At 37.7% G+C, this 1,029,990-nt stretch overlaps 6 protein-coding genes across 14 annotated transcripts; 4 read left to right on the top strand and 2 right to left on the bottom strand.

The window, feature by feature from the left end:
* Positions 1-7,578: 7,578 nt before the first annotated feature.
* On the top strand, positions 7,579-67,515 carry OPN3 (opsin 3). Its single transcript, XM_036826458.1, is given in 6 exon segments — positions 7,579-7,686; positions 7,806-7,977; positions 7,980-8,096; positions 50,877-51,196; positions 66,020-66,274; positions 67,237-67,515. Coding segments are annotated over 6 exon segments (1,233 nt in total). The 3' UTR covers positions 67,498-67,515.
* CHML (CHM like Rab escort protein) lies at positions 7,959-18,849 on the top strand. The gene is made up of 2 exons (XM_036856614.1): positions 7,959-8,096; positions 12,039-18,849. Exon 2 carries the CDS (start codon positions 12,375-12,377, stop codon positions 14,328-14,330), a length of 1,956 nt encoding a protein of 651 aa, XP_036712509.1. The 5' UTR covers positions 7,959-8,096; positions 12,039-12,374; the 3' UTR covers positions 14,331-18,849.
* Positions 67,516-68,119: 604 nt separating the features above from the next.
* Positions 68,120-123,379, bottom strand: KMO (kynurenine 3-monooxygenase). Its single transcript, XM_036856628.1, is given in 16 exon segments — positions 68,120-69,527; positions 69,530-69,667; positions 71,159-71,218; positions 71,309-71,410; positions 72,621-72,703; positions 74,858-74,915; positions 82,761-82,908; positions 84,461-84,582; positions 85,516-85,587; positions 88,439-88,604; positions 90,020-90,107; positions 93,639-93,687; positions 99,822-99,911; positions 101,119-101,216; positions 102,452-102,521; positions 123,101-123,379. Coding segments are annotated over 16 exon segments (1,482 nt in total). The 5' UTR covers positions 123,176-123,379; the 3' UTR covers positions 68,120-69,464.
* A 23,534-nt stretch (positions 123,380-146,913) lies between these two features.
* FH (fumarate hydratase) lies at positions 146,914-189,002 on the top strand. The gene is made up of 10 exons (XM_036858959.1): positions 146,914-147,089; positions 158,923-159,057; positions 166,866-166,976; positions 168,496-168,672; positions 171,022-171,204; positions 173,389-173,554; positions 175,008-175,211; positions 176,789-176,916; positions 185,095-185,248; positions 187,771-189,002. Exons 1-10 carry the CDS (start codon positions 146,958-146,960, stop codon positions 187,911-187,913), a joined length of 1,533 nt encoding a protein of 510 aa, XP_036714854.1. The 5' UTR covers positions 146,914-146,957; the 3' UTR covers positions 187,914-189,002.
* A 177,750-nt stretch (positions 189,003-366,752) lies between these two features.
* On the top strand, positions 366,753-945,121 carry RGS7 (regulator of G protein signaling 7). 4 transcript variants are annotated; one of them, XM_036869713.1, is made up of 18 exons: positions 366,754-367,071; positions 368,026-368,152; positions 667,192-667,288; positions 760,306-760,356; positions 802,531-802,637; positions 807,074-807,125; positions 851,151-851,215; positions 852,074-852,150; positions 852,257-852,338; positions 907,355-907,429; positions 912,281-912,379; positions 913,589-913,650; positions 914,659-914,769; positions 916,013-916,138; positions 921,576-921,762; positions 924,601-924,690; positions 927,118-927,198; positions 944,426-945,108. In XM_036869713.1, exons 2-17 carry the CDS (start codon positions 368,075-368,077, stop codon positions 927,190-927,192), a joined length of 1,434 nt encoding a protein of 477 aa, XP_036725608.1. In that variant the 5' UTR covers positions 366,754-367,071; positions 368,026-368,074; the 3' UTR covers positions 927,193-927,198; positions 944,426-945,108. The 4 variants fall into 4 exon arrangements, with proteins under 4 accessions (XP_036725635.1, XP_036725608.1, XP_036725626.1 ...); XM_036869740.1 differs by lacking the exon at positions 760,306-760,356 and having other exon boundaries at positions 366,753-367,071; XM_036869731.1 differs by lacking the exons at positions 927,118-927,198; positions 944,426-945,108 and adding an exon at positions 924,903-925,541.
* Positions 945,122-998,818: 53,697 nt separating this feature from the next.
* Positions 998,819-1,029,370, bottom strand: LOC118901910 (apolipoprotein R-like). Of its 6 annotated transcripts, XR_005021495.1 has the most exons (6): positions 1,029,232-1,029,370; positions 1,025,778-1,025,948; positions 1,024,491-1,024,666; positions 1,008,372-1,008,523; positions 1,005,853-1,005,955; positions 998,819-998,903 (listed from the first exon to the last, which is right to left on the bottom strand). XR_005021495.1 is itself a non-coding variant. In XM_036865745.1 (4 exons), exons 1-4 carry the CDS (start codon positions 1,029,314-1,029,316, stop codon positions 998,901-998,903), a joined length of 435 nt encoding a protein of 144 aa, XP_036721640.1. In that variant the 5' UTR covers positions 1,029,317-1,029,370; the 3' UTR covers positions 998,854-998,900. The 6 variants fall into 6 exon arrangements, 3 of the variants coding, with proteins under 3 accessions (XP_036721640.1, XP_036721631.1, XP_036721612.1); XR_005021493.1 differs by lacking the exon at positions 1,005,853-1,005,955 and having other exon boundaries at positions 998,820-998,903; XR_005021494.1 differs by lacking the exon at positions 998,819-998,903 and having other exon boundaries at positions 1,005,128-1,005,955.
* Positions 1,029,371-1,029,990: the final 620 nt, after the last annotated feature.

Below are 1,029,990 nucleotides of genomic sequence, written 5' to 3'. Positions count from 1 at the left end.
GTAGGAGTGGCCAGTAAGGTAGAAGAGCCAAGAGAAAGGAGTATTTCAGAAACCAAGAGAAGAAAGTGTTTTGAAAAGGAAGGAGACATTGGAAGGACTATCAGTTTACTCAATAAAGAAATTGCATGGGAAGAAAAAAGAAGGAAGGAGAACCTGCAGGTTAAAAGGAACTTTAAAGACACACCAACTAGTCATAGTATGTGGACTGTATTTAGATCCTGACTCAACAATCAAACTGAAAAATAATTCCAACATGTCTGAGATAATTGGAAATTGGAACACTGACTAGATATTTGATGAGACTGAGAAGTTACTGTTCATTATTTTAGATGTAATAATTATATTTTATATTATATTATTGTTATGTGATATATTTTAGAGTGTGAAATAAAATTCATATTTTATGGCAAGACAAGAAAAATTTAAATATAAAATATTTTCTCTGCCCTCTGGCCTCCTCTCTGTCCTCTACTGTGCATTGTGTATCTGCATTATGCATTGACCAAACCATCCCCATCAGTAGAAATACCTGAAAAAGCAACATTCACCTAGCACCAAAAAAACAGCTCTTAAAAGATAACACTTCTTTTTGATTTTGTAAGGGGCCACAGTGACACTTAGATCTGAACTGTGTAAACTGTCAATAATATATCATTTAATGTACAGCACTCTGTCTCAAAAAACTTCACAAAAACTGTGCCTTGACTTCTAACAGGCAAAACAGTTCTTGGAGCTTTCTCAGATGCTGTCCCTGGGTTATAATTCTCAAATTTGGCTCAAATTGAAATTTTCCACTTCTTTCATAGATTGACTATTGATTAATTTTCGTCGACAAGAGCTGCATACTGAAGTATTTACAGATAAGCGTTAAAATACAAAGGAGTGGCAAACTGTGCCAAATACTGATGATAGGCTATATAAGGTGAGGACTGATGATTAACCATTGGAATGTGCATTATGGTGACCTTGAGAAACACTATCTCAGTGGAATGGTGGATCAAAGAGAGAGTGGGAGGAGGGACTGTGGAAACAGCAAGTATAAATGCATATTATGGCAATGGCTTTTGGGAACATCTTAGAAGTATAAGCTGGAGCAATTCACAACTATTGTGGTCATTTATAGAGCTACAGGATGCAGTTGTACCTGTATTTTCTCAATTGCAAAAATGATATAACCATCAGTTTAAAGAACTTAAAAGATATCACTCATGTTCCCACCCCTCTTACAAAACTATTGATTTTAGAATATTGCCTTCTAGGCTCAGGCCACATACTTTGATAATTGTATGCAGTTTCAATAGAATCATGCACATTATATAAATATTAATGTATTCTTTCATAAATCTGTCCCCATGTTTCTAATATCCTTCATAAGTATATATTTTTCTTTTCCATCTGTTTTTCTCAACCAAATATTTAATTATTTTATTAATTGCTTTTTTACATATAAATGATTGTAAAGGTGATTGATATAAAAATTCAGAAGCAAGCACACATCTAGCTGTGTAAGGAAAGAAATAATATAGCCACCCTTGGAGAAAGGCTCTACTTAAAAAAATAGTTGGAACGATCTCCCTGAGCTATTTGGCTTCAGCTTCTATGAGTCTTATGAGATCTTGTGGGTGGAAGTCAGTGGCCAAGGCCATGACATAAGGCCCATAGTTAGGTCCTCAGCTGGTCTGTGACATGGCCCAGGCACCAGCTATCTGTTAGAAATCCTGTCAGGAGCAATAGGTGGCTCTGCTTTTTCTGCTTCTGAGTTCACCCTAGTCAACTCTAGTTATCAACATAAGTAAGTGAAGGACCCCTCTGGCATGAAATGAGGGTTCTTGACTGGTGCGTGTGGCAGGGCAGGCAGGAGCTTCAACATTGCATGATGCTGGCCAGCCAGGTACTGCTAAGAATCTGGGCCATGTTCACCCAGGTATTTACAGGATAAAAAAATACTACAAGAGCAGAAGATACCTTGATAACTCTCCTCCGCATGTCTGTCTCTTGAGTTACAATGCTACAGCCAAAACCGATGTCATATATATCAGGGCATAGCTGTCATACTGTCATTTTCCTTTGCCATCACTTTGGAAATTCCCTTATCTTTTCTCTTGTATCCTATATCTTACTTTTCCATGGTTTATTCCCTCATTTTGGTGGCTTGCATCCAGAAATAGTTGCCTGGAAGATAAATTTTTGATACCTTACCTATCTGAAAATATTCTTAATCTTCTTTTGCATTGAATGATATTTGGGTAAGTATAGAATTCCAGGCTGGAAATTGCTTTATTTCAGTGTTTTGAAGATAATATTCCACTGTCTTTTAGCTTCTGGTGTTACTATTAGAAGAAGTCTATTTTGATCAGATTTTGTTGCTGATTATAAGCTATTCTGGTCTCTGATCCTTTGTACATAATTTATTTTAATCCCGACCCCCACCCCGCCCCACCTCAGGAAACCTATAAATGCTCTCTTTGTCCCCATTGTACCAAAATTTCACTATAATGGATACTGCTGTGGAGAATATATGTATATATAGATAAAGATATATATAGATATATAGATAGAGATATAGCTAGAGGTAGATATACATTAATCATAACTTCACTAACCAGTTCCTTTAAGAAATTGAATGATTATTCTTCTATAATTCCTTTGTCACCCAAACTCTGCTTTATAGAGCAAGATTATAAATGAGATTCCATTTTTTAAAAAATACTAATTAATTATTTATTTGGCTGCATCGGTTCTTAGTTGCAGTAGGCAGGATCTTTAGTTGCAGCATACAAACTCTTAGTTGTGGCATGTGGGATCTAGTTCCCTGACCAGGGATCGAACCCATACCCCCTGCATTAGGATCGCAGAGTCTTAGCCACTGGACCACCAGGGAAGTCCCAAGATTCCATTTTAAAACAAATGTATGTATTTGGGGGGAGGGGAATGTGGACAGGTACCCAATTTTCATTAAACTGATTCCTACATCTCACACATCTCAGAAGCTGTATGCACAAAGAGAATTGACATTCAGAACTTGAAGGTATGCTGGATTTTCTTTTTTGAAAAAGTTCAGTATCATTCACTAACTTATGTTTCCTAAGGCAAGAAATTGTTCAAATATATTTGGCCAGATTTTCTTCAAGGCTTCTTCTGCCTCTCACTAGGAATCAAAGTTCAGACATGTCAGGGAAGGATGAGTTCCAGCCCTTGGAAGGAGATTACTCAGTTGAGTAAGGGTCAAAGCATCCTCTTAGCTGACATGTGCATGACACAGAAGGCTAAGGGTTATCAGTGATTCCAAGCAAGAGTGGCAGATAAAACCTGTCTCCATTCACACCCTCATACTTTGTAAAAGATTTTTTTGGAATATGAGGGTTGTGATGATTTAATGCTCCAGAGTGGGAGGGTATTAAAATGCCCTTCTTTCTGTCTTGCCAGAGGCTCCGCTTGAGGAATCCCCCCATTCTAAAAAAAGTGCTATACAGCCCATGTAGGAGGATGGGCTGAGAAGTGGAGGCACTGAGAAACTGATTCTTCACACATTAGTCTATTCTCACCTTCAAAATACTTAAGAGGAGGCAGGTTCATTAAGAGGTTGAGGAGACCCTTAGTGAGCACTTCCTTAGAGAAAGATTTTAGAGTAGTCAAGTGACCATAACTTTTATCCGCTTCTTTCTACCCAACTGGCACTGAGGGGGACAGTCTGTGGCCAGTTCTCCAACAGCAGGCCACATCCAGAATTTGGTAGGGCAAGGATGCATGCGTATTTCCAGAGGGCCAGATGCAAGACTCTGAGTAGAGGAGCCAAGCTGTGTCATCTTGGGACTGCCTGTAGGGTCTAAGAGACCCTAACCAGGATCTGAGAGGGAGACCCAAGGAGCCAGCTGACAGAGGCATTGCCCCTGTCGAGGGAATTGTGGGAGAAATATCTCCAGTGACCTCAGGTCCTCTAGAGATCCCACAAATCACCCCAGGAGAGAAAAACACAGCATTGAAAATCTGCTATAATCAGAGGGCACCAACATCAGATGACAACTTTATCAATCAAGGAAGATTTTTCCTCAAAATCTCAGAGGGGCCAGGAGCAGCACCTAAAGGTAGTGGTCAAGGAAATAGGAAAAGCTAAGTTTGTTGTTTCCTCAACCCCCATCCCCAGAAGTTCTCCAGGTTACAGCAGCCTCTGTTTTGGAGGGTTGACAGATGAGTTTTCCAAGAGTTTTAACATTTCATTATTACAATGTTCTGGACTTTATATTACTTGAAAGTGAGCAGAAAGGCTTTGAGAACTGATAAAATGTCAACGAAGGGCAGTGAAGAATAAGTGGAAAGAAGATATTTGAAATGTGTACTGCCAAAGACAGTAAAGTTACTTTTTGCTTGCACTATACTGAGTCCAGCTCACTCAGTAAACTGCTTACATTTGCAGACACTGTACTTCTCTTACTTTGAGAGAGTGAGATGCAGGCATAATTGGCATAAGCTTTTTATTGTGCTAAAATACACACCACATAAAATTTACCATTTCAACCATTTTAACTGTACAATTCAGTGGCATTAAGTAATTCACAATTTTGTGCAACCATCACCACTATCCATTTCCAGAAGTTTTGTATCATCCCAAACTGAAGCTCTGTACCCATTAACGACTAACTCCCCATTCCTCCCTCCCCTCAACCCCTGGTGACTACTATTCTACTCTCTGTCACTATGAATTTGCCTATTCTAGGTACCCCGTATAAGAGGAATCTGTAATATTTGTCATTTTGTGTCTGGCTTATTTCACTTAGCATAATGTTTTCAAGGTTCATCTATGATGTAGCAAGTATTAGAATTTCATCTATTTCTATGACTGAATAATATTCCATTGTATGTACATAACACATTTTGTTTATCCATTTATCTGTTGATGGACATTTGGTCTATTTCCACCTTTTGGTTATTGTGAATACTACTGCTATGAACACTGGTGTACAAATACATGTTCCCGTCCCTGCTTTCAATTCTTTTGGCTATACGTCTAGGAGCAGAATTGCTGGATCATATGATAAATCTGTGTTTAACTTTTTGAGGAATGCCAAGCTGTTTCCACAGTGGCTGCACCAATTTACATTCTCACCAGCGGCACAGCAGGGTTCTAACTTCTCCACATCCTTGTCAACACTTTTTAGTTTCTTTGTGGTTGTTGTTGTTGTTGTTGTTTTTATTTTTTGATAATAGCCATCCTAGTGGGTGTGTGGTTTTGATTTGCATTTCCCTAATAACTAAAGATCATCTTTTCAAGTGCTTATCAGCCATTTGTATGTGTATCTTTGTAGAAATATCTATTCAAGTCCTTTGACGATTTTTGAATTGGGGATGTTTGGCTTTTTGTTGTTGTGTTGTATGAGTTATGTGTTCTGGATATTAATCCCTTATCAGATATATTATTTGCAAATATTTTCTCCTGTTTTGTGTGTTGTCTTTTTACTCTCTTGATAGTGTACAAAAGTTTTTCATTTTGATGAAATAAAGTACAATTTGTTTTTTCTTTTGTTGCCTATGCCTTTGGTGTCATATCCAAGAAATCATTGCTGAACCTAATGTCATGAAGATGTTTTGTTTCTTCTAAGAATTCTATAGTTATAGCGTTTAAGTTTAGCTCTTTGAGTCAATTTATGTATATGGTATAAGGTAAGGTTCTAACTTCATTTTTTGCATGTGGATATCCAGTTTTCCCAGCACCATTTATTGAAATGTCCTTTCCCCACTGAGTAGTCTTGGCATCCTTGCTGAAATCTCTATTCTATTACGTAGTCTGTCCTTATGCCAGTACTGTACTTGCCTTTTAAGTTGTAGTATTTTTGGCATTATCCTACGATCACATAATTCTGAAAATGAATAGAAACATATATTATTACTGACAAAGTGAATAATATTTGTAGTATCATTACCTGTTTCTGTCAAGTATAGTAAATAACCTTAACAGTTCATTGTATTATAAAAATGAATCTATCAAAATTCTTAAACATTTGCCAAAAGCCTATTATTCCCTTTATTTTCCTTCACTGATATTATTCCTCTTGCATAGGCATTGCCCTGGACTTTACTCAAGCCCAAGTCCTTTTACTAAAATAGCCAAGAACCTGCATTATCTGGCCAATCACTGCTCACTTACTTCTCTGCCCTTATTTCATAATTCTCATTCCACTCCAGCCACATTGGTTTCTTTGTTTTTCCTCCAATATGCCAAGCACAGTCCCACCCCATTACATCTACCCTGTGCCTGCAGTACTCAGTGAGGCTATCTGTAACCACACTGTACAAAATAACAGCCTCTTCCCTCCCTCCGAAATACCCTTTCTCTGCTTTACTTTTCTTTATGTCACATTTCACAACACTACATATGTACTTATTTGATAATCATCTGTTCTCCCAACATCACCAGAATGTAAGCTTTGTGAGAGCAGGGACTCGGCACCAATGAATGAATGAATGAATGAATGAATGCTTTAGGAAAAAATATGAGTCCTCCTTCATTCATTCAACTAGTATTTATTGAGACCTTACTGTAGACTAGTCAGTAAATGCCGTAGACATTAAACATACAGAACTTGTTAAATGGTTGCATAAATCTAAAATACAAAATTAAATGAGTTTTTTAAAGAAGTGGGTAGGTCAGTCTCACAAATAAATCCAGATTGGAAGCCTTAGTGACAAATCAAGATTTTAAGGACGGAGCACACTACCCCTCAGCTATTGCTCAGTGCACCCTGACGATTAGATTTTACCCCCCAAGGAACTTGTAATGGAGGTTCACTGAGGCTAGTCGTTCTCTACCGATCTTTTGAATGGAGATGGGAGGAGGCACACACCTTCGTGGAGGGCAATTGCTTTGCCCTTGCACAGACACTGTGCTAGCCAGCAGTGCCCAGGAAAGCCTGCAGGTCTGTCTAGGGGCTGCATCCCCTCGGGCCCTGTTGGGGCCTGTGCATAGGCAGCAGCGCAGCCCCACAAAGACTGATCAGTTCACGGACCTGTGCTTGACTTGCCCTCTGTTTTCACTGTGTAAAAGGCCAGAGGAAATGTGCTGCTTCAAGTATAGCACCACCTTTGCACCTGCTAGATATGGTCTGGAGCTTGAGGGCGCAGCCTGGGGGTCGCCACAGTGAGGGCCTTAGCGAGAGTGTATCCACTGCTACCGCAGGGAAGACAGGAAGGACAATATGGGCAGGCCTGGGGTGTGGCCTGGGTTTGCATTAAGCGTATGATTCCTTTTGGCAGCGGGTCGTACATAACAGCTTCCTGGGGAGGGAGAAGCCAAGAACGGGGGTCCCTCGTGTAACCCCCTCATGAGCACGTGGTGGGCCAGGAGCCCATAAATGTTCCTGAATGAGTGGGTGGGTGGTGAACGCCAAGAGGCCTTCCAGCTGGGTGAGGGGAAGCTGCGGAATGAGGAGTCACGGTGGTTGATCTGCCTCCCAGCTCTCACTGACTGGGCGGGTGGGGCCGGGGTACGGGAAGGGGGCGGGGGAAGGGGAACCTGGAGAGCAGGGACTCCGCTAAGACTGCGAGAAGGGGGGGGGCTACAAGGCGCGTCGCGGCGGGACTACAATGGCGGGAAGGGGCGGGGTTACGAGGCGCGCCGGGGGCGGGGCGGGGCGGGGGAGTGGTCCCCGAGCTGCATCTAGCTGCCTGCGCATTGGCCGGAGGGGACGACGGGTACGTCGGAGCGCCCTGCGCCCCACCCAGAACCTAGCGCGCCGGCGCCCGGTTTGCACGCTGCAGGGCACTGCGGCGGCGGCGGAGCCGGCTCGGAGGTTGGCGAGGGGCTGTGACCTGGGCAGCCGAGGCTTACGCAGCCTGTCAGCCAGGGCGCCTACGAGCTCCTGGTGCTTCTGCTTGGCTCCGTGGGACCGCTGGGCGTCGGCAGCAACCTGCTGGTGCTCGTCCTCTACCTCAAGTTCACGCGGCTCCGCAGCCCCGCCCGCCTCCTCCTGCTTAACGTCAGCCTCGCAACCTGCTACCCTCCGTCCACCGGGCCGCGCTAGCTTTCGCGTTCCGCCTGAGGGGCGGCGTGGTGGGGGGCGCCACGAACTGCGTGTGGGACGGCTTCAGCAACAACCTGTCGGGTGAGTGGCCGGGGTAGACCTCCCGCTTCTGCGGCCTCCTGCCCCCGGCCCCGCCCCCTCCCGCTCCTGGACCCCAACCTCGCGGCGGTGCTCCCCTGACTTCACCTCCCCCTACCTCTATTCTTCTGATCTCACCTCCTCCCTTGTGACCTCACCTCCCCTGATCTCACCCGCTTCCCCCCACCTCTGCTCCTTCCCCGCCAACCTCTCCTCCAGCACTCGCTGATCTCTCTCTCTCCCTGTGCTCGCCAGGCCCCACGCCAGCCCAAACCCCAGCCTGTCTGCAGCCCCATCTCCCCTGTGCCCACCTCCTCCATACCCCTTTCTGGCCGCCGTGCAGCTCATCTCACTTCTCTGCTTTCATCTCCTAATTTAATTCAACAGGGCACGAGACAATGGCTTTTACACTTTGAGGAAAGAAATGAGGGGCTGTGGAGTTAAGAGATTCAAGGAAAAAAGTGTTTGATTTGTGAAAGTTGGAGAGGGTGATGAGGAAAGATCTAATTCCTATATTACTTCCCTAAAGTGAGAGGTAGAAACCTAACATAGTAGTAATGTGTAAATGCTTTTAAAAATTTGCCCATTAGCAGTTGTAAACCTTTGACTGCTTCCTAGGAAGTGAGATCGTTTTATTCAGGTCCTCAGAATGCAAATTAGCATGTGTCCTATTAGCTATTTTTACTATAATTTCCTCCTTATAGTTTCCAGCACACCAAAATCTAAGGTGAGTTTGCAGAAGGCTCAGAGAATCCCAACTCAAATGAACAAATAACTAGTTGTGCAGCCAGTAGATTTCATTAAAGTAGAACTTGATTGTTAATACAATACTCTTAACCCATATGGAAGATTTAAGTCTCACTGAGACTTGACATTTTGAAGGATGAACCACCCAGTGTGTCATTGAAGATGTCATTTTTCTAAGATTGGGAAAGTATCCTTTTGTGTGTGCTCCAGAATTTCATTTGTACAAAGATTTGAAATAGAAATGTGTATTTCTCAGGTCTTAAATTTCCTTTAAAAAAAAAAAAGAATCCTGAAATCCATTGATAATTTATTACTGCCTTTATCTTGGCAGGTTTATGAGAATAAAATCTTTGTAGTGTTATCAAAAGTAATTTCTTATTCACCAACCTTCTATGTGGTGATAAATCCAAATATTTGTTATGATTCCTTATTTTATATTTTGAGGGAAACAAGAAAATTCAATAGAAATCATAATTTTATTTATTTGATTGTCTCAATGATCTAATATTCTAATACTACCTACCCCTTCCCCAATAAGCCCTTATCTGAGAACTTCATTTATACAAAGATTTGAAACTTGGGAGGGGGCTGTAGGTGTGTGAAGGTGGTGATATAGATCACACTATAGATTACACTCTTTGTATTAATTTAAAATACCTAACAGGCAATGTTTCAGGCAGGGCTAAGCTTTAAAGAGGGCAATTCAAGCCAAGCCCTAAAGTGTCATCAGTAGCAGAAATTGGGTCACAGACATTAAAGTTCTTATCTTCAAGAAGTGTTTTTTCTGTGCTGGGAAATTCAGCTTCTATCCTGACTCCGTGCCTGGGAATTTGAAAACAGCGGTATATTGAGTTTTTTATTAGTACCAGCATTCCCCTTCTTCCTCATCCCTTCTATCCTGCGGCCCCACCTTGCTGTGTCTCCTTGTCTCTTCCATCCTTTTGCCTCCCTCATCATCCCTGCTTAGGTCCCACCCCAATCAGAAGGGATTTTCTAAGACTGCTAGAAATGTTCACCACACAGTATTTTGCCTGACTACTGCTCTTTCTCTGGGCATTTCTTTAGTGCTTTCAACAATGACTTTAACCTGTTTTTAAGTTAGAGGTGGAAACTCTGGGGCAAGAGGTTCTGAGTCTTGTTTAAGCCCTGGGAGACAAGTCAATAGTGGGTTATGGTGGAGCTGAAAAAGTTCTTAGCAAAGATTAAGAATTTCTTTGCCTGGAGTAAATTCCAAAGATTGTGCTTCTAGGTAAGAGTTAAAGATGAAAAGAGGGAGGGTGCTTCCCTCATTGTTATCCCTGAGCAAGAACTAACCAACCATGGAGTACTGAAGGGGGAGAACATTTTAAAATACCAAAAGTGGCTGCTTGCTCCGGAGGCTTCTGGAGAGGCTGCCCTATCAAGTGGAAAGACCACTGGCCTGATGGTGTGAGAGTGGGTCCCACTCTTGATCCTGTGGCTACCCATCATGTGGACTTTCCCAGTCACTTAATTTCTCCAGCCATCAGTTTTCTCATCTGTATTACGGGGTAGTTGAGCTAAATGTGTTAAGGTTGTCCTGTCCTGCTTTGTATTACGAGGACTCCTTTGATACCTGTAGGTTAGAAGGTGCCTGGTTTTAGCACTTATAGCTTATATCCTCTCTCTTACTCCCAACCCTCAGCTGTATCCCCTGCTAAGCTGAGAATAAGTACATACTATGGTTACACTTCTTCACATACCCTCATGGGTTCTGTCTTCCTCTGCACACCCTGCTGGAAGAAAGCAGAATAAGTAACTCAAACATACTCACATGCTTATGTGAGTAGGCCTGGCAGCCACTTCATTCTGTGCTCAGTTCCTTGTTTCTGAGGGAATGTTGAAAGCAAGTGGAATCCCTGATATTCTTGAGGCAGAGGCTTTGACTAGACAGGACTATTAAGATTGCCATCTCAAACTGAGCAGTCAGTTCAGTGAATTAGTCAATTTAATCTAAGTTCCAATTGAACGGCTTGTTATACAGATGTCTAGGATAATTAGTCGTCTTAGCCTAGGCGGACCCAATATGCACTGATCTAGGTTTCAGTAAGTATAGTGGTAGGAAAAGTCAGAGCTCAAGAAACTCACTCTTACTGTGCAATGATGAATGACAGGCCACCTAGCATGTGGTGTGTGTAATGCTTTAGCCTAAAGACTTCCAGGTGAGTATGCCTTTCAACTCTTTGGCTGTTGCATCTCTGGCCACACCTACCACCACACAGGTGTTCTGCACATGGAGTATAATCAGGATGATGCTGGACAGGAGAGACTTTCTTCACTACCACCTCCTACCCCTTCAAAAACAAGAACAACAAGCAACATGTTAATCTTGGCAGAGGGTGTTTGGACAGCCCTTTACCTTGGAAGACAGAGATTCAGGGTCTCAGAACTAGAGTCTCGCAAAATGCAAGTCACCCTATGTTGACTTGGGTTTTAGAAATAGGTGTTATTTTATGTTAAGATATTTTAACATATGGACCCAGGACTTATCCTTTTTAACTTATACATAAAAAAAACACACCTGTGCGTATGTACATTCATATAAGAATTTCTTATAAATACATTTTCCCTTCAGTAGACTGATTCTTTCATATACCTTAATATTTTAAAATGCTAGTTGTATTATTGAATTAATCCTTTTTTAATAATCTGAGTAGCTAATTCAGTTGAAATAGTCTCATGTTGCTCCCATAAGATTCTAAGGGTAGGTGGGACATGGAAAAATCTTCTATTCATCTGTCCTAGAAGCATCCACAGACTGTATTGCCACAGAAATATGCATAATCATGACAGTGTGCACATTGTATATAGTCTGTTTCCATAAACACAGTGGAGCCACATGTTACTTGCAATTTAATCTCACAGTTGTATATCATTTATTCAGATATTTAAAGGCAAAAATTATAGAATTGTATTATGTTAATTCTTCTTTATTTTTGTGGGATGTTATTATATCCATTCTTCATTGTTGAATTGCCTGATTGGGAGGAGTCTATATCTTTTGTTCATTTTCAGGAAATTAGAAAACTTGTGAGAAAGCATTTAATGACTTGCTTTAGTAGAGGCTCATGTCCTAAAAACAGGTTGCGCTCCATTGGATTGTAATTGCTGTTGCATGAAATTAACTTTTCTCTTAATATTGTTTACAGTTGTATTCTTTCTTGAATTTTCTTCTTTCAGAGAAGAGTTCCAGTCACAAATGCATATGTGATGCATTTTGACATTCACTGCTAAGATGAAATGCAGAAGTGAACACCACACACTCGTTCTAGTATTCTCAGATATGATTAGATGTACTTTATCATGTTTTTATGCTACTGACCTATAAGAAAAAAATACTAAAAAAGGGTAGCAGTTAAATACCTAAGACCTGCAACTTCAGTACGTCTGGGATGATCTGGAATATCACAAGGAGAGATTTTATTACAGAATATACACACCTTGTCTGAGCCCTCAGCCTAGGTTCATACACATTTCCTTCATTAGAAGTTGTCACCAGACACTTTACCTCCCAGGATGGACAACAGTCTCCCAACAGAGTTTGATGTGGTTGTAATAGGGACGGGTTTGCCTGAATCCATCCTTGCAGCTGCATGTTCCAGAAGTGGTCAGAGGGTTCTGCATCTTGATTCAAGAAGTTACTATGGAGGAAACTGGGCTAGTTTCAGCTTTTCGGGATTGCTCTCCTGGTTGAAGGAATATCAGCAAAACAGTGACATTGGGGAAGAAAGTACTGCAGCATGGCAAGACATGATCCATGAAACAGAAGAAGGCATCACTCTTCGCAAGAAGGATGAAACCATTCAACACACAGAAGTTTTTTGTTATGCCAGTCAGGATATAGATGACAATATTAAAGAGATTGATGATCTGCAGAAGAATCCTTCCTGGGTAGCATCTAGTACCATCATTAAACCTCTGGATTCTGCATGCTTGTCTGAAGAAACGCACTCATTATATGTTTCTAGCTATGAAGTGCCTGCAAAAGGCACTCCAGAAAACAATGGAGAAGTAACTGATACAGCAGAAACCTTGGTGAAAGAAGAATATTGTGGATATAAAACTTATAAACACAGAGTTTCAGATGGTGCTAAAGACGAAATCAAACCTATATTGGAAGACAACAGTGATCCGCCAAAGAGAAACAGGATTACTTACTCTCAAATAGTTGAAGAAGGCAGGAGGTTTAATATTGATTTGGTATCAAAGCTGCTTTATTCCCAAGGACTGTTAATTGATCTTTTAATCAAATCAAATGTTAGTCGTTATGCAGAATTTAAAAATGTCACTAGGATTCTTGCATTTCGAGAAGGAAAAGTAGAGCAGGTGCCTTGCTCCAGAGCAGATGTCTTTAATAGCAAAGAGCTCACTATGGTTGAAAAGAGGATGCTAATGAAATTTCTTACATTTTGTTTAGACTACGAACAATATCCTGATGAATACCAAGCTTTCACGCAATGCTCATTTTCAGAGTATTTGAAAACCAAAAAATTAACCCCCAGCCTCCAACATTTTGTACTACACTCAATTGCAATGATGTCAGAGTCATCTTGCACAACAATAGAAGGCCTTAAAGCAACAAAAAACTTTCTTCAGTGTCTTGGAAGATTTGGCAACACTCCCTTTTTATTTCCCTTGTATGGCCAAGGAGAAATTCCCCAGTGTTTCTGCAGGATGTGTGCAGTTTTTGGTGGAATATATTGTCTTCGCCATAAAGTACAATGCCTTGTAGTTGACAAAGAATCAGGAAGATGTAAAGCAATTATAGATCACCTTGGTCAAAGAATAAATGCTAAGTATTTCATTGTGGAGGATAGTTACCTTTCTGAGGAAACATGCTCAAATGTGCAGTACGAGCAGATCTCCAGGGCAGTGCTCATTACAGATCAGTCTATACTAAAGACAGATTCAGATCAGCAGATTTCCATTTTGATAGTACCTCCAGTGGAACCAGGAGCATGTGCTGTTCGAGTCACTGAATTGTGTTCTTCAACCATGACGTGCATGAAAGACACCTGTCTGGTACATCTGACCTGTTCATCTTCCAAAACAGCAAGAGAAGACTTAGAATCAGTGGTGAAGAAATTATTCACCCCATATGCTGAAACAGAAATAGACAAGGAAGAACTTGCAAAGCCAAGACTCTTGTGGGCTCTTTATTTTAACATGAGAGATTCCTCAGGAGTCAGCAGAAGCTCATATAATGGCTTACCTTCCAATGTTTATGTCTGCACTGGGCCTGACTGTGGACTAGGAAATGAACACGCAGTCAAGCAAGCTGAAACACTCTTCAAGGAGATCTTTCCAAGTGAAGAATTCTGCCCCCCACCTCCAAATCCAGAAGACGTTTTCTTTGATGGTGATGATAAGCAACCAGAGCCTCTTGGAGCCAATACTATAATAATAGCCCAACTAGAATCCTCTGAGGGAAGCAAAAACCTAGAAAGCTCAGAGAAGCACCTTCAAAATTAGAAAAAAGCAAACTGGAAATGCTATTTTGGGCCTTCATCCAGTATCAGAATATTCTCATTTAAAGGACAGTTTCCTAAATGAGTAATTAGAAGTGGTTATTTGATAAATGCCATGCAGATGTTGTCTATAATTCTCTTTGTGACTTTCAGTTATTGGATGTATTTGTTAACCTATCAATAACTGATTTATTGGTTATTGGACTTCTTTTTGTTTCAGAATGGGCTCCATGAGCCAGAATCTTAAACAGGGTTAGCTTTATTTTAGTACTGGGTATATATGTGAGGGTTCCATATTAGCCATGGTGCTTAAAGGAAGATGGTATTGTGTCTGCTGATCTTCAGATTTTATTATTGTCTACAGAACAATAACATCTAAGGAATGTTTTAATTACTTTTGTAGCTATTACAGTTGCTACCACCTCTGAATAGTGAAACACACACAGAGGAAATTATGTGGGTCTTTTGTTTATAATAAACATAATGTATCAAGTATGATCCTTTATTTGTGAAGGTGATGTTTACAATACATCTTGCAGTTTAATTCTCCTACTTGACCCTTGTAACCAATGAGTCAGTGACGCCACCACAGTCTTATACATTGCAAAAGGAGTCAGAGAGTTCATTTAGTAGTTGAAGAGCTCATTCTTGGGAGGTTCAGTCCAAAGAAAATCTAGGGGGAAAGATTAGTTCTGGTTTAATACTTCAGAAAATTTCTGAAGAGCACTCCTCTGGCACCTAAAAGAAAAGAACTTCTAAGTAACTCAGGCTAAAGAAAAAATAAATTGCTCCAGGAAAAGACATTTCAGAATGCTTGTTCTGAAATTGCTAAGGAGAAACTGAGTGAAGCATTTTTAATCTGGGATTACAAATGGTTTTTAAAATCCATCTGTAAATAGATTTCCTAAGGGTTCTCAGTGAAAGTGAAGCATACAATCTTGTTGGCTCCACCACTTTAATTAGTAACACTACAATTGATAGGAGTGAATCAAAGGAGGGTTACCATGTCCCTTTGGTCGTGTCCCACCCCGCAAATAATGAGGTAAATGCCTTCATAATCAACTCCTGCCTCTTAGCTGTTATCTAGAGGATAGAAAACATTTTTTTCCAGAACTACCAGAAGTCATAAAGCTGGTTATACTCTAGCAGCAGAAGCTTGTGGAGCTGTCAGAAGAAATAAACTTCCTTCCCTTTAGGTCACTGTTTCCATTCCTCAGACAGAGAATGATAATCCTATAGGAAGGATTTAGGAAGGGATAGGAAAGGATATAGGAAGCCCTTTTAATTACAGTTTTTGTCCTGGAACAGAGCATTTGCTATGTGCTAGGCACTTATTGTGCTCTCTAATTACAGTTTCTCAACAACCCTGTGAGGCAGATGTTATTGAATACATTTTCAAAGAGGAAATAAAGACTTAATAATTCTCTCTGAGTCTGGTTTGTGGAAGAGCCAACATTGGAATCCAGGCTTTCATGATTTCAAAATCTTTCAACTGATGTTAACTGTTAGAAGAGTGTAGGTACTGTAAGAGAAGGAAAAGATGCTCATGAAAACCAGTCTAGCGTTGCTAGTGAATCAAAGTAGACAGACATCGCTTGGCTTATTATTGAGTCAGAGAAATATGAAAATAAAGATTGATTAAAAATAAATATGGCTTAGAGCTGTGGATCTCATTGAAGCAGAATTTGTCTAAGTTTTAACAAAATCATACTTTTTAATGTATCTTTTGATTATTGTGTTATAAAAAGTAATGTTACTAGGCCAAAATATGCTTTGAATAGTCTTTTGTTGATCTTCTATATGTGAGAAAAACGAAACAAGAAAGATTTAAGTAATTTTCAGCTTACTGAAGTAGAGAAGTCATGAATTGGTATTAATTTATATGTTTTGAATCTAGCAGATCTATTATTGGGTGGATTCTAAGGCTTAAACTTATCAAAACAACTGAAATGTCTGAAATAGACCTAAAAATTAGTTATTAAAATGTAAAAGAATTTAAGATGTTAAGTGAAGTGGAGGTGAAGGTAATCCAGACCTATTGAAAAAATTTTAATTTCCATATCATGAATATTTTTATTCATAAGAATTTGAGAAGGGTAACGAGAAGTTGCAAAAAATTATAGAACCAAAGATAATGGAAACAGGAAAATGTTAGATTAGATAACATAAGGGTTTTAAAAACTAAGAAAATGAATATATTGGTTTCCTACTTGAATGCAGATAAATTGGAAATGAAAAAAGTTATTACCAATAAAAAGCATTTTAAAAATTAGAGGATGTTATAACCTAGTATAATTTTCTGACAAGTTGGAATTTTACCCTTATGGGCTTATTGGTGAACTTTTTCAAATGCTCAAAGTATAAATAATATCTGTGTATCAAAAGATGATATAATATTTGTATTTTGAGGTTAATATTGCCTCAATGCTAGGAGTCAAACATTTTGAAAAGGGTCTCATTCTGAGCAAATGCAAAATATTAGCAAATGATACACAACATAAAAATGATTATTTACTGTGACTCAGGATTATAAGGTTGGTGTTCAACAGAATAACCATTAAATCAATATCAACAGAACAAAATAGTAAAAATGCAAAGTATTAACTACAGGTAACTTTAAAAATATTAATAAAATTCATCATTTTTTATTTAATTATCTCTGGTAATGATTTTTTTGGTTTCTCATTGTGATAAGTAATTACTTAAAACCAAGAACTAACATCATTCCTATTAGGAAAACATATAGGAACCATTTCTCAAGCAGAAGTTAAATAATCTTGGCACTATTATTTATATATGGTTGAAAAAGCTCGTCATTGTAATAAATCATTAATAAGCATTCATAAGTGAGAAAGATAAGGAAAGCACAAATATTTTCTATTGACATGGCTTTTAAACTAGTGAAACCTGTAGTATCATAAACATGCTGACAATAAAAGACTAATTCAGGAAGTTGCAGGATATATAACTTTTAAATTAATCTTATTTCTAGATTCAAACAGTGACAAACTACAACTTAAAGTGTTTGGGTATTAACATATACAAGCCATTTAAAGAAAGTTATACAACTATATTGAGATAAGGAAGATGCTTATGTAGAAGCAGGTTACAGGAACTGCATCCTAGTATAATGAAAAGGAAGTAAATAGGAAATCTGAAAACCAAAATTAGAGTCCTCACTTTACTACTTACAAGTTGTGTAATCTTGGGAAAATCATGCCTACTTTCCATTTCACCATCTATAAAATAGAAATAATGCTTTGCAGAATTATTATGAGGATTAAATTAATGTAAAAGAAATTATGTCCAAAGGACTGGCAATAGGGTGAAGTTAGTATGTAGATTTACTACACTTCCACTTGACGTTCCAACTGGATGCTTTATATAATTTGACAGAATTGTGATAAATAATTTAGGAAAATAAGCAAGGATATGTCTTTTTAACTTAGGGGGAAAAAGGGAGTTTCACCCTTCAGATCGTTAAAACATGCTGTTAAGCATCTTTTCTAAATACACTATGGTAGTGAGTAGAAAGTTTAAGACTAATAAACTAATTGGAAAGAAATATATAATAATTGCTGGTGGAAAAATTAGCTGGATGTCAGTATAAAAAAAGAAATTAGATCCACTTCACACATAACAGTTTCAGTTTGTTCCAGATTAAGATCTTCAGTATAAAGGTAAAAATAAAAAGACTACAATTCTCATCCCAATAATTTTGCAAAGGACACTTTATGGCAAAGAAAAATAGTGACAAGGTAGAGGAGATCAACTAAGAAAAATGAAAAAAGTATACTAAATAGGAAGAAGACAAAAGAAGAAATGGGGTAAAAGCCACTTGCATTACACAAGGATAAAGTACTCAATATTTTTTAAAAGGTAAGTGCAAATCCATAGGACTTTGTGCTCTTTACTAGGCAAGTTTATGAAAGAATTGAGTTCAAACGAGAAGATAGAAATAAAATGGTATTCAGATTTACTAATGTTAAAAATGCAAACGAGCAACTTTGACTTAGTTCATGCAATTATATTAGCAAAAAATTTTTAATTGCATGTATCCTCATACCAGTAGGATTATTATATTAATGTAGTTTTTTTGAAGAACTATTTAGAAGAATATAATAAGAACTCTATAACCAATCTGTATTTTGATAGCTCTATCTCACTCTGAGTAGCATATGCCCAGGAAAATATTTTAAAAGAAAAAAAAAGTCTATTTGTATAAAGATATTTCTAGTGATTGCATTCATTTGAGTTTTAAAAAAAGCCCAGTAATTGGGAACTGGATAAGTAAATTTTCATGTTTTGCTATTGATATCATAGACTGTTATATAGCCATTAAATAGTATTGATATATGTAAAACCATATGGGAAAATGTTTAAATGAGACTTAAAAGTGTTAAAACATAAATTATTGTATTTACTGATTGTGTTTGTGTAAAAATTTAGGTCTATATATTGGAAAGAATCAGAAGAGAACATTGTAATTAGTTTAACATTAAGAGGTTCTTTTTTCTATAAAATACTGATGTGTGAAATAAATAAAAGATTAATTGGTAAAATGGTTTACTGAATTGGTGAGAAAATTATTGATTTCTAAACTTCTAAATTTCTCCTTTAAATTAAAAAATTATTTAAATGTTAGTGTCAAAAGATAATCTCCAAAAACATGGACAGAAAGTTTTCCAACTCTTGGTGGGAAGGAATTCTTGGTCAAGATGGATTTTGTATCTTTTCTCAGTTGCCCAACATTAAGAAATAAGGTATATTGTGACGATAGGTAGGTAGGTAGGTAGGTAGATAGATAATTTTTTAAATGGGAATCTCAGAGCCAGAGGTAGAAATAATAGAAATGATATTAATGCATTCCAGGACATCAGCATGAAGACATTATATACTAAAGTATGGCCCCTAATCCAAGAACATACTGCATTTTGGAGTCTTGGAGGCCAGGGAAATGAAGGTTGGGTTTGGATTGGTAGAAGTGGCCAAGCCTGGGTCTGAGGAGTGCTTTCAGGGAGATAGGTGTTAAGGACAGGTCTCAGGGGACTGAGGATGCTGGCAGACCCTTTCTTGTCAGTCTGAGACATCCAAATCAAGGTGATTTAATTCAACAAACATCAGTTGAACATCAACTGTGGGTTATGAATTTGCATTATTCTAGGGATTAGAAATAGAAATGTAAATGACAGATCCTCTAGAGGATGTATGTTTTATTTTATCTTTATGAGAACTTAAGGTGTTTTCTATCCATCATACTCCACATCATAACCACCTCCTTTCCCCCCACTGCCCCCCACCAAAACAAAGAAAAAAATAAAAAGAGAAATCTGATTTGTGGTGCATGACATTCCTTTAAAGGAGTACCAAGACCTTTTATTATGCAGTTGCAAACAAGTAGCTTAATAAAAGTTAAAAGGTAGATCAGTTAATACTTTCTGAAATCTATTTCAGCTAACATTCAGTTAATTAAGTTTCTGACATTAATTGCAAGCTTTCTGTCTTGCCTGTGGGAAGGAGTGAAGAGAAGGTACAAGAGATTGGGTCCCAGAAGCCCAAAGCGTTGAGAGCTCAAGGAATAAAAGTATATAAAGAAATCAAAATGAGAGAAGCAGATCATAAAGTTTCAAAACAAAAAATTCTAATTAGGATTAGATTAGGTTTACCTACCTTTGTCTTGGCAGGACAGATAGAAGTCATGCTTTTATTGCATTGAGGTAGTTGCTTCCTCTTTGAAGATTTATACATTTTTATTTCAGTATTTTTACTCTCATAAAGAGGCATTGTTTCCAGTATAGTTCTTACCCTTTTAACCAACAACCAAATGTATTCACATTTCTAAAGCAGGGGACACAATACCTCCAGCTTTATGTAAACCATGAACAAAGATGCTGAGTGATTCAACTGAAAGAGTTTGACTCTAACATGAATATTTTGACAGCAGTTCTGCTACAGCATTTGTAGGATTTTTTCTCCTGACAACTACATTTTTTTTTATATGAACCTCAGGACAACTACATAAGGTAAGAAAGGGCAGGTATTTATATCCATTTTACAGATAAGACTTGGAGAAATTAAGTGATTTGCCTGGACTCCTAGTAAGTATTCAGATCCACTAATTAGAATTGAAATGTAACTTCTGCCTTACCTTCATCTCAAGATGATTATTTATTGCATGTAAGAGTGCACAGCACATAAATCACTATTTTAAAAGTGGTTGCTTCTAGAATTTGAGAGTACTTTTTTTTTCAACAAATAAATCATCCTATAAATTAAAATTTGTATAGTTCACGTGGGCTGACTAGAATTGGAAGAAGGAGAAGGGAGTTTAAGCTCACACCTGAAATCAAAGCAAACTTTCTCCTGGTTTTTATGTCAAGAGCTTCATTTCTATAACACAGTATTTTTATTAGTTCCTGTTGATGTCCTATAATTTTGACATTTGCTTGTTGCTAAATATATATTTAACCCTTAATACACTGAACAACATGAATAAAGGTATAGACATCATCAGAGGAAAAGGAATGACTTTGGATTCGGAGGTGCAGGGTTGACAGTGTAGTAGGAAGATAAATACCTGTTTGTAGTTCAATCAGAAGGAAATACATATTTAGGCATTTTATAAGTTTTAAAGAAAAAGGAATCCTAGGGGATACCAGTGCAGTAGGATTAAGGCCAATTCTTTTGATTATAGGTCATATAATTAAAGCCCTTGAGCACCCAGTTTCTGTTTGAGACTTTTATTTGTTCATTTATTTATTCATCTCATTTAAAAATAACAAACATTATGAATCAGTATGGGTAAGTTAATTTTACTTCATGATAAGTTAATTTCATGATATGTGTAATTTATAGTTAAAGTTTTTGTACCAATTTCAGTATTCTTATTGCCCATTATAAAGAAGAAATTTGGGGGAATGGACTGCTGAGGAAGAGCAGGGAATCTTGTTTTTAGGCAATTAACAGTTGTTAAGTTCCTAAAATGTTTTAAGTGAAGTATTAAAGAGAAATGAGCTGTATGTCCTTCTGTTCCTTTAACAATTCCATTTTATGACTGCATATAACATTATTTGTAATGCCCTCTGTTGTTGAAACATAAATACCAACCAGGTGTTTACTAAAAGGAAAAAGCCAAAGACAAGAACTGCACTGGAAATAGTTTGTCATGAGATTGTAATGTCCTTTAAAACAAAGTCTGTGTGTGCTGTACCTCTGTATTCCCTACAGTGTCTTGCACTTCATAGGCATCCAAAAAAAGATTTGCTAAATGGAAGACGAACTAGCAGTTTCCAGCACCCTTTTTCTTCCTTCTAGGTTCCAACTGAGGAACAGTACAGAGGAACAATCTGGGGAAATGTATCAGAATTATAGTGCTGGGTCTTTGTATTATTAGTACAGGTAATTAGTTTTAGGATAAACCTATGTGAGTGAATGAAACTACTTAAAAATAGGGAACGTTTAAATCTATGAAATGTTTCATCTAATCATTTTACCAATTTTCTCCCATCAAGACAGTGGTTCTCAAACCAGGGTGATTTTGCCCTTCAGGGGACATCTGACAATGTCTGGAGACATTTTTGGTTGTCAAAATGGGAATGGGCTGCTGCTGACATCTAGTGGGTAGAGGGCAGGAGTTCTGCTAAACATCCTATGATGCACAAGACAGCCTCCCCACAAGAAAGAATTATCCAGCCCAAAATGTCCATAGTGCCAAGTTGGAGAAACTGCATTAGAGTAAAAGTTTTGAATATTTATAATGAATCTGCTTTCTTTTATGCTCCCCACTTTTACCTTTCTTCCTCAACATCTTCTGACTCCCTCAGTGCTTCTTCAACAGGGTCACTGTTGGTAGAAACTGCTGTCTGCTGCTTCCTTACATAACACCTCCCCACTCCTTTATCTCCTTTCCCTCACAAATTAACAATGGCTTCCTTTTGAAGGTTTATGATAAACTTCAAAACAAAATTCAGAGATTTAGTGAATATTTCTCATCCTGCCCCAATTGTCAGGTACAGACTAGAGATTTTGTGGGGTTTTAAAAAAATCATTCATCTCATTCAGAAATAGAATAACTCTGCAAAGCAGTTATAGAAATGAAACTATGATATTTTTATATTATTTTGTTTTAGTGTTTTTTTGTCATATTCTCTTATTATCTTTTTAGGTATCTTTCTATACACTGCAAACAACTACCTCAAAATCAATGTAAAAATATGTTGACATACTTTTTTTGAGAGGGGTATTATTTACTTGACAAGCTATGGGCAAACTAATCAAATTACATGTATATGACAATATCCTATGAGTTTCAGAGAAGCCAATACAAGACTAAATAAACCATCCATAATTGAATTATATTCACATTTACACTCACTAATTGTTCACCAAGCAATGAAATAGTGCAGTAGCTTGACATTTTATAGACGGAGGTTAACTAGAAAATACCTATAAAATGGAATGAGTAAGGGAATGAGTCAGTATTCTTAATGCAGATAAGAATCTTAAGTAGATTACTCCGCAAAGTGAAACATAGGATTCGATACAATGCAACATTTATTGAGCACTGTGCCTCAGTTTCTGTGCTAGAGTCTGGGAATACGGAGAATAATTGTACATAACACTGAGCACTTACTGTATGCCAAACACTGCTCTGAGTGCTTGCTGTATTTACCTTATTTAATCCTCATAACAGCCCAATTGGGTAGGTGCACTTATTATGCCCATTTTGCAGATGGGGAAACTGCAAAGAAAAACTTGACCAAGATAACACAGCTGCTATGTGGTAGAACCAGGCTTCAAACCCAGGCAGTCTGACTCTATAACCCACATGCTATGATCGAAGTGTGGTGTAGTTTCTTCAGAGAGATGTCATATTAATTCCAGGAACAAGTAATTACTTATGTGCCAGGAACTGTCCTGATTTCTTTATATATATATAAAATCTCAATTTTTAAAATAACCCTGTGAGGTAGGTATGTTTCCATGTGTAGATGAGAAATAAGACTCAGTAACTTTCCCAAAGTTATAAAATTGGTAAGTAGTAGAACTCCCAACCCATTGGGGCTGACATTGGTGCACAATTAACCACTATATTAACCAGGCTGTGATCATTTCTGTGATATAGGTATAAATAAACTTTAATGGATGCACAGAGAAGTTATTTTAAGTCTAGCTAGGGAAATCTGGGAAGGCTTCATGAAAGAAAAGGCCTGGGCCCTGAAGGTTGAAATGAACTTCTACAGACTGCTATGAACAACAACATTCCATATATGGACAACAGCAGAAACAAAGGTATGGGGTCATCCAGGACAGCTGTCTGATGGCTAGAGCATGGAGTGCACTGAACTAGAGTGGAGAGGTGGGACATGTGGGATAGGGTCCAGAGTATCAGTGTAATAAAGACCATGAGACTTCTATTCAGTGGATAGTGAGGAGCTCTTGAAGGTTTTTCTAGATCAGGCTTATGTTTAAAAAGGTTAGTCTGGTGTAGTGAGGAGGGAGACCGGAAGGAAGGTGCAGAGACTGGATGCAAATGAGTGGTAATGAGAAAAAATATGATAAGGCTTGGGTGGGCTGGGAGATGGAAATGAAACAGGCAGAGAAAAATTTGGAGATAGAAACCTAGAAAATGACTGTATGTTATGGGTAAGGTAGAGAAAGGATTGAAAATGATTAAAACTTCACCTTAGGTACTTGAATGAGTGTAATAGGTTTTAACCAAGATTGGGAACAGGTTTTGAAGAAAAGCAAATGGGTTTGGTTCTGGTCATACAAGGTGATCAGGAGATGGCTCTGGAAGGTCTCAGAGGGTTGTACACTAAAGAGCTTTGACTTTGTCCTAGTGTAGCCCCACTTAATGTATTCAACAAGGAAATGGGTTGTATTTGGATGTATAACCCTGGTGTCTGTGTGGAGGACAAATCCAAGAGAGGCAAGAATGTAGAAAGGAGACCAGATAGAAGGCTATTAAAATGGCTTGTCAAGAGATGATGAGGGTCTGAATTGGGACAATAGTACTTAGGGCAAAGGAAAGATTTGAGAACTACTGAGGAGATTAAATCAGCCTGAGTTAGTGATTGATTGAATGTGAGTGCCACAAGAAAGGAAGAGAAATCAGGAAACAACAGAGAAAGAGCTAGTAGATAGAGACCTGTTATGAATGCAAATATGGTACCCTGCCCGTTTTGATGCAATAACTGACCCCCTGGATTGTCCTGGATTAGGAAAATTCCCTTCTAGGATTCCTAGATATACACTCTTTTTTTCCTCCTGGAGTTGTTAAGCCTCAAGGATATGAATCAGAGGTTGCCAGTACCTTGATTACCAGAGAGTCTGTCTGAGACTTAGGCCAAATAGAGAGCAACCAAACCAGTGATGGGAGGAGAGAGACACAGCCCTGATGACATATTTCAGGTCCCTAACTTATGTGGCTCACATTATATTTCTACTGGAAATACAAAAGTGGCATAGAAATAGGAGATGACGTAGGAGAGGGGTTATAGAAGCCAAGGGGAATTTCAAAAAGAGCCTGTTCTAAACTGTTGATATTGGAAATGTTTTCGCAATTGATTGATTTATCAGTTGATGAAATTATAGAGCAATGGTTTTAAACTGAAGAGTTCTTATGATTCAAATGGGAATGCCTTTAAAATACAGATTACCAGGTACCACTCCTGCATTCTGGGTCAGTGAGTATACAGAGGGCAATTGCAGTTGATTGTTGCATGGGTGGTGGGTTGTCATGCATTATGTCATAAGTAAGAGGTAATAAAGCAAGTATTTGATGGTATGGTAGTGGGTATTTAGTTTATCTTCTGGTGGGTATTTTAGAGAGTTGTACTGAAAGCACTAAAATTTTATACACCTTCTCACCTAACAATTTTATTGCCAAGAATTTATCCTAAAGAGGTAATCATGGATGTTTGTAAATATATAGCTAATGGATTGTAATATCCATGGCTAACACTGATTAAATGTGTACAATATGCCAGGTACTGTTACAACTGCTTTATGCATATTAATTTACTCAAGCTTCATCCCGACTCTGCAAGGTAGTTAGATAATATACTATTACCCCATTTTACAGTTAAATAAATTAATGTACCAGTAGATTAACTTTTTCAAGGTCACATAAAAGTGGAGGATATGGAACCTGAACTTAGTGCCCTATGTTATACTGTCTCTCTTCATAGCACTGTTAGAAGAGTGAAAAATTGCAAATAATCCAAAGATCCAGTGTGACATCTGAGGGAGCACATGTTCCAGAAATCAACATACCGCTGAGCAAATCGTTCAGGACCCAGACCCTGGAAACATGCTTTACCTCCTCCTGACCCCCCAAAAGATGATCAGAACAAACGCTGTCATACCTCACATCCCTGCTGAGGTCAGTCTTTGCCAAAAGGGAAAGCTCTTCATCGGCCATGACTGCACTCTCTTGATATGGTGCAGTCCTGAGCTGCACCATATTATTTATTTCTTGATAAATTATTATTATTTCTTGATATGGTGCAGTCCTGAGCTCCCACCATGTGTGCTCAGAGCCTCCTCTCACAAGCAGTAAACTCTCCTATATCTTCAACACCTTCTCAACATTTTCTCTACCTCCTTTCTTTCCCTTAACCCTGGCTGTCCCCAAGGACTCTGATTTCCCACCTCCAGGCAGAAGCTGTTTTTTTTTTCAGATGGTGAGCTGAAGTTTCAACAACAGACCATGAGAGAAACTGAAATAGAGTTTAGCACTCACAGTCCTGGAGGAAGGACATGGCACACCTCAAGGGGTCACACAGGGAGGTAAAGGCAGAGTGCAGAAAAAAAGAGGCAGGACCTGGGATGCATTACGGTCCATGGGTTGAGTGCTTTGGGGTTGGTGGACTAAAGATGGATTGGTCAATTCAAGCCAAAAATAACAGGGTTTTGTTAAGTTACACAGGGGCTTATCTAAGGGGTACATAGCAGGAAGGCCCTGGGAAGCAGGTGATAGTCAGGGCTGTTGGGGAGTCATATCAGGAACTTATGTTTGCTTGTGACTCTGCAGGCTGCTATCAGGGGCATGTGCTTGAATGAGGGGTTAGTGTTAGTTTAAAGTCCTCCAGGCCTCTTGGCCAAATAAAATAGATGTTCAGGCAGCAATACCATGGAGTAGCTTAGCTAAACTCTCAATACACTGCATATACCCCAGAACCACGTAGTTAAGTAAATGCCCCATTGAGTATCACTTCTGCTTCCAAAGCATTACTCCCTACTTCTCCTATAAAACTCCGCTCCATCAACACTCACCCCACAGTGAGGTCACAAACTTGAACTCATGCTATCACAAGATGTGCAGGGCATGTAAAGCTTATATGGCTCTTGCCTCTCTCATTTGCAGTCTTCTTTCTCCCTCCTGGATAATTCCCATCAGTTTACAGTCTAGCCACTACCTCCAATTGTCCCTTGACTCATGGTTGTCCCTTTCTATTCTTTGTGTAAAGAGCCTATCTTCTGAAGGTCTGCTACTTGCTACCTCCATATCTCCAATGAAATTTTTTGTTTTGTAAATTATTTAAAAGCTTTTAAATATAAGAAAGTGCAAAGGATAATATAATACATGTCTATGTACCACCCAAAGTGAGCAGAGGTTAATATTTCTATATTTATTTTAATCTATCTTTAAAGAATTGAAATATTACAGATAAAATTCACATCTATGTGTTTCCTCTCTCTAGTTGATTCTACCTCTTCCCTTCCAGAGGTCACTGCAGACATGAATTTAATGTGAATCCAAACAATGCTTCGACCCTTTTGCTCATGATATATTTACCCATTTCCCCCTTTTGATGGATGTTGGGTTAGTTCCTATAATATGATAAACAATGCCTCAAAGTATATCCTCGTATATATCTCTTCCTATCCAATGTACAAGAGTTTCTCTAGGGCTGTGCTGTCCAATATGGTAACCACCAGCCACATGCCTCTTGGGCACTAGATATGTAGCTAGTCTACATTGAGATGTAAAATGCACACTGTATTTTAAAGACTTAGTATCAAAAAAATTATATAAAATATTTCACTCATAATTTTATGTTTATTACAAGTTGAAATAATATTTTAAAGATGTTAGGTTAAATAAAATATATTATTAAAATTAATCTATCTGTTTCTTTTTACCTTTTAAAATGTGTCTACTAGAAAAATTTAAATAACGTATATGGTTCACATTACATTTCTACTGAACAGTACTATTCTGGAGTATATAAGTAAACCTAGAATTCTTGGGCCTGGTAAATGCTGGATAAGTTTTCAAATTGATTTTTTCAGTATCCTCAGTCTCACTCCTTTATATAAAGCCCTTCCATTTCCCCCAGTCTTGGTGATCTTTCCTCTCTCTGAGCCCCTACAGCACTTAGGTTTGTATGTCTCATTTGATAGTTCAAATACAAATTTTGTATTTTGGTTTGTCTTTGTATGTTGCCTTTTCCCTTTTATATCAGGGGTCCCTGTATCTCGGGACTTTGCTTCCCCTGCATTAAGCTCAGGACCCTACATGTTAGAGCCACTTAAATACTTCAGGAAGGTTTAGAGAGTCCTGTTGTGGTCTACTTTTAAGTTGTGATTTGTCCTGGATCAGTTTTATCTTATTTATCTAGAATATGCCTTAAGTTTCTTGTGCATCCAGGCTTCACTTTGCTCTCCATAATATGAGAAAATTCCTTAGGAAGTAACATTAGTCTTCAGGCTGATGAAACTGCTGATATCTCCCCAACAAGCTTCTCACTTACTAGTGGGTTCTGGAGTTTGGATAACTAGGCCAGGGAGAACCTCACATGTACAAGGCCAATAAAGCTCCCTATTCAAATGACATCACCTTCAGACATTTTCTGACATGCTGCACCTGGTTCAATAAAATATGGCATTACGATAGCTAATTGGAATATAAGAAGCAGCAGAATTACAAAAGACAAGGGAATAGGTAGAGAAGAATAAAACTAGAAATGAGTAAAATATTATGAATATTAGATCTGTCGATATAAACTTGACAAGGTTCCCCTTCCTCAGAGCTGGAGCTTTGTGCATGACATAGCCTTTGGTTTCCCTGTGGAATACTGTTTTGTGAAATGTTGATTCAAAGGAATAGTTATGTTCAGTTTCTCTTAGATGGGGGCAATTTACAAATTGCCCTGAGCAGCAGATAGGAATAAAGGCAAGCAAATTTTAGAGCCCAGAAAAACACTACTGGGAAGCTAAGGGATGTGGGAGTGTTGATGTAGAAAGATAGCTAAAGAATAAGAGACTGCAAACATAAAAAGCACAGGAACAGCAATTGAAGGGTATGTGCTATTTCCCTGCCTGGGGTGATCCTCAGTTATATCTGAAAAAGCATACATTATACTGGTCTCTCTGCTGTGGGCATGAGGCATATCTCACTATTCTCTATTTCTTAAAGATGTAGAAGAATTCTTAGGATGAAATATACCTGATAATAATAATAATAGTAAATCAAATCAATCAAAAGACAGATAAGCAAAAAAATATAACATAAGAAAAGAAGAATGCTGGAGAGGGTGTGGAGAAAAGAGATCCCTCTTGCACTGTTGGTGGGAATGTAAATTGATACAGCACTACAGAGAATAGTATGGAGGTTCCTTAAAAAACTAAGAATAGAACTACCATGCGACCCAGCAATCCCACTACTGGGCATATACCCTGAGAAAACCATAATTCAAAAAGAGTCATGTACCACAATGTTCACTGCAGCTCTATTTACAATAGCCAGGGCATGGAAGCAACCTAAGTGTCCATCGGCAGATGAATGGATAAAGAAGATGTGGTACATATTAGCAATGGAATATTACTCAGCCATAAAAAGAAATGAAATTGAGTTATTTGCAGTGAGGTGGATGGACCTAGAGACTGTCATACAGAGTGAAGTAAGTCAGAAAGAGAAAAATAAATACCGTATGCTAACACATATATATGGAATCTAAAAAAAAAAAATAATGGTCATGAAGAACCTAGGGACAGGACAGGAATAAAGATACAGACGTAGAGAATGGACTTGAGGACACAGGGAGGGGAAGGGTAAGCTGGGACAAAGTGAGAGAGTGGCATGTACATATACACACTACCAAATGTAAAACCAGTAGCTAGTGGGAAGCAGCCCCATAGCACAGGGAGATCAGCTCGGTGCTTTGTGACCACCTAGAGGGGTTGAATAGGGAGGATGGGAGGGAGACGCAAGAGGGAAGAGATATGGGGATATATGCATATGTATAGCTGATTCACTTTGTTATAAAGCAGAAACTAACATACCATTGTAAAGCAATTATACTCCAATAAAGATGTTAAAAAAAAAAAAGAAAAGAAGAAAACTTTAAACTGCTGAAACCATATGATACATGTGAAAATCTTCTCATTGAAGAGAATCATTCCATAGAACACTAAAGTCTGTGGATATATTTCCAATCCTGTGCTATTGGCCGGACAAAGAGACAGATGGTGATGCTCTTTCTCTGCTGCAAAGGATGGAGGTCATGATGGGAAGACTTCAGGGGCTGAAGAAGAAATGGGTAGCCTGCAGGGTCAGTGTCAAAGGGATGAGAGGGCCATCCCCCCATGCTGACTGACGTGGGTGCAGATGACGCAATCGAAAGAGCTCTGCACTGCATCTCTTGGTGTGGGACTGAAACTGGAGAAGTCAGGGACTTCCACAGTGGCTTCTGGTGTTTCTCCATTGGTCACTGAGCCTGTGGAGGAAAATCTGGAAAATGAGCTAATAGCCATATAGGGAGTATATTAAAGCAGATTTGATTTTAATCTAGATCAACCATTCCTGAAGTCGGAATCATCAGGGCAGTCTCTTAAACATGCAGATTCTCAGGTTCTGTCCCAGGCCTACTAAAGCAGAATCTTCAAGGGCAGAGCCTCAGAATTGGCATTTTAAATAATCTCCCCAGGAAATTCATTTGTAGCTATTTCAAAAGCTGGCATTTGGAATCACTATTCCTACCAAGGGAGAGAGACTTGCTGCTCAGATCTAGAGGGTTTTAAATTGAACATCAAGGGGGAGTTATATCCATGTGACCCCAATTTGACAATGTGGGGGAGAAGCTTGAAGCAGTAGAATCAGAATGGACCTGGGAATTAGCCCTGCTCTAACACCCACTAGCTTTGCTTTGTGGCCTTAGGCAAAATACTTCATATTTGTAAAGCTTGCCTTTCCCACCTCCAATTTTTCTTTAGCTCTTCTTCGTTTGACATTCTCAGCTCAGGATAACTAAGACTTTCATGATATTTTCTTGTCTATCCAAATTGTCCCACACTAGTCAAGTTCAAAATGGGCTTTACTGTACATGCTACCACCTCACAAATGTGTATTTTAAACTTCAAGCATTTTGTTCCAGCATTGTACTGCCCAGGATATAACAATTATGTTTTTCCTCAACACATTCTGACAAGCTTCCTATCTTCTTTTCCCATTCTCCTTTTATGGTCCTGTGGTATCTCATATCACATTATTTAGTCGACTAGTTACTTGCACACACACACACATACATAATTATAACAGTGTGCTATATTCATTCTTGAGAGAAAAGGGACACTGGCTGTATTTTAATACTCCCCACTTGACTTAAAATGGAACCAGAGTGTTACCACCTGCTCTAAAACCTAAACTCTGAGCTCCTTTGAGAGCTTTGTAAATTATAAATACTAAATTAAGATTTAATTTTGTACCTCTGAGATGTCCTCATATTGTTAATTTGCTCTTCCAAGGTATCTCAGATTTTCTTCACTTGGTGCCAGGTTAGTAGACATGCGGTCACATGGCTATCCCATAATGTATTCATGAATTGAATTTTTTTCATAGAGTTAAAAAGACCTCAAGCTTCTCTTCATCACAACCAACTCGCTTTATCAGATCTTTCCAGGGAGAATCCAAATAGAGCTCTGGACTAGCAGTCAGAAGACCTGGGTTCTCCTCCAAGCAAAACTTTACTAATCTTGTGACCTTAGGCTAAGGTCACACTATCTGTCACTAATCTCAGCCCCTTTTCCCCACACTCTTATTCAATGGGGATAATGAGCCTTTTCTGCTTCACATGTCTATGAAGATCTGATGAGAAAAATATATGCAATGTACTTTGAAAAATATAAAATACCATATGAAATAAGGTGTTACAATTTACTATTGTGTTTGGAGAATAAGAGATGACAAATCTAATGAGAATACCATTTGACTTCCCATCATCCATAAAAATGAATATTTTACAGGGTCTTTTTAATAGTCAAAAATTAAATTGTGCTAAGTGTCAAATAGTGTTTCAAGCTGAAAAGGGAGTCCCTTAGGGAAAAGTGCAGGAAGTTGGCTTCTTTTATTTCTCCTAACTTATATGTTGCTACTTTCCATTAGGAACATTTTTCCTTTTCATTGAAATTGGACTGTGACTATTTCTAAGCATAGGTGACAACCTTAGTGTTTGGCTAATTTACAGGGGTGACCATGTTTGCTCCAGGGTTTTTATTCTTTATTTGAGAAGAAACATGGTATACATAGCTTTTATCATCAATAAATATATGATAATACCTTGGTAACTATTCCAGGTGCCAAGGAAGATGTCAGGATGCAAAAGACATGGTCCCTACCTATCAACACCTAAGGGTGTTGATAACTTGATTGCAGACGTGGGTATATATTGAATTGTACCAAAATATAGTAGGTAATAAACAGCAGCCATGAAGGTATAGTCTGTTTGTGTTGTGTATGAGCAGAGTGTAGCATGCACTAAAGAAGTTAGAAATGGTGAAAGAGAAGGTTGACCAGATAGTGGAAGCAATATGCAGAGTTCCTTGAAAGCAGAATGTTAAGCAAAGGGAGCTTTGCAGATCATTTTGCTACAGAGAACCTTAAGATGATTATCTTAGCACAAGTTTCCCAAAATAATGCCTAAGGCAAAGCATAAGGACTAATGATTTATTGGGGGTATATTCCCAGGGACTCAAGAATGAGAGAACAGAGGAAGAGGCATGGAAAAAAGGCAGTCAAATATGAAACGATACAATGCCAAGCTGGCCACAGCTTCACAAAAAGAGCTGATTGCTTCATCTTGCAGGACATCTTTGGAGAGGCTGTATGAAACCCATGGAGTTAGAAAAGAGTGCAAGCAATTTAATTTCAGTCCTTCCTGTCTCCTGACTCATATTCATCCAAGTCTGCTCCATTATGTGTTAATGTCCCCTTGCTTCTGGGTTGGGTTGGCTGTGTCCAGGCAGCAGCTGGGGAAGCCAGAGTCTCTGTGGGTCCAGTCCAGTGAGGGCAAAAGTACAGGTTGGTACTGCAAGTAGGTCTATGGTGGTTACAGCAGTAGGAGCTGTAGCTTGGTGACTGTAGTCATGGAACCACCATTGCTTTAAAACAAGGCAAATGTTCAAGGCCCGTGGTTAGGAGAGGGGCTTGTGAGCTGGGTCAAGGAGATGTAGGATGGCACATGAACTGAGTCCAGTCTCAAACTGGTATCTGGTGCACGAGAGGATGATAGAGGTCAGGCAAAGAAAAAAAATCAATGAGGAAATAGGTCAGAACGATCACCTGTGGGATGTGAGCCTGCACTAGAATAATGGGAGTGGTGTGAAGCACAGACATGAATATAGAAATATTTCAGAAGAAAAGCCTTCTGTTGGTGTTAAATGAAAATATGAGATAGGGGAAATACAAGAGTGAAAATTAAGCAAGTAAACATGTTCCTAAAGTCGGTCAGAGTCAAGGTCCTGCGAACAGAACATTCTCTGTTACAGTTTTCTTGAGTACATTGTGGTGAATTATCATAAGATCTAGAATGCTGTGTTCAAGGAGTAATTTTGATTGAGTGGTTAAAACTAAGTGTATGCCTCCCATTTTACCTGTGGTACCATACCCATTCTACAAGTGTAGTTGAATTAGTATTAAATGCACAACTGAGATATCAGAATATATCAGTGTTTCCATCTGACTGTTTTCCAGACTTTTGTCCCACTGTTGCTTGTGTTTGTCACTCTTCTGAATCTTAAGTAATATGACAGAGAAGTTACTATATATTCAAACTGTCCTTTTTCACTGGACTTGTAGACTGTTCACAATGGGCATTTGTTGAGTCTCTTAGTGTAGTAATTATCCCATTTCCCCCATTGTGAGCTATCTTATTCAATGTCCTCCCCTGACAAGCAGGAACATAAGCATGGAGTAAGTTCTAATGATGCCCTATCCAAAGATAGGGCACTCCTTTCCTTTGGTTACGGTGCATGGAGTTAAGCAATTACCGGGGGTGGGGGGGAGTGGGGAGGGGGGGAACAAACCTTCAATTCAAATAACAGGCAAAGGAAACAGTCTAAAATTGGGTTATCTGTCCAAATGGGGCTGTAGGAAGACAAGGAGCCAAGTTTGAAGCCAGAGAGGTCAGAGGCCGAGAAGTGATGATATTGAATGAATCAAAGACTGCAGGGCGGAGATGAGCCTGGAATGATTTCCAGTCTACTGTGCAGATGCCCAGGGTAGCCCAGGAGGAGGGGACACACACACAGACAGTCCACTGTGTTTTACCACCTGCATCAACAACTATTTCCCCCTGCCTCCCTTATTAAAAAAATCACTAGATTTAATGGGGAAAAAATGTACTCCCTTTTTCAATATATTCGAAATACCACTAGTCAGGAAAGGGGGACTTGCCCTCCTCTACCCGTCTTGAGTTGTTGTGGCTGGACTAACAATAAGGTTGACACAAAATGAATTAACAGAAGAAAAAGAAACAAATTTAATCATTTACATAGAGGTCTCATAGAAATGAGACCGAGGAGTGGCCTGAGCAGGCAGCTTTTATGCTTTTTAGACAAAGAATAAATTTGAGAGAAATTGAGAGGACAAAGTTTTGGGGTGCCCAGTAAAGTGAAAAACCTAAACACAGTTTGGGCTGGGGGTAGTAAATGAAAGAAGTAACAAGGTTTGTTTACACAGTCTTCTTGGCCTGAATTCCCTATCTCTGGTGACAAGGTATCCTTCTCCCTCTAGATGCAGGGAGCACACCTTTCACATGAGAGATTTATTTCCTGCTTTCAGGAAGACAGAGGAGATGGTTAGAGTGTTCCTCTTGTGTTGGCCATTTCTTAAGTAACTTTAGTTCAAAATAATCAATATGCCATTGAGGCACACTTTGGGGTGGCCCTCCCTGAACCCCAGCACAGTGAAGGGTTGCATGAGTGAGGACAACTGAGACAATAATACAGACATTTAAACAGTGAGAAGCTAGTCCACAGACCACGATCTGAGACTGCCGTGTTGAATCACTCTCTGCTGAGGAGGCATTGGCCCTTTTGGTGAGGGTGCTCCCAGTTCTTAACGCACAGCAAGCATTTGGTGGCTGCATGGCAGTCAAAAGTAAATCTCGGGGCTTCCCTGGTGGCGCAGTGGTTGATAGTCTGCCTGCCAATGCAGGGGACGCGGGTTCGAGCCCTGGTCTGGGAAGATCCCACATGCCGCGGAGCAACTAAGCCCGTGTGCCACAACTACTGACCCTGCACGTCTGGAGCCTGTGCTCCGCAACAAGAGAGGCCGCGATAATGAGAGGCCCGCGCACCGCGATGAGGAGTGGTCCCCACTTGCCGCAACTAGAGAAAGCCCTCGCACAGAAACGAAGACCCAACACAGCCATAAATTAATTAATTAATTAATTAATAAAAATTTTAAAAATTACCAATGACTTAAAAAAAAAAAAAAAAAGTAAATCTCGGTTAAGCTGCTTACCTGAAATCATAATTTTTTAACCCATGGAAAGAGTTTTATGTTTTAGGCTGTGCTGGGTTTCTTATGGAACTGAGTCTTTGAATACTAAACATGAAGAATAATAAATTTGTTTTTGGAACAAATAGTTGGAAAATGGCATTTCATAAAGGGAGGGAAGCAGTTATAAAAGAAAGAATCATTAACTAACGTTTATTTCTGTCTTAATATAGACATCTGGTAAATGCCTAAAATATGTATACTAAAAACCAACCATCATTTTGGTGTTTCAAAGGACTGCTTTTATTGATCAAATGGAATTGCTCATTCCAATGGCTGGGAAACATTATACAATGGTCATCTCTATTTTCCTTTAAAATTCTTCAACTAAAAAAAAAGTTGAGTTTAAAAATTTACCTCTTCTGATATCAAAAGTAGACACAGTTACAGAACATATGTAGTAGGTAACAGATGGATTAAATATGCCTTCTGCAAAGCCTACTTCACTAGTATAAAATTGTTTTATAATTTTTAAAGGGAAATTAGAAGATGAGTATAGCATAGCATGGACTTTGGAAGCAGAATGATTTGAATCTCAGCTCTGTTATTTATTAACTTGTGACCATGGTAAGTTATTTTTGCCTCAGTTTCATCATCTGCAAAATGGGGATGATAATTTCTTCATGTCTCACAGAGTTGTGAGGATTAAATAAAATAACTAAGGTAAATTGCTTAGAACAGTGCCTGACACATAGTAAGCATTCTGTGTTAGTGGCTGAAATTATCATTGCTAATTAAATAAAAAGGGATGGGAAATCTTATTCAACAAATAAACAACATAAACAAGATTTCAAAGAAGAATTGGTTACTCTCCTAAGAGAACAAACTTTTTCAAGCATATTAAACGCATGTTTTAAATGTTTTCCTCTAGTGTTGTTCAAATATGAGTAGAAACCACCATTTATGTAATAAAGAAGTTGTTTTTTTTTTTTAAAGAATTTCACTTATTTATTTATTTATTTATTTTTGGCTGTGTTGGGTCTTCGTTTCTGTACGAGGGCTTTCTCTAGTTGCGGCAAGTGGGGGCCACTCTTCATCGCGGTGCGCGGGCCTCTCACTATCGCGCCCTCACTTGTTGCGGAGCACAGGCTCCAGACGCACAGGCTCAGTAGTTGTGGCACACGGGCTTAGTTGCTCCGCGGCATGTGGGATCTTCCCAGACCAGGGCTCGAACCCGTGTGCCCTGCATTGGCAGGCAGCTTCTCAACCACTGCGCCACCAGGGAAGCCCAAAGAAGTATTTTTATTAAGCAACTTCAAATAGCTTTATGTGGACTGAAATAAACTACATCTTTTGAAACTTTTACAAATCAGAAAATGTTTTTGAATGAACAAAACTGGAATTTTTATTGCTTGGAAAAAATGTATACCCACTTAGTTTGAAAGATTTTTACCATATGATCTGTAAGATTTTATCTGCCACAAGGCAGATTTTTACAGTTTGCCCCATTTTATAGGTAGAGAATTTGAAACAGACCACTGAGTGATTTGTTCAAAAATCACCACAGAATCCATGATGAAGTGCTTTATCCCCTAATCATCTTCTCTCCCAAATCTATCTCTCTCCAATTTCCTCTCCAAATCAACTATCCATCATTTGATTCTTCCTTCATTCCCACATCCAACAAAGATTCACATCCATAAAGTGTATGGACACTTCTCATCTCTTCTTCCTCAGTGTCACTGCATTAGTTCCGTCCACCATCACTATGATTGTATTGATCCAGTAGGTTTCTCAATAACCAGACTTGTCTCTCGCCATAAGCCTTTTTCCATAATGCAGTCAGAAAGAACTTTCCATAAGGAAAATCAGCAAAAGCAAAACCAAAAGAAAATAAAACAAAATTCTCTAGGCTTGTACAGTGGTAGAAGAGAACAACAACATTTTAATGGTTCGTCAGAGCCCTCAGGATACATTTCAAACTCCTCGCCTGATGTTTAAGGGTCTTCCTGGGACAGTCCCTGGTCTTTCACTTCTCTCTTATTAGAACTCTTTTTTCTACCATATTGAATTATTTGTAGGAACCCAAATAGTGTAAGTTCTGTCAGGCCTCCATGTGTTTACATAAACTGTTTCCTCTTCCTGGAATACAATTGACAGTCCTTTCCCCCACCCCCTCCTTATTTGCCTGGTTAAAAGGTATTCATATTCAAGATTCAGATCGTGCCTGCTTCCCAGGGAAAAGTCTCCTGAATTGTATGTATATTCTTCCTCCTACTGTCACACTTGGAGTTTCTTCTTATACCTCCTTCAAGGAGCATGAGCTCCTTGAACGCATGAACTGTGTCATATTAACTTTATCTAACACATAGGAATTAACAGATCTGGGGCATGATTAAACAATACCTGTTCTAAGCACTTATTCTGTTTAGTGTAAACTTGCTTACCCAGAGTCTAGGCCGTTGAAGCTGTTCAATGTGGACATCTAGTGGCCAAAGAGGGAAAATGACTTGGTTCTCAGCCTTTGTACATATTATTAATAAACTCGTATTTAAGCTCCAGAGTTCTACACACTCCTGTGCCTTCTGCCAACTTTCTACCACTTAAAGAAATTTTGCTCCCAGATACTCAACTATTCAATAATAATAATACTTTATATGCTACCATTTTACTAACTACATTTATATTCTCATTTAACACACACACGCACACACACAAACACACACGATGAGACAGTGTTTTGGTAAAATTATTCTTATTTTACCGGTGAGCAAATTGAGGTTCAGAAATGTTAATTAATTTTCCCAGAGTCATGGTAGTTATGTATAGAAATTGGAATTGAATCCAGGACTTTGGCCTCAAAAACATTCCTCTATCATAGAATTTATCAAATTTTTTCATAATTATTTATTCCTCTGTTTATAATTTGTCTTTGTTTTTCCATTGCCTAGCACAGTGCCTGGCATATTGTGTGTGCATGATGTATGTTTGTTGATAAATGTTGTAAATAGTGCATAATCAAGTTATATCACAAAGAACTTTACTGGACTCAAACTGATGCATGGAGCTAACATTTGAATACCTCTTTTCATGTCCATGCTTTTGTATACACTATATCCCTGGTCTTGAAATATCCTCATGCTTGTCAGCTTGATAAACTCCCTCCCATGCATCAATTCAAATATTGTTTTCTCTTAAAATCTTCCCCAGTATTTCCCAAGGCAAAGAGATAAGTACTTCCTTTATTGCATTCTCCAGCTCCCCAGACACAGCTCAGTTTTAGCACTGATCACATTCTTATAATTAGTTGTTTACATGTCTGTCTTCTCCTTCAGACTCTGAGATTTTTGTCAGAATTGCAGGCAGAGGGAACAGAAATATCAAAGCAGCCAGTTTTGGTTTTGGTTTGGTTTGGTTTTGGGGTTTTAAAAATTTTTTTAATGAAATACAGTTGATTTATAATGTTGTGTTAGTATCAGGTATACAGCAAAGTGATTCGGTTATACATATATTATTTTTTCAGATTTTTTTCCCTTATAGGTTATTACAAAGTATTGAGCATAGTTCCCTGTGCTATTCAGTAGGTCCTTGTTGGTTATTTATTTTATATAGTAGTATATATATATTAATCCCAAACTCCTAATTTATCCCTCCCCCCCTTTCCCCTTTGGTAACCATAAGTTTGTTTTCTATGTCTGTGGATCTATTTCTGTTTTGTATATAATTTCATTTATATCATTTTTTTTAGATTCCACATATAAGTGATATCATATGATATTTGTCCTCTGTCTGGCTTACTTCTCTTAGTATGATAATTTCTAGGTCCATCCATGTTGCTGCAAATGGCATTATTTCATTATTTTTTATGGCTGAGTATATATGTACTACATCTTCTTTATACATTCATCTGTCGATGGACATTTAGGTTGCTTCCTTGTCTTGGAGACTGTAAATAGTGCTGCTATGAACATTGGAGTGCATGTATCTTTTCAAATTATGTTTTTCTCCAGATATATGCCCAGTAGTGGGATTGCTGGATCATATGTTAGTTCTATTTTTAGTTTTTTAAGGAACCTCCATACTGGTCTCCATAGTGGCTGCACCAACTTACATACCCACTAACAGTGTAGGAGGGGTTTTTTCCTCCACATGCTCTCCAACATTTCTTATTTGTAGAATTTTTGATGACGGCCATTCTGCCTGGTGTGAGGTGATACCTCATAGTAGTAAGCAGTCTTGATAATATGACAATGAGATTAGATTTTATAGTCTGTTGTCTTCAAATTGGAGTATGCATACTGCTAGAGGAATATAAACTCTTTCCAATGGCTCTGCAAGGATAGGTTTATGAGAATCGGTTTCTAAATTCTCAGCTTCCATTTGTATTCCTCCTAGAAATCATACTTACTATCCAGGCACCCCCCCTTTTCAATCAGCTTTCTCCCACTTTACACAGAAAGGCAAGCTCCTAACCTTTCTCAGATAAACTTTAACTGTGGAGTATTACCAGCGGGGGGGTGTGGAAGGAAAATTCAGGATGGCAAACAAAGGGACAATTTAAAATATTGATGAAGATCTTGATGAAGTGAATGACACTCAGGTTGTTTCCAATTATTTGTTTTAATAAAATTGAACGGTAGTTGGTAAATCACTAAAAATAATTTTTGAAAATAAACACTGATTTTTGGCACATAAATTCAGAAGAGTTTAAGTAATTCAATATAGAAACATATTCTTAAAATCAATAAAAATTGACTATAACAAAACTTCCATTACCATCTGGATTTATATATGATCAAGAAATCTCTCTTTAACTTCATAAACAAGAAAAATAGGAGGAGAATTTACCTTACGTTATTTTAGCATGGGTAATAATAACCCATGGATAGATATATTCTTTGCAGTGAGGGAAAGCTGTATTTATCATTTTGAGATATGTATTTGTAATTTTTTCTTTTTAATATTTAACAAAATATTTTGATCAATTGTATGCTAATATAAATTTTAGTGAAAACGTAATCTATAAGACAGATTTTCTTAACACTTAGGGGCTTACTATCCAGAAAATTTTAAAATCAATTTCCAAATATATTTTTGTTGAAGAAAAGAATAAGGGAAATATTTAAAATCTTTCACCATACGAATGTATTACACTGGGATAAAAATTTTAGGGGAGAAGAATATCAGAACTGCTGAACAATCATCAACTGGAAGACACTGGAACTCACCAAAAAAGATGTCCCACATGCAAAGTTTCAAAGGAGAAGCTTCAGTGAGATGGTAGGAGGGGTACAATCACAATAAAATCAAATCCCATAACCACTAAGTGGGTGACTCACAAACTGGAGAACAGTTATACCACAGAAGTCCACCCACTGGAGTGAAGGTACTGAGCCCCACGTCAGAGGTCCCAAACTGAGCATCTGCCACAGGAGGAGGAATTCCCAGAAAATCAGACTTTGAAGCCTAATGGGATTTGATTGCAGGACTTTGACAGGACTGGGGGAAGCAGAGACTCCACTCTTGGAGGGCACACACAAAGTAGTGTGTGCATCAGGACCCAGGGGGAAGGAGCAGTGACCCCCTAGGAGACTGAAACAGACCTACCTGCTAGTGTTGGAGGGTATCCTGTAGAGGTGGGGGGTGGCTGTGGCTCACTGCAGGGACAAGGACACTGGCAGCAGAAGTTCTGGGAAATACTCCTTGCCATGAACCCTCCCGGAGTCATGATTAGTCCCACCAAAGAGCCTGTAGGCTCCAGTGCTGAGTTGTCTCAGGCCAAACAACCAACAGGAAGGGAACTCAGCCTCACCCATCAGCAGGCAAGTGGATTAAAGTTTTACTGAGCTCTGCCCACCAGAGCAACACCCAGCTCCCCCACCACCAGTCCCTCCCATCAGGAAGCTTGCACAAGCCTCTTAGATAGCCTCATCCACCAGAGGGCAGACAGCAGAAGCAAGAAGAACTGCAGTCCTGCAGCCTGTGGAACGAAAACCACATTCACAGAAAGACAGACAAAATGAAAAGGCAGAGGACTATGTACCAGTTGAAGCAATAAGATAAAACCCCAGAAAAACAGCTAAATGAAATGGAGACAGGCAACCTTCCAGAAAAGAATTCAGAATAATGATAGTGAAGATGATCCAGGAACTTGGAAAAAGAATGGAGGCAAATATCGAGAAGATGTAAGAAATGTTTAACAAAGACTTAGAAGAATTAAAGAACAAACAAACAGAGATGAACAATACAATAACTGAAATGAAAAATACACTAGAAGGAATCAATAAGAGAACAGCTGAGGCAGAAGAATGGATAAGTGACCTGGAAAACAGAATGGAGGGAAATAAATGCCGCAGAACAGAATAAAGAAAAAGAATGAAAAGAAATGAAGACAGCCTAAGAGACCTCTGGTGTAACATTAAATGCACCAACATTCACATTATAGGGGTCGCAGAAGGAGAAGAGACAGAGAAAGGACCAGAGAAAATATTTGAAGAGATTATAATCGAAAACATCCCAAACATGGGAAAGGAAATATCCACCAAAGTCCAGGAAGTGCAGAGAGTCCCCAGCAGGATAAACCCAAGGAGAAACATGCCGAGACACATAGCAATCAAATTGACAAACATTAAAGACAAAGAAAAATTATTAAAAGCAACAAGGGAAAAATGACAAATAACATACAAGGGAACTCCCATAAGGTTAACAGCTGATTTCTCAGTAGAAACTCTACAAGCCAGAAGGGAGAGGAATGACATATTTAAAGAGATGAAAGGGAAGAACCTACAACCAAGATGACTCTACCCAGCAAGGATCTCATTCAGTTTCAATGGAGAAATTAAAAACTTTACAGACAAGCAAAAGCCAAGAGAATTCAGCACCACCAAACCAGCTCTACAACAAATGCTAAAGGAACTTCTCTAAGTGGAAAACACAAGAGAAGGAAAAGACCTACAATAACAAACCCAGAACAATTAAGAAAATGGTAATAGGAACATACATATCGATAAATACCTTAAATGTGAATGGATTAGATGCTCCAACCAAAAGACACGGGCTAGCTGAGCAGATACAAAAATATGACCCATATATATGCTGCCTACAAGAGACCCATTTCAGACCTAGGGACACATACAGACTGAAAGTGAGGGGATGGGAAAAGATATTCCATGCAAATGCAAACCAAAAGAAAGCTGGAGTAGCAATACTCATATCAGATAAAATAGACTTTAAAATAAAGAATGTTACAAGAGACAAGGAAGGACCCTACATAATGATAAAGGAATCAATCCAAGAAGATATAGCAAATATAAATATGTATGCACCCAATGTAGGAGCACCTCAATACATAAGACAAATGCTAACAGCTATAAGAGGAAATCAACAGTAACACAATAATAGTGGAGGACTTTAACACCTCACTTACACCAATGGACGGATCATCCAAACAGAAAATTAATAAGGAAACACAAGCTTTAAATGACACAATAGACCAGATAGATTTAATTGATATTTATAGGACATTCTATCCGAAAACAGCAGATTACACTTTCTTCTCAGGTGCACATGGAACATTCTCCAGGATAGATCACATCTTGGGTCACAAATCAAGCCTCAGGAAATTTAAGAAAATTAAAATCATATCAAGCATCTTTTCCGACCACAACACTATGAGACTAGATATCAATTACAGGAAAAAAAAGTAAAAAACACAAACACATGGAGGCTAAGCAATATGTCACTAAATAACCAAAAGATCACTGAAGAAATCAAAGAGGAAATCAAAGAATACCTAGAAACAAATGACAATGAAAACACGATGATCCAAAACTTATGGAATGCAGCAAAAGCAGTTCTAAGAGGGAAGTTTATAGCAATACAATCTTACCTCAAGAAATAAGAAAAATCTCAAATAAACAATCTAACCTTACACCTAAAGGAACTAGAGAAAGAAGAACAAACAAAACCCAAAGTTAGTAGAAGGAAAGAAACCATAAAGATCAGAGCAGAAATAATGAAATAGAAACAAAGAAATAGCAAAGATCAATAAAAGCAAAGGCTCGTTCTTTGAGAAGGTGAACAAAATTGGTAAACCTTTAGACAGACTCATCAAGAAAAAGAGGGAGAGAACTCAAATCAATAAAACTAGAAATGAAAAAGGAGAAGTTACAATGGACACCACAGAAATACAAAGCATCATAAGAGACTACTACAAGCAACTTTATGCCAGTAAAATGGACAACCTGGAAGAAATGGACAAACTCTTAGAAAGGTATAACCTTCCAAGACTGAACCAGGAAGAAATAGACAATATGAACAGACCAATCACAAGTAATGAAATTGAAACTGGGATTAAAAATCTCCCAACAAACAAAAGTCCAGAACCAGATGGCTTCACAGGTGAATTCTATCAAACATTTAGAGAAGAGCTAACACCCATCCTTCTCAAACTCTTCCAAAAAATTGCAGAAGAAAGAATGCTCCCAAACTCATTCTGTGAGACCACTATCACCCTGATACCAAAACCTAACAAAGATATTACAAAAAAGAAAATTACAGACCAATATCACTGATGAATATAGATGCAAAAATCCTCAACAAAATAATAGCAAACAGAATCCAACAACACGTTAAAATGCTCATACACCATGATCAGTGGGATTTAGCCAGGTATGCAAGGATTCTTCAATATACACAAATCAATCAATGTGATACACCATATTAACAAATTGAAGAATAAACACCATATGATCATCTCAATAGATGCAGAAAAGGCTTTTGATAAAATTCAACACCCATTTATGATAAAAATTCTCCAGAAAGTGGGCATAGAGGCAACCCACCTCAAAATAATAAAGGCCATATATGACAAACCCACAGCCAACATCATTCTCAGTGGTGAAAAACTGAAAGCATTTTCTCTAAAATGAGGAACAAGACAAGGATGTCCACTCTTGCCACTATTATTCGCCATAGTTTTGGAAGTTTTAGCCACAGCAATCAGAGAAGAAAAGGAAATAAAAGAATACAAATTGGAAAAGAAAAAGTATAACTTTCACTGTTTGCAGATGACATGATACTATACATAGATATCCAAAAGATGCCACTAGAAAACTGATAGAGCTAATCAATGAATTTGGTAAAGTTGCAGGATACAAAATTAATGCACACAAATCTCTTTCATTCCTATACACTAATAATGAAAGATCAGAAAAACAAATTAAGGGAACAATCCCATTCACCATTGAAACAAAAAGAATAAATTACCTAGGAATAAACCTACCTAAGGAGGCAAAAGACCTGTACTCAGAAAACTATAAGACACTGGATAAAGAAATCAAAGATGACACAAACAGATGGAGAGATATACCATGTTCTTGGATTGGAGGAATAAGTATTGTGAAAATGACTATACTACACAAAGCAATCTGCAGATTCAATGCAATCCCTATCAAATTACTAATGGCAATTTTTACAGAACTAGAACAAAAATATCTTAAAATTTGTATGGAGATACAAAAGACCCCGAATAGCCACAGCAATCTTGAGGGAAAAAAACGGAGCTGGAGGAATCAGACTCCCTGACTTCAGACTATACTACAAAGCTACAGTAATCAAGACAATATGGTACTGGCACAAAAACAGAAATATAGATCAATGGAACAGGATAGAAAGCTCAGAGATAAACCCATGCACCTATGGTCAACTAATCTATGACAAAGGAGGCAAGGATATACAATGGAGAAAAGACAGACTCTTCAATAATTGGTGCTGGGAAAACTGGACAGCTACATGTAAAAGAATGAAATTAGAACACTCCCTAACACCATACACAAAAATAAACTCAGAATGGATTAAAGACCTAAATGTAAGACCAGACACTATTAAACTCTTAGAGGAAAACATAAGAAGAACACTCTTTGACATAAATCCCAGCAAGATCATTTTTGACCCACCTCCTAGAGTAATGGAAATAAAAACAAAAATAAAAATTTGGGCCTAATGAAACTTAAAAGCTTTTGCACAGCAAAGGAAACTATAAACAAGATGAAAAGACAACACTCAGAATGGGAAAAAATATTTGCAAATAGATAAATGGACAAAGGATTAATCTCCAAAATATATAAACAGCTCATGAAGCTCAATATCAAAAAAACAAACAACCCAATCAAAAAATGGAGTAAAGACCTAAATAGACATTTTTCCAAAGAGTACATACAGATGGCCATGAGGCACATGAAAAGATGCTCAATATCACTAATTATTAGAGAAAACTACAATGGGGTATCACCTCACACTGGTTAGAATGGGCATCATCAGAAAATCTACAAACAACAAATGCAGGAGAGGGTGTGGAGAAAACGGAACCCTCTTGCACTGTTGGTGGGAATGTTAATTGATACAGCCACTATGGAGAACAGTATGGAGGTCCCTTAAAAAACTAAAAATAGAATTACCGTATGACCCAACAATCCCACTACTGGGCATATACCCAGTGAAAACCATAATTCAAAAAGACACACGCACCCCAATGTTCATTGCAGCACCATTTACAATAGCCAGGTCATGGAAGCAACCTAAATGCCCATCGACAGATGAATGGATAAAGAAGATTTGGTACATATTTACAATGGAATATTACTCAGCCATAAAAATAATTGAAAATGGGTCATTTGTAGAGACGTGGATGGACCTAGAGACTGTCATACAGAGTGAAGTAAGTCAGAAAGAGAAAAACTAATATGGTATATTAACGCATATATGTGGAATCTAGAAAAATAGTACAGATGAACCTGTTTGCAAGGCAGAAATAGAGACACAGATGTAGAGAACAAATATAAGGACACCAAGGGGGGAAAGTGGGGTGGGGGGTGGTGGTGGTGGGATGAATTGGGAGATCGGGATTGACATGTATACACTAACATATATAAAATAGATAACTAGTAAGAACGTGCTGTATAAAAAAAAATAAAATTAAAATAAATAAATAAACTGCTATAAAAAATGTTTAGGGGAAAAGCAGAAGGGAAATATGAGTTTAAATGATTGATCATCTACATGTGTGTGTTTTTGTGTATAGACATGTAAGTATATATATGCAAATATAGATATAAGTATGTTTATGGAATTACTAACATTTATGAATCATTGGATATACTTAAAGAGTAAAGTAATATATTTTTCAATGTTTATGTTACTGAGTCCAAGCTCATACTACTTACCACACAACAGACCAATAAATTGAGAGATGAGTTGTTGGGACAAGAAATAGTGACTTAATTTGAAAGCCAGCAGACTGAGAAGATGGTGGACTTGTGTCCCAAAGAACCATCTTGCCTGAGTTAGAATTCAGGCTTCTTTTATACTAAAAGGGGAGGGAGTAAAGTCAAACCTTTCCTGGTTCCAGTCAGCTTCTGGAGGGGATGTGTTAATTTCTTCATTCCTGCAGTCATTCACAGGTAGGCCTGGTCAGGATGTTTCCTGTGAGCTAAACAAAGTTATTTTAGTTTAATGCTCATTACCTGGGAGTCAGTGTTCCCAGAGATGGGTCATTATGTATTGTTTAAGCTTACAGGCAACATCCCTTTAGTGATTATCTTGTAATAGAATACAAAACGTTCTTCTCTATTAAAATTATATTTACATTACATGACTCTTTAAACTTAAGGTGAAAAAAAAATTAAATATATCTCTTTAAAAATGTGAGAGTATACATAGTTTCTCAAAATTCTATTAGGACAAACACTAGAAAAAAAATTGAAGACCCCTGCTGTGGACCACAGACAGCCACAGAAGGCGTGGTCAGATTTGTACAAGCCTGGTAACGACTAACATTTCTACCTCTCCACATGTCTGGAGTCTGAGAGGTTCTTACGCGAATTCAAAGAGAATTGCTTTACCTTTGTAGAAGTTCTCCTTCCAGTCAGAAATGCCCTCCCTGATACTTTTTGTTTCTTAACAAATAGTCCATCTTTTCAGACCCAACTTAACTTTTATCTCTTCATGAAGCCATCCCCAACAAACAATCCAGTGGGATTTAATTTTTCTGGTTTGTTGTTGCACAATAAACTTAACATATGATTACGTATCATCTTACATTGCCCATCTTATGTTGTCCTTAAATATTGCATATGAGTTAGTCTTGGCTTTATAAGCATATTGTAGTCCCCTTGAAGGTAGGGACCACATGTCTCTGATTTCTCCTACAAGACCTACTCAGCAGAGTAAGAGGCACTTAATACATACATGATCAATTCATAGCTGTATAGGGGGAGCAGGGACATCACACTAGCCCTATAGAAGTTGTGGGGTGATAGAAGTTGCCCTGTAGTACAATAGGTGTGTAACAACAAAATCGAGTTTTGAAGTCAGTCCCAGGTTCTCAAAACTGTCTCCACCATCTCTTACCCTTTGGAGCCACGGACCTCTTTTTCCAAAAAAAAAAAAAAAGGAATACCATACATAGAGTGATTACCATGGGGTTTGACTCATAACTGATGCCCAGTTTGCAAGAGTCACCTTCCCCTTTCCTGCCCATAGTGTCACCTGGAATAGAGAATTAGGCTTAACATCAGTTAAAAAGTACATGTAACATAGTTGTAAGACTATCCATGCATTTTCATCATCCAGGGGTGTGATCTGGGAATCAATTAGAATATAGAAAGTAATTTGGACTCAGGATTGAAATTCGCTAGTAAAAAAAAAAAGAAGCTGACATATATTTTGCAACAAAGGGATGTAGTATAGGTCAGTTCAAATGGATCACCCTCCAAGACTAAGTCAGTGTGACTAGGCCTGCTACTTATATATACCCGTGCTGTTGGGAGGGCCTGAGGAATGCAGGGTTTGCTCTCTCTTGGTCTATACTCACTGGTCGTGGTACTGAATAATAGCAACTGAATTCAGGACTTGAAGCCCATTGTGCTTGCTAAGACACAGTTATGGTCAAAAACTATATTATATTTTTTAAATTTCTTATTGCTTTGAACTAAATAATAAGAAGGGAAAATTCAGTAAACTGTGTTCTGGTATCACAATATTGGCTCCCTATTTCCTGGGTTTTTCCTGACACCCTGTCCAACTTTCCCTTTATGCCCTCTCCTGCCTCACCTCACATTATTCTCTATCTCTGCACTATCTTGTCCTTTCATAGCACTTCACTAATTTACTTGTTTTGCTTTTTGGTTTGTTATTATCTCTTCTCTTGTACCCACTGGACTGAAATAACTTCCACAAAACACTTGTTTCACTCACCACTTCACGTCAATTTTCTAGCGCCGTGATTGACACACACAGTTAATGAATAAATGAATGAATATACGAAAGTTAAAATTATACCAGTTTATTGTTTTAACCATAAAAGCACATTTATTGATCTGTAAGGTATACTGAGATTTGCTAACCTACAACATAATTATTTGCAACAAGTTTCCTTGCCTGTAAAGGATTAAATCATACTCAAGGTAAATTAACTGAAATTGAAGGTCAAACTACGTTTTAATATTTAAAGGCAAGGATATAATTAAATGTCATTATATTTAATAAGAAAGTTTGTAAATTAAATAAAACCAACAGTATTTTATTAGAGTCAATTTATTATGTCATTCTCTTTAGATTTTTAGTTTTTCTTCTATGAATATACTCAGTTAAAGTAAAGATAATATCAGTCTTTCAGTAATAAATGTAGTAAGGTGAAAATAGCTTGCTAGCTCTGAAGACAACACATCTAACTTGATATTTTGCTTGTCTCCAGAATTTCTTATTACATTTAAATTTAAATCCATTATTTGCTATTATATCACTGTCTTCTGCAGTATTTCCTTCTACCATATGCCAAAACTTAATCTTCCAGTCACTTACGTATTTACTAAATATTCACTCATTTATTCAATGAGCATTTATTTAGCACATGTATCAGACACTGGGAATAATATTGTCCCTGTAACAAAAAATTTGTCATGATATAAATGAATATTAACTCCTTTCTGCCAACTGATTTCCAAGTCTAGGAACTCTTCATTTCACACTTTTATAATTGCAGAATTACAAAACTTTGTAACGTGAAGGGATTTTCAACTTTATAAAAACAAAAATAAAACTGAGGTCTAAAGAGATGTTATGAATTGCCCAAAGTTAGAAAGCTACTTAGTTGGGGGCTGGGACTCACTCCCAGACCCCTTGAAAACCTATCCCCCACACTCCTACCCATTATCACGACAAGAGTTTTACTTTCATTCTCCAACAGAGTCACTTTTCCTAGAACCACTCTTGATCCACTCATTTGACAAATTTTTATGCCAGTGTATTCTAGGGATCTCACAATTTCATTTTCTCCCCATATCTACTCATACAATTTGTAGTAGTTTTTACCTCCATTAACTACTCATTACTCATCAGACAGGTTAGAAATCTCCAAGCAATTCCTGACTCCTTTCTCCTCCTCCCTCTTCACATTCAAGAAGCTGAATGATTCTCTTGATATTAATTGCTAAATGTCTCTGGAATACAGACTTCACTGTTCATATTTATAAAGGTACCCTAATTCAGGCTCCATCATATCTTGCCTGGACTATTGCAATAGCCTGCAAGATGGTCTCCATGCACTGGACTGTGTTTCCAGTGACTGTCCTTTCAGAGCAAAAGGAAGGAGGAGGAAAAGGAGAACTTAACCATTGTCACTTCTATGCTTAAAAATCCATTACACATGACAGTGTAATGGATTTATAATTTACTATTTTGAACAGGAAAAAGTTAAAAAGGAAAAGAAAAATAGGAACAAACAAAAAAACTTTAGCAAGAAATTAAAAGCCTTTCTTACTATGGCCTCATCTGCTCTTTCTGCCCTTACCTTTCCTTTATATCCTCTGAGCCCCAGTATCTTTGAATCCTCGTCATTTTTAGACCATTTTGTGTCCTTTAATGCCTCCATATTTCAGTGCATAATTCTTCATTCTTCTGGAATGTGCTTCTCTTGCCTTGTTCACAATGCCTTTTTCTAGGAACCCCACAATATATTGTATCAGAATTGTAACCTTTATATCCTGTATGGTTTTACAGTTGTTTATCCCATCTGCCTCCCCTCCAGACATCTGGAGTTCTGAGTCTCCATCATCATTGAACCTCCAGTGTCGACACAGTGCCCAGCACACAGCAGGTGCTCAATAGGAGCTTATTGAGTGAATAAATCGCTCTCTCGGGAGAGGCAGAGAAATAAATGAATAATCTTGTTAAAACCTATTTGTTGCAAAATAAAAGTATAGATGAAGACACAGGAACACAGAAGACTTCCATCTCTGTCAGCAGTTTTGCATGTGAAAGTTCATAGGCTGACACTGCTAGTAGGTAGGTTAGGACAGCTCCTGTGTAATTTTACCATCACTTTGGTCAGTTCACATTTGTGGAACCCACTTTGACTTTATCTCTATAGCTGAGTCAGATACCTGAGAGAAGTCAAAATCAAAAGAGACTTTTTTTTAAAGTGACTCTTCCTGAACTGCTCCAGAGTTTCTCTTTGGCAGAAAATTTAACACAGCAGCTGTACCCTTGGGCTAGAGCTGATTTTAGAGCTTTTATTTTTGTCCAGCTGTAACTCACATGCCATTTTCCATCCCACATTTTCTTTTATGAGTAAATATGTTTCCAATTGAGTTTCCTGGGGACTGTGAGGCATTCTCTCTATTAAGATATTTTGGCTTTTAGAGCACCTTGTTGGTTCCAGATACTCTGTAAGGTATTGCCAGCGGAGAATGTATTGCTCTGTTCTGCCTGTCTTCTCCCACAATGCCACAGTGCCCTGCTATGCTGTCCCACTTTCTCTTCTTGCAGGTATTGTTTCCATTATCACCCTAACTACGCTGGCCTGTGAACGTTATATTGGCATGATCCATAACAGAGTGATCAGTTTTTCCTTGGCCTGGAGGGCCATTACCTACACCTGGCTATACTCACTGGTGCGGTCAGGAGCACCTCTCTTGGGCCGGAACAGGTACGTCCTGGCCGTGCATGTACTAGGCTGCACTGCGAATTGGAAATCCAAGGATGCCAGCGACGACTCCTTTGTGTTTTTCTTATTTCTTGGCTGCATGGTGGTACCTGTGGGTGTCATTGCTCATTGCTATGGCCATATTTTGTATTCCATTCGAAAGGTGAGTTGAAGACTATGAATGCCCCTCCTCCAAACTGTGCAGGGTAGAAAATTTTCTGTGAAAGAAAATCATACTCTTCCCCACAGCTGGTACAGCTCTAGGGGACGTCCCACTTGATAAAATTTTGCACTGTGAGTCACTCTCTGAAAAGATCAATGAGGAATGGCATTTACTCTCCCTTCGTCACTCTTTAAACTAGAAAAAGGAAGGAAAGGGGTTCTAGGCAGACAAAATCAATAACAACCAAAAAAACCCCTATATCTTCAAGCATTCTTAGAATTTAAGAACTCTAATAAAGGGAATTCCACACTTCCCATAATTTTATTCATCCAATAGTCACATAAACCTACTAGAGAATGGTACAGATATTTTGTCTGGAAATCACTTCTGAGTCATAAAGGACAAGAACTGACCACAGCAGGTTTCCTGTTAGGTGCTAGCAAGAAGGCGTCTGAAGTAACAGACTGGGGCACACTTCATATTCCAGTTTCTAACTTCAACCATGTACGTTTTCCTTACTCACTGCTTCTTCCTACTCTTTTCTCTCATCAAAATTCTCCAGTCTCTTGCTCACTCTGCCAAGCCCCTCTAGTTTTCACCTCTTTTAAATCACTTAGCCACATGCATTATTTTAAATCATGCCCCATTATCCTCAACTTTCACGTTCTGACTTTTTTTATGCACATTCATTTTGAAAAAAATCAAATCCCTGGTTCAATCCAACTCTTTGTTTTCTGCATGCCTGTAGCCAAACTACAATAAGTTGGAGAAAAACCACATTGGATTCCCAGCACCCATATTCAGCGAGCAGTGAGATGTCCTCTTAGCAGTGTCTAGCAATCTTTGGATCCCTAGATGGCCCACTCTCTATGCAATTGCTATTACAAATCCTCAATTCTCATTTTACTCTCTTGCCCTACTATCCTCCCCCCCTTATTCTTATCAAACAGTCATGCTTCTTGTTTGTTTGGCAAAATAAAGCAATTACCAAGAAATTCCTTAACTCTCTGCCTCCCTTTATACAAACTTCTAGGTTCCCACTCATTCTTTTTTTTTTTAATATCTTTATTGGAGTATAATTGCTTTACAATGTTGTGTTAGTTTCTGCTATACAACAAACAAGGTGAATCAGCTATACATATACATATATCCCCATATCCCCTCCCTCTTGTGCCTCCCTCCCACCCTCCCTATCCCACCACTCTAGGTGGTCACAAAGCACCGAGCTGATCTCCCTGTGCTATGCAGCAGCTTCCCACTAGCCATCCATTGTACATTTGGTAATGTATATATGTCAATGCTACTCTCTCACTTCGTCCCAGCTTCCCCTTACCCGCCGTGTCCTCAAGTCCATTCTCTACATCTGCATCTTTATTCCTGCTCTGCCACTAGGTTCATCAGTACTGTTTTTTTAGATTCCATGTATGTGCATTAGCGTACAGTGTTTGTTTTTCTCTTTCTGACTTACTTCACTCTGTATGACAGACTCTAGGTCCGTCCACCTCATTACAAATAACTCAATTTTGTTCCATTTTATGGCTGAGTAATATTCCATTGTATATATGTGCCACATCTTCTTTATCCAATCATCTGTCAATGGACATTTAGGTTGCTTCCATGTCCTGGCTATTGTAAATAGTGTTGCAATGAACATTGTGGTACATGACTCTTTTTGAATTATGGTTTTCTCAGGGTATATGCCCAGTAGTGGGATTGCTGAGTCATATGGTAGTTCTATTTTTAGTTTTTTAAGGAACCGCCATACTGTCCTCCATAGTGGCTGCACCAATTTACATTCCCACCAACAGTACAGGAGAGTTCCCTTTTCTCCACACCTTCTCCAGCATTTATTGTTTGTAGATTTTTTGATGATGGCTATTCTGACCGGTGTGAGGTGACACCTCGTTGTGGTTTTCATTTGCATTTCTCTAATGATTAGTGATGTTGAGCATCTTTTCATGTGTTTGTTGGCAATCTGTATATCTTCTTTGGAGAAATGTCTATTTAGGTTTTCCACCCATTTTTGGATTGGGTTGTTTGTTTTTTTGATATTGAGCTGAATGAGGTGCTTGTGGATTTTGGAGATTAATCCCTTGTCGGTTGCTTCATTTGCAAAGATTTTGTCCCATTCTGAGGGTTGTCTTTTCATCATTTATAGTTTCCTTTGCTGTGCAAAAGCTTTTAAGTTTCATTAGGTCCCATTTGTTTATTTTTGATTTTATTTCCATTACTCTAGGAGGTGGATCAAAAAAGATCTTGCTATGATTGATGTCATAGAGTATTGTGCCTATGTTTTCCTCTAAGAGTTTCATAGTGTCTGGTCTTACATTTAGGTCTTTAATCCACTTTGAGTTTATTTTTGTATGGTATTAAGAAGTGTTCTAATTTCATTCTTTTACATGTAGCTGTCCAGTTTTCCCAGCACCACTTATTGAAGAGTCTGTCTTTTCTCCATTGTATATTCTTGCCTCCTTTGTCAAAGATAAGGTGACCATACATGCATGGATTTTTCTCTGGGCTTTCTATCCTGTTCCGTTGATCTATATTTCTGTTTTTGTGCCAGTACCATATTGTCTTGATTACTGTAGCTTTGTCGTATAGTCTGAAGTCAGGGACTCTGATTCCTCCAGCTCCATTTTTTTTCCCCTCAAGATTGCTTTGGTTATTTGGAGTCTTTTGTGTCTCCATGAAAACTTTAAGATTTTTTGTTCTAGTTCTGTGAAAAATGTCATTGGTAATTTAATAGGGATTGCATTGAATCTGTAGATTGCTTTAGGTAGTTTAGTTATTTTCACAATATTGATTCTTCCAATCCAAGAACATGGTATATCTCTCCATCTGTTTGTGTCATCTTTGGTTTCTTTCATCAGTGTCTTATAGTTTTCTGAGTACAGGTCTTTTGCCTCCTTAGGTAGGTTTATTCCTAGGTATTTTATTCTTTTTGTTTCAGCGGTAAATGGGAGTGTTCCCTTAGTTTGTCTTTCTGGTCTTTCATTATTACTGTATAGGAATGCAAGAGATTTCTGTGCATTAATTTTGTATCCTGCAACTTTACCAAATTCATTGATTAGCTCTAGCAGTTTTCTGGTGGCATCTCTTGGATTATCTATGTATAGTATCATGTCATCTGCAAACAGTGACAGTTTTACTTCTTTTCCAATTTGTATTCCTTTTATTTCTTTTTCTTCTCTGATTGCTGTGCCTAAAATTTCCAAAACTGTGTTGAATAACAGTGGTGAGAGTGGGCACCCTTGTCTTGTTCCTGATCTTAGAGGAAATGCTTTCATCTTTTCACCACTGAGAATGATGTTGGCTGTGGGTTTGTCATATATGGCTTTTATTATGTCGAGGTAGGTTCCCTCTATGCTCACTTTCTGGAGAGTTTTTATCATAAATGGGTGTTGAATTTTGTCAAAAGCTTTTTCTGCATCTATTGAGATGATCATAAGTTTTTTATCCTTCAGTTTGTTAATATAGTGTATTACATTGATTGATTTGCATATATTGAAGAATACTTGCATCCTGGGATAAACCCCATTTAATCATGGTGTATTATCCCTTTAATGTGCTGTTGGATTCTGTTTGCTAGTATTTTATTGAGGATTAGTGCAACTATGTTCATCAGTGTTATTAGCCTGTAATTTTCTGTTTTTTGTGACATCTCTGTCTGGTTTTGGTATCAGGGTGATGGTGGCCTCATAGAATGAGTTTGGGAGTGTTCCTCTTTCTGCTATATTTTGGAAGAGTTTGAGAAGGATAAGTGTTAGCTGTTCTCTAAACGTTTGATAGAATTCACCTGTGAAGCCATCTGGTCCTGGGCTTTTGTTTGATGGAAGATTTTTAATCACAGTTTCAATTTCAGTGCTTGTGATTGGTCTATACATATTTTCTATTTCTTCCTGGTTCAGTCTTGGGAGGTGTACATTTCTAAGAATTTATCCATTTCTTCCAGGTTGTCCATTTTATTGGCATATAGTTGCTTGTAGTAGTCTCTCATGATCTTTTGTATTTCTGTGGTGTCAGTTGTTACTTCTCCTTTTTCACTTCTAATTCTTTTGATTTGAGTCTTCTCCCTTCTTTTCCTGTTGAGTCTGGCTAATGGTTTATCAATTTTTTTATCTTCTCAAAGAACCAGCTTTACTATTGTTTCCTTCATTTCTTTTTCATTTATTTCTGATCTGATCTTTATGATTTCTTTCCTTTTGCTAACTTTGGGGGTTTTTTTGTTTTGTTTTGTTTTGTTTTGTTCTTCTTTCTCTAATTCTTTTAGGTGTAAGGTAAGGTTTTTTATTTGAGATTTTTCTTGTTTCTTGAGGTAGCATTGTCGTGCTATAAACTTCCCTCTTAGAACTGCTTTTGCTGCATCCCATAGGTTTTGGGTCATCGTGTTTTCATTGTCATTTGTTTCTAGGTATCTTTTGATTTCCTCTTTGATTTCTTCAGTCATCTCTTGGTTGTTCAGTAGCATATTGTTTAGCCTCCATGTGTTTGTATATTTTACAGTTTTTTTTCCTGTAATTGATATCTAGTCTCATAGCATTGTGGTTGGAAAAGATGCTTCATATGATTTCAATTTTCTTAAATTTACTGAGGCTTGATTTGTGACCCAAGATATGATCTCTCCTGGAGAATGTTCCATGTGCACTTGAGAAGAGAGTGTCTTCTGTAATTTTTGGATGGAATGTCCTATAGATATCAATTAAGTCCATCTGGTCCACTGTGTCATTTAAAGCTTGTGTTTCCTTATTTATTTTCTGTTTGGATGATATGTCCATTGGTGTAAGTGGGATGTTAAAGCTGCCTACTATAATTGTGTTACTGTTGATTTCCCCTTTTATGGCTGTAACATTTGCCTTATGTATTGAGGTGCTCCTTTGTTGGATGCATAGATATTTACAATTGTTATATCTTCTTCATGGATTGATCCCTTGATCATTATATAGTATCTTTCCTTGTCTCTTGTAATAATCTTTATTTTAAAGTCTATTTTGTCTGATACAAGTATTGATACTTCAGCTTTCTTTTGATTTGCATTTGCATGGAATATCTTTTCCCATCCCTCACTTTCAGACTGTATGTGTCCCTAGGTCTGAAGTGGGTTTCTTGTAGACAGCGTATATACAAGTCTTGTTTTTGTATCCATTCAGCCAGTCTGTGTCTTTTGGTTGGGGCATTTAATCCATTTATATTTAAGGTAATTATTGATATGTATGTTCCTATTATCATTTTCTTAATTGTTTGGGGTTTGTTTTTGTAAGTCTTTTCCTTCTCTTGTGTTTCTTGCCTAGAGAAGTTCCTTTATCATTTGTTGTAAAGCTGGTTTGGTGGTGCTGAATTCTCTGAACTTTTGCTTGTCCTTAAAGCTTTTGATTTCTCTGTAGAATCTGAGATTTTTTTTTTTGAATTTTATTTTATTTATTTATTATACATCAGGTTCTTTATTGTTATCTATTTTATACATATTAGTGTATATATGTCAATCCCAATCTCCCAGTTCATCCTACCACCACACCCACCCCCACCACTTTCCCCCCTTGGTGTCCATACATTTGTTCTCTACATCTGTGTCTATTTCTGCCCTGCACACTGGTTCATCTGTAACATTTTCCTAGGTTACACATATATGCATTAATATACAATATTTGTTTTTCTCTTTCTGACTTACATCACTCTGTATTATAGTCTCTAGATCCATCCACGTCTCTACAAATGACCCAATTTCATTCCTTTTTATGGCTGAGTAATCTGAATGAGATTTTTGCTGGGTAAAGTAATCTTGGTTGTAGGTTTTTCCCTTTCATCACTTTAAATATATCTTACCACTCCCTTCTGGCCTGTTGAATTTCTTCTGAAAGATCAGCTATTAACTCTATGGAGATACATTTGTATGTTATTTGTTGCTTTTCCCTTGTTACTTTTAATATTTTTTCTTTGTGTTTAATTTTTGTTAGTTTGATTAATGTGTGTCTCAGCATGTTTCTCCTTGGATTTATCCTGTATGGGACTCTCTGTGCTTCCTGGACTTGATTGACTATTTCCTTTAATTAATAAATTAATTAATTTATTTATTTATGGCTGTATTGGGTCTTCGTTTCTGTGCGAGGGCTTTCTCTAGTTGCGGCAAGCAGGGGTCACTCTTCATCGTGGTGTGTGGGCCTCTCACTATCGCGGCCTCTCTTGTTTTGGAGCACAGGCTCCAGACGCACAGGCTCAGTAATAGTGGCTCACGGGCCCAGCTGCTCTGCAGCATGTGGGATCTTCCCAGACTAGGGCTCGAACCTGTGTCCCCTGCATTGGCAGGCAGATTCTCAAACACTGCGCCACCAGGGAAGCCCTCTAGTTCCTTTTTAAACGTTTCTTGTATTTTCTCTATTCTATTACTGAGATTTTGGATCATCTTTACTATCATCACTCTGAATTCTTTTTCAGGTAGTTTGCCTATTTCCTCTTCATTTATTTGGTCTTGTGGGTTTTTATCGTGCTCCTTTACCTGTAAGATATTTCTCTGTCTTCTCATTTTGTTTAATTTACAGTATTTGCTGTCTCCTTTCCCTAAGCTGCAGGGTCGTAAGTAGTTCCTCTTACTTCAGTTCTCTGCCCTCGGTAGTGGGGTTGGTCCATTGTCTTGTGTAGGCTTCCTGATGGGAAGGATTGGTGCCTACGTTCTGATGGGTGGAGTTGAGTCTTTTCCCCTGATGAACAGGGCCATGTCAGGTGGTGTGTTTTGGTATGTCTATGAGCTTAGTATGACTTTAGGTAGTCTGTGTGATGATAGGTGGGTTTGTGTTCCTGTCTTGTTTGTTGTTTGGTGTGAGACGTCCAGTGCTGGGAGTTGCTGGCAGTTGGTTGGAGCTGGGTCTTGGATTCAGATAGAGGCCTCCGTGAGAGCTCTCAGTAATTAATCCTCCCTGGGACTGGGAATTCTCTAGTGGTTCAGCATCCTGGACTCGGTGCTCCCACCCTAGAGCCTCAGGCCCGACTTCTGGTCAAGGAACCAAGACCCCGCACATCACTCGTCCTGACAATAAAGGTAATTTAAAAAACAAAAGCCTAACAAAACCCCAAATGGTGAAAAGTAAAATAAAACAAACAGAAACAAGGAAACATGCACACACACACAAAAGAAACAAAATCAGAACCAAATAAATCAAAAAGCAAGAGAACAAGCAGACAAACAAAAGAACCCAAGCACAAAATGAAGCAATTAAGAGGAAAGCTGACAAAATCACAAAACCAAAAAACAAAAACAAAGCAGAGTGCCAACTGAAGAATGAAGCAAAGAAACAAAACAAACCAACAAAAATGATTTAAAAAAAAAAAGAAAAGAAAAAGAGAAAGGGGAAAGAAGACAGAACAACAGAAAGGCAACGTAGAAACAGAAATATAAAAAATAAAATAAAATAAAATGCAAAATTAAGGAAAAAAAAGAGACAAACAAAACCCCCGAGAAATGGTAAAAACAAAATCAAACAAAGAAAAACAGAGACAAGGAAACGCACACACGTAAAAGAAACAAACACAGAGCCAAATAAAACAATAAGCAAGAGAACAAGCAGACGAATAGAAGAGCTCAAAAACGAAATCAAACAATTAGGATTAAAGCTAACAGAAACACATAACCTAAAAACAAAACCAAAGCAGTGTGCCAACTGAAGAATGAAGCAAGGAAACAGAACAAACCAATAAAAATGATTTTAAAAAATAATAATAAAATGAAATAAAAAGGGAAAAATCACAGGACAACAGAAAAGCAAAGTAGAAATGGAAATATTTAAAATATATAATACATATATATATTGAAGAAAAAGAAGAAGAAAAAATAAGGGAAAAGAACACAGAATCACAAAAAGCAAAGTAAAAATAGAAATGTATAAAAAAAATTTTAAAAATATGTTATAAAACACAGAGATCCCAAGAGACTAAATTAAAAAAAGAAAAAAAACTAAAACACCACCACCAAATAAACGAACAAAGAAAAACCAAAAAAAAAAAAACCTAGGAACAACAACAGAACGAATCGAAACATAATAAAATTAATAGTAATAATTATGTTTCCCTAGGGTCTCCTCTGTAAGTGTCCTTGCACATGCCGTGAGCCACAACCCACCTCCACCTCCCAAAGAGGCTCTCCTGTGCCTGTGGACTGGACTCGGGACCTGCTGTGGGCCCTGTGGGGACCACTCAGACTCTGATCTGGCCCAATTCTTGTGCGTGCTTACCCCAAAAGTCCACAGCTGCGAGAGCTAGACCGTTTTCATTTGTGGGAACACTCATTGTCTACTCAGATATTCCATAGATGCAGGGTCTACCTAGCTGATCATGGGGATTTAATCTGCAGCTTGTACAGCTGATGGAAAGATTTTTGATCTTCTTCCTTAGTCACCCCGTCCAGCTTTGGTTTTATCCCCACCTCTGTGTGTGGTCCACCCACAGGAGTCTGGTCCTGAGGCTGCCTTGGAGCTCTTGGGTCTGCCCCTGTGAGGACCAGGCGCAGAGGTGGTATGACTGCTTGGATCACAGGAGCCCCAGAGGTGCCAAATGCCCCCACTCATTCTTATATCCCTCTCTTCAGTTGCAAGGGAATGGGAGAGGTCTCTCAGGACCAAACTGATCCTAGATTCTTGTTTTCTTCCCCACCCCATTCTCTGCCTCAGGGACCTCTCTCAAGTAATAATTTTCTCTTTGACTCATATATTCAATCTCTCCTTCAGTACTGGCTCTTTATCTGTAGCATATAACCATGCTAATTTAATTCAAAAGCAAAATATACTCTCAACTCCCTCTAGTTATCACCTTATTTCTCTCCACATCACTGCTAACTCAAAGAACCATTGTTGGCTTTTGGTGCTACATCATCACTCAATAAGCATTCATTTGACCAATATTTATTGAGCATCTAAAATGTACCAATTATTGGGGCTTCCCTGGTGGCGCAGTGGTTGAGAGTCTGCCTGCCAATGCAGGGGACACAGGTTCGGGCCCTGGTCTGGGAGGATCCCACATGCCACAGAGTAACTGCGCCCATGAGCCACAATTACTGAGCCTGCGCGTCTGGAGCGTGTGTTCCGCAACAAGAGAGGCCGCGATAGTGAGAGGCCCACACACCGCGATGAAGAATGGCCCCCGCTTGTCACGGCTAGAGAAGGCTCTCGCACAGAAACGAAGCCCCAACACAGCCATAAATAAATAAATAAATAAATAAATAAATAAATAAAAATGTACCAACTATTTACTGTTATGGGCTGAATATTTGTTGTCCCCCCAACATTCAATGTGATGGTGTAGGAGATGGGGCCTTTGGTAGGTAATTAGGGATATATGAGAATGGGATCACGAGGGTGGGACCCTCATGATGAGATTAGTGCCCTTATAAGAAGAGAAAGAGAGAGCAGAGCTCTCACTCTCTTTCTCTACTGATAGGAGAACATAGAGAGAATTTGGCTATCTACAAGCCAAGAAAAGAGGCCTCACAATGAAACCTACCTTACTGGCACCTTAATCTTAGACGTCTCAGTCTCCAAGTCTGTGAGAAATAAGTTTCTATTGTTTAAGCCACTCAGTATTTTGTTATGGAAGCCCAAGCAGAGGCAATTACTAATCTCTGAGGATACACAGTGGATAAGATATAGCCACTGCCTCAGAGAGTCTGTAGTTTAGTAAACTCACATATTTATTCCTCAACCCATTGCAAATTGGTGATTCCTTCTTCTACCACACTCTCACAGAAACAGCCTCATTAAGGTCATTGATGATCTCCCAAATGTTAGAGCCAATGGACACATTTCAGTTTCTTTTTTTTTTTCTGGCATCTGTGACATTGAGACTTGTGGCATTGTTGACAGCTTCTACTTAATTGTGAGTTTCTGCTCTCAGTGTTTCTAGGACCCCATTCTTTTTTATCTTTGTTGCTGACTCTCTGGGCCCCATCATCTCATGTCTCCTTCAAAGGCTTCTTTTCCTTGGGCCTCCCCAGCATTCTATGATTAGCTCTCATCTCATACTGTTACTGACCAGGGTTCTTGGCCTTCCTTAATCAATAGAAATTGATAAGAGGCCAGACAAGAAATTCAGGCAAGGCTTTATTGGGGTCCCTCCTGCAGCAGGGAGGAGCAAAAACAAGTAATAAGTTCCCTTGCTCGCTCCCTGAGGAGGGACCAGCTGGTTCTTTATATGGGCTGAGGTAGGAGTGGGCCCAGGGATGGGCCAAAGGGGTGGCTTAGGTGGTTTGCCCACCCCTTTGGTGGTGTGTGCAGGGGGCATGCTTTTGCTCTTGACACCCTGCTTTTGCTCCCGGCTCTTCAGAAGTGGCAGTTGGGTTTTTGGTCTTTTTGTATCTCATTGTCCATAATTTGCCCCAACTGCACATGCACACAGTTAATTTTAGTCCCTTATAGTTTCTTTGTATTTTGTTGCTTGAGGAGACATGTGTCCAGGTGCAAGCACTGCAGCAAAGGGTCCCGGGTCCCGGGTCCCAGCCTGTCTCAATACTACACAATAGACATGGGCAATCTCATATACTGGCAGTATTTTCCTTCTAACAATAGCATGGTGACTTTGAAATCTCTACTTCTGATCCAGGTTGTTCTTCTGACCTCTATCAGATCCTCATAGTCAATTACCTATTGAATACCTCCATGTGGATAGTCCACAGACTTGTCAAATTCAACATGTGTGAAGATGAATTGATCATCTTTCCCCCCAAGTCTCTACTCCTCCATTCCCTTTCTTAGTGAATGGTCATCACTCCTATCTACCTAAGCCAGAAACTAAGGGGTAATCTTTGACTATTCTTCATCCATGTCTCCCTCACACCCAAACAATTATCAATTTTTATCTATCGAACCTCAAATATTTTTCCATATATCTATTTTGTCCTCTCAATTTTTTTGCCTGCCAGACTCAATGCAAAAGGATCTTAGTTTTCCTTTCTTTATTCTTGTCTTCCTCTAATCTGTTCTCTTTATACTGCCATCAGATTAATTGTTCTCAAGTGAAAATTCTCTTATGTCACTACCCAGCCTAAAATTCTTTAAGGGTTCCATTGCCTTCACGATTAAAATTAAGGCCCCTGAGCTGACTATCAGGTCCTGTGTGGCCATATCTCATCTGCCTGTCCAGTCTCATTTTTTTTACATTCCCTCCCTCTTGCCACCTCAAGCTTCAGTCAACTACAGTATTTCATGTCCCCAGAAATTGACATGTTCTTTTACCTCTTTCCCTTAACCCTGGAACGTTCTGTCTCTCCTCCTTGTCTAAACTCCTCCTCACCTCAGAAGGCTGAGATCAGGATCTGTTTGCTCTTATCTGCCTCTGAATTTGTTACCCCTCCTGCGTATTCACATAGCCCTCTCCGGTCACCTCCCTCATGGCATGTTATCACCTATGGAAGCAGTATATTTATGTGCCTGTCACCCTCACCAAATAGTGAATTCCTCAAGAGAAGAGACCCAGTCTTATTTATTTTTTCACCTATAGCTGGAACAGTACCTACATGAAATAGGGACCAGTGACTATTTTTGGAAAAAATTGACAGAGGGCATAGGAAGGGGAAGTGGTGAAAGTACAAAGAGATTTGACTACTGACTGTGCTATAAACTCAACACAAAGCTTGGTGCAAGGAATTGCTTCTGTTTCCTTATCCAGAGAGGTTATTTGTAATAGCAATAGAGACATAGCTACTCACTTGAGATTAAGGACTCACAGTAAAGTCTTTGAAAAACCTACAGGTGTCTGAATCACCAAGCACTAGGCATTGCCATTTATATAGGCAAAGAACACCATTAGAGGTAATTCTGGGGAATTTGTCTTAAGTTGTTCCTCCTTTAGGACAAATTTGTGCATGTATCAATACTTTTGCTTCAACCATAACAATTTTGAAAAAAATCCTCAAATGATTGGATAAAGGGGGCAAAACATAAAGTAGAGCTCTTTATTTGGAAAATGTTGAATGAGCAGAGTAAAAGAATAGACAATGATGAAACAAAGAAGCCAAAAAGAGATAAATGAAAAATAATCATGGAAACGTCACATATACAAACCCAAATAATCTAAAACATTAGTCAGATCTTTTCCTTATACCAGAGGAACTGGGGAAGCATAAACCAATATTTTCTTCAATTAATTTCTCCAGTATGCATGTAATTCCAGAATGATGATAAATGAGTTCTCTGCTTTGATAAGTGGTGAGAAAAGATGGGGACTGACATTGTCCAGAAAGTGGTACAGATAAAATTGTTGGGCCCTAGATAGTGGGGACTTGGGACACAGACCATTGGCATGTGGTGTTTTACTAGTTAATTGAAACTCCAAGGCGTCAAAAATCATGATTCCCAATATCCTATATTATCATAAAAGTACATATGCATATGAATAAGTATGGTTGTTTCAAGTATAATTCAAATATAAATAAATAATCTCAAAAACAATCCCACAAAGTCATATGTGTGGAACTGGGACTCAACTTCTGTTTAATAAGTTACATATTTTTACCTCCTTTAATCTTTACTCTTAGAGAAGGTCATTGACTTCCTCAACATCACACAAGGAGCAAAAGTGGTGAATCTGGGATATGAACCCAGATCTTTTAATTCCAAATCTAAAGTTTTTACTAGAACTCCACAACCTTCTTAAAATCTCTAGGGAAAAATCCTCCCCCCACCAAAATCCTGTTCTGAAAATAGAATAATATCCTATCACTTTAAATAAAATAGTTTCTTTTAAAATAGAATAGCACACACAGATAATAATAGTACCAGAAATTTAACACTCACTACCATACACACATTTCCTCTACTCTAGAAAAAAAATCAACCATTTTAATTATCTGTTTTCTGCTATTCTGTCAATATGAATATATAATAAGAATACAGTTTCTTAAATAAAGTTTAGATGACATCAGTGATTTAGATATATCAATTCAAATATATTTTTAAATACTATTAGCACATGTTTTAGCAGATTTCTTTGGAAAATTTTTCCTTAACTTTTATGATAATGCTAGAAATAAAAGGAACACTTACAGTTTGTTGAAATGTAATAAATTTCCCCATTTAAAATTATATATTAAGTATCAGTGGTATGTCAGATACCTTTTCTTATATCAATAAAGCATTTGTATTTTTGTAGCAAAATTAGCTTCTTAAGATGTCAAAAATAACCATTTTATTTACGAGTATACTTTTGATGTACAGGAATATTCTCTCCCTCTTCTTAATCACACGTTTATCACAATAATAGGAGGAACTTCTGTTACCAAGTCCAAGATTGTTCTGCCAGCCACATGACAGGCCAATAAATTGGGAGACAAGGCTTTGGGGCAAGGAATTAATGGCTTTATTTGGAAAGCCAGGAGACTAAGAAGATGGCAGACTAACGTCCTAGAGAACCATGTTGTTGCTGGGGTCTGGATACTAGTTTATTTTATAGAACAAAGAGAGGGGAGGTGAGGAGGTAAAGTAAAAAGGCCATAAGTTGTTGCAAATATTTCCTGGTTTCAGCCAGACTCTGGGAAGGGATGTGTTAATTTCTTCTTTCCTGCAGCCATTTGACAGGTGGGCCGCATCAGGATGTTTTCTGTGAGCTGAACAAAGGTATTTTGGTTTAACATTCAGGCATGGGGGTAGGGTTCTGGAGATGGGCAATTATGTATACTTTCAGCTATTGGCAGCATCCCTTTAGTGATTAACTGGTAGCAAAAGCAGTAGAATACAAAGGTTAAAGTAAAAGAAACAGATCTAATATGGAGTCAGATTTGTTATTCCCCATTATACTTCTAAAGAGCTTTTTATCTGAGAAAGTCAAAGAACTTTCAGGCTATAGGCCATTATGCCTAAATACTTTTAGTGGGGACAAACTAGGAGTAAAACTAGGAGTAAAAAGTTCTCTAAAATGCTGATTTTAGAGAAAGTGGGCTATCTGGGTTTTACTGAGCTCTATCCTCTGCAGCTGAGCCACTGATGAAACCAACCCAAGCAAATTCCTCAACAAAACCCCACTTTACAGTCATTAGCTGTGAAGTGGAAGTCACAGTAGTTTCCAGGAGGAATTTATTTAGGAATTAAGTTTTCATCAAGACCAGCTGTAGGCTTTAACATGTAGAACTACTGACATCACATTTGCTGCCTGGTTTGAGAATTTGAGGATTATGCTCTAGATAAAAGAAATTCCAGGATTATGGAGAATTTTTTCCCAATTTATCATGACTCTTTTTTAATATTTATTTGTTTATTTATTTGGCTGTGTTGGGTCTTAGTTGCAGCACACGGGATCTTCATTGCAGCATGCAGAATCTTTCATTGTGGCATGCAGTCTCTCTCTAGTTGTGGTGCTTGGGCTCTAGAGCACACAGACTCAGTAGTTGCAGTGTGAGGGCTTAGTTGCCCTGTGGCATGTGGGATCTTAGTTCCCCAATCAGGGATCTAACCCACGTCCCCTGCATTGGAAGGTGGATTCTTAACCACTGGACCACCAGGGAAGTCCCTATCATGGCTCTTTCAGGCTGTCTTTTAGCGACTTGAAGATCTAGGCAAAAGAGTTCATTTTCTTCTTCTTTAAGCAAATTAGAAAACATTAAAAACCGTTGAAGGATCTAAGAGGCTATTTAGTTCAATATATTATGTTAAGGTGAGGAGACTGAGGCCCAGAGAGTTTAAGGGCTGGGCCCAGCTGCAGGTCCTGGATCAGATGCCAGCCTCCCAAGGTCCTATTCAGTTCTCTTTCCATTAAGGTGGGACCAAGAATGGTGTCTGAATATCTATTATGAAAACAATGAACAAAAATGATTTTTTCATTTTCACCCCTTTATTTTCCTTCTCCTTTCTGCAGCTCCGTTTTGTTGAAGATCTTCAGACAATTCAAATGTTCAAGATTTTAAGATATGAAAAGAAACTGGCCAAAATGTGCTTTTTTATGGTATTCGCCTTTCTGATCTTTTGGATGCCTTATGTTGTGATTTGTTTCTTGGTGTTTAATGGTTATGGACACCTGTTCACTCCTACAATAATATCTACTGTTTGATATCTCTTTGCTAAATCAGGCACTGTGTATAATCCAGTTATTTATATCTTCATGGTCAGAAAGGTAAGCTTTGTAATTAACTGCTCGTTTTCACCATGTTGGTGGGATTGTTGGAAAATATAATACTTTTATAGAGATTATTCATAGCAGCTTCAATGATAAAAATCTAAATCAAGCATTTTACAGGAAAGTAGAGGGTTCAAGAAGAAATGTAGAATATTCCCAGAGAAAATAATAACAATTCTAAGACCTACCAATGGAGGTTTGCACTTGTTAGGTAAAATTCTATTAAAATCAGTATTTAGTACATCAGAAAATATTTTATGTTTAGTAATAATAACTACAATCAAAGCTAATAATTTATTTAAAATTCTTACGGCACTATGCAGATTGTATCAATTATCTTTACAAAACTCCATGAAAAAGGCACTAATAGTATCTTATTTATGGATTATGAGATAGGTTCAGAGAAGTTAAAGAACTTGTTTGCTTCAGGACGTGTTGGTGCCTGGATTTGAACCTGGTTTGCTGTTGTATATTTTCACCAACTGATTTGTAATCTTGATCCAAAAAAAAAAAAATCTTAACCTAATTAAAGGAACATTAGTGAGGACACCAAGCTGTAAACTCTACCAGGAAGGGTCTTGTCTGTCTCTGCTGCCCACAATACCCCCAGATTGTAGCACAAATTGCCTCACCTCGTAGGAGCTCATTGAATATTTATGGAATGAATTAATGTTCAAAATCACTTAAGGAAACACATCTAGCTGCCTGCATGGAAGATTCATGCAACTTGAATCTATGGATATTATAAGGTATTGAAAGAGACCTATGTGGTAAAGTTAGTAAGAATTATAATAAATAAAAGACATTAAACTCCAGGCTTAAGTAGATCTGAGCATTACCACCTAACTCCATGTCAGGTAACAAATAGAAAAGAACAACCCAAATTAAATTTACCTAAGTTTCTTGAATGTCAATCCAAACTTTTACTTAATATTCAACTTTATTTTCTCCCTGCCCAGTTTCGAAGAGCCCTTTTGCAGCTCCTATGTTTCCGACTGCTGAGATGCCAGTGACCGGCTAAAGACCTACCAGCAGTTGGGAGTGAAATGCAAATCCAACCCATTGTGATGTCACAGAAAGATAGGGACAGACCAAAGAAAAAAGTGATTTTTAACTCTTCTTCCATCATTTTTATCATCACTAATGATGAATCACTATCAGTTGACGGTGACAGAACCAGTGGGTCATAGGTCGATGTAATCCAAGTTAGTCCTTTATAGGAAAGAATAATGGGAATGAAAGATGGGGCTTTAAATCAGATACCACTTTTAGACTACCGTTATAAGGACTGTTTTGGAATCCCCATTCTATGTAATATCAGCAGAACTTTTGTGGTCCAACAGGAAATCTGAATTGCTCTCTGACCTCAGGGGGTAACTGAGCAAGACAAATTCTTTTAATTCAGAGGGTGCTTTGTATAATGAAAAACCACTTGTGGCACAAGGTGGGCATCAGGCACCATCAACTTCTAACATATTGGAAGTTTTCACTTCAAATATATATTTTTAAAAGACGACTGTATTTTCCAAGGCACATAACATATTTCTCAAAAATACTTAGCTCTTAAAATAACTTTATCTCATACACTTGTGTGAAATAGCTAGAAAATCTTGAATTTTCTGTAGTGTTGGGTCCTATTCAGTGTCATGTCAAATGTTTTCTCAATCAAATTTATCAAAGAGACAATTCTAGGATGAAAAAGAAAATCAATTCCTTAACTTTATGTGAAACAAAAGACTATTGCTCTATGTATAATATGATAAAGAGGAGCTTCAGACCAATGTGCTGCTGAGCAAGCTCTAGAAGATACCATTAAAAAGAAACACAGGAAAGAAAATAGAATTTCAAGGTGATCAAGGTTTATTGGTAATCATACATTAGCAGAGGATGTACATGGTGAAGCTGATGTTAATGGCAGTTAAGTGTCTCCATGAATTTCATTTCAAATATGAACATGGCAGGATTAGCCTCTCCTCCTAGTAATTTCCCACAATTTTGCCAAGAATTCTATTGATAGATTTAGGAAAGGAGTTCCAGCAAAAACCAAACAAACCTACATTTGAAGAGGAATGAAAATAAGTGTAAAACTGTATTCACAAAATGTGAATATTAAATAAAAATATTTAATCTTTATTGCTCTTCAATCAATACACTGGATAAATAGTGGTCAGGGTTAGTGAAGAGACCATTTTTCCATGAGTCATTATTTAGTCTAAACATGGATTATTAGGACTCAAGAATTTCCTTGACAATATAGGAAAGAAAGTGAATCATTTTATTTCCTAATTTTTATTTCTTACATGACAGTTCTACTAGTGTTGCATCTTCATAATTAATCATGTTTGAAAGAGTTCTAAATGATTCAGTTGGCCTATTGAAGAAGGAAGAAGCAAGAAAAAAGTTTCACTAAATGAACATTTAAACATCAAGTTTGTTGCTAGTTTTGCAGCATATAGTTCAAGAATGTTAGTAAATTGCTTCTGAAATGGAATAAAATACGGCTTCATATTTCTATGAAAACTGTCTCCCCTTGTTTCCTTTCCACTCTTTTATGTATATAGATATTTAGTTTATAAATAAAACTCTTCCTATCCTTCACTTAGTGTGGCTTTAATAGCCTTTAAAAAAAATCCTCAGAAGGTAATACTGCCTTTTGAAGACTGGGAAATAAAATCAATTCATTTTGAACTCTCTCGAAAGCCCCCCAATCCCTCATTTACATTTCTAGTTTTAGCAAAAAAATCTGAGCCCTGTGCTTAGGTAAGTTCCATCCAGGTAATGAAAAATGCAGTTAATATATTAGGCAAATTGTGACTTTTAGTCCCGGGTGTTAAGTCAATCCTATCATGACTTCTATTATGTCCTTTAAAGAAAAGGGTGATCAGTGACTTCCTTGAGGTCTCTAGGGCCTTTCTTTTTGAGAAGTGAAAGAGATCTTAGTCACTGCACTTTTATATTTAGAATGACCTGACCTAAGCATAGTGCTGTGGGGAAGCTGCGTTTTACTTAAAGTGGTGGGTTATTTTTTCAATAATTTCAGTGAGCTCACAGAGAAATTCTACATTGAATTTAACTATAAGCTGATAAATATCTTCCATTAGTGAATTAAATATGATGATGGAAACATGATTTTAATCCTGTTTTGGTTACAGAGAAATCTAATATTTGCTACTTCAGGATCTTTTTATCACTTGTTAATGACATTGGGAATTTGTTCTAGTGACTCCAGAGAGTTTACAGGGAGACATGCCCTGTATTCTGGAAGTAAGTGACCCAGTCCCATGGTCTTCTCAAGTAGTCCAGGGGTCTCAGTGACTTGGAGCGCATAAGTAGGTAAGTACCACTTACAGCTATCAGTGTTCCAAAGAAAAAGAGTCCTTTCTTTATCACCTGTAAAAAAGAGAAAGAACTTTCACTTTATTTGTGCAGAGATTAAAATCTTGCAAGTAGACTTCATTTTTAAATGACGTTTTATACAATTTCCTCTTTGTTCTTTAACCTGAAACAGTGACGTAATTGCATGACCACTAGGTGAAGTCCTGCCATATCTGGTAAGGTCAAGAATTTGGAGCTTCCTGCCTCCCTCTCTCCCTCCTCTCTCTCTTCCCAGAAACTCCTGAATCTATGTGTTCTGTATAAAGAATTCTTAACAGCCTTTGTCCAGCCATACAAAAAATTCACAGTTGAAAAAAACAGAACTGATAACTCTGTCTTGAAAGAAGCCACAAATGATTCAGTCATTGCTCAGACCCTGCACAAAGTGATGGGTTCAGTGGCCTCTGTGACTTGGAAGACACACATTCAAAGACTTAAACATGCACCTTCACCACCTACAGTCTATCAACCTCATGAGCTGAGGATCTGTCTAGTCTGGGTTATGTGCACTCTCGTATCATCCTGGTCTCTTTCACTGCACTTATTGTCCTGCATTCTAACTGCCTGTCACTGTCTCTTTCCCCTTTGGACTTTTAGTTCCTTGAGGGCAGGGACCTTATTTTATTCACCTCTGTATGAATAAATCTTGATTCGTTCCAATCTAGCCTCTAAATCTTTCTAAAATCCACACCTGAGACTATGAGCTGCCTTTGTCTTCCTGTTTCCCTCAAAATAATATTCAAGATGTTTCAGGTCCTACTTACTATTCCAGCTCCACCTCTAGCCATTTTCACACATATGTGCTTCTTCCAGGTCCACTGAAATACTTGCCATTCCCATTCTGAATGTGTGAGAGGTTTCTTCAACCTCCACGCCCCCCTCCCTATACCCATGCCCATTCTCCACCAGGGCAGTGCCTCTCCACTGCAGGTGTCCATTTCCCCCACTAGTCTCTGAGCTATGCAAAGGGTAGGGGCTGCTTTATGTTCATCACCATGCCCAGCTCAATGTTTACATACTATTTGTTTAGTGAGTGAAGTTGTAAAGTTTCCACAGTGGAAGATCAGGAATCTGAATCTCCATTTAGTGGCATCTGTGAGTCAACTGCCCAAAATTAATGTGGAATAGCATTACACTGGAATTAGACTGTGTTTTATAAGTGATTTGATTCTGTCCAATTTTGTAAATTAAACCCATAAGAGTATTGCATGAAGCAAAAGTCAATTGCTAAATAAAAGTAAAAGGTCACATTGCTAAAATAAAGTAGAAAGTTTAGAAATACTAGCATCAATTTCTTTTTTGAATTTCTTCTCCTCAAGGATTGCCTCTTCTTTGTAATTTTGTTCATTAGGCATTCTGCCACCTGTGTATCCAGGACATTTTTTAATTTGGAAGGCAAACATCTAGTGTCTGTCACATTATTTCCGTATTTGCCTGAGGTAAACATAACCATATCACTGTGAACTTCAACACATCAGATTAAAAATAAGTGTAATCTGTTCCAACCTTTTTTTGCCAATGCCAACGCAGCACTGCCTCATGGTATCTTATTCTGGAAAAGGTGACCTGTAAGAAAGTTTAAAAAGTATTCTTGTGTATTCTTTAATGGCTAAACAGAAGATTAAAATGAGGAAAAGTCTTAAATCCAGACCTTACCATGGTGTAAAGAGGGATAAAGGTAGATGGCATAATAGCATGAAGAAATCTCTCTATGTTCTTTTGGAAGAGGAACCACCTTGAGTTGACGTGTGCTCGCATCTGCAATAATGTAAGGAGTCTCAAAGAATACCTTGAACAAAGTACCTTTAATTGTTTACTGCAACTTTATCACTCTTCATTCCCATTCACCACAAAGCCAGACTCAAGGTAGTCAAATAAATTCTTATTTCCAATCCTTCTCAGTCATTTCCAATCCTTTTCAGTCAATGTCAGAGAACAATAACTTGAAAAGGTAGAGCAATTATGCAAAACCTGTTAGAGAACTCTATTTTGCTCGGGGGCCAACTCTATTTCAGTAAGAGTTTGTTTGTATGAATCTGTGAGTAGTCTGTGAGCCCAAAGATTTGACTAATTTCTGTTACTTCCTGGTCAGTTTGGAACATTATTTATGGCAAGAAGAGATCTGTTTAAAACTAGGCCTGTCTTGATATACTCCATATTCAGGATAAATATTATGTTGTAGTTTGGTTTGCAAAGACAAGGCAAAATACATCAGTGAGACTTCCAGTATCTTATAGAACTTCCTTCACCACATATGAAACAATTCTGCTCAAGTTGAAGTCTACTTTATTTCTTTGTCTTCAGGAGAGATGGAAAACAACTATACTCTTTTTAAAATTTTTATCTTGTAAATTTTTTCATTTGATTATTTAAAAACTATAACCACAACCATTTACTGTGAGGTTTTCAGGTGACTGGCTTAAAATGGAATTGTGTTTTTCTTCTGAGTAGTAATCTACTGACTATGAATTTCTTTGGTATTACATATTTCTTTCAGTGCAAAAAACCCAGAAGGATATTCAGTGCTAATTTAAGTTTGCAGCTTATAATGTTAAGAATGGAAAGGTTATTTAATGTCTCTTAAACTTTCCAAATATGTTAACTCATATCAAAAATATTTTTTCATTAAAATAGCATATTACTACCTCTACTAAATGTCTAAGTCTTGAGCCTATGAATTATCAGATATTGAAACCAGACATTTTGTCATTTTTGTTACCTCCTAAATGTCCCTGAAATGTAGATGGAGATGATGTGTGTGGGTCATTATCACTGTCTTTATAGTCAAAGTTCAACTATGTGTAAGGAATGCTCTGTGTGTGTGTGTGTGTGTGTGTGTGTGTGTGTGTTTTCTCTTGGCACCTATTCTTATGCATGAGACGGAACTCAAAGAAACATTAAAGCAAAGGATGTTTATTAGAATATCAGTGCATGATCTCATTGAATAGAACCAAACATTCTCACTTGCCTCTATGTAGTTGTACATGGATAGGTCTGAAATTGCATGGTCATCTGGAATTCTTAATCTTGAGAATTCAGGAAGGCACATACCTAGAAACCAAGTTAAATAATAATGTCTTTTCCAAAACAGTCTGTAAACAATGTGCTTGACTCTACACAGTTCAAATGAAATGGTGTATTCTCTATCAATGTTCTCTCTAACCTTTTAAAACTCTGGACAGCAAGACTGTATGACCAACAATCTATGAATACTGAGCAATAACACATGGGCATTTCCCATTGCCTATGATTTAATAAAACTTATGACAAAGTTGTTATAATATATACTAGATTAGTGAATAATTATTTTTATTTCACAAATGGAAAGCAGTTCATATAAATGACTGTAAATGACCCCAAATCCTTAGAATTTGCTACTCTCCTTTTTGTTCTTCTTTGCTACCCCACATACATTTGTTTCATTTGTACCTAAGCCACCTTATTAGCTTAAACATACCCTGTTATTCTGTTATCTCCCAGAGGCAGGACTCATGTTATATTCATGTTTGAAAACTTAACCTGGTATATGGTAAACACTGAATAAATATTTGATAAATTAATAACTTACTAATATAACTTCACAGGGCCAAATAAAGTCAGAGAACATGGGTGCAAGTCCCAGCTTCTCCACTTCTAGCTACTTGACTTTGGGCAAGTTACTCTCCTCAGTTGTAAAATTGGGACAAGAACAGTACCTATGCCCCATGTTTTTCATGAGATAATACGTTAAAAAACAGCAAGATACCCAACACATATTACATGTTCAGTGATGTTAGTTATTATCGTGATAATTATTGTTCTATCTTCATTCTCCTGTAACTAAAACCAGTATTGACAGTATGTTCTGTTATATGAGCCCCCCATCTGTCTCCATCATTGTCATTACATGCCAACCAATCACACAAGGGCTAAGAAGGGAGGAAACAAAATACTTCTGGATCCTGAGCATCTGAGTGAGATAACTGGGAAAGAAAGGAAGAAAACCAGAAGAAATTTACCCTGGAATCTATAATCTCTTCAGATTCAGACAGTATAGTGTTCACTGACTCCCTATAACACTATAAAAAAAATTTTTACGGTGAATTTACTTTGTTCCAGGCTTTTTAAAAAAATTTTTTTTTCTTGATGTATAGTTGATGTACAATATTATATGAGTTACGGGTATACAACATAGTGATTCACAATTTTTAAAGGTTATACTCCATTTATAGTTATTATAAAATATTGGCTATATTCCCTGTGTTGTACAATATATCCTTGTAGCTTACTTATTTTATACCTTGTAGTTTGTAACTCTTAATCCCCTTCCCCTATCTTGCCCCTCCCCCTACCGTTTTACCCACTGGCAACCACTAGTTTGTATCTGTGAATTAGGCTTTTTTTTTAAAAAGCTTTCCACAAATCATTTGATTTAACCTTCACAACTCTCTGAAGTGATATTACCCCACTTTATTGATGGGAAAAAAATCTGAGACTTTAAAAAGATAAAGTGACTTGTTCAAGGTCAAAGGGCTAATAAGTCAGCAAGTCAAGACTGGAATCTGGGTGTAGATTCAAAGCTGGTTCTCTAAGTCTGTCCCTTACCTGAAACAGGTTTAAATTCAGAGGTGACCTTTGAGAACGTGTAATGCTGAGAAGCAGTAAAAGTTATCCAGTTCTCAGGCTACTATTTGCAATTTCTTTTACGGTTGAAAATTATGTACATTTAATTTTACTTACTTTCAGAATTATACATAAAGTTTAAAACTTCAATACTTGTAAAATTAATATATTTCTGGAATTAATTTTAATCAAAAGGCAAATGGAAGTATCAGATGCAACCTTTGATAAGGCAAAAAGCAAGAAAATGCTGGAGCTTCTAAAAGTGTTTCTGAGGGCATGCTGTAGGGATTATAGGCATGGGGGTTAACTGGGCTGAGAGGGAGGGAAAGGAGTATATCTCTGCCAAACTTTGGTGCTCGGAACCTTTATCTTTGTATTGATCGATGCATAGACCTCCATGTAAAAACTTAAAAGAAACTATCTTTTCCTCTCTGGGTGTTCCTTGTCTGATATGGGCAACAACAGTGGCATAGACTGTTAATAGAAAAATTTATAATCCTGAACAGGAAATATGCATCATGGTTTGTAATCATCCAGGATCAGAAATAGGTGTACAATTAATCAGCAAGGCTAGTCCGTGTCCAATTGAGAAATTTTACTTACTAAGGTCATTATTGAATTTATCCATTAATTCATCAAATACCAAGCAGTCTTCAAATCCCTAAAACAAGAAAAAATAAACTGTAAATATAAATACTTCTTAGCAATTTTGAATAGACTTTTCATTGGTGAGTATAATTCGCAGGATGTTTACTCTCAACCAGCACATAGCAGCCAAATAGTCACACTTAGCATTGAATTCTGATTAAAAAGACAATTGACTGCATGTTTGATGGTTTTGTCTTTGCCCGATGTATTCATATATATATATATAAAATTTAGAATATGATCAAAATTTTAAATTACTTGTAATTTTGACAATTCCATTGCTTCTTCAAGAAGCAAAAATAATTATATTGTTCTACCATGAACATTAGAATAATATTTAAACTATTCTGGGCTTTAAGATTCACATTTAGAGCAATTTAATGACAGGATAGAACTTTCATATTAACTTACTTTCTATAAGCCAAGATTAAAGCAAATTTCCAATCAACAAATCCACAAAATTAGTAAGGTACTATGCTAAATGCAGTAGGGAGAAGAAAATAAAAAGCTATGTTTCCTGCATCCTAGGAATTCAAACTATGGTTTTAAGACAATATAAAAATATGTAAAGGTTAAGAAATAAAATATTTCTATATCAATTTTACATATCATACCTGAAGCAAATAAATTTGTCAATTATATAAGCTGTTAATGCTATAGGAATTTAGAAATGAGAGATACCATATAGGGATAACACTCTTAAATTCTTTATTTAATTAATTCATTTATTCCTGGAGAATTCCTATGAGATAGGTACTATTAAAATCCGAATTTTACAGATAAGGAAGTAGAGATAAATTAGTTGCATGAGAACATATTCTAATAAATCATGAAGCCAGGTTTTGAACCAGGGAGCTCTAATTATCCACTATGCTAACGTTGATGTTCCCTTACTTTTTAAAAAATTTAAGTACAGTTGACTTACAATATTATATTTATTTCAGGTATATAACATAATGATTTGATATTTTTATAGATTATACTCCATATAAAGGTATTATAAAATATAGGCTATATACCCTGTGCTGTATATTACATCCTTGCATCTTATTTATTTTATGCCTCATAATTTGTACCTCTTAATCCCCTTCATCTATCTTGCCCCTCCCCCTCCCCTTCTACCCACTGGTAACCACTAGTTTGTTCTCTGTATCTGTAAGTCTGTTTCTGCTTTGTTATATTCGTTCATTTGCTTTATTTTTTAGATTCCACATATAAGTGAAAACGTACATTATTTGTCTTTCTTTGTCTGACTTATTTCACTAACCATAATACCATCCAGGTCCATCCATGTTGTTGCAAATGGCAAAATTTCGTTCTTTTTTATGGTTGAGTAATATTCTGTTGTATATACATAGCACTTCTTTATCCATCCATTGTTAATGGACACCTAAGTTGCTTGCATATCTTGGCTATTGTAAATAATGCTGATATGAACATGGGGTGCATATATCTTTTTGAATTAGCATTTTCATTTTCTTTGGATATATACCATGAGTGGAATTTCTGAACCATATGGTAGTTCTATTTTTAATTTTTTGAGGAACCTCCATACTGTTTTCCTTAGTGGCTGCACCAATTTACATTCCCACCAACATTACTAGAATTCCCTTTTCTCCACATCCTTGACAACACTTGTTCTTTGTTGTCTTTTTGACGATAGCTATTCTGACAACTATGAGATGATATCTCACGGTGGTTTTGATTTGTACTTCCTTGATGATTAGTGATGTTAAGCATCTTTTCATATGCCTGTTGGCCATCTGTTTGTCTTCTATGGAAAAATGCCTATTCAGGTCTTCTGCCCATTTTTTTAATTGGGTTGTTTTTTTTCTTGACATTAAGCTCCATGAGTTTTTATATATTTTTGATATTAACCCCTTATCAGACATTACATTTGCAAAGATCTCCCATTCAGTAGGTTGCCTTTTCCTTTTGTTGATAGTTTCCTACACTGTGCAAAACTTTAAAGCTTGATTAGGTCTCACTTGTTTATCTTGCTTTTGTTTCTTTTGCTTGAGGAGACAGATCCAAAAAAATATTACTAAGACCTGTGTGAAAGCTTTCGTTTTCTTCTAATAGTTTTATGGTTTCATATCCTACACTTAAATCTTTAATCCATTTTGAGTTTATTTTTGTATATAATATGAGAAAATATTCTAATTTCATTCTTTTACATGTAGCTGTCCAGTTTTCACAACACCACTTATTGAAGAGACTGTCTTTTCCCCATTGTATATTTTTGCCTCCTTTGCTGTAGATTAACTGACCATATGTGCATGGGTTTATTTCTGGGCTCTCTGTCCCATTGACCTATGTGTCTGTTTCTGTGTCATTACCATACTGTTTTGATGACTATAGCTTTGTAGCATAGTCTGAATTTAGGGACCATGATACCTCCAGCTTTGTTCTCTTTTCTTAAGATTGCTTTTTCTACTGAGGGTCTTTTGTAGTTCCTTACAAATTTTAGGATTTTTTTTCTAATTCTGTGAAAACTGTCATGAATATTTTGATAAGAATTGCATTAAGTTTGTAGACTGCTTTGGGTAGTATGGACATTTTAACAATATTAATTCTTCCAATCTATGAATACAGGATATCTTTCCATTTATTTTTATCATCTTTAATTATCTTTATCAATGTCTTATAGTTTTCAGAGTATAAGTCTTTCACCTCCTTGGTTAAATTTATTTCTATGTGTTTTATTATTTTTGGTGCAATTCTAATGGTATTGTTTTCTTGCTTTCGCTTTCTAATAGTTCATTATTAGTGCATAGAGAAGCAACAGATTTCTGTATATTAATCTTGTATCCTGCCACTTTACTGAATTCATTTTATTAGTTCTAATATTTTTTTGGTGAAGATTTTAGGGTTTTCTATATATAATATGTCATCAGCAAATAGTGACAGTTTTACTTCTTCCTTTCCAATTTGGATGCCTTTTATCTCTTTTACTTGTCTGATTGTTATGGATAGGACTTCCAGTATTATATTAAATAGAAATGGTGAGAGTGGACATCCTTATCTTGTTCCTGATCTTAGGGAAAAAGCTTTCAGCTTTTCACTGCTGAGTATGATGTTATCTGTGGGTTTGTCATAAATGACCTTTATTATGTTGAGATATGTCCCCTCTGTACAAATTTTGTTCAGAGTTTTTATCAGAATGGATGTTGAATTTTGTCAAATGCCTTTTCTACATCTATTGAGATGGTCATGTGATTTTTTATCTTTTGTTTTGGTAATGTGATTTATCACACTGGTTGATTTGCAGATATTGAACCATACTTGTACAGCAGGGATTAATCCCAGTTTATCATAGTTTATGATTCTTTTAATTTATTGTTGAATTTATTTGCTAATATTTTGTTGAGAATTTTTACATCTATATTCATCAGAAAAATTGGTCTGTAATATTCTTTTTTTTTTTTTTTTTTGTAGTGTCTTTGTATATTTTGGTATCAGGGTAATGCTGGACTCAGAATGAATTTGGGAGTGTTCCCTCCTCTTCAATTTTTTGGAAAATGTTTGGTAGAATTCATCTGGGAAGTTATTAGTCCTGGTTTTGTTTGTTGAGTGTTTTTGATTTTTGACTTAGTTTCAATACTAATAATCAGTCTGTGCAGATTATCTATTTCCTCCTGATTCAGTCTTGGAAGAGTGTATGTTTCTAGAAATCTATCTGTTTCTCTCAGGTTGTCCAATTTGTTGGCATATTCATAGTATTCTCCTATGATTGTTTGTATTTCTGTGATAATGGTTATATATTCTCCTCTTTCATTTATTATTTTGTTTATTTGGATCCTCTCTCTTTTTTTCTTAGTGAGCCTAGGTAAAGGTTTATCTGTTTTTTGTTTATCTTTTTAAAACACCAGCCCTTGGTTTCATTGATCTTTTCTATTTTTTTTTTTTTTGAGAGGGGTTCTCTATTTCATTTATTTCCCACTCTGCTCTTTATTATTTCCTTCCTTCTGCTGACTTTGGGCTTTGTTTTTTCTTCTTTTTCTAATTTCTTCAGATGGTAAGATAGGTTGTTTACTTGAGACTTTTCTATTTTCTTGAGATAGGCCTGAAATGCTATAAACTTCCCTCTTAAAACTGCTTTTGCCATTCTGTAGATATCTATTAAGTCCACCTGGTCTAATGTGTCATTTAAGGCCACTGTTTCCTTATAGATTTTCTGTCTGGATGATCTATCCATTAAGGCAAGTGGAGTGTTAAAGTCCTCTAGTATTATTGTATTACTGTCAATTTCTCCCTTTATGTCTGTCAATATTCACTTTATATATTTAAGTACTCCTATATTCGGTGCATATAAGTTTACAGTTTTTATATCCTCTTCCTGTATTGACCCCTTTATCATTATATAATGCCTTTCTTTTTCTTTTATTATAGACTTTGTTTTAAAATTTACTTTGTCTGATATGAGTATTGCTACCCAGCTTTCCTTTTGTTTCTATTTGCATGGAATATCTTTTTCCATCCCCTCACTTTCAATCTGTGTGTGTGTCTTTAGCTCTGAAGTGAGTCTCTTGTAGGCGGCAGAGAGATGGATCTTATTTTTTAATCCAATCAGCCACCTTATGTCTTTTGACTGGAGCATTTAATCCAATGACATTTAATGTGGTTATTAATAGGTATGTACTTATTGCCATTTTATTATTTGTTTTCTGGTAGTTCTTCTTTGTTCTTTTCTTCTTCTTTTAGTCTCTTCCTTTGTGGTTTGATGATTTTCTTTAGTGTTATGTTTGTGTTCCTTTCTCTCTAAGTTTTGTGTATCTATTGTAGGTTTTTGATTTGTGGTTACCATGGAGTTCATATATGTTGACCTAAACTATACCTACTTGTTTTAAACTGATAGACATTTAAGTTCAAAAACATTCTAAAAGATCTACTTTTTTTTACTCCTCCCCCATGTTTTGTGTTTTTTATATCATATTTTACATTTTCAGGCCTATCCTTTAACTGTTTATTGTAATTATACTTGATTTTACAGTTTTTGTCTTTTAACCTTTGTTCTAGCTTATTTAAGTGGTTGAGCCACTGCTTTTACCATATATCTGCTTTTACCATATATTTGCCTTTACCAGTGGGATTTTTCCCTTCTTATTTTCCTTATTTCTTGTTACAGCCTTTTCTTTTTAACTTAAAGAAGACACTTTAACATTTCTTGTAAGGTCGATTTAGTAATGATGAACTCTTTTAGTTTTTGCTTGTCTGAGAAACTATCTCTCCTTCAATTCTGAACAATAACCTTGCTGGGTAAAGTATTCTTAGTTGTAGGTTTTTTCCTTTCAGCACTTTAAACATATCATGCCATTCCCTTCTGGCCTGCAAAGTTGCTGCTGAAAAATCAGCTGATATGATTGCCTTATGGGCATTCCCTTGTTTGTGACTCTTTGTTTTGTTCTTGCTGCCTTTAAAATTCTTTCTTTAATTTTGCCATTTTCATTGTCTTGCTGTGGGTCTTTTGGGGTTCATCTTGTTTTGGAACTCTCTTTGTTTCCTGTACCTGGATATCTGTTTCCTTCTTCAGGTTAGGGAACTTTTCAGCCACAATTTCATCAAATACATTTTCTACCTCTTTCTTTGTCTTCTTCTTCTGAGACCACTATAATGTGAATGTATGTTTGATACTGTCTCAGAGATCTCATTTTTAAGAATTTGTTTTTCTTTTTGCTATTCTGATTTTGTGATTTCCACTATTCCTTCTTTCAGATCACATATGCATTCTTCTATATCATCTAATCTGCTGTTGAATCCCCCTAGTGTATTTTTCATTTTAGTTATTATATTCTTTAGCTCTGAATGGTTTTTTCTTATATTTTCTAAATCTCTGTTGAAGTTTTCAATGAGTGCTTTCATTCTACTCTTAAGTTTGGTGAGCATCTTTATGACCATTGCTTCGAACACTTTATTAGGTTAATTACTTATCTCTGTTTCATTAGGGTATTTTTCAAGGGTTTTACTTTGTTCTTTTGTTTGAAACATATTCCTCCATTTTCTCATTTTGTTTAACTTTCTATGTTTGTCTCTATGAAATTATGTGAAAGTTACCTGTCCTGGTCTTGAAGGCATGTCCTATGATGTCCTATTCAGTCTGCATGTGCCCACTGGCTTTGGTGGGAGAGCTGCATCTGAAGTGAGCATGGGCCACACTTTCCCCTAGGGTATGCTGGCAGCCACCACTTTGGTGGGAAATAGGGCTGGATTCAGAGGGGCTAGAGCCAGATCCAGGTGCAGCCAGGGCTTCTCCTAGGCTCAGTGGCAGTCACTGCCCTATGGGGTAAGGTTTGAGGCTCAAGGGACTGGAGTAGAAGCCCCGAGGGTGGTGGGTTTCTGCTGAGTGTTATGGCAATCTCTGCCTTGGTTGGGGGCATGGCCAGGTTCCTGAGGGCTTGGAGCTGCACTTCTAAACTGGTTCTGCTTTTTCCCCAGGTGTACACATCTTGGTTAGAGGGAGGGTGGGGGCTGGAGGGGCTGGAGCCACACTGCTGAGCTGGTTCCATTCCTTCCCTGGTATGTGCATGCTCATTGGCAACAGCAGCCTCCACCTTAGTGGGGAACAGCACCAGAGTAGAAGGTGCTGGAGCAGGAGCCCAGTGCAGGCTGGGGGGCACACTGGGGCAGCCCTGGTAGGCCAGCCAGAGCACCCAGCAGTTGTCAGTCTGCTGCCTCCATGCTGGGATTGGGAGCAAGCAAGTCTGTGCACATGCTCTTCAGGAGCAGAGTATCAGTTTCTTACTGCCCCCTAGTAAGCCACACTGGTTTTCAAAACACCTAAGGAGTCTCATTTTCCTGGCCTTGAACCCCAGACCTGGGGTGTCTAATATGTGGCTCAAACTCCTCGCTCCCCAGGGAGGATCCCCAAATCTGTGATATCCCCCTCCTCTTCTGGGTCACACACTAGGGGTGTGTGTCTTGACTAGATCAATTCTCCTCCCCTCCTACCAGACTCCATGTGGTTCTTTCTTTACAGCCTTGGTTGTAGAAGAGCTATTCTGCTAGTCTTCAGGTTGTTCACAGTGAGTTTCTCTATGTGTAGCTGTAGCTGTAGTTTTGATGTGTTCGTGGGAGGAGGTGAACTCAGGGTCCTCCTACTCTGCCAACTTGATCCCACCTCTCTTGTTATTCTTTTGTAAAACAAAATGTTTATGACTACTTTGCTCAAAATATAATTGATTAGATTCATAAGCCCTTTATTCTTGGACTATATCCCATTCACCAAAACAATATAAGACTATGGTTATAAAACTATTAGTAATCAAACACACATGCACATAAAATAATTGTTTGTCTAGACAATTATTTTTAGAATTCCTTAAAATTAATGTTCAATATTTGAACACTATTCCTTTTCTGAAATATTTTTTAGCCAGAATGGTAAAATTTCCATGAAAGCAGTAGTATTCAACATCTAGTCTGTTTTATCATTTTATTTAACTCTATCAATTGTGTTTTCTTTTCCTTTGGAATGAAAAAACAGAGGGAAAAAAAAGATAATTTGGGGTATTTTTCTTTTTTGTTACTAACATTATAATCTCTAGAAAAAATATACTTTAAAAATTAAGTCTTGAATTGCTGATAGTCAAGTTTCTAAATTTCAAGTCATCAATACATTTTCTAACTGAACAGAAAACTATCTTATGCTTTTTTATACACTAAATTACTGGATCAAGTAATCCAAGAATTGACTATATTTAGAGATCAATCTAGTTAAATAGCTGGTGTGGTTGTTGAGTTGACTGTTTTCTCAGAGATTATGTGGGGATAGTTTTAAGCATGTTTTTTATTTAAGACTTTTTAGTTGAGACTGACCCAGAGAAATTTAAGGGACTTACCTATGGAACAAAGAACTTACCGCATTCATTCCCTGCCCAAAAAAGGGCACTATGGCATGAGCTGCATCTCCCATCAACACACAGTGTGATTTAAAGTGAAAAGAAGAGCACTTAACGGATATCATGGGCTGGGCGGGCAACAGAAAGAAATCTTGTGCCAGGGTTTGCCTTTAGAGGAAAACAATAAAAATGTTAAGCTGGGTATTAAATATTGTGTAATTCTTTCAGATTTACTGGCTTTGTTAACATAATATTTCATTGAAAAGTACGTGAGAATGCCAGGAAGAAAACAGGAGAGGGAGAACTGAAGTTTCTTCTAGTTCCCAAATTCCACTGTTCTATTTATATTCTTAATTTGCAACAGTGTTAATCACATCCAAAAAGAACAAGTTTAGCTGCATTTGAATAACTTGAAATATGTCTGTGTTATATGTCATGAAAATTTTATTATCAAGCACACAGATCACACAATTTTCAACTACATTGGAATGTTTTAGGTTTCCTTGGAAAAAGTTGAGATGCAGTTGTGCATTTGATTAACACACAACAAACCAAAATTAAGTTAATGTGAATCCATGTGTATTTGGAAATGAACAACTGTAATTAAGCTAGTATCTGTCAAGCATCTACAGAGGTTTTGTGGAAGCTATAGGTAGAGAAGTAGTACATACACTAGAGGATCTTAAATCTAGTGGGAGAGGCAAGAAAGAGCCACAGAACAAGTTCTGAAGTAGCTATGGGCTAAAGTTTGGTGTGCAGAGATATCCCTTCAAAGTCAGAGAAGGAGAAACCAACACAGGCAATTGAGTTGTTCTGCAGGGAAGGATGAGAACTGACAATTTTTAATAGATCTGCTATGGGTGGGCAGTGGGCTATCCCTTTTACATAATTAGCTCATTCAATTTTCAAAATTGCCCTAAAAGTTAGGTATCCTGATGTCTATTTTAATGATGAAAAATCTGAGACTCAGGGAAGTCAGGGACAAGAGCAGTATTAAAATCTTGCTCTGTCTGCAGTATTGTGCTGCCTCCATGAAGACATCACTGGAGATAGAAAGTGAGCTGGATTCCAGGACGGAGTGACAGTGGGAGAGAGGCACTGAGTGAGACCAAATGACAAGATCCGTATGGAGGCGAAGTTGATATGGGCCAGAGGAGCTGAGACTGATAAGCCAGACAGCTAATACAATTAGCTATCAATTTGGGGGAACTTTATATGTGCCTGGCCCTGTGCTGAATGATTTATAGGCATGATCCACTTTACTCCTCACAACAACCCTTTGGCGCAGGTACTACTATTATCACCATTTTACTGTGAGGGGCGTGAGACATAGGAAAGCTTATACAGCTAGCAGCTGGTGGACTTGAGACTTGAGGTTGCCAGCTATTTCTGCCTTGACATAGATTTGTGTTCCCACCAGCAGAAGGAAGCACAGGCAAGCCCTAAGGGGCCTGAGCGCCTGTTCAGGGTACATAGAAGGTCCAGGGACATTGGTGGCTTGTCTTTCCCAGGGAAACTGGCCTGGCCTGGATTTTTTCAGAATTCCTGTTCACAGCACAAGATCCTCTTGGACTTTTGCTGTAATCTAGGCTTCTGTCTGGGTCACTGCATGATTGGTCATGTTTAACAAAAATGGAAATAAGTGCATTAACCTTTATTTGAACTTTGAATAACTCAAACCAGTGGGGCAAAAGGCACAATTGCACATCTTGAGACTTACTTTCCAATTAGAGGGATAGAATCCGGAAAGTACTTCTGGAAGAAATTCAGCACATCACTACTAGTTAGCAGTTTTTCAAACTCTTCAAAGGGCATGAACAAAGTACACGTGAAAGATTTGTTCTGTGAGAAGAAGAGAAACAGTGTGAGAGAGATCAGGGGGCCAGGCAATGCTGGCACTAAGGCAGATCCCTGAATCACAGAGCGCGTGCTGTGGCTCAGGGGCCTCTGGGAAGAATGTCCAAGCAGACAGGAAAGGCACCCTCTCTTTCTTCCCTCACTCCCAGGGAAAAGCTCCTTCAAGTCCCAAGGTGCTCCCCAGCTTCTTGGTTATCAGGAGAATTTTATACTGTAAACTCCAGATATTTTCACCAAGCAAACATTACACTTCTTAGATTATTAATAGGTTGGTTGGATTTGATTTCTCCTCTTTTTTTTTTTCTTTATTGTTGTTCCATTTAAGATGTTAAGATATTAAGGCATTGGACCCTAGGACTGTTAATAAGTGAAAGAAAAAAAAAAAAGAAAGTAAAAGACCAACCAGAGAAATATCAATAGGTATATCTGTCTATATTATCTATATAGATAATATAGATAATAATAACTATATATATGTATATATTATGTATTAATATAGCCAAAAAGTCTCTTTCTTTCTAATGAAAGAACAGCCATACTCTTTTGAGATAATGTATATTCCAATGTTGTCCTACAGATATTAAAGGATGAAAAATACTTCCTAATATATAACCTAAATCTCTTTGGCTTTATTTGGGGACCATTTCTTCCTGTGCTGTCTTGGGGGAGGTGGCAGTGAAGTACCACCACACATAAACTCCCATTAGTCATTCATATATGTTAAATATACTTTCCAACGTAAATAATTTTGATTCCTTCAGGTTTTTCCTCAGTATCCCCAAAGTTTCAGATATAATCACTAAATAGACTAAACAATGATGAAGTTGATTACATTCATGCATACAGAGTATAAAAGTAAGTAACGAAAAACATTAATTATATATGCAAAATGACAGTTGATAAGAAATTTTACACTACCATGTTAGGAAGTGCAATCATCATAAAGGTATCTCTAGGCCAAATATGTAGATAATTAGGTTCCATGGCATACTGCAGGGAAAAAATGTATACATAATTAGTGTATTAATGTAGCACATCTGCATTAACAAATTAAACAAGATGATTCTGTTTATGTTATAATTGTTTCCACAGCAATTTAAATCAGTGTCATATGCATGGTGATGTGCACATCCATTGCTACGTAAAGCAGAAGTTTTCTTAGAAAAGACTTTGTGTTCTGTCTTTATAAACTCAGGCTTAGGTGAGTTTTTGATACCATGTATAATACAAGATTTGAGAACATGCTATAAGATATTCATTTTCTCTCTCTCCTCTATTTCCATGGACACACGCACACATATACACATACACAAATATGTATACATATATATATAAAATATATATTATATACACCCATAAGCTGTGTATGTGTGGATGTGTGTATATATGTGTAATATTTTTCTACTTTTTTTTTTTACCTTATTTGGGTACTTATTTGTATAAACAGAAAGGTCCTAAGTTTAAACTTCATGGACAAAACAAAATTTTACAAACAAGCCTCTTATCGCTTGTTTACTACAACATAAATAATAGAGAGAAATGCTCCCTCTTTAGCAAAGCCACTACAGGGCAATAGCCGCCTGAGTAGGTATGTATGGCTTGGGTACATGAATTGACCCAAAGACCCAAGTCACCCAAACCACTGAGGTTCCCAGGGGAATTACATACATAAGAATATGCAATCAGTTTCCCAACTATTTTAAGTTTGTATTATTTTCTATAAATGTTTAGAGAGCATCTACCATATATATGTCTTATGTAGTAAAAAGATGACAGAAAGTACATCTTAGTCTCCTAGCTAACATTTTCACACTTTTTTATAGTTATTTGTGTCTTAGGAGATGAAACTGTTTCTTCCCGGCTTTTTTATCCCCAGAGCCCCAAAGAAAGCCCAATACACAGACAAAGAGATGAATAAGTGAATAACACTTTGACACCAAAGATCTCACAAAGCAGTTGAATAGGCAAGATATATACATATGAAAAGCTCCCAAAAACTTCTCTTTAACAACAACTCAAGGGGTAGAGAGACAAAATGATTTGGTGCCGAGTTAGAAGTTTAGGAAATAAAAGCTGGTCAGGTAAGAGGACTGTGGGGCTGGGATTGCTGAAACAAGGGATTGGTAGATTAGATAGGAGTGAAGGACAGTGGTTGCTGGGAAGGGTGGGCACGCTGAGCAGCGTGGAGGAGGCACAGATGAGCACGGCTGCGCCTTACTGGTAATAGGACACCAGCCTGGATGAGGTGAGCCTCCTTGCTTCCCTCTTGCTATCTTTTGACCTCTCCTACATGGTGTTGATAAAGCAAATATGATACCAAACACATTTTGATATTCATACATATTTCATGACCCTAGAAAACAACTCTTTAAATTTTCAGCTTCTTTATTCCAAGTCACGCTCTCAATAGATATCCTTATGCAGCAGCAGTCCCAAGGTCAGGTTCGTCATAATTCCCATGGGTCTTCTTACTACAAGTCCCTTCACACATAAAATCTAAGCAAGACAGTTTGCTTGCTGTGCAAAAACAGCTTTAAGATGAGCTCCCACATAATTCCCAAAAGCACTCCCCTAATATTCACCCAACTCTGTCACTCACCCAATCTCTCGCTCCTACTCCACCTGTCAGAGATGGAGTGAAAATATCTGCTACATTAGAAAAAGAAAAAAGGAAGGAAGGAAAAAAAAGAAAAGGAAAAAGAAAAGAAAGGAAGAAAGAAAGAAATGGAGAGAAAGTTTCATAGAATTGTTTTTGGGCCATGTCAAAAATATTCCCATGTCTGGTCACATTACTATGTCAAAACAGCATTTCTTAAAAGAATAAAAACTTTCTATAAACCACCAATCATTACTATTAAATAGGAACACCTTGTAAATAAATGGCTATCTTAAATCTACATTAGTAGGCATGATCCCACTCAAATTGGGGACAATTTTTCAACAGAATCCTTTAATCCAGAATTATCAGATCCTGAGCCATTAGAATACGACCCACCTGAAGACCATAAAATATCATTGAAGAATTAGTAAATCCATTTTTAACCAGGAGGAAGAAATAGAAAGACAATGAAATGTTAAAATATGGATTTGACTGGCTGATAGTTTAGTATATAAGTGGTCTATAATACCACTATCCCAAACTGACAAACTATTTTATAGATGTCTGAATTTCAAATAGTATAAATTAAATGTGTACCTTAAAAATGTATGTTTTATACACAAATCAAGTATTTAACTAATGCTGTTTACTTTTCATTACTGATAAGCCAAGATCCTCATTGCTTCTGTTGGTGTTTTAATTTTCCTTATTAAATTCCTACATTTATTTGCTTATGACAATACACAATATACATACTACATATGTCCCTCCGGCCACGTATGGTTTAACATGGGAAGCAGGGAATGAGAAACATGCAATGCAAATCTCTTTGCAACAGCTTGCTGTTCACCTTATTTAATAACTTTTTCATTTAATCATGAGTATAAGAACTCTGGATTGTCAGTATACATAGTTGATTCCCAACCCAATTTTTTTCTCCCAAGAGATAATAGAAAAATGATATTATTGTGTAAGACAAATCCCCTGTGTGTTTCCAATAAGGTAGTTGTAATTCCTCTCCTTTCTTCCCCATTCAAGAAAACATATCAAAAGGTAAGGGAGTGAGAGTGATATTATTAAAGGGATACCTGTACATCCAATTTATTATTAACTACAAAATTCTTGTGGCATGGATCAAGATATGCTATGAGAACAACTGCACTAGAACACGCTTCTATACTAATACGGGGCAGGGGGAGGAGGAGAGTTGTAGAAAGAAGAAAAGAAAGGGAAAGGACTTACATCCCCATTCTTAGGTGGAATAGTCAATTCCATGAACCCATGAGGAATGTATTGTTGACTGTAATCAAAGCGGGGTTTCTTCATGAGGTGAGTTCTGACAGTGGAATAGGCTCCATCACATCCTACAATGAGGTCACAGGTGACATCTTTGGGAACATTCTCATGTCTGAAAAATAAAATAAATCATCAAAAAAAAGTCTAGTGGTGAAAATGATGAAGTACCTCTATTGGGTATAAAAAGTAGTGACTTAATGGGGCCACTACTCACTTTTACCTGTCTGATTTAGAGCTTTGAGTGGATAGCTATAAAATGAAGATAACAATTGTCCCAATCATGGGTTTGCTTATGAGAATGAGGAAAACACACAACCATACTGATTAATAAAGACATGCTAGGCCACAGAAGCATGACTAAGAGTTGAGTTCCCTGCATGAGAGAAGAGAAACTTGAAAAGAAAGCAAAGTGTTTCAAATGGAGAGAATGTATGAACAACCACAGGGATGTGACCAGAATCTTCTAGGAGCAACACATTTGTCTTGAACAGAGGGGATCAGAAGATGAATTTAAGAAAAGAATACAATTGGGAAGGAAGGAGAAGAGAATTTTGAATGTTAAGACAAAAGGTTTAAATACATTATTCTGGCAAATGGGAGAAAACAATTTTTTTCCATTGGAGAGATGGTGTATAAAGAGTGGTAATTTAAGATAACTTACTGAAGAGTGGAAACATTGCAGTGGAGTCAGAATGCAAACGGGAAAGAAATGGGGACAAGGTGACTGTAGTAGCCTGCATGTGTGGGGATGAGAGCCCAAGGATTGCGGTGCTCAGGAAGAAGAAAGACATAGGCTCTGAGGCAAACAGAAAGTATGAATGATTGGTGAATGTTTATAGGTCTAGTGGGAGAAAATAAGGAAAGGGCTACATCAAGGATGATTTTAATTATTTGGGTAATAGTACTAGGGAAGTCAGGAATGGGAGATGCTTGGTGACAAATAGATGATCAAGGTTTTAGATGTGTTTGAGATTATGGCAAGTAGTTGTGAAGGTGTTTAATGGGAAATTAATATTGATTAAGATTGAAATAAGGATTGAGAATGAAGATAAAGGCCTGGCCTGGAGATGTTAATCATAGAAATGTGAATTTACCAGTAGTTGTTGAATGAACTGTGAATCCATTACATATCCCACGAGTGGGATGTGAGGCTTAGAACTCTAGAGGAAATGCACTCGGCCAAGGGGAGGCAGACAAATAGTATTCAGAAAGAGGGGAGGAGAAACAGGGCAGCGGAGGGTCATCTGTTTCAACGGAGGAGCGTATTTGAAGCAGAGTATGGTTACTAGTGTCAAATACTATAAGAAGATGAGTGAACAGGAGAATCAGGAAGAATCACTGGTGCTTGTATTCAGAAGGCATCCAAGACCTATTTTCAATATAAAATTACTTGATTCTAGAAACTATTTGAATTACCCTGTTAGCAATCATTTAATTCTTTCAAAAGAGCCAGAGAACAAAGTTTACAGGTACAATTCTCCACGTCACCCCTTCACCTCTGAAGTCAAAAGGCTAACTGGTGATTACCCAAGCACTGTGATCATTCCTTCCTCAGGATTACATTTCAACAGCCTGTGGCCAAAGTGCACCTTTGCATTGGGATATTTCTCAACAGCTGAGGAAACAAAGAAAGACAACTAATAGAAATGAAATTCCAATTCTTATTTCACTTAATCAAATTGAAATATTAATCATTTTATGAGAACAGTGTGATAGAGATACTTATTCTTACCAATGTAAAAATGAGTTAGTTAAAAGGTAATTTGACAATTATTTGGCAAATGTTCCAGGATAATTTGATAGCAAAAGAGATGAATAAAAATCAACTATCCTCATCTCAAAAAAAAAAAAAATCTAATTCCATTATGCAAATTCTTACATCACTGTAATTGTCAGCACCCTAGGAAAGAAGCTGTCATCACATATTTTAAAAGTTTTCCCCAATTTAAGGTTTAATTTGTGATTGGAAATATTCAGTCAAACTTCCTTTTTCATACTATGTCTGACTATGTTTCTTTTTAGCAAGTCCTCTAGACTTCTGACTCAATTTGTCATAAATATAGATTATTGATACTAATTCTTTTTGTAATCAAACACTGGAACAGTTAGGGGAAAATGAGTAAGAAGATTTGAAACTTAATAAGTAGAATCAAATTATTTTAGTGCTTTCTTTGCCTGCTAACAATCTATAGTGTATTTCATTTTCTGAATTATTAATTATGTTCTTATCATAGTAGTAAACTTATTTTTGTTCCTATTAATTCTCATGGGCAGGAGATCTATAATTAGTGGTTATTTATTGTTCTTAAAGCTGCAAATCAGAATGCAGGTGTTAGAGCTGGAATAGACCTCAGAGATGATTTATTTCAAAACTCTTCATCTTATAAATGGAATAATCAAGATCCTGGAGGGAAAGACAAGATGTCTGAGACCATACAAAGTAAAAATATTAGGAAAAATAATCCAGAGGCCTGACTTCCAATTCAATATTCCTAACTGTACTTATCTCTCCTTTTCATCTCAGGTTTTGTCTTTTTTTTGTTCTGCTTTGCTTGAGTTTGATTTGGGGTCTGAAGACTTTAAGATTCTTGGACATGGGATTGGAAGCTTTAGAATATTGAAATCTGAGATAAGCCAAAGATTTATCTATGTTTAAGAAACCTTTTGACAAATAACTTGGAGAAGTCAGAGTTTACCTGAACCACTATGGGTGTCTTTTATCAATACAAACACAAAATGTGTTTGAGGAATCAACCTTTTTGTAAATTAAATTTTATTTTATTTTCAAATTAGATGTATAGTAATACATCCCAAAGAATTTTCCATGGAGCACTAGTCCTGTGATATGCTCCCCAAAATAATTGTTCTGTGGTCAGTCATTAGAGAAATGCTCATACTCTGACCCTCCTGGCTGTGCTGTCCTGGTCCCCAGATATATGTGGCTCTAGAGTGCTTGAAATGTGGCTGGTCTGAATGGATATGTGATGCACCCACTGGGTTTTGACAACTTAGTACCAAAAAAAAAAAAGAATAAAATATCTCATGAGTAGCTTTCTTACATTGATTGCACATTGAAATGATAATATTTTGGATATATTAGTTTAAATATACTATTAAAATTAATTTCACCTGTTTCTTTTTAGGTTTTCTAATGTGGTTAATATAAAATTTTAAATTATACATGTGGCTGGCATTTGTGGTCACATCTTAGACAGCATTGTTCTAGAAAATCCACACTGCAGACTAGTAGAATAAAGGCCCTGAGAAGTACTGTAAGAAAAGACTTTTAAAACTAAGTTGATGCAGGGTTTATCAAATTTACTTGACCACACATACTTTTTCTGTTTGTTTTACTTAACAATTATTAACAGCCCACCAAATAGTAAACTATGAAACAATCCTACATGAAAAGCTGATGCAGGGAAATGATTTAGTTACAATACTTTCAGAGGTGAGGCTCTTCTATTAGAAGGAATGAGCATTTATATGTAGAATGGGTGGCTCACACATCTGATGCCATGTAAAGAAATAAGAGCTGTGTAAAAGAACTTTATGTGCCAAACAAACTTTAGGAGTCAAGAGATTCAGCATTCTTTTTATCAACATATTTATGTCATTTATGAAATTGCATGCTGTGCAGTGCATCCCTAATGAAAAACAGGGGAGCATGCAAGATTGGATCTCCCACATGTTTTAGCTCCTTATTATTAGCAGGTGTTTCATATATTATATATAATACTGGAGGCAGTGACTGTAATAGTTAAAAGCATGGACTTTGGAATAGACAGACTCAAGTTCAAATCCAGATTCTACTACTTATTAACAGTGTAATCTGCTGCTCTGTGGAGCTCTCCAAGCCTCCTTTACCATCTATAAAACTGAGATAAAAATAATTCCCACTTCACAGAGTTGTTTGGAGGGTTATACAAATTGAGGCAATATAAAGCCGTTAACATAGTGCCTGGTGCATCAGTGAATATTTTCTATTATTTTTATCAATAAATTCATAGGATACCCTTAAGAGATTATCTTAGGTCCACTATGCTACTTTTTCAAAATGCTGTTTTGTAGTTTCTTTTCTTAAGATCAACATGAATATATCAAGCAATCTAGCTCACCCCCACCTATCTACTCATCCAAAAGTCAGTCTTACAGCTGCAGGTAAAGAAATGGAAATAAGAAGAATACTAAGCCCTATTTCTTAAGTACCTGGTGAATCAACTAGAGTGACCTTCCACATCACTCCTCCTCCCAGTTGAATTCAATTCAACAGACATGTTGCAAACTCACTCTGGGTAGGGGACTGAGGAGAAACACAGATAAATCATTGGAACCTCTGCTCTCCAAAAATCCAAGGCTGCTGGAATGCATTGAGGGATTGATTGATTTAAAAGAAAGTAGAAATACTAATGGCATGCTTTGCATGGAATGAATCTGTTTAGTACAAATGCTGAAGAAGAGAAAAAACTATGATAAAGGGCTACATGGAATGTGATTGGATTGATTATCCAAGCTACAAATTTAATTTGCAATCCAGGGGCTTTTCAATTAATAGGTAGGTCTTTTTAGTTACATGAGAATCTTCAGGCTTATATACACCTTCCTCTTTCTCAGCCTCCTAAACCCTGAATCTGTTTTGTCTCCTACAAATATCTTGAATCTACACCTCTCCCCAACCACTTGGCTATAGCTTTAGTCCAGGGCCTTGTTTTTGCACACAGGGATTATCATAATACTCTAAAAACTGCAGCCCTCTATCAGCCTTCACACTATTGCTTTTCATCTTTCTGGTAAGAAAATCGAATTGTCTCTTTGAAAATTGTTACATCTGTATATCTGTTGTTCCACTAGACCATGAGTTCTTCACCGATGAGTGAGCACTCATTCAATCCAGTGCCTAGAAAACAATAGGAATTCAATACATGCTGAACAAATGATTTTTATTTAGACCACTGATAAAATGAAAAAGAGATGCTGGAAGATGCATCACCACTACTTTTAAAGAAACACTTTGTATTGTACATAGTCTTGCTCTTAATAACCCAAAAAAAGGAATAGTAAACAAATCTCAGTAAATCATGTGACAGTCATTAGTCTCACGTGCTTTACAGAAAATGACAACTGGTGAATAAAGCACTGGACTTACCAGTCAGTAGATCCTTGTTTAGATTTTCTCTGCTTATAGAAAGAATATACTGCAAGAAAAATATAGTAGATACTGTTTGTTTCTGAAGAATGGACAAATATGCTTCTATTTTATTCACTCAGCAATAGGAAATATTAATCATTTAGCAGAAGGTTGCAAGCTCAGTTTTATAAGCATTTAACTAAGTAACCTTTTTTCTATAAACACTTTAATCAAATACATGTTATACAATGTTCACGTTTAAACTTAGGTTCGATACTATAAAAAACAAACCTTTTTCTGGTAGCAAAAACATTATTTTCACTAAGATAGTTTTAACAATCAAACATAAATCTCATATATTCATCTTAGGTCTCCAAATCGAGCTGTGTAAAAAACTTCAGAAATGACAGCATTACTAGAATAAATGTACTATTTCCCAAAGAAACTACTTTGAAAGCCTTCATTTCGGTGTGAAAGGCTGTGTGTGTGTGTGGTGTGGTTTTGGTGGGGTGAGGGTTGCTAGGAGTAGGTGGACCCCAGCTGGGACATGTGTTGGTTGTTTCTGACTTCATAGGGCCAACCGTTCCATGAGGTACGGTCAGAACAGTGCATAGGGCCCATGATATTTTCAGGGATTCACGAAAATATTTTAATTTTAGTTTATTTTAAAATCAGAAGAAAAAATAAATATAATGAATATATATAAGAATGAATCCAGTCTGGATTATATTAAAGATTAATATAATCTTTATAACAATGCACTCATACAATCTAATTTTCTTTTTTTATTTTTTATTTTTTAAGATTATCTAATTTTCAATATTTATTGTTTTATAGAGAAAGGGTCTCACAAAGGCAAAAGTGCCTATCTAGGGCTCATGAAAGTCATAATGCAGTCTTGCAATTCAGGGCAAGTCTATTGCTTTAAAATTTTAAAGCATATAATTTTCCAAATTATGGGACATTACAACATTTAACACAAATATGGTAATTTATTAATCTTCACCTCATTCAAATATAGGCATTTAAAATTAACAGCTAAATCTATACTTGGTGTAAAAATAACTTGGTCATGCTACGGAAGCAGTGACTGAGGAGGAGCTTCCTGTGTCTTTGCTATAAATTAAAATTAACAGGGATGTCTTCATTCTCTGCCTCATGGTTGTTTTCTACTCTTCTACATTATTAATCATTGCATTTCCATAGAAACCACACTTGTTATTCAAAGTATATTAGGAAACATTCAAATTATGAAGGCTTATTAATGTGAGGAAAATATTCTTTCCCTTTCAGTTGATTCCTATCAGGCTTAGTTGAGATGATCTGGGAACTAATAATCTGGGAACCAACAGACATGTTGGTCCTGCAGGAAGGCCAGGGAGAGTCCCGGTCTAATCTACTCCATATCTTTGGGCAGTATCTTATTATAACCAAAAGTTAAAGTCACTCACATCAAGCTTCACTTCTCCAATACATATTCTAAAAGGCTTATCTTGTGAAGAATAAGTAAGAATAAGAACAAACAAGTCACAAGCTATAAAGGGGCCCTTGTAACCAAACCTAAAAGAAGTAGGATAATCTCCTTTGGAGATTTGTAAGACAATAGTTGCAGTGCTGACTTTTTCAAATATGCTAGGAAAAAATGTTTACATTCTAGTCCTGAAAGCCTTCAAATGAGAATGTTTTCTAGTAAGGGGGCACCATTTCTGTATTTTGGGTATAGGAGTTTAGCAAGAAGAATTGGGGGAACTCTGATCTGCTCCGTATATTGGAGAGTATTTTGATATTTGGCACCTGGGGAGGGAAATGGGAGGAACCAGTAAGACAGTCACCACAAGGGAGAAAGGGCAGAGAAATAACAGCTTGGGGAGGGAGGCTCAGAGAAGGGGGTATGGAAAGGATTTCAGAGGTCAAATTGTACACACTAGAGATTTATAAATTGTTTGCTGCGCCCTGGGCAAGGTGGGCCTTCCATGACCCCCAAGTCTTCAGCATATTCATGTGTATTTTGAGTGAGTGCTTTTTGTGTGGAAAATGGTGAAAAGGGTGAGTTTCATGTGTGGCCACCATGGTCACAGCCAATACTAGAGGCGAGGGAGTGGACACCAAGAAGTCCATAGGACAGTAGGTAGGCTCCCTGAGCATTCGAAGAAATCCTGGGGTCATGGGGATGGCTTTGCACTTCCACAGTCTGTGGAATCAACCAATTCAAAGCAATTTTATATAGTTCTTAAAAGATAAGGAGGCCCCATGTTTGACTCCAGTTTAAAGACAGTGATGCAAAGCTATAAATTTAGCATTAACTCAGTTGTTAAGAATTGAGAAATGGCAAGATGGATGGGGAAGGATCATTTCCTCCTTCTGTATTGAAGGCCCCAAAATGAGAACTCCCACCAACACTTTCACCTTCCTGGGGAGTCACTGGTGACGAAATTGCTCCGCTCTCTCTCTCTCTCTCTCTCTGTGAGGGTAAGGAAGTCAATTTTAGCCTCAGGTCCAAGTCACTCTTTTCATTTAGCTTCCCTGTTATTTTTGAACCATATCTTACTCCTTGATCTATTCATACTTTATTGGTTCAATCTCTGGGGAAGGTATGGATATGCTGAATTGGACCTCCTCAGCACAATGTTAATCCAAGAGAAAGGTGGGATGACTATTACGAGTCGTTCTCATTTTAGGAAAAAGAAATAGTGCAACTAAGCAGTACTACCAGCACTCCTCTGAGGGCCTCCTACACCATGCTCGCTGGCTGTTGTCTGTAAGGCAACCTGTCTTGTTTCTCCCTTGCTGCTGACCTCATGTGATCATGCAGCCTGTTTCTTTCTCCAAGGTGGTTGGAGTCAATGCATCTAAAGCTGCTGATCGCTGTGAGATTCTGTTATTCGAAAGTGCATTTGCAAGTTTTCTCATCATTGGACACACGTGACACTTAAAAATTTACATTTTTTAGAAATTTGATCTCACCCAACGTACCTCCATAGATAGACTGTCATTTGATTGGGACAGTGTTATTTCGCTGCCAATTTAAGATTTAAACAAAATGTCTGTTTCAAGCTTCACTTTCTCTTCTCTGAAAATGAAAGCTTTCCTCCCTCTCTGAACCATATAGCTGAGTGCTCCTGCCATCGCTCGCGTGAGTTCTTTTCACAAGAACTTGATTGCTATCTGTCCTCCCCAGGTTGCAAGCTCCTCTCCTGTTCCCCAGCAACCAGCACAGGGCATGGTTAGCATAGCACAGGAGGACAATTATTGCTTACAGAAAAGATCCATTTAGTTAGTATAGTTTATACTTGACTTGCATGTGTAAATCTTACTTGTCTATCAAGAAGAGGCAATTCTTTTCTTATAGCACCAAGCTCAATTTGGGGCCAATTAAACAGGACATATTAATTATCTGAAGACATTTATCTGACTATGGGTGGTCAGTGGACTTTCTTGCCCTTCCTTCCCCTGCCAGGCTCATGTATTAAGACTCTGTACCTAAGTTTTCATAATGCCAAAATAAGCAGGTTATTATTTCTAAAAAGTCATTTAATAGACAATTTTAGTCCTTCCCCACTACCCCCTCATTCCCACTTAGTCGTTGGAATGTTTTACTTTTCAATTACTTTTTAAACGCACACAAAATTTACCATCTTAACCATTTTTAAATATACAGTTCGATGGCATTAAATACATTTACATGGTTGTGCTACTATCAGAACCATCCATCCACAGAACTCTTCATCTTGTAAACCTGAAACTCTGTCCCCATTAAATAATAGTTCCCCATTCCTCCCTTCCTCCAGGCCCTGTCAACCACCATTCTACTCTCTCTTTCTATGAATATAACTACTCTAGATACCTTACATAAGCAGAATTATATAGTACTTAACATTTTGTGACTGGCTTATTTAACTTAGTATAAAGTACTCAAGGTTTATCTATGTTGTAGAATATCAGAACTTCCTTCTTTTTGAAGGCTGAATAGTATTCCTTTTTATGTTGTATAGAAAACCTACACCTCTGCTGTGTGTCTCTCCTTTACTCTCATACTATTACCACACTCACCACACTTCTGACACCATACATGTGGGAGTTTTCCTCAAACCAAGCAATTCTCTGCAACTCCAGCTGGGCATCTTACAGTTTATTCTGACACTATTAACTTGGAGATGGCATCAGATTCCACAGGTTAAAAGCTCAGCCCCACAAGACCATTCCCCTCCTTCACACGCCAATTGCAAATGCAGTTTGTCACCTGTGCTTCTGACTAATCAGCTATAAATCAGAAGTTCCCATGATCCCCTCTTCAAGTTCAATCAATTTGCTAGAGTGGCTCACAGAATTCAGGGAAACAGTTTACTTACATTTACCAGTTTATTATAAAAGAATATGATAAAGGATACAGATGAACATCTAGGTGGAAGAGATGCATAAGATAAAGTATGTATTTGCCATCTCTGGGTGTGCCACTCTCCCAGTACCTCCATGTGTTCATGAACCTGGAAGCTCTCTGGACCCCATACTTTTGGGATTTTTATGGAGGCTTTATCATGTAAGCATGATGGATAATTAACTCCATTTCCAGCCCTTCTCCCCTCTCTGGAGAATGGGGGTTGGGTCTGCAAGTTCCAAGCTTCTAATCATGAGTTGGTCTTTCTGGTGACCAGCCCCCCTCCAGGAGTCCATCCAGAGTTACCTGGAAAGACACTGCTGTCACCCAGGAAATTCCAAGGGATTTAGAAACTCTGTGTAAGGAACCAAAGACCAAATATTAGAACAAAAGATGCTCCTAGTGTTTTTATCACTTAGGAGACTACAAGGGTTTTAGGAGCCCTGTGTCAGGAACCAGGGCAGAGACCTGTATGTATTTTTTCTATTATCTCACATAAGTATATACCACATTTTGTTTATCTATCCATCCATCAATAGACATTTTGGTTGCTTTTACTTGTTGACTACTGAGAATAATGCTGCTATGACCATGGGTGTTCAAATATCTCTGCCAGACCCTGCTTTCAGTTCTTTTGAATATATACCTAGAAGTGGAATTGCTGAATCATATGGTAGTTCTATTTTTAATTTTTTGAGGAACCACCGCCCTGTTTTCCACAGTAGATGCACCAATTTACATTCTCACCCACAGGGTACAAGTTTCCTATTTCTCCACATCCTCACCAACACTTATTTTTTGATAGTAGCCATCCTAATGAGTATGAGGTGCTTCAGCTTCTTTAATCAGCACAAGATCCACAAAGACCTTACTCCCATGAGCATATGTGCTTTATTTCTTGCTACCCAAAGTGTGGTCTGTGGACCTGCAGCCTGGATACCACCTGGGTGAATTTGGTTTGCAGAACCTCAGCTTCCCCCCCCCAGCCCTACAGAATCAGACTCTGTACTTTAACAAGATCCCAGGTGAGTCTGAGAAGTGCTGATCTACCTGCAATGGAAGCTCTGCAGAGGATCAGAGACTCAGAAGAATATGAACCTCACTTGGGCTCTGCAAAATGAGGCATTGCTGGATAAAGCAAGCTGGGGTTTTTCTATGGTTGATAGATTTATGGTACATTCATTCTCTCTCTCAAAGAAGTAAATGTAGAAAGAAAGTGTAATCAGATAAAAATAAATACCTTGCCCAACTCTGTACATTACTATTTCAAAGATAAGAAGAAAAACACAAAGCAGGATAATGGATTTTCTTTCTTAAACACTACATCATCATCTGGCCTCTGTTTGAGAAATTATACAATGCTGAAAGCATTTCCAGTTCATTCTATAAATTCTATTATAACTAGAATAATAATAATTTGGGGCAAGAGAGTCAGTTAGGGGGAGGCAATAGCATCATAAAACTTAAGTTTGCATAGCGTTGTTCTTGCATAGTATGCTTAACAATAAATACATGGTAATCTCTATCTAGTTGAAAGGAGATGGGAGGGAAAGGGCATCCCAGGCCAGTATGAGCGAAGCATAGAGGCATAAAACAGCCTAATAGCAATAACAATAATAACCATTATTGAATGGTTATTAGGGACTGGGCCCTTTCTAAGCATCTCATATGAATTAACTAGTATATATTCTTGCATTCTAAACAGGCAAGCAATGTCAAAGATAGGGTTAGAGAAGAAAGGCAGGGCCAACAAGCAAGTAGCAGGTTCCAGACATTAGACTCAGTTATTACCATTTTACAAAAAAAGTATCTCCAGGTAAACCTACCTGTGACTTTGTTCCATAGGGAATTGCAGACTTTTTTCCTGAAAGAGAGTGAATCATTCTTGCTCTCATGGGGATACCTTGGGATACAATCTGAAATAAAATCAGAAATATCAATTTCAATTTCCATAATGCAGCATCATGCAAATAAGATATTGATTTTAAAATGTGATTATTCAAGTATTTTCCAAAAATCAAAAAATAATGTAAAGGTCCATGCAAACACAGTATGGTAGAAAATCAATAAAAACTATGTTCCTGCAAATTTTAGTTTTTAGGTTTTTTTTAACCTTTAGATTTTAGAATAGACATCAAGTTTATTTGGTCTAAATCAAATATTACAAGAGAAGAAATGGTTCATTGTCAGGGAAATTAAGTTAGTTTTCTCATGATCACAAAAGAGAGTAATGCATGAGGGGTAAATCCCAGGATTCCTGAAATCCAGTGCAAAGTGTTTTCCTACACATGCCTAAGAAAAATGTGGAAATGCAAATGGCAGTTATATTGACTTATATATCATTTCAAAGACACACTGTTGCAAAAGTACTATCAATAAAAATATATTATTTCTCTTCACATTTCCAAGATACATGATATGAGAAGTTTAGCAACATTGAATCCATATAAGGAAAATCTGCAACAGGCACACAATCCAAACACTGAGAGCTCATTGGTTTCAGAATTCAGATGTTTTCAAATTTTAGATAGGCAATGTAGTGCATATGTGGTTATTATATGACACACAGAGGAGTCTAGGGCACCGCCCCATAACACAATATTTCTTTAGTAAAACACATTCACATGAAATGAGATTTTTTTAAAAAAGGCTATAAAAAGTCTCACATCAGGTCAAGTTTGCTGCTGAGTGGGTGATGAAAAAGCTTTCTAGTCCCAGAACTTCTGGAGTACAGAGTTGTGGATAAGAGATTATGGACCTAAGAAGTCAAAAGAACGGAGGTCCCCTGCCTCCTCTCACCCTGGATGCCATCTCAGATCACACTTCTGTAGGCAGAGGTTCACGATACTGTTGAGAGCCCAGTGTCAGAAGTGATGATCAAGTTCCCACCAGATACAGTATCTGCCTGCCCCACAACCTGCTCTGGTCCCCCCGGGTGCTTCAAGTGGGAAATGTTCACCCTGTTGTGAAATTTAGAAGTTTGAAAACCTTTGTAAGATGAGCTCTCATGCAGAGGTTTCTTTGGCATTAAGTGGTGCTTTGAACTAGGAGAAATCAAGACCGTGCAGTTGTTGAAAAACAGCAGGTGTTATTTTCTATAAGGAAAATGCATTAACAAGGTACCTGATCTTCCAGACCAATGGATTTCAAGGCTTGTCGTCCTCTATAAGAAAGGGCCAAATTAATGCTTCTTCCACGTGCAAATTTAGTCACTCGGATATCTAAGATATTGGAAGTAAACCCCATGTTACACACACTTTCTTATATCCTAATACAGGATGAGCATAGAGCACCTGAAAAACTGGTGCCATCTGGCCAATTAAAATACCTTGTTAACTCTTTTAAAGAAAACACAGATAGTAATATATTTGCATTAAATTAAATTTAGATAGTTGAGGTTTTTAATGAAATCTAACAGTTCATCTTTTAAAATTTTTTTCTTTTTAAAATCTAAGGAGTTGCCAACAAACAAATGAAAGGATGCTCAACATCACTAATCATTAGAGAAATGCAAATCAAAACTACAATGAGGTATCACCTCACACTGGTTAGAATGGCCATCATCAAAAAATCTACAAACAGTAAATGCTGGAGAGGGTGTGGAGAAAAGGGAACCCTCTTGCACTGTTGGTAGGAACGTAAATTGATACAGCCACTACGGAAAACAGTATGGAGGTTCTTTAAAAAACTAAAAATAGAACTACCATATGACCCAGCAATCCCACTATTGGGCATATACCCTGAGAAAACCATAATTCAAAAAGACACATGCACCCCAATGTTCACTGCAGCTCTATTTACAATAGCCAGCACATGGAAGCAACCTAAGTGTCCATCGACAGATGAATGGATAAAGAAGATGTGGTACATATATGCAATGGAATATTACTCAGCCATAAAAAGAAATGAAATTGAGTTATTTGCAGTGAGGTGGATGGACCTAGAAACTGGCATACAGAGTGAAGTAAGTCAGAAAGAAAAACAAATACCGTATGCTAACACATATATATGGAATCTAAAAAAAAAATGGTTCTGAAGAACCTAGGGACAGGACAGGAATAAAGATGCAGACGTAGAGAATGGACTTGAGGACACAGGAGGGGGGAAGGGTAAGCTGGGATGAAGTGAGAGAGTGGCATGGACATATATACACTACCAAATGTAAAATAAATAGCTAGTGGTAAGCAGCCAAGTAGCACAGGGAGATCAGCTCAGTGCTTTGTGACCACCTAGAGGGGTGGGATAGGGAGGGTGGGAGGGAGACGCAAGAGGGAGGGTATATGGGGATATATGTATATTTAAAGCTGATTCACTTTGTTATAAAGCAGAAACTAACACACCATTGTAAAGCAATTATACTCCAATAACAATGTTAAAAAAAAAAAGAAAAAAAAATCTAAGGAGGAAGAAGTCAAAGAATCAGAACGACATCTCACATTATTCAGTATTGTCTTACCTTCTCTAGCTTCATATACATTAACTTGGAAATTCCTCTTGGCAAGGAAGCACGCATTTAATGATCCAACCTAGGAATCAAAGCAATTTTTTTCATATTTTTATCTGATTCCACAAATACAGGGAATTTTTGCTGGCTAAATGCAACATCATGTGTGGTCATAGCCTCAGTCATCACATTGATTTACTCAGTCACTACTGGAAAATACCATTTGCAAAAATAATGGGATTAACTCAAGATTAAGCAGTATAATTTTCAAGGAAGTTTTGGGTTTTCTTTTTTTTTACTTTTGTATGATGAGATATAACTTTCATACAGAACAATCATAAACCATGTGTACAGTTTACAGAATAATTAGAAAGCAAACACCCATATAGCCACTTTGATCAAAAGGTAGAACATTGCCAATCTCCTATAGCTCCCCCAAACTCCTCCCCAGTTACAATCCCCAAACTTTCACCTAGAGGTAAACATTCTGACTTTTGTGATAACCAATCTCTGCTTCTTTATAGTTTTACCACTTAGGTATACCTCCCTAGGCAATATAATTTAATTTTGTCTGCTTTTGAATCAGATAATTAGAATCACACTTGTGTATTTTTTTTTGCAGATGCTTCTTTAACTCTATAATACGCTGATGAGATCCATCCATATGATCTCGCATAAAATCTATTTTCATTACTGTATGATTCTTCATTATGTGAAATCTCACAGACTATTTAACCATTTTACTGTTGAAGGATATTTGAGTTGTTTCTGGCCTGAGAATATTATTTTTTCCAGTTTTATTGAGATCTAATTGATATATAAATTGTATAAATTTAAGGTATACAGCATAATAGTTTGATATATGTGTATACTGTGAAATGATGGCTTGGTTTAATTAACGATGCTGCAAAGAACATTTCTGTACATGTATCCTGGTACACATGTGCATGATTTTTCTCTAGGGTTTTATGCACAGAAGTGGAATCCCTGGTCAAAGGTTTATGTATCTTCACCTTTATTATGCCAAACTGTTTCAAAATTTTATACTAATGTGTTTTCCTACCAGCGGCTTCTGAGAGTTCATCTTTGCTAGCACTTGGTGTTCTCAAACTTTTAAACATAGTAGTGGTTGGGTAAGGTGAGGAGGAGTATAGGTTTAATTTACATAAATAAATAGTTATTAATAAAGAGATTGAACACTTTTTCATTTATTGATTACCTATTTGGATCTCCTCTTTTGTAAAGTGTCTGTCTTGCCCATTTTCGGTTGAGCTGTCTGTTTTCTCTTCTATCGATCATTTGAGCTATTCAGAGATCTGAGTACAGGGTCTGTCATTTTTAAATGTTGCAAATATCTTCTTCCATTCTGTGGCTTGCTTTTTAAACTATATAGTATCTTTAATGATGAGAATCTGTTTTAATGTAGTCACATTTATGAATCTTTTACATTATCATTAATGCATTTGGTATCCTGCTTAAGAAATCTTTCCCTACTTTGAGATTATAACAACTTTTTTGTTTATTGTCTTCTCAAAGCTTTATAGTGTTGCCCTCCTAAATAGCTTTATATAGGTTGCAGTGATTAATGCCTCACCACTAGCAACTTAAATTTGAGAACACCATCTATATTTAATTATCACACTCGAATTTTCAGCAGCATTCAATACTGTTAACCTTTCTTCTTGAAACACTAAATTTCCTTCATTTTCTGTTTTTTCCATACATCTCTGGCCATTGCCTCTTTCTGTCTTTCACCCTTGCTAAGAAAGACAATCAAATGTTGGGGTTTCTTAAGCCTCCATCCTGGTCTATCTTCCACATCCATGGTGATGCAAAAACTTTCATCTCCCACTCAGATCTCTTTTTTGAGCTCATGCATATAGATGTTTAATTGATGTACCTTTTTAAATGTCTCAAAGCACCTCGGAATCAACAGATATAAATTGAAACTTGTGATCCTTGCCCCAAATTGTGTCAGTTCTCTTCACATGGGATGGATGGGATGTCTCAATGAATGACATTTCATCCATCCAGTTGCTCAAGCTAGAAATCTAAGAGTCATCTGTGGCACCTCTCTCTCTCTCATTCTCCACATCCAATCCATTCCAAGTTCTGCCAGTTCTACCCTGTAATGTTTCTCCATCTCTTTTCGTTTTCACCATTCTGCTGCTAGTTATCATAATCATTGTGCTTGATTAATGTCAAGTTTCCTTTTTATTCTACCAGCATTCATCTGACTTCTTGACCATTGATTCTCCACAAGCAGCCATTTGGTGTAATAGTGAAACAGGTCATTTGAACGAAATCTTCTGCTAAGAGGAAAAGGAAGCCCAGGCAGGTGAACTTGGCATTTGGAGCCACACCTAGGGTTATCTACTGATTACAGGGGAGGCAAAGAATTTCAACAGAATTTTTGATAGATTCATGAAGTTAGAAGGACAAAATGTGGAGTTTAAGACATGTATCCCAACCTCCTGTTCAGAAGGGTTTAATAAATGCCCAGGCTTTGGGTTAGGACCCTAAACAGGTATATCTTAGAAGTAGGGTAAACTGGAAATAAATCAATGATCAAAAGGACCAAAGTAGGCTTAGGAATCATCTCTAGCCCTGATTGGATTATGTTCATCTGGGATTGGTGGTAACCACAGCCACCTGACAGAAGCAAACATAATCTTCTCAGCGAAAAATGACATCATCGTAGGCCTAAGATTTTCTCCATAATATTTTTTCATTATGGAGATCACATCGCTGTTCTGCCCCAGCTTTGCTAGCCTTCCTTCAGCTGCTTGTACTCATCGTGCTCTCCCTCACCAAAAGATTTCTGTGGCTAACAATCTTCTTCTCTTTCCTCTTTTTCTAGTAAATGCCCATTCATCCTCAGGTCTCCACTCAGCTTTACTTCCTTAAGGAAGCCTTCCTCAGCCACTCTAACTACCTCAAACCCCTTCTTATGAGTTCTCATAGTGCTACAGACTTTTCCTTTGAGAAATGTTAAGGGTTGAATTGTGACCCCCAAATTCATATGATGAAGTCCTAACCCCAGTAACTCAGTGTGACCTTATTTGGAGACAAGATATTTACAGAAGTAATTAAGTTAAAATGAGGTCACTAGGGTGCCCCCAAATCCAATATGATGGGAGTCCTTATAAAAAGGGGGATTTGGATACTGAAACACTCATAGAGGGAAGATGATGTGAAGAGACACAGGGAGAAGACGTTCATCTACAAGCCAAGGAGAGAGACCTGGAACAGATCTTTCTTTCACATCCCACAGAAGAAGCCAACCCTCTTGACACCTTGATTTTAGACTTCTAGCCTCCAGAACTGTGAAACAATAAATATTTATTTTTTAAACCACTTGTTTGTGGTACTCTGTTACGGCAGCCCTAGGAAACTAATACAAAGTGCTTATCACAATTGAAAGTTTACATCCTTAGGGTGATTCTGTAATCAATATCTGTCTGCCCCATTAAGCTGCAAACTGTTTTTGTTCACCATTTTATCCTTGGCCAAAACCACTGTGTTTGCAACATAATAAGTACCTGATCAATATTTGTTGAATGTATAAATGAATGGTAGAGATTACATTTTTAAATAAAATTTGTAACCAAACCAAGCCAAATTATATTGAGCATCTGTTATGCATGATTTAATCTGCTAGATTTTAGGGATCTAAAGATTGTCAAGCTAAGTACTCAGGCCCACTGACACCTAATTTAGTTCAGGTGTCAATCTAGTTCAATCTAGTTTAATCTAGTTCAAGAAGAGACAAACATATAAACTAATCAATGTTTCGTAAATTTTATATAAAAATTTTGCAGATCCCCCACAGTATCTGAATTTCATATATGGGTTGGTTAAAAATATATATAATAAATTTAATCATAAAACATTTATATATACTTTTTAAATAATTATATGTTTTAGTCATATAATTTTATTCCATTTACCCAATGTTTTGTGCATATAGATTGAGATACCTTTCCCTGCAAAATAATTCTTGGCCCAGAGGTGGAAATCAATGTTAAAAGAAAGAAAAAAAAAAAAGGACTAAATGAAGTCTTAGAGAAAATACAAGAAAGGGATTAATTTTGCCTTAAGGGATCTAGCAGATTGTATTTTTCAAAGATGGTCATAACAATACCTTTTCTGTTATTTGATCTCAACACTCCTTCAGCAGGAAATGGAGTTTATTTCTTCACTTTCTTGAATCCAGGAGGGCCTGTGATAGCCTTGATCAATAAAATGCAGTAGAAGCGACACCTGAGCCATTTCCAGGCATAGTCCTTAGCTGGCCTGGAAGCTTCTGCTTCCTGCCTTCTGGAAGCCAGCGATCATATAAGAAGAGTACCTATCTGGAGGCTGCTATGTGTGAGAAACCCAAGCCACATGGACAGAACACATGCAGTTGCTCTAATTAAGAGCCTCACCTGAGCGTTTCACTCATCAACAACCAACACAAACTGCCAGCCATGGGAGTGCGCCATCTTGGACATCCAGCTTAGTCAAGCCTTCAGATGACTGCAGCCCCGGGCACATGGCAGAACACCCACAGAACTGTGAGGCATAATAATAGATTGTTGTTTTAGGCCACTAAGTTTTGGGGTAGTTTGTTACACAGCAATAGACAGCCAGAACAAAGGGATTGGCAAAAGCTTCCTGGAGAAGATTATTTTTTAGTTGAGTTGAAGGATGAGACTATTTTGACATGTAGAGAAGAAGCAAATTGATAAAGAGTATGAATCCTTTAGAATTTTAAAAACAACTTTCAGGAGACATAGAAAAATGATTATTTGAAAAATATTTATTGATTCCTAAGTATTACAAGAATCTTTGTTAGGCATTAAAAGTGATCCAAAGATAATACATAATGGCTACCCCAAGGGAGTTCACAGTCTTGGCTGGATCTTCATTTTTTCAAATATTATTCATATATTTATTTAGCACATATATATTGATTTTTTTCTATGTGCCAGCTCTGTGCTAGATGCTAAGGATACAACCAAGAGCAAGATATATCTAGGTCTTTCAAGGGGATCACAGTCGATTATAACACAGAGTGATAAATAGTATGGTGGGGGAAGTGCAGCTATGAGAGTATGGAGAAAGGACCCTTAACCCAAATGTAGGGTTACAGAGTAAGATAGGGTATGACTTCTCAGAAAAAAATGAAATCTAAACTGAGACTGAAAGAATGAATGGGAGTCAGCCAAATAAGTGTGGGTGGGTCAGGAGGAAGAGGGTTCTAAGTAGAAGGAACACATGACAAAGGTTAAAAATAACTACTAGAAAGAATAAAACAGAAATCCAATTAAAGAAACAATAATAATAATGTACAAACCCAACAAGAAGTTGTTATGTATCATTCATTCATTGCTCTAACTCATTTAATCTTCTCTGCAGCCATATGAAGTAGATATTTTATTATCTTGTTTTACAGATATGGAAATTGAGGCACAGAGAAGTTAAGTGGCTCACCTAAGGTAACACAGCTAGTGAGTGCTGGAGTTGGTATCAAGATTCAGATGGATCCAATCTGTCTCCAGAACACAGGCCCTTAATCAATAAAGTAGAAGTATGGGTGAATAGCATACAGTTGAAGATTGAGACCATGAATTAAGAGTGGCCCCAAGATTTGAGGTTTTGTTATATTTTTTCATTGTAGCACTGAACAGCGTGGATTCTATGGAGAGGAAGAAAACCACTGGAATCAAGCAGAGTGGGATCCAGCCATTTGGATGGAATAGAAAGCAAGGAGTTGAAGTATTATTTGGATTAATGAACAGTAACAATTAAGTTGGATGGGATGGAAGGAAAACAGAGAGGACTGATGAATGGGGGGAGTCGGAGTTCCCTGTGAAGAACAGATGTAGGAGAAGCAACTGAATGAGAGAGCTAGGAAGTTAGGAGGCTTTGAACAGAGAGTCCTAAATCCAACACTATTATTGTAGATGAGGCACTTCTGTGGAATGACAAGGTCGAGGTCCAGGATGTGGTCATGGGACTTTGAGACTGAAGTATGGTGGAGGTGGAAGGGATTGAAAGCACAGAATTCTAGGAACTAACAGGCTAGGGAATTGGTTGGGTCAGCAATGTAAATTTTGATAGTCACTCAGTGTGATGTCAGGGCTGGGGTATAGAGAAAAGATTATGAAGTCTTCAATATTGGGTAGAAGTGGCCTAGAGGTTGATTGATGACAACAGTGAGGGGACAGAGGTGATATAAATAGTATAAGTAACCTCAAAGGATTTGCACATAAAACTGGAGACAGAAAGGGCTGGAAGTTTCGGTGTAGAGTAAGGGTATCATGGCAACTCCCAATCTTGAGATACTTGAGCTGTGGGAGAAGGCTGCAAGAGAACTGCTGTCCTCAGGTTTAAGCTAAGGCCAGGAGGCTGAGGGGAAGTGCAATAAGTAAAGTGAAAACACTGGAAATTTTGCATACCAAAAAACAGATCCAGTGGGCTCTGTGGAAGATTTTGGAAGGGAAGGGAGAAAAGAGAAGTTCAGCAGGGAGACATGAATCACAGAGCTGGATGAGGGTACACCTGCGAGGGCATACTTAACTAGAGGAGCTCTGAGATGTGAGGCTGGTGCGTTCTCAGCAGCCCCCAGTCGATGTGGGGATTAAGGAGAGGGCCTTGCACCTTGGCAGTGTTTAGGGGACCTAAACCATTAGTACAATTGTAGGCACAGGAGGACCTGAGTCCTCTTCTACTATTTACTCCACATGAGTTTTTTTCCCTCTGCTCCAAGGCAACTTAGCATCTAAGCACTTAGATATTCTTTTTCTTAATAATCTGATGGTTCAGGGCTTGTGTCTCCTCTCACCATGGATACTGCAGCCACCTAACTTTCTTCATATTATTCAATTTCTGTAGACTGTGATGGTTATTTTGTAGTCAGTCCCTATTTAAACCATTAAATGTGTGGAAAGTTTAAAAATTTAATTTTGCAAAGCAATTCACATATTTAATATCCTGAAAGGCCAACCAAGAAATCCATGTTGAATTATTTTGTTAAATAAATATACCAGAGGTAAGAGGTGGTAAGTAGGCAGAACACAGAGGATTTTTAGGACATTGAAAATACTTTGTATGATACCCTAATTTTATACATTTATCCAAACCCACAGAATGTACAACACCAAGAGTGAACCACAAGGTAAACTATGAAATTTGAGTGATAATGATGTATCAATTTAGGTTCATCAACTGCAACAAATATACCATTCTGGTGGGGGAGGTTGATAATGGGGCCAGAGGTATATGGGAAATCTCTGTATTCCCCTTAATTTTGCTGTGAACCTTAAACTGTTCTAAAAAATATAGTCATAATAAGTCAGTAAGGACTTCCCTGGTGGTCCAGTGGTGAAGAATCTGCCTGCCAATTCAGGGGACACAGGTTCGATCCCTGGTCCAGGAAGATCCCACATGCCGCAGGGCAACTAAGCCCGCACACCACAACTACTGAAGCCTGCGCTCTCTAGAGCCTGTGCTCCACAACAAGAGAAGCCATCGCAATGAGAAGCCCGAGAACCGCAACAAAGAGTAGCCCTCACTCGCCGCAACTAGAGATAGCCCGTGCGCAGCAACGAAGACCCAGTGCAGCCAAAAAAAAAAAAGTAAGTAAGTAAATAAATAAATAAGCAAACCATTTTTTCCTGTGTAGCCACTACTTAAATTGAGAACACATTACTTGTTAACATTTGGTGTGTCTGAAGAGATCATTACAAATTGCTTCCCTCTTAATCCCTCAGTCTGAAGTGACTTCACCTTGTATTGTTGTCATCATTTTCTCATCAGTGATCAAGCTATCTCAGCTGACAGTATGACTTGGTGCTTGGCATAAAAAACTGTGTATCTTAATATCTTTTTCATGCCTTTCTTCACACCTTTCCAGCAAGGCCCTGGACTCTTGTGTTTCACTAATCACAGCTCCTTTGATCTTCTTAATTCCCTTTTTTCCTCCCCTGATTTCTTCCAGCTTATGAAAAGTTGCCTGCCTATCTTTCACATGTGTGTTAAAGAATATCTAGTAAGGACAATAGTAAGTTGTATCAAGGAAAAGAAAAACTGTAAGCTAACTAAAGTTCATACAATAAAATAAATTTCTTCCAAAGTCTAAATTGCTCTATAGCATTAGGGAAAAAAGTAGAAAGGATTAAAGGCTAGATAGAATAAGTCTCACTGAAGGAAAAGAGAAAGGTTTGTGAAACTCCTCTTTCTTTCACAGTATTATAATCATAACTGCTTCTTTTATGTTTGTGGAAAGCAGGACAGGGGAAGGATATTGATCAGGAGACCAACTGGGTCAGGAAAGTTGGAATGAGGCTAGAAGAAGTAATTTAGAAATGAGTTTCTCTTACTGAGAAAACAGGCCAGGGAGAAAGACAGTAGGATATACAAGCCACGATCAAAACAACGAAAGATCAGTGAACCTAATATAGGGAAATGGTGTAACCGAGCAGGACCCTTTAGGGCCTTCCCAGGGCATGCCCTTCTGCCATGTCCTCTGCTTTAGCTGCTCTCCTAGAAGTACCTAGATAATAGTATCTGATGCACATTTCCTGAGTTGTTTTACAGATGTGAACCCCTCCCCCCCAACAAATGGAAGATGTTAACTACCTGATGACCATGAGCACACAGCCCCCACACCTCCTGAAGCCTAAGGACTGATAATGTTAACCCCTGTGGCACTGCTCTGTTACCTCACTATCAACGAACCAGAGAACTGTGCATGAGCTGATCACATACCCTGCGATACCCACCCCTCACCTGGCCTTTCAAAATGCTTTGCTGAAACCCTTCAGGGAGTTCAGGGTTTTTGGGGCACGAGCCACCATCTCCTGGCATGGCCCTGCAATAAATCTTCCTCTGCTCCAAACTCCAACATGTCGGTTTGTTTGGCCTCACTGTGTGTCAGGCAGACGAACTTGCCTTTGGTGACAATGACAGAAAAGTGGAGAAACTGAGATTCAGAAGCAAGAAATCCATTCATCTGTTTCCTGGGAATTCAACTTGAATTATAGAGTAAATGAGCTGTAACAGATGATGTACAAACAAGAGTCTCAGTGACTGGGCTCAGAAGAGGCTCAGTTCCAAGCCAATGGTGGGCCAATGGTCTACTTTCATGAGTTTGTTATGTTACTTTTCTTTTACCAAAATTTGATTCCAGGATCTTGGGAGATGAAGCTGACTCAGGTGGAGATTCTCCTTCAATCCTTTCTAAGGTTGGAAGTGTTGATCCCTAACTCTCTAACACTTCTTGTGTTTACCAGTTGAGCATGTATAAATGGTTCCTCATGAGGCAGAAGGAAAAGAAGGAACCTCAGGTGATATGGACACAATAAGGTTAAATATAATCTTGGTTCATGAAAATATCAAGGGCTAGAGAGGATGAGGGCCAATAGGATCTCTTATGCATTGCTTGAAATGATCTCAAGTTGAGTATTCACATAACTGACAAGTCAGCAATTCCTCTAAAAGGCATATACCCAAGAGAAACTCCAGGAGACACATGCCAGAATATCCAGAGCCACAGTTTTCATAACTAAAAATAAACAAAATACTGGAAGCAGCCTAAATAGCCATCACAGAAGTATGGACAAATAAATTATGGTATATTTACACAATAAAATACTACAATATGAATATATTAGTAACACTACAAGTAAAAAGAACATGTCCCAGATGACTTCATACTGCATGATACTCATATAATAAAGACAACTACAACTAAACCACAGATACATGTATATAACAATTTTTAGAAGTATATATTTTTAGAAGCATATTATTTATGTGTGTATATATATGATCAGCATATATCATATATACATAAAGCTTTTATATATATTTCTAAAATCAAGAGAATGATAAACACAAGATTCAGGCCAATGTAATGGGTGGAAGAGAAGCACAGAGGCTGCTATAAGTCATTCAATGTATCAATTCCAGGTTGAGTGGTGAGTTCAAAAGTACTGCTGCTTATTATTATTAATAAACACACAAAAGAATAAACAAAAATGTCTTCTTCAAGACCAGTCATAATAAGGTGTCCAATTCTGTATAACTAAGGTTTGAATAAAATTAAAAGAAAAAATATTGGTAGATGTTACATAAATTCAACTAGAAGGATTAGTAACATGGCTAATAAAGTACTTTTCAGACTCTAACTTTATTTCTCCTTCTTACTTTGTGTAAAATGCACTTAATCAGGAATGAAGTGCCTTCTTTAGTTGTTACACAGGCAAAAAGGCTAGCAAGACATAAAGATATAAATGCAAAGGAAAATGTGTGTACATCATTCTGAGCACACCACAAACTCTCGGTTAAGGCACAGCTAGTTCCTGTGCATCAGTAGGGGAGGAGGGTGGTGAGAGGAGAGAAGAAACTAGGCAGGGTTAGACTCCTGGGCGCAATCAGCAGTTTTCATGCCAGTTCTTAGAGTTAAGCCTGGACAGAGCTAAGACAGTTCTATTAACAACATGGACAATTATGAAAAATCTCTATATTTCTTTTGAAGCACCAATAGTCCACAATAGTAAACAGATTTGATCATAAAATAATTTGTAAATTAAATGTTTTGTTAACAACTGGTCTAGCCTGGTTGCTTAAACAGAGCTCTGATGAGATTCCTGGGTTACGTAATTATGGATTTACCCAATTTATTGTTCTTCCATTTCTCTACTTCTTCTCGTCTTACTTCCTTCTTTAAAGGTCATATGCTTTGACCCCACCCTGACCCATTATATTGATGCCTAACATACCAATTTAAAAGATAATTTGAAAGTTTCTTTTATATAAATGTGAGTGAGATAAGCTTCTCAGGCATTCAGCAGGTGTGGCTTTTTGTAATAGGATTCATTAACTTTCTGCTGATTCCCATGTGACCTCTTCAGCAATGATTGTTCAAGTGTCCAATGATCATGAGAAAACTGTACCTTTTAATTTATAAATGCTGACTTTGACAGGAAGAGGCAACATGATTATAAAAATGTCATACCTTTTATGCCTTTTAATATAATGTGTTTGAAATTAATCTGATAATGTAATGTTAAACATGTGTCAACTATTTTTGACCTAATGAAGCATATAAAACTCTCCCTAAGAATCACAGAGTTTGTTTGTTTATGAGTCTGTCACCAAACAGACTTTAGTAAAGCCTGTTACTACCTCCTACTCATGAAACTATAGCTTGGTCTCTGAGGAATTTGATCTTTGAACACAGCAATGTAATGAGAAGACTGTTAACTGTACTTATTCTGAAATAAGCAAATAAAAGTGTCTTCAGGGACTTCCCTGGTGGTCCAGTGGGTAAGACGCTGAGCTCCCAAAGCAGGGAGCCTGTGTTCCATCCCTGGTCGGGGAACTAGGTCCCACATGCATGCCACAACTAAGAGTTTGCATGCCACAACTAAGAAGCCCACATGCTGCAACTAAGAGTCTGCATGCCGCAACTAAGAAGTCCACATGCTGCAACTAAAAAAGATCCCACGTGCCGCAACTAAAGATCCCACATGCCGCAACAAAACATCCCACGTGCCACAACGAAGATCCCTCATGCCACAGCTAAGACCCGGTGCAGCCTAAATAAATAAATAATGAATAAATATTTTTTTAAAAAAGGTCTTCATACTTTGTAACTATTCCATCTGCTAGAATTGTGTATGTTATGCCAAATGTTGTTTTATTATTTAAACCTTACTCTGAACTCTCTGACCTGTATCATCTGAGTTTGGTCTCTAAGGCAGAGCAATAGTCTTGATTTTCCCTCCTTTGATGATGATAAGATGAATGCCCCACACACTTTCAAGTAGGGGCTCTTAGGAAAGCTTGTTCATGACTTTTTCTCTGGCCTAGATCCTTCTCCAGAATATTATCTCTGACTACTGAACCTCTCTTCCTGGGTGTCTTACAGGAACCTTCATCTCAACATACCTCATATTCAGCTTATTCCCACTCCTCAACCTTCAAACCTTTCTCCTCCTCTGTAGTTCTTAGTGAATGGCAACTCTGCCCACTATTTCACCCAACCAGGATACCTCGGAGAATATTTAATGCCCCTCCCTACCTACCGATATACATTTAATTAGGTGACAAGTCCTATTTATTGCACCTCTTGACTCTCTCTCAAAATAGATCTCCTACCCATACCTTCCACCTTCCTTATATGGGGCCCTCATTACCCTTCACCAGGACTACTACAAGTTTTCTAGTAACTCTCCATCCCCCCAGTCTCTACCTATTTAAGCCATACTTCCACCAGAGCTAGTTATCTTGTATCAAATGATACATTTTCTTTCTTAAAATCCTTTAATGGCTCCTCATAAGTCCTTAGGAAAAAGTCCCAAATTTTCAACATGGCATAAAAGACTTTTACATGGGAACCCAGCCTCTCTCTCCAGCTCATTTTTTGCTATTCCCTTGTACTATCTGTAAGAGGTATACCAAAGTCACTGTATATTTCCTGAATATGCCATGCACTTTTATACTTACGTGCCTTTGAATCTAATGTTCCCTTTGCCTGGACTATTTTTTTCTGCTTTAGCCTTCATTCAAGACTCATGTCCTCTGTGCAATTTCTCTCAGTATCTCTCCTACTCCAAAAGACTTGTCTTTTCTTCTTTAATTCCATGAATGTATATATGTGTGTGTATATGTGTATATATATGTGTGTGTTGTAACATCTCTCATAATTAACTAAATTATTTATTTACATTCCTGTCTGACTTTCCCACCAGGCTGTGACTGCCCAGGGAATAATGATATGTGATGTATGGCTTGTACTTTATCAATCTTTCTATTTCTGGTACAGACCTGATACTTAGTAAAAACCTTAACATTTTTTAATAAAAAATTAGAAAATACAGATAAACATGAAGAAAAAAGTAATCTCCCGCAATCTTACCATCAGGGAGAACTGGTGTTAAGATTTTCTATGTATGTAAAGCAAACGATATTTCTTTTAAAAATGGTAGCAGGATATATATTTTATTTCATAATTTCCTTTAAAAACTGAATAGTATACTGTGAATATATTTCCAAGTCATAAAATATTTTAAATCATAATACTTGATAATTATATTACATTTCATTGTATGCAATGCCCTTATATTTGTACATTTGAGTTATTTTAATTTTTTAGGATTATAAATGATTGCATGGTGCCCACTGAGTTCTTTTGATAAAATCACAGTAATGAAATGGTCCATCAAAGCACAAGTCTTAGTGGCAGGGACCAAACTCTCAGAAACTTCTGAGATCTACACCCTCTTTCTGTCTGCCCCATTGGTTCTTAGGCCTTAGTACCAGGGAGGAATGGAATAAATATAACAGGGTAACAAGAAAAGAGGGAGGGCTTCCCTGGTGGCGCAGTGGTTGAGAATCTGTCTGCCAATGCAAGGGACACGGGTTCGCGCCCTGGTCTGGGAGGATCCCATATGCCGCGGAGCAACTAGGCCCGTGAGCCACAATTACCGAGCCTGCGCGTCTGGAGCCTGTGCTCCGCAACAAGAGAGGCCGCGATAATGAGAGGCCCGTGCACCGCGATGAAGAGTGGCCCCCACTTGCCGCAACTGGAGAAAGCCCTCGCACAGAAACGAAGACCCAACACAGCCATAAATAATAAATAAATAAATTAAAAAAAAAAAGTAGAGGAATTTTAAAAAAAAAAGAAAAGAGGGAGAAGACAATTTGAGATAAGTGGAGGAGAGGATTTTGATTGCCTGGAGTGTGGGAGGAGTTTGCTGTATCTTCTTTGGTTTTGTTTTTAGAATAGCTGCAAAGTACGTGAAAGAGATTGAGAGTGAGTGAGATTTTTAGAAGGTTTTGTTACAGGTTTTGAACATACTCCAGATTTGGTGTTTTTGAGAGACCACATTAAAGATTCTAATGCTTTTAATTCCCCTCAGATTGAAGGACGATCGTTCCTCTAAATGCAGCGCCTTGCTGAGGCTGACTTCGAGAGAGAGAGCGCTGATGCTGCTTTCCGCAATTCCCCCCTATTTTTAAGACAATCAGCATGTATTTTTTCAAATTGTCCTCCAGAAAAAAGTACCAATTTAGATTATCATCAACAGTGGAGGAGTGCTCTTTTCTCTTTGAGTGGACAGATAGATGAATAGGTGGATGGACAGATGTTTATGGACAGATGGACAAACAGAGTATTTTGGAACCAATGAAAAGGAAAGCAAAACACGTTCCTTGTAGGCAGTTAATAATACTTTGATCTGTCTAGAGTTACTGGTTCCATTCCAGGTACTGCTCATCAGGTAGCAAATGAAATAAACTCTGAGCAAGGAATTCTGTTTTATGTAGGTGAGAACAGGATTTATGAGGCACCTTAGAAGTCCATCAAGGTAGCAAAAAAAAAAAAATCTCAAAATGTTAGTTTGGTGTGTTAGAGAAATATAGATACTTGACCAAGATAGCTGAAAGAAAACTTGTTCGGTGGGAGGAAATGAAGCACAAGCAAAATTACAAAAGAGATTGAGGAAAGCTGGTAGAGTGAGATGAAAACTTATCCCTAGCCATTGAGCAAATGCAGGATGACATCTGTGGTCACAAAAAAAATCCACTCTACTTCTGTTTGTAGAAGTTGCTAGATATCAGGGAAGTAATAAAGGTTTTTCATACACAGGTTTTAGTGCCTGAAGAGCAGAAAACAAGAGTGGAGTGAATAGAGTTTTATTTTAATATTAATAAAAATAATAATAATAAAGGTAATTAAGTTATTTACATGGTTTGTCTCATCAATATTTGCATAAAGTAAAAAGTATACACTTGAACCAACTATATATAGACCTATATATGGAACTATATATAGACCTTGACCAAAGATTATGAAACATTTGATGGTTTATATGTGTCCAGAATATTTATTTTGGAGAAAGTAAAAATTCTGGGTGACATTTGATTTCTGTTTTTACGAATACTACATTGAGAACAAAGCTAGAGATCTGTGAGTGAGGAAGTATGAAAAAGAAGCAGCATAATTGTAGAATTAAAAGACCTAGGGACCGGCACATATATACAATGGAATATTTCTCAGCCGTGAAAGAAACGAAATTGAGTTATTTGTAGTGAGGTGGATGGACCTAGAGACTGTCATACAGAGTGAAGTAAGTCAGAAAGAGAAAAACAAATACCGTATGCCAACACATGTATATGGAATCTAAAAAAAAAAAAAAAAAAAGATGGTCCTGAAGAACCTAGGGGCAAGACGGGAATAAAGACGCAGACGTAGAGAATGGACTTGAGGACACGGGGAGCGGGAAGTGTAAGCTGGGAAGAAGTGAGAGAGAGGCATGGACTTATATATACTACCAAATGTAAAATAGATAGCTAGTGGGAAGCAGCTGCATAGCACAGGGAGATCAGCTCAGTGCTTTGTGACCACCTAGAGGGGTGGGATAGTGAGGGTGGGAGGGAGGGAGATGCAAGAGGGAAGAGATATGGGAACATATTGTATATGTATAACTGATTCACTTTGTTATAAAGCAGAAACTAACACACCATTGTAAAGCAATTATACTCCAATGAAGATGTTAATAAATAAATAAATAATAAAAATAAAACAAGTAGAAAAAAAAAAAAAAGACCTACGGATCTAGTTTTAGCCCATGATGAAGAAAACGAGACGCAGAGAGAGTAAGATTTCTTGGGCTTCCAGCTGGTTGCAGCCTCTCCTCCTCCTCCTCACTGTCTTCTGCTCTTTCTGTCCAACTGAGCTGAGTGAAGAGTGAGCTCTAAGGGGAAAGATTCTAGGGAGAAAGGGCAGAAAACACCATCTAGGGCCAATTTGGCATCAGGACTATTTTGAGCCTATAAATCTGTGACAGAATTATCATCTATAGAAGTGAGACACAACCTCTCATAGAATCAAGGTCAAGCAGTTTCAAAGGCAATGACTTGAACACTAGGGGAGAGGGCACAATTAACAACAGTAAGTCATAAAATGCACAAGTCTCCTTACTCTGATGTTTTGAATGACTTTACCCTCTAAATAGCTCTTAATGGATAATTTTGCTGGGTCAAACATAGGGAGAATGGAGTGGGGTTGCTTGTCAGCAGGGGAGACAAAAGAAATGCTTCAATATTGCCCTAAAATACATCTTCAAAGTGTGTGCCAGAACAATGCACACATACTTCAACAGAAGGCTGCAGCGAAGGCTGGAATGCTTAATAGTCCTTTCAGCTAAAACTCTTAAACTTCAGCCAAAAAGTGAGGGCTCAGTAGCTGTAGTTGTCACTGAAATCTCTGGTCATTTCCATCATATCTGTAAACATTGAAAATAGTCACCTCAGAAGCAGCATTTCTGAATACCAAGGACCTGAATACCTACATATCTTAAGGACACATGTGCTGGATAGATGACCTTTCTTTTGACTTCTCTGGCTTGTCACTTTGTGAAGAAAACACGTCTCACTCTAAAAGTGTTCCAAAGTAAGGCGGCTTGTGTGGCAGTTTTTTCCCCTAGGTCAACTTGTTAGAATTGGAAAACTGTAAAACTCCTTCCAGCCTGAAAAGTAGAGATTGTTTTTCAAATTAGTCCTTCAAAGGACTGCATTCCTTATGATTCCATTCTGATGAAAAATATTGTCTTTCTTTTAATTGCCCATAACTTCTAAGAGCATGATCCCCCATTTTGTTCTGAAAGCAAACTCATGCACACAAAATATTTTAGTGTGTTTGACAGTATAAGGCACTGGGATAACCTTCATAAAAGGAAAGGGAGCAGGACCCAAAGATAAGAAAATCTTTAGACTCATGAAGTTAAAAACCTTCTATGGGGAATACACTATGCATATCTATAACTTTCACAGAATGCAGTCTGTGAGAAAGGCAAGCAAAGCTCTGTGCACATTTGCAGGAGGAGAGGTTCCCCCAGCTTCCAGGAGGTAATCACTATTGCAGGGGAAGGGGTTGGGAGCAGTGTTTCACACGAGAAGGAAGGTAACTAAGTCAATACAGTCATTTTGCTAAATATCCAGATTAACGTTCTTGAAAAACTGTTTTAACATCTTTTTCCACTCCTCAATAGCTAAACTTTCACCAATATATGATCATGGTTTACAGTTTCTTTCACCTTTAGTTTCTGAGTAAGATTCTTTCATTGATCTATTGGCTCCTTCTGACCTTTTGGACTTGACATGTCTTCAAAGAACAGAAATCAGCTGGTTAATCACAGAATCAGATAATCACTATGCTAGAGCAAAGACAAATTCTAAGGGTAATCTTTCACTAGGCAAGGCACCATTGGGAAAAAAATAAGTTCACTATATTCTTTGGACTTCTGAGTAAAGGTTCTCAGCTCCATTGCATTTTTTCCCCTGGGGCCCAGAGAGAGTCTTTAATGTAGTAGACAGTATGAAGGGCTAGGATCAGTCCATGGCGAGGAAGAGTATGGGAAAGGTGGGAAAAAAAACGCAAGGAAGTAGATGGGCAAGAAAATAATTTTGTCCTTTATGTATTGAATTTAACCTTCTTGAATTGCTCTGTTTAATCAATGTTTTTTCTCTTAATTTCCTCAATATTCAGACTTCCATCCAATATGAAATTTCTTTTACCTTCATATCATTAAGAAGAGTTTTTCATCCCTCTCATTCATTCAAATGACAAATACTCATTCATCTGACAAATACTAACTAAATAATGACATTAAGCAATGTTAAGCATGGTTCCAGCCATAAGAGTCTATATCCTAGTTGGAGTAGATATTTAATGAATAGTTTACCTATTTACCAAAAACAAATAAAGTGTATAATTTCAGATACTGATAAATAATACAAAAAAACAAAAAACAGGGAAAAGATGAGGCCAGGCAGATAGACAGGCTCAGTTCCTGTAGAGCCTTTGGTAAGGAGTTTGGATTTTATTTTATTTGTAATGGGAAACCACTGGAAGGTTTTAAGCAAACAGTGATAATTATCACACTAATGATTTAAAAGTGGCTGCTGCTTATCCACTGCCTGTGGATAAGAGTAGAAGCTGGGAGACCACTTAGGAGGAAATCAGGACTATGGATGAAGGATGATGATGGCCTGGACTAGGATGTTAGCAACGGCCAGAATTGAAATATATCTTGGATATAGAGCCACCAAGGCTCACTGGTAGAGTGAAAGAGGAATGGGGTTTGCATAAAATGAAAAAAAGAATCAAACCTGATTCCTAGGCATGGACCTGAGCAATAAGGTAAATAGAATTCCTTTGCAGAGGAATTTTAGTTGCTTCTTAATACACGTGTATTAATTCACGTCTTCTATTTTCTAGCACATGTATGTATGCATGCACAGATAATGACATGTTTACATGATGAAGAGTTCAAGTGTTATTCAGGGAGGAATCTGTGGATGATACCAACATTTTTATGCCTTCCAAAATCATATATCCAATCACATATTTGTTATCTCCCCTTGGACTTCTAAGAGACATTTTAAGATATATCACTGCTGCCACCCCAGTCCAAGTCTTGGTCAAACACAACAGCCTCTTAACTGGTGTATCTGGTCTTCTTACAGTTTTTCCAACTCTTCTCTACATAACAGCCTAAGGAATCTTAAAATCGCAGCTTGCTTTCCTACCTAAAATCTTCCAATGGCTTTCCATTGTGTCTAGGATAAAATCTGTCTGCCTTGCCCTCTAAGATCCTAAGATTTCTGGCTATTTCATTCTCCCCAGCCTCAGCAGCTACTCTTCTCCACACTCATTCTTTCTGCCTTCTGTCTGCTCCAAGAAAGTGCCCAGCCCATCATCTATCGCCTCAGTGTTTCTCTTCGGACAGTCGTTCATCTACCCAAAATGCTTTTTCTGTAGCCCTTCGCATGGTTGCTTCCTTCTCATTATTCAGGCCATATGCCTCCTCCTCAGAAAGGCTGTCCCTGAGCACACTCTAAACGGACACCCGTTAAGACACTACAACATTACCCTGCTTGCATTTCCTTCATAGTGCTTAGGTCTCACCGAATTTATTTATTCGTTTTCCTCTCCATTGTCTTTCTCCTCACTGAATGCTCACCACTGTATCCCTAGTACCTAAAGCAATGATGGCACATAGCTGGCACCCAATAAGATTTTGTTGAATACATGAATTCTCATTTTATGCAAAATTTAGATAGGAAAAAACTGGACTGAAGCCTGGTGTGAAGTATGGAGAAATGATGACACATGTCACGTGCATTGGCCAACACAGCATGTGGTAGCCTTCCTTAGCATTTTGAAATTTAGAACCAGAAATGTTAGAACTGTCATCGTACTTTGGGGAAAACACAAGAAAGAAGGCAAAACAAAAGTCAGAATTAGTACAAACTGTATAACTCTATGTGCGATATAAAATATACTGATCTATATACAACCCAGAACAGTGTCTGGCACATATTAGGCCCTTAATAAATTTTTGTTGAGTAAATGAATGAATGAACTAAAGGCCTGCAAATGATTAGACCAAAAGCAAAACCAAAATGATTAAACTTTAACTAATGGGGATATTTTTACTCCAAAATAAGAGTTCTGCTAAGGGAAGGGAAATACAGTTTAGCTGAGGCAGCCCCACGTTAAGCAGAACTAGCTTTCATATAATAACGACAGAAGCAGAGGAGAGCCCCCTCCTACATCTTGCTAAATGTGGGCCATCTCGGCCCCTTCATCTCACCGGCTCTGTGAGACAGGAGGCCTAACTTCACCACCCTAGGACCAGCTCCACTGCACCAGCCAAATAAGGTGACTAAACAGGTTTTACTCCCAAGTACTCAGATAACTAGTGAACATTCAACATGATAGTTTTGCATTAACTTCGTGTTTCTTGACCCTTTTATTCTTATTAGACAGAATAAACTGAGTTATTAACCAAAGCGGGGCAAATGTTTTGATTAAAATGACTATTTACACTAATAATCTGTTTTTTAAAAGTAGCCAATTTGGGGATTAATCAAATTCGATTTGCTTTATTTTCTATTTTTAAAAATGCTGTACTGAAAAAGCAAGGGAAAACAGACACTTTTGTATTTAATGGAAATAAAATCGCTTTTCTAGAAAAGAGCAAACTAAACTAATACCACATTTTAAAAAGGTGTATTTAAATATCAGAAAAGTTTCAAAAGAAAGTGAACAATCCTTACAAGTGATTAGTAATAATCATTAAAATATGTGAAATAGGTAAGGAAGAATAGAGGTACAAACTTCCACTTACAAGATAAATGAACTGTACATCGTGAGGAATATAGTCAATATACTATCTCTGTATGACAACAAACACGTGGTCAAAAAGTACAAACTTACAGTTATAATGTAAATAAGCACTAAGGGTGTAATGTACAACATGTAATTAATACTACTATATGTTATATATGAAAGTTAAGAAAGTAAATCCTAAGAGTTCTCATCACAAGGAGAAGATATTTTTCTTTTTCTTTTATTTTGTATCTGTATGAGATGAGGGATAATGTTCACTAAACTTATTGCAGCAATCATCTCATGTATATAAGTCAAATCATTATGCTGTACACTTTAAACTTATACAGTGCTGTATGTCAATTATACCTCAATAAAACTGGAAGAAAAAAATTAAAGAAGTTAATCTCTGATAAACAAATAAAAAAGAGTAATGATAATTAATATAATACCGCTAACAGGAATAATATATCCAAATAGATTCTTACCAAGCCACCACCAATGACAGCTATATTTTTCCTTTGAATATCAGAAGAATCCATCACTGCCAAAGTGGTTTCCATAATTTTTGCTGGTCTTGTCACGGAGAAAACTGTCTCCTACACACTGATTTCCTCCGGTCTTTACTCTGCCCAAAGCCCTGCATTTGTGAGCCAGCAGCATTATTTGAGCAAGGCTAATTTTCCTTGAACTTAGAAGGTAGCATTTAACCCGTTAGTTGCCCAGAGGACAATCAGCTCAACTTTAGGAAAAAAGGGAATTCATTGCAATAATCAAATTTTGAAAAATCCAGCCAAGCGAAGCCCCTCACTATCTTATGCGTAAAACAGAATTTTTAAAGCACGGTTTTACAGCTTTTCTTCCTCCTTTTCTAAACCGTGTATTCTTACTTTCATTTTCATCCATGACTAACCATGAATGAAACTTCCCTGGTCTCATGTCCCAGAGCATCTTACACTTTTTTTAGGAAGATGGCATGGTTTCATAATTGATCTGTGGATTATTATTGTTATTAAGACTGGTCAGGAATTTCAGCTAAATGGTCCTCATGGATTGTCTTTTTTTGCATCAAATGCTAGAAACGTTAGAATCTAATTTGTGCATTAACACTAGCGGAGATGGTTAATATTATGCTTTTTGTAAATTCATTCATGGCTTCATATTATCTTTCCACTTCTTTGTCTTCTTTCACCCCATTTTAAAAGCATATTTGAAATTTTTTGTGCATATTTTTGAATTGAGGGTTTTTTTAAAAATGGAACATGATGTGTAAAATAAAGTCAGAACGTAAATGAAGATGCTTTCTCCCTGGCGAGGGCAGACAGACTTCAGACCGGTTTTTCCCTGGTGAGGAACTAGAGTTAGACATCATTCAATAGTGACCCCTTGTGGATAAGTATGGTTAGAGTTGCTAGAAAAAGTTGTTGTTAGGAATTTTTATTTATTTATTTAGAATACGTAATATTACATTCACATGGTATGAAATACAAGAGGCACAAAAGGGTATACAGTGAATAGTCATTTTTCTTCTAACCCTGTCCCTTGGCCACCTATTTCTCCTGCCCAGAGACAGCCACTGTTTTGGTGTCTGGGTTTCCCTACTCTTCTGTAAACAGCTCTCTCTCTCTCTCTCTCTCTCTCTCTCTCTCTCTCTCCCCTTCCCTCCCTCCTCCTCCCTTCCTTTTCATAAATAGTAGCCAATTTTACATGCTTTTCCACGCTCTATTTTTTCATTTACAACATAAACTCAAGAATTCCAATATACAGAGAACAGTTTCATTTGTTTTTTAAAATTGTGGACTGTAACACAAAAAACTAAAGTACATAAAACACAAGTGTACAGTACAATAACTTATTGTAAAGCAAGCACCCATGTATTCACCACTCAGGCTACAAAAAAACGTTGCCAGAACCCCAAAAGTCTATATGTGTTCCCTGCCGATCACCATCCCCTTCACAGAGGTAACCTCCATTCATACAAGCATCCTTAAAATGCTTCAGTTTTGCCCTTTTGCCTCTTTTTAAACTTTACTGTAAATGAATTTATGTCGGGGTTTTTTCTCTGAAATTTCCTTTTTTTCTCAATATTATGCTTCTTAAGATCCATCTGCGTTATTCCATGGAGTTCTAGTTCACTTGTTTTCATTTATCCATTCTACTGCTGATGGATATTTGGGTGTTTCCAATTTTTTAATATTTTGAATAATGCTGCTGCTTGACCAACCTTGTATATACAATGTAGTACACATACATATGAGTATGCATAGGAATTACATACTGGTTATGCATATTTTTAACTTTCCAAAATAAACCACAGTTACGTTCCAAAGTATTATACTAACTTTTACTTGACACAGTGTATAGAAGTTTCTCTTCTGCTACATCCTCATCAGCATGTACTTCGCTAGTACATCTACTTTTTGCTGGTCTGGTGGGTGTGTACTCTATCTCACTGTCATTTTAATTTGCATTCTCTGATTATTAAGGAAGTTGGGCACCTTTTCTCCTGTTCATTCACATTTGCTTTTCTTCCTCTGTATAGTGTTCATTTTTCTTTTCGGTGGTCTTTTTTTTTTAACTGACACTTGATATGAGTTTTATTCTTTTTATATATTGCAAATAACTTCTTCTACTCTGTGGCTTGCCTTTTTGCTTTCTTAATGATGTGTTTGGATGAAAAGATATTCTGAGTTTTAAAATATCAAATGTTATCAACCTTTTCCCTTATGGGTTTGTTTTGATGGTTATTTATTTGGGGGGAGTAGGTACTCATGTTATCTAATTCCCATATGAGAATTTTAAACTGAGTGTTCAAAATTCTTTTTGAAAATTAAAAAAAAAACTGCAGGAGGGAGATCAAGATGGCAGAATAGAAGGACATGGAACTCACCTCCTCCCACAAATACATCAGAAATACATCTACATGTGGAACAATTCTCACAGAATACCTACTGAATGTTGACAGAAGATCTCATACAACCAAAGCTTCAAGACAGATTACCATGTAACCAAGTAGGATGAAAGGGGGGAAAAAAGGAATTGGTAGGGGACCCGCATCCCTGGGAGGGAGCTGTGAAAGAGGAAAATTTCCCAGGAACACCCTTCAACAGCTGAGATAAATGTCAGGATACATAGGGAGCTTCAGAGGCTCAGAGGAGAGTGCAGCAGCGGGATTGTGACAGGCAGAACAGAGAGAGACCAGCACAGACAGTCCTGGCCACCTCCCAGTACTCCCCAGACAGAAATGCATGTCTGCTGGTGTGTGGGAGCTGGCTGCTGAAATTTGGGCTTCAGCAGACAGACAGGGGATTGGGGTTGGCTCCATGGAGACAGCCTGAGGGGGCTGGAGTGTGGTCTGAGCAACAACCACAGGTGTGCACAGGACTGGCCCTGGTCCACCATAGAAGCCCCAGTGTTAACACAAGCATGAAGGGAGGGACACTGCCCTGCCATAGCAGCCTCATTCTCAGCATGATCACAGTGGGCATGGCTCCACCTCTACAAATTCTAGGAGTGTGCAAGCAACAGTGGGTGGTCCACATGCAGAGGCAGAGCTGAAATCTGAGCCAGTCCCCAGGGGCTGCATGACTTAGAAAGAAGGGCTGAAATCTGAGCCATGTGCCAGCAGCTGTGTGATCCACAGATTTATGCCACCAGTGGCAGCTTTGTGAACTCAGTGCCTGCTGGACATCCAAGTGGATTACTGGTGCTCCCGTAACCGGGGTGGGTCCAGTAATAGCAGCTGCAGTCTTTGCAGGTGGGCACATGCAGAGGCAGAGCTGGGGACTGGACTGATTCCATAGCTCTCATGGCAGGTATAAGTGCACAACAGTGGTGGTCCCGACGCCTAACTTCAGCAAATCTGCACTGATGAATCTGCACTGGTGGCTTTGTGAGCACAGTGCCTGAAGAACACCCAGGCCAATCACCTGCATCCCCATGGTTGAGGTGGGGCTGAGGGCAGTGTCAAAAACCATGTACTTTGTGAGCCCGCACAATGGGTGACAGACACCACAGAGTGCACTTCCTAGTGGACAGCTCCTAGGGAGGAATACTCAGTGGCTCCTCTCCAGGCAAAAGTGCTCCAGTCCCACCTACCTCACACTGCAACTGAGAAACAGATATGGGATCTTCTGCTCCAACAACTGGGGAGCAGACCCTACCCCCAACAGGGCTGTGACAACAACAGACAAAGAGGAGGCCCCACTCAACATCCAGTGCAGGCTCTGTTCACCACAACACCAATCACACAACTTAACAAAGGGATAAAGGGCAGCACATACTGAGGAAAGACATGGTAGGCATTCATACTAAAAATAGCTCTCACACCAAAAATATTAGACTCATGCATGCTACACAGGGATGCTCCCACGTAAAAACAGCCTTTCAAGAAAACAGTAGATAACTGTTTCTCCTAAATTCATAGAGAAATATAAGTAAAATGAAGAAGCAGAGGAACCACTCTCAGTTAAACAATCAAGAGAATTCCCCTGAAAGAACAAACAATGAAACAGAACTCTCCAGTCTATTAGATCCTGAGTTCAGAAAAGCGTTAATAGAAATACTGAAGGAATTAAGAAAGGCTATCAATAGAAATGCAGATCACTGTAAAAAAGAACTAGAAACTATAAAGAGAAGACAATTAAAATTAGAAAATTCATTTGCCAAAATGAAAGCTGCACTAAAGGCAATAAATACAAAACTAAATAATGCAGAAGAACGAATAAATGATCTGCAAGATAAAAAAATAGAAAACATGCAATCAGAACAGAAGACACAAAGACATATGAAAAAAAAATGAAAGCACTATACGAGACCCATGGGATAATATAAAGTGTCCCAATCTACACATAATAGGGATCCCAGAAGGAGAAGAAAGAGAAGAAGGGATTAAAACTGCATTTGAATAACTTATGGCTGAAAACTTCCCAAACTTAAAGAAGGAAACAGATATCCAGATACAGGAAGCACACAGGGTCCCAAACAAGATGAACCCAAACAGACCTACACCAAGATGCATTGTAATTAAAATGGCAAAAGTCAAAGATAAAGAGAGGATTGTAAAGGCAGCAAGAGAAAAACAAAGAGTTAGTTAAAAGAGAAGCCCCATAAGGCTATCAGCTGATTTCTCTACAGAAAGTTTGCAGGCCAGAAGGGAATAGCAAGATATATTCAAAGTACTGAAAGGGAAACACTTACAACATAGGATACTCTACCCAGCAAGATTATCATTTAGAATAGAAGAGATAAAAATTTCTCAGATAAGCAAAAACTAACAGAATACAGCAATACTAAACCTATCCTAAAAGAAATATTGAAAGTTCTTCTCTAAATAGAAAAGAAGCAAGAATCTACAGGAAAGAGAAAATCACAGTTGGAATGTAAATCACTCAAATAAGCCAGTACACAGATTAAAAAAAAAAAAAAAGCAAAAAAATTCTTGTGAAAGAGCAGATAACTAGAATGAACAGCAAAAGGATAAACATGAAGATGTGAAAGAGGACATCAAAATCATCAAATGTGGGGGGTGGGGGCTAAGGAAATGTAAATTTATTTTTTAGAATGTGTTTGAGCCTATATGACTACTAGTCTAAAGCAAGTAGATATAGTAATGTGTTAACATACTTGAAAAACAAGATAACTACAAATCAAAAACACAATAGATTTACAGAAACCAAAAAGCAGAGAACACAATCATAATGCAAAAGAAATCCATCAAACCACAAAAGGAAAAACAAAAAGAAAAATAAAGGAACAAAGAAAAAACACAAAATCAACTGGAAAATAAGGTTTAAAAAGGGAAGAAGGGCTTCCCTGGTGGCGCAGTGGTTGGGAGTCTGCCTGCCAATGCAGGGGACACGGGTTCGAGCCCTGGTCTGGGAAGATCCCACATGCCGCGGAGCAACTGGGCCCATGAGCCACAACTGCTGAGCCTGCGCGTCTGGAGTCTGTGCTCTGCAACAAGAGAGGCCGTGACGGTGAGAGGGCCGCGCACCGCGATGAAGAGTGGCCCCCGCTTGCTGCAACTAGAGGAAGCCCTCGCACAGAAACGAAGACCCAACACAGCCAAAATAAAATAATAAATAAATAATAATTTTAAAAAAAAAGGGAAGAAATACATATCTAATCAAATTTACCTTAAATGTCAATGGATTAAATGCTCCAGTCAAAAAACAGAATGGCAGATTGGATAATAAAACAAGAGCCTACAACTTGCTGTCTTTATGGCAAACGACACACAGATTGAAAGTGAGGAGATGGAAAAAGATATTTCATGAAATGGAAATGATAAGAAAGTCAGGGTAGCAACAGTCATGTCAGACAAAATAGACTTTAAAACAAAGGACATAAAGAAAGATAAAGAAGGACACTAGACAATGATAAAGGGATCAATAAGAGGCTATTACACTCATTAACATATATGCAGCCAACATAGGAACACCTAAATATATAAAACAAATACTAAGAGACATAAAGGGAGAAATTGAATGGAATATTATCATATTAGGAGACTTTTACACCCCACTAACATCAATGGACAGATCTTCAAGACAAAATCAGTAAGGCAACAGAGATCCTAAATGACACAATAGAACAGTTAGACTTGATATTTTCAGGACATTACATGCAAAAAAGCCCAGAGACTCCCTTTTGTGAGAGCACCAGAATCACAACTAACTGCTGAACAATCATCAGCAGGAAGACACTGGAACTTACCAAAAAAGACACCCACATCCAAAGACAAAGGAGAAGCTGAAATGAGACGGTAGGAGGGGTACAATCACAATAAAATCAAATCCCATAACCACTGGGTGGGTGACTCACAAACTGGAGAACAATTATACCACAGAAGTCCACCCACTGGAGTGAAGGTTCTGAGCCCCAGGTCAGGCTTCCCAACCTGGGGGTCTGGCAACAAGAGGAGGAATTCCCAGGAAATTGGACTTTGAAGGCCAACGGGATTTGATTTCAGGACTTTGACAGGACTGGGGAAAGCAGAGACTCCACTCTTGGAAGGCACACATAAAGCAGTGGGAAAGAGAATATGTAAAGGTGGGGGGGGGGGTGGCTGTGGCTCACTGAAAGGACAAGGACACTGGCAGCAGAAGTTCTGGGAAGTATTCCTTGGCATGAACCCTCCTGGAGTCCACCATTAGACACACCAAAGAGCCTGTAGCCTCCAGTGCTGGGTCGCCTCAGGCCAAACAACAAACAGGGAGGGAACCCAGCTCCTCCCGTCAGCAGGCAAGTGGATTAAAGATTTACTGAGCTCTGCACACCAGAGCAACACCCAGCTCTACCCACCACCAGTCCCTCTCATCAGGAACCTTGCACAAGCCTCTTAGATAGCCTCATCCACCAGAGGGCAAACAGCAGAAGCAAGAAGAACTACAATTCTGCAGCCTGTGGAACGAAAACCACATTCACAGAAAGATACACAAAATGAAAAGGCAAAGGACTATGTACCAGATGAAGCAATAAGATAAAACTCCAGAAAAACAGCTAAATAAAGTGTAAATAGGCAACCTTCTAGAAAAAGAATTCAGAATAATGATACTGAAGATGATCCAGGAAGTTGGATAAAGAATGGAGGCAAATATCAAGAAGATGCAAGAAATGTTTAACAAAGACATAGAAGAATTAAACAACAAATAAACAGAGATGAACAATACAATAACTGAAATGAACAATACACTAGAAGGAATCAATAGCAGAACAACTGAGGCAGAAGAATGGATAAGTGACCTGGAAAAGAGAATGGAGGGAAATCAATGCCATGGAACAGAATAAAGAAAAAAGAATGAAAAGAAATGAAGACAGCCTAAGAGACCTCTGGTATAACATTAAATGCACCAACGTTCACATTATAGGGGTCCCAGAAGGAGAAGAGAGACAAAAAGGACCCAAGAGAATATTTGAAGAGATTATAGTCGAAAACGTCCCTAACATGGGAAAGGAAATATCCACCAAAGTCCAGGAAGTGCAGAGAGTCCCAGGCAGGATAAATACAAGGAGAAACATGCCGAGACACATAGCAATCAAATTGACAAACATTAAAGACAAAGAAAAATTATTAAAAGCAACAAGGGAAAAATGACAAATAACATACAAGGGAACTCCCATAAGGTTAACGGCTGATTTCTCAGCAGAAACTCTACAAGCCAGAAGGGAGTGGCATGATATATTTAAAGTGATGAAAGGGAAGAACCTATAACCAAGATTACTGCACCCAACAAGGATTTCATTCAGATTCGACAGAGAAATCAAAAGCTTTACAGAAAAGCAAAAGCTAAGAGAATTCAGCACCACCAAACCAGCTCTACAACAAATGCTAAAGGAACTTCTTTAAGTGGGAAACACAAGAGAAGAAAAGGACCTACAAAAACAAACTCAAAACAATTAAGAAAATGGTAATAGGAACATACATATCGGTAATTACCTTAAACGTGAATGGATTAAATGCTCCAACCAAAAGACACAGGCTGGCTGAACGGATACAAAAACAAGACCTGTATATATGCTGCCTACAATAGACCCACTTCAGGGGACACATACAGACTGAAAGTGAGGGGATGGAAAAAGATATTCCATGCAAATGGAAATCAAAAGAAAGCTGGAGTAGCAATACTCATATCACATAAAATAGACTTTAAAATAAAGAATGTTACGAGACAAAGGAAGGACCCTACATAATGATCTAAGGATCAATCCAAGAAGAAGATATAACAATTGTAAATTGCACCCAAAATAGGAGCACCTCAATACATAAGGCAAATGCCAACAGCCAAAAGAGGAAATAGACAGTAACAAACAAATAAGTGAACAAAATTATCGACAGATAATTGTGGGGGACTTTAACACCTCACCTCAGAATAAAAACAATATGATCATCCCAATAGATGCAGAAAAAGCTTTTGACAAAATTCAACACACATTTAGGATGAAAACTCTCCAGAAAGTGGGCATACAGGGAAGCTACCTTTACATAATAAAGGCCATATATGACAAACCACAGCAAACATCATTCTCAATGGTGAAAAACTGAAAGAATTTCTTCTAAGACTGGGAACAAGACAAGGATGTCCACTCTCACCACTATTATTCAACATAGTTTTGGAAGTCCTAGCCATGGCAATCAGAGAAGAAAAAGAAATAAAAGGAATACAAATTGGAAAAGAAGAAGTAAAACTCTCACTGTTTGCAAATGACATGATACTATACATAAAAAACCCTAAAGATGCCACCAGAAAACTACTAGAGCTAATCATGAATTTGGTAAAGTTGCAGGATACAAAATTAATGCACAGAAATCTCTTGCATTCCTATACACTAACAATGAAAGATTGGAAAGGGAAATTAAGGAAACAATCCCATTCACCACTGCAACGAAAAGAATAAAATACCTAGGAATAAACCTACCAAATGTGGTACAAGACCTGTACTCAGAAAACTATAAGACACTGATGAAAGAAATCAAAGATGACACAAACAGATGGAGAGATATACCATGTTCTTGGATTGGAAGAATCAGTATTGTGAAAATGACTATACTACACAAAGCGATCTACAGATTCAATGCAATCCCTGTCAAATTACCAATGGCATTTTTTACAGAACTAGAACAAAAAATCTTAAAATTTGTATGGAAATACAAAAGACCCTGAATAGCCAAAGCAATCTTGAGGGAAAAAAACGGAGCTGGAGGAATCAGAGTCCCTGACTTCAGACTATACTACAAAGCTACAATAATCAAGACAATATCGTACTGGCACAAAAACAGAAATATAGATCAATGGAACAGGATAGAAAGCCCAGAGATAAACTGACACACCTATGGTCAACTAATCTATGACAAAGGAGGCAAGGAGATACAATGGAGAAAAGACAGACTCTTCAATAAGTGGTGATGGGTAAACTGGACAGCTACATGTAAAAGAATGAAATTAGAACACTCCCTAACACCATACACAAAAATAAACTCCAAATGGATTAAAGACCTAAATATAAGACTGGACACTATAAAACTCTTAGAGGAAAACACAGGAAGAACACTCTTTGACATTAATCACAGCAAGATCTTTTTTGACCCACCTCCTAGAGTAATGGAAATAAAAACAATAATAAACAAATGGGACCTAAGTAACTGAAAACCTTTTGCACAGCACAGGAAATGATAAACAATATGAAAAGACAACCCTCAGAATGGGAGAAAATATTTGCAAATGAATCAATGGACAAAAGATAATCTCCAGAATTTACAAGCAGTTCATGCAGCTCAATATCAAAAAAACAAAAAACCCAATCCAAAAATGGGCAGAAGCCCTAAATAGACATTTCTCCAAAGAAGATATACAGATGGCCAAGAGACACATGAAAAGATGCTCAACATCACTAATCATTAGAGAAATGCAAATCAAAACAACAATGAGGTATCATCTCACACCAGTTAGCATGAGCATCATCAGAAAATCTACAAACAACAAATGCTGGAGAGGGTGTGGAGAAAAGGGAACCCTCTTGCACTGTTAGTGGGAATGTAAATTGATACAGCCACTATGGAGAACAGTATGAAGGTTCCTTAAGAAACTAAAAATAGAATTACCATATGACCCAGCAATCCCACTACTGGGCATATACCTAGAGAAAAACATAATTCAAAAAGCCACATGCACCCCAATATTCATTGAAGCACTATTTACAATAGCCAGGTCATGGAAGCAACCTAAATTCCCATTGACAGATGAATGGGTAAAGAAGATGTGGTACATATACACAATGGAATATTAGTCAGCCATAAAAAGGAACGAAATTGGGTCATTTGTAGAGACATGGATGGATTTAGAGACTGTGATACAAAGTAAAGTTAGTCAGAAAGAGGAAAACAAATATCGTATATTAACACGTATATGTGGAATCTAGAAAAAGGGCACAGACGAACCAGTTTGCAAGGCAGAAATAAAGACACAGATGTAGAGAACAAACATATGGACACCAAGGGGGGGAAGCAGGGGGTGGAGGTTGTGGTGGTGGGATGAATTGGGAGATTGGGATTGACATATATACACTAATATGTATAAAATAGATAACTAGTAAGAACCTGTTGTATAAAAATAAAGAAACAAATAAATAAATAAATGAAATTTAGAAAAATTTTTTTAAAAATCAGAAAAAATAGAGCCCAGAATACACATTCTTTTCAAGTGCACATGGAACATTCTCTCGAATAGACCACATACTAGGAACAAAACAAGCCTCAACAAATTTAAGAGGATAGAAATTATTTCAAGCATCCTTTCTGACCACAGTGGCATGAAACTAGAAATCAATCACAGAAAGAGAAAAGAGGGGGGAAAAGCAAATTACACAGGGACTAAAAAACACGGTACTAAAAAAACCAATGGGTCAACAATGAAATAAAAGGGGAAATTTAAAAATACTTCAAGACAAATGACAATGAAAATACAACCATACAAAATCTATGGGATGCAGCAAAAGCAGTCCTTAGAGGGAGGTTCACAGTGATAGAGGCTTTCCTCAAAAAACAAGAAAAATCTCTAATAAACAATCTAAACTACCACCTGAAAGAATTTAGAAAAAGAACAAATAAAACCTAGAGTCAGCAAATAGAAGGACCTAATAAAGTTCAGAGAGGAAATAAATAAAATAGAGATTTTAAAAAATGGAAAAAAATCAATAAAACCAAGACCTGGTCTTGAAAGGGTAAAGAAATTGACAAACCATCTAGCCAGGCTCACCAAGAAGAAAAGAGGACCCAGATAAACAAAATAAGAAATGAAAGAGGAGAAATAACAATGGGTACTGAAGAAATACAAAAAAACCCACAAGAGAACACTATGAACAATTATATGCCAACAAATTGACAACCATTACTTCATGGACAATTTTATAGAAACATACAGCCCACCAAAACTGAATCAAGAAGGAAGAGATAATTTGAACAGACCAATCACTAGAAGGGAAAGAGAATATGTAAAAAAACAAAAAACAAAAAAAAACCTCCCTGCAAACAAAAGTCTAGGACCAGATGGCTTCACTGGGGAATTCTACCAAGCATACAAAGAAGAAATTATACTGACCCTTCTCATACTCTACCAAAAGATTGAAGAGGAGGGAACACTCCCAAAGTCATTCTATGAAGCCACCATCACCCTGATACCAAAACCTGGTAAAGACAATACCAAATAATATAATTATAGGCCAATATCTTTGATGAATACAGATGTAAAAATCGTCAATAAAATATTATCAAACCAAATCCAACAACACATAAAAGGGGTTATACACCATGATCAAGTTGGATTCATCCCAGGGTCACAAGGATGGTTCAACATATGCAAATCAATCAACATAATATACCACATCAACAAAAGAAAAGACAAAAACCACATGATCATCTCAATAAATGCAGAAAAAGCACTTGATAAAATTCAACATCCATCGTGATAAAAATTCTTACTAAAGTGTGTATAAGAGGGAACATATCTCAATATAATAAAAGTTTTTTATGACAAACCCACAGCCAACATAATACTCAATGGTTAAAAGTTGAAAGCGTTCCCCCTAAAATCTGGAACAAGACAAGGTTGCCCACTCTCACCACTTCTATTCAACATGGTATTGGAAGTCCCAGCCACAGCAATTGGACAAGAAAAGAAAGAAAATGTATCCAAATTGGAAGGGAAGTGGTAAAATTGTCATTATATGCAGATGACATGATTCTATATATAGAAAACCCTAAAGACTCTGCACAAAAACTAATAAAACTGATAAAAGGATTTAGCAAGGTAGCAGGATACAAGATTAATATACAGAAGTCAGTTGCATTTCTTTACACTAACAATGAAATATCAGAAAGAGAATGTAAAAAAAAAAAATCCTTTTTAAAATCACATCAAAAAAATAAAATACATAGGAATAAACCTGACCAAGGAGGTGAAAGACTTACATGCTGAGAAGTATAAAACATTGATAAAGGAAATTGAAAATGATTCAAAGAAATGGAAAGATATCGCATGCCTTTGGATTGGAAGAATTAACATTGTTAAAATGACCATACTACCCAAAGCAATATACAGACTTAATGCAATCCCTAACAAATTACCCATAACATTTTTCACAGAACTAGAAAAAGTAATCCTAAAATTTTTATGGAAACATAAAAGACCCAGAATTTTCAAAGCAAGGAAAGGACAAACCTGAGGAAAAAGAACAAACCTGGAGGTGTAACCCTCCCAGACTTCAGACAACACTACAAGTTATAGTAACCAAAACAATGTGGTATTGGCACAAAAACACACATATGGATCAATGGAACATAATAGAGAGCCCAGAAATAAACTGACTGACCTACAGTCAATTGATCTATGACAAAGGAAGCAAGAGTATACAACGGAGAAAAGACAATCTCTTCAGCAAGTGGTGATGGGAAACCTGGACAGCCACAAGTAAATCAACGAAGTTAGGACACTACTTCATACCAGCACAAAAATAAACTCAAAATGGCTTAAAGACTTAAATATAAGACATGACACCATAAAACTCCTTGAAGAGAATATAGGCAAAACATTCTCTGACATAAATCATAGCAATGTTTTCTTAGGTCAGTCTCCCAAGGCAATAGAAATAAAATGAAAATAAACAAATGTGATCAAATCAAACTTTAAAGCTTTTGCACAGCAAAGGAAACAAAACGATAAGACAACCTATGGAATATGAGAAAATATTTGCAAACAATGTGACAAACAAGGGCTTAATTTCCAAAATATACAAACAACTCATACAACTCATACCAAAAAAAACAAACAAACCAATTTTTAAAAATGAGCATAAGACCCAAATAGACATTTCTCCAAACATACAGGTGGCCAACCAGCACATGAAAAGATGTTGAACATCACTAATTATTAGAGAAATGCAAAGCAAAACTAAATGAGATATCACCTCACTCCACAGAATGGCCATCATTAAAAATCTACAAATAATAAATGCTGGAGAGGGTACGGAGAAAAGGGAACTCTCCTACACTGTTGGTGGGAATGTAAATTGCTGCAGCCACTATGGAAGACAGTATGGAGGTTCCTCAAAAAACTAGAGTTGCCATATGATCCAGCAATCCCACTCCTGGGTATATATCCAGAGAAAACCATGGTTCAAAAAGATACATGCACCCTAATGTTTATAGCAGCACTATTTACAATATCCAAGACATGGAAGCAACCTAAATGTCCATCAACAGATGAATGGATATATATATATATATATATATATATATATATATATATATATATATATATATTACTCAGCCATAAAAAAGAATGAACAGTGCCATTTGCAGCAACATGAATGAACCTTGAGATTATCATACTAAGTGAAGTAAGTCAGAAAGAGAAAGACAAATACCATATGATATCACTTATATGTGGGATCTAAAATATTATACAAATGAACTTATTTACAAAACAGAAACAGACTCACAGACATAGAAAACAAACTTATGGTTACCAAAGGGGAAAGGAGGTGGGGGAGGGATAAATCAGGAGTTTGGGATTAACAGATACAAACTAGTATACAACAAGGTCCTACTGTATAGCACAGGGAACTATATTCAATATCCTGTAATAAACAGTAAAGGAAAAGAATATGAAAAATAATATATATGTATAACTGAATCACTTTGCTATACAGCAGAAATTAACACTGCGTTGTAAATGAATTATATTTCAATAAAAAAAGAAATGATGACTTAAAAAAAGAAAAAGGACTGCAGTAGTTTGAAGCTTCAGATATCAGTATATTGCCTTAGAGAGTTATTTCTGCTTCTGCTGAGTGCCTGTGGGTGATTTTGCACTCATTCGGTGTGTAGAATTAGCGAGGTCTGTCTGTTTCTGAAATAGTTGTTCCTTTGGTGTCTATATGTCCCTTACGAGACTAAACTAGTTATCTTCAACTATTTGCTCTCTTTCAGCCTAGGAGTTTTTTTCCACAACACATGATGTGCCCATTTTGAACATTATTCATCTGAAAGACAAATTCTTATGGAAGTACTCATTGGCAGATCAGTCACAAATAAGATAGCCTGAAGTTTACATATAATTCTCTGCTTGATAACTGTAAACTTACTCTTTCTCTTCTGCTCAAAAAGCACATCTGATAGTATATTATTACCTGAGTAACACTCTGACTGCTTTCATTATTTTTAAAGATCATTTAAAAAATTTCAAAACCTAACTCTTACGTATGACATATTGTTGACCCACTTCACAAATGATCTAGTTAAAACAATGCTTTATGACATTGAGATTAACTATGAGGATGCTGATAACTGTTATTCTATGATGTTTCTAGATCACTAATGAGGTGGATCAAGTAACTTTCCAGGTCTGAGCCAAAGAAACATGCATCAAGCAAGTAGCTAAGAGATTAATAACGAATCATGTGGTTCTATACAGCCTATAAACAACATGCTAGTGGACTGATAGGTAATGATCATTATTACTTCAGTAGCAAGTCCCAGCTCTTGTCTCAGTTCACTCTCAGTAGAACAAGTAAAATTACCTTGTATTATTGCCTCCCAGGAATTTCCCCAGTCCCTGTAACAGGGAGAGTCAGTATTACTTGACTGTTTCTCCAGTTAGGTGACAATCTTCAAGTCTCATCTTGCCTTTTCCTTTTTTTCTCTTTTTGACAATACAAAACTAAATGAAATTTGAATTATAAAGTAGCTACATTTCATAACACCTGAATAATGTGGATTTGATGTTCTTTGGGTTGGAGGAGAATGAAAGAGATAACTTTTTGTTTGAGGTTGGTCAGGAGAAAACAGATCTGAGTAGAGTAACATAGTCAATAACTTTATAAATTGAAGGATGGCATGAGGGCCTTGGGTGTCTGATAAGAGAAAGGGCATCAAAAGATTGAACAAAGTTTAACTATTACAAAGCTACAATTTCGACCACAGCTACTTGTCTTTCTATTCTTCCTAAATGTCAGGTAGAAACAGTTGCCTCAGAGGGGCTTCAGGAAACTTAAAGATGACCACACTCGTTTTCTATGGAAGGTTTTCTTGAGGGAAAGAAGGAATTAATAAATTTGTTTTCCCCCTCCTCTGAGTCTGAAGAATGTGAGGCTGTGGGACAAGTTAGGGATTTATGGGGTAACTGTTGTGTCAGGAGCAGCAGCATTTCATCCTCATTGGGATTTGATTATTTGTTAATCCCTAAATCAGGTCCTTTTCCAATAGAATGACTCCAAGAGGAGCATACTTTACAGTATGCTTTACTTTACAGAGGACACTGAATGTTTCCACTTTTCCCTACATATATTTATAAGTTTAAAAAATCTGCATTGTTGGGAACAATAAAAGTTTATAAAATATTAAAATTTAGCAGAGATTAATTAATACAATATTTGCTCTGTTGTTTTCATCATTGTTATACTGCTGAAGTTGAGATGAACTCAGCTTGCTCAATAATTACTTATTCATTTCACCAGGTCTTTGGCACTTACAGCTCTATGTCTTCTTCTGTCTTTGCAGGGCTGGCTCTGCGTGTTTACGTCTGAAAAGAAAAAAGGTGTAGTGAATGAATAGAAAAGGAAATAAATATTAAAAGAAATTAATAATGGACTTTATAATGTGCCATAAAGTTAGGAGTGTGGTTAACTTAACCCTCTCTACTTGAGGTCCACTAAAAAAAATTTTTTTAACAGAAGAAAAAGGAAAGGTCATCTACGACTGAGCCCTGAGGCACTTCCTCATCTTCAAGTGAGGAGCTAGCAAAGAATAGCATGAAGGACTAGCTAATTAGATAAGGGAAGAGGGGGACATTCAATATTGCAAAGATAAGGAAAGAGATATTTCCAAATGGAAGGAGTGTCAATTGCATCACTGCTGCTGAAAATATCGGACACTGTCCATTGGGTTTGCAACTTGATGGTCATTGGTGAACTTGACAAAAGCAGTATCAGTGGAGTGATGTGAACTGAAGGCAGTCTCTAGTAAACTGAAGAGAGAATGAGAGGCGAAGTGTAGATGGTGAGCAAATATGCCCTAGAAATGGAGAGGTAGTTGAAGTGGGATGCAAGTTGAGGCAGTTTTGTTTGGTTTTGCTTTTAAACATGGGAGATAATACAGCAAGTTTACAGTATTAGTTTATGGCAATGGTCCAATAAAGAGAAATAAACTGATGATGTAGGAAGAAGAGTGGAAAATTAAAGGTGCAATGTCCTTGATGGGGTGTGGAATCCAGCACATTAGTAGATTTTTTTTTTCTTTATTTTTCTTAGGGAATGGAGAGAGAGTTGCTTAGTTTCTTATTTATTTATTTATTTTTGGTTGTTAATTTTAGTGTTTTTCAAAGTTACTGTACATCCACATAGTTTTAGAAATCAGAAGATTCTACAAGATAGCCAACATAAACAGTCATCATCCTCTTTATCTCTCTGCCATTTGTCCCTGCACAGACATCCCTTCCAACTCCAGGGTATATATATCCATATCTCTAAATAGCATGCAATATTATGACTTTTTGGTTGTTTTAGTTTGTGGTTTTAGGTATTAAATCATGACTTCCTATCATTGAAGATGAAGATTAATGTTTTTCACCACCTTTTCTTTTCTCCTAGCACCTATACTCTTTCCATTTCTCTATTTCTCTATCTATCAGTATTGTTACATCAGAAGTTTGGTTAGATTGACATTTAACATTTAATTTATTATAACTATGGCCTGTCAAATTTAATAATGATTATGTTTACTTTCCTGAAAAATACAACTATTTTTATCTCTCAATTTATAAATGGTATTTTTTTCCTTTGCTGAATTTTCAAGGACATCATAAATTCAATCTCCAACTCTCCCCCAGTTATCTAAATCTCTTATGAGTACATTCAAGGGTTTTAGATATTTTATATTCTTGAAGAAATAGCTCCTGGATGCTCTAATTTGCTTCAATCTGGGATGGTTGCTCTCTGTGTTAAGTGCAAGCTGTCATATCCTCATCTAGGGAATTTTAAATATCTATCAGATGTGTTGGAGACTCTACTTCTTGAAGCCCATGCCTTCCCCTTTCTTGGTTTACTCCCTACTTTTGGTGAAGCCCTTTCTCCAAGGATTTTCTGAAAAAGAGTAAATGGTAAGTAAGTTTTTTGAGACCTTGTCTATGTGAAAATATTTTTATTCCATCCTCACATTTGATTTAGCTAGGTATAGAATATTAAGTTGGAAATGATTTTCCTTCAACAATTTGAAGACATCAGTCAGCTATTCTCTAATTTCCAATGTTGCTGTTGAGAAGTCATGAAGATTCCTAATCCTTTGATCATGACTTATTTTTCTCTCCAGAAGCTCTTCTCTCTGCTCCCAGTGCTGTTACATTTATTGGTGACATGAGGGATTCTTGCCTGTGTTCCCCGTTGTTCTGGCACTAGTGGACTTTGTTAAACTAATTAAACAAGGCGACCATTAGACCTAAGTGGCTCTAATGCTTCTGTGGCCTATATAAGCAAACCAAAACCTAAGCCTGTAAGTGCTTCAAGGTTAAGAACGTGAAACCTAAGAATAACCAATCACAAACAGCCAACTGGCTTTAAGCTATAGCTAATCAGATAATTTCCTTTGCTTCTGCACTTTCTCTATGTAAGTCTTTGTCCTGGCTTCTACCGGCAGATTGCTCCTAACCACTTCTGGTTTGATGCTGCCCTGTTACAATCGAGTTTTCCTCAAATAAACTCTTAAAATTTTTAACCTGCCTCCATTTCTCTTTTAACAGCTTTACTCTGAAAAGTCATTTCTGCTAGTTCTAAAATATTTTCTTGAATTTGTTTAATAGTTTCTTCCTCTTTGTTTTCCAACATTATTCAGATGTTGGACATACTGAACTGTTCCTCTAATTAACTTGTCTCTCACATTTTCCTTCTCTTTGAATATTTGCTCTACTTTCTGTGGACTTTTACAGCCATATATTCTAACCTTTCTATTAAATTTTTTCTAAGAAATACCCTAATAATCTCCCAGGCTGGGAGGTGTCTTAAATTAGAATCTTCAGAGTTTTTATTTATTATACATTATTATGTATAGTCCTATATTATTATTATAGAATGAGAATATTTTAACTGATAAGCATAGAAACTTACTATAAATTTTGTCAACAAGGTGTTTAGATTTAGAACAAAGGAAAGAGAAAAACACTGCATTGTTCATTTGGCCTTCATGGCAGGACATCAAGTTCCATAACTTGAACAGAAAGCAAAGTCAAAGAGAAACACAAACAAACCATGCAAATATCAACAAGAATGAAGCAGGTCAATATTGTCATCAGACAAAGTTCAAGGTAAAAAAAGAAAAAAAGAATTATAAAACCATGCACACAAATCTCTAAGCAAAATAAAAACATATTTTGCATAGATAAAAGCTTGCATCCTAAAATGAAGATGTATAGTGTCAACTATTAATTTAAAGGCACTTACATTACATTTTCATTATTAAGTAACAAAAATAAATTAAGTCAGTTTCCCAAATTTCAATCATTTGTATAGCACCTTCACAATATACTTAAAGTTTTGTTTCAACTTATGTACATTTTAGTTATATAAAAATGTAACATTATATTGCTGCTGGAGAGGGGAAATCAGGTTCATTGATAAATAGAAGGGAAACATACAAATAAATTCTAAATTGTAGCTGAATTCTTCACCTGTGGATGAACTTTAGCCAAAGGCTTTCCCTCTCTTTTTACAAGAGATATTAGCAAGTGTTGGAGAAGTGTAAAATAAACATTTGCACATACACCTAAAAGACTCTTTCTTACTAAATAGAGATCGAAAATGGGATAATGGCCAGTGTTACTTAATGTTGCATTCCTGGGTCATGTACAGGTAGCAATATTGGTTTATATCACACCCTTGCAGAAACCCTGAACTAGACTTAAGTCAGGAAGTTGTGGCAAAAATAAGGAAATACAAAATAAACCAAAAGAAAATAGGAAGAAATTAATAATCAGAAAAGCACTTTCAAAATAACAGGGAATAAAAGGAGTTGATATATATTGAGCCATTATTTGATCTCTAGAAAATACAAATTGTCATGGGAAATGTGAAATGAAGTGGGCCCCTTCCCTGACAAACTCCTTGTAATGGCTACCTTTTCTCTACTTTGAGAAGTAGGCTCACCAGAAGTCACAGGAAATTAATAAGGTGAGAAAGATGGGTCCAAGAGGGCTAGAGCAACTAGTTGCAACTTTTTAAAAATTAATTTTATAAGTTCTATAAAGCCAGTGTGTAATATCCCCAGAAATTAAGAGGAACAGCAAACAAGGTAGAGCTGGCTCATTGGGCTTACTGACACAGTGTGCCAACCCAGTAAAAGGCAACCAAATACCCCTGGGATAAATTGTAAACAGGGTTCCAGTGAGCAGGGAGCTACACATATGACTCCTTATATAAAGAATAAATGTAAATTGGTCTTGCTCTTCCTGAAGTAGGCAGAGACTTTGAATGGAAATGAAAATGAAGAATAAATGTAAAGTACTCCTCTCTTAGTAACATAGTACAACTATAACCACATTAGCAACCTTAAGTCTAGCCTGAATTTAAACCTAAGCAAGTCCCTTGAGAGTGGCAGTCAAAGTCAGCTGAAATTCTGAAAATGGGGCATAATGCTATGAATGTTGAACAAAAGATTTAATTTATAATCTAAGTATTATACCATTTAAGATTTCTGTTGCAGAAAGCTAAGAAAGAATATTGAAGAAAAGAACAAGAGCTTAAAAATGTGGGAAGAGAGGGTTTCTAAAGGCTTCTGGGAAAGTTCTTTCTCATTTTTTGGGGATTTTTTTCTGGAGAGACCCTCTTTCACTGAAAGTTATTACATGCAGATTCAAGGTTTGGAATTGCTGTAGCCATCTTGTCAAAATCTGAAGATGAAGCCTACACAAAGAAAAGGGCAGAATGAAGATAACATAAGAGAAATAAAACTACAACAATGAGATCATAGTCTGGAAACTGTTCTATCTGTGGATTTGTAACCAAGCAGGACACTATGTGACCTTCCTGGGACAGAACCGCTACCAATGTCCTCCACCTGCCTCTTGTTTTAGAAAAGCTTTAGTGTCCCAGGCTCCCCTGAGTTGCAAAAGTCTGGCTCAAGAATTAATGATTGAAAGAATGTGAACATGTAGTAACAAAAAATAGCAGTTGAGCCAGGAGAACTGGTAACAATTTGAACAATAAATCAGGCATATAGCAGAATATTTAGTTCTTCTCTGAAGGATATAGATAGCAGTATCTGATGCACATTCCTGAGTTGTTTTACAGATACTAAAACCACCACCAGATGGAAGAAGCTAATGGCATGATGACCATGAGCATGTAGCTCCCACAAATGCTGGAGCCTGAGGATTGATAATGTTAATCCCTGTGACACCACCCTGTTACCTCACCATCAATCAATCAGAGAATTGTGCATGAGCTGATCATGCACAATTCTCTGTGACTCCTCTCCCTCATCTCCCCTTTAAAACCCCTTCCCTGAAACCCATCAGGGACTTCAGGGGTTTTGAGCATTAGCTGCCCATACTCCTTGCTTGTTTGGTGCCTGCAATAAATGCTGCACTTCCCTTCACCACAACCCGTTGTCAGTAGATTGGCTTTACTGTGCACAGGCAAGCAGACCCAAGTCCAGTTGGGTAACAGTTTTAGTTATGTGAGTCCATCTGGGCTGGATATCCAAGATGGCTCACTCACATGGCTGAGAATTGATGCTGGGTGCCAGCTGTGAGCTCAGCTAAGCTGTTGACTAGAATGCCTGCCCGTGGCCTCTCCAGCACAACTGTCTTAGGGCAGTCAAACTTTTTACATGGTGGCTGACTTAGCACAAGGTAAATGTCTCAAAAGGCTCACGGGGAAGTAGCACAGCCTCTTCTGACCTATCTTCAGCAGCACTCAGATTCTATTGGTTATCAGTGAGTCATAAGACCAGCCTAAATTAAAGGGGAAGATACTATTTAGACTCACCTGTGAAAAAGTCACACTGTAGAAAAGCAGATGGGATGCGAGATATTGCTGTTGGAAAATAAATTTTGCCACACCCATTTATTTATTTATTTTAATTATTTTTAATCATTCTGCAGTGTCAGGCTCCATTTCCTGAGAAATATTAATAATGATACAAAAAACAAATCCCACTATGTGCCTGCAAAATAGTTAAGATTGTGGGCTAGTTGTATGATACTGGGCATCAATCTTCTCTTCTATAAATAGGAATAATAATAGGACCTACCTCATAGGGTTGTTCTCAGTGTTAAAAGAATTAATACATATAAGTGCTAGAAAATTTTCTAGATCATAACACGTATAATAGGTGATTGTTAAAAGGGATTAAAATAGCCCATTTATAAAACATCTGTCAGTTAACATTTTAAGTTAAAATGTATGGTGGAAACAGAAGATACACACAAAATAAAATGAAACAGAATTATTTAAAATAAAATGAGAAACATATATCAAGCAAATAATAACCACTATAAAACTGGCATAGAAAATAATATTTAAAAGAATTTAAAATAACAAGTAACAGAAATAAAGAGTGATGTTATCCAATGAAGAGAGACTAACTATAAAGAAATCATTGGAGCATTGTGTATAATAGCAAAAAATTACCCTTCATTAAAAACTGTATGAATAAAAAGTTTTACATTCAAAGAAATACTGTTAGTTAAAAGATTATTAAGAAAATGTCATAAATAAAATGTGCTAAATTCATGTGATGGAATACTATTAAGTAAAAAAATCATGGCTAGATGTTAAAAACAGAATTCAGTTATAGAACAGTAAAACTGTAAATTTTTAAAAACCGTTGTTTGCATACCAATATGCAAACCAAAAAATACACTGGTATTATATCAAAATAATGACAGTTTCTGGGACGATGGGGAAGAAAATGCCACTCCATTATTAGTAATTTATTTTATTTTACAAAGGGTATGAAGCAAATATATCAAAATGTTAGCATTTCCTAGGAAATGAGAGTAATTAGTAGTAAGTGCTTGTTTCTGTAGTTTTCTGTCAAACCGATGACAACGCTAACAATACTACCTTCACACTAAACCTTGGTGTGCTGTCTTCTTTTTTACTGTTGTCTGTTTTTTAATGGTGGAATGCATAAACATATGGGATGGATGGTTCATTGTTTTCTAAAACCATTCCACTATCTTTTACTCTGAATTTCTTTTATTCTGACCTTCTAACTTCTAAATAAATCTTGGTTTGTTTGACAGAGGGAGGAGATACTGAGATACAAAGAGGTGAGGGGGGTGGTTCTGGAATGTTTAGATGGTAGTTCAACTATTATGCTCTTTCATTTAAATTTTCAAATTTTAAATATATACGAGTCAAGTTCATAAGCCACAAAATAACAGTGTTACCAAGAGGTTTGACAGAGACTAACTCTAAGAAGCTTGGCTCTGCAGGTCCTGGACTTTTGACTTCTGGACATCATCCAATGGTTCTCTTTCTTGATTAACTGTCATCTGGTTCCAAGCAGTTCAAAGAAGAAAACGAGAGAAAAAATTGTGGTTCCTATGCAATTTTATATCCGTTCCTGCTTTCCTATCATCATCTATAAAAACAACATGGCTTTAACCTGAAAACATATGTTATCAATGCAAAAGACTTGGAGAACCTGAATGCAAAAAATTAAAATTCCGAAACCACCTATGATTATGGACATCTTCCCCATTACATTTAAAAATAGAGTTCTTAGAGTACCTACTAAGAAGAGAAAGGAAACTGTACAGACCTCAAAACAAGTTAAACGAACTGGGTAATTAGTGTTGGCTTTTTATGGATAATTATGATTTCATTCTCTATACTTTGTTTTCTAACATTTCTGTACGGAAGAGGTAATCTGGAACAGATGAAAAAAGAGCAAATAGAACATGTAATGTTTACATGGTAGATAAATAAGTAAATTCTCCTCTCTAGGCTACGCCACCAACCAAATACTGACTCATTAGCTAATACCTCTCTGTTAGGCACAGTAACGCAGTAAAACCAAGCCAAACCAAATAAACACTGGTTCAAGGACTCCACGAACTCCCTTTCCCATCATTCCTTTCCCACCAGTTTCCCAGGAACCCCAGGGCTCTACAGGGAGGAAGTTAAGCCCGCCCCTCACGCTTCACTGGCCATTGGGCCACTGGTCCCGCCCCAGAAGCTCGGCTTTGAGGCCGTTGATTGGATAGGAATGAGGACGGTGGAGGGGACGGGTTCTGACAGCCGGTGCGGAGGCGCGGCCATAGCCCCCGGAAGTTCAACCCGGGCCGCCGCGCTATGGATCGCTCGCTGCGGCTCCTCGCGCGTTCGCGTTTCTTCTCGCGCGCTCCAGCTTCCCACCTCAGCCCTGGCCCCGGCCCGGCTGGCGCGGCAGTCTTCCTGCTTCGGCCTCGGAACGTCGTTCGAATGGTGAGCTCGTGCCGCCCAACCGCCCTGGCCGCCCCGCGGTGACCTTCAGGCTTCCCGCCTGCCGGCCCTAAGGTCCCGATACTGGGCTGCGTGTTGGAACTTCGCTGCCGGCCCGGGGCGCCTCCTCCGCCGGGGGAGCGCCCGGGAGGGGCGGCAGCTGTTGGCCAGGGCCCTGCCGGGCCTCCCCGACCCCGCCCCAGCCGCGCTCACTGCTTCGCCCTTGCCCGCGGCGGCTGCCCTCGGAACGGTGCTGGGGTGGACGGTGTGAAGAGGGGGCGGCGCCGGGATGGGATGGTGTCCGGAGGGGGCTGCTCCGCCCCTGCCTTCGGTGGGCCCAGCTGGATCCAGCCCCTCCGAGCTAGCTTCTGGGGTCACAGCTGTGCAGGGAACTGCTCTTAGGCCTCCAGGCGGGGTTGAAAGTTGTTGTGAACCTAAGAGATTTTACTTTTCATGAAATTGGCCATTTAGTTTGTTAGGCTGGTTTTCCCCGCTTAACTTTTGTATGAGCCCTGAAATGTGAAACAGGGGCAGAGTGTCCTGAAGTACGTTGGAGGAAATTGCTTGGACCATAACATAACTACAGCTGAATCAGCACTTTTTATTGAGAAAGACCTGCAAGGAGCTTAAAGGTCCAATTTCAGGTTATGACACCCTGACTTACATGAGCCCTTTTGCTCTTTAGAGTGTCACCTTCGGTAATTTGGGCTTCAACAAGCATAAAATACGTATGCTCACATGTGTATTATCAGGAAAAGTTTGAGAAATAAATGCTAGTTTAGGAAGACTTACAATTCTGCACTGTTCACTGCTGTGTAATATGAGCTTTCGTTCAGAGAGATGTGATTTCAGACCCTGGTCTGCTACTCAGAGTTGGGATTTGGAGCAGGTTAATATTTGCCCTCAGTGTCTGCCGGTAAAATGAAAATAATTACAAATACTCAGCAAGATTGCCCCTGTGAAAGTACTTTGAGTTTGGGATATGGTGAGTGCTTATTAAATGAATGCTTCTATCTAAGGTATTTCAAAGGCCCAAGACATTTTTCTGGGCTATAAACTGTAAGGTAATTTGATGACATCACTTTACTTGAAACTGCGAAATCAGGGGTGCTTTATATTTCTGCAACTCCCTGCTTGAATAATTTTAGTCCACTTTAGAGCCTTTTAAAAATTTGTTTTTCACTTATTTAGTGTTTTGTAAAAGGGAATAGAAGGCTGGAGAACTGACTCTATCCCGCTGTCAATGTCAATAAAATAGCATTGCCTTGCTTTTAATGTTGTAATGTTAGCTAACATCAGATGAGGATAGATTTTTTTTTTATAAACCTAAATACATCTTTTGCCCTCTAATCTTCTCAACTCCAAAATCTGAGTTGATTTTATTAAAAGTTTTTCTTGTTGCTAGTGTTAAGAAATAAACTATATTCAATATCCTGTGACAAACCATAATGTAGAAGAATATGAAAAAGAATATATATGTATAACAGTCTCTTTGCTGTATGGAAGAAATTAACACAATATTGTAAATCAACTATACTTTAATAAAATTTTTTTTAAAAAACAAATTCACATAACCCTATATGCCCTAAGTTACCTTTTATCTCAATTAAGAACACAAAGAAGTTCATCCAACAGGAAGATTACATTGACTGCTCCCTGTGTGTAAAACGGTCACTGTGGGCACAGAGTTTACAGACTACTGAGGCATATTAAATAAGCAAAGAAGTCATGCACAGTTAATAACACTGTGATACCGAGGAGAAAAAGTACAGTGAGAGTGAGAATATGTAATGGAGACCTGCTATGATACTGCCTTGGTAGCATGGTGGACAAGGAAGTCCTACATTTTTTTAAAGTTTATTTTATGATCTTCAGGATGGCTGTAAAATCTGGAAACATAGATAATATTCTGTGTTACAATGCAATATCAATAAACCATTTATTACATATTTGTCAATATTTCAAGACTTGGTGGTCACCCTGTATTTTAAGAACAGAAAGACTTTTTAAAAAGTCTTTTTAAAGAAACTGAAAGCCCAAACACAATGAAGTCAAATTTTGGATTTTTATCTCTTGAGATAGTCTTTTTGCCTAGGAAATGATTTGGATTTTCTTGAACTTTTAAACCACCTTAGGATAAGAATCTGAAAGGCATTTTATATTTTCTTTAGGAGATACCATGGTTTAGTTAATGGTTATCTTACACATGCATGGGGATATACTATAGGCCTGAGGCCTATATTTTTTTGGCTGGCCTTTCTGATTTAGACTGGCATGCAAATTTGGAGACAACCTCATCAATTCCTGAGGTTACTGGAGTTAGTGGTTGGTAATAGCACTTGGTATTTCTAGGGCCAAATAGCAATCATACTGCGGTGAACACTGGACACATTATTCATTCATGCTTCTCCAGGAGGGGAAGTGATTGTGAATAAACATTCATCTCCCAGGGCATCTGGAAATTGCACATTTGTGCCTGTCCCATGCCTAGCTGGTTAAAACTCTTTATACTTCTCCCAGAAATTCTGCTCTCCGAATTACGGGATATAAAGACATGGTTTTCAAAGAAATTAGTTTTTTGTAACAATGGATTATATTATATGAATTTAAAACTTATATTTAATAGATACCATCATGACCTCATTTTTCATCAGAAGCACTGGTAATTTTCTCATTAATTTAGGTGAGCAGCCCTCCTCTTATTCCCCAAGCCACTGGGAAGAGGTGACATACATTATAATGTGGGAAGGTTTTGAAAATCATACACATGTTTTTCAGACTTCAGGTGGACTCAGTGGGTGGAGAAATCAATGTAGTGGGCAGTTAACAGCATTGTTATTTTTGGTTTTTGGTTTTTTGACAGAATAGCATAGAATAGAAAATAGGCGTACAGGACAGATTTTTTTCACGGAATTTTTGTTTCAGGCTTGTGTGCATATACATGTGTGTTTATGTACAATATAAAGGTTTTTTCTTCTGTAGGTCATTGGGAAGAACATTTGAAGAGACTTGGCAGTTACCTGTTTCATTGTTCCTCTATCTGTGTATATGTGCTTGTCTAACAGACACCAACCCTGCGTAGGCATTGCCTCCTCTGACAGAGCCTGGAGCCTTTCAGAGTATTTTACATCATTGCTTCAGTTTCTGATCTACAGATTTGTGCAACTTATATATTTCCTGGGTTAAATAAAGGGAGAATTTTCTGGTTTTTTGGAATACTTTATTAGCTAGCTAAGCTGCTACAATGTTTGTTGTTGGAAATTTGGGATGTTTATTTTTATTACTGTAAGGACAGGAAGTATATTTTTTGAAGTGTTTACTGAGATAGTGATTTCAGCCACAGTTGACATCTGCCGTTTTTTAATGGTCAGTGTCAAGATCTAGAATTTGATGTAGGCTGTTGTTTCTTGAGTTAGAATTTTAATTTTTCTAAAGTTTAAGCTGAAGAACATAGGTAAAATTTATTCATTTAAATCTTTCCAAAATACTTTGGATATGAGTTTTATCATAGCAACCTGTTATTTAGGTGACAACATTATTCCTGTTTTATGATGAAAATTTAATAATTTTGAACATAAAAAATGATGTTGTAAATTTAAGGACTTGAACTTGATTTCACAAATGACTGATGGAAACCAATCTCCTTTCTTTGGAGCCAGTAACTATTTGCTGTCTTATAACAAGGTGATGGAGAGGAAGAAGAACCTAGCTCGTGTGTCCAGTGCCACCGTTGTCATTGCTAATGTTATTGCACCAAAGTATATTTTAACATACAAGGATATTTACTTAGGCTATTTAAAACAAAGATCATTATGCAAAATTTTTTTTTGTGCATTTGAGATATAAAACCCCAGCTGCAAGTTGGCATACAGTGGTGTCAGTGTAAGCACACTCTATTAGAGAAAAATCTAACTCTACATCTTCAGATCCTACAGGGTAGTGGTTGTTGTGGGCCAATCTGGAGTTACTTCCTCCTTTTCTTGGTTTATGGAAGTGATAAAAAGGGGAATCCAAACAGCTTTTAGAATCCAAAAGTCCAGGGTTTGAGTGTTTCAGGCCCTCCCTCTTGCTATCTGGGTGATCTGCTGAGATTATTTAATCTTGTGTAGCCTCAGTGTCTCCTTCTTTAACATGGGGATGATGATAGTAAAATCTCCTAGGGTGGTTGTGAAATTCAGATAAGGTAATACCTAAAAAGTGTTTGCTACATAGCACAGTAAATGATTATTTTTATTGGCTTCTCCTTATTGGCTTAGACCAGTCCTCTGCAGACTTTTTTTTTCCCATTTTTATTGAAATATAATTGACATACAGCACTGTATAAGCTTAGGGTGTACAGCATAATGATTTGACTCACGTACATCATGAAATGATTGACACAATAAGTTTAGTAAACATGCATGATATCATATAGAGAATTAAAGAAATAGAAAAAATTTTTTCTTTGTGATGAGAACTCTTAGGATTTACTCTTTTAACAACTTTCATATATAACATACAGCAGTGATAATTATATTTATAATGTTGTACATTACATCCCTAGTACTTATTTATCTTGTAACTGGGAGTTTGTAACTCTTGACTGCCTTCATCCAATTCCGCCTACCCCCACCCTCTGCTTCTGGTAACCACAAATCTGATCTCTTTTTCTATGAGTTTGTTTGCTTATTTGTTTGTTTTTGAAGTATAATTGACCTACAACACTATGTTGATTCCTGTTAAACAACATAGTGATTTTTTAGTTATTTATTTTATTGAAGTATAGTTGATGTACAATATTATATAAATTACAGGTGTACAGTATAGTGACTCACAATTTTTTAAGGTTATGCTCTATTTGTAGTTATTATAAAATATTGGCTATGTTCCCTGTTTTGTAAAATATATCCTTGTACCTTATTTTACACATAATCGTTTGGACCTCTTAATTCCCTACCCCTGTATTGCCCCTTCCCTCTCCCCACTGGTAACTACTAGTTTGTTCTCTATATCTGTGAGTCTCCTTCTTTTCTTTTTTTTATATTTACTAGTTTGTTGTATTTTTTAGATTCCACATATAAGTGGTATTTGTCTTTCTCTGTCTGATTTATTTCACTTAGCATAATACCCTCCAAGTCCATCCATGGTGTTGTAAATGGCAACATTTCATTCTTTTTTATGGCTGAGTAGTTTTCCATCGTGTATATATACCATATCTTTATCCATTCATCTGTTGATGGACACTAAGGCTGCTTCTGTATCTTGGCAATTGTAAATAATACTGCTGTGAACATTGGTGTGCATGTATCTTTTTGAATTAGTGTTTTTGTTTTTTTCAGGTTTGTACCCAGGAGTGGTATTGCTGGGTAATATGGTAGTTCTAATTTTAGTTTTTTGAGAAACCTCTTTTCCACAGTGGCTGCACCAATTTACATTCCCACCAACAGTACATGAGGGTTCCCTTTTCTCCTCATCTTCACCAAAACTTGTTATTTGTTGTCTTTTTGATAATAGCCATTCTCACCGGTGTGAGATGATAACTCTTGGTGGTTTGGATTTGCATTTCTCTGTTGATCAGTGATGTTGAGATCTTTTCATGTGCCTGTTGGCCATCTGTATGTCTCCCTGGAAAAATGTCTATCTGGGTCCTCTATCCATTTTTTTAATTGGGTTGTTTGTTCTTTTGATGTTGAGTTGTGTGAGTTCTTTCTATATTTTGGATATTAACCCCTTATCAGATATATTGTTTGCAAATATATTCTTCCATTCAGTAGATGGCCTTTTTGTTTTGTTGATAGTTTCCTTCACTGTGCAAAAGCTTTTAGTTTGATGTAGTCCCGCTTGTTTATTTTTGCTTTTGTGTCTTTTGTTTCCCTTGCCCAAGGAGTCATATACTAAAAAATTTTACCAAGATCTATGTCAAAGAACTTATTGCCTATGTTTTCTTCTGGAAGTTTTACGTAAGTTTCAGGTATTACATTTAAGTCTTTAATCCATTTTTTAATTTATTTTTGTGCATGGTGTGAGAGAGTAGTCCAGTTGGATTTTTTGCATGTAGCTGTCCAGTTTTTCCAACACCATTTATTGAAGAGGCTGTCTTTTCCCCATTGCATATTTTGCCTCCTTTGTCATGGATTAATTGCCCATATAAGTGTGGGTTCATTTCTGATCTCTATTCTGTTTCATTGATCTATATGTCTGTTTTTGTGCCACTACCATACTGTTTTGATTACTATAGCTTTGTAGTATAGTCTGAAATCAGGGCGCATGATACCCCCAGCTTTGGTCTTCTTTGTCAAGACTGTTTCAGCTGTTCAGGGTCTATTGTGTTTCCATACGAATTTTAAAATTATTTTTCTAGTTCTGTGGAAAATGCCATTGGTATTTAGATGGGGATTGCATTGAATCTGTAGATTGCCTTGGGTAGTATGGGCATTTTAAAATTATTAATTCTTCCAATCCACGTCTGTGTCATCTTCAGTTTCTTTCATCAGCATCTTATAGTTTTTTGAGTACACATCTTTTACCTCCTTAGATTTATTCCTAGGTATTTTATTCTTTATGAGATTGTAAATGGGATTGTTTCCTTTATTTCTCTTTCTAGTAGATCATTGTTAGTGTATAGAAATGCAACAGATTTCTGTATATTAATTTTGTATCCTGCAACTTTACCAAATTCATTGATGAGCTCTAATAATATTTTGGTGGTGTCTTTAGATTTTTTATGTATAGTATCATGTTCTCTGCAAACAGTGACAGTTTTACTTCTTCCTTTCCCACTTGGATTCCTTTTCTTTTTCTTGTCTGATTGCTGTGGCTAGGACTTCCAATACTATCTGATTAAATGTGGTGACAGTGGGCATCCTTGTCTTGTTCCTGATCTTAGAGGAAATGCTTTCAGCTTTTCACTGTTGAGTATAATGTTAGCTGTGGGTTTGTGATATATGGCCTTTATTATGTTGAGGTACGTTCACTCTATACCCACTTTGTTGAGAATTTTTATCTTAAATGGGTATTGAATTTTGTCAGAAGCTTTTTCTGTATCTGTCGAAATGACTCTATGATTTTTATTTTTCAGTTTGTTAATGTGGTTGATTAACCACATCAATGTGTCCAACAAATCACATTGATTGATTTGTGGATATTGAACCATCCTTGTATCCCTGGAATAAATCCTACTTGATCATGGTGTATGGTCCTTTTAATGTGTTGTTGAACTTGGTTTGCTACTATTTTGTCAAGGATTTTTGCATCTGTGTTCATGAGAGAGATTGGCCTGTAATTTTCTTTTTTTGTGCTGTCTTTGTCTGGTTTTGGTGTCAGGGCGATGCTGGCCTTGTAGAACGAGTTCAAAAGCGTTCCTTCCTCTGCAGTTTTTTGTAATGGTTTGAGGAGGATAGTTGCTACTCTTCTCTAAATGTTTGGTAGAATTTTTCCTGTGAAGCCAATTGGTCTTGGATTTTCGTTTGTTATTGTTGTTGTTAATTACTGATTTAATTTCATTACCGGTAATTGATCTGTTCATATTTTCTGTTTTTTTCCTGGTTCAGTCTTGGGAGATTGTACATTTTAAGGAATTTGTCCATTTCTTAATGGCCATTTTATTGATATATAATTGTTGGTAGTAATCTCTCATGTTTCTTTGTATTTCTGTGGTGTCAGTTGTAACTTCCTTTTCATTTCTGATTTTATTGATTTGAGCCCTCTCTTTTTTCTTTGAGTCTGGCTAAAGGTTTATCAATTTTGTTTATCTTTTCAAAGCACCAGTTCTTAGTTTCATTTATCTTTCATAATTTTTTGTCTCTATTTTATTTACTTCTGCTCTGATCTTTATGATTTCTTTCCATCTGTTGACTTTTAGGTTTTGTTCTTTTTCAGGTTCCTTTAGGTGTAAGGTTAGGTTGATTTTTGATTTTTCTTGTTTCCTGAGGTAGGTGTGTATTGCTATAAACTTCCCTCTTAGAACTGCTTTTCCTATGTCCCATAAATTTTGCATCGTTGTGTTTTCATTTTCATTTGTCTCTAGGTATTCTTTTATTTCATTAATGATCCATTGGTTATTCAGCAGCGTATTGTTTATCCTTCATGTGTTTGTGTTTTTTGCAACTTTTTTTCTTGTCATTGATTTCTAGACTCATGGCATTGTGGTCAGAAAAGATGCTTGATATGATATCCATTTTCTTATATTTACTAAGACTTGTTTTGTGGCCTAGCTTGTGATCTGTCCTGGAGAATGTTCCATGTGCACTTGAAAAGAATGTGTATTCTGCTGCTTTTGGATGGAATGTTCTATATAGAGCTATTAAGTCCATTTGGTCTAATGTGTCATTTAAGGCCAGTGTTTCCCTGTTAATTTTTTGTCTGGATGATCTGTCCATTGATGTAAGTAGAGTGTTAAAATCCCCTGCTATTATTGTGTTCCTGTCATTTTCTCCCTTTGTGTTTGTTAATATTTGCTTTATATATGTAGGTGATCCTGTGTTGGGTACATACATATTTACAATTGTTATATCTGCTTAGATTTATCCCATGATCATTATGTAATAGCCTTCTTTGTTTGTTGTTGCAGTCTTCGTTATAAAATCTATTTTGTCTAATGTAAGTATTACTACCATGGCTTTCTTTTCATTTCCATTTTCATAGAATACCTTTTTTCATCCTGTCACTTTTAGTCTGTGTGTGTCTCAGGATCTGAAGTGAGTCTCTTGTAGGCAGTATATATATGAGTGTTGTTTTCATAACCATGCAGCCACTCTATATCTTTTGATTGGAGCATTTAGGCCATTTACATTTAAAGTAATTCTTGATAGATATGTACTTATTGCCATTTTGTCCTTTGTTTTGGGGTTGTTTTTGTAGTTCTTTTTTGTTCCTTTTTTCTTACTTTGCTCTCTTTTGTTTTTTGATGACTGTCTTTAATATTACATTTGGATTCCTTTCTCTTTTTTGTGTATCGATTATTGATTTTGGTTTGTGGTTACCATGTGGTTTATATATTGCAGTGTGTGTGTGTGTGTGTGTGTGTGTGTGATTATTTTCAGCTCCTGATCTTTTAAGTGCAAAAGCACTTTAAGAACCCTGCATTTTTATCTCCCCCCACCCCCACTTTTTCTGTTTCTGACATTATATTTTACATCTTTTTGTCTTGTGTGCCCCTTAACTTCTTACTGTGGATATAGACAATTTTACTGGTTTTGTGTTTCAGCCTTCCTACTAGCTTTGTACATGACTGATTTACTACCTTTACTATATTTAGCCTTACCAATGAGATTTTTTTTCCATAATTCTCATACATCTAGTTGTGGCCTTTTTCGCTTAGAGAAACCCATTTAAAGGTGGTTTGGTAGTGCTGAACTCTTAGCTTTTTCTTGTCTGTAAAACTGTTGATCAGTCCATTTAAATTGTAATGAAAGCCTTGCCTGTTGGAGTCTTCTGGTTTAGGTTTCTCCCTTTCATCACTTTAAATATATCATGCACTCCTTTCAGGCCTGCAGAGTTTCTGCTGAAAAGTCAGCTGAAATCCTTATGTTAAGTACAATTACCTTGTACTTAACTTGTTGCTTTTCCCTTGCTGCTTTTAATATTCTCTCTTTATCTTTAATTTTTGCCATTAATTAAAGTGTGTCTTGGTGTGGTCCTCTTTGGGTTGATCGTGTTTGGAACTGTCTGTGCTTCCCAGACCTGGATGTCTGTTCCCTTTCCCAGGTTAAGGACATTTTCAGCTATTATGTCTTCAAATATGTTCTCTGCCCCTTTCTCTCTGTCTTCTCCTTCTATGGCTCCTATAATGTGAATGCCAGTATGCTTGATGTTGTCTCTGAGGTCTCTCAAACTGTCCATGTTTCTTTTCATCCTTTTTTCTTTTTTCTGTTCAATTTCAGTAATTTCCACTATTCTTTCAGCCCACTGAACTGTTCCTCTCTATCATCTAATCTACTGTTGATTCCTTCTAGTGTACTTTTTATTTCAGTTGTTGTATTCTTTAGCTCTCTTTGGTTGTTGGCTCGGGAGGTCTTAAGGCAGCTGGCCTGCTGGTGGGTGGAGCTGTGTCCCTGTGCTAATAAGCTGTATTCCAAAATAGTGCTTTGAAGAACTAATGTCCTTGTGGTAGAACAAGCTCCCATTAGTGGCTGCCCCCAGTGTCTAAGTTCCCAGTGTGAACTCCAGTTGCCTCCTCCCTCTCCGGGAGGCTCTCCAAGATCAGCAGGTAATCTGACCCAGGTTCCTTTCAAATTACTGCTTCTTCCCTGGGTCCCAGAGTGTGTGAAATTTTGTGTGCCCCTTTAAGAGTGGAGTTTCTATTTCCCACAGCCCTCTGGCCAAAAATGAGCCCTGCTAGCCTCCAAAGCGAAACTTCCAAGGGGCTCTTCTTCACCGTGCTGGCGAGCCTGACATGGGGCCTGGACCCCTCGCTTCTTGGGGAGAACCTCAGCAATTGTAATAATCCTTCAGTTTGTGGGTCACCCCTCCTCGGGTGGGGGGGTGGTAATAGGTTTTGACTTTGTTGTGTCTTCTTCCCTCCTACCTATTTTGCCATGGTTCCTTTATATCCTTAGTTGTAAAAGGTCTTTTCTGCTAATTTTCCAGCCTTACTCATCAATCATTGCTCTGTAAATGATTATAGTTTTGGTGTGCCCATGTGAGGAGATGAGCTCAGAGTCTTCCTACTCTGTTATCTTGGCCACTCCCCTCCTCTGCAGACTTTTAGGCATAGAAAAAAAATGTACCTCATTGGTTATATACCTATATTTCTAACTAGGTACAAGGATATTTTTCCTTTCATGTAATCTAAAAGGCTTTATAATATATAAAGAGTTTTTTAAATCTTTCTAGTCCCAGGGAATAACTACAAAATTAATTTTTTCTTATTCAGAGGACTATTTACTAAAATAAGATTACTTGGCTGGGTGTTTTTAAATCTTTTGAATCATATGACCATGTTTATTTTATAATTATTGCAAGATGAACATTAATTAAAGTTCTGAGTATCTCTCTGATACTCTTAATCTCTTTAAAGTATTATATGTAAACTCCAGATGTGTATTTTTTTTTTAATTAGTGTAAGTTGATGTACTTAGTAGAGTCCTCGGTTCTGCATAAAAGGGATTTGGGGTCATGGATTCTTATCCTGGGGAGTGGATTGGTTTCAAGATATAAACTCCTTAAAATCATATGTAAGATTTTACCTATATGTATTTATGTTCATTCTTCTAGAGAGAAGATCCGTAGTTTTCCTCATATTCTCAAAAGGTTCCAACACCCTAAAAAGGTTAAGAACTGATCTAGCCCATGTCCCCTTGTCTGTACATTTACTGTAACTTTAGATGAGAAAAGCTGACTTGCTGAAGGTGATACAGCTACCGGATGGTGGGCTGTCTCATTGCAAAGCCTGGACTGTTTTGTATGGCACTAAGCTATCTCTCATGCATAATATTTGTAGACCACAGTTGAGCTTTGTTTAAATATATAATACTTTCAAATTTTAAAGTATCATTCTTAGGTCATTTTCCAAAGTTCCTAGTAAAATAAGCATTAACCTAAGTACATCAAAGCTTGACCAATAATAGGCATACTCCTGAATTGGAAAAGATTATTATTTTTATTTATCATTTGCATAGTGTATGAATTCTACAATCTGTCTTTAACACGTGTATTAATAAATTTGTGTGACAAAAATTTCTCAAGAAAAAAGCTGGAAGTGGGGGGAGTAGAATGAGAATCAAAATGGAATTTTTTTGTCTTTTTGGTACTTATTAAGGTTTCTTTACCTGTACATGATGTATTGTCTATATGATGTTATTGTTCTTGATACTTGGTTTCTTTTCAAGCTATAACAGTGTCTTGTCTTTATCTTTAGGCAAGCCAAAATTCTTTTCGGATAGAATATGATACCTTTGGTGAACTCAAGGTCCCAAATGATAAGTATTATGGCGCCCAGACTGTGAGATCGACAATGAACTTTAAGATTGGAGGGGTGACAGAACGCATGCCAGTAAGTGGCTTTTGTGGAAATGTTGGCTTATTTTGGATGAACTAGGCATTATTCAGTGAGTCACCTTACCTTATAAATAAGTATTTTACAGAGTTAAAATGTAAAGTTATTAGAGAACTGGCTTTGTGAATAATAAGATGTTTCTCAGTAAGGTGTCAAAGAACTTTTTGAAGTTTAGTGTACTAATATCTTGAGCTATGACTGAGTATTTTGGATTTTTGATAGAACTAAGTGATTTGTCTTTCATTCTTGTTTGGATTTTTCGTATTTTTACTAGAATTTTGCAGTTTGTAAGCATTTTTAATTTTGATACTTAATTTTTTAACTGATTTTTTAAAATGATTTAAAAGAAAACCGATTTTTCTTTAATATTATACTTGATCTATCTTGGCTTCAGTTTGTAGAAAAGTATACGCAAATTCATAAAAATATTTGACTATTTGTCATGATGTCTGGCATATAATAGGTAATATATAAGTATTTGTTCATTGCTAGATGAATGATTTAATGATTAGAAAAGTTTCTACCATATTTCATTAAATCCTTAGATTAGAACTGATCCTCAATTAGAACTGATATGTACTACTAAGAAAGAAAAAGTCTGCCAATTAAAGTTGTGACATGTCATTGATTGTAAGATGCATCTTGATTTCAGGGATGTTAAAGTGTGAAAAGAATTGATGGAATATATTACATATCCTACTGGAGCCCAATTAGGGTATGAAAAATAGTGTAGGAATGCAGGATAGGCTAGTAAGCCTAGGAGTAGCCAGGCTTCATCTGGTGAGATACTGTTTAACATTTATCTTCTAAATATACTTTTTGTCTTACAATAATTTTAACTTCCGTATTTTAGCTCATTACTAAGGCTTCAAGACTGAATCTTGACAGGTTCATACAATTTCCCAAGAGGCAGCTGAATCTCCTTAGAAGAATCTCTCTGTTATTGCCACCCACAGCCAGTTTAATGATGAGGTAAACATAGGGTCAGACTACATGGTTGGGAGACAGAGGGTAGCAGATCCTAAAGTATTCTCATATAGTTCAACTCCTGGGATTAAAGAGATCAGTCTTAACCAGTATTGACTGGAGTAAGCATGGCTCATGTTTTGATTTTCCTGCTTCAACCAGCAAGGTGTGTGGTTCTGGGAGTGTGTGATTGCTGCCACTGCTGCTGTCCCAGAGATAGAGAAGTTGTTTGGATTTGGACAGGTGTCTGTGAAACATGGATATGTGGGTTATTGATTTTTTTCACATTTGGCTTCATCTGGATTAATTTCCTGAACTATGTTAAATATAAAGCAGACTGTGCCTTGAACTAAGTAGTATGATTGAACCCAACCCTTGGTACCTCAGGTCCATAGGAAAATAAAACCAAAAAAGATTATGAACTGCTATGTGAGTAAATGAAGAATAATGAGACCCTTCTTTCATCTCCAATGATACATTTACTATTTTGTTTTAATAGTGTCCAGTGAAACTCTCTGCTGTGACCTTTGTTCATTTTCATGAGTCCACAATCACTGTGGGGTCAGTCACTCCATTCTAGTAGCCTGAGTTGATTGGCATTTGGTTGTGACTTTGACAGTGGTTTAACCCACTGCAGTGTTCCTGTAGAAAATTAAATTCCCATTTGTTTTCATGTGTAAAGTTTTAAAGCTTCTAATCTTTTGTGCCATATATCTCCATTTCATTTGGGTAAAACACTTGTAATGTTTTAATTTTAATTTCGTAAAATTCAAAGTAAAAACGTTTTGTTTTTATTTCCTTTTGTTTGCCCTTCAGTTTATCCTCTGTGTGACCCAGGTTCAGTGTGTCTTACTCGTTACTTTTTGTTGTTTTTCCACTTTTATTTTCCTCTAAGGACTATAGCTTCTCTTTTACAAATTTATCCCTCTTTTCCTCACCCTTCCTTTCTTCCTTCTTTCTCATTCAAACCTGGTATGGTATCTAAATCACAGTCTGTATTATTAACTTTGACAAGAACACATAATTTATTTATCTTGCAGAAACCAGGTATTTCATTGAAACCTCATCAAAATTTACTCAATTTATCCTTTTAAATTTTATGAGGTGCTTTGGAGTAGAAAGTGAAAAGATCTGCAAACTCAAAGGGTTTGATATATGGTTATATATATCAGAAGCTATCACCTTTAAGTCTGTAGAACTCTGGGTTTTTAAAAAAAATTATTCTGAGAGAAATTTCCAGTGACTTATTGAGTGTCAAGGCTTCACTGACTAACTAAAATAACATGTTTTTTGGCTTTGGGATGAAATGATACCCATTCAGTAACTGGGTATTTCATACTAATTAGCAGTTAAATATATTATTTCTTTTTATTATTTATTTGTTTATTTAGTTGAGGTATAATTTACATATAACATTAGTTTCAGGTGTACAACGTAATGATTCGATATTTGTATACATTGCAGAATGATCACCACAGTAAGTCTAGTTACTAGTAACATGTCTAGTAACATCCATCACTATACGTAGTTACAAGAAAATTTTTTTTCTTGTGATGAGGACTTCTAAAATCTCTTTGCAACTCTCTAATATGCAATACAGTATTATTAACTATAGTTACCATGCAATACATTACATCCCCATGATTTATTTATTTTATAACTGGAAGTTTGTACCTATTGACCTCCTTTATACATTTTGTCCACCCCCTTCCCCTGGCAACCACCAGTTTGTTCTGTCTATGAGCTTGGTTTTCTGATTGTTGTTTGTTTTGTTTTTTAAATTCTACATATAAGTGGGATCATGTGGTATTTGTGTTTACCTCTCTGGCTTATCTCACTTGGCGTAATGCCCTCAAGGTCCATCCATGTTGTCACAAATGACAAGATTTCATTCTTTTTTATGGCCAAGTAATATTCCATTGTATTTTTTTACCACATCTTCTTTATCCATGCATTCATTGATGGATACAGGTTATTTCCATATCATGGCTATTCTAAATAATGCTGCTATGAACATGGGGATGCATATATCTTTTCGAATTAGTGTTTTCATTTTCAAGTAAATACCCAGTAGTAGAATTGCTGGATCAGACAGTAGACGTATTTCAGTTTTTTGAGGAACCTCCATACTGTTTTCCAAAGTGGCTGCACCAATTTACATTCCTCCCAACAGCGCACAAGATTTCCCTTTTCTCCACATCCTCTCAAACACTTATTTGTTGTCTTTTTGATAATAGCCATTCTAACAGGTTTAAAGTGGTATCTCATTGTGGTTTTGATTTGCATTTTTCTGGTGATTAGTGATGTTGAGCGTTATTTTATGTATCTGTCGGCCATCTGTATATCTTCTTTGGAAAAATGTCTATTCTCATCATCTGCCCATTTTTTAATCAGTTTGTTTTTTGCTACTGGGTAGTATGAGTTCTTTATATATTTTGAATGTTAACCCCTTATCAGATATATGATGTGCAAATATTTTCGTTCAGTAGGTTCCATTTTCTTTTCTTTTTTTTTTTTTTTTAAAGGCAGCAGACTCTTTATTTGATGTGGTTTTAAAATACATCAAAATCAAGGCCCTGGCTGTTCTGCATACCAAAAGGAGACCAAAAAGTTGTCAGCACAGCTTCAAACAAATCTGGGCGGCCAGTTTGGGCCATAAGGGAAGCAGTTACAGGGACAGAAGGCAGCACCCCTCCCTCAGGCAGGTGCCTGGCTGTCCCTGGGGTGACCTCCTCTGTGCTGTGCAAGGTGAGAGGGCTAGAGCACCAACTCAGCAGGCCTCGCCCTCCCCCATAGACACCAGGGCAGCTCCACTGGCCTTCTGGTCAGCCTTCCACAGGGCCGCCATGATGGGGGTGGAGGAGGGGAAATAACCATCTTTACAGACATAACATTCTCTTACAGAAAGTGCCTGAGCTCAGCCCATGGTCCAAAAACCTCATGGAAAACAGATTTTAAAAAGTACTGCTGACACCTCTCAGAATCTGGTGTACACAAAGCTCTCAGCTGGACAAGACCCTGAATGCAAATTACTGTCAGCAGAGCCTCACCTGCTGCGGTCCCCTGCAGGAAAAGCTAGCAATCTAAGAAACCAATACACAGCTCTTGGTCCTAAAACTGGGGCATAAGACCTGCCCCAGTGAGGAAGGAACTGGCCTTCACTCATGGATAGGCCACCTCTTCACCTGGCCCAGGACCCTGGCTGGTGTGGGCAGCACCCAGGACCCTGGGCTGAATTTGGAAAGCAGAGCAGCTGTAGTGGTTGATAAGATTTGGTCAGTGGAGAGGAAGAAGAAGGGGATCCCCATCCATAGCCTGGCCTGGATGCCTAGAGACAGACGGCTGGAGGTGAGAGCAGAGGTTCTACCCTGCACAGCTGGGGCCACCGTGCTCACTGCAGCTCCACAGCAGCTAGACTTGGTTTCTGAGCATTGCTGTCCTGTGCGGCTGTGATTTCCCACACCACACTGGACTCCAGCAGTCCCCTCCCTGCCCACATTAGGACTTTAAGAGGTAACTGAAGTGGGGCAGGCAATCATGTGGGCTACTGCAAGCCTTCCTGCTGGGGGCAGGCAGAAACTTATGCCTCTTCCCCGTGCTTCGTTAGCCCAGCAAACCCCATATAGGATTGGCAGCTCTTGTGTTCCTCAGCAGAGTAGAGTAGTATCCCCTCAGCCAGGGGTGGCAAATAGGTCTCAACACTTATACTGGCTGCTGGGGGAATCTTGAGAAATGAGAATATATACCAGGGATTTAGCAGGAAATACTCTGAAGCAGATTAGTGGTACCTACCATGGGGGAAGAGGGGAAATGATGTGCCATTCATTTGCCATCTCTGGTCTAAGTCCTAACATAATTCAGGAGTACTCTTCATGAACTTAATGATCTGAAGGATTTAAGTTAAGGGCTGAAAGAGTAGGCTATTTGTAGAAGATAATGAATCGACTTCAAGGAAATACAGGAAGAAGCAAAAACTCAAGCATCCGATTCATCTTGGTCTGTGGCTCCCTCAGCTACACTGAAGCTGAGCCCCAGATGGAGATGGAGTTACAGTACCCCAAACCCAGTGTAGCCCTGCTTCCTGACCCAAGACTCGTTCTGCTGTTCCAGAACATTGTTCCGTACAAAGATTGGCTAATACTCTGGCAAGTTTGCAGTTAGCAGGACTTTCAGAGTATAGGGTATCATGTATAAGGGGTGGGAGTGAGGGTAGAGAAGGAACAGACATAACTATCTGCAGCCATTTTTGTGGATTTCTGGGGCTTAGTCAATGGCTGAGTCTCATCCTTATCCATAAGCTGTCAGACAAGAGCTGGGGGCTCCCACATAAGAAGTAAGATGTCAAGGAGGACATAGCTCTTATTACTTGGGCAACAGGATCAGAGCAAATCTCAAAAGATTGCACACTGCGGGTATGGGTGTAGGAAGCAGAAACAGACTCATAAAGCCAAGGGGGCAGTTGGGCCCAGGGCCCAGCAAGTGCTGCATGGAGATAGTGGTGATGGCATCAGCAGTGGCCTCCCAGGATTGAAACCACAGGTAAGCTTGTGGCAAAGCCATCAGAAGCCCTTTCCTTTTTCTTACTCTAAACAATCTGATTTCATCAAGCAGGAAACCTCAGCACCAATATGGCAAAGGTACCAGGTGGGGTGCTGATGGGGGTGGGGCGCTAGAGGCCAGGAACCCAGGCACCACCCCTAAAACACCCCTTCTTCCTCAGAAGATCCTCAATACAAACACTGTCACGTGCAAAACAAAAACAAAGGAAACAAAACAAAACCCAAAAACCTTTAGAAAGAATCCTTTGGGTGATCTCTTGTCAATTATTTGTGCAGGCTAGAGAGACACCTGTGAACGATAAGGCTGCTGCGAAACGTCATTGGCATGGTCCTGGCACTACCGGAGGGCAGAGGAAGTGGTGCCTGAGGGGCTCCCTACCAGCACATCGTCCCACGCAGAACATTCTCCAGGTCCCTTGTCCTAGACAGGGAAGCAGTTTCACCGCTGGCTTTGAGCGCCCAATCAGCACTCTGCCTGGCAACCCCTTTTCTATGTCAAGAGAAGCAAAGGAGCTTCCAGGGGAGCTAGGAGAGCCAGAGCTGCCCAGGTCCTGCTAACAGGAGAAACACAGTCAAGGCCTGGGTGTGTCACCTGTCGTGAGCCCTGAAGGGTAGGGAGGGAGGGACTGAGCCTCAAATCGGGCAGCGAAACGCTCGAGTCGCTTGTCCTGCCAGCATACTGTGACAGCAGCCGCAGATGACAGCTCCGCTTTAAGACTCTTCAGCTCACAGAAGAGCCACTGACTTCATGTGTGCACACCCCCACCTCCAAGGCAAGCCCATTTTACACTTACAGATGTAAGTGTGTGAGGCCTTGCCCATATGCCATATGTATGTAAAATTGACCCACAAAATCCCAAACTGCAGAGTCAGATGCCAGCCAGGTCAGAGCGCCCTGGGCCTCAGCGGTGAGGGCCTCGCACAGGCCAGGCCTGGCTGGGCTGCTCGCTCCCTTCCCAGCAGGCCCCTGGCGCAGGCTGTCTCAGCGGTGGTGGAGGTAGGCTCCTGAAGCCCCCTTTGGCCTGATGCTTCCGTGCTCGGTGCTCCAGGGCAGCAAGGAGCTTCTGTGGCCCTTGGGGAGCTGGGTGCTTGGACCCTGGGCCCCTCAGCACCCTGTTCCTTGGAGGCATTGGCAGCCTCTGGCCTTCACGCGGGGCCGCTGTCAGTGAGGGGGCCCTGGCTTCCAGCACTCAGGTCCTGCACCCTCCAGCTGCCGCATTCTCATTTTTTTGACGTTTGCTTTGCTGGGAAGAGGCTTTCTAGTTTTGATGTAGTCCCATTTGTTTATTTTTGCTTTTGTTGCTTTTTCTTTTGGACTCCTCCAGAAGATCATTGCCAAGACTGATGTCAAGGAGCTTACTGCCTATGTTTTCTTCTAGGAGTTTTATGGTTTCAGATCTTAACATTCAAGTCTTTAATCCATTTTGAGTTCATTTTTATGTATGGTATAAGATAGTGGTCCAGTTTCATTCTTTTGCATGTGGCCAGTTTTCCCAGCACCATTTTGCTACCTTTATTTTTTTTATTATTATTTATTTATTTTTGGCTGTGTTGGGTCTTCGTTTCTGTGCAAGGGCTTTCTCTAGTTGCGGCAAGCGGGGGCCACTCTTCATCGCGGTGCGCGGGCCTCTCACTATCGCGGCCTCTCTTGTTGCGGAGCACAGGCTCCAGACGCGCAGGCTCAGTAGCTGTGGCTCATGGGCCCAGTTGCTCCGCGGCATGTGGGATCTTCCCAGACCAGGGCTCGAACCCGTGTTCCCTGCATTGGCAGGCGGATTCTCAACCACTGCACCAGCAGGGAAGCCCGCTACCTTTATTTTATTTGCTATTTTTAGTTTTTTCTAAAGAGAAGGAAAAATTATAATGTAGCACGGATCCAGTGAGGGGAAATAATGGTGTAGGCTGGTGAAATGATTATCATTTGATTTTAAATATATGAAATAAAAACATATACATTATAATGTCTTATAATAAATAGGACGAATGGTATGTTATATATGTGTGAATGTGTGTATATGTGTGTGTGAGGCATACGTACATATCTATGAAAAGTCATTGTATTTGCTTTTGTTTGGTTCCCTAAACAAATAGATAAATGATGATTCTTGGTTTTTATATATCTATTTTTAATCTTTCTCTATATCCTAAACATTTTAGGGTCATAATGTTACTTAAGTTATTGTTTTATGTACAGGTTTTGTACCTGCATAAGATAGTAATCTTAAACTTTCACGCTTAACTAAAATTGCAAATTTGAGATACTTTTCTGATTAACTCTAGATCCCAGTTATTAAAGCATTTGGCATCTTGAAGCGAGCAGCTGCTGAAGTAAACCAGGATTATGGTCTTGATCCAAAGATTGCTAATGCAATAATGAAGGCAGCAGATGAGGTAAGAGGTGATAAGTGTGTTTACTTAATGGCATCAGACCCATATTAACTGCTGGATAATGATAAGTGCTGGCACGAGGAAAGGGGCACTGTGAATTCTTGAGTTAATGAGTTTCAACATAGGGTGGCAGCATTATTATTTGGTGAGGATATTAATATGGTGCTTAAAATATTGTGGCAAATTTTCTGGATGATTTTATACCTTTTATTTTTAATTTCCTTTATTTTCCTTTATATAGTTTAAAGAAAACTTTTTGAAGAGATACTCTTTGAACTTACATATTTGATTTCTTGTTTTATGTATAGATGATTCCTTTTAAAGCTAGTTGGTTATTTGATAATATGTGTGGAGAATGTAATTTCACTATTTCACTAATAACATAATTAATTGCTTACACAATTAAAGATAAGCAGTCAGAGATAACAGTTTAAAAGCTCTGAATATAATGTTGTTCATTGCAGTACTATTTATTATAACAGCTGCTTATGTAAGTTATATTGTGAAGCCATGGAAACTTAGTTTTTTAAAGAATGTCATAGAACAAAGCCTACCATATAAGAGGTGGGGAGGAAAGATTGTAAAATGCATGTATTTTATGATCCTAATTTTGTTTTGAAAAAATGAACAGAAAAACATGTTTTTTTCCATCTACATATATACTCCCATTGCTTGAAGTAGAGACTAGAAGGAGATGCCAAAATGCTAATCATCTTTATTTCTGAGGGTAGAACTATGATGACTATTATACTTTTCTTAGTTCTCAGAATTTTTTGCACTGATCACCTGTTATTTTTATACAACTAAGAAAAAAGTTTTACTTTAAAGTGAACCAGTTGTTTAAGGTCATAGATTTCTAAAGTGTATGCTGATTTTTTTTAAGCTAAAATCATTCCAGAAGGTGAAGTTAAGCACCCACTCTCTTAGAAAGCTTATAATTCAAAAACTAACAAATTAACTAAAAGTACAAAAATATGACAAAAATAGGGACAAATCTAGACCATATTTATGTCTATGCTTGGAGGTTGCTACTCATAGGACATGTGTGGGATGCAGTAGCTATTAGTGAACTCACACTGTTAAGTCACTTGTTCATTATCATGCTGACTCTGGCTGTAACATCTGTTGGATATTCCTGCTGAGTACCAACAGTAAATTTATCTAGAGACTTAACACATTTGCCAGCCTTAATGGGTGGGTGGGTCTGTCTGTATATTATTAGAGGGCAGTTGAGAAATAGGAGAAAGATATCTTTGATTCAGTTTTCATTTGGAGTCAGTGAAATTGTTATACCATTCACAATAGATAATCTTTCACCTTTTAAAGCAGCAGTGGTTAGACTGCAGGAGCTTCAGTTTGCTGGACAACCGCGAACTATGTGGCACCATCAATAGCATATGAAAAAAGTGACTACCTTTAAAATAGTACTATAAGTAGTACCAACTTAATCATATTTGATTTAAATAGCTAAATGAATGTTTCTTATTTTTTAAAATTCATTTTTTAACATTTTGCTCTGCAGGTAGCTGAAGGTAAATTAAATGATCATTTTCCTCTCGTGGTATGGCAGACTGGATCAGGAACCCAGACAAATATGAATGTAAATGAAGTCATTAGCAATAGAGCAATTGAAATGCTAGGAGGTGAACTTGGCAGCAAGAAACCCGTGCATCCCAACGATCATGTTAATAAAAGCCAGGTCGGTATACGGTCTCTTCTTTTCTTTGTTATAAATTGAAAAGAATCCTGAGATTTTCCGTGTAAAACAGGCATTAACTTTTGACAGGGAGTGTTCATTCTGCTTATATTCTTTAATGGAAAGGACTTCTTGTATGTTCTCCTTATTTCTTTTAGGAATCTTGAGTCTATGTCTTAAATTTTCATGAAAAGCACCTTTAGGGAAAAAAAAAATCACTTTTAGGACACCTGAATTTAGTATATATGTATATTTTCGCTGTTTGATTTATATTTTAAAAACTCTTTCTTTTGAAATATAAAATTATTTATAAGAATTGCAAAGATATTTCAGAGTTCCTGTATACCCTTCACCCAGCTACCCTTAATATTAAATATTTTACATAACCCTGGTACATTTATCACACTAAGAAATTAACATTGGTACAATACTCTTAATTAAACAGGCTTTATTAGGATTTCCCTAGTTTTCTATTGATCTCCTTTTTCTCTTAACCAGGATCCAGTCCACGCTCGACATTGTATTTAGTCATCATATTCCCTTAGTCTCCTCTAATCTGTGAGAGCTTGTCTTTTGTCTTTGTGATTTTTGAAAGCAGTGGCCAGGTATTTCATAGAATGTCTCTCAATATGGGTTTGTCTATTGTTTTCTCATGATTAGACTGAGACTGTGGATTTTTGGAAAGACTGTTATAGAAATGAAGGGCTCTTCTGGCATCGTATTGGGGTACATGATAGCAACATGACTTGGTACTGGTGATGTTAACTTGAATCACTTGGTTAAGATGGTGTCTGCCTGGTTTCTCCATCTTCTATTCTCTATTTGGTAGAAGTAAGCCACTGTGTCCAGCCTATACTCCAGCTACTACACTTAAGCTCCACTTCCTAAAGGGAGGAGTATCAAGAAATCTTTGGACATGTGTTAAGATCACCACAGAATTAATAGAGAACTTTGAGGCTATGCAAATAGCCTCTTTCTCCTTAAACTTTTGCCTATTAATTTTAACATTCATCAGTGGGTCTTGCCAATAACAATTACTACATTAGTGTTTCAGTAGTGATTTTCTGTTTCCCTCATTCTTTCTACATTTATTAATTGAAATTTTTCTGTAAGGAATACTGTCTTCTCTCTCCCCTGACATTTATTTATTTAATCATTTAAGTATATCAGTATGAATTCATTAATATTTTTTTCTTAAGGTTATAATCCAGTATTTTTGGGATTTATATTGCTACTCATATTGTTGCCACAAAGCCACAGCTTGTTGGCTCCTGTGTCCTTTGGACATGCCACCATCCTTTTTTTTTTAAGGTACTTATTAATTTTTTGCACTACAAGATGCTCCAGGCTTCTCATCTTGTATTTTTCCTGCCCCAGCCCTCATAAGCACTCATTTTTCCAAAGAGCTCTTGGAGGATCTTATCACTTATTGGAAAGTGATATTTAGAAACCAAGATCTGGGTTCTGAGTATAATTTAATATATTTTTAAGTAGTGAGGAAGTTTTTTCACATAAATCCATTGTATGAAGGATTTTGCAAACCGAAGGCTTGCCTTTAAATATGCGTTTATCTTTTACATATACTGAAGTCTGAAATCTACTTCAGAATGATCTAGTGTGTATGGTCAGATGGAGGAGTGAGGTGAAACAAGATTGGCTATATGCTAATTGTTTGAATTCAGGTGGTAGATACATGAGTATTCATTATACCATTCACTCTACTTTTGTAAGTAGTTGGATAATGTCCATAATACAAAGTTTAACAATTGAGTAATGAATATATTTTTTAAAATAGCATCGTAATTTAAAAGTATGGGTTTACAGTTGAGGAAAGAGCATGGAATTTAGACTACCTGGTCAGGTCCCAGTTCTGCCAACCGTAAATATTTTGGCAAGTCACATAATTTCTTTGACAGTTTAGCTTTTCTATTTTTAAAGTGGTGACCTACCTCACAGAATTTTCCTCAAGTTTAGTAAAGGAAGAAGTGTTTGTGAAAGACTGTATGTGCTATTTAACTGTAAGATATTTTATTATTGCTATCCTTACATACATTCGCTAGTTGTACTTCTCTATGTCTTGCTGTCATTTCTTAGCAAGCAGATATAGTAATATATAATACATTCATTGTAGGTGGTATATGTAATACAGTCCTAAATACCTTCCACAAAGGAAATCAGGTTGTTGCTTCTTATTTGATCCTAAGTGACTTGCCACAGGTAAATGTAATTGAGTACTAAATATGCCAAGTTTCGAGTAGTCATTTAGTGAGATTTTTAATTGAGGCATTCAAGTCTGGTTTATTTTTGCCTCTGATTTAACATTTTACATTTCTTTTGAAAATTTTCCAACAGAGCTCAAATGATACTTTTCCCACAGCAATGCATATTGCTGCTGCAATAGAGGTTCATGAAGTACTGCTACCAGGACTACAGAAGCTACATGATGCCCTTGATGCAAAATCCAAAGAATTTGCCCAGATCATCAAAATTGGGCGTACTCATACACAGGATGCTGTTCCACTTACTCTTGGGCAGGTATATTGCGTGCGATTAGATTTGGTTCAATTGCGGGCTTGGTACAAATGGCCAGCATATTACCCTCTAAATCACACTGGTTTAAAAGGCCAAATTTATAGCAATTCAGTTCAGTGACAGATGATTCTGCATTAACCAGTCAGTAGTCAGTTTTTATTGGTATCCACTCAGAAGAGCAGAGCGTACTGGCTATGAGCCAGACTCCACATCAGTCTACTTGAGTTCAAATCTTAGCTTCGCTATGTGCAAACTATTGGACCTTAGGAAAGTTATTTAACCTTTCTGTGCTTCAGTTTTCTGAGCTGTAGAATGAGGAAAATATCTCTTTCATAGGATAGTTAGGAGGTTCAAATAAGCTGATTCATGTAGAGTGTTTAGAACCGTCCCTGACACATTATAAGCACATGTTGGTGTTAGCTGTCATCGTCATCTTCATCAGTATCATTATCATAATTTCTTCTGTTGTCTCTCTTACTCAAAATTAGTAAGTTCTTTAAAAATTAATTTTAAAATGATTAAATGGGGCATATTTTACTCTTTAAAATTGTTTTGGCCACATGTAAAAGAGGTATTACTCTCTTTTCCAAAATACCAGGAAGTATTTTTATGTTTCTTTATTGCTACTTTAAAGAATGCCTAATAGTATACATTGCAAAGGAAATACAAGGAACAGTTTTTGTCTCAGTAAGTTCACTCCAGTTTGGGAGGTAGGACATATGCAAATTCTATATCAAGTATCAAAGGATAGGTATCCAATAACTGTATTTTTGTAGAAATTCAGGTGAGGGAGAGAGTTTGGCTGCTGGTTATTTGGAAAGATTTCATTTGTAGTTTTGTTCAGATGGCAGCAAACACTGAAAAAAAACTTGATCATTTACCTTAACTTTATCACGGAAGGAATGAGAAAAACTGAAAGTGATTAATTGACATACAGATGATATGACTAAATTGAGCTTGCTAAATTAAGTTGTTTCTTAGGCTGTATCTTATTTCTCTTTACATCATTGGCTCTTAGTACCATGCATAATTTCTAAGGAGATACAGTATATGTTCTTGAAACTTCTGAGTATCCCTCTGGATACTCCCTTTTTTTGTGTGTTACATGTAGGAAAACCATTGTATGCTGAAGTCCAGTTGGGCCATTTACTCAGCCTCCTATGTAAAATCATCATTCTTCGTATTATGACAGAAAGTTTTATTTTTCTGTTTGATTTTATCTTATCAGAAGCATTTATACTTGCTTTTATTGTAATTGTCTTTTGAGGTTTTTGAGTGCAGTTTTTTTCCTCAATAAAAGTATATTCCTGAAGTGAATCCAGCTGGTATATATGTAAGTGATGTTAGATCAGATGGATCAAGTCTCCCTGAAAGGAGTGGTATCTTCTAAAACGTTTTCTTTAGAGCAGTGTGAAATCCTAGTACTAATCAAAAGTATTCATGATTTTTCAGTGTTTTTAGGCAGGAAAAAAAGATTTAGTGTAACCATATATCCCGGCTTGCTCAGTTGAATTCCAGTTTATGCCTTCTGTCCCTGCATAATTCTTGATAGGGCCCTTGCTATGTTCTAAACATGATCAATTCTGTGGTTACTTTACTTAAAGGATGTTATACTTTGTGAACCAGTGTGGCATTAATAGCAGAATTAAAATGCATCTTGAAGCTATAGTCTTAACTCTACCTGTTACCTTCTTGTGCTGTTCAGTGAGTCACGTAGCTTGAGTCCCTGTAAAACATCCTCAAATTCCATATCAGGTTTTTTAACTGAAATTGTATGGAGGATATTTCTATGTTTGCATTTTTCTTGAGGGGATTCAGTTTTTTTCTTTCTCAGAGTTGTTTGAGATACACCAAAAAATAAATAATTTACAAATAAACCGATAATTTAATCTAGTAAAGTTTTTTTTTTAATTTCCTGTGTTGTTTTTCTTTGCTTTCTATTAAAAGACTAGTTTATAAATAGGCCACATGTTATCAGTGGCATTGTCTACCTGATAGGTTTATAAATTCTCTTTCTCTCCTATTCTTTGTTTATCATATGAATTAAATAATACAATTACCACTTGAGTAGCTTCTAATTTTGTACCTGAAATGTGTTTTTTAAAAACTTGAATTTAATGTAGTTAGAGTAGCTTGTATGCCATTAGAAAATTATATGTTCTCACCTTAATTTCTTTTGCTTTTCAGGAATTTAGTGGTTATGTTCAACAAGTGAAATATGCAACAACAAGAATAAAAGGTGCCATGCCAAGAATCTACGAGCTCGCAGCTGGGGGCACTGCTGTCGGTACTGGTTTAAATACTAGAATTGGCTTTGCAGAAAAGGTTGCCGCAAAAGTGGCTGCACTCACAGGTAGGTGATAACACGGTTTATTTCTCATTTCCATTATACTAGTCTGTATTTTTCTGGATGTTTCTGCTTTGAATTCTGAACAAATTTAAAGTTAGAAATAATATTTTCCCATCAAACATGTACTTTGTGTCTATTTCAGAAGTTGTAATGTTAACCTTTTGCTTTTTAAAAGTTTTCCATCTGTAAGTTCATACAGCATGTAATTATTAAACTCTGTCAGTGCTAACTTTGCTTACTATCTGGTAGTATTCAATTATTTTCCATTTAAAGCTGTTTTGAATACTCATTTTCAAAGCAGGAGGAATCAACTGATGGTTGAGAAATTCATTTGAATGACAAATACGTTAGAGATTGACAGGCTTAATTTCTTTTTTTCCTATGGCATGCTGTGACATTTCTTTGAATTAATGACCTTTTTGAATTCTCTTTCCTTTAGTAGAGTACTGTGCTCTTGATAATGATAACTGTTATTAGAGCTATTATCTCCAGAAAACTCTTATTAAGACACAGATATTACCAGAGAGTTAGGGTACAGATAATTATACAATGCTCATTATTGCTTACTAGCAGAGATTTTTTTTAAATCAACTTTTAATCAAGAAGAACTGTATTATGGGGTTTAGAATATGTAGATTTTTAAAAATTTGAACATGGGAGAGATTGAGAATGTCTGAACTCATTTTGGCTCCCTAATCTCTCAGAGGACCTTGTGGGTCCTGGCTAGAGAAGAGAATAGAACACCTAAAATGGTGGAAAAATTGTACTAGGAAAGGAGTGTGGAATAAAGCAGAGTGAATTTTACCTACTTTTCCTCTTTACTCAAGCATAGTCAGGCATCATACACAGGTGTTTGCAGTAGGATAATGTTTTTTCTTTCAATATTTTATATTTCTTTCAACATTTATTGTACTTGTTCTTTTTATCTTTTAAGTATGCTAGTATCATCAGATTTTCTACCCCTTTAGGACTTCTTGAAGAAATGTAGACAAAGCTTGAGTCTTAAGCATTTTTTTCTGAAGTAAAATTTTTATTCTGTTCTTTTTTTGCTTTTCATATACTGGCACTTTCTTTTTTTTTTTTTTATTTATTTATTTATTTATGGCCGTGTTGGGTCTTCGTTTCTGTGCAAGAGTTTTCTCTAGTTGTGGCAAGCGGGGGCCACTCTTCATCGCGGTGCGCGGTCCTCTCACTATCGCGGCCTCTCCTGTTGCGGAGCACAGGCTCCAGATGCGCAGGCTCAGCAACTGTGGCTCATGGGCCCAGTTGCTCCGCGGCATGTGGGGTCCTCCCAGACCAGGGCTCGAACCCGTGTCCCCTGCATTGGCAGGCAGATTCTCAACCACTGTGCCACCAGGGAAGCCCCCTATACTGGCACTTTCTGTTTAACTTGCTGATATTAGAAAAATGTTTAATTTTACCTGTTAACTAATGTAGGTTATTATTTTTTCTTCAGGCTTGCCTTTTGTCACAGCTCCAAATAAATTTGAAGCTCTGGCTGCTCATGATGCTTTGGTTGAACTCAGTGGAGCCATGAACACTACCGCTTGCAGTCTGATGAAGATTGCAAATGATATTCGTTTTCTGGGTTCTGGTCCTCGCTCAGGTCTGGGAGAACTGATTTTGCCTGAAAATGAACCAGGAAGCAGTATCATGCCAGGTAATCACATAGCTGGTAAATGTTAGAACTGGAACTTGACTAGAACCCAGGCATTCTCATCTGCAGAGCATATCTGCTTTTGTTTAACATGATCTCAAAGTGGATGGGGACATGTGTGGTGCACTTGTTTCAGAATGTCTTTGTGGGCTACTTTTGATCAGGACTTCTGGGGACATCACCCAACAATATAGGAGAAAAGAATTTTAGTTAGCAGCATGTATTTTGATTTCCACCTTAGAAAATATGTAATAGTTCTATCTTTTACAATCCAAAGCAAATAGAATTCTAGAACAGGCTGTTAAAGTGGTCGGCATGGGGTGAATAAAGATGAATTATATCAAATGACTCTTATTTCATTTTTTGCTTTAGGTTTTGGCCAGTTAGGTAAGGGAGGCTCCACAGATATGGTTGGGACCTTGCTTTATTATATGTCTTACTTTATTTAATGAAGTTGGATTTCCTTCTTTTCTTGATGTCTGGATTCCAGTAAGTCATTTGGTGGACTCACTTGATATTCATGGAATCCAGTGGAGAAGTGTGGGCAATACTGTTAGATGAATGTAGCTGGGTGAACAGTGACATTTAAGGAGTGCCTAATGAGTTGACTTCAGACTGGAGGGATATCATGGCAGCAAGCTGAAAGGCTCTGCCCTTTCACCACTTTACTGGTGACTGAGGGTGAAGGTAGAGAATATGTGTTGATCGTATTAGCAGATAAAGTTGAAATAGCAGTACATCAGATGACAGAGTCTAGATTCATAAAGGACTCTGTAGTTGGACTAAAACTGACAAGAGTGAAAAAGAAAGACCTGACTATAGATTCTTTTAGATCTAGGCATGTGTAGAATGAGAAAAGATCTGATTTTAAAGTATGTCATGTTGAAAAATGACATGAGTTCAGTTGATTGCAAATTCAAGGTGATTGCCTAAAAAAGAGAAATGCAGAGTCACAGATAAGGAACTAATCTTCCCACTGTGTTGCTTTGTACTTGTCAGAGGAATCAGGGATGTTTGGTTCAAACTTGAGCTTGTCAGAGGAGTGTTACAGGGTGGTAGGTTCTGGAAACTCAAATAGGAAAATTCCAGCTTAACATCAGTTTCCTCTGGGAAGCCTCCCGATGTTGGTGAGGTGCTTCTTTTATAGGTATTCCCACAGCAGTCTGCACTTCTCTGTATTGACCCCTTATCTATCATAATTGCCAGTTCTCTCTCCCTCGCCTCCGAGCTCTGTGAGGGCAGGGGCTGCATCCTCTTTCCTCACTGTTGTATATTCAGCGCCTGGCTCCATAACTATTTCTAGAGCGCATGTAAGCCACGAAGGCGAAAAGAGCTGTACTCACTGTGCAGTTGTAGGTACTCTGCCTAGTAGCCATTGCATGGTTCAGAGTTGCTGGCTACGTGGTTTGTTTCGTTAAACAGCACTGATGGTTGGGACATTGCTTTATTATATGTCTTTATTTAATGACGTTAGTTTTCCTTCTTCTCTTGATTATTTGATATAAAACCTAATCTTAAGCTCATACTCGAAGCCACAAGTGTGTTTGATGTGATACCTCTCTTCGGTGGTTTTCTTGAAGGCAAGGTGAACCCCACCCAGTGTGAGGCAGTGACCATGGTTGCAGCCCAGGTCATGGGCAATCATGTCGCCGTTACCATTGGAGGCAGCAATGGACATTTTGAGTTGAATGTTTTCAAGCCGTTGATGGTAAGCTTTAAATTTGATTTTTAATGTCTTTAACCGAAAGCTAGTTGTCTTGGTTTCTGTCTTTCATTAAGGTTTCTTACAGTTCTTTAGGTACTTGGATAATATACGTAGCAGTTGGAAGTTAAACATATGTTAATGTTAGAGGATTAATACTGTATATTTAATTAGGTGACTTTTAGCTTAAGTAATTGGTGGTTTGCTTTTTATAATAGGAAGAAAAATTCTGAAAGTAAGGTATAGGTTTCTTTCTTTTCCCTCGCCACTGGGGATGCCAATTGCTAGAAATAAGTTCTAGTCTCCTCAATTAAAAAAAAAGAAAGAAAGAAACTCTCCTTCCAGCCTGTCTCCTTCTCGTGCTGCTGCTTTCTTCCTCTCTCTGAATTCAGCCTTTTTAAAGAAATACCCACTCTCACTCTCATTTGCACTGCAGTCTGGCTTCCACCCCTGCACTTATGTTTGAATTGTTCTTGTAGCACTTGTGACGTCTTGAGTCCAACAGACATGCCATGGCTCTTAACTAACATCTGACCTTGACTTGCTGCTCCTTGGAACACTCTTTGTCCTTGGTTTCTTCAGCACTTTCTCTCCAGTTCTCTTCCCTTTCTCAAGGCTTTCTTCCATTGGTTTTACTCTTCCACACACCTTGAAAACATTTTGTCCACTCGATCTATTCTTTTTCCTTCATCTTTATGAAGACAGAACAAAACGGCATCATCTTTTATCCAGTTTCCCCAACTTCAGATAATGGAGCTATTATCATTTACAATCCTTTATTTGTGTGAAGTGTTATATCTAAGTATATATTAGAGGCTTATTTCCAGTTTGTGTCTGGTGTAAAGTCTGATTTTAATTTGATAAGAATATGCAAATAACAAATATTTAGTGTATTCATTCAGTGTATTCATCAAATATTTATTGAGTACTAGTCTGTGTCAGGCACTGTACTCGTTGCTAGTGATAGAACAATGAACAAGACAGATTTTTTTTTTGCCCTTATGGAATGTACATTCTGGTGGAAAATAGAAAGAAGACAGACCAAAGCACAACTCAGACCGATAAGCTTTTTTTTTTTTTTTAATTAATTAATTAATTTTTGGCTGCATTGGGTCTTCACTGCTGTGCGTGGGCTTTCTCTAGTTGTGGCAAGCGGGGGCTGCTCTTCATGGTGGAGTACAGGCTCTAGGTGCGTGGGCTTCAGTAATTGTGGCACGTGGGCTTAGTAGTTGTGGCTTGCAGGCTCAGTAGTTGTGGTGCACGGGCTTAGTTGCTCCACGGCATGTGGGATCTTCCCGGACCAGGGCTTGAACCCGTGTCCCCTGCGTTGGCAGGCGGATTCTTAACCACTACGCCACCAGGGAAGCCCCAGACCGATAAGCTTTTGCTTTCAGATCAAATTCCAAACAGTTAACACCAGCTGCCTGGCAAATATATGTGCATAACAATAAGTGTCTTGCCAATTTATTTTTAAACAAAGGTCTGTTTTGTTTTTAATAGAAAATAAGTCAAGATAATCAACATTTGCCATATAATAAAGTCATTAGTATCAAATTAAACCTTGAAGTTCTGTGTCTTCTACTAGAGTCCATTGTTGGGAGTCTGGTTTTCAGACCCTGGGATTTTAGACCAGAGAGATTAGGATGTGGATATATATCTTAATATATATTGGAAATGTTACCAAAAAGAAAAAAACTGCTAAAACAAACTAATTGACTTTATACTGCTTTAAAATACTGTGTGAAAGGTTATTTTCAAGGGATTATGGAATATTTATTTTGTTAAGCATAAAAAACGTGGTGATCATTAAGAACTGAGAAGCCCTGATTTCACTGATTGCCTCAAACTCACACTGAACTTTCTTTTTGTTTTTTTTGGAATTTTATTTTATTTATTTTTTTCTACAGCAGGTTCTTATTAGTCATCCATTTTATACACATCAGTGTATACATGTCAATCCCAATCTCCCAATTCATCACAACACCACCACCACCCCCTGCTGCTTTCCCCCCTTGGTGTCCATACGTTTGTTCTCTACATCTGTGTCTCTATTTCTGCCCTGCAAACTGGTTCATCTGTACCATTTTTCTAGATTCCACATATATGTGTTAATATACGATATTTGTTTTTCTCTTTCTGACTTACTTCACTCTGTAAGACAGTCTCTAGATACATCCACGTCTCTACAAATGACCCAATTTCGTTCCTTTTTATGGCTGAGTAATATTCCATTGTATATATATACCACCTCTTCTTTATCCATTCGTCTGTTGATGGGCATTTAGGTTGCTTCCATGACCTGGCTATTGTAAATAGCGCAGCAGTGAACATTGGGGGTGCGTGTGTCTTTTTGAATTATGGTTTTGTCAGGGTATATGCCCAGTAGTGGGATTGCTGGGTCATATGGTAATTCTATTTTTAGTTTTTTAAGGAACCTCCATACTGTTCTCCATAGTGGCTGTATCAATTTACATTCCCACCAACAGTGCAAGAGGGTTCCCTTTCCTCCACACCCTCTCCAGCATTTGTTGTTTGTAGATTTTCTGATGATGCCCATTCTAACTGGTGTGAGGTGATACCTCATTGTAGTTTTGACTTGCATTTCTTTAATATTAGTGATGTTGAGCAGCTTTTCATGTGCTTCTTGGCCATCTGTATGTACTCTTTGGAGAAATGTCTATTTAGGTCTTCTGCCCATTTTTTGATTGGGTTGTCTTTTTAATATTGAGCTGCATGAGCTGTTTGTATATTTTGGAGATTAATCCTTTGTCTGTTGATTCGTTTGCAAATAATTTTTCCCATTCTGAGGGTTGTTTCTGCGTCTTGTTTGTAGTTTCCTTTGCTTTGCAAAAGCTTTTAAGTTTCATTAGGTCCCATTTGTTTATTTTTGTTTTTATTTCCATTACTCTAGGAGGTGGATCAAAAAAGATCTGGCTGTGATTTATGTCAAAGAGTGTTCTTCCTATGTTTTCCTCTAAGAGTTTTATAGTGTCCGGTCTTACATTTAGGTCTCTAATCCGTTTTGAGTTTACTTTTGTGTATGGTGTTAGGGAGTGTTCTAATTTCATTCTTTTACATGTAGCTGTCCAGTTTTCCCAGTACCACTTATTGAAGAGACTGTCTTTTCTCCATTGTATATCCTTGCCTCTTTTGTCATAGATTAGTTGACCATAGGTGCATGGGTTTATCTCTGGGCTTTCTATCCTGTTCCATTGATCTGTATTTCTGTTTTTGTGCCAGTACCATATTGTCTTGATTATTGTAGCTTTGTAGTATAGTCTGAAGTCAAGGAGTCTGATTCCTCCAGCTCCTTCTTTTTCCCTCAAGACTGCTTTGGCTATTCGGGGTCTTTTGTGTCTCCATACAAATTTTAAGATTTTTTGTTCTAGTTCTGTAAAAAATGCCATTGGTAATTTGATAGGGATGGTAGTGAATCTGTAGATTGCTTTGGGTAGTATACTCATTTTCACAATATTGATTCTGCCAATCCAAGAACATAGTACATCTCTCCATCTGTTGGTATCATCTTTAATTTCTTTCAACAGTGTCTTACAGTTTTCTGCATACAGGTCTTTTGTCTCCCTAGGTAGGTTTATTCCTAGGTATTTTATTCTTTTTGTTGCAGTGGTAAATGGGAGTGTTTCCTTAATTTCTCTTTCAGATTTTTCATCATTAGTGTATAGGAATGCAAGAGATTTCTGTGCATTAATTTTGTATCCTGCAACTTTACCAAATTCATTGATTAGCTCTAGTAGTTTTCTGGTGGCATCCTTAGGATTCTCTATGTATAATATCATGTCATCTGCAGACAGTGACAGTTTTGCTTCTTCTTTTCCAATTTGGATTACTTTTATTTCTTTTTCTTCTCTGATTGCCGTGGCTAGGACTTCCAAAACTATGTTGAATAATAGTGGCAAGAGTGGACATCCTTGTCTTGCTCCTGATCTTAGAGGAAATGCTTTCAGTTTTTCACCATTGAGAATGATGTTTGCTGTGGGTTTGTCATATATGGCCTTTATTATGTTGAGGTAGGTTCCCTCTGTGCCCACTTTCTGGAGAGTTTTTATCATAAATGGGTGTCGAATTTTGTCAAAAGCTTTTTCTGCATCTATTGAGATGATCATATGGTTTTTATTCTTCAATTTGTTAATATGGTATATCACATTGATTGATTTGCATATATTGAAGAATCCTTGTATCCCTGGGATAAATCCCACTTGATCATGGGGTATGATCCTTTTAACGTGTTGTTGGATTCTGTTTGCTTGTATTTTGTTGAGGATTTTTGCATCTATATTCATCAGTGATATTGGTCTGTAATTTTCTTATTTTGTAGTATCTTTGTCTGGTTCTGGTATCAAGGTGATGGTGGCCTCATAGAATGAGTTTGGCAGTTTTCCTTCCTCTGCAATTTTTTGGAAGAGTTTGAGAACGACGGGTGTTAGTTCTTCTCTAAATGTTTGATAGAATTCACTTGTGAAGCCATGTGGTCTTGGACTTTTGTTTGTTGGAAGATTTTTAATCACAGTTTCAATTTCATTACTTGTGATTGGTCTGTTCATATTTTCTGTTTCTTCCTGGTTCAGTCTTGGAAGGTTATACCTTTCTAAGTGTTTGTCCATTTCTTCCAGGTTGTCCATTTTACTGGCGTATAGTTGTTTGTAGTAATCTCTTATAATCCTTTGTATTTCTGCAGTGTCAGTTGTGATTTCTCCTTTTTCATTTCTGATTTTATTGATTTGAGTCCTCTCCCTCTTGATGAGTCTGGCTAATGGTTTATCAATTTCGTTTATCTTCTCAAAGAACCAGCTTTTAGTTTTATTGATCTTTGCTATTGTTTACTTTGTTTCTGTTTCATTTATTTCTGATCTGATCTTTATGATTTCTTCCTTCTGCTAACTTTGGGTTTGATTGTTCTTCTTTCTCTAATTCCTTTAAGTGTAACATTAGATTGTTTGAGATTTTTCTTGTTTCTTGAGGTAGGCTTGTATAGCTATAAACTTCCCTCCTAGAACTGCTTTTGCTGCATCGCATACGTTTTGGATCATCGTGTTTTCATTGTCATTTGTCTCTAGGTATTTTTTGATTTCCTCTTTGATTTCTTCAGTGATCTCTTGGTTATTTAGTAAGGTATTGTTTAGCCTCCATGTGTTTGTGCTTTTTATGTTTTTTTCCCTGTAATTGATTTCTAATCTCATAGCATTGGGGCCAGAAAAGATGCTTGATACGATTTCAATTTTCTTAACTTTACTGAGGCTTGATTTGTGCCCCAAGATGTGATCTATCCTGGAGAATGTTCCGTGCGCACTTGAGAAGAAATTGTAATCTGCTGGTTTTGGATGGAATGTCCTATAAATATCAATTAAATCTACCTGGTTTATTGTGTCATTTAAAGCTTCTGTTTCCTTATTAATTTTTTTTGGATGATCTGTCCATTGGTGTAAGTGAGGTGTTAAAGTCCCCCACTATTATTGTGTTACTGTCGATTTCCTCTTTTAGAGCTGTTAGCAGTTGCCTTATGTATTGAGGTGCTCCTAGGTTGGGTGCATATATATTTATAATTGTTATATCTTCTTCTTGGATTGATCCCTTATGTAGTAGACCATTATGTAGTGTCCTTCCTTGTCTCTTATAACATTCTTTATTTTAAAGTCTATTTTATCTGATATGAGTACTGCTACTCCAGCTTTTTTTTGATTTCCATTTTCATGGAATATCTTTTTCCATCCCCTCACTTTCAGTCTGAATGTGTCCCTAGGTCTGAAGTGGGTCTCTTGTAGACAGCATATATATGGATCTCGTTCTTGTATCCATTCAGCAAGCCTGTGTCTTTTGGTTGGAGCATTTAATCCATTCACGTTTAAGGTAATTATCAATATGTATGTTCCTATGAGCATTTTCTTAATTGTTTTGGGTTTGTTTTGTAGGTCCTTTTCTTCTCTTGTGTTTCCCACTTAGAGAAGTTCCTTTATCATTTGTTGTAGAGCTGGTTTGGTGGTGCTGAATTCTCTTAGCTTTTGCTTGTCTGTAAAGTTTTTAATTTCTCCGTCGAATCTGAATGAGATCCTTGCCGGGTAGAGTAATCTTGGTTGTAGGTTCTTCCCTTTCATCACTTTAAATATGTCATGCCACTCCCTTCTGGCTTGTAGAGTTTTTGCTGAGAAATCGGCTGTTAACTTTATGGGAGTTCCCTTTTATGTTACTTGTCATTTTATCCTTGTTGCTCTCAATAATTTTTCTTGGTCTTTAATCTTTGCCAGTTTGATTACTATGTATCTCAGCATGTTTCTCCTTGGGTTTATCCTGTATGGGACTCTCTGCACTTCCTGGACTTGGGTGGCTATTTCCTTTCCCATGTTAGGGAAGTTTTTGACTATAATCTCTTCAAATATTTTCTTGGGTCCTTTCTCTCTCTCTTCTCCTTCTGGGGCCCCTATAATGCGAATGTTGTTGTGTTTAATGTTGTCCCAGACATCTCTTAGGCTGTCTTCATTTCTTTTCGTTCTTTTTTCTTTATTCTGTTCCGCAGCAGTGAATGCCACCATTCTGTCTCCCAGGTCACTTATCCGTTCTTCTGCCTCAGTTATTCTGCTATTGATTCCTTCTAGTATATTTTTCATTTCAGTTATTGTGTTGTTCATCTCTGTTTGTTTGTTCTTTAACTCTTCTAGATCCTTGTTAAACATTTCTTTCATCTTCTCGATCTTTGCCTCCATTCTTTTTCCAAGGCCCTGGATCATCTTCACTATCATTATTCTGCATTCTTTTTCTGGAAGGTTGCCTATCTCCACTTCATTTAGTTGTTTTTCTGGGGTTTTATCTTGTTCCTTCATCTGATACATAGCCGTCTGCCTTTTCATCTTGTCTATCTTTCTGTGAATGTGGTATTTGTTCCACAGGCTGCAGGATTGTAGTTCTTCTTGCTTCTGCTTTCTGCCCTCTGGTGGATGAGGCTAACTAAGAGGCTTGTGCAAGTTTCCTGATGGGAGGGACTGGTGGTGGGTAGAGCTGGCTGTTGCTTTGGTGGGCAGAGCTCAGTAAAAGTTTATTCCACTTGCCTACTGATGAGTAGGGCTGGGTTCCCTCCCTGTTGGTTGTTTGGCCTGAGGTGACCCAACACTTGAACCTACCTGGGCTCTTTGGTGGAGCTAATGGCAGACTCTGGGAGGGCTCACTCCAAGGAGTACTTCCCAGACTTTCTGCTGCCAGTGTCCTTGTCCTCACGGTGACACACAGCCACCCCCCGCCTCTGCAGGGAACCCTCCAACACTAGCAGGTAGGTCTGGTTCAGTCTCCTATGGGGTCACTGCTCCTTCCCCTGGGTCCCGATGCGCACACTACTTTGTGTGTGCCCTCCAAGAGTAGAGTCTCTGTTTCCCCCAGTCCTGTCGAAGTCCTGCAATCAAATCCCACTCGCCTTCAAAGTCTGATTCTCTAGGAATTCCTCCTCCTGTTGCCTGACCCTCAGATTGGGAAACCTGATGTGAGGCTCAGAACCTTCACTCCACTGGGTGGACTTCTGTGGTAAAAGTGTTCTCCAGTTTGTGAGTCACCCACCCAGCAGTTATGGGATTTGATTTTCTTGTGATTGTGCCCCTCCTACCATCTCACTGTGGCTTCTCCTTTGTCTTTGGATGTGGGGTATCTTTTTTGGTGAGTTCCAGTGTCTTCCTGTCGATGACTATTCAGCAGTTAGTTGTGATTCTGGTGTTCTTGCAAGAGGGAGTGAGAGCACGTCCTTCTACTCCACCATCTTGAACCAATCTCCTCACGCTGAACTTTCTAACCTCTGCATCTTTGTTTCTCTTCCTTCTGCATAGAAGATTCTTTTTCCATCTCTGGCTATTTAAGTGCTGTCCATCAAATAAAACTTTATCGACTCCTACAACTGGAATTTATTTCTCTCTCTATGCCCTTTAACATTTCATACCTGTATTTTATAATACCACAGACTATCTTGTGTTTTATTTATTTGTATTTATGCCTTTTTACCTCTTAAAAGGGCAGTTCGGTGCCCTGAGATGTTTATAATTTCTTTCATATTTTTCTTCTTGGGTATGATGCCTTACAGGTTGTAGGAGTGCTATATGTTAATTGTACTACATATTCATTTATGAATCGCAAATAATGTGTTATTGGACAAAGAAAAAAGTTAGGCTTAATAAGTCTGTCTCTCTCTCTTAGATTAAAAATGTGTTACACTCAGCCAGACTGTTGGGGGATGCATCAGTTTCCTTCACAGAAAACTGTGTGGTGGGAATCCAGGCCAACACAGAAAGGATCAACAAGCTAATGAATGAGTCTCTAATGTTGGTGACAGCTCTTAATCCTCATATAGGTATGCGTTTAAAGAATAATAGTGTCATTTTGAATACAGAGTTAAAAGCTGAAAAATTTTTAAGAGACTACTGGATCAATGTTTGTGAACAACAGATTTCTTTTGGACGATCTCTTAAGACATTTCAAATTGTGTTGAAAGATGCTATATATCTTTATAACCTTTATGGTGTCATATTTCTTTCAATATCTTGATTGATTATGCTTCATTTTATTTGAAATGTGCTAAGTTCAGAAGTAGAACTTTAAACTTATTTTAATCTTAATGGAATTCAGATACTGTGGGACACTAAATTCAGATACTAAGTGTCCTCTCAGTTTTTAATGTCACTAGGTGGCACTGGCTGATTAACAATGAATGAATTCATTTTTCTACCTTCTCTAGATGCTATACTATACTTTGTTTTTGTTGTTTTATTCAACTCAGAAATGGATTAAATTAAAAGAAAGAGGGTTATGTATGCATTGCTTATAGGGAAAGGGGGGAAATACAAATATTTTGTCTAAAACCATGGCTTTTGTGTTGCAAGCCTTTTCCAGATTTATAAATATTTCATTATGTAGATTCAAAAATATTAGCTTGGATTATAGATTGACTAGTGATCCCCATTAAATACACTGCTTTAAGTCATGGATTTTGAGGTGTTCATTGCATTGTTATAATGTGTTAAAAGCCTTTTCTCACCTTCTCCTTACTGCTGAGCTGAGGTTATTAATGTATTCTTTGATTTTCTGCATTAGAACAAGTTATGATGCAGTCATTTGGTGTGATATGATTACTGTTTTAAAACAGTCTTACTTCAATAATCCTGAACTTTCAAGGCTGATTTTATATTCTTGGCTTCATGTCAAGCTATAATTTCAGTCTTATAAAGTTAGAGCTCATATAACTGCTTCAGGTAACTCTGAGCCCAATATGCTATGTGCTCTTTGGAATAGTATTAAGATTGACAGTAATACTGGGCTCTTTTGAAATAATTGTACATCAGCATTCAATTGGAGAGATATACAGAGGAACCCAAAGGCTCATGTGAGAAATGTTTCATCACATATATACTACAGAATTTGTTACAGAAACATTGAGATACTCCTAAAGCAGAATGATTGATGTCTTTCTTAGAGTCAATTTAATGTGAGGTAAAGGCCGTACAAGGACAAGTGGGCAAACCACACCTTACTGGTTGACAGAGCATGAGCCTTACAACTCCACATCATGGGTTCTATTTGTGCTCATTATGTAACAGGCTGATTGGTAATCGTGTTTTGTGGGACTTGAAGAAGAGAACTGAAAGGGTTAGCATAATGCATAGACTTTAATGTCATTATTAACATAAAAGTACAGAATGTCTAATATTAACCCCAAAGGTTTGACATGAGAATTCTTTCTCTCAAAGTTAGTCTGACCAGTAAATGCCTTTTCAACATGCTTAGCATTCACAAATTAATTTTATTATTAACTATGTCCATAATATGTTTTATAGGTAGATTAATTGCATACTACACGTAACATCTTGTAGGTGGTTGATAATTGCACGTGACACATAACATGTTGCTTGGTCAATAATCATAGTGCCTCAGCAGGCTTCTTCTCTCTGGTCATAGTCCTCTAATCCTGGGTTGTTTGTTTGTTTGTTTCTTTTTCTCTTTCACTGGTTTCATTTTTGTTTTTTCCCTTCTTTCTGGTTTTTGCCTTCTTTTTTTTTTTTTTTTTTTGTTACATTAAATCGAGATAACTTGCAGAATTGCCTTGCCCCTATCTTTATTAATTTTAAAAGCAAGTAACTTTGAAGTAAACAGTAGACCTGTGATCTCTTGCACAAGTATATATATTAAAACTTCCCAACTTGTACCCTTGTACTGTCTGGAAAGAGGCGAGGGCATGGAGTGCTGAACCAGAGAGAGATGTTGGAAGCGGCCCTGAAGGCTCATCTCTCCTCAGAGCCCTGCCGGCTCTTCCCTCATTGTGAGAGGACTCTCCTCTCTTTTCCCTCTTAGAGCCCTTTACCATCGTTCCTGGTTGTGCAGTCCTGTATTTTCTGTAGTGCTGCAGCATTGAGCTTGTTAATGCTTTGTTAGAAAGATAATTTTTCAGGTTAAGCATGCTATTGAAACAGCACATTTATACTAGTCAGATGTATATTTTTATCTCTTGGTGCCATGTATGTGTGTGTGTGTGTGTGTGTGTGTGTGCATGTTTGTGTATGTGTATACATATATATCAAGAGAGAGAGATGCGTCTATGTGTATATATTTTCCCCCTTATGAAAATATCTGGGTTAGTGGGCAATTCTAATTTAGGGACAAATCTTGTAGAAAGGGAAGTATGTATTACTTCAGAAAAGTAAAGGTTTTATTCCATATAAGAAATGACAACTATCAAGATAATCCACTGCTAAATATTTTTAAGATTAAAAAATGTTTACTTAAGAGATCAGTAGCATTAAGTAAATAATGATTACCTTTTGCTTTAGAAAACGAAGTTTCACTATTAACTCCTACATCGCCTTTTAATTTTTTCTTTAGGGTATGACAAAGCAGCCAAGATTGCTAAGACTGCTCACAAAAATGGATCGACCTTAAAGGCAACTGCTATTGAACTTGGCTATCTCACAGCAGAGCAGTTTGACGAGTGGGTAAAACCTAAGGACATGCTGGGTCCAAAGTGATTTAAATAAATTCATAATAAAAATGATTGTCATATAAAATAAAAAGTGAAACAGACTCCTTATATTTCTTAAACAAAAATGGATAAATGTGAAAGGAAACTGCTATTGAACTTGACTGTCTCTAGCAGAGCAGTTTGGTCAGTGTATAAAACGCCAGGACATGCTAGGTCCAAAATGAATTTTAAAAGTGTAAAATAAAATAATTAAATTGTATAAAATCAAAAGGAAAACAGACTTATTTTTCTTTTGTGTTAATTGACTCGTATTATATAGTTGAATCTGTGATTTTTGTGTATGGGTGTTTACCATTTCAAATGTTTTATAAGAGCCATATCAGTTTTTAAAGAGTTGTAATTTTTTTGGGTGGTTTTTGTTTTTAAAAAATTCCCCTATAGTAAAAAAGTACTTGTTAGCTCATTCCCAAGTTAGGTCTTCAGACATCTTTTATTTTCCTGTGATTTGGGAGCATAAGCTGATCAAGCATTTGCCCTCCTAAGTGGGGTTGTGAGTGTTTGTATGTGTGTACGCATGCATGCACACGTGCATGCATATATATGGAATATATATATGTACACATATATAAGGAAATAGGATAGATTAACAAAATTAAGACATATATATCCTATGTGCTAATTACACAGACACACACACCTCCTGACCTTATTTAAATTATCCTAGGAAGACTGGAAAGACTGAGTCAAGAATTATAGGACATGGATTAAAAAGGATAAGGGGTGCAAGCAGGAAGCTTGGAAAGAAAGGGAGGGTGTCATGGGAGTGAGTCTTGCCCATCATCTCTCTGTGCACCAGTGCCAGGATTTTTCAGCAGGAGTTCATTTGAAACAACCTCAGGGAATTTTGAATTAGCAGATCTAGGGAGATCCAGGTTAAGATGATTTAAACCTGGAAGTGAAGGCTTTGTTTAAAATAGACCCAACCTCAATTATGTAGGGAGTTGGAACAGTTTGGTTTGTTCTTTTTTCCCCTCCCACATGTATAATTAATAACAGGATTATGAAGAGAGTGAGTCCCACCAGCTAAAGCATCTCATCTGTAAGTACTGCTCTATCAAGTGTGTTTAAAAAAAAAGGAATACTTACTCCTGATATTTATTCTTGGAAAATTAGACTCATTAACACCAACTCCGCTGTGGTATTTAGAAGATAGCATATATAGCATTTTAAAAAATAATTAAAATTCTAATATAATGTTATATGTCAATTGTACCTCAATTTTTAAAAGTTGTAGAAGTATTGTGATGAAAAATGAAATTATATTCTTACAACTAATCTCTTAAGCCTGAGTGGGTATTCTTTTTTTATTATAAAAGGGATTTCAAACCTTTTAAGGGAACTGTAGAGCCCATAGGATCTACTTTTAGCCCATGCAGTATTGTTTTTGGCAGTGTTTTTCACATGGTGATGATGTGATGCTTGTGCAGTTCGATTTCCTGTAGCCTATTTGGTTTAAAAAAAAAAGATTTTTATTGGAAAAAATCATAAAACAAAATCAGATTGTGCCTGGAACTCAACAACCAAACTGGCAACTGTTCTATAGTTGTGGAACTGAATGATGTTTTGCCTTACCAGGCATCCTCAATCTAAACGAGCTGTCATTGGAGGGCTCAACTAGAAACATAACCACTTATGTAATAAAGATAATAGCAGATCAGGTTTGTAGACTCAAACAGTCTTTGCACAGCTATCTGCTATATCGCAGCATATTATGAGCCATCATTGAATCCTTTGAGCTGACAATCATCTTTGTGTGATGTTAGTGAAGTGAAACACTGGGCTTTATGGTGAAGTCCTACATAAGGGTTTTAGGATTCCCTGTGAGAGGGTTGTACTGAAAAATCAACTTCAGTATTTGTACACTGAGGACGGTGTTGTCTCATGGGACATTTGGCAATGTCCAGAGACATTTTTGGTAGCACTGAGGAAGGAGTGCTACTGGCATCTTGGGGGTGAAAGAGATGCTGCTGAACATCCTGTAATGCACAGGACAACCCCCAACAACAAAGGGTTGTCCACCCCTGCATATCAATAGTGGTGAGGCTGAGAAACTTAAACCCCAAAGCCATTGTCTCTGGAAATGCTCACTGCTTAGTTAGGCTTCACTGCTTGCTTGTGTGTATTTATATCCTGGCATTGCAGAGACTTTATTAATTGAAACCATGAGGTATCTTAGATGTGAGCATGAACAGAAAAGTGTTAATGAAACATTAAGTGATCACAGTGCTCATGCCTTGGAATGACCTCCTCCCAGCAGGGTATCCAAGGATTTGTGCTGGATAAACATAATGGGGGAGAGGGGCGGTCAAGTATCTGCAAAAACGCCAGGTAAATATGTTTTAAAATGGAGACAAAAACAATCCATTGATCCTTATTAGCAAACATGTAGAATGCCAGGGGGCTTACTTGAGCAAACACATTTCAGAGGAGGAAAGTCATGGGACTTACGAACAGATCAGTCTGGAACTACACCAAACTTGCCACACAGACGCAGCAGGGAAGTTCGTAGAAGCCACGGGCTAAATTTACTCATTTAACTGTTTGATTTGGTTGACAGAAAAAGTATGTATTCACAAAAATTTATGAGAATATTTCATACTCAAGTATATTTTAAAGATCATATGCTTGAATATGGCTGTTATATCTCTTCAACTGTCCTATTGGTCTATAACTACAGCAGCAAGAAATCTTGGAGAGACAAATTTAATGTTTTTTTAAAAAGATATTTAAAAGACAATGTTAAAACTGGTAAGCTAAAATGAATTAGTTTTTTTTTTTTTTAAGCAAATTCATTAAATTGGCCATTTAGCAACTGGCTTTTGAGCAACTAACCTAGAGCTGCTTCCATCTGCAAGCTGGGTGAGATGAAAGAAGCTGCTGATCATTGTCTGCCATCTGCGATGTCAAGAAGCAGAGCATCAAGATCACAGAACAACTGTGTGAAGCCAGGCAGATGAGGACATTGTCTTGGTATCTTCAGATTACCCTGGAGATACCTGCTGACACTTCACCCTGCTCTTCAGGGCTTTCCACAAAAGACGTAACTATGGCTACCCAGCCACAGGCCAGGATGCTGAGTACCAAAGGAGCTCATTAAAATCTATTTGCTGTATTAGCATCAAACATATTCATTCATAAGCCTATGGAATCGGATTGAGAAGACCTCTGTCCTTAGGATTAAGGGGTGGGAGATAATGAAATATGTTTCTTGTATAAAACACCATACTCTAATAGACAATACTCCTGTCTAAGAACTTGTGGTCTGGGACTTCCCTGGCAGTCCAGTGGTTTAAGACTTCACCTTCCAATGCAATGGGTGCGAGTTTGATCCCTGGTCAGGGAGCAAAGATACCACATGGCTCGCGGCCAAAAAAACAAAACAGAAGCAATATTGTAACAAATTCAATAAAGACTTTAAAAATGGTCCACATTAAAAAAAATCTTTAAAAAACAAAACTTGAGGTCAAGTGTGCATAATTTTGCCTCAATCAGGTGAGAAAGGGGTTTCGAATGAAGAGTTTTTGATGAAAGCTACACATTGTCATCAGTAACTTGGGGCTAATTGTCATATCAAGACATTTAAACAAAGGTGAAATTTGAAGCTGTAAAAGAGAATGGCCAAGGAAAAGGCAGAAGGAAAATGAGAGGTAACCACTGAACGAGATAGATGTGGTCATGGAGGTTAAATTGGAGTGGTTCAGTCTAGATGCTACGGCAGGAGAAGGGGGAAGCTGGTGAATCCAGTGGAGTTCAATTTCACCTCAGCTGCCTACTAGTCACGTTCCTGGCCACCACTTTATGTCTATAAACCCATTTCCTTATCCCCAAAATGGAGTTATTGATAACATATTTCATACTTACAAAGTACCAAGTGCAATCCCTGCCTCAATTAGCTTTCTCGGTTTCCTTCCCTGAAGAGAATGGGCAAAATTAGTAAATGTTAAACAGATTTTAAAAGGTAAAATTGGATTAGCCATTTTTTCCTTCAAGAAGACTGTTCAGCCATATAATTTATCATCCAAACTGGAACATTTCGTGTTCCAGAACAAGAGGAGGTGCTAAAATAATTTAAATCGTATAATTTTTAAAAAATTTATTGACCAAAAAACTGTTTTTATCATATTGGTGGACCTATAAATAGTGCTACTCAAAAGTTAATTTTAAAAATAGATTTTCCTCCAAAATACTAAAAACACGTGTATGAGTATGTGTGTACATTAAAAGGCAAAATTTTTAAACGATTATCTGAACATTAAAAATTAGAGAAGCGGAGTGACATCAGCATCATGACTGGGTGAGACACTCTCTTTATCTCTCCCCTTCAATCTACAACCAGTGAAACATTAACTCAACAAAGGTTCCTCTGCCCAACACACTGGGACACTGGAGAATTCCACATATCTGTACATCTAAAGGTGGCTAAACTGGAACACATAGAGGAGGTGGAACTGGAGGAATAGCAGAGGTGGTGCCTGCAATTGGGGCCCTCTGATTGCAGCAGCTGAGCCTACAGCCCCAGAAAACCTGGTAGCAGCAGGGGAGGCTGCACACACAACTCTGGCCTCCCAGCCACAGCAGTGCCCACAGTCACAGATAACTTGGCAGCAGTGGAAGCAAAACCTGTGCTCCCATCCCTCCAGCCGAGGAGGCACCCGAGAATCTGGTACCCCGCTCCCTGACCACACCAGTGCGGCCCATGAACCTGACAACACTGGACATGGCAGAAGTGCCCACATCCCAGGCACCCCCCAACCTTCCACTCCTCCCTGTGGTGGTGGAGCCTGTGGCTCAGGAAATCCTAGATGCGACATAAGTGCCCACCATCCTGGTACCCCAGGCAGTGATGCCAGAGACAACAGCAGCAGCAAGGCACATGTGACCCTGGAGCACAAGCAACGACAATGAGGGCACTGAGCATCAACTCTGGCAAAGGCAGTGCGTGGAAAGTGCTGGTTCTCAGATATAACCAGAAGTAGCTCAAGCAAGAGAAACCAAAAACTTGTGCTATAGCACCACCTTCTGGAAAACAAAAGAAAGGCCTCTAATTTCTAACCTGTTGAATCCTTAGACTCAATTTTAAAAAAGCTTTATGTAAAGAAGGTGTTCACTACTTCAAATGTGCCAGAGGGGGGCGGGGAGGGGGGGGGGGCCAAGATGGCAGAGGAGTAGGAGGACGTGGAGTTCATCTCTCCCCACAGATGCATCAAGAATACATCTACAAATGGAACAAGTCTCATAGAGCACTGGCTGAACACTAGCAGAGGACCTCAGACACCTAAATGGATAAGAAAGATCCCCGCATAACTGGGTAGGATGAGAGGAAGAAGGGAAAAAGAGGAGAGGAAGTGGGACGGGAATGGCAGCCCTTTGAGGGGCAGCAGAAGGACAGGAGAGGTTCCTGCATCAGGGGAGCCCCCTCACCGGCTGGGCGATCAGATGGGACAGAAGGGGAGCTTTGGGGGCTCTTGCAAGAGAGTGCAGCACCAGGTCTGTGGCAGGACAGAATGAGACCTACACAGACAGTCCGTGCCCCAGCCTGAGACATGTGTCCCCCGTGCAGACGGGGGCTGGGTGCTGGAACGAGGGGTTTGGGGAGCAAGCCCAGGGAGAGGAATGCTCTTGGTTGCGAGGAGACAGCCTGAGGGGATAGGAGTGAGGAAATCCGCAACCAGATAGTGTGGAAGAAACCCGACTGCCATGGAAGTAAAGTGCCATTGTTAAGTGACACGCAAGGGGCAGAGCTGCCATCACAACCTTTCTCCCCACGCGAGGGCCCCTGCCTCCCTGGCCACTAGGAGGGGCCCCCACCAGGGCGGCTCTCTCGCGCCTGTGACCTGGCGCTAGGAAGGGCCCCTGCTGAGGACAACTCTCTATGCCAGTGGCCACTGGCTCCACCACACACCTGTCACCGCCAGGGCTCCAGCGACCCCAGCCGCCCCGGTGCCTCTGCACCCCCTCCTCACCGGGGTGGACTCCTGTGCTCCAGGGCAGCCTCAGGGACAAACCCCTGTGGGTGGCCCACACGTGGAGGTGGGACTGAAAACACAGCTGAGCCCCAGGGACCATGAAACTAAGGAAGAAAGTTTGAAATCTCTCCTCACAGCTGCACAAACTGCAAATTGGCACCTGTTCAACCGGCCTTGTAAACTCAGCACCTACAGAACATCTAAACAGACAACAAGTGCTCCTGCAGCCAAGACAGGCTTAGCTTTAGCAGCTATAGACTTTGTGAGCACATACACATGGGGGTTGGGCCAGGCTAGAGTTGAAGCTGCCCCATAGCATGCACAGGAGGTCCAGATCCATGATTACTGCAATCCTGGGACCTGACTTAGATGGATCTACACTGGTGGCCTGTTGAAAACAACATCTGAGAGACACCAGGGTCAATTGCTGGCATACCCACAGTTAAGGTGGGGCCTAGAGCAGTGCCAGCAACAGTGTAATCTGAGAGCTCACACAACGGGTGAAAGGTGACGCAACAGAGCACAGCCACAGGTGAACAGGTCCAGAGAAGGAATACTCAGTGGCTTCCCTCCCAGTGGGGGTGCTCCAATCCCACCTACCTCACACCGCAGATCAGATACACAGCTAAGAAACAGATCTGCGGGCATCTACTCCAACAAATAAGGAGCAGATCCTACCTCTGACAGGGCAGTAACAACCACAGAGCAAAGGGGAGGCCCTACTCAATATCCAGTGCAGGCTCTGGTCACCACAACATCAGTCACACCTCCTATAAAGGGGATAATGGCCAGCATACACTGAGGAAAGAGGTGGAATACATCTATGGTAAAAACAACCCTCACACCAAAAACTATTAAACCCAAACAGGCTACACAGGGAAGTTCCCAAATAAAATAGCCCTCCGAGACAGTCTGAGGGTCTGGCATTGGGCAGAAGAACCCCCAGAGCATTTAGCCTTGAAGGCCATCAGGGCCTGAGTGCATGAGCTCCACAGGGCAGGAGAAACAGAGACTCCACTCTTGGAGGGCACACACAAGGTCTCACGTGCACTGGGATCCGGCACAAAGCAATAGCACCATAGGAACCTGGGCTACACTTACCTAGGGGTCTTAAAGTGTCTCCTGGGAAGGTGAAGGTTGACTATTGCTCACTGTGAGGGCAAGGACACTGGTAGCAGAAGTCCCAGGGAATATTGATCAGAGTGAGATCTCCCGGAGGTCCACACTTCTCCACCAAGACCCGGCCCCACCCAACAAACTGCAGGCTCCAGAGCTGGAATGCCTCAGTCCAGACAACCACCGAGATAGGAACACAGGCCCACCCATCAGAAGACAGACTGCCTAAAGTGATACTTAGCTCACAGCCACCTCAAAACACACCCTTTGACATGGCCCTGCCCATCAGAGGGACAAGACCCAGCTCCACCCAAGAGACGGCAGGCACCAGTCCCTCCCACTGGAAGCCTGCACAAGCCCCTGGACCAACCTCACCTACCAGGGGACAGACACCAGAAGCTGATCCTGCAGCCTGTGGAAAGGAGACCACAAACACAGAAAGTTAGACAAAATGAGATGACAGAGAAATATGTTGTAAATGAAGAAACAAGATAAAACCCCACAAGAACAACTAAATGAAGAAGAGATAGACAATCTACCTGAAAAAGAATTCAGAGTAATGATAGTAAAGATGATCCAAAATCTCAGAAAAAGAGTGGAGGCACAGATGGAGAAGATACAAGAAATGTTTAACAAGGACCTAGAAGATTTAAAGAACAAACAAACAAAGATGAACAATACAATAACTGAAATGAAAAATACACTAGAAGGGATCAGTAGCAGAATAACTGAGGCAGAAAAGGAATAAGTGAGCTGGAAGACAGAGTGGTGCAAATCACTGCCACAGAACAGAATAAAGAAAAAAGAATGAAAAGAAATGAGGAGAGTCTCAGAGAATTTGGGACAATATTAAACGCACCAACATTTGCATTATAGGGGTCCCCAAAGGCGAAGAGAAAGAGAAAGGGCCTGAGAAAACATTTGAAGATATTATAGCCAAAACCTTTCCCAACGTGAGAAAAGAAACATTCACTCAAGTCCAGGAAGTGCAGACAATCCAATGCAGGATGAACCCAAGGAGGAACACACCGAGACACATATTAATCAAACTGACAAAAATTAAAGACAAAGAAAAAATAGTAAAAGCAACAAGGGAAAAGCAACAAATAACATACAAGGGAATCCCCATAAGGTTATCAGCTGATTTTTCAGCAGGACAGAAGGGAGTGGCACAATATATTTCAAGTGATGAAATGGAAAAACATATAACCAAGAATACTCTACCCAGCAAGTCTCTCATTCAGATTCGAAGGAGAAACTGAAAGCTTTACAGAGAAGCAAAAGCTAAAAGAATGCAGCACCACCAAACCAGATTTACAACAAATGCTAAAAGAACTTCTCTAGGTGGGAAAGAGACCAGCAACGTAAAACAACATTGTACATACATAGACTGCTAAATCAAAACCTCATGGGAAACGCAAACCCAAAAACTACAATAGATACACAAACAAAAAGAAAAAGCAACCCAAACACAACACTAAAGATGGTCATTAAACCACAAGAGAAGAGAACAAAAGAGGAAGGGAAGAAAAAAGACCTACAAAAACAAACACAAAACAATTAATAAAATGGCAATAAGAACACATATATTGATAATTACCTTAAATGTAAATGGTTTGCTCCAACCAAAAGACACGGACTGGCTGAATGGATACAAAAACAAGACTTTTATATATGCTATCTACAAGAGACCAACTTCAGACCTAGGGACACATACAGACTGAAAGTGAGGGGATGGAAAAATATATTCTATGCAAATGAAAATCAAAAGAAAGCTAGAGTAACAATACTCATATCAGACAAAATAGACTTTAAAATAAAGACTGTTACAAGAGACAAGGAAGGACACTACATAATGATCAAGGGATCAATCCAAGAAGAAGATATAACAATTGTAAATATATATGCACCCAATATAGGAGCAGCTCAATATATAAGGCAAATGCTAACAGCCATAAAAGGGGAAATTGACAGTAACACAATAATAGTGGGGGACTTTAATACACCACTTACACCAATGGACAGATCATCCAGACAGAAAGTTAATAAGGAAACCAATTCTTAAATGACACATTAGACCAGGTAGACTTAACTGATATCTATAGGACATTCCATTCAAAAGCAGCAGAATACACTTTCTTCTCAAGTGCACACGGAATATTCTCCAGGATAGATCACATCATGGCCCACAAATCAAGCCTCAGTAAACTTAAGAAAATTGAAATCATATCAAGCATCTTTTCCAGCCACAAAGCTATGAGATTAGAAAAAAATTGCAGCATTATTTACAATAGCTAAGCTATGTAAAAAACCTACATGTCCATCAACAAATGAATGGATAAAAAAGAAGTAATACATAAATATACAATGAAATATTACTCAGCATAAACAAGGATGAAATCTTGCCATTTACATCAACATGGATGGACCTTGAAGGTTAATACTCAGTGAATGTTTCACTAATGCTAAGTGAAATAAGTCAGACAGAGAAAGGCAAATACTGTGTGATTTCACTCATATGTTGAATATTAAAAAATATAATAAATAAAATAAATGAACAAATCAAACCAAACTAAAACAAACATGTAGATACAGAGAACACATTAGAGGTAGCCAGAGGGGAAGGGTCAGGGGAAGGGTGAAATGGTGATAGATGGAAACTAAATTTTTGGTGAACATGCTGTACAGTATACAGAAGTAGAAATATAATGTTGCATACATGAAACATATAATATTATAAACCAATGTGACTTCAATAACAAATTTTTAAAATAACAGAAGCAGAACTATTATTCTTGGTACATATTAAAGTAATTTGATCATTGTCTTATTACCTGTCTATTATTACCTGTCAATAAAGCATCACTTGTGTTTTCTAAAGAATGTACTTTTTTCCAATAGAGTCTTATTATTTTGAATTTTTCCACAAAATTGGCTATAATCTTTAAACTACATTTGTGGTGAATAATTATAAATCTTTTACATTTTCAATTGACTCTTTGTAGACTATAATATTTTTAATTGAGCAACTAGTCACTCTACAGCTGCTGATGTACCTGATAAGCTCAGAAAAAATTCTAAATGAAAGATACTTTAAGTACTATTTTTTGTTTGTTTGTTTTGTTTTTTTTTAACATCTTTATTGGAGTATAATTGTTTTACAATGGTGTGTTAGTTTCTGCTTTATAACAAAGTGAATCAGTTATACATATACATATATCCCCATATCTCTCCCCTCTTGCCTCTCCCACACTCACACCCTCCCTATCCCACCCATCTAGTTGGTCACAAAGCACTAAACTGATGTCCCTGTGCTATGCAGCTGCTTCCCACTAACTATTCTTTTACATTTGGTAGTGTATATAGGTCCATGCCACTGTCTCACTTTGTCCCAGCTTACCCTTCCCGCTCCCCGTATCCTCAAGTCCATTCTCTAGTAGGTCTGCATCTTTATTCCCGTCTTGCCCCTAGGTTCTTCATGACCATTTCATTTTTGTTTTTTAGATTCCATATATATGTGTTAGCATACGGTATTTGTTTTTCTCTTTCTGACTTACTTCACTCTGTATGACAGACTCTAGGTCCATCCACCTCACTACAAATAACTCAGTTTCGTTTCTTTTTATGGCTGAGTAATATTCCATTGTATATATGTGCCACATCTTCTTTATCCATTCATCTGTTGATGGACACTTAGGTGGTTTCCATGTCCTGGCTATTGTAAATAGAGCTGCAATGAACACTGTGCTACATGACTCTTTTCGAATTATGGTTTTCTCAGGGTATATGCCCAGTAGTGGGATTGCTGGGTCGTATGGTAGTTCTATTTTTAGTTTTTTAAGGAACATCCATACTGTTCTCCATAGTGGCTGTATCAATATACATTCCCAACAACAGTGCAAGAGGGTTCTCTTTTCTCCACACCCTCTCCAGCATTTATTGTTTGTAGATTTTTTGATGATGGCCTTTCTGAGCAGTGTGAGATGATACCTCAGTGTAGTTTTGATTTGCATTTCTCTAATGAATAATGATGTTGAGCATTCTTTCATGTGTTTGTTGGCAATCTGTATATCTTCTTTGGAGAAATGCCTATTTAGGTCTTCTGCCCATTTTTGGATTGGGTTGTTTGTTTTTTTGATATTGAGCTACATAAGCTGCTTGTAAATTTTAGACATTAATCCTTTGTCAGTTGCTTCATTTGCAAATATTTTCTCCCATTCTGAGGGTTGTCTTTTGGTCTTGTTTATGGTTTCCTTTGCTTTGCAAAAGCTTTTAAGTTTCATTAGGTCCCATTTGTATATTTCTGTTTTTATTTCCATTTCTCTAGTAGGTGGGTCAAAAAGGATCTTGCTGTGATTTATGTCATAGAGTGCTCTGCCTTTGTTTTCCTTTGATAGTTTGATAGTGTCTGGCCTTACATTTAGGTCTTTAAACCATTTTGAGTTTATTTTTGTGTATGGTATTAGGGAGTGTTCTAATTTCATTCTTTTACATGAAGCTGTCCAGTTTTCCCAGAACCACTTAATGAAGAGGCAGTCTTTTCTCCGCTGTATATTTTTGCCTCCTCTATCAAAGATAAGGTGACCATATGTGCATGAGTTTATCTCTGGGCTTTCTATCCTGTTCCATTGATCTATATTTCTGTTTTTGTGCCAGTACCATACTGTCTTGATTACTGTAGCTTAGTAGTATAGTCTGAAGTCACGGAGCCTGATTCCTCCAGCCCCATTTTTCGTTCTCAAGATTGCTTTGGCTATTCAGGGTCTTTTGTGTTTCCATACAAATTGTGAGATTTTTTTTTCTAGTTCTGTGAAAAATGCCAGTGGCAGTTTGATAGGGATTGCATTGAATCTGTAGATTGCTTTTGATAGTACAGTCATTTTCACAATGTTGATTCTTCCCATCCAAGAACATGGTATATCTCTCCATCTATTTGTATCATCTTTAATTTCTTTCATCAGTGTCTTATAATTTTCTGCATTCAGGTCTTTTGTCTCCTTAGGTAGGTTTATTCCTAGATATTTTATTCTTTTTGTTGCAATGGTAAATGGGAGTGTTTTCTTAATTTCACTTTCAGATTTTTCATCATTAGTGTATAGGAATGCAAGAGATTTCTGTGCACTAATTTTGTATCCTGCTACTTTACCAAATTCATTGATTAGCTCTAGTAGTTTTCTGGTAGTACCCTTAGGATTCTCAATGTATAGTATCATGTCATCTGCAAACAGTGACAGCTTTACTTCTTCTTTTCCAATTTGGATTCCTTTTATTTCTTTTTCTTCTCTGGTTGCTGTGGCTAAAACTTCCAAAACTATGTTGAATAGTAGTGGTGAGACTGGGCAACCTTGTCTTATTCCTGATCTTAGTGGAAATGGTTTCAGTTTTTCACCATTGAGGATGATGTTGGCTGTGGGTTTGTCATATATGGCCTTTATTATGTTGAGGTAAGTTCCCTCTATGCCTACTTTCTGGAGGGTTTTTATCATAAGTGGGTATTGAATTTTGTCAAAAGCTTTCTCTGCATCTATTGAGATGATCATATGGTTTTTCTCCTTCAATTTGTTATTATGGTGTATCACATTGATTGATTTGCGTATGTTGAAGAATCCTTGCATCCCTGGGATAAACCCCACTTGATCATGATGTACGATCCTTTTAATGTGCTGTTGGATTCTGTTTGCTAGTATTTTGTTGAGGATTTTTGCATCTATGTTCATCAGTGATATTGGTCTGTAGTTTTCTTTCTTTGTGACATCTTTGTCTGATTTTGGTATCAGGGTGATGGTGGCCTCATAGAATGAGTTTGGGAGTGTTCCTCCTTCTGTTATATTTTGGAAGAGTTTGAGAAGGATAGGTGTTAGCTCTTCTGTAAATGTTTGGTAGAATTTGTCTGCGAAACCATCTGGTCCTGGGCTTTTGTTTGCTGGAAGATTTTTAATCACAGTTTCAATTTCACTGCTTGTGATTAGTCTGTTCATATTTTCTATTTCTTCCTGGTTCAGTCTCAGAAGGTTGTGCATTTCTAAGAATGTGTCCATTTCTTCCAGGTTGTCCATTTTATTGGCATGTAGTTACTTGTAGTAATCTCTCATGATTCTTTGTATTTCTGCAGTGTCAGTTGTTACTTCTCCTTTTTCATTTCTAATTCTATTGATTTGAGTCTTCTCCCTTTTGTTCTTGACGAGTCTGGCTAATGGTTTATCAATTTTGTTTATCTTCTCAAAGAACCAGCTTTTAGTTTTATTCATCTTTGCTCTCATTTCCTTCATTTCTTTTTCATTTATTTCTAATCTGATCTTTATGATTTCTTTCCTTCTGCTACCTTTGCGGTTTTTTGTTCTTCTTTCTCTAGTTCCTTTATGTGTAAGGTTAGATTGTTTATTTGAGATGTTTCTTGTTTCTTAAGGTAGGATTGTATTGCTATAAACTTCCCTCTTACAACTGCTTTTGCTGCATCCCATAGGATTTGGGTCGTCGTGATTTCGTTGTCATTTGTTTCTAGGTATTTTTTGATTTCCTCTTTGATTTCTTCAGTGATCTCTTGGTTATTAAATAGTGTATGGTTTAGCATCTATGTGTTTGTATTTTTTACAGACTTTTTCTGTAATTGATATATAGTCTCATAGCGTTGTGGTTGGAAAAGATACTTGATATGATTTCAATTTTCGTAAATTTACCAAGGTTTGATTTGTGACCCAAGATATGATCTATCCTGGAGAATGTTCCATGAGCACTTGAGGAAAATGTGTATTTTGTTGTTTTTGGGTGGAATGTCCTATAAATATCAATTAAGTCCATCTTGTTTAATGTATCCTTTAAAGCTTGTGTTTCCTAATTTATTTTCGTTTTGAATGATCTGTCCATTGGTGAAAGTGGGGTTTTAAAGTTCCCTGCTATGATTGTGTTACTGTTGATTTCCCCTTTTATGGCTGTTAGTATTTGCCTTATGTTTTGAGGTGTTCCTATGTTGGGTGTATATATATTTACAATTGTTATGTCTTCTTCTTCAATTGATCCCTTGATCATTAGGTAGTTTCCTTCTTTGTCTCTTGTAATAGTCTTTGTTTTAAAGTCTATTTTGTCTGATACGAGAATTGCTACTCCAGCTTTTTTCTGATTTCCATTTGCATGGAATATCTTTTTCCATCCCCTCACTTTCAGTCTGTATGTGTCCCTAGGTCTGAAGTGGGTCTCTTGTAGACAGCATATATATGGGTCTTGTTTTTGTATCAATTCAGCCAGTCTGTGTCTTTTGGTTGGAGCATTTAATCCATTTACATTTAAGGTAATTATTGATATGTATGTTACTATTATCATTTTCTTAATTGTTTTGTGTTTCTTGTTACACATCTTTTCCTTCTCTTGTGTTTCCTGCCTAGGGAAGTTCCTTTAGCATGTGTTGTGAAGCTGGTTTGGTGGTGCTGAATTCTCTTAGCTTTTGCTTGTCTGTAAAGGTTTTAATTTCTCCATCAAATCTGAATGAGATCCTTGCTGGGTAGAGTAATCTTGGTTGTAGGTTTTTCCTCTTCATCACTTTAAATATGTCCTGCCACTCCCTTCGGGCTTGCACAGGTTTCTGCTGAAAGATCAGCTGTTAGCCTTATGGGGATTCCCTTGTATGTTATTTGTTGTTTTCCCCTTGCTGCTTTTATTATTTTTTCTTTGTATTTAATTTTTGATAGTTTGATGAATATGTGTCTTTGCGTGTTTCTCCTTGGATTTATCCTGTATGGGACTCTCTGTGCTTCCTGGACTTGATTAACTATTTCCTTTCCCATATTAGGGAAGTTTTCAACTCTAATCTCTTCAAATATTTTCTCAGTCCCTTAATTTTTCTCTTCTTCTTCTGGGACCCCTGTAATTCGAATGTTGGTGCATTTAATGTTGTCCCAGAGGTCTCTGAGACTGTCCTCATTTATGTTCATTCTTTTTTCTTTATTCTGCTCTGCAGTAGTTATTTCCACTGTTTTATCTTCCAGGTCACTTATCCTTTCTTCTGCCTCAGTTATTCTGCTATTGATCCATTCTAGAGAATTTTAAATATCATTTATTGTGTTGTTCATCACTGTTTGTTTGCTTTTAGTTCTTCTAGGTCCTTGTTAAATGTTTCTTGTATTTTCTCCATTCTATTTCCAAGATTTTGGATCATGTTTACTCTCATTATTCTGAATTCTTTTTCAGGTAGACTGCCTATTTCCTCTTCATTGTTTTGGTCTGGTGGGTTTTTACATTGCTCCTTCATCTGCTGTGTGTTTCTCTCTCTTCTCATTTTGCTTAACTTACTATGTTTGTGGTCTCCTTTTTGCAGGCTGCAGGTTTGTAGTTCCCATTGTTTTTGGTGTCTGCCCCCAGTGGCTAAGGTTGGTTCAGTGGGTTGTGTAGGCTTCCTGGTGGAGGGGACTAGTGCCTGTGTTCTGGTGGATGAGCCTGGATCTTGTCTTTCTGTTAGCAGGTCCATGTCTGGTGGTGTGTTTTGGGGTGTCTGTGGCCTTATTATGATTTTAGGCAGCCTCTGTGCTAATGGATGGGGTTTTGTTCCTGTGTTGCTAGTTGTTTGGCATAGGGTTTCCAGCACAGTAGCTTGCTGGTCGTTGAGTGAAGCTGGGTCTTGGCGTTGAGATGGAGATCTCTGGGAGATTTTTGCCATTTGATATTATGTGGAGCTGGGAGGTCTCTTGTGGACCAGTGTCCTGAACTTGGCTCTCCCACCTCAGAGGCACAGCCCTGATGCCTGGCTGGAGCACCAAGAGTCTGTTATCCACATGGCTCAGAATAAAAGGGAGAAAAGAAAGAAAGAAAGAAAGAAGAACATAAAATAAAATAAAATAAAATAAAGTTATTAAAATAAAGAATAATTATTTAAAAAAAATTTTAAGTAATAAAATAAAAAGAAAGAAAGAAAGAAAGAAGAGAGCAACCAAACCAAAAAACAAATCCACGAATGATAACAAGCGCTAAAAACTATACTAAAAAAACCAAAAATGGACAGACAGAACTCTAGGACAAATGGTAAAAGCAAAGCTATACAGACAAAATCACACACAGAAGCATACACATACACACTCACAAAAAGAGAAAAAGGGAAAAATATATATATAGCATTGCTCCCAAAGTCCACCTCCTCAATTTGAGATGATTTGTTGTCTGTTCAGGTATTCCACAGATGCAGGATACATCAAGCTGATTGTGGACATTTAATCCACTGCTCCTGAGGCTGCTGGGAGAAATTTCCCTTTCTCTTCTTTGCACAGCTCCTGGGGTTCAGCTTTGGATTTGGCCCCACCTCTGTGTGTAGGTTGCCTGAGGGGGTCTGTTCTTTGCTCAGACAGGACAAGGTTAAAGGAGCAGCTGATTCGGGGGCTTTGGCTCACTCAGGCCGGGGGGAGGGAGGGGTACGGAGTGCGGGGCAAGCCTGCGGCGGTAGAGCCCAGCATGACGTTGCACCAGCCTGAGACATGCTGTGCGTTCTCCCAGGGAAGTTGTCCCTGGATCACGGGACCCTGGCAGTGGTGGGCTGCACAGTCTCCCACGAGGGGAGGTGTGGACAGTGACCTGTGCTTGCACATAGGCTTTTTGGTGGCAGCAGCAGCATCCTTAGCGTCTCATGCCCATCTCTGGGGTCCGCGCTGTTAACTGCTTCTCACGCCTGTCTCTGGAGCTCCTTTAAGCAGTGTTCTTAATCCCCTCTCCTAGCGCACCAGGAGACAAAGAGGTAAGAAAAAGTCTCTTGCCTCTTCGGCAGCCCCAGACCTTTTCCTGGACTCCCTCCCGACTAGCTGTGGTTCACTAGCCCCCTTCAGGCTGTGTTCACGCAGCCAACCCCAGTCCTCTCCCTGCAATCCGACCTCCGAAGCCCGAGCCTCAGCTCCCAGCCCCCACCCGTCCTGGCGGGTGAGCACACAATCCTCTCGGGCTGGTGAGTGCTGGTTGGCACCGATCCTCTGTGTGGGAATCTCTCCGCTTTGCCCTCCGCGTCCCTGTTGCTGCGCTCTCCTCCGCGGCTCTGAAGCTCCCCCCCTCCGCCACCCGCAGTCTCCGCCCACGAAGGGGCTTCCTAGTGCGTGGAAACCTTTCCTCCTTCACAGCTCCCTCCCAGAGATGCAGGTCCCATCCCTATTATTTTGTCTCTGTTTTTTCTTTTTTCTTTTGCCCTACCCAGGTACGTGGGGAGTTTCTTGCCTTTTGGGAGGTCTGAGGTCTTCTGCCAGTGTTCAGTGGGTGTTCTGTAGGAGCTGTTCCACATGTAGATATATTTCTGATGTATTTGTGGGGAGGAAGGTGATCTCCACGTCTTACTCTTCCCCCATCTTGAAGCTCCTTTTGCACCACCCTAGTCTCGAAGCCTTTCAGTACTATTTTGTGTGTGTGTGTGTGTGTGTTGACATGTGTGAATATTTTAACCCAATATTGTCGTTTTGCCTTTACTCAGACTGACTTCATTTCACAAATATTTTTTAAAAGCAAAACTTGTCAGATAAGTTGTTTTTATTTATGATTTGTTTGCCATATTTAGATGCTGTAAAATTAAAGTATTTCTCATTCATTCTATTCCAATACAGAATATAAATTTGCATAATTAAAAGTAGGAATTTCATTGAAAGTTGAGATATTCCAAGTTAAATCATGCATGATTTGAACTTCATTATTTAATTTGTTTAGTTCTCTTGTTTTTGTTGGGATAAATTTCAATGTCTTTCTGTTTGCAAGTTTTGTTTTCAATCCTTGTATTTCAAATTCAACAAATAAAAAACCTGAAGTTGTTGGCTCCATCAAACACATCGATCCAAGGTTTCCAACTCTATTAGTTTCCTGTGGCCACTATAAAAAATCACTGCACATTTGGTGGCCTAAAACACAGATTTATTCTCACAGTTCTGGAAACCAAAATTCTGAAATCTATTTCACTGGGCCAAAATCAAAGTGCCAGCAGGACTATGTCCCCTCTAGAGACTCTAGGGGAGAAACTCCTTTGGCTCTTTCAGCTTCTGGTGGCTGCCAGCAATCCTTGGCCTTTGGCTTCATCATTCCACTCTCCAATCCCAAGGTCACATTGCCTCCTCCTCTGCTGTCTGTGTCAAATTTCCCTCTGTCTCTCTTATAAGAATAAAAATATGTATGACTGCATACAGGGTCCACCTGGATAATCCAGGACAAGCTGACCATCTCAAGATCCTCAACTTAATCACACCCACAAAGTCCTTTTTTGCCATATAAAGTAACATTCACAAGTTCTAGGGATTAGAACCTAGATATCATTGGCAGTCATTATTTAGCCTATTACACAAAATAATACTGAACAGAATGCCATCAAAATTTAGAAGATGCATTCACAAAATACTCATTTCTACTGTAAGACACACAGGGTGATTTATGAACTAATTCTTTAAAAGCTGGAGGAAATGTGTGTACCACCAACTAAAATTATTTTGTTTTTAATGTCAGCTTCATCACAAAATTTTTTGACTCAGTTACTCTGAAGTTGTATATAAAATATTTATAATTTTTGACAAGGACATCTTTTATTTCAATTGGGAAAATATCACAGCTTGTTTGAATTGTGTTTGGACCACAACGAGTTCCAAGTATACTATTGCTCCTCACACTTCTTAACAAAAACATTGTTTTTACCACAACACTGTGCTCAACCAAAATAAGTATCCATATTACTGCAAAATCAAATAACTTTCTTCAATGTTGAAATTTTTAGTAGTGTTTACAATAATATTCGTGGTACTATTTCACCTCCAACACCGCAGCAAAAAGAACTTCCAATCATTACTGGAAAGAACTAACTTTCTATTTGAAACAACTGATAACTGATATAAAGATGGTATCATTTACATTAATGAACCCAACATTGTGGCTTCACTATTTTTTTAATTTTTTTTTTTTTTTTTGTAGAGCAGTTTTAGGTTCACAGCAAAATTGAGAAGAAGGTACAGAGATTCTCCATGAACTGTCTACCTTCATACATGCACAGCCTCCCTCACTATCAACGTCCCCTACCAGATGCTGTGTTCGTTATTATTGATGAACCTACACTGACACATTACACAGTCAAAGCTCCTGGTTTACATCATAGTCTTGGTGTTATACATTCTATGGGTTTTGGCAAATGCATAGTGACAGATACTGTGCCTTCACATTTTGTATGTACTCAAGAAAACTTGCAAGCAGAAACAAATGAAATTCATTTAGTAGAATAGTCATTGGACCTAAATGAAAAAGGCATGCTTCACAGAGTGATATGTAAATGCATATTCTGCAGCTGCATTTTTTAAATTATCACCTTTGAGCATTGTCTCTTAAAGTAACTATTAAGTTTTAAAATAGATGCTGAAGTTTCTTCAGCAGATTTGCACCTTCTGGTTTTCACATGGTCAGTGTTATCCCCAGGGTGGATGTTAAATGTGGACAAAAATTTTGGGCAAGTTTCATGTTCATCCTTAATTTTCTTTGGTAAATGAAAGTCAGTACTTAAATTTTTGATTAAAATGCACTTTTTGAGTTTATTACTTCTGAAGAGGCTTACTAACATTCAGAAAGTATTACCAAATAATAAAACAAATAAATAGTTGTAGGTTTGTGCTGTACAATAAACATCAAAACCATTGTGACAAGAAACTCTCAACCCCTATTTCCTATACATGTTTCAAATAGACCATGTTAGTTTCCTACTGCTGCTGTAACAAATTACCACAAACTTAGTGGCTTAAAACCACACAAATTTATTCTTCTATAATTTTGAATCTCAGAAGTCCAAAATCAGTCTCACATTTCTGCAGGACTAGTTCCTTCTGGGGGGCCCTAAGGAAGCACCTGTTGCCTTGCCTTTTCCAGCTTCAGAGGCTGCCTTGCATTTCTTGGTTCACTGGCTCTTCCTTGCAATGCTCCAATGTCTTGCTTCTGTCCTCACATTTTCTGCTACTCATTCTGGTAGGAATGACTACATCAAACACATCTTCTCTCCACCACTGAGTATTTTAAATTATTATTACAACACTGTCATGAACTACTGCATACTCTAAATTTTGGCCACTCTTTTACTTTTTTTCTTAGATAAAGCAGTAGGGGAGAATTTGGAGGCAAAAGGGCATGAACTTTTAGATATATACAGTTGATTCTCATTATTTGTGGCAGTTATGTTCTACAAAAGTCTCAGCAAAGACTGATTTAGTGAATGCTAAAGCACTGCTCCCATGAGAAATAGAAAGTTAGGATCTCACAAGCCTCTCAGCAACATATTTTCGTCAACTAATCAATATATAACCTTGCTTTATGTGTGTTTCTGTTTTAAAATCTCTTATTTAATGTATGTAAGTTTGATTCATATATATATATGAATATATGTATATATACATATGAATATATATGTGAATCTATGGTTGATTCATTAACATTGAACTCATGCCAACAGCACTGTAACTCATGCCTGAACCAAGCTTATCTCATGCACATGCTTTCTCAGGAAGCCAACTCACAGCCTTCTTGTGCTTGGGAATACTGGACAGCACTGCATTTGGGGGCCATTTTAAACAGCAAAGTGACCAACAAAAAGCACAAAAATGAGAAAAACATAGCACTAACTAGACCAAGAAAAGGACACTTGTTTACAGAATGAGAGCTAAAACAAGAAGGCCAAGCTTGCCTTGTTTGAACTCAGCTAGGAGCATGTGTGTCAAGCAACCCAAATTTTTCACCACTGTGCACATGTTCACAAATGGACCACAAAAGCACTGTCAGTATTAATTTGGGGTTACAAATAAATTTTAGCAAGTAGGTGAACTAGCCAATATGGAATCTGTAAATAATTAAGATTGACTGTATTACAAAACACTTTTCTAGAAAAGTTGTACAAATTTTCACAACTAGTAATTGTATGGGGATACTTTTTCAGCAATGAGTGTTTTCATTTCAAAAAATTGCTCAACTAACAGTTTCTTTTTTTGAAGGTACCTCATCGTTTAGTTTAAATTTCTTCTGTTACTACTGTAGTCAGTTTTTTAACCCATTTATTAATTTGGTTTTTTGTTCCTGAACTTTGTTAATTTTTCTAATGGGTTTTAGTGTTTTTGTATCAATTTGAATGAGCTTTGTATGTATCTAGTTTATCAAGCTTTGATATAATGAATGTAAATATTTTTTCCAGTTTTTCTGTTTGCCTTATAGCTGAATTTGTAGTATATTTTGACATGCAGGGATTTTGCATTTTTTATGGAACACTCAAATCTGTCAACTTTTCCCTTTGGCTGTTTCAAGATATTTGGAAGCAAAAGAAAGAGACAGGGGTATAGTTTGAGGGACAAGGAGAATCCAGGGAAGTTTTATTCCAGTGTCTTTGCTCTTCTTCTTTCTCTCCTTCTCTCTTGCCCTCCCTCCCTCCATTTCTCCCTCCCTCTATCCCTCTCTCCCTCTATTCCTTCCTTCCCTCTTTCCTTTCCTTCTTTTTTTTTAAAATGCTAAAACTTAAACTTTTTATTGACATAGAAGTAGATTTGAAAAGACACCAAAGATACAAGAGAAAAAGTGTTGGATGGAGTAAAGTCCCAGAAGAAACAAGAATGAATGTCATGGATAGTTTAGATTTGGCAAAAAATAGGACAGAGTTTATATTTTAAACTGGGGATATGGAAGTGAGGAGCAATTAAGGAGACCCAAGGAAAGGGATCTTATTCTTTTCTGGAGTCTCTATTCTTCAGAGGGCCTGGCACATGGTTGGTGGGTGCTCAACAAATCCTTCAGGGGTTGAAGGTTTAATGTGTAGCCGGGTTATAATCAAGGACTCTCACCTAAACCACATTTATAAAAAGATTGCGGCTTTATTGAGGTATAACACATTTTTTTGTACTACAATGAGTCTTTTGTTTCTTTGAATACCATGCCTGCCAAGTAAATATTTGAAAGAGTATTTTATTGACTGAAGCAATACAATAGATGGGTGCATCTTTAGCTCATTGAGATGAAAAGTCTCAATCATTATCCTCTAAAATTTTCTTTAGAAACCAAGAATGAAAGGAAAAGACTGCTATTTAGTCTGTTCCTGCTCAATAGCAGATGGATAACTGCCTTTCCAGTCAAAAAACCTCACTTATAGGACTTTACTACTGTACTGCAGACTGAATTGCTGAGAAAACCATCACCCAGAATTCTGTGGATCAAGCCAGATTGATTTGTCACATCAACCAGGTCCTGTACAGTGTGCAAGGAGGATGGCAAAGGCTAGTTTAAATAAAACGTGTATGTCCTTGCAATTGTCAAACCAACCAGAAAAGATGATGAAAATAGTCACCTCCTCACAACAGTAGTAAAAGATGTGTTGCTTTTCATTTTAAAATTTAAGCTATTACTAATATATTTCACAGTTTTTACAAGGTGAGAAGTGCTTTGCACTTTGTCTTTTTTTAAAATCATTAATCATGAAAATTATCAGTATAACATGAATTTTGATTTTGGATTATGTATCTATATATGGTTCTATCTGATGTATGAATAAACACACAAAACAAAACTATGGATTTAGATTTATACTCTGTAGTTATTTTTTGGGAGGGGTGGAATTTAAACTGACTACTTTTTTTTTTAATTGAAGTATACTTGATTTACTATATTGTGTTAGTTTCAGGTATAAGAAAAGTGATTCATTTATATATATATATTTTTTCAGATTATTTTGCATTATAGGTTATTATAAGATATTGAATATAGTTCCTTTTGCTATACAGTAAATCCTTGTTGCTTCTCTATTTTTATGTGTAATAGTTTATATCTGTTAATCCCATACTCCTAATTTATCTGCTCCTCTCCCTTTCCCCTTTGGTAACCATAAGTTTGTTTTCTATGTCTGGGGGTCTGTTTCTGTTTTATATTATTTTTTAGATTCCACATATAAATGATATCATATAATATTTGTCTTTCTCTGTCTTACTTCACTAAGTATAATATTCTTTAGGTCCATCTCTATTGCTACAAATGGCAATATTTCATTCTTTATGGCTAATATTCCATTATATATACTTATATGCCATATTATATATATATGCCACGTCTTCTTAAGCCAGTCATCTGTTGATGGGCACTTGGGTTGTTTCCATGTCTTGGCTATTGTAAATAGTGCTGCTGTGAACGTTGGGGTGCATGTGTCTTTTCAAATTAGAATTTTCATCTTTTCTGGACATATACCCAGGAGTGGGATTGCTGGGTCATATGGTAGTTCTATTTTTAGTTTTTTTAAGCAACATACCTACTGTTTTCCACAGTGACTGCACCAATTTACTTTCCCACCAACACTGTAGGAGAGTTCCCTTTTCTCCACACCCTCTCTAGCATTTATTATTTGCAGACATTTTGCTGATAGCCTCTCTGACCCATGTGAGGTGATACTTCATTGTGGTTTTGATTTGCATTTCTCTAATTAGTGATGTTGAATATCTTTTCATGTGCCTATTGACAATCTGTTATGTCTTCTTTGGAGAAGTGTCTATTTAGGTCTGCCCATTTTTTGATTGGGTTATTTGTTTTTTCGATGCTGAACTGTATGTGTCATTTGTATATTTTGGATATTAATTCGTTGTCAGTCACATTTTTGCAAATATTTTATCCCATTCAGTAGATTGTGTTTTTGTTTTTGTTGATGGTTTCCTTTGCTGTGCAAAAGTTTTTAAGTCCCATTTGTTTATTTTTGCTTTTATTTCTTTTGCCTTGGGAGACTGATCTAAGAAAATATTGCTGTGATTTACATCAGAGAATGTTATGCCTATGTTCACTTCTAGGAGTTTTATGGTGTCATGTCTTATATTTAGGTCTTTAAACCATTTTGAGTTTACTTTTTAATATGATGTGAGGGAGTGTGCTAACTTTATTGATTTACATGCAGCTGTCCAGCTTTCCCAACACCACTTGTTAAAGAGACAGTCTTTTCTCCATTGTATATTCTTGCCTCCTTTGTCACAGATTGATTGCCCATATAAGTGTGGGTTTATTTCTGGGCCCTCTATTCTGTTCCATTGATCTATATGTCTGTTTTTGTGCCACTACCATGCTGTTTTGTTTACTATAGCTTTGTAGTATTGTCTGAAGTCTGGGAAGATTATGTCTCCAAGCTTTGTTCTTTTCCCTCAGGATTACTTTGGCAATTCTGGGTCTTTTCTGGTTCCATATAAATTTTAGAATTATTTGTTCTAGTTCTGTGAAAAATGGCATGGGTATTTTGATATGGATTGCATTAAATCTATAAATTGCTGTTGGTAGTATGGCCATTACAATCCAAAAGCATGGGTTATCTTTCCATTTCTTTGAACTATCTTCAATTTCCTTTATCAAAGTTTTATAGTTCTCAGCATATAGGATTTTCACTTCATTGGTTAAGTTTATTTCTAGGTATTTTATTTTTTGACTCAATTTTAAAAGGGAGTTTTTTTTTACATTCTCTTTCTGATATTTCATTGTTAGTGTAAAGAAATGGATTTCTGTATGTTAATCTTGTATTCTGCTACATTGCTGAATTCATTTATTGGTTTTAATAGTTTCTGTGTGGGGATTTTAGGGGTCTCTATTTAGAGTATCATTAAACTAACCACATTTTTTATACCAAAGTAATCTTAAATGAAATGGGATGAATTTCCATTCTACTGGGATGAGATGATAATAAACTAAATTCTGATTTTAATTATCTTTTGGTCACGTTTATACTTATAATTATTTAGATTCAATTTATTTAGCATATTTCTGCCTCATTTTCTATTACACTGCTTCTAGGAATAAATTATGGTATATCTTGCCAAAACGTAATTCTTGACTATAGTATTTATCTTGTATATCAAATTACAGCAGTATTTGAGCAAAAAGCAACTGTAACAGTGATTCTCACCCCAGTTGGTAGTGGGAGGTAGGGGGGTGTCACATTAGAATCTTTGGGGGAAGTTTAAAAAATAAATCAATGTCTTACTCCATCCTCATGAATTAAATCAGTTTCTGAGGGAGGGCCCCAGGCATTGCCATTTTTATAGAAAGCTTCCCAGGTGATTTTTATGTCTAGCCAGGATTGGTAACCACCAACCTATATAACACAATGGTAATTTTTTCCATATATAAATAAGCAATTCACTACATCCCAGATAAAATGTAGTCATTTTTAGTATGTCTAATGAAAGTACATTGTGCAGTTCTTGTTATGATGCTGTTTAAATCATCTGGGCAGGATTTCACATTATCAATTACTTATGTTATTTTAAATTCTCTAGTTATTTCTCCTATATTTCCTTGAAGTCTTAAAGGGCCTTGATTATATCGGAATTTTTCATTGCCATTTTATTTTAATAATCAAACATTTTTCAAAAGTAATTTATCTGTATTACTAACAGCCTTTTGGAGAGAATTGTAAAGTCACAGTTTCTTGGAATGTTGTGATACTTTCCCAAAATAAAAATTCCCCCTGCCCACCCACTCACACACACACACACACACACACACACACACACGTAGCACATATTGTCTACTGCTATTCTTATTTTAACATAAGCAATATGTGACTTTATATTTTCATAATTGTTAGATGTAATTTTAGTGAGATTCCTCACTGTCCATTTCAATACTCCCCAATCATAAATGAACATGTATTCCAAAAAATCATCCTAACTTTATGAATACAATAAGTATATCACATAACATTTTCTCATTCTATATAACTCTACTTGTCATAGGATAGCAATAGTCAAACCTGAGCTGAAGACCAAGGTATTTGCGTCTAGTTTGCTGTGCTTAAGTCATGGAACTTCTCTATTTCTCAATTATTTAAACTGAAAAAATTGGATCAAAATCTTTGCATCATCTAATTTTTCCAGCTGTTTGAATGGCATCCTAGTGTTTTCCTCATTGACTACCCACTATTTTTATTTTACCTTATTTTATTGAGCTATTCATTTAGAACTATTTTAGACTTACAGAAAAGTTGAAAAAATAATACAAAAAGTTCCTTTATAGCTCTCATCCTCCTTCCCCTAACATTATCGTCTTACGTAGTAGTACAATGATCAAGAACAGGAAATAAGCATTCATACAGTATTATTAACTAAACTATAACCTTTCTCTCAAATTTCAGCAATTTTTCCACTATTATCCCTTCTCTGTTCCAGGATTCTATCTGATGTCCCAAACTGCACTTAGTTGTTAATTCCCTTTAGTTGCTTCCAGTCTTTAACAGTTTCTCAGTCTTTCCTTTTTTATGACCTTGACGCTTTTAAAGTGTATTGACTATTTAAATTATAGAATATTCCTCAATTTGTATTCCTCTGATATTTTCTCATTTTGGGGATGAAATTATACAATTTTGCCAAGAGTAACAAAGAATAATATGGTGTTCTTCTCATTAACATCATATCAAGAGTTTCATGGTGTCTTTACTTATTTTTTTTAACATCTTTACTGGAGTATAATTACTTTACAATGGTGTGTTTGTTTCTGCTTTATAACAAAGGGAATCAGCTATATATATACATACGCCCCCATATCTCCTCCCTCTTGAGTCTCCCTCCCACCCTCCCTATCCCACCCATCTAGGTGGTCACAAAGCACCAAGCTGATCTCCCTGTGCTATGCAGCTGCTTCCCACTAGCTACCTATTTTACATTTCGTAGTATATATATGTCAATGCCACTCTCTCACTTCGTCCCAGCTTTCCTTTCCCCTCCCCATGTCCTCGAGTCCATTCTTTATGTCTGCGTCTTTATTCCTGTCCTGCTACTAGGTTCCTCAGAATGTTTTTTTTTTTAGATTCCATATATATGTGTTAGCATACGGTATTTGTTTTTCTCTTTCTGACTTACTTCACTCTATATGACAGACTCTATGTCTATCCACCTCACTACAAATAACTCAATTTCGTTTCTGTTTATGGCTGAGTAATATTCCATTGTATATATGTGTCAATTCTTCTTTATCTATTCATCTGTCGATGGACACTTAGATTGCTTCCAGGTCCTGGCTATTTATTGTAAATAGAGCTGCAATGAAGATTGTGGTACATGACTCTTTTTGAATTATGGTTTTCTCAGGATATATGCCCAGTAGTGGGATTGCTGGGTCGTATGGTAATTCTATTTTTAGTTTTTAAAGAACCTCCATACTGTTCTCCACAGTGGTTGTATCAGTTTACATTCCCACCAACAGTGCAACAGGGTACCCTTTTCTCCACACCCTCTCCAGCATTTATTGTTTGCAGATTTTTTGATGATGGTCATTCTGACTAGTGTGAGGTGATACCTCATTGTGGTTTTGATTTGCATTTCTCTAATGATTAGTAATGTTGAGCATCTTTTCATGTGTTTGCTGGCAATCTGTATATCATCTTTGGAGAAATGTCTATTTAGGTCTTCTTCCTATTTTTGGATTGGGTTGTTTGTTTTTATGATGTTGAGCTGCATGAGCTGCTTGTAAACTTTGGAGATTAATAATTTGTCAGTTGCTTCATTTGCAAATATTTTCATCACTCTGAGGGTTGTCTTTTCATCTTGTTTATGGTTTCCTTCACTGTGCAAAAGCTTTTAGGTTTCATTAGGTCCCATTTGTTTATTTTTGTTCTTATTTCCATATCTCTAGGAGGTGGGTCAAAAAGGATCCAGCTGTGATTTATGTCATAGAGTGTTCTGTCTATGTTTTCCTCTGAGAGTTTTATAGTGTCTAGCCTTACATTTAGGTCTTTAATCCATTTTGAGTTTATTTTTGTGTATGGTGTTAGGGAGTGTTCTAATTTCATTCTTTTACATGTAGCTGTCCAGTTTTCCAAGCACCACTTACTGAAGAGGCTGTCTTTTCTCCACTGTATATCCTTGTCTCTTTATCAAAAATAAGGTGACCGTATGTGTGTGGGTTTACCTCTGGGCTTTCTATCTTGTTCCGTTCATCTATATTTCTGTTTTTGTGCCAGTATCATACTGTCTTGATTACTGTAGCTTTGTAGTACAGTCTGAAGTCAGGGAGCCTGATTCCTGCAGCTCCATTTTTCTTTCTCAACATTGCTTTGGCTATTCGGGGTCCTTTGTGTTTCCATACAAATTGTGAGATTTTTTGTTCTAGCTCTGTGAAAAATGCCAGTGGTAGTTTGACAGGGGTTACATTGAATCTGTAGATTGCCTTGTGTAGTAGAGTCATTTTCACAATGTTGATTCTTCCAATCCAAGAACATGGTATATCTCTCCATCTGTTTGTATCGCCCTTAATTTCTTTCATCAGTGTCTTATAATTTTCTACATACAGGTATTTTGTCTCCTTATGTAAGTTTATTCCTAGATAGTTTATTCTTTTTGTTGCAATGGTAAATGGGAGTGTTTTCTTAATTTCATTTTCAGATTTTTCATCATTAGTGTATAGGAATGCAAGAGATTTCTGTGCATTAATTTTGTATCCTGCTACGTTACCAAAGTCATTGATTAGCTCTAGTTGTTTTCTGGTGGCATCTTTAGGATTCTCTATGTATAGTATCATGTCATCAGCAAACAGTAACAGATTTACTTTGTCTTTTCCGATTTGGATTCCTTTTATTTCTTTTTCTTCTCTGATTGCTGTGGTTAAAACTTTCAAAACTATGTTGGATAATAGTGGTGAGAGTGGGCAACCTTGTCTTGTTCCTGATCTTAGTGGAAATGGTTTCAGTTTTTCACCATTGAGGACAATGTTGGCTGTGGATTTGTCATATATGGCCTTTATTATGTTGAGGAAAGTTCCCTCTATGCCTACTTTCTGGAGGGTTTGTATCATAAATGGGTGTTGAATTTTGTCAAAAGCTTTCTCTGCATCTATTGAGATGATCATATGGTTTTTCTCCTTCAATTTGTTAATATGGTGTATCACATTGATTTATTTGCATATATTGAAGAATCCTTCCATTCCTGGAGTAAACCCCACTTGATCATGGTGTATGAATCCCTTAATGTACTTTTGAATTCTGTTTGCTAGTATTTTGTTGAGGATTTTTGCATCTATGTTCATCTGTGATATTGGCCTGTAGTTTTCTTTCTTGTGACATCTTTGTCTGGTTTTGGTATCAGGGTGATGGTGGCCTCGTAGAATGAGTTTCAGAGTGTTCCTCCCTCTGCTATATTTTGGAAGAGTTTGAGAAGGATGGGTGTTAGCTCTTCTCTAAATGTTTGATAGACTTCACCTGTGAAGCCATGTGGTCCTGTGCTTCTGTTTGTTGGAAGCTTTTTAATCACAGTCTCAATTTCAGTGCTTGTGATTGGTCTGTTTATATTTTCTATTTCTTCCTGGTTCAGTCCCAGAAGGTTGTGCTTTTCTAAGAATTTGTCCATTTCTTCCATGTTGTCCATTCTATTGGCATATAGTTGCTTGTAGTAATCTCTCATGATCCTTTGTATTTCTGCAGTGTCAGTTGTTACTTCTTTTTCATTTCTAATTCTATTGATTTGAGTCTTCTCCCTTTTTTTCTTGATTAGTCTGGCTAATGGTTTATCAATTTTGTTTATCTTCTCAAAGAACCAGTTTTTAGTTTTATTCATATTTGCTATTGTTTCCTTCATCTCTTTTTCATTTATTTCTGATCTGATCTTTATGATTTCTTTCTTTCTCCTAACTTTGGGGGGGTTTTGTTCTTCATTCTCTAATTTCTTTAGGTGTAAGATTAGGTTGTTTATTTGAGATGTTTCTTGTTTCTTGAGGTAGGATTGTATTGCTATAAACTTCCCTCTTAGAACTGCTTTTGCTCCATCCCATAGGTTTTGGGTCGTCATGTTTTCATTGTCATATGTTTCTAGGTATTTTTTGATTTCCACTCTGATTTCTTCAGTGATCTCTTGATTATTTAGTCGTGTATTGTTTAGCCTCCGTGTGTTTGTAATTTTTACAGATTGTTTCCTGTAAGTGATATCTAGTCTTATAGCATTGTGGTCAGAAAAGATACTTGATACAATTTCAATTTTCTTAAACTTACCAAGGCTTGATTGGTGACCCAAATATATCTATCCTGGAGAATGTTCCATGAGCACTTGAGAAGAAAGTGTATTTTGTTGTTTTTGAATGGAATTTCCTATAAATATCAATTAAGTCCATCTTGTTTAATGTATCATTTAAAGCTTGTGTTTCCTTTTTATTTTCATTTTTGATGATCTGTCCATTAGTAAAGTGTGGTGTTAAACTCCCTTACTATGATTGTGTTACTGTTGATTCCCCTTTTATGGCTGTTAGCATTTGCCTTATGCATTGAGGTGCTGCTATGTTGGGTGCATAAATATTTACAATTGTTATATCTTCTTCTTGAATTGATCCCTTGATCATATTTAGTGTCCTTCTTTGTCTCTTGTAATAGTCTTTATTTTAAAGACTATTTTGTCTGATATGAGAATTGCTGCTCCAGCCTTCTTTTGATTTCAGTTTGCACGGAGTATCTTTTTCCTTCCCCTCACTTTCATTCTGTATGTGTCCCTAGGTCTGAAGTGGGTCTCTTGTAGACAGCATATATACAGGTCTTGTTTTTGTATCCATTCAGCCAGTCTATGTATTTTGGTGAGAGCCTTTAATCCATTTACATTTAAGGTAGTTATTAATATGTATGTTCCTATTACCATTTTCTTAATTGTTTTGAGTTTTTATTGTAGGTCTTTTCCTTCTCTTGTGTTTCCTGCCTAGAGAAGTTCCTTTAGCATTTGTTGTAAATCTGGTTTGGTGGTGTTGAATTCTCTTAGCTTTTGCTCATTCTTAGCTTTTGATTGTCTGTAAAGGTTTTAATTTCTCCATTGAATCTGAATGAGGTCCTTGCTGGGTAGAGTAATCTTGTCTGTAGGTTTTTCCCTTTCATGGCTTTAAATATGTCGTGCCACTCCCTTCTGGCTTGCAGAGTTTCTGCTGAAAGATCAGCTGTTAACCTTATGGGGATTCCCTTGTATGTTATTTGTTGCTTTTCCCTTGCTGCTTTTAATATTTTTTGTGTGTGTTTAATTTTTGATAGTTATATTCATATGTGTCTTGGCGTGTTTCTCCTTGGATTTATCCTGTATGGGACTCTCTGCACTTCATGGACTTTATTGACTATTTCCTTTCCTATATTAAGGAAGTTTTCAACTATAATCTCTTCAAATATTTTCTCAGTCCCTTTCTTTTTCTCTTCTTCCTCTGGGACCCCTATAATTCGAATGTTGGCGTGTTTAATATTATCCCAGAAGTCTTGGTGACTGTCCTCAATTCTTTTCATTCTTTTTTCTTTATTCTGCACTGCTGTAGTTATTTCCACTATTTTATCGTCCAGGTCACTTATCCGTTCTTCTGCCTCAGTTATTCTGCTATTGATTCTTTTTAGAGAATTTTTAATTTCATTTATTTTGTTGTTCATCATTGTTTCTTTACTCTTTAGTTCTTCTAGGTCCTTTTTAAACGTTTCTTGTATTTTCTCCATTCTACTTCCTAGATTTTAGAACATCTTTATTATCATTACTCTGAATGCTTTTTCAGGTATACTGCCTATTTCCTCTTCATTTGTTTCTTCTGGTGGTTTTTTATCTTGTTCCTTTATCTGCTGTGTATTTCTCTGTCTTCTCATTTTGCTAACTTACTGTGTTTGTGGTCTCCTTTTTGCAGGCTGCAGGTTCGTAGTTCCCATTGTTTTTGGTGTCTGTCTCCTGTGGCTAAGGTTGGTTCAGTGGGTTGTGTGCGCTTCCTGGTGGAGGGGACTGGTGCCTATGTTCTGCTTGATAAGGCTCGATCTTGTCTTTCTGGTGGGCAGGACCACATCCGTTGGTGTGTTCTGGGGTGTCTGTCACCTTATTATGATTTTAGTCAGCCTCTCTGCTAATGGGTGGGATTGTGTTCCCATCTTGCTAGTTGTGTGGCATAGGGTGTCCAGCACTGTAGCTTGCTGGTCTTTGAGTGTAGCTGGGCCTTAGCATTGAGATGGAAATCTCTGGGACAGCTTTTGCCATTTGGTATTACGTGGAGCCAGGAGGTCTCTGGTGGATCAATGTCCTAAACTTGGCTCTCCCACCTCAGAGGCCTGACACCCGACCGGAGCACCAAGACCCTGTCAGCCACACAGCTCAGAAGAAAAAGGAGTAAAAAAGAAAGAACGAAAGAAAGAAAGAAAGAAAGGGAAAGAAAGAAAGAAGAAAGAAAGAAAGAAGAAAGAAAGAAAGAAAGAAAAGAAAATGAAGTTATTAAAATAACAAATATTAAAAAATTATTAAAAGTAAAAAATTAAAAAGTAATAAAAAAGAAAGAAAGAAGAGAGCAACCTAACAAAAAGCAAACCCACCAAAAATAACCAGTGCTAAAAACTATACTTAAAAAAACAAACAAACAAAAAAAAACCCAGGCAGCCTGAACCCTAGGACAAATGGTAAAAGCAAAGCTATACAGACAAAATCACACAAAGAAGCATACACATACACACTCACAAAAAGAGAAAAAAAAAAATATATATATATATATATAAAATAAAGAAAGAGAGCAACCAAATCAATAAACAAATCTACTAATGGTAATAAACTCTAAATACTAAACTAAGATAAACATAAAACCAAAAACAAATTAGATGCAAAAAGCAAACCCCAAGTCTACAGTTGCTCCTGAAGTCCAATGCCTCAATTTTGGGATGATTCATTGTCTATTCAGGTGTTCCAGAGATGCTTGGTACATGAAGTTGATTGTGGAGATTTAATCCACTGCTCCTGAGGCTGCTGGGAGAAATTTCCCTTTCTCTTCTTTGTTCGCACAGCTCCTGGGGTTCAGCTTTGGATTTGGCCCTGCCTCTGTGTGTAGGTCACCTGAGCATATCTGTTCTTCGCTCAGACAGGACAGGGTTAAAGTAAGAGCTGATTAGGAGGCTCTGGTTCACTCAGGCCCGGGGGAGGGAGCGGTATGGAATGCGGGGGGAGCTTGAGGCAGCAGAGGTCGCTGTGATGTTGCAACAGCCTGAGGCATGCTGTGTGTTCTCCCAGGGAAGTTGTCCCTGGAACACGGTATCCTGGCAGTGGTGGGTTGCACAGGCTCCTGGGAGGTGAGGTGTGGATAGTGGCCTGTGCTTGCACACAGGCTTCTTGGTGGCTGCAGCAGCAACCTTAGTGTTTCATGCCCGACTCTGGTGTCCGTGCTGATAGCCACAGCTCGCGCCCATCTCTGGAGCTTGGTTAGGCTGTGCTCTGAATCCCCTCTCCTCGGGCATCCTGAAACAATGGTCTCTTGCCTCTTAGGCAGTTCCAGACTTTTTCCCGGACTCCCTCCCGGCTAGCTGTGGCACACTTGTCCCCTTCAGGCTGTGTTCAAGCATCCAACCCCAGTCCTCTCCCTGGGATCTGACCTCCAAAGCAGGAGCCTCAGCTCCAGTCCCTGCCTGCCCCGGTGGGTGAGCAGACAAGCCTCTAGGGCTGGTGAGTGCTTGTCGGCACCGATCCTTTGTGCAGGAATCTCTGCTTTGCCCTCTGCACCCCTGTTGCTGCACTCTCCTCCGTGGCTCTGAAGCTTCCCCACCCCCACCCCCCACCTGCCGTCTTTGCCAGTGAAGGGACTTCTTAGTGTGTGGCATCTTTTCCTCCTTCACAGCTGCCTCCCAGCGTTTCGGTCCTGTCACTATTCTTTTGTCTCTGCTTTTTCCTTTTTCTTCTGCCCTACCCACATACATGGGGAGTTTCTTGCCTTTTGGGAAGTCTGAGGTCTTCTGCCAGCATTCAGTAGGTGTTCTGTAGGAGTTGTTCCACATGTAGATGTATTTCTGCTGTATTTGTTGGGAGGAAGGTGGTCTCCACGTCTTACTCCTCTGCCATCTTGGAGGTCTCTGTCATTACCTTATTACCAATGTTGTTTACCTTCATGTCTTGGTTAAGTTGGTGCCTTCCATGTTTCTCTAATGTAAAGTTACTACCTCTCCCTTTGTAGTTAATAAATATCTCAAGGAAGTATGTTGAAAGTATGCAAGGCCTATTTCTCTCATGAATTTTTGCATCCATGGGTAGATCTTTTCTGCATCAATTATTATTGTGGTATTTGCTTAATGGTGGTGATTCTCTTTTTTTTTTTCTTTCCGTAAAGAAGAGCTGTTCTTTTCATCATTTACTCCTTATTTTATTATTTATTTATATCAGTATGAAACTATGGAAAATTATTTTTATTCTCTATGTTAAAACCAATATGAACATTATTAATTTTGTGACTCAATTTGCTCTAAATTTGGCTATTCAGGTTAGGCTGCCCCTTATGTTTTTTTGACAAGCCCTCTTATTTCAAGTGCATTTTAACTTTCCTGGTACTAAAAGATTTTCATCATTTGTAACTACATGATCCCCAAACATTTCTATGATGATCTTACATGTGCAAAGTGTTCACTTTGAAGTAGAAAACTGATGAGTTAATGTGACTGGTAATTATCTTCTCCATTAATTAGTTCATTTTTATGTTATAACCAACACAATTGTAAAATTGAGAATTGCCTGCACCTCAGTGATACCAATGTCACATAAAGTGGGTAGATGAGTATTATCAAATACCACACATAAATGAAAAATAATAAACTGAAATCACATCTAACTTACAAAATTGTTTGTTGATGTGCATACCTCCAAATGAACCTAAGTATACTTCAGATTATTGTAGGGGTTTCAAGGGATTTGGGGGTTGGTCAAGGTAAGGCATGACCATAAGATGGAAGTAGTACACCCAAGCTTTATTGGGTGACACTTTGATAGATGTGAAGGAGGGCAAAATCTCTCATAGTATTTGACCTCCTAGAGTCTAAAGATTAGGGGGTCATCACTCAGAAGGGTAGGAAGGCAAGGGAATTCTTAGGGTAGAGGGGCATCAGAGATGGGATTTATGTGGACACAAGAATGAAGTCACCCAGCAGCATGGTGGGAGTCTTTCAGTCAGAGAGTGCCAAAAGGAAGCAGCAGCTTGGGGTCTTTATGGCCTGGATCTTATCCTATCTATAGTTAGCATATGTTGGGTGCAGTTTTTCATGAGGTACACAAAACAGACAGGCTCTAATGGTTAAAAATCTGCTTTTTTGGACCATGTGTAAAATAGCTGGATGTGTAAAAATTTGTTTGTCTCTGGTAGGCTTTTGAGCTGAGAGGTCTTTGACAGCAGTGAAGAAATAAATAAGCTAGGGTCCATTACAAAGAAGCCATCTTTGGCTCATTTATATAATAAACATAAAGTTGTACCACACTTTTCTCATGCCGCATCAACTCTCAGTGCCATCAATATAATGAATGATTATTGAGTGTGAGCTGGAGGGCTAAGCCATAGTCAATCAGCTGACAGAAGAGGAGGGTGAGTAATGGATAACAGTTTGTGCCTAGAGATAAAATATTCAATACCAGACAGAAAAAGACCAATTGGACTCAACCTCCAATGCCATACTAACACTTTGGGGAAAGACAGGAATAGAGTGAGTTCATACATATAAAAATTAATGAAGTAAAGGACAAAGAGGGTGCTAACTGGATGACTCTTGTCAGCATACTTTATGCAGCAAGAACGTTATTAGCATAGGACTGTTCCAATAGCAATAGTTTAAAACCTGCATTACAGCTCTGTCTCTCTGGTGGGAGAAAATGTTATGCATTCAATGAGAAGCTGAAGATGGCATGTGATTCCTGATTATCTACTTACCACATATCCAAGGGGCCCTTGGGAAGAATTTGAAGTGACTTCTGTAGTGGAGTGGACAATTCTGGACTTGGATGCCAAAGTCCTCTCCAGATCTTGACATTGCTACTTGCTTGTCCTGATACCCTAAGTAGAGGACTTAGCTTTGTAAAACCAACTTTCTTTGCAAAACAGGAGTAGAGGGGCTTCCCTGGTGGCACAGTGGTTGAGAATCTGCCTGCCAATGCAGGGGACACGGGTTCGAACCTTGGTCTGGGAAGATCCCACATGCCACGGAGCAACGAAGCCTGTGAGCCACAACTACTGAGCCTGCGCGTCTGGAGCCTGTGCTCCGCAACAAGAGAGGCCACGATAGTGAGAGGCCCGTGCACCGTGATGAAGAGTGGCCCCCACTTTCCGCAACTAGAGAAAGCCCTGGCACAGAAACGAAGACCCAACACAGCCATAAATAAATAAATAAATAAATAAATAAATAAATAAATAAATAAATAAATAAATAAATAAATAAATAAATAAATAAATAAATAAATAAAAACAAAAAAAATAAAACAGGAGTAGAACTTTCTAATTCACATGGTTGTTGTTTGTGCTGCCATAAGTCCCAGAATGTAACTACTACTAAGGATGACCTTCTAAACGTTGTCTGGCCTGGGGTGACAGAGTAGGTGGTCACCATATCAGACATTATTCAGATGGTCTGGAAACAGTCCCTCTCAATGCTGGCTTGAAGACGCACTACATTATAGGGCTCCATGAATATAGGAACCATGTGTATTTTGTCTACCTCTGAATATCCAACATCTTACACAGTACTTGACACATAGTAAGTACTTCATAAATATTTGTTGATCAAATAAAAACATTATTCAAACTCTTTCTCTGAGAAAACCTTGACTCTAGGCAACAATTCCTGATAAACCAAACATTATTAAATCATTAACATTGGCTTAATCAATCAAATTAACTTCAGCCATGTAGTAATATCCTTGGGGAATGGAACATAGTTTTGATAAATGAGGTCTAGACCATGGGATATTATTGAGTAAGGAAGGTAAAACTATGGTGTTGGGGCAGGTGGTTGCTGAGCAGTAGGGAGCTAGAGGAAGTTAAATGCGTTGAAAGAGGAACACTCAAAATTAAGAGAAGGTTTCCAAAAATAGACACTTAAAGCAAATGTGAAAAACTTCCTGGGAATAAGTTCTGTGCCTATACAAATTTTAATGAGTTTGTGTCTCTATCTTACTGGGGATAAGACATTATGGAATTAATCATATATTGAATATGGTTAGTATTTCCTAGAAGAAATCAGACAGGGATAGACACCCATTTTTGCAGGTCCCACAACCCAGTTATCTCTGAAGTACAGATCTCATAGGGCCAATATACACAGAGAGAACCACAGGAAAAGGAAGACAGAGGAGAGGGAGTAGGAAAAGAGAAGTGACAGGAGCATGGATTGAGTGAAGGAAGGAAGAAGCAGGGAAAAATAAGGGCTAGAAAGGAAAAAATGAGATGCTAACAGTCTGAGAGCTGCCTGCCACTAGTTACCTGAGCTGTGTTTCAGAGTTCCTGCTCTACTCAACCATTTCTTGGCATAGGCCAGAGTCCTCAGATAACTTTTTTCTTTTTTCTATCATTCTCACCCACAATCTCAACTACAATTACCTTTGAAAGGTATTCATCTGCTTCTCAAATGTTGTTCCTACAGAAAGAAGTCTTTAGACTCTGAGTACTATTGTGTATCTCAGCCACCAAAATGAACATTTATGGAGAGTAATTGGGCAAATTGAGGGTATAAACCCCAGAAGAAACAATGTATTTTGACCAGAAAAATTGGTTGGCAAATGTTAAGGTTTTTATGAGTAATCATGATGATTTTTAAAGTAATTATAATTTGTTCTATACTTTGTCACAGTTGTTTTGATTTGTGGCTTTTATCAGTGTATAAAGTTATTTTGTTGTCCTTATTTTTAGGAAGATATTCACAGCATTGAAATATTTCAAATGCCAATAATGTTAGATTTCTTGAATATTTTCCCTTTCTAGTGCCTGATGAGTCATTGGACTATCATTCTGTCCCAAGAACATTATGGTGACACCAGTCTTAGTCATAAATCTATTACCATTGTGGAGGCGGGGTGGTAGGATATGGGAAGAAATCTACACAATGAGAAGAATCTGTTTTAATCTTAAATTTGGAGTTATTACCCCATTTTAAAAGCAGATTTATTTTAAAGTAGATTTCCAAGCCTACAATTGCTCAGCTAGCTGCCCTATTATCATGCTATCAGCAGCTGCATGAAGTCTTGGGTTTCAGATGTATGCCGTTTGGATGCTATAGTTCATAATTCAATTTTCTTTTCACCAGCATGATGAATGGGGTTTGGGCGGATAATCCTACAGAAAGACTACATTCAATTACTAAATAGAATGTAAGCCATGATGTGTCCTGTTATATCACCTAAGCATAAAGGTGGAACACACCTACAGATTATCTGCTTCAGTTCCTTATTAAGTATGAAACTCATAGTAACAAGGCTCTGATAAACTTTCATACAGAGGAGATGAACACCAAATGTTGGTTGATTAGCAAAGCATGGCATACTGTTGAAAAATCTAAACAGAAGAGCTGTTTTCAAACATGATAAATAGATCAAATAGTTCTGTAAGAATTAAAACTGACAGCTTTCCTAGTTATGTTCTAACACATCAAAATACAACACACTATTGAGCCTTTCAGGTTTTGAGGGGGAAATGAATGCCTTTAGTTTCATTTTATAACCAAGAAATATGTGTAAAACTAAACCTTACCTCGTCCCTGACCTTCATCCACATCTACAGGTATGACAGCGGGAGGGAGAAGATATATGTACCGTACGGGTTCAGTTTTCTCCATAAAATAGAAAGTCGACCTTCCCAACTTCATATCTCCAGATTGGTTAGGTCAGATCACTGGGGGAACATTATCTTTGAAATAATCTTATTTTGGGTACTATTTTATTGTAACATTTTAGGAAGTGGATTAAGAAGTATGGTCTCTGTTCTTCAGGAATTGATTTACTTCAGTTTTTCTATTTCATCATAATTAACTAACACTTTAAATCGCTAAAGAGTTTTAGAAACAAAATAAGTTCTCATAGAAGCTCCATTAAAAATACTGTTAATCTTATTTTACATAAATTGCATACAAAGAGATTGAAAAAGATCCCCAAACACGGGATATCTAGAAAGAATGGACCGTTTGATCCAGTTAAACAATTCGTTCTGACAATCAGAACTAATGTTTAATTGTTTTTCAATAAATTGACCAAACCTGCGAATTGTTTTGGCCTTTTGTAAATACAATGATGATATATAAAATGAGACTTTCTAACTGCTTATCTGTATATACTTCTGTAATTCCTTCCTTTCTTGTGTGTAAATTGATTGTTGAATGAGTGAAAATTGTTTTACTTGGTTCTGACTATTAACCAATAGTCAATCTTTCACTATTCATCAAAGTTGGAAGGAGGAAAATTATTTATCTGACTTTAGCGATTTAACATTATAAGAAGTTTTTTGGTGCTTAAAAAAATCTTATCAAAACCAACATATTTTATGTGGATAGAACTGAAATTTATTGTCTTACTTAGAGGTTACTTTTATTTTAATTGCTAATGGAAATTTCTGATTCTGATGAAAATTACTTACACTTTTTTATTTGTAAATTATTTAAATCCTTTTACTTGTGAATTATGTAAAATGTTTTATTTTGAAAAATTAATAAAATTTACAAAGATCTCTTAAAATTTAACAATAAACAAACAACCCAATTAAAAAGTGGGCAAAGGATCTGAGCAGACACCTTAACAAAGAGGATATACAAATGGAAAATGAGTATATGAAAAGATGCTCAACATCATACATCATTGTCATTAGGTAATTGCAATTACAACAATGATGACATACCATTACCACCTATTAGAATGGTGAAAATCCCAAACACTGACAACACCAAATACAATTGAGGATGTGGAGCACCAGGAACTCTCATTCATTGCTGGTGGGAATGCAAAATGGTACAGCCACTTTGGAAGGCAATTTGACAGTTTCTTACAAATCTAAACATACACTTACCATGAAACCAGCAATTGCTCTGTTTGGTGTTTATACAAATGAGTTGAAAACTTATGTCCACACAAAAACATGCACTACTTTACTCATAGTTTCCAAAAATTAGAAACAAAATTTCTCTCAATGAGTGAATGAACAAACAAACTCTGGTATATCCATACAGTGGAATACTATTCGGTGATAAAAAGAAATGACCTATCAAGCCATGACAAGACATGGAAGAAACTTAAATCCACCTTTAGTGGAAGGTGCTAAATGAAAGTGAAAGAAGCCAGTCTAAAAAGACTACATACCATATGAATTCAACTATATGACATTCTGGAAAAGATAAAACTATGGAGACAGTAAAAAAATTAGTGGTTACAAGAGGTAACAAGCATTTTTAGAGCAGTGAAACTACTCTGTGTGAAACTGTAATGATATATACATGACATTATGCATTTGTCAAAACCTGCAGAACTATATAACACAACTAATAAACCTTAATGCAAAATATGGATTTCAGTTGATAATAATGCATCAATATTGGTTTATCAATTGTAACAAGTATACTTTCTGCTCAATTAATTAAAAATATGCAAAAGTGTACAGAATATAAATGGATTTTTTACAAAACAAATACTATAGAATCACCAACTGTAGAATAAGCTTACCATAGAGGACTTACAATAGACTAAGCAACTAACTAAACTAGTCGAAGTTATTGAGTGTGGCACTATGCTTGGTTTTCATCTGAGAAGTAAGAGTAGAATATACTACCTTGATGAGCTTCCAATTTGGAGGAAACACCAGGGATTTATATTACCATATTTTAATAATTCTAAGATGCTTTAAAAACAAGTTTTGGAGATGCATCTCTAAAACTGGATGCATCTTACAATTGATGGCATTTTATAATTGGTTAACTTTTCTTTTTCTTAGTGTTACATAAAATTTATGAGATCTTGGAATTCAATAAAATATGGTAGCTGCTCCTTTGTAGTCTCTTAACTTACTTTCTTACTTTCTCTCTAAATTTAAAGAGAGCTAATTCAAAGTTCTAGGAAAGCAGGTTCTAGTGTTGGCTCTGTCATGAGTTATGTATTGTCCATTAATTTTTCTGATCCCTGGTTTCATCATCTATAAAGTGGTAGAAGTTAAAAGATCCTTAAGGTTCCTGCTAGCTCAACATTTGAATCTAGGTCACTTTGTAGTAAGGCAGGAGATACATGGGCTCCAGGCTAGACATTTACAACTAGTCTCCTGTTTATATTTCTTGAGGCAGGAAATAGAAGGACTCCAGGTTAGACATTTACAGCCAGCCTCCTCTTTACACTTCCAGATAGAAATAACAACAGGAACAAAGTAAATAGCTGGCCTTTGTCTCCAATGGACATGCTAAGGTAACAGTAATGGCAGCGGCAGAAAGGGACTAAACCCTGCTTGGGCAAAAGATCAAGAGGTCTCATATTTCTCATCCTTGGGGTCAGGGAGACCTCGACTGCACATGCACAGAAAGACTCCTCGGAAGTCAAAAAGGAAGGGTCCTGAGTCAAAGAACAAAGCAAGACGATTGACCAGAGGAAAACAAAGATTCAGAAGACTGCCCACTTATAAATGATTTAAACTTCCCAAAGGCATGACTTTTGTCTGAGTTCACCATGCGTCTGTCGGCATGTACTCTGCTTTTCAAATAAACAACTTAGACTTTCTAACTTCTATCTCCTTGTCAAAAAAAATTTTTTTTCAAGGCAGACAAGAACTGGGGCCCAGACTTTAGCCACTGGCCCTCGTGGTCTAGTGGCTAGGACTTGGCACTCTCACTGCTGCAACCAGGGTTTAATCCCAGTCTTGCTTCCAGCAGCTGCTCACTGCTGTCATTCCGAAACCAGTAGAAGAGGACAGTCAAATTGCAAGGTAATACAAATGAAATTGAATTGTTCTTCTCTCCCTGTGAGGCACCTGGGTTGTTTCCAAATAGAAAATGCAGCTTAGTAATAGTTGTGAGCAAGAAATGTCTTAGCCAAGCTTAGTGAGGAAATAGCAGCAGAATCACAGGACTTGGAGTATGTGATCACACATTTTATATATTTGGCACTACCTTGGACTTTCATATGAATAAAAATGAAGAAGTTTTTAGTTTTTGAAAATAAAATGTTTCAGATTTGATTTGCCTCTGAATTATACTTAGAAATAAGGGGAAATTAGCTAAATCTATAAGACACCCTCCAACTCTCCATCTGTCTGCTCACCCCATGCATTCCCAACATCCTTCTGCACTCCTAGCCCACCACCAGTGCCACTGAGTATTGTTCCCATGACCACTTCTCCAGGCATCTCCCAAGGCTCTTCTTTCTGCATATAAGCCTATACTCTGCAATCTACCTTCACCACCTAAGGCCACTCTAGATTGTGGACTCTATCCTTCCAAATATTTCCCAGCAAGTCCATGAATAATACTCCAAATGTCTTAGCTAATATCAAAAGCTAGAGAGCCTCTTTCAGGTTGATTATGAAACCATGGATTTTATGTTTCTTATAGCTGTGATTTGTGAGCAAATTAACAAACCCAGAAAAGCTGCTAATATCTGCTACTTGCCTGCATGAACATGGTGTTAATAACATAATTATATGTTAATGATAATGTTTTATTATGGTAATGAACTATTGTTCTTTCAAATTAACCCCACAGGGGCATTAGTTTAGCCTTTAGTCTTGCTTAAATCTATTAATTAAATGGCCAGATATATCTATGTAAATCAACCACTTCACTCACCACTGAAACGTGACAGCTGTTTATGTGACACAGAACTGCTGATCACTTCCTTGAGAATCTGTCTCCTGACAGTTCTGGTAAGAAAGTAAGATGAATAATGTAATGAATAGACATCAGAAAGGAAAGTTTAGGGCAATTAACGTTAAATCATTTCCATTTTGCTGAATTGCCCACATAAAATGTGATAGAAAAATTAATACATGATTTTAAATACAGGAGACATGAAATCCTACTATTTGCTTTTTAATCAGAACTTGAGATTAGATATACAAATTTGTCTTCTTCTTTAGCTTATTGATATTTATTATTTTCATATATCTCATACTTATTGGTATCTTGGTTTTTGGAGGATAATAAATATTGAGAAAAGCCATTATTTCTCTTTTCACATCTCCCAACCTCCCTTCACAGTTTAAGTGGAGTAAAAATATGATCACTCACTTCTTCCTAATTTTCCTTCTTTCTTCTTCATCACCTAGTTTATATGAATACTTACTTCCTAGATTTGGATAATTATAGAGATTGTGATATTTGTGAGTTCACACAATCAAAATTGATTTCATAACAGCATTCAATAAATAAGCTGACCAGTAGAGGGAGTCAAGATGGCAGTGTGGGAAGATGTGGAGTTAGCATCTCCCCACAACTAGGGCACCTGCCAGCCACTGATGGGGAACTCTGATGCCCAAGAAGATGGAAGGAACCCCAAAGTGAACCGGTGGCTTGCGGGATCTTGGTTCATGAGCCCAGGGTCAGCCTGAAGCTCCTGCGGTGGGAGATCCGAGTCCAAACCACTGGACTAACAGAGAACCTCAGACCCCAGGGAATATTCATCAGAGTGAGGTCTCACGGAATTCCTCATCTCAGCACCAAGACCCAGCTCTACCCAATAGCCTACAAACCCCAGTGTTGGAAGCCTCAGGCCAAACAACCAGTGAGACAGGAAGACAATCCCAATCATAAAAAAAAAAAGAGAGAGATGGCAAAAAAAAGTCACAGATGAAGGAACAAGGTAAAAACCTACAAGACCAAATAAATGAAGAGGAAATAGGCAGTCTACCTGAAAAAGAATTCAGAGAAATGATAGTAAAGATGATCCAGAATCTCGGAAATAGAATGGAGGCATGGATTGAAAAAATACAAGAAATGTTTAACAAAGATCTAGAAGAACAAAAGAACAAACAAACAGAAATGAACAACACAATAACTGAAATAAAAAATACTCTAGAAGCTATCAATAACAGAATAACAGAGGCAGAAGAACGAATAAGTGAGCTGGAAGACAAAATGGTGGAAATAACTGCTGAGGAGCAGAATAAAGAAAAAAGAATGAAAAGAATTGAAGACAATCTCAGAGATCCCTGGGACAAGACTAAACACACCAACATTCAAATTATAGGGGTCCCAGAAGAAGAAGAGAAAAAGAAAGGGTCTGAGAAAACATTTGAAGAGATGGGAGGAAGGAGAAGAAGGAAGCTGAAAACTTCCCTAACATGGGAAAGGCAATAGTTACTCAAATCCAGGAAACTCAGAAAGTCCCATACAGGATAAACCCTAGGAAAAACACACCAAGACACATATTAAACAAACTAACAAAAATTAAATTCAAAGAAAAATATTAAAAGCAGCAACAGAAAAACAAAAAATAACATACAAAGGAATCCCCATAAGGTTATCAGCTGATTTTCAGTGGAAACTCTGCAGGCCAGAAGGGAGTGGCAGGATATACTTAAAGTGATGAAAGAGAAAAACCTATAACCAAGATTACTCTACCCAGCAAGGATCTCATTCAGATTCGATGGAGAAGTCAAAAGCTTTTCAGACAAGCAAAAGCTAAGAGAATTCAGCACCACCAAACCAGGTGTCCAACAAATGTTAAGAAACTTCTCTAGGTGGGAAACACAAGAGAAGAAAAAGACTCACAAAAACAAACCCAAAACAATTAAGAAAATGGTAATAGTAACATACATATTGATAATACCTTGAATGTAAATGGATTAAATGCCCCAACCAAAAGACACAAGCAGGCTGAATGGATGCAAAAAGAAGACCCATATATATGTTGTCTACAAGAGACCCATTTCAGACCTAGGGACACATACTGACTGAAAGTGAGGGGATGGAAAAAGATATTCCATGAAAATGGAAATCAAAAGAAAGCTGGAGTAGCAATACTCGTATCAGCTAAAATAGACTTTAAAATAAAGACCGTTATATGAAAAAAGGAGGGAGACTACATAATGATCAAAGGATCAATCCAAGAAGAAGATATAACAATTATAAATGCTTATGCACCCAACATAGGAACACCGCAATACATAAGTCAAATGGTAACAACCATGAAAGGAGAAATTGACAGTAACACAGTAATACTAGGGGACTTTAACACCCCACTTACACCAATAGACAGATCATCCAAACAGAAAATAAATAAGGAAACACAAGCTTTAAATGACACAATAGACCAGATAGATCTAATTGATATTTATAGAACATTCCACCCAAAAGTGGCAGAATACACTTCTTTCTCAAGTGCACATGGAACATTCTCCAGGATAGATCACATCTTGGGTCACAAATCAAGCCTTGGAAAATTTAAGAAAATTGAAATCATATCAAGCATCTTTTCTGAACACGATGCTATGAGATTGGAAATCAATTACAGGAAAAAAAAACTGTAAAATACACAAATACATGGAGGCTAAACAGTGCACTGCTAAATAACCAAGAGATCATTGAAGAAATCAAAGAAGAAATTTTAAAAATACATAGAAACAAATGACAATGAAAACACAATGGCCCAAAACATATGGGATGCAACAAAAACAGTTCTAAGAGGGAAGTTGATAGCAATACAACCTCACCTCAAGAAACAAGAAAAATTTCAAATAAACAATCTAACCCTACACTTAAAACAACTAGAGAAAGAAGGACAAAGAAAACCCAAAGTCAGTAGAAGGAAAGAAATCATAAAGATCAGAGAAGAAATAAATGAAATAGAAATGAAGAAAACAACAGCAAAGATCAATAAAGCTAAAAGCTGGTTCTTTGAGAAGATAGACAAAACTGATAAACCCTTAGCCAGACTCACCAAGAAAAAAAGGGAGAAGACTCAAATCAATAAAATTAGAAATTAAAAGAAGAAATCACAACAGACAGTACAGAAATACAAAGGATTATAAGAGACTCCTACAAACAACGATATGCCAATAAAATGGACAACCACGAAGAAATGGACAAATTCTTGGGAAGGTACAATTTTCCAAAACTGAACTAGGAAGAATTAGAAAATATAAACTGACTTATCACAAGTAATGAAATTGAAACTGTAATTTAAAATCTTCCAATAAACAAAAGTCCAGGACCAGATGGCTTCACAGGTGAATTCTATCAGACATTTAGAGAATAGCTAACACCCATCCTTCTCAAAGTTTTCCCAAAAATTGCAGAGAGAGAAACTCCCAAATTCATTCTACGAAGCCACCATCATCCTGATACCAAAACCAGAAAAAGATATCACAAGAAAAGAAAATTATAGACCAATATCACAGATGAACATAGATGCAAAAATCCTGAACAAAGTACTAGTAAACAGAATCCAACAGCACATTAAGAGGATCATACACCATGATCAAGTGGGATTTATCCCAAAGATGCAAGGATTCTTCAATATATGCAAATCAATCAATATGATACACCACATGAACAAGTTAAGGAATAAAAACCATATGATCATCTCAATAGATGCAGAAAAAGCTTTTGACAAAATTCAACACCCATTTATGATAAAAACTCTCCAGAAAGTGGGCATAGAGGGAACCTACCTCAACATAATAAAGGCCATATACGACAAACCCACAGCAAGCATCATACTCAATGGTGAAAAAATGAAAGCATTTACCCTAAGATAAGGAACAAGACAAGGATGTCCACTCTCACCACTCTTATTCAACATAGTTTTGGAAGCCCTAGCCACAACAATCAGAGAAGAAAAAGAAATAAAATAATACAAATTGGAAAAGAATTAAAACTGTCACTGTTTGCTGATGACATGATACTATACACAGAAAATCCTAAAGATGCCACCAGAAAACTACTAGAACTAATCAATGGATTTGGCAAGGTTGCAGGATACAAAATTAGTGCACAGAAATCTCTGGCATTCCTATACACCAACAATGAAAAATCAGAAAGAGAAATTAAGAAAACACTCCTATTTTCCACTGCAACAAAAAGAATAAAATACCTAGGAATAAACCTGCCTAAGGAGGCAAAAGACTTGTACTCAGAAAACTATAAAATACTGATGAAAGAAATCAAAGATGACATAAACAGATGAAATATACCATGTTCTTGGATTGGAAGAATCAATATTGTGAAAATGACTATACTACCCAAAGCAATCTGCAGATTCAGTGCAATCCCTATCAAACTACCAATGGCATTCTTCACAGAATTAGAAGAAAAAATTTTACAATTCATATGGAAACACAAAATACCCTAAATAGCCAATGCAATTTTGAGAAAGAAAAATGGAGTTGGAGAAATAAGGCTCCCAGACTTCAAACTATACCACAAAGCTCTGGTAATCAAGACAGTATGTTACTGGCACAAAAACAGAAATATAGATCGGTGGTACAGGATAGAATGCCCAGAGATAAACCCATGAACATTTGGGCACCTAATTTATGACAAAAGAGGCAAGAACATACAAATGGAGAAAAAACAGCCTCTTCAATAAGTGGTGCTGGCAAGACTGGACAGCCACATGTAAAAGAATGAAATTAGAACACTACCTAACACCATACACAAAAATAAACTCAAAATGAATTAAAGACTTAAGTGTAAGACCAGACACTATAAAACTCTTAGAGAAAAATTAGGAAAAACACTCTTTGACATAAACCACAGCAAGATCTTTTTTGACCCATCCCCTAAAGTAACGGAAATAAAAACAAAAATAAACAAATGGGACTTAATTAAACTTAAAAGCTTTTGCACAGCTAAGGAAACCATAAACAGGACAAAAAGACAACCCTCAGAATGGGAGAAAATATTTGCAAATGAAACAACAGACAAAGGATTAATCTCCAAAATAATACAAACAGCTCATGGAGCTTAATATCAAAAAACAAACAATCCAGTTAAAAAATGGGCAGAAGACCTAAATAGACGTTTCACCAAGAAGACATACAGATGGCCAAGAGGCATATGAAAAGATGCTCAACATCACTAATTATTAGAGAAATGCAAATCAATACTACAATGAGATATCACCTCATGCCAATCAGAATAGCCATTATCAAAAAATCTAGAAACAATAAATGCTGGAAAGGGTGTGGTGGAAAGGGAACCCTCCTGCACTTTTGGTGGGAATGTAAATTGATAAAACCACTATGGAAAACTGTATGGAGGTTCCTTAAAAAACTAAAAATAGAACTACCATATGACCCAGCAATCCCACTACTGGGCATATACCCTGAGAAAACCATCATTCAAAAAGAGACATGTACCACAATGTTGATTGCAACACTATTTACAATAGCCAGGACATGGAACCAACCTAAAGGTCCACTGACAGGTGAATGGATAAAGAAGATGTGACACATATATACAATGGAATATTGCTCAGCCATGAAAAGAAACGAAATTGAGTTATTTGTAGTGAGGTGGATGGACCTAGAGTCTGTCATACAGAGTGAAGTAAGTCAGAAAGAGAAAAACAAATACCATATGCTAACGCATATATATGGAATCTAAAAAAAAAAAATGGTACTGATGAACCTAGTTGCAGGGCAGGAATAAAGAGGTAGACATAGAAAATGGACTTGAGGACATGGGGTGGGAGGGCAAAGCTGGGTGAAGTGAGAATAGCATTGACATATATACACTACCGAATGTAAAATAGTTCGCTGGTGGGAAGAAGCAGCATAGCACGGGGAGATTGGCTCGGTGCTTTGTGATGACCTAGAGGGTCATGGGAGGGAAGCTCAAGAGGTAGGGGACATGAGGACATGTGTATGCATATGGCTGATTCACTTTGTTGTGCAACAGAAACTAACACAGTGTTGTGAAGCAATTATACTCCAATAAAGTTTTATTAAAAAAATATATGAATAAATAAATAAGTAAATAAATAAATAAATAAGCTGACCATCTAGTAAGCTGGCTACCAGAACTGTTTTTCAGACTTTTCCTAGCATGCTTGCTACTAAGTAAAATACAAAGAAAATGCTTTTGAGCAAGATGGTGGCATGAGAAAAAGGCATTTTTATTCTTGCTCCCAAATTCCTATTTAAATGAACAGTAAAATATACAAATATATTTTTAAATAACTAAAAACTAGACATGAATATTAACCATACATTAGAAGAAGTGAATACAAAACCCTAGAAGAGCTCTTCTGACAAGCTATAAATTTCAAGAACTGAAGCAAAAATAGGCCCTGGAGCTATAACTCCCACCTGCCTTTTCCCACCAATAGGATTTGTATTCCACTAGTAAACTCATAGGTCCCTGTGTTCATTCTTGTTTCAGTCTAGAAAGTAGAGAACTAGAGTTCAGCTAAGGTTTGCTCTTTACTCTTGTGAGACTGAGGAGAAAAGTGGCTGGAGACTTCTCTCTAGTGAACTGACAGTATTGGTGGCATAGATGAATATTCATTAAGTGAAAATCTATGATTTATGTTCCATCTCCATGCCCCAGACTGTTAGATCATGACAGTGGTTTATAACTGTAAACTTATCTTTAAAATGTGTGGACTGAGATCAAAGGTATTCAACCTATTTCTTGCTTGCCTCAAAAGTTCACCATGAGAGGACTTCCCTGGTAACACAGTGGTTAAGAATCCACCTGCCAATGCAGGGGACATGGGTTTGATCCCTGGTCTGGGAAGATCCCACATGCCACAGAGCAACTAAGCCCATGCACCACAACTACTGAGCCTGCAATCTAGAGCCTGCGAACCACAACTACTGAGACCGTGTACCACAATTACTGAAACCCGCGTGCCCTAGAGCCCATGTGCCACAACTGCTGAGCCTGCGTGCTGCAACTACTGAAGCCTGCATGCCTAGAGCCCATGCTCCGCAACAAGAGAAGCCACTGCAATGAGAAGCCAGCACACCACAACGGAGAGTAGCCCTCACTTACTGCAACTAGAGAAAGCCCACACACAGCAACAAAGACCCAACACAGCCAAAAAAAAAAAAGAAAGAAAGAAAGAAAACTCTGTTAAAAAAAAAAGTTCACTATGAGATGAGTTAACTGAAATATTGTAGGATGTATGAAAATATACTGCAGTACACATAGAATGGATCACTCAAAAATAATTACTTCTATTGCCTTCTTCAGAAATGGATTTTCTGCCTGATTGAGAAGGAAATTCTAACTTCTAGCAAAATCGTTAGTCCATTGTATACATATGATTTTATAATAAGTATTTGTGAAGTGAAGACTATTTTAGGACAGAAAGATTACATGGAGATGAAAAATATCTTTTTTGAAAACAAAAAGATGGTTAGGAGAGGACATAGGGAAAGTAAAAGTTACTAATTAATAATTATAAATGAAAGGATGGTTGGGAGAAATCAAAAGTTAGTCTTTTACTCCCTGATGTGAGAATTAGAGAAAACTATAGAACACTTGAGAGGAAGGTAATTTTCCAAACACAGTCCATACAGCAGAATAGGAAAAAGCAAGAAAAGAATGGATATAGAAAGAAGGAAAGAAAGGAAGAAAGAAAGAAAGAAAGAAAGAAAGAAAGAAAGAAAGAAAGAAAGAAAGAAAGAAAGAAAGAAAGAAAGAAAGAAAGAAAGAAAGAAAGAAAGAAAGAAAGGAAGAAAGAAAGAAAGAAAGAAAGAAAGAAAGAAAGAAAGAAAGAAAGAAAGAAAGAAAGAAAGAAAGAAATTTGACATGAGTTAAACATATCAATATGTCTGACAGTGTAAATGGATTAAATTCCCTTATTAAAGTGAAAAACTTTCAGATTGGTTTAAAACAAAAACAAAACAACACCAAATCCCATAATATATTGTTGGGGCCCAGAGTCAGCCACACCAAAATGTGACTCAATGGCATATTGAGTATTCTGAATTAAACTTACTTAAGAAATGGCCAATGCAAGGGGGACACTCTGAGTCTCCTTTCTGTTTCCCTGTAAAGCATGAAATAAATCTCCCACGTGAAAGATGCACTCCTTGCATCTGGAGGTAGAAGGGCATGCTTATCACTAAAGATATGAAGTTCAGGTTCAGAAGACTGTATAAACAAAACTTGTTGCTTCTTTAAGTTACTACCCCAAATCCAAACTCTGCTTAGATTCTTCACTAACTGAGCACCCAAAACCTAAGTTTCTTTGTCCTATCAATTCTTCACAAATTTATTGTTTCTTTGTCTAAAAAGTATAAAAGCTGCCTGCTTTGGCCACTTCTGAGGTCCTACTTCTATGGGACCTTCAGGTACATGTATTAAAATTTATTTCTGGAGTCAAGATGGCAGAATAGGAGGATGTGGAGTTCACTTCTCCTCACAAGTAGATCAAGAATACATCTATAAATGGAACAAATCTCACGGAGCCCCTGCAGAGCACTAGTGGAGGACCTTAAACACCTAAAAGTACATGATAAATCTCCATGCAACTGGGTAAGACTAAAGAAAGAAAAAAAGAAAAGAGGAAATGGGAAGGGACCAGCACCCCTGGCAGGGAGCTGAAAGAGAGGAGAGTTTCCCACACTCAGAGAAGGCCCCTCACAGCAGGGAACTCAGCTGGGACAGAGAGGGAACTTCAGGGTATCAAAGGGGAATGAAGCAACTGGTCAGTGGAAGGCAGGACAGAGTAAGATCTGCGTGCATGGTCCATGCTGCAGCCCTGCGCACCCCAGCCTGAGTTGTGTGTCTCCTGGTGTGGAGGGGGTGTGGGTGCTGGAAAGTGGGGTTTGGAGACTGGACCCAGGGAGTGGACAGCTGTTGGCTGTGAAGAGACAGCCTGAAGGGACGGGAGTAAGGAATTCCATGACCAGGAAAGTTTGTGGAAGAAGCCTGGGCCACCATAGAAGCAAGGCACCATTGTTGAGTAGTGTGCAAGGGGTGGGGCTGCCATTGCACCCCCTTTCTCCACCTGCTGGCCCCTGCCTCCATGGGCACTGGAAGGGGTGCCCATCTGAGCAGGCTCACCCACCCCTCAAGCCAAGGACTCCCCAACCTGCACAGGCTCTGGGGACCCACGGGCCACGCCTGCCAAAGCCTCCTTGGGAGTCAGCTCTGGGCACCCCAGCCTAAGACGGGTGTCCACCAATGCTGGCAGGGGCTGGATGTTAAAGTCTGGGGTTGGGAGAGCAGACCTGGGGAGAGGACTGCTGTTGGCTGTGCAGAGATGACCTGAGTGGATGGGAGTAAGGAGCTCCACTGCCAGGAATGTTCTTGGACTAAGCAAGTTCTGCCTTGGAAATGAGGCACCATTGTTGAGTGGCATGCAAAGGGCAGGGCCACCATAATGGACTCTCTCCACACATTCCAGCCCCTGCCTCCACAGGCAGTGGGAGGGACTCCCACCAGAGTGAGAATGCCCCAAACCATCACAGCTTCCTGCCAGCCCCTGCCTCCTCAGAGGGGGATCCCATCAGTGCAAGCAAGTGAGCCCCAGTCATGGCCACCTCATCCCTCTCCTGCCTGAGTGAGAAATCTTGCCATCTCTCCCTCTTGCCTGGGTTAGGAACAGATGCCTGAGGGTGGCCCACACACAGAGGTGGAGCCAAAACCAAAGTTGAGCCCCAGGGATTGTGGGACTAAGGAAGAGGAACTGAAATCTCTCTGCGCAACTGCACAAGCCACAGATCAAACCCCTATGATTGGCTTGGTAAACCCTGCATCTGTGGAATATCTGAATGGACAAAAAGTGCTCCCACAACTGAGACCAGTCTAGCTTTACCAGCTGTGGAATTTGGGGACAAGAACATGTGGGAACTGGGCCAGGTCAGAGTCTGAGCTGCCCCCACAGTGCCCACAGTGGGTACAAGAGACCTACCCAGAGGTCTTAGAGGGCCTCCTGGGGAAGTGGGGGTTGGCTGTGGCTCACTGTAGCTGCAAGCACACTGATAGTGGAGGCCCCAGGAAAATTTTGTTTTGTTTTGTGGTCATTTTATTTTTTTAATTTTTTAATTTTTCAAATTTTTAAAACTTTTAATTTATTTTTTGAAATTTTTAAATATATATTTTGTTTTTCTACTTTTATTTTACTTTTTTGTTTGTCCATTTATTTTTGTTTGTTTTTGTTCCTTTTTGATTTTTGTTTTTTTAATTTTTTTCTGATTTTATCTTTTTTTTGGTCATTATTGTGTGTTTGTTTTTTGTTTTCTTTGCTTTTTTTACTTTGCTTTCTGTTTTTGCTTTGTTTTTTATTTGTTTGTTCTTTTTCTTGTTTGTTGTGGTTTTTGGGTTCTTTTTTTTGGTTGGTTTCTTGTTTCTTCTCATTGTGTTTGTTTCTTTAGTTCGTTTTTTGTTTGTTTTTGTTTTTGTTTGGTTTTGTTTTTATTACTTGTCTTGGGTTTTGTTTGTTTTCTTTTCTTTTATGTTGTTGCTTGTTAGTTTTTCTTTTTGTTATTTGTCTTGGATTTTGTTTATTTTCTTTTCCTTTTTCATTTGTTTCTTTTTGGTTTTATTTGTTTGGGTTTTTTTTATTACTTGTCTTGGGTTTTGTTTGTTTCTTTTCATTTTCTTTTGTTTTGTTGTTTTTATTTTTGTTATTTTTCTTGGGTTTTGTTTCACTGTTTGTTTTCTTGTCTTTTTTTTTTTTTTTGGCTGCACCACGTGGCTTGCAGGGTCTTGGTCCCCCGGCCATGGGTCAGGCCTGTGCCCCCAGCGGGGGGAAGCACTGAATTCAGGATGCTGGACGGCCAGAGAATTCCTGGTCTGAGGGAATATTAATCAGTGTGATCTCATCTGGACGTTCCCATCTCAGCACCAAGACCCAGCTCCACCCAACTGCCTGCAAGTTTCAGTGTTGGATGCCTCAGGCCAAACAACCAGCAAGACAGGAACACATCCCCAACCATCAACAGACAGGCTGCCTAAAGTTGTACTAAGTTCACAGACACCCCAAAACACACCACCTGACACAGCCCTGCCCATCAGAGGGACAAGACTCAGCTCCACCCACCAGAGCACAGGCACCAGTCCCTCCCACCAGGAAGCCTACACAAGTGCTTAGACCAACATCACCCAACAGGGGAAGACACCAGAAGCAAGAGGAACTATGACCCTGCACCCTGTGGAAAGGAGACCATAAACACAGTAAGTTAGACAAAATGAAATGACAGAGATACATGTTGCAGATGAAAGAGGAAGATAAAAACCCACAAGACCAAATACATGAAGAGGAAATAGGCAATCTACCTGAAAAAGAATTCAGAGATGATCCAAGATCTCAGAAATAGAATGGAGGCACCGATTGAGAAGATACAAGAAATATTTAACAAGGGTCTAGAAGAACTAAAGAACAAATAAACAGAGATGAAAAACACGATAACTGAAATGAAAAATACACTAGAAGGAATCAATAGCAGAATAAATGAGGCAGAAGAACGAATAAGTGAGCTGGAAGATAGAATGGTGGAAATAACTACCATGGAGCCAAATAAAGAAAAGAGAATGGAAAGAAATGAGGACAGTTTCAGAGACTTCTGGGACAATGTTAAATGCACCAACATTCGAATTATAGGGGTCTCAGAAGAAGAAGAGAAAGAGAAAGGGACTGAGAAAATATTTGCAGAAACTATAGTTGAAAATTTTCATAACATGGGAAAGGAAATAGTCACCCAAGCCCAGGAAGCACAGAGAGTCCCATACTGGATAAACACAAGGAGAAATATGCTGAATCACATATTAATCAAACTAACAAAAATTAAAGACAAAGAAAAAATATTAAAAGCAGCAAGAGAAAAGCAATAAATAATGTACAGGGGAATCCCCATAAGGTTATCAGCTGGTTTTTCAACAGAAACTCTGCAGGCCAGAAGGGAGTGGCAGGATATATTTAAAGTGATGAAAGGGAAAAACCTACAACAAAGATTACTCTACCCAGCAAGGATCTTATTCAGATTAGATGGAGAAATTATAACCTTTACAGACAAGCAAAAGTTAGGAGAATTCAGCACCACCAAACCAGCTTTACAACAAATGCTAAAGGAATTTCCCTAGGTGGGAAACACAAGAGAAGAAAAAGACTTATAAAAACAAACCCAAAACAATTAAGAAAATGGCAATAGGAATATACATATTGATAATTACCTTAAATGTAAATGGATTAAATGCTCCAACCAAAAGACACAGACTGGATGAATGGATACAAAAACAAAACCCATATATACGCTGCCTACAAGAGACCCACTTCAGACCTAGGGACACAAACAAACTGAAAGTGAGAGGATGGAAAAAGATATTCCATGCAAATGGAAATCAAAAGAAAACTGGAGTAGCAATTCTCATATCAGACAAAATAAACTCTAAAATAAAGACTGTTACAAGAGACAAGGAAGGACACTACATAATGATCAAGGGATCAGTCCAAGAAGAAGACATAACAATTGTAAATATATATGCATCCAACATAGGAGCACCTCAAATATAAGGAAAATGCTAACAGCCATAAAATGGGAAATTGACAATAACACAAGAGTCGTGGGGGATTTTAACACCCCACTTTAACCAATGGAGAGATCATCCAGACAGAAAATTAATAAGGAAACACAAGCCTTAAATAGCACATTAGACCAATAGACTTAATTGATATTTATAGGAAATATGACCCAAAAGCAGCAGAATACATTTTCTTCTCAAGTGCAGACAGAACATTCTCCAGGACAGATCACATCTTGGGTCAAAAATCAAACCTTGGTAAATTTAAGAAACTTGATATCATAACAAGCATCTTTTCCAACCACAATGCTATGAGATTAGAAATCAATTACAGGAAAAAAAAAAAACCTGTAAAAACACAAACACATGGAGGCTAAACAATGCATTACTAAATTATCAAGGATCACTGAAGAAATCAAAGAGGAAATCAGAAAATTCCTAGAGATAAATGACAATGAAAACACAACAGTCCAAAACGTATGGGACACAGCAAAAGCAGTTCTGAGAGGCAAGTTCATAGCAATAAAATCCTAAAATCAAGAAACAAGAAAAATCTCAAATAAACAACCTATTCTTATACCTAAACAACTAGAGAAAGAAAAACAAACAAAACCCAAAGTTAGTGGAAGGAAAGAAACCATAAACATCAGAGCAGAAATAAATGAAATAGAGACAAAAAAAATAGCAAAGATCAATGAAACTAAATCCTGGTTCTTTGAGAAAAACAAAATTGTTAAACCTTTAGCCAGACTCATCAAGAAAAATAGGGAGAGGACTCAAATCAATAAAATTAGAAATGAAAAAGGAGAAATACAAAGGACCATAAGAGATTACTATAAGCAACTATAAGCCAATAAATTGGATGACCTAGAAGAAATGGACAACTTCTTAGAAAGATAAAACCTTCCAAGACTGAACCAGGAAGAAATAGAAAATATGAACTGACTAATCACAAGTACTGAAATTCAAACTGTGGTTAAAAATCTTTCAACAAACAAAAGTCCAGGACCAGATGGCTTCACAGGTGAATTCTATCAAAAATTTAGAGACGAGTTAACACCTATCCTCCTCAAACTCTTCCAAAAAATTTCAGAGGAAGGAACACTCCCAAGCTCATTCTACGAGGCCTGCATCACCCTGATACCAAAACCAGACAAAGATATCACAAAAAAAGAAAATTACACGCCAATATCACTGATGAACATAGACACAAAAATCCTCAACAAAATACTCACAAACCAAATCAACAACACATTAAAAGGATCATACACGTTGACCAAGTGGGATTTATCCCAGGGATGAAAGGATTCTTCAATATGTGCAAATCAATCAATGTGATATACCACATTAACAAACTGAAGAATAAAAACCATATGATCATCTCAATAGATGCAGAAAAAGCATTTGACAAAGTTCAACACCCATTTGTGATAAAAACTCTCCAGAAAGTAGACTTAGAGGGTACCTACCTCAACATAATAAAGGCCATATATGACAAACCTACAACTAACATCATACTCAATGGTGAAAACCTGAAAGGATTTCCTCTAAGATCAGGACAAAACAAGGATGTCCACTCTCTCCACTTTTATTCAACATAGCTTTGGAAGTCCTAGCCATATCAGTCAGAGAAGAAAAAGAAATAAAAGGAATACAAATTGGAAAAGAAGAAGTAAAACTGTCACTGTTTACAAATGACATGATACTATACATAGAAAATCCTAAACATGCTACTGGAAAACTAGTAGATCTCATCAGTGAATTTGGTAAAGTTGCAGGATCCAAAATTAATACACAGAAATCCCTTGCATGCCTATACACTAATAATGAAAGACCAGAAGGACAAACTAAGGGAACACTCCCATTTACCACTGCAACAAAAAGAATAAAATACCTAGGAATAAACCTACCTAAGGAGGCAAAAGACCTGTACTCAGAAAACTATAAGACACTGATGAAAGAAATCAAAGATGACACAAACAGATGGAGAGATATACCATGTTCTTGGATTGGAAGAATCAATATTGTGAAAATAACTATACTACCCAAAGCAATCTACAGATTCAATACAATCCCTATCAAATTACCAAGGGCATTTTTCACAGAACTAGAACAAAAAAATTTTACAATTCATATGGAAACACAAAAGACCCTGAATAATGAAAGCAATCTTGAGAAAGAAGAACGGAGCTGGAGGACTCAGACTCCCTGACTTCAGACTATACTACAAAGCTACAGCAATGAAAACAGGATGTTACTGGCAGAAAAACAAGAATATAGATCAATGGAACAAGATAGGAAGTTCAGAGAGAAACCCTTGCACCTATGGTCACCTAATCTATGACAAAGGAGGCAAGAATATACAATGGAGAGAAAACTGGACAGCTACATGTAAAAGAATGAAATCAGAACACTCCTTAACACCATATATAAAAATAAACTCAAAATGGATTAAAGGCCTAAATGTAAGGCTGGATACTATAAACCTCTTAGAGGAAAACACAGGCAGAACACATTGACATAAATCACAGCAAAATCTTTTTCAACCCACCACCTACAGTAATGAAAATAAAAACAAAAATAAACAAATGGGATCTAATAAAACTTAAAAGCCTTTGCACAGCAAAGGAAACCATAAACAAAACAAAAAGACAACCCTCGGAATGGGAGAAAATGTTTGCAAATGAAGCAACTGACAAAGGGTTAATCTCCAAAATATACAAACAGCTTATGCAGTTCAATATCAAAATAACAAACAACCTCATCAAAAAATGGGAAGACCTAAATAGACATTTCTCCAAAGAAGACATACAGATGACCAACAAACACATGAAAAGATGTTCAACATCACTAATTATTAGAGAAATGCAAATCAAAACTACAGTGAGGTATCACCTCACACCAGTCAGAATGGCCATCATCAAAAAATCTACAAACAATAAATGCTAGAGAGGGTGTGGAGAAAAGGGAACCCTCTTTCACTCATGGTGGGAATGTAAATTGGTACAGCCACTATGGAGAACAATATGGAGGTTCCTTAAAAAACTAAAAATAGAGTCACCATATGACCCAGCAATCCCACTCCTAGGCATATATCTGGAGAAAACCATAATTCAAAAGGATCTATGCACCCTGATGTTCACTGCAGCACTATTTACAATAGCCAGGACATGGAAGCATCCTAAATATCCATCAACAGAGGAATGGATAAAGAAGATGTGGTACATATATACAGTGGAATATTACTCAGCCATAAAGAGGAAGGAAATATTGTCATTTGCAGAGGCATGGATGGACCTAGAGATTGTCATACAGGGTGAAGTAAGTCAGAAAGAGAAAAACAAATGTTGTGTAATATCGTTTATGTGTGGAATCCAGAAAAATGGTAGAGGTGAACTTATTTGCAAAGTAGAAATAGAGTCACAGATGTAGAGAACAAACTTATTGTTACCAAGGGGGGAAGAGGGAGTGGGATGAATGGGGAGATTGGGACTGACATATATATACTACTATGTATAAAATAGATAACTAATGAGAACCTACTGTATAGCACAGGGAACTCTACTCCATGCTCTGTGGTGACTAAATGGGAAGGAAATCTAAAAAAGAGTGGATATATGTATATGTATGACTGACTCACTTTGCTGTACAGCAAGAAACTAATGCAACATTGTAAAGCAACTATACTCCAATAAAAATTAATTTTAAAAATAAAATAAAATAATTTATTTCTTTTTTTCCTGTTAATCTGTCTTGTGTCAATTTTATGGTTAGTCCAGCCACAAGAACTCAAGAGGGGTAGAGGGGGAAACTTCCCCCTCCCCAACAATATAGTTTACAAGGAATATACCTAAAATAAGGAAAATGAACTGTTAAAAATAAAGAAGTGCAAAGATTTATTAGATAAACACAAAATATTGGAAAGCAAGGGCATTGATATTAATAAGCATGTGTTCAAATCATTATATTCTTATTCACTCATTTTCCTTTTTACATACCTTGTATGTGCCAGCCAGGCAATTTCCTAGGCACTGGGGATATAACTGAGTAAAACAAAGCTCACGTCATACTTGAGCTTGCTTTGTAGGGGAGACAAACACTAAACAAATAATTACATAATATAAAGTCAAATAATGGTAAATGCTATACAGGAACTAAAGCAAGGTAAAAGAAGACAGTGAGGGAAGCAGCATTTTAGAAGGGAAGGCTTCCCTGAGGAAGTGACATTTGTTCCAGGACCTGAATGAAATGAAGAAGAGCCATGTAGTAGTTATTTGGGGATACTTCAGTGGTCTAGAACAGCATAATCCATGAAATGTTTGTTTCCGGTTGACAGTAAGATAAGGAGAATACCCCAGAATGTAAACCAACTACATCATGGAACACTGTTCTGTCCTGCTAACATTTTTCTTTCATATTGCAAGACATTCTTGATGAAGAAAGCAGTTTGTCAATTTGCACTCTGGCTCATTATCTCTGGCTTTTTATCTTCTTGCACTTTGAGAAACCCTGCTAGACAGAGGGAACAAAGGACAAAGGCCTGAGGCAAAAAGATAATTAGCATATTAGGCAAAGTAGACAGATTGAGTAGACACAGCTAAATAAGTATATTTAGCTTAAATACACTAAATAGTTAAATAATTATTTGACTTAAATGATTGTCTTAATTATTTAAATTAATAATATTCCTTTCATAGAAATCAACATCCAAGATCTGTAAAGATCTCTCTCTTGAACTCACGACTTGTATCAATATATAAAATTTTCAACTAGAACTATCCATTTTATGTGTAATAAGCATTAAAACACAGCATGCTCCAAACTCAAGTCCTGATTCCAGTCCCTCTTATCTTGCCTTCCCAAACCATAGTCATCACCACCTTGGTTCAATCCACCATCTTCTAATGCAGGTATATTTGCAATAGATTTCTAGATGCCCTCCATGCTTCTATCATTGCCCTCTCTCCAGCCTATACTCCACTTAGAATCCAGAGTAGTTCTTTTAAAATGTTAGTGAAATTATCTCACGGTCTTTGCTTGTTAGCCCTTTTTGTCATTTCTCTTAGGTATATTTGTATCTGTGAAATTTTATCTGACTACCATAGATACAATTTCAACTCATCCCCAAGCCAGGACATCCTCTCACTTACCTAGCTTTATCTCCAAAACACTTCATATCAGTTGATGTTTGTTTTTTCTTATCTGTCTTTCAACCACTCCCCCAACAGCTTTATGACCCGAGAGAAGTTTGTTGCCTTTATTTTATCTGTAGCGCCAGAATGAGCTCAATATATACATATAAATCTATAGACATTTATAGATCTCTCTCTCTCTATATATATATATATATACATACATATATACATATATTTGTTTACTAGATGGATACAAGAAAAGACACATTTAAAAGAAAAGACTAGTGGTAGAACAGAAAGTGTAGCTTTCTCCTGCCAAATAAAAAATAGATCTGGAAAAACTATTTATAAGGATCATTGCAATAGGGGTAGAGAGACAACTGCAATGGAGTTGGGGGACTATTACAACAGTGGGAGGATGTCTATTGCATTAGGGAGAAGGCATAACATCTACAAGTGTCTCAAAGTTCAGGCAGAAGAGGTCTTTTCTCTTATAGGGAGGAGTAATAAAGTTTAGAGAGAATCGGGTATGCGGGAATGGGATGAGTAGGTGATGTGAACAGACACTTTGAGCAGGAAAGGGCCTTCAAGGGGAAGATATTCTGCATTTTAGTGCCTGCTTAAGCTTACTTAAGCTTATGGGCGAGCCAAGGTTCAGCCACGTGGGGGAAGGAAAGAAGCCTGATAAAGTTTAAATGAGTTAAGTTAGTGAACAATTTTCCAGATTGGTCAGTGGGGACCAACCGTTCAGCTAATCATTCATGAGACAGAGAATCAGAACATGGAGGACTTTTGTCTGCCTTGTCATGGGTACGCAGGAGCCAACCATGAGTCTCGTCTGAGTCACATGGGACAGGGGACCCTCCGCAGCCAACCATCTCCTGAAACACAAAAGGTGGAGGATTTCTTGCATGTCACTGTTTTCCAGGAGCACTGAGCTCAGGTAAAGTTCCATATCGTTAACCCATAGGACTTTGGTGCACTAACTTCATGACTGTAGAATGGCAGCTGTGGTGCCATCACTCAGCCACCGCTCTTCTACCACGATGTGGTGCAGGACTTAGAGAGGTAATGGGTCTCCATCTGCCATCCAGCTCACTGACTCTTGAATCTCACTTTGCCACCTTTCCTTTGGGTAATCAAAAGAAATTAAAAGGTGATTCAATGGGGAAAGTCAGAATATATATCTTATTTTATTCATTGCTCTGCAAACCAATGTGATATGGTATTACTAGAGCTAAAACAGCAATGATTTCAGTTATAAACTGTTAACTATCCCCCCAAAAATGTTGGAATTAAGATGCTAATGTTTTCTTCCTTTTAAATAGCTTGCTCATGGAGTCAGCCCTGTTTCCTAAACCTACTTTGGCACTGACTCCCAGGATTCTGTAGATCTTATTAAATACACAAATTTATGTTTTCTAAAGCACTGCTCTATATGAACAAAGCACCTCAAGTTCTTACCCTAATTTTTAAAGGATAAGAACTTTGAGGAATACTAGGGCCTTATTGGTCTTAGCTAGAAAATGCTAACGTTTGAAGGATGGACATAGCAGAATGGCTTTAGAGAGGCCACACCCAGTCACCTAAGTAATGCCCAAATTCTCTGTTTATAGAGAAAAATCTCAGGGTACCAGTCCTATGAGCAACTTCTCCCAGGCTTCCCTGTGATAATTCCAAGATATGAAGAAAAGTCAGATGTCCCATAAAAGAACGATTAAATTGGTACGGTCTCAGACTCCAGCACTTGAAAAGAACTGTTTTTCAACAAGCAGTAAAAAATAGTACCTTACACTTGTCCGGAATTTATACTTTACAAAGTGCTTTTAAATATACCATGACATTAAATTTTACAACAATTTGGCAAGAAAGAAATTATCTCCATTTTGTTGATGAGTAATAAGATCTATTATCTATTTCACATTTATTTCTTGCCAGGCACCATGCTAAGCACTCATTTAATCCTCACAACAATCTTATGACATGAGTGCTATTATTATCCTCATAATACACAGATTGAAATTTAGGCTCAGAAAAATTAAGGAAATTGTCTAGGGTCAGACAACAAGTAAGTGGCAGAGTGGAGATTTTCCCTTTTTGAAACTTCATATTTGAAAACTCCCCTTTTGAACTCCCATGTTTTCCTGACTCACTGTACTCTAAACCAGTGGCCTTCATGCTATTTTGTCCACATAACTTAAAAATTATCTATGTACTAATGTACTATAATGTGCATTAAAAACACACCCAAAATAGACATTTGAAAAGAGACTGTGATAAAAATACATGCAAATAGAAGTTCTAATAGTTTCTCCTCACACCCTCATAGAATATCTTGTACATCTCACGAGCCAAATCTTGATTAGTCCACTCTTCTAGATAATTACTCTATATGGACTGTGTGGATGAGGTAACTAAGGCCCACTGTGTCTTGGTAAGTTGCCCATCACACAATCAGTAAAAGATTTATTAGAGTCTCAACTCCCATCTTCAAACTCCACATCCTCTCCCAGCCATCCACTGCCTCTTGATCTGCCTCTGACCATGGTATTCTGTGCTGTGTGCTCAGTTGGAAACCTACGGTTGCCACCTCCCCCACCCCCGTACACACAAAGACCTACCTGTCTCAGAGGTACATCCTCCTTAGATTCTATGAAGAATGAGAGACATTAATACTCTAACTATTGTAGTTGCTTGAATGAATCAGGCCCAAGCCCACTTCAAGCCCAACTTCTCTTGACAGAGAACATCTGCTTTCACTGATTAATTGCTAACCTCTCCCCACTGCTTAGATGCCATGGAGGGCTGCCTGTTTAGCATGGTTCAACATAGATTTATTTGGGGGGAGGGTGATGGGGAGTGGAGCTTGTATTTGACTGACTGTACTCTTATTTGGAGGCTGACCACTCCCCAGTTTAGTATTCATCACTTTACTTGAGCGCTTTTTGCTAACTTCCAATGGTTCTGTGAGTTCATTTTAATATGAACAATACACACTGTTGCTCTAGCCATGTACACATCCAAAACAATGTAATTGTGCTAACTTTGCAGGGGTCCTCAGCACACAAGATTTGTTTTGTCAGAGCCCTCAGTGCCAGATGGCCAGAGTGGATCTGTCCCTGGACGTGGGATGAGATGGAGTGAGAAGCCTGGAGTCATTTCTTTCCCAGAGGGCATATGAGCCTAAATAAGCTATGCCTTGTCAACAAGTATCCTGGACAAGAGTCTCCAGGGACCACTGCACAAACACAGGAGCAGGACTGTGAATTCTGAAGGTCAGGACTCTGGAAAGCCACTGAGGCGAGCAATTGCTTTATCAAGCTTCTCATTCCAAGGACTCCAACCCTTTACCTCTAAGAGTCACTCAAGGACTTCCCAGCTCTAGCCATTTGTTTTTTAAAAACAGTCCACTCTCACCAAATTATAGCACAAGGCAGATATAACAGAAATACCAGAGTGATAATAAAATGTCCCCCCAACCACCTATCTAAACTAGTACCCATTCTCTGTGCTTTATTTGTCCTTCAACTGTGCCCCCAATGTGATATCTTCTTATGCTTCTGTGCTCTGGGGTCCCCAGCTGGAATGCAATAGCCTTGACACAGTGCCCTGGTCTGGCTCATCTGCTGTTGTGTCCCCAGTTCACAGAACCCTTCTTGGACCATTAACTGTTAGTTGATTTAATGAATAAGCAGAAGAATGAACAAACAGGTGCATATATTGCTCTGTAAATATCTTGCACAGAGGTTAATTCTATTAGATTCTTACCAAGGAAGAGCTGTTATATTTAAGGAAACCAAAGATTGCCTTTCACAAACCAGAGCTCCTGTATTTGTGACCCTCCATTCACTTGAGGACATTAATTTGCATATCCACAAAGCCATGTGGATCCTTTGCTAGAGTTGTCTGATCGAATTCATAGAATGACCTTCACATGTTTCAGATGTCAAGGCTTCCTAAGGGGAGTGAATTATATCCAGATGATAGGGTGTTCTGCACCCTAGAGTCCCAGGTTTCCCTGACAGTCCCTCAGGAAAATGTCTTTCCATCATGTTTTTTTTTAAATTTTTATTAGGGTATAGTTGATTTACAATGTTCTGTTAGTTTCAGGTATACAGCAAAGTGAATCAGTTATTCATATACATGTATCCACTCTTTTTTAGATTCTCTTCCCATATAGGCCATTACAGAGTATTGAGTAGAGTTCCCTGTGCTATGAGGTAGGTCCTTATTAGTTATCTAATTTAAGCAAATTTTTTTTTTCAGTTTTTTTTTTAACATCTTTATTGGAGTATAGTTGCTTTACAGTGGTGTGTTAGTTTCTGCTTTATAACAAAGTGAATCAGTTATACACATACATATGTTCCCATGTCTCTTCGCTCTTGCATCTCCCTCCCTCCCACCCTCCCTATCCCACCTCTCTAGGTGGTCACAAGACACAGAGCTGATCTCCCTGTGCTATGCGGCTGCTTCCCACTAGCTATCTATTTTACGTTTGGTAGTGTATATATGTCCATGCCACTCTCTCACTTTGTCACATCTTATCCTTCCCCCTCCCCATATCCTCAAGTCCATTCTCTAGTAGGTCTGTGTCTTTATTCCCATCTTGCCACTAGGTTCTTCATGACCTTTTTTTTTTCTCCTTAGATTCCATATATACGTGTTAGCATACTGTATTTGTTTTTCTCTTTCTGACTTACTTCACTCTGTATGACAGACTCTAACTCCATCCACCTCACTACAAATAACTCCATTTCTAAGCAAACATTTTTAAGTCAAGAAACAAAGAGTTTCTTTGTTTAAGAAACAAAAGTGTTTTCTTTCTCTACCACTTTGTGAAGCTTTCTGGGTTGGGAGAAGATTCTGTTTTTACTTATATTTTCCCCCAACAACTTTCACTTTTATCTCCTATGGCTACTTCACTGATTTTCCTTTTCCTTACTCAGATTCTTTGAAGAATGACTATTATTTGTCAGGTCTCCTTTTGGAGCACAGTGGTCAACCTATGAACTGGCTGCCAATGAGTAAAGTGCCTACCCCTGGTCCAATCTGTAAGACCAGGGGTGGAGCTGAATCCTCTGTCCTATGTATGTGCTGAGGTGTGCTCCGTGGTAGAGGTTGTGCTTGGGGGTACCTTCTCTTAGTGGTTATGTGCCAGCAAATATTTTTGACATGTGCACCGCCTACTAGCTTATCACCTGAAACTTTCAACTTGGCAATTGGAATTTAAACCTCAGACAGTTACCCAGCTTCTCACAGAGAAAAAAGTCCATTTCAGCTCTAGAACACCAGAGTCTACTCATAACCTTGGGAAGTCATCTTGTAACATAAGGCACTGGAGGCAGAAAGAGACTGTGGGGAATGGGGGTGCTGAATACAAGCCTATTTGGAAAAGTTACTCAGCAAGCATATTGTTCTGGTGGTGAGAGTAACAATTTCCACAGGAAAGACGAACGTTGAGTATAATATTCACAAGGAAAGAAAAGAAGTGGATTAAGGTAGAGAAAATAGAAAGTGAGAGGAGACACCAAGTACAATATGGAGACAAAACATGAAGACCTGAGCTCAGATGAGAAACAGAGCAAGAGCAGAAGAGAGGGTCCTACACTTTCCACAGTGCAGTGGAAGGAAGGAGCTTTTGCCAAAGTCAGATCACCTGCAGTGATTTTAAGTACTATGGGTGCCGATAAGAATTTAAATAGGATCATGTTTCTTTAGCAGAAAATCCTGCTACTCTTTCCTTTGATGACACAAATCCGGGGTTGTTTGTCTGCATTGCACAGCTAAGACCCCCGGGCTCTGTGAAATCTCCCTTTCCCTCTGGAAACATCATGCAGTTTCATAAAATTACTTTTGTCTTCAGGATGGAGGTTTAGTGGTTCTCCACACAGCTGGGAAATTATCCCTTTTGGAGTATGGAAAGTCTTGATTACCCCTTCCAAATTAGATTTTTCCTCCTCTGTGGAACTTTTAATCAGTACAGGTTTGCCAGGAGTAAGGCAGTATATCCAGAAAATGAAACAACTTCAGGCTTTGCAGATTGCAGTTTCCCAGGGCATATCATTTCCCACTTCATCCTTGTGAAGAAAAATGGTGGAGAAAGAAAACACATATTGAGACTTACTATGTTCCTTGCTCTATGTGAGGTGCGTCATATGATATAAGACTTCATTGTGTACCAGTAACACTCTTATGATGTAGATAACATTTCAGAAAGATTACCTGACTCTCAAAGAGACTGAGTAATTTGCCCAAGGACTACTGTGCATGAAGTGCTGGGACATGGATTTGAGTCCAGCTCTGACTCCAAATGTTTGCTCTTTGTAGTATAGCTACTTAGTACTCATTAGCTCTGATTAGGCCTGGGCTAAAAACAAGGCTGAAATGATGTTAAATTCGGGAGATTAATGCAATTGAACCACCCCTTTGCCATGTACACAGACTGATACAAATCTTACAAAGCTCTACCCCTTACCTAGTACAAGACCCTCAGCTCTAATTTTGCTCCTCTATTGGAGACACTAGTTTTTGAAACTCCCCTGGATGTGTTTTCTCTCTCAATTTTCTTTCCTTCTTTATTTTCTCCCTCCCTCCTCTTTCTTTTTTCTTTCTTTCCTTCTTTCTTTTCTTTCTTTCCTCCATCTCCTCTTCCTTTCTTCCTTCCTTCCCTCCTTCCTTTTTTCTTCTTTTTCTTCTCTTTCTTCCTTCCTTCCCTCCTTCCTTCCTTCTCTCTTTATTCTTTTTCCCTTTCTTTCTTCCTTCCTTCCTCCCTCTTTCTCTCTTCTCTTTCTTTCTTTCTTTCTTCTCCCCTCTGTAGCCTTTTCTATCACTAAAGCAAATTAGTGAGATTTATTGCCCTAGTGAAATGCAACACATATAGACCAAGTCCATAAAGTAGGAAAGAGGAAGGTGGTGGCTGGGGTGTTCTTTCCAGACAGGAAAAAGTAGAAGCTCTTCCTGGGTTATAGGGCAGGAGAAAAGGGGATTCAGAGGACATGATTCAAGGGTTACGATCCCTCAGTAACCCAGAACCTCCAGTCCTCAGGAATTATACCCCAAACTGATGATGGTAGGAGCCAGCAAAAAGGAATGGGGCCATTTTTTTTTTTTTTAATTCCTTTTGGCAATTACTATGGCATAGTAATGTTGCTTTCTGTTGGGTATCTTTTTTTTTTTTAATTTATTTATTTATTTATTTTTGGCTGTGTTGGGTCTTCTTTTCTGTGCAAGGGCTTTCTCTAGTTGCACCGAGCGGGGGCCACTCTTCATCACGGTGCGCAGGCCTCTCACTGTCGCGGCCTCTCTTGTTGCGGAGCACAGGCTCCAGACGCGCAGGCTCAGTAGTTGTGGCTCACAGGCCTAGTTGCTCCGCAGCATGTGGGATCTTCCCAGACCAGGGCTCGAACCCATGTCCCCTGCATTGGCAGGCAGATTCTCAACCACTGCGCCACCAGGGAAGCCCAGAATGGGGCCATTTTGACAAAGCTGAGGGTTTTTCATAAAATCCTATGTGCCCTTATGCCTGTGGGGAAAGACGGGGAAAGCAAGATGTTTTGGAGGAAAGAAGCATCATGGATAGGAAATTGAAATAGTTGTTAGACAAGAAATAGTTTTTACCATAAAATAATAGTTATCCTGTCCTGGCAAGTTCCATGTTTTTCTCATTATCTGCCATCAGTTGGGACAGGGCCTCCAGATTTGGATGAGAAAAATTACAGAAAGTAGAAAGGTCTGCATTGGTAGTACCTCCCTTGTTTGTAATTGTATTAATTCTGGACAGTGCTATGCTTCCAAAACCCATTCTTTGGATTGTTAGTGGCTCCTCTCAAAATACAAAGGGACTGTCTGAGAGGCATTACATGTCCAGCCATGCTAAGCTTCCACACCTTGGTATAAATTAGGTTATTGTGGCTCATCTCGATGACCTGAAGAGACCTACGAGGACCCAGAGAAACTGATATGATGGGACCATGTTCCGCAGGTAAGTCTCTGATGAAAGGGCAGACCCAGGAAAGACCTTATTGTGCAGAAACTTAATTCAAAAGCTAAAAAATGAACACCTGGGCCTAAGGTGTTTGGGTAAGGCTGGACAGTGGACATGAAAAGACAGGCCAGGGGGTGGAGTCAGGGGCACTGGCAAGACAATCTTCTCCTTAGCTCAGGATGTGTAGTGAAAGAGTGTGGGCTTAGGGCTCAGACAGATCTGAGGTTGGGTCCTCCCTGGTCACTTACTCCCCAGTGCCTTTGGGCAAACTCATCTGTATAAGGGGCGAGTATAAATTTAGGGCATTTAAGGTGCTGTGAGACTTAAAGAAGAATGTTTGTCATATGCCCAACATTGTGTCTGTCATGTGGTTGGTAGCTGTCAATTTTAAAGTCTAAAAGCAAGGACCAAGCTGATTTGCTCTGGAGGTTTCCCTGAGAAGATGGCTACTAAGAAGTGACTGGAAATGAAAAATATGCTCTGGACAAGGTGGCTCAGAATCATGTGGAAGCATGTGTGGTAGTTTATGCATCTCTTCATGAGGGTCTGAGTACTCTGGATGAGAGCCCTGTTTAAGCACTTCCTGTTAGCTGGCTTGGTAGTCTAGAAAACCAAACAGAAACAATGCCTGTCCCCTAAAAACCCCCAAACCTCGTTTTCTTTTGGAGTAGTTAGCTTTGCACCTTTCTGTGAGGATGACTTGATTTGTGGCTTTCCTAACCAACTTACCTATGGCTTTGCCAGACTGTCCTACCTATTAAGTTAGAACAAAGAGCTTTACAGATGTCAGCCCAGGGAATCTGGTTTTGGGGCTCTGGAGGTGCTGGCAACACTAATGGGGAGAAAAGAGGGATGGGCACTCCTTTGGTGAGAATGTATGTTACTCCCTTATCAGGATCCTTTGTGCTACCACTTCTTATTTCCTGTTTAAAGTGAAAGAAATTGGGAAGCATATAAATCAGAATGGGAGTGTAGAGCTCTGAGTCTATGAGAAATGGTGATTTGAGGATTCCTCCTGTGTGTATATAACCCGAATATGCCTGGCTTTCCTTGCATTTATACTTGCCCTTGTCCTTTCCAGTACCTGACTTACACGAAGTTTTAACAGTTGTCCCATCTTGACATCCTGCCCACCTCTCAAGCCCACTCCCTAACTCTCAAAGTGGTCAAGGTATTGGAAATGCTTTATTGAAGTTTGAAGGAGGAACCTGAAGAAGGATATTGCACAAAATATTTCACTTCTGGCTTTACCTAAAGTTGCTCTCCATATGGCAGTGGCCACATCTCTCTCCTTTGATCACTCCCTTGTCTTACTATTAACTTCCCACTTAGTCACTATAGACCACAAACGCCACACAATTTTTCCTCTCCTCTACTTCAAATTCCCCAAATGATGTATCCGTCTACAAAATAAGACCTCTAGCCTGCCTTAGCTTATCCTATCAAGTGTATTTTCTATTTTGTATTTATAATATTTATCTAAACTTTTTTGGTAATTAATCATAATTAAATTTAAAAGGAGAAAATAGGCAGCTATGAAAAAAATCCAAACCAGTATAAAAGTCTGGAAAAGTCTATTGTCTACTTTAGAAAAATGCTTGGAAAAATCAAAGCTCTTCTGAGTGACAAATGCAGTTCTATAAAGGGACCATTTCTCAGTGAAGGATCAGAGCTGAAGATTTCTAGGGCTGGGTCTTGGGATGAAACTATCCAAGTGAGGAGAAGCCTAAACCTAAGGCTAAGGTGTGCATACATTTTTAACTTCCAAGACTGTCTTAGTCAGCTGGGGCTCCTCTAACAAAGTACCACAGACTGGGTCACTTATAAACAACAGAAATTTACTTCTTACAGCTCTGGAGGCTGGAAGTCTGAGATCAGGGTGCTAGCATGGTCTAATTCTGGAGAGAGCACTCTTCCAGGCTGCAGACTGCCAGCTTCTCTCTGTGACCTCACAGGGAGGACAGCAGAGAGGAGAAGCAAGCTCTTTGGAGATACTTGTAAGGGCACTAATCCCATTCATGAGAGTGGAGCCCCCGTGACTTCATCTAATCCTAATCACTTTCCAAAGGCTCCAGCTCCTAATACCATCACATTGGAGGTAGGGTTTCAACAGATGAGTTTTGGAGGGACACAAACATTTAGTCCATAACAAGGACTGGGATGCTAATGTGTCACATTTGTTATTTCTCCAGAGCATATTCTTCAACATGGGAGAGGTGGCAAACCTGGAGATGGCAGCCTTACCTGGAGATACCTAAAAGCTTATGCCCACCCAACCTAGGGAAAGCCTGCAGTCACTGACTGAGACAGTGATGTTGGGGAATAGAAGACTGGCACTGCTGCTTCAAGTCAGGACACCGCTGCTGCCATTCATGCTCTTGAGCTCCCTGAGGGACCAGATGAAGCTGTGTCTTTGCTTAGCTTCTTCCTCTGCCCACTCCAGTGTCTCTAACTTTTTTTTTAAACGTCCTTATTGGAGTATAATTGCTTTACAATGTTGTGTTATTTTCTGGTGTATAACAAAGTGAATCAGCTATATGTATACATATAACCCAATATCCCTGCCCACTTGCGTCTCCCTCCCACCTTCCCTATCCCACCCCTCTAGGTGGTCACAAAGCACTGAGCTGATCTCCCTGTGCTATACAGCTGCTTCCCACTAGTTATCTATTTTACATTTGGTGGTGTATATATGTCAGTGCTACTCTCTCACTTCGTTGCAGTTTACCCTTCCCCCTCCTGGTGTCCTCAAGTCCATGATTTACGTCTGTGTCTTTATTCCTGTCCTGCCCCTAGGTTTTTGAGAACCTTCTTTTTTTTTTACTTCCATATATATGTGTTAGCATACAGTATTTTTTTTTTCTTTCTGAATTACTTCACTCTGTATAACAGACTTTATGTCCATCCACATCACTACAAATAACTCAATTTCATTTCTTTTTATGGCTGAATAATACTCCATTGTTTATATGTGCCACATCTTCTTTATCAGTTCATCTGTTGATGGACACTTAGGTTGCTTCCATGTCCTGGCTATTGTAAATAGTGCTGCAATGAACATTGCGGTACATGACTCTATTTGAATTATGGTTTTCTCAGGGTATATGTCCAGTAGTGGGATTGCTGGGTCATATGGTAGTTCTGTTATTAGTTTTTAAGGAACCTCCATATTGTTCTCCACAGTGGTTGTATCAGTTTGCATTCCCACCAACAGGGCTGGAGGGTTCTGTTTTCTCCACACCCTCTCCAGCATTTGTTGTTTGTAGATTTTTTAATGATGGCCATTCTGACTGGTGTGAGGTGATACCTCATTGTGGTTTTGATTTGCATTTCTCTAATGATTAGTGATGCTGAGCATCCTTTCATGTGTTTGTTGGCAATCTGTATATCTTCTTTGGAGAAATGTCTTTTTAGGTCATCCACCCATTTTTGGATGGGTTGTTTGTTTTTTTGATATTGAGCTGCATGACCTGCTTATATATTTTGAAGATTAATCCTTTGTAAGTTGCTTCATTTGCAAATATTTTCTCCCATTCTGAGAGTTGTCTTATCGTCTTGTTTATGGTTTCCTTTGCTGTGCAAAAGGTCTTAAGTTTAAATAGGTCTCATTTGTTTCTTTCTTTTTTATTTCCATTTCTCTAGAAGGTGGGTCAAAAAGGATCTAGCTGTGATTTATGTCATAGAGTGTTCTGTCTATGTTTTCCTCTGAGAGTTTTATAGTGTCTGGCCTTACATTTAGGTCTTTAATCCATTTTGAGTTTATTTTTGTGTATGGTGTTAGGGAGTGTTCTAATTTCATTCTTTTACATGAAGCTGTCCAGTTTTCCAAGCACCACTTATTGAAGAGGCTGTCTTTTCTCCATTGTATATTCTTGCCTCCTTTATCAAAAATAAGGTGACCATATGTGCGTGGGTTTATCTCTGGGCTTTCTATCTTGTTCCATTGATCTATATTTCTGTTTTTGTGCCAGTACCATACTGTCTTGATTACTGTAGCTTTCTAGTATAGTCTGAAGTCTGGGAGCCTGAGTCCTCCAGCTCTGTTTTTCTTTCTCAAGATTGCTTTGGCTATTCAGGATCTTTTGTGTTTCCATACAAATTGTGAAATTTTTTGTTCTAGTTCTGTGAAAAATGCCATTGGTAGTTTGATAGGGATTGCATTGAATCTGCAGATTGCTTTGCATAGTATAGTCATTTTCACAATGTTGATTCTTCCAATCCAAGAACATAGTATATCTCTCCATCTGTTTGTATTGCCTTTAATTTTTTTCATCAGCATCTTATAATTTTCTGCATACATGTCTTTTGTGTCCTTAGGTAGGTTTATTCCTAGGTGTTTTATTCTTTTTGTTGCAATGGTAAATGGGAGTGTTTCCTTAATTTCTCTTTCAGATTTTTCATCATTAGTGTATAGGAATGCAAGAGATTTCAGTGCATTAATTTTGTATCCTGCTAGTTTACCAAATTCATTAATTAGCTCTAGTAGTTTTCTGGTAGCAACTTTAGCATTCTCTATGCATAATATCATGCCATCTGCAAACAGCAACAGTTTTTGTTCTTCTTTTCCAATTTGGATTCCTTTTATATCTTTTTCTTCTCTGATTGCTGTGGCTAAAACTTCCAAAACTATGTTGAATAATAGCGGTGAGATTGGGCAACCTTGTCGTGTTCCTGATCTTAGAGGAAATGGTTTCAATATTTCACCATTGAGAACGATGTTCACTGTGGGTTTGTCATATATGACCCTTATTAGGTTGAGGTAGGTTCCCTCTATGTCTACTTTCTGGAGAGTTTTTATCATAAATGAATATATGAATTTTGTTGAAAGTTTTTTCTGCATCTGTTGAGATTATCATATGGTTTTTCTCCTTCAATTTGCTAATATGGTGTATCACATTGAATAATTTGCATATATTGAAGAATCCTTGCATTCCTGGGATAAACCAGATTTGATCATTGTGTATGATCCTTTTAACGTGCTGTTGGATCCTGTTTGCTACTATCTTGTTGAGGATTTTTGAATCCATGTTCATCAGTGATACTGCTCTGTACTTTTTTTTTTTTTTCTGAAATCTTTCTCTGGTTTTGATATTAGGGTGATGGTGGCCTTGTAGAATGAGTTTGGGAGTGTTCCTCCCTCTGCTATATTTTGGAAGAGTTTGAGAATAATAAGTGTTAGCTCATCTCTAAATGTTTGATAGAATTCTCCTGCCCGTCTATTTGGTCCTGGGCTTTTGTTTGTTTGAAGATTTTTAATCACAGTGTCAATTTCAGTGCTTGTGATTGGTCTGTTTATATTTTCTATTTCTTCCTGGTTCAGTCTTGGAAGGTTGTGCTTTTCTAAGAATTTGTCCATTTCTTCGTGGTTGTCCATTTTACTGGCATATAGTTGTGTGTAGTTATCTCTCATCATCCTTTGTATTTCTACAGTGTCAGTTGTTACTTCTCCTGTTTCATTTCTAATTCTGTTGATTTGAGTCTTCTCCCTTTTTTTCTTGATGAGTCTGGCTAATGGTTTATCAATTTTGATTATCTTCTCAAAGAAACAGCTTTTAGTTTTATTGATCTTTGCTATTTTTTCCTTAATTTCTTTTTCATTTATTTCTGATCTGATCTTTATGATTTCTTTCCTTCTGTTAACTTTAGGGGTTTTTTTGTTCTTCTTTCTGTAATTGCTTTAGGTGTAAGGTTAGGTTGTTTATTTGAGATGTTTCTTGTTTCTTGAGGTAGGATTGTATTGCTATAAACTTCCTTCTTAGAACTGCTTTTGCTGCATCCCATTGGTTTTGGGTCATCGTGTTTTCATTGTCATTTGTTTCTAGGTATTTTTTGATTTCCTCTTTGATTTCTTCAGTGTTTTCTTGGTTATTTAGCAGCGTATTTTTTAACCTCCATATGTTTGTGTTTTTACAGTTTTTTCCAGTAATTGATATCTAGTCTCATAGCGTTGTGGTCTGATAAGATACTTGATATGATTTGAATTTTCTTAAATTTACCAAGGCTGGATTTGTGACCCAAGATATGATCTATCTGGGAGAATTCCCCATGAGCACTTGAGAAGAAAGTGTATTTTGTTGTTTTTGGATGGAATGTCCTATAAATATCAATTAAGTCCATCTTGTCTAATGTATCATTTAAAGCTTGTTTTTCCTTATTTATTTTCATTTTGGATAACCTGTCCATTAGTGAAAGTGAGGTGTTAAAATCCCCTACTATTATTGTGTTACTGTCGATTTCCCCTTTTATGGCTGTTAGCATTTGCCTTATGTATTGAGTTGTTCCTATGTTGGATGCATATATATTTACAATTGTAATATCTCTTCTTGGATTAATTCCTTGATCATTAGGTATTGTCCTTCTTTGTCTCTTGTAATAGTCTTTATTTTAAAGTCTATTTCTCTGATGTGAGTATTGCTACTCCAGCTCTCTTTTGATTTCCATTTGTGTGGAATATCTTCTTCCATTCCTTTACTTTCAGTCTGTATGTGTCCCTGGGTCTGAACTGGGTCTCTTGTAGACAACATGTATATGGGTCTTGTTTTTGTATCCATTCAGCCAGTCTGTGTCTTTTGTTTGGAGCATTTACATTTAAGGTAATTATCGATATGTATGTTCCTATTACCATTTTATTAATTGTTTTGGGTTTGTTTTTCTAGATCTTTTCCTTCCCTTGTGTTTCCTGCCTAGAGAGGTCCTTTAGCATTTGTTGTAAAGCTGATTTGGTGGTGAATTCTCTTAACGTTTGCTTGTCTGTAAAGGTTTTAATTTCTCCATCGAATCTGAATCAGATCTGTGCTGAATAGAGTAATCTTGGCTGTAGCTTTTTCTCTTTCATCACTTTAAATATGTCTTGCCACTCCCTTCTGGCTTGCAGAGTTTCTGCTGAAAGAGCAGCTGTTAACCTTATGGGGATTTCTTTGTATGTTATTTGTTGCTTTTCCCTTGTTGCTTTTAATATTTTTTCTTTGAATTTAATTTTTGGTAGTTTGATTAATATGTATCTTGGCATGTTTCTCCTTAGATTTATCCAGTATGGGACTCTCTCCACTTCCTGGATTTGATTGACTATTTCCTTTCCTATATTAAGGAAGTTTTCAACTATAATCTCTTCAAATATTTTCTCAGTCCCTTTCTTTTTCTCTTTTCTGAGACCTCTATAATTCAAATATTGGTGTGTTTAATGTTGTCCCAGAAGTCTCTGAGACTCTTCTCAATTCTTTTCATTCTTTTTCCTTTATTCTGCTCTGCAGTCGTTATTTCCACTATTTTATCTTCCACGTCACTTATCCGTTCTTCTGCCTCAGTTATTCTGCTATTGATCCATTCTAGAGAATTTTTAATTTCATTTATTGTATTGTTCATCATTGTTTGTTTGTTATTTAGTTCTTCTAGGTCCTCATTAAATGTTTCTTGTATTTTCTCCATTCTATTTCCAAGATTTTGGATCATCTTTACTCTCATTACTCTGAATTCTTTTTCAGGTAGACTGCCTATTTCCTCTTCATTTGTTTGGTCTAGTGGGTTTTTACATTGCTCCTTCATCTGCTGCATATTTCTCTGTCTTCTCATTTTGTTAAATTACTGTGTTTGGTGTCTCTTTTTCACAGGCTGCAGGTTCGTATTTCCCATTGTTTTGGGTGTCTGCCCCCAATGGGTAAGGTTGGTTCAGTGGGTTTTGTAGGCTTCCTAGTGGAGGGGGCTGGTACCTGTGTTCTGGTGGTTGAGGCTGGATCTTGTCTTTCTGGTGGAAGGACCACGTCTGGTGATGTTTTTGGGGTGTCTGTGACCTTATTATGATTTTAGGCAGCCTCTCTGCTAATGAATGGGGTTGTGTTCCTGTCTTGTTAGTTGTTTGGGATGGGGTGTCCAGCACTGGAGCTTGCTGGACGTTGAGTGGAGCTGGGCCTTAGTGTTAAGATGGAGATCTCTGAGAGAGCTCTCGCTGACTGATATTACATGGGGCTGGGAGGTCTCTGGTGGTCCAATGTCCTGAACGTGGCTCTCCCACTTTGGAGGTCAGGCCTGACACCAGCCCAAAGCACCAAGACCCTGTCAGTCCCATGGCTCTGAAGAAAAGAGAGAAAAAAGGAAAGAAAAAATTAATTAATTAATTAATTAAAATAAATCATTATTAAAATATAAAAGTAAAAAATAAATAAAATAAGAGAGCAACCAAACCAATAAACAAATCCACTAATGATAACAAGCACTAAAAACTGAACTAAGATAAACATAAAAATCAGAAACAAATCAGTCACAGACAGCAAACCCCAAGTATACCATTGCTCCCAAAGTCCACCCCCTCAATTTTCAGACGCTTCATTGTCTATTCAGGTATTCCACAGATTCAGGTGACATCAAGTTGATTGTGGGGATTTAATCCGCTGCTCCTGTGGCTGCACAGAGATATTTCCCTTTCTCTTCTTAGTTCACACAGCTCCTGGGTTCAGCTTTGGTTTTGGTCCCACCTCTGCGTGTGGGTCGCCCTCAGGCATCTGTTCCTGCTCAGACAGGAGGGGGTTAAAGGAGCGGCTGATTAGGGTGCTTTGGCTGACTCAGGCCGGGGGGAGGGAGGGGTACCATTGTCATAATTGGAATGTGGGGCAAGCCTGCAGTGGCAGAGGCCACTGTGACATTGCAACAGCCTTAGGAGTGCCGTGTGTTCTCCCAGAAAGTTGTCCCTGGATGACAGGACCCTGGCAGTGGCAGGATGAACAGGCTCCGGGGGTGGGTGGGGTGTGTGGATAGTGATCTGTGCTTGCACACAAGAATCTTGGTGGCAGCAGCAGCATTAGCATTTCATGCCCATCTCTGGGTCTGAGCTGAGAGCCGCAGCTCATGCCCATCTCTGGAGCTTGCTTAGGCAGTGTTCTGCCTTCCGTTAGCACATGGGGAAGGAATCCCCTCTCCTTGTGCACCCCGAAACAATGGTCCCTTGCCTCTTCTGCAGGTCCAGACTTTTTCCTGGACTCCTTCCTAGCTAGCTGTGGTGCACTAGCCCCCTCAGGTTGTCTTCACGCTGCAACCCCAGTCCTTTCCCTGTGGTCTGACCTCCAAAGCCCAAGCCTCAACTCTCAGGCCCCACCCACCCTGGCAGGTGAGCAGACAAGCCTCTCAGGCTGGTGAGTGCTGGTCAGCACCGATCCTCTGTGCGGGAATCTCTCCACTTTGCCCTCTGCACCCCTGTTGCTGCGCTCTCCTCTGTGGCTCTGAAGATTCCCCCCCACCTACCCCTCATCTCTGCCAGTGAAGGGGCTTCCTAGTAGCGTGGAAACTTTTCCTCCTTCACAGCTCCCTCCAAGAGGTGCAGGTCTTGTCCCTGTTCTTTTGTCTCTGTTTTTTCTTTTTTCTTTTGCCCTACCCAGGAACGTGGGGATTTTCTTGCCTTTTGGGCAGTCTGACGTCTTCTGCCAGCATTCAGTAGGTGTTCTGTAGGAGGTGTTCCACATGTAGATGTATTTTTGATGTATTTTTGGCGAGGAAGGTGATCTCCACGTCTTACTCCTCTGCCATCTTGAAGCTTCCCTCCCCCCACCTTCATTTTTTTTAACAGGCTCTTTCTTTCTTTCTTTCTTTCTTTTTTACAGGCTCCTTTTGAGAGCACTCCCACAAAAAAATCACTGTGCAAGACTCACCTTCTGAGAGTTCTGGGAGACCCAAATAAAACACTTGCCGTGGTGTAAGTAGGGTGATGGAGTGGTCTGCTGGGCAGTTCATGGCTGGTCAGTGATATCACAACATCCAAGCCTCTGTGTAGCTGTGGTTTCACCATCATCTTAATGGTTATATGTGATAGATTACAAAAATGACCACCACTTTCCCCCCTCACTTCAAGCAGTGGAATCTGTTTGCCTAATCCTTGAATCTGTTTGGCCATGTGGTTTGTTTTGGCTAACAGGATATTAACAAACATGATGCAAAGACTAGAAAAATATATGCACATTGGGCTTGCTAGTTTGCTGTTCTTGGATCCCTGGGCTACTATGTGAGTGAGCCCAGGCTAACCTGCTTGGTGATGAAATGCATATGTCTCAGTTACCCACATTTTCCCAGAAGCAAAACTGCCTAGCTAACCAAAATTGTACCTTAGATACATGAGTGAGCCCAGCTGAGATCAGCAGTAGAACCACACAACCCAAATTGCTGACCCACAGAATCATAAACTAAATAAATATTTATTATTTTAAACCACTAAATTTTGTTTATTTTATAGCAAATACTAACTGATACAGTGTCATAAACTATGATGGCTCATATTTATTTTTACATTTTTGCTGTTTTAGGCTCAAATCGCAGCCCTACAAATGCATATGGCATGATATATGCATATAAAAATATAAAGACACAAATATATATATATGTTGCAAAAATATCTTTTTAAATTAACGACTTTCTTGAAATTTAGACAGGTAAATGTTGTAGTTATCAGTAATTTACATTTTTGGTAGGCAATTTATACAATACAATGAAGGAAAAGATTCTTAACATTTATTGAGTGCCTTCCATGTGTTGGGAGCTTTCATATTTGCTATCTCATTAATCCTCACAATTACATGGTTAATGCACTGTATCTATTTTTACAAGAGAAAAAAAAACCCTAATGCTCAGAGAGGGAACGTAACTTGCCCATGGTGAGTTGGTTAGCAGATGGATTTGAAGATTAGTTTTCCTGACTTCAAAGATGCTATAATCAGGGAATTTCCTGAGGGTCCAGTGGTTAGAACTTCACACTTTCTCTGCTGAGGACCCAGGTTTGATCCCTGGCCAGGGAGCTAAGATCCCACAAGCTATGCAGTGCAGCCAAAAGAAAAAAAAAAAAAAGGAATAAAGAGTTAAAAAAAAAAAAAAAAAAAGATGCTATAATCAGGTACCTCCTGCAAGCCTGGGAATTTTCTTTAAGTGGTTATTTGGAAATTGGAAATGCAGGGCTTCTCATTGCAATATGTATCTTTCATAACAGTATAAGTATAACTGGATGAATCTGTGGACCCTAATTACCACCCTTTCAATGTTGGCCTCCATGGCTTATATATAGCTCAGATTTGCAAGAAACTTTCAAGCAATTGTTATTTTCATTTTTCAGTTTAGAACAGAATTTCCCAATTTTCAGAGTAGGGGATACACCTCTAAACTTTAAAATAAACCCTTCCAGTCATCTGTCATCTAAAACATCTCCTCAGGCATAATATATATTTTATATTCAATACAAATGTTTATTATGCACTTTTATGTGTCAGTCTTTGCCCTAGGCTCTGGAGAGGCAAGAAAGAGTAAAACATAATCCATTCTCTCAAGTAGCTCAAATTCTAGTGAAGGCAAAAAATACACACATAATTACAAAACAATCTAGTAAATGAAATGTAGGAGTGCTACATTGCACACTTAAGTGAGTCTAGGGGCTGGAGAGGTGGAGTGGTCAGGGTGAATTTCTTAAAGGAGATGATATCTAAGTCTCAGAGGAGTCCACATGGCTAGGGGTGGGAGGGGGTAGGCACATTATTAGTTAAGGAGATAGTAACTGCTGGAATGAATAAACCCCCAAATTTCAGTAGCCTAATACACTAAAGGTTAGTTTCTTATTCACGTTTTGGTCTAATGCAGATGTTCCTGTTGGGAGTGGGTGTGGACGTGGATGGGGCTCAGTCCCTAAAGTCATTCAAGGATCGGGGTTGACAGAGGCTCTGACATTTTCAACGCACAACCTCTGATGTCTCATTGGCATCCAGAAGAGAGAAAAGACAGGGTGTAGAAGGCACTTCTGCATCTTATCCACTTCAATATACTTCACTTCTATAAATACTGCATTGGTCTATATTCATGGACTAGTCACATGGCCCAGCCAAAAGGACCAGTACTTTGTTTTGTTAACTGCTGTGTTCCCTGCACTGGGAGCACTCCCTAACACATATTAAGGGCACAACAATACTTCTTGGATTTTTTTGTGATTGAATGAATCTTTATAGCATCCAGCACACAGTGCCATTTCATGTATATCTGTAGAAATAAAATGCAGTTTCCCATCCTCCTGTTTTCCCTACATTAAACATAGTCAAAATGTAGTGAAAAACCTAAGTCATCAGAATATGTGGACTTCTTAGTAATGAACCTAAGTGCTGTGACAAGTTGGCAAAATTCTAGGAAATATTTGTTTGTTGGGCATCAAAGAGGTACCATATCTCTCTAGTCAGACTCTCTCTTAGCTGGAAATTTTTTTCCTTCTGCCCTCCTTCTCTCCCTTTCTTCCATTTCCACAGGCATGAGCATATTCCACAGTTCCGCTGTCCCATATGCTTGGGGGAATACAGAGATTTATTAGACATACATTTGCTTTGCAAAAGAAGCCCAGACACATCACCAAGAACAAGAATACAAGGAAAACAGAGACAAGCACCACATTAGAGCCATTTATAGAACTGCTCCCTTCCCTGTTCTCTGAGGCCAGGGAAGGGCTGGTTCTAGAAACCTCCCATCATCTAGATGGTTCTAGGATATCAGCTTTACCTTTTCCCTATCTGGAGACTCTGGTACACCTAACATTCAGATGCCATTTCTCACTTGCTAGTTCTAGTGAGAGGAAAGTGGAGAAAAGATGACTGGGTGGAAACCTTCTACTGTCAAAGCCATAATTTTCATGTTAAACATCTGATGTCTCCCAAGAGAATGTTCTTGTCATACATATGTGCCTGAAAGTGATTCCTCCCATGAAGAATCTTCTGGTTGTCAGGCCCAAGGATTAGAATTTCACATGTCAGAAGGACAGGTTTTACCCTCTTTAAGAAGTAAGTTAACTAAAATGCGTATAAATAGCTATTCCCACAGATGCAGCTGAGTTTGGAGGACACCCTAACCAGCAGAAGTTAGTGATTTTTTATGCAATCAGGAGAATTAGCTTTAAAAAGCACTGCTTCCCAGTGAGACATTCATCAGCCAGTACACCAAGTCAAGCTCCAAGTTCTCAAGCACCTTATATTAAATGGATCATGAGGTTCTTCAGTAGCTTGAGGAATATGATGAATTTGTAGCCCTAGAGATTCATACTCTGTTACAAATGTTACATGGCCCACTGATAATTCCCAAGGGCAGCAGGGTTAATGCCAAGTTAATGTCATTAGAGGAAGAATCAAAGATTCTCACCACATTTCTTCTTCATGAAGAAAATTTCAGTAATGAGGAATAAGGACATAAAATATTGTGTCTTGTTGAGATATCAGCTAAATGGTTGTTTATGTTTTCGATTTCAAAGAAAAGTCAAGAAGAATATGGAACATTCTCAGTTCTGGTCATATCACCAACATCTACATTGTGTGCATTTTACCAGATTTTCTAATTTCCAACTGATGACCTCACTAACTCTAGCCCTTTCTTACTCTTCCAACTGGTTGTTTGACTTCTATTTTTATGATTTTGTCTTATTAACTACATGAGCCAAGTTATTGGTGTCAATCATGAAAAGTCATCTAAATGGAATTTATTTTCTTTAATATTTACAAGGAAGAAAACTAGTACCCTGTATAGATAGAAATGTATATAGTTCCCTGAAAACTGATACCTAATAACCTAAAATGGTCAGTCTGGAGATCATGGGCAAACTGCAATCGCTCTGTCAAGAAAGCCAACCTGCCTTCTGCAGACCTATTAGGCAAAAGTAATAAGATCTGTTAATGTCTTTAATCTTTGGCTTTATGTTATTCTTAGATCATTCTTCCTTGAACTTGTTTTTAGGTCATAATCAAATCCAGGATTCTGCTGAGGTGGCCCTGAAAGGTCCTTAATGAATAGTCTATAAAGTATAAATTTCATTAGGATTAGAAAGTAAAGCTATATTTTAGGAACAGTTATAAGTAATGGCAAACATCCAGAATCATTCATTTATTAAAATACACTTCATTTCAAAGTTATGTGATGATTCAGAGGCCTGAATCTGAATTACCATTCTGCCACTTATTAGCTATCTGACATTGGACATCTCTCTTAACCATTTTGTGCTTCATTCAGCTGCTGATGTTTAAAGTGAAGATAATAATGTTTTATAATCTGACTTCAAAGGTTTTTTTTTTACAGTAAAAAGATTTTGAAAATGCCACTTGAGCTACAAAAGTTATAAACTATTATTAAAATAATCCAACAAGTAGGCCTCACATACTATTGTCTATGGGTAAGTCCTTTCTGCTTTGCATTTTAAAAAATACCTAAAGCCAGATAAAATGAACCAGAAGATCTTTTTGTTCCTATAATTTTTAGCTCAGGAGGTGTATTGAGATGGAGGAAAACTACCTTAGAGCTTATTAGATTAGTCAACAACTGCATACTGTGTTAAATGGGTTTGGACTAAACTTGAATTAATACAACTACTAGACGTAGGGGTTTTTTAGATTCCACATGTAAGTATTTGCCTTTCTTTATCTGGCTTCTTTCACTTAGAATAATGCTCTCTAGATTTATCCATGTTGTTGTAGATGGCAGAACTTCCTTTGGTTTTTTATGGTTGAATAATATTCCATTGTTTATATAGACCACATTTTTAAAATCTATTCATCCATGGAAGGACATTTAGGTTGTTTCCATATCTTGGCTATTATGAAAAATGCTGTAATGAATATGGGTATGCAGATATCTCTTCGAGATACTGATTTCAATTTCTTTGGATATATACCCAGAAGTAGGATTGCTGGATCATAAGGTAGTTCAATTTTTAAATTTTTGAGGAACCTCTATACAGTTTTCCATAATGGTGATGTAGGCCAAAGGCACAAATTTCTAGTTATAAGAATAAGTAATGAGGATCTAATGTGCAACATGATAACTATAGTTAATAATATGGTGTTGTATAACAAAGTTGTTGAGAACAGATCTTGAACAATCTTAGCACAAGAAGAAAAAGACTTAAGTATGTGAGGTGATAGATGTGTTAATTATTTTGATCTTGGTAAACATTCTACAATGTATATGTGTATCATAAGTTGTACACTTTAAATATATACACTTATATTTGTCAATCATTCCTCAATAAAGTTATTTTGAAAATAATACTAGACAGAATAAGTGATTTGAAGAAAATATCCTGCCTCTTTATTAAAAGCTTGGACAGAATTTTCATAGACTCATAGTGTCAGGGAATACAGATCCTTGGCTCTACTATCTTTAAAGTTATGAGGGCAAATCACTGTCGTTCACTAAGTTGAAGGATCTTAAAATTAATTTCTAGATCCCTACATGAGACCAATACAACTGATTTTCTAAAAAATAAGAAGAGTAGACTTTGGTATATAACATTCTAAATGATGAATTTCACTAACTTTTAGTCACTGAGGTGACTAGTTTGGGGGTATCAGATATCTGACTTCAGTCAGAATATGAATTTGGTTGATCATAGATTAGGCTCTTGATAAAATAGAATAAACAGAAGATACAAGCCCTTTAAAAGAAAATGTTTAATCCCAAATACCAATTCTACAACTGCACATTTCCTCTGCTGTAAAGGTGAGAGGGAGGGACTATAGAAACAAATGTTAACATGGGAAGAATCTTTGATGTATTTTAAGTTTGGGTTAGTGCTGAGTCATATTTTGACACTTTGAGGAGAATGTGATAGTGAACACTTCCTATGGCTTCTCTCATTTTGGAGCCAAGAACTTCATCAGCAACTTCTAATGTATGAATGACAATTGATGATTAGTTTTCTATGTGGCAGACATATCTTGATTGATCCCGGAAGAAAATATCCTCTTAACATTTTGGGAATTTGTTGATGCATTGTATTTCGTTTTAACCCATGTCAAATCATTAAAAAAATAGATATTTTCATGGCAGCTCCTTTCTTTTAAATGCAACAAAAACTTTTATTAGAACATTGAAATTATTTCATTTAATCCTTGTAAAAACTCTGTGAGGTTGCACATTTATTAGCTCCCAACTCTCATTGAAATGTGTGAAAACTGAAGCACAGAAATTACAAGAGAACAGTCAAACCATTTATTGTTATATATTTGTAAGAGGAAGTTAACAAGTACCCAAGTACATGCAAGTAGTGAGCTGGCCCTGTCTGGTTACATGTACACGTGTAAACTTCAAAAATATATATGCAAATAACAATAGCATTCAAAAATCCATGAAGCAAAAATTTTAAGATTAAAAGGAGAAGTACACAATTTAACAATAATAGTTGGAGACTTGAATATTCCACTCTCAATAATTGATAGAGTGCAGAAAAACAGCAAGGAGTCATAAGACTTGAACAAAATTGTCAACCAACTTGTACTAATCAATATTTCTAGAATATTTCAAATGATAGCAGAATATACAGTCTTTTCAGAAGCACATGCAACATTATTCAGAATATATCATATGCCAGGTCATAAAACAAATTTCAATAGATTTTAAAGGATTAGAATCATATAAATTATGTAAATTAGAAATTAACAGTAAGATGAAATTTGGGAAATCCTCAAATATTTGGATATTAAAAAAACACACTTTTAAATAACCCATTGGTTGAAGAAAAATTCACAAGAGTAGTTATGAAATATTTAAACTGAATGTAAACATTTATGGCCATGAGTGGCCATAAAAAGGTACAACTACTTTGGAAAACAGTTTGGTCATTTCTTAAAAAGTTAAATGTAATCTTACCATATGACTGAGCAATTCATTCTAGGTGTTTAGAAGAGAAATAAAAGCATATGCCCATAAAAAGACTTATACATGAATTTTTATACAGCCACTATTCATAATAGCTTGAAGCTGGAAACAAATCAAATGTACATAATAGATGAACCTCAAAAACATTATGCTAAGTGAGAAAAGCCAGATGTAACATACTACATATTATATGATTCCATTTATATAAAATGTCTAGGAAAGGCAAATCTACAGAGACAGAAACCAAATCAGTGTTTGCTTAGGTCTGAGTTGGAAGGGAGATTGACTCCAAATGAACACAAGGGAAATTTTGGGAGGTGATAGAAATGTTCTCAAACTAGTTTTGTGTAAAGTGCACAACTTTATAAATTTACTAAAAATCATTGTAGTGTGCAGTATGATGGGTGAATTTTATGCTATGTAAATTATACCTCAATGAAGCTGTGAAAAATCATAAGCAGCAAGGAGTAATTGTTGGACAAGTAGAGATGAAAGAAGACTGACAATGTGTTTACAATTGATGAAGCTAGTTGATTCATAATGGGGGCTCATTATACTATTTCTCCTACTTTTATATATGCTTGTATATTTTTATAATAAAAAGTATGTTGAAAGTTAATATTAAATTAAAATTAACAAAACAAACACTTGGTTTCCCACTCCTCTGGTGTCTAAAGTATATCTATCTCTTTTAAACAGTATCAATCCGGGACTTCCCTGGTGGTCCAGTGGTAAAGAATCCACCTTCCAATGCAGGGGACACAGGTTTGATCCCTGGTCAGGGAACTAAGATCCCACATGCCACAGAGCAACTAAGCCCATGTGCCACAACTACTGAGCTAGCGCATCTCAAGGAGAGAGCCCATATGCTGCAACTACAGAGCCCACGCACCCTGGAGCCCTGGAGCCCATGCGCCACAACTAGAGAGAGAAAATCCGCATGGCACAACTAGAGAGAAGCCCATGCACCACAATGAAGAGCCTGCACCACAATGAAAGATCCCGTATGCTGCAACTAAGACCCAACGTAGCCAAAAAATGTAAAAGAAAATAAATATGTAAATATTAAGAACAGTATCAATCTCCAAGTGTCTCATCAGATAATTAAACCACAAATTAACTTAAGCCAATTCAATTTAACAAATTTTGATTGTACATCAGTTATATGCAGGATTTCTTGTTGATGCTTCCGGCATTACTTTTTTTTCTCCCCGCCAGTTCCTGATTGATTGAAGCAGATAGTCATGTCATTGTTTTTAAATTTGGTATTTTCTGTTCCTTTTCACTGAATTTTTATTATTGTCAATAGTATGAACTTAGAAACGTTCTGTTCTATATCTCTCCCTAGATCGTCTTCTATCCCATATTTTATCTATAGATAATAGAGGTTTCTTATAGATAATGGAGTTTTTACCCTCACAATTCAAAACATGTAATCGTTGAAGCAAAATACTTTGCAATGTGGTAAGATAATTAGGTTTTGGAAAAAGTTATTAGCCCCCTCAGATGACGTCCAGCAGAGACAGTAATTCAATGCCATGCTCCAAGTGACAACAAGGTCTCACTTTATAAAGCTGATTTACTTCATATAGAGATGAAATGGGTGAATTCCTCCCATCAAAGGGTAATGTACTCAATTGAAGTAGCCAGTCCATAATTCTAGCTTTACCTATTTGAAAAATCTCAGAAGGAAGAGAAGGAATGAAGAACAGTTTTAGAATGTTTTTCATTCCCTGCTTCCCCTTAGAACAGAATCACCTATAATGGGACATTTGAGATATTGCATTCACAGACCTTATTAAGATATTTATTTGGGGGCAATTGTTAGAGCCAAAGGAAGATTGATGTCCCTAGGTATGATCAGGCCCTGAACTGTCTTAACTTCTAGAAGTTGGGTACAATGTCAGGAAAGTCAACACAAATTAAACAGACTAACTCCATAGAGGTAACTTTGTTACCTCTTAGCAAACATAAGAGATAAGATTATGGAAGTTTTCAAAAGCTCATCAAAGACATAGGAGAATGTCTAAAACATTTATCAAAAAAATCTCAGGTTTTCTGAAATCTCCACACCTGTTATTGGGCCTGTAAAAAGCAGGAGCTCAGTAAAAAAGAACTGAACTGAATGTTATTTATCAGCATTGACAATGACTAATGTAAGATAAATTGTAGAACTATTAATGATGTTATGCCTCAAGTGGTAACAATATATATGTATTGTGGTATATATACTCAAGGACAAAGAAAATTAAAGATATATGTATACTCTATAACATTATATACATACTCATATAAAGTATACATGCACACATATATATACTCTTTTAATTTTAATTTTTTTAACGTGTATATATTGTGACTAAGAAAAAAAGACACCATCTCTGAGAGATACAAGAATTTCTGTCACTAGAAAAGGTGACTACAAAATAAAATAGGAAAAAATGTCCAGATTACACCACAATCTAAACGAAATGTTTTTACTGTTTCAGCCATCTGATTATTTACTCTGTCTGGAAACACTTTCCAACTTGAAAGGCATCAGGCAACAAATACAAGTATCTTGGTCCTTGAAAAAATAGCTTTCAGTGGAAACTGGAATTTTGTTTTGTAAATCAGTGTTTAGTCTTAATGTAGCTAGTATTAATTGTGTGACCTTCAGAAAATCAATTTACTTTTCTGGGTTTCAGTTTCTTCACTTATACAATGTAACATGAGATTAGGTCAGCATTTCCCCAACTGTCTCCCTCAGAACGAAAGTCCTAGAAAAGTGCTCAATCTGCTAGAACAACTGGACATCCTCATTTACTGACTTGCCATTGATTGTTCATTGAGTCCATGAGCGTTGGTTAAAATGTATTCTATTTTTTAAAAACATATTTTCACTTTAATTTTCCTTCTGACTTCAGAGTATGAAGTACTACTTCCTCTGACCTGAGGAAGGGGAATGGTATTCCCCAGTATTGCCTCTTTTTCCAATTTCCTGAAGGTGAAAGCCTTCTTTAGAAATGTCAGATGAGTATCAGTGAAGACAGATCCCCAGAATGTCAAAAAACGTTGCTGTCCATTCTGTGCAGGACTTTCTAAAGGACTTGTGGCATCACACATCTTTATGCATCCAGGTCTCTCAATCTAGCTGCAGGACATGGCCATTGGCAATGACTTCACTGAGTCCATATTCCCTATAGACACTTCCAACCTTCTTATTATATTTTTTATTTTATTGAAGTATAGTTGATTTACCATGTTGTGTTTAATTTCTGCTGTACAGCAAAGTGACTCAGTTACACATATATATACTCTTTTTCATATTCTTCTCCATTATGGTTTATCACAGGACATTGAATATAGTTCCCTGTGCTATACAGTAGGACCTTGTTGTTTATCCATCCTATTAACATACATAATAGTTTGCATCTGCTAATCCCAAATTTGCAGTCCTTCCCTCACCCACCCCCCACCCTTGGCAACCGCAAGTCTGTTCTCTATATCTGTAAGTCTGTTTTTGATTCTAGATATGTTTGTTTGTGTCATATTTTAAATTCCACATATATGTGATATCATATTGTATTTGTCTTTCTCTTTCTGACTTACTTCACTTAGTATCATAATCTCTAAGCCCATCCATGTTGCTGCAAACAGAATTATCTTATTCTTTTTAATGGTTGAGTAATATTCTGTTGTATATATGTACCACATCTTCTCTATCCATTCATCTGTCGATGGACATTTAGATTGCTTCCATGTCTTGGCTATTGTGAATAGTGCTGCTATGAACACAGGGCTGTATAGCAGTTTTGAATTATAGTTTTTGAAATATATTTGAATTATAGTTTTGAATTATACTTGAATTATAGTTTTGAATTTTTTGAATTATAGTTTTTCTGAATTATAGTTTTGTCTGGGTATGTGCCTAGGAGTGTGATTGCTGGATCATATGACAACTCTATTTTTAGTTTTTTGAGGAACCTCCATACTGTTTTCCATAGTGGCTGCACCAACTTACATTCCCATCAACAGTGTAGGAGGGTTCCCTTTTCTCCACACCATCTCCAGCATTTGTTATTTGTAGACTTTTTAATGATGATTGGTGTGAGGTGATACCTCATTGTAGTTTTGATTTGCATTTCTCTAATAATTAGAAAGGATGAGAAACTTTTCATGGGCCTATTGGCTATCTGTATGTCTTCTTTGGAGAAACGTCTATTCAACTTTCTTATTCTTGACCTCTTTACCTCTCTCATCCCTTGGCTTAGCACTTGGTCTGTGACTGTTTTGCTTTGATTATATGTTTGGTCAAGTTTCTTTGGCTCTACATGGCCAGCACTTTCAACCATAATTTTGTCCACGTTAGGTCTCCAGTTCCTTCCACCACAGTCACGGGTAAGATGTGATCTTGTCTATCTTCATTCTCAGTATCCCCATTGGCCAGGCCCTCCATTAAAGAAGGACTAGAAAAGATCTGAAAGCTGCCTTTTCACCATTCTCCCAATCTCCTGCACAATTGCTTACGATGGGAGGTTTGGGGACACACTGTGTACTTCTGCAAGTGCCTTAGATTTTTCTTTTTGCCCCCTACCATGTGGGGTCTCCTGTGAAGTTAGAGGGAGAAAAATGGAGAAACTCACATTTACCATGTGCCTCCTGCACCAGGAACTGTGCGAGTTGCTTACTTAATATCTACATCACTGTCATTTCACAAAGGGGATAACTAAAGTTCACAGAAATTTACTTAACTTTTCCATAGCTGGTAAAGGGCAGAATTATGATTTGATCCCTATGCCTTTTTCTTTCCTCTCCATATCAGTGCCTCACTTGAACATCTATTTATGGACATATAGCCCAATGTCTAGAGAATCAGATATAATGAAATTTGAGTTTCACATTATTTTCCAATACCACTTAATAAATGATAATGAATATTGAACATATTCCTCCTTTTATTCAAAAAACATTTATTGAATAAATTCTATATCAGCCACTGTTCTAAGCATTTGGGATACATCAATGAAATAAAATGACAAAAATCCTTGCTTCTTGTATAGTTCACATTCTAGTGAGTCAGGGATAGAAAATAAACAATAAGCACAATAATAAATAAATAAATTGTATAGTATATTCAAAAGTGTAAATAAACAGGAGAAAAGAAATAGAACAAGATAAGAGGAATCACATTGTATGTGGTTTAGAGGGAGGTTTACATTTTGAAATGGAGTGGTGATTGAGAAGATGACATTTGAGCTAAGACTTGAAGGAGTCAAGAGAGCAACTGGGTGGTAGAAGACTTTCCAAAGGCTCTGATGTGACTGAAGCACAGTGAGCAGAATTGAGAGTCAGGGAGAGGGGAAGGAAGGAGAGGAATACAGACACTTGCACACAAAGGATTTTGGAAGGGCTTTTCTTTTACCTTTTTTGAAATAGGGACCCATTGGGGGTGTTTGAGTAAAAAAGTGATTGATAAGTTTAAAAGAGTGCTGTGTTGAGAATAGACTGAGATAGCTTAAATGTCTAATTTATCATTGTGCATTTACCATATCTCATGTAGGTTAAGACTGGATCTTAACAAGATCAAAATCATGGCAAATGTTCATTTCATTAGACTAAGATGAGCAGCTGAGAAGAGGTGGCTGTAGTCAAGCCTAGAATGCTAACAGTAATGGAGTGTAGGAAACATGGGGGCAAGTAATAACCAGAAAAGTAAAGTGTGGTCTCTGATTTAAGAATTTCGATTTATAACCCCAGGCTTACTCCCAGGTTTGATCTCTTTGATGTTCATCTTTCTTTTCTCCGTTTTGTGAAAAGATTTCAGTTTCAGAAATTGAATTTTCCCTGAAAGATCCTATTTTCAGTTATACATAAAACTAAATTTCAATGTATGTGACAAAAAAACACAAGACTTTGGGCATAATTCTTTTTGTGGGTATGTGTGTGTGTGTTTTGAGCATATGCCAGTAGCTACATGAAATTCTATTAATACCTGTTAACTGATTCTTTTATATTCTCTGTTTTTCTTCCTTTTTTACCTACATAGTTCCCTTAAAGAATCCAAGACAAGGGACTTCCTTGGTGGCACAGGGGTTAAGAATCCACCTGCCAATGCAGGGGACACAGGTTTGAACTCTGGTGTGGGAAGATCCCACATGCCATGGAGAAACTAAGCCCGTGTGCCACAACTACTGAGCCTGCATGCCACAACTACTGAGCCTGCATGACACAACTACTGAAGCCCGCATGCCTAGAGCCTGTGCTCCACAACAAGAGAACCATCACAATGAGAAGCCTTTGCACCACAACGAAGAGTAGCCCCCGCTTGCCTCACCTACAGAAAAACCTGCACACAGCAACAAAGACCCAACGCAGCCAAAAATTAATTAAGTAATTAAAAAAAGAATCCAAGACAAGATGAATAGAAGAGCTTTCCAAATAAATGTGAGAATCTTCTCTCTCATCCCCTTTTGTTTTTATGAGTTCTCTCTTCCCCAACTTAGAATTTAGAATGTGAAACGGATGTTCCTACTCTCAAATAGCCATTTGTATTTCTTTGATACTCTTTTTCCTCTCGTCTGAAACATGAATCATATTTATATGTATTAAATATAAGTTAAAAAACATTTACCAAGCACCATTTAAATTCAAAGCACCAGTAACCCTCCAAGACTTCAGACAATACTACAAAGCTATAGTAATCAAAACAGCATGGTACTGGCACAAAAACAGACATATGGATCAATGGCAAAGAATAGAGAGTCTAGAAATAAACCCATGCAACTATGGTCAATTATTCTTCGACAAAGGAGGCAAGAATATACAATGGGAGAAAGACAGTCTCTTCAGCAAGTGGTGTTGGGAAAGTTGGACAGCTGCATATAAATCAATGAAGTTGGAACACACCCTCACACTATAGACAAAAATAAACTCAAAATGGCTTAAAGACTTAAATATAAGACATGACACCATAAAATTCCTAGATGAGAACATAGGCAAAACATTCTCTGACATAAATGGTACCAATGTTTTCTTAGGTCAGTCTCCAAAGGCAATAGAAATAAAATTTAAAAATAAACAAATGAGGGGCTTCCCTGGTGGTGCAGTGGTTGAGAATCTGCCTGCCAATGCAGGGGACACGGGTTCGAGCCCTGGTCTGGGAAGATCCCACATGCTGTGGAGCAAGTAGGCCCGTGAGCCACAATTACTGAGCCTGCGCGTCTGGAGCCTGTGCTCCGCAACAAGAGAGGCCGCGATAGTGAGAGGCCCGCTCACCGCGATGAAGAGTGGCCCCCGCTTGCCACAACTAGAGAAAGCCCTCACACAGAAACGAAGACCAAACACAGCCATAAATAAATAAATAAACAAATACTAAAAATAAACAAATGGGACCTAATCAAACTTACAGGCTTTTACACAGCAAAGGAAACCATAAGCAACATGAAAAGACAACTTACAGAATGAGAGAAAATATTTGCAAATGATGCAACCAACAAGGGCTTAATTTCCAAAATATACAAACAGCTCATACAACTCAACAACAAAAAACAAACAACCCAATCAAAAAATGGTCAGAAGGCCTAAATAGACATTTCTCCAAAGAAAACATACAGATGGAAAATAGGCACATGAAAAGATGCTCAATATCACTAATTATTAGAGAAATACAAATCAAAACTACAATGAGGTACCACTTCACACCAGTGAGAATGGCCATCATTAAAAAGTCTACAAGTAACAAATGCTGGAGAGAGTGTGGAGAAAGGGAACCCTCCTACACTGTTGATGGGAATGTAAATTGGTGCAGCCAGTATGGAAAACAGTATGGAGGTTCCTTAGAAAACTAAAAATCAAATTATGATATGATCCAGCAATTCACTCTTGGGCATATATCCAGACAAAATTATAATTCAAAAAGATACATGCACCCCTATGTTCATAGCAGCACTATTCACAATAGCCAAGACATGGAAGCAACCTAACTGTCCATTGACAGACAGATGGATAAAGATATGGTGCATATATACAATGGAAAACTACTCAGCCATAAAAAAGAACGAAATAATGCCATTTGCAGCAACATGGAGGCAACTAGGGATTATCATACTAAGTGAAGTAAGTCAGAAAGAGAAAAAGACAAGTACCATATGACATCACTTATATATGGAATCTAAAATATGACACAAATGAACGTATCTATGATGCAGAAACAGACTCACAGACACAGAGAACAGACTTGTGGTTGCCAAGGGGGAGGGAGGGTGGGAGAGAGATGGATTGGGAGTTTGGGGTTAATAGATGCAAACTATTACATATAGAATGGATGGACAACAAGGTCCTACTCTATAGCACAGGGAACTATATTCAATGTCCTGGGATAAGCCATAATGGAAAGGAATATAAAAAAGAAGAAAAATTCAAAGTACCAGACTGGAAATTGAAATATGAACATGGACAGGCAAACCCTCTGAGCTCCAGGAGCTCAAAAGCTAGTGGCTTTCATTCCAGTGGGAACTTTGTTATGGGACCATTATTAAAAGCATTGTCTAATATTTCTGCATGGCCATGCAGAATTAAATGATTGTGACTGAGTCCATGAACAACTCTCCTGCTGCACAATTATTAAGGAATGGGTCACACGAAATGTTAGAAATTCTTGCTAGGCACATTATAGCCCAGTCTACTTACACTCTTGGTGACTTTCTCTGCTCATTCTGGTCTTGTAAAATCACTATTCGGATTCAGAGTTGCAGGAGTACCTTATATATTTGAAAGATTTGTAAATAAATCCAGTATGCACAGATCTAGATTTAAACAATAGGTCAATTACTGATTATTCATTTTACCAAAAGATTCATAACTAATTCCTTTAAGAGGTAAGCTCCTCTTATGTATTTAAAACTATGATAAAATGCATTAAATATTCACAGTTGACATATTACTCTTTAGGGGTACAAGTATTATATATAGAGAGAGGTATAGTTGTACCTTGACAGCAGTAATAACTCCTATTAATTCTGTGAAGTGAAAAAATAACAGTATTGGAACTGGAGATTCCCTGAAGATAAAAATCTGTATCACAGAAACTGAAGGCAGTTACTTACACCAAAGGGAGAAAGGGAAGGAAGGAGGGAGGGAGGAATTCATTTGTCATTTCCTCAAGGACAGACCAAGTAGAAGAAAAAGGAGATGTACTTTTCCAGTTCCCTACTAACACAGGGAAAGATTTTAGATGATATTTTATTTTTTAAATGTCTTTTCTATTTTCTGTTTGTGTTCATGTTGTGTATGTATATTTTAAAAACCCATACTTTTGGTAAATATCATTATGTAATATATATTGTACTACTATATTCTATCTATCTATCACATTTACCAGATCTATCATCTATCTATCTATCTATCTATCTATCTATCTATCTATCTATCTATCTATCTATCTATCTATCTATCATCTACCTACCTATCACCTATTTATATAGTCATCTATCCTTCTACTCATCCAACATAAAAATCTCTGCTCAAGATAACTATATTTTACAAGAAAATCTTTCTATTCCTAATTCTAGCCCACTCTGGAATCTAGAGTGATAAAAAATAACTTGAAGAGGGAATGATTTTTGTTAGACTTTTCCTCTCTTCAATATATCACATTTCAGGGCATTCAACAAATCAAATGACAAAGTAGTCATTGCTACCTTAGAAGCTATGGAGAATAACCACACACATGCACACACATACCCCTGTCTTCTTAGAGTTTATCAACTACTGAAGAGACAGAAACCCAACATGTGATCCAATCACTGAAAATCAGCTTCTGCTACCAGCAACAGAGCACCCAGGGCAGGCAGGGGAGCTTGTGCCTAGAAGATTCTGCATCCTTTACATGCAATCTGAGGAGCACACCTCAAAATCATTTATTCAGTAGAGTCAAGATGTGAACATTCTTCACTCTTTTTCATGTTTTTACTTCATTTTGAGGAAAACAGCCCTGCCTAGTTCTCTTTTGAAAGAGCTGTGGGCAGGCCCAGCTTACAGGGGGCTTGTGCCCCTCACAGTCTGGCTCTTTAGCACACTTGGCTCCAGGCCACTGGTAACCAGTATAGCTCATGACCAAATGTCCTTCGCATTGCCAGGTTGTGGGAGGCCATGAAATGTTCACAGTATGTCAATGGAATTCATCCAATGTGTGCCATACAGTACCTTTTAAAAAAAATTGAAGTACAGTTGATTTACGATGTTCTGTTAATTTCTGCTGTACAGCAAAGTGATTCAGTTAAACATATATATACACTTTTAGAAAATATTCTTTTCCATTATGGTTTATCACAGGATATTGAATATAATTCCCTGTGCTGTACAGTAGGACCTTGTTTTTTATCCATCCTATGTATAATAGTTTGCATCTACTAGCCCCAAACTCCCAATCCATCTCTCTCCCACCCTCCCTCCCCCTTGGCAACCACAGTTCTGTTCTCTATGTCTGTGAGTCTGTTTCTGCATCATACATAGGTTCATTTGTGTCATATTTTAGATTTCACATATAAGTGATATGGTGTTTGTCTCTTTCTGACTTACTTCACTTAGTACTATAATCTCTAGTTGCATCTATGTTGTTACAAATGGCATTATTTTGTTCTTTTTTATGGCTGAGTAGTATTCCATTGTATATGTGCTTCCTGGCCTGGATTTCTGTTTCTTTCTTTAGGTTTGGGAAGTTTTCAGCCATAATTTCTTCAGATACATTTTTGATCCCCTTTTCTCTTTCTTCCCCTTCTGGGATCGCTATTATGCATAGATTGGCATGTTTTATATTATCCCATAGGTCTCTTATATTGCTTTTATTTTTTTCATTTGACTTTTTTTTGCTGTTCTGATTGGGTGATTTCCTTTATTCTATCTTCCAGATTGCTTATGCATTGTTCTGCATTATTCATTCTGCAATTCATTGCCTTTAGCTCAGCTTTCTCTCTGCAAGTGTGTTTTCTAATTCTTCTTGGCTCTTCTTTATAGTTTCTAGATCCTTTTTACAATAACTTTGCATTTCTGTCAATAGCCTTTCTTAATTCCTTCAGTATTTTTATTACCTCCTTTTTGAACTTGGGATCTAATAGACTGGAGAGGTCTGTTTCATTGTTTGTTCTTTAAGGGGAATTCTCTTGGTCTTTTAACTAGGAGTGGTTCTTCTGTTTCTTCATTTTATTTATATTTCTCTTACTCTGTGAGTTTAGGAGAAACAATTATCGACTGTGGTCTTAGAGGGCTATTTATAGGTGGGACTGTCCCTGTGTAGCTTGTGTGGGTTTAATATTTTTGGTGCAAAGGCTGTTTTTAGTATGGATGCCTGCTGCCTCTTTCCTCAGCATGGACTGGCCATTATCCCCTTGGTAGGGGCTATGTAGGTGCAGCTGCTGGTTCTTGGCAGCAATGTCACGTTTTGAGAGTCCCTGTAGCCCTCAAGTGCGGCTCACAACTGCTCCTGGAGCCCGGGAAGGAAGGGGCTGCCATACACTACCTTTTGATCAAAGGGAGCTGTAGGAGAGAAGCAGTAACAACAATTCAAACCAAGAAAACATATCCCATTTCCCAAGGGAGAAAGACTCACAGCTTGAGAGGACTCTTTCTTTCAGGTCCCCACAGAAAGCATTGCTGGATGGCCCCCAAAGGTGGTGGGGAAAGTGAGCAAACACACAGGGCCTACTCCTGGAGACTGCCTCAGACAAGCATCTGGTTCATGTGCCTGTGTACTGTACTCTGAAGCTGGGGTCTTATCTTGGTGATTTAGTGGCCTGAAGGAGTTTTGGCAGCGATTACATACACTTGGCTCGGGAATGAATTGTATGCTTGGCAGAGCGTGACTCATTATTTTCTGATAATGTGTACATCCTGATCAGTGTCCTCAGATTAAAAATACTGTCCATTGTGCGGTGATGTCCGTGTGTGACTACAGCTCAGCACGGGAGTGCAGGCACTGTTCTGAGCTTTCACAAAGTGCCTGCTGGGCTACAGCCTCATGCGGCTACAGGCACACTGACTTGCACTGTAGTTCTCCTCTTCTTCTGTGATGCATTTTTACCCTAAACACAGATTCAGTGATTAAAATGATCAAATGATAAGAAGCACCAGTTTTTTCATCACTCAAATCTGGATTCAAATCCTAGCTCCACTAGTTAGCAAATGGGTGAAACTGAGCAAGTCATCTAGGCTCTGAGGCTCAATTTACTCATCAGTGAAATGGGGATACTAGCATACCACTCACTGCCTTATTTTGAGGAATAAATTAGATGATGTATCTAAGCTGCTCTTCAAGGAAATTGGCATGACTAGAGTGTAAGAAACACTATTTATTACTATCGGCAAATCTGTCTCCAAAGCTGCTTCTGTGAACTGGGTGGTAGGCGACTGTATTCCTGCTGATTTATTCAGTAGCTGCAGCTGAATTAAGTCCACCTGAAATAGAATTTTCTATCTGGAAGGGGATGCTGCAAGTAAGATTCTAAAATCTGGAATTGGCTGAGTGAAAGAGGTGGGACTTTGGACAGTTAGGATTCAGATATTTCAGGCTACAAATCAGGTGACCCTTATTATGTGATGGAAAAACATTTGGTCAGATTGCCACCTGCTGTTCTTTGGAATACAGACCATGTGCCATGGCAGCTTTGCTATCAGCATAAGTAGTAGGAAAAATCCAGAACCCTGGCATGAGGTTATAGATTTTTTTCTCTGAAGGAGAGCTCTGCACTCAGCCTAGAATTTGCTAATCTGTAAGCAGAGATGGGAGAGGTACTGTTTACCTGTGGCCTGCATTCTAAATTCACTGTGAAGCCTATATTTTGCATACATGCAGAATTTTTAAAATAAATGTATTCTTACCAAACTCAGTACCTGAGAACTTTTCTTATACACAGTCTCCTAAGTTTTCTTTAGACAAATGCCAATTAACTAAGATCATATTACGCTTGATATCTCCCCACTAATGCCTATTATATTTTAAACTACCTCAAAACATGGCCATTAAGCTATGGAATAGAGGACTTGGAAGAGCCCAGAGATCAGCAGGTGAGGGAAAGGAATCTTCAAGCTAAATATCATGTCTAGATGAAATATTTGTCTGTGGTCATTCACACATGGAATTAATTGACCAAGAGCAAAAAGATTGGAAATCGAAATTTTTGATGCAACTATATTGCCAAAGGCCATAATTATTAAACCTCTAAGTCCATTCCTGTATCCCAAATTCAAACCAAAAGAAGTGGGCCCAAAATATCTGTGGCCCCCTAAGGGAAGTTATCCTCTACAAAGCCTGCTTCATATGTAGTCTTGGATGACAATGGTCAAGAGATGGTCTCCCAGGGAGTAGAATGTGAGGCTGTTGGACTGGGTAAACCCAGGAAGGTATCCTAGTGATAGAGCACAGAAGTTCTGAGCTTTCCTGCCTGGCAATGTTTGGTATTTACTCTGGTAATATCTCTGCTGTGTGCTTTCCATTGTTCTCTTTCCCAAATAGGAGTTAATATTGCCCTTAACCTGTTCCTCTTTTTTTTTTTTTTTTTTAATTTATTTTATTTTTTTATTTATTTATTTATTTTTGCTTTGTTGGGCCTTCGTTTCTGCGCAAGGGCTTTCTCTAGTTGCGGTGATCAGGGGCCACTCTTCATCGCAGTGCGCGGGCCTCTCACTGTGGTGGTCTCTCTCGTTGCGGAGCACAGGCTCCAGACGCGCAGGCTCAGCAGTTGTGGCTCACGGGCCCAGTTGCTCCGCAGCATGTGGGATCCTCCCAGACCAGGGCTCGAACCCCATTGGCAGGTGGATTGTCAACCACTGCGCCACCAGGGAAGCCCAACCTGTTCCTTTTTTTAACCATTAAATATTGAGTGTTCTGGGGAAAGATAGCTTGTCTTTCAGTTTACCAGTCATTAGACTATGTGAAGTCCCATATAGATCTGATGGAAGGGTTGCACCCAGAGACTTTGAAGAGCTGAATGAAGCAAATAAATTAAGCTTTGAGGCTGATGCGTTTGAGGAGCAATGCTAACATATTCTGCCTTGGAAGGAAGGGTGTGTGTGAATATTGGGTAGCCGAAGGAGTTGACTATGACAGATATAGCTAACTGTCTCAATAGCCATTCTCCCCTTACTTACTAAAGAAACTCTAATTTTATTTGAAGTGGCAAACAAACAATCCCACTTACCAATCACCCACTTGGCAATCACCTTCCACTTACCTATAACCTCCCCAGACTTCCTTGAATAGTCATCTGACCTACTTGGACTAATGAGATACAAGCAGAAATCTATTGGCTAGGCCTCCAGAGCTTTTATTTTCCTGATTAAAAAAGAATAAAGCTGTTTAGCATTTACTATTTGCCCCTCATCTTCCTCTCTTCTTTTATTTTTGGCTGGAATTAAGACTCAGAGCCTGAAGGTGGAGGAGTCACCTTGAGACCATTAAGACAGAAGCTGCATGCTGAGAATGGTGGAGCAGGTAGCTAGCAGGAAGCTAGCTCCTGGTGACTTCCTTGAGCAGTTGCACCAGCTATGGATTGACTGTCAATTTCTAGATTCCTTCTTATGTTAAAAAAATCCCTCACTTGTTTAAATCCCTGCAGTTGAGTTTTTGTGTAAATACATGTATACAGCCACATTTTAATAAACTGTGGCTTGGTTGCCAAGAGAAATAAGAGGTCATGGAAAAGAGAGGAAGGTCAAACATTCTTAGTTTTGGAAAGTCAATAGAAGCAATACCTGAAATGATGGAAATGGCAATGGGGTTGTGAAGGAGGCAAGTGTGAGGTTTATATAGTGAGGATGATGGTACCTAAGGAAGTTGAGGAGGCAGAAGAGTGTGACTGTGCCAGAGGCCAAAAGGAGAGGTGAGGCCAAGAGGGGGCAGCGGTACTCTCTTAGGTAAAAGACCTTGGGACAGATGAAGGCCTGTGTCAAACAGAGTTACCCTGCCTGGGCCCAGGTACATAGTAGCAAGCTTCACTAGTACATGTTGGAACTCAGAGGTGGAAGAATCAACAGAATGATCTCCCCATCTTCTGGACATTCTGTGAAGAGTCATGTTTGGGTTGTATCATGGGTCTTTTGCTCTTCTGTCTTTTTCTTCTGAATGAGGACAGTCATTCAGGGGACTAAAAAGGCTGGGTTTAGGTTTTGTGCTGGCTGTTCAGGGGAGTTGTCTGGGTATGCCGCTTTCTAGCATCTGATATGCCTGAGGGAAGCTGGGGCTAGATAGGCAAGGCGAGCTATCATTTAGGCCTTCAAATCACGCTCGGTTAATTCTGTTTGACTCTAGTAGCCTGGGAAGACATTTATTTGCCTTTAATATATTTTTTACCTACTAATTCCATGAGCTGTGATATTAGGCATAGAGACTCCTTGTCTAATGAATATATAACAGAATTCTAGTCAAGAAAAGTGATTACATCTTAGTTACCTGTATAATAAACATCTGAATAATTTCATTGGTCTCTCTGATTTTTCCTGATTTCTGTTCCTGCATTTTAAGAAAATACAAAGGAAAAGGCCCTCTAAGATACAGCAGTCTTCCAAGCTTCAAGCAGACCTCAACTTGGAAGGCCTGAAATTGAAAGCACTGGTAATGGATTCGCTCAAATCAAGCAGAATAAAGTCCTTCCTCCTGGCATGAATAAAAACAATCATAATCTTCAAGTAGCATGTACTACATAGATGTTGTGATTATGTCTCTCCTTTTGACATACTGATAAAGAAAACAAGAAATGGAATAAAACAATGAGGAAATCTGTCCATCCCTTCTTTTGCTTCCATTATTAGTTTTAACAGAGATTATAAGGTCATAGCGGTTTGCCCGCCAGACCTGGCTCATAGGCCAGCTATGTTTGGCCCAGTGTTTTAAGAGATTTTCTAAGTACTTGTTGTTAAGCCAATGGATCAGAGACTATTAAGAACACATCTGTAGTTAAGGACATTAGGTTTCTTTATATTGTTGCCACAAGGGTGATCTCACTCTGGGGAAACCTCTGGGGAGTTTCTGGTAAGGGGTTGTTGAAAGGGTCTTTTTTTAGAGGTTGGGCTTGTGTTCGATTTTGAGAAGGAATTGGGAAGCAGATACCAGTTCTGGATTTCAGACTACCAAGAAACTAGGAAAATTCAGACATTGAGTATCTTAATAATTTGTACCTACAAGGTGGGAGCATTATATGAATCTAGATATACGATTGTTAAAGAAGCAGTATCCACTCAGAAATAAGAGATGTTAGCCAGAAGAGGAGTTTTAGCCATTTTTGTGTCAGGGGGTGACCTCATCTATGTCTTTTTCTGAACATAGTCATGGAGTGGCCTTATTTGTTTTGCTCTGAGTATTATAATTTGGGGGTAACATTGTGGTCTGGTTGTCAATAGGGCCATTTTTTTACTTTCTCATTATCAACATATTAAAAATCAAGAGATTTTCACCTAATCTGAATTTGTCTCTTTGGGGAAAAAAATGGAAATATTGGACAATGCTGGGCTTTTATTTCCAGATGACACTAATTGGCTATTTTATCTCCAGTTTGCCACAGTCTCCACCCACTTATTGTTTGATAACAGGCATACTTTATTCTTTCATGTTATTTTCCTGACCTTTATAGACGTGTGCATTTTAAACCTCTGGTCTAGATAATTAGCTAATCTCTGTTTTGCAATGGCCTAGGTCTTTTCAGTTATTGAAAATGTTTAATTCTCAAATTTTCTTCACAGTTATTAAAATGAAAGTATTTACCATCATTTAACTAAATCTCTATGCATTAAATTTTGGTCTATATTATTTTAGGAAAATAAAATGAAATCCTTAAAGCATATATCACATTTCAACTGATTGATCAGTCCCTAAATGGCTCAGCTGATTTATGTTGAATTTTAAAGGTAGTAAGCTAGAACATATCTTTCAAGCTAAATCCCATAGGATACTTATAATTTGTCCATCAGTAGGACTCTTGAATACAAGTGACAGAATAATCTCACTCAGAGTGGCTTAAACACAAATAATTTATTGACTCACATAACTAAAAAGGCAAGGGGAATATTTGTCCATACTGCTTGATCTAGGCACATAAATAGAGCCATCTATTTACATCTTTTTAGAGTCTTTTCCATTTCTCATCTGGTCTTCTTTATGTTGTCTTCCTTCTCAAGCTCTGCATGAAAATGGCAAATATATATTAAACTATACAAATATAGTTTAATGTTTGACTCTCTTCTCTTTTTGAAAGCTGCACATTCATTTTTTTTTAAGTTCTCAATTCGATTATTCCATTTCATCCCTTCGGTGAATAAATTAACAAACAATTTAAAAAAATCAGCACTGTATGCTCTATGCCAGACACTGCTGAGTGATAGGAATGCAAAGGCAAACATAACACATTTCCTTCCTTCAAAGAGCTCATAGTTCATTAGGGGATTCACACAAATGGGCAAATGATCACAATCTAATGGGATGAATGCTATTATACCTTTATGTACACAGTGCTGAGACCATAGCTATCAGATCCAACTCTGCCTGAGTAGGGAGTGGGTGGTCAGGGAAGGTTGCATACAATAAATACCCCTTGATCACTTACAATGTTCAGATACTATGCTGAGGGATGGGGTTACAATGGAGATAAGAAAGCCCTCACAGGTCTTACCATCCTTAAAAGATGAGGAGGAATTTGTCAGATAGAAGATTGTTAGTGACATTCCTAACAATGTTAGTGACATTCTCTTTGACCTAGAAATTGTCCTTCTACTGCCCCTCCCCTGAGCAACTCAAATAAACTAAAAACAATACTCACCATAGCCCTGCTCCTAATTTCATTATTGGCAAAACTAATGATCCTAAATTCACACTTCACCTTGGCCAACATAATACCAATCATCCTATTAGTGCTCACAGCCTGAGAGGCCGCGCTCAGACTATCCTTACTAGTGATAGTATCAAACATATATGGCACCGACTACATACAAAATCTTAACCTCCTCCAATGCTAAAATTTATTGTTCCTATGATTATATTAATACCCCTGACTTGGCTATCAAAAAGTAATATAATTTGAATTAATGCTACAGCCCATAGCCTGCTAGTTAGCCTCACAAGCCTGCTCCTCCTTAATCAGTTTAATGATAACAGCCTTAATTTCTCATTAATGGAATAATAAATAATTAGTGCTAAGATATGAAGACATGACTTGTTTAGAGAACTCCAAGAAGTTCAATGTGCCTGGGAGAGGGGCAGAAAGTCAAAATGAAGAGAAAGAAAAACTAAATCACAAAAAACCCTGAATGAATGAATTGTATATTGTAAAAATGAGGAGCATTTGAAGTCTTTTCATTAGGGTAGTAATGTAATCAAATTCCTATCTTATGAAGATAATTCTAGCATTGGTGTGGAGATGGATTAGAGCAGTGGTCCCCAACCTTTTTGGCACCAGGGACTGGTTTCATGGAAAATAATTTTTCCGTGGACGGGGTGCGGTGGGGGGCAGGGATGGTTCAGGCGGCAATGTGAGTGATGGGGAGCAATAGGGAGGGGCAGATGAAGCTTCTCTCACTCGCCCGCCACCCACCTCCTGCTGTGTGGTCCGGTTCCTAACAGGCCGCAGACCGGTACGGGTCCGCAGCCCGGGGGTTGGGGACCCCTGGATTAGAGAAAGCTGAGATAGGAGGAAGGAGACCAATTAGAGATACATGTTAACTTTTGAGCTGAGGATTTGGACTAAAGGATGTGCAGTGGAGGGAAATTTTAAGAGACAGTCTAGAAGTAGAATTAATGAGATTTTGTGTCCAAAATATGGGAAAAGTCCACAAATGAAGGCTGAAGGTGACTCTTGGGCTTTTGCCTTAGGCATCTTGGTGATTAGTGGTGATATTAACAAAGGCAAGGGAAGGAGCAGAAGATTGGTGGATGGTGTGAGGAGGGGAAGATAACGAATTCCACTTTGAAGATATTAAGTTTGAAGTAGTGGCCTGATATTATAAATGCCAGAAAGCAATTGAATGAGTGGGTCTGCAACTCAGGAAACTGGGACTAAGATATATAGATTTATTTAGAACACATCAACCAGGGAATCGAAGACAAGAAGTTAGGATTACTCAGGGAGAATGTTTAGAAATTTTACAGGAAGACTAGGTTGGTGCCTGGGCAAATTTTGAATGTAGTTGAGTGAAGAGAACCCATGGAAGCAGAGTGACAGGTAAAAAGAGTGTGATTTTTTTAAAGAAAGGAAAGAAAGTATTTCTGAAAGGAAAGTGTAGACAATAATGTCAACTGTTGCAGAAGTGAAGTAAAATAAAAACGAGGAGTAGATTTTAGATTTGGCACCTTGATGTCTGTAATAGTTTTGGGTATAGGTGAGGAGGTAAGTATAAAAAGCCAGGAGGGTGGAGGAAAGAATGGAAGATGAAGAAATAGTGGATGTATGTTGCTTTTTCCAAAAGTTTGGCTATTAAGGAGTAAAGGATGATAGCTAGAGGAATTCTCAGAGCAGAGGTTAACTTTTGTTTGTTTGCTTAATTATTGTTTATTTTATTACAGGTGGGGAAGAACTGAGTATATTTACATATAGACAAGGTACAGCCATGGAGAATAAGTTCCTATGGGGTTGTGAGAGGATTCATGGAGCAAGAACAAACTGGAGGCAGGAGATGATGAAATTTAAAGAATAGCCAGAGGGATTAGCTCACTGGCTTTCAAACTTGTCTGTGCATTAGGTTCACCTGGAAAGCTCTAATGCAATGCCAATGCTGAGACCCTGTTCTGAATTTCTGAGACTGGGCCCAGGGAATGGATACTTTTTAATAGCTTTCCAGATAACTTCAACATATAGTCAGCATTTCCTAAAACAAATAAGACGTATCCAAACTTGTCAAAGTGTTAAAGGGTGAGGAATATTTCCAAGGCTAGAACATCATGAAGGGAGTTTGAGATGATCCTCTCTCAATTCTAGGCACTAATCAGGACTTTATTTTTTTTCTGGCATCTGACAAGTTACAGAAATAAGATATGGAGGCCATGAAAGAGGTCCAGAGAAGCACAAAAGAATAACAAAGTTGAAGTATTTGTCCTCCAGGGCCCACGGGTGTCAAGGAATTTCTCTGGTCATATGAATGGCTTTGAGATGATGAAAAACATGTTTGAAGAGGATATTTTCTTTAGAAAATGTAGACAAAATAGATATAGAAAGGGAGTAAATGAATTCTAGGGATCTTTTTGATCCTTGGGAAAATTTTATATTGAATAAGTCCCATAAAGTTCCTGTCATTTCTGAAAGGAAACAGTAAGACAGAGCTCTAACTCCAAAACATTCCCTCAACACACACACACACACACACACACACACACACACACACATGGAGAAAGGAAGCTAAACCTAAAACAAAAAACCAATATTTGGGATTTTTATTAGTTATGAATATGTTTGTCTATAGGCAGCAGAAAATATGACTTCGCAGACTTAGCAAATAGGAATTGCTTATGTAATATGACCATCGAAGTAGCTGTTAGTGTTGGTTCAATGACTTGATAATAAGAAATCTCATGATTCATTTGCCTTTCCTTTTGTTTTTTCATTGCACGCTCAACATCTTATGTTGTAAGATCAGCACTCCTCTTCTTGACACCAACACACATTCAAGGCTAGGAAAGGAAGGAAGGGCAGGAGGTTATGCAGGCTGTGACTTTTCTATTTTATCAGAAAAGCAAAATCTCCCTCAGGGACTTCTGCTCCCTGACAGAGAATGCTAGCTGCTTATCCAACATTTGTTCTCCCATAGTCCTCAATAACAGAACCCAATTTTATTTGGGGTGTCATTGTGCTCAGCAAAAAGATTATATGTCCCAGCTTTCCTTGCAGCTAGGGCTAGTCAGTAAGACAACAGGGAAGTTGGGGGTTTTAGGAATGTTCCTTAGGAGGTAGCCGGCACATGCCTTTCTTGTCCCCTCTTTTCTACCCTCTCCAGCCCCCCAGGGCCTGCCTGTAATGTGATGTCATGGCTGGAACCCCAACACAATTCCTCATTTAATCATAGGCGGTGGTGAACTGCCAGAGCGGTCCCTTTCACTTTCTGGTGGAACACAAAGAAGAAGGAATGGTTCCTGCTGGTGGCCACATCCCAAGTTGTCCAAAAGTTCACTATTCTGCCTTACATCTATAAAATTTGGAAAGAAACATATTTCCACCTTTGAGAATAGTTAATCTGGGTAGATATTTTCTGAGAACTTCATTCTCAGTTGTGTCAAAGACCAAGGGAAAAAACTCAGTGGTTTTTAGGGGAAGGAAGGTATACGGAAGAAGTAATTTTGGATTTAGCCTCCTCGACTGAAAAACATGCACAGTGTGAGAGTTGTGAGTTAAGTTTATTTGGGACCTAATGAGGACTATAGTCTGGGAGATAGCCTCTCAGATGGCTCTGAGGAAACTGCTCTGAAAAGGTAGCAGGGAGGTCAGTATATACGTGATTTTGGTGAAGGGGGATAAGTGTAATCAAGCACCCATTTTGGCAGAAGGTTGCTGCTAGTTATGAGGAGCAGACGTCACCATTAATGATTTTAGTGCTTTCCTAGATATGAGAAGATGCAAGAAACTGGGGTCATAAAATTGTCTTCTGAAAATACCTAACTATCTGAAGGCCTATTCAGCTGGTTTCCCCAGAGCACAGAGTGTCTCATTCCTGATCTCAGCCTTGAACTCCTTTCAGGGTGTGTTGAAGGTCAGCGACTGCAGTGGCTAGTGACTTCTTTCTTCCATAACCAAATGGCGAGCAACAATTTTTAGCTGGCAGCCTTTTTTATACATATCAATTTATTAGAGAAATTACCTACCAAGTGGTTAATTTTGACACAATGCGTATACTCTGATGGGGTTGTGGCAAGAAGGCCCTCATGAATGCCATGTTTTTCTCTCAGTGAGAATAGCATTTGAGGGCATTGCTACATTTATGCAAAGTTGAGCAGTTTGTCAGGGTGACTGCCAAGTGACAGATCTTATCTGAGGTGCTTTTAACTATTCAGCATACTCCATATGTCTTCATTTTAATTTAATCTTGGAAGTCCTTGGTTCTGGACAGAATGCTAATCTGAGGGTGGGCTCTGCCCAGTGGCCTCCATTGTCACTTTGGGGTGTCATTTTGTCATGTCACATGGCTATTGCCACTCCTCTTTCTATGGAACTATTTAAGCCTGTGAAACCCACCTCCTGTGGAACAGCTTTTTCTCTTCCCCACTTTTGCCTCCACTGAAGAGTCACTCGGCAGCTTCTGTGGATGTTTATGAAGCTTTGGAGCCCAGTGAGGACTGAATTTTTCTCATGTTGCCTCAATCTTTTAGACTCTAAGCACGATTCCTCCTGCTCCACCTTTCCTGCAGGTGTGGGATACAGCTCTGCCATTACACTTTTCTTTTTAGAACTTCTAAGTTGTGTTTAATTTGCTGACTTTATTCATTCCTTTCTTTCTCTAAAACTGCAGGACACCCCCCCCCGGGCACAGGCTGAGATACCTACATGTCCCTGAAGTTCATTCACCTACTCAAGTATTTTAAAACATTCAGCCTTTGGATAAGCTACCTCTATTCAAGGCTATCCATTCACAGTTTGCTCCTTCACCCTGAGAACAGAATGGAATTTGGGCAGTGACTCTAGCACTTTCCACCTAAGCTTTAAATTAATAATTTAAAGGTAAATTCTCCCTAGTGTCAACATTCCAATACCTGGAATGTGGTTCGTTGCCTTGAAATTTAAAAGCAAAAATTTCTGCTCAACAATGCCTAAAAGGCCTGTATATGGAGAAATTCTATTTGTCTTAAAGTTGAATCCTTGCCTCAGCTACAAGTACTTAGAGAAATTATGCCTTCTAGTCCAAGGTCAGGCTGTGGAGCTACTGCATGCTGATACTTTGCACTGTTTTCCAGAACTCTGGTACCTGCAGCTTTGTCTCCATAGAAACAGCAGTTTACTGTGGCGAAGTTGCCATAAACTCATGTGAACCACTAAGGTGAAAAATCCAACATGGCTGAGCCTCACACCCAAAGCTGCATGCCTTGGTGATGACAGCTAAAAACTAAATAAAGGCGCAGTTGTTAAGACACAGACACATGGCTCAGAATGGTCTCTCTATGTTGTCAGGGTGCAAGCTGTGTACTTACTGAAGCCCACACCTAAATTCCCATGCCTTGGCCTCAGCTAAAGACTCACCACGTCTTATTTTGGTCTGGTTCTCAGATTTCTGGCCCAATCCAATAGATGTTGTACACATCTATTTTTCCCCCCTGCCCAAGTATTTAATCACTTGAAAAAAAGAAAAAAACAATAAGTTATAGACTGGATGTCTGTGTCCCCCCGAAACCTAATGCCTGAAGGGATGGTCCTAGGATGTGGGATCTTTGGGAGGTGATTAGGTCATGACAGTGGAGCCCTCATGAATGGGATTAGTACCTTCATATGAAAGAGAGCCCAGAGAGCTCATAGGATTATCACAGTAGCACAACAATGAACTCTATTGTGTGGGTTTTTTGGTAAATTTACATTGCATTTCTCTTGGGTAAACACTTGGAAAATGAAATCTTGGCTAATAGGGTAGGCACATGTTCAGCTTTAGGATGTATGACCAGTTTTCTGAAGGGATTTATAATTTATTTTATTTACAGTTTATCCAAAGGGATTTACCAATTTATATTCCCGTCACCAATGTAGGAGAGCTCCAGTTGCTTTACATCCACATGAACATGTTTTTTTCAGTCTTTTTAATTTTGGCCATTCTGATGGTTGTGTAGTCATATCTCTTTGTGCTTTTAATTTCCATTTTCATGATGACTAACGATTATAAACATGTTTTCATATTCTTACCAGCCCTTAAATATCTTCTTTTGTGAAGTACATGCTCAGGCATCTCCCCCAATTTTCTGGGCTAGTTTGATGTTTCTGGGTTGTTTGATGTTTGCTTATTCATTTGTAGGAGTTCTCTATACTTTTTGTATTTGCATCCAGACCCAGGACATCTCTCTCAGTACCACAATTAGTCCATACATAAGCAACCTGGATGTACAGGGAGTTATACCACCTTTTAGGGTAAAAATTTGACCATCAGGGGACAAGAGTTGATGGGTTAATGTGTTCCCTTTTTATCTTACTTGGACAAACAACCTGAAAGCATGCTGTACAGTCTTAGTCAGTCCCATGGAATTGAGACACCAGTTGTCTGCATCAGAGGCCAAGTCAATAATTTACCCTTAAACTCCAATATCAAAAGCATTCTTCCAAGACTTTTTTAAGAGCTGCCTCCCCTCAGACAATTTATCCCTTTGTTGAATTTCTTTAAATATCACATAGTATTTTTTTAATGAACAGTTCAAATTTATTCACCCTTAACTTCCACACAACAATAGATATGTTTGAAAATGCATTTGCTATATTTACAGCACTGTGCTCAGCCCTTTATATGTATATCAGCAAATTCTCACACATACACAAAATAATTACTGTTATTAGCTCTATTTAACAGATAAGACGATTGTACGTAGCAGTTTAGTAACTTACTCAGGGTTGTGTAGCTAGTATGAACTGAAACAGGAAACCAAACTCAGATCTTTTTTCAAAAATCCTGTTTGAGGGATTTCCCTGGTGGTTCAGTGGTTGGGAGTCCACCTTCCAATGTAGGGGATGCAGTTTCGATCCCTGGTCGGGGAACTAGGATCCCACATGCCACGAGGCAGCCCAAGTGCCACAACTGGAGAGAGGCCTGTGGGCTGCAACAAAAAATTTCGCATGCTGTGTCTGGGACCCGATGCACCCAAATAAACAAATAAGTAAATATTTTTTAAAAATAAAGCTTTTGAAAAAAAAATCCTGTTTGATTAATTGCAGTGTTCTGCTGCCTTACTTTGATTGTAGTTCTAAATCCAAACATGATAAATTTGCTGCTGATATCACATGACATAATTTTCAGTGTGTTCCCTGAGGCTTCTTCTCATTATTTTCATATGTTAATGAGGAGGAGGAGAAGGAGGATAAAGATGAGGATGATGGCAATGAATCACTTAGTCTGATATCCCTTATAAAAGAAAAAGTAGGGAAATCTCTGGGGGAAAATGTCATTCACCTCAAGAGGAACAGATGGCTCAAGCTTACAAGGAGCTACGCAAACACAACTAGGAAACTGGAGCCTTTTCTAAGCATACAGTGGGCTAATAAAGAAAACAAACATTTACTAACCAGTGTTGAATGAGATAACAAGAAAAAGAACTGCAGCCATAACCATAGGGCTTTGGGCAAGCCAGGGAGAGCATAAAGGGAATCTTATCTGTATAGCAACATGGTTAGTTTCCCATTTGCCCATCCTGAGAATGTTTAATCTCTATTTTACTACTGTTGGCTCACTGAAGACAGAGATTGGAGTGAAAGGACCAAAGACTTTAGGGCTGCACATACTTGGGTTTAATACCCGGACTTGGCCACTTACCAGCTGTATGTCTTCGCGGAAGCTGCTTGATGTCTCTATGGCTCAATTTTCTCATCTGAAAAATGAAACTAATAAAAGCCTGGCCTTTCTGGGATTTTGCGGAGGTAGGTGTCTGGAATTGTTTCCTTGGCAAACATAATGAAATGATAATTTGCATGCAAGAGTTTTATTGGGCTGTTTTCAGGATCACCACCTGTGGGGGAGCAAGGGAAGGAAGTTTGGGCTGAGCAAGAAGCTGACGGCCTGGGCAGTTGCAACAGAAACCTCAGATGATCCTGTAGGAGCTCTAGAGCTGAGATGACCCTTAAGAGTTGTCCTGCCTGAGGCAAAGGGCCAGGTTTTTATACCCCACCTCTCCCTGTGGACCAGACATTGGATGTGGGTTGTGTCCAGTGGGGAGTTTCTGACCTTGGGCTAGGTGGCTCTCTTTAGCTTAAGCAGATTACCCAAGAGCTGGCACTCTCAAGGGATGGCAGAATGAGTGCTTCTGTTGTGAAGGGGGGCCTAAGTAGTGGCCCACAGTATCCACTAGAGTAGGTAAAGCCCCAGTGCCATGGCTCAGTAGATGCCTCTTCACCCTAACTCTCCTTCCCAGAGTCTCACTGTGCTTTTCCTTAAGACACTGTAATTGAACTTTGAGCTGCCACCATTGGCGTGTACCCTAGGGATCGTCCGTCTTCCTGGCCCCATTCCCAGCTTCCTTTCCTGAGGTGACAGCATGCTTTTCAGGCAAGACCCAGTCGCTCAATTCAGAGACTATCTTTGAGAAGTTCCTGAGAGCTACCACTTTTTAAAGCCTACATCCTGGAGCTGTTTATCTTGAGAGTCTTTGCACATTTCTGCTCATCTCTTCTTTACTTCAGATACTAGAGTTCATTTTCCAAACATGAACCTGGCACAAGTCAGACAGCACAAAAAAACTGCCAATAGCCAGACACTAGCCAGAAAGTCAGGTAAAAATCAACAAAACAAGCCCCACTGAATGTATTTGCATGGAGGTCAGGCCATTTCCCATAATAGAGTCAGAAGAATAAGTGACTTGGTTGGGAATAGCTAGCTAGCTGACAGATGGCACACTTCTCACATGGCCCCAGGGCTGAATGAGTCTAATTTTTATATTATGTGAACCCTTCCAAAGCATCAGTGCTGGTTTGATTAGTGACAGCTAATATTTATCAAGCCCTTCCCATGGGTCAGGTGGGTTATCTCATTTTCTCCTCACTGTAACTGAGTGGGGTTCCTGTGAGGAGGGGAGTACTAGTTTCTCCAGTTTGTACCTGAGGAAATTGAGGCTTAGAATGAATTTACTTTTCTAAGGTCAATGAGATTTGAATCTAGGTAGTCTGACTCTTAACATCTATGTGGGAATTATGGCCTAAAACAATAGGAGAGGTGCAGAGTCCAGTACCTGCTCCCTTAGATCCAGGAATGATCTCTTTGTGTCAAGGAGGAACACATGGTATATAGCAGGTTGAATAGTGTCCCCACCAAAATTCAAGTCTAGCCAAAACTTCAGAATGTAATCTTATTTGGAAACAGGGTTAAATTTAGCTAAGGATCTAAGATAAAATAGTCCTGGATTTAGGGTGGGCCCCAAATCCAATGACTGGTGTCATTAGAAGATGATCAGAGGACACAGAGAGACATGCAGAAGGAACGTCCATGTGAAAACAGAGGCAGAGATTGGACTGATGTGGTCATAAGCCAAGGAATGCTCGGGGCCACCAGAAGCCAGAAGAGGCAAGGAAGGATTCTTCCCTAAAGTCTCCAGAGAAAACATGGCTCTGCCGATACTTTGATTTTGGATGTCTATGCTCCAGAACTGTGCAAGAATAAATTACTGTGGTCTTCAACCAGCAAATTTATGTAATTTGTTATGCCAGCCCTAGGAAACTGATACGTGGTATAATAGAAACAGACCTAAACTGGAAACCGTTCTTGTTCTTCTGTAAAATGAGGAGTTTGGTTTAAATGACCTCTAAAATCCCCCTCATCTTTGTCAGTGTATGATCCTAAATCATGCCCTTCCCCAAAATAATGTTTGCACCAGCCATTTAATATCACAGTTACTCAGATCCTTCAATACACCTTTTAAAATGGCGTTTCTTCTACAAATCTCTTAAGTAAAATGTAATCTAAAATGACTTCAGTTTTGAAAATACTCTTCATTTGTTCTTGCCATCTCTTCACTTCCTAATACAGGCACTTATAGCACAGATGACAGCATCAAAAATTAATGCAAGCATTTGAATTTGCCTGAGTTTGTCATTTTTCAATGGGCTATGTCAGTAATGATTAGATTCTAGAGAGAAATTGACTCTCAGAAGTAGATAATCACACCAATAACCTACAAAAGGCTGAAGGCTATGAAATGCAGGACTTTTCACAGTACAGATAATGCCCACGTAAATGTTCTTCCTTACTTAAACTTTTGCAAGATAAGACTGTGACCAACACCTCCTCATTACGGAGGCAGCAAAACTAAAACAATGCAAAAGTAGATTTCTACCCCTAAAACACTTTGTTTCTCAGTGGCCCCACAACTAAATCTAGACATGGATCATACTCCTTGACTTTAGAGATCCTGTTTATATGCCATTGGCTAAATGCTAAAAGCAACAGGGAGCTGAAGAAAAGAAAAGTTAATTAACTTGTCCAAGGTCACCCAGTCAATAAGTAAAGGAACCAGATTCAAAGTTGAGACAGTCTGACTCCAGAGTGTGTGCTCTTAATCCCTACTGTACTTCCACAACATCCCCATACTATGATTTGGAGAATGGATTTGATGGAATCAAGAATGAAGAAAATGAGACCAGTTAAGAGACTGATGTAATTTTCCAGGCAAGAAGTGATACACACTTGAATTAAAATAGAAGTAATACGGTAGAGGGAGTAGATTACAACATTAAGGAGGTAGAAGTTAGATAGACTGATTTGCAGGAGAGAGAAGGTTGAGGTATATGACATCCTGGTTTGCCTCTTCGTAAGTGAATAAATGGTGGTGTTATTCACTTAGGTAGGGAGCGCAAGAGGAGAAGAGATAAGCTTGAGTACAGATAATGTGTTCAGTTTTGGACACACCAATTGTATCTCCATTCCCGTGGAGATGTTCAGTAGATGTCTAAATGGTATATATCTTACTCCCAATTTTTACATGTCTCCAGATTTTCTTGGCTTCTCCTGCTTCCCAAAAACTTGGCCACTTGCTCACGGGAGAACCTGAACTGCTTGCCACCTTGTCTCTCAACACTGCTGGCAGTTCCAGTCACTGTTAGGGAAGGCCAGGCTCTGGCAGTCTCCATTGTCCCCAGAACCGTGGGAGCCACTGCAGCTCTGGCCTCCAAACCTGGCCTGAATGCATCCGGAGGTGTTGGTTTCTCTACCACTCGGGACTCAGATGAAGTACTACCCTGGGAGATTGGCTTCCCCAACAGCTTCCCATAACCTGGAAGTATAGGAAGTAAATGGTCCAGGTGGCGAAATTTGACTAATAAAAGACAAAAAATGGAGAGAGCCAGCAGGTACCTTGTTCTTCCTGCTTTCCCATGACAACTGTTTCATGGCACAATGGTTCCAACATCTTATCTGGAGACATCCCCTAGAGAACAAGCAAAACAACAGTGCTTTTTTGGAGACTGTACCAACCTGGCCATGTTACAAATTGTATTTGTTTTCCCTTTTTTTCTTTTCCCCTCATTCTTGATTTCCTGGATTGTACCTCCTCCCTAAATAAAGTATTAGCTTGTGAGCCTTGTCTTTGCCTCTGTTTTCCAGGGAGCTTTGGTTATAACAATTGGTACAAGAAGTGGCTCTGGAAAGCAGACACTTAGCATGGGGTTTTGACAATGTTCTTCCCACCTCTATAAAGTCAGGAAGAAGTTACTGCTGGAGTAAGTGTGATGGCAAAACCCCTCTGGCATGTAGAACATAACAAATACTAAAGCTTTCACATGTATTTAATTGGGACAAGATGCAGGTGGAAGGGAAGGAGAAAAGAGATCAAGTATATGCTACACTAGGTTGGTATAAGGGCAAGAATAATTACAAGTTGTGCTGTGAAGTAAGTACTTTTTTTCCCCCTAACTTCCAGGGCTTTATTTATTTTATTTTTAATTTAATTTTATTTTTTTAACATCTTAATTGGAGTATAATTGCTTTACAATGGTGTGTTAGTTTCTGCTGTATAACAAAGTGAATCAGCTATACATATACATATATCCCCATATCTCCTCCCTCTTGCATCTCCCTCCCACCCTCCCTATTCCATCCCTCTAGGCGGTCACAAAGCATGGAGCTGATCTCCCTGTGCTATGCGGCTGCTTCCCACTAGCTACCTATTTTACATTTGGTAGTATATATAAGTCCATGTCACTCTCTCACTCGTCCCAGCTTACCCTTCCCCTCCCCGTGTCCTCAATTCCATTCTCTATGTCTGCAACTTTATTCCTGTCCTGTCCCTAGGGTTTTTTTTTGTAATTCCATATTTATGTGTTAGCATACAGTATTTGTTTTTCTCTTTCTGACTTTGAAGTAAGTACTTCTGAGAGCACTGAAGATCTTGCAAAAAATATAAACAGTAAGTCCAGAGTAATTAATTGCCATCTTAAGGAATACTGTGAATGTTAGGGTACCTTTGTGGCAATTTTAAAGGGCATTCCTGTCAACTGCAGCCTCAGGGCATGCTCTGCTGAAATATCAAGTCTAGGATCAAATTATAAGTGTGGCTGTGTTACAAACAAGGCTTAATGCATAGATTGATAGGTGTTCTATGTCAAAGTCAAGGCCCTCACAGGGAAACAGTAGACCTTGAGACCTGGGATGAAGACATTTGGGTTGGACTAATCTGAGCATCTTATACTTGTAAATTCCCCAAGATCCTTCTAGCAAGGAATACAGCCTTCTTTCCCTTGCCAGAGAAGAATAAATTTTACTTGTCTGGAAACTGTAGAAAACATCATCTGAATGAGGTTACTTGTAATATAATATTAGCTTCCAAGTTTCACCTCTCCACTCCTCTTTGGCTTCAGGCCAATAAACAGGGCCATATGTCAGCACAGCCTGAGCAGGGAAACATAGCCTCTGTTTCAGGAAAGATAGCCAAAACATGTCAAAATAATCAAGTGGCATGACTACTGTGTACCAGTAGGAAAAGGGAGAATATTTCTGAAAGGAGATATTTAGGGTATTATATCGTGGTATGGAGAAAGCTGGAGCAGGATGAATAGAAAAGAATTTATTGACATGGGGAGAATTCTCTCATGACTTGGAATTTAATATTCTTTCCTGGAAAGACATATTTGTGCCAAGTGTGCCAATTTCATGGGGCTGGCATGTTGGTGAAGTTTTCTAGCAAAGACATTTGCTTAAAGCTGGTTCTTATATTTTGTTGGGATGACTCCTTGAAGCTAGGCATGACAATGACCTTCAATAGATGAAATAGAGATGACAGAATCTCCTTGGCCCAAGATTGAGGAAGGAGTCAGAACGCTCAGGGGTATAGAGTATGAGGATGGGTTTGCATGTAAAACCCCAAATCCATCACTTGACAGTGTTGCCACAGGAGTAGTCAGAAGATGGTTGCTTCACCAAGGCAATCAAGAAGGACCAGAATCATGGTCCAGTGGTTAAGACTCCACACTCCCAATGCAGGGGGCCTGGGTTTGATCCCTGGTCAGGGAACTAGATCCTGCATACCACAACCAAGAGGGTGCATGCTGCAACTAAAAGATCCAGGATGCCGCAACTAAAAAAGATCCCACATGCCGCAATGAAGACCCCACGTGTTGCAACTAAGACCCAGCACAGCCAAATAACAACTAAGTAAATAAATAAATAATATTTTTTTAAAAAGAAGGAAGGACTAGAATCTTTAAAAGGCTTGGTAGCATTCTCTTCTCTTAGTGAGGGTTGACAAAACGGTAATTCTGCCATGGAACTGGACTTCCTTTTAACAATGGGTATGACGGGTTTCTGGAAAGTCAGAGTCCAGAAGTAATATTAAATCTCAGAAGGCAAGTAGACATATGTGTTATTTATATATTGCTAAGTGCATTTATTAATTCTAACAGTTTGTCAGCAGATTCTATATATAAAATAATCTTTTCTGTACAAAATGAGAATCGTATTACTTCCTTTCCAGTCCTCATTATCTTTTATTTCCTTTTGTTGCCCTATTGCTTAGGCTTGAAACTTTACCTTTCTTACAATGTTAACATCTTTATCTCATCCTTGAGCATGGGGGGAAATATTTCAATGTTTCACAATTAAATGTGATGTTTGCTGTTGATTTTTTGTAGATATCTATATCTAGGTTAAGAAAGTTCCCTTGTCTCCCAAGTTTGCTAAGAGTTTTTCTTATTATTATTATCATTATTATTAATCAATATTAAATTTTAAATCTTTTTTCTGAATTTATCAAAATGATTTTTCACCTTCTGTTAATGTGGTGAATTACCTTCATTGTTCTTAAGTGTTAAAATATCTTTACATTCTTGGGATAAAATCAGTATTTTTGTGATGTATTTCTGTTTTGTATCTCTGGGTTTTATTTGCTTTTTTAGTTTAAGATTTGACATCTTTCCATGAGAAACACTGACCTTTACTTTCCTTTCTAGTACTGTCTTTGTCACATTTTGGTATTGTGTTAATACTGGCCTCAAAGCAAATTGGGTGGAAGAATCAATATTGTTAAAATGACCATACTACCCAAGGCAATCTACAGATTCAATGCAACCTCTATCAAATTACCAACGGCATTTTTCACAGAACTGGAACAAAAAAATTTTTAATTTGTATAGAAACACAAAAGGCCCCAAATAGCCAAAACAGTCTTCAGAAAGAAGAACGGAGCTGGAGGAATCGTGTTCCTTGACTTCAGACTATACTACAAAGCTACAGCCATCAAAACAATACAGTTCTGGCACAAAAACAGACACGTACATTAATGGAACAGGATAGAAGGCCCAGAAATAAACCTATGTTCTTACGGTCAACAAAAAAAGCAAGAATATACAATGGAGAAAATACAGACTCTTCAAAAAGTGGTGAAGGAAAAAGTGGTGCTGGGAAAACTGGACAGCTTCAAAAAGTGGTGCTGGGAAAACTGGACAGCTACCTTTAAAAGAATCAAATTAGAACATTCTCTAACACCATATACAAAAATAAACTCAAAATAGATTAAAGACCTAAATGTAAGACAAGATACTAGAAAAATTCCAGAGGAAAATATAGGCAGAACACTCTTTGAAAAAAATCACAGCAACTTTTTTTTTTTAATCTATCTCCTAGAGTAATGGAAACAAAAGCAAAAAAAACAAAAAAGTGACCTAATTATACTTAAAAGTTTTGCACAGCAAAGGAAACCATCAACAAAATGAACAGACAACCTATGGAATGGGAGAAAATATCTGCAAATGATACAACCAAGAGATTAATTTCCAAAATATATGAACAGCTTATACAGCTCAATAAAAAAAAGAAAACAATTGAATCAAAAAATGGGCAGAAGACCTAAATAGACTTTTATCCAAAGAAGACATACACACGACCAATAGGCACATGAAAAGATGCTCAACATTGCTAACTTTCAGAGAAATGCAAATCAAACCTACAAAGAGGTATCACTTCACACTGCTCAGAATGGCCATCATTAAAAAGTCTGTAAATAATAAATGCTGGAGAGGGTGTAGAGAAAAAGGAACCTGCCTATGCCATTAATGGGATTGTAAATTGGTGCAGCCACTATGGAGAACAGTATGGAGGTTTCTTAATAAACTAAAAATAGAGTTGCCATATGATTCAGCAATCCCACTCTTGGGCATATATCTGGAAAAGACAAAAACTCTAATTCGAAAAGATACAGGCACCCCAATGTTCACAGCAGCACTATTTACAGTAGCCAAGACATGGAAGCAACCTAAATGTTCATCGACAGATGAATGGATAAAGAAGATGTGGTATATATATATATGCAATGAACTATTTCTCAGCCATAGAAAGAATGAAATAATGCCTTTTGCAGCAACATGGATGGACCTAGAGATTATCATACTAAGTGAAGTGAGTCAGACAGAGAAAGACATTATTTTGGACTCCACATATATTACTTATATGTAATATAAGTAATTTATTACTTATAATATAAGTAATATATTACTTATAAGTAATATATTACTTACATGTGGCGTCTAAAATAATGATGCAAATGAACTTATTTATAAAACAGAAAAGACTCACAGACATAGAAAACAAACTTACGGTTTCCAAAGGGGAAAAGGGGGAGGGATAAATTAGCGATTTGAGATTAACAGATACACACTACTATATATAAAATAGATAAACAACAAGGTTCACTGTATAGCATAGAGAACTATATACAGTATCCTGTAATAAACCGTTATGGAAAAATATGCATAAGAATATATATTCTTTTACATATATTCTCTCTCTATATATATGTATATGTGTAACTGAATCACTTTGCTGTACAGCTGAAACATTGTGTTGTATGCCTGAATCAACTATACTTCAATTTAAAAAATAATCAATAGCAAAAAAAAAAAAAAAAAAAAAACACCAAAAAAAACCAAACTCTTTCCCTTTCTAATCTCTGAAAAAGTTTGTGTGACATTGGTATTACTTCCCCTTTAAATATTTGGAACAATTCATCAATGAGACCATCTAGATCTGGATATTTCTTCATGACAAAAACTCTAGTAGTGGGTTCAGTTTTGATCATTGTTTTATGACTGTGGCTAGGTCCTTTTTCAGTGGATATTTCCAATTCATAGTGAAATGTTTTAGCATTAAGTTCTTGATAATATATTATTATTTTTTATTGTCTGTGGGGACTGTAGTGATTTCTCCTTTTTATTCCTGAAATTGGTAGTTTATGCATTCTCTCTTTTTTTTTTCTTGATCAGTCTTGTTCAAGGCTGTTTAATTGCATTATTCATTTTGTAGACCCTGATTTTGAATTTTTTCTATTGAACATTTTATTTCACTTAATTGATTTTGACATATATTTATTATTTATTTTTCTTTGATTTGATATTATCTTTCTATTTATTTTCATGAAATGTTGGATCATTTATTTTCTGCCTATTTTCTTCACTAATATATGTACTTACATCTATAAATTCTTCATTTCTAAACAGTTTCTGCTTTATGCCATATTTCAGCATGATATATTTTCATTGAAATTAAATTAAAAATACTTTCAAATATTTATTTCAATTTCTCTTTTGAATTATTTGTTATTTAAAAGCTTACTGATTAATATTCCTAACATTTGTAAATTTTCTGGTTGTATTTTTGTTGATGAATTTTAGCTTAATTGCACTACAATTTAAGAATGCACTCTCAGTTATTTTAATTCTTGGATATGTATTGAGGCTTGCTTTCTAATGCAACATATGAAGAGTTTTGGCAAATGCTCATGTGCATTCTGTAATTCTTGACCATAGTGTTATCTTTAGGCAAATTATGTAATGTTCACATTTTATATATTGTTACTATTATTCTATCTCTTGGTTCTAGCACCTTTTGTAAGATGTGTGTTAAAATCCCCCAAATTGATTAAGATTTATGTATTTATTTTATTCTTCCTTTCTCGTAATCTCTTTGTCTGGTTTTAGGATATTGCTAGTCTCATAGAATGAGTTATGAAGTGTTCCCTCTGTTTTTATTTTTGGAAGAGATTGTAGAAAATTGGTATAATTTCTTCCTTAAATGTTTGGTAGAATTCACTAATGGAACCATCTGTGCCTGTTACTTTCTATTTTGGAAGATTATTAATTGTAGATTCAATTTTGTAAATAAACATCAGCCAATTCAAATTATCTATTTCTTCTTGTGTGAGTTTGGTAGATTGTATCTTTCAAGGAATTGGTTCTTCTTTTAAGTTATTAAATTTGTGGATATAAAATTTCATATATTTGAAGACGTTCATAATATTTGTTTATTATTCTTTTCCCTTTCAATGTTATCAGTAGTGATGACCCCTTTTCATTTCAAATATTAATAATGTCTACTTTAAAATAAAACATCCAGTTATCTCACCCACAAAGTTAGTTTATTCAGGAACAGCCAGAGAAATTGCAATTTGTGAAGCACTAGCTATGGCAAGCCATGGGCAGATACAGAGAAAAAAGGAGGGGAGCTTGCTTTTATAGGGAAAAGAGGGAGATGGGAGGGGCTGTTGAAAGTGAAAGTTCATTAGAGGAATGTAAGAATTCAGGGTGGCAATGGCTTCTCATTGGCTGAGCTGTGGCATTTTCCATTGGCTGAACTTGTTGCTGGGCAAGATGAAAATCTTCCTTCCTCTTCCTAGAGAAGTAAAGTAGAGGCACCTTCATGTTAGAGGTGCAAGGTACATCTCTTCCTGTTTGAGGAAATTGACACCAAACAAAAGAGGTAGAACATGAGAACTCCTTCAACAGACTTTCCTAACCAACTTTAATTGAGGTTTCCTTTATTAATTTTCACAGTCATTTGTGTCTCCTTTGTTATCTTGATTATAGTGGCTAGAGATATAACAATTTTATTGATCTTTTCAAAGAATAAGCTTTTGGATTTGTTGATTTTCTCTATTAATATCTTGGTTTTGATTGCATTTATTTCTGCTCTGATTTTCACAATTTCTTTTCTTCTTTCTACTTTGAATTTATTTATTTATTTATATTGAAGTATAGTTGATTTACAATGTTGTGTTAGTTTCTGATTTACAGCATAGTGATTCAGTTTATATATATATATATATATATTCTTATGGATATTTTTTCCATTATGGTTTATTACAGAATATTGAATATAGTTCCCTGTGCTATACAGTAGAATCTTGTTATATGTATCTAATTTATACATATTAGTGTGTATCTGTTAATCTCAAATCACTAATTTATCCTTTCTCCCACACCCTTTCCCCTTTGGGAAACAACCAACCATACTGTTCTCCATAGCGGTTGCACCAATTTACAATCCCATTAATAGCATAGGCAGGTCCCCTTTTCTCTACACCCTCTCTAGCATTTATTATTTATAGACTTTTTAATGATGGCCATTCTGAGCAGTGTGAGGTGATACCTCATTGTAGGTTTGATTTGCATTTCTCTGAAAGTTAGCAATATTGAGCCTCTTTTCATGTGTCTATTGGCTGTGTGTATGTTTTCTTTGGATAAATGTCTATTTAGGTTTTCTGTCTATTTTTTTATTTGATTATTTTGTTGTTGTTGTTGTTTTTGTTGTTATTGAGTTGTATGAGCTGTTTGTGTATTTTGGATTTTAAGCCCTTGTCAATTGCATCATTTGCAAATACTTTTCTCTATTCCATAGGTTGTCTTTTCATTTTGTTGATGGTTTCCCTTGCTGTGCAAAGTCTTTTAAGTTTGATTTGGTCCTGTTTGTTTATTTTTGCTTTTATTTCTGTTGCCTTAGGACAACGACCGAAGAAATCATTGCTACGATGTGTGTCAGAGAATGTTTTGCCTATATTCTCTTCTAGGAGTTTTATGGTGTCCTGTCTTATATTTAAGTCTTTAAGCCATTTTGAGTTTATTTTTGGGTATGGTGTGAGGTAGTGTTCTAACTTCATTGATTTATATGCAGCTGCCCAGATTTCCCAGCACCACTTGTTAAAGACATGGTCTTTTCTCCATTGTATATTCTTGCCTCCTCTGTCATAGATTAATTGACTGTAGATGTGTGGGTTAATTTGGGGGCTCTCTAGTCTGTTGCATTGGCCTATATGTCTGTTTTTGTGCCACTACCATGCTGTTTTGCTTACTGTAACTTTGTAGTATTGTCTGAAGTCTGGGAGGGTTATTCTTCCAGCTTTGTTCTTTTTCTTCAGGATTTCTTTGGCAATTCTGGGTCTTTTATGGTTCCATATAAAATTTAAGATTATTTGTTCTAGTTCTGTGAAAAATGTCATGGGTAATTTGATTGGGGTCCATTAAACCTGTAGATTGCTTTGGATAATATGACCATTTTAACAATATTAATTCTTGCAATCCAAGAGCATGGGATATATTTAAATTACTTTGAATCACCTTCAGTTTTCTTTATCAATGTTTTATAGTTATCAGTATATAAGTCTTTCAGCTCCTTGGTCAGGTTTATTCCTAAGTATTTTTTACGTGATTTTTAAATCTTTATTTATTTATGTATTTATTTTTGGCCATGCCATGTGGCTTGTGGGATCTTAGTTCCCTGACCAGGGATTGAACCCAGGCCCTGGGAGGGAAATCACTGTGTCCTAAGCACTGGACCACCAGGGAATTTCCTTCTTTTTTTGGCTGCATTGGGTCTTCATTGCTGCATGTGGGCTTTCTCTAGCTGTGGTGAGCTGGGTCTACTCTTCATTGCAGTGCACAGGCTTCTCATTATGGTGGCTTCTCTTGTTGCAGCACATGGGCCCTAGAGTGTGTGGGCTTCAGTACTTTACAAGTGGCGTGCAGGCTCAGTAGTTGTGACTCATGGGCTCTAGAGCACAGGTTCAGTATTTGTGGCACTTGGGCTTAGTCGCTCCATGGCATGTGGCATCTTCCCGGGGCAGGGATCGAACCCATGTCCCCTGCATTGGCAGGTGGACTCTTAACCACTGCGCCACCAGGGAAGTCTCCCTTGATGTGATTTTAAAAGGCTTTTTTTTTTTACATTCTCTTTCTGATGTTTCATTGTTAGTATAAAGAAATGCAACTGATTTCTGTATGTTAATTTTGTACCTTGCTACCTTACTTAATAATTTTGTCAGTTCTAGTAGTTTTTATGTGGAGTCTTTAGGGTTTTCTATATATAGTATCATGTCATCTGCATATAATGACAGTTTTACCTCTTCCCTTCCAATTTGGATACACTTTCTTTCTTTTTCTTATCTGATTGCTGTGTCTAGGACTTCCAAAACAATGTTGAGTAGAAGTGGTGAGAGTGAGCATTCTTGTCTTGTTCCAGATTTTAGTGGGAAGGCTTTCAGCTTTTCCCTGTTGAGTATTTGTTGGCTGTGGGTTTGTCATAAATAGCTTTTATTATGTTGAGATATTTTCCCTCTAAACCCACCTTGGCAAGAGTTTTTAATCATTAATGGATGTTGAATTTTATTAAATGCTTTTCCTGCATTTATTAAGACATCGTGTGCTTTTTGTCTTTTCTTTTGTTTATGTGGTATATCATGTTGATTGATTTGTATATTTATCCTTGTGACCCTAGGATGAACCCAACTTGATCATGGTGTATGATCTTTTTCATGTGTTGTTGGATTCAGTTTGCTAATATTTTGTTGAGGACTTTTGCACCTATATTCATCAAAGTTATTGGCCTGTAATTTTCTTTTTTGGTAGTGTCTTGTCTGGTTTTAGTACCAGGGTGATGATGGCTCATAGAATGACTTTGGGAGTGTTTCCTCCTCTTCAGTCTTTGGGAAGAGTTTGAGAAGAATTGGTTTAAGTTCTTCTTTGTATGTTTGGTAGAATTCTCCAGTGAAACTGTATGGTCCTGGACTTTTGTTTGCAGGGAGTTTTTTAAATTACATATTCTATTTCACTTGTAGTGATCAGTCTGTTCAAGTTATCTGTTTCCTCTTGATTCAGTTTTGGTGGGCTGTATGTTTCTAGAAACTTGTCCATTTCTTCTAGGTTGTAAAATTTGTTGGCATATAATTGTTCATGGTATTCACTTTTTTTTGTATTTCTGTGGTATCAGTTGTTGTTTCTCCTCTTTCATTTCTTATTTTGTTTAGTTGGGTCATCTCTTTTCTTCTTGTTGAGCCTGGCCAGAGGTTATCTATTTCGTTTGCCCTTTCAAGGAACCAGCCCTTGGATTTATTGATTTTTTCTATTGATTTTTATCTCTATTTTATTTATGTCCTCTCTGATCTTTATTATTTCCTTCCTTCTGCTGAATTTAGGTTTTTGTTTCTTCTCTTTATAATTCATTTAGGTGGTAGGTTGGGTTGTTTATTTGAGATTTTTCTTGTTTTTTGAAGAAGGCCGGTATCACTATGATCTTCCCTCTAAGGACTTCTTTTGGTACATCCAATAGATTTCGTATGGTTGTGTTTTCATTGTCACTTGTCTCAAGATATTTTTAAATTTCCTCTTTGATTTTATCATTGAACCATTGGTTTTTTAGTAGCATGTTGTTTAGTCTCCATGTAACTGTTTTTTGTCTTTTTTTTTTTTCTCATTTCTCTTTCTGTGGTTGATTTCTAGTTTCTTGTCGTTGTGGTCAGAAACGGTGCTTGAAATAATTTCTATCCTCTTAAAGTTGTTGAGGCTTATTTTATGTCCTAGTATGTGGTCTATCCTAGATAATGTGTACTTGAAAAGAATGTGTATTCTGTTTTTTTTGGATATAACGCCCTGAAAATATCAAAACTCTAACTGCTCTATTTTATCATTTAGGATTTCTGTTGCCTTACTGATATTGTCCCAGAAAGATCTGTCCACTGTTATCAGTGAGGTGTTAAAGTCTCCTATTATTATTGTATTTCCATCAATTTCTCTTTTTCTGTCTGTTAGGATTTGTTTTATGTATTTAGGTGCTGCTATATTGGATTTAAATATGTTAACAGGTGAAATAACCTTTTCTTGTATTGATCCTTTTATCATTATATATTGTCCTTTTTATGGGTAGTTTTTTTTAAATTTATTTTATCAAAGTATAGTTGACTTATACTGCTGTGTTAATTTCTGCTGTACAGCAAAGTGATTCAGTTATACATATATATATTCTTTTTCATAGGCATTTCCCTTATGGTTTATCATGGGATATTGAATTAAAGTGTTGTTCTTTGTCTTTCTTTATGGCCTTTGTTTTAAAGTATACTTTTTCTGATATGAGTATTGCTACCCCCTCTTTCTTGTCATTTACTTTCACATGAAATATCTTTTTCCATCCTCTCCATTTTAATCTTTGTGTGTCCTTCATCCTAAATTGGATCTCTTGTAGGCAGTGTACTGTAGGTTCTTTACTATCCAATCTGCCACTCTGTGTCTTTTGATTGGCACATTTAGTCCATTGACAATTTAAGGTAATTATTGATATGTATTTATTGCCATTTTAAATCTTGTTTTCTATTTGATTTTGTATTTTTTCATTTTTCCTTTCTTTTTCCTTTTGTTTTCCTTTTGTGACTTGATGGTTTTCTTTGTATTATTCTTGTGTTCTCTTCTTTTTGGTGTTTGTAAATCTATTGTATGTTTTTCATTTGTGGTTACCCTGATTTTCAAGTATTTTATCCCATTACTATACCTACTTGCTTTAGACTGGTAGTCATATAAGTGCAAACACATTCTAAAAAAAAACCCTACATTTTCTTACTCCCCTCCCCCACCTTTTATGATTTTGATGTCCTCTTTAACATCTTCATGCTTATCCTTTTGCTGTTCATTCTAGGTTTCATTGCTTTCACAAGATTTTTTTTTTTGCTTTTGTTGTTGTTTTTGTTGTTTTTAATCTGTGTACTGGAGTAAGTGATTTACTTTCCAATTGTGATGTTCTCTTTCCTATAGTTTCTTGCTTCTTTTCTATTTGGAGACCTTTCAATATTTCTTTGAGGATATGTTTAGTATTGCTGTGTTCTTTGAGTTTTTGCTTTTCTGTGAAATTCTTTATCTCTCCTTCTATTCTAAATGATAATCTTGCTGCATAGAGAATTCTAGGTTGCAGTTTTTTCCCTTGCAGGACTTTGAATATATCTTGCTACTCCCCTCTGGCCTGCAACCTTTCTGTAGAGAAGTAAGCTGATAGCCATATGGGGGGGTTCCCTTGTAACTAACTTTTTGTTTTTCTCTTGCTACCTGTAGAATCCTCTCTTTACCTTTAACTTTTGTCATTTTATTTATAATATTTCTTGGTGTATGTCAGTTTGGGCTCATCTTCTTTGGGATCCTCTGTGTTTCCTGTACCTGGATGTCTGATTCCTTCTCTAAGTTTGGGAAATTTTCAGCCATAATTTATTCAAATGCATTTTCAATCCCCTTTTCTCTTTCTTCTCCTTCTGGGATTCCTATTATGTGTAGATATGGATGCTGTATATTATCCCATAGGTCTCGTATATTGCTTTCGTCTTTCTGTCTGCTATTCGGATTGGGTGATTTCCATTATTCTATCTTGCAGATCACTTATTCATTCTTCTGCAATATTCAGTTTGCTATTTATTGCCTTTAGCTCACCTTTTGTCTTGGCAAATGAGTTTTCTCTATCATTGTCACAATCCTGTCAGGTCAGGAGTCTTCCCCAGTTGTTGCAGTAGAAGCCCCCAGATCCATTTCTGAGCTGTGGTGTGAGGTGGGTGGGACTGGAGCGCTTCTTCTGGGAGAGGAGCCACTGAGTATTCCTCCATAGGGGCTGTCCATTGGGAAGTGTGCTCTGTGGTGTTGCTTGTCACCTATTGTGCAGCTTCACAAAGTACACTGTTGATGGCATGCCCTTGGCCCCAACTCAAGTGTGGAGATGCAGGCAATTGGCCTGGGTGTCCCAGGCTCTGTGCTCACAAAGCCATCAGCACAGATTTCTTGGTGCGGATCTGCTGAAGTCTGGCACTGGGACCACAGTAGCCATGCACCTGGGCCCACCAAGGGATATTTGGAATCAGCACAGACCCTGGCCTGCCTCCAGGTGTGCTCACCAGCAAAACCCACAGCCACTAACACTGGACCCGCCCCAGCAGTGGGAGCACCAGTAATCTACTCAGATGTCCAGCTGGTGCTGCTCATGGAGTAAACCCATGGATCGACAGCCCTGGAACACTGCTCAGATTTCAGCCCTGGTTATGAAGTCACGTGGCCCCTGGAGATCAGCTCAGATTTCAGCCCAGCCTCTTTGTGTGGGCAACCTGCTCATGCCTGCGTACTCCTAGAGTTCATAGAGGTGGAGCTGGACCTGCTGTGAGCATACCAAGAATGAAGCTGCCATGGCTGCACCCTGCCCCTCCCTTTGTTTACAATGGGCCTTCTATGGTGGACATGGGTTCCATCCTCTGCACACCCCCAGTTGCACCTCAGACCACACTCCAGCCCCTTCAGGCTGTCTCCTTGCAGCCAACCCCAGTCCTCTCGCCAGGTCTGTCTACTGAAGCCCGAGTTTCAGCTCTCAGCCCTTGTATGCGCCAACAGATGTGTGTCTTGTTCTGGGAAGTGCAGGGAGGTGGCCAGGACTGTCTGTGCTGGTTTCTTTCTGTTCTGCCTGACAGAATCCAGCTGCTGCATTCTCCTCTGAGCCTCTGAAGCTCCCTTTGTGTCCTGGCTGATCTCCCATCAGTAAAAAGCTTTCCCAGGCTGAGAGTCCCATTCCTCTTTCACAGCTCCATCCCATGGGCACCAATCCCATCCAGATTCCTCTTTTTTTGTTTTTTTTTTTCTTTTGTCCTACCTGGTTATCTAGTGATCTTTCTTGCAACTTTGGTTATATGAGATCTTCTGCCAGTGTTCTGTAGGTATTCTGTAAGAACTGTTCCACTTGTAGGTGTATTTTTGATGTATTTGTGGGAGGAGGTGAGCTCCATGTCCTTCTAGTCCACCATCTTGATCTCCTCTTCTTTACTTTGGATTTAATTTTCTCCTTTGTTTTCTTGTTTCTTAGAATGGAAGTTTAGATAATTGATTTTAGATCTTCCTTTCTAATGTATGCATTTAATATTATAAATTAATATTTATAGCATGGTTTTTACTGCATTCTACAAATTTTGATAAGTTGTATTTTCATTTTCATTTAGTCCCAAATATTTTTAGCTTCTCTTGAGACTTATTCTTTGACCACGTGTTATTTAGAAGTGTGTTGTTTAATCTTCAAATATTTTTGTATTTTCTAGCTCTCTTTCTGTCATTGATTTCCAGTTTGATTCTATTGTAGTCTGAAAGCATACTTTGTATGATTTCTACTTTTAAAAATTTGCTGAGGTGCGTTTTCTGCCCCAGGATGCAGTCTATCTTGGTGAATGTTCCATGTGGGCATGAGGAGTATGTGTATTTTATTATTGTTGGATGAAATATTCTATAAATGTCAGTCAGATCCAGTTGATTGATGGTGCTGTTTGATGCAACTATATCCTTATTGATTCTTTTTGCCTGCTGGACCTGTTAAGTACTGATAGAGGGGTGCTGAGGTCTCCAGCTATAATAGTGGAATTTTCTATTTCTCCTTGCAATTCTGCCAATTTTTCTTTCATGTATCTTGATGCTGTCTTGCTAGGTTTATGCATATTAAGAATCGTTATAATTTCTTGGAGACATGACCTCTTTAATATTACATAATATCCTCTTAATCACTGATACTTTTCCTTGCTCTTGATTCTACTGGTCTGCAATTAATACAGCCATTCTCTTTTCTTTTTGTTTGTGTTAATGTAGTATATCTTTCACCATCCCTTTCTTTTCTCTTATTTTTATTGGAGTAAAATTGCTTTACAAAGTTGTGTTAGTTTCTGCTGTACAATGAAGTGAATCAGTTATATGTATACTTATATCCCCCTCCTTCTGGAGCTCCCTCCCACCCCCCACCCCCATCCAACCCATCTAGGTCATCACAGAGCACCGAGCTGAGCTCCCTGTGTTCTACAGCAGGTTCCCACTAGCTATCTATTTTACACATGGTAGTGTATTTATGTCAAACCTAATCTCCCAGTTCGTCCCACCCTCCCCATCTCCCCCACCCTGGGGTCCACATGTCCATTCTCTACGTCTACATGTCTATTCCTGCCCTACAAATAGGTTAATCTGTACCATTTTTCTAGAGTCCACATATATGCGATAATATACGATATTTGTTTTTCTCATTCTGGCTTACTTCACTCTGTCTGACAGACTCTGTATCCATCCACATCTCTACAAATGACCTAATTTTGTTCCTTTGTAAGGCAGAGTAATATTCCATTGTATATATGTACCACATCTTCTTTATCCATGCCTCTGTTGATGGACATTTAGGGTGTTTCCATATCCTGGCTATTGTAAATAGTGCTGAAATGAACATTGGAGTGCATGTGTCTTTTTGAATGATGGTTTTCTCAGGGTATATGCCCAGTAGTGGGATTGCTGGGTCATATGGTAGTTCTATTTTTAGTTTTTTAAGGGACCTCCATACTGTTCTCCATAGTGGCTGTATCAATTTACATTCCCACCAACAGTGCAAGAGGGTTCCCTTTTCTCTACACCTTCTCCAGCATTTATTGTTTGTAGATTTTTTGATGGTGGCCATTCTGACCACTGTGAGGTGATACCTCATTGTCCTTTTGATTTGCATTTCTGTAATAATTAGTGTTGTTGAGCATCTTTCATGTGCCTCTTGGCCACCTGTAAGTCTTCTTTGGTGAAATGTCTTTTTAGGTGTTCCACCCATTTCTTAATTGGGTTGTTTGTTTTTTTGATATTGAGCTCCATGAGCTGTTTGTATATTTTGGAGATTAACCCTTTGTCAGTTACTTCATTTGCAAATATTTTGTCCCATTCTGAGGGTTGTGTTTTTGTCTTGTTTATGGTTTCCTTTGCTGTGCAAAAGCTTTGAAGTTTCATTAGGTACCATTTATTTTTGTTTTTATTTTTATTACTCTAGGAGGTGGGTCAAAAAGGCTCTTCCTGTGGTTTATGTCAAAGAGTGTTTTCCTATGTTTTCCTGTAAGAGTTTTATATTGTCTGGTCTTACATTTAGGTCTTCAATCCATTTTGAGTTTATTTTTGTATATGGTGTTAGGGAGTGTTCTAACTTCATTCTTTTACATGTAGCTGTCCAGTTTTCCTAGGACCACTTATGGAAGAGACTATCTTTTCTCCATTGTACGTTCTTGACTCCCTTGTCATAAATTGGTGACCATATGTGTATGGGTTTATCTCTGGTTTTCTATCTTTTACCATTGATCTATATTTCTGTTTTTCTGCCAATACCACACTGCCTTGAGTATTGTAGCTTTACAGTATAGTTTGAAGTCAGGTAACCTTATTCCTCCAGCTCCATTTTTCTTTCTCAAAATTGCTTTGGCTCTTGGGAGTCTTCTGTGTTTCCACACAAATTATAAAATTTTTTGTTCTAGTTCTGTGAAAAATGCCATTGGTAGTTTGATAAGGATTGCACTGAACCTGTAGATTGCTTTGTGTAGTACACAGTGTTTATTCGTCCAATCCAAGAACATGGTATATCTCTCAATCTGTTTGTATCATCTTTGACTTCTTTGATCAGTGTCTTATAGCTTTTTGCATACAGGACTTTTGTCTCCTTAGGTAGATTTATTCCTAGCTATTTTATTCTTTTTGTTGTAATGGTAAATGGGAGTGTTTCCTTAATTTCTCCTTCAGAATATTCATCATTAGTGTATAGGAATGCAAGAGATTTCTGTGCATTAATTTTGTATCCTGTTACTTTGCCAAATTCATTGATTAACTCTAGTAGTTTTCTGGTAGCATCTTTAGGATTCTTTATGTATAATATCATGTTATCTGTAAATAGTGACAGTTTTACTTCTTCTTTTATGATTTGGATTCCTTTTATTTCTTTTTCTTCTCTGATTGCCTGTGCTAAATCTTCCAAAACTATGTTGAATAATAGTGGTGAGAGTGGGCAACCTTGTCTTGTTCCTGATCTTAGAGGAAATGGTTTCAGTTTTTTACCATTGAGAATGATGTTGGCTGTGGATTTGTCACATATGGCCTTTATTAGGATGAGGTAGGATCACTCTATGCCCACTTTCTGGAGAATTTTTATCATAAACTGGTGTTGAATTTTGTCGAAAGCTTTTTCTGCATCTACTGAGATGATCATATGGTTTCCATCCTTCAATTTCTTAATATGTTTATCACATTGGTTGATGTGCATATATTGAAGAATCCTTGCATTCCTGGGATAAACCCCACTTGATCATGGTGTATGATCCATTTAATGTGCTGTTGGATTCTGCTTACTAGTATTTTGTTGAGGGTTTTTGCATCTATGTTCATCAGTGATATTGGCCTGTAGTTTTCTTTTTTGTGATGTCTTTATCTGGTTTTGGTGTCACGGTGATGGTGGCCTCATAGAATGCGTTTGGGAGTGTTCCTCCCTCTGTTATATTTTGGAAGAGTTTGAGAAGGATAGGTGTTACCTCTTCTCCAAATGTTTCATAGAATTCACTGGTGATGCCATCTGGTCCTGGGCTCTTGTTTGTTGGAAGATTTTTAATCACAGTTTCGATTTCAGTGCTTGTGATTGGTCTGTTCATACTTTCTATTTCTTCCTGGTTCAGTCTTAGAAGGTTGTACTTTTCTAACAATTTGTCCATTTCTTCCAGGTTGTCCATTTTGTTGGCATAGAGTTGCTTGTAGTAGTCTCTTATGTTGCTTTGTATTTCTGCAGTGTCAGTTGTTACTTATTTTTCATCTCTAATTCTGTTTATTTGAGTCTTCTCCCTTTTTTTCTTGATTAGTCTGGCTAATGGTTTATCAATTTTGTTTATCTTCTCAAAGAACCACCTTTTAGTTTTATTGATCTTTGCTATTATTTCCTTCATTTCTTTTTCATTTATTTCTGATCTGATCTTTTTGATTTCTTTCCTTCTGCTAACTTTGGGGGGTTTTGTTCTTCTTTCTCTAATTGCTTTAGGTGTAAGTTTAGGTTGTTTATTTGAGATGTTTCTTGTTTCCTGAGGTAGGATTTTATTGCTATAAGCTGCCCTCTTGGAACTGTTTTTGCAGCATCCCGTAGGCTTTGGGTCATCGTGTTTTCATTGTCATTTGTTTCTAGGTATTTTTTGATTTGCTCTTTGATTTCTTCATTGATATCTTGGTTACTTAGTAGTGTATTGTTTAGCCTCCATGTGTTTGTATTTTTTACAGTTTTTTTCCTGTAATTGATATCTAGTCTCACAGCGCTGTGGTCAGAAAAGATACTTGATACGATTTCAATTTTCTTAAATTTACCAAGGCTTGATTTGTGACCCAAGATGTGATCTATCCTGGAGAATGTTCCACGTGCACTTGAGAAGAAAGTGTATTCTGCCACTTTTGGATGGAATATCCTATAATTATCAATTAAATCTATCTGGTCTATTGTGTCATTTAAAGTTTGTGTTTGCTTATTTATTTTCTGTTTGGATGATCTGTCCATTGATGTAAGTGGGGTGTTAAAGTCCCCTGCTATTATTGCATTGCTGTCAATTTCCCCTTTTATGGCTGTTAGCATTTGTCTGATGTATTGAGGTACTCCTATGTTGGGTGCATAAATATTTATCACTGTTATATCTTCTTCTTGGAGGGATCCCTGGATCATTACATAGTGTCCTTCCTTATCTCTTGTAACAGTCTTTAGTTTAAAGTCTATTTTATCTGATATGAGTATTGTTACTCCAGATTTCCTTTGATTTCCATTTGCATGGAATATCTTTTTCCATCCCTTTACTTTCTGTCTTATGTGTCCCTAGGTCTGAAGTGGGTCTCTTGTAGAGAACATATATACGGGTCTTGTTTTTGTATCCATTCAGCCAGTCTGTGTCTTTTGGTTGGAGCATTTAATCCATTTAAATTCAAGGTTATTATTGATATGTATGTTCCTATTACCATTTTCTTAATTGTTTTGGGTTTGTTTTTGTGGGTCTTTTTCTTCTTTTGTGTTTCCCACCTAGAGAAGTTCCTTTAGCATAAAGGTAAAACTGGTTTGGTGGTGCTGAATTCTCTCTTAGCTTTTGCTTGTCTGTAAAGCTTTTGATTTCTCTGTTGAATCTGAATGAGATCCTTGCTGGGTAGAGTAATCTTGCTTGTAGGTTTTTCTCCTTTATCACTTTAAGTATATCCTGCCACTCCCTTCTGTCCTGCAGAGTTTCTGCTGAAAAATCAGCTGATAACCTTATGGGGATTCCTTTGTGTGTTATTTTTTGCTTTTCCCTTGCTGCTTTTAATATTTTTTCTTTGAATTAAATTTTTGTTAGTTTAATTAATATGTGTCTTGGTGTGTTTCTCCTAGGGTTTATCCTGTATTTGACTCTCAGCTCTTCTTGGACTTGCATGACTATTTCCTTTCCCATGTTAGGGAAGTTTTCCACTATAAACTCTTTGGATATTTTCTCAGAACCTTTCTTTTTCTCTTCTTCTTCTGGGACCCCTGTAGCTCGAATGTTGGTACATTTAGTGTTGTCCCAGAGGTCTCTGAGATTGTCTTCAATTCTTTTCATTCTTTTTTCTTTATTCTGCTCCTCAGCAGTTATTTCCACCATTCTGTCTTTCAGACAGAAAAAATTTATTCGTTCTTCTGCTTCAGTTATTCTGCTATTGATTCCTTCTAGTGTATTTTTCATTTCAGTTATTGTGTTGTTCACTTCTGTTTGTTCTTCAGTTCTTCTAGGTCTTTGTCAAATATTTCTTGTATTTTCTCAATCCGTGCCTCCATTCTATTTCTGAGATTCTGGATCATCTCTATTATCATTACCCTTAATACCTTTTCAGGTAAGATGCCTATTTACTCTTCATTTATTTGGTCTTGTAGGTTTTTACTTTGCTCCTTCATCTGTGACATATTTTTTTGTTGTCTCTTTTTTTTTTTTTGGTGTGTGGGATTGTGTTCCTGTCTTACTGGTTGTTTGGCCTGAGGATTCCAGCACTGGAGTTTGTAGACTGTTGGGTAGAGCTGGGTCTTTCTGCTGAGATGACAACCTCTGGGAGACCTCACTCCAATGAATATTCCCTGGGGTCTGAGGTTCTCTGTTTGTCCAGTGGCTCGGAGTCAGTGGTCCCATCACAGGAGCTCTGGCCCAACTCCCAGCTCATGAACCAAAATCCTGTAAGCAGCATGGGGTGGCAAAAAGAAGAAAAGAAAAAAAAGAGGGACTTCCCTGTTGGCACAGTGGTTAAGAATCTGCCTGCCAATGCCAGGGACATGGTTTCAAGCCGTGGTCCAGGAAGATCCTACATGCCACAGAGCAACTAAGCCCATGCACCACAATGACAGACCCTGCTCTCTAGAGCCTGAGAAGCCACAACTGCTGAGCCTGTGTGCTACAACTACTGAAGCCTGCATGCCTAGAGCCTGTGTTCTGCAACAAGAGAAGCCACTGCAATGAGAAACCCAAGCAGTGCAACAAAGAGTAGCGCCCACTTGCTGCAACTAGAGAAAGTCCACGCACAGCAACGAAGACCCAATGGAGCCCAAAAAAATAAAAAACAAAAAACAAAAAAAGGAGCAGAACAATAAGAAAGGGTAAAAAATAAAATTAGACTAGAAAACTAAAAGATATGTTAGAAAGAATAAAAAATATATATATAGATGAAACAACAGCCAGAAGGTAAAACAGAACCACAGTAGTAAAAAAGAGAAGAAAAGGAAAACAAAAAAAGCTGGAAAAGGCCTTGGTTGTGGGGGGGCGGCACTTAGGCTGGGGTGGGGTTTAGGTGGTGGGCAGGGTCTATGTTTAGGACCCAGAGACCCAGTAAAGGACCTCAGGGGGCTGGGGGTGGTGCTTAGGCTCAACGCAGCAGGAGGGGCCCAGGCATGCCTCTGGCCTTGGAGGGTGGAGGACCAGGTCCATGACCCCAACAGGCTCACTGGGCCCAAGTGGGCAGGAGAAATGCTAGGCGTGTTCCCACATGATCTTCCAATCCCAGAGAAACCCTCCCCATGGCCTCTCTTTTTCTTCTGCCCCCTCCCTCCTATGACCCTGGGACCCACGCAGCCAGCGGGGCAGGGGACAAGACCCAGAAACCCAACAGGCTCCCCAGGGCCTAGTGCATGGGGGAAACACCTGCAGTGCCTCCTCTGATCCCCCAGCCCTGGATATTCCTCCCATCTGCCTCTCCTCCTCTTCCCCCCTCCTCCCTCCCTCCTACGTCTCTAGGACCCTTGCAGTCAGAGAGAGCCTCAGAGGGCAGAGGACCAGGCCCAGGAGTCCAGCAGGCTTCCTGGGGCCTGAATGGATGGGGGAAACACCTGCTGAATCTCCCCTCATCCTCCGGTCCTGGAGGGCCCCTCCTGCCCGCCTCTCCTCTTCTCTCCCCGTCTCCCTCCTATGCCCCTAGGACTAACGCAGCCCGGAAGGGGCCTTGGAGGGCAGAGGACCCGGCCCAGGTGCCCTGCAGGCTTCCTGGGCCCCAACTGGGCAGGGGAGACGCTAAGCGCACTCCTCCCGATCTTCCAAGCCCCCAAGGTTCCCTTCAGGCATGGGAAAACCTCCCCCTTCCCAGATACCCCCTAGCGGTGCTGGTCCTGTCCGGCCTCCACTAGTCTTCCCTCCTCACTCACCCCTCATCCTACACGGTTGCTTGGGGGTTCCTCCTGTCTCCTTGGGCTTCGAAGTCCCCCACCAGCATCCAGCAGGCACCCTCGTTGTGGGGAGACATGAACTCCATGTCCTCCCCTGCCACCATCTTAACATGCAGTATTCCTTTACTTTTAATCTCTTTGTGTTTTTATATTTAAAATGGGTTTCCTATAGAAAACATAGTGTTGGGTCTTGTTGTTGGTGGTGGTTTTTTTAACCTATTCTGATAGTCTTTTAATTGTTGTATTTAGACCATTCTAATTTAAAGCAATTGTTTATATTGCTGGATTAGTATCCACCACCTCTGTAACTGGGTCCTATTCATTGCCCTTGTCTTTTTCCCTTTTATTTGTCTTTCACATCTTTTTCTGCCTTTTGGTTTTAATTGAACATTTTATAGGATTCCCTTTCCTCTTCTCTCTTAGCATATCAATTATAATTCTTTAAAAATATGTTTAAGTGGCAGACCTAGATTTTGCCACTATCTCAGTCCACTTTCAAATAATACTATACTGCTTTATGGGTAGTGCAGGTAACATAACAGAGTATTACCAATTTCTCCCTCCCCTACTTTATAACTTACTGTCATATATTTTACTTATCTGTAAGCTATAATCATCATTGTTACTATTTTTTTAACAAACTGTTATTTGTTAGATCAGTTAAAAATAAGAAAAGTAAAAGATGTTATTTTAAGTTCATTTGCTCTTTCTCTAATATTCCTTTATTCATATAAATCTGATTTTCTGACCTGTATCATTTTCCTTCTTTCTGAAGAACTTCTTTTTAGCATTTCTTGCTAGCCAGATTTATTGGTGGGAAATTCCCTCATTATTGTTTACCTGAGAAAGTCTTTGTTTCTCTTTCACATTTGAAGAATAATTTTGCTGGGTACAGAATTCTACGTTGATTGGTTTGTTTGTTTTTTTTCTTTCAACACTTTAAATATTTCACTCCATTCTCTTTTTCCTTGCATGGCTTCTAAAAGAAGTCTAACATAATTATTTTATTTAGTTAATTTTTATATTATTAATATTTATTATGAAATATACATCTTTATCTCTAGTAATGCCTTTTGCTTAAAGTGTACATTTTTGGAGTTAATATAGATATTCCACCTTTTTTGGGGGGGAGGGTTACTGGGATATACTTCTCTACCCCTTTATTTTCAACCTTTTGTGTGTTTATATTTAAAGTGTGTCTCTAATAAATAACATGTAGTTATATTTTCTTTTTAACTCATCCATAGTCTTAGTATTTAGCACATTTATGTTTTTGTTATTACTGATGTATATAGACATATTTATATCTTTATATTATATTTTTCCTATTCAACACCTCTCTTTGTTTTTATCCCTTTCTGGTGTCTTTTATTATTTATAAATAAATTAATACCATTAATATCTTAGTGAAATATTTTTCTTGTTCCATTTCCCTCTCTATTTATTTGACATATATTTATTCTTTTACTATTATATTTATTCTTTTACTATTCTTTTAATGGTTACCCCAGAGATTACAATATGTACCCTTGACTTATTATAGTTCAATAATAACTATTATTTTTATTACTTTCCAATAATGTTAGAAGTTATAGATATTTTAGTTCCCTTTCAATATTTTGTTACTCTTGCCATGAATTTTACTTATATTTTAACTCTCACATAATGTTGTGTTTTTATTAAAGTCAATATTTATTTATTTTTACACACATATTTGCCCTTTCTAGTTCACTTTATTTCTTCATTCATTTCTATCTTTCCTGACAACAAATTTCTTAGTTTTTTTTTTTCTTTCTGGAAATGACTTTTATGATTTTTCTTTTTTTTTTTGGTATGGATATTTTCACTGGTTAAAGAATTCTAAGTTGGCAGTTATTTTCTTTTAACACCTTAAAAATATCATTCTGTTATCTTTTGGCCTCCATCATTTTTGTTGAGAATTCAGTTGTCATTTTAAAGTCATGTGTCATTTTTCTCTTTTATTCATTTTAAAGTTTTTCGTTATATTGGTGCTGAAAGGCTTTACTATTATTTGCTTACATCTTACTTGACTTATTTAGCTTGTGGTTTGCGGTGCTTCTTCTATATCATTTTGCTTCTCTCTAAAGAACTTATTTCAACATTTCTTGCAAGTCAGGTCTATTGGTGAGAAATTTCTGCAATTATCATTTATCTGAGAATGTATTTCTCCTTCACTTTTGTAGGATAATTTTGGTGGATCAGAATTCTAGGTTGGTGGTTGATCTGTGGGTTGATGGCTTTGATTAGTTTTGAAAATTTCTCATATAGTTTTTCTCCAAATATTGTTTTTATTCTTTTCTTTCTTTCATCTGTACATTACAACTCTTCATTTTACCCCACAATATCTTCCACTTTTTTTCTGTATTTCCTATTCTCAGTGGTTCTGTTTTTTAATCTCAGTGTTGCTGTTTGATTATTTTCTGTTAACATTTCTTCCAGTTCACTAAGCCTGTCTTCAGCTGTGTCAAAACTGCTGCCAAAGACCTGTTTGATTCTTAATTTCAGTTATTATATTTTTATGTTATAGAATTTAAATATTAAATGAATTACAACACTTTGGTGAAAGTCTTTATCTTTTAATCTATTTTATCCATCTTTGCCTCTATGTTCTTGAACATGCCAATCATAGTTACTTTGAAATTCTTAATTTTCAACTTATTATCTTGATTACCTTTGAGTCTGTTTCTTGTCTTCTTCCCTCTTGGCTTACAATCATATGTTCTTGTGTCTTGGCATGATTAGTAGTTTTTAATTGAAAGGTAGATATTGAATAGTAAAAAAAATGATAGAGCCTCCAGTTTATATGTCTCCATAGAGATTTTACCTTTTCCTCTGCTGGGCATATAAAGAAAGGGCTTATAACTTTATTTCAGTCAGAGACTGTGTTGAGTCAAGGCTATATTTTGTTTTTGGAAAGGCTTTGTCTAGTTCTGGTTAATTTAAATCCTAGGTTGTAAATTTTCAGTGCCTTTTTGTGTTGACCTAAACAAGTAGACTGCCAAATATTACTCCAGCAAAGATGGGTTTATTTAGGATCTGCTGAGAATTGAAATTTGGGGTCTGCAACCATGGTGAGTCCCAGGCAACTTCCCACACGGCAAGGGAAGGAGAGGAAAGGGAAGTAGGGAGGGCTACATTAAAGCGTCCATGGCTTTTCATTGGTTGAGTCCTTGCCAGAAAAGAAAAGGAGTCGTCTTCCTTTTTCCTGTTGGACTATTATCATTACAGGGTTTGAGAACTCCCCATTCTGGTCTCCCACTTTATTTAATTGAGGCTTCTGTTGATTAATTTTTTACATTTCCCCCTTTTGATCAAGACCATTCTCTGAAAGCATCTCTGGTCAAGTATCAGGTTTTTAGTTTCAGCAGCTTTTTGTCCCTCAACATCAGGAAGGACCTTTCCTGGGTGTCATGTGTCTTATCAGTGGGAAAGTTCACAGATTGAAAACCTATTAAGGTCACAGTGAAACAACAAGTTAAAGGTAGGAGGGAGAACTGTCAGGCACTTTTTATCTAAAATCCATATGTTATCAAGTTCATAGACATTGGAGATCATGTGAAACATTACATCATCAAAGGTTTGGCAATAAACTTCCAATAGACCTGGTCCAGATATCTTAGGAAAGCTGTCTCATCAGATGTCATCTGCTTCAGTTCTGGGAAATCTTTACTTTCAAGTCACCAGATGAAGTGTATGTCCAGTCAGGGTTCAGTGTTTTCTTTAGATGTGTAACATGAATCCAAAAGTCTATCCCTTAGAGTTTGGTGGCACAAGGGTTGGTTAGCAGTACTTGATAGGGGCTTTTCCAGCAAGGTTGAAGAGAGTTCTTGTTGTGGTGTCTTTTCCAATAGATAAAATTTCCAGGTTGCAAAATGTGATGCTTAAGGTCTTCATCTCTAGAGAGTACACTGAAAAGATGGATCTACCAAAACATGGTTATTTTAATAGAAGCAATTAGGCCGTTGCAATATTAGAGTATCTCTCCTTCTATCAGTTGTGGATCAAAAGAAGCAGGTGCCAATTGTATTGGATGTCCTGTGACCATTTCAAAGGGTGAGAGTTTATGAGCTCCAAGAGGGGTGGGTCTGAGATTTAGAAGGACCAACAGCAATGCTTTTGACCAAGGTATTTGGAGGGCCTCTACAAATTTTGTCAATTAAGTGTTAATAATGCTGTTAGTGCATTAGAGGATTGAGTGTTGTAAGCAAAGTGAAAGTGTTGTAAAACCAGACACACAGCACAGACTTGTTAAAGCACCTGGCCAGCAAAACAGGTTCCTTGGTCACTATGAAGTTTGAATAATCTTTCCCAAAAGGACTTTAGCCACAAAACAGGTAGTAGACTGTCTGCAAGGGAAGGCTTCAGTCCAGTCTGAAAATGTACAGATCATGACTAAACATATTTATATTCATTAGACAAAGGAAGTTGTATGAAATCCATTTGCTAGTTTTTAAAAATTATCATTTGGGAAAACATCTCTTTGGACCGTGACAAAGGTTTAGTTGCTGTTGTTCCCCTTAAAGTCACCATTCTTTGAAGGATTATCAGCAAGGTGATTTCCCCTAACTTCCAGAGAGTCAAGTTTAAAAAGCCCTGGAATCTTAATAATAGCTAAAGTGACAGGTAAAAATATTGCATCAAATAATTCTTAAATATAGCGACCATTTAAATTTTTATTTCCGCTGGAAGTAAGGAAACCAACATTCCTTCCACAACATTCCATAATCATGAACTACCAAAAGCATATCTACTATCAGTATAAATATTGGCAGTTTTGTCCTTGGCTAAAGTTCAAGCCTGTGTAACAGCATATAATTCAGCCTGTTGGGCCAAAGTATCCATGGGTAAAAATGCTGCCTCGACATCAAAAGTAGTTATGATAGCATACTCAGCACAATATTTGCCATTGTCACCTTTAAAATAAGAACCATCAGTGAACCATGAGAAGTAAATATTACCCGATGGGATTTTCTGTAGATCATCATGAGGAGTCAGGAGGTGGTCCATCAGTGTTAAGCAGTCATGAGGGACTTTGTCAGTGATGGAGGGAAGAAGAGTAGCTGGGTTAAGTTTATTACAATATAAAGAGTTACGTGCATGGCAGTTAACAAAAGGACTTCATAGGAGGTGAGGCAGCTGGCTGAGAAATACTGAGTGTGATGAGGATTCAGGAGAGCTTCTACTGCATGAAGTACAAAAATAGTTAAAAGGGACTCCACAATAATTTTCTCTTTGGCCTTAGCCAAAAGGGCAGTGGCCATAATGGCTCTGAGACCAGAGTGGTATCCCCATGCCACAGGGTCCAGTTGCTGACTATAATTCCCCATAGGTCCATGGTAGTCCCTGTGTTTTTGGGTGAGTACTCCAAGGGCATTCCCTTTTCATATATATAAAGGGGGGATATGGTAATTAGGGAGCCCAAGGGGAGATGAGTTCATCAGATTCTCATTTAAGGCTTTTAAGGCTTTTAAGACTACATTGTCCCATAAAATTGGACTGGGGTTGTTAATGTTGAGTAAAACCTATAGTGGTTTAGGCATAAGAGAAATTTGGAATTCAATTTCAACAATAACCAAGTAGCCCAAGAAAACCTCACAGTTGGTGCTTAGTTTTGGGTTTTGGGAAACATAGGACACCATGAAGTCTATCTGGATCTAGGCGTAACCCTTGTTATAATATCAGATGCTCTAAATACCGAACCTGGATTTGGGAAAACAGTAATTTTTCTTTGACGACCTTGTGTCCCTTTAAGGCTAAAAGTTTTTAGATGCTGTCTTCCCATGAGGAGGTTTCAGAAGTAGAGCAAAGAAGCAAATGGTCCACATATTCCAACAAAGTAGAACCTCTGGGAACTTTATGACATCCAGACCAGCCTTTAGGATTTGGGAGAAATAAGAAGGACTCTTACTATTACCCTGAGACATTGCTGTCCAGGTGAATTATTCTTCCCAAGTGAAGGCAAAAAGGTTAAGGCAAAAAGCTTCATTAAATGGAATACTAAAGAATGCACTGCATAAATCAATTACAGTAAAGAATGTACTTCCAATGGGAATGGATGTTAGTAGTGTATGGGAGTTAGAAACAACAAGGTGTTGAAGGATAACAATGCTGTTTATTGCTCAGAGGTCCGGGACAAACCTCCACCCTCAGCCTTTAGGTTTTCTCACCAGTAATATGGGAGTGTTACAGGGGTTAGTACAAGGAATAATGACACCCTGAGCGTTGTAATCTTCTATTATGGGCTTTATGCTTTGGAGGGCTTCTTATAGGGTATTGATTAATTCTGAGAAGACGTTTTGAGAGGTCTATTTGCATCTTGATAGGAGTTGTGCTGTGAATTTTGCCAACATCAGTTGGAGATTTTGCCCATAAGGAAAGTGGTAGCTGATTCAATAGGGATGAATTATCAGTGTTTCCAGAATCACCCTAGTACCATCAGAGATGGAACAAATAAAAGATGTCAAGGGTCATTTAATTCACTTGGTGGGTTCCTTTGATTACTACTGTTAATTTCTAGAATCATTTCTCTCTTTGGGAAGAAAGACATACTGGCATGATACTTCTCTAAGAAGTCTCAACCTAATAAATAGATGGGGATGGAGGAACTAAGGAGAAAAGTGTCAGTATCTCTCAAAGAGCCTAAACAAAGAGAATAAGTTTAGAGAGAGGAACCTTTTGAGGTTTATTAGAGATGTCCACTATTTGAACTGTTTTAGTACTCCGAGGCAGGGGCTGATTTATAGTAATGGGGTTGAGCACCAAGAGTGTGGCTCTGGTGTCAGTTAGGATTGGAAGCGAGTCATCCCCAGCTTGGAGAAATGATTCTGAAAGCCAATTAAAAGGGAAGAGTGGGAAGAGCCCCTACAGTTCCTTGGAGCCCCATCATTGAGAATTGGGAGAAAGTTGGAAAGGCTGGTTAGAGGGCTGTAGGCACCTAAAGCACTTCAATTTGTAATGATCTCTTTTCCAATGTCCTGGCTCTTTGCAATAACAGCAGAAATCAGGAAGGTTTTGGTTTTGTTTAGGAACCTTCATTTGATGGAGTTGAAGATTAAGAGCTGATTGCCAGATTAATGAAATCAGGAGTGGACATAGTTTCCATTCCATCCTGGTCTTTCTTACTAGAAGGAAAAGGTCCCAGTTCAGCAAATTAATAAACATAGAGTTAAAAGCTACCCAGGTGGAATAAATATCTGAAGACTAGAATTTTCTTTAAAGACAACCTGAAGTCGATTGTAATAATCATGAACAAGTTCTTCAGATTTTTGTGTGCAACACTGAATCTTGTTTCAATCAACAGTCTTCAGAAAAGTCCTAGGAACTGCTAGGTTGATAAGTCTGAACGACTATATTAAATTCCTTAGCAAATCTGAGGAATTCAGTTACTTTGGGAAACTTTTTGACTATGGCTTGCAGTTCAGCTTTAGTCCAGGGGGTATAAGAAATTAAGGGTTTAATCTCTGGATCCTCAGATGGCTTAATTTTTAAAGGGACAGTTCTGACAAGTTCAGAGGAAAAGACAGTGAAAAGATTTTCAGAGAAAGGGAGAAGTTTGGCGAGAGACTTGGGGAAACTGAGGCTGTAGAGGAAGCATAGGTAGCACAGAAGGCAAGGAGGCAAAGTCTGACCACAAGGAGTTGAGGGAGACAAGACAAGGCTCTGCTGGAGACAGAGAAGCCAAGAAAGAAGAGCCTGAGGTGCCGGGAGCCATTTTATCTCTCTTTGGTAATTTGTTTGCCTCAGTTAATCTTAAAATCTTATTCTTTAGTGAGGCAATTTTAGATTCCTAACAGCATTGGGAAGTTTCGAAATACCAATCGGAATAAGCATTCCACACAGTTCTGAAAAATTCTGAGCTATTGTAGTCCAATTCTGTTTTAAGGGAATTAAGTTTGGGGATTCCAAAATTCCCCATAAAGGCCATTGATCTTCTAAATTGCCTTTGGTCAGATCAGTCTATTTAATTAGAAATGCACAGGAGGAAGGACTGTGTTTTTTTGCTGCACTGCCCAGCTTGCAGGATCTTAGTTCCTTGACCAGGGATTGAACCTGGGCCACGGCAGTGGAAGCACCACATCTTAACCACTGGACCAACAAGGAATTCCCAGGTTATGATTTTTAAACATAAAATCAGCTGGAGTTCCTGTGAGGGGGGCACCCTCAAAATACTTAGATAACTGGGATCCCATTTCCTACAGGTCTTTTATCCTCTAGAATAAAGAACAATTTTCAAACAACTTAAACAGCTTACAGAACAAATGGCTCAATTCAAACAGCTTGCAAGCTAATCCCAGCCAATCCTAAAAAGATAACTTGGTCTGGGGGGAGCCAGGTCTCCAGAAGACAGCTCTTCTAAAGGAATGGGCTACAGGCTGAAAAACCAGCACAGTTTCATTTATTTTTTCTTAATCATCTTTATTGGAGTATAATTGCTTTAAAATAGTGTGTTAGTTTCTGCGGTATAACAAAGTGAACCAGCTATACATACACATATATCCCCATATCTCCTCCCTCTTGCGTATCCCTCCCACTCTCCCTATCCCACCCTTCTAGGTGGTCACAAAGCACGGATCTGACTTCTCTGTGCAATGCGGTTGCTTCCCACTAGCTATCGGTTTTACATTTGGTAGTGTATATATGTCCATGCCACACTCTCACTTCATCCCAGCTTACCCTTCCCCCTCCCCGTGTGCTCAAGTCTATTCTCTTCGTCTGCGTCTTTATTCCTGTCCTGCCCCTAGGATTTTCAGAATCATTTTTTTTTTGATTCCATATATATGTGTTAGCATACAGTATTTGTTTTTCTCTCTCTGACTTGCTTCACTCTGTATGACAGGGTCTAGGTCCATCCACCTCACTACAAATAACTCAATTTCATTTCTTTTTATGGCTGAGTAATATTCCATTGTATATATGTGCCACATATTCTTTATCCATTCATCTGTCAATGGACACTTAGGTTGCTTCCATGTCCTGGCTATTGTAAATAGAGCTACAATGAACATTGTGGTACATGGCTCTTTTTGAATGATGGTTTTCTCAGGGTATATGCCCAGTAGTGGGACTGCTGGGTTGTACAGTAGTTCTATTTTTAGTTTTTTAAGGAACCTCCATACTATTCTCCATGGTGGCTCTATCAATTTACATTCCCACCAACAGTGCAAGAAGGTTCCCTTTTCTCCACACCCTCTCCAGCATTTATTGTTTGTAGATTTTTTGATGATGGCCATTCTGACTGGTGTGAGGTGATACCTCATTGTAGTTTTGATTTGCATTTCTCTAATAATTAGTGATGAGCATTCTTTCACATTTTTCTTGGCAATCTGTATATCTGCTTTGGAGAAATGTCTATTTACATCTTCTACTCATTTTTGGATTGGGTTGTTTGTTTTTTTGATATTGAACTACATGAGCTGCTGGTAAATTTTGGAGATTAATCTTTTTTCAGTTGCTTCATTTGCAAATATTTTCCCCCATTCCAAGTGTTGTCTTTTCGTCTTGTTTATGTTTTCCTTTGCTGTGCAAAAGCTTTTAAGTTTCATTAGGTCCCATTTGTTTATTTTTGGTTTTTTTCCATTTCTCTAGGAGGTGGGTCAAAAACGATATTGCTGTGATTTATGTCATAGAGTGTTCTGCCTATGTTTTCCTCTAAGAGTTTGATAGTGTCTAGCCTTACATTTAGGTCTTTAATCCATTTTGAGCTTATTTTGTGTATGGTGTTAGGAAGTGTTCTAATTTCATTCTTTTACATGTAGCTGTCCAGTTTTCCCAGCACCACTTATTGAAGAGGCTGTCTTTTCTCCATTGTATATTCTTGCCTCCTTTATCAAAGATAAGGTGACCATATGTGCGTGGGTTTATCTCTGTGCTTTCTATTCTGTTCCATTGATCTATATTTCTGTTTTTGTGCCAGTACCATACTGTCTTGATTACTGTAGCTTTGTAGTATAGTCTGAAGTCTGGGAGCCTGATTCCTCCTGCTCTGTTTTTCTTTCTCAAGATTGCTTTGGCTATTTGGGGTCTTTTGTGTTTCCATACAAATTGTGAAATTTTTTGTTCTAGTTCTGTGAAAGATGCCAGTGGTAGTTTGATAGGGATTGCATTGAATCTGTAGATTGTTTTGGGTAGTATAGTCATTTGCACAGTGTTGATTCTTCCAGTCCAAGAACATGGTATATCTCTCCATCTGTTGGTATCATCTTTAATTTCTTTCATCAGTGCCTTATAGTTTTCTGCATACAGGTCTTTTGTCTCCTTAGGTAGGTTTATTCCTAGGTATTTTATTCTTTTTTGTTGCATTGGTAAATGAGAGTGTTTCCTTAATTTCTCTTTCAGATTTTTCATCATTAGTGTATAGGAATGTAAGAGATTTCTGTGCATTAATTTTGTATCCTGCAACTTTACCAAATTCATTGATTAGCTCTAGTAGTTTTCTGGTAGCATATTTAGGATTCTCTATGTCTAGTATCATGTCATCTGCAAACAGTGACACCTTAATTCTTCTTTTCTGATTTGGATTCATTTATTTCATTTTCTTCTCTGACTGCTATGGCTAAAACTTCCAAAACTATGTTGAATAATAGTGGTGACAGTGGGAAACCTTGTCTTGTTCCTGATCTTAGTGGAAATGGTTTCAGTTTTTCACCACTGAGAACAATGTTGTCTGTGGGTTTGTTATATATGGCCTTTATTATGTTGAGGTACGTTTTCTCTATGCCTCCTTTAAGAGGGAAGTGTATAGCAATACAATCCTGTATCAAGAACAAGAAAAATCTCAAATAAACAACCTAATCTTACACCTAAAGCAATTAGAGAAAGAAGAACAAAAAAACCCCAAAGTTAGCCGAAGGAAAGAAATCACAAAGATCAGATCAGAAATAAATGAAAAAGTAATGAAGGAAACTATAGCAAAGATCAATAAAACTAAATGCTGGTTCTTTGAGAAGATAAACATAATTGATAAACCACTAACCAGACTCATCAACAAAAAAAAGGGAGAAGACTCAAATCAATAGAAGTAGAAATGAAAAAGGAGAAGTAACTCCTGACACTGCAGAAATACAAAGGATCATAAGAGATTACTACAAGCAACTATATGCCAATAAAATGGACAACCTGGAAAAAATAGACACATTCTTGGAAAAGAACAACCTTCTGAGACTGAACCAGGAAGAAATAGAAAATATAAACAGACCAATCACAAGCACTGAAATTGAAACTGTGACTTAAAATCTTCCAACAAACAAAAGCCCAGAACCAGATGGTCTCACAGACGAATTCTATCAAACATTTTGAGAAGTGTTAACACTTATCCTTCTCAAACTCTTCCAAAATATAGCAGAGGGAGGAACACTCCCAAACTCATTCTACGAGACCACCATCACCCTGATACCAAAACCAGAAAAAGATGTCACAAAAATAGAAAATTACAGGGCAATATCACTGATGAATATAGATGCAAAAATCCTCAACAAAATACTAGCAAACAGAATCCAACAGCACATTAAAAGGATCATATACCATGATGAAGTGGGGTTTACCCCAGAAATGCAAGGATTCTTCAATATACGCAAATCAATCAATGTGATACACCATGTTAACAAATTGAAGGATAAAACCATATGATCATCTCAATAGATGCAGAAAAACCTTTTGACAAATTTCAACACCCATTTATGATAAAAAACCCTACAGTTTCATTTAAAGCAGCCTCTTCCCAATAGAATTGGGCTGAAGGCATTCTTAGCCAGCTTCAGTTGAAACAGTCTGATCTCAAGATCAGATCAAAGTGCCAAACAAGTACTTCATACAGAACAAGGCCTTAACCACAAGGATGAAGCCTTTATATAGATCCCAAGTAAAAACTAGAGAGCTTCAAATGCAAAGAGGGTGTGAGCCTGGATCCAGGAGAAGACGTACCTTCAAATGCCAGGGTCAGGCAGAAAAGCAGTGAGTGAAAATGGGCTCCACTGTGGATGCCGCACCTAGTTGCTCACCAGCCACAAAGCTGCAGGGGTCTTCTCTGGTCCCCATACATGCCACCAAAATGTTGATCTGAAACAAATGGACTGCTAGATATTTCTCCAGCCAAGATGGGTTTATTCAGGATCAGCAGAGAATTGCATTTTGGGATCTGCAACAATGGCAACCCATGTGCAAGTCCCCACGTGTCAAGGGAATGAGAATGCTTTTACGGAGATGATAAAGAAGTTGGAAGGGCTACAGTAAGCAAAGAGTCCATGGCTTTTCATTGGCTTAGTCCTTGCCAGGGAAAAAGAAGAATCTTTTCCTTTTGAGCTCTGCTTTCGTCCCCGGACATGGGAGCTCCCCTTTCTGGTCTCCGAGCTCTATTAATTTTTCACATTTCTGATAGCCTGATATGTTCACTGGGAGCCCTTCCCCTAGCAAATCCTGAACTCTAATTTTTATGTCAATATCACAGTGAGACTGCAAAAAGCACGGCTCTGAATTTCAGGAGATTTCGGCTCAGGTTTATATCTTCCGAAGACATTCAGCTATAGAAATAGGCAAATTCCTAGAGGGCGAAATGGTCCCTCACCAGATTCAGTTTCACTCTTCTCTACTCACTGGAATGTTGCCTCCTCACTTCCAATGTTGTCTCTCTAGCCTTGTGAGATTTACATTGTCTCTTCTGGTTTCTGTCCTCCAGCTACGGCCCCCTGCCTGGGAAAAGCCCAAATTATCAGCCTCTTGACTTGGAACTGGAATTGATAATTGCCCTCAGTAACAAAGTAGCTACCATGTGGTCTCAAGTTGCATTTCCCTGATGACTAATGATGTTGAGCATTTTTCATGTGCTTATCAGTCATAGATATATCTTCTCTGGGAAAAATCTTTTGTCCACTTTTAAACTGGGTTTTTATCTTTTTATTTTTGAATTTTAAGAGTGGTTTATAAATTCTGGATACAAGCTCCTTATTAGATATATGATATCAGAATACTTTCTTCCCTTCTATAGGTTGTCTTCTCACTTTCTTGATGGTGTCCTTTGAAGCACAAAGGTTTTTAACTTTAATGAAGTCTATTATATCATTTTTTTCCTTTTGTTGTTTGTGCTTTTGCTCTCATACCTGAAATTGTTCCCTAAGCCAAGGACATGAAGATATACTCGTAAGTTATTCTTAGAGTTTTAGAGTTCTGACATTTAGGTCTATGATCCATTTTGAGTTATTTTTGGTAAGTGGTGTGAGTAGAGATCCACTTTCATTCTTTTGTGTGTGGGTGCTAGTTGTCCCAGCACATCTGTGGAGAAGCTATACTTTCCCCATTGAATGACTTTGGCAACCTTAACAAAAATCAATTGGCCATGGATATATGGATTTTATTTTGGACTCTTAATTATATTTCTTTGATCTATGTGTCTTTTTTTTTTTTAAACATCTTTATTGTAGTATAATTGCTTTACAATGGTGTGTTAGTTTCTGCTTTATAACAAAGTGAATCAGTTATACATATACATATGTTCCCATATCTCTTCCCCCTTGCATCTCCCTCCTTCCCACCCTCCCTATCCCACCCCTCTAGGTGGTCACAGAGCACCGAGCTGATCTCCCTGTGTTATGTGGTTGCTTCCCACTAGCTATCTATTTTACATCTGGTAGTGTATATATGTCTATGCCACTCTCTCACCCTGTCACATCTTACCCCTCCCCCTCCCCATATCCTCAAGTCCATTCTTATGTGTCTATCTTTATGCCAGTGCCAAACTGTCTTGATTTCCATAGCTTTGTAGTAAGTTTGGAAGCAGGGAAGTGTGATTCTCCAATTTTATTCTCCTTTTTCAAGATTGTTTTGGATATTCTGGATATCTTGAATTTTTATATGATTTTTAGGATCAGCTTATACATTTCTCAAAAAAAAGGTAGATATTTCAATAGGGTTTGCATTGAATGCACTGTCAGTGTAGTTTAAAATTACATTTATCTTATGAATCAGAAGAACATATTTTTCGTATTTTAAAGCCTGTTTGCGTTTCTTTTTCTGAAATAAGAACTCATATCTTTGACTCTTTTCTTCTTTGGGTGTCCGTTCCAGTTCTATTCTTATAACACTCAAATTATGTTTGAGAACAAGACTAGAGGGATGGGCATGTTTCATAGCTACACTAGAATATAGACTCATATATACTCTTCATGCTCCACTTGTATTGTGGTACAGGATATTTCTGATTAAAATAACCAGACCCATATTTAAATTAACAAGGGAAAAACCTGTTCTTTTTTTCTCTTTCCTCAGAAGACAAAGTATATTTATTATTATGTCCATGGATTGAAAATTCCAAAATGACTTTCATCAAAATAGCCAGACAATTCATACTTGGAAGAAAGTTGTTTCACAAGACACATCAATTTATTATTAATGGTTTTTTTTTAAATCAGTTTCTTTTTCTTCAGATGTTTTTTTCTTTGTTCTCCATGGGGAGAATTTATAGAATTCTTGCCCCCTTTCTGTTTTGAAGGGATTTCCCCTTAGTTATGTTATTTCTCCTTTCTCCTTCCCTTACCTGGTATGGGCTAACAATTATTTATGCTTCTCTTGTATTTTTCAGTTTTCTAACTACAATTTATAGGTCTTAAATTTAGCCTAGTCATGCTCCTTGGAAGAAAAAGGCTTAGGTATATAGCTATGTCTTTGTTAGTGAGAAAAATAGCTCCCAGATGTGTCAAGGCCAGATAACCAGTGTCACCGTGAGGTGCACAATGACAGAGGGATAGGGAGCATCAACCTCCATACTGATCAAGGGTCAGTGATGGGTAGTTTTGCTGTTCTCTCCACTATGCTAAGAATTAACTTATAAGTACAGGTGTTTGACAGCTTTTGTTTCAAATATGAAGACCTCTTATTCTATTCCCCTGGAGTACTGAAAGTGTGCATTTTCATTCACTCCAAACAGACTGTCAGTGCCAATGGGTGTTAATCAATTCTAGATCACTAAAAGGCTGTGTGAATACCTAAATGGCTCTGCCTGTTCTTGATAACACATTAGAGAAACAAATAAGGCAGTGAAATTATAACATAATTAATTTCAAATCATGAGCAAAGTAAGATGACCATGCGTTTTAAGCAAGTTTTCTCTAAGGTCTCAGTGCTGTATCTTTTCAAATTTCTTTCTGGGAGCAGCTAATGTTCTCTATCTGTCCAGTCTCTCTCACTTCTTTATTTTAAATTGTCCTGTATGCTATTTCATCATTCTTCTTGGTGACAGACACAGGTTTTTGAAATATTGACTTGGGTGCATAGCATAGAAAGAAAAAGAATATGTTACAGAGTTTGAATGTGGTTAAGTGTGGCATTTCCACTGAAGAATGATATGAACAGAATTTTGCTTGTATTTATTTAACATCTTTCTCCTAAGGAGGTCAAAGAACTTTATAAATGTGACTGTGAATCATCTTTGCATTACTTGCAAGTGGTGCCAAATTCACAGGATTTTTCATGGCACTAGTATTAGCAGAAAACACTGAAATTTGCCAGTTTCGGTTAACCATGTTCTCTAGGTTTTTTCACTTTAATTGTTTCAGAGGACAAGATTTTCTTCAGATATGGCTAAAGCTAGTTTATCAAGAAATTGTTGAAAGGAAGGAACTAACTTCTATGTAGGTCTTCATGTGCCAGAGGCCATGCTAAAAGACCAAAGGTGTTATCACATTTGATCCTATGGCAGGCTTATGAGGTAGTTTTTATTATCTCCACCTATTTCAGATGAGGAAACCGAGGGTTCTCACACTTCAGAAGAGAGCTCTGAATCCTAGTCTAACTCCAGAGCCTGAACTTCCTCTTCCATATTCACTATCCCACCCCCAAGGAGACTGCATGAGAGTCCTGTGCTCAGGATACAAAAGAAGTAGACTTGCGTTTCCCTGGCCTACAATTACATTTCCCTTAAATTCCAAAGTGTGTGTTTTTTCCTATAAAGGTTTAGAAAATGTTTTCAATTCCTTGATTTTTTCTAGGATAGGGGCTATACCTCATGCTCCCAGCCAAGTTCACTGAAAATGGGACTTTTGTCAGAAGAGGCTAAGCATGACAGAAGCTTATTGCAAGTCAGCTTTATCAAGGATCATTTATGAATGGCATTTTTGGGCCACTTCACTCTTTACAAATGAATTCAAAATCAGAATGTTCACTTATGGAAGCAACAAGTATGTACTGTATGGCGCAGAGAAATATAACTATTATTTTGTAATAACTTTAAATGTAGTATAACCTATAAAAATATTGAATGACTATGTTTTACACCTGAAACTAATATAATATTGTAAATCAACTATACTTCAATTAAAAAAAAAAAAGAAGGTTCACTTGTGGAGAAGCTGTGCTTTCTGCTGCTATGTACGCGTGGCCAGAAAATGGGAAGGAAAGGAATATGGAAGTAGCTTAGATCAAAATTTAAAAAATAACTAAGTGTGCCTGGAAATACATGGCCATATCATGTCAGCTCCGCTGTTGGTGCTGAGGCTGATCTCTCAGAGGTGTCAGAGCTGTAAGAAAGCTCAAAGATCATAAAGTCTAATCGACCCATTTTTTCAGATGAAAATATTGAGCCACATGTGGCAGGGGCGGGGGAAGCCGGATTCCACAACTGCAGCAGCAGGTTCATGGCAAGAATCATGACTTGCAGGCTGCCCCAGGGGGCCTCGTCTTCCTGCAGCTTGTAGACCCTCAGGATTAGTGGAACTGCTGCAGAGGCAGTGGTCACCCAGAGCAGCAAGAGTACCACCACCAAGCTCCTTCCCCTGGAACTACACTTAGCATTGCAGCATCAAGATGCTATATGTCTGGTCTTGGTGCTCTGGCTGGGTGTCAGGCCTGAGCCTCTAGTGGGGGACAGCCAAGTTCAGGACATTGGTCCACCACAGATCTCCTGGTCCCCCATAATATCAATCGGTGAGAGCTCTCCCAGAGATCTCCATTTCAATGCTAAGACCCAGCTCCACTCAACGACCAGTGCTGGACACCCCATGCCAAACAACTAGCAAGACAGGAACACAACCCCACCCATAAGCAGAGAGGCTACCTATAATCATAAGGTCACAGACACCTCAAAATACACCACCGTACGTGGTCCTGCCCAAAAGAAGACAAGATGCAGCCTCATCCACCAGAAGACAGGTACCAGTCCCCTCCACCAGGAAGCCTACACAAACCACTGAAGCAACCTTACCCACTGGGGGCACACACCAAAAACAATAGGAACTACGAACCTGCAGCCTGTGAAAAGGAGACCCCAAACACAGTAAGTTAGGCAAAATGAGAAGACAGAGAAATACACAGCAGATGAATAAGCAAAGTAAAAACCCACCAGAACAAACAAATGAAGAGGAAATAGGGAGTTTACCTGAAAAAGAATTCAGAGTAATGATAGCAAAAATGATCCAAAATCTTGGAAATAGATGGAGGAAATACAAGAAATGTTTAACACGGGCCTAGAAGAATGAAAGAGCAAACAAAAAATGATGAACAACACAATAATGAAATTAAAAATTCTCTAGAAGGAATCAATAGTGGAATAACTGAGGCAGAAGAACGGATAAGTGACCTGGAAGATGAAATAGTGGAAATAGCTACCACAGAGCAGAATAAAGAAAAGAAGAATGAAAAGAAATGAGGGCAGTCTCAGAGACCACTGGGACAACATTAAATGCAGCAACATGTGAATTATAGGGGTTCCAGAAGAAGAAGAGAAAAAGAAAGGGACTGAGAAAATATTTCAAGAGATTATAGTAGAAAACCTCCCTAACATGGGAAAGGAAAGAGTCAATCAAGTCCAGGAAGCACAGAGAGTCCCATACAGGATAAACCCAAGGAGAAACATGCCAAGACACATATTAAGCAAACTATCAAAAATTAAATACAAAGAAAGAATATTAAAAGCAGCACGGGAAAAACAACAAATAACATACAAGGGAATCCACATAAGGTTAACAGCTGATCTTTCAGCAGAAACTCTGTAAGCCAGAAGGGTGTGGCAGGACATATTTAAAGTGTTGAAAGGGAAAAACCTAAAACCAAGATTCCTCTACCCAGCAAGGATCTCACTCAGATTCGACAGAGAAATTAAAACCTTTACAGACAAGCAAAAGCAAACAGAATTCAGCACCACCAAAAGAGCTTTACAACAAATGCTAAAGGAACTTCTCTAGGCAGGAATCACAACAGAAGGAAAAGACCTACAATAACAAACCCAAAACAATTAAGAAAATGGTCATAGGAACATACATATCGATAATTACCTTAAATGTAAATGGATTAATGCTCCAACCAAAAGAAATGGACTGGCTGAATGGATACAAAAACAAGACCCATATATATGCTGTCTACAAGAGACCCACTTCAGACCTAGGGACACATACAGACTGACAGTGAGGGGTTGAAAAAAGATATTCCATGCAAACGGAAATCAAAGAAAGCTGGAGCAGCAATTCTCATGTCAGAAAAAATAGACTTTAAAATAAAGACTATTACAAGAGACAAAGAAGGAGACTACATAATGATCAAGGGATCAATCCAAGAAGAAGATATAACAATTGTAAATATTTATGCACCCAACATAGGAGCATCTCAATACGTAAGGCAAATGCTAACAGCCATAATAGGGGAAATTGACAGTAACACAATCATAGTAGGGGACTTTAACACCTCACTTTCACCAATGGACATATCATCCAAATTGAAAATAAATAAGGAAACACCAGCTTTAAATGACAGACACATTAAACAAGTTGGATTTAATTGATATTTGTAGGACATTCCATCCAAAAAAACAGAATACACTTTCTTCTCAAGTGCTCATGGAACATTCTCCAGGATAGATCACATCTTGGGTCACAAATCAAGCTTTGCTAAATTTAAGAAAATTGAAATCATATCAAATATCTTTTCCAACCACAACGCTATAATATCAATTACTGGAAAAAAACTGTAACAAATACAAACACATGGAGGCTAAACAATACACTACTAAATGACCAAGAGATCACTGAAGAAATCAAAGAGGAAATCAAAAAATACTTAGAAACAAATGACAATGAAAACATGACTACCCAAAACTATGCGATGCAGCAAAAGCAGTTTTAACAGGGAAGTTTATAGAAATACAATCTGACCGCAAGAAACAAGAAACATCTCAAATAAACAACCTAACCTTACACCTAAAGCAATTAGAGAAAGAAGAAAAAAAACCCCAAAAGTTAGCAGAAGGAAAGAAATCATAAGGATCAGATCAGAGATAAATGAAAAAGAAATGAAGGAAACAATAGCAAAGATGAATAAAACTGAAAACTGGTTCTTTGAGAAGATAAACAAAACTGATAAAGCATTAGCCAGACTCATCAAGGAAAAAAGGGAAAAGACTCAAATCAATAGAATTAGAAATGAAAATGGAGAAGTAACAACTGACACTGCAGAAATACAAGGGATCATGAGAGATTACTACAAGCAACTATATGCCAATAAAATGGACAACCTGGAAGAAATGGACACATTCTTAGAAAAGCACAACCTTCCAAGACTGAACCAGGAAGAAATGGAAAATATAAACAGACCAATCACAAGCACTGACATTGAAACTGTGATTAAAAATCTTCCAACAAAAAAAAGCCCAGGTCCAGATGGCTTCACAGGCGAATACTATCAAACATTTAGGGAAGCACTAACACCTATCCTTCTCAAACTCTTACAAAACATAGCAGAGGGAGGAACACTCCCAAACTCATTCTACGAGGCCACCATCACCCTGATACCAAAAGCAGACAAAGGTGTCACAGAAAAAGAAAACTACCAATATCACTGATGAACATAGATGCAAAAATCCTCAACAAAATACTAGCAAACAGACTCCAACAGCACATCAAAAGCATCATACACCATAATCAAGGGAGGTTTATCCCAGGAAACCAAAGATTCTTCAATATTCACAAATGACTCAATGTGATAAACCATATTAACAAATTGAAGGAGAAAAACCATATGGTCATCTCAATACATGCAGAAAAAGCTTTTGACAAAATTCAACACCCATTTATGATAAAAAACCCTCCAGAAAGTAGGCATAGAGGGAACTTACCTCAACATAATAAAGGCCATATATGGCAAACCCACAGCCAATATCATTCTCCATGGTGAAAAACTGAAACCATTTCCTGTAAGAGCAGGAACACGACAATGTTGTCCACTCTCACTACTATTATTCAACATAGTTTTGGAAGTTTTAGCCACAGCAATCAGATAAGAAAAAGAAATAAAAGGAATCAAATCAGAAAAGAAGAAGTAAAGCTGTCACTGTTTGCAAATGACATGATAGTATACCTAGATATTCCTAAAGATGCTACCAGAAAACTACTAGAGCTAATCAATGAATTTGATAAAGTAGTAGAATACAAAATTAATGCACAGAAATCTCTTGTATTCCTATACACTAATGATGAAAATTCTGAAAGAGAAATTAAGGAAACACTCTCATTTACCATTGCAACAAAAAGAATAAAACACCTAGGTATAAACTTAACCAAGGAGACAAAAGATCTGTGTGCAGAAAACTATAAGACACTGATGAAAGAAATTAAAGATGATACAAACAGATGGAGAGATATACCATGTTCTTGGATTGGAAGAATCAACATTGTGAAAATGACTGTACTACCCAAAGCAATCTACAGATTCAATGCAATCCCTATCAAACTACCACTGGCATTTTCACAGAACTAGAACAAAAAATTTCACAATTTGTATGGAAACACAAAAGACCCCAAATAGCCAAAGCAATCTTGAGAAAGAAAAATGGAGCTGGAAGAATCAGGCTCCCAGACTTCAGACTATACTACAAAACTACAGTAATCAAGACAGTATGGTACTGGCACAGAAACAGAAATATAGATCAATGGAACAGGATAGAAAGCACAGAGATAAACCAATACACATATGGTCACTTTAGTTTTGATAAAAGAGGCAAGAATATACAATGGAGAAAAGACAGCCTCTTCAATAAGTGGTGCTGGGAAAACTGGACAGCTACATGTAAAAGAATGAAATTAGAACACTCCCTAACACCATACACAAAAATAAACTCAAAATGGATTAAAGACCTAAATGTAAGGCTAGACACTATCAAACTCTTAGAGGAAAACATAGGCAGAACACTCTATGACATAAATCACAGCAAGATCCTTTTTGACCCACCTCCTAGACAAATGGAAATAAAAACAAAAATAAACAAATGGGACCTAATGAAACTTCAAAGCTTTTGCACAGCAAAGGAAACCATAAACAAGATGAAAAGACAACTCTCAGAATGGGAGAAAATATTTGCAAATGAAGCAACTGACGAAGGATTAATCTCCAAAATTTACAAGCAGCTCATGCAGCTCAGTATCAAAAAAACAAACAACCCAATGCAAAAATGGGCAGAAAACCTAAATAGACATTTCTCCGAAGAAGATATACAGATTGCCAACAAACACATGAATGAATGCTCAACATCATTAATCATTAGAGAAATGCAAATCAAAACTACAATGAGGTATCACCTCACACCAATCTGAATGGCCATGATCAAAAAATCTACAAACAATAAATGCTGTAGAGGGTGTGGAGAAAAGGAGACCCTCTTGTACTGTTGGTGGGAATGTAAATTGATAGAGCCACTATGCAGAACAGTATGGAGGTTCCTTAAAATACTAAAAATAGAACTACCATACAACCCAGCAATCCCACTACTGAGCATATACCCTGAGAAAACCATAATTCAAAAAGAGTCATGTACCACAATGTTCACTGCAGCTCTATTTACAATAGCCAGACATGGAAACAACCTAAGTGTCCATCGACAGATGAATGGATAAATAATATGTGGTACATATATACAATGGAATATTACTCAGCCATAAAAAGAAATGAAATTGAGTTATTTGTAGTGAGGTGTGTGAACCTAGAGTCTGTCATACAGGGTGAAGTAAGTCAGAAAGAGAAAAACAAATACCGTATGCTAACACATATATATGGAATCTAAAAAAAAAAAAAAGTTTCTGAAGATCCTATGGACAAGACAGGAATAAAGGCACAGACGTAGAGAACGGACTTGAGGATACAGGGATGGCGAAGGGTAAGCTGGGAGCAAGTGAGAGAGTGGCATGGACATATATACACTACCAAATGTAAAGTAGCTATTGGAAAGCAGCCGCATAGCACAGGGAGATCAGCTCGGTGCTTTGTGACCACCTAGAGAGTGGTATATGGAGGGTGGGAGGGAGACGCAAGAGGGAGGGGATATGGGGATATATGTATACGTACAGCTGGTTCACTTTGTTATACAGCAGAAACTAACACACCATTGTAAAGCAATTATAATCCAGTAAAGATGTTTAAAAAAAAAATTGAGCCACATGGATATTAAGTGACTTGCCCAAAGTTAAACATTTCGAGTCTCAACACCTAGTCCAATACCCATCCCATGACACCACAATTACTTGAAGGCCGTGAAATAATACATGGCTTGTAATTTTTCTATAGTTAATATGATATATATGTTTTATATAGAGTACATTTAATTTACTAAGCTGGACTTTTCTTGAGAAAGAAATAACCCCCTCTTATTTTAAGCCATAGAGCTTTTGGGGCTTGTCTGTTACCACAGCATAGCCTGCCTGTCCTGAATAATATATTCCTGTATTGAGTTGATCATACTTTTTTCTCCCTTAATGTATTTATTGAAATGTTACATTAAAAGATTTTTTGATGTTGACTTATCCTTGCATTCTTGAGGTAATTCCTAGATTATGATATAGTATATTGACAAGGCCTATTTGATATATACTACATTTAATAAAATTATTTTATTTATTTCTTGACTCTAGGATCACAAGTGAGATGGGTCTATCATGTGTTCTTCTTACCCTATCCTTGTCCAGTTTTGACATTAGGTTTCACTAGATTCATACATTGGCTGACTTTTCCTCTTTTTCTATTCCCTGAAATAGCTTGTGTAAGATAAAGATGATCATCTCTTGAGTTTTGAGCAAGAGGGAATGTAGCATCAGATGAACTTGGAGAGGTGATGAGGGGTCAGATGATTTAAGATTTTGTAGGCCACAAAATCTTTGTAAGAAGCTTGAATTTTATTCTAAGGGAATTGGGAAGCTATTGAAGGATTTAAGCTCCCAAATATCATCACGATCTATCACGTATTTTAAATATATCACTCTGGCTTTATTTGGAGAATATATTAATGTGGCTAAGCATGGAAGCAGAAAGAGTAGTTAGGAGGCTACTTAAGTAGTCTGTGTAAGAGATAACGGTGGCTTAGTCTAGGAGGAGGCAGATGAAGTGGGAGAATAGAATTATCTTGATGTGATGTTTATTTTGATATATATTGACAAGACATTAATGGATTGTATAAAGGAATGAGGAAAAGGGAAGGATTATGGCTTCCTTGAATGATTCTTAGATTTTTGTTTGTGTAATTGGGAAAAGAGTGTTCTACATGCTCACATGGGGAATTCTGGGAAAGGAAGAACTTGGGATGTAGGTTGGGAAAATATAATTTCTGTCTTGGACCTCTTTAAATAGAAAAGGCTATTATGTAACCCAGTGATGATGTAAACAGTTGGAAATGTGAGTTTGGAGCTCTGGGTGATGGGGTAGAAATCAGGATAGGGGATGTAAATTAGGATATCATCAGCATAATGATGGCATTTAAAGCCACTGAGCTGGATGAGGTCACCAGAAGAGAGAGTATCTGGGGGCAGGCAAGGAAGGTGAGTCAGGAAGAGACATTCTCCAGGGTACTTTAGTAGCTCTCTTGTATTTCTAATTTGGGTCTGGATGATTCTCCATCTACTTGGGCTGTGATGTTCATTTAGAAACTTGTCAGCCACTGTGTAGGTGCTTAATGAATAAAGATTTAATGATTCAGATAAGATAGTTATTTGTGGGCGAGATGCTTGGGAATCCACCGGAGTTCTTGTAGTGGCTTCCCAGGCCTCCCTCCACCTGTAGTGGCTTGATAGGGAACTTCAGGTTCTCCTTCAAAGAACTTCTAGCATAAATGTTCTGCTTTCAGTCAGTATAGAATTGTGTCAGCCAGAGAGTTGAATTGAATCTGGCACATTTCACCAATGGGTCTCAGAAGGGAGGGAGAGCTTTAAACCAGGATCACACCTGAAGGCCTGGAATGTCACACCCTTGGCCCAGGGCAGGATTTTAAATCAGTCGTAGCATTCTTTCTGCTGATCCCACAAATGATGACCTCTTTCTCAACACGCAGAGCTCAAGGCATCCAAACAAAAATGGAAGCAAAAGCTTCATTGCCAATCAAGGAATAGACAGATGCTAGATTTAAGAGCTATAGTATTTGGAGAGCTCAAGAACACGTGTTTAGCAGCTCAAGAGGACCAAAAGAGATGGCTTCAGGGCCTTGATCTGCTGTTCAGGGAGAGTTTCTCTCCCAGGTGGCCATATGCTACACTGGGAAACTTGGAAAAACCTTGTTTTCCAAATATGGGCTCTATTAGTCAAGGGCAAATAACATTGATTTTCGTACCTTGAAAAATTATTCCTGGAGTAACCAATGGTAAGAAAGAAAAGTAATTCTTTCTAGGGGTCTAATATTTAAGGAGAATTGGAAAATACCACCCTGTGTCAAGTAGATTGAAAGCTGCAGATTCGATGGTTTAAGTACCATAAGAGAAAAAGTTATACAGTGCAGGGAGAATCATAATCCTGGTGCTAAGCTCTTTGCTATAGACTGCTTTGCCGTCTTTCAATTACAGCTTTATTATTTGTATAGTATTTGAAGTTGGTAGACATAAACTAATTTAGGGTCTACTTTCTAAATGTTTTTCTATAAATTACAGAAGTGTATTAAGTAATTTAAGTAAGTCTTCAATTCACTCTTTTTTGGTTTCCTTTTGCTGTTTCCTCTAAAAAACAAGTTAGGTTTGTAGAAATTCAGTAGTGTTAATGCTTGGCTAGTTGAAAGAACTAGGAAATATTTATAAGTAGAGATAATGGAGAATCAAAGAAAAGGATAATAAGAGAATTACAAGTGAGGTTCTGACTTGGGGTGAGCAGTTGCCCTTTACCCTGAACATGATAAAATTAGCAACTTCTGAGAAAATACAAGCTGCTGGCGGGAAGATATATATAAGACAACCATGTGGTGAAGACCAACTTCATGATATCAGATAGCAAATGTTTCTAGGTGTGCAGCTTCTCTCACAGTCACACTTCATCAAAAACCAGCCCACCCCTTCTGTATGCAGTGTTTAAAACTAAGTCCCCTCTCCTGCATGAGGTCTTCCCTGACACCAAGAAAGCCCTAAATGAAATCAAAGAGATATTTTATTATTGGTATCCTTCATCTGTCATCTTTAATATTTCAGGTCACTCTTGTCTCAATTTAGATGAAAATTATTTTAAGTCTTCATAGGAAAATGGTGTTCGGTTTTCAGTGTCCAGTTTCAAATCATTTCCTCCTATGCCATCTCATTTTGTAGTTAGACAACATGGATTAGAAGTAACCATTGTAGCCACCTAGTCCAGCATCCTCAGTGTAACAATAATCCCTAACGACCATTCATCATGCCCTCAGACACCTCCAGGGACATGCAACTCACCTCCTCACTAAGGCCATTCTGAACAGCCCTAATTGTTAGAAATTACTTCCTTGCATTGAACTGAAATCCATCTGCCTGAAACTTCTACCCTTTTAAATTTAAATTTGTCCTCTGGGGCTTGAAAGATTATGTTTGATTCTTTTTCCTCAAGAGAATCCTTTAATGTTTTAAGATAATCATCACAAATCACCCAAGCCTTTTCTTTTGCTGACAAAGCATCTCTATTTCTTCCTATCATCAGAGTGGCTTTGAGCACCTTCACATCCTTATTGCTTTCCTCCAGATCCATTTCATCACTCCTTCAACCTGTTGTGCCCTGCTTGTGCCTGGCACTGTTGTAGGCACTGGGTGTACAATAGGGTGCAATAAGTAGTGAAAACAGAACAAAATCTCTGTGCTCATGGATCTTAAATAGCAGAGGTAGAGGCAGAGTTTTAACAGACGATTGAGTGTGGAGGTCTATGTCTTTGGTATGTGGAATCCAGAACATTCTAGATATATCTGCACAGAGCAGTGCTGTGCCAGGCCCAGTTTCTAATAACTCCATTCATTTGGTCTATACTTCTCCATCACTGTATTTCTAGCAATGCAGTCTGAGATTACATTATTTTGGGGGGGACAGACGTGCACTCTTTTTGAAAAATATTGTGTTTGCTTTCAATTACAAACAAAAGTCAAGTATTTTTTTCATTTGAACTGATGTTCAGTCATATTTTGTCCATCCTGTACTTAGTGTTAATCTAACTCTCTCCCTTCTAGGTATAAGACTTAATATTAGCCCTTCCTAAATTTCATCTTATTTGGTTACAAGTTCATCTTTCCAGCCTGCCTTGATCTCCCTGGTTTCTGCCACCATTAACTGGTGCATTAGCTATTCTTCATAGCTTTGTGGCATTCATAAATTTGATAAGTGGACTACTTACACCCTTACTTGAGTCATTGCACAAGCCCAGTTAGAACAGGGAAATTCTAAGTTCAGAACTCTGAATCCTCCCCATGAAGTCCTCCTTTCTGGTGTGTCCTGGTCAGTTAATCAGCTCTTTTTTCTGACTTTTTTCAGTCTGTTATGGATCCAATGAACAGTTCTTCGAGCCCTCACTTTATCTTCATGTTTACAAAGCTCTCACAAAAGAAACTGTCAAATGCCCTGTTGAATAGTACATATTGCCTTCATACAGTCCTCATTTGCCAGTCTAGAGACCATACCTACAGAGGAAATGTGGCTGGTCTGCACAATGTTGTGGTTGGTGTACCCTCATTTAGCTCTTTGTGATTCCCATTCTTCTCTTCAAATTTTCAAAGCCCATCCACTTTCTGATTGCTTAAATCCCAGACTTCCCAGCATGGGCTGTAGGTTCTTTGCAATCTGGCCCCAATTTGTATACCATCTTCATCTCCATCAAAGTCATTCCTTCTCTTTGAAACCATCCACATCAAACTTCTTGCTGTTCATTAAATATTTGTCTCTTATTTATGTTTCTGTAATTCAGTATATGTTATTACACCCACCTGAGATGCTGCTGTGCTCTTCTTCCCCTTTGTCCATCTGGAAGATTCCTATCAATTTTAGAGAGTCTGATAAAATGTCCTTGACTTTCATTTCCATGCTTTCCTAACACTTTGTCCACACATGCACTGAATACATCGCACCATAGTGATTTACCCATCTTTCTACTGAACTCTGTCTTGGGAAAGGTCTATTCATCATCAGAGACTAGCATAATGTCTGGTATGTTGTAAAGGACTTAATAGACATGTGTTGAATTCTACTGTAGAACTTTCCTAATGGGCAGGCTCTAGGTACCAATCCAGTATGTGCATCTTCTCCCTTATTTCCGGCAAACTGGCTCAATTTTGCTATCACCGTTTCTCTACCATGCTTTAAAAGTTCCTGAGAATTTCATTTCCAAATTCTCTCATTGCCAGTGACTGGAACTTCTCTGACTTTGGAGATAAATTCTTTGAGACGATTGAGTGCCTTTTTAATTTTTATTTTGGTTGTGCCGTGCGGCATGCAGGATCTTAGCTCCTTGACCAGGGATCGAACCCACACCCCCTGCACTGGAAGCACGGCGTCTTAACCACTGGACCGCCAGGGAAGTCCCTGAGTGCCCTTTTTATTTTTCTTCTCTTATCCTGAGCCTCAGTTGCCTCTTAGAGGTGTTATCACATAATGTAAGAATCATTAGATTTGGAATCTTGAGACTGGAGTTTAAGTCCTGACTCTAATTCTGCCAACTTGTGTGACCTTGAGAAAGTAAGTTCACTTTATTGAAACCCAGTTTTCTTATTTGTTATTTGAAGGTTATTGCTTCCATTATTATTATTTTAATATTCTAATCATGTCTTCTATCATTTCTAATTTGAAGACTGTTCTTGGCTAAGAATTTGGAAACTAAATAGGAAATCAGTTCTTCTGTGTTTTCCTATCTTCTGGGGTCATGACCCCACTTACCCCTGTCCAGCTGCTGGACTCTGCACCCATGCATCCCAATACGAGCCCCACTGAAAACTCCAAACATGGTTTGTTCTTGCCATGCTTAGCCCTCCTGCAGGGGCTCTATCTTCTAGCTCTCATTATACCATTCTGATGCTGTCACCTGGTTTTCACTACATTTTAGACACCATACACTGCCTGTTGGATGGATTGTTTTCAATTACTGTAGCTACAGCTGCCCCTGGTGTCTGACCAACAGAAATGATGGTCTATTTCTAGGCCACTGCTTCTGATCTAATCAATATGACTGCTATCAGACTGCCTTTCTAAATACTTTACTTGCCTTGCAATAAAAAGATTTTCACACAGAACAAAGCAGATAATATGAGTTTTGTTTTATTGTTAAGGACACTGAGGCTTAGAATGGTCAAGTCACTTGCCCACTGTGACCTAGATTTTAAGCAGTGAAGTCAGCTAAAACTAGATGTTCTGATACCCTCTCTAGTCCTACTCCAACATGCCAAAAGGGCAGGAACAAGGTCGCAACACTTTCTGTATTCCTTCCCAAACATTATACAGCATCTCACTCATAAGATGTGTTCAACTAATTTGCCAGCTAATTGAAAAGTGTATATAACACTTAAAAATTGTGTCACTTTGGAAGTAATCTATATCAGAATTTAAACATTTTAACAGGAAGGAGTGTTATGATGTGATTTCTTTTGTGTTATGATTTCTAGTCATCTTGTGTGAAAGTTACAGGATTTATGCTATGTTAAGCTATGCTAAGTAGTTCAAATGGAGTCACAGTGGTCAATGTGAACTTTCATATTAGTTGTTTGGAAATGTCTGCTGTAGGATTGCAAGTGTCTTTGAGTAATAAACTGAGAGTGCTAATTTCGATAAGGGATTTATTAGGCAAATTAGGATTTATGTCACTGGAACTGAAGGAGCAACTGATAGAGACAAGATCCCCTGGGGTATAACTGTTGCTCCTACTGACAGACAGACTTCTTAAAATGAGACCACTGAGCTGCATGACTGGAAGGCTCTATGCTGGAGGAGCCAACTCTGAGCTGCTGAGAGCTATTCCAGGAAACTGCTGGGGGCTCCCTCAGAGTAACAGATGTCTTCCCACACATACTTGTCGCTTGTCAAGAGCCCTGCTGCTGGACCTGAGATGCCTCCTTCCCATGCTTTTCCTTGGAGCGTCTCCTTACCCCCTTGCTATTTCCCCACTTTGACTAACTCATGTTGTGTGCTAATTGTGTGCAATGTACCTAGTGATTTGTGAATTGAATTGGCTACATTTCGTAAGTCTATAATTCTGTGATTCTTTTCTTTTTTTTTAAACTTTATTGGAGTATAATTGCTTTACAATGTTGTGTTAGTTTCTGCTTTATAACAAAGTGAATCAGCTATACATACACATATATCCCCATATTTCCTCCCTCTTGCGTATTCCCTCCCTCCCACCCTCCCTATCCCACCCCTCCAGGTGGTCACAAAGCACCAAGCTGATCTCCCTGTGCTATGCGGCTGCTTCCCACTAGCTATCTATTTTACATTTGGTAGTGTATATATGTCCATGCCACTCTCTCACTTTGTCCTGGCTTACCCTTCCTGCTCCCGTGTCCTCAAGTCCATTCTCTACGTCTGCATCATTATTCCTGTCCTGCCCCTAGGTTTTTCAGAACTTTTTTTTTCTTTTTTAGATTTCATATATATGCATAAGCATATAGTATTTGTTTTTCTGTTTCTGACTTACTTCACTCTGTATGACAGACTCTAGGTCCATCCACCTCACTACAAATAACTCAATTTCTTTTCTTTTTATGGCTGAGTAATATTCCATTGTATATATGTGCCACATATTATTTATCCATTCATCTGTCGATGAACACTTAGGTTGCTTCCATGTCCTGCCTATTGTAAATAGAGCTGCAATGAACATTGTGCTACATGACTCTTTTTGAATTATGGTTTTCTCAAGGTATATGCCCAGTAGTGGGATTGCTGGGTTGTATGGTAGTTCTATTTTTAGTTTTTTAAGGAACCTCCATACTGTTCTCCATAGTGGCTCTATCAATTTACATTCCTACCAACAGTGCAAGAGGGTTCCCTTTTCTCCACACCCTCTCCAGCATTTATTGTTTGCAGATTTTTTGATGATGGCCATTCTGACCGGTGTGAAGTGATACCTCATTGTAGTTTTGATTTGCATTTCTCCAATGCTTAGTGATGTTGAGCATTCTTTCATGTTTTTCTTGGCCATCTGTATATCCTCTTTGGAGAAATGTCTGTTTAGGTTTTCCACCCATTTTTGGATTGGGTTTTTGTTGTTTTGATATTGAACTGCATGAGCTGCTTTTTTTTTTTTTAATAATTTTATTTATTTATTTTTAGCTGTTTTGGGTCTTTGTTTCTGTGCGAGGGCCTTCTCTAGTTGTGGCAAGTGGGGGCCACTCTTCGTCACGGTGCACGGGCCTTTCACTATCGTGGCCTCTCCCGTTCATGAGCTGCTTTTAATTTTGGAGATTAATCCTTTGTCAGTGGCTTCATTTGCAAATATTTTCTCCCATTCTTAGGGTTGTCTTTTCATCTTGTTTATGTTTTCCTTTGCTGTGCAAAAGCTTTTAAGTTTCATTAGGTCTCATTTGTTTATTTTTGGTTTTATTTCCATTTCTCTAGGAGGTGTGTCAAAAAGGATCTTGCTGTGATTTATGTCATAGAGTGTTCTGCTTATGTTTTTCTCTGAGAGTTTGATAGTGTCTGGCCTTACATTTAGGTCTTTAATCCATTTTGAGTTTATTTTTGTGTATGGTGTTAGGGAGTGTTCTAATTTCATTCTTTTACATGTAGCTGTCCAGTTTTCCCAGCACCACTTATTGAAGAGGCTGTCTTTTCTCCATTGTATATTCTTGCCTCCTTCATCAAAGATAAGGTGACCATAGGTGCGTGGGTTTTTCTCTGTGCTTTCTATCCTGTTCCATTGATCTATATTTCTGTTTTTGTGCCAGTATCATACTATCTTGATTACTGTAGCTTTGTAGTATAGTCTGAAGTCTGGGAGCCTGATTCCTCCCATTCCGTTTTTCTTCCTCAAAATTGCTTTGGCTATTCGGGGTCTTTTGTGTTTCCATACAAATTGTGAAATTTTTTGTTCAAGTTCTGTGAAAAATGCCAGCGGTAGTTTGACAGGGATTGCATTGAATCTGTAGATTGCTTTAGGTAGTATAGTCATTTTCACAAGGTTGATTCTTCCAATCCAAGAACATGGTATATCTCTCCATCTGTTTGTATCATCTTTAATTTCTTTCATCAGTGTCTTGTAGTTTGCTGCATACAGGTCTTTTGTCTCCTTAGGTAGGTTTATTCCTAGGTATTTTATTCTGTTTTTTGCAACGGTAATTGGGGGTGTTTCCTTAATTTCTCTTTCAGATTTTTCATGATTAGTGTATAGTAATACAAGAGACTTCAATGCATTAATTTTGTATCCTGCTATGTTACCAAAGTCATTGATTAGCTGTAGTAGTTTTCTGGTAGCATCTTTAGGAATATCTAGGTATACTATCATGTCATTTGCAAACAGTGACAGCTTTACTTCTTCTTTTCTGATTTGATTCCTTTTATTTCTTTTTCTTCTCTGATTGCTGTGGCTAAAACTTCCAAAACTATGTTAAATAATATTGGTGAGAGTGGACAACCTTGTCGTGTTCCTGATCTCAGTGGAAATGGTTTTAGTTTTTCACCATGGAGAATGATGTTGGCTGTGGGTTTGTCATATAGGGCCCTTTTTATGTTGAGGTAAGTTCCCTCTATGCCTACTTTCTGGAGGGTTTTTTTAATCATAAATGGGTGTTGAATTTTGTCAAAAGCTTTTTCTGCATGTATTGAGATGACCATATGGTTTTTCTCCTTCAATTTGTTAATATAGTTTATCACATTGAGTGGTTCGCGAATATTGAAGAATCTTTGGATTCCTGGGGTAAACCCCACTTGATCATGGTGTATGATGCTTTTGATGTGCTGTTGGAGTCTGTTTGCTAGTATTTTGTTGAGGATTTTTGCATCTATGTTCATCAGTGATATTGGTCTGTAGTTTTCTTTTTCTGTGACACCTTTGTCTGGTTTTGGTATCAGGGTGATGGTGGCCTCATAGAATGCGTTTGGGAGTGTTCCTCCCTCTTCTATATTTTGGAAGAGTTTGAGAAGGATAGTTGTTAGCTCTTCTCTAAATGTTTGACAGAATTCATCTGTGAAGCCATCTGGTCCTGGGCTTTTGTTTGTTGGAAGATTTTTAATCATAGACTCAATTTCAGTGCTTGTGATTGGTCTGTTTATATTTTCTATTTGTTCCTGGTTCAGTCTTAGAATGTTGTGCTTTTCTAAGAATGTGTCCATTCCTTCCAGGTTTTCCATTCTATTGGCATATAGTTGTAGTAATCTCTCATGATCCTTTGTATTTCTGAAGTGTCAGTTGTTACTTCTCCTTTTTCATTTCTAATTCTATTGATTTGAGTCCTCTCCCTTTTTTTCTTGATGAGTCTGGCTAATGGTTTATCAGTTTTGTTTATCTTCTCAAAGAACCAGTTTTCAGTTTTATTGATCTTTGCTATTGTTTCCTTCATTTCTTTTTCACTTATCTCTGATCTTATCTTTATGATTTCTTTCCTTCTGCTCACTTTGGGTTTTTTTTTGTTCTTCTTTCTCTAATTGCTTTAGGTGTAAGGTTAGGTTGTTTATGAGATGTTTCTTGTTTTTTGAGGTAGGATTTTATTTCTATAAACTTCCCTCTTAGAACTGCTCTGCTGCATCCCATAGGTTTTGGGTCATCATGTTTTCATTGTCACTTGTTTCTAGGTAGTTTTTGATTTCCTCTTAGATTTCTTCAGTGATCTCTTGGTTATTTAACATTGTATTGCTTAACCTCAATGTGTTTGTATTTTTTACAGATTTTTTTCCTGTAATTGATATCTAGTCTCACAGTATTGTGGTCAGAAAAGATACTTGATATGATTTCAATTTTCTTAAATTTACCAAGTCTTGATTTGTGACCCAAGATATGATCTATCCGGGATAATGTTCCATGAACACTTGAGAAGAAAGTGTATTCTGTTGTTTTTGGATGGAATGTCCTATAAATATCAATTAAGTCCATCTTGTTTAATGTGTCATTTAAGGCTTGTGTTTCCTTAATTATTTTCATTTTGGATGATCTGTCCATTGGTGAAAGTGGGGTGTTAAAGTCCCCTACTATGATTGTGTTCCTGTCGATTTCCCCTTTTATGGCTGTTAGCATTTGTCTTATGTATTGAGGTGCTCTTATGTTGGGTGCATAAAGATTTACAATTGTTATATCTTATTCTTGGATTGATCCCTTGATAATTATGTAGCGTCCTTCTTTGTTTCTTGTAATAGTCTTTATTTCAAAGTCTATTTTGTCTGATATGAGAATTGCTACTCCAGCTTTCTTTTGATTTCCATTTGCATGGAATATCTTTTTCCATCCCCTCAGTTTCAGTCTGTATGTGTCCCTAGGTCTGAAGTGGGTTTCTTGTAGAGAAGATATATACGGGTCTTGTTTTTGTATCCATTCAGCCAGTCTATGCCTTTTGGTTGGAACATTTAATCCTTTTACATTTAAGGTAGTTATTGATATGTATGTTCCTATGACCATTTTCTTAATTGTTTTGGGTTTGTTATTGTAGTTCTTTTCCTTCTGTTGTGATTCCTGCCTAGAGAAGTTCCTTTAGCATTTGTTGTAAAGCTGTTTTGGTGGTGCTAAATTTTCGCAGGTTTTTGTTTTGTCTGTAAAGGTTTTAATTTGTCCGTTGAATCTGAATGAGATCCTTGCTTGGTAGAGTAATCTTGGTTTTAGGTTTTTCCTTTTCATCACTTTAAATATGTCCTGCCACTCCCTTCTGGCTTTCAGAGTTTCTGCTGAGAGATCAGCTGTTAACCTTATGTGGATTCCCTTGTATGTTATTTGTTGTTTTTCCATTGCTGCTTTTAATATTTTTTCTTTGTATTTAATTTTTGATAGTTTGATTAATATGTGTGTTGGCATGTTTCTCCTTGGATTTATCCTGTATGGGACTCTCTGCACTTCCTGGACTTGACTGAGTATTTCCTTTCCCATATTAGGGAAGTGTTCATCTATAATCTCTTGAAATCTTTTCTCAGTCCCTTTCTTTTTCTCCTCTTCTTCTGGGACCCCTATAATTTGAATGTTGGTTTGTTTAGTGTTGTCCCAGAGTTCTCTGAGACTGCCCTCAATTCTTTCATTCTTTTTTCTTTATTCTGCACTTCGGTAGTTATTTCCACTATTTTATCTTCCACGTCACTTATCCACTCTTCTGCCTCAGTTCTGCTATTGATTCCTTCTAGGTAATTTTTAATTTCATTTATTGCATTGTTCATCATTGTTTGTTTGCTCTTTCATTCTTCTTGGTCCTTGTTAAACGTTTCTTTTATTTTCTCTATTCTATATGCAAGATTTTGGATCATCTTTACTATCATTACTCTGAATTCTTTTTCAGGGAGACTGCCTATTTCCTCTTCATTTGTTTGGTCTGTTGGGTTTTTACCTTGCTCCTTCATCTGCTGTGTGTTTCTCTGTCTTCTCATTTTGCTTAACTTACTGTGTTTGGGATCTCCTTTTTGCAGGCTGCGGGTTCATAGTTCCCGTTGTTTTTGGTGTGTGCCCCCAGTGGCTAAGGTTGGTTCAATGGGTTTTGTAGGCTTTCTGTTGGAGGGGAATGGTGCCTGTGTTCTGGTTGATGAGGCTGGATCTTGTCTTTCTGGTGGGAAGGACTGCATCTGTTGGTGTGTTTTGGGGTGTCTCTGACCTTATCATGATTTTACGCAGCCTCTCTGCTAATGCGTGGTGTTGTGTTTCTGTCTTGCTAGTTGTTTGGCATAGGGTGTCCAGCACTGTAGCTTGCTGGTCGTTGAGTGGAGCTGTGTCTTAGCATTGAGATGGAGATCTCTGGGAGAGCTTTCGCCGTTTGATATTACTTGGAGCTGGGAGGTCTCTGGTGGACCAATGTGCTGACCAAGACCCTCTCAGGCACACAGCTCAGAAGAAAAAGGAGAAAAAAGAAAGAAAGAAAAAATAAATAAAATAAAGTTATTAAAATAAAAAGTAGTAAAAATTATTTAAAATGAAAAAAATTAAAAAGTAATAAAAAAGAAAGAAAGAAAGAAGAGAGCAACCTAGCAAAACAGCAAATCCACTAGTAATAACCAGCACTAAAAATTATACTAAAAACAAAAAAACAGATAGCCAGAACGCTAGGACAAATGGTAAAAGCAAAGCTATGCAGACAAAATCACACAAAGAAGCATACACATACACACTCACAAAAAAAGAAAAAGAAAAAAATATATATCTCTATATAAAAATACAAGAAAGAGAGCAACCAAATCAATAAACAAATCTACCAATGATAATAAACTCTAAATACTAAACTCTGATGAACATAAAACCAAAAACAAGTTAGATGAAGGAAGCAAACCCCAAGTCTACAGTTGCTCCCAAAGTCCACTGCCTCAATTTTGGGATGATTTGTTGTCTATTCAGGTATTCCAGAGATGCAGGGTACATCACGTTGATTGTGGGGATTTAATCCCCTGCTCCTGAGGCTGCTGGGAGAAATTTTCCTTTGTCTTCTTTGTTCGCATAGCTCCTGGGTTTCAGCTTTGGATTTGGCCCCTACTCTGTGTATAGGTCACCTGAGGATGTCTGTTCTTCACTCAGACAGGACGGGGTTAAAGTAGCAGCTGATTAGGGGGCTCAAGCTCACTCAGACTTGGGGGAGGGAGGTGTACGGAATACAGGGGGAGACTGCAGCGGCAGAGGCCGGCATGACATCGCAACAGCCTGAGGCACACCGTGTGTTCTACCGAGGAAGTTGTCCCTTGATCACAGGACCCTGGCAGTGGCAGGCTGCATAGGCTCCAGGGAGGGGAGGTGTGGATAGTGACCTGTGCTTGCACACAGGCTTCTTGGTGGCTGCAGCAGCAGCCTTAGTGTTTCATGCCCATCTCTGGTGTCCGCACCGGTAGCTGTGGCTCGCTCCTGTCTCTGGAGCTCGTTTAGGTGGTGCTCTGAATCCCCTCTCCTTGCGCACCCAGAAACAATGGTCTCTTGCCTTTTAGGCAGTTCCACACTTTTTCCTGGACTCCCTCCCGGCTAGCTGTGGCACACTAGCCCCCTTCAGGTTGTGTTCACGCAGCCAACCCCAGTCCTGTCCCTGGGATCTGACCTCCGAAGCCGGAGCCTCAGCTCCCAGCCCCCATCCGTCCTGGCGGGTGAGCAGACAATCCTCTCAGGCTGGTGAGTGCTGGTCGGCACCGATCCTCTGTGCGGGAATCTCTCCGCTTTGCCCTCTGCACCCCTGTTGCTGCGCTCTCCTCCGTGGCTCCAAAGCTTTCCCCCCTTGCCACCCGCAGTCTCCACCCGCGAAGGGGCTTCCTAGTGTGTGGAAACTTTTCCTCCTTCACAGCTCCCTCCCAGAGGTACAGGTCCTGTCCCTATTCTTTTGTCTGTTTTTTCTTTTTTCTTTTGCCCTACCCAGGTATGTGGGGAGTTTCTTGCCTTTTGGGATATCTGAGGTCTTCTGCCAGTGTTCTGTAGGAGTTGTTCCACACATAGATGTATTTCTGATGTATCTGTGGGGAGGAAGGTTATCTCTACGTCTTACTCCTCCACCATCTTGAAGGTCTCTCTAATTCTGTGATTTTTAACCTGGCCTCACCGCTGGGCCCTGACAAACAAGGAGAGAGGGATAAACTCCTGATAAGGACAAATTTTAGTTTTTATTTTTTTCCTCTTTGCCAGCCCCCTGACATTGGTATGGGAGTTTAATTAGCAAGAAAATGGCCATAAAATAGACAAAAGGATGGTAAAAGTGGAGAATAATTCATTAATGTGAGTATTGTGCCATAAATAATTGAGAGTTGACTACAAAGAGGAAAGTATTTCTTAAAAGTCTGTCATTTCAGATAAGATTTCTTAAAACGCTTTGCTTTTTTCACCCTGCCTATATCAATCTCAAATCAATTATCCCATAAAATGCCAATGTAATATTGTGACCAGCATTATCCATTTAACATGTCCTCATCTTTGTACTAGCCCCTGTGTCACTTGCAGTTCTTTCACACAATAAAAGCCTCAAATTAGTAAAGTGCTTTCTTCTAGAAATTCAAAATGCTTTATCCATGTTAATGTTTAATTAATTCTCAAAGCATTTCTCTGTGGAGTGGGCATGTAGTAGGAAAAGGAATTATTCTTTCCTTTTATGACACATAGGAAACAGGTTTGAAGAGCATATCATTTCCATCTACTGTGGAACTTGATGCTAATTCAGTTTTGTTCAAAGTCATAGACCATGTTCTTTTCAAACAGAATCATGTTCATGGATTTATTCACTCAATAAATCAGCAAATAATTACTGGGTGCTCTCTCTATGTCAGGTCCTGTTCTAGACCCTGGGGATATAGCAGTGAACAGGAGAGGAAAAATGCTTGACCTCGCAGAACTTAAATTCTTTCAGAGGGAGACAGACAACAAACACAGTCAATAAGTAAATTGTATTGTATGTTTGAAGGTGATTAATGCTCTGAAAAAGAAAACAAATCAGTGTAAAAAGGAAGGGGAGTGACAGGAGGGGGCATAACTTTAAATAAGTTATTTAGAGTAGGCTTCACTGAGAGGGTGCCTCAGCAATATCTGAGGGAAGAGCTGTCAGGGCAGGGGGATCAACTGCTACAAACATCCTGTGGTGGCAGCATGCCTGGAATGTTTCAGGAATCAAGGAGGGCAGTGTGGTTGGAACAGAGTGAATAAGGGGAGTAGCACAAATTAAGGCCAGAAGAGGTAACATGGTGTCAGATCAAATGGTGTCAGAATGAGGTCACTAGGGTGGGCCCAAATCCAGTATGACTGGTGTCCTTATACAAAGGGGGAAATTTGGACACAGAGAAGAACACAGAATATGATGTGAAGAGACACAGAAAGCCATCTACAGGCCAAGGAGAGAGGCCTTGGACAGATCCTCCCTTCAGAGCCTTTCAGAAGAAACCAACCCTGGCCGACACCCTGATTTTGGACATCGAACCTCCAGAGCTGTGAAAGAATACATTTCTGTTGTTTAAGCCACTCAGTTTGTGACGCTTTGTTACAACAGTTAGCAAACAAATATACTATTTCCAATATTTCAAAAATATTAATCAAATTCTATTTTTTTACAAGGTAAGACTGAAGCTAAAGACAAAGACAACAACAACAAAGACCTTAAATGTCATTGTTTGGGGTGGAATTACATTTATTGGGTGAAGTAACAGGACTTTTACCTGATGCTCAGGAGTTCTATATAGCGTGAAGAAATGGATGCATTACGACATTTTACAATTTAATTTGTTTGACAAAAATATCTCAAGATATAGGGTCCATGAGGAAAATGATAAGTGATTTTGAGCGATGATATCTGAGAATCACATATTTACATGGTTTTGGAAAGAAAGAAACAGAAAAACATCCCAGAATATCCATGTTGTTTTGTTGTTTGCAACATAAAAAGTCATTACATAGGCCAAAAATACAAAAAAGAACATATTAAAGCTTTATGTTCTAAGATCCAGACAGGCTTTGAGAGAGGATCTAGTCTAATTTCCACAGTTTATATATGAAAAATGTGAGTCCTAGAAATGTGAAGGTGATGGACATAATTTTGTTTCCAATATACTGTAACACAAATTATGAATTGTTTAATGAGGCTTAATAATAACAATAGAAGAAATGGTGAAATGTGCTATTCCTTGAATCTTCCTCCTTGATATTTGCCTTGCAAGGGTAAGTAGTCAAAGGAATTTTGAGTCATAAAGGCACAGAGAGAAAGGTGTAAGTTAGGTACGTGGAGGGATGACAGTGGGATGAAAGATGAGACAGACAATAGAATGAAAGGCATCCTGGTGGGAGACCCCTGGATTTTTTTAAACTCATGCTGTTGCTAGAGGCATTTTTGCACATTTTTTTTCATAGGGCTTTGGAGACACATAGAGGCATGTTTGAATCCAGGCTCTGATAGTTAGAAGGTATATGACCATGGTCAAGTTTCCTAACATGAACCTCAGTTTCTTTACATAGCTTGTGGGGTAAATTTTGTCAGAAATTGTGAGAATTAAAAAAAATGTATAGGATGAATATAGATATAAATTATGTCTATATATAAATATAGATATGGTAGGAATCCTGTAAATGGTGGTCTTATTATAGTAATTTCCTAATGTGTTTCAGAATTTCTTGCCTTTGTGTCTTACTGGAAACCCTTTCTGTCATCATCTCTACATGGAGATATCCTATCAGTCCTTGAAGAGTCCAGTTTGAATGTCAACCCCTTCCCTTCAGCCAGTTCACATACTTTCTATCATTCAGTTTTGCACTTTCAGGTAGTTATTGGTTTCAAGGTTTTAGCTCCCTAACTTGGATTTCTTGTAGAATAATGAAAAGCACCAGGAAGATTTGGATATGAACTCTGCCAGCCACTCAGTCAGGGAAGTAGAACCACTATGAGTATAACGGAATAAGAGTTGTATTTTAGGAACAATAGGTTACACAATTGAAATATCTGAGAAAAGTCACTGCCAGACCCTCTGAGGCCTTTGTGTCGGTGGGCAAGTTGAAGCTTACAGGGATATCTCAGAAGCCAGACATAGCCAGGTGCTGGAGGGGACAATTACAGGAAGCTGGTAGAAAGTCAATGGAAAGCTATGGTCTTTGCATGGCTACTGCTCCTTTAGGTCCACATTCAGACTCTTGGTATGTGTGTGGGGCGACTGTTGCTCATAAGGGTTGGGAATTAGGAATGTCTGAATGTGAAGTGAGGGAGAGCAAGGACATACTAGAACGCTCTGGGACTCTGTGTGTGTCACGGTGTCAAACTACAAAGTCCTTCAGAGAGGAATAGGTGCTATCTCACTTTGTTTTGCTTATTTTGCACAAATTCCTCCTTTGGCAAACTCTGCTCACATGCACACAGGGAAGGGGATCTTGGGAAATATAGTTTTGGCTAACCAAGTTGACAGAGTAACAACCAGCACGGCCACTTATTGGTTATGTGGGCTGTATCTGGACAGTTTATGTAAGCTTTCTAATCTTCCCCTTTCCCACTGGTGTATCAGTGTAAAAGACATGACAATTATAACTACCTCTGCAGGGTTTTAGTGAGGATTAAATGAGATAATAATGTATAGAATGTATTACTAAATATAAAAATTACTTATCATATTATTATTATTAGATACATCTATTCATTTAGCTAATGTGCATCTACTGTGTGCCAGAAACTATGCCTGAGATGTTATATAGCAGTGAGATAAATAGACATTATCCCTGTTATCATGAAGCTTATCAGACACCAATTAGATATTCAAATAGAGATGTTAAGCAGGCAGATGAAAGACTGGATTTCAGAGCATGGGTCTACATTAAAGGTATATATTTGGGAGTTATTAGGATTTAGGTAGCATTTGAAGGTCTGAGTCTGATTTAGCTCACCTAGGGAGTGCTCGTAAATTGAGAGAAGTAGAAGCCCAATGACTGAGATATGAGGCATACCAAAATTTAGAAGTGAAAAAGATAAAGAGGAACAAGCAATGAGGCTGCGAAACAGCAGTCAGAAATGTAGAAAAGAAATAAAAGGGGTGGGGGGATGAGAGAAATAGGTGAGGGAGTTTAAGAGGTACATACTTAACAGTTACAAAATATATGAGTCACAGGTATGAAATGTACAGTGTGGGGCATATAGTCAATAATTATGTACTATCTTTGTATGGTGACAGATAGTAACTAGACTGACTGTGGTGATCATTTTGAAATGTATAGAAATATTGAATCACTATGCTGTGCAACAGGAACTAACATAGCCTCACAGGTCAATTAAACCTCAAAAACAAACAAACAAAGAAACTCAAAGAAAAACTGATCAGATTTGCAGTTACCAGAAGTAGGGGTGGGGGGGAGGTAGAATTGGATGAAGGTAGCCAAAAGGTACAAACTTCCAGTCACAAGATAAATAAGTACTAGGGATGTACTGTACAACATGATAAGTATAATTAAGTATAATTAACACTGTGGCATGTTACATATGAAAGTTGTTAAGTGAGAAAATCCTAAGAGTTCTCATCACAAGGAAAAAACACATGTTTTTCTTTTCTTTTGTATCTATATGAGATGGTGGATCTTCATTCACTAAATTTATTGTGGTAATCATTTTATGATGTATGTAAGTCAAATCATTATGGTGTACACCCTTAACTTGTATAGTGCTGTATGTCAATTATGTCTCAATAAAATTAGAAGAAAAAAAAAGAAATAACAGCAGTGTCCTGATAACCAAATGTAGAAAGTTTTTGAGAAGGTGAGAGGGATCAACTTTAACTTCTGCTGCAAAGTTGATTCACATGATAATTGAGAACCGACCATTGATTTAGTAACAAGGAGGTCATTGTCAGAATAGAATGGGTTCAAGACAGAATTAGGGTGAGGAAATTTTTGGTGTAAAAGGAAGCAGAAAAATAGGACAGGAGTAAGTGGGAAGTGTGTCAAGGGAGATTTTACACGTATCTATAACTGTATCTACATATAGATATCTTACATACACGTCTTACCTAAGATAATCTACACATAGATATAATATCTATATGATGGGTGGATAGATGGATGGGGTATATTTTACACCTCATTCATAAAATATGAAATGTTAGCTCTATTCTGTTAGTTTGTTGATTGGTGGGAATGTTCCATCAGTGCTGAGCTTGGGTGAGACCCCCCTATAGGGACAGAACCTCTATCTCGAGGTGTGAAGGAGAAAGACTGCTTGTTTCAGGCAGTTCCTCCTTAAGAGAAAAATTTCCAAAATGAGTGAATATGCCCAGTTATTCTTTCCAAACTTATTAATCCAGTTCATGACAACTTCCCGGAGTTGACTGAGTGAAGGGGAAGAGAGAGGAGCCAAAGGGGAAGAGGTAGTTTTTGGCTATGGTAAGAAGGTTAAGGACATATATAGAGAAGAATTTGAAAAAATGGCAATTTTGCTGAAAAAGATCACAATTTCCAGAGCACACCATGGAAAGAGTTTGGGAATTGGGGAAGAGTGGGAGATGGGTCAGACTAGGGTGTGTGTAATGTAGTTTGGGCTAGTAATCTTTGCCCCGTAGTATTTAGAACAGAGGATAGGTTGAATAAATATTTGTTCCCTGAGTGAAACCTGACAGGACCTGGGTGGGACTGGGGAAATGCACTGGTGCACATGGCCCCTGGGTTTGCTTTGAACAGTTGTCCTGACCAGGGGTAAGTTCTATTCTTACCTAGGATGTTAGGAGGGGCTGGCTTGATTATTTTCTGTCTCTCCACCACACCTGGCCCAGCTGTGGAAGGACAACTTCAGATATTTATAACTTCACAACCCTGTCCCTGAAAGCTGGACACACAAGTTTCTTTACTATAGCTGGGACACAAGTGATTTTTCTTCTTAATGTGGCTCTAATCCTTACAGAAAAGAATTAGTGACAGCAACCTGAGGAATAATTATGGGGGATCAGCACCCCACACCTTCTTTGAAAACTGCTGGAGGTTGAGAGTGAGTGGGTGAAAGTTCCTCTGAGCACCATCTGTCAGAGAGAGAAACCAGATATTGGGGATGTGCCTTCATTTTAACAGGTGGCAAGATGTTCACCTCGAGTTGGCAGCCTCCAGATCATTTCCCGTTTCTCTAACTTAGGAGGAAGCTGTGAAAGTCGCAGGCAAACGGGCTGAATGACTCATTTGATCCTGGACATTTCCTTCACTCCTAGGATGTCTCAGTATCTCTCTACTCTCGTTATTTAAGCATAACGATGAACACTCATCTGCTTCCCTCGCACCGTCAGCGAAGTCATCAGGCACGTGACGAAACTGCCGGCTGCAAGGGGCTCCATCCATTCCTGCATGCCTCCATCCATCCACCCACCTACCCATCGCCCTTCCTGTTCTCCGGCTTACACTCCCATCGCCAGGCCTTCAGCGGCGCGCGCACCGCCGGGCCGGGTGTGCAAGGGCCCGGGCTGCGCGCGCTGGGGCCAGGGCGGCAGCTTCCCACAGCGGAGACTGTTGGGCGGCGGGGCCGGAGGGGCCGCGAGGCCGAGCGGAGCCGAGCCCCGCCCCCTAGCCAGCACCTACGGACGCCGGGTCCCACGTGACAGTCCCCTCCTCCTTCCCCAGTCGCGCGCACGGGCCGGGCGTCTCGGTCCCGCGCGCGCTCGTGGTCCGAGAGCCCGGGAGCAAAGCGAAGCGAAGGAGGGAGCGGCGGAGCGCGGGCCGTCAGAGCCCTGTGCCCGCGCGGAGGTGATGAAGCTGGCCGCGCGCTGACACCGCCGCACCCAGCCGCCGGGAAGAAGGCGCCTCGGGCCGCGACCTTCAGGAGAAGGTACGTGGCTGGGGGTGGGGGTTGGGGGGAGGCGGCGCCCCGGAGCCCCGCGACCCGGTCTTCGGGGCTGACACTGCCGCTGGCCCGGCTCCCGCGCGCGGCTCGGGCTCGCCTGCCATTTGCTGCCTCCGTGAGAGCCAAGCAGGCGAGCTGGGCTTGCTTGTTTTCCCCTCTGTGCCTGGTCACTCTGAGGCTTCCGCAGTTAGGTGCTGCTCACGGTGACCCAGGTAATTGCCTAAAGGGCCGACCTCCCACCTGGTCTTGTTTCCGGGACACCTTCTGATGCCTTCTTGCAAAGGTTGGGCAGGGTTACGCCGTGACTTCCGAAGCCGAGTGGGCCGAGGGGAGAGGAGCCAGTGGCCGGCAGTGCAGGCAGGTGAAAGTCGGAGAAGCTGCCCTGACTCTGTGCGGGAGACCTAGGGGAATGAAGACGAAACACATGACTGGAGAATGGCTCGGGGAATGGGCCTCTCTGATGCGCCTGCATGCGGGAAACTAGGCAGACACCTGGGCGAAAGTGTGCTGCCACAGGGTGTTGCCTTTCTGCCCATTCGGGGAAAACACCGAAGATACTGTGGAGATGCAGTATTGGGAGAGAAGAGAACTCATAGGATGGAAATGGTAACCGTGGTTTTTTTTTTTTTTTAGTGAGCCTTAAACACTTTAAAAAATGAGTACCCAGAAAATCAAGTCAATTAAGACCATAGTCAAATGACTATTTTAACTAAAAGATTGTCATTTCTTACTTATAATTCCCTGGGAGTACTGTAGGTGTAAATTCAGTTTTTTGTTTTTTTTTAAAATCTATTTCTGTGCTATTTCTTGCAAGCCAGCCCCAGCATTTAAGCATGCTCCACTGTGGGATGGGTGCTGTGGATGGGGAAGATGAATCAAGAGTCAACCTTCTTAAGTACTACCATTAGGATCTCACTGATGTCTCTCTGACTTTTGCAGGGAGGACTGATAATTCCTGTATCTAAGAGTGGACCACGTGTGTGGTGACATGGCCCAGGGGAATAATTATGGGCAGACCAGCAATGGGGTGGCAGATGAATCACCCAACATGCTGGTGTACAGAAAGGTAAGGATTTCTTCACTTTCGTGGAAAAAGGGAAACTTCTGGCTTCCTTGAATTTTTTTTCCCTCAGATCAGAGTATATATCAATTTTGTGGCCTTATGGATTCTCCAGATCCCCAGTGACTGCACATTATACTTGAGGATGATCTGACATTCTCAAGTAATGCATATGTGTAGAGACACAGTGAAGTAAATGAGGCTACTCATACTGTGTTCTCACACTTTCCCTGGTGATCTTACATAGATTAATCTGCAGTCAGCAATAGCAGCAAGTTTGGACATCCCACATATTTTGTTTGTTACATACATGATAGCATCTGTAATAGATTTTAGAAGCTTTTTCTTATACTCCTTCTAAGCATTTAAGTTATAATGATTATATAAATGTATAACATTTTAGAAATGAAAATAGACTACTTTGCAATTTTGGGGCAAGTGTGAATGTGGCTGTGAATGTATGGGTGGTTTAATAATTTTACTTTTAACTAAACAATTCCAGTTTTTTTGTGTGTTAAATCTTAGCTTTAAAGCCACCATAATAAAGGTGTATTTGAATATTGTATGTGCTTCAGAGTGGTTGCTTAGGTAAGTTCATTCTGGTTATAGTCAACAATCTTACTAAAATTAAGGAAGCAGTATTTTTTATTTAACTTCTGTACCATTTGTTTCTATTGCATTTTATGCTGGGATTATTTTTCTTTAGCATATTATCTGTAGTGCTTATGGGGCAAGATTTCTTTAGTTAACACTAGCAATGGTAAAAAGGAAATCAGACCTTGAAACGAAGGAAATTGTTAAAGATTTTGATAAGTGTGAGCCCATTGAAGAGTCTAGGATGAGTTTGCTAGAGGATCAGAGCTGGTTATGACTAAAGGTGAAGAGCTTTCCACCTTGACCTATACTAAATGAAAACTCTCCTTCTATGTGGGCCAGGATGATTAAGAGGTGGTGATGATATGTGTTTGAGGAAATCTTGTTATTGCTTTGATGTGAATATGCACGGGCATCCTGTCAATGCTAGCCTTGTAGACCGTAGTGTATTGTGTACCTGTGAATGCACTTTTGTGGGTCTGGGATAGCACAGTAAAACTTTTTATCCACAGGGAAAAAAAATTGCCTATTTTAGTCTTAAAGCATGCCAACTGGATAAATCAAGAAAATAATCCACTTGAGCCTAAGTTATTACTATTATTTTCCTACATTGATTGAAATTACTGGATATTTGCCCATTCTGTATAGATTTGGTTCTGAGAAGAACTATCTTGGGGGCAGTTATGTGTTTTTTAAAGAAGTTATAATATTCTTTATTGTTTTGTATGACTGAATATTGTAATATGCAAGATGTGAGAATTGTAAATTCTATCTTACAGGTTTGTGCAATGTCGAGAGTTGGACTTTTGTAAAATTATCAGTAGTTAGCTATTTTTGTTAGGTCAAGCACTATATTCTCTGTTTCGCTATTAAAAGATCAGGGGTTGAATTGATTGGACATCTAACAGTTAATCTTGATTAGAAATAAAGTTAATGTGACATCAGTCTGTGTCTCATTTAGTCAGTTATCATGAGAATAAGTGAAAAATGAGCCTAGGAGTTTTATAGATAGTTATTGGATTATTTAGTGTACCTAAGCTTCATATTGCTAATTTTGAAACACTATAAATTGTTTAGCATCAAATTGCCATTAGGGCTACTTATAAATTAACAGGTTATGATGACTTCAGGGAGAGAATGTAATGCCTCATTCTTTTAAGCATTGTTATTCTGTTGGGTAAGGTTGGAACTGCTTGTGCTACTTCTTTGCCCTCCTTTTCCTAGCTTTTTGTTTAGGGTAATGATACATACAATTTATTTCTAGAAAAGATTTCCCTGATAAATCATTGTTGGAAAAAAGTTGTTAACACCAGTAAATTTTACTCGGTGCTTAATTATGCATTGCCTGTCTATCCTTTTATTCTCTGAACATATATCTTTTTGTTTGCGATATAAATAATAATATGTAAAGAAATACCAGATAATTTGTATAAAGAAACACAGTTGCTCTTGGTTATCATTTGCTGGTTACCAAGTCAAATGGTCCATGTCTGTAGGCAGACATACAACATGATGTCATGTGACCATTTTACCTCTGTTTTTTGTATCTTATGTGGGCTTTGACATATAATATCTTCTCAGTAGAGGCCAGATTTTAATGTGAAGAACAGCGGAATAGTTGGAGAGGGGTAAAAAGGAAAGGAGTAGGTTGACTCCATATGTCAGCTGCTCAACCTGCATGAAAGAATAAGCGACTTGTTACAAATGCTTATTAATCATGAAGTCAGTCAAAGGTTAGGAAAGAGCTTTAGCCTCACGGTACGTTGCTTAGTATCAGTGAAGAGAATGGATAGAGAGATTGCTGTTTTATCGATTCATGCCAATTTTCCGCTTCTAGTTCACTGTTGAAACACAGTTCTTAAAAAGTGGGTTCTGTGTTCTCACCATTTCCCCTCCCTGCAAGCCACCTCCTGTTTACTGCCCAGGATTCTGATGGTTTATACCTACTAAAGATATGCACGTGCTGTTTCCATTTTTTCTCGGTAGGTTGTGAATGAGGTTTAGGAGCATTCTTGTGCGGGATAGAAAACAGTGAATGGTTGTCAAAGTGTAATGCACAGAAAAGAGCTGGGATTTGTGAATTTCTTGTGTTCGTCTGATGTCTCTCCATTATGATTATCCTCATATGGATTATTGGAATTCCTCCAAATAATGGGAAAGTTCCAGGGATCTTTTATCCATGGAGAATTCCTTAGCGATGTTCAGGAAAAATGTATTTTCAGTGGGTAGAACTATGATCCTCCAGGCAGAGTGAGTGCTGCCATAGTGAGGGCTACAGGCATTAGTAACACTGTTACCGACCAGGGTTCTTGGACTCCTTAATCAATAGAAATTGATAAGAGGCCAGATGAGAAATTCAGGCAAGGGTTTACTGGGACTCCCACTGCAGCACAGGGGGGTGAAAACAAGTAACAGCTCCCCTTGCTTGCTGCCTGAGTGGAGGGTGAGCTGGTCCCTTAAATGGGGTGAGGGTAGGGGTGGATCCGAGGGTCGGACTGGAGAGGTGGCTTGGGTCGTCTGCCCACTCCCTTGGTGGTGCTGGGTGCAGGGATCATGTACAGCACCCTGCTTTTGCTCTGGACACCTCAGAAGTGGCAGTTGGGTTTTTGGTCTTTTTGTATCTTCTTCATAATTTGCCCCAACTGCACATGCAGGCAGTTATTTTTAGTCCCTTATAGTTTCTTTGTATTCTGTTGCTCCAGGAGACGTTCGTCCAGGTGCAAGCACTGAAGCAAAGGGTCCCAGGTCCCAGCCTGTCTGAACACTGCCTCACAGTCAGGGTTGGTACCTGCAAATCAGTCTCGGATATTTGCCAGTACCTTTTTGGCTTAATGTGAGGGCTCTCTGTAGGCTTCATTTGATATCAGAGGTACATTACAAAAATCCATATTGGACAAAATATTTTCCTTACCGATTTTTCAATTTATAATGCTGCTTTTTTTTATAAGCAAGTGATTAAGTTAGAGTGGTTATGTCATTTTATGTATTTGAAAACATTCAAAAGTTTATAAAATGTGAAGCTTAACCACTTTTATTTCTGGGGCTTCCTAAGCTCCCTTCAGGTAGGCCTTAACTAGAATGGAATAGAAATAATCAACTTCCTTAAGAAGAGACCCACCTAGTTCCAACTCACCTTGGATTCGGACTAGCTTCTTGAAATGTATGTAAAGGTGAAAACTCAGAACTCAAACACTACTCTCATTCTTGATCTGCTTTGGGTAGAACTCTCATTCCTGGGGGTGGTACTGGCTGTAAAGGATCGCTGAGCTAGAACCCAGGGTTACAAGGAGACACATTCTAAATTTGGTGTCTGGCCAGCATGCTGCCCACTAGACAGTATACATCACTTTTTGTCCAGAAGCTGACATTCCTGCATTTGAAAAACAAAATTTCTAGGGCACCTTGGGGCCAGTATTTCATATTGGCTGGTATGCTGGCTTCTTACTAGCAAGAATGCTCAAAATGACCAATAATTTCTGTTATTATTGCAGCAACCGTTTATCCTCCGGTTGTCAGAAAAGAAAATGAAAATATTTTCCTCATTCACTGTTGTAGTGGAATGAACACATATTTTGGAAATAGCAAACCTATAAAGTTCACTATGCCTCTCCCCTCCCCCCCACCTTTTCCCTCATCCATTCTCTCTTCCCCTCCTCTCTCTTCATTTTCCATCTAGTCACTCTCATTCCGTTTGCTTCTTCCTTTTCACTCTTCAAAAACGACTTAAGCGGGGACTTCCTTGGTGGCCCAGTGGTTAAGACTCTGCACACTCTGCACTCCCAATGCAGAGGGCCCAGGTTTGATCCCTGGTCAGAGAACTAGGTACCGCATGCCGCAACTAAAGATCCCGTGTGCCGCAACTGAGACCCCATGCAGCCAAATAAATAAATAAATATTTTTAAAAAAGACCTAGGGTGAAGATGTAATTTTCCCTGAGATGCTGCTCATTTTAATTGTGAAAGAGAAAATGATGTCTTTTGGAGATGAGAGCAGGTACCAGCTTGTTTGAGCACCTGTTATACACAGACATTCAAGTGCTTTTAAACTCGGTATCATATTGTGGTAGTGGCAAAAGGTTAGTCTTGAAAGATTAAGACTGCTCTATTTTTTGAAGAGTAAGATGGGACCACCGGCCTTTCTTACATAAAGGTGTAATGGGAGCTATCAGCCCAGTAGGAAGATGACCTCTGCTGATTGGCTTGACCTAGACATTGCCTTTGAAAGCTTTTTCTGAAGTCAGTCTGTTCTGTGAAAACAGATATATCTGCAAGAGAGGGGAGTGACTAGTTTTCTTCTTTGGAAAAGATTTAGTCACAGACATCACTAGTTTCTTAGTGGTGAGTTAGCTGACATTTTTGGCACTAACTCAGTGCATTTGTCACTTCAGGATTGTCCAGTCTGGTCAACCTTGAAGGTGTCACATTCCTCCCTCCTCAAACTCCATTATGAAAAACAGCCTTTGACATTTTTGAACCTTAGTTATCTTACTCTGTCTGGGTATAGGGTGCAGCTACATGTTAGTACAGTAAAGAATATTTCTAAGTGATAACCAGAGAAAGGCCTGTTAGAAAAGGAAGGAATGTTTGCAAATGGATAATCACAATAGGCATTTAGGCCCCTCAGATTTCTAAATTAGGGGCTCAGATGGGAGGCGGGCATCAGAAAAATTCCATTTCTAAAATATTCCAAAATGGAGTGTCTTCTATATGCATTATTTGAAAGCACCTTCCTAGACTAAAGGATGTTGTCTGCTATAAATATGAATTTAATCTGTTTGAATCAAATGCAGACCTGTTTTTCCCTCAGTGACACAAATGCGTCCTGAGATAGGATAGGACCACCATCTATGATACTTCTGAGAAGTAGACAGAGACATTTTATGAGTAATAATTTAATGTTGAATTTTGGATAATAATTGAGTTCGGAGCAAGAAAGCCTTCCACGGTGGAGCTTTTTCCTCACCATTTGTTGCTTATCAGTGCTATTTGTGGCATTAAGATAAGAATTTGTGGCCTGAATTTTATTTCCGTTTCTCACCTCCAACCTCCCCACATCTAATTGATCAGAGGAAAGTGCAGATGTAGAAAGGAGAAGCTATGAAGGGATTTTATTGCCTTATAATAGCCTTTGTGGCTCTATTGAGTGATGGAAAGCAGGGTATATTTCGGTAGTATGATTGATGGAATGTGGTCACTGCAGAGAATATGAAAATATTTTGGATTTGGATAGTTTAGTGACTTAATAATAAATATTAAGTCTCCTTGAAAACGATATTGTGGAAAACAAGCAGCACAAGTAATTGGCCCTTGCTCCCCCTTTCATAGCTGTGAAAAGGAAGCATTTGAATGTCAGTGTTACAGAGGCTTCTATCTTACAAAATATCAATCTAAGTATAAAATAATTGTAAATGTTAAAGTGGGTATGCGGTTCCTTAGGGAAAAAAAGACCCACTTCTCTGCCATTTGCCCAAGGCAATATGAAAATTTGACTTTCCCTCTTTTTAATTCCCTTTGTCTTGTGTCTAATTCAATTAACAAAGGTCTCAGGACATTTGAACTCTAATAGACAATCATGGAGGTTATTTCAGCTCCATTAAAATTGCCACCTGGCCTAGGCTAGAAAACATTTTGACTGGGGGTGCCTATCCAGGGAGATAAGTTGTTCTGTCTTCCGGAAAAATATGTAGGAAAATGGCAGCTTTGTTCTAGCTGGGTTCTTAGGAATAGTTTAGAAGCCTTCTTATGTTAGGTCCTTCCTGGTGATTAGCAAGTAAAATTTTCTTAAGGAGTCAGTGTGCCGAAGTAGAAGCATGTGCATTGCAGTTGGGCGGTTTTGGTTTTAAATCATGGCTCTGCCATTGTTTAGCTCTGCAGTTGTGGGTTAACAACCTAACTCCTTTCATTTCAGTTTCCTTATGTATAAAATGACAAAAAATAAGGAAATATTTCCTTCATAGAGCTGTTTGATGATAAAATGAGGTAGCCTATGTTAGACCCTCAATGAATGTCTCAAAAATGCTATAATAATAATATAATTATACAATTATAATTATAACATAATTTATAATATATAATAGTTACATTATATATTGTAAGTCTAATAACTTCTTTTCTTATTACTATTTATTTAATGAAACACCTTGTATGTTCCATGGGGTCCAATATGTTGCTATATTTTTTGATAAAGGTGAAAATGTGAACATTTTAACCACCTCCAGTCACGTCTTTCTGGTAGTTAAAAAGGCAGATTCTGTAAGATGCTTTGGTAATACCATTTTTATGACACAATGAGTGTCCTGTCTTATGTTATTAGTTCGATATAGCTAGCTTCTTCTATTTTTAATAAGCCCTTTGAATTATTATCTAATATATATTTGAAGTCTGCATAGTTACTTAGATATTATGTAAACTCAATAAAGCCTTTGCATTCTGGAATTTCAGAGGTAAAAGGAAACTAAGAATTTATCTACTTTTTAATTTTGCAGATTATGAAATTTAAGATCAGAGAAGTAACATGATTTGTCTAAGGTCACACAGGTTGAATTCAGGTCTTTATTTGTCTTTCTGTGGTGTGTGTGTATCTCTCTCTTAAAATAAATGCAGTAAGTCTTGTGTTTGTAGTTCGGTTTCAGTAAGAAATCAGCATTCTGGTTACTCTGTGGCATCCATGGATTATTCCAGGATATTTAATCACCCATTATAAATAGATTACTAGATTCCCTTTTCCCTTCAACTGTAGTTTAGCATTTGGAGCCCCAGGAATGATAAGATTGGGAACTAGACGGACTGACCTACCCTGGTAGTAGTTCTGTTCTTGATTTGATCCTGACTGGAAGTTCTAGGCTGATGAAAACCCAGAATTTGATGCTCTGTGGCAACACTGTCCAATAGAGCTTTCTGTCATGATGGAAATATTCTGTGTACTGTCCAGTATAGTAGCTACTAGCCACAGAGGGTAGTTGAACACTTGAAATGTGACTAATGTGACCAAGGACTTGAATTATAAATTATATTTAATTTTAATTAATTATAATTTAAATTTAAATAGCCCCCTGTGGCTAGTGGCTATTATATTTGATAGCATAGTGATTATGGAATAAAGACCTTTGGAAAAACAGCATCAAACCCAAGAGAAGAGATAAAAGAAAATGCTATACTTAGCTTGAGACTTGGCATGCAGTGCTTGTAACAAAGTAGAGCCCAGCAAACAATTTTTAAAAATAATAATACAGATGTAAGGTTTTAAAGGAGGACCATGGTCTGCTAAGGAGATATTAGGAGATATTATAATAAATGACACCAAGGGCTGATGTTTTGTTATTTTTCATCCTATGGAAACTTTAAGTTGTCTGCAGAGTCTGGCCCTCCAAAGGTCAGATGATAGGGGCTGTCTTTCAGTAAGACTGAAGTCTGCATATACCATGAATATTCCAGGAAGTGCACTCGCAGCATCTCAGATGATTTGCTGGTGTTGAAAGTATTCCAGTTAATTTCTGTCTTATGGTGTCTCAGACATGCATCATAGCCATTCCAACTCCTAATAAGACTGAGGGAAAACCAGAAGCCCTGGGTAAAAGGGATTTAAAGTGGTTGGAATCCTTGTTCAGAATTTAAAATTGGGTTATAAAGAAATCCATTTTTTTTAAGCTCACTTCTCTTTCATATGTCTCAGAATGTTGAAAGGAAGACAGTAGTCTAGGGGAAGTAGTAATTCATGACGGAGTGACAGAGTCTCCAAGTCAGAAGGGCTAGATGTGAATTCCTGCTCTGCCCCCGACTGGCTGTGTAAGTTGGGGCAAGTGTGTTAACTTCTCCTAGAGACTACTTTACAGAATCATTGAAAAGATGAAGTATAAGTGAGAATGTTTGACTGAGAGTGATTGACAGGTAATACAGACTCTTTTTGGGAATTGTGGAAGTTACTGAGGTTCCTTGCAAGAATAAACTTTGCAAAACTCTCCTTGACAAGTCTTCCCTGCTTGCTGAGTGTCCCCATGGCTGTAGGTCATTTAGGAGTCCATCTAACATGCTTTCCCCCATTTGGTCATTGCTGGAAGATGTCAAGACCAATATAAATCTACATAACCGTGTTTGGCCACACAGAAGCTTTTGAACGTTAGGCAAAAGGTTAGTAGAAAGTTTTTCTCTAGTACAGAAATCTAGGGAAGTTTTTCACCTTTAGTATTTAAAATGATGTATACCAAAGCATTTTGAAGAAAATTAAGTACACATAGAACATATTATTAATAATATTTCTCTTGCTGAACTTTTTTTAGATGCATTTCCTCTGGAAATTCATGCCATTTGTCACTTGCTCTGTTTTATATTTAGTATTTTGGGTTTTGACTTTTGGTTTATTGTTAATTAGAATAGTTGTCATTTATTGAGTGTCAAGGCCTTTACCTGTATTACCTGATTTCCTTAAAATATGTTGCACGTTGATTATTAGCATCCTGTTTTTCTAGTAAGAAAGCTGAAACTGACTTATGCAGACTATGTGACTGCCCAAGATTGCTCAGGGATTAGTAACAGAGCTGGTGAGCTCCATGAGGGTGGAGACTCCTATCTTTCAGTGCTGTGTTCCCAGCACCTAGAAAAATGGCACATAATAGGTGTTTCTGAATATTGAGTGCCTAAGCACATGAATCAATGAGTGAATAAATGAATGAATGCTTGATCCAAAGACCGTATTCTTGCCTCTTCACTGTGTTGCTTCCATTTAAGTTAGTGAATGGGCGGCACACTCAAAATTCAGTTCTGTACACCATACATACGTTGAGCCTCAGCTCTGATTGGGCCTTGTGTGGGCATTGGGGATAGAGTTGTGGTCTAGATAGATAGGGTTTGAGCCCTCACTGAGCTTATTTTACAGTGGTGAGGACAGATGTCAGACAATAGGGTTTGAGCCCTCACTGAGCTTATTTTACAGTGGTGAGGACAGATGTCAGACAACTTATTGTAGAGTGATCACTGCTGTGAAAAGGGAAGAACTGGCTGTTAGGAAAATTTATTTATATTGGCTCATCTGGTTTCTAAAATAAATATTATGTTGGTATGTATCTTCTGTTTGCAGTTCTGAGTGCTTAGCACAGTGCCCAAAGTGCCCAGCTTCTGACACTTAGTAAGTGCTCAATAAATGAACTAATTGAGCTAAGCTAATGTTGAAAGTCTTCAGAGATTTATGGAGACAGAGGAGGCAAGAGTGTTGATCTTATCCCTTAGAAAACCAAATGTCTCCTTCCATAGACTTAAAATTTACTTAATACTTGTGAACTTTAATGAAATTACTTTGCCTCTTTGAGTCCCAGTTTCCTCCTCTGAAAAATGGAGATAGTAATAATAATAATGATAAGTTATTATAAATAGTGCATGTAAAGCTTGGATAAGTAGGAAACATTTAATATATGTTAACTATTACTTATAAATGCTGCCCCAAAAGGATTTCTCTATAAGTAGAAGTGATGGCATATAAAGAGGATTTCCCTTTAAAATTTGTCTTTCTTATACATATTTTAGAATTTAGAATTTGTTGCTCTTCATTGGCTCTTGATGATTTTGTTTCAAGCTGTTTCATATGGTAAATGTACAATAAATATTAAAAATTTTTCATCTTACACAATTCAAATATAAAAGTAGAGAAAAATAATATAAAGAATCTTCATGTACCCATCACATCGTGTCAACAATTCTTAACTGCTGGTAAATCTTGTTTCATTTATGCTTCCTCACTTCGGATTTCCCCCAGTTGGTTATTTTGAAGCAAATCTCAGAAAATATATCATTTAAGATATAAATTCTTTAGTGTGTATAAGTACTTTTAAGGACGATAAAGGTAAATAAAGGTAAATAAAATGATAATTTGTCCTAGGTCCTTAAAATAATGGCATATTTTACTCCATGAGCTTTATCATTTTTTTCATATTGCTCAAATGGGTCTATCGTTCTTTCTCTTTCTTTTATCTTTGTGGTAAAATACATCTAACATAAAATTTACCATTTTAAACATTTTTACATGTATAGTTCAGTGGCATAAAGTACATTCACAATGTTCTGCAACTATCACCACCATCCATCTCCAGAACTTTTTTCATCTTCCCAAGCTGAAACTCTGTACCCATTAAACAGCAATTCCCCATTCTCCTTTCCCTCAACCCCTGACAATCACCCTTCTACTCTCTGGCTCTATGAATTTCACTACTCTTTTTACCTCATATAAGTGGAATTATGCAGTATTCTTTTGTGACTGGCTTATTTCACTTAGTATAATTTCCTCAAGATGCATTCATGTTATAGCATGTGTCAGAATTTTCTTCCTTTTTGAGGCTGAAAAATACTCCATTGTATGTATATACCACATTTTGTTTATCCTTTCATACATGGATGGGCATTTGGGTTACTTCCACCTTTGACTATTGTGCTAATGCTGCAGTGAACATTGGTGTATAAATATCTGTTCGAGTCCATGCTTTTAATTCCCAGAATCGGAATTGCTGGATCATATGGTTATCGTATTTATAATTTTTTGAGGAACCACCATATTGTTTTTCATAGTGGCTACACTATTTTACATTCGTACCAGCAGTGCACAACGGTTACAACTTCTTCACATTCTCACCAACACTTGTTATTTTTGATAGTAGTTATACTAATGGGTATGAAGTGACATCTCTTTGTGGTTTTGATTTGCATTTCCCAAATGATTGAGCATCTTTTGCTTATTGGCTATTTTCATATCTTCTTTGGAGAGTTTGTGAACTTTTAAAGAGATTGATTGTCTGCAGTGAGGAATGGTTTGACCTATGAACTACATGACCACTTAGATTTATGTCTAACCAAAATTCTGTTATTTTTGTTTGGGTTTCTGAGCTACCTTTTTAATAATGGGGAGATCTTTAAAGTCCTTTCTATCCTTAGCTTCCAAGTTTACAGTTAAAGTGAAACCTCCATAATTGACTCTTTTGGGTGATGGTAGTGATGAAGCTTAATGAATAAAAAAATTAAAAATAATAGCACATTTAAAAATGAATTCAGTTTTATTTGTTTTGAATCTATGAAGTAACTGCTTTTGGGGCTATTGGGATGGGACAGGCAGTCCACATCTCTTAAAGAATCTTGTAAATGTTTTAAAGAATATTCCAGACTCTCTCAAATTAGAATATTTATTGTCTTTCTTTGACTTTTATTTAGTCTTTCCATCCTTTTATTCCCAGTACATTTAAGTTTGGAAAATGTTAGTGAATATAGAGCACTCACTTTATTCTTAAGGTAAGAATAGAGATATAATTGATTTTAACCAGAAAAGTTACTATTCATTTAGATTAGTATAGAAAGATAATTTCAAATGAATTTCTCTTTTCATCTTAAATCTTGTTTTTATGCAGTTGTATATTCTTTTCATAACATTTCTTTTAACTGATTTGAACTGACTAACTGATTTGAAGATGTCTTAGTATAGGTCATGTGGGATGAGACTTTCAGTGGCTTCAATCAAAAGGACTTTATCTGTTGGAAATGTGTTCTAGCATTCCCCATTGCTGTCTTACTCTGAAAGTTTACTAGAAACTAATTAATTTACTTGTACACTATGATTTGTTTGACTTGTACCCTATTGATTTGTTTGACTCAAAGCTCATTATCACTTTATAAAACTGTGGTAAACCCCTCTGTCCTTGATATTTCTTTTCCTCTTCTTCTGTAGTAATAGCACTCTGCATTTTCATCTAGGCACATGGCCACTAGAATAAAGATTGCATTTCTCAGGCTCCCAGGCAGCTAGTCATGGCCATTTGATATAGTCTGGCCAATGAGATGTAAACAGAAGAGGTGTATATAGTATCTGGGAAGTACACTTAAAGAAAGGGAGTATACCTTTCTTTTTTCCTTTTCTTACTCTTCCTGGCTAGAATGCAGTCATCTTGGCTGGGAGGTAGAAGCTGAGAGTTATGGATGGCAGAACAACAAAAGGGAATGAACCTGGGTCCCTGATGATTATAGAGTCAGCATACAAACCTGACCTGCCTACATAATTCTATGTTAGAGAAAAATTAAAAATTAATTAAAAATTAAAAATTCTTCTTCTATTTTTTTAAAAGATTTTTTTAGAGCAGTTTAGGTTTACAACAAAATTGAGAGGAAGGTACAGAGATTTCCCATATAATCCCTACCCTACTTAACCAACCTTATTATCAACATTATTCATCAGAGTGGTAGATTTTTACCAAGGATGAACCTATACTGATACATCATAATCACCCAAAGTTCATAGGCTACCTTAGGGTTCACTATTGATGTTGTACCTTCTGTGGTTTGAACAAAATATATAACGACATGTATCCATCATTATAATATCATACAGAGTAGTTTTATTGCCATCTTTATGTCTTCTTTAAGATACTATGACTTGGATTTTCTGTTACTTGCAACCAAACCAAATTCTAACCAACTCAACAGCTACATCCGAAACCTTTTATTTTTAATCTGTAAGATAGTAATAGGGAAAAAGTTTTTTTTTTTTTGAAATATACGTTTCTTGTTTTATTTTATAAACTTTTTTAAAAAAATTAATTAATTTATTTATTTTTGGCTGTGTTGGGTCTTCGTTTCTGTGCGAGGGCTTTCCCCAGTTGCGGCGAGCGGGGGCCACTCTTCATCGCGGTGCACGGGCCTCTCACCATCGCGGCCTCTCGTTGCGGAGCACAGGCTCCAGACGCGCAGGCTCAGTAGCTGTGGCTCACGGGCCTAGTTGCTCCGCGGCATGTGGGATCTTCCCAGACCAGGGCACGAACCCGTGTTCCCTGCACTGGCAGGCGGACTCTCAACCACTGCGCCACCAGGGAAGCCCTTGTTTTATTTTAAAAGCAACCTATTTGCTTTCTAGGAATAAATCTAGTTTCTTTTAAATAATATAATTGAGAAATTCTGCTGCATTAATTATGTAAATAGTTCAATTTAATTTAGTAAATATTTATTGAACAATTGTTTTGTGCTAGGTAATTTTGCTAGACGTGTCGGGGGTAAAGAATCAGTGATGACAATCATATATTCTTTATCAGAGCACTTTACAATCCCAAGATTGGAGGATCAACCGTTTTACAGTTAATTTTACAGTTAATTTCATATATGTATATGTGTATGTGTAAAACCTCATAAAATTGATGGTGCACTTATTAAATTTTTTATTATTTATTATTTTTAAAGATTTGTTTATTATTTATTTATTTATTTACTTTATTTTGGGTTGCGTTGGGTCTTAGTAGTTGGGGCACACGGGATCTTCATTGAGGCATGTAGAATCTTTCGTTGTGGCGGGCGAGCTTCTCCTTAGTTGTGGTGTGCAGGTTTTTCTCTTCTCTAGTTGTAGCGTGCAGGTTTTCTCCTCTCTAGTTGTGGCGTGCAGTCTCCAGGGCACATGGGCTCTGTAGTTGTGGCGCACAGGTTCCAGAGCGTGTGGGCTCTGTAGTTTGCAGCACTCAGGCTCTCTAGCTCAGTAGTTGTGGCATGCGGGCTTAGTTGCCCCACGGCATGTGGGATCTTAGTTCCCTGACCAGGGATCGAACCCTCATCCCCTGCGTTGTAAGGCGGATTCTTTACCACTGGATCACCAGGGAGGTCCCTTACTCAATTTTTAAAAAATCCTTATTTTCCTATGAGGAAACCAAGGCCTGGAAAGGTTATTTGCCCATGTCAAAAAATAAATGCACATTAAAACCATATGTTTCATTTTATTGCCAATTAAATATGCTAGGTATAAGAGGAAACACTTTTAAAAAGTTTGAATTTATTTCTTTACCTTAGAAATTACTCATATAACAGATTTTATAGCTGAAGATGCTCTTCTTGCAATGTCTTTTTAGCTGATTTGAAAATGGAATCATTTTACATACTAAAACACAAGCTACTTAAAGTTGTAGAGCTAGGCCAGTACTGCCTAAATTTATTTGAACACTATATATGAGCCTTGTTTTATGCTTATAAAAAATTTTATAAGCATTTTGTTGAGCATATTTATGAAAAAGAATTACCCTTCTTGGTAGCGTCTTCATAGGAAATTGTACATTCTTAACCATGCAGATGAGGTGCTGAGTTGAATTTTAACAAAGAGAGTCAAGTAAGTGCAATGAAAACAATTTATTTACACCATCTATTCCATCAATCTGTGGTGCCCGAGTATATCAGAAATACCCACACAACAAAGCAAAATATAGACATTTCTGCTGTGGCATAATAAGTTCCACTAAAAAAGCCCCACACTCTGCAAAATCACGCACTAAAAATAACTGGCATTTTGAAGGAAATAGAATTGGAATAGATCACTCAAAATGTTTTAACCACCAAAACATTTAATGTTATAATTAAGCAATAACCAAAACAATCTTATTAAAAATTCTAGCATGGCTATAAAAACATGCTAACTTCCCTATAAGTAAAGAAATAACACAGTAATACAAGCCTTTACCTTTAGAAAATACAGGAGAGGGTGGCTTGATGGAAGAGTATATAAGGAAGTATTGCCTGCTGAATTATGAAAACAAGGACAGAGGGACATAAGCAGCAGAATTTGCAGGTAGAGGAGCAGTGACAGCCTTACTATGAAATGGTTCTGGCTCCTTATCTAGTGTTTGCTTGTTTGTTTTGTACAAATATATGAGAGAAATGTGCAATAAACCCTTTTGAAACCTAGCATTTAGCCAGACTGAGCCAAGAGGAAGAACGGGTCATGTGAGCAGTGCTACATTCCTCCAGGGCTTGCTGCACCCACTATGTGTATACTTTGTGTTTGGCCGTTGTGTTGTGGTGGCACAAAATGTAATGTGCTAAGAAATATTGTGCATGAACCCATGGGGCTTCTGTGTTGGTCTGACATAATTCCCTGGTTTACCAATGGGCTAATTCTTGCTATGGAAATACACTCTGTGTGAAACACACTACATCAAATGATTGTTAAACTCCTCACTGTTGAGCGAGGGAGACCTGCCCAGTCCAGGTAAGAAAAAAAGCAAGTGTGTTTGAACTAAGGGTGGTGCAAGGAAAGGAGGCAGAGGAGGTGAACAATGGGTAGATAAAGGCAGACAAGGGAAGGTGAATGCTTTGAGAACACACTGTTTCCCATGTGTGATTTTATTTGATTTTCGTAACAGTCCTATGAGGGGGTACTGTTCCCTCATTCTACATATTAGGGGAATGAGGCCCAGAGAGGGTAAAGACTTGGCCCAAGATCGCACAGATAGAAAATGGTGGTGTCAGGATTTGAAATCAAGTCTGTGTAACCCCAAATCCTGTGTTTTACAAACTATAGCAGGTGACTTCCCTACTGGGTTGGAATATGGGCCCTGTAGCCCATGTCTTGAAGGCAGTGGGCCACACTTCTGTGGCTTTGTGAACTTAGGGAATCTTTTAAACTCCCTGAGCCTCTTTTTCCTCACAAATGGAGGTGCTAGGAATAGCCACTTCCGAGGATTATTGTGACAATTATATATGATTACACACGTAGAAGTGTTTTACAAATGTGTAAACATTATGCAAGCAATAAAGCATCTTATTTTCTCTCCACGAAACTTCCAGCTCTTTACATTAAAAATGGTTATAAATGGTTTTTTAAGATTACAGGCTTAGTAGTTTATATAGTCACAAGTTAAAAAGCAGAAAGAGGAAAGTCCCTGGGAAGTTTGGTTCCAAAGCAAAACGCTTCTGTATGTTAAGTAAACTGAAGGAGGCAACTGTTGATTCCAGCTGCAGATACTGCTTGCATGTGTCCTTATTTTTTTTTTTATCTTTTTGGTTCTTTAAGAAGAGGATCTGGTTCTGGTTTCCCTTGTGTCCCTAGAGAAACTAACGTATCACCTGGCAGATTTAGTGGATATTTAATAACTGTCTGACAGATTTAGGACTGTGTGAAGGAAGAAAGAGAATTGTGGTTAAAATTTTTACAACAGATTCAAAATATTTGTTTCTACTATTTTATTAAAAAGTAGTTCCACAAACTAAGACAAAAATGGCAGTTTCTCAGTTTGCTTTGTAAGTTGTTAATAGCAGTGGCATTTGCTGCAATCTCAAGAGTGTTTAAATAGCCATTTAAGCCCTTACAGAGTAAAAAGTACATTGGACTAATCTGAAGTCCCTGGTTCCGACTTTGCTTATCATTACTAGCTGGTTGGTTTGGACAATCTGGGTCTTAATTCTTTGCTTTGTGAAACGTGCGTGTGTTTGTGCATGTGGGAAGGGCATAGCTGATGTAAAGATGCTTTCCAAGCAGTGCTAAGGTTTCAAGGTATGATTCAAGGTGCTGGAATAACTTCCCATACTCCCCCAGTAACCTGAGAGATATAATCCATCTCTCAAGGTTATAGACCACCCCATTACAAGTGGGCTCAGTCTTTAGTTTCTTGCTGTGCTGTTTCATTTTATTTGGTTTAGCCTTTCTTATTAATGTGGAGATTGGAATAATCAATGTGCAGGAAATTAATTGTCTCGTGGATATTATTTTTGATTGTTTGGAACATTTGACTGGCAAAACCTAGTGCCCCTGCCTGCTAATTGTTAATGACTCCTAATATGTCATAATTTAATAATGCTTGTGGAAATTAATGTTTGCTTTCTTTTGTATTTGCATATATTAGAGCCTTTGCATAAATCAACTGATGATTCTAGAAGTGATTTTATAGCTAGAACTACTGATATGGATTTTTGCCAAGACATGGCCTTTTTCATTGCAGTTTCCTCTTTTTATAAAAATACAAACTGGTCATAGTATTCAAAAGAAACTGAAAAATCCATGGACTTTCTTAATGCTACTTTTTAAAAACTACATTAGAGAAGGAAACTTTTATCAGTTGAGTGGCTATTGCTGTTTGGGAGGAATGCTCTGTTTGCCCCTCCTCACTGTATTGCCCTATGATATACAAAAGAACTTTCTAACAGCCATTCAACTGTAGAATGAGTCCCTTCAGGATAGGAAGTTTCTTTTTTTAAGAGGTGCATCAGTTCAGTGAGACTGAGTGTCATTGAGCTTATTAAAGCATTCCATGGCCTAGAATGATCTTAATGATCTATATGACCCATACAACCTCTGACTGAGAACGGATTCTGCTATTTCAACCATTGCCCTTGTTCTTAGCGGAAACCTTAATTATTCTTTAAAGGGAAAAAGATTTTAAACCACCAATTAACCACCATCTTCATAATGTCAGTCTAGAAGCTGAGAATTCTGAAAAGCTTTTACTTTTCTCATCCATCATCTGCTTATTCTAGATAATTTTATTTCTGGTTTACCTTTTTTTTTTTGGAAGGGAATAAAACACTTTTTGATATATATTACATTGACTTATTATACTAATAGATTTCTGAGCAAGTTCCTTTGTGGTTATGGTTTTGTTTTACTTAAACGTTATAGAACCAAACAATGTTCACGAAACTATAATATTATACTTGCTATTTATGTAGAACTTTCACAGAAACTTATTAAAACAGAGAAATACAAAGGACTATTTTTTCTACGAAAAAGATGAGAAAACTAACTTGCAAAATAAATAGAACATTTTTGTATTAATAAAGAGAGCTAATAAAACTCAAAATGGCCTTTTGATCTTGCTAATAGATCATAATGCCTATACAAATAGTTTTGATATTCTTACAAAAAATAAGAAAATACAGTGTATTCCTTTAAATCATTGTTAAATTATTGAGATTTAAGGAGTCAAATCATGACTGTCAGGCTCAGTAAAAGATTGCCATAGCCTAACATTTAAGCAGTATTTTGACCTTTACAGAGTGCTTTTAGAGATGCTATTTCTTTTTAGTCCCCATAGTTATCCTGTGGGAGTTATTATCCTTATTGAGTATGGCACATGAGAAACCTCAGTCTTAGACTTAGCCAAGATTATAGATCTGAGGACACAAACCCAGGCTTTCTAACTCACAAAGTAGTTCTCATTCTTCCAACCTAAGTCTTTCCTTAGTCCTCTAGATACCATTTTGAATACATCTGTTATAATGGCCTCAAAGTAAAGACTGGAATGACCCAGTTGAGATATATCCAGTCACTACTGGATTACTCATGGCAAATTCTCACATGTGATTAAACAAACTTTGTGAAGTTGCTGTCACCTCAGTAACCTCATCTCACCAACTGAGTGTTTTTCTATCAATACCAGTAGTCCAGCAGGCCTTGAGAAGTAAGTGGTGGAGAAAGCTAGGCGAGGCAAATGACAATATTGTAGTGGTTGATGCCTTTAAGGAGCGCCTAGGTCTGCCTCTCTGTTGGTCTGTTTGGAGATTTTTTCTAAACTCCACCTACTGAATTTCCTCTCTGTGAGAGACTCTTCAAAACAAAATAAAACCTTGTATTTGTTATCCTTCTCCCCCCAGGCGACAGTGAACTGAGACCAACTCAGTTATGACTGTTCACCATTTTGGAAAAAAAACTCTCCATCCCTTGCAGGAGGCAGTGAAAACAAAGGCTGGTGGGGAAATAGGACTGTCTGTTGCATTCCTATAATGTCAGAACCCGTATTATATGGTTCAGAAGTTGAAATTTTAATTTTTTTTCTTCCTCCTGTTTGTGTCAATTTGTGGGGAGGATTCCGAGGCTTTATTTTATCAGTATTCCAACTAAATTCTCCAGGGAAGGTCAAGCTGCCAATAAGTTTCTGCTTCTCATTTGTTTACAGGTATGCAACTAGGAGATACACCACAATCAAGTTTTCAAAACAGTTTGCACAATTAATTAGGCTTTATCTAAAAGGGAAGTGTTTCGTTGTTTTTGATATTTCATTGGCAGTGTATGAAGTAAAAAATTACTTTTTAAAATTGAATGGTACTCTTTGGAATAAATGTTTAAATGAATAAATGTTTAAATGAAAGGACTGGAGTGGAGGCTGAGGGTACAGTGGGTGAGAGGGAGATTCAGTGTGAAAGTACCCCAAGAACAATTTTGGAAACTAGACTGTGCTCTCAGTCTATTACAATTTTAACCTTCCTGGACCAACAAAATTCCTCCTCTGTCTGCCGAACTCTCCCAACATTTGATTGATGTTTCTTTTATGATACGAATCACTTTTCATCTCTGCCTTACCATATGTCTTTGTATTGTGTGTGTATGAATGAATAATTACCTTGTGACCCCCTAACTGGGAATATCTGAATATAAGCTGTATTTCTCATTTCGTATTTCTATAAAACATTCCTGGGCAAACTAGTAGCTGGCTAATAAAATTGCCCAGAGTTCTACCCATGAGTAGATTTAAATCTCTGCTGTTTTAGAGAGTCTATGGATTGAGTGAAACTAGTAAGTAAATGCAGAAATAAAATATCAAAACTGATTGCTAGATTCCAGGTCTAAAACAGTCTCACAGTATGTAAAAGTGAATAAGTAATAGTAATAATAGTGACTCTAATAAGAATATCAAAAACAACAGTATAATAGTTAAAATATATTATTTCTTTACCATATGTGAGGCATTGTGCTAAGTACTTTACATACGCTATATAATTTTATCCTTAAACTAGTTACAGATTTGGAGAACTTAAGGAAGATGCCAAGGCTAAGCTGCATTGACAGAGCCAGGATTCAAACTCAGATTTTTTTTTAAAGCTTGTTCTCTCCACCATTATATTATAATGCAATAGATTCTCAATCGGGTTTCATTAACAGTTTTTCACCCTCAAAGTGAAGCTAAGAGGTTTTGCAATCTTAGTGGTGACTTTCAGTTCAATAAACAACAGCACAATGGGTAAGTGATAATACCCTCTTTCTAAAATTAGACTGTTTCTCTCATTTTTGATAGACAGGATTAGGAGTTGGCAATAAAATAGTATGTCTATTTTAAATGTCTCTTTAGTTGGTTTTTGACGTCTGCTAGAGCAAACAGTTTAAAAAAATAGAAGGAAAAATCCACTGAAGAAGAATGCATTTAATATAGGAATTATGAAAAAGCTGTACTAAATAGAGATGAAATGATGACTGATGAAAACATTTGTTCCATTCAAATAGAAACAGGGTTTTATTTTGCTTTGTAGTGTGGAAGATTATGCCTTTAGATTCTAGGGTGTATAAATAGTTTCCATAAGAAAATTCAACCACAAAGTGGCTTGATTAGTATAGTGGAACTTCTACCACCTGTTTTCTGGACATTATAATTCTGTTTTTGCATAAATGGTTTCAATAGCTTTTTGTTTTATCAACCCTCTTACACTTCATATCACATTGAGCTTGCAATCAAAGGAAGTATTTTTCAGAGAAGCTACTGTATAGCAAGGCCCTCTTCAAGTTCTGTTGATACTTTTCGTGATTGATGATTTAAACCTAAACACTGGCTTTATGTTGAAATCTTTCTAATTACATTTTATTAAATTTCATTCAGTTTTTCATCATGTTGGGTTTTTTTGTCTGACAGATTATACGTTCTATTCCATTTCACTCTCAGATATGTGACAGGGCCACTTAAAGCTGATCTCATCAGAAAACAGAGCCATGAGGCCTCACTTTAGTTAAATAAACTTGCCACCAAATTTTCATTGACTTATTAACCAGTATTTTCTGTAAAATCTAAGTTGAAAACATCATTTTCAATTTCTAATTTCTAATCATTGAAATTTAATGTATCTTTATAATTGACCTTAAATATATTTTAAAAATAAGATATGACATAATAATATAGATAAACTTCAAATACATTTTTTAAAGAACAAGATGAAGTACAAACAATAAACATATGCAAAATTTGGTAAGAGCTGTTGTGGGCAGGCCTATTGATACTGTTGGTTCGAAACCTCAGGGGCTTCCTGGGTGAAACCTGAAACCCGCTCCATACATGGAAGGCAAGGGGAGATGGAAGAGGCAGACACTCCAGATTGGTAGGTGGCAGGTGGAATAAGCAGGAAACTCATGTATGAGACTTGCCTTGGGCAGCTAAAATAGGTCTCCACATCAGCCCGCCAGAAATTTAAAAGTTTATCTAGTTACATCAACTATACCTCAATGAAAAAGAGTAATAGTGCTAAGGTTGAGAAACCCTGGAAAAAAAAAAAAGTTTATCTAGAAGCCTTTAACCGGGTTCAGTCACATATTCAGTTCAGATGGTCTCAACACCACATTGCTCTCGGAAGTCTGCGTTCTTGCGAACGGCTTCTGCTGGGAGAAGCTTGCCTGAAATGTGTATTCCAAGGACTGGAGAGGGGTGAGGAGCCTCTGACTGCCCAGGTGCAGCTCAGGGGTCAACCTGCGGTCACGTCCTTTCCATGCCCTCTTCCAACATGCATAGCGAAACACTCTCATAGGGAAGTGAAGAAGGGAAGGTGATAGCGGAAGGATTCTCTACATTTAATAAGCGAAGGTGCAAATGAGGAGGCCAGTTAGGCCCAGCAGACAGTCTATGGCGATAAGCCTTACTTCCTGGAGTGTCCTGAGAGAAAGACAGACTAAGTGGTGTTTCTTTGCTCCTCACTCGGGAGTTGATGTAATAACACAGCTGGTGTCCCATAAGTTGGATGTTGAGGGATTTCTTCTTTCCCTCAGTCTTTTCCCATTAGAGGTGACTGGAGATGAAGCTCCTGGAGCTACCTCTGTCTGCATAGGAATCCTAGGGAGGAAAACCGAAGTTACCGGTGGTGCTTGAACAGCTTATGACTTTTCTAAGGAAGCTAACAGCCCTGGGGAAGCTGACCTTTGCTGGGGGATTTGGCAAAGGGATTACACTGTTTTATCGGTAGATCCTGTTACCGTGTACTTAAGTTTATTTATCAGTGTAGTCTCTAGAGTAGAGGCTACTTGTGACATAGTAAAAAAAGAATAAAAAACTAATGGTTGTTCGAAGTCATCCTGATTACCTGGAGAAGTGAGAAAAATTACATTTTCCTCTAATCAACTTACAGATATTCTCTCTTTCTCTCTCTCTGTCCCCCCACCTTTCTCCCTCTTTCTTTCCCTCCCTCTCCCTCTCTCTGTGTCTCAATACTTGATTTGGATTTAAGAAAAAAAGGTTAATAACTTCTGAGCATAATGTTATCTTACAACACAACAGACACATGCACAGCAGATATCAGATCTAAAATCTGTGCTTGATGACTTGGAGTTTGAAAAATGGTCTCTACATAAAGGTTGGAGTGACCCAAATGGATCACCATTTCTCTTGTTAATAGGCGTATCCTGTTACTTTCCTATAGTAATGAAGTGAATGTCAAAAAAGATTTATTTGGGAGGCAAGTAAGTATGTGCACCTGTGTCTGACAGTGGATTATGCATACATGAAACATGCCTTGAAGCTGTTCAGATCCTTTAATTTTCTCCTACTTCCAACACTCATGTTAACAACATAAATACCCGTTTTACTGTTGTGTGGTCATTTTGCAATTTTGTATTTACAGCTTTGTGTGAGTAACTGGAGAGTGACCAGCACGGTAGTACTTATTGTATGACTTTTTCCCCTTTTACTTTTTCCAGTTTTATTGAGCTATAATTGACATATTACATTGTTTCAAGTGTACAACATAATGATTTGGTATTTCTATATATTGTGAGATGATCACCACAGTAAGTCGAGTTAACATGCATCACATCACATAGTTACACATTTTTTTTCCTTTTGATGAGAACTTTTAAGATGTACTTTTTAGCAACTCTCAAATATCCAATATTGTTAACTTTAATTATCATGCTGTATATTATATCCCCAGAACTTACTTATCTTATAACTAGAAGTTTGTACCTTTTGACCACCTTCACCTACCCCATCCCCCTCTCTGGCCCCTGGAAACTGTAAATGTGATTTCTGTTTCTATGAGTTTTTTTCTTTTAGATTCCACATATAAGTGAGATCATACAGTATTTGTCTTTCTCTGTCTGACCCACTTCACCTAGCACAATGCCCTCATGGTCCACCAACGTCATTGCAAATGGCAGGACCTTCCTCCCTTTATGACTAAACAGTATTCCACCAGATACACACACCACATCCTCTCCATCCATCCATCTGCTGATGGATACCCAGGCTGCCCCTGTGTCCTCGGCACCATAGACAACACACACCACAGTGAACGTGGAGGTGCAGACATCCTCTGGGGATAGTGATCCTATTTCCTTCAGACACATCCAGAAGTGGAACCGCTTGACCATATGGAAGATCCATTCCTAGTTTTTTTTTTTTCTTAATTTGTGTCATGCTTTATTTATTTATTTATTTATTTATGGCTGTGTTGGGTCCTCGTTTCTGTGCGAGGGCTTTCTCCAGTTGCGGCAAGCGGGGACCACTCCTCATCGCGGTCGCGGGCCTCTCACCATCGCGGCCTCTCTTTGCGGAGCACGGGCTCCAGATGCTCAGGCTCAGTAATTGTGGCTCATGGGCCCAGCTGCTCCGCGGCATGTGGGATCTTCCCAGACCAGGGCTCGAACCCGCGTCCCCTGCATTGGCAGGCAGACTCTCAACCAGGGCGCCACCAGGGAAGCCCCCATTCCTAGCTTTTTGAGGAACCTCTGTTCTGTTCTCCTCAGTGGCTGCATCAGTCCATACTCTCACCAACAGTGAATGAGGCCCACCCTCATCCCTGCCACACTAGCCATCCCTCATTCCCCTGGTAACAGCCATTCCAACAGTTGTGAGGTGACACCTCACCGTAGCCCTGCTCTGACCTTCTTAATAATTCCATACACTTGCTGGACACCTGAATATCTTCTTTGGAAAAAGATCCATTCAGTATTGTATGGCTTCTGTGTAACTAGTAGGTACAAGGATCCCCTGCTAGTTTGGATCACAGTGATCACTCACTAAGAATTGATTGAAAAGCGCTGCATAGGTCCCTCGCATCTAGTTTCACATTGTTTTGCTTAACAGCACCAGGAAGGCCTGCCATTGTAGTCAGTAAAAAGTTTGTCACATTGAAATAGAGAAAATCTCTGTTGTGTAAATAATTGTTTTTTCTTAGTTACTAGAATCCTTTAAATCTCCTTAGAGTCAGGTTGTTGATGGGGACGAGTGGACATTGAAATATATATGATGTCGACTAGTTTCAGATATGTTTACCAATATTTTTCTCATATCAAGGTTACCTTGTTTATGAACTTTACGTTCAGTTTTTTCATTCCTCTTCATTTAAAATGTAGCTATGACTATAAAGTCATAACTTTATAGTAGAATGTGAAGTGTTATAGATTATTCTGACCACAGAAAATTTTTAATTCTGAATATAAGTATTAAATATATTTCTTAAAGAAAGAGCAATGAGCTGAGCCTTATGAAATAGGTCAGAGTTTGACTTAAACATATAAGTTAGAAGAGGCGTCTAGCTGGGGAAAAATAGCCAGAGAAAATTAATAGATATGAGAATAAGCCATGGAAAGTTGGTGGGCAACAGCAGGGAATGATGCCAAGAAGTGAGATCAGATTCTGAAAGGTCATGATGATCATGATAAAAGAATTTAGCCTTTATTCAGCAGATAGTGGTGCTCTATAGAAGAGTTTTTAATTGGGGATGACTATGAATTAGGAGGTCTTCTGAAGCAATACCAAGATTGCACATGTGAGAAGGCAGAAGGCTCAATGATAAGGCCTTCATAAAATCCCCAGGAGGGTAGTGAGGGCGTAAGTTATACTATTTGCAGAGAAAATGGAAAAAAGGGCATTGGTTATATATGAGACATAGCATCACTAGGTGGTAATAGAAAAGCAACCATCATCTGTGTCATAAGGCAAAAAATGTTCTGGGTTTCTGCTTCCATATCTATTCTTTTCCATTCCAAATTGTCTCCAGGGCAATGCATCCTATGTTTAAAATATTCACTATAATAGTCTAACTGTTTTAAGTGAACAAGCTAGTGATAAGTAGCTAGAGAGTTAGTTTAAATTTAAAGCTCATTTATTCCTTCCTCTATTGAGTAGAAAAGAAAATCATCATCATTATTGTCGTCATCACGATCAGGACCATCATCTGACAACATTGAAGGCTATCTGTGCTAACCACTGTTGTTCATAATCTCACTTATTGCTCATAATAACCTCTTGAGGCACTCTTACTATACCCATTTTACACATGAGATAGATGAGGCTTAGAGAGATTAAATAGCTTGCCTAGGGCCACATAGGTAGTAAATGGCAGAGCTGGGCTTTGGGCTCAGGCAGCCTGGGCTTTAAAAAATGACAGTTTGCCTGTGCCGCTTTGCTACAGCAGTATATCAAGAATAGATTAAATTCTTTTACTATGAACTTCCAGAATTTATCCTAATTATTTGGGTATATTACGAATCTGTCATACTGGGGTTTGGGGTATATTTCAGAATAGTTGTAACCCAGCAGGTTGACTGGAATCAGATTCTTAGGGTATCAGGACCTCAGACAGCTCTCAGACTTGTTGTCTAATGGGAACTGCTTCTGTCTGGCATTTTCATTTGTCCTTTTTTCTACTAATTAGCCTTCATCCTATACTTCACCTTTTGTCCTCCCTCATAACATTAAATTATGTTGGCTCACTCTTCTGATTTCTAATTCCAAAATTTTGAGATTAGAATCTGATTGCCTGGTTTATCTTCTGATACTTGGACATAGGTTTGCCACTGCCTAGTGTGTGCATTGGCTGTCCTTCAATGAGAACCCAGTTTCTCTTCTTAAAACTGGATTTGGGGGAAGGAGAAGACTGTACTCCCCTAGGCCTGCCCCTTCAGCGAGAGTGATGGGTGACACAGGCTCTGACAGGTACCTCTTTGGTTTAGAAGAAGTAGATGGTATATGTTACAAATGCATCACTATTTAAGTAAAATAAATTGTCACATCATCTATTGGTAAATACTGTGTATTAGCCAGAACTTGGTTGTGTTCATTGGCACTTAATATAGCCACAGAAACATATTATCAGGAAATTTTATATTATCACAGAATCAAACACTTCACTTTTTTTTTTAAATTTCCAAATAAAAATATCACAGTAGTTTGTAGTGTATGAGAATAACTATGATATTTAAATGATTAAATCAGATAATCAAAATCCCTTGGTTTTTGTTTTCTACTTTGATAAAATTTACATGTTTGTTTCTTACTGTCAGAAGAATTTAGAAATCATTTTATTTCCCAGCTCTATCAAATTGATTTCTGTCCTTTGGAGTATTCTAAGACTGCAGCATAAAATTCAAGATCTGGGCAAATTTGTGTGATTCTGTTTTCATTTGTTCCTCATGTGGGAATTCATGAATTATGATATCTTTATCTTACATTTCATAGACTATTTGCTAGGAAAAGGTAGGGCCATTAACACTGTGACTGTATAGAAATGATACTTGCTACTCTACAGCCTAATAGCATTTCTGAAACTAGCACCTTCAGTAGTAATCATGTTGGTATTTATTATTTAATGCCATAAAGGCCTTCAGGTTTTCTGAGGTTGGAACTTAAAGAACACCTGAGGGGCTGCCTAGCATCAAGGCTCAGTTCACCCTTAAAGGGAAATTCATATAATTTACCCTGATAATTCAATTCAGGGTAAACCGTTTTTTAACTTGAATTTTTACATGTAGGTTATTCAACCACCTGATTTTTTTCATTAACTTTCTTTATATGGAAATAAAGAAGTGGCAGATAAGCTGCTATATATATATTTGTTAAAACAACTTCTGATGTCAGTTATAGGGTGAACATAGAATCATTAATATCTTACAACACCTGAACCTATTAAATAATGGTAGCAGATATGTGTGGATTATGTGGAGAAATAAAATAATCCTGGAATGTCTTCTGAATAATTATTTTAAAAGATCCAGTCATTCACTTATAGTTCTGCAGTTGTATACCTACTATGTCCTCACTGCTGTGGGAGGCTATGAAAATGAATAAGATGTGTTAGAGGTGGCAAGAGAGATATAAACCAGAAGACTGAGAGTGTAGAGGACAGAGATGTTACCCTCATATGGCATAATTTGGGCAGATTAATAGAGGAGGGGTTTGGATGAGTTGGGTTTGAATACGTGGAATGGGAGGTATGTTAGTCCAGTTGAAAAAGAGAGGAGAGAACAGACATGGAGCGGGGGTGAGTTCTTTGAATGCTAAGAGAATAGCACAAGGTCTTTTGGAGATGAAGTATAGATTTTACAAAGGATATGTGGCTTACCAGTGAAGGAGGCAGGTTGGAGCTAGCTTGTGAAGAGCTTGAATTCCAGAGCAGAGGTTTGGACTTTATTCTGCAAATAACAAGCAAGAATTATACAGTTTTAAATCAGGACACATACACATACACATATACACATTTTTGAGCTGTGTTTTAAGAAGTCTAATCTGTCTACTATGTGTGGGATATACTAGAGAAGATTATTTAGGATTATGGTTATTAGTTCTAGGTATATTTTATTCTTTAAGTTGGGCAGTAAATATCTGATATATGTGGTAATTCTGACAGAACTGAAGCAACCACAACCTCCTATCTTCATGTTGTTAGGTATAAATGACAGTATTCTTTGGTTTGAAGTAATAATTTTAGGAAGAAGTTTGGAAGAGTCTGACATTGAAGTAGTTAAAAATCTGACTTGTGATTCTGAATCAAGTGGAATATTTTTCACTATGCTTTTGGAAAGTGAATCTGATGTGTCCACCCAGCTTCATATTTGGAATGTCATGGAAGCGTGTTGGCTGAGCTGAAAGGGAGATAGGGTTCACATCCAGCTGGAGACTCTGAATTGCTTAGAAGCAGAAAGCTTTGGAGAGAAAAAGACTACTCATGCTTAATACGTTTTTAATATAGAAACAGCTTAATTTCTTTGGGAGATAGAAAGGGCAATAGTGCTCAAAGATGAGATGGCCAAAAGTGACTCTGTTATTCTGCAACAATTTGATCTGAAAGAATTTCTCCCTGTGGTGGTACAGTTTAAGGAGAAATTTATTATCTCCTCCCCACCACGCTGCCCAAGTTTGGACCTAGGAATTGGATTTGGGAAAGAATAAATTGACACCAGGTCTAAATATTTATAAAATCTTTGTGAAACTCCCTTTTTCAGATCTAGACTTCCTGTACTGAGTGGCAGTCTGCATGTCTTCCAGTCATTCACTGTGGGCCAGTGCTTATAACAGTGGGTTTTGCTGTTTCCTCTGTCCATTCAAGTTATATAACATTGAGTGTTTACACTGATATAGTAGGTAATTGTCCAGTCCAATTTCTATTTTGCTTAGGATTGTAGACGCAGCTGCATTTTAATTTTATATGTTATTGGAACAGAGAAGGCTTGTGACCACATCCCAACCACCCCTTTTTTGCTACTGCTACAGAAAGTGCTTGCCTCACTACAATACTCAGCACCCTGTACCGTAACTGTAGATTTACCTTGTATCTCCACTAGTCTCTGTTTGTTGAGAGAAGAGGCAGTGTCTCTCCTTTCTATGTTCCAGTGCCTAACACAGTGCCATCAATTAATGTTTAGTCAATAAATACTATTAATTAAATTAATGGATTGTTTACATAAATAATTGTAACCTTTCCTAAGGCATCAAATCACCTAGTTTGGTTTAACTACCTAGTCAAAGGGCCAATCGCTTAAGTGAGAGAAAGAACAAAGGTCAACCATTTGTTTAACTTATGGAAATGTCGAAGTTATCAATTCACTCATCTCTTTATTCAGTAGGTGCTGTGCTAAGTCATTTGGGAATAACACACTTTCTGCAGTTATTTCAGTGTGATAAGTGCTTACTGTTGTTGAATGCATGGAGGGTTCTGTCCAAAGGATAAACACTTATATTGCACTAGAGAGCCCGAAAAGGCTTCCTGGAGAAGGTGATGCTGAGTTTTGAAGGAAAACCAGGAGTTAATTACTTTAAGAACACAGGGAACGGTACTTACGATATCAGGAAGAGCATCTATAAGGGCGCAGAGTTGGAGTCAGCATGATGCGTCAGTGAGCTACAAGTACTTCAGCATGGCTGGGAAAAAGCCTGGGAGAGTAGTTAGCTTCTTTTGGACATTTTAAAACTTTAAAACAGAAATTATAAAATCTTTTCTTAAAGATATTTAATAAGTGAAATGAGATGGTAATGCTCTCTCTCTTTTCATTTATCCTTATTAAAAATAAAACTTTCTTCAACCCAATAGTAATACATGATTATTATGGTAACTTGGGCTACATGGAAAAGATAAAATAAAATAAAATTCCTCCTTTAATCCCTCCATTCAGAGATACTACTGCCATTAATATTTTGGTGTATTTTCTTACTGATTTTTAAAATATCAACATTTAACATACCATTAACAGTAATAATTGATGTGTTTTTGTAGGTTTTTTCTTTTATATCAGTATTCCATATCTAGTTCCATAGATGTAGAACATAGGAAAAATGAAAGTCAAGCAATAAATCATTAAATGGCCTTTATTTTAGAAAGGGAGAAGAGAGTTAACATTTATAGACAAAATGTTAGGTTTTTCATATTAAATATTATCAGTCCACCAAGTTAACGTTGCCAGAGGAATTCAGACTCTAATCTCTAGAAGATAAGAAGTGCCTATGGGATGCTACCATGTGTACATGGATTTCCTGCTACAGTTCTGGTTAATCATTTAAACAGTCTGATGAATCACTTGAAAAATCACAGATAACCCAAATGTCTTACTTGAGGAGTAATTTATGGATCAGTGCCCTTCATTTGATCATCTCTTTCTACCCTCTGTTTTTTTAAAAAAGTCAAATGCCATGCATGTTTAAAGGGTTAAGTCTACGCAGCCTTTTCTAAATGAAGCAGAGAATTGAATTATTTTATTATTTTATTCAATAATAAAAATTGAATAATTTTTTATTGCTTTATAATGATTAAAAAATAGTATGAATGTTGACTATTTTTACTTGTAAAACAACACTCCTATGTTGAAAGTCCTCACAGTAGAAGCACTTAAATGCTGGCAATTGCATACATGTACCTAAGAATACTTTAAAATACTATCACATGTAAGAACTGACTTTTAAAAGTGGTGAGCTCTTTGAGACCACCTACTTGCTACATTTCAGCCAAGTCTTATTTTATAGTTAATGTGAAATACTGTAGATGTGTACAATTTTATTGTTATTTTATTATTAAAACTGAGATACTTCCATTAGTGTTTGATGTTTGGATTCCCATATTGACTTAATAACTAACTTACTGTCCATATATATGTATTTATTATTTTCACTTTTCTATCAGAATGTTTACTCTTTGGTTATAAACTCCTGGGTAGCAGGGGATATGTCTGTAATACATAGACAAATGTATTAAACAAGGAATAAATATTATGCTCAGACTCTCCATTGAGAAGGTGAAGTGGGTCAGGAGCATCAGGATGGCAGGAGATGGCTTTCATATGGAATACACAAGAAAGGATTTAGTTTATGTAAGGAAGCCAAGGCCTTGAAAAGGAATCTCAGAATAACTTGTATGGCATATGAATCACTGTTTACTGCCCAATGTTATATTCTGCTTTGGCAAAGGAGATGATGATATTATTGTCCTTGTAAGATATATTCAGAACCCAAAATATATCCAACAACAGCAGCTGAGGAGTGGCTTCGAAGCAGATGTATGAAATCTCGATAATCCGAAGAGATACATCTATAATGTAAACAATTGAGATGTTTATTCCATGATGTTTTATAAAGGGCACATACTTTGGTATGTGGGGACCACATTGGTCTCTCCTCTCAAAACCCGTCATCAGAATCCTGGGTGGCTGGGCGTGTGGTCCTTAGTATAGTGGGTTCTTGGGTGAGGTCTTAAAAAGCCTGGCTCGAGGTTCGGGGTTTGATTCAGCTGAAGGGTTGATAGCAGCTTCTCTCAGGCACATTGAGAAACCCACGAAAAGATAAATGCAGAAAGAAAGACAAAGGTCTTTTCCCCATATTTGGTTCCAGGTCATCTTAACAGCTTGCTTACTGGAGACCAAGCTGAAGTTCTAGAGCTGACTTGTGTTGTTTCACAAGAGTCAATTGTTAAACATACAGATGACCAATAGACACATGAAAAGATGCTGAACATCACTAATTATTAGAGAAATGAAAATCAAAACTACAATGAGGTACCACCTCACACAGATCAGAATGGCCATCATCAAAAAGTCTACAACTAACAAATGCTGGATGGAGAGGGTGTGGAGAAAAGGGAACCTGCCTACACTGTTGGTGGGAATGTAAGTTGGTGCAGCCACTATGGAGAACAGTATGGAGGCTCTTCAAAAAACTAAAAATAGAGTTGCCATATGATCCAGCAGTCTCACTCCTGAGCATATATCCAGACAAAACTCTAATTTGAAAAGATACATGCACCCCTATGCTGATAGCAGCACTATTTACAATAGCCAAGACATGGAAGCAACCTAAATGTCCATTGACAGATGAATGGATAAAGAAGATGTGGTATATATACCCAGTAGAATATTACTCAGCTATAAAAAAGAATGAAATAATGCCATTTGTAGTAACATGGTTGGACCTAGAGATTACCATACTAAGTGAAGTAAGTCAGAAGACAAAGACAAATGCCATATGATATCACATATATGTGGAATCTAAAATATGACACAAATGAACTTAGCTACAAAACAGAAACAGACTCACAGACATAGAGAACAGACTTGTGGTTGCCAAGGGGGAGTGGGTGGGGGAGGGATGGATTGGGAGTTTGGGATTAGCAGATGTAAACTATTATATATAGAATGGATAAAGAACAAGGTTCCTCTGTATAGCACAGGGAACTGTATTCAATATCCTATAATAAACCATAATGGAAAAGAATATGAAAAATAATTTGTATATGTGTAACTGAATCACTTTGCTGTATAGCAGAAATTAACATGATATTGTAAATCAACTATACTTCAATAAAATAAATTAAAAAAAAAGAGTCAATTGTTAAATTCTCAGGAAGTCTCTGTGTTGGTTTTTAAACACAGCCATTATTTAATATTAAGTAACATAAACTTACAATTCAGTAAATTATATTAAAAGGCAGTAATAAATACTCAAAACTCATCACTTCCTAATTATTTTTTCCAAATTTTATTATTTTCTGTGCTTTTAAAACTGTTTACATCTTGTAAATAAACTGCTTATCTCTTCCCAACTCTAGGTTCCATATCATACATTGGAAGCTTAAAATCAGCCACGTTGGGATAGTTGTACCACAAAAATCAGCTAACAGTACAAATGGATTGCTTACTTGATTGTTTTATTGAATTCTAGATCTGAGAAAGTGATGGCAAAAACATTGACAATGCAGATATAAACTTAAAATACATCGTGTTTAGAGCTGTTACATTGTGAACAGCCAAAAAAAGAGGAAATGTTCTTCTGATATTTGAAAACTGTTATCTGAATCAACAAAGTTACTCACATCTTTGATAAACAAGTAAAGTTTTGACATTCATCTTCACTGTTTTACTTGTTAAAATAAAAATATCAACCAGCATTCATGCCACATATAAAATTATAACAAAAACTATTTGGAAAGGAGTTATGGATTGAGATGCAACTCCATTTGCAAATCATGGTTGAATTGCAACCACTGTTGGCTATGGATATAACAGTTGGGTAGAAACCAATGAAAGCATCCTGTGAGAATCAATTGGCTGTGTAGAATTTACAATAAGAAGTATGTATATTGTATTCTTGGTAAACTGTGTGGTACTCATTCTGTCAGTATAATTTATAATAAACTTATGTTTATACTTATATTTTTGGAGGGCCAGGTGCTGTCATTCATTAGCATAGTGCTGCCAAACTAGAAGCTGACAGCAATACCACCTACCCCTTAACCTTAAAAGTTTGGGCCTGTTTATGGGGCTATGATTATGAGGCTGTGGAAAAGCCCTTTCTCCTCCTTCCTTTGATGAGTAGAAATTTATTTCATAGACTCAAGCCTTCCTGTTTGTTTAAAATGTTAACATTCTTGGGAGAAGTGGCACATTATTCTTTATTAATCATTTGCATTATAGTATGCTTGAATTTATTATATTGATTCATTGATTAGAGAGCCAGGGATATTGTGGAAGTGAAAAAGCTCAGAATGGAGAGTCAGAAATCAAAGAGGAATTTTACACACTTCGTTATTTTGTTCAGTGGCAGCAAGGAATTTAGAATTAGAATTATTTATGAATATTGGTCACAGGAGAGTTTAGCATCCTTTGTGGGGTTTAAATAGTTTGTTTGCTTCTTTTATCAGGGTCTTTTCTGGTCAGCTGGCTCTATGTGACATTCCGTAGCTCAGGGGCAGGAAAGTTAATAAGGGAGAATTGTTGGTATTGTTCAAAACATAATTTAGTCGAAATTATTAAAAAGAAATCATATTAGAGAATGCATTCAAATCTTTGGTACAACCAGAAAGTGACTTGGTATTGATACATTTTTTAAGCCATTAAATTCCTGAAATTTATTTTCTCCTAGTTTGAAATTTTAAGGCAATAAGGCATAGCAATTTTCAGACAATAGAGAGTTAACAGGATAATTATGCTGGAGGAAATATAGGACTCAAGAGAAACACTTTAAGTTAATTATTAAAAAAATATGAAGTCAAAACATTAAAATACCCCTGGTAAACAAAATGAAGTGGTTGATTGTGAGACTGATTACTATTCAATTTAAAATAATTCTGTATGAGGCTTCTCTTTTTCTTAGGTTGAACTCGCTACTGTTAAGTAGATCTTCATTTCTGGCACTCCTCCACTCCCCGGGACCAAACTTATTTCTGCCATCATCTGCACCTCAAAAAATGGTACTACCATTCATTCCATTATTTAAGTAAAGAAATCTAGAAGCTATTCTTGATTCTGTCCTTTTTCTCACGTTGTATTCTATCCATCAACAAGTTTCCTTGGCTCTACCTCTAAAATACATCATGACTTCATCCACATTAAATCATTTCATAGTTACCACTATCATCTCTTACATAGACTACTGCTATTTTTTTCTCCACAGCACAGACAAAATGATCTATTAAACATTTCAGTTAGCTTATGCCACAGCATACTCAAAACTCAGTGTGCTGTAGGTCCTTGCCTTAGTCTACAAATCCCTATGGGGCTTGGGCTGGCCATTGCTCTGACTGCTTCTCTCACCAAATCTCCTGCAAGGGTCTCTCTCTGGCCCTTTGCTACAACTGCTTTGGTCTCTAGATGGGTTCTGAAGGCGCCAAGCTCATCCTACCTCAAGCAGTTTACAGCTGCTCTTCTTCTGTCTGAAATTCTCCTTCCTCAGATATTCACGAGTCACGATTTCTCTTAGCTCATGCGTCAACTTTCTTGAACTCCCTGCATTACTCTCTTTGTTTTCACCCTGCTTTATTCTTCTTAGCATCAATCATTACATGATAGTATATTACATATGATTTTTAGTGTTTATTGTCTGCTTTTCAATGAGGACTTCCTTGCACATAATTTAATAATGCTCAGTCTGTTTCCCTGATATTCCTAATTCCCTTTACCCTCTACTATAGTTATACATTGCACTTATCACTTTCTAACATTGTACGTAATATTATGCTATTGTTCCTAGTGTATTTCCCTCACTAGAATGTCAGCTCCATGAGAGTTGGTACCTTTGTAGATTTTGTTTACTGGTGCATCCCCAGTGCCTAGAATAGTAGGTGCTCAATAAATAGTAACTGAATGAATAAAGATGAGGAATGAAAAATTTGTTGAGTGACTGGAAAAAGTAAGGAAAAGCTCCCTATGGTTTGTAACCCAGTGATATTAATTCCCTAATGAAATGTCCTTTGGGAGGCTCAAAGTTAGTAATATGCTAAGAAAATCCCAGTTGTGGTGAAGTTCACTTTTGAAAGCTTTAATTTTTCAAAGTATCAAATGTTCATCTATTTGCTGATGAAAAGAGAGGCTCAGAACAATGCCCTGTTGCTCTTGCTGTATATGTACTCATCTTTTAAGTATCAGGGGCAAAGAGAATCAGCTTAAATTATTTTGTGGCTTTATTTTCCGTTTGGGGAACACATTCCATGATACAGTCAGTTCTGCTATAACACTCATTTGAAATCACAAGTTTGTTCCAACACAATTGATATATTAGGGAGCAATTTGCATATAATGCAAATTCACTTGTGAGTGAATGAAGAAAACTGCACGCAGCTGAATTGAGCCATATACAATAGAAATACACAAAACGCACATTTCTCAAACATCTACCAACTACCTCACAGTTTAGACTTATGCTATGAGCCACACCCACCTTCATATGGTGTTACCACTTTGCAATTTCAGACAACCCTTTTTCCATCACTTCACAGTAACACAAGTTGTAACCCCTGCCATGCCCACATCTGTTAGCCAACATCAGGTCTTTTCAAGATGGAGATTATGTATTATCTTGAAAATACTTAAATACTGTAGAAGTTATGTATTTATTAATGAATTAACATGTGAAAAACTGCTGCCATTTTTAATAGGTTTGTGTCTTTTTTTCATGTGTCAGAGTTTTTTTTTAAAAATTAATTTTTATGGGAGTATAGTTGCTTTACAATGTTGTGTTAGTTTCTGCTGTACAGCAAAGTAAATCAGCTATATGTATAAATATATCCCCTCTTTTTTGGATTTCCTTCCCATTTAGGTCACCACAGAGCACTGAGTAGAGTTCCCTGTGCTATACAGTAGGTTCTCATTAGTTATCTATTTTATACATAGTAGTGTATATATGTCAATCCCAATCTCCCAATTCATCCCACCCCCACTTCACCCCCGGTATCTATAAATCCATTCTCTTCGTTTGAGTCTCTATTTCTGCTTTGCAGATAAGTTCATCTATATCATTTTTCTAGATTCCACATATAAACGATACTGTACTATATTTGTTTTACTATTTCTGACTTCACGCTGTATGACAGACTCTTGGTCCATCCAGGTCTCTGCAAATTGCACAATTTCATTCCTTTTTATGGCTGAGCATTATTCCATTGTATATATGTACCACATCTTCTTTATCCATTCTTCTGCTGATGGACATTTAAGTTGCTTCCATGTCCTGGCTATTGTAAATAGTGCTGCAGTGAACATTGGGAGGCATGTATCTTTTTGAATTATGGTTTTCTCTGGGTATATGCCCAGTAGTGGGATTGCTGGGTCATGGTAGTTCTCTTTTTAGTTTTTTAAGGAACCTCCATACTGTTCTCCATAGTGGCTATATCAATTTACATTCCCACAGATGAAGTTTTGAGTGTTGTGCCTCTAACTACATTTTCCCCCCATAAGCTGTGTGATTTATTATTTATTTACTTTTATTTAATTTTTAGATTAATTAATTTTATTTTTGGCTGCGTTGGGTCTTCGTTGCTGCGCGCGGGCTTTCTCTAGTTGCAGCGAGCGGGGGCTACTCTTCGCTGCGGTGCTTGGGCTTCTCTTGTTGCGGAGCACGGGCTGTAGGCGTGTGGGCTTCAGTAGTTGTGGCTCGTGGGCTCTAGAGCGCAGGCTCAGTTGTTGTGGCACACGGGCTTAGTTGGCCCGCGGCATGTGAGATCTTCCCAGACCAGGGCTTGAACCCGTGTCCCCTGCATTGGCAGGTGGATTCTTAACCACTGCGCCACCAGGGAAGCCCCTATTGCCCAATTTTTTGTAGTGCATAATTTTTAGGAACACCTGTGTTGTGTTATAGCTGAACTAGCTGTGTTTTCAAAAGGGACTGCAAAATGTCTAGTAATAATAATACCTTACAATTGTGTTACACTTTGCAATCTATAGGTTCCATTTTTGTTATCCAATTTTTTATTTTAATAATGATTCTTTGAGTAAGATACTTTATAAATGAAGAATCAAAACATGAGAGAGGGTTGAGAGCCTTGTCAGGGGTCAAAAATCAATGTCAGAACTATAGTCAAATCCAAGCCTCTGTCTATAAGTGCAGTTCTCTGCCTCAGCAACTACAAGGACCAAGAAGAGAGGATACTGGCTCATTTCTCTGATCACTGTCTTGAAGATATGCATTCCATATCCCTCTGTGGGAAAAATATTTCTGATAGTCAAATGAATACCTTTGATTGAGCAGTGAATTTTAAAAAGCAATATAAGAATATTAAGTTAAGAATTTTAAAATTTCACATAACAGCAGAATAGGAAAGAGAGCAATTCTGAACTGAGTGAGGGAGGCATTTAAAGGCTAAGGGAGGATGATTCACCCATCATTCGCTCCTATAAGCTCCTTTTCATGGATAGTCATTAGCTCCCTGGGAATTTTATGATGCCATGATTTTGTCCTGGGTTTTCTTGACTGTAGGGGATGGTATATTGGTAAAAAGAACATATTCCTGTCTTCCTGTGTTGACTGTCTCTTTGTCTTTCATCACACACACACAACACACATGCACACACCCACGGCTTCTTCATCCAGGTCTTAATTTACACTGTTTCTTAAGATAGATATACTTAATGGAAAATGGTTGACTTGACTAAATTAGAAGATGTATTTGCTGCCATGAGTCAATTTCTCAAGTTCTTGACTTTTTTCATAAAGACAAGAATGACTGCAAGTATTGGTTTCTTGTTCCCTTAAGATGAAAGTTCTTTGAAAAAATCCACCTTCAGGAAGAAGCAAACATGTTGTGTGCCTTGGAAATATGCCTTATTAATTTGTAATGGAATTACTCACAAGACAGCATTAATGGCATTTTTGGGCTGATGCATCTCTTATCTTACTCTGGAATGCTAGCATATTTTTGTGAGTAGCAGAGACTGTGGCATTAAAACCCCTCTCACTAGGGTTCTCAAGGATACTTGTGCCAGTGTGACAAGTGGACTATTTTAAATTAATAAGAATCTGAGCACTGTATGGTGAGCTGTCAGACTGGTGCCATCATGGAGACTCATGAATCATGTGCTATTTCAATTATCACATTAAGCACGATATTGTAATTTGAGATTAATTCTAACATTTGCATTTTGCCTTGCCTCCTATGCCAGAGAATCAAATGTCACAATCTGTATTGTTTTCCTAAGTTTTCAGTAAATCAGGAATCTTTTATAGGAAAAGACACTGTAACATATAACATTGTAACACAGTGTTCCTCAGATCTTTGGTATTATACTGACCTTATCACTTTTGCATTCTAGTAGTGCTTCTAAGTATGAGTTTATTGCTGAAATCTTCTGTTTCCAGTGGCAAATGTCAGATGCCTATACTTTTAATGCCAGATGCCGTGACTTTTGAATAATTTCTTTTGATAATGAACTTTCTTTTTCTTTTTTTTTTTAAGATAGTAGTCATCTTTTCTTTTTTTACATTTATTTATTTATTTATTTATTTTTGGCTGTGTTGGGTCTTCGTTTCTGTGCGAGGGCTTTCTCTAGTTGTGGCAAGTGGGGGCCACTCTTCATCACGGTGCGCGGGCCTCTCACTATCACGAACTCTCTTGTTGCGGAGCACAGGCTCCAGACATGCAGGCTCAGTAGTTGTGGCTCACGGGCCCAGTTGCTCCGCGGCCTGTGGGAGCCTCCCAGACCAGGGCTCGAACCCGTGTCCCCTGCATTGGCAGGCGGATTCCCAACCACTGCACCACCAGGGAAGCCCCGATAATGAACTTTCTTTACAACAGCCTGCAGTATGACCAAGATGATTGGGTGATTCCTGTTCCTTATGAACTCCTTGGGTTGTTTATTCTTGTCATTTTCTTTTTGGTGCTTGCATGCCTTGAATTTTATAGGAGAGATTAGTGAAAGATAAGCAAGAGAAATAAAATGAACAGTTTTGAGCCCATTGTTTGTCCATGTACTCACTCATTAATGCCACTCTGACATAGGTGATGGCTGTCCTCAGTTTAGAGAGGGTGATGGAGGGTTAAACAAAGGAGACCTGTTGTTATAAGAACCAGTATTTAAGTAATTCCAAACATTTTTAGTTTAAAAATCTGCATTAGCTAGCTTTCTTTTAATAAATCCTGCTTTCTTTCTTTTGCTGACTATTTCCGTGTGCATTAAGCTCGGAGGACACCCACACAGTGTGCTCATTGTAAGTATCCGTGGTGTGAACCAATGTATAAGTCTGGAGAGCGTGCTGTAAAAAGCAGCCCAGAGTCATGGTCAAATCTACTAGATTACGGATACTTATATCCAGGCTATGTTAGAAACTTTAAAAATACTTAGCAACTGTCTAGCCGAAGCCCTTAGAAGTACTTACACAGATGAGCACAATCCTTTCTAGGTCTCTCAGGAAATAGACCAGCTGATAAAAATAATTTGCTCTGACCCCCTAACAGGCTTGTTGCTGTCATCTTACAGGGCAAATGTTTAAAGTGTGATACTTTATCCAAGTGCTTGATCCGCATCAGTGTAAAAATATAAAGTTGATTTGTTTTTGGTTAAACAGAACTGGAATATTAGAATACAGCTAAGTTTTAAGCTGTTATTTTGATGGTCCTATTTTAAATACCAAAATGGGATCACAGCTCCTTCTATATTCAGTAGACTGTAGGGATTTGATTGGGAGGCTGGACTGGAATTGTTTTTCCATTCTGGTCAGTGTGCCCTGGGCTGCAGGCTAAAGAAAGCACTCAGTGCCTCCCCACCTCATTATTCTCATCTCCCTAGCAACTGCAGTGACATCAGTGCCTGAAACAGCCCTTGAAAAAGAATAAAGATCATTGTGTCCAAAGTTATTCCTGATTTCGCAGAGGTAAGGATGTGTGTACATCCATCTGCACATTTTAAAAATAAAATCACAAGAGTGAAAAAAATTATTGGAATGAGGCGAAAAGCTGAGTATCAACATACAGCTGGAATTCTCATTGAACACATATTCTTATTGCCATCTGTATCTGTACCTGAGGTCAAGGGAAGATAAGACTTTCACCAAGGACACCCACTGAATGCTCTGGAGCTTTGGGTCAGCAACTTCTTTGGTAAGACATCCCATTCATTCAGTCGTTCATTCAAGAATATTAACTGAGCATCTATGTGTGTCAGACACTGCAGATGCTGAGAGACACAACAGAAACACAAAACAAGTAAGACTCCTGCTCTTAGGGAATTTCTATTCCAGTGTACATTCATTCATGTCTTGACATGACTTATGAAAAGGGCCTGGAAAAAAGCCTGCCATATTATGAGTAATCAATGACCAGCATCCTCTTCTTATCTTCTCCTTACCTGAAATTTACTTTTCTAAATCAAACCTATTTCTTTTAGTTGGTTTGAGTGGATAACTAAATCTCTTAGCAGTTTGTTGAGATCTGTTGGTGAGTCAATAGAAATATATTTGAAAGCCCTGATCACTGCCTTTGCTCAATGGGAAGTAGCAAGATAATTGATGCACTCAAAAGTCTGTTGTTTATTTTTATACAATGTGCGTTTGTTATTTATCTCTTTTGGCAGTTGGTTACGCCAGTTTCCATTAGAATCTTTCTCAGTGTGGCCTTGTTAGCAGCTCAGTGAATTTAGTAAGTTTTCCTTTAACCACTTTTTTTTTTTTTAAATTTTATTTATTTATTTATTTTTGGCTGTGTTGGGTCTTCGTTTCTGTGCGAGGGCTTTCTCTAGTCGCGGCGAGCGGGGACCACTCTTCATCGTGGTGCGCGGGCCTCTCACTGTCGCGGCCTCTCGTTGCGCAGCACGGCTCCAGACGCGCAGGCTCAGTAGTTTGTGGCTCCGCGGCATGTGGGATCTTCCTAGACCAGGGCTCGAACCCGTGTCCCCTGCATCGGCAGGCAGACTCTCAACCACTGCGCCACCAGGGAAGCCCCCTTTAACCACTTTTAAATTCATTAGGATGGAGTGGAGAGTATGCACTTCCAGGGCCCACTCATAGTGTTTGGGATGTTCTCAAAATGTTCCTATAAATGACTCATCCAATAGATTGCATATTGAGATTGGACAGGAAGAAGAGCATTTTTCTATGGTCACATTTATAGTAAAGATGAAAAAATACCTAAACCACAAGAAACACAGTAGAATCTTTCAATAAAAATCTGTATTAGCAAAAAACACTCAACACGTGAACAAATACTAATTTGCCTACCAAGGGCTTTGATTTCATTTTTACAGCCTTTCTCCCTTACAAACCATCTCATTACCTTCTTACCTTGTTGTTAGTGTGCTATGAAAGGAAACACTGGATAATCAATCATATGACACTATTTTGCCAGTTAACCTCTTCTGTTCCAAAGTAGGCTTCTAGAGGTAGGGGTGTGTGTCTGTGTGTGTGTGTGTGTGTGTATGAGAGAGAGAGAGAGAATGAGTAGGAGGTCTTCTTGTAGTTACTTAGAAAATATATTAATATATCTTCTTTATTCTGATCTGAATTCCATGCTATTTATTTTAGTTTATTCCATAACTATTCCAACTTCATTTCTACTGGTTAGTTACAGGTTAGTTAGACCTTGGAGGAAGTTACTTCACCTCTTTACATCTTTTTCCTTCTATAAAGAAGAGAGTGGGGAGAGTGGAGTTTCTGAGAAGGCCTTTGAAGTCCATCCAGTTGTAAGATTATTCTATTCTTTTAATAAATGTCTCTGAGGACAGTGCCCACTCTGAGTTCTTTGAACACATCCTCTAATGTCCTGACACACTCATTAGCAAGAATGGCCATTATCTGAGCCTGTGAGAGCATGGCAATCACTTTGGTGGAACTCGATCTAGAAAAACTGAGATCGAAAATGATGTGGGATTGAGCATCAGCTTCATATTAATGCCTGTTTCTCTAGTTATGTGTGTGTGTTTTTTTTTTAATAAGAGAAAACTAGCCACTGGGGTAGAAATGCTGGGAAAAAAAATATGTTTGTAAATTAAAACTTGGAAAAGGATATGAGCCAGTGAAAATAGTTTATAATTCCTAAAAAGAATCTACCAGAGAAAACACAGAATACCTTTAGAGAAATTAGACAGTTGTACCACTCATAAACAGAAGATCTGAAAAATTTAAACCTTTAAATAATATAGTAGATCAGGTTTATTGTGAAGTTTGGTTTTTAGATATCGGGACAACTAGTTTTTGACAGATCAAGAGGGTTACAACATATTACAATTACTACAATTAGTCACTGTGTTTTAATTCATGACATAGCTAAATACAGGTAATAATAAAAGATACTGATAACAGTGTGCAGTTAAATAAATCTTTGACACTACATTCCCAGGACCTTCTCAAACCTCACACATGGCAGATACATGATTTCTTACTTTATTTTCAAGCCAGCACCATAACTATCTTTGATGTCCCCTACCATCTTTCAAAAGTAAATAACTATATTTTTTAAACTAACTGCTTATTTAGCAGTATGTATACACCCCGAACTTTGTTGATATAGGAAAACTGGATGGTCAGTTCTTTTCTCCATGTGCACTTCTCCCAATCCCCTCTCAACCCCTTGCTGAGTCATTTGCTTTTCTATCCAGCTTGTAGCACCTAGAACTCAAATTCCTGCCTCAGCCACATTACAAACTTTTAGTCATCAGGCACCTCCTGGGCCACTTGCAAACAGCAAAAACAACAACTCCAATCCATTGAGAACTTTTGTTGGATGTACTTCAAGACAGATCTAGGATCTGATGCTTCTCATCACTTCCAGGGTTACACCCTGGCCTTAACCATGACTGTGGCTCTCCTGGGTGGGTGAAACACCTAACTCATATCTCTGCTTCCACACTTGCCTCTATGGTCTTTTCTCTGCACAGCAATCAGAGTGGCCTTGTTAAAATGTAAATTCACCAAATGGTTGACAAATGGAAATTTCTCTTATAGATATAGTCAAATAATAAATGAAGGATAAGTGACAGAATGCAAACTGTGTTATCATTTTGAAATGATTATCAATAGGCTGTTACCACCACAAAATAAAACTTAACCTGCATTACTGTTCCTCCTGATAAAAGTATTCTTCCTTCACCTATGAAGGAGTTTTGTCCAAAAAACAGAACCTGAATCTGAACAAGCCACTTGATCTTACTGCCAATTTATAGGAGACAGAGGAACATGTTACATGAAGCCATAGGCCTGCAATCAGCAAAATCCAGACTGTGGCAAATTCTGCAGAATAAACAACCTGGTTTTTTCAATAACAGCAAAAATAAATGCAAGAAAAAAAAGAGATGTTGGAGACCCTATAGATTAAAAGAGACTTAAGAGAGAGCAACAATTACAAAGTGTGGATCTTATTTTGATTCTTATTCAAACACACAAACTAAAAAAAATTGTGAGTTTACCAAGTAACTATGACCACTCACTGGACATCTGATGATGTTAATAAAGCATTGTTAATTTTTCAAGTTTGAATCAGAGGTGTGATGGTAAATATTTAACAATTGGATCTCCAGAAATAAAAACCCTGATTTTCATGTTTGTTGATTTCCGTGAAGTATATACTCCCCCTGTGGCCAATTTCAAGTTACCTACTTGAGGTCAGAGATCCCTGAATGAGAAGAGATGCACACACGGGTGCTTTCAGGCTAAGCCAATATGAACTGCTCCAGCCCACAGTGGGGGTGATAATTATATTGCAGTGGTGTTAAAAAAAAAAAAAGTGCCTATATTTTGGAGGTGCCTACTAAAATACATATAGTTGAAATGACATGATGTCTGAGGTTTTCCTCAAAATGATCTGGGGTGGGGGTGAGTAGGGAGTATAAATGAAAACGTATTTTAGTCATAAATATACCGGGGTTTCTTATACATTTTTCTCTACTTTACATATGATTTACATTTTCTAAAATAGAAAGATTTTAAAAAGTAAGTCACATCTTCTACTGAAAATCCTCCAGGGACTACCTTTCTGAGTAGATGCCGAAGTCCTGACTATAACTTGAGAGGCTACACTTGACCTTCTTTCACTCTGCTCCACTGGTGTTGACCTCCCTGCTGGCCTTTCAGTATGCTAAGCCTGCTTTCTCCTTTGGGCCTTTGTACTGGCTGCTGTCTCTGCCCAGAATACTTTCCCCCAGATGACTGCAGAACTCACACCTTCACTTTCTGCAAGCCTTTGCTTAGATGCCATCTTCCTAATAAGAGCCCCATTGAATGCTCCATTCTGCCCGCAGCCCCAGCCGAGTACTTGGGATGCCTAGTGCTTATCATCTTCGAACACATAATATTATTTACATATTTAAATCAATATAAATTACATATTTAAGTAGTTAGAATAGTGCCTGGAATGTAGTGGTTACTCAGAATAATTTTTTATTGAACAAAATGAGTGGATGCAGGTGACGTCTGTGAATGTCACAGAATTTTTCTTCTCTTGTTTGACACTTCTGATTATATTAACCTGCACTGACTACAACATTTAAATTATAATTTTTGGAAGATGGTGCTGCTGGAAACACTTTTTAATATTGATAAAAATAGTACAAATTATCTTAGATTCTCTTCAAAAGGTCAATATAAATGTGTTTCTACACCAGAAATGCAGAGGTAGAAACCTTTTAAGAGACTATAATAAGCATCTTAAAAACAGAATCAGTAAGCTTCCAGAGGAAAAAGACAGACAGTTTGACAGTTTGATTAGTTTACTTCCAAATGACAGTTTGATTAGTTTACGTCCAAATTGCCTTGGCCGTTGTTTTAGGGAGTTAACAATTTTTAGTTAGAAGCTGAAACAATTTTTAGTTAGAATCTTTTAGATTCTAGAATATTTGCTTGAATCAGAATTCCCCCACCTCCACTATTCCCCCATTATCTTGCAGCATATACTTAGATATATGCTTTTTTCAGTATTTGTTCATCTAGGTAGATTAACTTTGACACTCCTTAACCATCATCCCCAAATATTCAGTGGAACATCTTGTAAGAACTTCAAGGAAGAACAAATCTCCTCAATTTTTGGACTTTGAAGCAAACAGTGATAATTCTAGATGAACTTCCTAATGCCATGGTCCAAACAGAGAGCTCAAAAACTTGTCTGATGTTTTTTTCATACATGTAGTTAGGGTACATGGACCTAAATGCTATATTGAATTGTGTAGTCCTTTTATTACTCTTCATTTCTGCACTGATTTCTTTGCTCTAGCAAACAAAATTAGCTATTTCAGTGACCCAGGAATAGGAGCACTCCAGTATAGAATGTGAGAACCATGGTTGGTCTTTTGCTTAAGTCACAGCCAACTAATAACTAAAGGGCTTGGTTTTCATTCTGTTGCACAGCATTCAGTGGGGCACTCAGGTCTTGAGTAAAAGGAGAAAGGCTTAGAAAATAAGCATATGAAAAGATGGGGAAATGCAAATTAAGACAACAATGAGATACTACTACACGCCTATCAGAATGATTGAAATCCAGAACACTGACAACACCAAATGGTGGTGGGGATGTGGAGTAATAGGAGCTCTCATTCATTGCTGGTGGGAATGCAAAATGGTATAGTCACTTTGGAAGACAGTTTGGCAGTTTCTCAAGAAATTAAACGTACTCTTGCCTACAATCCAGCAATCACTTTCTTTGTTATTAATCCAAATACATTGGAACTGTGTCCACACAAAAACTTATGCATGGATATTTATAGCAACTTTATTCAAAATTGTCAAAAGTTGGAGGCAACCACAGTGTCCTCCAGTAGGCGAATAGATAAATAAACTGTGGTATAACCAGACAGTGCAGTATTACTCAGCACTAAAAAGAAATGAGATGTCAAACCATAAAAAGACATGGAAGAACCTTAAATGTATGTTATTAAATGAAGGAAGCCAATCTGCAAAGGCTACGTACCGTATGATTCCAACTATATATGACATTCTGGGAAAAGCAAAACTATGGAAACAGTAAAAAGACAAGTGGTTGGCGGGGATTAGCAGTGAGGAAGGGATAAATAGGTGGAGCACAGTGGATACTTAGGGCAGTGAAATTACTCTATATGATGCTTTAATGGTATTTACATGTCACTGTACATTTGTCAGGACTCATAGAATATACAATACCAAAAGTGTACCCCTAATGTAAACTATGGACTTTGGGTGATTATGATGTGTCCGTGTAGTTTATTGGATTCTAACAAATGTACCACTCTGGTGGGGGATTGATAATAAGGGAGGCTCTGTGTGTGTTGCGGGGGCAGCAGGATATGAGAACTCTGTATTTTCAGCTCAGTTTTGCTGTAAAAAATAAAGTCTGTTTAAAAAAAAGATAGGCAGGCCTAATAAAACTGAGAGGAGAGTACCTAAGTGATGCCTTAGTGTGACTAGTTAAGGAATAAAATGAAGGGCTGCTCCATAATGAACTAGATTGTTATCTATTGATTTGCAAATATGAGCATAAATAGATTTTAGGAATGAAAATCAAAGCTGTGTTTCGAAATTAGAGTAGATTAGATCTCATAGTCTTTTCTGTTTCCTGCAAAAGATGCTGTATGTGTAGTGATGCTGGTTTCAGATCATTTCCTAAATATTCCAGTTGCCATAGCAGCCAAAGCTGATGATGGAATTTATATACAAAGCCCTCAGAAAAGAGATTTGCCAAAAAAGTCTTTGGAGTTGCTCAAGATAGTTGGCTTTTTCATATCTCATCTTCAAAACATTTCTTTGCTTATAAGTTTTCTGCATTTATTCTAGTAACTAAGATAGTAGTATTTTTTTTTTTGAGCTAAAAATATGTACCTATCATCTAAGTGACATACATGAAATGGTCAGTGTAGTAACTAGACAGAATAATTGAAACACTGAATTTTCTGGAAAATATGGAGACTATTAACAAGCCTAGGAGTGTCAGAGGTTAGAAAGGGAAGCCCCAAGAGTCTTCAGAACTGTATTAGCTCAGGTTAGTTAGCCCTTCTTTCTCTTTAAACATATTATAATTTCTTGGGGACTAATCCTAGATTTAAGGTTGTACACACTAGGGACTTCCCTGGTGGTGCAGTGGTTAAGAATCTGCCTGCCAGTGCAGGGGACATGGGTTCGAGCCCTGGTCTGGGAAGATCCCACATGCCGTGGAGCAACTAAGCTCGTGCGCCACAACTACTGAGCCTGCGCTCTAGAGCCCACGAGCCACACTACTGAGCCCCTGTGCTACAGCTACTGAAGCCTGTGCGCCTAGAGCCCGGGCTCCGCAACAAGAGAAGCCACCGCAATGAGAAGTCCGCACACCGCAATGAAGAGTAGCCCCCGCTCGCCACAACTAGAGAAAGCCCGTGCACAGCAACGAAGACCCAACGCAGCCAAAAAAAAAAAAAAAAAGATTGTACACACTAGAATTAAAATTAAAGGGTGAGAAGTACTTGTCATGTCTGCAGAGATCACTGAACCAGCTCTGGATGCCCCTGGAGATGCAATTTTGTAGCCTCTTGTTCTTTATCTGCTGATTTATGTGATGGTAAACATGCCCCAGCCTTGGGCACAGCTCAGTTGACCTTATTACATTTGTTTTTCTTTTCTGGAACATCTGGAAGGTTATCCTAAGGTCACCAGAATGTTGTGAACGGAATCAAAACAATGGACACTAAATTCTTTCTCCACAGCTATGTGATTGCCTCGGAAGTTTAGATGATGGGAGTCCTGGAGACTTTGAGAGAACTGACCTTTACCAGTATTGCTACTACCAATTAACATGGTTTCCCTGTTGACTGGTGCTACCAAGTATTTGCTTAGTGTTTAACATTCATAGAAGAGAACAAGCCTTATTTGGGGAAAACTATTTGTGAGATACTTCTTCTGGTCTACCAGAATTTTCTCTAAAGTTGGGCCTTGGTTTCCACTTAGCCTAAGCATAATAATACACAAGGGTGTAGATGACTGTGCTGAGTGCTATGAAGAAACAATAGAAGGTGCCATTAGGGAATATGGAAAAACCTAATTAAGTCGGAGGGGTGAGATGAGCCAAGATCTTCCTGAAGTGGTAACATTTAAGCTGGGACCAAAAGAACTAGTAGGTGTCAGTAAGGCAAACAACTCTACTTGGATTAACTGACCTTATATCAACTTTCCAAACATAATGCAAGCTCCCTGATCAGGGTATTCACACAAGCTACTTAACATTGGCTTGAAATGCTGGTCCTCTCCTGGTTTGTGATTATTTTTGTAATTATCCATTTAATATGAGTCTTCCCTAGTAATCCGCAATCAGGAGTTATATTTCTTTCTTTATCACCTGGATTTGAGTAATATTGAATTACTTTGTGATTCCTCTTCTTTGTCCCATTTGTCACTGTCCACCCAACATCTCCTTTGAGGGGAGTGAGTTAATGCACTGGTAGCAGATCCAATGGCAAATGAATGAGACTTGGCTTGCATATTTTTCTGTGCTGCCCAAGTTCCCTTTAATAAAATAATTTTGGTGGTTTTCTGGTTGACTATCTTTAATATATTGCTTTACCATTTATAGTAATAGCACAGTTGTGTTTCAGTGTTTGATTTAGGTCTTGTAGTAGTTAAACTTTGCAACATATTACAGTTGTTCCTTCACCATTTCATTGGACACCTTCAGACTGAAGTAGATGCTACTTCGAGTCACTTTGATTTTACTTTCTTTGATACTGTTCATTAGAAAAGGATTCTTGGGGACTTCCCTGGTGGTCCAGTGATAAAGAATCTGCCTTCCAATGCAGGCGATGCAGGTTAGATCCCTGGTCAGGGAACTAAGATCCCACATGCCGCAGGGCAACTAAGCCCGCACGCCACACCTACTGAGCTTGCGTGCCTCAACTAGAGATCCCACGTGACACAAACAACAGAGCCTGCGCACCTCAACTGGAGAGCCTGCATGCCGTGAGCTACAGAGAGTGCTCTGGAGCCCGTGTGCAACAACTACAGAGCCCATGTGCCCTGGAGCCTGCGCCACAACTGGAGAGAAGCCCACATGCCACAACGAAAAGATCCCGCGTGCTGCAACGAAGATCCTGCGTGCCGCAACTAAGACCTGATGCAGCCAAAAAAAAAAAAAAAATATATATATATATGATTATAAAAAAAAAGAAAAGGATTCCCATTACCTCGTACACTTATATCTCAGGATTAGGACACTGAAGATCTGCAACTCCTTAAATCAACCCATTATTGAAGTCCAGATTAATGGGGGATTTAAGGATTTATGAGGTCAAAAGCTGTCTGTGGCTTAGTACTGTAATTATTTACATGTCGAGAATTCAGCCATGCTTTTTATAGACTTCACAGCAACTCAAGCTTTACCGTGTAGTTCTTCCTAGTATTGGCCAATTATACTGTTGACTTTTCACCTGGTGGTGATGCCCCTGGTGATAGGATCATTCTTACTTGCTAATGAATTCCTAAATTTCTGAAATGAGGTTTTTAGGATCACAGAGTTTGTTACTGAATTTTTTCCTAGTAGAGCTGAATAATCGAAGCCACATTCAAACCAGATATGAAGAAAGCTGACTATCTATTCCTATACCTCATTACAAAAATTCACATCTTCTCCTTATATTGGGAGGGCATTCTTGTTGTATTCTTTCTGAATTTAATCCAGTCATCTTATTCTGGTTCTAAAATGGTGCTGCTATCCTTTTGAGGATTCATTCTCATAATTTATCTGTCCTTTCCATCCTTCCTTTTACAAATTAATTCCATAAATATTCATTGAACACATTCTATGGGCCAGACAGTTTTCTAGGTTCTGGGGCTACTGCAGTCAATTAAAGACACAAAAATCACTTTCTTAATGGAGTTCACATTCTAAAGGCATGAGACAATGAGTAAGAGAAATAAGTAAAATATAGCATTTTAGTTGGTGATGAGTGCCGTAGAAGAAATAAGGGAGAGAGATGGAGTGTTGGTGGGCAAATTGAAAATTTAAATCAGGTGGCCAGGGGAAAACCTAGCTGAGAAGCTAACCTTTGAGAACAGATGTAAAGGAAATGAGATGGCACTATTGGGGGAAGAATATCCAAACAGGAAGAGCAGCAAGAGGGAAGATCCTAGAAGAGAAAAGGTGCCTAGAATGGTCAGGGAACGATGAGTAGACCAGAGGGGTAGGACCAGTAGGGAGAGGAAAGAGGATAAGGTCAAATATGTGACAGGGATCAGGCCATGTGGGGCTGTGTGGGCTACCTCAAGGACACTGTGGCTTAGTTACTGTGAGGGAGATGGAAAGCCCCGGGAGTTTTGAGGAGAGGAATGACATGATCTGATTTACACATAAGCAGATTTACTGTGGCTGTTGTGTAATAGGCTGAAAGGGATACAGTTGGAAGCAGGGAGACCAGTTAGGAGGTTGTTGCAATAATCCATGCAGGAGGTGAAGGTGGTTTGGATCATAGTGGTGGTTGTGGAGGTGGTGAGAAGGAGAAGGATTCTGGCTGTATTTGTAAGGTAGATCTAAGAGAGTTTGTTGATAGATGGGCATGTGAAGGAAAGCAACAAGTCAAGAATGACTCAGAGTTTTTTGGCCCAAGCAACTGGAGGTGTGTAGTTGCTATTAAGAGAGATGGGGAAGACTGGAGGAGCGCAGGTTTGGTAGAAGATCAGAAGTTTGAGACAAGGCCTCCTCGTTCCTCCCTTTTTCAAGACCCATGGCTATTCTCAGGCCTTCCTCAGTCCTGACACATACACACTCACTCATTCCCCACTGAAGGCGGTTGACAGGTTCCTGGGAGCTAGAGTCTCATTTAGTGTGGAACAAAGGGGCTGGGGGAGGGGAGAGGATATGTGTAGAGACAGAGTTGCCTTTCTAACATCTGAATTTTGGATGGAGTCCTGGAGGGCCAGGGACTTGAAGAAAAATACAAATTATACTAGAATTCATGTTTCATTTTAAAGTAACATAATCTCACAAGGAGTAAAATAAAGAACTTTGGTTGTAGCTGTTCTGATATGCTGGTATGTATTTTCGTCTTTCATGTCAGAGTTGAGACCTCAAGCTAGAAGCCATTCCTCTGGGATTCACATTTTTTAATTCCCTCACGCCATCCCTCACCTCCTGGGCCCCTCCTGCCTGGTTTTAGGTCTTGCACCCAGCCTGTTGGATAGGGTCCATATTTGCTTCTTCACAGCTGAATTTGTTGAATGAATGGCGTTCAGCTCTATGATGTGACTTGTTCCTTAAAAAGCTCTCTGGTTATAACAGCTCACCCTATTATTTGTAATTGGTTTTCCTTTACACAAGTGTTTCACATTGAGATTGGGCTTCATTGGGAAGGGGTTCATTGAGATATGGGTACATAAGCTATTTGAATAATAGCAAAGAAATAATGTGCTATAAAATTTTAAAGCTGAAAATGGAATAAATCTTTGAGATTCAGAATTCTCAGAGGTATTAGCATGTCAGTTTTTTGGTAAACTATTTTATCTGGTAGTGTTTACATGTTTATACTATAAGGCCAATCGTGTTATTACTTTGAAAGAGGTTCACCTAAAAAGTGTTGATTTAAGGAAAACTTAAGTAATAGTACAAGAGGGTCATAGTTATAGCAAAAATTGTGAAGGTTGGGATGTAAATATAAGCTTGGGAAACACAGGTCTAATCTAAACAACCAGTTGATACTTGGAAGTATTCTTCCATAGCTCTGCTCAGTGGCCATTCAGCCTATCATTGTGTATGTTGAAGACTGGAGATTTTGCATGCCATAAGGTCATATTCAGACAATTGGGATTTATGGGAGTTCTCCACTGCATTAATGGTACTTTTCTTCTGAATCCGTCTAATAATTGTAAGAAACATAGTACATGGATTTTCAACTCTCAGTTACCCTGGACTGCTTCTCAAGCATGTTTTGTTTGTTATTTTAGTACTATTATTAACAATATATAGGTAACATAGATTCAAAGAATTTTAAATATTATCTACTTTGGCTAATAGAAATGAATAAAAGAAGAATCAATTTATGTGAAAAAGAGAATAGACTGAACAGCTGATTCTTGTCCTTTTCCCAAGCTGGCCCTTGGGGGAAAGGAGAGACATAAGCAAGACCCAGCTTTTGGTTTGCTTTTGCAGGGATGTATTAGGTGTAAAAAATTTCCTCTTTAATATTAAGGAAAAGTGTCAGTTTGATTAAGGAACTGCTAAAACTGTGTCTTAAAAAACAACTAATTAAAATAAATCCAATTTGAATTGATAAATATATATATATTTTAGTCCACAAAGCTAGGAATTAATTTGTCTCTCCTGACTGCTACCAAACTGCATGGCAGATTTTATCATTACAGTTATTAAAGAAAATATCCTAAGTCAGGCAGTGTTCACAGACACCTGCAACCAGGCTAAGTACCATGCAACAGTGTCTGAAAGAACAACTTCATTTCTATGCATTTCAAAAGCTGGTATGTAGTTAGTGATGGGCAGAGTTAAAAAACAACAGTTATTCTGTTGGTTGCTGTGGTGATGGCCTCAACTGGTAGCACCTCAGAGATGAACGTCTCCAGCTCATTTGGATGAGGCAGAAATGACGTGATGCTTAGGGTATGGCACTCCAGGTGTGTTTTTAACACGACAGTTACTGCGGAGAAATGTCTATTCTGAGACAAGTTGACTTTATTTTTAATTTTTCACTTGAAAACATTTTTATGTCACTTGACCCCCTAATCACCATTTCCAGCAGCCATTTCTCAGAGCTCAGTGTGATGGAACTTTGTACAGCGTTTACCATTGAGGGTGACTCAGCATTCTCAGCTCCTTTTCCGTGGTACTGAAATAAGGGTTCACCTTTCTGTTTGTTTTTCCTGGCTCTGTCAGTGCCTTCTTCTCCTCTTTGTTTCCGAAGTTTGATCCTCCGACGTTGTTGCCTGTCTCCTCTGTCTGACTCCTTCTGTGTCCCTTCTCCCTTCTCCTCTCTCTCCTCCAGCTCTTCATCTCCCTGTCTCCTCCTCTATTATCCGACTACCTCTCATGTCTATACAGATGATTCCTGAACCCTCATTACCAGCCCAGGATTCTCTCTCCAGTTGCAAACTCACATTTCTAACTCCCAGTTAGAATCTTCTCAAGATACTCTGTGGACACTTTAAACTCAACTTGTTCAAAATAAACTCATACACCTACCTCCATTTTTGTGAATAATATGGATCTCTAACTAACCACCCAGAATTGAGTCTTTGAGGCTATCTTCAATCCTCCCCTCTCCCAGGCCATTTGTATCCAAGCATGGGTTGAGTAGTCTTATAACCTGACACTTGGATCTACCTCATCCTCACCTTTGTCACTGAGGCCACAGCTGTCACTGCCTGACACTTGGACTCCTAGAATAGCCTTTCACCTCTAATTGATTCAGGATGTTACTTGCTGGAGCTCCACATCACAGCTCCAACTTAGCCTTTCCTGATATTCAAAATATGCCCTGTGGACGGAAGAAAATCTCTGTTCGTAAGTGTGGTGGTCTGACCCTATTCCCTGTTTTCTGCCGCAACACGGCTGTTTGCACCCACACACCACTGCTCTGGCCGTGTAGGAAATGGGTTATGTTTTCTTACTGACTTGTCCTTGCTGACATTACCCCTTTGCTTTGAAGACTCTTTCCCTCAACCTTTGTTACCTTTACATTTGTAAATGTAACTATTTTTCTTATTATATAACAAATTTTAAATCATGAAAGTAACCTCACAGAAATTTTGGAAGACAATAGAAAACTATTAGAAAGGAATTAAAATTCTTGCATAGTCACATCACTCAGATGTAAGAACTATTATTTAACTTTATTTTCATTGATATATATTTACCACACATTTAGTTTAGTGATATTGATAAACGCTGTATGTACAGGTTTTACATCAGCTCTTTTTACTTCGAATTACATTGTAAGCATTTTCTGGTGCATTAAATGTTATTTAAGAACTTGTGTAATGTCTGCAAAATATTTTATCATATGGATGTACTGTAACTTATTCAAAATCTACTGGTTTGTGTAGTAAATAATTTTAAAGAGGCATAGTTTTCTGTTGAATTTTTAAGATGATTATCCCTATACTGTTTCTTTAGGACACATGGTTTATTTCCTTCTGCCCTCCCTTTCTTCTCTCTGTTGCCCTTTATTTTCCCTGGGGTGAGGAGTGTTCAGTGTAGATTAAGCATTTGGCTGTAAGCAGGGGCGATGGCTTGTACATGATCCACCCACTCTTGGCTTGAGTGCTGATAGTGTCTTCTCAGACCCATAACCTGGACTGGTTGTGCTACGAGCAGTTTCTAAGTCCTGTACCGTTCCGTTGGATTAATGGTATCCTCTTCTATCCTCACTATTTGTCTCTCGGATGGACTAATAAATGGACAAAGTACATGAAAATCCACAGCCTTGATGTCCCTTTGCTACTAGGGCTCTTCAAACTTCACTATACAAGCCATCCTGTAGCACTTTACTTTTTGGGGTCATACCTGTTTCCAGGGAGTGCTTTATTTCTTAAATGATCCCTTTTACACCCTCTCTTCTTGTTTTAAGGAATTAGTTTGTATAGAAAGCTGTGGAAAAAATAGTATGGATTAAAGTAGAGACCAAGACATAATTTCTCTCACTGATTGCACTATAGAAGGAGTGTTCCTAGTGCTTTGGTTGGGACACTGAGTATTCTCTGGGCTGGAATTAGAAGAATAAGGAATGTCCGATCTCCCCTTAGGCTGGTAGCACTGTCCCATTTTAGGTGGTAAACCATGTTCTGGCCAGTAGCAATCCTCAGGTCAGCTCTACAAGTTAGTGACCAGTGGAAATTCCACAGGGTTCTTTATTAGACAACCATCTGCTTTAGCTTCTTTTTCTGTGTTAACATGTTATTTCAGTTGCTAGATTTACAAACTATAAGCCACACATCAGAAGCACCCACAATTCTATGAGGCCCATCTAAAATGGCCTTTACATGAACTGATCCTGATGTCCAGGGGGACTTGGCTCACCGTCTTCCTCCCTTGTGTTCTCATAATACTTGGATTAATCTGCTCTCAAAGTGTATATCTCATTTGGCATAATCTGTGTACATTTTATCCCCTTTACCAGTCTAAATTCGTTAAGGACAGAGAGGTGCTTTATTTACCTTGCCATGTTCTCAATAGAAATCTGGGAAGGAGGTGGGGTGAGTGGAAACAAAACATGAGTGCTTGTGGCACACTAAGTCAGGCGCGTGATACTTTACCTGTGCCATTTTATACGTCCATTATATTGATTAATTGCATGCATACATGCAGATATCCTTTTAAATGCCAATGTCACATTAGAAAGTAGTGTTCACGTATACATGTGTTTGTAAATAAGTTTATAATCCATCTAATCAATCCATGACATGTCTACACTCATTCTCCATTGACAGTTGAGAAAACCGAGCTTTGGAGAATTTATATAATTTATCCAGACTCACACAACTATGAAGTGACAAAACTGGTATCCAAATCCAGATCAAATCAATTGTAAAGCCTCTTTGTCAACCTTCCACACCCCTACTTTTTATAAAAGTAGATAAAATATTTTGCAGTATACTTTTTTTTTAGTTAATGTACAATTGAGTACAGAGTTCATTCTCTTTTTTTTTAAATAAATTTATTTATTTATTTATTTATTTATTTTTGGCTGTGTTGGGTCTTCGTTTCTGTGCGAGGACTTTCTCCAGTTGCGGCGAGCGGGGGCCTCTCTTCATCGCGGTGCGCGGGCCTCTCACTATCGTGGCCTCTCTTGTTTCGGAGCACAGGCTCCAGACGCGCAAGCTCAGTAGTTGTGGCTCACGGGCTTAGTTGCTCCGCGGCATGTGGGATCTTCCGAGACCAGGGCTCGAACCCATGTCCCCTGCATTGGCAGGCAGATTCTTAACCACTGCACCACCAGGGAAGCCCTCTTTTTTTTTAAATCAATCTATCAACCTAACTTGAAATGAGAATAGGCCAAAATTTCCTTTCTACTTTGCATAAATAAAAAAATGAAACAAAGGGTTTTTATTTTGCACCCTGAGATAGTGGATGATTAGAGAGATATTTGGATATTTGGAGTTCACGTAACCATGCTAATTTTCTAAGTCATTGCTACCTTTTTGTAAGCTTTTGTTAGAGAAGTTATTCATGTATCTTAAAAATTTAATCTGTTGGCTAGTGGATTGTGTCTGAGGGAAATTTGCACATGTTCGTTGGAATGCCACTTTATTTTCAAATCATGTAAATTGCACACTTGGCATCAGCTAGTGCTATTTTCCTCTTGATCATCTTGCCTATAGCAGCTCTGGGTGAGACATTATTATATATGCACTCCCTAAAATACATACTTCTCATTTATAAACACTTGTACATGTGAACCCTACTTTCTACTGTGGCATTTGATTTTAAAGGGAGATTTTCACATGTGTATGCAACTAACTAGAACATAAAAACACTGAGATAGAAAATGCAGGGCTGCTTTAACTTTTGCATATATTCTAATGATATCTCCCTTGGTGAGATAAGAAATTTCTCAACAAGGGATTCCTGCTGAGCTTGAATAAGTGATAACACCACCTACTTTCAATGTGAGTGTACTGGGCAGAGCCGTGGAGAACGCCCCTGTGCTCTACCTTGCCTCCATTGCTCCTCCTCTCACTTCAGTAGCAGCAGGCACAGTCATGACCCAACACCATCCTCCTCCCCCCCACCATTCCCCGTCTCCCCCCAGGCAGATTGTTTGAGAGTCTGTTTGATCTCTGAAGCACCTGAGACAATGAGGTGTGATGAAAGCTTCCTTAATTTAGAATAAGTGCTCAGGAACCCAGGTGCTTTCTAAATATGCTTTGTGGTTACTCCATAAATATTTGTTCAGTCAATGAGTGAGATAAGTGCACCTTTTACTAGGCACTTAACAACTACTGTGTCATGGAATCTGGAACTATAAAATTGAATGAGAAAAATGAATGAGTTGTTGCATAGAATCTAATTGTTCAGGAGGGTTACTAGATGTTACTATACAACATGGTGAGTATTATGATGGAATCCTGGAAAGGCTATTAAGGGAATATAGAGGACAAATAAACCAAGCTTGTAAATCCGGGAGTATTTCCTGACAACTGGACAATGGGATTAAATTTTGAAGTATGAGTGGGCATTTACTAGATGGAGAAGGTCCACAGGGCAGAAAGGAAAAAATTTATGCAAAGAAAAGTGCAGAGTTAAGGAAAGGATGATGTATTTAGGGACCTACAATTAGTTTGAATTGACTGGAGAAAGAGACTTAGATGCTGAGGCTGATAGAGAGGCAGGAGCCAGACCATGAAGGGCTTATGTGCTTAGTATAGCATGGAAAGTTTGACTTGCATTGTCTTGGGTATGGGGGCTGCTCTGAGACCAGCACCCCTTACTGAGGGAAGAATTGGTGTCATTACTTGCCTTGCATATTAAGCCTTATACAACAAAAACAACAACAAAGAATGGTCTGGGCATTTGCAGAAGTTGAGTGGATTTATACAGTTACTAAGCAGGCAGGTTGCTTTGGTTTTGGCTGTCGTCTAATGTCAGAACAGTGCAGTCACTGGAAGGCATCCTCGTGGTAGTGGTAATTGTGCTCCAGAAAGGCATATTTCCTGCTGAGTAGCTAGAGGTTAGGATGGAGAGGCCACAGGGGCCAGAACGACCAATCAGACGTGGAACCTGAGTTCCAGAGGTTGGGGAGGAATCCTATCCTGCAGGTCCTCAGTATCTTGCTAGGGGCTTTGGGCAGGGTGCCATGAAGAGAATTTTCAGGACTTTCCAGAAATGGATTTATTCCTTTACAGGATGTTGCAGTTGTTAGGAGCCCTCAGTTTGAAAATGGAAGTAGGCCTTTTTACTTATCTTACTCCTCTTGATGGCAGATAACCTTGATGTCTGCAGCAATGCAGTTTCCCATCTGAGGAGTCTCCAGATCAGAGAGAAGTTTCCTTTCCTTTGCATCACTGCCCCACAGGCACTTCAGCACATCCATAACAGATTCAGATGGAGTTGGAAGGAGGATCCACTGTACACTTCATTAGGCTTCTTGAAAAGCCTTCTCAGAGGACAAGTAACAGGCATGCTGGTCTCCTTACCTGCTCAGAGATGAAGCCTGAACTAGATACATGAAAAAGAACAGGAGCTTTGGAGCAGAACAAACCTGGACTCAAATCCTGAATCTTCTCATCTCTAGCCATGTGATCTCAAGCATGTTGCTTTACCTCTCTTAGCCCAGTTTTCACATGTGTGAAAACTTCACGGGTAATAAAATATCAGGTGCTTGGTCACATAAACTGTATGATCTGTTGATGTTCATTTTTTCTCATTGCCAAAACCTTACAATTTCTGTGCTGTGGAAATTTTCATTATTTCTTATAAGTTTCTACATCAAGTAAAATGTTAATTGATCTGCAACGAGGTGCCCCTAGTTTTCTAGAAGAGTTCCACTTTCAAATGACTTGTCCTATGTCATGTATCTTGATTTTTTTTTCAATCAGAAAATCTGGCCACCACAGATGTCCAAGCCTGACTGTTACTTCCTTTAGAACAGGGCAGAAACCTGATTTCTGGCAATGCATGTGATGTTTATACGGGAGAAGTTCATCTGTCATATGTATAGTAGATATTTATAGGTACCTATAGAAATGAGGAGAACCAGAAGGATCTTCCTTTGCCTAAGATCATTATATGATGCAGAACACTTCTGTATTACAGAAAAATAGAGCTGGAAAAACTAGAGCCAGGGACTTACGGGTCATACACTGTACTAGTGATCTCATTGCCATGTATCCTTTGTGCCCAGAGAGAAAGGGTTTTACCTTCACTGTAATCCTTTATGTTAATGGGCGGAAACCACTCCTTTTGTGCTAAGACCCTGGACACATCATGACTTCACTTAGCATTGATGAGAATAATTTTGTTTAGAATAATTTAGTGATGTCTACATGTGTCACCGTCCAGTGGCTTTTAAAAAATACTGTAGTCAGCTGTATTTTGAGCTTTAAGGTCAGGTTATTTTATCATGACATACAGGAATCTATATTTTGAAGGCTCTCCAATGGTTGGAGTCTTTGCAGGAATTAAGCACTGAAATCTAGATGCCATTTGTCAATTGTGGTGGGTGGTGTATAGGTTACCAAACAGAAGAAGAGGGCTGCAAGTGGCATGTTTATGGGACTGTGAAGTCACTTTAATGATATTACTCTTCCTTGAACAATGTGGCATAACTAGAGACTTCTGGAAGATAACAATAGTCGGGCTGGTAGCAGCCAGCTGCAGGGGGCTGGCTTTTATTCAGGAAGCTGAAAAGACCTGATAGAAGGATCTCTGTTTGGACTAGATGGAGAGAAGGAGAAGAAACTCAGAGGTTGAATCAGACTGATTCCTGGTGAGGCAGGTTTGATATACTCTCTATGCGATTGAACCAGCAGATAGTCTGTATATTCAGGCTTGCTAATAGGATAATACCATCATCTGTTCATCCCCCCCTTTAAAATTACAGTGGGAATTCTTCCTGATGGTGTTCCTGAATTAGGTTTGGATGGAAGGAAAGGAAGCGTCTCATATATAAAATAATAGGAAACAATTTCATTCTCCTTTATTAGAGCTGATGAAGGGAGTCAGTGTAAAACAAACTGGACTGAATGGAGAATCTGTATTCTGATCTTAGTTTTACCACTAAGAAGTAGCATAACATTATCCAAGTCACTTCATTGCCTTATCACCTATGAAAAGATCCCTAAGGCTCTTCCTATCTCAGCACTGCCATGACATTAGGTATAGGAGAAGGCAATAGAATTGTTGAGGTTTTCTGGGACGGAATGGGTATGACTGGAGATGAAGGTAGAGAGAATGGAAGTGACCTCAAAAAGGACTTGGAAAGAATGATTTCCTTGAAGATAATGTAGCAAAAAGTTGGTAGAAAACAAAAAGTTTTGAATTCAAAAGGATATGATCAATAAACAAAAGGATTATGATTACATTTACAATTATCATATTCAGGTATTATTAACTTTTATGATAGAGTTTCAAAAATAAGGAATATGATTGATAATCTTTATTCTAAGAGACTTGAACCTTTTTAGATTTGGTATATGTTTGTGGGTGAGGGCTGGGTAAAGGTTGGGGCATGTAACCTTGAGGACCACGTTCCACAGAGGGCACTCCTAGCTACTGTGAAATAGCCAGGAGTCCAGCCCGGCAGGAAGAGGTCAACCAAGACCAATAAGGAGCTTCCTTATTGGTAAGAAAATTTATTACCTGAGAGGAGTTTTAGTACACTGTTTGAAAGCACTGACTCTGGAGACACACTTCTTGGGTTTGAAACCTGGCTCTGCCACTTTTAGCTGTGTGACCTTAGACAGGCTACTTAATATCTTTTGGAATCAGTTTCTTTGTGTGTAAAATGGAGGTGATAATAACTTTAGAGGGTATTATGAAGATTAGATGTAAAATACCTAGGACAGACTTCTGTCTCCAAGAAGGTGAAGTAGACATACTTTTCCCTACTGGATCCTCTAAGTACAATGAAAAGCCCTGGACACTATATACAAACAAATGTAAGAAGACTATGAAAGGAGGAGATAAGAAGTTAGACTAGCTAGGGACTTTGGAACACGAGGAATGATACCGCTAATGAGTTCTCTGGGTAATCTTTTTGCTTCATATCCCAGACTTGGAGTAGAAGAAGGCAGCAACCTAGAAATTCCAATGGGCACAGACCAGAAAAACCCCCCACAAAAACCTGATCTCTCTAGTTGAGGGACCAGGAAAAGGGCAACTCAGAAGGACAGATACTTTTAGATAATAACAGCTCCACTGTAGCCAAACACCACAGAAAAAACTGTGGCCCCACTACCACCCATACCTGCAAAGGCTCGGTGGGGAGACTAGACATTTTCTCTCACAAAGCTGTAATGAGGTACCTAACACCTTCATCACGGAGGTGCTAGAGAAGACCAAGTAGGGGTCGGGACTTTCATTCCTTGTTGTTAGTATCAAGACTCTCTCCCCCATCCCACACCATGGTCAGTGGAAACAATATGGGTAGCCTGGACAGTAACAAGGTAAACCCTCTCTTTTCCTCTGAGGTGGTGTCAGAGGAGGCTTAACGGAGAGTCAGGACTTTCACTATTGCCCAGGGGTAATGAGAATATCCCCATTGTGGTGTCAGAGCTGGAAATACCACCCATGACAAAGAGTGACAGGGAGCGCCCTCCACTCCCAGGTGTCAGTGGAAGCCAAGTGGCAAAACTGAACTTCATCTGGCAATAATGAGGTAGCACCCTCCCCAATACACTGCCAGAGCAGTGTCAGAAAACATAAGATCCAGAGTCTCCTAACATGTGACAAAAATGCCTGTGTTTCAGTTGAAAATCACGAATCATACTGAGGACCAGGAAGATCCCAAACTAAATGAAAAAAAAAAAAAATAGCTACCACCATCAAGATGACAGAAATGTTAGAATTATCTGACAAAGATTTTAAAGCAGCCATAAGAATGATAAGAATACTTCCGTGAGCAATATGAGCACACTTGAAACAAATGAAAAAATGAAAAGCCTCAGCAGAGAAATAGAAGATATTAAAGAAAAAAACTAACTGGAAAATTTAGAACTGAAAAATGTAATAACTAAAATAGAAAGCTCAGTGAATGGGCTCAAGAGCAGAATGCAGGTGATAGATGAAAGAGTCAATGAACTGTAAGATAGAACAACAGAAATGACGCAATCTGAAAAACAGAGAAAGTAGACTGAAACAAAATGAACAGACACAGGACCTGTAGGATTATAACAAAATATTTAATATTTGGGTCATCAAAGTCCTGAAAGGAGAGGAGAACAAGGGTGGGCTGAAAAGGTGATCAAAGAAATACTAGATGAAAACTTCCCAAATTTGGCAAAAGATATACACCTATAGATTCAAGAAACTGAATGAACTCCACCCAGAATAAACCCAAAGAAATTCATGCAGGGACACACCATAATTAAACTTCTGAAAATTAAACTAAAAGAAAAAAATCTTAAAAGCTGCCAGAAAAAATGTCATTTTAATCTACAGGGCCAAAAAAAAAAATTAAAATTTTCATCAGAAACATTGGAAGCTAGAAGGAAGTGACATATTATTTTTCAAGTGCTGAAAGAAAATAATTGTCAACTCAGAACCCTCTAGCCAGCAAAAATATCCTTCAGGAATGAAGGGGAAGTCAAGTCATTCTCAGATGAAGGAAAACAGATAGAATTTATTGCTAGCAGACCTACCCTAAAAGAATGGCTAAAGGAAGATCTCTAAACAGAAAATAAATTATAAAAGAAGGAACCTTGGAACATCAGGAAGGAACAAAGAACATGGTAAGTGAAAGTATGGGTAAATATGTAGTTTTTTCTTCTCCTTTTGAGCTTTCTACGTTGTGTTTGACAGTTGAAGTGAAAACTACAACACTGTCTGATGTGACTTTAAATTTATGTGAATGAAGTATTTAAGGCAATTATATTATAAAGAAGAGAGGGTAAAGGTACATAAAGGGAGTTAAGTTTTCTATATATCACTCAATTGGTAAAATAATGACACCCAGGTGTCAACAACCACCCAAGTAGGTTTTGATAAGTTATGTATCTATAATGTAAAACCTTAAAGCAACAAATAAAAAAGTTATACATGGAAATTCACTTAAAAAGATATCAAAATGAAATTCTATAAAATGTTCAAATAATCCACAGGAAGGCAGGAAAAAGACAACATGAAAAACAGAGGGAATAGAAAAAATTACAAAGGCAGACTTAAGACCTAACATATCTTTCATTACATTAAAAATAAATGGCATAGTACACCAATAAAATTACAGAGCTTGGCAGAGTGGATTTAAAAACATGACTGAGCTATATGCTGTCTATAAGGAACTGACTTCAAACATAATAATTAACAGAAAGTGAAAAATAAATTTATACAAATATTAATTGAAGGAAACAATGAGTGACTATATTAATATCACATAAATTAGGCGTCAAGGTCAAAAGTATTACTAGAAACAAAGAGGGACATTGTATAATGCTAAAAATGTCAATCCAGCAAAAAGACATAGAAGTCTGAAATGTGTATACATCAAAAAATAGTTGCAAAATATTTGAAGCACAGCTCATAGAATTGAAAGAAGTAGACAAATTGACAGTTTAGCTGGAGACTTCAGCACTCCTCTCTCAAAAATGGATTAGAACAACTGGACAGAAAGACAGCAAGGATATAGAAGAACTCAGCAACATCTTCAACCACCAGGATCTAATCAATATTTAAAGAGCACTCTAGAAGTAAGATATATATATATATTCCACCCCCCCCAAATGGTTATGGAACACATGCCAGATAGACCACATCCTGGGACATAAAACTCACCTCAGTAAACTTAAAAGAATTGAACCCATAAATAATATGTTTTTTGACCACAGTGGAAACAAATTAGAAATTAATAACAGAAAGGTAACAGGAAAATCTCCAAACACTTGGCCACTAAACAACACATTTCCAAATAAATCGTGAGTCAAAGGGGAAGACAAGCAGGAAATAGTTTAAAAATATTGAACTGGATGAAAATGAAAATAGAATATATCAAAATTTGTGGGGCATAGTTAAGTAGAACTGAGAAATTTAGAGCATTAAAAACATATATTAGAAAATAAGAAAAGCATCAAATCAATAAGAGGAGCAAAGCAGGAAGAAATAAGGAAATAATAAAGATAAGAACATATAGAAATGAAATTGAAAATAAAAAATAGAGAAAGCAATGAAGCAACAGGCTGGTTCTTTGAAAAGATCAAATAAAGTAGCAAACCTCTGGCAAGACCAACAAACAAAAAAAGAAAGAAGACATATATTACCAATCTCAAGAATGTAGCAGGAGCTATCACTATAGACTGCAGATAATAAGGATAGTAAGGAAATACTCTACACACATAAATTTGATAACTTAGATGAAAGGACCACTTTCTCAAAAAACACAAATTACTACAATCTACTCAATATAAAGTTGATAATTTGAATAGCCCTATAACAAATGTTTAAAGAGTTGACACCAATTCTACACAATTCCTTCCAGAAAATAGAGTAGGAGACAACACTTCCCCAATCATTTTAGGAACCTCATATTACCCTTATACCATAACCAAACAAAGACTGTACAAAAAGAGAAAACCTCACATCAGTATCTCATTAATATAGTGCAAAAATTCTTAACAAAACAATCACAAGTAGAATTCAGTAGGATAAAAAGAATTATACACTATGCCTACCTGGAGTTGATTTCAGTGATCCAAGGCTGATATAGTAGTTGAAAATCAATCATAAATCACCGTATTAGAAGGCTAAAGAAGAAAATTCTCATGATCATATCAATCAGTGCAGAAAAACCATTTGACAAAATCCAACACCCTTTTATGGTAAAAACTCTCGGGAACCTAGGAATAGAAGAGAACTTCTTCAACTTAATAAAGAACATCTACAAAAAACCTACAGCCAGTGTTATTCTTAATGGTGAAAAACTGAGTGCTTTCTCCCTAAAACTGTGAACAATGCAGGGATATTTACCCTTGCCACTCTCATTCAACACAGTGCTTAAAGTTTTAGCCAGTACAGTAACTCATGAAAAGGAAAGGACATTCAGATTAGAAAAGAAGAGGTCTCTCTTTGCAGATGACATGACCGACTATGTAGAAAATTCCAAGGAATCTATGAAAAAACTCCTTGAACTATTAAGTGAGTTCAGTAAGATCATGGGATACGTGGTACACATCTTAAAATCAATTGTATTTCTATGTCATAGCAATGAAAATTTTGGCACCAAAATTAAAAATATAATACCATTTACAATTGCTAAAGATAAAATTGAAATATTATGTGTAAACCTTATGAAACAAGACATACGCTGAAAATTGTGCAATGTTGATCTAATAAATCAAAGATTTAAATAAATGGAGAGACATACCATGTTCATGGATTAGAAAACTCAAAATATTAATGATGTCAATTCTCCCCAAATTGATATATAGGTCTAACATAATTCCTATCAAAATTCCAGCAAGATTTTTTTGTAAATATAGGCAAGAATACTCTAAAATTTATAATGAAAAGCAGAGGAACTAGATTAGGTAAAACAATCTTGGAAAAGAAGACTAAAGTTGGAAGAATCAGTCTTCTCAATTTCAAGACTTATTATATAGCTACAGTAATCAAGACTGTGTGGTATTGGTAAGAGTGACATATACATAGATTAATGGAACAGAATAGAGTAACCAGAAACAGATCCACACAAATATGACCAACTGATTTTTGGCAAAGTTGCACAGTTTGAAGGAGGAAAGGTAGCATTTTCAACAAAAGGTAATGAGGTAATTAGACACTCATGGGGAAAAATGAACCTCAACCTCTTATGTTTCACATTTTATACTAAAATTAACTGAAACTGGATTATAGACTTAAATATAAAGTCAAACTGCTAAAGCTTTGATGAAAAACATAGGAGAAAACCTTTGAAATGAAGAGTTAGGGAAAGAGTTTGAATATATGATATTAAAAGCATAATCCATAAAAGGAAAAAAATAAAATGGACATCATCAAAATTAAAAACTTTTGCTCTCTGAAATACCCTGTTAAGGGGATGAAAAGACAAGCTATAGACTGGGAAAGAATATTTGCAAACCATGTGTTTGACAAAGGGCTAGTATTGAGAGTGTATAAAGAGCTCTCATGACCCATCTGTAAAAAACCAAACAATCCAATTAAAAAATGGCAAAAGAAATGAAGAGACATTTCACAAAAGAGGACAGATGACAAATAAGTATGTAAAAATATGTTCAACGTCATTACCCATAAGGGAAATGAAATTTAAAACCAACAATAAGAAATAACTACACAGCTATCAGAATGGCTAAAATAAGAAAATAGTGACAACAGCAAAAACTGGGGAAAATGCAAAGAAACAGGATCACTCATACATTGCTGGTGGGAATGTAAAGTGCAATAGGCACTCTGGAAAATAATTTGGCAGTTTCTTAAAAAAGTAAACCTGCAACTATTCTATTTTCCCAGAGTTTGCAATCCTGGACATTTTTATCCCAGATAATTGAAGATTTATATTCACACAAAAACCTGTATATGAATGATTGCAGCAGTTTTATTGCTGGTAGCCCTGATTTCATTTGCTAGGGCTGTCATAACAAAGCACTGAAACTTTGGTGGCTTAAGCAACAGATAGTTGTTGTCTCACATTTCTGGAGACTAGATATCTGAGATCAAGGTATAGTCAGGGTTGGGTCTTTCTAAGGGCTCTGAGAGAGAATCTGTTCTAAGCCTCTCTCCTATCTTCTGGTGGTTTTCTGGCAGTCATTGGTGTTCCTTGGTCTGATCTCTGCCTTCATGTTCACACAGAGTTCTCCCTGTGTTTATGCCTGGGTACAAACTTCCTCTTTTAATGCTGACATAAGTTACATGGATTAGGGGCCCACCCTACTCCAGTATGACATCATCTTATTATTTATCTGCAAGAACCCTGTTTCCAAATAAGATCATATTCTGAGATACTGGGGGTTAGGACCTCAACATATGAATCAACAAGCCCCAAACTGGAAACAACCTAGAAATCTTTCAACAGGTGAATGGGTCAACTGTGACATATACTGTAAAATACTACCCAGCAATAAAAGAGGGACAGACTATTGATACGTGCAATAACCGGGATGAATCTCTCGAAAATTATAATGAATGAAGAAAGCCAATCCCCAAAGTTTACATGTGGTATAATTCCATTTATATAATATTCCTGAAATGACAAAGTATAGAAATAAATAACTGATTAGTGGTTGCCAGGAGTAATGGAGGGGGTGGAGTAGAGGGATGTGGGTGTGGCAGGCAGTATGAGAGATTCCTGTGGTAATGGACAGGGTCTGTGTTTTGTACTGATATCAGTATCCTGGTTATGATACTGTACTATATTTTTGCAAGATGTTACCATTGGCAGATATTGACTAAAGGTTTCAAGTGGTCTCTCTGTATTATTTCCTGCAACTGCATGTCAATCTGCAGTTATCTCGAAATAAAATTGTAATACCAAAAATACCTAAGACGTAAGTGTGTGGTACATAGCTAATTGTTCAGTAAATGAGCATTTGACTCAGTAAATGAATAGATTAGCACTAAATGCTAAGTTATTATTATCTTTGATAAAAGACCATTTTTTTCATATAACTTCAGCACTGAGTGTGTCCACGCATAATACATTTGGCTTTTACCTTCCCTCAAAGAACAAATGTAGAAATAATAAGAAAATCAGTAGGTACCAACACCCATTCTTCACAGTAACTGGACTGTGTCCTTCCTCTTGAGTCCTAAATGGAGCTCTTTGAGCTTTCTTGGGTACTGAGTACTGAAGGAAGTAACATCTTTGTCCTAATTCTCGTCCATGTACTCCAGTGTATTTCTTTGTTCAGCTATATTATAAAGAAGTTCTGAGATATTGCTGCCTTCCATATTGCCCATGATTTCTTGTGGTCTTCATTGGGGAAGGAACCAACCAGAGCATGTACTAGTTGTGTCCCACTATGGGGAAGATGTGTATGTTGATGGAGGCCCCCATGTGAATAGCTGTTGGTATGTGTTCCTTTTGTGGTGGAGTGAAGAGAGTGCTTCTCCCACTTTCTCTCAGAAAATGAGAATGGAAACAGGAAACATACAATCCATTTTCAATGGATCTAGAAGGCATCTGCTACCCTAAACCACAATGAATGAGGAAGGGTGGACAAGTACACTAAAGGTCAAGGAGAAGTGTGCAGAGACGTTGAGTCAGCATGCTCAAAATGACAGTTTATAGACAAAGCCAACAGAGTACAGGTCTTCAAAGTGGGTGGAACAACCTGAGGGGCAAGACAACCATTCACTGTTGGGAACAGTGATAACGAGGTGCATGGGCTGGTAAGGGAAGGATGAGTAGTTGCGGGTGAATGAGAAATGACACTGACATGCTATAGTTGTGAGCTGCAGGCAGCAATGGAGGGTCTGCACTGGGCAGCCTACAGCTACTGAAGAACCCTCACCCACCCTGTGTCAGAGAGAACCTCTCCAACAACCTGTAAATACCTGCTCCAGGAAGAGCTCACATTGTTCAAAAACAAGTGATAAATTATAAGGGGGGTGGGTAAGGAGAAGAGCCAAGAACAAGTTTTGTACAAAAGTAATGTAGAAAAGATTAGAAAAAACAAATACAAATGGCAGATGGAGAATGTGCACTCCGAAAATGTTCTCTGAACAGAATGATATTTGTGTTTTTAAAAAATTAAAGAAAGCAATAACTTCCATAGAATAAACATTTCAACCATGCATATGTGGTGAGGCAATAGAAGAATGTGAAACATGAACTGCTTGAGCTCAAGAAATAACATGAAAGAAAAAAAAATCATCAAATATGAAGTCCTGCTTGGAAGCAACACAAAGAAAATTAGAGATTATTGAAAATAAGGCAGGTGAAATGGGGAGGTATAAGGCAAAGGATGCAAATTCTCATTATACAAGATGAATAAGTCCTGGAGATCCACTGTACAGCATAGTATCTATAGTTAACAATACTCTATTGTATACTTCAAATTTTATTAAGAGGGTAGATCTTAAGTGTTTTTTATCATAAAAAATAATAAATAGAGAGGGCAGTAAAAGACTTTTGGAGGTGATGAGTGTTTATGGCAAAGACTGTGGTGATGGTTCCATAAGTGTGTATTTATCTCCAAACTCATGAATTGAATACTTAAATGTGTACAACTTTTGTATGTCAGTCATACATCAATAATGTCATTTGAAAACTATGGTTAGAAATATGAGTGTGACAGCATTGAGGAAAGCAAGCAAAATGATGACATGAGCAAAGGATAAAATGATTTTAAAAAATGATAAATATGGAAGAGAAAGTGAATCAACATACATATATTTACTATTCCTGAAGAAAAGAATCAATTAATGAAATGGAAAAAAAATCTAAAGATACAATTTAAGAAAACTTCTTATAACCAAAAGAAGCCTTGAGGCCAGGATTCAAGTGCCAAGAAATGTTGACACATAATAATCAAAATAGATATATATCCTAGTAACTTTACTAGACCTCAGAATTGTAAAAATAATTTGGGTATAATAAGATGAAAAAACTGAGCCCAGCTTTAGACCTTTCCACAAAATTATCTAGAGCAGAAATAGAGGAAATTGGAGCAATGCCCTGCACTGTTCTGTACACCCCCCACAAACTGAAGCAGTGTTTTTAACAGCAAAAGAATCAAAGCAATCTGTAAATGTCAATCATTAGAGAACTATTTAAATGAATTATAATATTAAATTATAGTATATGCATGCAATGGAAGATTATATAGCTATTAAAAGAATATAGCATCTCTAACAATAATATTTGGAATGATTTCCAAGGTATATTTTAAGCAGAAAACCCAATGACATGCTACTCTGTATTATTTTAATATATATTTTTAAAAACTGATAATAGAGATTGTCATTGAGCAGAGTTAAGAGGGATACCTTTCTCTCTCTGTCCCTTTTTTCTTCCTCTGTGCACATGCTATTAAGATAAAGAACTGAAACAAAAAGAAATGGACTTGTTTATTCAAAATATCTTCTCTACTAGAGCCTGAAAATCACCATTAGAGTCACCTTTCAGTTTTATTCATTGATTTCCATTTTAAGGTGCAGATATTCATAGGTCAGATAGCACATTGTGATTCCCTCGGGAGAAATGGACCATTACAATTCTTTTGTTTTTCTTCAGAACACATTTATCAGAGAAGATGCTCAACAAACACTGATTGTCTGGACATTCATTAAGCTAAAATGAAGCAACAAAATAGGATCCTTAAGATGATTCATATTGTTGCTTGAGTATGAAATTATTACCAGATGGTCAACATTGCTCCTTAAACCCATTTAGCCAAATGAAACATGGAATTGAGAATTAGAAATAAAATTAGCACTTTGAAGCCATTTTTCACTCTGCTTTAAGAACTGTATTTTTACTTTTTGACCTGTCAGTAGAATCATATTACCTTTCAGGCTTTATCAAGAGCTAAATGTACTAACGACAAGAGTTGCCCCAAGTTAATTGTGTTTAGTCTAAACTGTTTATAGAATATTTTTTGAAGTCCCTAGAGTATTCTGTGCTCTGATCCATTCTGAGCTGATCTTAAAGTCACCTACTTCATTTCCAAGTTCTGTAGGACAAATGTCACTGTAACCCCTGTGGTTCCCACTACCGACACAAGAGTTATGACAGACAAAGGCTTTAAATGGGGGAAGGTGATAAAATAATTGGATTATCTCCATATCTCACATACAACCACATAAATATTTCTCAGCCATTAGCATGGCTCATTTTGGTCATGATTTAACCCACACAAGCCTGTATAAGGCACCTATCTAGATTCATTAAAAGCTTCAAATGATTAAGTCTGCATTTGAGCTGTTGCTACCCCTACTAAACAAATAGGTTTTTCTTTTACTGATTTGATTTTGTTTCCTACTGTAACTTTTTGAGAAATGTATTTTCAACTGACAGAACTGAGTGAAAAGAGCTGAGTGAAAAGTAACTGAGTGAAAAGTAGCTAAAATGCCATCTGGAATGGCAGTGCTTGCGCCCTGGCTGGTTTAAAGCATACAAGCTTGATTCTTTCCCCTTTGTCCTCAAGTAGGGCTTTATGAGGTCCCTGGGAGAAGGAAGTCCCTGGAAAGCTTTTATAGATGAATACCCTGCCTACTCTTATCTCTGTTTTTCCTTCTGGGCCATTAATAAAAATCTACCAGCTGATCTTAATTGCTACAAGGGAGAGAAAGATGCTCTCAATGGTGGCTAACATTTCCTACCACAGAGGGTTTTAAAGAATCAAGACAATGTCTTAAGCTACTGTAAGATGCAAATAGGGAAACACAAAGCTCAAGATGGCGGAATAGGACGTGCATTCCATCTTACAAGAACAACAAAATCACAACTAACTGCTGAACAACCACTGACAAAGAAAACACTGGAACCTACCAAAAAAGATACCCTGCATCCAAAGACAAAGAAGAAGCCACAACGAGATGGCAGGAGGGGCGCAATCATGATAAAATCAAATCCCATACCTACCAGGTAGGCAACCTACAAACTGGAAAACAATTATACCACAGGAGTTCTCCCACTGGAGTGAAAGTTTTGAGCCCCACGTCAGGCTTCCCAGCCTGGGGGTCTGGCAATGGGAAGAGGAGCCGCCAAAGAATCTGGCTTTGAATGCCAGTAGGGTTTGATCACAGGAATTACACAGGACTGGAGGAAACAGAAACTCCACCCTTGGAGGCCACGCACAAGGACCCATGTGCACCAAGACCCAGGGGAAAAAAGCAGTGACCCTGTAAGAGACTGGTCCAGACCTACCTGCTGGTATTGAAGGGTCTCCTTCAGAGGTGAGGGTGGCTGTGACTCACTGTGGGGACAAAGACACTGGCAGCAGAATTCTGGGGTACTCATTAGCATGAGCCCTCCTGGAGGCCGACATTAGCCCCACCCAACAGCCTATAGGCTCCAGTGCTGGGAAGCCTCAGGCCAAACAACCAACAGGGTGGGAACACAGCCCCACTGGTCAGCAGAAAAGCACAACCTTCCTGAACATGGCCCTGCCCACCAGAGGAACAAGACCCAGCTCCACCCACCACCAATCACACCCATCAGGAAGCCGGCATAAGCCTCTTAGATAGCCTTCATCCACCAGAGGGCAGACAGCAAAAGCAAGAAGAACTACAGTCCTGCAGCCTGTGGAATGGAAACCACAATCACCGAAAGTTGGACAAAATGAAATGGCAGAATATGTCCCAGAAGAAGGAACAAGATAAAACCCCAGAACAACTAAGTGAACTGGAGATAGGCAACCTTCTGGAAAAAGAATTCAGAGTAATGATAGTGAAGATGATCCAGGATGTTGGAAAAAGAATGGAGGTAATGATCAAGAAGATGCAAGAAATGTTTAACAAAGACCTAGAAGAACTAAAGAATAAACAAACAGAGATGAACAGTACAATATCTGAAGTGAAAAATACCCTAGAAGGAATCAGTAATAGAATAACTGAGGCAGAAGAATGGATAAGTTACCTGGAAGACAGAATGGTGGTAATCACTGCAGCAGAACAGAATAAAGAAAAAAGAATGAAAAGAAATGAAGACAGTTTAAGAGACCTCTGGGACAACATTAAATGCACCAAGATTTGTATTATAAGGTTCCCAGAAGGAGAAAAGAGAGAGAAAGGTCCTGAGAAGATATATGAAGAGATAATAGCTGAAAAGTTCTCTAACATTAGGAAGGAACCAGTCACCCAAGTCCAGGAAGCACAGAGAGTCCCAGGCAGGATAAACCCAAGGAGGAAGATGCTGAGACACATAGAAATCAAATTAACAAAAATTAAAAACAAAGAAATAACATTAAAAAGAAGGGTAAAGCAGCAAATAACATATAAGAGAACTCCCATAAGGTTATCAGCTGATTTCTCAGCAGAAACTCTGCAGGCCAGAAGGGAGTGGCACAATATTTTTAAAGTGATGAAAAGGAAGAATCTACATCCAAGAATACTCTACCCAGCAAGGCTCTAATTCACATTTGACAGAGAAATCAAAAGCTTTATAGGCAAGCAAAAGCTAAGAGAATTCAGCACTACCAGACCATCTTTGCAGCAAATGCCAAAGGAACTTCTCTAAGTGGAAAAGAAAAGGCCACAGCTAGAAACAAGATCACCAATAAAGGTAAACACACAGTAAAGGTATGAAATCATCCACACACAAATATGATATCAAAACCAGCAATTGTGAGAAGGGGAGAACACAAGGCAGGATATTGGAAATACATTTTTAATTAAAAGACCAGCAACTTAAAACAATCTTGTTTATATATAGACTGCTATATCAAAACCTCATGGTAACTGCAAACTGAAAATCTACAATGGGTACACACACACAAAAGAAAAAGGAATCAAAACACAACACTAAAGTTAGTCATCAAATCATAAGAGAAGAGAACAAAAGATGAAGGGAAGAAAAAAGACCTACAAAAACAAATCCAAAACAATTAATAAAATGGTAGTAAGAACATACTATATTGATAATTACCTTAAACATAAATGTATTAAATGATCCAACCAAAAGACACAGACTGGCTGAATGGATACAAAAACAAAACCTGAATATACACTGTCTACAAGAGACCTAACTTCAGACCTAGGGGCACATATTGACTGAAAGTGAGGGGATGGAAAAAGGTATTCCATGCAAATGGAAATCAGAAGAAAGCTGGAGTAGCAATACTCAAATCAGGCAAGATGTACTTTAAAATAAAGACTCTTACAAGACACAAAGAAGGACACTATGTAATAATCAAGGGGTCAATCAAAGAAGAAGATATAACATTGTAAATATATATGGACCCAAAATAGGAGCACCTCAATATATAAGGCAAATACTAACAGTCATAAAGGGAGAAATCAACATAGTGGGGGACTTTAACAGCCCACTTTCATCAATGGACAGATCATCCAGACAGAAAATCAATAAGGAAACATAGGCCTCAAATAGGTCATATTAGATCAGATGGACTTAACTGATATTTATAGAGCATTCCATCCAAAAGCATCAGAATACACATTCTCCTCAAGTGCACATGGAACATTCTCCAGGATTTGTGCTGGGCCACAAATCAAGCCTCAGTAAATTTAAGAAAATTGAAATCATATCAAACATCTTTTTTGACCACAATGCTGTGAGATTAGAAATCAATTACAGGAAAAAAACCTGTAAAAAACCACAAACACGTGGAGGCTAAACAATATGCTACTAAATAACCAACGGATCACTGAAGAAATGAAAGAGGAAATCAAGAAATACCTAGAGACAAATGAAAATGAGAGCACAACGATCCAACACCTATGGGTTGCAGCAAAAGCAGTTCTAAGAAGGACTTTTATAGCAATACAATCTTACCTCAGGGAACAAACAAAAAATCACAAATAAATGACCTAACTTTACACCTAAAGCAACTAGAGAAAGAAGAACAAACAAAACCCAAAGTTAGCAGAAGGAAAGGAACCATAAAGATCAGAGCAGAAATAAATGAAATAGAAACAAAACAGTAGAAAAGATCAAGGAAACTAAAAGCTGGTTCTTTGAAAAGATAAACAAAATTGACAAACCTTTAGCCAGACCCGTCAAGAAAAAAAGGGAGAGGGCTCAAATCAGTAAAATTAGAAATGAAAAAGAAGTTACAGTGGACACCACAGAAATACAAAGAATCATGAGACTACTACAATCAACTATATGCCAATAAAATGGACAACCTAGAAGAAATGGACAAATTCTTACAAAGGTACAATCTCTGAAGAGTCAACCAGGAAGAAATGGAAAATATGAACAGACCAATCACAAGTATTGAAATCGAAAGTATGATTAAAAAACTTCCAACAAACAAAAATCCAGGACCAGGTGGCTTCACAGGCAAATTCTATCAAACGTTTAGAGAATAGTTAACACCTATCCTTCTGAAACTATTCCAAAAAATTACAGAGGAATACTCCCAAACTCATTCTATGAAGCCACCATTACCCTGATACCAAAACCAGACAAAGATACCACAAAAAAGAAAATTGCAGGCCAATATCACTGATGAACATAGATGCAGAAATTCTCAACAAAATACTACCAAACCATACCCAACAATACAATGAAAGGATCTTACACAGTGATCAAGTGGGCTTTATCCCAGGGATGCAAGGATTTTTCATTATCCGCAAATCAATCACTGTGATACACCCCATCAACAAACTGAAGAATAAAAACCATATGATCATCTCAATAGGTGCAGAAAAAGCTTTTGACAAAATTCAACACCCTTTTATGATAAAAACCCTCCAGAAAGTGGGCATGGAAGGAACATAACTCAACATAATAAAGGCCATATATGACAAACCTACAGCTAACATCATTCTTAACAGTGAAAAGTGGAAAGCATTTCCTCTAAGGTCAGGAACAAGACAAGGATGTCTACTCTCGCCACTTTTATTCAACATAGTTTTAGAAGTCCTAGCCATGGCAATCAGAGAAGAAAAAGAAATAAAAAGAGTCCAAATTGGAAAGGAAGAAGTAAAACTGTCACTGTTTGTAGACAACATGATACTATACGTAGAAAATCCTGAAGATGCTACCGGAAAACTGTGAGTTCATCAGTGAATTCAGTAAATTGGTGGGATACAAAATTAATATACAGAAGTCTGTTTCATTTCTATACACTAACAACAAAAGATTAGAAAGAGAAATTAAAGTAACAGTCTCATTTACTGCTGCATCAAAAAGAATAAAATACCTAGGAATAAACCTACCTAAGAGTACAAAAGACCTGTACTCTGAATACTATAAGATGCTGATGAAAGAAATCACAGATGACACAAAAAGATGGAAAGATATACCATGTTCTTGGATTGGCAGAATCAGTATTGTCAAATTGACTGTACTACCCAAGACAATCTACAGATTCAATGCAATCCCTATCAAATCACCAATGGTATTTCTCATAGAACTAGAACCAAAAATCTTACAATTTGTATGGAGACACAAAAGACCCCGAGTAGCCACATGACCACCACAAAAATGGTCCACATCTTTTTTTTAGATTTTTTGATGTGGACCATTTTTAAAGTCGTTATTGAATTTTGTACAGTATTGCTTCTGTTTTATGTTTTGGTTTTTGGCCACAAGGCATGTGGGATATTAACTCCCTGACCAGGGATCGAACCCACACCCCCTGCATTGGAAGGTGAAGTCTTAACCACTGGACTGCCAGGGAAGTCCCAAGGCAACCTTGAGAAAGAAAAGTGGAGCTGGAGGAATCAGGCTCCCTGACTTCAGACTATACTACAAAGCAACAGTAATCAAAACAATATGGTACTGGCACAAAAACAGTAATATAGATCAGTGAAACAGGATAGAAAGCCCAGAAATGAACCCACTCACCTATGGTCAATTTATCTACAACAAAGGAGGCAAGACTATACAATGGAGAAAAGACAGTCTCTTCAATAAATGGTTCTGGGAAAACTGGACAGCTACATGTCAAAAAGTGAAATTAGAACACTCTTTAATACCACAGACAAAAATAAACTCAAAATGGATTAAAGACCTAAATGTAAGATCAGATACTGTAAAAGTCTTAGAGGAAAACATAGGCAGAACACTGACATAAATCGCGGCAATATCTTTTTTGATCGGTCTCTCAGAGTAATGGAAATAAAAACAAAAGTAAACAAATGAGACCTAATTAAACTCAAAAGCTTTTGCAGAGTAAAGGAAACCATAAACAAAATGAAAAGACAACCCAGAGAATGGGAGAAAATATTTGCAAATGATGTCACTGACAAAGGAGTGGTCTCCAAAATTTACAAACAGCTCATGTGGCTCAATACCTTAAAAACAAACAACCCAATCAAAAAATGGGCAGAAGACCTAAACTGACATTTCTCCAAAGAAGACATACAGATGGGCAAGAGGCACATGAAAAGATGTTCAACATTGCTAATTATTAGAGAAATACAAATCAAAACTACAATGAGATATCACCTCACACCAGGCAGAATGACTATGGTCAAAAAATCTATAAACAAATGCTGGAGAGGATGTGGAGAAAGGGAACTCTCCTACACGGTTGGTAGGAATGCAAGTTGGTACAGCCACTATGGAGAATGGTATGGAGGTTCCTTAAAAAACTAAAAATAGAGCTACCATATGATACAGCAATCCCAGTCCTGGGCATATATCCAGAGAAAAACTTGGTTTGAAAGTATACTTTCACCCCAATGTTCATTGAAGCACTGTTTACAATAGTTGAGACATGGAAGCAACCTAAATATTCATCGACAGATGAATGGATAAAGAAGATGTGGTACACATACAATGGACTATTACTCAGCCATTAAAAGAATGAAGTAATACCATTTGCAGCATCATGGATGTACCTGGATACTATCATACTAAGTGAAGTAAGTCAGACAGAGAAAGGCAAATATATGATATCGCCTATATGCAGAATCTAAAAAAATGATATAAATGAACTTATATACAAAACAGAAACAGACTCACAGACCTAGAGAATGAACTTCTGGTTACCAGGGTGTAAGGGTGGCGGGGAGGGATAGATTGGGTGTTTGGGATTGACATGTATGCACTGCTATATTTAAAATAGAAAACCAACAAGGGCCTATTGTATAGCACAGGGAACTCTGCTCAATATTCTGTAATAACCTACATTGGAAAAGAATTTGAGAAAGAATAGATACATGTATATGTATAACTGAATCACTTTGCTGTCCACTTGAGACTAACACAACATTGTTAATCAACTATACTCCAATGTAAAATAAAAATTTAAAAAATGATCCTCAAAAAAATAAGTTGCACATAGGAAGCTAGCATACTCCCAAGGTGACTGAGCCTAAGAATGTATAAACAAGTATCCTGTTAGGGGTTTGTTATAACATGTGTTTTTAAGGAAGCAAATAACTAATTGCATAAACTCTTCCTACTGAATATCACCTTTCCTCAAATTGAAAAAATAGACAACTTCCTTGGGTCATCATATGAATTAGTAGGTACTGAGCAAAGTCTTGTCTGTCCTGGGTCAAAGCACAGTCCAAGACTGTGGCTTTAATGTATGACTGTGGCCACTTCTGAAGTGTCTTTCTAATAATCCATTCTGTTTCTTCAGCCAGAGCTGAATTGTCAGCTATACTCAGTCTTTATGATGAAGGAGGTCTAAAAAACTGTTCTGCTGAGCCAGCCCTGCCTTGCCTATGGTAATCAAATACCATAAGTACACTCATAGTACACTGTTCTTACCCTTACTTCTCACTTCTGTCAGTAAAATGCAGTGGCTATCCAGATAAAATAGGAGCACAACTACCTTGCCAGAGTTAACTTGAATAATGAATCCATCCTGTATAAGGTAAGGTCTTCTCAGTGCTCTGGTTGTGATATGATCTGAAAGAACATATTTAGAAGGTCAATGATACAGATTATTTAGTATAATTTCTCAGCTTAATATAAACCAGGGGAAACCTAGGCTTGCAATTTTCCATTGTCAGTCATAAGATTGGGAGGAAATACTGAATGTAACCACAGGGCATTTCCATGGGTAGTAATGAGGTTTTATTAGTAATATAATTGTATTCATTTTAAACCTGGAAAAGTCATGAGTAATAAGTCAGTTCAAACCATCCATTAAAAAATTTCTAGGGGCTTCCCTCGTGGCGCAGCGGTTGAGAATCTGCCTGCCAATGCAGGGGACGCGGGTTCGAGCCCTGGTCTGGGAGGATCCCACGTGCCGCGGAGCGGCTAGGCCCGTGAGCCACAATTGCTGAGCCTGTGCGTCTGGAGCCTGTGCTCTGCAGCGGGAGAGGCGGCGATAGTGAGAGGCCCGCGCACCGCGATGAAGAGTGGCCCCCGCTTGCCGCAACTGGAGGGGGCCCTCGCACAGAGGCGAAGACCCAACACAGCCAAAAATAAAAATAAATAAATAAATAAATAAGCTCATTAAAAAAAAAAAAATTTCTAACTTAATTTCTATATTTTCCACTTAAATACATTAGAGTTTCTTGAGCCTTCTCAGTTAATGTCATAATCATATCTGCGTAGATTACATTGATATTTCTTCATCTGTAAAATTTCTTCAGATATCTGTGTTACAGAATCATAATAAATAATATTAGTTCTGGGTACAAAGTTGCCTTAGAATGGCATCATTACTAAAAATTATTTAAATAGTTCTGTTATTTGTGTAGTCTTTGCCTCTTCAAAAAATTCAGGGGAAGTTTAGTTTAATTAATCTTTGTCCAGCTGGGTGTCTGGTTAATACAACCGATTTGGTGTATAATACCACTCTCCTCGTTTTACACATTCAATAAAAGTTTGAGCGGCTACCAAGTATCAGTACCAGTCCAGATGCTGAAAATATAAAGATGAAGGAGATTTCTGGATGCATGTAGGAAGTTACAAGAGACTATCACTCCCACACTAACTTTGACATTATCACTCCCACACTAACTTTGACATCAAGTCAAAGTTGATACTCTATAGTATTATAACCTTTCAAATCCATCAGAGCTGAGTATGAAGAGAAAGCCAAATTAACTGAATTTCAGAAAGTGACAAGCTGTTTCTGTGAGAGGGGAGACCCATACTTGCTTTCATTCTTGGTTGATTAGTAGGAGAGGAAAAATCTACCATAGACAAAAGCATAAAGAGAAACCAGCTTAACTTTTGACAGTTGCATGTGAGTTGGCATGAAGGATTAGAATTCCAAAGAGCTCCAGACACAGCATATCTGCTTCCATCTGCCAACTCTTTTCCAGGGACCTTCACCAAATGTGCAGAGGTACAGTGCCAAATAATGGCATCAGAACAAGTTTGCTGAACTAATTTATTCCTGAGATATGAGAGGTCTTTCTTAAATACAAGGCGGAAGACTATTGAAGGCTAGGGATAGGGCAGGAGATAAGACAAATTTCTCTCAGGCATTTTAGACCATCGTCAAGTATACTATAGTAGTCCCCTAAAGGCTGGGAGTGGGGCAGGAAAGCTGAGATCGTCTCACTAGAGTAATTAAGGACTTCACAGAATGTACTGTAAAAGCCTTCTGAAGGCTAGGGGTCAGGTATTAGTGCTAAGAGGGATATCTTGAGGTGCAGAAAGCCATAAGTGGGACTGGAGAAGAAAGATAACTCCCTAGAGACCAAAAAAAAAAAAAACCTGGAAGATGTACTGATAAGTAGGTAGAGATTTCTCAGAGCTTGAAAATTTGGTGGCTGAGTTCCAAAGCAGAACAGTATTTCTAGAGACTTGCCAATGGCCCAGTCTTGCTGAAGGGAAAGTCCTGATCGTGTCTTTGAACTTTTGAAGCCGGTGCATAACTAAATCTGACTAAAGCAAAACTTAAGCCTAGACACATCTCAACTACAGATTATCCTAACTAAGCACTGACAGAAGAAGGAGTGTATCCTTTCTTAGGAAGTACTATTATTTACTTTAGTCTCTAATATGACTTTACTTACAATGTCTCAACCACAATAAAAATTCATGAAGTATGCAAAGATGTAAGGGATATGGCTCGAAGTCAAGAGAGGATATAGTCAATAAAAGTGGACTAAGGGTTGGACTAGATGATGGAATTATCAGGCAGACTTTAAAAAGCCCATGATATGTATGTTAAAGGATCAGTGGAAAAGTGGGCAAAATATGTAAACATACAGGAAATTTCAGCAGAGAGATAGAAACTATAAAAAAAAGAGCCAAAGAATATGCTAGAAATGAAAACTACAAAAATAAAAAATAAAAAGAATTACTTGATGAACTTAATACATAGAGGAAAGGATCAGTAAACCTGAACAAGTAAAAAGTGAACAAATGATCCAAACTGTAAAAGAGAAAAAAGGAGGAAACAAATGAAATGAGCTACTTGAAACCTGGGGAAATTTTCAAATGGTCTAATCATAGGTAATTAGAACCTATGGAAAAAGAGGAGAAGAGCAGAGAGAAAAGAAATACCTGAAGAGAGAGTAGCTGAGAATTTTTCAAAATTGATTAAAGGCCTCAACCTTGATGAAAGATCTGGAGAAAGACTGGTTATATGGATGGGGTTAAGAACTTCTTTTCAGATTGGGTATTCAAGGAATGCTTATACGAGATTAGCGTAATTTGAGCAGAAATCATTAACCATGGTAAAATATAGTTGAGAGCATTCTAGGGTGAAAAAACAAACAAAAGCCGTAAATTGGTAGTAATCCTGGTGTGTTTGAGGGTGGCAGGAAGCCAGTGAGGGGAAAGCTGTGGGAAATAATGTGTAGAGGTCAGCAGGAGTGAGATCACATGACCTTGAGTAGGCCATTGCAAGAGGTGATGGGCAAATTCTGCTATGGGAAGATATTGGCAAGTCTTAATGCATTTGATGGGAATTGTTTGGACTATGGGAATACCCGAACAGATTTCCGCATCTGATTTCCTTTTTTTTTTTTTAACATTTTGAGATACAAAAATGTTAATTCAGGAAAGATTCTTTACTTGTCTCTCTAATCAAGCTCATCAGGAAGCTCTGAGGTCATCTTTGGATGAGGATCATAATAATTTTAAAGGTTATAACATCTATTTACAATTTTGGACTTTTAAATTTACATTTTAAAAGAAACATTTTAGCCAGGTTAGTTTCCACCAGCAGAAAATATACAGGTTAATTTTCCACATAGGTCAGAAGTGAAATGATGAATGTTTCAGCCACTGTGGTGATATTTAAAATAGGAGCCATGCAGAATTCAAAAGGGATGTTAAATGTCTGAACGGGGAGTTTTATTTCTATGAATGTTACTTCATAGTCATTCTGAATGTCAGGTCTTCTGTACTTCTCATGGCCTAGGACAGTAACCTACCTGACGAATGAAAAGCAGATTCACTAGAGCTTCAATTGGAGTTTTCTTTAAACTACGTTAAAGTTTCTTTAAAGTATGTTCAAACTTGAAAGTTTTCTTTACTAAGACAGGTACTTGATCTTCGAGCTATCAGTACACTTCCCAAGGCCACCAGGTTGGAAAAAATTGCTTTAGTTTTCATGTAAGCCATGGGAATATGGCTTAAATTTTGTCTGTTAAAATAAAGAAGTTTAAGTAGATTTAGGATTCAGTTTTATCCTTGTAAGACTTGCAATGCAAGAAACAAATGACCCCAAGATCATTAAAAGAGGAATATTTCTGCATCCTGAGATAGATGGAAGGAATGCACTTCTGTTGTTCCATGTGTCCAGTTTTAAATATGGTGCTAGTTAGGCCAAGGGCATGGACTTGCTTGTGCCATAGGAATGTCCTTAGCCTTATTCTACTCTGCCCACCGAAATGGAGAATTTCAATGGGAATTGGCCCTGTGGGAGAGGGACTGCCATTTTAAAGCTAGGACCCTTGAGAGTACTCAAGGAGACAGGGGCAGGCATTTATCAGTGGAGTCAGGCAGGGCTGGCACAGTAGGCCTCCCAGAGAGGGTGAGGCTTAAACCAGTTCTGAAGGAATTGAGATGAATACTAAGATTTCATAATATTCAAGGTCTTTGAGTTTATTTAAAAACACATATCTGTTCCTATGTGCTATCCAAGTCATTTCGCTTGCTGATAAATGCACTGCCGAAAGTAACGATGTTCAGAAAGAATGAGCTGTTTTTAGTTCAGCTTCATAACGACCTAAGTTTGCCAACTACTTGTGAGTCCATGGCCCTAAATGGCTAGAATGATTTACAATGCAGGATTTGTTCTTGTATTGTTCAGGCAGTAGTGTAAATTTCTACTGGAAAATCAGTAGATTTTCAAGTGTTGAAAACATGACAGGTCTCATTTGGGATACCTATGATGCATTTAGATAGAGGAAATGTACTTACGGTTCAAAGAATAGCAGATCTCCCCTTTGTCATCAGAATCACTTTTCGTTCTTTTTAAATTTCTTTCCCTTTTATTTTTCTTTCTTTTTCAATTACTCTCACTCAGTCTTTTCTTTTCCCTTTTCCTTGCTTTCTAAATCTGACCAGAAGCATATGAACAGACAAGCTGAATACATATTTCTGGCCATTATTCTTGGAAAAAGCTTTGGAAAATTATGTGACTGTTATATTACCATTCCCACCTAGTAGAATCTATCAAGATAAAAATACATGACTCGGCAGGAGCCCTTGCTTGAGGACCCCTGGGAATGAAATGTGTGGTCAAACCCAGTCTTCTTTCAGGTTTATTTTTACTTGCTGGCATCCTCAGTCATTGTGTTTGTCCACTAGGAGGTGTCTACCCATGTTTCCACAAAAAGCATCAGTGGACTAGAGTGTCACCTCCATAATCCTCCTACCATGTTCAGCTGAGGCTTTTAGGCTGGTTACAAAAGAGGCCCGAGATTCTGTCAACTCTTCCATTTTCCTTAAAGTATTAAAGCTAATCTCCTGGAAACATGAGATAGTTGATTTGAGTTAGGAAAAAAAATGGCCGGGATGATAAGTATCACTCTATATAATTAGTCTGTATAATCTCTAGAATAACTACTGAAGAAATTTCTTATATATTTATCTAAACAAAGAATTAAAGTTTTAAAATAATAGTACAGGTTTCTAGTTGAGCATGGAGCTTTGAACACCTGTTTTACCTCAGCTCCCTTTTAAAAGTCCACTTAAATGCTAGTGTAAGGCATAAAACTCAAGTTCAACAGTGAAGAGGAAGGAGAGAAATCAGAAGTGGGCTAGAGGTGTCCACACATTTTTGGAATATGTAAAGAGGTTGGAGGAGTGGAGACTGATTTAGCAGTGAGATAAAGCTGTAACTTATGCCTGTAGATGTCATCAAGCAACACCACAGATTCCCAGAAAGGCAACATGATTGGAGGCTTCAGGTACCACAGACAGCAAGGATAAAGTACAAGGCAAGACTATAGGAAAATCAATCCACATGTAGCATTTAAACCTCCACTTTCCCTCCCATACCCCATAGTGCCAGGCAACCACCCCTACCCTTGCTTCTATAGGAGTCTAGAAGTCTACAGCTGGAAAAACAGACTGGAGAAACTGTTACCTCAGGGAGCTCAGGCACATTGCAGGCCTGTGTTCTCAAGCAGGGACTATTTTGCTCCCCACCCTCTGGGGGATGTTTGTCAATATCAAGAGACATTTTTAGTTGTCACAACTTGGGGAGGCTTCTGGCATCTAGTGGTTAGAGGCTAAACAGTCTAGCAATGCACAGCATGGCCTCCCATAGCAAAGGATTGTCTAGCCCCAGGTGTCCTCAGTGCTGAGGTTGAGAAACCCTGCTCTGGGGTAAGGAAAGGCACAGGGCTTGATGGGAATTAAGCCAGAGTCTGCACCTTGAACATTGGGAACCCCAGCTCCTTTCCCTACTCTGGTCTTGGAATGCCAAATGGCAGGCAGGAACTCTGATGCGTCTCTTCTGCAAGAGAGAAGAAAAGGCCACCAGACAGTGACTTTTGGGGAGGGGAGGTGCCAATAAAAATGCCTCTCACTGCCAGATTGTCCAACCACCAACTGGCAAGACCACCAATACACAGGTCCAATCAACGTGTTAACGTTTTATCTTTAAATATGAATGACAGGATATAATCTTAGAAATATTTCAGACTCAGAAAAAAAAAGCACACACTTAAACTGAAATTAAAATTGTAAAAAGTGTAAACAGAGAAAACAAAAAAAAAAAAAAAAGAAAGTGTAGAGAAAAGAACACTTCAAAACAATCTCATAATATCCTCAGAGAGATGATAGAAGTTTCAATGTATTCTATACTAAAAAGAGAAATCAGAGAGCAGGAAAGAGCTTTTTGAAATTAAAAATATGTGGGACTAAAAAAATAGAAGAGTTAAATGAAAGTTGAACTTTGCTAGGAAGTAAAATAAGAAGCAAAGAAATTGACAATTGGAGAGAAAAGATATGAAAACTGGGGCTTTGACATGTGTCTACTGGAAGTTCTATAGAGAGAGAATAATAGGCAAAGAAATGTGAGAATAATTCCTCAAACCAAGGAATATGAGTCTCCAGAGGGGAAGAACTGCCAAGCAGCCAGCACCAGAAATTGAAAGAGAAAAATCAAGGCAAATCATTGTGAATTTTTAGCACACCAAAGAGAAAAAATGGGTCCAAACAAAGGACTGGGAATAGGAATTGGATCAGGCTTCTTAGCAGCAACCTGATCCACTAGAAGTTAATGGAACAATCCCTTCAGAGTTATGAAGAACAATGGTGTGACCTGGTCACAGCCATCTAACTAGAATTCTCAACCCAGTCACACCCTCCATGAAAGGTGAGGAAGGAATAAAGGCATTTTCAGACAGGCAAGAGGGCCCAAATCTACCTTTTATGCATCCTTTTTTGAGGAAGATACTGGAAAGGGGGGGAGGGTACAAGGGGTGAACCTGGGATCCTGGAAGCAAGGTCCCAACCTCAGAGAGTGTCTGAAGACAGGTGCAGAACAGCTGTGCAGGTGGTCTGGTGAGCACCCAGTCCAGCCTGGAGACAGGCAGAAGCTCTTGGGCAGAGTCTCCAGGGTAAAGAAAAATGAAACAATGATTTCCTGTTTTGTTGGATTAGTGGAGCACAGACTTGACTTAATCATAGCACATACAGAGAGCAGAGGTCTGAATTATCGGGTTGTTCTCATAAATACAATGCTATATCTGAGATCTGAGGAGGTTTGAGGAAAAGGAAGAAAGAATTTGTCTGATTTTGTTGTCACATTTTATTGGATTGGCCAAAAAGTTCGTTTGGGTTTTTCCATATGGTGGTACCAAAAACCAGAATGAACTTTTTGGCCAGCCCAATATATCCAAGAGGCTTGCTTACACTCCTTAAAATAAAACTCTATTTTTCACTATGTCCCTGAAGTTTCTACCCAATGTTTGAAAAATATTAGGTGTTCCACAAATAAATATTAGTTGAATGCATGTTTCAGATATGGACCTTGGTTCCACAAATTGTGGAAGAGTACAGAAGACTGCACAGAAGTTCTCTATTCTGTCTTGAGGGAAGATAACATTCAGGTGAAAGAGGTCTGACTCCAAATGAGAAGGCTCAAGAAATGGGGTGTTCATCAGTGACTAAGAACTGGAAAGAGTTTTTAAATAAAGGAAAAGGAATGGAGAGATTTAGCCAATTATGGAGCCAAGATAATCCCGATAAAAACCACTTTCAAAAATCAGATGATGGAGTCAGTGTGTGATCTTGACAACATGCAATTCCCCAGTCCTTGGGATTTAGCTAACGAATTTAATGAGGCACTTCCAATTATTCTGAAATCATGAAGACCTGGCATGAAACCAGATCTATGCATAGAAGCCGCATAATAGTTTCTAAAATAGGTGAATAGCGGTCTTAAAAATTTGGTGTTAATCCTCAGAACAACAGTCTTAAAAATTTGGTGTTAATCCTCAGAACAACAATGATTTAAATGAGATAAAGGCAGAAGAATGGCAAGCGGCTCTGAGGCTCTGGAATCCTAGGTAGAGAATTCTGAATTTTGTGGTTCACAAAACCTTGAGCTTTCCACAAACACCCTCTACAGATCACCTCTGTTCCAGCCCCTGGAAACCAGGCTGTCTTGTACATTGAAAGGCAGGGAGGATCAAGAGGGAGGTGAATATAAATTGCTCTTGTCTAGTACTCAGATGACTCAGGATTTGTGTGACCTGGATGCTAATGTCACACATTCATTGAATGTTGAATCATTTTACCCCATGATTCAATCTGAGTAATCACAGTTCTGTTTTTTTTTTCCTGAGACTAAATGTCCATCCCATGTGTACTGTTGACTCTTTTATGTTTGTTACCCTATGCTTCGGTCCCTGTAACTCATCCAAATCCTTCCTTTCTTTTGCTTGTCCAACCCATTCAGGCTCATCTTGGAGCCCTGCCCCCTACCCCACCCTCTTGCCCTGACTCTGCATCCTGAGGATAGATATTGATCTTGTAGAACTGCCTCTGGGAACACCTCCCATGGCTGTTCTCCACCTGCCTTTGGAAAATTTCTCTGCATCTTCTTGGCCTCTGCTGGCTTCCTGGATAACCTATAGCAAACCACCTTCTGGGTACTCAGAATCAACTGTATGCTTTAACTTTGCCCATGGGTCTGTTTTGATTGCCTTCTCTTCACCTATTGGTGAGGGAGGGATTACCATCCTAAGATTATGGGATGGCCGAACACATGTCACCTGACACTGGACAGATGAGATCAAAAGTAGTTTATTAAGCATATACACTCACAGCCTGGCAGAGGAGAACAGACTACCACACAGAACATGTGAAGGCTGCACTTTGGAACAGAGTGAACAAGAAGGCAATGTGGTTCCTTAGCCTTTGCAGTAATAAGAGGCTGGGGAGATCTCTGGTTCCTATGGGAGGATGTGATTGGCTTGTTTGAATAATTCCAGGGGCTGGCAAGGAACTGAAGCACACTATTCAGGGATAAGCAGGTACTGTGTCTGCTCTCCTTGATAAGGAGGGCTGTTTGTTTAGCTAGGGGACATTACCTGTGGGAACTTGCAGTTGGGCCATTCCAGGCCCCTCCTGGTTTGCTGCAGACTGTCAAGACACGTATAATATTAGGCCTTGATACCTCAGGGTCTTTCCTTTATCTCCTGCCCTATTTGTGTGTTTATGTCTACTTAATCCTTTCCTGCCCCAAACACTGCATTTACCTTTCCATCTCTTGCAACATCATGGGAGAAAGTCAATCCACACCCACTGCATTAATCTACTTAGTATTATGAGATAAAATAGCTTGGTGGAAACCTCAAGATTGTCTGCCTGGATAACTTCATTTCGTAGCTGAGGGAATGGAGGCTATGGCATGCCTTGATCATAATCCCACAGTTAGTACTGCTGCCGGGGCATGAAGTTATTAAGATAAAATATTCGTTTATTTGATTGACAGTGAGATACTTTGGAGTTTCCATCCAGGAGCCATAGAATGCCTGGGTCCTCATCAGCTGAACAGGGACCTTAAATATTTTAAGAATTATAGCAATGGGTCATTAGCCATAGACACACACATCTCTCCTGTGGCCTCTACCGTACTTGGGATCCATCCAGGGAGGCTTCCTTCTCTTTTTCTTCCCTAGCATAGTGTGAATGACCAAGGCATTGCAAGGGGGAATGATGAATGGAGTAGGGAAGTGGGCTGTAACCCTGTATATGAAGGGCTGAAATTCAGACTTTGAGGATATATAAGTGTGCCCTAGTGTTGCTAAATAATTCTATCTCACTTGAAAATTCCTTTTTTCCACTTGTCCTTTGAAAATAACTGTTATTTTCCCTGGCCCATCTACATAGTATACATGCAATATATATTATTTTTATTTCAATCTGAAAATTACCTTCATTTTTTTTAACATTTTTTTTCTTTTTTAGTGTGCAAACACACTAAAAATCAGGGAAAATAGCATTTTTTATTTCCTGCTTTCTTAACCATCATACTTTTCTATAGGTCTAGTATTACTAAATGGTTATTTTTCTCTCCTTGGTTACAATTAACATCATGACTGCTGGTCCTTATTTAGCAGCTGTCTTCCCGGTATAAAGGGTAGAATAGAATTCTAGAGCTGGAAAGGATTTTTGTGACCATCTCAATTGTTGTCCTTATTTTTAATTTTTTTTCCCAACATCTTTATTGGACTATAATTGCTCTACAATGGTGTGTTAGCTTCTGCTGTATAACAAAGTGAATCAGCTATACATATACATATATCCCCATATCCCCTCCCTCTTGTGGCTCCCTCCCACCCTCCCTATCCCACCCCTCTAGGTGGTCACAAAGCACCGAGCTGATCTCCCTGTGCTATGCGGCTGCTTCCCACTAGCTATCTATTTTACATTTGGTAGTGTATATATGTCCCTGCCGCTCTCTCACCTCGTCCCAGCCCACCCTTTCCCCTCCCTGTGTCCTCAAGTCCACTCTCCACGTCTGCATCTTTATTCCTGTCCTGCCCCTAGGTTCTTCAGAACCTTTTTTTTTTTTGTAGATTCCATATATATGTGTTAGCATATGGTATTTATTTTTATCTTTCTGACTTCACTCTGTATGACAGACTCTAGGTCCATCCACCTCACTACAAATAAATTTCGTTTCTTTTTATGGCTGAGAAATATTCCATTGTATATATGTGCCACATCTTCTTTATGCATTCATCTGTTGATGGACACTTAGGTTGCTTCCATATCCTGGCTATTGTAAACAGAACTGCAGTGAACATTGTGGTACATGACTTTTTTTGAATTACGGTTTTCTCAGGGTATATGCCCAGTAGTGGGATTGCTGGGTCATATGGTAGTTCTCTTTTTAGTTTTTTAAGGAGCCTCCATACTGTTCTCCATAGTGGCTGTATCAATTTACATTTCCACCAACAGTGCAAGAGGGTGGTGTTTTCTCCACACCCTCTCCAGTATTTATTGTTTGTAGACTTTTTGATGATGGCCATCCTGACTGGTGTGAGGTGATACCTCATTGTAGTTTTTTTTTTTTTTTAATATCTTTATTGGAGTATAATTGCTTTACAATGGTGTGTTAGTTTCTGCTTTACAACAAAGTGAATCAATTATACATATACATATGTTCCCATATCTCTTCCCTCTTGCATCTCTCTCTCTCCCACCCTCCCCATCCCACCCCTCTAGGTGGTCACAAACCACCGAGCTGATCTCCCTGTGCTATGCGGTTGCTTCCCACTAGCTATCTATTTTACGTTTGGTAGTGTATATATGTCCATGCCACTCTCTCACCCTGTCACATCTTACCCTTCCCCCTCCCCATATCCTCAAGTCCATTCTCTAGCAGGCCTGCGTCCTTATTCCCGTCTTACCCCTAGGTTCTTCATGACCTTTTTTTTTTTTTTTTCTTAGATTCCATATATATGTGTTAGCATACGGTATTTGTTTTTCTCTTTCTGACTTACTTCACTCTGTATGACAGACTCTAGGTCCATCCACCTCACTACAAATAACTACATTTCGTTTCTTTTTATGACTGAGTAATATTCCATTGTATATATGTGCCACATCCTCTTTATCCATTCATCTGTTGATGGACACTTAGGTTGCTTCCATGTCCTGGCTATTGTAAATAGAGCTGCAATGAATATTTTGGTACATGACTTTTTTTGAATTATGGTTTTGTCTGGGTATATGCCCAGTAGTGGGATTGCTGGGTCGTATGGTAGTTCTATTTGTAGTTTTTTAAGGAACCTCCATACTGTTCTCCATAGTGGCTGTATCAGTTTACATTCCCACCAACAGTGCAAGAGTGTTCCCTTTTCTCCACACCCTCTCCAGCATTTATTGTTTCTAGATTTTTTGATGATGGCTATTCTGACCTGTGTGAGATGATATCTCATTGTAGTTTTGATTTGCATTTCTCTAATGATTAATGATGTTGAGCATTCTTTCATGTGTTTGTTGGCAATCTGTATATCTTCTTTGGAGAAATGTCTGTTTAGGTCTTCTGCCCATTTTTGGATTGGGTTGTTTGTTTTTTTGATATTGAGCTGCATGAACTGCTTGTATAATTTGGAGATTAATCCTTTGTCAGTTGCTTCATTTGCAAATATTTTCTCCCATTCTGAGAGTTGTCTCTTTGTCTTGTTTATGGTTTCCTTGGCTGTGCAAAAGCTTTTAAGTTTCATTAGGTCCCATTTGTTTATTTTTGTTTTTATTTCTATTTGTCTAGGAGGTGGTTCAAAAAGGATCTTGCTGTGATTTATGTCAGAGTGTTCTGCCTATGTTTTCCTCTAAGAGTTTTATAGTATCTGATCTTACATTTAGGTCTTTAATCCATTTTGAGTTTATTTTTGTGTATGGTGTTAGGAAGTGTTCTAATTTCATCCTTTTACATGTAGCTGTCCAGTTTTCCCAGCAGCACTTATTGAAGAGGCTGTCTTTTCTCCACTGTATATTCTTGCCTCCTTTATCAAAGATAAGGTGACAATATGTGCGTGGGTTTACCTCTGGGCTTTCTATCCTGTTCCATTGATCTATATTTCTGTTTTTGTGCCAGTACCATACTGTCTTGATGACTGTAGCTTTTGTAGTTAGTATGAAGTCCAGGAGCCTGATTCCTCCAGCTCCGTTTTTCTTTCTCAAGATTGCTTTGGCTATTTGAGGTCTTTTGTGTTTCCATACAAATTGTGAAATTTTTTGTTCTAGTTCTGTGAAAAATGCCATTGGTAGCTTGATAGGGGTTGCATTGAATCTATAGATTGCTTTGGGTAGTATAGTGATTTACACAATGTTGATTCTTTCAGTCCAAGAACATGGTATATCTCTCCATCTGTATCATCTTTAATTTCTTTCATCAGTGCCTTATAGTTTTCTGCATACAGGTCTTCTGTCTCCTTAGGTAGATTTATTCCTAGGTATTTATTTCTTTTTGTTGCAGTAGTAAATGGGAGTGTTTCCTTAATTTCTCTTTCAGATTTTTCATCATTAGTGTATAAGAATGCAAGAGATTTCTGTGCACTAATTTTGTATCCTGCTACTTTACCAAAGTCATTGATTAGCTCTAGTAGTTTTCTGGTAGCATCTTTAGGATTCTCTATGTATAGTATCATGTCATCTGAAAGCAGAGACAGTTTTACTTCTTCTTTTCCAATTTGGATTCCTTTTATTTATTTTTCTTTTCTGATTGCTGTAGCTAAAACTTCCAAAACTATGTTGAATAACAGTGGTGAGAGTGGGCAACATTGTCTTATTCCTGATCTTAGTGGAAATGGTTTCAGTTTTTCACCATTGAGAATGATGTTGGCTGTGGGCTTGTCGTATATGGCCTTTATTATGTTGAGGAAAGTTCCCTCTATGCCTGCTTTCTGGAGAGTTTTTTCATAAATGGGTGTTGAATTTTGTCGAAAGCTTTTTCTGCGTCTATTGAGATGATAATATTGTTTTTCTCCTTCAGTTTTTTAATATGGTTTAGCACATTGATTTGTGTATATTGAAGAATCCTTGCATTCCTAGGATAAACCCCACTTGATCAGGGTGTATGATCCTTTTAACCTGCTGTTGGATTCTGTTTGCTAGCATTTTGTTGAGGATTTTTGCTTCTATGTTCATTAGTGATATTGGCCTGTAGTTTTCGTTTTTTGTTACATCTTTGTCTGGTTTTGGTATCAGGGTGATGGTGGCCTCGTAGAATGAGTTTGGGAGTTTTCCTCCCTCTGCTATATTTTGGAAGAGTTTGAGAAGGATAGGTTTTAGCTCTTCTCTAATGTTTGATGGAATTCGTCTGTGAAGTCATCTGGTCGTCGGCTTTTGTTTGTTGGAAGATTTTTAATCACAGACTCAATTTCAGTGCTTGTGATTGGTCTGTTTATATTTTCTGTTTCTTCCTGGTTCATTCTCGGAAGGTTGTGCTTTTCTAAGAATTTGTCCATTTCTTCCAGATTGTCCATTTTATTGGCATATAGTTGCTTGTAGTAATATCTTATGATCCTTGGTATTTCTGTAGTGTCAGTTGTTACTTTTCTTTTTTATTTCTAATTCTATTGATTTGAGTCATCTTCCTGTTTTTCTTGATGAGTCTGGCTAATGGTTTTTCAAGTTTGTTTATCTTCTCAAAGGACAAACTTTTAGTTTTATTGATGTTTGTTATCTTTTCCTTCATATCTTTTTCATTTATTTCTGATCTGATCTTCATGATTTCTTTCCTTATGCTAACTTTGGGTTTCCTTTGTTCTTCTTTCTCTAATTGCTTTAGGTGTAAGGTTAGGTGGGTAAGGTTAGGTTGTTTATTCGAAATTTTTCCTGTTTCTTGAGGTAGGATTGTTTTGCTCTAAACTTCCCTCTTAGAACTGCTTTTGCTGTATCCCATAGGTTTTGGGTGGTCGTGTTTTTATTGTCATTTGTTTCTAGGTATTTTTTGATTTCCTCTTTGATTTCTTCAGTGATCTCTTGGTTATTTAGTAGTGTATAGCGTATTTTTTAGCCTCCATGTGTTTGTATTGTTTACAGTTTTTTCCTGTAATTGATATCTAGTCTTATAGCGCTGTTGTTAGAAAAGATCCTTGATATGATTACAATTTTCTTAAATTTACCAAGGCTTGATTTGTGACCTAAGATATGATCTATCTGGGAGAATGTTCCATGAGCACTTAAGAAGAAAGTGTATTCTTTTGTTTTTGGATAGAATGTCCTTTAAACATCAGTCAAGTCCATCTTGTTTAATGTGTCACTTAAAGGTTGTGTTTCCTTATTTATTCTCATTTTGGATGATCTGTCCATTGGTGAAAGTGGGGTGTTAAAGTCCCCTACTATGATTGTGTTACTTTTGATTTCCCTGTTTATGGCTGTTAGCATTTGCCTTATATTTTGAGGTGCTCCTATGTTGGGTGCATAAATATTTACAATTGTTATATCTTCTTCTTGGGTTGATCCCTTGATCATCAGGTAGTGTCCTTCTTTGTCTCTTGTAATAGTCTTTATTTTAAAGTCTATATTGTCTGATATGAGAATTGCTACTCCAGCTTTCTTTTGATTTCCATTTGCATGGAATATCTTTTTCCATCCCCTCACTTTCAGTCTGTATGTGTCCCTAGGTCTGAAGTGGGTCTTTTGTAGACAGCATACGTACGGGTCTTGTTTTTGTATCCATTCAGTCAGTCTACGTCTTTTGGTTGTAGCATTTAATCCATTTGCATGTAAGGTAATTATCGATATGTATGTTTCTATTACCATTTTCGTAATTGTTTTGGGTTTGGTTTTGTAGGTCTTTTCCTTCTCTTGTGTTTCCTGTGTAGAGAAGTTTCTTTTGCATTTGTTGTAAAGCTGGTTTGGTGGTGTTGAATTCTCTTAAGTTTTGCTTGTCTGTAAAGGTTTTAATTTCTCCATCGAATCTGAATGAGATCCTTTGCTGGGTAGAGTAATCTTAGTTTTTCCCTTTCATCACTTTAAATATGTCCTGCCACACCCTTCTGGCTTGCAGAGTTTCTGCTGAAAGATCAGCTGTTAACCTTATGGGGATTCCCTTGTATGTTATTTGTTGTTTTTCCCTTGCTGCTTTTAATATTTTTTCTTTGTATTTAATTTTTGATAGTTTGATTAATATATGTCTTGGCATGTTTCTCCTTGGATTTATCCTGTATGGGACTCTCTGTGCTTCCTGAACTTGATTGACTATTTCCTTTCCCATATTAGGGAAGTTTTCAACTATAATCTCTTCAAATATTTTCTCAGTCCCTTTCTTTTTCTCTTCTTCTTCTGAGACCCCTATAATTTGAATGTTGCTGCATTTAATTTTGTCCCAGAGGTCTCTGAGTCTGTCCTTAATTCTTTGCATTCTTTTTTCTTTATTCTGGTCTGCGGTAGTTATTTCCACTGTTTTATCTTCCAGGTCACTTATCTGTTCTTCTGCCTCAGTTATTCCACTATTGATTCCTTCTAGAGAACTTTTAATATAATTTATTAAAATTATATAAATATAATCAATATATTAATATTATTAATATATATTTTACATTAATATATGTTAATTGATATATATATTAATATAATTAGTATATAATTAATATAATTATAATTATATTAAATTTTTAATATAATTCATTAAATTTATTTAATATAATTTATTGTGTTGTGCATCATTGTTTGTTTGCTCTTGTTCTTGTAGGTCTTTGTTAAACATTTCTTATGTTTTCTCCATTCTATTTCCAACGTTTTGGATCATCTTTACTATCATTACTCTGAATTCATTTTCAGGTAGACTACCTATTTCCTCTTCATTTTTTTGGTCTGGTGCATTTTTACCTTGCTCCTTCATCTGCTGGGTACTTCTCTGTCTTCTCATTTTGCTTAACTTATTGTGTTTGGGGTCTCCTTGTCGCAGGCTCCAGGTTCATAGTTCCCATTGTTTTTGGTGTCTTCCCCCAGTGGGTAAGGTTGGTTTAGTGGGTTGTGTAGGCTTCCTGGTGGAGGGGACTAGTGCCTTTGTTCTGGTTGATGAGGCTAGATCTTGTCTTTCTGGTTGGCAGGACTGTGTCCGGTGGTGTGTTTTGGGCTGTCTGTGACCTTAGTATGATTTTAGGCAGCCTCTCTGCTAATGGGTGGGGTTGTGTTCCTGTGTTGCTAGTTTTTTGGCATGGGGTGTTCAACCCTGGATCTTGCTGATCGTTGAGTGGAGCTGGGTCTTTGCATTGAGATGTGCATCTCTGGGAGAGCTCGCACTGATTGATATTATGTGGGGCCGAGAGGTCTATGGTGGACCAAAGTCCTGAATTTGGCTCTTCCACCTCAGAAGCTCAGGCCTGACAGCCGGCCGGAGCACCAAGACCCTGTCAGCCTCACGGCTGGAGAAGATGGGCTATGAGTTGGGTGTCAGCCACTGCCCTGTTGTAGCTCTGTCTCAGCTGTCTCCAAAGGTCACCCAGATACATTAGGTTATTCCACCATTCCTCAGAACTTGCACATGGCAGTCTAGGATTTTTAGATGTCCTCCCGATACTCTTCATTGAAATACCTTGCATTCATGGTGGTGAGAGATATGCTAATAGTGTTGGTTCTCTTTTGTTCAGAGACTGGGACAGTCTGAGCCTTCATGTGGCCAAGTCAGGAGCAGCTGACCAATGGCCCCAAAGTGATAACATGTCAGATTCCAAGAATGCTTTCTGCAGCGCCTGAGCAGTAGTCCCAAGCAGCCGCTCTGCTCAGCTGCAACACTCTTACCGGGGAACTTGGTGGGACCCTCAAATGAGGATTTCTGCCGCCCCTAGTGCCTGACTTGCCCACCTAGGCAAGGAGATGAGGAGAGCGTCTCCCGGCCCCGTCTCACAGAGGAGTGGACACCTGCTGTTGCCCTCATTTTTGAGAGGAGTAACTTGAAACCCAGGTAGAGCTGGAACTGGAATATAGTGCATGAGAAACCAGACAATTTGAGGCTGCTGCTTGTGTGACATGGCTTGAGGAGTGCCAGCAGGGCTCCCTTGCTAGACACCTGCTCCACTGTCTGTCATCCATGAGGACATTGGAGCCATTGAGGCTTGAAGAAGTTTTACATTAGAAGTCTTCTTTTGAAACCAGATGTCTTAGGGAGGAGTCCCACGTTAAGCCCATTTTAGCCAAACCTTTGGATATTTGTTGGAACTGTACAAGGAATTAGCAGAATGAGACACAGCATTGATCTGGAGTTAGGGTACAGGGAACAGTGGGATATGGAGGGAAAGGGCATTCCAATGCTTTGTTACTGACTTTCATGACAATATTGTCTGCATATAAGGTAGGTAATATTATCCCCATATTAGAGATGATGAGCCCAAGATTCAGAGACATTAACTGTTTTATCCAAGGTCTACCTATGGAACAAAAGCAAATCCTCCCAAAATAAATGATATAACACTTTATTCTTTTGCCTTATCTAAACCAAAGTTGAATGTCTTTTGACTTTAGAAGCATGAATGCTTGGATTGGTTACCCTGTGAAAAATCAGGTGTTACTCTGAAGTCTGGCTTTTTCAGGCAATATAGCTAATTGATATACTCAACATAGGTGGACAGAAGCAATTAGGTTACATTTAATGATGATTCAACCTCTGAACAGGTATTTAGAGCCACTTTTTCTGTGCCCAGTAGAAGCCAGGAACAGAAGAGCAGTACCAAGTAATCAGTGCCTACCCTCCAGTCATCTGTAGTGTGCTTGTGAGAGTTTCCTAGGAGAAACTATTGAATGTTTGTTAGGACAGCTGTGTGGCTTAGCCTGCTAGTGTTGTAGGTGCTCAAAGAAGACTGAGGCTAGTAGAGCCATGGTGGTTAGAGGAGCTCCACGGTGAAGGTGGAGCTTTTAGTGGATAAGCAGTGAGAATTTGGGCGTATATAGGACAAATCTCATATGAATAGGAGGCAGTGTGGTGCAGCTGAGCAAACATAGGGAGTCAGATGACTTTGCATTCATTTTGGTCTTTGCTATTCAACAAATTGATTATGGGATTATGATTATGATTTTAATCTCTAGACTAAGTCTTAAAATGAGGGAATAAGACTACATGATCTCTAAGGTCCCTTCTAGTGCTAATATTTTATAATTTTAAATGGCGCACATTAAATAGAGTGGTATCAGTTGAGGTTTGAGTACTATGTCATGAGGCCCAATGATGCCTACAAGTGGGGATGGCACAAGTGTCCTGCCTGCTTTGTCCTAGATCCTTTCATTCTTGGGCCTCATAAACAATTGTTGTTGCTATTAGATTAGTATTTTAGTGGTATATAATTTGTTCCTGACTTCATTCTTTGTGGTTTCTTTTTAGTCTTTATACTTACAATACCTTTATATGTCATCCCAGTGAGTACATTGTGATAAGCTCCTTGAAAACAGGGCCATACCTAATTTTTTTTTTTTTTTGACTGCGTTGGGTCTTCATTGCTGTGCGCGGGCTTTCTCTAGTTGTGGTGAGCGGGAGCTACTCTTCGTCGTGGTGTGTAGCCTTCTCATTGTGGTGGCTTCTCTTGTGGAGCACAGGCTCTAGGTGCGCAGGCTTTAGTAGTTGCAGCACATGGGCCTAGTAGTTGCGGCACACGGACCCTAGAGTGTGCAGGCTTCAGTAGTTGCTGCACGTAGACTCAGTAGTTGCGGTGTGTGGGCTCTAGGGTGCGTGGGCTCAGTAGTTGTGGCTCGCGGGTTCTAGAGCACAGCATGCCTAATTAATACTTGCCTAGTACAATGTATGCCACATATTTGCTGCTAAATATTTGCCAGATAGAGTTAAATAGAACATTTAAAGTGCTTTTCAACTTTTTGTAACATGAGAGAAGTTGCATTGGTCCTTAGAATTGTGCTAGAAACTGAGATGAGGCAGAGTGGGAAAAGAAGGGAGAAGTGGCCTTGGTTATGTGGGCCAAAAAAAAAAAAAAAGTGGAATTAGGGCTAATATCTCTATCTTTGTATAATTTCCTGCTGTGAAGCCTGGTCCCCTGATGCAATTGACATTGCCTATATTATTGGAGAATTATCATTTCTATTTAGATGTAGAAATAAAAGAATGATGGTATAGATTTAGACTAATTGTTTTCTTTGAGGTACTGTAGGATAGTAGTATGGAAATGTGAATTATCATGTTGCTAGGCAAAGTTAATTGGTGTAGAAAATTTTCTGTGTATCTTGCCTCTCATAGATCATTTGAGTAATCCTCTCCCTACTTCCCCTTGAATTTTTGCTTGTTAAAATTCAGACTTTGGTGATGTTCACAGAATTTCTAGCCTAAATCAGTTCAATTAGAACCTCCCTAGGGTTGTCTGTTCCTTGTTAGGACTGTAAGTTGTTTGACTTGCATGACCTTGGACTTTCCTAATGTAGGCATGGACTGAGAAGAACCTGTGGTTGCTGGGGAAAATAAAAACATGGCCTTTTATGATTTCCTCATTTCATCTACTTAATTCTGTTCCTTAAAAGACATGGCATGCATGAATGAGTACTGAAAGGCTGTTGTAGCTCTCACTAAATATTTAAGTAAATTAATTGCCTTAGAAAAGGTCATCAAAATCTTTAGATGTTATAAATTATGTGATTCAATGAAACTAAATTCTGCCAGTCAAATTCTTCTATTACTTCTTGTGTCTGAAACATATAAGACTTTTAGTCTAGAATAGTTTTCTCATTTCTTTCCCACCCACATTCCCTGTCAATTTGTTCTCTCTACTGTGAGTTCAGGCTTTTCCCTCATTCTTGCAGTGGAAATGGGGTTCACTGTGATTATTGAAATGCTACAGTTAATTTCTTTTCTGGAAGAAAGGGGAAGTCTTTCTCCCTTCCATAAATCAAAATGAATAGGATGAAATGAAAAAAAAGGATTAAACCTCTTGCCAACTCAGTATATGAGATCTCATTAGATTAATTGTATCCAACGATTCCAGATCTAAGTTTTTAAGAGGCCATGATATATGTCTTTAATTCACTGTTTAAGTCCTCCTACCTGCATGGTGTTATAGATTGTTAATTTTCAATGATGAAAATAATTTAATTAATTTTCTCTCTACTTATTTAATGATTGGTCTAATAGAGTAAAAGCTGATTCTAATTCTAGCAAACACTTCCTGCGTGAAAATTGGCAAGCCTTTTCAATTCTGTGCATCTCTGGTTCCTTATCTGTGAGGCAAGGCACATAGTTTTTCTTTTCTTTCCTTTGTGTGTGCCTGCAAGGGGAGTTAGAGAATGAGAGGTGGGGAGAAAGAAAGTGGGGAAAGTCTCCTTACTGTTGTCCTACTGAATTAAAAATGATGTTTTCCTCACACTTTAGACAGAATTTTAATTCCCAGAGGGAAATGTATTGTTTTCTCTTAAATTAGAACATAAGCATTTTGAAGACAGGAACTTGTGCCTTCTCCATATTAATTTAGACTGTACAGGGCAGACTCAAATATTGCAAATTTTTATTTCATAGATTTGTGCCTTTAGGCACAATCTTGGTTGTTTTAACTTTTTTTTGCAAAGTGTTCCAAAGTTTTCAGTACAGTAAGGTATACATATATTATTCTAATAGCAGTTTAAAAGTAATCGGCATCTTGGCCTTTGGGAGAAGTTTGAGAAAGTCCTTGCTGTGGACTGAATGCTTCTATTCCCCAAAGTCACATGTTGAAATCTTAACCCCCAAAGTGATGGTATTTGGAGGTGGGGCTTTGGGAGGTCTTATCTTAGGTCATCAGGGTATAGTTCATGATTGAGATTGTGAGGAGAGACGAGAGAGCTTGTTCTAGCACTTTCTGCTCTCTGCCATATGAAGATACAACAAGAAGATGTCCATCTACAAACCAAGAAGCAGGCTTTCACCAGACACTGAATATGCCAGCACCTTGATCTTGGACTTCCAAACTCTGTAACTGTGAAAAGTAAATTCCTGTTGTATAAGCCACCCAATCTATGGTATTTTTGTTATAGCAGCCTGAGCTAAGATAGTCCTTTGAGGAAATAGTGCAAAATGTAAATAAGTGACAGCAAGACTACCTCACAATTACAATGGATCCTCATCCTCAACTGTTGACCATTATGTGTTTCAGCAGATACCAGTTGTTTGATACTTCTCTGTGCTGGAAGACTTTTTGAAATTATGTCAGGTGTTGGACAGACAGACATTTTGTTCAGAGCATAAAGTCATTTTTAATAATTTCTGTCTCTTTGGAGAATTAATCTAAATTTTTCCAAACACCTAGAGCCATTCTAGAGATGTATAACTTTTAAGATCTTGACACCCTAATTTCCTAAATCATCTTACACAAACCACATGGAGTGATGGTTTAGGCTTGCTGCAGTAAATGTTTTGGGGGTGGGCTATAGGATTACAGAACAGGGGTTACCAACTGGTGAAGATCTTCAAAGATCTTTAAACTTTACCTGGGACTTCTCTGGTGGTGCAGTGGTTAAGAATCCACCTGCCAATGCAGGGGACACGGGTTCGATCCCTAGTCCGGGAAGATCCCACATGCCGCGGAGCAACTAAACCCGTGTGCCACAACTACTGAGCCTGCACTCTAAAGCCTGCGAGCCACAACTACTGAGCCTACGTGCCACAACTACTGAAGCCCGTGCGCCTAGAGCCTGCGCTCCACAACAAGGGAAGCCACCGCAATGAGAAGCCCATGCACCACAACAAAGAGTAGCCCCCGCTCGACACAACTAGAGAAAGTCCGCGTGCAGCAACGAAGACCCAAGGCAGCCAAAAATAAATTAAAAAAAAAAAACTTTACCTGATCCATGTCTACTTTTATTCAATAGTATTGTTTCCAACTTCTCCTCTTTTAGTTTCTGTTGTTGTTCAGGGACTTCTCAGTCTATTTCTTTTTCCACCTCTGGTATCTCAAAATTTCAAGAAATATAAAGTAGATTCTTTGCATAAAAATATTTTTGAATTCCAGCCATAACTTCTGGTTTCTCTCATTAATGGAATTTCCCGCATTCTGTTTTGCAGTGAGTGTTTGTGTCGTTAAGCACCCACTTGAGAGTTTTAGTGAAGGGCATAAAGCTAAGGAATGCCTTCCTTCCAGTCAAACCCAGATTCAGAGCCCTTTCTGCTCCATATCTATCTGAAGAAAGAAGCACGTTGCAAATCCTCCAGGAATCGAGCCCTGTCTACTTACATTTGGACAGTAGGCCCCCTAAATGCTGTTGGCAGTTACTCTTCACCTCCCTCATCCAGTTTAAACACAGGGAATATTTTTGTTGTTGTTCCCTCAGATTCAGTGTCTGCTCATTCTTCTGTCTGTTCTTAGAGTGCTTTTTGTGTTAGTGTTTCCTGTCATAGGCAGTTAGTTCCTGGAATTTGTTTGATTCAGGTTGAATGACACTCTGTTCAAGTTATGGGCATTGCTAACTGCAGCTGTCAATGACATGGTAGAAAGAAGGTTTTTAGGTGGTGATTAATGCCAGTCTCTCTACAAAACCTGGCTTCAGGAGTAAAATAATAGAGTTATTTCTCATTCCCAGTAGAAGCTTAGAATACCTTTATTTATGCCTCATAAAATTGGACACGACTGATTCAGAACTAGTGATCTCTGCTTGCTGTGTTTCATGTTTCTCATCCAAATAAATTGAAAATCAGTAGTTGCTAACTAATAATTATACAGGATCAGTGTAAGGTACTGTTCACTTATTTAGAAGAATTGTGAGAACTTTAGCAAACTAGTTCCTAAGATTATATATCCTCAGGGTTAGAAAAGATCTCAACAGTCATCTTCAGTCCTCTGTGTGGCCTAGTTTCTTCATCTTCAAAAGGAATGAAGACAGAATAATTAGACAAGATGATCTACCAGCTGTGAAATTCTGTGGTGCTATGTTGTGGGTATTTCAGCACTTGAGTCAGTGAATTTCAGGATCAGTCTCAGGAGTAGATTGAACATTTTGGGGGAACATCAGAAATGTTGGTTGCTAGTACTCTCCAGGTGGTAAAGTGCCAGGCAATATAATTCTTAATATATAATTATTGCTTTGCAATTTATTCAGTTATTTTTCTGAGAACATTCTGAGATTAGTCAATATTATTTTGAGAATAGTCAGCATCTTATAACTAATTTATAAACATACAACTAAATCCTCAAAACCCGGCATCCTATGGACTAAATGTTTGTGTTCCCCAGATACCTATGTTGAAGTCCTTAATTTGTAATGTGATGGTATCTGGAGGTGAAGATTTGGGGACGTAATTGGGTTTGGTTGACGGTAGAGGCTTCATGATGGAATTGGTACCCTTATGAGAGGATGAACAGGCCAAGAGTTTTCTCTCTCTACCATGTGAGGGCACAGTAAAAAGGCTGTCTATAAAGCAGGAAGAAGAAGAGGGCCCTCACCAGAACCCAGTCATGCTGGCACACTGATTTCAGCCTTCCCAGCCTTCAGAACTGTGAGAAATAAATTTTTGTTGTTTAAACCACCTACTCTATGGAATTCTGTTAATAGCAGCTTGAACAGACTAAGACACATCTCAAAAAAAAAAACACAAAAAACTCCCTCCCTTTGGATTTCATTTCCTACAAACATGATTTTATTACCTCCTTGAATGACTCCCGTGTCCTTCTTACCCCTTTACAGCATAACTTTAGCATTCATTTCTTAACAGTATCCACTAACCATTCATGGCCTCTGCTTAGTTCGCTTCTTGATTTCTTAACCATATGGTACGTTGTCATCCTTGATGCTGAAATTGTGATTCTTAGGTCTATCTCTGACTGCTCCTTTTCTGTCTCTTGCCTCCTCTATTTCTAGCTTCTAATTTATTAGCTTTTTTTTTTTTTTTTTTTTTTTTAACTGGGGAAGAAGGAGGACCACAGAATCAGAGACCCTGGGGAACTTTTCAACATCCACATGCCCCACATTGTTCTTAACCTCATGCATCTTTGAGTCAGAATTGTGGAGGGAGAGAGAAGTGTACTTTAGCCCTTTTTTACAGCCAAAACAAGAGTTGGCATAAAGCAATCAAGTATTGCCAGGTGCTATTGCTGGAGCATCACAGGGAGTGGTATTTCATCTTTGCCTCTTGCACAATTAGGGATCCACTTTCATTTCCACTCCAAGAAGAAGGTTATTCTTCTTGTCAAATGGGGTTTAAACCCTCCCTTCTATCACCAGAATGCCCAACGGACGTTCATGTCATAGAAATCTGCAGCCACCAGGAAGCCCTCAAGAATGAAGAAGTGAACATGTCACATTAAACTATACAGAATAAAACCTCAGAACATGGAGATCCAAGCCAGACCAAAACCACTCTCCTAACTTGCACACTTGCATTTCTTAACCTGTCTCCTAGTGAGAAGAAATTTAAAGAGAATAACACCAGATTCTACTGTTTATTTCTTACTAATAGTGTATTACATGTAGATATACCTAGCAAATGATAATAGTTCTCATCCAGAGTTTTTATCAACAATATTGTTGGTCTTCATAAATTTGGGAGTTAAATTGAGTTACCATAGAGATGAGAATAGGTCAAAAACCAACTCAGGTTAGGAAGAAAATAAGTAACCACTATAGAATTCTGTGTGAAAGCTTATTTCTGACTTAGGTTACTACACATGACATAGGTTTTCCTCAAGTTTCTGTGAAACTCTAGAATTTCAGAGAATGAATACTGCTTATTTCTCACAAAGACAGTGAATCCTGAGGAACAAAAGATAGTGTGCTTAGGGCAAGGCATAGTGGACTTGATCTTCTGCCTCAAGACCCATGCAGAATAACCTTTATCTTCCTTGAGAATGCACCATGTTGGTGTAGAGGTAGGAGAAAAGAAGTAGCCGCAGATGGGCTCTTGTTAGTCTGGAGGCCGTGTTGTGGAGATGGCTATGTGCAGGAAATGATAGGCACACTCTAGGGGCCGAGGGCCTTGCTCCTACAACCACAAGAAATAAATTTTGTCAACGAACGGTGCGGTTGGAAGAAGACCCTGAGACTCAAACAGGATGCAGATTTAGCCAGCACCTTGACTGCAGCCTTGTTAGACCCTGAACAGAGGGCTGATGTAAGCTGTGCCCAGATTCATGACCTATGGAAACTGTGAGGTATTAAATATATGTTGTTCTAAGATGCTAAAGAAAAAGAAAAAAGGAATGCACCATGTCAAACATCTGCTAGAGAAGGTGAAAATGCTGTAACATCTACCCTTGAAGGATTTAAAATTTATTTATTTGTAGAACTAATAATGTGTAGAACTAACTAAGTGGATGTGTGTGGGTGGGGGGAGTTGTGAGGCTTAGCAAAACTCAGGTGAGAGACGACCAAGTATGGTCTCAAGGCCTCCTGTCCCTCTAAATTCTTTGATCCTCCCGGAAAAGGGGCATCATATTACAGAATTTCTCTATAAGATCTCTTGGGAAATAGCTACTAAATGAACTGACAAAACACTGAACTGTGTGTAACATGTTCCCCAAGTATTGAGACTTTACTCTGTGCAATGTTTCCCAAAGAAAGAAAACCACAGTGCATTGTTCAGGGTGGGTGTCTGCTCGGGGACATGATGAGAACTTGGTCTTCACCTCCTGGTAATAAGCTCACCTTTCAGTTCCATTTGCTTTCAGAGTCATCAAGAAAGAAGGACAAGAGCTAACCTTTTCTTGACCTATGCTTATGAAGGACAGCATCACGCCTGCAGTGCCATTCTCTGCAGCCTTGCCATGTAAATCTGGGTGTGGCTGGTGGTGAGGGTTCCTTTGCTCTTAACAGAGCTCCCAAATAATTTGCTTCTTTCGGTGGCAAAAGGATTGCCTTCTTATGACTTAAATGTTTAGCTTAGTATTTGGAACTAGAACATACATTCTTGAAAAATTCAGGGCCTCCTGTGAATTGGAGAGCCCTTTGACTGGAAAGACCTTCACTCCATTCAAACTTCATGTGCTTTATTCCTTCGACTATTTACTTTCTTTTCTTTCTTCCTCACAATCATATACTCTCTACAGAGAGAGCATAATAGTAAAACATTTCAGCAGAGGTTCTTGTCTTGCTAAGCTACAATGATAAAGGTAAGATATCTGAGTAATTATTAGTGTCTTTGAAGCCCAAGGTGGTTGTTGAAGGCTTCAGGTACTTTTTTATTAGCACCAAACACAAAAATTAATTAAAAGCAGCCAGGGATTAATTTTAAATGTCTGTCACTGGTAGTATCTTCTCAGTATCAAATAGTTACTTGAATAATGTCTCCAAAATGTTGTAAAAGTGTGTTTAAATTTTCAGAGGATTCAGTATTTGCTGCAAAAAACAAGATTTGAAAATATACAATGAAAGAGGCGTTAGCATGTTATTATTTTAAAGAGTGATCAATAGGTAAATGTCAGACTATGAATCAAGGACACTTATTGAAAGCCAATACTAAGTATAAGGGATTCAAAGATGAGCAAGGCTGAGCCCTGCCTTTGAGCTGAGCAGAGGAGGCAGACATGAAAATAACAAATACAGCAGAACAACTCATTATTCAAAGGGCCTTTCAGAAATCCACAGGGCTCAGCCTCCTTGTTTATTGAACTTCCTGATGCTACCAATATTTCTTGGTTTGAATGAGTTATTATTTCCTCTTGAGTTATAGAGTTTTATATTTGTTACTTGACAAATGACAGACATCATCTGACAAATGTCCAAACACTGCTGTAACAGCCATTTATCAAAGTGACTAGTGCTTTAAAGGAACAGTGCTTACCCCTAAGTACAGACAGTTTGTGCACTAGAGAGACCTGAAAGACAACATAGAGGCAGAGAGACACGCATTCCCTCCTTTGTCTTCTGTGGTGTTTATATCCAAACATTAATTCTCGTATTTTAAAGTGCTTTAGTTACTTTGTAGGAGGTGAATGTCAAAAACCACAGCACTAAAATGTTTACAGTGGTGACTCCAGATATTATTTAGAGCATCATTTTTAAAAAAAAATTTTTATTTACTTATTTATTTATTTTTATATTTATTTTTGGCTGTGTTGGGTCTTCATTTCTGTGCGAGGGCTTTCCCTAGTTGCGGCAAGTGGGGGCCACTCTTCATCGCGGTGCGCGGGCCTCTCACTATCGTGGCCTCTCTTGTGGAGCACAGGCTCCAGACGCGCAGGCTCAGTAGTTGTGGCTCACGGGCCTAGTTGCTCCGCGGCATGTGGGATCTTCCCAGACCAGGGCTCGAACCCATGTCCCCTGCGTTAGCAGGCAGATTCTCAACCACTGCGCCACCAGGGAAGCCCTAGAGCATCATTTTGTAGTTCACAGGTCAAAAGTAGAAAGGTAGGGATAATCAATTACACAATTTTAAAAGAAAAAGAACCATAAGTGCTTGTTATGGACTGAATGTTTGTGTACCCCCCAAATTTATATGTTGAAATCCTAATCCTCAATGTGATAGTATTTGGAGGCTAGAACTTTGGGAGGTGATTAGGTCATAAAGCTAGAGCTCTCATGAATGGTATTAGTACCCTTGTAAAAGACATCCCAGAGAGTTCCCTCCCCCCTTTTGCCATGTGAGGATGCAGTGTGACATCAGTGTACTAGGAAGTGGGCTCATATGAATATCCCAGTGCCTTGATCTTGGACTCCCAACTTCCAGACCTATGAGAAATAAATTTCCATTGTTTATAAGTCCACCAGTGTATGGTAATCTGTTATAGCAGCTTGAACAAACTAAGATGGTGCTTTTGACCTGTTTCACTAATGTAAGATTTAATTTACCCTTATTCCCTCCTCCAACAAAATTGTTTGCTCTTTCTTTTAAAAAATGAATTATTAAGTATGAAATATAAAAAGGTAGTGTAAAATATAATGTATGCCATAGAGAATAACACTTAAATGTGTTATGTACTCATCATTTTCCTTCCATGAAAAAATTACCCTTATCCTGATTCTTCTATTTATCATTCTCTAATTCTTTACAGTTTTCCCGTATATGTTTGCATTCTGAAACAACATCTTTGGCTTTTCATATTCTTAATGTAATATTAATAGAATCATATTGTATATATCCTTTAGAAATTTAACCATTATGAGTCAATTCATTGTTAACTGCCATATAATATCTCATAATTTATTTATGTACACTACCATTTATTTATCATTTAAGCTGCTGAAGGAAATTTTCAGTATCTTTCTGTGGTACAAGCAGTGGTACTAGAGGCATCCTTGCATATGTCTCCTGGCGAATTGTCTAAGAGTTTCTAAGATGTATACCTAGGAAGAAATGGCTGGGTCATAAGGTCTGCATATGTTCAGAAGACACAATGTTATTAGTATGTCAGTTCTCCCATAAAAGATTTATAGATTTAATGTAATATCAGTCAAAATCCCAGCAAGCGTTTTAGGTAGAAACTGACAAGTTGATTCCAAATTTATATGGAAATGCAAAAAGCCTAGAATTGCCAAAACAATTGGGAAAAGGAGGTCAAAACTGAAAATTTTACACTACTGATTTCAGGACTTACTATAGGAAAGTAAGCAGAATAATCATGCTGTTTGTGTAAAGGTAGACAATTAGAACAACAGAACAGAATAATAGTCTAGAAATAGACCACACGCATATGGTCGAAGAGTTTTGATAAAAATGCTAGGACAATTCTATGGGTAAAATAATCTTTACAACAAACTGTGCAATAACAATTATGTAGTCATATGAGAAAAAAAATGAACCTTGACTTTTACCTTGTACCATGTGCAAAAGTTGACTCGAAATGAATCATATACTGAAATATCAAAATCTAAAACTTCTAGAAGAAAATCTTAGTGTCCTTAAATTTGACAGAGTTTTCTTATGTGCAATAGAGAACTATAAAAGGAAAGTCAGTAAGTTAGACTTAATGAAAGTTAAAAACAGGGATGAATAGACAAGCTACAGACAAAGCACATGTTCAGTAAAGCACTTGTACCTAGGCTATATTAAGAACTCTTACAACTCAATATAGTCTAATTAAAAACAGGGAGAAATGTTAATATCCAATGTTAATATCCCTAAAAGAAGGGGTGCTTATAATAAGAAAATGCTTTTCAATAAGATAAAGTATACCATGATAGAAAAATGTGGGTGGTATGTGAATAGACAGTAAACAAAACAACAAAAATACTAATTTAACCCCATTAATAATTAAATATGCAACTAAAAGTAACTCAACATTTTTCATTTACCAAGATTTCAGAAATTAAAAAAAACTAAGCAAATCAGGTGTAAAGCAAAACAGGCAGTTTCAAGTACTTCTGATGGTGTATATTCACAGAAATTTTGTGGAGGGCATTGTGCTAAATGTGTCTGAGTATCCCAACTTCATTCTTGTGGACTGGGCAATCGCACACTTAGAAAATAATTGTATATCTTTAAATATATATTTACTCTAGCACTGTTTATATTAGTAAAATTTTAGAAACAACCTAAATGCTCATTAGCAGAGGAGTAGTTACATAAATTATAATATATGCATAGTATGGAATATGTAGCTATAAAAAGTGATGATTGACCAGTTTTTCACATTTCCATCCATCCTTTTATCCATCCACATATTTATCTCTTCGTGTGTGTGTGTGTGTGTGTGTATGTGTGTGTGTAACTAGGTGAAGTTACTACTGAGTTCTGAGGCAGAAAATGAGAGTTTTTCAATCGGAGAGAAAAGTGCTTCCCTTGCTTGAGGTGGTAGGGGGTTTAGGAGAGATGGATGGGTCTAGGAAAAGCTGAGAAAATACATATGGACAAGTGAAAATAATGAGATGGTGGCTCTAAATCATGATAGAATATTTTGCACGGTTCAAGAAGACTATACTCCTTGTGGTAATGTCTACATTTGCCCCATGGACTGAATGAGCCTCCCTCCAATGATGTTATTATCTCCAGAGAAAGAACTTAGGGAGAGAAGAAAGCTTTTTATGCAGGATGAGATTCAGATTCAGAGTTAATACCTAACTTGAATATTAAAAGAAATGTAATATCATTTAATTCCCTAACTGCTGAAGCAAAACACACCTATTATTGTACATCAGTGTATGCTTATAAGAAGAGATGTCTTGAATACAGTCACTTAAAAGCTTATGGTGCTCATCTTTGGGTAGTGAGATTTCTAATGACTATAACTTTCTTCTTTTAACTTTTTTATGTTGTTTGATCTTTTCCAAACAACCAAGTATTATTTTTACAAAATCCAAAAGATTATTTTAATAAAATGCCATTAAATTTTACATGTGATCATTTCATTAGGGAAATGAAGCTGACTAATTTTAAATGTTTAATTAGTTTTTGAACTTTGAAAATGTTTTCATCTACCTACAGATACTCCTGTACAAACTTCTTGTAAAAATTAAAACATTGAACTCTGTAAAGAAAATTCTTCTTTCTTTGACTTAAGAATGTTATAACTTTGAAGATAACCTATATATTTTCAAGAGTCCCTCTTTTGTCCTTATGCCTTTTCTATTTAATTTTCACCTCTCTGCAGATTGTCATAAGTAAGTTCAGCAGAGTTACCAGGATTTCTGAAGGTGGTGTGTGTTTATAAAAATTCCTCTTATGAGCTCAGAGATTAGAGCAGAGATGGCCAAACAATAGTTTTTAATCTACTTAAAAATTATCTTGAAATAACTTTTGTAGTAGAGTCCATATAATAACACACACTCTGGCAAACAATTTAAAGTACTTCTCATACATATGTATATATTGGGCTGGCCAAAAGATTCATTCATTTTTTTCCATAAGATGGCTCTAGTAAACTTAGTTGTCTTTAGCTTCATTCAAAATAATTTTGATAGATTGTATGTGACAGCTGTCATATCAGCATGCATTTAAAAAAAGACTTATCAAAATTGGTGAATTTTTGGAACTTCTCTGGTGGCGCAGTGGTTAAGAATCTGCCTGCCAATGCAGGGGACATGGGTTCGATCCCTGGTCCAGCAAGATCCCACGTCGTGGAGCAACTAAGCCCGTGAGCCACAACTACTGAGCCCGTGAGCCACAACTACTGAAGCACGCACGCCTAGAGCCCGTGCTCCGCAACAAGAGAAGCCACTGCGATGAGAAGCTCACGCACCACAACAAAGAGTAGCCCCCACTCGCCACAACTAGGGAAAGCCCGCGCGCAGCAATGAAGACGCAACGTGGCAAAAATAAATAAATAAATAAAATGGTTAACTTTAAAAAAAAAGGGTGAATTTTTGTGTATTTTAATATTGAAGATGGAAGAAAAAAGCAACATTTTCGGCATATTATGCTTTATTATTTCAAGAAAGGTAATGCAACTGAAACACACACAAAAAAGATTTGTGCAGTGTATGAAGAAGGTGCTGTGACTGATCAAACGTGTCAAAAGTAGTTTGTGAAGTTTCATGCTGGAGATTTCTCATTGGACGATGCTCCACGGTTGGGTAGACCAGTTGAAGTTGATAGCGATCAAATCGAGACATTATTTGAGAACAATCAATGTTATACCACGTGGGAGATAGCCAACATACTCAAAATATCCAAATCAAGCATTGAAAATCGTTTGCACCAGCTTGGTTATGTGAATCGCTTTGATGTTTGGGTTCCACATAAGTGAAAAAAACCTTCTTGACCATATTTCCACATGTGATTCTGTACTTAAACGTAACAAAAACGTTCCATTTTTAAAACAAATTGTGATGGACAATGAAAAGTGGATAATATAGAATAATATGGAACAGAAGAGGTCGTGGGGCAAGCAAAATGAACCACCACCAACCACACCAAAGGCCGGTCTTCATCCAAAGAAGGTGATGTGTATATGGTGGGATTGGAAGGGAGCCCTCTATTATGAGCTCCTTCTGGAAAACCAAATGATTAATTCCAACAAGTGCTGCTCCTGATTAGACCAACTGAAAGCAGCCCTCGGTGAAAAGCGTCTGGAATTAGTCAACAGAAAACGCATAATCTTATATCAGGATAAACACAAGACCTCATGTTTTTTTGATGACCTGGTAAAAACTGTTACGGCTTGGCTGGGAAGTTCTGATTCATCCACTGTATTCACCAGACATTGCACCTTCGATTTCCACTGATTTTGGTCTTTACAAAATTCTCTTAATGGAAAAAGTTTCAATTTCCTGGAAGACTGCAAAAGGCACCTGGAACAGTTCTTTGCTCAAAAAGATAAAAAGTTTTAGGAAGGTGGAATTATGAAGTTGCCTGAAAAATGGCAGAAGGTAGTGGAACAAAAGGGTGGATACATTGTTCAATAAAGTTCTTGGTGAAAATGAAAAATGTGTCTCATTTTTACTTAAAAACTGAAAGCACTTTTTGGCCAACCCAATATATTATATATATAATTATATCTCAGATATAGTATAGTTTGAAAACACTGCCTTAATAAATTATTCTCCTAGTCTGACATCCAGTAAGGGGGCTCCTTGTTATAAGTAGAGGAAAATCAAAGAAGAATAAGATCAACTTCCTGGCCTCAGAGAGCTTAGGCTATGACTGTGTGGGCCTCTGTTTCGGGGAACACAATCTTCCCGTTAAGTTGACTTAAGTTTTTGTGATACTGTGATTAGTTATTGTGAAAAGTTGTTATCTAACACAAAATAAATCAGAATAGGTTTCTCTGATGCTACAGTCTTAAACTCATCAGAATATAATACTCCTGAGATGAGGTCTGTTGCTCTAGAGCTCAACTCCTAATTTTCTAAAACTCACCATGTATTCTTAAACCAGTCATTTAAATTTTCCTATTTCCATTTTGGTCATCTGTAAAATATAAATAAAACTTACGTCATTGACTTCTTTGGTAAGTATTCTAAAATTGTAGACAACATTAGAATAAGATTTACTTATCTTGAACTCACAGGGAATTAGTAGTCATTAATTGCTGGGTATTTAAAGTAGGTAGGGATGGATTAGATGCTAGCACTCCAATTGTTTCAGATTAAAAATTGAATAAGATATGGTGTATGACACCTGGTTAGATTTGCACTTCAGCATTGCCCTATAATATTGGAGCAACTAGGTAATCCACACACACCCTGGGCCTTGAGGTTTTCATTTATTAAATGGATGCAAGAGTAGGACTTGCTCTATTTAATAAGATTAGTATGAGAGTCACATGAAATAATATATGAAAAAACTTTATGCATTAGAGTGGCCTATGAGTATAGATTACTAATGTATCAGATTCTTCCTTAATATAAATAGAATACACTGGATTATCATCTAGGTTTTTATTTTCTATGTATATTATATACATATAATTTAAGGAAGTCATTATGAATATTCTTGCATTTCCTATGCCAAAATACAGCTGTAAATATAAATGCAGTTGTGGTACATAAAAATGTTTACTACTCTACACAACAGACGCACATATCCCACATACCCCACCCTACCCACATCCTGAGATGGACTTTAGAGGTTGTAACCCTTGTAGCATCAAACACTGACACGCAAAGTACTACTGGATTGCTGGTAGCTTTTGGCCAGAGTTTCCTGCAGAAATTGTTACCTAGCTCACAACAAATATATATAGCAATTTTTTTCTACTTTATTTTCTTCAGACACTGCAATACTGAAGTTCAGGTTGATTTTTAGCCCCCACATATCTCTTCCCCTCAGAGCTTCAGAAGTATTTTTTTCTTGTTATTTTTTCTTTATATTTTAATTTTTTTCTTCTACCATTTTCTGCATGTAATATTTGGCCTATTACAGGCATTTTTGGCCAATCAGAAACTTTGTTTCTTCCAGGCCAATAAATGACTCTGTGATCTAGGCCAATCAGAGTGTCCTACCTGAATTCACTTTTTACTAGCAGCCCAGGGTCATCATTTTGGCTGTGAAAGTGAGTGCATGTATGATTAAAAACAAGCCAAAGATTCAGGAATCTGAGAAAATCCCAAGCCAGATTAATAATGAAGAAAAGAAAAGCACACCTATGAACATCATTATAAAACTTCTGGAAAACAAAAGTAAAGAAAAATAGAAATCTAAACACAGTGACCAAAAAAAGACACATTACGTAAATGGGAATGTTGATAAGAATGGCAACTAACTACTCCCTAATAACAATGGTAGACAAAAAAAAAGAAGGAACAGCATTTTTTAGTGCTAAAGGAAAAAACCCTGTGAACCTAGAATTCTATATTCAGTGAAGCCTTTTGTGGAAGTCCAAGTGTCCAGCAAAGAAATTTTAGCACACTGTTGGATACACTGGAGAGGGTAAGAAGAATATTTTGACTTTTACCCCTGTCACCCTTCCCTCAGCTCAGTGCCAAGAGAACACATCTTGGGCCGTAATTTCTGCTGTGGAGGAAAGTGAAACTATGTTAGTGAGCACTTCCCTAGCTATGCTGGACACTGTCAAAGAGGCTCATTTCTCTCTTTCCCCAACCAGAGTACTGATTGTGAGAGGCATGATTTGGCGGGGGTGGTAGTGGTGGCAGTGAGTGGCTTGGAGAACAGCCAGCGCTCAGAATGGAATGTATCAGAACATGGATTCTACTAACCATGTCATGGACTCTACTGGGAGGCCTGCCCATGAGCTGCTGGGGATGCCTTGCCTGCAGATAACTCCAGTTGGCCCATGGGCACCCCTAGTGCTCCATGGGCCTCACCCACATATCCCCCACTCCATGCCTGGCTCATCGGTATGCTCCTGATGGCAGCGAGAGCAAGCTATTGTAGATGGCGAGTGAGTACATGCAGAAAGCCAACCAGGATCTGCAGGCCTGAGAGAGACCACAAACTTGAGCATTTAGCACTGCCCTTGTGAAAGCAAAAGGGAAGCTGTCAGCATCCAGCCTGGCTTGGCAGGATGGAGAGAAGGCATACAGGCTTAAGAATTCTGCCACGAGAGAGCAAGAAATGTGGAGCAGGCAAATCCGTAGAAGGTCTGAGTGAGCCTTACAATCCCTAGTAGGGCTAACAGAAGGCATTTCTCTCCTGAAATCAGTCACTAAAAGATGGTGGAGGTGACTGCTACTTCATATGTGAAGACAGCAGTGCAAGACATGAAGGAACATGAAAAATCAAGGAAATATAACAGCAATGAAGAAATAAAATATTTTTTTCAGTAACAGATCCCTAATACATGGAGGTCTACAATTTGCCTGTTAAAAATTCAAAATAGTTGCTTCAAGGAAGCCTAATGAGCTACAAGAAAACACAGAAAGACAATTGAATGAAACTAGGAAAACCATACATGAGTAAAATGAAAAGTTAACGAAGAGGTAAAATCATTACAAAGAACCAAACAGAAATTCTAGAGTTGAAGAATAGAGTTAATGGAATGAAAAATGCAATAAGGAGTATCAATAGTAGAACAGATCAAGCAAAAGAAAGAATTTGTGAAGTAGAAGACAGGACTTTTGTAATTGTCCAGTCAGAGAAGAATGAAAATAAAAAGAGTGAAGAGAGCCTGTCTTAACTATGGAATATCATGAGGAGAAACAATCTGCAAATTATTGGATTCCAGAAGGAGAAGAGAGGGAGAACGGAACAGAAAGCTTATTTAAAGAAACAGTAACTAAAACTTCCCAAGTCTGGGGAGAAATTTGTACATCCAAGTTCATGAAGCATATAGTTCCTGAAACAAATTTAATCAAAAGAGATCTTCTGCAAGACACATTATAATAAAACTATCAAAAATCTAAAACAGAGAGAATCTAAAAAGAAACAAGAGAAAAGACGTTTGTACTTGCAAGGGAATCCCCATTAAGGTTATCAGTAGATTTCTCAGCAGAAACCTTACAGGCCAGGAGAGAGTGGGATGATATATTCATAGTGCTATATGAGAAAAACTGACTACTTTATCCAATAAAATTTTCCTTCAGAAATGAAGGGAATAAAAAACTTTCACAAACAAAGCTGAGGTTGTTCATCACCACTAGACTTGCCTTACAAGAAATTCTGAAAGGAGTTCTTCATGCTGAAATGAAAGGACACTAATTAGTAACACCGAAACATGAAAGTATACAATACACTGGTAAAGATAAGTATGTAGTTAAATTCACAATACTCTAATACTGTAATATAGTGGCATATAAACATAACTCTAAAGATTAAAGGAAAAAATATTAAAAATAACTATAGCTACAATAATTTGGTAATGAATACACAATATAAAAAGTGGTAAACTGTGACATCAGAACCATAAAAGAGGGAGAGTAAAAGGGTAGAGTTTTTGTGTGCTACCAAATTAAGTTGTTACCTTTGTAAAATACACTTGTTTGTATAAGAAATATAACATCATGTAAGTTTAAGTAGTACAGTCTGGTGATTTGATACACATACATAATTGCAAAATGATTATCACAGTAGGGTTAGTTAATTTTATCTTAATAAAGCTGGAAAAGGTAATACAGGAGATAGAAATACATTAAAAAATTTTAAATTTATATTGGGGTATAGTTGATTTACAATATTGTGTTAATTTCAGGTGTACAGCAAAGTGATTAAGTTATATGTATACATACATCTAATCTTTTTCAGATTCTTTTCCCATTTAGGTTATTACAGAATAGAAGAGTCCCCTGTGCTATACAGTAGGTTCTTGTTGATTAGCTATTTAAAATTTTTTTTTTTTTTAATTTATTTTTTGGCTACGTTGGGTCTTCGTTGCTGTGTGCGGGCTTTCTCTAGTTGTGGCAGGCGGGGGCTACTCTTTGTTGTGGTGCATAAGCTTCTCATTGCAGTGGCTTCTCTTGTTGCGGAGCACAGGTTGTAGGCTTGTGGGTTTCAGTAGTTGCAGCACATGGGCTCTAGAGCATGCGGGCTTCAGTAGTTGTGGTGTGTGGACTCAGTAGTTGTGGCTCGCGGGCTCTAGAGTGCAGGCTCAGTAGTTGTGGCACATGGGCTTAGTTGCTCTGCAGCGTGTGGGATCTTCCCAGACCAGGGATTGAACCCATGTTCCCTGCAATGGCAGGTGGATTCTTAAGCATTGTGCCACCAGGGAAGTCCGATTATCTATTTTACCTATAGTCGTGTGTATATGTTAACCCCAAACTCCTCATTTATCCCTACCCCCCTCCCCACATTTCCCGTTTGGTAATCCTAAGTTTGTTTTCTAAGTCTGCGAGTCTGTTTCTGTTCTGTAATTAAGTTCATTTGTATCATTTTTTTAGATTCCATATATAAGTGATATCATATGATATTTCTCTGTCTGACTTTCTTCACTTAGTATGATAATCTCTAGGTACATCCATGTTGCTGCAAATGGCATTATTTCATTCTTTTTATGGCTGAATAATATTCCCTTGTATATACGTACCACGTCTTTATCCATTCCTCTGTCGATGGGCATTTAGGTTGCTTGCATGTCTTGGCTATTGTAAATAGTTCTGTAGCAAAACTTGGGGTGCATGTATCTTTTTGAATTATGGTTTTTTTTGAATTATGGTTTTCTGCGGATGTATGCCCAGGAGTGGGATTGCTGAATTATATGGTAGCTCTATTTTTAGGTTTTTAAGGAACCTCCAAACTGTTCTCCACAGTAGCTGTACCAATTTAGATTCCCACCAACAGTGTGGAAGGGTTCCCTTTTCTCCACACTCTCTCCAGCATTTATTGTTTGTAGACTTTTTGATGATGGCCATTCTGACTAGTGAGAAGTGATACCTCATTATAGTTTTGATTTTTATTTCTTAAATAATTAGCGATGTTGAGCATGTTTTCATGTGCTTTTTGGCTATCTGTGTGTCTTCTTTGGAGAAATGTCTATTTAGATCTTCTGCCCATTTTTTGATTGGCATGTTTATTTTTTTGAAATTGAGCTGCATGTGATGTTTGTATATTTTGGAGATTAATCCCTTGTTGGTTGCATCATTTGTAAATATTTTCTCCCATTCTGTTGGTTGTCCTTTCATTTTGTTTATAGTTTCCTTTGCTGTGCAAAGGATTTAAGTTTAATTAGGTTCCATTTGTTAATTTTTGTATTTGTTTTCATTACTCTCAGAGGTGGATCCAAAAAGACATTGCTGCAGTTTATTTCAAAGAATGTTCTCCCTGTGTTTTCCTCTAAGAGTTTTATAGTATCTGATATTACATTTAGGTTTATTTTTGTGTATGGCACTAGAGAATGTTATAGTTACATTCTTTTACATGTAGCTATCCAGTTTTCCCAGCCCCACTTATTGTAGAGACTGTTTTCTCCATTGTATATTCTTGCTTCCTTTTTCATAGATTAATTGACCATAGATGCATGGGTTTATTTCTGGCTTTCTATCCTGTTCTATTGGTCTATATTTCTGTTTTTGTGCCAATACCATACTGTTTTGATTACCGTTGCTTTGTAGTATAGTCTGAAGTTGTGGAGCCTGATCCCACCAGTGCCGTTATTCTTTCTCAAGATTCCTTTGGCTATTCAGGGTCTTTTGTGTTTCCATACACAAAATGAAAATTTTTATGTTCTATAAAAAAAAAATTTGAAAATTTTTATGTTCTAGTTCTGTGAAAAATGCATTGGTAATTTGATAGGGATTGCATTGAATCTGTAGATTGCCTTGGGTAGTATAGTCATTTTGACAATATTGTTTCTGCCAATCCAAGAACATGGTATATCTTTCCATCTGTTTGTGTCAATTTTGATTTCTTTCATCAGCATCTGACAGTTTTTGGAATACAGGTCTTTTACCTCCTTAGGTAGGTTTATTCCTAGGTATTTTATTTTTTTTGATGTGATTGTAAATGGGATTGTTTCCTTAATTTCTCTTTTTGATCTTCCATTGTTAGTGTATAGAAACACAACAGATTTCTGTGTATTAATTTTGTATTCTGCAGCTTTACCGAATTCATTGATGAGCTCTAGTAGTTTTCTGGTGGCATCTTTAGGATTTTCTATGTATAGTATCATGTCATCTGCAAACAATGACAGTTTTACTTCTTTTCCAATTTGGATTCCTTGTATTACTTTTTCTTCTCTGATTTCTATGGCTAGGTCTTCCAAAACTATGTTGAATAAAAGTGGCGAGAGTGGACATTCTTGTCTTATTCCTGTTCTTAGAGAAAATGCTTTCAGCTTTTCACCGCTGAGTGTGATGTTAACTGTGGGTTTGTCACATATGGCCTTTAGTATGTTGAGGTATGTTTCCTCTATGCCTACTTTCTGTAGGGTTTTTATCATAAATGGGTGTTGAATTTTGTCAAAAGCTTTTTCTGCATCTATTGAGATGATCATATGGTTTTTATTCTTCAATTTGTTAGTGTGGTATATCACACTGATTAATTTGCAGATATTGAAAAATCCTTGCATTCCTGGGATAAATCCCACTTGATCATGGTGTTTGATCCTTTTAATGTTTTGTTGGATTCAGTTTGCTTGTATTTTTGCGTCTGTTCATCAGTGATATTGGGCTGTAGTTTTCTTTTTTTGTAGTATGTTCTCTGGTTTTGATATCAGAGTGATTGTGGCCTTATAGAATGAGTTTGGGAGTGTTCCTTCCTCTGAAATTTTTTGGAATAGTTTCAGAAGGGTAGGTGTCGACTCATCTCTAAATGGTTGATAGAATTCACCTGTGAAACCACCTGGTTCTGAACTTTGTGTGTTGGGAGTTTTTTTTAAATCACAGTTTCAATTTCAGTATTTGTGACTGATCTGTTCATATTTTTTATTTCTTCCTGGTTCAGTCTTGGGAGATTGTACCTTTCTGTGAATTTGTTCATTTTTTCTAGGTTGTCCTCTTTATTGGCATATAGTTGCTTGTAGTAGTCTCTTAGGATGCTTTGTACTTCTGTGGTGTCTGTTGTAACTTCTCCTTTTTCATTTCTAATTTAATTGATTTGAACCCTCTCCCTTTTTTTCTTGATGAGTCTGGCTAAAGGTTTATCAATTTTGTTTATGTTTTCGAAGATTCAGCTTTCAGTTTCATTGATCTTTTCTATTGTTTTCTTCATCTCTATATCAGTTATTTCTCCTCCGATCTTTATGATTTCTCTCCTTTTACTAACTTTGGGTTTTGTTTGTTCTTGTTTCTCTAGTTCCTTTAGGTGTAAGGTTAGGTTGTTTATTTGAGATGTTTCACGTTTTTTGAGGGAAGCTTATATTGCTATCAACTTCCCTCTTAGAACTTCTTTTGCTGCATCCCATAGGCTTTGGATTTTTATGTTTCATTTTATTTTTCTCTAGATATTTTTTGATTTCTTCTTTGATTTCTTCAGTGGTCCATTGGTTGTTTAGTAGCATATCGTTTAGCCTCCTTGTATTTGTGTTTTTTACAGGTTTTTTTTGTTGTTGTTGATTTATAATCTCATAGCGTTTTGGTCAGCAAAGATGCTTGATATTATTTCAATTTTCTTAAATTTACTGAGGCTTGATTTGTGACCCAAGGTGTGATCTATCCTGAAGAGTGTTCCATGTGCTCTTGAAAAGAATGTGTATTCTGCTCGTTTTGGATGGAATGCTCTATAGTTATCAATTAAGTCCATTTGGTATAATGTGTCACTTAAGACCTGTGTTTCCTTATTGATTTTCTCTCTGGATGATCTGTCCTTTGATGTAAGTGGGGTGTTACTGTCTCCCACTATCATGGTGTTACTGTCAATTTCTCCTTTTATGGCTGTTAATATTTGCCTTATATATTCCAGTGCACCTATTTTGGGTGCATATATATTTACAATGTTATATCTTCTTCTTGAATAGATCACTTGATTATAATGTAGAGTCCTTCTTTATCTGTTATAACAGTCTTTATTTTAAAATCTATTTTGTCTGATATGAGTACTGCTACTCCAGCTTTCTTTTCATTTCCATTAGCATGGAATACCATTTTCTGTACCCTCACTTTCAGTCTGTATGTGTCCCTAGATCTGAAGTGGGTCTCTTGTAGACAGCATATATACAGGTCTTGTTTTTGTATCCATTCAACCAGTCTATGCCTTTTGGTTGGACCATTTAATCTATTTACATTTAAAGTAATTGTTGATGGGTATGTTTTTATTGCCATTTTGTTAATTGTTTTGGATTAGTTTTTGTAGGGTTTTTTCTTTCCTTTCTCTTTTGTTTTCTTCTCTTGTGACTTGATAACTAACTTTAGTGTTATGTTTGGATTTCTTTTCTTTGTGTGTATCTATTGTTGATTTTCAGTTTGTGGTTTCCGTAAGGTTTTGATTGAACAGTTTATATATGTACAAGATTGTTTTAAGTTGCTGGTTTGTTAGTTTAAAATTCATTTCAAATATCCTGCATTCATACTGTCCTCCTCTCAATGTTACTGGTTTTGATATTATATTTGTGTCTGTATGTGTTTCTACCTTTACTGTAGGTTTGCCTTAACCAGTGAACTTTCCCATTTTGTAGTTTTCTTGTTTCTGGTTGAGGCCTTTTCTTTTCTGCCTAGAAAATTTTCTTTCACTTATCTTGTAAAGCTGGTTTGGTGGTATTGAACTCTCTTAGCTTCTGCTTGTCTGTAAAGCTTTAGATTTCTCTGTCAAATCTGAGTGAGAGCTTTGATAAGTAGAGAACAGTAAGTCCCCTACATACGAACCTTCAAGTTGTGAACATTCATAGATGTGAATGTGTGTTCTATCAACGTCAGGCATGAGTGAAATTGCAGCTTTCCCTTTGTCTTCTGTTGTGAGGATCCTTCAGCTTTATCATTTCCCACCTCCTCTTCCTTCTCCAGTCAGTAACTGTTCTTGCCTGTTCACTTGTGCTAGCCCCTGTATGACAGCTGTTGTACTGTACTGCTGTACTTTTCAAGGTACTGTATTGTAAGATTTGAAATGTTTTAAAAATTTTTTTGTGTTTGTTTTTTATGTGTTATTTGTGTGAAAAGTATTATAAACCTATTACAGTACAGTACTATATAGCCTATTTTGTTCGTTGGATACCTAGACTAGGTATCCAACTTTGTTGGACATACAGACAAATTGGACTTACAAACCCACTCTTGGGACGGAACTCGTTCGTATTTCGGGGACTTACTGTATTCTTGGTTGTAGGTTTTTCCCTTTCATCACTTTAAATATATCATGCCACTCCCTTTTGGCCTGCAGAGTTTCTGCTGAAAAATCAGCTGATAACCTTATGGGGATTCCCTTGTATGTTATTTGTTGCTTTTCTCTTGTTACTTTCAATATTTCCCCTTTGTCTTTAATTTTTGTCAATTTGATTAACATGTGTCTTGATGTGTTTATCCTTGGGTTTATCCTGTATGGGACTCTGTACTTTGTAGACTTGGGTGACTGATTCCTTTCTAATGTTAAGGAAGTTTTCAGCTATTATTTCTTCATGTATTTTCTCAGGCCCTTTCTCTCTCTCTTTTCCTTCTTGGACCCATATAATGTGAATGGTGGTGCATTTAATATTGCCCTATAGGTCTCTTAGACTGTCCTCATTTCTTTTCATTCTTTTATCTTTATTCTGTTCTGCAGCAGTGATTTCCACCATTCTCTCTTCCTGCTCACTTATTTGTTCTTCTGCCTGATTTATTCTGCTCTTGGTTCCTTCCAGTGTATTTTTCATGTGTATTGCTCATCTCTGTTTGTTCTTTATATCTTCTAGCTCTTTGTTAAACCTTTTTTGTAACTTCTCAGTCTGTGCCTCCATTCCTTTTCCTATATCTTGTATCATCTATGCTGTCGTTACTCTGAATTCTTTTTCAGGTACATTGCTTAATGTCTACTTCATGTAGTTGTTCTTCTGGGGTTTTATCTTGTTCCTTCCTCTGGAACATATTCCTCTGCCGTCTCATTTTGTCTAACTTTCTGTGTTGTGGTTTCCATTCTGTAGGCTGCAGGATTACAGTTTGTTTTGCTACTGATGTCTGCCCTCTGGTGGGTGACACTGGTCTAGACACTTGTGCAGGCTTTCTGGTGGGAGGGACTGGTGCCTGCTCACTGTTTGGTGGAGCTGGGTCTTGTCCCTCTGGTGGGCAGGGCCATGTCAAGGGGTGCATTTAGAGGTGGCTCTGGGCTCAGGAAGATTTTAGGCAGCCTATCTGCTAATGGTTGGTGCTGTGTTCCTGCCCTGTTGGTTGTTTGGTCTGAGACATTACAGCACTGGAGCCTACACGCTGTTGGGTGGGGCCAGGTCTTAGTGTCTAAAGGGCGGTCTCCAGGAGAGCTTAAGCCAGTGAGTACTCTCTGGTACCTCCACCACCAGTGTTCTTGTCCCTGCAGTGAGGCACATTTCCCTTGCATCCCCAGAAGACCTCTCAAACTAGCAGATATGTCTGGCCCAGGCTCCTATGAACTCACTGCTTTTTTCCTGGTTCCTGGTGTAGAGGAGAACTTGTGTGCAACCTCCAAGAGTGGAGTTTCTGGTTCTCCCAGTCATGTAGAGTTCCTGTGATCAAGCCATGGCCAAATGCTCTGGGGCTCCTCCTCCTGATGCAAGACCGGCAGACTGGGGAGCCTGACATGGGGCTCAGAACTCTCACTCCTGTGGGCGAACATCTGCGATACAATTTTCCATTTTGTGGATTACCCACCCAGTGGGTATAGGGTTTGATTTTATCACAAATGTGCCACTCCTACCATCTCATTGTTTCTTCTTTGTCATTGGATGTAGAATATCTTTTTTTAGTAGCTTCTGGTTTTTTTTGTCAATGGTTGTTCCGCAGTTAGTCATGATTTTGGTGTTTTCATGAGAGGAGGTGAGCTCAAGTCCTCCTAAGCCACCACGTTGTCTCCAGCTCTAGGAACACATTTCAAAAAATAGCACTTACCCCAAAAGAATACACGAAATGTGCAGGAAATGAGGGACAAAGCAACAAACCCAGTAAGGTGGGAGACTGAAACACAACCATGTCATTATTTACATTCAATTTAGATGGGATAAACTCTTTATCTAAAAGACAGATTTTTTGAATATTGGAAAGAAACCAGGACCCAAGTATATGATGTCTCCATGTATATACTTTAAATAGAAAGACACACATCAATTGAAAGTAGATGGATGGAAAAATATATACCATTGCAAACATATTATAAGAAACTTGGTTGGTTTTATTAGTATCAAAGTAAATTTCAAAGTAAGGAATAATACCATAGATAAGGTAAAATAAGGATTAAAAGGTCAATTCATAAAAAATTCATAGCAATTCTAAATGTTCATGTATCTAAAAATATAACTTCAATATATATAAAGCAAAAATTGTCAGAAATAAAGAGAGAAACATATTTAGACATTTTAACATTCCTCTCTCTTTAATTGACAGAAAAAGGAGTTGGAAAATCAGTGAGGATACAGAAGACTTGATCAACACCATCCATCAACTTGACCATATTGACAGTTTACACTGTAATAATCCAATTAATGTAGGCTACACATTCATTAGAAGTGTACACGTAATATTTATCAAGAAATTGTATTTTGGGTCATAAAACAAATGTATTGATACAAGGCATTAATTCTGTCTTTATTTCTTCCAAAAGACAAATATTTTAAAATTATTTTATTAATCTAACATCACGATCCCTATTTTTTTCAGTCGGGAAAAGGAAGCTCATTTACTCCCAGCTTACTCTAATTAAATCGAGTTTGATTCTTGCTCTTGGTGGCCACACAGACCAATTACATGATTATATTATTTAAGAAAGCTATCACAAAGCCTTGCCCTCTGGGCCTCCTAAGCTGGCTATCCCTGGCACTATTGGTAAAGAACAATAGCATGTGGATTTTTCTTTCAATGAAATGATTTATGCACATAGATTCATTTTCTTCCTATTATTGCAATTTCAGGTTCATGCAAAAGTACTTACCTTGTAATATTAATAACAGTGGAATTCATGATAACCAAATTCAAGAAATATGACTTGGTGGTACTTTAAAATAAACTGAACTATTTGAATAAAAGGATTTAATTTAAGTATAGCTTTATTCTTTCATTCAGAAATAATTATTGAATCTTTCTTACATGATGGGCCTTGTTTTGAGAGAGCTTAAAACTTAGAAAAGGATACAGTGAAATGTTCCAAGTGTGTCTCATTTTGTAGACAAAATGAGGCTATATTCTCTTTTAAAGACCAGATGTATGATTACTTCAGCCTCTCTCCTGCTTTAGTGCAGTAATTCTAGTCTTTTGCCATGTCTCTTTTCATATATTTCTGGGAGTCCCAAGGGGATGGTTACTAATAAATGAATTTATTCTGGTTGTTGCTGTGTTTTCACCAGTCAGCCAGTCATGTCAGTTCTGCCCTAGGGCCACTGCTGGTTTCCTTCTGTGCCCCCACTTCCTGGAAATGGCTCCCTTTGGGCCACTGCTGCTCTCCTTTGTGTTGCTTCATCCAAGCATGGGTGCTTAATTTTATGAGATTTACAATATGTTCAGGAAAAAACAGAAGAAAATAACAACAAAGAGAACAATTTAGAATGGCTACTAGAAAGGCCATTTTAAAGCTCACAGGCCAAGACCCCTCAGATTCTAGCCTAGTACGATGTTGCAGAAGCCAGTTTACCTACCCGTAAAGGACTGCTCAAAACCCAGAGCCATGCATCCTTCAAGTCTCTGAGCAAGAGGGAGATTTGTTCTTCTCACATCCATTCCTTTTAGTTTAAGACATACCTTCCTAAACCTTGTATTGGTACTGGAATTAATCTCTGCATTGGAACATGGACAGTGAAAATATCTACTTCCTTCAAAAGAAATTTCACCTTTTACTTCTGTAGGGGCATAGTCTGTTCCTAGAGTTAAAATCACACTGTCATGCTAGACCACAATAGTGAAGAATCAGTATATTTCCCTAAGTTAGAATTATTGTCTAGAAATACACAAGTCGAAAAATATAGTTAAATTTAAGTGAACCAGGTTCCATTCCTTTTTAGAGTCATGTCTCACTTTCAAGCAGACCCTGTGGCCTGCATATCCTTCTTGCTAATTTATGCGGTATTCATTTCTGATCTCTGAGATAGCCACCCCAGTCTTAATCCATACCCAATCACCAAAGACATTCAAATATTTTTAAAGAAAGTAATAATGTACAATTGCATAGGTCAGTCTTAATCCATACTTGGGAAAGGAATTTGCTCTAAAGGAAATAATCTGGAGACATTCAACTCTGCCTACCACAAAGGGGCACTTTTACATCGTTATGCTGTATTATTTTTGGCTTCTAAGACTCTGTATCCAGAAAAATCTCTGCTGTACATTTGTATATCTCATGGTCCTTCTGAAAAAACTGTTCTCTGAATGATGAGATCGCTGCCTCCAAGACAAAGTCAACTGTTTACCTCTTGTCATAGAAAATGTCTTTGCTGGATGCTCCAATAGCATGGTGTTTTCAGGTTTTTGCCTTTCCAATGAAACAGGTGACATTCTTCATTTCTCTTTGCATGTTTAATAGGCACCTGGAGCATGATGTAGTGAAAACAGAACTCTTGATCCCCCCCCCCCAAATTTCTCCTTTCCCTCTGTACCCCATTTCATAAAGGCCAACTCCAGCAATTTGGTTGCTGAAGTAAAAACCTACATTTTTTTTTGATTCATCCCTTTTCCTCATCTTCCCCATTCTCTCTTTCTTCCAAGCTGTTAACTATAGTCTTGTTGGCACCGCATAAAATATATTCCAAATTCATCTATTTCTCTCCCCTCTAGTCAAGTGACCCTGTGATTATTGTAGTAACAACTGGTCTTTCTGCTTCTATTCTTATATATTCTAGGAGCTAGTGATTTTTTTGAAGTGAAAACCAAGTGGGAGAGAAAATATTTGCAAGTGATATGACTGATGAGATTAATTTCCAAGATATATAAATAGCTCATACAACTAAGTATCAAAAAATCAAACAACCCAGTCAAAAAATTGGCAAAAGACCTGAATAGACATTTTTCCAAAGAAGACATAGAAATGGCTGATAGACACATGAAAAGATGCTCAACATCACTAATTGCTAGCAAAATGCAAATTAAAACCTCAATGAGATACCACCTCGCATCTGTCAGAATGGCTATCATCAAAAAGAACACAAATAGCAAATGTTGGCAAGGATGTGGAGAAAAGGGAACCCTTGTACACAGTTTGTGGGAAAGTAAATTGGTGCAGACACTATGAGAAACAGTATGGAAATTCCTCACATACTAAAAATAGAACTACCATAGGATTCGACCACTCCACTCCTGGGTATATATCTGAAAAAAAAATGAAAACACTAATTTGAAAAGATACAAGCACCTCCATATTTATAGCAGCATTAGTTGCAGGAGCCAAGATACAGAAGTAACCTAAATGTCCATCAACAGATGAATGGATAAAGAAGATGTGGTATAAAACAATAAATGCTGGAGAGGATGTGGAAAAAAGGGAACCCTCCTGCACTGCTGGTGGGAATGTAAATTGATACAGCCACTATGGAGAACAGTATGGAAGTTCCTTAAAAAACTAAAAATAGAACTACCATATGACCCAGCAATCCCACTACTGAGAAGACCATAATTCAAAAAGAGTCATGTACCACAATGTTCATTGCAGCTCTACTTACAATAGCCAGGGCATGGAAGCAACCTAAGTGTCCATCGACAGATGAATGGATAAAGAAGATGTGACACATATACACAATGGAATATTACTCAGCCATAAAAAGAAACGAAATTGAGTTATTTGTAGTGAGGTGGATGGACCTAGAGACTGTCATACAGAGTGAAGTACGTCAGAAAGAGAAAAATAAATACCGTATGCTAACATATATATATATGGAATCTAAAAAAAAAAAAAAAGGTTCTGAAGAACCTAGGAGCAGGACAGGAATAAAAACACAGACATAGAGAATGGACTTGAGGAAACGAGGAAGGGGAAGGGTAAGCTGGGACGAAGTGAGAGAGTGGCATGGACATATATACACTACCAAATGTAAAATGGATAGCTAGTGGGAAGCAACCACATAGCACAGGGAGATCAGCTCGGTGCTTTGTGTCCACCTAGAGGGGTGGGATATGGAGGGTGGCAGGGAGACGCAAGAGGGAGGAGATAATGGGGATATATGTTTATGTATAGCTGATTCACTTTGTTATACAGCAGAAACTAACATACCATTGTAAAGCAATTATACTCCCATAAAGATGTTAAAAAAAAAAGTTGTGGTATATATACAGTGGAATATTACTCAGCCATAAAAACAGAATGAAGCTCTATTATTTGCAACAACATGGATGGACCTAGAAGGTATTATGCTTAGTGAAATGAGAGAAAGACAAATACTCCATGTTATCACTTATATGTGGAATCTGAAAAATAAAGCGAATGAATGTATGTAGCAAAACAGGAACAGGCTCACAGGTATAGGAAACAAACTAGTGGCTACCAGTGGGGAGAGGGAAGGGGGAAGGGACAAGATAGGGGTAAGGGATTAAGAGATACAAATTACTATTTATAAAATACATAAGAAACAAGGATATTTTGTACAACACAGGGAATATAGCCATTATTTTGTAATAACTTTAAATGGAGTATAACCTATAAAAATATTGAATCACTATGCTGTATACCTGAAACTAATATAATACTGTAAATCAACTATACTTCAATTAAAAAAATAAAGAATATAATTTTGCAACCTAAAAAAAAAATAAAGTGAAAACCAAATGCCACTTTCCTGCTAAAAGACTGAACTATATTTTCCTACTGCACTTATAATAATATTCAGATTTCTTTCCATGACCTATGAAATCCTATGTGATGAATGAAGTAAGAATCCTTGATTTTTGGTGGCTTATTGGCTATGAAGGGAGTGGGAGTGATATCAGCTTTGCTTCTTCAGTGCAAATGCTTGGCATAGGTTTCTGATTAAATCACCTTCTCTAGGATAAGAGAGAAAACAGGATTGGGTTGGAGAATGGGAATAGGAGACACAGAAGACACAAAGGAGAATGAAAGAGTGACAAAAGATATTACAAATGTTTAAAAAAAATTTCAAAAAGCAAACATGTTGTTTGTTACCTGTGAAAAAGGAAAATAGCTTCACTCTATGTTGCTGCTTCTCAGGTGATAACCATGTGAAAGAACAGGCTTCTGAGAAACATGGACAGTAGGGGTCTGTTTAGGTTCACAGACGTGTATGCGTTTGCTCTGGTATCTGAGTCACTGTTAGCAGAGTAGTGGCTGTAGGGGTCTTACGTATCTCATGCACCCTGAAAGGTGAAGAGAGTTCTTTAAGCTCACCAGGCTCTCAAAGGTATTTTTCTAAGTGTTGCATTATTTTGGCTGCTTTTCAATGAGGTTGCCAATCACTTCTAGGAGGCAGAGGGGTGAAGGTCAAAGTAGCCCCCTTTGAGAGCAAGCAGTTCCACAGACATGTGCTCCCCCTTCTCTGTGGCCTTTAAGCCCATGGAATATTGAGATGAAAATAGAAAACAGCTCTGGAAAATTTATGCCTCAAGAAATATTGAGCCAAATTTATTTGCTAAGGCATTGCTAATCGGTTTTATAGAAAAGTAAAATGACTCAGAATCAGATGTGGGGCAAGGTGTCAGAGGACTGTTTCCTTTACTTGAATTGTCAAGTGGAAGGCGTTTCCTCTGTAAGGCCAATAAGGCTGTCTTGAGGTCCCAGGTCTCCTACTTTCTCTCTCACTGGAGAGAAGCAGAGGGCCCTTTCTGGAGAGGACCAAGAGGGAAGAAAACAGACTGTTCCAGCTGATTAGGAATGCTGGAAGGTGAGCTGAGGCTATCCTCTTAATTATTGCTGACCTCCTCAGGAGGGCAGATGGACTACATGTGATGAAGATGAAGAAGTGATGGCATCTGTTGGAAGGAACTTAAAGGCATTTGGATGCCAGGTTTTCCTGAAGCCCAGGAGGCCAGCATGAGTTGTCAGAAGAGTGCTTAATATGAACAGAAGTGGCTCAGGGAGCAGGGCAGTGATTTGTTTACCTTAATCTGTGTCCCCCCCAATAATAGTATTTATCTCTGTTTTTCATGTTATAATTTAAAATTATGTTATTAAAGCATTATAATTTAATGTTTTAATGTTATAATTAACATTATATCATTATAATTTCATATTTTGAATAATAATATTCCTAATTATATATATATAATTCCTAACCATTAATATATAAAATTCTTAACTATATATAGTAGGAATATAATATGTATGTGAAGCTATATATAAAACTATATATATAACTTAACTATATCTAAAATATATAGTTACAGATTTATTTATGGTTATATATTTCTCATATATGTATATTATATATTTATACTCATTATTTATATATATTTATTTATATAAACACACGTTTAGCAGACCCATGTTTCAATGAGATCTACTCTTTTATATGGTTACTACCTTAAAAGTGGCAACCCAGTTTGAATTTAATGCGTTTTGTTTTCTTACAAGCAATGTTTACACACACACACATGAGTAGTATTTGTGACCATGTTTAAAGAGCAAATTCTCTAGCTCCATCAGGCTTATTCCTTGAGTCTGATATTAGTCAGAATCACGTAAGCCTGATGGGGCATCACTTCTGTGGTGGCAGGTGTCTAAACTGCAGGATCAGTGCACTGAATCATTAAGAGTAGCACATGTCACTCTTCTCGTTCTGCCGGGGTGTTCACTCAGGCACTTGCCTGTGTCAGTGGCAATTAGATGACTCAACTGTTTTCGCCATGCAGCCTTTTCCCCCTGCAACACTTTCGCTTCAGTGTTGAAAGTGTTGCAGGGGTAAGTCTGAAAGTCTGAAGTATAGAAAGTCTCTGTTTCTATAATGTTTATCTGACTCCTCAAGCCATGGGGCCCTGGATCATTATTCATTTACTTTACTTGAGCCACTTCTGTTTTAGCTTCAATAAGTGGCCTTGGTGGGCTTCACTCCTGCCATATGTGTGCTAAGTTGCGGACAGTGTAGTAATTGATGACATGCTGGTTGCTTGTGTATTTTCTATCTTCTCTGATAAAAGCACAACAGATGCAGGTGTAAGATATACTGTACTTATTTACAGACTTCTGGCCCTATTCCCAGAATTTCATTTTTTTCCCCCACTTACCATGAAAGTGGATTTTCTTTTAATTACTCTTTTTTAAAACCAAGGTATAATTTATATACAACAAATGCACAGATTTTCAATGTACAGTTCAATTAATTTTAACAAATGAATATACCCACGTAACTGTGCACCAAACTGTCGAACATTTCCATCACCCTGGAAAGTTCACTTGTACACCTTTGCAATCAGTCCCTTTCCATGAAACAATCTCTTTTCTTACTTCATTCATCATAGGTCGTATCTACCTGCTCTAGAACTTTCTATATGGCATCATACAGTAGGTACTGTTTTTGTTCCTGACTTGCTTAAAATGTCTTTGAGATTCATGAAGAAATTTATTCTTTTCAAGTATCAAGTAATGTTCCACTGTATGAGGATACTACTGTTTATATATTTACTTGTTGATGCTCAGTTGTTTCCATTTTGGGACTTTTGGGTTGTCTATTTATTATTGATTCATAGAAGTTTTTTATATTCTAGATAACAAGTTCTTTGCCAGAAGTTGGCTTTTCAGATACCTCTCCCAGTCTGTGTTTTATCTTTTCATCTTCTTAATGGTGTCATTTGATGAGCAGAAATTTAAAATTTTGATTATGTTCATTTTATGATTTTTTTTATGCCTAGTGCTTTTTGCATCCTGTCAGAGAACTCTTTGCCAACCACAAGATCATTCTCCTGTGTTTCCTTTTAGAAAACATTGAAGCTTTCTAGTTTCAGATTTCGCATGAAGGCTTCCTATCTAAATCTAATTCTTGTGTATGGTGTGAGGTAGGAGTCGAGGTTCTTTTTTTTTAATATGGATATACAATTGATCTAGCATCATTTGTTGCAAAAACTTTCCTTTCGCTATTGGCTCTGTGTGTGTGTGTGTATTTCAGGACTTTATTCTGTTTCACTGACTTGTTTATCTACCTTTATGCAAGTGTCTTAATTATTGTGGTTTTATGGTAAGTCTTAAAAGCAGGTAGTATAAGTCTTCCAAATTTGTTCCTCTTTTTAAGGTTATTTTTACTATTCTTCATCTTTTGCATTTTCATACACATATACAATCAGCTTGTTAATTTCTACTACAAGCCTCATGGAATTTTGATTGGGTTGCACTAAATTTATAGATCAATTAGGGGAGAACTGACACTTTAACAATATTAATGTTTCCCATTCCTAAGCATGTTATATGGTTTAACTTTTTATTTAATAACTTTCTGCAATATGTAGTAGTTTTCAGAATACAAGTCTTACCTATCTTAAATTCATTTTTGGGTATTTTATGTTTTTCCTACAATTGTAAATGAATTGCTTTTTAGTTTCATTTTCTAATAGTTCACTGATAAAATATTGAAATATAATTAAATTTTGTATATTGATCTTAATTCCTGTGACTTTGCTAAATTCACTTTTCAGTTCCAGTAGTTTTGGGGTGGTAGATTCCTTAGAATGTTTTGTATGTACAATCATGTCAACCTCAAAGAAGACTGTTTTGCTTCTTTCTTTTTAATTTTTATACCTTTTTTTTTTTTACATTATTGTATTACATAGAACTTTCAGTATATTTCTGAATAGATGTGGAGACAGTGGAAATCTTGTTCCTGAACTAAGAAGCATTCAATATTCACCATTAAGTAAGACATTAACTGTTGTTTCTTCATATATGCCCACTATCAGGTTGATGAAATTCCTTTCTTTTCCTAGTGTTTTGAGAGGTTTTTTTTTTATGAACAGGTGTGACATTTTGTCAAAGGTGTTATTGAATCAATTGAAATTTTTATTTCTCTTTGATTCTGTTAATGTGATGAATTACCACCAGATTTCATAATGTAAAACCAACCTTTAATTCTGGCATAGGCTCCATGTATTAATGAAATTTATCCTTTTCATATAGTGCTGAATTTGATTTGTTAATATTTTACTGAGGACTTTGTATATTTATTCATGTAGGATATTGGTCTATAATTTTCTTTTTTTATAATGTCTTTGTGAGGTTTTGGTAACAGGGTCATGCTGGCCTCATTGAACTACTTGAAAAGTATTTCCTTCTATTTTCTCAAAGAGTTTGTATAACACTGTTATTCATTTTGTCCTTAAACCTTTGATAGAATTTGTGAGTAAAGATATATGGGCCTGGGGTTTTCTTTGTTAAAAAGTTTTAAATTATGAATTCAATTTTGAAAATGGATATAAAGCTCTTTGAATTTTTCTGTTTCTTCTTGTGCTAGTTTTGGTAAGATGTGCTTTTCAAGGAATTCTTCCACTTGCTCTAAGCTGTTGAAGTTATAGGCATAAAATCGTTAATGTTTTTGTCTTTTTGGAGAATTGAATCCCTTTTCATAATATAATAAGCCTGTCTATCACTAGTAATATTTCTTGTCTGAAGCCTACTTTGAGATTAATAAAACTACTATAGCTTTCTTTTGAGTAGTATCTGAATGGAATATCTTTTTTCATTCTTTTACTTTTAATCCATTTATGCCTTTATATTTAAAGTGGTATTCTTATAGGCAGTATATAGTGGGGTCTTGCTTTTTATCTAATCTAACAGTCTATATTTGAATTAGTGTGGCTTATATTTAATGTGATTATTGACATGGTTGAATTAAAATCTACCATCTAACCAGTTGTTTCCTTTTGTAAATTTATTATTATTTTTTAATTTTATTTTTAAATTTTATTGGAGTATAGTTGATTTACAATGTTGTGTTAGTTTCAGGTGTACAGCAAAGTGATTCAGTTATATATATACATATATTCATGCTTTTTTAGATTCTTTTCTCATATAGGTTATCACAGAACATTGAGTGGAGTTCCCTGTAGTATACAGTAGGTCCTTGTTGGTTCTCTATCTCATATATAGCGGTGTGTGTGTGTTCATTCCAAGCTTCATCCCTCCCCCCCACATTTCCCCTTTGGTAACCATAAGTTTGTTTTCTATATTTCTATATCTGTGAGTCTCTTTCTGTTTTGTAAATAAGTTCATTTGTTTCCATTTTTAATTAGATTCCACATATGAGTGATATCATATGATATTTGTCTTTCTTTGTCTGACTTAATTCACTTAGTATGATAATCTCTAGGTCCATCCATGTTGCTGTAAATGGCATTATTTTATTCTTTTTTATGGCTGAGTAATATTCAATTGTATATATCGATATGTACCACATCTTCTTTATTCATTCCTCTGTTGATGGACATTTAGATTGCTTGCATGTCTTGGCTGTTTTGCTCTGTGGTGACTTGGCTACTGTAAATAGTGCTGCAATGAACATTGGGGTGCATGTATCCTTTTGGATTATGGTTTTCTCTGGATATATGCCCAGGAGTGGGATCGCTGGATCATATGGCAGCTCTATTTTTAGTTTTTAATTTTAAAAAAAATTTTTTAACATCTTTATTGGAGTCTAATTGCTTTACAATGGTGTCTTAGTTTCTGCTTTATAACAGAGTGAATCAGCTATACAAATAGATATATCCCCATATCTCCTCCCTCTTACGTCTCCCTCCCACCCTCCCTATCCCACCCCCCTAGGTGGTCACAAAGCACCGAGCTGATCTCCCTGTGCTATGCAGCTGCTTTCCACTAGCTAGCTATTTTACATTTGGTAGTATATATAAGTCCATGGCACTCTCTCACTTTGTCCCAGCTTATCCTTCCCCCGTGCCGTGTCCTCAAGTCCATTCTCTACGTATGTGTCTTTATTCCTGTCCTGCCCCTCGGTTCTTCAGAACCATTTTTTTTTTTAGATTCCATATATATGTGTCAGCATACGGTATTTATTTTTCTCTTTCTGACTTACTTCACTCTGTATGACAGACTCTAGGTCCATCCACCTCACTACAAATAACTCAATTTTGTTTCTTTTTATGGCTGAGTAATATTCCATTGTATATATGTGCCATGTCTTCTTTATCCATTCATCTGTCGATGGACACTTAGGTTGCTTCCATGTCCTGGCTATTCTCCATACTGTTCTCCATAGTGCTTGTACCAATTTACATTCCTATATTCTGATTCAGAAAGTCTGTATGAAACCTGATATTTTGCATTTCTTACAAGTTCCCCTTGTTGATACTGCTGATAATCCTTGAGAATCAATGATCTAGACTAGGAACAGGGGCAGTTCATCCATGCAAGAGGAGTGACCAGTAAAAGGGGATAGAGTGACACAAGATCACAGTATGTTTGGGGTATTGAAGATAGTTTATTTGTCTGGAGCGTAAGTCATAGATGAGCAAGTAACAAGAAGAGTCAACAGTGTTATGGAGGGCCTTAAAAATAGACTAAAACATTTGGACTTTATCCTGAAAGGCGAGAAGCTACCACTTTCTACCACTTTTAATATATGTAGACATTATACATATATTCACTTAATAAAAATTGCAATTTTCTTTTCTCATATTGTTTCTGCCTGGAACATTCAATAGATTTAGTGGAATGGGTTACAGTGAGGGTTAGTAAAGTTCCATAAGGGAAAATAGTGTTTATTAAAGTTCTTAGGGCAACTGTATGTGTAATAAAGCTGGTGAAATCTGTTTTGTTGGTACAAGGTCACGGGCCTCAAAGCAGCCAATCCTAAATGGTGTGTTGTAGGCAAAGCCATGTGATATCCACAAAAACCTACCTGTACAACATTGTAGTATCTTCAGGCAGAAGTTGTAGCCACTGTTGCTTACTTTTCTTCCTGCCCTCTCCAGACATCTAAATGCGTGCACACATGTGGGCACACAACACACACACACACACGCGCACACACACACACACACACACACACACACACACACACACACACACACACACAGTATAAAGAACCATCCAGGTGGGCCAGCCCCTGGTTGCTCCCTCTCCTGGCTTCCATGGCACTCTGCACCACATTTCTGTCCCAGCACTTTATTTTTTTTTTAACATCTTTATTGGAGTATAATTGCTTTACAATGGTGTGTTACTTTCTGCTTTATAACAAAGTGAGTCAGCTATACATATACATATATCCCCATATCTCTCCCCTCTTGCATCTCCCTCCCTGCCACCCTCCCTATCCCACCGCTCTAGGTGGTCACAAAGCACTGAGCTGATCTCCCTGTGCTATGCGGCTGCTTCCCACTAGCTATTGATTTTACATTTGGTAGTGTATATATGTCCATGTCACTCTCTCACTTTGTCCCAGCTTACCCTTCCCCCTCCCTGTATCCTCAAGTCCATTCTCTAGTAGGTCTGCGTCTTTATTCCCATCCTGCCCCTAGGTTCTTCATGACCATTCTTTTTTTTTTCTTAGATTCCATATATATGTGTTAGCATACGGTATTTGTTTTTCTCTTTCTGACTTGCTTCACTCTGTATGACAGACTCTAGGTCCACCCACCTCACTACAAATAACTCAATTTTGTTTCTTTTTATGGCTGAATAATATTCCATTGTATATATGTGCCACATCTTCTTTATCCATTCATCTGTTGATGGACACTTAGGTTGCTTCCATGTCCTGGCTATTATAAATAGAGCTGCAATGAACATTGTGGTACATGACTATTTTTGAATGATAGTTTTCTCAGGGTATATGCCCAGCAGAGGGATTGGTGGGTCGTATGGTAGTTCTATTTTTAGTTTTTCAAAGAACCTCCATACTGTTCTCCATAGTGGCTGTATCAGTTTACATTCCCACCAACAGGGCAAGAGGGTTCCCTTTTCTCCACACCCTCTCCAGCATTTATTGTTTGTAGATTTTTGGATGAAGGCCATTCTGACTGGTGTGAGGTGATACCTCATTGTAGTTTTGATTTGAATTTCTCTAATGATTAATGATGTTGAGCATTCTTTTATGTGTTTGTTGGGAATCTGTGTATCTTCTTTGAAGAAATGTCTATTTAGGTCTTCTGCCCATTTTTGGATTGGGTTGTTTGTTTTTTTGATATTGAGCTGCATGAGCTGCTTGGAAATTTTGGAGATTAATCCTTTGTCAGTTGCTACATTTGCAAATATTTTGTCCCATTCTGAGGGTTGTCTTTTCGTCTTGTTTATGGTTTCCTTTGCTGTGCAAAAGCTTTTGAGTTTCATTAGGTCTCATTTGTTTATTTTTCTTTTTATTTCCATTTCTCTAGGAGGTGGGTCACAAAGGATCTTTCTGTGATTTATGTCATAGAGTGTTCTGCCTATATTTTCCTCTAAGAGATTTATAGTGTCTGGCCTTACATTTAGGTCTTTAATCCATTCTGAGTTTATTTTTGTGTATGGTGTTAGGGAGTGTTCTAATTTCATTCTTTTACATGTAGCTGTCCAGTTTTCCCAGCACCATTTATTGAAGAGGCTGTCTTTTCTCCATTGTATATTCTTGCCTCCTTTGTCAGAAATAAGGTGACCATATGTGCGTGGGTTTATCTCTGGGCTTTCTATCCTGTTCCATTGATGTATATTTCTGTTTATGTGCCAGTACCATACTGTTTTGATTACTGTAGCTTTGTAGTATAGTCTGAAGTCAGGGAGACTGATTCCTCCAGCTCCGTTTTTCTTTCTCAATATTTCTTTGGCTATTCGGGATCTTTTGTGTTTCCATACAAATTGTGAAATTTTTTGTTCTAGTTCTGTGAAATGCCAGTGGTAGTTTGATAGGGATTGCATTGAATTTGTAGATTGCTTTGGGTAGTATAGTGATTTTCACAATGTTGATTCTTCCAATCCAAGAACATGGTATATCTCTCCATCTGTTTGTATCATGTTTAATTTCTTTCATCAGTGTCTTATCGTTTTCTGCATACAGGTCTTTTCTCTCGTTAGGTAGGTATATTCCTAGATATTTAATTCTTTTTGTTGCAATGGTAAATGGGAGTGTTTCCTTAATTTCTCTTTCAGATTTTTCATCATTAGTGTTTAGGAATGCAAGAGATTTCTGTGCATTAATTTTGTATCCTGCAACTTTACCAAATTCATTGATTAGCTCTAGTAGTTTTCTGGTAGAATCTTTAGGATTCTCTATGTATAGTATCATGTCATCTACAAACAGTGACAGATTTACTTCTTTTCTGATTTGGATTCCTTTTATTTCTTTTTCTTCTCTGATTGCTGTGGCTAAAGCTTCCAAAACTTTGTTGAATAATAGTGGTGAGAGTGGGCAACCTTGTCTTGTTCCTGATCTTAGTGGAAATGGTTTCAGCTTTTTACCATTGAGGATGATGTTGGCTGTGGGTTTGACATATATGGCCTTTATTATGTTAAGGGAAGTTACCTCTATGCCTACTTTCTGGAGGGTTTTTTATCATAAATGGGTGTTGAATTTTGTTGAAAGCTTTTTCTGCGTGTATTGAGATGATCATATGGTTTTTATTCTTCAATTTGTTAATATGGTATATCACATTGATTGATTTGCATATACTGAAGAATCCTTGCATTCCTGGGATAAACCCCACTTGATCATGGGGTATGATCCTTTTAATGTGCTGTTGGATTCTGTTTGCTAGTATTTTGTTGAGGATTTTTGCATCTATGTTCATCAGTGATATTGGCCTGTAGTTTTCTTTCTTTGTGGCATCTTTGTCGGGTTTTGGTATGACAGTGATGGTGGCCTTGTAGAATGAGTTTGGAAGTGTTCCTCCATCTGCTATGTTTTGGGAGAGTTTGAGAAGTATAGGTGTTAGCTCTTCTTTAATGTTTGTTAGAATTCGCCTGTGAAGCTATCTGGTCCTGGGGGTTTGTTTGTTGGAAGATTTTTAATCACAGATTCAATTTCAGTGCTTGTGATTGGTCTATTTATATTTTCTGTTTCTTCCTGGTTCAGTCTCGGAAGGTTGTGCTTTTCTAAGAATTTGTCCATTTCTTCCAGGTTGTCCATTTTATTGGTATATAGTCGCTTGTAGTAATGTCTCATCATACTTGGTATTTCTGCAGTGTCAGTTGTTACTTCTTTTTCATTTCTAATTCTGTTGATTTGAGTCTTCTCCCTTTTTTTCTTGATGAGTCTGGCTAATGGTTTATCAGTTTTGATTATCTTCTCAAAGAAACAGGTTTTAGTTTTATTGATCTTTGCTATTGTTTCCTTCATTTTTTTTCATTTATCTCTGATCTGATCCTTATGATTTCTTTCCTTCTGCTAACTTTGGGGTTTTTTTGTTGTTTCTGTAATTGCTTTAGGTGTAAGGTTAGGTTGTTTATTTGAGATGTTTCTTGTTTCTTAAAGTAGGATTGTATTGCTATAAACTTCCCTCTTAGAACTGGTTTTGCTGCATCACATAGGTCTTGGGTCGTCGTTTTTTCATTGTCATTTGTTTCTAGGTATTTTTTGATTTCCTCTTTGATTTCTTCAATGATATCTTGGTTATTAAGTAATGTATTGTTTAGCCTCCATGTGTTTGTATTGTTTACAGATTTTTTCCTGTAATTGATATCTAGTCTCACAGCCTTGTACTCGGAAAAGATACTTGATACAATTTACGTTTTCTTAGTTTACCAAGGCTTGAATTGTGACCAAAGATTTGATCTATCCTGGAGAATGTTCCATGAGCACTTGAGAAGAAAGTGTATTCTGTTGTTTTTGGATAGAATGTCCTATAAATATCAATTAAGTCCATCTTGTTTAATGTATCATTTAAAGCTTGTGTTTCCTTATTTATTTTCATTTTGGATGATCTGTCCATTGGTGAAAGTGGGGTGTTAAAGTCCCCTGCTATTATTGTGTTACTCTTGATTTCCCCTTTTATGGCTGTTAGTATTTGCCTTATGTATTGAGGTGCTCCTATGTTAGGTGCATAAACATTTACAGTTGTTATATCTTCTTCTTGGATTGACCCCTTGGTCATTATGTAGTGTCCTTCTTTGTCTCTTGTTATAGTCTTTATTTTAAAGTGTATTTTGTCTCATGTGAGAATTGCTACTCCAGCTTTCTTTTCATTTCCTTTTGCATGGAGTATCTTTTTCCATCCCCTCACTTTCAGTCTGTGTGTGTCCCTAGGTCTGAAGTGGGTCTCTTGTAGACAACGTATATATGGGGCTTGTTTTTGTATCCTTTCAGCCAGTCTATGTCTTTTGGTTGGAGCATTTAATCCATTTACATTTAAGGTGATTATCGATATGTATGTTCCTATTACCATTTTCTTAATTGTTTTGGGTTTGTTATTGTAGGTCTTTTCCTTCTCTTGTGCTTCCTGCCTAGAGAAGTTCCTTTAGCATTTGTTGTAAGGCTGGTTTGGTGGTTGCTGAATTCTCTTACCTTTTGCTTGTCTGTAAAGGTTTTAATTTCTCTGTCGATTCTGAATGAGATCCTTGCTGGACAGAGTAATCTCGGTTGTAGGTTTTTTCCTTTCATGGCTTTAAATATGTCCTGCCACTCCCTTCTGGCTTGCAGAGTTTCTGCTGAAAGATCAGCTGTTAACTTTATGGGGATTCCCTTATATGTTATTTATTGTTTTTCCCATGTTGCTTTTAATATTTTTTCTTTGTATTTAATTTTATATAGTTTGATTAATATGTGTCTTGGCATGTTTCTCCTTGGACTTATCCTGTAATGGACTCGCTGAGCTTCCTGGACTTGAAAAACTATTTCCTTTTCCATATTAAGGAGGTTTTCAACTATAATCTCTTCAAATATATTCTCTGTCCCTTTCTTTTTCTCTTCTTCTTCTGGGACCCCTATAATTCGAATATTGGTGCGTTTAATGTTGTTCCAGAGGTCTCCGAGGCTGTCCTCAATTCTTTTCATTCCTTTTTCTTCTCTGCAGTAGTTATTTCCACTATTTTATATTCCACGTCACTTATTTGCGCTTCTGCCTCAGTTGTCCTGCTATTGATTCCTTCTAGAGAATTTGAAAGTTCATTTATTGTGTTGTTCATCATTGTTTGCTGTTTAGTTCTTCTAGGTCCTCGTTAAACATTTCTTGTATTTTTTCCATTCAATTTCCAAGATTTTGGATATCTTTACTATCATTATTCTGAATTCTTTTTCAGTTAAACTGCCTATTTCCTCTTCATTTGTTTGGTCTGGTGGGTTTTTACCTTGCTCCTCCATGTGTTGTGTGTTTCTCTGTCTTCTCATTTTGCTTAACTCACTGTGTTTGGGTCTCCTTTTCACAGTCTGCAGGTTCGTAGTTCGTGTTGTCTTTGGTGTCTAACCCCCCTGGCTAAGGTTGGTTGAGCGGGTTGTTTAGGCTTCCTGGTGGAGGGGACTAGTACCTGTGTTCTGGTGGATGAGGCTGGATCTTGTCTTTCTGGTGGGTAGGTCCACGTCTGGTGGTGTGTTTTTGGGTGTCTGTGACCTCATTATGATTTTAGGAAGCCTTTCTGCTAGTCGGTGGGGTTGTGTTCCTGTGTTGCTAGTTGTTTGGCATAGGGTGTCCAGCCCTGTAGCTTGCTGGTCATTGAGTGGAGCTGGGTCTTTGCGTTGAGATGGAGATCTCTTGGAGGTTTTCCCCATTTGATATTACGTGGAGGCGGTTGGTCTCTGGTGAACCAATGTCCTGAAGTCAGCTCTCCCACCTCAGAGGCACAGGCGTGACACCCCTCTGGAGCACCAAGACCTTGTCATCCATGTGGCTCTGAATAAAAGGGAGAGAAGAAAGAAAGAAAGAAAGAAAAATAAATAATTAATTAAAAAGTTATTAAAATAAAAATTTAAATATAACTATTAAAAATCAAAAAATTAAGAAGTAATTAGAAAAAGAAAGAAAGAAGAGAGCAATCAAACGCAAAAACAAATCCACCGATAACAAGAGCTAAAAAGTATATTAAAAACAAACAAACAAAAAAACACCCCGACAGTCAGAACCATAGGACAAATGGTAAATGCAAAGCTATACAGACAAAATCACACACAGAAGCATACACATACACACTGACAAAAAGAGAAAAAGGAAAAAGTTGTATATATCGTTGCTCCCAAAGTCCACCGCCTCAATTTGGGATGATTCGTTGTTTATCCAGGTATTCCACAGATGCAGGGTACATCAACTTGACTGTGGAGATTTAATCTGCTGCTCCTGAGGCTGCTGGGAGAGATTTCCCTTTCTCTTCTTTTTTCGCACAGCTCCTGGGGTTCAGCTTTGGATTGGCCCTGCTTTTGCGTATAGGTCACCTGAGGGTGTCTGGTCTTCGCTCAGACAAGACGAGGTTAAAGGAGCAGCTGATTAGAGGGCTCTGGCTCACTCAGGCCTGGCGTAGGGAGGGGTACAGAATGCGGGGCGAGCCTGGGGCGGCAGAGGCCAGCGTGACGTTGCACCAGACTGAGGCGTGCTGTGCGTTCTCCTGGGTAAGTTGTCCCTGGATCACAGGACCCTGGCAGTGGCGGGCTGCACAGGCTCCCCGGAGGGGAGGTGTGGATAGTGACCTGTGCTTGCACACAGGCTTCTTGGTGGCTGCAGCAGCAGCCTTAGCATCTCATGCCCATCTCTGGGGTCCGCGTTGATAGCTGCGGCTCGCGCCCTTCTCTGGAGCTCGTTTAGGCAGTGCTCTGAATCCCCTCTTTCGCATACCATGAAACAAAGTGGCAAGAAAAAGTCTCTTGCCTCTTTGGCGGTTCCATACTTTTTCCCGGACACACTCCTGGCTAGCCGTGGCGCACTAACCCCCTTCTGGCTGTGTTCATGCAGCCAACCCCAGTCCTCTCCCTGGGATCTGACCTGTGAAACCCGAGCCTCAGCTACCAGCCCCCAGCCCCCACCTGCCCTGGTGGTTGAGTAGAGAAGCCTCTCGGGCTGGTGAGTGCTGGTCGCCACTGATCCTCTGTTCGGGAATCCCTCCGCTTTGCCCTCTGCACGCCTGTTGCTTCACTCTCCTCTGTGGCTCGGTAGCTTTCCCCCCCGCCACCCGCTGTCTCTACCAGTGAAGGGGCTTCCTACTCTGTGGAAACTTTTCCTCCTTCACAGCTTCCTCCCACCGGTCCAGGTCCCATCCCTATTCTTTTGTCTCTGTTTTTTCTTTTTTCTTTTGCCCTACCCAGGTACGTGGGGGAGTTTCTTGCCTTTTGGGAGGGCTGAGGTCTTCTGCCAGCGTTCAGTAGGTGTTTTCTAGGAGTTGTTCCACATGTAGATGTATTTCTGATGTATTTGTCAGGAGGAAGGTGATCTCCATGTCTTACTCTTCCGCCATCTTGAAGGTCCTCCTCCCAGCACTTTCTCTACTGCACTTTTGTTTTCTCCTTGAACATGGGAGGACCTTAAGGGAATGAGATGTTATGAGAGAGGAGCAGAGTTAGTGATTTATCCCTCAGCTTTTACCAGGCTTAGTCTCAGGGACTAAGTTGGTGGATGGGAGTTTAGGCTCACTCAGAGAGACTGTTTTTTTTTTTAAGGTATCTGCAAAGCCCTTGTTACGTCTGGTCTTCTCCAAGCTGGTCAGAATTCTCAGACGAGCCCAGAAAACCTTTCTTTCCTACGTTCTAGAACAGAGTAGAAACCTGAACTGCCATCTTTTGTGGTCTAAATTATACTTGAGCACTGATATTTGGGGGCTTTGTTTTGGACTATCCTTTCGTGAGGCAAAATATTTAGAAACAATATGTAAACCAGACATAAGTGGAGCTGCTCTGATTAGGTGGTCATGCTCCTCTTGCCTTTCTGGTGGAGCCTCCATCCAGTGTGGAAGAAAGCATTTCTTAACATTAAAGAAAAATATTTTAAGTCTGTGAATAAAGCTTTCTTAATTTATATTCTGTATATTCAGTCCTGAAAAGAAGGCTTGGTGGAATCTCATTCTGTGGTTTATAAGTATATAAAATATGCTTCTGATGATAGATATTCTGAAATAGAGATTCTGGTGGCGCTTTCTAAGGAAACACGATCTCTGTGGGTGGAGTTTGAAATGTACTGATACATGGTCATGTGCACAAGCCCCTCAAACAGGCAAAATTGTGTACCGTTTGTCTGTTTAGTGTAACTTTCACTATAATTTCATTATAATCTGGGCAAGGGTGGGAGTGAGTTGAGACCCTAAACTTTATTTTTTTTTCTAAATTATATTCTCTGAATATAAATTAGTTTTAAATTAAATATTCTGACGTGGGATTAAGAATTCTATGGTACAGGGGCTTCCCTGGTGGCGCAGTGGTTGAGAGTCTGCCTCCCAGGGCAGGGGATGTGGGTTCGAGCCCTGGTCTGGCAGGATCCCACATGCCGTGGAGCCACTGGGCCCGTGAGCCACAATTACTGAGCCTGCGCATCTGGAGCCTGTGCTCCGCAACAAGGGAGGCCACGATAGTGAGAGGCCCGCGCACCGCGATGAAGAGTGGCCCCCGCTTGCCACAACTGGAGAAAGCCCTCGCACAGAAACGAAGACCCCACACAGCCATAAATAAATAAATAAATAAATTTTAAAAAAATGATTATATATTTCAAACATTCTTGGTTATATATACTTAATTTAAAAAATATATACTATTTTTAAAAAAAAGAATTGTATGGTACAGAAGTAATGCTAATTCTTTTTTAAAAATTTTGTTGAAGTGTAGTTGATTAAGATGTTTGTTAGCTTCAGTTATACAGAAAAGTTATTCATATATATATATATATATATATTTTTTTTTTTAACATTCTTCTCCATTATAGGTTATTACAAGATATTGAGTAGAGTTCCCTGTGCTATGCAGTAGGTCCTTGTTGCTTATTTTATGTATAGTAGTGTGTATATTTTAATCCCAACTCCTAATTTATCCCTCCCACCCTTTCCCCTCATGGTTATGAGTTTGTTTTCTATGTCTGTGAGTCTGTTTGTGTTTTGCAAAAAAGTTCATTTGTATCATTTTATTTAGATTCCACATATAAGTGATATCATATGATATTTCTCTTTCTCTGTCTTACTTCACTTAGTATGATAATCTCTAGGTCCATCCATGTTGCTGCAAATGGCATTGTTTCATTCTTTTTTATGGCTGAGTAGTATTCCATTGTGTATATGTACCACATCTTCTTTACCCATTCCTCTGACGCTGGACATTTAGGTTGCTTGCATGTCTTGGACTTTGTAAATAATGCTGCAATGAACGTTGGTGTGCACGTATCTTTTCAAATTAGAGTTTTTTTCTTTTCTGGTTGTATGCTGAGGAGTAGGATTACTGGATCACGTGGTAAGTCTATTTTTAGTTTTTTAAGGAATGTCCATACTGTTTTCCATAGTGGCTGCACCAATTCACATTGCCACCAACAGTGTAGGGGGGTTCCTTTTTCTCCACACCCTCTCCAACATTTATTATTTGTGGACTTTTTGATGATGGCCATTCCGACTGATGTGAAGTAATACCTCATTGTAGTTTTGATTTGTATTTCTCTAATAATTAGCAATGTTGAGCATCTTTTCATGTGCTTGCTGGACATCTGTATGTCTTCTTTGGAGAAATATCTGTTTAGATATTCTGCCCATTTTTTAATTGGTTTTTTTGTTAGTAATGCTAATTCTTGAATATTTTAGGAATGTGGCAAAAATCTGTTGTACTCAGTTTCATTCTATTTATAGTTGGGTTATTGGTTATTGTTGTACTTATAGTTGGGTTATTGGTTATTGCTTTTTTTCCATTTTTTTTTTCTTTTCTTCTGGTTTATACAATCAGCTTTGACCCAGCCCTTCTCTGTGTACTTAAATCACTTTCTCAAAAGACCAAAAACAAGTGCTTGATGTGCATTTTCCTTGGCTTGCTCTCCATGGGAAATGCTACATAATGAACTAAAGTGGGCAAACCAGAGGTTTTGGGAAGGCAGAAAAGATTTATTCTTTGTAGCATTTAATAGAGCATAGGTTTTGCCCCTGAAATTTATGTACATTGAAGATAGATGGATTTTATGAGTTATGTTGAGCCCTTGATCTATGGAAAATTTTGTTCCTGTAGGTTTTTTGCTCAGCTCTGTGTTCAATTTTTAACCTACGTCAACTTCAAATTCAGATCAAAATCATATTGCTTCTTTAGTGAATGTAACTTGGGCATGATAAAAAGGCTGGGACCTTCCACTTGAATTTTCTTAGTCCTATATTGTTCATATTCTCTCGAATCTAAACAAGCTCAGCATAAGTCTGACTGAGGTTGTGACTTAGTGGCAGATAATGTGCACAGTTTAATAATATAGGTCTTCCTTATCTGTAAACCATGTGTTAACTAGAAGCATAATATCAAAAAATTAACACCATTTTCTATATGTGATGGATGTTCAGAAGTCCTTATTTTGGGTCAAATGACAAGGTGTTAACAAGAGAAATCAGCATCTGTGGGAGGTTTAACTGGGTCATTTGGTGTCTGTAAATTTGCTTCATGACTAACTCTACACACTGAGGAAAAATAAAAACCTTGAACTCCAAAATTGCATGTTACATAATATAATATCCTGAGTACATTTCACTTTTTATTAGTTTCCAGATTAAAAAAAACAGGTGAGTGGTTCCTTTCTAAGTGTTTAAATATGTACATTCATGCACTAGACAGTTTGCTTTGTGCTAGTCATGCATTCAATTATGTTTCTAAAATGTCAGCGATATAGAATATATATACTAGGGACATTTGTCATCTTGGGTGTTCTGCCTCCCTCTTCCTCTTTCTGACAGTATCTCGGTGGGAAGCAAATCAAGGTGCTCGGCTTCATACCAATAAAACTGGAGGGTCCCAGAGGTTCCTTCCACTAGATTGTTCTTCTCACTGCTGCATTTCCACTCAGAGGCAGACACAAAATCCAAAGTTGACTAGTCAGACCCTTTGTCCATGTACTTAAAATCCCGAGTGACAGATAAGTTGGAATGCTTTGTGGCTGAAAGCATGAGATGAGCCAGCTTACAGTGGCTTAAGCAATAAATGTATGATCTCATATAGCAAGAGATCTGGAGGGAGACATTTGGTAGCACGAGGGTTCATCAGCTCAGAAACAGCATAGAAGACTCAACAGCTTCCCTTCCCTCAGAGGGCTGGTTTTTCATTCTCATGTTTGTCATCTCATGGTCCCAAACTACAGATCTACAGATGTTATATATACACACAGGCACACAGGAGCATATGAAAACAGAACTGAGGGGTAGTCAGGAAGCCAGAAAACACACACACTCTCTTTCTCTCAGAAAACAAACACTTCCCAGGTCACCTTCAAGAGACTTCCTCTTATGTTTCATTTCCCTATGCCTAGTTAAGGGAAACGGGGAAAATGGATACCTGGGAAGCAGGTTTCAGTCAGCAGGGAAGAAAGGAAGGGAGGAATGGGCACAAAAACAAAACAAACAAAAGAAACTCCCACAATCAGGATGAAAAACCAAACAGTAAGTATTGCTGGAGTTTATAAATTCATTCCATTGGCCACATCAGCATGAGCCATGGAGCTAATATTGCGATGGAAATCTTATAGAGCTGCCTGATTTCTGTTTGTTCCAAGTTTTGATCTTATACATCCCCAGATTTAAAAAATATTTCCCTTTTTGCTTATGTTGCCAGTTTGCTCTTTACCAAAGGAACCCTAGCTTTTTCAGAGACTAAGTTAGAAGCCAGATTAATCTGGGTTCTGACATCAGCTCTGCCATTCAATGTTTGTGTGACCTTCTGAAATTAATCATGCTACCTCTCTGAGCTTCAGCTTCTCACCTATGGAATTGAATTGTTAAACGGCTTTGCATGTTATTGTCACTAACACTTATGATTTTGTAAGATCTATTATTATATTCAATTACAGGCCTTCTCTCTCTTGAATATTCCCAGAATGGTTGAATAAATTTGCTTTTTTTCTGCTACATCATAAAAACAAAGAGCTTATTAGTATCATGATGAATACATTAAAAATTAGATTTAAAAATCTGAGAGGCTTCTGAAGGCCAAATTGTATACCTAAAACATTAGGAATTTATTACCCTGGAAATAGCATGGAATTCAAAGTTGATATTCCATGAAGTTTTTTTTCTTCTACTTTTGCTACTCCTTTGCAGGAAACCAGCTAATATCAACTAAGCACCTACAATGTGTTGACACTACTGCATCCTCAGTAACTGGAGTAAAGTGTGGTGTATATGTTTGGATTAAGTTTGGCAATAGGGAACAGAGACCTAGAGACACAACAGATTAAATCAGGGAGCACCGTATGTCTTTCTTATGGAAAGCCCAGAAGTAGGTGACCAGAGTGGTATATGGAGATGCAGGCTCTTCTCATACTGTTGCTTTGCTATGTGTGATCCCCCATTCCTAAGATCACCTCATGGTCAGGATGGCTGCTCCTGACCTGCTGGTCAGGTCAGATTCTCGCTATCGAGAAGGAGAAAAAATTATATTTGAAGACTAAATATAAATATATATAAATATAAAGAAGGAAAACATATACACTGGCTGTTTTGGGGGGAAGATTTCTGGAAGCTGCCTCATGAACTCCTGCTCACTGACCACAACATACTCATGCTGCTACATCTAACTGCTGGGAGGCTGGGAGATATAGTCTTTAATTTTTTGCTGTGCTTACTGAAAACTTAGGGGCTCTATTACTTTGGAAGGAGAAGATGAATATTGATGAGCAACTAGCAGACTTTCTTATACATGATGATTCAGTTTTTCGAGATGAGTATATAAGTATTTAGTTAAAATGCAATATAGAGAAAACAATGATAGACCTCCAATTTTAGCATTTTGGAAGCACGTAAGAGGAGCTCCATGTGTATGTGTGTACGTGTGTGTGTGCACTGTGTACATGCATTTCACAGTGGAAGATAAGGCAGGTGGAGAGAAATCAAGAGAGGTTCCTAGGATAGGGTAATGTATAAACTAGACATGAGATATAAATTAAAATTTAAGCAAGAAACATCGTAGGATTGCAGGGTGCTACCAAAAGTTCAGTGCTAAGGAAACAAACACTCTGAGTTATGGATGATGGGAAATGATGTTAAGTAGCAGGCAGAGATTGTGTCATAGAAATCTTCTCATACCATCATATGAATTCTGTAAAAAGATTATAAGATTTTATTTTATAAAAACCAATGGTCTACAAAACTAATTTTATTTATGTATATTGGCAGTGAACAGTTTAACAATGAAAATAAAAGCACAATTTCATTCATAATAGCATCAAAAAGGCCAAAGCACTTAGGATTACATGTAACAAAAGAAGGGCAAGGCATGGACATTGAAAATTACAAAATGTGGGTGAGAGAAATTACATGTTCATGGATTGGAACACTTAATATAGTCAAGATGGTGATTCTCTAGTTGATCTGTATATTCAACACAATTGCTAAGTCCCCATAGGCTTTTGTTTTTTCTAGAAACTGATGAGATAGTTCTAAAATTTATATGGAAATGTAAAAGACTCAGAATATCCAAAGCAATTGAAAGAAGAAATTAGACCACTAATTAGACCACTCAATTTAAAACTTATTATGAGCTTACATAAGTTAGACAGTGTGGTATTGGTTTAAGAATACACATATAGATCAGTGGAACAGAATTATGAGATCCAAAAATAAATCCTGTATTTATGGTCAACTAATTTTTCAACAAAGGTGTCAAGATGATTAAAAGGGGATAAGGACAGTTTTTTTGTCCAGTAGTAGTGGGACAACTAGATATCCACAGGTAAAGTGGTGAATTTAGATCCTTACCTTCTATCACACACAAAATCAACATAAGATATATCATAGACCTAAATATAAGAGCTAAAATTATAAAACTTCTAAAAGAAAACATAGTAGAAAATCTTTGTGATCATGGGTTAGTCAACATGTTTTTAGATATGATACCAACAGCACAATCATGAAAGAAAAATTAATAAATTGGATTTTGTCAAAATTAAAACCTTTTGTTCTTCAAAAGACACCATTAAGAAACTGAAAAGACAACCCTTAACCTGAGAGAAAATATTTGCAAATCATTTATTTGATAAAGATATGTGCTGTAGAATATATAGAGAAATCTTACAAATCAGTAATAAGACAATTTATTTAAAAATGGGAAAAAAGCTGAATAGTTATTTCATCAAAGAAGATATATCATATTAATAGCTCTTAAGCACATGAAAAGATGCTCAACAGCTTTTGTCATTAGGGAATTACAAATTAAAACCACAATGGAGTACCACTTCTCACCCAGTAGAAAATGTCTATTATCAAAAAGGCAATTACCAGTGTTGGTGAGGATGTGGAGAAAATGAAACTCTCATGCATTACTAGTGGGAATGTCAAGTAATACAACCACTTTGGAAAACAGTTTGGCATTTTTTTGAAAAGTTAAATATGAACTTACAATACAACTCAACAATTTTACACTTCGCTATTTACCCAAGGGAATTGAAAATATATGTCTACACAATAATATGTACCCACATGTTCACAGCAGAACTATTCATAGTAGCCAAAGATGCACACAATCCAAATATACATCAAATGGTGAATGACTAAAAAAATGAATATATGCATATAGTAGAATATTTATAGCAATTAAAAGGAATGGACTACTGATACAAGTTGTAACATGTAGGAACCTCCAAAACATTATGCCAAGTGAAAGAAGCCAGACTTAACAGATTACATTTATGTGAAATGGGCAGTACAGGCAAATCTATAGATACAAAAAGCAGATAGTGGTTTCCTTGGGGCTGGGTTGGAAGCAGGCTTTGCTACACATGGACAAAAAATCTTTTAGGGGTTATAGAAATCTTCAAAAACTGAATTGTGTTTAGGGTTGCCAAACTTAGTAAATTTACTAAAAATCATTGAATTATACACTTAAAAATGGGTGAATTTTGTAGTATGTAAGTTATACCTCGATAACACTCTCAAAACAAAACACAGTGATCTGAATTAGAGTGGTCTATGTTCTGAATTAGAGACATACGGTAGAAATCCTGAGAAGACTTCTAAATATATACATGTTCAGCGTCCCCCCACCCTCCCACCCCAAGGCTGTTCTGATTCTCTAGGTTTGGAGTGGGCTTAGGCATTTATTTTATGGAAATACTCCCAGGTGATTTTGATGTGTACCTTTAGATGATACTGTAAGAGGGAGACACTTGAAACCTTGTAATCAGGAGAGGCCTAGGGTTACATTATCTGTTAGATATAGAACAATGACAATTTAGAGGAGGGTGGGTTTGAAGATAATTTGACTGTAAGGCAGAGATATGTTAGGAGCTTATTGTACTTGTTCAGGGAAAAAATGATAAGGACCCAAATTGAGGTAAGCTAAAGCACCTGTTGTTTCCTTATCTATAAAATGGGGATAATAGACTCATTTTATTAGACCTTACTTCATAGAGTTGTTGTGAGGATTAAATGAGTTTAATGTAATTTTTTTTTTTTTTTTTTTAAATTTTATAGCTACTTTTATTTTCATTTATTTATTTATTTTTGGCTGTGCTGGGTCTTCGGTTCGTGCGAGGGCTTTCTCTAGTTGCGGCAAGTGGGGGCCACTCTTCGTCGCGGTGCGGGGACCGCTCTTCATCGCGGTGCGCGGGCCTTTCACTATCGCGGCCCCTCCCGTTGCGGGGCACAGGCTCCAGACGCGCAGGCTCAGTAGTTGTGGCTCACGGGCCCAGCCGCTCCGTGGCATGTGGGATCTTCCCAGACCAGGGCTCGAACCCATGTCCCCTGCATTAGCAGGCAGATTCTCAACCACTGCGCCACCAGGGAAGCCCTAAATGAGTTTATATGTGTAATGTGGTTAGAACAGCTCCTGGCACAGAGCATTATATGAATATTTGCAATTACTGTTATGATTATTATCACTAGCAGCAGCTTGGGACATGTCTAAGAATCAAGAATGTAGATTTGGATGATCAGGTGAACATGGTAATACTGACTCTATAGGAGAAGGAAAATTCATACGGACAAGGAATCAAGACAACACAGGAGAGAAGTGGGCAAGCGGGGGGTGGGACTGGGCATACCTCACCCTCTGTGACAGGGGGAACACGAGTATGGATGTGGTGGTAGGGGCACTTGCAAGTGGGGAGGAGATGGGGAGCTGAGCTTGGAAACAGGCACTTTAGTTCTCCCTACATTGGGGCTGGCACCTCGCTGTGCTCTAGTAAGAAGAAAGCAAGTTTGTTGGCTGAGAGGGGCATAGTTGTGGACCTGGAGAAGCAACATAGTGCCCAATACATTCTTGTTTCCTCATCTTCTCAAATTTTACCTCTGAGCATTAATACTATTACTAGCTCTTAGTACCCTCTCCTGTTTCCCTCAGTAAACCGTCTAGGAGTCTCTGCTCCTTAAGTTCTCTACACTGTTGTCTTTATCCTTAGGTCAAAACTTTCTCATGTTGGCTTTGATGAAACTAGGTCTGAAATGGCTTCTATTTTATTGCTTTGTTCATAAAATAAATGTATGACTGGGCAGGAGGATGACATAAATGCCCCTTGAGGCCAGACAGGGAAGATTCTGCCAATATTTTTGCATTTTACAAAGCCAAAGAGCATCTATTTATTTATTTATCCCTTTTGAAGATGTAAAACATAACAGGCTATCTGATGAAAATTAATAGTACCCTCTTTAGTTCTAATAAAAATTCCTTTATTACCATAATATCTTTATAGATATGAAGTGTCTTCCTCTTAATGATTTCCTAGAACTCCAGTGGTAGAATCACATTTTGCTTCATACTAACTCTGGGAGAGAGTTGGAGATGAGAACAAAGTGGCCTGATCAAGTGACTGTTCGTAGTACAGATCAAGAACTATGGCTTCTAGGAGTTATTTGACATCTTTTGGAGATAATAAGATGTGATCTAATTTCATAAATAGTGAAGTAATTGAAGAAGGAAGAAAGAGAAATAATTTCTCCCTGAATATAAAGAAGTGAAAATGAGCAGGAATAGATAACGTTTGTATAATGAGCTACTTTATCTAGTCTGGTTGGAGAACAGTGCATTCTAGTTTTGTATGATTCTGACAGAGAGTTTTCTGTACAAACCTAAGGACAACTAAGTTTCAAGGAATCATAATAAAACAAACCATATTTGACCCTATGGCTTTATTAAGCATAATTTAACTTTACTTAATGATTCAGAAAATGCTCTCAGGCATTGTACAGGCTTTGGGGTCAATATTATGGCTCACTAAGTGAGTACCAGACTGTAAGAATCAAAGATGGCCCCTAGTTTGTCTCTGTGACAGGCTCCACAATTCTTCCTAGAAAAATGAGTCTGTGTGCCCCCAAATTAAATGTGTTTTCTTACTCCATTGACACACATCGAGTAGGAATTTCCAAGAATGATAAGGCAAGGACTTCAGGTAGAAAGTCAGCCTGATGTTAGAGGGACAGTATAGTACAGTAAAAAGAACCTTGAATATGGATGGTGGAGGTTATTGGTTTTAGGAACTGATGAAGATTTATCATCCTGTAGCCAAAATTCTGAATGTTGGGCAGTAGCCCTTTACGCTGAACTGTAGAGGTTATCTGTTTTCTGTTATAGATCTACAACCATATGTTTTAGAACAATCAATTCCTTTGGTTTTGAGATAGGAGGCCAAGCCCATTGCTATTCTGTTTGGTATCTTTATGTTCATAGATGAGTTTTATGAATGTTCCCAGGATTTGAAGACTGGTATTGGCAAAATTATTTTTAAATGCTTCTGATAATTTCCCCCAAAAGTATTCTTCACTCTCCCCTTTATCGTATGGCCAGACCAATCAAGTTCAATTCTGAATGTAAACTGATAAAATGCATGTTTTCTTGAGGAGGAGGAAAGAAGGAAGTGGCCTACTACAGCATTTGTAAAAAGCTCTTTAAATATTTTACTCAACCTTCTTTGATGCAGCCCCATTTCTGTCTCTTCATATATTTAGAGCAGCTCAGTTAGCTTTGGAAGGCAGTTTCAGAGAGCTTTCAGCTAGCTCTTGGCCACAGACAGATGGCATCAGATGACTAGTGCGGAGGATGTCTCACCTGTAAATGAGGGCAAGTAGGAGTGGAAGCTGCAGGCATGAGGACTCTTGGCTAGAACAGAGCGTGTGGCTGCCAAGAATTCAAAGACCAGAGAAGAGGTTTAAAGATTTCACTACTGTGGGAAGTTTCCTATCATCTACTTCCTAATTTAATTTTCTCAAAAATGCTTTGGCTGCAATGTGCTTGAGTATAGCTACAGTATATTAGGATACTGCCTCGGAAAGCAAGGCCTGAACTGCGAGTCAGTAGACCATCTGTTCTGGCTTTATTAGCAAGTTGTGATGGGGGTAGCAAACGGAAATTGAATACTTTCTAATTACCAAGAATGGCATTTTTCTCTGAGTGTATGCCCAGTAGTGGGATTGCTGGGTCATATGGTAATTCTATTTTTAGTTTTTTAAGGAACCTCCAGACTGTTCTCCATAGTGGCTGTATCAATTTACATTCCCACCAACAGTGCAAGAGGGTTCTGTTTTCTCCACACCCTCTCCAGCATTTATTCTAGACATCACCCCTTAATAGAGAAATGACAAGGTCATATTGGAGAAGAACACGTGGGCTGAGAGATATTGTGGGGAACATCTTTGGAAAACACAGTATGCCACCACATTAAATAAAGTAATGCTAATAAAGAGTTCTAAGCTAAGTAGAAGTACCCTCAGGGTACCTAGTTAATCAAATCACTATTGCTTGTTAAAGCTCTGAGTATCTTTAATTTGACAAATGTCTTTTATTGACCCTGAAATCTGGCCTTTTGCATAATGAAACCAAATAAAACTCTGTCCTGAGCTTTCAGGCTCCACACCAGTTACCTGCTACCTGATAGACCTTACCTTTTCCCTCTATGAACAATTTTTGCTGCAGATTTTATTTTGCCCTCAGATGGATTTCATCACAGTCTAATGCATCCTCAGCCATTGTCACTTGCTGGCTGGGCAACCTGAGCAGTTTCTTTCATCTCTATGAGCCCCTGATTTGAGGTGTGAGGAATTCAGGATATACGGTTCCTACGTTCCCCTACAGCTTTCATATTCTCTCATTGCATGCGTGCACATGGATATAGCCCTATACATGGGTTTTATTTTGCTATAGTAGATCCCACCTTAGAAAACTTTCCCCTAGCTGACATAAGTGAATTTTAACGACCTTGGAATTCCTCACCAGAGCTGACCTTTGTATTGGCAGTTCGCAGTCATTACTGCATCAGATCCCAGCTTGCCTTCTGAAAGCAAAAGTGACACACGTTCTTATACACTTGAACGTTTGACCGAAGAAGATCATGAGCATTTTTGACGAAGTCATCTGCAAAAGCAAAACCTATTTTGTATTACAGTGTGGTTTTTTAAACTTGAAACTTCAGAATTTAAAAAAGCAAGAAAACAAAACAAAAACTACATGCAGAATAAATTGTTAATATATTGAGTTTTGAAAAATAATTATTTGCTCTTCTTATCAAGGGTGATGATGGCTTTCTCTGATCAATTCCTGCTTATCCTTCAGTGTTCAGCTGAAATGTCACCTGGAAGTAATCAGTCAATTTTCCCTATTATATAAATTCCTAATATCTTATCTCCTTCATAACACTTGTCACAAGTGTTATGTAATTGAATAATTATTATGCAATGAATAATATATTGTTTTTTCCCATTGTCTTTATTCTTTTTTTATATTTTATATTGGAGTATAGTTGATTTACAATGTTGTGTTAGTTTCAGGTGTACAGCAAAGTGATTCATTTATACATATACATATATCTCTTCTTTTTCAGATTCTTTTCCCATGTAGGTTATTACAGACTATTGAGTAGAGTTCCCTGTGCTGTACAGTAGGTCCTTGTTGATTATCTACTTTATACATAGCAGTGTGTATATGTTAATCCCAAACTCCCAATTTATCCCTCCCCTCACCTTTCCCCTTTGTTTTCAAAGTCGGTGAGTCTGTTTCTGTTTTGTGAATAAGTTCATTTGTATCAGTTCTTTAGACTGTATTTACATTTAGAATCTGTTATTTTTTGCCTCCACTTTTGTATAAGCTCTATGGTGGTCTAACTCATTACTTCCCCCAGTGCTTGGTCATTAATAGGTGCTCAGCAGAGTTTCACTGTATGCAGGAATGAAGAATAGGATATACTCTCAATCCTGTATATTGAAAGAGATCATCTAATCATCTTGACCACCAGACTCTGTGCGACTTGCCTTATCCTGAACATGACTGGAGCAAGTGGTCACAGAAAAGGATGCTAGCCTTCCTCCAGCCCCCTCTCAAGGGTACTTGCATACTGTGATGGTAGCCAGCTTATTGTTCCTTACGTTTTGTAGGAGCATTTAATATTTAATAAAACATTTTGTTTTCCTCACCTAGAGGGTAAAATAGATTTTCTCATTCTCTCTTCTTTACTCAGGGAGCGTCTTTATTTGGCTAATGCCATTGTCTTCTTTAACAGATGAGTGTGTTAGGGAATTTTAAGGGACTTGGGGTGCTCTCACCTCCGGCACTCTTGGTTGGAGATGTAGCAGCTGAACTGCCCTTGTGGATGAAACAGTACCCTCTTGATCACATGAATTTCTCCTGGCTTCTAGCCCAAGGTTCGAGCGGTGTTGCAAACGTCAGCACCCTTGAAGAGGTTTCAAATATTTAGTCCAATAAATCAATTTTTCCTCACTCCTACCACTGCTAAATGGCACTCTTTACTCAGTGGCAGCAAAAAAAAAAAGGCGACTTAACATGAAAACTGCAATTGGGAAGTTGGCATACAGCTCCTGTTTATGTCTCGCTCAGGCTGGACTCTTATCACTGTTGATTTCTGTACCTAACAAGTTAGAAATAACTGAGCTCAAGAAAGTATTCATACTTTCACCCTCTCCGTCAACATGAACTTTAAGATGCTAACTAAGTCATATGCTCAAAGAGAAGCTTGGTGGAAATATCACAGTCACTCAAAGGCCTTGTGATATCTCTCTAAAAGGCACATTAAACATTTCACATCCAAAGCCTGCTCATCCATTCATTCAGCCAATATTTGTGGAGCAGACACTATGTGCCCGGTGCTGGGGATGCAGCAGTGAATGTGAGAAGAATCCTGCCTGCCTTCAGGTGTCCTACCCCATTTTATAAGAGAGGAAGCTGAGCATAGAATTTGAAGCTTTATTGCAGTTCTTATGGTATCAGCAATGAAATCAGGTATATTATACCTTAAGACAGTATATTTACTATATATGTCTTTCTTGGAGAATTGCATGAATTATTTAGGTAATTTAAACCCAATTCTTTTACTTTTCCTTGAATTATAGGGACCTGTCTAAAATGCGTATTCCTAAATTGTACATTTTCCTCAGTTCTCCACTATTCTCTGAGCGCAGCACCACAAACAACGTTTTTTTTTGGTCTAGGTCATTTCCAAATCAAACTTTTGTTGAAAACATTCTATGCTGCAATCACTTTGCTATACACTGTTGGGGAACGAAAATTGTAGTGGGCCTGTTTAGAAAAGCTTGCTGTGGAGAAGATGAGACAAGGCACAGACTCAAGAAACTAAATGGAATGATTGCACATGGTAGCTGCTAAAGAGGAGAAACTTGGGCCTCCATTCTTTCTCAGGAAGTATTTTATCCACTGATGTATTTGGTGGTGTTTATATTTAAATACAGTGAACATTTCACAGTTAGCCTCCTATTAAGTCTTCATCAAGCTACATCTGACCAAATTATTTTCATGAATTTTTGTCTAATTTTAGTGATGGGAAGAAAGAGACTGTGTATTCTAATAAATGAATTTGGAATCGATATACTATATAAATATAGAGTGTATATTTTGTTTACCAGTCATTAGACAAGGCATTTCACAAAACATCTTTTCTTGGAAACCCACGATATGTAAAGATAGAGTCTTAGGACTGTCGTGGGCCCTAACTGTCTTCTTATTCCCTTCTAGTGCAGAGTGACAATTTTACTATCAACTTGAACATTTCAATGGATGGGACCTCACAATGTGATAATAGAAACAAAAATATCCAGTGTTTTATATGCTTTTACAAAACATATTTTCTCAAATTCTCCTAGCAACCTTGCTTGTTATTTTTAGAACAGCACTAATTTTTGGAAAGTCTTCTTTATATCAACCAGAACTTTCTTTTTTGCAAAATCTAACTTATGATCCCAATTTAACTTTCTAGAGTTAGGTAGAACATACTTATTTTATCTGGGTGAACATACTAACCTCTTTTAGATGACAACTTTAACAATATTTGAAGGTACTACCAATGTTCTCTTTTTCCAATCATCTTTTCTCTCCACTCATCAACTTAATTTTGCCTTTTTTTGGGTCAAACTCTTCCATATTATTTTAACCTATTCCCTGTGGAAATTGCTTGCAGACTCTCCAACAACCTGGTCACCCCTCTCTGGACACAAATTTACTATCATCTTTAAACTGAGGTGCTGAGGATAGAATGCAGGTACCTGACTGTGTGTGGCACAGTGAGATTCTTACTTATCTTGATCAAGGCATTTTCTTCAGGTGAATGGGAGGCGTCATAGCGTAGAGCTCAGAGTGTAGACTGTGGAGTCAGCAAGACCATTGGTTAAATTGCGCTGCCTGCCTGTGGCTGTAAGACCTTGAGCAGTTTACCTAGCCTCTCAGTTTGAGCTTTGGTTTCCTCAGCTAAAACATGCAAAGCGTAATATTTACAAAACAGTCTTGTAGTAAGATATGTGTATAATCTTCTTGTTACTATTAATAACAATAATAATATAGCTCAAAACTTGCATGTGAGGCAAGTGCATCACACTGTTCATTTATATTAAGCTTTTCACCAACAGACTCTTGGTTTCTCTTACACTTTACTTTTAAAATCTGGTTTCTGTCATCCTGTAGACCTGTGGTTCTCCAGCTTATCACCTGGAGAGCATTTAGAAATTCCAGTGCCCAGGCTGTACTTTCAGAAACCAATTAAATAATACTTTCTGGGAGTAAAGACCAAGCACCAGTATTTTTTAAGGTTTTACAGTTTTTCATATGCAGCTAACTTTGAGAACCACTGCTGTAGAATGCTGAGAATAAAGATAGCTTAAATACTAGCTAATTCAACATCTACCATGTTATTCAGATTAAGTAATGCTAACAGGTATAATAAATCCACAAATCTCAGTAGCTGAGCACCGTGAAAGTTCATTTCTCACTTACACCATGTGCAATATGGATGTTCCTAGTCATCCATATGGACTTCTGATGCAGAAACCCGAACTCCTTCCATCTTGTCTCTGATCTCCTCTAATTCTTAGAGTTTTTCCTAAAAAGTCATTGTCTTGATCAGGGCTCTCCAGAGAAACAGAACCAATAGGATATGTACACACACACACACACACACACACGCACATACACGTATATATGTACATATTCATGTATATCCATGAATATAACTATATATATATTTATTTAAAAATTTGTTTTAAGGAATTTGCTTACACAATAATGAAGGCTGTCAAGTCTAAAATCTGCAGGTTGGGCTAGTAGGCTGACCCTGAGAGGAGCTGATGCAGTAGTGCAAGTCTGAAGGCCCTCTACTGCAGAATTCTCTCCTGCTCAGGGGACATCACCCTTTTGTTCTAGTCAGACTTTCAACTGATTGGACGAAGCCCACCACATTATGGAGGGCAATCTGCTTTACGCAGGGTGCACTAAATGTGAATTTATTCCCAAAACATCCTCACAGAAACATCCAGAATAATGTTTGACCATCTATCTGGGCACCCCATGGTCCAGCCAAGTTAACACATAAAATTAGCCATCACAGTTAAGCCTGAATAGTTTTCATTAACCAGGTCTGGATGTGGCATTTATTACATCTGTTCATGTTTCACTGGCTAGAACTCAGTCACATCACTACAGCCAAGGACAAGAGAAGCTGGAAAATATAGTTTAGGTGTGCGCTCAAGAAGAGAGGAAATGGGTGAACATCTAGCCAGTATATGCCACATCTGCATTTAAAAAGCAGAGTAATAAATATTAGCTCTTATCATCTAATAGAGGGTTTTGTTCTTGTTTCTTCTTATTTAACTGAAGTGAAGAACCTTATTTTTGTCTCCCTCTATTTTTAAGCTTTGCTTCATTCCTTTTTATTTCAGTAGAATCTAAATCCTTAATATACTTGTAGAGTATTAGCAATATTAATAATATTAACAGTTACACTGTCACTACAGGAAGAGTCTTCCTGCCCTAAGATTAGAATGATCTTTGTGAGAACCCAATAGTGTTCATGAAAAACTATAACCACCCCACATAATTTGAACATCTGTCTCTTAGTACTTTCTCTCCCTTATTTGAGAGGAATTTGCCCCATTTCCTACTTTTAAAAAAAGGGGGGGAGGAAAAGGGAGTATGAGAGGAAAGAAAAATAATTTTCTCTCAGGAATAGACTCTACTTTCAAAGGTTCTTAACCCTGGCTACACATTAGAAATACCTGGGGAGTTTCAAGTATATTCTGTGTTGGACCCTGTCTCCAGACATTTTAAATTAATTGGTCTGCAGTATGGTGCAGGCATTGATATTTCTAAAGAGATTCCTAGGTAAATATGACTGGGGTAAGAATTACTTCCAAAATTACTTTATTGACAGTGTTAAAATCTAGAATTGCAAAATTGGATGTTTATTTAAATACTAAATAATATAAAGTTTTATATATATGTATGTATGTGTGTGTATATATTCATATATAAAGTTTTATATATAAAACTTTTTCAAGTAGGCAACATAACAGAATGAAGCAGACCATAATAGCAATCAGGTAGAAAAATATATATGACAGAAGAGCGGAAAGTAGAAATTTACTTCTTATTTATAAATCCGATTAGAGATTAGCAAGTATTCTTGGTATGGAATTTAAAGACTGCCTTTATGTGGAAGTTTTGTGATATCACATACAACAGATTAAAAAAATGTGCATTGTCATATGAATGGCAATTTAGAATCCAGATGATTTTTATGAGGAAGCCCAGAGCAAACCACCTCTTCTTCTGTTGGCATGATCATTCCAACTCTAAGTTTTGAGATTCAGTTAAACCAAGGATGAAAAAAATGAGGAAATTTTGGACATAATTTAGTTTTTATTTTTATTCACCTTTTAATATAGGAGTATAATATGAATTAAGATATGTACGTAGTGTGCAAAGAGTGAACAAAATAATCCTTTCCTCTTTGGCTTTCACTTATCTTCCTGGTTCTGTTTTCCTGGAAACATATATAGATGGCTTGGGTCAACTTTGTTACGAGGCTGCATTGTGAAACTGACCCTTGATTGGTACTGTACCTGGACTGGGAGACCTATAAATGCCTGATAGGAAGCCATAATTTTGGTCCCAGACTGTGACTTGAATAATCAACATGTCCCTTTTGGGGTTCCTGAAAGGTATGTCTGTGGAGTTATTCAAAAAAGATGTGAGGCATGTGTTTTCTAAACCAAGATGCCCCTCATACCTGCCAGATGTGAATCTGGTAGCTCCTGACAACTGGGTAAGCTACTACAAGGACTCCCCCAGAAAGAGGAACACTTGGTGCTTTCCTGCTGGCATGCTGTATCTACTGTCCTATAGCATCTTATTAGTGGTTCTGAAAGGGTGCTTCTTTGGTCCAGCATCATCATTATCTCCAGGAAACTTCTTAAAAGTTCAGATTCTGGGGCCTCATCTCAGGAACACTGAATCAGAAACCCAGGTGGAAGGGGAGGGTTGGGGAGCAGTATTCTGTGTCTTAACAGTCCCTTGAGACGATTCTGATGCATACTCAAGATTGAGAACCATTGCTCTGAGTGATCTTGATGCCAAGTGGCCTATGGTAGTCTTGTGTGTCTGAGTGTTTAATTGAACCTATGACAGTGATCTTCTCTGGTGTGCATTGTGCATTAACTATGTTCAAAAATGTGTCAGGGAAATGCACTTGTTTTCCCAGTGGGTTAGAATTGGTTTTAGCATTTAATGAGGATAGTTTGATATGTATTTTGTGGATCATAACATAAGATAAAGTTCCTATTTGTGGTGAAACTCACCGAGAGTCAATTTCACCTATTAAATTCCATTGCCCGTAAAGCAAAAGTTCTCACCTGAACAAGGGATAGGGAGGGAGGGTGAAAGGATATTTGAGTCTTTTGCAAGAAACACATTTGTGCCCTTCCTCATTAGAGTTAACAGAATTTGAGGGTGAGGAAACGTGTCATTCAAGGACACATACACACACCCACACACACGCACACACAGACACACAAATTTCCCTCCCTGTTTCTTTTTCTTCCCTTCCCTTCCCTTCCCTTCCCTCCCCTCCCCTCCCCTCCTCTTACCTTCCCTCCCCTCCTCTTCCCTCCTTCCTTCCCCCTTCCCTTCCCTTCCCTTTCCTCCCTCCCTCTTCATTTTTAAATTTTTTTCTTTTTCACCAACTATTTAATTCTCTTATAAATCTTTTTATTAATGCCTCAAAAGGTAGAAAGGAATATACCAGTTAAATGGTTAGCTTTGTTCTTTTGAGTTTTGGAGCTTTCAAAATTGATTAAAAACCATCTGAAAGCGTATCCTGTAGTAGAGAATTCTTTATTACCATTTTCAGTATTATCCTCTTGTGTCAAGTTGAGATAATCCTGAATGGCTTATGTGAAATGGCTCTGGTTTGAGGAAAATGTAATTAGTCTAGGCTTAACACATACATAGTTAAGTGAATAATTGGTGGCAATCTTGTGATTGGAAAGCCCTTTTAGTGTAAGTGGAACCTTGATCTTTGCCAGTGAACCACTTGGGAGGGTAAAAGAAAAATTTTTAAAGTGTCTTTAAAAGGCTTTTGTTGGTACAGTGGATTTTTAGTTTTAGTGGGGTCTCTTGCTGATTGCAGTATGGGTTTTACCTGAAGGGAAGTTTCATCAATGGAGTAAATTGGCATGATAGGTTGTAACACAAATCTGCCTATGGAACCCTTACTTGCTGTATTACACAGTACTCATAGTTTTAAGTGACTCCAACTGTATTAGTTTACTCAGGCTACCATGACAAAATACCACAGACTGGGTGGTTTAAACAACAGACATTTATTTTCTCACAGTTCTGGAGGCTGGTAGTCCATTATTAAGGTTCCAGGAGATTTGGTTTCTGGTGAGGAACTCCCTTCGTGGCTGGTAGACAGCCATCTTCTCACTGTGTCCTCACATGGCTTTTCCTCAGTGTGCTCATGGGATTGGATGAGTAGGAGAAAGAGAAAGAGCTTTCTGATGTTTCTTCTTATAAGGATACTAATCCCGTTGGATCAGGGTTCCACCCTTATGACCTCATTTAACCTTGATTACTTCCTTGGAGGCTCCATTTCCAAATACAGTCACACTGGGGGGTTAAGACTTCAACATATAAGTTTTGGACTGACACAAACAGTCTATAACACCAGCTTAACTGAAAATGTCTTAAGGGCAATTAAAATGTTCATATAACTGAAAGTTCAGATTATCAAAGTTGCTGGATGCAGGCTTAAATGAAGTTGTTGGGACTCTGTTCTTCTATATTTCTTAGCATTGATTTTTATTCTCGGCCAGACTCTCTCCAAGAGATGGCAAGATGACCACTACCAAATTCCAAGTTTATATTCTGTCATCTACCTCAGTGAAAGAAAGCTTCACTTTACCAACTGTTTTGTTCAGATTCCTATGATTGTATCTCTTTTAGTTTATTTGAGCCACAAATTCATTCCTAAATCAATTACATTGATCAGGAGGCCAATTGGTCAGACCTGGGTTATGTGTCCAGATCAAGGATTGGGGCAGACATGTCCAAAAATATGTAGCAGGAATAAAGGAGGAGAAGTTACACAAAGGAAACTATAAATGCTGTTGATGAAAGGAGAACCCATTTTTGGCAGGCAGAAGTAACATAGGCACCATACTTCCTAAGCAAAGTGGACCTTCCTTCAGAAAACTGCATTTATCTTCCTACAAATATGGCTGGTATTGATAGGATCCTGTCTTAGTTGGTATATATTTTTTCTAAGAGTGAGCTGGATTTAGAGTGACTTCAAGAACACCATTTGATGATTTAAGTGTAAAAAGTCATAATCTAACCAGGTATATTTTAAATGTATAGAATTAAGCTGGCCATGCTTTTTTTCTTTCTTCTTCTTTTTATTTTTATTTTTGATGTGGACCATTTTTAAAGTCTTTATTGAATTTGTTACAAATATTGCTTGTTTTTTTTTATATTTTGGTTTTTTGGTCCCAAGGCATGTGTGATCTTAGCTCCCCGACCAGGGATCGAACCCACACCCCCTGCAGTGGAAGGTGAAGTCTTAACCACTGGACCGCCAGGGAAGTCCTTTCTTTCTCCTTTTTAAAAGCTCAGTGAAGTTCCTGCTCTTCAAATGACATGGGTCATTGCTACTTTTAATTAGTATAATTTTCTAATATTCTATTCAAAATTTCTATGTGTATATGATGTATAAACAGCAATGTTTTTCCTTTCAAGTAATTTTAGATAGAAGTGAAGTTCAGTTATTTTATGAATTTTATTTTCCTTGTATTATCTTCACTTAATTTATGAATTATATAGTGATTTATCCTTGCAGGTAGATGAGCTGAAAGATGAGGTATTTAATAATGCAATTTTTGGAATGTACTTTTTTCTGTTGGGGATTTTAAAGACATTATCTTCCTCACTCATATGAGATATAAAAGGCTTAGGCGTTGGATGTTTACCAGCTGATATGAAAGGCATAAAAGTGGTTATGACTGTACTATGTATGCTGGTGAATAAAAGACATAAGTAAGGTATTCCCATGAAGGAGTTTACAGTCCAATCTGGGAGACAGTCCACTCAACAGAAATGCAAAGCCATCTCAATTTTCTGGAAAAAAAGGGGAGGCTAGTGCTGAAATCGTGAACCCTGAAGTAATTCCATTAATTATTAGCTCTGTGAACTTACACAAGTTACCTAAAATTTCTGGGCCTTAGTTTTCTCATTTGTAAACTAAACATAATAGACTATCTCACAGGGCTGTTAGGAGAATTTAAAAAGTTAATATATGTTAAACATTTATAAAAGAAACTGGGTAGAGAGTAAATACAGGCACATGGCCTGTTGTCTGTTTATTTAAAAATGATTTTGTTGAACATACTATAACACATAGTTGGAAATTCAACTGAGGGAGACACTCTGGTCTTGGTAATATCAGAAGAAGTTGTGTAAAACTAACCCTTCTGCTGATGAGAATGATAAATTTTTGGGGAAAAAAATTTTTAATTCTCAAGTCATTGGAAAACAATCAAAAGCAGACAGAAGTTAGAGGGCATCCAACCCTCCAACAAGAAAACTACGCTGGTTAAGATTCACATTTGTAAGCCTTTTCCCCCAAGAACACCTCCTAAATCACATCTTATGGGGGGCTAGAACTGAGGCAGAAAGGTGAAGTCCTGTCAGCCTGAGGAGTCATTAAAAGAAAGAGTTTGGAATAGCAAGAGTAGCTGGAAATTGAGGGAAGTAATACCAGAAAAGAGAGAGAGATAGAAGGAGCTGCAAAATATAATGTAAACTCTCCTCAAATCCTTGCTTGACCCGTGAACTGCACATGTGTTACACATGTGTTTGGAAAACCTCCAAAGAATCTAAGGAAAAAAATAGCAGCTGGAGGCTTGAAAGAGCTTAGCAGGGATGTCAGCCACTACCTATTACTAAGAGATAAGAGTTTGAAATTTGAGTCCTGTCAAGTTAAGAGAATGTTGGTAAACATGTTGTTGGACTTTTCATTGAAAACCTAGAAGGGCCACTGTTTAGGAATAAATACTGTGTATCCAGACTGAGATATTTGCTCTGAGACTAAAAGCATAACCAATATAGGGCATATCCTCATGAAACATGACATTAAATCTCAACTTGGTCGAGGCGATTCACCAGTGATTTAACTGCCTGCTAGTACAAATCTCAATACTCTTCAAAGGAAGACAACAGATTCTAAAATTTTACAATGAAATATCCACAATATCACGATACAATAAAAAAATCACTAGACCCACTGGAAAAAATAATGTTATAGAAATAGACCCATGAGGAATACTTATATAGAATTAGCAGACAAGTAATTTATCATAAATATATAGTCTACAGGAAAAACAGGTATGTTAAAAAAGGCATGAGGAGTTTGAGGAAAACTAAGAAAAATGTAAAACAAAACAAACTGAATAGAAATGCAAGAACTGAAAAATATGAAAACTGAAATAAAAAATTCATTGGATGAGATTAATAGCAGACTAGACACAACAGAAAAAGCAATATATTTGGTGATAAATCAATAGAAGTCATCTTAAAAGGAGGCACAAAATGAAAAGATTTTAAAAATGAACAAACTCACAATGATCTGAGGGACAGTATCAAATGGTACAGTACACTTTTAATTGTAGTCCTTGGCAGAGAGAAGAGAGAAAATGAAGAAGGAAAAATAGTTGAAGAAACTTTGGCTAAAAATTTCTAAATTTGGTCTAAAACAGTAATTCACAGATCCAAGAATCTCAGTCAATGAATATAAAGAAAACTGTACCTAGGCACATCTGCTGAGGTCTTAAGATTAAAAAAAAATCTTAAGGTCAACCAGAGAAAAAAGAAACATTATATATTGGATAAAAATGCTAAGAATTTTTAAAGATAGCTGACATGTCATTGGAAATAATTGAGGCCAGACAAACATGGAATGATATCTTTTAAGTTCTGGGAAAAAACTTGTTAATCTAGAGTTCTGTATTAAAACAAAATCATATTTTTTTAAATGAAGGCACAATAAAGACATTTTCAGGTAAATAACAAATGAGAGAAATTGTTGCTGGCAGGTCTGCAGTCCTAGATATGCTAAAATAGAGTTCTTCAGGCTGAAGGAAAATGATCCAAGATGGAAACTTAGAAATACAGGAAAGAAAAGCAAAGGACATTATTGATATGTAGATAAATACAATGAGTATTTTAGTTTCTTTCTAAAATTATTTAAAGTCAACTGAATGTTTATACCTAAAATAATGACAATGTATTTATTGAGTTTATAACATGGGTAAGGGTATTTTAAACAATAGCAAAAGGATTGGGAGGTCTGTAATGGATTTATACTTATATTATGTATCAAGTGGTATAATATTAATACTATATTAATAATGTTAATATTATTAATATTCAAGGTAAACTGTGCTAAGTTCAGAATGCATGTCCTAATCATGATGGTAGCAACTAAAAGACTACTACAAAGAGGAGTACCGAAAAATTCAGTAATGATGTTGAGTGTGACTATGAGGAGGGGGGTGGATGTTGACTAGTCTTTATACAGACTTCAAGTAAGTTTTCCTGTTTCCATTACTATGGCTAACTTTCACCTCCTGTCATATATGGTCCATTTTCACATGAGTTGTGACAGCCTCGGTCAGATAACTTGATTTGCATTCAGGATTCATTCTGATTTGTATGCGATGAACGTAAAGTAATGATTGGAGCAGAGATATTTCAGTGCTTTGCCACTGCAAGTGAGATTTACGGTCGGTAATGAAAGTGCAGTGTCTGATACCCAAGGACATGCTTACAAACAAGACATCATCTATCAGTGAGTCCTCATTCTTCAGAAGCAGTTTAATTAAAAGATATATAACCCAGAATCCCGAATGCGTTCCAAGTCAGCAGCATCAAAGCAGAGCCCACAGTATGTGGCTGAAGGTTATCCTCAGGTATATTTCACCAGGAGGCTGACAACAATTGAGGGTAAATAGGAAAAAGAAAAAAACACTTGGATTAATATAAGGATTGGCCCATTTTCTCAGGAACTGATTTCAGGAGCTTTGGGAATATGTGAGAGAGTTACCGAATAAATGGAGCTCTGACCAAGGAGCAGTAGGAGAGGTGTTGATTATGGAAGCGACATCTGTGACCTGGGACACAAAGCTGGTCCTGCAACATCTGCTTATGTTCCTGGGCAAGTCATTCATTAGACAGAATGCAGAGAGCATACCACTGATGAGCTGGGGACCTTGGGAAAGTCACCAAAATTCCGGAGGCCTCAGTTTTTTCAACTGAAATGAGAGGGTGGGACTGAATGATGTCTGAGGTCCCTAAGATTCTGATTCAGTGCTGCACTCAGATACAACTGAGGCCCCTTCCTGCACAACCAGAAGCATCCTCCACTAAGCCCTCCTTCTCCTCCTACTCCCCCAACCCTGGTACCTGCAGATTCAGCTTTTATCCTCACTGGCAGGACCGGCTACATAATTTGTGAGGTCTAGTGCAAAAGGAAAATGCAAGGCACCTTGTTCAGATACTAATTAGAATTCAGGATGGAGAGAGCAGAGCATGTCTTAGAAGCACAGGGCCTTCTAAATGTGGTACCCTGTGTGACTGCCCAGGTTACATGTCTATGAAGCCACCTCTGCTCCCTGGACTTTGAGTATGGAAACTTAGTAGTGACACAGGTTATCCCAAATGACAAATATGCAAATATTACATATTGATGGTGGAATATTTATAAACTGTAATTGTATAAACCTGCCTCCTCATAGTACAAATTTGATATCTGACATGGTAGAGAAATGGTGATAATGGTTAACCATAATTTTACTGACTGAGTTAATTTAATTGCTAGTAATGATATTGATTTTCTAATAGACCTTATTTTTTAGAGCTGTTTTAGATACATAGTGAAACTGAGTGGAAAGTACAGATATATATATATATATATATGGTATATGTATTATATATATCCTATATACCACTCACCCACCCCACCACACACATGCATAGCCTCCTCTATTATCAACATCACTTACCAGAGTGGTACATTTGTTACAACTGATGAGCCTACATTGACATATCATTGTCACCCAAAGTCCACAGTGTACATTAGGGTTCACTCTTGGTGTCGTATATTTTATGGATTTAGACAAATTTAATAACATGTATCATATAGAGTAGTTTCACTGACCTGAAAAGTCTTTGTGCTCCACGTATTTATCCTTCCCTTCCCCTTAACCCCTGGCAACTACTGATCTTTCTACTGTCTCATAGTTTTGCCTTTTCCAGAATGTCATATAGTTGGAATCATACAGTATGCAACCTTTTCAGATTGGCTTCTTTCATTTAGTAATATGCATTTAATTTTCTCCAGGTCTTTTTATGACTTGATAGCTCATTTCTTTTTAGTGCTGAATAATACTCCATTGTCTGGATGCACCACAGTTTATTTATCCATTCACCTACTGAAGGGCATCTTGGTTGCTTCCAAGCTTTGGCAACTATGAATAAAGCTGCTGTATACATCAGTGTGTCAGTTTTGTGTGAACATAGTTTTAAATTATTTTGTATAAATTCCCAGGTGTACAACTGCTGGCTTGTATAGTAAGAGTATGTTTAATTTTGTAAGAAACTGCCAAACTGTCTTCCAAAGTGGCTGTACCATTTTTTATTCTCACCAGCAGTGAATGAGGGTTCCTGTTGCTCCACATCCTCGCCAGCATTAGGAGCTGTCAGTTTTCTGAACTTTGGTCATTTTAAAAGGGGTGTAGTGGTACTTCATTGTTTTAATTTTCATTTTCCTGGTTAAGTATCATCATATGGAACACCTTTTCAAATGCTTATTTGCTATTTGCCTATATTCTTTGATGAGGTGTTTGTTCAGCTCTTTGGCCCATTTTAAAAATCAGGTTATTTTCTTATTGTAGAGTTTTAAGAGTTATTTGTATATTTTGGGTAACAATCCTTTATGAGATTTTTTTTTTTCCAAATATTTTCTCCCAGTCTGTGGCTTGTCTTCTAATTCTAATATCTTGACTTGTTTCTTGCAGAGCAGAAAATTTTAATTTTAATGAAGTTCAGCTTATCAATTCTTTTGTTCATGGATTGTGCCTTTGGTCTTGTATCTAGAAGATGTCATTGCCAGACTGAAGGTCATCTAGATTTTCTCCTGTTTTTTCTTCTAGGAGTTTTATAGTGATACGGGCTTTTTTTTAAACCTGTATAACTTGTCACCATACACACAGTGCTTCTCACCTAACACAATTATATTGGATTCTTAGAATCCTATGAAAAATACAGTTATTTTCCAGGTTAAGAAAATGAGGCACTGAGAAAGAACAATGATTCAGAGCCATCTCTTTTTACTCTTGGTACAGTTTTCTTTCTTTGAGACCATGATACCCCACTACATCACCTCCCTGAACTAGAACTTGATGGAACACAAAGACACTTTTATTTAGAAAGTTCAAACTGCTCTAGGTGCAATTCCTTATGGAAGATTTATTTGGCTGTTTTGTATAAATAGAACTGGTACAGCAGATACCATTCAAAAGAACCTTTATGAATACCAACCATATGCTAGAATAGCCTTGGCTGCAAGGTCTTTTGTGATTTTTTTTTCTTTTGTTGAGTACAGAGGACACTTACCTCTGCTGCGAATGGCTTTCATCCCCACACTTTGCATTTCTTGCTATTGAACTAGAGTAATGGGGTCTTTAGTTATGAAAGTCAGGGGTTTCTAAACCTTACAATAAAGTTGCTGTTTCAAGAATAAGACGCATTGTTCCCAAATAATATTGAAACTGTTATCTGCTTGATACTATACTCTGCCTGTCTCTCATTCTATGTTGGGGGTTGGGGTAGGTAGAGGAGGATAGACTGATGAATTAATACAGTGGGTTGGGAGTTCAAATTCTAGCTCCATACTTAGTAACTGTGTGATCTTTGGCAACTTACTTAATCATCCTGTGCCACTAAAATACTGGAAAATATTTGTACCAACAAAAAAGGATTATTGTGCTGAGTAAAAGAAATATAAACCACATAGTTTGCTCCATAAAAATTAGATAATAACAATTTATTATTTTAGGAAGTAAAGTGAAGAGTTGATAGAACAGTGTTTTATGAGTGATTTTATTAGCAACTTGGTGACACACTCCAGGACTAGCATGAACAGTATGCAAAATGGGGATATAGTGAGATGGCAAAAATGGAATGAAAATGACAAAAACAGAATTTAGGGGAAAATGTTAATAGTAAGGGAACTAACAAGACACAACAAGCACACAAAAACAAAGCCTCAATCAAAACAAAAAATATCTGAACTAAGCTTCAGAAAAGTAAAATTAGCCAAATCAGATTATATAAGAAAATAAAAAATACAACCTTTAATTCAATTACTCATTTATCCAGAATATGCATTATACTGAAAGGCAGATTAAAACTAATGTAAAATGGGTTTAGGAACTGTTGAAAACAATTAAGGTTAAGGTAATTTGTAGCCAAGTTCAAATTTATATGGTTACAGTTTTGCTTTATGTCAGTGCACTCTTAAAATATCTATTTGTAGCATGTTTCAAAATGGTAGATGGCAATTCTCTTAAAATAGTTATTTAGTTCAGGAGAAAGTAAGCTATAAGCTTATGAATAGGGTATGATCCCTGCCTCTGGGTGGTCAGGCATATAAAAGTCAGTAAATATTTATTGAATTTAATTGAAACATGTAGAGGTACAGGTAGAGGACTTCTCAGAGGACTTTTGGTTTGGTGACCATAATATACTGTTAGCCTTGAATTTACTTATGTTGCTATGTTACCAAAATAGTGTCTATAATTTATTCCTTTTAGAATCACAGGGTAAAGATCCTTGGCAATCACTTGGTCCTGTGTCATCTCGTGTCCAAAGTTTGTTCATCCTCCGCAAGGTTTGATTCCCACTAGAAATCTTTTTATTGAGTCCATGCTTATTCTCCTTCACATCTAATCCTTGTTGTTTGTAATTTGGAAAACTTAAACACTGTGGAATGTGCCTGCTATGATTTTCATGACTACCCTCTGCAGCAGTGCAGACAGCAGGCGGACAGAGAGGCTTGAGGACCCCTGCAAGCTGTCATGTTCTTCTCCTCTTTCTGTTATTTAGGTGTAAATTCACCAATCTTTTCCATTCTTCTTTTTTTAAAGTGGTTGCATAGCCTCTCTCTTCAATGCCCCATTTTTCCTAGAACAGAATACAGTATTTTCAGTGCAGTCTGATATGGACAGACTAGAGAAGCATTATTAATTCTCTCATTCTGGGCACTATTCTTTAAGAGCACCTAAATCACATTAATATTTTTGACAAGCACATTACATTATTGATTTATTTTAAGTTACTGTATATCTTTGTGCCTCAGTTTCTTCACCTGTAGAATGGGAATGCCAATAAATTTACTTTAAGGGTTTTGTCCAGAGTGAATGAGTTAATGCTTTTAAATGATTAGACACTTTATTTATTGTTTTTTAATATATTTTATTTATTTATTTATGGCTGTGTTGGGCCTTCATTTCTGTGCGAGGGCTTTCTCCAGTTGCCGCAAGTGGAGACCACTCTTCATCGCGGTGCGCGGGCCTCTCACTTTCGCAGCCTCTCTTGTTGCGGAGCACAGGCTCCAGACGCGCAGGCTCAGTAATTGTGGCTCACGGGCCCAGTCGCTCCGCGGCATGTGGGATCTTCCCAGACCAGGGCTCGAACCCGTGTTCCCTGCATTGGCAGGCGGATTCTCAACCACTGCGCCACCAGGGAAGCCCTAAATGATTAGACACTTTAAATGATTAGAGCAGTGCCCAGTACATGGTAAACCCTTCATATATGTTAGCTGCTATTATTTTATGATTTTTATTATTATTATTAATGGTCAGTTAAAATTCCTAAGTCTTAATCATATTGATGTTCAATCACATTCTTCCCATCCATTCTAATGGGGTTTTTGTTTTTATCTTTAAGGGAAAGATTTGGATTTACTAAATATAATCTTGTTAAAAATCCGTTATGCCATGTTATCTAAATCAGGATACTCTTACCAATTCATGCTGTGTTCTTCTAGGCTGTGCATTATTTCACATGTGGTAAGTGCATCATCTGTGTGTCCCAGGCTGTTAAATCACTGTTAAAAGTGTCAGATTGGTCCCTGCAGTGGACCACTAGAGACATTGCTCCAGGTCGACACTGATTTAATAATTAGTTTTCTTTGGAGATAGATGCCCAATCAGTAAAAAGCTGACCGGAATTTATACCATTCAGCCTGTATTCCATGCACAATAGATCCTTCATCCAGGGACATGGTGTTGATGAAGCAGAGCCCCTGCCTTCAGAGGAGCTCCGCTTCTGCCTGAGTGCTCACAGATTTTCAACTGTGGCTCTGTGATCTCTTTGGCAAGTTCTTTCAGTACCTGATAATGTAGTTAGAACAACAAAGATCCTCTTACCTCACCTGAATATTTCTCTGTTAATTGTGTTTTTAAATCTCTCAGGGTTTCTTCCCCTGTTTCCCAGACCACATAGGCAGATTGGAAAGAACAAAACTATTGCTTGAACACACAGCTTCTGCAGTGTTATGAGCATGTTTGGGATCTTGTTTCTCATTCTGGTGTGGGGCTGGGGTGGGACAGATAGGGAAACTATAGTATACTTTTCACCTGGGATGTTCCTCTTTGCTGTGGCAGAGGAAATTGCATAGGGGCAGGGCTAACTGGGAAGGGCTAAGGATTGAAATTAGATCAGTTCATTGAGGTGCTCATTATCACTGCCTTTCCTCCATCTTCCAAAAAGAGAATCCTGGTGTGGTTCTTAAAATGCCTCCTGGTCTGTGGACATCACTAAGCCTGTCACAGTAACCCCATTCCTGTGATCAGTGATGGGCTCAGACATGAGCATGAGATGCATAGTGTGGGGCAAAGACCAAGTGAGAATTGTGTCCTAAACAAATGTAAGAATTACTACTATTTTTATTTTGGAGAAAAAACAGATGGCAAAGATATCAGTGTTTCTACTCAAAATTCCACAACAAGTAAAGCAGAAAGAATCAGTCTACTCTTTAATCTTGACTATTGAGCCATTATTTTCTTTTCCAGTGGCAGCAATTCAGTGAACCTTCCATTTGAGTGTAGTTTTATGGACAATTAACTGCTTCTGTTAATTGATCTAGGGGAAAGAGATACAAAAAATTTGAAAAACATTTTTACTTGAACACGTCACTTGATTTTTTTGGGTGGGTTTGGTTAATGAACACTTTTGAACAAGCCCATTGTAACTCTCTTTGCTAGTACCTTTTATTTCATCCCCAGCAGTTATCACAGCCTGAAATTTTCTTGCTTGTTCATTTGCTTGTTCGTTCTCTGTCTCCTCCAGCTAAATGTGGGCTGCATGAAGACAATGGTATTGTCTGTCTCATATTCCAATGCCTGGAATAGGTAGTTGCTTAATAAATGTTCACTGAATGAACAATCAGATTTTCTAGCCATCTCTATTACATCAACATGTAAACTATGCACACACATTTTTTAAGTGCATTCTCTATTCCTGGCATAGTGGTAAACAAAATGGCCCTATGTGATTCTTAATTTTTAGAAGGGAAAAGCAGAAAAGGAAGGAAAGAAAGGGAATGAAGGAAGGAAGAGAGAGAGAGAGAGATGGAAAGATGGAGAGAGGGAGGGAGGGAGGAAGGATGAAGGAAAGAAAGGGAAAGGAAATAAAAAAGAAAGAAAATAAGAAGGAAGAAGGAGGGAAGGAAGGAAGAAAGGAATGACTATGACAGTTCTGGAGGCTCGGAAGTGCAAGATCAAGATGCCAGCCAATTTGTTTCCTGGTGAGAGCTTTCTTCCTGGCTTACAAATGGCTTCCTTCTCCCTGAGTTCTCACATTGCCTTTCCTTGTGGTGTGCACGTGGAGATCTCTGTCTGTCTCTCTCACTCTTCCTCTTCTTATAAGAACACTAATCCCATCATAGGGACCACATCCTTTTGACCTTATATAACCTTAATTACCTCTCAAAAGTCTTATTTCCAAGTACCATCATATTGGAGGTTTGGGCTGCAACATATAAATTGTGGGTGGGGGACGCATTCAGCTCACAAAGGAAGGAAGGAAGGAAAGAAAGAAAGGAGGAAGGGGAGAGAGAATATGAAGGAAGGAAGGAAAGAGGTAATTCGAGAAAGCATTAAGTGCTATGGAGAAAAATAAGACTGAGCCATGTAATGTGACTGGAGAATTATGTTAAATTGGGTGGTCACATGGCCTCTTCAAAGAGGTGACATTTATTTAAGATTGATGTGTAAAGGTGAGCAAGAAGAGAGTTCCAAGCAGAGTGGTAGGTAGTCCAATGGTTCCGAGGAGGAAATGGCTCACGGTATTTGAAGAACTGAATGCCAGTGGGGTGAGCATGGTGGGTGAAAAGATGGTGACAAGGAATAAGGTTAGTCACATTGATGGGAGCTCCATAAAACAAAGATTTGTAAGTCATGGTTAAGAAGTTCTAATTTATGCTGAGAGCCAATGAGAAAGTTTTAGAAGAGGAGTGAAACCATTTGATTAGGTTTCTTAAAGTTCACTCTTTTGGTCATGAGGCAAATGGATTGTAACTCAGTAAGAGTGGCATCAGGAGACCAGTTTAGAAGCTATTGTATTAGTTCATGACTAATAATGATGGGTGGGACCAAGGTGGTTGTAATGAGGATGGGGAGAAATACATGTATAACAGATGCCTTTTGGAGGGTGAGTCAACTGAATTTGCTAGTAGATAGACATGGGGCTTAAATGCAAAAAAGGGACGTTACTGCTTAGATTTTTGGCTTGAGCAAAGAACTTCAAAGCTGTGAGAAAAGTCAGGTGTCTTGATAACTTCCTCTGCAGTTCTATTCATCCAGGCTATGAATTATCAAGACCCATTACCTCTTGCAATCATTACTGGTACCTTATAATGCTTTTTTAAGGAGTTTCTTCTAAGTTAGGGTCAGGAAATATTCAAGATAGGAGATTCTATGAATACTAATTGATTTTTTTCTCCATTAGTTAATTATTTCATGAATTAGCAAAAAAGTTCAAAAATAGTGATTAACATAAATTTAGGGGCCTATCTATGGATTCTGTTATTGATTCTTGAATTTCATGACCATGGATAAAAAGAGATAAATCTATTAATAAATAATTTTACTTTTGTGTATCTATATGTATACATACTGTATGCATATATATGTATATGAATATTATTTTAAACTCAACAGTTCTGATAGCAAGATGTTCAAATATGAATTTTTAGTATAAGGCACTTAAAAGCCCTCAAATGGAGTATTTCATTATTGATACAATTTAACTGTATTATCTATATTATAGCTTATGTATTGTCACTCTGTGAAAAGCCAATTTAAAACATTAATGAAAACTCCAGAGTTTTCCACCATTAACATTTCTTTTAATATACTCATTCTTTTTTTGTTTGTTTTTTGTAGGGGTAGGAAGAAGACAAAAAAACAAAACAAAAAGGCAGTTGAGACAATAGTCTTTTCTCTTTTGTTGTTAAATCTAGCTGACTTTTAAAGTGAGCGCTCTAAAATGGATTCTTTCATTTTTAAATATTTCTATTCTAAATTGGCAGACACCACGATTATTAGCTTTTTACAGAGAAAGAAAAAGAGTGCTATAATTACCTTAATTTTATCTTTTTTGCCAAATGAATTTCTACTTTATTCACTAAGAAAATTGTACAGCACCCACCTCAAATTTATTATGTGTGCTATGTGTTTTAAGACCTTGCACATCACACCTCACCCATCCCGACCCCTCCCCATGTCCTACAGGATAAAGAACACTGGAGCTTGGCAGGCAGTCACAATGCTTGACTTTTTGTTCTTCAACTTTCTGTTCCTCTGGGATCCTTTTCATTTCACCCAATTATCCTCTTTGTTGTGTGTTGACTCTGATTCTTGAGCTCCCTTTTTTGTGTGGTTTCTAAGAGTATTTCACCACATATGGTTCTGTCCCTCCCCCTTCACACATATCTAAGTTCTTTTCATCATTTTAGGCTCATTCTTTCTAAAGTTTTTCTTGGACTTTGGTCAGCTGAACTTTCCCCCTTAATTTACTTTTGGTAAATGTATACTCCCTTCACCCATTATTCCCACCCCCCCCATTTATTAAAAATAAAATAAAATAAATCATAATAAGCATCAGTAAGTAAAGAGCTAGTAGCTTAATGGCAAAGAGGCATTTTTTTCCAAAAAAACAATTTTGGTAATATTTGACATTTAGTCTATGTATCTAGATTGTTGGCCATTTGAAAGGGCAATAGAGTTCCTATTAGGTTTGACCCTCAGATGATGGCTTCAGGAAGATAAATTCTGTTTTCAAATAATGTCATCATCTGGACTGCATGTGTCATATCATCTGGTTGCCAACAACAAAAATATCAAGGGAATTGTAAATTTCGTGACGGTTAGTACTATTTTTATCCTGCCACTACTGTACCTTAATTGTTTAGAAATGTACCTGCCATGAATGAATGAAAAATAAAAACAAAGGGAATTTGTTACATTTTAACAGAAAAAAATAACATTGCAGGGGTTAGTGTACTTGTTTTGTGATTGCCCTCTATGTGTCAATCAAGAGATTGGGATTATATCAGACCGGATTGTTGCTTTCAAGTCATAGAACCTTCCTTTGATTGGTTTAAGCAGAAAGACATTTGGTAAAAGGATATTGTTTGGGGTATTCAGTGCTCACAGAGTCAATGAGAATCTGGAGGACCCAGCCTGAAAAGGAGCAGGAACCAAGATACCTCTAGATGGTCACGGCAGCCAAAAATGCAGATGCCTTCTAAAGACAGGAAAGTAGAGCAGAATGGATACATGGCCTGGGTTTGAATGAGAAAAGTCACAGCTGAAAGGTGCAGAATCTGCCCAGTATCTGCCAAGCAGCAAGATTACATGCTACATGTTGAGGACAAAGCATTTCAGGATGTATCCCTCTCTTTGCTAGATTCCTTCCACTTTTGGTGCTGTGGCCCAAATTAATTGTCCTTATTATTCTTATAAAGAGGCCTAATTTCTTATTACGGGAAAAGGAAAATGTATTAAAAGTATGTTTGCCTCATAGGTGAGCTACTTCTAGACTAATAAACTATGCCAGTTGATGATATCTTATTGTTGTTTACTATGTTTGTAAGTTCCACAGGCATGGGGAAACAGATATCATGAATATCTATCATAAGAACTGAGTAGATATTATGAATGAATCTTGATAATGTAGGGTACTAGCCTTCTATCATTCTCTTTGGTTCTTGTGAGGTTGCTAATTATCTCCATCTCAGTCCTTGCCCCACCATTAGGAGTAGGATGTGAATTTTGTGGCTTTAACACCTATCCCTTTGGGGTTTCCTATTCTGATGCCAGAAGAGACAAGTTCTTTCATTTTGGGAGCCTCACTAGCTGGGATGATGTAAGCCGAAAATCTCTATAGCCATGGCCAGACTTCTCCTGCCCTCACCTATAGGATGAGTGTCCATAATGGTGGAAGAGAACCGTGTAAAGACATAGAAAAAGGGGAGAGAGAGAGCTACTATGAAAGTTATAATTATGGGATTACCTAAAATTTTAATGTTTTTTAAATGTTTCCTTATGTTAGTTTGGTTAGCTTTTTGTTTTTTAGGGACTTGTGCATTTTATCTAAATTTTTAAATGCATTGGCACACAGTTGTTCAAAATAGCCTCCTCTTAATCTGTTTTAAATTTTTTTTAATTTGTATTTTTTTAATTTAAAAATTTTATCCACTCTTTTAGATTCTAGTCCCACATAGGTCATTACAGAGTGTTGAATAGAGTTCCCTGTGCTATTCAGTAGGTTCTTATTAGTTACCTCTTCTATATATAGTAGTGTGTATGTGTCAACCCCCATCTTCCAGTTTATCCCCCCCCCATTACCCCCTGGTAACTACAACTTTGTATTCTACATCTGTGACTCAACTTCTGTTTTGTAAATAAGTTCATTTGTACCATTTCTTTAGATTCCACATATAAGCAGTATCATATGATATTTGTCTTTCTGTCTGACTTACTTCACTCAGTATGACAATCTCTAGGTCCATCCATGTTGCTGCAGATGGCATTATTTCATTCTTTTTTATGGCTGAGTATTGTTCCATTGTATATATGTACCACATCTTCTTTATCTGTTCCTCCATTGATGGACATTTAGGTTGCTTCCGGTCCTGGCTATTGTAAATAATGCTGCAATGAACATTGGGGTGCATGTATCCTTTTGAATTATGGTTTTCTCCAGATATACACACAGCAGTAGGATTGCTGCATCATATGGTAGCTTGATTTTTAGTTTTTTTTAAGGAATCTCCATACTGTTCTCCATAGTGCCTATACAACAGGAACCTCCATACTGTTCTCCATAGTGGCTGTATCAATTTACATTCCTGTCAACAGTGCAGAAGGGTTCCCTTTTCTCCACACCCTCTCCAGCATTTATTGTTTGTAGATTTGGTTGATGATGACCATTCTAACTGGTGTGAAGTGATACCTCATTGTAGTTTTGATTTGCTTTTCTCTAATAATTAGTGATGTTGAGCATCTTTTCATGTGCCTCTTGGCCATCTGTATGACTTCTTTGGAGAAATGTCTATTTAGATCTTCCACCCATCTTTTGATTGGGTTGTTTGTTTTTTGATATTGAGCAGCATGAGCTGTTTGTATATTTTGGAAATTAAGCCCTTGTCGGTCGCTTCATTTGCAAATATTTTCTCCCATTCTGTGGGTTTTCTTTTAGTTTTGTTGATGGTTTACTTTGCTGTGCAAAAGCTTTTAAGTTTAATTAGGTCCCATTTGTTTACTTTTGTTTTTATTTTCATTACTCTCAGAGGTGGATTAGAAAAGATTTTGCTGCGATTTATGTCATAGAGTTTTCTGCCTATGTTTTCCTCTGAGATTTATAGTATCCGGTCTTACATTTAGGTCTTTAATCCATTTTGAGTTTATTTTTGTGTATGACGTTAGAGAATGTTCTAATTTCATTCTTTCACGTGTAGCTGTCCAGTTTCCCCAGCACCACATATTGAAGAGACTGTCTTTTCTCCATTATATATTCTTGCTTCCTTTGTCATAGATTAATTGACCATAGGTGCATGGATTTATTTCTGGGCTTTCTATCATGTTCCATTGATTTATAAGTCTGTATTTGTGCCAGTACCATACTGTTTTGATTACTGTAGCTTTATAGTATAGTCTGAAGTCAGGGAACCTGATTCCTCCAGCTACATTTTTCTTTCTCAAGATTGCTTTAGCTATTCACAGTCTTTTGTGTTTCCATACAAATTTTAAGATTTTTTTTGTTCTAGATCTGTAAAAAATGCCATTAGTAATTTGATAGGGATTGCATTGAATCTGTAGATTGCCTTGGGTAGTATAGTCATTTTGACAATATTGATTCTTCCAATCCAAGAGCATGGCGTATCTTCCCATCTTTTTGTGTCATCTTCTGTTTCTTTCATCAGCTTCTTATAGTTTTTGGAGTACAGATCTTTTGGCTCCTGTGGTAGGTTTTGGAGTACAGATCTTCTGGCTCCTGTGGTAGGTTTTGGAGTACAGATCTTTTGGCTCCTGTGGTAGGTTTATTCCTAGATATTTCATTCTTTTTGATGTGATGATAAATGGGATTGTGTCCTTAATTGCTCTTTCTGATCTTTCATTATTACTATTTAGGAATGGAAGAGACTTCTGTGTATCAATTTTGTATACTGCAACTTTACCGAATTCATTGATGAGCTCTAGTAGTTTTCTGGGAGTATCTTTAGGAATTTCTATGTATAGTATCATGTCATCTGCAAACAGTGACAGTTTTACTTCTTCTTTTCCAGTTTGGATTCCTTTTCTTTTTCTTGTCTGATTGCTGTGGTTAGGACTTAAACAATACATTGAATAAAAGTGGCTATAGGGGACATCCTTGTTTTGTTCCTGATCTTAGAGGAAATGCTCTCAGCTTTTCACCATTGAATATGGTGTTAGATGTGGGTTTGTCATAGATGGCCTTTATTATGTTGAGGTATGTTCCCTCAATACACAATTTCTGGAGAGTTTTTGTAATAAATGGATGTTGAATTTTGTCAAAAGCTTTTTCCGCATCTATTGAGATGATCATATGGTTTTTCTTCTTCAGTTTCTTAATGTGGAATATCACACTGATTGATCTGCAGATACTGAAAAATCGTTGCATCCCTGGGATAATTCCCATTTGATCATGGTTTATGATCTTTGTAATGTATTGTGAAATTCAGTTTGCTAGTATTTGTTGAGGACTTTTGCAGTGATGTTGGCCTGTAGTTTTATTTTTTGTAGTATCTTCTCTGGTTTTGGTATCAGGGTGATGGTGGCCTCATAGAATAATTTTGGGAGTATTTCTTCCTCTGCAATTTTTTGGAATAGTTTTAGAAAGATAGGTGTTAACTCTTCTCTAAATGTTTGATAGAATTTGCCTGTGAAGCCATTTGTTCCTGGACTTTTGTTTGTTGGGAGTTTTTTACTCACAGTTTCAATTTCAGTACATGTGATTGGTCTGTTCATATTTTCCATCTCTTCCTGGTTCAGTGTTGGGAGATTGTACCTTCAAAGAATTTGTCCATTTCTTCTAGGTTATCCATTTTATTGGCATATGGTTTCTTGTAGTAGTCTCTTATGATCCCTTGTATTTCTGTAGTGTCAGTTGTAACTTCTCCTTTTTAATTTCTAATTTAATTGATTTCAGCCCTCTCCTTTTTTTCTTGATGAGTCTGGCTAAAGGTTTATCAATTTTGTTTATCTTTTCAAAGAACCAGCTTTTAGTTTCATAGATCTTTTCTATTGTTTTCTTTGTCTCTATCTCATTTGTCTGCTCTGATCTTTATGACTTCTTTCCTTCTACTAAATTTGGTTTTGTTTTTTCTTAGTTCTCTAGTTCCTTTAGGTGTAAGGTTAGATTGTTTATTTGAGATTGTTTTGTGGTGTTTCCTGAGGTAAGCTTGTGTTGCTATAAACTTCCTTCTTAGAACTGCTTTTGCAGCATCCCATAGGCTTTGGATCGTCGTGTTTCCATTGTCATTTGTCTCTAGGTATTTTTGGATTTTCTCTTTGATTTCTTCAGTGAGCCGTTGGTTATTTAGCAGAATATTGTTTAGCCTACACGTGTCTGTGCTTTTCACAGTTTTTTTTTTACTTGTAGTTGATTTCTAATCTCATAACATTGTGCTCGGAGAAGATGCTTGATATGATTTCAATTTTCTTTTATTTACCGAGGCTTGCTTTGTGGCCCAGCATGTGATCTATCCTGGAGAATGTCCCACGTGCACTTGAAGAAAATGTGTATTCTACTGCTTTTGGATGGAATGTTCTATAACTATCAATTAAGTCCCTTTGTTCTTTTTTTTATTTAAATTTATTTATTCATTTATTTATTTATTTTTGGCTGTGTTGGATCTTCGTTTCTGTGCGAGGGCTTTCTCCAGTTGCGGCGAGCGGGGGCCACTCTTCATCGCGGTGCGTGGGCCTCTCACCATCGCCGCCTCTCCCGTTGCGGAGCACAGGCTCCAGGCGCGCAGGCTCAGCAGCTGTGGCTCACGGGCCCAGTTGCTCCGCGGCCTGTGGGATATCCCCAGACCAGGGCTCGAACCCGTGTCCCCTGTATTGGCAGGCGGATTCTCAACCACTGTGCCACCAGGGAAGCCCAAGTCCCTTTGTTCTAATGTTTTATTTAAGGGCTGTGTTTCTGTGTTGGTTTTCTTTCTGGATGATCTGTCCATTGATGTAAGTGGGGTGTTAAAGTCCCCCAGTATTATTGTGTTACTGTTGATTTCCCCTTTTATGGCTGTTAGCATTTGCCATGTATATTGAGGTGCTCCTCTGTTGGGTACATATATATTTAGAATTGTTATATCTTCTTGGATTGATCCCTTGATCATTATGTAGTATCCTTCTTTGTCTCTTGTAACAGTCTTCATTTTAAAGTCTATTTTGTCTGGTGTGAGTATTGGTAATCCAGCGTTCTTTTGATTTCATTTGCATGGAATACTTCTTTCCATCCCTTCACTTTCATTTTGTATGTGTCCCTAGATCTGAAGTGGGTCTCTTGTAGACAGCATATATATGAGTCTTGTTTTTGTATCCATTCAGCCACTCTATGCCTTTAGGTTGGAGCATTTAATCCGTTTACATTTAAGGTAATTGTCTATATGTATGTTCTTATTGCCATTTTGTTAATTGTTTTGGATTTATTTTTGTAGGTGTTTTCTCTTCCTTTCCTGTTTTATTCTCTTCTCTTGCTATGTGATGCCTGTTTTTAGTGTTGTGTTTGGATTCCTTTTCCTTTTTTGTGTGTATGTGTATTGTAGATTTTCCCATTAGGTTTTGATATAGCAGTCTATATATGTACAAGATTGTTTTAAGTTGCTGTTCTCATAATTTAAAATTCATTTCAAATATCTTGCATTTTTACTCTCTTCCTCTCAAGGTTACCGGTTTTGATATTATATTTATGTGTGCATGAGTTCCTACCTTTACTGTATGTTTGCCTTTACTGGTGAGCTTTCCCATTTTGTAATTTTTTTGTTTCTGGTGGTGGCTTTTTCTTTTATGCCTAGAGAAGTTCCTTTAGCTTTTGTTGTAAAGCTGGTTTGGTGGTGCTGAATTCTCTTAGCCTTTGCTTGTCTGTAAAACTTTTTATTTCTCTGTCAAATTTGAATGAGAGCCTTGCTGGGTGTAGTATTCTTGGTTGTAGGTTTTACCCTTTCATCACTTTAAATATATCATGCCACTCCCTTCTGGCCTGCAGAGTTTTGGCTGAAAAATCACCCAGTAACCTCAGGGGCATTCCCTTTTATGTTATTTGTTGCTTTTCCCTTGTTGCTTTTAATATTTTCTGTATGTCTTTAATTTTTTTCAATTCGATTTATATGTGTATCAGTGTGTTCCTCCCTGTGTTAATCCTGCCTGGGACTCTTTGTGCTTCCTGGACTTGGGTGACTATTTCCTTTCTCATGTTAGGGAAGTTTTCAGCTATTATCTCTTCATATATGTTCTCAGGCCCTTTCTCATTCTTTTCTCCTTCTGGGACCCCTATAGTGTGAATGCTGGTGCATTTAATATTGTCCTATAGGTCTCTTAAACTGTCCTCATTTGTTTACATTTTTTTTCTTTATTCTAATCCACAGCAGTGATTTCCCCTATTCTGTCTTCCTGCTCACTTATCTGTTCTTACACCTCATTTATTCTGCTATTGATTTCTTCTAGTATGTTTTTCATTTCAGTTATTGTATTCTTCAACTCTGGTTGTTTTTTATATTTTCTAATTCTTTGTTAAAATTTTCTTTTAACTTCTTGCACTGTGCATTCATTCTTTTTCTGAGATCTTGGATCATCTTTATGATATTACTCTGAAGTCTTTCTCTGTTAGATTGCCTATCTCTACTTCACTTAGTTGTTCTTTTGGGGTTTTATCTTTTTTCTTAGTCTGGAACATATTCCTCTGATGTCTTATTTTATTTAAATTTCTGTGTTTGCCCAGTTGGTTCCACAGGCTGCTGGATCATACATAGTTTTCTTGCTTCTGTTGTCTGCCCCCTAGGGGGTGAAGCTGGTCTAGAGGCTTGTGCAGTCTTCCTGATGTGAGGGGTCGGTTCCTGCCCACTGCTGAGTGGAGCTTGGTCTTGGCCCTCTGGTGGGCAGTGCCATGTCAAGGGTTGTGTGTAGAGGCAGTTGTGGGCTCAGGAGCTCTTCAGGCTGCCCGTCTGTTGATCAGTGGGGTTGTGCTTATGCCTTGTTTGTTGTTTGGCCTGAGGCATCTCAGTACTGAAGCCTACAGGCTGTTGGGCGGGGCCCTGTTTTGGTGCTGATGAGCCAAGCAAGACATCTGCCTCCTCTAGGGTTCATGTGTCTGAACAGTACCCGAAATTTCCACCACCAGTGTCCACGTTTCCAGGGAGAACCACAGCCACACCTCACCTCCCCATGAACCCCTCCAAGACCAGTGGGTAGTTTTGGCCTAGGCTCCTGTGAATACACTGTCTTTGACCTGGGCTCTGGTACGTGTGAGACCTTGTGTGTCTCCTTGAAGAGTGAAGTCTCTGTTTTTCCCAGTCCTGTGAGCTCCTGCAATCAAGCCCTGCTGGCTTTCAAAACTAAATGCTTTGGGAGCTCCTCCCCCTGATGCCAGATACTCAGGCTGGGGAGCCTGATGCGGGGCTTGGAACTGTCATGCATGTGGGAGAACTTCTGCAGTATAGTTATTCTCCAGTTTGTAGATGGCCCACCCTTGGGGTGTGGTATTTGATTATATTGCGAGTGCACCCCTCCTACTGTCTTGCCGTGGTTTCTTCTTTATATTCTTGGATATAGAATATATTTTTTTGCAGGTTCCAGCCTTTTTTATTAATGGCTGTTCAGCAGTTGGTTGTGTTTTTGGTGTATTCATGGGAGGAGGTGAGCCCATGGTGCTTCTATTCTGCCATCATTTTTTCCTCCAGAGATTTATGTGAACTTTGCCGAACAGTAGCTTCTGGGGCTGAGGGTGACGGCCAGGAGGACACTCAGCAGATGGTTGGTACAAATGGAAAGGCCCCTCATTAACCACACAGCTGCTAGTTTGCATTACCACCAGCAACTTGAAACTACAGCCAAGTAGTTGGCTGACTTAACATGGAGGCTGAGAAGCTTTTTCTTGCAGTACTGATGAAGAGATTAATAAAAAGGACATGGCCCTTGTAGCTGAGTACAGTGAGTTTTCATCCAAGTGGCCTTGTCTTCTTCTCATAAGTTTGTTTAAGATTTTCTCTCCTACAGGAACAGAGCCTGTCCCCAGGCCTGCTACTGCTCTGTCTCTATAAGTTTCCCCCTCAATCAACGGCTGGTCCCAGTTGGTGTGTGTGCTTTCAGGTCATTCACTCTCGATTACTTGACATTAGATGATCTTGGACAAGTTATTAATTCTCTGTGAGCCTCAGTATTCTCTTCATTAAATAGGGATAATGACAGTAAACACTTCATTTGGTTTCTTCTTTATGGATCCTCAAAGTTCATCAGAAAATTTAAAAATCCTCTAGCTTATCTTGCACTACTCTATTTTCTCTTCTTCTAGTTTTAAAGTCACACAGGAGAAAAATAATCAGTTTTCAAAGTTCCATTGATCTGATCTGCCTGCACCAGCAAAAATGTGTCCAAGTGATTTGCCAGAAAGTAAGCCAAAAACTTATCAAAGGTAAAATGAAGAAGTGAGGAGTGGAGAAGGAAGGGGACGGTGAAAGCTGGGGGTCTTTGGGCTGGGAGCCCAAGTAGCCAGAGAATATTTTCATGCTGTTGAAATCTACAGTACTATATACCCGCTTTGGTTGTCATACAAACAAGCACACTCGTGGACACACACTTTCTCTTTCTCACAAAAGCAGGCACATATTCACACTCACACAAACCCGTGTGAAGAATCTGTCAATAGTAACCTCTAATAGCTGTTGCGTGCTGCAAATGGTTCAGCTCACTTTACCTTTGATTGGTGTAGGGTCAAAAGAATATCCAAAATCAGAGGGGGCCCCCACAACCATGTAGATTCCAGACCCTCTCCCCCAGGCAGATTCATGATTTTACTACTTTTATCTTTTAATTTCTCTACTACCTTTGTGTGGGAATGATATCCTACATTTACTCTATGTTTGCCTTTAGCAGTGAGTTTTTACTTTGTAATTTTCTTGTTTCTAGTTACCGCCTTTTTGTTTTGTGTTTCTTTTTCTAAGTTCCTTTTACATTTGTTGTAAAACTGGTTTGGTGGTACTGAATTCTTTTAGATTCTGCTTGTCTGTAAAGCTTTTGCTTTCCCCATCAAATCTGAATGAGAGCCTTGCTGGGTAGAGTATTCTTGGTTGTAGGTTTTTCCCTTTCATCACTTTATATCGTGCTACTCCCTTCTGGCCTGCAGAGTTTCTGCTGAAAAATCAGCTGATATCCTTATGGGAGTTCCCTTTTATTTTATTTGTTGCTTTTCCCTTGCTGCTTTTAATATTTTCTCTATATATTTAATTTTTGTGATTTTGATTACAATCTGTATTGATGTGTTCCTCTTTGGGTTAATCCTGTGTTGGACTCTCTATGCTTCCTGGACTTGGGTGACTGTTTTCTTTCCCAGTTTAGGGAACTTTTCTACTGTTATATCTTCAAATTTTTTCTCAGGCCCTTTCTCTCTCTCTCTTCTCTTTTTGGGACCCATGTAATGTGAATATTAGTGTGCTTGATGTTGCCTCAGAGGTCTCTTAAATTGTCCTCATTTCTTTTCATTCTTTTTTCTTTTTTCTGTCTAGTGGCAGTGATTTCCACTATTCTGTCTTCCAGCTTAGTGGTTCACTCTTCTGTATCACTGAGTCTACTATTGATTCCTTCTAGTACATTTTCCATTTCAGTTATTGTGTTCTTTATCTCTGTTTGGTTGTTCTTTAAATTTTCTAACTGTGTTAAAAACTTCTAACTTCTCACTCTGTGCATCCATTCTCCTCCTGAGTTCTTTGGACATCTTTAGGATCATTACTCTGAACACTTTCTCAGGTAGCTTGCCAATCTCCACTTCACTTAGTTCTACTTGTGGGGTTTTATCTTTTTTTCTTCGTCTGGAACATATTCCTCTGCCTCCTCATTTTGTCTAAACTGCTATTTGTATTTTTAGGTATGTGATAATTTAGTTATGTTTCTTGAGCTTGGAGAAGTGGCCTTCTATAGAAGACATCCTATGTGTTCCAGTAGTGCCCTCCCTTCTCATCACCCAAGCTTTATGCTTTAGGGTTTCCCCTTAAGATGGCTGTGTGGGTCCTTCTGTTGTGGCAGCCTGATTATGTGGGTGGTCTGGTAGGCTTGATTGGCCCCTAGTCCTGTTGGTTGCCAGACCCTGCCTTGTATGGATGCTACTAGCTGCTGTTTAGCAGGGCCTGGTCACAAGGCTTGGTTGCAGAACCCTAGGGGGCCCCAGGAGTAGTGCTGGCTCACTAGTGGGTGGAGTCCAGGTCCCAAAAACTCTGGGACTGTTGCCCACCACTGGCATGTGAAGCTAGATCCTAGGGTTAGTTACAGGCTACTGACAGGCACAGCTGTTTCCTGGAGTCTGGCTGCAGGACCCGGGGTTCCCAGAGCTTGTTTCAGATTGTGGAGGGGGTGCTTGTTCCTGACATAGTTGCATATGGGGTCCAGGGTGTCCTGAAGGTTGTGTTGGCCTGCAAGTGGACAGGGCTAGGGCCCAGTTGTTCCTAGGGTACATTCTGGCATCTTGTTCATGAATTTGGTCTGCCGGTTGGGGATCATAGTTTTCCTCCTTCTGATGACTGCCCCTGGTGGGTTAGGCTGGTCTAGAGGCTAATTGAGGCTTCCTGTTGGGAAGAGCTGGTGCCCACTCACTGGTGGCTGGAGCTGGTTCTTGGCCCTTCTGCAGTCCTATGGGTCACTTGTAAGTATGTCCCACTGGCCTTCAAAGCCAAATGTCTAGGGGCTTGTCTTCCTGGTACTGGACCCCCAGGCTGGAGTGCCTGATGTGGGGCTCAGAACTCTCACTTCTGTGGGAGAACCTCTGCAATATAAATATTCTCCAGTTTGTGGGTCACCTACCCAGGGGGGTATAGGGTTTGATTGTATCATGAGTCTGCCCCTCCTATCAGTCTCATGGTTCCTTCTTTATGCCTTTATTTGTAGAAGGTCTTTCCTGGTAGGTTCTAGTCTTTTTCATTGATGGTTGTTCTGCAGATAGTTGTGAGTTTGGTGTGCTTGTGAGAGGAGGCGAGCTCAGGGTCATTCTACTTGACCATCTTGGCTGCTCTCTTCATGGTCTTTTCTTAATTTTCTATCATTATTTTCTTATTCTTCTGGCCTTAATTTTTTCTTCTGACTCATCTTCCAATTCACTGATTTCTTTTCTTTGGTTCTGTATAGCCTTCTGTTCTATCTATCCACAAAGTTTTAAATTTCAGTTCTAGAATTTAAGTTTTCTTTGTTTTCAGAGTTTTTGGCTCTTTGCTAAGTTTTTTCACCTTATTTTATTCTTTAATCACAGTTATTTTGAAGTTCCTATGAGATGAATACAATAACTGGATTTCTCATGGGTCTTTTAGTACTGTCTATTTTTTTTTCCCTCTTGTTATTTGGCCACATCTTTTAATATGGTTATTTTTAATTGAATGTCATATGTTGTAGATGAAAACTTGTAAGATATTTTGAAGCTTGAATGAATGTTCTTTTTCCAGGTAGGAGTTAGATTTACTTCTTGAAAGCAGCTTGGTGAAATGGCAATCCCCTTAACCCTTTAAGGGGTTGAGCTGAACTGAAGCTTTTCTTAAGTTTTTATGAGGGCTGATCTGTTTTCTCTTTACACTTACTTTCAGTCTGAAGCCCTCTGGGGTCCCTAATGGCATCTTATTTCTTCACCCAAGGCTATTCATCCCTTAACGGCTGTGAAGTCAAATTTTTTTTGCCCTTCCTTGTGGAACTTTTAAATACTTCATTCAGTCTCATTCAGTCTCTAAGCCTTTCAGCACCTGCTTTGGAGGTATACTGTCTCGTGGCTTCCCTTGTTTCAGAATCTTGGCTTTGAAAATCCTCTTTATCTTCATGACTCTCTGATGAGTTCAAACATAAGGGTTTTATAAATTTTTTTCAGCTTTTATATTATTTTCTGCAGGAAATTGGTGAGAAACAAAATGACCTCTATTTCCAGAGCAGAAGTCCACTTCATTTTTGAAGAACAAAAACCTTGTCTTTGAAGTTTTATTAGACTACCCATTTTCTGAAACTCACCAGCTAGAGAGACATGATGGTTAGAAATCAGATAAGTTAATTTTCAGGATCCAGGATGTTAGGAGTTATCATCCTAGGAGACCTGACTAAAGACGGCAGGAGCCAAGCCCTTCTTCCAGTATCAGAGAGTTGTAGAGAGTGTCTGAGACTCAGGTCCACAGGGCTACCCAGGACCATCCTCTGGGGCAGCAAGGGATGAAGGAGGTTCTGAGGGAAGTGGCTAGCATTCTTGGATTAGCTATCTGATTTGGGGTTTAAAGAGGATGAATTATTTCTCACTTGGTATACTTCCAGCCTCAGTCAGAATTGGCTTAAGAATTGACTTAAATCTGATTTTGTAGGTGATAGATTTGGCTATAAGGAATGCAAAATCCATAGAAAAAGAAAAACTTGTGGTTCTCAGTACAAACATTTGTGTTTCTACAATTAAAAACAAGGCAAGGATGGCTGTTCTCAACACCTTCATTTAACATCATGCTTGAAGTCCTTACAGATGCAGTATGTCAAGAAAAGGATATAAAAAGTATACAGACAAAGAAGAAAGAAATAAAACTGCCACTATCGTCAGATGGAATGACTGTCTACATAGAAAATCCTAATGCATCTACAAAAAAATTCCTAAAACTAATTAGTGAGTTCAGCAAAGTCACAAGATATAAGATAAACATACAAAAACCTGTCGTATTTCTCTATCAGAGTAGTGAACACATGGATATCAAAACTAAAAAGATATTACCATTTATAATCATTCAAAATAAAAAACTAAGTACAGGACAAAATGTACAGGACTTATGCTAAAAACTACACAATGCTGATCAAAGAAAATCTAAAGAAATGGAGAGAAATATCTTTTTTATTACATAAAAGAATAGAAATTTATTCTCACGCTGTTTCAGAGGCTCGAATCTGAGATCAACATGTCAGCACTGTTGATTCCTTTTTGTTGGCTCTGAGGGAGAATCTATTCCTTTTCCTCTTCCTAGCTTCTGGTCCCTACTGGCAATCCTTGGCATCTTTGGCTTGTAGACTCAGTACTCCAGTCTATGCTTCTGTTGTCACATGGCATTCTACTTGTGTGTCTCTGTCTTCACATGGCATTCCTGTATCCAAATTTTCTTTATTTTATAAAGACACCAGACCAGTCACTGGGTTAGGACCCACTCTTCCTAATCCACTATGACCTCATTTTAACTTGATTATTTATATCTGCAAAGACCCTATTTCCAAATAAGTCACATTCACAGGTCCCAGGGTTGGGCCTCAATATATATTTTTTGAGGGACACAATTCACCCCATAGCAATATGCCTTATTTTAAATTATACTTTTGTGGATTGGAAGACTCAATGTAGTAAAGATGTCAATTCCCTTCAAAACCGACTTACTGATTCAACACAATTTCTAGCAAAATTCCAGCAAGATTTTTGTAGTTATAGAGAAGATTATTCTAAAATTCACATGGAATTCAGAGGAACTAGAATAGCTAAAACAATTTGAAAAAGAAGAGTAAAGTGGGAAGAATCAGTCTACCTGATTTTGCTATGAAGACTGTGGAATTAACAGTGGAATAAATGCATAGATCAATGGAACAGAATAGAAAATTGGAAATATACCTGCACAAATATCGCCAATTGATTTTTGATAAAGCTTCAAAAGCAAGTCAGTGGAGAAAAGATAGCCTTTAGCCTTTTCAATAAATGGTATTGATGCAGTAGGATGTCCAAAGGGCAAAAAATTGAACCTCAAATCAGTCTCACAGCTTATACAAAACTACCACATATATTAACACAGAATGGATCACAGACTTAAATATAAAATGTAAAAGCATATAAGTTAAGAGAAAAGAGGAGAAACTTTTCAGTATCTATGCTAGGGCAAATAGCTCTAAGACTTGATACCAAAAGCATGGTTTATAAAACAAAAAATTGATGAATTAGACTTTATCAAAATTCAAAACTTTTGTTCTGTGAAAGACCTTGTTAAGAGGATAAAAAGACAAGCTATAGACTGGGAGAAAATAATTGCAAACCCTATATCTGACAAAGGCCTAGTATCTAGAAGGAATTTTCAAAATTCAACAGTGAAACAAGCAAACAATACAATTAGAACATGGGCAAAGATAGGAAGAGGCATTTTACCAAAGATATACAGATGGCAAATAAGCACATGAAAATATGTACGTTATTATCCATTAGGTTAAAACCACAATTAAACACATCTATCAGAATGGTAAAATAAAAAATAGTGCCAACACTAATTGCTGGTGAGAATGTGGAGGAACTGAAATGTTCGTATATTGCTTGTGGTTATTTAAAATGATCTAGCCATTTTGGAAAGCAGTCTGGCAGTTTCTTAAAAACTAAACATGCAACTACCATACTACACAGTACTTGTACTCCTGGACATTTATCCCAGAGAAATGATAAGTTATGTTCACATAAAAACCTATATACAAATATTTAGAAGCTTTATTTGTAATAGCCCCAAATGGGAACAATTCAGATGTTCTTCAATGGGTGATTGGTTAAGCAAACTTAAGTAGTATTACACGGTATGGTACATCCATACCATGGAACACTACTCAGCAATAAAATGAAACAAATGATTGATACATGCAACAACATGTATGACTCTCCAGAAAATTATGTGGAGTGAAGAAAGCCAATTCCAAAAGGTTATATACTATATGATTGCATTTACATAACATTCTTAAAATGACAAAATTATACAGTTGGAGAACAAATCAATGGTTGCCAGAAGTTAAGGAGGGCATGTGGTGGAAGGGGAAGTAAGTTTGGCTGTAAAAGGACAACATGCGGGATCCTTGTGGTGATGAAGATGCCTGTATCAATGTCAATATTCTGGTTATGAGATTATAGTATAGTTTTGCAAGATGTTACCATTGTGGGAAACTGAGTAAAGGGCACATGGGATCTTTCTGTATCATTTCTTACAGCTGCATATGATTCTATAATTATTTCAAAATAAAAATTCTTATTAAAATGTAATAATCATAGGAGGAAACAAATTAAACCCACGAATACCTTGACTGAGACTACCACTTGCTGACCTAATTCCTTGATTTTATCTGATTCCTGTTTCATTATCACAGACCATCTCTTTTTCTTTATGTGTGTTGTTTTAGCCTCCTCAGGTAGACTGTGAGCCACTTGGGCACAGAGAGATGTCTTTCATATGCCCTTTTTCCACATACTCCACAATTCCTGAACCAATACTGAGCATGTGGAAGTAAACCTCACTTAATGTGTTTGGCAGTTGGGTAAATAACTGAGATAAGTGGTGTTATCACAAAACCCTGTTACTTCATTGAGTTGGAAATGTAAAATGAAGAGTAATACGGTATTTTTGTTTTGTTTCTTTACCCTCCAGAAGACATTTGAAATAGATAAGCATTAGATTTGTATAGCAGGTACATTTTGTATTTTTTGGTTGATAGTTTGAATTTCTGCTGAATTGCTAAACATTAGAAGTATTTTTGTATTTCCTCATATACTTTTAAAACATTTCTTTGAGGTAGTGATAGGAAGGATTTCTTAGTACTTCTCTTTCTAAATAAGTAAACGAATTTATGGAGGGGTTAATTTACTACCCAAGATCACAAAATAATGTCACAGAAACATAGAAGGCAGTCAATATTAGTCCTAGGGCTTTTCCTTGGTTTTCCAAGGTGATTCTTATTATTTCTGTTACTGATTTGTAATTTTAAGTATGGTTTCTTTGTAAAACTTGTGAGGAGGATTAAGAGCCTATAATCATAAAATTCCTCAAATAAAATTTCCATGGATTGAAAGATGAAGATCATATTTTTTGTTACTACAACAGTTTGCTATAAAGAAAAATATCTTATAATTGAGGTTCTCTTTTGATTCTTATACATATTTCATATTTATTATAAAGTTCTTTTTTTCTGAAGACCTACTCAACTATTTAAAAGTAGATTGGTTATATAAGTAATTAACATATTCACTTGTGAAAAACTTTCTGCATGATTGCTCAAGGCCTGCCTGTGCTTTTGGGAGAGTGGAATGAAAGGACTATAATGGAAGTTAGAGAAGAGTCTAATTCTCCTTTTACCTTTAGATAATGTTGTAATGCAGTCAGTGTAGTGGATGTTTGTTAGTTCATATCATTTGATCTAACACCAAATTGAATAATGGAATTGAAATAAGCAATCCCCTTGCTAGATGAAGAGAAACAAACAGATACTTAAAGGTGAAGATAGCTATAGGGAGTAACTTATAGTTTGCTTTTTTTAAGAAATGAAGTAAGATAAATGGCAGTATGCACTAGGTTAATGTTAATTTCTTTATAAAAAGATTCTCGGGCTTCCCTGGTGGCACAGTGGTTGGGAATCTGCCTGCTAATGCAGGGGACACGGGTTCGCGCCCTGGTCTGGGAAGATCCCACATGCCGCGGAGCGATTAGGCCCGTCAGCCACAACTGCTGAGCCTGCGCGTCTGGAGCCTGTGCTCCGCAACGGGAGAGGTCGCGATGGTGAGAGGCCCGCGCACCACGATGAAGAGTGGCCCCCGCTTGCCGCAACTAGAGAGGGCCCTAGCACAGAAATGAAGACCCAACATAGCAATCAATCAATAAATAAATCTTTAAAAAAAAAAAAAAAGATTCTCAATCCTTGAAGTGGGGCAACCATATGAGCCTAAAAATTTGATCTTTGGCATTCCAGTTTTATTGAGCTGTATGACATAGAGAACTGATGATGAAAAGAGCCTTCAGTTAGTATTCCAAACAATAGAATTGCCTTCTCTAAAAATCTTCTCTCCCTGAAATAATAATTTTATACTGGTGTTTAATGATTTTTTCTTCCTGAAAGTGACAGTTGAAAAAAAGTATAAAATCTCGAATTTGAGTTCAAATCTTAGCTACTTCACTTACTAACAGTATAGCCTTGGACAGTTCATTTATCACTCCAAACTTAGTTCTCTTCATCTATGCATAGGGAACTGTTATCTACCTCACAGGATTGTCAGGAGGATGAAATGAGGTGACAGTACTGTGACTGATGTCCAGTAGGATCTTAGTAGATGCTGAACCTAAATTGAGATCTTATGTAATACTATAAACTCCCCTGTTTATTCTTTATTTTTCCTTCACTCCTTCAAAACATCTACCCTTTCTTTTTTTCTTTATTAAAAAAATAATCACAGAGGTTTGTATTGGGTCCTTTCCCCTCTGCTATAACCTTTCCATACTTGAAAAACAAGCTTGTCACAATTCTGTCATCTCTGCAATAGGCAGTCTCTTCTCCTTCAGCATGCTGGAGAAGTCTGTGGGATTCTATATTAAAGGAACTTAAGTTTATATGAGGATAATATGCCTGTATCATTCTTGGCAAATGAGTTGACACAAAAGACCACAAGGTTCTTCCTCTGTCTACATTTCTATTTCATTCAGTGTGTGGAGTTCCTTGTCATAGACATATGCTAATATTAGATAAGAAGCATGATCAGGAAATGGAATTTCAGGGAAAAGAGGTTTAAGAAGAGCTATAAGAGTCAGATAAAAATGCTAGGGAAAGCCATCTTAAATGAGGGATCTTGTGATCGTTTGCATCAGTTGATAAATTAGACTTAAAGTTGAAACCTTTTCCATTTCAAAAGAAATCGTTAAGAAAATTAAAAGTCAAGCTGCAGATTGGGAGAAAATGCATGCAAAACATATATATCTGATAAATGACTTGTATCTAGAATATTAAAAAAATTCTTACAACTTAATAAGTGAAAGAAAAACAGCCCCACAAAATGTACAAAAGCTTTGAGTAGACATTTTCACAGGGAAGATATACAAATGGCAAATAAGCTCCTGAAAGGATGTTTAAAGTGATTAGTCATTAGGGAGATTGAATTAAAAGTACAGTGAGATACCACTCTACATGCACTAGAATTTTTGCATATTTTTGGCTATAATGAAAAATAATGACAATAGTAAATGTTGATGAGAATGCGGAGAAGCTGTAACTTTCATTCTTTGCTGGGTGGAAATGTAAAATATATAGACACTGTGGAGAACAGTTTGGCACTTTAAAAGTTCACAATAACTAACCATGTGGTGCAGTAATTCTACTCCTAAGTATTTACTCAGTAGAAGAGAAATGAAGAAACTTGGGGCTTCCCTGGTGGTGCAGTGGTTGAGAATCTGCCTGCCAATGCAGGGGACATGGGTTCGAGCCCTGGTCTGGGAAGATCCCACATGCTGCGGAGCAACTAGGCCCGTGAGCCACAATTACTGAGCCTGCGCGTCTGGAGCCTGTGCTCCGCAATGGGAGAGGCCGCGATAGTGAGAGGCCCGCGCACCGCGATGAAGAGTGGCCCCCACTTGCCGCAACTAGAGAAAGCCCTCGCACAGAAACGAAGACCAAACACAGCCATAAATACATAAATAAATAAATAAAATTAAAAAAGAAAAAATAAAGAAACTATACCTACACAAAGATTATATGTGAATATTCACAGCAGCATTAGTCATGAGAGAGTCAAAATTTGGAAACAGTTTGAATGTCCATCAGTTGGTAATGGATAAACAAAATGTGGTATATTGATGCAAAAGCATGCTATTTGAAAAAAAAAAGAAAAGAAAAAGGAAACAGTCTACTGATATTTGTTACAACATGGGTAAACCTCAGAAAAGTTATGCAAAATGGAAGAAATCAAACATAGCAGATCATGTAATGTATGATTTCGTTTGTATGAAATATCTACAAAAGGCAAATTTTATAGACACAGAAGGCACATCAGCAGTGGCCAGGGACTGGGTGAGGAGCAGTGATTGATTGCAAATAAGCACAAGGCAATCTTGTGGGGTGATGGAAATGCTCTAAAAGTAGATCGTGGTGATGGTTACTAACACACTATATATTTTCTTAAAATAATTGAATTGTACATTTTTATGAGGTGAATTTTAAATTACATTTCAACACTAAAATTTTTAAAAATATGCTGTCAACTTTTTAAAATTTAACAGTTTTTAATGTCTGTCTGAAATGCATGCAATTATATCTGTTGATCATCTTCCCTTTCCCTTACATCATAGAATTGCCTAACACCTGCATTGAACTTATGACTGACTTTGGAACCTGACCTTTGCTACGATGCAACGCCACCATTTTATTTAATTTCAAAGCAGAGACAAATCACAAAACATACATTAAGGTCATAGAAATTGTTTTATTCTTTTTAAAAATAAACAGTAAAATTCACTTTTTTTTGCATTACAATCCTATGAGTTTTGTTAAACATTTACAATCATATAACCACCAATCAAGAACTGTTCCATCACTACCCTCCCTCCCCCATTCCCTCATGCTATCATGTTATAGTCAGTACTTTTCCCTGCTTCCAATCCCTGGAAACCTTTTACTGTTTTCTGTCCCTATATTTTTACCTTTTCCAGAATGTTTTATACATAGAATAATATAGTATGAAGCCTTTTGAATCTGGCTTATTACACTTAATATAACATTTGAAATTCAGCTGTGGTGTTGCCAGGTATCAGTATTCTGTCCATTTTTATTGCCAAGTCATATTCTATTTCATGGCTGTATCCCTGTTTATCTATTCACCAGATGACGGGTATTTGGGTTGAAATTATGAATAAATCCTCTATGAACTTCATGAACAGGTTTTTGGGTGAGCATAAAAATTTGGGGGGTAGGTAGGAGTGGTTTAATATCTGGTTTGTAACGTTTTTTATTATCCTTTCAATATTTGTAAGGTTTATAGTGATGGTTGCTTTTTTATCCCTGATACTGGTAATCTTCTCTCTTTTTCTCTTAATCAAACTGGCTAAAGGTTTATCAATTTCTTAAATTTTTTTTCATGAACCAGCCTTCGATTTTATCTATGTTTTTCTGCTTTCAATTCCATTGACTTCTTTTCATAACTGTTGTTTTCTTCCTCTGTTTATTTTGGGTTTAGTTTGCTCTTCTTTCCCTAATTTTTTAAGATGGAAACTTAGTTATTCTTTTTAAATTTTAGTGTTTAATTTTATGAATTTTCCTCTAAGCAGTCTTGAATGCATCGCACCATGTTTGTTATGTTGTGTTTTCATTTTCATTCAATTCAAAATATTTTCTAATTTTCCTTGTGACTTCTTTTTTTGGTTCATCGTTATTTAGAGGCATGTTTTTAAATTTCAAAACATTTGGGGATTTTCCAGTTATCTTTTTGTTTGTTGTTAAGCTCTAGTTTCATTCTATTATGATCAGAGAATTTATATGATTTTAATTTTTATGATTTCTTAAGGTTTATTTTATGGCTCAGATTATGGTTCAGCTTGGTGGATGTCCCAAGTGCACTTTAAAAGAATGTGTATTCTGCTGTTGGGTGGAATGTCATATAAATGTCAGTTGGTAAAGTTGGTTGGTACCATTTTCAGATCTTCTGTATCTTTACCTATTTTCTATTTGTTCTGTTGATTACAAAGAGAAAAGTACTGAAATATTCAACTATAATTGCGAATTTTTCTTCTTTCAGTTCTATCAGTTTTTGCTTCATGAATTTCGAAGCTCTGTTTTTATTTTATTTATTTATTTTTTTGGTGATTAATCCGTATTTTATTGTATTTTATTTTTTTATTTTATTAACATCTTTATTGGAGTATAATTGCTTTACATGGTGTGTTAGTTTCTGGTGTATAACAAAGTGAATCAGCTGTATGTATACATATATCCCCATATCTCCTCCCTCTTGTGTTTCCCTCCCACCCTCCCTATCCCACTCCTCTAGGTGGGCAAAAAGCACGGAGCTGATCTCCCTGTGCGATGTGGCTGCTTCCCACTAGCTATCTATTTTACATTTGGTAGTGTATATATGTCCATGCCACTCTCTCACTTCGTCTCAGCTTACCCCTCCTCCTCCCTGTGTCCTCAAGTCCATTCTCTACGTCTGCGTCTTTATTCCTGTCCTGCCCCTAGGTTCTTCAGAACCATTTTTTTTTTTTTTAGGTTCCATATATATGTGTTAGCATACGGTATTTGTTTTTCTCTTTCTGACTTACTTCACTCTGTATGACAGACTCTAGGTCCATCCACCTCACTACAAATAACTCAATTTTGTTTCTTTATATGGCTGAGTAATATTCCATTGTATCTATGTGCCACATCTTCTTTATCCATTCATCTGTCGATGGACACTTAGGTTGCTTCCATGTCTTAGCTATTGTAAATAGAGCTGCAATGAACATTGTAGTACATGACTCTTTTGAATGATGGTTTTCTCAGGATATATGCCCAGTAGTGGGATTGCTGGGTCCTATGGTAGTTCTATTTTTAGTTTTTTAAGGAACCTCTATACTGTTCTCCATAGTGACTGTATCAATTTACATTTCCACCAACAGTGCAAGAAGGTTCCCTTTTTTCCACACCCTCTCCAGCATTTATTGTTTGTAGATTTTTTGACGATGGCCATTCTTACAGGTGTGAGGTGATACCTCATTGTAGTTTTGATTTGCATTTCTTTAATGATTAGTGATGTTGTGAAGCTCTGTTTTTAAGTGATCATAGGGATTTCATATTAAAATAGGATAAACAAGTAGAAACAATAGAATTCTGTATTTCTCTTTAAGAAGTTACTTTAAAAGGAGAATCATCTTCATGCATAGACCATGTAGGCACAGTTTCTTTTGTTCTGTCCTTTAGACTACTTGGTGGTTCTCAGAGTTTAAAGTTAAAAATCCTACATGATTGTAGACCAAAATCCATTTGTACTTCATGGATAATTTCAGGAATGTACAAGGATAAATTTAACTTTATCTGATTTTTCCTAATGCACTTACTTTAGAGCCCAACTTCCTATAAAAATGCACCTCCACAATATTTTTTCTCCTTTATTCTACTTGAGAATGTTCAAATCAAAGGTTAGTGTCTCAGCTAAACTATGAACTACCTTTTTCCTTAGTAGATTAATTTGAGCTTCCATATCTCTTCAATTATGTCTGTATCATGGCAGTTGAAATTCCATTATATTTGATATATCTATGAGCTGCCTTCCAAGAATAACTTAGCCATCTGTTTATCCAGTGCTTGTCATAGCAACCTGACATGTGGTTAGGTCATTAGGGGTTATTTTAAAATAAATAGGTATAAAAATGAGTAAAAATTTTCTGTCATCTTCAACAGAGTAGCTAGGTAATTTATGTTTTTCTTGGCTCCTGACCTCACTTAATAATTGTGGACTCATGATCCTTAGTAGACTACTTCACTCAATACATTTTTTTTTTACTCAATACATTTTTTGATTAACTAACCAGAGCTGTTTATGATCATGGAGTGCACAAATAATCTAGTTAGCTACTAAGTGACTTTGCTTTTTCTAATGTAACCCTCTTTGTCTGTTGCTTGATGCAAAGTTGCATGGAGGTGCCTCATCTTTACTTGTAATACCCAGAGGTGAGCTGCTGTCAATTTGTAGCTCTCTATTCCCACCCTCTTCTGCTCTGTCCATCTGGCTTCTACCAGGTAACACTATCACTTCTTTTAGCTACTGCTTTTTCCTGACAATGACATCACAGATGTGTTTTGGTCTGAAGATGCCTACGGGATGTCTCTGATATCCTTCTTGTGCCAGAGCCATATAGAAGTAGGGAGAATGCTCCTCTGTCATTACTGTTTCATTTTTTCCACATGGTTCCCATGTGGTTCACAAATGTTTTTCTATATATAAAACCTCTCTTTCCCAATCCCTTACTAGAATTCAGACAGGAATATATGGGAAGACTGGGCTGGAGGACAGATTTGAACTTGTAGAATTATTCTTCTTCTTTACAAATTATCTTTGCACTTGACCCAGCTTGACTTCTTCCTGAGAGTGAATATTTTCCCCAGGAATCTTTTCAGTACCATAGGTAGATAGACTGCCTACAGGCCTGACCCACCTATCTACCACACATACCTAGATTGCTTAATTACAGGTGTCATCACAGTTGTGATAAATGAAGGGTAAAGTTGTGGTACTTATGTACAATGGAATATCACTCAGCCATGAAATCAATGTCATAAGGCTAGTAGCAGCATGATGAGTGGATTTAGGTACGATGATTCTAAGTGAAATAAGTCACACAGAAAAAGACACTTATCATATGATATCACTTATAGAGGGAATGTAAAAATCGCTACACATGAACTGAATTACAAAACAGAACAGAGTCACACATTTAGAAAACACACTGTGGCTGCTTAACGGGAAAGGTGAGGTAGGGTGATGCATAAAACAAGGGTTTGAAATTAGCACAGATACCGTTCCATAGCACTGTGAAACTGTGCTATATATCTTTTAGTGCTCACTGTGTACTACGTTGTAGCTCAGCCTAAAGACACATGCTAATTACCTTCCATCGTGGTGCATCACTGGCTACATTTCTACTGAACCGTAAGCTCTGTTGAGGGTGGGAACAGGCCTGATATGTTGACAGTTAAAGTCCTAGAATTTAACAAGTGTCTAATATTTGGTAGATTCTCAAAAACTCTGATTGATGGGGTATCTTAATCATCAATCAATTATCATTCTGAGTCACTGCAGCACCAAATCAGAGCAAGTAAAAGACAGTTAGCACTCCCATTTGACATACTGGAACGAGGGAGCCACAACTAAGCAAAGTCCTGTAGGCAGGTAAATCCCAATCTAGCTCTAAAGGCCTTTCATTATTCATAATATTGGTGCATAATAAATCTCCACAGGCACATGATTCATTGCCACACAGATTCAGATGGACAACATGTGACCCACAGTTTCCCTCAACACAATAATTACAGAAAGAAAGTCTAATGATTTACAGTTGATCTAAAAAGCATGTTAATCCAATTCTGTACCAAATTCCAGAAGAATATAACATCACAGTCTGTGGATGCCCAAGAAAAAATTCACCAAGAGTTTCTGTTAATATGGTGGGATTACCAGAGTTTAGTTTTAGTGACAGGTTAATTGGCAAATCAATATTAAATCATACTCACATGAGACACTCTGATAGGCACTATGAGGGACACAAAGGAATACAGAATACACTTCCTGCCCTTTAGGGGTCCTAAAATCTAGTTGGGTAGATGCCTTTCACTTTATGAAATGTTAAATAAAAATCTAATATTGCAGTAATAGAAAAAATTTTTAAATGTTGTGATGCCCTATATAATTAACAGTCATCCATCCATCGGTGTGATTCAGATATAAGGTGGACAAGAATCTTAGTGGAATTTTTGGTAAACAGAGGAACACAGTAATATAAGGGGTGTGTGTGTGTGTTGTTCTCCCTTAAGATAAAAATTATCAGTCCAGAGCATCATATATAAGAAACACACCTTGACACATGTTTCTTGTTGCATGGCAACCATAAGGAAGTATAATGCTGAGAAACAGATCTCTAGGACATGGCTTGCCTGTGGGACAATGTTTCCAAGCAGAGAATAAGGTTTCCATCCCTATAATTACTCTTCTATTATAGCAGCATCTTATTTGAGAAGCAAAATGGCATTGTAGAAAGAGCAACAGATCAGGAGTCAAGGGACTTGAAGGTTCCTGACTCTGCTACCAACAAAGGTCAGCGGGAGGAGGGGAGTCTGGAGCTCTCTCCAGCTCTGAAGTCAGACACATCTGCCACTCACTCTTTGTGTGATCCTAGGCAAGTCATTCAGCTTTCACAGACTGTATTTTTCTCATCTGTAAATTGGGAAGACTAGTACCTCTGGAACCTTAAATGCTTGTTACTAAGTGAAAGAAGCCAATCTGAAAAGGATACATACAGTATGATTCCAACTCTATGACATTCTGGAAAAGGGAAACTTATGGAAAGAGTAAAATGATCAGTGGTTTCCGGAGGTCAGAGGGGAGAGGGAAGAATAAGCAGAGCACAGAGGATTTTTTAGGGCAATGAAATTATTCTATATGATGCTATAATGGTAGATACATGTCATCATACATTTGTCCAAACTCATGGAACGTAGAGCACCAAGAGTGAACTCTAATGTAAACTATGGACTTCGGGTGATAATGACGTGTCAATGTAGGTTTACCAGCTATAACAGATGTACCATTCTAGTGGGGGATGTCGATAGTGGGGGAGGCTATGCATGTGTAGGGGCAGGGAATATATGAGAAATCTCTGTACTTCCTCTAAATTTGGCTGTGACATTTACAACTGCTCTAAAATTAGTCTATTTAAAACAAAGAATAGTATTTCTACCGTAGAGTAGTAAGAATTAAATGAGATAAAACTTGTAAAGGACTTAACACAGAACCTGCCAGATAGCCAAGGTTCAATAAATGGCAGGTATTTACACAACTCCCAGCATATAATAGGTGCTACATCAATATTAGTATGGTTGTGAATGCTTTCTAAATGATAGCTCACACTTTCAGGTGTCAACAAAGAGCTACATCTGCTGTTATTTGGGACCTTGGTATTGTGTCTCTGTTCTGAAATTTGAGTTTGCATCCCTTTCCTGAGCCTTAGTTTCTCCAGGTCTTATTTGTTTCTTAGCCTACAACAGATCAAAAGCTGCTGATTGGAATGAAAAGCCAGAACTGTGAGAAGAAGCCATACCGATGGTGGCAAGATGTATAGGGGAATACAAAAGAAAAATAGGAAGGAAGCATAAGAATTCTGAAAGAGTTTTGTTCTGAGACCATACAGTGGGGGAACAAATAATGTTCTGTATCTTAACAGACCAGAAAGATTAGTATATTACAGTATTACAATCGATGGCACTGTGATGCAAGAAAAGCAGGGTTGGAAATTCTAACTCTCCTTCAGTCTCATAATTTTGGTACCTTGCCTAAGTCATTTCATTTTCCTGAATTGGGTCTCTACCATCAGCACCTGCGACAGATTCAGCTCAGCTACTGTGTGCTCCATCTCAGCAGAAAGGATTAGGACCTTACTGGCCTGGGCCATCTTGTTGTAAATAACTAAGCAGGCCCCACAGAAACCCAAAGAACAATAAATCATACTCCATTTGTCACAGCTGTGATTAATGATCAATTTCTTCACCTCTAAAAATGGAGATAATGTGTACCTTACAAGGCAGTTGAGAGAACTGAATGAAATGATGCAAATAAAGCATTTAGCACACACAACTCTCAGCATATAATAGGTGCTACATCAATGTTAGTATGGCTATGAATGCTTTCTAAATGATAGCTCATACTTTCAGATGTCAGCATAGAGCAACGTTTGCTGCTCTTCTGACCTTGGTATTGTATCTCTGTTCTGAAAATTGAGTTTGCATCCCTTCCTGAGCTTTAGTTTCTCTAGGTCTTATGAACAAGCTTCTTTCTAACATAGCACCAGGCACATTTAGGTTTCCATAAATGTCTTTTAAAAGAAGGAATGAATAAATGTATTCATACATGCTCCAATCCCATTTATTTGCTTCAATTTGATAACCCTCTCCTGGCACTGGGTCCCTGCCATGTACTCACTAATCCCTTATCTAAATCCTGAAGCCTAGACTCAGAACTGAGTCTGATGGCTGGGCCCTTCTCCCTATTAGTGATCACCCAAATACCACTTGCCTTCCTGTTTGGACATAGAAGTAGACTACACAGTGAGCAGTAAAGATATATAGCACAGTTTGGTATATATCTTGGAATTCTACACAGTGAGCACTAAAGATATATAGCACAGTTTGGTATATATCTTGGTATACATAGCACAGATTGATATGTATCAGTCTTACAGTAGAATCTAAAACTGATGCACAAGAGATAAATGGAAATGATAATGAATAAAAAGTTTATTTCTTTATTCCAAACATCTGGTATGAATAAATGGATTAAATTTTAACTGGATTCTGGTATCATATCAGTAAAACCTAGGATGTAGTACTTAGAAACTATATCCACAAGGAAAATGATATGTTTGGAGGGGTTTGAATCTTATGCAACATATCAACCTCATTATACACTGTTGACCACATCCTCCTTGGAACACTTTCTTCTGTTGGCTTCTTTTGGTTTTCCTCTCTTTTGGTTTTCCTCCTATTGCAGTGGCCCTTGATGGCTATTCACCTTCTACCAACCTTCAAATGGTCAACTCCCAGGGTTTGATCTTGGGCACTCTTCTTGTCTCTATGCTTAGTCTCTCCCTAAGTGATCACAGCTAGTCCTATGGCTTTAAATCCATCCAAATGCTGATGATTCCCAAATTTATATCTCTTACTCTCAATAATATCCTAGACTCCTGACTTACATATACAACTACCTTTTTCACATCTCCATCTTATTACCAGTAGGTATCTCAAGCGTACTGCAACTAAATTGAACCTCTGGGTTTCCCCCACCCTTCCCTTCCTCCCCAGTTTTCCCATTCTCAGTAAATGACACATCCATCCAGTCAGTTGCTTAGGCTATTAAGAATAAGACCTAGGAATTGGCTTTGATTATTCTCTTTTTCTCTCCATTCCTACCCCATTCCCACAGGAAGTCCTGTTGCTTCTATCTCCAAAATATGTCTTAACTCTGTTCATTCCTCTACCTCCCCACTGCCGCCCTCAGTCCAAGCTATTATTAATTTTCACCTGAACTTCTGCAGTAACCTCTTAACTATTCTATCTCAAAGTTTGCTTTCCTGCAGTCCATTCTGCACTCAGCATTCAGAGTGCGTAAAGTTACTTGAATAACTTTAATACTATTAGTCCTATAAAGACATTCCCCTGTTTAAACCTTTTCAGTGGCTTCCTGTATTTACAATAAAACTCAAATTCATAAATATGGCCAGCATGAACCTCTCTGACCCCACTTTCCAGTGTGTTCCCCATCCCTTTCTGTGCTGTAGGATCACTGGCATTCTTTGTTTTGAACATGCCAAATGAGTTGCTGTCTGAAGACCGTTATATCTGCTATTCCCTCTGCATTGGATGCCCTTGTCTGGCCCCTGACTTCTTACCACTCTGGTGTCTGCTTCTTCAGACAGGTCTTCCTTGGCCAGCTCTATGAAGTAGCCTTTCACTCACTTTGTGACATGATCTGATTTTATTTCTTTCACAGCCTTTTTCATTATCTCTTTATTGACTGTTACAGGCATCTTTATCCCTACACAAGAATGTAAGCTCCTTGAAGGCATGTGCTTTTCCATATTGTTCATTGTTCTCTCCTAGTCAGCCAAACAGGGTACCTATCAGGCACTCAGGAAATACTGCTTGCATAAATCACTTGGCTCTATGCATAGCCTCGAAATCCTTTTCAGTTTGGTGAGACAGTACCGTGTCAACTTTACACATCGCCATTTTAGAACTTGAAAGGCCGAGTTGCATAGAGTCCTATTGCTGGAGAGTGCCTCATGCCTAATTCAGCATTTCTCAGAGGAGGGAATTAGCACACTAGACTACCAGAGGATACTGCCATTGGACTTCACTCTCTTGGGTTTCCCTCAAGTCGTAAGTCTTCAGAGTAGAGTCTATTTTTCCTCATAAGGTTAGTATTATTGTTAGTCATATCCAAAGCTCACAATGCCCTATAATAGGGAGACTGCAGAGTGTGTGACTCTTGATTACCCAAAATGCAGCTGCTTTGTGCATTTATCTAAAATATAAGCCCCAGTCCCTTGTTTTCTGTCCCATTGGTTGAGTATAAATCTCAGACCCTCATTTACTACTCCTGGGTTTAGGATCCTTAGCCAATTAAGAAAGTTCATCTGACTTCTAGGTAACTAATGTTCTCCTGGAGGTGGTAGAGGGTAAAAAGAACACTTGAAAGATACCGACTCAGAGATAGCTAAGCACTTTTTCCTCCGTCCTTTGGATGTGTGTGCAAACAAGTAAACAAACTAATAACCCAGATTTTAAAACAGTATCCTGGGCAGCTTTGGTCTTTCCAAAGCTCAACTCTGAACTAACCCTGATAAAAATCTTTCAAAGCTTTCTATTGCTTACATATCCTATTTTAGGATAATGCTCAAGGGCTCCTGATTTCAGCCTATGACTCCCCTTCACAACCTTATCTCTCATGTCTTTACTTCAAAGGATGGCAGAATAACAAAGGGGAGCTGGGGTAAGGCTGCCTGGGTTTCTGCTTTGCCTCAGCTCTTGTTACTTTCTAGTGATTAGGCATCTGATCTTTCCTTGTTTAAATTTATTGACAGTTCAATCCTCTTTTCCTCCTCTGTCATGGAGTCCTCCCACCATACAACCTGACCCACTTCTCTCTTTGAATTCTCATATTTCTCAACTGCCCTCTTACGGTATTATACTTACCACATTCTGGCTAGCGCTCTGGCATTGATGCAGACATCCACGTCCTTTCCTAGTCTACAAGCACCTTGCAGTCTTGCAGGTCTGTGAAAACTCGTAAACCTTGGACCAAAGCCTGGTCTTCCCTCTGGAGAAGACCTCTTCCACACATGTGGCATCCTGGGGGTTATTCATGGAGCAGTGAGTGCGAAAGTGACACTCAGAGAGCTAGATGAGTCCCCACCAAACTGGTGATGACTGAAGTGACTGCTGTGACAACTAATCTCCCACTCCTCTCTCCTCTCTCCTGCTTGTAGTGATGGTATAAAAGTAGTGATGGTATAAAAGAATCTTACATGCCACTCATGTGTAACAGGAGACAAGGATGCCTTCTTTTTCTCATGTATCTTCTGATATTTTCTGTGAATTGGAGTCTAGAAACACATGGGAGATATTTTCCCTTTCAAATACACTAAAAAAGAACTGCATTATTTGCTTTTCAGTGTTCACAGAACTACCACAGACAGGAGTGCTCTTCCTACTAACCACAAAGTATGGAGGAGAAGGAAGGAGTTGTCCCAGTATAACCACTTTTTCACTTAATTTTTGAAAATAGCTCAAGATTGTAATGTATTCTGGCTTTGGGTTCACCACTAACTAGCTGTTTCCTGATGTGTAAATTGGGAATTAGTAATAGCCTCACCCAATAGAGTTTTAAGGATTAATTAAAATACTTCATATAAAGCTCTCAGCCCAGTGCCTGGTGAAGAGGATGATTGGTATCTTAAAAATAAAAGTTTCCCTTGGGTGTGCCATGCAATACCTTGAATTTTCATTAGTATTAATGGCTCACTCTAATTCTGTGGATCTGAACAAATCCATTTCCTATCTGGTATTGGGAACAGAAGAATTAACCTCTTACAAATTTGTTGGGCAAAGTAAAGATTTAGATTTCTAAAGTTGCTTCGTGCTTTCTGACTCTGGTTTTAACACATAGAAACTGCTTTTGTGGACTATAATTAAAGTGGTGGAATGCTTCCATGTCAGATTTTCAATTTTCTCAACATGCTACTTCAAGCAATGCCCCAAGTTAACCATTTTATTTAAAAATTGGGTCGTGTCGTATTAATTTCTTAGGATCACTAAAATCGTTGGGATCCTAAAATCCTCAGGATTAATGAAAAAGGATTGTGAGCTCCAATTTTATTTTGCTTTCCCTTCAGCAGACCTCAAGGTGGGTAGCAAGTGAACATATGAAGTCAGTGCACTTGGAAATAATTTGTGTCTTTAAACGGTTAAACTCTCTGTATACCGTGGTGTTAGGGTAAACTGATTCAGAAACATGAACAGTATTTCCTCACTCGTCCTTCCTCCAGGGTAAGTATGAATAAGTGTGTTCTGAGTAACCTGGAAGGATGGGACTGTGGACCCCTGTTTCTCAGTACTGCCTCAAGCTGCTTACTGTAAAACTGCGGTATCATCTGGCTTGACCAGTAGGAGAGCAGTGGTGGTGGTTGGGTGGATGCGGGATTGGGAGGCAAAAACTGGTAATTATCAGATTACCATAAAAGTAGATAACCTAAAGCCAGATAACCACTTTTCTCTCAGACTAATCAACCATACTTTCTATATGCTTTGAAATAAAAACTTCTGGCTATTAAATTTCTAAAATATGTTTATATACATTATGATATTTGATATTCATAACAACCCTGTGACCTAGGTAACTCAGGCATCTTTATTTATCTATACAAAAAAGGAAAAGAAGAGTCAGGCAATCAAAGTATATAAATCCACTGGAAGAAGTAAGCTAGAACAGAGGCCCAATTGTGGAGGCCAGAGGCTGTGGTTCAAATCCTAGACCTGCCCCATATAATGGTGACTTTGCCAAGGAATTTAAAACCTCTGAGCCTCAGTTTATGAATCTGAAAAATGAAGATTGTAATAGTCACTATGTAGGATTTATTACGAGGGACATAATTTGGAAGCTGTATGTAAGATATGAAGATGGTCTAATAATCTCTAAGGAAAAAATTTGCAATGGTCTATTTATGCTGCTTTTTCTAGGACCAAAAAGTTATGCCAAGAAAATTCCTTGGCTCCCTTTTACTGCAAAAATTTGACAGAAAGAAGGCCCGATTGACATGTATACTTAAAGTTGCTTGCCTTTTGCTCTTTAAAAGAGCATTGCGAATTCTTGAAAAAAAAAATACCGCAGTTACGGGTAAATAATCTTCACCGTTTATTGCATTCTTTCTGAACTTTGAAAATAAAATTTCCTTTCCTGCTCATTTTGTTCATTTCCACTTGACAGAAACAGATGACTCATTTCTCAAGGTTTGAAGATGGCAACGATTTAAAGTTTTCAAAGTCACCAGCAAATTAACTGACTTCAAGGCTGAGTTTAGACACAAAACAAGATTTATTTTGTCCTTGGGTTGTCAGTTCAAAATCTGGTGAATTCTGTCTAATGTGAGTCCAACTTGCTGTCCACAAAGCATTAAACTATCCACAGTACCTTAATTTTATTCAGTGATTTATAAATGTACAAAGTCCAGCAACCATGTCCTATTCTTTGCCCTATTGTTCTGATTAAGTATTGGATTTTAAGATACTGCTTTTTTTTTTTTTTTCCCTGTGAGTGAATGTAATTATTTCAAATCCTGGATGTAATACCTGTTTTTATTTTACCATTTTAACTTTATATTTTGCAGTTTCCTTATCAAAGTCAGTGTGCTCATTCACCCAAAATCATAGCCAGTGATGCCAGGAAAGACCTTGGTATCCAGATTGCCACATAAGCTGTGCTTTTTAAAAAATAACTTAGCAGAATCAGAAAGCAGAAGACATAACCAACAAGTATCTTGGCAGCACAGAAGTGATTGTATAAACAATAGGATCAATGGAAAAGCAGTTTTTAGAACACGCTGAGTCCTGGTAGAGAAATCCTAGCTTGCTAAAGGTTGATCTGAGCATAATGAGTTCAGTTAACCTTTCTATTTCATAATTTTCCACTTGTTAAATTGTGAAGATAATGCAGTTTTTTCTGGGTTGATAAACGGGATCTTTCAGGAGTAGCACAAACACTAAATTTACACAATATCAAAAGAAATCAACTGAAAAAAAACCATCTAGTCAATCCATTTGCTACAGATGCATTAACTTCGACTGATTTTTTTTCATCTACTGAACTGAATGATTAAGAAAACATTACAAAGTTGTTTAAATTAACTAATTATCTGATGAATGTAGAGAAAGCTGGAATCCTTTCCATTTAATGTACCTATGTCACTCATGGATTAGGTACAGAAATAATCGGTTTCTCAAAATACCTAAGATATTTCCATGTGTTAACTCAATGACAGGTACTATAAAGTGATTTAAAAACCTCTAGAACTCACTTATGATTATAAAATTGAACTTCAGAGCATTTTTGTATCATAGAGTACTATGTAAGAGTAGAGTTATATTTATGTTTAAATTTCTGACATTTTATTTCATGGAACTGTGGGTCATATAAATGATCTATAAGTATGTGTTAAATGAATGAATAAATGGGTAAGTGAAAGAACATTTATAGGAGTTAAAGGAACTGAGTTGTTGACTAAGATTGTGTGGCTATGTCTCAGCTGAATCATCAGCACCATGGGACTGCTGTCTGATTTATGGGATTATAGTGAGACATGGAAAAAAAAAACTTTGGAAACCACTAATAACTATTTAAATGTAATATGATGCTTTATTTAGTATGGTAACATTTAATTTTTCCAACATTATGAGAAAATGACATGTTTGATGAATGAAATTTCTAGGCATTCACCAATTTAGGTAGTATTAAAATAACCAGTTTGACAGAAACTTTCTAAAATATGGTATATATTTCTTTCCTTTATTAAACAGAACATAATGAACATAATTTAACCTTGCTCTAATGACTCATACTCATCGTTACAAAGTGGGCTGCAAAGTAATAATTTTTTCTTGATTATTAAGTTTGTAGGACTGATGGCTTCTACATCAAATGGCCCCTGACTGCTTTGCTTGTCTAATTAGCTTATTCCTATCATCTGTCACTTCTGACTATCCTAAGAAGATGACCTTATTGCTTCTAGTCTTTAGTTCTCTGTAGGCCTGGATGAGGTAGGATTGACAGGAGAAAATGGGGATCTAATGCAAAGCAAGTAATTTTCACCCTGGAACTGGGGTGATTCTCTTTCTGTGCTACAGTAGCAGAGTGAAATCTTCCCTGTTGCACAGGCAAAGTCACTTTCTGCTCTCTGCTCTGATTTCCATCTACCCTTTGCACATTGACCCATGTTTGTAATTGCAAATTGCTCTGCCAGCCTGCCTCTTCCTTGACAGCGTGGTAAACTTGGGCAGAAATCATCGATTGTATACCTCCTATCATGATACCTGATATACATAGTAAGTTTATAATAAATATTTGTAGAAATAAACGTATAAGAGATTTACCAGCTCTCTTTGTCTTTGTCTCTCCAAATAGGGCTGTTATGTATCTTTTCAGGCTGCTTGCAAAGTTGTCTAGAATCAAAACATATTATAGGATAATTGTTTCTGATTATAATATCCAGGGATAATTCATTTTTTTCACTTCTTTTAAAAATTTTTTAATTTTAATTTTTTTATAGGAGTGTAGTTGCTTTACAATATTCTGTTAGTTTATACTGTATAGCAAAGTGAATGAGCTATACTTATATGTATATCCCCTGTTTTTTGGATTTCCTTTTCATTTAGGTCACCACAGAGCATTGAGTACAGGTCCCTGTGCTATACAATAGGTTCTCATTAGTTATCTATTTTATACATAGTATCAATAGTGTATATATGGCAATCCCAATCTCCTAATTCATCCCACCCACCCCCTTCTCCCTTGGTATCCATACGTTTGTTCTCTGTGTTTATGTCTGTATTTCTGCTTTGTAAATAAGATCGTCTATACCAATTTTTTCAGATTCCACATATATGCGTTAATATACAATATTTGTTTTTCTCTTTCTTACTTACTTCACTCTGTATGACAGTCTCTAGGTGCATCCATGTCTCTATAAATGACCCAATTTTGTTCCCTTTTATGGCTGAGTAATATTCCATTGTATATATGTACCACATCTTCTTTATCCATTCATCTGTTGATGGACATTTAGGTTGCTTCCATGTCCTGGCTATTGTAAATAGTGCTGCAGTGAACATTGGGGTACATGTGTCTTTTTTGAATTATGGTTTTCTCTGGGTATATGCCCAGTAGTGGGATTGCTGGGTCATACGGTAGTTCTATTTTTAGTTTTTTAAGGAATCTCCATACTGTTCTCCATAGTGGCAGTATCAGTTTACATTCCCACCAACAATGCATGCGGGTTCCCCTTTCTCCACACCCTCTCCAAGCATTTATTGTTTGTAGATTTTTTGATGATGGCCATCCTGACCAGTGTGAGGTGATACCTCATTGTAGTTTTGATTTGCATTTCTCTAACGATTAGTGATGTTGAGCATCCTTTCATATGTTTGTTGGCAATCTGTATATATTCTTCTTTGGAGAAATGTCTATTTAGGTCTTCTGCCCATTTTTGGATTGGGTTTTTTTTTTTTATATTGAGCTGCATGAGCTGCTTGTAAATTTTGGAGATTAATCGTTTGTAAGTTGCTTCATTTGCAAATATTTTGTCCCATTCTGAGGGTTGTCTTTTCATTTTGTTTATGGTTTCCTTTGCCATGCAAAAGCTTTTGGGTTTCATTAGGTCCCATTTGTTTATTTTTGTTTTTATTTCCATTTGTCTAGGAGGTGGGTCAAAAAGGATCTTTCTGTGATTTATGTCATAGAGTGTTCTGCCTATGTTTTCCTCTAAGAATTTTATAGTGTCTGGCCTTACATTTAGATCTTTAATCCATTCTGAGTTTATTTTTGTGTATGGTGTTAGGGAGTGTTCTAATTTCATTCTTTTACATGTAGCTGTCCAATTTCCCCAGCACCACTTTTGAAGAGGCTATCTTTGCTCCATTGTGTTTTCTGCTACTTTTGGATGGAATGTCCTATAAATATCAATTAAGTCTGTCTAGTCTAATGTGTCATTTAAGGCTTCTGTTTCCTTATTAATTTTCTGTCTGGATGATCTATTGATTGGTGTAAGTGGAATGTTAAAGTCCCCCACTATTATTGTGTTACTGTTGATTTCCCCTTTTATGGCTGTTAGCATTTGCCTTATGTATTGAAGTGCTCTTATGTTGGGTGCATAAATGTTTGCAGTTGTTATAGCTTCTTCTTGGATCGATCCCTTGATCATTATGTAGTGTCCTTCCTTGTCTCTTGTGACAGTCTTATTTTAAAGTCTATTTTGTCTGTTACGAGTCTTGCTACTCCCTCTTTCTTTTGATTTCCATTTGCATGGAATATCTTTTTCCATCCCCTCACTTTTAGTCCGTATATGTCCCTGGGTCTGAAGTGGGTCTCTTGTAGACAACATATATATGGGTCTTGTTTTTGTATCCATTCAGCCAGTCTCTGTCTTTTGGTTGGAGCATTTAATCCATTTACATTTAAGGTAATTATATGTATGTTTCTATTACCATTTTTTAAATTGTGTTGGGTTTGTTTTTATAGATCTGTTTCTTCTCTTGTGTTTCCTGCCTAGAGAAGTTCTTTTAGAATTTGTTGTAAATCTGGTCTGGTGGTGCCGAATTCTCTTAGCTTTTGCTTGTCTGTAAAGCTTTTGAATTCTCTGTTGAATCTGAATGAGATCCTTGCTGGGTAGAGTATTCTTGATTGTAGGTTTTTCCCTTTCATCACTTTGAATATATTATGCCACTCCCTTCTGGCCTGCAGAGTTTCTGCTGAAAGATTGGCTGATAACCTTATGGGGATTCCCTTATATGTTATTTGTTACTTTTCCCATGCTGCTTTTAATATTTTTTCTTTGTATTTAATTTTTGTTAGTATGATTAATATATGTCTTGGTGTGTTTCTCCTTGGGTTTATCTTTTATGGGAATCTAAGCACTTCCTGGACTTGATTGACTATTTCCTTTCCCATGTTAGGGAAGTTTTCACCTATAATCTTTTCAAATATTTTTTCAGATCCTTTCTCTTTCTCTTCTTCTCCTGCGACCCCTATAATTCAAACGTTGGAGTGTTTAATGTTGTCCCAGAGGTCTCTGAGACTGTCCTCAATTCTTTTCATTCTTTTTTCTTTATTCTGGTCCACGGCATTTATTTCCGCCATTCTGTCTTCCCTCACTTATATGTTCTTCTGCCTCAGTTATTCTGCTATTGCTTCTTTCTACTGTATTTTTAATTTCAGTTATTGTGTTGTTCATCACTGTTTGTTCTTTAGTTCTTCTAGGTCCTTGTTAAACGTTTCTTGTATTTTGTCCATTGTATTTCTGAGATTCTGGATATCTTTACTATCATTACTCTGAATTCTTTTTCAGGTAGATTGCCTATTTCCTCTTCATTTACTTGGTTTTGTGGATTTTTATCTTGCTTCTTCGTCTGCAACATATTTCTTTGTCTTCTCATTTTGTCTAACTTTCTGTGTTTGAGGTCTCCTTTCTGCAGGCTGGCTGCAGGGTTGTAGTTCCTCTTGCTTCTGGTGTCTGCCCCCAGTGGGCAAGGTTGGTCCAGTGGCTTATGTATGCTTCCTGATGGGAGGGACTGGTGCCTGCGTTCTGGGTTTGGAGCTGGATTTAGTCCCTCTGCTGGGTTGTGCTGCATCAGGTGGTGTGTTTTGGGGTGTCTGTGGGCTTAGTATGACTTTAGGCAGCCTGTCTGCTGATGGGTGGGTTTGTGTTCCTGTCTTGCTTGTTCTTTGGCGTGGGACGTTCAGCACTGGAGCATGCGGTCAATTGGGTACAGCCAGGTCTTTGAACTGAGATGGAGACCTCCGTGAGAGCTCTTGCTGTTTAATATTCTCAGGGACCAGGAATTCTCTGGCGTTCCAGCATCCTGGACTTGGCGCTCGCACCCCAGAGGCTCAGGCCTGACCCCCCAGCTTGGGAACCAAGACCCTGCAAGCCACACAGCTTGTCAATAAAAGGAAAAAGCAAAGAAAAAAAAAAGAGCAGATAAAAAACAAATGAAAACAAAGAGGCAAAAAAACCCAAGACAAATAACAAAGACAAAAACAAGCAAACAGCAACAACAACAATTAAGAACAAACAAACAAACAAATGAACAGACAGACAAAACCCCAGACGAGTGGTAAAAGCAGAACCAAATAACAACAACAAAAAAAACTAAGAACATACACACGTACAAAAAAAGGAGAAAAAGAAAAACGGGGAAAATAAAAAGCAAGAGAACAACCAGACAAAGAAAAGAACCCCAAAACGTTATAAAACAATTAAAACAAAATTGACAAAAACAAAAAATAAAAAAATAAAAGCAGAATGCAAACTGAATGAAAAAGCAAATAGAACAAAACAAACACACAAAAATGATTTAAAAAGGTAAAAAAATAAGAACAAAGAACAAAGGAAAAAATATATAAACAAAATAGAACAAAGGAAAGAAAAAAGAAAAAAACTAGAAAAAAACACAGAACAAGAAAAAAGTAACGTAGAAATAGAAATATAAAAAAACAATAAAAAATATGTAAAAAAACCTAAAGTATAATAAAAATAAAGCAAGTAAGAAGAGAACAACAGAAAAAACAAAACTTAAAAAAATAGTAAAAATTGTATTTTCCTGGGGTCTCATCTCTCAGTGTCCTTGCCCCCACCGTGAGCCACAGCCAACCTCTGCCTCCCCAGGAGGCCCTCCAAAACCTCTAGGTAGGTCTTTGGTCCCCCTGTGGGCACTGTGGCAGCAGCTTAGACTCTGACTTGGCCGAACTCCTGTGGGTACTAGTCCCCAATGTCCACAGCTGCTAGAGCTAGAACAGTTTCATTTGTGGGAACACTCGTTGTCCATTCAGATATTCCGTAGATGCAGGGTTTACCTAGCTGATCACAGTGATTTATGTCTATGGCATTTAAAAAATTTTTAAATGACACTTTAAAAAAGATATTATCCACTTGATAAATAAAAGTGAGGGAGGTGTGAGGGAAAGTATATAAATGAAAATTAAGTTTATTCATTATTTCAAATCTTTGGAAATTAATTGAAAGCAAAAACCTGTATGTTTACTGGAATGCGTTGCGTAGAAAATCTAAATGGTGCCCCAGCACACTTTGTGATGAACAATTGACATGTCAAGGAAATTCCAGCAAACTTGTATATGAGAATACTACTATTATCTGCATGACTCAGCTGCCACAGTGGTTACCCACCATGCTGATAGTAACTGAAAGGAGAGCCACATGGTAACTGTCTAACAGAGTCATTGTAGGATTTCATTAGGGATGTCACTAGGAGATCAGTTGAGATTTGGATATGTTCTTTATTGCTGCAACTACCTATTCTCAGCTGAGTTAATGTGGAAAATAGGCTGGTTGAGAACCAGCCTAACCATTGAGGATATCAATTATAAACACACTAACACACATGCATATGAACATATATAAGAAGAAACCAAGCCAATTTCTTATAAACTACATATAAGAATTTCACTCAAATTTGCTTCTGTTTAATAGCTAAATTCCTCATTTACTAACTAAAAAGTGATCAAGTCATCTTGCATTAGCCAGTAAAGTGTATATACTGGACTCAAGTTAACAATATGTTGTTTTCAATTAACGGCTAAAGAAGCAGACATACATATATATATACATACATTGTCACAGTCACATACACATTCGGATGAAGACGACTCTTGATTTTCTTAAGGACCATAAACTTAAGGAGCATATTCATATATATGGGTATATATATATATGCTTTTTCTATATCTATTTATATATGACCATACATAACATATATATGTGTGTATATATTTATAGTTTCTTATAGCTGCAGAAAAAATTAACGTAAACTTCCTAGTGACTTAAAACAGCACCCATTTGTGAACTCAGAGTTTCTGTGGATCAAAGGTCAGGAGTCTGGAGACAGCCTAACTGGGTCCTCTGTTCAGGGGCTCAAAAGACTGAAATCAAGATGTCAACCAGGCTACATTCTTATCTGAGGGCTCAACTAGGGAGGAATCCACTTCTATGTTTCCTCATTTTATTTGCACAATTCATTTCCTTTTGGCTGTAGAATTCATGGTGGTTTTCTTCTTCCAAGTTAACAATGGAGAAATGGAGAGAGAGCATTTGCTGCTGTCACACAACATTTTCATTTATGTCATATTGGATAGAATCCAGTTATATGGTCTTATTACCAAGTTTGCTGTCTTTATTACATTGAAAGATAGGGAGAACAGATACTGGAGGAAATCTTACCATCTTTGCTTTAGTGTGCCCCTAGCCACCCAACTACTTGTGAGTGTTCTTTTTTTTTTTTTTTTAGATTCAACACGAATATTTATTATCACATAGTCATTTTCATAGACCATGTTTATTCCTTTTATTCATTTTTTTTTAACATCTTTATTGGAGTATAATTGCTTTACAATGGTGTGTTAGTTTCTGCTTTATAACAAAGTGAATCAGTTATACATATACATATGTTCCCATATCTCTTCCCTCTTGCATCTCCCTTTGTGTGTGTTCTTTACTCCACACCTCTGACACAGTTCCTCCTTCTCAAAGGAGGCAAGCCCAATGTTCTAACCACTTACTGCATCTGAACCAAAGTCCAAGATATCTGCTTCAGTCTCCTGCTTTCTCCCATGTCTGGGTAGTATTTTTCTTATTTTGGTGACCTATAAACTAAATGACATGTTATTTGCCCCTCGCAGCTTATCCCATTTCAGTGGACCAATGGCATAGGAAACACTAATAGAAACTCTCATTCAGATAAGAGGAGAATGCGGACATAGACACTGTTCCATAGCATTGGGTTGGCCAAAAAGTTCCTTCGGTTTTTCAGTAAAAATAAAAGAAACATTTTTCATTTTCATCAAGAACTTTATTGAACAATGTAACAACATAACAACATAATCATTGTTTTGTTCCACTACCTTCTGCCATTTTCCAGGGAACTTCATAATTCCATATTCCCAAAACTTTTAATCTTTTTGAGCAAAGAACTGTTCCAGGTGCCTTTTACAGTCTTCTAGGGAATTGAAATTTTTTCCATTAAGAGAATTTTGTAAAGACCGAAATAAATGGAAATCCAAAGGTGCAATGTCTGGTGAATACAGCGGATGAATCAGAACTTCCCAGCCAAGCCGTAACAGTTTTTGCCTGGTTATCAAAAACCATGCGGTTTTGTGTTATCCTGATGGAAGATTATGCATTTTCTGTTGACTAATTCTGGACACTTTTCATTGAGTGCTGCTTTCAGTTGGTCTAACTGGGAACAGTGCTTGTTGGAATTAATCATCTGGTTTTCTGGAGGAGCTCATAATAGAGGACTCCCTTCCAGTCCCACCATATATACAACATCACCTTCTTTGGATGAAGACTGGCTTTTGGTGTGGTTGGTGGTGGTTCATTTCACTTGCCCCACGATCTCTTCCATTCCACATTATTGTACAGTATCCACTTTTCATTGCCCGTCACAATTTGTTTTAAAAATGGAATGTTTTCATTACGGTAAGTAGAGAATCACATGCGGAAATATGATCAAGAAGGTTTTTTTCACTTAACTTATGTAGAAGCCAAACATCAAAGCGATTCACATACCCAAGCTGGTGCAAATGATTTTCAATGTTTGATTTGGATATTTTGAGTATGTTGGCTATCTCTCACATGGTATAATGTTGATTGTTCTCAGTTAATGTCTTGATTTGATCACTATCAACCTCAACTGGTCGACCCGACCGCGAAGCATAGTCCAGTGAGAAATCTCCAGCACGAACTTTCGCAAACCACTCTTGACATGTTTGATCACTCACAGCACCTCCTGCATACACTGCACAAGTCTTTCTGCGTTTCAGTTGTGTTTTTACCTTTCTTGAAATAATAAAGCATAATATGCCGAAAATGTTGCTTCTTTTCTTCCATCTTCAATATTAAAATGGCTACACAAAAATTCACCTACTTTGTTAAGTTTTTTTTTTAAAGCATGCTGATATGGCAGCTGTCATAATACAATCTAACAAAATTGTTTCAAATGAAATTGAAGATAACTAAGCAATACTAGAGCCATCTTATGGGAAAAAGCTGAACGAACTTTTTGGCTAACCCAATAATTATCAATCTGACTGGTTAGGAATAACAAAGATTTCCTTCCCTGGTAGTAGAGCATTTTTCTTACTGAACTTGTCCTGCAGGCCCTGGTTCTGCCCTCCATTGTTCACTGTCTTTGTGCCCTCTGGCTCAGCCTTCCAAAAGATTGTTCTTAGTGCATTATCATACATGACCTTTCTATGGGAGGGTATTGGGGAGCATGCCATGCTTGAGGTTGCTCAGTTGGTGTTAGTTTTGGGGCCAGGGTTCTCATGGAGTCTGAACATTGATGGGCTTTCTCAGGCTGGGAGTGTGGATTATTTGGCAATAGTCTTTCAAAAACTTAAAAGACTTCTGATGTATTTATTCATAATAGTCTCATCTGCAAATAACTATGGCCAAAGGCACTGTCTAGGAAATTTTTCAATCCAACATCTCTGGCTCTACTCATCACAGCCTATGTCAACTACAGGGTGACTTCCTTGTGATCTTCTAAAATAATAGCTTAAGCTTTTCCCTGTCCTCAGTTTCAGGGCTTTTGTAAGACAGGATTATCATTTCATTCCTGTTGTGGCTGCACCTTGGAGCTATTCTACACTAGCTGATTTAATCTCATTTTATATTCTATGTCTTCCCATTTGTTAGGCTCCAACTACAGGGTCTTTTTTCAGTTCTTCAGATAGCTGAACTTTTTTTCCTGCTCAGGGCCATTGCCATATGCTGCTTCTCCTTGAAATGTTTTTCCCCGCATATCCTCTTGTTCTTCCTCCTATCCTTCAATTACTAACTCCATCTCATGCCTAGTTCCCAAGGTCAGATGTCACCTATTAAGAGAGACTTTTCTGACCACTATATGTACATAAAGTCCCCCATTTTTATTCTCTATTTTGGCTTCATGTTTCCTTCATGATGTTTACCCAATGGATGATTTTAAAATTTGCTTTCTGTAATGGGTTGAATAGTGTTACCCCCCAATTAATGTCCACCTAGAATCTCATAATATGACCTTGTTTGGAAATTGAATCTTTGCAGATATATCAGTTAAGGATCTTGAGATAGAATTATCCTGGATTTAGGGTGGGCCCCAGACCCGATGACTGGTGTCTTTGCAAGAAGAGGAGAGGACACAGAAAGACACATGGGGAAGAATGCCATGTGAAGAAGGAGACAGAAATGGGAGTGATATTGTCACAAGCCAAGGAATGTGAGAGGCCACCAGGAGTGGAATAGGCAAAGAATTTTCCTCTTGAGCCTTTGGAGGGAGCATGGCCCTGTTAATACCTTGATTTCAGACTTCTGGACTCTGGAAATGAGAGAGAATAATTTTTTTTTTGTTTTATGCTATGCAGTTTGTGATAATTTGTTATGACAGCCCTAGGAAACGAATATACTTTTCCTTTTATTTGATTTTTTCCTGACTGTTCTGTAGAATGCTGCTTCTCAGATATGAACCTGCATCAGAGTCACCATGAAGGATTGTTAAAACAGACTTGCTGGGCTCCAGCCCCAACATTTCAGATTCAGTAGGTCTGAGGTTCTAAGATGAGGCCTAAGAATTTACATTCCTAACAGTTTTTCAGCTCATGATGATGCTTCTGAACTGTGGGGTCAAACTTTGAGGACCACTGCTCTCAGGTATAAATTTCTGAGGTTTGGGACCAGATTTGCCTTTTTCAACATTGTACGCTAGACCCCTGGCATGGAGTCTGACACATGGTGTGCGATCATTACATATTTGTTAAGTGAATTCTTAAGTTGGTAGGTTAAGAAACTCATATTTGTATAGGTTACTCATTCAACATATTCTACTCCTAGCATGACTGCTGGTTACAAATATGAACTGCTGTGCCCAACAATAAAGTTGTATACAGATTTAGTACCTACCTCCTTCTGTGGTGTTAACAACTAAGTATCCTGGCTGTTCACCAACATAAGTCCATCAAATGGTGAGACTTCATATACAGAAGGAGTGAACCCTTTACAAAGAGGCAGCTGAGGATTTGAATACAATGGAATGGAAATTTGACCTATATGATTGCATGTGAATATATTGTTCAGTACTGTGGTTATGGTTATAGACATTTGAGTTAAATTTTTTCCAGTGATGTTCAGATTATATAAAACCTTATTGGCAACTCTGAGAATAGTTTCTTGCATTCAGACTACTGAGGAAAAACGTTTCCTCAGTATTGGAATTTATTGATCCCAAGTACATATTAGCATATGTCGGTTGCAAACTGGTGGCCCATGGGCAAAATCTGCCTAGTTGATGCGTTTTGTTTGGCTTGCACAGTATTTTTTAAATGTGGGAAACTTCACATACATATTTAGATATCTACCTTCTTGATAAAAGCCCTTAAAGCAACAGTCTGCCAGATCTAATTAGAAGCTACCACGTTTAGATGGGTCAGGGGCTCCTCAGAGAGACAGTACCCCACTGCCTATCTTACACCTGACTTTCATTCCTTTACTTCCTTGGCCTTCCTGTAGACACATGAGTTTTCAACCTGTCGTGTTATATAACAAACATTAGTGAACATGTGCTGTGTATCAGGAACTGAAATTGGATGTGAAGAGATGATTAAGACAGCCCTTGGCCTCCAAGCACACATGGTCTATTGGGAGAGATAGGCACTGAAGCAAATAATTATAATGGGGAAAGTGCTATCTATAATGGAGGTTTGCATAAAGTATTAGAGGAATTACTACTAATTATTGCAAAGAAGCGAGAGAGAGAGAAAAAAGATCCAAAAGTTTTTTGTTCTTTCTCAGATGAAATGCCATAGATGTGGGGAAGATTTTTTTAAAAATGCAGATTGATTCTTGGCAAAGTGCATGATTTCCACTGGGCTTGTCCTTTGCTTTTTTCCCTTTTTATATGTAACTATTTTGTTTATTGAAAACATTTAGTTTGTGCTCCTCTTATCTTTGCCACTGAGGATAGCGATATGATAACAAGTTTATTTGTCTTTTTCTTTCTTCATGCTGTCATGCACATGATAAAATATTTCATTTCAGATTACTGCATTTTCAGTGTCACCAGAAACAAATGATAATAAAAATAATTAAATAAACAAAGTACTGCCAACTACCGCCACCAATATGTTTTGTATTTGGCCAATACTGTTTTGGTTTTAGCTAACTCTGGCGTATAAGACACTTTTCATCAATGACTTGTTTTACTTTTCATCAGAATCATCATTTTTAACCTGGATGTATGAAGCATGATAATTGTCTGGGTAATTATGACAGAAGTATTGGGTTGGACAAAAAATTCATTCGGGTTTTTCTGTACAATGTTGCAGAAAACCCCGAATGAACTTTTTGGCCAACCCAATATGATTTCATGTAGGATTTAGCATAGGAACAGTTGGTGAAATGCCTCCTTATAATTTGTGATGGCATCATGCTTATTTGTGCTTGTGACCTCTGCCTAAAAGAATTTTTATTACTCCCAGGAATATGCACCTGATTATCTGTGTTAATTACTGGTGGAAAAGGAATGAAGCACCAGAATCACCTAGAGAAAAGAGGTTCTCAGGCTTAAAGTCTAAAGATTTTTGTACATGAGACTATCTTGAACAATATAATAAGGTCTACCAACAAAGAATTTTCACCAAAATGAAAGTGAGATATTAAGTGTAATACTAGATCCTGGAATTTCAAAGTGTTCTTAATGTGATAGTCAGTGCAAATCATTTGACTTTCTATGAGTCTTATTTTTTTATTACATGTGTTCTATCCCCCCTATACTAATGCCTCTCTTTTACTCTTTCTCTTTTTCCCTACAGTCCTACTGAGTACTTCTACTTTCTTCCAGTATATTGTCTTGGCCAAGGATGTTAAGTTTTCTTTGCTTTATGTCTCTTCTTTTTTTTTTTTTTTTTTAAATACTTATTTATTTATTTTTGGCTGTGTTGGGTCTTCTGTGTGACTTGGGTTTCTGTGCGAGGGCTTTCTCTAGTTGCGGCAAGTGGGGGCCACTCTTCATCACAGTGGCCTCTCAATGTCGCGGCCTCTCTTGTTGCGGGGCACAAGCTCCAGACGCGCAGGCTCAGTAGCTGTGGCTCATGGGCCCAGTAGATCCGCGGCATGTGGGATCTTCCCAGACCAGAGCTCGAACCCATGTCCCCCGCATTGGCAGGCAGATTCTCAACCACTGCGCCACCAGGGAAGCCCCTATGTCTCTTCTTTTTAATATAAAAATAAATATTTTTGTCTCTTATGTTAGAAGGTAATAAGAATTAACCTGATAAAATCTAGGAAAGAATTAAATATATGTTATTATCAAGTTGTTGCAACCAAATAAAAATCATCCTTAAAATTTCACTGAAGTATGGCAAGTATTTCTTGAGAGTCTAGCTCCTGAAACATGAAGAGTACTGAGCATTGTTTTGTGCTTAACATGTTTAGAACAGTGTGAATTCATATGGTGTGAAAGATTTCTTTTAAAGTTAGTGTCATCTGGTGTGTCTGGCTGCACTGAGAACTCGGAGTTGTGTCAGTCTGATTACGATATCCTACTGAGTGTGTTGTTAAAAACCCTGCTGTGCTTTTCATTTTTTTACCTTTCCTTGGTCCTGGCTTGAGGGTCAGCACATTGTTATGACTAGAATTGACCACCATGTTTAAATTTCCAACTGAGCCAGTTTTCTCTGATTTTCTGCTGGCCAATCCATGTGTTACTTGTTCCTGACCAAAATGACATTTTATTTAGAGCGTGGAAAGCCTCAGGCAAACTCTAGAAAGATAATAGAAAGTACTTAGTGAAAATCATTGACCCTCAAGGTAACTATTCTAGTGTGTTGGAATAAAGGTTACAATTTGATTTGATTTGGCTTTAGGAGTTGTGAATAGGAGGCAAGAGGGAAGCCTTTGGTGTTGCCCAGGCCTGCCTTTGTCCTGTTCCCAAGAAGTCCCTGAGCATGGTTTTGATAAGGTCAGCCCACTGTGATCCAGAGGTTGGCCTGGACCTACAGACTCAGAGACCTGACTGGTTAACACAATTGAAGTCAACCTGTCCCTCATCATGCAATTACGTATCATCCTCGTTCATGAAGTTGGACATAAAGCAGAGCAGAATTTATTAATTTCCAGTAAAGTTGGCAAGAGTGCTGAAACCTTGGGTCCTCTGGTCAACCCAAATGCTCTCTACAGACAAAATACACAAGAAGCCAAATTAAAAATGGAAAGCTAGTTGTGAACATTTATTTGAAAAGAGGGGCGTTACACTGTTATCTCCGCAAAGCCACATTTAGCCCTAGTACTGAAAGAGTTGAGCTAAATCACCCTGTTTTCACTGAAAGGATTGGAAGGTCACTACAGTTGCTTGCTTCAGGCACCTTCTTTTCCTGGCTTCTGATTAAGCCCCTATTCATCCCATTGGCTGAGTTCAGCCAGAAGTGGTCATGCTTTCCTACCCATGGAGCTAGTCTTTCTTTAAGGAGACGTTGCATATAACTATTCCTATCATATAGTTTTCAAAATGGTAAACCCAGGACAACTTAACTCCCATCTTTTACAATTTCTTGGAACATAATGCTGTCAGTTCCAATATACTAACTATAGGTCTACATTCTGTACTTTTTTTTTTAATATTAATTTATTTGGCTGTGTTGGGTCTTCCTTGCGGCATGTGGGGTCTTCGTTGTGGCGCTCGTTGTGGGCGCATGGGCTCTTCTCTGGTTGTGGCATGCAGGCTTTCAGAGCACATGGGCTCTGTAGTTGTGGCACGTGGGCTCTCTAGTTGAGGCGCGCAAGCTCAGTAGTTGTGGCGCGCGGGCTTACTTGCCCCACGGCATGTGGGATCTTAGTTCCACTGACCAGGGCTTGAACCCATGTCCCCTGCATTGGAAGGTGGATTCTTTACCATGGACCACCAGGGAAATCCCTAGGTCTACATTCTAAAGGTATAACAGGCTTAATGAAGGCAATGATTATCAAAGGGCTGGAAACTATGGTTTAAAAACAGTTGCAGACTGCCTTAATTCTAATAAGTGCTCTGCTATTTACTGGTCATGTAGACTTGGCAAAGAAACTTACAACTTTAAGTCTCAGTTTTCCCATCTGTAAGATGGGAATAATAATATTGCCTGCTTCATAGAATAGTTAGGATTAAACGACATGATATATACATAAGGTTAAGCAAATTTCCGGGCATTTATTGAAGTAAGCATTAAGTTGAATGTTAGTTATTACTAGTTATAATATTATAATACATGCTATTTTTAATCATGCCTTAAAAACACCAATCAGGTGAAGTGGGCTGATCAGGTTTGAATGGAGATTTTGATTCTCTTGGTGCAATGAGTTCTCTGTGTCAATGGCAGAACTTCCAAGATCCTTCTAACTGCTACTTTTGGATACATTGAAAGCTATAGTCCCTTCTCATGACTAAATCCCATCAAAAATTATATTTCATTTATTCCAGTACCTCTGCATATGCAGATACAACCTGGGAATGATGTAGTTTCTATTTTGGAACTTCTCAAAGAGGGTGTTTTATTTTATGAAGATTTCTTAGTCATTTCTACAGATTATTTGGGTGTCTAACCAAATTCAAAATGCATTAGCTACCATATTCCTTCTGATTTCAAACCAGCAAAATGTGGTAAACAAAATGAATACACTTTGAAAAGTCCTGCTATAGATAACATGGCCTGGATGGTTTGATAGGTCAGGAAAAGAGAAATCAAATTTCAATTAAAATATTTAATAAGCTGGAATGGTGCAACAAAATATGCAACTCCTCCATAATTCCAGGACAGTTTGAATATCAAATTGACTCATCACCATTTTAATTCTGAGTTGATTTGTTATTATTATGAAACAGCTCTTATTTTGCAGGTATAATTGATAATACAAATAAAGAGCCAATACATAAAACTCACACTGAATTTTGTGAGCATGAAAGCTATAACAACGCTCGATTTTAAATTCAAATATACATTCCACATCCCAGTTCTTCATTGCTACTTATCTCACCTGTCCACATATCATTCAGGTGATGAGTCACTCAGTCTTTCTTACTTGGAAGAGGAACAAAGTAATATCTTTCATTTTAACGTCTGTCTTGAATTTTATAAAGAGGATGAGATCTTACCCAGAACTCTTTGCACTGTTCAGAAGAAAGGAATACCCTCTCTTGATCTTGAGGGCTGAGTCATTGTCTGTATCATAAGATAAGAAGTCAAGGATGATGGAACATTGCTTTTTCAAATTCCCTTCCATGATAATGACTAGCCCCCAGTTTTTCCACATTGAAATCATACATGTGACATGTTGTAAAAGGAAGAGCTAACATAGGAATCTCAGGTCCATATTACTTAATGATAATAAGAAGTTCTAAGTGTTCTATCAAAATATGACAAAATGGCCCTAGGAAAAGGTTTTCTTCCTGCCATATTGACTTAACCTTTTCCAGAGGTGCTCCAGTTTCTCATCACCTGCTTTGCCTTTGGCCCAGAACACCTTCTGCCCTTCCCATCCTTCATCCATCTGGCTTCATGCTGCTAGTCCTGCATGGACTTAACTCAACATCACCTCCTCTTAAAGATGCTGTCTGCACTGGCCTCCTTCCACTCTGACTTAGGTGTCGTTCTTCTGTATTCTTCTTTGATCCCATAGCACTCTGCTCATACCTCAATGCTCTTATTAACTAAGTAGAAATATCTCATTTTCTTGTCCATTTTTTTAGTGTATAGTAGATGCCCTATATGTTTGTTTAATAAGGAATAAATGAAGGGATGAATGGAAGAAATGTTTATTTTTGCTTGGGGCAGTTGGAAAGTTCCTACATTTGGATTGTTCTAGAAGGATGGGTAGGTGTTTGTCAATAAAGAAACAAAGAAGGGGATTCTAGGTAGAAAGAACTGTGCATGACAAGGACAAGAAATGAAAACACTTGGCGAGTAGAGGGAGGAGTTAATGTTTTGCTGTATAGTGAAACAAGTGGATGAGATAAAGTGGAATCAGGTGGGTAATAGAACAGTGTTGGACAGGTAAGGTGAGATTAAATTATGACAGACTTTTGAAGCTGGAGTAAGCAGAAAAGAAATCATTGTTAACTTCTTAGGTAAGCAACAGATGTAATTGAAATGGATTATGTGTTTACAAACAACAGAAAAGATAAACATATGTATCATTTCTTTGTGAACTCTGACTCCATAAAGCTCAGTATACTTTGAAAAATAAGAATAGGCATAAGCTCTTGGGTACTCTTTTAAGAACTATTGCATAAATAAATTGATAGATGGAGAGAAAGATAGAAGGCTCATGGGTAGATTTGTAGCAAAATTGATTTTTATGATTTGCAGTGCATATGGGAACCCCAGACATGTTAGTATTTAATTGGCCATTAATGTGCCCTTTGGGATTAAAAATTTTATTTCTAATCTTCTGATATCTTTGACAATAAAGTTTCAGGCTCTGGAGACTAAGTGCTATTGTACCAAAGCCACTGACTTCCAGGGATAAATTAAAATTCTGGAACTTCTAGGAATTGTCCAGGGAAGATTTTCTACCTAGTTTGGGAGGCAGATCATAAATATTCTTTACACTTAAACAGGTATCATCATTGCTGGTACATTTCCCTATTGCTTACGTGTTTGAAGATATATCCATTCATTTATCTAGGCAACATTAAAATGGCTCCCATTTATTTGACAAATACTATTTTTCCAGCTCCATATTTAATGCAGATATTTTGACCTAAAATTATGTGAAGAAAGGATTGAGTCTGAATTGGGGTCTATAAGTCATTATGCATTTCTGTGTAAGGTGTTTAGTGTTTTGTGAGAGACGAGGTAATTATAGACAGGTGTATATGTAGCAAGTCTATCTATGTGAACACCCAAATTGGGGTATTCATCAATAATCAAATGTATGATATTTTGCCCATGGAACCATAAATCATATAGCTCAAGAGTTGGCAATTTTTCTAAAAAGGGCCAGATGGTATACATGTTGGGCTTTGCGGGCTATACGATACCTGTTACAACTTCTCACTTCTGTCATTCCAGGGTAAGCAGCCATGTACAACATGTAAATGAATAAGCATGGCTGTGTTCTAATAAAGCTTTATTTATGGATACTGAAATTTGAATTTTGTATGATTTTCACATATCATGAAATATTATGCTTTTTATTCTTTTCATCCATTAAAAGACCTAAAAAACATTATCAGCTCATGAGCCATACAAAAACAGGTGGCAAGCCAGATTTGGCCCATGAGCCAATGTTTGCTGATTCTAGATGCAAAGATGATCATCTTTGCATCTAGAATCATTTTCTGGATCTGCCTGATGGCTCTACTTCCAAGATGCCTGGATGAGAAGCATCCCTTCCTTGGAAACCAGTTTTTACTTAAGTATTGATGAGACTGATTCTCACACCAACTACTAATTACCTTTTACAGCAGGTGGTTTTCCACGTGGTGCAAACCAAGGAATGCATTGTGAATCACGGAGGGAAGGTGGTGTGGGAAACCCCCTTCCTTACTTTCAGAGCTTTCCTAGCCTCAACTTCTTCCTCTCCCTCTTCACTAACTCATGTTAGAGCATCAGACTTTTCAGGAGCTGATGCCAGCCAGGGCTCCTGGAAGTAGGTAGAAGCAATGGAAAGTAACATTTAGCAGGAACAGGGTGGCCCTTGTTTCCAGGTTATATCTTGGAATAGATGTTTTCCTTTTTTTCCCAAGAACTGCCAGTAAGCTAGGAATGCAAGTTGCACTGATGGAAATGCCAGTCCTAGCAGCTGAGTGACCAACAGCATGCTTACCTTTGGTAGAGATTTTAAAAATATATATGTACATTCACACATAAGTATGTATACATGTACTCATGTACAGGAGACAGGCTGTAGTCAGAGTCTGGGATGTAAAATGATAATTAAGCAGTATCCTTGGGACCAGTATCTGGAAGGGAGGAAAAAGAAGCAATAGGGAGTAGAGGGAGAAGTTGAGCTGCTGTGCAGGCCCAAAGACAAAGACCCTATGGGGAGCTCTGTAATTAGAATTGTCCATCAGAGTTGTCCCAGGTTGGGCCAGGATAGGCACGTCTTTATGCTCTCACACTAATTATGTCATTAGATTGAGAGCCACCCAGGAAGGGGTATGACCTTATGCGAGGCCGTTCTCTGCAGTTGGCTGACAGCTGAAGGCTCTCTACTGACTGCACTCACAGACCTAGGCTACAAGTCCTTTAATGAAGAATTCTATTTCTCTATCCCTTAACTCTCTGTCCATCTGTCCATCAATCCGTCCATTCATTTATCTATGTATCAGTCAGTCTACTGTGTGCGTGTGTGTGTGTACAGATGTGTGTAAATTTAGGAATTCTAAAATTATAAATCCTAGCATAGTGCCTAGCTCTTGAAATAATTTGCTGGAAGGATTAACTATAATTAATGTCTGACAAGGCATCATAGCTGGTTATAAGTATTTGTTTTGTTTTCATTACTTAGCATGAAATTTATCTTTTGATAGTTTATCTTGAGATTAGTGAGTTTGTGGTAAAGTTCTTTTTTATTGCCTTTATTGATTTTCTTTTTCATATCTGGACTACACTCTTTTTTTGAAAAAAACATGGCTGTTTTGACAATTCTTTTTGTTTGTTTACAAGTTACTGTCATTGTTGACTACATCTTCCCTTGGAGTGATAATTTATTAGATGCCCTCATGTCCCATCTCTGCTATCACTGACAATGAAATCAGGTAGCTGACCCTAAATTGTCTATTATTTCTCTCTCCTCTTTGCCCTTGTCATCCAATATGTCTCCAGGCTCTGCCAACTTTACCTTAGTATGAGTTTTCAGGTTTTGGCATCTGCAATATCTGCCTAAGGCTAGGTTCTACTTATCTTACACTTAAAATATTTTAATGGCCTCTGGCTTGTTTTCTTGGCATTTGTGGAGACACCTTACATCCAGCAACAGATTCATTTTCAAGAGGTTCTAATAGCTTTACCTTCTCTGGGTGCTGCCCTGGCTCTCACTGGCCTTTTCTTAAGTTCCCCCTCCTGTCACTGCTGCCTGTTATTCTTATGTCCTGGGCTCACCCCTTCTCTTCAGCTAGAGCCACTCTGGTCTCCTAGGAAGACACACTGGTTTTCCCTTCAGTTCTGTACAGTTGCTGTTCCCTCAGTTTGAGATTCTGCTCTCCCTGTATCTCCGCGGGGCTCTTTCCCTCCCTACACTTAGGACTCTGATAAAATTCCATTTTCACAGACCAGTATTAACCATCTGCCCAAAGAAGCCAGACCCATTCTTTTTTATTTTTTTAATTTTTTTAATTTTTTTTATTTTTGGCTGTGTTGGGTCTTCGTTTCTGCGCGAGGGCTTTCCCTAGTTGCGGTGAGCGGGGGCCAATCTTCATCGCGGTGCGCGGGCCTCTCACTGTCGTGGCCTCTCTTGTTGCGGAGCACAGGCTCCAGACGCGCAGGCTCAGTAGCTGTGGCTCAGGGGCCTAGTTGCTCCGCGGCACGTGGGATCTTCCCAGACCAGGGCTCGAATCCGTGTCCCCTGCATTAGCAGGCAGATTCTCAACCACTGCGCCACCAAGGAAACCCAGACCCATTCTTCTCTATCCTCTTACCCTTCCTTATTTTTCTCCATGGTACTTATTAGTATCTAAAAATATTTTATATGCTTATCACTTGGTTTTTTTCATCTTCCCCCATTACAATGTCACCCACAAAAACAGGACCTTTGTCTATCTCCTTCACTGTTTATCCTGTGTCCTTGTACTGACCAAGGTCAAAGATCAAAAGGGCAAAGATCCTTACACTGACCATCTAGGAAATTATACATTTTGATAAAATTATACATTAAAAAAACTTTTTTATTGAAGTATATTTGATTTACAATGTTAGTTTCTGGTGTATAGCAAAATGATTCGGTTTTTTATATATATATATATTCTTTTTCATATTCTTTTGCCTTATGGTTTATTACAAGATACTGAATATAGTTCCTTGTGCTATACAGTAGGACCTTGTTATCTTTTTATATATAGTAGATTGTATCTGCTAATCACAGACTCCTAACTTATCCCTCCCCCAGCTCCTTCCCCTTTGGTAATCATGTTTGTTTTTTATGTCTGTGAGTCTGTTTCTGTTTTGTAGATATGTTCATTTGTGTCATATTTTAGATTCCACATATAAGTGATATCATATGGTATTTGTCTTTCTCTCTGTGACTTACTTCACTTAGTGTGATAATGTCTAGTTCCATCCATGTTGCTGCAAATGGCATTATTTCATTCTTTTTTATGGCTGAGTAATATTCCATTGTATATATGTACCACATCTTCTTTACCCATTCCTCTGAGGATGGACATTTGGGTTGCTTCCATGTTTGGCTATTGTGTAAATAGTGTTGCTATGAACATTAGAGTGCATGTATCTTTTCAAATTATAGTTTTCTCCGGGTATATGCCCAGGAGTGGGATTGCCGGATCATATGGCAACTCTTGTTTTCAGTTTTTTAGGAACCCCATACTATTTTTCATAGTGGCTGCAGCAATTTACATTCCCACCAACAGTGTAGGAGGGTTCCCTTTTCTCCACACCCTCTCCAGCATTTGTTTTTTGCAGACTTTTTAATATTGGCCATTCTGACCACTGTGAGGTGTTACCCCATTGTAGTTTTGATTTGCATAAAGTTAAACATTTTAATCATGTATGTAAAAGCACTTTAGAGCATTTAAAGTATACCCAAATAAGAATATTAGTCCTCGATTTTGTGCAGTAGTACTGTACCCTGGAATACTTCTCACCCTCCTCACTTCCAAGCCATGTATCTTCCTTCCTTCCAAGCTCAGCCTAAGGCTAGGCTGTTCTCCATTAGACCTTTCTGTTGCTGTATTTGAGGAGCCCAATAAATAGTGCTTGCTTCCCTGCCCAGATTCTGGGCAGGTGGAGACACAAAACATAGCAGTAAGACTGTTGAGACCATTATTACCACCATTATTACTGGTGAAGGCTATGCTGGAAGATGGGGTTTAGATCTGCAGGCAAATGTGCTAGCCAGTGCAGAGCACTCAAAGTAGACACGCTCACCTGCGTGGCCATAGGCATCACCTGACTGGGCCAGACACCTCCTCTGTTGTGAACAGCTTACCTTGGCGGCACAGTGGAGAATATTTCCCTTAACATATTTTTCCATATAAGCCCATATTTTTACTTTTAAAGTGGATTGAGCTGAATTGCATACAGCTTGAAGGCAATGGTTGGGCCTCATGGTACCTGCAGGAATGCTATGCTGTCATTGCAGTTGTCAGCAGTTCTGATACTATTCTTTACAATACTACCACTCTGTTATCAGCCTGACAAATGTGTCTCATTTTTGTCTTACAAAATGAACATAATCCATTTGTGGGTTTATGTGTAAATCCATAATGACTATTCATTATCAGTTGATATTTATTCTGAGTGACACTTAAATGGGGAATGTATTACCTAAATTACTCTGAGTTCCAATTATACAACTCAGAGATCTTTATAAATAAAAATACGCACTGATTTGCATTCCAGGCATATTTAGTAAGTGGTCTGATTAGCAAATATCAGTAAAGAGATAGGCAATAAGACATTTGTTTCAGTCAGAATCAGTTAGGGTATGGAAACTAATAACCTCCAAATCTCAGTGGCTTAAAACAAAGTTTTCTTTCTCACTTTTGTCCTCACCTACTGAAACACTGCTGGCTCCTGTGATAGGAGGAAGAAAGTGATCTCCTAGCAGCAAACATGCAAAATGCTTGTCATACCTCCCACTCACAGCACAGTGCCAGAGCGAGCCACATAGCTCTCTACTCAGCACAGGGGTCCAACTCGCGTCCTCCTAACATTTCCCCAGGTAGTGGACAGCCAGAAATACTTGGTAAAGGGCATTAGGGACTACATCAGCATTGTAGCATATGTAGCATATGAAGCATATGGCTACACTGAGTCAGAGACTAAAGCAGACTATATTGTGGCTAAAAGCGTCTGGAGCGTTCACCAAGCTTAATGAAAGAGTTTCATTCAATGACAAAAAAAATAGCAATTGCTGTTGGGTAAAGTTCTCAATATGTCTGAATAACTTAAAAGAGCTTTTACTAGGGAACCACTGCTCTGTCTTCAATGAATAATAATATTTTCAATAATGATGCAAAAAGACACTACCTGGGACCTGTATTTACCTATTTTTAAGTAACATACATTCTGCAATTAGGGCATATTTTATTGATATTTTTAAACTGGGATGTTTTTTGTTCCAGAGTTAGAGTTAAATTATCAAGAAAACTATCAAAACATATATGGCACTGATATCCAGCTCTACATTTTCCATTCTCCTTAGGACTTTGGCGTGTCCTAAAATTCCATTTTCTTGAATCTCAGTGAGACAGAGTCACCTTTCTTCCTCATTTTCCATTAAGTCACTTGTTAAATTTCTCATTTGAATCAATAAGAATGCTACTTACAGGGGCAAATGTTAGGTTATGAAGGCAAATAAGAAGTAAGTAAGTGGAGTATTCTAGACTAGCTTTGTTGATAAAGTGAATGTACCATGAGCATAGTTTGCAAAGATGGCTCACAGCCCAAGGTAGAGTAAATGTTTTTATAGACAACCACATGGCAACAAGAGTTGGTACCACATTCCCAATACATAAAGATGCTAACATGAAAATGTGTCTCTCCCTCTGAGATAAAGTTCTTTAATATAATTTAAGAGAAATTCTACTTGATATTTTTCTGGTTCTTCTAACAAACGTGTTATGTTATAGTGCATTTTCTTACCATAATAGCAAGCCAATGGAAATGGAGTCATCTTATTAGATGTAACCCAAGTGTTTTGTCAGCCTGGAGTCCAGACCTAAAAGAGTTCCTAGTCCACTATCCCCTCTATTCACTTGATAGCTCCCATCTGTACTGCCCATGACAGAACTGGGTGTTTCTCCTCTGGTCATTGTTTACAATCCCTTCCTCAATCCCACGTGCCAAGTGAATGCTTCAGTTTCCTTCTGCTGAGTCTCTACACATGTCTGGGCTGCCTTCATGGACATGATCTAAGGAGCTCAGGCTTTCTTTGCTCTGACACTTTGGGGGCACAAGTTGTAGTACCTGCTCTTCAGGGCACCGGCACAAATGCTTGCCAGCACGATCTCTCTTCTTACAGATTTTCAGGCATGACATCAAGGGCCAAGCCCCAGGGGATATAGATCAAGCTTCTAAATCCTTTCTCTAGGATGGAGGTGAGGGGCAAACTCTTCAGCATTCCCTATGGAGTGGGGCATATGGCACAGTTTATCCAAAAAACCCTTTGTTAATCCCCAAACCTACCATTTTGAACCATTTTGATTCAGTATGGGAATCAATTTTATATCTTCAGTATGACTGAGGGACCAAGTCATCATTTTTCCCCATGGTCTTGTTTTCTTATCCTGGAAGGTAAGGAATTAAGGCCTCAGGCAAAACTGAGACTGAAATGATTACATTTTGATATCTTTACTGTACTGACATTTATTCTCAGATCTCTCTACAAGTGAACATAGAGTGAAAACATGCATCTCTATAAATGGGTTACATATTGCACTAAGTGTAATTTTATTGGTTACTACAGTTGCTCATATTCCCAAACAAGTTGCAATCATGTTACCACCTGTCTTCATTTTATGATCCACATTATTTTTTTTTTTTGCTCATCCGTACTGATATATATGTAATTCAGTGACAAGGGATGGCAGCCTCCCTTTAACACATGAGCATTGTACCCTTGGTCTGTACATTCCCCATGTGCAGGGAAGACGAGTAGAGTGGTTTAGAAGAAATGCCCATCATTCCCTCCCCCACTGTCAATCTCTATTGGACATGCAGCAGATGTCCACACACAGTTGTTCATTCCCCAACACATTTATTGCCATTATACTATGGTATGGATATAGGTATGGGTATGGTTAACTGAGAGTTAACAACTACTGCTGGTTAATAAGATAAGGCCTAGCCAGTCTGTTTGTCTATAGAACTTATTCTGGAGAACAGGGCCATGTGAGTATAGTACCGGTAGGATGACACAACAAAACAGCAAGTCATGTCAGTAGTTTTGTAAAAAAGAAAATGCTCACATTAGCTACTTATGAAATTAATTGGTTACATTTTCCACTTTTCACTTGGTTGTTTGCTGTGCGTATAGCCAAAGTAAGCACCTGAGGAATATTTTCTGCTTTTTCTTCAGTTAGAACCACAGATATTTGTGCTAGATTGTACACTAAAGATCATCAATCCAGTGATACCCTGTTGAAGCATGAAGACCTTTTAAAATGTCAACATAGTTGCTACTGTATTTTTTGTATGTGCAACAAAATAAAAAATAAACAGTTAGGATTACATCAAACTAAAAAGCTACTGCACAGCAAAGGAAACAATCAACAGATTGAAAAGGTAACCTACAGAATGGGAGAAAATATTTGCAAACCATATATCTGATAAAGAGTTAATATCCAAAATATAGAAGGAACTCCTACAAATAAATAGCAAAAAACAAATAACCTGATTTAAAAATGGGCAAAGAAGCTGAATAAACATTTCTCCAAAGAATGGCTCCAAGGGATGGCTATTTAACAACAAATAAGATAAATGTTGGTGAGGATGTGGAGAAAAGAGCACCCTAGTACAATCTAGATGGGAATGTAAATGGTACAGTCACTATGGGAAACAGTATGGAGGTTTCTCAAAAGACTAAAAATAGAGATACCGTATGATCCAGCAATCCCACTTTTGAGTATATATCCAAAAAATTGAAATCAAGATCTTGCAGAGATATCTGAACTCCCATGTTCGCTGCATCATTATTCACAATAGCCAAGACATGGAAACAATCTAAATGTCCATCAACAGATGAATAGATAAAGAAAATGTAGTGTGTGTGTGTGTGTGTGTGTATATATACGCACACACACACACACACATATATATACACATACACATATGTATACAAAGAAATATTAATCAGCCTTAAAAAAGAAGGAATTTCTGCCATTTGTGACAACAAGGATGAAGCTGGAAGGATATTATGCTAAATGAAATAAGCCAGACACAGAAGATCATGGTACCTGGCCATGATCAAATACTACATGGTACCACTTACACGAGGAATCTAAAATAGTCAAGCTCACAGAAGCGGAGAGTAGAATGATGGTTGTGAGGGGCTGTGGGAAGGGGGAGATGGGTAGGTATTAGAGGGCACAAAGTTTTATTTTATTATTTTATTTATTTATTTATTTTTATATGTCATACTTGAATTTTATTTTTAAAAATTTTTTATTGGAGTTGGTTTGCAATGTAAATAGTTGATTTACAATGTTGTGTTAGTTTCAGGTGTACAGCAAAGTGAATCAGTTATACATATATCCACTCTTTTTTTTTCTTTTTTTTTAGAGTCTTTTCCAGAGGGCACAAAGTTTTAGTTATACAAGATGTGTAAGTCCTAGAGAAATCTGTTGAACAGTGTAGAGCCCATAATTAACAAAACTTTACTGTATACTTAAGAAGTTGCTAAGAAGGTAGATCTTAGGTTGTATTCCTATCACACACACAAAGAATCATTTAAAAATTTTTTTTTAAATTAGGACAACCTTAAGAAAGGTATAAAGATAAAATAAAAAGTCTTTTTTAAAAAAATATTTATGGACCAAAGCTACTATAATTTCAGTAATGCTTTTGAATGATACTGGTTTTCTTAGGCACAAAAACTACATATATGTGAAACTGTTATTTTGTTATTGTGTGTGTATGCATGTGTGTTCAGTCTTACGTAGCCTTAGACTATATGTGGGTTTTCAGATCCTTATAGTAACTCCCGACTTGACCCAACTGGTTGGGAACCACCTACCTTGTCTATCTGTATTATTTTATGGGTGAGGAAAACATCAGGTGAAGTGACCTGCTTTAGGCCACACATAGTGGAAGGATCGTTGTCATTTAGTATTATGATTATTATATTTCAACTGACACTCACAGTTGTACTGGGCTAAGTGCTGGGAATAAAGTATTGAGACATAGTCCATGAGAAGTTAAGACATACGTAGAAAACAAAAGGGTTTCTAACTTATACTGATCAATATTACCAGCAGACCCTATTCATTACCATTTGGCTAAATGACGTGAAGTGAATAGAACATTTAAACTACCACATAGTACCAGTAAAGTTGTCTTGTCACTGGGCATATAGATGCAGTTCCAGCCTCTGAGGCTTAACATACTTCCTGGAAGGTAGTAGTCATTCAATGAATATTTGTTGAACAAACGAATGAATGAGAAGAAAGTAAAGAAATAAGAAAGCATGTTTTTTTGAGTCCCTTTATGGTATTGTGTTGATTCCTTACATATGTAATACTTAATCTAGATGGAATATTTAATCTGCCAAAAAAATTTAAAAAATAAAAATTTAATTACTTTGTGGACTGATTCTCGAAATGCTTTAAAGATGAATTTTACTGGTACCCTGCATACATAACATTACATGTTAAAACTGTGTGATTTACTGGTAGTATTGGAATTATTGTCTGAGTCATTTATGCCTGTCATTATTGAATCTTTTTTTTTGTTTTTTCCTTAATCATAAAATATGGAGAAGTAAAATTCATTATATTTTATATTTTACAGACAGTAGAAGACCAAGACAGGTAATGTGGCTTACCCAAGGTCATATAGCAAGTAAATTCATCCAAAACTGAGAATAGAATCCTACTTCTAGGTTAAAGCTCTAGGTTAAGGTTTGCTAACCAGAGCAAACAGTAATGGTGGTGTAACCTTACAACAGATTGAAATTAACTTAGATTTTGCACTTTTGGCATATAGGGAATGATCATATTGGATACAAATGAGTGGGGAAGGAAAAGAACCCGGGACATTGAATTTCTTTGCATTAGTCAATGTGTCTCCCTATTTTTTATAATAATCTCTGCACCTTTCTCTGACTAGCCAGAGAGTAATTTCTTTCTGGAGGTTGCCTTTGCTGGAAAATGGAATCTTATGTGCATGTGTTATTAGTTCCATGCAGCAGGCTGGATGGAGGTGGTGATTGTCAACCCAAAGGATGCTTCAAGTATGAAATAGATATGCAAGTAGAGTCACAAAACTTAGCTATCAATGAAGCAAAACAAACAAGCAAACAAAAAAAGCCAACCTTCTTGGGAAAGGCAATGAGTGACCTCTGGGGAGAAAGAAGAGAATATCTTCTTTTCTTGCTTTGGTATATAGTTTAGGTTGGGAATCTTGTCCCTAAATTATTTATGTTCAGAGCTCAGCTATTGTGATAGGATCAGGTTTTCCAGATGTTTCTTCTGATGCTGACATTTTACTGAGTAAGGATAAGGGAGCAATTGTGTGACTCTTTTGCTGCATCAGTGGCTTCTGGAAGTGCTTCAGCCCAGCGCATACTTGCCTTCCCTTCCTCAGCCTTCTTTATCTGCCAACCCCACCCCCAACAGAGCAGAGCTGTGGTTACCTCTTTATCCTCAGCCCACAGACAAAAACACCTTACCCTTTCCAAACTGTGACCTTTCCCTTTAAAGGTAAACTTAAGTGATAAAAATCGTATAACTTGCGTCTTCTGCAAAACAGTGAGAAGTATCAGGAAATTTGCAAGGTTGAAAAACACTCAAAGAAAATGCAAATTTCACTCTGATTATCACCACTAGAACTGCTAATTAAACTGTGGATAAGACCATGGAATATAGAATTTAAAAATAGCAGAGGACCTTGAAGTCTATCTAATTCAACCTTGAATCCAAAGTACAAATCTCTTGTCAAAAATCCTGCTTGAATGCTTCCAGTGGTAGTAGGGATGCTTTCTCTCAGGACAACATAATCCCTTTTTATAGAGCTCTAATTGGTGTGAGATTCTGCCTGGAGCAAGCAGGCATCTAAAACATTTTATAAATGACCCCAAAGCCTGAGGTGGGGGAAGTAGGAGCAGGAAGGAAGAAAGAGCCAACTCCTGCCGACTCGCTAAGCTGGCCCTTCTTAGGAGGGTGAGATTTTAAGGAAGAAGAAGAGGCAGGCAAGCTAACAGAAGAGGAAAAATGATAGTGCCCCTCATGCTCTCCTGCAACATTGACTAGTTCAAGGGTTTCCTGCCCCACTGGCAGCTCTGGGATTGACTGGCTGGATGTCAGCCCTGTGCTGCAGGCTTGTTGCTGCTATGGGGGATGGAAGATTCCAAATAGCAGGTTTAGCATCCCTCCGCTTCTGTCTTGCAAATGCAGCCAGATGCACAGCACCTACCTAGGCAGGCCCAGGACAGCACGACAGAGATGATTAGGTTTCTGCTGAGGAGTGCCAGCACTTTGAAAGCACTTGCCTGGCGGGTTAATATTCTGCCTCAGTGCAGATCAGTGAAAGATTACATTTATGGCTTCCCAAGGAAGGTGGGGTATTTTGAAGGTTTACAAAGCTGCTTCTGTGATTAATTCTCTGTGCCTCAGTAAATAATAGTGTCTAGAAGTTCTTACTGATAAGACCTTTTGCCAAACATCCTGTGAGACCCACAGAGGGTATTGGACCATACCTACGGTGTGTGTATCTGTGTGCACACGTGCGCAAGTGCGTGTGGTAGATGCATTTACAAGAAAGGTTTGGTATAAAGACCAGTGAAATAAACAGCATATAAACCGGCACATGGGTATCAGTTTGAATGAGAATTTGGTCTATCTTCCTGAAGCAGTCCATCTGAATAATGCTTTTATTTTTCTATGTATTATTGGAACAAATTTGGTAAGTCAGTAAAATCTGTACATTATTATTTCAGCTAAGTAAGTGGTTTAATTCTTTGGAAAATACATCCCTCCCTTGCTTGCCTTAAATATTCCATTCAGAGCTGCCTGCGTATAGCAGTGGTTCTTACCTCTAGATGTCAGAATAGCCATCTCCCTGAGGGCTGTCAAGAATGCAGATTTCCAGTCCTGCCCACAGAGAGTCCAGCTCAGTGGATCTGGGAGGCCAGGGACCTGCATTTGAGGCACTGGGGATTCTCAGCCCCTTGACCAGGCCTCATCACTGCTCCTTCCTGGGCTGCCCCTCCTGGGGGCTTTGGCTGGGTCTTTGCTCTTCTCTTGCCCTCACTCCCCATCAGTAGAGAAGTTCAATAGTCAACAATCCATATCTCCAATTTGGGTAGAGAACATCTATTATAAAAGCACGCTGACTTTTAGAGTAATTACATACCTTTGGGTTGGAGAAAGCTGCTCTGGTAACTTTAGGGAAACTGAAGAAGTATGCCTTTCCTATTTTTATGCTGAGTAGGGTGGAGGTGGTGGGATTGTCTTCTACTGTGAGTGACTACAAAGCAAGATAGGGAGATGACAGTCCTCAGAAGAAACCCAAATGCTGTGAAATCAGAGGGGAATGGACACTAATGGGTAAATTGTGTCAAAATATGTCTGAATCAATGACTTCAAGATAACTCTTAGTATTATACTTTCGTTTTATGCATATAAGTATTGGTCTTAGTTTTAAATAAGGAGTTTTGCTTATTCCCTGTGTCAGTCAGTGAGCCAGCAGGAAGGAGGATGCACACTTGAAAGGAGCTATTTGAAGAGAATGAAAGATACTCTGTCCAGAGAGTGGGCAAGGTTAAGGAAACCATCGGAGAATGGAGAAAAATAAGGGACCAGTCACGGCAAGGAGCCCTTCACACCTCTGGGCTGACGGTACAAGGGGAGGGGGGTCTTGGTGGGAGTTGTCAAGAGTGTCCAGCCACAGGAAAGGGCCTGCCTGGCAGGACTATTCAATAGGAAAGGAAAGGCATTATCCACTGCCAAACTGCAGCCCGCAGGGAGAGGGCAGAGGAAAAATGTTCTCCAGTCGTGCTCTCCTCATGCCTGTGTCTCAGTCATAAGCCAGATACAAGCAGCTTGGTGTGGAGGACAGCCTGCAGGACAGAGAGTAGGGGAGAGAAAAGAGCAGGGCAGATGTGGAGAGCCAACAAGAATATCCAGCAGGGTCTCTCTCTGCAGGGTAGTTCATATAAGGAGCAGTACTCAGAAACAGGATGGTTACTGGGTATGGTTCTCTAAAAGAATCTACGTGGGCTAGAAGTAAATTACAGTCGTAATCTTGGGGTAGAATCAAGATTATGACTGTAAATATTAGTTGAGGCAAAGCTTTTAAGGAGAGTTACTTCTAAGTTGGGGAATTATAATAACAAGAAAAAAATTAGTTGAGAATAGTCAAATGAAAATATTTTGAAATGGACACTTTATAAGAAAGCATGGCCATAAGCACATGAAAAGATGCTGAACATCCCTAATAGTCATTAGGGAAATGCAAATTGAAAGCACTATGAGGTACAACTACACACCCAGTACAGTGGCTGTCATCAAAAAAGACAGACAGTAATATGCTGGTTACGATGTGGAGAAATGGGAGCCTTCAGACTTGTTGGTGGGAATGCAAAATGGTGCAGCCACTTTGGGAAACAGTTTGGCATTCCCTTAAAAAGCTAAACATAAGCTTATCATCTAACCCAGCAATTCCCCTCCTAAGTATCCATTACCTACCCAAGGGAAAGAAAAACGTAGTTTCATCCAAAGATAGTACATTAATGTTAATTGCAGCATTATTCATAATAGACCCAAAGTGGAAGCAAGCCAAACGGTCATCACAACTGGTGAATGGATAAACAAAATATAGTACATTCATACAGTGGAATGCTATCTGGAAAAAAAGAAGGAAGAAAGGAAGGTAGGAAGGAAAGAAGGAAGGACACAATCTACTAATAAATGAAGCATCATGGATGAACCTAAAAAAACATTTTGCTAAATAAGTCAGACATATTTTGTATGATTCCATTTATGTGAAATATCCAGCAAAGATGAATCTGTGGAGACAAGAGTTTTGGAGTATTTTTAATCTTTGCTGTTATTTTACTTCTCTTCATTCCTGGAGCTGAGTGTTATTGATTGATGATTTTGTATAAAATATTATAAAAAGGCCTAGAGTTGGTACTTAGCTTAATGTCAGGTACATTCGTTCAGCCCTAATCTGGATTATGAAGATAACGTTATTTTTTAAAAAGCATATTATGGGGGGAAAACCTCCACTAAGCTGTTTAAGAGAAATGGAAATAATCCTCAAAGCTTTTGAAGAAATATAAAATAAATATTTATGCAGAGAAGTTCAAGTAGTAAGTGGAAAGGATGGAGATGAGTTTTTTGGACATGATCTTTTAAAACAGGGGATATAGATAAGTGAAGTAAGTGAAATAAAGAGGAGGCACAGGGTATGAAATTATATTAATTATCAAATTCTAAGCATCCATGGCTATCACTGGATCAAGACCATAGATGCGATACTTTTAACAACCAAGTTCTACAGAAGCCAGGTGTGCCTGATGGGGGCCTTCTCTCACAGCAGCATGCTGTGCTTCTTGTTGGCCTCCTATTCACATGTGGGGTATTTAGCTCCAGTTGCCCAATTGTGCTCAGCCTGTTCAGTATCCTTAAATCTCTCCTCTTCCTACTTTCTCCTACTCTCTCTCCACTTGTTCTCTAATGCCTCTCTCTTAATTTCGGTTCACTATGATACCTCCCTTTTTGGTTGCCCATAGCATTTATTACTAGTGTTACAAATTTTGGCTCTTGATTAAATTAAATTTAGGAATTGTTTATATATTTTATTTTGTTATTCTCTAATAGCTTTGTGTTGATTCATATCATCTTCTCGAATGATAGCATTCAAGTTCCTCTTAGGTAGCATATAAATACACTTTGTGATTCCGTCAAAATAGTGATATACTGGTAAACCAGCTCTCTGGGGAAAAAAAGGCCCTGATTTGTAACATTTGCTAAATTCTGTGGTTTAAACATTCTTGCCATGGCCAATTTCAAGCTAGCTATTGTTTAACAACCTCTCACACAATTCCTGAAAATTTAACCACTGGGTCCTGCAAACAGGTGTGTGACAATTCCAGCCCACACTGCAACTAGTGTAGAGACTAATGATGTCCAGCAGCCTGCTTGGACAGTCTGAATTGGCTCACAATGGAAGTTATGGCAGTTGAATTTTTAGGATCTTATAATGAATATTAAATTTGGGAGCTCAAAGTCATAAAAGACCCCTTTGTAAGCCCTTGTATATTCATACTCCCTAAAACAACAAGAAAGAAAAAACAGTAAATAAAGATACCAATAACATACATATATTAAAAAGGCTCAGTGTTTTTAATTCAGATATAATTCATTAAAGTTACTTATTTGACATAGACTCTGTGCCACTCTCTGACTTAAGCCCCAGATACGTGAAGACCAAAGAAACATAACTACTCCCCTCAAGGAGTTCACAGTAGGAAAGGGAGAAAAGTAAAAAGAGATGCCTATAAAATATAGTTTTTGCTGGTGGAAGTCAAGGAACATCTATCCCAGACTTGAAGGGAGGAGTGTCCAGCATTAGGAAAAACTTCCTAAAGGAATGATGTCTGAACCGAGCCCTCAGGGACGATATACCCCTGAGAAACTATCCTCCTCAGCTATACTGGCAAGCAATTAAATATAATAAACATTGTTTTAATAATGAAGTTTATAATAGAATTTTACATCTGCTTGAATGGACATCAAGATGATCTAGGCAACTAACAGATTAACAGAAGGCACATCTTCATGGCTTCTTTGGGCCCCTCCTAACTCTAACATATGAAAATTACACATTTTTAATGCAAAGGAAGAGAAAATAGATGACAAATCATTGTGAAAACAAAATAAGAATAGTATAATTCCCATTTGTAATTTTTAAACCGATGAATTTACAAATGCACTTGAGCTGAGACCGTGACCAGTCCCCAAACCAATTGAAAATGAAAACACGGTAGAACAAATTAGCTATTTTTGGGTGCTCTTTAACAATAAAAAGAGTATAACCATTTTCAGGTAGTCAGGTAGTTCTGTTGCTTCTTTACCCCAAATTTCCCAGTTGCTGCCTAGGGGCTTTGTGCCTGGAGCTCCTTACCAGATGCCCAGTGCTCCACAGGGCCACTCACTGTGAGATTTCATGGCAGCTGTGTGAGCAGGAGAGAACTCTGGGGTGACACACACCTTTATACTGTGGATGTCTCCACTCACCTCTAAAACACTAGGAAAGGTTTCACAAGGTGCTATCCAAGAAAAATCTCCATCATGACTACCTGTGGAGACAATGGAAACTTGTGTTTACTTTTTATTTTTTTGACTCTTTCTACTCATTCTGTTTTTTTAAAATTGAAGTATAGTTGATTTACAGTGTTTTGTTAGTTTCCCGTGTAGAGCAAAGTGATTCAGTTATATATATATATATGTATATATATACACGTATATACATGTGTATATTATTTTCCATATTCTTTTCCATTATAGGTTATTACAATCTACTAAATATCGTTCCCTGTGCTATACAGTAGTACCTTGTTTATCCTTTTTTTTTCTGATTTCTTTTCTTTGTTAACATCTTTATTGGAGTATCATTGCTTTGCAGTGGTGCATTAGTTTCTGCTTTATAACAAAGTGAATCAGCTATACATATACATATATCCCCATATCTCTTCCCTCTTGCGTCTCCCTCCCTCCCACCCTCTATCCCACCCCTCTAGGTGGTCACCAAGCACCGAGCTGATCTCCCTGTGCTATGTGGCTGCTTCCCACTAGCTATCTATTTTACATTTGGTAATGTATATATGTCCATGCCACTCTCACTTCGTTGCAGCTTACCCTTACCCCTCCTGGTGTCCGTAAGTCCATTCTCTACATCTGCGTCTTTATTTCTGTCTTACCCCTAGGTTTTTCAGAACCATTTTTCTTTCTTTTTTTTTTGGATTCCATATATATGTGTTAGCATATGGTATTTGTTTTTCTCTTTCTGACTTACTTCACTCTGTATGACAGGCTCTAGGTCCATCCACCTCACTACAAATAACTCAATTTCGTTTCTTTTTATGGCTGAGTAATATTCCATTGTATATATGTGCCACATCTTCTTTATCCATTCATCTGTTGATGGACACTTAGGTTGCTTCCATATCCTGGCTATTGTAAATAGAGCTGCAATGAACATTGTGGTACATGACTCTTTTTGAATGATGGTTTTCTCAGGGTATATGCCCAGCAGTGGGATTGCTGGGTCGTATGATAGTTCTATTTTTAGTTTTTTAAGGACCCTCCATACTGTACTCCATAGTGGCTGTATCAGTTTACGTTCCCACCAACAGGGCAAGAGGGTTCCCTTTTCTCCACACCCTCTCCAGCATTTATTGTTTGTAGATTTTTGGATAATGGCCATTCTGACTGGTGTGAGGTGATACCTCATTGTAGTTTTGATTTACATTTCTCTAATGATTACTGGTATTGAACATCCTTTCATGTGTTTGTTGGCAATCTGTATATCTTCTTTACAGAAATGTTTATTTAAGTCTTCTGCCCATTTTTGGATTGGGTTCTTTGTTTTTTGATATTGAGCTGTATGAGCTGCTTGTCAATTTTGGAGATTAATCGTTTTTCAGTTGCTTCATTTGCAAATATTTTCTCCCATTCTGAGGGCTGTCTTTTTGTCTTTTTTATGGTTTCCTTTGCTGCTTTTTTTTTTTTTTTTTTTTGCTGAAAAAGCTTTTAAGTTTCATTAGGTCCCATTTGTTTATTTTTGTTTTTATTTCCATTTGTCTAGGAGGTGGGTCAAAAAGGATCTTGCTGTGATGTATGTCATAGAGTGTTCTGCCTATGTTTTCCTCTAAGAGTTTGATAGTGTCTGGCCTTACATTTAGGTCTTTAATCCATTTTGAGTTTATTTTTGTGTATGGTGTTAGGGAGTGTTCTAATTTCATTCTTTTACATGTAGCTGTCCAGTTTTCCCAGCACTACTGTTGAAGAGGCTGTCTTTTCTCCATTATATATTCTTGCCTCCTTTATCAAAGATAACATGACCATATGTTCGTGGGTTTATCTCTGGGCTTTCTATCCTGTTCCATTGATCTGTATTTCTGTTTTTGTGCCAGTACCTTACTGTCTTGATTACGGTAGCTTTGTAGTATACTCTGAAGTCAGGGAGCCTGATTCTTCCAGCTCCATTTTTCTTTCTCAAGATTGCTTTGGCTATTCTGGGTCTTTTGTGTTTCCATACAAATTGTGAAATTTTTTGTTCTAGTTCCGTAAAAAATGCCATTGGTAATGTGATAGGGATGGCATTGAATCTGTAGATTGCTTTGGGTAGTATAGTCATTTCACAATATTGATTCTTCCAATCCAAGAACATGGTATATCTCTCCATCTGTTGGTATCATCTTTAATTTCTTTCATCAGTGCCTTATAGTTTTCTGCATACAGGACTTTTGTCTCCCTAGGTAGGTTTATTCCTAGGTATTTTATTCTTTTTGTTGCTATGGTAAATGGGAGTGTTTCCTTAATTTCTCTTTCAGATTTTTCATCATTAGTGTATAGGAATGCCTGAGATTTCTGTGCATTAATTTTGTATCCTGCAACTTTACCAAATTCATTGATTAACTCTAGTAGTTTTCTGGTGGCATTTTTAGGATTCTCTATGTATAGTATCATGTCATCTGCAAACAGTGACAGTGATAGCTTTTTTTTAAATCATAAATGGATGTGGAATTTTGTCAAAAACTTTTTCTGTATTGAGATGATCATGTGAGTTTTATTCTTCAATTTGTTAATATGGTGTGTCACAGTGATTGATTTAAGGGTATTGAACCATCCTTGTATCCCCAGGATAAATCCATTTGATCATGATGTATGATCCTTTCAATGTATTGTTGAATTCAGTTTATTAAAATTTTGGTGAGGATTTTGCAGCTATGTTCATTAGTGATATTGACCTATAATTTTCTTTGTTTGTGGTGTCTTTGTCTGGTGGTGTTATCAGGATGATGGCTAGCCTCATAAAATGAGTTTGGAAATGTTCCCTCCTCTGCAATTTGTTGGAATTCCTTGAGAAGGATAAGTGTTAACTTTTATTTAAATATTTAGTTGAATTTACCTATGAAGCCATATGGTCCAGGACTTTTGTTTTGGGGGTGTTTTTTAATCACTGATTAACTTTCATTATTTGTTGTAGATCTGTTCATATATTTTGTTTCTTCCTGGTTCAATGTTGGGAAATTGTACATTTCTAGGAAATAATCCATTTTTTTCTAGGTTGTCCATTTTATTTACATGTCATTGTTCATAGTAATTGCTTATGATTTATTGTATTTCTGTGATGTCAGTTGTGGTGTCCTCTTTCACTTCTGGTTTTATCTGGACGCTCTCTCTCTCTTTTTGTTTTTTTTTTGATAAATCTGGCTAAATATTAATCAATTTTGTTTATCTTTTCAAGGAACCAATTCTTATTTTCATTGTTCTTTTTTATTATTTTTTAGACTCTATTTTATTTATTTCTCCTCTGACAATTACTATTCCTTTTCTTCTACTGACTTTGAGTTTTGGTTGTTCTTTTTCTAGTTCCTTTAGGTACAAGTTAGATGGTTTATTTGAGATTTTTCTTATTTCGTGTGGTAGACTTGTATGAGTATCAACTTCACTCCTAGAACTGCTTTTGGTGCATCCCATAGATTTTGGATCATCGTGTTTTCATTTTCACTGTCTTCAGGTATTTTTGATTTCCACTTTGATATCTCCAATGACCCATGTTTTGTTTAGTAGCATATTGTTGCTTTTCACATTTTTTTCTTGTAGTTGATTTTTACTCTCACAGCATTGTGTTCAGAAAAGGTGCTTGATATGACTTCAACCTTCTTAAATTTATTGAGAATTGTTTTGTGGCCTAACATGTGATCTATCCTGAAGAATGTTCCATATGCACTTGAAAAGAATGTGTATTCTACTGCTTTTGGATGAAATATTCTTTATTTTTCTATTAACTGTATCTCATCTAAGGTGTTATTTAAGGCCAGTGTTTCCTTATTGATTTTTCTGTCTGGGTAAACTGTCCATTGATGTAAGCGGGGGGTGTTAAGATCCTCTACTATTATTTTATTACTGTAAATTTCTCCCTTTTTGCCTGTTAATATTTGCTTTATGTATTTAGATGCTCCTGTGGTAGGTGCATATACATTTACAGTTTTATGTCTTCTTGGATTGATCCCTTTATTATTATGTAATGCCCTTCTTTGTCTATTGTTACAGTCTTTGTTTTAAAGTTTATTTTCTCTGATATATGTATTGCTTATCCAGCTTTCTTTTTTTTTTCCATTTGCATGGAATACCTTTTTCTATCCCTTCACTTTTTGTCTGTGTGTGTCATTAGATCTGAAATGTAGGCAGCATATCTATGGGTCTTGTTTTTAATCCAGTCAGCCACCCTGTCTCTTTTCTATTGGAGCATTTAGTCCATTTACATTTAAATAATTACCAATAGGTCTGTACTTATTGCCATTTTCTTAATTGTTTTTGTAGTTCTTTTTTGTTCTTCTCTTCATTTTTTGCTCTCTTCCATTTTGATTTGATGACTTTATCTTTAGTGTAATGTTTTGGTATCTTTCTTTTTTTTTTTTAAGCCAAGCCACGTGGCATGCGGGGTCTTAGTTTCCCCAACCAGGGGTCTCACCCACACCCCCTGCAGTGGGAGCGTGGGGTCTTAACCACTGAACCACCAGGGAAGTCCCTTCTTTCTCTTTTTTGTGCTGTATCTATTATAGATATTTTTTGCATTTATGACAGGAATATATTTAAAAACATACATTTTTACATTGCTTATCACTTAAGTTCAAATGCATTCTAACAACTCTGTACTTCCCCCCATCACACCACTTCCATTCAGTGGTTTTGACATCATCTTTTACATGTCTTTTTTTCATGTATCTCTTAGCAACTTATTGTTGAGATAGATGATTTTAGTACTTTTGTCTTTTAACCTTTCTACTAGCTTTATAAATGGTACATCTCCTACCTTTACTGAATGTTTGCCTTTACGAATGAGATCTTTCCTTTCATAATTTTCACATTTCTAGTTGTTGTCTTTTCTTTTCCTCTTAGAAAAATCCCTTTAAGATTTCTTGTAGAGCCAGTTCAGTAGTCCTTTTACTCTGTAGCTTTTGCTTGCCTGTAAAAGTCTTTATCTCTCCTTCAAATCTGAATAGTAGCCTTCCAAGTAAAGTATTCTTGGTTGTAGGTTTTTTTCTTTCTTTCCCTTGAATATATTGTGCCACTCCCTTCTTGGCCTGCAAAGTTTCTGCTGAAAAGTCAGCTGATGGTCTAATGGGAGTTCCTGTGTATGTAGCTAGTTGCTTTTCTCTTGCTGCTTTTAAAATTCTGTCTTTATCCTTTATTTCTTCCATTTTAATTATAATGTGTCTTGAAGTGGAACTCTTTGTGTTGTTCAGGACCCTGTGCTTCCTGTATCTGGATGCCTATTTCCTTTCCCAGGTTAGAGACGTTTTCAGCTATTATTTCTTCAAATAAGTTCCCTGCCCCTTTCTCTCTTTCTTCTCCTTGTGGGACACTTATAGTGCAGATGTAGTACACTTCATGTTGTTCCAGAGGCCTCTTAAACTATCCTAATTTTTTTAATATTATTTTTACTTTTATTCCCTTCAGTTTGGGCTATTTCTGCTACTGTGTTTTTCAGTTCACTGATTCATTCCTCTGTGTCATCTAATCTACTGTTGAGTCCTTATAATGGCTTTTTTATTTCAGTTATTTTATTCTTCAGCTCTTTTGTTCTTTATATTTTCTAGCTGTTTGCTAAACTTCACCGTTTTCATGTATTCTTCTCTCAAGTTTGTTGAGCATCTTTATGATCATCATTTGAACTCTTTATTGGGTAGATTCCTTATCTCCACTTTGTTTAGTTTTTCCTCTGAGGTTTTGTCTTCTTTATTTGGAATGTATTCCCCTGTCTCATTTTGCCTAATTCTCTGTGATTGTTTCTATGTATTATATAGGGTGGTTACATTTTCTGTACTTGGAGAAGTGGCCTTACATAGGAAGCCTCCTATAGGGCTCAGCAGTACACTGTCCTCTGGTCACCAGAGCTATATGCTCTAGGGATGCCCAATATGTGAGAGTGTGAGCCCTTCTGTTGTGGCATGGTGAACTACTGTGTGCACACTGGTAGGTGGTGCTTGCCCCCAGCCTGGTTGACTGCCAGCCCCTGCCTCTAGTGGTGGCTGTTAGCCTGCTGGTGGGTGAGGTTGGGTCCTGGGGTGACTGGCTGCGGTGCATGCAGGGGCCCAGGGCTGGTGCTGACCTGCTGGTGGGCAGGTCCAGGTCCCAGGGCAGTTAGATGCAGAGCCTGGGGGCCAGGTCTGTTGCTGGCCTGCTAGTGGAGGAGGCTGGTCCTGGGGCAGCTGGCTGCATGGCCTGAAGGATCGTGGAGCTGATTCTGGCCCACTGGTGGGCGGGTAACCCCCCTGGCACTAATAGACTAGTGAGAGGGCTCCTAATGGTGCTTGCCAGCACCAGTGTCCTCGTGGTAGAAGGAGCTCCCCAAAATGGCTGCTACCAGCACCTATATCCTCAGGGGGATTCCCAGTTGCCTCCTGCCTCTCAAGGAGGCCCTCTAAGAGCCTCACATGGGTCTGACCAAGCCTCCTTTTAATTTACTGCCTCTGTGCTGGGATTCAACGTATCTGTGATTTTTGTGTGCATCCTTTTAGAGCAGTCTGTTTCCTGTAACCCTCCCATTCTCCCGTATGCAAGCCCCACTGGCCTTCAGAGCTGGATATTCTGGTATCTTGTCTTCTTGGTGCAGGACCCCAGGCTGTAGAGCCTGACATGGGGCTTGGACTCCTCACTCCTTGGGGAGAACCTCTGCAATTGTGATTATCCTCCTGTTTGTGGATTGCCTATTCAGGGTGTACGAGTCTTGACTATACTGCATCTTCACCCCTCCAACCTATCTCATTGTGGTTCCTTCATTGCACCTTTAGTTGTGGAAATTCTGTTCTGTTAATCTTCATGTTGTGCTTATCAATAGTTGCTGTGTAAGTAGTTGCAATTTTGGTGGGCCTGTGAGAGGAGTTGAGCTCAGGGTCTCCCTACTCCACCATCTTGACCACTCCTCCTCTCTATTACAATTTTTACAATCTATTACATTTCTGCAGTGTACTATGATGCATTTACAGTGTTTCACTTACATTTTTCAGAGCCCTTTTTTTAATAGAAAATCCATTCTTGTAAGTTGAGTTATTGAAAAATTTTTCCAATAAATCTGATTTTTAACTTTGAGATTGCTTGTATTCTGTAAAATTTTGAGCTAATGTACCCCCCCCCAAGAAATGCAAGTATCTCATATAAATTTGTGCCAATGGATCCCATAGTCCTATACTCATGACAGTTATACTTATTATTTAGTTGCTTATTTTTTACTTTGATTAAAAATAACATTGCTTGAGACTTTTCTCTTTGCTAGGTGTTGTATTTTTGTTCATAGCTGATAGGCTGTCAAAATTAATGAAGGCAGGGATCTTTTTCCCTACCCAAAGCACAGACCTGACCCTGTGTTTTCCATAAATGATTATTGAACAGATACATAATGAACACTTCTCTGGGCTTCACTCTACGTATGGAGATGCGGGAACCATTCAACGAAGTCCTTGTGATATTGTAACAAAATATTTATGGATTTCTGTCTGAAAAATATTAGTCCCCCCAAATTATCCTACTTTTTAATTATTTTTATGTATGACACAGAACAAGTAGAATATTTTCCATTGTCTTCAGGCTTTCAAAAAGGTTTACATTGTATTCATGGGAGTTTCTTATTAGTGAAAAAAGGAGCAGAATCCCTGGCTTGTGAAGACTGACAGTCCTTCAAGAGGTCCATCACTAATAGACTGCCACTTCTTTCTTTCCTTTTATTAAACCTAATACATCACATTTTACAGTTAGGACGGATGATGCTGCTGCATTTAGTTTGCTGTATTTTAAAGCATCATCTATTAACAGGGTATGTAATGTGATTCAAGCTGGTATAATGAGTCAGACAAGTAAAAACAAATGTCCTTCATTCTCTGCTTGGTTAATAAATATTTCTTCTGCATTTTATTATGGGATAGCCAGCAAAGAAGCTAAAGTTTTTTGTTTCTTTAAAAGAAAAAACATCAGTGAAGTAGCATTGGATGTTGGGTTTAATCACCTCCAGCTTGTACATTTGTACTGCTTAGATTTGGAATCATAAGTAAGATATAGAAAAATGAGATCTGTGATGTTATGAGAGAAATTCTGGTAGATCCTTAACAGTTTAGGTGTCTTTTTTTCTTTTAAAATATATTCCTACTCTTTGCCCAATTCCCACACATATGTCTAAAGAGACAGTCTCCTCCTCACTCTCACCAGCTTTAAGCCATCTTCTAGAACAGTAATTCCGAACAGTGGTCCCGATATCATCAACACCAGCCAGCTTATCCAGGAAAAATGTTAAAAATGCAAATTTTCAGGCCCTGCTTCAGATCTACTGACTTCTAAACTCTGGGGGTGGGACCCAGAAATCTCTGTAAGCCTTCGCTTTGATTCTGATACAGGCTCAAGTTTGAGAACTTCTATTCTAGAAAGAGTGAAATAATGTCTTTATTTTGGTGATTAGATTCTTGCGAATGAGCAGAGATCCAAATTCCTTTACTTTTCCAAATAAACATTTGGTTTCTTTCCCTGTGTGCTGAGTGTTTAGTTTAATTCAAGAATGAGTATGATTCATGGGTGACTCTGGAAAGGTGTTTTTATTTTTAAGGTACAGAGAGTAAAATCTAAAGGAGAAAAACATATATTGCTCAATTTTTTAAAAAAAGTGATTTATGTCATCGGCATAAACACATCATTCTTCAGACTGGCATTAATTCAGTTAATATTACTTCCTAAATTGCTGCCATCAATATCATGTTGCAACCACCTCTCCTTTCAGAGCAGAATTATCCTGGCCTCTTGTTTTCTTTCACTTTGTAATTAAATCTTTTTTCCTATTAGTTTGCATTTAATTGCTATTAACACCTATCTCCAAAGATGAATGGGACAGAGTAAGGAGTTGTCACATTTAGCTTACATCTGAAAGGAATATTAAAAAGCAAAAACACTCAATCCAAACCCTTAAGGGTTCAGGAAAGGAAATGGTGTTCAAGAAAGTTAAGTGGCTTGCAAATTTAGGATCTCTGTTGCTTTAGCAGAGAATGTTTACCACTGTTTGTTAGCAATTCGGCATAGTTAGGAAAAAGATTTTAGACTTACTGACTAAGAAATATGTATTTTTTGGCATGAAGTCATTACTGATTTCATCTTTGCCTTTTTCTTATTGTTTTCCTTCTTATTAATAGACATGAATACTTGAAAGCTTCCTGCAGGATTTATAGAAGTAATGACTTGCTCAAATGTTGCCAAGCAGACAGGAGATTCATTCCAGGACTTTTTTTGTGTGTCAAAATGATTCTAGTTTTTAAAAATGAGAATGAACAATGGTCCATAGTACAATTAAAAACATAAGTACAGAGCTTAGTTCTTTTTATTTTCTTTGTCATTGTTAATCACTTAAAATGGGTAATTAATTCTCAAATTAATCCCTGGAAAATTAAAGGAACATCTAGTGAAGTGCATTATTTTGGATTGTTTTACAAAGAAGTGGTTACCAAGTGACTGCTTGCTGGGCTAGAAAAATTGTAACCTTAACCTGTTTTTTTTCTCCTTTTGAAAGTCAGCCAAACAATGCTCATTCTCAACAGAAGTAATAGCTCCATCTATAGTCTATAGTAACACTGACAATTTGAAGACTGTTTGCTGAGCAGTGATAGCACCTTTCTGACTTATATTCTTGCCCTAGATTCAGAGAGATGGATCAATGATTACCAATGATTACCAATGATTACCACCAAAAGCTTGCAATTCTAAAATACCCGGAAGAAATTCAGTTACATCATTAATTTGATATAAAAGTAATTACTTGAAAAACAGTTTTAATAATATAAGAGATCTGAGATGAACTTAGGTTGATGGTGTAAGAGTCATTCCCCCTACCCCTTGGCACACCCCCAATTTTATATAGGCATTCGTACTCCCACGTGCTTTAGACCAATGCAAGCATGCTTAGAAGGACTAGCGTCACCTGGGAGCTTGTTGGAAATGCAAACTCGTGGGCCCTATCTTAGAACTACTGACTTTTATGTGGATCCCAGAAATCTGTGTTTTAATAAGCTCTCCAGAAAACTCCAGTGCACACTCAAGTTTGAAAACCATCGCTTTTTGGGGGGTTGATTATATGTATCCCATTCTCTTTGCCAGTGATTGGCTTATCAAGCACACTTAACCAAATTCTGGCTGATTTGACCTAAAGAGATTTCTTCTATGGGGCTGCCAGGAACACTTTTTTGCTATTTGAAGGAAGCAAAAGTAAGTGGTAGACCCATTATGTTTGTATTTAAACATTGGTGTGTGAAATGTGTTGCCTGGGACGGTTGCAGGCATCTTATGATTATGAATGTCACAAAGATGTAACCAAATCTTAAGTCACCCTACCTCAGGACTTCTCATTTTGTGAGATTTTAAAACAAACAAAAAACCTACTACTGCTTAAGGCATTTTAGTTCAGTTTTTTGTTTCTTTATTTGCTTGTTTGTTTCTGGTGGCCAATAGCCAAGTACACTTGAGCACACAGGCCATTTATGGCATTTTGCAAATAAATCTTATGGTTGATTTGAGTGTTAAGACTGAGGGTGAAAAACTCACCTCTTTTTATATCACTTCTGCTTTGAAAATCCTTTTTCAAAATGTTAGAAAAGTATAATTTTGAGAATTTTTTTAAAGTTATGTTTCCCCCTTCTCTACAGTGCTAATTGGTGTGTAAGTAGAAGCTGTCCTTCTGTCAATATTTCTGGGTAGGAACATCAATTATAATTATTTAGCTGTTTAACTGTTATTTAATTTACCTTCTTTCTGGGCTTAAGACAGGATATAGCATTGAGGAGGAAAATGTGAACTGTATCCAAGGCTGAAAAATCTTAAAAGAGTTCCCACCCCTTTCTATAAAATTCCCTACCTACTCCTCTCATGAGCTGCTTTTTTTGCTTATTATTCTGTATGTTCAAATAGCATTTAAGTGACCAGTTTCTCAGCAATTCCTTTGCAAAATAATTTTGAAATATTTCATAGAGTTGTCGATCATTCATGTATACTTACATATATACATGTATTCTATAGTTTAAACTTTTTGATATAGTGAAATCTTTTCTGAACTTTTATGTAACATATCTCTCTATATTTCCCCTTTCACTCTATTTAGCTACATTTTTGAAAGTTCAGTTTTGTTATTTTCAGTTAAAATTTGTTTATCCTTATATATTTATGAAATATGTTAAACTTTTTGCAGAGAACAATATCTAAAACTATGTTTTTACATCTAAGTATATACACCTAGATACATGTTAGTACCACTGTTTGTAGTCTACCCTGTTTAAATATTTACCTCTATTTTAATTTTAATTGATAAAATAGTATGAAAATTTATTATTTTTTTCTAGCTTAATAGAATTGTGCTCTCTATATGATCCAGTCCTTGAAATATGTTGAGACATACTTTATGATCTAGTATATGGTCATTTTCTTATAACTGTCACATGTGAGTTTTAAAAACTATTATGTATTTTGAAAAGATGTTTCCCAAATATTACAAATATTCTTTATTTGATAAGTCCCTAATTATCCTTCAAAGATTCCAATATAGTGTCACCTCCTCAGGGAGGCTCTTCTGATAGCTTCAGGCAGATCCTTCATCCAGGTTCCCCCAATAATATTGTGTTGACATTGAAATTTATACATTTATGTGCAAATCCACCTTACACTATAAGATCCTAGGTCAAAAGAAACTTCTAACTGATCTTTACTACTGTACCTAATTTAATACTGTCCCATAGTACACATAGTAGGCACTCAGGAAATATTTCTGGAGGGAAGGAAGGAAGGAAGGAAATAAGGAAGGGAAGAAAGAAAGAAAAAGAAAGAAAGGAAGAAAAGAAGAAAGAAAGAAAGGAAGGAAGTGAACAATAGAATGGTAATATGTTGAACTTAATCATATGCTTAGGATTCTGCAAGGTTGGTTTCTGTATTTAGACAATGCTGTCACCAAGACAAAAAAAAAAATATCAACTCAGGGTTGCTAAATAAAGAATGAGCAATTTGAAGAGAAGACGTAATTATAGCCAACACTTACGTGGTGTTTTTCTGTACCAGACACTTTCCTAAGCTCTGCAGTAGGTGTGTGGGGGCTGGGGGTAGGAGGGTGTAAACTCATTTAATCCTCACAACAGCTCTGTGAGGTGGATACTATTATTTATCAATTCTATTTTTCAGATGCTGAGATTGAAGCACTAAAATGTTGACTAACTTTCCCAAGATCAGAAGATGGAGAATAGCAGAACTGTGATTTTTATCCAAGCAGTATTGCTCTAGAGCCTGTGGTTTGAACCTTATGCTATATATACTACCTTAATAAGTACAAATGGGAAGAACCTCAGATTTTAGCAATTTTGAGAGAAGAAGGAGCAAAATTTGAAAACGTTTTTTGTGGGGGTCCTCTTGAATGGGGTTGTCTTCTGACCCTTAAATGGGCTTTCCAAAACTCCAGGTCCCAGCTGTGGTTCTGCCCTCTGCTGCCTGAGGGTCAGTTCTGGAGTCATTTAAACCTCTTACATCTCCCTCTGTTCCCTCTGCACATTGGAGATAAGAGCATTTTTCTTTTGTTAGAGGGCAGCTGTGAGATAATGTCTGAAATGCACATTCCTAAGAGGGAATAAGATCTATGTAGTAAAGGGGAGTTAATATATGCCATAAATTAGGTGGGGAGTGTAAAACTCTCCATCAGCTCAGGCTGTTTCCATGCCAGGTCACAGTGAAGAGGACCTCCCTACTCAGAGCAATAAATATGTATGTACCTATTACATTCTAAACCCACCTACTATGTGTCTAAATTAATTCTGAAAAGAGGAAGATTGCTTTATTCTTTTAACAGCTGGCATGAGAACTTTTCTTAAATAGAGAACTGACTTTGTTGGGAAAGCATACTTGGAATAGAAGCCGAAGGCTGAGTGTGGGGGAGGAAGCTGATGTGCAGGAGAGCAGAGGAGGAACCCGCCGTGGCTTTTCTGCAGAGGAAGGGGAGGCTGAAGTCAGTGTATGTGTGTGTGCATCGGAAGTATCTGCGTGAGGGAGAAGGGAGGACAGAGACCTAGAGAAATTCGAACGTTGCAGTGGGATGTAGCCCTCTCCTTGTTATCCCCTCAAATATTGAGTGAATTCTAGAAAACCTTGAATTGAAGTGAGTAGCATTCTTGTGCAGAGCTATGTAAGAGCTGATTTTGAGCTCACTATATGCAGGCACAGAATAATGACCTTGTGTCTGGATAAAGCTGAGCCAGGAAAGGTATTAGCAGAAATCTCAGGACGGTTTAAGATTTCCTCATATTGTTCATTGGAGGGTCAAAGAAATTCTACATAAACTCCAAGGACATAGAATCCCAGCTGTTATCTAGGTTGTGGTTCATGAATCAAAAAGTCAAGGCAATGCCAAAAACGTTTAAGATACCAAGAAGCATTTTCTGCCTAATGTCTTGGGAGAAGACAAATGCTTTAGTCTCTGAAGAAAGCCTCCCACGTCTTTATATAATCAAGCTTCTTCAGGCCTTACCGGTCTGATGGTACAGAGAGAATCAATTGATCAGTAGCAATCCAGTTTCACTGGTTCTTGCCTCTATCTGCAGCTCCTTGCTGTTTCCCATCAATTTTCCCCAAGCACCCCTAGGAGTGCCCGAAGTGTGTTTCATATGTCCACATGATCAGGTCAGCTCCCAGGGACCATTGATGGTTTACTTGGGGGTCACATGGCTCTGCCCTGTCCACTAGGCACAGTCTAGCTCCCACAGTTCTTGGACACTTCATTGCAGGAAGCTGAGATTGGTTCCAAAGCATTAGTACTGGTTCCCACCTAGTGGTACTCTTTTAATGGAACAGCTTTTTATTATTTTGTTTTTCTTTGAGTGCTACTCCTAACCCCCTACATCTGCCTTCCATAGTAATAAGACAAAAATCTAAAGAGAAAAACAGATGTCCTCAAAACCTGTCTCCCCATCTGCTGACTAATGCTTTTATAAAGGTTGGTGGTAGAAGGCACCTTTTGGCTCTTATTAAGAGGCATATTCTTAAGTACACCCCTCGCTTATCCCCACCCCTATATTGACTCTTGGCCTGGAAAATTGATTAACTTGTGGCCTGGAATATTGACTTAACTAATCAAGTGATTAACTTGATCAGTAAGTTTTGGAAGAATAACTGAGCATCCTAGGTCCAGCTCCACCTTTATTCTTCTTCTTGGATTCAGCTTCTTCCTACAAGGTGCATGAGTTCCCCTGCTTCCCCAGGGGCAGGCCTCTCTTAGGGTGAGGGTAGAGGGGGTCCTGGGGGTTGCCCAGTCCAGTGCTGCCATGACTGGGTGGATAAATCTGCATTAGTCTGAGGTGCAGTATTATCAAGCCTCTTTGGTATCAAACCTAAAGCTATGTTCTCTTATCTGTCCCCTAAGCCTTTGGTTGATTGTTGTTTAGGAAGAATACACTTGCCAGACTGTGGGAGATTATTAGTGGAGGGAAGGAGGCACTGACTCTGCTTAGTTCAGCGACAACTCTCTGGACTAAGGCAGTTTTTTTTTTTTTTTTTTTTTTTTTATGGCTGTGTTGGGTCTTCGTTTCTGTGCGAGGGCTTTCTCCAGGTGTGGCAAGTGGGGGCCACTCTTCATCGCAGTGCGCGGGCCTCTCACTATCGCGGCCTCTCTTGTTGCGGAGGACAGGCTCCAGATGCGCAGGCTCAGTAATTGTGGCTCACGGGCCCAGCTGCTCCGCGGCATGTGGGATCTTCCGGGACCAGGGCTCGAACCCGTGTCCCCTGCATTGGCAGGCGGATTCTTAATCACTGCGCCACCAGGGAAGCCCAAGGCAGTTGTTTTATAGACAGAATGGAGCAACTGGTTTTGAGAGGCATTGATGAGGTAAAATCAATAGAATTTGGAATCTGATTGGATAATAGAGAAACAGTAAGGAAGAGGGAGCTGTTTAGCCAGACTGGATGTAAGGTTCCAGAGCCAAGGGCATTGCTGAGGTTAAGCAGGCCTGATGCAACAGGACAGGCCATGGGGGTCAGTCATAACAGAGGCTTGACTGAAGCCACCTTTTTATGTCCTCTAAGATTCATGGGCACTCCTGAGAGTAGCTCACACTGAGTTCCAGAGGCCTCCATGATCACACAAAGGCAAGAACTTTTCTTTCTTTATTCACTCACTTAAAAATCATTTATTGAACACTCAATGTATGCTAGACACTAGAAATTTGGATGGCTGAGATAAGTAAGAATGCTAAGCAGAAGATTTAAGTACTAACTAAAGATCAATATTTATTCAACTTTTATTGTTTATTTGTTCAGTCACCAGCAGGATGAATGAAGTGCCAAGTGGTTAAATTACTTTAGTGTGAACCCACTGAACAGCTTCATTGAAGGTGACAACTGTATTTGCCTAAACAGAATTTGCCAAAGACAATGCTTCAATGATTCTTAAAAAGTAATAAATGAGTCCTGGAACAGAGCTTAATAATTACCCTGAGAAAAAGAATTACCAGTTATTACACAGGGAAACCAGCATTTAATCTTTCTTCTCTTAACCTCAAAGTTGTGAGTAGATCATAACTGGAAATTTAAAGTACTGTGGTCTTCAAGAAGCTTCCAAGCAACTCCACCACCCCGATTTTTATGCTGGAAAGTCGAACTAGTTGGTTACATTTTATGTATGGCTGCATCAGTTATAGGGTTTATTTCCAAACAGATTTTCAAATGACAGTTTTATTGTTTCTGCTTTTTATGGACTTGTTTTTTTGTTCCTCTTTTTGTTGTTGTTCTTTCATTACCTTAACCTAGACCCATACGTACCTTCCAAGTGTCTTGTACTGAGCATTAGCCTCTGAAATCTCCCTACAAAATCAGGTTCTACAGCTCCACTGTTTGGAAGTACTGCATACCACAGTCCTGTCTTAGAAATCTTTGGTGCAAGTGAGAAGAGTAAGACCTCTGGAAGCCTTATATTGGAGACATAAGTTTAAAACTTTTTTTCCCACCAATATTTCATAATTTGGTCAATGAATCCCTTTTCCTGATATCATCTATAAACTGTCCAAATTACTAGTGTTCTGCTCTCTGGGTATCCTTCAGAGTCCCAAGAAACACACAGGGGCCTCGGCAAGGGTATTTAATGGAATAAGAAATACCATCTACAGTGGAATGATAATTGAGAGAGCAGTGTTCATGGGAACGCATTTTCCTGGGACCAAAGCCTTCTACTGGGGCCTAAGTATGTGTATAAAACCCTTGCCTCTAGTCTTTCTCCACAATCCAAAATGTGGTGTGAAACAGGCTTACTTAATCTATTTAAAATGTGCCTAACTCATTTACCTTTACTCTAATCCTCCATTCCCTATTTCCTGAACTATGGGCAAACTTCATTACCTGCTGCTGTGGTACCATGAATAACCCCTTTCTTGCTTGGTCCACTTTCTTTTTTTGCCTCTATCTCTAGGCCCAGGTATTTCTAGGTCTGAGACCAGCTCTGTCCATGAACAGGAAGCATAAGGAAACTCAGGGGATTCTCTGGTCCACTTGCTCATTAATTCAACAAGTATATCAATATTTTGGACATATATATGTGCCAGGTAAAAACATTTCTGTGCAAGACATGGTTTCTACCCATAAGTTGACAGTATAAAGGAAGAGACAGATAAATAAACTACAAATACAATATCAGGCAATAAGGACTATGTTAGAGGTATGCAGAGAGCAGTGTGTGTGAGAGAAGGTGCCTCACAGCCATGGACTCTTGAGTAGAATCTTGCAGGATAAGCTGAATTTTACCAGGTAGGCTGGTCAGGCCAAGGCTCAGAGGCATGACAGCTCGCTTGGGAGAAATGACTCAAAACTTCAATGTGGGAAGGAAACGAGGGGAAGAGGATTGTGTTGTGGATGGGGGAGGGCCTCTTATGCAAAGCCAAGCTCTTTGAACTTTATCCTAAAGACAAATAAGAAACACCAAAGTATCTTCAAGAAGAGAGCAAAATAATTAGATTGACTCACAACACTCTACTCTGACCACAGGGTGGAAGGTAGCCTTTAGAGATCAGGACTACACACCAGAGTGCAATGGTTGTCTCCAGGATAAGTCCTCTGCAATCCTTTGAGTTGCAAGCAGAGCTAGTCTTCTTTGTCATGGAACACCATTGTTAGTTGAAAGAATGACTAAACTGTTGTTTCAGACATGGGTGTTTGGCAGACTTACTTATTTATTTGTTTGAACAAAATGATCCTGTCACTTCAAGGAAAAAAAAACCTGACAGTATTAATTGCCAATAACAAAGTTCTGTCTTTGGAGTAAAAGTTAGAATTTTGGAAAACTTGTAATTGTCATAGTGAACCTGGCAGCTTCCTAATAGTTAAAGACGTTTATCATTAGATTGGTGGTGATATTAACAAATGTCATGTTTGCTCTTATATAATGAAATGTGTCAGGATTTGAGAGATCTACATAACTCAGTGACTCACTTTTCAGATGACCAATGCACAATATCCCCGGGTGAAAGATTCATTCAAAGTGCAAAATAGACCAATAGATTTTAATGTAATAGAAGATGAAAAGTTCATTGATAAGGTATCAGATTCTACAGCTCAACTAACCATTGATAAACTATAGTGTTTTAGTGTAGTATCAAAGAGGAATATCCTCAGCTGTCTGAAATAGCTATTAAAATACCTCTTCCTTTTCAACCAAAGAACATACTGCAACAGATTGAATGCACAATAGATATAAGAATCCAGCTGTCTTCTCCTAAGCCAAACATTGAAGAGATTTGCAAAAATGTACAATAATGACACTTTTTACTAAGTATGACATGGGAAATGTAGTTATTTTGTGATAAAAATTATGTTAACATGTAACGGATTTATTACAATTTTAATGAAATGTGTATATGTATATTTATATTGCTTAGTTTTGATTTCAAAAATGGTAAATATTAATAGGTATAACCCATTTGATCAGAAACTCTTTAGGGTTCCCAATAACTTTTAACAATGTGAAGGGGTTCTGAGATCAAGACATTTGAGGAGCTGGGTTAGATGTCTTTTTCTAGAGACCAGAACTTTGGCTTTAAATGAAATGAGGGTTTTTTTGTTGTTTGTTTAATTGTTTGGGTGGATCTTAAGGATGGGAACTACTTGCTTACATGTATTTCCTCATGGAATGCACCCAATAGAGTAGTATTTTACAAACTCCTAGTTAATTATGTTCTATTAGTAGGTTATGGAAGCAATTGAGAAGGTTGTAACTAGTGTTTTTATTATAATATAATGGGGATATAATGGAAAATGCCAGACTTCACTACCCAGACTAAGTGCAACTATTGTTTCATAAAACTATTTTTTTTCAATTAAATCTATGTATGTAGGAATATGCATGTTTGAACTGGGTCGTAATGGAAAATGTTTATGTCACTGTACATTGCTGTAAAAAGTCTGCAAGAGAGATCTTACAAAGCTCTTACAAGTGGTTGTATTAACCCAGCCTCTGCTTGGGTTGACCTCATGCTGTTTTTTTTTAACATCTTTATTGGAGTATAATTGCTTTACAATGGTGTGTTAGTTTCTGCTGTATAACAAAATGAATCAGCTATACATATACATATATCCCCACATCCCCTCCCTCTTGCGTCTCCCTCCCACCCTCCCAATCCCACCCCTCTAGGTGGACACAAAGCACCCAGCTGGTGGGAAGCAGCCACATAGCAGAGGGACATCAGCTCGGAGCTCATGCTGTTTTGGTTCTTTGCAGCACTGGCTCTGGTTCCCAAAGCCATTCCTTGATTTCTTACCCAAGGTCCTTTTTGTCTTTGTTGGCTTCCCCATAACAACCTTAGGATTGAATTATATTGCAGCTTTTCTTTTTCCTCTGATTATTTCCTCTTTGTTGCCCCTGTCCTACTTCTACTCAGGCCTGTGCATAACACGCTTTCACTTTCTCTTACAAATACCTGCTCCACAACCTGTTCTAGTCAAATTAATCCAAAGCTTTCTTACTGCCTTGGTTTTGCTTACATCCCTCCACTCAGTTTATCTGATTTATACTCAGTGTTCAAAGCACAACCCAAAAGATCTCTCCTCTGGGAAGTTATTCCTCACCTCCTTTCCTGTCACAAACCCCAGACTACAGTAGGCATTTGACATTTCTACATTATAGATTTCACAGTAACTATAATACTAGCAACTTTAGTGAAGCATTTAGAGAGAATTATTAAACAGTTGGTTCAACCACTGACATATGGACTGAATGACATAGTTTCAGTATAGTTTCAAAAATTCTATAAATCTTAGCAGCTTTTCCCAGGGAATGCATGAAGACAAGCAGAACCTGAAGTGAGAGTATTTCAAAGTCTTGGTTGAAATTCAAAGGATTGTTAGTACTGTATGCAATCAAATGGAAAATGTTCAAGGTGGTATAAGTCTTTTCCTCAAATTTCCCCTAATAGGAGACTAGACTGTGTTCTAGGGACATTTATATTGTATTTTAAGAGAAAAATTGATGTTCTTTTTTTATGGCAGTATATTTTTTGGAATATTATTCTCCATTGCCATGCTCTGCAAGTGGGCTCACTAGAGTGTTCACGTCTTACCAACTGTGTAACCTTGAATCTATCACTTTAATTTTCAGACCCTTAGTTCTGTCATCTGTAAAAAGATGTTAATAGTAATAACATTATCTATATTATATGGTTATTAGGAGCAAATTAAAAAATGTGTATAAAAGTACAGTGCAAATTTTTAGCATATGAACTATTTTGCCCATTAAAAAAGGTCAGATCTAGTGCCAAAAGTATCCATAGTGGCAGGAGGCTAGCACCCAAAGCCTACTAGATGAGCCCAGTCACTTTTTATGTGAGAAATTCACACTAATTGAAAAATTAGTATATGTTTTCTTAAAATAATACCTTTTATAGAAGGAATTTATTTTCCTTTTAAAAAGTAAGTTGGCATAATAACTTGATTTTTATAGCTGAGCGATGAGTACATAGGGGCCCAATGTATTCTGTTTATCTGTGTCTATTTAAATTTTTCTACAATAAAAGTTTAAAAATTACACATATAATGCAAATTTTAGAGAGATCTAATTATAGATCACATAAGATTTGGTTTCACATGACTCCCCCCTTTCTAGGGCACAAATTTCCTAGGCTGGATATATTCATTGTCTTCCATGTCAGTCAATACCTAGCACCAATGGAAGGACACAACGTGGCCCTTTAGGAAGCAGGGTAAAGAACGTTTATACTCCCCAAAAGGAAACTAATCCAAATGAAGAGGGCTGGCAAGAAGAAAGGAGAAGCCAGCCTGTCACATTTCACAAATGCACTGAGGAAAGATGATTCCCCACTAAGGCCTGAATACAATGATTCTCCATTTGAGAATTCTTAGTATGCATGACCCTCAAGGGTACATAAGCAGAATTTTGAAAAAGTTAATTGATAAGTATTTAATAGAAGAATAAATGTCTCCTGGAAGAAACCATTTAGGTTTATACCCATGGCTCTTAACTGAGCTGTACAGCATTGCTGGGGTTGGAGTGGTTGGGATTTACTTTGGTCTTTTAGAACTTACAAGGTATAAACATTTAAACCAACAACTGTCCAAAGATTCAGAGCAAATCATTCTTTCACATAGGAATAATCTATTTCTGATCAGTTGCTCAACTACATACTAAATCAGTGTTTTATTTGACCTCAACACCTCTCTATTAGTCATAGAATGTTAGAACTGGAGAGGAATTTTGGTTCTATAAAAGGCATTGTTTGGACAAGGATTTACTCCAAATTCTTCTCTGGAATTCTACTACATATAATTGTATATGTTTAAAAGTGTGGAAATATAGACCACCCAAATGAGAACAAAAGATATTCAGAGCTTGCATAGCTACAGAGTCAGCCACCATCACTGGCATTTGGCAGATATTCAAAAGCAGGCAAGGGAGTGGGAAAGCTTTATACTGAAAAAGAGAAGGCTTCAGATCGGCCCTGATTGCAGGTTGTTGGCATGGGGAAGTTGGAGGTGGATATCTTATTGGCTTGGGGACCATATTTAGCTTTCTCTGGTTGGTCCTGAGTTGGAAGCAGGGGCAAAAATTAGGGAAGCTACTATTCATTGCCCAGGTCCTGACTGTTCTAGGCTCATTGCTGCAGAGCTTGTGATTTGGCTTCTTGGGCTGGTTGCAGAGTTTGTGGGTCAGAGTTCTCTTGTCATTTGTGGTCTGGCTGTTGTCTCTTTGTGTATTCAGCCTCTCAAAGGGTACTGTTCAGGATATACATACAGGTATAATTAAACCAGTATTTATTCTCAAGAAACCTGCAGTAAAAGAGGGCAGAAAAAATACTGTACATAGATGATTATAGTAATACAGAGTGTGTCATAAGAAGGGAATAAAGAAAGTCGTAATAGTCACTCTGAAAATAGGACAGTTTCACTTCATAGTAGTGCAGTTTTGAAAATACTGTCATCCCAGGGTCTGGGAAGGGGAACAAATGTTGACAAGCACATGTTCCATCAAAGAAGTAGCATTCTCGTTTTATAGAGAAAAAGACTAAGGTTCAGAGACGGTAAATTACTTTCCTAAAATCATTCAGCAAATGACAGAGCTGAGATTTCCACCTGGTTCTCTTGGACAAGAAAGGTCATTTACTTCTCACTTCTAGTTCCCAAAAGTGCATACTTATGAGGGTATCAAAATGTTAAGGGAGCAGGTGCAGTTATAAAAATATATTTAATATTTTAATTTTTTCTTTAAGACCATAAAAAACAAAGCTATTGTTTTCATTATTCGAGCTACAGAAAATAAATCTCCAGAAGTTTCTCTTGACTGGTGGAGACCTGCAGAAATTGATGACTGTCAATGGAGGCGTTTCAAATTGTCTAGGAGTCTGGGGAATTTGCACTTGTCAAAGAGGAAATAGTTTTAATGATTCAACATCACTGCACTTTAGTGTAATTATGTAGAACTAAATTTGCTGAATTTTTTTTACTTATCACAGTTTTTTATTGAAGTATATTTGATTTACAATAATGTGTCAATCTCTGCTGTACAGCAAAGTGACTCAGTTATACACATACAGACATTCCTTTTTTATATTCTTTTCCATTATGGTTTATCACAGGATATTGAATATAGTTCCCTGTGCTATATATTAGGACCTTGTTGTTTATCCATTCTAAATATAATAGTTTGCATCTACTAACCCCAAACTCCCAGTCTTTCCCTCCCTTCTCCCCATCCCCTTGGCAACCACAAGTCTGTTCTCTATGTCTATGAATCTGTTTCTTGTTTGTACGTTCATTTGTGCCATATTTTAGATTCCACATATAAGTGATATCATATGGTATTTGTCTTTCTCTTTTTGACTTACTTCACTTAGTATGATAATCTCTAGTTTCATCCATGTTGCTGCAAATGTCATTATTTTGTTCTTTTTTATGGCTGAGTAGTATTTCATTGTATATATGTACCATATCTTCTTTATCCATTCATCTGTCAATGGACATTTAGGTTGTTTCCATATTTTGGCTATTGTGAACAGTGCTGCTATGAACATAGGGGTGCATGTATCTTTTTGAATTATAGTTTTGTCTGGGTATATTCCCAGGAGTGGGATTGCTGGATCATATAGTTATTCTATTTTTAGTTTTCTGAGGAACCTCCATACTGTTTTCCACAGTGGCTGTACCAACTTACGTTCCCACCAACAGTGTAGGAGGTTTCTTTTTTTTCACACCATCTGCATTTGTTATTTGTAGACTTTCTAATGATGGTCATTCTGACTGGTGTGAGGTGATACCTCATTGTAGTTTTGATTTGCATTTCTCTAATAATTATTGATGCTGAGCATCTTTTCATGTGCCTCTTGGCCATCTGTATGTCTTCTTTGGAGAAATGTCTATTAAAGTCTTCTGCCCATTTTTCGATTGGGTTATTTGTTTGTTTGTTTTGTCATTGTTGAGTTGTATGAGTTGTTTGTATATTTTGGAGATTAAGCCCTTGTCTGTTGCATCATTTGCAAGTGTTTTCTCCCATTCCGTAGGTTGTCTTTTCATTTTTTTTTTTTTTTATGATTTCCTTTGCTGTGCAAAAGCTTGTAAGTTTGATTAGGTCCCATTTGTTTATTTTTGTTTTTATTTCTATTGCCTTGGGAGACTGACCTAAGAAAACATTGGTATGATTTATGTCAGAGAATGTTTTGCCTATGCTCTCTTCTAGGAGTTTTGTGGTCACATGTCTTATGTTTAAGTCTTTAGGCCATTTTGAGTTTATTTTTGTACATGGTGTGAGGGTGTGTTCTAACTTCCTTGATTTACATGCAGCTGTCCAACTTTCCCAGCACCACTTGCTGAAGAGACTGTCTTTTTCCCATTTTATATTCTTGCCTCCTTTGTCGAAGATTAATTGACCTTAGGTGTGTGGGTTTATCTCTGGGCTCTCTATTCTGTTCCATTGATACATATGTCTGTTTTTGTTCCAATACCACACTGTTTTCATTACTGTAGGTTTGTAGTATTATCTGAAGTCTGGGAGAGTTATGTCTCCTGCTTTGTTTTTTTTGTTTTTTTTTTTTTTTTTTTCCTCAGGATTGCTCTGGCAATTCTGGGTCTTTTGTGGTTCCATATAAAGTTTTGGATTATTTGTTCTAGTTCTGTGAAAAATGTCCTGGGTAATTTGATAGGGATTGCATTAAATCTAGCTTTGGGTAATATTGCCATTTTAACAGTATTAATTCTTCCAATCCAAGAGCATGCAATATCTTTCCATTTCTTTTAATCCTCTTTTATTTCCTTTATTAATGTTTTGTAGTTCTCAGCGTATAAGTCTTTCACCTCCTTGGTTGGGTTTATTCCTAGGTTTTTTTTTTTTTTTTTTTTGGTATGATTTTAAAAGGTATTGTCTTTTTACATTCCCTTTCTGATATTTCATTGTTAGTGTAAAGGAATCCAACTGATTTCTGAATGTTAATCTTGTATCCTGCTACTTTGCTGAATTCATTTATTAGATCTAGTAGCTTTTTTTTTTAATATTTATTTATTTATTTATTTATTTTTGGCTGTGTTGGGTCTTCGTTTCTGTGTGAGAGCTTTCTCTAGTTGTGGCAAGCGGGGGCTACTCTTCATCGCGGTGCGCGGGCCTCTCACTATCGCGGCCTCTCTTGTTGCGGAGAACAGGCTCCAGACGCGCAGGCTCAGTAATTGTGGCTCACGGGCCTAGTTGCTCCGCGGCATGTGGGATCCTCCCGGACCAGGGCTCGAACCCGTGTCCCCTGCATTGGCAGGCAGACTCTCAACCACTGTGCCACCAGGGAAGCCCCGATCTAGTAGCTTTTGTGTGAAGTCCTTAGGGTTTTCTATATTTTGTATCATGTCATCTGCATATAGTGATAGTTTCACCTCTTCCCTTCCAATTTGGATACCTTTTATTTCTTTTTCTTGTCTGATTGCTGTGGCTAGGACTTCCAATGCTATGTTTCTAGAAAGTTGTCCATTTCTTCTACATTGTCAGATTTGTTGGCATATATTGTTCTAGTATTCTCTTATGGTTTTTTGTAATTCTGCTGTCTCAGTTGAAATTTCTCCTTCTTCATTTCTTTCTTTCTTTTTTTCTTTTTTTTTTTTTTTTTTTTTTTGGTTCTCTTTTCTTCTTGGTGAGCCTGGCCAGAGGTTTGTGAATTTTGTTTACCCTTTCAAACAACCAGCTCTTAGTTTTGTTGATTTTTTTCTATGTTTTTAGCCTCTATTTTATTTATTTCCTTCCTTCTGCTGACTTCAGGTTTTGTTTTTTCTTCTTTTTCTAATTCTTTTAGGTGATAGGTTAGGTTGTTTACTTGAGATTTTCTTGTTTTTTGATGAAAGCCTGTATCGCTATGAACTTCCCTCTAAGAACTGCTTTTGATGCATCCCGTAGATTTTGTATGGTTGTGTTTTCATTGTCATTTTTCTCAAGGTATTTTTTAATTTCATTTTTTATTTCCATGTTGACCCATTGGTTTCTTAGTAGCATGTTATTTAGTCTCCATGTAATCGTTTTTTTCTCATTTCTTTTCCTGTTGTTGGTTTCTAATTTCATGCCATTGTGGTCAGAGAAGATGCTTGAAATAATTTCTATACTCTTAAATTTGTTGAGGTTAATTTTTTGCCCTAGGATGTGGTCAATCCTAGAGAATGTTCTGTGTGAGCTTAAAAAGAATGTATATTCTGGGTTATTTTGGACGTAGTATCCTGAAAATATCAATTAAGTCTACCTGTTCTATTGTATCATTTAGGACCTCTGTTGCCTTATTGATTCTGTCTGGAAGATCTGTCCATTTATGTGAGTGGGGTGTTAAAGTCTCCTACTATTATTGTATTCCTATCAATTCCTCCCTTTATGTCTGTTAGTATTTGTTTTATGTATTTGGGTGCTCCTATATTAGGTGCATATATGTTGATGAGTGTAAAATCCTCTTCTTGTATTGATCCTTTTATCATTATATAGTGTCCTTCTTTATCTTTCTTTATAGACTTTGCTTTAAATTCTATTTTGTTGATATGAGTATTACAACTCCTGCTCTTTCTTGTCATTTCTGTTTGCATGAAGTATCTTTTTCCATCCCCTCACTTTTAATCTATGTGTGTCTTTTGCCCTAAGGTGGGTCTCTTGTAGGCAGCATATTGTAGGCCCTTGTTTTTTATATCCAGTCTGCCACTCTGTGTCTTTTGATTGGAGCATTTAGTCCATTGACATTTAATTAATTGATACATTATTATACATTATACATTATTGATACATATGTATTTATTGCCATTTCAAACCTTGTTTTCCAGTTGGTTCTTTGTTCTTTGTTCCTTTCTTTTTCTTTTTCTTTTTTTTTTGTGGTTTGATGATTTCCTCTTATTTTATCCTTGTGTTCTCTTCTTTTAGGTTTTTGTGAATCTATTGTATGTTTTTGATTTGTTGTTGCCCTGTTTTTCAGTTATGTTAACCCCTTTCTATATCTTCTTGCTTTAGACTGATCATCATATAGTCTCAAACAATGCTCTTAAAAAAAGAAAAAGAATCTGCATTTTCTTACTCACCTTCCCCACATTTTATGATTTTTATGTCCCTTTTTACATCTTCATCTTTATCCTTTTGGTGTTCCTTGTGTTTATCATTGCTTTCAGAAATAGGTTTTTATTTTCTTTTTGATTTGTATACTGGCTAATTTAAGTGATTTACTTTCCAATTGTGATTTCCTCCTTCCTGTTTCTTCTTGCTTTTTTTCTTTAGAGATGACCTTTCAATATTTCTTTTAGGATAGGATTCATATTGCTGTATTCTCTTAATTTTTGCTGGTCTGAGAAATTCTTTATTTCTGCTCTTATTCTAAATGATAATCTTGCTGGGTAGAGTATTCTAGGTGCAGATTTTTCTCTTTCAAGACTTTGAGTATATTTTGCCACTCCCTTCTGGCCTGCAGTGTTTCTGTAGAGAAATCAGCTGATACCCTTATGGGGGTTCCCTTGTAAAGAAATCTTTGTTTTTCTCTTGCTGCCTTTGGAATCCTTGCTTTATCTTTGATTTTGGCATTTTTATTATAATATGTCTTGGTGTAGGTCTGTTTGGGTTCATCTTGTTTGGGACCCTCTGTGCTTTCTGTATCTGGGTATCTGTTTCCTTCTTTAGGTTTGGGAAGTTTTCAGCCATAATTTCTTAAAATATGTTTTCATTCCCCTTTTCTCTTTCTTCTGCTTCTGGGATACTATTATGCATAGATTGTCCCACTTTATATTATTCCATAGGTCTCATATTGCTTTCATTTTTTTATTTTATTTAGCTTTCTCTCTTCTGTTTTGATTGGGTAATTTCCATTAGTCTATCTTCCAGGTCACTTATTCTTTCTTCTGCATTATTCATACTGCTATTCATTGCCTTGAGCTCAGCTTTTGTCTCGGCAAATGAATTTTCTAATTTTTCTTGGCTCATCCTTATAGTTTCTAGTTCTTTTAACAGTAATCTGCATTTCTGTCAATAGCCTTTCTTAATTCCCTCAGTATTCTCATTACCTCCTTTTTGAACTTGCTGTCTGTTAGACAGAAGAGGTCTGTTTCATTGATTGTTCTTTCAGGGGAATTTTCTTGGTTTTTTAAACTGAGACTGGTTCCTATGCTTCTTTATTTTGCTTATATTTCGCTCAGTCTGTGAGTTTAGGAGAAATAATTATCTACTGTAGACTTGGAGGGATATTTATAAGTGGGATTGTCCCTGTGTGGCTTGTGTGGGTTTAATATTTTTTTTGGCGTGAGAGCAGTTTTTGGTTTGGATGCTTTCCATCTCTCTTCTCAGCGTGTGCTGGCTGTTATCCCCTTGATACGGGGTGTGCAGGTGCGAAGGTGCATGGCTTGCGCAGGCTCCCAGGAAGGCATGGGCAGAGGTTGGCTCCTGGTTGCAGGTCCCTCCGCAACAGAGGTGGCAGCTCACGTGCCCCGAGGGAAGTTGGCCCCGGATCGTGGGACCCTAGGTGGCAGTGGGTCGTGCGCCCCCATGGAGGTGGGGGCAGTGGTTGGCACCGGGTCGCAGGACCTTCAGCAGATGTGGGCCTCACATGCTCCCGGGGAAGTTTGCCCCGGATCGCGGGACCCTCAGCAGTGGCCGTGGTGGGTCGTGCGCACTGGGGGTGGTGGGGGAAGTGGTCGGCACCAGGTTGCAGGGTCCTCGGCAACGGTGGCAGGCCACACATGCCCCTGGGAAGTGGGCCCCAGATCGCAGGACCCTCAGCAGTGGCAGGCCATGCAGGCTCCTGGGAAGGTGGGGGCAGTGACCTGCACCTGCTGACAGGACCCGCAGCAGTGGCGGCAGCAGTCCACGCCTACCTCTGGAGTCCAAGATGGCAGCCGAGGCTTGCATCTGCCCCTGGAGCTCATGGAGGCGGTGCCTTGTCACCTGCGAGTGCACAGAGAAAGAAGCTCCTATGGCAGGCCCACCTCCTCCTCTCACGCCCCCCCAGCAGCGGTCCCTTGCCTCTCTGGCAGGCCCAGGCTTCTTCCCGGACTCCCTCCATTGTGGCACACTACATCCTAGCCCCCTCAGGCTGTCTTCACACAGCCAACCCCAGTCCTCTCCCCGGCGTCTGACCTCTGAAGCCCGAGCCTCAGTACCCAGCCCCCACCTCTCCCAGCAGGCGAGTGAACAAGCGTCTCAGGCTAGGGAGTGCCGGTTGGCGCCAGCCCTCTGTGCGGGTCTCTCTCTGCTTTGCCCTCTGCACACCTGTTGCTGTGCTCTCCTCTGAGGCTCTGAAGCACCCCCTCTGTCCCTGCCAGTGAGAGGACTTCCCAGTGTGCGGAAGCCTTTCCTCTTTCACAGCTCCCTCACAGAGGTGCAGGTCCCATCCGCATTCCTTCCTCTCTCTCTCTGCAGATTTAGAGATTGGATCAAGATGGCAGAAGAGTAGGACGTGGAGCTCACCTTCTCTCCACAGACACATCAAAACTAAATCTACATGTGGAACGACTCTCACAAAACATCTACCGAACACTAGCAGTAGAACTCAGACTCCCAAAAGGGCAGGAAAATGTCCAAGTAACTGTGTAGGGCAAAAGAAAAAAAAAAAAAAAAACGAGAGAGAGAGGAAGGAATGCGGATGGGACCTGCACCTCTGTGAGGGAGCTGTGAAAGAGGAAAGGCTTCCGCACACTGGGAAGTCCTCTCACTGGCAGGGACAGAGGGGGCGCTTCAGAGCCTCAGAGGAGAGCACAGCAACAGGTGGGCAGAGGGCAAAGCAGAGAGAGACCCGCACAGAGGGCTGGCGCCAACCGGCACTCCCTAGCCTGAGACGCTTGTTCACTCGCCTGCTGGGGGAGGTGGGGGCTGGGTACTGAGGCTCGGGCTTCAGAGGTCAGACGCCGGGGAGAGGACTGGGGTTGGCTGTGTGAAGACAGCCTGAGGGGGCTAGGATGTAGTGTGCCACAACGGAGGGAGTCCGGGAAGAAGCCTGGGCCTGCCAGAGAGGCAAGGGACCGCTGTTGGGGGGGCGTGAGAGGAGGAGGTGGGCCTGCCATAGGAGCTTCTTTCTCTGTGCACTCGCAGGTGACAAGGCACCGCCTCCATGAGCTCCAGGGGCAGACGCAAGCCTCGGCTGCCATCTTGGACTCCAGAGGTAGGCGTGGACTGCTGCCGCCACTGCTGCGGGTCCTGTCAGCGGGTGCAGGTCACTGCCCCCACCTTCCCAGGAGCCTGCATGGCCTGCCACTGCTGAGGGTCCTGCGATCTGGGGCCCACTTCCCGGGGGCACGTGTGGCCTGCCACCGCTGCCGAGGACTCTGCAACCTGGTGCCGACCACTTCCCCCACCACCCCCAGTGCGCACGACCCACCACGGCCACTGCTGAGGGCCCCGCGATCCGGGGCAAACTTCCCCGGGAGCACGTGAGGCCCGCCTCTGCTGAGGGTCCTGCGACCCGGTGCCAACCACTGCCCCCACCTCCATGGGGGCGCACGACCCACTGCCACCTAGGGTCCCACGATCCGGGGCCAACTTCCCTCGGGGCACGTGAGCTGCCACCTCTGTTGCGGAGGGACCTGCAACCAGGAGCCAACCTCTGCCCATGCCTTCCTGGGAGCCTGTGCAAGCCATGCACCTGCACACCTGCACACCCCGTATCAAGGGGATAACAGCCAGCACACGCTGAGAAGAGAGATGGAAAGCATCCAAACCAAAAACTGCTCTCACGCCAAAAAAAATATTAAACCCACACAAGCCACACAGGGACAATCCCACTTATGAATATCCCTCCAAGTCTACAGTAGATAATTATTTCTCCTAAACTCACAGACTAAGAGAATTTGGCTATTTGCTAGAACAGGGAAACACTTAGGTTTACTGGTTTACCTTTATGATAAATTATATTATGTGGTAAAGGCTACAGATGAATATCCAGATGAAGAAATACATAGGATGAGACCTGGGAGGGTACTAAGTGCAGGAGCTTCTGTCCCCATGAAGTTGGGATGTGTCAGACTCCCTGCATGTTGATCTGTTCACCAATGTAGAAGCTCCTTGAACCCCATATTATTGAGATTTTTTTTACGGAGGCTTTATCAACTATGCAGGATTGAAAATTAACTCCATTTCTAGCTCCTCTCCCCTCTCTGGTGAACCGGGGTCAGGGGGGCGGGGCTGACAATCCCAAGCTTCTAGACATGGCTTGGTTTTTCTGGTGACCAGCCCCCATCAAGGAGCCTATTAAGTGTCACCTCATTAGAACAAAAGACGCTCTTATCACCCGAGAAATTCCAGGGGATTTAGGAACTCTGTCAGGAACCAGGATCAAAGATCAATTATTAGAACGAAAGATGGTCCTGGTACCCTTATCACTTAGGAAATTACAAGGATTTTAAGAGTTCTATACCAGGAATCAGGGGCAGAGACCAATATATATACGTTTTCTATTATTTTGCACTTATGCTTTACAAACATACTGCATATTCCATTAATCCCTCCCCCTGCAAAGGGATTCATAGAAATTCCTATATATATAAAATGTGGAGTAAGATCTTTTTCTCCAGCATAATTGTAATTCCTAGTTCATCCTAGCTACCTCTCTCTATGCTTAATGACACCTCCACTATGATTCCCTTCACCTGGATTCCTTTTTTTTTTTTTTTTATTTGGTTGCACCGGGTCTTAGTTGCGGCAGGTGGGCTCCTTAGTTGGGGCACGCAAACCCTTAGTTGCAGCATGCGTGTGGGATCTAGTTCCCTGACGAGGGATTGAACCCAGGCCCCCTGCATTGGGAGTGTGGAGTCTAATCCACTGCGCCACCAGGGAAGTCCCCACCTGGATTCTTTTTTCCATTCAGGCCACTGTGTGTTAGGTAAGTTATGCTGTGTCATATTTTACCTTCCTTATTTGTAATGCTAGGTAATTGTCTGTGGTTAATCTCTATTTTTAATGCTTGGTGTATATCTCTGCTGTTGCCTTGATAACATATGTATTATATAGCATGTGATATTATACTTTGTAATAAAGAACTTTGGCCTACAGGAGAAAAGTGCTGTTTAATGGAAGATGTATCCTGGCGAGGGTTTAAACACGCATAAATGATGCTGAAATCTATCCCAGCCTTTTAGGTGAATGGATGCTTTTAGCATTTATGTCTGTTTCCTCAGTATTTTCTATCTACACTTTAGCACACTCACTGGAAGAAATGGAGTACATTTAGAAACTGAATAAGTTAGTAGACATGAATGAAAAAAAGAATGATTTAATTACAAATTTTATATTCAATAAATCATGTTACATTCAATCAATCATGTTTCCCTAGGGATACAACTTAGGTTTTTACATCACGCAGTGTTACATTACATATTTGCATAACATTCAAGGAAGCACTTTATAGATTATAGAATACGGACAATTTTTGCTTATGAGACACTATTATAATGTGATTCCTTTTTGCACATAAGTGCATATATGTCAGGTCCAGTTAGACCTCTGAGACCTAATAGTTGTAAAACTCATGAATCTTATAGAATCTGGAGGGGAAATATAGTTGATGTAAGGACTATTCCTTCAAACCAGTATTAAAAAGTGATTACATCTCATAATTATGTTAGACACACACACACAGACACATAAATATAACATAACAATATATTGTTATAACATTACTATATTTGAACTATTTTTAGGGCAGTGCCTGAGCTTTGTGCAATAGCAGAACAAAATTAGGATTTCAGATTAGTATTTCTGGCTAGGGCAGTGGCTAGCCCAAGCCAATCTTGATTATGGTGCTGAGTCTCCCATGACCTTCTGATGTCCATGGTTTTATTTTTTTTCTTCTAGTTTTATTGAGATATAATTGACATACTTCTGTGTCAAATAGAAATGGCAAGAATGGACATCCCTGTCTATCCCTGATTTTAGAGGAAAGGCTTTCAGTTTTTCACAGTTGTGTATGATGTTAACTATGGGTTTGTCATAAATGGCATTTATTACATTGAGATTATGTTCTCTCTATACCAACTGTGATAAGAGTTTTTATCATGACTGGATGTTGAATTTTGTCAAGGGTTTTTTCTATGTCTACTGAGATGATCATGTAATTTTTATTTTTCCTTTTGTTAATGTGGTGTATCACATTGATTGATTTGCAAATATTGAACTATTCTTGTGATCCTGGAATAAATCCAACTTGATCCTGGTGTATGATCCTTTTTTATATACTATTGGATTCACTTTGCTAATATTTTGTTGAGGATTTTTGCATCTATTTTCATCAAAGATATGGGCCTGCAATTTTCTTTTTTTGTAGTGTCTTTGTCTGGTTTTGCTATTAGAGTAATGGGGGCCTCAAAGAATGAGTTTGGTAGTGTTCCATCCTCTTTAATTCTTTGGAATAGTTTGAGAAGGATAGGTATTATCTCTTCTTTATATATTTTGTAGAATTCCCCTGTGAAACCATCAGTCCCAGACTTTTGTTTGCTGGTAGTTTTTTTAAAATTACAAATTCAATTTCACTACTAGTGATTGGTCTGCTCAAATTGTGTTTCCTTCTCATTCAGTCTTGGAAGTTTCTATGTTTCTAAAACTTTGTCCCTTTCTTCTAGGCTGTCCAATTTGTTGGTATATAATTTTTTTTAAATTTTATTTATTTATTTATTTATTTTTGGCTGCATTGGGTCTTCGTTGCTGCACGCGGGCTTTAGTTGCGGTACACAGGCTTTCTCTAGCTGCGGTGAGTGGGGGCTACTCTTCATTGCGGTGCGTGGGCTTCTCATTGTGGTGGCTTCTCTTTTTGTGGAGCACGGGCTCTAGGTGTGCAGGCTTCAGTAGTGGCACGTGGGCTCAGTAACTGTGGCTCATGGGCTCTAGAGTGCAGGCTCAGTAGTTGTGGCACACGGGCTTAGTTGTTCCACGGCATGTGGGATCTTCCCAGACCAGGGCTTGGACCCATGTCCCCTGCACTGGCCGGCGGATTCTTAACCACTGTGCCACCAGGGATGTCCCAGTTGGTATATAATTGTTTGTAGTATTCTCTTGTGATTTTTTTTTGTATCTCTGTGATATTTGTTGTTATTTCTCCTCTTTCATTTCTTATTTGGTTTATTTGGGTCCTTTTTTTTTTTCCTGATAAACCTGGCTAAAGGCTTATAAGTTTCATTTATCTATTCAAAAAACCAACTCTTGGTTTCACTGATCTTTTCTATTGATTTTTTCGTCTTTATTTATTTCCTGTCTTATCTCTATTATTTCCTTTCTTCTGCTGACTTTGGGCTTTGTTTGTTCTTATTCTAATTCCTTTAGGTGATAGATTAGGTTCTTTATATGAGATTTTTCTTGTTCCTTGAGTAAGGCCTGTGTTGCTACAGACTTCCCTCTTAGAACTGCTTTTGCTGCATCTCATAGATTTTGGTGTGTTGTGTTTCTATTTTAGTTAGTCTCAAGGTGTTTTCTGATTTCCTCTTTGATTTCTCCATTGACCCTTTGGGTTTTAGTAGCATGCTGTTTAGTTTCCATGTGTTTGTGTTTTCCCCATTTTTCTTCCTGTGATTGATTCCTAGTTTCATACTATTGTGGTTGGAAAAAATGCTTGATGTAATTTCTAATCTCTTAAATTTGTTGATGCTTGTTTTGTGGCCTAGCATGTGATCTATCTTGCAGAATTTTTACATGTGCACTCTAAAATAATGTGTAGTATTCTGTTTTTTAGATCAGGGTCGTATAGATAGCTGTTAAGTCCAACTGTTATATTGTGTCATTTAAGATCACTGTTGACTTGTGATTTTCTGTCCACTGATGTAAGTGGGGTGTTAAAGTTCCCTACTATTATTGTATTACTGTCTATTAATATTTGTTTTTAATATATTTGGCTACTCCTGTATGGCGTGCTTATATGTTAATGACCATAATATCCTCTTTTTGTATTGATCCCTTTATCATTATGTATAATGCCCCTCTTTGTCTTTTGTTTATAGCCTTTGTTTTAAAGTCAAGTCTAATATGAGAATTGCTGCCTCTGCTTATTTGTTTTTTCTGTTTGCATGCAATATCTTTTTCCATCCCTTTACTTTCAGTCTGTGTCTCTAGCTCTGAAGTGAGTCTTCTGTAGGCAGTATATAGGTGGATCTTGTTTTATTACCCTGTCAGCCACCTTATGTCTTTTGATTGCAACATTTAGTTCATTGACATTTTAAGTAATTATTGATAAGTGTGTACTTATTGCCATTTTCTCACTTGATTTCTGTTTGTTTTTATAGTTCTTTTCTGTTCTTTTTCTTTTTGTTTCTTCCCTTTGATTTGATGATTTTTCTCTAATAGTATTTTTGTGTATTTTCTTTTTAGCTTTTGTGTATCTATTGTAGGTTTTTAATTTGTGGTTACCATGAGGTTCATATATGTTGACCTACACCTAAATCTACTAGTTTTAAACTGATAGTCTTTTAAGTTTAGACACATTCTAAAAGATCTACATTTCCCCCCCTCCCACATTTTGTGTTTTTAATGTCATATTTTACATCTTCATGTTTATCTCTTAACTATTTATTGTAGTTATAGTTGCTTTTACAATTTTTTTCTGTTAGTCTTCCTACTGGCTTATTTAAGTGGTTGATCCTTAGCCCTTGCTATATATTTGTCTTTCATAGTTGGATTTTCCCTTTCCTATAACTTCTTCTATCTTTTCCACTTAGAGAAGACCTTTTAACATTTATTTTAGGGTAGGCTTAGTATTGATGAACATGTTTAGGTTTTGCTTGTCTGAGAATTTCTTTATCTCTCCTTCCATTCTAAATGATAATTTTACTGGCTAGAGTATCATTGGTTTCAGGTTTTCCCTTTCATTGCAGTGAATATATATATATATATATGGCCACTCCCTTCTTGTCTGCAAGAAGTTTTTGTGAGAAATCAGCTGATAGCCTTATAAGGATTCCCTTGTATGTGATTCTTTGTTTTTCTCTTGCTCCTTTTAGATTCACTCTTTAACTTCTCCCTTTTAAATTATGGTATGTCTTGGTGTGGGTCTGTTTGAGTTCATCTTGTTGGGACCCTCTGTACTTCCTGTGCTTGGATATCTGTTTCCTTCTTCACATTTAGGAAGTTTTCAGCCATAATTTTCTCAAATATAACTTCTATCCCATTCTCTCTCTCTTCTCCTTCTCAGAGCCCTATAAAATGAATGTTGGTATGCTTAATGTTATCTTGGAGATCTCTTAAACTGTTTTGATTTTTAAAATTTTGCTTTTCTCTTTGCTATTCTGTTTGGATGATTTCCGTAATTCTATCTTCCAGATCACTTATGTGTTCTTTTATGTCACTTAGTCTGCTGGTCATTCCTTCTAGTGTTTTGTTTGTTTGTTTGTTTTTGTTTTTGTTTTTTGATTTCAGCTATTGAATTCTTCATTTCTGATGGGTCTTTTTTATATTTTCTCCTTCCTTGTTAATGTTATCTCTGTGTAGATCTATTATTTTACCTAATTCAGTTAACATTTTTATAACCAATGCTTTGAATTGTTTATCTGGTAAATTGTTTATTTCTATTTCATGATTTTTTCAGTGATTTTCTCTTGCTCTTGAGAAGAGAGCAGTTGAGAGCACTTCCTCTGCTTTTACATTTTGCTTAACTGTCTCTGCTTCTATGAATTTAGGTAAAACAGTTGCCTATTGCAGTTTTGGAGGGGTGTTCTTATGTGGGAGCATTCCCATATAGACTGTTTGTAACCATTGCCTTTGTGGGAGAGCTGGATTTGATGTGGATGCAAGTTATGTCTTTCCTCAGGGTGTACTGGCAACTGTCACTTTGGTAGGAGGTGGGGGCTGCAGATGGGAGGGATAGAGCTGGAGTCACTTGTGAGGTGGAAATTGTCCTCTGCTCAGTGGCTCTCACTGCTATATCCAGTGTGGGGTCTGATCCCAAGTTGCTGGAGCAGGAGTCCTGAGGATTGGGACTGAGCTGGCTTTGTTCCCTTTAAGTGTATTTTCCCCTCTTCCTGCACTGGGACCCTTGCCCCAGAGAGAGTAGTACCAAAGCAAGAGGGGCCATGCAGGCTCTCAGCTTGTGGTTGGCTGTAGACAGAGATTTGAGCTGTTTCCAATGTGCTGCCTGTGCAGGCATCCGTATTTGTGTCCCTCACTCCACTCAGACTCAGCCTTGGGTGCAACTCTCCTTTATCCCTCACAACTGATCACTGCCCCCCCAGCCTCTGCCGCCCCCAGCTTGTTGTGGGGTCACACCACAGAGCTGGCAGGGTCAGCGTGGACTTTTGGAATGCATCGGGATGTGAGCTGTGGTTGACCAGTGCTGTCAGAGATCTGGGCTGCTTCTGATATGCTGCTTGAGTAAGCGCCCCAAATGGGTGCCACAGACCTGCCCATTCTCTGCTCCTGGACTGGCTTGTTTGTGCATCCTGGGGTTGAGTCTTCTCATCTCCAGATTCAGGGCCACATTGTGAGATAGAGTAAGTAAGGCTGGAGTGTTTACTTGCCTGGGGCTGAGGTGCAAACCGAGGCAGTGGCAGGATACTTTGGCAGTTGCTAGAGCAGACCCCGAAAAACATTGCATGCTCTTTATGAGCAGAGTCCAGGCTTCCTAGTGCCCCATTGTCCCAGCAGTCCTCCATACAGCCAGTGGGGCTCATCTCCCCCACATAGGACCCCAGGACTAGGGTGTCTAATCTGTAGCTCTCACTGCTCACTCCCCAAGGTGAATGTCTGTCTGTGTATTCTCCCTTTTCCTCTGAGCCCCCTCCCAGGGGCACAGGTCCCAAGCTGATCACTTTTCTTCCCTTTCTGCCTGATTATGTGTGTATCTTTCTTACAGCCATGGTTGTAGTGGAGTCCTTCTGCTAGTTTTCTGGTTAGTGAGAATTGTTCCACATGTAGGTGTATTTTTGATATATTTTTGGGGAGAAATGAGCTCCATGTCCTCTTACTTGGCCATCTTGGTTGATCTCCTACAACATCATTTTTTTGACATATATACATATGAAACGATTATCACAATCAGTTTAGTAAACATCTATCATCTCATATAGATACAAAATTAAAGACAAAGAAAAAATTTTCTTCTCGATGAAAGCTCTTAGGATTTACTCACTTAACAACTTCATTACAGGAGTTTTAATTATGTTTATTGTGTTGTACATCACATTTGTAGCTCTTATTTTTCTTATAACTGGAAGTTTGTGCCTTTTGACTGCCTTCATTCAGTCCCTCCCTCTCCCTACCCCGCTTTGGTAACCACAAATCTGATCTCTTTTTCTATGAGTTTTTCTGTTTGTTTTTGCAATAAAATTGCCCTAGAACACTTTTAATTCCTGTTACACAACATAATGATTCAATATTACTATACATTTCAAAATGATCACCATGGTAAGCCTAGTTATGATATGTCACTGTGCAAAAATATTATATAGTTATTGACTATATGTCCCACACTGTACATTTCATACCCGTGACTCATTTGTTTTGCAACTGGAAGTTTTTAAGTCTTTATCCCCTCACCTATTTCTTTTTTCCCTCTACCCCCCTCCACTCCAGCAACCACCTATTTGTTCTCTGTATCTACGATTCTATTTCTGTTTTGTTATGTTTGTTGATTTGTTTTGTTTTTTAAATTCCACATATAAGTGAAATTATACCTGACATCCATGTTTTAACTATAAAATAATAGATATAGGCGTTCTAGCAGTAAGTAAGGCAAACTCCTTATTTGACTTTATTTTTTTCTCATAAAATTATTGAGTATTGTTGTCAAGAATAAGGCAGCCAAGGGTTCTGATTTCCTTGGCATGAGAATTTTGTTTTCATGAGGAAAACAAAATTGTGGGGGAGATAAAAGACACAGTTATTGGATGAGAAGTTATACATTTGTATATCTAGGTTTGGACCTACTTTGCTTAGGGATTTTGTATAAACTCAATCATTATGCATCCTAATTTCTCTTTTAAGAGTAGAGTAGAATGAGTGAATAGTTGCACTAAACTTGGTGCAGAGAACTTTTTTTGTAGACAGATCAGTAAGAGGGAGGTGATTTTTGCCAAATCCCCATCTCCAGCCTTCTACATGTAAAGGGTGAATCAGAAAAGTCACAATGAATTTTTCCTTATTTAGACCTAACTGTTCAGTAGGCTGGAAAGATCAATATGGCTGTTCAAATGCTTTTGAAAAAATAAAATAGATACTAGCTTTGTAGTGCCTTGAATTGTCAGCACCAGGAAAGGTAGAGTTAAAGGAGGAGTTTCTTTTTTCCCTTTTGCCTTCTACAATTTACTCATTGATCTCAAAAGAATTCTAAGAAATTGAAATTTAAAAATCAATCTGTGAAATAAGGAAACCAAGGAATTTCCCATAGAGAAAAAGGTCAGGATCAGCAGCAGCAAAAACCAATTTATAACTCTGAAAAACATGAAACATAAGGCAGATAGCCAAATCATCGTATCTTTATTTTTAGTGTGTGTATCTGAAGTAGGTAATCCTTCATCATTGGCATGATTATACTTTTGTCCTTTTAAAGTGCTTTTGTCTTGTCTTCAGGTTATAATCCTTTAAAAAATTGTTTTAAATGGGAGCCACAGACAGGGTATTAATTCTTACACTAAGCAGGCTGGATTAACCTAGGCTAAGCAGTAATCATATATACGGTGGTGATGACCACAGGTCATTATTTTGATTACACTTGCTAAAACAATATTGAAATCATTTCAGAGATATCTCTGAGCATCCATTTTACAAAAGAAGTTGTCATAAATTAAATTACTTAAGTAATATATATTGATATCACATCATTAAAATAGGTGTTTTTAGCCCTTCTGCCCACACTTAATCCAAAGCCCTCATGTTTCCTCTCAGTGGAAACAGAATACAGCTATTGCTTGTGGCTCCAAAAATAACACTCCATGCACTGACAATTAGGTCCTGTCTGGACCAGCACTCTCAACCAGGATTTTCTGAGAATATTAAACCCTAATTGCCTGAGGGTTCCATTTTATGTGATAAATTAACTTCAGAATACCACTAGTCCACTACCAACTTTGAGAGAATTGAGAAGATAATCACTAACATCATATTCTGAAGGGCTTAATTCTCTTATGGAGTCTCTTATGGGAAAGGAGGCTGGGTAGGGTATTACTTCATTTGGCATTGTCCTTTGCATTTTTATGAAAGAATAGTCCAACCTAGGGGAACCTATACATCAATGAAACCACTGGACAAACCTCTTTTTCTAGTCCTTGGAAAGGATCTCACAGCTCTGACTCCTGGGCCCTGGCAAGAATGTTCAAATTCTAGGTCTTCAAGCATACAGATCGGCAAAGAGCTTCCTGTTGCTTCCAGGTTGGGAAACAGTGCAACACAGGGTGAACACAGATCTTTTCTTGTCTCCCTAACTCAGAAAGTTTTTCTACCTTGATCAATGCTGCAAGGACACTTGTCTCTTAAATTTCTTACTCAGTGCACCTTCCCTTCTGGTCTTAAATCTCTTGACTGTTTTCTGTATCTGAAGCCTTCCTGATAGTGATGGGACTCAGAGAACTTAACCTTATATTTATAGCTCTAGCCAGGCTAAGGGGACAGAAAGAACAAAGAAAGTTAGTGTGAGATTGATCAAAAGGACCAGCTCTTGCTATCTTAACTACTTGTTACTTTACCACATAATGCTTTATATTCTGAAATCAGGATTCCACTTCACTTAAGAAGACCCTGGGAAGTATGACTTAAGGGCAATATTCATAATAGTACTTAATAGTTTTTGAAACATTGCTTTACATATATATCTCATTGAATATGAGAGGTAAGTAGCATTATCTCCATTTAATGAATAAGGACACAAAGGCTTAAAAATAGGTGACTTCCTCAGGATTATTTAACTAATATGCCACCTAGCTGAGTATTAAACTTAGCCCCGTTTTGTTATTTCACACTTGGCCCAGACTGAATAGCATCCTCTCTTACCTCTAGACACTTTGCTAACTCTGGATCTTTATATGTTCAAATTAATTGTGATAGTGTTGCCTGACTTTTTGCCTCCTTTGTTCAGTTCCACTGTTCCTGACATTGTTTCCACATTATGCCAAACGTTGTTATGGAAATTTTGTAATGATGAGACCTTGTAAGAAGAACTTTTAGAACATTCTTTAAGAATCTCTGTAGATACTTAAAGTAGGAATAATGAATGCATGATGATATCTTTCATTAAATGATAAAACATGGCATCAGTATTCCTGTGTTTACTTTTATTAGGTGGATTTCTGTACTGCTACTCACCTTAATCCCTAGTCAAAGATATGACTTATCTAGGCTTGATGATATAAGAAATTTTTAATTAGGCTGAGAGGAAGAAAGGCAGGAGTAAAATAAATTCAGGATTTTATTGTCTTTTTTTCTATTTAAACATGAATGTTAAACTTCAGTACAATATATTAATGACATTCTTGGTCACAAATACAGCTGTTTATGAGATGTGGATGGATAGACTTAAGTGCATTTTATAGTTTGTAAATAACTTTGTGGTGAAAGTAAATTATAACTTAAATAACATTTATATTTTAACATGCACTCCAAAATGAATCTGATGTCTCCTAAATTATATTCCATCTTCCCTCTGTAGCCATTTTTATCTCTGTCATTCATAAATTCATCCAGATCTTTTTTTAATGACAGTGTAGTTCATTTACAACATCATATTAGTTTCAGGTGCACAACATGGCACTTCAAAATTTTTATAGATTATACTCTATTTAAATTCACCACAAAATAATGGCTATATTTCCCTGTAGACTATCCATTTTATACATAGTAGTTTTTACTTCCTGGTCCCCTATCCCAACCTGCCTCTTCCCTCCTACCTCTCCCAAATAGTAACCAACAGTTTTTTTTCTATACCAGTGAGGCTGTTTCTGTTTTACTATATTCATTCGTTTGTTTTAATATGTAGATTCCACATATAAGTGATAATATAACAGTATTTGTCCCTGTCTGTCTGAATCATTTCACTAAGCATAATACCTTCCAGGATCTAACCATGTTGTTGCAAATGGCAGAATTTCATTCTTTTTTATGGCTGAGTAGTATTCCATTGTGTTGATTTTTTTTTTTTTTTTTGGTGTGTGTGTGGGGGGGTATCTCACATCTTCTTTTATTATTCATTTTTTGATGGACTCTTAGGTTGCTTCAATTTCTTGGTTTTATAAATAAGGCTGCTATGTATATTGCAGTGCATGTATCTTTTTAAATTACTGTTTTTGTGTTTTTTGGATATACACCCAGGAGTGGATATGCTGGATCATATGGTAGCTCTATTTTTAGTGTTTTGAAGCATCTCCAGACTTTTATGCATAGTGGCCGCCCCATTTACAATCCCACCAACAGTGTACAAGGATTCCCTTTTCTTTATATCCTGGCCAACATTTGTTATTTGTGGTCTTTTTGATGATAGCCATTCTAAATGTGTGAGATGATATTATCATCATGGTTTTAATTTGCATTTCTCTGATGATTAACAATGTTGAGCATCTTTTCATATGCCATCTGTATGTCTGCTTTGGAAAAATGTCTATCCAGGTTCTCTACCCATTTTTTAAAATGGACTGTTTATTTTAATTAATTAATTAATTAATTTGCACCAGGTCTTAGTTGCAGCAGGCAGACTCTTTAGTTGTAGATTACAGGCTCCTCAGTTGTGGCTCTCCAGCTCCTTAGTTGCAGCACATGGGCTCCTTAGTTGCGGGACATGAACTTTTAGTTGCAGCATGCATGTGGGACCCAGTTCCCTGACCGGGGATCCAGGCCCCCTGCATTGGGAGCACAGAGTCTTATCCACTGTGCTGCCAGGAAAGTCTCAAGTAGGTTGTTTATTTTTTTGATGTTGAACTGTATGAGTTATTTTTATATTTTTAATATTAACTCCTTATCAGATATATCACTTCAAATGCATTCTCCCATTAAGTAAGTGTCCTTTTTGTTTTGTTAATAATTTCCTTTGCTGTGCAAAAGCTCTTTACTTTGATGTAGTCCCCCTTGTTTATTTTTGCTTTGTTTCCCTTGCCAGATAAGACATACTTAATAAAACTATAACTAACACTGATGGCAAAGAGCTTATGGCCTGTGTTTTCCTCTAGAAGTACTATGGTTTTAGGTGTTTCATTTAAATTTTTAATCCATTTTGAATTTATTTTTATGCTTCATGTGAGAGTAGTCCAGTTTGATTCTTTTGCATTTAACTGTCCAGTTTTCCCAACACCATTTATTAAAAAGGCCGTCTTTTCCCCACTGTATATTCTTGCGTCCTTTTCTGTAGATTAATTGCCCATATAAGTGAGGGTTCATTTCTATGCTCTCTGTTCTGTTCTAGTGATCTATGTGACTGGTATTGTGCCAGCAACATACTGTTTCGATGCCTGTAATTATGTAGTATAGTTTGAAGTCAGGAAATGTGCTACCTTCAGCTTTGTTCTCCTTTCTAAAGCTTGTTTTGGCTTTTGGGGGTCTTTGTGTCTCCATACAAATGTTAGAATTATTTGTTCTAGTTCTGTGAAAAATGCAATATGTCCACCAGAGGTCAGACAGCAGAAACAAGAAGAACTACAGTCTTGCAGCCTGTGGAACAAAAACCACATTCACAGAAAGATACACAAGATGAAAAGGCAGAGGGCAATGTACCAGATGCAGGAACAAGATAAAACCCCAGAAAAACAACTAAATGAACTGGAGATAGGCAACCTTCCAGAAAAAGAATTCAGAATAATGACAGTGAAGATGATCCAGGACCTCAGAAAAACAATGGAGGCAAAGATCGAGAAGATGCAAGAAATGTTTAACAAAGACCTAGAAGAATTAAAGAACAAACAAACAGAGATGAACAATACAATAACTGAAATGAAAATTACACTAGAAGAAATCAATAGCAGAATAACTGAGGCCGAAGAACGGATAAGTGACCTGGAAGACAGAATGGTAGAATTCACTGTTGTGAAACAGAATAAAGAAAAAAAATGAAAAGAAATGAAGACAGCCTAAGAGACCTCTGGGATAACATTAAACACAGCATTCGCATTATAGGGGTCCCAGAAGGAGAGAAGAGAGAGAAAGGACTCAAGAAAATATTTGAAGAGATTATAGTCAGAAACTTCCCTAACATGGGAAAGGAAATAACCACCCAAGTCCAGTAAGCGCAGAGAGTCCCATACAGTATAAACCCAAGGAGAAACACACCGAGACACATAGTAATCAAATTGGAAAAATTAAAGACAGAAAAAAATTATTGAAAACAGCAAGGGAAAAACAACAAGTAACATATAAAGGAATTCCCATAAGGTTAACAGCTGATGTCTCAGCAGAAACTCTACAAGCCAGAAGGGAGTGACATAATATACTTAAAGTGATGAAAGGGAAGAATCTACAAACAAGATTACTCAACCCAGCAAGGATCTCATTCAGATTCAATGGAGAAATCAAAAGCTTTACAGACAAGCAAAAGCTAAGAGAATTCAGCACCACCAAACCTGCTCTACAACAAATGCTAAAGGAACTTCTCTAAGTGGGAAACACAAGACAAGAAAAGGACCTACAAAAACAAACCCAAAACAATTAAGAAAGTGGTCATAGGAACATACATATCGATAATTACCTTAAACGTGAATGGATTAAATGCTCCAACCCAAAAACACAGGCTCACTGAATGGATACAAAAACAAGACACACAAATATGCTGGCTACAAGAGACCCACTTCAGACCTAGGGACACATACAGACTGAAAGTGAGGGGATGGAAAAAGATATTCCATGCAAATGGAAATCAAAAGAAAGCTGGAGTAGCAATACTCATATCAGATAAAATAGACTTTAAAGAATGTTACAAGAGACAAGGAAGGACACTACATAATGATCAAGGGATCAATCCAAGAAGAAAATATACCAATTATAAATATATATGCACCCAACATAGGAGCACATCAATACATAAGGCAACTGCTAAAAGCTCTAAAAGAGGAAATCGACAGTAACACAATAATAGTGGGGGACTTTAACACCTCACTTACATCAATGGACAGATCATCCAAACAGAAAATTAATAAGGAAACACAAGCTTTAAATGACACAATAGAGCAGTTAGACTTAATTGATATTTATGGGACATTCCAACCAAAAAATGCAGATTACACTTTCTTCTCAAGTGCGCACGGAACATTCTCCAGGATAGATCACATCTTGGGTCACAAATCAAGCCTCAGTAAACTTAAGAAAATTGAAATCATATCAGGCATCTTTTCTGACCACAATGCTGTGAGATTAGAAATGAATTACAGGAAAGAAAACATAAAAAACACAAACACATGGAGCCTAAACAATACGTTACTAAATAACCAAGAGATCACTGAAGAAATCAAAGAGGAAATCAAAAAATACCTAGAGACAAATGACAATGAAAACACAACGATCCAAAACCTATGGGATGCAGCAGAAGCAGTTCTAAGAGGGAAGTTTATAGCTATACAAGCCTACCTCAAGAAAGAAGAAAAATCTCAATTAAACAACCTAACCTTATACCTAAAGGGACTAGAGAAAGAAAAAACAAAACCCAAAGTTAGCAGAAGGAAAGAAATCATAAAGATCAGAGCAGAAATAAATAGAAACAAAGAAAACAATAGCAAAGATCAATAAAACTAAAAGCTGGTTCTTTGAGAAGATAAAATTGATAAACCATTAGCCAGACTCATCAAGAAAAAGTGGGAGAGGACTCAAATCAATAAAATTAGAAATGAAAAAGGAGAAGTTACAACAGACACCACAGAAATACAAAGCATCCTAAGAGACTACTAAAAGTAACTCTATGCCAATAAAATGGACAACCTGGAAGAAACGGACTAATTCTTAGAAAGGTATAACCTTCCAAGACTGAACCAGGAAGAAATAAAAAATATGAACAGACCAATCACAAGTAGTGAAATTGAAACTGTGATTAAAAATCTTCCAGCAAACAAAAGTCCAGGACCAGAAGGCTTCACACGTGAATTCTATCAAACATTTAGAGAAGAGCTAACACCCATCCTTCTCAAACTCTTCCAAAAAATTGCAGAGGAAGGAACATTCCCACACTCATTCTATGAGGCCTCCATCATCCTGATACCAAAACCAGACAAAGATACTACAAAAAAAGAAAATTACTCTCTGAAGAATATAGATGCAAAAATCCTCAACAAAATACTAGCAAACAGAATTCAACAACACATTAAAAGGATCATACACCATGATCAAGTGGGATTTATCCCAGGGATGCAAGGATTCTTCAATATATGCAAATCAATCAATGTGATACACCATATTAAGAAATTGAACAATAAAAACCATATGATCATCTCAATAGATGCAGAAAAAGCTTTTGACAAAAATTCAACACCCATTTATGATAAAAACTCTCCAGAAAGTGGGGATAGAGCGAACCTACCTCAACATAATAAAGGCCATATACGACAAACCCACAGCAAACATCATTCTCAATGGTGAAAAACAAAGCATTTCCTCTAAGGTCAGGAACAAGAAAAGGGTATCCACTCTCACCACTATGATTCAACATAGTTTTGGAAGTCCTAGCCATGGCAATCAGAGAAGAAAAAGAAATAAAAGGAATCCAAATTGGAAAAGAAGTAAAACTGTCATTGTTTGCAGATGACATGATACTAAGAGAATCCTAAAGATGCCACCAGAAAACTACTAGAGCTAATCAATGAATTTGGTACAGTTGCAGGATACAAAATTAATGCAGAGAAATTTCTTGCATTCCTATGTACTATGGATGAAAAATCTGAAAGAGAAATTAAGGAAACACTCCCATTTACCATTGCAACAAAAAGAATAAAGTACCTTGGAATAAACCTGCCTAGGGAGACAAAAGACCTGTATGCAGAGAACTATAAGACACTGATGAAAGAAATTAAATTTGATACAAACAGATGGAGAGATACACCATGTTCTTGGATTGGAAGAATCAATATTGTGAAAATGACTATACTGCCCAAAGCAATCTACAGATTCAATGCAATCCCTACCAAATTACCAATGGCATTTTTTACAGAACTAGAACAAAAAATCTTAAAATTTGTATGGAGACACAAAAGACCCTGAATAGCCAAAGCATTCTTGAGGGAAAAAAGCGGAGCTGGAAGAATCAGGCTCCCTGACTTCAGACTATACTACAAAGCTACAGCAATCAAGACAATATGGTACTGGCACAAAAACAGAAATACAGATCAATGGAACAAGATTGAAAACTCAGAGATAAACCCACGCACCTATGGTCAACTAATCTATGACAAAGGAGGCAGGGTTATACAATGGAGAAAAGACAGTCTCTTCAATAAGTGATGCTGGGAAAACTGGACAGCTGCATGTAAAAGAATGAAATTAGAACACTCTGTAACACCATAGACAAAATTAAACTCAAAATAAATTCAAGACCTAAATGTAAGACCGGACACTATAAAACTCTTAGAGGTAAACATAGGAAGAACACTCTTTGGACATAAATCACAGCAAGATCTTTTTTGATCCACCTCCTAGAGTAATGGAAATAAAAACAAAAATAAACAAATGGGACCTAATGAAACTTAAAAGCTTTTGAACAGCAAAGGAAACCGTAAACAAGACGAAAAGACAACCCTCAGAATGGGAGAAGATATTTGCAAACGAGTCAACGGACAAAGGATTAATCTCCAAAATATATAAACAGCTCATGCTGCTCAATATTAAAAATACAAACAACCAGTCCAAAAATGGGCAGAAGGCCTAAACAGACATTTCTCCAAAGAAGACATACAGATGACCAAGAAGCACATGAAAAGATGCTGAACATCACTCATTATTAGAGAAATGCAAATCAGAACTACAATGATGTATCACCTCACACCAGTTAGAATGGGCATCATCAGAAAATCTACAAACATCAAATGCTGGAGAGGGTGTGGAGAAAAGGGAACCCTCTTGCACTATTGTTGGGAATGTAAATTGATACAGCCACTATGGAGAACAGTATGGAGGTTCCTTAAAAAACTAAAAATAGAATTACCATATGATCCAGCAATCCCACTACTGGGCATATACCCAGAGAAAACCATAATTCAAAAAGACACACGCACCCCAATCTTCATTGCAGCACTATTTACAATAGCCAGGTCATGGAAGCAACCTAAATGCCTGTCGACAGATGAATGGATAAAGAAGTTGTGGTACATATATACAATGGAATATTACTCAGCCATAAATAGGAACGAAATTGGGTCATTTGTTGAGACATGGATGGATCTAGAGCCTGTCATACAGAGTGAAGTAAGTCAGAAAGAGAAAAACCAATATCGTATATTAATGCATATATGTGGAACCTAGAAAAATGGTAGAGATGAACCAGTTTGCAGGGCAGAAATTGAGACACAGATGTAGAGAACAAATGTATGGACACCAAGGGGTGAAAGCAGTGAGGGGTGGGTGTGGGGGTGGGATGAATTGGGAGATTGAGATTGACATGTATACACTGATGTGTATAAAATTGATGACCAAAAAAAAAAAAGAAGCAGATGAAAACATTCAGACCACTGGGCAGAGACAGCATCAGAACAAAGATCTTGGGGAAAAAATGCAATATGTATTTTGATAGGGGTTGCATTGAAGCTGTAGATTGATTTGGATAGTATAGTCATTTTAGCAATATTAGTTCTTCCAGTCTAAGACCATGGTATATCTTTCCATCTGTTTGTGTTTTATTTTCTTTCATCAGCATCTTACAGTTTTACGATTACTGGTCTTTTACCTTCTTAGATTTATTCGGAGGTATTTTTTTATTCTACTGCAATTGTAAATGGGATAGTTTTCTTAATTTCTCTCTCTGATAGTTTGTTGTAAATTTATAGAAATGCAATAGATTTCTATATGTTTATTTTAAATTCTGTAATTTTACTCAATTCATTGATGAGTTCTAATTGTTTTTTTGTGGCATCTTTAGTATTTTCTATATATAGTATCCTGTTCTCTGAAAACAATAACAGTTTTACTTCTTTTCCAGTTAGAATGCCTCTTTTTTCTTGTCTGACTGCTGTGGCTAGGACTTCCAATACTATGGTGAATAGAATTGGTGAGAGTTCACATTCTTTTCTTGTTTGTGATCTTACAGGAAAGAAGTTCACGTTTTCACCCTTGAGTATGATGTTAGCTGTGGGTTTGTCATATATGGTTTTTATTATGTTGAGGTTTGTTCCCTCTATACCCACTTTGTTGAGTGTTTTTTTTTTTATCATAAAGGGATATTGAATTTTGTCAAAAGCTTTTTCTGCATCTGTTGAGATAATCATATAATTTTTATTCTTTAATTTGTTAATGTGGTATATCACATTGATTAATTTGCAGATTTTGTACCATTCTTGATACCTTGGGATATATTTCACTTGATCATGATGTATGATGTTGTTAATGTATTATTGAATTTAATTCTGTTTCTTAATATATTGTGGATTTTTGCATCTGTGTTTTATCAGTGATATTGGCCTGTAATTTTATATTTTTGTGGTGTCTTTGTCTGGTTTTGTTATCGGAGTGATGCTGGTCTCAGAGAATGATTTTTGAAGCATTTCTTCCTCTGCAATTTTTTGGAGTGGTTGGAGAAGGATAGGTGTTAACTCTTCTTTAAATGTTTGGTAGAATTCACTTTTGAAGCTATCTTGTCCTGGACTTTTGTGTTTTGGGATTTTTTAGATTACTGATTCAATTTCTGTACTAGTATTTGGTCTGCTTATATTTTCTATTTATTCCAGACTCGGTCTTGTGAGATTGCACACTTCTAGGAATTTGTCCATTCCTTCTAGGTTGTCCATTTATTAGCATACAATTTTTCATAGTTTTCTCTTATGATCATTTTTTTTCCCTGTGGTGTCAGTTGTAATAACTTCTTTTTCATTTATGATTTTATTTATTTGGGCCCTCTTTTTTTTCTCATGAGTCTGGCTAAAGTTTTATCGATTTTGTTTATCTTTTCAAAGGACCAGTGCTTAGTTTCATCAATCTTTTCTCTACCTTTTATTTTCTTAGTCTCTATTTCATTTATTTCCACTCTGAATTTTATTATTTCTTTTCTTTTATTAACTTTGGGTTTTGTTTTCTTCTTTTTCTAGTTCCTTTAGGTATAAGTTTATGTTGTTTATTTCAGATTTTTCTTGTTTCCTCAGGTAGGCTTGTATTACTATAAATTTCCCTCTTAGAACTTCTTTCTCCAAACCATAGGTTTTGGATCATTGTGTTTTTATTTTTATTTTATTTTTTTATCTCCAGGTATTTTTCAAATTTCCCCTTCGATTTCTTAAGTGACTCATTGGTTGTTCAATAGCATATTGTTTAGCCTCCATGTATTCATGTTTTTTGCAGTCTTAAATTTTTTATTTGATAGGTTTTTTGTAGTTGCTATCTAGTATCATAATGGTGTGGTCAAAAAAAATGCTTGATATGATTTTAATATTCTTAAACTTACTGAGACTTGTTCTGTGGCCCAGCATGTGATCTGTCCTGGAGAATGTTTCATATACACTTGAAAAAATGTGCATTATGCTGCCTCTGGATGGAATTTTCTTTATTTATCTGTTAACTCTATTTTGTCTAAGGTGCCATTTAAGGCCAGTGTTTCCTTCTTGATTTTCTGTCTGGATAAACTGTCCATTGATGTAAGTGGGGTTTAAAGTCCCCTAATATTACTGTGTTACTGTCAATTTCTTCCTTTATGTCTGTTACTATTTGCTTTATGTATTTAGGAGGTCCTATGTTGGGAACATACACATTTACAGTTGTTATATCTTCTTGGATTGATGCCTTTATCATTATGCAATGTCCTTCTTTGTCTCTTGTTACAGTGTTTGTTTTAAAGTCTATTTTGTCTAATATAATCACTGCTACTCCAACTTTCTTTACCTTTCAGTTTTCATGGAATACCTTTTTCCATCCTCTCACTTTGACTCTGTCTATGTCTTTAGATCTGATGTGAGTTTCTTGTGGGCAGTGTATATGTATGTATGTATATGGGTCTTGTTTTGTATCCATTCAGCCACTCTATGTCTTTTGAATGGAGCATTTAGTTCATTTACATTTAAAGTAATTATTTTTAGGTGTGTACTTATTGCCATTTTGTCAATTGTTATTGGGTTGTTTTTGTAGTCTTTTTTTCCCTTCTTTTGCTGTCTTCCCTTCTGATTTAACTACTATGTTTAGTGTTATGTTTGGATTCCTTTCTCTTATTGTGCATGTGTATCTATTATAGATTTTTGGTTTATCTTTACCAGATCATTTGTATATAGCAAGCTGTTCATATATGTGATTGAATTGATGATCTCCTAAGGTCAAACACATTTTACCAACCTTGAGTTTTTACAGCACCCCCCCCCACATTTAATGATTTTTGACATCCTATTTTACATTATTTTTGTTTTATGTATCCTCTTACTACTTATTGTGGACATAGATGATTTTACTGCTTTTGTCTTTTCACCTTCCTGCTGGCTTTATAATGGTTGATCTCCCATCTTTATTGAATATTTGCTTTTACCAATGAGATTTTTCTTTTCATAATTTTCATGCTTTTAGTTGTAGTCTTTTATTTCCTGCTTAGATGTGTTCCTTTAACATTTCTTTTAGAGTCAGTTTAGTGGGGCTAAACTCATTTAGCTTTTGCTTGTCTGTAAAACTCTTTATTTCTCCTTAGAATCAGAATGATAGCCTTCTGGGTAGATGATTCTCAGTTATAGGTCTTTTCCTTTCATCACTTTAAATATATCATGCCATCACTTCTGGCCTGCAGAGTTTCCACTGCAAAGTCAGCTGATTATCTTATGGCAGTTCCCTTGTATGTAACTGGTTGTTTTTTCCTTGCTGTTTTTAATATTCTCTCTTTATTTTTAATTTTTGCCCTTTTAATTACTGTGTGTCTTGGTATGGTCCTCTTTGGGTTGATTTTGTTTTGGACTCTGTGTTTCCTGGTAATGGATTTCTGTCTTCTTTCCCAGGTTAGTGAATTTTCAGCTATCATGTCTTCAAATATGTTCTCTGCTCCTTTCTCTCTCTTTTTTCTCCTTCTGTGATCCCTATAATGCTAATATCAGTATGCTTGATTTTTGCCAGTGGTTTCTTAAGCTGTCCTAATTTTTTTTTTTTTTCCTTTCAGCTTAGGTGACTTGCACTACTCTCTTCCAGTTCACTGACCCATTCCTCTGTGTCATCTGGTCTACTTTTGATTCCTTCCAGTGTATTTTTTACTTTAGTTACTGTATTCTTTAGCTTTGTTTTGTTCTTCTTTATATTTTCTAAATTTTTGTTAAACTTCTCACTGTGTTTACCCATTTTTCTCCCAAGTTCTCTGAGCATCTTTATGATTATTATCATGACAGTTTATTGGGTAGATTACTTATCTCCACTTAGCTTAACTCTTCTTCTGGGCTTTATGTTGTTTTTTTGTTTCAAAAATATTCTTCTGTCGTTTCATTTTGCCTGATTCCCAGTTTTTATTTCTGTGTATTAGGAAGGTCAGTTACATTTCTCAATCTTGGAAATGTGGCCTTATGCTTGAGATGTCATATGGGGTCCAGCAGCACACTCTCCTTTGTTCACCAGAACTGTATGCTCTAGAGGTGCCTTGTATGTGGGCTTCATGGGCCCTTCTGTTGTGGTAGGGCCAACTAGTGTGGGCATACTTGTAGGCGTGACTGGCTCCAGGCTAGTTGGTTGCCAGGCCCTGCATAGCCCAGAGACTGTCAACTGCTGCTAGGTGGGACCAGGTTATGAGGTGGCTGACTTTGTGGTCCTGGGAGTCAGAGGTTGCTGTTGGCCCCTGGGGTTGGGGCCAGATCCCTGGACTGCTGGCTGCATGGCCCATTGTGTCTTGGAGCTGGTGTTCACTTGGGGCTGGGCTGGGTCCCAGGGTGTCTAGAGACTGGTGCTGTCTCACTGGTGGGTAAGGTCAGCTCCTGGGGCTAGTGCCCAGTCCACTGGTGGGCAGGACCAAGTATTGAGCCTCCTCGGGAGTGGGGCCTGTTCCTGGGTCTGCAGGGGTTGTTCATTGGGGCCTATGGCTGCTGCCTGCCTTCTGGTGGGTGATGCTGTGTCCCCTGCTGAGCCTGGGGCAGTCCCAGGACTAGTGCCGACCAGCTGACTGGAGGGTCTGGTCCTGGTGCTGATAAGCTAGAGGGAGGACTCCAAAATGGCACTTGCCAGCTCCAGTGTCCTTGTGGTAGAACAAGTTCCCCAAAATAGCTGCCACTGGTGTCTGTTTCCCCAGGATGAGTCCTACTTTCCTCCTGCCTCTCTGGGAGGCTCTCTAAGATCAGCACATTGGTCTGACCCAGGCTACTTTCAAATTACTGCTTCTGCTCTGAGTCTCCAAGCGTGTGAGATTTTGTGTGTGACCTTTAAGAGTGGAGTCTGTATTTCCCACAGCCCTTTGACTTTCCTGAAAACAAGCCGCAGTGGCCTTCAAAGATGAATTCTGGGAGCTCATCTTCCTGTTGCAGGACCCCCGGCCAGGGAGCCTGATGTGGGGCTTGGACCCCTAGCTTCTTGAGGAGAACCTGTGCAATTTTAATTATCCTCTCATTTGAGATTCTCTTCCTTGGGAGTTTTGGTTGCTTACCTGAGAGTATGGGTCTTGACTATACTACGTCTCCGCCTCTCCTACCATTCTCTTTGTGATTCCTTCTTTATATCTTTAGTTATGGAAGATCTTTTCTGCTAGTCTTCAGGTTGTTCTCATCAATAGCTGCTCTGTAAATAGTTGTAATTTTGGTGTGCCCGCTGGAGGAGGTGGGCTCACGGTCTTCCTACTCCTCCATCTTGGCCACACTTTTTAGGCAGTCAGTACTGACTTTTGATTGAGTAACTAGTTCTCCTACATATTGCCTGCCATCCTATAGTATTCATGGCTGACTTCTGAAATGGTGATTTGCAGAGCTCCAAACTGTAAAATCTCTAAAAATAAGAAATGGATGTTTGAGCATTAGCAAGCCTCCATGGTGTCTCATGGCAGCATTATGATAAACATTTAAGTAGTATTGTTTCATTAATCTTCACCCCTGATAATATGTATACTATTATCTTTTTTTCCATTAAAAAATGAGAAAACTAAGTCTTAGAGTAATAAAGTAACTTACCTGTTCATACAGCTTGCAGGTAGCACAGCCAGGATCAAACTTAGATCTGACAGTCCTAAGTACATGTTCATAATCACTCTGCTGTTTGAATTGAAACTGAAATATGTTGACAGCTGGAAGCAAATGCATTTGTAAAAGGTCTGGTCAATTTAATCAGCTCATCGGTTTTTGACTGAGATTTGACTCTTTGACTTAAGTAAGAAAACTTACCCAGTTCCGAACACTGATGATTATTTCCAGACTTAAGTAATGTTGTAGCTAGAAGAAATCTTACAAATCACCTGCTTCTAACTTTTTATTTTAAGGGTTAATTAAATAAGACTGAGAGAGAGCCTCCGTGACCAAAGGCATGCCCCGTTTTACTGCCCATAGTCCACTGTTATGTTATCCCACACTCAAAGTCTCCTCACCTTCAGAAACAGGCTCATGAGTGTGAAAACACATTCTGACCCTGTATAACTCAATATCATCCTTATGAAGATAGATAGATAGATAGATAGATAGATAGATAGATAGATAGATAGATAGATAGATAGATAGATAGATAGATAGATAGATAGATAGATAGATGATAGATAGATGATAGATAGATAGATAGATAGATAATCTTCTTTTGGGATGCTCGTGATATCTGAGTCTTTTGGCCTTAAATTAAATCGCCCTAAAGAGTTTTAATATTTATTAGAGTTACTTTTTTAGTATCTTGCTGTGTAGCTTGCTTTTTAGTTTGTCTGCTTTTAGCATTCTCCTCATCCATTTTCTATTGCTTATAGTCAGAAAGCAGATGATCAAGCATGTTAAAACCTGCTTATTATAAAAATAGTCTCTGAGTGAATGCTTAAATGAGTTTAGAATGGTGTGTTTTTTATATGTGGCCTTTGTGACTGATTTTAGCTTTTAAAAACTAGATTGTATTGGGTCTTTGTTTTTGTTTTGTTTTGTTGTTTTGTTTGTTTGCTTATTCTATGTCATGATAAGGTTCATGTGTAAATCATATCTGAATTAAGATAAAAACAGCTGAATACATTTTGATGATCACATTTTCAATCTAGAACACAAATCCTATTTTTACATGGAGTTTAAAATTTTTTTCTACTGTGGAACTTAAGGCTCAGGAACATTGAAGATTTTAAAATACAACCACAGAGGTCACTTTTAATTCCCAGTTTCCTAACCTTGCTACTTTGGGATCCAACGAACTGAAAGATGGACCTTAATTCAGCATCCAACCAGAGGTGATGATTGTCACATCCAGGGAGCTTAGGTGATTAAAGTGGGAGTCAGAGAGGTTTCCATGTCCATCTAAGCTGGCCTAGTTTAAACCATTAAGCTGATGATAAAAGGGTTTACAGGCTGATACTAGGCAAGGCAAAGCAGCTTATTCCTCATTTCTGAGCATTGTGTCAGGTAAATGAAGGACAAACAACAACAAAATAAAAAACCATAAAAGTGTATATTTTTTCATGTTTCTATAATTGGATGAAATATTTTATTACATGTAAAGAACTGAATATTGTTGGGGTCTTTGGGGGGTCTGATTAAAAAAAAAAAACAGACTTCCTTTCCTAGCTGAATTCTGAACCCACTGAATATCACAACCAAAGAGTAAAGCAGTTAGAGGTCACGGTATCACCTTGATTGCTGACAAAGCTATTATATTGAAGAGTGTTTGTGAACACAGGAAACTTAATCCTAAAACCTAGTCCTTAACAGACTACTCACCCACTGGGGTAGGCCTCTCCAAATCAGCAGATTTGGATATGGGCTTCCCTACAGGAAAGGGATGGGCTCTGTAAGCCAATTTCTCATTCCCAACTCTTTTACCTGATAAGTCAGCCCAGCTCCCCAGAGTGGAGTGAGTTAGGGAACAGAGAGAGGCAGGAGAATTAGGCTAATGGTGCTCCCTCCACATGAAAAAGGAACATGAGGAGTAGAGAATATGCAGCTTGAAGTATCAGGGGTGTGGTGTGTGTAGACATCTGAAGTCCAATATTTATTGTCTGTGTGTGGTGTTTTATATATGCTGTATCATTTAATAAAATACTGTACTCCTCCCACCCCAACCCAACCCTACAAAGGTTGTGGAATAGTTGTTATAAATATTATTATATACATTTTACACATGAGGAAACGAAACCTTAGAGAAGTTGCTTAGCTTGCTCCAAGTGTCATGAATGATAATGAGAAGATTTGAAACCCATTTTCCCACATCTTAGTTTCTCATGTTAATAAATCTGAAAATACTTATCCAGGCAAATAAGATCTCTTCATTGAAAACTGTTCTGAAGCTGTGTTGATTGATGATTACTTGATACAACATTTAGACTGTGATTTTTTTAAACTTTTTATTTTGAAATAATTTCAGATTTACAGAAAAGATGCAAAAATCGTACAGAGAAGTCCCTGTATGCCCTTTATTCAGCTTCCTCTAATTTCATCATCTTATATAATGGTAACATAATTTTCAAAAATGGGAAATTGATATTGGTACTACACTATTAACTAAACTACAGAACTTACTCAAATTTCACTACTCACCCATTGTTTTCAATATTGACTGAATTTTTTGAAGGCAGCAAGTGTATTATATTCGTATTCACACCCATAGTGCCCTCTGTAAGTCTGGTCTAGAATCAGTCATAAGTAACTGCTTGTGAGATGAGTAAATGATAGATTTTGAGTTTCATACTATCAATACAACTTGTGTATATTTGTGTGTATATATGTGCCACAGGCTTAGAAGCACATACAAAAGTCTGAAGCTGTGATTTGAATGAATGTTATTCAAAACTAAGTTCCACATTAGACTTGGTAAAGCAAAGCCATTTAAAACTGAAAAATTTTCAAAAACAAAAGAGAATGTACTAATCAGATTGAAAGAAAGATACATACATTGGAAGGTACTAAATTAGCAAAAGGCTATGATGTGACATTCATTTTATTACTTTTGTACATGTGTGTGCATGCATGTAGATTTCATATATCAGTTTAGTAAATGCCTGGGCAAGAGAAGAAGCAGTTGCTGGCAGTCAGTCCTGTATTTCTAGTCAGGTTGTGGAAGTTTATGTTAAACCAAATCATATAAACTCTCTTGTTTGAAGAGGAAATCCAAACTGATGCTTTTAAGTCGTATTTTCTTTTGCACTGACTTCAGTAGAGATAGCATTAATGAAGTGTGGATCTTGTTATCACAATGTTTTCTGATCATTTATAACCAAAGAATGTGAAACCAGGAGAGAGGCAATATTCCAAGCACAAAATTCTTCTTAAGCTTAATGGACTCTGAAATAGCCACCTTTCTTTCTGTTTTCTCAATCATCTTTTAACCAAACTGAAAATATTAATGTGACAAAGTATAGAAAGACACGAATATGGCATTATTCTTAGTTAGACAAAACAGGTATACAAAATTCTTATGAGGACTGATTTTTCTCAAAAAGTTCAACTTTTAAAACGTTTTAATTATTTTATTATTGTTATTTAGATGGAAGACGTCATAGCACGCATGCAAGATGAAAAAAATGGAATTCCTATTCGTACCGTCAAAAGCTTTCTTTCCAAGATACCTAGTGTCTTCTCTGGTAAGTTTGCACTCAGTGTAACACTATTTTCTCCAGCACTTTTCATATAACTATTTAAAATCTATTCTAGCCATTTACTATTGATGCTCTCTCTAACTCATTATTCAATAATTACTTATAAAAATTCATGTCATGTTCAATATCATGTTGGATACTTGATAGTAAAACAAATCAAAACAGCAAAAAAAAAAAAAATCATGACCTTACCCAAAATTATTTGCAAAGACATAATGAACAAACGTGAAATAACAGAAAAAAAAGGAAACTATGAAAATATAGGTGTATGAAACAGTGTGATGTAGATTATATACAAAAGTTAGGAAGGTGACAAAAATCAATGAAGAGGCAAGAAAGGGTTCCTGAAGAGCAGTGATAAGCTGAGTTTGAAAAATGAGGAATTATATCAACCTCAAGACCACTACCTCAACCAATTCTACATGCAGAACTGGGAGTGACCAAACTGCTGAGAACAGGTTGGATAGACGGGAACGAATAGAGTTGGGTCAAGTAAGGAAGGTCTAGGGTCTTTGAAAGCCAACCAAAGAATCTAATTCTGATATAACAGAAAATATGGAGACACTTGCAATTTTTGCAGAGAATGTTATGATGAAAGTGCTTGGGGTGAATTGATATTCAGTAAGGGTCCTTGTCACTGTGATAGGTATAAGGCTCTTGTAGGAATAGTTTGAATGCTAAGGATCTGATAGCCAGGGAGTGGAGGAATAGAGAGGAAAAAGCATGAGGATTTGGTGAATAACTAGGTATGTAGGCTATAAGAAGACATGACCCAATGGTTTTTGTTTTTTAATTGGGTGATTGTGAGATATAGGAATTATTATTAGAAATAGGGAAACCCCACAGATTTGGTTGAAAGTGACTAGAGAAGCCCTAGAGAAAATGGATAATAATAAGTTAGAAATATGTGCTCTGGCTCCAGGAGACAGTGAATGGCCAAGCTCTGGGGACTCGGGTGTGCTCTGTCCTTGGATGGCACGGCTTAGAGAAGAGACAGAATCAGAAAGACCAAAGCCTTAGCAGCCAGTAAGGAGAGTAAGGAGGCTGGTGCTGAGCATGTGGAGGGGAGGGTGCTTGATGGAATTCATGAACAAGAGTTGTGTGATGCTTTCTTGTGAACAAGGATCAAAAGAAGACCAATGATCAGGAATCCTTCAGCCTTGGTACGATGGTAATAATTAGGACCAGAACACAAATAAGTAGGCCCAGATGTTGATGTTTAATAGCTGCATTGCTCTCAGATGAAAGAGAGAAAGCAATGGAGCAGGCAAGAGCTGCAGTAGCATGACATTTTGCTCTAATAAAACGTATTCTCTTTTTCCTGTTACTGCCTTTCAGTCCCACTTTGTTCCAGTTTCTTGTTCTTCCTTGATGATGCCCTATATTTTCCCATACTCTTCCTTCCTCACTATTCTACTTCCAGACTTTGAGGTCATTCTGACCATTAAATTCTGTCCATTCTTCAGCAGCTAGCTCAGAGACCTCTTTGAAGAAAACTATCCTGAGTTTTGTTCTCTGTTCTCTCAAAAGACTTGTTGTTATTGTTGTTTTGCCTCCCTGTTAGTAGTTGTTATGCCCCACCTTGCCTTATAGTTATTTTTTTATATGTCGTATATCCTCGGGTAAGTATTAAGCTCCTTGCCGTCAATAACTCAGAGAGTTAACTTTACCTCTAAACACAAGTATGAAAACTACTCATATTTTGTCAACCAATGAAAAAGAGAACTTATCTCTTTAAAATACTTCAATACTGGGGTTGTAAACTGAAATGCATTCACAATCTAGACAAATAAATTCACTAAGTTGCCCATCTGAACTGGGAGCTGTGGTCAATTAAATAGTGCATAGCCCATCCAGAGGCATTTTAATTCAGGAATTTAATGGCTGAACGCAAAAGGATTGCCTATCAGTTTAAGCTGAGCTTCAAGTTAGAGTTACCTGCTCTAATGGTAAATCTAAAATTTTGGTTGAGTTCTTCAAGTAATAATGCCTCATACAATTCCAATACAATTCCAATATAGCATTGTATTGGAAGAACTCTTGATTGACAATATTAAGGTCTTAATTAAAAAGTAAGAATGAGATTGAACCATGAAGTGCCTGATATTATTTTAATGTTCATTAACATAAACGAACAATGTTAGCTGTGAAATAAAGAGAATATCAATGACATTTTTCATATTACTGTAATTAGTTTCTAATTATCATTCAGTGTTTCCTAGAAACTTTTAGGAGCTCTCTGCCTCACAGGTTCAATTAGATGCTTTGCTGTGGATTTAATTTGTATGTCTAGTATTATGTCTAGTATTTTACCAACCTCTTTGTATTAATATCCCCAAATTATAATGGTCTGAATCTCCATCTACTTTACTAGCAGTTTTTGGTCTTTTTTAGTAATTTTCTTCTCCTGCTATTTCTTATGGTGATTTGGGATTAACCCCTGTGTTCTTTTGTGGCCTGACTTGCTACCCACTGCTTACTTTCCTGCCTCTTTCTGCTTCTTCTTTCTCCTTTTCATGTTCTACTTCAGAGCTGCTAATGAAACAAGGGATCTACTAACTTTAGGCCCTTACTTCAATCAGAAACCAACTGTGATGAGTGATGTAATGTGTGAGAGGAAGGTAGTGTGATTGTTGGGGAAAGGAGTCTATTTTGTTATGGACCATTCCATAAGGGAAAAACTGTCTCAAATACTGTTAACCTAGCTCTTTCAGGTTACGCATTTATGCTCCCTAAAGCCTTGATGAACAAAGCATGGTCCATGAACCAATAGTATCAGCATCACCTGGGAATTTATTAGAAATACAGTATCTGGGCCCACTCCAGACCTACTAAATCCGAATCGCAATTTTAACTCTAAAGTTTACGAGGTACTGCCTTAAGTAGGGCAGCAGGGCCAGACTGGGTTCCAGGCCAGCACTTGTTTTTTACTGGGTGCAGTGGCCAACCTGTTTGTGCAGAGCTTTCTGTTTCCCTTCAAGGGCCCTGATTATTTTTTCTGCAGTCTGGCCTCAATCAAGCCCACCCCAGTTTGTCTAATGGTTTTTTCTTGTTTTGGTTTTGTTTTGATTCATTTGTTTCGCTTGTGGGAGGGAGAAGGGACTATAAAGAAGAATCTAGTTCCTTCTAGTTCCTTTACTCCAAGCCAAGAGCCTCCTCAACCTCTAAGATTGAGGGATATTAACAGTTAATGTGGAGGGATGGAAACTATCCAGCTCTACCAGGCAGCACCCATATATAATACACGTCATGGTGGCCAAGTAATGTTCACATCTACCTCAGGTGAAAACAGCTGTATTGAGAACATGATGATGCAATTCCATCCTCTCACAACATCTGAGATCCAAACCCAGAATCATGGCTATTACATAGATAATATAACTAACAGTGGTTTGGGCTTTGGAGATTTTTTGTTTGTTTATTTTTCCCCACCTCCTGATAAATGCTTTCCTCCAGCTAAACATCCAAGACTTCTCTAATTATTTTGGTTTTGGAGTTGTTAATTTCAGCCTCCTGGTTTCCATGGTCCCAACATCGGATGAAAAATCTTTGGATGAACACTCCATGTTGATCCCTTGAACTATGGGATAGGCGATGTCCTTGGGTAGGACAATGTCCAATCACAACATTGTTTTTCCCCAGAATTGCCTTCTCAACTTGTGAGATAGATTAGGCAGTTCCGTTGGTGTTATATGACTGGACCCCCTCAAGTTCAAGAAATGAAATCAGTGGTGGGCATTTGAATGTTTTCATATTCTGGACATTCAGTATTTCACTTATTCTAGATCATGGTGAAATAAGCCTTTACCCATTGTATGAGTTTAATTTTCTTCAGTGGATTGATTGACTGGGAAGTTACTGTGTTTCCACATAAGCCACAGCAGGAAATAAAACTGAACGCTCTTCTCAGTTCTTTATAAATGGTGTAGGTTTTCATTAAAATGGTCAGAAATAAATTGGGGGTTGTAAGTCAGCCATTCCTGCATTTCATATATTTCTGTCTTTTGTCTTAATAGCTTGAGGACGTTCCCCATCACGAGCACATCGATACTGAAGGAGTTGCATCTTTTTGTTACTGTTCTTTTGCAACTTATTTCCATTCTTCATCTGAATTGATCACCTTTAACATGCTCTCATAAAAATGGCTTGCCACCAATTGGCAAGAGCAAAATTTATAGTCAGAAGAGTTATTTAATAGTCTTTATGATGTGTGGGTTTGGCTAGCCTCAAGTCTTTTCTTCTAACTACTTTATTGAGGTATGATTAAAATAAAAACCTATATACATTTAATGTATTCAACTTGATGAGTTTGGAGATAAGTATAAACAGGTGAAACCATCACCACTATCCATGCCATAAGCATATCCATCATCCCGTAAAATTTGCTTCTGCCTTAATTAATTAATTTTGGGTAAGAATATTTAACATAAGAGCTACCATTTTAGCAAATTTTAAAGTATGCAATACAGTTTGTTAACTATAGGCACTACGCTGTACAGGAGGTCTCTATAACTTTTATATCTTGTGTAACTGAAAGTTGTACCCTTTGACTAATATGTCCCCACTTCCCCATCTCCCAGCCCTTGGCAACCACTATTCTACTCCCTGCTTTTATGAGTTTGACTGTTTTATATTCCTCATATATATGGTGTCATGCAGTATTTGTCCTTCTGTGTCTGGCTTATTTTAGTTGGCATAATGTCCTCCAGATTCACCCATGTTGTCACAAAAGGCAGGATTTCCTTCTTTTTTAAGGCTAAATAGTACTCTATTGAGACTTTAGCCTCAAGTCTTAGGCTCAACAAAGCATCTTTAATTCTCTAGAATCCACTCAGGCCATTTTTTCCCTCTGTGTTCTATTCTTACTCTCAGCAAGTTTGATAACAAAGGAAGCCCTAACCAGTAACATGCTGAGCTACTCCAATTACATAGAAAAAGGAATTATTATATTTCATATTACTGAATAAGGAATCATTATTCATATTTTATTATTATTTTGGTCCTCTAACAGGGTATACAGTTCTCTGTGATGCCTTGTTCTTTTCAGGCATGTAAATGAAACTGAGCAGTATGTATGAGCTTAAAAATTAAGTTGCTTTTAAATGAAATAATTTGAATATGTCCTGCCTCTTATCTTTTATTCTTCCAAAGGTTGTATGAATGTTTATTAGTGTTATGGAGAAATGGTCTGTATAGGCTTAAACTTATCTTGTGGGTGTCTGCACGGGTAAGAAAGAAAAGGAGAAACCTTGGTGATATGGACTGGCTGAATGCAAGTTTAATAAGTACATATTTTGCATCTAAAAGTTTTTGAGAACCGCTTTCAGGGTGCCTTATGACTTAAACCTGATTACATCTGGAGTTAACTTAAGGACAATAAAAATAGAAATAAATATTATGGAATATTTTTCTGTGGAGACTATAAAACTGTCTAAGTAATTCTAAGATACTTCTAAGAGTCTAAGATGCTTTTTTCTGAAACTGACATCTTACTGTGAAATATTTTTCATCTGTCATTGGAATGGTAGCATGGGTTCTACAGAAATTCAGAGAGAAATAGACTGCTTTTAAAACAATTGTAAAATATTTTGGCATGAATCATGCTTGTAATATTTTGCTTTTATAATATCCCATTGGTAATTCAAGAATCCAAAGAGGAAACTTATAAGCAATAAATAAGAAAGAAAAAATGTCTAAAAATATTGGCAGTTCTTAAAGTTCAATTCTGAAAAATTAAATTCTTAGAGAAAACAAAAAATGTTAACTAGATTTGCAAGAAACAAACATTTGCAAAAAGCCAGTCCTTTCTTTGTCATCTTCTTGACATACCTCTCTGGCAAAGTCACAAAACAACTGGCACATGGTAACTACACAATCAGCCAAACTGAGGAACAGAGGGGAAGCTGAACTGTCGCATAATCAAATAAGTATTTAAATTATCTTTGCTGTGAAGATTCTTCACCCCATCTTGGTTGTCACTCTTATTGTAAAATAGCACCATGAAGTGATTAGAAATAGTAAAGAATTCTAATCTCAACTACTTGGACTCTCTGGCATTTGTTCTAGATAATTCTTTTTCTATAGCTAAATACTACTGGGAAAATGATAAGGTTAGCTATGTATTGGGCTTTCACTGTATTTGTAGATAAATGACTTATTTTATTTATTTATTTATTGGCTGTGTTGGGTCTTCGTTTCTGTGCAAGGGCTTTCTCCAGTTGCAGCAAGCGGGTGCCGCTCTTCATCGCGGTGCGCGGGCCTATCACTATCGCGGCCTCTCTTGTTGCAGAGCACAGGCTCCAGACGCGCAGGCTCAGTAATTGTGGCTCACGGGCCCAGTTGCTCCGCGGCATGTGGGATCTTCCCAGACCAGGGCTCGAACCCGTGTTCCCTGCACCGGCAGGCAGACTCTCAACCACTGCGCCACCAGGGAAGCCCCAAATGACTTATTTTAAAATGTGGTTGAATCAATTTGATGTGACCAAGATAAAAAGCAAGCTCTTGTTTTCACCAGAATGTTAGAAGAAATGGTAAAAATTCAGGAATATCTTAATGCTTTGATTTCACCTTTAGCTTTCTTTGTAGCCACGCAAATTAGACCCAGGAACTATTTTTCTCTTTCAGGGTAAGTATAGATGGTGGTGCTGTTTCTCTGGAGTGCTTTTTGGACATCTGAATTTGCTATTTTGTATTTTAAGTGAATATTATTGGGATTGGATTGGATTTTGTCCTCCAAATAACTTCATTCCAGAGAGGGAAAGTCTGTTCAAATACATAAATATGTCTGTCAAAATTCTACAGATAAGAGTCCTCTCTGACTACCAACTGTGTTGGTTTTCTGAAGTAGTTCTGTTACCTTATCTTTTACTCAGAACATGGCTTCTCCCTATATGTTCTTGCTGGAGCAAAGACTCTTTCCAACACAACTGAATCATTTTATTGTTGTATGACCAACAGCTGTAAATAAATCTCTGGAGATGGACCTTTTTACTTAAGATTATGAACAGAACTCAAGAGTAAATCATTATCAATAGCCAAAATATGTAATTTACTTGACAAAAATCATTGTGCCTACAGAATAGCAGATTTCTATCCTTAAGGAGCTCTCTGGAAAAGACTCTAAGAACTATGATGAACTTCTAGTTCTCTCATTCCTACCTAGGAATCTGACAGGGTTCATAGATAAACACAGGTGAATGCACAAACATGTAGCCAAGGTTCTATGGAGAAATATTGAGGCTCACTAATATTGTAGCTTATTTTTTGGACTTGGGGAAAAAGGGCAATTGATGTACTTTTTTTAGAATTTCCAAAAGCCACTACTACATTTTTACAAAGAAGAACTGTACATGGCAGTGTTGAGAGTATTTTGGCATGGTTAAGGAACAATATATTGATAAAAGGCAGAAAACAGAGTGCAGTAATAAATAAACAACTGTCTATAAGTCTGGGGAATCCCAACTGGTGTTGAATTTTATCTTAGAATTTAAATATTATCTTTAGGCATCTGGACTCTTCAGATTTACAGATGATGCCAAATTGTTCCAAAAAGTAAAAACCCAAACCATGAAAGAAAAAAAAATCAAAGATGAGAACACCAGGATATGTGAAGAACTTTCTGGAAAGTTATCAAGAGAGAGAAAATTTAGCCAAATAGAAAATAATACATATATAAAAAATAATGCAAAGTCAAGTCTGGGGCAGGTTCAGCACTAATATTTAAGACCCATGAAAGGAACTAGAGGATCACCAATAGCCTAGTCCCTAAAGTTGCTGCTCCATTGTGCTCCTGTGATCAACAAGACCCCACTGAGGTCTTGAATGAGGTGTTGAGTATAACATAGGAGGAAATTGGACAGAAATAGGAAACTATCCTACCCATATTTAAAACCATATGAATATGAGCTCCTCAGAATTAGAGCTATTTCATGCCATTTTTTAATCTAACCTCAAGGCAGATTTAACAGTTTGAAAAAATTCGATTGAAAATTTGATTGATTGAAAAGGAAGCCTAGGTAATGAAAAGTAGAAGTTGTTACTGGTCATGTGTTAAAAATATAAACGGTTCGAAAGGGTTAGATAAATATAGATAATGCATGCACAAGAGATGAACAAGAAAAAATGGGGTACTTGGGGTTTGTTCTTATTTTTTGATGTTGATGTTACTGGGAAATTCAATATATCTGTGTGTGGCACACAGGAAATTAGCAATAAATGGAAAAATCACTGTAGTTAATACCAATAATATTATTACTTTTATTACCACCTTCAGAGGCCTGGATTAGGCCCAGATTTATACGTTCTCTTTCCTCCTAGATAGTTAATCTGTTGCAAGACCAGGGATAATTACCTGTGTTGGAGGCTCTGTAGCATCTGGCACAAGGTTTTTTTAGTATCTCCTTAAAAGGTATTTGTTGAATACCTATTACATTCATTAATTGATGATCATTTCCCACATTCTCAAGGTGCCTTATAGATTTTAACACTCTTTAATGTGTCCTATCTTTTATTCCTCACAAGTAACTAAACATATGAAATTGAAATCTTCTAGGGAGATGAATGCATGTTAATTGCTCTTTTCATATAATATCATTGGAACTTAAGATCATTACACATTGATATTGATTTTTTTCCTTAAATAAATCACATTTTGACTTTCTTAACTAATTTCTTTATTATCATAATGTCAATACCCAGCTAATTGTGTCATCTGGATTCTTAGTGAATGAATAAAATAGTGATAGTCAGAGGCAATCTTGCAAATTTGTTTTGGGAGATTTAAATGATGCAGACATATTAACTTTTCATATTTTAGTTACCTACTCTGAAAATTTTCACAAATGTTGACTTTTCTTTAAAGCAACAGACCTGAAAAGCTTAATTTTGTTCATTGGTGAGTTTTTTTCTAAAATCATAGAAATGATAGGTTGCTAAAGGAAAGCCTATCAAAGTGGAGCTTTACTTCTTTAAATTAATGCATTAACATTGCTTTCTTTTGGGAGGAGATCAAAATTGACTGTAGAGATAGACGTTTATTTGGGATGATACTAAAGCCTTCATTATCTCCAAGAATGAATAAATCTTGATGACTGAATTGCTGGTCTGGATGTGTTTTGTGAAATGATGAATCAGTGAACAATGTTCGAAGTACACCATTTTGCTCTGCCTTTTTATCCTGATGATACCATCTGGGCTTCTCTTCATTTCCCTCTCTCTCTGAACATACTTTGAAGGGCTTCCATTTTTCACCTCCTAGAAATTCTAGGATAGGGAACTATCCTGTCCTTACCCTCATCCTACCCTATTGGCATCCCCAAGTCAGCCTGTATTAATCATTCCTTTCTTTGGGTTTTTCTAGCACTATGTTCGTCTTCATGGAGTTTATTTTACCTAACATTTTGTCCACAGTGAGCATGTGCTGTGATTCTACTAGTGGCTGTAAGCACCTGGAGAACAAGAATAATTTCTCATTTCAATTTGAATCCTCTGTAGATTCAGTGTCTGGCAGATAGTAGATACTCAGCAAATGTAATGACTTCTCATAGGACAGCTGATGTCCCAGGCATTCAGGTACATCCACAACAAATTCCACTTTTCGATTCATTGGCAGTGGAAAGAACACTCAGTGTAATTATTTGCTCTGTTGGCATCCAGCGCTGTATGATACTTTTATCTCAGCAGGGAGCACTAGAAGGATGGCATCTCTGCTTTGCTGTCATTTACTAGCTTAGATGGGTTTCAGGATGGAGACTCAGCATGGATTCCAGAGTCCAAAACACTCTCAATTTAAATTTTATTTGGTTTAAAGTGAATGTTTACAGCATCAGACATTCCCATATTTAAATGTAAATATTCTTCAACCCTGTCTAGAATAGTGCAAAAAGTATATATATTCTGGTAGTAAAGAGATCTGGATTTTAGTCCTATATCTCATGTTGCAAAGGAGAACATTATGTGTTAAGTGACAGCTCCAGCGCCAATGCTTATAAGAATATGAATGTTTTGGTCATAACCACTATCATAGGAACTACCGGCATTTATTGAGTGCTTACAATATACTTGATATTCAGTAAATATTTACTTTTTAGATGTATTCTTTTATATATTATTGTCCTTACAAAGATAAGTAAAGTTCAGAGAAGTTAAATAACTTGGCTAAGGAGAGACTGTTAGAAAGGTTCTAGGTATTTTCATCATAAACACCTTTGCCACAAGTAGTTTCACAGCACAAGTAACTGTCTGTAAAGGCATTTTGCTATAAAAGACAAAAATACAGTTATTTTTTAAAACTGTTGATTGACAGTTTTGTTTTGATTACAGTAGAAAATGATAAAATACCAGTTTCTGCAAATCCTTTGGTGAGCAGTCATCCCTCCCACCTGTCAGAATCAGAAGTTTTCCCAGTTAAGCAAATATAAGAGGCGGCTAGTGATTCCCAACAGCTTTTGAAGGCATTAATGATCGATTCTTTAGCTAATTTAGTTACAACGGCTTGTTCTCTCTTGCTTTCTTTTCCAGATTTATGACATCATACTAGAAGTTGGAGGCAAAAGGAGAATCAAGCTCCTCCTATCCTCCTGGCCCCCAAATGGTTACATGATTCCTGATAAGTTTCTTGAAAACGTTGAAAATTTTAACAGAATATGGCTTAGATTAGCTCACCAAAGGATTTGCAAAAACTGATATGTTATCATTTTCTAGTGTGATGTCAACCATATATTTTATCTTTTACAGCAAATTGGCCTCATGGCCAGTTAGTTGTAGGCGAAACTGCTTGCAGGGAAGGTATTTATAGGAACACAGTGGACACATGTTAGGTAAACTGTAGAGCTGACATTTAAATCTAGGATAATCTAGCGTGTGTGTGTGTGTGTGTGTGTGTGTACATATATACAAATTATGATAATACATTATCATAGTGTGATAAATATTATAATATATATATATATCTCATAATCTGATCCCATTAAATAATTTGAATCCTTCCTGTTTCATTCTGCATTCAGCTTGGAAATGCCCTTTTCTCTTTTACAAAGAAATCAGTCAAGTAAGAGACTTCTCAGGGTAAGGTGACATGGGTAATAATCAAGGGGCTTTTCTTTTGAGACTTGATTACTTTACAAGCATCAGTCCATTCACCATAGTACTTGGGTATCTTATCCAGTGAAAAAGTGCCATGTTTATTTAGGAGATATGCACAGTCAGTGAAGGAGAAGAAAACAACATGCTGAGAACGTGTAGTGGAAAGAAACAGAACAAAGCAGAGCAAAAACAAACAGAACAATAGCTGGAGGGCTAAACAAGGGACCATGCTTATGTAAACTTCCCTGGGGACTCATCACTGCACCAAACGCACTGGACCCTTTTCCCTTCCTTCCTTTCCACTGACTCTGAGCAGCTGACACAGGAACAAACCATGAATGTTCCCAGAACTGGGGCACATCCAGAATTCCACAGCACTATGTCCATCACTTTTATCCAAATACCAGGACTGTCACATTACATAATTTTCACATTTGTTCTTATTTTTGATGACCACAGAACAGACTTGTGTCCTAGTTAGCCATTTTGTCCCTTTCATTTATTCTTTGGGTCAGATTTCTACTAACTCATGTCATTTGCGTAACTGCTCAGATCTGTTTCCAGGGAAACGATTTTACTTTCCATGTAAATATAAGATATTTGTCCTAACTCCCCTCTGTCACATTTTGTTACAAAGAGACATTTTGGGTAGTTGTTTATTCTTAAATTTCTCTTTGAAACACTTTCTTGTGGAAATCATGTACAAAATTACTTATCCCTTTTGCTATATGCAGGACTCTATTGAGAAAGGAGAAGTTTGACTTAAGAGGGTTTGTTTGGAGCAGGGAGAGTCAGAAAAGTTATGAGATTAGACTTTTAGGTTTGTCTCTAGCCTGTGATGTGGAATTAATTTAGAGTGTGATTTCTGTCGTTAGCTGGAGATTTGGGGAATTATTTACACAAGGTCAAATTTCACATGTGAACAAAATGACAATTTAGGAAACTACACCCTTTCTTTTGCAGTACTGGAGTTCTTCACTGAGCAAAATTTCCCCCAGTTTTTATTGCAGAGTGCTGAGTTTTCCGTGTCTGTGGGGGTTCCTGGTGGAAGGAAGCCATGAGGAGGTCTGGGGGTTGGTCAGGGAAAGCTCATCAGTTAAGGGGAGAGGGATATGGAGGCAAATGAAGAACACTGTAGAAGAGGCTCAGTCTGAGAAACATGACACTAGAATCAAATAGCATCATCTTTTCCACACATCATGGCAGATATGGATCACCCTCTGTGGGGTCCTCCAGGTGGGCTGCTCAGTATAACCTTAGGATGGCTTTGAGTGTTAAGCCATTGCAAGTTGATACCTGAAAACTGCCAATTTCAAATGATTTTGGAGCAGAGTTTGATGATGGATGCATCATTCCAAGAGTCAATCTAGAAGATACAATCAACGGAGTTGCACTGATGATTTAAAATGTTTGGAAAGCAAAGCCTGCTGTAAACTTCCTGTGAAAAATCATTGGTCACTTGGTCATTCTCACCCCACAAATAGTGGTATCTTAAGGTGACAGACTAATTTGGTAGTTCTTTTCAGAAGGACAGTTTTCGGGACCCATACATCTTCATGAGATCATGTGCTTTTTAGTGATCTTTCTTCCTCAGAACAAATTTCATGTTAGAAATCTTCCAGGGCCCATCTGTGGAAGATACTGAGAATATAGAGGACTGGATTGCCTGGGAAGACCTGCTTTCTCTCTTTCTCTCCCTTATCAAAGACATGTTAATAAAGGGTTAATGAGTTCTACGTATAAAATCTTTGGTTTTTAAAGCTTTTTGCTACCTGACCTCTTTTAATATTTGACTTTTTCCCCCTTCTCTTTTTTGGCAGCCTTCACATGTACAAATCTCACTGAAGTCATTCCAGGCTGAAAGCATTTATGATCAAATACCAGAAAGCTAAAAATAAGTATTCTACCCTTTCTCTAGAGGTTACTGAATATTTCTGTTAACCTTTCTGGTCAGGTGGCAAGAGATGGATTTTAATGGTTGCTGGGGGCAAATGTGGTGGAAGATCATTAAATAATTCAAGATAACTGCACTCAAAACCGCCCTTCAGTGCCAAGCAGTCTGGCTTGTTTCACAACTTAAATAGTTTTGGAAAATGGTGATACAGCCAAAACTCCAAGACCAGTATTAGATTACACCAATTTGTAGCTGTTGTATTTGATGGCTTCAAAGCCATCCTCCCTTTTCCTGGCATTATGTCCTTGGATTTCCTTTGGGTAACTATCTCATCCCACTCGCAGTCCAAGTGTTTTTTATTTTTAAACAACCACCGAAAGTCTTTTTAAATTTTTATTATTTATTTATTTATTTATTTATTTTTTTGGCTGTGTTGGGTCTTCATTTCTGTGCGAGGGCTTTCTCTAGTTGTGGCAAGCGGGGGCCACTCTTCATCGCGGTGCGTGGGACTCTCACTATCGCGGCCTCCCTTGTTGTGGAGCACAGGCTCCAGACACGCAGGCTCAGTACTTGTGGCTCACGGGCCTCCTTGCTCCGCGGCATGTGGGCTCTTCCCAGACCAGGGCTCGAACCCGTGTCCTCTGCATTGGCAGGCAGACTCTCAACCACTGTGCCACCAGGGAAGCCCCCCAGTCCAAGTGGTTTGAGTGGGGCCACCCAATCTCTGGATCAAAGCGAGGGGAAGGTATGTGACTCAGCCTTGGCAAATCAGATAATCATGGTCAGTACTTTTGCTGGAACAGTTGAGGAAAGAGACCCTTTCTTTCTGCATGTTGTTAAGCTAGTAGGTGTAAACCTAAGGTAAAATTTGTCTGAAAGTGAAACCAGTACAGAGGAGAGCAGAGCCATAGATTAGAATGAAATTTGGTCTTGAGAACAACTTTTGAGCGCCTGTATCCGGCTGTACTTGAAGCTTTTCAGCTACTGAGCCAATATATTTCCGTTTTACTTAAGTTAGCTTAACCTTGTCTTCTGGTAATGAGTTCTGAATTATACATTCCTCTTAATTATCTTCAATCATTTTTTCCCAAGGGATTCTTTGCATCTGACACCAAACTTGGTTATTTTGATTTTTTTGGGGGGGGTTGTAATTTTAAAGTTGCATGTTTTTATTTCTTTGAGTTGCAAAACTAAAATAATGCATCATTTTTCCTGCTTAAAGATACAGCAGTCTAAGACACAAAGACAGTTAATTTTTGTCTACGTTTATCACTGAGGTCTATGGCCTAGACTTGACTTGCCACAGTTACAGAGATTCAAAGAAAGAAGATGGCATTTATAAATGATGTTAAAGGATGAATTAATTTTACCAGGTATTGCCCATTAACTTCTTAATTATATTACTATAATCAAGTTTATGTGGCTTTTTCTTCCTCCTAGATGCTTAACACTAGAAAGAAGCCTGGTAATGCATACTCTTGTTCCCACTGCAATTTTTCAGACTCACCCCTTTCTGAGGGAGTTTTACCACAATATGGACCACAAGAAGTAAAAGCTGTGTTTTATTTACTCTCAGATCATGTGTCAATGGTCCTGGTATGGAATACATGATCAGAAAACATTTGCTGAACCAACTAGTTTATCTAACTTTGTAGTCCAAGTGTATATTAATTCTACATAGTCACCTCTTCAGTAATGTTTTCTCATTGAGTATCTTCTACAGTCAGATTTTGTGAAATACATTGATGATACAAAAATGAGAAGGCATATTCCACCCAACTGCACTGGGAGTTTTTCATCAACATGGAAGAATGACCAACAGAGTTTATCTCCTATTCTTCTCCAGACCCACAGAAGTGACAATAAAGGACTGTTTGAAAGGTATTAACCCACAGGGACAATGAGAGAATGAAGCAATGGATGAAAGATGCAATTTTTTTTTTTTTTGAATAAGGAAAGTGATGGAGGAGAAGTAAGGGTTCACACTTAGCAGAATGGACAGAACTATATAACCCAACTTCCAACCCAGTGAGAAATGAGCCAGTTTGCCCCACAGAACTCAGTTCTGTGAAAGACTTAGTTGAGAAACAAGGCTGGAAAGAGATTTATTGAAACAATAGATCTAGAGCCGCTGGATCCTCAGGACCCTCCCCCACTCCATGCAACCTTCCAGAAAAGTCACAGAGTTTTATTTTCTGGAAATATTGTGCAGCTCCTAATTTGAGAATCCCAAATGCAGTCGGGAGAGCTGGGGTGGAAAAGGTAAATAAGTGAAAATCTGAATTACTGACTTTGTTCTTCTTTCCCCGGTCTGCCTGCAGTCTGCCTGCAGGGTGCCAACATACTGCCTAGCTGGGAGCTTAGGGAATTCCCCTCTGGAGAAAGTCACTGGCCCCAGAGAATGGCCATCATGTACTGACATTTGTTTCCATCCTAAATTTCTTTTGAAGTATAAAGGAATGACATTATACAGGAAGACAGGTGCAAACATACACACACCTGGAGAAAGGCGTTGATTCAGCTTCAGTAATTCAGCAAACATTTCTTCAAGTTGACAACAGCCAAGGCCCTGTGCAATCAAGGGTATCAGTAGGTAAGAGAGTTTCCAAGACTGGCTAGGGAGAAGGGTATACTCTTTCTGAACTTAGAGAGCAAATGATGGAACTTAAAATCTGTTTACCTGTATATTCCCAGTAATTTTAAACTTAAAATTTTTATTCTGGGCTTTTAATTTATAGCCACTAAAGTTTTCATTGAAAGAAAAGGTTCTGTGTTAACATAATTCAAAGGTAACTTAAGATTTGTATACTTTTTCCTGTCTCTAAAACGTTTTTTATGCATTACATTTTTCTTAATAGTTTTGGAAATCATGGTCAGTTTCTTACATTAATGATCATCTTTTCTAAGATTTTTTTTTTTTTTTTTTTTTGGTCTGGTGCCTCATTTCTATTTCATTAGTTTTGGTCTGTAAGTTCCTTGAGGTCAGGACTCTGTCTCACCCACTTCTATATCCCCACACACAGAGGTGCTAAATGAATGCTTGTTATCGTTTTCGTGTGTCTATTGTTGAGTAGTACAGCTGTCCTTAAGCAACAGCACAGTGTCATCTCCTTGAACAGTGTATCAATCATAATTTTATGTTATATATTTTCTGATGCTTTGACATCTTGGGGCCTTGCTAACCCATGAGATACTGCCACTTCCAGGGCTAGCCAATTTCTAGAGAAAGTAAAGGACTGGCATGCAAGTGTGCCTTTCGTATGCAAACCAAAAAATCCAAAGCCCACATCCCCACCACCTCCTCTCTCTGGCTGTCACAGGGCTCTTACGCTTCTATACCACTGCTCCCATCTTACTCACCCCATGACTAGGTACCAGACAACTCAGGACAGCCCCTATTCCTCAGAGCCCTCTGAAATTATTCAAACTAGGCAATCCTAATTCTGCTTACCCTGTCTTACGTCACCTTTCCCATGAAAATGACAACGAGGCTCTTGCCCATGCTTTCCCCCATCTCTCTCTGCCTACTGACTGACCCTGGTGCTTCCCCATGTGGCCCCACATGTCATGCCATTCCTCCTGCCATAGGGAACTGTGAATAAAACTTCTTCCTTCATGACTATCATTTCTGTGTCTGCATGTCTTACCATACCTGATTAAAAGAAATCCCAGATACATTTTAAAACAGTTGACTTATTCATAGACTTGGCTGGTAAGGAAATATTGCTGTGCCCAAATGTATTCAGTGTTTTCACTTACACAGAGAGCAAAAGCAACATCAACATGGTGTTAGTTTGCCATGCCCCTGTTCGCACAGGACACCACCAAACTAAAGGGACCAGATGACACAAGTGGTGGGTCACTCTGTAGCTGAGAAGTCAATTCCACACTGCAGTTAAGTGGCATTATGGTCTGCAGCTATGCCCAAAGACGAACAAAGTGGAAAATTCCACGCTTCACTGGAACCAGGGAGGTGGATGGGAAACAGCCTCATGGCAGCCTTCTGGAAAATGGAGAGCCTCCTGCAAGATAGTCTGTGCAACAGTTCCTCACAGAACATCTGTCTTGCCATGTTCCAGGAAGGATGGCAGAGAACATTCTGCACAGACATGGTCAGACTGCAGTTGAGCCTTGCCTGCACAGTCTATGTGGGCATATGCAAGGTCACAGGGCACTCTGGCAGAACTTTCTCCTGCATTTGTCACTTCTCAAGGTCTTCTGGTATTTCTAGCACTGTGATAGTTTAATGAAAGCTTTAATTTTTAAGTCTACCCAGCTTAACTCATCAGATGTGCTGTATGTTTATCAGATGTCTTTCAAAATATCTTTACCACTTAGATTACTAGATTGTGGATCTGTTCTGAGAGATGTCAGAAATATTGCCATCTAGTTCTATCCATTTCTTTAATTATTTCAACTTCTACACTTTTTGTGTAATTTGAAAGTGGTTAAACATCTTTCAGTAAAAGGAAAAGACTAAGTGTCACATAGCACTTCATGTTTAAAGTGAAGATCCTCCTTCCTTCCCCTTTTCTTTCTCCTTTCTATTCTTCCCTCCCTCTTTCATTTTTGCCTTAATTGGGGTAGGTAGTGTAGTCCCATGTTCATCTATGGATGGAGGTGATTGGAAATGTGATTTAGTTAGTATTAGAGAGTGAGTGAAAGTCAGGATGTAGACCTGAACATTCATCTAGATTTCTTGATTGGACATTTGATTGTTAATTGTTCTTTGTGTCTGTCTAGTGAGATTAATCATATAACTAAATTAAGAAATGTATAAAAATTTAGCATAGCATACTTTCATATATAATATTCTTACTAAAAATTTACCTTAAAAGTAATTTAGCATCTAAGGATTAGCAAAGCTTTTACAGGACATTTTATTTGAGCCTCTCAGTACCCTGTGAGGTAAGCACAACTGCTTTTTTCACCATTTATAGCAAAGTAACTGAAGATCAGAGAGCAAAAATGTCTTGACCAGAATCACACTGCTAATAAATATGGAACTAAGATTTGAACCGAGGCCTGGCATACTTTTACATAGTTATAATTGTCTTTAATCTCATGCATGTTCTCTAAGGCACTGTTGTGTCCTGAATTTTGTCCCCTCCAAATTCATATGTTAAAGCCCTAACCCCTTGTACTTCAGAATGTGACTGTTTTGAGGTATAGGGCCTTTAAAGCAGTAGTTAAGTTAAAATGAGGCTCTTGGGGTGGGTCCCAATCTATCCTTATAAAAAGAGGAGATTAGGGCTCTGTATACACCATAGATAGGTGTATACAGAGAAAAGGCCACATGAGGACACAGTGAGAAAGGCGGCCATCTGTAAGCTAAAGACAGAGGCCTCAGGAAAAACCAAACCTACTGACACCTTGATCTTGGCCTTCCAGCCTCCAGAGCTGTGAGAAAATAAACTTCTGTTGTTTAAGCCATCCAGTCTATAGTATTTTGTTATGGCAGCCCTAGCAAACTAGCATAGGGACAAAAGAGAAACTGAGGAATTCATTAATTAAACCACATTCTTAGACCAAACCAGCCTTCCGTTCAGGAGCAGTACTTAGCAGAAACCATGGAATGTCTACTAAACTAGTGCTGTGAAAGGTGAATGAATATCTTTTTATATTGGTGATGTTTAAAATATCTGGCAAGGCATGCTGGCTCTGGGAACTACCCTATTACCTAAGATATAATCAGTCCAGTCCAAAACCTCCTACCTAGAAAGTGAGTCAGAAAACTAAAATTGCAGAGTATGCTCCTCCAGCTATAAACTAAAGTGAAATACCTACAGAAAGGGACTTCCCTGGTGGCGCAGTGGTTAAGAATCTTCATACCAATGCAGGGGACACGGGTTTGAGCCCTGGTCTGGGAAGATCCCACATGCCATGGAGCAACTAAGCCCGTGAGCCACAGCTACTGAACCCGCATGCCTAGAGCCGGTGCTCCACAACAGGAGAAGCCACCGCAATGAGAAGCCCATGCACAGCAACGCAACTAGAGAAAGCCTGCGCGCAGCAACGAAGACCCAACGCAGCCAAAAATAAATAAATTTATTTAAAAAAAAACCATACAGAAATAGGAAAAAATTAAAGTAATCATGAAATACAAAGTTTTTATAGAAAATGCCACATGCCACCAAGATAACTAGAGAATACATGTTTAGTAAATATCAGAAAAAGGAAGACAATCAACCTTTTTTGATTCAGTTTTTACAAAATGTGCACATAATGGAAACCTAATGTTCTTGTCCAACTTTTTGAGGAGAAATGGGCATTTTTTTAATCCCCATCATTCATCCCTCTGAGTTATGTGAATATAATGAATTTTGTCTCATTTTCTCTTCTAAACAGGGAGCATCCCACATTGTGCCCGATAGCTGGTTACCCAAACATGGCCTCCTGTTGGTTTGTTCTCACAGTATTTTCTTGTAATGGCTTGCTAAATTCCATGCCTAAGAAAATTATTACCCATTCTAGGCATGCCTGCACATCCTCTGGGTTTGTCCTTGTGCCTGCTTCGCAGTGGAGCAGCTCTGCTCACAGTGTGGACATCCTCCTCTGGAGGCTTGCTTTGTCCCTAATCAAGCCCTGAAGAGGCATCTCCTTATGGCACTCACAGATGGCTGTGTGGAAAACATTATCTCATCTTGGTAAAGCTTTTTTTAAGGTCATCTTTCGGTCAAGGTGAACTTTAAAAATAGTTTTACAAAGAGGCTAGAAAACAGTTGCTTGACTAACATTGGGAAACCTCTAATTCCCCAGCTTATAGAAGTGACAGATCATAAATAAATTGATTTTGTTTAGCCTACCCTAATGGCGTCTTGGCTGGAGGCTTCTTTACATTTCTACCAAGCTGTGGAGAATCCCACAGGTTTATTTGGATTACTGAGCTGTATGGAATAGAATGGGAAATTATCAATGAACTGATCAATTTATGTTTCATAAAAGTGACCAGTTCAGCTGCTCCTGGTGAACTTTCTTCCCCTACTTACCTTTCCAGATGTTACATTTACAGTCCCTCTTCATGTGTCCTTTCCAGATCTGTCCACTTGCTCCCTCACCTTGGGTCAGGGAGCAGATATGCATATAGTCTCCTTGTCAGGAGAAAGAATGCTGCGCTTCTGTGGATGGCCCTGTATTATCATAGACAAAGGCTTTGTCATCTGATCCTCTTTGAACCTGCCTAACTTCTGTGTGCCACTGGGCAAAGTACTTAGTGTAGTGTATTTGAGACTCCATTTTCTCAGTAAAATGAGTATAACCATGCCTTCCTTTCTCTTAAGAGTGTTGGAACATTAAATGTAATTTATATGCATATGTATCTCATATCTATACATGCATATATGCACACACCCAGTAAATATAAGGCATTTATGATATATGAATTCCTCCTAGTACAGGTTCTGTTTATTTTTTCCTTCTGTCATTTAATTTTGTTTCAATGTAGTTTTTTCCAATAGCATGTTGCTATCAAGGGCACTTTTGATTATTACATTAGTACATTTTCATATGGGTCAGAAATAAGTCAGCAATAAAGTAAACTGTGTTTCTTTTACATTTTCATGAATCTCTCACCATTTCAGTAGTACAAAAAGCCATATATGAAAACTTGAATAAAGGCGAAATGTGTTATACTATCCCTTCCTCCCCAAAGCAGTCTGATATCATTGCATAATTCTCCTCATTAGGATTGTCATTCATGCAATGTTTAAATTTTTCTCTTACTGACTTAAATAGAAATTGTGTTAGCAAATTTGCACCTGTTATTCTTTATTGCTCTGAGGTATTGGAATTTTACTACTAGGTGCTAAAGCTTTTAAATTAGGCATAGTCAAATTTCTCCATTTCTCTGGAGAAACGGAATATGGAAGAATCAGAGTTATCATTGTATTAACTATACAAAAGTACACTACTAATTTTAAAATATCTATATATATCTCTGGTAATATAAAGATTGTGATATTGAACAAAGTTGAAAAAATATCTACTCCTATTGTGCTTCTTGTGTTTTAAACATCTTTCTCCCTGATGCCAAGACTATACTGCTTTCCTGAACCTTCCATTTATAACATCCTCAGAGGAGAGGCCCTGTGAGGTAATGATTATGAATGACCCTGAAGCCACACTCCCCAGTTAAAACCAGCCCTTCCATTCATGAACTTTGTGACCTTAGACTCTATTGTGCTTCTGTTTCTTCATCTGTGGAAAAAGAGTGATAGTGGTTGTTGTGAAAATTAAATGAGTTAATATATGTAATATATTACTGTAGTAGCTGGGTGATGGTAAATGCTCAGGAAGTTTTTAGCTATGGTTGTTAGCTATCATAGAGCAGAATAAGGAAGAAAAGCTAAAGGAAATCCAGAGTGTCCATATATCTTTAGCTTTGGTTACAATATGGGTCTTTACAAAATTAGATTTACCACTAGTATTTTAGATAGATAGATAGAAAGAAAGAAAGGGAGGGAGGGAGGAAGGAAGGAAGGAAGGAAGGAAGGAAGGAAGGAAGGAAAGAAGGAAAGAAAGGAGGGAGAAAGGAAGGAAGAAAGAAAGAAAAAGAAAGGAAAGAAAGAAAGAAAGAAAAAGAAAAACAAAGAAAAGAAAGGAAAGAAAGAAAGAGGGAAAGAGGGAGGGAAGGGGAGGGAGGGAGGAAGGAAGATAAAGAACCCAAAAGCTGAAAGTAAACTTTATTTTCTCTGGTCAAAATACCTACCCATTGAATTAATGCAGTGCATTCTGTATAGCTTCTTTATTAGCTTCATCCCACTGTTGGCTGGTGGGGAAGCTTATGGTCAACAACAACAAATCTCATAAGTTGCTGTCAATTCTGCTCCATTCTGTATTGTTGCTTTTTTAAAAACCTCAATGTATGGCTTTACTTTATATTCCATTTTGGACTCAGCCCATCAACTCTACTCTCTGTCCAGATCATTTAGATGAGAGCAGTTACCTATGTATCTTAACTATTAGGTAAGAAACCAACCATAGGAAACATAATTTATTGTTCTGATTATAATGATTTCTGTAATTATTAATATATTTGCAGATCTTGTACTTAGAAAAAGTTCTAATTTCTGAGTAGGTTTCTGGTTTTTTATGAATGTTTACTAACTGTATGTACAGGTATCCAAAGTCCTGGAAAGATAGTTCTCAGTGGTCCTCACCCAGTCCCTGCTTACTTAACATTGATAAGTGTCTGCTAAGTGTCAAGCTAGTATCATGGAATACAGAGTTAAATCAGGGACAATCCTTATACTTAAGGAGTTTCCAGCCTAGTGGGAGAGGAAGATAGATACACACTGATCTTCATAACACCATGTTGTAGATATTATAATAGAAAGTAGGGCACAGCTAAGTCAAGCTACAACACATAATAGAGATCATTACTTTAGCTTCATTTAACTATTGTGGTATTTCACCAGAATGGGTACATTAAGGCTTAACAGCATTCATCTGGCAACTTCACAAGCTAATTAGTAGTTAAGCCCTTTGGGAAATTCAAACCTCCTGATGCTAAACGATGTAAAGCAGGACACACTGTATTTTAGTGCAGGAAGGAAACATTTCTTGTCTTTCCACCAAATCAACACATTAGTTGATTATTTGTGCCAATGATCTCAGAAGCTCCTTAACAACCAAGTTTGCCTGAAGATTCTTTCTTATTTCTTCCTACAGCAAGGTAAAGGGCAAGCAGTTCAGTTTCACCTTAACACCAAGAAGTCTTACAATAATGGTCCACATAATGCCTCTGATAGATTTCAGTTTCCCTGTTCTTGTTCCTAAGTCAATCAAGTACCTTAATTTAAAAGCTTCAGTGAGTGTCTCTGAGTGGGTCTTAGAAGTGATGGTAATTATTATTTGAGGAGCTAGAGATGAAAGGTAGACAATTGGGCTCATCTAAAGAGATGAGGCTCTTAGGAAATAAAGAAAGAAGGCTGTAAGAACTATGTGTTGAGGTCACAGTGTTGCCCACTGTAAACATTTAATCAAGATCTCACAGTTTTATTTTTAATAGTAATGAACTTGGTGCATGGGTAGAGAGAAGGAAACAGAAGTGATTTGTTCAACTCGCAGGAGTCCTGCGAGTGTGGTTCCTTCATTTGCAGTGTTTATACTTAAGGAGACCAGAGCAAAGCAGAGCTGACAGTGTCTTTTTTTGTCAGCATGATTGAGTGGACCACCCTAGAAGGGACTAGGTGCTTCAAAGTTTTACTGCTCTTCATAACACGGATCAATGGAACTTGGATCAATGCATGTACATTTCTGATTGCTCATCCATTCACTCATATAGATAATCTTGAGGGTAAATGAGGAATGCCTTTATGGGTAATAGGTTAGAGTTAGGAGTGAAATAAAGATCCAAATTTCATAAAGGTGGTAGTTGATTTGTCTTGCATGAGATCAATGAGAATATCATTTACTACATTATTAATTTATAATGTATGCTTTGTATGCACTTACATGCTGTTTTTACCATGTATTGTCAGTAACTACTCTCTGTGTGGTAAATAATACTAAATAGCATCATTAGAGTGCATACCAAATGCCAGACATTGTTCTAAGAGCTACATACGATTTATCTTATTTAACTCCCACAACAATTCTATGAAAGAAGTATTAGCCTAGTTTAACACCTGGGAAGTTTGAGGCTAAGAAATAGTTCATCTAACATCACTCAGCTAATTAGTAAATAAAGTTTATTTATACCCAGGTAGTCAGATTCTAGCTCTTCCACTTGACATTATCTGCTCCCAATAAATCAATTGGATGGATAAAAAAAACTGGTGAATAAATAAGAAAGAGATACTTTAAAAAATAAATATAAGCAATATAGAGAGAGTAATAAATGTTTTCTGTCATTGAACATTAATAACATTCCCAATAACTTAAACTAAACTATGGTGGTGTGTATAATTCCCATTGATATTAAATAGAAACATAATATTTTAACCAAAAAACAGTGAACTTGATCCTGGTGCCACATTCTAAAGGGAATTTAACATCTGACATCTTATACAACAGAAAGATTAATGTCTTCAGGAACAGCATTTCAGCAAAGAGTTTTTATATGGCTACTCTATAAAAACTGACAAAATTGGGGGGTGGGGAGGACGTTTAAAACTTGGAGAGCACCCATCTGAGCAAGCTCTTTTGCCAGTTGTTTTATCTGTGAATCTTTCAATCTCAACAACTACCTTGTCATTATTCCTTGCTATTGTCCCAGTTTTATAGAAGAAAAAAACCAAGACTCACACAGATTAATTAGCTTGTCAAGCTTATGCAACTAGAAGTGGTGAAGGTTTATCTTTCTAATTCCAAAATCCATGCTTTCTTCACTACACCATGCTTAAAATATAATGATGGATACAGAGTGAAGTAAGTCAGAAAGAGAAAAACAAATACAGTATGCTAACATATATATGGAATCTAAGGGGAAAAAAAAAGGTCATGAAGAACCTAGTGGCAAGACGGGAATAAAGACACAGACCTACTAGAGAATGGACTTGAGGATATGGGGACGGGGAAGGGTAAGATGTGACAAAGTGAGAGAGTGGCATGGACATATATACACTACCAAACGTAAAATAGATAGCTAGTGGGAAGCAACCGCATAGCACAGGGAGATCAGCTCTGTGCTTTGTGACCACCTAGAGGGGTGGGATAGGGAGGGTGGGAGGGAGGGAGATGCAAGAGGGAAGAGATATGGGAACATAAGTATATGTATAACTGATTCACTTTGTTATAAAGCAGAAACTAACACACCATTGTAAAGCAATTATACTCCAATAAAGATGTTAAAATATATATATAATGATGGTTCAAGCTAGAGTCTCATATATATGACTTTATAGTGAAGTTACACTTAAAAGAAGTGGTTTTCAAAGAAACTCTAGCAGCACTGGAATCCATTATTTTTTCAGGATACACCACACAGGGACCCCCAATAAATTATAAACTTAAAAGTGAAGATGTTCCTATCGAAGGGACTGTGTGCAGAGCTCCTTTCTACTCCCTCTTCCATAAGATTCCTATGGCACTTTAGGTGCACAAGGAATACCTGGAGCACTGGTTTAAAAATGCAGATTCCTGGGCCATGGCCCCAGATAATCTGATTTGAGGCTATAAATCTGCATTTTAAATAAGGACTTCAAGTGATTCTAATACAGATGTCTTAGAAAAACATTGACCTGCAAAATGCACAGCCTGCCCCTTATCTGATTTCTCTCAAGTCTCACTTGCCTAGGTTTTTGGACAAGATCTCTAAGATTCTTAAATTTGGTAAATTGCTTGGATTGTAAAAGTAAATGCTGATTTCATTTATTATAATAATACCATCATTTGTAAATCTAATAAAAAAGAGCAGTGCCTGATACACAATGGGTTGTCAATAATATTTGCCAAATGAATGAATGAATGAATGAATAATGTAATTTCAAGAATTGCTCCAAGTTGGGAAATAGGAAGAGACACAGTGTATCGGTCCAGTGCAAAAAGATAATTTAATGGAGTTGAGTAAAATAATTGTTATGAAAAATAATGGTGTCATGGATCAACATCTGAGTTTTTATGCCAATGATTTCTTCTTAGTGATTGTTTTTCTATTTTGAATAATTTGCATTAATTTACAGAAAAATTAATTAACCAGCTTTACTGAAACCCAGTAAAGCACTAAATTGAAATCCTATTAATTCTCTAGACGTTTGTTACTTCAGAGCATCTTCTGGTAATAGAGGATGGCATCTAAAGAAAAGAAAGGCAGGTGACAGCAGAAAGTTTTAAATGGCTATCAATTAGATAAATCCCATACTTTTAAAGAGAACAGGTCCTCTGTTTAAAATGTCTGTTTGGGGGCCTAAATTACTTGCTTTCTGAGATTTCCATGCTGAGAAGCTGTAATTCTGCTCTGAATCTCTGTATGAGAGCCTACAGTTCTCTTGGCAATTGATCAGGCCCTAATCCAAGCCAGAAACAAAACTCTTACTGCCTTTTTTAAGAGGAGAATATGGAGTGCTCCCCATATAAGATACTCTAATTCTTCAAAACTATTAAGGTCCACCAAAAGATTTAGTAATCTGGCTTTCCTACATCACTCACTCTGAGCATATTTTCACCAATAATCTAATGTTAGTGAGGAATTGTGAAGGAATAAAGCTAAATAAAAACTAGGTGGGGGGGGGGAACCTTCAAGATGGCAGAGGAGTAAGACTTGGAGATCACCTTCCTCCCCACAAATACATCAAAAATACATCTACATGTGGAACAACTCCTACAGAACACCTACTGAATGCTGGCAGAAGACCTCAGACCTCCCAAAAGGCAAGAAACTCCCCATGTACCTGGGTAGGGCAAAAGAGAAAAGGAAAAATAGAGACAAAAGAATAGAGATGGGACCTGCATCTCTGGGAGGGAGCTGTGAAGGAGGAAAAGTTTCCACACACTAGGAAGCCCCTTCACTGGCGGAGTTTGGAGGTGGGTGGGGGGGAAGCTTTGGAGCCACAGAGGAGAGCACAGCAACAGGGGTGCAGAGGGCAAAGCGGAGAGATTCTCGCAAAGAGGATCACTACTGACCAGCACTCACCAGCCTGAGAGGCTTGTCTGCTCACCCACCGGGGCAGGTGGGAGCTGGGAGCTGAGGCTTGAGCTTCGGAGGTCAGACCCCAGGAGGAGGACTGAGATTGGCTGTGTGAACACAGCCTGAAGGGGGCTAGTGCACCACAGCGAGCCAGGAGGGAGTCCGGAAAAATTCTGGACCTGCAGAAGAGGCAAGAGACCATTGTTTTGGGGTGCACGAGGAGAGGGGATTCCTTCCCTGTCTGCCCACAGAAGGCAGAGGACCACCAAAACAAGCTCCAGAGATGGGTGCGAGCCACAGCTCTCAGCTCGGACCCCAGAGATAGGCATGAAATGCTAACACTGCTGCTGCAGCCACCAAGAATCCTGTGTGCAAGCGCAGGTCACTATCCACACACCACCCCCCAGGGAGCCTGTGCAGCCCACCACTGCCAGGGTCCAGTGATCCAGGGACAAGCTCCCCAGGAGAACACATGGTGCGCCTCAGGCTGTTGCAATGTCATACTGGCCTCTGCCACCGAAGGCTCGCCCAGCATTCCAAATATAACTACCATACCCCTCCCTCCCCCTGGCATGAGTGAGCCAGAGCCCCCTAATCAGCAGCTGCTTTAACCTCTCTTCTGTCTGGGTGGGAACAGATGCCTGAGGGCGACCTACATGCAGAGGTGGGGCCCAAACCAAAGCTGAACCCCAGGAGCTGTGCAAACAAAGAAGAGAAAGGGAACTTTCTCCATGCAGCCTCAGGAGCAACGGATTAAGTCCTCACAATCAACTTGATGTACCCTGCATCTGTGGAATACCTAAATAGACAACGAATCATCCCAAAGTTCAGGCGGTGGACTTTGGGAGCATGTGTAGACTTGGGGTCTGCTGTCTGCGACTGATTTGTTTCTGGTTTTTAAGTTTATCTTAGTATAGTTGTTAGCGCTTGTTATCATTGGTGCATTTGTTTATCAGTATGGTTGCTCTCTTCTTCATTTTTTATTATTATTATTTTTTTATTTTAATATTTTTTTCTTTCTTTTTTTCTCCCTTTTCTTCTGAGGCGTGTGGCTGACAGGGTTTTGGGGCTCTGGCCTGGTGTCAGGCCTGAGCCTCTGAGGTGGGAGAGCTGAGTTCAGGATATTGGACCACCAGAGACCTCCCAGCCCCATGTAATATCAATCCACGAGAGCTCTCCCAAAAATCTCTGTCTCAACGCTAAGACCCAGCTACACCCAACGGCCAGCAACCTCCAGTGCTGGACGCCCCATGCCAAACAGCTAGCAAGACAGGAACACAACCTCACCCATTAGCAGAGAGGCTGCCTAAAATCATACTAAGTTCACCAATGCCCCAAAACACACCACTGGACATGGCCCTGCCCACCAGAAAGACAAGATCCAGCCCCACCCACCAGAACACAGGCACCAGTCCCCTCTACCAGGAAGCCTACACAAGCCACCGAACCAACCTTACCAACTGGGGGCAGACACCACAAACAATGGGAACTACAAACCTGCAACCTGTGAAAAGGAGATCCCAAACACAGTAAGTTAAACAAAATGAGAAGACAGAGAAATATGCAGCAGATTAAAAGCACGGTAAAATCCCACCAGACCAAACAAAGGAAGAGGAGATAGGCAATCTACATGAAAAAGAATTCAGAGTAATGATAGTAAAGATATCCAAAATCTAGGACATAGAGTGGAGAAAATACAAGCAACGTTTAACAATGACCTAGAAGAACTAAAAAGCAAACAAACAGTGATGAGCAACACAATAAATGAAACTAAAATCTCTAGAAAGAATCAGTACCACAATAACTGAGGCAGAAGAGTAGATAAGTGAACTGGAAGATAAAATAGTGGAAATAACTACCACAGAGCAAAAAAAGGGAAAAAAAAATGAGGACAGACCTCTGGGACAACATTAAATGCATGAACATTTGAATTATAGGGGTCCCAGAAGAAGAAGAGAAAAAGAAAGGGTCTGAGAAAATATTTGAAGAGATTATAGTTGAAAACTTCCCTAACATGTGAAAAGAAATTGACAGTCAAGTCCAGGAAGTGCAAAGTCCCATACAGGATAAATCCAAGGAGAAACAAGCCAAGGCACCTATTAATCAAACTATAAAAAATTAAATACAAAGAAAAGATATTAAAAGAAGCAAAGGGAAAGCAACATATAACATACAAGGGAATCCCCATAAGGTTAACAGCTGATCTTTCAGCAGAAACTCTGTAAGCCAGAAGGGAGTGGCAGGACATATTTAAAGTGATGAAAGGGGAAAACCTACATCCAAGAATACTCTACCCAGCAAGGATCTCATTCAGATTTGATGGAGAAATTAAAACCTTTACAGACAAGCAAAAGCTAAGAGAATTCAGCACCACCAAACCAGCTTTATAACAAATGCTAAAGGAACTTCTCTAGGCAGGAAACACAAGAGAAGGAAAAAACTTACAATCACAAACCCAAAACAATTAAGAAAATGGTAATAGGAACATACATATCGATAACTACCTTAAATGTAAATGGATTAAATGCTCCAACCAAAAGATGCAGACTGGCTGAATGGATAAAAAACAAGACCCGTATATATGCTGTCTACAAGAGACCCACTTCAGACCTAGGGACACATACAGACTGAAAGTGAGGGGATGGAAAAAGATATTCCATACAAATGGAAATCAAGAGAAAGCTGTAGTAGCAATTCTCATATCAGACAAAATAGACTTTAAAATAAAGACTATTCCAAGAGACAAAGAAGGACACTACATAATGATCAAGGGATCAATCCAAGAAGATGATATAACAATTGTAAATATTTATGCACTCAACATAGGAGCACCTCAGTACATAAGGCAAATGCTAACAGCCATGAAAGGGGAAATCGACAGTAACACAATCAGTAGGGGACTTTAACACCCCACTTTCACCAATAAACAGATCATCCAAAATGAACATAAGGAAATACAAGCTTTAAATGATACATTAAACAAGATGGACTTAATCGATATTTATAGCACATTCCATCCAAAAACAACAGAATACACTTTCTTCTCAAGTGCTCATGGAACATTCTCCAGGATAGATCACTTCTTGGGTCACAAATCAAGCCTTGGTAGATTTAAGAAAATTGAAATCGTATCAAGTATCTTTTCCACAATGCTATGAGACTAGGTATCAATTACAGGGAAAAAACTGTAAACAATACAAACACATAGAGGCTAAAGAGTACACTACTAAATAACCAAGAGATCACTGAAGAAATCAAAGAGGAAATCAAAAAATTCCTAGAAACAAATGACAATGAAAACACGATGACAGAAAATCTATGGGATGCAGCAAAAGCAGTTCTAAGAGGGAAATTTATAGCGATACAATCCTACCTCAAGAAACAAGAAACATCTCAAACAACCAACCTTACACCTAAAGCAATTAGAGAAAGAAGACCAAAAAAAAAAAAAAAAAAAAAAACCCAAAGTTAGCAAAAGGAAAGAAATCATAAAGGTCAGATCAGAAATAAATGAAAAAGAAATAAAGAAACAATAAAGATCAATAAAACTAAAAGCTGGTTCTTTCAGAAGATAAACAAAACTGATCAACCATTAGCCAGACTCCTCAAGAAAAACAGGGAAAAGACTCAAATCAACAGAATAAGAAAAGAAAAAGAAGTAACAACTGACACTGCAGAAATACAAAGGATCATGAGAGATTACTACAAGCAACTAGATGCCAATAAAATGGACAACCTGGAAGAAATGGACAAATTCTTAGAAAAGCACAACCTTCCGAGACTGAACCAGGAAGAAATAGAAAATGTAAACAGACCAATCACAAGCCCTGAAATTGAAACTCTGATTAAAAATCTTCCAACAAACAAAATCCCAGGACCAGATGGCTTCACAGGTGAATTCTATCAAACATTTAGAGAAAAGCTAACACCTATCCTTCTCAAACTCTTCTGAAATATAGCAGAGGGAGGAACACTCTCATATGCATTCTATGAGGCCATCATCGCCCTGATACCAAAACCAGACAAGGATGTCACAAAAAAAGAAAACTACAGTCCAACATTACTGATGAACATAGATGCAAAAATCCTCAACAAAATACTAGCAAACAGAATCCAACAGCACATTAAAAGGATCATACACCATGATTAAATGGGGTTAATCCCCGGAATGCAAGGATTCTACAATATACACAAATCAGTCAATGTGATACACCATATTAACAAATTGAAGGATAAAAACCATATGATAATCTGAATAGATACAGACAAAGCTTTCGACAAAATTCAACACCCATTTATGATAAAAACTCTCGAGAAAGTAGGCATAGAGAGAACCTACCTCAACATAATAAAGGCCATATATGACAAACCCACAGCCAACAACGTTCTCAATGGTGAAAAGCTGAAACCATTTCCTCTAATATCAAGAACAAGACAAGGTTGACAACTTTCCCCACTATTATTCAACATAGTTTTGGAAGCTTTAGCCACAACAATCAGAGAAGAAATCTTGAAATAAAAGGAATCCAAATTGGAAAAGAAGAAATAAACTGTCACTGTTTGCAGATAACATGATACTGTACATAGAGAATCCCAAAGATGCTAATGGAAAACTACTAGAGCTAATCAATGAATTTGGTAAAGTAGCAGGATGCAAAATTAATACACAGAAATCTCTTGCATTCCTATACACTAATGATGAAAAGTCCGAAAGAGAAATTAAGGAAACACTCCCATTTACCATTGCAACAAAAAGAATAAAATACCTAGGAATAAATCTACCTAAGGAGACAAAAGACCTGTATGTAGAAAAGCATAAGACACTAATGAAAGAAATTAAAGACAATAGAGACAGATGAAGAGATATGCCATGTTCTTGGATTGGAAGAATCAACACTGTGAAAATGACTATACTCCCCAAAGCAAGCTACAGATTCATTGCAATCCCTATCAAACTACCAATGGCATTTTTAACAGAACTACAACAAAAAATTTCAAAATTTTTATGGAAGCATAAAAGACCCCGAATAGACAAAGCAATCTTGAGAAACATAAACAGAGCTGGAGGAATCAGGCTCCCTGATTTCAGACTATACTACAAAGCTACAGTAATCAAGACAGTATGGTACTGGCTCAGAAATAGAAATATAGATCAACGGAACAGGATAGAAAGCCCCTAGATAAACCGACACACACATGTTCACCTTATCTTTGATAAAGGAGGCAAGAATATACAATGGAGAAAAGGCAGCCTCTTCAATAAGTGGTTCTGGGAAAACTGGACAGCTACATGTAAAAGAATGAAATTAGAACACTCCCTAACTCTGTATACAAAAATAAACTCAAAATGGATTAAAGACCTAAATGTAAGGCAGACACTATAAGACTCTTAGAGGAAAACATAGGCAGAACACCCTATGACATGAATCACAGCAAGATCCTTTTTGACTCACCTCCTAGAGAGATGGAAGTAAAAACAAAAATAAACCAAAGGGACCTAATGAAACTTAAAAGCTTTTACACAGCAAAGGAAACCATAAACAAGATGAAAAGACAACCCTCAGAATAGGCAAAAATATTTTCAAATGAAGCAACTGACAAAGGATCAATCTCCAAAATATACAAGCAGCTCATACAGCTCAATATCAAAAAAACAAACAACCCAATCCAAAAATGGGCAGAAGACCTAAATAGACATTTCTCCAAAGAAGATATACAGATTGCCAACAAACACATGAAAGTATGCTCAACATCACTAATCATTAGAGAAATGCAAATCAAAACTACAATGTGGTATCACCTCACACCCGTTAGAATGGCCATCATCAAAAAATCTATAAACAGTAAATGCTGGAGAGGGTGTGGAGAAAAGGGAACCCTCTTGCACTGTTGGTGGGAATGTTAATTGATACAGCCACTATGGAGAGCAGTATGGAAGTTCCTTAAAAAACTAAGAATTGAACTACCATATGACCCAGCAATCCCACTACTGGGTATATACCCTGAGAAAGCCATAATTCAAAAGGAGACATGTACCACAATATTCATTGCTGCACTATTTACAATAGCCAGGACATGGAAGCAACCTAAGTGTTCATTCATCAACAGATTAATGGATAAAGAAGATGTGGCACATATATACAATGGAATATTACTCAGCCATAAAAAGAAACGAAATTGAGTTATTTGTAGTGAGGTGGATGGAGTTAGAGTCTGTCATACAGAGTGAAGTAAGTCAGAAAGAGAAAAACAAATACTGTATACTAATGTGCATATATGGAATCTAGAAAAAAAAATGCTTCTGATGAACCTAGGGGCAGGACAGGAATAAAGACTCAGACGTACAGAATGGACTTGAGGACACAGGGAGGGGGAAGGGTAAGCTGGGACGAAGTGTGAGAGTAGCATCGACATATATACACTACCAAATGTAAAATATCTAGCTAGTGGGAAGCAGCCGCATAGCACAGGGAGATCAGCTCGGTGCTTTGTGACCACCTAGAGGGGTGGGATAGGGAGGGTGGGAGGGAGACGCAAGAGGGAGGGGATATGGGGATGTATGTATACATATAGCTGATTCACTTTGTTATAAAGCAGAAACTAACACAACATTGTAAAGCAATTATACTCCAATAAGGATGCTTAAAAAAAAAACAACAACAACTAGGTGAGGATTCAATGAACCCTTGTGACTCTACAGTGTTGGTGTTGTTCCACTAGGCATTTGAGATGATGACAGGACAATGTGAAGCAAGGAGAGATTGGATACATTCAGCTGAAAAATTTACAGTCTTGGCTAAATGACATTAGTTATGCTTAGCCATACAGATTTCTGTACTTTGGATATATATGTATAAATACTGAATTCTAAACAATTGGTCACTTTTCATTAGAAGGTAGCCCTTTATATGCATACTTCTCTATTCCTTGTGAAAGACTTCCTATAGAAGATAATTTCTAATAAGGCTTTGAAGTGTAGTGATTATGCTAACTGACATTTTTTTAATGATTAAGAAGTGTAGGTGATCACTGAAGGAAAAGCAAAAATAGAAACTGTGAGCAAAGTAGCCTTACTGGGATGGAATAAATGATCTATGATTCTTGACTGTTGGGATGCAGCCAAGCATGGGTCTTGGAGCTAGATACATCTTTTAGGTGGTAGATAGGGAAGATTCAGTGTGGCAGATTTAATAGGTTACAGAGAGAAACAGATGATGATCTAGGCCCGCAGGAAATATTGAAAGCTCTAACTAAGGGTGATGAAAGAATCCCACCAAAGGGATTGTATGTTTCACCTTGCTTCCCAAGCCTTCACCTGGTGAGTTTGTCTCTCAATACCTAGTTCAAACATCACTTCTTCTAAAATCCTGTCTGCTACCCTCCCCTTTCTTAACTGATTTAATTGTCTTCCTGTATGCTCCCATAACATCCTGTTTATGTCTCTATCTTAGCACTTACTAGGAATGGATTAAGAATTTTAGAGGCCCTTGTATTGAGAGGACAAAACTATTGTGTAACCCAACAGTGTAATAAAAATTAAGGTAATATTAAATGATAATGTAAGGTTAATGAAGTCCACAAAGCTCTGAATTTGTCCACTGGTGCTTGTTCTGTTTCTTTTTTATACCAACTATATCAAACTCCTCTAAATTTTTTCTCAACATCCTTTGTTCCCTGTTATGCTAGTATCCTAAGTATGAGTTTAGTCTTTCTGTTGGATAATTTTTTAAAATTAAATGACCCACTTTTGTGTATATTTTCACCAATATACAGTGAGCTCTTAAAGAGAAAGTGTGATTCATTAATTATCGTATTATAAGTGTTTCTCAATAAATATTTGTTGAACTGGACTTAACTGAACCTTGGTAGACAATAGAGAATTTGGTTGTACTTAACTGAACCTTGGTAGAAAATAGAGAATTTGGTTGTACTAAGTCCGGTATATCAGTCAACATGCGTTAGTGACACTTCTTAGTCTCTAGGTTTGGGGCATACTCCAGTCCTTAAGAAGCAAACTGGGGGGTGGAAGTGGAGAGGGAAGGGAGGAAAGGGAATCATTCCCTTTCCTAAAGAGACAAGAGAGTGAGAGAGTAAGATGTGAATGTGGGATTCAATATCAGGGCTAGAAAAGCAGCAAGAGTGATTTAATTTTAGTAAGCTTAAAGTCTTAGATCACTATTTCTTAAATCCACACTACTTCCCACCCTCAGGGTAGGTTAAGAATTGGTTCTAGAAACGAAGATGCTGGAAACCATGTTGAAACTATTGCCTTATTTGATTTATTGAAGTATCTCTTCATTCATATTTTTTCATTTGTTCAGCAACAGGCTACTGTATGTCAAGTTAGGTGCTAAGGATACCAGGGTTAACACTGACATACCTAATCTACAGCATAAGAGAGTTTGCAGACTAGCAGGGGTTATAACTGCATGAATAACCTAGCTTGTCCAAAATGGTGTTTATAATAGTTTCTCATTGTAAATAGCTTGGTATTTGCTCTGACTGGTTGGTGCATATACTATTAACAGTTATATATTTTGAATATCACCCTTTTTTTACAGTAAGTAGCTACAATGGAATTAGAATACAGATTTCCATTTTATAAGAGTTACTTTGGCTTATGGGTAGAGAATAAAGTAGAAGGGTCAAGACTAGAGACAGAAAAACAGTGAGAAAGTCATTGTAGTGACCTAGGAAAGGTGGGAGGGTGCTGGCAGCCTAGATTTTGGATGTGCCAGTGGAGATGGAGAGAAACAGATGGATTTGAAAATTATTTAGGTGATAGAGTTAAGGGAGCTTGGTAACTGATTTAATGTGGAAACAGTCAGCTTATAGGGTCGAGTTAGATGACAACAGACTTCTTTGTAAACTGAGAAGGCATAGATCCATCAAGGCTAGTCTCCCTTAGTGATGCTTCAAAGGAATGGGCTGCTTGGCTTACTGGATCTTGACCCCTTCTTTGTATACATCACTCATTTCACAAATAAAAATTTATTTCTAACACTATTATTTAATTAAATCCTCTGGGAGACACTGTGATAACATTATATGAAGCAGTTTTGAAGCCGCCTCTGGAGTGTATATCCCTGATCAGCTCCAAATGTTAGCTCTCCATCCCTGGAGTGTGGATTCCTTATTTGGCTGCTTCAAATGCTAACTAACCTACTCCACACATACATCACAGTGTTCATATTTTTAAAGTGAATTATTACTCTTGACCATTTTACCAGGTCTGAATCTCATGAGAGAGATAGGGGCTAGAGGTATAGATTTAAAAATCATCAGCATGTAGATGGTAGAGCAAAGCCAAGGGAGCAAATGTGATATTCAGAGGATAGTGTGTAAAGTGGTAAGAGAAGGGTCTCTGCCAGCTTTGGGAGATACCAACATTGTAGGTATAGGCCAAGAATGCAGATCCTGAAATAAAGATAGCACCCTGAGAGTTGGGAGAGAAGCCAGGATAATGCTTTGTCACTCAATTCAAGGGAGGTGAGGAAGTAGCAACTGTGTCCGATGTTCTCAGATGTCTTTTGAAGTTTGCTGCTGACTTTGGCAAGAGCACTTTCAATGGCATGATGGGGTGAAAACCAGATTGCAGTAGGTTGAGGAGTAAGTCAGATGCGAATTCATGCAGACACAGCCAAGTCCTTCAAGAAGAATGTTTAATACCTGAATCATAGACTCTAGAGTGGAGCTTAGATTTCATCTTGTTTATCAAAGAACTGTCACATGAATCCATTGACTCCCACCCATTTTAAAAGTAAATATTGAATAACTACTACATGCAAGACACTAAGCTAATTATCCTAAGTAGTTTACAGTCTGCTAGAAGAATGAGACTAAGTATACAGATAAGCTAACTTAAGATCCAAGGATTCAAAACTTGTAAATTTGATTCTTAGAGAGGGACAAGAACACAGATCCTATAGTAAGATAGGTGAATAAGTGTGTGAATTTTGAAGTCAGTCTAACTAAATTCAGACCATCTACACCATTTAACTCTCTTTTCCTCTCTCTCTGCCTCCTCCTCATATGTAAAAATGGGATAAATAATATAACTATTTCATAAGGTTTTTGTGAGGATTAACTGATGATTAATTTAAAATATGGCTTTAATATAATATAATAAATCCCAATAAATAGTTGGGATTTTTACCTAAACTAGCCCTCTTACTGTACAAATGAGAATACTGAGGCTCAAGGAATTTAAATGACTTATCCAAATATATCAGCTGGTTAAGGTTAGAGCTGGAACCAAGACACCAAATAACTGAAGTCTCGTCTAGGTTTCTCTGTTTTTGATAAGCCATGTTCCATCTACTTGCAATGAAAATTCAGAGAAAACAATACTTACAGAGTACATATTATACAAGATTATCAATTTGGTTAAATATCCACAATTTGTTAAAAAATTACTTAGTGTCTAAAATAATGTTAACTAAATCAGTAATGCCAGCGAAATTCACTGTCTTGAAAGTGAATTTCTATAAATAGATTAAAGTTACTTTGATCATAGCAATGGTGCGCATGTTTGCGTGGGCTAGGAAATCAATTGGGAGGAAGAGCAAAAAAGGACTCTTCTTATTCCAAGAAGCAGTACACATGATAGTGAATAGAAGATAAATGGAAACTATTAAGTCAGTCTGTCTTAATTTTAAATAAATGTCTTTATGTATGTATTTGTACAATTTTAATAATGATTGCCCTGAAAGAAATCTCAACCTGTTAAATGACTAATAATAACTATTTATCCTGTACACATAAAGAAAGGAGAAGCCAGACCCCACAATTAACAGTAATATGCTGAAATGAATATTAAATGGTTCTTGGACTGAATACAAAGCCAAAGGGAGGAGTTTTGAATACTAATCCCACTGCATCATCTTCTCTAAATGGAGCCCTGAGAAGCCCAAGAGAGACCACAGATCTCCCCAGCTATGCCTCCACAGGATAATTGTCTTCTAGTTCCTTTATTTGTTCAACAAGTATGTATTGAAAAACTATTGTATGATAAACAGTATTCTTTGCACTGTTAAAGTAGTAAATCAGACAGATGTGATCCCTGAACTCATAGAGGTTTACATTCTAAAAAAGAGATGCAGAAAATAAGGACAAACAAGTAAATGAATGAGATGAGATGCTACAGTGTTAAGAGGAAGGTTAAATAGGGTGATGGGATAGCCATAGGAGGCAACACAGGAAGGAGGATACTGCTTTAGATACAATGCCTGTTAGGAGGTGACAGTTGAATTGAGATCAATAATAAGAAAGAATCAGCCACTTAAAAATCTAAAGATAAATCATTCCAAGCAGAGGTAATATTGAATAGTATGTGCAAAGATCCTGAAGCAGGGATGGCTTGCCTGATTGAGAGCTAGAATGAAGGTCAGTAAGGCTGCAGCACAGTAAACAAGGTAGAGTATGGTGTGAGAAAAGATTGGAGAGGTGACCTACACGATCTGTAGATCAGGGGTTTGCAAACATTTTTTAAAAGCATAACTTGTATTAAGACATATGTTTTGCATTGCAAACAAATACACACACAGCCTATATAGATAAAACTGAAAAACAAAACAAAACAAAAAAGACTTACCCCACTACATATGATTCACTATGGTATTTATTCTGCTGTATTTTTTTTTAAGTGTAGGTCATAATCTGCCAAACTGATATGATTAATGGTTCATGATTTACTGGTGTGGGATCTTGTAAAGCATAGTAAGAAAATTTGTAATGAAATTACTAATTTCATTAGTCATTGAAAACCATTGGAGTGTTTTAAGTAGAGTACTGATTAGGAATTTAAAAGCAACTCTACTTGTTGAACAGTAGACATGCAAAAGTGGAGACCAGTTAAACAAAAGATTGGATGATGGCTTGGACGAAGGGATGGTGAAGAGGGTGAGAGTGATTGGATGAATCTGATATGGGTGCTAATGAATCTGCTGATGAATTGGATATGGGCAGTAAAGAAAAGAGAACAATCAAGGATGATTTCTAGGTTTTGGTCCAAGTAACTGGCAGGATGTTGGCATTCTTAATGAATTTTTGGGGTATTGGGGAAGTAGCAGGTCAGGAAGTGTAATTTAAAAGTTCTGTTTTAAACACATTGTACATTTGGGCTGCCTATTAGACATGGAAGTGGAGCTGTCAAGTAGATGGTTGGATCTTCAAATCAGGTGTTCAAAGGGGAGGTTGGTGTCAGAGATATTGAGTGGGACTCACTGGTACGTGCTCCATGGAATTGTATGTTTTCATCTAGGGAAACAACACAGATGGAGGTGAAAAGAAGGATAAAGACTAAACCCAGGGAAACACCAGCATTTAAAGGAAGGAGTTGCCCAGGAGTTTGGCAGCTTTGTGCATTTTAAACAAACTTATTCCTTTGTGTAGCTCTCACTGATTCTTCTGCTGTGCAGTGGTCTCCCTTTGCTGGACTACATCATCAAATCACAGTTTAGCACTTAGTTGCATTTGATATTGTTCTGGACTATTTATTAATCTTTAGTTTTATATATTCTCTTCCTAACTTTATTGTAGGTCTAATAAGATCAAGGACTCTCTTATACCTCTTTTATGTCTGTCAAATCCATTAATTCAATGCATATTTATTGAGCATGACAGCCATAGGTCATAGAACATTTTTGAGCACAGAAGAGTAGATGCTTTTTGCATGCAAAAAAACTCATGATGACAATAGTGAATGAGCATCGAGAATCTTATTGTTAGGGAGAATCCCCAAATGCAGAATTATTTAAATGTATTCACAGTCAATCTAGAAATAATAGGTGACCAAAGAGTACATTGGAATATAATTGGAATTTGCTGTATTCTTTGTTGACAAATAGTGATGGAAATTTTGTTTTTAAATTCCCAAAATTAACTATAACTTTTCTACTTCCCAGGGGAAACCCTAGGAAAAGTCTTCAACATTTAGGGTCAGTGTGGGCAATATTCAGTAAAGCAAATTAAGCAGAGATCTACAAAGCCATGATGGGAAGTGTCCTGCAGGTCACTGAGCAGGAGTCTGCCTGTTCTGTGAGGTGTGCATAGTGTGGATTTTTTTTTTTTTTTGGATAGAACACTGATTTCTGAAAATAAGTAGAAAGCATCTGTACAGCTGAGCTTAAACATAGCCTAATCATGTCATTAGTGTGCCAGAACAAGATAATTTTTTCACCCTAATTCTCACTAATTAGGGTGAAAATCTAATCTCTTGAAAGATACCTGCATATATTTGACTAAATTCCAGGTGTCTCCAAAACATATACTCTTTCTTCCTAAAGGCATGTTTATTTGGAAGAGAAATTCATTATCATAAAGCAATAACACTGAAAATACCTCTTGAAAAATACTTGTACTCTCAGGAATAAAATGAAGATTGATGTCATACAGTGAGGTGGTTCACCAGAACTCAGTGAAAATTGGGGCTAAGTAAACTTTCCAACTAAAAAAGAGTATCCTCTCCTTCTTGTTCTACACATAGTAGTTGCATTTTTTTTCTTCTCGCCCACTCAAGTGTGGCTGATTTGTCAATACCAGCCTTTTTTTTAGTAGAGGGGCCACATTTCCTAATGAATAATAATAATTTAAAAATTCTAGTTTTTGAGGACTAGCAGCTTTATTTGAAAATATGTTAGCTAGATTAATTCCAAAACCTCTTTTGCAAAACATTTCCAAGTTTCTGGTAATAGACAAAAAAGGAGATTCAATATATGAATATATTTCTTAGGTTTGCTGTATTTTTCCCAATGTTTCAAAATCTAGCAGTGCTTTCTAGACTCTAAAAATAATTTTGAAATTTTCTTTCTTTTTTGTATTTTCTGTTAATGTCACATTTGTACAAATGTTAATGAATGTTGGCTGGGGATATTTAAATTACCTCAACATGAAAGGGCATCACTCTATCAAGATGAATTTGGATCTTATAACATTTAATCTCTCAATCTTAATCTGTCACTAGTACAAAAAAAGCATCATCAAAATAAAAATAGGAAAAAAAGAATAAAGGGATTCAATGCAAGCAACCAGATAAGAAAAACCAAGTTTTGTCTTTCTGAAAATGCCTGTTTTCTTCGTGATCCCAACCAATTCAAATTCAAAGCAAAGGCTCCAGTAAAAAAGTAGGTATCTAAAGCACACACTGCCCTTAGAGGGTGCAGCTGCTCTGGGGCAGAGACATCTGTGGAAGTCCTTGTCTCATGGCAGCTTGGGAGGCATGGTGGGGTGGGGGTGTCTCTGAATGGTCCTGTCAGGACTTCCCTCAAAAGTCAGAACACTGTCAGTGAAAAGGGAATAGTTGGAGCTCTGTGGCAGTGCGACTGGTTTGTGTGAATTGTGTGGTTAAGATAAATGGAAGTGACAATCATTTTTCCAAAGTAACTTAATAAAACTTATTATGAAAGGGACACTAGATATGTGAATATGATTAACAGCAGCTGTTTTCTAATATAAACAATGACTAGCAGTACCGTGAAGTTGAGGAGACAATGTGAACGCAATGAGGAGAAAGAATCCCATGTAATTCCCCCCAAAGTCAGAACAATGTCAATGGAAAGGGTAATAGGATTCTCCTACACATTTCAGAGGGAGCTTGGCCCTTCTGACATTTTGATTTCAAACTTTTAGTCTCTGAACTGTGAGACAATAAATTTCTCTTCTTGGAAGCCACCAGGTTTGTGGTCCTTTGTTATGGCAGCCCTATAAAGCAGACACAGTGCCTAAGAATTGGGTGAAAAGACCAGAGAAACAGAGAAACAGAGCACTTTGTACATGCAATTCTCTTAGAGGCATAAGACATTATGTCAGAGGGAGAGTAGCAATAATTTCCCCAGACTTCTTGATTGATTTGTGAGGACACTTGTAGCCCCAAGAGAATAGGTGACTCATCCGGGTGATGAGCTCAGTGTATCAGACAGAAGGCTGGAATTCAGGTGTCCTGACCCACAACTGTTGTGTACTTTTACACTTGGACAGGTGGCCTCTCCACTTAATGTTATTAAATAATTCTGAGTGACAAGTATGGAGTTATGCAGGTGCAGAGATTTAACAAATGTTATTTGACATGGATGTGATTTTTTTTCCCAATGAAATTAGGCATATATTTAGTAGCAAACTTTCTAGCTGCATCCAAGATGTTATGCACAATGTATCATTATTTGGCAAATTTAGGAAATAAAATTTCAGCACATTTATTTAATATCTTCCAGAGAGTTTAAATTGAAAAAGGTACCACGTGGTATTAATAATAATACTGTCACAGTGACACCATGAACTGTGAGTGAGAGGCTGGGAGGCCGTGCCCTACTGGTGGGCTTCTCTCCTCGGATTTATGCAGGCATCAACTGGAGGTAAAGGGGAGAGTATGAGGAAAGCAGATTCATCTGTTCCTCAAGAAATTTCTCTAAAAGTTTTTTAAAAACCTTAATAATTTTTATGAGAGTATAATTGTTGATGTTGAACTTTATGTTTTGTTTTAAGGAGGCTAAGCCAGGTTTCCAGATTACTGACCCTGTCCTGGGGTTGTGAACAGAGATGGATCTAAAGCAGAGACATGGTAGTACCATGGGAACACTTTGTCCTGAGACAAGGGAACGCCCTTAGACTCTTTCTCCTCAAATTTGATAGTGACTCCCCCACATGCACACACATATACCATGATGGTTTATAGAGGCCATTAGCAGGCCATTGAGAATTGTGAACAATTATTTCACTGAGAAGATTTGAATGGTGTGTATTTCTCATTTGCCTGAATATTCAAGTGTAATGAGTTAATTTGCTCATTTGAAAGTGTTTCTTGTCTTCTATTAAGTGGTAAGTACTAATAGTGATGTTTGAGTATAGAGTTCCCTGTTTGAAGTACATTAAAAAGTGTAATAAAGGAAATAATTTAGGGCTTCCCTGGTGGTGCAGTGGTTAAGAATACGCCTTCCAACACAGGGGACATGGGTTCCAGTCCTGGTCCGGGAAGATCCCACATGCTGAGGAGCAACTAAGCCCATGAGCCACAACTACTGAGCCCACGTACCACAACTACTGAAGCCCGCACGCCTAGAGCCTGTGCTCCACAAGAAGAGAAGCCACCGCAGTGAGAAGCCTGCGCACCACAACGAAGAGTAGCCTCCACTCACTGCAACTAGAGAAAGACTGTGCACAGCAATGAAGACCCCAAAATTAATTAATTAATTAATTTAAAAAAGGAAATAATTTAAACATTTGAATGATTTGAATTCTATTGTTGTAAAAATATGTTTGCCAGAGGAAGGAAGAGAAGAAAGAAAGAGAAAGGAAGAGAGAGGTGGAGGGAGGAAGGAAGGAAGGAAAGGGAAGGGAAGAGAAGGAGGGAAAGGAAAGGAAGGAAGGAAAGGAAGGAAGGGAAAGAAAGTAAAAGGGTGGGCGAGGGAAAGAAGGTTGACTGAAAGTGTCTTAGTCTCCAGTGCAGTTCTAGGAAAAGTTCAGCAATGCCCTTTGGAAGTTCTTAAGCTAAAATCACAAACAGTGTCTTGTGTCCCTCAGGAATGGACCATTTTAATAAACTTATTGTGCTCAATCATTGGTAGCAACCTGGGAGAGGTGTGGCCTCAGTGCAAACCTCAAAGTGACTTGTTCTCTCTATAACATTTCTCTTTGCCCTGACCTAAAGGTAATCAAGACCAGAAATACAGGCTTTAAGTTCCTGCAGTCCTCTGCAACTTAGCAGATCTGAGACTGACCCTCAGATGTGGGCCCATTGGCTGCTCAGAAAATTGCTGCTGCTGGAACAAGCCATTGGAGGAACACTAGCGTTTCCTTTCATCCTGTTCCTTCTGAGCATGTGTGGGGATCTGGGAGCAGTAAAGTTTAAACTTGTGTGAGTTTCAATCACACTGCTGGCTACTGCTCATCCATTTTATAGGTAATTGCTAGATTGAAGAGGATAAAGAGGAAGTGACAAGGCTAGTGGCTAAGGAGAAGCATGAAAACCTTCTGTCTACAGATTTGGGGAAGAGCTCATTCGAGTTACTCTGCAAGGGAGAATTAATCTTCACACATAGCACCTGGAAAATCAGTAAAGTGTGGTCCTATCGTGAGTAAGAGTTACAGTTTAGTGACAGACATATATTCAGATAATTTCAAATAATTAGTGAGTGCTGAGACAAATTATGCTGAGGATGCTATGGGTGCCTGAAGGCCCAGGAAAAGTTTCTTATAGGAAATGACCTCTCAGCTAAGTCTTCAAGGAGCTCAGTATTTTATATTTTTACTCAGTACTTCAGTACTGCTACTGCTGCTGCTACTAATACTACTATTACTACTACTACTACTACTACTTTTTCTCCTTCTTCTTCCTCCTCCCCATCTCTTCCTTCCTCTTCTCCTCCTCCTCCTCCTTCTTCTTCTTCTTCTTATTTACTCAGTAATTACTGTTTCTGGAAAATATTTGTACATCTTTCCCTTTTTAAAGCCCAAAGCTCCTTAAGCATCTTCCTGCAGTGAATTTTAAATATTCACTAAAATATGTTACAAGTCCATTTTGGAGATTGGAAACCACTACATGGCCCTTACATGACCTGACCTTTCCTGTGATGGTAGAATTATTATTAAATTAATAAACTGAGAATGGTGAGATGAGTACTTTAAAAGATAGCCGCTGCTTGTTAGAGAAGCAAATTTCCTGCAAAGTATGTGTGGATAATAAAACAAGATAAGATGATGTCTCCATCCATAAGGCCTGCAATTTGTAAGAGGTAAAGGAACATAAAGAAAATGAGCATAATACACAAAAGTGCCCAATTGTGAATATATTTTATTTCAAAAGGTTTTTTTAAATCAGTCTTTTGGATATAATGCGTTTCCCTATAATGACAGTGTTATTAACAAAATTTTATTTTTTAGGCCAGTCCACAAAATGATATAAGGTAGCTTAAATGCGGCGCTAAGAACCCTGATTAGTAATTATTCCACAATCATCAGGTGCTAACTGTGACCCCGTGGATATTGGTGCTTGTCAGGGTGTGGTGAACTTAAGGTCTGGAAGAAAGAATTTGCCAGAGGAAGTGCTGTGGCTTGTAGGCTACTCGCTTTAAGAATGATACCAAGTTTATGAAAAGGCCTATCAGCATGGACAGTTGAAGTCTGATGAGACAGTTCAGGAGAGGAAGGGTAGTAAGTCCATAAATAGACTTACTGTGGGTTGGGGATAGAATATGCTAGAAGTAGTTCAACTTCTTCAACAACTCCGAGAACCACTCTTGAAAACTTTAGGCTTCAATGAAGCTTATCCTCATCTGATATACCTAATTGTCTCCCTCTCATTTGTAAAACTTTCTGAGTATTAAGAAACCTAAGAAAAGCTTCCAGAAAAAAATTATGATTTTATACCTGACCTCATGTTGTCCCTCTCTTAATATGACATGAGAAAGGATAGAAAGAAGTAATACAATACATTTTTTAAAATGCACATTCCTCCTAAAGAAAGTTCTCAATAACATATCACATGCTTTCATTATCCTAAGCTATAGAACACTTTGTATCAAACTGAAAGAAAGGCCTGAGCATTTGAGAGGTAGTTTCCATTGTGAGAGATCACTGCAGTGAGATCTTTCAGGAAAGAATTCTAAAAATGGTGCCACGGGTAGTGGCACTCAGATTTTGACAGATCAAGAATATGGGTGTAGGCAGTTCAAGGAAGACATGAAGTAATTTACTTGAAGTTCTTTCTCTCCATTAAAGATACATGGTTTTTCAAGGTTTTCATTTGAATGACACCACAAAATTGATTATTCCTTCCTTTGGCCAGTTAAGGAAAGAGACAAATATTTAAGGATCAAATGGCTCTGCCCAAAATAACAACAGAAAATGAAATGTTGAGGGAAACTGAAAAATTCTAAACTCATAAACCACAAGGATCTCATAAAAAGTTTGCCTGCCCTTCCCCAAGTAATGAAACAAGTTAAAATCCCAAAGGTACCTTTTACACACCAGAGCACATTTTCAATTTTGTAGAGCTGGCCCAGGTTGCTGGGTATTCAGATGAATTGTTGGAGGAGATAGAAAATACAGAATCCCTTGACTCCCAAGGGTCCCTTTTTCTTCTTTGACTATATCCCTCTTGAAAGACTTTTTAAAAAGTAGAAACATGGATTCTAGCCTTCTTGGTCATGTTCCAAAGATATTTTTCGAACAATAAACAGGAAAACAAGGATGAGTTTCAAGGGGAAGGCATCCATTCTAGTTTTGGGCAAAGCAGGCCTGCATGGAATACCCTTATTATTCAAACCTACCTAGAATAACATAACTTACCTGTTCTAAATTTATGAAAATGTGGCCAAAAAGTAAAAGAAAGGAGTCTACCATGCAAAATATTGATTTAAGAACACATTTGAGAAGAAAGCACATTCAAGGAAGTAGAAGAAAATTTAGACAAGTATTTTACAACATGAAGGACTTTAATAAAATTTAAAACATATCATCTAATGTTCTGAATGAAAAAAATCAAAGATGAGATGAATACACAAGAGAATTTGATGTAAAGGGAACTAGCCACATTAAGGAAAGAAACTAAAGAGAAAGTAATTGCCATTGCAGAAATTAAAAGCTCATTAAAACTCAAAGAATCAACACTTCAAAGCTGAGTCAGTGATAAAGCTGCCTGAATTTAGAGAAAAAGAAGAGGTTAAAACAATTAATTATATTAATAATTAATATTTTGAGCATTTACTCTGTGAAAGAAACTGCTCTAAATTCTTTACTTGTGTTAACTTATTTAGAGAGAGGATTATAGATATGGAGGCAAGAAATGAATACCAAATACCAAATGAATACCAAACCCATGAATTTTTGGAATACCTGAAGATTATATAAGAACTGAAAAAATCAGTTTTTAATTGAAGTAGAGTTGATTTATATTAGTTTCAGGTGTACATCATAGTAATTCCATATTTTTATAGATTATCATTTTTTAATTGAAGTAGAGTTGATTTATATTAGTTTCAGGTATACATCATAGTAATTCCATATTTTTATAGATTATACTCAATCTAAATTGTTAAAAAATAATGGCTATATTTCCCTGTGCTGTACAATATATCATTGCTGCTTATTTATTTTATACATAGTAGTTTGTATCTCTTAATCTCCTACTCCTATCTAGTCCCTCCTCCCTTTCCCCACACCAATGGTAAGCACTAGTTTGTTCTCTATATCTGTGAGTCTGGTTCTATTTTGTTGTATTCATTCTTTTTTCTTTTTATTTTTTAGATTCCAAATGTAACATAGAGTATTTGTCTTTTTCTGACTTATTTCACTAAGCATAATTCTCTCTAGGTCCATCCATGTTGTTGCAAATGGCAGAATTTTGTTTTTTATGGTTGAGTAATATTCCATTTTGTGTATGGAGATATATATATATCACATCTTCTTTATCCATTTATGTGTTGATGGACACAGGTTGCTTCCATATCTTGGCTATTGTAAATAATGAACATTGAGGTGCATGTATCTTTTTGATGAATTAGTGTTTTCATTTTCTTTGGATATATACCCAGGAGTGGAATTGCTGGACCATATGGTAGTTCTATTTTTAGTATTTTGCAGAACCTCCATACAGTTTTCCATAGTGGTTGTACCAATTTACATGTCTACCAACAGTGTACTAGGGTTCCGTTTTCTCCACACTTTCACCAACATTTGTTTTTTTGTAGACTTTTTGATGATAGCCATTTTGACAGGTGTGAGGAAGTATCTCATTATGGTTTTGATTTTCATTTCTATGATTATTAGTGATGGTGAACATCTTTTCATGTGCCTGTTAGCCATCTATATACCTTCTTTGGAAAAAGTCTATTCAGGTCTTCTGCCTACTTTTTAATTGGGTTGTTTGGTTTTTGTTTTTTTGTTTTGATATTGAGTTCCATGAGCTGTCTAAATATTTTGGATATTAACCCCTTATCTGTAATATCATTTGGAAATATTTTCTTCCATTTAGTAGGTTGTCTTTTTCTTTTGTCAATGGTTTCCTTTGCTTTGCAAAAGCTTTTAAGTTCAAATAGGTCCCATTTGTTTATTTTTGCTTTTGTTTCTTTTGTCTTAGGAGAGAGATCCATAAAAAATATTGCTGTCGTTTATGTCAAAGTCTGTTCTGCCTATGTTTTCTTCTGGGAGTATAGTTTCAGCTCTTACATTTAGGTCTTTAATCCATTTTGAGCTTGTTTTTGTATATGGTGTGAGAAAATGTTCTAATTTCATTCTTTTACATGTAGCTGTCCAGTTTTTCCAGCACCACTTATTGGAGAGACTTTCACCATGTACAGTCTTGCTTCCTTTGTCATAGATTAATGACCATAAGTGCGTGGGTTAATTTCTGGGCTCTCTATTTTGTTCCACTTGTTTGTGTGTTTGTTTGTTTTGTTGGTGTTTTTGGTTTTGTTTTTGTGCCTGTACCATGCCTTTATGATTATGGTAGCTTTGTGATGTAGTCTGAAGTCAGGGAGTGTGATACCTCCAGCTTCATTCTTTTTTCTCAAGATTGCTTTGACAATTGGGGGAATTTTGTAGATCTGTAGAAATTTTAGGATTATTTGTTCTAGTTCTGTGAAAATGTCAAGGGTATTTTGATAGGGATTGCACTAAATCTGTAGATTGCTTTTGGTAATACGGACATTTTAACAAAATTAATTCTTCCAATCCATGAACACAGGATACCATTCCATTTCTTTGTATCATCTTTAATTTCCTTCATCCATGTATTACAGTTTTCAGAAAATAGGTCTTTCACCTTCTCAATTAAGTTTATTCCTAGGTATTTTATTCTTTTTGATGTGATTTTAAAAGGGACTATTTTCTTGCTTTCTCTTTCTGATAGTTCTTTAAGAATGTATAGAAAAGCAGCAGATTTCTAGGTATTAATCTTGTATCCTACAACTTTATGAGTTCATTTATTAGTTCTCATAGTTTTTTGGTGGAGACATCAGGATTTTCTATATATAGTTTCATGTCATCTGCAAATACTGAGAATTTTACTTCTTCCTTTTCAATGTGGATGCCTTTTTCTTGTCTGAGTGCCATAGCTAGACCCTCCAATACTATGTTAAATAGAACTGCTGAGAATGGCCAACCTTTTCTTGTTCCTAATTTTAGAGGAAGAGTTTTTCACTGTTGAATGTGATGTTAGCTGTGGGTTTGTCATAAATGGTCTTTATTATGTTGATATATGTTCCCTCTGTACAAACTTTGAAGAGAGTTTTTATCATGAATGGATATTGAATTTTGTCTAATGCACTTTCTGCATCTATTGAGATGATCATGTGATTTTTACTCTTCCTTTAATGTGGTATATCACCTTGATTGATTTGTGGGTATTGAAACATCCTTGGATTCCTGGAGTAAATCCCACTTGATCATGGTGTATGATCCTTTTTATATATTGTTGAATTCAGTTTGCTAATCTTTTCTTGAGGATTTTTGCATCTACTGCAATATATTCATGAGATATATTGCCCTGTAATTTTCTTTCTTCTTCTTATTTTTTTTTTTTTTTTTTTAGTAGGGTGTTTGTCTCATTTTGGTATCAGGGTAATTGTGGCCTTGTGGAATGAATTTGGGAATATTTCTTCCTCTTCAATTTTTTGGAATAGTTTCAGTAGGATTAGTATTAGCTCTTCTTTTTATGTTTGGTAGATTTCCCCTGTGAAGCTGTCTGGTCCTGGACTTTAGTTTGCTGGGAGTTCTAAAATTACAAATTCTATTGCACTATTAGTGATCAGTTTGTTCAGATGGTCTGTTTCTTCCTTGATTCAGTCTTGGAAGGTCATATGTTTCTAAAACTTTGTCCATTCCTTCTAAGTTGTCCAATTTGTTGGCCTATAACTGTTTGTAGTATTCTTTTATGATTTTTTTGTGTGTCTCTATGATATTGGTTGTTATTTCTCCTGTTTCATTTCTTATTTGGTTTATTTGGGTCCTCTCTCTTTTTTTCTTAATGAACCTGGCTTATCAATTTTGTTTATCTTTTCAAAAAACAGTTTTTGGTTTCACTTATGTTTTTTATTAGTTTTTTGAAGGAGAATGTCTATTTTATTGATGTCCTTTCCATTCTTTATTATTAACTTCCTTCTGCTGACTTTGGGTTTTGTTTGTTCTTCTGTTTCTAATTCCTTTAGATTGTAGTTTAGGGTGCTTATTGGAGATTTTTCTTGTTTCCTGAGGTAGGTGTGTATACCTCTAACTTCCCACTTAGAACTGCTTTTGCTGCATTCCATAGATTTTGGAAAGTTGTGTTTCCATTTTCATTTGCCTCGAGGTATTTTCTGATTTCCTCTTGGATTTCTTCACTGATCCATTGGTTTTTTAGTAGCATGTTGTTTAGTCTCTGCATGTTTGTGATTTTCCCATTTTTCTTCCTGTAATTGAGTTCTAGTTTCACATCATTCTGGTTGGAAAAAATGCTTCAGATAATTTCTATCATATTAAGGTTGTTGACACTTGTTTGGTAGCCTAGGATGTGATCTATCCTGGAGAATGCTTCAAGTGCACTAGAAAAGAATGTTTATTCTGCTGTTTTTTGATGGAATATCCTGTATATATCTATTAAGTTCCGTAGGTCTAATGTGTCATTTAATACCACAGTTTCCTTATTGATTTTCTGTTTGCATGATCTGTCCATTGGTGTAAGTGGATATTAAAATCCCCTACTATAATTGCATCATTGTCAATTTCTCATTTTATGTCTGTTAATATTCGATTTATATATTTATGTGCTCCTACATTAGGTGCATATATGTTAATGAGTGTTATATCCCCTTCTTGTATTGACCATTTTATCATTATTTCATACCTTTCTTTGTCTTTTGTTATAGACTTTGTTTTAAAGACTATGTTGTCTGACATGATTATTGCTATGCTGGCTTTCTTTTCATTTCCATTTGCAGTGAATATCTTTTTCTCTACCCTCACTTTCAGTCTGTGTGTGTCTTTTGCTCTGAAGTGAGTCTCTCATAAGCAGCATATAGATGGGTCTTGTTTTTTACCCAATCAGCCACACTTTGTCTTTTGATTGGATCATTTAGTCCATTGACCTTTAAAGTGATTACTGATAGGTATGTACTTACTCTCATTTTGCTACTTATTTTCTTGTCATTTTTGTAGTTCTTCTCTGTTCTTTTCTTCTTCTTTTAGTTTCTTCCTTTGTGGTTTTCTTTAGTGGTATACTTGTTTTCCTTTCTCTCTAGTTTTTGTGTATCTTGTTTTCTCTCTAGTTTTTGTGTAAGTTTTCTATTTGTGGTTTCCATGGGGCTCATATGTGTTGACTTATAACTATATCTATTTCTTTTAAACTAGTAGTCATTTAAATTCAAACACATTCTAAAATATCTACATTTTAACACCCCTCCCCATATTTTATGTTTTTGATGTCATATTTTATATCTCCATGTTTATCCCTTCACTGTTTCTTGTAGTTATATTTGACCTTACAAATTTTGTCTTTTAATCTTCATACTAGCTTATTTAAGTGGTGGATCCTCAGGCTTTATCTATATGTTTGTCATTCTAGTGGGATTTTTCTTTTCCTATAGATACCTCTTGTTGTAGCTTTTTTTTTCCGCATAGAGAAGACCCTTTAAAAGTTCTTTTAATGTAGGTTTAGTATTGATGAACACTTAGTTGTTGCTTGTCTGAAAAGTCCTTTATCTCTCATTCAATTCGGAATGATAATCTTACTGGGTAGAGTATCCTAGGCTGCACATATTTCCCTTTGAGCACTTGAAATATATAATGCCACTCCCTTCTGGCCTGCAAATTTTCTGTAGAAAAATCAGTTGATAGCCTTATGGGGGTTACCTTGTATATCACTCTTTGTTTGTTTGTTTTTTGCTTCCTTTAGAATTCTCTCTTTATCTTTAATTTTTGCCATTTTAGTTATGATGTGTCTTGGTTTGGGTCTGTTTGAGTTCATCTCTGTGCTTCCTGTACCTGGATATCTGTTTCCTTCTTAATGTTCTGGAATTTTTCGGCCGTAAGTTCATCACATCCATTATTGACCCTTTTCTCTCTCTCTTCTAATTCTGAGACCCCTATAATGTGAATGTTTATATGCTTTATGTTGTCCCAGAGGACCTTAAATGGTTCATATTTTTTAAAAATATGTTTTCCTTTTTGCTGTTCTGATTGGGTGATTCCCATTATTCTTTCTTCCATTTCACTTATGTGTTTTTTTGTTTCACTTAGTCTGCTATTCATTCCCTTTAGTATGTTTTCCATTTCAGTTACTGTATTCTTTATTTCCAACTGGGTCTCTTTTATATTTTCTAGTTCCTTATTAAAATTCTCACTGTGTTCCTCTATTCTTTTCTGTAATTCAGTTAGCATTCTTATTACTAATGCTTTGAACTTTTTATCTGGTAGATTATTTATTTCTGTTTCAGTAGTTAGTTTCTCTTGTTTTTTCAATTGAAACAAATTCATCTGTCTTCTCATTTTGATTATCTTTCTCTGCCTCTTTGAAATTAGGTGAAACCATTATCTATTCCAATCTTGAAGGGGTGTCCTTTTGTGGGAGCATCCCTATACAGTCTGTGTGTGCCCAGTGCCTTTTGTAGGAGAGCTTGATCTGACATGAGCATGTGTCACATCTTCCCCCTGGGTGTGCTGGCAGCTATCACTTGGTAGGTGTTGAGGCTGGATATGGGAGTCCTTGAGCCAGGGCCAGGTGTGAGCCAGGCTTCTTCCATGCTGAGTGGCCAACATTACCCTATTGGCATTAGGGTTCAAACTCAAGTTGCTGAAGTAGAAGCCTTGAGATTTGAGTGCAAGCTGGCTCCTTTCTGTCTAAGTATGCTCTGTCCACTCTGGCACCTTTGCCCCCAGTTGGAGCAGTGCTGGAGCAGACACTCAGCATGAGTCTAGGTACAGGTTTTGGTGATGATCCCAGCCCCAGCTAGCATCCCGCACCACTTCTGATGCACTGCCTCCATAAGCACGAGTAACGACATCCCCGCCCCATTCAGATGCCCTTCTGGGCCTGGCTTGCTCTGTCCCTCACAGATGAGAACCCCTTTGGCCATGGAAGCAATAGGGTGCTATTGTGGAGCTATGAGTGGACCCAGTGTGTTCCCTGTCAAAGGTGTAGGTGTGACTTGGGCTGGCCCAACTGAGCCCTCCCCATGCCCTGATCACAACCTTAGACTGTCAGCTTCCATCTTTGGTACTATGTGGAGAGGATTTTCTAAAGAGGAGCATGTTTTAAATATTACTTTGGCTGTTGTGTGGAAACTGGCTTTAGGAGGAGGAATGGAAACTAGGAGACCCAATAAAAGTCCCGTGGCATAGTCCAGGAGAAAGATGATGGTTGCTTAGACTAGGGTAGTGACAGTGGAGATGAGAAAGAGTCAGGTTTTGAAATTCTTTTGCTGACAGAGCCAAAAGGATATGCTGATGATGGGGGCTGAGGAAAAGAAAGATCAAGGAGACTCTAGGTTTGGATTTGCACAGCTGGATGGGAGGTGGAGCCATCTCCTGAGGGGTGTGTGTGTGTGTGTGTGTATATATATTTTTTTAGAAAAATTACATCAATTGTGGTAAAAACAGACCAGCTTAAATTGATTCCAATGCTCTGGGGGAGAAAATAAACTCAAATCTTTCAGTCAGTATCAGATGCACCTGTTGTCTCAACAGATCATGGCTGATGGAAAAGAAAAAAAGAAACCACCTTTAAGCCTCCCAGTCAATCCAGTTTTGTCATTGCCTGGATGGAGTAGGAGGGGAACTACACCTGGCTATTCCTTTAAATAAATTGCCAAACATTAGTGAGAAAGTGGCAGTCTAAGAAGAGTAATCTTTATGCTCAGTGTAATAGCTTAATCAAAGGCTCTTGGACAAACATGGAAGCTGTATGTTGTGATGCGCATCATTCAAGAAAGCCATCAGAAGAAGGCTATAGAACCATCATCAGTAAAATGGAGGTGTCTGATATTTGTGCCTCTTCATTTCACAGATTGCCACAACCAACTATATTTAAGAAGGTGAACACCAACAAAGAGAAATGAAATAAGTTTAGGCTAATACAGTATTTTTGGCAGCTGCTGTTTACATCATAATTGATGCACACAGGCAACCATATCTGTATAATATATTTGTCTATCGATACTGTGAAATCAAAGAATTTAGAGACAAGCTGTCAGTAAGAGTATGTTATCCCCGTTAGGGGGAATTATTCTATTTAGCAGTAAATAGATCAGTATGCTGGGAAAACTGATGGCAAATAAGACCCTCAGATGCAAGGTAATTGAATAATCATGGAGTTTATTCTCGTTCAGATATTGTAACATTCATCTTAAAGGCTTAAAGTATTAAATTTCTTAATTTTCACATGCCACTACACTTGGAATATTCTGGTCAAATGGCAACAACAGGCTCTATAGCAGATGGGCAGAAGCTCATTTACAAAATATTTGACTTGACACCCAAATCATTTTAAACCACAATTCCAAGCCCCATGTCAGCCTTTTTAAAAAAATTTTTTTATTAAAAAGGTAGATTTGGGGAGGGGTTATGTTTAGAATGAATGAACATAATTACATGCATTTTTTAATTTCATAAAAAAGCACTTAAAGTGAGTATTCATGTCTGTGCCTGAAGCTAAAAAAATTGGGTGCTGTCTATTTTACTGGATTGTTACTCTTTTTTTCTTAGTAATTTTGTCAGTGAAAAAATCGTTGGATTTGTGCCACCTGGTAGAACATCTTCCTCTAATTTCTGCTTTTTTTTCACTTCAAAAACCTCACCCTACAACCCTACTTAGCCAACTCCAAAACTCTTCTTACCCCCTTCACTTCTACCTCTTCAATCTTACCCTCCATTATCCTGAGGATAATGTTGCAGCCCAACAGAGCAACTGATTTCTCCTACCTACCGACATTGGTCAAACCTGTGCCTAGAACGTCCTTTCTCCCTCTCTCCATGCATCTAATTCTTAGTTTCTTTAAAATATAGATCAAGTCTTGTATCCTTCGAAGCTTGTTATGAATTTGTCCTCACTACCCAGATGGTAAGCCCCTCAAAGATAAAATTGTTGAATATTGTTTTTGACTCCTTCATGTCTGGTTTGTGTCTCTTTACTTGTTCTCTCCCTTTTTACCTATCCAAAGGTATCTATACCCTCAACAGAACTAACCATGCCTCCGTACATTCTCACTGGTCTCCACCTTCTTTGCTTTCATCTTACTTGACTCTTAAGCAGCATCTCTTGGCTGGAACACTTCCTTTAGTTGGCTTTTGCGGTGCTATGCTCTTCGGGCTCTCCTCCATCTCATCCTCAGTCTCTATTCCTGGCTCAAAAATCTAATACAGGGCTTCCCTGGTGGCGCAGTGGTTGGGAGTCCGCCTGCCAATGCAGGGGACACGGGTTTGAGCCCTGGTCCGGGAAGATCCCACATGCCGCAGAGCAGCTGGGCCCGTGAGCCACAATTACTGAGCCTGCGCGTCTGGAGCCTGTGCTCCACGGCAAGAGAGGCCGCGATAGTGAGAGGCCCGTGCACTGTGATGAAGAGTGGCCCCCACTTGCCACAACTGGAGAAAGCCCTCGCACAGAAATGAAGACCCAACGCAGCCATAAATAAATAAATAAATAAAATTTAAAAAAGAATAAGGCTTTAAAAAAAAATCTAATACAGAAGTGAATCCAATGGCATGGTCTGTGTATCATGCTAGCTTTTTCTATTCTCTAACTACACATCATCTGTAGCTGTATAACAAGTATAATATTAAAATATTAAAGCTTTGGATATGCACACACTATAATTGTACTTATTTCTACAAACTGAGTATGAGTTCCAAACTCTCTCCTAGAAGACAACTTAATGTAGACACTTTCAATTCAATAAGGTGATTTCTTGGTCAAAGGGAAGATTGTTAACATGTCCCTGTCATTTAGTAGTGCCTCTCATTCACAGGATCTTTTTTTATTTTCTTCACAGTGCTTTGTATCTGAAATAATTTCATTTATGCCATACTACAATTGTCTGTCTCCTTCACTACAACGTAAGTATAGCCAGCCCGTGACCTTGCCTATCTGGTTCACTGTTAGGAAGGTGGCCGCTGCCCATCCAGAGCTTAACATTCAGGTGGTGGAAGCAGATACTAACCAAATAATTGCTCGTTTAATTATATTTACCAATTTTTATGACTACAAAGAAGTTTAAAAATATATTAAAGAGACAACTTGACAGTATCTATCCAGTACTGCTACATTTAGAATATATGCCTACATCACCATATGCCATTTATACTATGTACTGAATAAAGAGCATAAAGAATTTAGACTGTATTTCACCTGAGGAATTTATCATCCCATTGTGATTCAGTTTTCATGCTAGCATGCCCTCACTTCTAGAAAGGTAGTATGCTATTGATTAGAGTATTGATTTTGTTAATTATCTAGTAGACATCTGGGCATTTGGGTTCTGTATTTTAGTAGCTCCATCAGATAACTGAATTCATTGAAAATGATCCCTGTGATAGTTATGTTCTTATTATGAAGTGTAGTAGCCTCCATTCAAAGAAAATCTTTTTTATTATAATTTCCCTTTTTTATACATGCTTCATCTCTGTGGCTCTCCAGGCACAGATAAAGGAAAAAGACAATACTCCCTCGCAGAAGTTTGGTTTTAGTGATTTTCAGCAGTGCAGAATATGAAAAGTTCCCTGCCACAGCCTCAAGAGCCCTGGGCACTCTAAGTGGTTAAGAGCATGAACCTGGTATTGGACTGAGGGTTTGAACCTCAGCTTACTAGCTGTGTAACCTTGGGAAAATATCTGTTTTACTTTTACTAGCTGTGAACCTGGATAAGGATAGCATCTAAAGGATTGTTGTGAGGATTAAAATGCCTAATACATAGAAGGGCTTTGAATCAGTCATAGGCACTTCGTAAGTGTTCAATAAAGCATAGATAGCACTACTGCCTATTAACCACTGGCCTGTCTTCTTCAAATATTGTGTATTTTAACTTTCCTTGAAAGCCCATATCCTCAACTATTTGTGTGCATTTGCGAGTACATCACTTGCCTTCAAGTACTTTGCATTTCATGCGTTGAAATATTTTTTCTCTGAAGCCAAGAGAAGGCATTCACTCTTCCGGAGAATACTTTAGACTTCCTCACAATAGAGCCTGAAACCAGTTGCCCCCTGAGGCTGATTCCTGGGTACTCAATAGAATGAAAGCTATTGCAGCCCTTCAAAGTTTCTAAAATCATCAGTAGCTCTCAATAGGAATTTATCAAAAAGTAACATGGGTAGAAATTAACATTTTAATTTGCAATCAGCGGTTGCTTTGACCTACTCTATTCTTGATATAAGGATGAGAGCATCACACTTGCTTTTTTAATATGGGCACAATAGAAAGCTGGCCTAAATTACCCCCCTAATTAACACATAATATTTTCAAATTAGTGAGCTGCAAGGGTTTTTTTTTTAATTTCAATTTTATTTTATATCGGAGTATAGTTGATTTACAATTTTGTATTACTTGCAGTTATACAGCAAAGTGATTCAGTTATACATATACATATATCCATTCTTTTTCATATTCTTCTCTCATATAGATATTACAGAATATTGAGTAGAGTTCCCTGTGATATACAGTAGGACCTTGTTGAATATCTATTTTATATATAGTAGTGTGTATAGGTTAATCCCAAAGTCCTAATATATCCCTGCATCACTGTTTGAGATTCCACATATAAGTGATGTACACTTCTCACGATTGCTGGTTTTGATATCATATTTGTGTGTGGATGATTTCCTACTTTTACTGTATGTTTGCCTTTACTGGTGAGCTTTCCCATCCATGATTTTCATGTTTCTAGTTGTGTCCTTTTCTTTTCCACCTAGAGAAGTTCCTTTAGGATTTGTTGTAAGCTGGTTTGGTGGCGATGAATTCCCTTAGCTTTTGCTTTTCTGTAAAGCTTTCGATTTTGCTGTAGAATTTGAATGGGAGCCTCGCTAGGTATTCTTCATTTGTAGGATTTTTCCCTTTAATCACTTTATTTTTTTTTAATTTAAAAAAAAATTTTATTGGAATATAGTTGATTTATAATATTGTGTTAGTTTCAGCTGTAGAGTAAAGCGAATCATACATATACAAATATCCACTCGTTTTTTTCCCATAGAGGCAATTACAGAGTATTGAGTAGAGTTCCCTATGCTATAAAATAGGTCCTTATTATTTTTCTATTTTATATATAGTTGTGTGTATATATCAATCCCAGTCTCCCAATTTATCCCTCCTCCGCTTTGCCCCCTCTAACCATAAGTTTGTTTGCTACATCTGTGACTCTATTTCTGTTTTGTAAATAAGTTTACTTATACCGTTTTTTAGATTCCACATATAAGTAATGTCATATTTGTCTTTTGCTGTCTGACTTACTTTACTTAATGTGACAATCTCTAGGTCCATCCATGTTGCTGCAAATGGCATTATTTTGTTCTTTTTTGTGGCTAATATTCCATTGCGTATATGTACTACATCTTCTTTATCCATTCCTCTGTTGATAGACATTTAGGTTGCTTCCATGTTGAGGCTGTTGTAAATACTGCTTCAATGAACATTGGGGTGCACGTATCTTTTTGAAGTATGGTTTTCTCCAGATATATGACAAGGATTGGGAATGCTGGATCATATTGTAACTCTATTCTTAGTTTTTTTTTAAAGAACCTCCATACTGTTCTCCATAGTGGCTGTACTAATTTACATTCCCACCAACAGTGTGGGAGGGTTCTGTTTCCTCCACACCCTTACCAGGATTTATTGTTTCTAGATTTTTTGATGATGGCTATTCTGACTGGTGTGAGGTGATACCTCATTGTAGTTTTGATTTATATTTCTCTAATAAATAGTGATGTTGATCATCTTTTCATGTGCCTGTTGGCCATCTGTATGTCTTCTTTGGAGAAATGTCTATTTAGATCTTCTGCCCATTTTTTGATTGGGTTGTTAGTTTTTCGATAGTGAGCTGCATGAGCTATTTGTATATTTTGGAGATTAATCCCTTGTTGATTGTTTCATTTGCAAATATTTTCTCCTATTTTGAGCATTGTCTTTTTGTTTTATTTATTGTTTCCTTTGCTATGCAATAGCTTTTAAGTTTAATTGGATCCATTTGTTTATTTTTGTTTTTATTTTCATTACTCTGGGAGGTGGATCAAATAAGATATGGCTGTGATTTATGTAAAAGAATGTTTGGCCTATGTTTTCCTCTAAGAGTTTTATAGTGTGCAGTCTTACATTTAGGTCTTTAATCCATTATGAATTTATTTTTGTGTATGGTGTTAGAGAGTGATCTAATTCAATTTTTTTTTACATGTAACTGTCCAGTTTTCCGAGCACCAGTTACTGAACAGACTGTATTTTCTCCATTGTATATTCTTTCCTCCTTTGTCATAGATTAGGTGACCACAGATGTGTGGGATTACCTCTGGACTTTCTATCCTGTTCCATTGATCTATATTTCTGTTTTTGTGCCAGTACCATAGTGTTTTGATGACTGTAGTTTTGTAGTATAGTCTGAAGTCTGGGAGCCTTATTCCTCCACTCTGTTTTTCTTTCTCAAGATTGCTTTGACAATTCAGGGTCCTTGGTGTTTCCATACAAATTGTAAAATATTTTGTTCTAATTATGTGAAAAATGTCATTGGTAACTTAATAGGGATTGCATTGAATTTGTAGATTGCTTTGGGTAGTATTGTCAATTTGAAAATACTGACTCTTCCAACCCAAGAACATGTGATATATCTTCATCTGTTTGTGTCATCTTTGATTTGTTTCATCAGTATCTTATAGTTTTCTGGCTTCAGATCTTTTGCCTCCTTGGGTAGGTTTATTACTAGGTATTTTATTCTTTTTGATGTGATGATAAATGGGATTGTTTCTTTAATTTTTCTTTCTGATGTTCCATTGTTAGTGAATAGGAACTCAAGAGATTTCTGGGTGTTAATTTTGTATCCTGCAACTTTACCAAATTCATTGATGAGCTCTAGTAGTTTCTGGTAGCATTTTCTATGTATAGCATCATGTCATCTGCAAACAGTGACAGTTTTATTTCTTCTTTACCAGTTTGGATTCCGTTTATTTCTTTTTCTTCTCTGATTGCCGTGGCTAAGACTTCCAAAACTATGTTCAATAAAAATGGTGAGAGTGGACATCCTTGTCTTGTTCCTGATCTTAGACGAAATGCTTTCAGTTTTTCACCTTTGAGAATGATGTTAGCTGTGGGTTTGTCATATATGGCCTTTATTATATTGAAGTATGTTCCCTCTATGCCCACTTTCTGGAGAGTTTTTATCATAAATTGCTGTTGAATTTTGTCAAAAGCTTTTTCTGCATCTATTGAGATAATCATATAGTTTTCATTCTTCAGTTTGTTGATGTGGTGTATCACACTGATTGATTTGCGGATATTGAAAAATCCTTGCCACCCTGGGATAAATCCCACTTGATCATGGTGTATGATCCTTTTAATGTGTTGTTGGATTCAGTTTGCTAGTATTTTGTTGAGGATTTTTGTGTCTAGTTCATCAGTGATATTGGCCTATAATTTTCTTTTTTTGTGATATCTTTGTCTGGTTTTGGTATCAGGGTGATGGTGGCCTCATAGAACACTTTTGGGAGTGTTCCTCCCTCTGCAATTGTTTGGGAGAGTTTGAGAAGGATAGGCGCTAGCTGTTCTAAATGTTTGATAGAAGTCGCCTGTGCAGCCATCTAGTCCTGGACTTCTGTTTATTGGAAGATTTTTCATCACAGTTTCAATTTCAGTACTCATGATTGGTCTGTTCATATTTTCTATGTCTTCCTGGTTCAGTCTTGGAAGGTTGTACCTCTCTAAAAATTTGTCCATTTCTTCTAGGTTGTCCATTTTATTGGCATATAGTTGCTTGTAGTAGTCTCTTATGATCCCCTGAATTTCTATGTTTTGAATTGTAACTTCTTTTTTATTTCTAATTTTATTGATTTGAGTCATCTCCCTTTTTTTCTTGATGAGGCTGGCTAAGGGTTTATGAATTTTGTTTATCTTCTCAAAGAACAAACTTTTAGTTTTATTGATCATTGCTATTGTTTTCTTCATTTCTATTTCATTTATTTCTGCTCTGATCCTTATGATTTCTTTCATTTTACTAACTTTTTTACTAACTTTATTCTTTCATTGTTTTAGGTGTAAGGTTAGATTGTTTATTTGAGATTTTTCTTGTTTCTTGAGGTGAGATCAAATTGCTATAAACTTCCCTCTTAGAACTGCTATTGCTGCATCTCATAGATTTTGGGTCATCATGTTTTCATTGTCATTTGTTTCTATGTATTTTTTACTTCCCCTTTGATTTCTTTAGTGATCTCTTGGTTATTTAGCAGCTCACTGTTTAGCCTCCATATGTCTGTGGTTTTTACAGTCTTTTTCCTGTAATTGATTTCATAGCATTGTGGTTGGAAAAGATGCTTGATACAATTTCAATTTTCTCAAATTTTCCAAGGCTTGATTTGTGACCCCAGATGTGATCTATCCTGGAGAATGTTCCGTGTGCACTTGAGAAGAAAGTGTATTCTGCTGCTTTTGGATGGAATGTCCTATAAATATCAATAAAGTCTATATGGTCTAATGTGTCATTTAAGGCTTGTGTTTCCTTATTAATTTTCTGTCTGGATGATCTGTCCATTGGTATAAGTAGGGTATTGAAGTCCCCCACTATTATTGTGTTACTGTTGATTTCCCCTTTTATGGCTGATATCATTTGCCTTATATATTGAGGTGCTCCTGTGTTGGGTGCATATATATTTATATATGTTATATCTTCTTCTTGGATTGATCCCTTGATCATTATGTAGTGTCCTTCCATGTCTCTTGTGACAGTCTTTATTTTAAAGTCTATTTTGTCTGATATGAGTATTACTACTCCCTCTTTCTTTTGACTTTCATTTGCATATAATATCTTTTTCCATCCCCTCACTTTCAGTCTGTATGTGTCCCTAGGTCTGAAGTAGGTCTCTTGTAGGCAGCATATATATGGGTCTTATTTTTGTATCCATTCAGACAGTCTTAGTCTTTTAGTTGAAGCATTTAATTCATTTATGTTTAATGTAATTACCATATGTGTGTTCCTATTGCCATTTTCTTAATTATTTTGGGTTTGTTTTTGTAGGTCTTTTTTCTTCGCTTCCTCTTTTGTTCTCTTCTCTTGTGGTTTGATAACCATCTTTAGTGTTGTGTTTAGGAAGCTTTTTCTTTTTTGTGTACATCTATTGTAGTTTTTTGGTTTGCATTTCCCATGAAGTTTTGATATAGCAGTGTGTGTGTGTCTGTGTGTGTGTGTGTGTGTGTGTGTATAAATAATGCTTTTTTAAGTTGCTGGTCTCTTAATTTCAAATGCAATTCCCATTTCCTGCATTTGTACTCTCCTCATGGTTGCTGGTTTTGATATCATATTTGTGTATGGATGAGTTCCTGATTGTACTGTCTGCCTTTACCACCAAGCTTTTCCATTTGTGATTTTCTTGTTTCTCATGGTGACCTCCTTTTTTCCCCTGCCTAGAGAAGTTCCTTTAGTATTTGTTGTAAAGCTGGTTTGTTGGTGCTGAATTCTCCTAGCTTTTGTTTGTCTGTAAAGCTTTTGATTTCTCCATTGAATCTGATGAGAGCCTTGCCAGGTAGAGTATTGTTGGTTATAATTTTTTCCTTTTATCACTTTAAATATATCATGCCACTCCCTTCTGGCCTGCAGAGTTTCTGGTGAAAAAATCAGCTGATAACCTTATGGGGATTCCTTTGTATGTTATTTGTTGCTTTTTCCTTGTTGCTTTTAATATTTTTTTGTATTTAATTTTTTTTAGTTTAGTTTTTTTAGTTTGATTTATCTCAGTGTTTTCCTCCTTGGGTTTATCCTGTATAAGATTCTTCACTTCTTGGACTTGGGTATTTCCTTTCCCATGTTAGGGAAGTTTTCAATTATGATTTCTTCAAATATTTTCTCAGACCCTTTCTCTTCCTCTTCTTTTTCTGGGAACCCTATAATTCAAATGTTGGTGCATTTAATGTTGTCCCAGAGGTCTTTAAGATTGTCCTCATTTCTTTTAATTCTTTTTTCTTTATTCTGTTCCATGGCAGTGATTTCCACCAGTCTGTCTTCCAGCTCACTTATCTGTTCTCCTCCCTCAGTTATTCTACTATTGATTCCTTCTAGTGTATTTTTCATTTAAGTTATTTTACTGTTCATCTGTTTGTTCTTTAGTTCTTCTAGGTCTTTGTTAAACATTTCTTGCATCTTCTTGATCCACGCCTCCATTCTTTTTCTGAGATCTTGGATCATCTTTACTATGATTGCTCTGAATTCTTTTTCAGGTAGATTGCCTATCTCCTCTTCACTTAGTTGTTCTTGTAGGCTTTTATCTTTCTCCTTTGTCTGCAACATATTTCTTTGTCATCTCATTTGTCTACCTTACTGTGTTTGTGTTTTCCTTTCCATAGTCTGCAGGATCATAGATTCTATTGCTTCTTGTGTCTGCCCCTTTTGTTTTGTGCATGAGAGACCTTGTGTGCTCCCTCCAAGAGTGGAGCCTCTGTTTCCCCCAGCCTTGTGGAGCTCCTGCACTTAAGCTCCACTTGCCTTCAAGGCTAAGTGCTCTGGGGTTCTTCCTCTCAACTCCAGACCCTCAGAATTTCTTGGAGGGCTTTTGTTTATGTGAGAACATCCCTTTGTAGCCTGCGTGGTTTTAATTTTTTTTTTTTTTTTTTTTTTGGTGCAAGGACTGTTTTTAGTATGAATGACTGCCACCTCTTTCTTCAGTGTATGCTGGCTGTTTTCCCCTTGATAGTGAGTTTGACTGGTGTTGTGGTGACCAGAGCCTGCCCTGGATATTGAGTGGGGCCTCCCCTTTGATCTGTGCTTGTCACTGCCCTGTCAGGGGTGGGATCTGCTCCATAGTTGTTGCAGTAGAGGCCCCAGATCTGTTTCTTAGCTGTGTTTCTGATCTGAGTTGTGAGGGAGGCAGGATTGGAGCACTCCTACTGGGAGAAACTGCTGTTCCTCCCCTCTAGCTGTTCACCTGTGAATGTGCTCTGTTGTGTCCCCTTTCGCCCATTGTGCTGGATCACAAAGTACACTGTTGGTTGCACTGCTCTCAGTCCCACCTTAATAGTGGGTATGCTGGCAGTTAGCCCTGGTGTCCCTCAGGCATTGTTTTCACCAGACCACTGGTGCAGATCCACTGAGTTCAGGTCCCAGGACTGCAGTAATCATGTACTTGGACTTGCTGAGAGTTTTGGAGGCAGATCAGACTCTGACCTGGCCCAACCCCCACATGTATGTGCCCAGAAAGCCCACAGCTGCTAAAGCCAGACCCGTCTCAGCTGCAGAAGCACTTATTGTCCATTTGGATGTTCTGCAGACGCTGAACTTAGGAAGCCGTCAGCGGAGATGTAACTCCACTGTTCATGAAGCCATGAGGAGAGATTTCAGCTCTTCTTCCTTAGTCACATGGCCCCTGGGGCTCAGCTGTAGTTTCAGCCCCACCTCTACATGTGTTCCTCTCACATGCAGAGCCCCACTTCTGCATGTCTGCGCCTGAGGCTGCTGGAGCACACGAGCCCATCAGGTGGGCAGGAGCCAAGGTGGCAATCAGGGAAAGCAGGTGGCCCAGGCTGGAGGGTGCTGAGGAAACGATTGATCAGGGCAAGCATGCTACCCAGACAGGGAGGGGGTGGAGGAGGCGACTGCCATGGGTGCATGACCCAGCTCTGGCAGAAGCCCTCCCTAGTGCCCATGGAGGCAGGGAATGATAAGTGAGGAGAGATGCTGCAATGGCAGCCCTGCCATTTGCTTGTCACTCAAATTGGCACTTTGCTTCTATGGCAGTCTGGGATTCCTCCACAAGCATTCCTGGTTGTGGACCGCCTCACTCCTGTCCCCTCAGGCTGTCTCCTCTCAGCCAACAGTAGTCCCCTCCCTGGCTCTGCTGTCCAAGCTCCACGTTCCAGCACCCAGTCCCTGTGTGCACTGTGTCTCAGGATGGTGCATACAGGGCCGTGATGCAAACCATCTTTGGAGTTCTCACTCTGTCCTGCCTGCCACAGACTGGTTGCTGCACTCTCCTCTGAGCCCCTGAATCTCCCCTTCTGTCCCACCTGATCTCCCTGTGGTGAGGGGTTTCCCCAGATGCAGGAACCTCTTCTCACCTTCAGCTCGCCCCCTAGGGGCACGGGTCCCATCTTGCTTCCTCTCCTCTTTCTTTTCCCTTTCTTTGTTTCATCCTACCCAGTTATGTGGGGATCTTTTTGTCATTTTAGGTGTCCAGTGTCCTCTGCTAGTTCAGCAGGTGCTCTATGAGAACTGTTCCATTTTTAAGTGTATTTTGATGTGTTTGTAGAGAGGGATGATCTCCACATACTCCTACTCCTCTGCCATCTTGCGAGACCCCTTTCATCACTTTAAGTATATCATGCCACTCCCTCTGGCCTGCAGAGTTTGTGCTGAAAAATCAGCTGACATCCTTATAGAAATTCACTTGTATGTTATTTGTTGCTTTTCCTTTGTTGCTTTTAATATTTTCTCTTTTTTCCTTTAATTTTTGTCAGTTTGATTAATATGTGTCTCGGCGTATTCCTCCTTGTGTTTGTCCTATATAGTACTCTCTGTGCTTCCTGGACTTGAGTGAGTGTTTCCTTTCCCATTAGGGAAGTTTTTGACTATAATCCCTTCAAATATTTTCTCAGTCCCTTTCTCTCTCTCTTCTCCTTCTGGGACCCGTATAATGAGAATTTTGATTCATTTGATGTTCTCCCAGAAGTCTCTGAGACCATCCTTATTTCCTTCACACTTTTTTCTTTATCTGTTTCACAGCAGTGATTTACACCACTCTGTCTTCCTGCTCACTTATTCGTTCTTCTGCCTCATTTATTCTGCTATTGATTTCTTCTCTTGCAGTTATTGTTCTGTTCATCTCTGTTCTTTAGTTCTTCTAGCTCCTTGTTAAACGTTTCTTGTGTCTTCTCGATCTGTGCCTCCATCCTTTTCCCAAGATCTTGGATCATCTTTACTATCATTATTCTGAATTCTTTTTCAGGAAGATTGCCTATCTCCACTTCACTTAGTTGTTCTTCTGGGTCTTTATCTTGTTCTTTCATCTTGAACATATTTCTTCACCATCTCATTTTGTCTTGTTTGTGGTCTACTTTCTGCAGGCTGCTGGGTCATATTTCCTCTTGATTCTGGTGTCTTGCCCCTGGTGGGTGAGGTTGGTACAGGGACTTATGTAGGCTTCCTTGTGGGAGAGACTGGTGCCTGCCCACTTGTGGATGGAGCTAGGTCTTTTCCCTCTGGTGGACAGAGCTGTGTTTAGTGGTGGCTGTGAGATCAGTACAACTTTAGGCAGCCTGTTTGCACATGGGTGGAGCTGTGTTCCCACCTTGCCTGTTGTTTGGTCTGAGGCGTCCCAGCACTAGAGCCTGCAGGCTGTTGGGTCAGGCCATATCTCGGTGCCAAAAGGGCAACCTCCAGGAGAGCTCACACTGGTCAATATTTCCTGGAGCCTCTGCCACCAGTGCCCTTGCCCCCACAGTGAGCCACCGCTGAGCCCCATCTCCCTAGGAGACCCTCCAAACCCACCAGTAGGTCTAGCACAGGCTCCTATGGAGTCACTGCTTTGTGTTTGGTTCCAGTGCATGTGAAACCTTGTTTGTGCCCTCCAAGAGGGAAGTCTCTGTTTCTCCCAGTCCTCTGGAGCTCCTGCACTCTAGGCCAGCTGGTCTTCATAGCCAAATGCTCTGTTGGCTTCTCTTCTTGATGCCAGACCCTCAGGCTGGGGAGCCTAACATGGAGCTCAGAACTCTCACTTCTGTGGGAGAAGATCTGTGACATAATTACGTTTAAGGTTGCATGTATGGGATTTCATTATATCGCAAAAACGCCCCTCCTACCATCTTGTTGTGGCTTCTTCTTTGTCTTTGGATGTAGAATATCTATTCTGGTAGGTTCCAGTCTTCTTCACTGATGATCGTTCTGCAGATAGTTGTGATTTTGGTGTTTTCATGACAGGAGGAGAGCTCAAGTCCTTCTACTCTGCCATCTTGTCTGGAATTGAGGGGATGTTTTTAGTTTGGATGCTTCCAGCCTCTTTTCTTAGTGTGTGTTGCCTGTTATCCCCTTGATATGGAGTGTGCAGGTGCGGCAGCCTGCGTGCACTCCCGGGACAGGGAGGGCAGCAATCAGTGCCCACTCATGCATCTCACAGTGGCATTGGTGGCTTACATATCCCCGGGACAGTGGAGGCAGTGATTGGCACCTGCTCCTGGGTCTCGTACTCGCAGCAGCAGCCTGCACAGTCCCGGGATGGCAGGGGCAGTGCTTGGCACTTGCTCATGGTCTGTTAATGGTGGCAGTGGCCCATGTCCACCTCTGGAGCCCAGTATGGTGGCAACGGCTCACACCCACCCCCAGAGCTCATGTAGGTGGTGTCCTATTGCCTGAGAGCATGCACAGGTAAAGAAGCTTTAATGGCGGCTCCACCCCTCTCCTCTTGCACCCCGCCCCCACCAATGATGGCACCTTGCCCATCTGGCAGGCCCAGACTTCTTCCAAGTATGCCCTCAGTTGCAACACTCCAGCCTCTTCAGGCTGTCTCCACACAGCCAACCCTGGTCCTTTCCCTTGGTCTGACCTCCGAAGCCAGCACCCAGCTGCTGCCCACACCGGCGGATAAACGTCTCAGGCTGGGGAGCGCATGGCGGCAGTACTGACTGTCTGTGCACATCACCCTCCACTTGCCTACTGCAAACCAGGTGCTGCACTCTCCTCCGAGGCTCCAATGCTCCCCCTTTGTCCAGGCTGATCGCCCTGCTGGTGCAGGAATATTTCCTCATTCACAGCTCCCTCCCTGGGGCACAAGTCCCAGGGAGGGACTTGTCCTACCTGGCTACGTGGAGGTTTTCTTGCCCTTTCGGAAATCTGAGGTCTTCTGCCAGCATTTAGTAGACGTTCTTTATGAATCGTTCTACTTGTAGATGTATTTTTGATGTATTTGTGGGAGGAGGTGGGCTCCACATCCTACTCCTCCGCCATCTTGATTGCTCCCTGCCTTCTTTGAGAATAATAAATACACATCTCTCTCCACAATTTCTTTTGTTCTCTGTGTACATGTGTTAGTTTCTTGACTAAATTTGACCTTGCATTTCATAATTTAGGCTTCCATGTGGCATTGTTCAACCTATTAAATGACATTGAGATTTGATTAGATTGTCTTTAAAACGGTCAATTCTCATTTCTTTCTTAACCTTAGTAGTAATATAGTGAGATATCACTCAAAAATGTCACAGACACACTAGCCCATCATTCCTTAGTGGTGTGTGTGCTTCCCACTGGATGGTCAAGAGTGGCAGTAAAACCAGTTTAAGCAATGAGAGCACAATGGTATTCAGCCATAAGGCATCAGAATAAGCACAAAACTCTGAAACTATTACTGTGATCACCCAAGTCTGCAAGGTTGCTAAGAGGTACTTCCTGGATCCGAACCAGATTTGCTTGACTTGCCATATTTTCCTTCTTCCTTTCTATAAGCACAGCTTTCAGCTTTTGAGCATCTATTATGTACAGGTGCCGGGCTTCACAAACTTCCCCATAGCCCTGTGAATATTCTATTTCCCTTTGTAGTATAATGATTCGGACATGGCCTCTAAAACTAGAAACCCAGGGTTCTAGTCCTGTCCACCAGTAGTGTAGCCTTGGGTAAATCACTTCGTGTTTGTACATTAGTATTCTCATCTTTAAAATGGAGATAGAAAGCATTGTCAAAGCAAAAATTGCACTGGACAAACTCAACAGGCAAGGAAGACATTTTTCAAGGCTATTGTAGTAGGGGAGAGAAACCAGAAAGCAATCTGAACTCAACTTCACTGAAACAAAGGATGGGAGAATTTTTCTGAGACATGGGTGGGGGAGATCATAGGCCATCTGTGTTTTCCAATTGGGCTTACTCAAAGAGAAAGTAATCTTTCCCGAATCTTTGTGACAGGAGGTAATTTTACAACTTGGAGCAAGGTACCCACTGAGGTTAGTCTCCTCTCCTCCTACAGATGCTGGGATTTAGGGGTGCTATCCTTCATGATGATTTCATTTCAAGGGGATGGCTCCCAGCTCCTTGAAAAAGAGTCCTAGGTTGTAAAACAAGCAAGAGGTGTTTTAAAAATGTACCTCAGAGGAGCAGAAAAAGAATTTCAATTACAAATTTTCTAAAGTAAATGCTTTAAGAAAAGGGAGGTCAGGGGCCAAGAGTCAGGAGAAAGCCTGTCTACAGTTTATTCAAGCTGAGGAGAATGTTATGGCCATCTTGGTCATCACCTACATCCTTTTAGGTTGTTACAATCATTAACTAAGTAAAACCAAATGAGTAAAATGTAAAGTACTAAAAACAATGCCATAAATGCTCAAAGAGTATTAGTTATTATTCACAATAGGTAGAACATCCATGGTTTAGAGAATAGGATTTGGAGTCAAACAGACCTGCCCATAAATTCCTACTTAATGAGGGCATGGGCAAGTTACTTAACCTTTTAAACCTCACTTTTACCATATATTGTATGAGGCTGAAAACGTGTATCTAATAGGGCTATTGTGAGGATTAATGAGGTTGAGTATTACAAGCCTTGCATATAGTCAGTTCTCAATAAATGATAGCTAATATAGTTCTCTTAGGTCCCTGTTCTGCATCAAAAACTGCTGTCTTAAACAGCACAGCATAACACGCAGTATTCAGAGAGAACCCAAGAGGTAACTGGCCACATTTATCATCACTGACTGTCACCCATCCCTACCTTAGGAATGCCAGGTGTGCAGTTGCTTATCCTTTCCCACTATTTTTCTCAGGTTGAACAGAGCATATGCTTGTGTATCAAAAAGTAAACTAGGGTGATGGAGGTGGGACACCAAGTGGTTAATGATTATTTGATAATGGAAACTAATTAGATTTTTCTAAGACACAAAACTGGAATATTATCATATCCATGAGGAATGTTTCCACATAGATTTTTAACAATAAAGAAAAAGACATTCAATCCCAGTTAATAGTCTACCTTCCATCTCCTTTTTTCTCTATATAACTTTAAAATTTACAGGTAGAGAATCTAAAACTGTCCACACATCACTGAGTCAGCTAATACCTAGTTCTTATTTTGAAATTGGGTAAATGGTCTTGGAATCCATCCTGCCAGTACGCTGTGCAATTTTGCATTGTTCTGCACCAGTCAGAGGTTTGTTTGCTGTCCAAATGATATGTATATGCTCAGAAGTGAGGCTAAAGCATTATACGCAAGAGTATATTTAAACATTTTGAAAACAAATTGCAGACCTTGAAAATTAAGATAGTACACTGTATTTTAAAATAACCATTTTTGTTTATTTAGAAATGGAATGTTATTGTGTCTTTGTTCTCCTATTTACTCAGCTCTGTGCCTCACCCCTGGCATGTGCACTGAACCAATGAGGAATAAAATAGCAAACCTGCTTATCACAGTAGAATGAGGACTTCCAAGCAGCTGCTGTAGTGTTACAGAGGAGGATAGATAAGTGTAAATTGTTTATTGCTACTGATGCATGCAAAATAGAACTTCTTTGGTTCTGGAGCCCAGATTGAAATTTGAGAAAGAAAATAAGATGAGGCAATGCAGCTATTTGACAGCACTAATAAGGAGGTCTACCAACACTGCAAGTCTTCCTGTCAGCATTTCTAATTAAACTGTAAACATTAACTGAATTACCCTTCTGTCTAAATTTCCCATTTACAACATAAGAACCATATTATTTGCTTCTTCTCTATTCAAAGGAATGATCCAAAATTGCTTCTGAAGATAAAATATTGTGATCCGCTTTGGGGAAAAAACTATAATTTGATATGGTTGATCATGTTTCCTTGAGTATTTAGCCCTGATGATTGTATCGTGGAATCTATTATATTGGACAAGGAAATAAAAACATTCCACTATGTTCTTCTAGGGAAATCTAGAACTTTACACAAAAATTTAAGATCGATCCTTTGACCAAACTGATGGGTTGTTTCAGTGCAACGGCCAGTTTAGCTAATGCATTTTAGTGGGTTGAATGGTGACCCCTCAAAAATATGTCCACACCCTAACTTCCAGAACCTGTGAATGTCAACTTACTTGGAAAAAAAAAGGCCTTTGCAGATGTGCTGAAGTTAAAGATCTTGAGATTAGATCACCCTGGTTTATCTAGGTGGGCCATAAATCCGATGATGAGTGTCCTCGTAAGAGACAAGAAAGGAGAAGAAATAGAGGAGAAGGCCAAGTGAAGATGGAGGCAGAGACTGGAGTGATGCCACTACAAGGAATGCCTGGAGCCACCAGAAGCAGTAAGAAGCAAAAAAGGATTTTCCCCAAGGCCCTTCAGAGGGAACATGGCCATACTAACACCCTGATTTTGTGCCTATGGCCTCCAGAACTGTAAGAATAAATTCCTGTTTATTTAAGCCACCAAGATTGTGGTAATTTCGATGGCAGCTCTAGGAAAGTATACAAGCATATTTTCTTGACTAGAGAGGCCACATCCCTGGAATGAGCAATTCATTGGATTATTTTTTTTGTTTAGATACAGCTTGTGAGACAACTAGTAGATGAACTATTATAAAACACAACCCACTTAACTATAAAAATATGCCATGTTTATATAACTCTATATCAAGTGAGCAAATCAAGTATTCATTACTTTTAATTGAGTCAGACTGGTCACTTGGCATATGAGAGATGGAATCAGCATTGACTGAGCACCAGATTAAAAAAAAAAAACCTCAAAAATAGATTTAGTAATTTGGTAAGATTCTCACGGATAAGAAGAAATGTGACTTCCACTTTCACCTCCAATATACAAAGAGCTTGTGATTCATCACTCCCATCCCTACAATAAGAAAAGCCTGGACAAACTGAAAATCAATGACCTATCTTAGACCCATCAGAGAACTGAGGTCATAGGTCTACCTGCCACCCTGAAACCTATAGAGCTAGATTCATCCAGGGACATACCGCATGAGAGCAGGAAGGGGTGGGCAGAATTGCTTATGGGGAACAGAAGATGCTAGATATTGTCAATTAGTAGGAACTCTTAAATAGTAACAATGATGAATTGCTGGAGACTGAGGGCAGAGTAGCATGAGACTGAGAGACTCATAGTCATAGTAAGGCCCTCATACATTGTGGGCTTTCCCTTTAGAAAGCACACCAGGTTCTCAGGGTTAGGTTCTGAGAAAAATCTCCTCAGAGCCTTGGCAGGGGGAATGGAAGGGTAACTGTCCCAGTCTCTTCTCCCCAACAAAGGCCTTCTCTCCAGGGAAAAGGAATTTTTCAGAGGCAATTCTGGAACTTTATCATAGCTAGGATAAGGGAATTCTGCCCCACTCCAGCACTATCTACCCTGAGGAAAAAAGAAAAACCATAGTCATCAGGGGGCAGCCCTTCAAGGAAATAGATTAGAGAAGGGAGCAGGGAAAGTGGGAAAAAAAACAGAGAAGGGAACAGGGAAAGTGGGAAAAAAAACACAAATCTATATTCCTTGAGGAGGGTGGGACAGAAACACACATGAAGGCCACAGCCCCACTAAATGACTGACAAGTAATCAGAAAATTATACAATGTTCCTATCTGCTATTCCCTACCACCACACCAATAAGCCTCCAGTATAATACACTGTATTACAGTTTGAAGACCAGTAAGGCACAGATCTTCTTGAAACTAGTACCAAGAGTAGCCCTCAAATCAAGAGAGAAGACAAAAAACAAAAGCAAAAACAAACAAACAAAATGGACCCTAGAGGAATTGGAAACCTCTGATCCTATAGCGGCAACTAACATTAAACACAGCTGAACTCCTAGGCATGTTAATAGAAATTCTCACATTAAAGCCTAATTTACCTTAGTCTCTATTACCTGATACAACATTTCTGGCTTTCAACAAAAAATTTCAACAAAACTTACAAGGCATGCAAAAAGGCAAGAAAAAATGCAGTAATCATCAGGACAGACAAAGTAATCATCAGAACCAGACTAAGACATAACACAGATACTGGAATTATCAGACAGAGAATTTAGCATAGCAGTAATTAAAATATAAAGGACCCTAATAGAAAAACATAGACAACATAAAAGAAGGTGAAGTAGGATTTTTTTAAAGGAAAATGAACAAAAACCTAACATATTAAACTGTAGAAAACTAAAGACAAAGAGAAAATCTTGACAGAAGACAGACAAGGATAAAAATCATCTGTAGGAAAATGCACAAGGATCAGAGCAGACTTCTCATCAGAAACTATGCAATCAAGAAGAGAAAGGAGTGAACTCCTTGAAATATTGAAAGAAAATCTGCCTTCCTAGAATTCTGTGTTTACCTAACTTGTCCTTGAAAGGTGACATAGAAATAAAGCCTTTCTCAGACAAATAAAAACTGAAAGAGCTCACCACCAACAGACTTTCCCTGCAAGAAATTCTTCAGGCAGAAGTAAAATGACATGAGTCAGAAACTTGCATGTACACAATGAAAGAGTGAGCATCAGAGAAGAAATAAATGAAGGTAAAACAAAATCTTTTATTTTCTTATTCTTAACTGATCTAAAATACAACTTTTTCAAGCAATAATAATAATAACATTAGGGAATTAGAACACATGGATAAATTATCTAAATGATAGCAATGTCATCAGGGATGAGAGGAATTAGGAATTCTCTGTTATAAGGTACCTGCACTTCTGATGAAGTAGTGTAGTGTTATTTGAAAGTGGATTTAATTTATTTTAAGATATATATTGCTTATCCCAGGGCAACTTTTAAATAGTTTTTAGATTATTTAAATAGAAATTTTTTAATTAAAAAATAAGCATAAAAAGGGGAGATAAAATAGAATGATATAAAACAGTAAGAGAAAGCAATAAAAGAGGTGAAAAGAAAAAAGAACACATGCAGTGGGTAGAAAACAGGTACAAAGATGGTAGATTTTAATCCAAATATATAAATAATCACTTTAAATGTGAATAGTATAAAAGTACCAGGTAAAGACAGAGATCGTCAGATTGGATTAAAAAAAAAAAAATACCCAACAGCATGCTGTGTATAAAAAGCCCACTTTGAATATAAAGACTCAGATAAATGCTACATAGATGGAAAAAGGAAATTCTAGTCCCAATCCTCTCCCTAAATTGATATGTATTACAAAGTCACTTAAACTTTCTGGACCTCATTTCCTTATCTGTATTTGTTTTCATGTTGTTATGAGTTTTCATGTAAAATTTTTGCTAAGGAGTTTAAACCGTCTTTGGTATGATATAGGCTCCAACTTTTCATCATTTTCTATATACCATGTTATCCTGTCCTGCCTTGTACCCTGTAAGTGATTTCTGCTATAGTCTTATGAGGTAGGTCTGCCAAATTCCAGGTTAATAATTTTTAGATAAACATTTTTCTAGTGACCTTATAAATTAAATAATAAATTCAGACCCAGTTATGGACTGAACAAACAGCTTGACAAAATTGCATACTGGGTTTTAAAATTTTGTGAATTTGTTTATTTGGGAGTTACTATAGTACAAGCCACAGAACTCGGTTATTTTTTAACTTGAAGAGACAAGTAAAACATGGAGAATCAGGACACGTCAATGTCTTATTCTGATCTGACTTGACACTTATAACAGATTGGAAAGAAAGAAAATGCTTGTTTTTAAAAGGATGAAAGATCTAAGTGAAATTATCCCAAATATGTAATTGCCATTTATTTAATTAAATTAATTGAAATAAATTCAGTTGATGGTGATGGTAATCTACCAAAAATTTGAGGACACTAACCTGAAAAGAATAGAGGTTGACTTTACTTAGTACTGTCAATCAGTATAAGATTAATCAATTAATCTATAATTTACAAGGCCATAATAACCTTCTGGGAAGCGCATTCATCTCAAAGCATGTGCTTTGGTTTGAAATATCTCTATGAAATCAAGCCATAATGGTCAATTTGTTAAAGTCTTGTACATTGGATTTTTTTAATTGTTCAAGTTAACATTAAGCTAATGGAATATAGTTTACTTCGTTAGCAACCAAGAAAAAGTGGTGAAAATCCTAACTCTGAAAATGAGAAGTTTTATTGGATGGTTTTTGCATCATATTTTGTCTTCTAAGCTGTAGCAGAACAACGAGCCTAGAAAGTATGGGGCAGATGAACATAATGAAACTTAAAATTTTAGATAAAATGAAAATGCAACATTAAAAGTCTTGACTTTTCCTCAGCTCCCAAGAGATTGATTTAGAAGATCTTGCACTTTCTCTGAGAGCCTGGAGATGAAAAATGCAAAGCTTTTTGAAACTGTGGTTCTTTAAAGTTAGAGGTATCTTAATCATGAATTATAAACATCGGAGAATTTTTCAATTCATGCTTCAGTGCTCATAAGTATGCAGGAGAGTGAAGGGGTCTTCTGAAATCTGGCGACTCTTTTAGTTTTATCTTACTCTATTTACCTATGTCCCATCTGAACTAGACTACAATGTTGTTTCTATTAAAATTCCTGCCTTTTGTATAAGCAGTGGAGCCTGTTTATCTCCATGTGAGGATCTCATCTTTCAGTCTGGTGAAGACTTACCCATTCTTCAAGGTCAGCTGAAATGCTTTTTCTACTCATTAGAGCCTGGAATGACTTATTTCTTTCCAAGATTTTCATAGTTATTTCTATCACTCATATGGAAACTTTCATACTGTAGTTATCTGTGGGAATGTTTTACTTCCTTCATATGATTTTAGGCATCATAGTATCATGGTGCTTCCTGGAACATGATAAATATTCAAAGGATATTAATGAATAAACAAATGAGTTGAGCAGTCTCCATGTTTAGGAAATGATGATACAGTTACATGGTTGGCCCAGTAATTTCTGCTATCTTAACAGTCCTGTGATATCCTTTGGGCTATAGCCAAAAAAAACTGGAGCGAGCTTGTAAAAGTTTAATTCTGAAGATACCTGTAGACAAGTAATATAGAGTGCATCTGTCCAGTGGATTTAAAATTAAAGTGCTGTGTGACCCATTAATGTTTAAAATTTTATCTTTATGTAAGATTGCATAAAAGACTAATATCATAAATATATATAAATACTATCTAGACAATGCTATCTGATTATTGGATAGATTCACATTTTATACTGAGGGGTGGATGTAAATGGAGGGTATGCACAGAGTGAAATAATTTTGATTTTCTATGTTAGGTACTGTCATGCCATCTAGTTTTTGCATTTTGAGACAAAAATCTCAATAAATGTAGAAAATGGAAGATTGTGGGGGGAAAAGAGATCTTATTTCACAAAAAAAGGAAGCAAGGAAATGTAGGCTTGGTGATGAGAATCTCATATTTGACAGCTAAGACCTTTTTAGAAATAGTGTTTTTAAGTCTTTCATCTAGAATAGACCATCACCATCATTTCTCAAGTTAATGTCCTAATGCTAGTGAGGTTCCCTGAGAAGGGCGTTCTCTTTGTAGCTCTCATTCCCTGGAATTTTACTGAGAGTAGGATTTAACAAGATTCGTTTACATTACTAGGCTGAAAGTTCCCATTAATATGTTGACTCTCAAGAGTGGCATCACCTCTCTTTGTCCTCTCCTGCCCTATGTCTTTCACTAATATGATATGGTAGAGACACTTTAATTATGTGCTGTAGCACTAGGTAACATTCTCTATTTTCCATTTTAAGGTATAGTTCTTAAATCCATTAAATCCATTGACTAGGTTCATTTCCTTTTGCTCTGCACGTATGGAAAGAGGCACATTTATTGAGCTGGATTTCTCACCATCAGGGAGAAAGCAATAGTCAAGCCTTCTGAGCTATGAAATGGAAAGGAATTTCCCTTTCGAACCCCTAGTTCAGCTTTTTAAAATTAACCACCACAACACGACATCAATAGGCACATACATATACATATACATACATATATATACATCTTTTTATTTCTCAATAACTGACCTGAACTCCCTCATGAGCCCTATTTCTATTCATTCATTTCCAGTTTCTTGAAATATGGCTTAATTTTTCCTATTACTTATAACCGAATCACTTTCTGTTTATCCTGTCACTTCCCAGTGACTTATTGTCATTTAGGTAAAGTTTCTTCCCAAGTCCCCTTACCTTCTCCTTTCCTTTTCTTGGACAGCATTCCAGTGCAGAGGGGTAGGTTAATATGACGTCGTGTTTTGCAAGAGGAGCCTTGGACCACTTGCTCATTTCAGGTCCTTATTTGCTCCTTGGGCTGTCACTGACCTTCACTGAGGTGTCTTGCCGTACTCATGTCTTTGAGTCTTGCCCTCTGGCCTGGCTGTATCCAACGTTCAATTTTCCACCATTGGTGCAGCCCATGGTCTGTTCTTGTCAATGTCAGAGACTCCCTTCCCCACCACCACCATCATCACTGTTGTCTATAACTGGCTACCCTTATCTACAGGTCCCTCATTCCACACTGTAGAGAACCTCAGTAGGCAACATATTTCTTAATTCTCATCTGGCTTCCATGCCCAGCACTCAAGGGCCTCAGGAATTTTTGGATCTCTTCTACCTCTCACAGGTCCTTCTTGAGCAAACAGGGCCAGATTCCACTGTTTCTCTCCTGAGTCTACTCCACTTTGCTGCAGCCATTCCATGAGGCCGGCCCCTCCCATGGTGCTAGGAAGGAAGTGGCACATGTATCATTCTGCCTTTGGATCACCAAACCTATCTGGATTATTATAGACTGATAGGTTCTGTCCTTCTGTGGCAGTCAACCAGTACTTTCTGCTGAATGTTGCATTAAAAGAACTCAGAACATATAAATGAAAACACAAAATCTTTGTATGTTTCTTAGACTAATCCAAAAGGATTAGCACTCCCAGGAAGCATACTTCCCCAGACCCTCTTTTATAGGCTTTTCTCTGCTTGAGATAAAATACAATTTCCTTTTATATCACTGGAGTTATGTATTTAGTTTTAGTTAAAATAAAATACATATAGTTCTTGTTAGATACCAAAACAGTCTGTGTGCAGCATTTCTGATGAGAGGATCAAACATCTGATGGAGTTCATCCCCTCTTGCACAGGAGCCAGTCAGCATATTCTCCCCATTATGCCATCCTAGATGCTGATATTCTCAGATGAGACCCATTGATAGGATCAGCAAGAAACTGGAACATTGGCCATGAAAGATGGTAACTTGAAAGTCACAGAATCACAACATTAGTTATGAATGTTAAGTAATGTGTAAATGCATTTCTAGAAGAGAAGTTAAGCTTTTGATCTATGAGTTTTAATTTAATTTCTTCCTCTTGGCCTTCTCTGCTAGGTTGGAGAGCAGAATAAAATATCCAAAAATGCAGTTTCATTCTTGGCATATTACAAATGATCAGCAATTGTTCCTTTCCAGGTGTTGAACCTGCCAGTGAGAGATCATCACAGAGCACGGTTCTTAATCCTCTTGGGACTTTCTCCTGATGTGTTTGGTTAGGAACAGGAAAGCACATGTTGCCAAATGTTTCACCTTAAGTGTTTACATCTATGTGTATTCTGTTGCTAATGTTAATCCACAGAGGGATCCAATTTCTTTGGCTTTACAACAAGCACCCAGACTTTGAACTGTTAACATCATTAGATATTCATTCACAGCACCAACAGGGTAATCACTTTAGAGCAAAGTGCCCTTCAGATACTCAAACCCAGATAGTCATACCAAGTCTCTTATCTTTTTATTCTAGGCACTACCCAAATGCCATCTCATTTAATCTGCTACTTGGCTAGGGCTGCCATAACAAAGTATCACAGACTGGCTGGTTTAAACAATAGAAATTTATTGTCTCACTGTTCTGGAGATGTGCATCTGAGATCAAGGTAACAGCAAGGTTGGTTTCAGGTGAGGCCTCTCTCCTTAGCTTACAGATAGCCATCTTCTGCATATCTTCATATGGTCTTCCCTCTGTGTATCTATGTCCTAATTTTCTCTTCTTATAAGTACACCCGTCATATTGGATTAGGGCCCAATCTAATTTAACCTTAATTACATTTTAAAATACTCTGTGTCCAAATATAGTCACATCCTAGGATACTGGGAGTTAGGAATTCAACATAGGAATTTGGGGGACACAACTCGGCCCATAACATTCACTTAACTCTACAGTGTTACACTTTCACCTGACTTAACCCTTCTGCTTTACAGTTTGTACCTCATTGCTGGCTCTCCTTTCAACAGTTTACAGTATGCCTTCCAACATCCCTATTCAACGATAAAGGTGACAGAGGTATTCACTCCCATTTCTGGATATACCGTTAGATGTCAGTCTGTCCCCAGAATGCCAAATGTTGCTGCCAGTTCTCTACTCAGTGACTGAGGAAATATGTGAATGGCACCTCCTATTGGAACTAGAACCTCCAAAGCTATTGAGTAGTCTTGGAATTCAGATCAGTGTAGACTTCTTCACCATAGAGACCCAAGGGTCCTTCTGTGTTTCTTTTGCTCTTTCTCTGAGGTCTGGCAACTTCTTTTCCTATATTCTCCAACACTAAGTCACTCAGAATTGATTTACACTCCTCAGGGCCGGCAGCAGCAACATCTTCTGGGAGCTTGTTAGAAATGGAAACTATCAGGCCCCAATCCAGTTTTACTGAATCACAATCTGTATTTTAACAAGATTTAAACAATGTGATTCATATGCACATTAAAATTTGAGAACTGCTGGTCTTTCTGGCATCTCTGTCATTCAAGAGGAGAAAAACTAAAGAGTTTTATTTCAGTTACTAAGTCTTACTTATATATAGAAACTCCCTTATAGGTCTCTTTATTAGAGATTATTTTAGATTCCTGACCTTAATAGAAACTTGGTCTTTCCTGAAAGACACTGCTTTCTTTGCAGCCATGTATAGCAGTGGCTGAACATGCACCACATATCCATGTGTTTGATGTGGGGCAGGAGAAAAGATAGGTTTTTAAACTTTATTGTCACTTTAAGACTCTCGAATATTTTCTAATTCTTTCAATAATTTTTCTAAACCCCCTAGATCATTGAATGTCCTCCAGGGCCTATCCTTGTGCTAGACCCACCTTGAAAACCTCCTGCTTCCTCTGTGAGCTTGTACCTGTACAGCTGAGTGCTGCTGGTGGAAACCTCTCTGCCCAGAACACCATGCTTCCCAACCTCACCTGGACCCTTAGGGCCTCTTGTCAAACCTTTGTCAGCAGCCTCTCCCACTTCTCATAGCAGCACTTCCAATTCCTCACTTCTTCCTTCAAATTCTTAAATAATAACCACAATTGACTCAAAAGATTGCCATGCCCCTGGTTCATAGGAAAATTTGAGATATAAACATACCAATTTCCATACTTTGAGAGTACTTTCAATTTCTAGTCCCATCTTTCTTTCCATCTCAGAAAAAGGGTTTTGATTCATATCCTGCATGTAGTTTGTCCTGTACTTTGACTTTAATTCTATCCTATCTCTTCTAGGACCTTCCTTTTCTATAATTCTGTCTCATACATAGGTTCAATCTTTTCCATCCAAGTGTTTAGAGAAGGCTCTCAAGCTTCCAAACTAAACCAGGATCGTTTGTTTTAATCTTTCATTGTTCCCTTTAGTTTCGGCCACAATATTTGCCACTCTAGTTATATATTTAATTTGGGATTATATGTACAGTATTTTTTCACTTGCTAGAGTCTGAGTGCCATACTGTTGTCTATGAAGCTTCATTTTTTTTTTAATATTAAAAAAAACTTGAGGGTAAAGTACAGTTAAGCCCTTGAGGAGATGGAATAAAATGAGATAAAAAGGGATTTGCTCTGGACAGGAAAATAGAACCCTCTTCTTCAGAAACTGGGGAAAATAGGAGGGAGGAGATATAAAGACAAACAAGTTTATACATGTGGATGCAGTAAGTTGATGGAGTTAATCTTTTTTAACCTCCATTTTTAAATTGAAGTGACAGGCAAGGGGGGGTCATTTGAATATTAGGTTGAGATTTATTGACCCACTGATACCACTGGGTTTTTTTATCCCCACCTTCTAACTTTTAAGGTTCAGAAATACTACATTCTGTTTGTCAAAAGCAGGTGGAAGGTATTTACATTAAAAAATGAAAACATAAGTCCATAATAAGAAATGACAGGAATATTCATAGCGGTTTTATTTATAATGACCATAAACTAGAAACAACCCAAAGGTCTATAAACAAACTGTAGTATATTCATACAATGAAAAGAACTCAGCAGTTAGAAGGAACACTGATACATGCAATAATATGAATGATTATCAAAACAGTATGTTGAGCAAAAGAAGCCAGACACAAGTAAGTGCATACTGTAAAATTTTGTTTTATAAAGTTCTGGGACAGGCAAAACTAAAACATCGTGATAGAAATGAGAATCCTAGTTTTCTCTGGGGAAGGGGTTATCTTGTCCAAAAGTGATCATGAGGGCATTTCAATTACTATGATGATGAAAATGTTCTGTATCTTAATTGAAGTAGTACAGACATCTGTCAGGACTTAGCAAATTTTATACTTGAAATATGTGCATTTTGGTGTATATAAATTGTACCTCAGTAAAGTCGTTTTAGTTAACTTAAGCTTCTCTGTTTTACATTCATTTTAGCAACCTCATAGCAGTTGAGAAATTTGAGCCAGTAGTGGAAGATTGGAACAGTCACCGTAAAGAACAGGAGAGGAAGCTAACTATGAATGCCAGTTCCTGATGTCCCGTCTCCTTCCTTCTCTCTCACTCTATGTTAGGTACCCTGTGTACTCGCTTCTATAGTGGACTGTTCTTAGGTCCGTCCCAGCACTTACCACATCTGTTTCCTTGCTTCAGCTGCCATTCAGTGAGTTCTTTGAGAATGAGCATCGCACTCTTTTTACCTTTTCTCTCCAGTGTGCCAGTGTCCCCATAATTACACAGCATGTATTCATGACTGTGGCGTGAATGGGTGGAAAATAAATTATTGAGTACCATTGAGAAAGGCTGAGGTAGGAGACTAAGTTCCTAATGGAGGTCTATGAGTTGTGCAGATTCTTCAGGATTTTCAGTCTTGGTATTGGAGTAAAGGCACAGGGTCAGAAGGATCCAACTTTCTCCTCTTTATGCAACTACCTTCCCTGACTAGGCAGTAAGTTCCTCTAGGTAGAAGTCATGCTTCTCTTGTGTTGTCTTCTTTCAGTGCCCAAGAGAGTGCTAAGTGAATTTGGCTTAATGACCAGGTGTGTGGATTCTTGTGATGCTTTGATGGAGACAGGTGCAGGAGTAGGAGCGAGAACGCCTTCATGAATTAGAATTGGGTACTGTTTTTGTAATAATTATGTTTTGATGCAAACTCAGAATCGCTTGTCAAAACAAAAACACTTTATGGGATTCTGTTATCCTCCTCACTAAAGTTCTTTTTGAAGAGTGAGGTTGACACTCAGGAAAGTGGACTCACTTGCTCAAAACACCAGAATATCAGGTTGTAGAGACACTTTATTTGGGGCGGGGGGGTAATTGCAAACAATGCTGAAATGAGTATATTTGTGTGTGAATATCTTTATGTGTGTTTATATCTTTATGCACTTGTATAGCAATAGGGCACATTTTTTTTTTTTTAATTTTTATTTATTTTTATTTATTTATTTATTTTTATTTATGGCTGTGTTGGGTCTTCGTTTCTGTGCGAGGGCTCTCTCCAGTTGTGGCAAGCGGGGGCCACTCTTCATCGCGGTGCGCGGGCCTCTCACTATCGCGGCCTCTCTTGTTGCGGAGCACAGGCTCCAGACGCGCAGGCTCAGTAGTTGTGGCTCACGGGCCCAGTTGCTCCGCGGCATGTGGGATCTTCCCAGACTAGGGCTCGAACCCGTGTCCCCTGCATTGGCAGGCAGACTCTCAACCACTGCACCACCAGGGAAGCCCCCACATTTTTTAAATAGCAGATTTTCTGAGCTATTAAGGTGATAGCTATAATTTAATAAATTTTACACAATTATCCTGCAAAGGGACTGAACTCTAACTAGTGTATAAAAGTTCTGGTTCTCTATCCTTTCCTCAAAATGGTGTATTATGAAACATTTTTTTTCATTTTGCCAATGTATTGAGTATAAATTTTATGTATATATTGTTTTATTATTTAATATGGACTATTTCCATTTAATATTTAATGAATGTCTTATTCATATATCTGCCTGCTTTGCTGTTGGGTTACTGGTATCTAATAGTTATTTTCTCAAAGTTTTAAATTTATATTCATCCATTCATCAGCCATTTATTGAATTCTTATCATATGCCCAAACCACTTGAGGCACTGAAGATACAGTCATGAACAAGGCAGATCACATGCTTGTCTTCATGGGGGATGAAAACAAATACCCATAAAATCTAGTGTTAATAAATATAAAATGTAACATCAAGATGATGAGTGCTGAGAAGAAGACATGGAAGAAATACTTCCTTTTCCAAATTCATTACAAAAACTTCACAATTGTTCTGTTTTTTTAAACTTTGTTTATATGCCTTTCCTTTTTTTTGTAGAGAATTTTTTAATTTTAAAACTTCATATCAGTCATTTATTAATTTTTTTTAGCTTCTTGCTTTTGTATCTTGTTTAGAAAGCTTTTATCCTTACTCATCTACCTTTAAAATTATCTAATTTTCTTCTTCTGCCCTAAGCTAATTTGAACTTCCATCTCTTGTTTTCACTTTGGAGCACTTTTTTTAATTCCCTTGATTTTCTTCTTACTCTTACTTCATGGAAATGTTCCTTCCAACTTGAGTGGAAGAGATACTAACACATTTTTGTTGTTGCTGTATGTCTATATTGTGTTAGGTCCTGTGCTGTTTACTTTCACATGTTAATTTCATTTTGAAAAAGTAAAGATTAACCTGTGAAAACACATACATATTCAGAGAATTGTTCTTGTAATACTGTAGTATCTGGACAAGTGCTGTCCATTAGACTTTCTGCAATGATGTAAATGTTCTATATCTGCAGTTCCAATACAGTAGCCACTAGCCAAATGAGGGTATTAAACACTTGAATTGTGGCTAGTGTGACTGGGAGGAACTGAATTTTTTTTTTTAATTTTTATTGGAATATAGTTGATTTACAATGTTGTGTTAGTTTCAGGTATAGAGTAAAGTGAATCAGTTATACATATACACATATCCACTCTTTTTTTAGATTATTTCCCCATATAGGCCATTACAGAATATTGAGTAGATCTCCCTGTGCTATCAAATAGGTCCGTATTAGTTAACTATTTCATATATAGTAGTGTGTATATGGCAATCCCAATCTCCCACTTTATCCCTCCCCCGTTTTTCCCCATGGTAATCATTTGTTTGCTACATCTGTGACTCTATTTCTGTTTTGTAAATAAGTTCATTTGTACCAATTTTTTTTTAGATTCCATATATAAGGGATAACATATGATATTTGCCTTTCTCTGTCTGACTTACTTTCCTCAGTATTACAATCTCTAGGTCTATCCAAGTTGCTGCAAATGGCATTATTTCATTCTTTTTTATGGTTGAGTAATATTCCACTGTATATATGTACCACATCTTCTTTATCCACTCCTTTGTTGATGCACATTTAGCTTGCTTACATGTTTTGGCTATTGCAAATACTGCTGCAATGAATATTGGGGTGCATGTACCTTTTTGAATTATGGTTTTGTCCAAATATATGCCCAGGAGTGGGATTGCTGGATTATATGGTAGTTCTATTTTTAGTTTTTTAAGGAACCTCCATACTGTTCTCCATAGGGGTTCTCCCAATTTACATTCCCACCAACAGTGTAGGAGGGTTCCCCTTTCTCCACACCCTCTCCAGGATTTACTGTTTGTCAACTTTTTGATGATGGCCATTCTGACTGATATGACGTGATACCTCACTGTAGTTTTGATTTGCATTTCTCTAATAACTAGCAATGTGGAGCATCTTTCAAGTGCTTTTTTTTAACATCTTTATTGGAGTATAATTGCTTTACAATGGTGTGTTAGTTTCTGCTTTATAACAAAGTGAATCAGTTATACCTATACATATGGTCCCATATCTTTTCCCTCTTGCATCTCCCTCCCTCCCACCCTCCCTATCCCACCCCTCTAGGTGGTCACAAAGCACAGAGCTGATCTCCCTGTGCTATGTGGTTGCTTCCCACTAGCTATCTATTTTACGTTTGGTAGTGTATATATGTCCATGCCACTCTCTCACTTTGTCACATCTTACCCTTCCCCCTCCCCATATCCTCAAGTCCATTCTCTAGTAGGTCTGTGTCTTTATTCCCATCTTGCCACTAGGTTCTTCATGACCTTTTTTTTTTTCCTTAGATTCCATATATATGTGTTAGCATACGGTATTTGTTTTTCTCTTTCTGACTTACTTCACTCTGTATGACAGACTCTAACTCCATCCACCTCACTACAAATAACTCAATTTCGTTTCTTTTTATGGCTGAGTAATATTCCATTGTATATATGTGCCACATCTTCTTTATCCATTCATCCGATGATGGACACTTAGGTTGCTTCCATGTCCTGGCTATTGTAAATAGAGCTGCAATGAACATTTTGGTACATGACCCTTTTTGACTTACGGTTTTCTCAGGGTATATGCCCAGTAGTGGGCTTGCTGGGTCATATGGTAGTTCTATTTTTAGATTTTTAAGGAACCTCCATACTGTTCTCCATAGTGGCTGTATCAATTTACATTCCCACCAACAGTGCAAGAGGGTTCCCTTTTCTCCACACCCTCTCCAGCATTTATTTTTTGTAGATTTTTTGGTGATGGCCATTCTGACCGGTGTGAGATAATATCTCATTGTGGTTTTGATTTGCATTTCTCTCATGATTAATGATGTTGAGCATTCTTTCATGTGTTTGTTGGCAATCTGTATATCTTCTTTGGAGAAATGTCTATTTAGGTCTTCTGACCATTTTTGGAATGTGTTGTTTGTTTTTTTGTTATTGAGCTGCATGAGCTGCTTGTAAATCTTGGAGATTAATCCTTTGTCAGTTGCTTCATTTGCAAATATTTTCTCCCATTCTGAGGGTTGTCTTTTGGTCTTGATTATTGTTTCCTTTGCTGTGCAAAAGCTTTTAAGTTTCATTAGGTCCCATTTGTTTATTTTTGTTTTTATTTCCATTTCTCTAGGAGCTGAGTCAAAAAGGATCTTGCTGTGATTTATGTCATAGAGTGTTCTGCCTATGTTTTCCTCTAAGAGTTTGATAGTGTCTGGCCTTACATTTAGGTCTTTAATCCATTTTGAGTTTATTTTTGTGTATGGTGTTAGGGAGTGTTCTAAATTCATACTTTTACTTGTACCTGTCCAGTTTTCCCAGCACCACTTATTGAAGAGGCTGTCTTTTCTCCACTGTATATGCGTGCCTCCTTTATCAAAGATAAGTTGACCATATGTTCGTGGGTTTATCTCTGGGCTTTCTATCCTGTTCTACTGATCTATGTTTCTGTTTTTGTGCCAGTACCATACTGTCTTGATTACTGTAGCTTTGTACTATAGTCTGAAGTCAGGGAACCTGATTCCTCCAGCTCCATTTTTCATTCTCAAGATTGCTTTGGCTATTCGAGGTCTTTTGTGTTTCCATACAAATTGTGAAATTTTTTGTTCTAGTTCTGTGAAAAATGTCAGTGGTAGTTTGATAGGGATTGCATTGAATCTGTAGATTGCTTTGTGTAGTAGAGTCATTTTCACAATGTTGATTCTTCCAATCCAAGAACATGGTATATCTTTCCATCTATTTGTATCATCTTTAATTTCTTTCATCAGTGTCTTATAATTTTCTGCATACAGGTCTTTTGTCTCCTTAGGTAGGTTTATTCCTAGATATTTTATTCTTTTTGTTGCAGTGGTAAATGGGAGTGTTTTCTTATTTTCACTTTCAGATTTTTCATCATTAGTGTACAGGAATGCAAAGATTTCTGTGCATTAATTTTGTATCTTGCTACTTTACCAAATTCATTGATTAGCTCTAGTAGTTTTCTGGTAGCATCTTTAGGATTCTCTATGTGTAGTATCATGTCATCTGCAAACAGTGACAGCTTTACTTCTTTTCCGATTTGGATTCCTTTTATTTCTTTTTCTTCTCTGATTGCTGTGGCTAAAACTTCCAAAACTATGTTGAATAATAGTGGTGAGAGTGGGCAACCTTGTCCTGTTCCTGATCTTAGTGGAAATGGTTTCAGTTTTTCACCATTGAGGATGATGTTGGCTGTGAGTTTGTCATATATGGCCTTTATTATGTTGAGGAAAGTTCCCTCTATGCCTACTTTCTGCAGGGCTTTGAACATAAATGGGTGTTAAATTTTGTCGAAAGCTTTCTCTGCATCTATTGAGATGATCATATGGTTTTTCTCCTTCAATTTGTTAATATGGTGTATCACGTTGATTGATTTGCATATATTGAAGAATCCTTGCATTCCTGGAATAAACCCCACTTGATCATGGTGTATGATCCTTTTAATGTGCTGTTGGATTCTGTTTGCTAGTATTTTATTGAGGATTTTTGCATCTATGTTCATCAGTGATATTGGCCTGTAGTTTTCTTTCTTTGTGACATCTTTGTCTGGTTTTGGTATCAGGGTGATGGTGGCCTCGTAGAATGAGTTTGGGAGTGTTCCTCCCTCTGCAATATTTTGGAAGAGTTTGAGAAGGATAGGTGTTAGCTCTTCTCTAAATGTTTGATAGAATTCGCCTGTGAAGCCGTCTGGTCCTGGGCTTTTGTTTGTTGGAAGATTTTTAATCACAGTTTCAATTTCAGTGTTTGTGATTGGTCTGTTCATATTTTCTATTTCTTCCTGGTTCAGTCTTGGCAGGTTGTGTATTTCTAAGAATTTGTCCATTTCTTCCAGGTTGTCCATTTTATTGGCATAGAGTTGCTTGTAGTAATCTCTCATGATTCTTTGTATTTCTGCAGTGTCAGTTGTTACTTCTTCTTTTTCATTTCTAATACTATTGATTTGAGTCTTCTCGCTTTTTTTCTTTATGAGTCTGGCTAATGTTTTATCAATTTTGTTTATCTTCTCAAAGAACCAGCTTTTAGTTTTATTGATCTTTGCTATTGTTTCCTTCATTTCTTTTTCATTTATTTCTGATCTGATCTTTATGATTTCTTTCCTTCTGCTAACTTTGGGGTTTTTTTTTTCTTCTCTCGCTAATTGCTTTAGGTGCAAGGTTAGGTTGTTTATTTGACATGTTTCCTGTTTCTTGAGGTAGGCTTGTATTGCTATAAACTTCCCTCTTAGAACTGCTTTTGCTGCATCCCACAAGTTTTGGGTCGTCTTGTCTCCACTGTCATTTGTTTCTGGGTATTTTTTGATTTCCCCTTTGATTTCTTCAGTGATCACTTCGTTATTAAGTAGTGTATTGTTTAGCCTCCATGTGTTTGTATTTTTTACAGATCTTTTCCTGTAATTGATATCTAGTCTCATAGCGTTGTGGTCGGAAAAGTTACTTGATACGATTTCAATTTTCTTAAATTTACCAAGGCTTGATTTGTGACCCAGGATATGATCTATTCTGGAGAATGTTCCATGAGCACTTGAGAAAAATGTGTATTCTGTTGTTTTGGGGTGGAATGTCCTATAAATATCAATTAAGTCCATCTTGTTTAATGTATCATTTAAAGCTTGTGTTTCCTTATTTATTTTCATTTTGGATGATCTGTCCATTGGTGAAAGTGGGGTGTTGAAGTCCCCTACTATGATTGTGTTACTGTCAATTTCCCCTTTTATGGCTGTTAGTATTTGCCTTATCTATTGAGGTGCTCCTATGTTGGTTGCATAAATATTTACAATTGTTATATCTTCTTCTTGAATCAATCCCTTGATCATTATATAGTGTCCTTCTTTGTCTCTTGTAATAGTCTTTATTTTAAAGTCTATTTTGTCTGATATGAGAATTGCTACTCCAGCTTTCATTTGATTTCCATTTGCATGGAATATCTTTTTCCATCCCTTCTCTTTCAGTCTGTATGTGTCCCTAGGTCTGAAGTGGGTCTCTTGTAGACAGCATATATACGGGTCTTGTTTTTGTATCCATTCAGCCAGTCTGTGTCTTTTGGTGGGAGCATTTAATCCATTTACATTTAAGGTAATTATCGATATGTATGTTCCTATTCCCATTTTCTTAAATGTTTTGGGTTTGTTATTGTAGGTGTTTTCCTTCTCTTGTGTTTCTTGCCTAGAGAAGTTCCTTTAGCATTTGTTGTAAAGCTGGTTTGGTGGTGCTGAACTCTCAGCTTTTGCTTGCCTGTAAAGGTTTTAATTTCCCCGTCAAATCTGAATGAGATCTTTGTTGGGTAGAGTAATCTTGGTTGTAGGTTTTTCTCTTTCACTTTAAATATGTCCTGCCACACCCTTCTGGCTTGCAGAGTTTCTGCTGAAAGATCAGCTGTTAACCTTATGGGGATTCCCCTGTGTGTTATTTGTTGTTTTTCCCTTGCTGCTTTTAATATGTTTTCTTTATATTTAATTTTTGATAGTTTGATTAATATGTGTCTTGGTGTGTTTCTTCTTGGATTTATCCTGTGTGGGACTCTCTGTGCTTCCAGGACTTGATTAACTATTTCCTTTCCCATATTAGGGAAGTTTTCAACTATAATCTCTTCAAATATTTTCTCAGTCCCTTTCTTTTTCTCTTCTTCTTCTGGGACCCCTGTAATTCGAATGTTGGTGCATTTAATGTTGTCCCAGAGGTCTCTGAGACTGTCCTCAGTTCTTTTCATTCTTGTTTCTTTATTCTGCTCTGCACTAGTTATTTCCACTATTTTATCTTCCAGGTCACTTATCTGTTCTTCTGCCTCAGTTATTCTGCTATTGATCCCTTCTAGAGTATTTTTAATTTCATTTATTGTGTTGTACACAACATTTTGCTTGGTTCTTCTTTAGTTCTTCTATGTCCTTGTTAAATGTTTCTTGCATTTTGTGTATTCTATTTCCAAGATTTTGGATCATCTTTACTATCATTATTCTGAATTCTTTTTCAGGTAGACTGCCTATTTCCTCTTCATTTGGTAGGTCTGGTGTGTTTTTACCTTGCTCCTTCATCTGCTGTGTGTTTTTCTGTCTTCTTATTTTGCTTATCTTACTGTGTTTGGGGTCTCCTTTTCACAGGCTGCAGGTTCGTAGTTCCGGTTGTTTTTGGTATCTGTCCCCAGTGGCTAAGGTTGGTTCAGTGGGTTGTGTAGGCTTCCTGGTTGAGGAGACTAGTGCCTGTGTTCTGGTGGATGAGGCTGGATCTTGTCTTTCTGGTGGGCAGGTCCACGTCTGGTGGTGTGTTTTGGGGTGTCTGTGGCCTTATTATGATTTTAGGCAGCCTCTCTGCTAATGGATGGGGCTGTGTTCCTGTCTTGCTAGTTGTTTGGCATAGGGTTCCAGCACTGTAGCTTGCTGCTCATTGAGTGAAGCTGGGACTTGGTGTTGAGATGGAGAGCTCTGGGAGATTATCGCCATTTGGTATTATGTGGAGCTGGGAGGTCTCTTATGGACCAGTGTCCTGAAGTTGGCTCTCCCACCTCAGAGACACAGCCCTGATGCCTGGCTGGAGCACCAAGAGCCTTTCATCCACATGGTTCAGAATAAAAGGGAGAAAAAATCGAAAGAAAGAAAGAAAGAGGATAAAATAAAATAAAATAAAGATAAAATAAAATAAAGTTATTAAAATAAAAAATAATTATTAAGAAAAAAAATTTTTTTAAGTAAAAAAAAAACAAAACGGACGAACAGAACCCTAGGACAAATGGTGAAAGCAAAGCTATACAGACAAAATCTCACCCAGAAGCATACACATACACACTCACAAAAAGAGGAAAAGGGGAAAAAATAATATATCTTGCTCCCAAAGTCCACCTCCTCAATTTGGGATGATTCGTTGCCTATTCAGGTATTCCACAGATTCAGGGTACATCAAGTTGATTGTGGAGCTTTAATCCTCTGCTTCTGAGGCTGCTGGGAGAAATTTCCCTTTCTCTTCTTTGTTCGTACAGCTCCCGGGGTTCAGCTTTGGATTTGGCCCCGCCTCTGCGTGTAGGTCGCCTGAGGGCATCTGTTCTTCACTCAGACAGGACGGTGTTTAAGGAGCAGCTGCTTCGGGGGCTCTGGCTCACTCAGGCCGGGGGGAGGGAGGGGTATGGATGCGGGACGAGCCTGCAGTGGCAGAGGCCGGCGTGACGTTGCACCAGCCTGAGGCGCGCCGTGCGTTCTCCTGGGGAAGTTGTCCCCGGATCACGGGACGCTGGCAGTGGCGGGCTGCACAGGCTACCAGGAGGGGCGGTGTGGAGAGTGACCTGTGCTCACACACAGGCTTCTTGTTGGCTGCAGGGGCAGCCTTAGCGTCTCATGCCCGTCTGTGGGGTCCGTGCTGATAGCCGCGGCTTGCGCCTGTCTCTGGAGCTTGTTTAGGCAACGCTCTGAATCCCCTCTCCTCGCGCACCAGGAAACAAAGAGGCAAGAAAAAGTCTCTTGCCTGTTTGGCAGCTCCAGACCTTTTCCCGGACTCCCTCCCGGCTAGCTGTGGCGCACTAGCCCCCTTCAGGCTGTGTTCACGCCGCCAACCCCAGTCCTCTCCCTGCGATCCGACCAAAGCCCGAGCCTCAGCTCCCAGCCCCCACCTGCCCCGGCGGGTGAGCAGACAAGCCTCTCGGGCTGGTGAGTGCTGGTCGGCACCGCTCCTCTGTGTGGGAGTCTCTCCACTTTGCCCTCCACACCCCTGTTGCTGCGCTCTCCTCCGTGGCTCTGAAGCTTCCCCCCTCCACCCCCCGCAGTCTGCGCCCGTGAAGGGGCTTCCTAGTGTGTGGAAACCTTTCCTCCTTCACAGCTCCCTCCCACTGGTGCAGGTCCCATCCCTATTCTTTTGTCTCTGTTATTTCTTTTTTCTTTTGCCCTACCCAGGTACGTGGGGAGTTTCTTGCCTTTTGGGAGGTCTGACGTCTTCTGCCAGCGTTCAGTGGGTGTTCTATAGGAGCAGTTCCACGTGTAGATGTATTTCTGATGTATCTGTGGGGAGGAAGGTGATCTCTGCGTCTTACTCTTCCGCCATCTTCTCCTCCACTCCACATCTGTGTTCTTATGAATGGTTTCCCCTCCTTCCTTCCCTCAGAGCTTCCTTTAGGATCTAGGTGAATCCATCCTCTCAAATGCATTTAAATCAACGGTAGTTGTAAAGGAACAGTTATAAGAGAATACAAGTTAGATTCAATACTTGAAGTTAATATTTTTAAAATGCATGCATATTGAAATTGATGTTGGGTGTAACTGTTTTCATAAGTTTTAGGACATTATTGTCAAGCTTGATGATCAATTTTATTTTGAAATTAATTTTGAACTATTCTGCTTTAAGCAACTAGACTATTTGGCCATTGTTAATATCAGTCATTTGCCAGGTCTCAGGTGGGTAGGCTACAGCTGTATCCAGTCTCCAAGAGAGGTAGAAATGGAATCTCATTTCACACAAAATTTCATTCATGCAGCCCTGATACAGCTTACTAAGTATATGTAACTATTTACATTACATATTTTTTGCAGTTTTATGTAGAAATGAATTATGCTGAAAGCCAAATTAAACAGAAATAAACATCTCAGGTAAATCAGCTCCTCTTTCTAAATCTCCCATTTCTGCTCATATTTTCACCATTCCGTTCATTCCTAATGCTCCTGGACTGTAAACTTTGAGTCCTCTTAATGTTCCCACTGGCCAACCCCAGACCTAGTCACAAGGTCCTAGAACAAGTCTAATTTTGTTCTAATTCACTTGTACACTGAACTAGCTCTGGGCCTTATCCTTTCAATCTTGGATCACAACCCAGTAGAAATGTTGGCTGCCCTGCTTTCCTTTTGACCAGCCTACGGCTCTCCACACACATTGCCAAAGGTGATGGTCAAGGGAAGTTCTGTTGTGTAAATGAACCTTGAGTGTCTTGAAAATAGTGGAAAGACCTTTCAGTCAAAGAAAATAGTATTATAAAGACACAGTACTATAACAACACAAATTTGTTGCCAAAAACTGACAACCAGTTTGGGTTGGCTTGAGAGTAGATACAGGGACTGGATGGGGAAAACCAGAAATGAGACAGGTATCATCTTATAAAGTATTGGTTATGCCATGCTAAGAATTGTGCTTGAAACATAGTGGGCCCTCAATAAACATTCATTAAATGAATAAATCAATGAATCACTTTATCCACTACTAGTATATTAAATCTTTATGTTTAAACATTTCATATTTAATAATTGACTAGTTTGCACCTTGGCTCACTGAAGAAAAACAATGTATTCACGCTCTGTTTTCAATACTTCATATGTGGCTGATCTTTAATCTGTTATTATAACAATTAGAAACATTCCTACTCTTATGAGTGCTAAATGTTGAGTTCTTAAGGTTAACATATATAAATAGATGTTCATATATATATATATGTGTTTTTCTTTTTCTCTTTTTTCAGGGTCAGACATTGTTCAATGGTTAATAAAGAACTTAACCATAGAAGATCCAGGTAAATAAATAATTTTCCCATCGATAAAAGTATTTTCTTTGTGGTTTTAAGAAATATGTTTTCTCAGGGCTAACATGACAAACAAGCAAACCTGAAAAATTATAATTACATTTAAATATGTTTTTCCCATTTATACAGATTTTATGGTAGTCAATGTATATTTAACTAAATTTTATTTAGTTTACTTTAAAATTTTTTCAATATATAATGTCCTATTTTATAACATTTGAGTCAGGTGATTAGCGACTGTTAGAATGGATGAGCAGTACACATGTCTATAAATAATTATACATATAATTTATAGCAAGTGATTATGAAATAATGAAATTTCTCTTCTGAAAACACATAGAACTAAATCTCATTAATTTATAATTTTGCCTTAACTCCATTTTTGCATGACGTTTGAAAACAGTGATTTGTAATTCCAATTTTTTATCATGCCTACATTATGTTTTTAATACCCTTATTGCAGCCATGGACTCATTTATTGTGGTGGACATTTTGTGTATTCTGCAACGCAAACCAATGTCCACAATTTGAGAACAGTTTCTACCAGCACACTTCTTCATTGCCTAGAGCATACTCTGAATTGTGAGGAATTTAATGACTTTAAAAAAATATCATGTAAGAGCCTTCATGTGTGGCAAATATTTCACATCACTGAAATAAAAATGAGATTATTTTGTTTAGAGAAGATGCTGAAAAAAAAAAAGAAAATAACATAAAAATTGGGATTACAGTGACAGAATGACATAATAGAGAAAGATGGCAATACACTAACTACACAGACACTCTCCCTTCAATTAAAAAAAAAAATTGATATGACTTTTACTCCTGCTTCTGGTGATTACCACCTTAGAATGGTTTAGAAATAATAGTACATGGAGATGCAAAGTTTTTATTTTTACTCATTTTGAGCTAACTTTATAAGGCCGTGCCACCAGAAAATATACTTCTAATTCTGTACAAAATGTCTGTGTACATCCCCTGATCACTTTGTATATGATCTTTTAAAATACTTATTCTATCAAGTTAAACAGGAATAAAACAAGTAAGTAAAGATGAAGCAGCTACTGCCAGCATCAAATTATTACTAGGTGAAAAAAGGAGATAATTATTGGGAAAGGAAGCCACGGTCTTGACAGTTTTACCTTTCAGCCTCAGCTCAGTGCCATTCCTGACTTTGTAAACTGTAGCACCAGACAAAAGACTCCAGTTCTAAGAAAACACTGGCACAATCACAGAAAACCAGGGAACTACTGATTTGCAAAGAATATCATTTCTAAAATGGTCAAGTAGATACAAAAGAGTAGTTCTTTTGCAAATTAAGACTGAAAGTGTACTTCAGTAATAGTCTGAGAAGCAGGGAAAATATACAGGTATAATATGCTAGTAAGAAACATTCATTGTTTATAATTTATACAAGAAATATCATTTTAGCTATAATGTATATGAAAAACTGATTTTATTTGCTTGTTCAACAGTTTAAGGAGGTTGTAAAGCTTCATTAGAAGGTATATAAAAAGATAAAATCAATTATATCTGGGAAAGAACATTCATGTTTTTTAGTCATATTTATGACAGGCTGAAAAATTAGTTTTTGGTTGGTTGGTATGGAGTGAAAAATTCTGTGCTGGATTTTAAGAAGCACTGATGATTGTTCTGAAGATATAACAGATTTTGCACACAGAAAATGAATCAATCTGGGAGATGATTCTAGTTAAATATGATCAAGAATGTAGCTGACATCTACTTTGGTGGTTGCATGATTAATTTAATCATACCATTTTAGAACTGCTCATGAAGAGATAAGTAGTTATTATAAAGCTAGGTCTGGGGGCTTCCCTGGTGGCGCAGTGGTTGAGAGTCTGCCTGCCAATGCAGGGGACACGGGTTCGAGCCCTGGTCTGGGAAGATCCCACATGCCGCGGAGCAACTGGGCCCGTGAGCCACAATTACTGAGCCTGCGCGTCTGGAGCCTGTGCTCCGCAACAAGAGAGGCCGCGATAGTGAGAGGCCGCGACAGTGAGAGGCCGTGATAGTGAGAGGCCGGCGCACTGCGATGAAGAGTGGCCCCCACTCGCCGTAACTAGAGAAAGCCCTCGCACAGAAACGAAGACCCAACACAGCCATAAATAAATAAATAAATAAATAAATAAATAAATGGATTATCATGGTTTAAAAAAAAAAAAAAGCTAGGTCTAATTTTAACTTCATAAATTATTTGAAGATATTTAAAAATAAAAGAGAAACCCATGCCAGGCTTCTATGTTGTGCTTATTTGATGGTCAAGTGGTTGTTTGAAGAACTCTAGGGATCATTTGAAGTTCTAGATCAATAATTTGTTGAAAGAGAATTTTGTGGCAAGTTGGAAGAAAAGACTAATGCTTTGGTATGGGAGCAGGTTCTGGTGATCCATTTAGAGATGGGGAGAGGGTTACATGATCTTCAGGGACTTCTGAGGGAAGGGGGTTGCATAATCCAACACCAGTATATATTTACATATACATACCAAATTTTCCTTTTACATTCATTCAACGATGGACAGTTAGGTTGCTTCCATATCCTGGCTATTGTAAATGATGCTGCAATGAACATTGGGGTGCAAATATCTTTTTGAGTTAGTGTTTTTGTTTCCTTTTGATAAATTCCCACAAGGGGAATTGCTGAATCATATGGTAGTTCTATTTTTAATTTTTTGAGGAACTTCCATAATGTTTTTCATAGTGTCTGCATCAGTTAACACCAACAGTGCACAATGGTTTCCTTTTCTCCACAACCTTGCCAACATTTGTTATTTATTATCTTTTTGCTAATAGCCATTCTGACAGGTGTGAGGTGATATCTCATTGTGTTTTTGATTTACATTTCCATGATGATTGGTGATGTTGAGCATCTTTTTCAAGTACCTGTTGTGGACATCTGTATGTCTTCTTGGAAAATGACTACTCAGATCATCTGCCCATTTTTAATCAGATTTTTTGTTATTGAATTCTTTATATATTTTGAATATTAACACTTACCAGATATATGATTTGCAAATATCTTCTCCCATTCAGTAGGTTGCCTTTTCATTTTGATGATGGTTTCCTTCACTGTGCAAAAGATTTTTAGTTTGATCTAGTCCCATTTGTTTATTTTTGCTTTTGTGTCCCTTGCCTTTGGGGTCAGATCCACCAAAACATCACTGAGATCTATGTCAGTGAGTTTACCACCTATGTTTTCTTCTAGGAATTTTATGATTTCTGGTCTTACACTCAAGTCTTTAATCCATTTTGAATTAGTTTTTATGTATGCTATAAGATAGTGATCTAGTTTTGCTCTTACACATGTGGCTGTCTAGTTTCTCCAACACCATTTATGACATTTCATGACACCAAGATAATGTCATTTCTTTCTTTTATGTTTTTGGCTCCTTGGTAGTAAATTAATTGACCATATATTTGTGGGTTTATTTATGGACTGTCAATTCTGTTCCATTGATCTGTGTGTCTGTTTTTGTGTCAATACCATACTGTTTTGATTAATATAGCTTTGTAGTATAGTTTGAAATCAGGATGCTCGATACCTCAGGTTTTGTTCATTGTTCTCAAGCTTGTTTTTGCTATTTGGGATCCTTTGTGGTTCCATACAAATTTTAGAATTATTTGTTCTAGTTCTACAAAATATGTCTTTGGAATTTTGATAGGGATTTCATTGAATCTGTAGATTGCTTTGGCTATTAGGGGCATTTTAACAATATTAATTCTTCCAATTCATGAGCATGGAATATCTTTCCATTTATTTGTGTCTTCAGTTTCTTTCCTCAGTGTTTTATAGTTCTCAGTGTACAGGTATTTCACTTCCTTGGTTAAATTTATTCCTACGTATTTTAATCTTTTTGATACAATTGAAAATGGGATTCTTTTCTTCATTTATCTTTCTGATAGTTTGTTAGTAGTGTATAGAAACACAACAGATTTCTGTATATTAATTCTTTATCCTGAAACTTTACAGAATTCATTTATTAGTTCTAATAGTTTTTTGGTGTAGTCTTAGGATTTTCTATATATAGTATCATGTAAACTGAAAACAGTGACAGTTTTACTTCTTCCTATCCAATTTGGATGCCTTTTATTTATTTTTCTTGCCTAACTGCTGTGGCTAGGACTTCAGTACAATGTTGAATAAAAGTGGCAAGAGTAGACATCCTTGTCTTGTTCCTGATCTTAGAGGAAAAGTTTTCAGCTTTTCTCTGTTCAGTATGATGTTAATTATGGGTTTGTCATATATGACCTTTATTATGTTGAGGTACATTCCCTCAATACCCCCTTACTTGAGCATTTTTGCATAAATTGATGTTGAATTTTGTCAAATGCTTTTCTGCAACTATCAGATTGATCATATGATTTTCTATGTTCACCAAGGATTTTGGATTGTAACTTTCTTTCTTGTGATGCCCTTGTCTGATTTTGGTATCAGGGTAATGCCAGCTTTATGAAATGTGTTTGGAAGGTTTCCTTTCTCTTCAATTTTTTGGAAGAATTTAAGAAGGATCGATATTAAATTTTTGAATGTTTTGTAGAATTCACCAGTAAAATCTACTGGTTGTGGGCTTTTGTTTGTTGGGAGATTTTTAAATTACTGTTTTAATTTCCCTACTAGTAATCAGTCTATTAAGATTTTCTATTTCTTCATGATTCAGTCTTAGAAGATTGTATATTTCTAAAAATTTATCCATTTCTTCTAGACTGTCCAATTTGTTCACATATACTTGTTTGTAGCAGTCCTTATGATTCTTTATTTTTCTGTGGTATCAGTTTTAAATTCTCCTTTTTAATCTCTGATTTTATTTGTTTGAGTCCTCTCTCTTTTTTTCTTGGTTAGTCTAGCTACTTTGTCGATTTTATCTTTTAAAAAAACCAGCTCCTTCTTTCATTGGTGTTTTCTATGTTTTTTTTTATCTCTACTTCATTTATTTCCACTCTGATCTTTATTATTTCATGTATTCTACTAATTTTATCTTTGTTCTTTTTATATAGTTCCTTTAGGTGTAAAGTCAGATTGTTTATTTGAGTTATTATTGTTATGAGGTAGGAGTGTATTGCTATGAAATTCTCTCTTTGAACTGATTTTCTGCATCCCACAGACTTCGCTATGTCATATTTATGTTCTCATTTCTCTTCAGGTATTTTTTTTTCTTCTTTTCATTTCTTTGATTATCCATTGATACTTTGGTATCAATTTTATTTAATTAGATTTAATTATAGATTTTATTTAATATCCATTTTTTATGTTTTTTCTCTATTTCCTTGTGATTGTTTTCTAGTTTCATACAATTATGGTAAAAGAAAATACTTGACATAATTTCAATCTTCTTGAATTACTTGAGACTTGCTTTGCAATCTAACATGTGATCTATCCTGGATATTGTTCCATATGCACTTGAGAAGAATATGTATTCTGCTGCTTTGAGATGAAACATGTATCACACTGTTTCCTTATTTTGTCTAGATGATCTATGCATTGATTTAAGTAGGGTGTTAAAGTCCCCTACTATTGTTGTATTGCTTTCAATTTTTCAACTTAAGTCCATTAATATTTGCCTTATATATCTTGGTGCTCCTCTGTTGGGTTCATATATGTTTATAAACGTTATATCTTCTTGCTGAATTGACCTCTTTATCATTATGTAATGTTCTTCTTTGTCGTTTATTATAGGTTTTGTTTAAAGCCTATTTTGTCTGATATGAGTATAGCTACTCTTGCTTTCTTTTCATTTCCATATGCATGGAATATCTTTTTCCATCCCTTCACTGTAAGTCCATGTGTGTCCTTTCTTCTGAAGTGAGTCTCTTGTAGGCAACATATAGATGGGTCTTGCATTTTAATCCATTCAGCTAGTCTGTGTCTTTTGATTATTGAATTTAGTCCATTTACATGTAAAGTAAGTAGTGATAATCATATATTTTGCCATTTTGTTTATTGTTTACTGGCTGTTCTTATAGTTACTCTCAGTTCTTCTCTTTTCCTCTTTATCTCTTCCCTTGTGTTTTGTTGATTTTCTTTAGTATTATGTTGAGATTCTTTTTCTCATTTTCTTTTGTGTATTTACTACAAGTTTTTTTCTTATGGTTATTATGAGGTTCACATATGACAGCCTGTTTAAATGGTAGACTTAAGTTGGTAGCAACTTAAATGTGAACACATTCCAAACCTTTATCTTATTACTCCTCCACTCCCCTACACTGGGCAAACGTTTTACTCATGATAACACATTTTACATTATTTATTTTATACATCCTTTAATTAATTATTATAATTTTAGTTATTTTTACTTGTCTTTTAACCACTATGCTTGCTTTATAAATGCTTGATCCACTTCCTGTAGTATATATTTATCTTTACTGGTGAAATTTTTACTTTCATATGTTTCTTATTATTAATTAGTGCCTTTTCTTTTCACCTTAAATAAGTCTTTATAATATTTCTTGTAGGGATGGTTTAGTGGTGATGAACTCCTTTTGCTTTTGTCTATCTGGGAAAATCTTGACCTCTTTTTCAATTCTGCATGATATTCTTGGTTGGAAGTATTTTCCCTTAAGCACTCTGAATATGTCATCCACCCCCTTCTGGCCTGTAGTTTCTGCTGAAAAATCTGTGATAGCCTTATGTGGTTTCTTTTCATATGTAACAAGTTGTTATTCTCTTGCTGCTTTTAGGATACTCTTTTTATCCTTAAACTTTACAATTTTAATTATAATGTGTCTTGATGTGTGTCTCTTTGAGTTCATCTTATTTGGAACTCTCTGGGCTTCCTGGACCTGGATGTCTATTTCTTTTCCCAGATTGGGGAAGTTTTCAGCTACTGTTTCTTCAAATAATTTTTCTGGCTCTTTCTCTCTTCTCATTCTAGGACCTCTATAATGCATATATTTCATTTGATGTTGTTCCAAAGTTCTATTAAGATTTCTTCACTTTTTAAAATTCTTTTTTCATTTTTCTACTCTTGTCTGTGTTAGTTCCATTGTTTTGTCTTTCAGCTCACCAAATCGTTCTTCTACATCATGCAGTCTGCTGTTGAACCCATCTAGTGTATTTTTAGTTATGTCATAACTTCTATTTGGTACTTTTTAATAGTTTCTGTCTCTGTTGAACTTCTCACTGTGTTTATTCATTCTGCTCCCAGGTGTAGTGAGCATCATTATGACCATTATTTTCAGGTCTTTATCAGGTAGATTGCTTATCTCCATTTCATTTAATTCTTTTTCTGAAGTTTTATCTTGCTCTTTCAATTGGGACATACTCCTCTATCTCCTTATTTTGCCTAGTTCTCTTTGTTTGTTTCTATGTAATAGGTATATCAGCTATCTCTCCCAGTCTTGAAGGAGTGGCCTTATTTGGGTGATGTCTCCTGGGACTCAGAAGCACAATTCTGCCTGGCCAATAGATCCAGGAGTTCAAGGGGTCTCCCCTATGTGTGCTGCATGCACCCTACTGTTGTGGTGGAATCCTGGCTGCTGTGTGGCACTGGTGGATGAGTCTGGATCCCAGGTTAGCTGCTGGGAGCAGCTGCCAAAGGGCACTGGTAGATGGGGCTATTGCTAATCCACCAGGGCTCTTAGTGAGGCATGCCCACTGGTGCTAACAGATGGACAATTCCAAAATGGCACCCTCTAGTGCCAGTATTAGCAAGGTAACCTGCAATCACATAAATGGCTCAAATCAGTGATTCATTTCCAGGGGGGTATTCCATGTGGTTCCTGTCTCTCTGGCAGATGCTTCAAGATTAGTAAGTGGGTATCCTATACCTATGATCCGTGTACTTTTTTTTAAATTGAAGTATAGTTGATTTACAGTGTTGAGTTAGTTCCAGGTATACAGCAAAAGTGATTCAGTTATATATATATATATATTCTTCTGCAGATTCGTTTTCATTATAGATTATTACAAGATATCAAATATAGTTCCCTGTGCTATACAGTAGGTCCTTGTTGTTTATCAATTTTATATATAGTAGTGGGCATCTGTTAATCCCAAACACCTATTTTATCCATTCCTCCCCCTGCCTTTCCCCTTTGGTACCATAAGTTTATTTTCTATGTCTGTGAGTCTTTTTCTGTTTTGTAAATAAGTTCATTTGTATCATTTTTTTAGATTCCATGTATAAGTGATATCCTATGATATTTGTCTTTCTCTGTCTGACTTATTGGGATAATCTCTAGTTCCATCCAAGTTACTGCAAATGACATTATTTTATTCATTTTTATGACTAATATTCCATTGTATAAATACCACCTCTTCTTTATCCATTTATTTATCTGTCAATGGACACTTAGGTTGTTCCATGTCTTGGCTGTTGTAAATAGTACTTCTATGAACATTAGAGTGCTTGTATCTTTTCAAATTAGAGTTTTCATCTTTTCCGGATATATCCCCAGGAGTCGGATTGCTGGATCATATGTTAACTCTATTTTTAGTTATTTTAAGGAACCTCCATACTGTTCTCCATAGTGGATGCACCAGTTTACATTCCCCCAAAGAGTGTAGGAGGATTCCCTTATCTCCAACCCCCCTCTAGCATTTGTAGACTTTTGATGTTGACCATTGTGACTGGTGTGAGGTAGTTTTGATCATTGTAGTTTGATCATCATTGTAGGTTTGATTTGCATTTCTCTAGTAACTAGAGATGTTGAGCATCTTTACATGTGCCTGCTGGACATCTGTATGTCTTCTTTGGAGAAATGTCTATTTAGGTCTTCTGCCCATTTTTTGATTGTTCTATTTTTTAATATTGAGCTATATGAGCTATTTGTGTATTTTGGAAATTAATCCCTTGCCAGTTGCATCATTTACAGATATTTTCTCCCATTCCACAGGTTGTCTTTTCATTTTGTGTATGGTTTCTTTGCTGTGCAAAAGCTTTTAAGTTTAATTAGATTCCATTTGTTTATTTTTGCTTTTATTTCCATTACTCGAGGAGATGGATCAAAAAAAAATATTGCTGCTTTATGTCAAAGAGTGTTCTGTGTTTTCCTCCAGGAATTTTATAGTATCCAAACTTACACTTAGGTCTTTAATCCATTTTTAGTTTATTTTTGTATATGGTATTAGATAATGTTCTAATTTCATTCTTTTACATCTAGCTTCCCAGTTTTCCTGACACCACTTATTCAAGAGACTTTTTTCCATTGTTTGTTCTTGCCTCCTTTTTCATAGATTAATTGACCATAGCTGCATGGGTTTATTTCTGGGCTTTCTATCCTGTTCCATTGATCTGTGTGTCTGTTTTTGTGTCAGTACCATACTCGTGAATACTGTAGCTTTATAGTAGATTCTTAAGTCAGGGAACATGATTCCTCCATTTCCATTCTGCTTTCTCAAGATTTTTGGCTATCTGAGGTCTTTTGTGTTTCCATACAAATTTTAAAATTATTTTTCTAGTTCTGTGAAAAATCCCATTGGTAACTTGATAGGGATTGCCTTGAATTTGTAGATTGCCTTGGGTAGTATGGTCATTTTAACAATATCGATTCTCCCACTCTAAGAATACCACCATATATCATTCCACCTGTTTGTGTTGTCTTCAGTTTCTTTCATCAGCATCTTCTAGTTTTCAGAGTACAAGTCTTTTTCCTCCTTAGGTAGGTTTATTCCTACGTATTTTATTCTTTTGGATGTGATGATAAATGGGATTGTTTCCCTAATTTCTCTTTCTCATATTTCATTGTTGGTGTATAGAAATGGAAGAGATTTCTGTATATTGATTTTGTATCCTGCAACTTTATTGAATTCATTGATGAGCTCTAGTAGTTTTGGTGGCATCTTTAGGCTTTTCAATGTATAGTATCATGTCATCTGCAAACAGTGACAGTTTAACTTCTTCCTTTCAAATTTGGATTCCTTTTATTTCTTTTTCTTGTCTGCTTGCTGTGGCTAGGACTTCCAAAATTATGTTGAGTAAAAGTGGCAGAAGCAGGCATCCTTGTCTTCTACCTGACCTTAGAAGAAATGCTTTCAGATTTTCACCATTGAGTATGATGTTAGGTGTGGGTTGTCATATGTGGCCTTTATTATGTTGAGGTGCATTCCTTCTATGCCCACTTTCTGGAGAGTTTTTATCATAGATGCTGTTGAATTTTGTCAGAAGCTTTTTCTGCAGCTATAGAGATGATCATACAGTTTTTATTCTTCAATTTGTTAATGTGATGTATCTCATTGACTGATTTGCAGTTATTGAAAAATCCTTACATCTTTGGTATAAATCCCACTTGTTCATGTTGTATGACCATTTTAATATATTGTTGGATTGAGTTTGCTAGTGTTTTGTTGAGGATTTTTGCATCTATGTTCGTCAGTGATATTGGCCTGTAATTTTCCTTTTTCTGCAATATCTTTGTCTGGTTTTGCTATCAGGGTTATGGTGGCTTCATAGAATGAGTTTGGAAGTGTTGTCTCCTCTGCAATTTTTTTGGAATACTTTCATAAGGATAGGTGTTAACTCTTCTTTAAATGTTTTGTAGAATTCACCTGTGAAGCCATCCGGTCCTGGACTTTTGTTTGTTGAAAATTTTTAAATTACTGATTAAATTTTAGTACTGGTAATTCGTCAGTTAATATTTTCTATTTCTTCCTGGTTCAGTCTTGAGAGATTGTTCCTTTTTAAGAATTTGTCCATTTCTTCTTGGTTGTCCATTTTATTGCCATATAGCTGCTCATAGTAGTCTCATGATCCTTTGTATTTCTGTGGTGTCACTTGTAACTTCTTTTTTATTTCTGATTTTGTTGATTTGCACCCTCTTCTATTTTTTCTTGTTGAGTCTGGCTAAAGGATTATCGATTTTGTTTATCTTGTTAAAGAACCAGCTTTTAGTTTCATTGATCTTTTCTATTGTTTTCTTCATCTCTATTTCATTTATTTCTGCTCTGATCTTTATTTCTTTCCTTCTACTAACTTTGGGTTTTGTTTGTTCTCCTTCCTCCGCTTGCTTTAGGTGTAAGGTTAAGTTGTTTGAGATTTTTCTTGTTACCTGATGTAAGACTGTATTGATCTAAAATTCCCTCTTAGAACTGCCTTTGCTGTGTCCCATAGGTTTTGGATCATCGTGTTTTCGTTTCCGTTTGTCTCTAGGTATTTTTTGATTTCCTCTTGATTTCTCCAGTGATTCCTTGGTTGGTTGGTAGCACATTGTTTAGCCTCCACATGTTTGTGTTTTCTGCCTTTTTTTCCTTGTGGTTGATTTTTAGTCTCATAGCATTTTGGTCAGAAAATATGATTGATATAATTTCAATTTTCTTAGATTTTCCAAGGCTTGTGTTGTGGCCTAGGATTTAATCTACTCTAGAGAATGTTCCATGTGCACTTGAAAACAATGTGTATTCTCTGCTTTTGGGTGGAAATCTCCCTATATATCAATTAAGTTCATTTGGTCTAATGTGTCATTTACAGCCTGTATTTCCTTATTGATTTTCCACCTGGATTTCCAGTCCATTGTTGTAAGTGGGGTGTTAAAGTCCCCTAAAACAATAAGCTTTACCATTGATTTATCCTTTTATGTCTGTTAATTTTTGCCTTATATGTTGAGATGCTCCTATGTTGGGTGCATATATATTTACAATTTTTATATCTCCTTCTTGAATTGATCACTTGATCATTATATAGTGTCCTTCTTTGTCTCTTGTAACAGTCTTTATTTTAAAGTCTATTTTATTCAAAATAAGTATTGCTACTCTGGCTTTCTTTTCATTTCCATTTGCGTGGAATAACTTTTTCCATATCCTCACTTTCAGTCTGTATGTATCTCTAGTTCTGAAGTAAGTCTCTTGGAGGCAGCATATATATGGGTCTTTTTTTATTCATTCAACCACTTTATGTCTTTTGATTGGAACATTTATTTCATTTACATTTATGGTAATTATTGGGATTCCCTCCCCCTTTTTTTTCTTCTCTTCTGATGTGATGACTATCTTAGTGTTATGTTTGGATTCATTTTTCTTTTTTGTGTATATTTCTGTTATAGATTTTTTGGTTTGCAGGTACTGTGAGGTTTTTCTATAGCAGTCTCCCTCTCTCTCCATCTCTCTCTCTCTCTCTCTCTCTCTCTCTCTATATATATATATATATGTGTGTGTGTGTGTGTGTGTATGTGTGTGTGTATATACATATATTATATTATATATATACGAATTATTGTTTTAAGTTGCTGATCTCTTAATTTCAAATGCATTTTTAAAAGCCTACATTTGTACTCTCTTCCCCTCACGATTTCTGTTTTTGATATCATATTTCACCTCTAATTGTTTTCTGTATCCCTTAACTGCTTATTGTGGTTACAGATGATTTTACTACTTTCATCTGTTAACCTCCCTACTAGTTTTGTTTGTGGATGGTTTATTACTTTTCCTGTATGTTTGCCTTTGTCAGTGAGCTCTTTCATTTTGTACTTTTATTGTTTCTAGTTGTGGCCTTTTCTTTTTCACCTAAAGAAGTTCCTTTAACATTTGTTGTAATGCCAGTTTGGTGGTGCTGAATTCTTTTAGCTTCTGCTTGTTTGTAATGCTTTGATTTCTCCCTCAAATCTGAATGAGGGCCTTGCTTGGTAGAGTATTCTTGGTTATAGGTTTTTTCCTTTCACCACATTAAATATATCATGCCACTCCCTCCTGGCCTGCAGAGCTTCTGTTGAAAAATCAGCACATAGCTTTATGTGAGTTCCCTATTATGTTATTTGTTGCTTTTCTCTTTTTACCTTTAATATTCTCTCTTTATCTTTAATTTTTGTCATTTTGATTACAATGTGTCTTTGTGTGTTCCTTTTTGGATGAATTCTGTATGGGACTCTCTGCACTTCCTGTACTTGGGTGACTGTTTCCTTTCCCATGTTGGGGAGGTTTTCAGCTATTATCTCTTCAAATGTTTTCTAGTACCCTTTCTCTCTTCTCCCTCTGAGACCCCTATAATGTGAATATAAGTGTGCTTGATGTTGTCCCAGAGGTCTCTTAAACTGTCCTTGTTTGTTTTCATTCTTAATTCTTTTTTTCTGTTCAATGGCAGTGATTTCAACTACTTTGTCTTCCAGGTTACTGATCTGTGCTTTTATATCATTTAGTCTACTATTGATTCCTTCTAGCGTATTTTTCATTTCAGTTATTGTATTCTTCATCTCTGTTTGGCTATTCTTTAAATTTTATAACTCTTTGTTAAAAATTCTGACTCCTTGCTCTGTGCATCCATTCTCCTCCCTAGTTTTTTGCTCAACTTTGCGATCATGACTCTCAACTCTTTCTGAGGTAGATTACCTATCTTCACTTCACTTAGTTCTCCTGGGGTTTTATCTTGTTCCTTTATCTGGAACATATTCCTCTGCTGCCTCATTTTGTCTAAGTTGCTATTTGTATTTTTATGTATTTTAGGTTATTTCTGTTTCTCAACCTTGGAGAAGTGGCCTTCTCTAGGAGACGTCCTATGTGTCCCAGCAGTGCACTTCCCTCTTGTCACCCCAGCTGTATGCTCTAAGGCTTCCCCCAAAGAGGGCTGCGTGGGTTCTTCTGTTGTGGTGGTCTGACTTATATGGGTGGTCTGGTAGGCTTTACTGGCCCCTAGTCCAGTTGGTTGGAAGGTCCTACCTTGTGTGGATGTTGCTGGATGCTGTTTAATGGGGCCTTGTCATGAGGCGGCTGGTTGCAGAACCCTAAGGCACCCCGGGGCTAGTGCTGGCTCACTGGTGGGTGGAGTCTAGGTCGTGCAGGAGCTGTTGCCCACACACTGGCATGTGAAGCCAGATCCTGGGGTTAGTGCAGGACTACTGGCAGGCAGAGTTGTTTCTTGGAGTGTGGCTGCATGGACCGTGGATCCCAGAGCTCGTTTTAGATTGTTGGTGAGGGAAGGCTAGTTCCTGACACAATTATGTATGTGGTGCAAGGTGTCCTGAAAATTGTGTTGGCCTACTAGTGGGCAGGGCCAGGGCCCAGCTGGCCACAGTGTAGGGTCTGTTTTGCTGTTGGCGGTCTTATTCCACAGGCTGTGGGATCATTGTTTTCCTGGTTCTGGCATCTGCCCCCTTGTGAGTGAGGCTGATCTAGAGGCTAGTGCAAGCTTCCTGGAGGGCAGGGCCGGTGCCTACTCACTGTTGTGTGGAGGTGGGTCTCGGCCCTCTGGTGGGCAGGGCTGTGTCTAGGCACATGTCTAGAGGTGACTCTGGGCTCAGGAAGTCTTTAGGCAGGCTGTCTGCTGATGGGTCCATACCAGGTTAGTTGTTTGGCCTGAGGCATCCCAGCATTGGAGCCTACAGAGTTTGGGTGGGGCCAGGTCTTGGTGCTAATGACCCAGCAATGTTCACCTATTTGGATGTTTCTCAATATGCCTGCCACTAGTGTCTTTGTTCCCAAGATTCCCCACTGCTCCAAGAGACTCTCCGAGTCCAGAAGGTAAGTCTGGCCCAGGCTCCTACCAAATTACTGCTTTTGCCCTTGGTCCCGATGTGGGTGGGATTTTGTGTGCTCCCTTTTAAGAGTGAAGTCTCTATTTCCCCTAGTCATGTGGGGCTCTGTAATTAAGCCCTGCTGGCCTTCAGAGTCAGATACTGTGTGGTCTCTTCTTCTTGGTTCTGGAGCCCCAGGCTGGGGAGTCTCATGTGAGGTTTAGTACTCTCACTCCTGTGGGAGAGCCTCAGCAATATAATTATTCTACAGTTTGTGGGTGTCCCCCCTCCCTGGGGGATATGGGATTTAATTATATCGTGAGTCTACCCCTCCTACCTATATCATTGTGGTTCCTTCTTTATGTCTTAGTTGTAGAAGATCTTTTCTGGTAGGTTCCAGTGTTCTTCATTGATGGTTGTTCTGCAGATAGTTGTGATTTTGTTGTGCTCATGAGAGGAGTGAGCTCAGGGTCTTTCTAGTCCGCTGTCTTGGCCAATCTCCGTGTGTACTTTTTGTTCTGTTCTTTTTGTGCTGGTTTTGGGTTGAATGAGTCTGTACATAAGATGTTTAAGAACAGGTTTTATGCCCCCTGCATAAAACCTGTGTTTTATGTAGTCTTATGTAGCTTTCCTGGGCATATTCCCCATTGGTTTTCGAAGCTAAGCATTTGGGGGGCTTGTCTCTTCTGTGCAGGATCAAAGGGTTAGAGTGCCTGATGTGTAACTTGAATCCCTTTCTCCTCAGGGAGAAATTCCATACCTTTGTGATCCCTCCTAATTGTGGATTGCTGTGGCTGAGGTGTGGGTTTTTCCTTGACAAGCCAATATCTCTGCCTTTTCTTCCTGTCTTGAAGCTCTCCTTTTCCCTTTGTTGAGGAGGTTCTGTTCATTCAGTTTTCAGGTCCTTTTCCAAAAGAATTATTTCATATGTAGTTGTAGCTTTGTTGTGTCCATGGGAGGATGTGAGTTCAGGGTCTTCAATACTGCCATCTTGAACCCACCTTTCTCTGAATGTTTCTTATTAGGCATATTCCTAGTTATTTTATTTTGTGTAACTATTATATGTGGGTTCTCCCTTCCATTATATTTAGTAACTGATTATTGTTTGTACATATGAAAATTATTAATTTATATATGCTAATTGTATATATCACTATATTACTAAATTTTACTTTTGTTAATATTTTTGTATTTGTAATTTATTTTAAAACTAGAATACTTCTTCCAGCAGTTTTTCAGGATTATATGTGGTTGTGGTTGAGTACCTGAGCCCTTGCATATGTGACAGTAACTTTTGTTGCCTGTGTGTATGCTGACAACATGGCTAGATATAGAGTACATGAGATAAACTTTCATTTTTAAAACACTGTAGATATTAATTCATTGCTGTTATGCATTCAATACGCTGTTTCTCCCCTGCCAGTATTCTTACCATAATGTCTTCCCTCTCTTTGAAATTCAAAATATAGGTACACAGTTCCTAGTTGTTTATACTTTTCATTTTTTTTGGTGTATTTATATTATGTGCTGAATCATTTAAGTTGATTTAGGTTTTCTTAAGATAAAGAAAATTGTTTTTTCCTTTTCTCTTATTAAACTTCATATTTTTCATTTTTAAAATGTGACTACCATTTTGTGCTTTTCTGAGAATTGAAATATATACATATAAGTAAATTAAGCAGTTAATACTGCATCTAGTGGCTCAGAAGATGTTAACAATTATGGTTAGTTTTATATTCATTGTTGTTGTTATATCTAATTATTTTCCTGTTTATTTGTTCTGGTTTATTCTTTTGAAACATATACTGGTATATTTCACTCCATTCTATACTGCAATTTTTTTCATTATTTTCCTAGTTTTTCAACTTTCTTCTCCATCTAGGTTAACTTATTAAGTTTGTACATTACACGATTTCTTTTAATTTTCTTCACTGGCAATTCAGCTCTTTATTGCTGCTAATAGAAAATAAATATATTATAGTACTTTAAATTTTTATTATTTTTCTTATTTTCTCCAGTTCTTTATTTATTTTTACCTGCCCTTTTGCAAGTTCCCCTCTAATCACAGTGTGCTGTCTTATTAGTTATCTTTTATCTCTTCTTATATTACATCAGTGCCATTCAGTTTTTACATTATAATTGCACATAGAAAATACTGTCATAATTTTACTTCTTGTCATTTTATGTCTTAGAAATGTTTGTGGCTTTGTTTTTTGAATCGTTTTCCCATTTATTCTCCTCAAACATAAAATATTCTACATAGGACTGACATTTAGTTATTGATAGGGTGGATGGATTGTCCTTAGAAAACTCAGTGCCATAGTTTCCCTTTTTTTCAGCTGGAGCTTCAGTGCTGGTAATATTAATTTGCCTTAATAGGTTAGCTTTCTTTTGATAGACTGAGTCATGTGGTGAAGGAGCTGGGACTGCGGAAACCCTTATATCAGGACTTCATCCTGATATTTTAACTGTCTCTGAGTGTGATGAACCCATTTCACTGGGTTACATTCTCTCCCTATATTCTGCTTTGTCAATTGCCCAGCTGCCTGCAAGCTGTGGCCTTTCCAGATTTCTGTGGTATTTGTTCTCCACTGTGGTAGAGAAAAGCAGTCCAAAAATTTTACTGTTGTTATAGCCCCACTTCGGCTGCTTTTGGGTGCTGTTGATCTACTTGAATGAACAGGATCCAAAATAGTGTGCTCTGTTCCCTTCTGTGTTCTGCCTTTCCCGTGCAGATTTTGGGGTTTTATTAGTGATCTTCCAAAGTCTTCTCAGTGCTGTGGTGCTTTCTTAGGAGGTGTTGCAATCTGGTCCAATATATATTATATTCTTAGACTTTGGGGGTGTATGTTTTGCCACCCTTCCCTAATTTTTAATGCTGATGCAGGTTTCCATTTGTGTAGTTTTTTGCTGCTGAGTTGATAGTTATAAACTTTGCTTATGTTGCCATGGTGCTGGAAGTTAATGATTTTATTAATACTTTTCAACTCTATTTCTTAGAACATAGAATATATATGCAAATGAAAAGCACAGAATAAATTACATTAGCCTTAAAGTTAGAGCTTAGCTGACAGACTAAATGAAATGGTACTTTGATTTCATAGAAAGAGAAATTGATAGGGTAGGAGTGTGAGAGGAAGAATTTAGCCCTTGGTGAACATCTTTTCTCACTGGCATCCATTGGAAAGCATATTGTACACTACCAATGTCTTCAGTTGGTGATTCACTTAGTTGCTTGTATGTTGTTTCTTATTCCCATTAACAAGGTTTCTTCCTTTCTTTGACAATATTTGCTTTACCAGGCTTAGTTTGGGATCACAAGAAGTGATGCTGCCTCAAACTGGGAAAGTGTGTTGTGCTTCCTAAGGCCCTGTGGCATATTTCTGTTTTCCTGCCAGCTGCATGAGAATAATTCTGCTGCTCTCCTACCATTCTGAAGTATGGGGTTCTTTGAGTTGTCTGAGGTCCTCTCTGCCTGGACAAACCATACAGTCCTTGCAGTGTGATCCTTCTGTGTCAACAGGTCTCTATTTAGGAAAAGAAACAGGTGGTCTCTGCTCTTAGGTAAAGGTATTAACCTTGTGCTTGTTCTTTTCCCCATTGTTTGAAATAGTATTCTGTCATATCAATTGGCTTTTGCTGTGTAACAAACCACCCCAAAATTTAGTGGCTTAGAATAAACAGCTATTTTATTTAGCTCATGATTCTGTGGATTGGCTGGGCCAGAGTTGACTTGGTTGATTCCTGCTGGACTTTCTGAGGGACTGTAGCTAGCTGGTGGATGTATGATCTAGGATTTTTGGCATATTTGGTATTTGGTAGGCTGTCAGCCAGGTGCATCTCATTCTCTCATCCTTCAACCTGCTAGCACTGGCTTTTTACCATGGTGTTTTCTGGGTTCCAAACACAACAGAAACTTCTGCTAGTGTCACATTTTCTATTGCTTCATTTGCCAAGCAAGTGCCATGGCCAAGAACAGAGCCAGTGTAGGAAGGTACAACCAAAAACATGGATGCAGAAGGGTGCAAGCAAATTAGGGCAATTACTACAAAAATCTTCCACATCTGTATTTCTTCTGCCTTTCAGGTCTGCCCTCCTATGGTATGTCCTACTAGCTTTTGGCTTGGAGTTGCAAAATTCATCCTCCAGAACCTGTTCATTTTTTCTTAGTAAATATGCTTTATGTCCAATATCATATCATACTAATTGTAGATGTGATGTGAGTGAATTTATCAAAGACAAAGCTTTGATGAAGTTTGCATCCTTCACAAAATGATTGACAGACATCAATAACTTCTTGATATCACCCTGCTCATTTGTGATCCTTGCTGCCTCTCCCTGGAAGGATCACTCTTACCAAACTCTTGAAGTGATAGTGACCAAGGTGAGTAGTACCTCAGACTAATGAGTAGCTACGATTTGACATGAGTCTCACTCTGACCCGTGGATATCAAAGAACATTAAATATTTCTATGTTCCCTGAGTGGCACCCTGCTTGCTCTACCTTTCTCCTTCTCTTTGTCAGCCCATGCTTCTTGAGATCCCAGTATTCCTTGAGAGGCATCCTGGAATTGAAGATGGGTAATGGGCTTTGCAGACATGCTTGAGTTTGAATCTCTATCTGTACTTACTGTCTATGGGGCATTGGGCAAGTTACTTAATTTCTCTCTTTTTTTTTTTCTTTTCTTCTTCTTCAGTAAGATGCTTTAATTACAATGTTTTGTGAAGCTCAAATGAGTCAACGTGCAAGTGTGCCAAAATCCTGATTTTATTTTTAAATAGTCCAGATTCTTTTAAAACTCTGAACATTTGCAAGCACATTTAACTGAATTGAATTCTTTAAAAACGTATGCAATGTTTATACTAGCCTTCAAACGCAACCTATTCCTTCTCATCATCATTCAGCTCCCATTGGCTTTCCTTTACGATGAATATTTTCTGAGCATATTTACATTTGATAGCACTCAATTTGTTGCTTAATTTTATTATCTTTTATTTTTTATTTTACATGTTGGTCTTGTCGCTTCATTCAAATCTAGAGAACATAATGGCAGAGGACATATATCCCCTCCAGTCATTGACTGAAGTGCCAAGATCAATCAGTTCCCAATTATCACTTGATGTTTTTTTACTAATGGGAATCCACTGAAGTGATATCAAGTTTATGGTAACTACTGATTTAGTTTGTGATCTCCTAAATAGATGAGAAGTGAGGAAGAAGAAATTTCAAATGAACTTTTCATCTAAACCAAACCCAATATAAAAGAAATGGTTTAAAATGCAGACAGAAGAATAAGATTAAGGATAAATATAGATTTATCCAGGATAAAAACTTAATTTTGAATAGTTGCAAAATTTCTTCCTTTTGAAGTATCATCTGTTGTAAAAAAAAAAAAAAAAAAAAAAACACCTGTGAAAATTGAGATTCAAACAAAATTGAGATTCCACCAGATGTTTTGCTTACATATTATGAAACTGAATTGAATATCTTGTCACTGAATTAATTGAATCAACCTATTATGTTCACCATTATACAGAGTCTGTCATCTGCCTCTAAATCCTGCCACAAGTTCTCTAGAGCAAGTGATATAAATTCTGTTAAATATAATAAAACTCTGTTACAAGTGGCCTTAGTATTCTATGGATTTGGTTAGTTTGCCAGTGAAATCAGAATGTATCAGAATTGAGAAAGTATATAGTATCTCTGTTATCCTTGATAACGTTTACTTGCAAAGCATTTCATGCTTTTTCCATATAGTTTTTAAATAGATCATTTCATTTGAATACCACAAAAATATCACGAAGTAGCCATGCAAACATAGTTATTTTACAATTGGAGAATCAACTGAGAGGAAATTATGACAAAAACCTGTTTAAATACATAGAAACGTGTCTCCCAATCTCTACCCTGTGTGTATGATCCTTTTTGCACAATTATTTCAGACCTAGATTCTACTTTTCCTTAAATGGTTGGCAACCATGAGAGGTGCATAGATCCACCTGACCAGATGTTTCATTATATAGTGTCTTTTGGAATAAAGAAATTGATTTTCTCGGATTTGGTGTTGTACTTACCTATTGCATCCTGGCCATACCCTTTGTTAGAGCTATTTCCTATATATTTCAACTCATATGTATTATAGGCAAAATAAAAAGAGATCTTTTCTGTATGCTCTTGTTTCAAACAATAGTCTTACTTGGGTAGTGGGAGGAAAGAAGCATTTAAAACACTCTGAACCTATAAAAATACATATTTTATTGTCCAGTCTACAAGTTATCCTGTCAATATGAAATAGATAAAAGTGACCACTTTATTATTTATTGTTTCAATGCTAATGAACCATTATAGGAAAATATTCTTTCTTTCTAAGGCATAATTTTAAATTCTGTTGATAATATGCAAGAAATCATAGATTGGAGCCATCACACACACCTCTAACAAGATTGATTACTTTGACCTTGTTCAGAATGATAGCTATTATCCAAGCATACATCTTGCAAATGTGCATTTTCTGTTTTAAATAATGCTTAAAGAAAACACTAATAAATTCCTCATATGTTTGAGTACCTGCTCCCAACCCATGTCCCTGCTACTGCAGCCAGAGCTTCATAGTTATTCATATGTACACAGGGAATACTATATGTTGTTCTAATTATTTCCATGTGAGATGAGCAAGAGCCATAGTTTCCTTTATGTATTCATTTTAGTGACTTATTAGCTTCTCCTGAGAAGAGAGCAGTAATTCCTTTTTGCATATATTCCATTAGTACCCCAGTTCTTTAAAATACAAATCACGGTATCTTTATATGGAATATAATCAGGAGCCTGTCTTTTGGTGGCCTTTGCCCCTTGGGAATACTCCAGCAAGGCAGAAAGTAAAAAAGTCTGCAAATGTTTACTCTATGATATCTTCCAATCAAAGTAATCCATACCAACAAGTAAAGCCCAGTCATATCTAGCCTATTGGGATCAACTCTTTCATTTAGCTTATATCCTAGCCACACTTCCTTCTCTTCCTCTCCCCCATTTTTGTATGTATTTATTTGTGTTTTGCATTTGCATTTAAATACCATATTTCATAATGGAAAAAGTGAGTGCTATTTTCATTTTATTGATATAATAATGCAGTTGCTGTACATAATTAAAACTCAAAACCCAGAATGTACTGAAAAATCTTCATAAAGTCCATAAATCAAAGTTTTGATTGCCAGAATGGAGGCTATTACTCCCAGCTTGTCTGCCATGGTTTTAGCCACAGGCAGGCCATTTTTCCTGCTGATAGATGCTTTTTCTGGTTTGGCCTTCTGGCTGTCTTCATCTCCCACTTCGATTACTATATTTCAATAACAGTAGAAAAAAATTATAATACATTAGCATTAATGAATTGGGTGTCCCCAGGTACCATACTGTGTGTTTTCTTCCTATTTAAATCATTATAAATAGGAAGGAGACAAAAAAGTTCACATGTGTTGAACACCAACTATATGCCAAGCACCTGTTGAAAACTTGGTATACCGTTGACCCTTGAAAAACACAGGTTTGAACTGCACAGGTCCACTTATTTGCGGATTTTTTTCAATTGTAAATACTACAGTACTACACAATCTGAAGTTTTTGAATCTGAAGATTCAGAACCCTGGATATGGAGGGGACTGACTGTAAAATTATACTCAGATTTTCAACTGTGTAGAGGGTCGGCACCCCAAACCCCCACACTGTGCAAGGGTCAACGGTATGTTATTCAATCTTAAAGAAAAAAGAGAGAGAAACTTCATAAAGTAGGTGGTAGACCAGAAAACTAAGTCTCAGATCATGAAACTACTAAGAGAGAGAGAACCAGTATTCAAATCCAGATACATTTGATATCAAAAAATGAACTCTTTCAGGTCCAGACAAGGAATATCAATTTCACTTTACAGATGAGGTTCCTAAGACTCAGAACAGACCTGAGATGTGGAGCTGGGATTCACACCTGCTGTGTCAGACTTGATGCCAACACAATGCATTTGTTAGAGATTCAGCAGGTACCCTCTGGCTATGCTAGTTCCCTCTTTTGATTTTTACTGGCTAACACATGCATCTATAAATGTCAGTCCCAGAGTTTTGTAACCTCTCTCAAGTTTACCTGAGTGGATGATTTTCTGTATTTTATTTATAGTTGCCAACTATTTATTAAGGAATATACTAAAAGTAGCTGGGAATGTAATTAGAATTGCAGTCTTTTCATTTGTAAAACTTGAACAAGCATAATGATAGCATCATTCAGTGTACTTTTAACTAGGTTATTAATTCCACTTAGGAACATTTTCTATCTCAGCAGAGCTTGATATTTCTATCTTATCCACTAGAAAAACCAAAAATAAAGATTACTCCACAGACCAAATTGCCCTGTGGTGTCGTTTAAATTCTTCTAGAATCTGGTTGGCCTATTTGCTGTCTTCTTCTTTTTAGGTCTTCCCTTTCTTTATTATTACCCTTTTTATGAACACATGTTCCTTTTATAAGCCAACTTGAATATTTCTGTTTTGAAGAAGAAATAGGGCATGTACAACCTTTTAAAAAAAAAAGGAAAGGAAGGAAAGTAGGAAAAAGTAAGGAAAGAGAGAAAAAAATTAGAAAGAAGGAAAGAAAAGTAGAAAGGATTGGTAAAGCTAATAAGGCCTAGAGCATAAGATATTGAAAATATATCTATTCATCAAGGTAACCTACTCAGAAAAAGAAGGGAAATGTAAGTGATTATATCTGTTATCCAGAAGGAGCCATAGACAGTTGTATAAGAGCTATCTAAAAAGGCAGGCCCCTTTATCTTTTATTAAATATAACAGTATTTTTTATCTCCTAGCTGAAGAATGAGTTAGGTTTTTTCCCCCCTCTGTATTTGAGTTGAGGGCAATACTACTTGCTCTATTTCTATGTCATAATTGTGAAGCTTTTTCTTTTATTACAACTAAGAATGCTAGGAAATGCTAGGTACAGTAGTACAGAAAACATGATGAGTACTGATAGAAGCTTTGTAACCTAAATACAATCCTACTATGGCATGAATATACCGGTCTGTTCACTATCACTTGGTCACAAACCATACATAAAGATTACTGCTTTCACAATAAAAAGATTATGCTTTTTAAAATAATGAGTCTGAGAAATTCAATGTAACATATAATATGATTTTTAAATTTTGAAAATTCCCATGTAAATGAGAAAGTCGTGGGTCTAATAAAACTAAAATGCTTTTTAAATTTTGCAGTTATATTAAAATTTAAGTGATTGGACCTCTTGAATTATCCAGAATTCCTCCTTCCTAATACCTGGGCACTGAGGCCCATTAGAGTACATACTGTAGAATTCTGGTTAACTACATTTCACCTGAGGCACACACTCAGAATATGGTTTGTGTCATTTTTCTATGAACAACGGCTCTTTTGATTTAATCTAAATTTTTGGAAGGGGATCTTCCAGGTGTCACTAACACTTTGATCCTTTTGAATGGCCAAAAGGGAGTGTCAAATTTTCAGACTCTGGAGGGTTACTTGTCTGTTTCAGCAAACCTGACACGTGATTCTTCCTTTGCTGAGTTTCATCCATTAAAATATCTGTGGTTTGGGTAATTGGGAGCTGCTGTGTAAGCAATGATAAACATACCACTTCTTTAATCTTCATCTGACTGTTTCACCAGTGAAGCCTTGGCCTTCATTTAATGATCTGCCAGGTTTTCCTTGGGTATTTCCTCAAGTGTGCCTTCTGCTTGGTAGGTGGTTCCATATATCTTTTGGGGAGATAGATGTCAGATGTCACACGTAGTACCTTATAATGCACACATTTTTCTTAAAACATTTTGGATTATTAAAAAGCAATATAAGTCCACCATATGTAATTTGGGAAATGTGGAAAAATATAAAGAGAATAAAAAGTTCTCATAAAAAGCAGTCAGATAACCACTAAAATTCTGGCACATTTTTTTAGTCTTCTTTGAAGACCTGAGCTTTTTTATTGGAATTTGTCTCACTCAGTGTCTTTCCCTCTCCACATCTGGGAGTTTTCCTGGGCCACTCAGGAACCAGTATCTCATGTCCCTTTGCCCTCATCTGTTTGTGATGCCCACATCCTTGCCACAGCTTCAATTGCCCTTATAAGTTTGCTGTGTCCCAGCACGATGACCCCCTGCCACCATTGCTTGACCCCAGCTACGGGCACCGTTTCTTCCTGGAAGCTATGAAGCCTGCGCTTCTTCCCAGACTTCTACTTTCATCTCCCAGACTCTGACTCTACACAAGATTTGTTTGAGCCTTATGGAGAGTAGAAGGAAAATACATCAGGAAGCGTAACTATTACCCCTTCACCATCCAGATCTGTCTCTGAGTCCTTTAGAAGCAGATTCCCTCTTGCCCTCCTCATGTCTAGTGACAGTGGCCAACATCCCCAACATTGACAATCTTCCAGGCACATTCAGGCCCAGCATCTGGGCTAAATTAGCTCCTAGCCAATGAGAAAAGATGAAATTTGCCTTCGTCCTACTCTTAGCCACAGTTTCTAAATTCTCATAGCTGACTCTAGGATTGGACTTTTCCAAGGACGTCTGAGGACTGACCTTTTCTAAGGATATCTTTTTGGATTGACCTCTTCCAAGGGCTTGTTGACATAACACCACCCCTGTTGACAGGCCTGGATTGTCCTTTCGTTGTCACATGATGGTCTGATTTCAGGACATTTTCCAAAGTCTGAGGCAGATATTCACTAGACTGTGAACTTCGTAGGTAGAAGGACTTTGTTTTTTAATTTGCTCCATATCTAGCATCTTTACTATGCCTGGCATACCTATTAGGCATTTAAATATTATTTAATTGAATATTTTTAACAAAGAGAATATTAACATAAAAAATAGACTGTTTTTTATCTTTCATATTTCACTTAACGTTATATAGAGGGCATTTTCATATTTATGGCTCAAGCTCTAGATAGAGGTTAATCTCAAAGTGAAAAGCCCTAGGTTCCCATTACCCTACATAACACAGAAAGGGTTTAGTTATAGAACAGAAAATTAAACATCCTGGGGTTATCAATCCACAGGTTTCATATAATCTATTTTTCTCTAAGTAAAGGCAAGGATAAATGTTATCCAACTGCAGGAAAGTATTCTAAATTTTCTGAAACAGCCTAAGGAAGTTGTTTTTATTGCATGGAAAATGAGTTTTATGAGCAAATGGTAGCTCCTGTTAGAAATAAAACATGATTTACGTGTTGAAATATTACAGCACTCTGAAAACCCAAGCAAAGGCATAGCAATGACATAATGAGAGTCTCATAAAAATCATAAAAATACAACATAGTTTAGAAGTTTATCTTTAGGCCTCAAATAATATCGTATTAAGTGAAAGAGCTGCTTTAGGTTATACTTTGATTATTTTTCTGAGAATTTTTCAAAAAATATAAAGCCATTAGAAAGTATCCTGAAACCAGGCAGGAAGTCTTTTTTAAACATGATTCAAGGTCTGTCCACTTGCTTCCGGCTTAGAAAAGTAGCAGTTGTAGACATTTCTTTTCATACAGTTCAGGAGAGTGAGTAAGTAGAACAGCGTTTCTGGAATAACACATTTATACCAACAAGTATCAGGAGATAAGATGATATTGCAGGTTGGATCACACGACTACTGAACTACTTACTCTTCTGGGACCTTTCTACTCGATCTGGTGTGTAGTGAACAGCTATTAAGGAAGGAGAGCATCTTGTCCCTGTACAATAGGCAAATTCCCATCGCCTCACCTTTTTACAAACATGCACCCTTAGTTTTATTAATGCCTTCTAGCTCCCAACTGGCCTCCTAAATTTAATAAATATGCCTAATTTACTAACAGAGGTTTAGATTATTTGGTATTTATCCTTTTTGGTGTTCTCTGAGCTTCCTGGGTTTAGATTTGGTATCTGTCGTTAATTTTGCAAAGTTCCTCACCATTATTATTTCAATATTTCTTCTGATGAATTCTTTTCTCCTGGTATTCTACATATAGACATACTAAACCTTTTTATATTGTCTCACAATTCTTGGATACTCTGTTTTGTTCTTTTTATTATTTTTTTTTTCTCTGAATTTCAGTTTGGTGGATTTCTATCTCCGAGCTCACTGATTCTTTCCTCAGTCTTGTGAAGTCTACTAATGAGTCCAGTAAGACATTTTTCATTTCTGTTACAATGTTTTTGATTTCTAGCATTTCCTTTTGACTCTTTCTTAGAATGTCTCTGCTTACATTACCCATCTATTTTTGCATGTTTTCCACTTTTTCCATTGGAACCCTTACCAGAATAATCATAGATATTTTTAATTTCCTCTCTGATAATTTCAACTTCTATGTCATATCTGACTTGATTCTGATGATTGTTTTGTTTCTTTACACTGTATTTGTCTTGCGTTTTGCACGCCTTGTAATTTCATTGAAAGCTGGGCATCCTCTTCCTTATAATAGGAACTAAGGCCTTTAATGTACTGATTTTTAGTAATCTGGCAAGCAGTTGGGCTGTGTTTAATATTTGCTATAGTGATCAATGACTACAGAGGCTTCAAATTCTTCTAATGCTTTCATTTTTGTCCCTGCGCTTGACTTTGGGCTTCTCTTAAGCACTCCACCTCAGAGAACATCTGTTTATTACAGCTTTGAGGTGTAATGTCCTGATATTATACTGGATCCTTCAGGTGTTATGGTTAGGTATTGAGGAGTGGGGGAATTCTATAATCTCCAACTAAATCCCAGTGTGTTAATATGTCTGTGTCTTGGAGCTGTGACCTTCACAAATATTCTCCAGTTGTATAGATCTTCCATCTCTTTACAACTACCTTTATTCCCTGGCTGTAGCTTTCCTAAACTATTTTCTTGAAATACTTACCTATCAGCTATGTTTTCTTTCCTCTTGGCTAGGTGAGATAGGAAGTCTAGAGAGGGCAGGCATGGAAGAAATGCCCTTTCTCCAGTGGGAATAGGTCTGGAAAAGTCTTTTCCCCTGCAGTATAGTCCTGCATTGTGGAGAAAGCTCTGAGCATATTTCACAATGACTATTCTTTCTCTCCTCCTTTGAGAGCCAGGAGGGGTCTTTCTTGGGTCTTCATTATAGGGATCTGGTGGGATCCTAGAATTATAGCCCATGAAAGTGTGGTGCCTCCCCAGGACAAGCCCCTCGTGTTTCTCACTCTTCTGCTTGTCCATACTCAGCCCCAGGTCTTTGTCAAAATTGTTATTTTAGTGTTTTACTAGCTAATGGATCTAACAACTCTCCTCCAAGTAAGTAAATCTTGGCTGTGTCCCCTGGATGAGTCTGTCTCTGCAGACTTTGGGGTGGAGGTTTGTCCTTCAACTTCAGTTCTTTGATTGGTCCAAAAAAATTAGTTGATTTTCAGCTTGTCCAGCTTTTCCTTGTTGTAAGGATGAGAGTAACAACTTCTAAGCGCTTTACTTGTCTCAGCTGAAACCAGAAGTCATTGTTTGAATTTTTAAGCACAGCATATTCCACTGCCTTGTGAGTCTCTTGAGGATGGACCTAGAGACAACATCATATTCACTTTTGTATCCATGGGATGAAACCAAGCATACAGTGAATAATTGTATGGATAACAGGATGGATATATGGACGTATAGATGGGTGAAGAAATGAAGACTCATAAATTGCTAAAACCTGGTATGAATCAATAATGGAGAAAAAGTTTAAAGGAAATAAGAAGGAGATATAATTTTATTAATTAATTATATAAGATAAGCCTAGAAAACAAATCCAGAATGAATAGTGACAAGAATTAGAAGGGAGAGCACATTTAGGCAAATTGGAGATAAATTAAAGGACCTTTCTCTTCACCATGAGTCTAATATCCTTCCATGCCTAGTCTACACCAGGCTTTCTCAAAGCTTTCATTGGAAACTGGTGGATGTCTTTTTTTTTTTTTTCACTCATGCTCTGTATAATAAGACTATTCATTTTATCTAAAATTCAATATAATGCAGCACAACTCAAATTAATGCAAATTAAAGCAAGACACCATTTATTCCATCAAATGAAGAATGAGGAAATAAATAGTAATGCCAAGTGGTTCACAAGTTTACAGGGATACCAACACATTTACAACCTCCTGGTGAGAATTTAAATGGTATGCATTTCTGGAAATTAATTTTGTAGTATACAGAAACACTTTAAAAACGTGTGTAACTTTTGACTTCATTACTTATTTCTAAGAATTTGTTCTATGAAATAATGTAGGATTCATTTATCTGTTTTTGCTAGTATACCTTTTAGTTGTTTGTAATATTCTGGAAAGTTAAGGCACTAATAAGAGAGCAGGCCAAAAAAATAAACAAACCAAAAAAAAAAAAGTTCCAACTCACATAGAGCTTAAATGTTCATTGGAAAAGACTGATACTAAATAACAAAGAGATAAACATGTAAAATGGTAAGTGGTAATGAGTGATATGCATATAATTAAAGCAAAGTAATATGGTATGTAGTGAGTAAATCCTATGTTATTCTGTGTAGTCAGGTTATAGTGCCCTGATGTGGTAGATTTCACCAGACATCAACTGGGGGAAGAAAGGAGGATGTTCAGCTCTCTGGAGGAGGAGTGCTGAGCATCTCAGGCAGAGAGAGCAGCAATTGCAAAGCCTCAAGGCATGAATATGCGTGGTAAGTTTGAGGAAGAGTGAGGAGCTCTGTGTGCTAGAGCAGGGTATGTGAAGGGGAGGAAGACAGAGAAGTAACTAGTGGCTACATCATGTAGGATTTTTTTAAGGCCAAAGCAAGCACTTTGAACTCTATCCTGAGAAATATGAAAAATTATTGGAGGATTTTAGTAAGAGTGACATGACCTGATTTACATTTTTAAATAATCACTGTGGAAAAGAGCAGGGCATGAATGGAAACTCATTGAAATGTTATTGCAGTGATTCAGCTAAAAGGTGATACCAGATTGGATTGAGGTGGTAACGGCAGAAGTGGTTATTAAATAGGTAGATTCTGAGCTCATCAGATAGAATCATCAGAATGTTCTTATGGACTGGATGTGATGAATGGGAGAAAGACAGGTATCAAATACTGAAAATTGCAGGCCAATATCATTGATGAACACAGATGGAAAAATCTTCCTCACCTATTTCTCTCCTTCTCTGCCCACCTCCCCTCTGGCAATCACCTGTTTGTTCTCTGTATCTGTTTCTGTTTTGTTAAGTTTGTTCTTTTATTCCATTGTGATGTCTTTGTCTGGTTTTGGTATCAGGATGATGCTTGTCTTGTAGGATGAGTTTTGAAGCATTCCTGCCTCTGAAATTTTTGGAAATAGTTTGAGAAGGATAGGGGTTAACTCTTCTCTACATGTTTGGTGGAATTCACCTGTAAAGCTGTCTGGTCCAGAACTTTTGTTTTGGGGGAGTTTTTGTTTGTTTGTTTTGTTTTGTTCTTTTTACTGATTTAATTTGATTACTGGTAATTAGTCTGTTCATATGTTCTGTTTCTTCCTGATAAGTCTTGGGAGATTTTACATTCTGAGGATATTTTGTATTTTTGTGGTGTTGAGTGTAACTTCTTTTTCACCATGTCTGATTTTATTGATTTGGGCCCTCTTTTTTTCTTGATGAGTCTGCTAAAGGTTTATCAATTTTGTTTATCTTTTCAAAGAATCATTAATCTTTTCTATTGTTGTGGTCTCTATTTCATTTATTTCTGCTCTGATCTTTATGATTTATTTCCTTCTACTAATGTAGGGTATTGTTTGTTTGTTTGTTTCTAGTTCTTTAGGTGTAAGGTTAGGTTGTTTGAGATTTTTCTTGTTTCATGAGGTATGTATTACTATACACTTCCCTCTTATAACTGCTTTTGCTGTGTTCCATAGATTTTGGATCATTGTGTTTTTTATTTCATTTGTGTCCAGGTATTTTTCTTATTTCTTCTTTGATTTCTTCAATGATCCATTGGTTGTTAAATAGCATATTTTTTAGCATCCATGTTTGTGTTTTTTGCAGTTTTTCTCTTATAGCTGACTTCTACTCTCATAGTGTTATGGTCACAAAAGATGCTTGATATGATTTCAGTTTTCTTAAATTTACTGAGACTTGTTTGATGGCCTAGCATGTTATCTACCTTGGAGAATGTTCCATGTGCACTTGAAAAGAATGTGTATTCTGCTGCTTTTGGATGGAATGTTCTATATAGATCTATTAAGTCATTTTATTCTAATGTGTCATTTTTGGCCAATGTTTTCTTATTGATTTTCTGTCTGGATTATCTGTCCATTGATGTACGTGGGGTGTTAAAGTCCCCTAATTTTATTGTGTTCCTGTTAATTTCTCCTTTGTGTCTGTTAATATTTGTTTTATGTATTTAGGTTCTCCTATGTTGGGTACATATATATTTCCAATTGTTACATCTTCTTCTTGGATTGCTCCCTTGATCATTATGTAACGTCCTTCTTTATCTCTTGTTACAGTCTTTGTTTTAAAGACTATTTTGTCTGATATAAGTATTGCTACCCTAGGTTTCTTTTGATACCCATTTGCATGGGGTAACTTTTTCCATCCCTTCACTTTCTGTCTGTGTGTGCCTTTAGATCTGAAGTGAGTTTGCTTGTAGATAGCATATATATGCACATGTATTCATTCAGCCACTCTATGTCTTTTGATTGCAGCATTTAGTCCACTTACATTTAAAGTAATTATTGATATGTATGTTTTTATTGCCATTATGTTCATTGTTTTGATGTTGGGGGTGCCATTCCCTTCTGGCCTGAAGAATTTCTGCTAAAAATTCAGCTGATAGCCTTGCGGGAGTTCCCCTTGTGAGAGTTCCCTTGTATGTAACTTGTTGCTTTTCCCTTGCTACTTTTAATTATTCTCTCTTTATCTTTAATTTTTGCCATTTTAATTACAATGTGCCTTAGTGTGGTCCTCTTTGGCTTGATCCTGTTTGGGAGTCTCTGTGCTTCTGGACATAGATGTCTGTTTCCTTTTACAGGTTAGGGAAGTTTTCAGCTATTATGACTTTAAATCTGTTCTCTGCTCCTTTCTCTCTCTCTTCTCCCCCTTGAGACCCCTATAATGAGAATGTCAGTATGCTAGATGTTGTCTCAGAGGTCTTTTAAACTGACCTCATTTCTATTTTTTTTTCTTTTTTCTGTTCAGCTTGAATATCTGTCTTCCAGCTTGCTGATCTGTTCCTCCCTATTATCTATCTACTGTTGATTCCTTCTAGTGTATTTTGCATTGCAGTTATTGTATTCTTCATCTCTGGTTCTTCTTCATATTTTCTAACTCTGTTAAAAAGTTTTGACTTCTCACTCTATTCATTTAATCTTTTCTCAAGTTCTTTGAAAGTCTTTACAATCACTACCTTGAACTTTTTATCTGGTAGATTGCCTATCTCCGCTTCACTTAGTTCTTCTGGGGTTTTATCTTGTTCCTTCATTTGGAACATATTCCTCTGTCACCTAATTTTGCCTAATTTATTATTTTTGTGTATTTGGTAGGTTGGTTACATTTCCCAACCTCAGAGAAGTCACGTTTTGTAGGAGACATCCTGTGCATCCCAGCAATGCACTCCTCTCTTATCACCAGCTCTATATGCTCTAGGGGTGCCCCCTCTTTGGGCTGCATGGGTCCTTCTGTTGTAATGAGCTGACTACTGTGGGTGGTCTGGTGAGCATGGCTGGTACTGGTCTGGGTGGTTGCCAGGGCCTGCCTTGTGCACAGGCTGCCAGCCACTGGTTGGAGGGGCCAGGTCACAAGGCTGCTGGCTCTGGGGCCCCAGTTGTGTAGCAGGGCTAGTGTTGGCCAACTGGTAGGTGGAACCAGGTTCTAGAGTTGAGAGTTGCGTGGCTGGGGGTCCTGGATCTAGTGCTGATCTGCTTGAGGGTGGGGCCAGTTCCTGATACAGCTGGCTGTGGGGTTCAGGGTGTCCCAAAGCTGGTGTTGGCCTATTGGTGAGAGGGTCTGGATCCCAATATGGCTGGGGTTCCAAGGTGTCTTGGAACTGGTCTTGGCCTGCTGTTGAGCACAGCCAGGACCCAAGGAGTCTCAAGGCTGATGCCCTCCCACTGGTAGGTAAAATCAGGTCCTTGGGATAGTGCCAACACACTAGTGGGTGAAGCTGGGTCCTGGGGTCTTGGACTGTAGGACGCTGGGGTCCTGGAGTTTTTTGGCCCACTGGTTGGTGGGGCTGGGCCCCAGGCGGTCCTGGGTCTGGTGCCTATCCACTGTGGGTGATGGTGGTCCTAGGACTAGTGCCGGCCCACTGGTGGACAGAGCCAGGTCCCAAGGTCTCTGGCTGCAGGGCCCTGGGGGTCCCGGGGCTAGTGCTAGTGCATTGGTATGAGGGGCCTGGTCCTGGGACCTCTGGTCAACATTGCTGGGTCTCGGGGAAGTTGTGGACTTAGGAGGTCTTAAGGCAGCAAGCCTGCTTGTTTGGTGGGGCTGTGTCTCTGCCTAGCTAGTTGCTTGGACTGAGGTGTCCCAGTTCTGGTACAGACAGGCTGGTGGGAGGGGTTGGGGCTGGTACTAATTGGGGCTAGAGGGAAGATTCTAAAATGGGGCTTACCAGCACCAGTGTCCATGTGACAGAACAAGTTCCCCACAATGGCTGCCGCCATTGTCTGTGTCCCCAGGGTGAGCTCTAGTTGCCTCCTGCCTCTCCGGAAGGCTCTCCAAGATCAGCAGGTGGGTCTGCCCCAGGCTTCTGTCAAATTACTGCTTCTGCCCTGGGTCTAGAGCATGTGAGATTTTGTGTGCACCCTTTAAGAGTGATTCCCTATTTCCCACAGTCCTCTGGCTCTCCCAAAAGTAAGACCCACTGGCCTTCAAAGCCAAATACTCTGGGAGCTTGTCTTCCTGGTGCAGAACCCCTGCACTGGGGAGTCCAATGTGGGACTCAGACCACTAGCTCCTTGGGGAGAACCTCTGCAACTGTAATTATCATGCCATTTGTGAGTAGCCCACCCAGGGGTGTGGGTCCTGACTATACTGGGTCTCTGCCCCTCCTACCCATCTGTTGTTGTTCCTTCTTTATATCTTTAGTTGTAGAAGATGTTTTCTGCTAGCCTTCCAGTTTTTTCTCATCAATAGTTTCTCTGTAAATAGTTGTAATTTGGGTGTGCCCATGGGAGGATGTGAGCTCAGGGTCCTCCTACTCCTACCATCTTGGCCACTCCTCTAGAATTTCTTGATTTGAATTCTGGCAATAGAGTCTTCTACTCTATATACTTTATTAGAAGAATATTATGAAACCATATACTTTTTAGAGGCTGATTGATTTTAATCCTTTAAAAATATCTGGTGTTTATAAATTCTGGCTTATTGTGCAAAAATAGAAAATAATTTTATGGAGGGGTGTTAATCCTTTTATTAGCTCATCCATATTTCTTCTTTATGTTTCTGAACCTGCCTTATTGTTAGTGTTATGCAATAATCATAGTTTCAATATTTAAAATGAAAATTGTTGATGGAAATTTGTGCTGATTTTAAAACAGCAAAAAGAAAAATTATTTTAATACATCTCATTTTAATAAATTTACTTCCTCTAATCTCCAAATGTTTTCTTTGCAAAAGAGTATCTCTATTGATTAGATCCATGGGATATATTGTGTATTAGAATTCTAGACGTCACTTGTTTGCAGGTTAACTTGTTTCCAACACACACATAAACCAGTATATAAACACAGAGAGAAGAAAAGAAAACTGATAAGTACATGTACTTATGCAAACTGGAATTTTTTTGCTTTGAATGTTGTAACGATTATTTAAACAGTTGCTGACATCAGTCCTGATATCCCACACTACACCCCCAGTTGAAGCAATGATTTCTGCAAAATACAGATGAAAGGAAATTTTATCTTGTTTTGTTTAGAAATTTCATAATAACTGACTATTTCCATGATCCAAGGGTATATAGCTTTGAAATTAGCTTTATATTTCATTATGGTTTAAATATCATTAAGGAATAGTGATTTTAAAAAAGTAGTACCATGAGCAGGTAATATCAGAAGACTATGTGGCTTATTCTTTGTGTGTGTGTGTGTGTGTGTTAGTTTCTGCTTTATAACAAAGTGAATTGGCTATACATATACATATATCCCCATATCTCCTCCCTCTTGCATCTCCTTCCCACCCTCCCTATCCCACCCCTTTAGGTGGACACAAAGCACCAAGCTGATCTCCCTGTGCTATGCAGCTACTTCCCACTAGCTATCTATTTTACATTTGGTAGTGTATATATGTCCATGCCACTCTCTCACTTTGTCCCAGCTTACCCTTCCCCCCCCCCCATGTCCTCAAGTCCATTCTCTATGTCTGCATCTTTATTCCTGTCCTGCCCTTAGGTTCTTCAGACCTTTTTTTTTTTTAAGATTCCATATATATGTGTTAGCATACAGTATTTGTTTTTCTCTTTCTGACTTACTTCACTCTGTATGACAGTCTCTAGGTCCATCCACCTCACTACAAATAACTCAATTTCTTTTCTTTTTATGGCTGAGTAATATTCCATTGTATATATGTGCCACATCTTCTTTATCCATTCATCTGTCGATGGACACTTAGGTTGCTTCCATGTCCTGGCTATTGTAAATAGAGCTGCAATGAACATTGTGGTACATGACTCTTTTTGAATTATGGTTTTCTCAGGATTGGTGGGGATGTAAATTGATACAGCCACTATGGAGAACAGTATGGAGGTTCCTTAAAAAACTAAAAATAGAACTACCATACCACCCAGCAATCCCACTATGTGGCTTATTCTTTAGGAGTGACATTTGATTTTCAAACCAAATGCATTTAGGGCATTCTGTCACATGGCATGAGTTACTGGGTATTTGTGTGCATTTTTACAGCTAGCTTTTGCAAATATATAGATAGAACATACATCAATCCAGTTTTTATCTATTTGGAATAAGTGTTACATTTGCTCTGTGCACACATCACTCTTAATTTACCATAAGATTGAGTTTTAAGCAACTGAAATTCTAATCTGCTATTGTATTTCATATTGTACATTTAAATTTATTGTTGGTGTTATTGGGGCAGGCACAATGGCAAGAGTATCTGAGGAAGAAAGAAAAATATCTACTTCCATTTGATACAAAGAGGCAAAATAAGTGTGGCAGCATCTCTGCCACAACTTCCAGCATGAGTGTTGACTGCACACCATGTCATGGAATCAGAGTTGGAAACAGTTTAGTGATCCACCCCTGCATTTCCAGATGCCTACTTTAAGGTCCAGAGAAATGAGATAACTTAAGATACATAGTCACAGAAACTAGACTATGATTGGAATTCAAATCCCATGACTTGCAGTTGAGCATGTTTTTCCATGATATGCACGCATTCTTGTTAAGTAGCATGTGCTGTCTTTGATTTGAAGTAAAATAAGCTAAAGAAACTCCCTGTCTTTTTAAAAATTGAACTATAGTGGATTTACAATGTTTTATTAGTTTCAGGTGTACAGCAAGGTGATTCAGTTTTACATATATACTTTTTCAGATTCTTTTCCCTTATAGGTTATCACAAAGTATTGAGTATAGTTTTCTGTGCTATACAGTAGGTCCTTTCTGGTTATCTTTTTTATATATAGTAGCCCCTGTCTATTAAAGTTAGTTCAGTGTCTTACTTTCCTTCCAACTCATTCAGCCAGACTAACTGGTGGAAACTTTGCAGAATATATACTGAATTTTAGAGGGAATGTTGCTTTCCACTGTCATTTATTATTGCCTTGGCTCTTGTGATTGTTGTAGATTGCTTACTTTATTCTTGAATAAACTCAGTGTGAGTTTTCTCTCATCTGAATACTATTCTAGCACCTAATCACACATATAAATAAAATAGAATTTTGTTGAAGTGCAGCTCACTTTACACAATGATGGAACTACCAGTTATACAGAAGGATATACTATATCAGTGAAATGAACATGCTGATATCCTATAGTTACCAGATAACATAGATCTTAAACCAATTCTCCACACCAATATCACATAGGTCTTTCTCTCTCTTTTTAAAAATTTCAGCATTATTCTTCATATTGAAATAATCTCTTAAGGTGTCATACTTATTGATACTAGGCAACTAGACTTTTCTACCCCATGTGTGCGATAAGGGCCATTGATGTTTGATCCTGTTACTTTCAGTACCAATTTTTTTATTGAGTTAATTTTTTTGAGTCCTGGGAAAATATTATGCTTCCTTAAGAAATCCTCTCCATTCTGACTGCTGTTCCTGTGCCTCCTCTGTCACTGTTGTTTTTCAGCATTGCCATTCTTGGTGTGTCCTCATATCATTCCCCACCCCCCACCCCCCCACCCCCCACCGGCTCCTGAATTGGGGGAGTTCTCACTGATCTGTTGCATTTTCATGTTTCAGATTGTAAACCTGGGGTGCAGAATATGTTACCTTTGGAAATCTTTTCCTATAACTATGATACCAAATCTTTGGGATTTGGGTCGTGTCCTTTGCTGCCTAGGAATAAGTGTAAGTGTATTCCAGAGCAGATTCATCATCTGTACACTAAAGATCCCAGTTTGATCACCTGGAAGACTTTAAATAGTGTTCAATTGGAAGTGTTTAACATGATCTGGAAGCCTGGATCAATACCAGCTACTAGTTTCCCCACTGCCTTTTGCACTAGACTAAGTGCTACTGAATGTGTCCTTTCATAATATCAACTAACTGGAAATAACTCACATTTTTGGAGCACTTCTATGTGGCTGGCCTTATTTTAAGTGCATTGCACATTTATCTCAATTGTTCCTCACAACAGACTTTTAACATCAGCATTTTATTATCTTTGTTTTACAGATGTGGACACTGAGGCCCAGAGAATGTGAGCCTTCTGCCCCAGTCGTACAGCTAGCACATGCGGGAGTCAGAGTTTGAACCCAAGTGGCTGGCTTGTACATCCTAGCTGCTTCACCCCACACTGTGCTCCTTTGTTTGGAAATATTATTTGCTTGCATTAATTACCTAGTGTAAGCTTCAAAGTTGGTATAAATTATGCTTCTGTTTTTATTTCTCCCAAATAAAATCTATTTTATCTTATCTAATCTATTTTACCATATTGTACACTTCTAAATCCTGATTTTTGATTGCTAGAAGGCAAGCAGCACTTCATTTTTCTATGTGGAAATGATTTTTTTTTTTTAAAAAAAGGAGAAAAGCCCCAATACTTACTTCTTTCACTAACTCTTACTATTGAGAAGATATACCTACCTCAGAAATCCCTAACTGTAGTAATAGTTCACTTTTATTTGGCCTTGTTGGAGAAAAAAAATCTTCTGTGTATGTGATTTTTCTACATGATTAATCTTACCTTGCAAATGCCTATTCTAAAAAAAGTATAATATTTTGAAATATTTCTCTAATGACCACTTCCCTGTCTTCTTAAACAGAGAATAACAAGTTTAACAAAATCTTTCCTTTATGACTCAGAATCATCATGATAAATGTCGGTTATTTTACTATTTAATAACTTACCTCTGTCTACTTTTTAGTTTTTCTTTCCTTGATGTCATATCATCCGCTGTCATTTTTTTTTTTCTATTTTGAGTGGATTTCCTTCTAAAATACTTCTCCCCGCACATTAATCATATTTGCTACATCACGTATGCTGTGTTGATAATGAAACAATCACATTTACTAATATATACACATAAAATAAAAGTAAAAATGCATGACAGGAATAAAAATATAAGATTTAGTGAAATTTTTTTATTATTATTTCTTCACTCAGAGGCATTGTTCCATCACTGTGAAATTATAGGGTATATTTGGGAGGTGCTGAGACTACCTGCTATGGGATCCCTGGATAAAGAAGATATTACTGAGTTCTGAAAATATGTTATAAATACAGAACTGAATATAGAAATATATATTTCTACATATGGAAATATAGAACTGAACACACAAGTCTCCTTTATAGTATGCTTTTTATCCTATTAACTTTCTGAAGTAGTTGTGATTCAAAAGCAAATTACACCATGCAGAATTCCTTTTACTTTTAAAGGATTTTGATAATTCTGTTGTTTAAGGGTTTGAGGTGAAGTAATGCGATGAGTACATCAGGCTTAACAAAGCTACACTACGCTGTTCACATAGTTAACAGTTGTTTAGAGATGCATTTTTACTTCTCGGTTTGTTCATGGCTTGAACATCCAAATGAAAAATAAACTGGAATCTTAATGGTAAGTTTATTGTTGAACTTTATCTAGTTGTGTGGGTGATGTGGATAACACATGTGCAAGACGATTCATTACTAATTATTTTGCTAAGAAGCATAATGTTGTGGGGCTATCTGGTGTGCCATTATTGGGAGGGTGATCTTGATAGACTACCCATTAGATTCTTTCAACACTTAGTTCCAAGACTGCCAGTGGTCCTCCAGCTTCTTATTAGATTAAGGCTGTGCTGAGATTCAGGAGCAGCTGGATCACGGGGAAATGTAGCTCCATGCTTATTACTAACAATGAACAATTCAACCTTGAGAAAACTATCCCAAGCCCACCCTAAGATCTCTTAGTGGCATTTATGCCATTTATATCACTATTATCTTTTCCCATATAAAACACTTAGAACAGTCCCACCTCAAAAGCTTTAAACGTATTTTGAAAAGATATTATGAACATCTAAATTATCTTGGCAGAGCTTAAGCTGCTCATCATCACGACACAAGATAACTAGTATTTTTTGTGCAGTATATGTTTTTCATATTCCATATGTCATTTATTCATAAATTTACTTATTCACTCATTCAGTAAATACTGATTCAGTAGCTACTTTTCCTATTGCTATGCTACCTGTCAAGCTTATAGCCTTAAATGAGACAGAAAATTCACCCCGATGCCCTGATTTTCATCTAACCCTTCATCCTGTCTTGGTCATGTTCTCTGGAGGTCCTGTGATAGAGCATGTAACTTGTCTAATCTAAATCTCTCTAGGTTACTGTTTGACCAATGACCTTGAAATTATTTTATAAGGTTTGTTAGAAGTTCAGTCCTCTTATATATTAAGTTAAATAGTTTGATTTGACCTCTACATCGAACTATGTGTGAGCCATGCAGAAACTAAATTTTGATCTTATTGATACCGCCACAAATGTACATCTATTGAATTCAAGGCATTTTAAGAACCTATCAAAACCAATTTTCCTTATTAATAAAATTATGGAGCATGAGAATCTCTTGGAGGGTTGCAAAATGAGAATATATATCATTAAACCAAACAAAAACGGAGTATTGTACCTCGAAAAAAAGAGGTCGAGATTACTTGCTAATTTATTATTCTCTTCAGCAAGCATTTATGCAGGCCTAATTATGGTAGTGTTATGTGAAGAAAACCTGCAGACATTCATCTTTCCCTCTAGAAATGTATGATTTATCATATAATTAGTATCTATTGAATACAGGAAGGTAAGAACTTGCTTATGTTCATTTGCTTCTGATTTTCTTTTCTGCAGTTTCCCTATATTTACTTACACTATGTTTTTCTAATCCTCATCAACACATTAGCACCTGTTTTTTGATGTTTCTTTGTTTTATTTTAGTCACACTCTTCCCTGTGCTTAGAGTTTAGAAACTCTTTACTATTAATCTTTCTGGGCATCTGTTCTCCTTTCTTGTATCTATACTCTGAAAATTTCCTCATGTGCCATAATTCAATTTACCTTTCTGGAAAGTAGTGCTAATAATATTTTCCTAGGCCACAGACTGCTGGAATAAAATGAATAAAGATGGTTGTAACAAGATAGGTAGGCCACCTGACTTTGAAATCCCCAAACAGATGTAATACATTGCTCTGCCCAGTGCTACCAGACAGGAACACCCAGGGATTCTGAACATGACCAAGGCTGTAAGCACCTGCTCATTATTATAGGCCAGCATTCTTCACAGATCCTATTGCCATTTTAATTTTGTAAATAATCCACAAAAAGAAGACATAACTGGCTGATGCTATTTAGGACTGCCAGCTCCCCCACTCAGCCTAGTTGAAGGCAAATTTATGGAAGTGGATTTCCTGAAAGTACTTTAAAGAAAAGTAAAAATCATTCAGTGTGTAAGTGATGAAGCACAATAGCTACCACCTGTCGAGTATCTACTATGCACAGGGTACTATTCCATCTTCTTCTTTATATATATTCTTATTTGATTTTCGTACCAGCTCTGCAAGGTGGGTTTATTACCTTTATTAATGGATAGGAGAGTTACAGAGAATTTAAGTAACGAAAGCTAGTGAGTATCTCCAAAGGTTTTGTTCTTCCCACAATATCACACTACCTCCTGAGCTTTAATAAGAATCACAGAATATGTGGGTATATACTTAAAGCAGCTTAGACTTTGAGAAGATCTTGACTTTGAACTAAAAGGATGCGTAAGTGATGAAAAAAATCCTCCTTTGTAGAAAAAGAACATTCTTTGCAGGGAGAGACTTGATTGGGAGTGTGAACAAGATGACTGGGACACTTAATAACAGTCTTCTGGACACATGACAAAGAGGATGATTGGCAGTTGTCCTTTATTATTGACAAGATCAGTGGAGTGGAGGCCGGAGGTAGAAGAAGTTACCAATTAAAATATTTGCAAGATGCTAGGTATAATTAAAAGGGGCACTGTAGTACCCCATTACAGGTAAAATTTAACAATTATCTTATTATTAGCCAATATAGGCATGGGAGTGAGGAGAGGAAGAGGGTTCTTATGCTTAGGTGGGCCATAGCAAGCAGTTTAGTGAGTCAGTACTAGCTGAAGTGTCAAAGTTACCAGTGATTGACAGCTGGAGATAGAGACAGATCCACATAGTCCTGGAAATTCTGTAAGCATCCTAGAGTTAAAGAACCATTTTAGCTATTCATCTAAAAATAGAAATAAATCTATATATTGTACATAAAGATATACCAACAGATCAATAAATCTAACTTTTTGTATTTTCTATATACATGTATGCTTATGTTGGACTAAAAAGCCATCTTGAATAGTTCCATATTTTCTAGGCTTCAAGTTAGCAAACTAACTTGCAGTAATAATTCTACTGATCAAATTTTATTAACCCTTTTGTTGGAAGAAACTGTTGGCTGCTATAGAAGGATTGTGAGTATTACAGTATTATGTTCCAACTATTTCCCAGACTACTGGGAAAATATAATGTTTTCATTGTCATATAAACCTCTACATAGTCCATATGTAGAATGCTGTATACAGAGTAGTAAAAGCTAGAGCAGTCTGGCCAACCACAGACTGCAGGCTCACTTAGCGCAGCATAAATTGTTCTAGATGCCTTAACATTGCCTGTTAACATTGCCTCTAGTAATGATCCACATCATTAGAAAAATTGCTGATAGTATTGGATATTCATATTACAGGGCAGGGGGTGATGCAAGCAAGAACACTTTTTAAAGTTTAAAGTGCTATATAAATGCCAAATAAAATTGTTTGTGGAAGATTATTAACATATAGCAAAATATGTCCCATCTATAAAATGAAGGAACCAGATTCTGTGATTTCAGAAAAACCTTCAGTTTCAATGTTCCATAACTTTATGTTCTCATGGGCTGGTCGCCATGCACTGTTGGTCATTGCACAGTCACTACCAGGAAGCAGAGCCATCTTAGTACCTTATGTGAAAGAGCTGAAAGAAGTACAAAGACAGGCTTTTCAGGATGCTGAGAATTCCAATGCAAGAATGTGTTCAAAAGGAACAAGATAAAATTCTACATGGCTATATGTCAACAGTTTTAAAGAGAGCTTTTATATGTGTTTTTTTGTTTGTTTATTTTCATGAAACAGTGGAGGCACTCCATTTGGGAACACTAATGGCTGCCCACGGCTACTTCTTTCCAATCTCGGATCATGTCCTCACACTCAAGGATGATGGCACCTTTTACCGGTTCCAAGTAAGTTTAATAAAAATATTCTTCAACAGTAAAAACAAGTCTGCATTTTCATTGTTTTTACAAAAATTTTGAAAATTATGACTTATTTTACTTTGACTTAAGCTAGTTAGACTCTAATGATTTGTGAAAACTAAATTGCGTGATGATTTAAATTATATTTTATATAAAATGTTTGAGAAAAATTCAGACAGTCACAATGGAATTCAGGAAGATGAGAGAGTTCATCTGTAAGTAACATTTATTTGCTAGGAAGGAAGTTGAGAGATGTAACTAAATTTGTTACACTCTGGACCCTGCGTGATCCAGAGCCATCTACAGTCCAAGCAAATAGTCATGGGAATGCTTGAAGCTCCAGGATAGAATTTAGCTAATAAATACATATCCTCTGCATGTCTGAGACCTTCTACAAGTCTATGAAGACTGACATGCATGATGCTTTGCGTGCACATACTCATCTGAGACAGGAAGCCACCTTAGATAACTTATAAACTGACAAGAGTCATTCTAGGTCATTTTCAAATGAGATACCTATAAAGAATAATCTTTCAGGAAATGATTGTGGACTCTAACTTCAGTTATTGAGCATTCAGTTGACACTTGAGTTTACAGTGGTTTACCTGAAGTGTATTCTACATTTCATTAGACATTATGGTTCATTAGTAACTGACTGGAAGATTTCAGCCTAGAAAATTAAGGCACGTATAATGCCAGAGTTCAAACTCTAGGTATTTTCAGAGGATTCTCCCCATTGTCCAGCTTTTAGACACTGGAGCATTCTTCTCACTAGCTCTGAATGATTAGATGTTCTATATCTAAATAAAGTGACTTGGATGCCTAAGGACTTGCTTGGACTTTGCAGTTGAAAACAGAGGGAATATGTTTTAAAAAATTGTTCTCAAATATCATTGTCCTCCTAGAACACTCTCCCTGCCACTTCCTTAGGGCACGTCTATCCAAGGCAGATAATCATAGGACTTTCTGCACTGAATAGCTAGTAAATAAAGCAATCTCCTGAAACTGTGATACTGACCTAAGTATTCAAGCAATTTAAATTAGTTGAATCACTTAATTTTAAAAGGCTTTAAAATAATGAAGCTTTATCCTTTATAGAGTTAAATTTAAAGTAATGGTAGCTTAAAACAGCTTATTATTAAGTTAGAGTAACTTGTGGTCCTAAAGTTAGCATTTTAATAAATAGAAATTATTAGTGATTAGCAAACAAATTATGTATGTGTTACTAACACTTCTTGATTTTTTAAAAGGAGTTACTTTGCTATTGCAGGATTACATTTTCCATAAAATTTTATTTTCTTATACAAGTTTTTCATATGCAGACTCTAAGTAAACGTTAGGCCTAAAAAATTCTTACAAATTCTAAATGAAATGTATTTTTTTAACAAAAATACCAACTTTTATCCATCTTCGCTATCAATATTACAAGTAAAATCATCTGTGTATAAAATATTTATAAGGGAAGCATTGAATATAGTCTATCTGCTGACAATTATCTAATTCAAAAATTTCCCTCAAAACAAACTAGCTGAGACATGGCCTAAAATTAGTGGTGATGTCTTGAATTTGTATAATTTACAACCTTTAACTCTGCTCTTGTCATTCCCAGACTGAAGTTAGTAGGCAGACAAGGTTTTATTGTCATGCTCATGGGTCAAAGATGAGCAAAGCTGGGAATGGATCACCCTGCATTCTGCAGAAAAGGGGAGACTGTTTTTAAAGAGCTTTACAACAAAGCAAGGGAATGAGTGCAAATGATAAACTAATTACATCACTACTAGGTATAGGCAGAAGATTATCAAGTTCAATATGCCTAAATAGATGATAGATGATAGATAATCTTTTAAATCACGTGAATTAATGTTAAATATTAAATGTTAGATATTTTAATGACACATCCACATTCAAAATAGGATAGAAACATGACATATTTGTAAATCTAATAACCATACAATCTAAAAACCAAGGTTTTAAAAACAAACAAAAGAAACCCCAGAAAATTCAGGGATAATTTAATTCCTGCTACAGTGTCTACCAAGGCATTAATTAGTTTATATTTGAACAGCTCTAATAACAGAAAATACATTATTGTTCAAGGTGTTTACTTCCATTTTTGTGTTGGTTCCAAGCAGCATTAAGTTCTTTATTGCATTGAATTGAAATTCAACTCCATGGAAGGATTTTAAAAATCATGGATTAAAATAGGAAACTTGCAATATTGTGTTTACAATTGCTCCGGTGAATGATTGAGATTCTAACCATCATTAGGAATCTAAAGAAGCTTTGGGGCATGAATTTGAGGCAAACAGAACTCTTACTTTAATTTCACTGGTATGCTGCAGTAAATTTGTCTCAATTTTTCAATCATATGATTTTTGTATTTACTGTAAACTTGCAATTGTCTAATTATCCTCCTTAGCTAACTGAAATTGAGTTCTGACATGATTATACAGGTCACTTTCATGACTTTCATCACATTAGTATAGGTGCCAAAGGTTACCGAGCGATGGCTAGACAGTTTTGGATCTGTTTTATCACGGCTAAAGAAGCAAGCTCTGAAAAGCAGAGAAACTCATACATTAAAATGTCCTAAAGCCTAGTTTAACTGTGAAAGTAAATTTTTAAATTCCAACAAACTATAAGGGTTTGTTATTTAAATTTTCTTTTACTATAAATCAAAATATTTTTCCTAGAAAAAAAACCTTGCAATATTAGTGAAGAGTGTTGGTTTTGTGCCTTTTCCACATAATATCACAGGATAAAATAGCTTCATTCATTTATTTTTACAGTCAGGAAATTTTCACTAAAGTAAATGATAGAAAAATAAAAATTATAAGAATGCTATTGAAAACATTCCGTGTGGCTTTGAGAAAAAAAGTATGTGTCTGACCAGTCTGACTAGAGTATATATTTTTAGAGTTAGATAAATAGATATGCATACGCATGCGTGCACACACACACACACACACACCCCTCCCAAAATAAAGAAGCAACCCAAAGGGAATAATGCATTCTATGAGAAGTATCTCAAAAACTAGCAGCCCACATGAAAGGAAGATTTTTAACTACTTTGTTTCTCTGTGGTTCTCCTAGAGTAGTGACCCAGTTTTACTCTCAGACTAGGTTAAGTGGATTCATTTGCCAAGGAGGGGGTGCTGTATAAAGCCTCGATATCCCCTTTTATCTAATGCTTCAACTTTTTTACCCTCTAAATGTCTTCTGTCACTTTGTTCACATATATACAAAATTAGTATTAGTAGCCTTCTTTATGATACTGGAGCAATTCCCAAGAAAGCATAGAGGGTAAATCAAATCCCCTGGGAGTCCTAAACAGTTTGAAAGGGCTCTCTCCCAGAGATTCAAGCAGTTCTCCCAATTACCCTTTTCCCCTCCTTGAGAATCCCTCTTCTAGAAGGCAGAATTATCAAACAGGTAATCAGAGATTACCCTAAATATGCTTGTTACAAACAGATTGTTAATATAATTGACTAATAAATATAATTAAGCCCACAAGGCTGATGTCTGTAGTCACTGTTCCATTGAATCCCAGAGCCATCACCATCCAAGGAAACAGTTTGAAAGAGTAGACTGGTGGTGATGGAGTATCCTCGGGGTCTGGAGCCAAGCATGTCCTGCCATCAGGGCTAGAAAAGCCCTGTCAGAAAATATAACATGCTGATGATAATAATTGGGTTTTCTCGATCAGACATTTTCTTTGTAGTTTCATCAATCAGTTTCTAGAATTTCACAGAATCATATATCTGTCTATTGTTAAGCAATCAACTAAGATATTAGTTTAAAAAAAATCATCTCTGACTTGTGCAGTTTAAAAATTTAGAGTAATAAGTGTCTCTATCAAGAAATATTTTTTAAAGTGAGGGGGAAAAGTTGTTTTAATCTAGCTGGATAATGTTGAGAGCTGTATTATATAATTAATAGAACCAAGCAAATGATTGCCAGATCTTAAGGAAAGATTCTGACGGTTGAGCTTGTAGATCTACTGAGGGCAATGATGAAATACATAAATCATAAAAAACAATTTGCTAAATTTAAACATATCTCATCATGAGTCTTCCTGAATATAATACTTTGCTTTCAGTCTTTGTGGATTAACACTTTTTATTTGAATAATGCAATCAGTCCTTTTACCTTTTTGTCAGATGACATACAATTGTAGCAAATGTACACTGTTTTAAATACCTGCTGGTGCTGCACCTATTTGGAGGCTGAACAATTGCTTAGCAAAGTAAATGTAAAAGAAAAACCTTACAATGCCTCTCTGAGTACTTTTTTCTGGATAATAAAACATGCATTGTTAGCACACTATTCTAGATAATTGCTGAAGATAAACACAGCTCATAAACCAGGAACCCCACTAATTCTTTATGTGCCTAACCTAAGTTCCACTTCTTTTCATTCCACAGACACCCTATTTTTGGCCATCAAATTGTTGGGAGCCAGAAAACACAGACTATGGTCAGTGCAATATCTCATTTTATTATTGACAACTAGTGTGTATGGATGAACCCATGCTTGCATTTTATTATTTGTCACTGAGAAAAGAAAACCACAGTTTTCAGTATGGGACTAATATTTCTAACATTGAATTTATGAATGGCCTTGTTTGGAAAGTCACCAAACCTGCTGGCAGCTTATTCCATGTTATAGTGCCCCCTGTGACTATTAAAAAAATACTTTCTTCTGAATAGATGAAAGAGCTATAAACAAGCTTAAAGGGGTTATTATTATTATTTTTCTGTACCACCTTGGTCTACTAGAAAGAGTAACAAAGGGGCTCAGAGAGCCAGAGTTTTAGTTCACCTCTCCTATTTAGCTATGATTTGTGGTAAATCCCTTGCCTTTCCCAGACTCCATTTTTCTCACTATTATTTGAGGCATCCTATGATTCTATAAGCAGAAGGTTTTGTTAAACATGAAAGGCCAAATGCAAGCAAAAGAAAAGATACAATAGGAAATTTAATCATAGTGAATCAACTTCAGTCAACTTAGAATGAACTCAGTTCAACAACCATGATTTTAGTTAAGCTCTTCAAGGAAATAGGCCCCTAATAGCTGCTCATCTTCTTACATCTTCCTGAAGGCTACAGTTTTCAAAAATAATATTGTATGTATGGTTTTTAAATGTCATTTCTACAAGTATTCATTGAGGATTTGTTCCAGTGCAAAGCATTATAGTAGGTGCTGGGATAACAAGGAGACTCTGACTTTATCTACACTGTTGAGTAACTCATAGGCTAGACGAGAAAAGGGAATTATACAGAAGGAGTTGCTGTGAAGTGCTGAGTGAATATAATAGTGGTACGTGTGAAATATATGGAAGTTTAAAAGAATAAGAGAGTGACTTTGAGGGTTTCCAGAGTGATTCCACAAAAGAACTGAGGGCATCTGAGTTGGATTTTAAAGGAGGGGAGATTTTTCAGGAAACAAGGCAGAGAAGGCATTTGAGGCAGAGTGCCAGCGTGTTCAAAGACAGAAACTTCACAGCAATCTGGCTTTTGTTGGCTCCTGGAGAGACGTTTTGTAAGAAAACCATAGGAAAGCCCATGGAATCATCCCTCATTTTTGTCATTTCAGAACGTTGAATTTCATAGTTCATCCAAGGGTGGTCAGGTGCCAACCAAAGATTCAAACTAACATAATTTATGGAAGACAATCTAAAAACCAGAATACTGAACCATTAATAGAGAGAACAGATGATTCCTTTCCAGTAGTGGGAATGTTGATTTTTTTTCATCCAGGGTACACATTCTTCAAAACTGACGCACTTGGAGAAAGAAGTTAATTAAAAAAAAAAAAAAATACTGCCGATTTGTGGATCTGAGTTGGAGAACTTTGTGATGTATTTTGTCCAACCTGGGATGATACCTGGGAATTATTTCACCAAAGAGTATGAAGTTCTAGTGGAGAAAATACCTGGACACCTGAGAAGGAGCTCATGGAGGAAAACCCAGGTGTTGGAGGCAGACAGACCTGACCACAGATACTGCCACAACGATGTACCACATACTAACTGTGTGACTTTGGGCAAGCATGTAACATCTCTGAGCCTCAGTCTGCTCACTTTTCAAGCAGAAATAATAATATTGACTTTCTAAAGTTGTTGAAATAACCCAAATTAATATGCCTAAAAAAACTGGTATTGCTCCTCTCATACTTAATAAATCAAAATTGTTTTCAGTCGTCATCATTATTGCCTGACAGGTAAACTGCCTCTGTTCCTTACAGAAAAGCAAATTCTAAATGTTCTCTTAGTCCATATTTTGTGTTTTTCATAAATATGTTAGTGTTCCCAATTACAGTTCATGTTTCAACACTTCACAGTAGATTAATGTTTCTGTGGTAAGGCCAAGGAAATGGCATGGCTTACACAGAAAATCATTTACAGAACATCCCTCAAAGTCAGTCATCTCAAAATTATTAATGTCATTCAGTTTAACATTAGCTCTTATTGGTGTCCATTTCAAAGGGAATCATCTTCTAAACTTTCTCCCGAAACCTGGAGAGCCTGCAATTTTTAACTAAAAATAAGCATAGTCTTTATTATTCTATTTGTTTTCCCCCCTGAATAAACATATACCTGTTTATGTCTCATTTGCTTGGATTATATACAAGTGAAGAATAAAATAATTACTCAATAAAAAGTTATAGAAAAAATGAGAAGAAGTGAAATGATAATGATCTCAGACACTGTACCACTCCTACAGGCAATGATGCTTTGTCTTCTATGATTTTTCTTTTTAGGTGCAAGTATAGAAGCAACTCAAATTATCCAACTTCGAATTTTCTACCACCGTTTATTTAAAGAACATTTATAAAGTATGAACACTTGCTTATAAAGAGGATGTTGATACTGTGATGTAGTTGGGTGTGAGGCCCAATAGAAATAATAGTGATTACTTAGGTTGTTTATTCTGAGACAGCTTGGGGCAGACAGGAGTTTATTGCTTAAAGCAGGTTTAAAGAATGGTTTCTTATATTCTATTAGTATCTACTGTCTATTTCCATCACCAATTCAAACTTACTAGGCAGTCTCTGCAGAACATAAACCTCTTAGGTCAGTTTATGTGGAAAAACACTTTTCCATGGTTACCTTGGTTTTGTAGAAAAATAGAATATGTTGATCATGTTTAATGACTAAGACAAGCCAATATGGACTAAAGGGCTATGAAAAAACACCGTACTTTGAAAATCAAGTTGTGTGAGATTTCTGATATTGTTCACCCAAGTACAAAAAAATATTCCAATCCAAGCCAATTAAAATGGAGTCGGGAATGGACTTCCCAGGTGTATTTGCATCAAGAATCATCTAGTATAAAGGGATTGCCATGAGGGCTGGGGGCCAAGACACGAGGAAGTTTAAGAGAACTGTGATAAGAAGTAGAGACAGTAGTGGTGGTAGCAAACTAAAACAGAAGCGAGAGACAGGAAGTTCACTGGTATCTCTAAGCACACACATTGCACATTGATGTTCCTACAGATGATCACACATTGACCAGTGTCTTTCGTCTGGCTCCTTTTGAGGGTTAAATCTCCAATGTTCATATAGGACTTGAACCCCAAGAAATCAAAATTTCCAATAAAGACAGGAGCTGACCCAATACTTGTATGACTCACGTCACTCACTTCACCCAAATCCTAGCCCTGTTGGAGCATGTCTTTATTGAATACTTTTATGTTTTGTTCATTGTAGAATTTTTTGCAGTTTTATTTTTTCATATATTACATTAAAGTATTATTTTTCTTGATTAGTGAGTTTTTTGGCACTCCCTTGACTTTTGCACCCTAGGCAAGTGCCATACTCATCTCATCCTAGGGCCAACTGAGACCAACATATGACAATTGCAGAAAGGCAGAGGTGTTCTCAACATAAGGACCTTTTAACAATGAAAATTGTCCGGAACTTGCATTATCTTGTAGGATGATGGTTGTGCCTCCGAAAACATTCAACCAAAGGCCTGTATTTTCTCCAGGATGTTGTGAGGTCTTTCAAGCCTAGGAAGAGAGACTCCACTTACTGACCCTAAGAACTAGACATCACTAAGTCCCACCTGTCAAAACCATGCTGAAATAATATTAGAGTTCTGGTTGGCCAATCATAGCAATTGTATGCTAACATAAAATAATCACAGCAGCTTTGAGATAAATAGTAATTTTTTCCTTCAGGGACAGATTTTAAGTTGGTTAGTTAACATTTTGGTATAAAGATTGCTATAACCAAATACTGCATTTTGGGGATGGATGACAAGGAATTTATGATTAATTAGAGAGATTGAATACACAAGAAATCAGTGAACTTTAAAATAAATGCGTGAGCAAAATCACATTAATAGCATATATAACTTCATGTCTGTGTCTTAAATCTTAGTTGACAAAATACCAATGCCTTAAATCTTTGTATATTAATAATTCCATGATATATAATATTGAAAAACTGAGAATTCAAGATTTGGGGGAAAATAGAAGAACTTCACTTTTCTAAAAATTAGTTTGTTTCTTGACCTAAGACACTGAAATGCTTTCCAAAATATTCATCCCATTAATAAAATTGTGTGGTGTAGTGCGGTTCCTACTTCATTCTCTTTGGCACTTAAGTTTTAAGTTGCTTGTTTCATAAGACCTTTAATAGAGCCTCTACAGTTCTATGTAATAGTCCTACATAGAACACCTAAAACCTTTGCCGTTCACTTTTGATGACTCTATCCCTGCTATGTCTATTTTTGAAGTAGATGTTAGTGGCTTCTAAAACCATGTTTTAGAGAAGAATTTTTTAAATTTCTGTTTTGGGAACAGTTTTAAGTATACAAAAAATTGAACAGAAAGTAGGAGAATTCCCCTAAACCACCTCAATACAACCCACACTCTTTCCTATTATTAATATGTCACATTAGTGTAGTAAATTTGCTACAATTGATGATCCAATATTGAAATATTATTATTAACTAAAGTCCATAGTTTACATGAGAGTTCACTCTTTGTATTGTGCCTTCTGTGGGTTTTCACAAATGTATAATGACATATATCTACCTTTGCCCTAAAATTTCCCAGAGTTCCACCTGTTCATCTCTCCCTCTCTCCTCCTGAACCCCTGTCAACCATTGCTATTTTTACTATCTCCTTAGCTTTCCCTTTTTCAGAATGTTATATAGTTGGAATCACACAGAATGGAGCCTTTTCAGATTAGTTTTATTCACTTTAGTTCCTTCTGAGTCTTTGAATGCAGTTGAAGAACATCTTGGATGTCCATTTGTTCCAGCACCATTTGTTGAAAGCACTATCCTTTCTCCATTGAATTGCCTTTGATCCTTTGTCAAATATTGGTTGACTATATTTATGTGGGGCTATTTCTATTCTGTTCCATTGATCTATTTGTCTATTCTTTCTCTAATACAGCACTGTCCTGATTACTATAGATTTATAGTGTGTCTTGAAATTGGATAGTGTCAATCCTCTAAATTTGTACTTCTCCTTCAGTATTATGTTATATATTCTGGGTATTTTGCTTTCCAAAAACTGTAGGATCAGTTTTTCAATACCCACAAAATAACCTGCTGGAATTTGGGATTGCAGATCAAATTAGAAATAACTGACATCTTGACAATATTGAGTCTTCCTATCCATGAACATGGATTATCTTTCCATTTATTTATTTCTTCTTTGATATTTTTCATCAGAATTTGGACTTTTAATAAAGATCTAGTACTCATTTTGTTAAATTTATACCTAAGTACTTTTTCTTTTTATTTAGCACACTATTTACAGTTGTGTGCTAATGTAAATGGCATCATATTTTTAATTTCAAATTCCAAATACTCATCACTGATTTATAGAAAAGCAAATTTTATAACATTAACTTGCTATAATCACTTTTTAGTTCTAAGAGTTTTTTAGTTGTTTCTTTGGGTTTTCTATACAGACAAGTATCTGTCATCTGTGAACAAAGACAGTTTTCTATTTTCCTTTTCAAACTATATACCTTTAATTCCTTTTTTCTTGTCTTATGGCATTAGCTAGAATGTCTTGTAAGATGTTGAATAGGAGTGGTGCAAGGGGACATCCTTGCTTTGTTCCTCACCTTAACAGTAATGCATCTAGTTTCTAACCATTTATTATCATATTAGATCTAGGTTTTTTGTAGATGTTCTTTATCAAGTTGAGGAAGTTTCCTCTCCAATCCTAGTTTTTCGAGAGTTTTATTTACTTATTTGTTTTTGTTTGTTTATAATCAGTACTATATTTCATCAAATACTTTCTTTGCATTTATTGACATGATCATATGGTTTTCCTTCTTTATTCTGTTGATATGATGGGTTACCTTAATTGACTTTTAGTTAGCCAGTCTTTCATAACAAGAATAAATCTCACTTGGCTATGGTGTATAATTCTTTATATACATTGTTGGATGTGATTTGCTAATATTTTATTGGGGATCTTTTTAAAATTGAAGTATAGATGATTTACAGTGTTTTCATGTGTACAGCAAAGTGATTCGGTTATATACACATGTATATATATATATATATTATATAAAAAACACACATACATTCTTTTTCAGATTCTTTTCCATATTAGGTTATTACAAGATATTGAATGTGGTTCCCAGTACTAAACAGTAACACTTGTTGTTTATCTGTTTTATATATAGTAGTGTGCATCTGTTAATCCTCAATTCCTAATTTATCCCTCCCCCACCCCATTGGAGATCTTTGCATTTATGTTCATTAGAACATTGATATGTAGTTTTCCATTCTTGTAATGCCTTTTTAGGTTTTGGTATTAGGATAATACTGGCCTCATAGAGTAAGTTAGGAAGTATTCTTTCTGCTTCTATTTTCTGGGAGCAATTGTGGAGAATTGGTATTATTTCTTCCATTTTAATGTTTGGTAGAATTCACCAGTGAAACCATATTAGCTTTGTGCTTTCTGTTTTGGTAGGTTATCAATAACTGATTAAATTTCTTTAATCGATGTAAGCCTATTCATATTATCTTTTTCTCCTTGTGTCGGTATTGATAGATTGTGTCTTTCAAAAACTGGGTCTGTTTTATCTAGGTTTATCTGTTTATCAAACCTGTGAGCTAGAGTTGTTTATAATATCCCTTTATTATCTTTTTAAAATCAATGGAATCAATAGTGAGAGCCCCTCTTTTATTTCTTATGTCAGTAATTTGTGTCTTCTCTTGTTTCTTTTAGTTTGGCTAGAGGTTTATTAATATTGATCTCTTCAAAGAACCAGCTTTTGGTTTTGTTGAATTACTTTATTGGTTTCCTGTTTTCAAGTTCATGACTTCTTCTATTTTTAGGTCATTGATTTCTGCTCTAAATTTTTAGTATTTATTTTCTTCAGCTTACCTTGGATTTAATATTTTCTTTTTCTTTTTTTTGTTTCTATGTTGGAAGCTTAGGTTATTGATTTTAGATCTTTATTCTTTTCTAATATATATATTCAATGCTATAAGTTTCCCTCTAGGCACAGCTTTCACTGCATCACAGATTTTGATTAAGTTGTATTTTTATTGTCATTTAGTCAAAAATATTTTTCAATTTCTCTTGGGATTTCTTTGACTGTATGTTATTTACAAGTGTGTTGTTTAATAACAGGCATTTGAGGGCTTTCTAGCTGTGTTTCTGTTATTAATTTCTGGCTTAATTCCGTTGATGTCTGAGAGTATAGTTGGTATGATTTCTACTTTTAATAATTTGTTAAAGTGTGTTTTATGGCCTAGAATGTGGTCCATTTGGGTGCATTACCTGGGAACTTGAGAAGGTTGTATATTCAGCTTTTGTTGGATGAAGTATTTTATAAATGTCAATTAGATCCATTTGATTGATGGTGCTATTCTGTTCAACTATGTCTTCACCGATTTTTCTGCCCAGTGGATCTGTCAGCTACAGATAGATGTGTGTTGAAATCTTCAATTATAATAGTTATTTGTCTATTTTTCCTTAAGTCTCTCAGTTTTTGCCTCCAGTATTTTGATGCTCTGTTGTTAAGAGCATAAACATTAGGATTTTTATGTCTTCATGAGAATTAACTCCTGTATCATGTAATGCCCCTATTTATTCCTAATAATTTTTTTCTGAAGTCTACTTTGTCTGAAATTAATTTAGCTACTCTTGTTTTCTCTTTATGAGTGTTAACATGGCATGTCTTTCCTCCCCTTTATTTGTAATCTATCTGTGTCTTTATATTTAAAGTGGGTTTCTTATAGACAGCACATAATTAGATCCAGTTTTTAGTACACTCTGACAGTCTTTGTCTTTTAATTATTATATTTAGACCATTCCCACTAGAAGTGATTATTAGTATTGTTGGATTAATATATACCATATTTGTAACTGTTTTCTATTCATTTCCCTTTTTCTTTGTCTTGCTTTATTTTTATCTTTTTTCTTTCACCCTTTTTCTGCCTTCCCTGATTTTAATTGAGCATTTTATATGATTCAGTTTTCTCTCCTATCTAAGTATATCAATTATACTTCTTTTTAAATTTTTTAAGATTGCCCTAGAGTTTTAAATGAAAATTTGATGTAATTCTTAGCCTTTGTCCTCTATATGTAAGGTGTTCCCTCCTACTCCCACCCCAGCTTTGTTCATGGTTTTCTCTTTGTCTTTGGTTTTCTGCATTTAGAATATGATATATATAGGTATAGTGTTTTTGGTATTAATCATGCTTGGTGTTATATGAGTTTCCTGGATCTGTGGTTTTAATGTCTATTGGTTTGCTAGGGCTGCCATAACAAAATACCACTGACTACGTGGCTTAAACAACAATAAAAATTTTTTTTTCTCACAGTTCTGGAAGAATTGTTGGTTTTTATTTTGTTCAGCAGTAACAATTTCCAAGCTACTTATAGGATGGACCAACAGTCAGAGACCATATTTTTATAGGGGGAAAAATGAACAGATCATGACCAAGCTTGTTGTTTTTGTTTACTTTGTATCTGCCTTTCTTTCATTTTTTTTTCTTTCTTCAGTATTTAATCCTGGGATGGTCTCTGAGCCAACATCTAAGAGAAATGGAAAACATAAAGTTGCTTCTTTCTGCTCTATGTGTTCTCCCTTTGCACTGGGCTTCGGAGAGTATCTGAAAAGCAACCATTAGTGTCTTTTGAGGTTGTTGTTTTCCCCTTGATTTCCCTGTAGGCAGCTTTGGAGCTGCCCTAGAGTGGAAAGGGAGAGAAACCTGGCACTCTCAATTGGAAAAGCATGATATAAGGGCAGAGAAACAAGATAAAATTGTGTTTAAGCAGAATTCTAGTAAGCCTTTCATGTTCTTAAATTTTATATATGTTCTACTATAAACCTGTAAAGAACATAATTTACATGTTATGTTCCAACATTTTTTCCCAAAAACTATCATGATCAGTGGTCATTTCTAAATTGATGTGCCCTGGATCAAAATCAGAGGTGGATTCAGAAAGAAAAATAAAATGTCACATCTTACCAGAAATGTCCCATCATGATTCAAAATTACAGATTATCTGGAATAATTAAACGTTTAAACCACAAAATGAACAAAATGAAAATCTTCACTGATCCAGCCACTTTGCAGTAATCTAATTTGTGGAAATGATGGACTCCCATACATCTCTCTTAATAAAAATGAAAATCTATATTTAATATTTTATTACTGTAGTTATAAAGGGTAGTATTGGTAATATAATCTATTTTATAAACTAAATATTCACCATGAACTAGTTTTAGCAAAAACAACAAAAACTTGTATCTTAAAAACAAAATGCATTTACTCAGTAAACAGAACTAATTTATTGTCTACGACTATTCATTTTTAATTTTAGAGCTAAAGCATTTATGACATCTTAAAAATACAAATATCGGCACAAATTGTTCTCCTTTATAAAATGTCCCAAGCTTTTGTCATTTCAAGACACAAAACGTACTGATAAAAATGTTATTGAATGAATTGGGTCCTGCTGCTCACTGCTTACAAAATCAATTACATACTCACAAATGTCAGTAGAAAGGAAAGGTGCCTTTAATGAGAGTGCCAGCAATCTGGGGAGATGTTGAACTCAGTGCTCCCCAAAAACCACCTCTGAAAATTCTGCTCAGCCATAAACACTCTTAAAGGCAAACAGAGAAGTAATCTCAGGTAATTATTGAGATGGGGGTCAGAATCATTGCAATCCCCCACTGTGTGCAGGCTTGTGGACTCCTCATGATCTTCCTCTAGATGTTATCTCTTCACACAGTTTGGTCACAGAGTTAGTTCAGGAGATTACTGAAAGGGAAGCAGGGAAGAGATATGGTCATCTGTTAATTATGTATTCTTCACTTCTACTTCTTTGATCTATGGAACTGACAAGTTAAGCAAGGTATTGTGTGATTAAAGTTGCAGGATACAAAATTAATACACAGAAATCTGTTTCACTTCTATACACTAACAACAAAAGATCAGAAAGAGAAATTAAAGAAACAATCCCATTTACCCCATATCCCATAATCCCATATCAAATAAATAAATTAATTAATTAAATACCTAGGAATAAACCTAACTAAGGAAGCAAAAGACCTATACTCAGAAAACTATAACATACTGATGAAAGAAATCAAAAATGACATAAACAGATGGAGAGATACCATGTTCTTTGATTGGGAGAATCAACATTGTCAAAATGACTATATTACCCAAAGTAATGTACAGATTCAGTGCAATCTCTATCAAATTACCAATAGCATTTTTCACAGAATTAGAACAAAAGAATTTACAACTTGTATGGAAACACAGAAGACACCAAATAGCCAAGGCAATCTTGAAAAAGCAAAAAGGACTTGGAGGAATCAGGATCCCTGACTTCCGTCTATACCACAAAGCTACAGTCATCAAAACAGTATGGTACTGGCACAAAACAGGCATATAGATCAATGGAACAAGATAGAAAATGCAGAGATAAACCCACACACTGATGGTCACCTAATCTATGACAAAGGAGGCAAGAATGTACAATGGAGAAAACACAGTCTCTTCAATAAGTGGTGCTGGGGAAACTGGACAGCTACATGTAAAAGAATGAAATTAGAACACTCCCTAACCCCATACACAAAAATAAACTCAAAATGGATTAAAGACCTAAATGTAACATCAGATGCTATAAAATTCTTAGAGGAAAACATAGGCTCTCTGACATAAATCACATCAAGAACCTTTTTGATCCACCTCTGAGCATAATGAAAATAAAAAAATAAATAAACAAATGGACCTAATTAATCTTAAAAGTTTTTGCACAGCAAAAGAAACCAGCAACAAAATGAAAAGAAAACCCACAGATTGGGAGAAAATATTTGCAAACAAAGCAACCAACAAGGGATTAATCTCCAAAATATACAAATAGCTCACGCAGCTCAATATCAAAAAAAACAAACAACCCAATCAAAAAACGGGCAGAAGATCCAAATAGACATTCTGCAAAGAAGACATACAGATGGCCAAGAGGCACATGAAAAGATGCTCAACATCACTAATTATTAAAGAAATCGCCTCACGCTGGTCAGAATGGCCATCATCAAAAAATCTACAAACAATAAATGCTGGAGAGGGCATGGAGAAAAGGGAACCCTCCTATACTGTTGGTGGGAATGTAAATTGGTACAGCCACTATGAAGAACAGTATGGAAATTCCTTAAAAAACTAAAAATAGAGCTGCCCTATGATCCTGCAATCCCACTCCTGGGCATATATCTGGAGAAAACCATATTTGAAAGAGTACATGCACCCCAATGTTCATTGCAGTGCTATTTACAACAGCCAGGACATGGAAGCAACCTAAATGGCCATCAAAAGAGGAATGGATAAAGAATATGTGATACATATATACAATGGAATATTACTCAGCCATTAAAATGAATGAAATAATGTCATTCACAGCAACATGGATGGATGGACCTAGAGATGATCATTCTAAGTGAAGTAAGTCAGACAGAGAAAGACAAATGTCATGGTATCACTTGTATGTGGAATCTAAAGAAATGGTACAAATGAACCTATTTATAAAACAGAAGTTTAGTCACAGATATAGAAAAGAAAATTGTTACCAGGGGGAAAGGGGAGGGAGGGATAAATTGGGAGATTGTTGTTGACATATACACACTACTATATATAGAATAGATAACTAATAAGTACCTACTGAATAGCACAGGGAACTATATTCAATACTCTGTAATGACCTATATGAGAATAGAATCTAAACAAAGCGTGGATATATGTGTATGTATAACTGACTCACTTTGCCATACAGCAGAAACTAACACACTGTTAATCAACTATATTCCAATTAAAAAAACAAATGATTTGAAAGGTGTGCTTGTGCCAGAGATGAGTAGAGCATGGGGGTGCCTGGTTTAAAAGCTAATTACAATATAGCTTTCCTAAAGTGACAAGAAAAGAGGCTTCCTCCTGAGGGCAGTTTTCTGCAAGAGCTGCTTACAAAAGGAATAAACCATTAAATGGTTTGGTTTTTACCTGACTTATGCAAAGATTAAGACACCTTATTTACTCTCTTTCCCAAATATTATATGCCTTTACATATGTATATGAATATTGCACACACATTTATTTATTTATTTAAGATAAAGAGATCATCTCTAATAGTTAAATAGTTCCAGTATCCATAGTTATGTGTGATTGATTGAAGCAGTGCTTTCTTCATATGCCATTTGTAAATACATATTAATAATGCTCTTTGGTTTGAGAGTTTGCTAACATCATTCCATGGACTTTACACATAAACTTACAATTTTTAGTTAAGGATGATACGTATTTTAGTGAGTTAGAACATATAATATTACAATGATTTAGTTATGACTTGTTACATCCCTCTCTAAATTTGAACTTTTTCTTTTAGCATCTTCATTGGAGTATAATTGCTTTACAATGTTGTGTTAGTTTCTGCTGTATAGCAAAGTGAATCAGCTATAATATACATATATCCCCATATCCCCTCCCTTTTGCGTCTCCCTCCCACCCTCCCTATCCCACCCCTCTAGGTGGTCACAAAGCACAGAGCTGATCTCCCCATGCGATACAGCTGCTTCCCACTAGCTATCTATTTTACATTTGGTTGTGTATATATGTCAATGCTACTCGCTCACTTCGTCGCAGCTTACCCTTCCCCCTCCTGGTGTCCTCAAGTCCATTCTCTACGCCTGCATCTTTATTCCTGTCCTGCCCCTGGGTTCATCAGAACAATTTTTTTTTTTTTTTAGGTTTTGGGTTGTATGGTAGTTCTATTTTTAGTTTTTTAAGGAAGCTCCATACTGTTCTCCATAGTGGCTGTATCAATTTACATTCCCACCAACAGTGCAAGAGGGTTCCCTTTTCTCCACACCCTCTCCAGCATTTATTGTTTGTAGATTTTTTGATGATGCCCGTTCTGACAGGTGTGAGGTAATACCTCATTATAGTTTTGATTTGCATTTCTCTAATGATTAGTGATGTTGAGCATCCTTTCATGTGTTTGTTGGCAATCTATATCTTCTTTGGAGAAATGTCTATTTAGATCTTCTGCTAATTTTTGGATTGGGTTGTTTGTTTTTTGATATTGAGTTGCATGAGCTGCTTGTATATTTTGGAGATTAATCCTTTGTCAGTTGCTTCTTTTGCAAATATTTTCTCCCATTCTGAAGGTTGTCTTTTCGTCTTGTTTATGGTTTCCTTTGCTGTGCAAAAGCTTTGAAGTTTAATTAGGTCCCATTTGTTTATTTTTGTTTTTATTTCCATATCTTTAGGAGGTGGATCAAAAAGAATCTTGCTGTGTTTTATGTCAAAGAGTGTTCTGCCTATGTTTTCCTCTAAGAGTTTTATAGTGTCTGGTCTTACATTTAGGTCTTTAATCCATTTTGAGTTTATTTTTGTGTATGGTGTTAGGAAGTGTTCTAATTTCATTCTTTTACATGTAGCTGTCCAGTTTTCCTAGCACCACTTATTGAAGAGGCTGTCTTTTCTCCATTGTATATTCTTGCCTCCTTTATCAAAGATAAGGGGACCATATGTTCATGGGTTTATCTCTGGGCTTTCTATCCTGCACAAACATTTAAATTTATTGTGTGTGTCGACTGAAATAAAAAACACCCAATGTAAGAGCAGTGAGTTTCAGTTTTATCCATGGACCTTACTGAGGACTAGAGCACAGGAGACAGCCTCTCAGATAGCTCTGAGAAACTGCTCTGAGGTAGGGGAGGAGCCAATATATATATGAATTTCTGGCTGGGAAATGCATGTAGTCAAGCATAAAATGATTACTGCTAATCACAAAGAGCAGATATCTCAAGTTAATTATTTTAGTGCTTTTCTATGTATAGGAAGATGCAAGAATCTGGGGTCATTGAAATTCTTCCTTAGACGTGCATCTTAACCATCTAGGAGCCTGTATGTTCAAAGCACAGAATGCTTCATCCTATTTTTCCATCTTGAATTCCCCTCAGGGCACACTGTCTGTGGGCACTTGCAGTGGGTTGCCATTTAACCCTTTGTGTAAGGGGGTAATGAATGACACTCTTTGTTCTTTTTGTTTACAAATGTATACTTGCATCATGCCTACATAAAATACACATATAGTTATCCAGATGGGAAGTTAAAATAAGTCCTAAAGATAGTATCTACAAAATAAAATTAAGGCTATATTAATATTTTTGAAATACCAGCCTAGTTTATAACCTCAATCTCTAGAAATGCTGTCTGTTGTACTGAAAATAACTGCAGTTAACCAAGCCACCATCTTGGAAGTATCATGTCGCTTATCTCTCCAAGTGGTGAAACAAGCCTATTGAGAGGATTCATACCTAATGATTTGTGATACTTATTGGTTTCTGGTTTGGCTCCATCCTTACATTTCCTTATGAGTCTTTTCTTCCTGTCAGCTACCAATAATGATATGAAAAAAGAGAAACATATTTGACATATTTGATATTTTATAGCAAAAGATATTCAATTCTTAACTGCCTAATGTCTGCATTGTTATTTTGTATCTTTACATTATTATTTATTCATATATTAAGCAGGGAAAAGTTTTCCATTAACTGTGCTCTGTATGATATACATTTGTAAATATATTGTGTTCATGTTTGTGTATGTGTATTGGAGGTGGATGAAGGATGATTTTTTTGTATGGAAAGACCAATTTTGGAAGGATTGAAATACATTACAATTTTAAATAAGCAAAATCAGCAACATGCTTCCCAACAAGGAACTAATTCTGTGTCTTTGCAAGTCACGAGAATGGAATTTTTAGGACCTGCTATCTCTCAAGTGCTTTATATTTCACTGTTTCTTGAAGTGTGGCCCTGATTTGTCAGCATCAGCTGTGATGATTTTAAAATGCAGATTCCTGGTCTCTTTCCTGACCAATTGAATCTGAGACTTCAACCTGAGAATTAGCAGTATTAATTAGCTCTTCCAGATGTACACTATAGTTTGAAAAACAGGCAGTCATTATTTATTTAGTTTACCAAGTCTGATTAACTTGATATTTGTATTTCTGGTGTCTCTACATTTTCTCTCATTTTGAATGATCATTCCTGTTTGTTCAACTACATTTTAAATAATGGTATATCAGAAATTTGAATAACACTTAAAAGCTTATATCATAACTTTACACACATTATTTGCTTTAATCCCTCTAAGGAAGTCTTCAGAGTATTATTAGCCATACTCTACAGATGAAAAAAACAAAACAAAACAAACAAAAAAACAAAACCAAGAAAAAACAAAGAACAAGAGAGGTAAAGAATCTACCCTGCTGCTAAAAACGACAGAGCCAGGATTGGAACTCAGGACTTCTGACTGAGTTTTATGCTATTCCCATTCTACTGTACTTGCCTTTCTTTCATGGTCCACTGGGCATGGGTGTTTCTCAGTTATGCCATACCATTGTGGCATTTATAAGACTTATAGCTAGCTGGGTGTTTAGCTACATGTGGCAAATATGCAGCTGCCTATGCAATGATATTATAGTTAAAGGCATTGTTATGCACAAGATAATTCAGGAAGGACCTGCACAGTGAGTCAAATAGAGGACCCAGGTTGGAACCTAGATTATATCAACATTTACAGACAAATTACCAGAAGAGGAACCAGCAAAAGAGAATGAGTAAGAGATGTGGAGATCAGATTTCAGTGAAGGGATGGGAAGTTAGGAAACAAAGGCAGTAATAAGCTGATAAGCTTGGACTGTTTTCCCAAATATTTGGCAATGAAGTGAGAAAATAGAAAAGGATGGATGGGTGGATGGGTGAATGAATGAATGGGATAGAGAGAAAAAAATGGAAAAAGCAAGCTTGCTCAGTAGATAGAAATGATGATGCAGGGTTAGTGGTATGTCGTTCAATATGGAAGAAAGATGGATTTATTTGGAAAATAAAGGGATGTTTTAATGAAGGGATAGAGATTAGAAATAGTAGGACGAACAATGCATCTTCTACAGATGTTTGCCCAGGATACAGTAAGAAAGAGCAGAGGATTCCTAATTCAGTCCAGAATCTAGCACTTCTTTCTTTCTCTAGTGTGCTGATTCTTAACAGGCAATACCCTTTGGAATAATAATTTCCCATCCATCCGTGCTATCATTTAGAACTGAATTTCAAACTGATTATGGCACATTTTAGTAGGGTAAAAGACACTATGGCTCCATTATCTTGCCCTAAGTAAGTTTTAGGTAGAAAAAAAACCTCAGTAACAATAAAGTGGCACTGTATAGGAAACACTGTGGAATAGATATGTTTGTTTCAGACAAAGGAATATGGAGAACTCATATGTGAACTGTAATGTATGCATGTTTTTTGTGAAATTATTGGAAACCTATTGTCTTGGAATGCCATTGATGTAAATATGCATCATGACACACCGTGGGATTAACTAAATAATTTATAGCAATCTAAATAGTGGTGATAATATAAAATAAACATTAATTTTCAATTTAAAGTCACTGAAAATCATGACCAACTCAGAACAACACTGCAGATGCTATAATATCCTCTTCAAAAACGACTGGAATCCCAATTATCCATGGATACATGTGTTCAAAACTTTGTGACATTGCCAAGTGTCATGTGACAGTAAGACTTCCCAGGAAAATCTGAATTAGAGACCACAGTAAATTCTATTAACAGGCTAATTTTAGTTTATGAATTTCAAATTCTAGTGTAACCTTTTTGCTTGTCATATCCTGATGCAGACTGAAGGAAACACTTGCAGCATTGGGTCATTTCACGCCCTTCAGAAAGAGCCTTAGAGCAGTGGGCTGTGGGCCTAGTTTTGAGAATCATGGATTTGGGGATTTGTTTGGATTAACAAGCTCTCCCAGTACCAATTCCTTGGATATACCAAGTATGCCTTCTAGCTTTGTTGTGAATTAATTGAATCACGTAATCAGGTGCCTTTCTTCAAGTGACAACACAGTGGAAGTACTTAGAAAATTGTAGTTGTGGTTATTCACTGATTATTTGGTTATTGTAATTACGATTTTGTAATTACAATTTCATGTATTAAAAATTGTAACTGTGGTTTATTTGGGACCTGGATCAGGATAGAAATATTCTGGCTTAGGTGGAGCTTTTACCTGGTGGGGTTGGAATAAAAAGGGGGTAACGGGCTTTGACAGTATCAGTGTACAAGCAAAACTTCCCATTTTGCTTAGGCTTAATAATTACAGGAAGCACATTATTTCATTTAAAGTTTTACTAAAGAAAAATAGTTAATCATGGTAACCATGAAAAAAAAAAAACAAATTCACACTCCTTATGGAGACTTTTTTGAAGGTCAAAGAATGGAAGGGAAAATTTAAAAATAAAAAAGATCATTGGTGAGATCATTTATAATTTAAGTAAATACTAATAGGCAATGCATTTTACAAATTAGCAATACTATTTCATGAAGACTCAGTTTTCTCAAGTCTAGCAATTAAAACTGAAAAAAAGTCTTAGTGAATACACATATCAACAAGAGAGGCATTATTTTTTCATTGTATTAATATAGAGTGGCTGGGGGCGTGCAGACTACTGTTCACTCAGTTTTTGGTCCTTGAAATTTTCTCAACCTGGGAAGTTAGAGATAGAACCTTCACACCCTGGATGGTAAATATTCTATATCCTATGACTCTCTGGTTAGGTAACAGAAATTTTTGTGGCATAAAGCTGAAATAAGACTACTTCTAAGTCCAAGTGATTTTCCAAAAAAAATTTGTTTTCTTTAATTAAAACCTGCTTAAAGGGAAATTTGCGTATCTGATTTCATATTTTCCTTGAGCAAGGAGAGGGTAGGGGGACTTTAATATTTTGTTTCTACATTCTCTTAATAGAAGGGAGATTTAGATTGTTTTAAATCACACTAGAAAAAGGTCCTCATGGGAACCATGGAGAAAGTGAAACAAGAGAGTAAACTTGAGCACCTGGCTAGGTTCTGAATTTTCTGTTGGCATAGCAATTGCATGCGCTACAACTCTTCCTTGCCTCAGAATGTCAGTGTCAGGGTTAAACCATGACTTTCCCCAGTAATGGAATTTCAGAGCTGCAGGGAGCCTGAGATCATCCAATTCGACCATCTCAGCTAAAGAGGAGGCAGCTGAGTTCCAGAGAGTGACAGGATTTGCCAAGCCAAGGTCACAAGTTACTGGCCAAGTTTAGAACACACTAAAAAGTTAAATAAGTAGAAGACTGCTGAATTCTTACTTAGCAGAGCATTCAATAAAGACTTTCAATAACTTATTGAATAGTTGCTACTTTTCTCAGGCTATTAAGGACATATACCAAATGTGCTATGCCTTTGCATTTCTATCATTGTTATGGAACAAATTCTGGCAAGATAAGTTTTCTGTGACTGACCTGGGCTATGCTTTCATTCGAAGTTTGAGGTGTCAGGTTCTTGTTAAGTTTCTCTGCAATCCTAGAAATATTATCCTAAGGCTGCCCAGTCTCCTACTGTTGCTTCCTGGTTTCTTTGTAAAGTGTTGGCCAGCTCCCAGCTGTTATAATAAAAGTAACAGTGATAACACACTGTACTCCCAGATTATCGTGCTATTTGTCAAGTTCTCGTACTATTCATCAGGCTGATTTCCTGGAGGGGGAGGCAAAGGGCAAGAACTGCAAAGCCATCTTAAACATATTTCTGTTTTAAATATAGTTTACCAGCTGGGGAAGAACAATATCTCTGCTTAATTTATAGGAAGGAAGTAGAATTCTTCTGCCCAGCTGACTGACTATTCAGTTCAAACCACCAAATGAAATGCCTTGGAGTTAAAACGTGTCAAGAGTGACTTCACAAAATGGAATCACTGGGACATGACTTAGCAATTACTGAGTGCTTTTTGAAGGTTAAATCCTGTCCAAAGGTGGTGCAGTATCCTGAGAGGACTTTTAATGATATACCTGGCAGCCTGTCTAGGGCACAGTTACATGAGAAGTTATCAAAGTGAATAGTTCCACAGCCTCTTTCCAAAGTGACTGGCACAGCCTTGGGTGAGCTTTATAGACATTTGCTTAGAGATCCTGGTCTCCATCTAGCATTTCTATGCCTTAGGCCACTGTAGTGAACATAGACATAGACGACTTCCCTACTGAAATCTGTGTCACAGTATGAGTAACCAGACCATATTGTCTGGTTACTAAGTGTCAGATGGCCCAAAAACACTCTGACTCACCTACTTATAATTCATATGGCCCTGGGAGTGGACTTAGGCTCTTTGGGTTTCACTGTTACCATCAGTACCTCCTTTCTGAGACAGTTGATTTAAGGGTCTGGATAAGATAATACATGTAAATGCCTTAAGATAGAGCAAGGCTCATGGAAGCATGATTAGATGACATTTCCTTTTCCTTAAGGAGGAGACAGAAGTCCACAGCTTTAATTATTTTCATATTTATAGTTCTTGGCTTTTATTCCAGAGATGACCTAAAGGAATTCTGTCTCCTTAAAACTAGACCTTCAAGGTAAGTATTTGAAGATTTTAAAAGTCCAAGTGTTCAATTACCTTAGCAGATCTCCCTATTTTAAATAGAAGTATAGTTGATTTACAGTGTTTCATGTGTATGGCAAAGTGATTCAAATATATATATATATATATATTCTTTTTCACATTCTTTTCCATTATAGGTTATTACAAGATATTGAATATAGTTACATGTGCTATACAGTAGGTCCTTGTTGTTTACCTATTTTACATATGGTAGTGTGTATCATTTAATCTCAAATCCCTAATTTATCTCCCCCCTTCTTTCCACTTTGGTAACCATAAGTTGTTATCTATGTCGGTGAGTCTGTTTCTGTTTTGTAAATAAGTTCATTTGCATCATTTTTTTAGATTCCACATATAAGTGATATCATATGATATTTGTCTTTCTCTGTCTGACTTACTTCACTTAGTATGGTAATCTCTAGGTCCATCCATGCTGATATTATTGACATTATTTCATTCGTTTTATGACTAACATTCCTTTGTGTATGTATATATATATATACCACATCTTTTTTATACACTCACCTAACAATGGACATTTAGGTTGCTTCCATGTCCTAGCTACTGTAAATAGTGCTACAAAGAACATTGGGGTTCATGTGTCCTTTTGAATTGTGGTTTTCTCCAGATATAAGCCCAGGAGTGGGATTGCAGGATCATATGGTAGCTCTATTTTTAGTTTTTTTGAGGAACCTCCATATTGTTCTCCATAGTGGCTGTACCAGTTTACATTCCCACCAACAGTGTAGGAGGTTTCCCTTTTCCTCACACCCTTTCCAGCATTTATTGCTTGTAGACTTTTTGATGATGGCCATTCTGACTGGTGAGAGGTGATATCTCCTTGTAGTTTTGATTTGCATTTCTCTAATAATGAGTGATGTTGAGCTTCTTTTCATGTGCCTCTTGGCCATCTGTATGCCTTCTTTGGAGAAATGTCTGTTTAGGGCTTCCACCCATTTTTTAATTGGGTTGTTTGTTTTTTTGATATTGAGCTGCATGAGCTGTTTGTATACTTTGGAGGTTAATCCCTTGTCAGTCGCTTTGTTTGCAAATGTTTTCTCCCATTCTGTGAGTTTTCTTTTAGTTTTGTTGATGGTTCCTTTGCTATGCAAAAGCTTTTAAGTTTAATTAGGTCCCATTTGTTTATTTTTGTTTTTATTTCCATTATTCTAGGAGATGGATCCAAAAAGATATTGCTGCAATTTATGTCAAAGAGTGTCCTGCCTATGTTTTCCTCTAGGATTTTTATAGTATCCGGTCTTCCATTTAGGTCTTTGATCCATTTTGAGTTTATTTTTGTGTATGATATTAGAGAATGTTCTAATTTCATTCATCTACATGGGACTTTCCAGTTTTCCCAGCAGCACTTATTGAAGAAACTGTCTATTCGCCATTGTATATTCTTGCCTCCTTTGTCATAGATAAATTGACCATAGGTACGTGGGTTTATTTCTGGGCTTTCTATCCTGTTCCGTTGATCTATATTTCTGTTTTTGTGCCAGTACAATACTATTTTGATGACTGTAGCTTTGTAGTTTAGTCTGAAGGCAGGGAGGGTTATGCCTCCAGCTTTGTTCTTTTTCCTCAGGATTGCTTTGGCAATTCTGGGTCTTTCATGGTTCCATTTAAATTTTTGGATTATTTGTTTAGTTCTGTGAAAAATGTCATGGGTAATTTAATAGGGATTGCATTGATTCTGTAGCTTGCCTTGGGTAGTATAGTCATTTTGTCAATATTGATTCTTCCAATCCAAGAACATGGTATATCTTTCAGTCAGTTTATGTCATCTTCAATTTCTTTCATCAGATCTTAAAGTTTTCTGAGTACAGGTCTTTTGCCTCCTTAGGTAGGTTTAACCTAGGTATTTTATTCTTTTTGATGCAATGGTAAATGGGATTGTTTCCCTAATTTCTCTTTCTGATATGTTAGTGTATAGAAATGCAACAGATTTCTGCATGTTAATCTTGTACCCTGAAACTTTGCCAAATTCATTGATGAGCTCTAGTAGTTTTTGGTGACATCTTTAGGATTTTCTCTGTATAGTATCATGTCATCTGCAAACAGTGACAGTTTTAGTTCTTCCTATCCAGTTTGGATTCCTTTTATTTCTTTTTCTTGTCTGAGTGCTGTGACTAAGACTTCCAAAACTATGTTGAATAAAAGTGGCAAGAGTGGGCCTCCTTGTCTTCTTCCTGATCTTAGAGGAAATGCTTTCAGCTTTTCACCATTGAGTATGATGTTAGCTGTAGGTTTGTCATATATAGCCTTTATTATGTTGATGTAGGTTTCCTCTAAGCCCACATTTTGGAGAGTTTTATCATAAATGTGTGTTGAATTTTTTCAAAAGATTTTATGCATCTGTTAAGATGATCATATGGTTTTTATTCTTTGATTGGTAATGTGGTGTATCACACTGATTGATTTGTAGATATTGAAAAATCTTTGTATCCCTGGGACAGATCCCACTTGATCATGGTGTATGATCCTTTTAAAAATTGTTGGTTATTATGTTGAAGATTTTTGTGTCTATGTTCATCAGTGATATTGGCTTAATAGAATGTATTTGGGAGTGTTGCCTCCTATTCAGTTTTTTGGAAGAGTTTGAGAAGGATCGGTATAAGTTCTTCTTTATATGTTTTGCCTGTGAAGCCATGTGGTCCTAGACTTTTGTTTGTAGGGAGTTTTCAAATTACAGATTCTATTTCACTTTTAGTGATCAGTTTGTTCAAATTATCTATTTCTTCTTGATTCATTTTGGTGAGCTGTATGTTTCTAAAAACTTGTCCATTCCTTCAAGGTTGTTGAATTTGTTGGCATATAATTTTTCATAGTATTCCCTTGTTTTTTGTTTTTTTTTTTTTGGATTTCTGTGGTATCGGTTGTTACATTTCCTTTTTCATTTCTTATTTTGTTTATTTGGGTTCTCTCTCTTTTCTTTTTGGTAAGCCTGACCAGAGGTTTGTCAGTCTTCTTTACCCTTTCAAAGAACCAGCTCTTGGTTTTATTGATATTTTCTATTGTTTTTTAATCTCTCTTTTATTAATTCCTCTCTGATCTTTATTATTTCCTTCCTTCTGCTGACTTTAAGTTTTGCTTGTTCTTCTTTTCCTAATTCTTTTTGGTGATAGGTTAGGTTGTTTATTTAAGGCTTTTCTTGTTTTTTTGACGAAATCTGTATTGCTATGAACTTCCCTCTGAGAACAGCTTTCACTGTAGCCCACAGATTTTGTATAGTTGTGTTTTTATTGTCATTTGTCTTAAGGTATTTTTAAATTTCCTCTTTGATTTCAGTGTTGACCCATTTGTTTTTTTAGTAGAATGTTGTTTAGTCTCCACATCTTTCTGCTTTTCCCATTTTTTTTCCTGTAATTAATTTCTAGTTTCATACTGTTGTGGTTGGATAAAAATGCTTGATATAATGCCTATCTCTTAAATGTGTTGAGACTTGTTCTGTGACCTAACATGTGATCTATCCTGGAGAATCTTCCTTGTTCACTTGAAAAGAATGTGTATTTTGCTGTTTTTGGATGGAGTGTCCTTTAGATATATATTAAGTCCAACTGGTCTACTGTATCATTTAAAATCACTGTTGCCTTATTGATTTTCTATTTGTATGATCTGTCCATTAATGTGAGTGGGGTGTTAAAGTCTCCTACTATTATTGTTTTTCTGTCAATTTCTCCCTTTATGTCTGTTAGTATTTGTTTTATGTATTTGGGTGCTGTATATTAGGTGCTTATATGTTGATGAGTGTGAAACCCTCTTCTTGTATTGATACTTTTACCATTGTATAGTGTCCTTTATCTTTCTTTATGGCCTTTGTTCTAAAGTCTGTTTTGCCTGATATGAGTATTTCAACCCCTGTTTTCTTATCTTTTCCATTTGTATGAAACAACTTTTTCCATCCCCTCACTTTTAATCTATGTGTGTCCTTTGCCCTAAAGTGGGTCTCTTGTAGGCAGCATATTGTAGTCTCTTGTTTTTCTATCCAATCTACCACTCTGTCTTTTGACTGGTGCATTTAGTCCATTGACATTTAACGTAATTATTGATAGGTATGTATTTATTGCCATTTTAAACCTTGTTTTCCTCTTGATTTTATATTCCTTCTTTGTCCCTTTCTTTTTCTTTCTGTTTTTCCTTCCGTGGTTTGATGATTTTCTTTTGTTTTATCCTTATGTTCTCTTCTTTTTATTTTTGGTGAAACTATTATATATTTTTGATTTGTGGTTACCCTGTTTTTCAAGTATGTTAACCCCTTCCTATATCTACTTGCCTTAGACTGGTAGTCATATAAGCTCAAACACATTCTAGGAAATGAAAAAAAAATCTACATTTTCTTACTCTGGTTCCCCACATTTTATGATTTTGATGTCCTCTTTTACATCTTCATGTTCATCCTTTTGCTCTTCATTGTGGTTATCACAAAAACAAATTTTTTTTAATGTGCATACTGGCTTATTTAGGTGACTTCCTTTCCAATTGTGATTTTCTCTTTCCTATAGATTCTTACCTCTTTTCTATTTAGAGAAGACCTTTCAATATTTCCTTTAGGATAGGTTTAGTATTGCTGTATTCTTTTAGTTTTTGCTTGTCTGAGGTATTCTTTACCTCTCCCTCTATTCTAAATGATGATCTTGCTGGGTAGAATATCCTAGGTTGCAGATTTTTCCCTTTCAGGACTTTGAATATATCTCACCACCCCTTCTGGCTGCAACATTTCTGTAGAGAAACCAGATGATAGCCTTATGGGGGTTCCCTTGTTATTTACTCTTTGTTTTTCTCTTGCTGCCTTTAGAATCCTCTCTTTACCTTTAACTTTTGCCATTTTTATTATAATACATCTTGGTATAGGTCTGTTGGGTTTATCTTGTTTGGGACCCTCTGTGCTTCCTGTACCTGGATATCTTTTTACTTCTTTAGGTTTGGGAAATTTTCAGCCATAATTTCTTCAAATACATTTTTGATCCCCTTCTCTCTTTCTTCCCCTTCTGGAATCCCTATTATGCATAGATTGGCGTGCTTTATATTATTCCCATAGGTCTCTTATATTGCTTTCAATTTTTTCATTTGGCTTTCTGTCTGCTGTCCTGATTGGGCAATTTCCATTATTCTATCTTCCAGATCACTTATTCATTCTTCTGCATTATTCATTCTGCTATTCATTGCTCAGCTTTCATCTCAGCAAATGAGTTTTCTAATTTTTCTTGGTTCCTCTTTATAGTTTCTAATTCAGTTTTACATTACTCTGCATTTCTGTCAATAGCCTTTCTTAATTCCTTCAGTATTTTCATTGTCTCCTTTTTGAAATTAGTGTCTCTTAGATTGAAGAGGTCTATTTCATTGTTTGTTCTTTCAGGAGAATTCTCTTGGTCTTTTAATTGGGAGTGGTTCCTCTGCTTCTTCATTTTACTTATATTTCTCTTATTCTGTGAGTTTAGGAGAAACAATTATCTACTGTTGTCTTGGAGGGCTATTTAGATGTGGGAGCATCCCTGTGTAGCTTGGTGTGGGTTTAATATTTTTGGTGCAAGGGATGTTTTTAGAATGGATGCCTGTCACCTCTTTCCTCACTGTATGCTGGCCATTATCCCCTTGTTAGGGGGTGTGCAGATGCAGTGGCTGGAGCCCAGTCCTGGGATTCTCAGCGGTGGTGGCAGCTCATGTGCACCCCCGGAGCACACAATGGGAGCAGAGGTGGCTCACACCATTCCTGGAGCCCTAAAGGGCAGTGGTGATGGCTTCTGACTGATCCTGAAGCCCAGGGGTGTGGTGGTGGGGGCTTGTGACTGTTCCTTAAGCCCAGGGCGGGGGGTGATGGGGTGGTGGTGGCAGCTTGCAACTGCTCCTGGATTCCGTAAGGGTGGCAGTGCTGGCTTGCAAACACTGCTGTAGCCTGAGGGGGTGCTGCAGCAGTGGCTAGCGATCACTCCTGTACCTCGTGTAGGTGGTGTCCTGCCACCTGAGAGTGCATGCAAGGGAAAAGCCTTCAATGGCGGGTCTCCCCACTGCCCTCATGCACCCCCCAAACAATGGCACCTGGCCTCTAAGGTGGGCTGGGCTTCCCCTGCATACACCCTCAGTGGCAGTTGCACCAGACTCCAGCCCCTTCAGTCTGTTTCCACTCATCCCATACCAGTCTTCTCCCCGGGTTTGATCTCCAAAGCCCAGCTTCAGCACCCAGTCCATGCCCACACCAGCGGACACTCATCTCAGTCTGTGGAGTGCAGGGCAGTGGCACTGACCATCTGTGCAGGTCTCTCTCTGTTCTAGCTGCTGCAAACCGATTACTGCAATCTCCTCCAAGGCTATGAGGCTCCCCCTTCTGTCCTGACTGATTTCCCTGCCAGTGAGGGGACTTCCCATGTTGCTCCCTCCCAGGGGCACAGGTCCTGTCCAGATTCCTTTCTCACTTTCTTTTTTTTTTTCTTTTGTCCTACCCAGTTACATGGAGATTTTCTTGCCCTTTCAGAAGTCTGAGTTCTTCTGCCAGAGTTCAGATACTCAGTGAGAATCGTTCCACCTGTAGATGTATTTTTGATGTATTTGTGGGAGGAAGTGAGCTTCACATCCTACTCCTCCACCATCTTGATTGCTTCTCCCCCACAATTAGTTTTTGATAGCATATTTTATATCTAATTGTTTTGTGTACCCCTTAACTGCTTATTGCTGAGGTGGATGATTTCATTACTTTTATCTTTTAACCTCCCTACTAGCTCTGTTTGTGGATGATTTCATACCTTTAATCTATGTTTGCCTTCACCAGTGAGCTTTTTCATGCCATATTTTTTTGTTTGTTTGTTTCTAGTTCTGACCTTTTCTTTTTTGCCTAGAGAAGTTCCTTTAAGATTGCTGTAAAGCTGGTTTTGTGGTGCTGAATTATTTTAGCTTCTGCTTGTTTGTAAAGCTTTTGATTTTTCCATCAAATCTGAATGAGAGCCATGTTGGGTAGAGTATTTTGGTTGTAAGTTTTTCCCTTTCATCACTTTAAATATATCATGCCACTCCCTTCTGGCCTGCAGAGTTTCTGCTGAAAATCATCTGACAGCCTTATGGGAGTTCCTTTTTATGTTATTTGCTGCTTTCCCCTTGCTGCTTTTAATATTCTCTATCTTTAATTTTTGTCATTTTGATTACAATGTGTTTTGGTGTGTTCGTCTTTGAGTCATTCCTGTATGGGACTCTCTGGGCTTCCTGAACTTGGGTGACTGTCTCGTTTCCCAAGTTAGGGAGGTTTTCAGCTATTATTCTTCAAATATTTTCTAGGTCCCTTTCTCTCTCTCATCTCCTTCTAGGACCCCTATAATGTGAGTATTAGTGCAACTGATGTTGTCCCAGAGGTCTCTTAAACTGTCCTCATTTCTTTTAATTCTTTTTTCTTTTTTCTGTAGCAGCAGTGATTTCCATTATCCTGTCTTCCAGCTCACTGATCCCTTCTGAATCATTTAGTCTACTATTGATTCCTTCTAGTGTATTCTTCATCTCTGTTTGGTTGTTCTTTAAATTTTCTAACTCTTTGTTAAAAACTTCTAACTTCTTGCTCTGTGCATCCATTATTTTCCTGAGTTTTTTGATCATCTTTACGATCATTATTCTGAACTCTTTCTCGAGTAGACTGCTTATCTTCACTTTGCTTAGTTTTCCTTCTGGGTTTTTATCTTGATAAATCTTCTCTAATAAAGGCATTTGATCCCATACAGTAACGAATTCACACTCCTATTTTATAATAACATAGTCTTCATTATTAACATCGTCAGAAAATTAAATAATTTTAAAATAATTTGTATAATATATTCTCCTAGTTAGTTTTCTTTTAAGATTTAGTTTATCTTGCTGTTAATGTTTGAGTTGCTGTTGAGTCATAAATTTAAAAAAATTAAATTATGTTAATTACTGTTATTTCTTACCTTTTCATTCCTCTAAGTGCATTCCTAATGACTAAATAGTTAAATGATTCTTAGATTTTATAGTACTGTATTAACATCAAATTTAAAGTACTTCCAAGGAATTATTTTGGAAATTATGTTTTTAAAGAAGATAATTATCTCTTTTTTCAGAGTGATATTAAGATTAATTTCAGTTTGTTTTTAAAAGGTCCAAAAATTATTGAGGTTTTAAATATATGTCCATTCAGCATAGATATAATTACAAAATATATTTGCATCTTTGGGTAGGTGTAAGAAGAACTGACACATCATACTCCCCAGAAAATTTCCCATATTGCTCCCCCTCACTCCTGAATGGAATAAAAAACAAAGATAGCAAATCTAGACTAGAATGTATCATTAGAACAGTGAAAATTAGAGAATGATGCCACACATCACTCACTTGAAAGATGTATCTCTTTTCTGGAATCAATGGAATTTAGTCAAGACAGGAAGATGGTGATATCATTTCTTTTCTCAAGAAATTAGGGCAGCTTTACAGAATGAAATTAGATGAAATTCTGACCAACCCATTAATGATTTCCAATATCTATACATGAGAGCTAGAGATGTAAGTCTTGGATGGCAGAGAAAGACTTGCTCCATCTTGGATCAAGGTTTCTTAGGCTTAAACACAGCATTGGAAGAGACAGCGTTGCCTGAGGTTTTGTCCCTGACCTAGATTTCATAAAGCATCTCAGGTTCTCTCAGACATTTGGGAAGCAAGCTTAAGAGTAGAGGGGAGAGACTGAGAGAAGAGCAATGAAGTACCGTGAAGGGTAGTTGCTGCTGGCCAACAGCTACCACAGAGAACCCAGGATTATCAACATCTTTTCCAGCTCACCTTCCTCAGTGTAGTGGCCTCACTCCAAAATGAGTTAGCAAACACCAAAAGAAACCAGAAATAAGAAGGGTCACCATAATGGGTGATATCTCTCCTTTCCTGGAGAGATACATCCCATCAAATTTAGATTTTTAAAAAGTTGTGCAAAAACAAAACTTCCTTTCTTTAATTATCCAAGACAATAGCTTTCTCTTCCTGGCCTTCAGGATTCCATAACTGTGATTAAAAATAGTTTACAAATGGAATGTGAATACTGTAAGTAATTTTTAAAAACTATAACAGAGCGTATGATAAATTCTGGTCACTAAAAGAATTAGGAAGATAGGAAGTGAAGATAGGTTAACTTATTCATCATTTATGAAGGTAAGCATTAGACAGTGTTTAATTTCTGAGGTTAACTTTCAAGAAATATGTATTTAAGCATTTATTTAAATATATGAGTGACACTAAAGGAACAGTAACAAGTTTTATTACTTCTAAATTATTAAAGTAGGAGTTAGAGAACACTCCATGTAACAAAAGGCAGAAAACAGAATTTCAATCAGAGAGAGAGAGAGGGAGATGATGACATAAGAAAAGGAATAGCAAACATTAACTTACACAAATGAATATAAATATTTGTCTATTAAAAGAACAAGTATCTTTATGTTAGGTCATGAATAAAATCCAACAATATCTTTCTACAAGGAAGACAAGTGAAACAAACTGACTCTTTCAGTTAGCATAAATGGTGAAAATAACAATGGAAAATGAAATTAGGGGTTGCAATATACACCAAATGAAAAATAGTTCAAGGTACAAAGTATTAAATGGAGCCAAATCAGTGGAGAAAACATAAAATCCATAAAAATTTTTATATTAAAATCTATGATATGAAAACTGTTGGAAATATAAGAAAACACATAGAGAAACATGATGAAAGTGTTGCACTTAACATACCTCTTTCAAGCCAGAATGGCAAAAATTCAAGTCTGGCATTTAGGAGAGGATATTAGCATATTGCTGAAAAGGTATAATGAGTAGAAATTTGGCAGTGTCTTATAAAATTCAAACTGTGCCTGTCCCTCAAACCCCTGATACCAGTTCCAGGAGTATATGCTATAATAATTCACTGGATAATTATTTATAATAGCTTTATTTTTTTTTTAAGATTTTTTATGATGTGGACCAATTTTAAAGTCTTTATTGAATTTGTTACTGTATTGCTTCTGTTTTATGTTTTGATTTTTTGGCCATGAGGCATGTAGGATCTTAGATCCCCAACCAGGGATTGAACCCTCACCTGCTGCATTGGAAGGCAAAGTCTTAACCACCGGACCACCAGGGAAGTCCCCTGTAATAGCTTTAGAAAAAAGAAAGAAAGAAAAAAACTAGAAAACATCTAAGTATTTTAATATACAGATATGGCTAAATAATATGTGCTACAGTCATAGGATAGACTACAGCAGTCAAGAGAAACAAGCTATATGTATAGAAAACAGCCTGAGTAAATCTCAATGATGTTATGCTGAGTTAAAAAAAAAAAGCAGGTTTCCGAACGTGTACTGCAGATGCCACATGTCTGTATCATTATTAAACTTCTCTCCAAAAGCCTGGGTGGGGGGGGGAATATATAAATATATATAATTATTATTAGTTTTTGTCTGTAATATATATATATGGGTCATAGGTCTAATAAATAAAAATTCAAATCCCCCAATAGAAAAACTAGCAAAGTCATGAATAGCTAACTCACAAAAGGAAAAAGTACTCAAATAGTCAGTAAACATTCATTGATGTTTTCATTCAACAAATCTGCTTTGAACATCTACTATGTGCCAAGTACTATTGTAGGCAGGGGGATACTTGGGAAAACAAAACAAGCAAAAATCTCTGTCCTCTTGGAGCTGACATTCTAGTAAGGGCAGTAGGGGGAAAAATTAAGCTAATAAGCAAACTACATAAATGAATACATAAATTGTATATTAGGAGGTAAAATGTTGAGCAGAGGAAGGCAATGGGAAAGGGGCTAGTAAGGGGTGCGGAGGGGAGATGTTGCTGAGAGAATACCAGTTCAGCCCTGAGGGCAGAGCCCAAGCTTTCCAGAAATAGGGAAAGGAGCAAAGGTCAGAAGCGGAACGTCTGGTATGCAGCTCAAGCACAGCTAGAGAGCAGCAGGAAAGGAGGTCAGAGGACAACTTAATGGAGAAGCAAGGACTTTGGCTTTTATCTAGAGTGAGATGAGATGGGAAGCAGTTGGAAAAATGGAGAGTTTCAACACAGTGGCAATCTGATTTATTTTAGCAGAATAATTCTGATTGCTTTGCTGAAAATAGACTCTCCAGAGTTGGAGAGGATATGAGTCACACTCATGTCTAAACTTTACAGAATTTGTTTTTAAGGATCAAAATGCTTGAAAGGTGCATAGTCCCTAATCAGCAATAACACTTTCAGGAAATAAACAATTTCTAAAAAGTAAAACACATACATGTATACGTATATGCAGAAATATTAGTATATAATAGCAAAACTATGGATATAACCCAAGTGCCCAGCAATAAGGGATCATTTAAATAAATTATAGTACATCTTGGGACTTCCCTGGTGGTCCAGTGGTTAAGACTTCGCCTTCCAGTGCAGGGGGTGTGGGTTCGATCCCTGGTCAGGGAGCTAAGATCCCACATGCCTCATGGCCAAAAAACCAAAACATAAAACAGAAGCATTATTGTAACAAATTCAATAAAGACTTTAAAAATGGTCCACATCAGAAAAAATCTTTAAAAAAAATTATAGTACATCTCAACACAGGACTGTCATTAAATAATTTTTTAAATATAAAGAGCAACACTTATTGATAGGAAAATTTAGCCACAATATAATATTAAAGAAAAAAGTTTCTAAGACAGCATTTGTAGTACAGTTTGAGTACATTGTAAATAAATATATGCAGATAGATTTTTATATAAATATACATATTCATGTGTATATTAGTGGATGTATATAGAAGGAGAAAACCCAGAATATACACCGAAATAGTGACACTGAGATTATACTTGACAATGATTTTTTACTTTAATATTTATATTTTTTCTACATTGTATGAACTTTTACAATGAGGGATTAAGGATTTTAAATTTTAAACTACTTCAACTTTGAGGTAAAACAATTTGCACACACTTTGAATGGCAATATAATATCTCATTGAACAAATATGCATGCTTTCTTTGCCTATTCCCCATTGTCGTTCCTGTAGCCACATCGTGGATGCTTAAGTCTCTGTGCCTCTTGTGTTATTTCCTTGGGTATAGTCTCAAAAGAGCAAGTACTGGAACAATGGCCATGAATGTTTTAAGGCTTTATTACTCATTGTCAAAACCCTTTCCAAGCAGATTTTCCCTGTTTACATGCTCACCAGCAGTGCTATTTCACTCTTCTGTTGCCAGGATAGTTTATTCTCACTCTGTATCTGTCTTTGTTGTTTCGATATGTAGAGTGATTTTTGTAACAGGATGTTAAAAGGGAAACCCAGCTAAAGCGTGAAGCAGATCAAGAGCAGACATGAACGCACCGTGCAACACTGACACATGAGTACCACAGTAGTTGCCATCAACTCACATTGAGGTTATTTAAGGCTAAGACATTGGCTTGAGGCTCATTTCGTGGCTGTTAGGTGCTGGGAGTCATTGCCTCCACCAGCCCAAGTGGGAGGAGTGGGTGGGGAGTGCCTCCACTTCAGGCCCAGTGACAGAGAGTTCAATGGGCTTCTGAGAGTGCCTGACAGCAGTCACCTACCCCAGGGGACACACTGGACCATGAACTTCCAGGTCTCAGAATCACAAAGGGCAAGAGACAGGCTGTCTAGCTATGGATGGGGCATTGAAAGGGAGGTGGCTATGTTGTGTGTCCTACTTTCAGGGCAAAGAATGCATGAATGTTTCTAAGCCATGTGTGAGCGGCAGTCCTGTCTTAGAAGGCAGCCTGGAGGGGCAAACAGCATTGCAAAGAGAAGCTAAAGGTACAAATCAAGGGCGATGGCCTTTGCCAGCCCCAGCAAAAGGGTGCTGCAGGTGAGAGATCCCCACAGGAGATCTCGCAGGGGAGAGGTTCTCCAAAACATCCACAAAAGTACCTGAGAAATACAGTAAACTTTAAACCTCTGCCAAGTCCAGAGAATGGCAACACTAGATCATCACGGTGGTACCAGTAGGGTAAGAATGTCAGCACTCACCTTCCCACTCTTTCCTTGCTGTACTCCAATTCCAGAAGACGAGAAGCCTTGGTTACAATACTTTGAGGCAGACACAGAAAAGCAAGGTGGAGAAAGAAGGCACTCACACTTATTTCACCCACAGAAGCTGGGGGAAAAGGGGAGCCTTCAAGACCTTAAACCAAGCTTGGAGTTTCGACTATTACTTGGATGCACATTCTTATTAGTAAACTGGGACTCTTTGAATTACCCAAGAGTGACAAACAAGACTGTGAAACTTGCCTGAATTTTTATTATTATACCACAAAGTAAACTTTAAAAGATAAAAAAGAGTTGCATTATGACACTATGTGTTACATTTGTATTACTTTGGTTGAAAGTTGGATGTTTTTCCAATATTTACTTGGCAATTGTATTTCTAGTCTTTATGAATTATGTTTATGTCCTGTCCATATTTAGATATTAGGATCTCAGTGATTTTCTCACTGACCTCTGTGATACAATTCTGTACCCTTTTGTCATGAGTATCAGTGTTTGCTCAACAGGCTACTCTACATTTAGAGCTTTATGAAATTAAATGGAAAAACTGATGCCAGATTTTACTTTCTATTCAATTAGACATGTGATCCAGAAACTTCGACTTTTCCATCTAAATTCTAAGTTGTATTTAAGCCAAATTCTATGCCTTTACTACACAACTATTTTAGCCAGAGTAACACTTCAGGGTTTCTCAAACTTTCTTCCACTTAGTGGCAGAGCTTCCTATTAAACTACTTGTTTGTTGACCCTTTAAGTCCTCAAAATTATCTCATTATAGTCTCCCAGAAAACTACTGCAAAAAGATATATTTACATTTTAAATTGAAGTTAAACCCTTGATAATGGGAAACATCTTAAATAGAACTGCAGAAATGGGTTTTTTCATTGGTATTTTCAATAATTTGGCAGTACAGAAAAAAATTCAAGCATTATATTAAAAAGTATTCATACTTTGTACCAGGACCTAGGTCCATATACAACATCATAGGGCACTTTAAGTGCCTAAATAATTAGAGATCAGTACAAAAAGACTTGAACTGAGCCATAGTTTTGACTATGCCCAAGTACTCCCATTTTTTCAATCTTTGATAAATTGAATTGATTTGAAACTCTTTTTCATCTGCTTGATCCTCCTTCCTCATCCATATCAGCCCAATGCTGATACTCTCTGCTGGTAAAGAATAAAAGTATCATCTGTTCCTGTCAACATGCTGTACCGTGTCTAGACTAGATTGGTGAGGTTTGGGCCATTCCGGTCATGACCATATTTGGTCTATTTTCAACAGAATTTCAGAGTGTTCCCTACTCTGCTAATACAGCCTTCATCTTTTCTCTTCTTTCTCTTTACCAAAGAGTCTAGTAGAAATTACTTGAATTAATTCAACTTCTCAATAGCTCCTTCTGAAAATATCTTGTGCATTCATTTATTCAGTCATTCAGTCATTCAACAAATACATATGAAACATCTACTCTATAACTGGCACTGCCTGTCCATACCTTCATTTTGTTTCCTAGTCAATTAAAGAAAATTGCATTTACCTATAATAAAGGATGCATAAATTCTGAGTGAACATTCATCTTAAAAAAAATCACTCTAAAAAAAAAAAAAATCACTCTGCTCCTGCTTTATTCGTTAGTTTACCTAATGAGGTTAGAAATATGTTTCCCAAAAGGGGTCTTATTTTGAAAAGAACAAAGTTTAGATGACCACAATCAAAAAAACAAGTAGAGGCTCATGCAGCCTTCTGCATATATATAGAGGAGGGCTGACTGATGGGGCTTGAAATTTGATTAAAGGTGATTCCATAGGAAATCTGAAATTAGTTAATTAGGTATTTAAGAAAATTCAATCTTTCTCTCATGAAGAGATACCCTCAGGAATGTTGCACATACATTACAATCTTTTTCACCAACTGCTGAAAACATTTTAGATATTTTGTTAAGACCACAGTGGCCTGTACATTAAGAGTTTCTTCAGGAGAGAGTGTAAATTATATCCAATTAGGAAATTACATCGTATCAATTTTGTTTTTCAAGTTTCAATTTTATAAATTTTGAAAACTAATAATTTTAAAAATCAGTAATTTTGTAAATCTACATATGAAAATTACTAATATTAATAGAAAAATAAAATTACCATAGTAGATTATAGAAAGATGTGTTCTAAAATCTATCCTAGGTTTTTAGTGTTTGTAGTAATATTAGCATCATCCCAAGGTTGGTCTCTCCTTTGCCATGGTTTTCATACAGAAAATCTTAGAGGGCAGAAATTGAATAAATAGCATCAGTATTTTCAGTGGCCTCAGATTTTCTGTATAAGTTATTTCCTCACTGATATCAGCTGGATTTCATTATCAAAAACTGAAGGTTGTACAGATTAGTGCAAAAGTTGTATTTATAAGAGATCCGCCAGAGCTAGCCTTACAAAAAGTGATATTTGACACTCTTTATCCAATGGATTTATTTGGCATCTAGAATTGATGGAGTTTACCTTGAACTTTATGAGACTCAAATACCATATGTTATGGAAAATTACAAAAATATTCTGGAAATGAGACTTTCCAAAGGGCTCTGAATAACTTTTTTGGTTTTGGTTGGTCATATTTTGTTTATTTTAATTTTTATTGTATATTGGAGTACAGTTGATTTACAATATTGTCTTACTTTCAGGTATACAGCAAAGTGATTCAGTTATACACATACAAATATCCATTCTTTTTCAGACTCTTTTCCCATATAGGTTATTATAGAATATTGAGTAGAGTTCCCTGGCTATACAGTAGGCCCTTGTTGATTATCTTTTTTTTTTTTTAATACAGTATTGGAAAAGGAGACTTTTACAGCATTGTTTTTTTGTTTGTTTGTTTTTGTTTTGTTTTGTTTTGTTTTTTATTTATGGCTGTGTTGGGTCTTCGTTTCTGTGTAAGGGCTTTCTCTAGTTGCGGCAAGTGGGGGCCACTCTTCATCACGGTGCATGGGCCTCTCATTATTGCAGCCTCTCTTGTTGTGGAGCACAGACTCCAGACGCGCAGGCTCAGTAATTGTGGTTCACGGGCCCAGTTGCTCCGCGGCATGTGGGATCTTCCCAGACCAGGGCTCGAACCCGTGTCCCCTGCATTGGCAGGCAGATTCTCAACCGCTGTGCCACCAGGGAAGCCCCTCATTATCTATTTTATACATAGTAGTGTGTATATGTTAATCCCAAACTCCTAATTTATCCCTCCCCACCACCTTTCCCCCTGGTAACCATAAGTTTGTTTTCAAAGTCTGTGAGTCTGTTTCTGTTTTGTAAATAAATTCATTTGTATCATTTTTTTTGATTCCACATATAAGTGGTATCATGTGATATTTGTCTTCCTCTGTATGACTTATTTCACTTAGTATGATAATCTCTAGGTCCATCCATGTTGCTACAAATGGCATTATTTCATTCTTTATTATGGCTGAGTAGTATTCCATTGTATATACATACAAAATCTTTTTTATCCATTGTGCCTTTGATGGGCATTTAGGTTGCTTGCATGTCTTGACTATTGTAAATAGTGCTGCAGTGAACATTGGGGTGCATGTATCTTTTTGAATTATGGTTTTCTCTAGGTATATGCCCAGAAGTGGGATTGCTGGATCATATGGTAGTTCAATTTTTAGTTTTTTAAGGAACCACCATACTGTTCTCCATAGGGATTGTCCCAATTTACATTCCCACCAACAGTGTAGGAGGGTTCCGTTTTCTTCACACCCTCTCCAGCATTTATTGTTTTTAGACTTTTTGATGATGGCCATTCTGACTGTTGTGAGGTGTTACCTCAGTGTAGTTTTGATTTGCATTTCTTTAATAATTAGCTATGTGGAGCATCTTTTCATGTGCTTTTTGGCCATCTGTATGTCTTCTTTGGAGAAATGTCTATTTAGGTCTTCTACCCATTTTGTTTGTTTGTTTGTTTTTTGTTTGTTTGTTTTATTGGAGTATAGTTGCTTTACACTGCTGTGTCAGTTTCTGCTGTACAACAAAGCGACTCAGCCATACATATACATATATCCCTTCTTTTTTGGATTTCCTTCCCATTTAGGTCACCACAGAGCACCAAGTAGAGTTCCCTGTGCTACACAGTAGGTTCTCATTAGTCATCTGTTTTATACATAGTAGTGTATATATGTCAATCCTAATCTCCCAATTCATCCCCCCCCCTTTCACCCTTGGTATCCATATGTTTGTGTCTCCACTTTGCAAGTAAGATCATCTTTACCATTTTTCTTGATTCCACGTATATATGTTAATATATGATATTTGTTTTTCTCTTTCTGACTTACTTCACTCTGTATGACAGTCTCTACGTCCATTTATGTCTCTGCAAATGACACAATTTTGTTCCTTTTTATGGCTGAGTAATATTCCATTGTATATATGTACCACATCTTCTATATCCATTCCTCTGTTGATGGACATTTATGTTGCTTCCATGTCCTGGCTATTGTAAATAGTGCTGCAGTGAATATTGGGGTGCATGTGTCTTTTTGAATTACGATTTTTTCAGGGTATATGCCCATTAGTGGGATTGCTGGGTCATATGGTAGTTCTATTTTTAGTTTTTTAAGGAACCTCCACACTGTTCTACATAATGGCTGTATCAATTTACATTCCCACCAACAGTGCAAGAGTGTTCCCTTTACTCCACACCATCTCCAGCATTTACTGTTTGTAGATTTTTTGATGATGGCTATTCTGAATAGTGGGAGGGGATACCTTGTTATAGTTTTGATTTGCATTTCTTTAATAATTAGCTATGTGGAGCATTTTTTCATGTGTTTTTTGGCCATCTGTATGTCTTCTTTGGAGAAATGTCTATTTAGGTCTTCTGCCCATTTTTTGTTTGGGTTCTTTGTTTTTTTGATATTGAGCTGCATGAGCTGTTTGTATATTTTGGAGATTAACCCATTGTCAGTCACTTCATTTGCAAATATTTTTTCCCATCCTCTGGGTTGTCTTTTTGTTTTGTTTATGGTTTCCTTTGCTGTGCAAAAGCTTGTAAGATTATTAGGTCCCATTTATTTATTTTTGTTTTTATTTTCATTACTCTAAGAGATGGATCCAAAAGGATATTGCTGCGATTTATGTCAAAAATTGTCCTACCTATTACTTCCTCTAGGAGTTTTATAGTATCCAGTATTCCATTTAGATCTCTAATGGATTGGTCTCTTGGATTCCTTTTATTTCTTTTTCTTCTCTGATTGCTGTGGCTCAGACTTCGAAAACCATGTTGAATAAAAGTGTGGAAATCTTTGTCTTGTTCCTGATCTTAGAGGAAATGCTTTCAGTTTTTCACCGTTGAGTATGATGTTACCTGTTGGTTTGTCATATATGGCCTTTATTATGTTAAGGTACGTTCCCTCTATGCCCACTTTCTTGAGAGTTTTTAATCATAAATCGTTGTTGAATTTCGTCAAAAGATTTGTCTGCATCTATTGAGATGATAATTTGTTTATTTTTGGTTTTATTGACATTACTCTAGGAGATGGCTCGAAAAAGATATTGCTGTGATTTATGTCAAAGAGTGTTCTACCTATGTTTTCCTCTAATAGTTTTATAGTATTCGGTCTTACATTTAGGTCTTTAATCCATTTTGAGTTTGTTTTTTGTATGGTGTTAAAGAAATTTCTAATTTCTTTTTTTACATGTAGCTGTCTAGTTTTCCCAGCACCACTTATTGGAGAGACTGTCTTTTCTCCATTGTATTTCTTGCCTCCTTTGTCACAGATTAATTGACCATAGGTGCATGGGTTTATTTCTGGGCTTGCTATCGTGTTTCATTGATCTATATTTCTGTTTTTGTGCCAGTACCATACTGTTTTGATTGCTGTAGCTTTGCAGTATAGTCAGAAGTCAGGAAGCCTGATTCCTCCAGCTCCGTTTTTCTTTCTCAAGATTGCTTTGGCTATGCAGGGTCTTTTGTGTTGCCATACAAATTTTAAGATTTTTTTGCTCTAGTTCTGTGGGAAATGCCATTGGTAATTTGACAGGGATTGGTTGAATCTGTAGATTGCCTTGTGTAGTACAGTCATTTTGACAATAATGATTCTTCCAATTCAAGAACATAGTATATCTTTACATCTGTTTGTGTCATCTTCAATTTCTTTCATCAGCATCTTATAGTTTGGGGAGTACAGGTATTTTGTCTTCTTAGGTAGGTTTATTCCTAGGTATTTTATTATTTTTCATGCAATGGTAAATACGATTGTTTCTTTAATTTCTCTTTCTGATCTTTTGTTGTTGTTGTATAAAAGTGGAACATAGTTCTGTGTATTAATTTTGTATACTGCAACTTTACTGAATTCATTGATTACCTCTAGCAGTTTTCTGGTAGCATCTTTAGGATTTTCTATGTATGTCATGTCACCTGCAAACAGTGACAATTTTCCTTATTCTTTTCCAATTTGGATTCCTTTCTTTTCTTTTTCTTCTCTGATTGCCATGGCTAGGACTTCCAAAACTATGTTGAATAAAAGTGGTGAGAGTGGAAATCCTTGTCTTGTTCCTGATCTTAGAGGAAATGCTTTCAGCTTTTCACCATTGAGTATGATGTTACCTGTAGGTTTGTCATATATGGCCTTTATTATGTTGACGTATGTTCCCTCTATGCCCACTTTCTTGAGAGTTTTTATCATAAATCGTTGTTGAATTTTGTCGAAAGCTTTTTCTGCATCTATTAAGATGATCATATGGTTTTTGTTTTTCAAATCGTTAATGTGCTGTATCACACTGATTGATTTGTGGATATTGAAAAGTCCTTGCACACCTGAAATAAATCCCATTTGATCATGGTTTATGATCCTTATAAAGTATTGTTGGATTCAGATGGCTAGTATTTTGTTGAGGATTTTTGTGTATATGTTCATCAGTGATATTGGCCTGTAGTTTTCTTTTTTTGTGATATCTTTGTCTGGTGTTGGTATCAGGGTGATGGTGGGCTCATAGAATGAGTTTGGGTGTTTTCCTTCCTCTGCAATTTTTTTGGAATAGTTTCAGAAGGATAGATGTTAACCCTTCTCTAAATGTTTGATAGAATTTGCCTGTGAAGCCATTTGTTCCTGGCCTTTTGTTTGTTGTGATTCACAGTTTCAATTTCAGTGCTTGTGATTGGTCTATTCATATTTTCCATTTCTTCCTGGTTCAGTCTTGGGAGATTGTACTTTCTACAAAATTGTCCTTTTCTTCTAGGTTGTCCATTTTATTGGTGTATAGTTGCTTGTAGTAGTCTCTTGTGGTCCTTTGTATTTCTGTGGTGTCTGTTGTAACTTCTCCTTTTTCATTTCTAATGTTATTGATTTCAGTCTCCTCCCTTTTTTTCTTGATGAGTCTGGCTAAAGGTTTATCAATTTTGTTTATCTTTTCAAAGAACGCTCTTTTAGTTTCATAGATGTTTTCTATTGTTTTCTTAGTCTGTATTTCATTTATTTCTGCTCTCATCTTTATGTTTTCTTTCTTCTACTAACTTTGGGTTTTGTTTGTTCTTCATTCTCTAGTTGATTTAGATGTAGGTTTAGGTTGTTTATTTAAGATTTCCCTTGTTTCCTGAGGTAAGATTGTATTGCTATAAGCTTCCCTTTTAGAACTGCTTTTGCTGCACCCCATAGGTTTTGGATCGTCATGTTTTCCTTGTCATTTGTCTCTAGGTATTTTTTAATTTTCTCTTTGATTTCTTCAGTGATCCATTGATTGTTTAGTGACATATTATTTCACCTCCACGTGTTTGTGTTTTTTTCTTGTGGTTGATTTCTAATGTCATAGCAATGTGGTCAGAAAAGATGTTTGATATGATTTTAATTTTCTTAAATTTATAGAGGCTTGCTTTATGGTCCAGCATGTGTTCCATCTTAGAGAATGTTCCATGTGTACTTGAGAATAATGTGTATTCTTCTGCTTTTGGATGGAATGTTCTGTAAATATCAATTAAGGCCATCTAGTCTAATGTGTCATTTAAGCCTTATTGTGTTTCCTTATTGATTTTCTGTCTGAGTGTTCTCTCCATTGATGTAAGTGAGGTGTTAAAGTCCCCCACTATTATTCTGTTACTGTTGATTTTTCCTTTAATACTGTTAGCATTTGCTTTATATATTGAGATCCTCCTATGTTGGGTGAACATATATTTGCAATTGTTTTGTCATCTTCTTGGATTCATCCCTTGATCATTGTGTAGTGTCCTTCTTTGCCTCTGTAACAGTCTTTATTTTTACGTCTATTTTGTCTGATATGAGTATTGTTACTCCAGCTTTTTTTTTTTTAATTTCATTTGCATGGAATATCTTTTTCCATCCCCTCACTTTCAGTCTGTATGTGTCCCTAGATCTGAAGTGGGTCACTTTTACACAGCACATATACAGGTCTTGTTTTTGTATCCATTCAGCCAGTCTATGCCTTTTTTTGTAGCATTTAATCCATTTACATTTAAGGTAATTATCGATATGTATGTTCTTATTGGCATTTTGTTCATTGTTTTTGATTTCTTTTGGTAGGTCTCTTTTCTTCCCTTCCTATTTTGTTCTCTTCTCTTGTGATTTGATGAGTATCTTTAGTGTTGTGTTTTATTATGGTTTTTCTTTTCTGTGTGTGTATCTATTGTAGATTTTTGTGTGAGGTTCCCATGTGGTTTTTATTTAGCTATATATATATATATATTCATATATATATATATACACATATATATGTGTGTATATATAAATGATTTTTTCAAGTTGCTGGTCTCTTCAAATGCATTTCCAACATCCTGGATTTGTGCTCTCCTCATGATTGCTGGTTTTAATATCATATTTGCTTGTGGATGATTTCCAACCTTTACTGTATGTTTGCCTTTACTGGTGAACTTTCCCATTCGTAATTTTGTTTGTTTCTTTCTTTCTAGTTGTCGCCTCTTCTTTTCTGCCTAGAGAAATTCCTTTAGCATTTGTTGTAAAGCTGGTTTGGTGGTGCTGAATTCTCTTAGCTTTTGCTTGTCAGTAAAGCTTTTCATTTCTCCTCAAGTCTGAACGAGAGCCTTGCTGGGTAGAGCATTTTTAGTTATAGTTTTTTTCCTTTCATCATTTAAATATATCATGTCACTCCCTTCTGGCCTGCAGAGCTTCTGCTGAAAAATGAGCTGATAGCCTTATTGGGATTCCCTTGCATGTTATTTGTTGCTTTTAGTATTTTCTCTTTGCCTTTATTTTTGTTAGTTTGGTTAATAAGTGTCTCTGCATATTCCTCCTTGGTTTTATCCTGTATGGGACTCTCTGTGCTTCCTGGGCTTGAGTGAGTGTTTCCTTTTCCATGTTAAGGAAGTTTTCTCCTATTATCTCTTCAAATATTTTCCCTGGTCCTTTCCCCTCTCTCTTCTCCTTCTGAGACCCCTATAATGCAAATGTTGGTACATTTAATGTTGTCCCAGAGCTCTCTGTGACTCTCTTCATTCATTTTCATTCTTTGTCTTTATTCTGTTCCATGGCAGTGATTTCCACCAGTCTGTCTTCCAGCTCACTTGTCTGTTCTTATGCCTCATTTATTCTGCTAATTATTCCTTCTAGTATATTTTTCATTTCAGTTATTTTATTGTTCATCTCTGTTTTTTGTTCTTTGAATTATCTACCTCTTTGTTAAACATTTCTTTTATCTTCTTGGTCTGTGCCTTCATTCTTTTTCTGAGATCTTGGATCATCTTTATGATCATTACTCCAAATTATTTTTCAGGTAGATTGCCTATCTCCACTTCACCTAGTTGTTCTTTTGAGGTTTTATCTTATTCCTTCATCTGGAACATATTTCTCTGCCATCTCATTTTTTCTAACTTTCTGTTTGTGGCCTCTATTCTGCAGGCTGCAGGATCGTACTTCCTCTTGCTCCTGATGTCTGCCCCCTGTTGGTTAGGTTCGTCCAGGGACTTGTGCAGGCTTCCTGGTAGGAGAGACTGGTGTCTGCCCACTGGTGGGGGGAGCTGGGTGTTGTCCCTCTGGTGGGCAGTGCCATGTCAACAGGTGTGTTAAGTGGTGACTGTGAGCTCAGGACGACTTTTGGCAGCCTGTCTGCTGATGGGTGGGGCTGTGTTCTCACCTTGTTGGTTGTTTGGCTTGAGGCGTCCCAGTACTGGAGTCTGCAGGCTGTTGGGTGGGGTCGGGTTTCAGTGCCAAAATGGCAGCCTCCTGGAGAGCTCACACTGATACATATTCCCTGGCCCTCCACTACCAGTGTCCTTGCCCTCACCATGTGCCACAGCCCACCCCTGCCTCCCCAGGAGACCCTCTAAGACTCGCAGGTAGATCTGGCCCAGGCTCCTGTGGAGTCACTGCTTTCTCCTGGATGCCAGTGCACATGAAACCTTGTGTGCACCCTTCAAGAGTGGCATGTCTGTTTCTCCCAGTTCTGTGGAGCTCCTGCACTCAAGTTCCCTAGCCTTCAAAGCCCAATTCTCTGGTGGTTCCTCCTCCCGATGCCAGACCCTCAGACTGGGGAGCCTGACGTCTGGCTCAGAAGTCTCACTACCGTGGGAGAATTTCTGAGATATAATTGTTTTCCAGTTTGTGGGTTGCCCACCTGGTGGGTATGAGATTTGATTACACTGTGAAAATGCCACTTTCTCATTGTGGCTTCCTCTTTGTCTTTGGATGTAGAATATCTTCTTTGATAGGTTACAGTCTTTTTTGTCAGTGGTTGTTCTAGAGATAGTTGTGATTTTGGTATTTTGTGAGAGAGCTCCAGTCCTTCTACTTCAACATCTTGTCTCCTCCCTTCTGAATGTCTTGATATTAACATGAGAGTCACTAATATTCCTGAAATCACTGAAGAAATTTGACTGCTTGATGGCAATACTTCTGTCAACGTCCTCTTTCTGTCTGTCATTTATCCTGTAAATCTTCTGCCCAGATGGACTTTGCCTGGTAATGGAGAAGACGGAGTCCTCAAGGAAAACAGAATTAAAAGATTATTGGATTATAGTTAAGTCACATGTTATACTCTCCTCTCTCCTAGTGACAAAATGACTGATTGATGATTGATCCTTGTGGAATGCAGCAAAGAAGATGCTAAGGAACCTTCAGTTTACATTAATAAATTATTTTAGTTGACAGTAGACTACGGAAATAATTGAATGTGCAAATAGCAATTCCCTCTTCATGCAATTCTTTTTTTAAAAATCGTTATTTGTATATCCAGATTTTAACATTCATTTGATATTTTATTTAAAAGGCTTTATTTTTTCCCCTTATATTTTGAGGAAGCTAAAATTGTGACAACTATTTAATGAAATAAAGGAAATGGTTACCAAGTTTCTAAACATATCTATTTTCTTATAACACCTTTTTATATTACCACTATGTTTGAATTTCAGTAATCATGTTACAGATTATTTATTTTGTCCAAAAAAAGACAAAAAGAGAAAATTACAACTTGGGGAAAAATGACAAAGACCAACATGTCTTGGTTTATAATGCTCTATTTTTATTTTTAGTGTCTCAATGTAAATAAGCAGGTGAGAAATGATTGATTTTTTTCCCTTACAGCGGTTTACCTCTGCAAAAGAACAATGCAAAACAAAGCAAGGCTGGAGCTAGCCGACTATGAAGCTGTAAGTACCAAGGACTTCCTGACAAAGAAAAGTATAAAATGAGCAGGAATAAGGCCTACGGTCATTTCTGGGCACTCTTAACTTTCTACATTCATGGATCTTAGGGATCAGATTTCCAGGGAAGGGCAGCATAATGATTTAACATATCCCTTACTTGCTTACTTCCTCTCATCATTCACACTGAGGATGGTGAAATTCTAAATACACAAACTCAGAGAAGAAGGAGGAAGCATATCTTATTTGCTAAAATTGACTTAAATGTAAAAACTTATATATATGTGTATATATACTATATATAATGAAGATATCCAAACTTAGAGAATTATAGAACATTTACACTGGGAAAATGGTTTTTGCAAAACCTTTATGTTGGTCACCATCAGCAGATTAAATTAATCTCATGTAATTTGTTCATATGGTTGCTATGTTCTGATTTACTAAACTTGAAGCACTGTCTACAAGTGGGTAGTAGGGGGCTGAGGGTTTACATTTTTCTCAGGAACTGGATAGACTGATTGAATCAGTAGTAGAGAGTATTGCTTTCCTGTTCCTCAGTAAAATGAGCACAGGAAAATCCAATGGATTAGTCTTGAGCACTTTTTTATATAAGGTAAGTTTAGTATTTTTGATTTTTAGTTATATTCTCCAATATTAATATTCATAATAGGTTCTCCTGTGTCCCCTTTGATTGTTAATATGAGTATTAGCTGCATTCAGTGAGCATGACTTATCATTCCAAGTACACTTACTCCTTTAGAAATTCTGATTTGTTTTTTTGGTAAGTACATATGGTAGATAAACTAGAAGGGAGTAGTAAAGCTGAGCACCAGAATGTCTTCACCGTGGTATATTTTTCAGGAGAGCTTGGCCAGGCTGCAGAGGGCATTTGCTCGGAAGTGGGAGTTCATTTTTATGCAAGCAGAAGCACAAGCAAAGTGAGTCCTTGTGAGTCTTTTGGAAGATTTGTCCAAGTTGTGGCCTTTTGTCCAGAGAGGCACTACAAGTAACACTACTTATTATTCATTGTTATGATATTAACAGAGTGGACAAGAAGAGAGACAAGATTGAAAGAAAGATCCTTGATAGTCAGGAGAGAGCATTCTGGGACGTACACAGACCCGTGGTAAGCAAGCGCACCAACGTTGTCTGAATTCATAATCTCAGCCTTTGTAAAGTAAAGAAAGAATGCAGAATGCAGTAACTCTATCACTTGTCCCAAAGTCTTGGTGAATTATTTAAGAAAAGATTGCCACTTTTGTGTGAGATGACTAGAGTTCAATAGTATATTTTTTTAAACTATGCATTTTTCTAACGTGACATTACTTGCTTGCTCATTCTTTGCTTTTGAGGTGCTTGATACTTTCATACACTTGAAAGAAAGAAGACTGCAACAAAGCAGTTTTGCATGGCTTCTGATCTACATTTTTCTGGATTGATAGTAAAAGTATTAGTCAAAATGTTGTTCCTCCACTAATTTTTCTTTTTTAAAATTTACTAATAACCTGCTTTGAATGTCAACTTTCATGGAAACATTTTAGGTGGCTCAGTTTCAGATCAGCTCATACTTCTAATGATGTAACTGGTCATTGAATCTACATACAATAACTTAGCTGGTTTTCTTATATAGTAATGTTAAACCATGTGAGTCAGAGTAACAAATAACAAATGTCCTTGATTAATACCAGAAAACTTTGTGTAAGGAATTAAACAATGGTTATGAGCATTCATAAGAAAGCATGTCTACTCTCATATAGCATATTTTGATGCTAGGTCTTTGTTTTCTATATATTTCTTTAAACACAGACCTAGAGAATAATATTTACATACTATTATTAAATAACAGGATCACAGCATGAGACAAATCAATATTCTTTGAGACTATCTTAAAATTTTCCTCTCAACTACCTTTAGAAACAGACCAAAATAGGTCTATTTTCCAAAGGTTTGTACATGTAGCTGTATCTATACCTATATACATATAGTTACAGATATATATTGATATATATTTAAATTTTAGATAGTAATGCAGTTGTTAAATTTCATATGGAATTGTTTTCTTTTGAATTCAAAAAAAATTAGAATTGAGATTTAACTGTCTTTCCTACTCAAAATTCAGCTTGAGTTTTATTGCTCATGGTGTAAAGAAATGTGAGGCCACATGCATAAGTATTGCAAGGATATGAAGTAGGATTTTTCCTTGCTTGTTTGTTTTAAGCCATCTCTAGAAACTGATTAATACATTATGTTCACATGTTTCTCCACTTTATGCCCCTGGACATCTGGTGGCCCATCTCTAGCCTAGTTTAACTTTGATGGCCTATATCCTCCTGGCAACCCAAGAGGACTCACTCCATGCCGGCTCCCCTACACTGCCCACATCTATTCTACAGCAAAAATTCATGTTCTCCCAGCATGTCGATTGATCTCACCTCAACACACTCCCCTGCTCCATCCCCCAAGAATTACTCAGCCAGTCCCTTGCCTTCTTTGTGCCCTGTTGGAAGCAGAACCTGTTCACAGTTGTTTTTTGCTCTTACCAGTGTAAGTCAGGCTCCAGTCCTCTGTGTCTCCACAGAGCAAGGAGCACATATGAGTGCTCTCCAAGGGGTCCCCTGCTGTACCCCGCCTTAGGCTTTCAATTAGAAAGTCATCCCAAGGAGCACCTGGAGGCAGAAACCACCCTGAAGCCATTAGTTCCATGTCCCTTATTCAATTTGTGGATGCTTATGGGGGCTTTATATCACTTAAAATGAACATGTTATGCAATACTTGGTTATTGTTTATTTTCTAGAGGGAAAAAAAATAGAGCTTTTGGTTATCTGTATGCCTCTGAGAATGGAATGCACCTAATCCAACCCTACCTTCATCTATTTATGTTTTACATTACAACTCTGTATCCCATTTAAAAAGAAAAAAAAATTTTTGCAGTGATCCCAGGTGCACGTGAAGTGATGACACTTGTCTGGAGGCCATGTCAAACACACAGGTCCTGTCTCGTATCTGGTTTTTAGAGTTCTGGGTCCTTAGTGAGAGTTAATTCAGAGATGAGGCTGGCAGGGACATTAGCAGCAAGACGCTCCTATAAGAGCTTATAATGGCTATTTCTGCAGCAAAATGCGTGAGCTATATCTCTATTCATTGGCTGTAGTGTTAACTAAACAATGATAAGAAGAGCTTTCTAAGATAACCATACCTCCAAAAAGTGTCCTTATTTTTATTTTGGTTTTGAAAAAGTCTTATTACAAAAATATGAACACACTACTACAAGTTTTTAAAGCATAGAAATTAATATTCTCATTAGAATAAAAATCTCTACTCAGATTTCATAGATTCATAACACAATTTATATTTTCCTGGACTGCTTTAGCTTTATTACTATACAAAGTATCTTTGTTTTCAAAAAACAGAAATGAAGTTATCCTATCAGTACTATTTGTTGAATTTTTTTCATTTTATTTCTTCTTGCATAATCCTACTGTTAAACCTTTCCAAAAAATGTAGCAGTGAGCAATTAATCCTTATAAAGCTTTTACTAATTCAAGTAAAGGTGGTGTGCTACATTGCATTTTGTTTGGTTTGCTTTGATTTGATCTGGCTTGATGCTGCCATTTATTTAATGAAAATAGGTTGGAAACCATTAGCCAGAAGTGTAGTAGGGAAGGGGAAATCTCAAAAAGAAGCTCAGAATCTTTAAAGTATACTTAAATTTAATGTAAAATATTATGTTACATGAACTTAGAGATGTAGAAAATATATGCAATGTGATTTAGTTTTTTTTTTAAATGATGTCACTTAACACAGTATACTCATTTTACTGCATTTAATACCTTTATGAAATAAATTTAGCTTCTTTAAGCATGTCCATGTTTACTCCAGAAAAAAAAATTAAGGTCATAACACTGAAAAGGACTCTTCAGTTATCAAGGACTCCAGACAGAATTGCCACACACTAACTACTCAAGATGACAGTAGGGGAAATACACCAAATTGTAGCAAATGTCAAAGATAATTTGGGATTTGGGTTGACTTGTGTATTTAGTGTTTTGATACTTTTATGAAGCCTCTTCAAGGGCTAATGGATTCTTAGTCTATATTAATTGAATTTGAGCAACTAGTTAAATTGAAGTAAAAATTCTGTTTGTCACAGTGCTGAAGGGTTCCATTGATACTAACTTCCTAGTACTTGTTTTAATATTATCAGATCATGGTCTTTTGAAGAGCAGAGAGTTTGTCTGAAATTTTATATACATTTCCTGTAAATCTTTTTTTTTTACTTTGAATAAATTAGTTTGGAGCAGTCTGGTGAAGTGTGTGTGTGTGTGTGTTGTGTGTGTGTATGCACGCACACAAAAATACATTAAAATTTGGAGTTTAAAAGTATCTGAAGAAGAGGTTATAGATTTGCATAAGAAGTTTAAGGAGTTCCATAAGATTCAAAGTTTTTATAACCTATTGAGTTATATAAGAGTGATTCTGAGGCCCAATAATAGAAAGGAGCAATGAGATTCTTAAAATACAATCATCATGGAGCAAAAAAAAGAAGTCCAGTGGACTGGCCTTTCAAAATAGAATGGTGCTGATGCTCTGGGTCCAAGGGGTGAAAAGCAACCAAACTTGTTCCACACAGCCCTACTGTGGAGCCAGTTTATATCCTTTGCACAGACTTTGTTTTTGTTTTGTTTGTCTGTTACATTTTTTTAGCTTTATTGAGGTGTAACTGACAAACTAAATTGTAAGATATTTAAATTGTACAATATGGTGATTTTTTTATACTTATTCATTGTGAAAGGATTCCCACCATCGAGTTAACACCGACTGAGAGTTGATCTAAAGAGATGTAGTGTAGGGAATTTAGGCCAGTTTAATTCTGGGCACATTCAGATGTGTGCACCGCAAGGTGGAGTTGGCAATATAGAATGAATCACCTTTCCTCTCACCTTGGAAATCCACAGTGACCTGGTGGGAGCACTGAGACAGTACTTCGAGATAGTACTGTGGGGGTACATTATTTATACCACAAACTATAAAGCACAAGACCACAATTATAAATATTCTTGCAGATACACTATGACAGGCACCACCTTGACACATTTTTGTTGGGGGTTGGAGGGGACCTCGTATTTGGTCAAGGTACAGGTCATTTTAAAATTTTTATTGAAGTATAACATACATACTAGAAATGCAAACCCAAATCACAATGAAATAGCACCTCACACCGGTTAGAATGGCTGTTCTAAAAAGAGGAGAAATAACAAGTGTTGGTGAGGATGTGAAGCAAAAGTAATTCTTGTGCACTGGGAGTTCTTTGTGGGAATGTAAATTGGCACAACCACTATGGAAACAGTATGGAGGTTTCTCAAAAAATTAAAAATAGGGCTTCCCTGGTGGCACAGTGGTTGAGAATCTGCCTGCCAATGCAGGGGACACGGGTTCGAGCCCTGGTCTGGGAAGATCCCACATGCCGTGGAACAACTGGGTCCGTGAGCCACAACTACTGAGCCTGCGTGTCTGGAGCCTGTGCTCCGCAACAAGAGAGGCCGCGATAGTGAGAGGCCCGCGACCGCGATGAAGAGTGGCCCCCACTTGCCACAACTAGAGAAAGCCCTCACACAGAAATGAAGACCCAACAGAGCCATAAATAAATTAATTAATTAATTTAAAAAAATTTTTTTATTAAAAATAGAATTCCACTTCTGAGTATTTATCCAAAGTAAATAAAAACATGAACTTCAAAAGATATATTCACCCTCATGTTCAAAGCAGCATTATTTACAATAGCCAAGACATAGATGTGACCTAAGTGTCCATTGATGGATGAGTGAATTTAAAAAATGTGGGACACAGGCATACCTCAGCGATATTGTAGGTTCAGTTCCTGACCACCGCAATACACAAGTCCTACAAAATTTTGGTTTACCAGTGTATATAAAAGTTGTGTTTACATGATACTGTAGTCTATTAAGTGTTCAGTAGCATTACATCTAAAAAACAATGCCTTAATTTTAAAATACTTTGTTGCTAAAAAGTGCTAACCATCATCAGAACCTTCAGCAAGTCATAGTAATAACATCAAAGATCACAGATCACCATAACAAATATAATAATAATGAAAAAGTTTGAAATATTGTGAGAATTACCAAACTGTGACTCAGAGACACAGAGGGAGCAAATGCTACTGGAAAAATGGTGCTGACAGACTTACTTGGGTTGCCATAAATCCCTTCAATTTGTAAAATGATGCAATATCTGCAAAGCACAATAAAGAGAAGTGCGATAAAATGAGGTGTGCCTGTATGTATGTACGTATGTATGTGTTTGTGTATATATTTGTACATACATATACACATATATAATGGAATATTATTCAGCTATAAAAAGAATGAAATCTTGCCATTTGTGACAACGTAGGTGGAACTTGAGGACATTATGCTAAGTGAAATAAGTTAGACAGAGGATGACACATACCATATGAGGTCACTTATATGTAGAATCTGAAAAACTAACTCATAGATACAGAAACAAACAAACTCATACAAACTGATTTGTACAGATTTGCCAGAGCCAGGGGGTTGGGAGGGTGGGAGAAATGGTGTGAAGGGGGTGAAAAGGTACAGACTTCCAGTTATAAAAGAAGTAAGTCCTGGGGATGTAATGTACAGCATGTTGACTATGGTTAATAATACCGAAGTGTATGTTGGAAAGTTGCTAAGACAGTTGATTTAAAAAATATGCATCACAAGGAAAAAATGTATAACTGTGTGGTGATGGATGTTATCTAGATTTATTGTGGTGATCATTTTACAATATATACAAATATTGAATCATTATATTGTACACCTGAAATGAATATAATGTCATATGTCAATTATATCTCAATAATAATTTTTTTTAATTTTTAAATTTTATTTTGGGTCTTTGTTGCTGTGCACGGGCTTTTTCTCTCTAGTTGTGGCGAGCGGGGGCTACTCTTCATTGTGGTGCACGGGCTTCTCATTGCAGTGGCTTCTCTTGTTGCGGAGCACAGGCTCTAGGCACGCAGGCTTCAGTAGTTGCAGCACACGGGCTTCAGTAGTTGTGGCACATGGGCTTAGTTACTCAGCGGCATATGGGATCTTCACGGACCAGGGATCAAACCCGTGTCCCCTTCATTGGCAGGTGGATTCTTAACCACTGCACCACCAGGGAAGTCCTGCTCAACAGTAATTTTTTAAAGTATAACATACATACAGAAAACTACACAAAGCATAAGTGCACAATGAATTTTCATGAAATGAACACAACCAAGTGACCAGGATCCCAGAGCCCTACTAGTGACCATTCCAGTCACTATTCCCTAGGTCAATGGTAACTTCTCATACCATAGATAAATTTGCCTACTTTTAATCTTTATGTAAATGGAATTATTAATATCACTCTTTTTACATTCAACATCTTCTTTTGAGATTCTTTCATATTATTGCATGTAGTTGTAGTTTGTTTATTCTCATTACTGTATTGGTATTCTATTATGTGAGAGTAGAGGATTTCATTATATACTGATGTTAAATTAACTTCCACAGTGTTACTACTCCATTATTTTATCCATAATTTTGATATTCAATTTATTATTTTCACTAACTTGTTATGTTCATGATTCAACTTAAGTTACTCCAGACTTTTGTTTATCACACAAAACCATCAACTCAATCTCTTTAATTTAGGTTCAAAAGCAATGCAGACCTAAAAATAAAATAGAAAAACAAGGTGAATGATAGTGTATCATATGGTATTATATATAATAAAAGAGTTATCTTTTGTTATATATAGAACTCATACATCAATGAGAAAATGTCAAAGAAGTAAAAAATGTAATGGAAAACATTTATATTTTTACCTATTAAGTTTGCAAAGAATTTTTAAAAGGTAATATCATAACCATATATTTGCATACAATCTTACCATCTTAGGTCCAAAGGCCCATTTTAATTCTTTGTTTGTTGGGAGAGGCATAAGTAAGTAGTTAGGTAGGTAGCTGGATAGATAGGTAGATAGACAGATGATAGATAGGTAGATAGATAGATGATAGGTAGATAGATAGATAGATTGATATAGATAGATGATAGACAGAAAGATAGAGGGACAGGCAGACATGTGTAGAAAAAAGACTGAAAAGATATATACACAAATATCAACAATAGTTATTTATGAATGTTGAAATTCTGTTGATTTTCTTCCTTTTGCTAATCTGTTTTAAAATTAAAATTTAATGAATGTTTAGATATACAGCAAGAAAAATCAATAATAGTTTTAAAAAGTGAATCAGGACTTCCAGTCCAGCATATAAAGAACTTGGAAGTTGTCACTCCTATTCTCACAATAAGAAAAAATGCTGAATAAACTGAAAATCAACAATTTTTTTTAGATTCATCTCAGAATGAGGTCACTGGGCAAAATACTGTTAGTCCCCAAAACTGGAGAGACAGACAGGCAAATACAACTTACCAGAACAGAAGCCCAAAAGCAGAAACCTCTGAGGAACCAATGCTGGGGTAAGAAATCCTAAACTGTAATCGACAAATTGCTGGAAGTTCAGAGTGGACAGACTTGAGCTCAGTCTTAAGGGGACACCACACATTTTTGTGAGTTTTACCTCCAGGAGCTCTACCAGATTCTCACAATGAAGTTTGAAGAAAAATCCCTTTGTACATCTCTCAGGGGAAGGGGAAGAGAAGCTATTTTGAAATACACTCAGGATATTCTCTTCTTCATAACAAGACCTGCCTGTAAGAGAAACTGATCAGGGTTGTACCAGAGCCTAGCCAACATGAGGGAAGGGAAATACCCAACTTCAACCCTGGTCTTACCAAAATGAGGGGGAAAAATTCTGAGAGGAATTTGTAAAGGTCACAGCCCTGGGGCACAGGCTCACTAAAAGATTGAGACCTAATCACAGGCCTATAGGATGCTTCCCCTCCCCCTACGCCTTACCACAACATTAACACAGCCTAAATAACAACACGGAATTACAAAGGAAAGAACTGCACATCTCAGGCCTTATTTAAGAAGCCTCAGGGAAACCCGAAGACAACTGGGGAGACAAAAACAAGGAAACCAGAAGAAAGTTTAGCCTCTGATACAGCAAAAGAAAACAATAAATACAGCCTACCCCTATCCAGATATACATAAAACCACACAAAAGAACACCTATTTATCTCAGTTTCTTTTACCCAGTATGTTATGTCTGACTTTCAATAAAAAATTGCACATACAGTACAAGAAAAAAAAACAACAACAGCTCAGAGACACATTAAGCATCAGAATCAGACTCAAATATGGCAGAAATGTTGAAATTATCAAACCAAGGACTTGAAACAAGTAAGTATGATGAATGTGCTAATGGAGGAAGTGAACAGCATAAAAGAATAAAGAATAGATGTACAATATAAGCAGAAGCACAGAAACTCTAAGAAAGAATCAAAAGGAAATGTTAGAATAAAAAAATACTGTAACATAAATGAAGAATGCCTTTGATGCGCTCATCAATAGACTGGACATGGCCAAGCAGATGATCAGTGAGCCTGAAGAAATGTCAATAGAAATTTCCAAAACTCAAGTGCAAAGAGGAAAAAAAGAGTGACAACGACAGAATATCCAAGAGCTGTGAAATAATTACTAAAGGTGTAACATACATGTAATAAGAATACCAGAAAGAGAAAGGAAGAGAAGAAATATCTGAAGCAGTGATGACCAATAGTTTCCAAAAATTAATACCAAACTGAGAACCGGAAGCTCAGAGAATACCAACCACAGTAAATATCAAAAAATCTAAACCTAAGCATATCACATTCAAACTGCAGAAAATGAAGACAAAGTGAAAATCTTGAAAGAAGCCAGAGGAGCAAGATTAACAACTGCATCAGACTTCTCTTTAGAAATCATGCAAGCAAGAGAGAAGAGTGAAATATTTTGTGTTGAAAGAAAAAAAAAAAACCTTAGAATTCTATATCCAGCAAAATTATCCTCTGTAAGTGCAGGAGAAATGAAGACTTTCTCAGACAAACAAAAAATGAGGGAATTTGTCATCAGGAGACTTATCTTGCAAGAAATGCGGAAAGAATGTCTTCAGAAAGAAAGAAATGACATACGTCAGAAACTCAGATCTATTTTTTATTCTTAATTAAAAATAGTTCAAATAATAATAGCAACAGTGTATTCTGTGATTATAGATTAAGGGTAAGTGGAATGAATGACAGCACTGTTATAAGGTACAGAAGGGAGAAGGAATTGGGAATAATCTATTATAAGGTACTTGAATGGAGTAGTATTGTGTGATTTGAAAGAGTAGTTGGATTAGATGTAAATGTATATTGCAAACCCAAGGGCAACCACTAAGAAAAGTTTAAAATGAAGTACAATTGATATGTTAAGAGAGGAGGAAAAAAATGGAATTGTAAAAATTCTCAATCGAAAACATAGAGGGCAGAAAATAAAGAAAAGAAAAAGAAACTGAGTAATGGTGACAAATATCAATAGAAAACAATAAAAAATATGGTAGATATTAATCCAGCTATAAAAACTATCACTTTAAACAGCAGTGGCCTAAATATACCAATTAAAAGGCAGAGATTGTCAGAGTGAATAAAAAAGACCTAATTATATATTAAGAAACTCACCTTAAATATAAAGACAGAGGTACAGACTAAAAGTAAAGTAAAGCAATGGAGAAAGTAAAGGGATGCTAACACTAGTCAAAAGATAGGTGGAGTAGCTATATTAATTTCAGATGAAGCCAGCTCCAGAGCAAGGAAAATTATCAGAGATGTGGAGCATTACATAATGTGGAGCATTATGTAATGATAAAGAAATCAATTATTCATGAAGACATAATGTGTCAAATTATGACTTAATGTATGTGCACAACAGAGCATCAAAATATGAGACAAAAACTGATAAGAACTGCAAGGAGACATAGATGAATACACCATTATAGTTGTAGTCTTCAACACACCTCTGTCAGCAGTTGACCAATCTATCAGGCAGAAAATCAGTAAGGACATAATTGAACTGAAGAGCACCATCAATCAACTGGATTTAATTGATATCATAAAATACTTCATCCAATAACAGTGGAATACACCTTCTCCTCAAATTCCCATGGAACACACTAAGAGAGACCACATTCTGGGCCACAAACCACACCTTACTAAATTTAAAAGGTTTTTAGTAGAAATTATATGAAGTATTCCCAGACCACGGTGGAATTAAACTAGATATCAATAACAGAAACATAGATGGAAAACCACAAAATACTTAAGAGTTAAGCAACACACTTCTAAATAACGTATGGGTCAAAAAGATGTTTCAAGAATAATTTTAAAATATTTCAAACTAAATAAAAATACATGTTATCCAAATTTATGGATGCAGTGAAAGCTGTGCTTGGAAATTTATACATATATGCATTGATGCATATGTTACAAAAATCTAAAATCAATAATCTAAACTTTTACGTTAGAAAACTAGATAAACAAGGGCAAATTAAATCCAATTAAGCAGAAGAAAAGAAATAAGAATTAGAGCAGAAATTAATGAAATTGAAAACAGAAAACTGATAGAGAAATACAATCTGATAGAGAGCTGGTTGTTGGAAAAAATCAGTAAAGTTGATGAGCCTCTAGTCAGAGAGCAGACACAAATTACTAATATCAGAAATAAAAGAGGGACCATTACTACTGATCCCATGGACATTAAAATAAGAAAGGAATATTGTAAACAACTCTATGCCCACAAATATGAAAACATACAAGAAATGGACAAACTTTTTGAAAGGCACAATCTACCAAAACTCACCAAGAAAACAGTTAATATAAATATGCCTACATGTATAAATGAATAGGCCTGTATCTATTATTAAAGATAACAGTCTATTCAACTAAAGAAATTGAATCTATAAGAAATAACCTTCCAAAATAGAAAGCAACAGCCCAGATTAGTTCACTGATGAATTCTAGCAAACATTTACAGGAGAAATTATACCAATTCTTTACAATTTTTCCTGAAAATAGCAGAGGGGCTACTTCCTAACTCAAGCTACGAATCCAGCATTACCTTAATACTCAAACCTAACAAAGTCATTGCAAGAAAGGCAAACAATTTCTCTCATGAACATAGGTGCAAAAATTTTCAATGAAGTATGAGTATATCACATCCAACAATGTATAAAAAGAAGTATATGCCACAACCAAGTGGGATTTATTCCAGGTATACAAGGCCAGTTCAACATTCCATAGGCAACAGGCTAAAAATCATATGCTCATATCAATTTGACAAAATCCAACACCCATTCAAAGATAAAAATTTTCAGCAAACTAGGAATAAAGGGGAACTTCCTCAACTTGATAAAGCACATCTACCAAAACCCTACAGCTAACATCATACTTAATGGTGAAATACTAGATGATTTCCCTCTGAGTTCAGGAACAAGGCAAGATGTTCCCTCTCACCACTCCTATTCAACATCTTACTGAAGGTCCTAGCTAATATAATGACAAGAAAAGGAAACTGAGCATACATAGATTGGGAAGGAAGAAATAAAACTGTCTTTGTTCACAGATGACATGATGGTCTATGCAGAAAATCCCAAGGAATCAACAACCACAGCAACAAAACTCCTAGAATTAATAAGTAATAATAATAAGGTTGCAGGATATAAGGTTAATATACAAAAGTCAACTGATTTCTTATATATTAGCAATGAACAATTGGAATTTGAATTTAAAAACACAATACCATTTCATTAACGTTTAACAAAATGTTAAATGCTGTTAGATATAGATATAAGTCTAACAAAATATGCACAAGATTTATATGGGGAAAAATACTGAAAGAATTTCAATATTTGCTGTAAGAAATTTAAAAAATCAAAATAAATGGAGGGATATTCCATGAATGGAGATAGGAAGACTTAATATTGTCAAGATGTTAATTCTTCAATATTAGATCTATAGATTTAACACAATCCAAATCAAAATCCCAGCAAATTATTTTGTGGATATTGACAAACTAATTCTAAAGTTTATGGAAAGGACAAATGACACAGAATAACACAATACTGAAAGAGAACAACAAAGTCAGAGGACTATACTATCTGACTTCAAGACTTACTATAAAAGCTACTGTAATCAAAACAGTATAGTACTGTTAAGAAAATAGGCAAATACATCAGTTGAATAGAATAGAGAGCCCAGAAATAGACCCACACAAATATAGTCAACTTATATTTGACAAAGGAGCAAAACAACTCAATGGAGAAATGATAGTCTTCCCAACAAATAGTGCTGGAACAACTGAAGATCCACATTCAAAGAAAGAGGAAGAAAATGAACCTAGACACAGACCTTACACCTTTTTAAAAAATTACCTCAAAATGGATCATTCACCTAAATGTAAAATGTTAAACTAAAAATTCTTAGAAAATAACAGGAGAAAATCTAGATGACCTTTGGTTTGGTGATATGTTTTTAGATTCAACACCAAAGGCATGAAATAAAAAAGTGATGTCAGTTTATTAAAATTAAAACTTTTGGCTCTGTGAAAGACACTGTTAAGAAAATGAGAAGACAAACCACAGACTGGGAGCATAATATCAAAACAAATAACTGAAAATGGACTAGTATCTAGAATACACAAAGAATTCTTAAAGCTCAACAGTGAGAAACAACCAATTAGGAATGGACAAAAGATCTGAATAGACACCTCACCAAAGAAGATATACAGATGACAAATAAGTATATGAAAAGATGTTCAACATCATATATCATTAGGACATTTCAAAGTAAAACAATGAAGATACCACAACCCGCCTATTAGAATGGTCAAAATCCAAAACACAAACAACACCAAATGCTGGTGAGAATGTGGAGCAAAAGGAACTCTCATTCATTGCTGGTGGGAATGCAAAATGGTATAGCCACTTTGGAAGACAGTTTAGCAGTTTCCTACAAAACTAAACATACTCTTACCATGTGATACAGCATTCATACTCCATGGTATTTACCCAAATGAGTTGAAAACTATTGTCTATACACAAACCTGCACATTAATGCTTATAGAAGCTTCATTCATAATTGTCAAGACTTAGAAGCAACCAAGATGTTCTTCAATAGGAAACTGTGCTACATTTATACAGTTAAATATTTTTCAGCAATAAAAAGAAATGAGCTATCAAGCCACAAAAAGACATGGAGGAACCTTAAATTCATAGTGCAAAGCTAAAGAAGCCAATCTGAAAAGGCTATACAATTCCAACTCTGTGACATCCTAGAAAAGGCAAAATTATAGAGACAGGAAAAATATCAGTGGTTTTTAGATTTTGAGAGAGAGGCAAGGTAGAAGAGCATAGGACATTTTAGGGGCAGTGAAACTATTCTATAGGATACTGTAAAGGTAGATACATATCATTATACATATGTCAAAGGTCATAGAATTTACAACACAAAAAGTGAACCCTAATGTTAACTATGTACTTTAGTTAATAATAATGTATCAATACTGGCTCATCAATTATAACAAATGTGCTACACTGATGTAAGATGTTACTAATAGGGGAAACTAGAGGTGGGGCAATTCTCTGTACTTTCTGTCCAATTTTTCTGTAAACCTAAAACTGCTCAAAGAAGTCTATTTTTTTTAAAAGCTTAGATTTTTTAAAAAGTGAAACAGAGAGCATATCACAGGAGGAGTAATGAGCCCAACAAAATCTCTGACCACAAGGACACACCAGTGTCATATGGTATCAGCAGATAAAAATAAATTTTATTTGCATAATATCAACCAGGTCCATCCTTGCAGAAAATTTGCGGGTCCTTTCATTGTGTGTCTTTGTACACTCTATAGTCATGACCTTGAAATAGAATATAATGAAGCCTACTTATTGGTCTTCTGTTTTATTCAGTGTGCTTGTTTTTATTTTCCTTTTGTGGTAGATACATTATTGACACAGAGTGGTAAAAAGCAGAGTCCCCAAAAATGGCTTGCAAATATATTTTTTTTTAATCTCTTTGAAGGATCAAGCTAATGCTGCATATGAGACATATTTTTCTCCCAATACTATTGTGTTGGGAAATTCTGCCAATGGTTTCTCCTGGATGGGAATAAATACATTCAAAATACTACTTCAGAGACTGAGAAAAATTCAAAATTCTGTTTCTCAAGGATTAGATGTACTACTGTAATAGGTACACCTCACATGTTATTTTGAGGCATGACCATACATTAAGTGTGCACCTTAAACAAACAAGTGCACCATAAGATTTCATTGCCCCTGTGGAGTACATTTTTCTAAATATACTAGTAATAGGAGAGTTGTTTAGCAAAAAAAAAAAATGTAATAAAATAAAAGCATTAAATTTCTTTGATTTTCATTGAAAAAATATATGCATTTCTTTATTGACTCATTAATTTAGTATATCTTTCAATCAACATTTATAGAAGTGTGCTGCACTAAAAGCTAAAAACACAAAGATGAATAAAACACTGTCACTGTGATTGAGGAACTCTAGCCTGGGGAAGAATGAATGGAGACTTAGATGGACAATTATCATGTAGATACTATGATGAGATTTATAATAGAGCTATGAATACAGTGACCTGGAAAGTACAGGAATGACTGGAGTAATTAGTTATGATTATCCCTAGAAAAAAAGACTTAAGGGAACAGGAATCTTTTTCTTATATATGAAAGGCTGTCAAATATAAGGGGCGGGGGGTGACCTAAATATGCTGAATGAAAACGGTATGGTATATGCCAATGATTATAAAGTAACTTTATTTTAGGCTCCCATTTTCTGCTTTAAATTCACTCTATGATGCTAGTTCTTCCCACGGACCTGGTCACAAACATCTATGGGCCCATGATTTCTTTGGTCACTCTCTTGTGAAACATTCTATAATTACAGTAAATCCCCAAACATAGTATTGATTAAATATGCAGTTGCAAGGCATAATCAAACTGCATACCTAATTTAAGAGTGAGGCTTCTTTTTTCCAAGGTTCTACACATGGAAAAGTGGGCAGTTGTTGGTTTCTTCTGTCTTTTCCCATCTAGCATATTTACTTCTTGTTCCCATCCCATGGTTTCTGATATGTCCAGAGATAGAATGGAAGGGGCTGGAGAAGTTGGGACCAGCAGTCTTCTTGCCTGCTATGATAATTGAGCTTTGGTGCTCCCTGGGTTGGGCAGAAGTGCGAAGCCACCATTCTCTTGTGGGTGCTTTTGTAGGCCTTCGGCTGACCACATCCCTATCTCTGGGAATTTCTCCCTTGCAGCTGTCTTTGATTAGGGAGAATGGATCTCTAGTTTGTCTAGTTACATAATTTTTCCTCATCCCCTAGGGATCCAGTAATATCTATTGCTTTTCTTTGCTGTCGCTTCACCCCTCCAGGAAGCCCTCTTGGAAAGGAACCTGAGAAGACCCATGCCAGCTAACTCTCATCTGGATTACCACTGGCCCTCTAGAAGCCTATATTCGTTGTCCCAGCGAGCCCTAGGAGTAATTCACTTCCCAAACTTCGCTCTCTATTTTGCTGCTACAAGCTCATTCATCAGCCGCTTGCGTTCCTTGTCTTGATATGGTGCCAACACCAATCAACTGTGTCCCTCACAGTGAAGGAGACACATCATTAAAAGCCCTTCTCTCCTGGCTTGGACAGAGAGGAAGCAAAACTTACAGAAGACTTCTCTCCTATAGTCCCCTCCTCATCTCTGACTCCTGATTCTGCCCACTCAACCCCAGAGTCAGCAAGGGGTTTAAGAATCATCTATTGCACTACTTAGTACGTCCAGTCCAATGTTGATAGAACTGGTGAGAACAGACAAGCTTGCCTTATTCTTATTCTCAGGCGTAAAGGGTTTATTTACTGTTCTACCATCAACTATGATGCTGGCAGAAGGATTTTCACACATCAGTGAGAGGGTTAAGGATTGTCTGCTTCTTGGCCTTCTGTTTGAATTTTCTATCACTTGCATAAAATGTGACTTAGCTGAAACTTCCACTTTCAAAATCCTACTACATTTGGAAGTTACTGAGAGCATATCTATCTATTTAGATCAAGTTAAAATTTTGCTTTCATTAATTCTGCAAATTAAAAAAGTAAACTATAGCTATATTCTATAAATACAAAAAAAAGTATATCATGTGTATTATCCAGGCAGGAAAAAAAAGGTTAGCTACATGCAATCAAAATTTAGTCTATGCCACAAGACAATGAAACAGCATGTATATAATTTAAGGGAGTAGAGACTGTACTTAGGCAACTTGTCTTCCATGTACAGTGGAAATATAGAAACTCTCAGGTATAAATTAAACTTACTCTATTACCCAAATCACTTTATTAAGGAAAAAAATAATCTTACTTGAGAACTTCCTCCAACTGACCAAAGGTAAATCCAATAAATAATTAAAATATGTGAAAGTCATAATCCAAAAGACTGGTGGTAAACAATGGAAATCATTTACATTTTTATTAAGTATGCAATAAATAAAACCTCATGATAGTGGTAGAATAGATAGCTCTGAAATGAATAGAGGTATATTTATGTTCTTGGTATATAATAAAAGCTCTTGGTAGAAAACATCACACATTAGTGAGAATGAGATAGATTAGTCAACAAATGCTCTCAAAAGAAGCTATTCTGAGGAAAAAACAATTTCTTGCCCTATTCTCCACATTAAAACACATTGAAAATTGATTTAAAAGCAATTCTTTTTTAGAAAGGAAAAAGAAGAAGCAAAGAAAGAAAAGTAAGAAATCTATAGAAAAAAAGAAAAAATCCTATACAAAAATAGAGGTTTAGGGACTTCCTTGGTGGCACAGTGGTTGAGAATCTGCCTGCCACTGCAGGAGATGCCAGTTCGATCCCTGGTCCAGGAAGATCCCACATACCGCTGTGCACCGAAGCCCGTGCACCACAACTACTGAGCCTGTGCTCTAGAGCCCACGTGCCACAACTACTAAGCCCTTGCACTGCAACTACTGAAGCCCACATGCCTAGAGCCCATGCTCCACCACAGGAGAAGCTACCACAATGAGAAGCCCACGCACCACAATGAAGAGTAGCCCCCGCTCACCGCAACTAGAGAGAAAACCCGTGCGCAGCAATGAAGACCCAATGCAGCCAAAAACAAACAAACAAACAAACAAAATAAAAAGCAAAAATAGAGGTTTACATTTAGCTAATGTTAGGATAGGGGAAACTTTACATGCCTAAAGACAGCAGAAGAAATCATGAAGATAAGTGTCAAATTTAACTTAAAAATTCGTTTTTATGTTTAAAAATATAATTAAAAGGAAAATAGACAATCTTTGAAGACTATCAGTGTTAGCAATGTATAAAATAGCTATACAATTCAGGCTTAACCTGACAATTTACAATAGAAAATATATAACTGGCTATTAAAAAAATTTTTTTTTTAAGTTTAACCTTTCTAGTCATAAAAATGCAAATTAAAACAAAGAGGTGCCACTTGTCTTCAATCCATTTCATTTAAAATTTTTAAAATAGGGCTTCCCTGGTGGTGCAGTGGTTGAGGGTCCGCCTGCCAATGCGGGGGTCACGGGTTCGGGCCCTGGTCCGGGAAGATCCCACATGCCGTGGAGCAACTATGTGTGTGTGACACAACTACTGAGGCTGTGCTCTAGAGCCCGCGAGCCACAACTACTGAGCCCACGTACCACAACTACTGAAGACCGCGCACCTAGAGCCCATGCTCCGCAACGAGAAGCCACTGCAACTGGAGAAAACCTGCACACAGTAACAGAGACCCAACGCAGCCAAAAATGAATGAATGAATGAATAAATAAATAAATTTATGAAAAAAAAAAAAAAAAATTTTTAAAATAAATCATATGTAATCCTGGCAAAAGTAGTAGGGAGATAAGTGCTCCTAAAGCTGTGGTAGATGGGTGCATTGGTATTACCTTCTGAAAATAATTCAACAATATGAATACAAAGTTAAAATATTTTGCACAAGTAAGTTATCTTATCTGAAGTCATGCAGAGAAAGTGGAGTGGTTAAACATACAAGGATAGATAAAAATCTAAACTATAAATATTATACTTACGTTATAATAAATATTTAACAAGAAGGGATGGTTAAATAAGATGTGCCCACAAGGTGAGATATATCACTGTTCACAATGAGAGTTTCAAAGAGTTTTAAAGATGTGGAGAAAGCCTATGCTGAACTATGAAATGAAATTCTCTGTATATAAAATTATATGTAATATGATCCCAATTTTGTTAAAAAATAGACACCTAGAGAAACAGGTAGAGAAAGAATATTCCAAATATTGATTGTAGTTATTCTGGGATATTTGATATCATAGGTAATTCTAATTTCTACAGGGAGTGTGTCACATTTATACTCTGAAAAATTATAAAATATAAAATATTCTTAGACCCTGTTAACTGACTCCTATCATCCAGGTGAAAGGAAGGCGTGTTTCTGCCATGCTCTGAAATGACCAAAACACACCTGAAGTATGGTATCCCATCCCAGACACTGCATTCTCAAGGGTAATGTGTAGAAATGCTGACTATCTTTTGAGCAGGGTGAGCAGAAAAATGAGGGTAGGGGGTAAGGCATGGGATAAGATGTATGAGAATAAGTGAGAGGATCTGAGAACTTGAGCTTAGGATAGAGAAGCTAGATGCTATTACTCATCTGTTTTCAAGTGTTTGAGCAGCTGTTATCACAAAAAGGTGTGGCATTTGTCTTACTGTGATTTGGATAAAGGAGGCAGATTTTGTCAGAATGAAGAATGTTCCCATCCGTTTAATTGTCCCATGATGACATCACAGAACAGAGAGGTCTCTGTCTTTTGAATAGTCCAGGGTTGTGGCATAAGGGTCACCCCTCCTGGGTCACTGCTTGGGCCTCCATGCCTAAGATTCAGTGCTCCTCATTAGGAGAAGGTGCAATGGGAGAGTTATTGATGAAAGGACTTCAGACTGAAATTGGAAAGCATCACATTCCAACAAACTTAATGAAAAGAGACAGAACATAGTGTTCTTTCATCAATTCAGATTTTAAATTTGGCATATATCAGATTATATATGATAGTAAGCTCACTAAGAATAAAGGAGCAAGAGAGAGGAAAAGAGCTTGAGGTTTAAATTCTTGTTGTTGTATTATCAACAGTGATTGATAATTGATTGCACATTTCGCCCATGACCAAAGTCTGTTATTTTGCATGGGAAATTATTATCTGATATTCTCTTAGCCAATGATTTGGAATTTAGTAAGACCAGGGTGTGGTTTTCACCCATGTGAAAGCAATCATCTAAACTGTCTCTATTCTGTTTAACCTCAAAGATGGAGATGTGATGTTTCTCTGAAGTAACTCCAGAAAGAAGGTTAGATGCATTCCCGCAGAGAATATGATTGAATTTTTTAATATGCTCCATAATGAGCATGGATTGTCACATATTTTCCATTTCTAAAATAGATAAAGTGCTTTGAAATTTGATGTACATTAAGAGACTGCTCCCTTTTCCTATCAGTTTAAAAATGGAATTGATTTTTGCAAACATACTGTTTTTCTGGCTGTGAGGAGTGGTGGTAAATTTTCAAATAATTCCCATCATTGGCTTCATTAACTTAGATATTGGGGATGTTGATAGTTTTAGTATTAATGTGGACCAAGAAGTTACATCTTGTGTTTGAGAGAGTGTTTTCATCATAAAAATAATACAGTTTTTGTTATAATTATTTCATGTTTGGCTATCTTGAGGAAAACAATCCTCTAAAAATGTCTCTATTCCACCATGGTAATTTCTGATGAGACTATTTTTTACTTGCTACATTAAGAGAAGTGATGGCAAATTGGATACGGATACATTCTCCAAGGCAGACAATATTTTCTCCAGAGAAAATATATTTAGTATCATTTTTCTGAGAAATCCTGGTTTAGAAACCTCTTAAAACATACAAGTTGTTGTATTATTTATTCATATGATGTCTTACATTTTATCTCTTCTTTTTAAAATACCTAAAAACGTGCTAGAAAAAAATTATGTGATTGTGAGGTTACTCTCAGCAACCTTCATTAATGTTCGATATTTAACCACACTTACAAGGGTAACTACTTATAATCTAGGTAACCTAAAATTGGTCTTTTCCTTCATCAAATCTCAAGTTCCTGAAAAGTGACACTGAAAGCAACAAAAGCCCCCAGAGATCCCTAAGACCGAATGATTTTTTTGTGTTCCTTAGAGACAGGGGAAGGTGATGTTTACATTGATGATACCCTTTTTTGTCTTGGTTGGTTCTTTTTTTTTTTTTTTAATTTTATTTATTTATTTATGGCTGTGTTGGGTCTTTGTTTCTGTGTGAGGGCTTTCTCTAGTTGCGGCAAGTGGGGGCCACTCTTCATCGCGGTGCGCGGGCCTCTTACTTACTGTTGCGGCCTCTTTTGTTGCGGAGCACAGGCTCCAGACGCGCAGGCTCAGTAGTTGTGGCTCACGGGCCTAGTTGCTCCACGGCATGTGGGATCTTCCCAGACCAGGGCTCGAACCCGTGTCTCCTGCATTGGCAGTCAGATTCTCAACCACTGCGCCACCAGGGAAGCCCTCTTGGTTGGTTCTTTAGCTTCCTCGGATTGCGAGGAAGGAGAGTGAGGTCCTGCATACTTAGGCACCGCCCCCGTCACCCCCTCCCCCCCCCACACACACAGGCAGCACTGGGAGAACGAATACCTCAGTCTTCCCAATGTTGGGAAAGAAGATGGCTATAGGTAATAACAGCACCCAGAGAGCATTCACTGGGTGTAAGGCACTGTTCTCAGTACTTTATATAAATTTGTTCACCCAGCCTTCACAACAACCACAGGGAGCATTATTTTCTCTTTGCCAGTGAGGACTCTCAGGCACAAAACACTTAAGTTGCACAAAGTCCCGCAAGTGGTAAGTGGGGAGCCAGTACTGAACAGGTGATCTTGCTCCAGGGCTCATGCTCTTCATCACGACACCTTACAAAGGGCCCCTCTACAAAGCTAGTGTTGGCATGTAATATGATTGCTTATAAATTTTCTTTTTAATCCTTATATTACTCTTGTAGGGGACGAAGAATAATTTTCTCTCTACTCTCTGAGTTCCTAGCTGAACCCTCTGATAAAAGACAGATTAACAAGAAGAAAAAAACAAACAGAAATCTGTTAACATGTGTGCCTCATATAGACATGGAAGATACCCAGGAAAAATGCGTAGCTCCCATGAGTTACACAGAGGTGGCTTAGAATTCAGGATTAAATACCATCTTAATAGGGAAAGGGGAGAAGGATGTAGGCCTGTGAGGGAAGAATCAATGGTTTTTAGGAAAGATGACCGGTCCCTTAGAAGAACAGATGGAGGAGGTATGACAGAGTTTGTCTGGGTGTGGTGTTGACTTCTAGTCTCTTCTCTGATAAGAATCAATCTTCCTCAGTTGAATCCCAGGGAGGGGATTAATGGCAATTGAGTTTCTTTTGGAGGATCTGTCTTTAGACAAATAAGGGGAGTTGAGAGAAAGCTACTTTAAATGCTATAGCTCAAAGTAATCAATATGCCAAAGCAACATATTTGGGGGTGGCCTGTTCTACTATCCTTCACTCCTTTAGGTTGGCATTAATTTTTAGCCCCATTTCATAGATAAGGCAACTGAAGTTCAGATACTGAGTTTTCTTTTGTTTTCCCCTAGGACATGTTCTCCTTTAGGAGGAGCCAGGAATGAACCTTGGTCTTCTGAATTACATTCCAGTGCTTCTTCCCCTAACTCGGCTGCCTCTCAAAGCCAGGCCCTGAGGCTAACATGACAGTTCCTGAAGGAAAGCAATTAGGATGAGTTAGAACTTATAATAAACCAAGGGAAAGGAAAGGTATAACTTTTTCAATGAAACAATCTTAATTAAAGGCAAAGTAGATTAAATCTTTTAAAGAGACATGCCTGTCTAGAAATCTCACACCACCGAGTACAATTATACTGGCAAAATCTAGAGTGAAGGAGAAGAGAGAAAACAAGGAGTATTATCTTTGGATACTAGAGAGTCCCAGCACAGCAAGGAAATGGATGATGAGATAACACAGATTTTAAAAATGGGACAAAGGCATCATCCAGGTTGGAGATCTCACCTTCTACACCAGGATGTTTTGATTTTAGTATGTTTTAATATCTAGTAAGTCTCATCTCCCCAACCTCCATTGTGCTTCTCACTCAGTGCTCTTCATTTTAGGTTTTTCCTAGTTATTTTTCCATTTGAATTTTGGAACCAATTGTCTAACATTAGAAAAACAAAAAAACATTTTGGCATTTTAATTGGATTTGCTAAATTTATGTAAAACTTGGGAGAATTGACTTCTTTATGAAGTTGAGTTATCCTATCCATTTGATATATTTACTTTTGTGTCTTTCAGGAGCATCTTTAATTTTCCTCATGCAGCCTTTTACACATTTCTTGTTAGGTTTCTTTCTTTTTATTTTGTTTTTAATTTTTAATTTTTTATTGATGTAACATTATTATAACATTATATGTTTCATGTGTACAACATTATATTTCAACTTCTGTATACATGATAGTACTCACCACCCCCCAAAGTTTAGTTTCCATCTGTCACTGTACAGTTGACCCCCTTTACAATTTTGCCATCCCCCCCGCCCCTTCCCCTCTAATACCTGCTATTCTGTTCTCTGTAGCTACATGTTTGTTTTTATTTGGTTTGGTTTGTTCATTTATTTTGGTTTTTTTGTTTTGTGTTTTAGATTCCACATATGAGTGAAGTCATATGGTATTTGTCTTTCTCTGTTGGACTTATTTCACTTAGCATAACACTTTCAAGGTCCATTCATGTTGTCTCAAATGGCAAGATTTTTTATCTTTTTTATGGCTTCTTCATTCATTCATTCATGGGTACTTGGCTTATTTCCATATCTTAGCTATTTTAAATAATGCTGCAATAAGTGCTGGGGGGCAAATTTCTTTTCTAATTACTGTTTTCGTATTCTTTGGATAAATACACATAGGTAGAATAGCTAGACCATACGGCAGTTCTATTCTGAATTTTTTGAGGAATCTCCATGATGGTTTCCATAGTGGCTGCACCAGTTTACATTCCCACCTATAATGTATGAGGGTTCTATTTTCTCCACATGCTCTTCAACACTTGTTATTTTTTGCCTTCTCGATAATAAATATTCTAATGGGTGTGAGGTGATATCCTATTGTGGTTTTGATTTGCATTTCCCTAATAATGAGTGATGTTGAATATCCTTTCATGAACCTGTTGGCCATCTGTATGTCTTCTTTGGAAAAAATGTCTATTCAAATCCTCTGTCCATTTTTTAATCAAGTTGTCAGGTTTTTGGGGTTTTTTTTTGATGTTGAATTGTATGAGCTCTCTGTATATTTTGAATATTAACTTCTTATTGGATATATAATTTGAAAATATCATCTCCCATTTGGTAGGCTGTCTTCTTGTTTGGTTGATGGTTTACTTTGCTGTACAGAAACTTTTTTATTTGATGTAGTTTCATTTTTTATTTTTGCTATTGTTTACCTTGCCTGAGGGGACATATGTAGAAAGGTTTCTAAGTCAAATGTTTTCTTCCAGGAGTTTTATAGTTTCATGTCTTACTTTCAAGTCTTTCATCAATTTTCAGTTGATTTTTGTGTATAGTGTAAGAGAATAGTCTATTTTCATTCTCTTGCCTGTGGCTGTCCAGCTTTCCCAACACCATTATTAAAGAGACTGGCCTTCTCCATTGTATGTTCTTTGCTCCTTTGTTGTGAATTAACTGTTCATATATGTGTGGGTTTATTTCTGGGTTCTTGATTCTGTCTCATTGATTTGTGTGCCCATTTTTCTGCCAATACCATGCTGTTTTGATTACTAGGCTTTCTAGTATAATTTGAAATCAAGGTATGTGATACCTGTAGCTTTACTCAGGATTGCTCTGGCTATTGGGAAGCTTTTCTAATTCCATGTAAATTTTAAGAATTTTTTGGTTCTTTTTCTGTGAAAAATTGTCATTGGGATTTTGATAGCATTTACATTGAATCTGTAGGTTGCTTTAGGCAATATGGATATTTTAACAATGCTAATTCTTCTAACCCATAAGCATGGAATATTTTTCCATTTCTTTGTGTCTTAAATTTCTTTCAGCAATGGTCTTATAGTTTTTAGTGTAGAGGTCTCCTTGATTAAATTTATTCCTAGGTATTTTGTTCTTTTTGCTGCTACTGTGAATAAGATTGTTTTCTTAATTTCTCTTTCTGCTTGTTAGTTGTTAGTGTATAGAAATGCAGCAGACTTTGTATATTGATTTTGTACCGAGAAATACTTGTTTATTGTTTCTAATAGGTTTGTGGTAGAGTCTCTAGGGTTTTCTGTGTCTAAAATCATGTCATCCACAAATAGTGACAGTTTACTTCTTCCTTTCCAATTTGGATGCTATTTATTTATTTATTTATCTATCTATCTATATCATCTATTTATTTATTTATTTTTGTGCCTAAGTGCTCTGGCTAGGACTTCTATTACTGTGTTGAATAAGAGTGGTAAGAGTGGGCATCCTTGTATTGTTCCTGATCTTAGAGGGATGGTTTTCAGTTTTTCACCACTGAGTATAAAGTTAGCTGTGGGTTCATCATATATGGTCTTTATCATGTTTAGGAAAGTTCCTTCTATCCCCATTTTATTGAGAGTTTTTATCATAAATGGTTGTCAAATGCTTTCTACATCTATTGAGATGATCAAATGATTTTTATCTTTCATTTTGTTAACGTGATGTTTAACATTGATTGATTTGCAGATATTGATTTATTCTTTCATTGCTGGGATAAATTCCACTTGATCATGGTGTGTGATCCTTTTAATTTACTGTTGTATTTCTTTGCTAATATATTGAGGACTTTTGCATCTGTGTTCATCAGACATATTGGCCTGTAATTTTCTTTTTTTGTGTTGTCCTTTGCCTAGGTTTGGTATCAGGGTAATGTTGGCCTTGTAAAATGTTATGAAGTATTCCTTCCTCTTCAGTTTTTTTGGAAGAATTTTAGAAGGATAAGTATTAAATCTTTGAATATTTGCTAGAATTCACCTGTGAAGCCATCTGGTCCTGGGCTTTTGTTTTTTGGGAGACCTTTGATTACTGATTCAATCTCCTTACTAGTGATCAGTTTACTCAGATTTTCTCTTTCCTCATGATTCAGTCTTGGAAGATTGTATGAGGCTAAAAATTTCTATTTCTTCTAGGTTGTCTAATTTGTTGGCATATAGCTGTCCATAGTATTGTGTTGGCCAAAAAGTTCATTTAGGTTTTTCTGTAACATCTTACCTGAACGAACTTTTTGGCCAATCTAATATTTTCTTATACTCCTGTGTATTTCTTTGGTATCTGTTAATTCTCCTCTTTCATTTCTTTTTCTTTTTTTTTTTTTTTTTTTTTTTTGGCTGTGTTGGGTCTTCATTGCTCTGTGTGGGCTTTCTCTAGTTGTGGCAAGTGGGAGCTACTCTTCATTGCAGTACACGGGCTTCTCATTGCAGTGGCTTCTCTTGTTGCAGAGCACAGGCTCCAGGTGCATGGTCTTCAGTAGCTGTGGCATGTGGGCTCAGTAGTTGTGGTGCATGGGCTCTAGAATGCAGGCTCAGCAGCTGTGGCATGCAGGCTTATTAGTAGATCTGTGGTATCTTCCCGGACCAGGGATCGAACCCATGTCCCCTGCATTGGCAGGTGGATTCTTAACCACTGTGCACCAGGGAAGTCCCTCCTCTTTCATTTCTGATTTTATTCATCTGAACTTTCTCTCTCTCTTTTTTTTTTTAGTGAGTCTAACTAAAGGTTGGTCAGTTTATCTTTTCAAAGAACCAGGTTAGTTTCATTGATCTTTTTCTATTATCTTTTTAGTCTCTTTTTAATTTATTTCCACTCCGATTCTTTTTTTATTTCCTTCATCCTACTGAGGCTTCATTTGGGCTTCATTTATTCTTCTTTTTATAGCTTCTTTAGATATAAAATTAGATTGTTTATTTGAGATTTTTCTTTTTCCTTGAGGTTGGCATGTATTGCTATACACTTCCCTCTTAGTATTGCTTTTGCTGCATCACATACATATTGATATATTGTATTTTCATTTTCATTTGTCTTCACGTATTTTTTTAATTTCTTTTTTGATTTCTTCATTGACCCAATAGTTATTCAGTAGTATGTTGTTTTGTCTCCACGTATTTGTGACTTTCCCAGCTTTCTTCTTTTGGTTGATTCTAGTTTCATACCACTGTGGTCAGAAAAGAGGCTTGATAGAATTTTAGTCTTCTTAAATTTATCGAGATTTGTTTTATGTCCCAACATATGGTCTATCCTTGAGAATATAAATGTGCACTTGAGAAGAATGTGTATTCTGCTGCATTTGGATGGAATCCTCTGTGTAAATCTATAAAAGTTCCTTTGATCTAATGTTCCATTTAAAGCTGCTGTTTCTTTGTTGACTTTCTGTCTGGATGACCTATCCACTGGTATAAGTGAGGTTTTAAAGTCCCCTAATATTATTGTGTTGCTGTCAGTTTCCCCCTTGAGGTCTGTTAATAATTGCTTTAGATATTTTGGTGCTCTTTTGATAGGTTCATATATGTTAATAACTATTGTGTCTTCTCGATGAATTGTCTCCTTTATTATTATATACCGTTCAGTTTTGTCTCTTGTTACCTTTTCTGACTTGAAGCCTATTTTGTCTGATATGAGTATGGCTGCACCCACTTTCTTTTGGCTGCCATTTGCTTGTCTTATTGTCCATCCTTCACTTTGAGCCTATATTTGCCTTTAGAGCTGAGATGAGTCTCCTGGAGGCAGCATATAGTTGAGTCTTATTTTTAATCCATACAGCCACTCTATTTTTTGATTGGTGAATTCAATCTGTTTACATTTTGGGTGATTATTGATATATGAGGACTTAGTACTGCTATTTTAGCTTTTGTTTTCTGGTTGCTCTATATCTCTATTATTTCTTTTTCCTTGTGTTTCTATCTGTCATTTTGGTTTGGTAGTTTTCTATGATATTTTTCTCAGTTTCCTCTTCTTTTACGTGTCATGTTTCTGCTCTGGATTTATGTTTTGTGGTTGTCATGATGTTTGTATAAAACATCTCATAAATAAAATAGCCCTTTCTCTGCTGATAACATCTTATCTTCATTTGCCTATATGGGTTCCATTCTTTTCATCTTCCTCTTTTATGTTTTTGTTGTCTAAAATTATCCCTTTTTATGTTGTAAGTTCATTACCAAATTGAAGTAGCTATAGTTATTTTTACTGCTTTTTCCCCCTTTAACATTTATGCTTTAATTAAGTGTTTAACAGCCTATTCCTGTATAGAGTTGCAATTTTCTGATTTTATTTTTCACCGTACTCAATGTTTTGTGTACTTTTACCTTTCATTTCAGGTAGACTGCAGCTGTTTTCAGCATTTCTTGTAAGCCAGGTCTAGTGGTAGTGAACTCCCTCAGCTTTCGTTTATCTGGGAAAGCCTTTAGTTTTACTTCATATCTGAAGGGTAAATTTGCCAGATTTTTGGCTGACAGCTTTTAATCTTTCAATATTTTGAGTATGTTATTTCACTCTCTCCTGGCCTGTAGAGTTTCTGCTGAGAAATCTGCTAATAACCTAATCAGGGTTCCTTTGTAGGTTACTGTCCTTTTTCCCTGGTTGCCTTTAAAATTCTTTTTTGTCATTGACTTGGCAATTTTGTATTGGAGAAAGTCTTTTTGTGGTGAAGTAGTTAGGTATTCTCTTAGCTTTATGGACTTGTATATCCAGTTCCTTTCCCACATTTGGGAAGTTCTCAGCTATTATTTCTTTAAATAAACTCCCCATTCCCTACTCCTCCCTTCTCCTTCTGGGGTATCCATTATCCTTATGTTGCCCTTCCTAATGGAATCGGATAGCTGTCATAGAATTTCTTCTTTCTTTTTTTAGATCATAGTTCTCTCTTCTTTTCTACCTGTATCTTTTGTAGATTTCTTTCTTAGAGCTTACTAATTCTCTCTTACGTATGGTTTGTTCTGTTTCCAATGCTTTCTAATGCATTTTTATCTCATTTATTGAGTTCTTCAGCTACAGAATTTCTGTTTGGTTCTTTTTTAGAGTTTCAATCTCTTTGGTAAAGTGTTGCTTCAGGTCATTAATTTTATTCATGGGCACATTGCACTGCCTTTCTGAGTGTTCTTGTAGCTCACTGAGTTTCTTCATGACAGCTATTTTTTTTGGCCACACTGTGCAGCTTGTAGGATCTTAGTTCCCGACCAGGGACTGAACCTGGGCTCTCGGCAGTGAGAGCATGGAGCATGACAGCTACTTGAATTCTCTATCAGTTACTTTAAGTTTGGTTTCTGGAGAATTGTCATTTTCTTTTTATGATATTGTGTTACCATGGTTCTTCATGGTGCTCAATGAGTTGTTCCTCTGTTAGCATATTTGAACTAGTGAAACCTTTCTTCTTTAGGTAAAGCTTTTTTTTTTTAACTTGATTTTAACTTAACAGGTCAGCAATTGGAGGCCTTTCTTTGGTTTTTCAGTAGGTGGCACTATAGCACAAGGTTTAAGCTTCTGTTGCCTGAACTGCCTCTGGTTATGGAGTAGACACTTTCCACCCTATACAGTCCCTGCCAGAGGTGTTCTCTGGTGGTCACTGCTTGTGCCTCCAGGATCACTGGCACCTTGCTGCTGCTGTTGTTGCTACTGTCACTGGCGTTGCTGCCTGGGGCTCTCGAATGGCAGGCACCTCCACCATGTCCAGTGTCACCTGGGTTGTCAGCTCTGCTGCTGCAGGGAGGGTGGGGGTCAGAGTCACAGGCACCTCCACTGCTAGAGGGATGAGGACTCAGGCCCTCCTGCTGCTGCTTCTTGATTACCTGTGCAGCTGTGGCTAGGTTGTGCTGGAAGCTGTGCACCACCTCTCCTGCTACTATTAGGTTCTCTGGAGTTGCAGGTCAGCCTCTGTGGTCAGGGGGCCTGGATCAGCACCTCTTCTGCTGTTCCTCACGTTCTGCCTCCTCTATGTGTTCCAGTCTACCCACCTTTTGATGTACAGATGTATGAACTCTCTGGTGGATTGATGTGCTGGGCAGGGGAACATTTGTTGTGCTATGCATGTTTTGCTGATTGTAGATTGAAGGGGAGAAACAAAGGGAACATTTCATGCCACCATGATGCTGATATCATCAAAACGTTCTTTTTATTTTTTAAAATCTTTTTGTTGTTGTTATAAATGGGGTTTTCTTTTCTATTGTTCTTTTTTTTAAAAAAAACTATCTATATAGTTTGTTTCTATTACATAGAAAAAATGGGGTTTTCTTTTCTATTGTTCTTTTTTTGAAAAAAAAACTATGTATATAATTAAGAAAGTGTGCATTAACTGGTATCTTATATAGGTGAGATTTTCAAACATTTTTGTCTTATTACTCCTTTTCACTCCTGAAAACTATTGTGGATCCCAAAGAGTTTTTGTTTATATGATTTTTATCTATTGGTATTTACTACATTAAAAATTAAAACTGAGGAATTTTTAAAATATGTATTTGTTGACTCATTTAAAAAACAAGAAGCCAATTGCATAATAAATTATTAGCACAATTTTAATGAAAAAAATTGGCATATTTTAAATACCAAAGGAAAATTAGTGAGAAGAATGGCACTATTTTAAACTTTTGCAAATCATTTTCATCTTTAGCTAAATAGAAGACAGCTGTATTCTCATGTCTGCTTCTTCAGTCAATCCATTGCTATGTCACATGTCATATAATCTCTGGGACACTCTACTGTACACTCTTGAGAGAATGACAGTGAGAAAGACACATAATGTCATAGTATTTTTATGATAATAATTTTGACCTTGCAACACCCTTGAAAGAAAACTGCTGGTGTAGAGTGTTGTTGTTTTTTGTTTCTGTTTTTGTTTTTTTATGAATTTATTTATTTTTTAAAATTTTTGGCTGTGTTGGGTCTTTTTTTTTTTTTTTTTTTGCGTGTGTTGGGTCTTCATTGCTGAGCATCGGCTTTTCTCTAGTTGTGGTGAGTGGGTTCTGCTCTTCATTGCGGTGCGCAGACTTCTCATTGCAGTGGCTTCTTTTGTTGCAGAACACAGGCTCTAGGCATGTGGGCTTCAGTAGTTGTGGCACATGGGCTCAGTAGCTGTGGCTGGTGGGCTCTAGGGAGCAGGCTCAGTAGTTGTGGCGCATGGGCTTAGTTGCTCCGTGGCATGTGGGATCTTCCCGGACCAGGGCTTGAACCCGTGTCCCCTGCATTGACAGGCGGATTCTTTTTTCTCCTTATATCTATTAATAATATGTGGATTTTCTTAATGTGTTGTTTTCTTAATGTGATATTGAATTTTTTTGTTTTTATCTATTTAGGACTTTTTCATGGACATTCAAAAGTAAAATTGGCTAGTATTAGATTTATTTTTTATTTCTGTAACGAAATATTTACCGTAAAGTATCACAATGGTATTAATTTTGGCATTAATATTTCCATGTTTCAGAAAAGCCTAATACAGAATTATGGAATTTCTCTAATGTAGATATCTATGATGCGAGGTAGGGTAAAGCAACATTTTATCATGAGCCCAAATGATGGATTACACAAAGCTTGACAGAGAGAAACATTTTGCTCACTTCTATTCCCAATCCTCCAGCCACGCATAAGCTCTACACACCGTGGCTTCTCTTCATTTATGTTTTCCCCTCTCTCAAATGCTAAGGACTAGGGAGAAGCTAGTGCAGCCACAAAGTTCGATGTAGTGCATCAAAAGAGTAACAGCAGCTAAAAAAGATGTAGCTCAAATACCAGCTTATTGCCTACGTGTGTGATTTTACTAAATGTCTTCAAGTCTCAGGCTCCTCATTTGTTAAATGTGGATAATAATACCTACCTCATAGGTCCAGTGAGAACACATTGAAATAATGTGTGTAAATTGCTTTTATGTACCTGGCACATAGTCATTGTTTAATAACTGGTGGTTGAAGTTTTTTTAGCAACCATGCTTTTAAAGGGAGACAAAAAATGCAGGAGTAAATGAGTGTAGAATCGTTGGCATTATACCTTTGACCTGGTATAATCAGGGAAGACTTTTGGGGATCAGAAAAACTGGAATTAAGGTTTGAAGCTTGAGTAAATGTATTAGTATCTATTGTTGCATAACAAATTGCCCCCAAACTTCACAGCATAAAATAACAAATTGTTTGTTTTTTTGTTTGTTCTGAGGGTCAGGAATCTGGGAGTTGTTCTCCTGGGTAGTTCTGGCTTAAGGTCTCTCATGAGATTGCAGTCAAGTTGTTGGCCTGGGCTGCCGTCATCTGAAGGGACTGGAGAATCTGCTTCACTCAAATGGTGGGTGAGAGGAGGCGCTTCAGTTCCTGACAACATAGACCTCTACATAAGGATACTAAAGACGTGGCTTCCCCATGACACCCCAAGATAGAAAGAGCCCAAAGTCAGAAACTTCATCTGAACTAATCTCAGAAGTATCATACCATCACTTGCACAATGGTCTATTTGTTCACACAGACTAACTCTGGTACAACATGGGGACTATACAGGGTGTAGGTACCAGGAGGAGGAGGTCATTATGAACCATCTTGGAGGGTGAGTATCACAGTAGAATTTGGGCAATGGAAAGAAACAAAACTGGGAGGAAAAGAGAAAACTAGGTCAGACCCTAGCATGAACAACATCCCTGTCCTTGACATGGGTGACCCATGCAGATGCTGATGGAGCTATCTTACAGTAACCTCTAAGCAAGAGGTGGAGACAACAGAGCCCTGAATCAATGGAGAAGGGCTAACCCTACACACTTCTCACAGTTGAACAAGGTGATTTCCTTGCCAAACCGCCAGAGGAAGAACATGAAAGAGTAATTCCTAAACTAAAGAATGCCTTTTGCTACCCATATTAACCTTTAGGCAAGTTGTGTATATGTTCTCAACTTTAATTTCCACATTTTCTACGCAGAGCTATAATCTCTCTCACAATATTGAGAAAAGCAAACTTTGAAAGACGAGTGACAGGCATGAGGTGGTAATCATCCCCTATAAGAAGATAAAGTCCTAACACATATAGTCTGCTTGCCCCTAACTGTATTCAGCCAGTGCCAGGCATATAGCAACCTAATGTATCATAGATATATTTTGGATTCACCAGTAAATTAATAATACCTGCTCTCTCTCTTCCCTGCACACATCTTTTGAATGACACTCATTGGCGTAGTTTAAAAGGCACACAGGTTTTTTCTCTCACAGGGCTCTATTTGAGCCAATCAAGGCATAGATGGTCAGGTCCAAGTCAACAGAACTTTGTCAGCTATCACAAACCTCAGTGATTTCTGGCATTGGCCATGCACTAAAGGTACTTAGCTGTTCAAGCTGTGCCTCTGTTCAGATGTACGTTTTTCAACTGAAACACATGTTTAATGTGTACCACATGGACATAAGAGTATAGTAATACATGTGGATTTCTGTTGATGATGGTAAGAATATTGATTAGTACCTTTATGGAAGTATCTGGTTACAAAAGCTTTTTGCATTCATTATGTCACTCATACTTTACAGGGACCTTGTAGGGTGGGTAATTATCGTCCTTAATTTACAAACAAGAGAAGCAAGACTCTGAGGAGTTTTGTTGACTATCATACAACTAAGTCTCAATCTTTACTTATGACTAAAAGATGGGCATTTGCTCCAAAACTCCATGTAATCTCTATTAAATAGCATGTAATCTTTCTTTGTCAATTTATAGAGTATATCAGGATATTTTATTGCATGAGGGTCAGATTTGTGCACATTAACTAGTTTTTATTTTATATTAATGAAATGATTAATTGAGCTTTTCATTTGTTTGGTGGTCTAATGTGTCTTGCATGTCTGCTTGCTCTCTGAGGAAGGCATAGGGCATGGTATATGTCCATTGTCACAGCATCTCTGAGAGGAAACTAAATATTATCAGCCATGCTAGGCTGCTGGGGAAAGAGCCACAACATGGAATGTGCCTTATAAGTACAACAGGTATAAAACCTAGAAACCCCCAGGTCTGATTCTGGCCTGGAACCAGCAGGTGTAGTATTCTATAGATTGTAAGGGAGATGACTTTTAATTCTGTACCACATATAATTTACATGCATAATTTAATGTGTTCATTTGATACTTAAACAGTAGCAGAACTTTAATATATTTCCTAATATCTCCCTTGAAAGGTATCAGTGATAATCCTATTGCAACTTTTGGCATTGTCAGTTTTATGGTGTCCATGAGAAACAAATTATGTCGAAGTCAGTAAGAAAGATGCAATTTCCTGTCCTTAATCCTCAAATCAGCCCATGTTCCTGATGCTCCCTTCTCTATCAATAGTCTGTGATCTTATTACGATTCTTTTAACTGTTTCAGAAAATCCAAATTGTGTTAATCCAAATTTAACTCTTTCCTTTGTGCTATGAAAAAATAATACTGTTTCTCTCTCTTACTCTAACCTGTTATCTTTGGATTGAAAAATATTTTGACAATGTGGCTATCATAAGCCTCTATGAATGAAATTATTCTTTTTTGCTCCCTGGTTATATCTTTTATCCTCTGTTTGCTCTTGGCATCCTTAAATAGATTTGGAGATACAGTGTCCTATTATTATGTAATATCTGATGCTTTTTACATGAGCCAAGGGTAGAATAAAAACTGCTTTCCCTATTATTAAGTCAGTCCTTCTATAGCCAGTGGGTTGACAACTTTTCAAAATATTGTGCCTAGATTTCTGACCTATGTCTTCTGAAACGGTGAGAATGTGGATAATTGTTGGGGTGATGCTTAGAGCAAAGCCCTGAGGACCAACAGCCAACTCTCAAAGAGGTGGGAAGAGTATAGTATTGATCTCAAATACTGATAGTATGTATCCTTGGCAAGTATCAGGAGGGAAGGACAACCTCTAGCTCCAATGAGCTACTGGGAAGCCAGCCTCCTGGACTATTCCTACTATAGCTGAAATAAAATTCAGTTTGCCAGTGGGAAAGGGTCAATAGGTAATCTTTTAAGTATAGAGAGAGAAAGAGAATAAATCAGGCAAAATGTTAACAACTGAAGAATATAAAAAAAGAGTCAATATAGTCCTTTGAACCATTCTTGAAATTCTTTCAGTAGGTTTAAAATCATATGAAAGTTAAAATGTGCATACAGACATACACACATACACACACACAAGTGAACACAGTCTGTAAGGGGATGACTGGGCAAACAAATGGGCTCAATCTGCCAGTATCCTGACAGGGCCAGTATGAATTCTGATGTCATAGAGAGAAGTTATTATTTAGGCTCTGTTTTGTTCTTTTCATTTACTTTTCCCCAGATACACAAATTGTACTGAAAAAAAAGAAAAGAAAGGCTGTGTTCTTTTAAACTGACACCAAGTATATGTTTCAAATGAACTTTTTCTTGAGAAAAATAATTAAATTAAAATTTAAAACAATCTAAATTCATAAGAAAAAAAGTAAATCCTCTTTAAAACCCAGAAAGTTCTAGAAAATTTCTCCTCTACTCTGCTGTTTTCCCTTTTTACAATTGTACATGCTTCCTCACAGTCAAAAACTGGATTTTCAAAACCAATTAAATTTCATTATCAGAAATTCCAACATAAAGACATTTATCATTGCATATTTTCAAATGTAGCAGTTAGCCCTTGAGAAATGAAAAATTGAAACTACCATTAAGGAAATGAAATTCAAAGATATTAATCTGGTGCCTGACTTGATGTATCTGAAGAATTTTGAACTGAACGTAGTTCTACACCCTTGTCTCCATCCCCACCATATAATAAGTCCCCCAGGGCTTCCCTGGTGGCGCAGTGGTTGAGAATCTGCCTGCCAATGCAGGGCACACGGGTTCGAGTCCTGGTCTGGGAAGATCCCACATGCCACGGAGCAACTGGGCCCGTGAGCCACAATTACTGAGCCTGCACGTCTGGAGCCTGTGCTCCGCAACAAGAGAGGCTGCGATAGTGAGAGGCCCGCGCATCGCGATGAAGAGTGGCCCCCACTTGCCACAACTAGAGAAAGCCCTCGCACAGAAACGAAGACCCAACACAGCCATAAATAAAATAAATAAATTAAAAAAAATTTGAAAAAAAAAAAATAAGTCCCCCAATAGTACTTACTCATCTATTTATTAAATATGATATCTGGCCTTAAATTGCTAAAATTTGTTTGTTGCTTTTCAGTAGAGTTCAACTGGTTTGTTTTTAATTAGCAGTTTTCTCAGATCCTAATAAACCATCTGAAAACATGGGAGAAAGACTTAATCCTTTGCTATGTGATTGTTTTCTTTATGTCAAGATATACTGCTAATAATAATAACAGCTAATGTGCTTCCTGTGCTCTGTGTCAGGAGCCATGCTGAACCCGTTCCACACTATTTCATGCAGCATTGAATTTGGTGCTGTTGCTATTGCCCTCACTGTGTAGGTGGAGACTCCAAGACTTGGAGCGGTTGCTTAACTCTTTTGAGACCATATACCCCATGATCTTAACTCTTTTGTAGTTGTGTTGTTTTGTTCTTTTTATATATTAGTATCATTTTTAAAAGTGGCATAACCCTTTAAATAAGTGACTTATTCAAAGATTTTCTACATTCTACAATGAATGATTCTTTTCATTGGGGGTCTTAGTCTTTAATTTCTTAATAAAGAGCAATGGGGAACAATGATACCACAATGAGTCTTTTGGAAATTTAGCTCTTTTACTCTAGGTCTACAACTCACTTTTTATGTATTTTTTATTGTAGTAAAAATCCCTTAACCTGAGATCTAGCCTCATAACAAATTTTAAGTGTACAATACATTATTGTTGACCACAGGTATGATGTTGTACAGCAGCTTCCTAGAGCTTATTCATCTTCCTTAACTCAAGTGTTATGTTCACTGATTAGCAACTTCCTATTTCTCCTTCCCCCCAGCTCCTGGAAACAACCTTTTGATTCTGTGAATTGGACAATTTTTAGATACCTCATAAAAGTGGAATCATGTAGTATTTGTCTTCCTGTGACAGGTTTACTTCACGTAGCATAATGTTCTCAGGGCTCATTTGTGTTGTCACATGTTGCAGGATTCCCTTCTTTTTTTAAGCTGAATAATATTCCATTGTATGAGTATACCATGTTTTATATATCTCTTCTTCTGCCAATGGACACCACAATTTATTTATGTATTCTTTTGTCAATGGATACTTAGGTTGTTTCCACACTTTGGCTATTATGAACATTGCTACAGTGAACATAGGATTGTTAATATCTCTTTGAGATTCTGATTTCAATTATTTTGGGGTTTTTATGTTTTTCTTTATTTTTTTGATTTAATTTTTATTTTATATTGGAGTATAGTTCATTTACAATGTTGTTAGCTTCAGGTGTACAGCAAAGTGATTCAGTTATATATATATAACTGAATATATATATATATATATATATATATATATATATATACATTTCCATTCTTTTTCAGATTCTTTTCCCATATAGGTTATTACAGTAGAGTTCCCTGTGCTATACAGTAGGTCCTTGTTGATTATCTATTTTATATATAGTAGTGTGTATATGTTAATCCCAAATTCCCAATTTATCCCTCCCACCTTTTCCCTTTGGAAACCATAAGTTTGTTTTCTATGTCTGTGAGTCTCTTTCTGTTTTGTAAATAAGTTCATTGGTATCATTATTTTTAGATTCCACATATAAGTGATATCATATGATATTTGTCTTTCTCCCTCTGACTTACTTCACTTACTATGATAATCTCTAGTTCCATCCATGTTGCTGCAAATGACATTATTTCATTCTTTTTTATGGCTGAGTAATATTCCATTGTATATATGTATCACATATTCTTTATCCATTCCTCTTTTGATGGACATTTAGGTTGCTTCCATGTCCTGGCTATTGTAAATAATGCTGCAATGAACACTGGGGTGCATGTATCCTTTCAAATTATGGTTTTCTCCAGATATATGCCCAGGAGTGGGAATATATATTTTCCCATATAGGTCATTACAGAGTATTGAGTAGAGTTCCCTGTGCTATACAGTAGGTTCCTATTAGTTATCTATTTTATATATAGTAATGTGTATGTGTCAATCCCAATCTCCCAATTTATCCTGCCCTGCCTTTTCCCCTTAGTAGTATGCTTGTGTTCCTTTCTTTCTAGTATTTGTGTAGATTTGATTTGTGGTTAACACAGGTTTCGTATTTGTTGACCTATAACTGTATCTATCGATAGTTGTTTTAAACTGGTAGTCATTTAAGATCAAACTTATTCTAAAAGATCTACCTTTTTACCCCCCCCATACTTTGTGTTTTTGATATCATATTTTACATTTTCATGTTTATCCCTTCCCTTTTTATTGCAGTTATATTTGACCAGACAGTTTTTTTGTCTTTTTAATCTTCATACTGGCTTATTTAACTGGTTGAACCTCAGCCCTTACTATTTATTCCTAGTAGGGTTTTTCCTTTCCTATAGATACTTCCCTATTAAAGCCTTTTCTTTTTTTTTTTAATAAAGAGTGAGCAATTCGTAACTATATGAATAGGGTCAGAAACAATGTTGAGAACAAAGTGCAACAGAATAGCATACAAGATGTGATGCAAACAGAGGATATCATAATAAACATGACAGAATATTAATACTGCTTTTTATACAATAGTAACTTTTGAGTCCTTAGTATAGCCTTTTCTTTTTCACCTAGAGAAGATCTTTTAAAAGTTATTTTAAGGTAGGTTTAGTATTGATGAACTCTTTCAGTTTTTACTTGTCTGAGAAGTTATTTATCTCTCCTTTGATTCTAAACCTTGCTGAGTAGAGTATCCTAGGTCACAGGTTTTTCCCTTTCAGCACTTTGAATATCATGCCACTCCCTTCTAGCCCACAAAGTTTCTACTGAAAAATCAGCTGATAGCATCATGGCTTTCAGCTTTCAGCTTTCAGAACTGGGATTTCAGTTCAGTTCCTTTTTAAATGACTCTTTGTTTTTCTCTTGCTTCTCTTAGAATTCTCTGTTTAACTTTTACCATTTTAATTATATATCTTGGCATGGGTCTATTTGTGTTCATCTTGCTTGGGACCCTCTTTGCTTCCTGTTATTGAATATCTGTTTCCTTCTTCAGGTTTGGGAAGTTTTCAGCCATAATTTCATCAAATACATTTTGACCCTTTTCTCTCTTTTCTCCTTCTGGGACCCCTATAATGCAAATGTTGGTACTATTGATGTTACCGCAGAGTTTTCTTAAACTGTCCTCATTGTTTTTTATTTGTTTTTCATTTTGCTGTTCTGATTTTGTGATTTCCATTATTCTGTCTTCCAGATCACTTGTGCATTCTTCTGTATCACCCAGTCTGCTATTCATTCCTTCTAGTGTGTTTTCATTTCAGTTATTGAATTCTTCATTTCTGATTGGGTGTTTTTTTTATATTTTATAGTTCCTTATTAAAAATCCTCACTGTGTCCATCTATTCTTTTCCCTAATTCAGTTAGCATTCTTATGACTAATACTTTGAATTCTTTATCTGGCAAATGTTTTTTTATGTTTCATTATTTTTTTCAGGGCTTTTCCCTTGCTCTTTCAATTGAGATCAGTTCCTCTGTCTTTTCATTTTGTTTAACTTCTCTGTCTCTATGAATTTAGGAGAAACCATTACCTATTATGGTCTTGAAGTGGTGTCCTTATGTGGGAGCATCCCTATACAGTCTGCATGTGCCTAGTGCTTTGGTGCAAGAGCTGGATTTGATATAAACAGAAGTCACCTCTTTCTCAGGGAGTACTTATTACCAAGTCCAAGCTCATATTGCTCATTGCGCGACAGGCCAATAAATTGAGAGACGAGTTGTTGGGGCAAGGAATAGTGACTTTATTTGGAAAGCCAGCAGACTGAAAAGATGGCAGACTAGTCTCCCAAAGAACCATCTTACTGGAGTTAGAATTCAGGCTTCTTTTATATTAAAAGGGAGGGAGTTTGGCTGGTTGTTGCAGACTTCTTGGTGACAACCAGACTCCAAAGGGGATGAGACAATCTTTTGTTATTGCAGCTGTCCACATAGGTCTGGTCATAATGTCCCTGTAAACCTCCAATAAGACAAACGTTATTTTCTGGTTTGCAACGTTTTAATCTCTATATGAATGAAAAGTGTTATGGCTTTAATGGTCAAGCCTGGGTAGCAGAGCTTTTGTGTATATTTCAGGCTATATGCAACATCCTTTTACTGACTGACAAGAGAAAGGTGAAGAGGCAGCATGAATAAGCACAAGCAACAGAGCACAAAGGTTAGAGCTAAAGGAATAGGTCTAATATGGAGTCAGGTTTGTTCTTCTCTGCTACATGCTGGCAGCTATCACCTTGGTAGGAGGCGGGGCTGGAGATGAAGGGGCTAGGGCCTGAGCTAGGTGCGAGGCAGAGCTTCTCCTTTTCTCAGTGGCCATCACTGCCCTATCAGGGTCAGGGTCAGTTCCCAAGCTGATAGAGCAGAAGTCCTGGGTGTCAGGTCCAAGCTAGCTCTGTTCCCTTTAAGTGTGTGCTCTCTCTTCTCCCAGCACCTGCACCCTTGCCCCAGAGGAGAGCAGTTCTGGATCACAAGGGGCCCATATGGGCTTTCAGCTCAGGATGAGGCAGGGGTTTCAGTAGGTTGCTCACAGATGAGGCACGGGTTTCAGTAGGTTGTTCAATATGCCACCTGTGCAATTGGCAGTGATGGCAGCCTTTGCTATGTCTAAGTCTCCTTTGTCTTTCACATCTGACCACTACCCCAGCCTCCACCAGCCCTGCCCCATTGTGGTGCTGCACTACAGTGTAGGTGGGACCTTTGTGGGTACGTGTTTCAGGGTGCAGGCTGTGGCAGTCCTGCTGCCATCAGAGACTGGGGCTGCTCTTGATGAGCTGCCTAAGTTATTGGCATTGATTGGCATCAATGGCCACCCCCACCACACTCAGACACCACTCCAGGTCCAAGTAGTCTCTGCATCCCAAGATTGAGCTCTGTCCCCGGGCATGGTTGCTCTCATTCCAGAGTGGAGCTGCTTGGTGAATTAAGCTGGGCTGAGTATTTGCTCAGTTCAGGCTGGAGAACAGGCCAGTGTAGTGGTGGGAAACTGGGCAGCCGCTGGAGCAGTCCTTAATTTACCCTTGTAAGCAAGCAAGCAAGTGCCACTCACGAGCAGAGTCCAGGCTTCCCGCAACCTCTTGTTAGTCCCAGTGACCCTCCAACCAGCCAAGGGGGCTCATCTTCCTTATGTCAGACCCCAGGACTGGGATGCCCAATATGTGACTCAAAATGCTCGCTCCCCAGGGCGGATCTCCACCCTTGTATTCTTCCTTTTCCTCTGAGTCCCCTCCTGGGGCACAGGTCCCTACTTGATAATTTCTCTTCCCTTCCTACCCAACTGCATGTGGATCTTTCTTACAGCCTCGGTTGTATAGTAGTCTTTCTGCCAGTTTTGGATTCGTTTTCAGTAAGAATTGTTCCACATGTAGACATAATTTTGATGTGTTTGTGATGGGAGGTGAGTTCCATATCCTCCTACTAGCCATCTTGATCCAAAGTCTAGATACCAGTGTTCTTAAGTGCACACACACACACTCATTCACACACACCAAAAAACATTAAATAAAACCCATTTTGTACTTTTAACATGAGTAGTGCTCAGAAGGCACTATTATATAAAATCTATTATTTCTTTCATTCGTTCATGTACTCATTCACTAAACATTCATTAAACACCTACCAGTTATTAGGAAATTTCAGTCTCTAATGACAGATATTAAGACAGGCAAAGTCCCTATATTTGAGGAGCTTACTTTTCCATGGAGAAAGACAGAGTTAACAAACAAATATAATATACAAGAGTGTTCCAGGTGGAGGTAAGTATTATGATAAAAATTTTAAAAGGTGATACGATTGGAAGGGTTTGGAGAGGGGGTACTTTAATTCAAGTAGTCGAGTAAGGCCTCTCTGAGACCCAAATGGCAAGGGGAGGGAGCATCTAGTACAGAGGAAAGAACCTGGTACATATGAAGAACAGAAAGAAGGGCAGTGAGATTGGAGTGAAGTTAGCAAAGGCAAAGAGGTACCAAGTGGGGTTGGAAAGGTAAACTGAGGCTGTTTATATAGCACCTCAAGGAACATGAGACAGAATTTACCATGGATCCTAAGTATGATGATAAGAGCTTAGAAGAGGAGAGTGATGATATGGCATTAGTTTCAAAAGGTCACTCTGGCTGCTGTACAGAGAATAGCTTGAGGACAGAGTGAAGAAAGTTGGAAGGGAATGATGAAGACAAATCAGAAGGCTGCTGCAATAGTCCAGATGGGAGATAATGGCATCTCGGACCAGGGTGAGAACAGTGAAGATGGAGAGAAGCAGATAGATTCAAGATGTGTTTGGAGGTAAAGTTCACAATTTGATGAATCAACTGTGGGAAGTAAGGAAAAGAGAGGAGTCAGTGATGACTCCTAGGTCATGGCTTGAATATCCTGATGCATCAATGGTGGTGGCATCTACTGAAAGGAGAACTGAAAAGGAGTAGGCTGGAGGTCAGAGAAATTAAGAGTTCTGGTTTGGGCATTGTTTTCCCTTTTGGGGAAACTTAACTAAGGTTAGTACTGTGTCTGGAAAGCTTTTCCCACAAAAGACTGGGTGTAGAACAGACTGCCTTATTATCCACTTTCAGGATTTGGGGGAGCTGCTTCCTTAAAATGCTGGCCAGTCACCCACTTCAGTTTGCTTTTCTTCCCACCTCTCAGAGCACAGAATGAATTTCCAACTCCTGTTCTTCCTGTCATCCCCTGTCTTAGAATTCCAAGTAAATGTTTGATGTCATCTACTCTAATCCACTTAATCAGTGTGTATCATATTTATGTCGTAAGTTTTCCAGAAGATATCATGAGAATTCATCAACATTTCATTTGCCACAGTTGTTATACTTGCTACCTCACATATACAAAAATCAAACTCTATCCAAAACACAGCCAAAAAATAAACTCTAAAAGTCTTAACTTTTTAAAAGACTTGTTAAAACTCCCACACTTTAACTCATGTGCTTTGATAGGTTCATTTGCTAAAATGTGAGGCACTATGTTAAAGTAGTATTTGTCGGATTTCCTGACCCCTGTCAGACCCCAAGTAACAAATTAAGTGATGGGATGTTGCTGGAGGCAAGGATACTGAGAACAGCAAAAGTGATGACTGGCAGGGAGAAGGCAGAGGCACTCTGAAATGGCATAAAATGACATAAAATCTCAAAAGACGTTGAGAATTAGGGTCACCTCACCTCATAGGCACTGTTGTCTTAAGGACAGCAAAATAAGTCTTGTTCCCACTAATGACCTTGAATCAACAAGAAATTTTGCATTGCTTTGGATGCAATTATGTAAGAATTCAGGGGACATATGGGAATTATTTTAAAAAATTTTTCCTAAAGGTGAAAATAAAATAAAGTTTTTGGTATTTAGTGATAAGTATGTAATCTGGAAAATAACTTTATGTGAAACCATCTTTTCTGACAAAACCAAATAAAGTACTTATCTTTTTCTACTTTTGGAAATCAAGTTTCATGCAATAAAGTGTGTTTCTGAAATCTATCTTTCTTTCTACAGAGGTCTTGCTAACTGAGATTTCTGTTACATGCAGCCATTCTCTGTGTGCCTGGCCTGTAAAGGGAGGTACACCTCTCCATGTGGGACATATGACTTAGGAGCCTCTCATATCCTTTGGAATTCAAGGCTATTGAATTCAAGGCCACTTTTGTAATTCAAGGCACTATTACATTCAATATATGTAATTCATCATATATTCCAGTATATGATGATTTCTATGAACTTGTCATTTTCTAGTTGTCTCATTGTTATCTATTGTAACAATTATTGTAAGTCTTTTGAACCTACTGTGTGTTATTTATACTAACAAAATTTTATTTGGTTCTTCTTCACCCCTTACATTACACCATTAAATCACCAGTACTAGCAATAGTAATATTTACAAAATTAAAAATCGTTTTCACCAATTCAGTAACTGATTCATTTCCCTCCTTTTGGGCTCTTAGCTTTTATGGTGTAGAAATTTGCTGTTGCCATCAGAGAGCTAGCCTAGGTTTCATTCCTTCATTCTTACATTCAATAAGCACCTTAAGAGTTAAAGTCAAACTTTTTAGCTCATTTGATGATATTAAGCCCGAGGACCAGGGATTCCAAAATTCTGTGTTGCTGCTTACCCTCCTTGAATGAGATCCCAGAGAAACAACAACACAATGTGAACCAAAATGCTACTTCACTGATGGTTACAGAAGTGCCCTAGAAGCCAATCCAGGACTCCTCAGTTTATGGCAAGTTGGAGCTTGTGTGTTAAATGCAAGAGGGGTCTTTTTAGTCTCCCATTTGAAAATCTTTGCATGTCCCCAAATTGCAACTAGATTTTTGTAAGGAAAAAATCATAGAAAGTGCTGGAGATCTGTCACTTGTGTACATGGCAGGCCAAGTGCAACAGAACAGAAGGGTCCATGCACGTCTGCCTCAGGCCTTTGTCTCTTCAAGGAACTCATATTTTATTCAAGGTAAGTATAACAACTCAGCCTCTACTCAGTGATATTTTTTTTTATTCCTAAATGATTCTAGCTGGGAATATTTTCAGTATTTTAAAGCTGAACCTGAAACATGAGTCATGCCAGTGATCACAAAGGCAAACTTACTTGTTAGACTCCTCTTGGTAGCTTATTGAGAACTGTGACAGTCTGTGCCTACACCACAACAGCTAGTGTATAAAAAAGGAATATCACTGAAGGATGAACAGACAGTTCACAGATGTTAAATGGAAGTGGTCTGATTTCAACCAAAGCAGATTAGGAGAATGTGAAGAATAATTTAGGGAAGTACAGCAGAGGCTCTGATTAATAGGAGGCTGCTCTACCACCCTCTTGGTCATTGACCAGTAGATAATAATCTTGCACATTCAATGATGTGCTCATATTGCCAATGATGATGCAAAAAGGCAAAGACCCAAAAGGGTGGGCCAGAGACAGATTATTGTACAAACATTTATGCTGGAAATGATCTGAGTCATGAATCTTGATTGGGACTGCACAAAGAGCTGCATTCCAATTGGAGAATTCAGTAAATATTAAAATTGTCTGTAAATACAATCCCGGAGTCATCCTTGATTCCTGTTTTCACTTACATTTATTTCTCTCCCAGGCTTCCTCATCTCTCCCAGGCTTTCTCTTCCCAGTTGCCAAAACCTAGGAGTCATCACTGACTATTCTCTTCCCCTTAGATTCCTGAACCAACCCATCAGCAAGTTTTAACGCAGATGTTCAGATGTCATCACCATGATCTCTTGCCTAAATTATTGCAATAACCCTGTAACTGTTGTCCTTGCTTCCACTTTTGCCCTGACCTCATCCCAATAAACCATTCCCAAAGTAATCACGACTCCTGAGTGAGTTTTTTTTAAAATAAACTTTATTTCTTAGAGAAGTCCTAGGTCCACAGCAAAATTGAGCAGAAAGTATAGATAGTTCCCATATCCCCCCTGCTCCCCCCCACCAAACAGCCACCCCCATTATCAACATCACCAGAGTGGTGCATTTGTTATAATTGATGAACCTACATTGAAATATCATTGTCACCCAGAATCCATAGTTTACATTAGGGTTCACTCTTGATATTGTACATTTTATGGGTTTGAATAAATGTATAATGACATGTATCCACCATTATAGTATGATACAGAGTAGTTTCAATGCTCCCCAAAATCCTCTGTGCTCCACCTATTCTTCCCTCCCTCTCCCCAACCCCTGGCAACCACTGATTATTTTACTGTCTCCTTAGTTATGCCTTTTCCAGAATGTCATATAGTTGGAATCATACAACATGTAGACTTTTCAGATTGGCTTCTTTCACTAAGTAAGATGCATATCAGTTTCCTCATGTCTTTTTATGCTTAATAGCTCAGTTCTTTTTAGTGCAAAAAATATTCCATTGAGTACCTGTACCACATTCAGCTACTGAAGGACATCTTGTTTTTAAAATTTTTATTGGAGTATAGTTGCTTTACAATATTGTGTTAGTTTCTACTGTACAGCAAAGTGAATCAGATATACATATACATATATCCCCTCTTTTTTGATTTCCTTCCCATTTAGGTCACCACAGAGCACTGAGTAGAGTTCCCTGTGCTATACAGTAGGTTCTCATTAGTTATCTATTTTATACATAGTATCAATAGTGTATATATATCAATCCCAATCTCCCAATTCATTCCACCCCGCTCCTTGGTATCCACATGTTTGTTCTCTACGTCTGTGTCTCTATTTCTGCTTTGTAACTAAGATCATCTCTACCAATTTTTTTCAGATTCCACATATATACATTAATATATGATATTTGTTTATCTCTTTCTGACTTACTTCACTCTGTATGACACTCTCTAGGTCCATCCACGTTTCTACAAATGACCCAATTTCGTTCCCTTTTATGGCTGACTAATATTCCATTGTATATATGTACCACATCTTCTTTATCCATTCCTCTGTTGATGGACATTTAGGTTGTTTCCATGTCCTGGCTATTGTAAATATTGCTGCAATGAACACTGGGGTGCATGTGTATTTTTGAATTATGGTTTTCTCTAGGTAGTGGGATTGCTGGGTCACATGGTAGTTCTACTTTTAGTTTTTTAAGGAACCTCCATACTGCTCTCCATAGTGGCTGTATCAATCTAAATTCCCACCAACAGAGCAAGAGGGTTCCCTTTTCTCCACACCCTCTCCAGCATTTATTATTTGTAGATTTTGTGATGATGGCCATTCTGACCTGTGTAAGGTGATACCTCATTGTAGTTTTGATTTGTATTTCTCTAATAATTAGTGATGTTGAGCATCTTTTCATGTGTTTTTGGGCCATCTGTATGTCTTCTTTGGAGAAATGTCTATTTCAGTCTTCTGCCCATTTTTTTGATTCGGTTGTTTGTTTTTTTGATATTGAGCTGCATGAGCTGTTTGTATATTTTGGAGATTAATCCTTTGTCCGTTGATTCATTTGCATATATTTTCTCCCATTCTGAGGGTTGTCTTTTCATCTTATTTATGGTTTCCTTTGCTGTGCAAAAGCTTTTAAGTTTAATTAGGTCCCATTTGTTTATTTTTGTTTTTTATTCTCATTACTCTAGGAAGTGGGTCAAGAAAGATCTTGCTGTGGTTTATGGCAAAGAGCATTCTGCCTGTTTTCCTCTAAGAGTTTTATAATGTCTGGCCTTACATTTAGGTCTTTAATCCATTTTGAGTTTATTTTTGTGTATGGTGTTAGGAAGTGTTCTAATTTCATTCTTTTACATGTAGCTGTCCAGTTCTTCCAGCACCACTTATTGAAGAGTCTGTCTTTTCTCCATTAGGTAGGTTTATTCCTACATCTTTTTGTGTATTCTTCCGCCTTTGGGTGATATGCCCTATGACTATCAATTAAATCTATCTGGTTTATTGCATCATTTATTTGTTTTAATAAATTTAATTATTTATTTATTTATTTTTTGGCTGCATTGCTGCGTGCGGGCTTTCTCTAGTTGCGGCGAGTTGGGGCTACTCTTTGTGGTGGTGCACAGGTTCTAGGTGGCTTCTCTTGTTGCAGAGCATGGGCTCTAGGCACATGTACTTCAGTAGTTGTGGCACATGGTCTCACTAGTTGTGGCTCATGGGCTCTAGAGCGGAGGCTCAGTAGTTTTGGTGCATGAGCTTAGTTGCTCTGTGGCATGTGGGATCTTCCCAGACCAGGGCTCGAACCTGTGTCCCCTGCATTGGCAGGCGGATTCTTAACCACTGTGCCATGAGGGAAGTCCCTATTGTGTCATTTAAAGCTTGTGTTTCCATATTTATTTACCATCTAGATGATCTGTCCATTGGTGTAATTGGGGTATTAAAGTCATCCACTATTATTGTTTTACTGTTGATTTCCCCTTTTATGGTTGTTAGCATTTGCCTTATGTATTGAGGTGCTCCTATTTTGGGTGCATAAACATTTATAACTGTTATATCTTCTTCTGGGATTGATCCCTTGATCATTACATAGTGTCCTTCCTTATCTCTTGTAACAGATTTTATTTTAAAGTGTACTTTATCTGATATAAGTATTGCTACTCCAGCTTTCTTTTGATTTCCATTTTCATGAAATATCTTTTTCCATCCCTTTACTTTCAGTCTTATGTGTCCCTAGGTCTGAAGTGGGTCTCTTGTAGACAGCATATATATGGGCCTTGTTTTTGTATCTATTCAGCTAGTCTGTGTCTTTTGGTTGGAACATTTAATCCATTTACATTCAGGGTAATTATCAATATGTATGTTCCTATTACCATTTTCTTAATTGTTTTGGGTTTGTTATTGTAGGTCTTTAACGTCTGTGTTTCCTGCCTAGAGAAGTTCCTTTAGCATTTGTTGTAAAGCTGGTTTCGTGGTACTGAATCCTGTTAGCTTTTGCTTCTCTGTGAAGCTTTTGATCTTTCTGTTGTATATGAATGAGATACTTGCTGGGTAGAGTAATCTTTGTTGTAGGTTTTTCCCTTTCAACACTTTAAATATACCTTGCCGCTCCCTTCTGGCCTGCAGAGTTTCTGCTGAAAGATCGGCTGATAACCTTATGGGGATTTCCCTTGTTTGTTATTTGTTGCTTTTCCCTTGCTGCTTTTAATATTTTTTCTTTGAATTTAATTTTTGTTAGTTTGATTACTATGTGTCTTGGTGTGGTTCTCCTCAGGTTTATCCTGTATGGGACTCTATGCACTTCTTGGACTTGGGTGGCTATTTCCTTTCCCAAGTTAGGGAATTTTTCAACTATGACTTCTTCAAATATTTTTTCATGCCCTTTCTCTTTCTCTTCTTCTTCTGGGACCGCTATAATTTGAAAGTTGATGTTTAATGTTGTCCCACATGTCTCTGAGACTGTCCTCAATTCTTTTCATTCTTTTTTCTTTATTGTGTTCCTCAGCAGTTATTTCACCAGTGTATCTTCTGGCTCACTTATTCGTTCTTCTGCCTCAGTTATTCTACTATTGATTCCTTCTAGTGTACTTTTCATTTCAGTTATTGTGTTGTTCATCTCTGTTTGTTTGTTATTTAGTTCTTCTAGATCTTTGTCAACATTTCTTATATTTTCTCAATCCGTGCCTGCATTCTATTTCCGAGATTTTGGATCATCTTTACTGTCATTACTCTGAATTCTTTTTCAGGTAGGTTGCCTATTTCCTCTTCATTTATTTGGCCTTTTGGGTTTTTACCTTGCTCCTTCGTCTGTAACATATGTTTTTGTCATCTCATTTTCTTTGATGGGTGGGCCTGTGTTCCTGTCTAACTGGTTGTCTGGCCTGAGGCTTCCAGCACTGGAGTTTACCGGCAGTTGGGTAGAGCTGGGTCTTGGTGCTGAGATGATGACTTCCAAGAGACCTCACTTTTATTAATATTCCCTGGGGTCTGAGGTTCTTTGTTAGTCCAGTGGTTTGGACCTGGTGCTCCCACCACAGGAGCTCAGGCTCAACCCCCAGCTTGTGAACCAAGATCCTGCAAGCCATGTGAGGCAGCCAAAAAAAAGGAGTATAACAGTAACAAAGAATAAAAACTAAAATTAATAAAGCAAAAAATATATTAGAAAAAATATATAAATGAAACAACAACAAGGTAAAACAGAACCACAGTAGAAAAAAAGAAGCCAGCAAAGGCCTTGGCTGTGGGGGGTGGGGCTTAGGCAGGGGAGGGGCCTAGGCTCAGGATGCTCACAGTTGGAAAATGCCCTGGGGGTGTTGGGTGGTAGATTTTAGGCTCTGCTCGGCCTGGGGGTCCTTGGAGTGTGGAGGATCAGGCCCAGTACCCAAGCAGGCTCCATGGGGCCCAAGTGGGCAGGGGAAACACTGGCCACGTTCCCTTCCAATCCTCTGATCCCCCAAGGTTTTCTCCCCGTCCCTGTTGATTCCCTCATGGTGAGTGGGCCCCTCCGAGTGTGGGAACCCCTCCCCTTCCCCAGCCACCCCTCAGGGTACTGGTCCCATTCCACCTCCACTTCTCCTTCCCCCTTGCTCTCCCGCATGTCCTACCCGGTCACTTGGGGGTTCCTCTTGTCCCCTTAGGTGTCCGAGGTCCCCAACCAGTGCCTGTTAGGTGCCCGAGTTGTGAGGAGATGCAAACTCCACGTCCTCCTACTCTGCCATCTTAACTGAGCCCCCAGAAATTTTTAATTTTAATGAAGTTCAATTGATCAATTATTTCTTTCATGGATTGTGCCTTTGCTGTTGTATTTATAAAGTCATCACCAAACCCAACGTCACCTAGATTTTCTTCTATGTTATCTTCTAGGAGTTTTATAGTTTAGCATTTTACATTTAGGTCCATTTTTGTGAAAGACATAAAGCTTGAGTGAGCTTTTAAAAATCTAAAGCATACCAAGTCACTTTCATGTTTAAAACCCTCCAATGACTTCCAGTTGTGTTTAGAACTGAACCAAAGGTTTTACCATGGTCTATAATTTCTACCTAACTTAACCACTTTCCACGACTCCAAAGTGTCATGGTACATTTCCCTCCCCTCTGCTACAACAGACTTCCTCGTGCCTCTTGACATGTGGAATTCATTCATAAAATACATTGAAGTAGGATTACTTAATTAAGAATCTATAGCCAACAAATAAGATTGAGTAGGAATCAAATGAGTAAATATTATAGAGGAACGTGAATGGAAGGAATTCCAGGGTAATTGCCACAAACAACTTCTTTCAGTTTGTGTTTAGCGTTTAGTAAATGGGTGGGTCAGCAAGGCTGAAAGAATCAGAAGCTAAATCAATTGGCAAGTGCCCAAAGCAGAAAGAAAAGCTTGAATTGGCTCTTTAAAAAAATATCCTGAGGTTGAACACTTCAAAAATCTAGAATTACTTTGTATTAGAGTAAGGGATCATTTTAATTGAGGTACAATACATTGCAAATTGAATTTTTAAAACTGGTACAGTGTTACAGAAGGACAAATCATTTTCAATAATTTAATTGTATTTGAACCAGTAATTAAATATATTCAAAATTTTAATTTTCCCAGAGTCATGTCTGATTTTTAAGTTTCCAGGAATATGTGTATCCCTTACTATCAGCTCTATATGCCACCTCATTCTTAAATCTCCACTTATTTGTCACTTAGGACATTGTTTTGCCCAGTTACACATCAGCTACAGTTGATTGAATTTAAAGAGAGTTGTTCTCCATTACTTTTTTTTTTTAAATTTATTTATTTATTTATTTTTGGCTGTGTTGGGTCTTCGTTGCTGCACGCGGGCTTTCTCTAGTTGTGGTGAGTGGGGGCTACTCTTCGTTGCGGTGCGCGGGCTTCTCATTGCAGTGGTTTCTCTCATTGTGGAGCACGGGCTCTAGGCGCGTGGGCTTCAGTAGTTGCGGCACACAGGCTCAGTAGTTGTGGCTCACGGGCTCTAGAGCACAGGCTCAGTAGTTGTGGCACATGAGCTTAGTTGCTCCACGGCATGTGGGATCTTCCTGGACCAGGGATCGAAACCGTGTCCCCTGCATTGGCAGGCGGATTCTCAACCACTGTGCCACCAGGGAAACACCTCCATTACTATTAATAGTGCTGCTCTTCACCAAGGATCCTTAAGACTTCCTAAGTTATCCTGAAAACAAGTGTGCCTTCCACTACAGCTAATAAAAATGCATTATGTCATGAGAGGAAATAAATGATTTTTAGATGCTTTTAAATAAAATATCAATAATGAAAGCAAGAATCCCAGCTTCTGTTTTGCAACTCATTAAGACACTTAAATGAAAGCTATGGCAGTAATATTTCTCAATATTATGATCATTTTGACCCTTCAGGAATGGATTCCAAGACATTAAATTCTACTTTTAATAAATAGTATTATAGTAATGTTACAACACAGCTAGTTCTGTTGAAAATAAATTCATCCTCGAATTACTAGAAATAATGTATGATTCTTTTCTAGGCCAATGTAAATACAACTTTATTATTCCTTAAATCCAACAATACTGTGTACTTAATATTATATATGTAAAATAGTACATACTTGAACATTTTTAATGAGTGCCTACTTGATAATGGTAACGTTATTTATATCTTATTGGGAGGATATGTTTTGTAGTTCAGAAAAACAATTTATGCATAACATCTCAAGTGGATCTGCTGGCAGCTAGTGGTATATATTATATATGCTTCAAAAAGATAACTGCCTTTTTAAAATACCAAGGCCAACAAGGTCTTATTGTGATTAAAATTGCTTAAAAACAAAATTTAAAAAAATATTTATCTGCTATATTGGTAAGGACAAACAGAATGTACATATGAATGGAGGTCTGAAATGTTCTGTTGTTGTATAATGCCCTTTGCCAACTTCTGTCCAGTCCTTATGCTCCTACATTGCAATGATTCATCTGTCTGGCATCCTTATTATATTAACAGAATATTGAGGTATGGTCAACCTTCATTTTTATATCTTACCATTTATCACTAGATCTGACAGTTAGATATAGAAATAAATTTTCTTAAAATTATTTTAAAATTCCCAGAAAAATGTATTGCTGTATTTCATTCACCACAGTGCCTGACTTCTGAAAGCAGTTATTTTGCAAGTATCAACACTACGTCATGACCTTAATTATTCAGAAATATACTAGATGACTTTGGGCACCTAAGCTTTTTTAATATTCAAGAATCCCCTATTTAACTTAGGTACCAGAAATCTGTCTAAGCATTAGCTGTCCTAAGAGGTTCTTTAGAAATGAAAGGAAGTGGAAGGTCACTGAGACATGCATCCCAGGTCCAGTTTATTATTTTAACCATTTTGCCATTAGCAAAAAATTTTGAACTGGCATATTTCATTAGCCTGGAATGGGAGCAGAGTTATGGCACATTACCTCAGGGTTCAGTCTTCTAATAATGTTTACTTTTAGGATCAATGCCTTCTTATTAATTTGCTGATTAATGGTGTTAAGAATTGGTTCAAATAGAATTTTAGATGCCTGATAATGGCTCATTAACTAAATTTGAAAGGCCATACTCTTTTAACTCTGAAAATGAAAATTCTAATTCTTTTCAAGACTGCAGTCAGATACATTCTTATGCGAGGAAAAAAATCTTTCCTCTTTGTGCCTTCAGTGGTTGACACAATTTCTGGGGCCATTTGTCAATATCCATTTGGTATGACTTGGTATGAAGTATGATTGATTTAGAATTCTAGCTTATAACAGAAGGAGTTTTCAAGTTCTATTAGTTCAGACTCCTCATGTGCATAAAGAAAATATATTTTCTGTATTTTTTATAATTGGCCAATTTTTCTCAGAAACCCATTTGAAAGATAGTTTTCAATGTGTGTGCTCTGCATGATACAGTCATTTAAATCATCTGCTAGGAAACTTTTGGATAAGTGATCACACTTTCAATTTTTTTTCCACCTCTCCCTGCTGCTATGCAAGGTGGTTTTTGATAGCAGTTCGGGGTACAAATGTTTTATTTTTATATGATCTTCTGGCTTCTTTCTGATTTCTGCTTTAGCTAGGTCAATGGAGTCTATTCCTAGGACTGCTATCGTGGGGGTACCATCTCATCTCTGGGCACTCACTGCTGGAATTTGTGTTCCAGACATTTGCTCCCAGTATAAAACCCCTGCACACCTCGGCCTTGGTCTCAACCTTAGGCTCTCATCCATCTGTTAATCTTGTCAGAACTTCTGCCTCCTTTACTACTGAGGCATGCAACAAACTCTGGGTCTCTTGCCTGCTGTATACAAGCCTCGGGAAGCACTATTTCAGGCTCTTGCCATCTCTCTTGCCAACTCCAATTGTAAAGATTCATGTTGGCTCTGATGGCATGTGGCGATTCTTCTAGGTATATAAATGGGACTAGCTATACCACCCACACATTACAAGCTCCCTCATAATTGTCTGACCATTTCTATCACTCTTTTCTTTCCCCCTGGGGTTTCTTCTCCAGAGGAGGAAAACGAGGACACCTGTTGAGTTGCTGCCTCTTACCTTTATTTCTCTTTTTCCCCTGGTCACAGAGGGACATGCCTTCCTTTTCCTGTATATCATATCCTCATTTATCCCACTCCTTAATGTATAGAAGAAAATCTCCTATGATCTATCTTGCCATGCTTGGCTCTTGATATATTGATGAGAGCTTAAAGAATTTCACTGCCTACACTTCCCTAATGAGCTTAGGGGTGGAAGGCTGCAAGGAAATGGAAGTTGAATAGGAAATGAACACACATTGTTCATGTTTTAAAACATTATCTTTGTTACTTCTAGATCAATGGTTATGACTCCTGGCTGCATATTAAAATCACCAGGTGGGGAGCAGTTGGTGGGGAGGCTAAAACATACTTATGCCTAGACCAGCCACAGAAAATTAGATCAGAATATCATATATTGATCAGCCTCATGCTGATAAAGTTTAAGTGAATTGCTCAGTGTCAGGTAGTAATAAGTCTCACCCAGGAGGGTGCTCTTCCTTCCTCCTACACTTCCAAGCAGACCACGGTGCTAAACCAGCTATTTCTATTCTTAAATAGACATGCAAACCAAATTTATAGTTTATTTGATGTTTATAGGGCAGTGTATTATAGTATATATATTTCACATATAACCTACAAAGAAAAAATAATTTCTTCATTTACTTCTTTATCCCTTACAACATTATGGTGGAGTTTTGTCACGATGGTTGTACTATCAGGGGAGAGTTCTTTAAGGAAAATGTCCTATGTCCTCATTATACAAAGAGCTAATCCCTATTGCTAACCAGTGCTTGTGGAGAACTGCCTATTTCCCTAATCACATCAGTGCTGCCTTTTGCCTTTCCCTCCACCCCATCCCAACTCCTCAAAAGGATTTTTTCCACGTTCATATTTTCTCTGGAGTCACTTTCAAGGATAACTGATGTTTTAATGATCTTTCAATCTGTGGGGGAAAAATAGAGAAATTGAGCAGAGATGTGCAATGTAATAAATTTTTCTAGTACCGGAGAGCCCTACATCCTGTATCAAAACTTGAAAGTAAAGGAAACACAACCATGTAACTGCTAACTTCCAATCACTTCTAAAGGATAAGTGATATCTGAGGACCTTTCTAGATTTAAGATCCCAAGTATTTTTAAGTCTCCTTTCCTCTGTTTCCTGATTCATATTTTCTCTCCCCTACCTCCTCTCTCTTTCAATTCCTCTTCCCTTTCTACTCCTCCCTCTTCCTTTTTCTCTCTCTTTCTCTTTTCTTCCTCCCTCCCTCTTCCTCTCTTCTTCTCCAAATGAAAAAGAAGCTTTACAGCTCTTTGTTTCTTTGCAACAGAATGTTAAATCTGGTAAAATGACACTTCTGTGGTTGTCAAAAAACAAGGAGCAAGCTGTCCACCCTTTCCCTCCAATCCACCGTGTTTTAAAGGGGTTCACCTGCCTGTGGGAAACAAAAAAGAAAGTCAGGAATTCCTGAGAAGAAGCATGGTATATTGATTCCCAGTTGCTTTCTTCATCTTCCTCATTTTAACCATTAACTCCATTGCACATTCTGCCTATAGAAAACAAATATTCCAAGTCACTGGATTTCATGAATCATTGTAGAAAAATTACTCTGGGATATGAGCTGGTTCAACTGAATGCCATTGGATTTCTAACTTAGGAGAAGCAAGGAACCATCAGTGTCTTTGTCATCAGAGAGGGTACACTCTGAGTGAAGTTGAATGCAGGTATCAGCTGGGGGTATCACCCCATTTAGTCTCTGGACACCCTTGCTCTAAATCTGTTGGGTTAGCAGCTGCTAATAATACTAACACCCACTTTCACATGCAAATCTCTTGTATTTCTTTTTCCTGTTTCTCTGGGAGTTATTCTAGAATGGTATCTGAAGGCTTTTAAACTTGAGGAGTAAAAGAGTGCAAAGTATTTCATCACTGGCTACTGCTGAACGAAGTGGCTCTGGCCATTTGAAAAGGGCGGCCAGGGACTTGTGTCATCATAGCATTTGCTCAGGTTCTGGAGAGTGAGTGCACTGATCAAAAACTTTACACCCAAAGATTCCTTTGTCTCTCTGTTTTCCATTTCTAGCCTGGATGTGTAAATACCACTGAAGTGGACATTAAGAAGTCATCCAGAATGAGAAATCCACACAAAACACGAAAGGTAAAATTGACATTTGTTGTGCTGACCTTGGTAATGTGCTGGACTGTTTAGAGGATGTCAAACACACAAAAAAAAACCCTCTTCTTCCATTTCATGAGTACCTTCTAGTAGCTTCCCTGCTCTTCCTTGTTGCTTGACTGGAAGAAAATCTGGAAGTTCAAGCTCTGGGCTTCTGTCAGTTCCTCTGTCCCCAGGAAATAGCCCCTGTCCAGATTCTCAAGTGTGCCAAGGTCCCAAAGTGTGGTGGGATGGCTGTGAAAGGAAAAGGAGGATGAGAGAAGAGCCATTAACAGAAAAAGGTATCTCTTTCAGAGCCCAGGAAATGAGGAAAAGTAGGTAGAGATTATCTGAGAAAAAGTGGTACTCATGAGAGAAGGACCTTGTTAGAGAAAAATATGAAGAAAAAAAGACATCATCATAAAGATGTTTAATTATAGGTATCGTATGAGGACCACGTTTTAACATCAGAATTTAATTTATAGTGACACAACTATAGAATAGTAGTTGTAGGTTCAGGATCTCTTATGTGAGGAAGTATGTAACAAAAACAAAGTGCTATTCTGAATTCAATGACATTTAATATAATTGCTTGAAAACACATAGCAGAAGTATCTACATTTTCTTCAAGTAACACATACATGTAGAAGACATTTTTATTTATTCCATAAAAAATGGTTGATGCACATAAGAATGTCTGGCCTATAGCAATCACTCTGAGGACCCAGCCGAAGGTCAGTGCCACTAGATCAAAGCATCCCACAAATTTCAAGACCTTCTCTTCCGTAGCTTTTTACTTATGCAGCATTTTCCAGGATATGTGTCCCAGCAGCAGGTACTAAACATTTTTTTTGTAGTCTTATTTCTTAATGTCTTCTTCTTCCATCCCTAGAAACATAGAATTATGTTCAAAGGCCCCAATATGGTCCAAGTACCTTTTCTTTCTTGTAAGACAGTTTAGCTTGATGTTAGGATAAAGAAGCCACAGGAAAAGTGCCATAAAATCCATTCAGATGAGGTGCTCAAAAGCTTTTGCCCCTAGCATATCTCTGAGAAAAAGAGGCAAAGCCAGACCAAAGCAAGCGTATTGGCCCCTCTCTCTTATGATCAGCCTACTCAGTTCCTCTCATCCTCTGCTCACAGCATGGCCTGAGTGTACCGGGACTAGCTTTGTGGAACCAAAGTCAAAAATCTATCAGCTCTCCCAAAGTACATTAAGCCACTTCTCTCCACTTTCTGAATTTTAAAGAGTTCAAAATACATTACTTTGTGTCACTTCCCCCACAACGGACACCAAGTGAGCTATGCTCTTATTCAGAAGAAAAAGTATATGGATTGATGAGATAGAACTTAAAGATTAATAAAGTAATTTTTTACACTTTCCCTTTAGCACTGCACTCAGTGATTATATCTTACCAGTGCTTCACATTGCATCATTCTTTTTGAAAATTTGGGAAGCATTAGTTTGCAGTGTTTATAGCTGTTTATACATGAAAATATTGGTATTTCTTTGCTTCCATATGCAAAATGTGGAAATTTAAATTTTAGTGTGTTATAAAATGGGATAAATTATTCATATCTTAGAGCAGCACAAAAGTGTTTTAAGTAAGAAGTGAAATAAACTTGCAGGCAAGAGAAACTCTGCTCAAAATAGGTAAAAGAGTGGAATAGTCTAAAACCCTGGGAGTAGGCCAGAGCAGAGTTAGCCCTGGATATTACTGGATGCAGGGACTCAGACACAGGCAGAGCTCTCTCTCATTCTTCTCTAGTCTCCTTTCTCTGCCCTCCGTCTGCACTGGCTTCCTCCACATGGCATCAGACATGGTCACAATCATTCTCCAGTTGAGCTGAGAATCCAAAGGAAAGAGAAATATTCCCGCCCCCATCACCAGTTAGAAAAAATCCCAGAAATTCCACTCCACATAGAAAGGCATAAAAGCTTCCTGCACTCTTTAGTTCTTATTTTAAAGTCCCCTCCCCTTGACCAAAAAAAAAAAAAGTAGGAGAGAATTTTCTTAGATCTCTTCTGAAATGTAAAGTGAAATCACATATGAACAGATTTAAGTAGAAAGTCAAATCTGTTTCATTTAATGAATAACCTATTCAGTATTCATTTGGATGATACTACATATGAAAAGTGCTGATCCAGGCACCCTGGGGAATGAAAGCTGTGTTAATCAAGTCAAAGCATCTTGGTTTAGTAATTACCTTTGCTATTAAAATTCAAAATGGATCCCAATTAATTAATTTGATTTTCCCCCATCTGCAAATATTAAGACACTGAGAAAATTTTATTTATCTTTCTCTCTAGCCTTACCCACCCTGTGCCAAGATTTCTAATACATTTCATTTTTCTAAAAAATGCAAATCCTCTTACATTGCAAATGATCCTCATAACTTGTCAGCCAAAACAGGATCAATTTTCTTACCTCCTTTACCCGTAAATTAAGCCCTGAACATAAAATTGCATTATTCGTGGCTATTTTCACTCTAGCCAAGAATCAAAGTTAAAAGCTATCACTGGTCCCCAGAAAATGAAGCTATCTGGGTCCAGCTATCACTGGTCCCTGAATCATGAAAGGGAGAATTCATGATGTTTACTTACATGTAAGACTAAAAAGGAAACTTCCCAGTAACCTCAGAGCCAGTGGCCAGGCTGCTGGAAGACTACTTGAAACAACACTGCCCAATGGCTTGGGTCTTATATAGAACTTCATGAAGATGATATGAAATGCATGCATATTGAAATAATCATAGAAATGTAGAGCTAGAAGATAATTTATGGATCATTTTACTTCTATGACACCATAAATTGTGGTTTTTTCTAGAAATTTTTCTAGAACTTTTCTAGAATTTTTCTAGAAATCTTTTAAATTATTTTAAATCTTAACCAAAAAACTTACTGTTAGAACTTTCAACTATCTTGTCTTAAAAGCATTTTTTTACCTGAACTAGAGATTCTTATTAAAGAACTTTAAGTAATTAAACCAATGTAAGCAAGAATGGAAAGTTCACACCTTAGAATCTTTTTTATTTTCTTTATCAAAAATTAGCGTGAGACAACTGAAAAAATAGCAGACATTGGAAAGTACGATTGTTTCATTATTAGTGATCTTTCACTTGCCTAATTTTAAAATAGCCACCTCAGCCATTATTTCAGAGTTCAGAGAGTTATGTTATTTAATCAGCCTCAAACGCAACTAGTAGTAGTTCATGCAGGCCTTTTCTGTTTCTTCAGTGGAAATTAAGTCTCCTTATGTTCTAGGCACTATGCTTTTGTCATTCTTTTCTTTCATGATACTTATCGCAGTTTTAATCATGTTTATTTGTGTGATTCTTGTGTAACCTTTAGGTTGTGAGTTCCAATGAAAGAGGAAGCATACCTATTTTTGTTTATGTCTATATCCCTAATGCTTAGCATTATATCCAGCATATAGTAGGCGTTCAATAAACGTTGAATAAATGCCAAAAGGAAAGAAAAAGAAACAGTCCAATCCATTTAGTTCAGTCCTGTTAATAATTAATTCACAGCATATGTGCTACTCCTTGGGTTGAAATGTATGCTCAGTAACAAGAATTGAGTTTCATGAGACTGGGGCTATGGCAAAGGAGGGAAGATTGAAGGACCTACCAAAGATAGTCTGAAAACCAAGTCAAATATGTTAAAGATGGGCTAAGAGCAAAATAACGGGGAGTCACAAGGAAAAAGGGCCCAGGTATAGAGCCAAAAGGTTAACATTAAGAAGAGGTGGAGTCCAAGTGAAAACAGGTCAGTTAACAAAACACATTTGAATTTAGAGTTACTGGTAAGGTTGGTGATGGGCCTGAAAATTGGCTTGGTTAAGCATCTACCCTCTGCTGATTTCAATAGTTTCTTTCCACTATTTGGTAACTTTAATTCTGTGGGGCTCATGAAACTTTATCATGTCCTCATCCTTCATCCTCATGTCCAAAGAAAAAGTGCTCAGTAGCTACATTAAGTTCTTTATTTTAAAGTAATAATACTTTGAATTTAAACAAAAAATTAATTTGGCCTCTTCCTTGAGTTGACATGTGAGATGTCTCACCTTCAGTTGGGAATAAATTTTTGTCCCTTTAAGTCCCCAGATCTTTATTTATATATACTATGGGTCTTTCTCAAAATAGAGCATTCCTAAATAGCAGGTTTAACCTTTTGACAAAATAGTAAAGAAGCACTGGGACATTAAGAATTTCAAAGATGTGCAAAACCTTAGGGGTCACTGATGTTTGCAAATGGCACCCAATGGAACCAAATGACAAGGCCAGTATTGTAAGGTAAATAACCCAATTTTGAGATGGGAAAGTAGGAGCACTCTGGAGTGTCTTTATCATACCATCAGAGACCAAATCAGCAATGGAATTCTTAACTTAATTTCTCTCCTTAGTACTCCATTCCTTTACTATGTAAAACAATCAGATTATTTTTACGCTTTTTTGGCTTATTACATTTTTATTCTATTCTATATCCACCTCTATTTTATTCTGAAATCACTACGTATTAGATGTTGTGTTGTGTTGTCATTCCCCAACTTAGTAGTCTCAGCCCACCCCCACACTTATCACACTAAGCTAGTTTTTTTCATATAATCAATTATTCTGTCAGTTAATCTAACCACGTATTTTTGCCAAAAAGCTGTGCTTCTATTTTACGTCCATATTTGTGATAGCATTTACGATAGCAGTGCCTTTTGAATTTTGATAAGAAGCTTAATCCAATATGCAGCAAAGCTTTGAGTTACCTTACTGGATATATAACACGAAACTACCTTTTAGAAAGTCTGTGACTATAAATGGTATTTTGTCCTAACATATTTTGTTTTTATTTTAATATAGTCTGTCTATGGTCTTCAAAATGATATTAGAAGTCACAGTCCTACCCACACACCCACACCAGAAACTAAACCTCCAACAGAAGATGAGTTACAACAACAGGTGAGTCAACCCATAATAATGGTTTACAGGGTACATGGGTTACAGAGTAGCAGGTATGAAGACCAGATGTTGATGTTAATAGTAGGTATTTTAAAAACTGATTTTTAGGATTGACTGTTTCATATAGATTTGTAGTGAAAAGGTAATTTTAAGATATGTAGTCACTTGAAAATGTATCAGTATATGGAGATAGTTTTCAAAACTCTTCACTCTTTAATTCCCCAAATCCTTTTTCCTCTAACCAATTTTTAAAATTACACACACTGATTTATAGGTGCCTCCATTATTAAGAGTTATTTTATACTCCAGAACTCTGTCTTAAAGAATGAGAAGACAAGAGGTTGGTGACATTAGATCATGTGTTTTCCACCTCCAGTCATGTGACATATCTTCACAAAAGAGTGCTTAATCTTGTTTCTGCAGTACTGATATCTATAAGCCTCTTGAAGTTTTCCCTCATTAGCACTGACGAACAGTCATGGTATGTATTGTTTCTTGTTTCATACATTGATCAATAGCGTTGGCTCCAAGTAATATTTCAAAGCGAACACCAAGGGTCTCATATCAAATCAAAGTTAAATCTCTTGGTTAGTTAGGTCATGGGACTTTTTCTCCTTTTGCTTATTTTCCCCTAATATTTTATTGTAACATGGTTTATCAATTGTGTAATACATACTTTTTCTACTATATTTATAGTCACCATGAAGGAAAAGTAATTCAGAGAGTTTTAAATTTTCCACGTGTTATTATGTCCATGTGAGAATTTGTCCTGAAATGTTGATAAAATTATTCTTAAAACAAATATCACTGATGCTTTTGTTGGGTTAGTATTAGGAAGTAGGGTTTATTTTGAAATTATAGTAGCGAATAACAAACACATTTATTTTCTGAATTTAATGTTTGAGGGAGAAATGATTCTGATTTGGATAAATGCTTAAAATTTCTACAACACTTTAAAAATAAAGTTACATTTTGTTAAAGCAGACAGAATGTTCAAATTCACTGCTGTTCTTAAGCAATACTGGTTATGTTTACATTCAAACAGAGTTTAATTTTTTGTTAACTCTTTTAAAGCCCTCATATTTGATTTTTTCTACAGACTTTGAAATTTTACTGGTTGAGAACATATTCTTGTTTAGAATTGCTGTCTATCAGAATTTAGAGTTGAAAATTGTGAGAATGTAACTACTTCTTTATCTCTTTTTTCAGATAAAGTATTGGCAAATACAGTTAGATAGACATCGGTTAAAAATGTCAAAAGTTGCTGATAGGTAAGTATTGCAAGACACCCATATAAATAAAAAAATTTTCATATGACAATTAAATGTGCTCAATATGGTAAGAAAACTGGTGGGAGGAGAATTGTTATAAATAATTGGAGCCCTGTAAGAATTATTATTTTCCTTTTCCTTTTTGAACATGGAAAACTTTCAAAGAGCTCTTTTGTTGTACTTCAAATGACAGAATAATCATTATTATCTTAGGTCTCTAGAGGTCCAGTCTTTGTGCAACCAGGATCAAACACAGACGATAATTCCAAGGAGTTGAATCTTTTCACTCCTGCTAGGAGAAATGAAACTTTCAATTTATTAAGTTACCTTTTGGCAACTTAAAGGCTCTCTGTAAATTCATCTTAACATTCACACTACTCAGTTATTTTATGACTCCAGAATTTGAATTAAACTCAGATTTTATATATTTTCCTATTTTTCATTTAAATCTGTTTTTAAGGCGTGCATGTTCTTCACTTTGGGGCATTGCCAAATCTTACCTCTCCAACTTTTTTCCTCTCCTTTTTCCCTTTAGTTTTTTTTTAGATACAGATTTTTTTTTTTCAAAAACTTGTTGTCAGTGATTCCCCCTTTACCTAATTCCTGTAAATACTTTTGACAAAAAATTTCCATTTAACCCCTTCTCCAAGTTGAGCTAAACTTCTCTGTTCTGCTGTGGGTGGGCTAGTTGACCAAGGATTGGAACTGTCCTTTAGCACTTCCTTTTACACACTGACCTCTTCCATTTTGCCTCATTTTAATGGAGGAATATTAATTCATATTGCTTAGGCATGGGGAGAGATGGAATCCTTAGCCATATTTGTCTTCCAAGAAGCACAATAAGCTGATGCATTAAAGTTATTGAAACATGAAAACTGCTATTGGATTTCATTCTATAAGCAAGCAAGGATTCCTTGGCCAGATGTTTTTATATTGTGTCCCTTACAAAGATCAGATAAAACCTCAGCCAGAAAACTAAGGAAAATGAAAATGTTTCTTTCTCTCGAGTCTGCTAAGTTACACGGAACAGTATGTAGAATATGACCCGTTTCTTGTGCCACCTGACCCTTCTAACCCATGGTTGTCTGATGATACTACCTTCTGGGAACTTGAAGCAAGGTAAGTGACATTTCCTTTTCCTTCCAAATATTTCACTTATTTCAGGGTTTGAGTGAAATAGGAAGAATCTTATGGCTGACTAATTGTAAAAGTAAGTTTACTCTGTGTCTACATTAGCCATGATATAAAGCTCTTGTTCAAGGTAATGGTTTTTGATCCTTAGATATTTGCATTTCTTTTAGATTTGCATTTCCAGAAAGAATGGCACAAAAAATTAGAAGTGCAAGCGTTTCAAGGTAGACTAGTCAGAGTTAGGGTCTTTAGTTCTTAAAATTTAGTTCATTGTTTTTAGCTTCCTTGAAAATCTGCATAGCCACAAAAGCCCATCTATTCAAGTAAAATGAATGCTACATCCATAGTTACTTAAGCCCAATACAAGTATGCCTTTATAAATTCAATTTTAAAACAAAATGAATTTACCATAAACACTCTAAGAGAAACTGACAAGAGACTGACTTCTTAAGAAAACCAAAGCACAGTTTAAGACTCCCTGGTTTCTTTCATCAGCCATATAAGGGAAGAATTATATCATCAATCTTGATGGAGTCATGAAAAGATCCTTGCATACCCCTTTACAGAGTGAGGATTTAGTATTCTGCAGCACTCCTCTAGATTGCATTTATGGACCTTCTCTTCCATCCAGTGGTTCTTAAATGCTTGACAAGTACAGATCTCTTCATCCGTTAAATTCTAGATTTTATACATGTGAAAGTTGGAACCCCAAAATGTTGTGACTCAGCCAGGACTAGGTCACACATTTAATCAACAGCAGAGTCATAAACCAGGATTTAAGTCTTTTGAGTCTCAATGTATTTTCCTCCAATACAACCTGCCACCATGAGACTTCATTGTGTAGTGGTTAAGAAATTGAGCTCTGGGGTCAGAATGTCTGGAATATTACCTGTTCAACATTGGCAAGTTATAACCCTCTTTCTGCCTCAATTTCTTCATTTCTAAAATAAGAATTATAATAGGATCTGTCTCATAAAGTTGCTGAAAAAATCTAAAAGAGAGAATCCATCTCTTTGCATCTAATGCTTAATAAATGTTAGACTTTATTATTAATGCCTAACTTTCATCCCATGATAATTTCATGCAGATCCATCAATCAGAGATTTTTTTTCTGAAAAATATGTTAAAGATGGGAAATTAAAAGCATATATGATTTTGAGGGGAAATATAATAGCAGAAGATAGAATTTGTAATGAAAGGAATATATTTGGCTTTGTTTTATCTTCTATAGCAAAGAACCAAGCCAGCAGAGGGTAAAACGATGGGGTTTTGGCATGGATGAAGCATTGAAAGATCCAGTTGGGAGAGAACAGTTCCTTAAATTTCTAGAGTCAGAATTCAGCTCAGAAAACCTAAGGTAAACCATGCTGTTTGAATCTTATACTATATGCAAGAGAGACCTACCTGTGATGAGTCTGGTTATTTTGCACTTGATAGACCAGTTACTATCCCACCAACATCATGATGATGATATGGGCCCATTGAATTTCTGCCTCCTGATGGAAGAAGAAAAGGTAATGAAGGCAAAGCACTTTGTCCAACATTATCCCTTCCTCATAAAGGTTTATTTTACACTGTCTCCTGATCTTTTAACTATGTAAATCTGACGCATTTGAAATGGCCTGCATAAAGAAGTGTAACACTTAGACTAGTATTTGGCAGAGTGTGGAATCATTGATAATATTTATGCAGTTAAATTAAAATATCACCTATTTATCAATATTGGTCTTCTTTGTATATTGCATCTCAAGTAAGATCTAGAAAATGAGATTGAGTGCTTCTATAAAACTTGAAACAAAACTATGGAGTACATTTACTTTGTACACTTAAAAACAGCTTCAGGGCAGTTGAGAGCAGCACCTCACTGAGCCCTGCTGGCGGGGTGTGCATCTTCCCATCTGTTGTAAACAGCATCCTTACATATTTTTGAAACTTTTCTGACTTAAGAGGCACCTGGAAATTGAATTTTTAAATGTGAGACATTGGAATAGATTTTAATGGCTCTAAGATCACTGAAGTGAGTGATAACTTTCCACTACATAAAATGGTTTTTCTACAAGCTCTTTCATTCATTACTCTTTTGAAACTTAACACCCTAATTTACTTTCCCATGGCTTATGCAGTCCTGTGAAATTCATTTACAGAAAGGCATCAGCATTCATTTATTTTCACTGGAACTAAGCAGCTCCAGAAATGTCACATTCTTTTCAGGAGATTTAACAGATACCAATACCAAACCATTCAGAAATACAAAGAATTTTGACAGATGTCCCATGGATTAAGCAAGTTGACCACAGACAGAGTCTGGAGGAATTTAATTATATGTGCATGCCTGTCATGGATTGTTGGAATGCAGCTTCCTATTCTCTTTCAAGTTTATGAGAACACTTGTTGACAGGGCTTTCACAAGGTCTGCAGTTGCTAAGGATTTTTATTGGACCTACTAAATAACATTTTCTATCCTGAGGTCACATTATCAATTATTGAGTACAAGAATGCATAAAAATAAAGCAGAGATAAAGTCTATTTTTAGCCTTTTAGTGGATGGGGAGGTGGAGTTTCCTCTAATTCTCTTAAGTTTTTGAAAAACTGCTGACATCATGGGTTTCATGATGAAGAAATAAATAAGCAGTGCCCCACCAGTATCACCTAATCAAATAAACATCCTTCCTGCTCTTATTAAAAGTACAGCCTAGTGGTGAATACAGAGAAGAAAACAGATCACAACACAAAATCATGGGTATTAGATCAGAGAAATACAGAGGAATGGCAAACCCAGAGGTGGAGATCAGTAAAGGCAACCTAAGGGAAACAGCTTCTAGGCTTGGATGACAAGGAGATAACCAGGCAAAAAAGGAAGAGGGAAGAAGTTTGGGGCAAAAGAAATAGAGTGTGCAAACTCTGTTTCATGAATGAAATTGAATCACTGCTGTTTTCTTAATCCGTGCCTTAACTATTTTTTATCTCAGTAATTCTATGCCACACTAGATTGCCTGATAAGTAATTACATATAAGAAATATTACATATTTCATTGTGTGAAAATGTATAAATATTATCCAAAAGGCTTTCTGTCCTATATTTTAAAAATACAGAATAGTTAATTTGAAGTAGTCCCGGCCCCAGTTCTATAGGGCTTGGATATTTAATATTTTTATGGCAGAAACATTTAGTTCTGGAAAAGGTAAATGGTTGCATATATTTTTGCAGTCTAGGATCTCCCTTACTCCATTTCCTCCTTTAATTTAAATGTCCACATGTATATGTCTTTTCCTGCTGTGTTAGGAAAACAGGGACTGGATATCCCAAGAATCAGAGGTTATATAAAAATATTGCAAATAGACAGCAGACATAAATATCTACCAAATGCTATCTTAAATTTGTGTCTAAACTGATCATTTGGAAATAGATTTATTACAAGTGTTTAATTAGCGCAATTTCTTAAATCTGAACTAAATTGCTTTTAGAGTCCTTTTTCTTTGTAAGCGTTGTAAATGATAATAAATCCTGTTAATTTTTTTTACTGCATGTTATGTTGAAATAAAAAGAAAGTAAAATTAAAAAAAGAAATATTATATATTTCATATATAGTCACATACATATTTCTTGAGTATATACCATAAGCTTGTTATATGTTTCCATACTAAGGATTGATAAATATAGATATAATTCTTGAATACCTTCTATATGCCATAATATGCTTTATATTCACTACTTTTATAAGTATGCCATGCTGTATTTTGTATTTATTATTTCTGATTATCATTCATCTAATCATAACTTCAAAAATGAAATGTAAATATTCTTGCCCCATTTTACAGGCAAGCAAAATATGACTGGGAGAAGTTAAGCATCTTTCAGAATCAGATTACTAATAATTGGCATCCTAGGCTTTCTATAATCCAATACCAAGCTACTGTCCACTGCTCCCCCAACCTGAACCCCCTGCTTCTGCCTAGGTATCTGGTGTCACAGACCAAGGGAGACAAAACAGTCAAGTTAGCCAGCAGGGCTAATTACACCTAAATAAGTCTCAGTGCATCTTATTTATTTAGCATCTGCTACTTAGGGAAGTGTGGCACTCATATGAGCATTTTCTTCTAGTATTGAGACAGAAACAATAGTCAAGAAAAACTGCTTATTGATAAGTACTTATTCCTCAGATATAACTTCTGCTCTCCCTTGGTGTATTTTTGCTCATTCCTTTCTCAGGTAAAGCAGAGTAAGTACTAAGTAAATGTAATAATATGAATGTTATATGAGTGCCTAAAAATATGTCAAGCACTTCAAAAGTGCCCTTTACTTAATTTATCTCATTTAATCTAATGGAAACCCAGTGAGATAGGCATTAGCATTCCATTTTACTGATGACAAAATCAAGGCTCAAAGACATTAAGATAATTCCTCATAGTCCACCTACCATATAATAAGGGGCTATAATAAATAGCCAGTGCCCTTTACATTCTACTAAATTATTACAATGACTATGCTGAGGATAAGAAAGGCAATGATGCTTTTAAGGAGGCATTCAAGAGAGTGGTTTTGAGCATGTCATCTGCTGCAGATCTGGGGGCAAACCATAGCTGTGGCACTCACAGTGGGTAACTTAAATAAGTGACTTATCCTTCATATCTTCAGTTTTCTCTAAAGTGGGGGAAATATTAACACATACCCTATAAAGTTGTAGGGATTGCATGAATTAGTAGAGCTAAATCACTTAGAATAGTGCCTGCACTTACTTATCAGTGTAGGTGCTGTTAGTATTACCTCCTCAACCGTTTGATATTTGATCCGTAATTTCAAGTCTCTTTAAGATGTCACTGCATCTGTACAGCCTTCCTAGAACTCCCTTTTCCAACCCAGTCCTTGCCCCAGCAGAGGGGCTCCTTCCTGCTCTGCATTCCCAGACTGTCTGGTTTGTGCTATTCCTTGAGAATCTCTCATGTGCTTCCTTGTATTATGGCCATTTGAATGGTGTATCTTTGCTAGGTCAAGGACAAAGACATTCTTTTTATCTATGTGTTCAAAGAGTGCTGAAATGAACCTGAATGAGCATGAATTATAACACTTATGCTCCTTCAGATTGCACCTAGCATTCCTATTAGATTGCACAGTGTCAGAATCTGTTCTGTTTTTTTGTTTTTTAAAAAATATATTTATTTATTTATTTTTGGCTGCGCTGGGTCTTCGTTGCTGCGCGCGGGCTTTCTCTAGTTGCGGCGAGCGGGGGCTACTCTTTGTTGCAGTGCGCGGGCTTCTCATTGCGGTGGCTTCTGTTGTTTCGGAGCACTGGCTCTAGGCACGCGGGCTTCAGTAGTTGTGGCTCGCGGGCTCTAGGGCACAGGCTCAGTAGTTGTAGCGCACAGGCTTAGTTGCTCTGCGGCATATGGGAGCTTCCTGGACCAGGGCTCGAACCAGTGTCCCCTGCGTTGGCAGGCAGGTTCTTAACCACTGTGCCACCAGGGAAGCCCCAGAATCTGTATTTTAAAAGGAAATGGTCTTGACCTTTCCCTTCTGAAAGCAACCCATGGTACTTTCATGTTTAAAGCATTGTTCATGTTGGATTATCTACTGTTATCTATCTACAGGAAAATGGTATCTAGAAACTGGAAAATTACTAGGTTGAGTAATATTTGATATTCTAATTGTAGCTCAACTACTTTATTAGTTATTTTTGAACTTTCATTAATCCACAAGTTAAAACGTAATAGTTATGAAGGTACTGCTTAGCCCCTTCTACCTTTCTTAAGACTCTATGGCCTGTAGTGACCTTCACCTCTGTGGTCATCTTTTCCATTTCATGATCACATCTGGCCCCTGTTGAGGATAACGTAGATCTAGTACTTCCTTTTTCAAGTATCTTTTTTAAATTTAAAAACACTATATGCTGTGTTATATACATATTCATTTTGTCATCATTTCTAGGTCTAACCAAAAAGACATAATATAGAGCAAAATTTTAAAAAATGAAACCCATTAATAGAATGTGACTTCTTATTAGACTTTGCTATTTGCTTTTATCAAGCAAAACATGTTCTGGTGTTCTTTCCTTTCAGAATATACTATATTCTATACAGAAGCATATAAAATATATTTTTATATTTAGCAGTGAGTCAGTATTATTTTTTTCCAGAACTTCTGAATTGTTATAATGCCTCTGCAAATTTAAGTCTTTGAACAATTACATGTGAAAGCTTGCTGCTTCTGTCATTTCATAACTCTCTGAATTAAATCGCCTAAAATTAGTTACTTGCCCTGATTTCTCCAGCTAGGGCATTTTCTAATCTGTGTCCAGGCCTCTTTTAATTACAGTAAAGCTTCACTGTAATTCCCTTACCTGGTAAAGCAGAAAATCCTCTCCATACTAACCCTCATTGCTCAAATGGACAAAAGATCCAAAAGATAGAGTATGTGGCATACTTTATCCCCCCCAATTAGATGATCCGCGTCACTCACCTTAATGCCCTTCAAACTCCTCTTCCTTTCTAATAAATGGTTATTTAGCAGTGCTCCTTTGTTTCAGTAAAATTTAAGGTTGTATAGAATCAGGACCCTGGCAGATCTGTTTTTAACAGAGAACATCTAAAAGAGATAGTTTTCAAGATTTCCTTTCCCCAAATGTTATATCTTTGAATACAACTAATTAAAAAAATCGGTAAAGGCCTGTTTCTGGAAGCTCTCAGAGAAAATGAGTTCATTATTATGCTTCATTGTGAATTGTATGATAGGTCAACATTTTAAGAATTTTCAGATTATGAGACATTGGAGTAAATGCTTGGTGTCACATTTTGCATAGATTCTGGCTAGCAGTGGAGGACCTGAAGAAAAGGCCTATTAGAGAAGTCCCCTCTCGAGTTCAGGAAATATGGCAAGAATTTCTGGCTCCAGGAGCCCCCAGTGCTATTAACTTGGATTCTAAGAGCTATGACAAAACCACACAGAATGTGAAGGAGCCCGGGCGATACACATTCGAAGATGCTCAGGTTGGTACATAGATGGGCCTCACATTGTGTCTCAAATGTTCTCCTGAGAAGTTGAAAGTTGGGATACTTCTATTTTATTTTCATTGTAATTGGCGGTTATGTCTAATATTTTCAATTTAGGTAACTGTATGTAAAATAACTAATTGATCTCTAAGAGAACAGAGATGCTTTAAAATGAGTTTTTAAAGCCTGGGAATTTTTGTAAATTTGAATGTTTTTACATGAAAATTTCTTGAAGGGAAATATTTTAAATATTTGAAAACTTTTTACTTTATTTTCTACTTTGTCACCTCAGTAACATGTATTTGAACTCTTTAACTTGTCTTCCAATGAGGAGATTCTAAGATTCTGACATTCCTAAATAATTTATTATTATGGATAGTCAGAACTAAACTAAATTAGCTTGAAGTTATGTAAAACTCAAACCACTTTTGTCTCTGATAAAATGAAATAGTAAATTTAGGCATTTATTATTTTTCCAAGTTAATTTTTTAGTCTACAAAAAGAAGAAAAAAAGAAATTGATATTAATATTAACATCCTAAGACAAAGTTTTATGAGTTTTTTCTTTTTTTCTCAAACTGCGTGTAATTGCCTCCTTAGAAGCAATTTGAATTTCTACTTTTTCTAAAAAAATATTGTGCTCAGTAGGAAAAATAAACATGTAATGAGAGGATATTATTTCCTAATGATGTGTTGAAATTGGCTTTTAAACCAGAACATGCATGCTTCATAATTTCTTAAAACCTCTTTTAGAGAAGAATGTTAGCTCTAGAAAGTATCTTGTTTTTTAAATAACTACATTACTAAAATAAGATATAGAAGATGAAGAATAAGGTACACAAATTTCCTTTCTTATTTTTACTCTTGGTAGAAAATATATTTATCCTTGGCTTTGGTTTATAAAGAAATGAGCCACTGTGCAGAAAACTAACACAGGTTGAAACAGCCAACCAAAAACCCATTCATTCACCCTGGCTCTGCCATGGTCTTCTATGTGGAAATAATTACATTCTATGGAGACACATGAGAGAGAGCAGGATGAAAATTCTAGCTCTGTTGCTTATTTCTCTGCTGGTTTTTCTTTCTTGCAGTTCAAGATAAACTTTCAAGCATTTTTCTGGAGCCAACAGCGTGTAAAATATTTGAAATTACCTTCCCAAAATCTTAATATTAAAAAGAACATTTCTTTGTTATCTGTGTCATTGAAGAATATTCTTGCTTATTGGGTCTTCAATAAAAGGAAAAGGCATGATTTTCTATAGAAAACACTACTACCTGACCGTAGGCTTCTTTTTTCAATCAACCTGAGATATTTAATTCCAGTTTTTTGTAGGCTTTTAAACCATATATTCAAAAATATAATAATAGAATTTCCTGCTGCTGTTTAAGAAGAGATGCAGTGTAATAGGAAAGCAGATTCTGGAGCCAAATTGCCTGGGTTTTAGTCTGAGCTTTGCTCTGTGACCTATTGCAAGTACTTCACTTCTTCATGCTTCAGTTTCTTCATATTTAAAATAGATATAAAAATGGTTACCAACCTTGTTGAGGTTTTGTGAGGATATGATTAACTAATATAGGCAAGCACTTAGAAGTGTACCTGGCATATACTCAAGCATATTTGAGCACTTACTATGCATACCCTTATACTTTGCTAAACATTTATCATTCCTCTAATCCTGACAATAACTCTATTTTATAGATTAGAAAATTTAGACTCAGAGAAATGAATAAAGTGGTCAAAATTTACATTTTGTAAGTGGTAGATCTTGAGCAAGATAACATCTGAATCCCAAAATGATTGACTTCTAAATAAGACATTGCCTCACTTTTCCAACAACAAATTCTGATACAGTTCCAAATGTACCATACTTTTGGAGATGAACCTTAGACTAGATATTGAGACTTAATCCAGAACGTCTTTAAGTGGATTCACAGTAACTACAAATTATTGCTGGTGTGTTTAAGACCAGGGAAACTGAGTCATTTCTTAAAATATATATTTTCTCCAAACAAGAAGAGACTGGGACATTCTGGATACTCTCAAATGGTTCAAAACTCTATGTCTAACGGACTGGAATGAACAAGGAGCATTTATGCTCCCCTAGAGTGCAATAAGCTAAAGCAGAATCTCCCTAGATTGGGCCAACACTGAATTGGATGGATACATTTTTTTCTTCTTTGTCTACCAATATTCATCATCAAAACAGAACATTGCAGACTGATTAGGATTATCAAATATTTACCTAATTATCTCTGAATAAGTCAAAACATTCACACAAATTGGGAGGTTTAGCAATTAAATATAACAAAATTTATTTTTGGACTTGTGCTCTGGCCTAAAGTGGATGTAGATGACAGTTTTCACCAAAGAGATGATTCATTTGGGAAGTCTGCACCCTCCAACTACATATAAATGCCAAACGTTTCTAGAATGATTATTGAATCTTGACTTCACAATATTCTCTTTTGGCCTGGAGTAATCTTAAGAGATAGCAGATTTATTTATATTCTTAAATGATCTATGTAAATCAACAACTTGATTTGAAATTACTTCATGACAATCTGCTAACTAAATTCCATTTTTTTTTTTAAGGACTGGATGTGGTTTACCTCCTCCATAGCTCCCAAACCAGTTTAAACATTGATCCTTGAATAAAATAATAAATTTGAAAGTCTAAATGTTCTATAAGCATGTAAGGTATTCTCATCAGTATTATCATTATTATTTTTAGCTGCTTCCAGATTTGTTTTTGAACCAAATGTTGTATTCTTATCACAGTACTTGATTTTTCCTGAGAAATAATAAGGAAGCACCTCAACCATTATTTCTTTTTAGGAGCACATTTACAAACTGATGAAAAGTGATTCATACCCACGTTTTATAAGATCCAGTGCCTATCAAGAGCTGCTACAGGCAAAGAAAAAGGTATTGGTTCTTTGTGAACTTTTTTGACCTAGTTCTCAGTTGTAATTATTTGGAGTAGTTACCTCTGCTGGGCCCACAGTATTGGACAAATGGTAAGTGAATATACTCCAAGACCCTCCCCCAAACCTTTGCATTTTATAAGGGCCATTTAAGTTGTATGGGTTTCCGTTTGTTGATTGCTTATTTTCTTCTTTGTTTGTTTGTTTCTGCAGATGTTCATGCTTTACAAAGTTTTTTAGACGCCGTTTTCATGTTTCATGTTAGTCTTCTGTATGCCAGTTTAAGGAAATAAAAAATTACAATAAAGAAAGGAGAAGAACAATGTCATCAGATCAAAAACTTAAAGAGGGTTTTCCTTGTCCAGTAAGCTAGAATGTATGTTTTGGACCATATGCTCCATAACTCATTGTTTTCAATGATAGTTGCCAAAATGCAGTAATGTTTGCTTCCACATATTTTCATTTGGCATTTATTCTGAGTCACTTAGTATCCCTACGATGAGGTTTCATACCTAAGTTGATAGCCAAGCACATTTTCGAAGAGGTGCAATAGGTTACATTGTTCAATTAATGTTTATAATCAAAGTCTCACTGTAAATAACACCTTATATAACCAGTATAACAAGGAGTGGAAAATCTGGATGTAAACATCAACATCATTCATTATTTTGTAATGTTAAAATAGTCCATAGCTTCTTGAAATTCTGAGATAAAATTATAATTTTGTGTAATTCATGATCATCATTTAAGCTAATGGTATTTTTCAAAGTCCATTGACTTTACAACGGGAAATAGATACTCTGTAGTTGCACTGTCCAGTACAGCAACCACTAGCCACATGAAGCTGTTTAAATTTAAATTAGTTAAGGTTACATAAAATTCTACTCAAATTTCTAGTACTCAATGGCCACAGCTAAAGACTTCTGAAATATTAGTTAGTATAGAATGAAATTTCCATGCTTTCAGAAAGTTCTACTGGACAGCAGCGCTCTACAGAATTAATGATGTTATCAACAGAAATTTAGTACCAGTAGAAAATTATGAGGAAATTCTGAAGTTAAGCCACTAGATTTTCAAACATTTAGGCTTTGAAAATGTTGGCATAAAACCTTAACATATCTACTTCATTTTAGTGTCATTTGATTTTGCTTGAAATCACACTATTTTGTTTGCACAAGAAGAGTTTTGGTGTTCAAAGTAAAAGCACTAATGCAAACAGAGCCCATGTCCTGTGACAAGAGGCCTTCTGTGGCAACTCTCCTGTCTTCCTGATCCCTATGATTTAGAACATGAATTTGGTGTTGCATCATTTCATCATCCTGTCTTTTTCTGCTGTTTTTCTTTCTGACTTTTCCTTTCTTTCTTTCTTTCTTTTTCTTTCTTTCTTTCTTTCTTTCTTTCTTTCTTTCTTTCTTCCTTCCTCCCTTCCTCTCTTTCTTTCTTTCTTTCTTTCTTTCTTTCTTCCTTCCTCCCTTCCTCTCTTTATTTCTTTCATTCTTTCTTTTCTTTCTTCCTTCCTTCCTTCTTTCTTTCTCTCTCTCTCTCTCTCTTCCTTTCTTTCTTTCTTCCTTGCTTGCTTGCTTTCTTCTCTCTCTCTCTTTGTTCCTTTGCCCCATCCAACCCCACACATGTAAGTCGGAATACTCAATGGATCGCAGAACTTCTTTTGAAAACTTTGCACAGAATGTGGTAAGTTTTAATTTTTAAGGAATTACAAATCATTAAGTCCAACTGGGAAACATTCCCAGTTTCAAGCCCCATCTTCCAACTTGCATCCTTTGATGTAACAGCAAAGGTATTTATTGCCTTTATTCAAATTCAGAATTTCCTGCTTCCTACTTATCTTTCTGCCCCAGCACTTCCTGGAGTAGATAAGATATCACACGTGAAAATCTATATGTATCAAACTAAGGCTTGGAAAGAAATGTGTATTATGATACATAAAATGAAGAAACTGTTCTTTATATTTTAATTTTTATTCTATGTATCTCTTTCTTTATTAAAGATAGTGCATGCATTTCTATACTCTTTCCCTTAGCTCTTCCTAAGGCTTAAAAGATTAAGAACAATGAGGGTTCTGTTCTTTCTACTTTTGCAGGGAGAAAATGACTTATTGAACAGTTTAAAGCCAGACTCAGTATGAATGGGGGTCGGCGACAATATATGCCCCACCAAAGACCCAGTAGCATGCCTTTCTTATTTTTTATTTTTCAGGAAGGTATTGAAAACTATTGCATAAATCATCCAGGAAACCAGTAGTTTCCCTACCAGTGTTTTCTTAGCATCTTTCCATGTGCTTAAGTGATATATTTGTTTGTGGGATTCTTTTTTTTCTTTCTTTCTTTTTTTGATATTGTGCCAGTGCCTTTGGAACTTTCTAACATTGTGTAAGCTCAAACTAAAGCCTTCAACACATTTATTTTTATAGGGCAGAAACATCCCTATTTTCCCATGCCATAAAAACTGTACACCAACACTGAGGGCCAGCACTAACCTGTTATGAAAAGAGGTAGAAAAATCTTGGTTTATACTCAAGTTTGTCTGCATTGTCTGTTGAGTTGTGTGGTCAGCTCCATGCTGCTGCTGCTGTGGGTGTGTGTTGTGGCTTTTGCTGTGATGGCCAGTTAAGTGGAGTTATGTGTGTTGAAATGTAAGCAAATTGGATTCAGCAAAAATATGTTTTTTGTTTTTAGTTTCCTTCAAGGATCCTTTCAGTGGGGAATGTTAATCAGTTCTTTTTATGAATTCCTAGTTGTGGCTGTGCCCAGAGTATTTGAAAGATTTTAAAAAGCAGTGTATACTTTGAACACTCAATGTGATTGCACAAATTAAAGGGCTGGAAAATGAAGGTCTCCAGAAATTAATCACACTATAAACTTCCAATATTTTGGCTGGATCTTTTGGAATCTCTGACCTTTAATATAAAGTTTTCTTAAGCATGCCTCATAAGTCACCATGGGAAGATAAAGACAATGTTAAAGAAATGCCTCAAGATTTTGCTGGAGGAAGTCGCCACAGGATATTGCACAGTGTTCTGTGTATTGTTTAAGCATTGTTTCAAATTCATTCTTTTCTAACATAACGCTGACAGAATATTGTTCTTGAGATTGGATTGGAAATTTCTGTGATATAATTAAAAACATATAATGCAAATTAAGGAATATTGAAAGGGGAAGCAAAATGGTTGTCTTTCCTCCAACACCATCCCCAAATCTCACCAACTTCCCCAATTCTTAAAGTAGTACCACATTGTAACTCATTGCAAACTTTAAGAAAGGATCAGTAGGAAATAAGGGAAGAGAGAATTAATCATCTACACCTTCAACGAAATTTATACGCCAAGTGCCAACTATACTGCAGACATTGCTATGTCTTAGGAAAAAGACCTTAATTGCTAAGGTACATAATGATATAAACAAAATGTTATGTTGTACAGGAGAAAGATAAACTATTTCAACTTGTATTAGGGTGGATAGGGAGGGTCCATGGGTAATGTGAGAATTCTCAGAAGAAGTTATATTTAATTGGATAAATAGGATTTCATTAGGCCAAGAAAGGCAACCATCCTTTTAAGAAGAAAGGGGAAAAAAGGCTGGGATTACTGAAGAAAGAGAAGTTGAGTAACATTCATACCATAACACATATATACACACAACATACTGATAAATTTCAGATAACCTTCAGACACAATTGTTTAGGGTTAATCCTTTTCCATCCAGAAAAATAAAAAGTAATGTTTTTCATTGAATATTTTGTTTTGGTAGTACTCTAAAGAAATGGAGTAAGAAAATTAGAAAGACTCTCTGATTTCCCCAATAGATTATGAATGATAACATTTATTTAATTAGTTATGAGAAATAAATTTCTATCCTGAAAATTATTTATATACAAAAATTTAAAATATTATACTGTGTATCATTAAGTCTTATGATGGTTAATTTCTATTTAAAGTTCCCTTTAACTTTCTGTTTTCATTTATTTTTTTATTTCCCCTTGGTTCAGTGTTCCTCCATAATATGATTACTTTTAGGGTCAGAAGTTGTGTTAGCCATCCTAAGTACTTAACATAATACATTTTATGCAATACCTTTATAGGATCAATAAAATGATTTTAACACAGATAAAGAATGAGTGATTTTATTATCAGATAGACATAATGGAGGAAAGACACAGTTTAAATAAACATTTTAAAAGAGTTCTATGTGCAGGTTGCTCTGGTAAATACGGGGAGGCTACAACATAGAGTATCCAAGAAAGAAATGGACTTGGGGAATTACAGGTAAATAAGTGTGTAGACTGTAAAAGGAACTAGGAAAAGTGAGATAATGATAATAACTCACATTCATTGAGTGCCTGCCATGTGCCAGGCTCTGTACTAGGCACTTTATATTATCTAATTTAATTTAATCTGAACCTACAAGTTAGGTAATATAATACTCATTATTTTACCCATTTTACAGGTGAGAACACTGAAAGGTCAGAGGAGTTACTTAATTTTCCCAGAATCATACAGTTAGTTAAGGAGCTAGCACTAACCCCAAATTTATTTTGTTCCCAAATTCTTTCTTTCTACACGGATCACCTTGCTCTTCCAACGGTAGAAGACAGATAAATCTTTCCATTTGATGATAACCTCCTCTGGAGTCTGAGTCCATTTCCATTAGTGTTTATTTGTAGAAATTTATTTACATTTCAGCATAGTTATTTTTATAACCTGGCTTATAAAAATGGCATCACTGTTTTGTTTCACACAAGAGTCAAAAACGTTTTGCTTGACAGCTCCTCCTAATACCATTGGAAATCCCATTGGTTACTGAGGTTAATAAATTCTTGCAGGCACTTTAGAGAATAATTATAGTAAACAGCTAACAGCTGCATAGCATTTTACAGTGTTACAAGGACGCTCATTACTTTTTGTTTGTATTTTTGTTGTTGTTCTTTACAAACACAATTATCTTGGGAGGTGGTCAGGTAGGTGTTACCATCATTTCACAGATAAGCAAACTGAGGACTAGTGAGGTGAAGTCATTTCACCAATATTAATCAATTGTTGAGTGTTAGGGCCAGGCCTAGAAGCAATGTTTTCTGACTTTAAATTCATCACTTTATAGACTACTCATTTTCTTCTCATTATACCTGACACTGGAGGGATAAAAATAACTCACATTTGTGTAATACTTTCACCTTGGCTTGTTGTCCAAGAAATCTCATTTCTTATCGTTTACTTTTTTATTATTTTCCTTGCCATCAGAGAATTTTCTTCAGGTCTTTCAAGGGTTGCTGTGTCCTCTCATGCCTTTAAATGTTATTCGTATTAAGTTGATTTCATTCTCTTCTGACAAAGTTCATGTAACGGTTGTTTTCTTTCCAACCATTAAATTATCGAAGCATCTGTCTGCCATATAAACCTTAAGGGAGAACAGATAGGAAATAAGAGGAGAAACAAAGTAGGAGGATTGATCATCTACACCTTCAATCAAAATTCATAAATCAAGTGCCAAATGCCAACTGTATTACTTATTACCTCTTCTCCTTAATTTGCCTTTGGGCTACAGAAGTAGAAATGAGAATTAGAGAATGTTAATGTTGAACTTCCAGGAACTCACCTAATCTAACCTCTTTTGGAGAAAAATTTTACCCTATCTCAATGAAGACAATTTACTGCAGAGCCTTAAAAGAATCAACATACAAGATATAATGACCACTTTGCTCTCCCACCCCCTCTCCTCCCGTGTACTGATGCTAGTGCGTTGGGCTTGTAAGGTATCCTCTCAAGACTGAAACAAATTACCAGAAGTTTTGGAAACTGTGTGAGAGAATTTTAACAAAAGGACTGAGTTGGCTCTGAAATCAGTTGATTTTTTGCAATCAAATCTGTATTTAACTGTATAAATCATTAGTAGACGTATTGATAAGAACAAATGTAAATATAAATCCTATAACTTGTTTGGAGTATTAAAAGTGAGAAAGATACAATATGCTTAGTTCTTTTTGGTTAAATCTAGTTAAATTCTTTTTCTAAGCCCATCATGGAGTTCCTAGTTAATACACCTTATGCAGATTTTATACAAGCAGCAAAATGTGGTTTAAAAAAATCCCAGACCTGGAAGCCTGACATGTTAATATTAGGTCTGAAACCCAGTCTTACACTTTTCTTGCTGTATGAATTTTTAGAAATCAGCTAAACTGCTGAACCTTAATTTCTTCATCTACAATTTCTCTAGCCAGAAATAGCTCTAATCAGTACTTGTGCAAAATAAATAAATAAACAAATAAATAAATAAATAAATAAATAAATAAAATAAACTTAAGAAATACTTTAATTATGCTTTTGAAACATGCTTTATTTACTTAAATTGCATCAGAAATATCTTCCAGGTCATTTCATATTCTTCTACATGATTATATGTATTGACTGCGTGAAATTCTTCTGAATGGATATACCTATAATGCGTTTTTCCGTTCCTCTATTGGTGGACATTTATGTTGTTCCTTATTTATTTCTTTCTTTATTCATTGTCATTATAGCTCAAAGTGTGGTAAACATTCTTCAAGTTAAATATTGATTTTTTTCTCATACTCATAAAAAATTGAGTTGCTTTGTTAAATGGAATGCAAAATTATGAAAGAAAAGATGTCTATTTATTTTTCTCTCTCTTATCTTTACTTTTGCCCTAATGCAAGAGATACACTAGAGGGAAAAATAACTTATCACAGAAGACAGAAATCAGAGTTCATATTCTTGATTTCCAAAACCACTTGTGTTACACATTAATAACAGGCTTCCTTATCAATTAGTCCTCAATCTCTGAAGAATTACAGTGTTTTCTGGGAGCCTTACACTTTTTTTTAAGACGCTGTCAAAAACACTATGGATTATTTCTAGTCCGTGGTCAAGTGATTTTTAACTTGGTTTTATTAAATGTGAAATCTAGCATGAAACTTCCTCTGCATACCATAACAATCACCATGACTGTACACCGAGACTGCCCTCTCCACCCAGTATAACCCTATGAATAATACAGATTCCAGGTTTTGGAAGTACAGCCTCACACCAGCTATGGAGCAATACTACAAGAGTGCAATGCCGTGTCAAATCTACTCATGCAGACCCCTCAACTGTGCAGTTGAGCTGGACATTGGTTCTCTTTAGGATTGAAACATGGCATTCCTGGTTTAGTGCTCTAGACTTTGCTGTATGGGCACATTAGTGTAGATAAGCTGTTGGAAAGGATCCTAGAGCCTCTAAAAATAAAATTTATAAACTTGCCACTGGGTTTGTTCACCATGAATAATACCAATATAGAAAATTGACTGACCTGGTAATCTATGTTCCACTCATATGCTACATTTTTATCATTTTTTTATATATTATGTTACTAGTTCCTAGATTATTCATTCATTCAACATATATTGAGTTTTGACTATATGACAGGTGTCAGGGAAGAAGAAATTTTCTTCTACCCTTCTAGGTTCTTCTGGCTGGTCTAAGAATTAAATTGATATGAGACAGATTAATAAGAGAAAAATCAAAAGTTTAATAATATGTATACATGGGAGAGGCCCAGGAAAACTAACTCATCAAAATGTCTGAAACTTTTAACTTAAATACTATCTTCAGGTAAAGACAAAAGAGGATGTTGGGGGTAGTGGTTTGGGACCTCAAAGGAGAAGAAGGCAACTGACATGGAGATGGGAAAGCAAATGTTTGGTAGGACATGCAGAAACAATGGGACACAAAGAGGAATTTTAACAGACTTTCCTAGGTTTCTCCCTATCTCCTTGCCTAGTTCATATTATAGTTATCTATGGTGATTGCTCCCTTCCTGGAACAGGTTCTCTATCTACATTCTTTAGGCAGTCAGGGGGAAGGTCAAAATTTCTTCCTGGGTATTTCGGGCCTTGGTTATTTTCAGTTTGAAATAATCCGCATGCCAAAGAGACATTTTGGGGTGGCAAATTTTGCTCCCCTACACAGGTTATGTGCTACTCCTTTGTGGTTAAAAAGACATCCTGTTCTTACTTTAACTTCCCTTGATATCAATTTCTACCACAATGAAGTCAGAAAGGGCATTTTCTAGATTGTATTTATGCTAATGAAGTTGCACTATAGTTAGACCTCCATGGAGTTAATGAGATCCTCGATTCACATAAACATCCCTCATAATGAAGCAGATCATCTGCTTCACATAAATATCCATCATGATATAAAAGCAGTTTAGAAACTGTGAGAGGGAAGGTTTTGATTTTATATTTGTGCACCTGTGAATTTACCCTAAGGAGAACTTTGTGCATATTCTTTTCTGATTGAGTGCTATAGTTATTGCTTGAGGTTATAGGTATATTCATATAGAAAACCATGTTAGAAAACTCCTAGAGCACCCTAAGTAAATATAATTTATAAACTTGACATTGGGTTTCCCTAGCATAGATATTAAACCATAAAGTGAGTCTGGTCAAGAATGAACTACATTCTCCTCTTTCTTCTCTAGTGGACCTGAAACTCATCTCATTTATTATTTTGTAGTTGGCATATATGGCTATCCATCTTCTTTTATTGAAACTGCTTTGTGGTGATAACTTGCCTGAGAAAGCAGTTTTAGGTTCCCTGCAGCATGATGTAAATTGATTGGTGTGAAATGTATCAAACTATGTAGGCTATTTAGTTTGGCCAATATATCTTTATTTTCCCCTAGTGGCATCATTAGTTCTTAAGTTGCCACTCAAGTTCTATAAACTATAAATTGTATAGTGGTTTTTGGTCAAAGAGCATCCAGTACAACTCTGGAGGCTCCTAAGGAATGTTTTGAGGCTGCTGAGTAGACAACCCCCAGTGGTAAACTTCCCCCTTTGCTGCTATATATGCCAGAGGCAGAAGTTTCAATAGTATTTCCCGAAGCACTGCTCTGATGTACCCAAGGCCTTGGGTTGAAGCCAGTGGTCATGAGGCCCCAGCTACCTGCATAATTGGAGACCACCCTGGGGGCTCTACTTAACAATTTTATAACCCAGTAGTACCCATGTGTCCAAGCATTATTGGATTCTTTTATCCAACAACAAAAAAAATACTTATTGAGCACCTATTGGGGGTCAGGCACCTTCTCCCTAGTTAAGAATACCTAAATAATAAAAAATAATAGGAAGCTAGTAGGTAATAATAATAAGTTAATAATAGTAGTAATGACAAATATAAATAATAATAATAGTTAATAAGAAGAAGAAATAATAGTCACTAACATGTATACCTTAGTCGGTTCATTCTTCTCATGAAAGTTAACTGTTCAATGAACAGAACTAGTTTCCTACCAGCTTCCCATTAGCTTACTTCATGTAAATCATGAAAGTTTTCCTTAAAGCAACACAGAGTAGGCAGGAAGAAGAGTGAAGCTTAAGCAAGAGATCTGCTTATTAAATAGTTGGGGTAAGCAGCCCTGAAGGAGAGAGAGAACAAAGGTAGAACCAGAAAGAGGGTCTAAGGACATGACAAATTGAGTTGTGTTCCAGGCAAGACTGCCATGGAGACTTCCAGTTAGAGGAATATAGTACAGAATAAGGTAATCAAAAAGATAGCTCATAATCTGGATCCAAACAATGGGCCATTTTATATATGCAGAAGATGAAGGTGGAAGGCAAGTTAGGAGAACCTAGAGATAAGAGGACATGATAGGATCAGTAGCTACTATATTAATTCATATTTGATGATAATGCCAAGAACTTGGGCAATGAGATAGAGGAAGTAAAGGAGGAAGAGTACAACTTTTAGCACCAGTATATTTACATATAGGCTACAGTATTTTTGAGCTAAGTTTACTGGGAGTGTCGATAGTAGAAAAATAAACTTCAGACTGTCTCAATTAGGAATTGAAAGAGTTATATAATAGTTCATAAATTATTTTACATTATCACTTCTATTTTATTTGACAGTATATGAACTTGAAGTTTTACTCAACTATGACAAAAAATTGTAGCTGAGTGAAGCAAGAAGATGGGGAATATTTGTGTATGCTTGTGTACATTACAATATTTGTCAAGTACTTGAAGACAGTCAACTATCAATCTCAGTATTGATCTCAATTACCTCACTGAGTTAAATAGAATTTAATAGAATTACGTACAGTTAAATAGAATTTCATCAATAGTCTGAGGACAATACATTTGCATATTCTTTTTATAAATGTGTTTTACATAGCTAGGAAAAATATAAATGGAACTTAAGTTGATAAAGATTGGGATTATTATGTCTAAATTTAATTTCCACTAAAAATACATTCATATGTTAATTATATCTAGATATGAAGTCACTTACTAAGCAACCCCGTATCATCATCAAGCCATCTCATTTGCCATTTTCCATTCTAAAGCCACGTGTCCCATTGTATGTGTTCATTAGCATTCCTTTATGAAACACTTTTCAAAAAAGAAAGCCATTTTTATATTTATGACCAGCCATGGGTGTGAATTTTACTTTTCCATAATTTATGCTAGTACTTGGAGGCAACAACTCTAAAATGGGTGATTTAAAATAGCTAGACAATAGACATCTTTATCTAAATTGCATACATGTTTATAGACTTAGATATATTTTGTTTATAAACAAACACACTGCTGTGTTTTCTTAAGTGTTTGGCAGGTACCATAAGGCAAGCCCAGATTGGGCAAAATCCCATATCCTCTGCATTGTGCATCACATTTTGATTGCTGTTTTTGTCACTGTTGTGTTCCAACGTCCAGAAGTTACCATTATTAAAATAAGCTTGTGGTCATTATTGGAAGTTTAAAACACCATTTCTAAATTGCACTGACTATTATTTCTGGAGAACAAAAGATCAGCCGTCATTTTTTTGTTCATCAATTCATTCCAATTTACTTATTTTGGTGTTAAAGATTTTTCTTTCTATTTCATCAGCAATAGAAAAATTACTCGAAAGACATGGCTGATGTAAACAGGGATAACAAGCACCCATTATCAAGATTGTTCACTTGAAATATGCATATTAATATCTAGGAGGAACATACTTCCAATACCAGAAAGAAAAGACTATTGGGAAGTCTTTATCTTTTCTAATTCTAAAAGTCTTCAAAGGACTTTTGGGAGACATTGAAAATGATGAATTTTTGGAGTCTCAAAATTGAAAAAGGATTTAGAGGCATCAATTTCCCCAGGTCCAATCCCCAGCCATTGCATGAATCTCCTCTGTAGACTCAATGACAAGTATGCATCCAGCATTTGCTGGCCTATAAGTTTCAGAGATGTGGTACCTTTAGAACGCAGGGGTAGTCAATTCCATTTTTTAGAATTTCATTCCTTATTTTTAGAATAATCTACTTTTTTGTAACATTGGAGTATTCATTCTAGTTCTGTCTCCTGGAGCTAGGCAGAATAATACAAACATTTCAGCGGATCTAGACATCTGTTGAATTACTTGAAGGTGTAATTATATCTCCTCTCAAGTTTTGTTTTTATTTCCATTAGTTAAAATCTAGTTCACCGTTTTTCTGTATGGTTCAACTATCCATATCCCATATCTCAAAATAACCAGGGGCTTGGAAAATGCAGATTCTTTGACCTTATCCCAGATAAACTGGGTTAGAATCTCTCTCTCTCTCTCTCACTGTTTGCAAGCTCTTCAGAATTCAGTTAAAGAACCATGATCTAGGTAGCAGCCTGACTTCTCCTTACCAAAGATCAGTGGTTCTCACTTCCTCACTTTAGCTGCAGCAGAATCATTTGGAGAACTCATAACACAGATTGCTAGACCTCACCTCTCTGAAAGGCTAATTAAGTAGTTTTCTGGTAAGATCCAAGAATTTTAATTTTTTAATAATTCTCAAGTGATATTGATGCTACCAGTTTGGAGGCAACACTTTGAAAACCACTGCCCTAGCCTAACAGATTCCCTCCACTCTCCCCACTGATAGATGCCAAGGGCACACCTAGTGTCACATCTGAGAGGCTGGCTACTCTCCAGTTGTGCTCACACATTTTTGCAAGCAGCATTTGAATTACATGGATGAGTCAATTGTGTTTGTTCCCATAGCTGTTTACCATAATTGAACTGATAGTAATTACATAATTTATTTAAATGTCATATAAGCTGCTGAAATTTGAGTGTGAAAAGAAAAGGTTATTTCTATGAAAACTAAGCTGAACACTTAACAAGACTTAATAAACTTGCCTTAAAATTACCATCAAATTAAATCTGAGTGAGCCTTGCATTGGGAAAGTGGGCTTCTAATGTTTTCTCATTCAATAATCTCATGTTCTTTCACCACCTTAATTGCTCACCTCCTATATCCACCCCAGTTAATCAGTAGTCCTCCAAAAATGATAACTGAACACAATACTTGAGAAGTAACCGAACCAGCATCGATTGGAAATATCATCTGCCCAATAGGAAAGAAAGAACATATATAACTTTTACAATCCAGTCCAAACATTGTATCAGCTTCCCCACCCCAGCTCCCAGTCACAGCAGCCATATCAAATTGTAGGGTCATTTGGGGCTTAAAATTTTTTTTAAATCTAGAATTTTTTTTCTTGTGAGCTCAGATTACATCTCCCCAATCTTCTCTCTTTTGCTGCTAGATTTTTGGTTTATTGTTTGTTTATTAATTTTCATGTAAGTTTGGTTCTTTATCTTTCTTTCCATTAAGTTTTATCTTGTAAGTTATAGCCTTACATAATTTTTTGGAGTATCTCTTTGTTACCCTGTCTTTTAACTAAGATTAGCAAATTGGCATCATACGTTCATTTTATCAGAATTCCATCAGTTTAATCATGCAAATTATTGATTAAAATGCCATAAAGTACAGAGAGGAAGACAGAGTTCCACTACTCCAAAAATTAGCACACCTTGAAGGTAGTTGTTTATTTAGTTATGAACCACACCTTTTTCTGTGTCATCCACAGAGATACCATGAAAGACTGCTAAATGCCTTACTTAGTCCAAGAACCTTTGTTTAAAGCAACTTCCTGCCCTCAAGTCTGGTAAACTCTTTTTAAAAATGAGTAAATGAGCGTGTACATGACAAAGATCTAATATGGTTTATATGGGGAGTTCTTAGCAAAAAAATAATCAGAAGAGCAGTACGTCATTAGAAAAATGAGCAAAGGTCTTGAACAGTTTTAACAGAGGAAATACAAATAGTCAATAAATACATAAGAAATCAAAAAGAAAATCTATATAATAACCAAGTTTAATTCAAAAAGCAAAAGAAAACTTTTTCCTTCAAATAGGTTAGTTTTTAAAATAATCATATCTAGGATAAGAAAATTGGTGATTTCATACATTGTTAATAGGAATATGAATTGCTAATCACTTTCTCAAATAGAACTTTACAGAACGTGTCAAACCCTTCAAAAATCTTCTCTCTTTCAATCAGTAATTCAACTTCTAATAATTTAATTCTAACAAAACTCCGATGTTTACACACAAACAAGAATATTCATTGCATCATGTAACTGCCAAAAATGACACAATCTGTATATACAACAATAGTGAATTCCTTAAATGCATCAAGGTATATCAACCTGATGCAGCTATTAAAAGTTAGATTTCAGAGCACTGACTTTCATCTTTTTTTATTGCCACCCACATATGACATAGTAATACATATATGTTTGTGAGTGTTTGTGTGTGTATGTATATATAAGCTGTACTTGTGTACATTTATATGTGTGTAGGACTAAAATAACATTTCAGAAACAATACATTCCCTTATTATGTGCAACACACCCTGATATATTTCGATCTGTTCTATGATTTGTAATTTTTTCCTTAACGTTGGTAGCATCTTTCTAAATTGATTTCCTTTCCCACTAACGTCATGAATTTCAACAAAACATTGTTTTAGAAGAAATATATGTTACATGGGTAATTGATCAAAATATGATCATTTTAATAAGCATGTTACTCATAATAAGCCATAATACTATGCACAGTATAATATCAGTTTTGTAAAAAAAATAAAATAAAATAAAATTTTTGTATAAAAAGTAAAATGATATATTAGCATGTAAATAACTGTATTTTGGGTAAAGTTTATTTCTTCTTTATATTTTTCTATGTTTTCCTCATTTTCTCTAATGGATATACACTTTTTATTTCAGGAAAATATTCTTAACTAAGGAAATGAAAGTATTTGGCTTTACTTTTTCTATCTCAAACCACACAGGGAGCTAGTAATAAGTGCTTACATATAAATGTATTCATAAACCATCTCTTTTAAGTACATAATAACAGAATTTTTTCCAGCGTTCAACATTAAATATACCAGCCCCCAAACTAGCTACAGAATCCCCTTCCTTTCCTTCTTCCTCCTTTCCTTCCTTTCTTTTTCTTTCTTTTTTCCTTTCTTTCTTAAATCTCAATAATTGAGCTTTCTTTAATTGTCTAGAAACTCACACTTTTCAGTTTTGCTAAAATTATTCACGGTGATTCAGTAAACTCACCTGCAAATTAACCTAGGAAGCTTGGTTTCATTTAAAGCAGGGAAGATCTTTCCAAACGCCCAGCCTAGTTCAATTCCTTCTTAACACATTCCTGGTTAGTTTCATTGATATGAACAACCAGGGCAAAATAAGAGTTGAAAAGACCCAAATTCTGTCAGTTGATTATTTAATAGGGTGTGACCAAGTGCTCCCATTTCTCATCCTACCTTGCCTCTCCTCCCCCAAGATAAAAGTTACTTGTCCCAATACATTTGAATCTCATTACCCTGGTTTCTAGAAGCTTATTCTTAAAATGTGATTTCCAGCCAAGGAACTCAGCTCATGCAAAGCAAGCACATATTTGGGGACTTCTATAATATTAATATTGTTTAACAGGTATCAGTTGCTTCACCAAGCCAGGTAACTTAGAGAATTGTACAAAATAGCATGTACAAAAAGTGTGCAAGTACTGGCAAAGAGTCCAGAGAGGGAAACTGCAGAAGAACTTAAGGGGCAATTAGAAGACTTCAGCCAAAACCTGAGTAAGAAGTTTAACTGAAGAGTGAGTAGAACCTGAGCTGAGAGAGTAACAGGTGCAAAAGTCAGCCAAAGAACCATTCTGTGGAGTGACAATAGGTAGTTTGAAAGGCCAGGGAAACCAGGTTATGAAGGATTCTGAAACCCAGGCAAAGACATTTATATTTTTTAGTGAAATCAGGGCAATTTTCAGTATGAGAGTAAAAGTGTAAACAGATAACATCCTTTAGTTCAGCCTGTTTTAAGAGCATACATGTCCTATCTCTAGTCCAACAGCATCTCATTACCACCAAACAGTCAGCTTTTTATTACACAGCTGTGGGACTGAGCACAGGTTAGACAACTGGGTCATATACACCACTAGAAAGTAAATGACAAGATTTGCCCTCTCTTGGTCCCAGCCTCTCACTGTGGCCTCTGGAACCTACATGGCATTCTAGAATATACTTCTAAGTCTACAGCAACATATGGGAAAGACTAGGAGGCAATGATAAGAAACACACAAGTAGGAATCATAAGAGTTAAGATGTTAACATGTTTTTTAATCCAAAAGATGCTGATAATTTCCTATTCTTCTCTTTAGGCTCTTTCATGACTATCTTCTAAAAATCCATCCCTTCATTTATCGTTGGTTTGTTTAGTGTCCTGTAGACTCAGAAAGATTGCTGTATGTTTTTATGACAGTAATAAAACAAATAGTTGGTCACTCAAGCAAATATAGTTTCTCTCTACTTCCTTTATGGATTAGTGTCTGCAGGAAAGGAGTGTGGAAATTTGCCTCCATGTCAAGGCTCTCAGACTGGAGCTAAGAGCCTGACCTTTACATCCATTTCTACTGGCTCACAGCTCTTTGTCAACTTTATGTTATCACTTTAAGACCAAGAAAGATGTCAAAAATCAGGTGAAATTCATAACTTTTGATAGTTAACTTGAGAAGGTGAAGAACCAGCAATAGGTAGTTTTGTTTGGGGGAGTTTTATTTTCCTAATTATAACAAAATCTCTATGCAACATTTAAGATAGGAAGGAATTGGTTTGGTGGAGATGAAATTTTATTGAGACACTAGAAAACCTTCTTTGTTTATGTGGTAGCTGTATTGTAGATTAGCCAGAGGCTCTGCCTTCACTTAAGTGCCAGTTAAAGTCAGGTTAATTTTGTCCTGAAATTGATCATGTGCTTCTTTTGCTAGCATACTGTCCATTAACTAGATATTACAAAATCTCATAGGATCTTAAGTTTTTATTTTGTTTTGTTTTGAGTTTCTGTCTTTGCCTTTCTCTATGGATTTCCATTTACAATGTAATCTATTTCCTTTATTTTTTTTAATTTTTATTTTATATTGGAGTATAGTTGATTAACAATGTTCTGTTAGTCTCAGGTGTACAGCAAAGTGATTCAGTTATACATTACATGTATCTATTCTTTTTCAAATTCTTTTCCTTTAGAATCTAACAAGAAAGGGTATAAATCATATAACACAAATGTAGCCATTTGGTTAAAAATAATTATTATTCATATGGAATTCAGTTGTAAGCAATTTGATAAAAACTGCTATTGGTAAGGGATTTTTAGCCCTTTTAGTTTCTAGAATTAAGATTTTAGAACTTAACTATGAAAATTTCCAAAAAAAACAGAAAATTTCCCAGATTCTTCAATTTAGAAAAATTATGAAAAGATAATTAGCAGGATTATCTTTTAAGGTGATTTCATACAGCCTCCAAGGAACCACACTGGATTGTAACAATCCAAAGGATTGCAAATATATTCTTTCCTACCCACAAGAAAGGATTAGTGTTCTTTTTAAGATTTTCCAGTAGAGTGAGCAACTGGTATTTCTCTATGCACTAGAGAGCACCTAGGTATTTTTCTTTCCAGTATGTGAAAAAGGCAAGATTTGCACAGGGCTTACCGATAGATCCAAGTAATCTAGGTCTTCAAATCTAGATGACTCACTTGGGTGTCCATGCTATTTACTTTGACCCCTGAGTGGGGCACTTAAGTTCTTTTTACTATTAGTTATACCCAAATTTGCCTTTTAATTGTCTCAATACACAAAACAAATACCCTTATTACATATTTGGTGAGTCCATATCTCACAAGTGTTTCATTGTGTGGCTATGTTAAGATGTATACATGTGTTCTCCCATTTCTGTTCATCTGTTTTCCTATTATCACAAACCCGAGGTTTACTGTAGGCCTCATTCCATGAAGGAGTGTTTTTAAATTATCTCCTGGGACAACAGCTTATCAAGCTAAACTTTTACCTCCCCCCCTTTTAATGAAGTCTATACCAGGAAAAATACTAATAGCTTCAAGGATATTTGGGGAAAAAAGGTAGAAAGAGAACAATGTAACTATTTGTTACATTTACAAAGATGACACAGTTTCCACCCATCCAAATGAAAAATGACTCTGAGTTGCAAATGGCTTCCTATTTCAATGTAACTATGCTATTCATCTTCCCAATAGTTTGAACCAAATTACATTAATCTGTAGTTTTAAAATAAATAGTTTTATATTAACACCTTTATCCTCCTCCTCAACTGTATAAGAATTCACTCTTATGCTTCAACCAGTATATGGTTCTCTCCATCCCACAAATGGCATTAGAAACAGTAAGCACTTTCTAAAAATACATTAGCCTCAGAATGAATATATATGCACACATGTTAATAACATAAAACAGTAGTAAATATATGAAATAATATAGTCTTCAAGTATAGAAAGGTAGTTTTTCTATTCCAACATTATTTGATTAACCTATTGCTCAGGTTTGGAGTGTTAAAAGTAGTATAATTTCAGCTTCCAATTCATGAGAAATTTTCTGCTCTTCTCAGAGTCAGAATTGTGACTTTGGGTCTCAGTGTCCTAATGAGAAAGAATAATAATAATAATAGTAATAATATAATAAGGTAATAGGTAACATAAACTGAGTACACAGAATGTTCTGAGAACAGTTTTAAGTAATTTACTTGTATTATTCTTCACAACAAGCTTTAAAAATAGGTACTACTATTATCCCCATTGTATGAATGAGGAAACAGGCACAGAAGTGGTGGCAAGAAGAAACAAAGCATATTTTGTTTATAAGGCCAATGTAAAGTAGGGTGTCCTGTTAAAAATCTGCATTTTCTTTCATATTTTTCTTCCCATAGAGTGATTAGAGCATAGCTAAGTGGGAAAGATCTTTGCTAAACTTTGGATCTTTTACTATCGGTTGCTAAAAACTAAGTTTTGAACCCTTCCTCCAATTAAAAGAGAGTGATGCTTCGTTTTCATCACTGCTGTTCAAGTATACAAAAAGGCCTTGTCAGTTACTGTACAGGATGTAAAGAAAGCTTAATTTTGGAATTATTAATAATTTCTTAAATATATCATTCTTTTCTCAAAATATGGTCATGAATGATGATTTCTCTCCCCAAACCACACCACCCATTTATCAAACTCTGAGCCACATTAGGTGGTAAGTCAAGACTATTGCTATGACTAAGTTATTACTAAATATTATATTTCTTAAAAAATCTCTTGGGCTTCCCTGGTGGCGCAGTGGTTAAGAATCTGCCTGCCAATGCAGAGGACACGGGTTCGAGCCCTGGTCTGGGAGGACCCCACATGCCACGGAGCAACTAAGCCCGTGAGCCACAACTACTGAGCCTGTGCTCTAGAGCCTGTGCTCCGCAACAAGAGAGGCCACGACAATGAGAAGCCCGCGCACCGCAATGAAGAGTAGCCCCCACTCGCCGCAACTAGAGAAAGCCTGAGCACAGAAACGAAGACCCAACACAGCCAAAAATAAAAAAATAAAAAAATAAATATATTTTAAAAAAATAAAATAAAAAAAAAAAAAATTTTTTTAAAAATCTCTTGATTTTCCATTATTATTTTATCCTCTGAGAAGTACAAATTCCATCTATTTTTATACTAGAACATACAATGAGGGATAAAACAGAAATAACCAATTAATGATCTGCTATTCTGATCAGAAATTTAAAATTTCTTACCTCTCTAGAGTATTTGTAATTTACAGGGACAGTTTTGGTTATCAAGGTTTTCAAAAAATGAATATGTATAGTAGGTATTAACATAAAATGTAGAATCAGAATATATGGGATTTTTCTGGGATTGGAGTTGGAAGAAATCAAGTGGAAGAGGAAGGTGTCTACAGTTTGAAGTACAGAACAAATAGACTTTTATCTTTAGATGTATAATTGGCACTGGTTGTTTGTTTTTCCATTACCATATAGGATAGGGGATAGACGCAATCTTGAGTTTCCAGCAATCTCACCCTCAAAAATCATTTTATTTAATTAAATCATATCCTCTGCATACCGAGATATTTATAAATGCAACACTAATTTCAGCAGTTGAACAAGAATGCATTCACATTGCAGAGCAGCTTCCTAAGGTTTGTTGTAACATGTTTATAACCAGTTGCAAACCTAGGTGTTGCATCATCGCTAAGCCTCAGTGGAACATTTTGGACATGTTTTATGATTTGCTGATTTGTGCTGTGAACCCATCAGTCTGTTTGCAGTGGGGAGGAAGTGGGTGGGTGGGGTGGGAGGATGGAAGAAGGGAGGATCATTTTGTTTGATGTGTTGGTGGAGGGAGGGAGGGAACTTTGTCATGAAATTTGAACTAAGATGCACCTAAAGGGTTCCATTTTGACCCTTGCACAAAATCAGCTGCAATAAATAGATGCTACTCATAAGCAGGTTTTCAGTGATCATATTGTTTTTTTTTTTTCTTGTTTATATTTTTTTCTCAGGGGAAATCTCTCACGTCAAAGAGGTTAACAAGCCTCGTTCAGTCTTATTAAAAGGATCATCTTGTAGCATGAAAGTGAACTGGAGTCATTGCATATACTTTGTAGTTCTTTGTTGTTACCTGCAGCAGAGGACATTAGACCAAGATGTTGCATGAGCAAAGGACCTGAATTGTTCTTTCTTTGTGTACATTAAGGCACTGCCATCTCCAAGGGACTCTACCATCTCGATGCCTCCATTTCAAAATGTCTGCTAACTTCCTCCTTGTACTAAGCTGGATCTGTGTCTTTTCCTTTTTTAACGATTCAAGTGAAGTAAATCTTTTTCCCCCCTTTCTCTCTATCTTAAAGCTTCTTCTAGCCACACAGTTCACTAAAAATTCAGTCACAAACTGGAAGAACTGTAAAAGGAAAAAAAGGATATATCAATAAGTGTACATACAGCTTCACATTTATTAAATAAATTAGCACAGAAAGTTTCATTTCACCAATATATCACAGTCAGAAACAAGCTATGTCTTTGTCTGTTGTCTGTATATTCTTGGTTAATGATTCTCGCATTTATTTTTATACCATATTTAAATGAAACACCTTTTACTCCAGATGTATTAAAGTTGATCCCTTCTCTGTAAATTTGTGAATGTTTATATTGTTGTTTTATCTTTCATTAAAAGATGCATAATCTCGTTGCTTTTGTAACTTTTGACTTCTGTGCTAATTGAAAATGAAAATGCTGAGAAAGCATCAACAAATGTAGTCACAATGTAAGCTCTCACCCTGGAAGTTTATTTCAGGGTTTCAAGACAAGCTTGGATGGTGCAGCAGCCAGGAGCAGACTGAAAGTGATTCATCTGGGAGCTCACCCAGGATCAGGTAGATGCTTTTGCTCCCCTGGAAAACAACACAAATTGGCCTTCCACATTTTCAGAGCTATTTATGAGGTCTTTCTAATTATTAATATGTATCTCTATGTTTTACAAATGCATATTTTATTAGAATTATGTTTTAGTGTGACTTTTCAACTCAGGAACAGATTCTTTTCTTAAGTATAATTCTAAAACGCCTAGATCGGTGGCTCTTAACTCTGGTGGTTACACATTCCTTTAAGAACATGATGGTAATTACTAACATTTAGTGAGTGCTTACTAAGTACCTACCACTGTATTATGGGCTTCACATGCCCATAAAATCCTCACATTTAATCCACACAGCAGGCCTATAAGATTATTTCTGCAATTTTGAGAATATTGAAGCAGAGAAAGGTTAAGTAACTTGTTCAGAGTCACACAGCCTAGTGGTGGGTTGGGATACAAATCCAGATGATCTGACTCTATAGCCCACTGTACTACGCTGATGCACTATACCACACAAATTCTTTTGGTGAAAGTTAAGTGAAAATCCATACACACTCTCACATAGGAAATATTTGCACTGAATTTTAAGACATTCATAGAATACCCTCTGAAATTCATCCAAGGACCCCAGGTAGGAAACCTGACTGCCTTTAAGGGTTGGATCAGTGACACAGAAGGTCACCCAGCCAAGAGATAGGCCTAATCTGTTTGCTTTTGCATCCACCAAAGGACTGCAGAATCTGGTTATTTAAAAAAGAAAAAGAGATCAAGTTATTAATGGCTATTAATTACTGTGAGTAAATTTAAATTCCAAAAAAGTTTACCAATATTGATGCAAAATCAATAGTGGAGTTTGTTGGCTACTTTATAAACTGCTGCAAGATGGAAGAGCCTTATATATAGGCTATAATCTGAACACTGTGAATAATTTAAGAAAGATTTAATTTTATGCCCACATGGCTTTTTAAGAACAAGACATAAAATGCAAATAAACCTAAGTTTATAGATGTTCTCCCTTAAAAACACTTAAGTCAGGACAGCTTTGAGCCCTGAAGCTAAACTGAAACCCTATCTAAAGGAAACATTGTTTGAAAGAAAACAATAACCCTTTTAGAAGAACATGATGCATAAACAATAAGCCTTGCACAAATATGATTGGTCATTTTGGAGACTATTTTTCAAAAACCATTCTTACTAATTCCAAATCATGGAATTGGATTTATACAGAAATAAAAGGCATATGAATGACAATAGAGGGCAAAGTGAAACCCTCAGGCAAGTATCCCTAAGTCAGGAGCTCCCAGTAAAATTGTGAGTCAATTTCTAGGTTCAAGTACATAAAAGTTTTAAGTGGCCTAATGACTCATTTTAATATGGTTTAGACAAGACTCAGGATACAAAACAGTGGTATTTCAGGGAAAGCACTTGGAAAAGTTATGGAATTCCTTGCACCTAACTCAAATAAGCATGGGGCAACTGTCTCCCACCCCACCTTGGGACAATTTTATCTATAAGGCATAGAATAAAAATCTCTCTAGTTTCTAATGAATAAAATGGTTTCTAAGAAGTCTTTTTCTACCTTAAAGCAATTTAAAAAGTTATTCACCAAAGTAGTGACCCAGAGTTCCTACACTTACACTGCAAAACTATGTAATATAGCCTCTAAATTGCATCGACTGCTTCTTTCCTTTGCCGTGTATGTTACAGTAATGTTTTTGGTGGATATCCAAAGGAATTTCTGCTTGAATCAGAGTAGTAGAAAGGTAGTCAGCAACCTTAACTAAGCCGTCTCCTGTCAGATGCCAGGAAAATAAATGAAGGCAGAAACCTTCCCTCTTCATTATTGCAAGTGTGTGAGTTGATCTTGCTACTTAGGAGTAAGTAAAGTTCTCACTTCTCTTTGTAGATATACGATGGTTTATTAATAATTTTGGTCTATGGGGAAAGGCAACTCTTGGCTACTAGCATGAATTTAGTCCAGCTACATGTACTGATCATCACACATATGATCTTTGTGTTCTTAGATACATACTTGAAAGAGCACATTGAAATATTCCATGGTTTTACTATTCCCCGTGACTATCTCTCCTAGCTGGGTAGGAGACCAAAGCCAAGTGCTGAATCAGGATACCAGAGACCAAGGGAAAGGTATAGAGAACAGTCAGGTGTGATGGTGGGTTGGGAACCAACCAGATAAAATCAATGAAGAATCAGGACCAAATGGGTGACCAAAAACTGAAATTGATAAGTCAAGGAGACTATGTCTTGAACAAGTGGATTCTGGAAATTATAGCTCTGCAATATAGAAATGGGGCTTTTCAGAGATCATCAATGGCCTCACCTGTGTATAGAAAAGAAACTTTTGCAGGAACCTAGCCAGTATGAGCTAGAGGTGGTTGACGGTTATTATAATGTAGCAGAAATTAAATTACCTGTCTTTCCCAGTTCAGGGTATTCAAAGGAATCTTTGTCTGGCCCCAAAGTACAAGAATAAAAACTTCTCCCTCTCTCACACTCTAAATTTCCAGAGGTCTCTGGGATAACACAAGGAAGTGGGTATTTAGTAACTAAAATATTCAGTTTTGTTATTATTACTTTATAGAAAATACACATTTAGTTAACTAATTTTTTAATAATTTCTTTGCTTACCATTAATTCTTCTTTTTTGCATATATTCTTCAAACTTCTTTTTTTTCTCTTGATAGAGACCATTCTCTATCAAGAAGTAAACTTGGAAGTTGAAAAGTAGAAGGGAGTAGAAGGAAACAAAATATTTTAACTTTGTCTTATTTTTGAGAACTGAAGTACAAAATAGCTTTATATTTAGCTAGAAAAAAATACATTTAAAATTTTAACTATGTACTTATACAATATACAATGTGAATATTGAAATGAAAAATACCACTTCTTAAATATATGATAGGGAAATGATGAAAAAAGAAAACTGGATCTATACAATTGGAAATAAGAAAGGGGAAGGGAAGTAAGAGCATATTAAATGGCAAACACAAAATAACGTGGAAGAAATAAATTCAAATATATTAGTAATTAAAATGCAGGAGATGATTTAAAATCATCTCTTAGAAATTCTCAGATTAGACTAAGAGTGCATCTGGGCATAGTTTATAAGAGACACCTAAACAATACTACCCAAAGTTCTAATCCAAGGTGGCAGTGTGGGAAGATTCTGAACTCACCTTTTCTCATGGATGCAACATATCAACATCTGCATGTAGAGAAATTCCTCCTGAAGAAGAACTGACAGCTAATTGAACAGCAGCTGTACAACAAAAATGATAGAGACGTTTGTAAGAGGGGGGTACCCATAGAGATGGGTAAGAGAAATGGAGACACAGTATGTTTTGCCAAAAGTTTTACTTTCATTTTAGGTTCGAAGGATTCATTAACAAAAAGACACCACTCATCAAACAAATGACAATTTCAACTTAATTTTAATAGAAAATCATTAAAAATAAAGAAATAGAAATGAAAAGGGAAAGAAAAGTAAAAGCATGTACACCACCAAATTGGGCCAACACCTACACCCAGACTCCAACAGCTGGGAAGTCCCAAAAACAGTAATCTGCAGTCCCAATTGGGAAAAGTCCCAGGCAGTGTGTCCACTCTGCAGGTGAGACTTCAAATTGCAGTTTAGAGGAGTCCCGCTTATAATACCAGGCTGCAAAGTGATATCATCAGTTTGTGTGCAAATATGCAGCTCTGGGTTTCTTCAGCAATGCTGTTTATCTCATTTTGTGTATTATAAGAAGTTCTAGACCCCTGGGAACTTGCCAGGTCCCCAAGGCTCAAGAAATTCCATGATCCACTCATGTCTTTTTTTTTTTTTTTTTTTCATTTATTTATTTTTGGCTGCTTTGGGTCTTCATTGCTGTGCGGGCTTTCTCTAGTTGTGGAGAGTGGGGGCTACTCTTCATTGCAGAATGCGTGATTCTCATTGTGGTGGCTTCTCTTGCTGCAGAGCACGGACTCTAGGCATGCGGACTTCAGTAGTTGTGGCACGCAGGCTCAGTAGTTGTGGCACATGGGCTCAGTTGCTCTGAGGCATGTGGGATATTCCCAAACCAGGGATTGAACCCGTGTCTCCTGCATTGGCAGGCAGATTCCCAACCACTGCGCCACCAGGGAAGTCCCCCTTCATTATCTTAAGTGCCTCCGGACTTGCTGGCGGCAGCTCACAAGCAGGCACGTAGTCCAGGCAAGGTCACTAATCAGTTAGAGGCCTAATGTTGCCTCTGAAGCCTGAACAAGTCTACTTCCATTTCAAACCTCCTAACACGGTATTGACAGGAACCCCACCCCCAACACTGTGACATGCAGTAGGGAAGCATATCACTGAAGGGCAGGTGCATAGACTTGCTTGCCCTGGGGCACAATGGAAAAACACTGGTTTAAAGGGCACCTAGACTATATGTGAGGGAAATTCATTTACCAACCCTAGAACTTCTGCCAAATGGGAAGGACACTGCTGAAACTCTCTCCAAGGTCAGAGGTGCAAGACAGCATGATTTTTTGTATTCCCTTTTCACCTTGATATCACAGGTGGGAACATGATCCAGGGCTCTAAGTCAGCCTGCCAAGGCCAGCTCAGTGTGCCCCAGACCCCAGTCCACACTATCTCAAGCCATCCCCCCAAGGCAGTGCTGGTGCACTGCATCTCAGTTTCCCCTGACTGTATGCACTCCAGCTCCAGCTGTCCCACCAAAGTGGTCTTGGTGCAGCATGCCCCAGGACCCCCCCTGGCCCATGTCTGCTCCAGTTGTCCACCAAGGCATCTCCTGCATGGCATGCCCCAGTGCCTCCACCCCCCTGGCCCATGCCCACTTCAGCTGCAGATGGCCTGCCAAAGCCACTCTGTACATGAAGTCTACATAGGAGATCCAGAGGAATAGGTTCCAAGCAAAAGAACAAGATAAAACCCCAGGAAAAAAAAAAAAACCTAATGAAACAAAATAAGCAATTTACCACATAAAGAGTGAAAAGTAATGGTCATGAAGATGCTCACTGAACTCAGGAGAAGAATGGAGAAGCACAGTGAGAGTGAGAACTTCTACAAAGAGAAAATATGAGAAAGAACAATCAGAGCTGAAGAACACAAGAACTAAAAAGAAAAATATACTAGAGGGAATAAACAGTGGATTAGATGATACAGCAGAAAACCAGTGATCTGGAGGACAGGAAGGATAGTGGAAATCATGAAATCAGAACAGCAAAAAGAAAAACAAATTTAAAGAATGAAAACAGTTTAAGGAATCTTTAGGACAAATTAAACATACTAACATTTGCATTATAGCAGTTCCAGAAGGAGAAGAGAGATAAAAGGGGGCAGAAAAAAATATTTGAAGAAATAATAGCTGAAAAATTCCCCAACCTGGAAAAGGAAACATATCTAGGTCCAGGAAACACAGACAGTCCCACACAAGATGAACCCAAAGAGATCCACACGAAGACATATCATAATTAAAATGGAAAAATTGACAGATAAAGAGAAAATCTTAAAGGAAGCAAGAGAAAAACAATTAGTCACATACAAGGAAACCTCCATAAGACTATCAGCTAATTTTTCATCAGAAACTTTGCAGGTCAGAAGAGAGTGGCATGATATATTTAAAGTACGAAAAATAAAAATCTAACACCCAAGAATACTCTACCCAGTAAGGTTATCATTCAGAATTGAAGGAGAGATAGTTTCCCAGACAAGCAAAAGCTAAAGGACTTCATCACCACTAAACCAGCCTTATAATAAATGTTAAAGTGTCTTCTTTAAGGAGAAAAGAAAAGGCCATGACTAGAGATAAGAAAATATATAAAAGAAAAGTCTCATTGGTAAAGGCAGTTGATAAGCCACTTTAAAGGCTAGTATGAAGGCTAAAAGGCAAAAATAACTATAACTACAAAAAGTAGTTAAGGGATACACAAAATTTTTAAATGTAAAATATGACATCAAAAACATAAAATGTAGAGAGTAAGGGATTAAAAATGTAGTGCTTTGGGCTTCCCTGGTGGCGCAGTGGTTGAGAATCTGCCTGCTAATGCAGGGGACACGGGTTCGAGCCCTGGTCTGGGAGGATCCCACATACCGCGGAGCAACTGGGCCCGTGAGCCACAACTACTGAGCCTGCGCGTCTGGAGCCTGTGCCGCACAACAGGAGGGGCTGCGATAGTGAAAGGTCGGAGAGCGGACCCCGCACCACGATGAAGAGTGGCCCCCGCTTGCCGCAACTAGAGAAAGCCCTCGCATGAAATGAAGACCCAACACAGCTAAAAATAAAAATAAATAAATAGATAAATAAAGTAGCTATAAAAACAAAAACAAAAACAAAAAAAGAATACATCTCTGTTTAAAAAAAAATGTAGTGCTTTTAAAATGTGTTTGAACCTAAGCAACTATCAGCTTAAAATAAGCCACTATACATATAGGACAATATATATGAACCTTATGGTAATCAGAAACCAAAAACCTACATTAGATACAGGAAAAAAAGAGAAAGGACTCAAACATGGCACTAAAGAAAATCATCAAATCACAAGAGAAGAGATCAAGAAAAGAAGAAAGGAACAGAAAAGAACTACAAAAAAAAAAAAAAACAAAACAGAAAACAAGTAACAAAATGGCAATAAGTACATATTTATTAATATTCGCTCTAAATGCAAATGGACTAAATGCTCCAATAAAAAGACATATCTAAAGATACACAGACTGAAAGTGAAGGGATGGAAAAAAGATATTATATGCAAATGGAAACAGAAAGCAAGGGTAACAATGTGTATATTAGACAAAATAGACTTTAAGTTAAAAACTCTAACAAAAGAAAAAGTTGGTCATTACATAATGCAAGAAGAGGACATAACATTCATAAATATTTAGCACCCAACAATAGAAGCACATAAATATATAAAGCAAATATAAATAGACATAAAGGGAGAAAATGACAGCAAAATAATAATAGGAGGGGACTAACACCCACTTACATCAAGGGACAGATCATCCAGACAGAAAGTCAATAAGGAAATATTGGCCTTAAACAACATGTTAGATCAGATAGAATTAATAGATATATACAGCAACTAATTGCAAATGGTACGACAAATAATGGGTTAATATCCAAAACATTTAAACAGCTCACACAACTGTCTCAAAAAAGCAAAAAAAAAAAAACAAAAACTGATCTTTTAAAAATAGAGAACCTGAATAGACATTTTTCCAAAGAAGACATAGAGATGGCCAAGAGGCACATGAAAAGATGCTCAACATCTCTAATCACCAGGGAAATGCAAATTAAAACCACAGTGAGATATCACCTCACATCTGTCAGGCTATATCAAAAAGATAACAAATATCAAGTGTTGACAAGGATGTAGAGAAAAGGGAACCCCTGTGCACTGCTGTGGGAATTGTTACAGCCACTATGAAAAACAGTATGGAGTTTCCTCAAAAAATTAATAATAGAACTACTATATGATCCAGCAGTTCCACTCTGGGTATTTACCTGAAGAAAATGAAAACACTAATTTGAAAAGATATATGCACTCCAAAGTTTATTGCAACATTATTTAGAATAGCCAAGAAATGGAAGCAACCTAAGTGTCTATCAATATATGAATGGATAGAGAAGACATGGTATATATTTATAATGGAATATTACTCAGCCATACAAAAGAATTAAATATTGCCATCTGTGACAACATAGATACATCTAAAGAGTATTATACTAAGTGCAGTAAGTCAGAGAAAGACAAATACCATGTGATTTCACTTATATGTGTGAAATCTAAAAAACAAAACAAATGAACAAACAAAACAGAAACAGACCAATAGATACGGAGAACAAACTAGTGTTTGCCAGAGGGGAGGAGTATGGTCCCCTCCAAGGAGGGATGGTTAAAATAGGTGAAGGGCATTAAGAGTTGCAAACTTCCAATTGTAAAATATATGTCATGGGGATGTAATGTGTAGCATAGGGAATATAGTCAATAATATTTTAATACCTTTGTATGATTACTAGACTTTTTGTGGTGATAACTAATGTATAAAAATATCAAATCACTATGTTGTACATCTGAAACTAATATATTATAAGTCAATTATGTGTCAGTGAAAAAAATACTACCCCAGAAAATGGAACATAAAAATTTTGAGAATATATATAAAAAACAAAATACTTACCAAAATAAAAATTTTATATCTATCCAAAAAAACAGTTCAATGTGAAAAGCATTAACTGAAATCAAGAGGTACATTCATATGGATAAATAATCAATAATCCATAAAGAATTTAAAACAATCATAAACCTACATTCACCTAATAATACAGCCTCAAAATTTAAACAAAACTGCCAAATTGGACAAATACATAATCATAGTGGGAAACTAAAATACTGCTTGCAAAAACTAAGTGTAACAGTTATTAAAGATATAGAATATTTGAGTAATATAACTAACACACATGCATTTGCACACACAGACAAACACACACAACAGACAGGGTATTGACTTTGTTTTCCAACACTCTCAAAACATTTAGAAATACTGACCAGATATTATGTGCAAAATAGACTCAATAAATTATTGAAATAGGCTCAATAAATTATTGGTATTATTTGCTAAGATACAATAAAAATAGAAATCAGCAATAAAATGATAAACAGGTAAACTTTCTTTAATACAAGTAGAATATGAAAAGCAAACTACAATATTCTTGAATTAAAAAGGAAATCTAAATAATACTGGGAAAATAGATCTATCTGATCAAGAAACTAAAGCTGTTACTCTAAAAAAACAAATAAAATGATAAGATCTCCAAATTAACCATGAAAATAAAAGATGTAGCAGAATTAATAATATTCAAATTAACATCTTCAATATTCTTTTCTTCTCCCTCTTCTTTTTCCTTTCCTTCTCCAGCTATTCAAAGCATACATCATTAGGTGGGGCTTAGCAAGGTGAGTGGCTAGGCAATGTGGGTGCTTGGGGAGAGTCATAGAGGCTCAACATAAGGAGACAGAGACCAAGCAGGGAGATGAGGTGGTCCTCACAGGAAAGGCAACCTAATATGGCCTATGAAAGACTGGGCAGGGTGAAGAGAGTGTGCATAAGGGAAGCACACAAAGCAACAGCCCAGGGACAACCAGGGTATCAGAAACCAAGCAAAGTGAGGGGGGCATCCCCAGGCCTGAGGGTATAGGTTTTTGGAGATGGAGAAGAGGGAAGAGGACCTCTATATAGGGGGACATCCAGAGCGGGGCCCACAGGAAGCCAGAGGGCATCCACCTGGGGGCTAGAGGGTAGTTGGCCCAGCAGCATGGGATGTTAGATCTGCCATATGCTGAGGAAGGAATCCTTGCATAGAGGGGGCAGCAGAAGCAGCAGCCAAGAGCAGGACATTGGAACCTGAGCAGGGTAAGGAGGATGTTCACAGGAGGCCAGCACAGATGTCAGAGCCAGAAAAAGTTGAGAATGTGTCTATCTAGGAAGAAGGCTCAGCACAGAATCCAGAGGCTTAAGCATATTATAGTCCACGTGGTGAGTGGACTGGTACACCATATCAGAGCCCAAAAGGATTGAAGAGGGCTACCATGCAGGGAGTGACTCAGCCCAAGGAGGATGAATAGGGCATTCAATTGGAATGGGGAGAGGTAGGTGCAATGTTGGAGCCCAAAAGAGGTAAAGAAGGCATTCTTACACAGTACCAAGTATGTGAGAGGAGGTAAGGAGGAAAAAGGCAATGGCAGTCAAGAGAGGAATAACGGCAGCCAGCCTTCTAATTGTTGGAGAAGGGGTTTAGAAATATGAAAAGGGAAACAACTAGAAAGAACCCTAAGATGTTTGATTAGCATTAGAGATGCCACTGTGAACTTGTTTTCATTATATAATGGATATAGATATAATGTGTACATACATACATACACATAGGTCAAATAAATAGATGTAATGTGTACATACATACACATAGGTCAAAAAATTCCCTATGTCCACTGAGAGAGCCTAGGAGCAGCTGCATCTCAATGACTAGAAGCAATCCAAGCTCCCAGATCACAGCTTCTAAGTGATGCTCCTGGGCAAAAAGAACCATAGCTTCTTGGAGAAAACAGAAAATTCCAGGACTGGGGCAGGGAAAGCACTATATGAAGACAAAACGTCTGGATAAAACATCCGAAACTAAGGAAGTACACAGAGACTGATGGGGAAATGTCTAAAGGACATAGAAGTCAACTTGAAGGAGCTCTCACTGACCAGTTTGAGTATCAAAATAAGTAATGAAATTAACAGATTATCTAATGATTAAATAATAATCTAGTGAATAAAATAGTAATCACTGAATCTAAATTATTAATACAAATGAATGAATGAATGAACAAATTGAATATTTGGTTAGGATGGGGTATTTACATAGTTTCAGAGCAGCTCCCCATAAATCATATCAATTACAAAAGAGGAATGAGTAACTTTACAAGGGAGAAGCCTGGAAGGCACCACGTTAATCAAGTCCCAGTAACGGGACAAATCCAAATTAAGCACCCACTTTCAAGGATGCAATGAGAAGAATAAGCATCATTTCAGCGATATTCCTGCCAAAGATGCACAACTTTAATCATGTGGAAACATCAAACTCAAATTGAGGAACATTCTGCAAATTACTGACATAATGTTCAAAACTGTCAGCATCAGAAAAAAGTCAAGGTGGGACTGAGAAAGTATTCCAAATGGAAGAAGACTAAAGCAACATAGCAACTAAATGCAATGCATGGCTCTGGACTGGATCCTTTTGCTATAAAACATATTTATGGGCAATTGGCAAAGCTTGAACTGGCTTTGTCGAATAGACTGCAGTAATAAGTCAGTGATAATTTCCTAATGTTGATAGTTGGATTGTTGATATATAGAAGAATGTCCTTGTTTGTAGGAAATACACACTAAGGATTTGGGGGTGTCAAGATGGTGGAGTGGGAGGACACAGAGTTCACGTCTCCCCACGACTAGGGTACCTACCAGACGCTGGTGGGGGACCTCGACACCCAAGGAGACGGGAGGAACCCCCGAGCGACAAGGTAGGACATGGAGAGGAGTGAGTGGAGAAGAGAAGTGGAGGCCAGACAGGACCAGTGCCCCTAAGGGGTGGCTGGGAGAGGGGAGGGGTTTCCACACCTCAAGGGACCCTTGGGGGCTTAGAGGATCAAGGGGGAACACGCCTAGCATTTCCCCTCTCCACTCGGCCCTGGGGAGCCTGCTGGGGTCCCAGGCTGGATCCTCAGCCTTCCAAGGCCCCCTTTGACCACATTGGTCCTAGGGGCTTAGGAGGGAAGGGGGGCGAGAAGAGGAGAGGTGGATGGGAAAGGGCCCTCCAGGATTGGAGGATCAGGGGGGAACGTGCCTAGTGTTTCCCCTGCCCATTCGGCCCTGGGGAGCCTGGGCTCCCACAGCTTGTCCTCTGCCCTCTGAGGGCCCCTACGGCTGCATGGGTCCTAGGGGCATAGGAAGGAGAGAGGAAGAGGAGGAGAGGAGGACAGGGTGACCTTCCAGGACCAGAAGATCAGGGGAAGTGCAGCTGGCATTTCCCCCACCCACTTGAGCCCCAGGAAGCCTGCTGGACTTCCAGACCAGGTCCTCCACCTTCTAAGGCCTCCTCTGGTCATGTGGGTCCTAGGGGCATAGGAGGGAGGGATGAGGGGGAGAAGAGGAGAAGTGGATGGGGAGGGGGCCTCTGGGATCGGAGGATCAGGGGGAATGTGCCTACCATTTCCCCTGCCCACCTGGGTCCCAGGGAGCCTGCTGGGCTCCCAGGCCTGGTCTTCTGCCTTCCAAGGCCCTCTCTGGCTGCATAGGTCCTAGGGGCATAGGAGGGGGGTGAGGAGGGGGGAAGAGTAGGAGAAACAGACAGAGGGGGGGACCCTCTGAGGCCAGAGGATAAGGGGAGGTGCAGCTGGGGTTTTCACCACCTACTCAGGCCCTGGGAAGCATGCTGGGTCCCAGGCTGTGTCCTCCACCCTCCAAGGCCCCCTCCAGCCGCATGGGTACTAAAGACATGGGAGGGAGGGAGGAGAGGGGAAGAGGAGGAGAGGCAGACAGTGGGGGGAGGAGACTCCAGGATCAGCGTATCAGGGGAGATGCGGCTAGTTTCCCACCTGCTTAAGCCCCAGGAGGCCTGCTGGCCTTCCGGGCCTGGTCCCCCGCCTTCTGGGGCCCCCTCTGTCCATATGGGTCCTAGGGGCCTGGTGGGGGGGAAGAAGAGGAGAGGTGAACAGGGAAGGACCCTCCAGGATCAGGGGTTCAGGGGGAACGCACCTAATATTTCCCCTGACAACTCAGGCCCCAGGGAGCCTGCTGGGGTCCCAGACCTGGTCCTCCACCCTCTGAGATCACAGGCACTCCTGGGCCCCACCAGCTGCACTGAGCCTAAGCCCCACCCTGCCCACCCCCTCCACTGTGGGCCCTTTCCAGCTGCATGGGTCCTAAGCCTAGGTCCTGGACCCCACCTAAACCATGTCCCTGATTAAGCCCCGCCTCCCACAGCCAAGGCCTTTTCCAGCTTTTTTTTTTCCCCTCTTTTTTGCTATTGTGGTTCTGTTATACCTTACAGCCATTGTTTCACTTATATAATTTATTATTTCTAATATATCTGTTAATTTTCTAATCTTATTTTACTTTTTACTCTTTCTTATTGTCCTGCTCCTTTTTTTCTTTTTTCTTTTTTTTTTTTTTTTTTTTTTTTTTTTTTTTTTTTTTGCCATGCCATGCAGCTTGCGGGATTTTGGTTCATGAACCAGAGGTTGGGCCTGAGTTCCTGTGATGGGAGATCCAAGACTGAACCACTGGACTAACAGAGAACCTCAGACCCCAAGGAATATTCATCGGTGTGAGGTCTCCCAGAGGTGCTCATCTCAGCACCAAGAACCGGCTCTACCTAATAGCCTACAAACTCCAGTGTTAGAAGCCTCAGACCAAACAGGAAGATAGGAACACAACCGTATGCTAACACATATATATGGAATCTAAAAAAATATGGTTCTGATGAAGTAAGGGCAGGATAAGAATAAAGATGCAGACATAGAGAATGGACTTGAGGACACGGGGAGGGGGAAGGGTAAGCTGGGACGAAGTGAGAGAATAGCACTGACATATATACACTACTAAATGTAAAATAGATAGCTAGTGGGAAGCAGCTGCATAGCACAGGGAAATCAGCTTGGTGCTTTGTGACCACCTAAAGGGGTACGATAGGGAGTGTGGAAGGGAGGCGCAAGAGGGAAGGGATATGGGGTAAAAACCTACAAGACCAAATAAATGAAGAGGAAATAGGCAACCTACCTAAAAAGGAACTCAGAGTAATGATAGTAAAGATGATCCAAAATCTTGGAAATAGAATGGAGATATGGACTGCAAAAATACAAGAAATGTTTAACAAAGATGTAGAAGTAAGGAACAAACAAACAGAGATGAACCACACAATAACTGAAATGAAAAATACACTAGAAGGAATCAATAACAGAATAACTGAGGCAGAAGAATGAATAAGTGAGCTGGAAGACAGAATGGTGGAAATAACTGTCAAGGAGCAGAATAAAGAAAGAAGAATGAAAAGAATTGAAGACAATTTCAGAGACCTCTGGGACAACACTAAATGTACCAACATTCGAATTATGTTGGTACATTATTAGGGGTCCCAGAAAAAGATTAGAAAAAGAAAGGGTATGAGAAAATATTCAAAGAGATTAGAGTCAAAAATTTCCCTAACATGGGAAAGGAAATAGCCACCCAAGCCCAGGAAGCACAGAAAGTCCCATACAGGATAAACCCTAGGAGAAACACACCAAGACACATATTAATCAAACTAACAAAAATTAAATTCAGAGAAAAAAAATAAAAGCAGCAAGGGAAAAACAAAAAATAACATACAAGGGAAGCTGATTCCTCTGGCAGGACATACTTAAAGTGATGAAATGAAAAAACTACAACCAAGATTACTCTACCCAGCAAGGATCTATTCATATTCAACAGAGAAATCAAAAGCTTTATAGACAAGCAAAAGCTAACAGAATTCAGTACCACCAAACCAACTTTACAACAAATGCTAAAGGAACTTCTCTAGGCAGGAAACACAACAGAAGAAAAAGACCCACAAAAACAAACCCAAAACAATTAAGAAAATGGTAATAGGAACATACATATTGATAATTACCTTGAATGTAAATGGATTAAATGTTCCAACCAAATGACACAGACTGGCTGAATGGATACAAAAACAAGACCCATATATGTGCTGTCTACAAGAGACCCACTTACAAGAGAGCCACTTCAGACCTAGGGACACATACAGACTGAAAGTGAAGGGATGGAAAAAGATATTCCACGCGAACAGAAATCAAAAGAAAGCTGAAGTAGCAATACTTGTATCAGATAAAAGAGACTTTAAAATAAAGACTGATACAAGAGACAAAGAAGGACACTACATAATGATCAAGGGATCAATCCATGAAGAAGATATAACAATTATAAATATTTATGCATCCAACATAGAAGCATCTCAATACATAAGACAAATGCTAACAACCATAAAAGGGGAAATTGACAGTAACACAATAATAGTGGGGGACTTTAACACCACACTTACATCAATGGACAGATCATCCAAAGAGAAAATAAATAAGGAAACACAATCTTTAAATGACACAATAGAACAGATGTATTTAATTGATATTTATAGGACATTCCACCCGAAAGTGGCAGAATACACTTTCTTCTCAAGTGCACATGGAACATTCTCCGGGACAGATCACATCTTGCGTCGCAAATCAAGCCTCAGAAAATTAAAGAAAACTGATATCGTATCAAGCATCTTTTCCCACCACAATGTTATGAGATTAGAAATCAATTACAGGAAAAAAACTGTAAAAAACACAAATACATGGAGGCTAAACAGTGTGCTACTAAATAAACAAGAGATCACTGAAGATATCAAAGAGGAAAAAAAATTACATAGAAACAAATGACAATGAAAACACAATGACACAAAACCTATGGGATGCAGCAAAAGCAGTTCCATGAGGAAAGTTTATAGCAATTCAATCTCACCTCAAGAAACAAGAAAAATCTCAAATAAACAATCTAACCTTACACGTAAAGCAACTAGAGAGACAAGAACAAACAGAACCCAAAGTTAGTAGAAGGAAAGAAATCATAAAGATCAGAGCAAAAATAAATGAAATAGAAATGAAAACAACAGTAGCAAAGACCAGTAAAACTAAAAGCTGGTTCTCTGAGAAGATAAACAAAACTGATAAACCTTTAGAGAGACTCATGAAGAAAAAAAGGCAAAGAACTCAAATCACTAAAATTAGGAATGAAAATGTGAAATTACAACTGACTCCACAGAAATACATAGGATCATAAGTGATGACTACAAGCAACTATATGCCAACAAAATGGACAACCTGGAAGAAAGGGACAAATTCTTGGAAAGTTACAACTTTCCAAGACTGAACCAAGAAGAATTAGAAAATATAAACAGACCAATCATAAATAATGAAATTGAAACTGTAATTAAAAATCTTGCAGCAAACAAAAGTCCAGGACCAGATGGCTTCACAGGTGAATTATATCAAATACTTAGAGAAGAGCTAATAATTATCCTTCTCAAACTCTTCCCAAAAAATTGCAGAGGGAGGAACTCTCCCAAACTCGTTCTACAAGGCCACCATCACCCTGATATGAAAACCAGACAAATATATCACCAAAAAAGAAAATTGCAGACCAATATCACTGATGAACATAGAAGCAAAAATCCTCAACAAAATACTAGCAAACAGAATCCAATAACACATTAAAAGGATCATACACCATGATGAAGTGAGATTTATGCAAGGATTCTTTTTTTTTTAAGTCTATTTATTTATTTATTTATTTATTTATTTATTTATTTATTTATCTATGGCTGCGTTGGTCCTTTGTTGCTGTGCAGGGGCTTTCTCTAGTTGAGGCGAGAGGGAGTTACTCTTCATTGCAGTGTGCAGGCTTCTCACTGCAGTGGCTTCTCTTGTTGTGGAGCATGGGCTCTAGATGCACAGGCTTCAGTAGTTGTGGCACGCAGCCTCAGTAGTTGTGGCTCACAGGCTCTAGAGTACAGGCTCAGTAGTTGTGGCACATAGGGTATTTGCTCTGCAGCATGTGGGATCTTCCCGAACCAGGGCTTGAACCTGTGTCCTGTGCATTAGCAGGTGGATTCTTAACAACTGCGCCACTAGGGAAGTCCCAGGATTCTTCAATATACGCAAATCAATAAATGTGATACACCATATTAACAAATAATTAAGGAATAAAAACCATATGATCATCTCAATAGATGCAGAAAAAGCTTTTGACAAAATTCAACACCAATTTATGATAAAACTCTTCAGAAAGTGAGCATAGAGGAAACATACTTCAACATAATAAAGGTCATATGTGACAAACCCACAGCTAACATCATTCTCAGTGGGGAAAAACTGAAAACATTTCCTCTAAGATCAGGAAGAAAACAAGGATGTCCATTCTCACCAGTTTTATTCAACATGGATTTGGAAGTCCTAGCCAAGGCAATCAGCGAAGAAAAGAAATAAATGGAATCCAAATTGGAAAAGAAGACATAAAACTGTCACTGTTTGCAGATGACATGATACTATAAAAAGAAAATCTTAAAGATGTTACCAGAAACTACTAGAGCTCATCAATTAATTTGGTAAAGTTGCAGGATACAAAATTAACACACAGAAATCTCTTGCATTCCTATTCACTAACAAAAAAAGATCAGAAAGAGAAATTAAGGAAACAATCCCATTTATCATCCCATCAAAAAGAATAAAATACCTAGAAATAAACCTATGCAAGGAGGTAAAAGACCTGAACCCAGAAAACTATAAGATACCGATGAAAGACATCAAAGATGACAAAAACAGATGGAACGATATCCCATGTTCTTGGACTGGAAGAATCAATATTGTGAAAATGACTCTACTACCCAAAGCAATCTACAGATTCAATGCAATCCCTATCAAATTACCAGTGGCATTCTTCACAGAATTAGAACAAAAAATTTTACAATTTGTATGGAAACACAAAAGACCCTGAATAGCCAAAGAAATCTTGAGAAAGAAAAATAGAGCTGGTGGAATCAGGCTCCCTGACTTCAAACTATATTACAAAGCTACAGTAATCAAGACAGTATGGTATTGGCACAAAAACAGCAATATAGATAAATGGTAGAGGATAGAAAACCCAGAGATAAACCCATGCACATATGGTCACCTAATTTATGACAAGGAGGCAAGAACACACAGTGGAGCAAAGACAGCCTCTTCAATAAGTGGTGCTGGGAAAACTGGATAGCTACATGTAAAAGAATGAAATTAGAACACTCCCTGACACCATAAATAAAAATACAGTCAAAATGGATTAAAGACCTAAATATAAGGCCAGACACTATAAAACTTTTAGAGAAAAACATAGGCAGAACACTTTTTGACATAAATCACAGCAAGACCTTTTTTGACCCACCTCCTAGAGTAATGAGAATAAAAGCAAAAATAAACAAATGGCACCTAATGAAACTTAAAAGCTTTTACACAGCAAAGGAAACCATAAACAAGATGAAAAGACAACCCTCAGAATGGGAGAAAATATTTGCAAATGAAGCAACAAAGTATTAATCTCCAAAATACGCAAACAGCTCATGGAGCTCAATATCAAAAAAACAAACAACCCAATTAAAAAATGGGCAGAAGAACTAAATAGACATTTCACCAAAGAAGACATACAGATGGTCGGTCAAGAGGCACATGAAAAGATGCTCAACATCACTAATTATTAGAGAAATGCAAATCAAAACTACAGTGAGCTATCACCTCGCACTGGTTAGAATGGCCATCATCAAAAAATCTACAAACAATAAATGCTGGAGAGGGTGTGGAGAAAAGGAAACCCTCTTGCACTGTTGGTGGGAATGTAAATTGCTACAGCCACTGTGGAGAACAGTATGGAGGTTCCTTGAAAAACTAAAAATAGAACTACCATATGACCTAGCAATCCCACTGCTGGGCATATACCCTGAGAAAAGCCTAATTCAAAAGGACACATGTACCCCAATGTTCATTGCAGCACTATTTACAATAGCCAGGACATGGAAACAACTTAAATGTCCATCGACAGATGAATGGATAAAGAAGATGTGGTACATATATACATTGGAATATTACTCAGCCATAAAAAGAATGAAATTGGGTCATTTGTAGAGATGTGAGTGGACCTAGAGTCTGTCATACTGAGTGAAGTAAGCCAGAAAGAGAAAAACAAATATCGTATATTAATGCATATATGTGGAATCTAGAAAAATGATACAGATGAACCTATTTGCAGGGCAGGAATAGAGACGTAGATGTAGAGAATGGACGTGTGGACACAGTGGGGGAAGGGGAGGGTTGGACGAATTGGGAGATTAAGACTGACATATATACACTACAACACATAAAACAGATAGCTAGTGGGAACATGTTATAAAGCACAGGAAGTTCAGCTCGGTGCTCTGTGATGACCTAGATGCGTGGGATGGGGGCGGGGCATGGAAGGGAGGTCCAAGAGGGAGGGGATATAGGTATACATATAGCTGTTTCACTTCATTGTACAGCAGAAATTATTAACTCCAATAAAAAATAAATAAATAAGGATTTGGGGGTGATGGGGCCTTATGTCAGTACTTTACAGTCAAATTATTCTTGTGGGGGGAAAATTTTTTGTACTTATTTGCAACAGTTTGAAGTTGCTTCAAAAATAAAAAGAAAAAGTTTAAAGATAATTGTTTCAAATAGAGATAAATGTTTTATTTCACTTTTAGAAAAATATGGGAAACCCCTGAGTAACTTTACTCTAATACCTGGATGAAGTGGATAAATTTCTAGAATATAATTTAGAGCATTCAGGTAGGTCATATAATACCAAACTCTCCTATAATGGAGCACCTAAAAATACTGGATAACATTTTAAAAAATTATTTTAAATGCATAACTAAGTTCACAAGAAAGTGGATTATCCTCAGAGGAAAAAAAGTAGAAATACAATATAGGGTTAGCATAAGATTGTAAGCATAAGAACATTCAAAAATGTCGATGAACAAATTATCATAATAGATTTCAGCAAGTTTCTCATATGTATGTTAGATACATTGTTGATGGAAGGATCCACATGTGAAACACAACATATTCTAAATAAGAGTAATGACTAATAAGAAAAAAATGAGGTGAAATACTCCCTTCAAAATAATTTTTAAATAAAAAGCAGTTAAGAATAATTTTAACAAAGTGGATGAACCTCATAAAGAAAATAATACATTTTGTTGAAGAACATAAAACATCTAAAAAATGGAGAATGAGAATTTTCAATAATATTACACACATATCGATTTTTTCAAATAATTTAGAAATTCAGTGCAGTCTCAATCAAATGTAAATAGAACTATTTGTGGAACTTTTCAAATTAATTATAAATTTATACAGAAGCATACATGAGCAAGAATAAATGAGGCAAAAAATAAAATGAACAAGGTAAGGCCACTTAATCTACAATTTAGCAAGAAATTCTATAAAGTTATAGTAATTTTAGAATAGTGAAATTGACCCAGGAATAAATCTATAGATAAATGCAATAGAAAATTGCCCCATTAGAAACATACACAGAATAATTGTATGATGGGGAGGCATCATGAATCAGTGGGGGAGAATTTGGACTATTTAACACATCTTGCTGAAACAATTACATATCTCTATGTAAATAATAAAATCGTGAAATACAAAATAAAGTCCAGATGGATCAGAAACATAAATATTTTAGAAACTGAACTATTTGAGTCAAAAAGAAGACTAACTTTATGACCTTAGGTTAGAAAGATATTAATTAAATTATCCCAATAACACATCTAAAACAGAAAAACATTAACAAATGTGGCTATAATCAGAATTTTAAACTTCTTCTTAATGAAAAATAACATTTACAAGGATAAGACAAACAACATATAAGTAGAAGAACACATAAAACCAAGAATTATTTTTAAAACTATGTAACCAAGAGAACTCCAAAATTTAAGAAGACAACAGAAAATGTGTGCAAAATGCATCAATAGACAATTTGTGGAATCCAAATAGCCAACAAACATATGAAAAGATAGTAAAAATCACCCATTATTAGGAAAGTGTAAATTAAAATAATGACATTATTTTTCATCTATCAGATAGGCCAAAATATTAGGATCTAACAGTATTGCATATTGATGACTGTATGAAAAACAAGTTCTCAGACACACATCACTGATGGGAGTAAAAATAATTACAACCATTCTGGATGGCAATTTGCTGCATCTATTAAATATGAAAATGTACATACCCAATTTCTCCACAATTCTACTTTCAGGTCTCTGGGTTAAATAAATAGATATGGACAAGGAGATAGATACAAAGGTAAGTATTGCACCCACTTAATTATAGAAAAGTAAAAGAAAGTATCCACATGATGCAATAGGGGAATGAAATGAAGTAAAATGAAATATCATGGATTATTATTCAGTTGTTATGAGAATGAATTATATTTGTATTTATCAATATAGCTAGCTCTCAAAAATATGGTTGAATAAACAAGTAAGCTCTTAAATAATATGTACAATTATTTAATGTTTTAAAAACTCAGAAAAATAATATTTGTGTGCGTGTGTGTGTCTAAATGTACATAAGAGAACTCTGATAAAAATAATTGTCTGCTTGGAGGTTTAGTCAATATGGGTCATGATAGAGGTCAAGGTCAAAATGGAAGTTTATTTCTAAACATAACATTGTAATTTTTAAAGAAATGATCATGTGTTCATATATAACTTGTGTACTTTTTCAAAACTTGAGGAAAATAAAGGCCAGAAGTGTATATAATATATGATATCCAGGCAACAAAATAAATTGAACAGAGACTAGAAGATGTGATGCTTGCTGGGAGAATATGTGCTGGCAATTATCTTATGGGCTTCTTAGATCTTACTAATATGAAATCTACAAGGGAGAAAAAATATGTATTCTTTCTATACTGTATTTAGAAAGACTTCATTTTCCCCTTGTATCTATCATTAACACCCACCATTTATTTAAGAACAAGTTTCTAATCTTGTCAGAAAATGAGGACCATTAAATCGCCTGATGCACATGAATTGCTGCATGCCCTCAGCATGAACAGAACTTTATCAATTTGCTGACTTTAAGATGACTTCAAGATTCAAAGCTCTGATCCATAGTCTCCACTATCAAAGATGCCTCAAGGAGAAAGAAGTCCTATATGCCTTTAAAATCAAACAGCCAAGTGTTGATTGAGCACAGTATGTCTGTGCTCCCTTCTTAGGATCTAAAGCGAACTGTAACTTCAAGTATACAAGCCTTCTTTAAGTCCATTGAAAGCAATCCTACATACTCATTCATGTCTGCCAGACTCAGTGGCTTGCTAAAACCTGGCCCTGGTTAATAAGTAAAAAAAATCTCTAAGTAATCTTGATCTTCATTTAAATGTGTAAGATTAATTGCTCATGGGTTCATAATGTATACTTTAGTCATTTGTTTAATATGCTAATCTGGATCTTGTATTCTGATCCCCAGTTTTCTTTTAAGGCAAAAAATATATAAAATAAAAAAACATACATATAAAATGTAAAATATAAAAATAGGGTGCAGCAGTTTGGTATGATGAAGAATAGATTGACTTGTTGGAACACTACTATATTTCATTACTTTAAAGACTCACCAATTATAAAATGAACAATTATATTACGTACCACTATAAAAGGCGAAAAAATAGCCCACAAACCACTGTCAATTAAACCAACACAATGCTTTTGTACCACTAAGCATTTTATTTTAAACTTATTGAAAGTGTTTTTTAAGAACTTATTCAAACATTCAGTCATATATCACTCTTGTGTATCCATAAAGAGAAAAAACATGAGAGAAATATATTGTTAAAGGAGTCCAAAAGTTTCTTCTCATTCAGAATCTGGTTATTCAGAATGACTTTGCATCCCAGTTATTGATACCCTCATCCTTCCACAAAGTATTTTCATCTGTGTCATCAAGAGAACAGTGGTGTAGGACTTCTTAGGAGAGGACTACATCAGGAGCAACCTGCTGTACATTTTGATGCTGGCCTTTTCTTGATCTTACCAGAAGATGTCAGTGGAAGTTTTTTCAGACAACAACCAAATCCATTATTCCTTCCTCAAATGGTCCTTAAATGGTCTGTTGGAGAAAGTATTGAAGGCTATAGTTGCCCAGTCCTGCACCAGAAATAGCAACCAAGGGCTGCATACATAGGTAGTAACAGCTAAGACATGAGACAGTGACTGCGGGATGCTGTTGATTATAAAATGTATCCCAGTTTCAGAGAAGTAAAATGTGCAAAAAAAAAAAAAAAAGTATGTCTTAGAGTCCTTGGATCTGTCACTTGCTATTTGTGCCATCTTGGGCAACAGGAAAAATGTTTAGAACCCAGGATTTGGAGTGAGAAGAGAGCCACACTCTGATCCTGATCCTGTGTCTTATTAGCTGTGGGACTTTAGGCAAAGTATTTCATCTTCTACAGATTCAATTTCCCCATCTGTCAAACGAGGATATGGAAATACACAATTATTGAAGATATTGTTGTGAGAAATTAATTGTAGATACCAAGTAGTACAGCAAATATTGGGTATAATAATTATTAATATCTTTAAATATGAGATTCCTTGTTTGTATTACAGGGAGAATAATGATAACATTTATCATATTTTACCCACAGAGTTATTCAATAAGTATCAAGTGAGTTTAACATTTTTGAAATCACTGAACTAGGCAAATATAGGAATTACTATGCCTTTATCTTCATCTCCATTGTTTTATCCACTATTACAAAGATTGTGTGACTCACAGGCATGAGACAGAAAGAGAGGAACTTACATGAGATGAGACCAATCTTTTCACCTTTCCACCAAAAAAAGCTAAGTACTCAAAAGTATCTTAGCAGAACATTGTACTAGAACAGTTTCATCTTTAAAAGTACATCCTAATCTCATCCACTTGAATGTTAAAATACAGCCCACTATGGAATATTGAAAAGTTAGAATATGGAAATTCTTTCTGTCCCTTTTTACACTATACTAGTGTTAGAATATCAGGACACATTTTATTACAATGCTGTAAGGAATGGGTAGTTATATTATTATCATTACTTACCCATGTTAGTGATATATCTCTTCATAAGATGATCCAGACTTTTGAGAGTTTTACTTTCTAAACGGATGGAGGAAACACAATTTAAATATACTTTGACAATAAAATTTAATTTCTGTTCATTTCAGTAGATAGGAATTTTGGAAGATTGGGGAGTATTGGGAGGGAACATATCCCCCATTATGCTAGCTGAAATCGAGGTTGATATTCAGAGTAATTTTCTGTCTAAAACAGAGAAAACACAGCAATATATATATATGAATCACTTAGTAATGTGCATGAAATAATATGAACTTATATTCATTGTTATATTTAAACAATGTCCTAAAATCTCAAGTAACTTAGAACATCAGTTCAGATTCTTCGTTTGCAAGCAACAGAAACCCAGTTTAGTTAACTAGCTAAAAAAGGAGATTCTGGAGGCCTGTCGGGACTTACACAAACTGATGGGAAGCTGGAGCATCAGGCTTGGAAATGAAGACACCTGGAAGCCTTGGCAGTGGGAACCTTGGCCATGCTGCTTGGGCCCACAGGACAATGAGAGAACTCTAGCCATTTTCCAACTCTCTGCCCCTCTGAGTCATGATCCTCGAGGAAAATTTCCAATTGCTTGAGTCAAAGTCACAAGATTTCTGGGTGACAATTTGGGGGCGACTGAGAAGTACTTCTTTGGGGTAATAGGCTTGGATTAGCGTTTTTTGGAAATAAAGAGATAAATCCCCTGGAGTGAGTGGCCCAGTTGAAGCTCTTGTACCAATCAGTCAAGGCTTCCCCAACTCTTCCCCAGCTGGGCTCCCCATACTGCTTCTGGGTCATCTCCTCTGATTGACATAGCTGAATAAGTGTGGGTGGGAGACTTCAAGAAACACCTAATCTGACTATATGACTTTACTAAGAAAAACCTCTTGCTGGCTTTTAGTTCCCTTCTGAGTGAAAATCCAAACCTTTTATCTGGCTCTTCATAGTCTCTGGAGTCAGAATGTCTATGGTTCAAATCCAGGTTCCACCAGTTACCGTCTCACTTTCTGTACCTCACTTTCATTGTCTGTGAAATGGACATAAGAGTTGCTGTGTGATTAAAAGAGTTTATACACATAATACAATCAGAGCAGTATCTGGCACAGAGTAAGGGCTTTGTAGGCATGATTATTAATCTTGTCAATATTATCTTTATCATCTTGTCAATTTTTGTCTTTATTATTGTCTAGTGGATAAGGTATCCAGCTTATTCTTGTTAATAGAATTGCAGGCACCTAAAGTCCCACTGTGAAACATTGTGTATGTATGTGTATGCATTGTGAGGGAAATAATTCCCAAGGAGGGAGACTGGGATGCTGTTAAGAAGGAAAACTAAATATTGGATGGTGTATTAGTTCTCCAGAGAAATAGAACCAATAGGAGATTGATCGATTGATCTATTTATCTATCATCTTGTATGTACATATACATATATATATACGTATATATAGGAAGAGAGAGAGATAGAGAGATTATAAGGAATTGGTGGAGGGTAGTGGCTAATCCCAAGACCTACAGGGTACATCAGCAAGCTGGAGGCCCAGAAGAGGTGATGGTTTAGTTCCAGTGTGAAGACTCAAGAAGAACAGATGTTTCAGTTGATGTTTCAGTTCAAGTTTGAAGACAGGGGAAAAATGGTGTGCTGGTGGCTGGTATTCAGTCAGGAAAGAATTCTCTTACTTGGGGAAAGGTCAGCCTTTTTGTTCTATTCAGGCCTTCAACAGATTGGTTGAGGCCACATTAGGGAGTGGTCTTCTGATTTACTTAGTCTATCAATTAAAATGTTAATCTCATCCAAAAACATCCTTTCAGAAACACCCCAAATAATGTTTGACCAAATATCTAGGCACTCCATGGTCCAATGAAATTGACACCTAAAATTAACAATCACAGATGGCAAATCAATAAATAAACATACAGTAATTTGACTATAGTTACTTTGACAGAATATTGAAATTTATTTATATAACTCAAATTCATAAGCAGCATATAAGCATTGAAATGTCATTGTTTAAGTAAATGGGTAGGGGAATGGAATTAAAAATACTAGCTGTATCAACACCTAGTATTTGGGTATATCATGGTTAGTGTCTCTTTGAGCTGCAATGTATACCAGTTTAAAGTTTATTTATTAGACAATTAGGGTCAGAAATCTTGTAGATCTAAATGTGCATTATTATGCATAGGGTTAATGAAGAGCACATTCCAAACTAAATTAGTAATGATGAAATTAACTAAATTAATAATTATGAAATTAATAAAAGAATAACAAAAAGCCAAAAGTGACTGGGACACTGATAAACCATATCTTTGTCTTGAATATTGCAGGGTCTCATAGGAAATGGTGCATAGTGAAGCAGAGGTTTGTAGGATTGCCAAGAGGTAAATATAAACAAAATTCTCAACTCTACCAATATGATTATCTAAATCTAGTGGATTTTCAGTAACAGTGCTTAGTGCACAAAAAAATAAAAATCTGTGTAACTTTATTTCCAACAAGAAACAAGGAGAGAACTTGCATTTTGGCATCAGTTTGAAGCTCATCAGAGATGATATTTTTATCCACCAATGGGCAAAACAGATCTTCCACAAGCCTTTTACAGAGATTTGGGGAAGAGGTTATGAGTGGCTGAGTTGAACCCACTTTATGTTTCAATATATCATTAGAGTAATTAGTTCAAGTAATGGATAATTAGTTTGAGGACTTTTGATCCATTTATACTTTCCCTGGTATTTTCTGTTTTCGTTGGTCATTAGCAAATCAGTGTGCGGGAGGTAGATGTGGGGGAAAAGAAGGAAAAGGAAAAATTGAAAATTGAAAAGGAAATGAGAAAAGGAAAGGAAAGAGCAGGGGAGGAGAGGGAAAGAGAGAAGTGGAAAGGGGAGAGGAGGAAAAGGCGGGAAGGGCAGGAGAGCAGAGGGATTCACATCACTGCATTTATGTCACTGACATTGTGAAGATGCTGTGTAGGAATCTTAATATTGCTGCTCCCCCAAGGAAGAATCTAAGTAGGACAAGCAAGAAGCACCATGGTATCCACATAGGGCAGCTCCCAGACCTTCTCCGTAGGGAGCCATCTGGCGGGGGCGGGCGGTGGTGGGAAGTGGCCCACAGGTGTTTATGAGGAGGCCCCCAGGCTCCCTGAAAGCCTCACCCATTTACATCCTTTAGTGCAGGCCCAGCTCTGCTGGCTCCGTGGAGCTCTTCTTGATTTCCTTCACTGAAATAATCATTTCCTCCTCAGAGCACTAAAGCACACTTTTGTTCTTCTACTCTTAGACATATAATGAGTATATTTTTAGAAATAAAACATAATCAAGAAATTTTTCCAGCATATAAATGTGTTTATATGCCAATACATGCTGATAATACAGTTGATTTTATTTTACTTGAATTTGGAATGAAGCCATTTCAAATCCCTTAGGAAATAAGGTTTGTATAAATAAAAATTAATCTACATACAAAAGAAATCTTACAGAGGTGTAATAATACTTTACATAAAGTTACTCATTTAATACATTTTGTTACCTGAAATTTGAGACGGTCCTGGAAAAAACAGAACGTGATTCCCCGAATTATCTATGTTGCCACGTTTTATACTTCATGAGTTGTGTTCAGGTCTATTTTTCCCTTCCAGATTCTCAGGAAACTACCTTTAATTCTGACCATTATAATAGGAGGTTAAATGGGCAGTTTTGACCTTAACAATTGACTTGCCTGACACTCAGAGAATTAGCTCAAGGCTAATTGACAAGTCAGGTCGGATTTTAACCCAAGCCATTGATCCCAAGCCCTGTGTTTATTCCACTAACCTACAAAGTTTTGCTTGAGTGACTTTGAGAAGGTATAAAGTTAAGATCCTCCTTTGTCACCAGTAAAGGAATTAACCTTTGAGTGAGAGCATGGTCTTGGGGAACTGAGTCTGCCAACTGTTTTCAAATTCTGAGGATGTCCCCTTGGCCATTGTGATAAAGATATATTGTGCTATATCATACCAGGAAAGTCTCCCTCTCCTGCCTGCTTTGCAAGACATTGAAGAATGCTTGTCTTGTCTGATCAAGTTCTTCATAAGACATAAAGGGACCCCAAAAATTATCTTGCCCTGACTAGACATAGGATCTTGAGCAGTTAATTACCTACAGGTATGTATTTCCTTCTCCTGAAAATGTAGGTAATTGGAATAGATACTTCTTAAGATTCTTTCATCAGAACACAAGAAAAGTGTTTCCTAGGATTACTTTCTGGAGTTTTGAGAACTAGGGTCAAATATGAAGATAGAATCATCAGAATAATATTGCCTTTTAAGAGACAACGCTATAGCTGCTTTGAAATGTACTATGGGGGGCTTCATAGCATAATGGTTAGCTCTGGACTATTAATTTGGGTATGACTGTCCAAAAATAAAAGTAAGTTATATTTTTAATTCACAGATTATAAACTTATGTAGGGAAGAAAATGATGTAAAATGAATAAATTTCACATCAAATTTATTTATTTTTTGTCTTGCTATACACTCTTTTAGACCCTAGGAACTTAATTTATAAAAAATAATGTTCTGTGTGCCTTGGTACATTTATTCTTGCCACAGAGGTCTCTCCTCTATAGTTCATTCTCCTTTTTCTCTTTCCTCAGTCTTGTTATAGCTTATGTCTATTGTTATGTTCAGACAATATTTAGATGACTTTTTGAACTAAGCACTAAAGTCGCTAAGCACTAATGTAAGCTATCCTGTGAGCCACTTCTTTAACCAGCCCCTCCATGATTGCAAACTCACATGCCCACTGCTCTGGTTCAGGATCCCAGTGCAATTAAAGAAAAAGAAGAGACCTTTTATTCCAAAAGGTTTGATGTCTTTTGATGACTTTATTTGATGACTTTTTTCGATGACTTTTTTCTTTCGTATCATAATAGATATTTTCTTTTAGATGTAACTTCTAACTGTCACTGTCATCAGACCACTCTCTGAGTCTGGTCTTTCATCGCCATTTGATTTATTTAGGGCTTTGCAGTCGTCTTTATTCCTCAATGTAACTTGGGTCCATGGACAAGTGTGTGTCAGCCACTCCATCACTTGGAGTGCAAAGATAGCAGAATCTGTGCTTAAGTTTTATCTTTGAAGAAAACAAATTATACTGGCATGAAACATAGACTTGCAAACTCAAATAAAATTGATCCCTGATGGAAATGTGACCTTCATGAAACGGTTGTCAAAGTCACTGAAAACTTCTTCGTAAAAAGGTGAAGAAATAAATGTGGTTTCTGAGCAAGTCTGACATCTAGTGGTCAATTGATATTTCTAAGCTAGCTAAAGGAGCCAGCTCTGTTCAAGTGAATTGTGATGGAACTGTTGTACAGATATTGTAAGTGTACAGACTGATGGAGTCAGTGCAATAAAGTTAAAAGGTAAGGAATGGAAAATTATGAAGGTTACTCAGATATTTGTTATACCTGTCTATGATCAGACAGCTTAAGTGACTATGGACTCAGAGACATGAGTCCAAGCAATCACTTCACAAAGAAAAGAGGGACAGAGAAAGGAAAATGTGCATAGGATAGTATGTGTTTATTGATAAAAATAATAACTATTTTACATGATACCATATGACAAGTCTTATACAAACTGCTGCAAACATCACCTTCTTCCCAGAAACCTTGAAAAATAAGTAATAGGATACTTATGGCTGATGAAATTGAGAGGTTCAGTGACTTGCTGAGTTGCCCAAATTCTTATAACAAAAGTTAGTAGAGATAAATCCTTTGTCTAGGATTTATCTCTAGGATTTCCAGCTAGGCTATAATAGCCCAGCACATAGTAACAGGCAGAGTAGATTAAGGGGTAATTATGGGGTACTAATATCATACTATTACTAAATAATACTGTTATTATAAATTATTATAATTATAAATTATTATAAATAATACTGTTAATTAATATTGTTAAAATAAATAATAATAAACTATTATTATTATCCATAAATTGAAGACAAGTAAAAGAAAAAAATTAAACCTCTGCCTTAATACAGTTTTAAATTTTATTTATTAATCAATTAGCATATGTGTGTGAATTATTTTTAAGATTTGAACCTTTTTTCCCCAGTTTTATTTTTTTTGAGATATGAATGATGTATAACATTGGATTAGTTTTAGTTGTACAACATGATGCTTTGATGTAAATATACAGCAAAATAATCACCACATGTATTTTCCTTTAGGGTGTCATAATTTGCAGCTGGAGACTATGTTAGATGAGAAAAGACAAGCAAAGAAATCCTTACTCGCTCCACATCTCCAGTTTTCTGACCAGAGAGCAACTTTCAACATGACATGATTGTTTGGCCTTTGAGTATCACCAACCCTTCACCCTTTTAGAAGCCTTGGGTGGCTTCTTGCCATGCAATACGGTTGCCAAATAGGACGGTGCTCTAGGTATTTTTCTGACCTAAGCCCAGGACTCAGGAAGCTCAGTGAGCCCCGAAGATTTTAAATTAAAAAATACGAGGCCCAGTCAGTAAGTATGGTTGGGCCTTAAATTGCTTTGCAGGCTGATTTTTTAGTCATTCTAAAAGACTTATGACATTATTCAGTTTGCAGCTCATAATTTCTAGAAGAACTCCTCTGAATCCCCATGACATCTAAGAACCCTAACCATGGCATAGAGCCTTTGTCTGAGTCAGAAAACCCTTCTCTAAATGAGCTAGAGTGAGGCTTCTAGGGGCAACGTGATTCAAAAAGACACTGAGCAAATAACTTAGAACACGTTCATAAGTGTGTAACAAGGGAGGGGTAGGTGGTGATGTGCAGAAAGGGGCTGGGGGTGGATGCCCAGACTCATTAAGCTGTGGCACTGCCACTGCTCATAAGTTATTTGTTGTTTAATGGTGGGTTGCTTGCTGTGGAAAGAAATGTCAAGGCAGGAAACTGGCAGGCCTGGGATCAGGAGAAGGAGAGATTTTCTCTCATCTCAAGCCAGGATGTTTCTTCACGAGGGAGGCTGACTCTGGGCTCTGGTCAACTACCTGACTTGGGGTGGTTCCTTGTGGATGACTGTGAAGCCTGTATGTTCAAAGAGGTGTGTGATCTGAAACCATGAGTGTCGAAGCCAGCCTGTTGCCAACAAACTAGTGAATAAAACAAAAATGAAGCAGACTCACAGATACAGAGAAAAAAATAGTGGTTACAAGTGGGGAGAGGGAAGGGGGAGGGGCAATATAGGAGTAGGAGAAGAAAAGGGGTTATTATGGGATTATATGAAATTATCTGTGTGAAACTTTTTTTTTAACATCTTTATTGGAGTATAATTGCTTTACAATGGTGTGTTAGTTTCTGCTTTATAACAGAGTGAATCAGCTATACATATACATATATCCCCATACCTCCTCTCTCTTGCATCTCCCTCCCACCCTCCATATCCCACCACTATAGGTGGTCACAAAGCACTGAGCTGATCTCCCTGTGCTATGCGGCTGCTTCCCACTAGCTATCTATTTTACATTTGGTAGTATATATAAGTCCATGCCACTCTCTCACTTCATCGCAGCTTACCCTTCCCCTTCCCCCTCTCCCCAAGTACATTCTCTACGTCTGCATCTTTATTCCTGTCCTGCCACTCTGCCCCTAGGTTCTTCATAACCAATTTTTTTTTAGATTCCATATATATGTGTTGGCATACGGTATTTGTTTTTCTCTTTTCTGACTTACTTCACTCTGTATGACAGACTCTAGGTCCATCCACCTCACTACAAATAACTCAGTTGCATTTCTTTTTATGGCTGAATAATATTTCATTGTATATATGTGCCACATCTTCTTTATTCATTTATCTGTCAATGGACACTTAGGTTGCTTCCATGTCCTGCCTATTGTAAATAGAGTTGCAATGAACATTGTGGTACATGACTCTTTTTGAATTATGGTTTTCTCAGGGTATATGCCCAGTAGTGGGACTTCTGGGTCGTGTGGTATTTCTATTTTCGGTTTTTTAAGGAACCTCCATACTGTTCTCCATAGTGGCTGTATCAATTTACATTCCCACCAACAGAGCAAGAGGGTTCCCTTTTCTCCACACCCTCTCCAGCATTTATTGTAGACATTTTGGTCATGGCCATTCTGACTAGTGTGAGGTGATACATCATTGTAGTTTTGATTTGCATTTCTCTAATGATTAGTGATGTTGAGCATTCTTCCATGTGTTTGTGGGCAATCTGTATATCTTCTTTGGAGAAATGTCTATTTAGGTCTTCTGCCCATTTTTGGGTTAGGTTGTTTGTTTTTTTGATATTGAGCTGCATGAGCTGCCTGTAAATTTTGGAGATTAATCCTTGGTCAGTTGCTTCATTGGCAAATATTTTCTCCTATTCTGAGGGTTGTCTTTTGGTCTTGTTTATGATTTCCTTTGCTGTGCAAAAGCTTTTAAGTTTCATTAGGTCCCATTTGTTTATTTTTGTTTTTATTTCCATTTCTCTAGGAGGTGGGTCAAAAAGGATCTGGCTGTGATTTATGTCATAGAGTGTTCTGCCTATGTTTTCCTCTAAGAGTTTTATAGTGTCTGGCCTTATATTTAGGTCTTTAATCCATTTGGAGTTTATTTTTGTGTATGGTGTTAGGAAGTGTTCTAATTTCATTCTTTTACATGTAGCTGTCCAGTTTTCCCAGCACCACTTATTGAAGAGGTTGTCTTTTCTCCATTGTATATTCTTGCCTCCTTTATCAAAAATAAGGTGACTATATGTGCGTGGGTTTATCTCTGGGCTTTCTATCCTGTTCCATTGACCTATATTTCTGTTTTTGTGCCAGTACCATACTGTCTTGATTACTGTAACTTTGTAGTATAGTCTGAAGTCAGGGAGTCTGATTCCTCCAGTTCCATTTTTCTTTCTCAAGATTGCTTTGACTATTCAGGGTCTTTTGTGTTTCCATACAAATTGGGAAAGTTTTTGTTCTAGTTCTCTGGGAAATGCTATTGGTAGTTTGATAGGGATTGCATTGAATCTGTAGATTGCTTTGGATAGTATAGTCATTTTCACAAAGCTGAGCCACTCCTGGCCCTATGAGTGGGGGCTTATCCTCCCTGTCCCCTGGATCATACCCCCTCACACACAACTTCCCCGTGTGTGTTCCCAGCAACCAAGAGAATCTGTTTTTAAAAGATTTGGGGGAGGGGGGTAAACATACAAACAAGAGCAGAATGGATACTTTTTCAGAATGTGAATGGCTCTGTGTAAGCCCACCCCCAGGGTAACCACAGTCCTGACCTCTAACACCCTTGACGAGTCAGCCTTGGTCTGGGCTTGCAGACCCACGGAAGCTTCCTCATCCCCTCCTTCAGATCCCGTCTCTCCCTCGGCATCTTTGTGAGAAGCACCCGGGGAAGTGGGACTGCTAGGCTGTACTGCTGCTAGAACTCCACCTGGGCTCCACCAGGCTCCAGCCCCCTGCCCTGTCCACCTAACTGACCCTGAGGCACCTCAACTGGTAGGAGCAGCATCACCTTCCCTCCTGGGACTTGTGACACTTAAGGGAGACACCGAAAGACAAGCCTTTGGCTCCCTGGCTGGCAAAGAGCAGGTACTCAATGGTCATAAGTGTCCTGTATCAGTGAGGGTTCTCCAGACAAACAGAATCCATATGGGGTGCGTGTGTATATACACACACACGTACATATATGTACAAGCATACAAAAATATACAGCTGTGTACATATGCAGTATGCATACACACATATACACATATAGTATATACAATACACACATACATATATACACACATATAAAATGCAGTTTGTATATATACAGTATGTATACACACATATACACACAATATAGACAATACACACATACATATACACTATACATACACACATATAAAATGCATAGTTTGTATGTATACAGTATGTACACATATGTATAACATATTCAATATACACACCTAGGTACACATATAGCATACATATATACACACATACAAAGATATTTAGGTGTGCATATAGACAGTATACATACATACACATATAATATATGCAATACATACACGTACATACATATAGACACACATATACACCTACATATAAAAGCATATAGCATAAAAATATATATGTACTGTATATAGAAATTCATCGTATATATACATACATATATCATATATATAAGATATATACACATACATATATACAATGTATACACACACACACACCTATATGTAAATATGCGCATGTACATACACATATAAATTCATACGCAAGTGTGTATATAATAGTATATTCATATATACATACAATACCTAGAAACATATACACATGCAGGTATACAACATATATACACACCTATATATAAATATACACTGTATACATACATACATACAGTGTACATACACTGTATATATACACACACCCATATATCAATATATGGGTGTGTGTATATATAGAGCATGTTCACATTTATAATATGTATACTATATATATATACACATACATACATGTATACAATATATACACACAAATATATAGGCTTGTATCTATACTGTATATAGTACTTACACATATACTACAAACGCACGCACATATAAACATATGTGTATACATATATATAATATGTATACACACATATACAAATTAATAGGCTTGTATATATTCAGTATTTTTACATATATAGTTTTGTTTTAAGGAGTTGACTCATGTGACCGTGAGGCAGGCAAGTCAGGGCAGGACTCTGGGCTGGAGACACAGGGAAGAGCTGATGTCCCAAGGCCATTGGAGGAACAGTTCCCTCTTTCTACGGAACCTCATTTTTCTCTCCAGTCCTTCAACTGATGGACGAGGCCCACCCACGCCACGGCATTGACAATCTCCTTTATGCAAAGTGGACCAATTTCAGTGTTCATCTCTTCTGAAAAATACCTTCCTGGCCACATCTGGAATAATGTTTGTGGTTGCCGGGGCCCCACGCAGTGCGCACATGAGATTAACCATCCCCGTGGCGATGATGACACTTTATTTTCTCCCTTGACCATTGTCACTACTATTCCAATTAAAATGGCAGCGCCATGAGGGCAGGGCATTTCCTTTTTTGCCAGTACTGAGCGTCCAGGTCTGGTGCCTAGCGTAGACTAAATACACAGCATTTTTGTGAACAGAAGCCAGGATTCCGGCTGCCATATTTAATGAGGAATTATAGTCTTATTATTGGGGGGAGGTGTCACGGTACGTCAAGGGCAGGAGTCGAACCCGCCACCCCAGGCCCCGAGGGGTCTCCCCGGGTCTACACTTCAGGCCGTGGGTGTGGCCGGGGGCAGCTGAAGACGTGTGTGCGTGCGTGCGTACGTGCGTGCGTGCGTACGTGCGTGCGTACGTGCGTGCGTACGTGCGTGCGTGCGAGGGGCGGGTCCACGGGGCGGGAGGCGCTCTCCGCGAGTGAGTGGTTCAGCTGGGCCCCGGCTCATTGTGCTTGCCTCACGCCGGCCCCAGTTGGCAGCAGCGCTGGAGGCCCCGGGCCTGTGACCACAAAGAGGGAGCTGGGGGCCGGACGGGAGCAGGCCGGCGGCGGCGGCGGAGGCTGAGACCCAGGCCAGACCCCCTCCCCTCAGCCTCCCGCCCGCCTGCCCGCCTGCCCCGCCCCCGCCGGCGGCGCCCCGCCCCTCCCCCAACCGCCAGACTAGCCTGGTGCAGGGGCCGCGCGCGAAGACATGGGGGAGAAGTTTGAGCTGAGGCTGGAGTCACCTGTGGGGGCTGAGCCCGCCGTCTACCCGTGGCCACTGCCGGTCTACGTGAGTGCCACCTGTCCCCTCTTCCCGGACCTCCACCTCTTTTCCCCCACGGCGCGCGCTGAGCCCACCGAGAAACGGAGCGACTCGAGTCGCCAGACCCTCTTTGGAGCCCCCCTTTCCGCCCCGCCGTGGTTCTCCGCGGCCGTTTCCAGCCCCCGCGCGCAGGGTGGGCAGAGGGGAGCCGCGGCCGGCTGGGGGTGCAGACTCGGCCGCGGGGACCCGGCGCTTCCGAGGGGCGCCCGAGCCGGGCTGCCGTTGGCTCTGTAGGGCTGGAGACCCCGGTCCCCCCGGGCCTGGACTGCTGGCGGGCTTGCCCTTCCGTACTTTATGATCTGACATGTAGGGTTTCTTTTTCCTGGTAGTTTATTCTTAGCGCTGTCAACGTGCTTAGCTTTTTTATTTTTGAGGACACCCTTTCCTCCCTCTCTCCAGTTTTTTGTGTTTTTGTTTTGTTTTGTTTTAGTTAGGCATTTTGTCCCTCTGATCTTGAGTGGGTGGGCTGGCTGGACCCTTGGAGAGGAGGCGTTGTCTCCCCTAATTTGAGTGGGTGGGCTGGCAGGCCCCTTGGAACGGAGGCATTGTGTCCCGTAATTTGAGTGGGTGGGCTGGCAGGCCCCTTGGAACGGAGGCATTGTGTCCCGTAATTTGAGTGGGTGGGCTGGCTGGACCCTTGGAGAGGAGGCATCCTGTCCCCTGATCTTGAGTGGCCTTTGGAAAATGACACGCCGAACGGAAATTTACACAGGCGTCCGGTGATTCCAGAAATGCAGGGTGTCCGGGCAGGTGGGCGCCCGGCCTCTCGTCCCCCGTGGCGGCGTAGTGCGCGTGTTCTTGTCTCAGGGTTTACGCTTGGGCCCCACAGCCCACCTTCAGGAGGGAAAGTGCAGTGGGCGCCTTGGGCCGGCGCTGTTGGGGCGCCCTTTCGTGCGCTGGGCTTGCGGGGGACCGGCCTCCAGGGGACCCGGCGGGGAAGCCCGCGCGACCCGCCCCTCGCGCGGGCTCCGTGTGTGTCAGTTTGTGGAAACTGTGTCGCGGCCGGGGGTGGGGGCGGGACGCTGGGACCGCCTGGGAGCCGTTGTTGACTCCGGTCCCCGGTTATCCGCAGTTCTCTGAGGTCGGACGGTTTCCAGCCCACCACTGCGCACTGGCGCTTTCTATTTTTGCTCTTCCTGTGCCTGGAGGCGCGGCTGAGCCTGGGCTCTGGCTTTTCCGGTTGGGTAACTCTGGGTGGCCCGGGTGGGCGGCCTGAGCAGTGGGCAGGGCGGGGAGACATCCCAGGGGAAGGAAACTGAAAGTGGGGAGAACCTTCAGAACTCCAGCTGATCCACTTGCCTCGCCTCCCCGCCCCTCTTACTGCACTTGTCATGTACGGGTTGGCTGGCCGGCCGGCGCATTTTTCAAAATGTAATAATTTGTTTATCCTTAGTAGCCGTGAAGCATAGTTCACTTGTAGTGCACAGTTGTAGGAGTTTTGACAGATGATCGCCGTCAGGTGGCAGAGCAATTGCGTCATCCCATTTGCTGCCCTTTGGCGCCAGTGCGCCTCTAGCCTCTTGGCCACTAATCTCCTCTCTCTCCCTAAGGTTTTGGCTTTTCCAGAAAGTCAGATAAACGGAACAACAGCATGTAGCTTTTTGATTCTGGCTGCTTTGGCTCAGCAAAACCTATGCGAGATTCATCCCTGGTTTGTTTTTTGTTGTTGTTGTTGTTGTTTTAAATATTTATTTAGTTATTTACTTGGCTGTGCCGGGTCTTAGTTGCGGCACATGGGATCTTCACTGCCGCGTGCAGTATGTTTTAGTTGCGGCGTGCGGGATCTAGTTCCCTGAGCAGGGGTGGACCCCGGGCCCCCTGCATTTGGAGCACGGAGTCTTAGCCACTGGACCACCAGGGAAGTCCGTCATCCCTGTTGTTGCGGGTATGAGAAGTCACTCCTTTTTCTTGCTGTGTTGTATTCCATTTTCCGTTTGTCCATTCGCCTGCGGGTGACAGGACTTGTGGGATGTTTCCAGTTTTGAGGGGATCAGGAATAAAGCTGCTGTAACATCCCAGGGCAGGTTCCCCTGTGAACTTGGGTGTTTACCTGACTTGAGAAAAAAGTCAGGAGTGGGACTGGGGTCTGTGCTAAGTGTATGTTTAACAACCCTTCTGCATCTTAGAAATTGGTATTTTTGAGTATTGGAAGAGTTTAGAAATCCACTGTGACCCAGCACCCAGGCACTTGAAACGAAGTTGAAAGTTCATCTGGATGGTCAGGAGGATTAACCAAGATGGCGGAGTAGAAGGACGTGCTCTCACTCCCTCTTGCGAGAGCACCAGAATCACAACTGGCTGCTGGACAGTCATCAACAGGAAGACACTGGACTTCACCTAGGAGGATACCCCACGTCCAAGGACAGAGGAGAAGCCACAGTGAGATGGTAGGAGGGGCGCAATCAGAGTAAAATCAAATCCCATAACTGCTGGGTGGGTGACTCACAGACTGGCGAACACTTATACCACAGAAGTCCACCCACTGGAGTGAAGGTTCTGAGCCCCACGTCAGGCTTCCCAACCTGGGGGTCCAGCAACGGGAGGAAGAATTCATAGAGAATCAGACACTGAAGCCTAGTGGGAATTGATTGCAGGACTTCGACAGGACTGGGGGAAACAGAGACCCCACTCTTGGAGGGCGCACACGGAATAGTGTGCGCATCGGAACCCGGGGGAAGGAGCAGTGACCCTGGGGGGGACTGAACCTGACCTACCTGCTAGTGTTGGAGGGTCTCCTGCAGAGGCGGGGGCTGGTTCTGTTGCACCGCGGGGACAAGGACACTGGCAGCGGACGTTCTGGGAAGTACTCCTTGGCGTGAGCCCTCCCAGATTCTGCCATTAGCCCCACCAAAGACCCCAGGTAGGCTCCAGTGTTGGGTTGCCTCAGGCAAAACAACCAACAGGGAGGGAACCCAGCCCCACCCATCAACAGTTAAGTGGATTAAAGTTTTACGGAGCTCTGACCGCCACAGCAACAGTCAGCTCTACCCAGCACCAGAGCCTCCCATCAAGCCTCTTAGATAGCCTCAACCACCAGAGGGCAGACAGCAGAGGCAAGAAAAACTACAATCCTGCAGCCTGTGGAACAAAAACCACATTTACAGAAAGATAGACAAGATGAAAAGGCAGAGGGCTATATACCAGATGAAGGAACAAGAAAAAACCCCAGAAAAACAACTAAATGAAGTGGAGATAGGCAACCTTACAGAAAAAGAATTCAGAATAATGATAGTAAAGATGATCCAGGACCTCGGAATAAGACTGGAGGCAAAGGTTGAGAAGATGCAAGAAATGATTAACAAAGACCTAGAAGAATTAAAGAACAAACAAACAGAGATGACCAATACAATAACTGAAATGAAAACTACACTAGAAGGAATCAATAGCAGAATAACTGAGGCAGAAGAACGGATAAGTGACTTGGAAGACAGAATGGTGGAATTCACTGCTGTGGAACAGACTAAAGAAAAAAGAATGAAAAGAAATGAAGACAGCCTAAGAGACCTCTGGGACAACATTAAACACAACAACATTCGCATTATAGGGGCCCCAGAAGGAGAAGAGAGAGAGAAAGGACCTGAGAAAATATTTGAAGAGATTATAGTCAAAAACTTCCCTAACATGGGAAAGGAAATAGCCACCCAAGTCCAGGAAACACAGAGAGTCCCATACAGGATAAACCCAAGGAGAAACACGCCGAGACACATGGTAATCAAAGTGGCAAAAATTAAAGACAAAGAAAAATTATTGAAAGCAGCAAGGGAAAAACAACAAATAACATACAAGGGAACTCCCATAAGGTTAACAGCTGATTTCTCAGCAGAAACTCTACAAGCCAGAAGGGAGTGGCATGATATACTTAAAGTGATGAAAGGGAAGAACCTACAAGAAAGATTACTCTATCCGGCAAGGATCTCATTCAGATTTGATGGAGAAATCAAAAGCTTTACAGACAAGCAAAAGCTAAGAGAATTCAGCACCACCAAACCAGCTCTACAACAAATGCTAAAGGAACTTCTCTAAGTGGGAAACACAAGAGAAGAACAGGACCTACAAAAACAAACCCAAAACAATTAAGAAAATGGTCATAGGAACATACATATCGATAATTACCTTAAACGTGAATGGATTAAATGCTCCAACCAAAAGACACAGGCTTGCTGAATGGATACAAAAACAAGACCCATATATATGCTGTCTACAAGAGACCCACTTCAGACCTAGGGACACATACAGACTGAAAGTGAGGGGATGGAAAAAGATAGTCCATGTAAATGGAAATCAAAAGAAAGCTGGAGTAGCTATACTCATATCAGATAAAATAGACTTTAATATAAAGAATGTTACAAGAGACAAGGAAGGACATTACATAATGATCAAGGGATCAATCCAAGAAGAAGATATAACAATTATAAATATATATGCACCCAACATAGGAGCACGTCAATACATAAGGCAACTGCTAACAGCTATAAAAGAGGAAATCGACAGTAACACAATAATAGTGGGGGACTTTAACACCTCACTTACACCAATGGACAGATCATCCAAAATGAAAATAACTAAGGAAACAGAAGCTTTAAATGACACAACAGACCAGATAGATTTAATCGATATTTATAGGACATTCCATCCAAAAACAGCAGATTACACGTTCTTCTCAAGTGTGCACGGAACATCCTCCAGGATAGATCACATCTTGGGTCACAAATCAAGCCTCAGTAAATTTAAGAAAATTGAAATCATATCAAGCATCTTTTCTGACCACAACACTGTGAGATTAAAATGAATTACAGGGAAAAAAACGTGAAAAACACAAACACATGGAGGCTAAACAATACGTTACTAAATAACCAAGAGATCACTGAAGAAATCAAAGAGGAAATCAGAAAATACCTAGAGACAAATGACAATGAAACCACGACGACCCAAAACCTATGGGATGCAGCAAAAGCAGTTCTAAGAGGGAAGTTTATAGCTATACAAGCCCACCTCAAGAAACAAGAAAAATCTCAAGTAAACAATCTAACCTTACACCTAAAGAAACTAGAGAAAGAAGAACAAACAAAACCCAAAGTTAGCAGAAGGAAAGAAATCATAAAGATCAGAGCAGAAGTAAGTGAAATAGAAACAAAGAAAACAATAGCAAAGATCAATAAAACTAAAAGCTGGTTCTTTGAGAAGATAAACAAAATTGATAAGCCATTAGCCAGACTCATCAAGAAAAAGAGGGAGAGGACTCAAATCAATAAAATCAGAAATGAAAAAGGAGAAGTTACAACAGACACCTCAGAAATACAAAGCATCCTAAGAGACTACTACAAGCAACTTTTTGCCAATAAAATGGACAACCTGGAAGAAATGGACAAATTCTTATAAAGGTATAACCTTCCAAGACTGAACCAGGAAGAAACAGAAAATATGAACAGACGAATCACAAGGAATGAAATTGAAACTGTGATTAAAAATCTTCCAACAAACAAAAGTGCAGGACCAGATGGCTTCACAGGTGAATTCTATCAAACATTTAGAGAAGAGCTAACACCTATCCTTCTCAAACTCTTCCAAAAAATTGCAGAGGAAGGAACACTCCCAAACTCGTTCTTTGAGGCCACCATCCGGCCTAGCCTAAAAACAAGTTGGTCCCCTTTCTTTTAAGATCTTATCCTTACTTTGGTCTTACAGCTTCCAAACTGAGTAGGGGAGGGACAAGCGTTCTGGCACAGGATGGGACCCAGCCAAGGAAACAATATTGAATTTGAAAATTTAAAAAATAATTTATTATGGGCAAATAGTGCAGGGAGAAAAAAAGAAGAAGGTGGGTCAAATTTTAGGAAAAGTAATGAAATCTTGGGAGAAGATAATAGTTGAAGTCAAAAGCAAACGAAAATATAGCATGAGTTTAAATAATTGATAGTAACGACAGAAGTAGGGGCGTCATACCTAGAGAGAAGAAAATACAGTCCTACCATTCTCTTGTCCCCAGGACTGAGCAAAACTTAAATAGTTAATATAACTTCTTGGTTTTCAACCCTTGTTGTCAACCTGTAGATAAAACACAGGACTCTTTGCTGTGATTGCATAAGAAAATGTAAATGTGATCAGCACAGACAAACGAAACAAACATGGTGTTGACAGAAGGTGAGCTGTACAAGGGGAGAGGAAAGACAGAGAGCTGTGGGGACACAAATAGTCTCAGGCAGAAAGAAAATGATGAGATTAGGGGGAAAGTTGATACCATAAGAAAGTTGAGAGTATAGCTATATACTAGAGCTAATATTTCTTGAGAGCTTCTGGGTGTTGGATACTAAAGGCTGCAAATGCCTTATTATTATTTGCATCGTCATGAGCAACTCCGTGCGATGGGTATCATCCATTTCCTCGGTTTACAGGTGAGGAAACAGAGGCCCAGGAAGGTTATATGAATTACTCAGGATTGCAGAGCTAATTAACTGAGGAAGAAAGCTTCCAAGCCATGTGGTCCATGTCCAGATCCAGTGCTTTTAACTACTATGCTACCACTTCTCCCATCAATAAAGCTAGCAAAACTCCATGAAGTTACAAAAGAGAAGCAGCATGAGTAATGACATGAATATGATGTATTGGAAAAAAAGAGTGATGAGTAGTAGTGGGGGTAGGGGTTTATCTTCCTCCTTCATGTTAGGGTGTTAAAATGGATCTAAAATGGATATAGCAGGATAAACATAATGTTTAGAATTATGGGGGTGACACTGAAGTAGCGAAAACCTGTCTCTGGAGAGGGGAACTGGGGTTAGACGGGTTGAATTTCAGTATTATTTGAGTTGCTATCATGTTCATGTATTATTTTCATTAAAAATACTTTAATTTATTTAGAAATAGCTTCAACTGTGTAAATGCATCAAAACATGAAATTCAAAATTATCTTTAAATCTCTCATACATTTGTTAAATGCTTTCCTTATCAGGATCGATCTTATCAGCTTTGAAGGCCATTTTTTAAAAATAAAAAGCCAAGAAGTATGAGTTTTTAAAATTGCAAATTGTCCCTGATAATATTGCCAGGCACCCCAGAGAGAAGGTGTGGAACTATTAGAAGCAACCTGGATATCAACCCTGCTTCTGGGAGGCAGTTCTGACTACAAGGGCAGGAGATTCTCTGAAGCCAGGTAGCAGGAGTTTGTTTATTATTTTAACATTTTATTGGAGTATAGTTGCTTTACAATGGTGTGTTAGTTTCTCCTTTATAACAAAGTGAATCAGCTACACATATACATATATCCCCATATCCCCTCCCTCTTGTGTCTCCCTCCCACCCCTCTAGGTGGTCAGAAAGCCCTAAGCTGATCTCCCTGTGCTATGCGGCTGCTTCCCACTAGCTATCTCTTTTACATTTGGGAGTGTATATATGTCCATGCCACTCTCTCACTTTGTCCCAGCTTCCCCTTCCCCCTCCCCGTGCCCTCAAGTCCATTCTCTACGTCTGCGTCCTTATTCCTGTCCTGCCCCAGCAATCTCACTACTGGGCATATTTCCTGAGAAAACCATAATTCAAAAAGGGTCATGTACCACAGTGTTCATTGCAGCTCTATTTATAATAGCCAGGACATGGAAGCAATCTAAGTGTCCATCGACAGATGAATGGATAAAGAAGATGTGGCACATATACACAATGGAATATTACTCAACCATAAAAAGAAATGAAATTGAGTTATTTGTAGTGAGGTGGATGGACCTAGAGTCTGTCATACAGAGTGAAGTAAGTCAGAAGGAGAAAAACAAATACCATATGCTAACACGTATATATGGAATCTAAAAAAGAACAGAACAGAAAAGGTTCGGGAGCAGGAGTTTTGACCTTCTGGAACTGTAACAAACAACTTAGAGTAAATGAATCAGGCGCCTGGGTGCCTGGAGGAGTCTGGAAGCCTCTCTGTGATGGTGTTCTTTGTTTTTACAGGTCTAATCTCATAAATGTTGCACTAGGCTCAGTGCTGTGCATTTTTAGGCTGTTATATTTTTCCACCTGTGTACTTCATAAAAGTAAGCACTTTTATGCTCCCTTTAGAAAGGTGATCTCCCATTTGAATTGCCAAGTGAAAGCTTTAGAAGGAATCCATTAAGCATACATATATGTGCAGTATCTCCATCTGTCACTGAAGTGAGTATGAATGTATATCTATCTATCTATCTATCTATCTATCTATCTATCTATCTATCTATCTATCTATCTATGTATCATCTATCAATCATTATCTCCCTGTTTACCTATCTGTATCAGTCTGCTTAGGCTGCTATAACAAAATATCATAGACTGAGTGTCTTGAACAACAGACGTTTCACACAGTTCTGGAGTCTGGGAAGTCCAAGATCAAGGCAAATCCAGTTCCTGGTGAGTCCTCCTTTTTTGGCTTGTAGAGGGCCACCTTCTTGCTGTCTCTTCACATGGTGGAGAGGGAAAGCTCTGGTGTATCTTCCTCTTCTTATAAGAGCTAATCACATCATGGCAGCTTCACCCTCATGACCTCTTCTAAACCTAATTACCTCCTGAAGGCTCCACCTCCTAATTTCATCATACATAAGAGGATAGGGTTTCAACATATGAATTTGGTTGGGGGGGGCACAGAAATTCAGTCCTTATCTCTATTTATCTCTCTCTCTCTCTCTCTCTCTCTCTATCTCTGTATCTATCTGTCTATCTATGTTTCTATCTATCTCTCTCTCTATCTCTCTATCTCTGCATCTGTCTGTCTATGTATCTATCTATATCTATCTCTCTATGTCTCTGTCTATCTCTCTATCTGTCTATCTATCTATCTCTCTATCTCTACCTATCTATCTGTCTATCTCTCTATCTATATCTATCTGTGTATCTATCTATCTGTGTGTCTATCTATCTATCTCTCCATCTCTCTATCTATCTATCTATCTCTCTATCTATCTATCTCTATCTCTCTCTCTGTCTATCTCTCTATCTCTCTATGTCTATGTATCTATCTATCTATGTATCTGTCTATCTATATCTACCTGTCTATCTATCTATCCTTATGTATAGAACAGTAACAGTGGCTTGTAAGTCACTTCCCTACATTATTTTATCCTTCCAAAACTCTTGAGAGGTCAATAGGCCATAGGAAAAGCACTGAGTTCACTGAAACACTTGAAGGTTGAATTAACTGTTTGTGATCACTCAGTCAATAAATGGTGATGCAGGTAATTCTACACACATCTCCTCTGTCCTCCTTTCCTCCTTCCCTCCCTCCTACTTGCTGGCTCTATTCCAGCCACATTATTTACTAATTCTTCCCTGAGGACACTGGCATCCTTCCTCTGGGCCTTGCAGAGGTTATTCCCATGATCTGGAATGCTTTTCCCTCAGATGTCTGACTCATCTGCCTCCCTCTAGACTGTTCAAATTCCACCTTCCCAGTAAGACTTATCCTGTCTACCGTTTACGTTGAAAGCCTTGCTCCTCTCTGCCCACAATCTCACCTCACCATATACTGCTTAATCTCCATAGCATTTATTCCTGGCGAACCTACCAGATAATGTACATGGGTTTCTGTTCTCCCTTCCAACTGGAAGATAGGCTGCACAGACTCAGGAATTTTGCCATTATTAAACCTAGTGGAGGCCCAGTAGAACTCTAGGGCCAGCCAGAACTGGGCACAATTGTCACTCTTGTGATTTGATATTTTAGTGGGTTAGCTCAGAGCCAAGCCAGTTATTAAAGAGGATCTTTTCTGCTATTTTAAGCAACATGGTACATTTGAGGTCAACTTAAATTTTCAATAATTACAGAGCAGGTATGAACTCTTCCTTCGTTTCTCTAGACACATGAACCTGGATGCCAAATCTGTCCTCTCTGGGTGTAAAGGGAATATATGAAGTTGACTGGCCTAAGTCTCAATTGAATAAAAAGATGCCCCAAAAGACATTTCAACATTTTCGAAAAGTACAATCATTAAGTGTGGTTCCTTTTCACACATCAGGGATTCTCTAGCCTCCAGTGTGGTCGGAGTGGTGAGGGGACAGAGAGACATATAGAGAAGTCAGGGTGAGTAACCCCATCTCTCCCTCCTCTGGACCTTAGTTCCTCCTGATTGTCACTTGTTACACTGAAAACAGATTTCAGGAGTCAGCACATGCAGCCATAATGTGTGCCTAATTCCACATCCCAGTCACTGGGACACAAAATTTTGGTGTCTTAAGTCTGGCTCACACATCACCACTCACATATGTCAGTTCTTCCTCTACAGCTGAGTCAGTGAGTAAAGACACATAAACAGAAGCAGATTAATATGAACAAGGTTTTATTGACATATATATATATATATGTACATAAAGCTGGGAAAGAGAAGGGCCCATTGAGGCAAATGCATAGGGGGAAGGGAAGCATCTGAAAACAGCAGTGGGCATCCTGCCAGTTCCAAGTCTAGGGAAAACTGGCCAGGAGCTTGGGTTCGCCAAGTTAACAGTCAAGGCAGGGATGGCACAGTGGATGATACAGCCAGCTCTCTTCCATTCTCCTAACTGGAACTTCTCAAGTCTGGTGTAGTTCTGAAGTGAGCTCATATGCTCCTCACCCTCCAACACACACACACACACATACACACACACACTCTTGCACACCCCTGAGGTGTGGTCCTCCGGCTTGCTGTAGGAAGAGAGGAGGTTAAGTTTCACTTAAAGGGGCTGAGCCGCTTTCCAGTGAGGCAAAGTCCATTCATGGTGACACACAGTTTGCAGAATAAGATCTGCTCTTCATTTGTTGAGTTTCTTCATAGAAGAAAGGAATTCGCTGATGGCTCCTATGAAGCCCTGGGCAGGTTATGAGGCTGCCAGACTCCTATGAGCACAGGCACAGCTGCCCTGACCAGGAGCCTCCAAACACAATGCTGGCTCGTCTAAATCAGAGGGGTGTCCTGACTTGGGGACCCCAGTGTTCTTCCTGAGAGTAGAGCTTCCTCTCTAAATATGGATGGTGCTATCCCCCATGGCACCACCTGGGTTTTGACCGGGCGGGTGGGCAGGTCCTTTGTATGAATGTGGCACCAAAAGTGTATCCAGTCACAGCAGGTGTGGTGCTGTCCCCCATGCGCCCCCCCCCCCGGTTCTCAGCACAGATGGGTTCCAAGTCTGATGGCAGTTATTGACACAGGGCCTCCCAGCACCGGTGAGATGTTGTGCCCTCCATCCACACCACCTGTGTATTGGCCAGGTGGGTCCCAGTTGTAAGCGGGAATACCAGGTCCTCCAGTCATGGGCATGATGTTGTTCCCTCCTAGACGACCACCACCTGGATTGTGGGCAGGTGGGCCCCTTGTGCTTGGAAATAAGGTAGAACTAGAAGTGTGTTGAAACCCACGGGTGGTAAGCACACTTGCAACGGTGTGCTCTGATGGAAGGTGGAAACTGACATGTCCATTGAGACAGATTTCTTCTCCTTGGTGATGGAACTTTTAAAAGTAGATTTTCTACGTCCAGATGGGCCCTGTGTGCAGTGACGGCAAGTGGAAACACTAGGGCCTCCCATCGTGGGGATGGTGTTGTCCCCTGCCATCACCGTACCACCTGTATTCAGCCCAGGTAGGCCCCAGGTATTTGGATTTAAGGTGGAATCAGGTATGTTCCCAAATGCTGGGATGGTGCCTGCCCCTCCTACTGCAGCAGCCTTGCCGTGGTCAGGTAGATGGCAGGTTGTCTGGCCCAAAGTAGGAACAGAAGCGGTGCTGGGTGCCCCACTTAGTCCTGCCCCAAAGTTAAGTGGTCTGGATGCCTCTGAATGAGTGAGGCCTGGGGCTGACACACCGACTCCAAGGCTCCCACCGGCCGTAGGGGCTGCAGGTCCCCTGAACAGTGGGCCCGGTGTGGTATCGGCAAAGAGCGAGCTACTGTCCCCAGTACTGGGCATCCTGGTGTCAACTCCAAAGCCAGTAGCAACGGACACAGCCCTGGGGAGAATGCCTGGGTTGTCGCCAAAGGCCGGCTGCGTGTTGCTGGTGGTGGCGAATAGGGAAGCTGGCAAAGCTGACTGCATGATGCTGACTCGTGGTGGCTAGGCTGCAGGAGCGACTAGGACTTTATCTTGTGCTGAGGCTGCTGGGTTTCCCAATAGAAAATTATCGTTAGGCCTCTGCCCATCGTTGGCCCCCAATGTGGCCTGAGACGGGAGACCTGGGTCTAAGGAAGCTTGAAGTGTTGGTCTATCTGTTGGCCGGCGTTGCAGGTAAATGAGTCGAGGCATGGGCTGAGGCATTGCTACCACTGGGTGGTGTGTTCCCAGAACTAGGAACAGCCCTGTGAAATGCCTATTGCTTCTGCCTGGAGACAGGGGCAGGCTGGAAAATGACAGCCTGGGAAGGAGGTGTGGTGTCCATAGGTACAGTGTCAGAGCTGCTGCCTGCTGAAGCACCGGTGACGGCCGAAGCCGTAAATGGGGGGCTGGGGAAAACAGGAGCCGAATGGTAAATGACAGCCTGGGAAGGAGGTGTGGTGTCCATAGGTACAGCGTCAGAGCTGCTGCCTGCTGAAGCACCGGTGACGGCCGAAGCCGTAAATGGGGGACTGGGGAAAACAGGAGCCGAATGGTAAATGACAGCCTGGGAAGGAGGTGTGGTGTCCATAGGTACAGTATCAGAGCTGCTGCCTGATGAAGCACCGGTGACGGCCGAAGTCTTAAATGGGGGGCTGGGGAAAACAGGAGCCGAATGGAAAATGACAGCCTGGGAAGGAGGTGTGGTGTCCATAGGTTTGGTGTCAGAGGTGCTGCCTGCTGAAGCACCAATGACGGCTGAAGCCGTAAATGGGGGTCTGGGGAAAACAGGAGCCGAAGCTGTAGATGTGGGGCTGGGGAAAACAGGACCTGAAACCATAAATGGGGGGCTGGGGAAAACAGGAGCTGAAGCTGTAAATGGGCGTCTGGAGAAAACAGGAGCACCAGGGAGAGAGGCCCTCTGCTGCCCATCAGAGGTCCCAAATATGGGCTGAGGGTTGGTTTGGGGGCCAGAGGGATGGTTAAAAATTGGGGTGGCGCAGGGGACCATTGGCACAGGTGGGGTGATGGACACTGGTACCCCTGCAGGGTGCCTCTGCTCCACCCTGAAACCTGGGGGAGACCTAACAATGACAGCTTGGGAAGGGGCAGTAGTGTCCGTGTAGACACTAGGCTGCAAGGTCAAACTTCCAGATGCCGTGACCATGCTGGTGGAAGGGATTGCCACAGAAGTCATGGGCTGCCCAGTTAAAATAGGGGGATTGATGGTAGGGACTGGAAGAGGGGTAGGTAAGTATAAAGGAGGGGTAGAATCTACACAGATGGGTGTTGGGGGTTCTTTTTCATGGGACGGTGGCTGGACCTTCCTTATATTCTTGGGGATCTTTTTCCAGCGACACTGAATGTTCTTCTCCAAGGTGCCTGGGTTTTTGGCAGCAGCTAAGCACAGAAGCTTAGGAGGAGGGGGCAGCTCACCTCGATCCCATGTCAGTGCCTCGTTCCCCGACGGGGGCGACCTCAGCCTTGGCAGCGGCAGAAAAAGCGGCAGGGGAATCTTCCGCTTCCAGGGCCTACTGCTGGTAGATAGCAGGGAAGAGGAGCTTCTTGTTGGGATGCGTGAAGACTCTTCACGCTGCAGCTCCTTCCCAGACATCGGTGAGCCTGGTGATTTGGGCCGGTGGTCTTCACCCACCGCTTTTTTTGTTGGCCTCTCCAGCAGCAGGGAGCAGCATGCGGTTGGGGCAGAGGACACCATGGCATGGGATGGGACCTTCACCTCCCTCTTCTCACCTCCTTCCCAGGCTGTCATTTTGCATTCTGCCCCTGTTTTCCCCAGCCCCCCTCTCCTCAGTGGGAGGTGACTGGATGGTACCAGCTTCCTGACATTGACTCCCTGCTCAGGGCAGATGGCAGGCGCTGGAGCAGCAGGGTGGTCCCGGTCAGATGTGGCAGCCTCCCAGGAAGGCAAAACCAGCGGGTGACAGCCCACCGGGGCCCCACGGCGGGGCGGGCGGCGGGGCCGGTGGGGCCGGCGGCGGTGGCGAAGCCAGGTACGAAATTTGCATAGTAAATTGCCCATGTAGGACCGGTTGTGCGCCAAGCGATCCGAGAACAGAGTGAAACTGGGAGAGCTTCTCCTTAGCTTCACCTCCTCTCAAGGTCTAGCACGCACTGGACACTGGATGGCTCAGCCTGGCGCTTGTGACATGTCCATTGTACTCGTCACAGAGAAAGGGCAGGCGGGGCAGGGGGTGGGGCGGGGGGCGCATGCAAGCCCAGCCCGTGGAGAAACCCCGGCCCAAGGGCAAAGGGCGGGGCCCCATAGCCCGACCCCTTCTGGACTTTCTAGTGGCTGGGACTTCTCGCTGTGGGTGGCAGGTGTTTGGCACCGGATGGGCCACCATGCGGAGACTGTTGGGGACTGTGGAAGCCTTCTCCTGCAGAGCTCACCCTGCCTGGGCACCGGCTCTGCAGGCCCCTCAGCCCTGTGTATGTATCGGCCAGCCCTTCCCCCACAAGGGGCCCAGGGGCCAGAGCCTGTTCAGAGCTGAGTGCAGGAGGCACCCAGAGCTTGCCAGGCTGTGGCCAGCCTCCTCCAGGGACCTCCCCCGCTTCTCTGCGAGGCCTGATGACGGGAGCACCTTCTCCAGGGCTGCTCAGCTGCCAGCATCACCATGAGCCAGGTGGCGAAGGTTTCTGAGCAGGGGATGCAGAGCCCTGACCCGACTGGATGCTGCACCCCACGATGTCCCTTCCTGGCAGATAGGTTCTTTCTTCACTTCTTTTTCGAAATTTGGTAAAACAACATTTAAACCTTCGACTGTTCTTCAGGGTATACAGATGGTAGTGGCTTAGCCGGGATTCGAAGCAAGCCTGTGTGATTCCAGAGCTCGTGCTCTGGACTGTGGCGCCTCCTTATCATATATGCTTCATGTGTTACCTTTTTTTTTTTTTCCTGTGGCCCTTATGGTACTTAGCCCTAAGTGCCATACGTGTGATGAACACATACACTGCCCTGTAGGAGGTCTTCTTTTGTTCAACGCATGAATTGCTCATCCACCACACTGGGTTCTAGTCTCAGAAGATACAGGTCAGGGAGCACCAGTTGTCAGCATAGCAGCACCCCACATTTCTAATTGAGGCTTGCAGCCCAGATTTTCCCTTTGGTCTAGTTTGAAGGATCCAGATATGTAAAGCTTATATTCTAGATAAATCATGGGCTATCCGGAAAGAAATTCACCAGTAAGTTATTCCAGTTTCTCTGGCCTTCCTGGAGTATATCCAGTAAGGCATCTCATTCATGTCTGGAAAGCAAATATATCATTTATTGCAACTTCATCTTGGAGCGACGTATTGGTTTAAAGTACGATCAACACAATTTGGTCATTGTGAGTATGCCAGCTGGGTCCACTGTTTACTACACATATGTAACTCTAGCGATTCTTATGCCCAAGAGAGGAGACATACTCTTGGGTGTCTAGGGCAAGGGAAACATGTGTTGTTATTCAGGAGCTGGAAGCTTCAGCATGACAGGAAAGAATTGAAAAATCCTGGTCTACACATCACTTTACCTTGTTTGAAACTTGTTTCTTTGGCTTGCTTCATTGGAGTGTTTTCTCTCTCCTGGGGCTGACATTGTGTGTTCTGTATCACGCATGTGACATGTAGAAGTTTCGGAACCCAGAGTCATATAGATGAGTAAAAATGTATTTATATATTTTAGTTTAAAATCTATTGAAAATAACACTGGGCATAATTCATATATTCCAAAATTAGTTTGACCCTCTGCCCATGAGATTCTTTTTATGATATGTGACAGCTAATTTGGACTTCCATCCCCAATAAACTTTGAGGTTTGAGGACACAAAAGGTTTTGCTCAGACCTAAATTCTGTCTGAAAAAAAGGGGTAAATATTATAAGCCCTTTCTAACCTCTCCAGGAGCAGAAATGATTTACAGCTGTGGCATTGAACCATAATTCCTTGATCTCATTTGAGAAGAGTTCAGTAAGAAACAATGTCCTGATTTTTGTTTGTTTTGTTTGTTCCCTGTTTTCTTGTCTTGCTTACCAACAATCCATTGTAATTCATGAGTTTGTATGGCAGCAGGCTGAGTGTTCCCTGGAGCTCATTAAATGAACTTTTGTTCCTAAAATGATTTTTGTCTCCTTGTTTTCAGCCCCTCTTCTTTCCTCTGCCCTTGACTATAACCAGAGCTCAGCAAAAGCTGACTGGCTTTGTGCAGACCCTACTTAGGGTAGTCTTTTCTTAATGATTTTATTCATGGCTCCTCCATTTCATTGTTTGCCTTCTCAAAATGTGTTGAAATCTTTCTGTGGTTGATGACTTCCACAATGTCTTGGCTTTTATTGGTTGCTTAATTTTGGTATTTCTACAGTTTTATTTAAATATGGTTTCAGGAGGAACAGAAAGTAAAGGTTTCCTAGTCTGCCATCTTGAGCTGAAAATCCCTATGGATTTTAGCATCCAATGTTCCCATCGGAAAAAACCCAACCTTGGCATTAATAGATGTAACACTCAAGATTTCAGCTTTTCTTGAGCAATCACTAAGGATTGAATATGTAGTCATTTCTAATGGGAAAATAATAACTATCTCATGGAGTTGATTTGAGGATTAAATTAGATAATGAACATGAAAATGCTTTGTAAGGTTTAAAAATCTATAAAAATGTTTTGTGTTATTATTTGATTTGTTGCTATTTCAACTTTAGCTGACAGTTGTTTACGACCTTGCTTATGTGAGAAAATGCCTTCTGGTTTATTGTGTTGAAAGCCAGAATATATTTTTCAATAGCTGAATGGAAATGGCATCATTTGTGAAGGTTAAGGGTGAAGGCATAAATGTTTCTTGACACCTATCACTTTACAATGTTTTCAGGAACTAATTGACTCATGTATTCCTCTTCCAAATTTTGCTGAGGACCTCCTACCAGCCAGATGCCTTCCATCAGGTGTTGGAAAGCATTTTCTGGATTTTAAATGTCTTAGGCTTTGTGGGCCATATACAGTTTCTGTAGCTTCTCCTCCCCTTTCTTCTTCAACAACCTTTCTAAACGTGAGAACCATTATGATTTGATATGATTTGTGGCCAGTATTTGCCGATCCCTGCTCTGCGTCCTCACTGAGGAGGGGGACCATGTTTGAGTAAATCACTTCTTTGAATAAACTGTTGGTCTTCTGGGGCTTGTCCTTATTCTCCTACAGTCTCTAATCAACATGGCATCCAGAGAGATCCTGGTAAAACATAAGTCAGATCATGTCACTCAAGTCTCTTCAATGGCTTCTTCACAGGTAAAGCAAAGTCCTCAAAGTGCCTCCACAGCCCTAGAAATCTGGGCCTCTGTTTCCTCTCTGACTGTTTCCTTCTCCTCTCCACTTTGCTCCCTCTGTTTTCCACACACTGACATCCTTTCTGCTCCTTGGATACTCCAAGCCTACTCTTGCCTCATTGGTTTTCCATCTGACTGTTCCCTCTGCTTGTACTATTCACTTCCCAGATATACTCCTTGCTCCCTCTTAAATTTTATCTTCCCCAGAAAGCCCTCATTGATCACTTAGTTTCAGATCGCAGCCTCCTCCTACCAGCTAACAATCTCCATCTCCCTTCCTTGCTTGCTGTTTTTCTCCAGCACTTACCTGATATACTAGTTATTCTATCCATTTATTTAATTTCTATTTACCTATTTATACTTATGATTTTATATTTGCTTCTTTACTTTTGTCTCCCCCCTAAGCTCGAGAGAGGGTATATTCATCTGTGTTAATCACTGCTGTGTTTCCTGAACATGCCTATCAAACATACTGAAGAATGGTGCCTGAAATTTGGTAAGGGATCAATCAATTTTCTTGGCTGAATGAAGAAATATGTTCATAAATTAATGAACAAATCTCCGGGGTTTCTGAATTGAGGACTAATGGGAAGAGGAAGGCAAATGGTTGGGACAGGGTACTGCAAGAAGTAGTATTTGGAGTACTCTGATAGCTATCCGAATAGGTACGATTTTGTTCATTTAAGTAGTTTTAATGAGAGAGCTGGGAACTAGGGACACACAGCATCAAGAGTTTTATAATGCATTCTGTAGAGTTCTTTTTAAGTGTGTACAAATATCATTGAAAATATATGCATGCATATACACCTCTGTTACTTTATTTAGTGCTTTACAAGAGCCCCTCAGTGAAGGGGTAGTAGCAACTATCAGTATCCTTCCTTTATGATGAGCTTAGTTTATTCAAAGTTACATTATAATTTATTTGTAACTGTGAAACTAGACTTAGTTATTGAGTAGACCCTTCCTAGAAACCTATGACATTAATAAAACCAACAAAAGTTTGTTCAGTTTCCAATGATACACACACTACAGACTCAATTATGGGCCATCCATTTTAATGAAGGGAAGAAGTGATTTAACAAATACAGAGCAAACAGAATATTAGGTTTTGTCCTCCATTAATATTAATAACGGATAAAGTAGGCTCCAGCGCCTTCAAGATAGCTTGAGCCCATCATCTCTGTGTCATGGGCAGGGGGATGTTCAGCCAGGATGTCTTTCTCTGTCACTGAGAAAAATTTCCATAATATATAATGATACTTACTGAAACAGATATGGGGCATTTGGGTAATTAAGAATCCATTAGCATATTCTTCCGGAAGCCTTGACTACAAAATGAAGATAGTGGATTTGGACACTTTCGGCTCTGAAGAAGTTGTTTGGATATTCATCTTTATGCTGAATGAAATACGCTTACTTCATCTCTGCAGCTTCCCATACACCATTTTCCAACCTCTGTTTTGTGTTTGGAAAGACTTTTAGAATTTAAAAATCAAGTTAGAAAGTAAGTGACAACTTAAATGATATATGGAATATTTTGCTGACTTACAAGAACATGTAGAATTAAATATGACCCAGTTGAAATGTTAATTTTATTTTAATGTGTATGTTGGGGTGGAGTCTTCAAGGTGCCAGAAAACAAGAATTCACCCATCCTGTTTGGAACTGCAGCACACACACACCTTCAGTTAACAGTTCTGTTCATACCACAAAATCATCTTCAGAAAACATACTGTTTTCTATGTACCTGGTATATATCTCAATTAGTTTGAAGAATTTCCCAGATACCTCTTAATATGTAGTGCTCCAATTCCAATCTTGCCAAGTCCTGTACCAGTGACATAGCACATAGGAGTTTTATTTCTCTTTCTTTCACTGGGTTGTTCAGAACCCAATGAAAGAACAATGGAATGGGATCAAAGAGATCAGGGTTCTTGTCCCAGATTTACCATAAAATAATTGTGTCCTCTTGGGAAAATTATAGTTATTCTAGGCCCCTTTCCTTTTCTTTACTTTGACAGAGCTGCACTAGATGACCCCAAATAACATTGCACTCTTTCAGTCGTAGCTTAGATGTTATTGGTTTTCTGAAACAAATGAAGACAATGACACATGAAGCTGTGCAACATCTCTGTAACTATGTTTTCTTAGAGTTGCCTCCATTGTACAGATGACAAGATGGCTGAGCACAGAAGTAGACGTTTTGACCAGAAGTTCCAGAGTAAATGGATCTAAACCACAAGTTTCCTTCTTTCCTGACGCTCACTTAGCCAAAACATAGGCTGCTGAATATTAAGCTGTAAAGCATATTATCAGTACATTTTAAAAGAAGCTTTTTTTCTAGGATTTCCAATTAATGGCAAGAGGTTTTGAAATTCTTAAAAGATCATCTAATTTTGTGAGATTTACAGCTCTATTTTCCTGTCAAGCAAGTTGTATTAGTGCCAGACAATCATCTGAGCTTCTGGATACTTCTCTGAAACTCTTGAATTTTTCTTCTTGCTATCTGAAATTCATGCCAGATAAGCCTTTTTCTAGAGCGTATGTACAGACTTGTGTATTTTTATATAGGAAAGCAATGCAGTGAGTCAGGTCGGGGGTTAAGCCCTCATTCTCAGAGTGGTATTGAGCTCCTGGTGAAATATAATCATCATTTCCTCAGAATCGAAAAGCAGTTATCTCTAGTTTTTAATCCCATTAACTATTTATACATTTACATATGATACATATATTTATTGTACCTACTAGGTGTGTTTTCTTTGGGAAGTACAAAGCTCTTTGAGACATAGGTTGTTCATTTTTTTGTTTTCCCACAAATACTGTGACCTTCTGAGCAGGAAGGTCTATATTTTACTAACATCTAGAACCAGCCGTTAACACAGTGTCTAAGATGTAGTCAATAAATATGAAATAGATAAATGAACACATTTTTAAGGAAGGGCCAGGACATGAACAAATAGAAAAATTTCATGTTCAGTCACAAAGCCACAACAGGCATAAAAATGATACAGACAACAAGTGCTACGGTCATTCAAAGAAGGCATAGAATAGATACAACAAGGATCTCCTCTATGGCACAGGGAACTATACTCAATATTTTGTAATAACTTATAAGGGAAAAGAATCTGAAAACGGAATCACTGTGCTGTACACCTGAAACTGACACGACATTGTAAATCAACTATATTTCAATTAAAAAACAAACAACAGACAACAACAACAAAAAAAACCCAAAGAGGTCATAGAAGTTTTTATGAGATTCCATAAGAGAAGAGAAGCCAAATGAGGACAGGAGAGAAGGCTTTTGAATCAGTTCAGAGGAGAAGTCACAGAGGAACTAGTCTTTGACCTGAACTTGAGATTAAGATTAAGATGAAGTAATCTTAATTAATTAAGATTGCAACACAGGGATATTACAGATGAAGGTAATCACATAAACTTACTATACTGAATCTTGTAGAGGTTATGAGTGTTGTTCAAGATCCCAGCACAAGTGCATTGTGGAATCAGAATTTTAAGTGAGGCCTAATGAACTAAAAACAAACAAACACAAAAACAAGCCCTTCCTGTGATACCACGTTGCCTTTGAAGTCATTTTTTTGGTGGGTTGGTAGAAACTGGTTCCAGTGTTTCTTGCAGGAATGACTAGTTCTGTCCCCCTGCGGCCCCCCACTCCCGAGTTGATCCTCCAAGTTTCCTCTTGGCAATATGCTGCCTCAGTTGAGAGAATGGGCTACTTGGGGACCATGGAGGACCTCCCGTAATAAAGCTTAGAGTCAGCAACTGAGGAGTCTTTTTTTTTAACTGAAGTTATTAAAGAAACATTTGTGATCAAGAGACATTGTTCTGTGCAAACTTATAAGGGCTGTGCAAATCCAGAATCCTCAAGCACCTCCTTATCCACCAATCCCAAGAGTCCTCTGTGTTTTTGAATTTTTATAGAAGAGAATCTTAGAAAACTTTTTTTAAATTACTTGGATAATGAAATAAGAATTAGTCCGTATTAAAGACATTATATCAAAGTTAATGAAACCTTGTTGGAGAATTTTCATACATTGGTAAATACAGATAATTTTAAGGAAAGAGATTTTAGGGAAGATGCCTTATTGGGACTGGAAAAACTTTCATAATTTTGCATCTTCTATAAATAAAAGATTAAAGCCATATAGTAACCCTGGGATTTTCTCACTGAAACTTTTTCCTGGATTTTCTCATTGAAAATTCATGCTCAGAAAGCATTCTCCCGTCTGCCCTGTGTTCCCACGTCTGTATACGGAGTCTTTTCTCCTGACCATCCCTTTGATCCTCCTCCCCATCTAATTCAGTTCCCTCCTTCTTTGTTCTTTGTGATGTTCTTGGACCCAATTTAAATGGGGGGGGTCCCCATACTTCCAACAAGCAATTCTTCAGACACTAGCTGGGTGTCTTACAATTTAACTCAATTCTGACACTATCTACCCAGAGATAGTGTCAGACCCCACAAGTTAAGTGTTCAGTCCTACCAGACTTCTTCCCCCAATACCCACTTCAGATGCCAGTCACAAGCCCAGGTTATCACCTGTGCTTCTGACTGACTGGCTATAGATTAGAGGTTCCAACAACCTCCTCCTTGGATTTCAGAAGCCAGTCTCAAGTTTAGGTTGTTACCTGCATTTCTAACCAACTGGCTATAAATCAGAGTTTCCCACAGCCCCCTCCTTGGGTTCAATTAATTTGCTAGAGCAGCTCACAGAAATCAGAGAAATATTTTACTTACTAGATTCATTGTAAAAGGATCTAACTGGGGAACAGCCAAATGGAAGAGATGCAGAGGGCAAAGTGTGTGGGAGGGGCACAGAGCTTCCATGCCCTCTCCAGGCGCCACTCTCCCTGCACCTCCATGTATTCACCAATACAGAAGCTCTCTGAGTCCCATCTTTTCAGGGTTTTATGGAGGCTTTATTACATAGTCATGATTACTTAAATCAACTGCCATTAGCAATTGATTCAACCTCCAGCCCCCATCCTTAGGTGGTGTCCCAAAGTTAGCTCATTAATATAACAAAAGACACCTTCGTGGTCCTCATTACTTAGGATATTATCAGGGTTTTGGGAGCTGTGAGCCAGGAACCATGGATGAAGACCAAATACATATTTTCTGAATGACCAAAAAATATTTTTTCTTATAAATCACATTCTTGTACCTGTGAACATACCTGACTACCCCTGGCACACAACAATCTTTGGTTTCTCTGAACTGTATAACTCTTGTCAGTAATAACAGGAGTATCTACCTATGTACTGTGTTAAGCACTTCAGTTAAAATATTCCATTTAATTCTGAAAAAAATAACTTATTTAAGTGTCGTTATCATCCTCATTTACAGATGAAGAAACAGACTAACCTAATCAATAAAGTATAAGTAGAAAGACTAAGCAAATAAATCACACAAGGTCATTCAATGAATGAAGTATGTCAGGTATGCCTCCAAAGTCTGTGCTCTTAATGACATTCTATTTTCTGTCTCACTGATTTGGCAGTTATATTGTGGTGTGTGTGTGTATGTGTCTGTGTCAACAGATAGATAAATAGATGGACAGATCTGTATCTGTGTCAACAGATAGATAAATTGATGGACAGATCTTTATTTTAACCTTTGCATCTTGAGAGCAGGGAGCACATTTCATACCTCTCCATGCCACAGACACTTAGCATGTTCCTCTGAAAAGGGTAGTGCCAAAATACATATTTGTGTGAAGGTGATGTTGTTACTTATACAGAAAGTCTAGAGCTCAAGTATGGCCTTTTCTGAGCCTCATATGAAATCAATTTTTATTAACACAATAGACATAAGATAGTTGTTCTTATATCTAAACTCCATGGAGAATATAAGGAGCATACTTGCATCTCTTTAGGATACTAAGGCATAACATATAAATAATTAAGTCAAAATACCAGGCAGAGTATGGCAAATGTCAAAAGAAAGCAGAAAATACGTACTATAGGAAGAGAGAGAAAGAATAGCAAAATATGCCAGGAAAATGCCTCCTAGGGACAGGAATTGGAATTGGATTAGGTAACTGCACTGGTGGGAGGCATTTTATATTGGGGGAGAATTATGTTAGCAAGGGTGAGAGGGAGAAAAACACATGGAAATATTTATGGTTGGTTAATAGGCTAATTTGGCTAAAGAATCATATGGGGGAGAAGTGTGAGAGGCTATAAAGTTGGGATCCGAGTATGACAGGTTTTAAACAACAGACTGAGTTAAAGACATAATTCCATAAACAATCAAGGAATTATTAAGGGAATGAAAAGGAAGGAGTTTATCCAAAAAATAATTGAGTAGCTCACAAGACTTCTTGATAAATGATACGTGACATTTCTTCACTAACTTAGTCAAAATGGAAAAAGAAATTCAAAGATGAACATGGAAGATTGGCAGAATAAATACACAACACACACAGACACACACACACACACACACACACAGGAGAATGTGATTACTTACTAAATAAGTAAAAAAATCATCAGGTCCAATTCTCAGTCAAACACTTGAAGAAGTTTATAATCCTCTATTGGCTCTTTTGCCTAACTTTCAACCTTTTCTCTATTTTCATCTTTTTTGTAGAAGAAACCTTCAAAATAAAGATACCTCCATATCCTCCTTAGAAATTAACTCAGATTAAAAAAATCATATAAAAAAAGGAAGGGATCTATATGTTAAAAGAGACTTAAGAGATGTATCAAACAATTGTGATGTGTAGACCATATTTGGATTCTAATTTGAACAAATAAACAGTTACAAAACATTTATAAATAAGACAATCAGGAAAAGTTGAACACTAACTAGATACTTGATATTATAGAATTATTATTTAATTTTATATATGATAATGGTTTGTGATTATTTTTTAAAAAGAATGCTTTTAAAGATACATACTAAAATCTTCAGAAGTAAAAGGATTTCCTTCTAAATAGCTTAGAGTGGGCAAAATGGATGTGAATATGGATAAAACAAGAATGGGCCTGAGTTGATAATTGTTGAAGCTGGGTAATAAGTATACGGAGTTTTGTATATGTTTTAAATTATCCATAGGAAAAAAAGAAATCTATTTTCTAATTTAAAAAATCACCTTTAATGCATGGATATTCATTTATATAAAACATAAAAATGTTCTAGTCACATTTCCCCATGGAGTCCTACAGATATTATCAAATCTTCTCAATGCTGATTAATTTATGAACATTACCAAACTACAAAAAATAAAACTTTACATTTATCAAATATCATTTACAGAGAGCTTTTTTACATATAACTTATGACTTTAGACTCTAGTTAATTTTCTCAGAATTAGTGGTAACAGTTCCAGTTTCACTTTTGCCTAACAGATAGTAAAAATATGACAATTAATTAGAAATAAAAAATCACTGAGGATAATAAACTAATTTAAAAATTAAGAAATTATAAGCATTTGTGAGCTCATATTTATATATAAGAAAGTGAAGTTACTTGCAATTCATTCTCTTTTTTTTAATTGAAGGATAATCGACCTCAACATTATGTTAGGTCCAGGTGCACAACATATTTCTTTACATTACAAAATGCTCACCATGATAAATCTAGTTACCATCTGTCACCATACAAGGTTATTACAATATTGTTGACTATATTCCCCATGCTGTACATTTCATCCCCACAATTCATTATCTGTTTACTAGAGCAGACCCCGAGGAATTCATACAAAACAGCTGTTTTGTCTTTCTCTAGTAATAATAATAGAATAAACCTAAAAGTATTAAAACGCTTTGTCAAGAGGAAGGGTATATGGGGATATATGTACGCATATAGCTGATTCACTTTGTTGTACAGCAGAAACTAACACAACACTGTAAAGCAATTATACTCCAATAAAGATGTATAAAAAAAAGTGTCATCTCTTTTATACAATTATGCTTTGTCAGGGACTATTTATAGCACTGTGAAAATTAGAGAACATAGTATTCCTTTTGACTTTCAGAAAAATTGTTAAGCATCAAATTGCATGTCAAGGGAAAAATGATCTCATGGAAAAATTAACAGGTCTCACTATTTTCCACTGCTTCCTCACAGCCCCCACTCCCAAATACATAGAGGATAGGTAGTCATTACCCTCCAATAAAATAAAACTAGCATCAAAACTAAAACCATGCCTTACCTCCTTTGATGCAATAAGTATGCTGCTGAAAGGGGGACATTTTAAATACGTTGAAAGAACTAGAGAATTTGCTTTCCAAATGGAAACTCGTGGTAAATGCTTTCTGAAAGAAATGAGGATTATGGAGGTGACTATCCAGAACCTGATATACGTGGGTTATTAACTGGGATTTTCTCATACTGCCTGTCCTTAAAGCTGGGGTCACCTCTAAAAAGGCTAAGTCTATTCTATGACTTCAAAATCTCTCAGTTTATCCATGAACATTCTTTGTAGACATTTTCTCCTCCTTAGCTGTCATTTATGTGATTTTCAGAAACAGTAAAATTTTCATCTTACCTGGAAATTGAAAATATACTGAACCAAAGTAAGAACGAATGTCTCTGTCTGGGACCATACATTTAAACGTCAAGAGCGTACTCCACACTATAGCAAATGTACGAAGGAAAAACGGCAAGCTCAAGCTTCGAAAATCCTCAACTAAGGAAGAAGTTTCTTTAAAAAATATAGCTAAGGCAATGAGTAAATATTACAGACTTGCTCATATTTCTTAAGTACTGAGAAAACGAAGGATATCCAGACTTTCTCTAATATGAATCTTAAGAAGTTTTGTGCAAGAAGTAAAAGAAGTCTCTCCTGGAGACCTGGAAGATCCTGTATCCAAGGAAGGTTGAGATCAGGTGCTGGATTGATTTATTGTGTGGAAAGAGCACCTGTGAAATTGTTGGCATTAATCCTAGAATCTGGAAGTTGAATCTCTCCGATGAATCCTGACTCAAATATGTGAATGCTTATGGTGGCTTTGTTTGTAATCTTGCAGTTGTTAAGAACTGAAAACAACCAAACAACCAAAATGCCCTTCAATCTGTGATTCAGAATAATACTCATTAATAAAAAGGAATGAACTATTGATACACACAACAGTATGGTTGAATCCCAAATGCATTCTGCCAAGTCCAAAGGCTATATACTGTATGATTCCATTTATATGGCATTCTGAAAAAGCAAAACTTCAGGGGCAAGAAACAGATTTGTGGTTGTCAGAGGTTGGGGCTGAGGGAAGAGATTGACTATAAAGGGGCATGGGAGAACTTTTTGGGGTAATGGAACTGTTCTATATTCTGATTGTAGTGGTAGTTATATAATTGTATGCATTTGTCAAATCTTGAAAAACTGTATAGTAAAAAAAGTGACTTTTACTGCATATAAATTATATCTTAATAAAAATATTAACAACCTACTCCATTAAAAATGAAATGATAAATAAGCTAAAAAAATAAAACGCTTTGAAAATATTTTGGAATTCAATTGTTCCATTAATAAAATGGAAGTCAATAAACAATTTATTATACCATTGATATAGCAATTTGTTAATTGATATTAACATTAATAAAACAAATTATTATACCTCCCACAAAGTAGTGTAAATTACGTCAATTTGATCATACTTTTAAAATTCCTTTTAAAAATTTTTTTATACATCAGGTTCTTATTAGTCATCAATTTTATACACATCAGTGTATACATGTCATTCCCAATCGCCCAATTAATCACACCACCACCACCAACCCCCCGCGGCTTTCCCGCCTTGGTGTCCATACGTTTGTTCTCTACATCTGTGTCTCAATGTCTGCCCTGCAAACCGGTTCATCTGTACCATTTTTCTAGGTTCCACATATATGCATTAATATACGATATTGGTTTTTCTCTTTCTGACTTACTTCACTCTGTATGACAGTCTCTAGATCCATCCACGTCTCAACAAATGACCCAATTTCATTCCTTTTTATGGCTGAGTAATATTGCATTGTATATATGTATCACAACTTCTTTAGCCATTCGTTTGTCGATGGGCATTTAGGTTGCTTCCATGACCTGACTATTGTAAATAGTGCTGCAGTGAACATTGGGGTGCATGTGTCTTTTTGAATTGTGGTTTTCTCTGGGTATATGCCCAGTAGTGGGATTGCTGGATCATATGGTAATTCTATTTTTAGTTTTTTAAGGAACCTCCATACTGTTCTCCATAGTGGCTGTATCAGTTTACATTCCCACCAACAGTTCAAGAGGGTTCCCTTTTCTCCACACCCTCTCCAGCATTTGTTGTTTGTAGATTTTCTGATGAAACCCATTCTAACTGGTGTGAGGTGATACCTCATTGTAGTTTTGATTTGCATTTCTCTAATAATTAGTGATGTTGAGCAGCTTTTCATGTGCTTCTTGGCCATCTGTATGTCCTCTTTGGAGAAATGTCTATTTAGGTCTTCTGCCCATTTTTGGATTGGGTTGTTTGTTTTTTTTAATACTGAGCTGCATGAGCTGTTTATATATTTTGGAGATTAATCCTTTGTCCATTGATTTGTTTGCAAATATTTTCTCCCATTCTGAGGAATGAGTACATTTGTGTAATATGGAATGAGTACATTTGCAATTGATTTGTCTAAACTACCTTCTCTCCATTAACTGAGCACTTCTCTAATTGCTTTCCTGGGGCCCTGAGAACCAGCAACTACTTTACTCACCATGTAGGCTGGCGGGGCAGAGGAGCACGGTCAGAATCCCAAAGAGGTACAGAACTGGGGACTTGCTCCCTGACAAAGGCCTCATGGTAAGTGTTGACAACCAATCGTGCACCAACCGAAGCTCAAAAATCTCAGATGTCACCTGAAAATATCTGGAAGGAAGAGAGTGAACTAGCAGCCGCACTCTCAAAACTGGATTTCAGTTGCATAACAGCAAAACCCCAGGGTAAAATACAGGTCAATATTGAACTTTGAGTTTGGAAGAAACTGAGAAAAAGAGGGCAGAATTAGGGCTGAGTGAAAGCGCACTAGAAACCTCAATGCTGCTGACTTTTTTAAAAAAAAAGCACAACGTGAGAATTGTGAGTTAAATTTTATTTGGGGTAAAATGAGGACTGTAGCCTGGGAGACAGCATTTCAGATAGCTCTGAGAAACTGTTCCAAAGAGGTGGGGTGGAGGGGAAGGTCAGTATATATGTGATTTTGGTGAAGAGGGAGTACATGCAATCAAACACATATATTTGCAGAAGGTCTTGTGAGGGTTACTGCTACTCACGAGGAGCCGATGTCACCATGAGGGAATTTAGTGCTTTTCTAGATATGAGGAGATACAAGAATTGGGCTCATAAAATCAGCTCCTGAAAATATCTAACTATCTGAAGACCTGTTCTCCCAGTTTTTCCCAGAGCACAGAGTGCCTCATTTCTGCTCTCCATCCTGAACTCCTTTCACGGGGTGTTGAAAGTTAGCAGCTGCAGTGGCACCTGACTTAATCTTTGTAGAGGTAGATGGCAAGTGCCCATGGCAAGTGCCGATTTGTAGTTGACAATGCTATCATCAAGATCCGATGCCAGGAGCAAGTAGACTTTTGGAACTCTGAGAGTATTTAGAAGTGTAACCCTAATCTTTTCTTTTTGTGCTAGGAGTGATGCCAAAGGCTCAGCTTCTCTATACACTGGTGCCGAATTGAATCTCGGAGACAGAGTTTTGGGTGAAGTAGAAAAGGATAGCTTGCCAGGCAAAGGGGACACAGCAGGCTCCTGCGTTGAAAAACTATGTGTCCCAACTTGGAGAGGACAGTGAGAAGTTTTATTGTAATGGTTCAAAGAGGGCGTGATCAGCTCATGGACATTCTTCTGATGGGTTGGTTGGTGAGGTACGTAGGAGTCAGGATCATCAACCTTCAGGTTCCAACTGGTCTCGAGTCAGCATACTTGTGGGCAGCATACCTTTCATTAACTTCTCCCATCTGGAGGAGGTTTCAGTATCTGCAAAGCAGCTCAAAGGTATTTTTGTGTGTATCCATTGATGGGGAACCAGGACCTTGCCCCACGGCTGCACTACTTTTTCTCTTGACTGTTCATTTCTCCGTGGTCTTGCATCCCTTCCCTAATTAACAACTGCTTGAATCTGCCCGTTGGAACTCAGGGAAGGTCATGGAGGCTGAATGAAGCCCATTTCCTGTAATCAAAGAAATGAGGGACACAGAAAGGCTTTGTGCCCAGGAGTCCCACGGGGCCCTACCTGGGTATCAGGAGTGGGAAATTGCTATCTTGAAATGTAAATAATTAATTTCCAAGTAAAAAGATAAACAAGGGATTTTTTTAAAGCACTTTGGTTCAGAGTGGGAGGTTTCAGCAACTCTCAAAGCAAAACTTGAGTTAGGTCAAGCTAAGCATTAAGTCCAGTGGAGTTTGGAAATTAGTGTGCGAGGAAGCCATTCCTGAGAAGCACTGCCTATTAGGAAAAGTTGTGACTTCGGTTATGAGTTTAGGCTGCCAACGGCAGGATGAAATTAAAACTCAAACAGAACAAAAACTGATGGAGAAAGTTGTTTCCTTCCTGAAGTTCTAAAGCCTAGTGGGGAAAGAGAGGCATGAAAAGAATCAGGAATATAGAATGGGCTTGAAAAAATTACTCAGACAATATTTGAGTGGGACATTCGTTCTTGTTATTCTTGATTTACTTAAGACACCTAATGAGTCACCCTTTGGTGCCATTCTAATCCATTAGAAGAGGGAAGAGTGGTGCCTGAAGCGCTGAAAAAGCATGCACCAGACTTTGAAGTGGTTGGAAGTGGTTAAATAAGAGGAACATTATTGAAGACCTTAAGAATATTCAGAATGTATTCCGTCAGCCAAAAAATACATCCAGTCCTGTCTTATATCTCTGACAAAAGCAGCAAAAGACAAGTGTTTACATGCATAATTTTTATCTTTAACGGGAAGTAATAATTGAAAATATGCCAATGTTTATTAAAAGAAGACAATGAATTTTGGCAAATGCCTGAAAACGACCTTCCTAACAAGTTTAGCTGCAGACTGTTGTAAGAGTTCGAAATCCAAAGTGCTGACTCTCACCAGAGATAACTGAGTAAATTATGGTGTAATATTGATCATAACATAACCAAATTTCAACCTTCCCAGAGAGGAAGGAAAGCAAATAAATCCACCATGAATTTGCTTTAATTTAGAAAGAGAATCCAAGGTACTACTGAATATTATTTAGAAAAAAAAGCAATTTAAAACATTCAATAGAAGACAATTTTGAATTATCCCTTCTATCTATTAAGCACCTACTATGTTCTAAGCACTTTCCATAAACAATTCTATTTAATCTTACAACAATCCTATAATTTTTTTATCTCCTTCTTGAAAAATGTTAAGTAACACTTGCCAAAAAATTTACAAGCAATAAATGGCTGAACCAAGATCTGAGCCAGATATGTGCTTTCCACTATAACTTAGTACTTTTTAAATAATGTAAATAATTGTCAAAGAAAAATAGATAACTAGGTAGACATGATGAAGGTAAGGAAATGGGGTTAAGATCTAGAAAGCAGAAGCACTGTCTGTCTCCTCCAATCAAGAAAGGACATAATCAAGAGCTCATTCATTCATATCAATGAGTGATATTGATGTTGATACAACCCACTCATCTTATTCTCATTTTTATACCCGTGTGTGAATGTATTCAGTTCTGTACAGTTTTATCACATATGTAGGTTTGTGCATCCACTGTGACAGTCAAAATACAGAAAAATTCCATCATCACAAGGAATTTTTATAACCACACCCACCTCCCTCCTGGCTATCTCTTCATCTCTCACCCCTGGAAACCACTAATCTGGTTTCCATTTCAAACATTTTGTCACTTTAAAAGTGTTATATAAACAGAATGACATAGTATGTAATCTTTGGGTATTCGGTTTTTTTTTCATTCAGCATAATTCCTTTGACATCCATTCAAGTTTTTGTATGTGTCAATAGTCTGTTCTTTTTAACTGCTGAGTAGTATTCCATGGTATGGATGTACCACAGTGTTCAACCATTCACCTAATGAGGGTCCCCACATCCTTGCCAGAATTTGATGTTGCCACTATTTTTTATTTTAGCCATTCTAATAGGTGTGTAGTCATAGCTTGTGGTCTTAATTTGCATTTCCCATATAGCTAATGATGTTGAACATCTTTTCATGTGCTTATTTGCCATTTATAGATGATCTTCAGTGAGATGTTTATTCATGATTTTTGCCCATTTCCTCATTGGATTGTTTTTCACTGTTGAGTTTGGAGAGTTCTTTAATCTAGACATTTGTTTTTAGACAGATATATGATTTAAAAATATTTTCTCCCAGACTATAGCTTGTCTTTCATTCCCTTCACATGGTATTTTGCAGAGAAAAAGTTTTTTATTTTAATGAGGTCCGATTTATCAATTTTTCCTTTTATGAATATCCTCTTATGGCATGTGGTGTCAAGCCTAAAATCTTTGCCTAGCCTTATATCCCAAGATTTTCTCCTATTTCTTTTTCTAAAAGTGTTATAGTTTTACACATTACATTTAAGTCTTAGATTCCATAATATTTTTCCTGTGTTTTTTCATAAAAGTTCTTTTGATTTTATGTTTCACATTTAAGTCCAGGATTCATTTTGAGTTAATTTTTATATAAGGTGTGAGGTTTAGATCAAGGTTAATTTTTTGCCAATAAATGTCCAGTTGCTCTAGAAATATTTGTCAAAAAGGCTACATTTTCCCCATTGATTTGCTTTTGCCTTTGTCAAAAATCAGTTGAGCATATTTGTGTGTAGATTTATTTTTAACTGTTTAGCATGAACTGTTAATTCAACAAGTATGTATTGAACCCCTACAATGAGCCAAGAACTCCTCTAGGTGCTGAGGTTGCAGCACTATCCAAGGCAAACAAAAATTTCAATACTCATAGAGCTTATTGTCTAGTAAGAAAGATAAATATATACAAAAATAAAATTTAATGTATAACATAAAGTCAGAAAGAGAAGTACTGTGAAAATAAGATAATGCAGGGTAAAGTGGTAGATAGTAATGTGTGAGGTGGGATGGGCAGCATATATTAAACAATATGTCCAAGGAAGTTCTTTCCAAATAATTGACACCTGAGTGAAGACTTGAATTAAGTATGGGAATAAACCATGCAAATATCCAGGGGAAAAATTTCCCGAAAGAGATAACAACATGTCCTGTAAACTTAAAAGACTGAATATGTGTAAGAGTATGTAGAGTTCTGTTTTCAGTATAGCTGTGTAAGCTTCTATGGTTCTACTCTCCCACAGATAACTATTATGAACTCTGGACAAGATATGGAGGCAGGGAGCACCTACCTAAAGGGACTAGTGAGTGAACCAAAGTGAATACATTCTAGAAAGCAATAACTATGAGAGGAAAGGAACAGCATAGTACAAGTTTCCATTTGTTAAGGGCATGGGGGGGATGGCTAACACTTTAATAGAAAACTAGCTGACTTTCTGGCCTGGAGAAACAGAAACAGAGTTTGGGGCAACAAGAGCCACTGGAAAATGAAGGGCTAAAAATTAAGAAGCCAGAGAGAGGGGGAGACCATACTCTCTGTAAACCCTGCCCCAGTCTCTGGCTGATCTCTGAATCACTTATTAGTGACTGAAAACAGCCCAGCTAAAGATAAAAGAACTGAACTAAGTTTTGAGCTGCTATCCAAGACAGAATTTTCAGTTTGAGTCCAACTAAGTTAATTAAACAAACAGAACCTGTCTTTTGGAGGGAATATAACAGAATTCATTCACAATGTCCAGGATACAATCCAAAATTACTCGACATATGAAGAAACTAGAAAACTTGAACCATTCTTAAGGGGAAAAAAAGTCAATAGACTATCCTCAAGATTATCCAAATGTTGGAATTAGCAAACAAGATTTTTAAATAGCTACTGTAACTATGCTCAAGGATGTAAAGGAATAGAAGTTTATTAATCAATAGAAACATAAGAAATCTCAGCAGAAAAACAGAAACTATATAAAACCACCAAAAGAAATTCTAGAACTCAAAAATACAATCTTTAAAATAAAAATGTTACTGGAGGAACTTAACAGCAGAATGGAAATGACAGAGGAAAGAGTCAACAAACTTGAGGATACATTAATAGAAATTATCCAATCTTAAGAAGAGAGGGAAAAAATATTGATATGTAAAAAAATAGAGTTGCAGGGGTTTATGGAACAATATGAAAAGATTTAATATACATGTAATTAGAGTCTCATAAAGAAAGAAAAGGAAAATGGGGCAGACAAGTTACTTGGAAAAATAATGATCACAAATTTCTCAAATTGGTGGAAAGAGGTATATTTACAGATTCAAGATGTTCAGTGAAACTCAAGCAGGATAAATATGAAGAAAACCATATCTAGGCACATTATATTCAAACAACTGCAAACCAAAGATTTTTTAAAAATTGTTTTTGAAATCATCTAGGGAAAAAACATTATTTACAAACAGAGAATACTTTGAATGATTGCTAACTTCTCACCAGAAGTAACAGAAGCCAGAAGACAGTATACCAGCCTCTTTAAAGTCCTGAAGGAAGAACACAGAAAAGCATTAGATCATGTAGGGCTTGGTAGGCCCTGTTGGGACTTAGTCTGTGAAGGGAAACTAATCAAGGATTTTGAGCAGAGGAACAACCCCAACAGGTCTCCATGGCTACCAGGAGGAACAAGAGTGGAAGCCTATTGGAGTAATCTGGACTAGAAATGATGGTGTCTCAGTCCAGGGTGATAGTGGTACATGTTATTAGAAATATATTTCGATTCTATTGTTGATCTCTATAATCATTTCTTTTTACGGACCCTCAACCGTCTTTCTTTAATCTTTCTTGAACACAACTTGTTTGAAAAGACTTTCAAAAGGGAGGTGGAGATTAATAGTAGGTAAAAGAGCAAAGGACCAAAGGTCCATTTTAGGTCAAAGAATTGTTGTAATTGGAGTAACAAATAAAAAATAGCCCAAAGAAACAACCAAATTACATGACTGATTAGATGTAGAGTGCAAGGGAAAGGGAAGAGGTAAAGAAACCAGTGATCTTCAATCTTGGAGAGAATGGTACTATTTTAATAAAATATAATGACTCAGGTGCCGAGAGTAATTATAGGATAGGCCCTAATGGTCTATTAGTTTGATTCCAAGAGAGGTCTCAGTAACTAACCCTTGTTCCAGTTTAGGAATGTATTGGGGGTGGGCTGTGTTAGCCAGGGAGGCTAAGTCTTTATACCTCTAGTCATTTTGTATATTGATGAGGTACACCTGGCCCAGATGAGTGGGCTCAGCATTTATCAAAAGCAGCCAGTGTGTAGTACTGCTTCAATGTTATAAGGCAATGCTCAGAAGGGAACATCTGAATTTCCAGATGTTCTGATGAGACTCTTACTCACTTAGATGAAATCATCTCAACACTGAATCCACTGTGATGATTTTGAAGTTTGGAAACTTGACCTCTGCCTAACCTGGAACATGTGACTGATCTCTCTGCCCTACGTCCAGACCTTGATGACATCCTTCTGTATTTCTGTATGTTTTATATAAGCAAATGATTTGATTTACCCAACCAAGCATCTGATCTTTGCATCAATCTGAGCTTCCTCTTGACATTTGTCAATACGGTAAATACTATCACTGAGTAGATTAGTGGTAACAGTGGGGTTGATGCACAGTCTCCACACATATTATCTCTAAATCTCTGTGAGGAAAAAGTTGGGACAATGAAGGGGAGAGGTATGATATTGTGAAAGCCAGGTTATTTACCATCTATAGTTTGAGATACCTAAAACTTTGAGATGTGTAATGGAAGGTAGAACTTACTAGTGGGACATAATAACTATGCCCTTAACTCCCAAGGATCTGGTCTAGTAGAATAATCTGGAGAGCAACCACAATGAAATCTGATACCCTGACTATTATTTCCTGCCCCAATAAAAATCAATGAGCCAATAGAGGAAACCAAAACAACACAGATTAAGCATGTGGCTACTGGGACTTATTCACATTGTCCCACAAAACTGGTGCCACAGTAAACTTGGGGGTGTCAGGTGTAGCTGTAAAGGGGCAAAACGTGGCAGCCAATAAAGACATTGGAAAGATGAATTCTACAGTGAGAAAAAATGGCAATTTCTCCTGTATCTGAATGTATTATTGATAAGAATATTCTAAGTAAATGGAAAACCTACCATTACCCACACCCCCCCAGATCACTAGGGTATGGAAGATCCACTCTTTTTCCAATTTTTAATTTAATTTATATTAAAATATAGTATACCCCAAAAAGTGCAATTAAGTATAGAGCTAGTTGACTTTTCATACATTGAATTACACCCATGTCACACCATCCAGATGGAGAAACAAAATATTACCAAAACCTTCATAGCCCTCCCCATGCCCCCTTCCAAGGGGATTGCTATTCTGACTTTGAACACTGTGGATTTCTTTTGCTTGTTTTTGTACATTACATAAATGAAATGAAGCAGTATCTACTACTCTGTGTCTGGCATCTTTCACTAAATATTTTATGTTTTGAAATTCATCCATATAATCATTCAATCCATTGTGGTATATTTCATCATGTGATATATCACAGTTAATTTATCCCCTCTACTACACATAAGCATTTTGGTAGTTTCCAGTTTGGAGCTATTGTAGATAGGGCTGCTACAAACATTCTAATACATGTCCATTGTTGAACAGATGTATGCGTTTCTGAGAGTTAATACCCAGGAGTGAAAGTAGGCATGTGTTCAGCTTTGGGAGTTACTGTCAAAGAATTTTCCAAGGCAGTTGGACAAATTTACACTTTCAACAGCAGTTTTTCAGAGTCATGGCTGCAATACATTCTTTTTTTTTTTTTTGCGATACATTCTTGCTAACACTTCCTATTTTGTCATTTTAGCAATTCTTCTTGGTATGTAGTGAAATTGCACTGTAGTTTTCTTTATTTTTTTACTGAACTGTATATGTATTTTGTATCAGTCTTCGTGCCCCACTGCCATCCTGGGGTTTTCATTTTAATTTCCCTGATGACTAATGAAGTTGATCATCTTTTCATATGTCATTGGCCAGCTGGATATCCCTTTTTGTGATGGCTCTTTCAGGTCTTTTTTTCATTCTTTTGGTGGGCTGATTATATTTTTCTTATTGTTTTGTAAGAGTTTTTTAAATATATTTTGGATATGAGTCTTTAGTTGGAGATAGGTATTGCAAATATCACTTCCCAGCCTGAGGCTTGCCCTTTCATTTCCTTAGTGGTGTCTGTATTAGTGCTGCCATAACAAAATATCACAGATTGAGTGGCTTAAACAGCAGGGATTTATTTTCTCACAGTTTTGGAGACTGGAAGGCTGAGATCAAAATGCGAGCACATTCTGTTTCTTATGAGGCCTGGGAGGGGAAATCTGTTCCAGGTGTCTCCTTGGCCTGCAGACGGCCTCCTTCTTGCTGTGTCTTCACATGGTCATCCCTCTATCAGACATGCACCCATGTCTGATATCTCTGTGTGTCCAAATCTCCCCTTCTTGTAAGGACACCAGTCACATTGAATTAGGGCCCACCCTAATGACCTCATTTTTTTATTGAAGTATAGTGTTATTTATAATATTGTGTTAGTTTCAGGTGTACAGCAAAATGATTCAGTTATTTTTTTTTCAGATTTTTTCCATTATAGGTTGTTACAAGATATTGAATATTGTTCCTTGTGTTACATGGTAAATCCTTCTTGCTTATCTATTTTATGTATAGTAATGTGTACCTGTTAATCACATACCCTTAATTTATTCCTTCCCCACTCCCTTTTCCCTTTGGTAACCAAGTTTGTTTTCTATGTCTGGGAGTCTGTTTCTGTTTTGTATATAAGATTGTTTATTATATTTTAGAGTACATATATAAGTGGTATAAAATAATATTTGTCTTTCTCTGTCTGACTTATTTCACTTAGTATGATATTCTTTAGGTCCATCCATGTTGATGCAAATGGCAACATTTCATCCGTTTTTATGGCTGAGTAATATTCCATTGTGTGTATGTGTGTGTGTGTGTGTGTGTGTGTGTGTATATATATATATATATATATATATATCACATCTTCTTAAACCAATCATCTGTTGATGGGCATTTGGGTTGTTTCCATGACTTGACTATTGTAAATAGTACTCCTACGAACATTGGGTTTCATGTATCTTTTTGAATTAGATTTTTCATCCTAAAGACCTAATTTTAACTTAATCACCTTTCAAAAGATCGTATCTCCAAATACAGTTACATTCTGAAGTACTAGAGTACCACAGATTTGAACATATGAGTTTGAGGAGGACAAAATTCAGTTCAACTCAGTAGCTTTTTTTTGAGATATAATTGACATACCACAAAATTTATCATTTTAAAGTCTACAATTCATAAAGTTGTGCAACCACCATCACTATCTAATTCCAGAACATTTTCTACACCCCAAAAAGAAACCCCCTACCCTTTAGCAGTTGCTCTGCATTCCCTCTCTCCCCTATCCCCTGGCAATTACTAATCTACTTTTTGTCTCTATAGAGTTGACATTTCATATAAATTAAATTATACAGGATGTAGTCTTTTGTGTCTGGCTTCTTTTCCTTAGCATATTGTTGTCAAGGTTCATCCACACTGTAGCATGTGTCAATACTTCATTCCTCTTTATGGCTGAATAGTATGCCATTTATGGATAGACCACATTTTACTTATCCATTCATCAGTTGAGTTGTTTTCACTTTGGGGTTATTATGAATAATGTTGCTATGCACATTCATGTGCATATGTTTATAGGAAGATATGCTTTCAATTCTCTTGTGTATATGGTTGAAAATGAACTGCTGGATCACATAGGGGCTCTAACTTTTTGAGAAACTGTCAAACTTTTTCCAAACAACTACAACATTTTACATTCCTACCAACAATGTATGAGTGTTCCAATTGCTCCACATCTTCCCAACATTTGTAATTTTCTACTAAAAAAATTACAGTCATCTCAGTGGGTGGGAAGCAGTATGCCACTGCAGTTCTGATTTGCGTTTCTCTAAGACTAATGATGCTGAGTATCTTTTCATATGCCTACTGGCAATTTGTACACCTTCTTTGGAGAACCTTAATGGTATCTTTAAATAAACAGAAATGCTTGTTTTAATATTAGACAATTTATAAATTTTTTCATAATGCCTTTTATATTGTTGTGTATAAGGTTATCTTCCTACTTCAAGATCATGAAGATATCCTTTTACATGTGTTATTTATTTATTTTTTTACTTTTCACATGTAGATCTATAATCCACTTTGGATTTCTTTTTGGTAAATGTAAGGTAAGGGTCAAGATACAATTTTTCCATGTAGCTCTATGATTAACGTAGGAAATATTCATTGAAAAGACATCACTTCCCACCACACTGAAGAGTCAAATTTTGCACAATTAAGGTAAATATACTACTGTAAATATAAATTTTATAAATATATATGTATGTATATATATTTTTTCTGGATCTAGTCAGCTTGATTCTATTTGCACCAACACCCACTGTCTTAATTAATACACCTTTATAATCCATCTTTCTTGAAGTCTCTAATAATATTAGTTCTCAACCTTTCTTCTGTTTCAAGATTATCTTGGCTATTCTTGGCCCTTTTCATGGCCCTGGGGTCTCGTGATAAACCCAGAAAATGAACAGATCACTTGTTTTTGTACTTGGGACCACAGAAGAAATTCCATTCAGCAGAGAGTTTTAAAAATTGATCTTTTGTACTAAATCTTAGCTCATGGAATTTAAACATCCTTTTATGAAATGATTTTTGAACACTTACTGTGAACAAAGCCCACAAATGAAATGGTAAGTGCAGTATATGACAGAGGTTAGTTCTACCTTCAGTGGGTAGTGGTCAGAGATACTCAATAGCATCAAAGGGCTGTAAATGATGCAATATAAAAATAATAGTATGTTGATAGAGGTTGACAGGTGGAAAGGACAGTGAAGTTGAACATAAACTTAGAAGCACACATTTCTTCGTTTTACATAGTAGTACATATAAGTGTTAGAAACTCAAGAGAAAAGACTAAGGTCGATAAATCAGTAAGGAAGGGATTACAGAAATCTTCTCAGAAGGCATTGAGTATCTCCTAAGAAAAGACCGATAGATACATGTCCCATTTAAAAGTAAAACAAACATACAAATAGTTAAACCTTCTTGCTGCCCACCATGCTACAAAGAAGTTCACCAGTAGAGAAGCCTCACTCATACATGCAGAGATATCAATCAATATTTAAGGGTCCCACTCTTTTGTATGAATAGAGAGAAAGGAATGTCCCCCAAACTCCACCTATAATTAGTATTTTCAGAGACAGAAAAAATGATATTGAATCTATGATGAAAGAACAGAATAATACATTAAAAGAACATGTAGAGAACAAGAGCAAGTTACTGGAAATTAAAATGTGATAGATTTTAATCTTCAATAAAAATCTTAAAGTACAAAGTCAGGAAAATCTTCCCAAAAGTAGGCCACAAAAAACAAGATATGGGAAGTAGGACAGAAAAAAAAAAGGTTAAAACAATATTTTACTAAAGGGAGTTCTGGGGTGGGGGTGGGGGGATAAGACAAAATAAAATGAAAACAGAAAATAACAGAAAAAAATTCTAAAAATTTTCCCTGACCTAAAGGTCATGTGTTTACAGGTCAAAAATTCCCAACAAGTACCCAAGTTAATGTATGAAAAACATCTTACAGCAAGGCCACAGGGATAAAGAGAAGATACTAATATCTCCCAGAGAGAGAGAAAATAAAAATCAACAACATTGTAAGAAGAACTGGAATACCGTGGATTCTTCCATAGCAGAACTGGAAGGCACATGGCAGTGGAGAAACGCCTTCAAAATTCTGAGAACACAAACTTCTACATGCAAACAATCTACCAATTAACTATGAGGGTAGAAAAAATAGTTATTTTAAAACATGTAAGGACTCAAAAATTTACTTCCCAGGCACCTTTTGAAAGATCTGTTCCAACAAAAATGAGGAAATACACCAGAGCAAAGACTTGGAATCAAAGTAATAAAGAGAACAGCAAAGAGAAGACCTAAGATTTAAAAGTAAACCATTTATTTCAGAATCACTGAAAAGAGAGCCTGGGAAGGAAATCTCCAGGAGTGATGGTGGAGAAGTATGTGAAATTAGAATGGCATTGACATGTCTGAGCATTAGGAAATAGATTGCTAGACTATGACAGATCTTTTGGAGCATGTAGCAAGAATCAGCAATAGAAACATAGAAAACTAAACAAAAAACAAGATAAATTATTAATGCCGTAAAAATTAAAGAGCTGTAAAGCAATATATTCACAGATCACTGTTAAGCTTACCTTGGCTTAGCAAAGATCAAGATTTGCTTAATCAGTCAATACATAATGTTTAAAAATAATAAACATAAGTATAATAAGAATATTATTTGGAAATATGTAGATAAATATCATAACAGAGCTATAGGAGTTGAAAATGGTTATTTTTGGGGAAAGAGACCAAAGGGTGGGATTGAGTGGATCAGAATCTTAGGGTTTTCATTAAAAGGTTTTTTGGGGATTATTTGACTTTTTAATTATTTGCTTGTACTACTTTAATAAAATAAAATAATAATTATTTAATAAAATAATATTTTAATAAAATAATAAAATAAAATATAATAAATAAAATAAAATAAAATAAAATAATAAAATAATATAAAAATATTTTATTTTATTAAAAATAAAGTTGCATAAATAATAGAGGTTTAAGTACATTATTTAAAGCCCTAAAGATAAGTAATCACTAAAAATATATAAAATTAAATGAGACTGACCAATGGAGAGAGAGAAGAGAGGGAAAGTCAGAGCTAGATTGATCAATTTTGTAGCAGGAAATCAAAATATATGTTTAGAGATAAAAAGTCACGTGATGTGAATTCATTCTCTCTTCAGAGTGACTAAGCTAATCAGCAGAAAAACTCAAAACAGAGTAGGACTGAGGCAGAAGAGGGAAGAATCTTACTTTTATTTTTTATAAATCCCTCTGTAAGGTTTGAATTCTTGTTTTCCTGCACATATATTACTTCTATAATTATAATTATGTGTAATTAATTTAGAATTAACACATGAAAAGATTGTGGCATAATTCACGTCAGTGTGGAAAGGTCTCCACACTGCCCTGGATGGAGACTTGCAGGGGAGGAAATATGAGACTCAGGTTTCAGAGATGCCTCTGAATCTTCTCTACAGCTTGGCGCCCAGACCTGGAATGGATAGTTCTTTGTTTGTCTGAGTACATTCATGGATTTTTGGATATGAAATCCCTGAAACTAGGGAAAGACAGATTGCTAAAATGCTTTTCCTAATAAAGTAAAAAGAAATGGGTTTCTGGGGCAGTGATAGCAAGAACAGATGAAGTGTGATAAGGAGTGATTTGAGGAGAGAAAACATCAGACCAGAAAATCCTGGAGGCTGGCAGGGTCATGCTGAGAAAGTCAGCTAGAAGAGGTTCCTGGTGGCAGGGAAAGGCAATGGTCTTTTAAGATCACAGTTATGTAACATTCGATGTGAAAGTCCAGTCTTGTGCAGCCAGCCAGACATCCCTCTGTTAACTCGAGAGCGTTAGTAAAAGTCTGCTATGCAACTTTATGTGACTGCTGTTTTGAAGAAATCAAAGAAAAGAGGTGATGTTCTCTATAATTGATCAAGATGCAGTGGAGAACCAGAGGCCAGCCATAGTAGCTAAGTAAGCATGAGTGAGAATGACATTTGGGGAGGCAAAAAACTGGCAGAAGAGGTGACCATAAGAAATTATAAAGCTCCCCAGAATATCCAGAGATATAAGAATAACACGTGTGGGATAAGCATTGAAAGCTCTACCCAGGCCCTCAGACCTTTTTATTCTGTGCTCTCCTCTGCAGGCTTCTGTGTACTCTGGTTTCTTAGGGTTATACCTTCCACTCTTTTGGGAGGGCTCCCCTCAGGCTTCTAGTCAGCTTTGTAGTCACATAGAGAGAGCTGCCTGCCCTGGGGGCTCATGTGCCCACAGGGTGTCCCTTCACCAATAACTGACTGGTACAGCAGAATGAAAGCCCAGTTCCTTTACCTGGAATTGGGACAAAATGTACACAAACTTATAGTCCAGGGTTCCCTTCTGGGTCAAGGTTAAGCCACCTTCCTTTGACTTTGCCTGGTCACCCTACTACGTGCCTTCCCTGTCCCATCCTGCTTACCCTACTCCTTTTCCCGTTTCTCCTTTGAGAACTTGGAGAAATTCCAAGTTCCTTAATAAATTACTTGCACACAAATTCTCTTCTCAGGGTCTGCGTCTGGGAAATCTGTCCTAAAAGAGACACTAAAGCTATTTTAATTGAAGTATTAAAGAAAAGAGTGATCACACTGGATGGGAAGACTTGGACATGCTCAAGAAGAATACTTGGGTTGCACACAGGCTTTCAAAGGCATCCAAGCTGGTTATTATTGGATGGAGGGGATGTCAAACAAAACCAGATATACCTTAAATATAAAGAGGAACTGAGAAGTTGTTCCAGAGAAAATATTGGTAATCAATATAAAGAGAAAGGAGAAGACGGAGGAAGATGTGATATTTGACCTGGGCACTGAAGGATGAGTAGGAAGTGAAGATGTAGTGTAAATACATCTCAGACAAGGCTCCAGCATGAAAATAGAAAAGAAGCATTAATTAGAGAAGCATCAGGAAGTGATTGATATAGGGCCCTAATTTCTCATTACAAGGGAATCAAAGTGAAAACAAAGACACTGCATTTTTGACAGGTGATTATTTATTTCTTCCATTCCACCAAATCTAGGGAAGCAGAAGCTTAAAATGAGATAGGATATAAACCACCAATAGTTCCACATTAGCAGTGGCATCAAAAATTTCAAAGATTCTTCTAACACAGGTATTTTTTCAGTAAATAATAGCACTTAAGGACCAGTAGAGTTGCTAATGAGGGAAATGTACCTAATTCTCTGTTTTTAAGAGGAAGAGAGGGGAAATAAATGTACTGATTTTTAACTGGTGCTCGACTTCAAGTCTGTAGCTCCAATCTTTCAATCTCCAGGGACAGTTTATACACCTCCAGGGCCATTTTTACATCCTCTGGACTTGGGAGACACTGCATGAGTTTCCTGCCTGCGAGTACTTGTTCACAGCCCGTGCGAACTTCCTAAAAGAGATAAAAGGATGGTTTGAGAGGCTTCTCTCCAAACTGTGAAGGTATAAGATTCCTTCAGGATGCCTATTGATGACAATAAAATTGGAGTATCAAGACCCTCCTTAGGACTGATGCAAGAAATCAGAAGACACTTTGTGCATCTCAGCAAAGTATTTGCCCTAAGATCGAGACCAGCACTGCTCTAAGGCAGCAATGAAACTAAGCAGAGAAGGAACAGCACTGCAGAAGATACTCAGGGAACTTCTTCAGGGTCAGCTGAAAGGATGGATCTGATGTCTATGCAAAAGCATAGCACTTACTGTAATAGACAATGCAGAGCTGGGAGCCGGGTGGCCTGGATCTATAGAACCCTCCTATCTAGGGGCTTGGTCTTTCTTGCTATAAAATAAGAGAATTAGAACTTGCTTTAAGAGCTCAACATGCGCTTTGAGAGTAAAAGTGCTGATTCTGAAATTGATTTAAACAACTCAGAAATGAGTCCCAATAAAAGTCAGCTCTCATCAGTGTTGGCTGTGACAGTGCTCTGGAGCAGGTTATCATTTTTACAATGTGATAGAATACCCCAAGGTGTGTGCCACTTACCCACTCACACTTGGGCACTTCTGGGTACCAGGTTCTGTTCTCTGAGCAGATGATACTCGGAGAGCCGACCACCCTATAGCCAGAGTCACACTGGACAGTGACATTTTCAGGCTCAACATACTGATCCTGGTCCAGAGACACAGTTCCATCTTTTATCTCTGGTTTCAGACACAGAGCTGTAATGGAAACACGATTTTGATCATTTTGTGATTCTCAGAATAAGATCTTACAATAGTAAAGAATACTGGGGGGTGAGAAACACTGATAATAAATTATGCCTGCAGTCTGAGAGTTGTTCTTTAACTACATTTATTGTATGATTATAACAATAAAATTAATAACAATAATATTAATGTTAATGTATAGCTATCATCAACATAAAACACTATTATTATCTACACTTTGCTGGAGAGAAAAATTAGGTAAAGACAATTTATGTGACTTGTCTATGGTTGCGTAGCTTTTAGGTGACATGATTATGATATAAACCTAAGTATTGTGGTCTAAAATCTGAGTTTTAAAAACTACTGTATGTCAAAACCTGACTCTTTTCAGCATCTTAAGTATGTAATTTCTATTCTTATGCCCTTAGTATCTTCCTGTATTAAATGGAGACAATGGTGGGAAATTAGACACTTGAGTTGCTGTTAGCCTTGTGGTAAGGAAAAAAAAAAATGCACACCTAATCTTGGTCTCATATCAGGTCAGCTTCTCTATGAGGAGGTGATGACATGCACCAGGTTCTAATGGAGATATCAGATACTTCAAGGATGTTTGGGATTTTTCCATGAGTCCTCATTCTAACTTTCACAAGAATTCACTAAAATTGTGCTGAATCCTCACTATTCTCTTAAATTAAAAATTATTATCTCTAACTCTTGAATATTGACAAAGGTAGTACTGTAGAGCAGTGTGAAAACTACGGCCCATTTTATGTGGTGCTAGGTTCATTGACTACTCATTGGAGAAAAACAAATTTTGACTCCTACTTTACACCATAAACCCATAGGAATTCCAAGTGGGCTGGGGATATCAATGTGAAAGGTAAAGCAACAAAGCTCTGGAAGATAATATAGAAGAATATTTTTGAGACATATATTTTTTAATACCGCACATATTTTTTAAACAGCACAGTACCACATCGAAGTATTAAATACAGGAAATGAATAAATAAACACATACATACAAATTTCTAAGCGCTGCCTCTTGCTGGGGGGAAACCATACTGTCAGAACTTGCATGGTGGTCCTACCATCTTAGCAAGGGCCATCAGTAAAGTGGAGTTACCTTTACACTGAGGAACTAGAGATGACCAATGTGAATTTCTGCAGGTGATTTTTTCTTCTCCAACCAGAACATATCCTTCATCACATTTATACTGCACCACAGTAGTAAAGGAAAAAATTGAACTCACATCTTCATAGGATCCATGGGCAATGCTAGGAAACATGTTGCAGTCTTGAATAGCAAAAGAGAAGGGTAGAAGAGAATGAGCTAGAGTTTAACTAACTATTCAGAGTGATGGACTCTTCCCATTTTATAGAACAAAGTCATTAAATTATACTGTTGAGGTATGTTTCATTTACTTAACAAAATCACTAGGAATGATTTATTGAGTTCTTAACCACTTGCTAGACACTGTGTTAATCATCATATATATGTTATACCATTTAATCCTCATGCTAACTCTCTGAGGCCGTATGAACATCAGACCCACATTAGAGAAAAGGAAACACAACCTTAGAGGAGTCAAATATTCTACACAAGGTCATAGCTAGTAAGTACCAGTAACATGAATCAAATTAAGGATTCAACTCAGGTTTGTGTTAGCACAAAGTCCACTGTCACTTTCTGGAATCCTGCTCTCGGTACTGATCATTGGACTTTCACTTTCTACGGCATCAGTGTATGCTTAAAGGCCATAAAATGAAAGTTCGGGCTGAAGAACAATACTCTCCTTGTGACTTGCAAAGTCTAGCAATGCTCCATATTTGATTAAGCAAGTAGCTCAGAAACCAGTTAGAAAACTCTTACCTCCCTCACTTAAAGACAATGTCAGGAATTTAAGACAGGTCAGGAATTTAAATTATTTTAAGAATAATACTTGGGGAAGTATTTTTATAAAGCTTTTGATATCCTGTGAACACCACCTGCAGTCTCAGGTGAGGTTAATGTGTGGGAGAATTTGTGCTTCACATTGAGAGAAGGACCCTCAGGAGCTCACTGAGGAAACCTAATGTGGCTCCTTTCAGGCTGGGGGGACATTAGTCACAGTGAACTAGTGTCCAGCTCCTGTCTGAGAAATCTAAAAGGCAAAGGATGGGCTGTCTAGTGACAGGCACTCTAAGGCTCTAAGGTGAGAGTGAAGGACAGATCTCTGCTGCTTTGAGGTTGGCCTGGACTCCTGACATTATCAGAAGCAAGGCTGAATTAGCACTTCCAGTAGATTAGAAATGGGCTGCATGAGAAAGACAGTCATGGTGGAATTGTCCTCAGGCCAGTCCAAAAGGGTCTCCTGAGGTGGGAGGAAGCCCCCTGTAAAAACAAAATAACTCTAGAAGTCACCAGATGATACCTAAGAGATAGGAAATAGGAAATGAACAACCAGAATCAGAGGTGGATCCCTGGATCAGCCAGACCCTGAACTGCAAATTGCACTTAGCGATCCTCAGTGATGATGAAGGACCAATTAAAAAAAACAAACAAACAACTAACAAGAGAGAATAAGCTTTAAATACCCATGAGGCCAAGAGCCAGCTCAGGTTCCCTTACCTGTGCTCCTCCCAAAGCTTCAACTCTGGGGGGTTCAGAAAGCATAGTAACGGTAACTCCAAGTAAGTTCTGTTTTAGTTGTGAGGAAAAGAAATTCACCTGTGTATAAATCAACAGCTTCCATACAGCCTTTCTTAAACCTCAGATTAAGCACCTCCATAAAAATATAAAAATGGCTCTTAGTTTTTATAAGTAAGCACATATATGCAGTTCTGTACTGGACTTTTCTTGCAGTGTACTTTAAAATATAAGATTTAACCATACAAATAGTTCTACCACAACACTAGTCACACTTGTGCCAGAGGATTAGAACAGGAAATTAGTTCTGTAGGAGAAGGTGGTGACAGAACTGAGCACCGGAGTATCCAGGGAAGGCATCCAGGAATAAGTTGGAGAAACCTTGAAGGACGGATAGAAGGCAAGTAGTTGACAAGATGTGAGAGGCAGATGGATATTGAGGCAATGGTGAAGTCTCTGGACTCAGAAGGTCATTACTGTGAGAGAGGGGAGGCAGAATCAGAAAGGGAGATTCACATCAGAGTTGGCAGACATTAAATGCCATTTCAGAGAGTCAGGGCCATGGGTAATGGGAAGATTTGAGGGAACAGAAGAGAAAGGGAAAGGGAAACAGAAACATGAAAAAATAATTGAAAGACTTCTTCACAAATTTGATAAGGCTTTCCTCTACTACCTCAGTCTCTAGAAGAGGGGAACTTAGAGATGAAGTTGGAGGACTGAAAACTCCCAAGCATAAAGTTCTTTATCCTGTACTGATACTATAACCTAAATTAGTACTGTCCCTCAATAATATTCATGCATCTGATATGAAAAATCATCTTTCAAATATAGATATTCCTTAATTAACCCATGCTTTCCCCCTTACCAGTCTCAGTGAGGAAGAAAACATGGCTTCCACATTTCTAAATCAGTAAGCTAGCTCACATAAGAGCATTCAGCCATTATTTTCAGCTCAGAATTTTCCCTCTAAGCTATCCCAAATCTCCCATTTATATGCCATGACAGCTGTTTCAGGGAACAAATTCATAAATATTTTAAATTTATTATGAAAATTAATTCTCTTTTGTTAGCTAGATAAAATGTTAGCTAACAAAAGAGTAAAACATCACTTTGCTTAGAGGACATTTCTATCTGAATTCTGTAAAAATAAATTAATTTTCATAGTGACAGGTCTTCAGTTCTGGTAAGTTCTCTCAAATCCTTTGGCTTCTCATTCATTGCTAAAATTTTTCTTACATTTCAATAACCATGCCTTACTTTTATATAATGGTTTAGAATTCATGAAGTACTCCATATTTTTACTCTAGAAAATTTATACCATATTTGTAATAACAGAAAATATTTTTGTTTATGGATGGAATTTTAAAAAATTAAGCAATAACTAAGATTGTAGATGGTATAATTAACCTATTTGGAAAGCAATTTGTTTTAAGCACTTTAGAGCATTTAAATTCAAGAAATTGATTTAAAAATTAAAGATTATTCCTTGCTAAAGCAGCCTCACAAGAATTTTTGCATTTCAACACTTTTTTATTCTAGATACTATAAAATCCTCTATCTGAATTGGAACAATTTCTTTTATACTTAAATTTTATTTCTTATTAATGTAGTTCATTGCACTCTCTCAAAAAGATTATGATATACCACCATTTCACTGTATTTGTTTTGTTTTTGTTTTTGTTTTTTTACATCTTTATTGGAGTATAATTGCTTTACAATAGTGTGTTAGTTTCTGCTTTATAACAAAGTGAATCAGCTATACATATACATATATCCCCATATCCCCTCCCTCTTGCATCTCCCTCCCACCCTCCCTATCCCACCCCTCTAGGTGGTCACAAAGCACCAAGCTGATCTCCCTGCATTCACTGTATTTGATTAATTCTTAATTGGGTGTTTTTCTCCATATGTTAGAGAAAATACCCCCTTTTCCCATAACCACTGTACTCACCACACAAGCAGGAAGGGCACAGCAATAGCACCAAGACCCCAAAAAGATGCAGTGCTGGGAAAATGCAGGACAAATTGGCAGCCATGGCACAGTCTCAGAGGGGCCACAGTGGCGCTCAGCTGTTCTCAGACACGTTGAATCAAGATGAGGAAAAGTAAGCAACAGTTGAAATGGTGCCTAAGCAAAGAAAAGCAGCCTTGGCAAAGCCCAGCTATGTGTCACTAAAGGGGAGGGGTTGGAGGAGTGACTAGAAGGCCAGGTGCTCGGCGTAGCTCTGACAGGGACACGCTCAGAAGGCCCCTTCTTGGGCAGATGCATCTGGAGGCCTCAGGAGTTCTGTATGTATTTACTATTGTAACCCCAAGACTTTCTTGCAGTTCAGATACAGAACATGATGAATTCCTTTCTGGATTTATATACATGATGTTCTCTGAGTAAACAAGAGCACATGGTGCAAGGACTTCAGCTCATGATACACAGTGTCTGATGCACAGTTGTCTCCTCAGGAGGTAGAAGCCATAGCATGAGGGGAGATAAGACGTCTGAGAAGCAGTCCCTGTCCAGGGAATGGTTTCTTTAATCAGGGGTATGAGTTGCTCATAGATAAATAGGTTTTTTTAAAGTCTAGAAAATTATGTTTCTCCCTAGATAGCCCACAGTCTAGCCAAAACAGAGTAAAATGTCTCTCAGTGTGAAAATACTAAAGATCTTGCCCAAACAATAATAATTCTCACAATACTTCAGTAGGAACTTCTTTTC

This window comes from Balaenoptera musculus, chromosome 1 (assembly GCF_009873245.2).
Source record: "Balaenoptera musculus isolate JJ_BM4_2016_0621 chromosome 1, mBalMus1.pri.v3, whole genome shotgun sequence".
Classification (NCBI taxonomy): Eukaryota; Metazoa; Chordata; class Mammalia; order Artiodactyla; family Balaenopteridae; genus Balaenoptera; species Balaenoptera musculus.
The sequence above is the reverse complement of the archived record's forward strand: the minus strand, read 5'-3'. Positions and strand labels throughout refer to the sequence as shown.

Bases quoted from the DNA above. Each gene is read 5' to 3' on its own strand.
- CHML (XM_036856614.1), top strand. From the start codon at position 12,375: ATGGACAACAGTCTCCCAACAGAGTTTGATGTGGTTGTAATAGGGACG.
- FH (XM_036858959.1), top strand. From the start codon at position 146,958: ATGGATCGCTCGCTGCGGCTCCTCGCGCGTTCGCGTTTCTTCTCGCGC. The intron at 171,205-173,388 runs GTATATTGCGTG...TTTGCTTTTCAG, and splicing joins TTCCACTTACTCTTGGGCAG to GAATTTAGTGGTTATGTTCA. The intron at 175,212-176,788 runs GTAATCACATAG...GTTTTCTTGAAG, and splicing joins AGGAAGCAGTATCATGCCAG to GCAAGGTGAACCCCACCCAG.
- RGS7 (XM_036869713.1), top strand. From the start codon at position 368,075: ATGGCCCAGGGGAATAATTATGGGCAGACCAGCAATGGGGTGGCAGAT. The intron at 802,638-807,073 runs GTAAGTTTAATA...TTCATTCCACAG, and splicing joins GCACCTTTTACCGGTTCCAA to ACACCCTATTTTTGGCCATC. The intron at 916,139-921,575 runs GTAAACCATGCT...CATTTTGCATAG, and splicing joins TTCAGCTCAGAAAACCTAAG to ATTCTGGCTAGCAGTGGAGG.
- LOC118901910 (XM_036865717.1), bottom strand. From the start codon at position 1,029,316: ATGGCTGCCAATTTGTCCTGCATTTTCCCAGCACTGCATCTTTTTGGG. The intron at 1,025,949-1,029,231 runs GTGAGTACAGTG...TTGCTATTCAAG, and splicing joins GTGCCCTTCCTGCTTGTGTG to ACTGCAACATGTTTCCTAGC. The intron at 1,024,667-1,025,777 runs GTAACTCCACTT...TTTCCATTACAG, and splicing joins TCTAGTTCCTCAGTGTAAAG to CTCTGTGTCTGAAACCAGAG.